Source organism: Schistocerca serialis, chromosome 2 (assembly GCF_023864345.2).
Source record: "Schistocerca serialis cubense isolate TAMUIC-IGC-003099 chromosome 2, iqSchSeri2.2, whole genome shotgun sequence".
NCBI lineage: Eukaryota > Metazoa > Arthropoda > Insecta > Orthoptera > Acrididae > Schistocerca > Schistocerca serialis.
In genome coordinates this window covers 99,431,771-100,585,203 of record NC_064639.1, presented here as the reverse complement: position 1 = coordinate 100,585,203, position 1,153,433 = coordinate 99,431,771, and the positions used below count along the sequence as shown (strand labels likewise).

Sequence of the window (1,153,433 nt, the reverse complement as noted above, 5' to 3'; positions counted from 1 at the left end):
CATCAATCCTGATGTTAAGTTTCTCACTGTTCTCATGTCTGTTCCTTCTCATCACTTTTGTCTTTCTTTGATTTACTCTCAATCTTTATTCTGTACTCATTAGATTGTTTATTTCATTTAGCAGATCATGTAATCCTTCTTCAAATTCACTCACTATAGAAATGTCAGAGTAGCACTTGCAACCTACATCCTCAATTATTTGCTGGATGTATTCCAATCTCTGTTTTCCTGGCAATTTTGCCCTCTATAGCTTCCTCTAGTATAATGGAAGTCATTCCCTTGTGTCTTAACATATTTCCTATCATCCTGGCCCTTCTTCTTATCAGTGTTTTCCACACATTCCTTTCTTCTCTGATTCTGCATAGAACCACCTCATTCTTTGCCTTATCAATCCACCCCATTTTCATCATTCATCTGTAGCACCACATCTCAAATGTATCATTGATATCCTTTCATTTTAATTTTAATTTCACTTCTGAACCTTTCATTTATTTCCATCATTGATTCTTTGATGTACAGATTGAACAGTAGGAGCAAAAGACTACATCCCTGTCTTAAACCCTTTTTAATCCAAGCACTTCATTCTTGGTTATCCACTCTTATTATTCCATCTTGGCTCTTGTACATATTGTATATTACCCATCTCTACCTATAGCTTACCCCTATTTTTCTCAGAATTTCAAACAGCTTGTACCATCTTACACCGTTGAATGCTTTTTCCAGGTCGACAAATACTGTGAATGTGTCTTTATTTTTCTTTATTCTTGCTTCCATTATTAATCACAATACCAGAATTGCCCCTGTTGTGCCTTTGACTTTTCTAAAGCCAAACTGTTCATCACCTATCAGATCCTTGATTTTCTTTTTCATTCTTCTGCATATTATTCTTGTCAGCAACTTGGATGCAAGAACTGTTAAGATGATTGTGTGATAATTCTCACACTTGTCAGCCCTTGCAGTCTTCAGAACTGTGTGGATGATATTTTTCTGAAAGTCAGAAAGCCAGAATCATACAATGTATACACCAGTGTGAATAGTTGTTTTGTTGCCACTTCCCGAATGATTTTAGAAATTCTGATGAAATTTTCTCTATCCCTTCTGCCTTATTTTATCTTAAGTTCTCCAAAATTCTTTTAAATTCTGAATCTAATATTGAATCCCCTATCTCTTTTAAATCAACTCCTGTTTCTTCTTCTGTTACATCAGACAAATCTCCCCCTCACAGAGGCTTTCAATGTATTCTTTCCACATATCTGCTCTCTCCTCTGCTTTTAGCAGTGGAATACCCATTGCACTCTTAATGTTATCACCCTTGCTTTTAATGTCACCGAAGGTTGTTTTGTCTTTCCTGTATGCTAAGTCTGTCCTTCCGACAATCATTTCTTTTTCGATGTCTTCACATTTTTCATGCAGCCACTTTGTCTTAGCTTCCCTGCACTTCCTATTTATTTCATTCCTCAGTGACTTGTATTTCTGTAATCCCGAGTTTCCCAAAACATTTTTGTGCTTCCTTCTCTCATCAATCAACTGAAGTGTTCCTTCTATTACCCATGGTTTCTCCAAGGTTACCTTCTTTGAATCTATGTTTTTATTTCCAACTTCTGTGATGGACATATGTACATTCCTCTTTGACTGTACTGCCTACTGAGCTATTCCTTATTGCTGAACCTATAGACTTCCTTTCATTACTACTATATTGTGATCTGAGTCTACATCTTCTCCTGGCTATGCCTTGCAATCTAGTATCTGATTTTGTAATTTCTGTTTGACCATGATGTAATCTAACTGAAATCTGCCCATATCACCCGGCCTTTTCCTAGTATACCTTATCCTCTTGTGAGTATTGAACAGAATATGTGCTATTACTAGCTGAAATTTATTACAGAACTCAATTGGTCTTTCTCCTCTATCATTATTTGTCCCAAACTCACATTCTTCTGTAACCTTTTCTTCTACTCCTCCTCCTACAACTGCATTCCAGTCCCCCAAGACTACCAAGACTATTAGATTCTCGTCTCCCCTTACCTATTGTATTACCCTCGCAATATGCTCATATACCTTGTCGATCTCTTCATCTTCAGCTTGCAACATTGGCATGTATACCTGAACTATCATTTTCGGTGTTGGTTTGCTGTCAGCTCTGATAAGAACAACCCTATCACTGAACTGTTCACAGTAACAAAAAGTCTGCCCTACCTTCCTATTCATAATGAGTCCTACTCCCATTATACCGTTTTCTGCTCCTGTTGATATTACCCTATACTCATCTGACCAGAAATCATTGCCTTCCTCCCATTTTATTTCACTGACCCCTACTATATCTAGATTGAGCTTTCGCATTTCCCTTTTCAGATTTTCTAGTTTCCCTACCACATTCAGACTTCTGACATTCCATGCCCCGATTCATAGAACATTATCCTTTTGTTGATTATTCAGTATTTTTCTCATGGTCAGCTCCCCCTTAACAGTCCCCCACCCCAACCCCCACCCCCACTCACCCCGGAGATCTGAATCAGGGACTACTCCGGAACCTTTTCTGGCAGTTTCTGGCGATTAAGGGTGGCAGTGTGGTACTCATGTGCAAGACTCACACTCCCCCTTGGTTATCGAACTTATTTATAGTTGTTTCGCCAATCTTCTTTTCAGGATAGCCAGCTGTGATGTTCTGCACAACTTCTTCTCTGAAGATAAGATGCTACTTTGGAGAAATTTTCTATACTTCTAAAATAACTCCATACATTTGAGAATACTTCGAACTCAATACCACTGTATTTTCATCACACATAACAGTTTTCATACAACTAAAACATTTCTTGTAAGCTTGACGCTTTCTGGACCGTTAGAAATTATCACATTCATTTTTCCATAAATACGGTCTACTAATCTCTCCAAATTTAACAAGACAACTATCCAGGTCTTATGAAAGTTAGTGAAAGAGTGAATAAGTAATTGTCTCTTCTCTTCTTTCAACAACATTCAAATATTCACACAGTAATGTTTGATGTCACACGGAGTACAGCGCATTTATTGCTTGAGCTGGACTTGTAACTTCTTAGGCAGGCTCAGCGACTAGCTGCCTGTGCCGATCCATCCTATGCACGTCCGTCCTGCAGACACATAATTGTAGTGCAGTAGACACAGTTCTATTTTACCACACTCATATCTGAAATAACATGCGTTCAAGACGGTGGAAATACGAGGGTCTCTAAAATTCACCCCGACATTCTCGAGGCAGTACACTTTTGCCAACATGACACTTTTTCAATTACAGGCCCCATGTCCTGCAGATACAAGTTATGTATTTTAATGCAGTGGTTTCCATTGACTTCTACAGCCTCATGCCATTGATCATTGGTGATCCTTCCATCTTTAGTGGACTTTTCCCACCCCTAGGACAAGAGAGTGCTCCACATTTCGCTGATCATTATCAGGAATTTAATGCTTTTAAAGACATTGTTTCTTGGCATAACAGATACTTTAAAACCTATGGTTAATTCTCACAGTGCAAATAACATGATACGACAGAACCAAAGTCAATTAACTATATCTAAATCTATAGCTGTTATTATTTACACTTCATGTTACTGTTATCACTTGATATTCGTGAATCAATCAATAATGAGCAATTGTATATTCTGTTTCAGGTGCATTTGGAGACTTAATGAAAAGGGGACCTGTTCAGATTCTAATTGGCTTGGTTTTGGGAGTTGCCTATGGTGTTTTCCTTAGCTTTTTCCCACATAAATATTATGTAAGTTCTTTGAGAAGCAAATTATTTAAATTAGATAAGTTCTTCCCTACACATACTGACAAGGATACTTAGACTAGTTTTTAATCCATGTTTCTAGAAATTCATGATATTCTGAAGGGCTACACAAGGAATTTTCAAACAGCCTAAAGTGTTTTTAGAATGTGTAGTATTCTACATATAGGTAGACTTCAATGTCACAACAAATTACAGACTTTTATAGAGAAAATAATCTACAGATAAAAGATGCTCCAGTTTAGAAGGTACAAAATATGATTCTGACAATCACAGAAGACATTCAAGTTAAAATTTGAGAAAAGGGCAGCTTGTTTTGTATTACCACAAAATAAGGGCTAGAGTGTGTACAGTACCTTCCACAATAGTTCACTGACAAAAAACATAGGAAACCTAATTTTCATTTTATCAAATGATTGTATTTTTGCAAGGTAGAAGATACTTTATTGAAAGGCAGTTATATAAAAAAATACCAATATGTACTTGTCTTGCTGATTGATAGCTCCAGTGCCCAGAGATTGTAATTTATTTATCCAATGTTTTTATTTTGTTCATCCAGGTTGTGATTTTCAGATGACTGAAACATTAATTTTCTTTAAACATAAAATTTTTCATCACATAATGAGATTCATAATTTTAACACATGTCATAATTTTACAAAACAGAGAAGAATCTTAACATAAAGGTGGCATAACCAAGACTTAACACAGACCACAGATACTAGAATAATTGATTGGGATCATGAGCTGTACATGCAGCAGCAAGCAGTGTCATTGACATCCGAGTGAACCCAACCAGCAGCCCACCACTGCCATACATACTGTGTTGTAATTGCATTTATGAGTAAGATCAACGTTGATTGTGACAGAGTGAATTTTTATTAGTGACTGGTGACTAAGTACAGAGTTGCACCATAATTACCAGTGTATTGAGGGGTTTTTAGAGTAAGTTTTTAATTGAAAAATAATAGTTTTATGCACAATTGCTGGTCGTACTAACCACAGTAGACAAGCACATAAGTCAGGAGTTAAGTTTCATACATTTCCTAAAAACAGTGAGATGAAACAAAACTGGATAAATGTCTGTAAACATTTGCAGTTGAAAATGCTCATCTACTCAATAAATTTTATTGATTTGGATCATGAGAGGGTTCAAAAAATGAACGGTTGAATATTCCTTCGAAATGCAAGTTGAAGCCTGATTATGTCCCAGCTCTAAATCCATCATCCTCTGGTCTTGATTTAGGGCATAGTAATGAACCTAATAATGAGAGAAATAGTAGGGCACAAAAACAAAGCTTCTGAAATATATTTTACAGATAAGTATATTACCAGCTAATGTAGAAATTACTACTAGACAAACTGATAAGCATGAAAATAAACACTTCTGGTTAATCCAACAATGTGTGCATTTGCCCACAATTATAAATTATGGAAACAGAAGTGAATTTGGGCTCTTTTTCTCTCATAAACAAATAATTATGAAAGGGTAGTGTACATACTGGTCATATGAAGATATTACAAAGGCTGTGACTTTATGTTGCCTATCTTCTAAAGTGTTATTCTTTATCAGGGATGAATTGAAAATTGCTCTTCCCAGTGATGTCACTGTTAAAAGAAGACTCAGATGAGTCAGTATTTCATTGGGTTTTACTGGTTTAAGAAGATAATCAGAGGACCACACAACAATGCTCAAGCTATGGTCACCAGAAGTTTGGCAGGAAAGTGCATTCAGCCGATTTATTATAAGTTTGACACAGCCATTTCTGCAGCCCTGTTAAGTGAAATGATTCAAATGATAGGAAAGGTTGAATTTAAAGTGAGAGCATTTGTATGTGATATGGGCCATCAAACAGAAAACATAGGGAATCTAAAGGTTTTTTGTGATGTGCCTCATGCCGTAAAATTGTTATGGAATCATCAGTTTGATGAAGGGTATAGACTAAAATCCTGTATTCTGGCTACCATAACACAGCAGTAATAACTAACAAAAAATTCATTACTTCAAAAATACTGGTACAGGAAAACACTTGCCATGGAGTGACTGCCCTACTAGTGCGAAACGCATAGGCTGAATGTAAATATATAACTGGCCAGGCCTGATTCTGTCAGCTGCTGTCCAGCCATTAGAGTAGCCCTCTTGGGATGGAAAGTTGCTGATTCCCAGGCCAAAGAGCAGACTGCCACAATGTGGAGATTATGCCCTCATCCACAGAGACAAGATGGGTTAGCAACTACTGGATGGCAGAGATCTTGGAATATGGACTAAAGTGGCCAGCACAAAAGAACTCAACACCCCACGGTGACCTCTAGTGGCAGTGGGGAAGGTGGGTGACTCCGCTGCAGGCTGAGGCCCTGCAGGAGACACTGATCCAGTGAGGGATGGGTCTGCTGGGTGGAGGAGTGCTGGAGCTGCTGCCAGAGGCTGTGACATTGTAGACTCATTGGGCAACACTGACACAAGTGGAAATGGAGGCTGGAACACTGGCAGGTAGGTATCACCCAGTGACTGGAGAAGGTGGTGGTAAGGCCACGATGGGTGGATGAGTGACCACCCAGACTCATAATTGACTTTGATGGTGCTGGACATCCCAGTCTCCACTCCAGGGAGTGTAGACATGATGGCCATTCTGACACATGATGGTTGCTGCTAACCTATGAGGGCACTGACCAAAACCATGCACCCAGTCTGGCATTCCTGGCAGACAGCACGATACTTTGGAACACAATGGTGAGTAAGAACCTGGATGGATGAGGTGGAACAGCATCCGTCACTGGTGCCCGTGAAGCTCAACAGGGCTACAGGAACCAATAGCAGTTGTCCCATAAGCTGTCAAAAAGACCAGAAATACCTCAGTGGGAAATTCCTTGTTTTTTATTCATCTAAGCCTTGAAGTCAGGAACCATGTTCTTGGCTTCTGCATTAGATTGGGGGTGAAAGTGAGTGAATATGGTGAATGATCAACTGCATACAGAAATTATGAAATGCCTGGGACAGGAACTGAGGTTTGTTGTCAGAAATGAGTGTAACCAGGAGAATTTCAACAGAAAATTTTTTTTGAAATAGCCTGGAAAGCAACTTCAGTAACACTGGACAACTTATGGCAAATGAGAAAATGCGTCAATGACAATTAGCCAAAGCACATTCAGAAACAGACATACAAAATCCACATGGATGACTTCCTGGGGTTGGCCACGGGAAAACAAATCCTTGGGAGCAGTCTGCTGACTAGCACACTGCAGCTGGTCAATTCTGGATCAGTACACTTACCTGCGAGCCAAAGCTTTGGTGCAGGAAACACTCTGGTAATGCTCATGCAACAGCTGTAAGACCTCTCATCACAAATTTCTGGAAATGACCAACCTGTAAGCTGTGTTGTCCACGGAGAGGAGGAGGACCCCATCTGAGAGTGAGAGATTATGGCACAAGACAAAGTAGTTATGAAGCAGATCAGAAGTGCAGCCTGTAGGACAAGATAACCAGCCTTGCTGGATGAGGTGGATGATTTGCTTGAGGACAGGGTGAGATGCTGTGGTCTTGGAAACCCAGGTACTAGTGATTGGAAAGTCATCTACCATTTGGCAGGAGGCGGCATCCAAATGAAAACAGATGAGCTCCTCTGTAACAAACTCAGGGTCTGGAATGATAGGCAGCATGGGTAAGGAACCTACAATGGCATGGCACCCAGTGAGGTGAAAATCGACATCATAGTAGTATTTGGAGAGGAACAGTGCCCACCACTGCAATCTATGGGCTGCTTTATTGCGGACGCAGGTGGATGCACTGAATAATGAAACTAACAGCTAGTGATCCATAATGATTTGGAATTTGGTTCCATACAACAGCATGTGGAACTTTGTAACCACATACATGGTAACCTTCTTGACCTTAAAGTAGTGGACCTGTGCTGGACTGAGAGTTTTGGACACAAATATCAGGAGCGGCTCCAAGCCACCTGCATTTCGTTGGGGGAGGACTATCCCCACATTGTGCTCTAAAGCATCTGTAGCCAAAACAATGGTTTGTTAATATCAGAAGTTGCTAGACATGGTGTCAACCTGAGGTGGTGCTTCAATGTGGAAAAGGCCTATTCACGCACCAAAGACCAGACATGGGAAGCACCCTTGTGAAAAATGAGGTAGAGATGGTGTGCAATGGTGGCTGCCCCCAGAATGTGCCAATTGTAACAGGCAATTCTACCCAAGGAAGCCTGCAGTTCATGCAATGACAAGGGATGCAACTGGTTCATAATGGGCTTGACCAGGCTCATCAGGGGTTGGCTCTATGCCATGATACAGTGTGGCCAAGATACTTGAGAGAGGGATGGAAAAATTTAGACCTCTGTAGATTGCAACATAAACCCATGGCCCAAAGTCTTTCAAAAAGGGCCTGAAGATTGTGCAGGGTAGTTTGTAGTAAGTCCAGTAATGACAGTGTCATCCAGGTAGCTGAAACAATGTAGAATAGTGGACATGAGCTGTTACAGATAGCACTGAAAAATTGTGGGGCATTTGCCATGCCAAACATTAACTGTTGGTACTAATACAGGATGAAAGGCATATTAAGAACCACGATACACCTGAACTCCCCATCCCAGAGTAACTGGTGATACACTTCAGAAAGATTAAGTTTGGAAAAGAATTGACTCCCTCTTAAGCGTGTGAACAGCTCTTCCAGATATGGCAATGGGTATGTGTCAACCATGGACTGTTAATTCACAGTGACCTTAAAATCATTGCAAAGTCACAGTTTACCAAAGAGTGTCACCACAGTAACAAGGGTCAACCTCAACTTAGGACCAGAGGGCTATCAGAATCTCCCAAACATGAAAACATCTAAGACAATCTGACTGCTTCAAGGTTACATGGGCTACACTAGGCTTTCCATGAAAATATTCTGAATGTAAGCTTAGAGATTCCAATGATTGATTGGGGACATTGGCGGATACCAACCATATTGAGTCCATGACTAAAAACCCAAAGGCCTGAAAGGTATCAAACCAAAAAATGTTTGCTGAATTAGCATTGTGAACAACAATAAAGTTAATAGGCCAAGTTACTAATCTATAGTAATATCAGCTGTGAATTGACCAAAGAATGGGATTTCTGTTTATGAATCCCAATAGGCCCCTGTTTACCGGCGACAGCGGAGAGAGCTGAGGCCTGAATATGATTGGCCATTAAGCAGGGAAATGTCCACAGATGTAGCTGTCACAAGAGGATTAAAACCTCAATACAAAGCTTGTAGGACACTGTATTGGGAATCAGGCCTGACAATGACACTTGCTGGATGTCCATATCGATGTTCTCTGATACTGCATTCTGTGTCGTTGACTGGCAGACTACCACAATGTGGCCTTTTTTCCAACACTTATGACAGATGGCCCATCACTGGGGACACTCTGACCACTCATGTTGGAAGTAACAAGACATACACAATGGCATTAGATAGGAGTGGCTCGAACGATGTTTACGTGCTGTGCACAATTCACCATATTGGTTGGTTTCCACCACCATTACCTCATCTTCCCTACATTCAGTGGATGCAGCTGAGCCACCCTGCACCACTGTACCATTGCACCATGCTTCCAACTGCCAATCAGTGCCATGAGACCTCATATGACTGGGCAGTGGACAACAGCATCGAGGGAAGTGTTTTCTAATTGGACACCCTGTTGTTGGACTTCCTTATCCAGAGCAGGGTCAATTATAACATAGTGAACCTTGTCATCTGCATACAACTCTTTTGGCTCGGATGTGGCAAAATGGCACTTGTGACTAAGGCCACAGAGAGTCACATTCTGATGTGGCTATTTCTTGTATTTGTAAAATTCAACCCTAATGACCATGACTTGCTTGTGGCAGTGATAATAGGAAGACAAAAGTGAGCACAGATTGTTGAAATACAATGAAGAAGATTCCTTCAATAGTGCTAACTGGTGCAATACCTGATACAATGTGGGAGAAATCCATGACAGGAACAGCGTGTGACATACCACTACATCCATCATGTGGGAGGCAAAGAAATTTTGCCATAGGCAATGTTTGTAAGCATCCCAGTCTTCCATTGCCTCATCAAACAGTGGGAACCAAGAAGGAAACATAGCCAGATAGGAATGAAGAGAGAGCAATACCAACACAGAATGTCACATGACGGTAAAAAGTTGTGTCTGTTGTTGCATCAATGTCTGAAGCAGAACTTCCATGTCACAACAATAAAAATGTCACAACTCAATGTGAAAAGCAATCACACAGTGAAACACATGAAAAATGACCCTACTCATTGCCAATATATTCTGTCTACAACAACACCCAGATAATAACAAACACCACACTTTATTACTTGAAAAACATTGGTACAGGAAAACATGTATCACAGAGTGACTAGTGCAAGACACATAGGTCAAATGTAAACGTATAAATGAGAATGAAGGTGGCTGGGCCTAACTTTTTAAGCTGCCAGCCAGCTGATAAAGTGCACTGTGAATAGGCTGGATGCACATTCAAGAGTGGAGACCTCTGCCAGTGCTAGCATCTTGTGACATTTTTGGCGTGCTGTATGGTTGCCGAAACGGACCATGGGTGTAGTACCTTACGCAGGTCACTGTAGTTTACTCACAAGAGAATTATTCATTAAGTTACTTAAACTTCTAAACACTGATATAAATTCACAATAATCCCATAAAGTAACCCTTAAATATTTACTTGTTGCTGATAAGGAAAGGTAAAAAGAAAGGAAAGCCATTTGTCACAATCTTCCTGAGTTCAGTTGTATTGGTGGGACTGTAAAAGTCATAAACAGTGGATCTGACGCACTGAAATCGAGAATACCTGTTGATGGATATAACTTAAAAAGTGCATATGGAAATGATTTACCAGGACAAGGTATCATGTTAGAAGTATTGTATGATCTCAGTCTCACAATGAGAGTTAAAAAAAAAAAAAAAAAAAAAAAAAAAAAAAAATATTTAAAAAAATTTTGACCGGTGACTTTTTCTTTTGCCAAACTGAAATGAGAAAACAGAAAGGAGTAAATAAAACAAGAAAGGAAATGTACTGATGATCTGTTTCCTTTTCAGATTGGGTTTTTGATATCTATAAACAGTCTATGCCATTTGTTTAAGGAGTTAACAATGGAAGGCTACAAGTATAGGTATGTCATGACTTCAGGATGCAATCAATTCTTGCGAGCTACTTTTTAAAATAAGAAGTGGAGATTCTATGAGCATCCTTTGCCTACCACCATTTGTCAAAGAATTAAGTCTTTGATTTTGTGCTGTAATGCGAGCAAGATCATATCATTTAGTACATTCAAGAATGAGAAACTATTTTATACTTTAAATGTTAATGTATTGTCAGAAACTTGAGATCAATTTAGAACTGTCATCTTCTAAGAAGCAAGACACTTATTGTGTACAAGAAAGTGAATGCATCAACAAGAAAGCTGAAGAGATTGTGCCAGAGATGGGAGAAGTTTTTGAGAATGCACTTAATACAAAGGGGGAAATGTTTCAGATTTGAAGGGAAATGTTGAGCTGTTAGAGATGATTGCAAGATATGTTGCTTATAGAGCTTTATGTTACCTCTAGAGTCAAATGCAAACACATCAGATTAGCACATGTGCATGGTAAACTAACTGATCACATAATGTTTCGGGAAAAAATTGGATTTAAACAATTTCAAGAGGATCTGTAATGAAGCCAACTGAGTGATTTATGGAACTGACCTTGAAAATGGAAACAGAATTTGAACAATGCCATGGCAATTTCATTGACTGTATCCCAAAAGTTTTTGTGGGGTTAAAGGACATTTTAAAGAAGAAGTATCCATGAATGGAGGACTTTCCTGTAATGTTTTCATAAGGACATGCACTTTCATCATAATGAAAGCTATCAAAAAGAAAAAAATGTAAAAGAAGTAAACAAACTGAGAGTGGACAAAGACAAAATCTGAAAAAAATGGAAAATGTTGTAACATAATATTCCAGAATAGGAAAGAGACCCTGTTAATACAGTTTAAGAGTACTACTAGTCTATGTGGTTGAAGCCTGTTCTTCCCCCGAAAAAAAGAAGTGTCCTCTGAAACAGTGAAAGTGGTCGATGTGTTTTGGAGGCTGTACTCTCCCATTTCACTGCCCACAGAAAAAAAAAACAGTCTAACTAAAATAAAGATTAATAATAATAATGATAATAATAATAATAATAATAAATTAAAACATGGAAAATTTGATTACATTCATACTTATGTGTGAGTTAAACATGTGTGTGCCTTGTGCCTGTAAGCTTCAATGCAGTGCATTGTGGTGAGAGGTTTTATGGTGACGTCCTGGCTCACAGCCTGCCTCTGCATGATTCCTATCATGTATTCTAGCATCTGTGACACAGACTGTTTCAGAGACACAACACAGACTACTGCACGTTGAATAAACTTACAAAAGTCAGCATTGGAAACCTTCCAGCATAACTGTATCACATAACACCATCGAAATTATTGTCCATTTTGTTAGGGGGTCATACGCACACTATATAAAAGTAGGTGTGTCCTGATTATTTCACATTAATTTCTCCATATTTTAATGCTACTGATTTTTAACTTTTTATTACGAAATAGTTTATAAACATTGAATATGGCTAATAAAATTGTATAAAAATTACTTCATTATTTAGTTATCTTGAAAGAAGGCTTAAAATGGAATCCATCATCATCATCGTAATCATCATCATCTTCTTCTTCTTCTTCCTTCTCTGGCAGACCAGGATCAGAAGAACTGGGAGGAGAAGGCTTTGAATATAACTGTGTTTTCTTCACCCCCTGGCATGAGTGTCTGTGCAGTAGGAACAAACTTTTTATGTGATCTGCTGCTTCTCATACACTGGCTCACAAGCAAACATCCATTCACTGTGGTAGTAACTACCTGTTCATATTTTTTACTTTTTAAAATTCATCTTACTAAAAATTCTTACACAGTTGGCATTTGAATGTGGAAGATATAAACATAAGAGCACAAGCTCTGGTAGGGCCTATAATTCTTTCTCATCAAATAAAGTTTTTATGTTGGGTATATTCCTCCAAAATTGTCCCCTTCTGGATAGTTCTTAAATTTCCATATATTATTAAAATAAAAAATTTCCTCCAGTCATTGATTTATTGGGTGATTATTGTTATCAAAAGATACTGTTCTTCGCAGTTTTCACATAAGGGATATAACAGAGACAGTTTTTTCCCTTTCTTTGTTTTAAAGAGCCATTGTAGGCAACACACCTCCAAGCAACAACAATAAACCAAAGTTATAACCCTTTTTCAGCTCTGGACATCCCATCTGCAGTAAAAGTCTTTCATGTCATTTCATTCACCATATATTTCTTATTTCTGAACTACATTCAAAATTTCAACTCCTACATGCATGTGGCTAACAGAAACAAACTTTGATTTGTTGTTGGGGTCCATGTCAATCAATTTATTGCTTACAACATACTTCCAGTCCCAATAACACCTTTGCCACTCTGGAAATACTTATTTAAATCTGTGCGTTTTGGTAAAATATAGGCCAGAAATTAAATAAAATTTTTAAATACTGTCATTAAGGATTATTGAATTTCTTCTGCTGCAATGAGCCTCTTTTTTAGGCATTTAGAATCAAAATAGAGACCAAACATTCCACTGTTCTAAAATTCTCACTACAGTATCCCATAAAGACAGCCATCTTGTATGTGATGTATGCAACATTTTATAAATTCTGATGTGTCAGCTTGAAATTCATGCAGTTGTGTCTGTTTCTAGCACTGTCTCTGAAATGGTTATGGAAGTTCTCAGCCAGATCTTCACTGTGCCTGGGAAGTCATTTACAAGCTTCACTGCCACATATGAGAGATGAGTGACACATACATTTGAGAGCAACTAATTGAGGACATTTTTCAGTGAACAATGCAGCAACAGATCTTCTTGGCCCCCATTACAGAATTAAAATTATCAGAACCATGTCCTATAACATTGTTTTCAGAAGCACTGTACTCCAAATCTGAAAGCTTTGGAATATAGGCTTTTACTTGTTTCCCCTTTGTTTTTCTTATCATATACATCCAGATTAAAAATTTCACCAAGATTCCAAAATTTACTTTCGCTTTCATTTGTGTCTTTCACTGTTGACTCATCAAAAACAACACTGATTTTTTTTGTTTTTTGTATGTCCCAGCGTTTCTGTAAGTTTACTCTTACACCTCTCTTCTATCATGTTCTTTGTAATACAGGCATATTTAGTGTGATGCAGATGTATAGCAACTCTTAATTATACCTTCCAGGTGGTCTACAACACTGAAAGGAAGAGTTTGTTCTGCCACAAATCCTGCCAATTTAATCTCCGCAATGTAAGCCTGAGTATTTAAAAAGTAGTTTCACAAATGTACACAAAACTGTCTGGCGTTTAGATGAGAACCATTCATTTACATTTTATATCATACTCAAGGGAGAGATCACTGGTGCTGACATTCTAATTATCTTCTTAATTGGAATCTGGGCTATCACTTGCCCCTTAATAACTAAGAGTTGTGGTATCTGTCAGTACAGAATACTTCCTAAACTGGTCTGTTACACTTCAATACCCCTGAAGAATATTTCATATAACAAGGATGTGGAAGATGCTTCCAGGCATGGGTATAAATATAAACAACATAGTGCATATATATTTTGGACATAAGTGAATATAAAGAAATGAAGTGAAACCTGTTACATAGTTACTTAGTAATATTTCAGGAATTCTATAAGGAAAAATGTCTTTAACCATCCAGGGTCTTAACTGTTCATAATCTGATCAGACAGTTTCTTTTCTTGCATTGTAGTGAGTAATAATGAGTAACAATTTCCTTTGCCAAATCATGTGTCATTTAGTTCTGAAAAAAGTCATACCCAAATCAAACCAATTTTTTTAGTCAACCAGAGCACTTACATACAAAAAAACACACACACACACACAGTAAGAGTCCTGAGCTCTTTAACTATGTTAAATCATGTAAGAACTGTGGATGTAGATAGCAAAAGCAGCAAAGTAAATGGCAAACACAAACTTTATTAAAAAGCACAGAAATATACTCAAGGCAGTATAGACAGCGGTAAAATCTGAACATGAAATCAAACCTATCAACCAGGGTATTTCTCAAATAAAGATAACACAACAAAACAATTATAAATCCTGCACAGATATCAGAAAAATGAATTCTTTATAACTGTAGCAAAATCTGATGTTGATGTAGACTTTTATCAAGATAATGTACATTTATTTGAACGATGTCAGGGAAAGAATGAGAGTATAATAAAATTTGAGCAAGTAACAGCAAAATATGTGGAAAAAACTGCATTAAATGTAAAAAATAAAAATTCTGTGGTACGGGATGAAATACCTGCCAAAGCTATAAAACCAGTTTCAAATATAATAGTACACCCACTGTCTAAATGTAAGTAATCAATCAGCTGAAGATGGTTACTTTCCAGAATTTCTAAAATATCCAGAAGTGAAACTGCCATTTAAGAAGGCTCCAAATTAGTGCACAGTTTCCCTTCTCCCTGTGTTTTCTAAAATATTTAAGATGATTGTTGCAATCCAGATTCAAAATTACTGTCACACAAAATCAATTTAGCTATCAAAAAGGCAAAAGTACTGTTTTTGCTGTCAGTGAGTTCATGAACTTAGTTCCCCTTAGACAAATCACAAAAATCTTTAGGAGTTTTCTGTCACTTATACAATGCATTTGACTGTGTGAACCACTCCTCACTATTATACACAACGAAAAATGTTCAATTATGGGCAGTGCCTTATAGAGGTCTAACTTATGCTTGACAAAAAGAAAGCAAAGCACTATCATAACATCAAATGAAGGAAAGTACTCCTTGATGTGGAGAACTGTTTCACAGGGAGTACCACAATGTTCCATTCTAGGCCCAATCCATTTTCATTTTACACAATTGACTTACCAATAAATATAAATTATCACTCTGTTTCATTAATAATGACATATCAATGCTGATAGAAAATAAAAATGGAGAAGAAATTCCTGAAAATGTCATAAGAATACTAGATAACCTACATATCTGGTTCCATATAAATGGTTTCCTAAACACGGCTGATGCAGTTCAAGTCAAAACAGTTTAAAATAAATGATTTTCAGTTACCCACAGTTTCTAACTAAATAAGGAGGATGTGTTACATTTTTAGGAATGCAGTTGGGTGTAAACATTTCATGTTCCTCACAGTAGACTATCTAAGATAGGGGAGGCCCCGATTTTGGCTCAAGAGCCAGGCCCGTGGAGGAGGGCCAGAGGACTACACATATCCCTCACCACTGGGTCTTATGAGCCGGTGGGAGTGGCCGTGCGGTTCTAGGCGCTACATTCTGGAGCAGAGCAACTGCTATGATCGCAGGTTCAAATCCTGCCTCAGGCATGGATGTGTGTGATGTCCTTAGGTTGGTTAGGTTTAATTAGTTCTAAGTTCTAGGCGACTGATGACCTCAGAAGTTAAGTCGCATAGTGCTTAGAGCCATTTGAACAGGGTCTTATGATGAGGAGGGAAAGAGGGGGAAACAGTGAATGGATCACATTTAAATGGCAGTGTAGTGACAATGCATGCAATTTGGTTTTGTATATCACATTTGTCAACAACATAGATCACGGAGAAAACAAATTTTCAGTATTATTTAATTAATTTTGGCGCACTGTAGACATAATATAATCTTTATCTGGCACAAACCGTCAGCACATGGACAGACACAGGCAATTTCACAGAGTTTCACATTCAAGTTACCACATAATCATGACTTATTTAGCTTCATAGTCAAGAAAAAGTCTTTCACATCAATAAGTTGATCAAAATATCATGTCAGTTTTGCAACCTCATCATTGAGATTTGGAAACTCTACCAGAGGAAAGTAATTTAGATGTCCAGGGCAAAGACTTGTCATTAAAAGTGAAATTACCTTGTAGGTAAATCAGTTACGTATGCACATGCACCGCAGTGCTTTCATCTGAAGTGGCAGGTGGTGCTGAATAACAGATATAAGACTGATGGTGTCCTCAAAACCTTTATAAAACTATCCTTGTAACTTTTTTAAGTGCCACAATGAATTCTTCAAACGCCACATTTTCTTCAATGCCTGTGAGCTTAGGGTACTGTAGTGTCTTTGTGAGAATGTGTCCCTTCTACAACGTGATTTTTTCTTTAAATGCATGCCCATCAAATAAGAAAGAAGTTACCTTACTGTGGGCAGTGTTCAGTCAAGTCCACTTAAAATGTCAATGCTGCAGTCAATTCCAGATGTTTGAATTTTCATTCCAGCACTCGTTTTTCCTTCATAAATTCAGCAATAGAAAGTTTTAAATCAAAAAATCCCAGGCATGCCCCTTGGCTTAACCAACAAACTTTTCAGTAATATATTGAAGTCTCCTTACTCTTCATTCAATTCCAATGAAAACTGTTGCAACTGATGATGGATAATAAGTGCAGATTCAGAAATTTTACTGTTCTTACCAACTATTTCATAATGTGCTCCATGCTTGAAAATTTAGCACAAAGTCCTTCTTGATGTACAGAACAATGAATTCCATTTTCAATCATTGTAATTTTATGCTCTTTCATTGTCAACTAAATCTTTAAATTTTTTCTGCATGGTATTGTAATGATGTTTCATAGCAAATATTATGTATCCATTGCTTATGCAAATTGAGAATTGTCATCCCTCTCTTCCATTATTCCCATTAATTTAACATGACTGTGATGATATATTGCTGGATTGCTTCTTTTTGTGCAAACATCAACTGGACCTGTAAATGTCCTTTATTCAACATACAAATAATGAAGGTTGAGCATTGCTGACACCACAATTCTGCCAAACTCAGATAGTTGTGCCTAGTGAAAAATGCTGCCCACTGTTCTGTATACTTCTGAGAGGTACCAAGCAAACTGTGATCTAAAAGGTAAACTACATGGCCTGGAATTTGATAGATGAGTCTTAGCCAATGTCACTGGTATAAGTTTAAAAAATAGTGTACCATAAGCACTTTGAGGCAGTAGTGAGAAAAAAATTGAAAGTCTGGAAATGAGTCACTAAAAAGAGAATTTTATGACTGCGTGTTACAGAAATGTTTTTACTCTGTTGATGAATTTTTTGATGTTGGTTTGACCATTTGAGCCACAGTAGCACTGGAGGGTATCTACATTGTTTCTGAGCAATGCAGAAAAAGTGCAGTCATTGCCATGATATGGAAATGGAGTGACTTATCTGGCTTACAAAATGGCATGATCATTGGCTTTTAGGCCAAGGGTGGAAGCATTTTCAAAATGGCTAAGTTTGCCAAATGTTCACATGCTGCTGTGGTTAAAGTATACCAAGCAGGGCAAAGTGGCACTATGCAAAACCAGTGCCAAGATAAATGTGGTGTGCCATGGACCATAGATAACAGGAATTAGAATTATATATTTATACCTTCAACTGCTGACAGACATTGATATATATCAACAGGGACAGATGAAAGTGTGTGCCCCGACCAGGACTGGAACCCGGGATGTCCTGCTTACATGGCAGATGCTCTATCCATTTGAGCCACCGAGGGCACAGACGATAGTGCGACTGCAGGGCCTGTCTCGCGCATGCCTCCTGCGAGACCCACATTCTCACCTTATGTGTCCACGCACTACAAGCATAGTGTCCCTATCCAAAACACTCATTACTCATGGAAGACATTCTTACCGAGTCCCGTAAGAGTTCGAGTAGTATGTGTGCATCCACACGGAAGAAGGAGGTCATGGCTGCTATTGCCAGAATTATATACTTATATGGATATGGTGTCTGTTCCTTTGGACACAGACATCATATATAAGTATATAGATGACAGGGGTGAATGACAGCTGTGGAGATGTGTATAGCTGAATATAAATGCAACTGCTGAGCAACTGACAACTCAGATAAAGGAACAAACTACCAACAGTGTCTCTTCAATGACCATTCAGTGAATGTTGCTGTATGTGGACATCTATATGAGGCACCTGGTTCACGCACCCATGCTGACTTATGCTCATCAGTGATTAAGGCTGGAATTTGCACACTAATACTGTATCCAGAGATCCTCCAAGTGGCAACAGGTGGCCTTTTCAGATGAATCATGTTTTATGTTCTATTGGATAGATGGCCCTTGGCATGTACAGCGTGAAATGACCGAAAGGAAACAATCTGCAACATTTGTCAGAAGGACCCACACCACAGAAGGGAGTGATGTGGTCTGGGGAATGTTTTTGTGGCATTCCCTAGTGGTCTCATCATTCTGGGACGCACAGTGCATCTATGCTTGGTGACCATGTGCACCCCTACATCCACATTGTTCTTCCTTAGCATTATGACATCATCCAGCAGGACAATGCAACCTCTCACACAATTTTCAGTGTGCATGCATGGTTCAAAGAGCACTGTGTTGAGTTTTCTATACTTCTGTGGCCATCAAACTCCCTGGAATTAAACCCAGTCAAGCATTCACAACACTACCTTTATTGGGCTGCTCACACCAATGATTTTGAAACTGAGTGCAGCTGCCCATGGCACTGGAGTCAGCAAGAAAATCTGACTCTGGTTCTGAATCTGTTTAAAACTAGTTTTAACCTTTTTAACAATAAACTGCAGTATCATTGTCTTTTTGATGTACAATCATATCTCCAATTGCATCTCATTTGTAAGAGATATACTTATTCATGTTTATTACATGTGGAATGCCTCACAATAAACCATTCATCATAGGCATGTATTTGCCTAAACTTCACCTCGATTATGTATCTTAACACCTCACCCAGGCAGTCATTCTTCTATTATGGATATGGAACCTCAGATAACCAATATATTTGATTACCAAAACATATCATTAAACAGTTTTACAATATTTCTTCAGTTTCTCTCATGAACTACTCACTACCCGATCTTGCAGTCCAGTAGCCATTTAACCTAATACCCATATTTCATCTAATCACATATATTGCTTCCAGAACTCAAGCTTTTCTAGCCATGCTCACAACACTTTTGGAAATCACTGGATGTGTGCTACACCTCAGGCAAGACAAACTTTTAGCAAGCTACATTTACACTGCTTCGTAGGAAGAGTACAACTTACAGAGCTATTCTGGGATATTGCCCTGTGAAGCTGTTACTGAGAACATAACTTCTCTTGTTATGAGGCCAGTTTTCTTCTCAGACACTCTCAGCAATCGTAAACTGCTAGAGGAGTCACAAGTTTTGAACAATTAACAATCCTTTCTTGTCAGGCATTGTGTAATCAGTGACCTATCCTTCCCAGTCGTGAAGAATAGCATAAAAAAATTCAGACACTTGCCTCTTATTGTGCAGTCTTTAAATTAGCATATGGAACAAATTAACAAACTCAAGTAAATTCATCTAGTTTACTACTCTGGAGGAACCTTGAAACTAATGGAACCAACTGATGTAGTAATCATCAAGTTACACCTCTTTCTGTAGAAAGATTATCTTTACACAATATTTTAATTCTGCACAGTGATATTGTCCCCAGTTGCATGTTTCCCTTTTTCTGTCAGGTAAAGGTCAGCCTTTTCCTCTTAAGTTCACCAATCCTTTCCAACACACTATACATACACACATATTGGGGTATCCATTTTACTCCTCTGTACATAACCACTCACTACTATAACACTGAATGCTCTCCTATTATATGTTGCAACAAATGCCCTCCTATTATGTGATTCACCAATCATACCTGAACGCTAGCCCATCATCTGTACAATTCATAGCTAAGGATATATCCCACTAGATTCCCCCTGTCAAAAGTGACAGAGCAAACATCCAGCTCCATTTAAGGAAGAATAACTCCTCCAGATTCTGCAGTCTATTTGGTGGCTAAAGTTCATTAACTTCTATCATTTACCACAAATTAATGCAAAACTATGTCAGTGATGAAGTGTAGGACAGTGAAGCGTAATTGGAATTCTATAGAAGATAGGGAAATATGTACGAGACTGCTATCCAGAAATCTAAAGCTGAAAAAATGTAGCGCACTAGCAGATGTCAAGCCACTAAATTCACACAGTATGTGAATTTATGTGAGGGATGTTCCTTATGGGTCATGTCTGTATTTTGTTCCATTATCATGTCCTGGACCCTACCTCAGCCCCAGAATATCCGTGGTTGGGTTGGGTTGTTGAGGGGGAGGAGACCAGACAGTGAGGTCATCGGTCTCGTCGGATTAGGGAAGGACAGGGAAGGAAGTCAGCCGTGTCCTTTCAAAGAAACCATCCCAGCATTTGCCTGGAGTGATTTAGGGAAATCACAGAAAACCTAAGTCAGAATGGCCGGACGCGGGATTGAACCGTCGTCCTCTCGAATGCAAGTCCAGTGTGCTAACCACTGTGCCACCTCGCTGGGTATTCATGGTTTACTCTGTCACAAATGTAATTCAAACAATTCTGAACATCATTCCTCATATAAAATAAACAACACAGCTACATTTTCTCATGTATAAGGTAGCAAATAACAAACACAAATACAATTGCAAACAATTATTAACTAAATGTAAGTTTCTGCAGCCTTGTCCCAGGTTTACATTAGTAATGCCCAAGATGCTTCTAGTCCCAGTACCAAACCCTCCTCCAGGATTAGGAGCACAAATTAATCTTAAATATACTCCCCAACTATTGTTATAATATTATGGTTGAGATACTCAAATGACATTTTTTTTCTTGAGTACTTGGAGACCAGAGCTTTTGCTGAAAATCTATACAGGATGTAAATTCTTCAGCATGAACATTTCTCCACTCCACCTCATCACCCTCTAAGTAAGTTAGTGTGAAATCAAACCTACTTGAACCATCACATTGCTTGGTTAAGGATTTAGTAAATACCCATAAAAATGCAGGTGGATCCTCCCCATCTGGCTTAAATTTAGGAAATTGTGTGGATAGATTAATTCCATTTTCCAGCAGCATCTTGGTTTACAGCTCACTAGTTTCATTAAACTTTCTTTTATTTAATTCCTCCTTTGTCTAAGTTAATTCATTCCAAATTTTCTGCAGTTCACTCTCTGCTCTTATCTGTTTCTGCATTAGGATGAGGTGTATCAATCTTTTCTTGTGCTTTATTATCAACTAAGTCAACTACATGCTCCTCAAAATAGCAAGTGTAGGGCCTGAAATAGTGGCTACATCTGAAGCTTTGCCTTCTTCTAACACTCTTAACCTCAATTGTTTGCCTGATATTTGATGTGTATTGTGTTAAATTTCTTCTCAATTCTTTTAATTGTTTCTAGCACTTGGCATATCTCCAAATTGCTCATTGACTTCATTTTGAACTATATGATACTCTTTTAATATTTCTAAATTTAACCTCTTCGTTAGAGTGGAAAGTGTGTCTGTAACTGCAATATGTTGCTTTTAATTCTTGTTTTTTCTACATGACTCTCTGATACGCAGTTGGAGTTTAGTATTTGTTTGCCCGAGTTTTGTATGTTTGGAAGAGTGCCGTGTTTCTTTTTTCTATTTCATTTTTAATTCAGATTTAGCATTCTCTAATGTGATGTTTGTCATTTTTATTTCATTCTTTAATTGAGTTTTGTGTTCTCCGCACTGGGCCCTTTCAGCGGCTACTTAAGTGCATACTAAATGCTCTGAACCATAGTGGCACATCCAAATCTATTTTTCTCATCACCATAGGCATGCATTGTCTACAATAACATGTGTTTAAACAATGGAAAATCCAGGAAGGAATGTACCAATATTAGAGAAGGGAAGTTGCTACTCACCATATAGTGGAGATGCTGAGTCGCAGATAGACACAACAAAAATATTCTCACAATTATAGCCTTTGGCCATTAAGGGCTTAAAACACACCCACACCCACACACACACACACACACACACACACACACACACACACACACACACAGCTGCAGTCTCAGTCTATAGTGTTGTTTCAGTTGTCTGAGACTGCAGTCATGTGCGAGTTGCATTTGTGTGTGTGTGTGTGTGTGTGTGTGTGTGTGTGTGTGTGTGTGTGTGTGTGTGTATTGTTGACAAAGACTTTAATGGCTGTAAGCTATAATTGTGAGAATCTTTTTGTTGTGCCTATCTATGACTCAGTATCTCTGCCATATGGTGAGTAACAACTTCCCTTCTCTCATATTATAACATGTATTTATTTAGCCTCAGCTTAACAGTGTGACAAGGCTAGTCACATTGCTATAGTACACTCACAAACTGGTTGCAAAACCATTTGGAGTTAACCCCCATAACACAGCCAACATCACCAAACAAAGTTTTGAAATACAATCAACTCATATTTTATACAGCTTACCAAAATCTTGCTGCACTATATGAGCCAAAATAAAATGGCACAGCCCATCTTCAACAAATCCATTGCCTGCACCACTTTGTTTGGGTTTCTCTAGTGGCAGGCCACCATAATGTGGCACAGTGATTTCAAAGTATACCAGTGTTTCATCCATGTGCCTGCAAACTAGTTTCAGATGGGAAGCTTGATCACTGTTTAGGTCATGCTGCATCATCAAACTTGTGTGCTGTGGCACTGCTGCCACTGTTGGTCATGAGCTGTGGCTGCAAAGTGCAGTGGCTGGTTAAGACTCTTGATGGGATTAATACAATCAAAGCCTTCTGTAGTCATAGTCAAAAATCTTCCAACATGTGGTCTAGTCAACTTATACTGTATTGCAATTGTAGTCATAGAATGTAACAATTGTTCATCATCTATTCAAAGGTCTGCAAAATTCTTCATCTGCAGTGCTGCCTACTGCCTTTGCACTGTAATGTAATCTTGAAAGTTTATCTACATTGTTATGGACAACAGATATCAACTCCAGAAAATCTTCATGCCCAAATTTCACCAGTTCTCTTCAAAATTTCAAATTTCTCATTACTATTTTGTTCTTCATCAATTTTATTTACTCCCAGGCATATCTGTTCTGTGTTGTTGTTACTGATCACCATGTGTGATGAATGTGAATTCTGCTCATAAATAACACATTGTACTCTTGTTTACAGTTACCATGCATTACAAAGTTGCTTCATTATTCATATGACCACAGATACATTGGTAAGGACTATGTCCTAAAATGATCTGTCTTAGCTGGCAGATTCCAAGTGAGTATATAACAAGTTCTCTCCTGTCCCCTTCACAACATAGGCATTTTCATGGCCTCTGTTCCTCCATAGCTCATCTATATATTTCCAAAGCAGGACCTAAATACACAATATAAATTGCCCTACCAGCAAGTAGGCTAACATATGTTTATCGTCATCCCAACTTGCAGATACGCTTCATCCATCCATCCAGGAATGCATGTGCATAAATAAACCATGCATTCAAATAGTAGGTTATACTAATTCATTAAACAAATAAACATAGTGATGATCACTATTCATCAGTTTAGTACATGCTTATGTAACACATCACATCACCAATGTGATATGTTATCCTACAGAACCAGAGGAAAGGATCTCAACCATTCAGATCCCCATGCCATACTACCAGAGCATGATGCTAGATAAGCAGAAATAAAATGGCACAGCCCCTCTCCAATATTACAAAAGCCTTCACCATCTTGTTTGGGTTTTTCTAGTGGCAGGCTACTGTATTATGGCACAGGCATTTTGATGTGTACTAGGATTTCAGCCATGTACCTGTAAAGAAAAAAAATTAAGTATAAAATAAAGGAAAATGTGGGATGGAATACAATAATATGAAATAGATTACCTTGCGTCTTACCACATAAAGGAGGAATTGAGTGGCAGATAGGCACACGGAAAGAAGGCTATCAGCTTAATTGCTCCCTCAGATGTAGATAAAACAACACACACTTTCACACATGCATAATTCACATGCACATTGCCACTGTTGTCTCTGGGTGCTAAGAACTGACTGTATTTGCAATGAGTAGCAGTCTCCACAGTAATGGTTAGTGAGGGTACAGAACAGGCATGGGGTGGGAAAGGGAGGAATATCAGGTTAGGGCTGAGGGAATATTTAGGGTTGACTGTTAAGGTATGTGATGCGGATGGGATGTGGGCTGCTAGGGGAAGCATCAGGAGGCTGTACCAGAAAGGGAAAGGGGAGAACAGAGAAGTAGGGAAGGGGAAAAGATAATGCAGATGTGCTGGGTGTGACTGAAGGTGTTTGTTAGAGGCTGGAGAGGAAGAACAGAAGAGAATGGAGGCAGGTGGAGGATGCCTTACTCATTTACTCCTCCATCTAAACATGAGCCATGCCCACACCTTCATCCCCACCTCCCCATGCCCTCTCCACCTCCCCTCCCCCCCCCCCCCCCCCCCCCCCCCCACACAAAAAAAATCATGCTCTGATAACTTTCCAGAATTTCCTAACCTCAAACCTTTCCTTACCATTCCTCTCCAAATTCCTCAATATGGAAACCAATGTCACATTTGCTGAAAGAACTGGAGTAATGTCTAAAAACTTTATATTTCTTTATGCTGACAAAGGCTCCATCTCTGTGGGTATGAACTGCGGGGATTACCTGTTAAGAGGATCTCAGCCAGCTGTCAGATGCATCCACCTACAAACTTTGCCACAGTGACCCCACTCCAGAAATCCAGCAGAATCTCCAGTCTCTCCTCAGGTACCTAGGTCCATAGCAGAACCTCTCTTCACAATCTACTTCCCTTCTCAACCACAAACCTTCCTTCACTCTTGTGTTCTACATGATTCTTAAAGTACATAAACTCAACAACCCAGGACACCCCCTTGTGGCCAGTTACTGTGCTCCCTCACATAGAATCTTTGTCCTTGTGGATCAGCACATTCAGCCTCTTATATGTAACTTACTCCCCTGTAACAAAGGCAGTAACCATTTCCTCTACAGAATCTGCACAGTTCCTGTTTCTTTATCACCAACTCTCTGCTCATCACTGTCAAGCTAACAAATCACAAATTTGATTGGATTGATGACGTTGCTCTTTTAAAGTGTCCATATGATATGTTCTAGAATAATATTATCATATAAAAGACAAAAAAATAAAATTTATCTAAACAGTTTGCAATACCATAAAATATTTTACAAATCTTATCAAACATGAATATTCAAAATTATATTTGTATATTTATATTGTGACAGTATAGAAACTGTTCATTTATATCCAATCTGGGTTGTTGTCACAAGTATCTGAATATACTATGTATAGTCAATATTTCTTGGCTTTGTACATCAAATGCAATAACGTTTCAAAATGTTTACCAGACATCCAGAAAGTTAGATCAAATTAACACTGCAAAACAGCTTCAAGATTTTATAAATTGTGACAAAATAAGTATTACGTCAATAAAATTCCTGAAAGTGGCAAGATACACTTAAGCAAGCAAAAATGTAATTGTGCTATAGTTAGCAACCTTGCAGTAAGGAGATTCTGTAAAAAAAATCCAGAACCTTGTCACATGGCATCTTATATTTCATTTCGTCAAAGTCCTCAGTCTGTCTATTAAAGTTGTCATTTCTTACCCCTCAATACTAAACTAGTCTCCAGATTGTGTCTTGCAAGATGTGAGTAGTGTAAAATAATAGTTTTTCAATGTGATTTGTGTGCTATGCGTTGTCATAGTTGTTCAAAATAACTTTCAAGTTTAATTTCACATCAGCATTTCCTTCAATCAAAATGTATAAGAGTTCTACCATTCATAAGTTCCTCTCAATTAAACTAATCATCAAAACCATTATTAAATGAGGGTTGGATACCACCAAACCACCTCAGCAGCATTGCATATCATATAACCTAAACCTATCATCATCATCATCATCACCATCATCATCATCCAAATACCTCTACAAAATGCAAGCCAAAACAAAACCATCTTCCATCAATAAACCATAAACATCAATTCATGTGAATCAGAAACAGGAATGAATTTGCAACCTCAAATCCTTAATACAAATGCAAATCACAACATCACTTACCTTATTTCAAGACAATCCTCAACAATTCAGCAATTTCAACATCTCTCTCGTGTGTACATAACTGAGTGAAACATGTATATAGTATATCATGGCGATAATCCCTTCTTAACAGCATAAATCACTTCAACCCTTTCATAAATCATAACGTCTTTCAACATCTCATGTGGTCTTATATATATAGTAACAAATTAATTCAGTTATCAATCGTATAACGGTATGAGAAGCAGAACATAGTAATTCCTTCCTTTTGGGTAACCTATAAGATAAAAACAGTGAAAAGATGTATATAGTTCTTCTTAACTGCACAAATGTACCATAAAATCTTTAAGTATGTATTAATAAGCTTAGTGTATCTTCACACAATCCACCTTTCATTTCGGCATAAGCTGATATAAATACAGTATGGTCTGTTGTCTGTAAAGATGTGTAGCTGTTCCTCACTAGAAAATACATATTGGTTGTTCCTGGCAAATCATAGTCCTTGCATATCAGTAATAGTCACAATCGGTAGGATGTAAATGTCAAATTATCAATACATCTGATGATGCAGATTACTCAATCAAAACAAAATGTATCTTATACTACAAATTAAATCACATGAAAATATCTTACATAAAAAATATAACCAAACATAGGTATGAAAAATTAGCATATGTATTGTTGGAAGTTTGTATTCCAGAAAGGTATCGTAGAATGTGGCATCAGTGCTTTCGAAAAGAAAATGTCACATTAGCTGGGGCGCCTTGCCTAAGCCACACGCATAGTACTCAAAGATTGTGTATCCCCTTGAGGGATTGCAATTATTTCTTAAACCAAATAGCTTTTTTGATTTGGGATAGATAAGTCGGTAGGCATTTGGATGTGGTTTTTCTTAAACTTCAAATGGACCAATGTAAATATCGAAAAATTTCTTGAACTCTCTATTGATTGTCTTGGATTTCTCATAACTATTGGTTAAGACTAGATCACCTACATTGTACTGTGTAAACTTTCCTTTTGAATCATGTTTAAGCTTTCTCTTGGCACAGTGTGTTTCAATATTTTTATTTACTATTTCCATTCTCTCGTCCGGTGTTAATTCATTACAGACAGGAAAATTGATCAATTCATACAAGATGTTCGGTGGGTGTTTGTTAAAATGGACTTCATAAGGTGTAAAGCCAGTTGTTGTATGTTGTAAGGTGTTCAAAACATCTTCAAAATCACATATGTAACTTGACCAATTTATATGATCTTTAGATCAGTAAGTTCTACAAAGCCTGCCTATTTCACACATATAGCACTCAGCTGGGTTGCAAGATGGAGAATATACGGAAATAAGAACGTGCTTAATGTCTTCATCTTTCATTAAATCTTTCCAAACGTTAGATGTAAATTGGCTCCCATTGTCTGAAAGTATGGCTTTTGGTTTTCCAGTCTGTGTGAAGTAATCATTACAGAAACAGTTTAAAATTCTCCTGCTTGTTGCCTTCTTTAGCGGATACAATTTTCCTAGTTTAGTGAATAAGTCAACAACTACAAACAAATATGTATAACCCTCTTTAGTTCTCGGCAATTGACCAAACAAATCAATTCCTATCAGTTCCAATTTGCCTTTTGGCACAATACTTTGTAAATAACCTTGGTATTTCTGATATGTGACTTTTACTCTTTGACACCGTTCACATTTTTGTATAACCTGTCTTACTCTTCTAAACATATTATTAAAATAGACATTTTCCTTAAGTTTCTCAGTGCGTTTCATGATTCCACAGTGTCCATAGCTCTCATGTGTGTACTTAATTAAAACATCAATACATTATATAGGCCAACAAACCTTCCAGATGTCAGACTCAGTGTTATGTCTCCTGAATAAAATACCTTTAAAGTTTTGATAATACATGCCAACCTTTTCATAACCCTTTTTTACCAATAAGGCTTCTCACAAGTTTCAAATCATCATCCTGGTTCTGGTATCTCCTAAGCTGACTGCAAATGTTAGTAATTTCCTTTTCACCCTTAATCCCTCTCATGTACAGTATCTTAAACACTATGTTATCCAATAGTTCTTCTTCCTGACCACCCCCCACAGGTAATCTAGACAAAGCATCAGCAATTATATTCTGATCCCCTTTTATATACTGAATGCTATAATCAAATTGTTGTAAAAATATGGCCCACCTGGTTAATCTACTATTGAAAAATTTACAGTCTTTAATATAACGCCGGCCACGGTGGTCTAGCGGTTCTAGGCGCGCAGTCCGGAACCGCGCGACTGCTACGGTCGCAGGTTCGAATCCTGCCTCGGGCATGGATGTGTGTGATGTCCTTAGGTTAGTTAGGTTTAAGTAGTTCTAAGTTATAGGGGACTGATTACCACAGTAGTTAAGTCCCATAGTGCTCAGAGCCATTTGAACCATTTTAATATAACATAGAACTTTGTGATCTGTGAAAACTATGACTTTATGGCCTGCTAGATAGTTCCTGTATTTAGTGAAACACCATACAATGGCAAGTAGTTCCTTCTCAGTCACTGTGTAATTATGTTCATGTTTCTGCAGACCTCAGCTGGCAAAACTGATTGAAAGATGTTCTATTTTTCCATCAATTTCCTTCTGTTGAAACAAATGTACACCCAATCCGTAATCTGAACTATCTGTCATTAGGCAAAATGGTAGTGAAAGGTCAGGTCTGTGGAGTAATCAACTGTTATTTAGTTGTTGTTTGATCTCATCGAATGCTGCTTGACACTGATCTGTCCATTCCCATATGGTGTTCTTTTTTAATAGCTCTCTCAAACACGGTGCATTTAAAGCTTGGGTGCTGACATACTTATGATAAAAATTACATAGACCATAAAATGACATCAGATGTTTCTTGTTCTTTGGACATGGAAACTGGACAATTGCAGAAATTTTATCACTGTCAGGTAGAATGCCTTCTCTGTTAATTATATGGCCTAAAAACTTCAAGTCTGATACTCCAAATTTGCATTTACTCAATTTAAGGGTCATACCGCCTTGTCTGAACTTATTGGCTAATTTGTACAAAGTATCAAGGTGTTCCTCCCAAGTTTTGCTGGTTATTAATATATCATCCATGTAAATAATTAGTTTAGATAGTAGTTCACTTCCAATCATATGATCAAAAGCTCAAATAAACTTGGCTACAGACACATTCAGCCGAAACGGAACAACACAATAATGAAAACATTTACCATTATATAAAAAGGCTGTGTACTGCCTTGAATCCTGTGAGGAGTTCCTCCATGGATTCAGGATGATCTGTTTCTCTTTTTATAAACTTATTCAGGTGACAAGAACCCAATACCAGCCTAACACCGCCATCCTTTTTTGAAATACAGACCATCGGGCTGTTATGTGGACTGTGACTTCTCTCTATTATTCTCCATTTTTGCATTTTCTGGAGTTCCCTCTCCACTTCTTTCCTTTTACAGATGGGTACCCCATAAGGCCTAATGAAAAAGGGTTCGTGTGGCTTTAACTTCAAATGACATTCATAATCTTTGACCCTACCAGGTTGATCACAAAAAATGTTACAGTTTTCCCAGAGAAAATTTTCTAATTCCTGCTTTTCAGACTCAGTCAAGTCATTTGCTTCTTTTACCTCTTCTGATATGGTTAGGGAGTAACTATCATCAACCAAATTTTGGTTATTGTGATCCCTATTTTCCTCTTCCTCCATGTAATGGCTACACTCTGGATAAATTATTTCCCTAATATGGTTACTAATGCTTGTACTTGAATTTAACTGGATTACTACTTTTCCTTGAATACTGGTCTTTGGTTCAGTGAAGAGTAATTCTGAATTTTGCCAATCCAAACTCACCTTTGCTTTAACTATCCAGTCCATCCCTAAAATCATTTGCTCATTGAGGTCTGGAATAACTAAACAACCATGTTCAAAATTAATGTTGCCAACAGAAAATGTAATTAAAGCTTGTTTATTTATTAACTTACTAAACTTGCCAGTGGCACCTTTAATCCGTACACCTGTGCTTGGAAATTCGATTTAACTTTCCGTGTCTTTTATCCTGTTCCTCAACTTGTCTGAGATACTACTAATGGGACTGCCAGTGTCAATCAAATAAAGACCTGACCAATTGTTAATGCTTATTTCTACATAAGGGCTACCTAAGGTAATATTTGGGTCACTATTCACATTCTTTGCCAGCAAGTCATTTTCTAATTTAGTTGTATTGATGTTGTTACATACTTCTTCACTACAGGTTTCAATGTCAGTATCAACATAAGATTGAGTGTCATTATGACTGGAATCAAATACACATGAAACAGATACCTTACTTTCACTAGACTTAAAATTATCTTTCATGGATGGATCTGATTTGATGACTTCACTTTCCTTATTATTTTCTAAACAAACTTCATTTTCACTGATAATAGATTCCAAAATCTTCTCACCTATAAACTTAGCTTGTTCCTTCTTATTAGTAGATTTACTTAAGATTTCTTTTATACAAATTGGTACTAATACATTGTTTGCACTCTTAATATCTTCACGTGAACCAACTTCGCATTCAGAGTTACTTTCAGCTGCAACACCATTATCAATAACTTCAACATAAATAATGCCATCCAATTCCTCTTGTGTACATATATCATCAAATACATCATCCTTCACAACATTATCTTTATCAAAATCATCATCAAAGTAATCTGTGGGTGATGCCTCTGCATGCACATCTGCCTTAACTACTAAGTGTTCAACATCTGAAGTTACACTACTGAAATCGCTACCTGTTTCATTATCTGAGTCAGGTGTTATTTCCTCATTTTGGCTACCAATTTCTACTAATATAGATACCTCACTATCCTTACCTTCATCAGAAAACAAGCTAGTGATACCATACATATCATAAGTTCTGTCTACATCAGGTGTTAATGTGTCATCAATCATGTTCATTAAGTTCAAACTGCTCCTGCTTGAGTATGTGCATTATTCAATTCACTCAACATGTGATCCCAAAAGTTTTGCTTATAACTAGTATCATCTAAGTAGTAGTCCCTGTTTACATTACATTTATGATTGCTTTTACGTTTCTGTCTCTTTAACCTCCTATTTGCCTGGTTTGTGCCATAACTATTCACCTCAAATTGACAGGCTCCCAATGAGGTGGTTACCTGTTTCCCTGGTTGGAATTGCTGTTGTGAAGCTGGTTTCTGTTTTCTCTGTTCTTGATGGTTTTTGTGTCTGTTGTAACTACTGTTTTGGTTACCACGCCAGTTATTATTTCTGTGTCCATTATATTGTTGTGACCCCCCATTCCTATTGTGAGTGTTTCTGAGGTTTTGATTGTACTGTCTGTCATCATTCTACCATGCATGGTCAATTTTGTCTACATAACGTAAAAATTCGTCAACACTGTCATCTAGTCCATATACAAGTCCCCACTGAAAACGGTGTGGTAGGCACCCTTTCAGTGCGTCAATCTTTATTTTATTTATTTATTTATTTATTCATCCGTGGAACAATTAATATTGTATGGATGTCGTCAGTTTAGAACACATGAGCACACATTTACATTTACAATGAAACAGGTTTCTCATATTTTGTGTAGTTTTTATAACTAGTCATACACACATTTATAATTACATAATATTTTGGTGATAATGTCATATGTTGCTAATAATCTACATCTATGTTAAATATTCTTTTACAGTATAACAAACTTTTACTTACTAAAAAGGTTTTAAACTTTTGTCTGAAAGTGAGGGGCTCATTTATTTCTTTAATTTCTTCACTTTTCGCATACTGTCTGCCTCCTGCCTCATTCCATTTCTCCTTATTCCTTTATTTATTTGTTATATCATGATTGCCTATGTACTCAATACATTTGGTTGTTATAGTTGTCATTTCTTTCTTGTACTTTGTTTCTGTGTCACTTTTCAGATGTAATATCTCTTCTTTCATGCTCTTATCAAATAATTATTTTATTTTACTGGGGCTGTTAATTTACTTTAAATTGATATATAGGAACTGATTTTTTAGTTTGGTGTTACTACATTTTCCTGGTCTGCTGCCTCTATATTTATCTACCGTTAACCTTTCAACTTTTTAATTGTATTTCTCTGTACTGTCACAGATGACATTCACTCTGTGTCTGTGCCTCACACTAGATGAGTAATTTCATTTCCAATGTTTTTTTACAAATATTGTAGCTTCTTTGATGATGGTAGTCAGTTAAAGTTTGATGATGGTCTTGTGAGCTGAAAACCAGTTAACTAATAAATTAATCCTGCAAAGCATACACAATAGTGTGCTTTTCATTTTTAAATGTGTTGTTGTACGAGTGGCAAATGGAAGAATCGGTTGACATGGAATTCATTTTCTGAAGTTATTCTAATGATGGATAATGCTTCAGTATTATTCTACAGTTTTGACTTCATTCTCATATGAAATGGATATTTGGAGAGTTTCAGATGAAAATGCCAAATTTGTCACAATTGTAATAAGAGTATTCAAGACAGGTATAATGATTATACTCTTTAGGTTATTATTCAAGACTGTAGTCATGATCAACAACATAGGTGACCTGTATTCCAGTATTTTTTGTTAAATTAATAGCAAGTAATCAATGGTTTAATAACAAATTATTGATTGTGATAGTGATTGTTTTACAATAGATATCTTACTGGCTTACTCTAAACAAACTTTGTATTTCTTTTGCAGAAAAAGGTCTATTTCTACAGAATACTGTTTCTCTGTAGTGGTGCTGTTTCTTTCATCGTTGGAAGCCGAAAGCTACACTGGGATCCTGCAGGATACTTCGCATGTCTGATGTCAACTTTTATTGCATCGCAAAGCTGGCAACGAAATGATAGTAATGAAGTAATAAGAAAGTAAAGCAACATTTCACTACCTCTCATACATAACATTAAGATATATTGATGTAATTGATATAAATAAGATATATTGACCAAAAATGATTTATCTCACCTATATGAATGTCTGTGATGTACTAGATAGTTATCTGAATGTATACTGGATGTCAGGTTCCTAATTGTGAGAGTCCATCATAAAACAAAACAAAGAAAATGGATTCAAGAAAGCAAAACTCTCAGAAAACATTATTTAGAGAGACATATAATTTGCTGGTGGGAATGCAAAGGAAGAAAAAGTTACAAACATTCACTATGAATAAGACTGCTAGTATTTTGTTATAATGAAGATGATTATAACAAGAGAAAAAGAATCATAAGGATTATTTCTTCTTTTGCAGTTCTTATGATAATGGTTTGTAAATGAAGAAACTCAATTTTTTATGGATGCCCAATATAAGCTGCCAACTCAATGACAATTATAGAATAGTATAAAACTTAATACTTAATCAAACATAATATCTGTATATAATTTAGTGAATAATTTTTGTTTCTACTTTTGTCTCTGTGTGTATAACAAAATATTAGTAAACAGTTGTCACTATTAGTGATGACATGTTGACAAGAAATTTATCCAGGAAGTGAGAGGGGAATGTGACAAAAAGGACAGATTGCTGTTCATCAAATAGAGGAGGCACTAAGTTGCAGACAGGCACAGTGAAAAAGCCTGCTGAAATATTATGCTGGTGGGCAAAGCCCATCTTCAACAATAGAAAAGAAACACAAGTTCACACAAGAATAACTCGCACACACATTCATGGCCACTGTCTACGGGGAATAGTTACAATCTCAGTTACCAACTTCCCTTAACTGGTAAGATCTCAAACAAAACTAAATATGCCACTAGCATCGGCATATTGACAGCACTGCCATGAACAACAAATATCTGTAATGTATTTTACAAGTAGTATTTTCGCAGTCTTGGGTGCATACAGTATATTCATTGGATGTTCAGGTGTATGCAGTTGAAAATTTAAGAAAAAAAATTGTTATTTAACAGGAGTAGAATGGTATCAGATGAAGTAACTCCACTTATGATGTTACATTACCATCCCTCCCCCTTCCAATTGGATTATATAGACAGGTACTGGAAATACCTGTCTAATTAGTCCAGTGTAAAACAAAGCTTCATTAACATTATATATAAACACCTTTAAAATAATCACAAATCAGATATACAAAACTTTCATGCAATATAAATTCACAATAATAAATATGCATATCAAATTGAGTTTAGCAGTGCTCAGTGCTCTCCACTACAAAGTCACAAACTTTACAATTTTCTATATATTTAAAACTTGTTTGACAAATTCTGGAACAAATTATTTCATATATATTCTTACATGCATTCATTTTGGAGAACCAAGTCTTTTGATTGCTATATACTCTACTGCATTAGATGTCTTTACTTGTGTTGCAAAATTAAAGTAACTTTGTTAGCTGCATTGGGACTTTATTTGGAGTCAATGGTGCTGAGTTAAAATGTTTGCCAGACTGGGATTTGAACCTTGTGTCTCCTGCTTATTAGTAATCCTGTTATCTGATGTGTCATCTTGACACAGTGTTTATCACAATTGCACAGACTATCTTGGTACATCCCATGGCTGAACCACATTCCTGCCTAGCGCCACCTATCTGCAACCCCTGTCCATGTCCTCCTTGCTCACTACTGAAGGTGGTGGATTCATAACCCATTGAGGTGACAGAATTATGCATTAGTGTAATTGAGTTGCCTCAATGATATGAAGCCATCTTCAGTGTCATGTAAAATAACCATATCCAAAATTCTGATAATTTACTCAAGTTTTTAATCAGTGGCTTCAATAAGTAACCAAAGGCACACTCTGGTGCAGAAAACTCAAGCAACAAAAGAATAAAGTCAGTCCTGGGAATTATATGAACTTAAGGGATAAAATGATGAAAGAACTTTTGGTTATGGCTGAACTTTAGTTATGAATATTATTTAAGTCATTTAGTTTTTGGAAAAACTAAACTGGTTAATGGAAAGAGTGAAATTAGGGCTACCCAACTAACCATGTTAAGTCTCTAATGTTACCAATTAGCTCATGCTAATTTTACCATAACACAGTGTTGTAACAATTTCAGGTATCAATTTCTTTTAACTAGTAATGTTTCAAATAGAACTAAATAAGCCACTAGCCTCAGCATATTGGAAACAGTATCATGACTAATAAATTTATGTAAAATATTATACAAATAATAGGATCTGTAGTATGACAAATGATGGATCAAGGTAACCAAGATTTGCCTGTATGCCTGAGCACAAAGAAAGCATTCTACAGGCTGTCAAAGGTCACACACAGAACAAATCACCATATTAAATTATACATCTTGTAGTACCATGGGGGAGTTCATGTATCATTATTGTTTTCAATGTGTGCAAGCTCTTTTGCTTGACAATAATCAGTCTTGGGATACCTTTTCACAAGGTTTACTCCAGAAACCGCTAATTTATTGCCTTTATCTTCAGTCTTGTTTTTGACATGTGGCATTAGTTGGAAGAGATGAAGTAGGAAATCTTTTGTCAAAAGATAACAATGTTCTTGTTACAAATCTTGCTAGACACTAGCAGTTTGTGATTAATGTATGGATTGGTATCATAGGGTCCACCCCTAGTAGCTGAATAGGGAATTGACTGGTAAGTCCATACATGCTCCCAGCACATCTTACTGGTACTATCCACTGATGACAATATTGAGAACAATTTTATAGACATGTTAAAGGATGAGCCCCTGAAAATGGGAGGAAGACAATGGTTCATGTTTCCAGAACGAGATTTTCGCTCTGCAGTGGAGTGTGCACTGTTATGAAACTTCCTGGCAGATTAAAACTTTGTGCAGGACCAAGACTCAAACTTGGGACATTTGCCCACAAAAAGCAAAGGTCCTGAGTTCGAATCTTGGTCTGGCACACAGTTTCAATCTGCCAGGAAGTTTCAAAGTGGTTCATGATGAGGCTCCACCATATTTCATTCAAATTGTTGGAGTGGCACTGGATGATATGTGTGTGACACATGGATGTGTAGGGAATGACAAGCTCCATGGACTGCACATTGTCCCTTTGATTATCATCTTTGGCCAACCAAAGACAATTTCTGTATTCAGTAGAAACATTCCAACAGCAGAGACACTTTATCAAAGTGTCATAACAAATCTACAAAATCATTTGATGCAACAACTGAGGGGTGTTTAAGAGTTTTCAACAACCTGTATTCTGACAAGTGTATGCATATCTGCTGGCAAGAGGATATTTTGGTCATTTGGTACCAGTTTTTGGTCTGATTATTTATAAGAATGCTCCTTCCTGAAGAACAAATGAAGGATGTATGTACAACAGTGCAGCTATTATCGCCGCGCGTGGTAGCCATGCGGTCTAAGGCATCTTGTCACAGTTTGCATGGCTCCCTCTGGCAGAGGTTCGAGTTTTCCCTCGGAAATGGGTGTGTGTGTTGTCCGCAGTGTAAGTTAGGTTAAGTTAGATTAATTAGTGTGTAAGCCTAGGGACCAATGACCTCAGCAGTTTGGTCCCCCAGTCCTTACCACAAATTTTCAACATCTGTTATCACGGATTTCATCTCCATCTCTTAGTGTGAGTAATCCACCACTAAATGTCTGCAAACATTTTCTGTCATACCTTGTGTATCATGATATTTGCATACAAAAATTCACATCTGGCCAGTTTCATGTTTCCATTGAATTATTTCCATATCTATTTTTTAATGTGATTTGTATAATCAAAGTTGTACAAATGATTGTTGGAATCTGCATGTTTTGTCTAACTCATTCAGATGTACATGGTAAACCCATAAACATTTAGTAGCTTAAGATCAAACTAAGTCTGCCCTTGAGTCCCTATTTACATCATTATTGAGCAGTCATGCTAGTAGGTTGTAGACTATTGTAAATCTACCCCTGATTAATGAACAGCATTGCGACCCTCTCAAGATCAAGGTATCAGCTCATGTAGATGAAATGCTTCAAAAAAAATTCATACTGCTACAGTATATGAGAGCTGAGAGAAACCCTCAGATTTCAAGGACCATATAATAATTAATAAATAGTGCAGGTACTGCCAGCTGTGAATACTACTGAGCCAGCAGTTTTAGTCATTGTTTCAAAATACTGGCACAAATTATTTACAGAAAAATTATAAAATTGATAGAGGCCAACCTCAGGGATGTTCAATTTGGGTTGCACAGCAATGTAGAAACATCTGAAGTGATACTGACCCTACAACTTATCTTAGAAGACGGGCTGAAGAAAGGGGAAACTACATTTACAGCATTTTTCAATTTAGTGAAAGCTTTTGATAATGCTGTCTGGAATACAGTCTTTGAAATTTGAAGGTAGCAGGGATCAAACACAGGGAATGAAAGAATATTTATAACTTTCACAGAAACCAGATTACAGCTGTAAGAGTCAGAGGACATGAAGGGGAAGCAGTAGTTGAGAAGGTAGTGAGAGAGGATTGTAGTATATTCCAAATATTATTCAATCTGTACATTGAACAAGCAGTAAAGGATACCAAAGAGGAATCTGGAAAACAAATTAAAGTTCAGGAAGGAGAAACAAAAACTTTTAGGAATGCTGATGATGTTGTAATGCTATCAGAGACAGCAAAGAACTTGGAAAAGCAGATGAGTCAAATAGATAGTGTCTTAAAAAGAGGTTATAATATGGACACCAACAAATCTAAAACAAGAGTGTTGGAATGTGGTAAAATTAAAGCAGATGAAGCTGAAGGATTGTGTCAGGAAATAAGGCACTAAAAGAAATATGCAAATTAAGCTATGTGAGTAGCAAAATAACTGATGATGACCAAAGTAGAAAGGATATTGTCACCTAGAAGAAGGTGTAATTAGATGGACGATGAACACTAACTGCACTTGCACATACAAGAGTGCAGAGAAAACTGCCTCCAACCAGAAAACATACAGTATATATACAACTACAGAACATTCCAGTAGAATGATTCTTGACACTTGTGGATGCTTCTGAATGTACTCAAACCAAAATATAGAAATTAAAATTGTACAGTCCAGGTGAGTTTTGAACTCATGACCCTCCATGCAACAATTAAGTATCATAACCACTACACTACTGTGATACATAGCTTCTGCTGTGACATTGCTCCTTCCTTAAGTGAACAGCATTTTGGTGTTACGTCGTCCTAGTCCGGGAACGCGTCATCGGCCATGCATGCTCCAACACACAACGACTAATTCTCGCCCTGGTGGTGATCTTCTTAGATCTCCTTTAGCTGCTACACTTTTCATCACCTTTCCGCTTGTTGCCTATCGCTGGAGCTTTGAATTTACCCTGGGTTACAGGATCCTTATAGGGCTTCATTCAAAGGACGTGGACCATATCTCTGATCTTTCATCATCTTGTGTTGGGGTAGAAACCTTCAACTGCCTTACAACATTATAAGATTCAAAGTCATGCCTGAGGAGCTTCTCATAGAGACCAACTTTCTGAACAGGAGTCAAGATCCAGACAAGGTCACCGGGCGGTAGACAAAAGGGCGATGGCTTGCATCATACCTTGCGATCATAGAGCCTGCAGTGTGCGGAGTCAAGATTCCTCACCTCTGGTTAACACCTGGCTGATGTAGTCATTGTCCACGTCATCAGGATGTAACGGAAACACCGTGTCCATCGTCATAGTCACCTCACGCCCATGCATCAGGAAACGTGGTGTAAATCATGTGGTGTCTTGTTTGGCGGTGTTGTAAGCAAACGTCGCAAAAGGAAGCACCTCATCCCAGTTGCTCTGCTCAGCATTGACAAACATTGATACCATGTTGCCCAAGGTCTTATTAAGGCATTCAGTAAGCCCGTTAGTTTGCGGATAGTAGGCAGTCATCATGTGATGAGTAATGTTGCACCAATGGTTTATCTCTCTCACAAGATGTGATTGAAAAACTTTCCCTCGATCCATAATTAACAACCTTGGGGCACTGTGTTTTAATACAATGTCTTCCATGATGAATTTGGCTACCTTGGATGCTTCAGCTGCTTTCACGGCATTTGTAATGGCATAGCGTGTTAGATAATCAGTGCAAACAATAATCCATCTATTGCCACTAGCAGACATTGGAAGTCATCCGAGGATGTCAATTCCAACACGGCATTTTGGCTGGTGGAATTGGTATAAGTTGGCCAGATAGTTTCTGAGGAACTGCCTTTCTCCAACACATAGTGACGGACACTCCTAAATAAACCTGTCCAGAAAAATCTCTTGCAGATTCTATCATATGTCTTAATAAATCCTAAATGTCCAGCCTCAGGTGTGTCATGAAATTTCTGTAGAACATCTAAGTGCATGTGTTTAGAAATCACTGGTAGCCACCTCTTTCCAAACAGATCAAAGTTTTTCTTGCAAAGTAATCTATTAACTATCTTAAATCGTCCTTTCACATCCTCTGACCGATATAAGGCAAGTATAATTTGAGATACCTTGGCGTCCGTCTTCTGCTCAGCAGAGAGATCCTGGAGTGCAGAAAGACAGTCACTATATTCATCAAAGTCTTGATGGTCTTGCACAGGGTTTCTTGAGAGACAGTCAGCATCTTGGTGTTTTCTTACACTTTTGTATACTATGGTAATGTTATACTCTTGAAGACATAGTGCCGACATCACGAGTCATCGTGTTCGTTCCTTAAGACCCATCAACCAACAAAGTTAATTATGGTCTGTACCAACTGTAAATGGCCTTCCATAGTGATACTGTTGAAATTTGTACATGGCCCAGAACACAGCAAGACATTCTCTTTCTGTAGTTGAGTAGTTTCTCTTAGCTTATGTAAGTGTCCTAGAAGCATAGGCAATAACCTTCTCTTTTCCATCCAAAATTTGCATCAGAACAGGACCAATCCCATACCTGCTGGCATCTGTGTGTAGTTCTGTAGGTGCTCTCTCATCATGCACAACAAGTACAGGGTCAGTCATCAGAGCTTTTTGCAGCACATCAAAAGAATCTTCTTGAGCACCTCCCCAGATAAATTTAGTATCAGCTTTTAACAACTCTTGGAGTAGCCTGGCTTTGATACAAAACTCTTTCATAAAATGATAGTAATAAGAAAATAATCTGAAGAAGCTTCTCACATCTCTAATACTTTTAGGAATAGGAAGTTCAGTTAATAGCTCTCACCGTTTCTGGGTCTGACTGCACACCTTCATTTGACACAAGGTGTCCAAGTATTTTGATTTCTTTTGCTCCAAAGAGAAACTTTCTTGGATTAAGTTTCAGTCTGCCTTGTTGGAGACGCTTAAGAACGGCCCTCAGTCTTTTTATATGTTCATCAAATGTCTCTGAGAACACTATGATGCCATCTAAATAACAAACACACATAGTTCACTTCTGTTCAAAAGTTGCTGGTGCATTACACAAAGCAAATAGCATTGCCTTAAACTTATGCAGGCCCTCAGGGGTGATGAATGCAGTTTTCTTACGATCACCCTCATCTACTTCGATTTGCCAGTATCCCAAGTACATGTCCATGGTTGAGGAAAAGTTAGCCCCCTTTAGACAATCTAGTGTATTGTCAATTTGTAGAAGAGGGTAAACATCCTTTTTAGTTATCTTATTACTCTTCCTGTAATCAACACAAAAGCGCCAACTGCTATTGTTCTTCCTGACAAGGACCAATGGTGATGACCATAGGCCCTGTGAAGGCTGAATGATGTCATTCTTCATGATTTTCTCTACCTCATCGTGAATTATTCGACATTCCATTGCTGACACATGGTATGCTCTCTGGCTTATTGGTTGATGGTCTCCTGTGCTAATCCAGTGCTTCACTGTTGATTTGCCTAGTTTCCTCTTCATCTGTGGATTGTAGCATTCAGAGAAGTCTTGAAGAATGGCAAGTATCTTCTTCTGTTGTTCCTTAGTGAGATCTGGTGATAGTTGAGCTAGAAGATCTTGTCTCGTAGTGGTAGTGCTAATTTCACCCACAGACTCGGCATGGAAGGTTTCAATGACGCTCAGCTGTTCTTCAATTAACAACTCAGTGTTTGCTACACAAATGAGTCTTGGAAAGATCTGCAGTTCTCAGCGACAGTTAACTACCCACAATTCACTAAATCCATTCTTAAATGAGATGACAGCGGCTGGGATGACCAAGTTATTCTTCAGTGGTATGCTTCTCTTACATTCCACTACAAGATCCATGGGTTGATGCATGGTATGACACATGACAGTTACCTTTCTAGCGCTGACAGCAGGAATGATTAGTTCGTCCAGCACACACAGTCTCCACACCCTCAGATGTGCATCTTCCTGTTCACAGTATCTCATCTTGTCTAGCATAATCTTCAGGTGACTACAATCTACAATTGCCTGGGAAGCTTTCAAAAAGTCCCATCCAAGAATGATGTCATGACTACCCTCTTGTAAGACAATGAATTCTAAGGGCTGTGTATGGCCACTTATATCCACATGAATGGTACATCTTCCTGTAGGTTTTACATATTTCACATTAGCCACCTTCAGCAGAGATGTTTTGTTGTCAACGAATACGGTTTTGTGCAACTGGCAATGGTACTTCTCCAAAATGACTGAATGTGATGTTCCAGGGTCCACAAGACCGTGGGCTGGTCAGCCATCCATGAGGATATCAACATAGTTTCCTATCATTTTTGTAGTGATCCATGGCAGAGGATTTTTCTCTTCAGCAGCGTCACCTACAAGGAATGTCGCACCCTATAGTTTTCCAGGGTGCGGAGGCAAGGTGATCAGCTGGCACTTCTAAACGGTGATGGAGACCTTGATCAACATGTTGGGGAGCGTCCTCTCTAGTGACTAGCTTGGGTCATCCTGCACCTATGTCTTCTTGTTCATCTTCGTCATCATGGAGTTGGCATTGGCTAAGATTGGTCTGCTGTCTTCTTGTGTGGGTGTCATCAAATATCCACCGCCTTTCTCAAGAATAGTGCACCACATGTCCTGGTCATCCACTGTGGAAACATACTTGTTGGTTATCCTGGGTCCTCCAGATGTCAGTCTTCCTTGGTGCCCAAACAGGTTCCTTGTGCAGTATTGCAGGAATTTAACTTCACCTGGGTCTCGACTTTTTCACCATTTTAAAGGGAAATGAAGGACGAGAGATTGGGTTCAATGTCTGTTCCACTTCCTCCCTTATGACCTCTCGAAGCATCTTGGTTTTTTGCTCACTGTGCAATCCAAGTGCCTTCTGAACTTCCTCTCTCACTATCTGATGAAGAACACTTGTGAAATCAGTTGCTTCCTCCATCACAGACATCGGTGCGACATTTGTAATTCTTTTTTGATGCATTGTCTCGATATACTGGCATCATTTTATGAAGTTGTCTGCCGCCAAAACCTCCTTCAGGAGTAGGGTATGATACAAACAACACCCTTCATGGGATGTGCAATCTTATCTTCCTCATTCATTCTAGAATCCACTATTTTACACAGCTCCAAGACATCTTGAATGTAGGATGCTGTAGTTTCTCCTGGATGCTGTGCCCTGCACTTTAATTTATCTTCAGACTTGCACGTCTGTCATTGTGCGTCACCAAAATACTTGCACAGTTCCACCTGGAATACTTCCCAGCTTGTGAACTTCTCTTCGTTGTTCTCATACCATTGCATGGCAGTGCCCTCCAAGTAGAGAAATATGTTGACCAAACACACGGTGTCATCCTATTTGTTAAATTTGGCTGTATGCTCATATACCTTCAGCCACTTGTTTGGATCTTGGCCATCATCACCAGAGAACCAGGAAGGATGTCTTATGTGGTGGCACACAGTTGCTGTCATCATGATGTCCTCTTCTTCTTCTGTCCCCGATAGATTGTGATCTGCTGAATATGGCTCAAACTCAGGTTTCTCGCTACGTAAACGATAGCTCTGTCATGGACTGATGGGAGCCACTGTGTCATCAATAATGTGTGCTATCACAAGTTCCTATACCCATCATCTCCACTAGAATAATCTCACATAGAAGAAGGTATAATTAGATGAATGATGAACACTAACTGCACTTAACAAAGGTTTATTCATCACTTGAACATACAAGAGCGTGGAGGGAACTGCCTCTGGCCAGCACACATGCAGTATATATACAGCTACAGAACATTCCAGTAGAATGATTGTTTACATTTGTGGATACTTCTAGAATGTACTCAAACTGAATATAGAAATTAAAATCGTACAGTCCAGGTGAGTTCTGAACTCACAAACCTCCAGGCAACAGTTTAGCATCATAACCACTATACCACAGTGCTACTCAGCGTCTGCTGTGAAAAGTACAAACTGCAGATTGGCAATAGCAAGAAAACCATTTCTGAAATGAGAAATTTGTAAAAATCAAATATAAATTTCAATGTTAGGGTATCTTTTCTGAAGATATTTGTCTTTATTTCTGCCTTATGTGGAAGTGAAAGGTAGATGAAAAATGTTAAGACAAGATGGTTCAAATAGCTCTGAGCACTATGGGACTTAACATCTGAGGTCATCAGTCCCCTAGAATTTAGAACTACTTAAACCTAACTAACCTAAGGACATCACACACATTCATGCCCAAGGGAGGATTCAAACCTGCGACCATAGTGGTCACGTAGTTCCAGACTGAAGCAACTAGATCCGCTCAGCCACACCGGCTGGCTTGACTTTACTGATCTCACGTACTTACGTGGATTTGGGATCCCCAGATTGTGTCCAGGCACTCACCATTTCATGACTTACAACAAGCAGTGTGTGGTGTCACCGCCAGACACCACACTTGCTAGGTGGTAGCCTTTTAAATCGGCCGCGGTCCGTTAGTGTACGACGGACCCGTGTGTCGCCACTGTCAGTAATTGCAGACCGAGCGCCGCCACACGGCAGGTCCAGAGAGACGTACTGGCACTCGCCCCAGTTGTACGGGCGACTTGCTAGCGATTACATTGATGAAGCCTTTCTCATTTGCAGAGAATATAGTTAGAATAGCCTTCAGCTAAGTCAATGGCTACGACCTAGCAAGGCGCCATTAACAGTTTATAGTCTTGAACGTACCGTCCAGAACGATGTATTCAAATGATGGATTAAAGTTAAGTATTCCAGCAGCTACGTTTTTTTCTTCATAGCATTCGTTACGTATCCTGTTTCAGACCTCACGCCAGCCTGCTTGAGTTTAACGCGTGCATTTCAGCCTTCTCTAGCTATACAACACAGTGTACACAAATTTTGGGGTCATTTCTAGCTACCACTTTTATGGAGCTATGGTTCATTCCTTGACTTTTTTGCTAGTGAATAATGCTGACACCACTATTTGTTTCAGTATGGACTTTGCAAGATCAAGTGAAAGCAGAATTGTACAGGCTGATGTCACTGGGGGTCATAGAGCCTATTACATCGAGTGAGTTGTCTAGCCTCCTTCTACATCTACATCTACATACATACTCCGCAATCCACCATACAGTGCATGCCGGAGGGTACCTCATACCAGAACTAGCATCTTCTGTTCCACTCCCAAACAGAACAAGGGAAAAATGACTGCCTATATGCCTCTGTATGAGCCCTAATCTCTCTTATCTTATCTTTTTGGCCTTTCTGTGAAATGTAAGTTGGCAGCAGTAAAATTGTACTGCAGTCAGCCTCAAATGCTGGTTCTCTAAATTTCCTCAGTAGTGATTCATGAAAAGAATGCCTCCTTTCCCCTAGATACTCCTACCCGAGATCCTGAAGCATTTCCGTAACACTCGAATGATGATCAAACCTACCAGTAACAAATCTAGCAGCCCGCCTCTGAATTGCTTCTATGTCCTCCCTCAATCCAACCTGATAGGGATCCCAAATGCTCAAGCAGTACTCAAGAATAGGTCGTATTAGTGTTTTATAAGTGGTCTCCTTTACAGATGAACCACATCTTCCCAAAATTCTACCAATGAACCGAAGACGACTATCTGCCTTCCCCACAACTGCCATTATATGCTTGTCCCACTTCATATCGCTCTGCAATGTTATGCCCACGTATTTAATCGACGTGACTGTGTCAAGCGCTACACTACTAATGGGGTATTCAAACATTACACGATTCTTTTTCCTATTCATCTGCATTAATTTACATTTGTCTATATTTAGAGTTAGCTGCCATTCTTTACACCAATCACAAATCCTGTCTAAGTCATCTTGTATCCTCCTACAGTCACTCAACAATGACACCTTCCCGTACACCACAGCATCATCAGCAAACAGCTGCACATTGCTATCCACCCTAACCAAAAGATCATAAAGATCATTCATGTAGATAGAAAACAACAGTGGACCTACCACACTTCCCTGGGGCACTCCTGATGATACCCTTACCTCCAATGAACACTCACCATCGAGGACAACATACCGGGTTCTATTACTTAAGAAGTCTTCGAGCCACTCACATATTTGGGAACCAATCCCATATGCTCGTACCTTAGTTAGGAGTCTGCAGTGGGGCACCGAGTCAAACGCTTTCTGGAAGTCAAGGAGTATGGCATCCGTCTAATACCCTTCATCTATGGTTCACAAGATATCATGTGAAAAAAGGGCAAGTTGCATTACACAGGAGCGATGCTTTCTAAAGCCATGCTGATGCATGGACAGCAAATTCTCTGTCTCAAGGAAATTCATTATATTCGAATTGAGAATATGTTCGAGAATCCTGTAACAAACCAATGTTAAGGATATTGGTCTGCAATTTTGAGGATCCATCCTTCTACCCTTCTTATATACAGGTGTCACCTGCGCTTTTTTCCAGTCACTTGTGACTTTACGTTGGGCAAGAGATTCGCAATAAATGCAAGCTAGGTAAGGAGCCAATGCAGTAGAGTACTCTCTGTAAAACCAAATTGGAATCCCATCAGGACCTGGCGATTTATTTATTTTCAACCCATTCAGCTGCTTCACAACCCCAGGGATGTCTATCACTATGTCCTCCATATGGGAATCTGTACGAGACTCAAAGGGCGGTATGTTTGTATCATCCTCCTGTGTGAAAGATTTCTCAAATGCTAAATTTAAAATTTCAGCTTTCATTTTGCTGTCTTTCGTTGCAAGGACAGACTGATCAGTGAGTGAGTGGATGGAAGCCTTCGACCCGCTTACCGATTTTATGTAAGACCAGAATTTGCTTGGGTTTTCAGCAAGATCTTTTGCTAAGGTATTATGGTGGTAGTGGTTGAATGCTTCACACATCACTCTTTTTACAGCAGCACGAATCTCTACTATCCCCTTATCACTGTTAAAAAAAACTATCTGGCCAGCTTCACCTCTGCAGTGACTTTAAAGTTACAGTTAACATTCGATCTACCATTTACACCTACTCTTTGCTCCATCCAGATGAGTTGTTAGCTAAACTCACCTGGGGCCAGTTTTTGTCCAAAACTGATTTATCTGAAATCTATTTACAGTTTACATGGGATGATAATTCTAAATGAATCCTTGTTGTTAACACAGCCTTCAGGTTGTACTGGTATCAGCACCTCCTATGCTTAACACCCCAATGATTTACCAGCATCTTTTGGAACAACTGACAATGTCTGTTCAGGGGTACATCAACTATCTTAACAACCTCGTCATGATTTTTGTGTGAGTGTGTGTGTGTGTGTGTGTGTGTGTGTGTGTGTGTGTGTGTGTGTGTGTGTGTGTGTGTCTGTGTGTGTGTGTGTGTGTGTTTTCATTCATATGCTTTTGTAAGTATACTCCAGCTAATTGAAGGATTCATCTAAAAGCTAACAAAGTTTTTATTCATTTTTGTGCACTTGTCAACGATTCATTGCTTCTACTGCTTAAGTATAATAGTAGTTGTAATTGCTTCTCATCAGAATCAGACACAGGGCTTAAAGTTTATGTTCATGAGAGCTGTTCAATATATCCATTTCAGTTCCCTGGCTTTAAGGTTAATGTATATTCTCCTGCACAGCTCTTTGGATGCTGTGGCACAACATTTGTACAAGAAACACAAAATCTTGTACTAATGATAGTTTACAGGCCAGCAACAAGAAGTATCTAGAGCCTTCATAAAGCAGCCACAGACTGTTTTAATAACATTATGTACATTTAACTGCTAAAAAAATTGTTGATGGTTTGTCAGATAGCACTGGCCAAGGGCATGTAGAGTAGTTGATGTCCAGGTGTGGATAACTGGTCACAGTAACATTTGCTATGATGGAAAGATAAGTGAAACTAGTGCAACCTGCATTGTCAGTTTATTTTAAACCCAACAACCTGCAGTAAAATCAATAGTCAACCAACCATAATGGTCAGTAGTTAACAAAAAAATATACTGAGCAGTTAGTTGTATATCATAGAAGAAAAGTGTTATATTGCAGAATTATAAACAATGATTTAGTTGTTATGTTTAGAGAGAAGAATAATAAGAATTCTGGACAGAAAGTTATAAAGCAGAAAGTGTAGATGGAACATGCAGCTCTTTGTTTAGGATGCCAATTATTCTCTGAAAAAGAAGACTTAGAAAATTATAGCATAAAAAAGAATTTGGCTATTTTATGTACCAGTGATACATGGATTAATTATGTGTAACAAAAATGAAAAGGAAGAAAATTAGTACTTATTGTATTACTCTCATTATTTTGAATATTCCTTTTAAGAGGGCATTTGAACTTGAATTATTATAATTTTTTGGCACTTTCATTCTTCTTCTTTTTTTAATAACCTCACTGTGTGTCACTCTTACAATCTTGTTACCATTTATTTCCTGTTCTCTCTTCTGTGTGTTTTTGTGTAAGTGTATTTTCTTGTGAGCAGCAGCACCAGTGCATGATGGGAGTGACAACTAGGTGGGGCTAAAAAGGAGAGGGCAGAAGAGAAGGTGTGGGCGGGAGGGGGGGGGGGAGTAAGTAGCAGAAAGCGAGAAATAATAAGACTTGGTGTGGCGTTGAATTAACGGCTGTGCTGGAATGGGAACAGGGAGGGTACTGGATGGGTGAGGACAGTGACTAACGAAGGTTGAGGCCAGGAGTGTTATGGGAACATAGGATGCATTGCAGGGGAAGTTCCTACCTGAGCAATTCAGAAAAGCTGGTGTTGGTAGGAAGGATCCATATGGCACAGGCTGTGAAGCAGTCATTGAGATGAGGGATATCATGTTTGGCAGCATGTTCAGCAACAGGGTGGTCCACTTGTTTTTTGGCCACAGTTTGTCGGTGGCTGTTCATGCCTATTACAGGGGTTTGGGCCATGAGGTAAGGGATTGGGAGCAGGGGTTGTGTAAGAATAGATGATTATTTTGTGTAGGTTTGGTGGACGGTGGAACACCACGGTAGGAGGGGTGGGACACATAGTGGGCAGGACATTTCTTATTTCAGGGCTTGATGAGAGGTAATCAAAACCCTGGCAGAGAATGTAAATCAGTTGCTCCTGTCCTGGATGGTACTAAGTTACAAGGGGAATGCTTCTCTGTGACCGGACTGTGGGACTTTGGGGGGGGGGGGGGGGGGGGGGGGGAGACTGGAAAGATAAGGCACGGGAGATTTGTTTTTGTACAAGGATGGGAGGATAATTACAGTCAGTGAAGGCTTCAGTGACACCCTCAGTATGTCTTGAGAGGGACTGCTCATAACTGCAGATGCGGTGACCATGGGTGGCTAGGTTGTACAGAAGGGACTTCGTGGTACAGAATTGGTGGCACCTGTCGAAGTGGAGGTATTGCTGGTGGTAAGTAGGTTTGATATGGACGGAGGTACTGATCTCTGAGGTGAAGGTCAACATCTAGGAAGGTGGCTTGTTGGGTTGAGTACGACCAGGTGAAGCAAATGGTTGAGAAATTGTTGATGCTGTGGAGGAATGTGAATAAGGCGCCTTCACCTTCAGTCCAGGTAGCAAAGGTGTCATCAGTGAATCTGAACCAGGTGAGGGGTTTAGGATTCTGGGTTTTTAGGAAGAATTTCTCTAGATGGCCCATGAATAGGTTAACATAGAATGGTGCCATACTGGTGCCCATAGCCACATTGCAGATTTGTTTCTAGGTAATGATTAAAAGGAGAAGAAATTGGGGTTCAGGATATAGTTGGTCATGGAGACTAGGAAGGAGGTTGTTGGTTTGAAATCCATAGGGCATCTGGAAAGGTAGTGTTTGATAGCAGTAAGGCCATGGGCATTAGGAATTTTAGTGTACAGGGAGGTGGCATCTATAGTGACAAGCAGGGCACTGTGTGGTAAAGGGACAGAAACTGTGGAGAGTCGGGCGAGGAAATGGGTGGTATCTTTTATATAGGAGGATAGGTCCTGGGTAATATGTTGAAGGTGTTGGTCTATGACAGCAGAGATTCTGTCAGTGGGGCCACAGTAACTGGCCACAATAGGGTTTCCTCGGTAGTTTGGTTTATGGACTTTAGGAAGCATGTCGAAGGTGGGTGCGTGGGGAGTGGTAGGTGTAAGTAGAGAGATGGACTCTGGGGAGAGGTTCTGGGATGGGCCTAAGAATTTGAGTAGTGACTGGAGGTCCTGCTGGATTACTGGAATGGCATCACTGTGGCATGGTTTGTAGGTGGATGTATCTGACGGCTGACGGAGTCCTACTGCCATGTAATCCTTGTGGTTCAAAACAACGGTGGTGGAGCCTTTGTCAGCAGGTAGGATTATAAGGTCGGGATTAGTTTTTAGATTGTGGACTGCAGTTCTTTCTGTGGATGTAATGTTAGTTTGCACGTTGAGGGATTTGGGGAATGATGTTGAGGCAAGGTTCAAGGTTAAGAAATCTGGGAAATTAAGAGGGGATGGTTTTGATGCAGTGGTCGTGGATCACGGTTGGATGGAGGAGTTAACTGAGTTAGGCAAGGTTCAATATTCGTCTTTGGTTGAGTCTGATTGGTCAGTTGGTGAAGAGAAAGTGTTTCCACTGTAGGGACCTGGAGAAGGAGAGAAGGTTTTTAACTAGTCCTGCATGGTTGAATTTGGGAGTGGGGCAATTGGTGAGGCCTTTGGAAAGGACTGATATTTCTGTGAGACTAAGGCTTCTGAGGAAAGGTTCATAACTGTGTTGCGGATCTGTTTAGTTTCTGGGTTCTGTGTGGTGGTGGGAGGGAGTTTTGGAGGATGGCGTAAGTGTAGTAGGTCTGCGAGACAGGGTTTAGTCAGTTAGTCAGTTATGAGTGGGCGTGGGGGAGGTTTGCAGGTTGTTGTAGAAGTGGTGGACAGTGGCACTCCGAGGCAGGAGTAGGAAGTGTGTAGGATGGAGAGCTTTTTGAGGTGGCATTGTGCATGTTGCTCAAGTTCCTGCAGGGCAAGTGTTTCAGTGTGTGTTATGGGTTCCATGAATTTGGGATTACATAGCAGGAGAATTTTGTGGATGGAGAGAACATACTGCAGGGAGGATTGGGCATGGTTGATATGGTTTTGCAGGACTATGTTGTTGAGAGCTAAGGATTGGCGGAATCTCAACAGGTGGAGACCATTGTGGAAGGAGGAGAGGAAAGCAGAGATGGGTAATTTGATGGTAAAGCCAGTAGGGGGGATTTCATGAGCCAAGCAACAATGCAGGAACAGTATGTGGGACTGGGATCTGGCTAGGGATAAGGCAACTTTTCTTTATTGACACAGATGGAAGGAGAAAGGATCTATGGTTGTGCAAAAAATGCGATAAATTACATAAGAAAGTAGAATTACGTCCGAAAAATTACGCAAAAATACACCCAAATACATCTGAAAAGTACGAAAAGGACAAATTGGATGCACAAGGGGGGAAAAAACTAGATGAAATCTGAGGAAGACGACGATAGTGGAAGGCGAAAACTCACTAAAATTGGCGAGAAGTCACAAGGGTCAAAGTAGAGAATAGCTAATCAATAATAAATATATGTATATTACTGTGGGTAGTTGGTTTGAAGGTGGATAAGTGTAAGGGGGACGCAGATGTGAGTGGATGAGGTGGATTTAGTGGATGCAAACAGGGATAAAATAGGGAAAGAGTGAGGGGTGGGGTCAGGTTTGTAGTTAGTGATGAAAGACGTGTGGCACCAGAAAAGTGCAGGAGACAACACGCAAAAATAGGGGAACTGACAGAGGGAGCATGATCAGTTTGAACGTATAAGCTTCATTATATCAGTGGGAGTAATGTGGGACCTAAGATGCTTCACTAACAATGAGCGTCGTCTTGAGGCCGTCTGTTGCCCACGGCCTAGATGGTTGATACAGAGTGGCTCATAAGTAGAGCGTGCAGTGCAATTCGTAAGGTGACAAGAGAAACACAGGAAAGAAAAGAAAAAGGATGGACATTGAGTGTAGTGGATGCAAGAGAATGTAGTTACAAAGGAAAACAGCACAGGGTTAGGATCAAAGAAAAGCCATCAGGCAAAAATCAAACAATGGAAAATCCAGGGTGGAATGTAACAATATCAGAGAAGGAAAGTTGCTACTCACCATAGAGCGGAGATGTTGAGTTGCGATAGGCGCAACAAAATCATTCACACGATTATACCTTTAGGCCATTAAGGTCTTTGTCAGCAGTAGGCACACACACGCACACACACACACACACACACACACACACACACACACACACACACACACACACTCACGCAAATGCAACTTCCACACGCATCTTCAGTCTCAAAGAGCTGTAACCACACTGCGAGCAGCAGCTCCAGTGCATGATGGGAGTGGCGACTGGGTGGAGGTGAGGTGGAGGCTGGGTGGGGATGGGGAGGGATAGTATGGTGTGAGTGGTAAACAGTGAAGTGAAGTGTTGCAGTTTAGACAGAGGGCAGGAGAGAAGGTGCAGAGGGGGGAGGGGGTTAGCAGTCGAAAGATGAGAAATAAAAAGACTGGGTATGACGGTGAAATGACAGCTGTGTAGTGCTGGAATGGGAACAGTGAGGGGGCTGGATGGATGAGGACAGTGAATATCTAAGTTTGAGGCCAGGAGGGTTATGGGAACATAGGATGTATTACAGGGAAAGTTTCCACCTACGCAATTCAGAAAAGCTGGTGTTGGTAGGAAGGATCCATATGGCACAGGCTGTGAAGCAGTCAATGAGATGAGGGATATCATGTTTGGCAGCATGTTCAGCAACAGGGTGGTCCACTTGTTTTTTGGCCACAGTTTGTCGGTGGCTGTTCATGCCTATTACAGGGGTTTGGGCCATGAGGTAAGGGATTGGGAGCAGGGGTTGTGTAAGAATAGATGATTATTTTGTGTAGGTTTGGTGGACGGTGGAACATCACGGTAGGAGGGGTGGGACACATAGTGGGCAGGACATTTCTCAATTCAGGGCTTGATGAGAGGTAATCAAAACCCTGGCAGAGAATGTAAATCAGTTGCTCCTGTCCTGGATGGTACTAAGTTACAAGGGGAATGCTTCTCTGTGACCGGACTGTGGGACTTTGGGGGGTGGTGGGAGACTGGAAAGATAAGGCACGGGAGATTTGTTTTTGTACAAGGATGGGAGGATAATTACAGTCAGTGAAGGCTTCAGTGACACCCTCAGTATATTTTGAGAGGGACTGCTCATAACTGCAGATGCGGTGACCATGGGTGGCTAGGTTGTACAGAAGGGACTTCGTGGTACAGAATTGGTGGCACCTGTCGAAGTGGAGGTATTGCTGGTGGTAAGTAGGTTTGATATGGACGGAGGTACTGATCTCTGAGGTGAAGGTCAACATCTAGGAAGGTGGCTTGTTGGGTTGAGTACGACCAGGTGAAGCAAATGGTTGAGAAATTGTTGATGCTGTGGAGGAATGTGAATAAGGTGCCTTCACCTTCAGTCCAGATAGCAAAGGTGTCATCAGTGAATCTGAACCAGGTGAGGGGTTTAGGATTCTGGGTTTTTAGGAAGAATTTCTCTAGATGGCCCATGAATAGGTTAGCATAGAATGGTGCCATACTGGTGCCCATAGCCACATTGCAGATTTGTTTCTAGGTAATGATTAAAAGGAGAAGAAATTGGGGTTCAGGATATAGTTGGTCATGGAGACTAGGAAGGAGGTTGTTGGTTTGAAATCCATAGGGCATCTGGAAAGGTAGTGTTTGATAGCAGTAAGGCCATGGGCATTAGGAATTTTAGTGTACAGGGAGGTGGCATCTATAGTGACAAGCAGGGCACTGTGTGGTAAAGGGACAGAAACTGTGGAGAGTCGGGCGAGGAAATGGGTGGTATCTTTTATATAGGAGGATAGGTCCTGGGTAATATGTTGAAGGTGTTGGTCTATGACAGCAGAGATTCCGTCAGTGGGGCCACAGTAACTGGCCACAAAGGGGTTTCCTCGGTAGTTTGGTTTATGGACTTTAGGAAGCATGTCGAAGGTGGGTGCGTGGGGAGTGGTAGGTGTAAGTAGAGAGATGGACTCTGGGGAGAGGTTCTGGGATGGGCCTAAGAATTTGAGTAGTGACTGGAGGTCCTGCTGGATTACTGGAATGGCATCACTGTGGCATGGTTTGTAGGTGGATGTATCTGACGGCTGACGGAGTCCTACTGCCATGTAATCCTTGTGGTTCAAAACAACGGTGGTGGAGCCTTTGTCAGCAGGTAGGATTATAAGGTCGGGATTAGTTTTTAGATTGTGGACTGCAGTTCTTTCTGTGGATGTAATGTTAGTTTGCACGTTGAGGGATTTGGGGAATGATGTTGAGGCAAGGTTCAAGGTTAAGAAATCTGGGAAATTAAGAGGGGATGGTTTTGATGCAGTGGTCGTGGATCACGGTTGGATGGAGGAGTTAACTGAGTTAGGCAAGGTTCAATATTCGTCTTTGGTTGAGTCTGATTGGTCAGTTGGTGAAGAGAAAGTGTTTCCACTGTAGGGACCTGGAGAAGGAGAGAAGGTTTTTAACTAGTCCTGCATGGTTGAATTTGGGAGTGGGTCAAATGGTGAGGCCTTTGGAAAGGTCTGATATTTCTTTGAGACTAAGGCTTCTGAGGAAAGGTTCATAACTGTGTTGTGGGTCTGTTTAGATTCTGGGTTCTGTGTGGTGGTGGGAGGGAGTTTTGGAGGATGGCGTAAGTGTAGTAGGTCTGCGAGACAGGGTTTAGTCAGCTAGTCAGCTGTGAGGGGGCGTGGGGGAGGTTTGCAGGTTGTTGTAGAAGTGGTGGACAGTGGCACTCCGAGGCAGGAGTAGGAAGTGTGTAGGATGGAGAGCTTTTTGAGGTGGCATTGTGCATGTTGCTCAAGTTCCTGCAGGGCAAGTGTTTCAGTGTGTGTTATGGGTTCCACGAATTTGGGATTACATAGCAGGAGAATTTTGTGGATGGAGAGAACGTACTGCAGGGAGGAGTGGGCATGTTTGATATGGTTTTGCAGGACTATGTTGTTGAGAGCTAAGGATTGGTGGAATCTCAACAGGTGGAGACCATTGTGGAAGGAGGAGAGGAAAGCAGAGATGGGTAATTTGATGGTAAAGCCAGTAGGGGGGATTTCATGAGCCAAGCAACAATGCAGGAACAGTATGTGGGACTGGGATCTGGTTAGGGATAAGGCAACTTTTCTTTATTGACACAGATGGAAGGAGAAAGGATCTATGGTTGTGCAAAAAATGCGATAAATTACATAAGAAAGTAGAATTACGTCCGAAAAATTACGCAAAAATACACCCAAATACATCTGAAAAGTACGAAAAGGACAAATTGGATGCACAAGGGGGGAAAAAACTAGATGAAATCTGAGGAAGACGACGATAGTGGAAGGCGAAAACTCACTAAAATTGGCGAGAAGTCACAAGGGTCAAAGTAGAGAATAGCTAATCAATAATAAATATATGTATATTACTGTGGGTAGTTGGTTTGAAGGTGGATAAGTGTAAGGGGGACGCAGATGTGAGTGGATGAGGTGGATTTAGTGGATGCAAACAGGGATAAAATAGGGAAAGAGTGAGGGGTGGGGTCAGGTTTGTAGTTAGTGATGAAAGACGTGTGGCACCAGAAAAGTGCAGGAGACAACACGCAAAAATAGGGGAACTGACAGAGGGAGCATGATCAGTTTGAACGTATAAGCTTCATTATATCAGTGGGAGTAATGTGGGACCTAAGATGCTTCACTAACAATGAGCGTCGTCTTGAGGCCGTCTGTTGCCCACGGCCTAGATGGTTGATACAGAGTGGCTCATAAGTAGAGCGTGCAGTGCAATTCGTAAGGTGACAAGAGAAACACAGGAAAGAAAAGAAAAAGGATGGACATTGAGTGTAGTGGATGCAAGAGAATGTAGTTACAAAGGAAAACAGCACAGGGTTAGGATCAAAGAAAAGCCATCAGGCAAAAATCAAACAATGGAAAATCCAGGGTGGAATGTAACAATATCAGAGAAGGAAAGTTGCTACTCACCATAGAGCGGAGATGTTGAGTCGCGATAGGCGCAACAAAATCATTCACACGATTATACCTTTAGGCCATTAAGGTCTTTGTCAGCAGTAGGCACACACACACACACACACACACACACACACACACACACACACACACACACACTCATGCAAATGCAACTTCTACACGCATCTTCAGTCTCAAAGAGCTGTAACCACACTGCGAGCAGCAGCTCCAGTGCATGATGGGAGTGGTGACTGGGTGGAGGTGAGGTGGAGGCTGGTTGGGGATGGGGAGGGGTAGTATGGTGTGAGTGGTAAACAGTGAAGTGAAGTGTTTCAGTTTAGACAGAGGGCAGGAGAGAAGGTGCGGAGGGGGGAGGGGGTTAGCAGTCGAAAGATGAGAAATAAAAAGACTGGGTATGACGGTGAAATGACAGCTGTGTAGTGCTGGAATGGGAACAGTGAGGGGGCTGGATGGATGAGGACAGTGAATAACTAAGTTTGAGGCCAGGAGGGTTATGGGAACATAGGATGTATTACAGGGAGGAATCTGCACCAGGTGAGGGGTTTAGGATTCTGGGTTTTTAGGAAGAATTTCTCTAGATGGCCCATGAATAGGTTAGCATAGAATGGTGCCATACTGGTGCCCATAGCCACATTGCAGATTTGTTTCTAGGTAATGATTAAAAGGAGAAGAAATTGGGGTTCAGGATATAGTTGGTCATGGAGACTAGGAAGGAGGTTGTTGGTTTGAAATCCATAGGGCATCTGGAAAGGTAGTGTTTGATAGCAGTAAGGCCATGGGCATTAGGAATTTTAGTGTACAGGGAGGTGGCATCTATAGTGACAAGCAGGGCACTGTGTGGTAAAGGGACAGAAACTGTGGAGAGTCGGGCGAGGAAATGGGTGGTATCTTTTATATAGGAGGATAGGTCCTGGGTAATATGTTGAAGGTGTTGGTCTATGACAGCAGAGATTCTGTCAGTGGGGCCACAGTAACTGGCCACAATGGGGTTTCCTCGGTAGTTTGGTTTATGGACTTTAGGAAGCATGTCGAAGGTGGGTGCGTGGGGAGTGGTAGGTGTAAGTAGAGAGATGGACTCTGGGGAGAGGTTCTGGGATGGGCCTAAGAATTTGAGTAGTGACTGGAGGTCCTGCTGGATTACTGGAATGGGATCACCGTGGCATGGTTTGTAGGTGGATGTATCTGACGGCTGACGGAGTCCTACTGCCATGTAATCCTTGTGCTTCAAAACAATGGTGGTGGAGCCTTTGTCAGCAGGTAGGATTATAAGGTCGGGATTAGTTTTTAGATTGTGGACTGCAGTTCTTTCTGTGGATGTAATGTTAGTTTGCACGTTGAGGGATTTGGGGAATGATGTTGAGGCAAGGTTCAAGGTTAAGAAATCTGGGAAATTAAGAGGGGATGGTTTTGATGCAGTGGTCGCGGATCACGGTTGGATGGAGGAGTTAACTGAGTTAGGCAAGGTTCAATATTCGTCTTTGGTTGAGTCTGATTGGTCAGTTGGTGAAGAGAAAGTGTTTCCACTGTAGGGACCTGGAGAAGGTTTTTAACTAGTCCTGCATGGTTGAATTTGGGAGTGGGGCAATTGGTGAGGCCTTTGGAAAGGACTGATATTTCTGTGAGACTAAGGCTTCTGAGGAAAGGTTCATAACTGTGTTGCGGATCTGTTTAGATTCTGGGTTCTATGTGGTGGTGGGAGGGAGTTTTGGAGGATGGCGTAAGTGTAGTAGGTCTGCGAGACAGGGTTTAGTCAGCTAGTCAGCTATGAGGGGGCGTGGGGGAGGTTTGCAGGTTGTTGTAGAAGTGGTGGACAGTGGCACTCCGAGGTAGGAGTAGGAAGCGTGTAGGATGGAGAGCTTTTTGAGGTGGCATTGTGCATGTTGCTCAAGTTCCTGCAGGGCAAGTGTTTCAGTGTGTGTTATGGGTTCCATGAATTTGGGATTACATAGCAGGAGAATTTTGTGGATGGAGAGAACGTACTGCAGGGAGGATTGGGCATGGTTGATATGGTTTTGCAGGACTATGTTGTTGAGAGCTAAGGATTGGCGGAATCTCAACAGGTGGAGACCATTGTGGAAGGAGGAGAGGAAAGCAGAGATGGGTAATTTGATGGTAAAGCCAGTAGGGGGGATTTCATGAGCCAAGCAACAATGCAGGAACAGTATGTGGGACTGGGATCTGGCTAGGGATAAGGCAACTTTTCTTTATTGACACAGATGGAAGGAGAAAGGATCTATGGTTGTGCAAAAAATGCGATAAATTACATAAGAAAGTAGAATTACGTCCGAAAAATTACGCAAAAATACACCCAAATACATCTGAAAAGTACGAAAAGGACAAATTGGATGCACAAGGGGGGAAAAAACTAGATGAAATCTGAGGAAGACGACGATAGTGGAAGGCGAAAACTCACTAAAATTGGCGAGAAGTCACAAGGGTCAAAGTAGAGAATAGCTAATCAATAATAAATATATGTATATTACTGTGGGTAGTTGGTTTGAAGGTGGATAAGTGTAAGGGGGACGCAGATGTGAGTGGATGAGGTGGATTTAGTGGATGCAAACAGGGATAAAATAGGGAAAGAGTGAGGGGTGGGGTCAGGTTTGTAGTTAGTGATGAAAGACGTGTGGCACCAGAAAAGTGCAGGAGACAACACGCAAAAATAGGGGAACTGACAGAGGGAGCATGATCAGTTTGAACGTATAAGCTTCATTATATCAGTGGGAGTAATGTGGGACCTAAGATGCTTCACTAACAATGAGCGTCGTCTTGAGGCCGTCTGTTGCCCACGGCCTAGATGGTTGATACAGAGTGGCTCGTCAGTAGAGCGTGCAGTGCAATTCATAAGGTGGCAAGAGAAACACAGGAAAGAAAAGAAAAAGGATGGACATTGAGTGTAGTGGATGCAAGAGAATGTAGTTACAAAGGAAAACAGCACAGGGTTAGGATCAAAGAAAAGCCATCAGGCAAAAATCAAACAATGGAAAATCCAGGGTGGAATGTAACAATATCAGAGAAGGAAAGTTCTGTAACCACACTGCGAGCAGCAGCTCCAGTGCATGATGGGAGTGGCGACTGGGTGGAGGTGAGGTGGTGGCTGGGTGGGGATGGGGAGGGATAGTATGGTGTGAGTGGTAAACAGTGAAGTGAAGTGTTGCAGTTTAGACAGAGGGCAGGAGAGAAGGTGCGGAGGGGGGAGGGGGTTAGCAGTCGAAAGATGAGAAATAAAAAGACTGGGTATGACGGTGAAATGACAGCTGTGAAGTGCTGGAATGGGAACAGTGAGGGGGCTGGATGGATGAGGACAGTGAATAACTAAGTTTGAGGCCAGGAGGGTTATGGGAACATAGGATGTATTACAGGGAAAGTTTCCACCTACGCAATTCAGAAAAGCTGGTGTTATGGGAAAGATCCATATGGCACAGGCTGTGAAGCAGTCATTGAGATGAGGGATAGCATTTTTGGCAGCTTGCTCAGCAACTGGGTGATCCACTTGGTTTTTGGCCACAGTTTGTCGGTGGCCATTCATGCAGACAGACAGCTTGTTGGTTGTCAGGCCTACATAGAATGCAGCACGGTGGTTGCAGCTTAGATTGTAAATAACATGACTGGTTTCACAGGTAGCCCTGCCTTTGATGGGATAGGTGATGTTAGTGACCGGCCTGGAGTAGGTGGTGGTAGGAATATGTATGGGACAGGTCTTGCATCTAGGCCTATTACACTGGTATGAGATGTGAGGTAAGGGGTTGGGAACAGGTGTTGTGTAAGGGTGGATGATCATACTGTGTGGGTTCGGTGGATGCCGGAATACTATGGGAGAAGGGGTGGGAAGAATAGTCAGCAGGACTTTTCTCATTTCAGGGCATGACAAAAGGTAATCGAAATCCTGGCAGGGAATGAAATTAAGTTGCTTCAGTCCCGGATGGGAATGCTCCTCTGTGGTCAGACCGTGGGACTTTGAAAGGTGGGGGGAGACTGGATAGATAAGGCACAGGAGATTTGTTTTTGTACAATGATGGGGTGGCTTCTGTGAGGACCTTGGTATATTTTGAAAGGGACTTCTCATCACTGCACATGCAAAAATCACAGGTGGCGAGGCTGTATGGATGGGACTTCTTACTATGGAATGGGTGGCAGCTGTCGAAGAGGAGGTATTTCTGGTGGTTTAGTAGGTTTGATATGGACAGAGGTACTGATGTAGCCATCTCTGAGGTGAAGGTCAACATCTAGGAAGGTGGCTTGTTGGGTTGAGTAGGACCTAGTGAAGCAAATGGTTGGAAACTTGTTGAGGTTCTGGAGGAATGTGAATAAGGTGTCCTCACCTTCAGTCCAGATAGCAAAGATGTCATCAGTGAATCTGTACCAGGTGAGGGGTTTAGGATTCTGGGTTTTCAGGAAGGATTCCTCTAGATGGCCCATGAATAGGTTAGCATAGGATGATGCCATGCGGGTGCCTATAGCCATACCACGGATTTGTTTGTAGTTAATGGCTTCAAAGGTGAAGTAATTTTTTTATGTTTCTTAACGGTTCTCAATTGCTTATGTTACTTCGTGTGATTCCCACTCCATTACTATCTTCTTCTAAGATTTTTTAGCCAGCTAACAGCAGAAATATATTTTGAGAAATATGTAACACAGTGGTGTATTGTATTTCCTATTTATTGCATCTGGTTTTGATCTTTGACCACATTCACATGTCATACACAATTGCACATAAAAGGAAATTCTTGAGTACATTCAAACCTACAGTGTGCATCCCGGAGAACAAAATTTAAGAAAATTAAATGCCTTGTTCCATTCAATGGTAAAGGACTAACTCATAATAATTAGTTACTGCCCTGTCTCTGCATGGGCCACAGTGTTTCATCTTCAAAAAAATTTTTCTCTGTGATGTACGCCATAAGTTTCACTGTTCTGAAGAAGTTCCTTTTATGTGGAAATATGTATGAGATGTGAAGCTTTTATTCTTTTCTTTCTTACCTGGAGGTGGTTGAGGACTGAAACTAGTTGTATTAAATAAGAAATACATTAAACACTTTGTTATACATTTCTTCTAATGTATTCTTCATTTCCAGTGATCCATTTCATCTTATTTTTGCAAGTGTTTACTATCTATAAGGTTTTCCTTGTGAGACTGTTCTTGTTCATCCTCTGGATACTTCCATAGAATCTTACCCTTCTTTTTCGAAAGGTATCTGTTATTGTTCCTATTTGTTTGTAGATCTCCCTCAGTGGCTTCTTACTTCAGATTCCTTCATGAAAAAGTGGTCAAAATATTCTCCTGAGAATTTTCCTTTCGTGGTTTCAATCTCTCTTATATTTGATTGGCCTTGGGTAACCATACTTGAATGCTTCTCATAGAACTATAATTTCTTAGTTTTGCTTTAACAGCAGTGGTAGTGCTCACTATTGTTCATGTAGCCCCTTTTCTTATCTGTTTTTTGATTTAGGAAGCCTAATATACACCATGAAATGTGTTAACAATCAACTATCTTTGGTTGCCCAACACCCTACTGCATCATAGTGGACCCAAAAATGCTGCTCCCTTGAACAGAAACTCCCTGGTGGACTGTATGGCCCATTGTACTTAGACCAGGAATGAGTCAAGACCTGTCTGTAGCACCAGGTAGTATGTATGCCAGTGATGTCACAAGGTGCTGCAGTTGGCATGCAAACTTCATGATTAGAAACACTTCCAAATTTCCCATTAGGTAGCACCACTCTACAGAACACACTTCTCTTAGTGTTCTCTCCTTCCATGACATTAATCTGTTATCCAAGATGATAGGGTACAACAGTACACTATTTTACAATCACAATATTATCAGTATTGATATTTCAACAGCAGTTATAATATTTATGTTTTATTTACAAATTTGTTTTTATGGTAGAAATTTGGAGGAAATGTTTTCTCATCAGCATAACTGCATTTTATGTTTTTGTTCATCATAATTAGAGCTTAAATTTAGTGTTTACACTATGATGTTTGGGAATGAGGCTAGAACATTGACTGCTGACGTTACTGCATCTGAAATGTTTATGTTTACCATGCATATGAATAATATTTCTAAGAAGCTTGGGTACATATCAGGCGGTGTTTCAAGGTGATTGACTGATTTAATTCTTGATACCTTGTTTTTCTATGCATTGCTGTACCTGATACATTCTGGACAATGAGAATTAGCTTGCCACATAGTTTCCAGGTTGTGGAGTATGAGTGAAAATGAATAGCCTAATTAATTTACAAGGTACAGACTTTTCCCACCTGTCTGATGAGGAGGAGCTTTCTGCAAGGAGACTAAGATGACCATTACCATTTTTAAATAGTGTGCAAAATATGAATACTGGAAATTAACAGTTTAAGAGAGCATTTAAAATTGATGTTTATAAGAACAACAACAATGGGTCAAGTGAAAAGGATAGTTGCTACTCAGTATATAGCAGAGATGCTGAGTCACAGATAGGCACAACAAACAGACTGTCACAAAATCAGCTTTTGGCCAACAAGACCTTTGTCAAAAATAGACACTAGACACACCACTCGCAAGCACACACACACACACACACACACACACACACACACACACACACACACACACACAGTTATGGGAACACAACACACAGACCAATGACCACAGTCTCTGGCAGCTGAAGCCAGACTGCGAGCAGCAGCACATGATAGGAGAGGCTATTGGTGGGGGTAAGCAGGAGGCTGGGGTTTGTAAGGGAATGAAGAGCAAAGTAGTGGTGGGAGACAGCAAAATGTTGCTAGTGGGAGCACACAACGACGAAGTGGGGAGAGGGTATTGCAGCTAGGTGCTTGTTAGACAGAGGGGAAGGAGGGTTGGGGAGGGGGGAGGGGTGGTTGGCAGAAAAGGAGAGAAGTAAAAAGACTGGGTGCATTGGTAGAATAGAGGGCTGTGTAGTGCTGGAGTGGGAACAGGGAAGGGGCTAGATGGGTAAGGACAATGATTAACAAAAGTTAGGCCAGGAAGGTTACGGCAATGCAGGATATATATTACAGTGAGAGTTCCTACCTGTGCAACTCAGAAAAGCTAGTATTAGCGGGAAGCATCCAGATGGCACATACTGTGAAGTAGTCATCGAAATGAAGAAGGTCATGTTGGTCATTGTGTTCAGCAACAGGATGGTCCACTTGTTTCTCGGCCACAGTTTGTCGGTGGGCATTCATGTGAAGACGCAGCTTGTTGATTGTCATGCCTGCATAGAATGCAGCACAGTGGTTGCAGCTTATTTTGTAGATCACATGACTGGTTTCACATGTGCCCTGCGTTTGATAGGATAGTGATATTTGTGACTGGTCTGGAGTAGGTGCTGGTGGGAGGATGTATGGGACAGGTCTTGCATCTACACTCATGCTCATAAATTAAGGATAATTGCAGAATGTGGTGCCACACAATGTGGCACATAGGGAATACACATGACATAGATCTGTAAGTCCATGGTATTGGTGATAAGTAGAGAAAACCATCCCAAAACACATGTGCTACAAAACGCCATTGTTTCCTGCACATGTACCCCAACATCAATATGGGTTATGATCACCATGCACACATACACAGGCTGCACAACAAGTTGGCATACTCTGGATCAGGTGGTCGAGCAGCTGCTGGGGTATAGCCTCCCATTCTTGCACCAGTGCCTGTTGGAGCTCCTTAAGTGTCCTAGGAGTTTGAAGACTGAGAGCACCCCAGATGTGCTTGATGGGGTTTAGGTCTGGATAAGAGGCAGGCCACTCCATTCACCTGATATCTTCTGTTTCAAGGTACTCCTCCATGATGGCAGCTTGGTGGGCCTGTGCACTATCATCCCTGAAAAGGCAGACATACTGGTGCACAAAGATGTCTCGATACAGCTGACCAGTTACAGTTCCTGTGTCGAAGACATGCAGGGGTGTACATGCACCAATCATAATCCCACCCCACACCATGACCTCCATGCAGGTCCATTTCAAGGACATTAAGGGGTCGGTATCTGGTTCCTGGTTCATGCCAGATGAAAACCCAGTGAGAATCACTGTTCAGACTATACCTGGACTTGTCCATGAACATAACCTGAGACCACTGTTCCAATGACCATGTACTGCGTTCTTGACACCATGCTTTATGGGCTCTCCTGTGACCAGGGGTCAGTGGAATGCACCTTGCAGGTCTCCGGGTGAATAAACCATGTCTGTTCAGTTGTCTGTAGACTGTGGGTCTGGAGACAACTGTTCCATTGGCTGCGGTAAGGTCCCGAGGAATACTCCAGTACTCCGTGGCCATCTGTGGTCACTCATGGTGAGATATCAGTATTCTTGTGGTGTTGTACACTGTGGACATCCTGTACTGTAGCGCCTGGACACATTTCCTGTCTGCTGGAATCGTTGCCATAATCTTGAGATCGCACTTTGTGGCACATGGAGGGCCCATGCTACGACCTGCTGTGATTGACCAGCCTCCAGTCGCCCTAGTATTCTACCCCTCATAGCATCATCAATATGTGTTCTTTGAGCCATTTTCAACACACAGTCATCATTAGCACATCCGAAAACATCTGCACACTTCCTCGCTGCACCATACTCTGACATGCACGAACGCACCTCTGCATTTGTGGACTGCTGCAACCACCACCATGCGACAACTGCAGGTCAAATGCACCACATGGTCATACCCCAAGGTGATTTAAACCTGCAAACCACCCACCATAGCGTTGTTTCACCATGTATCAGCATTATCCTTAATTTATGAGCGTGAGTGTAGGTCTATTACAGGGATATGAGCCTTGAGGCAAGGGGTTGGGAAAAGGGTATGTGTAGGGTTGGACAAGGATATTGTGAAGGTTCAGTGGGTGGTGTAGTACCACTGTGGGAGGGGTGGGAGGATAGTGGTAGGTATTTGGGAAATAATGGTGAGGCAAGAGTCAAGGTTAGGAAATTCTCAAAAAATAACAGGTGTGATTTGGTAGCAATGGGGACAGGTCACAATAGGATGATGGAGTAAACTGAGTCAACTATGGTTCAAGGATGGTTTCTGATTGAGTCTGATTGTTAGGGTTGATGAAAAAGTGTTTCCACAGTAGGGAGAAGGAGAGATGGTCTTTTACAGCTGTGATCTAACCCCACTGCCCCCAAATCACCCCCTTTTAACTTTCCATAATTTCTTAACCTGGTGGCGCAGTGGTTAGCACACTGGACTCGCATTTGGGAGGACAATGGTTCAATCCCGTCTCCAGCCATCCTGATTTAGGTTTTCCGTGATTTCCCTAAATTGCTTCAGGCAAATGCCGGGTTGGTTCCTTTGAAAGGGCACGGCTGATTTCCTTCCCCATCCTTCCCTCACCCGAGCTTGCGCTCTGTCTCTAATGACCTCGTTGTCGACGGGATGTTAAACACTAATTTCCTCCTCCTCCTTAACCTCAAACATCGCCTTACATCTACAGAAAGAACCACAATCCGCCACCTAAAAACTCATCCTGACCTTGTAATCCTGTCTACTGACTAAGGTTCCACCACTGACCACTGTTGTTTTGAACTGCAAGGATTACCTGGCAGAAGGACTCCACCAGCTGTCAACATACATTTACCTACAAACCCTATTGCAGTGAGCCAATTTCAGGAATCTAGCATGATCTCCAGTCTCTCTTCAAATCCTTGGGCCCATCCCAGAATCTCTCCCTGGAACCCATCTCTTTCCTCACCACTACCACTTCCTGCATTCCTACCTTCGAAATGCTTCCTAAAGACCAGAAACCCAACCACACAGGACACCCCATTATGACTGATTACTGTGCCTCCACTACTGAGAGAATCACTGCTCTCCTAGACCAGCACCTTCAACCTATTACCCACAACCTACCCTCCTACATAAAAGACACAAACCTTTTCCTCCACTGACTCTCCACAGTTCCTGTTACTTTAGCACACGTTGCCCTGGTCATCACTACTGATGCCAGCTCCCTTTACACTAACATCTCAAATGCCCATGGATTTACTATTGAACACTACATTCCCCAACACCCAATGGATTTCAAACCAACAACCTCCTTCCTAGTCACCATGACCAAACATATCCTCATCCACAATTACTTCTCCTTTTAAGGCTTTACCTCCAAACAAATCCAGGGTATGGCTATGGCACCCACATGCACCATCCTATGCTGACATATTCATGGGCCATCTAGAGGAATCTTCCTCGACACTCAGAATCCTAAACCCCTCACGTGTTTCAGATTCATTGATGACATCCTTGTGATCTGGATCAAGGGTGAAGATACCCTATTCAAATTCCTCCAGAATCTCAACACCTTTTGCCCCATTCATTTCACTTGGCATGCCTCAACCAAACAAGCTGCTTTCCTTGATGTTGACTTCCACCTCAAAGATGGCTACATCAGTGCCTCTGTCCATATCAAAGCCACCAACGACCAGCAATACCTCCACTTTAACAACTGCCACCCATTCCATACAAAGAAGTGCCTTCCATACAGCCTAGCGACCCATTGCCGTTGCACCTGCAGTGACAAGCAGTCCCTCTCAAAATATACTGAGGCTCTCACTGTGGTCTTTACAGACAGTAATTATCATTCCTATCTTGTACAAAAACAGATCTCCCATGTCTTATCATTCCAGTCACCTACAACCTCCCAAAGACCCACCACCTTACCATTTATGGCACTCCCCTCATGACTCAATACCACCCAGGACTGCAGCAACTGAATTACACTCTCAGCCAGCATTTTAACTATCTCTTGTCATGCCCTGAAATGAGAAATGTCCTACCCACTATATTTCCCAGCCCTCCCAAAGTGGTATTCTGCTGCCCACCAAACATACATACACAATACCCTCATCCATCGCTACTCAACCCATGCTCCCAACCCCTTGCTTCATGGTTCATATCCCTGTAACAGACCTAGATGCAAGACCTGTCCCATACATTTTCCCATGACCACCTACTCGAGTCCAATCATAAACATCACTATCCCATCAAAAGCAGGGCTACATGTGAAACCAGTCATGTGATCTACAAACTAAGCTGCAACCTCTGTGCTGCATTCTACATGGGCATGATAACCAATGAGCTGTCTGTCTGCATGGGTGGTGACCAACAAACTGTGGCCAAGAAACAAGTGGACCAACCTGTTGCTGAGCATGTGACGTTTGCCTAGGTTACTTCTTCACCTCAATAGGAAAGAGAAGGGTAAACTGGCATGGTTATTAGCAAAATCCATAAGGGGAGACACTAGTACTCATGGATGTATCTCTTTTTTAGACTAATATCCGTGTCCAATGAGAAGTTCAGTCACAAACTTGGATGCCTGGTTGTGCTATCTGTCAAATATGGGAAAGCAAATTATCATTTGTGGGGACTTCAATGTTGATTCACTGAAAGAGTGTAATAGGAAGAATGACCTGGAAGTCTTGCTTGGTTCTTGCAGTTTGACATCTGTCATTGATTTTCCTGCTCTGGTAGTAAAGAACAGCAGCACATTGATAGATAACACTTTTATAGACCAAGATAAGTTTCAAAACATAAATTCTTAACCTGTTGAGAATGGCCTTTCTGATCATGGTGCTTAGCTAGTTACAGTATATGACATAGCTCCATTCAGTAATTCAAAACTACCGTCCAAAGTAGTACATTTAATCAATGATTCAACAGTCAGAAATTTCAGGGAAAATCTTCAGCAGCTAGACTGGGATGAGGTGTACAAGGAACCTGATGCTAATTTAAAATATAACTTATTTCATGATACACTTGTAAGAGAATTTGAAAACTGTTTCCACAAGAAAGTAGTTAAATCTAATTATAAGAAACCAAGTAAAAACCTTGTCTTACTAAAGGAATACAAATATCTTGTAACCACAAAAGGGAATTGTATCTAACAACAGGAAAGAGTAATGACCCAGAAACAGCCAAATTTTATAAAAGAACTACTGTGCTACATTAAGAAAGGTTATTAAAAAATCCCGAGGCATGTTCATCATGTCTGAGATTAATACCTCTGATAACAAAATCAAAACAATTTGGAATATTATTACAAGGGAGACAGGACAACCAAGAGTACAGGATGATGGCATTACCATCAAAGCGAATGGAAACTTGACAAATAACAAGCCAGAAGTCGAAAACATTTTGAATAATCATTTTTTAAATGTTGTAGAGAAAATAGGATCTAAATGTTCATTAGAAGAAGCAAGACAGTTAATGCAAGAGGCCTTACCCACAAAATTTGATACAATTGAAATTCCACCCACCTCTCCTTCTGAAATTAGGAAGATAATAAATTCTCTAAAGAAGAAAAGCTCACACAGAATTGATGGCATTTCCAGCAGGATAATAAAAGCTTGTTCCCGAGAGATAAGTTGGATCCTTAGCCACATACGTAATAGCTTGCAGAAGCAGGGTATTTTCCCAGATAGACTGAAGTATGCCATTATTAAACCACTGCATAAAAAAGGGGATATGTCTTATGTCAACAACTACCGCCCAATCTCTCTTCTGACTGCCTTATCCAAAATACTTGAAAAAGTTATGTATTGTACAGTAGCTTCACACCTTTGTAAAAATAAAGTTTTAACAAAACGTCAGTTTGGTTTCCAGAAAGGTTTTTCAATGGAAAATGCTATATATTAAATACTCTGAGTAACCGGAAGTCACCCATTGTGATTTTTTGTGATCTGTCAAAGGCTTTTGATTGTGTAAATCATGGAATACTTCTAGGTAAGCTCAAGTACTATGGTATGAATGGGACAGCGCTCAAATGGTTTAAATCATACCTAACTGGAAGAGTGCATAAAGTTGAAATAAGCATTTCACATAATATCCAAAAAGCTGGTGATTTCTCAAACTAGGGAACAATCAAGAATTGGGTGCCGCAAGGTTTGGCCTTGGGTCCTCTGCTGTTCTTAATATATATTAATGACTTGCCATTCTATATTCATGAAGATGCAAAGCTGGCACTTTTTGCCGATGATACAAGTATAGCTATCACACCCAACAGACAAGAATTAACTGATGAAATTGTAAACGATGTTTTTCAGAAAATCATTAAGTGGTTCTCTGCAAATGGGCTCTCATTAAACTTTGACAAAAGACAGTATATACAGTTCCACACAGTAAATTGAATGACACCATTAATAAATATAGACTTTGATCAGAAACCAGTAGCTAAGGTAGAATATTCAAAATTTCTAGGTGTATGCATTGATGAGAGGTTGAACTGGAAAAAACACACTGAAGGTCTGTCGAAACGTTTGAGTTCAGCTACTTATGCTATTCGTGTCATTGCAAATTTCAGCGATATACATCTCAGTAAATTAGCTTACCATGCCTATTTTCATTCTCTGTTTCGTATGGCATCATATTCTGGGGCAATTCATCATTGAGTAAAAGAGTCTTCATTGCACAAAAGTGTGTAATCAGAATAACTGCTGGAGCTCTTCCAAGATCATCCTGCAGACACTTATTTAAAGAGCTAGGGATCTTCACTGTAGCCTCTCATTATATATATTAACTTATGAAATTTGTTATTAACAATCTGAACAAATTTAAAAGTAATAGCAGTGAACATGACTACAACACTAGGAGAAAGGATGATCTTCACTACTCAAGGTTAAATCTAACTTTGGCTCAGAAGGGGGTGAATTATGTTGCCATAAAAGTCTTTGGTCACTTACCTAATTGCATCAAAAGTCTGACAGATAGCCATATAGCATTTAAAAGGAAATTAAAAGAATTTATGAATGAATGGCAACTCCTTCTACTAATTAGATGAATTTTTGGACATAGTAAGTGGGAAATTTCCCCACCCCCACCAAAAAAATAATAATAATAATAATAATAAGTGTCATGTAATATTTTGTGTAATGTAATATGTTGTATAGACACCTTTTATTAACCTGACACGTTCCTCATCATTACAAAGTGTCGTATTCATGATCTATGGAACAAGTACTAATCTAATCTAATCTGACAGTCCTCAGTGTTGATATACTACATCGTTGTACTGGCTGAAAAGTGGGGTGTGGAAATCCAACACGGAATTCTGTAAATGATGTAGCTGACAGTTGTACAATTGCGTTTTACAGTTCTTTACTTTCACTGTTCACAAACCCCCAATATTACACAATTATATGGCCATTTCACTGTTGGTAAATGTTGATAAGTCTCATTAATAGGTTGCCAGCAACATCAGCATACTGCTACAATAGTTTGTTACTGAACGTCCATGAGCACTAAAAACCTAACCATGCAGTTCATAGTCCTTACTGAATAATATGGTGCATGTGACACTATTTTTCAAACAAATTAAACAGACATCATCAGTAATTGTTCAAACGCATGACCTATTTGTGTTACTCTTATTCCTCTGTTAAGTTCATGCAGTGTTGTTAGTCTAAATAAATATATGTTTCATGACTGAAAATTGGCCATGGACTGACTGTCTCAGAACCAAAAATTGGTCCTTTATATATCCTGGCACTGAAACTACACATTGTGTGATGTTTTAAGTTACAGAAATTACAAATAAAACATAACTCACTAAGTTAACTGAATACATTGAACAATTCCTTCTTTTTAAAAGTTCGTTCTACCATAAAGGTAAGGCGGAATTATTTGTTTAAATAATGAAATTAACAGATATAGCTACACAAATAATACTTTTGACAACTTGGTAATTATTTTGCAATTAATTAAGGGCTGGCTTTGCTAATATGTTTTTGAATGGAACCAAATAAATACTTTAAGAATCGTAGTAGTTCTTCTTCCAATATTTATAATTAGTACATAATCTATATGTGTTTATGAGTCAACAATAGAATGTAAGTCACGAAACAATTGCTGATTTCACACTATAGCAAAAGATATTAACTAGGAATGGTCAAAATAAATTAGGAAACTAATTACATACACAAAACTAAGCATAAAATTAGACCTGGTGCTATATTCCTTAATATTGAGGACCAACCTTTCTCTTTTATGAAAATGCAGATTATAGTCATGCATGTTAATGGTAATTAGACAAAAATGAAAATAAAATGAATTTAAGGAGCCAGGTGGCAAAACAAGAGAGGAAGTAAAGAGATCCCAGCTTCCTTCATCACATTACCCCCTCATTGGATTGACCAGATAGATATTGCAGATAGCTAACTGGGCAATTGAGTGACCACATGTGACCACAGAAAGTGGGTTTAACATTCACATGCAAGAGAATATTACATAAGACATCTCCTTATCAAAAACTACAGTATGTATGTTTTTCAAATTAAGGGGATGGAAGTTGTACCAAATCATCACCCTACTTCTCCACTCAGCTCTGAGTACTACTCTTATTGAACCAGAAAATTAAATCCTCACAAAATATCACCAAATAGTTGACCTATCAGAATATTCACACCACTCTAGCACCACAGTTATCAGCTTTTCACCAAAATTACTTTTCTTCATTCTAGTATTACCACTCTAAGGTCATAATCCTCAGAACACAAATAAGTTTTCAGATAACTTATAGATCCAATAATGCAGCATTATATGACTTGTAACTCACTAAAATATTGCTCTTTCTGTTAAGCTCTCATTTCCAGCTGCAGTGTCATGAATTGCACAATATACACAGTCCTAATGTTGCCTAGTTCAAAAATAGATTGTCAATATAGTCACACCACATTTGTTTGTATACAGTTATTTTTTCATTACTCAGTCATATCCATCAGCTCCATTATTTTACTTACATTTCTTACCTTGTTAGCTAGTGGAGTGCATTCTCAAAAAATATCTCTACTGCAGAGACAGGCTCCCTAAACATTATGATCCCAGCATTATTCATTATTTTATTACTTCATTACTTCTTCATTGCTTAATGAATAAACAAGTGCTCTGCTTATCCAATGCTAAATTGGTTCTACTGAAAAATGGTCCAGAGCAGCAGATTATTATGCTAAGACAAAATTAACTCTCATTACTGATCCGATAAAATTATCACTTAGAAAAACTATTATTTCACCATATTCCATCAAATTGCTTGAGATTCTAGCCTGAAGGGTGATACACATGAAAACCTTGCTTAGTCTTTCCACACACATTATTCCAGACAACTATAATTAAAGTTTTATTTCCTTAATGTTAGAAGAGCCTGTACTGTGACACACTTCCGGAGGTAGATAGTTATCTCCATATACTAATTGCACTAAACACAAACACTTCTATAATATAAAACACTTCTATAATATAAAGACCCAGTATTCAAGATGGTTTTTACTGTGCATTGCCTCTGCTGCTGCTCCAAATTATACTAATTTCACACATGAGCTGGTTACTTCAGATGTTAATTATAGTTTTCATATAATCTGCACCTTCTCCTCCACATATGCTGACACCTTTCATTTTCTGTCTACCTTATTTCTTTGTTTGACAGAAATTCTATAACCATAACACCAGTTTACTTATACTAAAGTGTCTTGCTGCACAAAATTACATGAAAGTTGAAGACAAAATGTTTCTGATTCACTTATAAACTACAGATAGGCTAGAAGAAGAGTTTGTCTGCCTCAGGACACACAAAAAATGAGACAGACAGCTGGGGTACACATTATCACCAAATAATTAAATCCAACACAGAATACTGAGCCCCCTAGGTGTTTAGTTTAAATGGTTTGATCCAGAATTAAGATCTTCTCTTCCATTTCTGTTCACTGAATTTCTCCTACCATTTCCATGCCCATTCTAGCTATCCTCCACCCAACTATTCCTTCAATTTCTATTATAATTAGTGCTTTTCATTCTATTTATCTGAAACTCTATCCCTAATTGGTTATTATCATCAAAATTCCTTCTATGATCTCCCACTGATTGCTTCACCCTCTCCACTTTATCAACATAATCCAAAAAGTTCACTAATATTAGCCCTAGGGGCAGGTACAAGCAATTTTCTAACTTTCTGAAGCAACTTAGTTTCTAAATCCATAATTATTGATTCACTACCCAGCTCTTTGTCCAAATATTTCAGTTTGCTAATCCAAAAACTGACAGAACCTTCAACAGTACCTTTCCTACAGTAAAATCTCTTTCCTCCCCAAAATTCCCTCAAAATTCTATGCTGCTTCTCTTTGGACCAATATTCATCTAAAAAATTCTTTCTTAAAGCTATGCCAGGACAACTGTCAGCTACCTGAGCTGCACATCTATAAGCATACACTTTCAAAAATCCTCTTGCAAATGACATTTTTCTTTGTCATTCCATGTTTCAGGCAAATCATTAAATTCTCTCATGAACTCCAGTGGCTGCACTTCCCCAAATAGTTCAGAATTATGAAATATCTTACAACTAACAAACAATGGACTGTTTGGGTCACTACACACTCTATGTTTTAGATTTTGTACCTCTTCCACCTTTTTCTCCATTTCAGCCAATTTGGAATCTACATTTTTATTTACTTTTACCAGTTTTTCCTCTACCAGTATTGCACACTTGGTTTCTACCTCTGCTTCTAAATCATTTTTCAAGTTAACCCCATTTTCAGCACAAAATTTCCTGACTGCTTTGACTTCATCTTTACACTGTTTCTCAGAAGCCTCTGCTCTCATATTATAGTCACCACAAAGTTTCTTTCTCTCTTTCACACATTTACTACTCAATAATGTTAATTTCTGATTAGTATTTCATACTACTTTATCATTTCATCACAATCTTTTGCTATTGCCTCAACCTTCTTATTTAATTCTGAAATATTAGAGCTGACTAACTTAATCTCCTTTTTAATTTCTTTCTTCAGTTCATCATTTAAGCTAGCCATGTCAGTTCTAATGCTATCAGTTTTCTTTTCCGCCCTACTAATGTCTTTTTTCATACTACTAATGTGTTCTTTCATACTCACAGTACTCAAACTACTCATAATTTGCCTTAACATTGCTTTCAATTTTCCATCTGTCATAAACTATTGCCTTTGCTGACTTTCACTTCTATATTCTTCCTCCTTAGCCTTAATGATTTCATGCACTTCAGTATTGCTTTCATCCATTTCACTCACATCACCACACAATGTAGATGATGCTTTTATCATCTCATCTGCAATATGACTTTCGTCCCCATCAATCAAATTTACATTCATGTCTGATGTATAATCACTATTGCCTACCAGTTTAGTCCCCACTAAGTTCTTCTATTCATTTAAGAACTTGACCTCTACAGATTTGTTATCAAAAAGCATCAGTCCCCTGTTGTCAATTCTCCCACATCACAGTGTCTTATTCATTAAGACCACTCATTTTGTATCACTTCAAATAAAACGTCTTTTGCTATGAATTATCTTATTTTTTTCACTTATCTCCTGCTGCTGCAGTTACTCCCACTCATCCACACTCTGGTGCACTGACTGGCTGCTGTGCCTTATCTTCATAGTGGCTGCCTCATAGCCTCGGCCAACAATCTTTTGTTAACAGACTCTTCCATCAGTTCTTGGTAGAACAACATTATAATAAATGAAAAGCACCAGTTTGCTTTCGTTCTACAGTATTAATTTTCTTTTTATTGTCTTAATGGTTTTTGGCTTACAAGGCCATCTTCAGTTGTTATGCTGTGCTGTTGATGCTTACCATCACATTACTTGTTCACGTGCGATCAGACATTCAGAATACTATTGCTTTTCACTGTCAACTACTCTGTTCACTGTTATCAATCTACATCTACATCTACATTGATACTCCGCAAGCCACCCAACGGTGTGTGGCGGAGGGCACTTTACGTGCCACTGTTATTACCTCTCTTTCCTGTTCCAGTCGCGTATGGTTCGCGGGAAGAACGACTGTCTGAAAGCCTCCGTGCACGCTCTAATCTCTCTAATTTTACATTCGTGATCTCCTCGGGAGGTATAAGTAGGGGGAAGCAATGTATTCGATACCTCATCCAGAAACGCACCATCTCGAAACCTGGCGAGCAAGCTACACCGCGATGCAGAGCGCCTCTCTTGCAGAGTCTGCCACTTGAGTTTATTAAACATCTCCGTAACGCTATCACGGTTACCAAATAACCCGGTGACGAAACGCGCCGCTCTTCTTTGGATCTTCTCTATCTCCTGCGTCAACCCGACCTGGTACGGATCCCACACTGATGAGCAATACTCAAGTATAGGTCGAACGAGTGTTTTGTAAGCCACCTCCTTTGTTGATGGACTACATTTTCTAAGCACTCTCCCAATGAATCTCAACCTGGTACCCGCCTTACCAACAATTAATTTTATATGATCATTCCACTTCAAATCGTTCCGCACGCATACTCCCAGATATTTTACAGATGTAACTGCTACCAGTGTTTGTTCCGCTATCATATAATCATACAATAAAGGATCCTTCTTTCTATGTATTCGCAATACATTACATTTCTCTATGTTAAGGGTCAGTTGCCACTCCCTGCACCAAGTGCCTATCCGCTGCAGATCTTCCTGCATTTCGCTACAATTTTCTAATGCTGCAACTTCTCTGTATACTACAGCATCATCCGCGAAAAGCCGCATGGAACTTCCGACACTATCTACTAAGTCATTTATATATATTGTGAAAAGCAATGGTCCCATAACACTCCCCTGTGGCACGCCAGAGGTTACTTTAACGTCTGTAGACGTCTCTCCATTGATAACAACATGCTGTGTTCTGTTTGCTAAAAACTCTTCAATCCAGCCACACAGCTGGTCTGATATTCCGTAGGCTCTTACTTTGTTTATCAGGCGACAGTGCGGAACTGTATCGAACGCCTTCCGGAAGTCAAGAAAAATAGCATCTACCTGGGAGCCTGTATCTAATATTTTCTGGGTGTCATGAACAAATAAGGCGAGTTGGGTCTCACACGATCGCTGTTTCCGGAATCCATGTTGATTCCTACATAGTAGATTCTGGGTTTCCAGAAATGACATGATACGCGAGCAAAAAACATGTTCTAAAATTCTACAAGAGATCGACGTAAGAGATATAGGTCTATAGTTTTGCGCATCTGCTCGACGACCCTTCTTGAAGACTGGGACTATCTGTGCTCTTTTCCAATCATTTGGAACCCTCCGTTCCTCTAGAGACTTGCGGTACACGGCTGTTAGAAGGGGGGCAAGTTCTTTCGCGTACTCTGTGTAGAATCGAATTGGTATCCCGTCAGGTCCAGTGGACTTTCCTCTATTGAGTGATTCCAGTTGCTTTTCTATTCCTTGGACACTTATTTCGATGTCAGCCATTTTTTCGTTTGTGCGAGGATTTAGAGAAGGAACTGCAGTGCGGTCTTCCTCTGTGAAACAGCTTTGGAAAAAGGTGTTTAGTATTTCAGCTTTACGCGTGTCATCCTCTGTTTCAATGCCATCATCATCCCGTAGTGTCTGGATATGCTGTTTCGAGCCACTTACTGATTTAACGTAAGACCAGAACTTCCTAGGATTTTCTGTCAAGTCGGTACATAGAATTTTACTTTCGAATTCAATGAACGCTTCACGCATAGCCCTCCTTACGCTAACTTTGACATCGTTTAGCTTCTGTTTGTCTGAGAGGTTTTGGCTGTGTTTAAACTTGGAGTGGAGCTCTCTTTGCTTTCGCAGTTGTTTCCTAACTTCGTTGTTGTACCACGGTGGGTTTTTCCCGTCCCTCACAGTTTTACTCGGCACGTACCTGTCTAAAACGCATTTTACGATTGCCTTGAACTTTTTCCATAAACACTCAACATTGTCAGTGTCGGAACAGAAATTTTCGTTTTGATCTGTTAGGTAGTCTGAAATCTGCCTTCTATTACTCTTGCTAAACAGATAAACCTTCCTCCCATTTTTTATATTCCTATTAACTTCCATATTCAGGGATGCTGCAACGGCCTTATGATCACTGATTCCCTGTTCTGTACATACAGAGTCGAAAAGTTCAGGTCTGTTTGTTATCAGTAGGTCCAAGATGTTATCTCCACGAGTCGGTTCTCTGTTTAATTGCTCGAGGTAATTTTCGGATAGTGCACTCAGTATAATGTCACTCGATGCTCTGTCCCTACCACCCGTCCTAAACATCTGAGTGTCCCAGTCTATATCTGGTAAATTGAAATCTCCACCTAAGACTATAACATGCTGAGAAAATTTATGTGAAATGTATTCCAAATTTTCTCTCAGTTGTTCTGCCACTAATGCTGCTGAGTTGGGAGGTCGGTAAAAGGAGCCAATTATTAACCTAGTTCGGTTGTTTAGTGTAACCTCCACACATAATAATTCACAGGAACTATCCACTTCTACCTCACTACAGGATAAACTACTACTAACAGCGACGAACACTCCACCACCGGTTGCATGCAATCTATCCTTTCTAAACACCGTCTGTACCGTTGTAAAAATTTCGGCAGAATCTACCTCTGGCTTAAGCCAGCTTTCTGTACCTATAATGATTTCAGCTTCGGTGCTTTCTATCAGCGCTTGAAGTTCCGGTACTTTACCAACGCAGCTTCGACAGTTGACAATTACAATACCGATTGCTGCTTGGTCCCCGCATGTCCTGACTTTGCCCCGCACCCGTTGAGGCTGTTGCCCTTTCTGTACTTGCCCAAGGCCATCTAACCTAAAAAACCGCCCAGCCCACGCCACACAACCCCTGCTACCCGTGTAGCCGCTTGTTGCGTGTAGTGGACTCCTGACCTATCCAGCGGAACCCGAAACCCCACCACCCTATGGCGCAAGTCGAGGAATCTGCAGCCCACACGGTTGCAGAACCGTCTCAGCCTCTGATTCAGACCCTCCACTCGGCTCTGTACCAAAGGTCCGCAGTCAGTCCTGTCGACGATGCTGCAGATGGTGAGCTCTGCTTTCATCCCGCTAGCGAGACTGGCAGTCTTCACCAAATCAGATAGCCGCCGGAAGCCAGAGAGGATTTCCTCCGATCCATAGCGACACACATCATTGGTGCCAACATGAGCGACCACCTGCAGATGGGTGCACCCTGTACCCTTCATGGCATCTGGAAGGACCCTTTCCACATCTGGAATGACTCCCCCTGGTATGCACACGGAGTGCACATTGGTTTTCTTCCCCTCTCTTGCTGCCATTTCCCTAAGGGGCCCCATTACGCGCCTGACGTTGGAGCTCCCAACTACCAGTAAGCCCACCCTCTGCAACTGCCTGGATCTTGCAGACTGAGGGGCAACCTCTGGAACAGGACAAGCAGCCATGTCAGGCTGATGATCAGTATCAGCCTGAGACAGAGCCTGAAACCGGTTCGTCAGACAAACCGGAGAGGCTTTCCGTTCAGCCCTCCGGAATGTCTTTCGCCCCCTGCCACACCTTGAAACGACCTCCCACTCTACCACAGGTGAGGGATCAGCCTCAATGCGGGCAGTATCCCGGGCAACCACAGTCGTAGTCCGATCAGGGGATGCGTGGGACGAGCTGGCCGTCCCCGACAAACCCCCATCCGGACCCCCACAGTGATGCCCATTGGCAACAGCCTCAAGCTGTGTGACCAAAGCCAACACTGCCTGAAGCTGGGAGCGAAGGGATGCCAACTCAGCCTGCATCCGAACACAGCAGTTGCAGTCAATAATACTGGTGCCACATGTACTTTAAATTCAGTCATTTCATTCTAACTGCACTATTCACAGTTCAAAGTTCATGAGTCATTGTTTCTTGTGTCCAAATACAATAGTCCTCACTCGAAAGGGCACCATATGTGACATTCACCTGCTTCATTTCTTTGTTGATAGTCCTCAGTGTTGATGTACTGCATTGTTATGTTGTTGAGGTCTTCAGTCCTGAGACTGGTTTGATGCAGCTCTCCATGCTACTCTATCCTGCGCTAGCTTCTTCATCTCCCAGTACATACTGCAATCTACATCCTTCTGAATCTGCTTAGTGTATTCATCTCTTGGTCTCCCTCTATGATTTTTAACAGCCACACTGCCCTCCAATACTAAATTGGTGATCCCTTGATGCCTCAGAACATGTCCTACCAACCGATCCCTCCTTCTAGTCAAGGTGTGCCACAAATTTCTCTTCTCCCTAATTCTATTCAGTACCTCCTCATTAGTTATGTGATCTACCCATCTAATCTTCAGCATTCTTCTGTAGCACCACATTTTGAAAGCTTCTATTCTCTTCCTGTCCAAACTATTTATCGTCCACGTTTCACTTCCATACACGGCCACACTCCATACAAATAATTTCAGAAACAGCTTCCTGACACTTAAATCTATACTCAATGTTAACAAATTTCTCTTCTTTCATTCCATTGCCAGTCTACATTTTATATCCTCTCTACTTTGACCATCATCAGTTATTTTGCTCCACAAATATCAAAACTCCTTTACTACTTAAGCGTCTCATTTCCTAATCTAATACCCTCAGCATCACCCAATTTAATTCAACTACATTCCAATATCCTCGTTTTGCTTTTGTTGATGTTCATCTTATATCTTCCTTTCAAGACACTGTCCATTCCATTCAGCTGCTCTTCCATGTCCATTGCTGTCTCTGACAGAATTACAATGTCATCGGTGAACCTCAAAGTTTTTATTTCTTCTCTATGGATGTTAATACCTACTCCGAATTTTTCTTTTGTTTCCTTTACTGCTTGTTCAATATACCATCTGAATAACCTTGGGGATACACTACAACCCTGTCTCACTCCCTTCCCAACCACTGCTTCCATTTCATGCCCCTCAACTGTTATAACTGCCATCTGGTTTCTGTACAAATTGTAAATAGCCTTTCGCTCCCTGTATTTTACCCCTGCCACCCTCAGAATTTGAAAGAGAATATTCCAGTCAACATTGTCAAAAGCTTTCTCTAAGTCTACAATTGCGTCCACTATATATATGTTGCAATTTTTTATTCACCTTCTTCGCCACAAATGACTTGGTGTGTTTCCGTAAGAGTACTTTATCATTCAAATTATGTGTATTAACTTTAATTAGCTTCCTATGATACTTTCATTTCCTTAACATCACAGCTTTGTGCAAGGCTAGCTGAACTTTACTAACAAGTTTTGTTGGGGCTGGCTCTCAGTAGTTCTAATGGAATGTTGTCTACTCCCGGGGCCTTGTTTCGACTCAGGTCTTTCAGTGCTCTGTCAAACCTTTCACGCAGTATCATATCTTCCATCTCATTTTTTCATCTACATTCTCTTCCATTTCTATAATATTGTCCTCAAGTACATCACTGTTGTGCAGAGCCTCTGTATACTCCTTCCACCTTTCTGCTTTCTCTTCTTTGCTTAGAACTGGGTTCCAGCTGAGCCCTCGATATTCATATATGTGGTTCTCTTTTCTCCAAAAGTCTCTTTAATTTTCCTGTAGGCAGGATCTATCTTACCCTAGTGAGATATGCATCTACATCCTTAAATTTGTCCTCTAGCCATCCCCACTTAGCCATTTTGCACTTCCTGCCGATCTCATTTTTGAGATGTTTGTATTTCTTTTTGCCTGCTTCATTTACTGCATTATATTTTCTCCTTTCATAAATTAAATTCAACATCTCTTCTGTTACCCAAGGATTTCTACCATCGCTTGTCTTTTTACCTACTTGATCCTCTGCTGCCTTCACTATTTCATCCCTGAAAGCTATCCATTGTTCTTCTACTGTATTTCTTTCTCCCATTCCTGTCAAGTGTTCCCTATCGTTCTCCCTGAAACCTTCTACAACCTCTAGTTCTGTCAGTTTATACAGATCCCATCTCCTTAAATTCCCATCTTTCTGCAGTTTCTTCAGTTTTAATCTACAGTTCATAACCAATAGGTTGTGGTCAGAGTCCACATCTGCCCCTGGAAATGTCTTACAATTTAAAACCTAGTTCCTAAATCTCTGTCTTACCATTATATAATCTATTTGAAACCTTTGAGTATCTCCAGGTCTCTTCCATGTATACAACCTTCTATCATGATTCTTGAACCAAGTGTTAGCTATGATTAAGTTATGCTCTGTGCAAAATTCCACCATGCAGCTTCCTCTTTCGTTTCTTACCCCCATTCCATATTCACCTGCTACATTTCCTTCTCTTCCTTTTCCTACTATCAAATTCCAGTCACCCATGACTATTAAATTTTTGTCTCCCTTCACTATCTGAATAATTTCTTTTATCTCATCATACATTTCATCAATCTCCTCGTCATCTGAGGAGCTACTTGGCATATAAACGTGTACTACTGTAGTAGGCGTGGGCTTCATGTCTATCTTGGCCACAATAATGCGTTCACTATGCTGTTTGTAGTGGCTTACCCGTACTCCTATTTTTTTATTCATTATTGTACCCACTCCTGCATTACCCCTATTTGATTTTGTATTTATATTCCTGTATTCACCTGACCAGAAGTCTTGTTCCTCCTGCCACCAAACTTCACTAATTCCCACTATATCTAACCTTAACCTAACCATTTCCCTTTTTAAATTTTCTAATCTACCTGCCTGATTAAGGGATCTGACATTCCACACTCCGGTCTGTAGAATGCCATCTACTGAAAAGGCTGCTGCCCTTCTTCAGGAACCACACATTTGTCTGGCCTCTCAACAGATACTCCTCCATTGTGGTTGCACCTACGGTACAGCTATCTGCATTGCTGAGGCACCCAAGCCTCCCCACCAAAAAATGGGGTGTGGAAGTCCAACACTGAACACTGTAAAGGAAATAGCTGACAGTTGTACAATTGCATTTCACAGTTCTTTACTTTCATTATTCACAACCCTCCAATATTACACAATTATATGGCCAGTTCACTATTGGTAAAGACTCATTAATAGGTTGCAGGCAACATCAGCATACTGCTACAATAGTTTGCTGTTGAACATCTATGAGCAGTAAAAACCTAACCATGCAGTTCACAGGTCTCGCAGAATAATATGGTGCATGTGACACTGTTTTTAAAATAAATTAAACAGGCATCATCATTAATTGTTCTAACATATGGCGTATTTGTATTACACTTATTCCTCTGTTAAGTTGATGCATTGTTGTTAGGCTAAACAATACATGTTTCACAACTGAAAATTGGCCATGGACTGTCTCAAGACCAAAAAATCAACAATCATCCTCACAATAATAGGCACTCAAACTATACATTGTTTGATGTTTAAGTTACAGAAATTACAATTAAATTGTAGCTCATTCAATTAACTGAATACGGTGAAAAATTCCTTCTGTTTAATAGTTCCTTCTACCAGAAAGTTTAGGCTGAATTATTTGTTTAAATAATGAAGTTAACAGATATAGTTCTACAAACAATACTTTTGACAAACATGGTATTTATTTTGGAATTAATTAAGGGCTGGCTTTGGTAATATCTTTCTGAATGGAGCCAAATAAATACTTTAAGAATCCTCCCATCATGTGCTGCAGCTCGCAGTCTGGCTTCAACTGTCTGAGACTGTGGTCATTTGGGTGTGAGTTGCATTTACATGAGTTTGTGTGTGTGTCTGTTGTCTATTTTCAACAAAGGCCTTGTTGGCCAAAAATTGATTTTGTGGCAATCTTTTTGTTGCACATTTTTGCAACTCAGCATCACTGCTATAAGGTGAGTAGCCACTATCCTTTTCATAATATTAAAACGTACAGACATTCATACAAGCAGAACACACACATGCATGACCACTCTCTCTGGCCACTGACATTAGAGACATTGGTCAGGAGTGTGTGAGTTGTGCTTGTGTGAGTATGTTTGTGTTTTCTGTGTTAGAAGAAGGCCTTTTTGCCAAAAGATCAACTGTGTAGCTGTCTTTTTGTTATGCCTATCTGCTACTCAATATCTTCTCTACATGGTGAGCAGCAGTCTCTCCTTTTCATTAGATTGTTGTTGTTGTTGTTCCATCTTGGATTTGATTGATTTTACATACAAATAATTTGTTCAGTGAAAGGTATAGAGGATGAAACTGGTGTAACTAAAATGTATAAATTGAATTGATATATGGTTTCATTCAACTGTAAAACTGTTCTGAACAATATGTAATATGGAAATTATGATCTCATTCTATATTGTAATTTGGTCAATGAAAAAAATAATTTGTTGCTCACTGACAGTGTAATACAATGATAATTTCATAGAACTTACATTAGGGTTTTTCCATTAATTTTTAGAATCAAAACCCTGCAAATGATGTAATGAAATTTCTTTGGAAATGTTTGCAACCAGTTCTATTTGGGCTGATTGGAGCAGAGTTCAACTTTGAGCTGATTGATGCTGACATGATGAAAAAGGGCATTGCCATTCTTTTTATTGGAATTCTGGTAAGCATAACCTACGTCATAGTACAGCCTATGATACAAAAGTAAACCAAATACTCCTTAAGTTGTTGCAGGAGGTTTGATATCATCATCTTACTTTCTTTAAAAGGGTTCAGCCATCAGTGTACTATGTAGTAAGATTGATATGAGAGGGATTCTGGAATGTAGGTGCATAAAGATACTAGCAATAAACAAACTTTTTAATTACCGCATTATTAATTCAATATCATAAACAAACACTATTTTTAGAGCTTTCCCTCAAAACAGTCATTTAATGAGTTCGTCAACCACTCTCTGTCATTGCATAAATTATAAACATACAGAATCATGGGTACTACTACTTTATGTTGCAGACCATATTTAACAGCAGAAGATCCAAGATTGTATCATCCAGTACAGGAAATTGTTTCTCTGACTAAAAAACAGTTTTGTGGGTAGTTACACAAGATTCCAGTCCTGTTTCTTTTCATATAAGTAATCTACCTTCAGATATAAATAACTGCTAATTTTACTTCTAGCTGATAAAGTTAAACTCATCAAGAAGGTAAGACAGATCAAATCACTAAAAATTTTCTGCTCATTTTACATCACTGGTTTTATCTAATGGAATGAATTTAAACATGGTGATGAATGAAACAAATATCATTTCAATCTAAATAATAAAATAAAATGAGTTTTAGTTTGCTAGTACAATCTAGAAGCTTAAGAAACTGAAAATATCATATGCATTTACTACACATAGAATAATTGAAATAGAACAGTGAGGAAAAAATCATGAGAAATATTTCCAGTGAAAACTTTGGAGGACTGATCACTGGACAGAGACCTAAATATGAGATCTGTTCAAAAAATTCTGGAACGTTCGTAATTTCACACCAGTAGTGTGTTGGAGTGGAATGCTATTGGCATCCCCACCACACCTGTGTTTAAAGTGTAACTGCCAAAAGTTTTATTGTTGTATGTCTCTGTTAGTTATTGTTCAGTGCTGTATTGACTAGAACATTGTGTCACACAGTCTGCAAATTTAGGAATGACAGAATTAGAGGAGCAATGTTCCTGCATTAAATGTTTTGAGAAACTCAAGAAACCTTTACAGAAACTCACCAAATAATGTGAAAGCCAATAGTGATGAGTGATTAAGCAGTACTCAGTGATACAAATGGTTTACATGGTATCGACCAATGATACTCATGTCAGGAATGTCAACAAAACTGCACATGCCAATCAAAAACTGACTGTCAGAGAGATTGCAGAAGAATGTAACATTTCAGTTGGATCATGTCATGAAATCCTGACACAGCATCTTGGAATGCATCATGTTGCTGCCAAGATTGCCCCAGGGCTCATGAGGCAAGACCAGAAAGACCTTCACCTCACAATTTGTGAAGAGCTTTTGGATTGCTCAAATGAGAACAAGATGTTCCTCAAGAGAATCATGACTCATGACAGGTTGTGGGTCTATGGTTATGATGTTAAAGACCAAGGTTCAATCTTCACAATTGATCAGGAAAAGTTCTCCAAGATCAAAAAAGCTTGTCAGGTCAGGGCAAATGTCGAAGCTCTGCTGATAGTTTTCTTTGACTTTGAAGGATTAGTTCATCATAAATCATGCTACAGTGACAAACTGTTAATCAATGGTACTACCAGGATGTGTTGCAATACCTGCAAGAAAATGTGAGAAGGAAACAGCCTGAAATGTGGTTCTTGTGCCATGATAACATTTTATGTTCACAGGAACATGGTCTGTATCCACAACACAGGTATCCACAATAGAGGGTACAGATTATCGTTTACCTTGTTATTTTAGCATATACAGCATAATGGATATTATAATATATCACTGTCTCAGGGATGTTACTGATCTAAAACAGATTATCTACATTTGCATCCATGCTCTGAAACCCACTGAAAAGTGCATAGCAGATGGTACTTCCTACTGCTCCATTCATAAATTGAGTCCAGCAAGAATTACTTTGTAAACGCCTGTGTTGATGCTGTAATTAATTTAATTGTGTCTTTGCAATCCCTACAGGAGTGGTACAGAAGAGGCTATCACATATATTCCTAGATTCCTTATTGAGTAATGATTCTTGAAACTTTGTAAGCAAATTGTTATATCCTAGCCAGTAAAGCCACCCGAGCCCGCTGCCAAAAAGGTTGGCAGCATCAAAGTCCGGACGCCGTCCGCATAAGCAGCGCCAGTGAGACAGGAAATCGCCGCAAGTCTGCGCGCGCCACCGCTGGCTTCTGGTTTCTTAAGCGCTGGAGTCGTGAGCACTAGGACAGTTCTGTATTCGCCGCTCAGTTGTATGCTCACCACCGAATTGTGTACTTGCTAGTCAGTTGTGTGTTCATCGCAGCAGAGTTGTTGTTTGTCGTCAGCCGACGCTGACCTAGCCGCTCCGACTCGAACTAGACAGATCTCTGTAGACACGGAGTTCACTACTGTGTTTCTGTATCTTCGTTAATAAAGATAAGTACCGACTTTTATTTAATCAGAGTGTTTGGGTTTTCATCTTTCTGTTCACTGTTCCAGCGGACCGGTCGGCCCGCTATTAAAAGTGTGGCGGTGACTTCGTAAGCCGTTTCTACAGCGAATTGCTTGTCGTTACGAATGCCGCCACAAAACAAATTTCCACAGTATAGTTGATATCTGACTCCAAGTGTCTGCCAGTTCAGATTTTTCAGCATTTCAGTGATGCTCTTCTGTGAGTCAAACAAACCTGTGACCATTCATGCTGCCCTTTTTCATGTACATTTAGTTTCTCCTCTTAATCATATTTGGTATTGGTTCCACAAACTTGATCAATATTCTTGGACAGACTACCCAACTGTTTGCTTACAATCTCCTTTGTAAACTGACTGAATTTTTCCATTTTGCTACTGAAGAACTTAAGTCTGCCACCTGCTTTACCTACTAATAGGCCTATGTGATCATTTCATATTCTATCCCCTGCAATTGTGTTGTTGTGTTGCATTATTCTAGTTGTGACTCATATAGTTGTCACAGGATACTACAGTGTTGCATTGTTTGAAGACCACAGTTTTAAATTTTGGAACATTTACAGCCAATTATCAATATTTGCACCACTTTTGAATATTATTCTAATCTTTCCTTTTGTTAGAAAAAGAGCAAGATCTTGGAGGCTAGTGTGAATACTATTCCCTTTTATTTGTCCCTATGCTCTATAGATTGGTTCACTATAGGTGATTCAGTGCCTTTCCCTTATTTTATGTATTGCTCCATCCAAGAATTTCCATTACAGCTTTACTACAGATATGGTCACTTTTTTCAGATGGTTTTTCATTACAGAGAGCTGCATCATCTACAAAAAGCCTAAATACTATTCTATAGGACACTGTGTGTAACACGAACTATAATGGTCCCAACACACTTTCCTAGGTGACATGTATGATGTTCTACATTTGTTGATGACTCTCCAGTCCAGATATAATCCTCCATCCTTTCTAATCAGAAGTCCTCAGTCCACTCAAAAACTTCATTTGGTACCCTGGGTGATTATACTTCTGTTAACAGGTGTTAGTGTGATACTAAATCAAATCCTTTTTGGAAGTATGTGGCGCATAGTTAAGAGACAGGCTAACTCATTTTCAAATTCAGTATATAATTTTACAGGGATTTCATAAGGCATTGGGTCTTCCTCAGTTTTAGCAAGAATTGATAGAATTTAGTGGTCAATAATTTGAATATAAATTTGAATATAACATAATCTGTTTAATTGCTAATTTCACCATGGATTTGAATATCATGCACCTTACTGAATTTATTTGTTTCATGTCAAATAATGCTCCAAGTTGCCTTCACATTCGAATTTTTTTCCGAATAATGCATACTTTTAGTATCTTAGATGACAAAGTGTAGAATTATGCTGTATTATTTGTAGTGGAATCATCACACTTGATTAGAGCTAGTCTTCAGCATTAAATGAAGACTGGAGGAACTGAAGAAATTTTTATGAAATATAGACTGGAAAGATTTAAAAAACAAATATGGTGAAAATGTAAAATGTAAGGTATTTTGTAACATAGTCAAAGTCTACTTTGAAATGTGTTATACTGCAAAATAACCTCTGTAATTAGAATAAATGACCATAAATCCTGGGTTTCAAATAGAAGCATAATATCAAGAAAAATTTTTAGTTAGAACTACGGAGACAACACACCAAGTAGTAGAAGCACTGATTGTTTTACAGGCACACAAAAAACAATAGAAACATCACTAGTTTTCAGATGAACCATTCAATGAGCAAAAGTACACACACACAGAGACACACACACCTGTGCAGCTATATTTTTAGCACACAATGCTGATGCTAATGTTCTCAGGGAGGCTTGGGTAGAGGAAGAAAAGAGGTGGGAAGCATGATAAGATGATGAGGAAGGGTGGCTAATGGCTTGGAAGGAGGAGCACAAGTGCAGGATGAGAATGCAGGAAGAAGAGGCAGCCAGTGCACAGGATATGAAGTGACACAGGTACAGAGACCAGTGAGTTCATGCAGCACACATTGACAATGACATAAGGTAGTATATTGAGAGTTGGTGACAGGACAGAGGATGGGGAGACTATTGGATAGAAATTGAGGATGCAGTGGGTTAGTTGAGATTGAGGCCAAGAAGATTATGGGAGAAAAGAATGTTTTAGAAGGATTCTTCCCATCTATGTACTTCAGAAAAAATGGTTCTGGGCAGAAGAATCCACATGATATGGGTTGTGAAGCTGCCATTGAGTCAAGCATATTGTGCTCAGCAGTGAGATCTGCCAATGAGTGGTCAACTCTGTTCTTGGGCACAGATTGGTAGTGATCATTCGTTCTAGTGGACAGTAGGTTGGTGGTCATGCCCACATAAAATGTTGTGCAGAAATTGGCCCACATAAAATGCTGTGCAGAAATTGTAGCAGAGCTGGTATATGGCATGGTTCATTTTGCAGATGGCCCTACTTCTGATGGGACAAGATAAGCATGATAAGATGGGACAGGAGTGGAGTGAGTGGGTGAATCAGGCTCATCCTGCACTTGGTTCTTCTAAAGGCATATACCTCCTGTGGCAGGGGTTGGCAGTTGGAGCAGCATACGAATAGACCAGAATGATGTCTAGTTGGGTGAGCGGCAGAATATTGCTTTAGGAGGGATGTGAATGATTGTGGATAGGATGTCCTGATTTCTGAGAATGATGATAGTCAAAACACAGGCAAAGAATATGGCTCAGTTGCTCCAATCTGCTACGATAGTGGGTGATGAAGGGAGTGTTCCATTTCAGCTGGTTCCTGGAGATGGAGAGAGGATTAGAGGTTTGTGAAAATATGGCATGGGAAATCAGTTTGTGGACTGGGATTGTAAGATAGTGCCTGCCTGTGAAGTCCTTCATGAGACCTTCAGCACATTGGGCAAGGTGGTTCTCATCACTGTGTAATATAACAGGCTACAGTGTCACATAATAACACATATTACAGCTGTGGCACTGTCATCTGCTGAACATGTGTACTGAGGGAATTTTACTGAGAATTTTCTGGTAAGAAGAGAGAAAATTAATTTGAAACTATAAGAACCAAGAGAAGTCACAGCTGAGAAACTGTTAAGGTTCTACATTAATCCTTATAAGATTTGACTGTAAGTTTATTGAATGAAAAGTTGGAAATTAGAATCATTTTTTTGTAAGACATTTGAATAACGCAGTGTGCAAATGGAACTGAATGTAGTAAAACTCCTGACTAGTGTGTAGATTCTGGTAACATAATGCAATAAATAAATAAATAAAAGAGTGAGAGGGTGATAAATAATTTTCAAGGGATAATTTAAATGTTACACATAAATGACTGTTTGCAACCAAATGTGGATGATAGCAGAGGGACTTTTGATTAGAATAGCTGGTCATGTGACTTGCTGATTTGAGACTAAGGTGTTTTCGTGGTGTTTTGGCAGTGCTCACCCATCTGGTAAGGTTATTTTCACACTGAAGTACTGCTCGTGTATGTGTGCCAAGCAAGACAATTTGGGAGTGTTTTGTTCAGTGGCTCTGAGATATCAGCAGCCAGTTTACTTTTGTGAGCAATGTAACTTTTTTGTGTGTGTGTGTGTGGGGGGGGGGGGGGGGGGGAGGGGGTTTAAGTATACAATTTCCCTGCAAACTGCTCTACATGCACTGCTAGACATGTGACCAGTTTAATTTGTTCTTGGTGTAATATACAACAGATAAACACTTTTTGATATACTAAGATCTCATCTTTCATTTTATATTTTGCATCAGTGAATTTTGTGTTGAGCCAGTGCTCAAAAGCTGGACTATTGTCAGTAAAACCAAGTGTTTAAAATTATGGTTTACATTTGTGGGAATTTCCCAGATTCTATCTGTTTAAGTGTATCACTTAACATATTTTAACTTCTTTATTCACTGAATGCATTTTGTTGGCTGCTTGTTAAAATTAAAATGTGGGCTTAAGGGCATAAATGCAGTGGTGGACGTCTGCTCCCATCAGTAGATGAGCCATCAGCGAATGTTACATTGTTCACTCATCCTCTTCAGCGGGGAACTAGTTTGGGTTCCTGGTATTGTATTTTTGTTGGCACAGCAGGTGTTTATTAGCACTTGTTACATGCTACCTCCAGTGCCCCCTCTACCCCCACCTCCCCCCCCCCCCCCCACTTCCCCCCCCCCCCACCCTACACCACCCCGCACATTGCAACTGCAGCCTTCCGAAAGTGGCCAAGCTATGCGAGAGTGAGTTTTTGGTCCTGTCACTACCTCCATATCTACTCCCCCACAACACTGTCACTGTGCACTGCATGAATGAACCAGCCTGATACCCATTTCTCACATTCTCATGTGTTCCAGCTCCTGCCTCTCTGTTTCATATTCCCATCCCACACAACTACTGCTTCCCTCTGAGCCAACAGTCACCCTCCACAACCCCTGCTTGTTTCCCACCTTTTTTCACCCTCTACCCAACCCACCTGATACAGTCCATCACCTCAATCTACCTGTCAAACAGCAGTCCCACAATTGCATGTTTAGTACATATGCCCATATGATTATATATGTTTGTGTATTCTAGCTCATTATTAGATTCATCTGAAAGCTAGCAAAGCTTTTAATTTCTTTGTATCTGTCTACAACTCCATGCTTCTACCATTCAGTGAATTGTCAGAGCCTTATCATAAAACTAATACAATAATTTATATAATATCAAAGGGCATTTATGATAACAGAAGTAAATTACTTTGCAAATCAGATCACAAAATTCTAAGCAAAGTCATTGCAGTATGTAATGTATTGTTTTAAAGATAAAAAGAAGCTCCTTCAGCAGTAAGATAAGAACTATTTGGAACATAATAAAACTTAATACAGGAAAAGTAAAGAAGGAAAATATATTTACAATTTAATTGTGACCAACAGTCTGACATACAAAATAAGTGTTAAGTTTAAAGCTTCATATGTTATAAGAACTGATTTGCCTCTCACATACTGATTCTCAAAACTGTTTCAACAAACTTGTGTGACTCTTAATCCTATCCAATGGCTGTGGCTCTGACTGCAAAGATGTGAGTTCTCTGTTAAATCAGCTCATCTTTTTACTGATGGATCAAAGCAAGGAGACAGTATTGAGTGTTCTGTTATCAGCTTGCCACTAAACTCCTTCTAGCAAGTCACTTCTCAATGTACTGTGAAGACCTGTGGACAGTTAAGAAGACACTGGAGCACATGGCATTTCTTGGTGGAGGGAAGTTTCTTGTCTGCATTGACTCTCTAAGTGTACTGCAGGCTATTCAGCAAATTGTTGAAGCATGTAGGATAGTTCAGATGATCCAGGATACTATCCATCTCCTAAACAGGCAGAAGAAAGAGGTTCACTTCTGCTGAGTCCCTGGAATGAAGAAGCTTTCAGAGCACCAAAAGCAGCCTGCCAGGAAAATACCACACCTCAACTTCACATCCCCCTAAAGGCTGTCGTGTCACGGGTGACAAATTAAGTGTTGACTGAGTGGCAATGGCAGTGGCTGGAAGCAGATAACAACAAGCTGTGGTCGGTCATCCTGAATCTTCATCTGTGACACACATCCTTTCCAGCTCCAGAAGTGATCCTCACTTGCCTGCATATTGCTCACTGCCCAATCACACATGCATATCTTTTGCACCAAGAAGACTCACCAGAATGCAGTTTTTGTGATGGCATGGACATGATACACCATGTTTTAATGTCATTTTGTATTGTATGCTGATAGGAGACACACCTCTGGCCTACCGAGGGACTTACCCTCAGTTTTGTGCAATGACAACCAATGGCACAAAAGCTGTTGACATTTTGTATGTTGTATGTAATCCTTCCCATTTATCTGGATGGAGTTTTTAAGGTGTTTTTTGGTGGTTGGCTCATCTTTATATTTCCATGAGCAACCAGCCTTCTTACTGACTTCAGCTGTTTTCTTAATTCTTTTAACATGTGACAACAGAAAATGTTTTCTCACTTACCTCACTGTTTATTGTATATTACTGCTGCTCACTTGGATGCATGACAGCACAATTTAGCACTTTGTTAGCTGAAACAATAATGAAGGAATATGTACAGGCTTGCAATTGTAAAACAACAGTGAATTGGTACAAGACAACGTTATTTGTGGGTGGAGCACTTTATACATAGTACACTCACTCAAGAGTTAAAAGAACAGATAAGTTCAAATGCTTAGATGAATGGACCCAACCCATAGAGGTAGTCAGAGGAAGAGCCAGAAAATTAGACCCTCTTTATAAACTAACACAGAACAGGTACAATAAATGAGTGATGCCCTACTAGGAAAAATTTGGACACTATATTCAGTTATAAAACCAAGAGGGCTGTATGCTTCAGAGTGTCATATTTTAAATGAAAATAGTTTGAAGAACTTGAAAAGACTGAAAAGAAGATTCCCAGCAAACAATTAATTGGACTGGGACAAAAAAGAACTCTACAAGTTCACCTGAAGCATTATGGACACAGTGCGGAAATGACAGTTCAAATTTTATGGACACCTAACAAGAATGGATGTAACTGATTGAGCAAAAACCTCTTCTGTTACATCATATCATCAAAGTCCACATCCAACTGGATAGAAGAGATCAAAAGGGATGCACGAGAAACTGATATTACACTAGTGATGTTCCAAAACCAAAAGAAAGAAAGAAGACAATTTGACATAGCCAGTTATGTAAATTTATATTTGTAGCTAACAATAGCATCATTTTTATTTGAGCATAACATCAGCAAGTAGCATATATGAATAAAGTCATAGTCACAGTATTTACTTACAAAAAAATATGTGGCATGGGTAGTGCAATTGGGGGCGGCATCCCGTACTTCAATAATTGCTTTTCAGCCTGTTACATTACAAGCTATACATATAAGGTACATCATTATTTGTTAAAATGAGCACAAATTAACTTGATGTAATAGGCAATATTCAGCAGCACAATACCTGAGGCAATAGTAATCGCAATATTCTAAAAGCATAAACTGATAAAAGAAGTCCACTCTCCCTCAGTCAGCCCACAAAATCTCCAATAAATTACCACAATCTGTCAATCTATATCTTTGGTATTGTTTCAATTTAAATTGTATAGTTGGTTGTCAGAAAGTCCATTTTATTGTAAAATGGAATATTTTGATGTATGTAGTGCTAACATGAAATTTTAAAATACAAAGTGTGTTCTATACATCTGTATCATCATATTTCAGTTCCGCCTGTCTGTCGCCTACATATCATCAATTGGAATAGGTCTCAGTAGAAAGGAAAAAATATTTATGACCATTTCTTGGATCCCAAAGGCCACTGTGCAGGTAATACTGATATGATGCATCTTTATTATAGTTATCTGAAGCTATCACTTGTAGTTCTAACTATAAATTTTATTGTAGCTGGATAAATCACACATCATCAAGCACGTTGCCAAACAGCTAGAGAAACTCAACTTGATAAATTTCTTGCAGAGTATAGTTTACTGCATTTTGCTTCTTATATTTTTACTCATAATGACATTTAAGCAACATCTGCTACATACACTTGTGTAGCTGTTAATACTATGTACAAAAATTGTAGTTGTGCCTCCTGAGATCTTAACTTGCCAACAGTACTCTGCTGGCCACCAAAGTGAAACATCACAAAGGATAGCAAAAACAAAATTTCACTTATTTTGTGTACGAAGTATAGTAAGAATAAAAAATTATTGTATTTGTTGGTGATTTAGAAGTGTGTTAGGAGTAAAAGTTGGCACACACATCTGCTGCCTGTGGCATCAACACTGGCTGCAAAATTAGTGGCTGCAGAGTCAAATTGAATTTGGTGGACATACATGAGTTTGCCATCCCATGCTGCTTCAGTTTTATACCAGTGTTAGTCAATCATAGTGGTTAATGAGTTGTGGCATCCCAGTCTCTCAGCAATCAATGACCAGATATTTTCAATAGAGAAGAAACCTTGACAATATTCTGATCACAGCAATTGGCTAGGACAACAGTCAAACACCCTCTGTACAAATTTAGGTCAGGAGAGAACAAGCAACATGCAGTCTTGTCTTTACTGCTTGACAGATATCTTGGAGATCTCTTAGGTAGAGCACAATAACTAATCTTAATACACTATATATATTAAGGTTGCCATCCATATTACCAGCATGTGAACCAGAGGAGACTGTGTTGTAACCAATGGTACCCCATAAAATTAAGCCTATTGCTGGGACTATATGACAATGAAAAATGTAATTTTGCAACATTTGCTCCCCTCAGAGCCTCCACATGTGGATGCAATCATCATGACAATGTAAGCAGAATCTGAAAAGGTCATATGGAGCCATTCCTGTCTCCAATATCATGGCAACTGACAGTGTACCAGGAGAAGGAGGAAACCAGATAGAAAGTTCAGAACAGTATATTGCAGAGGGCTGAACTCTGTCAAAGAGGCAACAAACTTTTGGTGTCCTAAATTGCAGAAGCCCAAAGTATTGTGTTTTAACATTGGCAGCACATTGTCATGAGCAGAGAACAATACAGAGCACATTTGTGGCACCCTTTTCTCCAAGTAAAATTAACTCTTTCCCTTTCTACTGTTAAAAAACATCAGTTGTTCACATTCCCTTTATTTAGGTAATTAATGCTAAATGTGTGCAGCCATTTCAGTGAGAAGGAAGTTTGTGATAATAATTAAATTTAAAATATTCTCATCCAGCTCTCATTCATCTTTGTTGAAATATGGCTTGCTCTAATATTCAGTGTCATGTAGGAATGTTATTGTCTGTACGTGACAGAAGTGCCACTACTGCCTGATTAATTTTTATCCTCCCTTTTATTTTTCTTTGCCTCTAATTTCAATAAAATTTTACAAATACAGTGTCAACAATTATGGAAAGGACATATTGCTACTCACTGTAAAGATGACACATTGAGTTGCAGACAATCACAAGGGCAGATTGTTACACATTAAGCATTTTGCCAAAGCCTTCATCAGAAAAGAGAAGCAAACATGCATTCACACCTCTCACACATATAACAACTTTCTCTGGCTGCTCAGGCCAGACTGAAACTGAAATTCATCGAATGGGACCAACAATTTGTAGTTGGGCAGGGATAGCAGGGTATGGGTGGTGGTAGAAAGAACACTGCTGCCTGATTGTACACACAAGGACTAGAGGTGGCAGACAAGGCTACTTAGTGCAGCATTGAAAGGTTGTATGGGAGAGAGGGAAGGGTAAAAATGTAATGGAAAGGAGAGGAATAGATAGGGGCAAATATTGGTGGATGCATTGGCAGAGAGCATTACACAATGAGGGTGAGGGGATGTGAGTTGGAAGTAGGTGATTGGAGAGAGGGGGTGGAAAATATTGGGTGGAGCATGTGGGAACAGTAGGTTACTGAAGGTTGAGGCCAGGATGATTTAGGAAGAGGAGAAAGTGCCGTAAGTGGTGGAGGGGAGGATCCAGATGACCCAGGTTGTGAAACAGCCATTAAATCAAGCATATTAAGATCAGCTCCATGTTGTGCAACAGGGTGGTTCACATTGCTCTTGGTGACAGTTTGACAGTGGCCAACCATCCTGGTGGATGACTGATTGGTGGTCATACCAATATAAGAAGCTAAGAAATGATTGGAACAGAGATGGTACATAACATGACTGCTTTCTCAGCTGTCCCAACTCCTGATGGGGCAGGATAATCCTGTGACAGGGGTGGAATAAGAAGTGCTGGTTGGGTGGATTAGGCTGGTCTTGCACCAGTTCTTCCACAGAAATGTGAACCCTGTGGCTGGGGGTTGGAATTGAGAGTGGCATAGGCATGGACAAGGATATTGTGAATGTTGGGCAGGCAATAGCACACCACTTTACGAGGTGTGGGAAGGATCTTCAGTAGGATGCCCCTCATATCAGGGCGTGATGATAAATAGTCAGATCCCTGACAAAGGAGGTGGTTTAGTTGTTCCAGTCTGGGATGGTATTTATGTGGTGAGGTAGGCATTCCCCTTTGTATCTGGTTCTTGGGGGTGGTGTGAGAGTATTTGGTGTGTGGGGGTAAGACATCTGTTTCCACACTATATCTGGGGAATTGTCCCTTTCTGTGAATAGATATGCCATCCTCAGGTGGGTACACTATATCAGAGGAATTTTTTGGTGTGGAATGGAGGGTGGTTGGTGGGTTTAATGTGTAGCCCTCAGAGAGCAGGTCAAAGTCTTAGGAGGTGGCACACTGGGTTGAGAAGGACCAAGTGAAATGGATGGAGAGGAGGTGTTGAGATGGTGAAGCAGTGAGGAGAGAGCATCTTGGCACTGAGTCTAGATCATGAGGATATCATCGATGAACCTGAACCAGATCGGGGCTAAGGTTTTTGCAGGCTAGGAAGGTTTCCTCTAGATGGCATCGGAAGGTGCTATGAGGGTGCCCATGAATGTGCCACAGATTTGCTTGTATACCTATTGCCCAGAATCTAGCCTCCCACATCAAAAACACCAACCACTTCCTTCACTGACTCTCCACCATCCCCACTCCTTTACCTCCTGGATCCCTGCTCATCACTCTCGATGCCACTTCCCTTTGCACCAACATTTCTCATTCCCATGGTCTTACCCCTACTGTACACTACCCCTCCCAACATCCTTCAGACTCTGGATCCACAACCTCATTCCTCATACACCTTAATAATTGTATCATAGTGCACAACTACTTCTTCTTTGAAGGGAGGTATGCAAGCAAATCTGGGACTCAGCCAAGGGCACTCACAAGGCACCATCAGGACAACCTGTCATTCCTTCACTACTTCAACACCTTCTCTCCCATCCACTTCACTTGCTCCTTCTCAAGCCAGCATGCCATCTTCCTGGATGTTGACCTCCTGTTCTCTGAGGGCTTCATCCACACACCTGTCCACATTAAACCCACTAACCACCAACAGTACCTGCATTTTGACAGTTTTCATTCCTTCCACACCAAAAAATTCCTCCCATACAGCCTAGCCAATTGGGGATGGCATATCTTCAGTGTTGGCAGCTCCTTTTCCCAGTATGGTGGAGGTCTCACAAGGGCTTTCACAGACAGGCACTATTCCCCAGACATGGTCCACAAACAGATTTCCTGTGTTATATCGCCACATGCCCCAAATACTCTCACCACCCGCAAGAACTGGCTACAAATGAGGGTCTCCCTTGTTACCCAGTACCACCATGTACTGGAACATATGAACCATGTTCTTCATCAGGGCTTTGATTATCTATCATCATTCCCTTGTATCCTTCCCACACCTCCTAAAGTGGTGTTCATCTCCCACCCAACATGTATAACATCCTAGTCCATGCCTATGTTACTCCTAACTTCAACCCCTTGCCACAAAGATCATATCCCGTGGAATACCCAGGTGCAAGATCAGCCCAATCCACACACCCAACATTTCCTATTTCAGTGCTGTCACAGGGTTATCCTAATACATAATAAATTAGAAAATTTTTATTAAAACTGACTCACATTGCCACAGGCAAACTCAAGTCATGCCAGAGACATAGGCAGAAGCAGTAATCAAACCAGTATGTCTCAAGAGGGTCAAGCTGATGACATATTACAACACTGTCTGCCAAGTGAGGCTATGGATTCAGCAGAAAGCAGACTATGACAGAATACCAAAGGTAGTGAGATAAACATATTTGTTAGCTTGTAAGACATTTTGCAAGAAACTCAATCTCTCTCACAAGAGCATATAGCAAGGACCTGACACAGCAATTAGCAGTCTCTTAAGTACTGAATATATCAGAATAAGGAGGACACATGCAGTCACTGTAAACTGAGCCTTGTGTCACAGCCTCACACCCATTTCCTTTAAATTCTCCAGCTCTCATTTGGAATTTATCATTGGGATCAATAGCATTCACAGTAATAGCTCCCGAATCCATGATTATGATAATGTAATGAATGTATGTCCTAGATGCTTGAGCACGATCTATGAACTAACTGAAGATGTTCCCAAAATGATGGCCTTCATCTGATGAACTTCATGCTGCGTGCATATTGTATGCTGATGGAGGAACGGACTTTTTTTTATCAATACCACAAAGCAGGATGCTCTCAGCACTGAATTTCAACACAGGAGCAAGCAACAGAGCCTCTCATGTCCATGTACCTATTCAACTGAGGTGCTCCAGGTGCTGAAACCTATTAGCTGATAGGGAGGAAATCAATCAATCACACAACTAGTGACAATGAGGTTCATCATGGTTGGGTTATCAAGGATCATCATAGTATTCAGAATGGGACTGAGGACACTCCAACAGCCAGCACAAGAATCACTTCTTGCTAGGTAAAGTCCACAGCTGGCAGCCCACCACAGCTCCAAAGTTCCTCACACCATCACCTGGGCATGCAGCTGCTGAGCTGGCCCACAGACATCAGTTAGGATCTGACACACAGCTGAATGAGTAACAGCCGAGGCTGGTATGGAAGAAAAATTGCTTGTAAACATTGAAAATAAATATCTGAACTCTAAATAATGTTTTACTAGCATTGTTGGTGCTTCACATGTTTCCTACAGCTATCCTGACTTCATGTGGAGGTGTCTACACTTGGGCCTCTGTAGAACAGTTTTCATTCATCACCAAGATTAGTATAATGTTATTGTCAGTGTACTGTATTAATTGGATCAAATAGGTATCTTAAAAATTTCTGAACAAAAGTTATGACAATGCCTACTTTATTTTGAAAACTGAGTAAGGAGCCAAAGTAGTTCAACTATATAGCTGTGCATTTACTACAGCAGGTAATTTCAAGAACGTTAATACACCCTAATTACACAGTATATTGTACCAGAACAATGCAAAACTAACAAAAATGATCATTACCAAACTGAAAAGCAAAATATAAATAACACATAAAAGTATCATTATTTTTCATTTCCATTTGAATATAAGATTTTTAGGTAAAGTCTCATTGTATAAAAGTATTTATAAAATGAGAATAGTTATACAAAATTTTTATTCTTTGTGTAAAATTTGGAAAAGTAATGTATATATTATTCTCCATTTTTAATTCCACTTTACTCATTTTAAATAGTCAGACATATTTCCAACATTCTGTTGGCATAAATTAGTAGTCAGAAACATTTCAACATTACAAATATTTTCCACAACTAATTTTTCTACCATTTCCATTATTGTTTTCTCCCAAGTTAACTCTCCTCTCATCCGTCAGAACCACAGGAGCCACATAATTGAACTATCAACTATCAACATTTCCAAACACAAACATCTACTCCTTGATATGAATGAAAGTGGCACACCTCGTAATACATTTCCCTAACCATAAACATTTACATCTTCTACATCATCAGCATCAAAATCATCAGCTAACAGTATCATTATTACATAATCAATAGCATCATTATTAGCATATCCCATCTACGATCAGTATTTCCTCAACATCTGACAAAGACACTACATTGCAACATAACATCAAAGCATAATTCACAACCCAACAGCTTCATATTAAAGAAAATATCTTAACCATAGTACATCATTATTCAAACCATGATCAGTTGTGGTACTTATTCATAATTTCTCAAAATATTATCATCATTTATAAAGTTTATTTACATTTCAGCTTTCACTTAGCACAATTTTCAAAACTTTCCATACCTATGTGGGCTGAAAAACAATTTTCTTCCTTAAATGTTGTTACTCATTGCCTACTATTATTGGAACAACACTCCAAAAGTGGCAGCTATAGAAGAAATTTCATCTCAAAGACTTTTACTTACAAGTAGATTTTAAAACCATTTCAATTCTTCCATAGCAACTCAAATGCTCACTGTAAATCCATAATATGGCAACAGTAACTACTACATCTGACTTGTCTTACAATAACTTTTTTCCATGAGACTTCCAAACAGATTCACATTCCCATAAATAAAGTATAGCAGTACCGCTAATATCTCCAAAGCCATGTACAAACATTCCGATTAAATGACACACCACAGAAATCTAAAATGGTATTAAAAGACATTTTTTCTCCAAATTACTATTTATTATTATTATTATTATTATTCTTTCTTTCTTTCTTTTATCAGACGTTATGTCTGGTCAAAAATGGAAAGTAACGCGGACCTTGATCAAGCGTGACTTCCTTTTAACTGTACTGTATATGTTATATTGCATTTAGGAACTTTCGGGTGATTGAACATGTATCAATAATTACGGATTTCTGTAGTTGTATATATAAGTTTGGATGTAGCTGTATTGCATTGATGTACTGGTGGATATTGTGTGGTATGACTCCTGTAGTTGATAGTATAATTGGTATAATGTCAACTTTATCCTGATGCCACATGTCCTTGACTTCCTCAGCCAGTTGGATGTATTTTTCAATTTTTTCTCCTGTTTTCTTTTGTATATTTGTTGTATTGGGTATGGATATTTTGATTAGTTGTGTTAATTTCTTCTTTTTATTGGTGAGTACGATGTCAGGTTTGTTATGTGGTGTTGTTTTATCTGTTATAATGATTCTGTTCCAGTATAATTTGTATTCATCATTCTCCAGTACATTTTGTGGTGCATACTTGTATGTGGGAATGTGTTGTTTTATAAGTTTATATCTGACTTGTCTTACAATAACTTTTTTCCATGAGACTTCCAAACAGATTCACATTCCCATAAATAAAGTATAGCAGTACCCCCAATATCTCCAAAGCCATGTACAAACATTCCGATTAAATGACACACCACAGAATTATTATTATTATTATTATTATCACCTACTTCACACCAATCAGGATGGGAGTATATTGATTTCTCATAAACTTGCTGTTCTATGATGGCTGACAAATTTCATGTTATATGTGGAATGAGTGACAATAATTGTTACTCATAATAAAAACTTGCATTCATATCTTTGCTTCCAGCATTATCTCTGAGAAGTTTTGCATTATTTTATTTATCACAAATTGTCATTACAGTATGCAAATAGATATCTAACTAACTAACTCACTGTCTTTTTAATAATGAATATGGTTTTGCAAGTCATTCTAAAATAATAAGCTTTTGCATATAGGTCAATACATGCATTCATTTCAAAATCATTTAGTATAACTAAATAAAACAGAAAAACAGTAAATAATTGAAAGTTCCAAAATCTGTAATCAGCTCCAACAGGACATAGTAATAAATCATTACATAGTACTTAGAAAAATTGTTAAGTGCATTATGCAGTGTATATCATTACGTATATCATAGTAAAGAACTAAAAGTCCTCATTACACAGAAGATAAGCCAATAGAATAGTTTGTTCACTTATGATAACAAATTTGTATGCAGTTAATCATTTTTCTTCTAAAACAATCAGTTTAAAGTTTTTGAATTATAGACAATTATCTAGAAAAGTCTTTGGGTCCATAATGAGAGAAAAAATATTGTCACATCTCTTTTGTTTTATGTACAACTTATCAGCCTACCAACAGATCTCCATGGCCTCTCGTTTAGTACAATTTTCAGAATTTTTTCCCTTTTAAAGTCAAATTCAAAAATAATTTTATTGTCTTGCTTTCCATGACTTAACATAATGTTCCTACTACACCTCATGTTCACTGTTTCTTTTAAGCTTATTCACAGACCAGGAATGTGTACCCTTTCACTACTAAGTAACATGATTTTACTTTCACATACTGACATTTTTCCTGCAATGCCAAGAAAAGATCATCATTTTGATACTGTTCATGACAACTAATCAACTGTCTGTGTGAACTGATTACAGCACTGGTGATGTTAGTCACTGAAATTTGCAACTTCAGATTATAAAATATTGCATCAAAATTTGATATTGTTGTAAACATTTCACTAACATTACTACATACTACATTACTAGAGACATGTCTGCAGTGTTTCTAAACTGACCAAATATTCACTGTAGTATATCAACCACCAATTCTGCTGTAATTGACTACAACAATTTAATCATTTTTCAGAAAAAGACGCATGTTTGAAAATGTCAGATATTTCTCTCCATATAGATTGTTTGCAAGTGATAGCTTCCAAACAGTCCTTAGATTCTGAGTCTGAAAGTTATTTGGTCTAGACAGTTCAGGTAATACTCTGTTTGTTACAATAGACACATTTCATTTCATTATCAGTGCATTCTACTTCAATTATTAAATCAGATGGCACTTGAATTAAGCATTATTTTCAACATATACACTCTTCTTATTTAAAATTTGTTAAATCATCTTGAACACTAAACTAAGTTTTGCTTGATTCTACAGGTAATGCTATTGGTATTACAATTACAGTTTTATTAAAAATCTCACATATTTTACAAAATGTTATGTAGTTTAATTCTGAACAATGAGTATTGTTTTTACATCTTGTTCTGTTTCTTTTCATCTTTGTATCTCTTAAATCATGCCCCACTCCCTTATTTTCAACCTGAATATCTCTTAAAACATTTATCATTTATTGATAACATTCTTTTTGTTGTTGTATCCCTTCTTTCAACCATTCTTCCAAGCCTTTTAATTGTATACACAGCATAATTATTACCTTCATATTATTGAAAATGTTTTCTTTGAAAATATAATGTAATTCGGTAGACAAAAAATCTACTCACCTGGCAGCGGCAGGAAGAACACATGTATAATGGTATTAAAATTTGCAAGCTTTCAGAGCCAGTGGCTTCTTCTTCTTCTTCTTCTTCTTCTTCTGGCAGAAGGGTTGAAGGGGAAGGCGGAGGGGTGAAGGAAAAGAACTGGTGAGGTTTAGGAAATGAAGAGAGTTTGGAAAAGTTTCATAGAGTCCCAGATCAGGATGATTTACTAGACAGGGTGAGAAGTTACCCAGCTAGTACATCTCCCCTCATTCAAGGTTGTGGGCAGTATGACAATAATTTTAAATTATAATTACTATTTCTATTTAAACTGGAAATAAATCTTGCTTCAGTTTTCCATATTACTTCTACCTATAAAAATATAAGAATGAATTGGGTTTTTGGATTTACAGTTTTGATTTCAGTAGATCATGCCATGAATTTAATGAAAGTGTCTCAATCTACGATATGTGACACAAATAGAAGCATTGAATAGTTCCATAAGAGCAGGAAACCAGTTTGCTATGAAATGCTAGACCTGAAGTAGACACAAAAAAATCTCTGAAGTGGAGTGAGATAGGAGGCCATGCGACACTTTTGTGTTTAAGAACAAGGGACCTGCAGCTGTCATGATGGTGCGAAGTTAATTGCCTTGTCGTTGACTCTATTAAGAAACAGTAAGTGCAGCTACCATTGGATAATATAAATAAATTCTGAAGCAGGAGACATGAAATGACTGTATGTACATGTAGAAAATATGATTTGTTAAAACACAAGATAGCACAGATGATGGGAGTTAGGCAGTGGCAGTGATAGTCGAAAACTGAACGTCGGAAACTAATCAGCTTTGTGACTCCATTTTCACTTTCCAATCAGAAAGAAAATGTTAAATTAAATGAGCTGACTTATACAAAAATTCATTATTATAATTTACAAGGATTACTCCAATGGCAGAAGTCATGTTAAACAAACACATTAAAATAAATGAAACTTCCAGTTTTTTGCCTCACTGAATTTTTTTAGGATTATATCATAGTTAATACCAGCCACTATTTCCACTTCAATTGATAGTACTGACAATGCAGATATTCTTTCATTGCACATTGTGCTTCTTAACTTATTTAACTTTGAAAAACTTATCTCGTCAGAATCTGTACTGACTAGAACTGTTAGCATTATTCTGATTATTATGTAAAGATTTGGACATACTTTTTCCAAATTATTTTTTAATATGTACTAAATAAGTTGTTTTGCATCTTTGATTGAGTCCTGTAGGTTGGGTTTTAAAAGTTGGAGTTTCTCATTAAGTTCAAAAGGCTGTATGTCACTATTTTCATCTTCTCGATGTATTGTACCTAAATCATTACAACATTTGCGAAGGTCATCCTTGAATAATGATTTCAAATAATGTTCCTCAATCTCTCCAGTTGAAGAATTACAAAATTTTAATATTATTGATATTTGTTCTGCATGGCTCAAATCCCTGGTACAATATAACATTTAGGCATAATATTTTGCTTCTTTGACTCTGTATATAATTTCATTGATAACAGATTTGGACATTAATCTAATTAATTCATTTTGTATGTTGTGACTCAGATAATTCTGACAAAGTTGCTTTTCATTAATATGTTGCAATTACTCTTTTAGTGTTAGATCATATTTGGATAACAATTTAAGTAGGTCTATGAAATTTCCATGTTTCCACTATCATTCAGGTTAAGGGATTCTCAATGCTCTCTAAACACTAGACTGTGTGAAGCTAAGTATTTTATAATATTGATCAATCTTTCAAACAAGTTATTCCAATACTTTTGTGATTCCCTAAGCAGTCTCTTGTTTTCCTTATCTATTGTTTTTCCATATTTGATTCCTTTACAGAATTCCATCCATCTAATCATGCACTGCATGTGTCCTTGACTTTGTTCATGCCTTTGCAATATCCTCAGATATTTCCATTCATAACCTCCTTATTTTACCATCTGTGTCTGAAAATGTGAAAAAAAGTCAACATGGAAAGCAGTAAACTTTGTCTTGAAATATGGAGTAAGCTAACCATCTGCAATGTTGCTTTTCAGCATTACTCAGTTTTCAGGAAAATGAAATTTAGTAAAATTTCTTTTATTTGTATCTTTGGGGTAACTTTCATCAGGTTTCTCTAGGTTTTGTTGGTGACCATTTTGAATTAAATCATGATGCTGCAAATCTGTTACTGAAACTATCCACTTTCCCAGATCTAAGTCTATAAATGACTCTCTCATATGAAAGTTTACTCTTTATTATCACTTTTGAAGTCTTTATTCAGCTCACAATCTTGGATCACAGCAGTTTCACCCAACTCTGATGCTGTATCAGAAAGGGTAACAGATTCATTCAAGCCTGAAGGTGGTTCTGTTTCACAAACTAAAGACACTTGGATAAGAGCTTCATCAGAGGCCTCTGGAGCAGTTACACCTCAAGTTTTCTTAAGAAACTTCATCACACTTGAACTCATAGCTTGGTCGGATATAATCGCCTCAGCCTTTTTTCTTCTTTTTGATGCATTGTATTCCCATTTTCTCCCTATGCCTCTGTCTCTTGAGGATCCACCAGACATGGTGATCTAAAAAACGTTTTGTGCTAACTATGTTGATAAGTACAGTAGGGTATTTAAAGTACTCAATGTCATAGTATATGGTGAACAGGCTTAATGATTATCGTACATGACGGAATATTTTTTTTTAGTTCTGTCATGTATGATAGCAACCAAATAAATATGCCATAAAATGTATTTGTATACTGACTTACCATAGGAGGGATTCCTTTAGTATGTATGGCTGAAATTGGTACAACCACACCTTCAGAGATAAAAGACTTGTTCACTTGTATCAGTTCAATAACTTGAAAAAAGAATGAACTGTCACTTTGTAGGATTGGTTTCAGAGAGCTGGCATTGCTGACCAAGATAATGCTCCTGCCTGTATTGTCTCTTCCACAGTATTGTAGCATTTGCTTGTTATTGGATCTAAGTGTCAATTCACCATCAAATATGCTATAAAGAAAAGTAAATGTATTTTCCATTTAACATGCATCTTTCTTTAATAAGGCAATATCTAAGTATATAATTTAATAATTTATTTTACAAAATTTTTATAAGTTGCATGAATGATTTTACAACAAAACGGTCTCATTTGAGTTCCATGCATTACTGCCATTTAGTGTGCATGCACTGATTTGTGACAGGTATATCCTGCATGAATCGTGTAATGTAACAGGCCTAGTCTGCAGTCTGCACAGTCTGCAGTCCCAAACTTGTATGCCTGGCATGCTGCCACATAAGGTATACACCTTTTATGCATCTTTTAAGGGGGCTTAACAGTCATAATGTTGCCAGATGCCCATAGATAAATTCTACTGCATCATACACAAATAGAAATGGACAACTAAGTAGCTAAAATTTTAAGAACTTCAACAACTTTTTTGCAAGGTCCCAACAGGTGCAAGGTTGTTGGTGATCACCAATGTCACTGATGCCTTATGCTGCCACTGGAACCAGGAACAGCTTTTTTCTGGACTCCAGCACTAAGAAACTAGCATGATTGGTTAATTATGTTTAAACTGGGTATGGAAGGAAAATCGTTGCCTTATGGTAACAGACACAACTGATCAGCACTCAGAAGAATAGCTGTCATTGGTGCACAAAATCATGCACAAGTAAAAAAATCCTGCTTCTTGCTGAGAGCCCTCAATGGAACTAACCTCCATCTGAGACTCACCAGGAGACACTTCAGCAGAGAGAGCAACTTTGATTTTGGGCCCTGAGGGAGAGCAACCTTCACTGCTGGGCAGAGAGAATTTTCAGCCACTACAAACACTAGTCACAGGCACTGGTAATGTTAAGTGTGGTTAGCCACTGCAGCATTGACAAACCAAGCGATAGGATGTATGCAGGGTTTTCATATTGGTGTTAGGGCTTTTACTTTTCTAATTCAGGCACCTTTCTTAGCAATCTTTAACTCAACATGTGCTCAGTCAAGATAGTGAGCACATGCATGCATTATTCTCTCTGTAGTTTTTACTTTCCTCTCTTTTTAATGTATGGCAGTTATTGTGTTAGTTCAATGAATTTAATCATTCCCCCAACCATTATGTCAGTGTATTCACCCCAGCCTTGTTACCCAAGCTTTGCCAAAGTGCTGCTATTTTAATTTTGTTGTAACTTGTACTAGTATATAATGGATGTAATGTGTACTTGACATGAAGTACACAGAAAATTAAAATAAATAAGATTGATGGTAGCCATTATTTCATTCAATAGTCTGATGAAATTTTTATTTTATCATCTTTTGAGTTACCACACCCATGTTTCATGTATGCTGTTTAATAAATTAAATTCAGTAAATTATATATTGAGCAACACCTTTAATTAAATTCAAATGATTCTATAGGAATGTCTTTCTGCAATCCAGACTTCCAAATTCCTGATTTAGCAGTCAGAACTTAAACTTTCAGTTAAAATTTTCCTTTTTCCCTTTCAGTCGGTGCTGTGCAGAACATCACTGCAATTTTAATCATCATTGAACTATTGATGCTAATGTCAATTAAGCTACTTGTGCACTATTAACCCACATAGTTTCTTTCAGCAAGAAAAGGTGATTTGTATCAGTCATTGTCCAGCTGAAGATTTTTTTTTTTTTTTTTTTTTTTTTTTTTTTTTTTTTTTTTTTTTTTTTTTTTTGTGCTATGTATGGAGCTTCAAATTGTGTTGAGACCTCATAGCTTGTGTTCACGTTTTAGGAAAATTAAAGGTTAATTTTATTAGAGTATGCTGAAAGTAAAGCATGCATGAGCAAGAAGTCTAGCAAGGATGAGTGAGGTCAGGAGAGAATTGTCTGGTGATTTAGAAATAGTAGACAGTGGAGATTCAGCAGCTAACTATTCAATAGGTTAATTTAAAAAAAAAAGATGCAGAGATAAAGCTCACAGAATGTAATAGATGTATGAAAGGAACACATTAATGTGCAGAATAATGAGGATACCTAAGAAACATAATCCATGGGCACTGATAATGTGACAATTTCACAGATAATGAGTGATGAACAGTGCAAGGAAATAGCAAAGAAAAATGATGAGTAGATGAAAAACGCTGACAAAAAATTCAGAATAATAGAGAGGATGATCAAAAAAGAATTAAAGAGCAATGAGGAATGAAATAAGAAAATCAAAGTGCAATTCAAGCAAAAGCAGGGACAATTAATACAGAGGGCTGATGAACATGCATGTGTTTTGGTAACAAAATGAGGATCCTGACAAAAACACTACTGAAACTACCAATAAAATAAGAAAAGATGTTGACATTAATGTGAAGAGTATTGAAACAGTTAGTACATGGAAAGGAGAAACCATCATGTTGCAGAAAGGTGCAAGGAAAAAAGTAGTTGAATACACTGAAGTTTTGACCACAGCTGTTTATGTGTAATGATTTGTCATCTGGCAGGGCCATTCTGATAGATTCGTGTGATCATGAACATCTCAAGGATTTATTATAATTTAAAGAAACACAGCCTCAAACCAATCAGTTGAACAGGGAAGCATTGGTCATGTTTCAGTAGGAAAAAGAGAGGACTGGCAACTCCAAAAACAATGGAATAGATAGTGATACGAGTATTAGCAAAGCAGAAAAGAAACAAAAGGAGGAAGAATTACAAGAACTAACAGAGAGACTTTGTCATATTAGGAGAATGCCCACACTTTCATCTCCACTCACAAATTCATCTCCAACAATAGACATCTACATCTGCATGCATACTCTGCAAATCACATTTAAGTGCCTGGCAGAGGGTTCATCGAACCACCTTCACAATTCTCTATTATTCCAATCTCGTACAGCATGCAGAAAGAATGAACACCTATATCTTTCCATATGAGCTCTGATTTCCCTTATTTTATCATGGTCATCATTCCTCCCTATGTAGGTCAGTGTCAACAAAATATTTTCGCATTCGGAGGAGAAAGTTGGTGATTGGAATTTCGTGAGAAGATTCTGCCACAACAAAAAACGCCTTTCTTTTAATGATTTCCAGCCCAAATCCTGTATCATTTCTGTGACACTCTCTCCCATATTTTGCAATAATACAAAACGTGCTGCCTTTCTTTGAACTTTTTCGATGCACTCTGTCAGTCCTATCTGGAAAGGATCCCACACTGCGCAGCAGTATTCTAAAAGAGGATGGACAAGCGTAGTGTAAGCAGTCTCCTTAGCAGGTCTGTTACATTTTCTAAATGTCCTGCCAATAAAACACAGTCTTTGGTTAGCCTTCCCCACAACATTTTCTATGTGTTCCTTCCAATTTAAGTTGTCTGTAATCGTAATACCTAGGTATTTAGTTGAATTTATGGCTTTTAGATTAGACTAATTTATCATGTAACTGAAGTTTAACGAGTTCATTTTAGCTCTCATGTTGATGACCTCACACTTTTCGTTATTTAGGGTCAACTGTGACTTTTCGCACCATTCCGATATTTCTTCTAAATTGTTTAGCAGTTTGTTTTGATCTTCTGATGACTTTATTAGTCAATAAATGACAGCGTCATCTGCAAACAACCAAAGACAGCTGCTCAGATTGTCTCCCAAATTGTTTAAATAGATAAGGAACAGTACAGGGCCTGTAACACTACCTTGAGGAACGCCAGAAATCACTTCTGTTTTACTCAATGACTTTCCATCAATTACTATGAACTGTGACCTCTCTGACAGGAAATCACAAATCCAGTTACATAACTGAGATGATATTCCATAAGCACACAATTTCACTATGAGCCCTTATGTGGTATAGTGTCAAAAGCCTTCTGGAAATCCAGAAATATGGAATCGATCTGAAATCCCTTGTCAATAGCCCTCAACACTTCATGTGAAGAAAGAGCTAGTTGTGATTCACAGGAATGATGTTTTCTAAACCCATGTTGACTATGTGTCAATAGACTGTTTTCTTCAAGGTAATTCATAATGTTTGAACACAATATATGTTCTAAAATATTGCTGCATATTGATGTTAACAATATGGGCCTGTAATTTAGTTGATTACTCCTACTACCTTTCTTGAATATTGGTGAGACCTGTGAAACGTTCTAGTCTTTGGGTACAAATCTTCCATTGAGCGAACGGTTGTATATGATTATTAAGTATGGAACTAATGCACCAGCATACTCTGAAAGGAACCTAACTGGTACACAGTCAGGACCAGAAGGCTTGCTTTTATTAAGTGATTTAAGTTGCTTCACTACTCCGAGGATATTTACTTCTACATTACTCATGTTGGCAGCTGTTCATGATTTGAATTCTGGAATATTTACTTCACCTTCTTTTGTGAAGGCATTTCGGAAGACTTTATTTAGTAACTCTGCTTTGGCAGCACTGTATTCGATAGTATCTCCATTGATATCATGCAGAGGAGGCATTGATTGTTTCTTGCCACTAACATACTTCACATATGACCAGAATCTCTTTGGATTTTCTGCCATGTTTTGAGACAAAGTTTCGTTGTGAAAACTGTTACAGGCATCTTGCATTGAAGTCTGTGCTAAATTTTCAGCTTCTGTAAAATATCATGAATCTTGGGGATTTTGCGCCTGTTTAAATTTGACATGTTTGCTTCATTGTTTCTGCAACAGTGTTCTAACCCATTTTGTGTACCAAGGAGGATCAGCTCCATCGTTTGTTAATTTATTTGGTATAAATCTCTCACTTGCTGTCGATAGACATATTATGTCAAGACGTTGATGAGGATGAAACCAAAAATAGTTCATTTCATTACAGAAACACTCTTTGTTTCTGGATGCTTCAAATAGCTTGCTTCACAAAATTTGGATAGAGCAGTTTCAGGAGTCACTGCTAATGTCAAGGCCACATGCATTAAAAACAAATTCTGTTGTTGTGCATTTTTGTGGAGAATGCTATTAAGCATGGGAGAATGTAAGACAATCAAAAGGATTGTTGACACAGATCTAAATATGGCCAGTGACATAGTACTTGGGAATCCAGGTGTCAATCATAGATAGAGAAGTGTATGAAATATGTGACAGAGATAAGAAATGGCCAATGTTCAAAATGAATTGAATGAAAATACATAGAGCAGTAAATGGCAAGTTCATGGATATGAAAGAACAAGTAATAGCAGATATTGAGTGCCAATCACATATGCTCAGTGTGATCCTTCTAGTGATACACAACCTAATAGTAAAAGTGATATTAGGGATTTCTTTTCAAGATATTGCACTTGAAGGAAAGATTTGATTTTATGCATCTGAATGATCATGTTAAAGTTCAGAAATAATTCAGAGTGGTCACAGAAAGGATGGTCTGCTGTACTAGATCTTGTTGTCATGGATGATGAGAAAAGAGGTATTATTTGTAAGTGTGAAGGGCAAAGTGGCCAGTCACAAAGAGGAGGAGAAATGTGGAACTATGGGAACATGTTTGTGCGATGGACATGATGCCAAATTCAGTCACAGGAAGAAATGGGACAGAGGGTGAAGAGGAGTTTGAGGATGAGAATGAGAATATATTGTCATGTGAGGATCAGAGGAATGTAACTCCATTTTAGCTACTTTGCAGGAGGTTAGAAAAACGAGATTTTAAGATGTACATTTCGTTTTTCAGTGACTAATACAAACTTTATTGACAAATTTCTACACTACACATAAATACACTTAAAAATCTGTCAGATGATAATATATTTATAAAAATGGTTCTTACTGGACTACCACTATTAATTTTTAATATGGTGCTAAGGAGATACGTCTTTATGATCCTGAGTGAATAAATCTACAAGAGGTTTTACACTTTGGAGATGTGCATTTGGTTTGCCAAAATATAACTTACAAAGGTAATTTACTCATTAAAAACAAATAGGGTACAGTAAAAGTAAAAACATATGAGCAGAATTTGTACCTACATCACCAATGAATGTTCACTTTCTAGCTAACTTCATCACAACTGTTGCCACCACAGTATGAATATCCAGCTATTTCTTCTTGAAGACTCTTGTAAAATGTGTGGTACTGTTCCCTGATGATGTCACTGCGGCATAGATCCAGGAGGTCTTTTACCTTCTCTTCCTGAAGTTTTAGTACTCGATGGTAATTCGGTTCCAACTGGAAGATTGTGTCAGAATTTCAGGATTTTCTGGAAACTGGCAAACGTCTGAATTGTTGATTATGGAAATGCTTGAAGAAGATGTGATTAACATCACTTTTGCGATATTGAAGTTGCGTCACTTTAAGCTATTCTACTTGATTTCCTTTGCTGTCAATTTTGGTATTCTTAAACTTTTACTTCTGCATAGCACCAAAATCCAAAAAGTCCTTCTGGTCCATTTCAGTGACTTCATACAGTCTTTATTTTGTAGCAGTTTGAACAACAGTATACTACCCTGAAGGGTCATAAATATTAACATTTTTTGCAGCCTTCTCTATACGGGCATGGACTGAATCACACTCAATTAAAGAGTGGCCAGGCTCAAAGAAGCACTGCTGTATCACCAGGATGTTCAATGTTTGGACAGCATGAAGGAACATGGTACTCATGTTGACATTTCAGTTCTGTCCACCACAAGTGTCAGAGAACAAAACAACTGGATGGCCATCTGAAATCTTCTGGAGTTCTTGAAATACACATGATGCTACTTCAATTGAGTCGAGTTTAGCCACACCTTCATGCCACATGTAATTTCTAGCTTTCCTGGTAACAGTATTGTATACTGTGAGATTGTATATCGCCAGTCTTCTTTTGTAAGAAATGGCTTTAGCTGCTATGTGTGGACAGTATCTCACAGCTTCTAGGCCAAACTTCAGTAAATGGCATTCTCCTGCTTTGGCCCACTCCTTCAATTCATTTTTTAGTACCCTAACAGCCTCCTTTCTCTTTAGGTGTTCTGAGTGCTGGTCTTTCTCTGCCTCTTGATTTTCTTCAGAGAGATTTTGAAAGCAATAGCAGTGGTCACATACATCTTTTCTTGGTACATGAATGCCTAAATTAAACTCTATATTGAATATTTCTCTGTAAAGCCAGCAGTAACCTGTTCCTCTTCTCAATGTTTCTTTGTTTGTGCATTATTTGTATATTCATATCTCCTGGTAAGAACTGTCACACAGTGCTCTGTCAGCAGTAATGCGATGGAATGGTAGGAAATGATTTTATATGGTTCCTTATTCTCTCCCTTGCCTCATCGTATCTCCTTATACCTGGACGATGATGACCCCTCTTGTCAGCAAACAGAATCATGTTGCTGCTGTCCCTTTTCTTCTGTATATATCACACAAATGTTTCTGATATATAAAAAATGCTAAGGAAAAACACTAGACACACTTGAACTTCACTACCATTTTTCAGGAGAACGTACTTTGTGACATTTCTTCAAGACTGCGCACCTGCAGAACGTGACCTTGCTTTAGGTACCACCTTAATAAGGGGAGCTAAATACTGTTGCTGCTTTTCTAAATCTTTCATCATCCAGAATCCGTGGAACATCTGTCTCCCTTCAGTCTCGCTGATGTTCTTGCTACACTTTCTCGGGCATTTGGAACAATCCCTGTACCTAAATGATCTGGCTGGTACTTCTTTATTAGCAGTTGATCTGTATGCCTTTCATGACTGCCTATTCATTTTTCTTATGTTCTTTTTTCCACTAGTTAGTGTTCTTACTTCTTTTTCTCCTTTTATTTTCCTTTCCAACTTCATTTCCTCTGTCAGATTGCGCATGTTCTTGATCATTAGACTCAACAGTCACTGGATTAACTTCTTCCTGTTGCGCGTTCATTAACATCACAAAACCTTTGCCCACACATATTGAAGAATCAGGACTGAATAGCTGATTTGTCAGTGAACGTGGATTTCCGTATTGTATCTCCTTTGTGACATTGCCTGGAAAGGAGAAAATTATATTACTGATGTTAGTGCCTTACCTAGCATAATATACCACATTAATCAACTATGAATCTTACAATCCCATTGTATTTTAAAAATTATAATGTGTGATAATTACGACAAAATGCACCACTTCACCCAAAGACAATAAATGTGTCCCTAGCTCTATTGAAATGCACATGTGTTATTATTTTAGTAACATCACAGTTAGGAGAAGAAATAAATCAGAATGTAATTAAGGACCACTAAGAAAATGCGTACACACAACCATATTCAAACAATAATCCCAGTATATGTATTTTGTTTGTCAAATAATTTGTGACTAAGAAATTAGTATTTGAAATGTTAATCAAGACCCATGGATTATCATTTTGCTTGCCGAGGTTTTCTAAAGATAGTTGCAGTTTCTGTTGAACTGCAGCTCTCCTTTTCTTTGGCCTCGGACATGGTGATGGTGATGATGATGATGATGAAGAATCCGTAAGTAATCATCTGATGAACCCGAACTAAGCACTTTGAAATCATTGCAATCTTCTTCAGTTAACTCTTGCAGTCATTTCACTTCAGAACAGTTTTGTATTGCAGGCGAGGTTTCACCATTCTTTTCTTGTACTTCTGTAATTTCTACAATATGGTATACAAACAATGAATGGGAATCAAGTCAATCAAACTAATGATCTGTATCTCCGGGAATGGTTATCTCATAGATAAAATTAATAGTAATTCATCTTACCTTCATTGGATGTAGAATTACTTTCATTGCGGTAATTTTGCATCACTAGCTCAACCATTCTCCTTCCTTGTAAAGTCATTTTTTATCTAACAGAAAGCACACTAACAACAACCTCTTCACAGTGAATACCACACGAAACTAAACAAAATTTGACACGACAATGACAGCAACGTGACTGCGTTGACAATGCTTACAAAGGACACTCATTGTTTAGCATTTCTCCGCTTATTGATTCATGCAAGGGAAATATAACGGCTTGAAACTTCGTACATAGAGTGTTTTGAGAACTGATGAACAGACAAATAATTCAGCAGGGAGGCGTGATGCGCAGTTTTTACTTGGCGTCGCAAGCTTCGTTATTATCTGCTAGACAACATATAACACTCTTACAGCACACAGGAAAATAGTACACAAATTCAGCAAAATTGTATTATACAAAACAAGCAGATAATGATATCTGCTGAATAAAAACGTATTTCAAAATTTACTTCATGAAGTAAGCAGTCAGAGGAACATAAGTGCCCATACATTTCGCTGATCTGAAAATAGAGATGCACTGACTCAAGACAGAAGAACGTAAGATCCAATACATTTATCTGTCTCTAAATTAAGCTCACAACATGGAGATACACAGCAGCTTATTCCCGCAACAAGAAGAGATAGAGATACGCTGTTTTGACACAACAAGGACCAGATTACCGTGAGGACATACATAAAAAAAACGAAAATAGCATTTTTGGAGATTCGTTCCTCTGACTCTCACACAACGATATGCGTACCAGAAAGCCTGATGACAAATAGGCAGAACATGCAGGATAGAGCATATTAGGAGAGAGCATTTTGTTTTTAAATTCCCATATAATCTCCCTCCTTCATTATTCACTGGTTCATTCTTTAAAATCTTGTGGTTTCTTCTCCCACAGTTCTTTCAAGTTTGTCAACATATTTTAAGAATCCTTTCATGGAATCATCAGGCCCATTAACTAAATCCCCTGCAATCTCTCATGTAATCTCCCCTTTAAGAACATCTATCAGGGTAGTTTCATCAAAAGCTTTCAATAAGTGAACTAGTCTTTTGAGCTAGTTTTTTCAGAAAGTTTTCATCCACATATTTGTGAATAGGACCATTCAAGAATTCACTCTTCATTCTTGTCTCCTCAGAGTCTGATCAGATTTTCTTCATAGAATCTTTTTCGAAATCAGCAGAGTTAACTATTGTTCAAAGCTCTGATTTGTTCAAGACAATGTTTTCTCTTTGAGAACCTTTAAGACAATTTTTAAATTGTTCATTATTCCAGACACAAAACTGTCCTTAGATTGTTGTAAGTACTAAACTAGATACAAACTATCATTTGGAAAACTTTTCACCAGAATATTACCCCACGTTATTCCATTGGCATCACACAATTTTTTAGGCACAAAAGTTCCTTGAATTGGTTCAAATGGCTCTGAGCACTATGGGACTCAACTGCTGTGGTCATAAGTCCCCTAGAACTTAGAACTACTTAAACCTAACTAACCTAAGGACAGCACACAACACCCAGCCATCACGAGGGTTCCTTGAATTCCCAAGCTTTTGGCCAACTGGGGATATTTCACTTTCAAAGATACTGACAGCTTTAACTGACTTGTGTTCCACTTCATTAATTTTAAAATCTACTTTTGTAAATTTTCTCTGCATCTCAATACCTAAATTAACAACTTTATTTTCCACTTCTTTGTATGCAGTTTCCAATTCTTCAGTAGCCTGATCTGTCGGGCCAAGTCGCGTAAGAGGAGCAACAAAATGCGCTTTTCCGGTACCGGGAATCGAACCTGGGCCTCCTGGGTGAGAGGCAGGTATCCTAGCCACTAGACCACACCGGATAACGATGCGAGTGCAATAAATTCAGTTTTTAATGTGATTAGCCTGTTTTTGACTACATCCACTTTAGTATCCACACCCTTTATGCCAGCCTCAGGTTTACTATTTAATTCAGTATTTGATTAGTGCTGACATAAATTTCATCTTCAATGGTTTTGAGTCTTTCATTGTTTGCTTCTAACTGATCACCAGTTTCATTCCTAAAAGCTTTAAGATGGCTGCTACTGTTTTATTCTTGCTTCTAGATGATCTCTTATTTCTTAAAAAGTTTCAACTCTTCAGATACCTGGTCACTATTAACTTTCACATGCTCAGCATTTTGATTTTGAATAGCTTCAAATTGTTTGTTAGTATTTTCTGCTAATCTTGTTTCTAATTGAGCACTATTAATTTTCATCTGCTGACCTATTTGTTATGAAAATTACTTCAAAGCTTTGAAAAGATCTATAGATTTTCCTGTCTACACTGTCTGCCATCTGATTCATATCTAGTCCCCCTACTGCTTCATCATATTCTGACTCAACTCTTAACATCTTAATGTGTTTTAATGAACAGGAACACCACATAGCACAGACGTGATTATTTTTAATCTCTTTTCTTCCTTTGATGCACTGCTGCCTCTGTAGTCCTTTTTTACTTTCATCCAGTATTTGCTATTGCTGTTTGGAATGAATTTCATCTATGGCAGCATCACCCTCATATTGTCTATCTATCCATGCACCAGGCAGTGTCCTTTTGCAGTGTAATTTTCCATCTGAAAAAGGCCAACATTAGTTTCTCAATCTAATGCTTCAGATCCTGGAAAAGAGCATCTAAATGGGTCCTTAGCCGGCTGGTGTAATAAAGTAACATAAATTGTTGATTCTCGTGCACTTCCTTTGTGCTTCACCTGTGATTTTGTGCTTTTATGGACACAATAAAGAGTACCATTTCAATGTAGAAAATAAAATACTCATCTTTTTTGCATTTGTTTGTCGCAGCTGTTGACTTCAGGGTAATTCTTGAGATACCTGGGTTGTTTTTACAGTCAGTGAGAAAACTAACAACTGCCCTTTTTCAGAATTTGTTGGGATACACAGATGAAAACATAGTAACAACAGCATTTCTAATTTCCACCATTTCACCACCTTCTTCCACAGCTCTTCAAAAAACAAGTTACATTTGGCACACATCACTAGCATTTATATTAAACTGCTTTGTTCTTGAATATTCTGGAATATTGCTATCAAATTAATTTATATATTTAATATCTGATACATACAAACAGTGAATAAAGTGCACTTCTGGTTCTTAAGAACTCTGCAAATCATAACTGTGATAGTAAAAAATTTAAATAATATCATAATAACAATAAAATGTCCAAAATATTTTATTAGAAAAGTTATTTGTGTTTCGCAAAGTTGCAATTTTTATGTACGTAACAAAATTTTGAGTGAAATTATGAGCATCTTTAAAGTCAGGTAATCGAATATTAACTAGTGAATAATAAAATACTGCTGAATATATTATGGAACAGATTTGGAAATTCATAAGTACATTTCGTTTCTTTGAAACTAATCATTATTAGACTGAAATTAAATTACATGTCTTTGGCATACTAATGTCCTTTCAATTTGCTTTAGGACTGTTTTAATATATAATTAATAGGATGGTTATTATCTTGTGACTTTATGTTCAGTTGTCAAACTTCATAAACAAACCTGAAATTTATATAATTTGAAAACTAGCTTCACTGGTTGAATATCTCATTTTAAATTTGGTATGAAAGTGGTATTTTAAAATTCTTTAAATCTGTTTCCCTTGGTAATGGTCTGTTATAATGTCCAAAAATTTGGTCACCATATATAAGGCACAGAAGTTAAACTGGGTTTGAATTTCCACTCCTGAAAAAACATAAACAAGTAGTCCCAGCAGATAGTCAATAGGCTCCAGTCACTTTCTTTACATTGCCTCAAAGGGATCACAAACTGGGCCATTCTGGGTATATGTGCATTTTTCAGGACAGATGGTTGTAACACGTGAACATACCAAAACTAAGAATACATCAGAGCCAATTGAAACAGCAAAGTTGCAACTTGTAGCACCACAGCTGCAATCTCACTGCCCAAGATGAGTCACATGGGTCATGCTTCTGCCTTTAGTCTTGGCACAAAGATCAACACACTAAATATTAATTTTTATGTCACTCCTGGTACTGGCCAATATTTCTATGATGCTCTCTTGCTTGGATCCTCACATGATGATCTTCCCCACACTTGGACACTAGCTAAGAACACTATTCAACATTATTGCACATGTGCTGTTGCACTTTGGATGCCTCTAGACTCTCTTCAGGTCATTTATCATTTAGTGCCAATGTTGTGTCTCTTTATTCTCAGTATTGTAGCTTCCTAATTGTGGACTCCTCACATTTCAATAAATATCTACATATCACACCAAAAACAAATGTCCTGTATAAACCAAGATATATTCATATGGCAGACCCATTTTCTAGAGACTTATCATTCATTTCTGCCAGAATGCAGTTATATGCATCTGTTGTGTCCTTTGACACTGACAAGGCTTACCGGCATTTGCTTTCATAATTTCACTTCATTTGATGGCTCTTCACTTTCCAAATTTGATGTTAGTACAGATCTTTCCTCTCATGCAAGAGATAGTATTACTGAGCTTGGATTTTGGTATCTGTCTGCAATATTAATTAATTACTAATAGATATCATATTCTCCACATCCTCTTGAATTTTAATTAATCTGGGAAATTTTTTGTGGGCATTGAAATTTTTACAGACAGTAGTTTGTCTTGGATGACCTGAAAGAAAATTTTTGAAAGCTAAATCAAACAGTGAAAAATCCAGGACAGAATAATGACAATATTATGAAAAAAGGGTTAGATTGCTACTCACCATATAGAGGAGATGTTGAGATGCAAACAGGCACAACAAAAAGAATGCTATACATTTGAACTATCAGCTAACAAGCTTTCTTCTAAAGTAGAAAACACAAACATATTTTCATACAAGCACAAAACACACACACACACACACACACACACACACACACACACATGTAAAATGTGGAGCAGCTCTGTCATGCTGGAAATATGTGGCAGTCCCAGTGGGAAAACGATCATCCTCAAGGTGTTACAGCAAATGAATTTTCCAAAAATATGCAAGTAATTTTGTCCCATCATTCACTCTTCTAGAATGAATTGACCTATTAACATGTCACCCACTGTGCACACCAAACACATGTTGAAAAATGAACCTGGAATTTGGTTTCCAGTGTGGCATGTGAATTTTTCTGTAATTGAGTATTATATGTGTTGTTGACTACATTCCATGTAAACATGGCTTAATAAGAGAGCAATATAGATGAAAGCAAAGGACAATTATCATTTAACCAACAACAAAATTCAAGTTGTTTGGCACTGTCAGCAATGTGAAGAATGTGAACATGATGTATGTGAAATGGGTACAAGTTTTACACCTGTAAAATTCCTCATACACATGCTTGTGGGACATTGACACATGTAGAAAGTTGCTGTGTGCCGTAAGCTGGAGCATTTTACAATATGTTGCTGTTTCTACATGAGTTGTTGGACTGCACATTCAAAAAAAAAAAAATTGAACTTGGAAGAATACTTGTTTCATGCAATGTGCTCAAAAATCTGGTAAACACTCTATGAACAGGAACTCAAAATGTTGGAATGCGCCAATAGTATTCTTCTGCTGCAGCAGAAGCTCTACTGTTCCAGGAGTTGCAAACATACAGCACATCTGCAAATTCTTGATTGCTGTAGATGTGTAAAATTTTAGCCATTGCACGTACAAACACAAAACAACCAATGCTTTTCTCTGATGCACTCTCACTTCTTCACGCCACTGCATTCAAACACAATGTGGGCAGCTTTGTGTTCAGGCGGCTAGTTTATTGACATTAAGATGTCCTGACCAATGAGGTTGAAAGCAACAAGGTAGGTTGCACTAGAATAAAACATGGAAGAGTCTGGGAGTGTAAAACACATATATGCATGCCACTACCACAAAAATAAATGTACATTAAATGTGTTCTATCTCAGAAACTATTTGGAGTAAGGAATATGTCCATATGAACTTTCAGGATTCAAATGAGCATTTCTGTCATATACCGGAATATCAAGTTGTCCTCTTGGGAAAGCCTGTGTAGAAAAATATGTATAGATACAAAATGCAGCACAAATAAATTAATTAATGGGATGCACATCTGTCTCTCTCTCTCTCTTAACAATGTGTGTGTGTGTGTGTGTGTGTGTGTGTGTGTGTGTGTGTGTGTGTGTGTGGAGTGTATGTGTGTGTTTTAAAGCTCAGCAGATTATTGTACAATTCTGTATGTCTAAAGCTGCTCAGAATCTCTTCTCCCTAGTGAGTAGTGATCTATCCCTTTATTGCCGATATTTTTATATTGTTTCTTAGTTTAATCAGTTCTAATTTGTATTCTATAGCATATCCAATCAATAACAAAATAAAAAGCAGTATGGACTTCGACAATCCAGGAGAATTCGACATCTTACTACTGATATGTGTATTTCATCTGCAGCTCTGTAAGTGTAAAATCATATGTAATGAACTGTTCCGTTCCAGGCTGCATTTGGACCACTGGTCTTGGACTTGATGCTTCACATTGATGCAAGTGAAGAGGACAAGTTGACAGCTACCACAATTTCCATTGTTTCAGCTGTAAGTGTATTACTGTTTGGCTCAATAGGAACAGTGGGAATCATGCTTGGTGGAAGACATCTCTTGCAAAAATCTGAACAACTAGGATCAGTGAGCCCATCATCTTTATACACACAACCAACATCTTCAGACCAACAACGTGCTAATACCTCAGTATAACATTCATAAACGCAGTGTATTTTATATACTGTAATCTACATTATAAGAGTCTAAGCAATTGTATGAGAATATACTAACAGTTATGTATGTACATGAAAGTTATACATTGAGACTGTGTAAACATGTATATTGTATGAAGTTCTGTTTTATGTAATATATAAAACGATCTCTAGGAAAGTGGAACATACTTACTTAAATGGTAAATTAAATGAACCTAGATTAATCAGTAATTTAAAGAAAAATGTACCATTTATTAAACAAAGAGAGAGGAAGAAGTAAAATGGGAAGATACTTGTAGACAAAAAATAGTTCCTAGGAGCAAGTATAGATGAACATGGCAAGAAGACATTTCTTCATTCTGAAATTAGTTAATATAACCAGCTAAAGATATTCTTGTAAAATTCAGGCATCACACTGCCTTTAGAAGAAACTTCAACTGTCTAACCGCTAAAGCTATCACTGACCATAAACCATCCTTTTCTAGTAAATTGTATTGTCACTCTGACACCTTTATAAACACCACATATCAGATACCTTACTATGCAAACAATATTTTCCTGAATGTTGTTCCAGATGTTTTCTGTACATTATTGACCTTTATTTAACTGGTAAGAACTTGTTAACTGCCTCTCAGTTTGGCTTCTCTAAAGGATTCTCCACAGAACAAGCAATAGAAAACACAACAGTTGAAGTCCTAGAGTGGCTAAAGATGAAAAATTGTCCTCTTGGTAGATTTTGTGAACTTTTCAAAGCCTTTGACTATGTGAATGACAAAATTCTAGTTGGCAAACCAAAATTTTATTGTGTTAGTCCCATCTCTTACCTTCATATCAGAAACCACAGTATGTCACTGATAGACGGTTTCACAGGTTTCAGACTGTAGTATGTGTTCCCTTTTTTCTTTCTGTCCATCTAGTCTTTTCTTACTATAATCTCCCAAAATAAGTATATTACAAATTGCTTCTGTAACACACAATACATACCAGGTACATCAGAAAAAAATCAAGTCTTTAAAAGTGAGACAACCTGTGTTTTTACCAAGACAAAATAATAGTTTCACATTGTAGCACAAGCAATATGCAGTGCATAATTCCATATTATAAGAACTCTCTTAATAAAGATGGCTTCAGCAAACACATTCAGTAAGTTCTTCCATTTCCTGCATTGTTTAACAGAAGAACCTGCAAGACACCTGCAGTACTACGAAAGCATAGTTCCTCTGTCAACCTCTGTGGTGGAACTCTCGCATATATATTGCATTTGCACAAAATCTTCCTCATGTTGATGTACTTTAAAACAAGACAAAACTAACATCAATATGGGGAAAATAACATTTAATGTGCCACAAGGGTCAGTAGGCTACTGCGTATACTCTTCTTCTCAACATCCATTTACTTGAATGGGCAGTTCAAAAACTATTATATTTACCAATGATACAAGCAAAATAATTAAGGGCCCAAATGCAATTATATCAGCTACAAGTTGTATGATACCTGAACAGCCCTACAAGTGGTTTATGGTTAACAGTTTTCAGTTTTACTCATATAGAGACCAATAATATGTAATTTAAAACAAGCAAAACAGATCTACTTGCACAACACGTAGACATTAACGTAAATTTCCTTGGGAATTAGCCCAACTACTAGTTAATGTAGTATCAACATATCTGTATTACTAAATGACTAACCTATATCTTACCAAACGAAAGTGTTGGTATGTTGATAGACACACAAACAAACACAAACACACACACACCTCTTTCCTGATGAAGCTACTGTGGGTTGCCAAGGCTTGAATTTTGTGTGTGTGTTTGTGTTCGTTTGTGTGTCTATCAACATACCAACACTTTCATTTGGTAAGTTACATCATCTTTGTTTATAGATATATTTTTCCCACGTGGAATGTTTCCCTCTATTATATTCATAAATGACTAACCTGGTTTACAAGTTTTACACTTAGAAACTGTATGTATGTCATCAGACAGTGTAATTCATGTCACACAAATACCTAGAATATATTCACTGAGTATTTAAGAATAAGAGCACTTAGCAACTTCCAATCATACTTAACACACAATTTCAAACCTTTTTCAAGCTTTTTCTTGCTGACAACCCCCACACAAAGGCATGACTATAACACAAGACTCTGAACTTGCCGCAAAATAGATTAGCAAAGGTTGGATCTTAATGTTATATTTGTTAAAATATACGTAATATACAGGAGTAACTTTTGCAAAATATTTTTGTACCATCAGTAGTTTTTGAGATATTCATATTTAAAGAAACGTCCATTTTTGCCATTTGCAAAATTGATGGGGTAAATCTGACCCCCTGTTTGTTTGGCTGGTTTTGCACAGAAATAGTTCTAAATGAATGGTTTTTTGGGAAATAATTATAAGCAATTATGTTTTTTTACATCAATGAACAAAATTTATTCAAAAAATAACAATGTTTAGAGTACTAACTGTACTGAAAGTTAAAGAGTCTGATTGGCTATTGAAATATCTTATTTGCGAACATTTGGTTAGATTTGAATGTCTGGTTGGCAGCGACATTGATAGATTTTCGGCTTTTGTTTGATTATTGGACTTTTTTTCGGTAACCTTTTTTGCCTTCTTGGCTTTATTGCTGGCCTTCTTTGTTTGATTCACTAACTGGTTCCACTCAGCTTCTGCCACTTCAGAAATGGTTTCATCTGAGGTAAAGATGGATGTTCGGCCAGGCTTACGGCCATGTTTTGTTCCTTGACGAGGCGGTGAGCGCAGGAATGGACAAATCAATTGCAACATCTCATTGAAACTGGATGTCGATATTGTTGGTGTTGAAGCAGTGAGTGGTGGATTCAATGGAATGTCATCCTCTTGTTCGTTACCATTGCCATCACTGACATCCAAGGTGACTTTTTCCGGTGACCGATTGGTTGTTTCACTCGGCACAACATCGATGTCCTGGAAAATTTGTGGGTTGATCGGCCAAATTCCACTTGCAAGAAATCCAGCTTTAATGTTGGTTTCCATGGCACCAATTTCCAGCGCTCGGTTCACCATTGCGGGTAAATAGAAAATTTGGGTTGGCTGGCTGGGATACATCTGAAGAAAGTTGCGGTATTGCTGGTTCATCTCTGTTTTGAATGGACCAAATACTGCAACATCGGATGGTTGCAATCAATGTAAGCAATGGGGTAGAAATGACACCATTTGTTTGGCAGTATTGCAACGCTGCTAATGACAGGTGGCTTTCATGGTTATCCATGAAAAGCAACACCAGCTGGTCTGGCAAGCAATGTGTGAAGGCATGGAAATCCCTTAAAAAGTCCAGAAATAGTTCGTTTGCGATCCATCCTGATGGATGTGCCCCACCAACACAACCTGTTGGGCCACCATTCAAAAAATGCGGTTGGAAACGGGCTTGGGGAAAAACGAAATACTGTGGTATCCACATTCCAATGGCTGAGACAGGCAAAAGCATTGTCACCAGTTTCCCCTTCTCAGCTGAAGTGATTTGCCCAACATGTCAGTTGCCATAATGAGCAATCACTCAGACAGACCGATGGGCCGTTGCGACACCTGTTTCATCGACATTCCAAATATTGTGTGGACCAAATGAATGTGTGATATCACATGTCTGTAGTTTTCAAAAAATTTGGCCACATTATGTCGATTGAATGCACTTGCTCTTGCCAAACTGGCTGCTTCTGGCTTTCACAGTGAAAGTGTCGGATGCCATTGCATAATCTGCAGAACCAATCTTGTCGATCTCAGAATGTTAAAATCACAAGCAACAGCTCATAAAGAAATTCCCATTTGCATTGGAGCAACTGCTCAGCAAATATTGTTTTGATTCCATTTTTCATTTGTAATTTTGTACCGTTTTCCTAAAAATAAACAAAAATTCACTTTGTTAACATAAATAATTCCGTACACACAAATAATAAAAAAGATGTAGTTGGATTTACCCCACCATGCCATTTTTCATTTAACACACATAGAAACAATTTACATGAAATTTCCAACAAAAATGATGCATACACTGAATAGGTCACTAAATGCACTACACAAATCACTTACCATTTGTTTTGCAATCATTTTATTTAATAAGGTAAATATAGTGATGCAATTTGCACAAAAATTAAATTGAAACAACCGAAAACACACTTGTTGTCTTTTAAATGTCTAAATGTCAAATGCGGCATAACTGTCAAGATGACATTTTCATTATTTCGAATGCTCTATATGGTAACACTAATGCAAAATTGCTCCACTTTGCCATTTCAGACAAATAGGGGGCAGTCGGGTTTACCCACCCGGTCAGATTTACCACACCTTACCCTACCCGTTGCCCAGCCCTGATGACTTGCTCACAAAGTTATCATGTGGCCATTATTTTTCTGAAATTGATTTGTTAGAAGCCCGCCTCCAGCTCCCCTTGGATGAGGCCATTAGGCACCTTCTCATTGTCAATACACATTTCGGCCTATAATTGTATCAATGCTTGCCTTTTGGTGTAGCCCACAATTTTTTTAACATTTCTTAGAACAGCTGACAGCCTCTGTGCCCAGCTGCATCAATTACCTCAGTGATATTATTGTTTCTATTTCTTCAACCAAAGACCACTTTAGAAATCTCCGATCATTATTTTCGGTTTGGTAGTCTGTAGCTCTCAAGTGTGTTCTTGCCAAATCTCAATTTTTTCAGACACCAACTGAGCACATAGGTTTTGAGGTTTCTCACACGTGGGTCAAGCCATTGCATCACCATGTAGCTGCAATTGCAGCTTTGCCATGGCCAACCTCCATTCAGAACTGTGGGCTTTTCTAGGTAAATTTGTGTACTACCGTAAGTTTTTACTTGACACACCCACTGTTGCTCAGCCTCTGCATATGGTTTTGTGTAACAATGTGGTTTTTTTTCTTGTCCCCAGCTTGTGACTGTGCGTTCACTTTCTTTACATCTAAGCTTCAATCTTCCCTTATCTGGCCACTTTTCAGCCAGGTCAGCATCTTGCGTTGGCTACGGATACCTCTCAGGGTGGTCTTGGAGTGGTGTAGGTGCACAAAATGCAGATGGATCTGAAAGCTCCATTGCTTACACATCTAAGACTTTTCCACTCAGCAGCAGTATTCTGAGATTGAAAAGGAGGCTTTAGCGATTATGTTTACCCTCAAGAAATCTCATGTCTTTTGGTATGGTTCTAAGTTACATTTAATCAATGATCAAAATCCGTTGCATTTTTAAACCCTTTGACTTCTGTACCAGACAAGGCAGCCTGTCGTTTGCAGCAGTGAACTCTCTTCCTCTCCCATTACCATTATCAGATCTACTAGCGGTTGACAGTGCAACGTGCCAGTGCCAGTGCCTTACCTTGCCTTCTGATTGGGCTAGACCCGACGCTCGATTAGGATTAGTTGCTTTATTTTTATGTGGGTATTGAGAATAAGAACATGGTCGATGCTTTTCCCATTATTAGTGCTACAATAGCATCAGCTGATGTCATGGATCCTGTACTTAGTTGCATACACTCTTTTGTGCAGCACAGTTGGCCAGAAAAACACCCGGGCTGTGCCGTGTATCCCTTGCCTAATTACTTCGCCCTCCAGCATCACCTTTCTGTGTTTATTGGTGTTCTTTTGTTAGCTACACTGCTCCCTCCATTGTGATTCCCATCATGTACTGCAGCTTCTGCATGCTGCTCATTGGGGGACCTCTCACATCAAAGCTCTGGCCTTCCAACATGTGTATTGGCTGCTCATAAATGGGGACATTATGCAGCTTCTCACCACTTGCACTCACTGTGTTCAGAAACAGGCAGCCTTGCGGACATCTTTTTCCCACTGGGTGATGCTGCAGTGCCTGTGGAAGTGTCTATATGTCAATTTTTCTGGGCCCTTCCTAAATCAGTATTGGCTCATTACTAATAATGGCCACCTCAGAGCTCCCCCCTTTGATTCTCAATCTAATGTCAAGGCAAAAGGCATGGTTTGGATGTTTAAAACTCAGATGCATTAGTAGGTATCTGGCAAGTCCCCTGAAGTTCATATCATTCCAGTGGTGGACATGAGGCCAATGGAGCTGCTACATGGATGCCAAGCACAGACCCTCCTTCACCTCCTGCATCCAATGCCATGTCTGCCAGTGTTGCTAGCTCCGTGACAGTTCTGGCCAGGTGTGTCTGTTTGGGCTCACAGTTTCAGCCACTGGCTGAACTGGGTCCCTGCCATCATCGAGCATCACCAGGGCCAGTGCCTGTGTGTCATCAGCACTCCTGATGGGTAGACGTCCTGGCACATCGAACAGCTGTGGCCACGCATGGCAGGGTCTGTTCCATGGGGCCCACCGCCTGCCCTGTCCCCACCCTCACTACCACCAATGCTTGTTGCTGTGTTGCAGATGGCCTGGTTGGCACCACAGCAGGGGTCGCTGTCTTGTAGATCACTGCCTGGGATTCCTGCCTCCAGCCCCACTCCTTGACTGCCAGTGCTCGCACAGCCCCCATGCAGCTGATGCTGCAGCCTCCCCTCCTGAATTGCTGGGTTTTGTGCAGCTGTCATTACAGCGCCCCCGCTGATGCCTATGGTGCTGATCACTGACCTCCACAAGGATGTTGCTATGGTGATGACATCCCCGGTCATGCCCAGCAGCCTCTCATGAGAGGGGGGACAGCATGCCAACCCAGCCGCTCAATCACTTGTGCTACTACTTGTCAGTGACTGCCCACTCCATGCTGCAGCAGCCACCATTGTCGGCCAATGAAATGGACATTAGCGCGATCATTGGTGTTTTCCAAGACTCATAATCTCAGTACCTTGTGAGATCAGTCCTTGCTTTTTCATGGTACCAGTGTTTTTCTGGTTCCACAGCTTTTTTGGTACCAGTGCTTTTCTTCTATATCATGCATTTTTCTGTGCCATGTATTTTTCTGTGCCTAGTGTTTTATGTATGTATGTGGTTTTCCCACCCCATAGATAGGAGGAGTGATGTACCTTCACTCATGACATGCACTATTTCAGAGATCACATGTCCATACAGTCCACAGGCCAGCTTATAGAGGCCACGTGGATTGGCTCACTGGCACACCCTGGTGAGCCGCCAAAGAAACAGTATTATTTAAGCGATCACAAATGATTGCTCAGCCTAGTCTATAACCCGTATTGTCAAGTGAATGTGTTCAGTGCTATGCACAACCTTTACTTCATTGTATCTTACACATTGCTCTATAAAGTACTATGCTCCATAAACCATATTTGTTCTTGCTATAGCACATTTTATCTTATGAAATTATCTTCTTGGCCAGTGTACCTAAATTAAATAAAGTGTTTATTCAGAAGGATCAAGCATTAAGAACATTATGAAAACTGTACATCTTGCAGGAGCCTTTTAAGCATCTTTAATTCTTCCACTCACTTACGAGTACATTTTCTCCTTAATGGTTTTTGTTTCTAATAATAAAAATTAATTTTCACCAAACAGTAACACACAGACTCACAAAATAATACACAAATATAATTTTCATTTAGAGACTGCATCCATGTCTAGGGTTCAGAATGAAGTTACATATTCTGGTTCAAAGCTATTCAGCAAGTTCCCATCAAACATAAAGCAAGAAATTAGAAACCTTCAAACATTTGAAAGGAAGTTAAAAACATATCTCATCAGCCATTCTTTCTATAAATTTCAGAATTTCATTATTTAAAGATTGTAAAGTCCTGCTACCTACATGGCTTGTAGCAATGTTCATTCTAAACCTGTATGACTAGTAATAATACACCACAAAAAAGGCTCTATATTTACAGATGTAAGTAACTATTCTCTTTGAAAAATGCCAGCAAAACCAAATATATATTAATCTGATGGGCTAATGGGAACTAGAGGTGATATATTTGCAACAGAAGATAGAAGCTCAAATCCATTGTCAAAGAAATTGAAGCTGAGTGCAGTATTGTTTGTGCAAGACTCAGTGTCAGGGATGGTCATAAAATTACAATTGGTTCCTTCTATTGATCACAAAACTCGCCTCCTAGTGAAACAAAAATCTTTAGAGAAAACCACTGGAATCATTGGGATAGACTTTAATCATCTAACAATCAACTGAGATGATTACAGTTTTGTTAGTTGTGAGCATTACAAGGCATCATGTGAAACATTGCTAAATGCATTCTCTGAAAACTATCTGGAATAGATGGTTCAAAACCCCAGTCATGATGCAAGTATATTAGATCTAATGGCAACAAGTAGACCTGACACCTTTGAGTATGTCCACATCAAAACTGGTATCAATGACCATGGGGCAGCTGTAGCAACAGTGATTACCAAAGAAGAAAGAGCAACTAAAATGTGTAGAAACATTCATATGTTCAGCAAGTTAGATAAAGAAGCAGTAGTATCATACAGAGGGACTATGGCTCAAGTTCCAAAGAATAGTTGAGTGTGCACTGGACAGACATGTACCCAGTAGAATAGCTTGTGAAGGGTAGAACCCTCCACAGTATGCATTCACCATTAAGAAATTCCTAAATAAACAGAGACAAATTCACGATAGGTGTAAAATAAAACAGAGGGCTATAGTTAGGGAAATTTTGAATGAAACAGGATTGGTTGTGCCACTGGGAAAGGCACTGGACCCCTGTTCTTCATGTTGTCTGTTAATGACCCTGCAGACAATACTAATAGTAAGCTCACACTTTTTGCAAGTGATGCAGTTAGATATAATGAAGAACTGCCTGAACAAAGCTGCATAAATTTTCAATCTGATCTTGACAATATTTCAAAGTGGTGCAAAGATTGGCAAGTTGCTATTAATCTTCAGAAATGTAAAAATTATCCACTTCACAAAATGAAAAACTCATTTTATCCTATGAATGTAATATCAGTGATTCATCGTTGGAATTGGTCGATTAATTCAAATACCTGAGTGTAACAATTCATAAGGTTATGAAATCAATGATCATTTAAGCTCCCAATGGTGGGGAAATGACACTCCTATCACCTAGGGTGCCTGTTGTAGCAAGAGCACTTTCAAGAGTATCTAGCTTTCTAATTCCTTAGAAGCAGATCATTTGCTTTAGCAGACTGGTGTGTGTGTGTGTGTGTGTGTGTGTGTGTGTGTGTGTGTGGGAGGGGGGGTCACAAAACCTGAGATGAGAAAGCCACCAAACAGTTCCTACTCTGCAAGATGAGGTCATTAGGGTGAAAATAATGCAGATTCAGGCCTTCAAATGCTGGATTGCAGGTGCTGCAGCGATGCCCAATGTCAGCAGTGGCAGCATGCTGGCAGTCAGGGTGGTGCAGCTGCAGCACATGACTGAAGTGAGTGCAGCACATGACTGAGGTGAGTGCTCCCTGTGTGAGTCAGCCCCAGATGGTCAGAGTGCAGTTGGTACTGGAGTGTGTCAAACATTGGGCAGGGTGACAGCTGGCACAACACATCAGAAAGTGGTCTGGGTGTGAGGCTGTGCATGATGGCTTGGAAAACATGGCATCCACAGGAAAGTGCAGTGCAGCATGGCTGTGCTGCTGCTGCCACTGCTGCTGTCTGCCAGAAGCCCTAGGGAAATGTTGGCATGACATTGAGTTATGCCATTGACCTCAGCACACTGTAGGGGATGTCCAGTGCTGTGGCGGAGGCTGCAGGTCTGCTGGCATCGAAAGGGCTTGAGCAGTAGTGGGAGCTGAAGGAGTGGTGCTTGGAACAGCATCAGGTAAGAACACTGATGTGTCAGGCTCTGTGTTAGGCACTGAGTACTCTGCACGAGACACTGCAAGTTCTGTGTTGAGAAATTTGTGCTGGATACCAGTAGCAGGTGGTAAAATGAAGAGAAGGAAGGTGGCTGCAGCTAGGTCCCATGCACCAGTTGTGGTTTATCAGCACTGGTGGGAGGGGTTTCATGGGTGGTACCAGTGCCACCATTAGTGATGGCATCAGTGGTATCGACAGCTTCAGGAATCAGCAGGGAGACCTCAGCTGCTGGTGGCACACAGGTATAACACAGGCTGAGCTCATAGGGTGGTTTGAGGTCATCAATAGAGAAAACTGATGGGGTGTCATGGAAACACATTGTAAAGATCTTTTCACCTCTGTTCAGGATGAGGCAAAATGGTGGCTGGCAAGCATCAATGTGCAACATCACGTGTATGCATGTTGCTAGGTGACAATGTATAAAAGGCTTGCACTGACCTTGGTGGCATTTTTATTTATTTATTTATTGTTCCATGGGACCAAATTAATTGATTTCTGCCTAGTATTAACTGAGTGAAAGCTGCTAACTCTTGGGAATAAGCTAATACTGCTAAAAACAAACAACGTTAAAGAAAACATATACTGTGAGGGCAATGTCAGAATTCCCAGACTATTGAATAGGAGTCGACAACAGGTTCTCGAACTTACACCACATATAGCTTGAACAGCCCGTTTTTGAGCCAAAAATACCCTTTTTGAATCAGAAGAATTACCCCAAAAAATAATACTATATGACATAAGCGTATGAAAATATGCGAAGTAGACTACTTTCCATGTTGAACTGTCACTTATTTCAGATACTGTTCTAATGGTAAATAAAGCTGCATTTAGTTTCTGAACAAGATCCTGAACATGAGCTTTCCACAACAGCTTACTATCTATCCAATTGCCTAGGAACTTGAACCGTTCCGTCTCGCTTATAATATGCCCATTCTGTCTGATCAAAATATCGGTTCTTATTGAATTGTGAGTTAGAAAATGTAAAAACTGAGTCTTACTATGATTTAGCATCAAATTATTCTCCAAAAGCCATGAGCTTATTTCATGAACTACATTATGTGATAATGTTTCAATATTACACACAAGATCCTTCACTACCAAGCTGGTGTCATCAGCAAACAGAAACATTTTTGAATCACCTGTAATACTAGAAGGCATATCATTTATATAAATAAGAAACAGCAGTGGCCCCAGCACCAACCCTTGGGGAGCATCCCACTTAACAGTGCCCCATTGGGACTGAACATCACTACCACTCTCAATATTGTGGAGAATTACCTTCTGCTTTCTGTTCTTAAAGTAAGAGGCGAACCAATTGTAAGCTACTCCCCTTACTCCATAATGGTCCAACTTCTGCAGTAATATTCCGTGGTCAACACAGTCAAAAGCCTTCGTTAAATCAAAGAAAACACCTAGTGTTGACAACCTTTTATTTAATCCATCCTCACTGAGAAAAGAGAATATAGCATTTCCAGTTGTTAAACCATTTCTAAAACCAAACTGTACATTTGACAGCAAATTATGTGAATTTAAATGCTCCAGTAACCTTGTATATACAACCTTCTCGATAACTTTAGCAAACACTGATGGCATAGAAATAGGTCTAACATTGTCAACATTATCAATGTCTCCCTTTTTATAAAGTGGCTTCACTACCGAGTACGTTAATCGGTCAGGAAACCGACCACTCCTAAAGGAAAAGTTACAGATATGGCTGAGTACTGGGCTAACATACATAGAACAATACTTCAGTATTCTGCTAGATACTGTGATATTCGCCTTCTCAAGTATTTTATTCACAAGTGAATGCACCCAGTGGATTTTACCCCTCTACACCGGCATTTGTACCACATAACCAGCACCAATATGAAACGGAACAAACACTTAAGGCCATGAATGACAAACAGGTTAAACATCCTGCGGATTTTGAGTGGGGGCACTAATGAATACTCTGATTCTGAGCATGCTAATGCGATACGGTACGACCATGAGACCGACTTACGAGATGACCTTGCACGTGACAAAGAAGCTCAAGATATTAACAACATTTATGATGAACAGGTCCAGGCTTCGATTAAGATTTCTATTACTAACATTCCTGTCACAGCCATTGTTGATACAGGAGCAAACATCAATGTGATGTCATCATGTCTCTTCAGACAGATGTCTTCTGTTTCAAAAGTTTTATCATTGCCGATTCAGGGCTGCTCCATATCGGGAGCGATTGGTCCATTGAAACAGAGAGTTAGTTTACAGACACAGCCTCAACTGCAGATAGCATCTGTTTTTGTTTCTTACTTCTTGCTTACTGGAAATTCCCTTGTGTGAACTGTTAATGATAAGTATTGTGTTGAACAGCGCACTGACTACATGGTAACGGCTACTATATGTCATCTTTAAGTATTAAATGCTATGTATGGAAAAATTGTTTATAGTGATGGACATTGAACCGATATTTCTTCAACAAGCTGAAGCAGGAAATTGGGGTTGCACCAAGAATTTCAATTTAATTTTAAGTTAGTATTAAAAAAAAAAAAAAGTGCTTGCGAGGCGATTGCCCGGAGCTATATAAATATGTAAAGGTGAGAAATGGAGAAGGATGCGTAAATAAGCACTTCTCTCAAGGTACAAGCAGATAGATTTATTTTTAGTAATGTAAGTACTTGAAGTTCTGTAGTAAAAGCCCAAATTACCTGCTTAAAAAAAAAGGGTACATGTTCAAACAGTCCAGACAGTGGACAGGAGTAGAAGAAATAGCTTAAAGTTCAGTTAAAGCGTGCTGTTAAATGGAAAAACAAGTGGTAACCCACATGTGTTCACGCAAGGAGACAATAAGCTGTAGTAAACTAAGTTAGGTGAAATACAGTACAAATAGAGGCAAACCATGAAGCATCAATAATGTACCGTAAGTACTCCACGAGGCCATTAATTGCTATGAAAGTAAACTATTTCCCTGTGATCTGAGCCCAATGTAAAGAGTATATGAGGAATGTTAGCTGACGAATTGATTTCAGTAGAATCGAGGTACTAAATAACCACACAGCAAGCCCCCTGTATCATAAATAAGTCCAAGTAAAGATCTTCAGAAGATCTGTAGTGTAATCTAGCGACCATTCAATACCCTAATTGAAGGCTAATCTAAAGAACAAGCAATGCAGTGATATTTAAACTTAATATTGACTATAACCTGAGTAAGACGTAGAAGTAGCAAAGCATGCTGTAAGGAAGGAGGTTGAAGTTTATATATGTGCCTATGTTTATTAAGATAATTTATTTACACGCAGATTTTATTGCAAAAATGTCTCCTAAGACACTCCTCTTATGAAATCCATTTTCCTTGTGCCCGTTCCTTTTGATCCTGGTTCATTAACCCAGACCAAGGGTCGATGTGTAAAAGGCACGTGTGCTTCGTCTTGGGTGCACTAAAGAATAAATGCAACGAGCGTTGCGAAGCCTGTAGTTCTCATAATGAGGAGATGAGCACTTAAAAGAAAGTTTGAAAGAATATTTTTAGGTTCACTAGTGAAAGCAAATCTTGAGATATAAAGAGTCCATTCATAAAGCAGTTGTTCACTGGACTTAACAAAAGGAGTGACCATTAATTGTAAATATTAGCTCGTAAGTGATCTTTTGTAAATAGTAGAATATAAGTCTTTCTGTACCAATGGAGGAAACCTGCAAAATTAATTGTTTTCTAAATGAACTCCATCGGCGAAGGAACTAAGCACGAATGCTGTGTGAAGATGCACACTAAAGTGCGACGTGCATAATAAAAGTAACTGTTCACTGTATATTAGTGGTAGTGTTGTACTGCAAGTGTAAAAAGAAGTCAAGGCTACGACAACAGGTGCAACGCAAAGTTCAGTGTTGTTCTAAGTGCAGCGACAGCTAAAACATTCGTCGTCACTTACCTGTGAGCCTCATGGGAGGCAGTTGACAGAGAAGTATGGAGGCAGCTTCAGTGTCTGGCTCCTCCGATGGAAAACACGCGCGAGGTGTTTGTATCGATGCACTCGTGTGATACGAAGTTCACAAAAAAAAAAAGGGAGCACTCGACGACCAGCAGCTCTGTTACAGCCTGAGCGCGAACGGATACTAAGTATTGGAGCTCACGCAACACTGTGCAGCCGCTGTGAGTGGCTGACGTGTGGGTGACGAAACAATCCAAACTTTAAACTGCTAACCGCCATGACTTCCATCGTACATACTGGAGGAAAGACATTTGTACACTTGTGTGACTACATCTTCATACGTAAATTAAGAAATTTTCTTGAGGTGAAGTTAAGATGAGTGAGGAGTAGATTGTTAGATTACTCAGACCTTAAAGCCATTAATACCGGCACTCCTGAACACTGCTAAAATGAATTATAATCCTGTCTCTTGATGGACAAAGAAAATGAATGTGCACTATAGGAAGACCCTAAACTCCAGACCAATCCCGATCCTTAACAAATGTATCCAATAGGTTATAAGTTATACTAATAATTTTCCACTTCTTCTGTTTCATATTGTAAATAAAAACCCGGGAAGCCGCATGAATTCCTGGCACCACAGTGGAAAGGACAGATGTACTGCATGATGAACGCCGTAGACAGCTAACACAGAAAGTGAAAGCATCACGAAGTGTAGTGCTACGTTATTAAACTGTAATTGAACCACAAGGAGTCAACAGATGCTCGAACATTGTCCACTCTAGTTTAGTGAAAATAAGCATTCACTGTACTCATGTATTAGTTGTTAAGCTCAAGAGAAAGTAATTTCTGAATTCTATCCCCTGAAGAGCGAAATGAACGTTCACTTATTGTTATAAGCAAATATGGACCAAACTTAAAAATGCACATAAATGTTAGTCTTGGTATTATGGAATGAAGTGACTGATGAACAAAGAATGAAAAACTTTATTTTGAAAAATGATAAATATCTGATATATGTTTATAAATGTGATTTCAATTTATGTACTTTGTACGCCAGTAACGTTATGTAAATGTCACACCAAAAATCACGAATATCTCATGAGGACATGAGGATCGAGGTAATCCTTCGGCATTCCCTCTCTCCTCATGGGAGGCAATGTGATATTCGCTATTTTTGGCTTAATTAAAACAGCAAATTCAGCCAGAAGGCAAATACTTGTTTATAAAGAATGATTAATAATAATAAGGCGTCGCATGGCGACTGTGGAATTTTCTAGATAATGTAATTCGTCGTCTTTGGGCGGCAATATAAACAGAAAAGTACGGATGGATATGCGATCCTTCACTATTTTGTTCGCTGGAGAACAAATGAAGCCTTGAGCGCTAAAAAGACTTTTACTGTTTTTTCTCAAGTAAGACGGACGCAGATTTGTGGCGGTCTGATCTAATTATTTTTACTAAATAAATAAAAACGTGTTCCGTCTAAGTTTTGAGTGAAGTGTAGGAAGAAGAACTGTTGTAACTTACCGTGACGAAGCACGAGCGACTCAAGAGGACAATGGCTATATAAAAGAGCGCTCAATGGACATGATATGGACATAAAAATCTACCGTCATTGTAGTATTAAGCTTAAGGTACGATATATGTTTTAGTTATAATAAATATTTGTTCTGGGAATACTGAATCATTTAGCAGTGCTCATTTCTATTATCTCCTCAGTATTATTTTCATTTTAATTATGCATTTTGCTAATATTACAGACTCCAAGATCAGCAGTCCAATGTGCGTGTTGCCTTGATAAAATGAAAACTGTTTTATCGTCTTCTTGCATCAGCTTTAATATTGAATTTCTCTTTTGTGTGATGTTACAGTTGTTTTTGCACCCTTAAGAACTTTCTGGTCCCTTAGGAAATTTTTTTGTCATAACAATAACTTCACAACCGGGTATGATCGTATCTACGATCATGAAGTAATTAGAAAGACGATAACGCAACTTCTTAATCAATAGCACGCTAGTTGTGACTGCCTCAAGCCACGCGAAACCGCAAGTAAAAACTATTCACATCTCATAATGCAATATTTTATGACAATGGTCAATCCATGATTCTTACGCCAATTGTGATTGATAAAACAGTTAAATCTCAATTTCCAACTTTCCATTGAATAGCAACATCACTTCTATTTTGTAACATCACAATAACCCATCATACCCATGAGAGTTCTTGGTCTTTAGAGATTTAATTATTAACTCAATCTCCCTCTTGTCAGTATCATGGAGGAGCATTTCAGGTAACAGTCTCGGAACACTATTTTCTACAAGCGCTATACGATTCCCTGTTGGGACTAGGTTTCTATTTAGTTCACCTGCTATATTCAGAAAGTGATTATTAAATACTGTACATATATGCAACTTATCAGTAACACAGACATTCCCACTACGCACTGATTCTATTTCCTTGACATGTCTCTGCAGACCAGGCACATCCTTTACAACTGACCATATGGTTTTAATTTTATCCTGAGACTTAGCTATTCTATCTGCATACCACATACTTTTTGCCTTCCTAATAACAGTTTTAAGCACCTTACAGTACTGTTTGTAATGGGCTGCTGCATTTAGATTTTGACTGTTTCTAACGTTTTGATATAATTGCCACTTTATTCTACAAGATATTCTTATCCCTCTAGTCAGCCACCTAGGCTGCCTGTTTGTGCTAGTACCCTGTTTTAAACGTTCTAACGGAAAGCAACTTTCAAAGAGCATGAGAAAAGTCTTGAGAAAAGCATAATATTTATCGTCTACTGTATCAGCGCTATAAACATCTTGCCACTTTTGTTCCTTGATAAGGTTTACAAAGGTCTCTACAGCAACTGGATCAGCTTTCCTAAAAAGTTGATAACTACATTTAACATGTGTTGCAGCACATAAATCTTTTAGAGTTAAAACTTGTGCATCATGATCTGAAAGGCCATTCACCTTTTTGCTAACAGAATGCCCTTCTAGTAATGAGGAATGAACAAAAATGTTGTCTATGGTTGTTCTACTGTTCCCTTGCACTCTCGTTGGAAAGAATATGGTTTGCATAAGATTATATGAATTAAGAAGGTCTACCAGCATCCTTTTCCTTGCACAATCACTTATACAATTAATATTGAAGTCACCACATACAACAAACTTTTTGTATTTCCTATAAAGTGAACCAAGAACCTCCTCTAGCTTTAGCAAAAAATGTTGTGAAATTGGAGTCTGGGGATCTATAAATAACAACAGTTAGAAGTTTAACTCCACTAAATTTAACCACACCTGCACAACATTCAAACACCTTTTCAGTGCAGTACTTTGAAACATCAATTGACTCAAATGGGATACCATTTTTCACATACATGGCTACTCCCCCACACCACAAAGAACTCCTAGGAATGCTGCCAGCCAACCTGTATCCTGGTAAAGGAAGCCTCTGAATTATCTCCTTATTTAAGAAGTGTTCAGATATACCAATAATTTCACAGTCAACATCTATAAGCAGTTCATTAACTTTAACTCTAATACCGTGTATGTTTTGATGAAATATACTAGTTCCCTCATTACTCGGATACCTAAGCTTTGTCGAAAGTGGTTTCTTTGTTAGAGAGACTTCCCTTAAGCAGGAATACCTATCAGCTGACTTCAGTCTAAAAAAGGTGCAGCTCTAACACCCACTAGTACAGGAATTTTCCCATGAGTGATCCCACCACCCCCACCTATGCTGTCACCTATAAGCTTTGCCAACCTCCCCTTTCCATACCTGTTGAGGTGCAGGCCATGTCTAGTGAAACCCGTCCTGCTGATAGACTCCACCGACACCACTGAAATGTGACTCATGCCTTCTGTCATCAGTGCACCCCCAAGTCTCATGTAACTACCCCTGTCGGCTGTATTAAGATGAGGCCGTTCGTGACGCTGAAACAGTTCCATGAAATGCATATTCGTGTTGCCAGTCTGAGTGGCTATCTTTTCCAGATCACCATCTATGTCATACTCCCCATCCCTATCAATACTATTACCAGCCCCACCCCCAATCACTACCTGATCCTCTTTAGTAAAATCCCTACATAACCCCCCTATGTTGTCACCTGAGCCAATCCTGCATTAGGCTTCACAATGCTGATGACCTGGTACTCACTCCCCAACACTTCCTGCAACTGCTGGCCTACACCTCTACCATGAGAACTACCTAACAGCGGAACCTTCTTCTTTCTCTTAGACTTTGCAACTGTCCCAACCACCATAACTGCTGAGGTCTGCTGCATACTTCCTACATCTACAGTTACTAGAGATTCCTCTCCACTAGACCCTGACAGTTGGTCATATCTATTGCAAACACCAATAGTAAAACTATCTGAAAATCTCCTTCTCCTAGCAGATCTATTGCCAACAGCCAGCTCCCATTCCCCAACCCCTTTCTCCCTCCTCATCCTATCTAGCTCCTCCTGTGTGTTTTTCAACTGCACCTAAAGGGCACAGATCTTATGCTCCTGCTCCTCTATCAACTTACTCTTGCTACATAACCTGCAGTTCCAGGAGAGGATCTCACCTGAATGCCCACTGGCTTCCCCACTGCATTCCCCCCAGTGAAAATACTTCGAACAAGTCTCACACCACAATCCACTACTCGCGAACCTATGGCAAAGCCCACACTTCTCACTCATTGTAAAATTTTACAGTTATTGAAACAAGAAAGCTACTTCATCTAAGTTCTGCTACTACAATAAGGTGATGTTAAAAAACTGACTACAATAATCACAAACTTACTCTACAAGGGAAGTAACTACTATTATTAACAGTATTAATCAACAGCAAATGAGAATATAACAAAAGACTAACACAGAAAGAAAATCAAATGTCTAATGACACAGTAACGCAACTGAAAACAGTTGCCAAAAATTTCTTCTGAAATTATTTCACCAGAAAACACCAAGAACACCGGTTGAAGACTACTAAAGTTCCTAAATAAACCACTATACACAAACAATTAATTAGTACTTAGATTTCAATGCGTCACTACAGCTGCAACTGGTCAGCAAGGAATGTAAACACAGGTAAGAAGTTAAGTTGCTCGATATGAAACACTCACAAATATCAGGTCACAACACAAGAAAGGCGGAGGTGAATGAAGAAACCACTAATAAGTCACTTATATAGTAAATATTATCACAAAAACCGTTAAAATATGTATCTGAAACCTAAAAAGATATGAAAAGTTAGAGAGAGATCTCACGCGCTTATGACATCACACCAAAGATCATTGCAATGTCATTTGTAACCAGGCCATGTGAACTTGACGATGCTGTATATAAGCTGGGATACAGGCACTAGTAGGAAGAGGCTTCATTTTGATATAATCACCAGGTATGGTTAGCCACTGCTTATGAAGCAAGTCAGTGGCTGATGCCTCAAAATTGGCCTTGTGGGTCAGACACAAACCTGGCAGACCCAGTTGCAGGGTGGAAGATCATTTTACATCAATGTTGGTGGAAGCATCCCACCATGCCATTGATAGTAGGATAATAATTAAATGTGACATGAACAAGGGTACTGCAAGTCTCTGGAAGGGTCTTTTAAGACAGGGGGTGAACTGGCATTTGCAGTCCGATGCTAGGTGACAGGACCAGCGAAGACCCAAAATCTAGGAGTTATAGAACACCATGGAAACAGTTTTGGCCAAAATGTCTGAGAAGAAAATGGCTTCTGGAAAGCATGTAAACCAATCTATGTTGCATATATCAGTTGAAAATTGTGCAATTGTTTCCTGTTCGCAGAACTGTTGGGGCAAAATTTGGGTGTCATCTGTTTGACAAAACCCTGGCGTGAAACAGTGGTGAAGATCATGAAAGGGTGAAAGGGTTTTCCTCAGCTGACAAACAGAAATACCTCACTGCCTCAAGACAGCAAGTAATTACCTGTCATATGCAGCCCATTTGCTGTGGGGCTCAGAAAGCTTAGCTGAGAAGAAAGTCAGTGGCTCCCTGGATCCTCACCTCACTCTTAAAAGATGGCACCCGCTGCAAATTAACTTGTGTCAGCAAAAGTAGCAAGGGCTGCAGTTGGGTGGGAGTTCTAATGCCACTCTCTCCTGCCATACAATTAAAATACATTGGATAACTATCACAATGAAGAAACATTCACAATTCTGTCTGTGCACAGTAGACATAGAATTGATTTGAAGGATGCAAAAATTCATCGATAAAGTGCAACGGACTATTAATACAATGATAAATGTAAAATACCTGTGCAAGAGATAAATACTCTGTGGAATTTAAGCATCTCCATGAAAACTCGATAACAAAGATATACAGACTGTATTAAGCTACGGCAAAGAAATAATTATTCCATGTTGGATGTTGGAAGGGAGATGCTCTATGTTGGATTGAGAGGAGATTCTTGGAATCCACCATTAAGGCAGTAATCTATGTTTTACGGTATTGAAGAAAATAAATACATATAAAAGCCCAAAGGAGTATTAGGTGTGTAGAGTTCATAACCCTTAATCATTTCAAAAGAAATATTCAGTGATTATAAAGATGCAAATCATTCAGAAGTGTTGTGTGGTTTGATGGTGCAAATCTGCATTTTTACACGGTTTTGGGATTCATCAAGAATATTTCTCCGAAGACCTAAATAATTTCATAACTAAAGTTGGACACCACATTCCATACACATGACACAGCATAGCACTTGGCTGTACCGATTGATTTCCGTAGAGCAATAAATTATCTTTAGCGATTTCAGGTGGAGAAGTTCCAGCAAGGAGACTCAACGAGATCTGCTGCTGCGAAACGCATATGGTATTACCGTATTTTTTAACTTACAGAGAACAGTAAGCAATACAGACTTCATAACCACCACAAACATAATTAAAAGGACTCAACTTAAATAAAAGGAGCAAACAGTAAAAAGGAATCACTAAACCAAACCATAAATAAAAATCAATTAATAATAATATGAAATCACATTAATAAAATGCTCAGTATATAAAAGAGAGAATAAAAATAAGAATTTTTAATTGGCATTTGAGAGCAGGATGGCCAACAATTAAGAATTGTTGTTGCATATTGTGTGTATGTATTAATTGTTTCATTGTGTGTGTTCTATGTATGCTGAGCTTTGGTGGAGTTTGGTAAGGTGAGCAAAGCAGTCACAATCCCCACTGCAGAATTTTACCCTGCTGCAAGCTGAAAAAGGCAGGCACACACAAAAATTTCACAACCTTTACTCAGTCTGGTCTATATGTAGAAAGAAATCAATATTCTCAGTCTGAAGAGGAAGAGGTAGTTAGATTTTTCGTTTCTTTTCAGTATTGCAGGAGTAAATGTAGATAAATATATGTTGATTCTTGTTAGATATAATTTCATGTTATAGCATATTTAAGTGTGAAACCTGTTGGGTATTGTGTGTGTTTTTTGATTTGTTATGGTAAAAACTAGAGCCCAAGTAAAGATGGATCAGGAAAAATTTCCAGACGTTCATGAAATGAGTGATAATTCTGCTGTAGGGGAAATAGTAGCTTCGTCTCAGCAAAAGACAAACCCCATGGCTCTGATTTTAGAACAACTAAAACTTTTGTCTGTAGTTGTACAGGCTGTATCTCTGAAGCAGGAGGATATGTCACAAAAGCAAACTGACATGTCAACTGTAGTGCAAACCATGTTACAAAAGCAAACAGACCTGGCACAAAAGCAGTGTGACTTATGTCAGAACCAGACAGATATGTCAGTGTTTGTTCAATCGTTAGCGATGCAACAACAACAGATCTCAAATCAGATAACAGAGTTGCATGAGGCACAAAAGCAATTTCCTTTAGAGTTACAAAAGGTGACACACGAAATGAATACTATGAAGTCGAAACATGAGGAAGTGGAGAATTCCGTAGTCGAGTTGACAGAAACAGTAACAAATATAGCTTCTGACTGTGATAAACTCATACGCGAAAATTTCAACAAACAACAACAGGAATTTTCCAGTAAGGCAGACGAAAGGGCATCTGCAAAAGAGACTCAAGTGATGCTATGTGTAGATGCTAGTATCCAAGAAGTGGTAAGCAAATTGACAATTGAAAGTTTACCCATTGTTGAGAGTATTAAAGAAGACTTAAAGGATGTTAAAGATCAATTAGGAACGAACTTTAAGCAACGGAAAGACGAAATAGTTCATTCTGTGGAGAACATTTCCAAAGATCTCAAACAGATGCAAGGGGCAGTAAAGGAGTGCCGGAATGAACTGCGTGAGATTGAACATATGCAGAGTTCAACACCAGAATCTTGTTACGGGAATGGACATGCTTCGCATTCTATGAAATTGAGTTATAACTGAATGCAAGCAGCACCACCCAACAACAATGTTTACACTGCAATGTTGATGGAAGAGAAATTGCTTAAACACAGCCAATTTCAGCCATTCACTTGACAAGAAGTCAATAAACCAATATGCAGATTTCAAGGTATATCACCCAGGGCAACGATGGAAGCACGGGAAATAAGTTGTGTGTCAGGATACATTCAGCATGATGGTGCATTTTGGGCTATAGACATGATGGACACATGTGAGACCTAGGAAAAGTTTGAAATGGCATTACAGGTGAAGTATTGGTCATGAGGCATACAGTAATGTTTACGTAAGGAAGTATTTAATTCGGAACCATTCTGTATAAAGACAGGCAGCCTATGCAGATACTTCAAGAAGTATCTAAATAAAGCCAGATATTGGGATGAGCCCACCACACACAAAGATATCTTACACATTCTAAAGACAAACTTCCTGCAGAAGCTAGGGAAAAATTAATTCATGCTTCAGAGGAGAATCTTGAAGAATTTATGTCGGTATTAGATTCAATAGATCTAATCCAAGATGATATGAAGGCAAGAATAGATAAGCATAGCACTTCCTCGCAGTCAAATAACGCTTGCGGTGGATGGGCTGGTAATCACGTGATTGGTGAGACAAATGCCACTCACACTTCACCACAGAATAACAACTGCAGCCAGAATAGAAATACATACAACGGCAACGGAAATAACTTTCATTATGGCCGTAACCGACAAAACAGACAAGATAGATGATACTACCCAGGGTACAATGTAAATGCAAATTCTTCGAATTGGCATAATGCAAGTAATAGTAATAACAGGCAGACACAACAATCAAGACCTGTAGAGAACAATTGGTGACAGATCACCAATAATTATCAAAGTGAGAGAGGGTGCGGTTCATAGAAATGAACCGCATTTGGAAAACTAGCGCCAACAGAATCATGCCCCGGAGAAGCGGTCGTGGACAAGGATAGGGGCTATGTGCAGAAAGTAAATATGTTGCACTATAATGAAGGACAGCTAATGCAAGAGGAGCTTTGTGTGGATACAATGAAGTGTAAAGATGAATATTCATCTGAGCCTATTTCTGCCATGAGAGTGAAGATAGAGGGTATTCCAGTGAATGTAGTTTTGGACACAGGCACATCAGTTAATGCAATTTCATGGAGTTTATTTAGCCAGATAATGAAGAAGACCCCTTTGCCTACATTTCTTGTGAAGCACTGTAAGATACTCAGAGCATTTGGCAAGTGATCACAACCTGTGCAGACACAGATGATGTTGAAGTTAGATTTAAGAAATGCAGCGATAATATGTGCATTCCTAGTTGTGGAGAAATTGATAGTTGACTGTGTTCTGGGAATTGAAACTCTGCGGAAGAAGGATGCCAAATTAGACTTCTCGACCGGTAAAGTGAATTTTTGGATCGATGGAGCCGTAGCCCAAGTAGATTTACTGAGAAAGGAAGATAAACATGGAAGGTATTGCAGTTAATAAGGACAGAGCACCAGAATTACCAATCAAGTTTGATCAAGGTCATGCAAATAGTTGAGATATCTGATCAAATAAAACATAAGTTGAGCCATCCAGAGCACTTTAAAGATGAAGAGAAGACACAATTGTCAGCCACCTTAAGGAAGTCTATAAAGGTATTCGAAGAACAACCTGGCCTAATTAAAGGTTATACCTGTCATTTAAATGTAAAGCCACACAAAACACACTGCCATAGCTTTTATCTCATTCCATGGAAACAAAGAAATGCAGTTGACCAGAAAATACAGAGACTGCTAGCAAGTATGCTCTACGTAAACAATCTTATGTAGTTGGAGATAAAATACTGCTACGCGCACATCTGTGTGCATCTTTGTTAAATAAAACAAACAATAAATAGCAACTAATGTATCAGGCGCCATATGAAGTCTTGAGAATACCAAATCCAGGAGCATATGTATTGGGTCATCCTGAGAGCAGGAATGTAAAGGGGATATATCCATATCATGACTTGAGAAGGTTTCATTCATGAGAATGTTGGACTATGAGAAAAGGAGATAATGTTGTAAATAGTAGTATAAGTTACATTTTCTTAATTTCAGATAAGACAATGATGGATCGAGAGAGATTCATGAAAAATGAGTTACCATGTTGTCTATAATAAGATATATATGTGTGTTTTCTTTTAGCAAGTTATTATTAAGTTTTAGGAAAATGAATTATGATGTTTTCAATTTCAGTAAAGATTTAAATATAGGGGAAATTTACTTCAATTTTCATTACATTATTAGTTTTAGGAGAATGAGAATATTCATCCTAAAGACATGGAAAAGTAGCTATTCGAAGTAAGGACACAGTGAGATTGCTGACTAAAAATTTCAATGATTAAGGTCACTTGGTGGAGTTTTTGAAGTGTTTGAGATAGATTATTCGTAAGATGATTTGGAAGGTTAAGGCCGAACCAGATTTGGAGAGGACTGAGTGATCATTGTGTGGTTTTTGGTGGTAAAAGTTGCAGTCTGTGGAAGGATGAAAGGAAAACTGATTGGGTTGAATTTGTGTAGATTCAGGGGCAGTAGAAAATTTATAAAGACATTCTGAGAAATGGTGAAAACAATTTTTAAGACTGAATAAAGTATGAAATAGTGTGAGAGCCTCTGATCTGCAATGAACTTCCAGTGAACTGTTGCATGTTTTCAGGTATCTATGAAATTATGAACACGTGCCAGGGCAGTGTCATAAGTTAGACTAGTGAGGTGACACACGAGTGACTATCTAGGTGCTGAGAAGCAGAGATATACTCATGTGTGTCATGTTTGAACTATTGTTGTGAGTAATCAAAGAAACATGGGAGTCTTTGGTGTGAATAATCACAGCAGTTTGCCAAAGACAATTAAGGAAGGTACTCTCACAGTGATGGGCAATTTTGCAAAAGCAGAAAGAATAGAGGATTGTAATGAGAGACTACCCGACTACAAAATGATAAAAGTGTATGTTACTTCTCCCGAATCATGAAATTCAGACCAGGAATGTGAGATTGACAAATATTTTGTAGTAGTAGTAGTAGTAGTAGTAGTAGTAGTTTATTCATCCAGAGACAATGTACACTGCATGGATTTTGTCAAAAAATACATAGTACATATATATACATAAAAGGTGAACAATACTCTACACAATACAAATGTGCATAGTAGACTACACAACATCAGACAGCATTGAAATAGCATGTACAACTTTAATTAATTACATTACTGTATGAGAAACACTTTTTACATGGAATACACAGTTGATATTTAGATATAACACATAATAATTCTAACACTATTTCACATATTATTTATTTAGATCATAGCAACATCATCATCATCATCATCATTTAAGACTGATTATGCCTTTCAGCGTTCAGTCTGGAGCATAGCCCCCCTTATACAGTTCCTCCATGATCCCCTATTCAGTGCTAACACTGGTGCCTCTTCTGATGTTAAACCTATTACTTCAAAATCATTCTTAACCGAATCCAGGTACCTTCTCCTTGGTCTGCCCCGACTCCTCCTACCCTCTACTGCTGAATCCATGAGTCTCTTGGGTAACCGTGCTTCTCCCATGCGTGTAACATGACCCCACCATCTAAGCCTGTTCGCCCTGACTGCTACATCTATAGAGTTCATTCCCAGTTTTTCTTTGATTTCCTCATTGTGGACACCCTCCTGCCATTGTTCCCATCTACTAGTACCTGCAATCATCCTAGCTACTTTCATATCCGTAACCTCAACCTTGTTGATAAGATAACCTGAATCCACCCAGCTTTCGCTCCCATACAACAAAGTTGGTCGAAAGATCGAACGGTGCACAGATAACTTAGTCTTGGTACTGACTTCCTTCTTGCAGAAGAGAGTAGATCATAGCTGAGCGCTCACTGCATTAGCTTTGCTACACCTCGCTTCCAGTTCTTTCACTATGTTGCCATCCTGTGAGAATATGCATCCTAAGTACTTGAAACCGTCCACCTGTTCTAACTTTGTTCCTCCTATTTGGCACTCAATCCGTTTATATTTCTTTCCCACTGACATTACTTTCGTTTTGGAGATGCTAATCTTCATACCATAGTCCTTACATTTCTGATCTAGCTCTGAAATATTACTTTGCAAACTTTCAATCGAATCTGCCATCACAACTAAGTCATCCGCATATGCAAGACTGCTTATTTTGTGTTCACATATCTTAATCTCACCCAGCCAGTCTATTGTTTTCAACATATGATCCATAAATAATATGAACAACAGTGGAGACAGGTTGCAGCCTTGTCTTACCCCTGAAACTACTCTGAACCATGAACTCAATTTACCGTCAACTCTAACTGCTGCCTGACTATCCATGTAAAGACCTTTAAATGCTTGCAAAAGTTTGCCTCCTATTCCATAATCTTGTAGAACAGACAATAACTTCCTCCTAGGAACCCGGTCATATGCCTTTTCTAGATCTATAAAGCATAGATACAATTCCCTGTTCCACTCATAACACTTCTCCATTATTTGCCGTAAGCTAAAGATCTGGTCCTGACAACCTCTAAGAGGCCTAAACCCACACTGATTTTCGTCCAATTGGTCCTCAACTAATACTCGCACTTTCCTTTCAACAATACCTGAGAAGATTTTACCCACAACGCTGATTAAAGAGATACCTCTGTAGTTGTTACAATCTTTTCTGTTTCCATGTTTAAAGATTGGTGTGATTACTGCTTTTGTCCAGTCTGATGGAACCTGTCCTGACTCCCAGGCCATTTCAATTATCCTGTGTAGCCATTTAAGACCTGACATTCCACTGTATTTGATGAGTTCCGACTTAATTTCATGCACCCCAGCCGCTTTATTGCACTGCAATCTATTGACCATTTTTTCCACTTCCTCAAATGTGATCCTATTTCCATCATCATTCCTATCCCATTCTACCTCAAAGTCTGAAACATTACTGATCGTATTTTCACCTACATTGAGCAACTCTTCAAAATATTCCCTCCATCTGCCCAGGGCATCCACAGGATTCACCAGCAGTTTTCCTGACCTGTCCAAAATGCTTGTCATTTCCTTCTTACCTCCCTTTCGAAGACTGCTAATTACACTCCAGAATGGTTTTCCAGCAGCTTGACCCATAGTCTCCAACCTGTTTCCAAAGTCTTCCCACGATTTCTTCTTGGATGCTGCAATTATCTGTTTGGCTTTGTTTCTTTCTTCAACATAACTTTCTCTATCTACCTGGGTTCTGGTATGTAGCCATTTTTGATACGCCTTCTTTTTCCTTTTACAGGCTGCCTTGACTGTATCATTCCACCAAGCTGTTTTCTTCATCCTACTTTTGCACACTACTGTTCCAAGACATTCTTTAGCCACTTCTAGTACTGTGTCCCTGTACCTTGTCCATTCCTTTTCCAATGACTGTAATTGACTACATTCAACTAACTGGTACCTTTCTGAGATCGCTGTTATGTACTTGTGCCTGATTTCCTTATCCTGAAGTTTCTCCACTCTTATCCTCCTACATATGGACCTGACCTCTTGCACTTTTGGCCTCACAATCCCAATTTCACTGCAGATTAAATAATGATCAGTGTCATCAAAGAATCCCCTGAATACACGTGTGTCCCTCACAGCCTTCCTGAATTCCTGATCTGTTATTATATAGTCAATGACAGATCTGGTTCCCCTGCCTTCCCAAGTATACCGGTGAATGTTCTTATGTTTAAAAAGGGAGTTTGTGATTACTAAGCCCATACTGGCACAGAAATCCAAGAGTTGTTTCCCGTTCCTGTTGGCCTCCATATCCTCTCCAAATTTACCCATAACCTTTTCATACCCTTCTGTTCGATTTCCAATCCTGGCGTTAAAATCACCCATGAGCAGAACACTGTCCTTGTCCTTTACTCTAACAACTACATCACTGAGTGCTTCATAAAAACTATCCATCTTATCTTGATCTGTCCCTTCACAATGCGAATATACTGACACAATCCTAATATTCTTGCTAGACACTGTCAAATCTATCCACATCAGTCGTTCGTTTACATACCTTATTGCAACTACGCTGGGTTCCATTTCCATGTAAAGCCCTACACCCCATTGTGCTATTCCTGCTTTGACTCCTGACAGGTAGACCTTGTATTCTCCCACTTCCTCTTCTTTCTCACCCCTTATCCGGATGTCACTAACAGCTAAAACGTCCAGCCCCATCTTACTTGCAGCCTCTGCCAGCTGTACCTTCTTCCCAGAGTAGCCCCCATTGATATTAATAGCTCCCCATCTCATTACCATTTGTTTGCCAAGTCGTATCTTAGGAGTCCCTGGTTTGTCAGTTAGAGGTGGGACTCCATCACCTCCAAAGGTCCGAGGCATTTTGCTCTGATTGTTGCCAGCATCATATTTAAAGTATCAGTGAAGCAGGTTGCTAGCCTTACTTGCCCCGAGTCCCATTGGGTTTTACCCCTAACGGCTGAGGGACCAACCGGTGGATTTGATAGTCTTTGCCATATGAGCACAAAGGTGACCACGACTCAGAATATGTCCGAGATGCCCAGCCTTATTCCAAAGTAACTGGTATTCCGACTGTCGGGACCACTTACTTGGCCACTCATATGTTGCCCGTGGTTCATGAACTAGGACATGACTACAGGAACCCACACCATGAACCACTCATAGCACTCATAGCAACAGTAAGATAAAAATTACTATTGGAGGAGGGTACATAAATCTAATTGTTTTGTATGAAGCTATTCCAGGTATTTGTTTATACTATAATAGCACTTGGTCATTAAAAATTTGAATACTGCTTCTTTAAATGAATACAATTTTTTTATTTCTTTTATCTTTACTGGTAGTTTGTTATAGAATCTACTTCCTTGTATATTTGTTTGCTTCTGTGCCAAATCCTTGTTAACTCTTTTAATATGAATGTCATTGCACTTTCTTGTGTTGTAAGTATGTCGATCCGAGTTGGATTGGAAATTGTCAATATTTCTTTTTACATTAATACCGCTTTTTTTGTATATAGAGGCATGGTAGGGGTAGAACATTTAGCTGTTGAAACAATTGCTTTGAAGGAGTTAGCCTTGAACTGTTGGTAATTATTCTAAAAGCTCGTTTTTGTAGAGTGAAGATGGTTTTGAGATTTTTCTTACTATGACCCCAGAAGGTGAGGCCATAGGTAATAGCACAATGTATATGATCAAAGTTAACAGTTCTGCTACATTCCCTACTACATACAAAGCTAATAACACATAGTGCAAAGCAAGCAGAGCTTAACTTATGAGAGAGGTACAGGATGTGGGATTTCTGGTCTAAATTTTTGTCTATACGTAAACCTAAGAATTTTGTGGCAGCAACTCTCACAATTTCTTTATTTTGTATTCTGAGTTCTAGATCAGAGTGTGAATTTGTTTTCCTGTAATGGATATAATTAGTTTTAGAGATATTTATGGTTAATTTGTTCATTTCAAACCAATTTTGCAAATATTCTCTAACTTTGGTTGCAGATGTTGTCAATACCCGGTTTATGTCAGTTATACAATGTTTGTGTCATCTGCAAACAGGGTTATGTGAATACTATTTACTGGAATCTTGATATCATTTATATAAAGAAGAAATAGGAGAGGTCCCAGAGCAGTCCCCTGCAGTACCCAAATTGGCACAGTCTGAATATTCAATCTGTAAACAATACTTTGGTTTTACTGTTTGTTGTTGCAATTTCTACTACCTGTTTCCTATTATGGAGATATGACTGAAGCCACTTTTTTGCCACTCCTCGTTTACCGGCATATTCTAATTTGTCTAATCCATTCCCTCACAGCCCTTTTCCATCAGTGATTAAGACTAGTGATACAGACTATAATTATGTTTCAAATTCAAACCATCCATATATATGAATATAATGGAAGGAAACATTCCACGTGGGAAAAATTATATATAAAAACAAAGATGAGGTGACTTACCGAACAAAAGCGCTGGCAGGTCGATAGACACACAAACAAACACAAACATACACACAAAATTCAAGCTTTCGCAACAAGCTGTTGCCTCATCAGGAAAGAGGGAAGGAGAGGGGAAGACGAAAGGAAGTGGGTTTTAAGGGAGAGGGTAAGGAGTCATTCCAATCCCGGGAGCGGAAAGACTTACCTTAGGGGGAAAAAAGGACAGGTATACACTCGCACACACGCACATATCCATCCACACAAGCAGACATATTTAAGGCATTATGAGGGTCTGATCCAGCCGGGATACTGCTTGAGGATCGACCGACCCTGTTCCTGTTCATCCATACTATCTCACCCATGCTAACAAGAGATCATCCCACATCTCAAACCACACCTGTCCTGCAACTTCCACCAGAGAGCATGCAGACGTCACTACCAAGATATCCTCACAATTACCCGACTCACCAATGCAAGAACAACCCTTGATAAAGACAATTTTCAGGATGCTTGTTCAAACCTTTAATCCAGTTTTGTAAGTTACTGGGTGGAAACATAATTAAATGAGCCTTGTTCTGGGTTTTCCATGGTCTTCCTTAGGAACCCTCACTCTAATGGGAAGGCATTGTTGATCAAAAGTCCATGCCCACATTAGCCATTAACAGTTACTCAAATGGCTAATATCAAAAATTTAACCTTATGACAAGTAGCGAGTGATTATCAAAGTTACGCAGTTAATAAGTGGAAAATGTTGTTGTCAGCCACCAGTACATTCCATCCAGTAATATGCTAGGGAAAGATACAGTCATTTTGTGAGTGCTTCTGTAGCATTTTGTGATGCAAAAATACATCATTAAAGTGTGACAGACTATTAATACAATGATAAATGTAAAATACCTGTGCGAAAGATAAATACACTGTGGAATTTAAGCATCTCCATGCGAACTCAATAACAAAGATATACAGATTGTATTAAGCTGCAGCAAAGAGATAATTATTCCATGATGGAGACTGGAAGGGAAATGCTTGAGAGGAGATTGTTGGAAGCCGCCATTAAGGCAGTAATCCATGTTTTATGGTATTGAAGAAAATAAATACATATAAAAGCACAAAAGGAGTATCAGGTGTGTAGAGTTCATAACCCTTAATCATTTCAAAAGAAATATTCAGTGATTTTAAAGACGCAAGTCGTTCAGAAGTGTTGTGTGGTTTGATGGTACGAACCTGCAGTTTTACACGGTTTTGGGATTCGTCAAGAATATTTCTCCTAAATAATAAAGACCTAAATAATTTAATGGACTTAAGTTGGACACCACATTCCATACACGTGACACATCATAGCACCTACCTGTACCAATCGATTTCCGTAGAGTGATAAATTATCTTTAGCAATTTCAGGTGGAGAATTTCCAGTAAGGAGACTCAAAGAGATCTGCTGCTGTGAAACACATATGGTATTTCCGTATTCTTTAACTTACAGAGAAGAGTAAGCAATATAGACTTCATAAGCACCGCAAACTTAAGTAAAAGGACTCAACTTAAATAAAAGGAGCAAGCAGTGAAAAGGAATCACTAAACCAAACCATAAATAAAAAACAATTTATAATATTACACAATAACATTAATAAAACACTCATTAAATAATAGAGAGAAAAAAATAAGAACTTTAAAAGATGATAGATCCGTTGTGTTCAAACTGTAAGATGTGGAGGTCAACAGTTAAAAACAATAATCACGAATGAGATTTTCACCCTGCAGCAGAGTGTGCACTGATATGAAACTTCCTGGCAGATTAAAACTGTGTGCCCGACCGAGACTCGAACTCAGGACCTTTGCCTTTCGCGGGCAAGTGCTCTACCAACTGAGCTACCGAAGCACGACTCACGCCTGGTACTCACAGCTTTACTTCTGCCAGTACCTCGTCTCCTACCTTCCAAACTTTACAGAAGCTCTCCTGCGAACCTGCAGAACTAGCACTCCTGAAAGAAAAGATATTGCAGAGACATGGCTTAGCCACAGCCTGGGGGATGTTTCCAGAATGAGATTTTCACTCTGCAGCGGAGTGTGCGCTGATATGAAACTTCCTGGCAGATTAAAACTGTGTGCCCAACTGAGACTCGAACTCAGGACCTTTGCCTTTCGCGGGCAAGTGCTCTACAAACTGAGCTACCGAAGCACGACTCACACCCGGTACTCACAGCTTTACTTCTGCCAGTACCTCGTCTCCTACCTTCCAAACTTTACAGAAGCTCTCCTGCGAACCTTAGGGACAACAACAAGACTGTCACAAAATGAGCTTTCAGCCAACAAAGCCATTGTCGGAAATAGACAACAGACAGACAGACACACACACACACACACACACACACACACACAACACACACACACACACACACACACACACACACGCAAACGAAAGTGTGAGTTGCATTTGCATGAGTGTGTGTGTGTGTGTGTGTGTGTGTGTGTGTGTGTGTGTGTGTGTTGTATATTTTCAACAAAGGCCCTGTTGGCTGAATGCTCATTTTGTGACAATCTTTTCGCTGTGCCTATCTGAGACTCAGCATCTCTTCTGTGTGGTGAGTAGCAACTATCCTTTTCATAATATTGTTGTTACATTCCATCCTAGATTTTCCACCGTTTGATTTTGCTTGCAGTTTGAGATTTATGTGAGTAAATATTTTTCTGAGAATCTCCACTATTCTTGAGGAACAGGAATAATTTTTCCCTTATTTTCTGGATAAAACTCCAAGTACCATTTGTCATTGTGCTTGGGTAACTATGTGAGCCAGTGAGGTAAATGTTTATTGAAAGAAGATAGAAAGGAAATTTCAGCCGGTGCCACATTTTATTTTTTTTTTTTCTCCCCAGAAGACTTGACTCAATTGTCAGTGACAAGTGTTGGAGAGAGTGGTGAAACACCACATTAGAATGAGAAATAGGTTATTTACACTGATGTAATACTGACTTTCCTCATGTTTTCATGAATACTCTTGAATTTAATTATGTGCATTTCTGACCTGATAGATTAAGCCACTATTTAGCAAAATCGTTATACAATGCCATGACATGTGCTTAGTATTAAGAATTTCTTGCTACTCATTTCTTTATTTCTATGTACCATGCAACCTACTGATAAAACCGTACATTATTCTTCATAATACTGCTGGGGGGAGTGGGACGTGGAATTTGTAAATAACAGTTTGATTTTTCTAAGTATGTGTGACTTAAAAATCAACTGAAAACCCATTTGTCTGAACTGAAAACAAGTATGTGATTATACACTCAGTATGAAACCTATGCTTGTATTGTGGAAGGATAAACAAAATCTTTTTCTTAGTTAATTGTATTTAGTTTCAGTATTTGGTGGATTCGGATCATACTTAATGCCTTTCACTATTATAAAGAAACTTTTCCATTTCTTATGTGTCACAAAATTAATCTTAGGAGGGATATATTTTCAGAAACCTATGTATGAGTGTACTGAGATGATGGAACAGGTAAAAATAACCTCTTGAGGCTGATTCATATAATGGTGTGAGTAGACTAAAAAGAGGATAAGTGAATGCCAAAAACATCAGTATTTAGTACAAACAATTATAGAGCAAATTTTATTAAAGTCAGTCTGAACTCGTGACCAAAGTTTGACATGCAGTTTTGGAGGAAAAGACTTATGCATAATTTTGTAAATTTCTTTATTTTATTTGTATTACCTTACACAAGTGAAAAGGAATACTGATTACAGTTTTTCTTATTACGTGAAACAGATCCACTGCACTTAAAAATTCTTTTTGTCTGCAAGTTAAGGAGAGATATAGTTAAATCTCTCATTCTTATGAACTGTGACGTCATAAAGGGTAGGGATACCAGTAAGATATTTTTGTAACAGTTATTTATATTACTATGCCATCATCAATTCAGTAAATGTGAAATATCTGATGTCACCAAGTTATATTTTTCACATTTCAACTCTGTTAAAAAAAAAAATAAAGACAAGGATTAATGTAAAAGAAGAAATTATATTTTGTAGGATTACATAATCTCATGCAATTTTTGTGTGTGTGTGTGGGGGGGGGGGGGGGGGTGCGCTTGGAAGGGGGGATTATAGCGAGCCCACCCCTTTCTGATTCCTGAGTATAGTGGATGGCAATATGGCCCTAACTACTGTATAATACAATACACATTTTGTTCTTATAATATTTTGTAACATTGGAAAAGCATGTTTTCTCACTGTGAGTTTATTGTTTATTGGTTTATTTTGATGTTTGGGGAACCATATTTCTTAAGTCATGTTTATTTATTGTCTTTTATTGCTCAAAGCCTATGTCTTTTCAAGTTACCAGAATGAAGCACTGATAAGCAAATGTGAATACTTATGTTTCTATATACCAGTTACCATTTATTCTTATCAGCATATAAAACTGTTAAATTGCTGTTCCTAAAAATATTTGATTATTCAAACTTAACACAAATGGAATTATTATTCAATGTAAACTATTCTACATATAGCAGTATATCATCTGTGAAGAAATATTGATATGAACAATACTCTAGGTCAATGTAACACATTTGTATCTTTGGTTTATGTCACTATTACTGGAGAGAGTTAGTAGTGAACTGTAGGAGAGAGAAGCTGTAATGGAACTGTGCTGATGATCGGACATAGGAAAGCAAGACAGAAACTTGTCTCCATTGCATCTATACAAAACATATTGTCAATATTGTGTCTGTATATGTGTGGATGGAAAAGTGTGTGTGTGCGAGTGTATACCCGTCCTTTTTTCCCCCTAAGGTAAGTCTTTCCGCTCCCGGGATTGGAATGACTCCTTACCCTCTCCCTTAAAACCCACATCCTTTCGTCTTTCCCTCTCCTTCCCTCTTTCCTGATGAGGCAACAGTTTGTTGCGAAAGCTTGAATTTTGTGTGTATGTTTGTGTTTGTTTGTGTGTCTATCGACCTGCCAGCGCCTTCATTCGGTAAGTCACCTCATCTTTGTTTTTTTTATATATATATATATATATATATATATATATATATATATATATATATATATATATATATATATATATATATATATATATATATATATATGATTCCACTTATAATCTGAGTGTTACATGCATTTGCTAGTAACAGAAAGATTATTATAGAATTTTCACAAAAAAAGTCAGTAAAAGTACTTAAAAGGCACAAATGATAATATAGTTCATTTTTCTGTAATTCCTTGGTCTTCACTCAGCACTGTTCAGAAGAACAGAAAAAAGTAGACAGCAGCATTGTCGTTTTGACATGAAATATTATTTTCTACATCTTACTTACTGGAAGTGATTCTATAAACAGTTTTAGATTTGTTGCAGTTTCCCTTTGTAATGTGTGTGACACATTATTTAATTTTTTATTTCAAGATATTCTTTAACAATTTAAGGACAAATATTGATCACATCTCTTTTTAATTTTCTTTGAAAAAGAGACATACTTTCTATCATCTTTGCACACTGTGGTAAACTGTTGAACAGTATGCTTTCAGCATTTACAGTTTCTTTTTTTTTGCAATTTTAGACTACTTCTTTTTATATGATAGTCATTTTTTCTTCTGTTAAAATTTTTAGCTCCTTGAATTTATTTCTGCAGGATTCTCTATGTGATATTTTTGCAATGCTCCATACAGCTTTCTTTTGTAACCTTAATACCTTCTGTAGGTATACATTTGCAGAATTTCCCCAAACCAGGATCCCACATGAGAGGTGCGAATGGACTAGTCCACAGTACATTGTTTGTAGAGTGTGTCAAATTTACAGACTTTCATACTTTTCTCATCAGAAATATGCTTGAACCTATTCTGCTCCAATTGTTATTTATGTGAGTCTCCAAGGTCACATACCTATCCACTGTTACATCTAAAAATTTAAAGCTGTCTGTCTCCTTTATTTCTAGGTCTCCAAGCTTGACAGTAATTTTGTCAAAAGTATGTTTTTGTTTGCATGTATCAGCATATATCTTATTTTGTTTCAATTTATACAGAGATTGTTTTCGCTGAAATAATTGTTTCCACTTTTTATATTTAGTGAAGCCTTCTCTAGCAGGTCGTCTGTTGTAGAACCAATAACTCAAATCAAGTGTCATCTGCACACATGACTACACACTCTGTCAGATACTGTTTTGATCATATCATTGACATATAGAGTGGAAAGTAGTGGACCAAGGATGCATCCTTGAGGAACCCTGTATTTCACTGTTTCAAAATTTGAAAAGATACTTATATATTGTTTTTCACTTTTTTCTTTATTTCTACACACTGCTTTCTATTTTCCAAACGTAATTTAATCATGTCTACTGCTTTGCCCCTTATACCATAGCAATGAAACTTTTCTAATAGAATGTCATGGCATACACAATTAAATGCTTTAGATAAGTCCAGGAACATCCACAGACTTTCTTCTGTTCATCAAGTGCTTTAGTTACAAGTGTTATGATTTCAGCTATTGCTGTTTTGGTAGATTTGCTCTTTCTGAACCTCTGTTGTTCATTGTTGAGAATATTTCATGTTTGCATTAAATTTAATATTCTGTCTTTTATTATGGTTTCTACTATTTTACAGAGTACAGATGTCTGTAATTTCCTGGGTCTTTTTTGCAGTCTTCTTTGTATGTAGGGATTACTTTACTCTTTTTCATGCACATAGGAAATATTCCTTGTATGCAGAAAGTTTCTGTATGTGAACTTAAAAATGTAAGCACAGTAGACAGGTCTATGCACACCAACCATGGCCGACATTCAAATCACAGTGGGAAAAAATTTTTGGTTGAAGAAATCTGTTGCGTAGCAAATTTTAATCACAATAGGCATTATACAGAAGCAGTCCAAAGTAGTTTGGACAAATGGGTCATAAAGAAAGATGCGATGTCTTATAAAAAGGGTGAAGGACATTTTTTAGGGAAGTAGATTGTATCACAAAAAATGTGATGCAGAATTAAATTGCAAATACACACTGAAGATTGTACATCAGAATGTACAGTCATTAACAAACAAAGTTGATGAAATATATATACTCCTCAATAGTGAATGGAAAGATGTTTCAGTGTTGTGTTTTTGTGAGCATTGGTTGCAAAATGAGTATTTTCAGTACTTAAAAATATTGCATTTTAACCTTGTAAACTGCTTTTGTAGCATGGAATCAAATCATGGGGGAACTTGTTTATATGTAAAAGAAAATGTAGATTGGTCTTTAAATATGTCTGCTTGTGTCTGTATATGTGTGGATGGATATGTGTGTGTGTGCGAGTGTATACCCGTCCTTTTTTCCCCCTAAGGTAAGTCTTTCCGCTCCCGGGATTGGAATGACTCCTTACCCTCTCCCTTAAAACCCACTTCCTTTCGTCTTTCCCTCTCCTTCCCTCTTTCCTGATGACGCAACAGTTTGTTGCGAAAGCTTGAATTTTGTGTGTATGTATGTGTTTGTTTGTGTTTCTATCGACCTGCCAGTGCTTTCGTATGGTAAGTCACATCATCTTTGTTTTTAAATATATTTTTCCCGCGTGGAATGTTTCCCTCTATTATATAGAAAATGTAGATTATATGAGTATTGCATCTGTTTGCAAACTTGGTTGTGAAAGAGACTTTGAAATCTCAGCTGTTGAGTTAATGTCTGAAAAAACTATTATTTTATGTGTGTATAGATCTCCTGTTAGCAACATAAGTGTTTTTTTTTTTTTTTTCAAAAAATTGGACGTTGTTTTAGGCAAACTTAAGACAACTGGGGAAACAGTGGTACTATGTGGTGATTTTAATATTGATTTTCTGAGCCACAGCCCTCACAGGGAAATGTTTTTAAATACTATAAAAGCCTACAATCTTTGTCTTAACTTTTAGCTCTCCAACACATGTAACAGAAACTAGTGTCACTCTCCTTGATCAGATATGTGTAAACATGGACAAGTGTACATCAGAAGACTTTGATACCAGTTATAGTGAGCACCTTTCACAATTACTGACCATACCTGTAAATCACATTTCGACCGGTATAGAAAATGTTATCCATAAAAGGATTTATAGTAGGAAAAATATTGAATATTTCCAGTACCTGATCAGCGAACAATCTTGGAGAGACGTATATGATACCTCTATTACCAACGAAAAGATGGAAATTTTTTTTAAACATTTTCAAGCATAACTTTGACATAGTTTTTCCACAAAGGAAAGTGATTTCCAAAAGCACAGATAGATTCAAAAACTAGATTACATTAGGTTTTAGAGAATCTTGTAAAAGTCAAAAACTCACAGCAGTCCAGAATTTATTAATTATTTCAAAAAAATACAAGCTAGTTTTATAACGTGTCACAAAAAGAGGCAAAAATTAAGGAAAATGACGAATATATTATTAAGTCATCCAATAAAACTAAGTCCAAGCATAAAGCTGTTCAGGATATTACAGGGATGAAGACAACTCACAAAAATATTGTGGAATCACATGATGGCAAGAATGTCACTGACCCTAGGGCAGCTGCAAACAGTTTCAATTCTTATTGTGCAACTGTTGCTGGAAAATTAGTGAAGGAAAAATTTGGAAATCCACCTGATACAACATGGAAAGAACTTTCATCTATTGAAATAAATAATATATCCATGTTCCTCAGTCAAATAAGCCAAACAGAGCTCCTAAATACCATTAATTAACTGAAGAGTAAGTATTCAACAGGTATTGATGATATTCCAGATTATATTATAAAAATAACATCAATACAAATGCTTTTGCCTTTATTGGACATATGCAATTCATCCTCATCATGTGGGGTGCTCCCCCAGCAACTGAAAATGGCAAAAGTAATACCCCTATATAAAAAGGTGATCATCAATGTATGGGTAACTACAGACCTGTTTCTCTATTGTCAGGATTTTAGAAAATTATTGAAAAAATGTTCCTTTCAAAACTAATTATAGTCTTCAACAAGAATAATATTATTTCTGGATGTCAACATGGCTTCATACCACAGCGATCAATTGATATAGCCACTTTCAATCTGATAAACAATGTCTTAAATGCAGTGGACAACCACAGAAATATCTCAGGTTTATTCTTGGACCTAACAAAAGCTTTTTATGTGATTGATCATTCTATACTCCCGAGGAAGCTTGAATGGTGTGGTGTAAGAGGTGTGCCAAATTAGTGGATTAAATCATATTTGGAATATCTCTCTCAGGTAACAGAAATTAAGTACATGGAAGGAAATGAACTTCAGGTACACCTTTCAGAACTGTGTGGACTAAGTCATGGTGTTCCACAGGACTCCATTTTAGGTTCCTTTTTTTTTGTCTACATTAATGACTTGTTTTCAGATGACACCAGTCTATCGATTGAAGGGAATAAAAAAGAAAATCTTATTGCATCAGCAAAAGATATTACAAAAGGAGTGTCTGAATGGTTTACCAGAAACAGGCTAATAGTTAATCCACAAAAAAGGTACTCATGAATTTCCATACCGATCAAAATAATAATCCGGCACAACCTGTTATATGTATAGATAACCAAAACATAAGTGCTGTCAATGAAACTAAATTTCTTGGGATTCATATCCAAGAAAATCTTAAATGGAGCACTCGTATCACATCCCTAAATTCAAAACTAGCAAAAATGAGCTACGTAGTAAGAATTCTCTGCAACAATACTAGTGCAGAAACAGTTAGGGCTGTATACTTTGCTCGTGTACATTCAATACTGAAGTACAGTATCATTTTCTGGGGAAATGTACACCAGGCAATAACAGTTTTCAGGAAACAAAAGGCAGTTATAAGAATAATGAAACAAGAGAGCAGCAGAAAACCATGCAAACTTTTCTTTAAAGATCTAAAGATCCTACCCCTTCCCTGCAATTTATATACTGGAAGTAGTCATGCATGTCAAAAAAAAACCATACTGAGAAAAGAAAATCTTTTTCCTCAAAACAAAAGTGTCCATGTGTATGGTACCAGGTCAGGCAGTGATATACATGTTAATCATTGTAACACCACATTATGCCAAAAAGGTGTATATCATGCAGGAACAAAACTTTACAACAGATTAGCAAGACATATAAAATCTCTTCTTGAAGTACAAAGCTTTAAAAAGTCTGAGACAGCCTACCTTCTGAAAAACTGCTACTATTCAATCTCACAGTATATTATGCAAAAAAAAAAAAAAAAGTAATTTGTATCGTTAATTTTAGAAATAAGTTATAAATATACAGTATTTCAAAAATTTGTAAGTATTAACTGTATAGACCTAATTTGTCATAAAAATTTAAATAATGTATGTCTGACGTTTGAAAAACCAATAGCTAAAAAGGTTTTCTGTCCCATATCCTGTGTACAATATATGTAATGAAAAAGAGATTTATCTAAAAATAAAGATGACGTGACTTACCAAACAAAAGCACTGGCAGGTTGATAGACACACAAACAAACACAAACATACACACAAAGTTCAAGCTTTCGCAACCAATGGTTGCTTCATCAGGAAAGAGGGAAGGAGAGGGAAAGACGAAAGGATGTGGGTTTTAAGGGAGAGGGTAAGGAGACATTCCAATCCCGGGAGCGGAAAGACTTACCTTAGGGGGAAAAAAGGACAGGTATACACTCGCACACACACACACACACACACACACACACACACACACACACATATATCTATTTGCACATACACAGTCACAAGCAGACTAGTCTGTTTGTGACTCTGTATGTGCAGATGGATATGTGTGTGTGTGCGAGTGTGTACCTGTCCTTTCTTCCCCCTAAGGTAAGTCTTTCTGCTCCCGGGATTGGAATGACTCCTTACCCTCTCCCTTAAAACCCACATCCTTTCGTCTTTCCCTCTCCTTTCCTCTTTCCTGATGAAGCAACCATTGGTTGTGAAAGCTTGAACTTTGTGTGTATGTTTGTGTTTGTGTGTCTATCAACCTGCCAGCACTCTCGTTTGGTAAGTCACATCATCTTTGTTTTTAAATATATTTTTCCCACGTGCAATGTTTCCCTCTATTATATTCGTATCAAAAAAGAGATTTATATTGACAAATTAAAAAAAATCGTTGATCTGCAGATAAGTTTATCAAACACGCTAATGGCTTTACTGCCCACTGCAAAGAGCATTTAATTACAATCAATAAAATTCTTCTGGGTTTGTGACCGCATTGTCAGCTATAAAATTACGATGTTTTGGCAATTATTGCAAGACACCTTCCTTAGTGTGTCTTGCTAACACCCTGAGGTAGGCGTCTTGCAATAGTTGCCGAAACATTGGAATTTTATGGTTGACAATGCAGTCACAAACGCAGAAGAATTTTATTGACTGTGACAATAGCCACGGAAGCCTATGTTTACATTTAGCATTTAATTAGTTTAGTGGATGTATCACCTAGTCCTTCAGTGTGCTTTGTTTTTAGATTATGTGCTATTTTTACATTTCCTTATTCATTAGTTGGGGTCAGGAATAAGCATTTTGTCTCATATGGAATGCTTATTGTGTTTATTTAGGAAGTATAACTTTGATTTATTAATTTGTCCAAAACTTCATTATAATGTTTGTTTAAAGTTTTGCTGACTTTTTGCATTCCTCAGTTCCCTCCCATTTACCTCAGGTGTTATGTTATAAGTGTTTTCCATACCTACACCTTTCCTCTCTTCATTTGTGAGAGACCATATGGTCTTAAGTGATATTTTTTGAGGTTGAGGTTTTGATAATGTCAGTTTAGCTCCTTTATCAGTTTGGTGTATGATTCCTTCTTTTGCCTGTATGCATCCCTATTTTCTTGGGTTGGCCTTAACTGACAATTTTCATGCATGCTTTTCACCTCTTCCTTTTTATCTCTACTGTGACCCAATTTTTATTATACTTCTCATTTATTTCCTTAAATGCTAATGGCCATGCAACTTCTATGTAATGACTAAATGTATTGCAGAATGATTTCACCTTTTATCTACGTTTCCTGTTCAGTACACTTCACTATAGTCTTCAGTTTTCAATAGCCTTTGTAGCCTATCTATGTTTCTTTGCTTAGTTTGTCTAAGCCCTTTAAGTATTTTTCCTGGCCTTCTTACATTGCCTGATAATTCAACTAATACCCTTTAGTGGTCAGCAATGATTGTGTATATGACCTGTACTGTCTGCCTGCTCTGTGGTATATTGGTGATTCACATCTACATCTACATTTATACTCCGAAATCCACCCAACGGTGTGTGGCGGAGGGCACTTTACATACCACTGTCATTACCTCCCTTTCCTGTTGCAGTTGCGTATGGTTCGCGGGAAGAACGACTGCCGGAAAGCCTCCGTGCATGCTCAAATCTCTCTAATTTTACATTTGTGATCTCTTTGGGAGATATAAGTAGGGGGAAGCAATATATTCGATACCTCATCTTGAAACCTGGACAGCGAGTTACACCGCGATGCAGAGCGCCTCTCTTGCAGAGTGTGCCACTTGAGTTTGCTAAACATCTCCGTAATGCTATCACGCTTACCAAATAACCCTGTGACGAAACGCGCTGCTCTTCTTTGGATTTTCTCTATCTCCTCTGTCAACCTGACCTAGTATGGATCCCACACTGATGAGCAATACTCAAGTATAGGTCAAACGAGTGTTTTGTAAGCCACCTCCTTTGTTGATGGACTACATTTTCTAAGGACTCTCCCAATGAATCTCAACCTGGCACCTGCCTTACCAACAATTAATTTTATATGATCATTCCACTTCAAATGATTCCATATGCATACTCCCAGATATTTTACAGAAGTAACTGCTACCAGTGTTTGTTCCGCTATCATATAATCATACAATAAAGGATCCTTCTTTCCATGTATTCGCAATACACTACATTTGTCTATGTTAAGGGTCAGTCACCACTCCATGCACCAAGTGCCTATCCGCTACAGATCTTCCTGCATTTCACTGCAATTTTCTAATGCTGCAACTTCTCTGTAGACTACAGCATCATCTGCACAAAGCCGCATGGAACTTCCGACAATATCTACTAGGTCATTTACATATATTGTGAAAAGCAATGGTCCCATAACACTCCCCTGTGGCACGTCAGAAGTTACTTTAATGCTGTAGACGTCTCTCCATTGATAACAACATGCTGTGTTCTGTTTGCTAAAAACTCTACAATCCAGCCACACAGCTGGTCTGATATTCCGTAGGCTCTTACTTTGTTTATCAGGCAACAGTGTGGAACTGTATCGAATGCCTTCTGGAAGTCAAGGAAAATGGCATCTACCTGGGAGCCTGTATCTAATATTTTCTGGGTCTCATGAACAAATAAGGTGAGTTGGGTCTCACACGAACGCTGTTTCTGAATTCCATGTTGATTCCTACAGAGTAGATTCTGGGTTTCCAGAAATGACATGATATGCGAGCAAAAAACATGTTCTAAAATTCTACAACAGATCGATGTCAGAGATATAGGCCTATAGTTTTGCGCATCTGCTCGATGACCCTTCTTGAAGACTGGGACTATCTGTGCTCTTTTCCAATCGTTTGGAACCTTCTGTTCCTATAGAGACTTGCGGTACATGGCTGTTAGAAGGGGGGCAAGATCTTTCACGTACTCTGTGTAGAATAGAATTGGTATCCTGTCAGGTCCAGTGGACTTCCCTCTGTTGAGTGATTTCAATTGCTTTTCTATTCCTTGGACACTTATTTCGATGTCAGCCATTTTTTCGTTTGTGCGAGGATTTAGAGAAGGAAATGCAGTGCCGTCTTCCTCTGTGAAACAGCTTTGGAAAAAGGTGTTTAGTATATCAGCTTTACGCATGTCATCCTCTGTTTCAATGCCATCATCATCCCAGAGTGTCTGGATATGCTGTTTCGATCCACTTACTGATTTAACATAAGACCAGAACTTCCTAGGATTTTCTGTCAAGTCGGTACGTAGAATTTTACTTTCGAATTCACTAAACGCTTCACGCATAGCCCTCCTTACACTAACTTTGTCATCATTTAGCTTCTGTTTGTCTGAGAGGTTTTGGCTGCATTTAAACTTGCAGTGAAGCTCTCTTTGCTTTCGTAGTAGTTTCCTAACTTTGTTGTTGAACCCCAGTGGGTTTTTCCCATCCCTCACAGTTTTACTTGGCACGTACCTGTTCAAAATGCATTTTACGATTGCCTTGAACTCTTTCCATAAACATTCAACATTGTCTGTGTCGGAACATAAATTTTCATTTCGATGTGTTAGGTAGTCTGAAATCTGCTTCCTATTACTCTTGCTAAACAGATAAACCTTCCTCCCTTTTTTATATTCCTATTTACTTTCATATTCAGGGATGCTGCAATGCCCTTATGATCACTGATTCCCTTTTCTGCACTTACAGAGTCATAAAGTTTGGGTCTGTTTGTTATCAGTAGGTCCAAGATGTTACCTCCACGAGTTGGTTCTCTGTTTAATTGCTCGAGGTAATTTTCGGATAGTGCACTCAGTATAATGTCACTCGATGCTCTGTCCCTACCACCCATCCTAAACATCTGAGTATCCCAATCTATATCTGGTAAATTGAAATCTCCACCTAAGACTATAACATGCTGAGGAATTTTATGTGAAATATATCCCAGATTTTCTCTCAGTTGTTCTGCCACTAATGCTGCTGAGTCGTGAGGTTGATAAAAGGAGCCAATTATTAACCTAGCTCGGTTGTTGAGTATAACCTCCACCCATAATAATTCACAGGAACTATCCACTTATATTTCATTACAAGATAAACTACTACTAACAGTGACAAACACGCCACCACCGGTTGCATACAGTCTATCCTTTCTAAACACCGCCTGTGCCTTTGTAAAAATTTCGGCAGAATTTATCTCTGGCTTCAGCCAGCTTTCCGTACCTATAACGATTTCAGCTTTGGTGCTTTCTATCAGCACTTGAAGTTCTGGTACTATACCAATGCAGCTTCAACAGTTTACAATTACAATACCGATTGCTGCTTGGTCCCCGCATGTCCTGACTTTGCCCCACACCCTTTGAGGGTGTTGCCCTTTCTGTACTTGCCCGAGGCCATCTAACCTAAAAAACCGCCCAGTCCATGCCACACAACCCCTGCTCCCCGTGTAGCCACCTGCTGTGTGTAGTGGACTCCTGACCTATCCAGCGAAACCCAAAACCCCACCACCCTCTGGTGCAAGTTGAGGAATCTGCAGCCCACAAGGTCACAGAACCGTCTCAGTCTCTGATTCAGACCCTCCACTCGGCTCTGTACCAAATGTTCGCAGTCAGTCCTGTCGACAATGCTGCAGATGGTGAGCTCTGCTTTCATCCCACTAGCAAGACTGGCAGTCTTCACCAAATCAGATAGCCCCCGGAAGCCAGAGAGGGTTTCCTCCAATCCATAGCAACACACATCATTGGTGCTGACATGAGCGACCACCTGCAGATGGGTGCAACCTGTACCCTTCATGGCATCTGGAAGGACCCTTTACACATCTGGAATGACTCCCCCTGGTATGCACACGGAGTGCACATTGGTTTTCTTCCCCTCCCTTGCAGCCATATCCCTAAGGGGCCCCATTACACGCCTGACATTGGAGCTCCCAACTACCAGTAAGCCCACCCTCTGTGACTGCCCAGATCTTGCAGACTGCAACCTCTGGAACAGGACTAGGAGCCATGTCCGGCTGAAGATCAATATCAGCCAGAGACAGAGCCTGAAACCGGTTCGTCAGACAAACTGCATAGGCCTTTTGTTCAGCCCTCCAGAATGTCTTTCGCCTCCTGCCACTCCTTGAGACGACCTCCCACTCTACTAAGGGTGAGGGGTCAGCCTCAGTGCGAGCAGTATCCCAGGCAGCCACAGCTGTAGTTTGATTGGGGAGTGCGTGGGATGAGCTGGCCGTCCCCGGCAGACCCCTCATCCTGACCCCCACAGTGATGCCCATTGGCAACAGCCTCAAGCTGTGTGACCGAAGCCAACACTGCCTGAAGCTGGGAGCGAAGGGATGCCAACTCAGCCCGTATCCGAACATAGCAGTCGCAGTCCCTATCCATGTTAAATATTGTTGTGCAAAGAACGTCTGAACTAATCTACAGAGAGCACAAACAATTTGACACAAAATTTAAACGGTTATTAAAATACAAGATTGCCTCGTAAATGTAGTAATGCTGCTACTTGCACACTGCTGACACACTTCCAAGCGGCAGAAGGAGACTACGCGATTTTACACTATTCAGGTACTAAAATGCGATGCTACAACTCTCAAATACTATAAAACGCCCGAAATTTGTGAATTAAACAATGCAAGTACCCAAAAACACGCAAAGAAATTAAGAATTAAACTATGTAATAAATAAGTGAGCTAAGGGTATACGACCTGCGGCTGGCAGCTGCTTATCCAGCGGTGATGGGGAGCACACTGGCTGTGACCAACTGACACGTGATCTATTACATGGTTGATTACGTGATCTATTAATGTTCCTGTATTTTTATGGCATCTTGTGGGACTGTCTACTGCTACATTAAGTCCATAAGTTCATCTCAAGAACTCCTTGTATAACAGCTGTGTTTTAGTGTGTCAATATTTAGGTCACCAGCTACAGTTATATAAGGGAATTCACCTGCTAGCCTTATCTCACAGGGCTTCTAACTCTTTTAAAATATGCATTTATCTGACTGTTTGGTGATCAGTACAGCCCTGTTATCACACACTTTTGCCCATTATCATTCTAGTTGTTTTAGTCAAATCAATCTTGTTTCAATTCTGCAGTGTTTCTGCCCAATATGTCCATACTATTGATGTGTCAGACCAACAGCAATTACCTCAGAAACTTATGAGCATAATCATAGATTAAAGTTTTACTCCAATGAACAACACTAACCCACCATGACATTTCTCTTAATTACACACAGCATACCATCATGAACAAGAATAATATAAATTACATAACAAAGCATTAGTATGAAACTTCCTCTCAGATTAAAACTGTATGCCAGACTGAGACTCAAACTCAGGACCTTTGCCTTTCACAGGCAAGTGCTCTACTGACTGAGCTACCCAAGCATGACTCATGACCCATACTCACAGCTTTAATTCTGCCAGTACCTTGTCTCCTACATTCCTCGGTAGAGCACTTGCCCGAGAAAGGCAAAGGTCCCAAGTTCGAGTCTCGGTCTGGCACACAGTTTTAATTTGCCAGGAAGTTTCATATCTGTGCACACGACACTGCAGAGTGAAAATGTTACTCTGGAAACATCCCACAGACTATGGCTAAGCCATGTCTCCACAACATCCTTTCTTCCAGAAGTTCTCGTTCTGCAAGTTTTGCATGAGAGTTTCTGTGAAGTCTGGAAAGTAGGAGATCAGGTACTGGCAGAACAAAAGCTGTGAGGATGGATAATGAATTGAGCTTGGATAGTTCAGTCAGTAGAGCACTTGCCCATGAAAGGCAAAAGTCCCAAATTCAGGTCTCAGTCTGACACACAGTTTTAATCTGCCAGGAAGTTTCATATCAACGCACTCTGTGCTGCTAAGTGAAAATTTCATTCAGAAAGCAGTAGTATATTCCTAACTCATCCTCAACATAACATTATCACAAACCCTAATATTATTGCAGCATATATCATAAACATGATCTCAATATTCTTGGTAAATATCATCATCAAAGTATCACATAAACTTCACCTTACATTGTCACAGCACCTAATACAGTATAATAACACTTTTATGTTACCAGAAGTAACGTTTTCCTGCTGTTTATGACATTTTTTATCACTCCCGTCAAATTTCCTATGTACACAATGTTAATCCGAACCCATTTTGTGTCAATATATTTATAATTTTCCCACAATTAACGCTTTATAAAAAAGTGTTCATGGAGAAAAAACTGATGTAAAATAATGCTGGCATGATGTTGGCCATCAAGTAGTGTCTACAAACATTATGTGGTTACATTCCTTGACACTAGGGTGCTCTATTCAACGGATTTGAACTGGTAAATGTGTAAAAGTTGGAACTATTCATCCTGTATCTCCTGCCACCGCTAAGCTCTACTCAGCATTCTATTGCACGTGCACAGTTTCATGAATGTTCAAATGTGTGTGAAAACTTATGGGACTAACTGCTAGAGTCATCAGTCCCTAAGCTTACACACTACTTAACCTAAATTATCCTAAGGACAAACACACACATCCATGCCCGAGGGAGGACTCGAACCTCTGCTGGGACCAGCTGCACAGTCCATGACTGCAGCACCTTAGACTGCTCGGCTAATCCCACGCAGCTGAATGGAAAACATATTACCTGTAATAGATATATTGATATTTTGAATAATGTGCATATTACATAATGTATTCTAGATATATTGATATTTTGAATAATGTACCTATCACATATATTCTAGGATTAAAAACTTAATTTTGATCTAAACTCTAGTGTAAAACCATATTTGAATAAATTATGAGAGAAACAATATTTGTCATTACAAATCACATATATTTCTTATTGTCACTGTTATATGAAGTCTCATTTATTAGAATTTCTGGGACTGTAAATGTAAAACAAAAATTTTGAGGAATGTCTGAGAAGAACATATCCCTGTGAGGTATACGTAGTTTGTATTTCCAAACCTCATTTATTAGTAGACTTGGGAACAGACTTGTAAATATACTGTCAGGGGATCACATAATATTTGTGTGACATGGGATTAGCAAACCCAGTGCCCTGTTGCATTTGCAGTATGATTTCAGTGGCTTCAGTTTCTATCCTGCATGTTTTTCTCTGATTCATCTGTTTATCTTTCACAAAATATCTTCTACTGTCACCCCATCTTCTTATATGATGTACAAAGAATTATGTATTATGTACTAGCTTTATTGATGTCTTACATTCAGATGATGATCTTGCAGTAATAATGTAAACTATTTTGAAATGTAAATGCTAAAAACTGATAACAACCAGAAATGATGGAGAAGAAAATATTTACTTACTTTTCTTGTTGAAAAATCTTTGAAAAGTGAAATCACATTTACTGTAACACAAAAATTTCTTCCTATGTATAAATCTATGCTTTCTTCACACATAATTTATTCATGATCAAGTTAATTTATCACGAAGTTTTTATTACGGTGCGTAATTTTTATCTAAAAATTAATGGAAGAAAAATAGCTTTGGGTTAATGATATATTGGGTGTGTGAGTCAGATTGAAAATAAACTTAACTGTCAATGCGGACTAGAGTAATCTTTTTGCTAAGCAAATTAAAAACATTAGTTAGTAAACAACAACTACAATCTTCTTCCTATGCTTTCTTTCAATCTCATCTCCAATATGCAATAAAACTATGGGGTAACTCTCCTGTTGCTCGAACAGTGCTTGTGTGACAGAAGAAAACTGTAAGGCAAAATCAACAATGGAAAATCCAGGATGGAATGTAGCAATATTTTGAAACGGTTAGTTCCTACTCATCGTATAGCGGAAATGCTGATTTGCAGATAGGCACAACAAAAAGATTGTCACAAAATAAGCTTTCAGCCAACAAGGCCTTTGTCAAAAATAGATGACAAACACACACACACACACACACACACACACACACACACACACACACACACACATATATATATAAATGCAACTCACACGCACATGACCACAGCCTCCGGCAGCTGAAGACGCACTTAGAGCAGCAGTAGCAGTACGTGATGGGAGAGGAGGCTGGGGTGGGGAGGGGGACAGATAGCTGGGTAGGGGTGCTGGGGAGCATGAAGGGGTGAGGTGGAGTGAGGGTAGGGCAGCAAGTTGCAGTCAGGAGGTTAGACATTGGGCAGGGGAGAAGTAGGGGGAGGGGTAATGGAAAAGGAGAGAAGGGAAAAGGGCTCTGTAGTACTGGAATGGGAACAGTGAAGGGGCTAGATGGGCGAGGACAATGACTAATGAAGGTTGAGGCCAGGAGGGTTATGGGAAAATAGGATATATTGCAATTCAGAAAATCTGGTGTTGGTGGGAAGGATCCATATTGCATTGGCTGTGAAGCAGTCATTGAAATGAAGAATGTTGTGTTTGGCTGCGTGTTCAGCAACGTGATGGTCCAGTTGTATCTTGGCCACGGTTTGTTTTGTGGCCATTCATGCTGGCAGACAGCTTGTTGATTGTCCTGCCTAAATGGAATGCAGCACAATGGTTGCAGCTTGGCTTGTGGATCACACGACTGGTTCCACAGGTAGCCCTGCCTTTTGATGGGATAGGTAATGTTTGTGACCAGACTGGAGTATGTGATGGTGGGACGATGTATGGGACAGATCTTGTATCTAGGTCTCAAAATAATACAATAAAGTATAAAATGAAATTCCTTCAAATGATACACTAATTGAAATCAGCAGTGTATATATTCTCTTACTCTTGAGTAAGCACAAAACAACTTTTCACATTTTTTCATACATCAACCATATGTTTCACAAGGGTGCAATGGAGACAAGTTACGGTCTTGCCTCACCACGGCTGACCATCAATACAATCACATTACAGCTTCTCATCTCCACATCTCATTAATAACTATCTCCAGCAAGAGTGACATAAACCAAAGCTACAAAAGTTTTACATCAATGAAAGACATCTGCTGATAACTAGTAAGTGGATTATCAGTGCTTCACCTAAGTAACTCAAAAACACAAAGACATAGGCTTTCAGAAATAAAAGAAGATAAATAAAACATGACATAAAGAATATGGGTTGGCAAACATTGAAGTAAATCATTAAACTCAGACAAGAAAATATGCTTAGCCAGTATTACAAAATATTATAACAATAATGTTTTTTATTAGCTACAGCCATATCACCATTCACTATACTCCAGAGCTGTATGCTCATTATAGAGTCATATTTGTGAGGTCGTGTTTGGGTTTTCAAAGCTAGCTGTCATGGGTGGCACCCATGGGAAGGGCTTGTTACCCTGGCCTTGAAGTGTGGCAGAGGGGCTCCTGAACAGAAGTTACATTTTAGACAAACCATCTAAAATAGTTGGCCATGCTGAGAGTTTCCTGACCATTTTTAAGGACTACAAGACACACGTTTTTCTTTGAAAAATTGCATCCTAAATTCAGGTGAGTCTTATACTCAAAATTAATATAAAAATTTCCAGAATTTGGTTTAAAACTCCCACCAGCCTTACAAATGGCCATATATTAGATGCTGCAGGAAATCTATCTACTGGATTCAACTGGCAGCAGCAGTGCATTGATGTGATAAACATGAGTTGTGGGGAATCAAGCCTGCTAAGACTGTCTCCCTCCTGCCCTACCATCACAAACCCAGAACACTGCCCAGCCTACAATGCATCATTGCAGTCAACAGTGCCAGTGAACTTGATTTGAAAGTCATTTGTGTTATCAGTAACAGCACAATATTTTTGCTAGTAGCTAGTTTTAGAATGGAAAAAAATAAAAGGTATTAATATGATGCACACTATATAAAGTGAAAGTAATAGCATATGCAGAAGAACACATAAACAGAGCAGCTGAGCAGCACTTTGGCCCTCCACTAACAGAAAAAACATTCACGATTGATGGGCTAGTAAAGAAGAACATAAAAAATGAAGACTAAATATGCAAATGAGGACTGAATGCAAACTGGCCAAAACTGGAAAATGATATTTATAATGGATTCAGGGATACCGTTAAAATGGCATTGGAATTAATATAAAAATGATTCAAATACTTGCTCATAAGCTAGTGCTGCAGTGGAACTTAACAGACTTTAAGGGTGGAGTTGGTTGGTGCTACAGGTTTATGAAGCATCATGGATTTAACTTACAAACCAAAACTAAAATGTCTCAGAAAATTTCACAAGAGTATGAAGAGAAAATATTATCTTTCCAACTTTTTAATATTCATCATCAAAAGAAAACCAGTGTGGAACTAAGCCAGATAGTGAATATGAATTAAACTCGTCTGACATTTGATGTGCTGAGTAACAGAACTGTTGCAATGAAAGGTGCTAAAACTGCAACTACAAAAACAATTGGCCATGAAAAAATGCACTACACTGTTATCCTTTCATGTTGCACTGATGGTACTAAACTTAATCCAATGATCATTTTCAAGCACAGAACAATGCCAAAACCTTCTACACTGAAGCACCAAAGAAAAACCTTCTACACTGAAGCACCAAAGAAACTGGTATAGGCATGCATATCGAAATACAGAGATACGTAAACAGGTAGAATATGGCACTGTGGTCGACAACACTTATATAACATAACACGTGTCTGACACAGTTGTTAGATCAGTTACTGCTGCTACAATGGCAGGTTATCAACATTTAAGTGAGTTTTAATGTGGCATTATAGTCAGCAGACAAGCGATGGGACACAGCATCTCCGAGGTAGCGATGAAGTAGGGATTTTCCCATACGACTACTTCACGAGTGTGTCATGAATATCAGGAATCTGGTAAAACATCAAATGTTCAACATTGCTGTGGCCAGAAAAAACATCCTACAAGAATGGGATCAATGACAGCTGAAGAGGATCATTCAATGTGACAGAAACACAGCTGTTCTGGAAGTTGCTGCAGATTTCAGTGCTGGGCCATCAACAAGTGTCAGTGAGTGAACTGTTCAATGAAACATCATAGATATAGGTTTTTGGAGCTGAAGCCCCACTCTTGTACCCTTGATGACTCCATGACACAAAATTTGCCTTGCCCCATCAACTTCAACATTGGACTGTTGGTGACTAGAAACATGTTGCCTGTTCAGACAAATCTCATTTCAAATTGTATCGAGCAGATGGACGTGTACAGGTATGGAGACAACCTCATGAATCCCTGGACACTGCATGTCAACAGGGGACTGTTCAAGCTGGTGAAGGTGTGGGGTGTGTGCAGTTGGAGTGATATGGGACCCCTGATATGTCTAGATATGACTCTGACTGGTGACATGCACATAAGCATCCTGTCTGATCACTTGCATCCATTCATGTTAATTGTACATTCTGATGGACTTGGGAAATTCTTCTGAGTTTAAGCACTTCTGCGGGCCACCAAACTCCCCAGACATGAACATTATTGAGCATATTTGTGACGTCTTGCAACATGCTGTTCAGAAGAGATCTCCACCCCTCTCGTACTTGTACAGATTTATGGATGGCTCTGGCAGGATTCCATGGTGTCAGTTCCCACCAGCACTACTTCAGACATTATTCAAGCCCATGCCACATCATGCTGTGGCATGTTTGCATTCATGCAAGGGCCCTACACGATATTGGGCGGGTGTACCAGTTTCTTTGGCTCTTCACTGTAAAATATCACCAGGTATTGTTGTTCTTGTACATGACGAAGGTTTGTTGGACGAGGCTGGTATAAAATTATGAATTAACAGGATGTGGGAGAGAAGGTGCTTTATTGAAGAAGAGTTATCCTCTTGTGCTAGATTTGTTTAGCAGTCATTTAAAAAATTCTGTGAAAGAAAAATTCTGACAGGGAAATACAGAGCTCGTTGTTATTCTGGGAGGACTTACTTCACAATTGCAACCCCTTGATGTCATGGTAAATAAACTTATGAGAGAGGAATGGAACAAATGGATAATGGATGAAACCCAACATGAATTCACACTGAAGGGAGCTTCAAAATGACCTACAATAAAACAAGTGTGTCTGTGGATAAAACTGTTGAGGTCAAGAGAGAGAGAAGATATTGTTGTTAAATCTTCCAAGAAGTGTGGCATAAGTCATGCTCTTGATGGCAATGAAGATTGTCTTACACATGAACAGGACAACAGTGATGACAAAGAGGAAAAAGAAGAAGAAGAATGGAAGAAGAAGAAAAAATTTGAGATAATGGATTTAAAGGATTTTAAACGTCAATTCTGTTTCATAAACTAAGACATTTTTTAGTCTGTCTTTGCAATCTAATAATAAAAACTGTAAAAATAAAACAATGGAAACTCCAGTTGGGAATGTCAATGATGCAGAAAAGACAAATTGCTACTTACTGTAAAGAAGACAAGTCAAGTTGCAGACATACACAATAAAAAGACACTCGCATATAGCTTTTGGCCATAGCCTTCATCAGTAAAACACATACTCACACAAAACACACACAAGTCACATACTAATACAAGCAAGCACACCTCACTTACATTAACTGCCAACTCCAGCAACTTGGGCTGGATTGCAACATCACATCGGTTGCAAGCAGCAATCTGGGGGAAGGGGGCAGGGGAGGGGGTGGAAGGGGGGAAGGGGAAGGGATAGTAGCCTATGTGTGAGGGGAGAGATGAATGCTGGCTGGTGGAGTGTGCAGGGACTAGGCTACCAACAGGCGCAGCATCAGAAGGTTGTGAGGCAGGGAGATGGGGAAAAAGGAGCAAAAAAGAAGAGGAGCAGGGAATGACAGGTGTATGCGTTGGCAGAAGGCTGCAAATAAACAGGGTGGGAGATGTGAATGAGGAGGAGATGATAAGACAGAGGAGGCAGTAAGTATTTGGTGGAAGTTGTGGGGACACCATGTTACCATAGGTTGGGGCCGGGACAATTAGGGGAGCGGAGAATGTGTTGTAAGGATAATTCCCATCTGTGCATTTCAGAAAATGTGGTGGTCAAGGGAAGGGTCCAGATAGCTTGGGTAGTGAAGCAGCCATTGAAATCAAGTGTGTTATGTTCAGCTACATCTTGTGCCACAGGATGGTCTACTGTACTTTTGCCCACAGTTTGACAGTGGCCATTCATCCTAGTGGACAGTCAGTTGGTAGTCATACCAATATCAAAAGCAGTGTAATGGTTGCAGCAGAGCTGGTAAATGACATTGCTGCTTTCACAGGTGCTCCAGCCCCTGACAGGGTAGGATAAACTTGTAACAGGACTGGAACAGGAAGTGCTGGGTGAGTGGATTGGTCAGGTTTTGCACCTGGGTCTTCCACAGGTATATGATCCTTGTGGCAAAGTTTTGGGATTGAAAGGGGCATATGTAAGGACTAGGATGTTGTGGAGCTTGGGTGGACATGGAACATCACTGTAGGATGGGTGGGAAGTATCTCAGGTAAGATGTTTCTCATTTCAGGGCATGATGAAAGTTAATCAAAGCCCTGCCAAAGAATGTGGTTCAGTTGTTACAGTCGGGGATGGTACTGGGTGATGAAGAGGACACTCCTTTGTGGCTGGCTCTTGGGGCTGGACGGAGGATTGGGGGTGTGAGGGGAAATGGCACAGGATATTTGTTTGCAGACTAGGTCTGAGAGATAGTGCCTGTCTGTGAAGGTGTTGGTGAGACCGTCAACATGCTAAGGAAGTAGGTTTTTGTCACTGCAGATACACCATCTGCAGGTAGTTGGGCTACATGGGAGGGATGTTTTGTGTGAAAGGGATTAAAGTTGTCAAAATGCAGGCACTGTTGGTGGTTGGTGGTTTTAATGTGTACAGAGGTGCAGATGGAGCCATCAGAGATGAGGAAGTAACATGCAGCATTTAGGAGAAAGCAGATGAGAGAGAATGTGTTCAGGCTGTGAAAGAACGAAGGCCCTGAGTCCAGATCATGAAGATATCATCAATGAACCTGAACCAAACTAGGGGTTTGGTGTTTTGGGAGACTAGAAAGTCTCCACTAGATGGCCCATAAAAAGGTTGACGTAGAAGGGTACGATGCAGCTGCCCATGCCTATGCCACATATTTGTTTATTTGTTTTCACCCCGCACACCCACCTTGTACATGCTCCCCAAAATCCACAAACACAAAAATCCTGGTCACCCCATTGTGGCTGATTATTGTGCCTCCACTGAAAGAATCTTAGCCCTCATTGACCAACACTTCCAACCAATTACCCGTAATCTAGTCACCAACTACTTCCTTCACTGACTCTCCACCACCCCCACCCCGTCACCTCCTGGATCGCTACTTGTCACTGTTGATGCCACCTCCCTGTACACCAACATCCCTCATGTCCATGGTCTTACCGCTATTGAACACTACCTTTGCCAACCAGACTCCAAACCTACTACCCAATTCACCATACACCTTACTAACATTATCCTAACCACAATTACTTCTCATCTGAAGGTGGGTATATAAACAAATCCATGGTACGGCTATGGGCACCCTCATGGCACCCTCCTATGTCAACCTTTTCATAGGCCATCTAGTAGGGACCTTCCTAGCCTCCCAAAACACCAAATCCCTTGTCTCATTCTGTTTCATTGTGATATCTTCATGATCTGGACCCAGGGCCCAGACACCATAATTTTGTTCCTTCACAGCCTGAACACCACCTCTCCCATGCACTTCACATGGTCCTCCTCAACCCAGCATGTCACCTTAATAGATGTTGGCCTCCTCCTCTCTGACGGCTCCATCCACACCTCTGTCCTCATAAAACCCACCAATCACCAACAGTATCTGCATTTTGACAGCTGTCATCAGTTTCAAACCAAAAAATCCGTCCCATACAGCCTGGCTATCTGGGGACAGCATATCTGCAGTGTCAAAAACTCCCTTGCTCAGTATACTGGGGGTCTCACCAATGCCTTCATAGACTGCCACTATCCCTCAGAGCTAACTGCAAACAGATCTCCAGTGCCATTTCACCTCACACCCCCAATCCTCTCACCATCCCCAACAATCAGTCATGAAAGAGTGCCCCCCTCAACAGCCAATATCAACCTGGGCCAGAACAACTGAACCACATCCTCTGATAGGGCTCTGATTACCTATCATCATGCCCTGAAATGAGGGACATACTACCCGAGAAACTTCCCACCCCTCCTGAAATGGAGTTCCGTCACCCACCCAATCTCCATAACATCCTAGTCCATCCCTATGCCACTTTTCCTGCTCCTCTCCTTTTTTGTTCTTTTCTTCCACATCTCCCTGCCTCACAACCTCCTATTGGCAATCTAGACCCTGCACACTCCACCAAACAGCATTCGTCTCTCTCCCCACACATACACTACCATCCCCTCCCCCTTCACCACCCCTCCACATTGCTGCTTGCATCCCATGTGATGTTGCATTCTGACCCAAGATATGTGTGTGACGCTTGCTTACTTGTGTGTGTGTGTGTGTGTGTGTGTGTGTGTGTGTGTGTGTGTGTGAGAGAGAGAGAGAGAGAGAGAGAGAGAGAGAGAGAGCCTTTTAATTGTGCCTGTCTGTAACATGCCTTCTTTATGGCAAGCAGCAATCTGTCTTTCTCTACATTGTTAACAAAAATGGGAAAAATGTTATTTTTTAAAAAAAATTGCTTAAAAAATTAAGGTGTATCTTAGAGGCTGTAGCATCTTTAAGTTTATAAAATATGGTATATATTGTGATGCATGAAAAATTGACCACTTAGAATTTTTGGGGCAGAGGTCAAGAGCCAGGAGCAGAAATTGTGTGTTCTAGGGAATCTATTTTGGCTACCCCAAAAACGCATTTCTCCAGATTAAGACTGATTGCCACTTTTCCAAGGTGGGCAAAAATTTCCCTAAGATGCTTGTGGTGTGCTTTTATATCCCAGGAGTAACTGAGGATGTCATCTAAGTACTAAACAGCACAATGGGCTATGACGTACATTGCCTAGAAAACACTGCCAAGTTTGCACAGAGGCCACAGGTTGTAAACGCATTCCCAGAAAGTCTGAAAGGTATTATTATGACTGTTTTGTCAATGTCCTCTAGTGTGACCAGGATTTTGTGAAGTCTTTGGGACAGTCCATCTTGCTGAAGATAGTGAGCTGGAAATGTTGTCATTATAGCTGCACAAGAGTGGTACCAAGTAGTGATCGGGAATGGTTCTCACACTGAGTTGGTGGTAACTGCCACAAGGGCACCATGACCTATCCTTCTTGGGTGCTACGTGCAGTGCAGAGGACCAAGGGCTTTTAAGTGGATGGAAGTTTTGATTTCCACCCACATAAACTTGCAATTGTCTGGTGGAGGAGGATGAGCATGACAGTGAACTGGCAGGCCCGGTGTGGTTTTAATATAGTGCACCACACTATGGTACAACTCACAGGAAGCACTGGGAGGATGGGTGAGGAGTTGAAATTTGGAAAGGAGATCAATGAAGGCATCAGAGTAGGAGAGCTTTCTGATGGTAAAGTGTATCACAAGGTTTGAAATGCATGGGATGGTATGGCCAAATGCACCATTGACTAGGTGACACTTGTAACGAAGCAAACTGGGATATTTTAACTACCACTCATTTTGCCATCTGCCTCCTTAAATATATTTTTCCACTTTTAACTAATTACCATTAACATATGTGAGTATAATCTGCATTTTCATAAAAGAGGAAGGCTGGCACTCAGTTTTAAAGAATATAACACCAGATCTAATTTTGTGCTTAGTTTTATGTATGTAATTGATTTTCTAATTTATTTTGACTATTCCTAGTTCATATCTTTTGTTATATCATAAAATTAGTAATTGTTTCGTAACTTAAATTATATTGTTGACTTATAAACAAATATAAATTCTGTGCTAATTATAAACATTTGGAGGAACAACTAATAGAAGTTTTAAAGTATCTATTTGGCTCTATTCAAAAACATGTTAGCAAAGCCAGCCCTTAATTAATTCCAAAGTAATTAACAGTTTTGTCAAAAGTATTGTTTGTGTAACTATATATGTTAATTTCATGATTTAAACAAATAATTCAGCTTAACCCCTGTATTAAAAGAAACTGCTAAAAAGAACCAATTTTTTGATGTATGCAGTTAATTGAATGGAGTAAGTTTCTATTGTAATATCTGTAAATTAAACATTGAATGATTTGTACTTTCAGCACCTATTATACTTAGGATGTATAAGGGCCCAATTTTTGGTCCTGAGACAGTCAGTCCATGGCTGAGTTTCAGACAAGGAACCGGTATTAGTTAGATCAATAGCAATGCATCCATGAAATAAGTGTAACATAATTAGGCCATGTGTTAAAACAATGGCAGTGTCTGTTCCATATGTACTTTTTTATTCTTCAAGAACTGTGAACTATGTGGATAGGTTTTTACTGTTCGTAGACGTTCAAAAGTAAAATATTGTAGCAGTCTGTGAATGTTTGCCTGCAAACTATTAATGAGCCTTATCAAAAGTTAAACAATAGTGCTCTGGTCATATCAAATGTGTATATGGGGGGTTGTAAACAGTGAAAGTAAACAGCTGTGAAATGCAAATGTGTTGGCTACATCATTTAAAGTAGTCCGTGTTTGACTTCCACCCCCCCATTTTTCAGCCAGTATAGCAACACAGTACATCAACACCGAGGACAACAAATGAAGAAATCAAGCAAGTTAACATCACACACTGTCTGAGTTTTAGGAGTCAGAAGTTTGAAATGCAAAATGAAATCTGCGCCGATGGTTGGGTTGGTGACTTTGGTGGTGGTGAAGGTCTGAGGGTACTCTCTATCAAAACCCAGATTAATGTAATAGGTGTGGTAACTGTAAGTAGTGATTATAGAGCCATTAGGGTTGGTGAGGAGGAAGGAAAAAGGAGGGCCAGATGAGGGCAGAAGTTTGCATCAAAAGATATATACGTCCAACCCAGTATCAAGCAGGCAGGAGATAGTTAGTTGAGGTGGGATTTTGACGGTCACACAGGAACATGAACCCCTGATTACTAACATAAATATCAATTGTGGATCATACTGTGCATATAAAACATATCAAATTTAATATGGTCAGTTTTCGGCCCGTACCATGCATAAAATCCAATCTGAACAAAGAGTTTAAACTCAACTGGTTAGTCCATATTGATGTTTGTAATGCTAACATAAATTTCAAAAGCCACTGATTCCTTGCATAGAAAACATACCAGATCTAACATGAATACAAACTGTAGCCCATGCCATGCATGGAAAACAGTTTGAACACATATTGTCAGATAGAAGACACCATTAACTGTTAATGCCTACAGAAATGCATAGCACAAAGTTATTCTGACCTCGCTGGGAAACAACTGTTATTTTGGCATGGTAAGATGCATTAATTACTGTGCAGCTCTGTAGTACTGCAAATTGATTAACTAAGGGTCCATCAGAGCTGAAAAGTGGACTTCTAAAGCCACTTGGAAGGGCTAAAAAGAGATTGCAACACGTGGGTCATAAAATACAAGGAAAAACTATCTACATCTTGGGTTGTCGGGTGTTCTGCCGGATATCAGCGTCGTACTTGCACGACGTGCAAGTACGACGCTGATATCCGGCAGAACACCCGACAACCCAAGATGTCATTAGATCGCCGGGAAAGCCTGAAGAGTTACAAAAACTATCTAGTTCTGTGTCAGAAAGCCAGGTGCCTGCCAAGCTAGACACCACAAAGCAACACAAGACCAGTGTATCAAAAAGTTTGCATACCCCCTACCTCCTATGTTTTTCATGTAGAGTAAGGTGTGGTAAATCCGACCTAGTAATTTCTTGTGGCTATAAAACACTTACCCGAGGTCAGATCTGAATGTTATATATGTTAAATTATAGGTAATATAAAGGAGAAACTGTTTGCAAAATATTTTGGTTATACCATCAATAGTTTATGAGATATTCGTATTTTAAGAAATGTCCATTTTTGCCATTTGCAAAAATGGTGGGGTAAATCTGACCCCCTATTTGTTTTTTTTTTTTTTTTTTTTTTATTTTTATTTTGCACAGAAATAGTTCCAAATGAACATTTTTTTTTTTTGGGGGGGGGGGGGGGGGGGGGGGAATAATTATAAGCAATCGTGTTTTTCACATAAATGAACAAAAATGGAATTGTGATAAGCTGGTAGCTGAAAACTTTTATGAAAATTCAGTAGTGACTCATTGGTCTTTGACACCCTTTTCTTTAATTTTCAGACCAAAGCAGCCAACAACACTAAAGGTTGCAAGTATTCATGTACGTACTTTTAATTGATTTGTTTCCTATTTGGTCTCAATTCACTACCTTATGTTCAGAATGTGTAGTAGTTTCATCCCAGTCAGGCTGCTGTAACAACCTAATATTTAGCCATCATATTTCAATCAAACTGTATAAAATCCAGGATGGAATAATGACATATTGCATTATAAGGCAAACATGATAATTAGAATATTATATGTATTTATCAACGAACGGAAACTCCAGTTTGGAATGTAAACAATGTAGGCAAAGGTAGATCACTACTTACCATACAGAAGACAATTTGCAGACAGGCACAATTAAAAGACATTTACACATAAGCCTTAAGTCACAGCCTTCATCAAGAGAAGAAAAAGGAAAACACAAACCATTCATTCATGCAGGCAAGCACACCTACACACACTTGACTGCCAACTCCAGCAGCTTGGGCCAGAATGTAACTGTCACATGGAATGGAAGCAATAATCTGGAGGGGTGGGGAAGAGGAAGGGATAGCAGTGTATGGGTGGGGAGAGGGTAGGGTTGGTGGGGGGAGATAGTGCTGTCTGGCAGAGTGTGCAGTACAGGGATGTCAAGGTGGGTACCTGTGCAAAGGCATGTTCTTTCTCCTCGACGACATTCCAACTCATTCTGCACAGGACACAGTATTTTGCAGGGGTGCAATCTGCTCTCGATTGATCTCTCAGATTGGCATCTTATAGCACCACTCCACTGAGGGCTGGCTGGAGCAGGTTGTGGGTAGAAGTGAGGCCATTGTGAGTTCTTCATATTGCTAATGTATTTGAGACTTTTTTATGTTGCTGACAATGTTTGGCACCTCATGATCATTCACTCACTTTTAGGATTGGTACTGAATGATCCCACAAAATTCACATTATGTTTACGTAATATGAACAGTCATCATGATCATAAATTTAATTTTTCAGTCTTAAGGAGGTCATTCCATGCTTAAATTTTAACTGGTTTTCTACTTCATGATGTGAACTGTCTGCATTAACTGTCACCAGAGCACAATAGTAGAGAGCTAAACAAAGCAGTGTCATGTTTGCTCCATGATGCCATGCTTGCCTTGTGATCTAAGGTAAAGGTAGTTGCTGGTTCAGATCTCGTTTGGCTACCAATGTGTAATGCTTCAGTTTTTTCCTTTTTCTCAGCAAATAGCCAGAACAGAATTCAGTAGCTGAATGATCCAACCATTTTTATTTATTTTTAATTCTAATCATCAACCTTCTTCTCTAATGCAATAAACTAAACTCATTGTTAGTTTTGTTATAACCCAATGGGGGTTGCAACATACTTACATGAATCCCTCAGTCGAATAGGAAGTGACGTGGGATGTTTTAGGTCTACCAAACTTTGGCACATGAGTGGCTTCATGCAATGGAACAACTCAGTGACAGGGTCTAGCTGGGGTTTATCAGATCTCTTTGGTTGGAGACAGTACAGAAAGACTCGGGTATTAGGCGAGGGAGAGGGAGATAGAAATGAAGAAACAAGTTTCTGGGTTGCTACTTTCATCTGGCTTTTATTGCTTCTTCCCAAGTTTATATAAACATGTTGAAGAGCACAGAGACTGGGTCATAATTGCAATAAGCATAGAACATAAATGAGGTTTACTAGATACCCAAATTGCTAAAACAAGTAGCCTTCTTGGCCTATCACTTCGTCCCAAATTGTGTAGAGGGGCCAGTTTCTTATTGCTCAAATCAAAATTTCATGTTCTGTTACACGTAACATGGTAAGTGACAAACAGTCAAATGTACAAGTAAGCCATGATAGACTAACTAACCACAGTCCAGAGGTACGCACAGGTAAGAATACAAGTCCTCTTTAGTGTACAAATGTAAATGAATATATTCGTTCACGAACATGGTGTCGGCTGACGGACACCTGAGGCTCATCTACTGGCAGGAACTCTCAAACTGTTGAACCCTCCCTTGCTCATCAACTGGTGGCTTCTTTGTACTGTGCTGGGGCTGTCTGCTTATAGATGGCACATGACTGTGGTGCATTTTTACCCACAGTTTGCAATCATTTAGCCTGAAATCAGCAGTTTTTTAATGCTCTTCACCTCATATTGGGCTGATGAAAGCATCAAGCACTGTACATCTCCATCTAGGTTTCCAGGCTCTACTTGTTAAAATTCTTACCAAGATCCTTGAAACATCAGCATGTACAATATGTGATCACCTTCTTTTCTTTTTTCCTTCATCTGTGATCCTGTATATGTGGTGGTGGAGCACGGTGGTTATGGGTAACTTCATCTCAGGGGTGCACTTCTTGTGAGACTTTCCCCTGAGCTGATTCATAATTCACATGCACCTGGTCATAACTTCTCTCATCTTACCACTTCTGGCATTGGATGCTGCGTTTGATACACCCAAGAAGCAATCCTACGACTATTAGGGTGGCAGATGTTGCTGACTGCCAATTGGATCTCCCAGTTTCTATTATTCTTTTATGTAATCCTAACTTATTTCATAATTCATGCAGATGCTGCCCAACTCCTTTTGGGAACCACGTTTGTAGACGGGGGCGAGGGGTGTAGCCGCCCTCTGTTGATCTGCTGTCATCGACTTCTCTGACATACAATATTTATGTTGTTATCTACTGAATATGCCCGTATTTTACTTGCATCTGTACCTCAGATGGAGCAGCCACAAACACCTTCACTGTAGCAGCGACTGAATTTCGAGTTTTCATGATAATTAATGTTAACTTTTTTGGCTCAGTTGATAACCCTTCATTTTTTGCTGTGTTACCAAAGACAGTATAGATAGTAACATCTTTGGCTGTTAGTTATTATTCACCAACACACAATATTATGGAAATCACTTTAGTTTTTTGTTAACAACATTCAGTAATAATTAAATGATCATGAATTATTGTGTTTGGTATAGAGGGAAAAGGAGGGCTGATCCTACAATCACTCCCAGCAATTACGGTAACAAAAATGTTGTGATTTTTATATTTTGTCACTCAGTAATATTATTATAAGGACTATGGTCCATTGCTATACTTTGATACAGTCGTTTAAACTTTATACACTTTTATTTTCCCAAAGTAAGCTGTCCAGTCTGGTTCTTACATTCAATTTACCATCCCTTCGTATAGTCCACAGATTCAATTATCAGTTATTTGGTATGTACTAGAATTTAATACTGAGTGCTACTTATTCTCATGCACACAGTTCCTCAGATATTCTCAGTCCATGACCTATGGCAAAAGTCTGTCCCATGTAAATTAACTACAGTCAATTTCCTTGCAGATTTAACAAAAGTGCCCTGATCCCCTCTGTAGCACATCACATGGAAATGCCCACTATATCACATGCTGCAGGTACGTAGACTTATTCAGAGACCAGAAAACAAGATAACAGAGCTAATAATACTCGTGCCAGGTTTATATAGTAGGATTTAGAAACAAAAGTAGCCACGTTAAACCCTCTAAACCCTGAATCACTACTTTGCTGCAGGCATTATTCTGATGAGAGGTTATATATTGATAATGTTAATTAAAACCTTATCAATGCTATTAACTGTTACCGATATTATTGATCACCTCTCCCCTATATGAAAATAAGCTTGATAGTATTGTTCTTAATTAAAACAGCGGTTATAAAAAAAAACCCAGAATGACAATAGTTTGCACTCTGTTGTACAGTGTCATCATTCTCACCCTTAACCACAATCTTTATATCACGTAAAAGGGGGAATAAAATTATATCTGCTGATTTATTTGAGGCCTTTAATGCGGACTGTGAGGCTAATCCTCTTGGCTTTTGCAGCACCAAAGAGCTGGTGGTTGGGGAAATGGGGAAGGTTGATGATCATGTTACATTGCTCTTTTTACATTAATTTGTACAATGGTTCTTACAAATAACATGTTTACATAATATAATCATAGATTTTTACATATTATAAGTCTTTTAACTACTTCATTACTATATTATGCAGAATAAGTTGGCTTATCATAAATAAGTGAGTTCATTAAAAGTATTTTACAACTGTTTAAGAGTTGTCTAAGAGAACAATCTTCAGTCTTGAGCTTGATAGTGTTCAGGTGATGTCATTATCAACTCCATGTGACCCTTCTCTTGAGGCCCTGTGTGCGGTTGCACAGGGGAAAGTAAAACCAATTTTTGTGAGGGCAGTTGTGCAGAGGAATGCAGCAATTATTTGACATCAAACTCATCCTTTCGAGCCACCTCTTGAATAGGCTAGAGACTCGACAGATTGTTGTTAGCATTGTCTGCATCCTGACTTCAGTTATTTGTTTGTTACATCAACACCTTGGCAAGGCTGTTGCCAACTCATGTATCTGCTTCTTCTTATGACTTGTGGAGTACGTTAGTTCAACTGGCTATTTGTGGATATGTCTCCTCTTATAATTATTAATCACTGGTAGATGTTACATCTTGATCATTGGTGCATCTGATTTCCTCTTGCTGACTGACAACGTACTTATTGACATTTTCTTATCTTCCATTCCATTAAAATGGATCATGCCTTTCTGGTGTGTGGGTTTTATTTTGCAGATGTCCCACCCACCCCCCGCCCTCCCACACGTTTATTTTTTCTTAGCATCTTGACACAAGCAGCTTTAGATGACCATCTGATTATTAGGTTGCTGTTGTTGCTATCTGCTCAATGTCTTGGTCACTATCTGCGTCCAGTTTTGCCCATCAGGATACTGATATAACCCCTTGAATCTCGTTCCTTGTAGAGGTTCTCTGCTGCAGTTTAATGTGCTCTCATCCCATCAGAGAATTCAGGCAGTGAGAACATGTCATCTTGACCACCAGATAGTTGTGGCAGCCAGATAGTTGTGGCAGCCTCAGCATGTTATCTCACCCCATAAGATGTTGCAGGCAGCATTGGTGCATATTTTCACCCGATGAGGTAGGTTGTGCAGTGTCAGCCCGTTGCACTGAGCTGACTTTCGAGGGTAGTGGTTCCACACAACTCAGTCTCATGGATACTGTAGATATGGAACATAAAATTTGTGCATATATATGGTAGCAACAATTGCATCACTTCAAGACAAAAGGATGGTAATTAATCACATTTAAAATAGTTATCTTCTCAAGTGATCTTGAGGTTCATGAAATAAACTTAATCCTAGTTATTTTTCACAAAATCACTCACCACACTGTTCTTAACATAGAGTCTGGATCATCATCTATTAAATACAGAATCACAGCAGGTTCATTTCATAGCAAAACTCACATTAATTACATGAAATAATTGCGCAACTAGGTATGTGAACAGATTTCAACTTTTCAGTTCTACCCACATACATTCACAACACATGATCAATCAACGTCCCCCATCACGAGCTCGGATCCTGTCCTTTCAGTTCAAAACATGTAATGAGATGACGTTTAATTAACCACTTCCTGTGCATCATGAGTGCAGATCCTGTCTTTTATTCAGCTCCAAACACATACGACTGACCAAGCATCTGTCACAAGTGTTGCGATTCAGTTACAGTATGTTTATCGTTAAACACAGAGCCACATATCATCAGATCACTAAGTATAGTACCAAGACTCTGTCCTCAAGGTCAGCCTCAGCAAGTGATCATATATTGCAGAAACTGACACAATTTGATCCATTGAATTAGGATTACCCCCCAATAAATAGGAAATAACTGACTCTTAACTTTTAGGACAATTGTCCTCACACTACATACTGGATACTGGCTCAGCACTCATTGTGCTTTTTACATAACTTGCCTCACAAAATTGACTTTACATCTGAGGCAATTATTCAACTTAATACTAGAACGTAAATCCACTAACAATGCAAATAACCATACATAAAATACACACTACAAAAGTTTCCTTATATTTACATGAAACCACACAAAAAATATAACTTATCCTAAAGACAATAACTAAACTCTTCTCCCTCATTCTCTTTTCATTCACAATGTTTCTTCAGATCTTTATGAGGGAAAAACCCTTTGGCGAGTGCCCCCCCCCCCTTTCCACATTATGGATATCTCCCAATATGTAACTGCCCAGATGTGGAATCTTGATTATCTTACTCTGTCCAGTATATGTGTTGTTGTTGTGGTCCTCAGTCCTGAGACTGGTTTGATGCAGCTCTCCATGCTACTCTATCCTGTGCAAGCTTCTTCATCTCCCAGTACCTACTGCAACCTACATCCTTCTGAATCTGCTTAGTGTATTCATCTCTTGGTCTCCCTCTACGATTTTTACCCTCCACATTGCCCTCCAATACTAAATTGGTGATCCCTTGATACCTCAGAACATGTCCTACCAACCGATCCCTTCTTCTAGTCAAGTTGTGCCACAAACTTCCCTTCTCCCCAATCCTATTCAATACTTCCTCATTAGTTATGTGATCTACCCATCTAATCTTCAGCATTCTTCTGTAGCACCACATTTTGAAAGCTTCTATTCTCTTCTTGTCCAAACTATTTATCATCCATGTTTCACTTCCATACATGGCTACACTCCATACAAATACTTTCAGAAATGACTTCCTGACACTTAAATCTATACTCGATGTTAACAAATTTCTCTTCTTCAGAAACGCTTTCCTTGCCATTGCCAGTCTACATTTTATATCCTCTCTACTTTGACCATCATCAGTTATTTTGCTCCCCAAATAGCAAAACTCCTTTACTGCTTTAAGTGTCTCATTTCCTAATCTAATTCTCTCAGCATCACCCGACTTAATTCGACTACATTCCATTATCCTCGTTTTGCTTTTGTTGATGTTCATCTTATATCCTCCTTTCAAGACACTGTCCATTCCATTCAACTGCTCTTCCAAGTTCTTTGCTGTCTCTGACAGAATTACAATGTCATCGGCGAACCTCAAAGTTTTTATTTCTTCTCCATGGATTTTAATACCTACTCCGAATTTTTATTTTTGTTTCCTTTACTGCTTGCTCAATATACAGATTGAACAACATTGGGGAGAGGCTACAACCCTGTCTTACTCCCTTCCCAACCACTGCTTCACTTTCATGTCCCTCGACTCTTATAACTGCCATCTGGTTTCTGCACAAATTGTAAATAGCCTTTCGCTCCCTGTATTTTACCCCTGCCAACTTCAGAATTTGAAAGAGAGTATTCCAGTCAACATTGTCAAAAGCTTTCTCTAAGTCTACAATTGCGTCCAGTATATAGATGTTGCAATTTTTTATTCACCTTCTTCGCCACAAATGACTTGGTGTGTTTCCGTAAGAGTACTTTATCATTCAAATTATGTGTATTAACTTTAATTAGCTTCCTATGACACTTTCATTCCCTTAACATCACAGCTTTGTGCAAGGCTAGCTGAACTTTACTAACAAGTACATTTCTGTCGATTAAGGGATCAGCTATTCTTGGTAAGTTCTTAATTCAACCTTTAATGCTTCCTTGTGAAACATTATTTCTACAGAGCTACACTGTGTGGATGAATAAGGCAGTTTGTTATGGATCTTTTCAAACATACCTATGTATTCTATCCATCTATACTGGTTTCTCTCCATATATGTTCTAAGAAACCTATTGAAGTCCCGGAATACCCGCTCCACAGGCGATGCCTGAACATGGTAACAAGATACAAAGATGTGTCTTATTTTAAATTATCCATACATTCATACCACGTTTTACTAACATAACATGAAGCATTGTTGGTCAATATATCTGTGGTTTGTCTACATTTGGAATGTAGTTATTCACCAGTTTACTTAACATAGGTTTGGCATTAGTAGATCATAAAGAATACATTCGTAGAATCTTCAAAAAAAAACCATCATAAAACACTTATTATATTTAAATCTTCCTTACACCATTGATAATGGCCCTATGATGTCACATGACACAAAAGTAAGAAGTTTTGAAGGTACTATGGGCTGTAACCATAGGGTATTACATTAGTTTATAGGTTTAACTTTTTGACATAGTTTACGTTTATGTAAGACTTCAAATACTTTCCTCTTCATGTTGAGAACAAAGCAGTATTGTTTCAATTTCTCCAAACACTTATTAGCACCAAAGTGTCCCCATGAATAATGGGTATACCATACAAGCTGTGTAAACATTACCATTGGATTACACACTCTCCATCTTTCTTCCCCATCCATAATCTTATGAAATAGTATATTTAGATATAACTTATACTTCAGCATAAGTGAATTACTAATGTTGTTCCATAGATTACAGATAATCTTATTCCAGTATGGGTCCTGTTGCTGTAACTTGGACATGTTATCACATGAATATTCTACCTCATTCTTAAAAGGAATGTTTTGTATAACAATTATTTTAAAATTCTGATTTGGTTTGATTAGCTGACCTTCACCACCACTGCCTCAAGATAATCAAGATAAAGTGTCAGCTACAATGTTGCATTTACCTTTAATGTACTTTATTTCTATTTGGTGTTCGTGTAATATTAGAGTCCATCTCATTACCCTTGAATAAAGAATTTTGCTTGCCTTAAGAAAGGTCAAAGCCTTGTGGTCACAATATTTTACAACCATTTTTGCATAAACAAAATACTCTTATCTAAATTTCTTAAGAGACCATACCACAGCTGATATCTCCCATTTGGTTGTCACGTATGCTCTCTCGCAGTTGGAAAGTGTGCGGCTTGCAATTTTAACATTTATAAGTTCGTTGACGTTTTACTCTCCTTGATCGGTTATTGAATGTATGGGATCCATATTGTAGAAGTAGATTATTTTAGCCTTCTTACTTCTTATTTTAATTTGATTACTTATCTTGTTTAGAAATTCCAGTTTCTGTACTAATGGTAACTCAACAACTCATCCCAGCCTAGCTAAGGAACACACACCCTTTGCAGTGTCGACCGTTAAGTCTCGTTCACACATAAAATCCCATCCCAAAATACATGGGTAAATTAAATTAGGAGCCAACAAGAAGGTGCTAATAAGTCATTCCCTTGTGCTACTATTTCTACCTGTACTTGGGCCCTTATGGGTAGAGAATGTGTTCTTAACGCTCCAGACAAAGTATATTTGGCTACCGGTAATACTGGCAACTTCTATTTGCTACTCAATATATGTAGCCCCATACTCATCAGACTAAAAGTTGCTCCAGTGTCCAACAAGATGCTAATACCTTCACCTAAGATTTTAACTTTAACCACAGCTTGCACCACTTCAGTAGGATTATTATCTAATTTTCCTGGATTATCTAAGAGCTCTTCTCAAATTTCCATACCATCATCATACCTTAATACATACCCCTTTAGAATTTTATTGCCACCCGTCTCTTCTCCTGCTACACTGGGAAGGCTCAGGGCAGCTGGTTTTAGTTTGTCTCATCTATTTGGTGGTTACCCGTTTCATCAAGCACCACCACTCGAACCCCAGAATTCTGACCATTTCATTCACTGTTACTGTTAGTGAGATATTCTCAGGCCTTGACATTATGGACATTCGTACAAATTGTCCAATAGCTGTAACAACATTAGTGGGAGCTCCCCATTGAATATTCAGTCCATTACCTCACTGAACACTCCTGTATTGGACTTGTCTTTCCTTTCCTGACTACTCTTCATACTTTTGTTTTCTGTTAAAAGCATTTGAATTCTGTCCATTCTGATTCTGCTGATTTCTATTGCTATACTCAGCTTGATTACTACGATTTTGTCCATTATCCCTGTAATTGTTATTAGAATTACTTTGATACAATTTTTATCTCCAGACTGATTACTACTACCCTGATTGTTATACTTAGTATTCTGATTTCAATTAACATAGTGACTCTTACTGTTACTGTTATTGCCACTCCAACAGTTATTATTTTGAGAGTGGTTACAATTAGTACAGAGAAACTGATTCCACATGCTCTTAGCATCTTCCTGAATTATGTCCAGGAAGTCAATAACTGACAAAAATTGGTCAACCTTGTCATCCGGTCTATTTATTAATTTCTAGCGTAAACAAACTGGTAATTTTCCATTGAGAATTTTAATAACCTCTCTGCAACTATGGGATTATCAAAGTATTTTCGTTAAGTCCCTTTCCTAGGGTTGTAAAATTCTGGACTATAAATTTTATTCCATAATCAATGTTGTTTGCTTTGCGACCAATATTTCATGATGAATAATTTTTTCAAAATATCTACAGGTTCTGCAACTTCCAGCTGCATCTGATGCCCACAGTGAAACTTCTCCACTTGTCTTTGACACTATAAAGTGTATTTTATCTTGTTCCTTCCAATATAGGGCAAATACATTTATGAAACTTTTTATAAACACCACTGGCTGTATAAAATTTTTGTCATTCGAAAATATTTGAAATTGCCTAGCTTTGAAAATTCTGTGTTCAATCTTAGAGGATGAAACAGTCCCCCAGCAATCATAATATCGATCTTCAAGATACGACTCATTGCTTCTTCAACTGCAACTATGATCACTCTCCCCCCCTTTCACACCTTAATAGGCGATTGATTTCTGGAATATGGTACTGGATATCTTTGAAATTGGTTTTGTCTTTTTAGACTACCTTCACCTTTTGACACATGATTGGTTTCTATAATAAGATTGAATTCTGCTTTCATTTGTTCCACGCTGTCTATGTCCTCACGTCGTGGTGCATTTGATTTATTTTGTTGCATTGCATTCTAGGTAGCATTCTGAACTTGCATGTGAATTTCTCCCACCTTTGCTTCTAACCATTCTGAGAAATCCTCCACTATCTTAGTCATCTGTTTACTAAGATAGTCATTAATAAGCTCCTGCCCAGTGATTTTTAAATCTTCTACTTGTTTGGTTACTTTATTGATCTGTTCAGTTATTTTAGTCTGTTCTTTATTTATTACCTCCGCATTCCTCTCTAACTTGGAGACCAAAGTTTGCAATGTTTCATTCATTTTATTAGAAGATTTTACACTTAATGTTAACTTATCTACCTCAGATGATAAGTATTCATCCCTTTTCTTAGTACATGATTCTAGGTCATTAACAATCTTTAATACCTTGTTCTTAAATTCTTAGTCTTGATAATCTCATTGTTTCTACAGTTCTGTCATCTCCTCCCAAAAAGCTTTTTCTGCAAGTTTGCGTCATTTCGCTTGTTCCCTTTCCCTAATCCCGAGTTGTTTGTTTTGCTCTAAAATTTCCTCTCTAAAGGCCTTATCTCTAAGATCACATTGCTTATTTAGCTCTATTGGTTCCTGATTTGATTTCACTAGAAATTTAAACAGTTTATTGATACTGATAACTCCAGATGGGATACTGACCACACTGGTATGATTACTTTCCTCAAAAGTTCCTACAGTTTCAAACTCGTCACATACAGTATTGTCTGTACTCCTTACCAAACTAGTTCTACTCATATTTGACATTTCAGGTTCCAACAAATCCTCTGTCCTATGAACATCTAAATTTTCCCCACAGTTTTCATCCTTGCTCGTATCTTCTCTCCTCAATGTCCCTAGTCTTGTATCTCGATTCGCTTTAAATGGTATCCCCATTTCATTGTTTCAATACACACTCTCAGAATAACACCAAAATAATAATGCACAATAAATAAAATATAGCTCTAACTACTTACATAGTTTCTGCATCACCGACTCGCCTCATTTATCGATGCATTTAAAATTAAAAGGAAGCACAATCAGGTACTGTTCAGCCAGCAATAAAATGTCTTTAAAAATACAGGTCCGAGCTGCAGTAACACAAGTCAATTATTTTCTACCTTCCATACAGCTTTTGACGATTTGTAGTTCCTGGAGGTAGGCATCTCATTGTTGGTTGCAACTGCAGATGCGATCTTCCATCCGCAATCAGCTCATGTCATTGCGTGTGCATCGTGGGTTGTCGTAGTGGAGAATATTAAACATATAATTGGAAGCTTTCAGTGACTGGTCATTATGCAATCACAACAATTATATTTCACCACTGTTTATTACACAATAATTGTTTTCATACCTTTTTTTCAAGCACCACGCTGGGCGCCAGTTGTAATCACCCTCCGTCGATCTGCTGTCATCGACTTCTCTGACATACACATTTATGTTGTTATGTACTGTGTATGCCTGGATTTTACTTGCATCTGTGTACCTCAGATGGATCAGCCATGTCTTCATGATAATTATGTTAGCTTTTTGGCTCAGTTGGTCACCCTTCATTTGTTACTGCATTACCGAAGACAATATAGTTAGTAACGTCTTTGGATGTTAGTTATTATTCACCAACACACAATATTATGGAAATCACTTTAGTTTTTTAATAACAAAATTGAATAATAATTAAATGATCATGAATTATTGCACTTGGTATAGAGGGAAAAGCAGAGATGATCCTAAAATTACTCTCAGCAATTATGGCAATTAAAATGTCGTGATCTTTACAGTTTGTGACTCAACAATACTATAGCAAGGACTGGTCCATTACTGTACTTAGATACAGTCATTTAAATTTTGTACACTTTTGTTTTCACAAAGCTAGATGTCCTGTCCGGTTCTTACATTCAATTTACCATCCCTTCGTATAGTCCACAGATTCAATTATTAGTTATTCAGCATGTACTAAAAGTTAATACTGAGTGCTACTTATTCTCGTGCACACAGTTCCTCAGATATTCTCAGTCTGTGACCTATGGCTAAAGCTTGCCCCATATAAATTAACTACAGTCAATTTCCTTGCAATTTAACAAAAGTGCCCTGATCCCCTCTGTAGCACATCACACGCAAATGCCCACTATATCAAATGCTGCAGCTACGTAGACTTATTCAGAGCACAGAAAACAAGACAAGAGAGTTAACAATAGTATGAAGGCTTTCACGACCGGATGAAATATCTTCTGGTAAACCTTGCGGGATTTAAGGTCGTGGTCCATGAAACTCTTCAGCTCCTAACGTTTCGTCCAGTGCTTCGCTGGACATCTTCAGAGGGGTGTTTCTCCTCCGGTGAGTCTTGCCGACTGACGGGTCGGACGTCTGAGAGCGGCTTATGTATCGTAGAAAGTGGGCGTGACCAGAGTTACACGTGATATGCAGAGATAACCTTTGTCAGAGATAAAACTTAACTATCGATCGTAACCTTGTCACGGATAAAACTGTCTAGCAATTCTGTAGTGCTACTGTCCAAATATCACTAAGTTTCATGGTCTCTTCTTTCCGATTAAAATTATCCCTATGTCTATATATTTCAATTGCTTCTCTACAAAGCCGTGGGTAATAGTTCGTCGTCGTAGATAAAATTTTTGTTTCGGAAAACTTCACTTGATGATTTCCTGGCTGAAAAGCGTGTTCTGCTACAGCCGATTTATCTGTTTTTCCTAATCGGCAAAGACTTCTGTGTTCTTTTAACCGTGTATTTACGCTTCTTTTTGTTGTTCCAACATAAACTTTACCACATGTACACGGAATTTTATATACGCCACTGGCTGATAGAGGAGCGCGTTTATCTTTTACAGACCGAAGAACATGACAAATTTTCTTCGTCGGTCTAAAAACAGGTCTAATATCATGTTTACTTAAAATCTTTCCAATCTGATCCGTTACTTTCTTTATAAAAGGGAGAGAGACTGTATTCTTCCATCGTTTTTCGGACTTGTCCTTAAGCTTTTTGTTGTTTGGGTGCAGAATTCTGCCTACTTCTTTCTTTGAGTAGCCATTTTTCTCAAAAGCGTGCTTCAGATGTTTTAATTCGTCGTCTAGATACTCCGGCGTGCAAATCCGTCTGGCTCTGTCAACGAGACTTGTAATCACACCTCTTTTTTGTTTTGGATGGTGGTTAGAGTTTTTATGTAAGTATCTGTCTGTGTGCGTTATTTTTCTAAAAATCTGTTGTTTCAAGCTTCCATCCGTCTGTCTTGAAACAACAGATTTTTAGAAAATTTCCGAAACAAAAATTTTATCTACGACGACGAACTATTACCCACGGCTTTGTAGAGAAGCAATTGAAATATATAAACATAGGGATAATCTTAATCGGAAAGAAGAGACCATGAAACTTAGTGATATTTGGACAGTAGCACTACAGAATTGCTAGACAGTTTTATCTGTGACAAGGTTACGATCGATAGTTAAGTTTTATCTCTGACAAAGGTTATCTCTGCATATCACGTGTAACTCTGGTCACGCCCACTTTCTACGATACATAAGCCGCTCTCAGACGTCCGACCCGTCAGTCGGCAAGACTCACCGGAGGAGAAATACCCCTCTGAAGATGTCCAGCGAAGCACTGGACGAAACGTTAGGAGCTGAAGAGTTTCATGGACCATGACCTTACATCCCGCAAGGTTTACTAGAGTTAACAATACTCGCACATGGTTTAATGTTAAACTCTCCATGATTTCCCTGAATCACTGTTTTGCTGTTTGCATTATTCTGATGAGACATTATATACTGATAATTTTAATAAAAATATTTTCAATGCTATTAACAATTACCAATATTATTGATCACCTCTCCCCTGTATGAAAATAAGCCTGATAATATTGATCTTAATTAAAAGAGCAGTATAGGGGAACTACCATTCTTCATCTTCCTGACTGTCTTTCTGTATTCTAGTCCCAGATGGGAGCTTTTTCATGGTCATGTTAATATTGGGTAGTATGTACTGGAGCACTCATTCAGTCTGTACAGTCTGCTGTGTACGTATTACAGTCTGATCACCTTATCCCTTACACTTTCTAAGACATGACTATTGCATAAAAAGTTAAACTCACCTCTCTGCAGGTTACATAGAGCCATTCATTTACTCCTACTGGGGTCCAAATGCTGGTTGCTATCAATATAGGTTTCTTGATGCAGTTATTTGCAATCTCCTTCAGTTATTTCAACAGATTTATCTCACAGGAGCTGCACTTCCTTGTTGTTTTGGTTGCAAACATCTGTTTTGCTTATCTTCTTGGCTTTTGCTCCTTCTTTGCCATCTAACTGATGCTGGTGTATAGTTGCATGTTGTTGCTTGGCATCATCTATTAGCATATATCAGCTTCAGGAGCTAGGTATACATACCATTAAGTGGTAGTACCCTGTACAAATTAGAGACCTAATTCTCCACTAAGGGAATTTTCAGTACGTATGCTAGGTAAGCATCAGTTATGACTACATCAGTTCCTATTGTTCAGAGCAACCCACCTATTCTTCTCATCGAGGTCTAGGGGGAACTTCTTGTCACTGATGTCATCAATTTCATTCAAAGGTATTTTATTTCCTGCACGGGATTAATTATATGTGGGTCTAGTAGCTCCTTCCATGCATTCACTATGGCTGCCAATATTCATAAAAAATATATATATTTGCTAATATCAGTTCCTCTTGGCTTAACTGCAGGGGTTGTTTCTGTTTCTCTTCCACTTTTTTTTATTCTGGTTTCAGTGTACTTGGCATCTTGCTTGTTTAAGGTACTGAATAAAAGTTTGCTCACTGCTTCCATGAATTTCATGAGTCCTCACTTAGGTTGTGATTCACGATGTGTCAGCTGCTTAATCAATGCCTCTGGTTCTTATAGTCTGTCTTTCTGCCATTCTACCACATTCTCTGTAGTGTGTCCTTCTACAGTAGCTAGCCCTGCTATTCGGAGCCATTTGCCTCAATGCTCTATGGTGGCTTGTGCTATGTATATTGTCTCATTGGCTTTTTCCCCTAGCCTCCAACAATTTACATAAGTCACAATTTTCCAATGACACTGATGATCCATACCTTCCTTTCTGCATTGTAGTACACTCCTGGGGAGGGGTAGAAATCCTATATTTGGTAATTATCCAGCTTATAATGGACTGAGGTTGCTGTCGTCGACCCACTTACCAGAAGTGCTCCAAGCACAATCGAACTTGGGGCCATCTGTAAAGTGAAAAGGATTAGCTTTACTCTCTTGACATTTATGATCCAACTTTATGTTTCTTGCTGTCATCTTACTTCTGTGTCTCCTCCTCCCATTCACTACTGCTGCCAGGGTTAGGCTAATTGAAGTAAAGTGATCGGGGGGGCTGACCTGTCTCCGAGAACCAATCACAGTGTCCCCCTCACCTATACCATGGGTATGCAAGACCTTTCTTCATCTGATTTTATATAGAGTTTTTACCATTCTCAATTTCTTCACAGCCTCACAGTCTAAAGTTAGAAGAACTCTTTTAGTCTGGTTGCATGTACAGTTATGAATTTCTTATTCGTTAACTGGAGAACTACATTTGGTCAATGCATCCTTATAACATGTAAGGGCCCTCTCCATTGACTTTTTAACTTCTTTGACCTCCCTCTTCCCATACTTTTGTCATATAGTAATATTTTGTCTCCAGCCTTAAATTCCCTGGGATTTTATGTGTGATCATGGTATTCCTTGTCCCTTTTCTTACATTCCTTATTAAAACTTCTTGCTACCTGATGCATCTGGTGCATCCCTTCCTTTAATTCTGTAATCACAGATGTATTGCATTTTGGCAGGATCCCACTGTAGCACCCCAGAAATGTTGCATACTCTACCAAAAAACAGCTCAAATAAGGTGGAACGAGTCAAGAAATGTGTTGTGGTATTAAATACAGGGTAATTATAATTAAAGTTAAACTTTCAAACTGCAGCAGAAATAACACAACTGGTCAGAATGACATCAAATTGCAACAGAATATTATCAGAGAAGGGGGAAAATGTATGGCAGAAGAAAAATAAATAGTTACAAAATGTAGCAACAGATGGTGCTGTAAGCATCATAATTTAATAGTGACCAACTACAAATGCCAAATGAATCATACAAAAATGCCTAAGGTGTACATCTGACATCAAACAAACTGTACTACTCTGTGTGCATGGGTGTACAGGTGTGATATTGTTAGTTACATAAGACCATCCACCACAGCATGGTCATATCACATCGGATGGGAAAAATCAGTTTTTCATTGTCATGGGGCCAAAAACCATGTCAAAAGCATCACTCCCATGGGTTTTTAACTGTCCCAAAGCCGAAAACTGTATAAAAAGCATCAATCACCTTGGTTTTTAATTGTCCTGAGGCCAAAAACTGCATAAAAAGCATTAGTCAAAATCAAATCGGATTATTAATTTCCTTGTGACTGACACAAAACATGTTCAATATGCTGTCCACTGTTTTCTGCAAAAAGTTGAAATCAAGAAACAGTATTTTCCACAGCTGATCAAAGTTTTTCCTGGGTCACGTTCAGAATGTGTTTCCCAATGCGTGCTTTCAATGCAACTAAGTTTGCAATCAGAACACTGAACACAACATCTTTCAGATAGCCCAACAGCCAGAAGTCACACAGGTGATCGGGATGGCCAGGCTGTAGGGAAATGGTGGCTGACAATTCTAGCATTTCTGAAATGGTGCTTCAGCAGCTGCTTAACTAGATTTGCAATGTGCAGAGGTGCTCCATTTTGCATAAAAATGATCCCATCCACTCATCCACGCTGTTGGAGAGCTGGAATGGTGTGGTTGTGCAAAAGAAACTCATAGTGCTCACCAGTGACAGTACAGGTAACAGGTCCGGAAGCAGCTGTCTCTTTGAAAAAATATGGCTGTATGATAAATGATGCCATAAACCCGCACCACACAGTGACCTTTTCAGGATGAAGTGGTACTGGTTGATACGCGGGTGGATTTTCCGTTGCCCATATTCAACAATTCTGTGTATTGACATATCCTGTCAGATGGAAGTGGGCTTTGTCTGTCCACAAAATCTTCCATGGCCAGTCATTGTCCACTTCCATATGAGCAAGAAATTTTAAAGCAAAGGTCTCCCTAGGTGGCAGGTCAACAGAAAGCAACCCATACACATGTGTAATTTTGAATGGATAGCACAGAAGGATGTTTCATAGGATTTTATGCACTGCACTTACTGGTATGTCCAGTGTTCAGGCAAGTCTCCAAGCACTACACATTTGCACACCACCACTCGTCTCCCCCTGCACTGCTGTGGCCATTGCTTCCACTGATGTTGAATCAATTCATTTCCTCCCTCTACCAGGTTGCACACCAAAAGAACCCATCTTTTTGAATTTCTGAATCATTTTCTCCAGACCCACTGCAATCATCAGACTAACGCCTTTTTGAAAACTCTTCAGTGTCCGGAACTTCTGCAGAGCTACATGTGCACAGTCATCATTCTTGTATTGCAGACCAGTATCCTGTATTGAGACAGTCATGGCAAACATTGCAGATGCAAAAAGAGGAAAAGCCATGTACCCGGCATGTTTATACCAACTTCAATAGGTCGTGTGTATGACAGGTGTTTACATTTACATTTTCTGACACATGCAACACCACCTATTGATCAGTTTTCACACTATTTTTTTCTTCTGCCATACATTTTCCCTCTTCTCTGATAATATTCTGTTGCAATGTGATGTCATTCTGACCAGTGGTGTTATTTCTACAGTGTTTGGAAGTTTAATTTCAATTATAATCACCATGTACAATGGTGGTGATGTATCCATTAATCCCAATTTAACTAATTTGTTCCCACATAATGATGTAGGTAATCCATTGACATTCTACCCATTCTTTTGAGTGCACCATTTGTCTGTGGGTGGTACACACAAGACTGAATCTTCACAATCATCAGTAAATGGCATATTCTTTTGAGAATGTCACGTAGGAAATTGGTCCCTTGGTCACTCAATAGTACTGATGGTATTCTGTAATTGAAGATTATTGTCTCCACCAAGACTCACATTACTGTATTGGCACCCCATTGTGCCATAGGCTCTGTTACAACGAGTTTTGTGAAGGCATCCTGGAATGTTAGCATGTGTCTATTGCCATTCTCTGTTATTTGGAACAGTCCAACCATGTCGATATCATGATGAGTACTTTTTTTTCTTTCGCTGATGCCATAGTCCCGCAGCGGTCGCAGGGTCGGCGTGGTTAGAATGGATTTGGCAAGGTTAGTTTTAGGGGTGGCTGGATGCCCTTCCTGGGGTACCCAGCTGTCTGCATCTAGTGTAAATTGTGAAATAGTGTAAACGTGTTTCAAATGTCTGCGACGTACACGTCGTGTACACAAAACACTATGCGCCTCCACTGCATGTCACCGCATAGTTTGGAGGCAATTGTATACATCCATAAGGAAAAGCCCCAACATGCTACAACAAAAGTTATAAACCGATGATGATAAACACTAGCACAGCTGCTGTAAGGGTTGGAAAAGATATATTTTGCTACACTGGAAGGTGAATGACAAATGATGGAAACTTTCTTCAATTTTTTTGTCAATTATTTAATAGACTCTGTCTTTAGTCCTTGTGGGGAGAAGACATATTTTTTGTGAGAAGTGTGTAGTATAATTTGTGATATCTGAATAATAATTTTTATGAAAATGTGAAGTGTGAGGAGAAGGGAAATCAGAAAGGAGGAAGGAGTATGTAGAGGGTCTATACAAGGTTGATGTACTTGAGGACAATATTATGGAAATGGAAGAGGATGTAGATGAAGATAAAATGGGAGATATGATACTGTGTGAAGAGTTTGACAGAGCACTGAAAGACCTGAGTCAAAACAAGGCCCTGGGAGTAGACAACATTCCATTAGAACTACTGACAGCCTTGGGAGAGCCAGTCCTGACCAAACTCTACCATCTGGTGAGCAAACTGTACGAGACAGGCGAAATACCCTCAGACTTCAAGAAGAATATAATAATACCAATCCCAAAGAAAGCAGGTGTTGACAGATGTGAAAATTATCGAACTATCACTTTAATAAGTCACAGCTGCAAAATACTAATGCGAATTCTTTACAGACAAATGGAGAAACTAATAGAAGCCAACCTCGGGGGAAGACCAGTTTGGATTCCATAGAAATATGGGAACACGTGAGGCAATACTGACCCTACGACTTATCTTAGAAACTAGATTAAGGAAAGGCAAACCTAAGTCTCTAGCATTTGTAGACTTAGAGAAAGCTTTTGACAATGTTGACAGGAATACTCTCTTTCCAATTTTGAAGGAGACGGGGGTAAAATACAGGGAGCGAAAGGCTATTTACAATTTGTACAGAAACCAGATGGCAGTTATAAGAGTTGAGGGAAGCAGTGATTGGGAAGGGAGTGAGACAGGGTTGTAGCCTCTCCCCAATGCTATTCAACCTGTATATTGAGCAAGCAGTGAAGGAAATAAAAGAAAAATTTGGAGTAGGTATTAAAATCCATGGAGAAGAAATAAAAACTTTGAGGTTCGCCGATGACATTGTAATTCTGTCAGAGACAGCAAAGAACTTGGAAGAGCAGTTGAACGGAATGGATAGTATCTTGAAAGGAGAATATAAGATGAACATCAACAAAAGCAAAACAAGGATAATGGAATGCAGTCGAATTAACTCAGGTGATGCTGAGGGAATTACATTAGGAAATGAGACACTTAAAGTAGTAAAGGAATTTTCCTATTCAGGAAGCAAAATAACTGATGATGGTCAAAGTAGAGAGGATATAAAACGTAGACTGGCAATGGCATGGAAAGCGTTTCTGAAAAAGAGAAATTTGTTAACATCGAGTATAGATTTAAGTGTCAGGAAGTCATTTCTGAAAAATGGCTCTGAGCACTATGGGACTCAACTGCTGTGGTCATCAGTCCCCTAGAACTTAGAACTACTTAAACCTAACTAACCTAAGGACATCACACACATCCATGCCCGAGGCAGGATTCGAACCTGCGACCGTAGCAGTCGCGCGGTTCCGGACTGAGCGCCTAGAACCGCTAGACCACCGTGGCCGGCGTCATTTCTGAAAACATTTGTATGGAGTGTAGCCACGTATGGAAGTGAAACATGGACGATAAATAGTTTGGACAAGAAGAGAATAGAAACTTTCAAAATGTGGTGCTACAGAAGAATGCTGAAGATTAATGGGTAGATCACATAACTAATGAGGAGGTCTTGAATAGGATTGGGGAGAAGAGAAGTTTGTGGCACAACTTGACTAGAAGAAGGAATCGGTTGGTAGAACATGTTCTGAGGCATCAAGGGATCACCAATTTAGTATTGGAGGGCAGCGTGGAGGGTAAAAATCATAGAGGGAGACCAAGAGATGAATACACTAAGCAGATTCAGAAGGATGTAGGTTGCAGTAGATACTGGGAGATGAAGAAGCTTGCACAGGATAGAGTTGCATGGAGAGCTGCATCAAACCAGTCTCAGGACTGAAGACCACAACAACAACACATATATTTGCACACCGTGTGTATTTGCAGGTTGCATCAGTTGCACACAGTTGACCATATGCTTACCATGACACTGCAATGATCTCAGCATGGTCCACCTGTCCTTCTTGGCAATGATGGATGATTTGGCTGCATGGTTATCTATTTTTTGATGTGTCTTTCCATGGTGCATCTCCTTGCCTGATGGCCTCCTTTATTACATCTAAAACAACAGTTTCTGAGGTGATCGGATACACCGAATCTTTCCTTACAAGAGGTGACTGAATCCTCCTCTGTCAATTCTATATCCACCATTTGTGCTAATGTTAAGTCCTCTCCTTTTGCCCTCACAACTGTTTTAATCCTCTCATCTTTGATTCCTTGTATGAATACTGCTCTTGCATGCTTCCCAATTAGGACTTGGCTCCCCAGAATGTCAGATTCTTTCATTACCCCCTAGACAGCTTCTCAACTTTGGTGCTGCAATGTGTCCACTTGACTTGCCCATTTGGCAATGTTTCCTTGAGAATAATAAACATGCATGGAAATCCAAAGTCTGTTTTGACTCATAGTTCTCCCACAGAATTTGCTTCACATCTGCCCAGGTTGTGGTTAAATCACTTATGGGTAACTTACTTCATGCAGCTCACCCAATCTCAGTTACAAATGTTAGTAGTACACTACAAACATGGCCTGGAGTATGTTCAAATGCTAATCAGAATTGCCTATGAATTTGCTAAGACCATCTACCATCAAAATTCTTACGGAATTAACTTGAATGTTTCAGATAAAGCTATATGCTGGGTGAGGAACTCACTACCTTCCAGATTCATATTAAAGGTTTTTTTGTCCTTCCTTGCAGTCACAAACCTTGTCTCCATGCCACAGTATGTTTCGCTTACTGTGTTTGTTGATCAGGTGAATGGTGGTGTGTCAGTGTCCTGTGAAGGTGAGCATTGGAATGCCTGTATTACTGATTCAGGTGTCAGCAGCCCCAACCTCAGCTGGTGTAAGTGTTTGCAAAGGTGTCTTCAGTGTTTACTGGTGGTGGGCTGTTGACAGCAGTCCCATAATTCTGTGGCATGGGACTGGTGACGGATTGAAGATGTCTTGTTCTTCCTTCTTTCCCACTTGTTACTGATGTACACTAAAAGGACTGTTCTTCTTGTTTTACAGTACCCAAGTTACCTTGAATGCTCAAAACAATTTGTCTCAAGACAAAAGCTTGTTAGTTTCCCTAAAAGGAAATCCTGTCTTTCATACTCAAAGGCACCTCACTTCTTAGATAAGGCACTCAGCCAGGAATCAAAGCCTGGACCCCACATCTGACACCAGTCTATATGTCATAACCCAATGAGGGTTGCAACATATGTTCATGAATCCCTCAGTTGAATAGAAAGCAATGTGGGGTTTTTCAGACCTACCAACTCTTTGGCACGTGAGTGGTTTCATGCAATGGAATAAATCAGCAACAGGGTCTACCTGAGGTTTATCAGGTCTCAATGGTTGGAGATGGTACAGAAAGACTCAGTTATCATGCTAGAAAGTTAGCAATGAAAAAAATGACCTTCTGGACTGGTAACTTGGTCTGATTTTATTGCTTCTTCCTGAGTCTACATGAACATGTTGAAGAGCACAGACACTGGATCATAAATTCAATGAGTGTGGAAAATAGATGAGGCTTACTAGATACCCAAGTTGCTAGAAAAACAGCCTGCTGGCCTATCACTTTGTCCCAAATTGTGTAAAGGAGCCAGTTTCTTATTGCTCAAATTGAAACTTTGGGTTCCATTAAACATCACACACTAAGTGACAAGGTACAAGTAAGCCATGATAGACTAACTACCTACAGTTCAGAGGTACTTACAGACAAGAATGCAAGTCCTCCTTAGTGTACACGCTTAACTGAATAGATACTTTCACTCACATAATTTTCTGCTGTCAGCTGACAGGCTCCCAAGGCTCACCTGCTCGCAGGAGCTCTCATCGACTGGTGGCCTCTTTATACTGTGTTGGGGCTGTTAGCTTATAGGTGGTACACGACCATGTCACAATTTACAATCAGCCAGCTTCAAATCAGTGGTTTTTTTAATACTCATTATCTCATGTCAATCTGGTGAAAGTGTCAAGACAGTATATCTTCATCTAGGTTTCAGGCTCTATTTGTTAAAATTATTACCAAGGTGGCTTCTTATTATTATTATTTTCGATTATTCCCATTTAAGAGAGCATTTGAACTTGAATTTCTTTATGATGATTGTTTATGTTTTTTCTGAGCCCATGTGTTCACTGTGTTGTTTCTTTTGCTCCGCTGTCCATTTGCATCCTGGTCTCTTCTGTGTTGTGGTGTCAAATTTATGTTTTTTGATGATGTTCCTGAATTCAGTTCTATTTTCTGCATCGTTTACTGTTATGTGTGCTTGTCTGAGGTCCTCTTCAACTTCTTTTATCCATTTTGTTTTTCCCCTGCCTGAGTTGATGACTAAGAATTCGCTTTGAAATTCTGTTTTCATTCATCCTGTGGATATGTCTGTTGAACTGCATTCTTCTTTTCCTTATTGTATCCGTAATCTTGTCTGTGTATTTATATATTATGATGTTGGTCTCTTCTTCCAGATTCCTTGCTCTTGTATCGGGCCAAAAATTTTCCTGAGAATTTTCCTTTCTTGTTTCTCTATTTCTTTGATTTTAGTTTGCCCACCTATTTGTGTTGTTTCAGATGCATACAGTGCCTCCAGAAGTACGACAGTGTTGTAGTGCCTCAATTTTGCGTTAATGGATATGGACTTTTTGTTATAATAGTTACACATGAGTTTATATGCTTTCTGCAGTTTTTTTATTCTTTCCTCATTGGCCTTTAGATTGATCCCTGATGGCTGGATGATTTCTCCCAGGTACTTAAAATGTGGTACTTGTACGTTTTTCCCATGGGTTGTCACAATAGGCAATTTGTCTTGTGGCACTCTTTCTATGTACTGGGTTTTCTCATATGAGATTTGCAGGCCAGTTCTTTGTGCAATTTCGTGTAACTTCTCTATGGCGTTAGTGGCTTCTTTTCTATTATTTGTGAGGATTGCAAGGTCATCCGCAAAAGCTAAACACTTCACATTGAATCTATTATCTTTTCTAATGCCAATTTGGATTCCTTTGACTTCTTTTTCCCATGTCCTGATAATTTTTTCAAGAATGATATTAAAGAGTAATGGTGAAAGTCCGTCACCCTGTCGCACTCCAGTTTGGATTTCAAATGGTTTCGAGATATCCCCCATAAATTTAACCTTGGAGACAGTGTCAGTTAATGTTTCCCGAATGATTGCTCTTGTCTTTCTGTCAATGCTGAATTCTTCTGGCGTCTTGCAGAGCACTACTCTGTCTATTGAGTCGTAGGCCTTTTTAAAATCTACAAAAGTAACCACTGTGTTTTGGGTGTTTCTCATCTGGAGAATCATTTTCAGATTCCAGATCTGCTCTATGCATGATCGTCCCGGTATTCTCCTATTTGTGGGTCAGCTTGTTCTTCTAATCTATTCATGAGAACTTTTGATAGGATTTTATATGTGACCGGCACGAGTGAGATACCCCTGTAATTATTTGGTTCAGTTTTGTCCCCTTTTTTGTGGAGTGGATGGATGAGTGCGCATTTCCATTCAGAAGGGATCTGTTCTGTTTCCCAAATGTTTAATATGATTTTGTGAATTTTTCCCGTTAATCTTTCATCATTTAGTTTCCATAGTTCTGCAATAATTCCATCTTCTCCTGGGGCTCTATTGTTTTCCAGTGTCTTGATAATTTCTACTATTTCGTTGATGGTTGGCGGTTTAGCATCAGGATTTCGTGTAGACGTCTCGTAGTGAATATCCTCTGTAGGTCTTTCGCAGTTGAGAAGTTTGTTGAAATAGTCTGCGAGGATTTGGCAGTTATTCTTCGTGTTAGTTTCTAGTGAACCATCCAGTTTCTTGAAACAAAGGTTGGGTGGCTGGTATCCTGCAATATGTTCTTTAAACCTCTTATAAAAATTCCTGGTGTTTTTCTTCTTAAAATCTTGTTCTATCTCATCTAGTCGCCGTTTGTCATAATTTCTTCTTTTTTCCCTCCGAATAGTTTTCGATATTTGTTTTCGGATTACTAGAAATTGTTGCCATTTTTCTGATGTTTTGTGACTATTGAAGTTTTTCCAGGCATTGGTCCTTTCTTCTATTGCTTGGTCACATATTATATTCCACCACCTGTGTTTTCTCCTTCTCGGGGGTTGACCCAATTTCATCGTGGATTTGAGGACGTCCACAAGTTCTGTCCAGTTTGTGATGTTTGTCTGACTAATTTCCTGTAAGATGTTTTCCTTGTTGAGTTTTATTATTATTATTATTATTATTATTATTATTATTATTTTGTTGGTAGTCCCTTCATGATTCAGTCATTACAGTTTGTTACTGTTACTATTATTATTGTTATCCATTCACTAGAAAGAGCTGTCATATCCCTCTTTGGTACCCAGTGCACATGACCAGTGAACCTGGAAAAATGGAATGTTGAATGTTTTGCCACATACAGTACACACATTTACCTTGGCATCTCATTTATGGGGAATACAAAAGAAGCAATAAGAAAAGACAGCAGCAGGTGGCACATGATGCAGGTGGAACTCTGCAACAATTTCTGTCAATTTAACACCATAACAACAGATAAATTCAAGTTGCAGTATATCACTCAACAGTTGAAAATGTAGTATGCTCTCTGCCAGTGCTACAGATAATTATGAATTTGTGATAACAACCATGTTTTATCATTGGCTCAGCTGCTGATTATAGTGTTACAACTTTAAATGGAAGACTATGTTTAATAAATTTGTTCTGCTGCTGTTCAAATTAGTTATGAGAATTGATGAATTAAGCTTTGTTTTATCTTTTATTTACTTGGATACATAAACTAACATAAAAATTCTGGGTTATCAAGAGTGCATTTCAGTTGTGACATTCAATTTTAAAATACACTCTGTAAGCATTCTGAGTCCGCAACTTGGAGTCTGGCAGTAGCAGGTTCAATTCCTGGTGGGGTTAGGGATTTTCACCTGTCCTGATATGAATAGGTGGTGTTGTGTCATCTTCATCATCACCACTCACATCCATTATGGTCGGAGGAAGGCAACAGCAAACCGCCTCCATTAGGACCTTGCCTAGTACAGCGGTGCGGGTCTCCCGCATTGTTTCCCTACACTCTGTCAAGAAGCATGGCACTTCATTTCCATTTTCCAAGCATTCTTGCAACCTTGATCTAATACTTGGTGGGAGCAGACGTAATATTCAGCTTTATGAGAACCAAGTAACAACATGCAAAAAAAAGTCACTGGAAAGATTCAGAAGAACCATCAGTGATATAGATTTGGATTCTTTTCATCATTTATGCACCAAATAAGAGGGGAACACTGTGAAAGCAAAAAACAGGCTAGTTAGTATGCATTAATGTATATATCTCAATGTGAAAAATATATCAAGTCACAGTTTAGTTTCTGCATTAATAAACGTAATTTTCACTTTCGAGGCGCAAAGTGTTTCGTGTCTTACTGTTTCAGGACATCTAGGGCAAGATTGATTTCCTATTACTTTTTATTCCACTGAAATAATTTTTGTTACAAACTGTCAAAGGAAGTGTTTTATTCATTTGTATTTTGGGGTATTGTAATCATGATGGAAAATTATATATCATAACATTTAACATGCCATATGCTGCATGAGCAGAAACTAATTCCACTAGCTTTGCTGTCTCTGCACTTAAATTATGAAACACCAAGGTTAACATCCCTGTTCCATGCCAGAAAGCTTCAAAAATTAGGAATTCTAGATTAAATATAAAAAAATGCCTTAAGTGAACAGTGCTCACAAATAACACTGTATGGCACATTTAGACATTTTGTAGACTCGCGTGGAATAATATTGTATACAGCAGTCTGTATCACCTGCTGTTTACTGTCTGATGGCACCACTAAACAGCAAGCAGATTCATGTAGTTTTCACACCTCTGCATGAACAATGCTGGATGTTACAAGACTGGTAGAGCATAGCAAGATGACACTTGCTGCAAGTGGTTTGAAATGTGCAAATAATGGGCAGAAAAGAAGAATTAACATTGGTAATTGGCAGGATATTAAGAAGAAAAAACTTTGTGATGCTGGATTGGAACATAAATCATGAAAAGGAAATGTATTTCCTGTGAAACAGCCTCCAACATAGGTGAGCGGAATAATGCTGTATAGATTCTCTCTGTAGAGTAGCATATGTGTCCTGTACAGTGGCATATGCATCCTGCTCAGTACATAGCTCTAATATGTAACTTATGCACATCTTGTGGAAACATGACAGTAAAAATATGTAATGTCAATAAAATTAACTACATTTCTGTTGTTATTATAAACTAAAAAATATAATACACACTCTGAGCGATGGTATATTAGAAAAAGAGAATGTGAAATATGATAGTCTAGTTCAATATTAGGTGGTAATATTGATTGTTTGCATGATTCAGGACCATGTATGCAATCCAGAAGTGTATTTATAAAAGGATGCAAGGACATAAATCTGGAAATCAAGTTAAAACTGCACAAAGAATATCATGCCTTGACATAAAATGAGCAGTCCATTTACTTGATAAAATCCATGGAAACAGGCATGCCAGCCAGAAAAAAGAAAGGGAAGACAGACAATACTTCATGGTAACAAGCTACTTTCAAATACAGAGTCCAGTCAAAAGGAGTGTGTCAAAAAACATTGCTTGTTGTATTCTGCATCACCCAGCAATGAATATAGACTCTTCAACGTAAACTACAGGGTGGAATGACCACTCCGAAAGATGGTTGAGGAAAATATTTCAGTAGGCCACATACCATATCAAATGATGACAGGGCTCTGATTCAGGAAAACATTTCGAGTTTTCCAAAGCAAATGAGCCTTTACAGCAGGAATAAATCCTCAAAAAAATGTCTGCAGCCTGTTCTCAACCTCTGTGGAAGGTATCAACTGTATACTGAAAAGTTTCCTGATCAACTAAGAAGCAGATCTACCACCAAAGTGTATGTCAAATAGATTTTAATTTGCATTTTGGATCATCTAGGTCAGATACTTGCAGACAGTGTGATTTGTTGTTTAACAAAATGATCGCAGCTTCAAATGAACTAGAACTGCTCAACATCAAATCTGAGAGCCAGTAGCATCATGAAAAAGCATATCAAGCATACAAAGCACTAAAAGATGATACAGAAATGGCAAAAAGAAACAACAATATATATGTTAAGTATTGACCTACAATAGATTTTACTTTGTCCTTCACTGACGCATTCCAAGGCATTCTACCAGAGACAACTGTCATCATATAATTTCACAGTTAATGACACTGGCAGTGGAAACATCACAGTAAATTTGTGGGATGAAACCACCACAAGGAGAGGTTCAGCCAAAATAGTTTCCTGACTGCTAAAATTTGTGACGAACAATTACAACACATTTGACTGAGGTATGGAATGCAAACTGAATGTATGGTCTGACTGCTGTGTCAGGCAGAACAATAACTGGAAAGTTTTAGCATTTTATTTCTATCTGATCCACTGTGAGTACTTTACAGAAACACATCAAAAGTTTTTATGCTTGGGTCACATTTTCCTACCTTGTGGCAGGGACTTTGCAGTGATCAAGAAAAGAAAGAATGCTTGACATAGCTGTATTGACATCTTCAACTTTTGTAGTCTTGTCTTCCTCAGTTGTGTGTAATATTACGGTATACTGATAATTTTTACTTTATGGACATTGCATTGAAACAAGTGTCAAGTTCATAGTGCTTTGAAATGTGGGAAAAAAACTGCAAAGTGGCAATTAGAAGAAGAACACCAACACCAAAAATGCAACAGGAGCATAATATGTGGGAAATCGTCCACGCAACCTGCCACTGAAGATTCCTTGCAGAAAATAAAGGTGAAACATGTATGGCACTACAATTGTGTTTTATTCAGTTGCTGTCACATGGTCCATAAAGTAAAAATTATCAATATACCGTAATAAAAGAAAGAATGTATTGAAAGTTAAGGTATCTTCAGAACAGATGCATGTTATTTCTGAGGCCATTGCTGAGACTTCAGAATTGGCCATTCAGGAGATGAGTCCATTGACTTGGTTTTCAAAATGCCACCAGCTTTGAAAATTACTGAACCACTCTAGTTGAAGGTATGTAGTTACAATCCTCAAGGCATAAGTGTGCATTGTAGTTGCAATGTGCTTCATCCATGGAAAAGACACTGTATTGTAAAATATGGTTGTGAACATCAAGTAAAAAAATTTTCATTGCCTTCTGGATTTCAGTTGTTCTATTACAGGGCGCTGAAACTTCATAAGGAGAAGAAAAGGGATTTACTGGACTTGATGATATACATGGAAGCAAAAACAGGGCTTTTTATGAAAACCTGTACTGTGACAACTGAGTTTAATGTACCAGATTTGTATCTCAACTCTGCAACAAACTCATGATCTATTCCTTTTTTTTTTTTTTTTTAAAGATCAAAGTAATCAGTTTATAATAAATACGTTTTTGTGTCTTATTGTATATTTCCTTGCTTACAACTTTCTGGTTCCAGACAACCTCATCATTACACCACAGTATAGAGTGATCTGGAATAATGCTGTATACCCACCGTTTTACAGCATTTTTCCATTTTAATACTTACTTATTTTCAAAATAACTATGTTTAGTGCAGTTTTAAAAGGCACAACCAAGTATTTTTAACAGTCTGTATTCACAGGCAATATGTATTTGCCATGACATTACTATTTTGCAATAGTTCTCTGGAATTTACAACATTTGTCGATTTCCTAAAAACTGCAAAATTTTCCATACAGCATTATTGGTGCATATGCTTAAAATATAGGTAGCCAGAAATGTGATGTTCATCTACATCGACATCTACATGATTACTCTGCAATTCACATTTAAGTGCTTGGCGGAGGGTTCATAGAACCACAATCATACTATCTCTCTACCATTCCACTCCCGAACAGCGCGCGGGAAAAACAAACACCTAAACCTTTCTGCTCGAGCCCTGATCTCTCTTATTTTATTTTGATGATCATTCCTACCTATGTAGGTTGGGCTCAACAAAACATTCAGAAGAGAAAGTTGGTGACTGGAATTTCGTAAATAGATCTCGCTGCGACGAAACACGTCTTTGCTTTAATGACTTCCATCCCAACTCGCATATCATATCTGCCACACTCTCTCCCCTATTACATGATAATACAAAACAAGCTGCCCTTTTTCGCACCCTTTCGATGTCCTCCGTCAATCCCACCTGGTAAGGATCCCACACCACGCAGCAATATTCTAACAGAGGACGAACGAGTGTAGTGTAAGTTGTCTCTTTAGTGGACTTGTTGCATCTTCTAAGTGTCCTGCCAATGAAACGCAACTTTTGGCTCGCCTTCCCCACAATATTATCTATGTGGTCTTTCCAACTGAAGTTGTTCGTAATTTTAACACCCAGGTACTTAGTTGAATTGACAGCCTTCAGAATTGTACTATTTATCGAGTAATCGAATTCCAACAGATTTCTCTTGGAACTCATGTGGATCACCTCACACTTTTCGTTATTTAGTGTCAACTGCCGCCTGCCACACCATACAGAAGTCTTTTCTAAATCGCTTTGCAACTGATACTGGTCTTCGGATGACCTTACTAGACGGTAAATTACAGCATCATCTGCGAACAACCTAAGAGAACTGCTTAGATTGTCACCCAGGTCATTTATATAGATCAGGAACAGCAGAGGTCCCATGACGCTTCCCTGGGGAACACCTGATATCACTTCAGTTTTACTCGATGATTTGCCGTCTATTACTATGAACTGTGACCTTCCTGACAGGAAATCACGAATCCAGTTGCACAACTGAGACAATACCCCATAGCTTGATTAGAAGTTGCTTGTGAGGAATGGTGTCAAAAGCTTTGCAGAAATCTAGAAATAACTTGAGATACTCTGTGGATAGCGGCCATTACTTCGTGTGAATGAAGAGCTAGCTGCGTTGCACAAGAACGATGTTTTCTGAAACCATGCTGATTGCGCATCAATAGATCGTTCCCTTCGAGGTGATTCATAATGTTTGAATACAGTATATGCTCCAAAACCCCACTGCAAACCGACATCAATGATATAGGTCTGTAGTTCCATGGATTACTCCTACTACCCTTCTTAAACATTGGTACGACCTGCGCAATTTTCCAATCTGTAGGTACAGATCTGTCGGTGAGCGAGCGGTTGTATATGATTGCTAAGTAGGGAGCTATTGTATCAGTGTAATCTGAAAGGAACCTAATCGGTATACAATCTGGACCTGAAGACTTGCCCGTATTAGCGATTTGAGTTGCTTCGCAACCCCTAAGGTATCTACTTCTAAGAAACTCATGCTAACAGCTGTTCGTGTTTCAAATTCTGGAATATTCCATTCATCTTCCCTGGTGAAGGAATTTCGGAAAACTGCATTCAATAACTCCACTTTAGTGGCACAGTCATCGGTAACAGTACCATCGGCACTGTGCAGCGAAGGTATTGACTGCGTCTTGCCGCTTGTGTACTTTACATACGACCAGAATTTCTTCGGATTTTCTACCAAATTTCGAGACAATGTTTCATTGTGGAACCTATTAAAGGCATCTCGCATTGAAGTCCGTGCCAAATTTCAAGCGTCTGTAAATTTTAGCCAATCTTCGGGATTTTGCATTCTTCTGAACTTCGCATGCTTTTTCCGTTGCCTCTGCAACAGCGTTAGAAAGTATCAAGACATAATGTTGCAGAAAAACCAAACAGGCTTGCACCTCTCCTCTAAGAGCAGACATAAGACGAGCACAACAAGCTGCCTCTAACACAGCTTATAATTGGTAACGTCATTGCAAATATTTGGCAACCCTTTGGTTGTGCATTTACTTCTGCATGTGGTACTGAATTGTTAATTGTTCTGCTAAATTCACTTAGCATTCTCTTTTTACTTTGAAAACTTATGTTACATAAGCCTCATGTACGATATGGCACACAGAGAAAATTTAATTTTTGGGTTCCTGAAATGCTGTGCATCATATAAGTAACAACTGTTCTTATCTTTTCTACACTCTCTCTTTTTTCTTTTGGAAGACTTCCTCAAACTATTTGATTTTGCTAACAGAGTCATACCAAGTTGTTTCTCTCCCTGGTCAGTTGATGTGTCACTTGTTGTTCTGGGAATGAGATGTTCCACTGCCCTGCTTCTCCACTGGCCGACAAAAGATGTTTGCAAGTTAAGACAGCTAGTAACTAGGGAGCAACCGACTTTAAGGAGGTGTTTTATGGTCTGTACAGATTGTAGTTGCTCTGATGTTATCTGCTCTGTGGTTCCATGGGTGACGGGGATGGCGAAAAAGTGACCTCCATGACATCAAAGAAATGCTTGCCAAAGAACAAATGAAAAGAGAAGAAGTCACTGAGAAGAGCTTATCCATGGTTAAAGACGGACTGATCAGCGGAACCTTTTCAACACAAGAAATATGGCAACTGATAAATATATTGCAAGTACTTAAAGAATTAAACAACAAAAATTGTACAGATCAACTAACAATGGTTTTACCTATCAACACCTATCATCAAAATAGGGAAAGTAGGAAGGAGCATTTCAGCAGGTGACCTCTCTGAAGGATGTAAAAGAGAAAAAATGTGCAAAGAAAGGGAGGAAAAGAAGATTTGATGAATGAATTAATTAATATATTTATTTATTTTTGAAAGTAAGCAAAAAGATATGTCATTGCCTAAGGCAATTGAAGTTACCAACAAGAAGTCTAGCAGTGCACATGCTGTGTGGTTAGACTCAAATCAGTAAAATATTAAAGACGATGTCTATGTTGGTTGTAACTAGAGAAAGAAGAAATTGTTTGAATAATAGGAAGATACAAATTGCAGCTGTCCATAGCAACAGAGTCAACCATTACAACACTGTGCATGTTTACCGTATAACAGACACGAGTCACACACACATTTGGAGTAGCAGCGGATGCACTCCATGGCATCAGTTTAACTCGGCACTTGGTCTACAGCGCCACACATTTACCTATCGCCTGCTGCACCACAGCAGTTTCAGTGTCAGCCCACTACAGCTGATCTCTGCAAAGCATCTGCAGCTTGCTGGCATTTCCACAGCAGTTCACTGCAGCACAATATTATGACATCGGAAGAGCCATTTTAGTCACAGTTCATGACAAATGTTATGATTTGTTGACAGTGAACACTATTAACAAGTGACATTAATAAATTTTCTAGTGTTTGGAATTAGGTCCCAACTGTTATGTAGTGGTGATGTCACGGTTGTTATTGTGCTACTAGTGTGTGCCAGTAACCACCCAAAAAATGGCAATTGAAGCACAGGGAGTCAAATACAATGGCTCTGCTTGTGAAATTCATGAAGATGCTCTAGGCACAAGGGGACAATGATGATAAAACAAATTAGAGGAAACCCTTAAATCACAGGAATAAACAGTAAGTAATAAACAAGAGGAAACAATAAATGTGATTAATACATGAAGTAATAGGATTAGTACTTTAGAAAATGACATAAATAAATTTCTTAAGGATTTACAAACAGTAATAAATGTGTTACTGTGGTACCAACTGCTGCCCAGATTGCTGCTGTAGATGCAGTACAATGTCCCTGAGCCGTATGCCAGACATGATGGGCTTCCCACTCAGAAGTGCCATGTGGCCATCAGAAGCCTGTTCTTTTTGTGACCATACACTCCAGGGACCACCGCTGCCAGCAATCATGTACAATGGCTACTTTCCCCCCAAGTCTTTCTACAAATTTGCAGAAGGAACATCCAGTGTCTCGTAGCCATATTACATTACCTTGTTCAAACTCAGTGAGGTGTTGTCTTTGTCACCTTAACTGCATCTCTTGACTAACATCAAATAGTCACTTACAATCTCAAAGGTAACTAATGCTCACTATGTATTTAAAGCAAACCAGATTTAGAACCTCATAGTAGCGCTACTAGCACCACTCGTATGCAACTGGCTTGAAATTTGAATAGACATAATCTTTAACATGTAGAAACAAGCCTACCAACTTTTGTTTGTAACACAACTCATTCTTGGTATTGCACTTCCCCCCCCCCCCCCCCCCCCCCCCCCATCAGTATGTTACAGTGTGCATAAGCTCATAGCATTTTTCCATAAGTTTTATAAGCATGACAGATTTACATAACTGAGACTTTAGTCATCAATAACATATTCTCCTTCACTTTACAAAAGTCTGGCAATGCTGGGGTAACTTTTTGTTTCCACAAGTGTAGAAGTCAAGTGGTTTTCAGATAAAGAATTCGTCAAGCCATGTTTGTGGCACATTTTCATCTAGAGAGGAAATGCCTTGAAGGATGTTTGATAGAGAGTGGTGCAGGTGAAAATATAAGGGTGCAAGATCAACAGTTTAGGAGAAGACAGATTGCTACTTACCATAAAGAAAACACGTCAATAGCCTTCATCAGTGAAATGGACACACACACCATCAGGTGGTTGTGATGCAAGGAGATGGGGAAGAAAGGAATGATAAAAGGAGTAGAGCAGGGAAAGATGGATGGATGCATTGCCAGAGGGCTGCAAATAAACAGGATGGGAGATGAAAAAGGGGGGGAGATGATAGGACAGTGGGATAGAAAGTGTTGGGTGGAGGGTGTGGGGACAATATGTTACTGCAGGTTGAGGCTGGGATAATTACAGGAGCAGAGAATGTGTTGTAAAGATAACTCCCACCTGCACAGTTCAGAAAAGCTGGTGGTAGAGGGAAGGATCCAAATGGCTCAAATAGTGAAGCTGCTACTGAAATCAATTGTGTTATGTTTAGCTGCATGTTGTGCCACAAGGTGGTCTACTTTCCTCTTGACCACAGTCTGGCAGTGGTCATTCATCCTGGCAGACAGCTGGTTGTTAGTCATACCAACATAAAAAGCTGTACAGTGAATGCAGCTGAGCTGGTAAATGACATGGCTACTTTCAGAGGTGGCATGGCCCCCGATTGGATAGAAGAAGCATGTGACAGGTCTGGAATAGGAAATGCTGAGTGGCTGGATTGGACAGGTTTTGCACTTGGATTTTCCAGAAATATATGATCCTTGTGGCAAGGGGTTGGGATTGGCAGTGGCATAGGGATGGACTAGGATGTGGATGTTAGGTTGGCAACAGAACACCACTTTAGGAGGGGTGGGAAGTATTTCGGGTAGAACGTCCCCTATGTCAGAGCACGATGATAGGTAACCAAAGCCCTGGCGAAGGATATGGTTCAGTTGTTCCAGTCTAGGGTGGTAGTGGATGACGAAGAGGACACTCCTTTGTGGATGGTTCTTGTGGGTGGTAGGAGGATTGGGGATGTGAAGGGAAATGGCACGGGAGGTCTGTTTGCAGACTAGGTCTGGGGGATAGTGCCTATCTGTGAAGATCTTGGTGAGATTCTCAGCATACGGAGCAAAGGAGTTTTTGACACTGCAGATATGCCATTCCATGGAAGCCAGGCTACATGTGAGGGATTTTTTGGTGTGAAATGATTGACAGCTGTCAAAATGCAGGTACTGATGGTGGTTGGTGGGTTTACTGTTATATTGGTGTGGATGGAGCCATTAGAGACAAGGACAACACCTGGGAAGGTGCCACATTGGGTTGAGGAGGACCACATGAAGCAGGTTGAGGAGGACCACATGAAGCGGATGGGGAGAGGAGATGTTGAGGTTGTGAAAAAGTGAAGATAAGGTGTCTTGACACTGAGTCCAGATCATGAAGGTGAGGTATCATCAAAGAAACCTCAACCAGACTGGGCGTTTGGTGTTTTGGAAGGTAGAAAGGTCTCCTCTAGATGGCTAACAAGAAGGTTGACATGGGAGGGTGTCACGCAGGTGCCCATAGCTGTGCCATGGATTTGTTTATATACCTTCTCTTCAAATGAGAAGTAATTTTCCGTTATGATGAAGATAGTAAGTGTATGTTTTGGAGTCTGAAGCATGTTGTGAAAGACAGTGTTCAATAGCAGTAAGACCATGGGCATGAGGGATGTTGTGGCACAGTGGGGTGGTGTCAACAGTGATGAGTAGGGATCCAGGAGGTAAGGGGAGGGGATCACGGAGAGTCAGTGAAGGAGTGATTGGTGTCTTTGACATGGAAGGCTAGATTACAGGCAATTGGTTGGAGGTGTTGGTCAATGAGGGCTGAAATCACAATGGGGCATCCAGGGTCTTTGGATTTTGGGTACATTGTGGAAGGTGGTTATGCAGGGTGCAAACAAATAAACAAATCTGTGGCACAGCCATGGGCACCCTCATGGCACCCTCCTGTTGTTGTTGTTGTTGTTGTTGTTGTTGTTGCTGTTGTCGTCTTCAGTCCTGAGACTGGTTTGATGCAGCTCTCCATGCTACTCTATCCTGTGCAAGCTTCATCATCTCCCAGAACTTACTGCAACCTACATCCTTCTGAATCTGCTTCGTGTATTCATCTCTTGGTCTCCCTCTACAATTTTTACCCTCCACGCTGCCCTCCAATGCTAAATTGGTGATCCCTTGATGCCTCAGAACATGTCCTACCAACCGGTCCCTTCTTCTTGCCAAGCTGTGCCACAAACTCCTCTTATCCCCAATTCTATTCAATACCTCCTCATTAGATATGTGATCTACCCATCTAATCTTCAGCATTCTTCTGTAACACCACATTTCGAAAGCTTCTGTTCTCTTCTCGTCCAAACTAATTATCGTCCATGTTTCACTTCCATACATGGCTACACTCCACACAAATACTTTCAGAAACGACTCCCTAACACTTAAATCTATACTCGATATTAACAAATTTCTCTTCTTCAGAAATGCTTTCCTTGCCATTGCCAGTCTACATTTTATATCCTCTCTACTTCGACCATCATCAGTTATTTTGCTCCCCAAATACCAAAACTCCTTTACTACTTTAAGTGTCTCATTTCCTAATCTAATTCCCTCAGCATCACCAGACTTAATTCGACTACATTCCATTACCCTCGTTTTGCTTTTGTTGATGTTCATCTTATATCCTCCTTTCAAGACACTGTCCATTCCATTCAACTGCTCTTCCATGTCCTTTGCTGTCTCTGACGGAATTACAATGTCATCGGTGAACCTCAAAGTTTTTATTTCTTCTCCATGGACTTCAATACCTACTCCGAATTTTTCTTTTGTTTCCTTTACTGCTTGCTCGATATATAGATTGAATAACATCGGGGACAGGTTACAACCCTGTCTCACTCCCTTCCAAACTGCTGCTTCGCTTTCATGCCCCTCGACTCTTATAACTGCCATCTGGTTTCTGTACAAATTGTAAATAGCCTTTCGCTCCATGTATTTTACCCCCGTCTCCTTCAGAATTGGAAAGAGAGTATTCCAGTCAACATTGTCAAAAGCTTTCTCTAAGTCTGCAAATGCTAGAAATGTAGGTTTGCATTTCCTTAATCTATTTTCTAAGATAAGTCGTAGGGTCAGTATTGCCCCACGTGTTCCAACATTTCTGCAGAATCCAAACTGATCTTCACCGAGGTCGGCTTCTACCAGTTTTTTCAATCGTCTGTAAAGAATTCATGTTATTATTTTGCAGCTGTGACTTATTAAACTGATAGTTCGGTAATTTTCACATCTGTCAACACCTGCTTTCTTTGGGATTGGAATTATTATATTCTTCTTGACGTCTGAGGGTATTTCGCCTGTCTCATACATCTTGCTCACCAGATGGTAGAGTTTTGTCAGGACTGGCTCTCCCAAGGCCGTCAGTAGTTCCAATGGAATGTTGTCTACTCCCGGGGCCTTGTTTTGACTCAGGTCTTTCGGTGCTCTGTCAAACTCTTCATGCAGTATCGTATCTCCCATTTAATCTTCGTCTATATCCTCTTCCATTTCCATAATATTGTCCTCAAGTACATCGCCCTTGTATAGGCCCTCTATATACTCCTTCCACCTTTCTGCCTTCCCTTCTTTGCTTAGAACTGGGTTTCCATCTGAGCTCTTGATATTCATACAAGTGGTTCTCTTCTCTCCAAAGGTCTCTTTAATTTTCCTGTAGGCAGTATCTATCTTACCCCTAGTGAGATAAGCCTCTACATCCTTACATTTGTCCTCTAGCCATCCCTGCTTAGCCATTTTGTACTTCCTGTCAATCTCATTTTTGAGACGTTTGTATTCCCTTTTGCCTGCTTCATTTACTGCGTTTTTATATTTTCTCCTTTCATCAATTAAATTCAATATTTCTTCTGTTACCCAAGGATTTCTACTAGCCCTCGTCTTTTTACCTATTTGATCCTCTGCTGCCCTCACTACTTCATCCCTCAGAGCTACCCATTCTTCTTCTACTGTACTTCTTTCCCCCATTCCTGTCAATTGTTACCTTATGCTCTCCCTGAAACTCTGTACAACCTCTGGTTTAGTCAGTTTATCCAGGTCCCATCTCCTTAAATTCCCACCTTTTTGCAGTTTCTTCAGTTTTAATCTACAGCTCATAACCAATAGATTGTGGTCAGAGTCCACATCTGCCCCTGGAAATGTCTTACAATTTAAAACCTGGTTCCTAAATCTCTGTCTTACCATTATATAATCTATCTGATACCTTCTAGTATCACCAAGATTCTTCCATGTATACAACCTTCTTTTATGATTCTTGAACCAAGTGTTAGCTATGATTAAGTTATGCTCTGTGCAAAATTCTATCAGACGGCTTCCTCTTTCATTTCTCTCCCCCAATCGATATTCACCCACTATGTTTCCTTCTCTCCCTTTTCCTACTCTCGAATTCCAGTCGCCCATGACTATTAAATTTTTGTCTCCCTTCACTACCTGAATAATCTCTTTTATCTCATCATACATTTCATCAATTTCTTCATCATCTGCAGAGCTAGTCGGCATATAAACTTGTACTACTGTAGTAGGCATGGGCTTCGTGTCTATCTTGGCCACAATAATGCATTCACTATGCTTTTGGCAGTAGCTTACCCGCACTCCTATTTTTTTATTCATTATTAAACCTACTCCTGCCTTACCCCTATTTCATTTCGTATTTATAACCCTGTATTCACCTGACCAAAAGTCTTGTTCCTCCTACCACCGAACTTCACTAATTCCCACTATATCTAACTTCAACCTACCCATTTACCTTTTTAAATTTTCTAACCTACCTGCCTGATTAAGGGATCTGACATTCCTTGCTCCGATCCGTAGAACGCCAGTTTTCTTTATCCTGATAACAACGTCCTCTTTAGTAGTCCCTGCCCGGAGATCCGAATGGGGGACTATTTTACCTCCGGAATATTTTACCCAAGAGGACGCCATCATCATTTAACCATACAGTAAAGCTCCTATGCCAACCTTTTTATTGATCCTCTAGAGGAGACCTTTCTAGCCTCCCAAAACACCAAACCCTCAGCCTGGTTCAGGTTAATTGATGATACCTTCATGATCTGGACTCAGTGCCAAGACACCGTATCTTAATTCCTTCACAATCTCAACACGTTCTCTCCTGTCCACTTCATGTGGTCCTCCTCAACCTAGTGTGCCACATCCTCATCTCTGATGGTTCCACCCACACCTCTGTCCACATTATACCCACCAACCGCCAACAGTACGTGCATTTTTACAGCTGCCCTCCCTTTCACACCAAAAAATCCCTCCCATGTAGCCTGGCTTCTGTAGGATGGCATATTTGCAGTGTCAAACACTCGGGGATCCAGGAGGTAAGAGGAGGGGATCATGGAGAGTCGGTGAAGGAAGTTGTTGGTGTCTCTGACATGGAAGGCTAGATTACGGGCAATTGGTGAAGGTGTTGATCAATGAGGGTTGGAATTCTTTTAGTGGGGCACAATAACCAGCCACAATGGGGCATCCAGGATTTTTGGATTTTGGATAGCATGTAGCAGATGGTTATGCAGAGTCTCACCAAGGCCTTCACACACAGGCACTATTCCCCAGACCTAGTCCACAAACAGATCTCCTGTTCCATTTCCCTTCACACCCCTAATTCTCCCACCACCTCCAAGAACCAGCCACAAAAAGAGTGTCCCCTTCATTACCGAGTACCACCCCAGACTGGAAAAGCTGAACCACATCCTTCACCAGGGCACTGATTACCTATCATCGTGCCATGAAATGAGGGAGACCCTACCCGAGATACTTCCCACCTCTCCTAAAGTGGTATTCTGTTGCCCACCCAACCTCCAAATCCTAGTTCGTCCCTGTGCCACCCCCAATCCCAACCCCTTGCCACAAGGATCATATATTTGTGGAAGATACAGGTGCAAAACCTGCCCAATTCACTCACCCAGCACTTCCTATTCCAGTCCCGCCACAGGTTTATCCAATCCCATCATGGACCATGGCACCTGTGAAAGCAGCCATGTCATTTACCAGCTCAGTTGCAATCATTGTACAGGTTTTTATATTGGTATGACTACCAGCCAGCTGTCTACCAGTATGAAAGGCCACTGCCAGACTGTGGTCAAGAGCAAAGTAGACCACAATGTGGCACGACATGCAGCTGGACATGACACACTTGATTTCAATGACTGCTTCACCATCTGAACCCTCTGGATGCTTCCCTCTAACACCAGCTTTTCTGAAATGTGCAGATGGGAGTTATCTTTACAACACATTCTCCGCTCCCGTAACTATCCCGGCCTCAACCTATGGTAACATACTGTCCCCAAACACTCCACCCAACACTTACCATCCCCTCTGTCCTGTCACCTCCTCCCCATTCTCATCTCCCACTCTGTTTATTTATAGCCCTCTGCCAATGCATCTGCCTGTCTTTCCCTGCTCGTCTCCTTTTTTCCCTTCTTCCTGCCTCACAACATCCTGACACTGTACCTGTTGGCAGTCTAGTTCCTGCACGCTCTACGAGACAGTGTTTGTCTCTCTCCCCACAAATACACTGCCACCTGTTCCCCTTCCCTGCCTCCTCCGGATTGCTGTTTGCTTCCCGCATCATGTTGCATTCCAGCCTGAGATGCTGGAGTTGGCAGTCGTGTGTCTGTGAATGGTGTGTCTGTGTCTCTCTTTCACTGATTAAGGATTTGGCCAAATGTTTTATGTAAATGTATTTTAATTGTGCCTGTCTGCAACTTGTCATGACTTCTTTACTGTAAGTAGCAATATGTCTTTTCCTACATTGTTGATATTTCTACAAGGAGCAAGATCAGATGAATAAGGTGGCTGCAGAATGACTTCCCAACTCTTGTGTACTGTTTTTTGTCTCTGCAGCAGAATGCAGATGAAAATTATTGCATAGTAGCACCACTTCACAGAGCCTTCCTGCCCATTGTTCTTGTACTGCATCAGCAAGACATCTCAGATGTTGACAATACACGTCAGCAATGGTTGTTATATCTAGGGTAAGCAATTCATAGCACACCACCAGATGCACAACATTATCTTCTGTGGGTGCGTGCAGGTCTTAGTACAGGGTTGCTACTTTGTTTAGGCTCAACCTTCCTTTCTTTTCTTCATGTCAGCATAAAGACACATTTCTCATCCCTGGTAATGATAGAGGATAGGAATGGTTGGTGTTGTTCGAGAGCCAACTGATGATGAGCAAGCAGAGATGCACATATGACCATCCACTTGGCTTAGACCATGCAGTACCCATGCACCTGAGTTTTGAACCTTTCTCATTGCATGCAAATGTTGCAAGATGGTGGAATGATCACAGTTCATCACATCTGCCAGTTTTCAAGAACACTGACATGGATCATTGTGGATTAATGCATTTAAACCATCTTCATCAAACCCCGAAGGTCTTCCTGAATGTGGAGAGTCACTAATGTCAAAATGATCCTGCTTAAAATGAGGAAACCATTTCCTTGATGTCCTCTGTACAATGTCATTATCACACTACATGGCACTAATGTATCTCGCTGCCTCTGCTGCTATCACCCCTCAAGTGAATTTAAACAGAAGAATATGTTGGAAATGTTCTCTCTATCTTCAAATGACAATATGTAAACTCAAACAGCAACAGTGAATGGTAAATAAAAAAATGACACTCAATAAATAAACCAACAGCAAGTGGAATACCAACATGCAAAATAAAAATTCTACAAACTTATGTACCAACCATACACTAAGGGAAATAGGTAGTAATGTAAGATATGAGGAAGGTGGAAATGAACAGACAGTAATAAACCAGAAAGTGTAATTGATAAAGAATAGTAATATCCTCTAAAAGTGATATTCTGAGTAGGGTACGCTACTTCATATAGAAATGGAAAAATGACAGTGAACTATACCTGATATAATGCAGGTATTTAGGGGTTTACAGGTAAGTGGACCAAAAATAAGGGAGAATTTACACCTAGATCAAGTGTATGCATGGGAGGAATGACATGTACTGCTTTTTATTAGGAAATATAGGGTAAGTGGACCTATGAAAAGGATGGCTTACACCTTGTCTCAGGTGGATCACAAAGAGGTATGACCCATACCACTGTAGTGAAGGGAGAGTGGTAAAAGCGACACTTGGCATCTCAAGTGGAGGGGTAATTGCTAAGTATCCACCTCTAGAATGGGCTGTACTTGAATGTGCATAAGGGATATGTTCATATTAGAGCATTCTCCTGAACAGAGTAATGTGGTATGGATCTGGTTGATTGTGTTTGCATATTTTGAGGATATTTCTACAGCTTTTTAAAGACAGAAATATCCGAGATTAGGTGCAGATGAGGATATTGTTGACTCCAATGTCAGAAGCAACTCCTCAGGCAAATAAATATAATGGATGAAATATTATATATAGTAAGTTAGCAGAAAACAGATACCTCAGCTGAGACATACAACAAATGAAGTATGATGATAAACATTTGGCAGCTATGTGGCTAAGCTGAAATAAACTACTTGGTTAAATGCAACTGGAAGGAAATAAAGAAACTCAGGGGAAACTGAGATAAATGTTGAAATGCTATGTCTGAGTAAGTAGCAAATCTCCAGATGGTGAAAACAAATAGAAATACTAAAGAACGGATGAATAATCTCCTGTTATGCCAAGGGATAGCGAATTTGAAATAGAATGGTATTATACATGACAATTATAAGAAATATAAAAGAAAATGGTATCAGTAAACAGAATGACAATAAATATGAATTGAATTGAAAGAACTGTTTACGAGAGTCCCAAGAGCACGTACACTGAGATAGTATTATATTTTGCAAACATCACATGTTAAAAAAAGTTAAAGTCATATCGTTGTGAATGCGTTTAAGAATTTTTATAATTAAGTTTAGAAGTGTGACCCCTTTTTTTTTTCTCAGAGGGGAGCCATGAAGTTTGACATGTCATTCTGTGAATGGGATGTCCCACTTCCTGGTTCTCCATTACCCAATGACAGATGTTAGTGAGTTAGGGTAGTTAATAGATAGGAAGCACCCAACTTGCAGGAGATGTTTTATGGTTTGTGCACATCAGATTTGTGCTGATCCTGTGCCATTGACAAGGTGGCTCATGAATGGGCACTTCTACCCGCAAGGTGGAGTCATCTGCTCGGAAAGAAAATGATCTTCATGGCAACAATGATATGCTCATCAAAAAACAAATTATGTTGTAATATTTTTTGCCAATTTTTATTGTAATGACCGAAAAGCACCAGTTTGCTTTGACGTCACAAGTACATGTGGATGAAGGAGGAAATGAAGAAATAGTATCATGTTCATGAAAACGTGTGTACACATCTAAAGTGGTACATGTGGCAACCACATCAAAGTTACACCCGCGTGAGTTTGAGGTTTTCGATCGAGAACTTCATCAAAGTGTAAGTTGTCTTATTCCCGATATATTTTTGCAGCAGAACAGGAAATATCTATGATTAGGAAAGTGAGTGCACCTCTAACCTCAAATTGTAAGTAAAAGTTTTCCCAACGCGTAATTAACCTATCGAACTTGGTTCTGTCTGCAAATAAACAAAAAGTGCTTGAGAAAGGTTTTTTGAATATGCTCCTCGCCACCCTCCATCAGAAAAACAACTGGATGTTATGGAAATAAATATTGAATATGCTCTAACGAAAGATACCACTACAAAATATTTAGTTGCCAATGCACTAAAGAATGAAACCAGATTCATGTGTAACATTCCAGCCTATTGACTTTCAAACCCTCAAGTCCTTAAAACAGAAATTACAACACCAAGATATCATTGCCACAAAATCTGATAAAGGCAACATTATTGTACTTTTGAATTAATGTGATTATGTGGATAAAGTTAATGATTTCCTGAATACCACTGGCTTCCAAGTCCTTCCTAAGGACCCTACTAAATTATTCAAAGAGGATGTTAAATATGCAATCACTTCATGCAAAGGAATATTCTCTGAGTTTGAAGCAAAACTTAACTAATATGAACCCAGTGCCTCCTAGAATGTATGGGCTGCCTAAACTGCATATACAAGATGTTCCTATTCATCCAGTTGTATCATCATTCACTGCTCCATCTTACAAACTATCTAGTAAACTTGATGTCCTAATTAAGAGCAAGACAAAATTAAAACCAAAGCATGGTATTTCAAACTCCGTGGACTTATTAAATAAGTTAAAAGGTATATCTGTCTCACACAGTGATAAATTAGTATCCTTTGACATGTGTAGTTTGTTTTCCAACATACCAGTGGTGGAACGCATTGATATTCTGACAGAGCTGATGCACAAGTCTAATGTCAATCCTGTTGAATTGAATGACTTGAGACTGGTCACTCAGACATGCTTGACACAGAACTATTTCCAGTTCCAAGGGACACCTTATAAACGATTAGATGGCTTGGCTATACATTACCCTCTTAGTCCACTGTTGGCTGAAATATTTATGGACCATTTTGAATGAAACAGAACCTTTGAGTGCAAATATCAAATTCTGGATTAGATATGTAGATGAAGTCCTGTGTATGTGGACTGCTACTACAAGACAACTCAACACATTTTTGAAAAATCTAAACATTCAACATAAAAACATTCAGTTCACAATGGGGATTGACAACAAAGCCATAAATATCTTAGATCTCGCCACTGACATCAGAACACACACACATTTTTTCAAAATTTATGGAAAAACTATAAGGGTTGGAACTTTAATAGTGGCAACTATTTATTTACAGCTTGTAAAAAACAGATACATGTTTCAAAGTTTTACTAATCTTCAAGGTAGTCACCAGCATTGTGTATAACCCATTGCCAGTGATGTGGAAGTCATAGGATACTCTTAGCAGTGCCAGTCGTGTCGACAGTTCGAACAACAAGGTTTACTGCCCGATGAATTTGTAGCAGTTCTGAAGCGAATGCCATGAAGTGTTTCCTTCAGATAAGAAATCGAGTTGAACTTATGAGGGCTTAAGTCAGGGGAGTGTAGTAGGTGGTATAGCACTTAGCAGTCCCATCAGTCAAACAAATCAGTAGCAGCTTGCACTGTATGTGCTTGAGCATTGTCCTGGTCATAGGTTGTGTTCCAAAAATGAACAGCACAGAGACAGAAGTGATGATACTTTCTGCAGGACCTGACCATCATTTTGCAGGACAATGCTCAAGCACATTTCAAGCAAGTGACTTGCAGCAGCATGGCCAAGGAAAGCTAGTGTTACAAAGCACATTTTGATACAACCATTTAACCAAAACATGCATGTCCATCTGCTTCATTAAATTTTTTGAATTCAATGCTTCATCAAAGAGACAGACAAAATTCTTTCCTTTAAATATTTTAGCAGAATATTTTTAAGTGTAGTCCAAGTCCAAACACTGCTAGGTAAGTAGTTTTCTTTTCACCACATGAGAATTTGGCAATAATAGCACTATCAAGAAACATCATTTTAAGACTTTATAAGTACCTACATTTCATCTGTATGAATTACGGCATTTGATAGTTCTCAACACCTAGAGTATTTCTCCACCCAGTGTCTCAGAGGTCTCCAGATAATTCAGCATTTTCTTTGCCAGACAGAACATCATTCTCTGTTGCACCTGACTGCTGGGAATAAGTTGTTGGCTTGGAAAGACATTTTTTCTTGCAGACAATATTGCTTTTAGAGCATCATGTGTAACTTCAAGCAAAACTCTCCCATATTGGCAATTGAAAAGTCTTCATTGCATGCAATGCATTTTGCTCTATGTTTATATTTGCACATGTTCAAAGCCAATCCTTATCGAATTTATTTTATAGCAAGTTTAAATTCAAGACATGTTTTTCAGTTGGTGCCACATCAAACATTAGCATGAATGCATCCATTTTTTTAAATTCGTAATTTGTACCATGGATGGAAATAACTGCTCTATTTTTCCACAGGTTATCATCAGAAACATATGACATTACAATTTATTTATATAAAAATATTCAAGGGCTGGGGTCAAAAAATAAAATAAATAAGATTCCAGGATTTTTTAAACTGAGCTAACATGGAAAAGAAAATTAATTAGTATTATTACAATGGGAACAGCAGTCTGACATGGAGCTATATTAAGCTTAAAATAAGACATTTTATAAGAAGCATTGAATAAAAATTATGATTTTAATGAGATTCCATGGTTTTTATTAAAACTACTACAGGAAAATGTACTAACAGTGGAAAAATTAAGCAACAGATATTTTTCTTTACCAGCAACACATTTGAAGGGATTAAGTGTGTCAGCAGAAAGATAGCAGAGGAAACAATAGAATTAACAACACCGCTAACTAGTGTTGCCAGACTGAAATTTCTTTTATTAAACACCAACAAAAATACCCTTGAAATACTAGCAAGTTTAGAATTATGTAACACTATTTGGTGACATAATATTTAACTTATGTAAAGCCCCCAAGCTTTCAAAATATCTGAATTCAGGTTAATTACCCACAATCTGGCAAAATTGCTGATAGCCTTTTTTTGGAACTTCACAAGAGAGGAAGGATGAGGGAAGGAAGTCTGTCAAAGAACTGTCACTCTTTTCTGGCTGTAGAAGAGTGTGTGGTCATCAGGGGATTCAACCAATAACTGCTGTGCTTGAGCTGCATGACATGCTAAGAATATTGCCACTTGTTTTCTGATCAGAACACGTTGCAAAAAATTTCCATTGCAATAATACATGTGTCTGAAGCTGCGCAGTTTATGCTTTGTTATAATATGAAGAGTTTCTACAGAGTATCTTGTTCATATAAGAAATTCCAAGCACTCCTTGGAAATTTTTTCACAAAAAAGATGTTTCTAAGGAGTCTGTATGCACCCTGTTTATGTTAACATATTTCTGTTTTTCGAAATACTGTGCTTGCTGTTGTCAATCTTGACTTCTGCTCTTATCATTACTTTTACTATTGAAATAAAAAAGTCATCTATTACTTATTGTACCACAAATATTATAAACATAGGTTCACCTTTCTTGAATGTATCATCTTAGGTAAGTTTCAGGGTCAGTATTGCTTTCTCTGGAACCAAAACTGACCCTCCAAGGGTCAGCTTCTACCAGTCTTTCCATTCATCTTCAAAAAATTTATTTCAATTCCACATCTGTACAAATTATGGCTTGTGAACAACTATATTGCTATACAAGAAAAATCTGTTATCGCAATCAAAGATTCACAGTTCTAATAGAATATCTCTCTCTCTCTCTCTCTCTCTCTCTCTCTCTCTCTCTCTCTCTCTCTCTCTCTCTCACACACACACACACACACACAGCTACAATTTCAGTATTATGGGTAAGAGTAGTAGTAGTCATGCCGTATACCAAATGTAACTTTTGCACAAACTTATGTGGGTATGACCACCAACCAACTGCCCACCTGATCAAATGTCTGTCAAATGTGGCCTGGAACACATTTAACCACCCAGAGCCAGTATACACTGCAGTTTCACAACCAGCATCTCCTGAATTCTTACTTCTGTCCCCCAGCTTCTGTCCATTTTGTAGATGAGAATTTATCCTTACAACACATCATCCCCACTCCCTCCATTTCATTTCACTGGGTGCCATATACATCTCTACCCACTCAAGCCAACACAACACCTCAACATAGTAATTTACTCTTTCCATTATCTGTGTATCCAGGCGTTTCTATTATTGTATTTACTAAAAATTAAAGGAACTAAATTATTGTTCTGTGTACCTGTATGAGAATAAGAATAAGTTCCTCATTAGAAACCAAATAAATACAGCACTTTTATGGTAAATGTTTTGTAAAACTGCTTTATTCAAATTGGTGGAAATTCTAATTTTAAACATTGTTGTCATAACTTAAAAAGTTGACATCTGACAAATTCATCGATCCAAATACAACTGTCTGAAGTCAGTCTTAAGTTTACTGGTAACAACAAACATTAACCAGCTAAAAGTGATGTACAAGAACACTTGTGTGTCTCCGTTATCCTTATTTTGCACGAAATGTACAACCAAATTCACAGCCCATAGCATAGCTTATACTTTATACATTTACATGCAAAATGATACATTCTCTTATTAAAAGTTTTCTACACTGTTAAAATTACAATTGGCAAATGCTGAAATAATGTAATTGAGCTGTACAGTAACAAATAATATGAAAAAAATGAGGGAAAGGAAGTTAGTTCAGGTAACATGGATCTGGACAAGGGTCCTCATTATACAAAGAGATCAATTATTCCAAGATGGTGTGTTCATTACATGCATTATACAAACACCATAATGTTCACTTACAATGGTGACAAATATAATGATAACTGAAATTATAAACAGTGAGATGAAATACACTCCCTTACAATATGAAAATAATTTCTTTTGCTACAGCAAACAGTCATAGAAGGTTACTACATGTATTATTAACTGATGTCAGTTTTAAGTCCATATACATTAAATATTCTTGGAAGTGCTGTAAAAAAAACTAGCCTATTTTTGCTTGCAGTCTTGTAGTTCTGGAGCATGCCTTTACGAATTATATCATATTACTACTATGCTAGCATACACTTCTAGTTTCCTCAGCAAAAAATTTTCTTGATAAAATATTTCGTTTAAGATAGTGAATAGCTGTTACCTTTTGTTGACAACTACCTATCTATACTATTTCAATGTAATAACAAACTGTAAAATAATAGTGAATTTGAGCATTACATAAAAATCATTAATTCTCATAGCATCAATTTTAGCCAAAATATTAAACTCCAGTTATCTGATGACAGACAATCCAGTATTAAGTGCTTGTTCCATATGTCACATTCAAATAGTTATATTAACTGAACCTAAGTGACTAAAATCATGGATGAAGAACATACTGATATTGATGACTGCATGACTGCATATAATTATGGATTTAGATGAACTCATGGTTTATAATATCATAAGCCAAATATTCACCCACAAAACTGCAAACTTCAGTGTTGCACACATTACTGTGCAACTACACATGAATACAAAGTGTATTTTTAAAATGGAAGCCTAAAGGTAACACCCATAAAATGAAGCTTCAACATCATGACTTCACTAAAGAAACTGACCAGGAAATGGATGTATAACATCTCCTTGCTGTAGAAGCAAATGGGAAGCAGTTCTTCCACAATAAGCTTGAGTACCTACAGTACATAACTACTTTTAGAAAGATGAAAAATAATGCATTCAATGAAAACTGGCATACTCCTAAATCCTTAATAAGTTCATACGAAAATATCATATTTTTATTTTTGCCTCATATCATACAGGAAGTGCAGCAGGATCATCAAATTAATTATGACTGTTCTGTTGATTATAGGAAGTGCCATAGGCCATTTGATCATTATGGCCTGTGTCAGACAATTCAGTAGGAAACTGTCTATTATCTCCAAATACAAAAGCATATCATCAACTGTTTTGATGCTGAAGAACGTTTTAGTAAAATCCTCAGTGTCATTATTTAATAATGGTAGCTACATCACAAAATGACAATTTAACTCAAGCTCAAAATGTAGTATTATTTCCCTATTAAGCCAAACTAGGAAACTGCATGCATTTGCATATTAAAATAATAGCATCATTTTAAAAATTATCTATGGCAATATATTATTTTATAAAATCACACAATTACAACATATAAATAACACATCCTGTACAGCTAGTACCATGACAAAAAATTCTTTGGCACATTGTCTTTGTAATAAGTAGTAGATGTGACTTGGTATCTCACATTCACTTGATAGGTCCCTGTACTGCCACAGCATAAATCCTCGGAAGAAGTATGTAAAACACTCTTTCTTCACCTAACCTGTGCTCCCACTGCAAAAGAAATGAAAAGTAAAATAGAACAATAAAAACACTGGAATTGAAATCTACAGGATCGAGTTAGCTAAAAAGTTCAATTGATAAATATATATGTCAATTAATGTTGCAGATATGCAGCACCACTAGATAAAGGCACATAAGTGGCTGGAATAACACTACATTTAACATACTTTGATGTGACATACATGCACACATAACACTATTATCATTAACTGTTGTTATTTCACCTAGCAGTCACAGTTGCATTGCAGTAGCTCAGCTAATGAAACCCACCGATTTCCAGATGGCACCTATTTGTTGACCTGTCTCTCCTAGCCATTCTAATTAATTAATGCTTCTTTCCATTTCTTGCTTGCTAGCAATCCTCACTTTTTAAAATAGTTTTCAACTTGAAATTTCATGTATATTTACCTTACATAAAAAATTAAAATCCGCAATTATTATGAATTTTTTATTTCACATGTATCAAAAAGCTTGTCTCTGAAAAGTATACTTACTTTCCCAAAAGCTTTCTGTGTAAGTTTAACTCTCTTGCCCATTTCTTTTGCACTCCACTCAATCATTGTTCTAAACTGCATTTAATCTCTTGCACATTTCTTTGCACTCCATCCAATCATTGTTTTCAATTGCCTTAAATACAAGACCTTTACTGCTTCCATGGCTTAATTGTTATTTTGTGTTTTTTTTATTTTCGGTATGTTGATTATACATTATTTTAGTCAGATTATAATACTTTCACGCCTACTCCTTGCTCTATCACAATCTCCCATTCACAGTTGGATTTATCTGAACTACAAGCAAAGAGTACAATTTACTAATTTCCAGAATTCTGGAAAGCATGACATCAGCAGCTACTCTGGTTAACCAAATTATGCAGTAAACTGCAAAGAACCATAAAAGTTGCAATATTAATTTCCTTTATTACTTGATCGACTAGTTCTGAGCCTAAGATCATTATCAGATCATCCAGTAAGCTATGCAATAACATACATTACAACAGCCACATGAATGCTCATTGTACTTAAACACTTCTTTCATATACAGCACCACAGGGCTGAAATTCATTCACCAAACTCAGTTGACCATAGTTAGCCTCATGCCTGACGCATCGACCATTCATAAGGAGTTGCAGTTTTCTATTTGTATTTCCATGGGCTGCAAGTGGACATAGGAACCAACATGTAGTGGACAACCCCAAAAGGAAGATCAACAGATTCAACCTCCCTAGGAAATTGTGGACAAGTTTGGTCTGCATCGGAAGAAATATTGGTAAGTGTAAGGAGCTACTGAACAAGTAGTGTTTACTGGACAGTCTAAATGTAAGTGTGGGGAAATCCAATCAATGGACCATTTACTTGTGTGTGAAGTGCATGACTGTGAGGGTGGTTTGAAAGACATACACAGGTTTTCATTCTCAGCCACAGAGTGACTCAAGAATATTTTTTATTGAGTCAATTTGATATGAGTAACAAGGGTGACTGTTGGTGCTGGTTAAGCAAACAGGGACTATTTTGCTAAAAATGTAGGTTATTGATCACTACAATGATTGCAGTGAGGAGGAGACTGGGGTGCTCAATGAGGTTCTTCCACTGAATCATAGATTATGTCAGAAAGACCAGAAAATTGAGGAACAGGAGGTGAAGATTTGTGCCCATCAAGAAGAGCCAGAAAATGTAATTTGAGTTATAGCAGGTGGAGGAGGAAAAATAGAAGAGAGGCTGGGAAAAGGTGGCATGCAAAGGGTGGGCAGGTGAAAATGTTTGTTAGAAAATTCAAAATTCAGTTAAGTGATACATTTCAGTTGCCACCAGAATTAAAGAGGGTATGGCCTCATATAGATGTAGAAAGCTGTAGGATACAGCAGAACAGCGCTAGGAAACTTAAAGACATGTCAGGCCAAAAACAAAATGGGAAAAGGATGGCTCTGCAGTCATGGAAGGGGTGTAGGCCAGCAGCTACAGGAGAAATTAGGTTCAGGATCCAGGTCAAGATTCTGTGAAATCAAGGGCTAGCCTTAGCCACATAACAGAATCCTTAGGACAAATGTGTAAGGATTTTAGCACACAAGACCAGGTTTTGATTGCTGGGGAGCCAGAAACAGTGTGACCAAAAATGGTAGATACACTATTAAGGGTGGTCTGGACAAAATAGGAACAGCTACCGAGAACAAAAATGTGGGTTGTGATGGAGGTATGTGGTTCCACGGCCAGCCCTGTGTTAACTCAGTGGTAAAGTGAGTTAACGTGGAGCTGATGGGGCTCCTTCAGATGGGTGCAAAATCTCATATCAGTACTGTTCATGTAGTTGCTACAGGATGCTGGGAATATAGATCTCATGGCCTACATGATTTAAAGGCCAACAAATATGTTAGCAGAAAAGATAAGGGGATTCATCAGTACACAATCGTAAATCCCTGTGGCTACAGGGATCAAATGGGCACTAGTTTTAGACCAAATACAAGATTCAGAAAGACAGTATTAAAGAAAATTAAACCAACAAAGATTCCCAGTTTATCTTACAAGAACAGAGAGAAAGATGAAATCAACTTGTTCATTAGAATATAATGGAAGGGTAAAAAATAAAGTAAATGATATTTTGTCGGAGATTGACATGTTGTGATGGCTTAAAAATACTTGCTAATAAAGTAAAAACAGCAACCCTTTATCAGGGATAAATAGACCCATTACTGGTTCAGTTTCATCCTCAGATGGCAGTTCACATTTAAAATTACATTATGATGTATACGTGATGTTCGCTGATTATGGCAAAAGTTCCTTGTGGTGATAGCGTCATTAAAAACACACACACAAACAAATATTTCCGCTACTCATAAACATCCATTAGTCATTATTCCGAAAGAAAAACTGTACATGGCCTGCATGCTGCCATACAAATACTTTTTAATCTTTTTTATGTGTGTTTTCTTTATATTCACCTGCAGGGTGTATACATGGACAAGGAAAAAAAATTCCCGGATTTTACCCAGATTTCCCGGTTAAAAATACAGTTTCTCCTGGGTGAAAATACACTTTTTCCGTGTTAAGTGACAGTATACTCTTATTTGGCACTGTAAAACTCATCAATCCTTTGAATGTTAATGGTTTTATATACCAGAGTAGAATTTCCCAGCACTTTAGAAAACGTAACTCGGGGGGGGGGGGGGGGGGGGGGGGGGGGGGGGGGGAAAACACGTTTTGAAAGACCTTTGATGTGCAACAACATGTACGCTGCAAATTTTTGTATTATGAAGGCATAAATTCAAATTTCACGAAACACTGCATGTCACTTTCCGAAGCATTGAAATCGAGATTGCGATGTGCTTTTTTAAGCCAGTCATAGCTCATGTCACGTGATCTCACCAGCTGACAGCATAGGACACACAAATAAGAAAAGTTAATGGTTTAAATTAATATACATAGCATTCACCTATAGTATTGGTCTTGAAGATTAATAAGCTGGAAGAGAAGCTAAGCTTCCACATATAATGTTGATCTTTTTTTGCGCTTGTTACACTTTAAGATACATCACACAAATATGCCAGTAAAATTTTTAATAACAACGTAAATATCTGATCTTCTGGGCTTGAAATTCTTCTAAATGGTCATCCTCAAAGAGTTGATTTTTAAATGAGAATCAAACGCTTTGTGATTTAAAAAATTCATCATACATTCTCGCACATAGCTCATGTTACGTAAAAGGTAATCTCCTTTGAATGTAACAATTTTCAAACTGCCATTTGCAATATTTTCCTGCGACCTGTTAGAAATAGGTTTGTTTCAGCAGTTGCAAGAGAGCGCCAGATAACAAGCGTCACCGCGCTTGCACAGCTACGATGATGCAGGAAGCCCATATGTTTGTACGTGTAAAACATTAAAAGATCTTACATTATGTCATAAAAGAAACAAGACATCAGAGGATACTTCTAGAGCGTCGAATTTCGTGAACCATACTGAAATGCATAATTTGGCTTAAAATGCATATTCATATGCAAATTTTCTTTGAGTACCAGTACTGTATTATCTCATGTTTGGTTCTTTATTATGGCATAATGCCATATGCGCACTTGAAATGCAGCGAACAGTTGAAACTAGCCAATAGTGTGAAATTAAACACTTTGTTTTTGAAACAAATTGACTGCCTCAATAGAAAAGATTAATAAAAGCCAAATCTCTTTAGCAAACCGGCCAAAATAACTTCATTGTTCTGTAAGGCAATTAATGTTTGACTGTCAGAAAGGTGGAAATAAAATCTAAAACAAATAACATATTTTAGCCTTTCGTAATTACGCAAACGTATTTTAATTCATTTGATAGCTCCCGGCCACAAAAATCCGTTTCTTTATCATTTACCATGAGAACAATAAACGAAGAGGAAACAACAAAATCACTAAACGTAAACACAGGTCACTTGGAGATGACACACCTCCCCACCACAACTCACACTGCTCTGTGCATCAGCCCGGGATTTACTGTATTTCCGACCGGGGCAATATTAAGTAGTGATGCCCAGCCACACTTCTGTAACCAGAAGCAGGAGAAGGTACTACTCATACGTGACTCAACTGCGCATGCGCAAGTGCCTGTCCGCAACTGCTCAAACGAATCTAATCTAAACAGTTGTCATGTCATGCTCATCGGAGGCAATTTGTTGTCACAAAGCATTGCATAGTCTTCCTAAAGCCTTTGACACACTTTGCTGTTGGCAGAAGCTTGTATGAGCACTGTTTTGTTGTTGTATATGGCGCATTTCCTTTGCAACTTAAGTTTTATTTTCTTTCTTTTTTTTTTCTCCTGTAATGTTTTGTAGCCGCAGTATTATTCTGCAGTAGCGGTATACAGTAATATCCTTTGTTAGAGTATTGGTTCTTACCAGTCAAAATCACAAAAATTTAACTGAAAACTAAAACAATGAAAAATTCCCGGAATTCTAAACAATTCCCGGGTTTTTCCCGGTTTTCTCCCGAATGAAAAAATTCCCGGGTTTTTCGCAGATCTCCCAGTTGTCCCGGGTCGTACATACCCTGACCTGACATGGAGAACACCTAGCTAATTAACTAACTAACTGTAAAACAATGGAAAATCCAGGTTGGAATAATGACAATATTATGAAAAGCATAGTTATTCACCATACAGCAGAGATGCTGAAACACAGATAGGCATAACAAAAAGACTGTCAGAAAGTAAGCTTTTGGCCAACAAGGCCTCCATCGGAAAAAGAAAAAAGTGCGCACACACACACACACACACACACACACACACACACACACACACACACAGAGTCTTTGGCTGCTAAGGTCAGACTGCGACCAGCAGCACATGATGAGAAAAAGAACTGGGGACTGGGTGGTGGGTGTAAGGATGAGGCTGGGGTGGGAAGCGGGAGAGATAGTAGGCTAGGGGTGGGGGACTGTAAAGTGCTGCATGTAGGAGCATACAGTGATGAGATGGAGAGAGGGTAGGGCAGCTTGGTGCAGTCGAGAAGTTAGACAGGGGGCAGGGGTTGGGGTGGACGGGGGGAAAGGTATCAGAAAAGGTGGGAAGTAAACAGACTGTGAGTGTGTTCATATGATAGATGGCTGTGTGTGCTGTAATAGGAACAGGGAAGGGGCTACATGGGTAGGGACAATGACTAAGGAAAGTTAGGCAAGGAAGACTACGGGCACATAGGATATATTGCAGGGTGAGTTCCCACCTGTGCAATTCAGAAATACTGCTGTTGATAGGAAGGACCCAGATGGCACAGGCTGTGGAGCAGTCACTGAAGCGAAGAACGTTGTGTTGGGCAGAGTGCTCAGCAACTGGGTGGTCCAATTGTTTCTTGGCAACTGTTTGTCGCTGGCCATTCATACAGCCAGACACCTTGCTGGTTGTCATGCCCATAAAGAATGGAGTGCAGACTGCAGCTTAGTTTGTAGATCACATGACTGGTTCCACAGGTAGTCCTGCCTTTGATGGGATAGGTGATGCTTGTGACCAGACTGGAGTAGCTAGTGATGGGAGGGATTATAGGACAGGTCTTGCACCCAGATCTACTGTAGGGCTATGAGCCATGAAGCAAGGGGTTGGGAGCAGGGGTTGTATAGGGATGGACGAGGATATGCCACAGGCTTAGTGAATGCTGGAATAGTCGAGAGAACATTCCTCATCTCAGGGCATGACTAGAGGTAGTCGAAACCTAAGTGTCACCTGTGCTGTTAGCTGTATCAACTGAAGGGAACTGCTAACCAATCCATATGCGTCTTTGTGAACAAATTACTGAATAATTTTCCTTTTTATGTACTTAACTTCTGTTTTATTCTCTTCTAATCTGTACTGTTTATTCTCCATCTTTCACTTTCCTGTAAGATTGCACCCCAGACAAATGTCTTCACAAAAAAGAACTTCAAACAATTAAATGTTTATTTGGTTTAACATATATTTCTCTTTTCCAAGGTGGCTTTCCTTATTATTGTAAGTCTATCCTTTTTATCCTCCTTAAACCTGCCATTGTCAGTTATTTTGCTGCAAAACAGCACAACCCTTCTTCTGCTTTTAACAGCTTATTTCTTAATCTCTCTAAATTCCATTGCCCTTATTTTACTTTTGTTCATGTTTATTTTGTAACCTCAGCTGACCTTCCAAGTCCTTCACCATCTCTGACAGAATTACAACATAACCAGAAAAACTGTAATTTTTTTTTCTTCTCAATGAACTTTTAATTTATTTCTGAAATTTTGCATAAATTCCTTGACTACTTGCTCATTGTACAGATTGAATTACGTGTCTCATTCCCTTCTCAAATACTGCCCCTCTTTTATCTCCTTTGGTTCTTAAAACTTTAATCTGGTCAGGGTGCAGGTTGTAGCTGATGTTCCTCTCTGTTTATTTGATACTTTTTAACTGCAGAATTTCAAAGGTAATAATGTAACAAACTAGATTAGTGCTATAAAATAAGATAATGAACTGGTCCTGCCATACACCATCTCCTGATCATCTGAGAAAGTAACGTTAATAATTTTCCACAGGAGCACAGTTATGTTAACCCAGACCTTCTACTGTAACCTTAACTACAAAATTCAAACCAAGAAGGTGAACATGATGACAAGAAACAGTAGTTTTGTACAATGTGTCAAGATACTTATTTACTTCTGATATTAACATGACAGTAGAATTACTGTTGATCATTCTTATTGTCTCTAAAATAACAACAGCTCCGATCATACTTGATAATAATAAAAAATATACATACACAATTCAAGGTGCTGTGTGTGCTGGTGACCGAGGCTGATGAAACCTGAGGAGTTCTGATACTGTAATAGCAACTTGCACCAAACCTCTGCCCTCAAGCACATCTGATGCACAGCAAATAAGTGGCTGAAATTTAATCATTCATATTTGAAACAGTAATTTAAGAATGAGAGAATAATGTAGCATGCTACAGGATAAATACTGCAAATATATGTGCATGTACTTTTTTCCTTTATTAACATAAGCAGAAAATTACTTCAGACTGTACACATAATTTAATGCTTTACAGGAAACATGCTAAACTCTGCAACTATTTTTATTATTCTTACATGTTATTTATTTCTCAAATCTCATAACATCTACATAATAAAGGAGAGAGACCGACATAAAACAGGAGGATATGATGAAGGAGGAGGAAAAGAAAGTATGACAACAACAATAATAAAAGGCAAAAAACACGAGAGATTAAAAAAATAGCCTGTCACAGATTTATAAAATTTGTCATTTGCAATACTGTAATTGAATTAGGAGTAAAAGCAGTATCATAATGATAAGAGTCACCATCTTATAATGACTAATTCCTTCTTAATATCTATCTATCTATCTCTATCTCTCTCTCTCTCTCTCTCTCTCTCTCTCTCTCTCTCTCTCTCTCTCTCTCTCTCTACAGTGTCACAGATATAACATCGTACTTCGTGAAACTCTAATACATGACAGTGAACCATACTTGAAAATGATACCAGAAATATAAATATAATAGGAAATGCAGTTTTTATGGAATTATTGTATCATTCATACAACTGACATAGGCTGCAGAGCACAAGATACAAAAAACACCATCCTTTATCTTTCCACGCTTTTATTCCCTCACACCAACAGCAAATTTTTATAATATATATATTTCCCCCCTTCTAATGTTGTCTTCTCTTTTGATGACTGTTTCTTGTTTCCTATTGATTCCTATCTATACTGCCTTTGTTTGTCTCAGCTTTACTTAACTTTTTGTCTGTCTTTCCATTACCTCTGACATGCTAACTGCTACATCCATCAATTCCAATATCAAAGTTTTTGAAATCTCATCGATTGCTAACATTTCATAGCTGATACCTCTTAATTTGTTGTAGTATCCTTGACCTGGGCAGCTTTCCTGTTCAACTGATGAATAATTTTATTTCCAGTAACCCAAATGAAGAAGCTCCTAGTTCAGTTTTATGTTTGGTTGACCGCAGTCTCATTTTCGAGACCAGTTTGCTTGTAGATGCTTTGGCACAATCTCATATTTTCAGAGAAAATGTCTAAAAAGTACTGTGCCTACATTCGGTATCATTGTACCTTCTTTGTCTTTGTCATTACAACAGTAAACCAATAGTACTTAAATGATAGATACGCCTTAAAGAAGAGGATATCTGAAAATATGGAGATGTGAATTACTGGAGACCTTTATCAAAATAATATAGATATGAAGCCAGTGAACTAATATTACAGAGTGTACGTAAAGTCCGGGAACACTTTCAATTATTTATTGAACAAGAACTAAACATTGTACAGATGTCATACATATTGCATTTTGAAGTGAAAAACAGAAAGTTCTTTTTCCGTGTATACCACCACAGCCTGGTTTGGTAATTTGCCAATAGTCAGCGCTAAACGTAAACATGGCTCCACATTCACTTCACTCACACTGGGACGTCTGCTCCTCTGCTGGGCACAAGCAACCCATCGTAAAGAATTTGTTGTGCCACACGTACATGGCCTTCCTTGTTGGTGGCTTCTTACCGTACATGCTTCTAAGCATCCGTTGAACAGCTGTAGCACTCCAACACACAGAAAGCTCGCTCTGCGGCTGAACTCGCCATGTTTGCTACTAACGCTATTGGCAAATTACCAAGGGCAGTATACATGCAAAAAAAGAACTTTCAGGGTTTCTCTTCAGAATTACATATGTATGATGTACGATATCTGTACAATGTTTGGCCCTTGTGCAAAAAATAATTGAAAGTGCTCCCAGACTTTATGTACACCCTGTATTTAAACATTTGCTTTATAATGCGGATTCATGTAACTAAGTTCTTTGTACTGTAGTTGAAAACCTGGGTACAAATCATTTTCATTCATCCATCCATTCATCATGTGCCATATCTCCCACCAAGAAGGAGAATCTTCAGAGATGTTGTACAAGTCAAGTCATACATTAAGAAGTAACTCTTAAAAGCTTGGCCTGTGCACTGCACTTTGAACAGGTAGCTGCCAGACAACAGTAGATTCAATGAAGAGTCAAAATTACAATAAAAATTAGTTTCCTTTATGTTCCGAGCCGCTGGAGATGGCAGTTGTGTGCTTTGGCCAAAAGCTAAATCAGAACAGTCTTTGCATTGTGCTTGTCTGCAACTCACCGTGTCATCTTTATGATGAGTAACAATCTCTTCTTTCCTTTATACTGTTGATGTTTTAACCAGGAGTTTCCACTGCTTCATTTTCTGAATGGGGCGTCGAAGAGGTTGCCTGCCCTCGAGCAGCCACTAGCCAACTCTCAGCCAAATGGATGTTGAAGTCTCTGACAGGTACATTTTTACCATGCTCAACAAAGGTATGTGGGTGGCACTGAGGCTCTTGCTGAGCAGGGATGTCTTAGAGGGGACCTTTCCCAATTTATTCCCACCATGTCAATGTTGAGCCCCTCTGCGATCATGCCAATGGAGGATGAGTCATGCCAATGGAGGGTGAGAAACAGGAGGGCTGAAAAAGCATAAACACCCCTTGCTGCTTTGGATCAGATTCAAGTTTTGTTGAATGGTTTTGAAAGGCCTCTAGTGGTATCATCCTGTATACCAGAGCAAAATTGCGGTTGCCCTACACTCCAAAGGGGGCCATATAAAGTTCAACTGCATTGCCATCATATGATGTTCTTACAATAGGGTTGAATCATCTGGGTTGTGTCAGCAGTGACAAGTGTTGTCAAGGTCTTCCTGTTTCTCATTGCACTGTGAACTGTTTTTTTGAACACAAAATGTGTGGGAATCGATGCCTTAAGGAAAGGAATGCTTTTATTGATGCCCCTTATGCCACCTTCTGAGGGCTTTCCATGTCGATTTTGAGTGGCAGGTGTCCGAAATGCCCTCCTCAGTCACTCGTAAGAAAACTGTGTGATTTCAATGCTCGGTATCACGGTTATGACCTCCATCACATTGGCTTCGTAACAAGGAGTGAAATGTGGGTAAAAGGAGGAGTGACTATCTTGCCATCATTTGACATGTCCACAATGACTTTGGCCAAACTTGTGGTGAAATTTGGTGTCAATTTGGTGTCAATGTGGTATCAATAACCCACCTTAACTCAAATAAATTTCTGAGCTGTGGCCTTTCTTTTCACACATATCTGAAGTATCACTGAGCTGGAGGTTGTCCCAGAGTGCTACGCTTTTGCACTACCACAGAGGAAAGTTCTAGGCACCTTTCTAGGCACTCATGCGCCGCAACGGGAGACAACTATGGGGTTTCAAAAAATTTATACTTTTTCTGCAGTGTATAATAAAACAGTTTAAAAACTTCTGGTAAAAAGGACTCTCAGTTCTTTTTCTGAAACTGTCTTTATCCTTATATCTCCCAGATGATCCAATAAACTGAGCAAGATGGAACAGTGGTCAAGGTACTAATGTAACACTTGAGTCTCAGCAGCCAAAATTACAGTTTCAGCCAAAATTACAGTTTGCATTTTCTGGTTACTGCTACATGGTTATGGCCAATTTCCTATTCCATCATTGTATAACACAAGTTTGTTTCTAATGTTCTTGTTGTTGACATAATCTTGAACCTCAACATGCTAGCATTCTGTCCCAGTCATCAACTTATCTTTGTTGAACAAAAACTGTCAGTCAGGTACTGTAAAACCATTACATAATCATTGTACATTGTATTTACGACATACTGTTCATCCCATTACTATTTCAGTGTTATTTTTATCAAAAATATCAACCATGTTAATATCTTATTTTGATTCTAAAGACTACTTCATCCCTTTTCAACTTTTAATACAGAAAAAAACATATACATGAAGTCCTCTTAAATAATATTAGCCTACAACAATTATAAAGCTTTGTAGAAGTCACAAGAAACAGATTAATTCTGTGCTCAAAAGCTAAATGAGGCTCACTTTTATTTACAAAAACTCACGAACTTAAAGGTTCAGCATAGCTGTATACTTGGTGAAGCTCCACCAAACAAATGTGGCACAAAAATTCACCAGTATTACGTAATGTTTTTGCAACAAGGAAAAAAGGTTCAACTCAGTTTCATATACAAAGTCAAAATTTTATTGAAATATATGCATAAAAGTTATTTAAAATCCAAGATGTGAAACAAATTAAAATCTTGATACTGTTTAAATGCTTAGTTAGAATTCCACAGTGTTACAACAAACTTTACAAAACTGAGTATCACAAAAGACTTCCACTATTTACTGATAGTGTTGTTCAAAATGCAAATATAGATATTCAAATACAATCTTTTTACTGTGTGTCTAACATTTAACCACTGCACCATGTTTTCAAGTGTACAATTTGTGCCTCCACCTAGACAAGGCAAAATTCCTCAGTAGTCAAGTACAGTATGAAATAAGTTACATTAAAATTGAATGAGTTTGTAATAGATAATTAAAATTTGGAAACAGTTCTCACAGAATTCTGAAATTGGAACGATTCACCTTTACAGACTAGTACTGACAAATGTCTACAAATTTTCACAATTGTGCTGCAACCAATCAATTTGTCAACAGTTCTCAGGAATATCACAATAATGAGATACTGTGGAACTAAAAACACATGTAATAATGTATACAAACAAGAGGTTTGTCTTTAAATTGCACATTAAAAACTGGAATATATTTTGTTATATTATCAACAGAAAAATATTGCTTCCCTATGACTAAAGACATAAAAACTTTTTAAAGAAAAACATATGTTACAATGAAAGGAATTATTCTTGATCAGCATAAATCAATATAATAAAAATACTTTTATTTAATACGTGTAACACATACATAATACTGTTTTATTAAGAAAAAAACATTTCAATCTATCTCTGAATATGTTCACTTTAAATATACCCACAGAAAAATAAAGCAAGCCAACATAGAAAGCCAGGACTAAGAGTCTCAGATTCAAAAGGTCTTTTTGCGTACATAGAGAGAGAGGCAAAGCTTTGGCTTTCTGGAAAGATTTTTAAAATGTTCTCATACAGTTATGTTTTGCGCTGACTATTTACTACAATATATGCTCAATTCAGTATTTATAACTAATAAGCTCTTTTTGTGAATGTTGAAAGTGACAGAGTTGGCAAAAGATTATGCCTGATGCAGTGGGCTTAAATGCCTACTTCATGTTTCTACCTCTACTTATCATGTGATTTTGTATGTGTCTCTAAGGCAGCACACTGGTGTTGTTACATCTGTATAGCTGACTATCATTTGTGGCATCAGCCATTTGCATTTTGCAGTTGAAAGCTGGCAATAGTGATGCCAACAATCACAAAACTACTTCTACAGACTCCAGTATAGTATGAGAGAGAGAGAGAGAGAGAGAGAGAGAGAGAGAGAGAGAGGAGGGGGTGTGGGGTGGGGGGGTGGGGGGCAGACAGCATGTAGATAACTCTTATTTCTGGCAGTTAGTAACAATAAATGTAAATAAAAGCAGTACTTTAGGGAATCGGGGGAAATAATTTTTCCAAACCAGTAATTAGCCTGATACTTTTTTTCACTTACAACTTGTGTCATCATAAATAAAAAATACATATTTGATAATATTTTAATTGTTAATATAGCTTACAGTGTGTGTGTGTGTGTGTGTGTGTGTGTGTGTGTGGGTGGGTGGGTGGGTGGGTGGGTGGGCACGAGTGGTAAGTATTTCATTTGTGTCATTACTGCGATTCAGTAGGTTTTGCCTCAAATGTATAATTTTAAGTACTGCTATTTTCAGTCAAAATATAAATATTGGTTTTGATTCACAACATCTATTGGCAAGTATCCAGTATGTGATTATGAAAAGTCAGGAACAAATAAATGCTGTTCTTCATTTGGAATGCAGATTACACTCAGCACACTAAATAACCGCAAGAAATTTCAGAAAACAGATTTAGAAAGTAAAGGATAAAAAGTCAGCTAACTGAATCCCATATTACTTTTAATACATATGTGCTACAAAAAATTTAGACCAAGTACAAATAAATTATAACAACAGAACTTATGTTTCTGAAGCATTATCTTGGAAGCCTCACAAAAAACAGTAAACATTGGTTAGCTGCTCCAACATTCAAATGAGTTATATCATATTATGCCATTGTCATAAACATTTGAATAAAGTGTATTATCAGTTTATCATGCAGAACCAATCTTACAGCTGAAACTATAAGCAAAAGCCCAACAGTAACATCTTGAAAGTGGTGCGGTTCCAGTAAACTGCTCCAGTGACTATAAGTCAAATGGTAATATCCTTTGCTTCTCCCCCTGTCAAACAATGCATCAATCAGCCCTCTGGGATGCTTAAGTCTTGGCATGGCAACCACTTGCAATGGATTTCCAACTGGCTATTACTGCCAGGTGCGAGACACGTGCATTTAATGGTTTCTTGAATACAAATTGCAGTAAAATTTATTGATATTCATCACCAGGATACGCAGTCTCATACATGGTTGTTAAAATATCTGCAAGTGGTGTAGGGAGTATACGGATGGAAAGATCCAATTTTTTATGACACTGTTATGGAAGTTGTACAAAGCACTGTTTACAGGACCAACTGAAAATCTGGAATATTTGAAGGTGTGTAGAAGATGGGTCTTGCAAATGCTCAGAGCACACTATCAATGCAAATTTCTTTGGCACTAAGCAGACAGAACAATCATTGTATTCTATTGTAAATACTAATGAAATTTGGGTACTGCACTTCAGCCCCGAGATAAAACATTGAACAAGCAAGTCTTCACCAACGACACTAAAATTCAAACAAACACAATCTACCAGCAAAGTCATGGCAGCTTAGGTTAGGGAATGAAAAGGGGTATCATCAGCTGACTTCATGGGTTCTGAAACTACAAGTAACACTAACACATATGAGGAATATTTTAAAAAGAGACCAGACTTTTGAAATGGAGCTTCAAACAGCAGAGGGATGCACTGCAGCTACTGAGCACACCTTGTTGTAACTTAGACAAGAAACTGCCATTAGCCTCATTTCAGAGTGTCCGTTAGTATCTGAGCTAAAGCCACTGAAGTGAGCACGTGCACAAGCTGTTCACTGTCACTGGGTTAGTGACAGTGACAGGGCTTGAAGGACTCTCTATCAGTGTGTGTGTGTGTGTGTGTGTGTGTGTGTGTGTGTGTGTGTGTGTGTGCATGCATGGAAAATTTGCTACAAACTTCGAAACTTGGCAGAACTTTTACAGATACATTCAGTTGCTTTGGATGGCCAAATGGTCTCTTTGTCCATATAAAGCACACAAGTCAGTCTGAGATCAAGGTGAGGATGGTAGGTTGATATTTTTTGACTGCAAAGGCATTGCATTACCCATGATGTGTTTGTACTACATATTGTCTAATTAAAATTATTTGCTAGTTGACCCTTCACATGTTGGAATGCATGAACTGTTCACTGTTTCCAAACTGAACAGAGAGAGAGAGAGAGAGAGAGAGAGAGAGAGAGAGAGAGAGAGAGAGAGAAATGACATACAGATGTTTCATACACAGCACTAACCAAACACTACTGAATCATTTAGCACAAGATGCAATTCAGGACACATATTCAAGTATATCATCACAGACATTGGCCTACAGTAGATGACATTGCATGATGCCAAAATCTTTGAAGGCAGAAAATCATCATTCTGGCTGGATCTGTAGAGGAATAAATACAAAGCTGTAATGGTATGTGGTGCTGTAATGTAGTGGATGAGTTACAGGGTTGTGGATTTGAATCTCCACCGGAGATAAAATCTTTTCATTTTTACATCTTTGTTAAAATGACTGATTATTATTTTTACTCAATTAATTGGTTTAAACATGACTTCTTTTTTTATTTTTTATTCTTCAGCATGTCATTTTCATAATCACATTTGCTTTTTTATTTGCTCTTATTTTTTCCTCCTATTATCCTTTTTTCGTTTGGAATCTGCCATAGTCGCCTATAATCTGTAACCGAGTGAGTGATCACCAGGACTGCCAATCAATTGGTATTGTGTCAGCTCATGCAGCCAGTATGAGAGTAGTTTCAAGTAACTAAATAAAGTGAGAAATTACAGTTCACTTTCTGCTGGGTATTCATCTATCCAGCAATTTGAATCAACACATTTATGCAGCAGCGAAATTGAATTGTGGGTATTGTTTTAAATTATTTGTCATTTATCTTGGATTTTACCCATGTAGTTTGCTTCTGTCCTTATAATATCACTGAATGGGGATCTGAGTTGATGCTTTGACTGTGTGGTTTACACTCCCTCAAATTCAGTCATAATTTTTGTTCAGCTAAATTTGTGAATTTCATGCTGGGGTGGTTTATGAATTGACAGTTGTTTGCATTGGGCAGTTGCTTATTTAACTGTTAATTAAGATGTTTCCTGCTAACAAGTGGTGTCTTGTAACGATGGGGTTGCTAACAATGTTAGAGCTATGAGAATTTCCATATTCAGACAACAGTATAACTATACACTTAAAGTGACTCTGGTTCTCGCCGACCACAGACACCACATATAGGAGTCTGTATTGCTTATTACCACATAACATTGTTGCTACAAAATGTTTATCCACACTAAGTTGCCTAAGCATTGAGTACACAATTTCTCCATGCTCTCAAACTGTTTCGTTAACCTAACTTTGAAGCACTCACTTCTAGGTGATTCCAGTGCTAGTGGCTTTAGTTTAGTCCTTCGCCATTGATGCGACTTGCTTGTGACACTCCATTTTCTGAATGATGAGTGATTTAACCTACCGTGTTCATGTTTGAAACCTGGAGTGAGTATGTGTGTGGATGAAATTTGTTAAGATAACTGTAGGCAGAACATTACAATGGATGTTATTGTGGAGAGGCTGCCCTGCGGGTGTTCCCAAATGTTGGTTTACAGCCTCAGTGTTTGCTACTGTGAATGGTGTTAGTAGCCACGTTTACGGTCGTTAATTTGGTTACAAGTAATAAAGCGGCAGCTTTCTGCTTCCTTGGTGTAAGCTGCAAGCAGAGTCGCCATGCTCAAATACATTGAGTGAGCTCTGTATTTCTGGGCTAAGATTAACCGTCTGTCAGTGTAAGATCTGAGTGGTAAATAGGTCTAGCTCCTGTTTACCAATTAGGGGTTACATATTGTGGTTTTTCCACCTTAGGTTAGGCAAGTTACTACCTGTTTAAGTTATTATTAATATCAAGGCTAGTGCCATAAAACTAGAATTGCCTAGTACTAAGTTATTCATAAGGTGCGCTAGTGTAGTGCTTTTATGATGTGGCTGAGTATATTAGTGAACCAGATTGGTAAATGGCATAGCTAGACAGTGGGTGTCCCTTCAGTGGCTGGTGCAAATTGTTCTCTGTTTATCTGTGTCTTTGTGGCCAATGCTGATCAGTAATGTACATACATCTGAGGCACTGAGAACCACAAGGGACCAAAACACAGAAACAAAGTTCTGAGAAAAATGATGTTTATGAAAATAAAATTTGTAGACAACCAACCAATCTCATACATCTAAACTGTTTTCAACCAAGTCTCAACACCCTATGCTTCTTATGACAAAATTATGTACCCAATTTGTTGCAAAATATTAATATTTAAAATTATATTTATTATTAATGTTAATTCATAAAATTTCCATATGAAGGCTAGTGGCAATAGTGTCTTGACTGTTGCAAAGTTTATAACTAATGTAAAACTAGAATCAGGACACTCTCCACAAGAAATGTTCTAAAAAATCTCTGATAAGGAACAGAACTAAATGTATCATCACTGGGGGAGGGGGGAGGGGGAGACCAGGGATCAGTATTGGGACCACTCCTGTTCCTTATTTATATAAATGATATGCCCTCTAGTATTACAAGTAACTATAAAATATTTCTGTTTGTTGATGACACTAGCTTGGTAGTAAAGGATGTTGTGTGCAACATTGGCTCGGTTTCAAACAATGCAGTACATGACCTGAGTTCATGGCTTGTAGAAAATAAACTAACACCAAATCACAGTAAGACGCAGTTTTTACAGTTTCTAACACACAATTCAACAAAATTTGACGTTTTAATTTCACAGAACGGGCATACGATTGGTGAAACTGAACAGTTCAAATTTCTAGGTGTTCAGATAGATAGTAGTAGATAGATAGTAAGCTGTCATGCAAAGCCCACATTCAGGATCTTGTTCAAAGACTTAATGCTGCCTTTTTAATATTCGAACAGTATCTGAAGTGAGTGATCGTTCAACACGAAAATTAGTCTATTTTCCTCATTTTCATTCGCTAATGCCGTATGGTACTATATTTCGTGATAACTCTTCCCACTCTAAAAGGATATTTTTGGCTCAGAAACACGCGGTTCGGGCAATAAGTGGTGTACGTTCACGAACCTCTTGTCGACCACTGTTCACGAGTCTGAGTATTTTGATATTAGCCTCTCAATATATATATATTCCTTACTGTCATTTCTTGTTAACAGTATTAACTTATCCCCAAGACTAAGCAGCTTTCACTTGGTTAATACTCAGCAGAAATCAAACCTGCATTTGGATTGGACTTCCTTAACTCTTGTGCAGAAAGGTGTGCAGTGTACTGCTGCACCCATTTTCAATAAGCTCATGCCAACTAGCTCTGCAGATGATGAAGAAATAGATGAAATGTATGACGAGATAAAAGAAATTATTCAGGTAGTGAAGGGAGACGAAAATTTAATAGTCATGGGTGACTGGAATTCGTCAGTAGGAAAAGGGAGAGAAGGAAACATAGTAGGTGAATACGGATTGGGGGGAAGAAATGAAAGAGGAAGCCGCCTTGTAGAATTTTGCACAGAGCATAACTTAATCATAGCTAACACTTGGTTCAAGAATCATAAAAGAAGGTTGTATACCTGGAAGAATCCTGGAGATACTAGTAGGTATCAGATAGATTATATAATGGTAAGACAGAGATTTAGGAACCAGGTTTTAAATTGTAAGACATTTCCAGGGGCAGATGTGGACTCTGACCACATCTACTGGTTATGAACTGAAGAAACTGCAAAAAGATGGGAATTTCAGGAGATGGGACCTGGATAAACTGACAGAACCAGAGGTTGCAGAGAGTTTCAGGGAGAGCATAAGGGAGCAATTGACAGGAATGGGGGAAATAAATACAGTAGAAGAAGAATGGGTAGCTTTGAGGGATGAAGTAGTGAAGGCAGCAGAGGATCAAGTAGGTAAAAAGACGAGGGCTAGTAGAAATCCTTGGGTAACACAAGAAATATTGAATTTAATTGATGAAAGGAGAAAATATAAAAATGCAGTAAATGAAGCAGGCAAAAAGGAATACAAACGTCTCAAAAATGAGATTGACAGGAAGTGCAAAATGGCTAAGCAGGGATGGCTAGAGGACAAATGTAAGGATGTAGAGGCTTGTCTCGCTAGGGGTAAGATAGATACTGCCTACAGGAAAATTAAAGAGACCTTTGGAGAGAAGAGAACCACTTGTATGAATATCAAGAGCTCAGATGGAAACCCAGTTCTAAGCAAAGAAGGGAAGGCAGAAAGGTGGAAGGAGTATATAGAGGGTTTATACAAGGGCGATGTACTTGAGGACAATATTATGGAAATGGAAGAGGATGTAGATGAAGACGAAATGGGAGATAAGATACTGCGTGAAGAGTTTGACAGAGCACTGAAAGACCTGAGTCGAAACAAGGCCCCGGGTGTAGACAACATTCCATTAGAACTACTGACGGCCTTGGGAGAGCCAGTCATGACAAAACTCTACCATCTGGTGAGCAAGATGTATGAGACAGGTGAAGTACCCTCAGACTTCAAGAAGAATATAATAATTCCAATCCCAAAGAAAGCAGGTGTTGACAGATGTGAAAATTACCGAACTATCAGTTTAATAAGTCACAGCTGCAAAATACTAACGCGAATTCTTTACAGACGAATGGAAAAACTAGTAGAAGCCGACCTCGGGGAAGATCAGTTTGGATTCCGTAGAAATTTTGGAACACGTGAGGCAATACTAACCTTACGACTTATCTTAGAAGAAAGATTAAGGAAAGGCAAACCTACGTTTCTAGCATTTGTAGACTTAGAGAGCTTTTGACAATGTTAACTGGAATACTCTCTTTCAAATTCTGAAGGTGGCAGGTATAAAATACAGGGAGCGAAAGGCTATTTACAATTTGTACAGAAATCAGATGGCAGTTATAAGAGTCGAGGGGCATGAAAGGGAAGCAGTGGTTGGGAAAGGAGTGAGACAGGGTTGTAGCCTCTCCCCGATGTTATTCAATCTGTATATTGAGCAAGCAGTAAAGGAAACAAAAGAAAAATTTGGAGTAGGTATTAAAATCCATGGAGAAGAAATAAAAACTTTGAGGTTCGCCGATGACATTGTAATTCTGTCAGAGACAGCAAAGGACTTGGAAGAGCAGTTGAACGGAATGGACAGTGTCTTGAAAGGAGGATATAAGATGAACATCAACAAAAGCAAAACGAGGATAATGGAATGTAGTCAAATTAAATCGGGTGATGCTGAGGGAATTAGATTAGGAAATGAGACACTTAAAGTAGTAAAGGAGTTTTGCTATTTGGGGAGTAAAATAACTGATGATGGTCGAAGTAGAGAGGATATAAAATGTAGACTGGCAATGGCAAGGAAATCGTTTCTGAAGAAGAGAAATTTGTTAACATCGAATATAGATTTAAGTGTCAGGAAGTCGTTTCTGAAAGTATTTGTATGGAGTGTAGCCATGTATGGAAGTGAAACATGGACGATAACTAGTTTGGACAAGAAGAGAATAGAAGCTTTCGAAATGTGGTGCTACAGAAGAATGCTGAAGATAAGGTGGGTAGATCACATAACTAATGAGGAGGTATTGAATAGGATTGGGGAGAAGAGAAGTTTGTGGCACAGTTTGACTAGAAGAAGGGATCGGTTGGTAGGACATGTTTTGAGGCATCAAGGTCTCACAAATTTAGCATTGGAGGGCAGCATGGAGGGTAAAAATCGTAGAGGGAGACCAAGAGATGAATACACTAAGCAGATTCAGAAGGATGTAGGTTGCAGTAGGTACTGGGAGATGAAGAAGCTTGCACAGGATAGAGTAGCATGGAGAGCTGCATCAAACCAGTCTCAGGACTGAAGACCACAACAACAACAACAACCACTCAAATTCAGAAATCTTAGCAGTAATCTACACGCTTTCAAATCGAAACTGAAGAGTTTCCCCATGGGTCGCTCCTTCTATTCTGTCAAGGAGTTCCTTGAAAAATTAAGCTGTTTCTCGTTGTATTGTTGGTTGGTTGGTTTGGGGAAGGAGACCAGACAGCGTGGTCATCGGTCTCATCGGATTAGGGAAGGATGGGGAAGGAAGTCAGCCGTGCCCTTTCAGAGGAACCATCCCGGTATTTGCCTGGAGTGATTTAGGGAAATCACGGAAAACCTAAATCAGGATGGCCGGGCACGGGATTGAACCGTCGTCCTCCCGAATGCGAGTCCAGTGTCTAACCACTGCGCCACCCCGCTCGGTCTCGTTGTATTGTTGATTCCGTTTACTTACAGTTATGGACTGACTCTTTTCAGGTTCATAAACATTTATTTTTATCTGTTATTCCTTTTATGTTGTAATTTCATGTACTAACATTTTCATTTTCATGACGTGGGAGATTTGCTCCTCAATTTGGTCCTATGGAACTTGACATATAAATAAAGTAAATACAATAAATTTTAAAAAAAGTTATGTGGCTTGAGGTTGAGATAAAATTGCTGATACACCTCTGATTATGAAGTATTACTACTACATGCATGATGTAGACACTAAATTATGTTGTCAACAATTGAGCAGTGCAGAGCAACAAAATTATGCATTGTGCTTTGGGCCCTTATAAAAATAAATATCCAAGAAATAAGTGAGACAGCTTTTCGTAAATGTTCATGTAAACAGTGTGGGCCTACAGATATAGATAAAGTGAAAGCTGCTTCACTATAAGAACAACAGACTTAAGGCCCTTGTGGTTCTCTGTGCCTCACCTACATCTTCCGAGTTGTGATCTATTATTAATTTGGTTTACTTGTCAAGTTTTAATGCCTAGAAATATAACATAATTAAAATCGATTGGAGATCTTGTTACTATATGCCTTCAAGTCATAGTGTTTCTTTTAGATTATCGAAACCTTTTTAGAGCAAGTTCATTTTAAAGTAATTTTTTTTTTTTTTTTTTTAATCCAAACATTCCAATTTAAATATCTCCTTCAGTTTATGATTCTTAAGTTTCATAATTGTGGTAGTGAGTTGTTTTAAGCTGAAGTTTACTGTGTCTTATGGAAATGACTTTAAACTGACTCCTGCACTCTATGGCAGGGGCCAGAAAATAAACTTTCATTGGCATTGCCAGTAAAGGGCTTGCATCTTACATGCATGTTTCACAATACACTGCTGGTCCTTGTCATGACTGTCTATTACAGCTGACTTCTTATGATGCAGTTATGCTGTTGCTGCTAGGAAGATGATTTGCCAGAAGCCATGATGTACATCCTACTGTTTTTACGAATTCTGAATAAAGAACGTTCAGCTCAACTGTGTCAATCAAACTCAGCCATACATACTTAACCGTATACTCACCCCAGCATTTAGTACTGAAACTGAAAATTTTCTGTCTTGGGTTTGTTCACAGAAATCAGCTCCAATAACCATGAACAAAGTGGGCTTGATTAACAGTTCTGCCACAGGTTGTTCGACTGCCATTTCCTCAGATACACTGCATGCCACGAGGTTGTGGTCAAGTTAGGACATGAGTGTAAATTCAGGACTACAAAGTATGTTATCTGTCCCAGTTCAGTCATTGATCACAAAAAGCGGTTGCAGAAAGCGAAGTTGGCTTTCCCATCATACTTGATGGCAGGCAATTCTAACATTGCTCTGTGTTACATGTAACAGCACTTCAGCACTTGTGAGCTGACCTGCTGTGTTGGAGTGCCACCTTCAAATTAACTGGCAAGTGAAAGATGTCAACTAGCAAGTAATTTTGATCAGACTACAGTCACATGGTAAATAGGGGAGTTTGCCATCAAATTAATGCATTTGATGGATGCTGTGCACAGGAAGAGGTCTGAATCATGTAAAAAATAGTCTTTGATGTTGTCTCATGACAATGCACCAGCTCATATGTCGCTTCTTGTCTGCAGTATCACACAAAACATCTGACTTCCATTGTGCCCCATCCCCCTTTCCTCTGGACCTAGCCCCAGTAGACATTTTCTTGTTTCGAAAACTTAAAGCCACATTGAAAAAGTATCATTTCCAAACCATAGAGGAGATTCACCACAATGCAACAAGAGACCATCCCAGAAAGTGCATCCCAGGAGGCTTTCCAAAAATGAAAGAAACATTGGTAATGGTGCATTACCAGTAGAGGGGAGTGGCAGTGCTAAAAATGTAGTGCAATAAGCAATAAGGACATTCTAAGCAAGGTTCGGTTAACATCTGTCATATTGTGAGGCTCTTAAGCAATACAAAAAGCAGTTCAGAGCCTTCTCCACAATAGTACTTGTTCCCAAATTGTCCACCAAACAATACCTCTCCAGAACAATTTGGATGGGGTGTCATTGTCTACCCAGCCAGTGACTACTACTCATTTCCTGAGTTGATGGAAGTTTTGGGTTGAAGCCACTTAAATGTTGATGGTAAGGTGAAAGATTAGGTCCAATCCTTCCTTAAAGACATGACAGTGAATTAGAACAATGTAAGTATACAACAACTGTTCTCGCACCCCCAAATATGTATTCAACTCCATAGCAATTACATGGGAAAGGAGACAGATGTTGAACATTAAAAATAATGTATGAAGTCCTGAAAACAAGTGTTCCTTTCTGCTTAAAAAGGATGGAGATCTCATCTCTTGGCCAGTCCTCATATTTCTGGTATTTGATATGTAGAACTATTCAAAAGAGTCACAAGATTTTTAAATCCATATTAAACTAGACTGAACATAAAAAACTCTACTTAACAAAAAAAAAAGTCCACGGTAAAGCAAAATTTTGGTACCACAGCCTTTTGTAACCACAGATTTACCAGTAGTTAATGAGAAAAGAGGGAATGGCAAATGTAATACAGTGACAATAAGTATATCGATACAATGAGTAGTCTGTTAATGTTTTCCTGCATCTGTCAGCATCCTTTCTGGTTTAGTTCTTCTTAGCTCCATAGAGTGAAATTCTTTCTAGCACCTATTTCACTAATTAGTATTTCCTCAGCTTTCTTGAAACAAATTTGAATTTCATGCATTAGATAATGTTATAACATATATTCTGGTCTTATTTGACACGTACCACTTACCAGATTCAGTTCTTCTCTTTCTTATCTTTTATATTTATATTCACTATGAGGAAAAACTTGGTTTCACTATCTCAGTATTCCAAAATCCTTACTGCATATCTGTCTGCTCTGTGCTGATATTTCAAACTACTGGTAATATATGCACTATGTTCAGCCTACTTGTTCCCAATTATGAAAGGTTTATTTCAGTAAATGCTCAAAAATATCAAAAGCAATTATAACAGTTTTAACTGTGTAATCATTATAATAGCCTGTAAAAACTGCTTGACTGATGGTTGCCTGTGTCAAAACATGCTAGGTGTCAACATGTCATTGAGGAGACACATGTAACTGAGGATTCTACTAGAGGTCTCTAGTAGGAGCCTCAGTGACATTTTGACTTCTAACTTGTTTTGACACTGGCAGCTATCACCCAAGCAATACTTAGGGGCTATTGATAAAGACTAAACACTGGAATCTTGTATACTCACTAAACGATTTTGTGGCCCATTTGCAGAAATAAACTTTATAGTGAAAAGTTATGTGGTCACTGATTCCATCAGCCAATAACATGACAAATATAGACTACTTCTAACATTCTGACAATGACTGACAACTCATCAATACAAGGTAAGGTACGCAGTTTGTCTGGTTCCACAGGATTACAATTACTAAATATATGGCAATTATTATTTTATTGTTCATTATATGCACTATATTGCTCCTGAATTTTTAACAGTTATGCCAATATACTGACACTATATGATTATGTACCATGGTTGTTTATGTACTGCCTGTGTTTGGATATCTTGGAGTTTGTATTGATGACGTGCTAGAGTCAGTTATGTTTCCTTCAATTTCTGTATGCCCTATGGCTACAATACTTTGTAAATTTTTAGAAATTATATGTTCAATGTGATTTTTAGTCAGTCAGCTTAAAACGGTTCTACATAAACATTAGCCACAGTAAATAAACAGACCTGGCAGAAACAATGTCATTAATCACACAATTTCTAATGGCTGTAGAACCAAGTATGAAAAAACCAATTGCAGTGTTATTTTGAGCCCTCTAACACAGTTTTATCATTTATTTTAATCTACTATTTCTTTTTTTACTGTGGTATATTAGTAAATTTACACAGATATAATTTGTCTATCACTTTAAAGAACTTGTACATGTATTACATGTGCACATTAAGTCAAAAAAAGTAATCTTCACTGAAGCTTTCTGGACAGTGACAATATTCTCAGTATAAAGGAATTCAGTGAAATTCTTACAATTGAACATTTCCACAGAAATTAGAGAGCAACAGAACAGCACACAATATATTGTGTAAAGGAAAACAAATTTTCACCATAGCCACTTAACAGATACATGACAAAATGACAGATATATGATAAAATGACAGAGTATGGCAGATACATATAATAAATATATAATATATTCAAATACAGACAGAATGAATACTTGTGCATATTAAACAGCAACAAATACTCATGTATAGTTAAAACACCTTTGGAAGAACAGGTTCCTTCAAGTTGCTGAAAGTTAAAAAAAAAAAACAGCACTACTCAGCTCTCTTTCTGCTTTGAAAAGGTAACTTCAGTGGGTTTCTCACACTCTGTGTTCCCATCAATGTACTGCACCTTGTTAAGTACAGTGAAACCTCTCGAGAAGATCACCCTTTTAAGCTGACCCTCTCTCTAAATGACTGTATTTTTAAGGAACGAAAATAAATTTTCGTAAGACCCTTTAAGATGACCACCCCCTTCCCCAACCAATGGCCACACTTCAACAAACAGTGTCCTCCCTTTAAAACTATCACAATCAATCATAGGAAAGGGAATTACAATGCTGTATTACTGTAAGGGACCAAAAAAATCTGTAAAATTTCATTGTCATTTGTACCTTTAATAGCAACCAGTTCCGGTTTTTTCTCTGTAGTGGACAGTCATGGCTACTTCAAATAAAAGAAAACTTGATCTTTCACTAGAACCATGAATTTCTGTTATTAGAGAGAGTGAAAAAGGAAAATCTCTGCATCAGTTGGTGAGCGAGTTTAATTGTAGAAAAAGTCAAATATAGAATGCAACTGCAAACTGTGACAGGTATTTTAGGTATGTTAAGGAATGGGAACAAAATGCCAACAAAAATTCAAAGAAAAGAAGGTGGTAACCATCTGGAGACATTAACAATGCTGTTTTAGAGTGATGTGATAGAGCACAAGCCAAAGGACTGCCTATTAGTGGCCTGATACTACAAGCAAAAACCCTTAAATCTGTTCCTGATCTCGGAATTCCTAATTTAAGTGCAAGCAATGGCTGGTTGGGCCAATATTGTGTTCAACTCTGTATTGTTTACTAAGAAATCTGTAATATCCAACTTGAAGATGAGTAGTGTAATTACGAGCGGTTATTATGACAGTGACATTTACAACATGGATAAAACTGCAGTATGAGATTTTCACTCTCATTCTGGAAACATCCCCCAGGCTGTGGCTAAGCCATGTCTCCACAGTATCCTTTCTTTCAAGAGTGCTAGTTCTGCAGGGTTTGCAGGAGAGCTTCTGTAAAGTTTGGAAGGTAGGAGATGAGATACTGACAGAAGTAAAGCTGTGAGGACCGGGCGTGAGTCATGCTTCGGTAGCTAAGATGGTAGAGCACTTTCTCGCAAAAGGCAAAGGTCCCGAGTTCGAGTCTCGGTCGGGCACACAGTTTTAATCTGCCAGGAAGTTTCATGGACAAAACTGGCCAATTTTTTAAAGCTGTTCCAGACAAAACACTAACTGCAGAGGGTTATCACTGCAAAGGCATCAGAATAGCAAAACAGATTAATAAAAGTAAGTCGTCCCCAGCACTTCAAAAACGATGCAATTTCCTTGCTTGGTGTCTCTTGGCATTAAAATAAAAACACATGGATGATGTGCAACATTTTTCGTTCTTGGCTGAATAACTTAAATTCTAAAATGACCATCCAGGAACGTAAAATCTTACTTTTCATACATAATGCACCAGGTCATTGCAGCGAAAAGTTATCGAATATGGAAGTAAAATGTTTTTCTGCCAACACATCATCATGTGTTCAGCCTCTCGACCAAGGAGTAGTGATCCAGTTTTTTAAATTAAATAAATGAAAGAAGCTTCTGCATTCCATTGTTGCAAAAATGGATAACGCAACATCAGAATATGACCTAGCTAAGTCTGTGATCACAGTTGATGCTGAGAGATGGATTAAAAGTTCATCAAATGATGCAAAAAAATGAAATAATTACAAAATGCTTTATTAATTCTGGTTTTCAGTCTTCACAAAATTGTGATCACTGAGGAAGAAGAATCAATAAACATTCTCAGTCACCTGTTTGATGCTGCCAATACTGAATTGGACACTTCTACAGTGAATGAAGAAATTAAATGCTTCAATAGTAGTGACAATTGGGAAGATGTCATTGTAGAAATGAACCGAGATCCACAATGTAGTGACAACCAAAACAATGATAGTGACACAATTTCTGCAGAGGCAGATGGTGATGCCTTATGTAGTATTACTAGACACAAGTCCCTTGCTTTTGAGCTCTCCAACCAAAAATTAACGTACTTACTATCTGAGGTGAAAAAGGAATATGAGAATGCGATTGTAAGCAAATATATGAAAAATTGTGTGCGGATGCCAATTTCCGTGTATTTTACTATGCAAATGATTATGAACATACTGTATTATTATAATGGTTATTAATACATTATAAGAGCTCATTTTTCATTCTAGCAGTTGCTGTCATTAATTGTGTTCAGCATCACATTTTACCTTGATTACCACTTGAGAAGACCATTCCTCCAGATGACCACTTCCTCACAAAAAAAAATACATGGTCAGGTTAAAGAGGTTTCACTGTGTGTGCAATTTTAAAATGTTATGTACATGACATGAGCAGAAACAAAAACTAAATACAAAAATTGCTACATCAAAAGTACACAATGCAGCATAACTTTTGTCATTGTTGTGAAAACAAATTAAATCTGAACTTCAGACATGGGATAGCACGCTTTTGCATTGAATATGTGATTAGCTGGAGAAATGCATATGTTTCTGGACAAACTTAAATATGTTGTATACTGGCAACAGATAGTTGTAAAGTGAGTAGTTATCAATACAACAACAACAACAATAATAATAATAATAATAATAATAATAATAATTATAATGATGATGAGAAAACAAGAATAATGGAACAGATGGTGGTTTAACTCACTATTTTTCAACTACAATATGGTGGTTTTGGGTATCCCTCAGATGATGATAAAGCACTATACCGTAATCAAACAAATATGAAGATAATTACAGAAAAATATTTGAACAACTGATGAATACGTTTCATGACATCCTTGATCGAAATGCTTGAATAAACTTACAGGACACAAAAATTAGCCATCACAGCAAGTAACCATGCTCTTAAGAAATTAGTTGCTTAGCAGGTAACAACATGCTTGTTGCTCAAACTTTTCCACAATTTCCTCACCCCTAAACAAAGCTCCCATGAGTTATATAGATAAAGAACGTCTTACCTCACACATTAATTCCTAAGTACATATTTGGTTGTCTAGATAATAATGTACAAACCTCTACTCATTGGTGGAACTGCAAATGTAATTTTTTCTTCTATTTTTGCTTTCCCAAGAAATTATAGTGAAAGAGAATAGATGATGAAAGTGCTCCAGTTGTTTTAATAGTGTACAAGACTCAAAATATGCAGACAGTTTCCTGCACATTATGGAGGCTCAGGACACACTGCTGCTAAGCCAACATATAAACACAATTTTACAGAGTCTGTAAGTGAGGTAATTACTGTTCCTACTAATCAAGATGAATTATAGTATTTTAATTTTGTCTATAATATTTTAAAAAAAGACATAAAAAAACCATGGAAGTCAAAGGTTGCAGAGTGGCTGCTTTCTTTAGTTAAACATTTTGACTTATTCACCACCACCACCACCACCACCACCACCAGCACCAGATAACCAAGATTTTGGTTAGCATGTCATACACAGGTATGGAGTTATCTATCTTACCCACAAGATAATACAACTATACTTGCTCTGTAGCAGTTGTCTTACGGATAAGATAAATGACTCCATACCTATGTATGATTTGTTCATCCATAACTTGATTAATCATAAAATGTCTAAATCGAAACATGTAACTAAAAAAAAAAGCAATTACCATACAGCCTAAGACTTCCACATATTTTTATAGTGTCCATAATAGCACTGATACAACCTTCAAAGTACCCGATGTTAGCTATATCAGAGTTTGATAAACAAAAAAAGTGAAGTATATGAATGTGTGATGCTAACTGAAGAAAAGTAGAGTGACAGCAGTTCACACTTTCTGTTCGAACTTACTATAAAAAGTAACATGCTGAGTGACTCAACTGAGCAGATCTGAGACTTACAAAATATTAACAGTGAAGTTTACACCAGAAGTCACCTGTATCATAATTTTCAATGTATAAGGCATTGTGTTCAAACAACTTATTACACCATATTATTATTCTATTCACATGTATCAGAGCAGCTTCACAACAGTAGAACTGAGAACTGTTTTATTCTAACACAAAATCCTAGGTGGAATAACAATATATAATGAAAAGGATGTAGCGCTACTCACAATATTGAGGAGACGATGAGTTGCAGATGGGTGCAAGAAAAAGGCTGCTGTATCCTTTGGCTTTTAGCCAAAATGTCTTATTCTGAAGTAGAAAACGCACACACATTCACACGAGTACAACTCACACACACTTGACCACTGTCTCTAGCCACAGTGGCCAGAGATGATGATGACAAAAGCTAGTTGGGTACAGCAGTCTTTTTGTTGTACCCATATGCAATTCAATGTCTCCTCTATATGGTGAGTATCAAAGTATCCTTTTCATAAGAAATGTTTTTTTCCTAGTATATAATATATGTGTATGAACATTAAGCATTATACTGATACTAAAGACTTTTGGCTAGTACAGTATTTCTGAACTCTGTAGTAAGTTAACCAAAAAGGAACTATTGTCACAAGGAACAAATTTATAAGCACTAGCACAGGCAGAACTTTCCATCAGAGTCACTTGTTTATCAGTAAGAAAAAAAAGAATCATATAAATTACAAAATTATTTTGCCACCTAACTCCTTCAAAAAAATTTCTGTAAAATAATTCGTATGCACTAAAATTACAACTACCATCTGTAGGTATAGATATGTCCCCAATATTATTATTTTTCACTTAACAAGCTGATTATCTTACAATTTTCATTTTGATAAAGCTATTAAATTGTACTACACCATTCATTAATTACATTTGGTATCAGGCAAAAAAAGTTACCTTTAGCAGTACACACAACCAGCATATTATAGACTGAAGCTGACTAGAGAAGTAGTGACAACAGATACATGTAATTTCTTCTATACATGAAAAAGTTTAAATTAATGAAGATGTTCAAGTAAATGCAATGACTAGACTTGTGTGTAACATCCTTAAAAATTACAGATAATCGCTTAAAAATCTATCAACAAATGATTACAGATCATTGAGGAAGTATATCTCTCACCATCCATTCAAATAAAAACTGTTCTGATGGCTCAATGATTGTTTTCCTTGGTGCCAAGATTGGTCCCATAAACACTTTTTTAGCCACACATGTCATTTCTCAAAGTATTTTTAATCTTTTTCTCACCTGTCTGCGGCAGTTTCCTTTTATAATATGAGTTTTACTTGTTTGTTATCTTACTATGTCAATTTCTGCCCTTGTCTGAGAGGGGAAGACAGCATGCAGTGGTTGTCAGTGTGACAGGAGGAACAGTGAGTGGTTTCACTCTAAATGACTGTCAATGAGTATGATGTGCTACAAATCAAATTCTAGTGTCAGTCATCATATATTATGTTTCATCATCTTTCCTCCCCCTCAGTACCACTACCAACACTGAAACCAATTTAATTACAAAGTATCCTCAAAAATGCCTCATTAAGGTTACACCAATTACCATTTTCAGTCATTTGGCGCGAAGTCTATCAAGCATTGATTTTAAAAAATTCACAAAATAAAAAAAACTATCATATTATAAGCAACAGAACTTAAGAGAGGTTCAATGATATGCAAGTCATCTGATAAAAATTCTCTCAGAGAAGTCATTAAGCCTCCTCTCCACCCCCAAGTAACAGAACATTTTCTTGATCAATTTTTATCTTTGTCTGAAGCAGCATGACTTTCACTGAACAAACTGACAATGGTGATAAGTAACACAGAGACGCCTTTTGAGTCAATAAATCTATCATAACAAAACCAGAATATTCACAGTTCACATTACATAATTTAACAAACAGAGTTACAACAATCACACTGAAATGAAAAAAGATTAAAATATATAATACAAATGTCAGTAAAATAGTAAGTACATAAAACTGTTTGATATTCTAATTAATACTTTCTTGTTCCCATAATATGTCTTAATTTTTGCAGTCCATTAAGCATAAAGGAATGTCAGCATCAGTACACATAGATCAATAATAGAAATCTTAACAACGCCATGTGAATGTTACATTAACATTACCACACAGCATGAACTGAAACAAAGGAAATGTTGCATAGCTGTCTACTCACTCTATAGGAGCTCTTCATGGTACTTACTTACTAATTAGGAATTATTACACTGAAAGCAAGCAAAGTAGTGCATCACATTTTAAACTTTAAGCTTACAATTATAAGCATTTATTTAACCACAAGTTACTGCATCAAGCCATAACATTGTAACAAATATTTTACTTTGAAACAAACAGCTAATTGTTGAAAATGCAACAAATTTAATGAAATAACGTTCACTATATGCGAAAATGCATCTGCATTAACTCCAAAAATTTAACACCTCTAATCAAAAATATTTCCTGTGGTCTTCCCACATCATCATGGAAGCCTGGCCTAAATATGTCTTACTTTTCAAAAAATTTCACATATGCCTTGATGCAGATAAGCAGTTCTGCAGACATAGCAATGAAAATATTTTGTACATTATTTGTACATAAATAAATATCTAGAATTATTCGAAAATAAATAATTTTTACAAATATACAAAAATTTGTACAGATAATAACTGCCATATTCCACAGAGAAACAATTTGCAGTTAAAGTCTTTTCAAACAAATTATTTCAGTTGTTGACAGCAACTTCATTATTCAGGTGGTGGGAAGAAATACAGAAGCACCAGAGTCCCAAGAAAGAAACACAGGCAGAACACTGATAAGAGAGAGTCACGCTGAACATTCATGCTCACGGTATGTGGACTTCCACGGGCAATTAGGCTCTCTATTGTGTGCAACACTGCGTCAACTCTGAAACGCCCAACAATGTCCTCAACAGAGCACACGTCCTCCTGCAACATTGTGCAGGGCAAAAGATTAAACCACGCCCTTCCCTACTCAGTGGTTATTTGAGAGAGCAAAAATAATTACTTATAACAACATGTTTCTTATAATACCTACAGCAATTTTGCCCCTGTAAAAGAACAGTATCTTTTCTATTTTAAAAATATACAACACTAATCCCAACCAGCAATGACAGTTCACAATTTTTTTTTTTTTTTTTTTAATTTTTTTTGCCACAGCACCAATTGTGGCTTGTCAAGGAAGACCAACATAAAAAGATAAAAAGACATTAAGAAATCTGATTTTCTTGTAGTTTGTTTTTAATGCCAATAGTGTTCAAAATAAAACTACAGTCAAATAAAGACAGGGAAAAACTAACGAAGTGGCACCAAACATAAAGTATATGACCCCAGCAACTTTTGGAATGAGATATTCATTATGCAGGTAAGAGGGAGATGTAGCACAAAGAAAAAAATTAAAAAGCTTCCTCTATACTCCAGATTAAGAGAGAAAAGCAAGACATCTCACTCAATCTTTTCTAACTTATTATTACTAACCCGAGGTCTCGCGTTAATTTTTTTCCCTTATCATCCCAACCATCTTCAATATTTAGCTTCTGACAACCAATATTTAAGTCATATTTTCTGACAGCTAGTATTTATGTCATATTTTCTGCAGGTGTGGTGTGTGCATGGGAGAATGTGTGTCAGCCTCAAGTAAAAAGTAAAGTTTATTTTTTATTTTCTTTCCCTGCGTGAGTGATGTATGCATGTTATGAGAACCCAATTATAAAACAACTATGATATTTGGAAATGGTGTAGCTGGCCAAGCTGAGAAATGTCAAAATAAACCAAATCGTGCAGTGCTTCAGTGAGAGAAATATACTAGTATCCAGCTGTAACGTGTTCTTGTCAACAATACAAAAGTTAATTCCTCCTACTTTCCAGTACAAAAGAGGAGTAAAGAAATAACAAAGGATGACAGCTAAAAAACTGAATTGTCTTCTCCATTCCACCTGTAGCTACACAGTTGTATGTAAAATCTAGCACAATGACATAAGGGCAAATCTCGTAATTTAGAGAGAATTTTTTCTTGGTTACAAGAGAAATTAAAGTAAGTTATAGCCCAAAATTTGGATAGCAGCTTCAGCTTTTTTATATAATTTAGTTAATAGATAAAAGGAGAATGAAATATAAAAGTTTAACTGTGATACCATGAGATTATTAAATTCCACAAGCCTCAGTTGTCATTAAACTGAACAATATTTTCCACATACTTTTAATTATGCAATGTTTTGTTAATGAACACAGTGTGTATAATTATTCTGGATAGTGCCCATTCCAGAACATCAACAAGTGGGAAGCATCAAATAAAAAACAAAACTGAATTAGTAAAGGAAAATTATGTAAACTGTTATTGCTTCTTATTGGGACTTTGTGCTCTATATTCCTTCCCTTAGTGATAGTAATATCTGCAAATGGGCAAGCTGCAAACAAGATACAACACAACAGAGATATTATTTAGCAAAAAGAAAATGCAGTGTTATAGCAAAGAAATTATATTTTGAATAATGAAAAAGCTATTGTGTCCATGATGTAGAAACAAACTGTTTAGCAACAAAGTCATTTTAATGGTGTAGAAGATGAGTATAATTTCTGCTATTCATCTGATACACTGGACTGATACGATATTTCAGTGGCCAGGTATTTCATCAAAGCATACCACCTTCAAGCATTCACTCCAGCAAAGCCGTGATAAATTTTATGTCTTAAATATAACATAGATAAGCTGCATGAAGCTTTCCCTGATTAACAAATGTCACTGAAGCTGTTGAGCGCTGCATTAGATAGCATTGCTAAAGCATCAAAATATTTTTATCAGCTCTGGGGAACAATATTTACCATTTGTGTAACCCCCCTATGAGAGTACTAAATTACATGGAAAATTGTGTGTGCTATTGTTAAGTAATGGTGTATAATACTAGCACCTGAATATACCATGTTCTGTTGAAAGGGCATGGAAATGGGCAGTCTGTTGGAATCCCAAAACCAGCCACTCAACAGAATCCACTGCATGCTGGTGCAATTGCCAGAGATGTTGCCGAGCGGTCTAAGGCACTGCAGTCATGGACTGTGTGGCTGGTCCCGGCGGAGGTTCGAGTCCTCCCTCGGGCATGGGTGTGTGTGTTCGTACTTAGGATAATTTAGGTTAAGTAGTGTGTAAGCTTAGGGACTGATGACCTTAGCAGTTAAGTCCTATAAGATTTCACACACATCTGAACATCAGAGGTGTTGATTAGCACCTATGCACCAGAAGTTCCCACCTGTGGACTTCCACAAATGGACAACAAACACCATCACTGAAACGTCTGAATACTTCAACCAAGAACATGCTCAGATGATATATTCAAATGTTTTCAATGTACCATTCAAGACAGCGCCCAAAAGCCTTAGCAACACTAGCCTGAATCATCAAAATAATAATGAATGCAGTTGTTCAAATAAAAATTAAGCAAAAAGGTTGCAGTGCTCGCATCATTACAGTAAATGGTAAATGTATATGTATATCAGAGAGGGTGAGGTCTATCTATAGCTCTCAGAGATTTGAAGCAGTGTCCTGAAAAGCAGTTGCAGTGTTGATACATGTTATTTACATAACACACAGGGTAAATTACATTTTATTTAATGAATAAATGAATCATTTAGAAAAGACAGTAATAGAACTGATCACATATCAAAGTAAATCATTTCAGATAGTCTGGAAAGTTTGATTTGGAGCATGTAAGCTGACAATTATTTTTTTCTGCTCCTGTTAATGCTGATTGTTACCTTCTCCATTATGAGACATGTACTGACATATTAACCACTATTTTTTTGTTCAATATTATTTGAAATGGTGCTGAAGAATGGGTTATAAATACTAACCAAAGTTATAATGCACAAAGAGATGGCAACTACTAGAACAAAACTGAGAAACACACATTTCTGTAACAAGTTAATCAATCAATTCTTAAGAGGGTGATGTGTCAGTGATGGTCTGGCAGCTAAAATATGAGAAGGCAAGAAGCTGCTACACAGAGACAAGCATCAAGGATTGTTTCCTGAAGGATCAAGATAACTCGCAGATAGGAAGTTTACTTGACTGAAACAGTACTGATAGACTAGTAGGCAATTCCATACTGATACTTAAAAATTCCCTCAAAACCATTACAGTTAAATAAGAGGGATTTATGCAAATATGGCAAGTTTCTCTTAAACAATAAGGTCCTCTTTGCACCAGCATCCATACAAATATGATTCTCACCATGTTATTCACTGACCTACTTGGCCTTTGGAAGCAGCTGTAGTGTAAGAAGAGTGGTAATAGCAATGTTGACTGTAAATGTTTTGAAAAAATGTGGTCAAAATTATAAAGAATGCAGAATGACAAAGGTGATAGCAAGTGAGCAATGAATAGGTTGTAATGATTAACAGAAGTAGGAAATCACTGGCAAACAATATCACGAAATTAGAAAAGAAGCAAAAATTAAAAATGAAACAAGGCTCCAAGGACTGAATAAAATAAACTATGAAAGACAGGAAGCATAAAAGATATCATTGAGATAGAAGTGAGAAGTAGAAGCATTTCGTTTCAGTTGAGTGTGAAGTTAGTTTAAAATAAGAACATGATAAGAGGCAGCTTCCAAAATGGAATCCAAAAAGCTATTTTCGTAAACAAGTGATACAAATGATTCTACTTGTGAAACAATAAGCACTTTATGGTACATACAGCATTTTAGTAATCTAGTCTTTGAAATGCGAACATTTTACATGAAAATTTTCCATGACTATTAGTATAAATGTAACTAAAAATATATGGTGAATTACTGTAACCAGCCAAATTTATTTTATTCTTCCCACCACGCATTTTGGAGGATTAAGATCCATCAGATGGATTTATGTCATTTAATCAGGCATTGACAATTTTTATGTATTACTTTTGTGTAACCTGGGATACTGTTTCTCACTGGGCACAGGATGATTTTCCATTCATATGTCTGTCACACCTACTTTTTCTCAATCTACAGCTTCATCTTCTCTATTACTTTGCATTAATTTAATGTGATTATAACCAACAATTCTCTTGTGCTGAATCTAGTCAACAAAACACTGTTTCAGTAGATCAGGCTGCCTTTTATATAATGCTACAGTTTGCTTATAATCACAATGTAACTGCCACAAGAGAAACCAGTTAAGTTATCGAGACAGTCACTATGGTAATTTGACCTGGTGGAAAACAAGATAAATTGCAGTAAAACAAATTTAAATGATTTTTTCTGCTAGTGGCATGTCCATTGAATGACGGATGAATGTCTAGTGGTGTGTGTGTGTGTGTGTGTGTGTGTGTGTGTGTGTGTGTGTGTGTTTAGTGATTTAGGGAGAGAATTAGAGTGACGTGATAAAACAAGCACACAACTTTATACATACATACACACATACATACACACATGCACATGATATACATACAAACGAACAGCTTTGAAATGCAGTCATTGAAAGTAATTACCTCATCAACACCAATTCGGCGACAAGCTTCCAAGAAATTATCCACATTTCTCCTACATCTTGCCATTGTCAGCTTCGGCTGAAAAAATATTTGATAAAATCAGATTAAATAAAGCCACGATAATTCAAATGTAAGTTCAAACAAATAACTAGTCAGTAGCCACTTTCATTATGAAACAAAAAATTACAATATTTCACTCACTTGAGTGACAATTTACATCACTTGAGTAACAATTTACATGATGGTCATTTCATCAATATCTTAAATAAAGTCTAACTGCAGAAGCTTTAAATAGTCTGATAAATCTATGCTCCTAGAACAAGAAATACAAATGTGTTTATTAATGGGAGCCTTCAAATAATTTCTATAACACATGGAAATCAATCACTGAACTCTTGATGAGCTTTTGAGATAAATGACTTTGTCCTTAATAAGTTACTTCTGCTGCTTGACTAACATTATTCACTGACGGAAATTACAGGATGGAATACAATATCATATGAGAATAGATCAGGCACTCAGATGGGATAACAAACTGAGGTGGCATCACCACATGGATAAGATTATCAAAAACCTCACTTATGCCTCCTTTGCACTTGGAAATCTCTTTCACTGTGTTGCCCTGCAGATGTGAATGTCAGCATACTTTACCCATTTTCATTCAACATTGTCCTAAGGCCTAACCCTGTGGGGCAATGCAAGTAAGGTGAAACATGTATTGTGCAGCCTATATGAAAGTATTTATTATTTAAAGTTTATAATTGAAAATCCTTTAGATATGTTTATATTTTGTTTCCCTCAATAGGGATTTTTGTACTGTGACACAAAAATGTAACATGTGGCCAGCAGACAGATAGAAACTAAAATGCCGAGATATCCAAAAAAAATAAAGTAGAAGATAATTCATACATGTTAATAGTAGCTGAGCCCAGTGGCTGTACATCAAATTATATGAAGAAGTATTGTAATGTCCATATTACACAAGTTTTTTTTCCAGCATATACAGCTGATGTTGATGTGAGGAATCAGTGCCCTCTTTCAGAGTAGACACTTCCTAACATATAGGGTGTATCGTCATTAACCTTTTAAGTGGGCATCACAAGTATATCCATCCGTATTCTGTTGATTTACAGTGGGTCGGACAGATATATCCATCTGCTGCATTCTGTGGCTATTAGCTAATGGGAATGATGAGTTATCAGCCTGCCACTGAAAACCATGCTATTAGTTGAGCTCTGTCCATTATACAGTGACTCTCTTCAGGCAATACAGCATGTTTTGGGCTGGTTACAACATTTTCCACTCAGTACGCATCGACAGTATGCGTCCAGTGAACCAGCCACAAAAGTGCACCTTTTTGACCTGTGCTTACCAACACATCAGTGAGTGATCTTTTGCAATGGCAAAAAGACATATTTATCAGATTCAGAGACACAGCAACTGCTTTTAGAAAGTGACCATAATTTCAGTGATAATTCTGAAAGTTTTCAAGACACAGATGCTGAGGCTAGTGAAAGTGACTTCAATTCAGAAACATCTACTGTAGCAGGTAGTACTTAAGGCATTTTTGCATGCTAGTGTAGTTCGTTGATCAATATTTGTTCAGTGGTAGTAGTGATACAGTTATGTCTCTCAAACAATATGATATGATGAGTTTTTGTGTGTTTTGTTTGACGATTTGTGCAAAATAATAGCTGAACAGACGAATTTATATGCACAACAGTTTATAGCTTCTCATCACAATTCAGCAGCACACTCGAGAGTCTGCAGCTGGCAGGATACTACTAGGGATGAGGTAAAAACTACTATTGAAATGCCCTTAATTCAAGAAATTCTTCACAAAACCAGAACACAAGACGTACTTTTCTAAGGGAGAATCAACTGACATACTTTTCTTCAGGAAACTGATGAGTGAGAACAGTTTCATCTTTTAGTGAAATTCCTCCATTTCGCTGACAATACCTCGTATAATCCCCTATGCACAATCAGCAGAAAACTTTTCAAAATTCAGCCAATTATGGAGCACCTGCGGCATAAATTCAGATCAGCATACATGCAAAAAGAAATATCATCACTGACAAATCATTGTTGCTCTGAAAAGGACAGCTTGGACGGAGGCAATTTATTCCACCAGAGCACAGCCAATTATGCATCATATTTTATGAACTTTGTGAAAGCGGCTCCATGTATGTATGGGACTTATTGTTTACACTGGAAAGGACACCAATTATGATAGCCACTAACCAGGAGAAACAATAGCCTCTCAGATTGTTTTGGAGCTTGCACATGATCTATTTGGGAAAGGTCACTGCGTTTATCTTATCAACTGGTACACCAGTCCAGATTTGGTGGACAAACTGACCAGCAATGACACCGACATTGGTGGAACAAAGTGGCAAGGCAGAAAGGGGTTCCTCGACTTTATAAGAAAGGAAAAACAGAAGAAAGGAAAGTACATAACGTACAAGCAGATGGTAACGAAATGAAAGGACAAAAAGACATGTTGTTGTGGTCAGCATCTTCCGTGATGATACATTTTTAAGTGTAAACTCGAAGAACGAAGTTGATTACAAGAAAAATACTGGAGGTACGGATAGGTATGATTCTCAGTTGCACAGCTACCAGATGGCCAGGAGCAAGTTGAAAAAATATTATCAGAACCTTTCCCACTTTTTGTTGAACATTGCATGCTTCAAATGCATATGTTCTATACAAGAAGTGTAGTGGTGAACAAAGTAGAATGATTAGTTGGCCATATCTCCATCACAATAAGGGACAACAGTAGGACACCCATCTAGAACACCAAAAGCAACAAGCTTTACAGTCAGGCATTTTCCAGACCTTCTGCTACCCATTACGGAGAAAAGATCAACAAGGAGGTGTGTAGCGTGCATGAAAAAAGGGCTTCACAATGAGAAGTTTTCTGATGTGCAGCACCTTGCTTTAAAATGTTTCACACTGAAACAACTTGTAATATCAAAAAACAAATTTTCATTAACTTCTGCAATATATTTTATTCATTTCCACCCAGTATCAGTTTAAATTCAAAAATGAAAACAGGAAGGAAAACTTTGATGTGTGAGAAAAGTATACAGCACCATCATGCCAGGAGGCACTGGCGCATATTACCCACTGAGGAAGAGGCGAACACATGCAAACTACCCACTTAACAAGTTAATAATAAAAACTGACGTGAGTGAAAATGTATGATAATAGAAATAAAACATTCAAGTAAACATATGTCCCCAAACAAAATTGTTAATGTGTCGTTGCAAGCCACCTCTGGCTTCAGTAAGAAATATTTTCCCAGATACTACAAATGTATTTGAAATGTGATTTTTTTTTTTTTACTTCCACCATCTAATTGAGTCTCATTTATTTAAATTAAAAGTAAGTTAATGCAGATGGTAGGCTAAACATCCCTGCAATGCTTTAATGCAGTATTAACTGCATGCTGCTTTATTCACTATGACATTGATTAAACATCAAGGTGTAATACTGCAAAACAACTTGATATGGAGTGGGTACCTAAGTGCAGCTGTAGGAGCAGATGACAGCCAAATATGGTTTATTGTGAGAGTTATGGGAATGTGCAGCACACTTGTAAAGGAGAGGACATAAAGAATGCTTGTGCATCCCATTTTTGAATACTGCTCAAGTGTTTGTCATCTCTGCTACGTCAGATCAAAGGCAGACACTGAAGCAATTCAGATGCATGCTGCTAGATTTGTTATCAGTCAATCCAGTCACACCTGCAGAATGATTCTACTGCTCCTAAAATTCATTTCATGTAATGATTACAAAATTCATTTCATGTAATGATTAGAAGACAAAAAGTGTAGATTAGGGCTCAAAATAGGCATACAGGCTGTTACTCATCCCTTGCTTTATTTAAAAGTGCAACAGGAAACAGAATAACTGGCAATAGTACAGAGTACTCTCTGTCATGCATTGTACAGTAGAGTATGTAGATGTAGGTTTATTGAATGATCCTACATTTACACTTCAACTGAATATTTTAAACAGGAATCATACAAGAAACTCACCACAGCAGGAGAAGGCACATGAATACTGGCAACAGATCGGGGCCTGACATGGTTTGCTAAATGACACAGCACCACACCATCTGACAGTGCAGAAGCCATGTCTTCTGGAAGTGACATTTTAAGTCTCGTCTCGATATGCTGAAATATTCATAAATTGAAATTATTACACAGATATTCCCATTACAAAGTAGAAGTATTAGTTTCTCAAATTATCACATTTCTGTCACTGGGAAGCATGACGACATAATAAAGCTACTTTATTTACTTAAGGCAGTCTGTAATTTACATTTGCTTGTAATTTCTCTAAATATTTGTTATACAAGGACAGTCTCAATTTATAATCACATTTTTTTTATAAATAAGATGATGACAAAATTAAAATCAGTATCAACAAGAATACAGAAAAGTGTGCTTTTCATGTAGCTATCTAAAAATAGTAGTCTACAAAGCACTGTCTCTGTAGAATATGAACAAACTTGTCATTAGCAGGAATCTAACATAACATATATATCTTACTACTGTATCCTATGAATATAATAGAGGGAAACATTCCACGTGGGAAAAATATATATATATAAAAAAAACAAAGATGCTGTAACTTACCAAACGAGAAAGCGTTGGTAGACAGACACAATAAAAAACACACAAACACACACACAAATTTCAAGCTTTCGCAACCCAAGGTTGCTTCATCAGGAAAGAGGGAAGGAGAGGGAAAGACGAAAGGATGTGGGTTTTAAGGGAGATGGTAAGGAGTCATTCCAATCCCGGGAGCAGAAAGACTTACCTTATGGGGAAAAAAGGACAGGTACGTACACACACACACACACACACACACACACACACACAAACACACACACACACACACACACACACACACACACATATCCATCCGCACATATACAGACATATGTAAATGCCATATTGGCATTTACATATGTCTGCCTGTGTCTGTATATGCGTGTATGTGTGGATAGGTGTGTGTGTGTGTGTGTGTGTGTGTGTGTGTGTGTGTGTGTGTGTGTACCTGTCCTTTTTTCCCCATAAGGTAAGTCTTTCTGCTCCCGGGATTGGAATGACTCCTTACCATCTCCTTTAAAACCCACATCCTTTCGTCTTTCCCTCTCCTTCCCTCTTTCCTGATGAAGCAACCTTGGGTTGCGAAAGCTTGAAATTTGTGTGTGTGTGTGTTTGTCTGTTTCTTATTGTGTCTATCTACCAGCGCTTTCTCGTTTGGTAAATTACAGCATCTTTGTTTTTTACTACTGTATCCTCTAACACTGCCAAAAATTAGAAAACTTCTCACAGTTACATAATCTCTACAGTGTGACAAAATATCCGTTGTTTTACTTGTAGTTGTGTAATAATGTGTTCATTTCTCAAGTAGAGAACTGTTTCAACTATGCAAGTAGATTTACATGATAGGTAACAAAATTTTCAAACTTTTATGCACATTATAATCAAAGGAAAGAAAGACTATTGTAATAGTCATTACTCAGTAAATATTCATGAGATTAATCAAAAAAATTAGCTTGGTATATTGCATTACAACTATTAAATCTTGCAACACAATATGTTTAACATTAACCTGGTTTTAATATAGATTTCCATTTTTAAACCCTAGTGCACTAATGCTCATTTTTCATTAAGAAACATAGAATGTAAGGAGTAAAGTCTTATTGGGTCTCTCTCAGAGGAGGATGGAAGAGAGGGCGCAAAGAATATTACACAGATAAAAACCTACTAATATTCTGAATAAATTTCCCAGTCATTAGGTCAAATGATGTAACTTATTCTAAAATGATGTTTAAAATAAGACAAACTGTTAAGTAACATGAAAATCATCATTTTTAGAGGATACCCTTCTGAAACTACTTATTCCAACCATAATTATATTTTTATTTAATTTATTAAATGTTCAAATCTCCTAATACAGTTTCAATTTACTGTTTCCACTCAAGATTCTGTTATTTATCTTTTCTTATATTTTCTCTGAATCTTTGGTGAAACAAGGTGCAAAATAAGGGCTGTTGTGTAAAGAGTGATACATAACACTTCGCAAAAATATCTATGATAAAATGTTTTATCTATAGTCAACATCACTGTCATTGATTTTTATATGTTGGCAACTACTGTGGTGTGCTTCAGTGCACAAGTCCTAATATTTTTACATTCAAAGGTGACTATTACATCCTTTCGTGACTTAAGAACTCCTTCAGACCAGCCTTTACAATGCTTTGATATATTTACCTTTCTTTCTTCTACTTCAGCTATCTCCCCTCCTTTCTTAAGAACAATACTAGCACCAATTTTACGAACGGAGCTTCTTTTCTCTAAATTTTAGTAAATACTGAGTGACCAAAAAAATCCATGAACACCCAAATAATCAATAATGCAGTGTATTACCATACTACGCAAATACTTCATAATGAGAACATACAAATAACAATGAAATACAGAAATGATCCAAAAAGGAAAATTTCATCCAAGACCAATTGGTTCTTATTACATATTGTGGAACACGCACAATCTGATGCCAAGCAGAGAGCAATGAATTCATTCATGGAATGACACACATTTAAGTGATACAGCACGTCTAGCGTATCTATTGTGGGATCCGAATAAAGCTTTCCCAGTTGACAAAAGCTACACTGACATGGCTGTCAAAAAAATTAATTTGTTTTTGAAGTGTAGAATGGGTTACTTGGATCATATAACTATGCAGGCTGTAGTTATGGCAAACTACAGCAAGGAAGCAATGGTCACATGTTAAGGAATGTCATCAAACTGGTGGAGTGCTAACTGGAAGAGCTGAGTGGTGACCAGTTTTGACCATTGTGGACCATCTTCATACCAAACAGCAGTCGACATCAGTTGATGGTATCCACAGTTCTTGCTCCGTGCCATTGTCTTCACACATCATCGAGTACAGTTTGAAAATGAATGACACTGGGTCAAAACTGGTCATCCTTTATGAGTAAAAGTCTTTCTGTGTCATTAAAACTGTTCCACTTAACATTTTATCACTACCTAAAGCAGCACTGCTTCTGCACAAATTTTTAAGATGCCACCTCCTAACAGGCGGCAATATGTTCAGCAGACATTTTTTTATAATGAAAATCCTTTGGGTATGCTTGTAAGGAACACGGAAAAGGGGGAATACACTGTATATACTTCTACATAACCATTTTTTGTCATTGGCCACTATTAAAACCCGTACTATTATTTTTTCCTCGTTTATCACAGAGTTTAAGTTCCCACAGAAGTAACACAGTTTCTCCTAAAAATACTTAATTTAAAATTACTAATTTACAACAATACAATTTTTTTTACAATTGCAGCTCCCCTGAATAATATTACAATGAAATTACCACACCATTTCTGTCACAACAAAGCCATAGCCATGCTTTGTTGTGCAATAATTGTAGAACTGTTTTCAATTTCACGAAGAAACCAAAATGAGTTTGATCTACAAGATACTTACACTCCTCAGCTGGTCAATGAGTTCTGCCTCTTCACGAGCCTTGTCAAATTCCCGCCTCATAGTAAAACTGAGTTTCTCTGGTGCCACATCCCTGTTCCACGGGACTGTCCGACTTGTACCTATTTTTGGTGACCTGGGGCTTCCACTGCCATTTCCTGTTGGTGCTGATCTGTTATGATGGTTCGTAGAAACAGGAACTATGTTGCCAACATACCCTAAAGATGTAGTAACCAACCTAGGACTGCCTGGTGATGCTGAAGAAGGAACTTGGGTGATACTGGTTGAAGTCTTGATGGGAGAGTTTGGTTTTATGTAATAAGTGTCCTGTGTATCTTGCACAACACTTTTTCCTCCATAATCACTCCAGGTACCATTTAACACAGTTCCTCCCTGCCCAACACGATTATCCTGAAATGTCACTGTTGCTCCATTCCTGGATGGTGGAACCTTCTGAACTGGCCGCTTATTAACGGAGCTGTCTTGGTTCTTCAGGCTTTCTGTTTTATTATTTGGCAAGTTCCCTTCATTCTTTGTATGATCTTCCTCCTGCATGGATAAAATAAGAAAGAAAAAACATGAAAATATGTTACATATAGGAACATAACTACAGCCAGCCACTAAGTGACAAACTGCAGTCATATGCAGCTGTGTAAAAATATCTATATGGAATAAGCTAAGCCATTTTTGACATCATTCTCTGAAATATCATTTCTCCTAGGATTGTAATGCTTCTAGGTGTACAGGAGAGCATCAAAGGAGTCTGGAAGAAAAAATATATTTATTGCTATATAAAAGCTTTGAAATGTATCTTAAATTATGCCTCGATTTCTGTTCTAATCTCTGTGGCTAAGTATGCAGGAGAGTTTCTGTGGAGTTCTGAAGTTGGGAGAGAGGCACTGACAGGCACCACATTGGAAGATAGGCTTGAATGTGAAAGAATCTGAAAATAAAATAGGAATACCAAGAAAGGTTGGAAAATTTTCTGTTTAGTAAGATTGGCAAGAAACAGAGTTCAGCTTATCTTAGAGATCCAGCACTAACAATGCTGAGTATCAACAGACACAGTTCAAGAGCACTGTAAAATACACATGGAAGTGCTGACCAAAGTTGTGAGGGATGAAAAAGGCCCACTGGGTTCAACAGTCACATTAGAAAGCTGCTACAAAAGCAAAGAGAGCTTCACTACATATTTACAAATGCTCAAAGCCTCACATCAATGAAATATTAACACAGCTGAAATTAGCTTAAGGATTGCAATTCATGAAGGGTTTAATGATTCTGGAAGTGAAATACTGTTTACTAACTTGACAGAAAATCCCAAGAAGTTTTGGTGTTACATTTAATCAGTAAAAGGATAGAAGTAGTCTGTCCAGACACTTTGTGACCATAATAGCATTGAATGGAGGATGACACAAGAGTTCAAAATAATGAAAACATTTTTTCAAAATTATTTCACAGAGAAAGATTGCACTGTAGTGTTAAAATAAGGTACCGTGAGATCAAAAGCAACTTAAATCACTCAACAGGGGATAGTCTGCTGAACCTGACAGGATACCAGTATGATTTTACATACCGTAGGCAAAAGAAGTTGCTCCTCTTCTAGCAGCGATCTATAATAGGTCTCTGAAGGAGTGAGATGTTCCTGATGATTGGAAAAAAGAACAGATTACTCCCATTTTCGAGGAGAGTTGTCAAAATCATGCACAAAACTCTGGGTCCAATCTGTTGTAGAATTTTAGAACATGTTTCATGCTTGCGCATTATGATATTTCTGGAGAACAAAAATCTCTGTAGGGATCAACATAGGTTCTGAAAACAGCAATCATGTGAATTCCAGCTCACTGTCTCCGCCCATGAGATCCTGAAAGCAGTAGATACAGGTGTCTAGACAGATGCCTTGTTCCTTGACTTCAGTAAGGTGTTCAATACAGTTCCACACTGCCACCTAATAATCAAAATATGTGCAAACAACTGGGTGATTTGATTGAAGAGTTTCTAACAAACAGAACACAGCATGTCATTCTCAATGGAGAGAAGTCTCCAGACATACAAGTAACTTTGGCCATACCACAAGAGAGTGTTATGGGCCATTTCTTTTCATAATACACATAAATGACAAAGTAGACAATGCTGTAAGTTCTATGAGGCTTTTCACAGATGATGCTGTTGTATATATAGAAATCTCAAAGCAGAAAACTGTAGCAAAATGCAGGAAGACCTTCTGAGGACCAGTGTATGGTGCAATAGTGGCACTTGACTCTCAACATAAACAAACGTAATACACTGCATATACATAGACAGGAGGACAAATTATTGTATAACTGCACAATTGCAGAACTATCAGTGGAAGCAGTTACTTCCATAAAATATTTAGGAGTATGTGTACAGAGTGATTTAAAGTGGAACAACCACAGAAAACTAATCACAATAAAGGCAGATGCCAGATAGATTCACTGGAAGAGTCCACAGAAAATTTAGTCCACCAATAAAGGATGTAGCTTGCAAAGCCTTAAATACTTGAATACTGCTCATCAGTGAGGGATCTATACCAGGCCAGATAGATTCACTGGAAGAGTCCACAGAAAATTTAGTCCACCAATAAAGGATGTAGCTTGCAAAGCCTTAAATACTTGAATACTGCTCATCAGTGAGGGATCTATACCAGACAGGATTGTAGAGCAAACTGAGAAAATCTCAAGAAAAGCAGCTTGTTTTGTTACAGGTACAGTTAGTAAGCACGAAAGCATCATGGACATAATCAACCAACTAAAGTGGCACACAATGCACGAGAGGCATTCTGCATCACAGTGTAGTATACTGTTAAATTTTTGAGAGTGTACATTTCCTAAAGTGTCAACAAATATTTTGATTTCTCCTACATGTATCCACGAAAAAAAATATCCACCAAAAGACCATGAAGATAAAATAAGAAAGATTCAAGCTCACATGGAGGCTTACCAACAACTGTTTTTCCTGTGAACCATTCACAACTGAAACAGTAAAGGGGGGAAGTGATAGTTGTACACAAAAGTATCCTCCGCCACACATGACAGTATAGCTTGTGGAGCATATATGTAGGTGCAGATGTAAAGTAAAACACAAATTACATGTTTGCGACATTATGTTCCTGCAGCAACACAGAACATAAGCATGAGATGGGTAAGGATTGGGTGGAAGACAGAATGTGACTTCTCAAGGGAATACCTCAAGTAAAGAATGAAAACAATGGGAAATCTAAATCTGAATAGTTGGTGGTTATTTGGATTATCTCTTGCTGAAAATGAGCGTTGTGGCTTAAACACAGAATTAGCTCATCTAGTTTGCACTTTTACATCTTTATCCACTCTACACAAGTCACTGTGAAGTGCACGCCTAAGAATATTTGCCGCAGTATCTCGTATTAGGGTCTCTTTCTTTTTCAATTCATACGGAGTGAGAGAAGAACGATTGGTGAAATGCTTATGTGCTTGTTGTAACTATTCTAACATCGTAGTTTCTGTGGGAGTTATATACAGGCAGTTGTAGTATTTTTGTGGATTGTTCACTTTGTATTGGTTCCTGGAACTTTGTAAGTAGACTTTTGTGTGATAGTTGACATTTATCTTCAAATATACCCTTGGTCTAGGGGTAGCATCTTTGATTCATAATCAAAATGTCTTCAGTCCCCGATTCAAATCCTGCAGCTGCTTAAATTTTGATTAATAATCAGCATTGGTGCCCCAAGACTTCCGGCATAAGAAGTCACCCTCATTCTGCCAACAGCCTTGTCAAAGAGGGAGGAGGAGCGGAGCGAACAGAGGGTCAGGGCACTCTTGTCCTAGGGGTGGGAAACTGCCCCCAAAGGCAGAAGAATCAGCAATGATCAACAGCATGAGGATGCAGAAGCAATGGAAATCACTGCATTAAAGACACGTAACATGTATCCGCAGGACATGTGGCTTGTAACTGAAGAAGTGTCATGATGATCTCTCCATTGGAAAAAGATTCCGGAGTAGTCCCCCATTCGAGTCTCTGTGAGGACTGCCAAGGGGGAGGTTACCATGAGAAAAAGATTGAATAATTAACAAAAGGATAACGTTCTATGAGTCGGGGTGTGGAATGTCAGAAGCTTGAATGTGGTAGCGTTCAAACGGCTCTGAGCACTATGGGACTTAACATCTATGGTCATCAGTCCCCTAGAACTTAGAACTACTTAAACCTAACTAACCTAAGGACAGCACACAACACCCAGCCATCACGAGGCAGAGAAAATCCCTGACCCCTCCGGGAATCGAACCCGGGAACCCGGGCGTGGAAAGCGAGAACGCTACCGCACGACCACGAGATGCGGGCGAATGTGGTAGGGAAACTAGACAATCTGAAAAGGGAAATGCAAAGGCTCAATCTAGATATAGTATGGGTCAGTGAAGTGAAGTGGAAAGAAGACAAGGACGTCTGGTCAGATGAGTATAGGATAATAACAGCAGCAGAAATTGGTATCACAAGAGTAGGATTCGTTATGAATAGGAACGTAAGACAGAGAGTGTGTTACTGCAAACAGTTCAGTGACAGGGTTATTCTTATCAGAATAGACAGCAAACCAACACCGACAATGATCGTACAGGTATACATGCTGACATCACAAGCTGAAGATGAAGAGATGGAGAAAGTGTATGAGGATATTGAAAGGGTAATGCAATATGTAAAGGGATATGAAAATCTAATAGTTTTAGGGGGCTGGAATGCAGTTGAAGGGGAAGGAGCAGAAGAAAAGGTTACAGGAGAATATGGGCTTCGGGCAAGGAATGAGAGAGGAGAAAGACTAATTGAGTTTGGTAATATGTTTCGACTAGTAACAGCAAATACACTGTTCAAGAATCACAAGAGGAGGAGGTATACTTGGAAAAGGCCAGGTGATACAGGAAGATTTTAGTTAGATTACATCATGGTCAGAAAGAGATTCTGAAATCAGATACTGGATTGTAAGGTGTACCCAGGAGCAGATATAGACTCAGATCACAATATAGTAGTGTTGAAGAGGAGGTTGAAGTTTAAGACATTAGTCAGGAAGAATCAATACGCAAAGAAGTGGAATACGGAAGTCCTAACGAATGACAAGATACGCTTGAAGTTCTCTAAGGCTATAGATACAGCAATAAGGAATAGCTCAGTAGGCAGTACAGTTGAAGAGGAATGGACATCTCTAAGAAGGGCGAAACTATGGGTAACATAAGAAATACTTCAAGTGATCAACGAAAGGAGGAAGTACAAAAATGTTCCAGGTAATTCGGGAATAGAGAAGCACAAGTCACTGAGGAATGAAATAAATAGGAAGTGCAGGGAAGCTAAAATGAAATGGCTTTAAGAAAAATTTGAAGACATCCAAGAAGAAATGATTGTCAGAAGGACAGACTCGGCATACAAGAAAGTAAAAAAAAAAAACCTTCTGTGACATTAAAAGTAAGGGTGGTAACATTAAGAGTGCAATGGGAATTTCACTGTTAAATGCAGAGGATAGGGCTGATATGTGGAAAGAATACATTGAAAGCCTCTACGAGGGGGAAAATTTGTCTGGTGGGATAGAAGAAGAAACAGGAGTGGATTTAGAAGAGATAGGGGATCCAGTATTAGAATCAGAATTTTAAAGAGCTTTGGGGGACTTAATATCAAATAAGGCAGAAGGGATAGATAACATTCCATCAGAATTTCTAAAATTGTTGGGGAAGTAGCAACAAAATGACTATTCACGTTGGTGTGTAGAATGTATGTGTCTGGCGACATACCATCTGACTTTCAGAAAAGCATCATCCACACAATTCCGAAGATGGCAAGAGCTGACAAGTGCGAGAATTATCACACAATCAGCATAACATCTCATGCATCCAAGTTGCTAACAAGAATAATGTACAGAAGACTGGAAAAGAAAACTGAGGATGTGCTTGATGACGATCAGTTTGGCTTGAGGAAAGGTAAAGGCATGAGAGAGTCAATTCTGACATTGTAGTTAATAATGAAAGCAAGGCTAAAGACATGTTCATAGGATTCGTTGACCGGAAAAATTGTTCGACAATGTAAAATGGTGCAAGATGTTCGAAATTCTGAAAAAAGTAGGGGTAAGCTATAGGTAGAGACGGATCATATACAATATGTACGACAGCCAAGAGGGAATAATAAGAGTTGATGACCAAGAACAAAGTGCTCATATTAAAAAGAGTGTAAGAGCAAGTATGTAGTCTTTTGACCTTACTGTTCAATCTGTACATTGAGGGAGCAATCATGGAAATAAAAGAAAGGTTCAGGAGTGGAATTAAAACGCAAGGTGAAAGGATATCTATCAACGATATGATTCGCCGATGACATTGGTATCTTGAGTGAAAGTGAAGACAAATTATATGATCTGCTGAATGGAATGAACAATCTAATGAGTACAGAGTATGTACTGAGAGTAAATCGAAGAAATACAAAGGCACTAGAAATGAGAACAGCGAGAAAACATCAGGATTGATGGTCACGAAGTAGATGAAGTTCAGGAATTCTGTTACCTAGGCAGTAAAATTATCCATGATGGATGGAGCAAGGAGAACATCAGAAGAAGACTAGCAATGACAAAAAGGGCATTCCTGGCCGAGAGAAGTCTACTAATATCAAATATTGGTCTTAATTTGAGGAAGAAATTTCTGAGAATGTACGTCTGGAGTACAGCATTGTATGGTAGTGAAACAGGGACTGTGAGAAAACCGGAACAGAAGAGAATCAAAGCATTTGAAATGTGGTGCTACAGACAAATGTTGAAAATTTGGTGGACTGATAAGGTAAGGAATGAGGAGGTTCTGCGCAGAATTGGAGAGGGAAGGAACATGTGGAAAACAGTGATAAGGAGAAGGGACAGGATGATAGGACATGAGGGAATGACTTCCATGGTACTAGAGGGAGCTGTAGAGGGCAAAAACTGTAGATGAAGAGAGAGATTGGAATACATCCAGCAAATAATTGAGGACGAAGGTTGTAAGTGCTACTCTGAGATGAAAAATTTAGCACAAGAGAGTAATTTGTGGTGGACCGCATCCCATCAAACCAGTCAGAAGACTGATGGGAAGGAAAAAAAAATCAAATGCCTGCTAACTCAAGTTTTTCAGTACTTCTTGGCACTCTTCTGTGAGTTGAAGAATCCTGTCACCTTTTGCACTGTCCTTTGTTGTAAGAATTCAATATCTTCAGTTAGACCAACTGCATATGGGTTCTACATCCACTAGAGTAACCTTTGAATTGGGATAGTGTAAACCATCTCCTCTGTAGATGGACTCCATTTTCCCAGTATCCTACCAATGAAACAAAGTCTGCAACCTGTTTTATTTATGACTGAGTTTATGTGATCGTTCCATTTCACATCCCTGCAAATTGTTAAATCAAGCATTTGTAACAACTGACCAATTGTAATTGAGAATATTGCAGACTGTAGTCACAGGAAACTACATTTTTGCATTTTGTGAAGCGGACAACTTTATTTTTCTGAACTTCAAACCACTGTTTATATCTTGGTATGTCCACCCCCAGTAGCTGAGGAGTCAGCGCAACAGAATGTCAATCCTAAGGGCCCGGGTTCGATTCCCGGCTAGATCACGGATTTTCTCCGCTCAGGGACTGTGGGACTTCACACAAGTCGGCGAAGTGGCGTCAAATCAAAAGACTTGCATCTGGCAAACGGTCTACCCGACAGAGACCCTAGTCACACAACATTTACTTACATTTAATCTTGGTATCACTTTGAAATATTAAGAATATCTGAGTGTACTTTGAAGAGTTTTTTTTCCCAGATCATACATAATTATAGATAATGCATCACCTGTAAAAAGACTGAGGCTACCACCAATACTGTCTGCCAGAGCATTAAACAGAAAGGGTTCCAGTACACACACCTGGGACATACATGACGCTATTTTTACTTCTTTTGAAGATTCGCCATCAAAGGAAATATGGTGCATCCTTCATATCAATAAATCTTTAAACCAGTCACAATTTTTGTTTTCTGCCCCCAAAATGATTGCTCTTTTGATATGGTACTGAGACAAATGTTTTATGGTAGTCACAGCTTACTGATCAAGCTGACTGCATTGATCCATGGTTTCCAGGATATCACATAAATGGGGCAATAAGTGTCACTTCAGCTATGTTTTTGGAATCAATGTGTGATGTATGGGCCATTCATCCCACAAACGTATGACCTCTCTTACACCTGTGGCATGCAAGAAGCCAAACCCAGGAGGAGTTACACCAGATGAAGACAGAACTTCAATCATATATGCTGGCTAGACCAGCGAGTGGTAATGTCAGCGCTTGTAGAGGGCACTGGCCCCATGGACCTATTTGCTCATGCGGGCCACAGAGGCACAAATAGTTCATCCAGTATCCCTATGTGGCCTCCTCCTCTCGAGCTCTGGGCGAGGCAGTGACTGAATCTACAGTCCTTCAATCAGAGTCTTGATTGGAACCTTCACCATGTACGATACACTGCTGCCCCAGCCACCACTTATCAATGCAACTGCCAGTGTCTGCCCTTTACCCTCCCCAGGACTTGGCTACTGCTTAGGGGACAACCAGGAACTTGTTACTGGCCATCAATCTTCACAACATTATTTTGTTTTACTTCTGAGTGAATATTAAGCCTTGAATGTTTCATCATTATGGCCTTCATCCTAAATTCAGACCTGTATAAATTCTGTGTTGAACATGAACTTTCATAACCCATTGTAGTACTGAGGTTTTCTCTAACAGAACACCATTCTGGTTTATATTCTTTTCAATAAAAATGTTCTACATAGATTACGTGGGCTGTGTTCTCATTTCACCTCAACTGGTGCAAGACATATTACAACATTGGTTGGAATACATGGGGTCTTTCTAGTTGAGATACCTCATCACATGTAAGTTCAGAATATGTTAGAAGAATCTAAAACACACAAATCTCAATGAAATAGGGAAGTAATTGAACTGGTATAGTACTCCTGCATCTTCCTTTGTGAAGGGAAACTTGAAAATTGATTGGTTTGGTTTTGTTGTGCTTTAGGGTGCAAAAACAACTGGGGTCATACGTGTCCAACTCAAAACTATAGAACACGAAGACAGAGAGGTGTTAAAAAACGATTATACATCAGTCCCAATTGACATAATAGAAGACAGCTAGAAACAGGCATGTGGAAAAAGGGTTAAAAAAGACACCATACAGACAAAGAGGTCAAAAACTAAAAATTAAATGGCCTTTGCCATACTGCTTTGGCAGATAAAAAGTAAAACGTGGTCAAAAGCCTGCGCAACATTTGCTACAACGGCCGATAACTCAGACTACGAACTCAAATGGGAACATAAAAGGTTAAACAATGGACATTCCGTCAGGAAGTGGCAGACAGTTAAAACTTGGGCACAATGTGTACAAAGTGGTGGGGTAACACAACTTAGCAAATGACGATGGCTAAAAAGGCAGTGACCAATACACAGTTGAGTTAAAATAACCTCCTCCCAGCGGAAGATCTGAGAGGAGGTCATCCAAGCCACTGGGAGAGGCTTAATGAACTGGAGCTTATTCCTGTGAAGGAACGACCACTGGTGATGCCAAAGGGATACCACCTACTCACAGACAGCAACACAGAGATCATCGAAGGGAACATAAGTACTCACAGGCTGAGGTACTAGGACTGCAGCTTGGCAGCAGTGTCAGCAGCCTCATTTCCTGGCATACCGACATGACCAGGAACAAACAGAAACATCATACTGGCTCCACCAAGAGTGAGCAGTTGACAGTTTTCCTGGACCCGCTGCACTAACGAATGGGCAGTTTACAGCACACAAAGACTTTTAGGAGCACTGAGTTAGTCCGAACAGAGGACACAATTGAAAAGCCTATGTTGCTGGATGTAATCCATGGCCTGATACAAGGCGAAAAGCTCGGCTGTAAATACTGAGGAGTGTGTCGAAAGCTAATACTGAAAGACAAAGGCGCCAATGACAAAGGTACACCCGACCCCACAGTCAGTCTGAGAGCCATCAGTGAATACAAAGGTACTATCATGAAGTTCCATGCAGGGGTCATGAAACTGAAGGCGATAGACTGAGGCTGGAGTAGTGTCATTAGGTAGCGAATGACGGCCAAGGTTAACATGGGCCATTTCCTGAAGCCAAGATGGTGAAGGGCTCACACCCACCGGGAAAGGCACAGGTAGTGTTAAGTTAAGCCCCTGTAGCAAATGTCGAAAGTGGGCTTCAGGAGGGAACAGAAAAGAAGGACGAGCCTCATATTCACGATCAAACGAACCATCAAAGAAGGAGGCATACAATGGGTGGCCACGCATGGCAGACAAACGGCATGCATACCTGCTGAGGAGAAAGTCACAACGGTAGAATAGTGATAGTTCAGCAGCTTCAGCATACAGACTCTCAACCGGGCTGGTGTAAAAGGCGTCTGTGGCCAAATGGATGCCAAGATGGTGGATAGTGTTGAGACGGCGTAAGAGGGATGGGCATGAAGACACACAAATAAAGCATCCATAGTCTAATTTTGGACAGACAAGGGACTGGTAAAAATGGAGGATGGTGGTTCGATCGGCACCCCAGGAAGTACCATTAAGGACATGTAGGACAGAGGAACAGTGTACAGCGGGCTGCCAGGTAAGACACATGGGAGGCCCAAGGGAGTTTCCTATCGAGCATGAGCCCCAGGAATTTCACAGTTTCAACGAATGGAAGGGCAACAGGCCCAAGATGTAAAGATGGTGGGAGAAATCACTTGTGTCGCCAGAAATTCATAGACTGTTTTGTCAGTGGAAAAGCGAAAGCCATTGTCAATGCTCCAGTAGTAAAGATGATCAAGACGTCACTGAAGACGCCACTAAGTGAGACAGGTAAGTGGAGAACTGCAATAAATGGCAAAATCATCAACAAAAAGGAAGCCAGAGATGCCTGGTGGGACACAGGCTATGATATGGTCAGTGGCAACAACAAAGAGGACAACACTCAGGACAGAACCCTAAGCCACACCGTTTTCCTGGATAAAGGTGTCCAACAGGGCAGAACCCACATGCACCCTGAAAACTATCTTTTAAAAATGCCTGGAGGAAACAGGGCTAGCGGCCATGGAAGCCCCAAGTGTAAAGAGTACGGAGGATACCAGTTCTCCAGCATGTGTCGTAGGCTTTCTCCAAATCGAAAAACATTGCTACAGTCTGGGATTTCCGCAGAATGCCATTCATGACACAAGTGGACAAAGTAACGAGATGGTCGACTGCAGAATGCCGTGCTCTAAATCGACACTGTGCATTTGTTAGTAAATTGAGAGACTCGAGCCACCATACCAGCTGGGCATGAATCGTATGTTCCATCACCCTGCAAACACCGTTGGTAAGAGAGAAGGAGGACAGTGGCTAAAAGGAAGGTTTTTGTCCTTGCCAAGATGAGGTACGGGCATGACGGTGGCTTCACGCCAACGTCCAGGAAATGTGCCCACTGCCCAGGTGCCATTGTACGTGTTAAGCAGAAAGTGCTTGCCCGCAAGAGAATAGTGCTGCAAAATCTGAAGGTGGATGTGGATGGTGTATGGCCCTAGGGCAGAGGACTGGGATGAACTGAGAGCATGATTGAGCTCCCTCATAGTAAAGGTGGCATTGTAGCACTCACGAATCAGAGAAGAGAAGGGTATTTCCCGAGCCTACTTCACTTGTTTCGAATGGAGGGAAGCAGGGTGATAGTAAGAAGAGCTCGAAACTTCCACAAAATGTTGGCCCAAGGTGTCGGAGACAGCTGATAATAATGGCTGCTGCTTTGAGGCTGGAAATGGGGGAATGGATATTGATCCCAGAAAACCGCCTGAGGTTGGCCTGTACGACAGAGGAAGGGGTGGAATTGTTAAAAGAACTAGTGAATGACAGCCAGCTAGCTCGTTTGTTACCCCAAAGAATGCGACAACATTTTGCACGTATCTGTTTACAATGAATGCAGTTTGCCATCATAGGATGATAGTTAAAACCATGGAGAGCACATCTCCATGTGCGAATTGCATCGCGGCATGCCTCAGACCACCAGGGACAGGAACATGATGCGTTAAAGAGGAAGTGCGAGGAATGGAACGTTCTGTAGCAGTAAGGATAACGTTGGTGACATAGTCCACCTGGTCATCACAACAAGGGAAATCTTGTTCTTCGAAGGTCACCATGTAGGAGTAAAGCTGCCAGTCAGCCTTAGGAAGCCGCCATTTTGGTGTGCATGTGGATGGTGCAGGAGTCAGCAAACGGAGAGCACACGGGAAATGGTTGTTCGAGTAGGTCTCAGAAAGAACAGACCACTCAAGACGATTGGCAAGCTGGGCAGTGCAAAAGGATAGGTCCAAAGGGGAATAGGTGTGCGAAGAGTCGGAAAGGAAAGTGGGTGCTCCCGTGTTAAGGTAGAAGAGGTTAAATTGGTTAAGGTAGTCAACCAAGAGGGGACCTCTCTGACAGATCGTGGGAGAACCCCAAAGGGGATGATGCGCATTAAAGTCACCGAGTAGCAAAAATGGGGGAAGTAGCTGCACAATAAGCTTAAGGAAGTCTGCCCTGGTGACATCGAATGACCAAGGGACATAAATGGTACAGAGGGAAAAAGTCAGGCAGGGAAGGAAAAGGTGAACAGCAACAGCTTGAAGACGGGTGGTCAGGGAGATGGGTTGATTATGGATGACATCCTGTATGAGCAGCATGACACCCCCACGAGATGGAATGCTGACCTCAAGGGGAAGGTCAAAAAGGAATCGGTACGTAATGTGAAAGCTCAAAGCAGTCGTGAGGGCACAATTTCATTTTCCGAAGGCAGAGTACAAGGGGATTGTGGGACCGAAGGCTGTGAACATTCCATTGAAGGACAGTCATGAGGAGGAAGAGATGTAGGGCTGCCAATTCAGTGGCCACCGAGTGACAGCCGGGCCGGTGTAGAGTCAATACTACAGGGCACAGAAGCAGGAGTATCCTGCTCCATGGCCTCCACAGAAGCATTAGCGTGCTTGTTTGGTCGGTCGGTCAGTGGAGTCCAATGTTGAAAAACTGTTGGTGCTCTGCACCGGGGATACAGAGGCCGGCCAGGCTAGGGTACCACATGGTGACACGGTCGATGAGGACCTTTGAGTTGGCGAAGGGGAAGACCATTTGCCTTTTGTGGACTTCTTCAAGCCCTTCCAGTTAAAGGAAGACTCAGGTGTTGTTTGGCTGGAAGGACAGAGGAAGTCTTCATGGGAGTACTCCTTCTGTCCTTTCCGGCCTACCGCTTGTGTAGCTGGTGGCTTCACCCCTTGAGGTGGGAGTTTGATGACTTTTTGCACAGCAGGACAGGGGGATGGTGATGCTGCCTTGACAACCACATAGGTGAATTTTGGGTCACATGTCTGCGTGGCCATGTCCTTCATAAAGCAAGGGGTAACAAGAACAGAACTATAGATACCAGACAAGAAAATGCAGGTTTTGGGACTAGCCAGTAACTTGCGAGCAACTGGGTAAGACACCATTTCCTTTACCCAGATCTTTTGAACAGCCCACTCATCAAGATACATGGGACAATCCCGAGAGGAGGCGGCACAGCTGCCATTGCAGTTGATACAGTGGGGAGAAGGAGCTGGATAATCTTCCTCGTGCGCATCCCTACCACAGGTGACACATTTGGCTGGGTGTCGACAAGATGCTCTAGTGTGGTTGAAACGATGACACTGGTAACACCACATCAGGTTCAGAATGTTTCATAGCCTGCTTTGAGCTTGGACGGAAGCACCTCTCAATCAAAGGTGAGAAAGAGAGTGCAGCTGAGCACTAAGGAGAAATCAACCTTTTTCAGTACACAATGGACAGCAATGACACCCTGATCAGAGAGGTAAGATTAGATTTCGGCCTCGGTTAGACCGTCGAGTAGCCTGGTGTAAATTACACCACAGGAAGAATTCAAAGTTCTATGGGCCTTGACACAAACAGGGTAACCGTGGGGAAATGAGGCAGCAAGTGATAGTTGTGCTCGAGAATCACAAGCGTTCTCCTAAGGCAAAGTGCCATTCCGTAAACGAGAGTAGGATTTATTCCATAAACCAGAGCAGGATTTCACAGGGCCAGCAATTGCATCAACAGCCTTCTGAATAATAAACGGATTTACCGTAGTGAAGGACTGACCGTCTTCCATATGTGAGACCATGATGAACCGGGGTGCAGCGGGAAGGGTATTTGAATCATTAGCATAATTACGTTTACGTTTTGTAGAAGTTGAGTGGGAAGATGATTGACTTATCACAAGGAAATCCCCTTTGATTGTCAGCGTCTCCGAGGGCACGCTCCTTTGAACTGGGAGCTGCCTTCACAAGGGGGCGCATCAGCCTTAGGTGATTGTTCATATCTCAGGTCACACCTCCCAAACACCTGACAAAGGGACCCATCAGCAATTTGAGAAGGTTATAGCTCAGGCAATCACCTATCCCTGGGTCTGGTTTGTACCAGGGGGTACGTGTGAACCCTATCTGTCAACCCGGGGCTGGGAATTATGCGTTACCCAGTCAACTGTTATGCGTCACATGTGTGGGCCGGCCTTCATTAGCGCACGGAGGGGAAGAAGAAAAAAGAGGATCCTCAAACGCCAAAGCGGAGGAATGAGAGAAGAAGAGAAACAAAGAAAGGAAAAGGGAGTGAATAACAAAGGAGGGACTGTTCATAGGTCAGCGACAGAATGCAGAATATTCCCAATAACACTCGAGACATGTTTCCCAAGGGAGGGGAAAAAGAATAGCAAGAGGACAGACACGCAGAATGAAAGGGAAAAAATGCTGCAAAAGCTCAGGTCCCAAGGCAACAAAGCACAAACCTACCAAAGAGTGGTGAGCTCCCTGGGGGGAGTTGAAAATTGAGTTCAGCACCACCATTTTTGTTTTTCTTCTGTCAATTTTGATGCTCATGTCAATGCAAGTGTCTGGACAGTATCTGCAGCTCACCTACATGTTAATGTCCCAGAGCTAATGTTTCAAGTTCTCCCTCATTTGATCTGATAAATCAAAATCCTCCTTGTGATCTGACATTACTTCCTCTAGTTTACTGAATGTGTAACCCTTTTTACTTGTTATAGTTGCCCTTTTTACTTTGATAATTATTGTTGGTATAACGGTGTCATGGTTGATAGTACCAGTTTCAATGTGGACATACTCAAAATGGTCAGGTCTATTTGTTGCCACTACATTCAATATATTTTTGCCATAATTCATTTCCTCTCCTAAAGACCTACTCAAAAATGGATCACAGTGTACCATTCACTGAAACACAATGTTATTAATTAAATAACACAATACTGATGTTGACACTCCCAGTGCTTAGTGCAGGTACTCGGGGTAATGGAACACATCCATGTGCTGATGTTAACAGAAAACAAATGTAAACTTAAGTAGAATGCACACCCATCATTCCGTCAACCATTGTCAGTTGAAAAGACGTGTGAGTAGAATGTACACCAATGAAGAGAAGGTAGAAATGCTACCCATCTATGGGGAATGTAAGTTAGCAGAACAATAATTGCAATACTGTTTTCTTTTGTAGGGGTACATTTAGTACAATAGTTTACTCGTTTTAAATACTGTTGTGTAGAGTAGGCATACATAAAGGCTGTCCTTCCTACAAACTGCATCAACATAACGTTTCTTTTATTGCTGTTGTTGAAGGTAGGCAAAATGCTACGCAGGCAGCGGAATTGTACAGAGAGCGATATCCTGACAAGAACCCACCTTCCTGACAGATGTTTTCTCTTCTTGTTGCGATGCTTCAGGAAATAGAAGTTTCAACCCACGACAATGGAATCATCATAGTATTCACACAGACAAAGCTGCCAAATTTATTGTTCTTGCTTCCTTTGCTATGAATCCACACGTGAGCACACAACGGCTTGAACACAAGACTAGCACTCCTAAAACCAGTGTACATCACATTTTTACACGTCACTGGTTCCATCCTTACTATGTACACCTGCATCAGGAACTGCATGGGAATGATTTCCAGGATTGTGTACCGTTCTGTCAATGGGCACAGCAGCAAATCCTCACCAACCCAAACTACTTCTCCAATGTTCTATTTATCGTTGAATGTTCCTTCTCAAACAAAGAACAGGTAAATACAAGGAACATGCATTATTGGTCCAGCAAAAACCCACGATAGCTTAGACAGGTGGAACATCAGCGTCAATGGAGAGTTAATATCTTGAAGGGGTGCTTGGTACTACAATTATTGGTCCTTATTTCATCAATTGTAGTCTAAATAGCACAGCATATGCCAACTTCCGCAGACAAATTCTTCCTTCTCTTCTGGATGAAATGTCGCTAAGAACCAGAATGCTTATGTGGTATCAACATGATGGATGTCCAGCACATAATGCCTTGCATGCACATCGTGTTCTGGACTGAAGGTATCCTACCAGGTGAATTGGTCAAGGAGGAACAGTTACTTGGCCTGCTACGTCTCCTGATTTAAAACCTCTAGACTTTTTTCTTTGGTGATACATTAAAGACGTCTACTGTGATATTCCAACTCCAAAGGACACACAGAAACATATCATGCTTGCTTGTAATTCTCTTCAGCAGGCAACACTGGAAGCAGTAAATAATTCTCTCATTCAACAAGTGCACCAGTGTATCGGTGTCCAGGGTCACCACTTTAAGCACCTTTGAATTTTCTACTCCTGGGCAATGATACAGGACAGCCAAAGTCAATTTTGTATAATATTTTTACTTGGTTTTCATTTGTTTTCTGACAATTCCAGCAAGTGGACGAGTTTGTGATCCCAGGCTCAAAGTCAATGTTGTGTTATGTAATTAATAACGGTGTTTTTCAGTGAATGGAATACTGTGAAAAATTTTTGAATAGGTCTTTCGGAGAAGAAATGAAATACCGAATAAATAAAACAGGGTGCCATTTAAAAAAGCCAGACTGCTGTTCCTATCTTTGTTAAAAACAAAGCTTCAAAGGAAGCAATCATGCTGATTGATGTCCCCCTGCTGGCTAAGGATCATTTGCTTGAAACATTTTGTAATTTGCATCTGGACAAACAGTTATTTAGGGTGGTCAAGATAAGTGTGTGTGTGTGTGTGTGTGTGTGTGTGTGTGTGTGTGTGTGTGTGTGTGTGTGTGTGTGTGAGAGAGAGAGAGAGAGAGAGAGAGAGAGAGAGAGAGAGAGAGAGAGAGAGAGAGAGAGAGAGAGAGAGTTTTCCCTTTCGTGTGTGCCTCTCAATGAGTCAATACTTTTGCTATTCACTGATTGGTCTCCTTTACTTCTGAATGACATATGTTCCAAGTAGTTTTCAGAGAAAGCACTTAATCTTGTTTTGGAGGCTCTCTCGTCACACCCACCACTTGCAAAAATATAATCCAATTGACTGTTGGAGGATTTAAGCCTCCCCCAAGCTAACAGTATCATGACTGGGGGTACGTATGTATTGTTGAGCCTAGGTTTTCTGTAAACTTTGGATGGTGATGTATTGACTATTGAGACATCATCTGTAAATAATAATGATGATGATAATGATAATAATAATAATAATAATAATAATAATAATAATGACCTAAGTGAATTAAATAAATGAAATGATGGCTACTGTTTTACTGAGTCTTTCACTCAAGGGCATAGTCTGTATTATTGTGAGACTTCTTGAAATGTTAAAACTGTGCACCTGTCCCAGAACCCAAACCTAGGCCAATGCATTATGTGGGCAGTGCTGTTGCTGTATGAGCTCTCCAGGTAGAGGGAGCTAAGTCGGTAAGGTCAGTGTCCACCTAAGGCAACTGTCCAGGTTTGAGCCCCAGGCCAGTCGCAGTTTTATCCTGTGAGAAAGTTAAATTTTTACAGTTTACGGAATTTGTTCTGCTTATTCTTTTTCAAGACACTATTAATGTCCTGACAACAGGTCACATTAACTGTGTGCCAACCTGATTCATGTTGTTTAATGGCTGCAGCCCACCTTCTCCAGGAACACGTGGTCGATACACAGTCAGCCCATCCAGAGCTCGCTGTTGCCTGAGGGCTTCCTTGTATTCCCTGCAAATCGATGTCAAACAAGTTATTTCAGAAATATGAATAAAACTTGTAAGATATAAATCCAAAGTGTGTTAATGCTAAAGAAGATACCATCTCAGCAAAACTTTTTATGTGGTTTCTGATGACACATTGATATAAATTACTGAATTACAAGTTCTTAAATGCAGTCTGCAAGTTATTCCAGACAGGACACTACTGCATGTCCTACAAACCCAAAGTACATTAGTGACATGAAAAAGAGTATCATTGCAAAACATTTGAAAGAGGATAAGAGGTTTCAGCACTATTCAGACCTGTATGTCTGTATGTGATCCAATGGCCGCTTGTCTTCAACTGCACCACTACCGTTGACAATGACATCTGTGGATGGCGACTGGGCAGGACCATTTGTCACCGTTTTGTTAGTGCCACTGAAATCAAACTTCATACATTAGACTGATCAAATAGTATTGCAACGATAAAAACAAAAAGTTTACACACTGATCTTTAAGTGTATATATTAAGAACTTCTAAAAATGTTAGAGAAGCTGAAATTCACGCATCCATACATCAAGTATCTTAGCAGCAGAATTTACCTTCACTACCTTATTTGTATCTAAATATACCACATAGGTCTCACATTTTTGATGTGCTATCTACTTTTCTTAAGGTTTTGTATTAAGCTGTTAATAAATGAATAAAACATAAAACAAAGTAATTATCAAATGGCATATGGTTGCACTGTACGCATTCACCATCACACTGTAAACCACGGCTGAATTCAAGCAGTGCAAAACAATAAAAAAAATTATCTTCCAATTAAGAAGTCTAATGCTTTATTACCCACCCAGCAGTCATACATTGAGGAATGCATTTCAAAAACACACAGAAGATAAATTCTTGATGTACTTAATTGCTCACTGCAATGTTGTTTAATCTTGCTCCTATGAATCTCATGTTAAGATGTCTTCTACCTCAAATATTCACTACATTATTTCAATTCCCGCAAATCCCACAGACAAGTGAAGCTAATTTATTTACAAGTTGATTATTCTACACAAATCTCTGTCTTTGGATTCTTCTGTGGCAGATTTATGGAAAAATTTCATATTTATCACTGAAAAATAATGGTGTGGATGTTCTATAATATTCTTTTATGTCACAGACTGTTATTATTCTTAAAACCCAAATAAATAGTGTAGAATTTCCACTCTTTTTGTTTTCATTGGCAAATGTAAAAATTTTGTTTTCTTGCTGCTTACAGGTAGGAAATGGAAGGGGCTGATAAACAGAAAACAAACAAACAAACCACAAACAAACAAACACACACACACACACACACACACACACACACACACACACACACACACACACACACAAAAGTCACACTGTTGTGGTATATATTTCTGAAGCTGCATGCTGCCACACATACGATGCTGTATGATGTATTGCATTCTAGTGCCATTCAGACAACAAGAATTAAACAAACAGTGACATTATATATGCCATGCCATAACAAAAGCAATAGTAACTCTTTGTGGTACTGAATATATCCCACTTTATAGACAATATACATAAGTCGGCTTTACTTTTTGTGAATTTGGCAGCTTTGTTTGAGTGACATGTTGATCACTAGTGTGGCCTTTGCTACTGGGAGAGCAAGTGAGTGTCATGGCTAAACTCATTAGTATGAGAGAGTGTTATGTTGAACTAGTGACTGCTATAGATGTGGAGCATGTGAGGTACTTATCTTGAGGTATTGTGCATATCAGTTTGTTAAGACCTTAACACTACATGTAATGCCATAAATCTTAGATGAGTAGCATTCAATCACAAGAGATTAACTCAGTGGTGTTCATCACAAATTTCTTCACTTATTCTGAAATCAGAAAGTTTGTGTAACAGCTGCAGAAGGTGCAAGCAGTAAACTCGAAATGATAGTCCACCTTTCTTGTGGTCAATGAAATATGTTGCTGTCTTTTTTCAGTATTGTTTCTGTGATTAGGGCAACAGGCTAATGGTTGATAGATAACATTCCACATCATGTTAAATTAATTATCCAGCTATTTTAAACAGTCAATACTTCACTACATAAGGAGCTGTTACACACAAAAATAGGCATAAAGGTAGTGAAGTGGAGGGAAAAGAAAAGAGTGAAAGCCCACCACCAAAATATCACTGAAATATCAGTTAAAGTATTTGCAACTACTAGTTTAAAAATTAATAATAGTATGTATATAAATTATGTTCTAATAATTAATGTCTTTTTCCAACATCAATGTCATCAAATTTATACAATATACATCAATAGTTTAGATAAATACCCAAAACAACACGCTTCTGAATTGTTGAATTATTATAAGTGAATGTCATGTGACATACAGATCTAGTTCCAACTTTACTATTGAAAAAAATGAAGTGTTTATGAGAAAATTTTGTATGTAAAGGTTGATTGATTATTTTGCTGCACACTGCACAAAAACAACATAATTCGCAGTTGTATTATTAATGTCTTTATGTAACACAGAAATACTGTGTGTGAAGTATCAATGTAAAAACACCTCACAGAATGTTGTCATGAAGATACTGAGTCTTCTCAAATATTCTTGAATGTTTTAAATGTTCATATTATCATCTTATCGTATAGCATGACTCATCACTTCATAATACAATTCTCATCAGGACATATCATCACAAACTGAATTTCCAACACAATATTGTACATTTTGGACACCAAATGTTTAAAATAATTAATAAAGAATACCAAATAATATTATGGGAACAGAAAATCAAAATTACTGTCAGTAAAAAAAAGAAAGAAAAAAGGAAGAAGACAATACAACTGCACGTGTAATATGTCAAAAGAAAGGAATTCTTACAAAGCAGCAACAGCCATTACTTAAGAAACATCTAAGGTTAATGAAACGACTTAACAACGCCAGAAAACATTAAAGAAAAATTGTACTAAGTTTCTGCGTAGGCTGAACATTTTCCAAGCTTTGAATGTCACTCTGTTTAATGTAAGAAAACAGAACAGATAATAGATCACGGTGTATTAAATTAAAAGTTTGTGGTGTGCTCTAAATCTGCTCTATGTCAGTACAGGTACGACAATGAACTAATGGATGTAAGTGACAACACAGTAGTAGTAACTTTCAGTATGTCAATAAAAAGTATAAAGGACAGAAAGGAATGAAGGAACATTTTACAGTAAGCAATAAACAGACATCTTACAAATTATAATATGAAATGTATTATTAAAACATAAATAGATACAGAAATGTGTAGTAATGCATGCGTAACAACAAACAGTATGATACAAGAAGCAAACTACGTGCACAACATGATTAAATTGTTGAATATTCCAACTGCAGGAAATGGAACTGCAGTAACTACTACATTGAGACCACCACCATACTTCCATGCTGCCAGCTGCTCATTCATGCACTGCCGAAAATTCTTACCTCCCAGTCATTGGTTTTACATCATCTTTAGCAAGATTTTTGCCCTCTTCTTTATCACTCTGAACTTTGTCTGTCTTTCTCCTTTCTAATTCATCACAGACAGAAACATTCTGTGAAAAAAAGGCAGTTATTGGGATACGGATATTGTTTTCACAGCACTTTCACATAAATAGTTTTAAAAAATAGATGGTTTTTCCATATTATTGGTGGTGTACCAAAAATTTAAAAAAAATTCACTAAAAAAACTTCAACACAGATCAAGACTGTGTGCTGGCTCTGGACTCTTGCCAGACTCATGCCTTTTGCAAGTAATGCTCTTACTAACTGATAATGAGCTGGCCAAACATGTTTCATAGCTTTGGCCTACCAGCGCTTCACTCATATTCTCCAACTGCGCTATTTTGTAGTATCAAAAGTGTGAAAATTAAGATTTACAACAGAATTTTTTTTTATAAATGTCACAAAAATGATAAAGGAAAATGCCAATGAGGTACAGAGAAGGCTGGAGCCAGGAAAAAGCAGAAAAATATATGAAACTTCCACAAAGATTGAAACCCATGTAACCATTCAATGTAGAGAAATTTCTGATCTATGAAGGTTTAAACCACTGATACACTGCATGGTGCTGGACACTTTCAAGTTGAGAAGTTGATTACAGGGTCTACGCACAGTAGCCAGAATATTTGCAGGTTTTATAGCTGTTGACACAAAAGCACCGAAAGCAAGCGACTTCATGGTGCTGCCATGCTGTGCTATTTTAAATCAAACATTGCAAATTAATATAGATAGATTGATAGTTTCTTCAAACACAATTACAAATCAAAACTCTAATTAGATGAAACACACAGGCTGGCCAGACAGTAATCGAGGAAATCCACCAGTTCTGTAACAGTACACAAGTTACCTCACTTTCTACATATTTACATCCACATCTACAATTTAAACCCATTGTTTAGAGCATGACAGGGAGTATTTTGCATTGTGCCACATATTAAGGCTTCTTACCATTCCATTTACATATGGAGTGCAAGAAGAATAATTGCTTAAATGGCGCTGTGCATGTTGAATCGGTTTAATCTCGTTTCCATCACTCCTATGGTTTGATGTGTAGAAGTTCACAGTGTGTTCCTAGATTCATCACTTAATACTGGTTCTTGAAACTTTGTAAGAAGCTTTCCACTGGACAGTTTTTGCATATCTTCAAGTGTCTAAGTTCCACTTTTCTAGAATATATGCAGCACTCGCCAATGGGTCAACCAAACTTGTGACCATTGGTGTTCCCCTTCTTTGTATTTATTGCACATCCTGTTTTAGTACTATAAGGCGGGTCTCATACACTTCAGCAATATTCTAGGATGAGTCACGCCTTCTCCGTAAGTTGATTGATTTTTCACTGTATCTTACCAATGAACTGAAGTCTACTACCTACTTCAACCGAGCCTATGTGATCACTCCATTTAATATTCCTACAAATTCTTATTACTCCTAGATATCTATAGAAACTGACCAATTGCAGTTTCAACTGACTGACATTGCAGTCATAGGATACTACATTCTTTTTATTAAAAGAAATGCACAATTTTACATTTGTGAACATCTAAAGAAATTTGTCAGTCTTTTTACCACTTTGAAATCTTACCAAGATCTGATTGAATGCTTGTGCAGAGGTACTTCTTTATAGACAGTAGCACGATCTGCAAAAAATCTGAAGTTATTATTAAAATTCTTAATTCAAATTAGTCCTCTGCAAGCATTTCTCTAATTTCTCTTACATTTTCTTTTTGTATCATATAATCAGTTCACATTACCCTAAAATTATGAAAAATTATTTTGTGGGTACCATTTCAATTTGCCTTTTTTGTTTCCAGGATAAAGAATACATTTTCACCAGAAAAACAATTGTTTCTTCATTTTAAAACATTGCATTTCTCACCTGTCTCTCTCATTTTTATAGGCAAAATAATTATCTAGTCCTCATTTAATGTCATGATAAGACGAGTACAATTTGTGTGTTTTTGCTCTGAGAATTACTACTATATTTATAACAACTTAATAAACGGACATTAAGTCAAGTGAGAAGCTCCTCATTAACACTAACCTTGCTGAATTCCTCCTCAAGATTGATGTTATCACCTGGGCTGATGGTAGAAGGCGTGGATGTACCACTACAGCTACCATTGGTATCACGGCGTTTTACAGGTATTGGAAGACTATCTGCGCGAGACCACAGGCCTTTACTTTTATCACACTCCTCCTCAACAATCTGAAACAAAAATTGATCAAATCAAAGTAACTAATGTATAAGCAATTTTAACTCCTTAAGATAAAAATGATTAGTAATTTTAAGGTTTTTATCCTAAAAGAAAGATCAACATTTTAACATTACTCACTATTTCCTGGGACCATCGTTTATCAGATCCTCCATCACTTGTGCTGTAGCCACTATCTACATTATAACGGCGTTGCCTTAAATCAGAAAATCCATTTGAGAGGCGAGAATCTGACAAGTGGCCAACTTTTTGCTGCAACTTCCTGATATCGTCAGTCAGCAGGCCCTTTCTCTTATCACCTTTGTACGCTTGATTCTCTAGGTACTTAAATACATGTACACGGCCCCTCGTACACAACTGAAAAATATTTAGATAATTATAAAATTTCACTTTTCAAATTATGTAAACATATAACAGGATTTAATATGTTAATGAATACGTAATGTGATACGTTAATAAAGTAACTGGAAACATTTCACAATAGCTGAAGATAATGAATGAATTGGTTTTTAAAAAAAAAATAAGGGAATGTTAAAATATGTTTGACTGCCTACTCTTCCAAATAGCATGCAATTTATTAAAATATTAGCAAAAACAAAATGGTTCCTGCTGCAAAACAAGTATGATTAAACACACTCCGAGCTCACGATTCATCATTCTTGATTTGAGAAACAGTTATCTTATTATTACATATTCATCTCAAGTAACTACTATAGATTAAAATAAATCCTTGTGAAAAATGAATCACTAAGCTACTAACCTCTATTTGTTCAATTTACGCGTGCATTCAATTACATTATGAGGTGAAGAGCTAAAAAAGTGGCAAACCATAATGGAAACAAATTGAATATGCACCCATAAATATGACTCTGGAAGAGCAGATGAAAACAGTTCACAAACTTTATTGCAAATGTACCTGTAGATATATTGAAGTAGACCTTTGAAAGTTTTCTTGATGTAGATACATTAGCAGCCTTAGAGTATTACACCATATAATTCAAATTTTTATTTGCTTCTCATACTTTGCATTTCAGAATCTAATTATAAGCTTGATGGTAGTTTTTTCACATAATATGGAGCAGTTTTCAGTACATGGCATGGCAGCTAATAAGCTGAAGGTATGGTAACTTATGAAAAGAGCACTTGTTTTTACTTTTCTTCCTGTGTTTTGTTTGTAAACAACACAGCTTCCAATAAAATCAAATATTTGTGGAGGTAAAGTAACTCAAAACAAGCCTTATGAACACTGAGCTCACTATTCAGCATCCTTGATTTGTGAAACAGTTATTGTATTATTACATATTTATCTAAAGTGGCTATTAGGAATTAAAATAAATCATTGTGAAAACTGAATCAGTAGGCCACCAAGCTCTAACTGTTCAATTTCTACGTGTATTCAATTACACGATGAAGAGCTTCATGTTTAACATAAACAGTGGTCTCATTTTATGTGTCTCTTCTGATTTATCCATCCCATTTTGTGTGCTCACTCAAACAAATTGCTTTCATGAATTTAATCTAATGTATTTATACACTTATCTTCCATTGCATAGCTCCTTTTTCACAAGAAAATGAATTATATAACTTTAAATATATGTAAAAAGGAATTTATGGAAACTTACATATGCAGGTGGTGAAATCAAAGGGTTATGGGTAAGAATCAATTCAACTAATGTTGTCATGAAGCGAAGCTCTGCTGGTAATGTTGAGATTCTGTTTTCGCTTAAATTTAATCGTTCCAGATTGAGATTTGTCAAACCTAGAATAAATCATATATATTTTATGTGCTGACCTCCAAAAACATGATTTAAATGACTATTCACTTTACAGTACTTACTGAGATATCAGTGATAACAAAATTATGCATAGAAGAAAGCAACTATTGAACTAAATTATAGAGCACAAAATGTTAATGCTGAAACAACTACTGGCTATAATTAAATATGACAAATGAATTTTCTACTTAGCAACTGCAACAAATACATGAATATGAGGTAATCACAAATTTGCAAGTTTTCAGAACACACATACTATAAATAAACTGAACAACTAGTTTTCACATTGTAGAAACAAAAGTTGTTATTCATTTTGTAAGCAATTCTGCAGAGTAACAGTAAAAATTAAGTTGTTTTTCAAATTACTGTCTACTATCTGCTGGTTCCTTATCCATGCTAAAATGGAAAGATAAGACAATGTTGAACATTGTTACCAAAAATCTCAAAAAGTTTCCAATTGATTTATTACATCAGGGCATTTAAACAATTAGACAAATATGGTTTTCCTCACAAATATTATTTCTACTTATCCAGAGTGTCCCAGGAGGAATGGTCACTATTCAGTAATACAACAGGAACAATCATTCAAAGCAAAAATGACTCAAATATGGGCAATAAAGCACATACAATAATGCAATTTTTTATCTTTGCTCTTTTACTGAAGAAGTGCTCATAGTTCTTGAGTTACGCATTTTAAAGGCCGCATTTACTTGAATTTTTTGCTTTGAATCATCATTCCTGCCACATCCCTGAATACTGAACACTCCTCCATCTGCATAATGTGCCTTTTTTTTCTTTTCTTCGCTGCAGTCAGTTTTAACAGGAAATAGGAAAGTTGCATTTATGTCTTAATGGCTTACGATTAGAATATTACTATGGAATATGAATCATCTGAAACTCTGTAATCCTACCCATTTGCCATGTGAAATACTATCATTGAGGCTACTTTCCTTAAAGATCCAGGAGCTGGGGAGGTCTCTCTAATGCCCTGTGTACCTACGATCCCAACCAATTTACCCATTCATTTTAAGCAACTTCAATCCCCAATCCAGGTTTCGTTTGCAATAACAATTATCAAGACCAAGGTCAGAGAGAGAGGGCAGGAGGGAGAAGAGAAGATGGATGGGTCAGGGGAATGTAATGGACAAGAAGAGAGGGAGGGGGAGGGGGAGGGAGAAGGGGGGGAGGGGGAGGGGGAGGAGGAGGAGGAGGAGGAGGAGGAGATGGGCACAGAAAGCAAACAGGAGGACATTAGGACCTACATCCAATTCCCATTCATATTTAGTTATTGTAACATATGGTCAGGTTCCCAGGTATATAATAAAGACAGATCAACCCAACCATCACTCAAATGTGGCAGGCACTCCACTTCAAAGGCAACACAGTATTAGTCAGTCTAGTTGTCATTTAGGAATATGAGCAGAGTCAATGTGACACACCAATGTTTGGAACATTGTTTCTATGCACTGCTGCATAGCCAGTGCGCATCTGGTATAGATTAAGGGAGCATTGTACCTGATCAACTGCTGCCCATCACTGGATTATGGCAGTATACCATAGTCTTACTGTGTCCATTTTGGATATGTTTGAACATATAAGCTTCATGTGTGATTGTTTTATTGCTGATTCAGTATGAAGTGGTCAAGGGAGCATTTCAGGCAACTGGCCTCATTAGAAGAGGAAGAAAATGGAGAAATTGCTCTCTATAAAAATACTAAATTAAAGCAAGATTCCTTCCTGAAAACTGCTCTTTTCAACACCAACAACAGCAACATTTAATACAGTGTTAGATCACTGGTGACACAGACATGAGAGAAACAAAGCAGAAGAGATTAAGTTGTTAGGCAAAGGAGCAAAATCACTTTTATTTCTAACATTGTGGTTGATTAGTTGAAGAACATGTATCAAAGGAAATGGAACATGTGACAGAAGTGAGACACATACAAGAAGGCACCCTAGTCAATGCTTTCTGATCTTTATTTTAATTCTGTCCTATATAATAAGAATAAACTGTGCTTATTTTTCCACATTAAAAGTCCATGAAGCATAATGAAATGAAATTTACCTGCAAACTTGTTACAATGAGACATAAGATGATTCAGTTTTTTTTCAAGAATGAATAAGACTCATTAATTGACACTAGTACATTATAGATTATGATTCATTAAAATAAAATGTATATTTTAAAGTAATTTATCTTATTACATCACCTTTACATACTCCATTAGTCCTTCAACCATAGTTCTACATACTAACTGTTCTATTAGAGGGGCAACTAGTTTTAAAATGTAGAATAAATATTCAGTGTTCTGAAATAAATATTATGTAGTGACAAAATAAAAAATGACAGCATATCTCAGGCAGATGCAGAAATCAACGGTTCAGTTCTGGTGTGCTAACATCAAAGGAATTGCATTTCCACCTACATTCATGTAATGGCAATCTTTCTGTTATCTTTCTATTGATGGACGATTTTTCACTTCCTGCAGTTTGCGGGTTTTCTCTGTGGTCTCCTGAACCACGTCAGATTTGTGTTCAATATCAGGTTCTGTCAGCCTGTAAACTGCTGCCTTCAGCTGAAGAGAATGTTTTCAGTTGGTAGCCAGGTGACATGCTCATCTGCCACAGGCAATCAACCAAAGAATACATAGCTTGCAATTTTCTGGAATTCTTTGGCACTTTTGAGAGCCTATATGGGACATTAACCTCAAAAATTAGTTCAAATATTTGGAAATTTATATTTGTGAAAATATAAATAATTTTAATAAATTGGTTTTGCAGGAGAGGGGGGTGGGGGTGTGGGGAGGGAGAGAGGGGCACAAGTGGGTCCTGACCCACATGAAAGTGGCACACCTCAAGCCTCAACCCCCACACACCTCCCCAGGGCTGATAACTGGTCTCGGGTTCACTGTGTTTTCTTTCCTGGAATTTCTGATGTTCTTTGATGCATATGGTCAAACTACCATGTTTGTCAAAATTTTAAAAAGGAAGGGATGATGTCGAAGCAAATTTACAGTGTGTCCAGTGTTACAAATACTGGTGCAAGCACACCTGCCTTTTGTGGCATACTGATGTCTGGTAAACATTTATATTACATTTCAATGTGGTTACATTAGCTTTATTTCAACGTGTCTCTTTCTGTTTTCATGTTTAGTTAATGACATGTTGTCAACACAGTATCATCTTCACACAGAACTCTGTAGTGCAGTTTGTTGCAATGTATTAGCTGATGTATTAGCTTATGACCAACAACTGTGAGGAAGAGGAGGAGCCATACTGTAAAGTGCTTCATTGCCCTTGATTGCAATAATTAAACAAAATGGAATGTAAAAGCTTTACAATTTACCATGTAATTCATGTTAAGCAAATGTTCCCATCTCATCTAACAGTCGAAGGAAGTTTTTGTCTGTCTCCATCATCTGTTATAACATTATTTAGTTTTCTATTTTCATATTGAAAAGAATTGTTTTTCAATAATTTTTATTAACAACTTATTTTAAAAGTAGGCAAGTCATCATCATGATTTACCACTCGAAGTACCTTCATATCTGAAGAAAAATGCATGTAGCTTCAAGAGTACAACAGTATTTATAGTATCGTCAGACTTTCCTAACACATATATTTGTAATGTTCTCATCTTGCTGAGTGTAGACAGTTTCACACACCTAATAAACTTGAAGCAAAAATTCTGCTGAACTTGGATGCTATATGCTATGTGCCTTATCAGAAGCAATAGATCTTCTTTATAAAAACTTGTTGAAGACATCAAGCATAATCTGTTCGTTCATGCCTTATAACAATTATCTGCACCAGTGTTTCACTACAGAATATGAAGCAACCTCACACCTTTACACAGCGCATATGAATGACAAGACCACATGATCATGTCTGAAGGGAGGACAAAGAGAGCAACTATCCCATGAGATATAAAACAAGAAGTACATAGGTTAAACATTTAATCACTATGAATACTTCTAATGTTCTAATATGCCTGACTTGGTCATTCATGCTAGAGAAACAAGAAATAACTAATATATACTGTAAGTAGAACATACTTCCAGTGCCATTACATCTGGTGTGGGCACACTGCACCTGACTACCAATTAAAGAGTGTTGGATTCATGCATGGCATGTGGAAATGGCAGATTAGTTACTGCACATACAGGTAGCAACAGCGGTTTTTTAGAGGATTCTTATTTAATTTTGGCATAAAATTAAAATTAATAAATACTAGAGATTCACAAGAAGGTACAAAAAGTGAAGCATTTAAGAAACATTTCAGTGATGTTCTACCACAACAGGATCCCTCCAGCATTATAATTATGGGCAACACTTTATATCATAGTGTCAAGGTAGAACTCACACCATGAAAATCTTTGAGAAAGCAAGATATTACGAATGGGTGCTAGACTACGGAGCGAAAATATATCACACTATAATTAGGCTTGCATTAATTAACCCAGTTGATGCTATGCTGTATATGGAGTAGAGTGCTTACTGAGTGGCAGGTCGACTAGCTTGTTGCGGCGCAGGTTGAGGGAACGCAGTGCGGGCAGCTCCCCAATCTGTTGGGGCAGGTGCGAAATTTCATTGCAGCTGACATCAAGCGCAGCCAGTGTCTTCATGCGACCCAGCTCCTCGGGCAGAGACACCAGCTTGTTATTTGCCACCAGCAGCACTTCCAGCGGCAGCTGGCACAGTGAGCTCGGTAGCACGCTCAACTGGTTGCGGCTGCAACAGAAATATTCCAGCTGTCATAGGGTAACCACCAATCTTCTAGAAGATTACACTCATTCAAAACACCATAAAGTCTACTACCCGTAAAGCTTTCCTTGACCCCTTGGCTTCCTAATTATGAGTGAGTATGGCTCAGAAGACTTGAGAGGCCACTACACTTTTGTCTCTGGCCAATGGCAACCTCAGCAATTCAACAGTACAACTTTCAGTAGTGGTGTACTGGCCATTGATGAATGGCATGTTTTTAAGAAATTATAAATAAGCGAGGCATTGAGGAAAATAAAGAGCTATGTCAATATGGGGACTGTCTGTCATAGGCACAAAATCAGCACGATGATGTAGCAGAAATCCACAAAAGAGAACAGAAATTGAGAGGGGTTCTTACTGAAATGGCACATGTGTTAACAGAAGGCTACATTTTTTTTTTCCATCGACACATCAGAGCCACTATATTTTTCTTTCTCCCTAAACTGGAATGATTATATTTCTGTAAAAATTAATTTCAATCACATCTAATTTATGCATACTGGCACTAATCATGCTACAATCATCTTCAATCCTTCAAATACAAACATGTTCATAAACATCCATTTTGGTTTAAATACCCGGCACCATCAGGTTCCTTTCCCATGCATTAATAACAGCCACTACCTGGTAGGGACTAACAAAAATGTGTAACATCTGGAATGGATTCGTAATAACCTCAATGGAGCTACCATTAAATCATTTACACAAAATCACTGAAAAGCACCACAGAAATCTAATATATGTCATAAACACCAACTACGAAAACCCAAAATTGTGAGATACAATTTCAGAGTTTCATTAAAATAACTCCCTCTAGTGTATTATCCTAATCGGCATACAAAACAATTCTAACATATTAATATGAACATCAGTTCAATGACAGAGAGTCACACAAGTTCACACCAGTGACTACAAATATTAATATAATGGACATGCCAGTATCCTGATTACATGCTGAACTGGCAGAAACCTGACATCTAGAAAAAAGTTTCCATTGAAACTCTCATGAACAACAGAATCACAGCAAATACAAGAGAATTACATATATAGATAAAAAGTGTAAACACTTATGAGCTGAACATTATCAGTACCTGCTTAATAGGTGTGGAACACAACACAGAACAATACTGTGTGACGTGGATTCAACAAATCTTTGGTAAGTTTTTTGGAGATACGTGGCACCAGATAACATACAGATCAAGCAATTGTCATAAATTATGGGCCAGTAGTTTGTGAGGGCGGCGCTGGTGTCAGATAAAGTCCTAGATGTCTACATTAGATTCACATCAAGCAAATCTGGTGGCCTAGACATCAGCATCAACTACCTTGCTCCTCAAACCACTATAGCAGGATTCTGGCCTTGTGATGTGGACAGTTATTCTGCTGGAAGATGCCGTTGTTGCCAGGAAAGGCATTAAGTATAAAGATATGAAGTTGGTCTGCAGTATTCTTCGCGTGGTCCACAGCTGCCATAGAGCCTTTGAATAACACCACAGGTCCCGTGGAAGGCCAGGCAAATGTTCTCCATAGTGTAATACTGCCTCACCAATGTATCAATGTGGTGCATGTTTTGATCACCCTTTTGCCAGTATGATTGCGTATCCAAACACAATCTAAGACCTGTTGCAGCAAGAGGCGCAATTCATCCAACCAGACAACATATTTCCATAGTTTCACGGTCCAATCAACATCTTGCAGGCTACTCATAGTTTCACCATCCTCCAACCACTGTCTATAAAGCATCACAACACTAGCATGTGGACAGCCAACCACCTTTACCATCTCTGAGATGCTTGTTCGCAGGCAAAGGGCCAGAAAAATCTGCCTTTTGTCAATGTCACTTATGTCAAACGATTTCCTCATCTATTCGTAGCTACAATGGTTGCCCATTCATCTCTGCTCCACTTATATAATGCCACAAGGTGGCGTTCAGTATTGCTGTGAGCAGGGGTCATAATGTTTTAGTTCACTTTAGTTTTAGCTCAGTTTAGTTTAAACAAGAACAATACTACAGTAATTGCACGCACAGTAGGTGGACATGCCAGATGGCTAAATAGACACATGGACAAGAGATACTTGAAGAAGTGAACGAATCTTTCTGTCTCTGAAGTTGAATAGGTGAATAAGGACAATGCAACAAAGACAGCAGCAATAATGACACAAGACACAGGACGTTTCTATAAACAGAAACAGCCACCAAAGTCCAAAAACAAAAACCACAGGTTACAGAAAGCTATATTTCAAGTACATGTCACAATCAGTGTGAAACATTATATATAAAAACAAAGATGAGGTGACTTACCGAACAAAAGCGCTGGCAGGTCGATACACACACAAACAAACACAAACATACACACAAAATTCAAGCTTTCGCAACAAACTGTTGCCTCATCAGGAAAGAGGGAAGGAGAGGGGAAGACGAAAGGAAGTGGGTTTTAAGGGAGAGGGTAAGGAGTCATTCCAATCCCGGGAGCGGAAAGACTTACCTTAGCGGGAAAAAAGGACAGGTATACACTCGCACACACGCACATATCCATCCACACATACAGACACAAGCAGACATATTTAAATATGTCTGCTTGTGTCTGTATGTGTGGATGGATATGTGCGTGTGTGCGAGTGTATACCTGTCCTTTTTTCCCCCTAAGGTAAGTCTTTCCGCTCCCGGGATTGGAATGACTCCTTACCCTCTCCCTTAAAACCCACTTCCTTTCGTCTTCCCCTCTCCTTCCCTCTTTCCTGATGAGGCAACAGTTTGTTGCGAAAGCTTGAATTTTGTGTGTATGTTTGTGTTTGTTTGTGTGTGTATCGACCTGCCAGCGCTTTTGTTCGGTAAGTCACCTCATCTTTGTTTTTATATATAATTTTTCCCACGTGGAATGTTTCCTTCCATTACATTGATATCAGTGTGAAACATGATTGACAGGGAAGACAAAAATGAAACAATTAGGAGCTTCTGAAATATGGTTCTGCTCAACACTGTTGAAGGTAATATTGATCTACTGAGTACAAAATTAATGGATAATAAAGATCAAAATGAAATGAAGAGACAGAGTGGTTGGACACATTTTATGACATAGTTGTTGTTGTTGTTGTTGTTGTTGTTGAAAACAGTGGCTGAAGGAATGGTAAAGGGAGAGTGTCACAAGGAAAGGTATGGATATGAGTATATAAGGGAGACCAGGTGGTGTGTAATGAAGCAGTTATAATGAAACGGAGAGGATAGCTGGCAAGCAGCAGGAGTGAACGGCTGCAACAAACCAACTTCAGGGTCGATGATGAAAGCAACAGTGTACTTAGTAGTAGCAAGTGCAATGTAAATAAAAGTTATTACTTTCGATTACACAACAAATTTAAGCTATTGTAGTTAGAGTCAAAAAGAGGTTTACACATTATATATACCTAACTTGATATGGGACCTTCATAAAATTTTCAGGATCCCCAAGCTCAAATATCTGAAACTCACATCAGAGGTTAACTAACCAAAATTATTCATCCTCAAATTATGTTTTATAATGTTGATAGGAAGAATTCCGTCTTATTTGTGTATACCACATATGTTTCGCCTACTCATGCTAGGCAACTTCAGTGGTTCATAAATTAAAAGAAAATTATTAATTATACATATTTTGATATAAGTTATTCCTTCTCTTTCAAGTCTTACTCCCTCTGTTGCTATGGGATTGACATGTGATGGACGTACAGAACTCTTCGGCTGGACACATATAGCCATATTGTCACTCTAATATCTGTAACTACTTGCGTATGTGCAATCGGTTGTAAGAACTTTCACTACCTAATTGGCTAAACCAAGCCAGCACAAGGTGGCTGAGGATTTCTCTCATCTCCTGATCCACTGCAACTCTCTTCTATATGAACATTTATATTGCAGAAAACTTACACAGTTTAACAATGTTTGCTTCAATGGAAGCTACACAAAGTTGTCAGAAAGCATAAACACCACTTTATAGACAGATACAGGTCTTAGTCAAGTCAAAGAGTGTTACGGTAGAAGATCCTTAAAAGGCAAATAAAAAATCAAAATATCCTGAAAGAAACCAGAGGAGGCTTGTAAACCTGAAATTATATGCCTCGTTTACAGTTATAACCGTCTAAGGCGCTATTACAGTGTTAATGGTCTAATATTGTAGTTCAGATAATTACTAGGGTACGGTGACAAATATGCAGGTACTGTTGGTTGGTTGGTTGGTTTTGGGGATTAAAGGGACCAGACTGCTACGGTCATCGGTCCCTTTTTCCAAATACAAAGAACACCCACAGAGAATAAAAACGAGGAACAGAATAGATCACAGACGATAGAGAACAAGAGAAACCGAGACAAAGAAAAGACAAAACGAACTAAAACCACACAGAGTGTGACGGTGGTTGGCCGACCATAGAAATAAAAAAGGAAAAGCCAACCACTTAGAAACACATTAAAAAAGCAGTTTAAAATCATAGGCCAAAGGCCAGAATCAACACAAAACAATAAGAGAAAACAGAAACACTCAGATTAAATGATAAAATCCCCCTGCCCGAATAAAACGTAAAACTAAGTCAGCCATAGTGGAGTCGTCTGCTAAAAGGGCAGGGAGCGTAGCAGGCAGCGCAAATGTCTGCCTGACCACAGCTAAAAGGGGGCAGGCCATCAAAATGTGGGCCACTGTCAAAGCCGCCCCACAGCGACATAGAGGAGGGTCCTCCAGGCGCAGTAAATAACTGTGTGTCAGCCGGGAGTGGCCAATGCGGAGCCGGCAAAGAACTACTGAGTCCCTGCGAGTGGCTCGCTGGGATGACTGCCACACAGCCGTCGTCTCCTTGACAGCACGGAGTTTATTGCGCATTGTCAGTTCGCGCCATTCATCGTCCCATAGCGCCAAGATTTTGCGGCGGAAGACTGCCAGCAAATCAGTCTCTGGGAGGCCAACGCCCAGAGATGGCTTACTGGTGGCCTCTTTCGCCAGGCGGTCAACATGTTCGTTACCCGGGATACCGACATGACAGGGGGTCCACACAAAGACCACAGAGCGGCCGCAACGGGCAAGAGTATGTAGAGACTCTTGGATAGCCATCACCAGACGAGAACGAGGGAAACACTGGTCGAGAGCTCGTAAACCGCTCAGGGAATCGCTACAGATAACAAAGGACTCACCTGAGCAGGAGCGGATATACTCTAGGGCACGAAAGATGGCAACCAGTTCAGCAGTGTAAACGCTGCAGCCATCCTGCAAGGAACATTGTTCGGAATGGTCCCCTAGAGTGAGCGCATATCCGACACGACCAGCAACCATCGAACCGTCAGTGTAAACAACACCAGAGCCCTGATATGTGGCCAGGATGGAATAAAAGCGGTGGCAGAAGGCCTCTGGAGGGACTGAGTCCTTAGGGCCCTGTGCCAAGTCGACGAACACACCATGGGGGTGTATGCAAAGTAGCCCGGAAAGGAGGTGGAACAGTGAAACCCTGAAGCCCAGAGAGAAGCTCTTTGACGTGGACCGCTACTGTACAACCAGACCGGGGCCGAAGTTCTGGCATACGGACGACCGACCGCGGGAACAGGAGACGATAGTTTGGATGCCCGGGCGAGCTTAGAACATGGGCAGCATAAGCGGCCAGCAAACGTTGGCATCGGAACCGCAGTGGAGGTACACCTGCCTCCACTAGAAGGCTGTCCACAGGGCTGGTGCGGAAAGCACCAGTGGCAAGGCGTATCCCACTGTGGAGAATTGGGTCCAGCACCCGTAACGCAGATGGGGATGCTGAGCCATAAGCCAGGCTCCCATAATCCAGACGGGACTGGATTAACGCCTGGTAGAGCCGCAACAGGGTAGAGCGGTCGGCGCCCCAGCGGGTGTGGCTCAAGCATCTCAGAGCGTTTAGATGCCGCCAACACGTCTGTTTAAGCTGCCGGATATGAGGCAGCCAAGTCAACCGGGCATCGAAAACCACACCCAAAAACCTGTGGGTCTCCACCACAGCAAGGAGTTCGTCGTCAAGATAAAGCCGCGGCTCAGGATGGACTGTTCGGCGCCGGCAGAAATGCATAACGCGGGTCTTGGCTGCCGAAAACTGAAACCCATGCGCTACAGCCCAAGACTGCGCCTTACAGATAGCGCCCTGTAGCTGACGTTCAACAGCTGCAATGCCAGTAGAGCTGTAATAAAGGCAGAAGTCGTCAGCATACAGAGAAGCGGAGACAGAATTTCCCACGGCCGCAGCAAGCCCGTTAATGGCTATTAAAAACAGACACTTAAAACAGAGCCCTGTGGCACACCGTTCTCCTGGACGTGGGAGGAACTATACGAGGCCGCGACTTGCACGCGGAAGGTACGACACGACAGAAAACTGCGGATAAAAATCGGCAGAGGACCCCGAAGGCCCCATCCATGAAGCGTAGAAAGAATGTGATGACGCCATGTCGTATCGTACGCCTTCCGCATGTCGAAAAAGACAGCGACCAGGTGCTGACGGCGGGCAAAAGCAGTACGGATGGCCGACTCCAGGCTCACCAGATTGTCGGTGGCGGAGCGGCCTCTACGGAACCCTCCCTGAGACGGAGCCAGAAGGCCCCAAGACTCCAGTACCCAATGCAAGCGCCGGCTCACCATCCGTTCAAGCAACTTGCAAAGAACGTTGGTGAGGCTAATGGGACGGTAGCTGTCCACCTCCAGAGGGGTCTTTCCAGGTTTCAAAACGGGGATGACAATGCCTTCCCGCCATTGCGACGGAAACTCCCCCTCGACCCAAAGACGGTTGTAAAGATCGAGAAGGCGCCGCTGGCAGGCCACTGAAAGGTGTTTCAGCATCTGACAGTGACAGCCATCTGGCCCAGGAGCGGTATCAGGGCAAGCAGCTAGGGCACTGCGAAATTCCCACTCACTGAATGGAGCATTGTAAGATTCCGGGTGGTTGGTGCGAAACGAAAGGCTCCGACGTTCCAGCCGCTCTTTAATGGAGCGGAAGGCCTGGGGGTAATTCGCAGAAGCGGAACTCATAGCAAAATGCTCTGTTAAGCGATTTGCAATGACGTCGGAGTCAGTACAAACGGCTCCATTCAGTGAGAGCGCAGGGACACTGGCAGGAGTCCGATAGCCGTAGACGCGTCGAATCTTGGCCCAGACCTGCGAGGGAGTGACATGGAGGCCAACGGTGGACACATACCGCTCCCAGCACTCCTTCTTGCCTTGGCGGATGAGGAGGCGGGCCCACGCATGCAGCCGTTTGAAGGCGATAAGGTGGGCTAAGGAGGGACGTCGCTTGTGACGCTGGAGCGCCCGCCGGCGATCTTTAATCGCTTCAGCGATCTCAGGGGACCACCAAGGCACAGCCTTCCGCCGAGGGGACCCAGAAGAACGGGGAATGGCAGACGCGGCGGCAGTAACGATGCCGGTGGTGACCGATTGAACCACCGCATCAATGTCATCAGTAGAGAGAGGCTCAAAAGCGGCAGTGGAGGAGAACAAATCCCAGTCAGCCTTATTCATAGCCCATCTGCTAGGGCGCCCAGAAGAGTGACGCTGTGGTAGTGACAAAAAGAGCGGAAAGTGGTCACTACCACACAGATCGTCATGCACACTCCATTGGACAGACGATAAGAGGCTATGGCTACAGATGGAAAGGTCAATGGCGGAGTAGGTGCCATGCGCCACACTGAAGAGTGTGAAGGCACCATCATTTAACAGCGAGAGATCGAGCTGCGACAAGAAATGCTCAACGATGGCGCCTCGACCTGTGGCCACTGACACACCCCACAGAGGGTTATGGGCGTTGAAGTCGCCCAATAGCAAGAAAGGTGGCGGCAATTGGGCAACCAGTGCAGCCAGGACATGCTGCAAGACATCACAATCCGGTGGAAGGTAAAGACTGCAGACGGTAATAGCCTGTGGCGTCCACACCCGTACAGCGACAGCCTCTAAAGGCGTCTGGAGAGGGATAGACTCGCTGTGCAGAGTGTGAAGGACATATATGCAGACGCCACCAGACACCCTTTCATAAGCTGCTCGGTTCTTATAATAACCCCGATAGCCACGGAGGGCGGGGGTTCGCATTGCCGGAAACCAAGTTTCCTGCAGAGCAATGCAAAGGAAAGGATGAAGGCTGATAAGCTGGCGGAGCTCAGCTAGATGGTGGAAGAAACCGCTGCAGTTCCACTGGAGGATGGTATTGTCCATGGCGGAGAAAGGTGTGACGGGACGGGGAAGGCAGATTACGCCGCTGGGTCACCTGCTGCCTCCGATTGAGCACCCGTGCTAGTGCTATCCATGGCGTCTGAGGGACCGGCGAGATCTAGGTCCTCAGCGGACGCCAGGATCTCCACCTCGTCCTCAGACGCAGATCTGGAAGGTGGCGGTGGGGTGGCTGCCACCGCGAGTTCCTTGGGCTTAGAGCTCTTCTTCTTTGATTTCTCACGTTGCTCCTTGGGTTTAACTGGCTGGGAGGGCTTCACCGATTCAGTCTCCGGGACTGAGGAGGATCGTGAAGCCCGTCGACCAGCTGATTGCGGGCACTTACGCCACTGTCGGTCGTCAGCCTTCCCACTGGTGGAAACCTGGGAAGGGAGGGACCCGAGGGACCCCTTGCGAGCGTGAGAAGCCGAAGAAGTTGGACACTTCTCCGGCTTAGAAGCAGGGACGGACGTCCCTGATGGGGGGGATGGTGTTGCCCCTGAGGTAGGTGGCGCAGGAGCAACCCGGTGGGTAGAGCGCCCCACTGGCAAGGGGGCAGGAGGAGTTGTACCACTCAGCGATCCGGCCGAAAGTCGTGAAACTGATGGGGCGAGCACAGGTGTTGTAGCGGCGGCGTAGGATGACGTCATTCGCACGGGATGTAATCGGTCGTATTTCCGTTTGGCCTCAGTATAAGTCAGTCGGTCCAGGGTCTTATATTCCATGATTTTGCGTTCTTTCTGGAAGATTCTGCAGTCTGGCGAGCAAGGTGAATGGGGCTCCCCGCAGTTGACACAGATGGGAGGCGGGGCACATGGAGTATCGGGATGAGACGGGCGTCCGCAATCTCGACATGTGAGGCTGGAAGTGCAGCGGGAAGACATATGGCCAAACTTCCAGCACTTGAAGCACCGCATCGGGGGAGGAATATAGGGCCTGACGTCACATCGGTAGACCATCACCTTGACCTTTTCCGGTAACGTATCACCCTCGAAGGCCAAGATGAAGGCACCGGTAGCTATCTGATTTTCCTTCGGACCCCGATGAACGCGCCGGACGAAATGTACACCTCTGCGCTCTAAGTTGGCGCGCAGCTCGTCATCAGACTGCAAAAGAAGGTCCTTATGGTAAATAACTCCCTGGACCATATTTAAACTCTTATGCGGTGTGATCGTAACAGCAACATCCCCCAACTTGTCACAAGCAAGTAACCGTCGTGACTGGGCAGAGGATGCCGTTTGGATCAGGACCGATCCAGAGCGCATTTTTGACAAGCCCTCCACCTCCCCAAACTTGTCCTCTAAATGCTCGACGAAGAACTGAGGCTTTGTGGAGAGAAAAGACTCCCCATCAGCTCTCGTACAAACTAAGAATCGGGGCGAATAATTGCTACTGCCATCCTGAGATTTACGTTCCTCCCACGGCGTGGCCAGAGAGGGGAACGTTTTCGGATTGTACTTCTGAGCATTAAATTGAGCCCGAGAACGCTTAGAGACTGCTGGCGGCTGGCCGCCAGCGAGAGATGATGTACCACGCTTCATTGCGGGTCATCCGCCCTGATGCCACCTACTCCGACCAAGGGCCCTCCCCACGGGCGCTACCCAGCCGCAGCAATAGCCACCTGGCAGGATGGCCATTGCCGGGAGTCCTGATGCCCCAGGGAGATGGGCATCTACTCCTTGGCATACGTGGGGAGTTAACGGCGCAGGCATCAGTAGAGCGATCCCTGTGTTGTCAGGGGGCTACAACCAAGAGGGTACATGGCGGCCCCACCACAACGGGCTGGCTACCGTGCTGGATCTTAGGTGCAAAAATGGCCAAGGTCGTCGTCGCAGTTAAAAGAAACACTGCAGAGTGCAGCGTGGTAATCGCCCAAGAGATCGAAAACGAGCGGGACACCATTGCAACGACGAGAAAGACGGCTAAAGGTCTAATTGCACGACGGATACAGTGCACCATGTAAGGCGCCCTTCCCCATTTGGCTCGCTCTTCGGAATAATTTAGAAAGATGGAGGTCAAACCCGAGAGGGGACCATCACATAAGGCCGAAACATGTGAGACTCCTTTTAGTCGCCTCTTACGACAGGCAGGAATACCACGGGCCTATTCTAACCCCCGAACCCGCAGAGGGGTGCAGGTACTGTGTGAAAATCTAAATACGTTTGTAAAAAATCTGACAAATGTGCAATTATGATTTGTGTACTCCAGCTTTATGTATAATATGTATGATAATATATGTATAATATGTACACTAATACTTTCGACACCTACCACGTCGCCACTTCTAATTCTATCCCTTGTGTCTACTTAGACAGCACCAAATAATGTGCCTTTTAGTTAAATCGTGAACTTCAAAACTGACTGTGGAAACATGAAATTAAGTGTATAATCAGCTGAAGAAGGGCGCAAGCCCAAAAGCTTTCGTGTCTTAACACTCCCAGGAGGTGTCCCCCCCCCCCCCCCTTTCCGCAAAAATGCCCGATTCCACTGTTGTGACCCTCAACACCTTCCTCCACATTTCGAGCGTTTATCTTACAGCCCACACATGCCACATTCATCATGCACTACACAGCGTTTCGTTAATGATAGAAAGTTGCAAGGGAGCTTGAAAGTCCTTCTGAAGCAGAAACGCCAAATTTTTGTGCACGTAATATTTCAAAGATTTTCATACGGTGTATGAAATACGCATACTTAAAGTGTGACTGCCGTCCGGGGTGACCGAGCGGTTCTAGGCGCTACAGTCTGGAACCGCGCGACCTTAGAAGTTAAGTCCCATAGTGCTCAGAGCCATTTGAACCATTTTTAAAGTGTGACCAAACCAACAAAGTCTGACAGTGGTTTTAAGGGATTTTTAGTGTGACTGTGTTTCAACGGGGTATGTTTGTTTATCTGACCAAGAAATGAACGTTAATTTCAGGGCAGCCAGAGTGCATATTCGAAGTATTAAACAACAACAATGTACCCTGTTCTAAATGACATTACATTACAGAAAACCCCTCTCAGCCAGCTGTTGTGTTTTCAGCTTTCAAAACGTATTCGACGTGTATTTTGACCTATGCACTGGTTACTACCAAACCAAAAGCCGCGCAGGATTAGCCGAGCGGTCTGGCCGCTGCAGTCATGGACTGTGCAGCTGGTCCCGGCGGAGGTTCGAGTCCTCCCTCGGGCATGGGTGTGTGTGTGTGTGTGTGTGTGTGTGTGTGTGTGTGTGTGTGTGTCTCGGAGGTTCGAGTCCTCCCTCGGGCATGGGTGTGTGTGTGTGTGTGTGTGTGTGTGTGTGTGTGTGTGTGTGTGTGTGTGTGTGTTTGTCCTTAGGATAATTTAGGTTCACACACACACACACACACACACACACACACACACACACACCAAACGGAAAGGCCATGATTTGGTTTCGTAGAGAAGAATTTTCCGTATTTTGGCATCCTTGTTTCGTTAGTTACAACTGACAACATATACGTGACCGGAACACTCAATCTATGTCATTTTCATATGAACATTTGGGATGATCAGCTTCTTGCATTGCAGTACAGGTGTGGGTTAGAGGCAACAGTGTATTAAAATGATCGTGCCATTACAAAAAGCTCCTTTATAGCCAACAACAATTGCTAATTTACCGTGCATAAACAAATACGGTTATTACCTCAAGTCAATGTACAACAGCGACTGTAGATATACAACCGAATCCGGAATAGATTTGATGGCGTTATGGTAAAGAATGAGCTTTTCTAAGGAATAATACTCGGTGACTTCCACTGGCAGCTCGCTGAATCTGTTCTTGGACAAATCTGAAACAGAAAAGACGTCTGTTAGAGCAATGCTTAAATATGCAGAACAAGAAAACCACATTACAAATCAGGTCCTATATCAAATGCTATAATACAAAAGCCTAACACCTTGTATCGAATAAAACAGGATTCCACCCAACAACTAGCGCCTTTTTATTGAACACTAGCTTCAGCAATGTGATGACAGTTGCACGAATATCCTAGCACAGAGATGGTTCTGCAAATATCTGCTGTACAGATGATAATAATGATGTTGTATGTTTAAGGCGGACGACGGTTTGGTCATTAGCATTCGTATTGTGTTCACTGAAACGAGGGAATGTTTAAAATTATTAAAACACATGTAAAAAAGAATTGGTCAAGTGTCAGTTTGTCTCGCGCTCTGAGCGTTCTGAAGTGTGTATATTAACAGTTCATCCATTCTAGGAATCGAGAATCTCGACGATTTTTGCCTGTTATCGACATTGATACTGGAAAGTTATAGGTCCCGGAAATTCGTGTTATATAATTATAAATTCCCCCCATGAACCCTGGACCTTGCCGTTGGTGGGGAGGCTTGCGTGCTTCAGCATAGCCTTACCGTAGGTGCAACCACAATGGTGGGGTACCTGTTGAGAGGATAGACGAACGTCTGGTTCCTGAAGAGGGGCAGCAGCCTTTTCAGTAGTTCAGGGACAACAGTCTTGATGATCGACTGATCTGGCCTTGTAACACTAACCAAAACGGCCTTGTCGTGCTGGTACTGCGAACAGCTGAAAGCCGGGGGAACTATAGCCGTAATTTCTCCCGAGCGCATGCAGCTTTACTGTATGGTTAAATGATGATGGCGTCCTCTTGGGTAAAATATTCCGGAGGTAAAATAGTCCCCCATATGGATCTCCGGGCGGGGACTACTCAGGAGGACGTCGTTATCAGGAGAAACAAAACTGGCGTTCTACGGAATGGAGTGTGGAATGTCAGATACCTTAATCGGGCAGGTAGGTTAGAAAATTTAAACAGGGAAATGGATAGTTTGATGTTAGATATAGTGGGAATTAGTGAAGTTCGGTGGCAGGAGGAACAAAACTTCTGGTCAGGTGAATACAGGGTAATAAATACAAAATCAAATAGGGGTAATGCAGGAGTAGGTTTAATAATGAATAAAAAAAATAGGAGTGTGGGTGAACTTACTACACACGGCATAGCGAAAGCATTATTGTAGCCAAGACAGACATGAAGCCCACGCCTGCCACAGTAGTACAAGTTTGTATGCCAACTACCTCTGCAGATGAGATAAAAGAAATTATTCAGATAGTGAAGGGAGACGAAAATTTAATAGTCATTGGTGACTGGGTGACTGGAATCCGATAGTAGGAAAAGGAAGAGAAATGGTTCAAATGGCTCTGAGCACTATGGGACTTGACATCTCAGGTCATCAGTCTCCTAAAGGAAGAGAAGGAAACGTGGTACGTGAATATAGAATGGGGGTAAGAATTGAAAGAGGAAGCTGCCTGGTAGAATTTTGCACAGAGCATAACTTAAGTCATAGCTAACACTTGGTTCAAGTTTCATGAAAGAAGGTTGTATACGTGGAAGAGGCCTGGAGATACTGAAAGGTTTCAGATGGATTACGTAATGGTAAGACAGAGATTTAGGAACCAGATTTTAAATTGTAAGACATTCCAGGGGCAGATGTGGACTCTGACCACATCTACTGGTTATGAACTGTAGATTAAAACTGAAGAAACTGCAAAAAGATGGGAATTTCAGGAGACGCGACCTGGATAAACTGACAGAACCAGAGGTTGCAGAGAGTTTCAGGGAGAGCATAAGAGAACGATTGACAGGAATGGGGGAAAGAAATACAGTAGAACAATAATGGGTAGCTTTGAGGGGTGAAGTAGTGAAGGCAGCAGAGGATCAAGTAGGTAAAAAGACGAGGGCTAGTAGAAATCCTCGGGTAACAGAAGATATATTGAATTAATTGATGAAAGGAGAAAATATAAAAATGCAGTGAATGAAGCAGGCAAAACGGAATACAAACGTCTCAAAAATGAGATAGACAGGAAGTGCAAAATGGCTAAGCAGGAATGGCTAGAGAACAAATGTAAGGATGTAGAGACTTATCTCACTAGGGGGTAAGATAGAAACCCAGTTCTAAGCAAAGAAGGGAAAGCAGAAAGGTGGAAGGATTATATAGAGCGTCTTTACAAGGGTGATGTACTTGAGGACAATATTATGGAAATGGAAGAGGATGCAGATGAAGATGAAATGGGAGATATGATACTGCGTGAAGAGTTTGACAGAGCACTGAAAGGCCTGAGTCGAAACAAGGCCCCGGATGTAGACAACATTCCATTAGTACTACTGACAGCCAGCCCTCATAAAACTCTACCATCTGGTGACCAAGATGTATGAGACAGGCGAAATACTATCAGACTACAAGAAAGAGATAATAATTCCAATCCCAAAGAAAGCAGCTGTTGACAGATGTGAAAATTACCAAACTATCAGTTTAATAAGTCACAGCTGCAAAATACTAACACGAATTCTTTACAGACGAATGGAAAAACTAGTAGAAGCTGACCTCGGGGAAGATCAGTTTGGATTCCGTAGAAATGTTGGAACGCGTGAGGCACTACTGACTCTACGACTTATCTTAGAAGACCTATATCTACATCATTACTCTTCAATTCACATTTAAGTGCTTGGCAGAGGGTTCATCAACCACAATCATACTATCTCTCTATCATTCCACTCCCGAACAGCGCGAGGGAAAAACGAGCACCTCAACCTTTCTGATCGAGCTCTGATTTCTCTTATTTTATTTTGATGATCATTCCTACCTATGTAGGTTGGACTCAACAAAATATTTTCGCATTCGGAGCAGAAAGTTAGTGACTGAAATTTCGTAAATAGATCTCGCCGCGACGAAAAACTTCTTTGCTTTAATGACTTCCATCCCAACTCGCGTGTCATATCTGCCACACTCTCTCCCCTATTACGTGATAATACAAAACGAGCTGCCCTTTTTTTGCACCCTTTCGATGTCCTCCGTCAATCCCACCTGGTAAGGATCATACACCGCGCAGCAATATTCTAACAGAGGACGAACGAGTGTAGTGTGAGCTGTCTCTTTAGTGGACTTGTTGCATCTTCTAAGTGTCCTGCCAATGAAACCCAACTTTTGGCTCGCCTTCCCCACAATATTATCTATGTGGTCTTTCCAACTGAAGTTGTTCGTAATTTTAACACCCAGGTACTTAGTTGAATTGACAGCCTCGAGAATTGTACTATTTATCGAGTAATCGAATTCCAACAGATTTCTTTTGGTACTCATGTGGATCGTCTCACACTTTTCGTTATTTAGCGTCAACTGCCACCTGCCACACCATACAGCAATCTTTTCTAAATCGCTTTGCAACTGATACTGGTCTTCGGATGACCTTAATAGACGGTAAATTACAGCATCATCTGCGAACAACCTAAGAGAACTGCTCAGATTGTCACCCAGGTCATTTATATATATATATATATATATATATATATATATATATATATATATCAGGACAGCAGAAGTCCCACGACGCTTCCCTGGGGAACACCTGGTATCACTTCAGTTTTACTCGATGATTTGCCGTCTATTACTACGAACTGCGACCTTCCTGACAAGAAATACCGAATCCAGTCGCACAACTGAGACGATACCCCATAGGCCCGCAGCTTGATTAGAAGTCGCTTGTGAGGAACGGTGTCAAAAGCTTTCCGGAAATCTAGAAATACGGAATCAACTTGAGATCCCCAGTCGATAGCGGCCATTACTTCGTGCGAATAAAGAGCTAGCTGCGTTGCACAAGAACGATGTTTTCTGAAACCATACTGATTACGTATCAATAGATCGTTCCCTTCGGAGTGATTCATAATGTTTGAATACAATATATGCTCAAAAACCCTACTGCAAACCGACGTCAATGATGTAGGTCTGTAGTTCGATGGATTACTCCTACTACCCTTCTTAAACACTGGTGCGACCTGTGCAATTTTCCAATCTGTAGGTACAGATCTATCGGTGAGCGAGCGGTTGTATATGATTGCTAAGTAAGGCGCTATTGTATCAGCGTAATCTGAAAGGAACGTAATCGGTATACAATCTGGACCTGAAGACTTGCCCGTGTCAAGCGATTTGAGTTGCTTCGCAACCCCTAAGGTGTCTACTTCTAAGAAACTCATGCTAGCAGCTGTTCGTGTTTCAGATTCTGAAATATTCCATTCTTCTTCCCTGGTGAAGGAATGTCGGAAAACTGCGTTCAATAACTTCGCTTTAGTGACACAGTCGTCGGTAACAGTACCATCGGCATTGCGCAGAGAAGGTATTGACTGCGTCTTGCCGCTTGTGTACTTTACATACGACCAGAATTTCTTCGGATTTTCTACGAAATTTCGAGACAATGTTTCGTTGTGGAACCTATTAAAGACATCTCGCATTGAAGTCCGTGCCAAATTTCGCGCGTCTGTAAATTTTAGCCAATCTTCGAGACTTCGCGTTCTTCTGAACTTCGCATGGTTTTTCCGTTGCCTCTGCAACAGCGTTCGGACCTGTTTTGTGTACCATGGGGGTTCAGTTCCATCTGTTACCAATTTTGAAGGTGGCCGGGGTCAAATACAGGGAGCGAAAGGCTATTTACAATTAGTACAGAAACCAGATGGCAGTTATAAGAATCGAGGGGCATGAAAGGGAAGCAGTGGTCGGGAAGGGAGTGAGACAGGGTTGTAGCCTATCCCTAGTGTTATTCAATCTTTATATTGAGCAATCAATAAAGGAAACAAAAGAAAAATTTGGAGTAGGAATTAAAATCCGTAGAGAAGAAATAATAACTTTGAGGTTCGCCGATGACATTGTAATTCTGTCAGAGACAGCAAAGGACTTGGAAGAGCAGTAGAACAGAATGGACAGTGTCTTGAAAGGAGGATGTAGTCGAGTTAACTCGGGCGATGCTGACGGAATTCGATTAGGAAATGAGACGCTTAAAGTAGTAAATGAGTTTTGCTATTTGGGGAGCAAAATAACTAATGATGGTCGAAGTAGAGAGGATATAAAATGTAGACTGGCAATGGCAAGGAAAGAGTTTCAGAAGAAGAGAATTTTGTTAACATCGAGTATAGATTTAAGTGTTAGGAAGTCGTTTCTGAAAGTATTTGTATGGAGTGTAGCCACGTATGGAAGTGAAACATGGACGATAAATAGTTTGGACAAGAAGAGAATAGAAGCTTTTGAAATGTTGTGCTACAGAAGAATGCTGAAGATTAGATGGGTAGATCACATAACTAATGAGGAGGTACTGATTAGAATTGGGGAGAAGAGGAGTTTGTGGCACAAATTGTCTAGAAGAAGGTATCGGTTGACAGGACATGTTCTGAGGCATCAAGGGATCACCAATTTAGTATTGGAGGGCAGCATGGAGGGTAAAAATCGTAGAGGGAGACCAAGAGATGAATACACTAAGCAGATTCAGAAGGGCGTAGGCTGCAGTAGGCACTGGGAGATGAAGCAGCTTGCACAGGATAGGGTAGCAGGGAGAGCTGCATTAAACTAGTCTCTGGACTGAAGAGACTGAAGACCACAACAACAACAATTATAAAATAACACTTTCCGGATTTTCCTTTAATTTTACTGTTAAACCTTGCTTCAAACCAAATTTCATGATTTTAGATCAACAAGGAAGTGGCCTACAGATTTTGATGAGTGAGTTTGCGAGTGTCTAACTATTTAACATAAATGATCGTATCCTTTGATTGCAATGATTAGAAGCTCATATTTATTATAACACTAAGCGACCACAGATTTTAGTATGTAACAAATTTCAATTTGATAAGTCGACCCCTTACTGAGGAACAGGGTTTTAACAGTCTGACGGACCTACAGGAAGACAGGCGGGCAACAAGGTGATCCTATAACGATTTCGTAGCGACTGAGGTACGGAACTCTAAAAATTTTAAAATCTGAAGAATCAAGACTCAGACACGTACAGAACTAAAAGATGATTTTAAAAAGAGTTTATACAAAGTCAGAATGTGTATTAAAATGGTCAACAAGTTAAAGTCGTAAAATAGCGATTCAAAATTATGTGGCTGGTGGATCACATATTACTGACTCACATTAAAATATCCTATCAATAGTTTGAGCAAGAGACTGTACAACGCGCAAAAACGTTTAACCTACGCATTTGTTACACTGATTAATTTTACGTAAAATAGAATACGTTTGTTTGGAAGATCAACTGCTGCTTTCTTTGCAAAATACAAAACGGACTCAAAAAACAAAAGTGACGCTTAGAAACTTGCACGCCACAAGCAGTACACACTGATTAACTTCTCATCCACTCTGCCACTTTCAGGATCGCGCAGAGCTGGACATCGGCTATTGTCTGTTTGCTTGGAAGCGAATCTTACTAACAATGTCTGTCGATATTGGCAGGCGAATCAGCAGATCAGCGACTCTTGCTTCGATCCAAGAGGGCAAATGACTGTAAAATTGCAGTGTAGCCCGAAAGATTCAAGGATACTTCTCTAAAAACGTAATGTAGAATAGTTCTTGCGTTACGACAACGTAAGACAAAAAGTTCTTGGCCTCTGCTGTCCAGAGTGGATATTTATAACAAGTAAAGGTTAAAATATTACTTATGTCTACCGGACCCAAGCTTATGAGGTCTACGAGTACTTTCTCCACGTCCGAGGTCTCAAAAAACGGCTGTTGCTCTTAGGACGAAACTTTTGGCTGGTGCGTGAGCAATGAGGTTACACACTGGGATCTGCGGGAATAACTTGCCCTTTTAAGTACTTCACAAAATGAAGAACTTTTGCTAGGTGCGCCGGCCGAGGTGGCCGAGCGGTTCTAGGCGCTACAGTCTGGAACCGAGCGACCGCTACGGTCGCAGGTTCGAATCCTGCCTCGGGCATGGATGTGTGTGTGATGTCCTTAGGTTAGTTAGGTTTAAGTAGTTCGAAGTTCTACGGGACTGATGACCTCAGAAGTTAAGTCTCATAGTGTTCAGAGCCCTTTTTTTTCCCCTAGATGCAATAACGGTGGTCCGGTGCATGTGTTGGCCCCGGAGCTTATTGTAAAGACACTCACCCGTATCCAATGTCCTAACGACAGACGCTAGCTAACACTTCCGGATAAGAATGTCGTTGTGCAGCCCTAGCCTAAGAGCAACCAAAGACATTATAGAATAGTAGATCGGGAGACCATATCTGTCAATCAGAAAAGTTTCTTATGAAATACGAAGCCCAGAAATATTATAGATACCTTAAAACTGTGAAACGGTGGTCTGGGTAGCTCACGAAACCCATCAAAGACCGAAATCCATCATGTCAGTTGTTCTTCCAAATGCTGATATTTCTTTTAAGAGCTGGAGATCACCTCTGCAATGTCTTAGCCATAAACGAGCATCGCAGTAGCGATGATTTGCTGCCAGTCACCACGGCACTATTTGTGAATATATTATTTGTTGCTGAAAGTGTCTCAGCATCAGAAATAGCCTTGGCAAAGCACCACCACCGTGCTCGAGCAGCGGAGGCGCGCTCGTCATTGGTGAAGCGCGCTACCTGTGCTTGGCCAGAAGAAGACCTGTGAAGCTGTGCTCTGTAGCCGTGCGTCGTTATTACGACACAGCAATAACTGTCGTGTCCACGCGTCACAGAATGGGCAGAAACAGGCAGAAGAAGAAGAAGAAGACAGAGACAGAGAAGAAGCCTTCGACACCGCAAGCCAGCAGGAATGCGGAACGGAAGCGCGAAAAGCATCAGTGCAGTAGAGGGTCGTGGACAGAGATGTATGATGTCATAGCCAGCTGCAGGCGGCGGCCGCCCACATTGTTGATCCACCTACTGTGGAGAAGACGACCGCGCCGAAACAGCGCGAGGAGCTATCCAAGGGCCTGATCAGGGGGCTGCCTTGGATATGTGACGAAAAGACGGTCCAAGAGCGCTGTCACGTGCCGGATTGCGAGGCGCAACTACTAAGCTGCACAACCGGACGAATTAGAAGAGGCCGCCGCTGTACATCGTCGTAGTGAGAACTGCGACAGATGGCAGCCACATCTTCGGGTTAAGGAAGCTCTTAGGCTTTCCTGTGACCGCCGAAGCTCTCCCCCTAGGCATGGACCCCAAGCCACAGTGCTTCAGGTGCCAAGTCCAAGAGCGTATGGCCAAATACTGACGCAACTCGCCGCTGTGCGTGAAGTGGGCCGGTGCGCACGACACCCGCGTCTGTGACAGACGAAAAGAAGAGGCGCCAACTTGTTTGTTGGCGCAAAAACCAACTGGGGTCATACGCGCCTAAGTCAAAACTATAGAACATAAACACAGAGACGAGGGAAACGACTACATGTCAGTCCCAATGGACAGAATAGGAGACAGCTAAACAAGGCACATGGAAAAAGGGCTAAAAATGCACCATACAAAAATGGAGGTCCAAAACTAAAAATTATATGGCCTTCGCCATGTTGCTTCGGTGGCTAAAAAGTAAAACGCGGTCGACAGCCCGCGCGTCATACGGTAAAACGGCTGATAAATCGGATGGCAAACCCAAGCTGGAACGCAAATATTGGTAAAAAAAAAAAAAGATAAGGGCATTCCAGAAGGAAGTGGCGGCCATTTAAAATTCGTACAAAGTGGTGGGGTAGCTCCACTGAGCAAATGACGATGGCTAAAAAGACAGTGCCCAATACGCCGCCGAGTTTAAATAATCTCCTACCGGCGGGAGGGCCGAAAGGAGGACGTCCAAGGCGCCGGGAGAGGCTTAATAAGCCGAAGCTTATTCCCGTCAAGGGAGGACCATTGGCGACGCCAAAGGGACACCACCTCCTGACAGACAGCAACGCAGACATCATCGGAAGGAACAGAGGTACTTGCGGACTGAGGTGCGAGGACTGCAGCCTTGGCAGCAGCCTCATTTCGTGGCAGACCGACAGGACCAGGGACCCACAGAGACATGGAATTGGCTCCACCAAGAGTGAGCAAGTGAGAGTTTTCCTGGACCCGCTGCACTAAGGGATGAGCTGTGTGCAGCGCACAGAGATTTTCGAGGAGGCTGAGTGAGTCTGAGCAGAGGACGCAATTGGGAAGTCTGTGTCGCCAGATGTACTCTGTGGCCTGATACAAGGCAAAGAGCTCGGCTGTAAATACTGAGAAGTGTGTCAGAAGCTAACATCGAAAGACAAAGGTGCCAATGACAAAGGCACATCCGACCCCCACAGTCATCCCGAGAGTCATCAGTGAATACAAAGGTACTATCATGAAGTTACATGCAAAGGTCGAGAAACTGAAGGCGATAGCTCCATACAGACGATCTAAGGAATCATCAAAGAAGGAGGCATAGGAGGGGTGGCCACGCATGGCAGACAAAAGGCATGCATACCTGCTGAGGAGAAAGTTAGGTGGTAGGACAGTAGTAATTCAGCAGCTTCAGCATACAGACCCTCAACTGGGCTGGTGTAAAAGGCACCCGTGGCCAAATGGATGCCATGATGATGGATAGTGTTGTGACGGCGTAAAAGGGATGGGCGTGCAGATGCATAAACAAAGCACTCACAGTCGAGTTTCGAACTGACAAGGGACCGGTACAAACGGAGGAGGGTGGTCCGATCGGCACCCCAAGAACCATTGAGAAAACGTAGGACATTGAGGGACTGCGTACAGTGGGCTGCCAGGTAAGAGACATGGAAGGTCCAAGAGTGTTTCCTATCGAGCATGAGCCCCAGGAGCTTCGTAGAGTCAACGAACGGAAGGGCAACAGTCCCAAGAAGTAGAGATGGTGGGAGAAACCATTTGCGCGGCCAGAATTTCATAGACGGTTTTGTCAGTGGAAAAGTGAAAGGCATTGGCGAGATGCACCAGGAGTGAAGACGATCAAGACAGCGCTGAAGACACTGCTCAGTGAGACAGGTCCGTAGAGAACTGCAATAGATGAATAGATGACGAAATCATCGACAAAAAGGAAGCCGGAAGCACCCGGCGGGAGACAGGCCATTATAGAATTAATGGCGGTAGCGAAGAGGATGACGCTCAGGACGGAACCGTGAGGCACACCATTTTCCTGAATGAAGGTGTCCGACAAAGCAGAACCCACACGTACCTTGAAAACTCGGTCTTGAAAAATACCAGAAGAAAACAGAGCAGGGGGCCATGGAAGCCCCACGTGTAAGGAGTATGGACGATAGCAGTTCTCCAGCAGGTGTCGTAGGCCTTTTCCAAATCGAAAAACACGGCCACAGTCTGGGATTTCGGCAGAAAACCATTAATGACATGGGTGGACAAAGTAACGAGATGGTCAACTGCAAAACGCCGCACTCGAAATCCACACTGTGCATTCGTGAGTAAATGGCGTCACTCAAGCCACCACATTCCATCACCTTGCAAACGCAGCTGGTAAGAGAGATGAGACAGTAGCTAGAAGGAAGATTTTTGTCCTTACCGGGGGTTAGGTATGGGACGGAGGACCAGGATGAACTGAGAGCATGATCTAGCTCCCTCATAGTGAAGGCGGCATTCTAGTACTCACGATTCGGATAAGAGTAGGGTATCGCCCAAGCCTACTCCACTCGTTTCCGATGGATGAAGGCAGGGTGATAGTGGGAAGAGTTTTAAACTTCCGCAAACTGGCGGCCCAAGGTGTTGGAGGATCCAAGATGAAATCGGCACCTACTGTCAGGTCAGAAATGGGGGGAATGGATCTTGGTACCAGAGAGTCGTCGGAGGTTGGCCCACACGACAGAGAAAGGTGTGGAACTGTTAAAAGAACTAATGAATGAAATCTAACTAGCACTTTTGCTACCCTGAAGAACTCAACGGCACTCTGCACGCATCTGTTTTCCAGCTTAGGGTGGTGGTTAAAAACGCGGAGATCACGTCTCCAAGCGCGAATTTCATCGCGGCATGCCTCAGTCCACCAACGCACTGGGAAACAACGTGGTAAAGAGGAAGTGAGAGTAATGGAAAGTTCTGCAGCAGTAAGGACAACGTTGGTGAGATAGTTTATCTGGTCATCACAACTGAGGAAATCTCGTTCTGTGAAGATCGCCAGGGAGGAGTAAAGCTGCCACTCAGCCTTAGTAAGCTGCCATTTGGGCATGGATGTGGATGGGGTAGGAGCAGCAGACAGTGACCACAAGGGAAATGGTCGCTCGAGTAGGCGTCAGAAAGAACGGACCACTCAAGACGATGGGCAAGCTGGGCAGTGCAAAAGAATAGGTCCAAATGGGAATAGATGTGTGAGGAGTCAGAAAGGAAGTGGGTGCTCCAGAGTTAAGGCAGAAGATGTCGAGTTGGTTAAGAAGGTCAGCCAAGAGGGCACCTCTCTGGCAGGTCCTGGGAGAACCCCAAAGGGGATGATGTACGTTAAAGTCACCGAGAAGCAAAAATGGGGGAGGTAGCTGCCCAATAAGCTGAAGGAAGTCTGCCCTGGTGACATCGAAGGATGGAGGTACATAAATGGTACAGAGGAAAAAAGTCAGGTGGGGAAAGGAAAGGCGAATGACAACAGCTTGAAGACAGGTAGTCTGGGAGATGGGCTGACTATGAATGTCATCCCGTATGAGCAGCATAACGCCCCCATGCGATGGGATGCCGACCTCAGGGGGAAGGTCCAAACGAATTGGTAAGTAATGTGAAAGCTCAAAGCAGTCGTGAGAGCGCAGTTTCGTTTCCTGAAGGCAGACTACAAGAAGATGCTGCGATGCTAGGAGCAGCTTAAAATCCTCTTCGCGGGACCAAAGGCCGTGAACGTTGCATTGGAGGACAGTCATGAGGAGGAAGAGATGCAGGTGTGTCAACTCGGTGGCCACCGAGGGACAGCCGGTAGAGAGTCGCTACTACAGGGCACAAAAGCAGGAGGATCTTGCTCCATGGGGTCCACAGAAGCATCAGCGTGCTTGTGTAGTCGGTCTCTGGAGTCCAACGCTGAAAAACGATTGGTGGTGTGCACTGGCGAGACAGAGGCTGGCCAGGCTAAGTGATCACATGGCAACACCAACGAGCAGGATCGTCGAGTTGGTGAAGGAGAAGACCGTTTGTCTTTAGCGGACTTCTTCGAGGCCTCCTGGATAGAGGAAGACTTGTTGGGGGTACTCCTTCTGTACTTTCCTGCCTGCCAGCTGTGTAGTGGATAGCTTCGCCCCTTGAAGCGATTGTTTGACTGTTTGTTACACAGCGGGACGAGGGGATGGTGGTGCTACCTTGACACTGGGCGACTTCACAACCTCAGAGCCAAATTCGAGGTCGCATTCTGCATGGTCATGTCCTTCATGGAGCGAGGGGTAACAATATGTGCCAGACGGGTGAACACAGGGTTTGCGACTAGCCAGTAACTCGCGAGCTACTGGGTAAGGCACATTTCCCTTTGCCCAAATCTCTTGAACAGCCCGCTGTTCTAGATACACGGGACAGGAGGAGGTGGCATGGCCGCCATTGCAGTTGATACAGTGGGGAGAAGGAGGCAGACATACGCCCTCATGTGCACCCTCCCACAGATTACACATGTGGCTGGGTGTCGACAAGATGTTCTAGTGTGATTGAACTGATGACACTGGTAGCAGCGCATCAGATTCGGAATGTACGGCCGGACTGAGATGATTTCATGGCCCGCTTTAATCTTGGACGGCAGCATCACCCTATCAAAGCTAAGGAAGAGAGTGTGGGTGGACACCAAGGAGGAACTGACCTTTTCCATTACACGATGGACAGCAATGACACCCTGATCAGAGAGACTGTATTTCAGCCTCAGTTAGACCGTCAAGCAGCATGGTGTAAATTACACTAGAGGAAGAATTCAAAGTTCTATGTGCCTCAACACAAACTGGGTAGCTGTGCAGAAGCGAGGCAGCTAGTAGATGTTGTGCTTGAGAACCAGAAGCCGTCTCCAAAACCAAAGTGTCATTCCATAAACGAGAGCAGCATTTCACAGGGCCAGCAACGGCATCAACACCTTTCCGAATAATAAACGGATTGACTGTGGCAAAGACTGACCACCTTCAATACGTGATACCACAAGGATCTGCGGCGCAATGGGAAGGGTCTTCGAATCAGTAGCCTCATTGCGAGGAAATCCCCCATGATTTCCAGCGTCTCCAATGGCACGCTCCTTCCAACTGGGGGCCCCCTTCACAAGGGGGCGCATCAGCCTTATGTGATTGTTCACACCTCCTGAACACCTGACAAAGGGACCAATCGGCAATTAGGGAAGGTTACAGCTCAGGCTATCACCACTCCCTGGGTCTGGCCTGTACCAGGGAGTACGTGTGAACCCTGTCTGTCTACCCAGGGCTGGGAATTATGCGTTACCCAGTCACCTGTTGCGCGTCAGACGCGTGGGCCGGCCTTGAGGAGAGCACGGAGGGGGGGGGGGGGGAGGGGGGGGGGGAAGGAAGAAAAGAGGATCCTCAAACGCCGAAGTTTAGGAACGAGAGGAAAAGGGGAAACAAAGAAAGGAAAAGGGAGCCAAACAGAAAGTTGAGACTGTCTGCAGGTCAGCGACAGAATGCAGAACATTCCCAATAATACCCTAGACTTGTTCCCCAAGGGAGGGGAAAAAGAATAGCAAGAGGATACACACACAGCACGGAAGGGAGAAAGTGCTGCAAAGTCTGGGGCCCCGTGGTAGCCAAGCACGAACCCGTCAAAGATTGGCGAGCGCCAACTTCTGCTCGCTGTGGCGGGCCACATGTGGCAAACTGGCGTGGCTACCCGGCTTTCGCCAGCTACAGCTCCGCTGGAGACAAGGCGTAAGCCGAGAAGCCGCAAGCGCCGCCGAACGAAGACGAAACCGGAAGGAGAGAAGACAGCTCCCACTGACCGTAAGCGGCCGGAATTTCGCGCCAGTGAGGGTGGCGCGGGGGGTTCCGAGCAGCTCTGCTCCGACGAGTGGGCTATCAGGACGCTCAAGGGCATGGCCTACGTCGTCCGCTACACAGGGAAGACTCTGCCGCGGTCTTCATTGAGCCTGTCAGCGGAGCCATCGAGTGAGGACTGGTGTCGATCCGCGACCACACATCTCCGAGCGCTTGGCTTAACTGCTCGCCCACCAGACGCCTATGTGCGACCTGGCCCTCCCCGGCGCGAAGTCACCACTGACAGAGAGGCAGGGGGCTCAAACTGCAGCACACTATGCTGCAGCACCGTCACGGACTGGTCTCTTAAGACGAACACATGGCATGACATGGTATGCGATTGCATTTTTTTTTTTTTTTTTTTTTTTTTTTTGTTTGTGGTTTTAGGGCGCAAAACTTCTATGGTCATTAGCGCCCAGCCCGTGACGTAGAAAACAGGAAAAAAACGAAATTTAAAATCAGCAGCAATGGGAACAAGGTCATAAAATTTGAGAAACTAAAGGCAGAAGGAATGCTTAAAAATCCACTATAGAAAGGGGTTGGTTGTCCCCCAAAAAAAGCTTCAAATGACTGACGTCATTTCACTGTCACTAATAAACTGTAGAACGCGGTCAGCTGAGCGCGTGTCATCTGCTAAAATCGACGATAGATCAGGCGATAGCTGTAGACGGGAGCGTAACGGATTAAAATAGGGGCATTCAATTAAAAGGTGTCTGACCGTCCACAGCTGAGAGCAGTGGGGACAGAGTGGGGGAGGACCACCGCTTAAAAGATGGCGATGACTAAAAAGACAGTGCCCTATCCGGAGTCTAGCTAAAATTACCTCCTCCCGACGACGCGTTCGGGAGGAAGAGGTCCAAGCGCAAGGAAGGGCTTTCACTTCCCGCAATTTATTATGGGGAAGTGTTGACCACTGCGCATGCCATAAATGAGCAACTTGGCGACATAAACTGCTCCGTAGATCGGTAAACGGAAGAGACTGAATAGCTGCCCGAGGAAGAGAGACTGCAGCCTTGGCCGCTATATCGGCCGCCTCATTTCCACAGATACCAGCGTGTCCCGGGAGCCAGAGGAACGCCACTGAGACGCCCCCCAGGTGGAGCAAGCGCAGACAGTCCTGAATCCGGTGGACCAGAGGGTGCACAGGGTAAAGAGCTTGGAGACTTAGGGGAGAGCTGAGAGAATCTGAGCAGATTACGTACTGTATCCGCTGATGGCGGCGGATGTAGTGGACAGCCTGGAGAATAGCGTAAAGCTCCGCAGTATAAACCGAACACTGGTCAGGAAGCCGAAAGTGATTTGGGGTGACGCCAACAATATAGACACTCCCTACACCTAACGATGTTTTCGAGCCATCGGTGTAAATAAATGTGGCTTCCGTCATTTGTACACATAGAGCAGCAAATGCCCGACGGTAAACAAGTGTTGGTGTACCATCCTTGGGAAATTGACAAAGGTCTCTGAGCAAGTCGATCCGGGGACGGAGCCAAGGCGGTGCTGTACCCCAAGTTGTCAAGAAGGTTTTAGGAAAGCGGAAGGAAAGAGAATGGAGCAGTTGACGGAAGCGGACTCCCGGGGGTAGTAGGGATGAGGAGCGGCCTGCGTACCCGACATCAAAGGAGGCGTCGAAAAAAAGGTCATGGGCTGGATTAGCAGGCATGGAAGACAGATGGCTAGCATAACGACTCAGAAGGACTGCCCGCCGATTGGACAGCGGAGGTTCAGCAGTCTCAGCATAAAGGCTTTCCACAGGGCTGGTGTAAAAAGCTCCAGACACTAAACGTAATCCACGGTGGTGGATAGAGTCGAGACGCCGAAGAATAGACGGCCGAGCAGAGGAGTAGACTATGCTTCCATAATCCAATTTCGAGCGCACTAAGGCGCGATAGAGGCGGAGAAGGACCACTCGGTCCGCTCCCCAAGAGGTACCATTCAGGACACGGAGGGTGTTAAGGGAACGCAGACAGCGAGCCGAAAGATAGGAAACGTGGGAGGACCAGCACAGTTTTCTGTCAAACATAAGACCCAAGAATTTAGCGACGTCGGAAAACGGAAGGTTGACAGGACCTAGATGTAAGGAGGGCGGAAGAAACTCCTTACGTCGCCAAAAATTAACACAAACGGTCTTACTGGGTGAGAAACGGAAGCCGGTTTCGATGCTCCACGAGTGGAGGCGATCGAGACATCCTTGAAGACGTCTTTCAAGAAGGCTGGTCCGTTGAGAGCTGTAGTAGATCGCAAAATCGTCCACAAAGAGGGAGCCCGAGACATCAGGAAGGAGACAATCCATAATTGGATTAATGGCGATGGCAAACAGTACAACACTCAGCACGGAGCCCTGGGGTACCCCGTTTTCTTGGGAGAAAGTACGGGAGAGAGTAGTGTTCACCCGCACCCTAAATGTGCGCTCTGCCATAACTTCGCGAAGAAAAAGGGGCAGCCGGCCTCGAAAGCCCCAAGAGAACAGTGTGCGGAGGATGCCTGTCCTCCAACAGGTATCGTATGCTCTCTCCAGATCAAAAAATATTGCTACCATTTGGCGTTTCCGGAGGAAATTGTTCATGATATAAGTGGAGAGAGCAACAAGATGGTCAACGGCAGAACGATGCTGTCGGAATCCGCATTGGGCTGGTGTTAAAAGACTGCGGGATTCCAGCCACCAAGCTAAACGGTAATTCACCATACGCTCCAAAACCTTACAGACACTACTCGTGAGAGAAATGGGGCGATAGCTAGAGGGGAGATGTTTGTCCTTTCCAGGTTTCGGAACGGGAACGACAATAGCTTCCCGCCATCGCCTGGGAAAGGTACTGTCGGTCCAAATTCGATTATAAAGGCGAAGGAGGTAACGCAGGCTATGGGTTGATAAATGCAGCAACATTTGGACATGGATACCATCCGGTCCTGGGGCGGAGGAGCGAGAAGAAGAGAGTGCATGTTGGAGTTCGCGCATGGAGAAAACAGTATTGTAGCTTTCGCGACTTTGAGAGGAGAAAGCAAGATGTCGCACTTCCGCTGCACGTTTCTTCGGGAGAAACGCTGGTGGGTAATTTGAAGAGCTCGAAATCTCAGCAAAGTGCTGACCCAATGAGTTAGAAATTGCGACGGGGTCCACTAAGGTATCATGCGCGACAGTGAGCCCAGAGACCGGGGAGAAACTAGGCGCGCCTGAGAACCGTCGAAGCCGACTCCAAACTTCCGAGGAGGGAGTGAAGGTGTTAAATGAGCTAATAAAGAATTTCCAGCTTGCCTTCTTGCTATCGCGGATGACGCGACGGCATCGCGCACGGAGCTGCTTATATCGGATACAGTTGGCCAAAGTTGGATGGTGACGGAAAATGCGAAGAGCACGTCGCCGCTCACGTATTGCGTCACGGCATGCCTCGTTCCACCAAGGAACTGGGGGGCGCCGGGGCAATTCGGAGGTGCGTGGTATTGAACGTTCCGCAGCTGTGAGAATAACGTCGGTAAAATGTGTGACCTCATCGTCGACGCTGGGAAAGCGACGGTCATCGAATGTCGCTAGAGACGAAAAAAGTGTCCAATCGGCTTGGGCAAACTTCCAGCGTCGCGAGCGCATATATGGCAGTTGAGGCTGCAGTCGAAGAACACATGGAAAGTGGTCACTCGAGTGTGTATCATCAAGGGCGAACCATTCGAAGCGCCGAGCTAGCGGAACAGTACCGACCGCAAGGTCCAAATGAGATAAATTTGCCGTGGAGGCTGACAAAAATGTGGGGACCCCAGTGTTGAGGCAGACTAGATCCGCTTGGTGGAAGACGTCTAGCAATAGTGAGCCACGGGGACAAGGATGTGGAGATCCCCAAAGCGGGTGGTGGGCATTGAAGTCCCCAACCAGCAAATAGGGGGGTGGAAGCTGATCAAGAAGATGAAGGAGATCAGCTCGTGCCAGTGGTGTAGACGATGGAATGTATACCGTACAAAGAGAGAACGTGTATCCAGAAAGGGAAATACGGACGGCGACAGCTTGTAAGGAAGTGTTTAAGGGGATTGGGTGATAATGGAGAGCATCATGGAGCAGAATCATGAGTCCTCCATGGGCTGGAGTGCCTTCAACAGAGGGGAGTTCATATCGGACGGACTGAAAATGAGGGAGAACAAAGCGGTCATGGGGACGCAGCTTTGTTTCCTGAAGACAGAAGATGACCGGCGAGTAGGATCGTAAGAGGATCGACAATTCATCCCGATTGGCGCGAATGCCGCGGATATTCCAGTGGATAATGGACATAGGGTGAACAGAAAATGGAGAAACGTGACCAAGGGTGCTGTCAACTCAACGACTGCTCAGAGCTTGCGACCGACAGCATGGAATGGCATTCAGTCGAAGGCAGAAGATCCTGATCCATAGGTTGGTCAGGAGCAGCTCCTGCCACCAACGATCGGCCAGTTGACCGGCCACCAGCAGTGCGTCTCGGCGACACAGAAGATGGCCGAGGGCGATTTCCGCCAGGTGGTGCTGTAGATGGGACACGCCTTGGCGGAGAAGGAGAGGAACTGTGTTTCTTCGTAGCCTTCTTGGAGGTATGATGTTTAGATGAAGGAGGAACCGATGGTTGTGAAGTTGCGGTACGTAAAAACTCTTCACGAGTATGCTCTTTTTTTGAAGACTTGGCGTCTGACTTTTGGGCTCGAGATTTAGCAGAACCCGACGAAGGGTGAGCCATAGAGTGGGCAGGCGAAAGTGGTGAGGTTGAACGGGCGATCTTTGCGCTGGCCGATCTGACAACCGTGGTACTAAATGTGAGGTCGCAAGTCTGCGTGGCCGCCTCCTTTGTTGGCCGAGGAGAAGCAAGGACAGTGCTGTATTTTCCTTTCTGAGGCACAGTGGGCTGTCGACTGGCGAGTAACTTTCGAGCAGCAAAGGTCGACACCTTTTCCTTTACTCTGATCTCCTGGATGAGCTTTTCATCCTTAAAAACGGGGCAATCTCGAGAGGAAGCAGCGTGGTCACCCATACAGTTGATGCAGTGAGGGGATGGAGGTGGACAAGCACCCTCATGGGCATCCTTGCCACACGTAACGCATTTGGCCGGATTGGAACAGGACTGGCTGGTGTGATTGAACCGCTGACATCGATAGCAACGCGTAGGGTTTGGGACATAAGGGGGAACGGAAATTATCTCATAGCCTGCTTTGATTTTCGATGGGAGTTGAACTTTGTCAAATGTCAAGAAGACAGTGCGGGTTGGAACGATGTTCGAGTCAACCCTTTTCATAACCCGATGAACAGCGGTGACGCCCTGGTCATACAGGTAGTGCTGAATTTCTTCGTCAGACAATCCATCGAGGGAGCGTGTATAAACGACTCCACGCGAGGAATTTAAGGTACGGTGCGGTTCCACCCGGACAGGGAAGGTGTGGAGCAGAGAAGTACGCAGCAATTTTTGAGCCTGGAGGGCACTGTGTGTTTCTAACAACAGGATACCATTCCGTAATCTGGAACAAGACTTTACAGGACCCGCAATTGCGTCGACACCTTTCTGAATAATGAAAGGGTTGACCGTGGAAAAGTCGTGACCTTCGTCAGACCGAGAAACGACAAGGAACTGTGGCAACGATGGAAGAACCGTCTGTGGCTGAGACTCAGTGAACTTACGTTTGTGAGCAGACATAGTGGAAGGTGAGGAAACCATTGCGGAAGAATCCCCCATGATTACCGGCGTCTCCGATGGCGCGCTCCTCCCTTGTGGGGGCCCTCACCGAGGGCACACCCGCCTTAGGTGATTGTTCACACCTCAGGTCACACCTCCCGACAAACGGACGGAGGGACCAATCGGCACTTTCGGAAGGTATCAGCTCGGGTAATCACCCCTCCCTGGGCCTGGCCGTTACCAGGGGGTACGTACGTGTCCTACCTGTCTACCCGGGGCGGGGAATTACGCGTTACCCCGTCACTGGCTACGCAAGGAAGTGCGTGGGTCGGCCTTCAGACACGCACAGGGAGGAAGAAAGAGACAGGGAAAGGAAAGAAGAGAGGTCTCAAACGCCGCAGCGGAGAAAAGGGTAAAGAGAAGAGGTAAAGAGAAGAGGTAAGGAAAAGAGAAGGACGAAGAAAGATGAAGACATACAAGCAAGGAAGGCGAAGAGTGCAGTACATTTACAAGCGTCCGTCTCCGGACGTAGGCACAAACCATACTCCCCAGGGGGGGAGAAGGGGAAGGAAAGAGCCAGAGGTGAGGGGGGGGGCGAAGACGGGGGATGAGGAAGGATACGGAAAGGGAAGGTATGCAGCCCGGAAAGGAAGGAAGGCCACATTAGCTCGGGGTCCCGTGCTCGCTACACACGTATCCACAAAAGAGTTGTGGATCCCCTGGGGGGATGCGATTGCATGATTCCCGCTTCTAACTTAACCCATCCTTGCATGACCTATCGCAGTCACCACGGCATTCGCTACTGCTCTTACTACCCGACCTAACTATCGCAGAGGGTTTTTCCCCTTGGCGCTTGCCTTGGCACTTTTCCCCTTCTGCCCTTCAAACCGCTACCCTTCGTTCAACTTTCGACACAATCTATCTCCAGTTGAGCGCGTATAAATGGTTAACCTTAACCAGGTGTACGCAAACATCGCAGTACCCACATCCTGCGACTAACCCTTATATAGAGGTGGCAGTAGACCTTAAGAGTTGGCCATCATCCCGGTGGCGTGGAGGGGCTCCACCTCTTTCTCACCTTTGCAAAGAAATAAACGCATGCAGTACACACACACACACACACACACACACACACACACACACACACACACACACACTAACAGCATTACATCCTGTATCGTTTGAAATTTAACGATATGACAAGCCATTTTTCATATACGAGGACCATTCGCTCCCAATCAAACCACATGACTGTCATACAATGTCACGGAGTACGGTGATGCAAGGGTTAAACACTGACTATATTCGCGTTCTGGAGGTCTATCCATGGTTTCTCTGAATCGCTTAAGACAAATGCCGGAACTGTTGCTTTGAAAAGAAAATGACCGGTTACCTTTACCAGTCTACCCTAATCCAAGTTGGTGCTCAGTTTATAATCACTTTTTCGTTGATATGATGTTAATCCCAACACTTCCTTTAGCGTCGGCGAAGCATAATGACCTTCCACCGAACGTTTATCACTAGTAGCAACAATAAACGTTATCCAATGCTCCTCTACAGCTCTGTATAAATGAACATCTACCCCGATGGTTCTTAGTACGTACAATTAATAGAACGAAGCTTAGTGTCGCTATAGTTTCTCGGACTGGCACGATGGCAGTGTTTACTAGTCATCAGCCCAGGAAGTTGGTAGAGACTGAATTGACTCACTCAGCCAGAAAATGGCACGCCTGCAGAGTATTTACCCACGTGAAAAGAAGAAAGCAGTGGATAAAAAAATGACACCACTGGTTACTTATGGCACAAAAAGTGACTTCATTTTCTTTTTAATTAGTACCCCTGAGTTGGGTAGGTCTGGGTGGACGTATTCCGATAAGACATATTGTGATCGCAGAGCTGTAACGAATAGATGCACTAAACTCACTGCCGCCCGGGGTGGCCGATCGGTTCTAGACGCTACAGTCTGGAACCGCGCGACCACTACGGTGGCAGGTTCGAATCCTGCCTCGGGCATGGATGTGTGTGATGTCCTTACGTTAGTTAGGTTTAAGTAGTTCTAAGTTCTAGGGGACTGATGACCTCAGATGTTAAGTCCCATAGTGCTCAGAGCCATTTGAACCATTTTTTTAACTAAACTCACTCATGTTTAAAAGAAGACAACACAGACCTACTTAACTGCGCCAATTTCATTATTTTCTAACGTCTGAAGAGGCAGAGCTATCGATGTTTTAAGAGGAAAACGGCGGCGCCAAAATAGCGAACCTTTTTGTTTTATTGTTTTAACTGGTGTTAGTTTATATTTCGAAAATATAAGTCAGATAGGGGAGCATAAAATTTATAGTGACTCTATATTCCTCCACACCAAATGTAAGATTTCAGAAAAATAACTTACATAAGATTTGAGACGAAAATAAACTGAACTGCCAAAGTGAATTCAACGATCAATTGTGGAGTTCTTGGCTGCTTAGCTACGATGCACCGCTCTGTATTTTTATGTCGAGTTTTACGGAATTTTGTAGCTAGATCGAGTCGAGAATAAATATGCTGTACAGCTGTTACTTGCGGCTGCGTAAGCATATATGTATTTTTGTTGTGATGAGTGATGGCGAGTAAGTAAGCTGTTGCACGTGCAATATCAGCTGCCTACATGTGTGTACCTGTGCAGGTGAGCTCAGCTAGTGGTGTGCACTTCATTCACTGCGGAAAACTTCTGTGACTGCAGGAAACGATGCTCCTGTCCAACTGGACTTATTTCACTTAATAAAACTAATTTTGAAAATTTTAAACACGATTCCTTTCTGCAGTTAGCGATTCAAATGTGATACAGCTCAAACGTCAGAAAGTAAACAGCTTCTACAAAAAGTAAATGTGTTTTCCTACTTTATATAACAATATCTTTCCGATTTTGACGAAAAAAGTCTACATGTTGCCTCAAGCTACGCTCAAGTTACTACTGAAAGCGCCACGAAAATTCGTCAAGTAGTTTTGGAGATTTAGCGCGTTGAAACAGACAGACAGACACGACAGCTTTAGGTCCTATTGTTAGTACAGCCACAGATTCATGTAGGAGCTATTTCTCAGGGAAATGAGTAATTTTTTCTAGAAAAGAATTGTGGCCACTGGTAACTGTAAAGACTTAAATTAACACTACAGAATTCCAATCCCAAAGAAAGCAGGTGTTGACAGATGTGGAAATTACCCAACTATCAGTTTAATAAGTCACGGCTGAAGATACTAATGCAAATTCTTTACAGACGAATGGAAAAACTGGTAGACGCTGACCTCGGGGAAGATCAGTTTGGATTCCACAGAAATGTTGGAACTCGTGAGGCACTACTGACCCTACGACTTATCTTAGAAGCTAGATTAAGGAAGGGCAAACCTACGTTTCTAGCATTTGTAGACTTAGAGAAATCTTTTGACAATGCTGATTGGAATACTCTCTTTCAAATTCTGAAGGTGGCAGGGGTAAAATACAGGGAGCGAAAGACCATTTACATTTTGTACAGAAACCAGATAGCAGTCGAGGGGCACGAAAGGGAAGCAGTGGTTGGGAAGGGAGTGAGACAGAGTTGTACCCTCTGCCCGAGGTTATTCAATCTGTGTATTGAGCAAGCAGTAAGGGAAACAAAAGAAAAATTCGGAGTAGGAATTAAAATCCATAGAGAAAAAATATAAACTTTAAGGTTCGCCGATGAGATTGTAATTCTGTCAGAGAAAGCAAAGGACTTGGAAGAACAGTTGAACGGAATGGACAGTGTCTTGAAAGGAGGATATAAGATGAACATCAACAAAAGCAAAACGAGGATAATGGAATGTAGTCGAATTAAGTCTGGTGATGCTGAGGGAATTAGATTAGGAAATGAGACGCTTAAAGCAGTAAATGAGTTTTGCTATTTGGGGAGCAAAATAACTATGATGGCCGAACTAGAGAGGATATAAAATGTAGACTGGCAATGGCAAGGAAAGAGTTTCTGAAGAAGAGAAATTTGTTAACATCGAGTACAGTATTTGTATGGAGTGTAGCCATGTATGGAAGTGAAACGTGGACGATAAATAGTTTAGACAAAAAGAGAATAGAAGCTTTCGAAATGTGGTGCTACAGAGGGATGCTGAAGATTAGATAGGTAGATCACATAACTAATGGGGAGGTACTGAATAGATTTGGGGAGCAGAGAAATTTGTGGCACAACTTGACTAAAAGAAGGGATCGATTGGTAGGACATATTCTGAGGCATCAAGGGATCACCAATTTGGTATTGGAGGGCAACGCGGAGGGTAAAAATCGTAGAGGGAGACCAAGAGATGAATACACTAAGCAGATTCAGAAGGACGTAGGTTGCAGTAGGTATTGGGAGATGAAGAAGCTTGCACAGGATATAGTAGCATGGAGAGCTGCATCAAACCAGTCTCTGGACTGAAGACCACAACAACAACAACAACAACAACAACAACAACAACAACAACGACGACGACGACGACGACGACGACAAGCAAAGAGAGTCGTTTCCAACCCTGTCTTCCTGAACAGTGCTTAAGTCATTTTCTTCCGTAAGGTTCCTTTTTATTTGAAATAAACACTACTTCAATTCAGTTGTGATTAGCTCATGTTATACCCTTTCCCACTATCGAGCGACCTGGTGGTAAGAACAACAAATAGTATGAATAGCTTCAAATAACAAAATAAAAAAAATACACGCATGAGGGTCATTCCACACCAAGTGGTCTAAAACTGAAAAAAGTTCCCACCATCATGGTCTCCAATTTTCGTCAAATTTTAACTGTAGCTTTAGTCAAGTGTTGAAGTAAGTTTCCCAAGATTTCAGGCCTCTAGCTGCAATAGCTGCTGATCTAGACCCCCTTGTCTGAAGTGTACTTAGTCCGTGTGCATGCAACATAAAAAAAATGTCATATTTGGAGTCTAATAAAATCGAAACTAATTCATAAGAATGGTTAGTAAGATGCGACCCTGTACAGTTTTTTTTGCTGATTCCAACGAAATTATGTATAACATTACTCATGCAAACCCCGGTCAAATAACTCGACTCAAAGTATACTTCAAAATTTGTCGTGACACAACGCGACAAATTTTGACCAATATTAAGACTGCAATGATTTCCTTGCAGTTGAAGATATGGACTTGAACTTTTGGCCAAGCTTCATGCTTGTGCTAAACATAATGCAGCCGGATTTGCAATGATCCAGGCCATATGGTCGCCCTGCAGTATCTCTTCAAATTAGGCAGTGTCAGCACAAACGGTAAAATTTACCAAAGTTTCAAGCCAATTACTAAAAAATAGTTGGCCTGAATCTGCTTGTGAATAGTATCACCTAAAAGAGAAACTCTTGCTCTACAAGACTGACATTTGTTTTTTTTGCAACGCGACCATTAAGTACTCATTAACTCACATCAAAGTTGTTATATTTTGTATGCGCGATGCACTAATTTTTCTTCATTTCTAGGAATTTGAATCTTAATAGTCGCTTAGAATTACTGATATAATTGGATATTTCATTCGTGTTTTATTCAGTGATTGGCCAGTGAGAGATGTCAGAAGTTAATGAAGAAGAAGAATCGTTGGCCCCCTGTTCAATTGGAAAAGATGCTGCTGCATCGAAGTGCCATGTTATCTTCTATGCTAAGAAGACTGGATTCAAAGCGTTTAGTGATTTCACAGAATGTGACCAGAAATTGCTTGTTTCGCGTTCAGAAGCCAAACTTGACGAAAATTCCATCATTTGCTTCCACCATGAAGCCCTCTTCCTACATGAATATCAAGCGATGCAAAAGAAATGTTGCAATCCATTCAAGAAGAGGAATCACAATGTAAAAGCTGGACTTAGACTGCTTGATAATGAAACAGCTGCCAAACTTTGCCTGTTAAAGAAAAAAGAAGTGATTGATATAAAACCTGGTCAGAAGCTTTGCCCTCGCTGCATGTCGGCACTGAACCAAAAGCTAGAAGATTCATCATCACTATCAACCCAATCTGAACAAGATTTCACAACGGATGAAACTGAACCAGCCATCAACAAAAGTTTATCATTTATTGGTGCTTCACCATTGAAAAGAAGACAACTAAGTAAAAGAGATAAGCAAAGCTATGCAAAAAGAAAGATCTTGGATGCACAAAGTTTAATTGGGAATCAAATTGCTGCTGCTGTAGGAATCAATTACGATGAACAGCCAAGTTCAAGTAAAAGTCGCCCATGCAATAATTGTGCAGATCTTGATAATCTTATAGAAGAGTTGAAAGAAAAATGTAAAGTGTCAAATCGTAGGACAAAAGTTCAAATATTGACCTTGGTTCCAAGAAGCTGGACAATTAAAGATACGACAACAGCATTTAATGTATCAGAAAGAATGGTAAAGCAAGCGAGAAAACTGAAGAATGAGCAAGGTGTTCTAGCTTTTCCAGCAAATCGGCAAGGAAGGAAGCTTTCAGATGAAGTTGTTCAGATAGTACATGACTTTTTTCAAGATGACGAATTCAGCAGACTTTGTCCAGGGAAGAAAGACTGTGTGCCTGTGAGAATTTCAGGAACAAAGGTGTACAAGCAAAAGCGGTTGTTGCTTTGCAATTTGAAGGAAATGTACGTGTCTTATCAGAAGCAAAATGGACCAGAAATTGGCTTCTCAAAGTTTTGCGAGCTTAGACCAAAATGGTGTGTTACAGTTGGCTCTGCTGGAATGCACTCAGTTTGTGTCTGTACAATACACCAAAATGTCAAGCTTATGCTCACTGGTGCATCAATCAATGAAGACTACAAGGAAATTCTTAGCAAAGCTGTTTGCAGCTTGGAAAACAAGGATTGTATGCTTCATCGTTGTGAAAACTGCCCTGGTCCAGAAGGTGTAGAAGCAGTTATTGCAACATATTTTGAAGATAATGACCCTGAAGAACTGATTGAGTACAAACAATGGATTCATACCGACAGGGATACTTTAGAAACAAAGCAGCTTTCAACAGAAGAGTATGTTGAAGATATTGCAGCAAAAATTTGGAACCTGTCTTGTCATCACTACATTGCCAAGCATCAAAGCCAGCACCTGAAAGCTCTCAAAACTGATTTGAAAGAAGGCGAATTCATAATACTAATGGATTTTGCTGAAAACTATTCATTTATTGTTCAAGATGCAGTGCAAGGCTTTCACTGGGAAAACAGTCAAGCAACAGTTCATCCATTTGTAGTCTACTACTGTGAAAACGAAGAGGTGCAATGTGTGAATCTTTGTGTTATTAGTGACTGCCTTCGACACGATACGATTACTGTCCATGTTTACATTGGAAAAGTAATCAATTACCTGAAGATGCAATTTTCCAAAATAAGCCACATCCACTACTTCAGTGATGGTTCAGCTGCACAATATAAGAATTTCAAGAATTTTCTCAACTTATGCTATCACAAAGAAGATTTTGAAATAACAGCAGAATGGAATTTCTTTGGAACAAGCCATGGAAAGTCGCCTTGTGATGGCATTGGAGGCACAACAAAACGGTTGGCAGCAAGAGCAAGTTTGCAACGTCCATATGAAAACCAGATTCTAACACCCAAAGATCTTTTCAACTTCTGCAATGATAATATCAATGGAATCAAATTCTTTTTCATCAGCAAAGAGGAAGTTGAAGAAGAAAAAGCTTCTCAAGAAGAAAGATTCCTGCAAGGGCACACTCTAGCTGGCACAAGAGAAAACCACCATTTTTTGCCCATTGATATGACGACAATTAAGGTCAGTAGAGTTTCTAATGATGCGACATCTTTTTTGGCCAAAATTAGTGCTGCTGAAGTAGTAGTTCAAGTCATGGATCTTCAGCCTGGGCAGTATGTTGCTTGCATTTATGAAAAGAAATGGTGGATTGGAAACATCGTTGAAATCTCAGTCGAACAGAAAGATGCTTTCATAAGCTTTATGCATCCTCATGGTCCTGCAAGTTCATTTTATTGGCCCTTAAGACGTGATACTTGCTGGATTCCAGAACAACTTATCATTGGTGTTATTCCAGCTCCATCAGTGACATCATCTGGTCGGCAATACAGTTTTCCTGAAAGCATTCTCTTGCAAATCAACGATGCTTCCAGAATGATGAAGTAACTGAGGAAGACAGGCTTGGGAACCTGCATAAAGAAACCCACAATCAGGCTTGGGATCCTGTGGTAAAGACACCCTGTAATCAGGCTTGGGAACCTGCAGTAAAGATACCCACCCGTGGCTGTTACTGCATGGCTATCGGGCGTGGCCCCTATGGCGATGGGGATGCTGGTTTTATTGTGATAACCAGTAATGGCTCAGCCATCATGGACCAACGCAGGGCACTGCGCACACAAAATATAAGATACTTTGACCTGAGTAAATAAGCACTTAATGGAAGCGTTGCAAAAGAAAAATATATCCATCTCGTAGAGCAAGAGTTTCTCTTTCAGATGATACTATTCACAATTAAATCCAGGCTGACTATTTTGTAGTAATGGGCTTTGAACTTTGGTAAATAAAGCCATTTGCGCTGACACTGCCAAATTTGAAGAGATTTTGCAAGGCGACTATAAAGCCTGGGTAGTTGGAAATCCAGCTGTATTATGTCCAGCACAAAGATAAGACTTGGTAAAAAGTTCAAGTCCATATCTTTATCTGCAAGGAAATTATTGCAGTCTGAATATTGGTCAAAATTTGTCGCATTAAGTCACGACAGAATTAGGGGTACACTTTGAGTCGACTTGTTTGACCGGATTTTGCATCAGTAATCTTATAATTAATTTCGTTTGAATCAGCACAAAAAACTGTACAGGGTCTCATCTTACTAACCATTCTTATGAATTGGTTTCAATTTTATGAGACCCCAAAAATGGCATTTTGTCTGATGTCGCGCGCATGCGAACTTACTACCCTTCAGACAAGGGGGTGTAGATCAGCAAGTATTGCAGCTAGAGGCTTGAAATCTTGAGAAACTTAATTTAGCACTTGACTAGTGCTACAGATAAAATTTGAAGAAAATTGGAGACATGATGGTGGGAAGGTTTAGACCACTTGGCATGGAATGACCCATGAGGTACATACATTACACTTAAATCTTGTTACATTCTTACAGCACGTCATGATCCATGCAACATGTAATGATGTCTCTAACAAGAATGCCACGCCAACACAGTTATGCTGCCCTGTTTTAATTTGTTGTTAATGGGGGAACGGTGACAAAACGTGTACAGGGCTTACACTTTTTTTTATTCTACATATAGAACTTCACATACGTTATAGTAAGTTATTGCAGCATTGGGGGAAATATGGTACAACATTTATTTTTCAGTTCTTTAGTAAGAATTACGTTAAATGTTAATGTACATACACGTTGTGTCCACACGTACTATAGCCATGCTGCATTTTTATTAGGGATGTCAGTGCATGTTGTTCTACACACATCACTGTGTGAATGGTGAAATGCTGTACGAATTTAACAGAAGTTGTGCGATGTATCCACGGCGTCTATTTTTTTATATATTTCTGCTTTTTACTTGAGGTAGTCCATAGCTTCTGTTATTGTTTTTAACAACATATCGCTTGAAACCAACTAAGGGGGTGATTTTAACTAATTGTTAATGAAATTATGTACCTATTTGAAATAAAAAAAATAGAATCTTTCATTGTAGCGGTTGTTGACCCAGCCATAACGAAGACTATCACGAATCCGAAACACCTCCTTGCTAATAATATAACGGCAATAAAATTTTTCTGTTAACAGCTACTTACGTGTCCACCACCTAATTAGCTTTATTAAGCGGTACTAAACAATAATCATTCTAGGTGAGCATCATGGTTGGTTCTTACAACAATGAGAAGTTACGAGTCTATATGTAGCCCCTGCGCACCAGATGGCAATAAAGTGGAAATGCAACAAACTGCACGTCGCAGTACGCCATGTATATTCCGTTCCATTCTAAATTCCACGCTCGTGTCTGCAGGGTCCTTGTGACACACTGCACCAAAGGCTTCATTCTGTGTGCATTCGAAATGTCAACAGTGCTCTGGCCTCTGCAGCGAGCGCCGTTAATAATGAACGTTCTCAATTATTCACGCCTGCTCCACAATCCCGCGCTCAGAGGCCAACATGGCCGCGCGGCCCCGCCAGAGGAATTTAAGCAAAGGGGCGCCGTGGCGTTCCGCCGGCACGGGTCGTACACAACGGGGTCACTGTGTCCGAGGCCTCAGACAGCAGTTGTGTGTGTTCCACAGCTAGCCTTCGCTGCACATCCCGTCAACTGAACAGTGCAGAAATGATGAATAATAATAATAATAACAGGGCTGCAGTGAAGCCCTATTAAATAAAACTGACATGGTGTCATCATGAAATATCATGTACAGTCGACGGTCGATAGTTCGAAGTTTAGTGGACACCCAGAAAAAGTGCGACTAACTGAGAGTTAGATTATCAGGACTTTGGCTGATCAATTAGAAATCAAGAAAAAATACAAAAGTTAAGAATATTACTGTAGTTTCAATAGCATCCAGTTCCTGCCCAATGGGGAATTAGTAACAAGATGTAAGAATGACCAAACACACTTTTCCACCTTTATACCTCTCACACGTATCCAGTCTATGAAATAAAACTAATGATCGTGGTATATAGGCACAGAGACAGCTGGCTAACAATGACAGTCGATGTCCGAAGAAGAAACGTAACACAACACGTGATACAGCAACCAGCATTTAATGCACCGTTACGTACCGAGAAACGAGATAGTACTAGAACTGAAGAGTACAAATTTCCTAAGTCCCCACAACCCAGCATTGGTAAAGTGCAGGGATGTGTCAACAAAAGCCAGCCACAAGGCACAATAAACATTTTGGAATGGTTAGTCAGTCACCAAGAATGCGACACCGACACATCTGTGGGTGGAAAATTGTAAGACAAGTGCACAGCACGTGTAATGTTAAGTAAGATGTACTGCATAGAATGCAATAAAACCTATCACGGATCTGACGGAGGAGTTATCGTACTGAAACAAATGCTGTAAGCAAATGTAGCGGGCCAGAGACCACTGCTGACAACTTGTAACAAACGATACCGAGTCAGCCATTATAAGTGACATTTCACAGCAAAGCCCCTCAGTTCAACATAAATACCCTGACTAACTTAAAGGCAGCCGATCAGTAGGATCAATGGTGTCAATGTCATTCTCGTTCAATTCTCTGACTACTGTATTGTAACATCCTGTGTACGATGGTTCCATTGTCACATCTGCCAGTTGTACTCTCTGCCTGGCGTAATGGCTGCAGTTCTGTTGCCGCGGATAACCGATGCCAGCGTTCAGGACTACAGCTACCACCGATGGGTGATCCAAAGGGTCCACCAATACCGTTCCAGTTCAGAACATGAGCTACTCTGATCCTTCAGCTTTGAACAGACCAACGGGCTTACCTAACCAGTAGGCCAATCAGCGTACATCATGACATGAGACTTCACCCCATTCGACGCTGTAGTCCACCTGAAGGGACAACATGGGCAGTGACCACACAAGGATTGAGCACTCTCAGGGCGGCATGTGAATCAATTTCGCCTTCTTTGTAGCGATCGGGCACATGGGAAGCGCCTACTGATTGGCATACGGACAAGCGCCAGACAACGAATCGCTGGCCGATGCTGCGGTTGACTTACCGATCTCCGGCCGTCTTGAGTCTGCCATTGAGGGAAGTCGAGTCCACTACAGCCTACGTAGCAGCCGGCCGTCGCTGAGGCCACAACTACGAAATGTATACTTAACAATAAATTGAGTAATAATTAATCTTATTTTACTGACGTCTAACGACGCCGCATAGGTCCTCAAGGCCACATATCCTGACAAAACAGATTTTCACCAATGGAGTGGACGAACCCTACAGCACAGTGGATCACGATGCGCTGCAACCCATAGAATGGCTAACTAGAGGTACACAGTTTCGTCTTAAGTGTGAGACTTATAGTTGCTGCCCAGGAGAGTCTGTGAATGAGATGGGTCACTCAAGTCAGTGGGTTATGGCCAGAGGACTACACTGTAAATTTTCGCACACCTGAGTTGATAGATAGACATGCCCCCGTGTCTCCTCGAAAAGCTACCAACAATGAGCACATTTCACATTGTTGGTGGTGTAACCCGCAAGCCAAGTGGGGAACGTAGGACGGGCACCCCTGACCTTCCACTGGGACAGGAGACCGTGGTCCTTCGAGGGTCGTTTCTCAACACGGCAACTACTCGCGCGGAGTAACGACAGAGGGCGAGCCGCTACTCATCCCTTGAAGTTCATCAAGCAAAACGTGATCAGGAAGGATTATTCTGTAGCGGAATAACGTCTTCCAGTGCGCTGCCAAGCACTCTAAACACAAATTTGATATGAAATTCAGAACATTGTCAAGTCATTCTCCGAGCCATAAACATACGATTTCTGATTTCCACCTACTGTAAGGAGTACCACTATCTATAGTGGTACAACGTAGACAGTTGTAACCCTTACGCATCGCTAGTTCCCTGGAACATTCGCAGCTGACAGCGGCCATTTTTCGGCAGAAGACATTGTCTATTTCTTTTTATTTTGTCTATGTGCTACCATTCACGCACTTTAATGTGAAGCGAATGTTGCAGCCGTTCAGGATTCGCTCGGAATAGTCTCCAAATGTGGTGAAATATGAGTTTCGAAATGTTCCGTATCTTCATTCTTAGTCAGCCTCATCTGTTGGTGGGCTATATTATTACATCAATAATTGTTTAGGTTATAACGAACTTTATAGCAGGACAGTTTAAATTCGTTAAGCAATACAACAATAGCACACTTCAGTGTGAAAGTGAAACTAAACTTAACAGCTAATGTAAGTACGGTTGAGTCTAAGCCTTGTTAGGATGAACGAAAACATACCGGGACGTAGATTGCACTCCGTCACTGCACTATGGCAGAGTGGCTACTCAAACCTGAAAAAAAAATTTCCCTGACGATTCAAGGTGTGAGCAAGAACATTGTGCCAAGAACCAAGAAGGGGGGAGGGGGGGGAGGAGGCACATTCTTCCCCCTCAGCTGATATCTGAGATATACTAGCCATTAGCAATAGTTCAATCGCTGTTTTTAAACATAGGTAATTCATACTGAATAATGTTCATACAATTAACACACTTTAAAATATTAAGTATTTCAAAGTATATGACCTATTCATAAATAAAATTCTGATGTTTTTCTGATTTTTTCAGGTAAAATGTAATTCCCTGGGAATTCCAAGTTTTCTAGAAGAATCATCACCCCCTATGGAAAGAAAATTCAAGACAAATACACACTATTAAGGCAAGGGAGGATGAGTATGGCTTAACCCTTTCGCCACCAATTTTTTCGGAAGCTAAGACATTAATGTACCGCTACTTCAATTAATTTTGTAGTCAGAAGTATTAGTACGAAAAAAAATATTTTCCAATAGGGGGAAGGGTTGGACATAAATATTCCACAGGTGTTTTTACCTGGGAACTATATTTCCTAGGAGTAATTAAACAGAACTTGATCATTCCGTGCCGGCCGCGGTGGTCTAGCGGTTCTAGGCGCGCAGTCCGGAACCGCGCGACTGCTACGGTCGCAGGTTCGAATCCTGCCTCGGGCATGGATGTGTGTGATGTCATTAGGTTAGTTAGGTTTAAGTAGTTCTAAGTTCTAGTGGACTGATGACCACAGATGTTAAGTCCCATAGTGCTCAGAGCCATTTGAACCATTTTTTTTTTTTTTTTTGATCATTCCGTATTTTCATTTATGACGCACATTTTCAGGAAAAGACTTGTAACGTATTTATGATAGCAAATATTTGACATCTCAATAGGTTATTCCAGATGACAAGGACTTTTATCATTACATGCAAATTCGTATGTTTCATGTGACAGTCACATCGAGTCTTCGTTTTGTGATATAGGCTGGAACGGTTTTTGCAGAAAGCACTTTGGCATATGGTACATAAGAAAATTCGCACTGTTTTTCTGATGCGTATTGTGGGACACACACGTCCCAATGGTACTGAAAGGGTAAACGTCCCGTCGACGGCGGGGTATTTAGATACGGAGCAGGATCTCGGATTGGGGCACGCAATCGGTAGAACCCCTTTTCAAAGGTATCATTCTGTCATTTTCCCTAAGCTGCGGAGGAAACTATGGCAAAGCTGAGAGTGAATGACCGGACGAGTATCTGAACCGCCGGCCTTTCGAACGAGAGACCAGTATTGTAAACCATCGCATTACCTCTTCTTTGATTACAAATGTTCAAAACGTGGCATAAGCGAGCACGTTTTTAACTCACACTTTTTATCCACACAGATTGAAATAAACTATAGAATGATGATTTTATTGGTTTGGATCTTCCAGCGAGCTGAACTAATATTCAGGTTTGGATTTCCAGCCCAGTAAGATGGACGAAATGGGGGTGACGTATCAATGAACTTCTGTCCCAGTGCTTAGTAGAAGTAATGGCGAAAATATGCACTTTTAGTAGATTCCAATTAAAATTATTGGTTTCCACACACTTCAGTAACGGTAATTTGCAAACGTTTACAAAACAGTCGCAATAAATGCCCACCGACTGATAAACGTTGAGTGGCCTGATAGATGGCTGATGAGAGAACAACAGTTCCAGTGTGATAATTGTGACTGGTTACTGCTTCTGGCTCGATTTATTTTACAGTCGCAGTGTGAACAGCTTCCACGATAAATCGAAAGTTCTCTTTTCGCCGGACCAACTAGCGTGTTTTATTTAAATTACACGTATTTCTGACTGCTCTGGGAAAGCCACACAATTCTTTTAGAATGTATTGAAGCCAAATATTAGAGAGAGAGAGAGAGAGAGAGAGAGAGAGAGAGAATGGCTCTGAGCACTATGGGACTTAACATCTGAGGTCATCAGCCCCCTAGAACTTAGAAATACTTAAACCTAACTAACCTAAGGACATCACACACATCCATGCACGAGGCAGGATTCGAACCTGCTAGCGTAGCGGTCGCGCGGTTCCAGACTGAAGCACCTAGGACCGCTCGGCCACCCTGGCCGGCAGAGAGAGAGAGAGAGAGAGAGAGAGAGAGAGAGAGAGAGGACGAGGCAGCTTATTACGTTCCTGAAATATCCGCAGAGACTGATGATCCAGGCGAACAGGTTTACGATACACATTTTCGGAACAGCCGAAAGACATTCCCACGAACGCCGACCGTTTGTAGCCGCGAAGAAGTCGTTAAAACAGAGTGAAGCTCTTCCCTGTGAATTTTACGACCAAAACGCGCTGTGCGGCGGCCCTTGCTCCAACGAAAACTGAAACAAGCCACGCTCGCAGCTCGCAGCACTATGAAGCCCAACTTGTGTCGGTAGTCACCAAGCAGCGTAATATGCTCTTCCAGTAGTTGGAAGTTATTTCGATGGGAATCGCCACCGCCTCTACAGGAACTTGGTTCCTCGCAGGCATTGCCGAGATATTCAATGAACTCTTTAGCAACTCGTTGCTATTAGGATTTCCGTCAAACATAATTATGTCCTTTCCCGTTTTTACGAAATAATAACTTTAGTGCAGCACAACTGACGGATCTATATTCCGGAAACAAATAGCTACACCCAGTTTTACTACTGGCACTGCTGTTACACAATTCCAGTTGACTTGTGCACTGTTTTTGCGATGTGTGATATATGGGACTCAAACGTTTAGAGAAATTTTGACTTACGAATATTACCTACAAACAAAAATATCTGCGTTGATCACATTCGTAAACCACAAAACGTTTGAGAGTACCTGCACCACACGGCAGTTTGAATTTTAATAACAACAGCACACTAACGATTCAGTAGTGAGACGGAGATATAATCGTTTTAGGCGAATCGTGGAATTATAGAACAAGTGAAAAATTCGTAGCATTTTACTTTTCCATTTAACTGTAATAAGCTCAACTTTCCATAAATTTCTCGGTCTCCTGGAGGGCCACGCACTCTGTTGTCTTATCCACGTTGAATGCAGCCTTGCAGACGACCAACAAGTCTGACTAAGTTTTGGAAATCGCAGCACTCTATCATAAAGCTGGTTGCCAAAGAATATAACGAAGAAATATCTCAGAAAGATAGGTCCAAAATAAATACAGGGTGAACATTAACGAAACCGACAAACTGCAAGGATGGACCCCTGCCTGGAAATGGACAAAAAAGGTCCTATGAACATGTGTTCGGAAACGTATCGCTGCCACTAAATGACGCTGACGGGCGACAGTTCCTCCGACCATGTGCCGTGTGTTGTGTGTTCCCTGTGTGTTGCAGGCTTTATGATGGACGCAGCGTTCTGTAAGCAGCAGAATGGCCCGGTCTTCATGTCGGGAACAAGGTGAGGTGGTGTTTGTGTACGGTTAAGCAGATGGAAACGGTCAAGAGACAGCACGGCTGTACTAAAGCAAACACCCTCACAGACATCAGTCACATCACTCAACATTTCAAGCCCTTTTTTGACGTTTGAGAGACCATGGGTCCTTTCAGACAGACGAACGTGCAGGGAGGCGGCGGAGTGTGCGTACACCACATCTGGAGGACATGTTCTACAGGATATTGAGATGAACCCTCATACGAGCTCCAGGCAAGTGGCCGGCCAACATGGTGTAAGCCAAAGTACGACTTTGTACATCTTGTATGACAACCGCTAATATCCCTATCACCCGCAATCCCATGGAGGTCACATCGACCATCAGTTGTAATGCGAATGCAATGCAGATCTGTATTGCGTTCCGGAACGATTTATTGTCGTTGCACTTCCGGACACGTGTTCATAGGACCTCTTTTCCTCCATTTCCACACAGGAAACCGTCCCTGTAGTTTGTCGGTTTTATTGATATTTACAACACTATAATGCCTATAAAATGAGGAATTATTAGCCTAAAACTCACGTTTATTTAAAATGTACGCATTGATGAAACAATTTCTAATTTTTAAGCTGTTTCCCCTAAAAGTATTCCACGACCTTAACGACATACTACTGACGCAAAAAAAATCATTCGCCAAACAGGAGTTGTGCGAGATAAACGGAAGTTTATATGCGAGTTTCTACAACTGAAAGCTGCCGTCTGTTCAGATTCCGCTCCAGTCGCATTATGGTGGCGCTTTAAATATACGCTGTAGCGATTCTGAGCGTTATTTATTTTCGAGACTGAACGCAATTAGTTGATGTTAGTCAAGAATGCCTCTACGACGACGAAGATACTATTATGAACTAGTCACTGGGTTAGAACGAGATTGTGTGACACGACTACGAGAAGCTGGATGTTCCTTCCGCGATACCACAGAAAGACTTGGCAAGAATGTAGCCACTGTGACTTACGCATATCAGCTATGAAGGCTGGCAGCAGTGGTCAGGACAAGCGGCGTTCGCAAAAAGCCGGGCTCCGAACAGTCACGTGACGCTACTTAGAGTGAAGACATTCGTGTTCGGCATATGTCTCTGGTGCAAAGTACTGCGTCTGCAGCAGCAATTGGAGTAGCAGTTGGCACCACTGTGACATAACGAACTGTTACTAATCGGTTATTTCAATGACAGCTCCGAACCAGAAGCCGTGTACCGTGCATTCCATTGACCCCAAACCACCGCCGTTTGCGACTTCAATGGTGTCCGGCGAAAGCTCATTGGAGGGCAAGGTGCAGGTCTGTTGCGTTTTCTGATGAAAGCTGGTTCTGCCTCACTGCCACTGATGACCGTGTGTTGGTTAGAAGGAAGCCAGGCGAGGGCCTACAGTCAACCTGCCTGCATGCCAGATACACAGGCCCTAACCTGGAGTTAATGGTTCAAATGGCTCTGATCACTATGGGATTAAACATCTGAGGTCATCAGTCCCCTAGACTTAGAACTACTTAAACCTAACTAACCTAAGGACATCACACACACACATGCCCGAGGCAGGATTCCAATCTGCGACCGTAGCAGCCACTTGGTTCCGGACTGAAGTGGCTAGAACCGCTCGGCCACAGCGGCCGGCCCTGGAGGTATGGGTTGCGGTGCGATTTCGTGTGACAGCAGGAGCACTCTCGCGATTACCCAAAGCATCAGCACTGTTAATTTGCACATCAGTCTCGTGTTTCGAGCTTTTGTGATGCCATTCATGAACAGCATTCCAGGAGGTGTTTTCCAGTACGATAACGCTCGCCCAAATACCGCTGTTGTAACCCAATATTGTCTACAGATTACTGACTTGTTGCCTCGGCTTGCTCGATCATCACATCGGTCTCCAGTCGAACACGCATGGGGCATTATCGTACAACTCCAGCGCCATCCACAAACGGCATTAACTATCCTTGTATTAACCGACCAAGAGCAACAGGCATGGAATTCCGTCCCACAAGCTGACTTCCGGCCCCTGTACGACACAATGCTGGCACGTTTGTACGAAGGTTCGAGTCCTCCCTCGGGGCCGGCCAGGGTGGCCGAGCGGTTCTAGGCGCTACAGTCTGGAACTGCGCGACGTAACGGTCGCAGGTTCGAATCTTGCCTCGGGCATGGTTGTGTGTGATGTCCTTAGGTTAGTTAGGTTTAAGTAGTTCTAAGTTCTAGGGGACTGATGACCTTAGAAGTTAAGTCCCATAGTGCTCAGAGCCATTTTTGAACCTCTCTCGGGCATGGGTGTGAGTGTTTGTCCTTAGGATAATTTAGGTTAAGTAGTGAGGAAGCTTAGGGACTGATGACCTTAGCAGTCAAGTCCCATAAGATTTCACACACATTTGAACATTTTTGTTTTTGAACGTTTGTACGCTTGCATTCAACGTTCTTGCAGTTACACTAGTTATTAATAAACCGGAATTTCACACTCACAATGGCTTTTCTCGTGCTTAAATTAACCACTGATGTTGCAATGTTGATCAGTTAAACTTGTTACCTACAACTGTATTCCCAAGATTTCGTTACTCTACGTCAGTGATTTCTTAGTGTTGGAATTTTTTATATCAGTGTATTTACCCTACGTAGGCAGCAACAAAAACTGCAACTTTTTTATCCCAATAATTTTCGATTTTTCAAAATATTATGTTTTTACAAACATTTCCATTGCGTCGATGAGAACATTAGAGACCGAATACAAGCTCAAACTGGTGAAAAACGAGAAGAAAACCGGTCCATATCCTGTTCCGAAGGATAAATAGCACCATTTGCTTCACCTGATTTACGGAACACTCAAGGACGGAGATACTGAAAAGGAGTTCAGTGTGTTATCACTCTGTCACCTCACTATGACCGCCAACAAACAAGGCTGAAAAGATCCACTTCTCAAAACTAATTTGTTTCGTCACTTGGACCAACATGGTGTAAAAATCTTCCAAACAAACTGCGGGAACATCATATGTTAAGTATTAAACAGTTTCCAGAAACTGTCGCTATCAAGAATGTTTCGCTGCTTAAAATCGCGCTGATTATGCGGTTACGGACGCTGCATCACGAGGTAATGCTCCCTGTGAAACAACGGACTGTCAAACAGAAACACACAGTTCACAAATACATCGCCTCGGCTCGAGATAAATCATATAATCGAGTTCTGACCGAAGGGTGTTAGTAACTCACCAGTAAACACCTGATTCTTTAAAGAACGGAAATCACATATATAAAAAAAGCTTCAGACTTCTGATTACAATACAGACGAGTCAATGTGTTTCTCTCAGCTTCTAGTTAACAGTTATTTTGCGGATAAGTACGCAAGAGATGCTTTGAAAGAGCCGGTGCGAGGAAAAGGGCGGCAACATGAGTTGTCAGACGCACGAGTACCTAATCCGTCAACAGTCTGGCGCCGGGGACGCTGCATCCATGGCGCGCCCGCTGCTTTTTGCAATATATGGTCGCGTCTTACCGCAAAACTGTGGGAAATGCTTGCCCCCTGGGATGTGTGCGATAACATTCGGCAGTGGTTCGTACTTATCACCTCCGCTTAATTTGCCATCGCCGGCCGGCCGGCATGGCTGTGCGGTTCTAGGCGCTTCAGTCTGGAATCGCGTGACCGCTACGGTCGCAGGTTCGAATCCTGCCTCGGTCATGGATGTGTGTGATCTCCTTAGGTTAGCTAGGTTTAAGTAGTTCTAAGTTCTAGGGGACTAATGACCACAGATGTTAAGTTCAAATGGCTCTGAGCACTACGCGACTTAACTTCTGAGGTCATCAGTCAGATGTTAAGTCCCTTAGTGGTCAGAGACATTTGAACCATAATTTACCATCCACAGCCGGATGGTGCCCACACACTGCCCGCTCAGCTGGGGAGACTTCCCAAGCGTTGGACTCACACCCCAACAGCTTCGTGTCAAGCAGCCAGTGAGACTACATACGGGGTAGAAGCACGGGTCACGAACTTAACAATGACCAACAGTGAGAAGAGAGTACGTCTGAATGAGAAGTAAAGCTAAACCACTGCCAATCTGGTGTTCTTATCAGACGAAAGCAATGATTTAACAAAAAACATTCACCTTGCTCTTTTTGAACAAATAACATGAGACAGAAGAGATTCAGAACACTGATCGAGTTCGTCACCTGAACAACGTGGTCTGCCCACAGATGACCCAGTCCACCTCAAAAATAGACTCTACGTCCAACCAGTTACCGTCTGATATTTTTTTCCGGTATACGGAACACAACCCAAGAACTATGTCAGCGTTTGAGGCGTGTCTGAACAACACAACAGGATTGAAAAATGCTTTTCAGAAATGATGTCAGTCTAATTCAAGTTCCAATCAGGCTAACACGTTTAATTTGTAGCAAAGGTTCAATTCAGCACATCCTTAATTGGATAGAGAGAGATCCCAATTTGTCTGTCACTCTACAAACGAGAACCAAGCATTATCTAATATTTGACAACAGATCGTTACACTCATCAATACTTTAAATTAAACGACAGGCACACACAAAAAGGCAAAGGCCGGATTTAGAGCTACCACTGTGGAGCTCTATCAGTATGTACGAGATTTCACCCTGAAGGGTAAACGGGTCGATGAAAAGCATTAAGCAACAACTGCAACAACATCAATCAATGGGTCTCTTGACTGACTAATTGGAGATGTAATGTAAAGTCCAGAAGGAGAAAATGGGCAACACCCGTTAGCTCCGCCGACAAGTGATTTATTCAAACGAGTCACACGTATACATAATCACTGGATATACCTGCACCAGAACACACTACACTCAAAAAGGACGGTAGTAGAACACGAAACGTGGTTACAAGAACCTCTGTGTCCCGAGCAGAGCAACCATACTCCACACCTATTAAGGAAACGGCTGAGTAACTGTATGTATCGGCGTTGGACAAACTATAGCCAGAGCTATAGCAGATTCCAATGGTTCGTTGAAAATGTCCTTACAAAGGTTCTGCGCATATATAAGGAGTAATGACCAGCAGAAAAATGCTCCTGTCGGAGAACAAGGAGAGGCGAGTATATTACCGTTTGAAAGACTCCGACTGGAAAGTGGATACCAGGATATTCATTCTACCCTCCACCGAACATTAAAAAATTTTCCCAAAATTCTGGCATATGAACACACTCGAGCTTTTCTTAACATGCAACTCACTTCACTCCCACAAGCTCCCCCCTAACTGTAACTTCATGACACCCACCAATCCAACGATGAATGTCGCTCATACCTATCCACTCCCATTTGCCCATTCCCACTCACTCACTCATTCATCCCAACTTATTGTCCTATCTCTCTACGTGTCTCTGCCGCTGTCTCCTGTCTCACAGCTACAGACTCCTTCGTTCTGTCCTATTAGTACTGTCTCCCTCTCACTGTCCCTGTCACTATCTTGCGCTCTATGTTCGCATGCCAAAATTTTTCGAAAAATTCTTTGCAGGTGCTGAGAGACGTAAAATGAGGCATCAGTTACCCTTTTCAGTCAGACCCATTTCAACAGAAGCATATTTGCCTTTTCTGTGCACCGACAGGAATATTTTTCCGCTGGTTTCCTTCTTTTCCCTGCTGCAGCAGGGCATGTCTCTCGTAAGGAAAGACCTTTATCGGTCAGCAGAATTCTGAGCGTTTACTTATGTGAAATTAAAATAACGCAAAATTAATTTTACATCTCAGAAAGGATTTGACGTGCGCAAAATTTCTACATGTGCTTCAGTACTACAGCATTGGGTTCCCAGAACCGTTCTGGCGATAATGGAGACACTTTACATCGTATTTCCCTATGCTACGCCACTTTATAGACTTCGTTTTCGTCTCACGCGGCGTTTTACGTGCGTATTTTACAAGTACAAGTAGAGTAACTTTGAATCTAGAAACTTTGCACCTATGTATCTCGGAAACGGATAAAAATATCAACAAAAGTTTCACGGCTCCTCGAGAACGGGATCTTAGAAACATATCACAAAAATTTCAGCCATTTGTCTCCAGAGCCGTCTCGGAATCCGCGGCTCCGTTTCCGCTGCTGACGGTGAAAATACGGATGTCCTTATGGTGCACCGTAGTCCACATCTACTGCAAAAAGAACCAACCAACTTGCTCCATATACCTAAGCTGGAAGTAGTATCTTACATTCGAATTATGGCCCTATATCGTATTCTGTTGGGTACAAAATGGTCCCTAGTCCAAGGTCTATTCAAAACACCCTACCTTCCTATCACCAATAGAACACGAGGTATGAGCCCGGAAAAGTCAATTTTTTGCGCAGCCTTTTGGAATGTACTGGTAGCGCAACTCGGTTGCTGACAGCTGTCCAAGGAGCACGTATGCCCCCGTGGAATAATCTTCACGAGACCAGTTGAAAATGCTGCTATATTTTGTAACACCAAGGTTACTCGATTTAAGCAGGCGTGAAGATGACGATGTATTGTCGAAACTGGTAGCCTAAAAACAAAACCTAAATAACGGCGATAGGTATTGGATTACTGGAAATTGACCAACCGTAGTCCCTTACTCCAGACAGAGGACGGAGTTACATTCATATTTGAAAATGGAGCTGGTTGCAAATCGACAATCGTGCCTTGCACACTGCATCCGTTCCTCCAAAGTCGATCCCTGAGGTTTCCGACTTCTTCCCCACGGCACAAGATGATCGTAGTGGCTAAAATTCTAACAACACTGTGCTAACTCATGTAACAATGCTGTGAGGATGCCGGTTGACTACGGATTTCTGTCGAAACAAACACACAACCACGCTTGAGGAAAGCATTAATTTCAAAATTAATGCAAGCACATCGTATTAAATGGAACATTATGTTAAGTAGGCGAAATTCGTTCTGTCTTTACATCACAGAATTTGAGTTTTTTGTTTTTTTTCCGAAAGCACATATTTACGTCACCGTTGACAAAAAGGCAACAAAGTCACAGTGTCGGATTCTTACGACGTCAGTGGCTTGGCGTTGCGCCTGAAGCTGCAAATGCCGTGTATTTTCCGGTTCCCTTCGAAACTAAATAAACTAATATTATATCTAGTATCACAAATACGCTAAGCACATTTTTTAAAAGCCCTTTTTTTGCCGAGCATATTAGTGTCAACACGCATTATGCAGCGCCGCCATTTGAAGGGAGTAGGCTCCGTGGCAGGCACTGTCGAAGGCGGGAACCTGCATCCTTTGGGAGGGGAACTGAAATTCCAGTGAGGGTGGGATGATTCAGGAATGCAAACACAATATTGCATGTCTCCGTCATGCAAATGTGAGGTCGCTCCCTAGCCGGTGGAATGTGGAGATACCACGCAACATCAGCAGACGGGAGCTACGACAGGCGAATGGAATGTTTACTATGGCCGTGTTGGAACATAAAGTGTAAGCTGGTAGTGCAGTTTAGCTAATTTATCTGACATAAAAAAGGGAAGGAATATCTCCTTCGCGTTGTCTAGAGGGGGGGGGGGGGGAATAGGGAGGAGTGGAGACATCGGGAGGGGGAGGGGGAGGGGGAGGGGAGGGGAGAGAGAGAGAGAGAGAGAGAGAGAGAGAGAGAGAGGGGCAGTGAGTGGTCGTTAATTATGATTCGTCTTCACTGGCAGCGTAGTTTCATTGAACACATCGACGTTGAGCATTCTCCTACAAGTGACAGCGAAGAATTTGCTTCCAATGTCTTGGCGTATTTCAAGTTTTAGGGGCTAGGTAAACCTAGTTACTTATAGTTAGGGCCCTATTGGCCCTAATTTTGTCATGACAAACAAATGAGTAAACAAACAAATAAACCTAACTATTGAGTATAGTCGGCTGTTACCGCAGAAACCCTAGAGCCCCACTCATAGATGTAAAGTTCAAACTTTTTACGTACGCTTACATTTGTCAAAAATTAGGTTATGTCTTCAGACTTTGACCAAGTTTAACCTCTCCCTGTTTTGTCTCCCTGAGCAAGAATAATTGTCGTTGAAACCTTTCTCGAGCTGCAACAATTTTTAACTAGAAAAATATGTCTGTAAAACTTACATGTCTAATGAAAAAAATAGTGTATCAGGCGAGATATTACCTCTGGACGAGATGTATCATCACTATCACAGCAGAGTAGCACAAATCACCAAAAATAATTAAAGAACACGTTAGGATAATTCAACAAAGAAACAGCATTTCCAGCAAAACAGAATGGATATTACACTCAACATTCTGTAAAACTATCCAGACTCTTTTCAGATACCCTGTCATTCATTCATTCATTCATTCATTCATTCATTCATTCATGTTCCCCAGTATTCAATATACGTGCTCTTTCTGAAGACAAGGAACCGTAGCGCATATTACGCGTTTGAAGTGTGAAACAATCTGTATTTTTTACAATTACGGTAAACAAAATAATAATGTTACTTCCTTCCGCAGTACAATTACCTAATGCTTGCTGCAGAATATTTATACCGAATTTCTGTGAATGACGGTGAGTCCAGATGTTTAGAAAACGGCACGAGACAAGAGAAGAGAAAGAGACGACGAAAGTGTATTAGTTATCATAAAAAGCTCCCACTTTAGATGAACACTTACTATTGCGCGTATCTCGCGCCTCATTCACGATAGTCAAGAAATCATACCTCTCCAAATCTCCCAACGTGCCGTACATTCTCCATTCAGACGAATGCCATGCTAACTCACTTTTAAACCAAGTAGTGAATGCTACAGGCCATTTTTGTGCCTAGTGTAATATTTGTCAATGTTCCGAATATAGCAAGCTGCGAATTATCCGAGTACGGATTTCCCGTGGATAGTTCGATGATTTTTGAAAAAATAAACTAAGTTTGTAGCATTCTTATTTTATCAGAAAGAATAGTTTCATTAATAACACACTATTATTTAAGGGAGTCGCGTTTTGCCGCTGGAAGACAATGTGTCACACTCGACGAAAAATTTTTCCGTTCTTTATTTCATGTTTAAGTAAATGCGGGGGCTTCTACCTCGTAAGATGTTCTCGGCCGATTATCACCGACATCGAGGCAGTAAGACAACTTGTTTGACTCTAGGGACTTTTGATTCTCCAAAAAATGAAAACAGTCGGAAAAACTTAATAAGAAAGGTAACAGTTGCACAATTATTTACTGAAAGTGAGCTGAAAGCAAGTGATACAACATACAGTGGGTTTTAAATGTAATTTTTTGAAAGAGTTGTCAGTTTCCACCGAATAACGCGGAAGTAATGGCGTGGACTTTCAAACATGACAGGCAGCATTTCTTTGTGGGAACTGTTACGCCAAAAATTAGTACAGAAATGAGACCTAAGGGGACAACACTGGCAGTGATATGGGTGAGACTGGTATTCCCCGCAAAGGCGTGTCAATCAGATACATACATGGTGACAATTACTGAACTATACGAAAAAAGGCAATTAGTTACAAACTATGGCGTCCACACACTTTATTTAACATTTAAACGCCACTACAGATATTCAGATTTAGGCTATGACATGTTCGAAGTGCCGCGACGATGTTGCGCAGACGAATAGTGAAGTTCTGCATGAACCGCTGAAGTGTCGGAGCATCGATGCTGTCGATGACCTCCTGAATGGCTATATTCAGCTTAGCAATGGATCTGGGATTATTGCTGTACACCTTATCTTTAATATAGTCTCACAAACAGCAGTCGTATATGAAACTTCCAGGCAGATTAAAAATGTGTGCCGGACCGAGACTCCAACCTTGGACCTTTGCCTTTCGCGGGCAAGTGCTGTACCATCTGAGCTACCCAAGCACGACTCGCGACCCGTCCTCATAGCTTCAATTCTGCCAGTACCTCGTCCCCTACCTTCCAAACTTCACAGAAGCTCTTCTACGAACCTTGCAGAACTAGCACTCCTTGAAGAAAGGATACTGCGCAGACATGGCTTAGCCACAAAGCCTGGGGGATGTTTCCAGAATGAGATTTTCACTCTGCAGCGGAGTGTGCGCTGATATGAAACTTCCTGGCACATTAAAACTGTGTGCCGGACCGAGCTGAGAGGACGGGTAGAGCACTTGCCCGCGAAAGGCAAAGGTCCCGAGTTCGCGTCTCGGTCCGGCACACAGTTTTAATCTGCCAGGAAGTTTCATATCAGCGCACACTCTGCTGCAGAGTGAAACTCTCATTCAGGAGTCGTGTATGTTCGAATCCGGAGAATATGACGGCCAACCGAGGCCCATGCCAGTGGTCTCTGAGTAGCCCAGAGCCAGAATGCGTTCCCCAAAGTGCTCTTCCAAGATATCAAACACTCTCTTGCATCGATGGGGTAGAGCTCCGTTTCCATGGACCACATCTTGTCAATATCTGGGTCACCCGAGATAATAGGGATGCAATCATCTTCCAAAACCTTCACGTACCGTTCGGTAGTCACCGTGCCATCAAGGAATATCGCACCGAGTATCACGCGACTAGGTATTGCACAGCACACTGTCACCCGTAGAGGGCGAAGAGACTTCTCTGTCTCTCAAATGTTTATTGACGGACCCATCCAAATGAAAATGGGTTTCGTCGCTAAACCAAATGATAATGCGCATACTAATTCCAAACATGCCCCGGGGCCAACCGTCCAGTTTGAACGTCGTAACGCAAACCATTCAGAAGTTATGACAATTTTATTTCATTTAAATCAATAATGTCACAGCTCTATGTCGCGATCAGCGCCATCCCTAACAAAAGCACCGACGCGGCGAGCCTATCTCGCCAGCAGCCGGTAAACCTCCGCGTCAGGGATGTCGACTTCCGCTCCGAGCTGATGCACCGTCCTCGGCAGCCGCGAGTCCGCTGTTGGATTCTGCGGATTCCTACCCGAATTACGTAAACGCTAGTCGTCGCAGAAGACACGGCAACGACTTCTATTCTGAGTAATAAATGGAATACTCTTAAATACTGTTTTGCTGCGTCTAACGGCGCCACACAGCTCCTCGGTCTGCATCCTGACCAAACTGTAGGGGTTTTCACCACGGCAGAAGGCGACCCCATATATACAGTAAACAGCAGTTACCGGTAAAAATGTGTATTTTGGATTGTAAGTATTTTTGATGTATTTTTAATTTGTGTTCCGTTTGTAATAACAAAATTGATAAGGAGGTAATGTATTGTGACATTGTGCGAAAAACTGCTTACAATTTACATCAACGATGTAAAGGATAACGTTGGAAGCTCCGTGAGCACGTATGTGGACGATCTTGTGGTCTATAGAAAGTTTACAACAGCAAAAGACAGTAGCGAAATGCAGGAAGACCTGCTGAGAATCGACGAAAGGTCTAGGGACTGACAGCTAACCCTAAACGTGAATAAATCTAGCGTGTTGCGCATACGTAAGCGAAGAAATCCATTACCGTTCGATTGCACTTATGTCGGCAAATCACTGGGAACAGTAACTACCGTAAAATAACCTAGGAGCAACCATTCGGAATGATATAAAAAAAAAAAGAGTGGCCACATAAAACGAGTAGCAGGAAAAGCAGATGCCTGATTAAGATTCGCTTGGAGAATCTTACGAAAATGTAATTCATCCAAAAAGAAAAACACTCGTTCGACCGATTCTTGAGTGTTATTTATGAGTCTGGGATCCTTACGAAGTAGCATTAGCAGAAGAGATAGAGAACATGTAACGAAGAGTGGGACGTTTCGTCACGGTGTCGTTTACTCGGCATGAGGGTCTTACAGAGATTCTTGACAAACTCCCGAGGAAGACGCTACAAGACAGGCGTTGTACATCACGGAGAGGTTTGCTGTTAAAATTTTGAAAACGTACGTTCTACGAAGGATCGGGAAACACATCATTCCTACCCATATTTAACGAGAAAATTAGACAAATTATGTGTAATACGGAGCTTTATATCATTCTTCTCGCGCGCCATTGGTAAGTAACAGGACAGGGAAAAGATAAGGGTACCAGATGTCCCTTCCGCCACCACAGTAAGATGCATACCGATTGTTATGTCAACAGCTCTTTCCTCAACAATGAATACTTTTTGTCTAAGTGTTGAATTGCCCCAGAAGATTTAAGTAAGCTAATCTTTTAATGTTGCATCACCTAAACAAGTAATACACGCACAACAAAAGTTGTGGAACCAAGACGTTTTAGCATATCTACATGCAAAGAAGTGTAATATTCCCTCCTGAACAGTTCGGAGACGCTCAAGACTCATATCAATAATTACTATTTCACTATGTCGTTATGGTTAAAGAATCCGGTGACGTAGTTTGTCATGCGCATCATGAATCACTACAAACAAAAAGTAGATTTCTATATTGTTATCAGCATTATTAGTAGGCTGTGAATCACATTTTAAATCTCAAAGTAACGGTTTGTAAGGTAGGACACGAGGTAGTGGCGGAATTAAAGCTGTGAGGACGGGTCGCGCGTCGTGCTTGGGTAGCTCAGATGGTAGAGCACTTGCCCGCGAAAGGCAAAGGTCCCGAGTTCGAGTCTCGGTCCGTTGTTGTTGTGGTCTTCAGTCCTGAGACTGGTTTGATGCAGCTCTCCATGCTACTCTATCCTGTGCAAGCTTTTTCATCTCCCAGTACCTACTGCAACCTACATCCTTCTGAATCTGCTTAGTGTATTCATCTCTTGGTCTCCCTCTACGATTTTTACCCTCCACGCTGCCCTCCAATACTAAATTGGTGATCCCTTGATGCCTCAGAACATGTCCTACCAACCGATCCCTTCTTCTGGTCAAGTTGTGCCACAAACTTCTCTTCTCCCCAATCCTATTCAATACTTCCTCATTAGTTATGTGATCTACCCATCTAATCTTCAGCATTCTTCTGTAGCACCACATTTCGAAAGCTTCTATTCTCTTCTTGTCCAAACTATTTATCGTCCATGTTTCACTTCCATACATGGCTACACTCCATACGAATACTTTCAGAAATGACTTCCTGACACTTAAATCTATACTGGATGTTAACAAATTTCTCTTCTTCAGAAACGCTTTCCTTGCCATTGCCAGCCTACATTTTATATCCTCTCTACTTCGACCATCATCAGTTATTTTGCTCCCCAAATAGCAAAACTCCTTTACTACTTTAAGTGCCTCATTTCCTAATCTAATTCCCTCAGCATCACCCGACTTAATTAGACTCGGTCCGTGCACAGTTTTAATCTTCCAGGAAGTTTCAACAGTTAACATTTCTAAAGAAGAAGCAGGCACTTTCATCACCCTGATTTCGCACACAATTTCAAACCTTTTCGAAACTTTTTTCTCGGAGAAACTGCCTCAGAAAATGATTAAACTGAAAACTGTTAATCGCTTACTGCCTTTTCGCTGTTTATGCAGTAAAACTTCAGAATCTGGCATCAGGTGCTAATGATCACATCTTTCCTTTTAACTCTATTCGCAACACATTTTATTGACAGTATCCACATATACCACTGGATCTTATCAGCAAAATTGTGTCACTGTGCGACACACGGTTCAGGGATATATGACGACATAAACACTGAGGTGCGTGGAAAACTAGCTTTTGCTTGAAATGTAGTGTAAATTGTCCAGACTCTACACCAAAAACACTATGTTACACATTGTCAAAAGGCCTTACTTGCACATATAAAGGGGTTTTCACTTCCTTTGTTAACAAGTTTTGGTTGTGACTTTATCAGTCTGTGGGTGAACAACCCAAAGCAAATAAAGCCAACATAGGGTTCTGCGACCTGTACCGTAAAGACTTCACATGTTTCACGTCAAGTATTTAACGCATCAACTCATTTGTAAAGTAATCAGACGTTTAATGGTGTTTTATACAAATAGGGTAGACTCGTTAAAGAAAGGGGACATGGGGAGGGGGTTTCTCACTAATTTAAGATTAGACCAGTTCCTCGAATTATTGAACATTCGGATCGAATTAACGTACATACTCCGCAACCCCCGTACGGTGCGTGGCGGAAGGTATACTGTATCCCAACTAGTCGTTTCGTTTCCTGTTCCACTCGCAGGTAGAGCGAGGGAAAAACGACTATCTATATGCCTCCGTATGAGCCTCAATTTCTCGGATCTTATCTTCGTCGTCCCCAAGCGAAATGTATGTTAGCGGCAGTGGGATCGTTCTGCAGTCAGCTTCACTGCCGGTTCTCTAAACTTAGTAGTGTTCTTCGAAACGTATGCCTTCTTCCTGATCCCGAATTGAGATCTCTAAGCATTCTGAGTGCTGCTCGGACACACCGGTAACAAATCTGCCAGCCCACCTCTGACTTGTTCCGACGTCTTCTTTCAGCTCGACCTGGTGCAGATCCCAAATATTAGAGCAGTACTCAAGAATAGGTCGCATTAGCTTCCTATATGCGGTCTCTTTTTAGAGATGAACCACAATTTCCTAAAATTCTCCCAAAAAACCGAAGACGACCATTCGCCTTCTCTCCCACAATCTTTACATGCTCGTTCCATTTCATATCGCTTCGTAACATCGACATATTGGGTTCTATTACTTAAGAAGCCCTCGAGTCAGTCATGTATCTGAAAGTCTATTCCTCATGGAAGTTTTTTGCAGTTGGGTACCGTGTTGAATGCTTTTCGGAAACATACAAATATGAAATCTGCCTGCTGCCCTGTATCCATAGTTCGCAGACTGTCATGTGAGGAAAGAGCAAGCTGGGTTTCGCAAGAGCAAAGCTTTCTAAAGCCGCGCTGAATCGTGGACATGAGATTTTCCGTCTCTAGGAAATTTATTATATTCAAACTGAGAATATGCTCAAGAGCTCTGCAGCAAACCGTTGTTAATGGTGTTTGTCTTCAAAAATAACCGTAACATTTTCTTATCTCCGGAAACACTATCGTGAAAGATACTACTGCGAGAAGCTTTTGGGTAGAAATGAGTGCCGCCACGAACATGTCCCTTTTTGGCAAGTACGCGATTTATTTCATACACGTCCTTTATGTTTACTCTGTTAAACAGCACAGAGCTGCGGATGAGAGGCGAACACTAGCAAAACGAGAGGCAGCGACTTGCGTTCGCAAACAAGGAAACGTTTCGTTTTCCGCGCGTCCAAACCGGGATGGAAGAATACCACATCCTTGGCACTCCCAATCTGCAATTTTGTTCCTATAAGCGGCAGAAATATTCGTCAATTCCACCGAGAGGATCGCATGAATTTCTTGCATCCGAAAATCTGCAGAGTGAACATTCCTCTCCGATCCTGGCAGAAGCAAACTCTCGCCACCCATTGGCGTGCCAGCGGTCTGACACGGCGCGGGACATTTCTTTGCGTTTGCAGTAAACATGAAGAGATGGCGGCGGCGCGGCGCGCTCAGACGTGCGCCCCATCCGTCTGGCGCTCTCTTGGCAGGGCGGGCCAGTAAGCTCCCACGCCCTTGGGAACGTCGCCAAGCAACCCCCGGCAAAGCGACGCCGACTTTCCCGCACTGCAGGTCTTCACCACCCTCTGCTCCACTACTTGCTCGCGTTCAGGGAAATCGATACCCTGACATCCAACATCCGATACCAGGGGGAATTTTCGATTGGACTGGAGAGATCCTACCAGGTACAACACACCGTGCCATTCTCAACGGAGAAACCGCTTCAAAGGTAAACGTAACATCAGGCGTACACGAAAGGAGTAAGCAGGTGGAATTTCCATGCGGTTGCAAGGCTAGAAAATTGTGGTGAATTATATGAGTGTATGCGTATTCTGAAGGTGGCGGGGGTAAAATGCAGGGAGCGAAAGGCTATTTACAATTTGTACAGAAACCAAATGGCAGTTATAAGAGTCGAGGGGCATGAAAGGGAAGCAGTGGTTGGGAAGGCAGTGAGACAGGGTTGTAGCTTCTCCCCGATGCTATTCAATCTATATATTGAGCAATCAGTAAAGGAAAAGAAAGAAAAGTTCGGAGTAGGTATTAAAATCCATGGCGAAGAAATAAAAACTTTGAGGTTTGCCGATGACATTGTAATTCTGTCAGAGACAGCAAAGAACTTGGAAGAGCAGTTGAACGGAATGGACAGTGTCTTGAAAGGAGGGTATAAGATGAACATCAACAAAAGCGAAACAAGGATAATGGAATGTAGGCGAATTAAGTCGGGTGATGCTGATGGAATTCGATTAGGAAATGAGACACTTAAAGTAGTAAAGGAGTTTTGCTATTTGGGGAGCAAAATAACTGATGATGGTCGAAGTAGAGAGGATATAAAATGTAGACAGGCAATGGCATGGAAAGCGTTTCTGAAGAAGAGAAATTTGTTAACATCGAGTATTGATTTGAGTGTCAGGAAGTCTTTTCTGAAAGTATTTGTATGGAGTGTAGCCATGTATGGAAGTGAAACGTGGACGATAAATAGTTTGGACATGAAGAGAATAGAAGCTTTCGAAATGTGATGCTACAGAAGGATGCTGAAGATTAGATGGGTAGATCACATAACTAATGAGGAGGTACTGAATAGATTTGGGGAGAAGAGAAATTTGTGGCACAACTTCACTAAAAGAAGGGATCGATTGGTAGGACATGTTCTGAGGTATCAAGGGATCACCAATTTAGTACTGGAGGGCAACGTGGAGGGTAAAAATCGTAGAGGGAGACCAAGAGATGAATACACTAAGCAGATTCAGAAGGCTGTAGGCTGCAGTAGGTACTGGGAGATGAAGAAGCTTGCACAGGATAGGGTAGCATGGAGAGCTGCATCAAACCAGACTCAGGACTTAAGACCATAACAAGAACATGCGTACGGAGCGACTTGAATCGCGACGACTATATTAACCTGCTAGTAGGAAAGGCAAATAGGACAACAAAAGTGTCATTGTGAGATTTCTTAGGAAGTGTATTCGGCCCACGAAGGACGTAGCTTACAAAATCCCGTTCGACCGATACCTGACTACTGCTCGTAAAACTGGGATCCATCCCAGATAGTGCTGACAGAGGAAATAGGGAATGTGCAAAGAATAGCAGCGCTTTTCGTTACATATTTGTCAAGTAAGAGCGAATGCCTCATGGAGATACTCATCGAAACGCAACAGCAGACGTTAAAAGGAGCCGTTGAGTGCCATTCCGGTCCTAGATTTGTCAGCCTAAAATTACTGTTTCTTCGCATGTGTATCCAACTAAGTACGTAACAACGTTTCTCCCTGCGCACCATTCGCAACATGGGGAAAGAAAAAGGAGGAGGAGATAGTGGAACACGAGCTATCCTCCGCCACACTTTCGGTACATAGACGTAAATGCAGATACAGAAGTAGTTTACGAGTCAGCGTAGCTGTAAGCTGAACACTAGCAGTATCATCAAGTTACAAGAATGGAAAAATACACACAAAAAAGTGTGTTGCAAAGGGTACATTTTATTGTATCTTATACACTGTTTCGGAAAATTGGAACATGAGAAGGGTACGTGTCGCTAAATTGAACCACACGCTAACGATGGAATAAGTGAGAATACGCAAATTATGTACTCAACTACACAAGATCTCCCGCTGGGTTACTCCGCGGTATGAAGCGCCCACTGGCTGAAATCTGGGCCTCGAAACGTCGTCGCGTGAATCCACAGATTGCCTGCTGTTTGTCCACGGTAAGTTGATGACTGGCGCGGTGGCTGTCGGGAACGGCCGTGCCATCGCATTACGGCAGCCGAGGGGAGAGGTGCGGTGAGGGCAAGGCAGCGTCGGATGCTCGCAGCAATGCTGGCACCACCACCCGCGATGAAATTGGAGGTGGTACTCGCGGAAATATTGCCAGCTTAAGTGACACTTCTCTCGAATCGGACATCACCCAATTTGTTGACGTATTCATGCTAGAGAGATTTAGCTACATATTTTGCATTATTTATTTACCGCAAATAATGAAAAATCGTAGATGACATCTCTAACAAGATATTAAAACAATGAGGAGCAGTTACAGCTGATGTTCTGAGTAACATCTGTAATGCATCACGAACTCAAGGTATTTTCCCGGACGGGTTAAAATATGCCATTGTCAAGCCTCTCTACAAAAAAGGGGACACCACACATGTCATTAATTACCGACTAGTATCCTTGCTTACAGCATTTTCAAAAATCGTCGAGAAAGTAATGTACTCAAGAGTTGTTAGCCATCTCAACAGTAATGGGAGACTTAGTAAATCACACTTTGGATTTAAAAAATGCTGTTCTACTAAGACAGCAATATACAGTTTCACTGCCAACATAACAGCGTCTTTAAATAGTAAAATGTCACCAACAGGAATTTTCTGTGACTTGTCCAAAGCATTTGAGTGTGTGAACCATGACATTATGTTACAGAAATTATAATTCTACAGTATAAGTAGAACAGCGCATGAGCGGTTAAATCATATCTACAGAACAGGAAGAAAAAAGTTTCTTTATATGGTTTAAGTGAATTTAGTAAGTTTCTCACTCCATACAACTGGAGTGAAATTACATTGGGTGTTCGACACAGTTCGATCCTGGGTCCCCTTCTGTTCTTGATATTTGTGAATGATCTCCCTTCTTATCTGAAACAAGAAGCTAAATTGACACTGTTTGCTGATGATACAAGCATCATTATTAATCCAGTAACAGAAAATCCAACAGAAAATGACGCAAATAATGTCTTTGGAAAAGTTATTGATTGGTTTTCTGCGAATGGGCTTACTCTGAACTTTGAAAAAACACAATACATCCAATTTTCTACTGCAAGGAGTACAGTTCCTTCAATAAATGTAACACATCAACAGAAGTCAGCAGTCAGGGTAGAGCATACCAAGTTTTTGGGTGTACATATAGATGATAGTCTTAATTGGAAAATTCGTATTTTGGATCTGCTAAAGCGACTAGGCTCAGCAACTCTTGCAATTAGAATAATTGCTAATTTTGAGGATACAGAAATTAGCAAGCGAACATATTTTGCATAGTTTCACTCACTGATATACGAAATAATATTTTAGGGTAACTCAACACTTGTGCAAAAAGTACTCATTGCTCAAAAGAAAGTGGTTAGAATAATGTGTAGGGCTCAAAGTCGCACATCTTGTAGGAATCTTTCAAAATATTAGGAATTATTAGAATAGTCTCACAGTACATTTACTCAGTAATAAAATTTGTTCTCAACAACATGTACTAGTTTAAAAACAACAGTGACATTTATGATTATAACACCAGAAGAAAGAAAGACTTACAGTGTCCTCTACTTAACCTATCTTTGGCACAGAAAGGGGTAAAATATGCTGCTGTAAAACATTTCGATAAATTACCAGATGAAATAAAATGTCTGACAGACAGCAGCAATAGTTTTAAAAATAAACTGAAAGCATGCGCCTCCTTCTATATTATACATGAATTCTAGAATAGGAATAAATAAATCTATAGGTATAATAAATGCATTTTGTGCCATTTAAGGGAATGGGGTAAGTAATAAAAATTTTAAGCTTCAAAAAAACATTGATTCATGTGTGCATTTCTTATGCACTTGACACGTTCCACATCATAACGATTACCGTGAGACTGATCAATGGAAAACATAACTAACGAAGTCAAAAACTGATTTTTGGCATCTTAATCGACGACGATTTCCATTATTCCATCTCGTTCCAGGACTCATGCTCCAGCTGCTGCACTTTCCTATGTAATAACTGAAAGGAAAGCAGCATTAACGAGATTCTGCAGTCTTTCCCTCGACATGTCACCAGTGACGTTGTTCTCTGTGGAACTGCGTTTTACTTTGGCCCATGCCAGTTCTATCGGATTTAAATCGCAGTTATGTGGCGGTAAAATGACTATTTTGTGACCTCTCCTCTCAGCCATTTTATCCACGACATACACTTTCACGGCTAGTTTGTTTTCCTTTTTAGGCAACAGCTCTGTCTTCCTCATTGAGTCGTTGCAGCTTATTTGCCCGCCTCGCACCCACTCTAACATCGTAACCCTGTAATCATATTTATTAGGCATTCTGTCGAACTTCCTGCCGTGGCATGGCGCATTATCCATACAATAACGTAATTTGTTACAATACAGTAATTCCCTCCCCCTCAACCCCCACTCCTCCACCGTCGACGCCCGGTAGTATCGCCGACTTCAAGAAATTCGCAAGTTAGTGAAAACAGTTTCTTGCATGAAACTTCCTGACAAACTAAAACTTTGTGCCAGACCCGGTTCCCAGGTTAGAGTCCCGGTCTGGCACGCAAGTGTAATTTTTCCGGAAATTTCAAATCACCGCACACTCCTCTGCAGGGTGAAAATCCGTACTAGTTTCTTGGGTCTTGCTGCAAGTGTTTGCCACTTTGTCATTTTCTGGAAGTTATCTTCAAACTTACAGAAGTAGTGTGTGTCCAGTACTTGTGCGAAAATGTCAGTGTCGAAAATGAGAATGGCACAAAGTATATGGGCCGAAACGAATGTACCACTGGAAGCCTTAAACACATAACTGGCACCACCAGTCAACGAAGTGCGAAACGAGTTTACCCATCAAGTTTTTTCACCAGAATGGACAGCAGGATCGCCGTACAGACATCTTTAAATTTCAGACGATTACATTTATTATAAAATCAGTAATTACTGCTCGCAAAAATCGAAGAGTAGTTAAAAGGCAGTCTCTTGGTGAGACACTGCGTCGTATTTCATGTTATCGAATATTTGATTACACAATAGACAAGATATGTTCGAGATAGGCATACGACGGCCTCAAAAATTTTAATCCAAGCGAAATGCTGTGATTTTAGTTAAGTGAATAGTGTTTCTTGGTAACATCAATATGTACTCCTTCAACATTTTTTCTATTTTTTTTATTTGTGTGTCATCAAATTACTTGCTAGTAAAAACAAGCCTTTCGTGATGCTTCGCATCTCGGGCAATTTTAGTTGGCAGCACTCGGAGACAAATGAATACCTTGCAGGTGGTGCCGATTTTCTCCACTTCTAACAGCACTAGTGCAATCGGCAAGTTACTGTGGCCGAACAGTACACACCTCTCCCGGTAGTATCCCTTCACTACACCACTCTACCCTGAATACCATCAATGGGGCGACACGTCAGGCAAACGTGACAGCCGGAAAGGTGATGGTACCCGTCGTTCTTCGGAAATAACTTGAACAGTCGTTTTCACATATAGTGCCATATTTCTGACGAAATATGGCACGCTGGAGGAGCACTATGTCAAACTCTGAAGCCTGCCATGTATAACAGTTGCCGATCACACTGCCCCTCAATACGATGGCACCGACATTGGAAACTGCACACAGTGGCTCCACAAACCTTCACACAGGCAGATTGTCCACTATACCGTTCCATCACAGAACCCCTGTTGCCGAATCTTTCGTCAACCAGGTAGTGCAAGGAGTACAAAACCTGGATCACCGAGCAAAGGAAATTTCTACTGCTGGTCCACGAGTCTAGATTTACACTATTACCAAGCGAAAAGAACGTTCGCGTTTGAGAACCATGGGTAGTGTACACTTCAAACCATATTTTTCCATCTGAGAAACAGTGTGGGGCTTCTAAAATGGTTTGCTCGATCGTGGTGTTGTTTTCAGGGAGTTCCATTATCACACTGTTTCATAAAAATAGCGCCGGCCGGGGTGGCCGAGCGGTTCTAGGCGCTACAGTCTGGAACCGCGCGACCGCTACGATCGCAGGTTCGAATCCTGCCTCGGGCATGGATGTTTGTGATGTCCTTAGGTTAGTTGGGTTTAAGTAGTTCTAGGGGACTGATGACCTCAGAAGTTAAGTCCCATAGTGCTCAGAGCCATTTGAACCATAAAAGTAGCGAAGTCTATGAAACCATTTCGGGTGATCACATCTGTTCAGTGTGGCAGGAGACATTGTTCCCAGTAGCTCCATCTTCCAAAACAATAATGCACCCGATAACACTGTTACAAATGTCTAAGATAAGTTTGATGAGCATGATGACGAAGTAATATGTTAATCTGGCCTTTCCGGGGCAGTGTTATTTTGCTTACTCTGTATATTAGAAACGCAATTAATGGCCCGTTACCATGTTACATTTTACAGATTTGAAAGAGTTACTTTACGGTGAATGGTACAAAATCTCACAGTCTATGGCCCACGATTTGTATCTATCTATCTATCTATCTATCTATCCTATCTATCTATCTATCTATCTATCATTATCATTATCATTATTATTATTATTATTTCTTTCCTTTCTCAGACGTTATGTCTGGTTAAAAATGGAAAGTGACGCAGACCTTGATCAAGCGTGACTTCCTTTTAACTATACGGTATATGTTATATTGCATTTAGGAACTTTCGGGTAATTGAACAAGTATCAATAATTACAGATTTCTGTAGTTGTATATATAAGTTTGGATGTAGCTGTATTGCTTTGATGTACTGGTGGATATTGTGTGGTATCACTCCTGTGGTTGATAGTATAATCGGTATAATGTCAACTTTATCCTGATGCCAGATGGCCTTGACTTCCTCAGCCAGTTGGATGTATTTTTCAATTTTTTTCTCCTGTTTTCTTCTGTATATTTGTTGTATTGGGTATGGATATTTCGATTAGTTGTGTTAATTTCTTCTTTTTATTGGTGAGTATGATGTCAGGTTTGTTATGTGGTGGTGTTTTACCTGTTATAATGGTTCTGTTCCAGTATAATTTGTATTCACCACTCTCCAGTACATTTTGTGGTGCATACTTGTATGTGGGAACGTGTTGTTTTATTAGTTTATGTTGTATGGCAAGATGTTGATGTATTATTTTTGCTACATTGTCATGTCTTCTGGGGTATTCTGTATTTGCTAGTATTGTACATCCGCTTGTTATGTGATCTACTGTTTCTATTTGTTGTTTGCAAAGTCTGCATTTATCTGTTGTGGTATTGGGATCTTTAATAATATGCTTGCTGTAATATCTGGTGTTTATTGTTTGATCCTGTATTACGATCATGAATCCTTCCGTCTCACTGTATATATTGCCTTTTCTTAGCATGTGTTGAATGCGTCTTGATCGATGTGTGGCTGTGTCAGATGATACGGGTGGTTACCATGTAGTGTTTTCTTTTTCCAATTTACTTTCTTCGTATCTGTTGATGTTATGTGATCTAAAGAGTTGTAGAAGTGGTTATGAAACTGCAGTGGTGTAGCCGATGTGTTTATATGAGTGATTGCTTTGTGTATTTTGCTAGTTTCTGCTCGTTCTAGAAAGAATTTTCTTAAATTGTCTACCTGTCCATAATGTAGGTTTTTTATGTCGATAAATCCCCTTCCTCCATCCTTTCTGCTTAATGTGAATCTTTCTGTTGCTGAATGTATGTGATGTATTCTATATTTGTGGCATTGTGATCGTGTAAGTGTATTGAGTGCTTCTAGGTCTGTGTTACTCCATTTCACTATTCCAAATGAGTAGGTCAATATTGGTATAGCATAGGTATTTATAGCTTTTGTCTTGTTTCTTCCTGTCAAATCTGCTTTCAGTATTTTTGTTACTCTTTACCTATATTTTTCTTTTAGTTCTTCTTTAATATTTGTATTATCTATTCCTATTTTTTGTCTGTACCCTAGATATTTATAGGCATCTGTTTTTCCATCGCTTCTATGCAGTCGCTGTGGTTATCCAATATGTAATCTTCTTGTTTAGTGTGTTTTCCCTTGACTATGCTATTTTTCTTACATTTGTCTGTTCCAGAAGCCATATTTTATATCATTGCTGAATATTTCTGTTATCTTTAGTAATTGGTTGAGTTGTTGATTTGTTGCTGCCAGTAGTTTTAGATCATCCATGTATAGCAAATGTGTGATTTTGTGTGGGTATGTTCCAGTAACATTGTATCCATAATTTGTATTATTTAGCATGTTGGATAGTAGGTTCAGAGCAAGGCAGAACCAGAAAGGACTTAATGAGTCTCCTTGGTATATTCCACGCTTAATCTGTATTGGCTGTGATGTGATATTATTTGAATTTGCTTGGATATTAAGTGTGGTTTTCCAATTTTTCATTACTATGTTTAGGAACTGTATCAGTTTAGGATCTACTTTTTATATTTCCAATATTTGTAGTAACCATGAATGGGGTACACTATCAAAAGCTTTTTGGTAATCAATGTATGCGTAGTGTAGCGACCTTTGTTTAGTTTTAGCTTGATATGTCACTTCTCCATCTATTATCAGTTGCTCTTTATTATCAGTTGCTCTTTACATTCTCGTGCTCCTTTGCAACAGTCTTTTTGTTCTTCACTTATAATTTTGTTCTGTGTTGTATGTGTCATTATTTTTCTGTGTAATGACTGAAGTTAATATTTTGTATATTGTTGGTAGGCATGTTATGGGGCGATATTTAGCTGGGTTTGCTGTGTCTGCTTGATCTTTAGGTTTCAGATTATTATTATTATTATTTTGTAGAGCTCTTGTAGAAACTTGTGGGGAATCCATAAAACGTGAGTACCAAATCATAATTAAAAATGCTTTTCGATAGGATGAGAGAGGCTTTATATCCACTTGCAGCAGATGCCAGAATACGTTGTCCATATGTGACACACCGATGAAAGCGCTAATGAGTTTGGATGAACTGTTCACACCACAAGTTTCGAAGCAAGGCGGAAGTTTACGGGGAAGTATTGTTTTGCCGCTCTGATAATAGAAAAGTAGAAACTATTAGCTAAAATCCTTTCCATTGCTTTTCATTGGAAACTATTAGCGTTCATTTTCCATTTCAGAACGATTATAGACACGTTCTGCTCTGAACAGTGAAATATACGACCGTATGTGCTGTGTGAGGCACACTTAGGATGAGATAAAATTGATTGCCGGACAGGGATAGGAGCCTGCATCCCTTTCAATCGCGAACAGTGCATTGCTATTGGTAATATCAGAACCTCCTAATCAGGTAGCCAAAGGATCAGTTCACCACTAGTTGCCTGTATATGCCTTCAAATTATGTAAAAAATTGCAATCATGGCAAAATATACTGTACTAAACTGCGCACGCAGGCAGTCTTATAAGGAGACGATGTGCCGTTACGAGAACTGCTGGGTCTGGATAAACACTCGGTAGAAGTAACCCCCTAGTGTGTATTGTGCTCGAATGAAGAGGCGCCAAAGCAAATGGTATTCGCACGAGATACTTCACTGCGCGAATGAGGAGTGACTTCGGGGGCGGAGAACAAAGTAGTTGGTAGCGCGTAGGTGTTGGGGGGGGGGGGGGGGGGGCGAGCAGGCGCCGTGGAAGAGGGCGGCAACGTTGAGACTCATGACAAATGCAGCGCCACCGCATTCTCAGGGGCTCTGGGCTGGAGATCAATACTGCAGCAGCAAGTTTCTCTACACTGCCTGGTGCAGCGGTGTTAGGGACAACACTACCCGAAAGACGTCACGCACCACCCGAGAGGCAACGTGGAGAGCGCTAGTCATCAAAAGTCGCGAATTTCTCTTCCCCTACCGCCCGCCCATTCTTCCTTGCGTGTTACTAATTGGTTCAAATGGCTCTGAGCACTATGGGGCTTAACATCTAAGGTCATCAGTCCCCCAGAACTTAGAACTACTTAAACCTAACTAACCAAAGGACATCACACACATCCATGCCCGAGGCAGGATTCGAACCTGCGACCGTAGCGGTCGCGCGGTTCCAGACTGTAGCGCCTAGAACTGTTTGGCCACCCCGGCTGGCCACGTTACTAATTACGGTGTAGTCTCTCGGCGCTTTGTCAATGCGACAAAAATCTACCTTTCGGCGAAAATTCCTCTATAATATTTATGTCAACCACACCGAAACATTTCAACAGTAACGAGGGTCAGATGTGATTAAGAAAGAACAAAGAAAACGCGACCTGTGAATGTATCTTCGCGTCACCTGCCTCAGTTCACATGTAAACAGTGTACAAGAACAGTGGATTATTGGGATTTGTGTTAAGGGTGTTAACAGTGTCGAAAGGCTCGCACAACGGTGACGTGTACATGTTTGAGAGTTTTTAAAGTCTGCCAAGTTCTGGAGTAAAATATTTTGCAGTATAACAGTTAAGAATGGCCATAAGGGCGAAACTGCAGTCGTGAAAATAAATATTTTCTACAGTCAATGGCGAATATGATGTGCTTTTAAAAGAGACTTAAATGTGTTATGGAGTAGCAACAATGTCAACTATAGACTAGAAACTGATTATCCGTCACTGCCTGGATAATTATTTATCCCAGTCTTAAGAGAGAAAACGAAATGAAATCTTCGTATAGTCTAAAACTAAAACTCAGTTGCTACGGGATTTTAGCTGTTTGTACACAGTAAACAAGTCGTAAAGCAACTTAATTTTTACAAATTCATTCAATTATTAACACAATACTTGATTAAATAAGTCATTTTCAGTCTGAACTGCAGGTACGAGAATAAATATATGATTGGCTGAACGTAGACCTGAGAAAGCAACATAACGCTGCCAGGGGGGAAAAACATGGCGATCTCAAATGTGCTCCACAGTGGTATGTGTACCGAGTTTTGTAGAAATTACTCCACACATACCACTTCTATACTCTGGAATGATAGCCACCAGGGCTATCACTAACCATCCCAGTAATCCGAAATACAATGGATTTCACACTAACAATTATTTTTTACAGCATCCGCTGTCTCTCCCCCTCCCCATCCCCTCCCCCCCCCCAAAAAATGAAATATCTTCCGAACTTTCGTCAAACAGTCTATCTATCCCTAAAATTGGTCCACGCTCAATCTATCAGGGTTCGTGAGAACTGTCAACAATCAGTCTAGCAACTCCGAAAACAATTGATTCGTCACTTCTGCCGGTCGTACTCGTTGTTTCTACATTTCACACTGGTCTCGAATTCTAGCGGTGCCGAGCGTGTCTTACCACCCAAAACATTTTCCCCTAAATTGTATACTACTGGATTTTCATTAGTTCGCCCAGTAAACCCGAAAATCTAGGATTAGGCACTAATGTACAGTAGTTAGTAATGCGTAAACACCACTCAGGGATTGGGCCTTAGGCAGTCAGACTGTCTACAAGGCAGTACGAGGAGCAATACATGATAGTGGAAATGTGATCATCAGATCGCCGATCCCTCCAGCCGTTATTGCCAGTAGATGAATCCTGATGGTTGTGCTGCATCTTTACGAAAGCAGTTCCTCATTCGGCCCCACGAGACTGGTTGATCGCGTTCCAGGGTTTCGTAATTCAGAAAAAAATCAAGAGATGGTACCGCGAATCGCATCCGCGTCCTTCCGCACCGAAGGCAGTGACGCTATCCATTCCTCTACGGAAGTAATCCTAATATAGTTTGGTTTCGACTATTTATATATCTTAACACTCTCATCCCACACTACGAGCGCTAGGGAGGTTTAACTCAATAGTATATCTTTTCCCGCTAGTAAGCCACTAAGTTTTGTTCAGATCAAGCTGCGACTATGAAACTTTGTGAAGGCATGCTATTCCACAGATCCTCCCTTCAATTTGACAGTATCCCCAAAGATGAATGACTTGGCGGAGACCTTGTAGAGGTCCCCATTTTGGGTGAAGAATGAGACGAGCGTTTTGTTGGAGCGAATACACCACCTCGGACAGCTTGCAGCGAGTTCAGAAGTATGCTCCTGTGACGGTGTATCACTCAAGTAGGAACATAATGAGTTGTTTGGAACTGCCACGGTATGTTGCTAACACTCAGCATCACCTTACCCCACAATGATTGGATCTTTTTCGGTGGTGGTGAATACATAATTTTCCACGACTTCCTTTGATCCTTTGACACAGGCTAATGATGAAACACCCAGCACTCGTTCATGGTGATCAGGAGGCTAGAGAAGTCATCTGGATTGGCTTGACACAGCTGCGACATTTCCGCTGCTAGTTCAGTTCGGTGACCTTCTTTTATTTGGTGTCGCTAGTCGCGCGGCCCAGAGAGCGGCGACCATTATCATGCTTAAAATATCGCGACCACGTTCTACATCTACATACATACTCCGCAATCCACCATACGGTGCGTGGCGGAGGGTACCTCGTACCACAACTAGCATCTTTTCTCCCTGTTCCGCTCCCAAACAGAACGAGGGAAAAATGACTGCCTATACACCTCTGTACGAGCCCTAATCTCTCTTTATCTTTGTGATCTTTTCGCGAAATATAAGTTGGCGGGAGTAAAATTGTACTGCAGTCAGCCTCAAATGCTGGTTCTCTAAATTTCCTCAGTAGCGATTCACGAAAAGAACGCTCCCTTTCCTCCAGAGACCCCACCCGAGTTCCTGAAGCATTTCCGTAACACTCGCGTGATGATCAAACCTACCAGTAACAAATCTAGCAGCGCGCATCTGAATTGCTTCTATGTCCTCCCTCAATCCGACCTCATAGGGATCCCAAACGCTCGAGCAGTACTCAAGAATAGGTCGTATTAGTGTTTTATAAGCGGTCTCCTTTACAGATGAACCACATCTTCCCAAAATTCTACCAATGAACCGAAGACGATTATCCGCCTTCCCCACAACTGTAGTTACACTGGTTGTCCCACTTCATATCGCTCTGCAATGTTACGCCCAAATATTTAATCGACGGTTCAATCCCGCGTCCGGCCATCCTGATTAGGTTTTCCGTGATTTCCCTAAATCGCTCCAGGCAAATGCCGGAATGGTACCTTTCAAAGGGCACGGCCGACTTCCTTCCCCGTCCTTCCCTAATCCGATGAGACCGATGACCTCGCTGACCCAAACCAACCAACCAACCAACCAAACATTGCGGGATTCTTTTTCCTATTCATCTGCTTAAATTTACATTTATCTACATTTAGAGTTAGGTGCCATTCTTTACACCAATCACAAATCCTGTCCAAGTCATCTTGTACCCTCCTACAGTCACTCAACGAACACCTTCCCGTACACCACAGCATCATCAACAAACAGCCGCACATTGCTATCCATCCTATCCAAAAGATCATTTATGTAGATAGAAAACAACAGCGGACCTACCACACTTCCCTGGGGCACTCCAGATGACACCCTCACCTCCGATGAATACTCACCATCGAGGACAACGTACTGGGTTCCATTACTTAAGAAGTCTTCGAGCCACTCACATATTTGGGAACCAATCCCATACGCTCGTACCTTAGTTAGGAGTCTGCAGTGGGGCACAGAGTCAAACGCTTTCCAGGAGTCAAGGAATATGGCACCCGTCTGATACCACGATGTTGAAAACTAATCCTTGACTGTTTCTTACTTTTTCCAGTAAAATGCCGGTCTTCGAACATAACGGCCTCTACTTTTCTAGAGATTGCCTGTTATTCACAGAGTGATGGTCTCCCACATCCTTTGCCATACAGACTTGTCTGAGCACTGCGCTACCTAACCAGTGTGTCATGCGATGGTGCCTTACTGTTTTCTATTTCTACGCTCAGTACGGATTTTTTGCAGCCTTGTTTCTCTCAAATGCCGAAAACCAATTACGGCACGATACTCCACTTCATGAATGGGTTGCGCCACTTTTTTAATGCTCCTCTAGCAGCGCATGAACAAAAAATAATAATTATAGAAATTTATTTTTTACGAGGTGTTAAACATGCGCAATCTTTTACTGAACGCTCATTTCACTGCGGCAGAACAACAGTCACGTTTAACCACGATGCGCGGCTATACTCCGCACTCATCTTACAGTCATTGGCACAAGTTGGCCAGATGCGCCCTTGGCACGCAGAGACGTCGCCTCTGACCTGTCCTCCCCCTCCCCCACCCCTCGCGCCGGTGGTGCAGCCGGTGTGGCTGGCAGCCGGTTACCTGTCTGTCGGCTGTAGCCCGCGGGGACCGCACAATTTCCGGAGATAGCGCGCCCTGCCCTCGGCAGGCCACACTTCCCAATGCGCATGCGCCCCGGTCGTCTGTGCGGCTGACACGCGGGACAGCCACTATCTGACCCCACTTGGTGAGCACATCCTGTGCGATACGTCAACGATGGCAACTTCTCAGGCCGGTACACACAAGTGGCTATATTATCAGTTTAAATTCATGCATATGCAATAACATAGCGCAACTATCAGCCTTATCTGAGAAAGACATTGCAGAGTGACACACGCGGCCGAACTTATAGATGGAGGCGCCACCTCGTGCCTCCCGCTGTCAATTTCAAGCTGTGGCATGAGGCACAACTGCAGCATATCAAGACAGGCGATACCATCGACAGGTCTCTCAGTCAAGAAGAGTATGGTTGCACACGGCACAGAGCACGTTAACCTTCTCGGAACTCCAAACGCGTTCGACCGCTGCATGTTAATTCTCTGTCCCCACACACGCGTGAGTTGCGTCGGTTGGTGTCTCCCAACAAATGAGAAGCGGCTTCGTCACTGAAGATTAATTTGCTTGTGAAGTCGCCTTTACAAAACGTTTCTGAATTTCAATGCGAAACTGCCAACGGCGCAATTTATCGTCACGGCTTATAGTCTGAAGAAGCTGCATTTTGTACAGCTTCGTTCTAAATCGCTTACGAAGGGTTTCTCACACTGTTAGTCGAGAGATATTCAATTCTGCATTTTGTGGAACTTCGCAAATTTCGAGTTCCTCACACGGTCAATTTTCTGTTCTGGCACGACACCTAGGCCTCAACATTTTGCATTGCACAGACAACCATACTCCTCGAATCTCTTTTACCATTTCACTATGCTGATGCAAAGTCGTAACGTCTTCTGAAACTTGCTACCGAATGCTCTTTGCACACTGGCTACCGACTGGTAATATGCAAAATCTAGGAAACAAAATGCTCTCTATGACTGGTTTTCCGCCATTTTCAGCAACTACGATCGGTGGCGCCCCTATTGGCGGTTTTCCAAACTAACGTGCGAGTGATATGTTAAAAAACAACTTTCTGAGAGGGTCTTTCACGTATTGTATCATTTGTTAGTTACGTTTAGCCACTTACCCCAACGATTTTTTAAAATGTTTCATGGACGTTATAATTTCCCAAGTACATTTCCGTTATCGAGTCAAATTTTGACTCTTTACTAGTGTTATCATTGTCACATAGATCCTTGCGGGCCACCAACATCCCTTTCATTAACCTTGAATAATCAGCGTAAGAATTTAGTGATTATTTGACGCCTATAAGAAGTGTCGAGTACAAATTTCAAAGAAATTTTGCTTAGTTTTGAGGACGGAATCGTATTACAATAACAACTCTTCGTTATTAGAAAAGTATTTTCACGTACTCAGGGACGTCAGATATATTCAGGTATCTCCGAGAAACTTTCATTGGTAAATATGTAGTCAGCCGTTTCGCGTGAAACACATGATCTTGTGTAACCTGGGAGTAGGGACCTGATGAATGATGCAAAGGGAACGATATAGTAGCAATCACGGATGCTGTCTGTTGTTTAGATGTCACTTTCGAGTCGACGAAATTTGGCGTAATTCATTGGCTGGTGAAGTATCTTATGACGCCAAAAGAAAAAACAAGGCGTAGGTAACAACTCGAAAAGTGATTATCAACAAAGTCACCTGAAAACCGCTTCGATTCATCATATATCTCATGAACAACAGCTAACCACAGCACTCTCCTTGCTACTGCCTCCTAAACCTTCTTCTCTATTTTCAGTGATGAGGGCGTGCTGAAGATGGTATCAGGGCGGAGTCAGCCGGAAATTAAAGATCCGAATTCTGTGGAACGAAGCTGTGATAATAAAACGGGGAGAAAATGTAGTTAGACAGCATATTTTTAAAAAGTTACGCTTTCTTATCTAAGACCCCCCCCCCTCTCTCTCTCTGCCCCCACCTCCAACCCGCTCCTATTCTTTCTTCCTTCCTTACATACAGAATTTAGGTGGTGTTATTCCTCCTTTCTTATGCAAGCATGCAGTAGCCTTCATGCCAAATTGGCGTTCGTTGCTTGTTGCTTTTAGGTGTTGTAACCCTAATGGCCAGACGTGTACTTTATTGTACCTCGCCATTAAGTAAGATTCACTTTTCACGAAAATCTTTGCATCTGATTGACTGCCGCGCGATCTAAGGCGTGCGTGCGTGTGTGTGTGTGTGTGTGTGTGTGTGTGTGTGTGTGTGTGTTGTCCTTAGCGTAAGTTAAAGTTAGATTAAGTAGTTTGCAAGCCTAGGGACCGATGACCTCAGCAGTTTGGTCTGACAGGAACTTACACACAAATTTCCAAATTTCTGATTGATCACACGATCGCCACAAACAAATAACCAAATTTTCGTGTCAGAAACTTCACTGTGCACCACCTGTAGAATCGTAGTTTCCAACGACCACAATATTATAGCGACGTTCGAGCCATTTCTATGTCAGACCGACAACTTTGGGAACTTCCATCGCAAAAAAAATGTAAGCAGTCACCAACGGGAATTACGAGGGGACTTCAAAAAGTAAGGTGCATATTCTTGTGGCTGACGTAGTAACTTTTACAGAATGCTGCACTACACTTCAAAATGACACAGATGCATGTCACTATTTTTCAACATACTCACCAACACACTGTAAACAGCGGTCGGAACGTTGTAGCAGTCGTTTAATTCCTGGACGATAGAATTCAGCCCCTTGATCACGGGACTATTCGACAACCGCTGTGTGGACGTCCTCATCGTCGGACAATGTCTTTTTCCTAGACGTTCTTTCAGCTTTCGGAAAAGGTGTAAATCACACAGTGCATGATCGAACACGTTGAAGCAAAGCTTGTGTTGTGCACGCCGTGAGGTGCGTCGGATGTCGTGCACGTGAACAATGCCTTGCTTAATTTTCCACACCTCTCCTACTTTATGCCGTTGCGCAACGATGTTAGTGTTGCAGAATACGAATCGCCATTAACGGCTGAGCCCTTTGTCATAAACTATCTGTATAACGAATGTATCCGTATAAAGCTCCTCCTTACTGATGGCACAACCTTGCATTTCTTTCACAGAGGCAAGGTGATGTGTTTCTACTCTATAGACGATGTCTTTGTTGCAGGTGTGAAATGATGACCCTTTTCTCACCGCCCGTAATGATGCAGGTTACGAAATTATTGCCTTCTATGGAGTCCACAGACACCATAAGCGTTGCGTCTTTGCGTGCAGGTCACACTGATCGCGGAACACAGCGTGAGCTAGGGGGTGGGGATATTCCTAAACACGTGGTATATACACTGCATCAATATTACAGAAATATATCTGTTTTATCGAGACAAATATACCATTATTTAGATAAGTCGGTCGATATTTTCAATATTTAGAGGAATTTTAAAAAAATCTGGTCGAAGTAGCAGAAATGATATCCAACATTAACCAATAAAAGACATACAATGTACTATAAAATCACTTATTTGCAAGAAAGTAATTAATGAAACCTATAATCATCACCGATAGACACTAACAGGACTCGTTGTTTAATATGTTCCCCACTCAGTCTGCTTCTTTTATCTAGCACAACCGAGTTTACTAAGGGTGCCGCTCTTTTGGACGAAACAGAAGAGGCTTGGCGTATTAAGTATTTATGAACAATTTCTGACAAGACAGATGTGGAATGACAACTACACATTCCAGACAACAAAGTCCATTTCCCATTAAACACCAGTGCTGTAATGAGTATGATTTTTGTTCCGAGTGTACGTTACTTTTACAGCCCGTCTATCTTTTCTTGATCCACGCAATCAGGCGGTTGCCTCAAAGTTGCGAGCAGGAAGTAACAATTCACACCATTCTCATGCAGTGCTGTCACCTAATGTGTGCATTTTGCGACTTACACCTATCGTTTGCAATGGTAGAAATTACACACAGAACTAACAAACTTTCAAAAATATGCGGTGTAGATACATTTATATTCAAATCTGGTGTTCATTTGTAGTACTAATTATAAAACAAAATTAAGTCCACTGTAAGATATTTACTGTCAGATTGCAAAGATTGGTAGCAGTTGAAATGGGCAAGAAATCTGCTGATGAGAACTATAATGCCTATGAATCAAGAGAAGATAGACAACAAAAATATCGCTTCCGATATCCAACATAAAATGTCGATTAATCGAAATACAGATAATTTAAATATTGCCGATGTATATCGATCTTGTTTTGAAGAGTTGTTGATATTTTGATATATCGATAACTTTTGTCCCTCCCACGCGTGAGCACAACTTCCGATACTGCAGATGACCTCGGTCGATGAAATGAACACTGCCTACCGACACGCGTATGAGCTAAGCACTGCCGGCGATTTTCACTCGGCAACTGCTGCGTATCGATTCCTGGACATGGTCGCCTGTGATCGATTTCGACGGCCTTCCTTCTCGATCAGCGTCGTCCACGATGTGCGGCCTTGGTCAAATTGTTGGCACCATTTTACTACGACTGGACGCGGCACTGCGTGTGGTCCATATGACAGCCACAATTTCACGATGAATCTGTGTAAATGTGGTGTCACCGCCAGACACCACACTTGCTAGGTGGTAGCCTTTAAATCGGCCGCGGTTCGTTAGTATACGTCGGACCCGCGTGTCGCCGCTATCAGTGATTGCAGACCGAGCGCCGCCACACGGCAGGTCTAGAGAGACGTCCTAGCACTCGTCCCAGTTGTACAGACGACTTTGCTAGCGATGGTTCACTGACAAACTACGCTCTCATTTGCCGAGACGATAGTTAGCATAGCCTTCAGCTACGTCATTTGCTACGACCTAGCAAGGCGCCATTACCAATTAATATTGAAATTATAAAACATGTACCGTCAAGAGCGATGTTCTCCAATTATGGATTAAAGTTAAGTATTATATCAACTACGTACTTTATTTGCTACTATTAATTCCCTTAACTGTTCCAGACCTCATAACAGTCTGCGTGTAATTAAAAGCGTGCATTTCGGCCTCCTCTAGCAACACAGTGTTGGCTCTTCTGCCAACACTTCAGTAAATCAGACGTTTTGCCCACAAGAATCATAATGTCCCGCATACTTCAGCTTTGGAGTACATTGCCAGTTGCCGCGCCATTTCACTCGCACAGTGTTATCCCTACCAATGTCTGTAAGAAACCAGGAAAATGCCCTCTCTTGTCACAATGCACTACTCTTGTAGCGCAATGGTCTTAGCGTGGGTCGGCATTCACAACTTCCTTTCTGAAGTATCTACGCATTTTCGCCGTAATGAACGAATAAAATTTATATGAAGTAGTAACAAGACGTTAAGGCAAACAGTTGCAACAAGATAAAACTTACTCGGACACAAGTATTCCCTTAGGCCAGCGCTTAATTTCCAAAATTTTAGGTGATAGAATGCATCTCTTCAACCACTTCTGAAAACTTGTGATAAAACTTACAATGAGAAATCATTTTTTTACAAAATATTGTTCTGAAATTCGGAAGGAAAAGATACCGGCGTTAACGTCCCGTCGACATCGATGTCATTAGAGACGGAGCACAGGCTCGAATTGTGTCAAGGATGAGAGAGGAAATCGGCCGAGCCCTTTCAAAGGAACTATCCATGCATTTGCCTGGAGAGATTTAGGGAAACCACGGAAAACCTAAATCTGGATAGCCGGACGGGGATATCTCGCTCGGTCCGGAATTCGGGATTCTAAAACCGTACGATTTAATATAAACAACAGGTGCTACAGTCTGTCCCAATAGCAGTGTCATTTTGCTCCCTAGTTCTGCTCGTCATATACCGGCAGAAGTCGGTAGTCTCCGTGACTATGAAGTCATGTTTTCAATTGCAGCAACGTTCAAACAGCTGCATTTTAGCTGCTCGGTGAACGTGTGTCCAGTATTAATTGCCTTTAGCGATAAAGGGCGGCGAAGATATTCCCGGCCCATCGGGGTCACGTACACTTTCGACTTCCCAAAGAATTAGGATTAACAAAACACGATGTGACATGAGACATGGAGTCTCGTAGATGTTAAGTACATGCTGTAAATCTTGTCTTCTACTCGTATTCATTAGAACTGAATTGATTCATAGGAATGCGTGATGTCTGCTCTTTCGGACACAAAATGCTTCGCCTCGGTGGCAATGAATCCGGCACCCTCGGTGGCAGGAATTTCAAAGTTGCGAGCACGAAGGACATGGATAGGTGGCACTAGGTGGGAATGTGGGTCGGCCGAGAGGCATGCCGCGACAGTTCGAACAACTGCGATAAACAGCGCGTCCGGGTGGCGCAGTGGTTAACACAACTGCCTAGTAAGCATGAGATCCGGGGTTCCAATCCCGGTCTGACACACATTTTCACTCGTCCCCGCTTATTCCGCATAAAGTCTCTATGCACCTCACATCAATAGTTGACTCCCTTTCCATTCCTTGCCCCCCCCCCCCTTTTCAATTTACATCATATCTATCGTTTTAAGTTCATATTCACTACTGCAAATAAGCAACAGATTTAAACACGAGCATTCCCATATTACGAACGAAGCTCGATAATCTCGGATATACTGTAGATCTTTGAGGTTGCTAACAGCCGTAAGCAAAATATTCAACACGAAGCTTACCGATATGTACTGAGCACAACTCGGGAACGAAGCTCAACTTTTACAGTTACGCTGCGATTGTAATACATGTGTACTATTTTTAATCTCCAGGGCTCACTTGTTCCAGTGAGTCACTATATATATAATGGGAGGTGGCAAAACGCCGTTCCGGCCGAAATTAAACCCTGCCACAGGCACACCCAAAGAAAGCATGAAGTAGGAACCTCAAGTGCACAGGAATCTTGAACAGCCAGTGTTACTGTGGGTTTATAAACAGAGATTACGAAACGAAGCAGCGCCCCACTCGGCCGTAGTGAGCCGAAGGTGGGCAGCGTGGCAGATGCAGGGACCGGAGGGCAGCCTCCCCCAGGCGGCTGTGCCCCAGGGACTCGCCACACAGTCCCCCACAGTGGAGCAGGAATTGCGGAGCTAGCCTAGCCTCGGGATGCATCGTAATATGAAATTCCTCGCGGATGGAAACCAATAACGCAGGCACGATTCCTCCCAGGATGCCTCGCCCTCCGCGGCGATTGTAATTACGCCATCCGACATCAGTGGCTGCAGTATGCTGTGGGGTTCCTGTGTCCCTCCGCACATTTTCGTGATCTGCGGTTTCCACTGAGATGAACAGCAGAAATGCGTTGAATGCAGAGACAAATATTTAGAGTAGGCAGTGAATTTCAATATCTCCTGCAGCGGGGACGGAACAATAGTCCAATAGCTCGCCTACGCATCGTGTTTTATTGTAAATACTACCCCGACAAAAGAGAAGCAAGTCTTCTCTCGCCAAAGAGCAAGACGTATTACGGAAGTTGACAGCAGTCTGAACGCAGCGTTAATCGTATCACTATCAGTTTTTTCCGAAGAAAATGAATAGTTTATTTAATTAATGTTATAGTCAGAAGCAACAAAATGGGAAACTATTTCTCGCCGTTCCGTTTTTCAACTGGGGCAGAGGTGGGACATAGAGGGTTATTCATATGCGTCTGGGCATTCAGAAGACAACTGCACAAAACTACAAGACACACAGAAAACAGACACACGTCAGTGTATAGAGCGTCTCTTTAAGTCTAACTCATGTGTGTTCAACGTCCACGTCTTTCGTGAAAGGACAACGTCAATGCGTGCGACCAGTCATTGATACAAATCGTATGGGAAGGCGCAAAAGCAGCACGCTTTGCAAAGCTGTTCATTCGGTTGCCTATCTGCAGGCGTGAAATAATTCTAGCAAGCAGAGGCCACACAATGAAATTTGAATACACTACAACTTACAAGTGCAAACTCTAATGGTAAGAACCACCGAAAAAATACTCCTACCAGAGGACAAATAGGGTAAATGTGTTCCTGGTTACCAGAAACGGATGAAGATACGGAGAAAGTTTCCAAGTTTGTTCGAGATCGGGATCTTAGGGGAATACAGCGTAAAAATTACAGCCATTTGATGTGCATAGACGTCTTGGAATGCGCGGATCGATATTGATACCCAAAAACTATGTTTTTGTGATGTTTCTCGATAAAAGATAAAAATTTTCCTTCTAGCAAAATTCCTCGAGAATATACCGTTAAAATTTGCGCCATTTGCTGCGGTTCATTATTTAGATATCCGCTGCTTATGGAGAAAGAACGTGAAAAACGTTTTTTTTGTTTTTTTTTTCTCAGGAACCTCCCATAATTTAAATGGTGCCCCTTAAGGCACACTGTAGATCACATCTAACGCAAAGAGAACCAACCGATTTGCTCCATTTGCGTACGCTGCCCGGTGCTATAGGATAGTTACAGTAAGACGATCCTTCTGTTGATAAACAAATGGTCCCTAGGCCAAGGGCTTTTCCCTAAATCGCTTCAGGCAAATGCCGGGATGGTTCCTTTGAAAGGGCACGGCCGATTTCCTTCCCCATCCTTCCCTAACTCGAGCTTGCGCTCGGTCTCTAATGACCTCGTTGTCGACGGGACGTTAAACACTAATCTCCTCCTCCTCCTCCGCCAAGGGCTATCGAAATGCAAAAGAAGTCCGTGGTTCAGAAGATTCCCGCACAGAAGAAAGTAATGACAAATTTTATAACCGGAAATGACATCAGAACAATAGTAAAGATAGACTGACAAAAGACTAAAAGACAATTCTTATAACGAACGTGGAATATTTATGACAACTACGAAACAATAACACCGACAATGAAGAGTCAACATTCATATCGTGGATTCTCCCGCTCACCATTGCGCAAACAGAGACTGTAGGAGCTTCTAAAACTACTGCAGCTGCATTACGAGCTAAATTATACTTACTTGAATACCGGCAGGTTAAAAAGAAGTAAGACGTGATCCAAGGTAGACAGCAACTTACCTAAAAACAAAGAAAATATATTTTAATTTTATCAAATAAGAGAAGCGTGTCCTCTCTTTTTAGAAAAGAAGTAACATCAGATTAAGTTTACGAAACTAGATACTAATTTTAAATAGACGATGATAAGGTTTTGAGACCGCACGACAAGGTCTTTAGCACCCATAATAAAACGCAATGAGACGAGTGTGGAGGAAATAAAATTACTAATATGAGAACTGAGAATAAAAACGTAAAGGAAGTCTTGAAAACTTAAACACACACACACACACACACACACACACACACACACACACACACACAAAGCAATGAAAATAAGTGTGAAAGCCAACACTAGGTAAAAGAGGAAATAAGCAATGTAATGTACGAGTATTAAAAGAAGACAGCAGACACTTGCAGCCAGCTGATCGCTGGAAGATTCACGTGTGAACCAGCCAGTCTGCAACACAATAAAAACTCCAGCTTTAAAGTCTACGCCAGTCTTTAAAAATATTACAAAATTTTAAAAGCTTTACCACAGTCGTCTCATCATCAGATAAAACAGAGGGCAGACCCCACCTAAACGTGCTTCTCTCGTTTGTCAGGAAGTACAAAGCACTCAGTTAATCTTAAACAGAACATACAGTGTGACAGCAAATACGTAGTTACCAAAGTACCGTGCCTTGACTGAACTAGGAACTCCTGGGAAATTGTTAAGGTTTGTGTGAGTAACGACAAATGAGGCACAGAGTAGTATAAGTACGGGAGGATTGGTGTCAGATATATTAGATATAAAGACCAGCCGATAAGAAGAATGTTGAAATCAGCTATATTGAGATGGGAGCGGCACTTGACACGGATTAGGGACACAGCAACAGCAAAAAGGATATTAGATGGAAATCCAAGAAGTCAAAGAGGGTAGGTACGACCGAGAATCTGAGGCACAGAGGGCACCATCGTCGCCCCTGGACTGCTAATTTCCCATGGATCACAAACGTCTGTGTTTTGGAAAACATGTTACATTCGTCAGGAAAATACACTGACAATTGTTTTAAATAAATACTGAAACGACTTCGGCCACACTTTTGGAGCCGTGGCTGGTCGTGATTGTACCCTTAACAGCCACAGTTAAGGAATTAACGCTTTCTGTCCTTGAAATTCTACGGATGACGACAAAAGTAGATGTACAAGCATTACAGCAGGCCAAAGCTCTCGTTAGCGAACATACGTTGGGTGTGCCTAGTTGGCACCCTTAATATCTCGGCATGCCTTCATATCTCTGACAGCCCACGCTCCATATCTAATCTGATAACAGATGTGGTATGACGTGCGAGGACAAGTTATTACCGCGGACGTTTTGGCTCCGTAACATTGTCCTCCCCTCCCCCTTCCATACTTCTACTACATTTTATTTTGTTTCCTTTTCCTGCAGTCGTTTGCGTTTATTTCTAAGTCCCCTTTCCTCCCTCTCATTCACTCATTTCTCTTCTTCCCCTTCTATAACCCTCTAATAATTGGGCAGCGAAACAGTTGGTTTCATTCCTCCCACTCGGAGCAGGACAACGAAGCACTTCCCTATATCTAGGAACAACGATTCTACGAACTAACATGATAAGTGCACCACCCATTTCTTATAGGCTGTCGGTACTCCAGGATGATTTCATTACTGTGAAACACTAATTACCGACGTCAGATACCAGTAACCCAGTAATGCCACCAAACACCCTCGACGGCCAACAACTCGTGTAATGCACCCGGATACTGTCGATCGACTCCCAGATTTAGCTAGCTTTGCGAAATTCCCGAACTTGCTTAAACATTCAGGCCTTTCAGCCAATCAAGCTGCTAAATCAACTCACTAAGTCTAGGATATAGACTAGGCAAGCACCCCTAGCCCACGAGACTCGTGGAAACTTTGTCGTTAATAGCCAATATTACATCACCAAAGCGTAGCTGCCTATCGGATCAGTCTCGGAACAAATGCAAAGGTACTATCCCAATTAAAACAGGAGACTTTATCCTCCTGACATTCATTTTTACCGACCCTGAAATGATTGTTAGAATAAGCACGAACGTTTCAGCAGTTGACGTTCGTGGAGTCGTCACACCTGCTCCGTTCACCGCAACCGCCTACCATCATAGTATAAATGGTGTGAAGACCGTCATATTGCGACCAAAACCGGTAACCATTGTAAATAAATGGTTTACTGCAGTACAGACATTTTTTAATCCATTTTAAAGTACTTTTATCCGGACCACTGTTTCTCCACGAGATATGTTCTCAAAAATTATTTGTGCCGTATTAGAGTGTGTCAGTTAAATTGCCTGTTAACTCAGTTTTCCCATGAAACTATTGGCATCTTACTTCGAAATAAACACTTTAAAGCAAGTCCTAGAACTCACACAATTATACACTGTTATCCTTGTGTGGGTTAGACATTTGAAAGACAGGCCTGCACTTTAATGAAATTACATACTGCTTAGTAATAAAAGAGTTTCCATTATCATAACTGTTTCCAGTCGCGTTTCCAAGAATTACACACTTCATCTTCAGACGCAGGTGTTTGTTATGTTATGTTACATCTGTTGGGACATTATGTTTCTGTGTGCAAAGCTCCTGGTCTGGCAGTTTCTAATCTTTCTTTTACGAATACAGCGCGACACTTCGGATAAACTGCGGAAAACGATGTGAACTCTGAGCGATGTGTTTTATCATGAATCACATTCGAGGATGGTTAGAAGGAAGTTTATCAAAAAAGAAGTTCGCATACGCAAACATCGTGCACTAACGTGTGTAAAATGAGACGCATGGTACTGAAGCATTATAAATGTGATTGGCAAGTTTGTCTGCATGGGACATGACTTGTAAATAAAGAAGGAAAATTAAATTTAAACAACAGGTCGATGTCAGCGTCTTTAGTGCCGAGGCACAAGCTGGTATCTGGCAGCGACTGGCCGTGGTATCGATAAAGGAACCACCTCAGCATTCCCCTTAAGTACGTTTGCACACTCATGAAACGCATTTTTCCAGATCGCTGGACACGGATTTGACCGCTGCTCTTGGCGAATACAAGCATAGCCCTTCATTGCGGCAGGTTGTCTGACCAAATTACGCCCTCAGTCGTTTGGTTATTGTGGTCCGACACGTTTCGTGGCGCCAGTGTCTTCGTCAGTCCAGCGCCCGCTAGCCGTGACCTGTGGCGCTTTTTACAGCCAGTGCGCCACCGCCTAAACGAGCCTTGAGCAGAAGGCGTGAAATCCGTCTGGCGAGCCGGCGCCACGCCGCGTGAAACGTTGGCTTCGTTCCTGCCAACCTGGCCAAGTTTCGGAGCACGTTATTAGACTTCACACCCAAGCCACCCATTAAGAGTTTTGTGCCTCTCAATAAAAGCCGGAAGTGAAGTACCACTCATGTCCTATTAAGTGGCGAAGAATTCCGTCGTTCCGAAATGTAATAACGAGCTTCTTCGTTGCCTCCTCATATTCGCGACCATAACCTCTGGTAAGGCTGTTCTTTGACTCTCAGCTTCACTGCACTTCTATTACTTTTAACAAAAACTACACCACTATTTCACTCCACCATTAAATAACATAAAAAGTTCATCTTGAATTCCTGACTCACCTATTGTCTCTTATAACATACTATGATATACAGATTATAACAAGAACCCTTTGTCAACAATAATTTTCAACCTTAGAGTCCGGCTATGGAACAGCAAATGAATATTAAAAGAACACCTCATTTGTTTTCTAATACAGAGTGAACTTCATTATCAAACGTATCCTCATAGGGCTTCTGCACCTCTTCAAACCAGGTCAGCGGTCGCACCCAAGTAGATATTTCCTCTCGCGAAGATGCTGAGATTGCCATCCCATCTTGTATGCACTCGTCATTCATCGGAATGGCTCGCTACATGCAAATAAAAATAACCACCACCCACAGTAGCGTTGCTCTTATGAAAAGGTTTTCTCAAATACCACTATCAGTCACAATAATTCTTGGCTACTTAATTTATTTAATTCGTAAAATATTTCGAGCCAGACATTATCAGGCTATAAAAGCAGTACAAAAACGTTTAACAGAAGTGCACATAGATATTAAAGTGTACAGTCTTCGCAGTGTTGCGGATACCTTAAGAAGTCTACTGATCACAAGTTTCTTTTTAAATAATCACTCACTCTGTTCTTACTAAATGGCTGTCTTCTTATGTCGTTTTCTGGTATATACATTTCTATCGCTCTTTTGAACTTGTTAGCCATTGTTCACAAATTTCGAAAAGAAACTTAAGACACGCTGTCACAATCGACTCAACAGTGTAGGAAAACAAAATGTGTCAAAACGAAGCTTGATTCGATTTAACTATCGATATGTCAATCCTGGTGTTGTCAGTAACTTGCAATGTCTTTTGCACATCGTGCTGTCACATCACTGATGTTGGCCGACGAAAGATATTACAAAATGAGAGGCTTTGAAATTTTATACCAAAAATGAAAGTATAAAAATTACTGAAAAGAATAACAAACATTTCTGGGACCTAGATTTATATGTGATCTCAATTTTTATGAATGTTCTATTTTAGGAATATTGTATTTAAGTTAGCGAAGATTTCATTTAGGATCTCGTTTTTCAACTTTTGGCCACGGATGCATACTTCCATTTACTCCAAGAAATGATTGGTATTGAGAAAGCCGTCTTGTTATAATCTGTATGTCGAAGCATGTTTCTGAAGTACACAGTACTTTAACATCGTTGTTTATTTCAACACTATGTCCTGTTTCGTCCAAATGTTTCGCTACAGCTGATTTGTTAGTTTCTTGAGGTCTGAATCGGTCAATGTGATCTTTAAAACGAATTTTAAAATTTCTGGTCATTTGGCCACAGTGGTATTTGTTGCAATGATGGCATAGAAGTTTATAAATTCTTAATTTGCTTAGTATCTCTGTTGAGTCTGAGACGCCACGAGACAGGTTCTTTCCCAAGTTGATGTAGGTGGAAAAAGTGATCCTGCTATCTCTGTTTCTAAACAGATTGGCTATTTTGTAGTAAATGACTCCTCTATGTGGTACCGGCATATACTTGAGTTTTGTATGTTCTGGGTGTCTGTCTGCTATTGGTTTTTGTAATGTTTTTGAAAATGCATCTATTTCATTTTCATGATAGCCGTTGCTATGTCATTCTGTTTACTTATGCCCCATAGCTGGCAGCACTACGTGGTAATTTCTCTGCTCTGTTTAGGAATGGAGTGATACACTGGGATCTGTAGAATGCCCCTAGACTCATCATTAAAAGTTCGTTCTCGGAACTTTGTAAGTAGACTTATAGGAAAACTCTACATATTTTTATATAAAACCCTAAACCTCATCCAGTGTGCACAATAGTATTGCAGGTACACGCTTTTTCGTTTATAAAAAGAATGAGTTTATTCCGCTCATTTCTTCCCTAAATGTTAAAATATTCACCCGACGAAAGTCTACTTCAAAATAACTGTAAACTTACTTGGGATAGCATTTTTTTACCTCTTCGCGGGGATAAATAGTGATTATTCGAGGCAGTACTTACACTCGAAGCTTTCCATTACCCAAAACGAAATTTTAAAGCTGGGCATAATGGGAATTCTTACCGGGAAATCTCGCAAAATGTATCGCTTTTAGGCGCTCCACCGCTTTAATAACGTCTGTCTAATTTATCGGACTGTCACAACATGGCGCGTTTCATTTCCTCGGCTGCGGATGTGGGCAGAGGGATAAAAAGTGTAACCCCCCACTGCAAACAATATATCAGACTCCAATTACGTACCTATAAAAAACGGAGCATGGTCAACAGCGTAGTTTAGTGGTGTGGGAACTCGTTAACTCGCGCGGTATGCAATCCGGCTGAAAAATATGTAACTGTCAAAAAATGTACTGCAAGAGAAAGGGAGGGGGAACTCAAAATCTGTTTCCGGGAAGTGGAATCAAGTTAGCAATTTGAAGATTTTATATAAAAAAAAAAGACTTTGCGCATTACTGATGAACCTTTTGTCAGTTGTTTCAACGCGCAAGTGTTCTTACGCTGTGACTAAACTTCATCCAAAGCTTTCAACTTCTTGTCAGTGGCAGTGGACGGTTTGTCCATGCTACGAAAGTGACTTTCAGGTCAAAATCGACTAACCGGAATGGGTGCGCGTTGTGCACTTGCATGTGAATCAGCGGCCAACCACGTCCCAAATGAAACAGTAAAGTCAATTATCAGATGACTGTATCGAGTTTGCAGTTCTAAAATCGAATATGCTGCCGAATGCGCGTGCGCAGAAACACGGATTTGAGACGCTGTCTGCTAATATCACTAGTTTATCTACTTTCGCCGAGTTCACTCCTACTATCACACGGACTTAACGTTTGTGTGTCTTCTTAAACCATTTTGTCTGTTTTGTTTTCAATGACATTTTGCAAATGTTACACGAGGGCCGAATTTTTTTTTTTTTTTTTTTTTTTTATACTAGTGTTTTCCCAAAGAGAGACGAAATATTTGAAAGGGTAAAGGAATTTACGTTTTAAAATACCGGGACAAAGAAAAGCCTACACTGTGCACAAACGAGAACATAAATGGATGGACTTTTATTAATAAATATTGTTTCAACAACGAAAAAGTCGAATATGTTTACCGAGAAAAATGAGGTAATTTTCGATACTATCAACAAGAAAGAAAACTAGGGAAAAAAGGATAAAGTAAAAAGACAATAGTTATTGCCTTCTAAATATAATTTGATGCGTTTGAAACCACATATTTTCTCGAGCTGAAAAATTTAGATGTTCTGAAATGATTGAACGACACTTTTCCTGCTGTTTCAATTCTCAAGAGCGTAGAGAATTTGCCTTACGACTGCTGTCAAGAACATCCAATACGGATTTTAGTTTGGTCGTTAATGAACTCTATTATCGTTACTTGTTCTACATTCTGCTCCTATACTTCGATTTTTATGATTCCATACCTCAGGCAGTAAAAACGGAATCCTTGTAGTACCACTTTGTTCTCCGTCTGTCCGTCTACCCGTCCGACTGTTAAGAACCCTTTTTGTCAGGAACAGACATATGTGTAAGGTTAAAATTTACGTCATACACCGAGGTATAGTGTCCCGAGGTAGTGTAAAAACTTTAAGCTTTTAAGTCAATACGGCCACTTATGCACATATTTCAATACTTGCAGGCTCACTCGTCAAAACCTATAGGATACGTCCCGTTGACCTAGAATCACGAAATTTGACAAGAAACAATATTTTACAGCACAATCAGAGGAAAAAATCTGAATTTTTTAAATTTTTTTTTATGTCGAACGAAAAAAAAAATGTCACTTGTTTTTCGACTTCAAACTTTTAATTAAAACTTTTAAAGTCTTGGTACCCCGGGGACCGATATCTTGCCAGTGTGACTGTCGAAAAAAAGCAAAAATTGTGGAGATTCTCGATTCCCGGAATGGATGAATTATCTGTATACATAATTTAACTCTTTACGGAATCCAAAGAGCGCGAGTCCTACTCGCAACTGGCCAGTTTTTTCGTGAAAAGGATGGTCTCTAATAACCTCGCTTTCACCGTTCATGTTCCAAACGGCACAGCAGGCAGTTGTTGCAGCACGCTACTTTGGCACTCGTGACAGGCGAGATTCAACACAGGAAAACAACGCAAGGGGCGCTGCAGTAGACTCACTTGCTATGAGTTAACATTTCGGAGAAATAAGTTGCTCGTGTAAAACGGGTTTCACGACATTTTTTTGTGCTCCGCAGCAAGGCACAAGCGGCTGAACCCAAGAAAGACTTTGCGAAAACAACGTGTAGAAATGTTTTGAGCAGTGGAAGCAGCGAATGCTAACGTGTTATACTTTGAAGGGAATCAACACAAGCTGAATATTCACTTCGTTAAGAACAGAAATTCGCAGAATAAGTCTCTTTTCGTCTGCATCTTTTCTCGCACTAGAGATTTACTGACGAATGGCAAGAACATGATTGTAGTACACAGCCAGTCCGCTGCCACTGAACTGACAGTTTTCGATGACACATGTCTTCGCGAAAAGATACAGTTCACGGCTGGAAAACAGTCCCTTAACAAATAATTCCTTAGTGATGCGAACAGTCTAGTTTCCTTTAGTCAAACCTCGTATACCGCTAATGCGTACAACAAGGATGACCAGCTGATGCACCTTTCTTGGGCAACTGCTTGTAACAATAACACAAACGTTAACACCTCACGCTTAGTAGGTTGGGCAATTCTTCATTAGAACCCTTGGCCTCCTGCAGGACCGCACCACGACCTCGCTGAATCTGAGATAATTGCAAAATTATGCTCATCGACCTCGTCATGGTACGCCCGCACTATTTACTATCTCATTACGACGCTCGAACCAAAAGACAATTCTTTGAGAAAGTCCTATTCCCGGTTTCAATTCCTCGTACATGATTCCTATTCTGCGAACGACACGATAAACTGAATCAATTCTTTTAGTGCTCAGTATCACTGCGTGATGCAGATTTGGTATTTTACGTCAACCTTTCATTTTCCGCTAATGCGATCTGTGTTATACCGATTGGGTGGCGAGAACCCAAGCACAGAGAGGTCGAAGGAGATAAAGAATACTGCAACCCGTAAGATACGCTGGTGAACTTCTGTGAAGTATGGAAGGTAGGAGGAAGATACTGCTCGAAGTAAAGCTGTGTGGGCGAGTCGTGAATCCCTCTTGAAGAACTATATCATCACGAGTACCACCGTAAATATCGTGAACGTCGACAAAGTTTGGGGACAGGATTGGAAACTTTTCCCTGACACTAAACACAATGCCTTTTCCTTGCACGACTTTTTTTCACCAAATTGGATAACACTGATACATCGGAATTTATCGATTTTTATCCACTGCAACACTGGAGTCACATATCTCATTTAGGAACCAGGTATAGACCGTCAGTGCACGATTACCTGCGTATGATTCTCGAGGCAGGTTATGAACTGAAAACGTGGTGAGTTTACATTCAAGCCAGATCGCCTGATGGAAAAAGGCAAAAGTCAAGTTAAATCGCAAAAATAATTAACATGCAGACTGCTCTCAGACTATACATCAACTGATCAGGACGCCTATTAGTGAATGTATTAGAATGTCTGTGGAGAAACGACAGTCCACTCTTCCTCAAGAGCTGAAAGCATACAAGGTAGTGATGGCCGCTGGGATCCGAAACGAAGTCGACTTCCTAACTCATTCCAATGGTCTTCCGCTGAGTTTAAGAAGGGTCTCTGAGCAGACCAGTCCTTTTCAGGAATGCTATTGTCCACACACCACTGCCTCACGGATGCTGCTTTATGATAGGGTGCATTCCCATGCTAAAAACTTTCATCGTCTCCAGGCTGTTCCTCTCCTGTAGACAGCACATAACGCCCCAAACCTTTGATCCGATAGCGTATGAGAGAATGCAATAAGAACAAAGTACTCCTTGGTGTAGCTTAGATTTTTGAAAGTGAAGGCGAAGAAACTGATGTTCTGGAGCTCACATCTATTATTATGGATACAGTTCAGTTCACAAAAATTTGGACGGATTACTTTCATCTAGCACCCATTTGAACCAATCATTCAGTCCATTACCTCAAAACTCATATGTTCACACATGAGAGTCGTTGCAATTCTGCTTTTTTATATTCTCTAATTCACATCTAAAATAATTTCAAAGAATAATTTTCTGCAAGAACACGTTAAAATCAATTAAAGTGTTTTTAAAAAAATATGCTTCTGGATACAAAATAACAACTAGTATCACTAAGTTAATATGTTCCTTTATGTAAATGATATGAACGATTTGTTGATAACTGTTAAATTTCGTATCAATACTTGTACAACTTCTAGTTCATCGTATTTCAGCACAGTGAAATACTTTTAACACAAAACGTAGGCGGAGCATTTGGATGTGAAATCCATGGGTCGAAGTTTCGAGTTCCGGTCTTGCTCATAGTTTAATCTGCCAAACTATTTTTAACTTTTCAGTCCATTCGTCACTGAAAGCAACATTTTTAATTTTTATTCACCGAGATATTACAAAATATCAAATGGTTCAAACGGCTCTGAGCACTATGGGACTTAATATCTGAGGTCATCAGTCCCCTAGAATTTAGAACTACTTAAACCTAACTAACCTCAGGACATCACACACATTCATACCCGAGGTAGGATTCGAACCTGCGACCGTAGCGGTCGCGCGGTTCTGGACTGAAGCGCCTAGAACCTCTCGGCCACAGCGGCCGGCTACAAAATATCATTTGAGAGTAATATAAAAGGAATTCACCACTCGTTCTTCAGTCTTTCCAGTCATTTATTGTTAACAATATCAGCTTATTTCCAAGAATCAGCAGTTTTCACTCAGTTAATACTAGGCAGAAATCCAATCTGCATTTACATCGCACTTCCTTGACTCACGCAGAGAGATGCGCAGTATACTGCTACATCCATTTTCATTCACAAGAATTCAAAAATCTTGGCAGTAATCGACGTGGTTTCAAATCGAAACTGAAGGGTTTTCTAATGGGTCACTACTCCTATTCTGTGGAGGAGTTTCTTGAAAAATTAATCTGATTCTTATATTGTATTGTTGATTGCGTTTACATAAACTTATGGCTTGCCTTTTTTTGGGTTCATAAACATTTTATTTTACCTGTTATTGGTCCTACGGAACTAGACGTGTAAAATAAAAAAAATCTGAATTTGCAGAGTAATAACGAAAAACTTTAATTTCCACATATTCGTGAGAACACCTTTCGTATTATGAGACAGTTTCTATACTCTGGACGCAGCTGTTTCGCTGTCTACGACCTGTTTTTGTAAACGCCTCTGCTCGAACGTCTCTTCCTGGCTCTACACACTGCTGCCGTTTGCACGTCGCAGTTGAAAGCTGTCAAAAGTGCTGCGACGTGTCAGGGATTTCATCAAGCAGACTCGATTACCGGAGTGTCTTAGCAGTAGAGGATAAATATGTCAAAAATTTGATGGACGACGCAGTATTTTTTTCACAAATATCAATATTTATGACGTCATATCTCTTGAACTATGTGTAGTTCAATCAAGCATTTGTGAAGGTATATTCAGCGGCATATGTGGATACTGCCTGCGAAATGTACTGCGAATACAGTTAGTAGCACAGAAGGAAAGTTAACGTCATGCATGATGCGGTAATTTTTCACGGATCCGATTGTCTATGACGTCGTATCTCTGGAACTGATATGTCGTGGGCTTTTAAGCCCCACAGCGATTGTTGCCTGACAGTAAGGTATGATGTGTACCACGTTTGGTCAGCTCGGTCCATGTGGTAAGGAGGAGATTCGGAACATATATACTTACACACAAACACACACACGCATATATATATATTCCGTAATTTATTTACTCTTATTTTGTTATATCGATATAGTTCGCTGAAGCAGTGTGTTCTAAGAAAACGATATTTTCATTAAATATTCTAACAAAATAACATATGTGTAGCAAAAATAGCTCACGAAGATATTTTTCCACTGTGGGAGGAGGATGGGGGGGATGAGGTGGCGCAGAGGGAAAGAAAACATTTCAAAAATATAGCACGTAGTCAATGAAGGGGGAGCAGCAGTGGCAGATTGTACGGTCCTGATGACCGCGACCCTTTTTTCTATCTCATGAAAAAAGTGACTGTGCTCTTCCGTTGCTCACTTATTTCTACATCCCTTTTTCCGAAGGAACATTGGGTTTAACGTCTCGTCGAGGTGATTTTTTTTAATGCTTTTTAGGGCGCAAAACTGCTCTGGTCATTAGCGCCCGGTCTGTGACTTGGGAAAAGGTAAAAAAAAAAAAACTAAACTGGAAACCAGCAGCAATGGGAGCGAAACTCAAAAAGTGGGGAAACTAAAAACAGAAGGAAAACTTAAAAAACCACTATAGAAGGGGATTTGTTTGTCCCCAAAAAGAGCTTCAAATTATAGAGGTGTTTAGAGACGGAGCAAAAGCTCGGATGGTGTCAAGGATGGGGAAGGAAATCGGTCATGCCCTTTCGAAGAACCACCTTGGCATTTGCCTGGAGCGATTTCGGGAAATCACGCAAAACCTAAATCAGGATGGCCGGACGCGGGGTAGAAATGTCGTCCTCCCGACTGCGAGTTGAGCGTGCTAACCAGTGCGCCACCTCGCTACCTTTTTCCGTTGTGCGTGTAGCTCGCTGTTGAGGATCGCATAAGGCACAGCCAGATATTTGCTGCGGATGTTAACGCCACCTCTGTGGCCGGTGCAGGTGCAGACCAGCACACGCGCCGCCAACTTGCCGCTTGGCTGCTAGAGCGCGCCGCACGCCTGCGGTGGCGAGGAGACGCCGCTACAGCTACAGCTGCAGCTGCGCTCCGCAGGCGCAGCGTGCGGCGTGGGAGACGCCACTGCCGTGACTCACAGCAGCCTCCGCCTCCGCCTCCGCCGCCGGACACACTTTTTCTGTTCCAGCAGGCAAAAACGCGCCGCCCGAAGGGTCGCTGATGCCCGGCCAGGTGCGTCTGTTCTCTCCCGGGCGGATGCAACGGCTTTGAGGACCAGTCGACACAGTGAAGGTAGCTCGCTTTCGCTCTCTAAACTCCCGACTTGGGTATCATCACATGGTCCTGGAGTACGCAATACCACGGTTTATCAGTGTACTTTCTCCGTTAATTCCTAAAACAATTACGTGACTGTCGTCCAGAGGGTCTGTCTACATCTATTTCTACACGGCAATTCCGCCGGCCGCTGTGGCCTACCGGTTCTAGGCGCTTCAGTCCGGAATCGCGCTGCTGCTAAGGTCGCAGGTTCGAATCCTGGCTCGGGCATGGATGTGTGTGATCTCCTTAGGTTAGTTAGGTTTAGGTAGTTTTAAGTCTAGGGGGCTGATGACCTCAGATGTCAAGTCCCATAATGCTTAGAGCCATTTGAACCATCTGAACGGCAATTCTACAATTCACACGTGTTTGGCACAGTATTCATAGAACAACTTTAAGAGTATTTCTCGACAGTTCCATTCTGGAATAGCACGTGGGGAGAATGGCACATAAATCTTTCCGTGCAAGCTCTAATATCTGTTACTTTCTTACGAAGGTTAATCTCTCCCTCTGTAGGTGGGAGTCAACAAAGTTACCACGAGCATTTCTATATATGTTTACAAATTCGCTGAGAGTGTTAACCACTGATGGCTGCCAAATCAATACTAAAGAACGTACCATCGTCAACCCTTCAGACTTGAGCTTCATAAAGTTAGCACATACCACCGCAGTTATTTGTTTGAAACAACAAACGCTATTTATACGTCAGGTCAATTATTTCGGTGACCGACCTCATACGAGCTCTGAATGCCCGATGAAACAATGAAAATGTAACACTGATGTAAAATATAATAACTTTAAAAATATTTTACGTATACGTCTGGTTCAACTGCTTCCATGCTGCTTTTCATCCACACAATTTAAAGAAAAAGAAAAAAAGTGAAATCGCGCACTGGCGAGAGTATGAAATAACCTGCTTTGCACTTTTCATCTTTCTTGTAAATTACTACAGTGACTGTTAGAATAGTTGCTTAAAAAGGCCCATGACTGATATCTCGCTTAACCTTCATGCACAGCTGTCACTAAAATTTGCGGTGCATAATTTCCGTATTTAAATTTTATGTTATTGGAGCTGTACTGTGAATATTCTCCTCAATCTTTAAGTTATCATTAAGAAATTTAAGTAATGCGCCTATTACATCAAAACTATACAGAAACCTGCTAAATCATTTAGTTTCAACAGAACAACTGAAATTCTCAGGAGTGGTCAAAATACAATCCAGCTTCAGGTTAAATGCATCCAGTACAGATGGTAGAATGCCTGCGCACCCTTTTTATTATTACAATAGCAAAGTACAACCCAGAAGGCTGTCCGGGCCTGACTCATCAGTGCCTCGATGCTTCGGTTTGGTACCGAGTTACATCAAATCGAACATGTGACTCCGTTATAGTAGGCACACCATGCGGTGGGAGCCACGCGTCATGGAGAGCCATGTATTAGTAATCGTGAAACACATATCTAATACGAGCATCAGGAGCAATGACGTAGGAGCATCCGCCGCTGCCGCGGAATATATCACCGTTCCATTTCCGAAGCACAGCTAGATAGTCACGCTGATGGAATCAATCATACGGGGAGATCGTTAGCCACTAGGGACAGGGGGAATGCCTAAAGGACGCGAACACACCGAACGAAAACTTTCGAGCTCTAATATGAACACATTGCGAAAGCTTTTCTTGTGGTGACATTCAATTTAATAACACGCTGCTTTTGTTTTTGTTGTTACCATACGAGTTTCATGTTGCGGGTCTAGGTGCGCTTAATATACTGGTCTCACACCTCTTGTGGGATATTCCTGACCGGTTAATTGATCGCGTCTCCTTTACTACTTGTACAGTAGGTTTTAAAAGTCAAACGTGCTTTTTAAACGTCATTTCTCCGCACTTATCCCCAATTAAAAAAGATAATGGGAATGGTCTTTCTACGCGGGTTTAGAAGATTTTCTAAATTGATTTACTTCTATCCATAGCCCACGGCTCGTGAATTCCGAGGCGCTGAAATGCTTCGTTACTGGAATATCATAAAGTATACTGAAAATAAACTAAAATGAACGAAAGTTTATACTTTTATCTGTTTCCTATTAAAGACACTACCTGAGAGCAACTACAATACTATGACGCCGACAATAAAAACTGAGGCCAAGTTCGATAACTTTAAAGATTGAGAATGAGCTAGTTAACTCACTCAGACTTGGCATCGAATCAATGGGACACATGTGAGTACATACGAAGAGTTAATTTGACTCAAGAAAAACGTGCACGGTGTTAACTGCTGAAGAACGCTGATGGACCACAGGTATAGAACTTTTAATTTTTTTCTATCACCATCATTCAACGTTACATGAACTGCATTTTTTTTCGTTCTGATGTACTATCCATGACATCGTCTAAAAGTCTGGTAACCCACCATGTTTTTGTCAAGCTTACGTCTCCGTTGCGCTCTTCGTGTGTGCCACACGTACGCCGCATTCTGGTACAAGAGACAACTATTATATTAGATTTGTTTGTGTTTAATCCAACCTACAAAAAACGTTATAGAAGTAAATTAATTGTAAACGGATGGTGAAAAATGAAATTTGAAGAAAGGAAAGTCTCATTAAAACAAAGATCATTAGAGAGAGTACGAGAACGGATCGAACAGATGAATTATACATTGCAAGAACATAAATAAATAAATAAATAGAAGACAAATCTGTGTGTTCAAGATTCTGTGATGTGTAGGACGCTGGAATGTCAAAATCATTATATGTTTTTGGAAAGTAACGGGTAAGAGAAGAGAGAGATTTGTGTATAACGTCTCGTTACAACTAGGCTATGAAAGACGTGTTGGCGAAGGATAGGGAAGGAAATCGATAGTATGCTATACAAAGGAACCACCCCCGGCTTGCCTCAAGGAATTTCAGGGAGCCTATATTAATATCCCTCGAAAAAAAACAATTGTCATTTTGTGTGTAAAGCCAAAAGTACGAGTAGCACTCGAAAATAAAGTCTCTTTCCATCACAAAGAAAATACATATTATTGACAGATCTCTTTAGTTTTCCTTGCAATGGCTGTTCGCATTTCAGCACTTTTCGTAAGATTACACTAACTTCTTCAACGTATCTGGATAGGAGTTCTGCTAGGAACTGAACAAGTTGACAACGGCTGTCTCGAATTGCTCGTCGTCTTCAAACCGTTGTGTACAAGCTATTGCTTCAAGTGCAAGAAAAGCTGACAGTCGCAGGAGGGGGAGGGCACAATGGTAGTTGCGAGTTGGGGAAGAGGAAGGGGGAAGGGGGAGGGGGGAGGGGGGCGGGTCGGGCTACGCGCGACCACTGTGCAGTACGGGTGGTACAGTTCTACAGGTGAAGCCTACACGCGCAGAATTTCTAAACTACTTTAAACGACCGTATTTACAAGCCACGCCAGTACGACCAATAATTCGACACGACAGCAGTTTCTGACTAGATTAAAAAATAGCCACTTCTAACGGACGAAGCGCATAGCTAAGCATGCAGCAACAAGCTCCGGAACGAAGGGTTGACTCGCGCGGCGGAGGGTACGAGAATGTACTTCTGCGCATGAGTCAAGCTACTTTGCATGAGCTCTAATGGCGGAATTTTTAACACCTACCTCCAACACATATTGTGATATATGAGTTTTTCCGCGACAGCTGTGATGGGTCCAACATGAAGAAATTCATCAGCAGAGAACACAGTTTTAATCTGCCAGTAAGTTTCATATCAGCGCACACTCCGTTGCAGAGATTCCAGAGAACTGATCGTTGATCACTTCGCAGTTTGTTACACGATTTCGGCAGTCCTGCCCCTCCGCTTCTCGTAACGTGCATTCGCAGGGCCAAATTAAAATTTCGACACAACTGTCTAACGTTTCCTTCATTTATTGCTGATCGGCTATAGCTTATTAATTGCTAAGATCAGTAATTTAATTTTTCAGTAGGTACAAAGGTTTCATCGTTTCACCGATGAGTCAACTTTTCATGCACCCGGCAAGCTGAACCGTCTAACGTTTCCGTATGGGTGTCAAAGAGTGTCGCCATGTCACACGAGAAATAGGAAGACAGTCCCGCTGTCAATCTATGGTGTGGATTTTTGCACATTTGTGTCACTGTTCTCTCTTTTTCAGCGAGTCTGCAGTCAACAGTGATGTAATACTTGGACGTGGTACAAGGGTTTGCCGTTTGACAATTGGAACATGTGCAACGTGAAGTCATATTGCATCAGGTGTGGTCGCTAAACACCCGTCAGTTTCTGGAAGGAAAGTTTCCGGGTAGGTAGACTACACAAGAGGATCCGATCACCTGACCTCACGACGACACTTCCTATGAGGTTTTTTGAAGGATCAGGTACATCGAACGAAGGTTACAGACCCACAGCAATTCAAGACAGATACTCGTAAAGCAATCGAAAATGCTCCGTTGAAGGGTCTGGAGCGCACACGGCGAATCTGAATATCAACTGCGCGTTGTCTGTGGCACTACGGTTGTGCGATCGACGTTTACGAATGGGAAAGGAAAAAAAAATATTTACGAGTTCTTTCACATATGTTGAAAATCAGTTATCTAGTACAGTTCCAAAGTTATGAGAGTCTAAGGATGTGAACATGATTAAGGGCAGTTAGTAAATAATTAGAATCGTTGAAAAATGTATTTTCTAAATATAGAGTGCAAACTGTGAAAAATTATGGCTGCTAGGCGTTATTTGTGATCCTATTACGATACAGTACACTAAAAACCACAAAATAAAGCAACTTTCACTAAACAAAGGTTTTTTCACCATTGGCCAATGTTGTCATTGAAGTTACAGTTGTAGCAGCACATACAGTAGTGGAAATCAGTATAAAGGCACAGATATTTCTAGGAAATATAACATAGTCGGCTGGAACTGTTTTGTACAGTGTATATGCAGCAATAAGGCATCCAGTATACCGACAAACGCAGTCAAATGGTATAGCTTTTGATGTCAGTTGTATAGTACATAAAAATACGTCGACGATTCTGATGGCAGTATAAAGGCAGTCGGCTGTGTGTGGTGTTAATGTGTGCGTGAGTGCCTTTACTGCACACAGGAAACAGACACCATTAGTGACAGAGCGTGTTGTGTACATAAACCACATTAGCGACAATGCCACGCGGAAAACAGTTACCACGACGTGAAAAAGCAGAAATCGGTGTGAACTTGAAAATGGGACACTCTAATCGTCAAATCGCCAAAAAGTTGAAGCGTTCAAGTACAGTCATTGATAACTTCGTTAAAAGGAGCTCACAATATCAACAGAACGGAAAACATGGCCTAAGCAGAAAATTATTTGAGTCATCGAAAAGGTTCCCTAGAAACTGTTATTCTTCTCCACCTGTTGCTGATTTACAGATGACAGTTAGTGCCAGACGTGTACGATTATTGTGTCAAATGACAAATATCTTGCATTAAAAAAAAAAAACGACTGCAGAAACTTTAACACCAAACATAAGCAAACTAGAGCGAAGTTTGCTGAAAAACGTATGTCGTGGACTTCAGAATGTGGTAAAGTGATCTTCAGTGGCGAGAAGAAGTTTAATTTAGATGGGTCAGGCGGATTTCAGTACTACTGGCATGATTTAGTGGCACAGCTGCGGGTAAGAATTAGAAGAAATTGTGGTGGTGGAAGTGTTATGATTTCGGCATCTTTCTGACCTAAATGTAAATCTTGCACTGCTTGGCTCAACACTAGAATGAACTCTAACACATACACTGATATGCTAGGGACACAATTGATTAGAATATATGAGTACCCATGGAACGAAATTATGATGTTTCAACAAGATAATGCGTCTGTGCATTTTATGCTACAACCAAAAAGTGGTTTGAAGGTAAAAATATCAATGTCTTGTCCTGGGCTGCTTGTAGCCCACATATGAAACCCATGGAAAACCTCTGGGACGCAATTTGAGGCCCTATGTGAGCTGCGACGTACGATATGGGAAGAGTGGGCGACAGTTCCATTACAATAACCACGAACGCTAACACACTCAATGCCGGAGAGAATTTTTGAGGTAATTTGGAAGAACGGAGGTTGGACAAAGTACTAACAGTGCAATAACGCATCAGAATAGTAAGTGCCTTTATATCAGTTCCAATCAGGAAATGCAAACGTCTTATTTTGTTATTCGCGTAATGAAAAAAAAAAATCATGATTGTTTATGTCTTATGCGTATCTGCGTATCTATTGCTTTCATAATAAATCCGATACAGTACGCTACAGCCACTGTGCTATTACTTTCGTAGGAACCCTGCCTTTATACTGACTTCCACTACTATACTGTTCCAGGTTCACAGACAGTAACAGAAACCGTAGGTACGCATGGCATTCAAGTCAGAATTGTGGCCGAAAGAAGGTTATGACGAAGCAGAGCAGCCGGCGTGAATCCCCACGCGAGACTAAAAATAGCTTCTCTACGAGGCAGGAATTACTGGCCAGCTTCGGAATTTGGAGAAGTGTTTTACACAGGACGACCCCTCACCACTACTGTCAAGAGCCCTCAAAAGATTTTGGATCGCAGTGGCAGAAGAGAAGCCGAGAGTGGACGGTGAATGGCTGCAAACTTGTTACCCGCTGGGAGACTAACTCTTATGCCCTTTTTGGCACCCACATATAGTTTATTTTAAATGACATTAACTCGAGCTCCTGTGGACACATTTACTCTGCGGTCGTTGGTTGTCTACAGTTGCACGTCCACGGATTCGCCTTTGCTATGACGTGATAACTCTATAAATAACAAACAAAAATCTCCAGCAATCTTTGTTTATTATTTTTCAGCAGAAAAGCAATTGCACGATCAAAACTGTTTCCTTCCTTTTCCATTCAGCTTTGCACGACCTTAACATTACCAACTATAACTTCCAAGACGATAACTCCCGTGTTCATCAAGCTGAAACTGTGGCTACTTAATCCGCCTCCGTGGCGTAGCGGTAGCGTTACCGTCTACTACGCAGGGGGCCCGGGTTCGATTCTCGACAGAGGACTGGGTGTTGTGTGTCCATCATCATTGACTTGTAAGTCGCCGATGTGGTGTCACCTAAAAAGGACTTGTATACGGCGGCTGAACTCCCCCGAAAGGGGCCTCCCGGCCAACAATGCCATACGACCATTTTTCCCCCCCTGCTTAGCATAAGGAACACTAAGGGCAGACCATACATCCGTACCGATCCGAGGAACAATGTGCTAAACTTCTAGGACAGCGTCTACTTAATCTTGGCAGACTTTATTGCGCGATGAGTAGCTGAAGATATTCAATCCTTACACAGAGAATCGTTGACAAATAACGTCGACGTGTAGTAGAACGTAGGCGACTGATTTACTTTTCCTATGACTTAATATCTGAGGGCTCATTTCACTATCAAATCTCCACGAGCTTTAAAAGAAGTACTCCATCTACCAAAAATTCGTGCCCGTGTTCTCCACTTTGTTATACGGCATTTTATATGAAATTTTAAAACAAAACTACTCTTTGTTAAAAATGTCGAAATATCTATACTTTGCAAGAATGCACGTAGCACGTTTATCTCACCCACACATTCTAGGCAACTTACTCGTATACTTATAATACTGTAGTTGTATTTTAAATGTTTTTCGCTCTAAGTTTACTTAATAGCTCGTACACGTACATGACTATTCTGCAATTCACGCTTAAGACCGCGGAAGAGGGCTCACAAGAACCACTTTCACATTATTTTTCTACCTTTCCACATTCCAAAAACTCACGGGAAAAACGAACACTTAAATATTTGCGTGCAAGCTCTGACTTACTTTATTACAATGATTCCTGTGTAGGTGGGTGTCAACAAAATATTTTTGTATTCGGAGCAGAACGTTGCATATTGAAATTCCGCCTTTGTTTTAATAATTTCTATCCCAACTCGCTTATCATACCTGTGACACTCTCTCCCCTGCTGCGCGATCATAGAAAACGTGCAGCCCTTCTATGAAAATTTTCGATGTCCTTTGTCAGACCCATCTGATGCGGATCCCACACCGCACAGCAACACCCAGAAGAGGGTGGACAAGCGTAGAGTAAGCAGGCTCTCTGGTAGACCTGTCGTACTTCCTAAGTGTTCTGCCAATAAAACATAGTCTTTAGTTTGTCTTTCCCACAACATTATCTATGTTATCGTTCCAATATAAGTTCTTCGTAATAGTAATAACTACGTATTTAGTTGAACTGACAGCGTTTAGATTTGTGTGATTTATCTTGTAACCGAAACTGGACTGATTCCTTTTAGTATTCTTGTGGATCACTTCGCACTTTTAATTATTTATGGTCAATTGTCACTTTTCGTACTATACAGATATCACGTCTAAATCATTTTGGACTTGGTTTTAATCTTCTGTTGACTTTACTAAACGGTAAATGATAGGATCATATGCAAACAATGTAAGATGGATGCTGGGATGCTAATTCGTTTATATAGATTAGGAACAGCAGAGTGCCTACAACACTTACTTGGACAACGCCAGTTATTACTACTTCTGTAGTCTATGAGCTACTGTCACTTACTACGAATTGTAACCTTTAAGACAGGAAATAACGAATCCAGTCGCACAACTGAGACTCCATTAGTACACAACTTGATAAGTCGCTTGTGGGAAACGGTATCAAAAGCCTTCTGGAAATCTAGAAATACAGAATCAATCTGAAACCTCGTGTCGGTAGCACTCATTACTTCGTGAGAATAAAGAGCTATTTGTGTTTCACAAGAACGATATTTCGTGAATCCGTGCTTGACTGTGTGCCAACAGATAGTTTTCCTCGAGGTAATTCATAATGTTCGGAAACAATACATGTTCCAAAATCCTACTGCAAATCGACGACAGTGATATGGCTCTATAATTCATCATATGACTCCTACTTCCATTCTTGAGTATTGGCGTTACCTGTGTAACTTTCCAGTCTTTAGGTACGGATCATTCGTCGAGCGATCGGTTGTACATGATTGTTAAGTACGGAGCTACTACATCAGCATACTCTGAGAGGAATCTAATTGCTATCGAATCTGGACCAGATGACTTGCCTTTATTGATTTAAGCTGCTTTGCTACACCGCGGATATCTACTCCCACGTTACTCATGGTGACAGGAGTTCTTGATTCTAATTTTGGAATACTTACTTCGTCTTCTTTACTGAATGAATTTCAGAAAACAGTTTGTAATAGCTCCGCTTTAGAAGCACTCTAATCGGTAACATTATCTTCAGTATCGCACAGCCGGCCAGTGTGGACGTGCGGTTCTAGGCGCTTCAGTCTGGTACCGCGCGACCGCTACGGTCGCAGGTTCGAATCCTGCTTCGGGCATGGATGTGTGTGATGTCCTTAGGTTAGTTAAGTTTAAGTAGTTCTAAGTTCTAGGGGGCTGATGACCACAGCAGTTAAGTCCCATAGTGCTCAGAGCCATTTGAACCATTTTTGGGCTATCGCATAGTGAAATTATTGATTGTGTCTTGCTGCTGGTGTACTTCATATGCAACCAGAATCCCTTCCGGATTTTCTGGAAACTATATAAGAAATGTTTTGATATTGAGCTTAGCTTACTATCCATCAGTGTTTTCTCGTGACGTGTAAAGGTATGATACGATATAGGTTCCACAGAATTACAGCCACAAGGAAAGCATAGCTCATTACAGTGACTCTGAATGAAACTGCATTAACTTACAGTACGTATTTAAAATGAATGTTTCCATTGCCAACAAAAGATGCTTCTGAACGCTGAAGCATTTGAATGCGAATATTCTGCAATGTGTTAGCACCAAAGGCAGTCATGGCTGCTTGGAAATGTGCTGTCGACTCAAACACAGTAACTAATTGATTAAGTTTCAGATTTACCGTTCTAATTGTACTTTCAAATAAAATTTGACTGCGTTGTACGATGTTCCCCAACTTGCAGAGTTGCCGCATCACACAGTTTTCAGAGATTTTCTCGCAAGCAGAAAACCGTACCATATTTTGACGGTAAGTATTTTCGGTTTAAAATACATTGCCGCATGTCAGGTGAAAAAAGCTCTAATTTCCAGGCGAACTGCGTAGTCTGTGGATTAGCTGCTTCCAGAAATGTATATATTTTCAGCCCCGCAGCTTTCTTGTACTTGCGATTGCTTATCCTCAACGGAGAGAATGTTCGCTTATGTACAGTACGACACAGGAGTAGCATTATGCTCTGACTGGATCATTTGGGTACATGTTTATTTTCGTACAAACAGCGCCGAGTTTCTCAGTGTCAGAATGTTTGTGTGCCTCAGCACAATAGGCCAGCTCTTCCCACAATTGCAGTGTAAATGTATTCCTTGTCTCTCAGGAGGAGTCCCTGTTGCCGGAATCCCACGGGACCCCAGACTGGCCGCGTTCGGTACAAGCGAGTTTCACACGGGAACCACGCTCTGCTGCGCCCAACGGCCATCTGCGGCCAAGGAGCAAGCGGCAGACACCACTAATGGACAAGACAGTACGATACTGTCTAAAGCTGTAGAGCGTGTTAATAACAGTTACCACGGTTCTCCAATTTCTTACGTAGCGTCACGTTCTAGTTATTACACTGAAGCGCCAAAAAACTCGTATAGGCATGCGTATTCAAATACGGAGATACGTAAACAGGCAGAAGACGGCGCTGCGGGCGGCAACGCCTATATATGACAAGTGTTTGTCGCAGATGTTAGATCGGTTACTGCTGCTACAATTACAGATTATCAAGATTTAACTGAGTTTGAACTTGGTCTTACAGTCGGCGCACGAGCGATGGGACAGAGCGTCTCCGAGGTAGCGATGAAGTGGGGATTTCCCCGTATGACTATTTCACGAGTGTACCGTGAATATCACCAGTCCGGTAAAATATAAAATCTTCGACATCGCTGCGGACGGAAAAAGATCCTGCAAGATCGGGGCCAACGACGAATGAAGAGAATCGTTCAACGTGACAGGTGACAGAAGTGCAACGCTTCCGCAAACTGCTGCAGATTTCAATGCTGGGCCATCAACAAGTGCCAGCGTGCGAACCATTCAACGAAGCATCATTAATATGGGCTTTCGGAGCCGAAGGCTCACTCGTGTACCCTTGAGGACTGCATGACACCAAGCTTTACGTCTCGCCAGGGCCCGTCAGCGCCGACATTGGACTGTTGATGACTAGAAACATGTTGCCTGGTCGGACGAGTCTCATTTCAAATTCCATCGAACGGATGGACGTGTACGGGTAGGGAGACAACCTCATGTATCCATGGACCCTGCATGTCAGTATGGGTCTGATTAAGCTCGCGGAGGCTCTGTAATAGTGTGGGTCGTGTGCAGTTGGAGTGATATGGGACCTCTGGTAGGTCTAGATACGACTCCGCAGGTGACACGTACTTAAGCATCCTGTCTGATCATCCGCATCCATCCATGTCCATTGAGCAATCCGACGGACTTGGGCAATTCCAGCAAGATAATGCGACAACTGACACGTCCATAACTTTTATAAGTGGCTCCAGGGACACTCTTCTCACAACTTCCGCTGGCCACCAAACTCCCCAGATATGAACATTACTGAGCATATCTGGGATGCCTTGCAAGTGCTGTTCAGAAGAGATCTCTACCCCCTAGTACTCTTACAGGTTTATGGACAGCCTGCAGGGTTCATGGTGTCAGTTCCATCCAGCACTACTTCACCCATTAGTCGAGTCCATGCCACGTCGTTTTGCGGCAGTTCTGCGTGCTCGTGGGGGGCCTACACGATATTAGGCAGGCATACCAGTTTCTATGGCTCTTCAGTGCAGTTTGCACTCTAATAGTGTGACCAAATTTTAAGTGTCTCACCGTCAGTGAAAATCGTGTGGATGATTGTAATGAGTGTTTGTGCAAACATTATGTTTCCGTTGTTATTTGCGACTGAAAGTAAACGACAAGAGGGTGAAACCCGGTCTCTCGAACAGCGCCAGGACTCTATAGTTTAACGTCACCCAACCAGCTTCCTAATCACCATCATCGTCATCTTCAGTATTGTATACTCTCAGACAATTACACGCTGTTGACAGTTTGGAATTTAATCCAGGACACTGGCGCACAGTCTGCTGGTAAGGACCTGTACATCTTTCTAGATTTTTCGGTCCAGTCCTGGCAATGAGTTTACTTTCACCACTAGTGAACTGCACTGTAGACTGTTAAAGAAGGTTTGAGCCTACTGAGTAGGTTCACAGATATGTGAGTGGCTTGAGGACTTCTTATGTAAGAGAACCCAGTATGTCGTCCTCGACGGCGACAGTTCATCAGAGACAAGGAGCCGACCGGTGTGGCCGAGCGGTTCTAGGCGCTTCAGTCTGGAACCGCACGGCCGCTACCGTCGCAGATTCGAATCCTGCCTCGGGCATGGATGTGTGTGATGTCCTTAGGTTAGTTAGGTACAAGTAGTTCTAGGGGACCGATGACCTCAGATGTTAAGTCCCATAGTGCTCAGAGCCATTTGAACAATTTCCAGAGACAAGGATATCATTAGGAGTGCCCCAGGGAAGTGTGATAGGATCGCTCTTATCCTAAATGATCTGGTGGACAGATGCCGATGATTCAGTGATGCACGGGAAGCTGTCGAATGTGTGTGACTGTAGAAGGATACAAGATGATTTAGACAAAATTTCTAGTTGGTGTCTTGAATGGCAACTAACTCTAAACGTAGAAATATGAACGTTAATGCGGATGAGAAGAAAAACAAACCCGTATTGTTTGAATAAAGTGTTAGTAGTGTCCTGTTTGACACAGTCACGTCGTTTAAATATCTGGGCGTAACGTTTCAAAGCAATATGAAATAGAACGAGCACGTGTAGAATGTGGCAAGGAAGGCGAATGATAGACTTCGGTTTATTGGGAGAAATTTTAGGAAAGTGTGGTTCATCTGTAAAGGAGACCGCATGTAGGGCGCTAATGAGACCTATTCTTGAGTAATGCTTGAGTGTTTGGGATCTGCACCTGTTCGTACTGAAGGAAGGCATCGAAGCAATTCGGCGAGGGAGTGCCAGATTTGTTACCGGTATGTTAGAACAATACGCATGTCCTACGGAGATGCTTCGGGGACTCAAATGGGAATCTCTAGAGGGAAAGCAACGTTCTTTTTCGAGGAACGCTACTGAGAAAATTTAGAGAACCGGCATTTGAAGCTCACTTCAGAACGAGCCTACTGCCGTCAACATGTATTTTGCATAAGAATTACGAAGTTAAGATCCGAGAAATCAGGGCTCATACGGAGGGTCCATCCGCTAGTGGAACAGAAAGAAAACGACTAGTAGTGGTACAGCATACCCTCCGCCACGTATCACGTGGGTGGCCTGCAGAGTATGTATCTGTGTAGATGTATTCCAACTGCCAGAGTTCCCAGGCGAGCGCCACCGTACTGCCATGTGTTGGCAACCTTGGGTACGAAAGCAGGTTTTTCTTGTAACATGGTAGCTAGGTATGCTTATTATCATTCATCCACACGCATCCCCAGCCAGTCCCTGTATCGTTGTAAACCAACGTACTTACCAATTTGTTTATCTTCTCACTAAATGTTTTGTCTATCATCGATGGGTCTCTCTCTGTTACGCATTTAAGAGCAAACTCCTACTGCTGTAAATCAGAAGTGACAAATACACTCTGATACAGATTCTCCTATTCAGGTACACAAGTAATTTGTTTATGGTATGACACTCGAATTCTTACATAAACAAACCATTTTTATTCTGTTGTTTTAATCCTTAAATATGGATTACCACTGTTCGTTGAACATTAGTCAAGAAGTCAGAGAAGGGTGTCGACTTTCACTCGAACTTCTTAATGTTTATACGGACGCAGTCACAAAAAAACTTGCTTAAAGCAGTAAACGAAGCTTTTATCATCAATAATTTCCTACATGCTGACGAACAACTCATAATAGACTTCGCCGAAAATGAAATACAGACAACAGCGCATAAATATGCCAGCTTCTTGCTACATATGGTATGTCGATTTTCACAAGTGATAGCATTTCGAGGATTAGAAAAAATAAACGCAGAAACTGTAATAAATGGGCACATAACCGAACGAGTAAATTAATGTAAATATCTGTGGTACAACCTTAAACACAGAGTATCAAACTATGTTTAAATAAATAAAAAAAAATGGCTCTGAGCACTATGCGACTTAACTTCTGAGGTCATCAGTTGCCTAGAACTTAGAACTAATTAAACCTAACTAACCTAAGGACATCACACACATCCATGCCCGAGGCAGGATTCGAACTTGCGACCGTAGCGGTCGCTCGGTTCCAAACTGTAGCGCCTAGAATCGCACGGCCACTCCTGCCGGAAAATAAATAAAGCTTCATAGACCTGTACAATGCGACATACATCAGAATGTAAACTATGCGAAGTTCAAATGGTTCAAATGGCTCTGAGCACTATGGGACTCAACATCTATGGTCATCAGTCCCCTAGAACTTAGAACTAATTAAACCTAACTAACCTAAGGACAGCACACAACACCCAGCCATCACGAGGCAGAGAAAATCCCTGACCCCGCCGGGAATCGAACCCGGGAACCCGGGCGTGGGAAGCGAGAACGCTACCGCACGACCACGAGATGCGGGCACTATGCGAAGTATACCATTCTTGTTGTATGGATGCGATAGCCAACCCTAATTTTGACCAAACAATACAAACTGGATCGTCTGAAATAAGATTTCTCCGCTGCGTAGATCGTTGACATTAGGCAGAAATTAAACGGGGAGTCAGCTAGAGACTTTATAAGAAAATAACTAAAGAAGTGGAGAGGCCACATTCAATGTGCGGAAGGTAGTAGAAATATTAAAATTGCTTTGCAATACAATACCACTGGGAAATGAAATATTAGCCCCCTTTGAAGGACGGCATGAACAGTTCTGAGAATCATCGATGTCGATGATAATGATGATTATGTGTGGTACTAAGAACTCGTCAGCTGGTTTAATAGCATCACTGCTACTATTCACTGACACTTTTGAGCATTGCGAATACGTTTCATTATTTTCCCGCTGTAGTTACTTTAAGAGGCAACGCCACAAAGTCATCTGTTGATACGCGCAGTCCGGAACCGCGCGTCCGCTACGGTCGCAGGTTCGAATCCTGCCTCGGGCATGGATGTGTGTGATGTCCTTAGGTTAGTTAGGTTTAATTAGTTCTAAGTTCTAGGCGACTGATGACCACAGATGTTAAGTCCCATAGTGCCCAGAGCCATTTTTCATCTGCTGATAAAACTGGAACGAATGCCAACAGTGGCTAGCATGACAAACAGCCGCTTAAGGCGCAATGATTTCAACATAGAGGTTATTCGGAAATTCCCTTTACAAACCTCTAGGACTTGTAGAGGGGAGTGAGTACAAAATATTTTTAATAGGAACCCATGTCTGGAAACGTACGATCGCCGCTCTACGCCGGTTTCAGTTCACACGTGTAACTCAAACACTGCTACTTGAAGAACTAAATTAGGCGTAACGCAGTAAAATTCGAAAGAAAACAAAACGAAACATCCATTTATCACTTAAGCACTTTGTTTGCATTAACACAAGTTACGTGTTTACATTATTCCAAAACAAGAATGGAGCAGTATAATGTACGTACAGAACAGTACGGATGCATTACGACAGCGGTTCGATATGGCGACCACCTACTTTGTTACTCACATTGCACTTCCGAAATACACTCCTGGAAATGGAAAAAAGAACACATTGACACCGGTGTGTCAGACCCACCATACTTGCTCCGGACACTGCGAGAGGGCTGTACAAGCAATGATCACACGCACGGCACAGCGGACACACCAGGAACCGCGGTGTTGGCCGTCGAATGGCGCTAGCTGCGCAGCATTTGTGCACCGCCGCCGTCAGTGTCAGCCAGTTTGCCGTGGCATACGGAGCTCCATCGCAGTCTTTAACACTGGTAGCATGCCGCGACAGCGTGGACGTGAACCGTATGTGCAGTTGACGGACTTTGAGCGAGGGCGTATAGTGGGCATGCGGGAGGCCGGGTGGACGTACCGCCGAATTGCTCAACACGTGGGGCGTGAGGTCTCCACAGTACATCGATGATGTCGCCAGTGGTCGGCGGAAGGTGCACGTGCCCGTCGACCTGGGACCGGACCGCAGCGACGCACGGATGCACGCCAAGACCGTAGGATCCTACGCAGTGCCGTAGGGGACCGCACCGCCACTTCCCAGCAAATTAGGGACACTGTTGCTCCTGGGGTATCGGCGAGGACCATTCGCAACCGTCTCCATGAAGCTGGGCTACGGTCCCGCACACCGTTAGGCCGTCTTCCGCTCACGCCCCAACATCGTGCAGCCCGCCTCCAGTGGTGTCGCGACAGGCGTGAATGGAGGGACGAATGGAGACGTGTCGTCTTCAGCGATGAGAGTCGCTTCTGCCTTGGTGCCAATGATGGTCGTATGCGTGTTTGGCACCGTGCAGGTGAGCGCCACAATCAGGACTGCATACGACCGAGGCACACAGGGCCAACACCCGGCATCATGGTGTGGGGAGCGATCTCCTACACTGGCCGTACACCACTGGTGATCGTCGAGGGGACACTGAATAGTGCACGGTACATCCAAACCGTCATCGAACCCATCGTTCTACCATTCCTAGACCGGCAAGGGAACTTGCTGTTCCAACAGGACAATGCACGTCCGCATGTATCCCGTGCCACCCAACGTGCTCTAGAAGGTGTAAGTCAACTACCCTGGCCAGCAAGATCTCCGGATCTGTCCCCCATTGAGCATGTTTGGGACTGGATGAAGCGTCGTCTCACGAGGTCTGCACGTCCAGCACGAACGCTGGTCCAACTGAGGCGCCAGGTGGAAATGGCATGGCAAGCTGTTCCACAGGACTACATCCAGCATCTCTACGATCGTCTCCATGGGAGAATAGCAGCCTGCATTGCTGCGAAAGGTGGATATACACTGTACTAGTGCCGACATTGTGCATGCTCTGTTGCCTGTGTCTATGTGCCTGTGGTTCTGTCAGTGTGATCATGTGATGTATCTGACCCCAGGAATGTGTCAATAAAGTTTCCCCTTCCTGGGACAATGAATTCACGGTGTTCTAATTTCAATTTCCAGGAGTGGATGTCCTGGTACACACTCTCCACTTCACCTGGTGTCTCCTGTTTCTAGTGTACTGCCGGGAAGAGCCAGCAGATTTTCTCAGTCTCTACAGGAGTCTCATAAATTAAACTTTGTATACGACCCAACAAGTAGTAGTCCATAGGAGCTAAATCCATGATCGCGTCGGCTAAGCGGTTGGACTTCCTCGGCCTATCCAACTTTCACTGTATCATCAGTTGAGATGTCTCTGAACAGCAAGTGAGAAGTGACTCACAATATGCTGAAACCATGTTTTCTGATGACATTCAGGGGCACAGCTTCCAAGAATGGGTCTAATACGTTTTGTAGGAAAATCAAGTGTGTAGGGCCAGTTAGCTCGAGTGCAAGCAGACGTGGAGACGTTACACATCTGAACTGCAGGCGTTGTGCAGACATGAGTTCCTATTCAAAATATTATGTACTCACTTCCCTCTACAAGTCTCAGAAGCTTGGAATGGGAATTCCTAACACACTGTATACAGGGCGTAGTGGGTACAAGTCCAACTTTTTTTTAATTTTAATGACCTAACATGAATGACTGTGGATGACACGGTGGTCAATCGACTACTGTGTGGTTTTCAGGGCCTGATCGCGGTTTTTTTTATGTAAGGATGTGCACAAATCAGGGTGTTTCTGGTTGTTTTTTCTCTGCATCCCACAAATAATGTCACATCCTGCACATAGTTTATAAAATAATGCACGTTGCCATTATAATTTATGCCGAGAACAACAGTTACGAAGGCCTGATCAGAATACTAGCCTTCTTAGGATTCCCTGATGGAATGGATAATTAGATTTTTTTAAAGGGAGGTCTTCTTTCAAAATTCCTCGTGTCCCATAGACATGAGTCCCATAATAAATAATATTTTTGTTTCTAAACATACGAAAAAACCACGACACTACATGAAAGCAACATCGTATTTCGGAGCTTTGTGGGGACAATGTGAACGACAGCAGAATGCGATGTCCGGCCAACATACGCAGCACTTATTAGGGAGGACCAGCCAGAAAGACGGTACTGGAGGCTAGGCTGCTGCAGCCCTCCCAGAGGACAGCAGGCGGAAGCAACCCGGCTGAAATATTCAGACGGAGCCCGTAGGGTCCGCGGAGGGAGAGAGCGGAAATCGCGACGCTTCTGAATGGTCCTTGTGCTCCATTATGCAGCGGGGAGAATGCCCGGCGACGGCTGGGAAAATAACAGCGTAGGAAATGCAGCCCACCAATCTGGTCATTCAGCGAGTTTCTTTTGTGGCATTTCCGCAATCTCCAGCAGAGGTAGGTTTCCTCCTATTCCGAAAAGATGAAACAGATATTTCATATCACACAGCGGATCTACAGGACAGATCGAGAGTACACGCGATTCCAAATAATCAGATATGGAAGGTACATCGGCTGAAATTAAGTTTTCAAGTAAAATATTTACTATGTCAAAAAATTTGGTCACGGGAAGAGAAAGACTTTTCGTGCTTAACGACGTGCCATCGAAACTGAGGACGTCACATACGAACCACAAGCTCAGGTGGAGAAGAGTGCTGTAAGAATTCTGCCGTGGTCTTTTTTTATGGAAATATCCCGTCAGTCACCTGAAGTAAGGTCATTAATAAAGTTATGGTTACAACTGAAAAACTGTGCGTGATCCGAACTTGGATTTCCCACTTTTCGGAGGCAGATGCCTTTGCCGTTACACTATCTGAGCACGTCTCCAGGTCTGACTCAGCCTTCCGGCGCCACTGATGTTTCCTCCTCTTATTTCCGAACTTCGCTACCAGAGCTACCACTCGGTATGTCGCAGCAGCAGCAGCAGCAGCAGCAGCACTGAGGCTACGGCGGCGCTGGAGGGCCGTTGTTTACCCAGCCACAAGAAATGTACACAGGGTCAATCACAATTCCTATTACCGATTTTAAGGGTTTTAGATGGGAATTTATCTATAAACTTTTGGATAAGGAAATGTATCGTTTACATATAAAATGACCTGAAGATCGAATCACTTTCAAATTTCCCGTTTCACGGTATGGAAGAAAACTGAGAAGAGCTACGAGGAGGGTTGATTGTGGTGCTCCAGGGACTTTTAAGAGGACGCCCTTCGTCATACAGGAAGAGACCTGATGCCGCGTACTCGAAAAATTATCCATGCTGTGGGCTACTGCGGAGCGCAGGAACGGCAGGTTTGAAAGTTATTCGATCTTTAATCTTATTTGACATCCAAACGGTAGATTTCCATATCAAAACTTTATCTACTAACTGCCCTCTACTAACCTTAAAAGCCATAGCCTTTCAAACATCCTGTGTAAATTGAATTAAATGAACTCCACAAACTTCAATACCCTGTGGGACAAACTCCAGTAATAGTGACCTAAAATCATACGTGGAAATATCATTAACGATGAAAGTTTCCTATTCTGTGCAAGGCGTTTCATCTCCGAATAACTACGAGTGTTGCAAGTTACGTTCATTTCAATCTGCTTACTGTATTACTTCGAGCCTCAAGATATGACCTGCCAACCCATTCCTTATTTTAGTCAAATTGTGCCGTAAATTTATTTTCTCCCGAAACTGATTCAGTGTCTCCTAATTAGCTACGCGACCTACCGTTCTAATCGTCAGCATCCTTCCGTACCACCACATTTCAAACGCTTCCGTTCTCGTCTCGTCTGAACTGCTTATCGTCAACGTTTCACTTCCGTACAAGGTTGTTCCTTAACACTTAAATTTACAGGGGATAGGCAAAAATTTGGAAACACCAAAACACAACCCATTACCATGCCTAATATGCTGAATGAAACCCGATGGCGTTCAAAAGAGCGTCTAGTCGCCTCGCAATGGATAAATACAGGCCCTGTATGCTTTTCAAGGGAGTCTTACATATTTCTTCCTGCAAAACAGTGGCCAGTTCAGGTAACGACGATGGAGATGGAGTGCTATCACGAACGCTTCTCTCCCAAGTAGGACACAAAGGATCAATAATATTGAGATATGGTGACTGCAGTGACAAGGGAAGATGCGACAGTTCATACTCGTGCTCACAAAACCAGTACTGGACGATGCGAACTGTGTGAATAGGGCGCCTGTCATCTTGGAATACAGCATCACCATTGCGGAAGAAATACAGTACCATGGGACGGACCTGATCAGTCAAAACGGTCACAAATTCTTGGCAGTAATGCAACCTTGGAGAGTAACTGTGCGGCCCACGGAATACCACCATATAGCTGTCCAAATCATCACCGAACCCCCACCATGTTTCACTCCTGGAAACAATCAATCTGCATTGGAAGGCTTTGGTCGATGTACATCAGAGGTAAACTCGGCAAGAAGTTGGAAACAGAATGAAACAAGACTCATTAGACCAAATGACTTTCTTCCGTTACTCCGTTGTCCTCGTTTTACAGCTTCCGCAACACGTTTTCCCGTTACGAGCATTTTCATCACTGATAGGTTGTTTTGGACCTCCGGCTCGCCCTTCAATTCGCTGTTTGTGGAACTCCGTGTTGTTTTAGTGCCGACAGGGTTTGGTTGTGCTTCATTCATTTCTACAGTGACTTTTGCGGCTGTCGTCCTCTTACTTTTCGTCACAATCCATTTCAATAGCCGTTTGTCATGATAACATAACACACAGTTTCGTCTGCGTTTTGACTTAGTGAATGATGTTTCCCCGTTTTTCCCTTTATGCGGTACTGTATAAATCAGAGATATGGCGCCTCTCTTTAGACTCCAAACACTGTGGCTACCTTGTTTACGTATGTGCCCGTCTTACAGGCACCAACAATTTGCCCACGTTTGAATTCACTTAGATCCGATATAATGTACTCACAATTACATAGAATACTATTCCGTCCTGGAACGTATTGGGGACATCGCGCAGGTGCCGTCCGTGGTCACATAGAACTGCGCTACCTGCAGGGCAAGCTAGCATCTGTATTTATGTTCAAGTACACATTTCTCGCACTGTCTCCAAATTTTTGTCTAACCCTCATATACCAGACTAGCGACATGCTCCGGCTTCACAAATAAAGCGCTAAGCATATATGGCCGGACGACTTGTCTGGTGTGGCAGTAATAAATTATACACTGAAGCGCCAAAGAAATTGGTATAGGCATGCGTATTCAAATACAGAAATATATAAAAAGACATAATACGGCGCTGCGGTCGGCGACGCACACATAAGACATAAATTGTTTGGCACAGTTGTTAGATCGGTTACTGCTGCTACAATGGAAAGTTGTCAAGACTTAAGTGAGTTTGAACGTGTCCAACAACATTCCCTTGGGGTACTCGAGAAATCTGTCGATTTCATCTCGTTTAGAATGACGTACTGAGTTCTGTTTATTAGCAAGTCCTGAATCCAGTCTCGAATCTGGTTCGATACTCGATGAGCTCGTACCCTGCTCATTAAACTACAGTACAAAACTGTGTCAAATGCTTTCCCGAACTTAAGAACATTGCGACTGTCTGGGCTTCATTGTCTCCTGCGCTCTGACTCCATGGACAAACACAGCGAACGTTTTATTTTTTTTTTATAGAAGATATTAGCGTTCACCAGATGACTGACAATGGGTGCACACAGAATGCGTTCCCTAATTCTTCAACAGGTTGCGCCAGCGATATAGGCCTACTATTATTGCATCAGTTCGACGAGTCTTCTTGACATCCTGAATGACTTCGGCTTTTTTGCAATAGCTTGGTACCCTCCTTTGTTAAAGAGACGTCAAAACTTTGCTCCCTAGAAACTTTGACTGTTGACGTTGGTTGGTTGTTGGTTGGTTGTTTTTGGGGAAGGAGACCAGACAGCGTGGTCATCGGTCTCATCGGATTAGGGAAGGATGGGGAAGGAAGTCGGCCGTGCCCTTTCAGAGGAACCATCCCGGCATTTGCCTGGAGTGATTTAGGGAAATCACGGAAAACCTAAATCAGGATGGCCGGACGCGGGATTGAACCATCGTCCTCCCGAGTGCGACTGTTGACGTCAGTATCGCTCAGTTCCGAGTAAACAGACTTTAGAAGGAACACCTCGATCGTCGCGCTCGCACTGTGGACCTTCCGCCGTGTTTCCCTGTAGCACCTGTGGGAAAGTGCTGCAGTCAGCATGGACGCAAATAGCCGTGGATGTATATCGACAACTTACTCGGTCACTTGCAGCACATTTCGCTGGCGTTCTTCTGGGTTCCAGCCGGTGTGGTGTGTTGTTTATGATAATGTGAACGGGCGGCGGAGGCGCCTTGCCGGGCCAGCGCGCCCCCGGCAGGTGGGGCGTCCAGACGAGTTCCCTGGGCGCCAGATGGGGGTCGCGTGTCGCTGGTCGATGGCGTGGGCGTGCCCCGCCGTGCGCACCACGTGCTGGCCGTGTTACGCGGCTGCCCTCCTGCTGGCGGCGTGCACGCGCCTACCGTCTGCAGCCGCAATCAATACGCAGCCGCTGCTTCTATGGAGACAGCTGAACCGCACCATCCCCTCTCGCGATCCGCGGGATTGTTTCTCCCTACAGCTCTCGAATTTTCTTCATCTGTTTCCTTTTTTTGGCACAAATTAGGACAGCGTGTCTTGTAACTGCACCGAACACAGTTGCTCACAATATCGTTTACAACACAGTATGGTGAGACAGACTCCGCTCAAGTCTGAGATCATCGTGCACAAAAGCGAGGGAACAGCTGGGTAAACTGTCTAACAATTTTGCAAAAAAATGGATACGTCACTCCAGCCTAACATCCAGAAATGTATTTGACATCTTGAAACATTTTCAACTTTCTCTTGAATATACACTACTGGCCATTAAAATTGCTACACCAAGAAGAATTGCAGATGATAAACGGGTATTCATTGGACAAATATACACTCTTGGAAATTGAAATAAGAACACCGTGAATTCATTGTCCCAGGAAGGGGAAACTTTATTGACACATTCCTGGGGTCAGATACATCACATGATCACACTGACAGAACCACAGGCACATAGACACAGGCAACAGAGTATGCACAATGTCGGCACTAGTACAGTGTATATCCACCTTTCGCAGCAATGCAGGCTGCTATTCTCCCATGGAGACGATCGTAGAGATGCTGGATGTAGTCCTGTGGAACGGCTTGCCATGCCATTTCCACCTGGCGCCTCAGTTGGACCAGCGTTCGTGCTGGACGTGCAGACCGCGTGAGACGACGCTTCATCCAGTCCCAAACATGCTCAATGGGGGACAGATCCGGAGATCTTGCTGGCCAGGGTAGTTGACTTACACCTTCTAGAGCACGTTGGGTGGCACGGGATACATGCGGACGTGCATTGTCCTGTTGGAACAGCAAGTTCCCTTCCCGGTCTAGGAATGGTAGAACGATGGGTTCGATGACGGTTTGGATGTACCGTGCACTATTCAGTGTCCCCTCGACGATCACCAGTAGTGTACGGCCAGTGTAGGAGATCGCTCCCCACACCATGATGCCGGGTGTTGGCCCTGTGTGCCTCGGTCGTATGCAGTCCTGATTGTGGCGCTCACCTGCACGGCGCCAAACACGCATACGACCATCATTGGCACCAAGGCAGAAGCGACTCTCATCGCTGAAGACGACACGTCTCCATTCGTCCCTCCATTCACGCCTGTCGCGACACCACTGGAGGCGGGCTGCACGATGTTGGGGCGTGAGCGGAAGACGGCCTAACGGTGTGCGGGACCGTAGCCCAGCTTCATGGAGACGGTTGCGAATGGTCCTCGCCGATACCCCAGGAGCAACAGTGTCCCTAATTTGCTGGGAAGTGGCGGTGCGGTCCCCTACGGCACTGCGTAGGATCCTACGGTCTTGGCGTGCATCCGTGCGTCGCTGCGGTCCGGTCCCAGGTCGACGGGCACGTGCACCTTCCGCCGACCACTGGCGACAACATCGATGTACTGTGGAGACCTCACGCCCCACGTGTTGAGCAATTCGGCGGTACGTCCACTCGGCCTCCCGCATGCCCACTATACGCCCTCGCTCAAAGTCCGTCAACTGCACATACGGTTCACGTCCACGCTGTCGCGGCATGCTACCAGTGTTAAAGACTGCGATGGAGCTCCGTATGCCACGGCAAACTGGCTGACACTGACGGCGGCGGTGCACAAATGCTGCGCAGCTAGCGCCATTCGACGGCCAACACCGCGGTTCCTGGTGTGTCCTCTGTGCCGTGCGTGTGATCATTGCTTGTACAGCCCTCTCCCAGTGTCCGGAGCAAGTATGGTGGGTCTGACACACCGGTGTCAATGTGTTCTTTTTTCCATTTCCAGGAGTGTATTATACTAGAACTGACATGTGATTACATTTTCACGCAATTTGGATGCATAGATCCTGAGAAATCAGTATCCAGAACAACCACCTCTGGCCGTAATAACGGCCTTGATTCGCCTGGGCATTGAGTCAAACAGATCTTGGATGGCGTGTACAGGTACAGTGGCCCATGCAGCTTCAACAGGATACCACCGGCGTATTGTGACGAGCCAATTGCTCAGCCACCATTGACCAAACGTTTTCAATTGGTGAGAGATTTGGAGAATGTGCTGGCCAGGGCAGCAGTCGAACGTTTTCTGTATCCAGAAAGGCCCGTACACGACGTGCAACATGTGGTCGTGCATTATCCTGCTGAAATGTAGGGTTTGGCAGGGATCGAATGTAGGATAGAGCCACGGGTCATAACACATCTGAAATGTAACGTTCACTGTTCAAAGTGCCGTCAATGCGAACAAGAGGCGACCGAGACGTGTAACCAATGGCACCCTACACCATCACGCCGGGTGATACGCCAGTATGTCGATGACGAATGCACGCTTCCAATGTGCATTCACCGCAATGTCCCCAAACACGGATGCGTACATCATGATACTGTAAACAGAACCTGGATTCATCCGAAAAAATGACGTTTTGCCATTCGTGCACCCAGTTTCGTCGTTGAGTACACCATCGCAGGCGCACCTGTCTGTGATGCAGCGGCAAGGGTAACAGCAACCGTGGTCTCCGAGCTGATAGTCCATGCTGGGGGACACTGCAGGAGCCTCCACAAAGATTGCGTTCACCACTCGAACAACAAGCAATCGGGCGTCCCCTGGAAACGACCTAGTCGGCCAATCCTGCCAACACCGGAGCACCAAAACCAAAGATGACAAAACAACTCTCCGAAGAGACTCAAAAAAGGCCTTTATCAAGACCATCACTAGTGACAACTTCCTGCAATATTGAAGGCTTATCTGTAAATAAAGAAATTTTATTATCTGACATGTGCAAACGAAACAACTGTGATGTTTTAGTGTTACAAGAAACACACAGAGCACCAACTAGCCATAGACCAAAAATACAGGGCATGAAATTAGTTCTTGAGAGACCACACGAAAGGTACGGAAGTGCTATATTTGTGAAACCGAACTTAGACGTACGCTCCTGTGCTCTGACCTGCGAAGAAAACATAGAAATCTTAACTATTGAGCTACATTCATGTACTGTAACATCCGTGTACAAACCACCCGGTGCGAGGTTCAAATTTACGGAGCCTGGAAATTTCCATTCAAAAAACATGAAAGTTGTACTAGGAGATTTTAACTGTCACGGTCTCGCATGGGGTTATAAAGAGACAAATGACGATGGCGAAATGCTGGAGGCCTGGGCAGACCAGACTAAACTGAAATTGATACATGACCCAAAGTTGCCTGCATCATTTAACAGCGGAAGATGGAAACGAGGATATAATCCAGATAACATCTTTGTCTCCGAAAAGGTATCCCTGCAAACTGTAAAGCAAATCGAGGACCCAATTCCAAGATCGCAACACAGAGCAATAACTTGCTGCATTACTGCAGTAATCAAATCGGATGTAATGCCCTTCAAGAGACGCTTCAATTTCAAAAAAGCTCATTGGGAACTTTTCACAGAGGACCTTGATAAGGAGATCCTGGAAATTAATCCAGAGATACAAACATATGAAACTTTTATAGACCTTGTCAAGAAAATCTCTCGTCGGCGCATACCTAGAGGGTGCCGCACCCAGTATATCGCTGGACTCAATGGTAGCAGCAAGGAAGCTCTGAAAAAGTATGAAGAACTGTACAATAAGGACCCCTTCTCAGAGGAAACGATCCAGGCAGGTGAAGCACTGATGTCTGGTATCTCCGAAGCGAGAAAGGAAAAGTGGTGCAACCTCCTACAAGAGACGGACATGAAGCACAGCAGTAGGAAGGCATGGAAACTGGTCAAAAGTCTCAACAACGACCCAACAGAACCACAACCAAATTACAGTGAAGTTACACCTGATCAGATAGCTCACCAACTACTCATGAACGGAAAAACTAAAAGGAAGATCAGGAATGGCAAAATTAAAAGAAAATTGAACGAGGAGATTAGCTTCCTAGCTCACCCGTTCTCCATTCAGGAGCTACAAGATGCCATCAAAGATTTGAAAAACAATAAGGCCGCTGGCCTCGACGATCTGAGATCTGAGCAAATTAAACATTTTGGACCGGGAGTACAAGCATGGATCCTAGAGCTAATGAATAACTGTATTACAACAATGCAAATTCCTAAACTGTGGAGGAAAGCCCGGGTTATTGCGTTACTAAAACCAGGGAAAGACCCAGCTGAAGCTAAAAATTTCCGGCCTGTCTCACTGCTTTGTCATTTATTTAAAGTGCTGGAGCGAATGATCCTCAAACGCATAGCTGATTATGTGGACAAAGTCCTCATTAACGAACAAGCTGGATTCCGACCAGGAAAATCATGCTGTGGCCAAATCCTGAATCTCACACAGTACATCGAAGACGGCTATCAGAGAGGAGAAGTAACTGGGGTCGCATTCCTGGATCTCAGTGCTGCATATGACACAGTTAACCATAAGTTGCTTACCCAGAAAGTGTATAATGTCACTAAGGACTACACCCTTTCTATGTTCGTGCAATGTATGCTACAGAACAGACGCTACTATGTAACCTTACAATCTAAAAACAGCCGATGGAGGACACAGAAAAATGGACTTGCACAGGGCAGTGTTTTGGCTCCAATATTATTTAACATCTATACCAATGATCTTCCCATCAGCCACCAGACACGAATGTTCATATATGCTGATGATGCAGCAGTGGCCACACAGGATAAAACCTTTGAACAAGTGGAGGAGAATCTCACAGGAGCCTTAACAGAACTTGCTACCTATTACGACGGCAATAATCTCAAACCAAACCCCAGTAAATCACAAGTATCCGCCTTCCATCTTAGGAGCAAACAAGCCAAACGGAAACTCCGAGTCATGTGGCAAGGGGAAGAGCTGAAACATACAAACAGCCCAAAATACCTGGGAGTAACATTGGACAGAGCACTTACTTTTAAGCAGCACTGTCACAACACTAAAAAAAAGGTCTGTGCCAGGAACAACATACTGCGGAAGCTAACAGGTTCATCGTGGGGAGCTCAACCACATGTTTTGCGCACCACAGGTCTGGTGCTGAGTATCTCAGCTGCGGAATATGCGGCGCCAGTTTGGAGGAACTCTGCCCACGCTAAGCAAGTTGACGTCGCCGTAAACGAAACTGTACGTATTGCCACAGGATGCCTCAAACCAACTCCCACAGACATCATTTACCCCATCATAGGCATAGCACCACCCACTATCCGCAGACAAGTAGCCGCCGAGATCGAAAGATCAAAACAAAAGAATGATCCTCGACACCCGATGTATATGCACCGAAAACAACGTGTCCGGCTGAAATCCCGCAGGAGTTTCATTGAAACTACTGAAGAGCTCGCCACCAAGCCCGTCGCAAGGCGGCTATCTCTCTGGGAAGAAATGGTGCCACACTCCACAATGGAACTACTTGAGGAGGGATCTGCAGGATTGCAACTACCTTTTACAACTTGGAGGTCATTAAACCGGCTGCGCACTGGAGTAACTGGGTGCAAATCAAACCTATTTAAATGGGGTTACAGTGATAGCGATAGGTGTGAATGCGGAGCAATACAGGACTTGGACCACCTACTGATCTGCCCAGACATGTCTATGACATGCACTAAAGATGATATTTTGAAAGTCAATGACAAAGCAATCTACGTTGCTAATTACTGGGAAGGGAAGATATAATTGGTGCATCCGGACACGGAAGAAGAAGTCCATGCTGCTGCAAACGTCGTCGAACTGTTCGTGCAGATGGTTGTCGTCTTGCAAATGTCACCATCTGCTGACTCAGGGATCGAGACGTGGCTGCACGATCCGTTACAGCCATCCGGATAAGATGCTTGTCATCTCGACTGCTAGTGATACGAGGCCGTTGGGATGCAGCACGGCGTTACGTATTACCCTCCTCAACCCACAGATTCCATATTCTGCTAACAGTCATTGGTTCTCGACCAACGCGAGCAGCATTGTCGCGATACGATAAACCGCGATCGCCATAGGCTACAATCCGATGTTTATCAAAGTCGGAAACGTGATGGTACGCATTTCTCCTCCTTACACAACGGTTCACCAGGCAACGCCGGTCAACTGCTGTTTGTGCTGGAAACTTTCCTCATGTCAGCACGTTGTAGGTGCCGCCACCGGCGTCAACCTTGTGTGAATGCTCTGTAAAGCTAATCATTTGCATATCACAGCATCTTCTTCCTGTCCGTTAAATTTCGCGTCTGTAGCACGTCATCTTCGTGGTGTAGCAATTTGAATGACCAGTAGTGTAGTAAGAAGGGCGTATCCGTAACCAGGAGATCTACGGCTATCTATTTACCCAACTACAGCTGTACTAGGCCTTAATATTGGTGTGATCAGCTCAGTTATTACGCAGGTATGGCCTTATCGGATGTAGTATGCTACTGCCTTCCCCCGACCTGTCTCATGACTTGCCCAGCAGTTACAGGGGAATGTGGAGTTTAAGATGTACTCCGATCTAAAGCGCAAGGTGCCATTTTTCACATATACTAGCGCAGGCTGTCATTTTTCATATTGCCAGAGGTGAAAGAAAAAAGTGACAGAGGAAAGTCATTCGGCTAACAGTTCATTAAACCTTTAATCTTTGGTTTTGTTGTCTAGAAATACGTCTTTACAGTCGTGACATGACATAACACGACAAATATAGGGGGCGACCAAAAATATTTTCGTCTGAGAGCGTCGGTGCAACATATATGCAACGTTGCGCGACTCCGATGCGGATATAAAAGCGCCGACATGTAAGCAAGTGATTGGTGTGGCATTCGTGTCTTTCCGGCGTGCGTGCGGTAAATACGGAAAAGTGAAATATGGCGACGTTATTACCGAGTGCGCTCAAACAGGACCAATGCACTTATTTTTTCTTGGCTGCCGAAGGACAAACACCGGTGACATCCCTCAGAGAATGAAAAATGTGTGTGGGGCAGCACGTGCGTCGAAAACCACCTTGTGCAATGGTGCGCGAAGTTCAGTCCTGGGAGCGATTCTACGCACGACGCTGGTCGATCTGAGAGGCTAGCCTCATCCATTACGAACACCTCAAGTCGGAGACGCTGGAGCACCCGTCCTATAATCCTCATTCGATTATGACGCGTTTGGTCCCTTAAAAATGGCCTTGGAGGTCGAAGATTCCTGTGGGACGAGAATGTGCAGCTGGCAGTAACGGACTTCGTCACGCAACAGAACACGGTGTTTTACGAAACGAACATCTTCAGGCTGGTGCGACAGTGGGATCACCCCTCAATACTCACGGCGACTTTGCGTGATTGGCATACAACTCTGGGCCTTACGTCTTCGAACGGAAATGTTTTGATCGCCCCTTATAACATCTGTCCCGAAAAATCTTATGAATTTCTAATCCTTGAATAAACTACCCATACCTCCAGATGTCAGTCACATCGCTACCAAATGTTGTATGTCAACAGAGAATCAATCAAAATCCCCATATAGTTTGTGCTATGTGCTGTTGTCCAGGAGAACGTCCGTAAACGTTACATAATAGGTGACCTACAGAGCACATGAAAGCGTAACTATGAGTGTTTGTCCTGTAGAGTTCCCGTGGGGAAGTTGGTAGAGCGTTAGTCTGCCGTACCAAGGGTCTCTAGTTCGAGCCTTGGTCTTGCCAGTTAGTACTGTAGTACATGTGAAACTGTTGCATCGGACAACATGTACCTAACATGAAAAAGTACTGTGCACAGAAGTTTCGGAACAGAAGAATAAAGAAACAATTGCGTCACACGTGATGAAGTATTAATAGTAACAGCAGCAGCAGTAGTAGTAGTAATAGCAGTAATAATAATAATAATAATAATAATAATAATAACAGATACTAGGTGACAGCACCGCCATAGTCCTTTAACATGCCAGGAAGATGTCCCGTAAAACAGTTTCACAGGTACTGCAGTACAAAAACTGACGTGACCAGGGCTCGAATCTATGGCACTTCGTATGAAAAATTAACAATCTACCAACTTCCCCACGGGAAGCCGAGATGACAGACGCTCACAGTTAAAGGGAAGACAATATTCCGAGATCCCCGGCGTGAAGTGTGTGCCGAGAGTACGAAATTTCAGGCATTACTTCTTACAACAGACGACGCAGTGGCCGACGGCCTTCACTTAACGACCGACAGCAGTGCCGAGTGCGTAGATTTATCACTGCTGACAGAGGAGCAACACTGCGTGAAATAACAGCAGAAATCAATATTGGGCGTGCGACGAACGTATCCGTCCGGACAATGCGGCGAAATTTGGCGTGGATTGGCTATGGCAGCAGACGACCGATGCGAGCGCCTTTGCTAACAGCACATCGCCTGTGGCGTCTCTTCAGGGTTCGTGCCACAGTGGTTGGGCCCTTGACGACTGGAAAACCATAGCCTCGTCAGGTGTGTTCCGATTTCAGATGGTAAGAGCTGATGATACGGTTCGAGAGCGGCGCAGACCGCACGAAGCCATGGACCCAAATTGTCCACAAGGCATTGTGCAAGCTGGTTGTGGCTCCTTAATGGTGTGGATTGTGTTTATGTGGAATGGACTGGGTCTTCTGGTCCAACTGAACTCATCATTGACAGAACATAGTTACGTTCGGATACTTGGAGACCTCCTTCAGCTATTCATGGACTTCATGTTCCCAAACAACGATTGAATTTGTATGAACGACATTGCGCCATGTCACCAGCCACAATTGTTCGTAATCGGTTTGAAGAAAATTCTGGACAAATGGAGAGAATGATTTGGCCACCAAGATCGCCCAATGTGAATCCAAACCAACATTTATGGGACATAATAGAGAGGTCGTTTCCATAAAAAAATCCTGCACCGGCAACACTCTCTCTATTATGGACGGCTATAGAGGCAGTATGGCGCAATACTTCTGCAGGGGACTTCCAACGATTTGTTGAGTCCATGCCTCGTCGGGCTGCTGGACTACGCTGCATGACAGGAGGTCCAGCACGATAGTACGAGTAGGAGGTATTCCAAGACTTTTGTCACCGGTATATGCGCTGAATACACGTCCGAGGTTAGAAAGGACCGTTTTAACGAGATGACTACACGTATATATTCGCAAGACAACCACGCAGTAAGATGTCTTATCTCTAATCAAATACACTAAAGTATTTCTAAGACTACACGCCGCCGTTTCATCTAGTACTAGTGTGTTACGGAAATGCGAAGAGAAGTTACATCTGAATCTTAGAATAAGATGATGTTTCCAGAATGAGGTGTGCAGAAAGCTTCTGTGAAGTTTGGAAAGTAGGAGATGAGGTACTGGCGGAAGTAAAGCTGTGAGTACGGAGCGTGAGTCGTGCTTGGGTAGCTCAAATGGTAGAGCACTTGCCTGCGAAAGGCAGAGGTCCCGAGTTCGAGTCTCGGTCCGGCACACAATTTTAATCTGCCAGGAAGTTTCAAGGATGATTATCTTTTTACGAAAGTGTTATTTAACAATTCCGCAACGCCAATGCATGCTGTGTTAAAGTGCCATAAGAACGCTATCTGGATGCTTACGGAGGCATGCTTCGTCGCGAATGGGAAGGGAAAGCAGTCGAGTGCCTTCCGCCAGGCACCTTACATTGGCTTTCGGTGTACATGACTCGGTAATGAGACAGCAGGTAGCATGAAGCGTCGGATTTTATCTGCAGCTTTCCCCCTTTATATGTCTACAGAGGTATCCTTTTTGGAAAGGTTACGAGGTTAAATAAGATTTCAATTATTCAAGCGCATTAGCATGCCACGGCGAACACGAGTGCTGGGTTTTGGGTCCGGGGTGTATTTATGCCCTGCAAGCAATGGGGTCACGGGAGCAGACTACACAGTAAAGCTGTGCTCATCGTGGCACGTGGCCCGTGTTCTACAGACGGAGTGAAGTGTGCAAAACTCCACCACTCAATACAAGCAGAGCTCCTGTGACGAGTGACAGTTGAATTTTCAGATGTAAAGGAGGACAGCAGTCTGTCGCAGAATCCGTAATCTAGATTATAACACAGTCATCATCGGTCCATTATCAGAAGAGTCATATAGGCCTAGGCTAGGTAATGGAACGATGAACATCTAGTCGAAATCTAGATCTGGAATCAATTACCAATTCTACGATTGACTGCTGTCCTTTACATCATTTGAGCATAGTTAAGTGGCGTAGTACGAAACGTCTTCTAACGTGATGGTTCATACAGGAATACGGAATGGTATTGGTGCGGTTTTTTTTTTTTCCTTCATTCCCCACAGAGCTTCCATCCCACCATGACTACGTCGGCTAATGACAGTCACTGCTGAAGTCTGAGCAGTACCATCCATCTTGGCGGATAAATTACTCTATTTCAAAAAACTTCCATGTTAACTGGAATTTACGGGAGACTTGTAGAGATAAGCGGACTGATGTCAGGCGTTGATCGGACACCGACGGCGGACGACAACGGGTACGTTTCACCCGCTCCTTCAATGCTATATACATGGTCCAGCCACATTTTTGTGGTCACCGCCTATGTTCGACGTCAGAGACCAATAACCACTCCCAGATGGGAAGTGGCAGCACTAGCAATGGAAGATATATAAAGCATGTCGGTGGGACACGGAAACAGTGCAGCCGTTGTCGTAATGCGGAAAAGAAGTGATTTATCTGGCGTTCAAAAGAGCATTATCATTTGCTTTCGGACCAAGGGTGGAAGCATTTCCGAAACGGTTAAGTTTGTATGCTGTTCGCGTGTCGGGTTAAAGTATAGCATGCATGACAAAATGGCACTATCCAAAACCGGCACAGAAGCAACTGTGGTGCACCACGGGCCATAGATGGCAGCAGTGAACCACTGCTGCGGAGATGTGTACAGGCGAATAGATGTTCAACTGTTGAGCAGCTGACCGCCCAGATGAACAAGAGCAAGCAACAGTATCTCTTCAATGATCATTCAGCTAACGCTACTGCGTAAGGGCCTTTGCAGCGGCTGGCATTTGCACCCCAATACAGCAACTGGACATCCAGAGAGTGGCAATAGGTGGCCTTTTCAGATGAATCACGTTTTGTGCTCCATCGGACCGAAAACCATTTGCATGTATTTGGCGTAAAAGGTTTCGAAGCAAATAGCCTGCAACATCGCCGGAAGGGTCCAGGACGGAGGGGTCATTCTCTGGGTGACCTCTTCATTCTGAAAGGCACAGGGGATCAATACAAGCATGTATGTATTCTTGGGGACCATGCCCACCGTACATACAGTTTGTTTTTCCTCGACACGATGGGTTCTACCAGCAGGAGAATGGAACTGGGCACACAGCTCTCAGTGTACGTGCGTGCTGCGAAGAGCACCAGGATGATATTACGGTACTCCCCTGGTCACCTTGGATTTAAATTCAATCGAGGATCTGTAGGACCACTTCGTTTGGGGCGTTCGCGGCATGGACCTTCAACCTAGAAATCTAGCGTAGTTGGTCACGGCATTGGGATCGGCATGGTTGCACATTCCTGTCGGTACCATCCAGAGCTTCACTGACACACTTCCTGCATGTCTCGCAGTGGTCCGCGCTGCAAAGGGTGACTGTTCAGGCTTTTGACAGGTGGCCAAATCACTGTAATTGGAGATTTTATTTTCTGCGGCATTAAGATCAGGTGATTTAGAGCGTCAGTCGTGGTGGACAGGGTACAATGCGTTCGCGAAACCAGGAAAGTAACAGTGCAGGCCTGTGAACACAGCTGCTGTCATTGCGGAAGACGAGAGTATCCGTAGGATTATCTTCATGAAGATTTAGAAGAAAAGGCAACAGGCCTATTTGATCACCGATAATGTTGAAATATAAATCTGATTAATTTTACGGTACCCTAAATGAAAGGGCTTTAATCCAACTGGAAGCAAGCACGCCAGTCACGCCTGCACTGGATTCACCTGTCAGACGCCCCGTTGTACCGGACAAGGACGAGCGCCGCCTGGTGAGCTGATCGGCAAGAGGTGTCTGGCTTTTGGTGCGACTGCTCATCAGATACCCACTCAACTGCTCCGCTTTGTGGACACGGGGAACTTCCCGCAAGCCAAGAGGAACTGTGTGGAGTGAATTTGTAGACATGCAGTTCACTACTTGTTCTCTGATGGTGAGAAAAATGTTCTTGATATTTGGTACTGGTTACTGTGCAGTTGTTCGCAATCCTAAATACAGAAAGTTTTCTCCAATTTCCTTTATAATGTCTTCCCCAAACCACTCAAGAGCAGGGGTATTCCCGCTACGAAGAGCTGATCCCTGTCTCTTCCACTCTTCGAACCGGTATATTCTCTGGTCATCTGAATATTCCTCCCCGAAAAACTAAGCGTCCATTGATATACTTACTTTAACTGTCAATTATCTCAATAAATTCAATATTTAAAAAATTATGGGGCCAGCGCAAACAAAAGCACCTCGTCACATCTTTCTTGTAACGCCCTTTGATGACGGAGAACGTCGGCTTTTCCCGATGCAAACAACATTATTTTCAAACCGAAATTTTATGTGCCCGTATTAGTCTAGTGCGAAATTCGTTTTTTCCCCATGTATTAATAGGGGCAGGCAAATAACCAGCGACAGCACAGCCCTTGCCTGCACTGACCGCTACCGCAAAGCAAGCAGCGCTACTGAATCGCTGCCGGATTCTTACGTATTTTTCGTGTTTCAGTGTTCTTTCTAACACACAGCGATAAAACAAATATGGGGACGTAAAATTCCGATCTAAAAATTGTATAGTTTGTAATGGGAAGCAAACCGCCGCCTTCAGTTGACACTGGGCGCCGCCTGAAAGCCGTGACGAGCAGTAATTGTTTGGGCTGACAACGCAAAAACTAAATCGCAAATATCTGCCGAAACACGAGAAAAAAATGCGCCTGGGTCTCTTGAGAGACACACCTAGTATATACAAGGGGGTATCAATGGTTATTGGACCACCCAATAAAGAGTGTCAGTAGTCCAAATGTTTAGGGCTATTTCTCAACTATGTCCCCTTCTAGGGTAGGGTAGAAAAGGCTAAAACGCTGCGGAACCACCTCTGGCCTGAAGTAGGAGCGCAGTAGTCGCCTTGTCGGATCGTCTGTGCACTCGCCACCTTGCGTCATTTCAAAGATGCAACATCGCGGCCCGTCGAGCAAACAACACGCCTCAGCAAACTACACGCCTCAGTCAGTTGCTGTTCTGAGTTGCGTGGTCCACTGAAGACGTGCAACAGTGAGCAGTGCGCGACTGCGAGGTATCCGACTCCAAATGCTCACCGCATGCATTTCCCTTCGCAATGTTCGCTCGGAAACAGCCTTGAGACCGACCTGCATTCATAGACAGACGCAATTCTTTTCGGGTTTGAAACCGATTGTCATTGAGAAGGCGTGATATTCGTCTCCTGTTCCTGTCGGTTAAGATATTTTTACGATCACTGTTCTTATGTTGTATTATTACATGGCTGCAAGTAGAGCATTTGTAGAAGACACTTTTTACGACCCTCGCTGATATACCGACAAACCGTACAACTTCATTCACAGTGTTATCATGGCTATGTCCAAACACGATAACTACCTTCTGCCATTCTGTCACGTCGGCCCATCCCGTCGCGCTGATTACATACAGCCACTTACACGCCACGTCACTGCCACGAATTCACGAATTACGCCAGTGGTGGAGTGTCATGACTGCCAGCTCTACTCCATCTATCGTTCTTCGAAGCGATGAGCGTTCTCTTTCAAAGAGTCGACTAGTATTTTGTCAGGTGAAAAATAAAGAAATGAAAACTCTGTTACATACTTCTGATGATTCCCCATCAACAAGAGACAAGCATGGAAACTGGCTTCAGAAACCATGCTAAGAAGATAATCATTGTTATTTATAATACCGCTCAGCACGATTTCCATCGCATTCCCGTGTGATTAAGAAGTCATATGTAAACTGAAGTTGGAGGAGGTGGGGGGCGGGGGAGGGGGGGGGGGGAGAAAAGAAAAGGAAAGGAAAGGAACTAATAGGAACTAATGATACCAGCTGCATCGGGACTTCAGGCGGAATCAGCGGCGAAGAATGAAAATGTATACTGGACGGGCCGTTGAACCCGGTACCTCCAGCTTACAAGGCAATTACGTCACCCAGACGCAATGTTTAACGCAAATGCGCAAAATACCTCGGCACGCTCGCCGGTCGCCGCGCGGGATTAGCCGAGCAGTCTCAGGCGCTGCAGTCATGGACTGTACGGCCGGTCCCGGCGGAGGTTCGAGTCCTCCCTCGGGCATGGGTGTTTGTGTTTGTCCTTAGGATAGTTTAGGTTAAGTAGTGTGTAAGCTTAGGGACTGATGACCTTGGCAGTTAAGTCCCACAAGATTTCACACACATTTTTTGCTCGCGAGTCGCCTCACTCTCCCACTGAGCGCCACCTAAACCGCAGCCCCCGTCCATGTCCTCCATGCTCGCGGATGTCCGAAAGAACACATGATGATGATTGGTTTGTGGGGCGCTCAACTGCGCGGTTATCAGCGCCCGTACAAATTCCCAACCTTTGCTCAGTCCAGTCTCGCCACTTTCATGAATGATGATGACAACACAAACACCCAGTCATCTCGAGGCAGGTGAAAATCCGAAAGAACAGACACCACGCATTCGTGTAAGCAAAGAAGTTTGTATTAGCTTGCATGTTGACACAATGACAACTGGAGCGCATAACACGCCATCCAAACAAACATGCAAATATTATTATTTCCAATGTGTCGAGGGATTTTCTGCAATACATCTAATTATTTCAAGTTATTTTGTATAAACACTCCGAATAGATACTATGTGAAAGCATTAATTTTAAAAATGTTTGCTGTACAAATCTCTCTAGAGGCAAGTAAATAAAAAGCAGACGATAGGGAGAGAGATATAAACGGGGAAAATAAGAGTTCTTAAGGCAATAGTGAACAGCAAACAAAATACACTCCTGGAAATGGAAAAAAGAACACATTGACACCGGTGTGTCAGACCCACCATACTTCCTCCGGACACTGCGAGAGGGCTGTACAAGCAATGATCACACGCACGGCACAGCGGACACACCAGGAACCGCGGTGTTGGCCGTCGAATGGCGCTAGCTCCGCAGCATTTGTGCACCGCCGCCGTCAGTGTCAGCCAGTTTGCCGTGGCATACGGAGCTCCATCGCAGTCTTTAACACTGGTAGCATGCCGCGACAGCGTGGACGTGAACCGTATGTGCAGCTGACGGACTTTGAGCTAGGGCGTACAGTGGGCATGCGGGAGGCCGGGTGGACGTACCGCCGAATTGCTCAACACGTGGGACGTGAGGTCTCCACAGTACATCGATGTTGTCGCCAGTGGTCGGCGGAAGGTGCACGTGCCCGTCGACCTGGGACCGGACCGCAGCGACGCACGGATGCACGCCAAGACCGTAGGATCCTACGCAGTGCCGTAGGGGACCGCACCGCCACTTCCCAGCAAATTAGGGACACTGTTGCTCCTGGGGTATCGGCGAGGACCATTCGCAACCGTCTCCATGAAGCTGGGCTACGGTCCCGCACACCGTTAGGCTGTCTTCCGCTCACGCCCCAAGATCGTGCAGCCCGCCTCCAGTGGTGTCGCGACAGGCGTGAATGGAGGGACGAATGGAGAAGTGTCGTCTTCAGCGATGAGAGTCGCTTCTGCCTTGGTGCCAATGATGGTCGTATGCGTGTTTGGCGCCGTGCAGGTGAGCGCCACAATCAGGACTGCATACGACCGAGGCACACAGGGCCAACACCCGGCATCATGGTGTGGGGAGCGATCTCCTACACTGGCCGTACACCACTGGTGATCGTCGAGGGGACACTGAATAGTGCACGGTACATCCAAACCGTCATCGAACCCATCGTTCTACCATTCCTAGACCGGCAAGGGAACTTGCTGTTCCAACAGGACAATGCACGTCCGCATGTATCCCGTGCCACCCAACGTGCTCTAGAAGGTGTAAGTCAACTACCCTGGCCAGCAAGATCTCCGGATCTGTCCCCCATTGAGCATGTTTGGGACTGGATGAAGCGTCGTCTCACGTGGTCTGCACGTCGAGCACGAACGCTGGTCCAACTGAGGCGCCAGGTGGAAATGGCATGGCAAGCTGTTCCACAGGACTACATCCAGCATCTCTACGATCGTCTCCATGGGAGAATAGCAGCCTGCATTGCTGCGAAAGGTGGATATACACTGTACTAGTGCCGACATTGTGCATGCTCTGTTGCCTGTGTCTATGTGCCTGTGGTTCTGTCAGTGTGATCATGTGATGTATCTGACCCCAGGAATGTGTCAATAAAGTTTCCCCTTCCTGGGACAATGAATTCACGGTGTTATTATTTCAATTTCCAGGAGTGTATATCGTAACAAGGAACGGTTCCCACCCCACCGCCAGCTGTGAACTGGAAATACACTGGCGAACTCAACAAGCAGCAGCTATACCTCCAAGTTCGTGACCTGGCGTTCATAATTGAGAAACTTCTTTGAGCAACCAATTAGGGCACGGACTTGGAGGGGAGTTGAATGGGCAGTGCTCGAAAATATTAAAGACGACGGAATGAGTCTACGGCGAAGTAGCGGAGAGGAATCGACAGCAGATAAGCCATTTTGCCGCAGAAAGCTGGCACTCCCAGCGTCACGAAGAACGGCGTGCAACGTCTATTTGGTAACTTCTATGCGCACGCGTGGGCTGCGCTCAGTAAACGTGCCGCGAATAAACAGTGACGCGGACGTATCTGAGTATCACAACACAGACAGTACAGTCTCATTCATTCAGAAGTGTGCGCTGACAGAAGCATCAGCTCACAATGTAATGCCGCATTTTTGGTGATAACGGCATCATTATCACTGCTTGAGTATTACACAGCAGGTTTAACAGCCACGTACTTAAAAGTATGTTAAGCCGTCACAGTAATACATTTAGTTTCAACACTGCAGTGTTCTCCAGTGCATCATAGTCGTACTGGAAGACTTCTTTCTCAGATGCGCATTACACACATACACACAGCCAGCCCGAAACGAACGTCTAAGTACAGTGAAACGTCGTAGGGCCACCTGAATATTTAAATACAATCGTATGGATTTGCAGACTGGTATTTAACCGCACATTCATCACGTAGGACATCTAAAGCTGTGAAGATTAAAATCGTTAAGTACCGCATCGCTGGACAGAAAGAGAAATGAAAACTAGAACTGAATTTTAGTTAGTTTCCGTCGTTACAGACGGAGCAACATTTGGATTGGAAAAGAATGGAACAATAAATCGGCGGCAGCTTTTTCTGAAGAACACATCTGATCTAGACCAGTCAGAAAATCTACATTTCCAAGGTTCCACGGGCACATCAATAACGCTGCTCTCCAATAGAAACCCAACGTTTAAACTAATGTGCCATCTCGTTCCGTTTCGCAGCAAAATATTTCCATGTTAAGATCCCTGAGCATTTCCGTCACATTTTCGTACTGACAATTTGCCGTTTACAAATCTGACTGCATGTTTCTGAATTCTTGGCACCTACTTATTTCTTCCAGATCAATGATTCCAAACAATTGAAGAGTACTACAAAATAGGTCGGACAAGTTCCCTACACTACTACACCAAATTTTTTCCGTAACTGTCCCAAATGTCCATATGAACTGCCTACAATTTATTTTTATCTACGTAACATCTGCCATCGTTTATTGGTTATTAATGCTTAACCAAAAATGTATCGACGTTTTGGGTTTACTCAAGTGTATTATGTTTTATTTACCAACATGTAAGGCGCGCTGCTACTGGAGACACGGAGCTGATATTCTATCCAATTCGTTCGGAATTTACTAACACTTATTCCAGAATAAAACTTTCTTGGATTCAGTCGCGCCGATCTTCCTCCTCAATAGTATTGTCGACGTATACCAGTGCAGGTGGTGTGTTAAGAACGAGGACACACGGTTAGCGACATAAATCGCATCGCGGGAACCTTTTCTGAAAGCGGATCCGCACGGAGACATCCGACACGACTCGCCCATGCTTCCGTGTTGCCCTTCACGTCCGCCTTGTAACACTCTTGCAGTCTGTTGCTACACAAGAGCTTCCCAGGGCAACGAAATCTTTCGTCAGAATGTTATCGGCGAAAGTGCCCGGAACTTGCCTCCATATCCTTTAATATTAAGAAGAAGAAAGATTACGGTGTGACGTCCTGTTACTAAGACAGCAGCCCGAGCACGGTTAGGGAAAGCACTCTAACGGAAATCAGCTGTATTCTTTGCAAATGAACCATACAATTATTGGCCTCAGTCGCTTTACAGAAACCACAAAAATCTTAAATTTGGATGTGTGTTGGGAGAGAGCCGGAAGAGTCTTGTAGGAACTACTTTCCTACCGAAATTGCAGAGAGAGAGAGAGAGAGAGAGAGAGAGAGAGAGAGAGAGAGAGAGAGAGAGAAGCCGGAAAACTCGTGATCGTATTTTGTCCCTTTGTTACTTGTGAACGTAGCTGAATTTACTCGACATGTCAGTTGGAACTATGATGGAGAGGTGCTGAAGTAAAATAAATGTCGTGTGACTAGGGTCCTCCCCCCGTCGGGTAGACCGTTCGCCGGGTGCAAGTCTTTCGATTTGACGCCAATTCGACGACTTGTGCGTTGATGGGCATGAAATGATGCTGATGATTAGGACAACAAAACACCCAGTCCCTGAGCGGAGAAAATCTCCAACCAAGCCGGGAATCGAACCCGGGCCCTTAGGATTGACAGTCTGTCGCGCTGACCACGTAACTGCCGGGGGACGGACAGGTGTTGAACTTGTAGCGTTAAACAAATGCTCAGTAGGCACTGAGAGGAAATAACCCATGTGACACGCCACTTCAACAGAGTGCAGTGATTGAATTTTTTTCCAAAAGTAGTATCTGAAAAACAGGGTTATCGACTAAGGAAAATGTGTGGTTATCTAGATCCACAAACATACATCCTCCGAAAACCACCATAGGGTGCAAGGCGGAGGATACCTTGTACCACTGTTAGCCATTCTCTTTCCTGTTGCACTCGCAGATGGAACGAAGGAAAATCGACTGCCTATACGCTGCCGTACGGGCCTCGATTACTCTTATCCTGTCTTTGCGTTCGTTACGCAAGTAGTATGCTGGTTGCGGTAGGTCCGTTTTGCAGTCTGTCGTAATGCCGGTTTCCTAAACTTTCTCAACAGTGTTTCGCTTAAGGAAGGTCTTCTTCCCTCCAGCTATTCGCATTTAGCTTACGGAGAATTTCCGAAACATTCGCGTGTTGATCGCACCCTCCCGATAACGAATCTAGGCGCAAGCCTCTGAGCTGCTTGGATGCCTTCTTTCAATGCGTCCTGGTTGGGAACCCACACAGCCGAGCGGTACTCAAGAACGGGTCGTACAAGTGTTCTGTACGCGGTCTTCTTCATACATGAACTGCACTTTACAAGCACTATTACACTTCCCTTGACTGGCATCTGCAAGTAATGGGAAACAAACTGACGGAAAAGGATCGCAACACAAAGAAATTCACGTAAGGCACTGAAATGTCGGTAACACATTTGTCTAGGTGACATATTTAAGTGTGAACTCTACAAGGTCACTGGCTTAACTAAGTACGAGATAAGCCATTGCAAATGTGAAATGCTGATGTAATAACAACCGGTGTAACCGCCAAAAAGCTCAATGCAAGCATGAAAACGTGCCATCATTGTCTTGTAAAGGTGCCGGATGTCACAGTTTGTGGGATGGAGTTCCATGCATGTTACACTTGGTCGGTCAACACAAGGGCGATTAATGTTGTTTGTGGATGACGCTGGACTGGTCGTCCGACGATGCCCCATATGTGCTCGACTGGAGTCAGATCTGATGATCGCGCTGGCCAGGGCAACACGTCGACACTCTGGAGAGCATGTTGCATTACAACAACAGTGTCTGCGCGAGCGTGATACAGTTGGAAAACACCTCCTCGAATGCTGTTTATGAATGGCAGCACAACAAATCGAAGCGCCAGACTGACGTACAAATCAGCAGTCAGGGTGCTTGGGATAACGACGGGAGTGCACCTGCAGTCATACGAAATATTACCCCAGACCATAATTCGAAGTAAAGGTCTAGTGTGTCTATCACGCAGACAGGTTGGTTGCAAGCGCTCGATTGGCCTCTTCCTAACCAACACACAGCTATCACTGGCACCGAGGCAGAACCAGCTTTCATCACAAAAAACAACAGACCTCCACTCTACCCTCCAATGAGCTCTCGTTCGACACCACTGAAGTTGCAAATGGCGGAGATTTGGGGTCAGTGGAATGCACGCTACAGGGCGTCTGGCACTGTGCTGTCCCTGAAGTAACCGATTTGTAACAGTTTGTTGTCACTGTGGTGCCAACTGCTGCTCAAATTGCTGCTGCAGATGCAGTACGATGCATACGCCGAACGCAATAGGCTTCTCTCTCTCTCTCTCTCTCTCTCTCTCTCTCTAGTGCCAAATGGATGTGAGCCCGGTCTTCCTGCGATCGTACATACTCATGACCACCGCTGCCACCAATAGTGTACAGTGGCTACACTCTTGCCAAGTCTTTCTGCAACATCCCAGAAGGCTGATCTAGCTTCTTGTAGCCCTATTACACGACCTAGCTGAGAATCAATGAGGCGCCTTTGTCGCCTTAAAGGCATTCGTGACTAACGTTAACTCACCACGTCCAATCTAAAGGTAACTAGCTCACGACCGTCAGAGCACGTATTTGAAGCAAACTTGATTTGCATCCTTATAGTGGCGCTAATAACGCCACTGTTTTGCGACTGGTGCACAATTTGAAGAGAGGTCTTGCAGATATAGAAACACGCCTCCAACATCCGTTTAATCTCTGTTGGCCCATCACAGCCATGGGACATCGGCTGGTAAGTACTTTTCAATGTCAATAAACTTCACCAACAGCGGAATACGTTAAGATATTTTATTTTATTCCGAAAGCAACCAGTTCTGCAATTCATTTTGCCATCTTCAGGCCCCATACGCTTTTATCCAAATAAACGAACTTACTGTATAGCGCCATAAAACAATGGATATCGTGAATTCCAATCGCTATACAAAATGGTTCAAATGGCTCTGAGCACTATGGGACTTAACGTCTGAGGTCATCAGTCCCCTAGAACTTAGAACTACTTAAACCTAACTAACCTAAGGACATCACACACATCCAGGCCTGAGGCAGGATTCGAACCTGCGACCGTGACGGTCGCGCGGTTCCAGGCTAAAGCGCCTAGAACCGCTTGGCCACCCCGGCCGGCAATCGTTATACAAATGATTCATACGAAGACGTGACAGTAACTGAGTCCTCCTACAATACCTGCGCTCAGTTGTTTTCTTCTGTCAGTGTATTTTATGGAGAAAAATCTGCTACTATGCGCAAAAACGTGCAATGGGCGAATGAATTGATCACAACAAACAGGAAACCTTGAAGAGGTGACGCTGTGTAACCGAGGATAGTCTCGTGGGAAGGAATAAACTTATTCATCAACATGATAATGCTCGCAATGGACACAAAGCTCATAGTTGTCACAGTACGTAATGTGCTACGCAATCAATTAATCAAACCATCATCAACCAGGAATCACTGGCAGGGGGGGGGGGGGGGGGGGCAGGGCTTCCCGACTGCTCCGTCCGCTTCAATTTTCTTTACAGGACTTGACGCTCAGTGCCTGGAAAGCAGTTTCCTACAGCAAAGCAGCATAATCCTCCAAAGCGAAAAAATCGCCTTTGAAGTTGGAAGACTTCCGAGCGCGTGACGTAATTCGATTGCAATCACAGAGTCACTAGATACAGTCCCGGTAGAAGCATATTTACTTTCTTTTTCAATCGCATATTTATTAACAAAAATGTCAGTTAACAAATATGGAATCCTAATTTTTTATTACTGATTGTATGAAAATGCGATATTTGACAATACGTTAAAATAGTTACAATGGGGCTGCTGCCATGAATTGTAAGATCTGACTTGTTATTATGTTTAACTTTTAACTGACTGTTATTAAACTGTATGTATGGTGCTTCCGCCTATTGGATACTTAACAATGGACTATGACTGAAATTGCACAACTGTATAACAAATCAAGAAAAACAAATTACAGCACCAGGCCGCATTAAATCATTATTCTTTTTTTTTTTTTTTATTCTGTAATAATCTGTCTGATTATGTTTAGTTCTTGTGTGAAGCTATCTTCGTCTTCTGGAACTCTGTTCAGTCTGTGTAGGAGGTATCTGAGGCTGCTCAGCTTGTGGGCTGTCGGGTGGTTGGCACTGTTGTGAATAGCTGTACTGGTTGTTTTAGGTTTTGTGTACGCTGAGAACGGATGTTTGTGGGGTTTTTTCCTATTGTGATGTTTAGGAAGTCTATTTTTTATCTCTTTCAGTTTCATAAAATAAAAACACAACTGGCACAGAACACACACACCAGCAACAACCATACAAGAAACAAGGCACAGCACGAAGAAGCCAGAAGCAATAAGAAAATATCGCACAGCCTGATATTTGACAACAGAATAACATACAGATGGAAACATCGTGAGGAAACAAGGTATAAATATGACATATAAAATAAACAACACTCTGCGTAAAAGATTAAAAATACCTAACAATACCAGAAGTAAATTCAACAAAGCAAGTATACACCAGTTTGTGATTCAGTCAGTATACATCGGACAGACACGTTGATATTTCAGGATAAGATACTCAGAACATTTTTAAGAGCACTGAAAAGAGACAGCACACATTCCACATTTGTTGACCACTTCAAAAACAACCACCAAAGTAGTGCCGTAGGAAAAGACCTCGAAAACCTAAAACACAGTACCAGCTGTACCACTTTTTGACAACAGAAGAAAGTTAGCGCATCCGGAAAGCTGTCACACAGTGTAAAATAGTTTTCAATGATGCAACAGTACCATGCAACAAAATACTATTCAACACTATCTGACAACACAAAACACACACACACACACACACACACACACACACACACACACACACACACACACACACACACACACAGAGAGAGAGAGAGAATGGAAACAAACGGAACAGATTCAAAGTTCGCGGAAGTCAAATCAAAACAAAACAGTAAACAAACGACAGTCGGAACGTGTGTCCAAGTCACAGTAAACAAACGACAGTCGGAACGTGTGTCCAAGCCACAGCAACAGAACAGGACGCAGTATTTACAAACGAGCAGGAGAAAACGTGAGTATGCACTGTCAAAATACGAAACATAATCCTTGAATAATACACTAAATAGTTCGCCATATCTAAGCTTCACAAGACTTATCGACGTCCACAGGTTCAGCTCAACTAAACAAAAACACGTTTGGTACATAAGCACAAACTTGTCACAACTAAGGACTAGCAAAACACTGCAATGGTAACGGCAAAAATGGGTATATGCAACGAATTTTTTACCAGAACCTACGTTTTAAAGATTGGATAATAAACAAAAAAATTGAATGTAGACGGTTTTATGACATGCCTCCTGTTTATAGGTGACATGGTGTACTAATTTAGACCTGTGGCTCATTTTGTTTGGTAGTCGCAAGACGCACACAATGCAAAATAAAAGGTAAAGTGTACATACCATTTTAAATGAAAACAAAATCTGATGTATCATATTCCTTAACCTAAAAATAAACTACATATGTGTATCTCAGGAAAATAATATAAAAAAATTACACTGAAGATGCCACAACTGTAGGAAAACATATTTGGGTGTTAAAACAAAGCAATAATTTGTGTACTTGCAAAAGGCGGATCTATTCTTCATTCATTATTATTTTTCTCCAAGCACGGCAACTAAGCTCAAAACTGCAATATGATACCTTTTAATTTTCATTTCTAGAAATTGAGCAGCGTTATAGAAGTATATAATTTGATTTACCAAAAAGGCATTTCGCACGTCTGTATGAAATTTTAATTTATTTTCATACAATCAGTAATGATAAAAAATATTTTATTTTTGTTAAAAAATTATGATCTCATATATGATAGCTGACAAATCCTTTTGTTAATTTTTGTATCTGCACAGCAGTGACAACGCTGCGAAGCCATCACTGCCGGCACAAAATATCACTATACTACCTGACTATGGCTAGACTTCAAATCCGGGGGCTGAACCCAGAAAGTGCTAATCAATCTACAGGACCGCGGAGCAAAAACAGCGCGAGCGACTGAATAAACTAAGCACACGGGAAACAGCACGGAGCGAGGTGAGGCGAATGCCAGGTCCGAGGTAATGTCCGCGAGAACTGCCCATAGCCGCCAGATGAAGACCTGGGTCATGGGTCTCCGTGACAGCGTTTTTATTTTTCCGTTGCGATACCCCTGCCAGCTCATCTGCGCTCATTTCGATGGTGTGGATGCTAAATTAACAAATACGGAAATAAAGTAAGCGAGATTCGCACGAGCAGATCTATGACTGCAAGCCAGATACGTTACGTGTTTAACTAGCGACGAATACATTAGTAACCTATAAATGCTTTGAACGTAACAGCGCTCGGAAATATTCTAATATACAAAGACGATTTTTTTTTCAATTTTTTCTGGAAACAGCGTCATACTGCTGGAGGATATTGAGGTCCGAGTACTGCTCGTCGAATCCCAAAAGCACGAGAAAAATTTTGAGAGGGGGAGAGTACTCCATAAACTCGCCTTGTGAGTCACAGAAGATCATCAGCTATTAAATTATGCGCAGTTTAGGAGCAGCACGTTAGTCTCTCGACGCTGCTCTGGCCACCCAGGGATCACTTCACTACAGGCATCGATCTCTCTGGAAGAGCACTACTTCGCGGTGGACCCATCTTGGCGGGCGGCCCCCGCGGTTCCACGAAAAGCAAATCCCAAAGTCCTCATAGCCCCATCATACAGCCCTCAATATATACGTCGTCCTCGTTCGGCAGGGGATCGCGTTTCTGCGAAGAGCTCCCATCTCTCCAACAGCCGAAAGGCAAACACGTCTCGCCTTTATGCGAGTTTTCCCGATTCGCCCCATGAGGCGGACGCTAAGCAAACTTGCTAGTGAGGGGAAACCGACAGCCATTTAAATTCATGTGCCCTCGAACTCATCCGCGCAGTGAGAAATGACACCGATTCTATACGTTTCCACATAAACCACAAACTTTCCATACAATGATCAAGAATAAGGAGATAGAAAATCAATTCTTTTTATTTGTTATACGGATTCCATTTTCTCACCCATAGTGAACTGCCTGCTGCAGCGTATTTTTGGATGTATTATTTCTTTCCACCCGTACGTGTGTAACCAATATTTTCACAGTGAAGGACTGATTCTTTAAATTGCTTCTTTGATAAACACGCGGAAATCATGGTCAAATGAAATATTGGCATATTAACACTTACTCTCTAGTGAAAGCTGTGTATGTCAATGAATTCTTGCGACTATCAGCGAGCTACACACTTAAAGAAAGGGAAAAGTAGCTAAAAGACGACGTTTAAAATAATTTTATTATGTTACATACAGTATCAATAACGCTTTATTTCCGTTGCCACAAAATGCCACACAGGTTTCGGTTGCATCCGTGCCGTCATGTCGTCTCCAGTCGTCGGCGTTTCCCCCTGCCCCATGATAAGCTAAGCACATTCTATATGTTGACAAGTACAGGATGGGTAAAATAAAACTGGTTAGAAAAATATTTCATGCACCTGAAGATAGGCAACTCAACTTACATATCACGCGTACTAGGAGCCAGGCCAGAGAGAGCCGGTAACGATTGAGACAGGCTAGGAGAACATGGTACAAATGAACCGAAACACGCGTGTGTTGGAAATACAATCCGACTGAGACTGTGATGTAACGCAGTTATTCAGACACGAATAATCCCTGTGACTCTGACCAATGAAACTACTCTAAATTCAAAACTCATTTTTATACCACTGTCCGTGAACAATGCTATGGTAAATCAATGTAAATTAAGCCCCTGTTACCTCCAGAATTTCAAGGAGCGTATTACGGACAACACTGTATAAGGCTTCCTCCAGTTCTACAAATGCTAGAGTACAAATGTAGATTTGCCTTTTTTTAAAAACCTGTGTTCCCACTCAAACTGATATTCCCCAGATCGGCTTCAACCAATTTTTCCATTCTTCTGCTAATAATTCGAGCCAGTACTTAGCAGCCATGACTTTTTAAAATGATGGTTCGATAATGTTTACTCCTGTCAGCTCCTTTTGAATTGGAATTGCTACGTTCTTCTAGAGGTCTGAGAATATTTCGCTTGTTTCACTTACAAGGTAACAGTTATTGAACTATCTAACTAGTTACAAACTACGGCGTGCATACACTTTATTCAACATATAAACGTCACTACAGGTATTCGGATTTAGGTTATAACATGTTCGATATGCCTGCCATCATTGGCGATGACGTGGCGCAGACGAATAGCAAAATACTGCATGACCCGCTGAAGTGTCGGAACATCGATGATGTCGATGACCTCCTGAATGGCTGTGTGCCGCTCAGCAATGGTTTTAGGGTTATTGCTGTACACCTTGTCTTTAATATAACCCCACAAAAAGGAGTCGCGTGTGTACACATCTTAAGGTACCACAAAGAAAAACATCTGCACTTATACCCGGTCACCCTGTGTAAGTTAGAGTCCGTCGCCGCGCTTTTCTGCCTGTATGTGAAGGCTAATCTCAGGAATTATAGTAGGAATTTTGATATGATTTTCACTAGCAGATATACTGATTCACGCGGAAAGTTTGTGTACTACCGCACCGCCAGAAAAGACGTCCGGCTGTAGATACTTCTTGCTGCGCAGGGAAAACCGGGCCAGGTCAATAATTTGATATAAAAGCAGAAAAAAGTCTACATTAAAGACGCTCGTAGAGAAATAAAATTCATGCCATCGTCCCCCCCCCCCCCCCCCCCCCGCCCCTAAGCAGAGGGCAATTCAGCAGTACTTGTGTGGTGACGGAAACGACGCAGGAGCCACTGATGACTTTTCTCCCACAGCAACATAACTGTCGTGGTGTGTATGTGAACCATTTCAACTCCCCCCCCCCCCCCCCCCACACACACACACACACACACACACAGGTACGTTCGTCGGCAGAGGAATTTCTCGGAGGCGGGTTAGGGTGTGGCGACCGCAAGCATGTTTACTATCGGCGTAAAGTGGTCTCTTCCTCGGAAAAAAAATTACACCGGTCCTTTACGGCTATAGGAGTATGACACATAAAAAGCAACGACTTTCCTTCCGAGTTACTGAACGCGTGGAAAACGGCGCACTGATGAAATTGCTGGCGACGAAGCAGACAGTGGCAGCAATGTCCCATTGGACCCTCCGAGGACGTGACGCGAAGTTATAGCATAGCAAGTCCATTTTGTAGTTATTTCCTGAAGAGTGCTGCGTTTATCAGATGACAATATTGTGATGTAACTGTAGGAGTACGACAGTAAAAACGTGTTCGTTGTATATTCTCTCATTAAGGAAAGAAATAACTCCTTGGCTTGGTTTCGTATTTGCTGAATAAAAATTTAATGGTGGACGTCAGAATCCGTAAAACCCACATATTCAGTATTTGCTATGCCCTACACGTGTTTCAGAGAAAGTGGATTAACCTCAGTGGGAGCCCTTTAATTATGAAATAAAAACAGCATGCACTGAGGACAATGCAACCATCAAAAACAGTTTGGCGAAAAAGGAGGTACAATGTACATGTGTTTTCGAAATGCAAACTACTTCCAAACTGTGCCATACTTACATCTCTCCATGTCACATTTCTGCAGTACGCTTCTGTACACGTGCACTCATTCAGCTTTTACGGATATTATTATTTAGCATGCAAAGCTGCAGTCGCAGGAGATTGCCCACAAAAAGCAGTCGCATGTGTTCAGATCCGGAGAATATGGCGTTAATCGAGCCCATGCCAGTGGCCTCTGGGTACCCCAGAGCCAGAATGCGGTCCCCAAAGTGCTCCTCCAAGACATCAAATACTCTCCTGCTTCGATGGGGTCGAAGTACGTCTTGCATGAAACACATATTGCCAAAATCAGGGTCACCCTGGATAATGGGGAAGAAATCATCTTCCAAAACCTTCACGTGCCGATCGGTAGTCACCGAGCCATCGAGGAATATGGCAACGATTACTCCGTGACTGGACGCTGCACAGCACAGAGTTTCGCTTATTGACGGACCCATCCAAATGAAAGTGGGCTTCGTCGCTAAACCAAATCTTGCATGCGCTTACTAATTTCAATCATGCCGCGTGGCCAACCGTGCAGTTTGAACGTCCTAATGCAAACCATTCAGAACTTACGACGATTTTATTTCGCACAGTTCAATAACTGTCACCACGAAACTTCCTGGCAGATTAAAACTGTGTGCCAGACAGAGACTCCAACTCGGGACCTTTGCCTTTCGTGGGCAAGTGCTCTACCGCCTGAGCTACTCAAGCACGACTCACGCCTCGTCCTCACAGCTTTAATTCCGCCAGTACCTCGTCTCCTACCTTCCAAACTTCACAGAAGCTCTCCTGCGGGTATATAAAAGACAAAGTCTTTGACGCACCTGTGGCAGCTACTCTTCAAGAGCTGAGAAATCGAATTATTTAAGCTGTCGATTCAATAAACAGGGATCTGTTAATTCGTGTGTGGAATGAAATGGACTACCGTTTCGATGTTTCTCCAGCAACGCAGGGTGCTCATGTTGAGTGTATTGTATACAGAGTGGCCCATTGATAGTGACCGGGCCAAATATCTCACTAAATAAGTATCAAACCAAAAAACTACAAAGAACGAAACTTATCTAGCTTCAAGGGGGAAACCAGATGGCGCTATGGTTGGTCCGCTACATTGCGCTGCCATACGTCAAACGGATATCAACTGCGTTCTTTTAAATAGGAACCCCCATTTTTTATTCCATATTCGTGTAGTACGTAAAGAAATATGAATGTTTTAGTTGGATCACTTTTTTCGCTTTGTGATAGATGGCGCTGTAATAGTCACAAACGTATTAGTACGTGCCATCACGTAACATTCCGTCGGTGCGAACGGTATTTGCTTCTCGATACATTACCTGTGTTAAAATGGACCGTTTGCCAATTGCGGAAAAGGTCGATATCGTGTTTATGTATGAATATTGTGATCAAAATATCCAACGGGCGTGTGCTATGTATGCTGCTCGGTATCCTGGACGACATCACCCTAGTGGCGGGACCGTTCGCCGGATAGTTACGTTATTTAAGGAAACAGGATGTGTTCAGCCACATGTGAAACGTCAACCACGACCTGCAACAAATGATGATGCCCAAGTAGGTGTTTTAGCTGCTGTCGCGGTTAATCCGCCCATCAGTAGCAGACACATTGCACGGGAATCGGGAATCTCAAAAACGTCGGTGTTGAGAATGCTAGATCAACATCGATTGCACCCGTATCATGTTTCTACGCACCAGGAAATGGATGGCGACGACTTTGAACGTCGTTTACAGTTCTGTCTCCGGGCACAAGAGAAATTACCGGACGATGACAGATTTTTTGCACGCGTTATATTTAGCGACGAAGCGTCATTCACCAACAGCGATAACGTAAACGGGCACAATATGCCCTATTGGGCAACGGAAAATCCACGATGGCTGCGACAAGTGGAACATCAGCGACCTTGGCGGGTTAATGTATGGTGCGGTATTATGGGAGGAAGGATAATTGGCCCCCATTTTATCGATGGCAATTTAAATGGTGCAATGTGTGCTGATTTCCTACGTAATGTTCTAGCGATGTTACCGGCACATAGCTCGCGTGCGGTTGAAGCGGTATTGAATAGCATATTTCATGACTGGTGGGTTGGTCGTCGAAGCACCATACCATGGCCCATACGTTCACCGGATATGACGTCCCCAGATTTCTTTCTGTGGGGAAAGTTGATTTGCTATCGTGATCCACCGACAACACCTGACAACATGCGTCAGCGCACTGTCAATGCATGTGCGATCATTACGGAAGGTGAACTACTTACTGTTGAGAGGAATGTCGTTACACGTATTGCCAAATGCGTTGAGATTTACGTACATCATTTAGAGCATTTATTGCATTAATGTGGTATTTACAGGTAATCACGCTGTAATAGCATGCTACGTTCACAATGGTACATGTATCACATTGGAACAACCGAAATAAAATGTTCAAACGTACCTACGTTCTGTATTTTAATTTAAAAAACCTACCTGTTACCAACTGTTCGTCTAAAATTGTGAGCCATATGTTTATGACTATTACAGCGCCATCTGTCACAAAGCGAAAAAAGTGGTCCAACTGAAACATTCATATTTCTTTACGTACTGCACGAATATGGAATAAAAAATGGGAGCTCTTATTTAAAGAAACCACAGTTGATATCCGTTTGACCTATGGCAGCGCCATCTAGCGGGCCAACCATAGCACCATCTGGTTTCCCCCTTCAACATAGACAAGTTTCGTTCTTTGTAGTTTTTTCGTTTTACGCTTATTTCGTGAGATATTTGGCCCGGTCACTATGAATGGACCACCCTGTAGACTGTGTGCGAACGCAAAACTTTGAAACTTTCTCTACCCAGTGACATGCGCAATGTGTTTCTATCTTTCGTAGTTTCTCTGTAATAAACAACTGAAATCTGTTCTTTCTTTTAAAATCACCCTCTAATATCCACTGCCTTCCTGCATGAGATGCACGCTCCTGCTAATATTTACGGTCTCTGAAACGGACCCTCTGACGGTGTGATTAGCATGTTTCAGTGTATTACGACTGGCTTGCACTGAAAACATCACACTTGCGCCGCTATTCAACAGCGTATGTGGCTGGGCTTCCCTACAAAATAGCGCTTTAAGCCTTTGCCCCTCATTTCCCAGCTGCGCTCTCCGCAAAATGTTAAAACAAACCCTCCCCCTCGTCGCTGCAACAACAAAGCACGGTGAAGGGCCTCTGCTGAGTGTTTTTGTCCCCGCAAGTGGAAAAATTTCGTCCCCTAAAGTCTGCTCGGCGCTCAGGTAGGCAGCAAGCAGGCAGGCGGGTGGCGGCCTTCATTTCCCGGTGCTGGTGCTGGTAGCGGGCAGTCATCTCTAAAAGCAGCCAGCCGCTGGCGCGCGGGGATTCATTAGGCAGAGAGCTTACGGGCCCCCGGTGTCGCGCGCAGGAGCATACCGCCGCGGCACTACACAGAAAGCAGACAACGCCTTACGCTCTCAAATATCTTTCAGCTTTGGCGACAGGAGACTCTCAAAGCCAGACTGCCGAGCAGACGGGCTGTATGTTTGAATAAGCAAAGTTACTCTTTAACAAAGAAAGTAGGCACAATGAAGGATAATGCAACAAAGGGGACGTCCTGTTCAAAGTCTTGCGAATTTTTCTCAGTTGTCTTGGCGACCCTGTTTTGTAGTGTTAGAATACGTGAGATAATGGGTCTCGGTCGGATGAAGGCTTGGATTTTTCAAGCGCTGAGTACATCCGAGTTGCTCGAGCCACTGGATGAGCAGTGTATCGGGAATACTGTAACGAACACACGACAACATGGAGAGGTTCAAATGGCTCTGAGCACTATGGGACTTAACTTCTGAGGTCATCAGTCCCCTAGAACTTGGAACTACTTAAACCTAACTAACCTAAGGACATCACACACATCCATGCCCGAGGCAGGATTCGAACCTGCGACCGTAGCGGTCGCGTGGTTCCAGCCTGTAGCAACATGGGGAGGACAGACCTTTAAATGCAACGAAATTGACGAGAGGAGTGGGGCGCGGAGGAGGACGAGAATGAGGAAGGGGGCTTGGAGGAAGGAATGGTTGAAGAAAGGAAGGAAAATACGTAAAATTTACATCTGCCCAAAGAGTTTGTTACCAACATTACTTACACCACTACGCGACATCTGATACCGCATACTCATTATTTTAACCAAATGGTAATGTTATACAATAAAAACATTTCCTTTGATTAGCTACGCAGAGGGAAAGAAGTACACTAAGGTTTGTGAAAATTGGAACATACCAAAAGAATGCGTCGAATGAATTTGGAGGTTGTGTAGAAGATTGCACCATTAATAAATGATTAATACGAAATTGCAGTGTCTGTGTTATTAAGAAGTGTGATGCAGACCTGCCTTTATCCCCGAAGGAACGTTGCATCGCACTTAACATACAGGCATTGCTACTTAGTATTTATTCGCCAATACAGGCCCTTGACTCTTAATAAATAATATGTCCTTCCTGGACGGGATTATACGTAACGTACGAGTGCAGGTCGTGACACATCAACGGCAAGACACGGAAGTTTGTGTCTGACAGTGTTTCGTGCTCGGATGGCCGAAGCGGTTCAGGTGACAGCTCGAGTAAAGCGGGAAATCCGGGATCGCGTGCCGGACCGGCATACATTTTCACTGTCGTCTTTCCAATGTACAGCTGACTGTGTTTCATATCAGCAACTGCGAATACATCTCCTGTACAACTGAATAAGATTATAGATACTAAAATGTAGACTTTCGCGACCGGAAATATCATGTCCATTATAATTATCCGGGCTGTTATGCCGTGGTCGGTTGATAATTCTGTGTCGATTCCCAAGGTTTCGTCTCCGACTGCGGGAGACATCTTCAAGGGGGTCCATAGCTCGATGGAAGGTCCAACACACCCACTGGCTTGTAGTAGCAAGCCAGTGGGTGTGTTGGACCTTCCATCGAGCTACGGACCCCCTTGAAGATGTCTCCCGCAGTCAGAGACGAAACCTTGGGAATCGACACAGAATTCATCAACCGACCACGGCATAACAGCCCGGATAATTATAATGGATAAGATTATAGAGGCGGTATACACGCGAAGGCCTCGCAAACGATGTGGACACGTGAAAGCGCGTCTCATGGTATCTCCTCGATTTCAAATGCCGCAATGTCAGAACAGGGGTGAATTCGAATGGTGCAAGTTCATCGGTCTCTCAGAAATGGGTCGGTCACACCGCGACATTCCATCTCTTGTGGTGCACACTGCTATGAGAAGAGACTCTTGTATGCAGCTAGTGGACAGGAGAGGGTTGCAAGGTTACTGTTCTCACACCTCTTCTGACTAGTGATGTGTGTTCACGAGCCTGCGGAGCAATAGCATTGGCGACTTGTGAGAACAAGTAAAAGTTGTGAGGATAAGTGAAATTGCCTATCTGGCACCAACAATGGGTGGATTTTGCACTGTGTGTTTAGAGCCACGGGTAGTCGGCGAAGTGGTCCTAGTGAATGATTGAACGGGTCAATCGCGAGAATTTGACTTAGAGATGATTCGCATGTCGATGACAAGAAAATCGGTCACGTGAAATGGTTCAAGGTTTAGTTAAATAGCTGATCAGGTCTAAGAGCAGTGACGCACAGTATGCAGCAAAGTTTACTTAAAAAAATTAAAATTAAAAAATATAAAAAACAGTAAAAATAAATTGTGGTTATCAATCGGAAACCTCCTGTAAGACGAGAACAAGAGAGAGGGAAGAAGTATACGTCACGAAAAACAACGAGAGTTGTAAAGGAAGGAACATTTTAAGGCCTAGCGCGTCTACCAAGGGAGGCACTGGACCATGCAAAATGGTCACAGGTTTGGAAGACCAATATCTTATACGCTGTGACATAGCTGCACATGTCGCTATGCGATGTTCATTTTATTTGCTCATTTTTTATTACGTTTGAGAGAAGCACAAGGTTGATTAAGTTGTTTAAATTAATGTATAACGAGCATTGCACTCGGTCGTCTAGCATTTCGACGTTGAAGTCGTGGCTCTGAGCACTATTGGACTTAACATCTGAGGTCATCAGTACCCTAGAACTTAGAGCTACTTAAACCTAACTAACCTAAGGACATCACACACATCCATGCCCGAGGCAGGATTCGAACCTGCGACCGTAGCGGTCGCGCGGTTCCAGACTGAAGCGCCTAGAACCGCATGGCCACAACGGCCGGCTTGAAGTCGTGAGGTAGGCAGACAGCACCCATAACTTCCAAGCCCTAGCACGATTTCACCATAACGTCTTACTTGGGGCGCTAACAGTTTAACACCGCGAAAGGGTTATTTTTCACCGTGTAACCACAATTCACTGTACGGTTCCGTGCACAGAATCGGCTCGGCGGCGTCGACGCTGAAGCGGTGGCAACACGCCTTTGCGCCGGCTACGTTGTCCGCAAACACAAATGTCTCACACTGCACAGAGCACATGATCGTCGTCGCTGGCATGCAGAGTTTTCGGAGGAGTCAGAGCTGTCCTGCAGTGGCTGTTTCATTCGTAGTGTTTGCAATCTAACAACGTACATGTTGAGCGACATAGTGCACGAATGTCAAACGTGACGGTTTCGGACGCCGTTAGATACAACAAGCTGTGTATCAGTGGTCACATGCATGTCACCCACTATGTGAAGGAGATTTCACCCAACTCCACATGCCGCATATCAGCAACAGAATGCGCAAACTTCCTTCGAAGAACGACAAACAGTACTGCTGCCCTGACCACCACAGTCGCCCGACACGTCGCACTTCGAACATCTGTGGGCTGAGGTTGGCAGAAATCTGCTCCCCTCTGTCCTCCGGCAACCAAAGCTGATACTTTGTGACTTCACATGCGACCAAGAGCGTGGAGACATATTGCTCATACCAAGACACTTAGAAGATTGACTGAAATACGCAGGTGCTTCTAGACGAAAATAGTCCTGAATACAATACAACTCGTTTAGCTTTGAGCAGTGACGCTATAAACAAGGGAGCAACTCAACAACAGCACGCAGCAAATCTGGCTAATATAATAGTTAAAATATAAGAGTCTAAGGATATGAAAAATCGACCGGTTAGAACAGGTAATGGCAGTTTAGTTCTGAATAGATATTTTTCGATATCTGTTTGGTCTCGGTTATGATAAGTTTCTCATTTTCCCTGATAACCGCGTACAAAGCCGTCATGTCAATGTGCCATAGCAGCAGTGATCAAATTTTTGGATTTTAAATACAACTTCTTTTTATAAACGAGTAATGTTTGTTCGTAAAATTTCCATTGCTTTGTAATATTGAGTTGTTATAGAAACTGGGAAAAGCGATCAACATTATTTTAATAACAACGCCAACAGTTAAAAACTAGCAACAAACTCATGATTAACAAAAGAAACTGTACAGCATTTCAAGGACAACGATGGATCTGTCGGCGTGAGGAGTGGCCTGTAGAAAAAACGTATCTAAGTGCAATGTGCAAAACTTGCCTCCATCTGGTCTATACGGTAGTTTCTCGCTGTCGTCCTGAGACATCAGTTGTATTGCAAGATTGTATTATTCCTAGTTTGGAAGTATTTTACAACGTGCAGTAGCACTGAAGTGCAATACTACATTTGCTTGTAAAGATTAAAAACGTAAGGAAGCACAACAAACTTGCGACATCACATAAGGAGAAAACAGCCACACATTGGGAGAGAAGGTGAATTTGACTGATATAAAGTAGGGATAATAAGTGAACCATTCTATGGCTGCTTCAGGGTGAAGAGTTGATACCATCCCAAAGTGACGATGGAGGTCATCAACTTCTGACCTTTCGCTCTCGCTGTCGCCGCGCCCGTCTCGTCTCCTTCACGTTCGCAATCTTTGCTAGAGGCTTCTGCTGCAGCATCAGTCCCATATCGACCGTGATCTCCTATTCCTTCAGCTGCATTAGAATGTTTCAATATTCGTTCGAAGTCTACGTTTATTACTGGAGGTAACAGTAACAAAAAACCGAAAATCGGATACTTCAGGAACAGATTACTTTGAGCGGTTTTCACTGGAGACGAAAAGAACCGGTATGGCCGAAATCCGGGTGATACAGCGACGATAGCCATCCATACAAGAGACTAACTACGGCGTTAAATTAACGGACTCCCAGCAAATATAGAGGTTTTGGGCGGGTACGTTTTTGTCATAAACGTACTCAAACGAATTAGAGCTTACGTGTTAGAGACATTCTCATGACGTCAGATATTTTCCAAACAACATTAAGTTGAAAGTAATATTGCACAAAGTTCTGACAGGAGGCAACATCTTGCGGGAGGAAAGTATGATCAACGAGAGTACCTACGTTTGAGTTAAAAGTTGAAACTTCTTGGCAGATTAAAATTGTGTGCCGGACCGAGACTCGTACTCGGGACCTTTGCCTTTCGCGGGCAAGTGCTCTGCCACCTGAGCTACCCAAGCACGACTCACGCCCCGTCCTCACAGCTTTACGTCCGCCAGTACCTCGTCTCCTGCCTTCCAAACTTTACATAAGCTCTCCTGCGAACCTTGCAGGACTAGCACTCCTGAAAGAAAGGATATTGAGCGACATGGCTTAGCCACAGCCTGGGGGATGCTTCCAGAATGAGATTTTCACTCTACAGCGGAGTGTGCGCTGCTATGAAACTTCCTGGCAGTAAGGCTGTGAGGACGGGACGTGAGTCGTGCTTGGGTAGTTCAGATGGCAGAGCACTTGCCCGCGAAAGGCAGAGGTCCCGAGTTCGAGTCTCGGTTCGGTACACAGTTTTAATCTGCCAGGAAGTTTCATATCAGCGCACACTCCGCTGCAGAGTGAAAATCTCATTCTGAGTTACCAGTTAATCACTTTGCACATGAGGTCTATATGATGGTTGAAAGACCTCAATGTTTATACTAATGCTAGAGGTGATTGTAGTTACAAAACCAGAGGACTCGCCAGGCACCTCACCTCTCCTGGCGAAAGAAGAGTCATGGGTTCAATGGTGAGGAGGTGATGATTACACGTGTTTTATATTTTTGAAATCCGGAATTAGTGAACCACAGAGATCGATAAAGGTAGTCAGTTAACATCGAAGACTTACAAGGATTTACAACTGCGTTCCTATGCGTCGGAGTGGAGTTCTGATCGGCTTTAACCTGTTTTAGCGGGTGTATGTTTCAACTTAAGAGAGTGCACAATTTCTCGGCAGGCAGAGGCCTAGTACTAGGTTATGGAGCTATTAACTTTTTTTTTTGCATTTATCACAACTACTGTAACAAATTTTTATCTTGTGCATATGAAAAAAAGAGACGGGTTTAGTGACAGAGGTCAAAGCATAACGGCAGTCTCGAGAAACTTCAATGCTCCCCAAGACACCGAAATCGCTAAGTCATATGTCGTGCAAAGTCCGGTAACCCCTGTGTGCTACGACGTGCCAACGTTGCGGTACTTCATCCACGGGTACCCTTCTTGATGTTGTTATTTTCACAAACGTTGTTGTTGTTCATGACTAGGACCTAGCGAGCAGATGTCAGCGAAATTCTGCTACAGCTTCCTTCGCGCTGGCCGTATCGCCATCTGTGACTTGCGCATCCGGGACGCGACCGCGGCTGATGCGTAAATGTTGACATTCCTGCGCGTAAACACAGTCTGGCTGGCAAGCGTTTGTTTGGCCGCGGCTCATTTCCAGGAGAGGCGGAGAAAGCGACGTCCCCGAGGGACGGGAGGCCCGTAGGCTACCGAAATATAGCTACCAGATGGCAGTACACACATTTGCAGAAATGCGGTCAAAATAGGGCAAACTGTAAACGCTTAATTCCTGCATTAGTAATACTGTTCCTGCCTTAACAATCAGTAGTAAATGTTCCTAATATAAGTTATGTTTCTGTGTTAATAACTACAAGACAATTAGAACGCCAGTATACCAACTGCAATAAATTCCACAAACTTTCAAGGCTCTGCCTCTTTGTGTAAAGACATTGACATGCTGGAATGTAAGCCCAGGATAGCTTGCCATGAAAGTTGCCCAAACGAGCCATATCGCTGTGCTGAAGGGTGCCGCAGATGACAACCAAAGGGGTCCTGTTACGAAAATAAATGGAACCCAGACCACCACCACTACTGGTTGTCGAGCCGTGTGGTGGTGACAGGTTGGTATCCCGCCGCTGTCTGGGGTGCCTGCAGACACGTCTTCCCTGGTCACTGGAGCTCAACTTGAAGCGGAACTGCCGGCCGCGGTGGTCTCGCGGTTCTAGGCGCGCAGTCCGGAACCGCGCGACTGCTACGGTCGCAGGTTCGAATCCTGCCTCGGGCACGGATGCGTGTGATGTCCTTAGGTTAGTTAGGTTTAAGTAGTTCTAAGTTCTAGGGGACCGATGACCTAAGATGTTAAGCCCCATAGTGCTCAGAGCCATTTTTGAAGCGGAACTCATCGCTTAAGACAGTTCTACTCCACTCAAAGAGATTCCAGACCGAAGACGTGTCTGGAGATGTCCCAGACAGCGGTGTGCTACCAACTTGACTGTCGCCTGCCATAAGGTCCGAAAACCAAGAGTGGTGGTCTGTGGGGCCATTTCTTTTCATAGCACGACCCCTTTGCTTGCTATTCACGACATCCTTGCGGCAAAGCGCTAAGCTGACGACATTCTACGCCCCGTTTTGTTGCCTTTCATGGCAATCCATCCAGGTTTTACATTTCAGCAAGATAAAGCCCGCCCTGACACGTCGAGTGTTTCCACTGCTTGTCCTCGTGCTTGCCGACCCTACCTTGTTCAGCAATGGCGCCAGATCTCTCCCAATTGAGAACGTTTGTAGCATTATGGCCAAGGGATTTTGACGATTTAACGAGCCAATTGGACAGAATGTGGCACGTGCCCTCTCAGGAGAAAATCCAACACGTCTATCAATCAATGTTAGCCCGAATAACCGCTTGCATAAGGTCCAGAGGTGGACCAGCGCATTAACGAGAATCTCGACTTGTGAAGCTCTTCCTCCTGACTAAATTATCCAATTTCTCTGAAATTGAGGTCATTTGATGGCTGTACAAGTACATCACATCTACCAATTTCCACACGTGTTAGTCATGCGGTAGCGTTCTCGCTTCCCGCGCCCGGGTTGCCGGGTTCGATTCCCGGCGGGGTCAGGGATTTTCTCTGCCTCGTGATGACTGGGTGTTATGTGATGTCCTTAGGTTAGTTAGGTTTAAGTAGTTCTAAGTTCTAGGGGACTGATGACCATAGATGTTAAGTCCCATAGTGCTCAGAGCCATTTGAACCATACATGTTAGACGTACTTCATGAATCGAATGTCTTAAGTACAGTCATTGTCGTACACTCTTGCGAGTTCCCTATTACAGGGGGGGGGGTCTCCTTGATGGTATGACGGTTACAATACTTAAGGCATTCGGCTCGATGAGGTACGCCTTCGAGGTACATCAAGATGAGATATACTGCCTTGAAGCCGACTGTGCATACATGATATTAACATCAAAATTTAAAAAATGCCGCTACAATGGACTAAATCCAATCAGATTCTTTTATGAGCCCATTGGAAGTTTGAAAGGACGAGTATGAGGTAACTACAGTAATGTGACTACGGTTTTACTTTGAAAACCTTACGGATATTTCATATAAACGAAGGCAGACTAGAAAAAGCTTCAGAATAAGAGCTCGCCAACTCTGTACCCGACCTTAGCGGCGACAGCAAGAGCAGAGTCGTGGGGGAAATGCAGAGCTCTGGGCAGTTAATTTGGATGCGCAGTGTCGATACGCCGCAGTAAATCGTGGTACATGATGACAGCAGTTGAGCGAATTAAGCCATTCTAGGCGAACGACCGCCTGGGGGCGCTGAAACAAGCGGCCCCGGGGCAGGTGGTGGCTGGGATAACGGCCGCTCCTAAATGAATCCGCGGCCTGCGTCCTCCCAACCCGAACGCTGCGCTCGAGCTGCCACACCGCGCCCCTGCGAAACACACCGCCTGCTGCCAGCTAAGCATTCTCTCATCTTCCAGGCAAATACAAACTCGACCACAGCTCACCTCCGTGTACTCGTGGCACCGGTGGTGCCTCGTAAAGCCGATGACGCAGGTTCCAGTTTCGCCACGGGCACGGCTGTGTGTTTTAAATGTGTCTTCGGCTGCTGTATTCTAAACAGCTAATGGTCTGAAGGGATAATACGATATTTTACAATGTAGGTACGGAGTCTCTCTCCGAAATGTCATCAGGAGCATATTCTCTCGTGTTTTGGGAGGTATTTGCAGTCTGCAAGTGTTATGCACAACTCAGCTCACCACGTGTTTCATGCAGTGTCAATGAAAGAAGTCCGAACGTAACTATTCAGAGAGTGACTCTGATTTTTATTACACATAAAAAAGCGGGAGGTGGTGGATACTGTTCAACTATTTTCAACATAATATCCGTACAAATTAAGGCACTTGTCAAAGCAGTGCACCAGCTTCTTAATTCCATCGTCATAAAATGCTGCCAGCTGAGACTTCAACCACGCTCGAACGTGTGCGCGCAATTCCTCGTCACTGCTGAACAGCTGTGTCGCGATGCGACCCAGGTCTTCGAGTGTGGGAACAAGTGAAAATCATGCCGACCAATGTCCATACTACATGGTGGATGACCAAAGTAATCTCATCCTAAACGACCCAAGATCCGTAGAGTTCGAATGGCTGTGTAGGGTCGTGCGAATGAAAAAACTTGGAAGGCAACTCTCTTCGTCGCTCGTTTTGCACCGCTCTTCTTAATTCATTTAACGTTTCACAATATCTCTCGCTAACTACTGTTCCACCATAATCGAGTAAATCCACCAGAAGCACACACTCTCTTTCCAAAAAACACAGTCGCCATAATCATTCTTGAGGGCAATGTTTGCTAACATTCTTTTGGTTTCCTGGGGGAAGTCGCCTGATCCTAGTCCATAGGCTGTTGGCGCGTATCACCAGTCACCAACTGCACCAAAGTCTCTTTTCTAACGACACGATCGGGAAGAGATTCACCATGTTTGTTGTAGGCCTCCAGAAATGTCAAAGATTCTACCATATGAAACTTCCTGGTAGATTAAACTGTATGCCGGACCGAGACTCGATCTCGGGACCTTTGCCTTTCGCGGGCAAGTGCTCTACCATCTGCTACCCAAGCACGACTCACGCCACGTCCTCACAGCTTTACTTCCGCCAGTACCTCGTCTCCTACCTTGTCATACGCTGCTTTTCGTGGTCTTCTGAGCAGAGTTTCGGTACCCATTTGGCACAAAACTTGTGATAGCTAAGGTCTTACGTCACAACGAAACAACAAAGTTCGTGAAATTTGATCCATACACCGATCAAAGTTCCCGCTAAATTTCAACTGGACTCTTATTCATTTATTGCACTCCACAAGTCATAGGATTCTCTATTGCAGCACTCATTTTAAACACACACAGTGAACAACGCAGAGGCAACACGCATCGCAGACAATCACAGGTCGATGCGTAGTGATTCAGCAGACGCGCAGCGACGAGTTCCTTTCTGAATAGCCCTCGCATTTTAAGGATTTTAATGTGGAATTGCATGTCGCCATTCGATAGAGCAGTCTCAAATCAGCCTAGTTTGACATTCGGTATAACGATATGTATAAGGAAAAACAGAAAACGCCAATAGTAAGTAGTAGGCCTACTCCATCAGTGACTGAGCACAGCTGGTACTTGGCGGTAGCAGACGGATAGAGCGGAAAATTATCGTTCCCATATTTCGAATAGTAACTTCATGAATAATTCGCAGAAAGGACGTGTAAACAGGACTGTCTCTAATCTGTCAGAAATGTCCAGATTGCTCTAGGGTCACTTAGGTCATCCCTGCAAGTAATGTACCTTGATTGAGTGATAGTGTGATCTACATTATAATTCATCTGCGTACTGGCCCTCTGGAAAAATTTCATGCAAGATGAGGGCGAGATGTTTGTTCCTAGAGACGAGATTTTCAGTCTGAACGTTAACCGTTCTCTGTTGTGTACGCACAGTCTGAAGCTGTGTTTTTCTAGAGGAATGCAGTCAATGAAAGAACGGAAAAATTAAAATTGTTTTCAATTACAGAAGTGGACTAGAGATGCGAAAAAGGATGTTCAAATGGCTCTGAGCACTATGGGACTTAACATATGAGACTTAACATCTGAGGTCATCAGTCCCCTAGAACTTAGAACTACTTTAACTTAACTAACCTAAGGACAACACACATATCCATGCCCGAGGCTGGATTCGAACATGTGACCGGAGCAGTCGCGCGGTTCCGGACTGTAGCGCCTAGAACAGCTCGGCAACAGCGGCCGGTCGGATTAATCGGTGTCTAACAGTGTACTGTCATTTATATTCATTGTTAAAGGAGAAAAATCTGATTCTGACATTCATCTCAGACTCCGGCGTGCATACTGAAATGTGAGTCAACATTTTTAAGAAAGGAATGAAAAACGTAAAGGACAAATCAGAACCCTGCAACTGCCTACCGCTACACACCAAAGACAGAGTCTATGAGTTATTACAGAATACAAGCGAATCACTGTGATTTAAATCGCAAGAACGTTTGTAATACGACGGGTCCATAGCACATCTTGTATCGTGCACTTACATTCAGTTACCATTGTTAGCAATGTGGTAAAGCGTGAACTTGCATCGTTATCCTTTCAGTTCTTGCTCTAAGGGGGCTAAGCAGGTTGTAAGCTTGTTGATGTGCAGAATATCTAATAATAAATCAGTAATTAAATATATAGGTCCAAAACCGTTAGTATATTTACAATGTGCAGCCGATATTTTTATAGGCTGGTACTCGACACTCTTTCTGTGCTTTTCTTCGATACATCGATGACCGGTAATTACACTGGGTGATCAAAAAGTCAGTATAAATTTGACAACTGAATAAATCACGGAATAATGTAGATAGAGAGGTACAAATTAACACACATGCTTGGAATGACATGGGGTTTTATTAGAACCAAAAAAAAATACAAACGTTCAAAAAATGTCCGACAGATGGCGCTTCATCTGATCAGAATAGCAATAATTAGAATAACAAAGTAAGACAAAGCAAAGATGATGTTCTTTACAGGAAATGCTCAATATGTCCACCATCATTCCTCAATAGCTGTAGTCGAGGAATAATGTTGTGAACAGCACTGTAAAGCATGTCCGGAGTTATGGTGAGGCATTGGCGTCGGATGTTGTCTTTCAGCATCCCTAGAGATGTCGGTCGATCACGATACACTTGCGACTTCAGGTAGCCCCAAAGCCAATAACCACACGGACCGAGGTCTGGGGACCTGGGAGGCCAAGCACGACGAAACTGTCACCTTCCGCAGTGCGGCATACGCGGATGATGTCGGTGTGTTTGTAGCAAACGCCAGGGACATCGATTCAGTTCGCCGAGTCCTCAACGTTTATGAACGAGCATCCGGTGCCATGTCAAATTCCAACAAAACGGTGCTAATCCCGCTAGGACCACGATCATTGACCATCGAACGTCCATGTTACCGGATTGTGGGGGAACAACGTATCTTGGGCCTTGAGGTGACTGCCTGTCCGTAGCGCATGTTAACACTCACGTGGAGGCGAATTCTCACGCGCATCAGAGCACTTTGCCTGAGTCACGCTGATCGACGAGTAGACCTCCATCAACGAATCCTACTGATTAATACTTACATCCTAGCACGGGCATGGTATGTAGCACAACTCCTTACGCTACCGAAACAAACCGGCAGAGCCATCTCACAAACAGTATATTGGCTATTGTGGCGGCATGCACTATTCAAAGTTGATGCGCAGACTTGTACACTGCCAAAGGTCGATGGTGGCCTTGGACTCATTGACTTTCCCCGCAAACGTGCGGCCCTCCTGATTCATCGTATCGCCACTTTGCGTGAGATTGACCCAGGTGGGACAACAGCGGTGCTTTTCGACCGTTATCGCCCACCATCGGCGCGTGCACCAGTATGTTTGACACATATTCCGTTCCGGATGACGACAGTCAAGGACTATTACCTCAATCAAAGTTATGTCCTAACAGTGGCCACTGACAAGGCACGCACGTCGAAGCGCCTTTACCAGGCACTTCGAGGCCAGCCCACACCACATAAATTGGAGGACAGAAGACCGTCGGTCATCTGGCACCACGCTTGGGCCAGTATCAACCACACAGCCCTTTCCACGGAAATTTCAGCGCTATGGTATCGCGTGGTAAACAATTTAATATCCACTAATCATCGTCTGGCGGCCATCCGCCTACGGCCCTCGGCTGCTTGCGGCCGACGTGGTGACGTAGACACCAGAGAGCATCGTCTCTTATGCCCTCATGTCACAGAAGTGTGGGACCTTGCACGTGTGCTATTAGCGCTGATCGGTGGGACTACACCGGACAATGTGTCAATCGACTGGTTCCTTACCCCTGATATTCAGACCAATCCCCGAACACGACGTAACGCAATGGTGTGGCTCTTGGGCCACACCATTTTTACGATCTATGACCTTTGCCTCACCGATGCTGTCTCTTTCATGGACTACCTTTGGAGCCAGCATCGCCTGGCGAAATCTGACCGGAAATATACCATTACTTTTGCAAGATTTCTTAAAGTTGCAATGGTTCATGGTTATCAAAAGGTGTTCCGGGCTGACTAAGGCCCCTCGTACAAGAATTGCCTGAGTGTACCCCTGGATCTTTGTCACTCGGACTTTCAAACTACCCTTGACTTGCCTATACCCCAGATTTGACATTGGCCTTCTGGGCATCACTATAGTAGACCTACGATACTTGGAAATTGTGTGAACCTTGTATGAAAAATTATTGGAAAATCGGAAACCACGTAATCTATCTTAGAGGATTATTACTTCGTTAATTCTATGGGCGATGGGATTATCTCGCCAGTTTGTTTTTAATTTGTGTGTGGTGCCGTCCCTGTTTTTATTTTGCCTTCGTTTCTGTCTTTATTTATTTCTTTCTCTTTAGGTTTTAAAATCATCACTTGCTTCACACCTGCAGAGGGAGGTGTGTTTCTGAGTAGTGTGTCGTCGCCCCATGAGGCATTGCAGAGTATGCCTCCGCTTTTATTTTCGTTTATGGCAATAAGTCTTGCTACTAAGAGCACCCTGCTTTACGTGCTGCGTCGACACTAGAGGATGGCGGCATTTTTGGAGAGGAAAAGGTAGAGCTATAGGGGAGGTAGGAGCCCCCCCCCCCCCAAAAAAGCGGTGGCAGAGCACACGATCATCACCAAACGACGCGCGCAAGAGATCTTTCGCGCGTCTAGCAATATTACGTTTTCTAATTTATACTGACTTTTTGATCACACGGTATTTCTTTTAAATATCGATGTATCGGATTCCCGATATTTTTAAAAATATCAACAGTTCTACTCTTTGAGTAAGAACTGGCTGCCATTCCTCCACAGACATTTCACTGAAAAGTGCCCTCAGCTGAGTTCAAGCCGTCATAAGCGCGAAGCGTCGACACACCACACATTAGCATCCACATATAAGTGTCCGTATTCTTTTGATCATATAATGTATTTTGAATTCATCGTCGCTCGCTACCTGAAAAAGCTGTTGTCATTTTATCGGCACGCTACCTTCAAAGTGGCAGCGCTAAGACGGAATTACCGCAGGAACACGCGCTCAGATAAGCGGACAGGAATAACACGGCCGGTGAGGGCGGAAGCGCACGCGGACGGACGAGGCAAGGTTCACACCTGGCGGACGACAACACGGCGGCGCGGAGGAGGGCGGGGCGGGGCGGGGTCAGCGACCGCGCGACCAGCTGGAAGCTGCGCCCTGGCAGGCAGGCTACCCGCCGTGCCTCGCCGCGCCGCCGGCCAGGCACGCGCTCCGCCGAGCTCGCGAGTGGTCGGCCACGTGGAAGCGCCGGTGGGCGGGGTCGCTGCCGCTACGCGCTACAGCTGGGCCGACACCCAGCGGAAACTGCAGCGAGCGGAGGCTGCGCTGCCCTTGGCAGCAGGACAGCCTGCGTAGCACGGACAGCAACACGCTTGCTTCTTTGAAATTAGTGACATCTGAGCCCGATAAGGTGCAAGTATCAGTGTTAAAGGAAGACCCGTCAGACCAAAGAACTTTTACTTTTTATTTGATGTACAGCGGGCTGTTGAACAGACTGGTTACTGTGGGGTGAGGCGTGGAGCGGCCGAACAGTCATTCGCCTCCCTCCCCTCCGCCTCGCGGTTGCCAATAGCCTGTGTTATTGGCCATTCGAAACATACTGCATCACCAGTAGTAAGTTGTAAGCTTTGTTGTGTTCATTGTTATCCATTGCAGTTTCTTCCATATTCTACTAGCTGTGCCCGGCATGTGTTGCAGTGTTTCTCTTTCTTTTTAAAGGTACACAGGGTTGAAGTTTCACCAGGTTAATGCTTTTATGTCAAGCCTTTATACCCCAAAAAATTCAGCCGTAAAGTTTCCTACTGCAACAGTAAATGTTTCCAGATAAGACGAACAAACAAATATTTTTATGTATTAGTTTGAAAGCATCAGTGAAATGGGAGCAAATTTCAGTGAAACTTCCTTGGAGATTTCACATACACATTAAAAACAAGAAACGAACGAGAATATTCAACTATTCGTCATGTTTTACCTGAAGAAAACAGAACGTGTAACGTGACGAAACACATTTCGAGAAGATTTGAGCGATTATCATCCTGCCAATATCAGTACACTGAAGAGGTGAGACGATTACGTCACTCGAGTCTGATCGGTCTGTCACAGTTATAATGTCCACGTAACTACATTCATGAAAATGATTCTAGAACAGGACTTACAATTCTGTGTGAATACCGAGCGAGGTGCTGCAATGACCAAATCCACGTCCGGCCATCCAAAAACTTACGTTTACCGTGATTCCCCTAAATCGCTCTAGCTTTGCCAGGATGGTTCCTTTGAAACGACGTGCTCGATTTCCTTTCCCTTCATTGAAACATTTCGAGCTTGTGCTCCGACTGTAATGACCTCGATGTCGACGAGACGTTAAAGTCTGATCTTCCTCCCTTCTGTCTCCACCACGTATACCGACTCGCAGCAGTATATCTGCCGCGCACATTCTTCTCAGCTGCCGACAGTATATATCATGTGACGTTAAAAAAAGTAACAACATACAGAATGCATAATAGCAGATAACACATTAGAATACATCATGGTACTTGGTAACAGATACAATTCCTTTACATCAATGGGTGGGGGGAGACTCAAGAACGCTAAAAATGCGCTAATTTATTACGAAATTGTGGCAGTATTTTCTGGTTATACAATGGCTTTCATAAATTGAAAATACGCACTATAAGCTCACAGACAGTCAGTCGTATGTTAGCACATAATTATATACAGCGTATCATAACTAACAGCGAAAACTGACACCGGTGAGAGTGTACAATAAAAGAGTAAATACGTTCCAGTAAACAAGATATCGCAAATGCATCGTTTGCAAGATAATTGCAAATGCGTGGTTAAGAAGCGCCACGGACATAACTATGAAATACTCTTCTAGTTACTTCACATGTATTTCAAGTGAACTTCTCGACTAAGTCCAAAGGTAATTGGCCTGATACTTCACGCATGGCCTACCCTACTAAAAAGTACAACACTCCTACAGTATGTTACATGTTACAATTTACTGAACACTCGTACCTAATAAATGAGGTGTTGCACCTACTGTTCTCGCATTTGGATGTAATTAAACACTAGTCTCTGCTATGAGTGTCAAGAATTCTTTCAAACACCGCACCCCTACCCTCTCGGATCATATCGTACACCTTAACAAAACAGTACAATTCGCTGCTCCAGTTTTTTTTCAACAGTGTCGTTATGTGTATCGTACATGAAAGTTTTGAGATGACTCCAGGTATATGCAGAGGACTGAGGTCAGGTGATCTTTGAGGACAAGGTATAGACCCGCTCGACTTATTCATCGTGGACCATAATAGCGCATTATACGTCATCGTATGCCAGCAGCAAAATACGCTGGTTCCCCGCCATTCGTGTCCCACATTCCTCAGCGATGGGCGATCGGTGAAATCTGGGACAATCAGAGAAGTACTTCACTGAAAAATTTAAATTTACATTCAATAGTTCGTATAAAACCACACATTTGCAGTTCCAAAAACGGCTCTTTTTTGGATCCTTGCTTACTAGCGCATTTTTGCTGCTACATCACATACTATCTCTTGTCAGTTTTGCTTTATTATGATACACCTGAAGATACTGCAAGTGAATTCCATGATGCAAGTGGATATTCTAGTGTTAAACAGGATTTTTAATTTTCGCAAAGCTGCTTGCTCATTGTGACATATGTACTGGAAAAGAACGTGTGGTTTAAATCACCTTCTGATGTCGAACCGCACGTACAAGTTGGGGCGTTTCTGTGACTATCGTGTGGAGCGTGGTCAAAGTAGATAGGCGTTAGACATCGTTTACTCCAAGCGCAACTCGTTAACCATGACCGTCTGAGGGAGGGAGTTTCTTAAAAGATCTATTTGGTGAACATTTAATGATATCTCCTCACCAATTTCTAAAAATCCGATATTAAGACCGTATCTGCCAACATTCTTCTGCATAAGGATATTAACGTATAACAGTACGCATAGATTGTTGTCACATTTGCAGCTTGACTTCACGGAAGGAGCATCACCTGAAAATGCACATTTTTTTTGTCTGTGAGGCACTTGCAGAACTACATGCTGAGATGACATTACGTTATCTTCTTCTACTCAACACATGCTTCTGTATGGACCGCGTACGTTGGAACGTTACGGAGTTGTGGAAAATACTGAGCAATTGCTGTCCAAACTGAAAACCGGTCAACTTACTAAATCAACAGAACTTTCGAATACGATTAGTTCTCAGCTGTAATATTTATTAGTGGCATTGTAAAATACAGACATTTCAAAATCGTATACCATGCCAGGGTAAGAGACAAAGGACGAAAATAGTCTCTCGTTGTGCGGAACACGCACTTCGGGACGTGGACACGGTGGCATATGGAGATTTGGATCACAGATAACCAAAGTGGTTCAGGCGAACGCTCGCTTTAACCGGCTGGAAACCCGTGTTCGTGTCCCAGCGCGGCACGAATTTTCATGTGTCACTAAAAATTTGTGCAGATGGCCTATAATCATATTCGCAATTTTCGAATACATCTCTTATTTCATACGACGGTAGATTGTCAGCGGTGTCTGTATGTCTGAAGGACATTGCATAGTACTACACAGACACTGTGAAATACGAACATTGCAAAATTGTATTACTAAATTGATACTGTAACACACTCACGTCTTCGTGCTTTTCCTAACAGCTTTCTAGAAGTTACTTAGTAATTCCTTCCCTGACCAAGTAGTTTCAGTTCGCTTGGTGTCACACAATCAGGCGAGAGAAAATTCATTGACATTAAGGTACACTCCTGGAAATGGAAAAAAGAACACATTGACACCGGTGTGTCAGACCCACCATACTTGCTCCGGACACTGCGAGAGGGCTGTAGAAGCAATGATCACACGCACGGTACAGCGGACACACCAGGAACCGCGGTGCTGGCCGTCGAATGGCCCTAGCTGCGCAGCATTTGTGCACCGCCGCCGTCAGTGTCAGCCAGTTTGCCGTGGCATACGGAGCTCCATCGCAGTCTTTAACACTGGTAGCATGCCGCGACAGCGTGGACGTGAACCGTATGTGCAGTTGACGGACTTTGAGCGAGGGCGTATAGTGGGCACGCGGGAGGCCGGGTGGACGTACCGCCGAATTGCTCAACACGTGGGGCGTGAGGTCTCCACAGTACATCGATGTTGTCGCCAGTGGTCGGCGGAAGGTGCACGTGCCCGTCGACCTGGGACCGGACCGCAGCGACGCACGGATGCACGCCAAGACCGTAGGATCCTACGCAGTGCCGTAGGGGACCGCACCGCCACTTCCCAGCAAATTAGGGACACTGTTGCTCCTGGGGTATCGGCGAGGACCATTCGCAACCGTCTCCATGAAGCTGGGCTACGGTCCCGCACACCGTTAGGCCGTCTTCCGCTCACGCCCCAACATCGTGCAGCCCGCCTCCAGTGGTGTCGCGACAGGCGTGAATGGAGGGACGAATGGAGACGTGTCGTCTTCAGCGATGAGAGTCGCTTCTGCCTTGGTGCCAATGATGGTCGTATGCGTGTTTGGCGCCGTGCAGGTGAGCGCCACAATCAGGACTGCATACGACCGAGGCACACAGGGCCAACACCCGGCATCATGGTGTGGGGAGCGATCTCCTACACTGGCCGTACACCACTGGTGATCGTCGAGGGGACACTGAATAGTGCACGGTACATCCAAACCGTCATCGAACCCATCGTTCTACCATTCCTAGACCGGCAACGGAACTTGCTGTTCCAACAGGACAATGCACGTCCGCATGTATCCCGTGCCACCCAACGTGCTCTAGAAGGTGTAAGTCAACTACCCTGGCCAGCAAGATCTCCGGATCTGTCCCCCATTGAGCATGTTTGGGACTGGATGAAGCGTCGTCTCACGCGGTCTGCACGTCCAGCACGAACGCTGGTCCAACTGAGGCGCCAGGTGGAAATGGCATGGCAAGCTGTTCCACAGGACTACATCCAGCATCTCTACGATCGTCTCCATGGGAGAATAGCAGCCTGCATTGCTGCGAAAGGTGGATATACACTGTACTAGTGCCGACATTGTGCATGCTCTGTTGCCTGTGTCTATGTGCCTGTGGTTCTGTCAGTGTGATCATGTGATGTATCTGACCCCAGGAATGTGTCAATAAAGTTTCCCCTTCCTGGGACAATGAATTCACGGTGTTCTTATTTCAATTTCCAGGAGTGTATTAAAGTTATGTATATGCACCACTCATGGAGATTATAACGTTATAAAATATCTAACTTCTAGCCTTCAGCACCCGTAAAACGTATGAAGATCTCGAATATATTGTCCGTGCATGTCTGTTGTTTCCAGTGGAAATTCTGAGCTATTGGGCAGGTGTGAATAGTACCGAACTATCAGTTTAATAAGTCATGATCGTAAAATACTGTCACGAATTATTAACAGAAAATGGGGAAACTGGTAGATGCCTACTTCGGGGAAGATCAGTTTTGGTTACAGAGAAATGTTGGAACACACGAGCCAATAATGAACCTAAGACTTATGTTAGAAAATAACTCTTTAAATTTTTGACGGTAGTTATTTACAACTTGTAGAGGAACCAGACGGTAGTTATAAGAGTCGAAGGGCATGAAAGGCAGGAAGCAGATGAGAATGGAGTGAGACACGACTGTAGCCTATCCCTAATGTTTTTCAGTCTGTACATTGAGCAAGCTGTGAAGTAAGGATGAGAAAAACCGGTTGGTGAAAACCAACACCAGTATCTTAGTTCTGAATAACCGGTATTTCTCGATATTTGTTTGGTCTCTATCATAACAGGTACTTTTTGTATTTCACTAATAACCGAGTAAATTAAACGAAATATCAATTATTTACGGCAGCAGTGTTAAATGTTTTCGTTTTCCATAGACCATTCTTTTTTTTTTTAAAAAAAAAGTACTAATTTTTATTCGTAAAATTTGAACTGACTTTGAAATATTGAGTTATTGTAGAAAATGGGAAAAGCGACCAGTGGTATTTTCATACTACACAATAAAAATAGAAGATAGCTGATCAGGTGTCTGTAGCCCTTGAATGTGCACAAATTAACACGAAAAACAGAATTCTTCAACCTCAGATTTCACCCATTACCAGCGAATACTGGTAATGCCCAAATATTGGTATGATTTCCGATTAGAACATGATTTTTAGTTGAGTTTCAGAAAATTAGAATCAACGGAGAAAAACAGGTGATTTTTATAGTACTCAACCACCCATAATTTTTCGAGAAAAGCACCGAACGGCTGACGGACTAAGTTGTCTTTTATTCGCCTATTTAATTTAATGTTACGAGTCTATGTATCTTGAAACTGAGAGAGTCAAAAATGTTTCAATCTCTATTCAATTTCTACGTTTATTACGGGAAATGACAGGAATAAAAGACCGATAAAGGTTGTTTTGAGCGGTTTTCCAGTCAGGTTAAAATGGCGTGGGGAAAAAGAACTGTATAAACGAAAACAGATTATTACAGCGGAAACCGTCACCCCCACTGTGAAGGAAAGCAAGGAGAAATCTGTACAGAGAATTAAAGCTCAGAGAGAAGAAAAAAAAACTTTGCTGTTTGCCAATGCCATTGCCATTGTGTCAAACAGCAAACGACTTGGAAATGCAACTGAATAGCATGGACAGTGTGGTAAAAGGAGGATGCGAGATGAACATTATCAAAACGAAAACGAGTGTAATGCAATGCCGTCGAATTAAGTCAGGCAGTCCTAAAGGAATTACACATTAGGAAATGATACACTGAAAGTAGTAGATGAGCTTTGTTACTAGATGACGGCCGAAGTAGAGGGGATATAAAATTTAGACTGACAATGCCTAGAAAAGCGTTTCTGAAGAAGAGAATTTGTTAACATCGAATATAAATTTAAGGGTTACAAAGTCTTTTCTAAAGGCATTTGTCTGGAGTGTAGCCTTGTAAGAAAGCGAAACGTTGACGATAAGAGATGAGTACAGAAGGCAGGTTAAAATGGATGTGGAGTGCAGTAGTTATTCGGAGATGAACAGGTTTACACAGGATAGAGCAGCGTGGAAAGCTTCGGACTGGCAGCAGCAGCAGCAGCAGCAGCAGCAGCAGCAATAATAACAACAACAACAGGCACTGTGAATGTGATTGTATTCGTACGCCACACATTGTACACAATTTTCCCTTAAGAGTGGAATAGAATAACTGCACTTCATTAAGAACAACCAAATTTAGCATATAAGAATATCGTGGAATGCCAATATGTGTCAAATTCGTGTATTTATCGTAATTTTCGAGGGAACTACTTTCTGTACTTTCGTGGTGCAAGCAGAGTGGGTTCCGAGGAGACCAGGCATCCTGATCGCGGTCTTTCAGCTGGGACCAATCCTGGAGTGCAGGCATGGTAGCAATAAAGTATAGTATTTATTTTAACAGTGATTTTTGTGTGTTGAACTAACTGCACATGTTTTAAAATTCGCGAACTAACGCGAAATATAGCGCTACCGAGTAGCGAACTACCGCACATTCGGCCACCTGTTACACAGCACGAATTTGAGCCAAAGAAGCGTGACATTTTGTTTACTTTTAATAATGAGTATTTTGTAGCAAGTACCACGTAGGGTTATAATATTAATGAAATAATGATGTATTACAGCTACCGCTGACAGAGTGATATAAGGATTCATTTTTCGCACTAAGGAAGGCACAGTGAATCGTACAGTGGAAAGTACCACCTGTCACGAGCACAACGAATTGCATTGCGTGGCTGCAGATGCTACCTCCTCCTGAGTCTGCGCAGTGATTAGCAGGGGCAGCACGCTCTCCGACTGGCCGCTTCTGCCTTGTGACCCCGCTCCCGCACAGAACGAGGTGACACGGCGCCGGCCGAGTCGGTGCGGTAACAAGCCGCTCTGTACTCGCGCTGTGACGGCTGGCGCCCCGCAGTTTGTCGCCAATTACAGCCGCGGCCGGCGCTGGCAGTTAACGTCACTCAGCGGGCACGCTCCCCCATCGCCTCTCGTGTTACTCTCTCAACTGGCCGGCCGCACAAAAAGCGTCCCACAGCGCCGACGGCCCTCTCGGATCTGCGGACGCACATTCTCTGCTGCACGTTTCTTGCTCAGGTGTTCAAACACGCAGTTCTGTCTTCCGCTGTCAGGAATGAATCAAAGGGGGAGGGGGTGACCGTATCACCATACCCTCAAAAGATTCTGGTAGAGCCTCTCGAGTTTCCAACGCTAACATTCGCGGAATACAGTGCCATGAAGACTACACAGTCTCGGAGATGGCAAGAAATTCTAAAACGCAAAGGCTGCGTTTAATAAAAGAATACAATAATTTGTAGTTGCTTGCGGGAGGGATTGCCCACATTTATAGGCTTACTACCTGGCCGACAACAATCTAGCCACGCAAAGCAGTACGGTCCCAGTCTGACCACATCTACAACCAACAATAAATCCTACACGTTCCTAAGTCCACGGACGGAACCAGCAAGTCACGGGAAGTTGAGTAAGAAGACAAAACAATAAAGACCTCTCAAAAAACATCCCAGACGTAGATGGAAACGGCGGAAGGAACACCATTTCTCTCATTCACGCACCCCGCGATCATAGTCTGCTGACCTGTGTTCACAATCTTAGTGCTTGGTGAAATATTGGTGACTGTGAATACAGGCTTCGATTTTATATTGTGTAAATTTTGACGCTATCATAGTTGTGAGAGTTTACTGTTGTTATAGTTCTTAAATTAACTGTGTGACATGTACTTTTCAAATTTTCGAAATATATTTTTCAAAGGCTTTATTTTTCTGAAATGCAATTTCTTGTACTATTCACTGGTGTAATAAATTATTATTGTTATTATTTCTTTACTTTCTCAGACGTTAAGTCTGGTTAAAAATGGAAAGTGACGCGGACCTTGATCAAGCGTCACTTCCTTTTAACTGTACGGTATATGTCATATTGCATTTAGGAACTTTCGGGTAATTGAACATGTATCAATAATTAAGGATTTCTGTAGTTGTATATATAAGTTTGAATGTAGTTGTATTGCATTGATGTACTGGTGGATACTGTGTGGTATGACTCCTGTAGTTGATAGTATAATTGGTATAATGTCAACTTTATCCTTATGCCACATGTCCTTGACTTCCTCAGCCAGTTGGATGTATTTTTCTATTTTTTATCCTGTTTTCTTTTGTATATTTGTTGTATTGGGTATGGATATTTCAATTAGTTGTGTTAATTTCTTCATTTTATTGGTGAGTGTGATGGCAGGTTTGTTATGTGCTGTTGTTTTATCTGTTATAATTGTTCTGTTCCAGTATAATTTGTATTCATCATTCTCCAGTACATTTTGTGGTGCTTACTTGTATGTGGGAACATGTTGTTTTATTCGTTTATATTGTATGGCAAGTAGTTGGTGAATTATTTTTGCTACATTGTCATGTCTTCTGGTGTATTCTGTATTTGCTAGTATTGTACACCCGCTTGTGATGTGATCTACTGTTTCTCTTTGTTGTTTGCAAAGTCTGCATTTATCTGTTGTGGTATTGGGATCTTTAATAATATGCTTGCTGTAATATATGGTGTTTATTGTTTGATCCTGTATTGCAATCATGGATCCTTCCGTCTCACTGTATATATTGCCTTTTTTTAGCCATGTGTTGGATGCGTCTTGATCGATGTGTGGCTGTGTTAGATGATAAGCATGCTTGCTATGTAGTGTTTTCTTTTTCCAATTTACTTTCTTCGTATCTGTTGATGTTATGTGATCTAAAGGGTTGTAGAAGTGGTTATGAAGTTCCAGTGGTGTAGCCGATGTATTTATATGAGTGATTGCTTTGTGTATTTTGCTAGTTTCTGCTCGTTCTATAAAGAATTTTCTTAAATTGTCTACCTGTCCATAATGTAGGTTTTTTTATATCGATAAATCCCCTTCCTCCTTCCTTTCTGCTTAATGTGAATCTTTCAGTTGCTGAATGTATGTGATGTATTCTATATTTGTGGCACTGTGATCGTGTAAGTGTATTGAGTGCTTCTAGGTCTGGGTTACTCCATTTCACTACTCCAAATGAGTAGGTCAATATTGGTATAGCATAAGTATTTATAGCTTTTGTATTGTTTCTTGCTGTCAATTCTGTTTTCAGTATTTTTGTTAGTCTTTGTCTATATTTTTCTTTTAGTTCTTCTTTAATATTTGTATTATCTATTCCTATTTTTTGTCTGTATCCTAGATATTTATAGGCATCTGCTTTTTCCATCGCTTCTATGCAGTCGCTGTGGTTATTCAATATGTAATCTTCTTGTTTAGTGTGTTTTCCCTTGATTATGCTATTTTTCTTACATTTGTCTGTTCCAAATGCCATATTTATATCATTGCTGAATACTTCTGTTATCTTTAGTAATTGGTTGAGTTGTTGATTTGTTGCTGCCAGTAGTTTTAGATCATCCATGTATAGCAAATGTGTGATTTTGTGTGGGTATGTTCCAGTAATATTGTATCCATAATTTGTATTATTTAGCATGTTGGATAGTGGGTTCAGAGCAAGGCAGAACCAGAAAGGACTTAATGAGTCTCCTTCGTATATTCCACGCTTAATCTGTATTGACTGTGATGTGATATTATTTGAATTTGTTTGGATATTAAGTGTGGTTTTCCAGTTTTTCACTACTATGTTTAGGAACTGTATCAATTTAGGATCTACTTTGTATATTTCCAATATCTGTAGTAACCATGAGTGGGGTACCCTATCAAAAGCTTTTTGGTAATCAATCTATGCGTAGTGTAGCGACCTTTGTTTAGTTTTAGCTCGATATGTCACCTCTGCATCTATTATTAGTTGCTCTTTACATCCTCGTGCTCCTTACAGCAGCCTTTTTGTTCTTCATTGATAATTTTGTTCTGTGTTGTATGTGTCATTAATTTCTGTGTAATGACTGAAGTTAGTATTTTGTATATTGTTGGTAGGCATGTTATGGGGCGATATTTTGCTGGGTTTGCTGTGTCTCCTTCATCTTTAGGTTTCAGATAAGTTATTCCTTGTGTAAGTGTATCAGGGAATGTGTATGGGCCTGCAATGTAACTGTTAAATAATTTAGTTAGATATGAATGTGTTGAGGTGAACTACTTTAGCCAGAAATTTGCTATGTTATCTTTTCCAGGGGCTTTCCAATTGTGCGTGGAATTAATTGCTCGGCTGACTTCATGTTCCAAAATTATCACTTCAGGCATTTGTGGCATCATCTTGTATATGTCTGTTTCTGCTTGTATCCACCGTGCATGCCTGTTATGTTGTACCAGGTTTGACCATATTTTGCTCCAGGAGTGTTCCATGTCTGTTATGTTTGGTGGATTGTCTATTTTAATGTGTGTGTTATCTATTGTCTGGTAAAATTTCTTTTGGTTTGTGTTGATTGTTTGGTTTTGTTTCCTTCTATTTTCACTTTTTTTGTATCTTCTAAGTCGTTTGGCCAATGCTTGTAATTTCTGCTACTTTTCATCTAATTGCTCTATCACTTCTTGTTGTGAGATTTTACCTAACCTTTTTCGTTTTTTTCTGACATTCATTTCTTATAAATTGTGTTAGCTGTCCGATGTCTTTTCTCAGTTTTTCTATTCTGATCTGTAGACTGTGTTGCCATGCTGGTTTGTGGGTTTCTTCTGTGTGTTGGTTGGTTCTGATCTATGCCTAGTGTGTATATTTAGTGTAGTGAGTGCTCCTATATAAACCAGTAGTTGTAACTCTTCCATAGTTGTGTTTTCATTTATTGTGTTGTGTATGATTGTGTTGATAGTTTTTATTGTTGTTTCGACTTGTGGGTTATTTGGCGATCTATGCAAGAATGGTCTAATGTCTGTATTTGTGTCTTTGTATTCTATATATGTCAGCTGAAATTTTTCTTCTATATCTAACATGTGTGTCACTTCGTGTTCTATCTGTGCTTGTTCTGGTGGCTGTCTTAAGATTTCGTTTTCCTCTGACTGTTTAATTGATGCGTGTTGTTCTTTGTTTGTTTGCTCTGGGATGTTTGAGTCCATTACTGTATTTTCTTCTTCTTCCGATTGCACGTTATTTTGTTCCAGTATTTGTTGTACTTGTTGTTTGATTATTATCATTATTATTATTATTTATTCCTTGTCTAAGACATGTTAACGTCTATATCAGTACGGAGCATCACAACGATCAAACAACTTCACAACAATGGAATAGAGAGTGTGCTTCTGGCATTTGCTTTGTTTCGCGTGCGAACTCGCAGCGTACTTTACAAAAGCGTCGCAAAGACCACCCGTGTAATCCGACTGTTGCCTTGCCACTTCTGCTGCGCAAAGCATGCACCTTCTTGTAGGAAACTTGACCGGACACGAAAATTGCCCCTAGTTCAAGGATGATTAAAATTAAGATCAGATTTTGACATCCTTAGAAGTATTAGCAAGATCTACGAGTATACCACAGGTGAATATCCAGATTTGTATGTAGCTTCTGTAGGATACTGACTGAGACTTTAAACTTCATATTTGTTATTTAAATATTAACAAGATCGTAAAGAATGACACGCCGTTTTCCGAAGATTACATATGGCGGCATAATGCTATACGGAACGATGACGAGATCCGTTGTCGAGCGAGACAGTTTTGTAATCAATAAAAAAAGAAAATTTTATTCAAGAGGTTCAATAGTTTTCAAAGTATGATGTGGTAAGTTTCAAACTGTTTCCGGACAGAAAAAATTTATTCGTTTCAGAGCAACTAACATAACTGCAGCCCTAACTCCGATTTAGAAGGAAATTTTGACACGTTTAGATACAATATCGAGACCTAAGCCGTATGTGTATTTAAGATCTTTTAGGTAATTTTTGTAGAAGAACAAAACGTGACAGCGAGCGGGACGCTGTGGTGGCTGCCTGCAAACAGAACTTTGAACATAACAGTCAGCTGCCAACTATCAATAGTAGCTTTTTATTTCCTTTCCTTACGCGTTCATAGGATTCTGGACACATTTTTCCAACTGCGCTGTGTTTGTAAATTGTTTCCTCCTCCCTTCGCCGACAAGTTCCTGGGTCCTGCAGAGATGCAGCCTTTCAGTGGCACACTTCAGTTTTATCAATTACAGAAGTTCCACGTGTGTTTCCTTAGTTTTTCCTGTTTATGTGACTGAACTTTTAACCCGAAGTGGGAAAAGAGTTGTCCAAATGTTGTGGAGAATGACTTGCGATCCTCGTATACTCTGCTGGTCACACAGTTCGGCTGTCGTGCCAACACAAGGATTCGAACAATGTCCAGCGCCATTCTCTGTTTCTGAGAGCACCCGTCGGACCAGGTCACAATTTGTTTTTAATAGCATCACCTCCAAGAACTGTACTTACTAATAACTCCCGGTGAAACGACGTGAGCACAACTTACCTGCAAAAAGAAGAAAACAACATTGTTAGTGGAATAAGTAGCTGCGAATGAAAGCATAGGTACAATATACACTAGAAAAAAGAACATTCTTTCCGCTCTAATGGACGAAAAAAATTCATTTTAAAAGCAACTTGTAACAAGGCCAACGTTAACTTAGGTGATTCCCGGTTCATTTCATTATATACCAGGCATGAATTTGTAATGAAGAAGACCTTGGAGATATCTCATCAATACATGTTTTTTATTTGTTGTTCTAGCAACCAATTTGAAGCGACTGCTGGGATAAGCCACAGGCTGCTCTTGCCCCCCACCAATGTCCTATTGAGCTCGCAACCCGAATTGAATAACCTGTGTTACAACTGGATGTTAAGCTCTACGTATTTTTCCTTCCTTCCTCATTTACTTACGTTTCCATGTTTAACAGCTCATAAACCTCGAGGACATTAAATACCGAGCATTTCTCAGTTGCTAAAGACAGCACACAACCGACACAATATCTAAAACAAGGACTGTGACAAATGAGCTAAGTAAATGGATGTAGTTCCACAATTTGTGTGCAAATTTTCTACTACAGGAAACAAGCTCTCAAACTTCCATTTTTGTAAAGAAATCGTGAGGAAATGTGGTGGTTGGTGGAGGTGGTTTCAAATTTCACTATGAACCATACCTTAATACGACAGATCTTTACCATCACCGTCGAGCGTTAAACTACAGCACGTCCAAGAATGGCGGTCGTTTCACCTTTCCTAAAAACAATTCAGCTGACGCTACACGTCATTTCCGCGGCGTGAAAGCACTCCCGATTCCCACACCAGGGTGTCTCTTTCCTGCCGTAGGCTCTTGCCACCATTTCATTGGTCGGCTCGCCATCATAAACACATTGGCGTGCAACCCACACTCCTGCACCTGCGCGCTTCGCTGTCCACTGCTGTCGGACCCAAACTGTAGATGCTAAAGACAACACAGCGAGCATTAGTTTTTCCATATTTGCACCTGCACTGATGACGCGATTCGGTGCAATAATTTTTCTGTTGCGCGTAATTTACCGAGTGGTCAGCAGGAAGTCTTTATACCCAAAGGAAGAAACGAGTAAAAGGAGAATGGTGCGAGGCATTCTGCTTTAAGGTAGCAAGTACAGAATATTCCGTGGCGTAAATACAAAAAAAATACGCAATTAGTTTTTTGTTTGTTTGCAGGCAATGACTACGATCCTCATCCACATTGCCACATAACGCTGCAAGAGCAGTCATAACAAAATGACGCAGTTCATGTACAGGGTTATTACAAATGATTGAAGCGATTTCACAGCTCTACAATAACTTTATTATTTGAGATATTTTCACAATGCTTTGCACACACATACAAAAACTCAAAAAGTTTTTTTAGGCATTCACAAATGTTCGATATGTGCCCCTTTAGTGATTCGGCAGACATCAAGCCGATAATCAAGTTCCTCCCACACTCGGCGCAGCATGTCCCCGTCAATGAGTTCGAAAGCATCGTTGATGCGAGCTCGCAGTTCTGGCACGTTTCTTGGTAGAGGAGGTTTAAACACTGAATCTTTCACATAACCCCACAGAAAGAAATCGCATGGGGTTAAGTCGGGAGGGCGTGGAGGCCATGACATGAATTGCTGATCATGATCTCCACCACGACCGATCCATCGGTTTTCCAATCTCCTGTTTAAGAAATGATTCTGCTTTAGCCTTTTCCGTAAGATTTTCCAAACCGTCGGCTGTGGTACGTTTAGCTCCCTGCTTGCTTCATTCGTCGACTTCCGCGGGCTACGAGTGAAACTTGCCCGCACGCGTTCAACCGTTTCTTCGCTCACTGCAGGCCGACCCGTCGATTTCCCCTTACAGAGGCATCCAGAAGCTTTAAACTGCGCATACCATCGCCGAATAGAGTTAGCAGTTGGTGGATCTTTGTTGAACTTCGTCCTGAAGTGTCGTTGCAGTGTTATGACTGACTGATGTGAGTGTATTTCAAGCACGACATACGCTTTCTCGGCTCCTGTCGCCATTTTGTCTCACTGCGCTCTCGAGCGCTCTGGCGGCAGAAACCTGAAGTGCGGCTTCAGCCGAACAAAACTTTATGAGTTTTTCTACGTATCTGTAGTGTGTCGTGACCATATGTCAATGAATGGAGCTACAGTGAATATATGAAATCGCTTCAATCATTTGTAATAGCCCTGTATAAAGTGGAATAGCGTGCGGTAACTCGTTTTCTGCATTTGAAGGTGAACAATGCTGACCAACCCATGCTGAGTTGGTAGAAGCGTACGCCAACAATATACCATCAGATAGCACAGTGGTTACGTCGCGCGCACACTTCCAGCGTGATCAAGTAAGTCCGCCACTAGCAACGGATGGTGAACCGTTGGCAGTGTCGAGCCGTGCGTGCTGGCGAAACGTCAAAATAATTGTTAAACTGACGTCAGCCAAAGATCCAGAGACAAAACCCAACAGGCAATACGTTTCTGTGAAGAACCGAGAATTGCAGAAGATGAGACTGACCTGGTGCTTGAAGATCGGTATAATCACAATCGAGATGATAGCGGAGAAAGTGAAAGTCAGTCAAGGGTCGCTTTTTAACATCTTGCAAGACAGTTTAGACATGACACCTGTTAAAAAGAGCCAATCAAAATTAAGTAACCAGCGACAATGCTGCAGCTATCTCAGACTAATGCAGATTATTCCTTTAGACGTCTGATCACCATTGCTGAATGCTGTGGGTATCAAGGCAATGGAAAAAGCAGGCACTGAAAACCTGTTTATTCACTATCGCCGAACACCAAACAACCGTCGGGCAACGTGTTTCTTGGGACTGCCGCGTTGTGGTGGTAAAAGATTATTCTCGTAAGGGGCGAATCATCAAACAAAGGAGATAGTACTGAAGTCTGACGTGGTCCTGTGAGGTTGTCAAGACGAAGGCGTCGCGGAAGGTGTCCAAGGTGGTGTTTCTACTCCAGGTGCACAGGACACAGTCACATATAATGCTTCTTTGGGCTATCAAATTTTGCCTCAACCCCAGAATTCTCTCGACATAGCACCAAGTGACTTCTTACTCTTGCCTCGGATCAAGAGACATTGCGTGCCAGCATTTCCAGAAAAACCACGAGTTAATTCTCGAGGCCGAAATATTCCTAAAGAGCCAAAATGCAGACTTTCGCGACCAATATCTCCACAAAGTCATTTGTCGTTGGGAAAAATACGTCGATCTGAAGGCAGAATATTTAGAAAAGGGCTATTGCCATCATCAAGTTTAATGGTCGCAACTTGATTATTTTCCAGGTGATAGTTAAAACTTTATAGCTACGCCTCCTACACGTAATAACATGAACGAACCTCTCAGCAATATATTGTGTATTGTCAGTCTTCCAGCACTTTTCTTGCGAATAGTTATCCCTCGAAGGTAATCCGCAGCAACCGCACACCAACGACTGTATAAAGGCCACAGGTCAGCTCCGAAGCAACACAACTGACCTTTGTATTCCTTGATACAGCGAAAGGTAACTTCATTCAAACATACTGAACTAAGTATGATAAATCAGTCACCTACGAACAAAACTGTTCGGACAAATATTTGTAGTGTTCGCTCTCTTCACCGGACCCACAATTTTAGTATCGCAGATTACAGCCAAGTTCTAACACATGAAGATCGAAATGATGCAGATCGCATTAAACATGACAATTACTTGTTCAGAAGCTACAAATCTGAATATGTGCTTGCGTATTGCTACATCATTTGCTGTTAACAATTATTCATAATTTTAATTAACTACTGTCTTCACTCCAACAACTTGATTCATGTGAGCACAGATAGTAACTGTGATTTAATCCGTTGAAGATGCTGACAACTTTCAGTGATTACAGCGGAGGGTCAACATAATACTACCTGTCTGTTGGCGTCTGCATCGGTAAGTGCGTTATGACAACATTTCCCGCAGCGTTTACTTGGTGAAGGCGACTACACTTCACAGAATACTGGAGTTGCATGAATCCACGTGGTGTGTAACGTGTTATTCAGCTACTGTGCGGAATGGTGGGCTCCAATACAAGCCTCAACCACGGAGTAGAAACAGTTGTTCGGTATGAGATATGCCCCGACGTTGTACAGATTAATGCTCTTACAAGAAGAGAAATGGTTCAACAAAATATAAAATGCACTAAGTTGGGAAGATATGAAAGTACATCTATGTCGTCAAGTAAAGAGTTGAAGACTGTAAGAGTAAAGATTAATACATAGCAGCTCACGTAATTATCTCCGAGTCAGCCTTCTGGGAGAAGACGATATGGTCATTTATTTGTGTGGTCGTGGAAAAGAAAAATTGTTTTATGTATCGAAGAATATCGACAGCTTCAGAGACTAAAGATAAAAACTGACAAGTCAGTAAGGTAGGTGATTATAAAGTATTTTGTTGGTGGAGGATGGTAATTTTGTGTTGCGCTGCATAGGACAGAGAAGCTGTGCAGTGGCAATAGGATGTCTACCACACGATTTTCGACGTCAGTTGTATTCATGGTCTCAGAACGCTACAGCTCAGAAAGAAATGCAGACAGTTCTTAATCAGTACGGCTGAGTAACAGCGGACTGTGGTGACTATAATGATGAAAGCTTATCGGGTTATTAGCAGGGTAGCAGCGTTGAACACGCAGAAAATATCTAAAGTATTCGTCCTAGCCATCTTCTACAGCTACATGACTTCTCTGCAGTCCACACTTGTGAGTGCTTGGCGGAAGGCTCATAGAATCATTTTCAAACAATTTCTCGACCGTTCCATTCTTAAACAGCACTTGGGAAAAATCAACACCTCTATCTTTCCATGCGAATTTTGATTTCTCTTGTTTTATTAATGTGGTCATTTCTCTCTACGAAGGTGGGAATCAACAAAATGTTTTCTCATCCGGAGGACAAAGTTGGTAATTGAAATTTCGTAAAAAGATCTCGCCGTAAAGAAAAACGGCTTGGTTTTAATGATTGCCACCCCAAATCTCGTTGTTATATCCGTGACACTCTTTCGTCTATTACGCGATAGTAAAAAAAAAAAAAAAAAAAAAAAAAAAAAAAAAAAAAAAAAAAACGAGCTGTCTTCTTTGAACTTTTTCGATGTCCTCCGTCGGTCCTATATGGTAAGGGTTCCGTAACGCGCAGTAATACTCTAGGAGGAGACGGACGAGCGTAGTGTGGGCGGTCTCTTCAGTAGAACTGATGCATCTTCTAAGTGTTCTGCCAATAAAACTCAGTTTTGGTTCGCCTTCTCCACAACATTTTCTATGAGACCGTTCCAATTTAAATCGTTTCTAATTGTAATCATCCTTCAGGTTTTTAACTGAATTTACTATTGTGATATTTACGTGGGACAGATATGTACCTTTATTTTGTACTCATGTGGAGAACCTAACATTTTTTATTGTTGAGAGTAAACTGCACTTTTCGCATCCAGCGAATATCTTGTCTAAATCATTTTGTGTTTCGTACTGATCTTCTGACGAGTTTACTACACGGTAGATGACTACTTCATCTTCAAATTTTCTAAGAGAGCTGCTCAGATTGTCTCCTAAATCGTTTATATAGATTAGAAAAGCATAGCACCCGTGGCCTAAGGGTTGTGTCTTTGTTTAGTAAGCAAAATGTCCTCGGTTCCGGCTTCGATTCTCGCCACTACTTAAATAAGTATCACCAGCAATGGCGGCCGAGGACTTCCGGCATAAGAATCACCTACGTTCTGCCAATTTGTCAAAGAGGGGGGAGGAGCGGTCAGGGGCTGAAGGCACTCTCCTGTCCCTGGGATGGGAAAAATGGGAAAACTGCCCCTAATGGTACGAATGGTTCTGAGCACTATGGGACTTAACATCAGTTCCCTAGAACTTAGAACTACTTAAACCTAACTAACCTAAGGAGACCACACACATCCATTCCCGAGGCAGGATTCGAACCTGCGACCGTAACGGTCGCGCGGTTCCAGGCTGAAGCGCCTAGGACCGCTCGGCCACACTGGACGGCCAACTGCCTCTAAAAGGCGGAAGAATCAGCAGCGATCAACGGCATGAGTATGCAAAAGGCAACAGGAAACACTGCATTAAAAAACGGAAGTATATGTATTAGGAACAGCAGACGACCTGTAGCACTTCTTTGAGGAACACCAGATATCGCTTCTGCTTTACTCCACACCTTTCCGTTAATTACTGCGAACTGTGACCTTTTTGACAGGAAATCATGAATACGGTCGCACAACGACAGACGCTCTACACGTACGCAATTTGATTCGCTGCTTCGTTCAAAAGAACTATATTTTCTGAGTCTGTGCTACCTGTGTGGCAATAGACAGTTTTCTTCGATTTCTTTCATAATGTTCGGACACATGTTCTCGCTAGAAAACACACAGCGAACCGCGTTAACACGTTCCTTTATGAATAGTGGCTTTAACTAGCGTTCCTGTAGCAGAAGGAGGTGGGTGGGTGGCGCGGGGGTGGGGGGGAGAGAGCTGGTCGCAGCTCCAACCACCAATCGATATACAGGGTGTTACAAAAAGGTACGGCCAAACTTTCAGGAAACATTCCTCACACACAAATAAAGAAAAGATGTTATGTGGACATGTGTCCGGAAACGCTTAATTTCCATGTTAGAGCTCATTTTAGTTTCGTCAGTATGTACTGTACTTCCTCGATTCACCGCCAGTTGGCCCAATTGAAGGTAGGTAATGTTGACTTCGTTGCTTGTGTTGACATGCGACTCATTGCTCTACAGTACTAGCATCAAGCACATCAGTACGTAGCATCAAAAGGTTAGTGTTCATCACGAACGTGGTTTTGCAGTCAGTGCAATGTTTACAAATGCGGAGTTGGCAGATGCCCATTTGATGTGTGGATTAGCACGGGGCAATAGCCGTAGCGTGGTACGTTTGTATCGAGACAGATTTCCAGAACGAAGGTGTCCTGACAGGAAGACGTTCGAAGCAATTGATCGGCGTCTTAGGGATCACGAAACATTCCAGCCTATGACTCGCGACTGGGGAAGACCTAGAACGACGAGAACACCTGCAATGGACGAGGCAATTCTTCGTGCAGTTGACGATAACCCTAATGTCAGCGTCAGAGAAGTTGCTGCTCTACAAGGTAACGTTGACCACGTCACTGTATGGAGAGTGCTGCGGGAGAACCAATTGTTTCCGTACCATGTACAGCGTGTGCAGGCACTATCAGCAGCTGATTGGCCTCCACAGGTACACTTCTGCGAATGGAACAATGTGTCAATCCTCATTTCAGTGCAAATGTTCTCTTTACGGATGAGGCTTCATTCCAAAGTGATCAAATTGTAAATTTTCACAATCAACATGTGTGGGCTGACGAGAATCCGCACGCAATTGTGCAATCACGTCATCAACACAGATTTTCTGTGAACATTAGTGCAGGCATTGTTGGTGATGTCTTGATTGGGCCCCATGTTCTTCCACCTACGCTCAATGGAGCACGTTATCATGATTTCATACGAGATACTCTACCCGTGCTGCTAGAACATGTGTCTTTACAAGTAAGACACAACATGTGGTTCATGCACGATGGAGCTCCTGCACATTTCAGTCGAAGTGTTCGTACGCTTCTAAACAACAGATTCGGTGACCGATGGATTGGTAGAGGCGGACCAATTCCATGGCCTCCACGCTCTCCTGACCTCAACCCTCTTGACTTTCTTTTATGGGGGCATTTGAAAGCTCTTGTCTACGCAACCCCGGTACCAAATGTAGAGACTCTTCGTGCTCGTATTGTGGACGGCTGTGATACAATACGCCATTCTCCAGGGCTGCATCAGCGCATCAGGGATTCCATGCGACGGTGGGTGGATGCATGTATCCTCGCTAACGGAGGACATTTTGAACATTTCCTGTAACAAAGTGTTTGAAGTCACGCTGGTACGTTCTGTTGCTGTGTGTTTCCATTCCATGATTAATGTGATTTGAAGAGAAGTAATAAAATGAGCTCTAACATGGAAAGTAAGCGTTTCCGGACACATGTCCACATAACATATTTTCTTTCTTTGTGTGTGAGGAATGTTTCCTGAAAGTCTGGCCGTACCTTTTTGTAATTCCCTGTATACATTTTACGGTGACACCATATTCTCCTACCGGTGCCACCTCGGCGGAGAAGAGGTACCGCACAGAATCTACAAAAGATCGTACTGTACAATACTCCAGCAATTCGCCTGAACGTAAGAGGTACATAACTTGTCGCAAATGTTCAAGACTACACTGATGCTCGGCCGATAAACCGATGTGAAATTCGCTTTGAAGGTCTGTATTCTCATAAGGTGATCAAAAGCTGGAAAATCTGAGTTTCGTCGCCCAACTAGATCACTGACGGGCGGAACGCGTCCACCTGCAGGCGGCAGTGCCGAGGAGAACTCTACTGCCTTCGCCAACAACGTATCTCGGCCAACTCCACAGGGAAACCACAGATCACTTACGTCATTTTAGAACGAATGTAAAACAATACGACTCAACAACGCACTTTTCTGGTTCAAAATATAACATTGATGTCAAAAGAGGCAAACAAAATAAAATTTTGAATAATGGCATGACCTTTATAGGATAACGAATTAAATTAACATACTTAGCAATGATGTAAGAACTGTTTATTACTGTACTTCAATTACAATTACTTTACGCCTAACGTTTGAGAGCGTTAGGGTTCAACTGCCAGCCAGTCGTAGCTGTTTCTCGAGCGCCGCTTGCTCGTTCTGTTACCAGTGTTGTATGTAGACAAGCAGAGCCTTGTCAGCGTGCAGCCAGCCACGCTGGACAAGACTAACCCCCCCCCCCCCCCCCCCCGCCTCCAAAGGCAGCCCTACCCGGAGATGCGAAGGGTGCATCCCAACGGTCTCAGGTTACAGAGGGGTGCCGAAGGCTGTAGGCACGATCCATCACGAAGCTAATTACTCATGTTGCTAATTTTATTTTGCATATAAACATGTGTCACAAATTCGTTTCCTATTCGTGTCAGGCTGCTGAACACTAGTGACTTGCCAGTTTAATTAGGCCCTTTTTTTAGTGTAATTTTAATGTGGCGTTTTCAAGGATTCGGCGAATATTAATGATCGGACCTATCTTTCCTACAAAAAAAATTATTTTTGAAACTGAATGATTATGTATCGAAATAATCAACAAAGGGTTTTAGAAAAAGAAATTTAATTTGTTAACCGATTTCGGGCACTTCTTCAGAATGCTACATAGGAAAATACACCACAAATAAGTAAAGAGAGGTAAGAACCTTAAAATGAAGGATGAAAAGTTGAAAAATTTAAATATCAGAAAATGGTATATACAGGGTGACATTATTGAACTATATGAAATAAAATTGTCACAACTTCTGAACTCTTTGCGTTACGAAGTTCAAACTGCACAGTTGGCCTTGGGGCATGATAAAAATTAGTAGGCACAAGCATGGTTTTGTTTAACGATGAAGCCCACTTTCATTTGGATGGGTTCGTCAAAAAGCAAACTTAACGCGTTTTGGAAGATGCCTTTATCCACATTATCCATGGTCCCGATTTCTACAAGATGTGGTTCATGCAAGACGGAGCTCGGCCCATCGAAGTAGGAGAGTATTTGGTGTCCTGGAGGACCACTTTGGGGACCGCATTCCGGCTCTAGGGTATACAGAGACCACTGGCAAGGGCCTCGTTTGGCCACGATATTCTCCGGATCTGAACACATGCGACTTCTTTTTGTGGTGCTATATCAGAGACAAGGTGTACAGCAATAACTCCAAAACCATTGTTGAGCTGAAAACAGCCTTTCAGGAAGTCATCGACAGCATCGATGTTCCGATACTTCAAGAGGGTCATGCAGAATTTCTGCCATGCGTCTGCGCAACATCATCGCCAATGATGGGAGGCATATCAAACATAAACTAATTCCGAATATCCGTAGTGACATTTACATGTTGAATAAAGTGTGTGCACGCAGTAGTTTGTACCTGATTTACGTTTTTTCATACAGTTCAATAATTGTCACCCTATACCTATCGCATTATTTGCTAGAGTCCAAAGACATATATAGCAAATTGCTGTGGTCCTAAAAAATACAAGAGCAATAAGTAGTACAATACTGAACCGATTAAAAATAATAAGAACTGGTAGATGCTTGCGTAGCGTCTTTGATTCATAATCAAAAAACGTCTTCGGTCCCGGGTTCGATCACCGCCACTGCCTAAATTTTGATAAATACTCAGCATTAGCGGCCGAAGACTTCCGGCATAAGAAATCAGCCTCATTCTGCCAACGGCCTTGTCAAAGAGGGCGGAGGAGCGGATGGAGGTTCAGGGCACTCTCTTGTCCTAGGGGTGGGAAATTGCCCCTAAAGGCGGAAGAATCAGCAATGATCAACGACATGAGAGTGCAGAAGGCAATGGAAACCACTGCATTAAAGACACGTAACGTGTATCCACAGGACATGTGGCCTGTAATTGAAGAAGTGTCATGATGATCTCTCCATTGGCAAAAGATTCCGGAATAGTCCCCCATTCGGATCTCCGGGAGGGGACTGCTAAGGGGGAGTTTACCATGAGAAAAAGATTGAATAATCAACGAAAGGATAACGTTCTACGAGTCGGGGCGTCGAATGTCAGAAGCTTGAACGTGGTAGGGAAACTAGAAAATCTGAGAAGAGAAATACAAAGGCTCAATCTAGATATAGTAGGGGTCAGTGAAGTGAAGTGGAAGGAAGACAAGGATTTCTGGTCAGATGAGTATCGGGTAATATCAACAGCAGCAGAAAATGGTATAACAGGTGTAGGATTCGTTATGAATAGGAATGTAGGGCAGAGGGTGTGTTACTGTGAACAGTTCAGTGACCGGATTGTTCTAATCAGAATCGACAGAAGACCAACACCGACAACGATAGTTCAGGTATACATGCCGACGTCGCAAGCTGAAGATGAACAGATAGAGAAAGTGTATGAGGATATTGAAAGGGTAATGCAGTATATAAAGGGGGACGAAAATCTAATAGTCATGGGCGACTGGAATGCAGTTGTAGGGGAAGGAGTAGAAGAAAAGGTTACAGCAGAATATGGGCTTGGGACAAGGAATGAAAGAGAAGAAAGACTAATTGAGTTCTGTAACAAGTTTCAGCTAGTAATAGCGAATACCCTGTTCAAGAATCACAAGAGGAGGTGGTATACTTGGAAAAGGCCGGGAGATACGGGAAGATTTCAATTAGATTACATCATGGTCAGACAGAGATTCCGAAATCAGATACTGGATTGTAAGGCGTACCCAGGAGCAGATATAGAATCAGATCACAACATAGTAGTGATGAAGAGTAGGCTGAAGTTCAAAACATTGGTCAGGAAGAATCAATACGCAAAGAAGTGGGATACGGAAGTACTAAGGAATGACGAGATACGTTTGAAGTTCTCTAACGCTATAGATACAGCAATAAGGAATAGCGCAGTAGGCAGTACAGTGGAAGAGGAATGGACATCTCTAAAAAGGGCCACCACAGAAGTTGGGAAGGAAAACATAGGTACAAAGAAGGTAGCTGCGGAGAAACTATGGGTAACAGAAGAAATACTTCAGTTGATTGATGAAAGGAGGAAGTACACACATGTTCCGGGAAAATCAGGAATACAGAAATACAAGTCGCTGAGGAATGAAATAAATAGGAAGTGCAGGGAAGCTAAGACGAAATGGCTGCAGGAAAAATGTGAAGACATCGAAAAAGATATGACTGTCGGAAGGACTGACTCAGCATATAGGAAAGTCAAAACAACCTTTGGTGACATTAAAAGCAACGGTGGTAACATTAAGAGTGCAACGGGAATTCCACTGTTAAATGCAGAGGGGAGAGCAGATAGGTGGAAAGAATACATTGAAAGCCTCTATGAGGGTGAAGATTTGTCTGATGTGATAGAAGAAGATACAGGAGTCGATTTAGAAGAGATAGGGGATCCAGTACTAGAATCGGAATTTAAAAGAGCTTTGGAGGACTTACGGTCAAATAGGCAGAAGGGATAGATAACATTCCATCAGAATTTCTAAAATCATTGGGGGAAGTGGCAACAAAACGACTATTCACGTTGGTGTGTAGAATATATGAGTCTGGCGATATACCATCTGACTTTCGGAAAAGCATCATCCACACAATTCCGAAGACGGCAAGAGCTGACAAGTGCGGGAATTATCGCACAATCAGCTTAACAGCTCATGCATCGAAGCTGCTTACAAGAATAATATACAGAAGAATGGAAAAGAAAATTGAGAATGCGCTGGGTGACGATCAGTTTGGATTTAGGAAAAGTAAAGGGACGAGAGAGGCAATTCTGACGTTACGGCTAATAATGGAAGCAAGGCTAAAGAAAAATCAAGACACTTTCATACGATTTGTCGACCTGATAAAAGCGTTCGACAATATAAAATGGTGCAAGCTGTTCGAGATTCTGAAAAAAGTAGGGGTAAGCTATAGGGAGAGACGGGTCATATACAATATGTACAACAACCAAGAGGGAATAATAAAAGTGGACGATCAAGAACGAAGTTCTCGTATTAAGAAGGGTGTAAGACAAGGCTGTAGTCTTTCGCCCCTACTCTTCAATCTGTACATCGAGGAAGCAATGATGGAAATAAAAGAAAGGTTCAGGAGTGGAATTAAAATACAAGGTGAAAGGATATCAATGATACGATTCGCTGATGACATTGCTATCCTGAGTGAAAGTGAAGAAGAATTAAATGATCTGCTGAACAGTCTAATGAGTACACAGTATGGTTTGAGAGTAAAACCGTACACAACTGCAGTGATCATAAGGCATAAACAAAAATAAAAGTGGACAGATAAGTCATATAAAAACCTTATGATCAATAAAATAGTCCGTGTCCTGTCATCCTGATTTAGATTTTCCGTGATTTCCGTAAACTGCTTCAGGCATCATGAGACTGGAACTTGTTACTGGAGTAAGTGGAGAGAGAGTCCTCAATCATTAGCTAATATTAAGTATCGCAAGTGACTAAACGGGAAAAGAAAGGTGAGGACAGTTGTATTATAATGAAACAACTGGTACTGGAATATATGCAGGTCGCAAGTACGTTTCGTAAAATAATTTTATCTAGCAGTTTTTACATCAATTGTATGCTACTGAAAGTTAAAGAACACGTCGCTGAATTGGTGTAGAGATGCCAATAGCGTGGCAGCAGGAAATATGCCCGCGCAAACAGCGCGCCAGATGCAAAAAGGGGCGAGAAGCAATAAATGGAGTAAATGGAGAGAGAATTCCAAGTCAGTAAATGAAAGGAAACAGGGGCATCGTGGTATACTTTTTATATGCCTTATGACAACCATAACTGTGTATGGTTTTGTTTTATAATTTCAACGTACTTTCACTCTCACCCTAAGACAAACTTCAAGCCATGCATGCCTCCTTTATACCAGTTTTGCAGAGGCATTATGAATCACATGTAAGCAATTACAAACTCTTATAAAAGATCTTATTGTATTATAATGAATTCAATATTGTATTACTTAACTGCTTTTGTATTTCTTTTCTGGATGATGGCATTTTGCTGTATGCATGTTACTGTCGACACTCTCAAATAATACGAGATAATTATGTATAGTTTTTTACATTTAAATTTTAATGATTTTTAAACTTTTCATTCTGAATTTTAATATTCTTATCTAACTTCTATTTATTTATGGTGTATTTTCCTGTACACTCTTCTGAAGAGGGGCACTAAGAACCCGAAATCGGTAAAGAAATTACATTTCTTTCATGCAACTGGCTGCTGATTATTTAGATATATACAGCTACAGTTGCTGAGGATGGGTAAAATGCTGAATGGCTATGTTTTAGCGTAGAATGTATGGTAAATGAATATTCTACAAAACGTGATTTTGTGTAAATGCTAGATCATCATTAATGTTACAATCAGTTTTTGAATTTTCTGCGTCAGATAGTCAACATAACTTTTAACGTCCATCAGGTGTGTCAAGGCAGTGCTCGCTCACACCCGCACGGATAGGTTGTACCCGTCTCTCCCCACACCAAACTGCAATCTGTCGATCAAAATTATTTTATTCAAGTTACAGACACTGCGCAACAATGGAACAAATCTCCTCTCACGAGGCTTGCGATTACAGATGAAATTTTAATGACGTAGAAGATACGTAGATTGGAATGTAGAGTAAAAGAGTTAATGAGCGACGGCAGTGGCTCTTTGCTGTCGATAATTGCGGGGCCCTCCCCACTGCAGCAGCCAGCACAACACGTAGTCCAGCCGTGAGCAAGGTCCGCTGCTGCGTTTTTAAAGGCGCGCCGGTAAACGAGATAATGATACGAGCCTACACCTGTGTTATACTGTATGTAGCTGCGGGGAGTGCTTTCACGGCAAGATATACGACCGCGCTCGTCCTCTGTTGATGTTCAGGCGCATTAAATTTACGTTTTCGCACGGTCGACATATGCAAGATGACCACGTAATGTACTGCGTGACGCACAGTGTGGGGGGAATTATGCTTTCCCCCTGCAGTTTTGGCGCGTTTTATTTAAAAACTACTATTTAATATGGATTTATTATTATTATTATTTCTTCCCTTTCTCAGACGTTATGTCTGGTCAAAAATGGAAAGTGACGCGGACCTTGATCAAGCGTGACTTCCTTTTAACTGTACGGTATATGTTATATTGCATTTAGGAACATTTGTGTAATTGAACATGTATAAATAATTACGGATTTCTGTAGATGTATATATACGTTTGGATGTAGCTGTATTGCATTGATGTACTGGTGGACATTGTGTGGTATGACTCCTGTAGTTGATAGTATAATTGGTATAATGTCAACTTTATCCTGATGCCAGGTGGCATTGACTTCCTCAGCCAGTTGGATGTATTTTTCAATTTTTTCTCCTGTTTTCTATTGTATATTTGTTGTATTCGATATGGATATTTCGATTAGTTGTGTTAATTTCTTCTTTTTATTGGTGAGTATGATGTCAGGTTTGTTATGTGGTGTTGTTTTATCTGTTATAATGGTTCTGTTCCAGTATAATTTGTATTCATCATTCTCCAGTACATTTTGTGGTGCATACTTGTATGTGGGAACGTGTTGTTTTATTAGTTTCTGTTGTATGGCAAGTTGTTGATGTATTATTTTTGCTACATTGTCATGTCTTCTGGTGTATTCTGTATTTGCTAGTATTGTACACCCGCTTGTGATGTGATCTACTGTTTCTATTTGTTGTTTGCAAAGTCTGCCTTTATCTGTGTGGTATTGGGATCTTTAATAATATGCTTGCTGTAATATCTGGCGTTTATTGTTTGATCCTGTATTGCAATCATGAATCCTTCCGTCTCACTGTATACATTGCCTTTTCTTAGCATGTGTTGGATGCGTCTTGATCGATGTGTGGCTGTGTCAGATGATACGGGTGGTTGCCATGTAGTGTTTTCTTTTTCCAATTTACTTTCTTTGTGTCTGTTGATGTTATGTGATCTAAAGAGTTGTAGAAGTGGTTATGAAATTGCAGTGGTGTAGCCGATGTATCTATATGAGTGTGCTTTGTGTATTTTGCTAGTTTCTGCTCGTTCTATAAAGAATTTTCTTAAATTGTCTACCTGTCCATAATGTAGGATTTTTATGTCGATAAATCCCCTTCCTCCTTCCTTTCTGCTTAATGTGAATCTTTGTGTTGCTGAATGTATGTGATGTAGTCTATATTCGTGGCATTGTGATCGTGTAAGTGTATTGAGTGCTTCTAGGTCTGTGTTACCCCATTTCACTACTCCAAATGAGTAGGTCAATATTGGTATAGCATAAGTATTTATAGCTTTTGTCTTGTTTCTTGCTGTCAATTCTGTTTTCAGTATTTTTGTTAGTCTTTGTCTATATTTTTCTTTTAGTTCTTCTTTAATATTTGTATTATCTATTCCTATTTTTTGTCTTTATCCTAGATATTTATAGGCATCTGTTTTTTCCATCGCTTCTATGCAGTCGCTGTGGTTATCCAATATTTAATCTTCTTGTTTAGCGTGTTTTCCCTTGACTGTGCTATTTTTCTTACATTTGTCTGTTCCAAAGGCCATATTTATATCATTGCTGAATACTTCTGTTATCTTTAGTAATTGGTTAAGTTGTTGATTTGTTGCTGCCAGTAGTTTTAGATCATCAATGAATAGCAAATGTGTGATTTTGTGTTGTTATGTTCCAGTAATATTGTATCCATAATTTGTATTATTTAGCATGTTGGATAGTGGGTTCAGAGCAAGGCAGAACCAGAAAGGACTTAATGAGCCTCCTTGGTATATTCCACGCTTAATCTGTCTTGGCTGTGATGTGATATTATTTGAATTTGTTTGGATATTAAGTGTGGTTTTCCAATTTTTCAATACTATGTTTAGGAACTGTATCAGTTTAGGATCTACTTTGTATATTTCCAATATCTGTAGTAACAATGAGTGGGGTATACTATCAAAAGCTTTTTGGTAATCAATGTATGCGTAGTGTAGCGACCTTTGTTCAGTTTTAGCTTGATATGTCACCTCTGCATCTATTACCAGTTGATCTTTACATCCTCGTGCTCCCTTGCAGCAGCCTTTTTGTTCTTCATTGATAATTTTGTTCTGTGTTGTATGTGTCATTAATTTCTGTGTAATGACTGAAGTTAATATTTTGTATATTGTTGGTAGGCATGTTATGAGGCGATATTTTGCTGGGTTTGCTGTGCCTGCTTGATCTTTAGGTTTCATATAAGTTATTCCATGTGTAAGTGTATCACGGACTGTGTATGGGTCTGCAATGTAACTGTTAAATAATTTGGTTAGATGTGAATGTGTTGAGGTGAACTTCTTTAGCCAGGAATTTGCTTTTTTATATTTTCCAGGGCTTTCCAATTGTGCATAGAACTAATTGCTCGGGTGACTTCATGTTGCAAAATTATCACTTCAGGCATTTGTGGTATCATCTTGTATGTGTGTGTTTCTGCTTGTATCCACCGTGCATGCCTGTTATGTTGTACCGGGTTTGACCATATGTTGCTCCAGAAGTGTTCCATGTCTGTTATGTTTGGTGGATTGTCCATTTTAATGAGTGTGTCATGTATTGTCTGATAACATTTCTTTTGGTTTGTGTTGAATGTTTGGTTTTGTTTCCTTCTATTTTCACTTTTTTTGTACCTTATAAGTCGTTTGGCCAACGCTTGTAATTTCTGCTTCTTTTCATCTAATTGCTCTATCGCTTCTTGTTATGAGAATTTACCTAACCTTTTTCGTTTTCTGTCTGATATTTGATTTCTTATAAATTGTGTTAGCTGTCCGATGTCTTTTCTCTCAGTTTTTCTATTCTGATCTGTAGCCTGTGTTGCCGTGCTGGTTTTGTGGGTTTCTTCTGTGTTGGTTGGTTCTGATCTCTGCCTAGTGTGTATATTTAGTGTAGTGAGTGCTCCTATATAAACAAGTAGTTGTAACTCTTCCATAGTTGTGTTTTCATTTATTTTGTTGTGTATGATTGCGTTGATAGTTATTGTTGTTTGGACTTGTGGCTTATTTGGGGGTGTATGCAAGAATGGTCTAATGTCTGTATTTGTGTCTTTGTATTCTATATATGTCAGCTGAAATTTTTCTTCTACATCTAACATGTGTGTCACTTCGTGTTCTATTTGTGCTTGTTCTGGTGGCTGTCTCAAGATTTCATTTTCCTCTGACTGTTTAACTGATGCGTGGTGTTCTTTGTTTGTTTGCTCTGGGATGTTTGAGTCAATTACTTTATTTTGTTCTTCTTCTGATTGCAAATTATTTTGTTCCAGTATTTGTTGTACTTGTTGTTTGATGTTTTCTAATTCTGACTGGGGTATCCTGTTATTTTTGATTATTACACGGGTCTGATCAGCTAGTCGTTGTTCTGTTAAAAATTTTAATTCTGGGTATCTGGTAACAAATGTTGTGTGTACTTGTGATCTGTATCCAGTTGTGTTGGTTCCTAGGTTTGTTGCTTGGTAATAACAGAACATGAGGTGTCGGTTAACTTCATCTGACCATCTCATCCTCTGTCTTTGTTTTCCTTCTAGAGTGGTTGCAGGAAGCATATCCTGCAAAACACCTCTATTTCGATTTAAATCATTTTCTGTGTGGCTGGCAGTGTCGTTACCATTGTGGACGGGCATAGGGTTCAAGCGTCGTCCCCGACCATGACATCGCTTGTCGGAGGCTTCATTAGTTCTGTCCTGAACCAACTAATCACACTAAAAGGGGGGGTTAGCCCTATTAGTGGTTTGTTCTTTTCGGGGCCGGTTAGCCCTATTAGTGGTTTGTTCTTTTCGTCGCCTTTTACGACTGGCAGAACATACCGGAGGCCTATTCTTTTCCCGGGCCTCCACGGGTTTTATTATTATTACTATTATTCAGATCACGAGCATATGTACCGCTAAACAGTGACACGTTTGAATGAACGCCATCGGATGGCGCGGATCTGGGATGGCTGGTGGTACGCCAAGCTGTGATGGTTCTTTGTAGTTAATGGTTTTAAGCGTAAAACTTGTATGTCTGAAGGCACCATCGATCTCTACGGCTGCAGTTGCTCAAATTATATCCGTTCGTTTTCCTATCATTGTAGCTCCTCTGTTCCGTGGCTCCTGTCGCTAACCAATGCTACAACAGTCGCTTTTGATCGGAAGGTGTCCGTTCGCGTCCTAATGGTGGAAGAAATATATGATCCCTAGAGTTGGAAGAAACTTATTATCCCCGCGATATGCCTGACAAGGGAAGCAAGCAGTTCTAAAGTTATTGGTTGCGTTGTATTTTTGCAACACACTTACCAAGCATAGCTTCACACTTGGGTTTTTGATTTTCTTCAAATTACTGATTTTATAGGTTACTCTCATAAAAACACGCTCACTGATGAAAGGGTTACGCAGGTAGTCGGAGACTAGAACGCGAAATAAATGAACAAGTTGTTATTGGTTTAATTTCAGTGATTACAAAATTAAGTTAAATGAGCAGCTGGCATTAAGAGTTGTTTGTTCCATAAGTGTAGGTTGTTGCATCCCTTTGCGCCTGGATGCAAGGATTAGGTTGATGAGAATGCCGTACAGCGGTAGAATTCTCTTCAAAATCAAGCTGGCCCGAAACTGTTTCAATTTGTCCGCTACATCCTTGTTACTGACACTAGATTAGGTGGGTCCGACCAGGTCCCACACATATTTGGGGCTGACGTGAAATCAACTGGCCAAGCCAGTGCAAGAAAATTTTGCAGGCAGTTCATAGACACAAGTGTCGTATGAAGACAAGTGATGTTCTTTGAAAAATCGCATAGGAAACTGCATTATAAGAAGTAAGAAATGAGGAGGTTGGACGACTGTGGCATACTGCCGTGCGATCAGAGCTCCGTGAATCACTACCAGAGGTAACCCGACAGCTTCCCACACAATGATACTAGCGATAACACTACGGTATCTCTTCGAAACATTACACCAGAATGCGATCTCGTTCCACGGCGGCGCCAGATTCGCAGCCGGTGGCCATCCGAGGTCGCGCAGAACCGAAGGAAGGAAGATTGTGTTTACAATCCCGTCTATATCGAGGTCATTATGGACGGAGCACAAGCTCGGACTGTGTCAAGTATGAGTAAGGACGACCGGTTAGCCGTGCGGTCTAATGCACGGCTTTCTGGATTGGGAAGGAGCGCCTGGTCCCCGGCACGAATTCGCCCGGCGGCCTTGCGTCGAGGTCCGGTGAGCCGACCAGTCTTTGGATGGTTTTTAGGCGGTTTTCCATCTGCCTCGGCGAATGCGGGCTGGTTCCCCTTATTCCGCCTCAGCTATACTATGTCGGCGATTGCTGCGCAACAAGTTCTCCACGTACACCACCATTCCTTTAACACGCAAACATGGGGATTACACTCGTCTGGTGTGAGACGTTCCCTGGGTGTGGGGCGGGGGTGGGGGGTGGGGGGGTCCCCACCGGAGCCCGAACCGCACAGTAACCCTGAACGAGTGGTTGTGTGTGGAGCGCCGGAGGGGTGAAGTGGACTGCGGTAGTCGTCGTGGGATTGTGGACCACTGCGGCTGCGGCTGCGGCGGGGACGGAGCCTCTCCTTCGTTTCTAGGGCCCCAGTTAACATACAATACAATACAATACAATACAATGGGTACGGAAATCGGCCGTATCCTTTCAAGGGAACCATCCAGGCACTTGCCTTGAGTGATTTAGGGAAATCACGCATAACCTAAATCTGGATGGCCGAACAAGTGTTTCAACCGTCGTCCTCCCGAATGTGAGTCCAGTGTGTTAACCACTGTGCAGAACAGAGATTCATGACTGAAATTAATGCCATGCGAATCGTCAGCAGTCTCTGCTTCCCAAGTATGGCAGTACACGGAAAGCAGCCGCCTGTATTGTTTTATCGGCTGTCCAGTAGTCTGGTTTCCGCTAGCCTCCAGACAATGGCGCGGGATCACACAGGGTTTCACAGTGGATCGATCCATACCTTGTGCGCGGATAGCAGGTGTAGAGGTGAAAGACTCACAGTGTGTTTTCTACACGACATGAACTCTTCCAGTAAAAAGATGAAATGATCGTATGGCATTGTTGGCCGGGAGGCCCCATGCGGGGAAGTTCGGCCGCCGTATTGCAAGTTCTTTTTAGTTGACGCCACTTCGGCGACTTGCGTGCGTCAATGATGATGAAATGATGATGAAGAACACACAACACCCAGTCATCACGAGGCAGAGAAATCCCTGACCCCGCCGGGTATCGAACTCGGGACCCCGTGCCTGGGACGCGAGAACGCAGCCGCTAGACCACGAGCTGCGGACAACTCTTCCAGTGATGTGAGGACTTGGTGGAACAGGATCCTGATGACACAATAAAGAATCGCTGTCAGGTGTAAACGCCCTACACGCCTTGGTACTGCACAATTCGACAAGCTGGGCGTATGTAGACCCACAATGTTGTCGCATTAAAACTGTCACGTGCTGTTAACTTGAACACACAGCTTTCTCCTTAGTGCTCTCATTATCTCCCGCATTGCATGTCTATCATATACCTTTTCAGACATTATGACAATCCACGTCCTTCTCTGGTGTAACAGTCTTGCGACAGGTATCTTCTGGATAGTCATCCTTTTCCTCTGTGCTTCGTTTCTTCCCACACCTGCTGATAATTTCTTCCTTTTTTAATTCCGTCCTAGATTTCAATTCTTCTTTCCTCGCTTCCACGCAACCTTCCATTAAATGACTCTTCGTTGCAAGCAATTTCTTCGCACTACATGTCCCAGCGAAGATGTTTTTCCCGATTTTCAGCATGTCTACTAGCTTCCTTTCCTCCGAAATTCTTTTTGTCGTTTCGTCAGTTCATTTTATTTTCAGCATTCTTGCCCCACAATCACATTTCAAAACTATCACACTATCGCTCCTTTTTCTTTCTGGCCGTTCATGATCGCTCTCATATAGTACCATATTCATAACGAAAAAAATTGCGAATCTCTTAATTCTTACGGAATTCTTTTTACTGTTAACAAACCTTTCACCTTTTCAACAGCCCTTTCACGCATAGGTTTTCTACTTCTTATTTGTTGTTATCTAACTTCCCCACTAACTAAAATAATTTAATTATTTCAAAGAACTGTATTTGCTTCCAACGTATTTTGACAGAAACTTCATGTTTTCTGGTTCTCAACTCTGCGGTTTTGCCTACACTATACAAAAATTAAAATAAAATTTTCGGCTGAATTTTCAATGAGTTCAGTAGACAGCCAATCCAAGTTCTTTCTCAGGCGCCACGTCTCCGTTGTGTTGCCTTCTGTGTAGATAATCGTGCAGCCTTGTTGAGCGTAGCTAGCTGAACATCGGTAATACTGCCGGCGCCACTACAATCTGTCAATCAGAGAGTTATTTTATTCAAGCTATAATGCACTTTGGTACCTATTGTAGCAGTCATCGATTATTGCCTACATCTGATCATCGATATTACCAATTGTAAAGGGCTGTAACGGTCATCCGGTCCAGAGGCAGGTTGCCTGTCTACTGACTTCCAGGAGAAATAAAAAACTGATTTTTAGTCAACTTTGATTCCAAAAAAATGGCTCTGAGCACTATGGGACTCAACTGCTGAGGTCATTAGTCCCCTAGAACTTAGAACTAGTTAAACCTAACTAACCTAAGGACATCACAAACATCCATGCCCGAGGCAGGATTCGAACCTGCGACCGTACCGGTCTTGCGGTTTCAGACTGCAGCGCCTTTAACCGCACGGCCACTTCGGCCGGCACTTTGATTCCATCATGAACCGTTGTGCACAGCGTCCGTGGACTGTAAGGCAGCAGGGGCACACAGCGGTCAGTCGCAATCCAGTTAGCTTTTAATATTCTTGCAAGTCTAGATTTCGGCTACAAATTGCCATCTTTAGTGCATTTTCGTTACAATTCAACAGACTGGCGGCGGTTCATGTCACCATATGTTCTTACAGGTGTTTAGGCAGAAGGACAGAAGGATTGTCCTTCTGCCTACACAGCTGTAAGAACATATGGTGACATGAACCGCCGCCAGTCTGTTGAATTGTAACAATGCAATGAAGATGGCATTTTTTAGCCGAAATGTAGACTTGCAAGAATAGTAACAGCTAATGGTTTGCGACTGACTGCTTTGTGCCTCTCCTTCCTTGATTTTTACTATTATATATAATTTCTGGCTGAATTTAAAAATACAAAATGCTGTCTTTGTCTAGTCATACAGAGGCACAATCGTACGTTAAAGGTTTAATATTGCAGGGTTCAAAAGGATATCGCGTTATTTCAGCCATAAAAGTAATTGGTTTTACTTTCATCACATATACTTCTAAACAAATTTCATATCAGCTCAAATTGGAATACAAAACATCAGTTTAACACAAAAGACGTAAAATAAATCACAAAAGGAATACAAGTTTATGTAAGATTGCATAACAGCGAAGTGAAATGAAAGAAATTGAAACCAGTTTGTTGTATCACAAATAACATTAAACAGTAATAGCCTGCTGTAAGACGAACATAAAGGGTGTGAAAAATTAGCAGCATATAATGACTTTCACATCTAAATTAATACACAATTTATCACAAAGTTCAGTAATCACCGAGATTCTGCTCTTGACATTATTCACAAATCAATGAACGACAGATTTAGCAAATTTCCTCAAACATACCTCTGATAGACAAATAGTCCCATGCTTCCGATGGACTACACGAGTCATCCAATCCGCTTTCAGGACGGTTCAGTGAGGAGCTTTCATCATTAAGTTGTGGACTGGGGTTCTCACACTCTTTTGAAGTCCAATAGCAGACCACTTATACCTATTTCTGCCATTGCCACAGAAACTGTAGTCATTTCTTTCTTCATTAATCTGCGTTACTCGAATCACACGTTTGTTCTGAGTAAGTTTCATATTCACAATTGTAAGAAGGTTAATTTTCATCTTCGAGATCATTTGTATCACTGCCTTCATCTTCTCCTAACGTTTTCCTCACGAAATCCGGAAAATTTTGCTCAAGCACTGACATATGCGAATGAGAGCTCAAAGCCACAGTAACACTGAAACTAAATGAAAACACTAATTAAGCCTAAAAATAAAATTATATTTAGTTGATATTTAAATTTTGACCATGCAGAAAAAAGAAACACCTAAGGTGTCGTGGGGTCAATAATGGAACCGCCCAAACTTTAAAGCAGAGAGAGAGAGAGAGAGAGAGAGAGAGAGTGTGTGTGTGTGTGTGTGTGTGTGTTTTGATGCAGCATATCTGAAGGCGCGGAAAATACACCATATTCATTCAGTACTTCAGAATGAGAGCCTTAGTGACTTCCAACAAATTAGAAAGGTTTGAAATTATATCTAAAATTTGTTGTTAAGTCACTAAGGCTCTCATTCTGAAGTACTGAATGAATATGGTGTATTTTCCGCGCCTTCAGATATGCTGCATCAAAACACACACACACACACACACACACACTCTCTCTCTCTCTCTCTCTCTCTCTCTCTGCTTTAAAGTTTGGGCGGTTCCATTATTGACCCCACGACACCTTAGGTGTTTCTTTTTTCTGCATGGTCAAAATTTAAATATCAACTAAATATAATTTTATTTTTCTGGATGACACATCTCACAAAATAATGAAAGGAGACATGATAAATACTGAATGCGTGAAACGGGAGTTTTATAAATGGGTGCTTGATTGTTTAAAGAATCCAGGATGCGGGGTTACACGTTACTTGCAGATGCTTAACTTTTTTTCGGTTAAGTGTATGTCAAATACCGTTCCGGAACGAAAGAAGGGGGAGTTGTGCCGTATTTAGTACTGCTGTAACAGTTGTCACAGCATTTTTTTCAGTAGGGAGTAGAAGAGAAACTGTGGAGGCCCCGAGGCGCTGGCTGCAGGACGCGTGCGAGGCACGTGTTGCAACATCCTCCGGGGCTTGCTGGCGCCGGAAGCTGCAAGCGGCAAGGCGGGTCCGCTTCCTCACCAGCTGCTGCTGCTGCGACTGCGGAAGAAGGCTGGGAGCACCGCACGTGCCAACTCTCCGGTTCTCCTCCTCATCTCCTTAAACGTGAATACGGAAACCCTGACAGCACAAACCTTTCTCTTTATGAGTCACTCTGTCATATTGTTACGACGTCGGATGGAACTACACACAGTAGACAGCACATAGTCAAAAGCAATCTACAAGCAGGTATCTGCCTCTACATCTGTACTCTGTCCGCCTCGTAGCCGCGCGATCAGCGCGGCGGATTGCTGGCCGATGGGGATCGGGTTCGATTCCCGATCGGATGGGAGGCTTTCTCCGCTCAGGGACTGGGTGTTGTGCGGTGCTCTCACTCGTCTTATAATTGACATTGCACTGTTGAGATGGCTGTAAGGGCATGTCCCGAAAGCCAATAAACATAAAAAAATCTCTGTGCCAGCGTGCGTCGTGTGGTGCAGGTTATATACTGCATCACTCTCCTCTTCATCTCGTTTCTTTAATTTGTGACTGACGTTTCAGCGAATCGAATAAATAGTAAGTACCAGTCTACTTCATTCATGAGAGAAACGCGGAAAGAAAGACTGTCGATACCTGTTCCTCAGGGACAGTATTTATCGAATGTTAACGTTGTGATCGCTAGGCGAGACAATTTCGCAGGAAGTAGTAGTCTCGGCCGGCCGAAGTGGCCGTGCGGTTAAAGGCGCTACAGTCTGGAACCGCAAGACCTGCCTCGGGCATGGATGTGTGTGATGTCCTTAGGTTAGTTAGGTTTAAGTAGTTCTAAGTTCTAGGGGACTGATGACCTCAGCAGTTCCATAGTGCTCAGAGCCATTTTTGAAGTAGTAGTCTTCTTGATTCATTTTGGAACTTGCGCTCTCTTTTAACTTTATGTCGGCTCCCTTTACTAAAAAGTCTGAATAAGGAGTCCAAACCTTCGAATTTTTACACAGTTTGAATCGGGTGAGATTACTAAAGTAAAAAAACGTCAAAATGTTAATTTGTCAGCATTAAAATCACTTTAGAGCCCTAAATACGCAGCTGCCTCTGATGGTAATGTTCCGCCAATCCGAGAGGCTCTACAACTCCAAACAACACTAAGAACAATCAAGTGTGTCAATTCCACGCAGAAATTATTAATCAAATAAACTGGACACCCTGCAGTCAATTGGAAATAAAGTAATGTCGCTTCTACTTCATTAGTTTGTAAAGAAAACCACGAACTACTAAGAACACATACAATTTTATATACTTCAATTAAAATTACAGGCACTGCTCCTCAGAAAATTAGAACTTCTAACTGCTTTTTAAATCAATGTTAATAGTAATAGCAGTAGCCCTAGCCTGGCACGACTGTATTAAATCAGTCCAAATAGGATGCGAAACTGTGAAACTAAAATCTGTTTTTCCCACGACCGTGGCGAGTTGTGGATGTTGGTGATTTTTCCGCGCCTTCAGCGGTTTCGCGTCAGTCATCTGGGTACTGCATTCCACCACCTCGAAGCTTTGATGCGGATCAAAAAATCTTTACACCCAACAATTTTTTTCCAAAAACATTAATACGAGGATTGTTCTCCCCTTTGTCCCTCTTCTCCAATCATACAGCAACAATCTGAAATAAATATTTCCCCTCATTTATAACATAAGCTAATATTTTGGCGTGCAATAAAAAAAACTTTTGTAACTGGACCGCTACAACATCGCTAACTGCCGTTTCTAGAGCACAGCAGCGACACACACACACACACACACACACACACACACACACACACACACACACGCTGATCTCGACGAACAGGGCAGGTCCTCTCTGATTCTTTTCTATCTCTTATATTAATCGAAACATAGGAAACATATCACAAGCAATGAGAAAAAGAAGGCTAGAATTTTTGGACATTTATATTGAATGAAAGGAAGTAGGTTACTCAAAAAGATGTTCAAGTATTTGTGGGTTAGCAAGTCAACGAAAAGCTGGATCTCTGTAGTAAAACAGAATTTAGAAAAAAATAACAAAAAGCTGAAGAAGCAACTGACAACGAAGTATTTAGGTAGAAAGTACTGATTATGATGGATATCCAAGGTAGGAGGGTGAGAAAAGCTGGTTTGAAGTGCTACGAAATCAAGAAGGAAAAACATAACTAAGAGATGAAAGAGTACAGGAGGAAAAGAGGAGAACAGCGAATAAAGAATTGAAATTTGCACGTGGTAACTAGTTAGTCCATTCAAGGAAGGGTGAAAAGGCGTACTTAGAAAGAACCTAGTGTCGAAAGAATGCTGCATACAACCAGTTGTTGTATGTTTTCTTTACTGTACATTACAGTTACACTCTCACTTAAAAACGATATACATATCAGAGATATGCTTGCTTACAATGAATACAAAGATAATTGAATGGGGCAATTTCCGGAGCTTGGTTATTTGTTTAATGTACAGCACGATCTAATTACTACGAGGGCGAGATAATAAATAAGTCACAAAGGCCAGAATACGACATATCGTTTTAAATTTCGCGCCCATATGATTCAAGAAGGTGGCAGGTAGTCAACACACAATACTCCGCAGCCAATGATTGTTCTGCAGTCGGACAAAGGCGGCAGGTGTGCTATGAGTGTGTACCCGACCAGAACAACGCGATTTTTTTGAGCCGAGGGATTGTCCGCAGAGCACGTTCATAGCGAAATTCGTCCCGTGGATGTTTAGATCTGTATTCCGTGGAGACTTTTGTTCAGTTGGATACAGGATACATTGTTTCTCCGTCTAGAGGTATTTCGCTACTCACACGACACATCTGTATTTTGGGTTGCAGCAATTTCAGAAACTAAATGAACCCGTTATATACCGGGAGGTCACTCGCGGCGAACGTTGCAACAAGAATTCTATGCTGGGGCGCTTTACCGCTTTGTCGAGCGATGGTATACGTTTTTAAATTTACAAGGAGAGTCCCCTGAAAAGAAAAATAAATTTCAGGCGGGTACACGCGGCTCTGATGCCTCTATCCCAGTTTATTTACTGACTCATTCATGTATATTAGGTGATTATATGTACATAAATGTGTTTCGCTTGTATTTAAAAACATATGTGTGAGCAGCAACAGAGTACTGACTTGTGCAAAAGTAAGAGCGAAAGTTTTCACTAAGAAGAGCAAAACTAATTTAGTGAATTGCAACTGAATTTACATTTCTTGGTATTATTTTTTAAAAACAAGAAAAACTTACGTATTTTATGTACATACAACCGCTTAATGTAACAGTTTAACTGTGATAAACATTTAACAGATAGCGAATCTCCAGCAATTGCATCTTTCAATTATGTTTGTACTCAATGTAAGGAAGCATATCTATGACATGTATAGCACTTCTGAAGTGATTCAAGAGTATATGCACCAAGTAGCAGAATGCAGCATCCTTTCGACTCTACTTCCGGTCCTAAATACTCTTTTCTGTATCGTCCTCGGATGGGATAACTAAGGACCAATTCCAATTCCTTATTCGTTGTTCTCTTCTTCTGCTCCGGTGCTCTCATCTGTTCTCTATGTTGGTTATTTTTTACCCATCTGTCTTCGGACCACTTCAAACCAGCTATCTCCAGTCTCCTACCTTGGATTTGTTCCCTATTTAATAATTTTTCCTAAACACTTCTGTCAGTTGCTTCATCAATTATTATATTGTTTTTTAAAATCCTTTTTTGCTTCAAGAACCCAGCTTCTTGTTGATTTCTTATCCCAAAAATATAGGGAGATCTTTTTGGTTATCAACTTTCTTGCATTCGATGTAAATGTTCGAAAAATACCAGCTTTCTTTTCCTCATTGCTTACGATATGTTTTCTATGTTTTGATAAATATTATCATTAGTGCTTCATTTCCAACCTTCAATAGTTCTTCCTGGGCCTATTAGTTTCGTAATGATTCGCCTTTATAGTACATCTCATTTATAAAAATTGTGGTTACTGCTAGACATTCGCTTGTACGTAGACATTCTGGCTTCACTATTGTATTGTATTTTTGCATTTCTAGACAGGCATTTTTTGTTGTAAAGGTCTCTCGTAATACAATACGTCCTAACAATTTTATGTATTCTTTCCCCCATATTTTTCAAACAAATTTCTTAGATTATCTCCAAGATAATTAATTTTTTTTAACCTTCTCTATCTGGTCAATCCTTGTTTCCCGAATTTTCGATGCATTTTTAATATTTGTAAACAACTGGTTTTCTCTGCAGAAATTCTTAAGTCCATCCTAGTGGATATTTCTTCTAAAAGATTAATTTTTGTTACAGCAGATGTCACATTTTCAGAAGCTGTAGTAAAGCCAATATTGTTTTTTCCTCTTCCCATCCTTATTGGTGAAATCCAATATTAATTCAGTTTTTCATTCCAAATTTTCAATGTCTTTTCCAGAATACAATTAAAAATTGGGTATAGGCCGTTGCGTTGTCGTACACTTGTGTTTCTTTGTAAGTACACTTTACTTTTAAATTTTTTTTCACTTTAACAGTGCCTTTTCTATAAAACCAGTCTTATAACAAGTAAAAGAAGAAACGTAGCTTGCACTTGGTCTGCTGCTGTGAAAAGCCAACTGTGCCTTTCACTAACACCGAGAATGTAACTGCACAATTCAACACCTGTAGATAACAGTGTGAACAGTCGAAATGCGCAGTGGGAAAATAATCGAGTAACTGACGCAGTAATCCGAAAAAAATAGCACTGTTGACGAACCACAGCTATACGAAATACTTCGAAATTAATTCGTTAACTCCGAATTCCTTGAGTTGAGCTGTATTAGGTCACTTAGTGCTTGCAACATTACTTGGATTCCCCCAACAGGGAGAATGAGACAATGGGGAATAGAGACCAATGTTGTTACCGTTGTTGCCCTGTACGTGAATTCAAGAAATTTTGCGAGTAATAGGTGATGAATATAGTGGACTACGATATAAGTATATAGACAGTGCGACACATGCAAGTTTGGGTCGGTCTAGGAAGCGTGTATGGATGGCTGAGGTGGTTTAAGCGACCACTCACGATAAGCGGATAATCCAGGTCAGAGTCGCTGGCCAACACAAATTTTCCAATGTCACCACTGTATAGCAGATTAATATGTAATGCAGCTGACAAAGAAATTCGCAGTCACCGAATTAATTTCTAAGTGTTTTATTTATACTGGACCCATTTTAATAGTGAGTTGCTCCTGCTCCACAGGAACATAGGTGGTGCCTTTTGTCTCCGTATAGTCCTGATAGAAAATTTCCTAGCGTCCTATACTAAAATAGGTGGCAGTCTAATATACTGTTAATCACTCCGTATGGCTCTGCTGAGGCGACGCTGTCGCCCTGTAAGAGTGTGTGTGTGTGTGTGTGTGTGTGTGTGTGTGTGTGTGTGTGTGTAACACAGTCATTGCGATATTTAAGATACATCCTAGACACTGGTGAACTAAAAATCCCCAACTCTTGTATAATCTCCGCTACGCAATGACTTATGCGTCTTTAATCGATTATCATCCAGCGTTCGAAGTCACTCAACTCGCGACGTGACTACACTTGAGCGCCACACGCCGTAACAAACATTCGGGCACATCTTCAAATAAAGTTTTTGGCCATCTAGTTCATAAACTACGTATTTGCAATAGCCAGAAATTATCAACTTCAAATGTAAAACAACACACAAGGAAGTAAATAAATGCTACATCGAAATCCTCAAGAGGTAGTCTTTTGGGAGGAAATCGGAAGAGAGAATAAATTGACCCCCAGATTTGCATAGTAATGATCCTCTCTAATCAGATCTGGAAATCAACGACTCAAAATGCCTTCGGTTTTCTTCGTCTTATAGTCAGAGTGTCACATTAATCGTCCCTACGTTATAAAACTGACATTAATTACCGTAAGAAGACCAAACTTGGTAGCACTGATGCCAAGGACAGGGGGAAGAGAAATAATGCAGCATCAATTTAGCTGAAACACTTTTAATATGCTGCTATGGTGCATCATACCATTACATACCGGCACCATTACTGCTGCAAAAGTGGTGCAGAAGAGTCTGAACGAAGCATGTCTGGCTACCTCTCTTGATGTGCTGCGTTTCAGGTCAGCACATGTGTGAATGTTCCCAAGGGAAACCGTGTCTTTCAGATAGCCCCACAGCCTGAAATCGCGGGGAGTGGGATCAGGTGATCGTACCGATCAAGGAAAAGGGAATTCTCAGGAGGCATAAGTATACGCAAAGTAAAAATATCAGGAAAAAAGTTACTGGATTTCTGAAATGTTTCTAATATTTCTCTTTAGCTACAGTTCTTACATTGGTTACTCAGATGCATCACGGATTTTTACGGCTCTATTTATCACAATTTTTCTTCAATTGCGCCAAGATTATGATCATAGCTTTTCGCTTGTCTAGTAACCTGTTGGTTTCGCTTCGGCACAACTCTGGTTAAGCAGAATAAGAAACAAGTCTTCGGAACCGGAGAAGCACGAATTTAATAAAAGGTACACTAAATTATGAAGCGCTAACTGGGCCATAACTCAACAGAAATGAGTCTGCTAAGTGCTGCGTGAAGTTTTTATCGAAGTAGGACACGAGAGGAAACTTCAAAAGTTGGCTGACTGTAACTGATTCAGGCGCTTAAGTTTTAGCTTCGAACCACTTAAAACTTTCAGCAGTGCCCGCTTCACAAGATAGACAAAGCTCTTAAGCACTCGGCTGGTAAGTGCTCCTTACGTGGAGACCGTCTTGTAGACGTCGCAGGAAGATAGAACCCAAAAATTGTCGCTCAAGATATCCTTTTATATCTCTTTAACACAAACAGCTGTACCACACGGGAAACAGGAAGCGCATTATTAAGACGCAATACGGTAAACTTTCTGTTTTTTGTTGGTGGAAGGTTTATTTGAATTTCGTCCTTGTGAACCGTTTAATTCATACAATTACACATGAAGCAGAAGATCCGCGCTATATAACAATATACTACACAGGGTTTATGTCTGTTTTCCCAAATACACTATCAGTACAAAAAGTTTCGAGACTGGACTAATAATGTATAGAGAAAAGTTAAGATGGTGGTTTTAATGTTTCAGGTGTTCTACATAGTCCCCGCACTTGTGTATAACGCACAGAACGTTCACAAAACCACGAGAAAATATCAGAAAAGTCATCCTTTGGGATGTTAATCATCTCGCGCGTCATTTACCCATCTGCGTCGTCTTGATCAACCATCAGAGACCCATTCTGCACATTATCGTTTTGTGGAAGGTTCGTACTGATAATACCACGTATCGTTAGCCGCGATGATTGATTCCAGATGAGAATCATTTGCGTTTGTCAGTTCAATCAAGTTGCGACACGCGTCCTCTCGTTGATTTTGTTATTGTGTCAAGAGGTGCGAGACAAACTTTGCATAAACGGGAGAATGTCGTGGAACATTTTATTTAGAGATGTTCAGTCCATTGTTCAACTGCGACTTGGGAGACAACAATGTTGGCACACTACGGTTGCACGTACACTAGTTAATACCGCCTGGACGAATGCATAACCATTGTTTATTGTTGCCAGTTCAAGCAAGCTGCCATCGTAGTTACTTGCGGTGACGTCACTTTTGCGCCAGCAAAAAACAAAGCCTCAGAACTTTTTGGATGTAGAGTGTGTATAAACCATACTGGCTCTCGATTGGGATGATCTAAGGAAATGAAGGACGATCGAAACTAATCCTTCTATGCATGAACTGTATCTTATGCACATTTACACACTCCGGATGCAGTGGACCCATTTTGTCTAATACGGGATTTTAAACGAAAACAAGTATTTTGTGGATATTATCGAGCACGAATATTTTAAGGTTTATGAATACAGTATAAGGCAAGTGAGATCATTTAAATAGTTTTATTAAGTTGTAAAGAGTATATTTTTAATCCCGAATAATTTTCATTGAATAAATTACGTCATGAAAACTGAAACATAAGCCACGAGTGTTATTTATCACAAACCGTTCACAGGTTGGTGATTGGTACTGATAAAGAACAAATCATTAAACAAACATCACATTAATTTTTGCAACTGTTGTGCACTACACTATTATGGTACTGGTCACACATTTTGCACACTTGTAGCCAGCCGCTGTGGCCGAGCGGTTCTAGGCGCTTTAGTCTGGAACTGCGTGACTGCTACGGTCGCAGGTACACATCCTGCCTCGGGCATGGATGTGTGTGATGTCCTAAGGTTAGTTAGGTTTAAGTAGTTCTAAGTTCTGGGGGACTGATGACCTCAGGTGAACATTTCGTAAATGAAGTTACAGTGCGACTTCCAGCGTGTGACATGCTTCCAGCATGTGACCAGGTGAGAGGAAACGCAGATGCCAACCGAGAACGCGAAGAACTGTAAGTAATCACCTATTTACATTAAAAGCTAGACGTGAACTGTTTTATACTATATAAACAACACATATCAAAACAAAACTATGTCATTCTTGATCCCACTGAAGATGCCCTAAACTAAAAAGACAAGCGGTTTTTATTTACAAAACAAATACATAATAAGAATTTATAAAGCAGTACAGATCCTTGTAACTAAACACAGGTTCGCCTGGAAAATGGTGCGTCATGTTCTTTCCAGTGTTCACTACAAAACTGTACAAAAGAACTATAAGTTATTAGAGAATACAGCAAAAATGTGACAGAGGTCAATTTCAGAGACAGAGCATAACTCTCTAGACATAAATGATAATAATGGCAATTCAAAATAAATTATACGAAGGAGGATCATCTAAGAAATGATGCGGTATTTTGCTCGAGAGAAAGTTTCAGGCTTCACCTGAGTGAAGTGCTCAGAGCCATTTGAACCATTTTTGCACACTTTCAGCACATTGTCTTTCTTTTTCTGTCCTTCGAAGCAGGGGATAATAACAGCTCATATGACGACCCATCCGACTGTTACTGTTGCTACTGCTGTTTTGTGTTTTAGGTATAGTAATGAACTTCAACGGATCCTGTAGAAAGAGCTTAGATCTTCCGATCATAAACGGTTAGATCGACTCCACTGATAGTTACTCGATGAAAAGTCTCCTCTTGTGCAAGAGCTCTTCATGATATGTGGGATGATGTGTAATGAACAAAGGCAATTAAGAGTGCATTCGTCCATGATGCTGCACCAGAGAGCCAGGGGCCGGCGCTTACTTCATCTTTCCCATGTGTAATCCCGCACAAGCTGACCCACAACATCAACACCACCCTTTATTTGGTTCTAAAACTTCACATTCTCGGATTTTTGTTTTGACTGATGTTCATCAGATAAAGTTGTCATGAGCCAAGGTACTTAGAAGGATTACACACTTGTTTTCCTTGGCCAAAAAATTAACCACTTTCATTCTTTTCGTAAATGCAAATAAATAGACTTGAATTTTCTTTTCTACTACCATTTGGCTTCATCTCTTCTGGAATTTCTCTTTTATTCATCCTAACTGTTCCCACAACAGTCAGGTGTTTACTCAAGAAATGTTCTGCTAACAGTACACTTAAAAATAATTATCTACGATAACATTCCTGGCTGTACCAGCAATATTGCCTGCAAGATTCTTCACACTATGGTAAGGTCAAAATTCTCTGGGTGGCTTACCTAGTTCTCTTCCCGTACTCACAATCCCATCAATTGCTTAACCAGTTTTAGCTTCACACATCCAGAATATTTTCGTTCTATACTTTCTACGCTTATTTGGCATATATTGAACAAGCTCATTAGAGCCCTAAATGAAAACATTTTCATGCACTGTAACATTAATTTTACGTAGCATTAGTTTCTGCATTGTCGTGTGAATATTTTCCATGCGTGGGATATAGCAACAAGCTTTTCAGTTAATAACATAAGCTCTCTTGTTCTCCTATCATCAGATCTAATTAATATTCTTATTGTGTCAAAACCACTCACGGAATTTTTGATTTGTATAATGGATCTGAAAATTTTTCCAGGAAAAGGTGCCTGATTGGAACAACCCAGCCTTTACGTGCTCCAATATGAACCAAAATTCTCGCTCGAACTAACATTTCATCTCTAATTAGGTTATGCCAGTTTTTTCCTTGGTACACAAACTCTTCTTGTCTCTAAGTTTGCCAGTGTGTGTGTGTGTGTGTGTGTGTGTGTGTGTGTGTGTGTGTGTGTGTGTGTGTGTAAATAATGAATTATCTGAATTCAAACAGGATGCAATTCATTGCAACCCAATTTAATTTCATGGCACTACGACATGAACCACAAGGTTTGTTTATGTGAGGTTTAAAGCAGAAAATATAAGTGACAATAAAACTAATGACACAGATTTCTAACAATACTTTTAATACGGCATTTAATATTGCATTAGAGCATATCTGATGAGTGGGAGTTCAATTTTAAGTCTTTCATAAAACAATTAAAAAGTTACGCCTCACTCTGGGTCCACTGGACCCAGGGTATGCGTACTATGAATAACGAGGCAGAGCTGGTATTTGAATACTAATCCTCCTGAAAAGGAAGCAACTGTCTTGCCGGTTTGCTTGTTCCTTTTGTCTCTCGGGGTTTTTTTCTGGTCGCTTTCGTAACAGTAGAAATGGACGTATCGGTGCCCAAGCATGGCGCTGAGCCACGTTTCCACGTTTATTCTAGGCAGCCAGCGTATCACATTAAATACTGCCAACATCCTCATCGCATGTGAAGGAAATTATTTTTATGGTCGAAAGTACATGAGAAACAACGGAAGCAATCCACTAATCTATACGGGTTCCTGCGTAATATGAAACACCATGTTTACCATTCACTGTCCTGTGAAGTATGTTCAAAAATTATGTTCATTTATACATTTAAATCACAATTGCCTCATTTCTATAGCAAGCATTATATGCTTCAGAAAAAGGCTGGGGGGGAGACGGCGGAAGCATAAGCGTTTCACCATAAGAATGGATGACTTGATACTATGATGCATCTGTAATTTTAGTACCCACAAATCGTAGTAACCTCGTGACCAAATTGTTCTGCCAATACCCGCTTTTTCATCTACGTGAAAGCTATCCCACTTACATCGCCGACCTACTAATTTTCGTATCTGTTTTTATTTAGTACCTTCAGCGCGTCGTAACAGAACTGCGTGCCACTTATTACTCATCCCATTTCAGGTAATTGCATTCGCTCAGCGAGGTACTACAGAGGATTACACTGACCTAGTTTCACATCGTTAAGGAGCTGCATTGCCGTAGTTCGTAATAGCCACCGTCTCCCCCTCCCCCCCCTCTCCCCCCCTCTCCCCCTCCCCCTCTCTCTCTCTCTCTCTCTCTCTCTCTCTCTCTCTCTCTCTCTCTCTCTCTCTCTCTCTCGTGTGTGTGTGTGTGTGTGTGTGTGTGTGTGTGTCCTCCCTATTAGAATGTGCACATACGTCACATAAAAAATAAATAATATTTGATGCGTTAGTACTAGAAACCATTTTGTGTAAAACGGTTATTATATACGTAAACAACTTTCTGTAAGTGCAGTGTTTGTGGATGACGAAGGCCGCAGCTAGACACGTGCGTGCCACTGACTGAAGATATTGCATCGACCTGTGATGACAGCAGGAACTTACGTAACCTTTATTGATTGTGCGACTTTTCTTCCACTCGTCTATGTTAATTGTTTTAATTTCTGTTGAATCGATTTCGAATCAATTACGGTTTCTTCTTCAGGCACTTTAACATTGTTATCGATGTGAAGTACCGCCGCAAGAATATCCTTCAATGTAGCCTTGCATTCTCCAGTGTCGTAACTTGACTTTCACAGTTCATACCAAATGCCTAGTCGTTTACTCAACTGCCAAAGATACAATGCACAGGTGGGCACCGTGGGGGCAGAAGATTCTGTCAACTTAATAGAAACACCACAGAGCACTTGCAACATGACGAAACGAACGTCTAGAGTGGCCCTCTCAGTCCCTGGACTTTTAATAGGGGGATAGGGGGCTTCTAGATCATCAATGGGAGGTTAGCGCAAGCAATGTCGGATGGACTGATCCACAGCAGCATCCTGTAATGTCGTACAAGGACGTTGCAACTGGTATTGCATGGCAACGGCGACGCGGCACGAAGCAAGGTATGTGTCTGGTACATCTCACGTAAGTTAACACTTGCGTGGTACTTTTTTGGGTATACATTACTGGCGTGTCTGAGGATGCTTCGTAGATGTCGAAGATTATGGACATAAGAGTACTTCGTTTCTGCCATTACTTGAAGTAATCGTTGAAAAATTTGATCTGGGAATATGGCAATACACCTAATACATTTCACATTTCCTTAAGAATATCGCAACATTAAAAGAATATATAAATTAGCCCATTAAGTACTTCGTGGCAGCACCCTACTATAAAAGGCACCATATTCAAGTTCCGCCAAAACTAAACGTTGCTAAGATTAGACTGTTTACACTGCTTAGCAAGTAATAGGCAGATGATGCTACACGTGGGTCAAATAAAGCATGCTTACAGACGTAATCCACGAGTAGAAAAATGGCCATATCTATGATTAAAATCTGCTTGCAGTGTCGTCTAATGAAGACCTGCTGAACAGTCGCACCCCGTTATGATACCATTCGTGTGGTCTGCGGCTGCTGAACCATTTACTACGATTAGCTTCAGCCTTGTAGTCGCAGCTACTCCATAACGCTGTACAGACAGAACAGAATAATGGCAGTAGGCCTGGTGTTTTCCTAATCATGCACGCGCAACAGTGGCAATGGTCAGCTTTACTGCTGACGAACGTGATGGAGGAAATACACGAAACGTTGAGATCAATTCGCTGCTGATGTGGTTATAATATGGAGACTATTTTAAGCAACACAGAACCATAGATTGTTCACGTATCAACAGAAATAGTACTCTAAACCAAAACACGATGAGATTTTCTCGAAACGACCATCGCGTATCGCTGCGTGATAAAGTTCTCTCATCTCGGCGCTTAGCGTGACCTATAACCCATCAACGAATACTCTTGTGCGTGCAATAATTATTCTTATCTTATCCTCACGATCTCTCTGTGAGCGATATGTAGGGGGTTGTAGTATATTCCTAGAGTCATTATTTAAAGCCGCTTCTTGAAACTATTAACAGAGTTTCTCGGGATAGTTCACGTCATCTTCAAGAGTCTTCCAGTTCAGTTCCTTCAATATCTCTGTGACTGTCTCCCACAGATCAAACAAATCTGTGACCATTCGTGCTGCCTTTCGCTGCATACGTTTAATATCCCTGTTAGTCCCATTTCGTATGGGTCCCACGCTCCTGCGTACTTTGCGCTGACCTCAGGTGTCGCTGACTGTGTCCCATGGCTATAAATTCAGATCTCGTACAACGTCATTAGGTTCAACGTAGCCCTCGTGCGTTAGCCAGATTACGAAAGCGGACGTACCAATATAACCTACTTTATCGCTGTAGCCACCTACGCAGCAAACAATGGCTGTTGCACGCCTTGCAGCAACAAACATTAAAACAGCTGTGGGCGAGGAGGCATCGGATACTCTAAATGAGAATGGGCAGTCGTAAAACTGTTGGCCTTTACGTTCGGAGCACAACACTTCTAAACGAGCCACGTCACACTGGACGTCAAATATTAACTCTATGCCAGACGTATAGCACCAAATAAAAAGGTGTAGGTGACACAAATAAGACAAGCGGCCAACTGTTATAAAGCGTGAACTCCCTAGTATATGTTTCTGTATTAAATTTAGCCCAAATTTACCTTCCACTCTATAAAAAAATCCACGTAGCTAACCTTTGACTAAATAGATCTTAATTCGAATTGAACTGCAACTGTACTGAATACAACTCTTCTTTATACCAAGCGCGCAACTGAAGTGAAACAATTGCCCTAATCAAAATTTCCACTTACCTCGCGTCTTGACAACATTGTTGCAGATTTCTCGAAAACACAACAGCAAACAGTAAGCAGGCAGTGACTAAGCTAGATTTCTATTTTTATATAAAATTTCCAAGCAGTATTAAAACTGTTGCATACCACATGGTGCAAGTGGTAATGCGTAATGATAAATCTTATTTAAACGGTTGGATGTGGAGAATAACTATTCCCATGAAGTAATATCCCAAGACAACGATTTTACAATGAAGTATCTATTCAAAAAGACAAAGCAAAACTTCACGCGATCTTCGCACGTAACATTGGGTCTGAACAATACTATGCTTAACGAAGTGAACAATGATTTCAAAAGGGTACAATGTTAACAGTCGATGTGAGAAAGCATGACTCAGGGAAGTGGGGTCACATCACATTCGTATTTGCAGCCCTTTACAAGAAATCTTTCTTCATGGTTCAAATGGCTCTGAGCACTATGGGGCTTAACATTGGAAGTCATCAGTCCTCTAGAACTTAGAACTACTTAAACCTAACTAACCTAAGGACATCACACACATCCATGCCCGAGGCAGGATTCGAACCTGCGACCGTAGCGGTCGCGCGGTTCCAGACGGAAGCGCCTAGAACCGCTCGGCCACATCGGCCGGCTCTTTCTTCATCTAACAGATACAAACACAAGTCAACATAGCACTACTGAATACGTCCATCACCTGCCATACTTCAAAAAGTATAAGACTGTGCAGAGGCAAAGACTGTGCGACAAGACCGCAGACTGTTTAACAGTGACGTAACCTGCGCTCGCTCGCTTGCTCGCTCTCTCTCTGACGTGCACATCAGATCAAAATGACATGCCCACTTTACAAGCTGGTCTAGCTGGCTCGTACAGAGGCTATTTGCCAAGAGAACGCTCAAGTAACCCAGACTCACCCATGGTTGTCCAAACAGTCATTGTATTCTCGATTTAATGATCACCCTGTTCGCAGATTTTCGATGCTTAGCAATGGTGTACTTCGTGATTTAAAATCGGTAATACTTCCGTATGTGAACATTACCCTAAGCTCAACTTTGTCCATTCCTCTCACTTTTTCGTAATGGAGGTAGTTAATAAAAGGTGTCCACAACGTGAGGGCTGGTTTTAATACCGCCAGATTTTACTAGACATGGTCGGTTTGGTGGTAGTACGCCCCCGCATTCCTGTGAGTTTCTGCTTTATCCAATCAGTTTAACAAGGTTTCTCGTTCTCGGATCAGCTAAGCATTTTTTTTTCACTTCAACACACCATTGCCAGAAGCGAAAGAAGGGATGGGATAAATAGCAAAATATCGTGGGAAAGACTGGGGGATAGAAATCCGGACCTTTGTGTTACATATGACACTTACCTAATGAGCCAGAAATAACAGTTTTGTGGCTCTGTATTAGTTGTTCTAGTCCATAAATACACATATTTACAGGAGAGAATCTGAATAATCCCCTTCAACTCTAGTGAGTCTTAGACTATGCACAGGAAATTGCATTGTATTCTTAGAAAACCCGTAATATAGGAAGGGGTCAACATCAGTTTCCTCCGATTTGTAGATGATGTGCTACTTCCTTCTAGTTTGCAGTACCACAAATAATTATGCTTCTCTCAACCATCTTTCCCACCTGAACGATGTGTGAGGGTACGAGATTTTCTGCTATTTTACTGGTAAGAATTTCAAAAAGGGAACCAATTGGTTAATAATAAAATGCCTATACTATCTTGATGTGTAAATGAACAATCGTACATAGTTGTGCCTTTTGGTAAAGTTGAGTAGGAAAGTCATTTCGAGATATGGAACTATATTATGTATGGAGATTTATTACGGAGCACGCGCTATGCTGGGCGTCATCGCAAGTGCAGCAAAGAGGCTACTGCACCGTACTCGGCTCCAAGGAATATCGACTCTAACTTAATATATTGCAATAACATCAATATATATGGAATCTTTTTGTAACAGCGTTTTGTTTTAATTGAGTCAATGTCAGTTTCTCAACTGGATGTCAATCTAATATAAAGAGAAATGCTAATCTTTTGTCGGATGTATAGTCAATGTGTTATTAAGTCCGATTGTAACTCCGAGGAGCCGGAATACTGATTTAGTAGATGATGACGATGAATCAAGATTTAAGAGTATACCATCTACTCGGGAGTTCGACGACGACGACGACTACTACTACTACTACTACTACTACAGAACTGTGACGTGTACTTTATTAGTAACACAGTTATTGACCGACTTCTCGTAGGCGGTAGGAGTAAACAAAGGTTACAGAATCCCAGTGCGCTGAATTAAGTCTTTATTTAATATTAAATTTTGTTTTATTTAAGACAATGTAATTGTTTTCTTTTTCATGGAGAGCGTGACAACGCCGCGGCAGTATTTTCGGATTAACCTGAGCCGGTCACCGTTGGAAATTGACCTTCAGCAAGGACAAATAAAACGCATTGAGCATTAATACGCGAAACGACTCTTTACAGTTCAACTACTACATGACTAGCACATAATCACTCAACAAATAAAAACAGTGAAATATCTAAGAGTTCGCGTTCGATTGATCTAAAAAGGAACGGCCACATGCGAATGACAAGCACATTCAATGAGCGAATGCTCAACTATTTTCTACTCTAAAAACTTTACTCCGCCTGAACAGACCAGGAAGGCCTGACGGTACCGACCGGCCGCCGTGTCATTCTCAGCCCACAGGCGTCAATTGATGTGGATATGGAGGGGCATGTGGTTAGCACACCGCTCTCTCGGCCGTATGTAGTTTACGAGACCGGAGCCGCCACTTCTCAATCAAGTAGCTCCTCGGGTCTGCCTCACAAGGGCTGGGTGCACACCGCTGGCCAACAGCGCTCGGCAGACCGAAAGGCCGCCCATCCAAGAGCCTGAAAGCGCGTAACTTCGGCGACGTGACGGGAACCTACTATTCTACAGAATCAAACTGTACGATTGCATTACACTTAACTGCATAATTCAGCGACGGCAACCTAACTGGGTGGAAAATACAGAAAAATGCGGCTGATAGCTCAACAAACTAAACTGATCACGCAAAATTCAGTACAGAGAAAAACGTGTCTCAACCCTTCTGTCCCCCGGCCACTGTTGTGACAAGTTACTTTATGTAAATTCCATCAGATAGCTGACGACAGACACAGCACGCGTCGACAAAATTTATAGTGTAAGGAGCTATTTCAGACAAGAAAGGCATTAGGGGAGGAAGCGAGGCACGGAGGGAGAGCGAGTGGGAGGGGGCGGATGACGAGAGAAATAAATTGTTTGAATAATGTTCATCAGAAAATAGTACTTTAGCATCACAGGATTTATTGTGACTTTTCTATAGCAAGACTAGGATCATCATATTATTTCTAGGAAGTTAGCGACTAAAAGTTCCGGAAAAAAAGTTTGTAAAAACTGTAATTTTTCGGCAATTTAACGGAATCTCAAGATAGAAACACCAGTCTACAATGAATCAAAAGTATTATGTCGCCTACTTAACGGCATGTTGGGCCACCTTTGGAACGCTGTACAGCAGAAATTACACGTGATACGGATTCGAAAAGTCCTTCGTGAGTTTCCAGAGGTATGTGGCAGCAAATGTTTAATCACAAATCACCCAGTTCCCGTAAACTACAGGCCGGTGGTAACGGCACCGAAGCTGGCACCAATAGCATCCCAGATGTGCTCCACCAAGTTCCAGTCAGGCGGTTTTGGTGACCAAAGACATCCACAAGAGTAAGTAAACTACCATGCTCCTTAAACCACTGCAGTGCTATTCTGTCCTTGCGACACCTGTAATCGAAGGTGCTGTCACCGCCAGGGATACATAAACAATGAAGTGATGCACGTGGTCCGCAATGACGTTCACGTAGTCAATAGCTGTCATAGTGCCTTAAGATTACTAACATAGGTCCAGTAGAAGCCAAGACGAATGTCCCACATGGAATTAATACTGCTCCCAGCCTGCGTGCTTGGCGTGGAGCACCTTTCGAGGAGCCGTTAGCTTGGATGACGGCGTATCCGGACACTAGAATCGACCTGGTGTAACGAAACACAAGACGCACTAATTCGGGCGACATACTGTATTTCCACTGATCCACGGTTCACTCACTGCCATAATTACTGACGATGTCATTGTATCAACACGTGAATACGTAGCGCTCGTCCGCAGCGAAGCCTGAGGTTCAACAATGTCAGCTGATTGGTGCGCACCGAAAAATTTGTATTTACACCAGCACTGTACTCTGCCGTCAGATCTGTCACAGATCGCCGCCTAGTCTTATTTACAGAGCGGGAAAGCGTTCGACTTCCACGTTCTGTGATTAGGCGTGGATGTCCAATACTCTGTCATCCACTCGTGGTTTCACCGTTCTTCATTCACATTCCACAGATGTAGCATATAACAGACGACCAGCTTCGCCGTTTCCGTGATGCTCGTTCCCAACCGCCGGGCCGTTAACAATCAGCTCTTTGTCAAAACCGCTTATAACAATAGATTTCCTAATTTGCGACTTCTATTGTCGCTAGAATTATTCCCCGTTCCCCTCTGCTCCGCTTACATACTTTCCTCACCGCGTGTCGTGCCCTCAACGCCACCAGGCAGCACTCGATCTCACGGTGAAATTTCAAGATGAAATCACAATGGGCAGCCCTCGTAGTACAGGAGACCTGAAGCAGGCTGCTCCATTTTTTCTTAATTTTTTTTCAGCTTGTATTTTCAATATTCCCACTGGTCTTTCTATGTGAAAACATTTCTACATTGTTTCGGCACCTTTGCAACTAAATAATTAAGGCTTCCCACTGTTTTTCTATTCATAGAAAAATATTTTATACAGTTCTACCACCTGGGCGAACTTACCCCATCGGCAGGGCAAATTGGCCCACATGATTTTATTATTAATCTAAGCAGAATCATGAAATGTGTTATCATTGTTATAGTAAGTTTGACAAAAATTTTGGACATACTTTCTTTTCAGTCAGTCTGCGTCTGAATGCTCAATTCCATCTTCACGGTTGAAACATTCAAAACAAAAGTCCTTTCACGTAATTTTTAACACGTGACAGATGTCCCCATCACTTGACACCTTGTGCATTGAATCCATTCGTCATCTGGAATGTTGTGAGAAAATGGTTTAAAACAACGGCTATCATCTTTTTCATCTTTAAGAACCTTCTTAGGAATGCATGTTTCCTTTCTGCGCTTTATTTGAGGAATTTTATCATGTGATTTAGATTAACCACAGCCACGTTTTCTTTGAGAAAATACATTTTTACGAACAACATCCATATTTCTCTCATGCGTTTTCCTTTCAATCGATAGTGGTTTGCTGTTCGCGTTGTAACGCGTCTTTCACTGGCGTATATGTTAGTAATGCTTAAGTCCTCTTTCGTTTGTTTACGGTCTTTTCTTGGTTCTGATTCCTCAAATGGCCAGACTTCTTACTTCAATACGCGTTGTTACTGACAGCACTGAGCCGCTGAAGGGCTACTAAACTACAGTGATCAAGTATATGCGTTACGTACGAAAGAAGGAATTACTATCGGTGGACACGACCATTTTTATGGAGGAGATACCAGTTATTTTGAATCCTGGCTACGTAATTTTGGGGTAATTAAGTTTGGTAGAGCAGCTGTCACAGCGCCTAGGAAGTCATATCTTGTCACTGGTCGTCTATTTGCTGTGTCTTCGAAGCATCGCAAACTGAGTTTACAAAACGGACCAGAAACACGCATGGGTAAAGGCTGTAGTTTGTGGCTACAGTGAGCTGGAGAAGACAGAAGTGTGCCACCATTTTTCTTACAACAATCTAAGACAGGTGCAAAATGCTGCTTTTATTTCAGGTAGATTCTGTCAACCACGCTGAGTCGTAGGCAGTACCTACAGGACCGGGTTAACTCTAGGGAATAGAGAAAAATGGAAGCGTGCCATTCCCAGTTGCGCTATCAACTAAAACTAGAGTGACAGCTGATATCCGCCATATTGGACGTAATTTCTTTCGAGTGACTCGTCTATCAGGATTTGGACAGTACTGATTTCTATTTCATCTAGATGTGGGTGTCACCTGGGGTCGGTTTCATTTACTTCAAAACACGGTTCAGGCTGTCGCAAAACAGGGCTGTGTTGCGCTTGTATTAAAGTACTGTGATGTGCCAAACTAGTTGAGTTAGGAATTCGAATGAAGAGTGTCAGGTGTCGTTCCAGAAATCCTGAAAATCAATAAGGTCCCACCACTCCAAAGTCGGTCGTAGATTGGTATATTTTTAAGTTGGCAAGCACTTGCGTAGGTGTAGGCACAGCGCCTAATTTCTTTTGGTAAAAGGTCCACGTACACGCCACAAGCTCTAGTCTTGTACTCTTCAGGCATGTTTTCCTGCTCAGGGCCAAATTACATACAAAAATGAATGTATCTTAGCTTTATTTCTCCGAGAAACGTTTGATAACATAGCTTTCAGAAAATTATTGGCGACCTTAGTTTTATGTGTTACTTCTGTTGCATTTGGTTTTGTTATTAAAATAGAGCAAATATTAACTGTAACACTATAAAACAAAGATGATACTGGAAATTTTTTGCGAAGCCAAATGTATCCCAGAATTTTGTTGAAGCAACAGAAGGTTCAAAATCATTGAATTTGTTGCAGTACCCCTCTAAAGTTTTACTGGGGCTATTAAATTCTTTGCTCACTTCCCTAATTGATCTTTCATGCCACTTTACTTCCGTCACTGCTAATCTTCTAGTTGCTTAAGAAACATTGCCTCTTTCAGTTCTCTTTTATAATTTCGAACAACCCTAAAAACAAAACGGCAGTACCACGACGACTATACTACGCGGAGATCTGATACTTGAAAATGTATCTCCTGCACTGTCCAATAAGTAATACTTTCAAATTTATATTACTATCATTTTAGTTGAATACTTTAACACGTGTATTTATTTATCGTATCGTTTTTACGCACAATATTAAATATAATACAGACAATAACATATGTAATTTACAAACAGACATCTAAATTTTTAATATAATCATCTGAGTCGTTCGCTGCCATCAGGAAATCGTCGAAAAGTACCAAGATAGGCCGTGTTCGGACATGCTGTGGCTATGCGACGAACGGTTTACCTGACTGCTCCACAATAGCAATTTGGAGATGGAGCCTTATCCCATCAATGAAGAGAGTCGATGCTTCAGCCATTATTGGCGCGTAATCTGTTAAACATTGTCCATGTTTTGCGTAATTGGTCAAAGACAGGGGGTTTCTTTATTATACAGTGCAAGTTTTGGCAATGTGAGGGGCAAGCCTCTGTCCAGTCTCGTTGCCATGAGTCTATTGGGTCGGACTGAGACGTATGCATGCAGCTCCATGGCTGTTTTCACGGATGATTTCTTTCTAGGATAACCCCATCTTGATGGATATGGAGTTGAGCTGCTTTTCGTCAAAGTCCAGAGGGGCGAATGTGGCTCAATTTGACAGCGGTTCATTTTGTGTGTACCACTGACAATACTCATTGTGTTGTTCAGTTGTGCGTCGAGAGCTTGCGTGTGTCTCCAGCAGCGCCATATTCCGTAACAGGAGGAGGAGGAGGAGGAGATTGGTGTTTAACGTCCCACCGACAACGAGGTCATTAGAGACGGAGCGCAAGCTCGGGTAAGGGAAGGATGGGGAAGGAAATCGGCCGTGCCCTTTCAAAGGAACCATCCCGGCATTTGCCTGAAGCGATTTAGGGAAATCACGGAAAACCTAAATCAGGATGGCCGGAGACGGGATTGAACCGTCGTCCTCCCGAATGCGAGTCCAGTGTGCTAACCACTGCGCCACCTCGCTCGGTATATTCCGTAACAGAGTACACTAGTCTAAGTGCTGAAGTACGTAGAGTTTCAGCAGCGCAGCCCCAGGTTGTTGCGCACAGCTTATGCATAATATTGTTTTTAGTTCATGTCTTCGCAGCGGTATTTTACACATGCTTCTTGTAGGACAGTGTCCGGTCCAATGTAAACCCTAGACATTTTGGGTGCTGATTGTGGCGAAGCGTTGTATCACTAAAATGGACTTGGAGCTGTCTATCCGCCGCTCTATTGCACAAACGAAAGCAAGCCGCCTCTTTGTTGGTGGGGTTTGGTTTTAGTCTCCATCTTGAACCCAAAGTTATCGGTTTAGGAAAAAAAAAGAAAAAAAAAGAAAAAATGCTTAGATGTTGCTGGTTTAAAATCAATGCAGTATACAATTTGCTTATGTAAAAATTGCACTGGCTAAGATATAGACTTTGACCACGTTGGACTTAAAGTTAATCGGAGTACTTATAAATAAAAAATAAAAAACCGTAGAGCAGGTTGGCCAATTTGAATGTGCCATTATGCCCCACCGCCACGTTGAAAATATTTTGATTCTCTTTTTTTTTTTTAACTTTTATCGCCGTACAGAGTGTCAAAACGATCCTTAACCTACGCACTTTAAACGTTTTACTTTGTTCAGTAAGATCGTTGTCTTGGAGTTCACAACAAATTGTGCTGAGCAAGTAAAATTCACTTTTACTAACAAGAAACCATAAAATGCGTGCCCTTCCATGCTCGACAATCTAACTGCATTGAACAGATAGCGAAAAACGCCGGTTATGTTGCCACCAACCTCCTTGGTTGCTGACCTGTTCTATCGGCAATTTGACAAAATAATACGAACTGGGCATCGTGTCCATGTGGCCAATGTGCCCCGGTATCGACAACTCTCACATTTTATGACTATCTTTAAGTTGCTGCTTAAAACTGAGTTGAGGAATTTAACTGTAGTCAAATGTAGGCTGATATCATTGTATGCGGGTATCACCTGATCCTCAGCAAATACAGGGTTATTACAAATGACTGAAGCGATTTCACAGCTCTACAATAACTTTATTATTTGAGATATTTTCACAATGCTTTGCATACACATACAAAAACTCAAAAAGTTTTTTTAGGCATTCACAAATGTTCGATATGTGCCCCTTTAGTGATTCGGCAGAGATCACGCCGATAATCAAGTTCCTCCCACACTCGGCGCAGCATGTCCCCATCAATGAGTTCGAAAGCATCGTTGATGCGAGCTCGCAGTTCTGGCACGTTTCTTGGTAGAGGAGGTTTAAACACTGAATCTTTCACATAACCCCACAGAAAGAAATCGCATGGGGTCAAGCCGGGAGAGCGTGGAGGCCATGACATGAATTGTTGATCACGATCTCCACCACGACCGATCCATCGGTTTTCCAATCTCCTGTTTAAGAAATGCCGAACATCATGATGGAAGTGCGGTGGAGCACCATCCTGTTGAAAGATGAAGTCGGCGCTGTCGGTCTCCAGTTGTGGCATCAGCCAATTTTCCAGCATGTCCAGATACACGTGTCCTGTAACGCTTTTTTCGCAGAAGAAAAAGGGGCCGTAAACTTTAAACCGTGAGATTGCACAAAACACGTTAACTTTCGGTGAATTGCGAATTTGCTGCACGAATGCGTGAGGATTCTCTACCGCCCAGATTCGCACATTGTGTCTGTTCACTTCACCAAGAAAAAATGTTGCTTCATCACTGAAAACAAGTTTCGCACTGAACGCATCCTCTTCCATGAGCTGTTGCAACCGCGCCGAAAATTCAAAGCGTTTGTCATCGGGTGTCAGGGCTTGTACCAATTGTAAACGGTAAGGCTTCTGCTTTAGCCTTTTCCGTAAGATTTTCCAAACCATCGGCTGTGGTACGTTTAGCTCCCTGCTTGCTTTATTCGTCGGCTTCCGCGGGCTACGCGTGAAACTTGCCCGCACGCGTTCAACCGTTTCTTCGCTCACTGCAGGCCGACCCCTTGATTTCCCCTTGCAGAGGCATCCAGAAGCTTTAAACTGCACATACCATCGCCGAATGGAGTAAGCAGTTGGTGGATCTTTGTTGAACTTCGTCCTGAAGTGTCGTTGCACTGTTATGACTGACTGATGTGAGTGCATTTCAAGCACGACATACGCTTTCTCGGCTCTTGTTGCCATTTTGTCTCGCTGCGCTCTCGAGCGCTCTGGCGGCTGAAACCTGAAGTGCGGCTTCAGCCGAACAAAACTTTATGAGTTTTTCTACGTATCTGTAGTGTGTCGTGACCATATGTCAATGAATGGAGCTACAGTGAATTTATGAAATCGCTCCAATCATTTGTAATAGCCCTGTAGAATTATGTTTAGAACAATGTTGTCAATTCCAAAATTTTTTATTTCTTATTAATTTTTTTATAGTGGCTTCAATATAGACATTAAAAGGTTCGCTGATAAGAAGCAACCTTCTCGCGCCCCTCGTTCAACAGTTGCATCTAGAGAGCCTCCCCCCTCCCCCCCCCACGCACGCAACAACACACACACACACACACACACACACACACACACACACACACACACACATACATCGCTCAAGTCAACGCAGATGGTAATACCCATACGAAGTATAAGCTCCTTACGACTTTATGTAGATTAATATGGTTATTCACTGAGCAAAACGTGTCTGTAATCTAAAGAAAAAGCTATATTTAAAAACTGCCAAGAGCTATTGATAAAATAATGGTTCCTTAATTACTGTTTAGATCATCTTCCAGGTATCGCGAAACAGTGTACCAACACCTACACAATATTCTTATTGCGACATCAATTAAAATATCAGCCGTTCTGCGTCACTTAAGTCAATACCAAACAGCAGTATACATTGTTAGTGAGATAGTGGAGATATGTTTTATGAACATTTCCTGGCGGTTTTGAAACATAACTTCTTTCAGATATTTAACGAGCTGCAGGGCACCACATTTTCTGTACTAATAATTTTAACATGAATGCATGTTATACAACAACAGAATATTCTGAGTTAGCTTTCTGTCGAGTGATTCACAGAGGTAACTCTCCACTCATACACAGGCATTGCGAACGGAACTCACAGAAGAGATAACTTGTCCAGCCCACGCGCCAGACGCTAGAGTTCTTTTTTGCCGAACACCCGGTCGTCATTAGTTTATTTTGGCTGACGATTCCAACGTATATCTGAAGCTGACTCACGTTGTGACATTTCCTATGACCAGCGCGCAGCGTTGATACTGCATTCTGTTCCTATTCACTGCGGATTCTGTTTTTAATTTCCGCGAACAAAAGTATTGCTGCTGGTTGACGTTTTAGTGCAGCTGCAGCATTGACAAAGAAATTTACCGTTATTTCTCACGTAACCGCTTAACAAATGGCACCGCAATTTGGTGGAATGACACAAAACGGCGAGCGCGTTCTTTTTCACAGGCGACGCACAAAACGCCCTCGCAATATACGCAGTAAGCAAAGCACTCAATTACATTAGTTTGTCGCGATATTGTGTAGCGCAGAGATTAATTTTATGGCTGTACATTTCCTCCCCAATTTGTTCGCTTTGCCAGCTGTGTAGTGGTGTTTATTCAATGTGAAAAGGAAAAAGTAAGTCTCGCATGGCGCTGACTGTTTCATATTTACGGCAAAGATCTAAAATGCAGTACTGTACTTATTTCTCCAGATTGTGTAAGCCGCTTCAGTTACTAACATTAATTGAAGAACTCAGTTGGAACGATCGAATAACACATATCTTATTTCACAGTTTACTAACTTGACAACGTGAAAATAGTTGTGTACTGAAGCAAAAATGAGAAGAAAAATTATAAACAATGTTGCATCTACTACCTAAATATAAAGCTGTCATCAACCTGAAGGTTGGTTTTATCACCACGTTGCTCTACCAAATATGGTGTTATTGCCTTCCTCGAACCTCTGAACTGACCTTCCCCAGCCAGTTACAGGAGGATTCGCAGTTTAACATAGATTCAAAACCACTGTGTGTTTAGACAATTTTCTCTTTGACGAACACTGCTAGTACTTACAAAGCCATGTTTCAGTCTAGGCAATTCAGTCCATTTCATATCTGTACAATTTCGGTGGTTATAAGAGAACCATCACGATTTTAAATGTGTTGCAGCTAGGTTTGGCATCAGTCAGGTGTTACGAAGGAGGTGCTCACGAAAGTCGAAGATCCAATGAAAACTGCTGCAGTAAATAACAGCAACTTCTACTTTGTATGGCTTTGTGAATCCTACCGTCGTACTCAGATTTGTCATTTACTTTATTTACCTACTTTAACACGAACTGTCGTCGCAAATTTGTGTATGGAAGTCGCATATGCAGTCCAGAACATGTAAAATTGTTTTATCATTTCTTTTCTCAATGCGACTGCTTTAACGTACACCGACACTTTAAATATTTGTAAAATATGACAAAATGAAAACTAAAAGGTGGAACGAAGGAATGAGAAGCGCGTATTTATATTACTATCCATATTCTTCACTTACATTTTTGGAGAGTAAAGCGATATGCAAACTGTTAAACTTGTAATGTATCACCCATAACGACTAAAAACTCGCAACATTTATTCGGAAATGTGTGTCAGTTACGATAAAACCTTATTTTTGCAGTCAGCTAAGGGATCCAGAATGAGATTTTCACTCTGCAGCGGAGTGTGCGCTGGTATGAAACTTCCTGGCAGATTAAAACTGTGTGCCCGACCGAGACTCGAACTCGGGGCCTTTGCCTTTCGCGGGCAAGTGCTCTACCAACTGAGCTACCGGAGCACGACTCACGCCCGGTACTCACAGCTTTACTTCTGCCAGTACCTCGTCTCCTACCTTCCAAACTTTACAGAAGCTCTCCTGCGAACCTTGCAGAACTAGCACTCCTGAAAGAAAGGATATTGCGGAGACATGGCTTAGCCACAGCCTGGGGGATGTTTCCAGAATGAGATTTTCACTCTGCAGCGGAGTGTGCGCTGGTATGAAACTTCCTGGCAGATTAAAACTGTGTGCCCGACCGAGACTCGAACTCGAGACCTTTGCCTTTCACGGGCAAGTGCTCTACCAACTGAGCTACCGAAGCACGACTCACGCCCGGTACTCACAGCTTTACTTCTGCCAGTACCTCGTCTCCTGGTAGAGCACTTGCCCTCGAAAGGCAAAGGTCCCGAGTTCGAGTCTCGGTCGGGCACACAGTTTTAATCTGCCAGGAAGTTTCAGCTAAGGGATCGTTACTCAAAGTTATTTCACTGCTCACCTTCTCCTAATGTTCACTGAAAAGTTTAAACGAATGTTAACTCTACACCACTGCACAGTAGGAAGGCGAGTTGCTCCGGGCCGACAAGACACGCACCCAACAGTTCAGAGTACATTAAACGTGAAAACTCAAAGACAAGCGGCTGTTTGCGTACCATGACACAATTCAACCTGAGTAATTAGCGGTTTTGAGAAGCGCGGGAGCATACGATACGCACTTGGCAATTGTGTAGTGACTACAAGCTCTGAGAGCAGTTAACAGTAGGTGTGCGAACCTAGGCCAACTTCGAGCAAATAGTGTCAAGTCCTGTTCCTAAACACTTGTGAGAATAAGCTTAGCTATCTACAACCACGCTCTGTAGAACATAGTGAAATGCATGGCAAAGGCACTTCTTTCTAACTGTGTAACTAATAAGGGGTTCTCCCCGGTGGAGCTCTTGGAGAATAATTACGAGGGCAGTTCAATAAGTAATGCAACACATTTTTTTTCTGAAACAGGGGTTGTTTTATTCAGCATTGAAATACACCAGGTTATTCCCCAATCTTTTAGCTACACAACACTATTTTTCAACGTAATCTCCATTCAATGCTACGGCCTTACGCCACCTTGAAATGAGGGCCTGTATGCCTGCACGGTACCATTCCACTGGTCGATGTCGGAGCCAACGTCGTACTGCATCAATAACTTCTTCATCATCCGCGTAGTGCCTCCCACGGATTGCGTCCTTCATTGGGCCAAACATATGGAAATCCGACAGTGCGAGATCGGGGCTGTAGGGTGCATGAGGAAGAACAGTCCACTGAAGTTTTGTGAGCTCCTCTTGGGTGCGAAGACTTGTGTGAGGTCTTGCGTCGCCATGAAGAAGGAGAAGTTCGTTCAGATTTTTGTGCCTACAAACACGCTGAAGTCGTTTCTTCAATTTCTGAAGAGTAGCACAATACACTTCAGAGTTGATCGTTTGACCATGGGGAAGGACATCGAACAGAATAACCCCTTCAGCGTCCCAGAAGACTGTAACCATGACTTTACCAGCTGAGGGTATGGCTTTAAACTTTTTCTTGGTAGGGGAGTGGGCGTGGCGCCACTCCATTGATTGCCGTTTTGTTTCAGGTTCGAAGTGATGAACCCATGTTTCATCGCCTGTAACAATCTTTGACAAGAAATTGTCACCCTCAGCCACACGACGAGCAAGCAATTCCGCACAGATGGTTCTCCTTTGCTCTTTATGGTGTTCGGTTAGACAACGAGGGACCCAGCGGGAACAAACCTTTGAATATCCCAACTGGTGAACAATTGTGACAGCACTACCAACAGAGATGTCAAGTTGAGCACTGAGTTGTTTGATGGTGATCCGTCGATCATCTCGAACGAGTGTGTTCGCACGCTCCGCCATTGCAGGAGTCACAGCTGTGCACGGCCGGCCCGCACGCGGGAGATCAGACAGTCTTGCTTGACCTTGCGGCGATGATGACACACGCTTTGCCCAACGACTCACCGTGCTTTTGTCCACTGCCAGATCACCGTAGACATTCTGCAAGCGCCTATGAATATCTGAGATGCCCTGGTTTTCCGCCAAAAGAAACTCGATCACTGCCCGTTGTTTGCAACGCACATCCGTTACAGACGCCATTTTAACAGCTCCGTACAGCGCTGCCACCAGTCGGAAGTCAATGAAACTATACGAGACGAAGCGGAAATGTTTGAAAATATTCCACAAGAAATTTCCGGTTTTTTCAACCAAAATTGGCCGAGAAAAAAAATGTGTTGGATTACTTATTGAACTGCCCTCGTACTTAAATGCTTGTGTGTGTCTAACCTAGTGTTCGTGACTCCTATGCGAGCGATTAAACAGGGAGCTGCAGCGTATTCCTAGATCATTCACTTAATATCGGTTCTTGTCACTTTACAAGTATGCATTTGCGCCATAGTTGGTGTCCATTTGCAAGCGCCTGCCAGTTCAGGTAAACCGTAATTGAGTAAGGCAAACAAAGCTGTTAGCATTCGTGCAGTCCTCCTTTCTACACGTTTAATATTCCCCATTAGGTCCATCTGAAATGGATCACACATATCTGAGCAATTTTCTACGCTGGATCGCACGAGTGATTGTAACCAATCTCCTTTTTGCCAGTATGTTACCGTCGTAATCAAATTTGCCATTTACTTTATTTTCCTACTTTAAAACGAACTGTCGTCGCATACTTGTGCATAATATCAACGAGTGTTCCGAGATTCAGACGCTAGGAACGCACAGGTGGGAGGTTCCAGGAAGGTATCATGCGACACGCGAAGGGGTATTTTTAAAAATTCGGAGAAAATCTCTTCGCGGTGGTTCTGAGAACCACAGCGGACCATAGCTACAAAAGTCATGAGATATGACACACACAGACATGTAGAAACAGTCATTTCTCATGCGCAGCACTCCTGAACAGAGTATAAAAAAAATTACCACCTTGCACTGTACGTCTAAACCCAACAGTCACTTCACTGCTCCTAAACTGAGTCGGCCGTTTTTCTCTCTCGTTATCTGCTGTTACATATAACGCATTCCGTGAAAAACTGGTTTTTCCTCCAAACTCTTCCGTGCGCTACACATACTTTTATGTCCAAATAAAGAAATGTGAAAAGAGCGACTCTTTTTGTCTGAAATGTCTAAGGCTCTTTTGCACATTACGTGTAGTGATCAGTTTGGGAGTTCCACCGTTATACGCGGGACAAACCTTCTAGATCTTGAGGCTACAGTGCCGGATAACTTAAATGGGCTAAATACAGAAACAGCATCTACAGAAAAATACGGCAAATATAACACATTAAAACCACCCAATGAGGTACAGATAAAGGTACCGTTTAACCTGTCCTCCGAATCCCACTGCGACTCCTTGAAAGCTGCCGGTACTCCCGCCTGCGAAGTGGCCGAATAATCAGTTTCTGAGATCAGGTTCAACAGAATCATGTGTTACATCACGTTATCAAACTGTACTGCAGCACTGAATTTACGCTGCATAATTCTGAGATGACACCATAGAGAGAGAGAGAGAGAGAGAGAGAGAGAGAGATTACGTAATGTTCATCGGAAAACGAAGTTTCCCGTATAACGACGTTCTTCGCGACTTTTCTCGGTAGAGAGATTAATATCAAAACTAGGGAGGTTAGGAAAAGCCTTCTAGAATTTGAACCCATAAATGAAAGGATGTGCAGACTCAGACTAAAAGGTAAATTTAGGAATATATCAATAGTTAATGCACATGCACCAACAGAGGAAAAAGAGGATATAATTAAAGAACAGTTCTACGAAGACTTCGAAAAAGTATGCTGTGCAGTACCTAAATATGACCTGATGCTAGTAATAGGAGATTTTAATGCAAAAATAGGGAGGAATGAACATCCGTATGGAGTTTCTGGAAAATATTCACTACATAAAGAAAACAGTGAGAATGGAGACTTACTATGCCAATTCGCAGCAAGGAATAATATGATTATTAAAAGTACCTGCTTTCCACATAAAAGCATTCATCTGGGTACTTGGAAGTCTGCAGCCAATGGAGTAGTCAATCAGATTGACCATATTTTAGTGATTGCACGCCACTCCACGTCAGTTACGGATGTACGGAGCTGCAGAGGACCAAACTGTGATTCAGACCACTTTTTGATAAAATCAGTCTTGAGAGAGAAACTGTCACTAACAAAGGGCAACAGAATGGGAAAGAAGATGAAATGGAATACAGACAAACTGAACATCCCTGATGAAGTAAAAGAAGAACCCAGGAGTGGTTTGATGAAGATTGCAGGTCAGCAATAGAGGAAAAGAACAGGGCAAGAACAAAAGTGCTACAGAGAGAAACCAGAAATAATGTGGAACAATACAGAGAATTAACGAGAAGAGCTAACAGACTGTGCAAGAGAAAGAAAAAAGAGTGGAATAAGAAGAAATTTCAAGAACTAGAAGAACTAAAGGAACAGAGTGAAATAAGAAAGTTCTATCATGCCATACGCAAAATGAAGAATAGATTCCAACCAAAAACAACGACCTGTTCCAGTAAAGATGGGAAAATGATAAGGGAGGAAGAACAGATAGTGGGAAGATGGGCAGAGTATTTCAAAGATACACTAAGCACCAGCCTAGAAGATGAAGAGACAGCTGCACAGGAGGGAAGAGTGGAGCTGGAAGTAGACAATGAAACCAATGAGGCAAGAAAGCCAACACTACACGAGGTCTCCCAGGCTGTGCACAAGTCAAAAAACAATCGAGCCCCTGGGGAAGACAGCATAATTGCTGAATTAATAAACACTGGTGGTGAGGCTGTAATAAAGGAACTGCACACATTAATATCAGATATATGGGAAACAGAAACTATGCCGGATAATTGGAAAATTGGAATAATAGTCCCCATTTATAAGAAAGGGGACAGAACAGCATGTGAAAACTATAGAGGTGTAACACTCCTAAGTACAGCTTATAAGATCTTCACAAGTATATTAAACGAAAGGATACAGAAGTGTGCAGAAGGCAGACTAGGGGAATATCAGTGTGGCTTTCGACCAGGCAGAGGAACAACGGATCAAATATTTGTGATAAGGCAAATGATGGAAAAGTTCTATGAATATGATATAGATCTGCATTTCTTATTCATCGATTTCAAACAAGCCTTTGACAGCATAAATCGGCAAGAACTATACAGAGTACTGAAAGAAGTTGGTATATGTGCTAAATTAATAAGACTAATCAGAATGACAATGACAGAGACAAGAGCAAAAGTAAAGGTCCTTAGCAGAACAAGTGATAGCTTTGACTTTAATAAAGGTGTGAAACAAAGGGATAGTCTCTCCACTGTCCTATTCAACATAGCCCGGCATAGTGCAGTAAACAAAATCAACAAAAGAGGCACCATATTTATGAGAACTAGCCAGATATGTGCATACGCTGATGACATTGCTATAGTAGGAACAAATACCAATACACTCCTAGAAACATACCGGGCAATGGAAACAGAAGCCTTAAAAATTGGCCTCATAGTAAATGAAAACAAAACAAAATATATGGTAATGTCACAATCTGAGGCCAGAAGAACCCCTAAAAACCTAAACATCAATGGGAAATGCTTCAATGGAGTGTCCTCTTTTAACTACTTGGGAGCCCTAATAACAAATGATAACAGTATTGGAAAGGCTACAAGGGAAAGAATACAAGCAGGAAACAGAGCTTACTTTGCAAATATGCAGCTTTTCAAAAATAGCCTTGTTACAAGAAAAACTAAACTGCTAATATATAATTCCCTAGTCCGCCCAGTTATCACATACGGCTCAGAGGTATGGACGTTGACAGAACACGATAAAAATGCTCTAAGGAGCATTGAGCGGAAAATACTACGCAAAATCTATGGGCCAATAAGGGAGGAAGAAGGCTGGAGAATACGCTACAATGCCGAATTACAAGAGTTAATACAAGGCAGGGACATAGTAAAATTTGTGAAATCTCAGCGAATACGATGGCTAGGACACTTGGAGAGAATGGCAGAGGATAGAATTCCAAAGAAAATGATGAAAGGTATGATCCATTCAGTTAGGCGAAAAGGGAGACCTAGAAGAAGACGGATCGATGAGGTAATAATGGATATCAGCAATATGGGAGTCCGGGGGTGGAAAAGAGCAGCAAATAACCGAGAAGTGTGGAGGAAGATTGTTGAAGAAGCCAAGGCTCACCAAGGGCTGTAGAGCTACTGAAGAAGAAGAAGATTAATATCAAGGTGTTTTTTCCGGGCAGTTAGTGGCCAAACGTTCCGCAACGAGATTGCTGTCAAGATTGTAATTTTCCGCTAACTTAACGAACTCACAGGAAAACACAGAAATAGCATTAGTAATCCCACGATTCAGTCACACTCAGTTATATACTTAATTGCGTACAACTATATATTGCAAAATGCAGGTTCGTTTATATCCATGAAAACATGTTTTACCACTACTCTAGCTTCGTCAGCTCGTTAGTTCCATTCCTTGTCTGTTATAAATGCAACATGAAAGGATTTATTCGCAAATGACTATGAGAAAGAGATTCAATACCAATCGTTAAACTGAATACTTGTATATAGATGACATTCTGCAGCTATAACTGTATAAACTAAGTATCTGGAAGACCCTCAGGGTATCAAATAATGCTGAAAGACGAAAATCGGGCAAAAGCCTTCCAATTTAAGTTCCACGTACGACGCATGAAAATGGTTCAAATGGCTCTGAGCACTATGGGACTCAACTGCTGAGGTCATTAGTCCCCTAGAACTTAGAACTAGTTAAACCTAACTAACCTAATGACATCACAAACATCCATGCCCGAGGCAGGATTCGAACCTGCGACCGTAGCGGTCTTGCGGTTCCAGACTGCAGCGCCTTTAACCGCACGGCCACTTCGGCCGGCTTACGACGCATGAGCAGAAGCCTACATCGACGAGGTGGGCTTTGATCGTCGGACATGCTTGACCCACTCCACAGACTTGGCAAACTGCGGATTCAGTTTCGGCCGAATAGAAAAAAAATGCAGGATAACCGCTGCAAAATACCAGTTACCGAACTCACGTCGAGCAATAGTATCTGAATTGGTGAGTCGATGCACTACCGTTACTTTATAGAGTTTCAGTTTGCGTTTTGTGCACAGCTTTGAGCACATGGTTCTGATCACCAGTCCGATGAGCTAACTGACACATCGATTTTCTCGTCCTTCTTTTGAAGGCCGCACGTAATTTGTCGAGCTTAGCTGAAATCGATACGCCCCCTGCAAAGGTCAACCTAATGTATGCCGCGTCAGGAGCCTGCTATACACCCTATGTTTGTTGCATCTACCTGATCCAATTCCTGGAGAGACATTAGAAGTAGTTTTTATAGCTGCTTCCAACTCATGTCAGGTGAAAGGCGTTAGTAGAACAAGATTGCAATTTGTTTTACGTGGAATAGCCATGGGGGCTTCAGGGCAAGACGGAGGATTGGTTGGTTGGTTTGGAGGAGAGGACCACACAGCGAGGTCAACGGTCTCATCGGATTAGCGAAGCATGGGGAAGGAAGGAACCATCCCAGCAATTGCCTTAACGATTTAGGGAAATAACGGAAAACCTAAATCAGAATGGCCGGACGGAGGTTTGAACCGCCGTCCTCTCGAATGCGAGTACAGCGTGCTAACCATTGGGCCACCTCGCTTGGTAAGACTGAGGAGCCACTTTAGTTAGATGTTTCGGAGTCTGCCTTCCAGATCTCTGAAATGTGGGAGGTCTTATTCAAGCCGTTACAATAGTTGACCTAAGCCTACTTTCTTTCCTTCAGACATTTCCTACTGTTTGCAGTTAGTTTGTATTCCAGGAATTGTTCCAGCGTCTGTTCTCAACGGTATTTCGACGGAGCTAGCCTTCACGGAGTCACAGCTTTGAAGCAGTCAGACTTTCACCACTAAACACGTGGTTTCGCACAACAGAACAGCTTTCCGCTGATGTATTGAGGTTGTTCCAGCTAGATCTATGTCCGACGTGAGAGTGGCATAAGCTTCCCTTGGAATCCATGCCGGAATATGTTCCACGAGTACTTCCCGTATGGGTTTTTAATATTTTTCCCAGCAGGCGTCTTTATTTTCAATTGGCTGTTTAAGTAATATATCTCTCTTATATTTCTGTCGAGGCTTAGTATTATTGCTAAAATAGGGGTAATGATCTGACCATGGAGTAGCTTAAGATCTCCCACGAAGAAATTTTGTAAAAGCGTCAATAAGCTGGTGGAATGGCCGACTGCTTTTCGATTCTTATTCCGCCTGCTACAGTAGTTCGTCTAGAAACATTTCGATATTGGAAGAATGTTAATTCTTCCTACCTTCATCTTTATTTATCAGATTATCGAGTATCACCCATATAACACCGACATCCAAATATTTCGGCCCGTAGTACGTTGTTGATGAGACATATAGGCGCCCATAAACGATCAACCAATTTGTCAAATTTGCCCATGCTTTCCAAATATTTGACGTGTTTGCCAGAAATTTTGATTGACGGAAAAATTGACAAGATGACGGACGTTGATCGTGTCTAATGGTTCAGATGGTTCGAATGGCTCTAAGCACTATGGGACTTGACATCTGCGGTCGTCAGTCCCCTAGACTTAGAACTACTGAAACCTAACTAACCTAAGGACATCACACACATCCATGACAGAGGCAGGATTCGAACCTGCGACCGTAGCAGCAGCGCGGTTGCAGACTGAAGCGCCTAGAACCGTTCGCCCATAACAGCCGGCTGTTCGCGTCTATGTTTCGCCGCATAGGTTTTGCGAAAAATAGTTTTATTACAATTTATCTTTCTGTATCGTGAGTTTCCACAACTATGGAAACAACGATCCAGTGTAAAAACAAAATGACACTACAATTAACAAAATGACACTACAATTACCAAAATGATAGCGATGTCACATCTTTGCCAGTCATATATAACGCACGGATAAGTTAGGAAAAAAAATCAATATTCTACACATAACACACATGCGGAAATGCAATGAAATTAAGAAAGCAAAGTTCCCCGATTTTTCCAAGGAAAATGTGGGCTATATATTTCAACGGTGTGGTACTTTAATAAACTGACATTTGGAGACCAACTAGAAGAGTATAAATTTTCGCATACTTGTGCCTTCTTTTTTAATGTGAGGCGGAACTCTGAACAAGTTAATAAAAGTTTCGCAGTACATCCACAGAAATTCGATGTAATCATCAGGTTCTGAGCGTAACATATCATCTAACAGGTTCTCACATGTATATTTGTCTCTGATTTTCCTAGACCAGCGTCTTGTATTCTTCTTCTTCTTCTTCTTCTTCTTCTTCTTCTAGCACAGTGATAAGAGTCAATGTGACAAATAATCTGCTTTGTAGGCATTCTCACTCGTATCAAAATATAATGTACACGAAACGCGTCTGCTTCAAAAGTAGGGTTAAATTGACAAACTTTACTGGTACGTATTTGACACATCCGTGGCTAAATAAGAGCAAAACTGACAAACAAATTTCCTCTTTTACGAGGGCCTTAAGAAGTTCTTAAAAGTTTTATTGTCTATTCGAAGAAAGTTGATGTAAACATCGGGTTCTGAGAGTAATATATCCTTTACCAGATTTTCATGCGTAAGTCTCTCTCATTTTAAGGCAGGTCACTGAACCAGCGTCACATTGGTTTCTTCTTCGTTCTCTTCTTCTTCTTCTTCTTCTTTAGAGAGCCCCAGGAAAATGCTTTTTTCTGCGTTTGTGGCCATTCTCACTACTGTCAAAATTCTCCCGAACACGAACAGCGTCTGCTTCAAGGTGAGGTTATACTAACAAGCTTTTTATGTAAGTGTACGGGCTTGTTTAACAAATCCGCAGCTAGACAGGATGAATTTGACAAGTTTGCTCGTTCACCAGCGCCTTTAGAAGCAGCGCGTCGTGGGTCGCAGCTTGCAAAGCGCGCCCGCCGGCAGGCACAGTGATTCGCACTGCCGTAGACGCAACAGTTGCCTTTTTCTTCCCGTTGCCTGGAGTCCGCAATAAGCCCGCGGAGACGCTGCGCCAGCCAGACTGCGCGGGCAGAGAGCGGAGGCCCGCACGACTCAATGGCTGAGCGCGCAGCTACAAAGCCACGCCGCTGCGAATACAGCGCCACTGCACGCCGCGGCCCTATCTTTAGCCGCGCCCGTATTTCACCTTAACGGGCCGCGGTGCGGGGAAACGGCCGGCGAACATGGGGGAATAATGGCTTCAAAGCGTTAACCCGCGCCAGCTGCTAGACACGGAATTGGCTGTTAAATGAATTAGAAAGGGCGCTAAGGGCAATTAGAAACGGCCCCGAGCAACACTTCCGATTTACGACGACTGGCCGCTCTCGAAAAGGCTTTCCGCGGTAGTTCTCAAATATGAATTATGTGAAGTACATGCTAAGTTTCTAAGATGTTCGATTCAGCAATCTTAAATTTGCCTTTTACGTGTGGCTAACTCTTCTTGGGATTAAAGGAAAATGTTACAAAACATATACGCATTCATATCCTAAGGGTAGCAAAACTGCAGGTTAGAAAAATTTACAGCTAAATTGTGAAAATGTTTTGATAAGAAAGACTACTGTAAAAAGTAAGGATCACGTGTTTACAATAGATAACAAGAGCTGCTTCCACAAAACAAAACTAAGAATTTATTCGTAATGTATGAATGTGACACAGTTTTTGACCCTGTCCTGTGTCCTTAAGCTGTTAAAAGTTTCGTAAGATTCAACAAGGTCAGTGGCAGTGAACGAGTAATTTAAACCTAACTTACTATTTTACTCCGCTGTAGAACGTTACATACAGGAAAGATGCGGACTACGATAGTGCAAATTTGTGAACTTACAGAATTTGTTAAATCAACATTAGATGAGTTCAGTATAGGATCATACGAACCCACACACATTTGTTTTTTTCCCCCCTCAATTATTTAAAGATTTCTGCAAGTCTTTTTCTTTAAAGCTGCGTAAGGTGTTTCGTCGCCTTTCCATTCCAGCAGGGGTCTTTCACAGTCCGTAGTAGATTGATCATCCATTGTCATCTTTTTCATCTATTCTGACGAAACTTTTGACAATGTAAGGACATAGTCGAAAAAAGAAAAGCACACTACCACAGCACATCAAATACAAGTAGTTCTTTGGCAATTGTAAGGCGACTTTTTTTCGTCCATAACTGCCCCGTAACTAATACAAAATCAGAATATAAAGAACCATTAGATCGGAATAATTACCAACACAGACATGTGAAATGGCTATTAGTACCAGTGATTGTCGGTAGTTAATTACTTTAGCTTTCATTTTTATTCAGACTTGCATGGTACATATAAGTATCAAGACAGGTGGAGCACATTGGGACGAGCTGCCAACCATCGGACGGACAATCTTCTGATCTCGTAAGTACTGCTCTGTTTACGCTTGTTATTAGTATATTTGCTTCTGAAAGTCAGGTATTATATACTGTAAGTCATGACATGCTCTAAGCGTTAGACGTGGCCATTGTGTAAGTAATGAGAGATGTGATGTGGTTTAAACTGTTTTAACTCTAATCCGTGAAGATGGTCTGGGACTGAAACCGGTCGATATCTGGGTTTAAAATAAAAGCAGCTGATGGTCAAACAGGCATTTTATACGTTACTTGATGGCTGTTGATAGTTACCTTCCAAAAATGGTGTACAATTACGTCGTATCAGATAACAGGCCCAATTCGCATACTTTCAGATTAGACAACCCAATATCCCCTTCCACAGTTTGATGAGTATCATTTGTTATTTGTCGATATCGTATACCACAATTATAAAGGATTTAGCAGTTTAAAAGTACAATATAAAATATTTGTCGATATACTCAATTCTAAGCCAAAAGAGGCTATATAAATAAACTAGATACAAGAGCAAAATTATGTGTATAGCAAAACCGTGTATGGACCACACCTGCAGTCTAGGACAAATAGTCCAACATGTAAAAAATGTTTTTATAACCCATTAGAATTTTATACATTACAAGAAAATATTGACTAGACATAGTATTTTATTCTACCTTGTTTCTCTGTTGAACTGACTGTTTCTGTAACTTCCATGGATATAAAATTGGATAATGCTTTCCAATATTAATCTGGCAGCGCAAATATTACACAAACTCAACGTTCATTTTTTCCAGTAATTTACAAAGAAACAATAAAATTGCGAATGAAGTCAAAAGTGGCAGTGGTCATCAGTGGGAACACAGCGTCTATCTATCTTTTTTCAACTGTATAAAGTAATGAAAACAGAGAGAAAAAGTCAATGGAGTGATTGCCTCATAACGACTTCGTACAGTTAAATTTATTTTATTTCGCAATGATTAAATAATTTCAAAATGTCTATGGAGGTGATCAACATATCTCTTCCAAACAAACAAAACAGAAAAAAAGAACAAAGATAATATTACGAGTTTCGTTTGAAATTACTAGCGATATAAAAAATTATTCTCAGTGATGTCATCTTCTGTCAAGTTCCCACATTTTATTATTGAAACTCAAAATATTAAATCTTAAGGAAACTGGACGTCATTGAAAGTTGCGACGAACATAAAAATTATCAGAGATTGAAGATAGACATATACATAAACGTGCAGATTGACTTTTTGACAGTTGGTTTCACTGCTTGAACATGAGAAGAGAGTAGACAAAATATATTGTCACAACAAATTCGATTAATCGTCGTATTGTTAATCTCGAAGACGTACAATAAATGTGTGTCTAGGGATGTTGTTTGCATGGGGCATCGACTGCGCCTTTCACATCTTTACGTTGCACTTGTTAGCTTTGAAATACATATGTTGAGCTTCAATTATGTCGTACAGTCAGCAAAATTCGCCTCCTCCACGATGTTCGTTATTAACGTCCAGCGGTTACGGAAGATTAATCCTTCATCTAAATGTGGATATCTGTAGTTGAATGAAATCTAACAATGACGATGCCCGTATGATATTAGCTGGACTGTGTATCCGGAATATTTAGATGTTAGCATACAAGCCCTAAATCCATGAAAATATGATGTTCCGTTGCCAACGCGGCAGTTACAAACAAGAATGGAGCAGCAATTAGGCCGTGGCATCCAAAAGATTTCGCCTCACGTGTTTTAGCAAGTCATGGGAAATTCAAACAGTCAGACGAGAATTTGAAGTCTACTATTCCTGAATGCAAAACAGTCCATAACGGCGAATAAAACGTATATTAGCATTCCTTGTAAGTAGTCAGTTATGCGACAAAAAAAAGGTTTGCTTGTTATCTTTGTTGGCGCAGTTTAAGAAATTAAGATACGGTTATTAGGGACGCAGCACGGGCTCGGATTCAATGAGGACGGAAAGGAAATCAGTCGGGCACTTTTTTTTTCCGAGGAACTACCCCGGCATCTCCCTTACGTGATTACACGAAATCACGAGTAGCATGAAACTCGATTGTCGACTGATGTTTGAATTTTCGTCTCATACGATTCATCATAGTTAAACAGATATCTCGCTCCAGACGCAACTGGCAGCTATAATTTATCAATCTCTCCACGAGCCACGGAGTTAGTCGCGGCGGAGTAGCTTGCAGCTTTGCGTGTTTCCATGTTACAGATAGCCGTACCGTAGCTCCAACTATACTGGAAAACTACCTACGGAGAGGCCAGAGTAAAATATGGTTCCGCAAGAGAGGCAGAAGGCTTTTCACTAGCTACAGGGGGCATCATTCCAAATTATTGGCTGATTTGGCTTCGTAACATTGGACAACATGTGAACAGTTGGAAATAAAGGAAAAAAAGAACCATTGAAGTTCTCGAAACGTGCAGCTCTACTGGATAGTTTTTATTATAATTTCATCATCTTAGGCAAAATATCCCGGAGGTAAACTCGTTTCCCACGGCGATCTCCCGGCGGGCACTACACACGAGGGTGTTGTCATCCGAAAAACAAATCTGGTGTTCTACGGGTAGGAAAAGGAACGTTGGAACGGAAGGTTAGAGAATTTGAAAAAAGAAATTGATAGGTTACAGTTTAGACATTGCGGGAATCAGTAAATTTCGGTAGCCGGTAGAAGAGAATATCTGATCGTGTGAGTAGAGGGTTATTAACAGAAAATGAAGCAATAGTTACGCTGAGACTAAGAGACTTGTACGAGATGAACGTATGTGACGAACATTACAATCGTAATTAATCGTACAGTATAGTTGTCGACAGGTTTTCGATGACGGATCTGTAATTAAAGGACATCAAACACATTTAGCAAAATTATGAAGAATCTTATGCCATAATTTAACGTAATACTATGATATTACGCTTACCGAAACGGAAGGAGTTAATTCCAGTAAGAAACAACACCACACCCACCTGCAAATGAAAAACAAAATATTAAAAAACATAAAAAAAAACCGAAACGGAAGGAGTTAATTCCAGTAAGAAACAACACCACACCCACCTGCAAATGAAAAACAAAATATTAAAAAACATAAAAAAAATTCATTGGTAGATATTTTTCATCAACTCATCATATTGCACAACGTCCCGTTTATAATATGTTAATTAACGCACAGGTTTAAGCTGTAAACCGATATAAGTCTTCGCAGGGAGTCACCTGTGCCTTCTTCACAACAATGCCTAGGCATGTACCAGGAGAAAAACAAACAAACAATAGAACAGCTGAAACTCTATATCAGAAAGACGGTCAATCATCATCTAGAGTTCAGCGCTGAGGTAGCTCAGTTGCCCAATGATAAATTTGGGAAACAGTGTGACTTTTTTTAAGGGAACAGAACAACTAAAACGTAACTGTCGGGGAGTTACTCCATTTGAACCCTACTCCACCCGAGTACTATCGAAACCTATAGCCATAGCAACTGCGGCATTTACTTCTTCATCTACACCTACATGGCTATCTGCAAATCACACTTATGTGCCTGTCATAGGGTTCATTGAACCACCTTCACAATAATTCTTTATTATCCTACTCTCGAACAGCGCGCGGAAAAAACGAACACCTACTGTATATCTTTCCATGCAAGTTCTGACTTTCCTTATTTTATTATGATGATCGTTTCTCACTATGTATGTCGGCTTCAAAAAGATATTTTCGCGTTCGGAGTTGGCGATTGAAATTTCGTGAGTAGATCCAGCCGCAATGAGAAACACCTTTGTTTCATAATGTCCACCCCAAACCATGTATCATGTCCGCAACTCTCACTCCCCTATTTCTCCATGATACAAAACGTGCTGCTTTTCTTTGAACTTTCTCGGTGTGCTCCGTTAATCCTATCTGGTAAGGATCCCACACCGCGCAGCTGTGCTCCAAAAGAGGGCGGAAAAGCGTAGTGTAGGCAGTCTCTTTAGTGGGTCTGTTGCATCTTCTTTCTGCCAATAAAAACCAGTCTTTGGTTCGCCTTCCCCTTCTACGGTGTTGGTGGTTGTACACTACCGCTCAGTGCGATAAACGTAGGCATCCGTTTTGTCATTGCCGCTAACGACAGTTTCGTCACTCCTAAGGGTGGCCACCTTCACGTTGAACATCGCCGTACTTTTATCGCACATCACGTCGAAAATAAGCCTTGTCAGAATCGTTTCCGGTAAGAAAGTGTCCAACAGGACGGGAGACGTAACATATATGGGGCGATCACAAAGTTTGCGTTTGAAGGCCTGAATCGGCATGCCTATCAGGCAAAACTGCCGTCAGCACTGAGGCAATCATCCCACCAACGCACCAGGTTGACGATGCCCATTTGGTAAAACGCATGTCCTGCTGCGAGTAGAAGTCCGTCACTGCCTGCTGCATGTCCTTGTCAGAAAGGAATCGTCGACCCTTCAAGACCTTTCTTTAGGGGACGGAAGCCGCGATAATGGCATGGGGAGAGATCAGGGCGCGTGCTCGATCGTCCCCACTAGAGTTGGCGTAACTTCGGGGTTACATTTGCTGCGTTGAGAAGTGTGTTATCATGAAGCAGCAGCACCCCTTGTCGCAGTTTTCCCGGACGTTTCGCCTTATATAACCGCACACTATAATTTCTCCGGGGTTGCGTGGAGCCGTTTCCCAGTGATGTAGACACCAGGTTTCTTGAAGACAATCAGCAAATGGGCACCGGTAATCAAAGAACAGGATGACCATCACATTTCAAGTAGGTGGCTGACTCTTCAACTTCTTAGAACAAGGGGACTCTGGTTCCCTATGGTGGCACCGAATTTTCTTGCCTGCAACTATGTGTTGCGCATCAGGTGCTTTTAAGGCAAACAGTCACTTTTTTTTTTTTTTTAAAAAAAATAGGTATTCAACACCCAGGGTATCCACTGGCTGCAGACTTTACGGTAGCCGAACTCCTGCAGGATAATGTCTTACACGCTACCGAAGCCGATGTCGAGATCATTTGCTAACACACGAGTAGTATGCGCAGGTCTATCCTAGTGTCATTTGTCGCCCGTTTGTTGTCGGTAATGGACGAGCCTGGCCTCTCAGATCGACTGGCGTCTTCTATCGGACTGCAACCAGCACGAAACTTGGCGCACCATTTCACAAAGCGGTTTTCGAGAGACATGCTATCCTGCATACATTCTCCGATGCACGTCTATCGGTATTTGACCTTCGGGAGCCAAGAAAAGAATAACAGCACGCTGGTCCTGTTCCGACGCATTTGGTAGTAACGTCGGATGCCACCCTAATCCCTTACCTACATGTCGGTGCTCATACACCCGCATCGCAGTCGCGCTGGTTTGCCGCACCACTCAAACGGTAGCTTTCTGATCGCCCGTTATATCTGGCTGGGACACCTCAGGCGACTGCATGAATTCCAGCCGTATGGCTGGTGCGGAAGAAAACACGTGAAGCAATGCGTTTATACATCTACCAGCTATAGTCGAAAGGACGTCTCACGAGATGTGCAATGAATGATCACGCAAACTGGGCTGCTTTCTGTTCAGATATGCTTCACAATACAATAGGCAAAGCATACTGGGTTTGCTCAATTTGCTAAATTAAACCACATTACTTTATAGTAGCTGAAGAAAATAGTGTGTAACGAGTATTTGGGAACGACTTTCAGCTGTGAAAGAGCTATAACGTTTAACTAATTATGAATTAAGCCATCATCTTCATAAGGCATAACTGCTTATATTCCTAATACATTAATAAACACTATGTGGATCACTTCTTTTACTACAGACTACCGGTTTCGAACTGTGCTGAAGATCATTGTCCGCCGGCCGCTGTGACCGAGCGGTTCTAGGCGGTTCAGTCCGGAACCGCGCTGCTGCTGTGGTCGCGGGTTCGAATCCTGCCTCGGGCATGGATGTGTGTGATGTCCTTAGGTTAGTTAGGTTTAAGTAGTTCGAAGTCTAGGGGGCTGATGACCTCAGATGTTAAGTCCCATAGTGCTCAGAGTAATTTGAACCATTTGATCACTGTCCCGGCCTGGCACAGCGAAGTGCAGCTTGTCAACAGTTTTATTCATTTATTATAACAAAACAGATCATAGTTTCTAAGACATGGTGTCGGTCTTGTGCTTATAGTCCGCTAGCTACAAGGAAGCACATGTCTTCCTTCGTGGTAAGTACTGCAATAAATTTAATTCCATGGCCCTGGTCACAACCGGTATGGAAATTGTGTGTTGATTATCTACTTACAGCACTGGGTACAGATAATTACACTGAAGTGCCAAAGAAACTGGGATAGGCATGCGTATGATATATGTAAACAGGCGCAATACGGCGCTGAGGTCGGCAACGCCTGTATAAGACAGCAAGTGTGTGCCGCGGTTGTTAGATCGGTTACTGCTGCTACAATGGCAGGTTATCAGGATTTAAGTGAGTTTGAACATGGTGTATTATCGGCGCACGGGCGATGGGACAGAGCATCTCCGAGGTAGCAATGAAGAGGGGGATTTTCCCATACGACCATTTCACGAGCGTCCCGTGAATATCAGGAATCCGGTAAAACATCAAATCTCCGACATCGCAGCGGCCGGAAAATGATTCTGTAAGAACGAGACTAACAACGACTGAAGAGAATCGCTCAACGTGACAGAGATGCAGCCCTTCCGCAAACTGCTGCAGGTTTCACTGCTGGGCCATCAACAACTGTCAGCATGCGAAGCATTCAACGAAACATCGTCGATGTAGGCTTTCGTAAGCGAAGGCCCACCCTTGATGACTGCACTACACAAAGCTTTGCGCCTCGCCTGGGCCCGTCAACACCCGCATTGGACTGTTGATGGCTGGAAACATGTTGCCTGGTCGGACGAGTCTCGTTTTAAAAATTGTATTGAGCGGATGGACGTGTACGTGTATGGAGGTAACCTCATGAACCCATGGACCCTGCATGTCAGCAGGAGACTGTTCAAACTGGTGGAGGCTCTGTAATGGTGTGAGGGGGGTGGGGGGAGGGGGGGTGGGACTGATATGGGACCCCTGATACGTCTAGATTCGACCCTGACATGTGACATGTACATATGTATCCTATCTGATTAGCTGCATCCATTTATGTCCGTTGTGCATTCTGGCGGACTTGGGCAGTTTCACAGCCCACACGTCCAGAATAGCTGCGGAGTGGGTCCAGCAGAGTTTAAACGCTTCCGATTGAGCATATCTGGGATATCTTGCACCGTGCTGTTCAGAAGAGATCTCCACCCCCTCTTAGTCTCACGGATTTAGGGACAGCCCTGCAGGTTTCACGGTGTCAGTTCCCTCCAGCACTATTTCAGACATTAGTCGAGTCCATGCCACGCCGTGTTGCGGTACTTCTGCGGGCTCGCGGGGACGCTACACGATTTAGGCAGGTGTACCAGTTTCTTTGGCTCTTCAGTGTAGTTGTAGGAAAATCACTGGACGAATTTTAAGCAAAAGTAGTTGATCAAAAAAGCAGACGTTTATAATTTGCTTGTTCAACTGAATCTTGGCTATTAACCATTAGTCGGGGGTCTTTTGCTAAGCTAGGCTAATGAGAGAGAGAGAGAGAGAGAGAGAGAGAGAGAGAGAGAGAGAGAGAGAGAGAGAGAGAGAGAGACAGAGAGAGAGAGAGGAGATCCAGTAAGAACGGCGCGTTTTGTCACGGAAGCGTTTAGAAAGCACTGCAACTTTACGCTTTACGGAGACGCAAAAAAAAAAATGTGTGAGGCACTGCAAAAGAGGCATTGTGCGTTAGCGAGTGGTTTACCCTATGAATTTCCGAGAGCTTGCGTTCGAAGAAGAGTCAGGCAACATATTACTTCCTTACACATTCGTCTCTCAAAATGACCACAGCGAGAAAACCGGAAAAATTGCATCTCATCTGCAGACCTACCTGGAGTTGGTCTTCACACACAATTCGCGCGAATGGAATAATGATATGCTAGAAGTGCCCACCACTACACATGTTGAGGTGATTATTAGAGTATTGATGGAAAAGTAGGCACTAATGTGAAAGCGGCTTTTTCTGTAAGAGGAACACGTGACTGTGTAGTATTCCTTAAGAAATACAGCCGACCGCAGGTATTCCCCAGTACGAATTAAGTGCAAATACACAAGTTTCTGTTCTAGCAAACGCGAAATTAAAAAATTTCGTCAGTCGCTGTAGTTGGCTCTGCAGCTGATGGTCCATTATTGGCTCTGGCTTTGAACGACGTATACCAAGCTCCTGTGTGCAAAGTTTTATCGTTGACGACAGCAGTGGCCGCCACGTATCGCTCTGGCGTCTTCCACGTATTCCATAGACTTCTTTCTTTCTTTTCTTTCTTTCTTTCTTTCTTTCTTCTCCTTGATGTTTGTTTCATGAACACTAGTTTTCAGCCTCTGTGACGCCAGTCTTCGGAAAGGACTGCTGAGATACGAGAAGTAGAAATTTATTTTAGCGACTTGAGAAAGCGACAGCAGAAATCGGAAATGGCATTTATACGTTTTTTTCCCTTGTCCCATGCCAACACCACTTTCTGCCGTAAAAAAGGTCCTGTGAGTTATAAAATCACAAAGTTTGCGTTCGTCGAAACGAACTGTCGAAAAGTTCGTTTCTTTTGTCGTTCCACGTGTTTGATGTGCTACGTGTGGTGCATGTTGCGTGAATGACGACATTGGTGACATCGATGTCGAACCTTACGCTATGTTGTCAGCACCGCCTCCCTTTCACGCTACTTCAGACATTAGTCGAGTCCATGCCACGTCGTGTTGGGGCACTTCTGCCTGCTTGCGTGGCCCTACACGATATTAGGCAGGTGTACCAGTTTCTTTGGCTCTTCAGTGTACGTCACTTGCGTTCAGCCTGATCTTTCAGTTAAACGTTTGTGTCCTGTTATGACTACACAGAACAAAGACTTAAATTTACGATTCTACCAGCAGAGAAACGCGGCACTGCCCTGTGTTTATTTACAGATATGCGTCCACGCCCGCGCCACGCAGCGTCTGGCCCCGTGCTTAGTGTTTACGACGTCCTGTCTCCTGTACTGTGTGTCGTTAAATCACATACTATTGCAGATCCATTCTGCGGGGATACTGCCTGTGAAATTCATTGCAAATACAGTTAGTAGCACAGAAGTAATAAGTTTAAATGTCGCGCATCATGCGGCAATTTTTCACTCATCGCTGTGTTTATGACGTCTTACCTTCTGAACCACGTCTCTAAACAATGATATAATTTTGGAGTTACAATCAGCTACGTGTGCGCCTACTGCCTGCAAAACGTATCACGAATATAGTTAGCAGTAAAGTGGTATTAAATTATAACGTCATCACTCATGCCGTACTTTTACTGCATAGACAGCTGAAAAGTAGTCAGCGATAAAGTTTTTGCCAGTCGTTAAGTGCTTTCCTTTTCAAATACTGGCTGGGTCTGGGAAATCACGCGTCGCGGACTACACCACTTTTTCATCCCCACTCCCACCCCTTGGGTAGGTACGTGGTTATTACCCCCACAGTGATAGTTGGCTGACAGTAAGGTCTGTGTGTACCAAGTTCGACACACATTTATTTACCAGCTATTTCTTTCAAGATCGTATGTAGTGAAACATAGATGGCGGGCATATTTTTCACTGAAAATTTCTTTCTAGCAGAGTGTGTGTCACGAAGTGTCGGCTCGCCTCTGCATGTATTAAATGCTGATCCAGGGTCTGTCACTCATACTTCAGACTGCAATTGAAAAGTGTGAGTATTCATTTCACCGATGTCACTGACTAAATGGCTTTTTCTTTTCGAAGAAATCGACCCTATCCTAAAACTGCTACGTTTCAGATATAGGCGTTAACAAATTTGAAACCGCACACGGTTTGACTCATTTTTCTTGCTCGCATTTTTTCTCTGGAATTAATTTAACGAGGAATCTAAAAACGAAATAATTTCATCCTCTAGTATATTCACTTCACTGCACATTTACGGGGCAAATGAAGTATTGCCTAAAATCATCATGTGCATTCCATCTCTTTCGGTATCATACATAGACGAAAGCGTGATGCTGTAACAAAGTCTTTAATTAACTTCGTTTAAAATTTCTCTCAACTGTGTGGGCTCCGACGGCGCTTCACAGATTCTCCCTGCGTGCGCGCTCTAATTATGAGCGACCTCATTCAGGATACTTTTATTTGAGTGCAAGCCTTTTCAAAGAGTAAGCGTACACCAGCACATATCCGCATTGGTACATCATTAAGAAACTTTAGATGCCTGCAATGAAAGGACATAGCAAAAAATCACGAATTCCGAAACCTGTGTGAGATATTCCAGTTTTGAACCCCTTTTAAGCAAAATCTATTGGGTTATCCTTACTCTAAAAGTTTACACTAAGTAATTATCGTTGAAACTCAGAGCTATTGTTTCATAAGTAATCACATCAAAAATAGTAATTATAATAATACAATGTAATCAATGTATCAAATACTCTGCCTTACGAACATATTCATTGCTTTAACAAATGTGTACCAAAAGGACGACCTTTCACAAAGAAACACCACGCAAAGAAGAATCGTTAACAACTCGTTACCAATTTCATAGAACATTACATGCGCATCTCTTGTAACTTTACTTTAAAAATAAATTTACAAGTTGACTAAAAACTTTGCAGTTGTTCTGCGACACAAACAACGTTACCGATCTCGGCAGGTGGCTTGATGGCTCAGAGAGTATAGCGCCAACACTTCAAGTGGGTATTTTAGGTGGGGGTGTTTTCACCTACCGGTAGAGGTCGGGCCCGTACTACCATCTTTACGACACTGCCAACCTCAAAAATCAACTGCGGGACATACATTACCGAATGCTTTGTGCCCTGAGATGTGATGTGGATATGGAGAAGAATGGAAAAAGTGAAATGGGAAGACCGAGTAAGGAATGAAGAAGTATTAAGAAGAGTTGGAGAAGAAAGAAACATGCTGAAAGTCATCAGAAAGAGAAAACGGAACTGGTTGGACATTGTTTGAGGGGTGACTGTTTATTGAAGGAAGGAATAGAAGGAATGGTGGAGGGAAAAAGGGGAAGAGGAAAAAGAAGATATCAAATGCTGGACAATATCAAAGGAGGCAAATATTCAGAAATGAAAAGACTGGCTATGGGCAGACAACAGTGGAAGAGGCTTAACCCATGACAATATCTGCCGTGAGGTAGAATACCATACTACTACTACTCCTTGTGCCTTCGACAACTACCTGTCCACCATGGGGTTCGAGTACGACTCCCAGGGCACCTGGATGGATCAGCAATCCCAAAGGCAAAGTGTCAGTTCTGCTTTCGTAGACGCCCGGATCACAAATATAGGTTACCAACCCTGCGAAAAGGAGCGGTGCTTGTTACCCTGCACCTCCTAAAAAGCGGTTGAACGAGAAGTCATCAAACTAAGGCTCGAGGACAGAATCCGACCCGCCATTTAAAATTAAATATACTGTTTAGAGTACGGGAGATCTTACACACGTGCAGAGATCTGCTGGCCGCTAAGTGCCTTAAATTTACCCTGTTCAATGATCAGGACTTAGTTGGAAAGTTTTCTAATTCCGGGCGCTCTCTTCATACGCTGTATCATACATTAGCAAGCACCTTGTGGAAAAGGTATAAATATTTATTGTGTTCTGAAATCAGTCTTTTCTGCTTTCCTTGGAAAAACTGAGCATGAATTCTGTGCCTTGCCTGATCACATAGCCGTGAGGTAAGTCCTTTTTGTTTTTATAAACTCCAAAACGAAATACATGTTTTCCTCACTGAGAAAGATAGTGATGATCCAAAACTGTAAGATCCTATCTCGCTGTCAAAGTTGTCATTTTTGGTCACCATCGGGACACAAATGAATGAAATGCACTTGAATCTTCAACGAAACGATAACCTAGTAGATAGTGTCGGAAGTTCCATGCGGCTTTTCGCGAATGATGCTGTAGTATACAGAGAAGTTGCAGCATTAGAAAATTGTAGCGAAATGCAGGAACATCCGCAGCGGATAGGCACTTGGTGCAGGGAGTGGCAACTGTCCCTTAACATAGACAAATGTAATGTATTGCGAATACATAGAAAGAAGCATCCTTTATTGTATGATTATATGATAGCGGAACAAACACTGGTAGCAGTTACTTCTGTAAAATATCTGGGAGTATGCGTGCGGAACGATTTGAAATGGAATGATCATATAAAATTAATTGTTGGTAAGGCGGGTACCAGGTTGAGATTCATTGGGAGAGTGCTTAGAAAATGTAGTCCATCAACAAAGGAGGTGGCTTACAAAACTCTCGTTCGACCTATACTTGAGTATTGCTCATCAGTGTGGGATCCGTACCAGATCGGTTTGACGGAGGAGATAGAGAAGATCCAAAGAAGAGCGGCGCGTTTCGTCACAGAGTTATTTGGTAACCGTGATAGCGTTACGGAGATGTTTAATAAACTCAAGTGGCAGACTCTGCAAGAGAGGCGCTCTGCATCGCGGTGTAGATTTCTCGCCAGGTTTCGAGAGGGTGTGTTTCTGGATGAGGTATCGAATATATTGCTTCCCCCTACTTATACCTCCCGAGGAGATCACGAATGTAAAATTAGAGAGATTAGAGCGCGCACGGAGGCTTTCAGACAGTCGTTCTTCCCGCGAACCATACGCGACTGGAACAGGAAAGGGAGGTAATGACAGTGGCACGTAAAGTGCCCTCCGCCACACACCGTTGGGTGGCTTGCGGAGTATAAATGTAGATGTAGATGTAATCTGTAATCTCTACGAAATTATCAAAGGACTTCGGAGAAAGCTGCCAATGTTTGAAGCATAACTGGAAGGAGATTGTGTTACAATCCGTGATGTTGTCAACACTGATTTTCCAGAAAAAAAAAAAAAAAAAAAAAAAACATTTACTCGTGACTTGGAGAAGCACTTTTTTGGGGAGATTTTCAGATGTTGACAGAAATGAGTGACGTTCTTCTTTTCCGGAATCCGTCTGATTGTAAGCTTGATGATGTCCCAGCTGAGTTACAGTTAGAATTCACTGATTTTCAAGCAAATGAGTTGCTGAAAGAAAAGGAAAATGTTGAATTTTACCGCTGCTTGACTGAAGTTGAGTTTTCGTAACTCAAGAAATTTGCCGTTGGTATGGCAACAGAATTTCTGTCTGTGAGCAAATATTTTCAAAAATGTAGTATGTTAAGTCAGCACATCGAACGAGATGACTGACGAACATTTGAAAGCAATTCTCTTGACTGGATGCATCAATGACAAACCAAACATTGATGATATCTTGAAAGTTAAACGTCAGTTTCACAAATCGCACTATGATTACTTTTTCAGCACATAAATATACTTGTTGTCCTAGTTTTGAATGCACTGCATGTCACTCACCCATTATTAACACGGAATGCTGAACTTTGTTTTTCGTCTTTTTTCCCCAGAGCTTTCGTTCTGTCTTTTAAGTATTGTCCTGGATGGTGACGCAACCCACGCTCACCATTTTCTCAGTCATCCGGTCTGCCGTGAAAAACGCTGGTGACCTCTGGGTTGGACTAATGTAAGTTTTCGTTTACGCTTGTGGTCAACTGTTACGTTAAAGTGATCGCACTATGATTTCCAGATCACAAATCCAAACAGCTGTGGTTCAACCCAAAAACCTGATCTGTGTCCTTGTGACTCTTTTCTTGTCCCGAAATCGAAAAATATCTTAAAAGAATGTCATTTTGGGACTCTTGAGAACAATCAATAGAATGTGATCGACATAGTAAGGCCCTACCAGTCGAAGCCTTGCAGCGCTGCTTCCAAGACTGCGACTGACGGCTCCGTCGGTGTATAGCAGCCGAAGAGAACTACACTGAAGATCCAAACAAACTGGTACACTTGCCTAATCTCGCGTAGGGCCCCCACGAGCGCGCAAAAGTGCCGCAACACGACGTAGCATCGACTCGACTAATGTCTCAAGTAGCGCTGGAGGGAACTGACACCATGAATCCTGCAGGGCTGTCCATAAATTCGTAAGAGTACCAGGGGCTGGAGATCTCTTCTGAACAGCATGCTGCAAGGCATCCCGGATGCGCTCAATGATGTTCATGACTGGGGAGTTAGGCGGCCAACGGAAGTGTTCAAATTCAGAAGAGTGTTTCTGGAGCCACTCTGTAGCAGTTCTGGACGTGTCGGGTGTCGCATTGTCCTGCTGGAACTGCCCAAGTCCGTCGGAATGCACGGTGGACACGAATGGATGTAGGTGATCAGATAGAATGCTTACGTATGTTTCACCTGTCAGAGTCGTATTTAGACGCATCAGGGTCCCTTATCACTCCACACGCCCACAACATTACAGGGCCTCCGCCAGTTTGAACAGTCCCCTGCTGACATGCAGGGTCCACGGATTCATGAGGTTGTCTCCTTAGCCGTACACGTCCGTGTGCTCGATACAATTTGAAACGAGACTCGTCTGACCAGGCAACATGTTTCCAGTCATCAACAGTCCAGTGTCAGTGCTGTCGGGCCAGGGCGAGGCGTAAAGCTTTGTGTCGTTTAGTCATCAAGGGTACACAAGTGGGCCTCGGCTCCGAAAGCCCATATCGATGGTGTGTCGTTTAATTGTTCGCACGCTGGCACTTGCTGATGGCCCAGTACTGAAATCTGCAGCAATCTGCGGAAGGTTTGCACTTCTGTCACGTTGAGCGATTCTCTTCAGTCGTCGTTGGTACCGATCTTGCAGGATCTTTTTACAGTTGCAGCGATGTCGGAGATTCGATGTTTTACCGCATTCCTGATATTCACGGTACGCTCGTGAAATTGTCATACGAGAAAATCCCAACTTCATCGTTACCTCGGAAATACTGTGTCCCCTCGCTCGTGCGCCCATTATAACACCACGTTCATACTCACTTAAATCTTGATAACCTGCCATTGTAGCAGCAATAACCGATAAAAAAATATATCTCATTACTTTTCTCACACACCTAGTATGTAGTTCCACTGACCTTTTCAAAGTCTCAAACATCTGTGATGTCTATATGCAGACTGAGGCGACGAATGGAAATTTGTACCAAATCTGGGATTCGAATCTGGATCTCCTGTTCATTAGGCAGATGTACCCTGGTACAGCGGCTTTGCACAACTGCTCACTTAGCACGCCTCCCTCCACCAAGTGGGCTGAGGTGTGAATGTGAATCTGAAGTAGGCGTACTAAGGTTGTCCACGCAGTTGCGCCAAGCCACTGTGCAAGGCTCCATCAGACGATTTAAATATGTTACAAAGATAATCAGCTACACAGGTCACCAGAGGAGAACATTCAATGATGAGACAATGTCACGACCACTGCTTAATATCGTGTTGGTACACTTTGGAACGCAATACAGCTGGGATTTCGCCTGGCACGGATTCTTTAAGTCCTTGGTAACTTTCGGAGTATGACGCACCAGGTGTCTATTCAACATCACGCAACCCCGTATATTACGGGCCGGTGGTTTTAGGCGCCCGGGCAAAGATCAGGAGAACTGTATGGCCCAGACATCAACATCAGCGCACAGTGGATCAGTTTCCTTTTAAAACGGCACAAACGTTACGGCTGCTTCAAATTTCCTCTTGGTCAGTACTAAAACAATGCAGTACTATCTTACACAAAGGTTCTTCATAGGAAATTCACCATGTGAAACGCACCATGCTCTTTCCTGTGATACGACTTTGGTGGCAGCAATTTCATACACAATCATTAGTTATCACCCAATACTGTACAGACACTGTCTCGATATTTTGAACTGTGGCTGCAGTTTTCCTTCACGTGCATTACGGTCCGTCCACGTCCGTATTCGGCTACTCATTTCTTAACAGTTCAAAATGAGGGCACAGACGCCTGTAAGGCTTCCTCAATGAGAGATGATCTTCGGTTGACGATAAACGGTCAAACACACAGATTTTTTTACCACATAGTATTCCGTATTACGTAGTTGAGCGAGATACGCACAATATAAAAAAAATTAGCTAAGTACAAGTTCCGTACAAACTGAATTGTGTATGTAGACAATTCATCCATTCCAGGCATCGGGGACTTCGACGATTTATGCCTGTTATCGACACTGGTACTGGCAAGCTATTGGTCCCCACGAATTCCAAGACTTTCGAGAATGTTTTACGAGGGTTGTCCAGAAAGTAAGCTCCGATCGATCGCGAAATGGAAATCACTGGGAAAATCCGGTAAAGCTTTGCACAGATGTGTTGGACAGTGTCTCTAGTATGCCCGCCAATCGTGTCGCGTCGCTCTTTTTAGTTTTGAGTGAACAGTGAGCACGTAAAGATGCGTAAGGAATAGCGTCTCCCGCACGGTATGAGGGCCTGGTTAGAGATTTCGCCTGTGTCATGCAGCCCACATAACACAACTGTCGAGCAGTTCCTTTATGCCAACTCTCGGCCGCACACTGCAGGGCCAATGAAGACGCTCCTGCAGCGTTTCCGATGAGAAGTGTTTGATCACCCACAATACAGTCCGTAATTGGCTTCCCCTGAGTTTCAGCTCTGCTCACAAGAACCGCTGGCTATGAAGACAAAATGTTTCCACAGACAACGAGCTGCAGACTAGTGCAGATAACTGGCCGAAATCACAGGCGGCTGCTTTTTATGACGAGGATATTGGAAAGTTGATACTACGACAAAACTCGAAGTTGGAGCGGCGACTATGTACAGAAGTACTGTTGCAAACTAAAAGTTTCTGCTTTTCACTGTGGTTTCCATTTGGTGACCGATCGGAACTTACTTTCTGGACAACGCTCGTAATTTCAAACTTGAAGTCGGATAACAAAAGACAAAATAGTACTTTTCATACGCTATAATTACAAATTAACAACTTTCTGATTTTTCCTTTACTCGTGCTGTGAAACATTTCTCCTTGTCACATTAAATGATTCTACATCAATGGGAAGTATCTTACAAATTTTGACGAGTGAGTTGGCGAGTATCAAAATATGTTGCATAAATAGCCGTATCTTTTTGACTGCACTGACTTCTTCACATCTTAAATAGACCGTGGACCTTCATGTGTGACAAATTTCAAATGTGCTCGCTTCTGAGGGAAAGGGTTTTAGACAGACAGACGAACAATAAAGCGATCTCATAGGGGTTCATTTTCTTGCCGACTGAGGTACGGAACCATATCGTGCTGCCGACAATAAAACGAAACTTTAATATCAACGCAGTCTCTTCGACAAGACAATCTCCGCACTGTACGGCGTCCAGGAAGCCATACCGATAGACATTTGTTTATTTTTACTTGTGGACGGAGAGAAACAGCAACGGTGACATAAAATTTGGTAAAGCATCACGTCTCTGTGGATGCGGAACTTCACCCTTTGATCCTAGTCTGTGAGACAAGCTTGTCTTGTCACGTGTCCGCAGCGCAGGAAACGGGAGTAGTGTTCGCTGTGTATACGAGACGACACACGACGCTTCTGTCGGGCAAGCTGACGTTCAACTGTGTCCTGTTCCTCAAAGGTGTCGTATTCGTGAAGCAATGTTCGCACTTTAACTTCGTTACTAGGTTCACAGGTTTGCTCGTACAGATTGAAAATTATGCCCAAAGACCCTTAAAACATGAAGTAGTACTACACACATTACAAGTAAATAGATTTAATGTTCTTGCAGCTATGAGGAGAAGATCTATAAAGGGCGTTCAAATAGACACAAGCCGGAGGCATAATTACAGAAACCAGTGCCTGTATGTTAGAAGTATTCACCCTGGCTGTTGAGAGACTTGTCCCACAAGGCGGTGCATGACTGGCTCATAAAATTACCGGGGCTGCGATGTTAACCAGCTCCGCATGTACAGCTGGACGTCGTAGTCCGAGGAGAATAGGAAAGGGTATGCTGACGTTCTTCTTTGACCAAGATGGCCCCCTTCTGATCCACTTTCTGCAACACGGCACAACAGTGAATGCCCAGCGTTACTCGCAAAAACTTGACCACCATGCTCCAGGCGATCAATTTAAAACGACCAGGCAATCTCATCCGTGGGGTCATTCTGCTCCACGGCAATGTGAAGTCTCATACGGCCAATACAGCTGCGGCACTCCTGCAGAAATTCAAATGGGAGGTTCTCGGTCACCCTCCATAGCCCTCTCTCCCTGTGAACTGTGCGGCTGGTCCCGGCGGAGGTTCGAGTCCTCCCTCGGGTGTGTGTGTGTGTGTGTGTGTGTGTGTGTGTGTGTGTGTGTGTGTGTGTGTGTGTGTGTGTCCTTAGGATAATTTAGGTTAAGTAGTGTGTAAGCTTAGGGACTGATGCCCTTAGCAGTTAAGTCCCATAAGATTTCACACACATTTTTTCTCTCCCTTTCATTACGCCAATTTTGGTCCCCTTAAAAAGGCTCTGAGAGGCAAACGATTCACCTCGGACGACGACGTCCATCTGTACGTGCTGAACTGGTTAACATCGCAGTCCCGGGAATTTTATGAGACAGGCATTCACTGCCTTGTGTCACAGTGGGACAATTGTCTCAGCAGCCAGGGTCAATACTTGTAACATACAGGTACTGGTTTCTGTAATTACGCCTTTGGCTCGTTTCTTTTTGAACGGCCCTTATACTTAGGTTGTTCAACAACCAGCGTTCAGCGTAAACACAGCGTTAAGTGACGAAATTCGCTAGAATCGTTTTTAGAAAACATGAGCAAACGCTCCGATTAAGGTGGAGGTGTGCAGCACTCATGAAAGATATTGATAAGGAACGCGAAGAATTTTGTGGGTCCACAGTATTCCTAACGACAGTAGGCCTATGTAATGCTCTGATAAAAAAGCTACCTTTAAGTCCATTCAAAGTTATGGTTGCTCTTGTTGATGCGGGATTGTGAGATTTTCGGGTGAACTCCTGTTACAAGAATATTGTTAAATCCTATCGGCCCCATCCTTGACGCAGCTGAAAGTATTGAACGGGCTGGATTTCGCAGTATGAAAGTGACATGCAGAGTAGACAAATAACGGATGCGTCTATGTGCAGCTTTTGTAGATTTTGAAGAGGCCTTTATTCAGTTAACCACCATGCTGTCGTGCAAGCCTTAGCTGAACAGGAGGTGGAGGTTTGGGTGGAGGTGGCCTACATTAAAATCCTGTACCATACATACGTAACTTCTCCAGATTTACTTAGTGTCAGAGCACCAACAAAAGAGTTTCTAATTCACACAGAAGAGAAACAGGTGATCTCAACTCTCCCAAGCTATTCTCTGCTATATTTGAAGAACTACAGATCTCGCCTTGAAAAGTACGACAGTGCGACTGGACATAAACCTTTACAAAACTAAAGTTATGTTAAGTAAATGGAGCGCCGCAGACACGCACAACTCAAAAACACAGTCCCGGACACTTCCACAGAATACATCTGGGCCAGCTTGTAAATATGACGGAAGGAAAGAAAAAAGAAGTTATTGATTAATGTATCCTCTACAAGCCGGAAACAAGTGCACAGCGGGGCATGGAGAGGTTTCTTAGCGACGTCATGGAGCCACTATTAAATGGTAACGGGCCGGCTATGTTGCCAGAGGACATGTCAGAGGGGAAAAAAGGCGGCTCTGGAGAGGATTCCAAGAGTCAGACAGACTATGAAGAAGATCGCCAGACCGACAGGTCAAAAGCAGAAAACAGCTGGAGTCTACTGGCTGACTACTGATCCAGACGTACCCGATCTCAATACTTTACGATACATCATTTAATGGTAGAAATGGCTGATGATAATAATGGTGCCTGATAACTCTACGCAGTTTGCTGCGAATGGCAGTTTAACTCGAAGTTTTTATGTATATCCCTCGACACGTCCTCCATAAGCTGCCAGTAGAACGCCTAGTAGATAATTTCTCCCCATATCTTAGCCAATATCTTGTATTCGTGCCGTAAGAGTTCGTGTGTCAGGAACTGGTGAACCGAACGCTTTATTCTTGACATAACCACCGCCCTCCCCAAAAAAAGGAAGTCGGGATTTAAATCATGGCATGGGCAACTTTATGTGAGCTGCAGGCGAAATTCAAGTACGCACTTAGGCTCACAAGCCGCCTCGTCAAGTGATGCGATGTCAGCGCTCCAATGGCATAAAGTGAAAACTATATCGTCCGTAACGTTAATGTTTATGGGTTAACACACCAATATGAATGGCACCCCTTTCCCGACACGACTCTCCACCAATATTATGCCACGAAACACGCGCTTTTGAGAGTATATTCATCTTAATGTTCATCCCATCTTTAGGACGTTCTACAATAGCCGACTTAAAAACTTCCGTTGCAAAATCCTGCAACGCCGTTCATAAAGAAATGTCATTCACGAAACGTAAATAAATGTAAACATCTGAATATGCGATTCCAGGCACCTTCGATCTAAACAAAAAACGGCAATGAGGCAGGCAATCCCAGTCGAAAAACAATTAGGAGTACTTTATGATTTTTGGCAACAGCCTTGAAACTTAATGTGTAAATATCGACCAACATCATTAACAAACATTTTCTTGAAGATTTGTCCAGAAGCAATTTTGATGGCAGATTGCATAGACATGGGTTGTTTCAGTAACATTAACAAATGATGCCATCTTTTTCCTGTTCCTTTTGGATAATACAAACCTCTGAATAGCTTGATCTTAAAATGTATCGGCTGTCTTACATAGAAGACAAACTGAAAAAATGCGATCAGAATGGCGAATATCAGAAATTGCGTCCCAAAAGGGTCTCTCTCTCTCTCTCTCTCTCTCTCTCTCTCTCTCTCTCTCTCTCTCTCTCTCTCTCTCCCCACCAATTTCTTCCGTGTGTCGGACAGAAATCAATCACGGGTCGAATCCGGCCCGCGGGTCGCCTGCTGCCCACTCATAATTTAAAACTTCTCTGCTGATCCATCTATCCGGAAAGTTTTCATCCAAGAACTGGCGAACGAATAACCCTGATTGTTGCGGTGCATCATTTTCCTGAAACACTACCCGTGGCTGAAGTACCTGCAACAGGGGTACTATGTGAAGTGTAGAAGTTGAAACTTTATGAGTGAAGCTACCACTTGCAACAATGCCCCTAGCTGTATCTAGAATAGTTCCTTAGAAATAAATTTTTGTAACCAGGGAAAGATTTTATCGTCACCCTGTATGTTGTGCGACTCTTTCCGGCAAGTGCGCTCTCGGAATCTCAACAAAAACCCTCCAATGATTCGCAAGGCCCTTTTCCAGCGTCTGCCACTGGAGTCTGTTGCGCATCTCCGTAACGCTCTCGTGCCTGCTAAGCGATTCCTCTTCGTTGGATCTTGTCTACCTCTTTTATTAACCAACCCTGGTCGCGGTCCCAGACTGATGAGTAATAGTCTTTTTTCGTAGATGAATAGCATTTCCTTAAGATTCTTCCTATGAATCTCAACCTGGCATCTGCTTGTCATAGGACCACGATAAGCACATATACAGACTACGGTAGTATCGGGTACACAGGGTATAAAAGGGCAGTGCATTGGCGCAGCTGTCATTTGCACTGATGTGATTCATGTGAAAAGTTTCCGGCGTGATTATGACCGCACGTCGTGAATCAAGAGACTCTGAACGCCCAACTCTAGTTGCAGCTAGACACACGGGAAATTCTATTTCGGAAAGGATTCATAAGTGTGTGCCGAGAATATCAAATTTCAAGCATTACCTCACACCACGGACAACATCCTTCCTTCACTTAACGACCGTGATAGTGGCGTTGGCACAGAGTTGCCTCTGCAGACAGACGAGCAACAATGCGTGAAATAAACGCAGAAATCACTGTCTGGCGAACAACGAACGTCTCCGTTGGGGCAGTGAGCCAAACTTTGGGATGAAGGAGCTATGGCAGCAGCTATCGACGCGAATGTCTGCTACAGCACGGCACTGTTCGCAGTGCCTCTTCACAGCGTGTGACCATACCCGTTGAACCCTAGACTGGAGGAAAACCATGGCATAATCTGATGACTCCCGATTTCAGATGGTGGAGTCCGAGAGTGGAGCAGACCCCGTGAACCATGGATCCAAGTTGTCAACAAGGTATTGTGCAAGGTCGTGGTGGCTCCATAATGGAGTTGGTTGTGTCTGCATGGAATGGACTGGGTCCCCTGGATATTGGGCTACTGGGAGACCATTTGCAGACGTTCATGGACTTCATTTCCCCAAATAAGGATGCAATTTTTATGGATGACAATGCGCCACGTCACCGGGACACAATTTTTCGCTGTTGGTTTGAACGACATTCTGGACAATCCGAGAGAACGATTTGTCCACGCAGATCACTCGGCATGAGTCGCATCGAACATTGGTTGGTCGATATGGGGACCAAACTGCGAGGTCATCGGTCCCATCGGATTAGGGAAGGATTGGGAAAGACGTCGGCCGTGCACTTTCAAAGGAACGATCCCGGCATTTGCCTGAAGCGATTTAGGAAAATCAGAATAGCTGGACGCGGGTCTGAACCGTCGCCCTCCAGAAAGAGAGTCCAACATCGAACATTTACGAGGAATAATCGAAATATCAGTTCGTGCACACAATTCCGTACCGACAACACTTTGCAGTTATGGGCACAGTATTTGTGCAGGTGATTTCGAACTACTTCTGAGTCGATGCCACGTCGACTTGCTGCACTACGCCGGGCAAAGGGAGGTCCGACACGGCCATCCCATAACGGTTCAAATGGCTCTGAGCACTATTGGACTTGACTTCTCAGGTCAACAGTCCCCTAGAACTTAGAACTACTTAAACGTAACTAACCTAAGGACATCACACACATCCATGCCCAAGGCAGGATTCGAACCTGCGACCGTAGCGGTCGCGCGGGTCCAGACTGTAGCGCCTAGAACCGCTCGGCCACTCCGGCCGGCTCATCCCGTAACGTTTTGTCATCCCTGTGTATCTGGGATTGTTACTACCAACTATTTTACACTAGTTACTGTTTACAGAGATTTGGGACTAACAACGTAAGCGAAAAATAGCACTACTCGGCCACCTTGATATTGCACTTGGCCATTATCGGAAACACAGTGGCGTCACAATAAACAATTACAGTGGTGACTAACAAGAACGCATCGCACTGTCAGTGCTTGCAGAACACATATGTATACGATTAGGCGCTGACTTGTCAGAAGCGGACCGAATCGCCCTCACTCCCAGGCGCAATAATACTGTGGTCGACTAGTTCTAGTCGACCACGATATTATTGCACTTGGCTTCTCGTGTCCAATATCAGAAACATGAGGTGACGTCATAGTAAACAAGTTCAGTGGTGATTAAGGAAAACGCTTTGCACTGCAAATGCTTCCTGGACACTTGTGCCTGTACTATAAAGTGGCTCAGTGTGTCCTCGGGAAATATCACGACAAAAACTCACGATAAGCCGGTCGAAGCGCCTTCACGCCCGTATGCAATAATACTGTAGTCGACTAAGAGCTCTCTTCGCCTGTTTAAGCGCAATACGTAACATTTATTTACGTTCAGGGTCAACTGCCAGACCTTGCACCAATCATCGATCTTCTATATCGCTAGAGGCACAGACGAGCGCGCGGACAGCAGCTGCTCTGGTACCGCCAGCTGGTAGCAGTAAACAGAAACACGTGCAGCCCGCCTCAGGTCAGGCGTGGTCGCGGACGGTTGCCGGCTGCGCTGCCACGGGACCTTGGCGGACTGTGGGAGGCGGCGCGTTCGCTATTTTGGGGCCGCACTGCAGGCCGCATTGTGCGTGGAGGGTCCGCAACTGACGAGGAGCCCAGCAGCGTCTGAGAGAGTGCGTATGTCACGACATACGCTCTTCAACCTGCTCCGTGACGAGAGCTGCTGCCGGGAGAAAGAGGCGTGCTGTCGTAGCCACTTTCTCGTTGCCAGTTACGTGCGGGGTGACCCGTTGCTGCTGTTAACTGATGCTCACCTGCTATTCTTCTTCTTCTTCTTCTCCTCCTCATAACCTTAGCCTTTGCCATACAATGAACATAAGTAAACAACGTGCGTTTGGTTGAATCTAGAGTTGCAAATTCAAACATGTAATAGGATAAACCCACCGTTACAGAATATGAGAAGTATCCGAACACCTATTAGCGAACATTAATAGGGGGGAGTGTCCAACCCCCCCCCCCCCCCCCGACTTTGACGGTTTAACTCTGCTGGGTACACGTTCTGAGAGTCTGTGGAAGAATGGCAGCCCGTGCTTCTTCAGGAGCTGTAGCCGGAGAATGTTGGACGCTAGAGTCTGGAATGAAGTCGACATTCCAACCCACCCCACAGATGCTACATTGGGTTGCGGTCGGAACTGACAGGCTAGCCATTTTCAGGAACTTAAATGTCCACAAAGCACTGCCGCACGATGCTCATTTATGACAAGGTACAGACAACCATCGTCTCCGAACTGTTTCTCTATTGTATGTGTGGTGTCACCGCCAGACACCACACTTGCTAGGTGGTAGCCTTTAAATCGGCCGCGGTCCGTTAGTATACGTCGGACCCGCGTGTCGCCACTATCAGTGATTGCAGACCGAGCGCCGCCACACGGCAGATCTAGTCTAGAGAGACTCCCTAGCACTCAGCCCAGTTGTACAGCCGACTTTGGTAGCGATGGTTCACTGACTGCATATGCTCTGATTTGCAGAGACGACAGTTTAGCATAGCCTTCAGCTACGTCATTTGCTACGACCTAGCAAGGCGCCATATTCAGTAATTAGAATGAATTCTGAACAGACAATATTGTGAGTCATGTACAATCAAGAGCGACGTTCATTATTAATGGATTAAAGTATCAAACAAATTACGTCTGCTAAATTCTAATTCCTTGTCATGTTCCAGACCTCACGTCGGTATAGTTCTTTCCTCCTCACGCCGGCCATCCTGATTTAGGTTTTCCGTGATTTCCCTAAATCTCCTCAGGCAAATGCCGGGATGGTTCCTTTGAAAAGGGCACGGCTGACTTCCTTCCCTAATCCGATGAGACCGATGACCTCGCAGTTTGGTCTCCTCCCCCAACACAACACAACCCCTCCTCACGCCGGCCTGCGTGAGCTAGAACGCGTGCATTTCGGCCTCCTCTAGTAACACGGTGTTGGCTCTTCTGCCAACACAACAGTATGCCTACGCAATGCTGTAAAATGTGTTAATATGTTTTCGCATTTAGCGTCTTCTTAAGCCGAATACGGGGACATCCCAACCACGAAAAACACCACATACCGTAACACTACTTCCCCCGTACTTCAATATTAGCACTACATATGTGGCAGGCACCGTTCTCCAGGCATTCGCAAAATCCAAAATCTTCCATCGGATTGCCACAAAGTATAGCGTGATCCATCCCTCCAAATCACTCATTTCTGGCAATTCACTGTCCAGTGGCACCTTTCTTTATCCCACCTCAAGCGATGTTTAGCACTGATTACAGAAAAGTGAATCTGATGAACAGCTGCTCGATTTCGTATCCTATTCAATTAAACCCCTACCCACAGCCACTGTACCAGCTGGGCTGCTGGTAGCATTGTGTAGGCCAAGAGTATCGTCTTCTGCTGGTTTCACGCGATTTTTTACAACCGCCCTCCGCAATGCTCCACAGTCCTTGGCCACCAGCACAAGAGATCTGCTTGGTCTTGGTTCAGTTATGTTTGGCTGTTCCTTCGTGTTTCCATTTCACAACCATAACAACAGTGGACGTGGGCAGCTTTGGAATGCTTGAAAGGTCTGTGATGGATTTATTCCTCGGGCGACTTCCAATGATTAGTCCACGTTCGAAGTCACTGGGCTCTCCTGATCGATCCTTCCTCCTGCTACTGGTTCTCTACTGACAACAACACAATATTCCTTGCGTCCTTTTATACTGGAGGGTCCGCTTCTAGTGACATCTAGTAGTTGGTTGATTTGGGGGAGGGGACCAAACAGTGAGGTCATCGATCCCAGCGGATTAGGGAAGGATGGGAACCGCATTACATAGGGTTGTCTGGATGCTTTTGGTATTTTTTCGGCAATTACGATGTTTCATAATACACTAAATTTTACAAGTGTGGCTTTACTTGGTGTACTGATGTCATTAAATGGTTTTCTACGGTTTAAGCTGATTGATTTTCGATAGTTACGGTGTATTTTAGATTACAAGGGTCGCCTGTGTAGCATTTCTTGATGTATTACGTTAGTTTATATGGAATTTCACGATCTAGCTCACTAATGTAGTGTTTATTTGGAACCAAAGATTATAATGTACCTCTTAGTAAACTGGTACTGTAAGTGCTGGTATGTAGTACAGATTCACCTCTGACATCTTTATCTTTGACTTTATACTTGAGTGCTTGGTCTACTTACATACGTCAGTGTGTTTCTAACTGTCGATGAGGATCTGCTTCTTAACGAAAATTAACGCACAGAGTTTTTATTGTGAGAAATTTTGTATGTTCTATGGTGGGCTTAATAGAGCAAATTTACTTATGTCCAAATTATGGTATAATTTTCCTGTCGTTTATGCCTTTAAGTGAAACACTATTTAACCTCATATTTCCCTGCAATCTGTGTGACCTCTAATGGTCTGATTTATTCGTTTTGCGCTAAGACTGATAATAGTCACTGATCGAAACTAATAGCGAACTGGGCAAAATAAATGACAGGTGAAGATATCACCATGAATTTTAACAACGGACACTATTGGTCAGATAGTGTACTCGCTATACATTAGTATCCGTGCAGGCACACACAATCCCCCTAACAAAACTTCAAATCGTTTCTCAGCTTCAACCACTGCCTGTCTGCCTCCAGGCTGTGTTATCTGTGCCGGTCGCGGTGGCCGTGCGGTTCTAGGCACTTCAGTTCGGAACCGCAAGACTGCTACGGTCGCAGGTTCGAATCCCGCCTCGGGCATGGATGTATGTGATGTCCTTAGGTTAGTTAGGTTTAAGTAGTTCTAAGTTTAGGGGACTGATGACCGCAGATGTTAAGTCCCATAGTGCTTAGAGCCATTCGAACCATTTTTTGTGTTATCTGTCAGAATTATTATATATATATATATATATATATATATATGCAAATTTATTTTCACAGTTGTTAGTCTCAAAACGAAATTAAAACTTATTTTTATTTTCTCTTTGATAAAGTGTCATTTGAAGTGATAAGTAAACCTGAAGGATTTTTTTTACTCATTAGTGCAATAATTGTGCCACAGACTTAGTTTTCATTTTCATCTGCGAAAAAACCTAGTACAAATTCCGTATAGCAAGAAAGAAAATATGGTCGTTCTGCTGCATCCTACATTTGCGCCTTCTTTTCCATTTTTACAATTTACGATTAACAGTCAATTCATTCTTTAGAATAATCTGTCCTAAAATACCGACTGCCGTGCTACAATGGACGGTATTACTCCATTATTTGTTCTTTGACACTTCAATTCAAATGTTAGGCATGACCAGCAACACTACGTTACGTAGTTGGGTCCAGCTTAAAACCGCCTCAGCTCCGGTACTTATCAGACATCGTACTAAATTGGATGCATACAGTACATAACGAAGATTTTCCGTGATAAGGAGGAAGTGCTGACAGCATAGCGTAGGATTCGACATCGACTTCGCCAATGTCGTCAGTCACGCAACATGCACCACGCGTAGCACATCAAATACGTGGAACGACAAAAGAAACGAACTTTTCGACCTTTCAATTCGACGAACGCAAACTTTGTCATTTTATAACTCAAAGGGCCTTTTTTAAGGCAGAAAGTGGTGTTCGCATGGGACAAGGGGAAAAAAAGGTATAAATGCCATTTCTGATTTCTGCTGTCGCATTCTTAAGTCGCTAAAACAATTTTCTAATTCTCGTTATCTCGACAGTCCGTTGCGAAGACTGATGTTAACAGAGGCTGAAAACTCGTGTGTATGAAACAAACATCAAGGACAAGAAAGAAAGAAGTTTATGGAATATGTGGAAGACCCCATTTCCACGCAATGGCGGCACAAAACTAATGGACGGAAGGGTCGTTCGCGTTAATAGCGACATCGGACATTCGCAGAGCGATATGTGGCGGCCATTGTGGTCGTCAACGATAAAACTTTGCACACAGCAGCCTCGTATACGTCGTTTTAAGCCACAGCCGATAATGGACCATCAGCTGCAGAGACAACTACAGCTACTGGCGAAATTTTTTAATTTCGCGTTTGCTAGGACAGAAACTTGTATATTTGCACTTAATTCGTACTGGGGAATACCTGCGGTCGGCTGTATTTCTTAAGGAATACTACACAGTCACGTGTTCCTCTTACAGAAAAAGCCGCTTTCACATTAGTGCCTACTTCTACATCAATACTCCAATAATCACCTCAACATGTGTAGTGGTGGGCACTTCTAGCATATCATTATTCCATTCGCGAATTGTGTGTGAAGACCAACTCCAGGTAGGTCTGCAAATGAGCTGCAGTTTTTCCGGTTTTCTCGCTGTGGTCATTTTGAGAGACGAATGTGTAAGGAAGTAATATGTTGACTGACTTCTTCGAACGCAAGCTCTCGGAAATTCATAGGGTAAACCTCTCGCTAACAAACAATGCCTCTTTTGCAGTGCCTCACACATTTTTTTTTTTTTTTTTGCGTCTCCGTAAAGCGTAAAGTTCTAGTGCTTTCTAAACGATTCCGTGACAAAACGCGCCGCTCTTACTGGATCTCTCCCGGCCGACGTGGCCGAGCGGTTCTAGGCGCTTCAGTTTGGAACCGCGCTGCTGCTACGGTCGCAGATTCGAATCCTGCCTCGGGCATGGATGTGTGTGATGTCCTTAGGTTAGTTAGGTTCAAGTAGTTCTAAGTTCCAGGGGCTGATGACCTCAGATGTTAAGTCCCATAGTGCTTAGAGCCATTTGAACCATTTTACTCGGACAGGCAGAAAAATCAGTGATAGCAGACCGCACCTTTGACTTCCAGAACACCAAGGTGCTTTGCCAAGGAACTGGTTATTAGGACGGCTTCATAAAGGAATCCACTGAAATACGGGTTGTTCACGACAATATTGTCAAACGCAGACGACGGATACCAACAAAGCGTAGCATGGAATGCAGCTATAGCGGCAATAAGACGAGAGCGCGACCAGCAGCGCTCCACTCGCAAGACGCGGCCGGAATTCCCACACGGAGATGGGAACGGAGTACCCATTATTCACATCATTGCAACCTTACGCTCCCTCCCCGCGCGGCGGCCGTTAAGTACACTTCCGCTTGTAATCAAAGCATCCGTATACAATTCGCCAGAAGATGATGAGTATGACACTCTCAAAACGTCGCGGTATTCGGATAATGCAACCCGGCTGGACGCATTTTTGACCAACATTTTCTTCTATCATCTAACGTACTACGGTCGGCATCCTCTCTGGCTGAAATGCTATATGTTCACGTGAAACCAGTAGAGTCGAATGGTGAGAGTACGTTGTCACAATACAAATCGCTGTACAAAACAGGAATAACTAATTCCGTATGCTAAATTATCACGCCCACATTCTACGAGTAGTCTTACTTCAAGAGTTCCGTTTGTATTTCGCACAATACACGTTTTCCTCGAGGCTTCCACCGAGCGACCTAATTTTACGATGTTTACACCGGCGGCTGTTGTAGCAACGGTAATCGCTAGTGACGAGCTGTGTGGTGATTCTGGTGCTGTTTTATGGCAAAGAATGAAACTCGGGAAAACTGCCTCCAAAGCAGTACAGCGCTAGGCAATTACGCTCTGATATTTTCAGTTTTATGGACTACCATAAAAAAAAGGCTGCTGCAGGTACGGTTCAGAGAGCTCTCACGCTGCACTAAAAAGAAGTTGAATTCTAAAGAGCAGAAGCGTAACTTAAGCTCTGTAACAGATGGAAATAATTTCTTTTAATGGCGGCGTGGGCTATTCAGCTAGCGTCTGCAAGAGATGTTTTCACGATAGACTGCTAGCAATGAGGAAAGCTTCGGCACATGACGTTATGCCTTCAGCAAGTTCAGAAACATCGTCTTCGGAAATACCAACAACAAATTATAGTTGACATATGGGGTGCCTGGAAGTTTTCAAACGTGCACATAGTTACATTTGGACGATATAAAACGAATGTTAGAACCTACGCTTAAGTGAAGAAATTTAAATTTTCACGTACAATCCACAATCTCCGGAAGACACCTTCAATGAACGGATCTTGTAGTTATTACGTTTTTCTCTCTCACTGCAAGAGAAAATAGGCAACGGTTGGCGACAAGATGGGCACCCGACCACCCTCAACCCCTTCGACGGCCAAATCCAAAAACAGGCGTGCCGACTTCGTGAAGACACAGGATTAAGGCAGGGGAAAAAGAAAAGAAGAAGATTTAATTCTGTGACTGCGAAACACTGCTCTCAGTTGATATCTCGCTGATCTCTCACTCGTGGGCACCGCTTTTTCAGTGTCAGTCTACGTTCGCGACTACACCCTTAGTGACGCATGGAAGCCAGCGTTCCATGCTGAGAGGCTGTGGATACATACGCCGTATTGTTTACTTTCTGACGTACGCCGTGGCTCAGAGAGAAATTATCTCTGACAGCATAGGCAAATTTTTTGACAGAATCTCGACGTCACGATATATCAAGCTCAATCATAGGTTGGCCACTATGTGAGCTCGAATCCCTCTAATAGTACCTCCAAGGTCTTTTCGCGAGATATAGAAAGGAGGAAGCAAGATGTTTGCTGAATTTCCTAGCACCGTTCTCTCTAAAATAACAGTAAACCACAGCGTGATCCACGACGCATCTCTTGTAACGTCTGCGACTGGAGTCTGATGAACATCTCGGTGACGCTTTCGCTTTATTAAGAGAAACTTTGATGAAACGCGCTACTCTTTTCTGTGCCTTCTCTAGTTCCTCTATCAATACTATATGCTAAGAGAACCGAAGTTACGGGCAGTATTCAAGTGGCGGTCGAACTAGGGTTTTGTAAGCTTCCCCCTTTGTGAGTGGACTACAGTTGCTGAGTATTCTTCCAATAAATTTCAGTCTGACATCTGAATTTCTTGCGATTATTTTTACGTGGTCATTGCACTTCAAATCGCTCCGAACGCATACTCCCAAATATTTAATCAACGTGACTGCTTCCAGACTGTTAGGTAATCGTATCATTACACAGTAGCGGGTAATTCCATCTATTTACGCGCAATGCATTACTTCAGTTTATACTGAGGGATAACTTCCAGTATCAGCACCAAGTGTCAATCCACAAGAGGTCGACTTACATTTCGCTACAGCTATCCCGTGTCGCGCCTTCTCCATATGCGGCAGCATCGTCCGCTAATAGCCTAGTATTTACAGGTAAGGCAGTATTCACAAGTGATGACATAGTAATTTATCTAAATACACACGCGTGGATTGATACAGATCCTCCAGAAATCTTGAATCATGGCGGCATCAGTATCATTGTACGGGCGAGGTTGTCGGTGACACGACCCCTAGGGCCATACAATTTACCGAACAGATTAATAGAAGCTGTGAATGATCGATTTCTGCGCCATGGATCACCAGCGCTATTTGAGAACGCTACCCCTGCAGAAGAACAACGACTGTAGTCTAGGCACCAGCCCATTTTCTACGAATCGTGCCACAGTGCCTGACCGCAACGTTTCATGGGCAACGGATTAGTCGAGGTGGTCCGGTAGCACGGCCTCCCAGTTCAGCCGACCTGAACCCGTTGGATTTCTGGCTATAGGGACATTTAAGGACATTAGTGTACGTTCGATCAATGGACAACACACGAACGTTAGAACTTGACCTACGGATGTGACGCAATCCGAAGAGAGCCTGCTGCATTTCAAATACTTCGCGATTCACTCCGAACAAGGGCTGAAAACGCGCCAGGATCCATCGTAACCACACGCAGCACTGCCTATGTCTGCTTCTACGTAAAAAGCAAATGGGAATGAAAAGACAGACTGGCGCGAATCACAACAGGGTACTGTTTTCCACACACACATGATTGTAGGAACTTTTTCTTCTAATTTTGACCAATAATATCTCTTGTGAGGAATACGTGACCCAATTTTTTTTTTAAATATCCTGTATAGACTGAGGTGACGAGAGTCATAACATGGTGTCGGAGCTTCCTTTGCTCGGCGTAGTGCAGCAACTCAGCGTGGTCTGGACTCAACAAGTCGTTGAAAGTCCGCTGCAGAAATATTGAGCCACGCTGCCTCTACATCTGTCCGTGATTGCAGGAGAGTTGCCGGCGCACGATTTTGTGCAAGAACTGACCTCCCGATTATGTCCCATTAATGTTAAAAAAAAAAAAATGCGTGTGAAATCTTATGGGACTGAACTGCTAAGGTCATCAGTCCCTAAGGTTACACACTACTTAACCTAAATTATCCCAAGAACAAATACACTCACGCATGCCCGAGGGAGGACTCAAACCTCCGCCGGGACCAGCCGCACAGTTCATGACTGTAGCGTCTTAGACACCTCGGCTAATCCCATTAATGTTAGATGGGATTCATATCTGGCGATCTGAGTGGCCAAATCATTAGCTCGAACTGTCCAGAATGCTCTTCAAACCAATTGCGAATAATTGTGACCCGCTGACTTGCCGCGTTGTCATCCAGGAAAGTTCCATCGTCGTTTGGGAACATGCAGTCCATGAATGGCTGCAGGTGGTCTCCAAGTAGCCAAACATAAGTTCGAGTCAGGTTGGACCAGAGGGCCTGGTACATTCCACTAAACATAGCCTACACCATTAAGGAGTCACCACCAGCTTGCACAGTGCCTTCTTGACAACTTGGGTCCTTGGCTTCGTGGGGTCTGCGCCACACTCGAATCCTACCGTCAGCTCTTACCATCTGAAATCGGGAATCTGACTAGACCATCATTTTATAGTCGTCTAGGGTATGGTCGCGGGTCATAAAGAGGCGCTGGAGGAGACGACGTGTTGTTAGCAAACACACCAGCGTCGGATGTCTGCTGCCATAGCCTAATAACGCCACATTTCGCCGTTCCGTCGTAATGGATACGTTTGTAGTACGTCCAGCATTGGTTTCTGTGGTTATTTCAGGCAGTGTCGCTTCTCTGTCAACAGTGGCAACTGTACGCAAACGCCGCTGCTCTCGGTAGTTAAATGTGTGTGTGAATTCCTAAGGGGTCAAACTACTGAGGTCATCGGTACCTATCGGTTGTCAAGTGAAGGCCGTCGGCCACTGCGTTGTCCGTAGTGAGAGGTATTTCCTACAATTTGATACCTTCGGCACACTCCTGGCATTGTGCATCACGGAATACTGAATTCCCTAACGAATTTCGAAATGGAATGTCCCATGCGTCTAGCTCCAACGACCAATCCGCGTTCAAAATGTGTTAATTCTCGCCGCGCGACCACATGCACGTAGGAAACCTCTTCAAACGAAGCACCTGAGTATAAATGACAGCTCCGCCAATCCACTGCCCTTTTATACCTTGTGTACGTACTACTGCCATCTGTGTATGTGCATATCGCTATCCCATAACTTTTGTCATCTTATTGCATATTGAACAGAAGGACAACTGCGCATCATTCCTCTTCATATACACTACTGGCCATGAAAATTGCTACTCCAAGAAGAAATGCAGATGATAAACGGGTATTCATTGGATAAATATATTATACTAGAACTGACATGTGATTACATTTTCACGCAATTTCGGTGCATAGATCCTGAGAAATCAGTATCCAGAATAACCACCTCTGGCTGTAATAACGGCCTTGATACGCCTGGGCATTGAGTCAAACAGAGCTTGGATGGCGTGTACAGGTACAGCTGCCCATGCAGCTTCACCAAAACACCACAGTTCATCAAGAGTAGTGACTGGCGTATTGTGACGAGCCAGTTACTCGGCCACCATTGGCCAGACGTTTTCAATTGGTGAGAGATCTGGAGACTGTGCTGGCCAGGGCAGCAGTCGAACATTTTCTGTATCCAGAAAGGCACGTACAGGAACTGCAACATGCAGTTGTCCATTATCCTGCTGAAATATGGGGTTTCGCAGGGATCGAATAAAGGGTAGAGCCATGGGTCGTAAAACATCTGAAACGTAACGTCCACTGTTCAAAGTGCCGTCAATGAGAACAAGAGGTGACCGAGACGTGTAACCAATGGCGCCCCATACCATCACGCCGGGTGATACGCCAGTATGGCGATGACGAATACACGCTTCCAATGTGCGTTCACCGCGATGTAGCCAAACACGCATGCGACCATCATGATGCTGTATACAGAACCTGGATTCATCCGAAGAAAAGACGTTTTGCCATTCGTGCACCCAGGTTTGTCGTTGAGTACACCATCGCAAGCGCTCCTGTCTGTGACGCAGCTTCAAGGGCAACCGCAGCCATGGTCTCCGAGCTGATAGTCCATGCTGCTGCAAACGTCGTCGAACTGTTCGTGCAGATGGTTGTTATCTTGCAAATGTCCCCACCTGTTGACTCAGGGATCGAGACGTGGCTGCACGATCCATTACAGCCATGCGGATAAGACGCCTGTCATCTCGACTCCTAGTGATACGAGGCCGTTGGGATCCAGCACGGCGTTCCGTATTACCTTCCTGACCCACCGATTCCATATTCTGCTAACAGTCATTGGATCTCGACCAACGCGAGCAGCCACGTCGCGATACGATAAACCGCAATCGCGATAGGCTACAATTCGACCTTTGTCAAAGTCGGAAACACAATGGTACGCATTTCCCCTCCTTACACGAGGCATCACAACAACGTTTCAGCAGGCAACGCCGGTTAACTGCCGTTTGTGTATGAGAAATCGGTTGGAAACTTTCCTCATGTCAGCACGCTGAAGGTGTCGCCACCGGTGCCAACCTTGTGTGAATGCTCTGAAAAGCTATCATTTACACATCACAGCATCTTCTTCCTGTCTCTTGAATTTCGCATCTGTAGCACATCATCTTCGTGGCGTAGCAATTAGTAGTGTAATATGGTACCAACGTAGCCACTGGTTACTACGTGAGCGTACTTAGAAAGGGGAACAGGGCATTATGGACCGTCAGCAGTTGCTAGAAAAGGGAACAGGGCATTATAGAGCGTCAGCAGTTTCCATTAATGCGCTTCAGCCCTAGGCCGTTACAGTCACGTACGTGGTTTCCTCTTCAGGGAACGACGGATGAGCGCGACCACGAGCTGAGCACACGGCCTTATTCAGCAGCGGCGGCGGGCGCCGCTGACGCAGGCGCGGTGTCATCGCCATCCCCTTCACGTAGCGCTATACGAGCGCGGGCTTAACGACCTCAATGGAGGATGCGCAACGCTCCATGTCCCGCCGCCGTACCGGGAGGCTGCGACGGCACGCACGCGGCACAGGCAGCGCGCAATAACTTCAGTGCCGTGGGCGTGCCATATGGAGATGAAAAAACGCGATAACGAGGAGCAGGCTATAAGCGGACGCACTGTGACGTAACGCCCTACGGGGCGTCTTTAACGAGCCAAGAGTAAACAGAAAAATTAAGGAAACGACAGAGAACGTACGCGCGGCGAAACATCAGCTAACCAAAACTCTCGCAGTTCCCAGCAAATGGCAGCCGATACAGACCATTAGAAGGAAAAGCTCATAAGATCATATCGCCTACCGCCAGGCGGCACACACCGTCCGCCCAGCAAGTTCCGAGACTGATTTTATTCATAGCGTATAAGAGACGTCAGCGCTGTTAACTACTGTGGCAGCTTAAACAAATAACTGTGAACAACAGATGTGCATTCGAACAGTCAGTTGTGAGCAGGTGGTGTTAAGTAGCGGACGTGCGGCCACAGTACGTCACCGTCGTCGTTTCAAACATGCAATGGACCTCCGTCTCTAAATAAAGTATTGAAGACGTTCCCCAGAATGTTCTGAGGAAGAGGTAAGTCTGTGAAACCTTCTCAGCTGAACAAAAACGACGACGCGTGGACTCTTGCCGCGACTTGACTAAAATGAAAAACGTAGACAAATCTGTTCTGAAGGAAATCATCACGGGAGACGTGACCTGGTGTTACCAATAAGAACCTACCACGTAACGACAACGAGCACAAGTTCACGTGCCAGCTTATCCGACACTGAACTCATTGTGACGCGCGAGTTTAATAACATTCCGAAGAAGAACTTTTCTGGCAGTTTTACATGGTTGTAAGAATGTTCTGTCCGTTGTAGTCAAATGAGGGGAGACTAGCCGGCCGGAGTGGCCGAGTGGTTCTAGACGCTTCAGTCTGGAACCGAGCGACCGCTACGGTCGCAGGTTCGAATCCTACCTCGGGCATGGATGTGTATGATGTCCTTAGGTTAGTTAGGTTTAATTAGTTCTACGTTCTAGGCGACTGATGGCCTCAGACGTTAGGTCGCATAGTGCTCAGAGCAATTTGAACCATTTTTGAGGGGAGACTAGGTTGAACACCTGAAGCGTTAAAACCGTCATCTTAACTTTTCTCTGTTTATTATCAATTCAGTCTCGAAATATTTTGGACTGCCGGGGTATGTGGCATAACAGACAAACCCGTGTACTGCTTGTTATTTAGCTCCGATTTCCTGCTTCTCGGATAGTTGAGTGTGAAGTGCATGTTTTACAAAGAACAAAGTTCAACTAAACATTTCTACAACAAGAAACAGAAAATTTGCCATACTGTACCTTACATTGCACTTCGTGTTTGCCGGCCGGTGTGGCCGAGCGGTTCTAGGCGCTTCAGTCCAGAACCGCGCGACCGCTACGGTCACAGGTTCGATTCCTGCCTCGGGCATGGATGTGTGTGTTGTTCTTAGGTTAGTTAGGTTTAAGTTGTTCTAAGTTCTAGGGGACTGATGACCACAGATGTTAAGTCCCATAGTACTCAGAGCCATTTGAACCATTTTGAACTTCATGTTTCCGCTTATCTATGTACGGAGAAACAGCAACACTCTCTCTGTTTGAAACGGGAGTGCTGGTGGTCCGAAACCTCCTGTACACACTGTCTGGATGCCACTAGCTTACATCTGCAACTGGAGTTGGGAAATCACGATAGCTAGTGCAACAATTTTAGTGAACAGTCGAACTATTGGTGCAAAAGGTAGTTAAATAAGGAGTGAATATTTTCGTTATGTCAATATCTTTGTTTGTTTAAATTCAAGCAAGTGTGTTTTCTTTTAATGGAACGAGACGGCCCTTTTTTACATCATCGGGAGCCCTACGAGGGATAGAAATGATATCGCTTGTCAATTATTGCCGCGGAACTTTCCATAGAAACAGGCTACAACTGTGCTGAATTTCTGGAAGAAGGTTTGCATGCTGTTCTTTCCTCTCTTTACGCAGCTCTGGACATGAAATAGGATAGTGACATTCGATGACTCCTTTATTGTGGACTGTTAAACTGCATACATTAATAATTGCTATATCATAATACTCTTCCCTTCAATATTGTCGAAAACAAGCACATAGTTTCACTAGAAAACGTAGTTTAATTATAACAGGTCGCAAACATGTTATAAATATTATTCACGCTTCTGCACTTGCGCCCACTGGACAGAAAAATGTAAGTTCATGCGGATGAGTGAAAGAAACAAACCCGTAATGCTGGGATACGGCGTTAGTAGTGTCCCGCTTGACATAATCACATCGTTTCAATATCTGGGCGTGACGCTGCAAAGCGATATGAAAGGGAACTAGCATGTGCGGACCACAGTAGGGAAAGCAAATGATCGACTTTGGTTTCTTGAGAAAATTTCAGAAAAGTGTAGTTCATCTCTAAAGGAGATCACGTACAGAACACCAGCACGACCTGTTCTTCAGTACTGCTAGAGTGTTTGGGATCCGCACGAGGTCGGATTCAAGGAAGACATCGAAGCAATTCAGAGGTGGGCTGCTAGATTTGTTACCAGTATGATCGGTCAGGATGCAGGTATTGCGGAGATGCTTCGGAAACTCAAATAGGAATGCCCGGAGAGGAGGCGAGGTTTTCTTTTTCCGCGGAACACTATTGAACAAATTTAGAGAACCGGCATTTCAAGCCCTCAACAACATTTCGCCGAAGTGCAACGGAGATAAGATGGAGAAATTAGGGCTCTTTCAGTAGCTTATAGACGTTTTTCCGTCGCTCTAGAACAGGAAGGGAAATGACTAGAAGTCGTACAGGATACCCTCCGCCACGCACCGTACGGTAGCTTTTGGGGTATGTATATAGATGTATATACTATTACGTATCAAAAAAATTGTTTACACACCTTTGAGCATTTACCAAGTATTCGGGGACGCCCTGAACGTTTAAGATAAATTATATGTTTCCGGCGATGACTACAAGGAGAAGTGGTGAGTTTAGCAGTTTAGTAAGTGAAGCGGGATCGCCTTCGATTCGAGTGTTTCATTGTCGCTCGTGAGAGATTCGCTAGAACACCTTGACAGCGTGCCACAGCATAGGAATACAGGCTGCCGGCGACTGCGCTGCCACTCGCACCCCTCTGCTCACTAATGTTTACGCTCAGTGGATGACAAGCAGCTGCCACAAAACTTTCTGTACAGAACGACGGGTAGTCACCAATTTTCGATAATCATGTCGAAAAAAAAAAAAAATCACAAGGTGAGACCATGAAACTGTGTGGTGGTGTTATTTCTTCTACATATCGACCTTTCAATGCGTTACATTTTTCCCCATGATGCATGACTTAGCGGTGACCTTGCTTGTAGAAGTCTCCTTTTGGCTCTTCGGGGAAAGTTCCACATCGAAATTCACGTCGTGATAATTCCAGAGAAGCCTGCCAAACAACGACTTCTTTTTCAGAGGAAAGAGAAACGAGTCACTGGGTGCCATGTCAAGATGATAGCTGCGATGAGACAAAATTTAACAGCCTAACGAAGGAGCATATCTCTGTGGTGTGAGGAATGATCTGGGGCGTTGTGTTGGAGCAGAAATAGCTCCTCGGAAGCTGCGCTTTGACAGCCTCGTTTTGGGCTGTATGCTCCAGTGACGATTTGTTCCTTACGAGCTTAATATGTTAGCACAACACCACGGCAATTCCAAAAAACACTCAAAGTCATATTGCCCGACGACGGTGGTCTCATCGCCTTTTCGGCAGTGGTGAATCCACTTGTTTCCACTGTTTGCTTTTCTCCTTTGTAGTTACACACCCAGCAAGCGTCCGTGCTGATTAGGTGGCTAAAGAATTCATCTGGACTGGCCTGACGAAGCTGCAACATTTGCGCTGCAGCCTTGGTTCAGTGCGCTTTTTGAATGGGGGGGGGGGGGGGGGGGGGGGGGGAGGGAGAGCAGTCGCGAAACTCAATATGGCGGCGAACTTTGTCAAGCTGCAAATGTTGTGTAAGATATCGGAGACTGATCCACAATCGTCTCGACTGCGATACGTCGTAAGGCGCTGCAGTCGTAGACTGTGCGGCTGGTCCCGGCGGAGGTTCGAGTCCTCCCTCGGGCATGTGTGTGTGTGTGTGTGTGTGTGTGTGTGTGTGTGTGTGTGTGTGTGTTTGTGTTTGTTTGTTTGTGTGCGTGTGTCCTTAGGATAACTTAGGTTACGTAGAGTGTAAGCTTAGGGACTGATGACCTTAGTAGTTAAGTCACATAAGATTTCACACACATTAAAAAAAAATTGTGATACGTCGGTCTTCGAGCACTAGGGCATATACTTCTCTTGATATCCCCTGTTATTCGTCATTCAAACTTGTTTCGTCAACCAGCCACTGTGTCATAGCTTTGTACGTGTTGCTGCCACTTCACCGACTTCCGCCTGCCACGCCGCGGGGGTTCACCGGTTCCAGACAGATCACCGAAGTTAAGCATCACGGGGCGTCGGCAGTACTTGGATGGATGACCATCCGTGTACGCCGAGCAGTTGACCATTTTCCCTCTGCATTCACGGCAGAGGGAACAGTAAGGATTGTGGCCTGAAGTCCCTGACCACCAGTCTTAGCGCCGATGTCCTGGATTAAAATTGCAAACCTCTAGGCAATGTTTCGAAGTTAGGGTATGTGGCGCTGTTGTTATAAATGCGTCCGTCGGTTGGGACGTTAACCTCGACGGGCTCCTCGGTGCTATTTGAAAGGAGTAGGCTATGTGGCGTCACCTGGTTTCACGCTGTCCCTTTTGTCATCATCATATAGTACATACAAGACACCACATTACGGATACACCTATTACTGTCACATAAACTAAACAGTTACACTTAAGAAACACACAGAGCGGTGGCATTTCGCGAAGAAATGATGGCTACGGGTGTGAAGAATAGGAAACAGTTCTAAATTCAGGCGACTGAACCTGCTCTTCGGGTCGCCCAGCCAGTCATGCCATCCGACTTTACTTTTTACTTTCACCAGCACAGCATAGACTGTTGCTGCTGTTCGAGTGCAGAAAATGAGTTCTCGCATGATAATTCACTTTATCAATAGGCTGCGTCACTTTATTTTGGCTCCTCTACTGGAGGTGTATAATGCCGCAGGGATTTCAGAGTGCACCAAGACTGCAGATATGAACATGCAAAACATAAATTACGTGACTTGATTTATTGACGGTGATAATTTTAAAACTACATGGGTAGTCCTAGTAAGGAACAGGAGCAAGGAGGGAATAACAGAGAGTATAAAGAAGATGAGGTTAGCCTTCTGTATGACGAGAGATATACAATAAAAAGAATATATCCACAGATGCAAAGATAAGCCACTACAAGGCAACGGTGAGGAATGCAGTATTATATGCTGCTGAGTCAATGACACTAGAAAGAAATGGGGCAGAACAACTAGAGAAAGAAAGAAAAATACTGAGAAAAATACTAGGTCCCAAAATAGGTGGAGAGAGGTGGATGTGAAGACCTAGGGAAGAATTGTATCGGAACATGAGAACAATATACGGGGAAATCAGACTCAAAAGGGCACGGTTTGTTGGACATGTAGTTAGGATGAGTATGGACAGAATGACGAAGAGAGTGTGGGAAACAACAGGGAGGACAAGGGGAAAGACAGAAACCAAGTGGGTTGTTGAACTTCGGAAGGAGTGGTTGCAATTGGGGATCAAGGTCGAAGGAAAGGAAAATTGGAGGAACAAATATACACCGACCAATATGCCAGAGATCAATCACGTATACAGGAAAAGATTAGAGTGTCGCCAGTGGAGCCGGACGAAGAGCTGGCGAGAAGAAGAGAAAGACTGAAGAGGTTCTGGGAGAAGAAGAGGAAAATGCAGTCCAAGAAGGGGCTACCCGTGGTCCTACAGAGGCCGTAACGCAAGAAGAAGAAGTAGTCTAGTACTTAATGTCAGTGCCTTGTAAAGTCACCCTCAGATTTCTTAAATACTATTGCTGCTCTCCCACAACATATATTCTAATTATCTTTGTCTCCCTGACTTCACACAAGGGCCACTTGGGCAAACACAGGATATGCAAATATCGAGAGACCTGTTTTTCTCGTGTGGACCTTTTACCCGTCCTAGATAAACATGATAGGTAGGGGCAAAAATCCTGGATTTGGTAAATATTTTGCGACTGCAGAGGCGCGGCAGCTGGCAAAGGGACGGACAGGATGCGAGCTGGCCTGTGGAACGCCAGCCCGTCTGCCTGCTCGACAGGAAGTGCAGCGCGTTGACGCTCATACAGATGGCGCGTACCGATGGCAGCGCGGCAGCCAAGGGCAGCCGGCGGTGGGAACACAGCCGCGAGACTCGCGAGTAACTGGAAACCTGTCACTGCGTCAGTATACGGAGCACGTGTCCAGGAAGAGAGGATGCGAGTCATGGATCGGAAACAAAAGAAACTGCGATGCTGGTGTCAGATATATTCTGTCAACAGACTGCTAATACGCAAGAAATCCATACATATTATAAACGCGCGCTTGTGTGTGTGTGTGTGTGTGTGTGTGTGTGTGTGTGTGTTCCACATCTCCCCCTAAACCACTAAACAGATATCAACCAAACTTGGTACACACATCCCTTACTCTTAGACAACAGTCTCTCTGGGAGTAAGAAGTATCTACGTATCATAGTTCAGAAGATATGACGCCATAAACAATAAGATGGGTGAAAACCTAGCGCAATATGCATGACGTTTAAATTTATTACTTTTTTCTGCTTACTCTATTCACGACATAGTGCGCTTATAGTATCAACGTATGCCACTGAAATGTTACACAAATGTTTCATCGTACGACACATAGTTCAAGAGATATGAAGTCACAAACACAGAGACATAAAAAATGTCGCATCATGGATTAACTATTAAAACCTTTCTTCTTTATTACTAAGACGTTCCTACAGTGGAGTCAACTTAGGAAAAACCCCGACGTCTGGGAGCGCTTTTGACACCTTTCAATTGCTTAGCGCAAACGGCTGCAGCTGAAAACGATAGTTATCTACAGACCTATGAAGAGGCGTTGCGATAGAGACGTTCACAAAATGGCGTTGTAGGCACGCGAAGCAGCTGCGCTAAGCGTACAGAAACCGTCCAGGATCGTGTTTCTTAATTTGGATACTGTACTTCTACATTTCTACATTGCGTATATTTCTTTGTCAGACTGTTACATAATTTCAAGGGCGTTTTCATGAATATATGGAAATGACATGTTTTCGATAATCCACTACAAAAACAGTTTCTTTTTTTGTTTTTGTTTGTAATAGAAAATTGGCAAAATGAATACCCGGACAATGACTGGTCTGCCAGCTAGTAATAAATAAATAAATAGATAAATAGAGAGAGAGAGAGAGAGAGAGAGAGAGAGAGAGAGATCCATTTGTTGGAGTATAGTTCACAATCGCACAATGCTCACGGTCGAGACTGGGCAGCAGTGTGCGCACGAGATTTGCGTTTGAAAATGAGCCCCTAATATCTTTTATTTTTCTCTCCTCCAGCGTTGTTGTCGGACATAAGCACCCTGAGAAAGTACGAAAGAGATCTGCACAATAATAAATGATGCTCAATTTAATCGCTCGCCTCCATCACAATCTTTTACTGTGGAGCTGCTAAAAATTTAATGGGACGACAATACATTTTTTATGAAATTTTGACGTTGTGCTTCATCGGCCCAATAGCCTGCTTTGTCGTATCGACTTCATTATTACGGAAAGGTGTGATGAAGTAGACACAAGCGCTGAACTCGCATTCTCGAATAGAGGTGTTCGAATCCCCGCAAGATCATCGCGGTATAATTTTTCCTTGTTTTCCCCCAAACAGATTAAGACTAATGTCTATACCTACACCTATACGCTGTTTTTACACTTCGAAAGCCACTGTATCAGTTGTGGTAGGTAGCAAAAAAAAATGGTTCAAATGGCTCTGAGCACTATGGGACTTAACATCTGTGGTCATCAGTCCCCTAGAACGTAGAACTAATTAAACCTAACTAACCTAAGGACAGCACACACATCCATGCCCGAGGCAGGATTCGAACCTGCGACCGTAGCGGTCACGCGGTTCCAGACTGAAGCGCCTATAACCGCACGGCCACACCGGCCGGCGGGAGGTAGCATATAGGTACCTAGTTATCAGTATGATGTAGATTTACCCCTTTCCCCATGCTTGACAATTCCATTTAAGAATGATACGAAGGATAAAGATATTAGGAACTCTTCTGTACGAGAGCTTTTTTTTCCTAATTTTAGCGCTGTAGTCATTACGCGAGGTGTATGAAGTATTTCACTAATTTTGGAACGTGGTTCTAGCAACTTAGTGTCTCTGATGTATAACGTCTCTCAATACAGTTAGTTCAGCATTTCTGGGACTGTCCCAAGCGCACTCAATAATCTCGTGACAACTCGTTCAGCTCTTCTGTGAGTTTTTTTCCGTTGATTCAGCTTGAAAAGGCTTCCCCAAATGAACGAACAGTAAACAAGAACTGGTCGAACAAGGTTACGCAAGCGATGTCTTTCAAGACGTGAATTACACTTCCATGCTCCCAAAAAATCAATCTGCCACCTGGCTACACCACAGTTAGATCTAGGAGGTTCCTCTATGTGAAAAGATTTTTCTAATCGAGTTACACACAAGCCTCGTTTAATGTTAGGCTTACAAATGACCATCTAATATGATGGTGTGATTACAGTAAAGTTGCATTTAAAATTGCAGAGATGTACTGTAGATCTGGCCACTTAAGACTCCCGCAGTCTTAGTTCCCAAATATGACGACTTTTTTTCGTTACATGTGAAACACGAGCAGGCTGTACGTTTACAGTTACCATACGGAAACCATAGCACCTCGTACTAGACTTTCCTCTATGTCCGAAAATATTCCTGCTTATTTTGTCGCTACGATCTATACATTATACTTACATACGTGGCAAAGGCGAAGGAGAGAGAAAGTCTGGTATGTTCTTATGACCTCCACGACGGCAAATTACCGCAATTAATTGAAGCAGTTGCAGAATGACTTTGATGTCTGGACCTTACTGTAGTTAACGTCTTTACTGTGAAATAAACCTGACGCAGTTGCACACCTCTTATTTTTACTTTTTCAATTTCTTCACTCAGTTTCATATTGTGCGGAAACCAGGCAAACGAGCATTACTTGAGGATGAGTCGCACGAGCGCCTTACAAAATACTTTGTAATGAAGCGACACCTCTTCAAGCCTCTCACCTTATATTCGCATGTACACTGTAGAATCACTTGCTTTTTTCACTTTTTGTCTTTCAGAATAGACACATCGAGGTATCTAAACCACGTCAATTGTTACTCATTTGTTTGCTGATGTTATACACAAAGCAGTGGTTACTCGCTTCCTTACGAACATTACGTTCCACTTGCTTACGTTTATCGATTTACTGAGTCGTTGCGAGAGACGCAGAACTCCCACCAATCTGAAGGGCAGAACAATTGTCACTGATACTGATATCGTCAGTCGAGTCATTTCCGTACAAACCTCTTTCCTGCACCAGGTTCGCTTTCGAAAAGTCTACGGCCTAATCAGCACACTGATGCTCCCTGACATGCTGTACTCCATCTATTTGCATGAATTAAGAGGATATCGGTTGGAGTGTACCGCAGGGATTAAGACTCAGTACATACGTCTCGGAAGCTTTCCGAAAGTCAAGTAACACCGTATCCAACAAATCGGCGTAACATGAACTATTTCTCGATGTGTTCCGAGTTCGCCGTTTGCAAGAATTCGAACAAATATAAACTGTTAAGAAGAAAGGCTTGCACCACTTTCAAGCCTTGCATAGTTGGTGACATGATTCTATTTTATTGAATATAAAGCCTTTCTCATTATTCTTTTGACCACAGAAAGTCGCAACGTACTGCAACCACCTGCGTAATGGAGATGAAAGTAAATCTGCATTGTGCAGTTCTGGGGAGCAGCTGTGAATACAGCCGTGAACGGGACTATGTGGATTGCGCACACTGCTCAGTTTGTCAACCTTCTGCCAGGGATCGTTTCAAACTTAGGCCAAGCCCGTATCATCGCTTTACGGGAAGTTGCCGCCGGATTACCATTCGAAGATTCAGCCGCTATCGTGAGACAGAAAACACTGAAGATCCGACTCGTAGTTGTTACCCGTGGCCAACCCCACCAGATGATGATTACCATTACCAACATGTCATGAAACGTAAGCAGCCTGACGAGAATACAACGACGGGTTCTTTTCAGTGACAGGCGCACGATTTGCCTGAAACCTCATGATCACTGTATAAGAATATGGGGCGCCTAGGACATGCAGTACTACGGGTTCAGCAGGGTAATTTAAAGGGGTTCAGTATCAAGAATGTCTCCCCCAAAATATTATCCAGTCCTACGTCAAAATTCTTCTTTCAACATCATAATGCACGAGCACAATCCATCCACCTACAAACAGCTCCCACAAGGAGACAGGAATCAACCGCATGGAATGGTCTGTGTACTCTCCGATATGAACCCAACTGAGCATGCTTGGGACCAGTTCAAACTTAGAGTGCGTGGTCGCAGGAAATCTCTTCACACACTGGAAGACGTCTTTAGAGCCTCCGGCAGAGAGTGGAACAGACTTGGGCTGTAAGGGTCCGACCGACGTATGGACAACTTGCAAATCACACTCCAAGCACAATACTGCTCTATCCCCGTGCTTATCCTAGAACGGCAGCTTCAGGGGCACACATCCAAGGCGGACCGGTCGCCGTACCAGCAGGCGGCCAAAAAATACGAGGGCAGTTCAATAAGTAATGCAACACATTTTTTTTCTCGGCCAATTTTGGTTGAAAAAACCGGAAATTTCTTGTGGAATATTTTCAAACATTCCCGCTTCGTCTCGTATAGTTTCATTGACTTCCGACAGGTGGTAGCGCTGTACGGAGCTGTTAAAATGGCGTCTGTAACGGATGTGCGTTGCAAACAACGGGCAGTGATCGAGTTTCTTTTGGCGGAAAACCAGGGCATCTCAGATATTCATAGGCGCTTGAAGAATGTCTACGGTGATCAGGCAGTGGACAAAAGCACGGTGAGTCGTTGGGCAAAGCGTGTGTCATCATCGCCGCAAGGTCAAGCAAGACTGTCTGATCTCCCGCGTGCGGGCCGGCCGTGCACAGCTGTGACTCCTGCAATGGCGGAGCGTGCGAACACACTCGTTCGAGATGATCGACGGATCACCATCAAACAACTCAGTGCTCAACTTGACATCTCTGTTGGTAGTGCTGTCACAATTGTTCACCAGTTGGGATATTCAAAGGTTTGTTCCCGCTGGGTCCCTCGTTGTCTAACCGAACACCATAAAGAGCAAAGGAGAACAATCTGTGCGGAATTGCTTGCTCGTCATGTGGTTGAGGGTGACAATTTCTTGTCAAAGATTGTTACAGGCGATGAAACATGGGTTCATCACTTCGAACCTGAAACAAAACTGCAATCAATGGAGTGGCGCCACACCCACTCCCCTACCAAGAAAAAGTTTAAAGCCATACCCTCAGCCGGTAAAGTCATGGTTACAGTCTTCTGGGACGCTGAAGGGGTTATTCTGTTCGATGTCCTTCCCCATGGTCAAACGATCAACTCTGAAGTGTATTGTGCTACTCTTCAGAAATTGAAGAAACGACTTCAGCGTGTTTGTAGGCACAAAAATCTGAACGAACTTCTCCTTCTTCATGACAACGCAAGACCTCACACAAGTCTTCGCACCCGAGAGGAGCTCACAAAACTTCAGTGGACTGTTCTTCCTCATGCACCCTACAGCCCCGATCTCGCACTGTCGGATTTCCATATGTTTGGCCCAATGAAGGACGCAATCCGTGGGAGGCACTACGCGGATGATGAAGAAGTTATTGATGCAGTACGACGTTGGCTCCGACATCGACCAATGGAATGGTACCGTGCAGGCATACAGGCCCTCATTTCAAGGTGGCGTAAGGCCGTAGCATTGAATGGAGATTAAGTTGAAAAATAGTGTTGTGTAGCTAAAAGATTGGGGAATAACCTGGTGTATTTCAATGCTGAATAAAACAACCCCTGTTCCAGAAAAAAAAGTGTTGCATTACTTATTGAACTGCCCTCGTACATCGGCCGGCGTACAAACTGCACAAACTAGCCTGTGGCAGGCCCCATGGACCCGCATCGCTGCCGGTGGCGCTACAATCGACGAACTAATTTACATACGCTTTCCCAAAATTCTTCCAATAAACGGCAATGTAACATTCGCCTACCCTACCACAATCCCCTCATGCTCTTTCCATTTCATATCGCTTTGCAAAGTTACCATGATATATTTGGACGACGTGACTGTCAAACGCGACACTGCTAACCTGTATCCGAACATTATGGAACTGTTTTTCCTATACATCCGCATTAGCTTACATTTTTCTATATTTAGAGCTAGCTGCCATTCGTTACACCAACTAGAAATTTTGTCTAAGTTATCTAGTACAGTCACTCAACTTCGACACCTTTCAGTACACGACAGCGGCATCACCAAACAACCGCAGACTGCTGCTCTCCCTGTAAGCAAGATCATTTATGTAAAACGGTCCTATCACACTTCCCTGGGACACTCCTGGCGACTGGCCGCTGTGGCCGAGCGGTTCTAGGCGCTTCAGTCTGGTACCGCGCTGCTGCTACGGCCGCAGGTTCGAATCCTGCCTCGGGCATGGATGTGTGTGATGTCCATAGGTTAGTTAGGTTTAAGTAGTTTTAAGTCTAGGGGACTGATGACCTCAGACGTTAAGTCCCATAGTGATTAGAGCCATTTGAACACTCCTGGCGATACCCGTCTCTGATGAACACTCGCCGTCGAGTACAACATACTGGATTCTACTACTTTTAAGCAACTCAAAAATCTGGGAACTTATTCTATATGCTCATACTTTTACTACAAGTCTGCAGCGGGGCACCGCATCACATGCCTTTCGGAAATCTAGAAGTATCGATCTGCCTGTTGCCCGTCATCCATAATTCGCAGGGTATCATGTGAAACAAGGAAAAGCTGAGTTTCGCAAGCGGGTGGACACAATTTTCTCGGTCTCAAGAGAATTTATTATAGTCCAACTGAGAATATGTTCAATAATCCTGCAGCAAACCGATGCTTTTTTTTTTTTTTTTTTTTTTTTTTTGCGTATTCGTTCTTTTACTCTTCTTCTATACAGGAGTCACTTGGAATTTTTCCAGTAGCTTGGGGCTTTGCACTGGTGGAAAAATTAGCGATAAGTGCAAGATACGTAAGGGGCCAATGCCGTAGAGTACACCGGACCTGGGGACTTATTTATTTTCATCTCGTTCAGTTGTTTCTCTACACCTGAGATGCTTATTATTATCGTCCATACCGGAGTCTGTTCGATGGTCAGACGGCGGTATGTCTGTACGCGCCTGTATAAACGATTTCTTAAACGCTAAATTTAAAACTTCGGCTTTCGTTGCGTTATCTTCAACTGCCAGATTACAGGGAGTGGCACGATTTGAGGTGTTGGCAGCGCACGAGCCGAGCCGACTGCCGCAGCCAGTCAGAGGGCAGGTGTGTTCGGCAGATTGCGGCGGCAGCTGGGCGGCCTACACATGCCGCAGACAGCAGGTGGCGGCCTGGCACGAGGTCTCGTGGCAACTCTGCCGAGCTACTTAACTCTCTGCCCAATCGCCACAGCTTTTTTGTGTGTTTCGGTCAAGGCACGTAAAGTGGAGCTCGAAAGTAAAAGCACGGAAGGCCACACAGAGAAACAAAGGATAAAGGAATGCAATCAGAGCACAAAGCCATTAAAGGACTCTCCCACTCCGTTTTCAAGTTCTTTTTAGAGCACAACGGGAGGCTCTCAAAGTTGGGACAGAATGCTGAAACTTTCTATACCAATCGTAAATGTCCGAACTCCGCAAAAGTGGAGGCAAGTTTAAAGTCATGCGTAAAAGTGGGTCCGGTGATAATGGAATGTTGCCGACAGAAACCGAAGCTTTCACTCACACGCGTGCTTCAGGCACAACGGAAAGGGAAGATGCTCTGCAACTGTGCACTCCACACAGCCGCGTCCCGCCGAAGCACGACGTCTGTGGCCACTTGGAGACATCACTGAGAATTTTAAATGCGTGTATTAACAGAAGCCGTGTTTTTTTATCTCAGAATTATATACCTAAAAAGCTAACAGAAAAATACATTGGAAACAGTAGGAACGTCCCATTTAACGTTGTGTAAGAACCGGGGACCTAGAAAGGACGGAGATGCTTCATCCCGCCGTAGCCCTCAGTGGTTCACAGCCCCACAACAGGCCACATCTGTCGGGTACCCCACATCGAACCCAGGTTTATTGTGCGGTTCGGACCCCAGTAGAATCCCCACCCCCAGGGAACGTCTCATACCAGACGAGTGTAACCCCAAATGTTTGAATGACTCAGTAATTATGGTGTACGCGTACGTGGAGACAGTGTTTGCACAGCAATCGCTGACATAGTGTAACTGAGACGGAACAAGGGAACCAGCCCTCATTCGCCGAGCCAGATGGAAAACCGCCTTCAAAACCATCCACAGGCTGGCTGGCGCACAGGACCTCGACACGAATCCGCCAGGCGGATTCGTGCCAGGGACCGGAACGCCTTCCCGCTTGGGAAGCAGCGCGTTAGACTGCGCGGCTAGCCGGGCGGGCCCATTTCACATTAGTACATCTAGGAAAGACGCACAGCACAGCTCCAATAAAAACTGGCATGAGGAATAATAATGTCTTAATAAACTACAGCAATGCATTTAGAGCCTAATATTGTGGATGCACAAGCTCAATGAAAATGGGTGATGTGTTATCAGCGGAATTCCAAATCAGCAAAGGGCTTCCACGGGGTTATCCAATCGGTCCCCTGCACTTGAAAATTTATGCGGATGAAGTATTAAAGACACGGACGTATAAATGTATCTCAAGGTCAGTGGGAGAGTGACCAACTTACATTCTCTTCTATTCGCTGACGACCACATTATACAAGTGAAAGACAGTGACATGGAAGGTGTTTGAAGGTTATGACAGGTGGAGTTTAAAAATAAACACAAAAGATACTGAGTACGATTGTGAATGATGATGAACTACGTATAGGTGATGGGAATTTTGCTATTACATGTTGTTACACCTAGGTGTTGGGCTATCTAGGTGTAACTATACCTGCGAATGGAAAGAGTGTAGAATGTTTTAAAAATATGATTGGACAAGGTAAATATGTGAATATAACGGATGTTACTGAGAATAAAAAGTTTCTATGATATGGCCACTTAAAACGAAAGAGCGATAAGGACATCGAAGACATTATGGAGGTGGATCCCAGAGGTAAAAAGGAAACGAAGTCGTCTGCCCAAAAATTGCTCATATACGTCAAGGAAGCTACGAATTCCAAGAATCTCGGAGAGGGGGCCTGGAAACATTGTAAACAATATTGGTTGTTCTCTGTAAACTCGCAGAAAGTATGTAAGTTAATACTATTATATTGTCGCCCATAGTTCTTGGAAAAATTAAAACTAGCAAATAGTATGACAACAGAGGTAAACTTGATAGAGCACTAATCAAAATATGCTGACTAACCAAACAATCTTTCTATTGCCAAGATATATTTACAGCATCTTTGTTCCATCATCAATGGGTCATTTTTTAGTCAGGTTTTTTTCTCGTTAACGTTAGGCTCTTTAGAATCCTCTTTACACGATTATAAGCTTTGCCACATCTTCATTTAGATATTGACCAAATCTATAGGATTATTTCTTTTTGAAATGGGCACAGAAAAACGCCTCATGTTTTTAATGTACTACACCCACAAATTAAAGCGTCGTCCTTCAAAAAATACGATGTGTATGTTCCTGATGGGTGCTTGGACCATGCTGATGATTTATGCAGTGATTTCAAAGAATGTAGGCTACAAATAAAATGTCCTGCTTTGTTAAGTTTTGTCTCCGAAGGCCACTACAAATGGCTAAACTTCATAAACTTTCGAAACGAATATTCGCTTTCCTATCTCATCACGTATTTGTTCCACCCATAATGATCCTTCCCCTCTTTTCGAACTACAGATTGAAACAGAATATACATTGCAGCGGATGCCGAGAAAGAAAAATTGCCAATTTCCTTTTAGCACTCTACGCTGCGATGGCTTCATCACTGTGTACAATACCCATGTAGCATTTGTGGTTTATCTAAACACACCTGCCCCATTCCCTTCAGTGTGCACTTTGAGGAACGACTATACACTGAGGCGACAAAAGTCATGGGATAGTGGTACGCACGTATACAGCAGTATATGTAGTACCGCGAACACAAGATATGAAAGGGCAGTGCATTGGCGGAGCTGTCATTTGTACTCACAAGGGGAGGCCGCCAATTGTGAAATTCAGATTCGATTCATACTGCGCATAATAAAAGCTCATGGCCAGAGGTGTAATGTGGCAAAGCACCAAGATGCACTTCTCAGCCGTTGTCGAGAAAATCGACAGTTAAAAGAAACCGTTGCAGTGAAATACTCTCGACGATTAATAATTTTCTACAGCGTCGTGGCGCAGCGGTAAGCGCTCGGGTTCGTAATCCGAAGGTCGGCGGATCGAATCTCGCGCCATGCAATTTTTTTTTTATTATTATTAGTTTTTTGCAATTCAAATATATATATACATAAAGTATTAATAAATTGCTTATGCATGTTGGTGAAGGCGGATCGCTCTCCAATTGTACCGCCTCAATTTTTCCGTTTTTTAACAGGGTGTACCAAAGCTCTCCCGTCCGCACTGATTTTCGACAATGTTTTAAGTTGCGCTAGGGACCGCATCTACCTTCTTTCGAAGTTAGCAGGCAACTACGCTGTTATGCGGCGGCTCGTTTCGGCCCATTCAACATCTGTCATTCAAGTGTAACGAGCGAGTAACGGAGTTTATTTTTCATACCTGCCACAGCAAATTTGTGTTCGTGGGGTCTCTATTCTAATTCGAACGTCTGACTTACGCTATACGTATTCGTTTCGGAATATCGTTTCTACGTCTTCCGTTAACTATACGTGGTTAACATTATGAAGACAATTAATAACATTTGTGAAATACAACTTTGTTTGCGGAAAACATAATGATGTTCGAAGTCGCCAGTTTTTCCACGACAAACTACTTTCAACAACTTATTATATGCATAATTGTTGCAACTGATTGCCGGGAATTTTTTTATATATATATATATATATATATATATATATATATATATATATTTGAATTGTAAAAAACAAATACTAAAAAAAAAAAAAAAAGGTTGCATAGCGCGAGATTCGATCCGGCGACCTTCGGATTACGAACCCGAGCGCTTACCGCTGCGCCACGACGCTGTAGAAAATTATTAATCGTCGAGAGTGTTTCACCGCAACGGTTTCTTTTAACTGTCGATTTTCTCGACAACGGCTGAGAAGTGCATCTTGGTGCTTTGCCACATTACACCTCTGGCCGTGAGCTTTTATTATGCGCAGTATGAATCGAATCTGAATTTCAAAATTGGCGGCCTCCCCTTGTCAGTTGATTCATGTAAAGAAGTTTGATATGATTGTGGTCCCACAACGGGAAATAACAGAGTTTTAAAGCGGAATCGTAGTTGGAGCTAGATGCATGAGACATTCCATTTCGGAAATCTTTACGGAATACAATATTCCGAGATCCTGAGTGTCAAGAGTGTGCCCAGAATGCCCAAATTTCAGGCATTACCTCTCACGACGGCTAACGCAGTGGCCAACGGCCTTCACTTAACGACCGAGAGCAGCAGCATTTGCGTAGATTTTGCGTAAAGTAACCGCAGAATCAATGTGGGACGTACGACGAACGTATCCCTCAGGACAGTGCGGAGAAATTTGGCGTCAATGGGCTATGCCAGCAGACGACCGTCTCGAGTACCTCTGCTAACAGCAGGGCATCGCCTGCAGCGACTGTCCTGGGCTTGTGACCATATCTGTTGGACCTAGGCGACTGGAAAACCATAGCCTCGTCAGATGAGTCCCGACTTCAGTTGGTAAGAGCTGATGGTATGGTTCGAGAGTGGTGCAGACACCACACACATTGTCAACAAGGCACTGTGCAAGCTGGCGGTGGCTCCATAATGGTGTGGGCTGTGTTTAAATTGAACAAACTGAGTCCTCTGGTCCAAGTGAATCGATCATTGACTGGAAATGGGTCTGTTCGGCTACATGGAGACCCATTTGCAGCCACCCATGGACTTCATGTTCCCAAACAACAATAGAATTTTTATGGATGACAATGGTGCTAAGCACCGGACCACAATTGTTCGCTGTTCGCAATTGGTTTGAAGAACATTCTGGACAATTCGAACAAATGCTTTGGCCACTCAGATCACCCGACATGAATTCCATCTAACATTTATGGGGCATAACAGAGATCAGTTCGTGCACAAAATCCTGCGCCGGCAAAATTTTTGCAATTATAGACGGGGCTGTAGAGGCAGCACGGCTCGACATTTCTGCAGGGGACTTCCGGCGGGTTGTTGAGTCCATACCACGTCTCGAGTTGCTGCACTACGCCGTGCAAAAGGAGGTTCGACACGATATTGGGTGGTATCCCGTGACTCTCGTCATCTCAGAGTATAGGCACTTAAGCAGACATGTGTTATGTAACGGGCAGAAGGCGGACAGGAATGTTGTTAGGCTGTCTAACCATACAGAGAGCATCAGTCAAGCCTTTCAGTAATCCTTGCATTACCCTGAAGTCGTTTAATAAAATAAAGGCTAACCAAACGCCTCTTCCTCTGGAGTTTAACCTCTCTGCCATCTCGCTCGATGAGGGGTCACGAAATAACAGTAAAATGAAATTGCACTAGCCATAAAGACTTCTAGAAGTACGTGCAGCATTTTATTCTTCCGTTACAAAAATAGGAACTCGACCAAAATCGAGAGCTCCTACCTACCATCCAATCCCATTTAAATTAGCTTTTGCTGCATTTTTACTCGTTTTCCCTCGTCAAGAACCGTAACTGAAAAGGAGACGAATGTTTTCTTTGAAATACCTTAAAATGCGCTGCTCGCTGAACTGAATATTTTCTTGAAAAAAGTAAAATGTTAAGCGCCGGCTTTCCCACGTGGCGAGTACTAACGTTCTAGTGAAGCGGGATGGCTAACGCGGCAATGGGGGAGCTTTACTGGACTATCAGCATTTGATACTTACGTTCCGTCGAAAGCTGTTCGTCTCACAATAACGTATGTGCGCTCTTACGCCCGAAGATTCAGCGGCGGCTTAGTTTCTGATTCTTTGCAGTTTCATGAGTTTTCTGCATGACTCTGCACGCACTGAGTACTTTCAGGAACGGTAATCCATTTACCCCGTCGGAATCCTAGTCGAGAACCCAACGCATGTGTGATTTCCCTAAATCGCTTCAGGCAAATGCCGTGATGGTTCCTTTGAAAGGGCACGGCCAATTTCCTTCCCCATCCTTCCCTCACCCGAGCTTGCGCTCCGTCCCTAATGACCTCGTTGTCGACGGGACGTTAAACACTAATCTCCTCCATCTCCTCCAACGCATGTCAAGAAACAGAAGTTACATTAGCCTATTAGCGTGTCGGTACCGAGTAGGGATTTTAAAAAACAGTATCGGACGCGCGTCATAATATGCAATTGTTACGATTCGTTTCGCATGCCACTAATATTTTGCTGACATTCCGCGCCAATAGATGGAGTCATTTGAAATGACTCATTACCCTACGCGCAAGCCTAGGATACTGCGTTCGTTGTCCAACATATCTGGAGGAAGAGTCGACCCATGCATTCCGCTTGTACACAGTGAAGATAGTATGGTGCCATAACGTCGTTATGTCTGTTGTCAATGGAAAGTAGGAAAGCTTGCAATACAATACGAACAGAAGACAATCCTGGATGACTGTGAAAAAAATGACATCGGCGCCGTGATAAAATAACGCTGTAGTACGTAATGTTAAAGCTGGTGGCCTGTGTGTGGCACTTTTATTTGACGCCTCTCTACTTTTGTGTGGAGAACAACGGAGTGCTGCAGAGAGAGATCAGCCTAGCATAATAAATTCAATTTGCAAAACGACTGCAGAATGGTAGCAGAGGTATGACTGACAATTCATTTGCAGAATTGTGCGAGCGTTGCAGTACATTTTTTCATAAAATAAAAATCTTTAATTTCAATAGATAATTTCCGCCAGACAGGTCGGCGGTAAGCTAGAATTTACATTCATGTCAAACATTCCAGACTGCCTACCGCTTGCAGCGAAAAAAAAAATTAATCATTACAGTATATAACGAACAAGCTTTGGTGAAATAAATCTTAGCATTACAAACTGCAAATGTGACCATTACCAGAAGAATCAAGATGTCAGTACTAACTGTCGTCCGAAGCTCGTGGTAGTGCGGTAGCGTTCTCGCTTCCCACGCGCGGGTTCCCGGGTTCGATTCCCGGCGGGGTCAGGGATTTTCTCTGCCTCGTGATGACTGGGTGTTGTGTGATGTCCTCAGGTTAGTTAGGTTTACGTAGTTCTAAGTTCTAGGGGACTGATGACCATAGATGTTAAGTCCCATAGTGCTCACAAGGGAACCTCCCCATCGCACCCCCCTCAGATTTAGTAATAAATTGACACAGTGGATAGGCCTTGAAAAACTGAACACAGATCAATCGAGAAAACAGGAAGAAGTTGTGTGGAACTATGAAAAAATAAACAAAATATACAAACTGAGTAGTCCAAGTGTAACATATCCAACATCAAGGACTATATAACACGAAGAGCGCCGTGGTCCCGTGGTTAGAGTGAGCAACTGCGAAACGAGAGGTCCTCGGTTCGAGTCCTTCCTCGAGCAAAAATTTTACTTACTTTATTTTCGAAAAGTTACGATCTGACCGTTCATTCATTGACGTCTCTGTTCAATATAATAAGTTTAGTGTCTGTGTTTTGCGACCGCACCACAAAACCGTGCGATTAGCAGACGAAAGGACGTGCCTCTCCAATAGGAACCGAAAACATTTGATCGCAAATTCATAGGTCAACCAATTCCTCCACAGGAAAACACGTCTGAAATATTCTATACGACACTGGTGACGGCATGTGCGTCACATTACAGGAATATGTAGTCGACCCACCTAACTTGCACACTTGGCGAATGGGTAAAAAGATTCTTCTACCTTGCCCGATTTAGGTTTTCTTGTGGATGTGATAATCACTCCCAAAAAAGTGATGAAAACATTGAGTTTGTCACATAAACGGCAACAAATGAATGCAACAGTTTCACAATCGCACAGTTTTCCCTGTGCTCTGTCAAAACAAACGTTTTTAACGTTTTCAAGTTTTTCCGTGTGTAGACCGTCAAATCCTGCATGTGTCCAAGCAAATCTGAACATGTCCTGGAATTTTGGAGAGCAAAGTTGATCATGTCTGAGTGCATGAACTTTGATAATTGTCTGAAAATAAAAAATTAAATCTTTTCACTCGAGGGAGGGTTGAACCAGGGACCTTCCGTTCCGTAGCTGCCCACGGTAACCACGGGACCACGGTGCTCCTCAGGGAACAGGTACCTTAATGTGACATATCTTGCACACGGGCTACTCAGTTTGTATATTTTGCTTATTTTTTTCATAGTTCCATACAACTTCTTCCTGTTTTCTCGACTGATCTGTGTTCAGCTTTTCATGGCCTATCCCTGTGCCAACTTATAACTAAATCTGAGGGGGGTGCGATGGGGAGGTTCCCTTGTCAGAGCCATTTGAACTAACTGTCTTGCATGAAGTAGATCACATTTTCCGCCTACCTACAGCTACGAAAAAAAGCCCCACTAAGCCGAATGTTGGTCACTGTCACTACGTATTTGTATCACGGCTCTAAAAGCGAAGGGAGGGACTACCGGTTTGCACAACTACCGGTCTGTAGTATATATACTTTTCCGGGCACCTGACGCCACTGAGGGGTTCTAGCTGCCTGCAGTGAATGTCCTTGTGAGTGCGAAGTATAGCCGTGGGCAGGAGCTAGTCTGCCTACGCACGCATTGACCACTCCTCAGACATGAGAACCGTTCTTGCTGAGCAACTGCAGTTGCCGCTTCAGACGAATTTCGTGTCACAGTCTTCGGAGTAGTACACGACAGCCAAAGTAGAAAAGCAATTCCTTAACTGCGTGCACTTACGTTAGGCTTGTTGATCAGACCAATAAAGGTGGCTCAGTGGTAAGACACTGGATTCGTCTTGTTATAAAATGCTACTGGTAGCTGTTGCTGTTGTAGTAGAACATTCAGCGACAAGGTTATACACACAATAGGAGCTAATGTGGATGAATAGTATGACAACCCCCCCTCCCTCCCCCACACACATATACACCGGACGAGCTACTATTTACACTATAGAACAAATTCGTCTTCCTTACTTTTGTAATGAAACACATCCGTCACTACGAACATCTGAGTGACGTACCTAAAGCCCGAAACAACCAAATGTTGACGCACTTTGACAGTAACGGTAACTTTTGTGTGAAATGGAATGGTGATATTTGCTCAAAACGGCCCTTGTGTATTCTTTGTCCCACTGTTCCTACCGTTTTCTCCCCCCCCCCCCCCCCCCTCCAAAAAAAATTCTTTACTTGAGACATACATTCCACTTCCCATTCAGCATATTATCCACCAGTGTTTGTTGGTAAAGTCTTAGCGCGCAGGGACACCCATTTTATGTTTAAGACAATTTTGGGTCATAATTCATTGTGGTATATTCCTCTAACTTTATTTGTTCTTCGTGCGCTTTTTGATTCGATATAACAACGGACATCCCCACTTCCTAATACACTGTTCTTTGATCTGGCGTTTCCCTTTTTTCTCCAAATTTCTCGCAAACAGTGTTGAGATCTGACAACATTTTAGGTATGTGTTTCATAAACCAAGAACGGTTATATGCTCACTAAATGGATCACATAATGGAAGTGCTTTTCGTTGATGTTTAATGATTAGGAAAGGGAATTCAAAGTTGTTTTGCTGAATTTTCAGCACATGGGTTTCAGAAGCTGATGTCTATCAGCGGGCACCAGTATTTTAGTAGTTATAAAAGCTGTGCCCAACACTGCAGCAATATAGATCGCTGTGCTCTAGCTGTGTGCCTTAATCGATTGGCACAAGGTGCTACCTTTCGTAATAATTCACAAAGCTGAAGTATGCACCACTGGTACTTGTTTGTAGCCCTCGGATACGCATCAGCACGCTATCCAAGAATAGCTTTGAAACGTACACTCGCGAGCAGCGCATTCATAAACAGTGTTCAGTGAAACACGGTAAACATGTGAGATAACACTCTTACACGGAAGAAACAGATGGCCGCATGGGTTATGCAAGACATCGTCGTCATGTTGTATACGTGTAATTAGCTACCTGGACACATTGTGCTTATATTTTACTGAAGAATTTGAGTATGGTACAAGAATGATTGTTTTCTGTCTTCAATGGTCTTCAATAGGAACAGCAGATGTAACAGCGTTGCTTATATAATTTTACTGTCAGCTTACATGTGAGATTTCCTCGAGGATGGTCGGAAACAGCATTCTTACAGGTGAAACACGAGAGGAGATAGTATAACAACAGTGCCGTATTGGTGTTGGTGTTTATACAACACACGTATTTTTTGTAGTGTTACCTAACTTCAATTTGTTTTCCACAACCACAGACTACGCATCTTTCTAGATTTCCCGATGGCAGTTATTGGATTGAATGTCTATATGTGGCTATTATTCTACTCAAAAGTAAAAATGGCATGTTACTTTAAGTAGACTCAGGTCTCTTCATCAACAGCTGGAAGCATTCGTCTTCACGCACTGCAGTTCACAGGGAAGGAAGTAACCAGCATGTGGGAGGAATAAAGCAGAAGTTTGCACACTATGTGGGTGATTACGCTACGATGATTATTATTAGGCCCGTTTCAGAACACCTTCCGGCGTTGTCCGATGCCCAGAATTACGATGAGAATGCAAGCGGCTAGCGGCGAGACTGCGTTTCCCTTTGAACATCCAAAGATTCTAAGCGGCACTCAAAAATGGTAATCTCTCAGACATTAGGATCCTTATATCTACACCATTGTACAGTGAGAGACAAACATTCAGTTAAAAATCACTACACTAGCTTCAACAGTAATTCAAGCCTCCAGTCACCACACTCATAAGCACGGGAAAGGAACGTGGTTGTCACTGTGTAATATATATCAATTGATCAAACCCCCTGCCAGTAATGTAACTTGAAAAAGTGTTTCTCTGGTGTTGCGAACGCTTGGTTTTTTTTTTACCGTCCCATTCCAGTTACACACACCTATTTTTTCTACCCCGTTCCGAAACACACACCCAAAGCAGACGAAATGTGATTTGATGGCATGCAAGAAAAACGTCTCAGTGATCTCGGGAACTATGGATAGCTTAAGCAGCGGGAGAAGAACCCACGTTTACAGCTTATAGCTGAATGAAACTGCCACAATGTTGTTAGAATTTGGTCATGTGAAATTGCTAAAAAGTTGTAGTACATGATTTTTTATTACTCACGTGGAACAATAATTATGACAGTAAGATGTGAAAACAACCAGCCATGTACCGCATCACTCTTCACATACACGTACGCTCAGACTCGTTACAACATATGTGACGGGAGGTACTTCTTGCTGTACGATGTCGGAGTATAGGAATGTTAAGGTTTCTTCATGTTCCACTGACGGATGATGTTTCCACGAATAATTGCTAGAATTCTTCTGTGCCAGCTCTTATTAGTTTAATTTATAACACGGTCGCCACTGGAACGATATGTATGGCGACGAGAACAAAAAATTCGTCCTCTCAGCCGTGAAAGCCGGTGTCGTAAAAGTTTCTAACATGAGACACTCCCAGTCGCACCCCCATCAGATTTAATAGTAAGATGGTCCAGTGGATAGCCCGTAAGAAACTGAACACAGACTAAGCACGAAAATAGAAAGAAGGTGTACTGAGCAGTGAAAAAAGCAGCAAAATAGAAACAGTGAAATGTCCACGGTCAAGGTGTGCAACATCGAGCAAATGTGCTCACGGTATTAGACTGCGATGAGGGAGATCCGTGTTTAATTCTCCCTCGTGCCCTTTTTTCTTTTCCACATAATTGTGAAGTGTCCGTCCGGTCATTGACGTGTCTGTCCGCTGTATTCAGATTTCTCTCCGTGTCGTGGTGTAACGTCCGTTTACAACAGCGAGGTGTAAGGAAGGGACTTCCACACGTACGTACTTCCTACGTGTTCCACACAATTACCTGATGTTACGACTCTTGCGTTCCGTTTTGGAAGTTCAGACTCAAATTGTTGTGACATAGTTGACACCTGTTTATTGGCTGTTTTCATTTCTGTGAGAGGTATGTGCGGCATCTCGCATGCTATCACTATTCATCACATTTACTTGCGACGGTAATGTGTTCTAACGACATGTCCCATATTTTACAACCTCTGTATGGTATGACAAGTGCCAACACTACAGAAGAATAAACACGTCAGTGACCGGGCGGATAGTTCATAACTTTGTCTCCCGCTTTGCAGTCCAACACCGCGACCACACAATCACGAAGCCGTCGTTCTCGTAGTTCGCTTGATGTTGCACATCTTGAGCTTGGACCGTTCACTGTTTCTATTTTGCTTATTTTTTTACAGTTGAGTACACTTTCTTCCTGTTTTAGTGCTTAATCTATGTTCAGTTTTTGACGGACTATTCCCTGGGCCATCTCTTCATTAAACCTGGGGGGCGGGTGGGTTGGGAGGGGGAGTTTTCCTAGTAAGTAAGTTTCCGAGAGATTAACAACACCGCCTTTCTTGGAGTACTTGTGGTTGCTCTACTGTCCTTCTACACTCTCACGTCCGTCACACAAATCTGTGACCATTAACGCAACACACCATCTCAACACGGAACAATAATACGTTTTGGAGCATTTTTTTTGTAGAAAAACAGCAGTCGTGCTACGGAAGGTGGGGATAAAGAGGCGTCTGGGAATTTTTTGGTTGTGGCGGAGTTGCTTGATGTGCGGTGTCCTACAGCAAAAACCAATATTAGAAAAAATTAAAATTCTTTTTTTTTTTTTTTTTTTTTTTAAGACACAGTTAACATCTCTTGTTCCACCATAAGCTAAAGCAAGCATAAGCAAAACGCTAAAAACCGTCTGACGATGAATCAGTCGGTTCGATACCGGTAAGGCACTATTTGTTTCTAATAAATAAAACTATTAACACTGGCTGGGAACTGTTTTTACTTTTTGTTAAAGATAATCTATATGAATATTTGTATCATTTACGTTTCAGTGAATACATAGTCCTAGAGGAGATACAGGGACGAGACTCGTTACATCTGAATCATACAGGCCACATTATGGTGTGTGGCGAAGGGTACTTTGTGCACCACTGTTGACTCGCCACTTTGCTGTTCCAGTTTCGAATGGTATACCAGAAGAACCACTGCTGGTAAGCCTCCGTGTGAACTCGAATCTCTCTGATCTCACCTTCCTGGTCTTTTCACGAGATATACCGAGGAGGGAGCACCACATTGGCTGAATCTCCTACGAACGTACGCTCGCGGAGTTGTAACAGTAGACCACGCTGTGGTGCAGAACGCTTCTCTTGTAGCGTGTGTCACTGGAGTTGGCTGACCATCTCGAAACGTGCTGCTCCTCATTGGCTCTTATACTCTTATATGGGGTGTCCGGAAATTCCCGTTAGAAACTTACAGGAGTTGTAGAGGAGAGTGAGTACATAATAGTTTGAACACGAACCCATATCTACAAACGTACCATTTCCCTTTTACGACGGTTTCAATTCACACGTTTCATTAGTCCACTTCTGCTTGAGGAATTTAATTAGGCGTGACGCAGTACAATTTGACAAGAAGCACAACGAAACCCCCATGTATCAGTTACGCACATTTTTTTGTATTAATAATTTAATTTAATTTGTGGTAAGATCTTATGGGACCAAACTGCTGAGGTCATGCTAAGCTTGATACACACAATTTAATCTAGCTGAAACTAACTTACGCTAAGGGCAACACACACACACACACTCGAACCTCCAAGGGGCGACCCGCGCGGACTGTGACAAGGCGCCCCAGACCGCGTGGCTACCCCGCGCGGCTTTGTATTAATACTTACACATCACGTGCTTCCATTATTCCAAAACAAAAAAGAACCCAGCATACCGTACGTAGAGAACAGTACTGATGCATTACAACAGCAGCTCGATGTAGTGACCTCCAACGTTGTACCTACGAAGCCTGTTCTGGTACACACTCTCCATCCCACCTAGTAACTCTTCTATCTCTAGTGTATCGACCATAAATGCCAGCAGATGTTCCTCTGTCTCAATAAGGGTGTCGTAAATTAAACTTTGCTTATCACCCCACAAGTAGTATTCCATTGGAGCTAAATCGAGCGAACACGGTTCGTCCACCATCGTCTGTTGAGATGTGTCCTAATCGCACGTGGGAAGTGGTGCACCATCATTAGGTCTCGTAGCAATGCAGACGTCAAGTGACATCCGGTCACCGTCTGACGTACGTATTACACGTCATCCTGTCAACCTTATTGCATATCACGACAAGCAACTCTTACAACTTATCTCTCTCCCTCAGCAGAAGTGGACACGTTACACGTCTACATTGAAACTGACCTAGGTTGCAAACAGTACTTTTCCGGACACGGATATCAAAATATTATGTACTACTCTCCTCTACAAGACCTAGAAATCTGTAACGGGTATTTCCGAACACGCTGTATTTTTCCTTATCAAGCCCATCTGGTGCGGATCCCAGACTGAATAGCACTTTGCAAACAGTGGTCGGGCGAGGGTTTTGTAAGCCCTGCCTGTCTGACGAGTGTACGCAGATATATTTGATGCCAGTGAATGCTGTCAATATTTTGGAGTGACAGTACACTAAATATCCGGTAATGGCACGACGGCTGTCAGTGCCTCCGTGACGCAAGGTGGACTGGGATGGGGATTAAAGCATTACTGTGCGTGAGGGGGAGCGCACGAGACAGAGCGGGCAAATGTTTGCGCGACCAGCGCATGGCGTGGATAGCGCCAGCAATTGCTCGCCACGGCGAGAGCCGCGCCATGTCGTGCGCCCGGGGCAGCGCCAGAACGCGTCATTTCGGTCGCCCGTCGTCCTCTCCAAGTTCTCACTGCTTTACAGACAAATGATACCACGATATTACTATCGAATTTGTGTGGTGATTCGTGCAGTATCAGTACTAAAGCACTGTCGCAACTGGAAATTATGAGGTGGACATAAAATGTTCCGTCTCCTCCTCTTCTCTCGCAGTAGACTTGGACGTGGCGATGTGAAACAGACGCAGTTTAATTAGGCGGCGTAATCACGCCGCGATCGATAACGCAAGGAAGTGCGTTAGTATTAGCGTCCCGTCAACGATGTGTTCGTTAAAGGTGGACAACAAGCTCGGATTCGGGAAGGATATGGCAGGAATATGCGTTGTCTTTCAAAGAAACTGTTGTATTCATCAAACGCACTTGCGTGAAACATATAAATGGGGTACGAACAGAAGCCCATACCATAGAGTAGTTCCCATTATGATGCGGCTTGCTTGCACACAGCAAATACACTCGGGTGATAAAAGCCATGAGATACCTCCTGATACCGTGTCGAACCACCTTTTGCCCGGCGTAGCACAGCAACTCGACGTTTCATGGACTCAACAGCTCGTTGGAAGTCCCCTCCAGAAACAATGAGGCATGATGCCTCTATAGCCGTCCATAACTGAGAAAATTTTGCCGGTGCAGGATTTTGTGCACCAACCGACCTCTTAGTTATGCCCCATAAATGTTCCATTGCATTCATTCCAGGTGATCTGGGTAGCCAAACCATACGTTCGAATTGTCCAGAACGTTCTTACCAACTGCGAACAATTGTAGCCCAGTGAAACAGTACCACTGTCATCCATAAAAATTCAATCGTTGTTTGGGAACATGAAGTACATGGGTGGCTGCAAATGGCCTCCATGTAGCCCAACATAACCATATCCAGTGAATGATAGGTTCAGCTTGACCAGACGACTTAGTCTATTGCATGTAACCACAGTCCACACCATTGTGGAGCCACCACCAGCTTGCACAGTGCCGTGTTGACAACTTGGCTCCATGGCTTCGTAGGATGTGCGACACACTCGAAACCTACCATTACCTCTTACCAGCTGATATATGGACTTATCTGACCAGGACACCGTTTTCCAGTCGTGTATGGTCCAACCGATATGGTCACAAGCCCAAGAGAGGCGTTGCAGGCGATATCATGTTGCTAGCAAAGGCTCTCGCGTCGTCTGCTGTCACAGCCCATCAACGCCAAATTTCGCCGCACTGTCCTAAAGGATACGTTGGTCGTACGTCCCACATTCATTTCTGTGGTTATTTCACGCTGTGCTGCTTGTCTGTTAACAATGACAACTCTAGGCAAACGCCGATGCTCTCTGTCGTTAAGTAAAGGCATCCGGCCACTGCGTTGACCTTAGTGAGATGTAATTCCTGAAATTTGGTATTCTCGGTACTCTCTTGACATTTCCGAAATTAAATGTCCCTCGCCTCTAGCTCTCACTACCACTCTGCGTTCAAAGTCTGTTAATTCCCGTCCTTATCACCTGGGTAAAAATGACAGGTACGCCGATGCACTGCATGTGTTCGCCAGATGTATCGCGTGTCGCTATCTCATGACTTTCGTCGCCTCACTGTAGTCTACTTGTCACAGGGCCAAACAAGGTTAGGCAACAGCTGCGGCAAAAGAAGTTGGCGACGCAAATTAGCAAGAATTTACAATTATTTATTGATGAAATTTTTTAATACCCCAATGGAGTATGAAGACTGTGCGTGTCAGTCTGTGTTTAAACCTTGTATAGTCCTAGATCCAGTGAGAGGTGACTGAAGTCACTTGTATACTATCTAATTTCGCTCTTCTTGGTGGCGACTGTAGACTGTCTTCTATCGAGGTTCTAAGCTTATATCCAGGTTTGGTGGATAGATGTCCTCTTGTGATCTATTTGTGTGACGAAAGCGGATGCGTAACATTGTCCTCGTCATGTTTGGAATCCGAACTGCAAAAAAATATTGACAAATGCTCACCGCTGAGCCACCTGATGAGGTATGGTATTTCTTATGTTATTCAAATGACTGTACTGAATTTTATTATAACTTTCGCAGCGCATAAAATAACACACCCGCTATGTTGCTCAGAGATCACTCTACGCTACGAGTAGCGTCACATTGCGTGTTAAGTTTCTGTCCTGCTTATTGTGAAGAGTAATTTTCTCTTACAGATTTTTTTTTATTTCGGTTTACAGCTAAAATACTTAAGTATGTTGTCCTTCAGAACTTACGTGCCGAAGTCCATGAAGAATGCGTGATTATACCTAGGAAAGATCGTTGAGTACATATATACTTTATATTATTGGGGTTGCGTACATTAGCCAATAGAAAAAAGACCCTTACAGGATCACTTTGTTATTCGTCTTTCTGTCTGTCTGCCTGCCAGTCAAACGAAATAGACCATTTTTTCTGAGGAATGGGTAGACGACTAGACGTATAGCTGAAGTTTATGACACATACTAAGCACTACGGTTCTTTGGGGGTGTAAAAATTCAAGCTGCTAAGTGAATGAAAGAATACGAAATGGCCATTTATGGCACGTATTTTGATACTCGCAAACTATAAGGTACTTCCTGTTGACCTAGAATCATGAAAATTTGACAGAAAGCAATAATTCACAGTACAAGTGAAGGAAAAATCCGAAAATTGTTTACTTGTAATTATATAAGACAAAAAATACTCGGTCATTTGTTACCCGTCTGTATGTCTACCCGTCTGTTTAGACCCCATTTTATCAGGAACAGGTAGAACTATCAAGTTGAAATTCATGTCACGTACAATGGCGTACGATTCCTTGGCAATGCGAAACATTTAAACTTCTAGGTCCGTACAATAGAAAGGTAGAGCCACTTATGTCTCATATTTCGCAAATTCACTCATCAAAACAGCAAAAGATACTTCGCGTGGTCCTTGGATAGTGAAATGTAGCAAGAAGCGAGGCTTCACAGTACAATTAAGGGGAAAAAAATCCGGAAATTATCTTAGAATTGACCTCGAAAGTCTTGGAATTGTCGAGACCGGTATATTGCCAGTATCGACGTCGATAACAGGCAAGAATCGTTGAGATTCTCGGTTCCCAGGATGCACGAACCATCCACATCCATAATTAAAACTGTGCGGAAACCTAGGTGCGCGAATCCTACCCGCACTCACAGGATTTTATTTTTTAAAGCCTCGAGCATAGGAATTACATGATATTTGCACAACTAGAAGCTGGAAATTCGAGCTTCACAAACAGTAAACAGTTTTTAAGACACATATCACGCATTAAGGCAGAGGGTGCTTTAGGTCAAATCTGCATCGACCATGCTGCACCGTAGCAAAATTGGAGAAGTGCAACAAATTCCGTGGTTCTGTGCGACGTATGCGGTGCATCCGCCGAGCGGGAACAAAGGCATTACCATCACAACAAGGTACTAAAGGGCGCAGAGCCTTCCCTAGTCTATAATTAACTTCATTAAGCGCAATTTAGTTGCGGTGAGTGACAGTACGCGCTGACTTCATTTCTGCGTAGGCAAACAAGTAGCCCGCTGGCGACAAGCCAACAGGAGCTGGCTGTCCTGCCATCTGGGAGCCACCTGCAAATGTTGGGCATTATCCATGCATTACGAAAACGTAATTCGTCAAACGGGCATCACACATTGTCTCAAACATTCCAAAACATGGCGCACTCTTTTCAGCAGCCATATTTTGTCAAGAATGCTACACATTTGTCCTGTCGATCGGTTTTAGATTTGTCCCGGATACGACGGATGGAAGATAACGATTTAACGTCCGCCAACGAAAGGGGTAGAAGCTACAACAGAAGAAGTATGGGGAAGTAAATTAGCCGTCTTCCTTTCAAAGTGATGTTATGTTTCTCATCAGGAAGTGGTGATTTTCGTTACGAAAGCGCAAATGATTTAAATGTAACGGATTTTTTCATTTCACGTACAAGCCCTAGCCGGTGTAAAATATTTAGAGAAAATATACTTCTTGGGTATTATCGATTTCTAGTAGTAGTTATGATTTAAAACGGAGAACAAAACTTTTTTCAGTTTGAACTGCGAAATTCTTGATTTGGTGCTGTAGAAAGGGAAAAATATTGGGAATATATCCAAAAATGGATACCCCGAACGCAGCCCTAGTTCAAAATTCTGCTAACGGAATGAACTGCAACAGTTAAATCGAAAACATACATCAATAATGCAACGATACATCTCGAAATCCTAGATGCTTGGGAAGAACCCGATTGATGATAAAATACGAAATGTAACACAGTAATCGCGTTTGCTGTTGTATTTTGTGTCAAGAGTAATAAGACGTCTTTCAATCCGTCGGCAACTGCAGAGGGTGGGTTATGCTAAATACTTGTCGATAAGTTCATCGAATTTTCGAAGAACACAGGCAACATAAGCTCACCGGAAAAAGAAAGAGAGAGAGAGACCATTCAATTCGGCGAGGAAGAAAACCACATACAACACCAAAGTATGCCATATTCAGCTGAGGCCACGCACCGTTGATTAGATCCTGCAGAGCTAGGAAATTGTGGGAATGTTGATCCCCACGATTCACCCGCTGTTCCAAATAGTGCCGCATGTTTTCTGTGGTATGGAGACTGGGTTGTTTAGCGGGCCCGTCGATGTGTGATAGTGTGCCCGAGCGTTGGCCAAACCACAAACGTATGCACGCAGCTCTGTGGACACCGCCGTTGCTATCTTGGAGGACAAGAGTGTCCACAGTAAACTCATCACAAAGATATAGAAGAAAGGGTACGATTTGGTCACAGAGAATGTTGAAAGATACACCCTGATTTATGTTCACAGTAGCCGGCCGGTGTGGCCGTGCGGTTCTAGGCACTTCAGTCTGGAACCGAGTGACCGCTACGGTCGCAGGTTCGAATACTGCCTCGGGCATGGATGTGTGTGATGTCCTTAGGTTAGTTAGGTTTAAGTAGTTCTAAGTTCTCGGGGACTGATGACCTCAGATGTTAAGTCCCATAATGCTTAAAGCCATTTATGTTCACAGTAACTACACTATGTAACCTCATTAAAGGATCATTTTTTAGAACCCCCGTAATTGTCTCCCGTTCCTCTGTAATGGTGCAGAAGCGTGGCAGCCTGCGCCGTCACCCTCGGACTCGACGACACTTCAAACAGCTGAGTGTCAACAGATACGAAAAAAAGGGACCTATCTCAGAAGTTCATGTGACGTGTAAAATGGGCTACTAAAGGCACATCGGCACCAAACGTTGCCACAATTCTGCCCAACACCACCGTTTGACGTGTCACACCATGAGAAGGACCTCACAGTTTTCTTGTCACTGGCCGAGGAAAACAAAACACCGCCGCCTCGAATCGACACGAAACGGCGTGAAGGCAACCTCTTGACAGCCCTTCATTTCCAGTTGCCTGCCTGCAGGCGCCTAGAACTACTTGACAGATTGTCTCTCTACAGGTTCGTTTTTAAAATTTTCGGTGTGCGGAAGCTTCGCCGAACTTTTTTTTTTTTTTTTTTTTTTGGAGGGACCATTTGCCATTGTACTCGCACACGCGTCACTGCCGCACCTCCGCCTCGCCAACACTCCCATGACCACGACATAGGACGACGCGAGACAGGAGGGAGGAGAGCTGGAATAGGATAAGCATCATTTGCTCCTCCTGATCACATTCAAATTTCGTTGAATGGTTTTGAACGGATCCCAGTGGTTCTAACCTGAGCACGAGAGCAAAAATTGTGGTCGCACTGCACTCTAAAGGGATGCGATCACTTTCAATGGGGATGCAGCTCCACAATATCCTTAGAGAAGGGCTGAAGGAAGGGGGTGTACGCGGTGTCAAAGTTTGTCAGGAAGGTTATCTTGTTGCACATCGCACTGCATACCATCGTTCTAGATCGCTAAATGTATGGGAATCAACGCCCTAAGGAAAGGGCTGATTTCACTGGCGCACTTTGTGCCATCCCCTGAGGTCTTTTCGTGGCGATTCTGAGCGGCGCTGCGGCTGAAACGTTTTCCTCGGCCACTCTTAAGAAAACCGCGTGATTTCTGGGTGTCGCCGTTCTGACTTCTATCGCAGAGACGTCAAAAGAAGGGGGCGAAAAGCGGGTACGACGGGCTGTGGCGACCTTCCCATCGCGTGAAACAGCCGACGCGGGGTTAGGCAGAACTGTGGTGCAACTTGTTGCCAATGTGACATCATTAACCCATCTTACACGTCACGTGAACCTCTGAGCTCTAGCCATTTTTGCGCATGATTCGTCACTTTGCTGCCTGAAGCGCCGTCTAGTCCGAGGCTGATGTTGCAGGGCGTCACGCTTTGGCAGCATTGCAGACGACGGGTGTAGGCACCTTTGAGCCAAATTCCGAACTTCTGCTTCGCAATGGGAGACAATTACGGGGGTTCTAAAAAGTGATCATTTAATCCTGTTGCGCAGGGTAGAATAAATAGATTCAAGCAATGGTACAAAGAACACCGCCAAAATATTGCAGAACCACCTCTGGCCTGAATAACACCATCTTTATTGTTTGGGTTAAACGCCTTACTGGGCCGTCGCTGCACTTGACGCCTAACATCAACTTGCATTGCTCCAAACTTGTTAGACTGATATCCACTCATTAACAGCAGAAATTGTCACCAAACTGTCACTTGACAAAGCCTGACACTCGTCTCCAGTCCCTCACAGTTAGAATTTTCTTAACACTGCTGTTGTTACGACGCTGCGAGTGGGACACCATTCCTTGTAGACACGTTGCACGATCTTTGTTGAAACATCGACAAATCGGGCAACTTTAGTGATGGTGTGATCATTCGCCGCTCCAAACACGATAGCTCTGGCCTCATATCATGTCTCCACATCTTACTGTGCTGGTTTCATACAACAGACTGGCAAATTCATGCCATACATACATAAACACACTGACGGAAGAAAAACTGCAACCCCAAGAAGGTGATGAGCGACGTAGAAGGAAGTTGGTAGGCGTGTTTCGATCCACTCGCATAAGAGTGGTGCTAGCACTGCCACTGTGAGGATACAATTCAGGTTGGTTTAAACACTCGCTGTAACGGTCGTAAGAATTAGTTTACCTTTGAGATTGGACGTGGTGAGTTGATGTTAGTCAAAAATGCCTCTAAGGCGACAAAGATGACATTAACACCTAACTGAGTTTGAAGGAGGTCGTGTAATAGGTCTGCGAGAAACTGGATGTTCCTATTGCGATATTGGCGGGAACAAAGCTACTGTACATGATGCTGGTAGTGGTGGCCACGGCAGTGTACAGTTGCAAGAAGACGGGGTCCGGACGGCCGTGTACCACTAGAGGGAAGACCATTGTGTTCAGCCCACGGTTCTGGCGCACCACAATGCATATGCAGCAACAATTTAAGCAGCAGTTGGCACCAGTGACACGAAGAACTGCTACAAATCGGTTACTTCAAGGACAGCTCCTAGCCAGACGCCCTGTAGCGTGCATTCCAATGATCCCAAACCATCGCCATTAGCAACTTGAGTCACGCGAGTGCTCATTGGAGGACTGGGTGGAGGTCTGTTGTGTTTTCTGATGGAAGATAGTTCTGCCTCGGTACCAATCATGGTCGTGTGTTGGTTAGAAAATGACCAGTTGAGGGCCTGTGATCAGCATGCCTGCGTACTAGGTACACGGCACGTACACCTGGAGTTATTGTCTGGGGTGCGATTGTGTGTGACACCAGGGGCACTCTCGTGATTATCCCACGCACACTGACAGCAAATTTGTACGTTAGTCTGGCGAATCGACCAGTTGTGCTGCCATTCATGAACAGCTTTCCGAGGGCTGTTTTCCAACAGTATAACATTTGCCACATACCGTTGTTGTAATCCAGCATGCTTTACTGAGTGTCGACATGTGGCGGCCAGTGTGGCCGAGCGGTTCTAGGCGCTTCAGTCGAACCGCGCGACCGCTACTGTCGCGGGTTCGAATCCTGCCCCGTGCACAGATGTGAGTGATGTCCTTGGGTTAGTTAGGTTCAAGTAGTTCTAAGTTCTAGGGGACTGATGACCTCAGCAGTTAAGTCCCATACTGCTCAGAGCCATTTTCTTGTCGACATGTTGCCTTGGCGTTTTCGATCACCACAATTGTCTACAATCGGGCACATGCCTGCATGTCGGAAAGTATATTGCATCGTAATTTGGACTGACACAGACGTTGTAATATCGTATCCAATCGAAATATCGCTTAACCGAAAGCGTTACACTTGCGAAATTGAAAAATTGTGCGCGATCATGACTGGGGTGGCACCTTCAACGGTTTCCAGTTCCTTGCTAACCGTCATCGTTGCTGTTCTTTGTCGCCGTCTGAACATTCGCTTGTGACAGAAAGTGGTGTTGCGCCTTTCGTATTGTAGACTAAATTTAAGAGGGTTATTCTTAGTGTTTACGATAAAGGTAAAAATATTACATGACTTCAAGAAACGTGCTAGTGAATGCAGCTTAGCTCGGCAACAGAGAGGTATCACAACAATATTGAACATCACAAAGGACTCTGAACACGCTATAAGGTATGCCGGTGTACTTGACACTGAAGATGAAAACTTGTACAGAAAAACGATGAAAGCAACAGAAAGCCAGGATTATACACAGCACAAAGACTGGAATAAGCTCGTGCCTTCCGACGAGTCTCCAACTGAATAGCCATCACATAGCTGATTAAAGAATCTTCAGGATTTGAAGAATAATATTGGAAGATAATGTTCGAGACCGGCCCGAATGTGATATTGATCAGTTTGGCCATCACATATTGACGGACAATGAAATAACTGCTTAATTGTCATGGATAACCAAGACTGTTGCGACACTGAGGAAGAGCCTAGCAACAAATACCGTGTTGAAAGAGGTCCATCGACTGAGGAAGCTTTTCACTGCCTTGGAACGGCTACTAGATGGTCTGAGCATTAAAAAAAGTGTGATGTCCAATCGATGCCTTTTGCGATATTTAGCTGCAATAAGGAGTCTAGGCTCTGAAACAAAAACACGTTTCTGGACTTCTTTTTCCTACACTGTAGATTTACTTTAACTGCCATTTCCAATTTTTAAAATTGTGCAATTTGTTAGAGGAGCGAAACAAAAAATATACGTACAGTTTTGTGTTTAATTGTTCCTTTGTTTCATATACCTATGAAGACTGGTACTTTATGTTCTCGTAATAAATCAGTTATTGGAATATCCAGCTATTCACAATAGTTTCGGATAATCGATGTTCTACTACAGTCATAGTCGTAGTCGTAGTAGTAGTATGGAGTAAAAAATGCAATTACTCTGATTTTTTCGGAAACACTTCGAAACGTTCAGTAAGATTATGAAATAGTATGAGTTTCATGGTTTTGTGTTGGTTGTGTCACAATCCCGAAGGCGAATACCGGCCGAAGACGCAGAACGGCTGCGCAGTTGGCGAATTGAGATGAGCACGGAAGCAGCGGCGGTAGCGCCCATTCATCCGACCGTGTCCGCTGTGAACGCGCCGTGGCCACGGCCGTCCCTGGCTTACATAATGCATGGCCTGCGGCCCTGGATCCGTCCTCAACAGCTCCCTCCATCCCTCCCTCCCTCCATGCTCTCACGTAAACAGGCATCGTGTTTCTCTACACGAGTCAACCTTTCGTACGAAACTCGAGGTCTGGAACGCGAAGCCGGGAGTTCGCTAATACGGGCGCTCGGTCCAGCTCGTTACAGGGTAGTCCCGAGGCGGACTCTGGAACCTCAATTACTCCTCTACGTCCCCATTTCTCAACAGAGATTCCCCTTGTAATTCCAGCAGTTATAATCCCCGCAGGCTGCATTACGGCCGGGCTCCTTTCTCAGCTGCTGGCCTGCCTGTGGATTCTACAGCGAAACATTACCTTTCGAAACTAAGACATAGGAAGATCCGTGATCTCCTTACACACCATGGAATACACAAATATTTTCAGTGCAACATTATTACCGTAGAAATGGTTTCCAACGTCAAACTTTTGCCATCGTTAAATCTTAATCTTTAAAACCTATGAAATTTTCAGAAAGAAGACTTCACCGTAACTAAAATGTTACACAAAAAAGAATTATAAATTCATTGGAGGGATAGATAAATGAGCAACTTTTGGTACAAAAATTCTTTATCCGATTAATATCGAATCGGCCCGCCCGGCTAGCCGCGCGGTCTAACGCTCTGCTTCCCAAGCGGGAAGGCGTGCCGGTCTCGGCACGAATCCGCCCGGCGGATTAGCGTCGAGGTCCGGTGTGCCGGCCATCCTGTGGTTGGTGTTTAAGGCGGTGTTCCATCTGCCTCGGCGAATGCGGACTGGTTCCCCTTATTCCGCCTCAGTTACACTATGTCGGCGATTGCTGCGCAAACACTGTCTCCATGTACGCGTACGCCATAATTACCATGCAAACATTTGGGGTTACTCTCCATCTCGTATGAGACGCTCCCGGGGTGGGGGTGAGGTGGGCGGGGGGGAGGGAGGAGGGGTTGTCCCACCGGGTACCGAACCGCACAATAACCCTGGGTTCGGTGTGGGGCGGCGGTGGGGTGAGTGGACTGTTGTAGCCTGTTGTAGGGCTGTGAACTACTGAGGGCTATGGCGGGGACGAAGCCTCTCCGTCGTTTCTAGGTCCCCGGTTCTATACAGCAGATGTATTCAATATTACTGGCATGATCTGACAACAGAGCAGCAGGTAAGGATGAGCAGCAATTTTGGTGGAGGTGGTGGTCAGCCTTCTATGTTAAAGGTAAATCACGCATTGCTTCGCCGAACACTACAATGAACTTTAACATGTGCAGTGAGAAGCTCGTGACGGAATTGCTTATAATGTATGAGGAGTGAAAATTGATTAGAATGTATGAGAACCTAGGTAATTAAAGTCTACGTTTCGACAAGATAATGCACCTGTGCTAGATTCTGCTATAATCAAAAAGTGATTTGAAGATAAAGATAGCGATGTCTTGCCCTGGCCTGCATGTAGCACGGATATGAACCCCATAGAAATCTTTGGGGAATACTTGCAATGCGTGTTTATCGCAATGGAAGGCAAATTGAGGGCGTATGTAAGCCGAAAAGTGCAATACGAGAAGAGTGGACGACAGTTTTATTCCAAGAACTACAAACACGAACAAAATCACTGGCAGAGAGAATTTTATACCAAGTTCCACCCACGAAGTGCAAATGCCTTATTTTGTTACTCGTGTTATGAAAGAAACTATGTAATTCTGTCATGACTGTTTATGTTCTATAAGCATGTACTACTTTCATAATAAATTCGGTATAACATGGTACAGACTATTATTTTCGTTGGAACCCCGCCTTTATACTGATTTCCACTACTGTACATCCTTTACATCTGAGCCATTACAACGTTTATCTTCATAGGGCTGGTCCTTAGTGCCATTTCCGCTGGAAGATTTACAGAAATGAGGGTAACTTGAATATTTTTCTTTTTTTGATCAGAGAAAGCAAGAAAAAAGTTCGTTTATTTATTTTTACTTCGTGCCTGGATTCCCTACTGCAGGGGTGCAGTTCTTAATAATAAGTGTTCGTTCCGTCTCTCATTTCACCTTAAACTCCCCATAAGCGTGCGACATATGCTGATTTACACCCGACAAAGGAACAGCAAGACAGTATACCTAGCTATACCATCCCAACTGCACTAATATTTATTGAACAGGATGCAAGTTATGACAAATGGTTGTAATGGAAAACAGTCTCTGATCAATAGTTTGTGTATTCTCCTCGAGAACACGAAAATAGACACATCGGAAGTAACATAAGCAACAACCAAAGATAATGGTAACAAATTTTAGTTAGTAAAATAATATCGCTGTTCATCTGCACAATCTTTGTAAACATGTAGCGTCGTAATAGTCTAACTGTCAAACTGCTCTCACGTCGTAATTAACCTTTAATATTAATATCTTGACAATAGCATTTACGTTCTTATTAAAACAGTGACAGTTACAAAACAGTTCACTAACGACGCAATCTAGACGTGAGTACAAGACAACTTTGATGTGAATGACATTGATATTCATACCTATTCTCACCAAATTTTTAATTGCAGGTAGGTACTTGAAAATGGCGATAAAGCCGAAACAGGCTGTCGTCATTGTAAATAAAGATTACTCGTTATAAGCAGCTATTTGGTGTATCTATTGTAACAATCATGTCGTTATCAGACATGTATTACGTTACTGGCCCTAAAGAAGAAAAAGAGTTGAAAAATTAAAATAATTAATGGTCATAAAATGTTTGCTGATCTTGAAACGCGAATGTCCGAAATGCATTTGTGCTGCCACGTTTTCATACCACAGAACGAAACGCATACAAAGATTTTCCGTACGTCGGAGATTCTGAGTCACATCGCTCATGCGCAGACTGTATGGTTCAAATGGCTCTGAGCACTATCGGACTTAACATCTGTGGTCATCAGTCCCCTAGAACTTGGAAGTACGTGAACCTAACCAACCTAAGGACATCACCCACATCCATGCCCGAGGCAGGATTCGAACGTGCGACCGTAGCGGTCACGCGGTTCCAGACTGAAGCGCCTAGAACCGCACTGCCATACCGGCCGGCGTCGCAGACTGTAACACCACGTTCAAACTCACTTAAATCTTGATGACCTGCCCAGGGTGTATACCCGGACAAGGAAAAAAAAATCCCGAATTATTCCCGGATATACCGTTTAAAAAATATACTTTTTCCCGGGCGAAAATACACTCTTTCCGTGCTAAGTGGCAATAGGGGTTCCGTAGATTTTTCCCTCGGAACTGTAAAACTTATCAATCCTTTGAATAGTTAACGTTTTATACACAAGCGTAGAACTTCCCGAAAAAAAGAAGAAAAATATTAAAAAATAAAAAACGGGAGAGAGAAGTTTTGGAAAGACTTTTGATGAAAAAAAGGAGAGAAATTTTGGAAAAACCTTTGATGTGCAGCAGCATATACGCTGCATATTTTCGTATTATGAAAGTATAAATTCGAATTGCACCAAACACAGCACGTTAGTTTCCGGAGCGGTGAAATCGAGATTGCGATGTGCTTCTGTAGGCCAATCATATCTTGTCCCACCTGTTTTCGCCAGCCGATGACAGAGCACAGGACCCGTGTTATAGTCAGCCAATAGCAAGACCATTGTTACGCAGCGTGAACATACAAAGATGAAAAGTTAATGGTTTGCATTAATATACATTAGTATAGCTACAAGAATAGCTAAGCTTTCACACATAATACTGATCTTTTTTGCGTGTGTTATACTTTAAGACACATCACATAAATGTGCCAGTAAATTTAAAATAATGACATAAATGTCTGGTCTACTGGGCTCGAAATTCCTCTAAGCGGTTGGGCCTCAAAGTGTTCAGTTTTAAACGAGAGTCCAACGCTCTGTGATTTAATAAATTCATCCCAATTTCTCACACGTTGAACATAATTCATCTTGCATAAAAAGAAATTTACTTTGAAAGTAACGCTTTTCGAACCACCATTCGCAATACTATCCCGAGACCGTTAGAAATAGGTTCGATTTAGCAGTTGCCAGAGAGCGCTTACAAACAGGCATTATTGCGCCTACGCAGCTGCAGTGGTGTATGAAGCCCGCATGCATAAAGCACTAAGAGAGCTTACAGTACGCCATAAAAGGAACACGATATCAAAGGATACTCCAAGAGCATCAGAATTTCGTAACCCATACTAAAATGCGTAATTCGGCTTGAAGTGCACATTGGTTTTTTCCAGATTCACAATGATGTAGATCCCATCTGATATTAGCTTTTCAGTGTGGTTTTTGGGGGTGTAAATTTCCTTGGAGTACCAGTACTGTACTATCTCATGCTTGGTTCTTTATTATGGCATAATGCCATACTTGGCAGAATATGAAAACGTGCTCTTGAAATTTAGCGAACAGTTGGAACTAGCCAATACTGTGGAATAAAACACTTCGTTTCTAATAAACTGACTGCCTCTGCGGAAAAGATTAATAAAAGCCAAATTTCTTTACCAGACCGGCAAAAAAACTTCATTTTTCTCTAAAGCGATTAATGCTTGACTGCTAATAACTTGGAAATAAAATAAAATCAGAAAACTGGAACTAATAATATATTTTTGCCTTCCGTAACTATGTGAACGTATTTTAATTCACCTGAGAGCTCCCGGCCACAGAAATCCGGTCATTTGAAGTGGGAGCTGTAAACGAAGAGGAAACAGTGAAATCACTTAACGCAAACACCGGTCACGTGGAGACTAACCCCCTTCCCACTACACCTCCCGGATGAAAGAATTCCCGGATCGTATACAACTTGCTGCCATTATATTCTTACCAGTCAAAATTACACACTGAAAGCTAAAGCAATGAAAGATTCCCAGAAATCCTAAGATTTTACGGGATCTTCCAGCTTTCTCCCAGATGAAAAGATTCCCGATTTCCCGGTTGTCCCGTGTCGTCTACACCCTGCTGCCATTATAGCAGCAGTAACCGATCTAGTAACTGCGCGAGACACTTGTTATCTGATATAGGCGTTGCTGAACGCAGGATCGTATTTGCCTGTTTACTTATCTCTGTACTTGAATACGCATGCCTACACCAGTTTCTTTGGCGTCTAGTGTATTTAACCTATCTGTCGTCTTTTCAGCGACGGGGATTGGTAATCAGCTAGGCGTTTGTCTAGGTTCAAATGGCTCTGAGCACTATGGGACTTAACATCTGTGGTCATCAGTCCCCTAGAACTTAGAACTACTTAAACCTAACTAACCTAAGGACATCACACACATCCATGCCCGAGGCAGGATTCGAACCTGCGACCGTAGCAGTCGCGCGGTTCCGGACTGTGCGCCTAGAACCGCTAGACCACCGCGGCCGGCTCGCGTTTGTCTAGACAAACGCTTAAAATTCACTATTCAGCCGGCCGAAGAGCCAGACCAAAGATCGCCATTCCGTCAAGGGGATTCGACGCAGATCCGTCTCCTAAGCTACAGCGCTGAGCGTTGCACTTACGACAAGGTATTTTTTTCGCTATCATCGATATTATCGGTGGCAGAAGCCCCACTTTTAATGGATTAAAAGGGCCATAAATATCGCCATTTATTATTCAATAAACGGCAGTGATCATCCGGTCGGCAGTTTTTCCCGATCAACACAGCGCTGAGGGTGGGCGCGAGAAATGGGTGGAGTAGCAGCGACCACACCTGGTAGTTTATTACGTGGGCCTATTTCATCGAAGCACTGATGCGCACGAAAACAATTTCACACACGGGCGAGCGTTGTGGCTGTAATACTTCTTCACACCCTGAAAGTGCTTCTTCACAATGATCACATTTCACTACTGAGGTTACTACACGGTGTGATGAGCCAGACACGGATTAAATATGTGTGCTGTTCGTTACCTTTCACCTCGCACCCAAGATCATGCCACGATTCCAGTTAACTTCTATATGACGATCAGTTCTCCATCTCGGCACCACAACCGCATCAAAACTGAAAACACCACACGAGAGAATACATTTTGCAGGCAGTCCTCCACAGCTCTCAGAAGATCTTCAAACTGCCAAATGCTGCTGTATCAACAACCGACCAGACGATGATTGATAATCGAAACTATGGCAGTAACAAAATCGGTAGCATAGTGCCTTTTCGCTAATGGATGACGCAGTTCCTGACTGAAGAGAGAGTTGACAAGATTCGGCGGTAAAAGAAAAACATAGCTTCCATCTCTATAGATATCGTACTGTTGCTGCTCCAGAAAGGCTTTGGGCTACAGGAGCAAGTGTCAGATCGACGATAAGCAAAAATTTATGATGTGTTCTCCGCAATGACAAGATAAAGTTCGAATATAAAAATAAACGGACACTGTCTCTTATTCAGTTCGTTTCGCGCTTATGGGTTTGAGTTTTTGGTAATCGTAAGGTCTTATGGCTCAAAATGGCTCTGAGCACTATGGGACTTAACTTCTGAGGTCATCAGTCCCCTAGAACTTAGAACTACTTAAACCTAACTAACCTAAGGACATCACACACATCCATGCCCGAGGCAGCATTCGAACCTGCGACCGTAGCGGTCGCGCGGTTCCAGGCTGTAGCGCCTAGAACCGCTCGCCCACCCCGGCCGGCTAAGGTCTTATGGTACCAAACTGCTAAGTTCATCGGTCTTTGAGATTATGCACCACTTAATTTAACTTAAATTAACTTACGCTACACACACACACACACACACACACACACACACACACACACACACACACACACACACACACACACACGCATGCCCGAGGGAGGACTCGAACCTCCGACGGAGGGAGCAGCGCGGACGGTATATATGTATTAAGAGTTATGCGGATTACTTTTGAAATAATAAACACTTTACTTACTTTTTTTTCCTCCGTCTCCTTTTCATTTGACTGCCCATTATATAATATTTGTTTTCCAAATTACACTGTTCAACATAATTAAAAAGCCACATTTTTTAACACCCGTAATAGTCTCCCATTGCGACGTAAAAGTGAAATTCAGCTAAAAGGTGTCTAGAATCTCCCTTTGTAACGGTGCAAAAACATGGCTCCCTGCGAAGTACCCTCGAGCACGACGTAGCTTCAATCACCAAGGTGCCGACTCATGCGGAGAAAAAATAACCAACAGGCCACATCGCAGAAGGTGGTTTAAGGTGGGTTACAATGGCACCTAGTTTCAGCACAATTCTGCGCAACACACAGTGGACGTGTCACACCATGGGAAGGTGTTGACACCACATCTTACCCACATTTCACCCTATTTTTTTCTGACGTCACTACGATGGAGGTGAGAACCACGACTCTCAGCGTAGAAGTCACGCCGTTTTTTACGGATGGCACAAGAAAATATTGCGACGGCGCGCACACACACACACACACACACACACACACACACACACACACACACACACACACACCGCCACTCAGAATCGATACGAAAACGCCACGTGAAGTAGGATAAAGAACACCAGGGAAACCATCCCTTCCCTCAGGGCACTGATCCCGCACATTTCGCGACCGAAAATGACAGTTCGCAGTGCGATGAGCAACAAAGCGACGTTCTCAACAACCTCTGGCACTGCGGACACCACCCGGACGCTTCAACCCTTCTGTAAGAACAATGTGCGGCTACATCCCCATCGAATGTGATCGCACGCCTTTGTAGTGCAGCGCGACATCTCGTGTACAGGTTGGAGCCGCTACGGACCGTTCACAACCATATGACGACATCTGAACGTGATCCGAAGCGGAGAAGTATGCTTTTTCAGCCCTCGTGTTTCGCTTCGTCCTGTGGCGTGATCAGGGGGTAGGGGAAGGGAGAGGAGGGGGAATAACGTTGACACGTGAGTGAATAAAGAGGCAATGAGTCCCTGTTAGATCCCCAGTTCTGCATCACCCTATATGCCACCCGCGTAGCATTGTTAAGTGCATTAAGAAGTACCTGTACAGAGACTTACATACCCCATCAGCTGAGTGGCGCCCCAATGCTGCTCTTTGCGAGCATGCGAAATCTAAGCGGTATCGAAGGAGTTGCCAGCTGTCAGGCTTTTGCACCGTTACAGATAAGGCACCTTTGGCCCAAATTCCAAACTTCTGCGTTGCAATGGGAGACTGTTACAGCGCTTCAAAAAACTGACCCTTTAATTTTTTGCGGAGGGCCGTATACGAGGTCTAATTTTCGCCGTAGTATAAGCATCGTGTACCATTTAGGTAACATACGCCATAAACTACGTATGTTAACCACGGCAAAATATGACGCCTAGTTACCATCCTTTGATATGTATGTAAATAACTTCAAGCAAAAAATTAAAACGTTACCATATTATAATTTTCAGACTGGACAATAAAAAACGTCCCACTAAAGACAGCACAAAAAGTGCATAAGAAACAATGCCTGTCCAATTTCTCTCAGCAAGGGCGGAAAGAAAGCGCATCAACGTGGAAAAAGATGATTGGAAATAGTAACTGTTCAAGAAAGAACAAATGGTTCAAATGGCTCTGAGCACTATGGGACTTAACGTCTGAGGTCATCAGTCCCCTAGAACTTAGAACTACTTAAACCTAACTAACCTAAGGACATCACACACATCCATGCCCGAGGCAGGATTCGAACCTGCGACCGTAGCGGTCGCGCGGTTCCAGACTGAAGCGCCTAGAACCGCATGGCGACACCGGCCGGCCAAGAAAGAACAGATACCATTAATGACTGTGCATCTTCTCTGCTGCCGACAGGTGTTGTTGATATACCTCGATGTGGACAGCGGAAAATGTGTGCCCCGACCGGGACTCGAGCCCGGCATCTCCTGCTTACATGGCACACGCTCTATCCATCTGAGCCATCGAGGACACAGATGAATAGCACGACTGCAGGGGCTTATCCCTTGCACGCTTCCCGTCAGACCCACATTCCCAGCTATCCACAATCACATACGTAATATCCCTAATAGATATTTGCCCATCCACTCATTACTCGCGCACACTAAGGTGACGATTCCCGTAAGAGTTCCTTCGACAACAGTTACTATCTTCATATACATAGATAAAGGCTACCCAACCATTGATCTTCGTCTGTGCGAATGCGCACAGGTTGCCCGAATTCTTATGAGAATCGTCACCTTAGTGTGCGTGTGTAATGAGTAGATGGGCAAATATCTATTAGGTACGTTACGTATGTAGATTGTGGACAGCTGGGAATGTGCGTCTCACTGGAAGCGTGCAACGGATAGGTCCCTGCAGACGCGCTACTCATCTGTGTCCTCGGTGGCTCAAATGGATGCCGGTACGGTAACTCAGCGTGCTCGGTCAGAGGGTTGGCTACCCCCTGTAATAAAAAACTGAGTGAACGGATAAACAAAGAACCTAAACGGGTGTCATCGGACGTCCAACCCGCACAAATTCAACGAGCAATTTGGAACAAAATGGGATCAACTTAAAAAGAAGATAAAGCGTGTGGCATGTAAGCAGGAGATGCCGGGTTCGAGTCCCGGTCGGGGCACACATTTTCAGCTGTCCCCATCGAGGTATATCAACAACACCTGTCGACAGCTGAGGGTTTCAATTAATTGTTATTTAAAAAGATGATTAATCGTGCATTCTTAAGGTGCGTTTACACTGCCATTTGTATCGGCACATGTATGAGATACATGTATATGCGACTTTGCGACATGTATCGCGACTTGTATGAGTTGACAAGTATCAACCTCATCCATGTATGAGCGTGCGTTTACACTGGTTGATATGTATCACTGTGCGATACCTTTCGACGACGATTTGGAAGATTTCACATTTTTATGTGCTGGTACACTTGCTCTTTTGGAAGATGATAGGAAGAAAAGGCGGAGGAAGCGTAGATGGTGGCAGAGAGAGTTTCTCGCGAATTAACGCTAAAGGATGGCGCATATTTTAGAAATTAGGTTAGGATGAGTATGGAGGATTTCCGCCGTTTGTTATCACTTGTGGCTCCTCTTGTGTCCAAAACCAACACAAACTTTCGGGAAGCGATTCCACCAGAGGATCAGTTGGCAGTAACACTCCGTTTTTTGTCCACTGGGGATTCCTCTTGAAACGAAGATTTCATTACAAAACATTTGCATTGTAGCGCGATTGCTAATGCAAACGTCTCACACACGATTGTCGGCATCCGTTGTCAACATTATCACGCGAGGCCGCCGGAATAATAGCAAAATATTGATATACTTGCCAGATGCATGAAAAAATTATAGGATGTATTATATACTCTGATAAATATAAAACTTTTACCTTCACTTCTTGGAATAAAACTTGCACAATAGCCTCGCAAACACGGAGAATAATGTTGCATATGGCACTTTATGATGTTCTATGCAGATACATTAACGTCGAAACGATAGTAGGCACCTCCAAAACTCAAACAGCCGCCAAAGAGCCTGGTACTACGCATGCGCTAATCGTCAAAATAAGCGGCAGGCGACAAGACGACAGGAAATGATAGTACTGCGCATGCGCGAGTTCTTCAAATGTCGCTCATACATTTCGCGTATATGGCCAAAAAGCGATATACAAAATGTATACGCGACATGTATGAGCTCGAGGGTCCGCATACAAGTTCCGTGAATTTTTGTACGAGGTGATGTATCGCGACATGTCAAACTGACATGTCGCTCATACATGTCGCGATACATGTATCCCAGTGTAAACGTACCTTTACTACTATATTGTACACGCAGAACAAGTAAAATTTCGTTGTTTGCTGTCTTTCCTTGCTCATGGGCAGCAATGTACAACAATGAAATTTCTTTTAGATCACTTTAACTGTCAAACCTGGACGAATTATTATTGATAATTACAAACTGTATTCTGGACATAATTTAGCTGAATAGGGACATTCAAAGACCAGAATGTCTAATGTCTAACTGAAGTCTGGAAGTTAACCGTGACCGTCGTAAAACTTCGTAGTGCTACCTAGAAACACAAAATTTGGCCCCGCCTACAGCAGTAGCGACTGGTGGCAATGTGGAGACGTGTCTCGCCGCACAACAGCTATGAAGACGGCAGACGGCAGTATGTGGGCTACGTTACGGCTGCTGCAATATTGATCCGTGTGACGGCCTTGCTCCACCCTGCTGTTGGAGCGACAGGGGGAGAGCGGATCGGCCGGCCCCTTACATTAGTCAGGAGCCAGGCGCGCCCCCACCACTCCCTAGAAGCGTTGCTCTAAATTGATTTCCTCCGCGAGTTCCTCCTAGCCGAACGCTCCCGTCGTGGCGAGGCGCACGTGATGGATCGTGCGGATCACTCTGCCTCGCCCTCTGCACCTCAACACCGTGGTCTCTGCCGTTCTCGTATCACACCATAGAAAGTATAACAGACGCCGTGAGACGGCAGCACAACAATAAAGGGTACCTCAACCCTCCCCCTTTTTTTACGTGGAAGATCTTTTTCAGCGTTATACCGGACACACACACACACACACACACACACGTGCGCGCGCGATCGAGTTGCTCCTCCCCCCGCCCCACCAAATACACACAAATTAGCCTAAGCAATACGGCCACATGGCGGCCTGCACGTTCATTTCTGGAACGCAATACAGCGGCGATTCTGCATGGCATGGATTCGCCAAGTCCTTGGCAAGTTTCCAGGAGTATGTGGCACCAGATACACACATACACGTCGCGCATTTCACGTAAATTAAGGGTTGTTAGCTTGTGTGCGCGGACCTGGCGCCCAATAGTTTCTCAGATGTTTTCTACCAGCTTCAGATTAGGCGGATCCGGTGGCCATCAATCTGAGTTTACTATCATGCTCCTCAAAGCACGACTCTCACCTTGTGACAAGCACAATTATTCTGCTGAAATATGCCGTCGAGGAAGATATCAAGCTTGCAGGGCTGCACGTTTTCACAGAGTACATAGAAAGAAGGATGCTTTATTGTCTGATTATATAATAGCGGAACAAACACTGGTAGCAGTTACTTCTGTAAAATATCTGGGAGTATGCGTGCGGAACGATTTGAAGTGGAATGATCATATAAAATTAATTGTTGGTAAGGCGGGTACCAGGTTGAGATTCATTGGGAGAGTCCTTAGGAAATGTAGTCCATCAACAAAGTAGGTGGCATACAAAACACTCGTTCGACCTATACTTGAGTATTGCTCATCAGTGTGGGATCCGTACCAGGTCGGGTTGACTGACGAGATAGAGAAGATCCAAAGAAGAGTGGCGCGTTTCGTCACAGGGTTATTTGGTAACCGTGATAGTGTTACGGAGATGTTTAGCAAACTCAAGTGGCAGACTGCAAGAGAGGCGCTCTGCATCGCGGTGTAGCTTGCTCGCCAGGTTTCGAGAAGGTGCGTTTCTGGATGAGGTATCGAATATATTGCTTCCCCCTACTTATACCACCCGAGGAGATCACGAATGTAAAATTAGAAAGATTCGAGCGCGCACGGAGGCTTTCAGACAGTCGTTCTTCCCGCGAACCATACGCGGCTGGAACAGAAAACGGAGGTAATGACAGTGGCACGTGAAGTGCCCTCCGCCACACACCGTTAGGTGGCTTGCGGAGTATAAATGTAGATGTAGTCCACAGTTCTCAAGGTGCCTCCGATTACGACCACAGGTCCCATAGTGTGTCCCGCATAGTGTAACACTATCTCCACCGACCTGTGTCCGTTACGTGGAGCATATTACCAGTCTGGATGACAGGGTATCTGGACATAACCGTCGACTTGGTGTCAAGAAGCGTGATTCATCCGAGCAGGTGACACATTTCCACTGGTCCAGGGCCAAATCTTGAGCATCATCTGCCCAGTGAAGTCTTGATGATGACGCTGTGTCAACATGGGGAGAGGGAAAGGGAGAGGGGGGAGGGGGACAGGCAGGCGTCGTCTGCTGCGGAGCCCCGTGTTCGGCAACGTGCGCCGAACGATATGCTCTTACACACTTGCACCAGCACTACCGTTGTATTCTGTCGTCAGATGCCACACAGATCACCGGTTATCAGACTTTACACAAGGAACAAGCCTCCTACTCTCACGTTCTGTGATGACGCGTGTGCACTACTGGTTTCGTCGTCCAACATCAGTTCCCATGCCGATATTGACCATAGCACGCGAACAGTCGGTCAGATTCTCCGTTCCCGCGATGCTTGGCTCCAGGCGTCGGGTCATAACAATCTGCCCTTTGTCTATGTAGCGTATTTCAGTGGATTCCCCCATTTGCGGCCTGTTCGTCGATAGGACCATTGCCCCATTCCTCTCCGCGCCGTTCCGCTTGCATACTTTCCTTACCACCTCACGTGCTCACAGCGGTACCAGGCCGCGTTCAGTCTAGCGGTGGGCAGTGTTAATAATGTATTCACTTATTAGCGTACGATTAATACTCTAGCCGGCCGAAGTGGCCGTGCGGTTAAAGGCGCTGCAGTCTGGAACCGCAAGACCGCTACGGTCGCAGGTTCGAATCCTGCCTCGGGCATGGATGTTTGTGATGTCCTTAGGTTAGTTAGGTTTAACTAGTTCTAAGTTCTAGGGGACTAATGACCTCAGCAGTTGAGTCCCATAGTGCTCAGAGCCATTTGAACCATTTTTGATTAATACTCTCAAGTGCCAAACACACTGACCAGCTTTCGTAGGTCTCAGTGTTAAAGAATATCTCTAGATTATAGCTTAAAACCGAATCGAAAAACTGATGTGCACGATACGGCAGGGAGTGACAAAAATAATCGAAACTGCCTATATTAGATATTAGCGTGAAGTTAATGTTTTCGGGGTCGCTAGAGTGAATGGTGACAATCGTAAGGATATATTACCATTTTAGTCGGAAACATTAGAACTCACATAGCCCTTCAGAGGGAGTTAAACGCGTAAGAATTCAGTTTCCCGTGTCTTTATGTTCTCGGAAATGGGTAGAGTATTAATAAGCAACCGGTCAAGGCAGAGTAATCAACTAATTGTGAATGAAAATTCGGCATGGTGTGACGTCGTAGCAACGGCCGGCAAGTTACACACAATTTTTCGCTATGGGCTTGAGAAAATTTGTTGTGGATGGAGAAGAGAACTGATCGTCTTCATTAGTGAAGTGTTATTTTATACCGTACATCGTATTATTGAAATCAATGACAGTTTTTAATTTCGACTCATAACAACAGCCGGCCGAGGTGGCCAAGCGGTTCTAGGCGCTACAGTTTGGAACCGCGCGACCGCTGCGGTCGCATGTTCGAATCCTGCCTCGGGCATGGATGTGTGTGATGTCCTTAGGTTAGTTAGGTTTAAGTAGTTCTAAGTTCTATGGGACTGATGACCTTAGAAGTTAAGTCCTATAGTGCTCAGAGCCATTTGAACCATAACAACAAAATCGTTTTCGTATATGAATTTCAAGAACGTCACATGATTTCGTAGTAAAAACTGTAACTAATGTTACTAGAAACATCTTACGAGGAGCAGAGAGAGAAATTCGGATGACACTGGTTCCAGATACGACTAGCCACGTCCAAGAATGGCGAGAGATTAGCGTGGAAATACAGGAAAAGGAAACGTTATTTGGTCCGCCAAGGAGGAAAAGCCGGTACAGAGGTGAATGAGTTTCCAGAGGCGTTTCAAATTGAAATTGACATAGATCCGAGTCTTGACGAGAAGTTTACACTTCTAAGTACTTTATCTCTACGACATTTCGTTCATACGACTGCTTTGACAAGACTACGTTACAAGCTAACACGTTTGGATTTTAAGTGGGATGTTTGTGGCCGTTTAGAGGCGAAAAAAATTAACAACACCCACGAGTCGAACTTCTGCATTGCTTCTAGATGAATTTCCAGTAAGAACCGATCCGACTCCGAATTGTGTTCAGATTGCAACAGGCATCGCAACCCCGCTTTCAGATTTTAGCACAAATAATAATGTGTTGGAATCGTGGAACAGGTGTACAGAGTGATCCAGAAATGCTGCAAGCAACTTCGAGGTGTTGTAGAGGGTGTCTTGGGGAACAAGTGGAGGATAGGAACGAGTATCCGGAAACGTCATCCAACGACGCTACAGGAAGTCGAAGTTACAGGCGCGGCCGCCTGCCACTAGGCCACCCACTCAGCAGCAAACGTGACTTCGCACGCTGACGGACCACACGCGTTATTCAGTGATCGCGACTGATTTGCCGCGAACGCCGGTGGAAAAGATGGAGCTATCTGCAGCCTAGACCGGCCTTGTCATCTATGAATGTGATGCTCCGTTGCCTCGGTGGAAGTCGGTTTCAGACATGGGTCTCCATCAGCAGTTTGTTTTTCTCCCGGAATTCTCTAAAAATTTCCAATGTTTTTTCGGTATACAGGATAAAAATAAATTGCTAAAGGAAACTTGTGTCCGAAACAGTCACCCACCAAGGCAACAGATCATCGCATTCACAGGAGATGAGGCCTTTATACGCAGCAGCTGGTTCCAACTTCTCCAATGGCGATTGTGACAATCAGTGGCGATCACTTAATAACAAACAACATTTCGGGACGTTGCGCCTACGGTTCGTCAGCGTACAAAGCCACGTTTTCTGCCAATGGGATGGCCTAGGAGCTGGCGGCGGCCCCTTTAACTTCGATGCACAATAGCGTCATTGGATGATGTTTACGGAGAAGGGTTTCCATCCTCTATTTGTTCCTCAAGACATCCTCTACAACCCCTCTAAGTTTGTCGCAGTGTATCTGGGACACATTGTATGTAAGGGGCAGTCAAGTAAAAATAGACGGATGGAAAAAAGTAAGTACACTGTTTCGTATTTCAGAAGTAATTGTTACAACTGTTAACACTTTTCTGCCACTGCGAGGCAAGACGATCAATGCCTTCATGGGAAATGTTTGCGGTTGACAACGGAACAATGATTCTAGCCAGGTGTGCGCCTCTTCGCCCGAAGCTAATCGATGGCCAAGAATGCCTTTCTTCAGGGTTCCAAAAATATGGAATGGAGGGATCCGGACTGGAGGATATGTAAGGGCTTCCCAGCGAAATTTCTGCAGCGTAGTCGAAACAACATTGGAAACATGTGGGTGGCTACGCATTAAGACGCTTCCAATTGCCCATTTTTCTCCGAAAGATTCAGATGCTATTTCGTAGTATGAGGAGGTACACGAAAATAATATATATTTATTTCATTAAGTATATCCATCGTGGATGCCTGATAACCGGTGACTGTGTTGGATAAAAATGAGAGGAAACTGCATCCAATCAATCACTTTTTAAAATATGTTTCTTCTCATTAACTAGTTAGAGCCTTTTCAGCGGCACAAGGCACTTACCTCAATTTCCGTGGCGTGATGGTGGATACTATCTTGCGACAGTATAGGCGGCATTATAGTTAGTATCTAACTGGCAGTCTCCATTTTAATTACCTACTGAGCATAGATTAATCAACTTTCGCTACAAGCATAAATACTGATTGTGACCTAAATCCGCCAGCATGTACAGCACAAACTGGATATTGGCGGATTTGTCGTGACATCAGTATTTATGCTAAGCATTAATATTCCTCTTGAATTTATAATTATACCAGGTCTATAACTTTGCTTCCACCGTTTTTTCTCGAAGTTCGTGGCTTTTTTATCAAAAACTTACAAAACAATTATGATTCGTAGTATTGCTCATCGCTGGCCACTACATTCTCCCATCCTTCGGATAGCATACGAATCCCGTGGCGGACGAACTGGGCGTCTTTTGTGGGGATCCACGAATCGATTCAATTTTGCACTTGTTCATATGATGGGAAGTGCTGGTTCAGCCATACTGTATGCCACTGATCGAAAAAGGTGGTAGCCAGAGAGAGCAGCGTATGGAGAATGCGGCGGGAGGGATAGGACTTCTCATTTCAACGTTTCCATATATATTATGACAGGTTTTGTGACATGGGCTCGGGCACTGACCTGCTGCAAAATAACCTTTACGTGTCTATCGCTGTATTGTGGCCGTTTGTGTTTCAATGCTGGGCTCGAACGCATCAACTGCTTTCGATAATTATGTCCTGTGACTGTCTTCGTCTGTTTCAGTAGCTACGAAAAGTTCTGTCTTCCACCGCCATGCCGGACTTCGACATCAAAACCACCGTTCTTAAGGCGTTGAAAACATTCTCTGCACGTTCTTCCACTAATAGTTCCCTCACCATTGGTCTTACCCAGCATTTTAAGAGCCACAGCCGCAGACTTCTTCATGTTAAAGCAGAAAATTAAAATTTCCCGCAAATGACGAGAAACGGGTACGTAAGTTGACGTACTTAATCGAGAATAACCTTATGATGCAATCACAAATCGGCTAATCTTTTTATGGCATTATGTTTACAAATGCCTAAGCTTATTGTATTACACCTATGAGCAACCACCTGAACCCCACTTGCCGCTACTGCCTTATATTGCAAAACGGCGGGAGCAAAGTTGCAGACCTAATAATAAAAAATGATTAATCTGTAGAGGTGGATGCAAACTACAATGCTTCCCACGATGTCTAAAGCCAGTGCCCAGCGTGAGACTGAAAAGTTTTATGTGGAAATAAACATTTTTTTTTCAAAAAGTGACTGGCTGTCATTTTCTGTATTTATATACTTATCTGACAAAAATGAAAGCAATGCTAGAAGTCCTCTACTCTCTACGGAAAGTGTGTAAAATCTCTTGTTAATGTCTTCCATTTGGTTGAGTAGAACCAGACAATAGCGAAAATCATACACAAATGCGGCAGCTACCTCTTTATGTTTTCCAGAATTGTTCTGGTAGGTATGTACTCAGAAAATTATCTGTTTTTGTAGTAGGTAGCAATATCAAAGAGTACATGGAGGGGGGAGGGGGGGTGGGGAAACTAAGTCGTTCCAGAAATAACTTCCTCTGTTTCTACGGGCTGTATTTTCCGTGGCAGCATATCGTCAGCAGGCCATCCTTCTTGGGGATCAGTGCAAGTGACAGTGATCGATGAACGAACAGCCAGTGGTGTGGCGCGAGAAACTCCAGACGCATTGCCTGCCAGAGACGCCACATTAGTGTCAGCGAGAAAATTCCCAACACCAACTCTCATGAGCAAATTTCAGTCAGACAGGACACAAGTCTCACACTAATTCCGTGCACTGCTTTCAAAGAGTTATCTGCGTTATCAGTCTGTGGATCGCTCCTCATGTAACCACGAAGTAGTTTTCACAAACACTAGGCTTCTTTTTGTTGGCATCACTGTTATTATTACTGTTATTACTGTTATTATTATTATTATTATTATTATTATTATTATTATTATTATTTGTAATGAAAACGTCTACCTATCGATTACATTTGCTAATTTTGGGGGGATACTGACAAGGGAACCTCCCCATCGCACCCCCCTCAGATTTAGTTATAAGTGGGCACAGTGGATAAGCCTTGAAAAACTGAACACAGATCAATCGATAAAACAGGAAGAAGTTGTGTGGAACTACAAAAAATAAGCAAAATATACAAACTGAGTAGTCCACGCGAAGATAGGCAACATCAAGAACAAACTGAGCTCAGGAGCGCCGTGGTCCCGTGGTTAGCGTGAGCACATGCGGAACAAGAGGTCCTTGGTTCAAGTCTGCCCTCGAGCGAAAAATTTTTCTTTATTTTCGCAAAGTTATGATCTGTCCATTCGTTCATTGACGTCTCTGTTCACTGTAATAAGTTCAGTGTTTGTGTTTTGCGACCGCACCGCAAAACCGTGCGATTAGTAGACGAAAGGACGTGCCTCTCCAATGAGAACCGAAAAAATTTGATCGCAAGGTCATAGGTCAACCGATTCCTCCACAGGAAAACACGTTTGATATATTCTATACGACACTGGTGACGGCATGTGCTTCACATGACAGGAATATGTTGTCGACCCACCTAACTTGTACACTTGGCGAATGGGTAAAAAGATTCTTCTACGTTGTCCGATTTAGGTTTTCTTGTGGATGTGATAATTACTCCCGAAAAAGTGGTGAAAACATAAGAGTTTGTCACATAAACTGCAACAAATGAATCCAAAAGTCTCACAGTCGCACACTTTTCCCTGTGCTCTGTCAAAACATATGTTTTTAACGTTTTCAAATTTTTCCGTGTGTAGACCGTCAAATCCTGCATATGTCCAAGCAAATCAGAACATGTCCTGAAATTTTGGAGAGCGAAGTTGATTATGTGTGAGTACCTGAACTTTGATAATTGTCTGAAAATAAAAAATTAAACTTTTCGCTCGAAGGAAGACTTGAACCAAGGACCTCTCGTTTCACAGCTGCTCACGCTACCCACGGTACCACGGCGCTGCTGAGTCCTTTCTATCCTTGATGTTGTATATTTGCGCATAGACTACTCAGTTTGTATGTTTTGCTTATTTTTTCATAGTTCCACACAACTTCTTCCTGTTTTCTCGATTGATCTGTGTCCAGTTTTTCAAGGTCTATCCACTGTGGCAACTTATAACTAAATCTGAGGGGGGTGCGATGGGGAGGTTCCCTTGTGAGAACAAAAATAAGTTCCGTATCTCGAACCTGAAGTTATAGCAGGGAATTGTTTTACTGACCAAGAGTGCCGAAGATGGAGATCGTGGTTCTTTTCCACCATAAGACGAATTCTTTATCGCATTTGTGGAAGAGGAAAATGTTAGCTGTAAGAGATAGAACGTAAGTCACGACCTCATAGGGAACTAAATCTAAGCTGCGCTGCTGGTAGTGACAAGCAGAAAATTAGAAGTCGACAAGATGAAACGCAGCAGCTGCAAGTGGTACCCCTGTTCCCAAATAAACTTTCAAAAGTGAAATAATTACAATTACGCGTATGACACTTCTGCAATAACAAAACTTCACAACGACACAAAAATATTTCTGCTACTAATATTCGTAAAAGTAGCTTCAATGCAAGGTGGGTAGAAGGAAGGAAGGAACGAACGAAAGAAGATTACGTCTTAAAGACCCATTGAAGACAACGGAATTAGAGGCGGAGCATACGCCCGGGTTGGAGAAGGAAGATGAAGGAAATCGGTTGTGTTCTTTCAAAGTAAACATCCCGTCTTTCGTCTAATCTGGTTGGCCAGAAAAGGGATTTGAACAGCTGTCCAGCCAAATACGAATCCAGTGTGTTATCCACAGCATCACAATCGTTTGATGACACGATGTGTAGTCTAACAGTAATTTCCCTATTTTCTAAGCAGCTGTGCAGTATATTTTAGAGACTAATATGTGGCTACTTACTACCTGTCTTCTAGATCCCTGTCAATATGAATGAGGCTTACCTGAAACAGACAAAAAGCACTCATGTAACACGGTACTTTACAAGCGACATAAGTAGTATGAAAACAAAAGGGAATAGAGTCAGAGTCTCAAAATATTTTCTTGGAAAAATTGATCTGTTTTCGTGACTGATTTTTCTTCAAACACATAACATGAAATGGCATATACTCATCACAGAACTTAACTAAAATGTTCCCTTTAAGCGTCCATTACATGCAAGTATCATTTGGTAAGGGCGGTAAGAAAGCAAATAAACATTTTTACAACAAAAAACTCGTTTTATTTCTACGCAAGTTCTCATCCATGGCAATACATTTGGCCTGCCGTTATTATCACTACGCCGCAAATTCTCTGTCAGGCACTTAAATGTGATTTGCAGAGTATCCCTGTAGATGCAGGTTTCATCAAACTCTGCAAAAAATCTAACTGACGGCGACTTCCTCCTTTCATACAAATTTCATTCCACAGATACGCATTAAGTTGGGAAGTTAAATATGAATATAAAGTGGATCAACCACTAAGTCGAAACCCAATTCATGCTCTTCTAAAAAAGGGTTCAAATGGCTCTGAGCACTATGGGACTTAACATCTGAGGTCATCAGTCCCCTAGAACTTACAACTACTTAAAACTAACTAACCTCAAGACATCACACACATCCATGCCCGAGGCAGGAATCGAACCTGCGTCTGTAGCGGTCGCACGGTTCCGTACTGAAGCGCCTAGAACCGCTCGGCCACAACGCCCGGCATGCTCTTCTATTGCGACTGCTGTATTGAGGAGCGGAGAACTGTACTGGTGGAAGAAAACCTTTTTGTGTGCCTATCTTGGTCGCACTTCAACCCACTAATGTTTAAAACGTTGCAGGAAACAAGCATAATAGGCTCCAATTACGGTTTTGCATTTTTCAAAGTAGTTATGAGGCTCATACCCCGGGGAAAAAACATAATTATCGCATTAAAAGTTGGCAAAACGGCCCTTTTTGTTCATCGCCACAGTCTCACTGGTGTTTTCCCCACTGTTTTGAACGGTGTTGCACCCCGGATTGCACCTCTCAGCTGACTGAGTATATTGTTTCTTAAAATGAACATTGTTTCGTTTCGAAGAAATAGATTGGGACTATCTTTTGGTGCTCTGGTGTATAATGATGGATCCAGGTTTCACACATAGTCACCAATCTGCGCAAGAAGTTCTGTCAACTGCGTTTAAACATTTACAAACACTACACTGAATAATTCACCTGAGTGCCTTTTTTGGGGAACAGTCAGCAACGGTAGCACTAATTGCACGCACAACTTTTCCAGTTTTACCCGCTCCTCAATATTGTCACTTGACAGCCTTACATTATGATATCGTGACCTTTTTTGATTTTCACTGCAGTGACTTCAACCGGGCTTTTTACGGCCCCGTTTAATCCCATCATCAAAAAGCAAATGGTTTCCACTGAAAGTAACATGTTATTTTACAGTTATTAGCAAAGCAAGTCGATGAACGAAACGTCGTAGGACAAAAAGACTCTGCACTTGATATATTCATGACTGCTTCGTCTATTATGGAACAATGTAACAGGTTGCCGGTTCTGAGAATACTCGCACCATAAATACACCAACTTCGCCAGAAATTTTGGAAACTTTGATGCAGCTCAATCACTAGTAAATACCATGGTTTATTCATTTTTCATAGGATTAATAAAAACTGTACGTCCGGCCTCCTCAGCCTTTCGTCTATTTCCCGATGAACTAATTAGGAACAGCTTCCGTGACACGTCGCCTGAGCGTCATTACACTATAACAAGGAGGCTATAGCATAACTAAAAAAGAGACTGAAGCGCGTGAATAGACGAAACAATCTCATCGCAAATGGATGAGGTTCCGAAAATAAATGATTTCGTAATAGGTTTTAAGCTTAATATCATGGATGCGCCGAGGCTGTAGCTCCTTGTCAAATACCAAAATGTATTGATACATCATTTCAGCCTTACAGGCCATTGTCATGCGATATTACGAAGCAGACATGTACATCACAGCCGTGGTAATCCTGGGAATCGTATTTGGCCGCTTCTTGGTATCACTTCGCAATAGCCTCTATGGCTGAAAATGACCAGTCGTGACGAACCACTGTAATTGGAAATTTGTGGTAAGATCTTATGGGACCAAACTGCTGAGGTCATCGGTCCCTAAGTTTACACACTACTTAATCTAACTTAAACTAACTTACACTAAGGACAACACACACACCCATGCCCGAGGAAGGACTCGAACCTCCGACGGAGGGAGCCGCTCGGACCGTGACAAGGCGCCTCAAACCGCACGAACCACTGAACATTTTAAATTTTTTATATGAGCTCATCGTTGGTCTCATTTCTCCGTAAGAATAATGGCTTTGCACCCTATATTGCGCCCGTCAGCAACCTGCGCATATTCTTTCTTAAAACAAACATTGTTTCGTTTCGAAGGAGTAAGCTGGGAACTATTTTAGAGCCGGCCATAGTAGCCGAGCGGTTCTAGGCGCTACAGTCCGGAACCGCGCGACCGCTACGGTCGCAGGTTCGAATCCTGCCTCGGGCATGGATGTGTGTAATGTCCTTAGGTTAGTTCGGTTTAAATAGTTTTAAGTTCTAGGGGACTGATGACCTCAGAAGTTAAGTCCCATAGTGCTCAGAGCCATTTGAACCATTTTTGAACTATTTTAGGTAAAGACGCTGTCTATTAATAAACTGAATTTGTTTCAGCGGGTGCCTTTTTGCATTAAAGATAAAGGTAAACGTATCAACAGATTAGTCTCTGATGCTTGAATCCAGAAGGGCAGTTTAGAAAAGTTTCTCTCTTCGTGCAGCACTCAAGTTTATTATAATTTTTTCTTTGGTACAATCATCTTGTGCCACTCTAAGGAATTGTTATTGTCTACCACTACCGAAATTCAAGATCTGCTACGGTTATTACCACTCTAATTGTGCACAAGTGGAAGAGTGCTCGAACCCCAAACTCATGAACTTGTGAAGCCCCGGTCGATGGGTCGCGGCTGTCGTCATACATATAAACAGCATAATTTATAACCGGCTGTCAACCAACTCCCAATATAGATCTACGCCAAAACTCTGACGATATGCATGTTGCGTCTGACGGTCTTCTTTCTGAATTGTGAAGTGGAACGGACTGCAAAACGACACTTTGGAACAGGCCGCCACATGCCTTGCATGAACGGTAATAAATTGGATGGAACGTGCCTGCAATAAAATTACGACGGCGGTAAGGTGTCTCCCCTGCGCTCCCCTCAGAACGCAGAGAAAATGAAGAGAGAATGGAAGGAGGGGGGGGGGGGGTTAGTCATCGCTTGGCAGGAGCGGATACGACGAGGGTCAGAGTTTGGAAGAAGGGAGGTGGTAGCTGTTCTCGTTCTAGCGGATCAATAATCTGGTGTAAGGCATTACGGGAGAGATAGGGGAGCCATGGCGAACGATCGCTTTTGAGGCAGGTCAGAACACGTGCCATATGTTTTCTGTCTTGATATTGTATATACTGAAGCGCCAATAAAACTGGTATAGGCATGCGTATTCAAATACAGAGATACGTAAACAGGCAGCATACGACGTTGCGGTCGGCAACGCCTAAATAAGACAACAAGTGTCTGGCGCAATTATTAGATCGGTTACTGCTGCTAAAATGGCAGGTTATCAAGATTTAAGTGAGTTCGAACGTGGTGTTATAGTCGGCGCACGAGCGACGGGACACAGTATCTCCAAGGTAGTGATGAAGTGGAGATTTTGCCCTACGGCCATTTCAAGAGTGTACCGTGAATATCAGGAATCCGGTAAATCATCAAATTTCCGACATCACTTCGGCAGGAAAAAGATCCTGCAAGAACAGGACTAACGACGACTGAAGAGAATCGTTCATCGTGACAGAAGTGCAGCACTTCCTCAAATTGCTGCAGATTTCAGTGCTGGGCCAACATCAAGTGTCAGCGTGCGAACCATTCAAAGAAACATCACCGATATGGGCTTTCGGAACCGAAGGTCCACTCGTGTACCCTTGATGACTGCACGACACGAAGCTTTACGCCTCGCCTGAGCCCGTCAACATCAGCATTGGGCTGTTGATGGCTGGAAACATGTTGCCTGTTCTGACGAGTTTCGTTTTAAAAATTGTATTGAGCAGATGGACGTGTACGGGTATGGAGGCAACCTCATGAATTTATGGACTCTGCATCTCAGCAGTGGACTGATTAAGCTATTGGAAGCTCTGTAATGGTGTGGGGGAGGGGGGCGGTGGGGGTACAGTTGGAGTGAAACGGGACCCCTGATACGTCTAGGTACGGCTCTGACAGGGACACGTATGTAAACATCCGTATGATCATCTGCATCCATTCATGTCCACTGTCCATTCCGACGGACTTCGGCAATTCCAGCAGGGCAACGCAACACTCCACACGTCCAGCGTTGCTACAGAGTGGCTTCAGGAACAAACTTCTGAGTTTAAACACTTCCGCTGGCCACCAAACTCCCCAGACATTAAAATATTGGTGTGCTGGGGAACAACAGGAATAACTTCCGAGCTAAAAAAATCTCGTCACGGCAGTGGCCGTGTGACATAGGGCGTTGTTATGGTGCAGCATCGACTTGACTGCAATGTCTGGACTCCCTCGACTCACCCTTTACTTGAGCCTTTCGAGGACACCTTTGTAAAACACTTCGCTGACTGTTTGTCCTGAAGGAACAAATTCTTTATGCGCGATACCTCTACTGTCAAAAAGGCAAATCAGCATTATTTTCGTTTGCTCATTCGAGCTTTTTTCGGTCGAGAGGATGTCTCAGTGTGGCACTCCTCGCTTTGTCCGCTTTGTCTCAGGGCCGTACTCAAAAATGCAGGATTATCACCTGCGGTAACACGACTGAACCATTCGTGGTCACTGGCAATCCTCTGAAGGAGATTAACGCACACGTTTCTTCGATTGTCGTTATACTGAGCTATGAGGTTATTTGGCATCATTTTGGCACTGACCTTTCCCATGTAAAAGACTTTAGTCAAAATTTGGTGTACAGTGAAAGTGTTGAATACGTCACCCATCATCCTTATCGTTTAATGTCGGTCTGATATAAGAAGAGCACGCACACTTTCGGTGTTTTCGTCGGTTTTTGAAGTTGAAAGTGTCCCTGAGCGAAGTTCAGCTTCAACGTGTTCTCGGCCTTCCAAAAAAGATTTGTGCCACCGAAAGACTTGTGCTCTGGATAAGTAACGCTCCCTTTAGGTCTCTTCCAACTTTTCGAAGGTCACACTCGCGGTTTCCCCAAGTTCACAGAAATCTTTATGACACAACGTTACTCTAAATTCCGCTGTTCCATTTTCGTCACACAAAACAAAAACACAACTTCACTGATGGCGCTCTCGAAAATCACGTGACGGCTGTACGGAGCTGCAACTCGGACTCAGCATCTGCATGGGATGAACACATCAGTCTACCCAAAAGGAACAGCACAATGTTGCCAGATCGCTCGCAGTGTTGTCACACTCACACATCTTGTATATACACTCGGTGTTCAGATAGATAACTGCCAGGCTACAAACAAATATTCGTGGTTAGATGACGGGTCGGTCCTCCGATGTTTTCTTCTATTAGTTAAACCTTCTTTCACCTCTGACATTAAGCTTTCGTGTGAAAAATGGCGAGTTTCACTGTGGTTTGGAGTCCAAGTTAAACCGTAGGTTCCCCTACAACCGACTGATTAACACTGAGGTCCTCTACAATGAGGAGCAAGATAGTAATGACGTGATAGAAGAAGAAACAGAAGTCGATTTGGAAGACACAAGGGGGTCACAATGCCAGCGTCATAGTTTCATGCAGCTTTCAAGATCTGCTAACAAACAAGGGAAAGGGAAACATAATACTACTTTGAAAATTCTGGAAACATTTGGGGGAAGTGGCTACCAAAGGATTATTCATGTAAGTGTGTAGAATTTATGGGACTGGAGACGCGGCACCGTGCTTTCGGAAGAACATGATCCACACAATCCTGGTATTAGCAAGAGCAGATAAATGCACGAAGTATCGCACAATCAGTTTAACAGCTCATGCATTCTCGTTGCTGACAAGAGTAACATACAAATGGTTCAAATAGCTCTGAGCACTATGGGACTTAACTTCTGAGCTCATCAGTCCCCTAGAACTTAGAACTACATAAACCTAACTAACCTAAGGACATCACACACGTCCATTCCCGAGGCAGGATTCGAACCTGCGACCGTAGCGGTCTCGCGGTTCCAGACCGTAGCGCCTAGAACCGCTCGGCCACCCCGGCCGGCAGTAACATACAGGAGAAAATTCAAGACGTTATATACGATGGTCAGTTTGACTTAAGGTACCATCTTCTTGTTAACAGAATTTAGAATTCAGAAACATGTAGAATTCAGAATGAAAAACAAATGAAGGACTCGTGATAAAATAATACAAAACACCCTTATCTTCGTTCAATGTAATTGTAGATTTTATACGCGTGATCCGTACGTTCCCTATTTTATGCATGTAACTTGCAATTATTGCACTGGATGAATTCTGCTGCCGTACATTGGCGCTCCCTATCGGTTCGTATCTCAACTAGTTCTTCGAGCGCGGATAGCGGAAGATTGTACACCATTCCTTCAGTCTGTTTCTTTGTGTCATTATATTACTTCTTTCAAAGTGACGTATTTAGGGAAGTCATCAGAAATGGATAAACGTATTGTCAAAAGCGACCTTCGGCAGTTTACGAATCATCAGATGCAGAACCAAAGTTAAGCGATGTCTGAAACTTTAGTTCTCCCGCGCCATCATGCAGTTGTAAGAATAAAAAATTGGGGCTGTTTGATGAACATTTAAAACTGGCGTTCACGTGATGTGCAGAAAAGCTTTACAATGCAGCACTGTACAGGATACATTGCTGCTCCGTACAGCAACAAAACACAAACATTTACAAGGAAAAATGTTTCGACTATTTCCAAAACAATTCTAAGACAAAAAAACAGCAAAGTTCTTTTTTTCCTATGAAATCTAAGACCTCTGATAAATTTCAAGAAGCTAGTTGTCTTGTAACCGAGATTTTTGCAAAAGCTATACTATCTCATGACATTGCAAAGAAGGCCATCATTGGATTAACGTGACGAGAAAAAAAATCCCTTGGATGGTAATACAGATAATTTATTCCTTTTATGTCTGAAAACATTGAACATTCTGTTAAAACTCTAGTTGATGAAACAAATTTACTATTGATGATTCTATCGTTGCAAGTGGACTAGCTCAATTCTTTTCTTTCATTCGTCCGACTGACGAAGGAAACACAGTTGGAGAGTACCTCAGTTGCAGGGAAATTCGCTTAACAAGGGCAAAGACATTTTTGGAAAATGATAGCACGCACAGACGAGAATATTTTGCTGTATGGTTGTTATTCAAAGACTCATTATCTACAGTGTTTTTTCACTAGCTACAGACCTTTTCGATGAAACAATGTAATTTTTAGGGGTTATCGATAACTGGTGAATCGAGAAATGCTTTGGGATAGCGTAAGTGAAGACATTACATATTTATTTTGTACCAAGGATACGCTTTTTCATAAGCTACTGGCCTTATTTTTCCTCAGTTTCTCACTTCATAAACTTAACAAACCGCTCTTTCAGGATTCTCGCACAACTGCGTCTGCACAATGACATCATGAAAACTCCGCTGGGTTTTGGCGAAAGAAGCAAATTTTAGTATAGCAACAAGAGAAATCTGTAGTAGTTTTAAACATGGCTGTTACTCAGCAACCATGTACCAGATTCAACATATGATTATACAGCCAACCAGGTGCAAATAACTATTAGGTCCATTGACCTATGATTCGGCACCTACTAAGGGTGTCTTCATCAGAATGAAATTTTGATGAATCGTATAATTACATTGCTAAAAAACAGTGGTCAGAATTTAGAGCAGCAATGCTCAAGGCAAAAGTGAAATAAAACGTTCCAGCCTTTGTCACAGGCACCTAGCTAGTCAGCACATCCGCCTGATGTTGAAATTCTTCATCCCCCCTCTTGGTTGGTCCCCACCCCACCCCCAACAAACTATCGTATGCGCGCTCTTGTTGACGACCTCCTCATGTCTCAGAGTGCCCCCTATCAACTGATGCCTTCTTCTAGTCAGGTTGTGCCACAAATTTCTTTTCTCCACATTTCTATTCTGTACCCCCTTGTCAGTTACGTGATCCACCCATCTAATCTTCAGCTATCTTCCGTAGCAAAACATTTCGAAAGCTTCTATTCCCTTCTTGTCAAAACTGTTCATCGTACATGTCTACTGTCTACCTTTCATACATGGATACACTCTTCTATTCTTTTGTCTGAAGTGTTTATCGTCCACGTCTACCTTTCATACATAACTACACTCCATGCGAATAATCTCTGGAAAAAAAACATTCAAAACTTAAATCTTTATTCAATGTTAACAAAATTTCTTTTCTTCAGAAATGCTTTTCTTGCTCTACTTCGGCCATCATCAGTTATTTCGCTGCTCAAATAGCAAAACTTATCTACTACTTTTAGTGTCTCGTTTCCTAATATAATGCTCTCAGGATCATCTGATTTAATTCGATTGCATACCATTATTCTTGTTTTGCTTTGGATGAGGCTTATAAAAACGCATTCCTATCACTAAATGCAGAGTAATGTGCAGTTTTGTATGTCTAGTGGACACCGAGATCATTAGAGGCGGTAAAAAATGTTTCTGTAGGTCATGGTTGGGGAAGGAAATAGGCTGTGTTCCGCCAATGAAAGGGTGGACTATTTGCAAAGTAATTCAGCCTCTCCGCTTTGTTCATGTTACGCCGGGGGGGGAGGGGGGGGGTAGTAGTAGTACAATGATACTGCCGCATTATTTGCTCTTTCGCGAAGAGAGACTGTTTTTCCTTTCAAAGAGTTCCGACACACTGCCTCGCCAGTCGCATCAAAACAGCTCCGTCTGAAGGCGAAGCAGCGAGCAGGCGGCGCGGTGGCGTTCTTTTGCGTTCTCTGGTGGAGCCCCCTCCTCGTCACAAAGCAGCAGCGGTAATGCTATTTCCCCACGCGAACCGCTCGCTCCGTGAAGCGCCGACTTTATAAGAGGCGACAGCTGACACACAGTCACCCCGCGTCATTAGCCGGAGGACCTGGTCCCGCGTTCTGCTCTGTGTGGAGGCGTCCCCATGGAAAGAAAGGCGAGGAGAGGACGTTATTTCAGCACGCACCTTACCCAACAAAAAACGCCTCGGTGGAGACTTCGACAACAGGATCATTTGGCGGCAACCGTTCAATAAAGCAGAATTCGTTACAGTTTTCACATCTACATCTATACTATCCAAAGCACTGTTTAAGTACAGGGTTATTACAAATGATTGAAGCGATTTCACAGCTCTACAATAACTTTGTTTTTTGAGATATTTTCACAGTGCTTTGCACACACACACAAAAACTCAAAAAGGTTTTTTAGGCATTCACAAATGCTCGATATGTGCCCCTTTAGTGATTCGGCAGACATCAAGCCCATAATCAAGTCCCTCCCACACTCGGCGCAGCATGTCCCCATCAATGAGTTCGAAAGCATCGTTGATGCGAGCTCGCAGTTCTGGCACGTTTCTTGGTAGAGGAGGTTTAAACACTGAATCTTTCACATAACCCCACAGAAAGAAATCGCATGGGGTTAAGTCGGGAGAGCGTGGAGGCCATGACATGAATTGCTGATCATGATCTCCACCACGACCGATCCATCGGTTTTCCAATCTCCTGTTTAAGAAATGCCGAACACCATGATGGAAGTGCGGTGGAGCACCATCCTGTTGAAAGATGAAGTCGGCGCTGTCGGTCTCCAGTTGTGGTATGAGCCAATTTTCCAGCATGTCCAGATACACGTGTCCTGTAACGTTTTTTCCGCAGAAGAAAAAGGGGCCGTAAACTTTAAACCGTGAGACTGCACAAAACACGTTAACTTTTGGTGAATTGCGAATTTGCTGCACGAATGCGTGAGGATTCTCTACCGCCCAGATTCGCACATTGTGTCTGTTCACTTCACCATTAAGAAAATATGTTGCTTCATCACCACTGAAAACAAGTTTCGCACTGAACGCATCCTCTTCCATGAGCTGTTGCAACCGCGCCGAAAATTCAAAGCGTTTGACTTTGTCATCGGGTGTCAGGGCTTGTAGCAATTGTAAACGGTAAGGCTTCTGCTTTAGCCTTTTCCGTAAGATTTTCCAAACCGTCGGCTGTGGTACGTTTATCTCCCTGCTTGCTTTATTCGTCGACTTCCGCGGGCTACGCGTGAAACTTGCCCGCACGCGTTCAACCGTTTCTTCGCTCACTGCAGGCCGACCCGTTGATTTCCCCTTACAGAGGCATCCAGAAGATTTAAACTGCGCATACCATCGCCGAATGGAGTTAGCAGTTGGTGGATCTTTGCTGAACTTCGTCCTGAAGTGTCGTTGCACTGTTATGACTGACTGATGTGAGTGCATTTCAAGCAAGCCATACGCTTTCTCGGCTCCTGTCGCCATTTTGTCTCACTGCGCTCCCGAGCGCTCTGGCGGCAGAAACCAGAAGTGCGGCTTCAGCCGAACAAAACTTTATGAGTTTTTCTACGTATCTGTAGTGTGTCGTGACCATATGTCAATGAATGGAGCTACAGTGAATTTATGAAATCGCTTCAATCATTTGTAATAGCCCTGTATATGGCAGAGGGTAAGTATCATTGTACCCGTTATTAGGTTATCTTCCCGTTTCATTTGCTTATGGAGCGCGGAATTACAGACTGCTTAAAAGCCTCTGTAGGCGCTGTAACACTGAAAGAAAAAGAATCTGAACACCAACAATGAGTTGGGGAAGATAAACGAAAGTTGGTAGGCGTGTTTCTACACCTCGAAGTTGTTATCTATTCAAATGACGCGACAGTCGTATTACAGTGGCGCTAGTAGTCACTATGAGAATGCAAATCATGTTTGCTTTAAATACACGCTGTAACGGTCATGAGCGTTTGCTGCCCTTGAGACTGGACGCGGCGATTTAATGTTAGTCAAGAATGCCGTTAAGGCGACAAAGACGCCATTACCAACGCCTCAATGAGTTTCATCGAGGTTGTATAATAGGGCTACGAGAAGCTGGATGTTCCCTCTGCGATTTCCGGGAAGACTTGGCAGAAATGTATCCACTGTATATGATTACTGGCAGCGGTGGTCACGAGAATGTACGATCACAACACGATGAGCTCTGGATGGCCATGTGGAACTACCGAGACTGAAAACCATCGTGCTCGGCGAATGGCTCTGGCACATCGTACTGCATCTGCAGCAGCAATCTGAGCAGCAGCTGGCACCACACTGACACAACGAGCTGTTACAAATCGGTTACTTCCAGGACAGCTCCGAGCCAGACGCTCTGCAGCGTGCATTCCACTAACCCCAAATCACCGCCATTTGCGACTTCGGTGGTGTCAAACAGCAGCTCATTTAGGAGGAGATTAGTGTCTAACGTCCCGTCGATAAAGAGGTCAAGAGAGACAGAGCACGAGATCGGATTACGGAAGGATGGAGAAGAAAACGGCGGCGTACTTTCAAAGGAATCATCTCGGCATTTGCCTGAAGCGATTTAGGGAGATCACGGAAAACCTCAATCAGGATAGCCGGACGTGGGTTTGAACCGCCGTCCTCCCAAATACGAGTCCAATGTGCTAACCACTTTGCCACCTAGCTCGGTGCGAGGGCTCATTGGTGGGCAGGGTGGAGGTCTGTTATGTTTTCTGATGATGGCTGCTTCTCCATCGGTGCCAGTGATGGGCGGGTGTTGGTTAGGAGGGCAGTTGAGGACCTGCAACCAACCTGCGTGATACACACAGTGGACCTAAACCTGGTGCCATTGCCTGGGGTCAGATTTCGTGTAACAGCAAGAGCACAGCTGCGGTTATCCTGAAAATGTGTACGTCAGTCTGGTGATTCGACTTCTTGTGTTGCCGTTCATGAACAGCATTCCAGAGGGTGTTTTCCAACTGGGCAACGCTCGGCCACATACCGCCTGCTCAATCACCAGATCTGTCTCCAGTCGAACACTAATGGGACATTATCGAACGACAACTCCAACCTCATCCGCAATAAGCATTAACCATCTCTGTATTGCAATAACTTTTTTTCGCGTTCACATTATCCTATCATCTTGCAACGTTAACCACTTAAGTATTTTTTCTAGACAAATGGTGTTTCCCTAAATTTCATTATTCTAAGATAGTTATTTTTTGGTGTTGCGATTTTGTTCCGCCAGTGTAGTATAGTCTTGTCCTCGTAATTCCTACGGGAGCAATACCTAGGGGGTTTTGTACATTCCCCGACTAATAATTTAAAGGTAGTTCTTCAAGCTCTAACTAGGCTTTTTCTGGTTGCGTTGCGTCTATCTTCAAGCGTCTATCAGTACATTTATACTTTACACAGATCCCACACACGTAAGCAATATTCTACGACGGGCCGCATTAGTGTTTTTTTGTAGACTGACAACAATTCTCCACTATTTTGCCAGTGCCAACTGCTTTACCTATAACTAAGCCTATGTGGTCGTTTCACTTCATATGCATACAAAATGTTACAGTCAGATATTTGTATGAGTTTCTACTGAGTCACTGTTATTTTAGACATAGGATAATACAGTACTTTCCGTTCTGTGAAGTGTACAAATCTGTATTTCTGAATAATTTAGTCAAGTTGCGAATATTTACACCACTTCAAAATCTTATCACGATCCGAGTTTCGTTGTAAATAATCCAAGTCCACAACTAGACGCAGTTAAAAGGTCAAATCAGTACACGTTATCACGATTATCCTCCTCGCCCCACAACCCCCTCCCTTCCCACGATTTCCTCCTCTTTTCCTACCATCTTCATCTCGTAGTATCAGTTACCCCGACATCCATGACTACACGTGAAATACATACCACGGTTTGACAACTGTAATACTAGATCGAATAGGGACAGCATCTTTGTTGTACTTTTCACAACACTAAATCTTTCTCCATAACAATTTCCTTCTCCATTTCAGCCATGCGCCTATGGAACAAATAACCCTCGAACCTGTGTGTTATCAAAACCACTTGCATTCAAGACGAGATTAAAGTTTTACCTTTTGTTATCGGCCTATCTTTTCTCTCTACACTTTTCTCACCCTATTACTTTCTTCCTTCCGTTTCATTTGCTAACCTTCGCCTCGTGTTTCTCATTCTGTTTCTGACCAGGCAACTCCCTCTCCGTTCATTCCTCCTGTACCTTTGCAATGATTTTAAGGCAGTTTACTTCCTAAGTACGTGGATTTTTCAAGGTCAGACAAATTGTTTTTTAATTTGTGAGTTTATCGACATTAGAGTCCGAGATCATCAAATCTGAAGCAAGCTGCAGGAATAATCATCATCTTTGACTTTAGTCGGCAATATCCAGCAATTTTGCTCGAATACAAGAGTAATTTTCTCCACTTTAGCATCTCTCAACAAACGACCTTCGCTGATCGAATTTGGAGGGGATTTAACTGAACATAATTAAAATTTTAGCTGTGTTTTACACCCTGGTTACTAGAATTCCAAGCACGATCTGGCAGATTAATTAAGAGGAAATTGTGAATACATTCATCGCATCCAGGGGCCTGCACCAGCGCACCCGCTACGGCTTCCTCTAAGACCATGGCAGCTATTCTTCATATCTTGACACATCATCATCTGCGTTCTTCTAGTCAATGTTTTCCACGTACTACTTTCATCGCCAACTCTGTGTAGGTTTTCGTCATTACTTATCTTACCAGTCAACACAATCTTTAGCTTCCGTCTATAACACAATCTTGAGCTTTCGTCTGTAAAACATCGAAATAAAGCATGATCTACTTCCCTACATTGCTGTGCTCCAAACTTAGATTTTCAGAAAATCCTGCTTACTTCTCCCGCCATGCCGTATTTGGCTGCCAAGGTAGAATAATTCCTTTCTTCATTTATTACAAGGTCCTCAGTTCTATAAGTAGTTGAACGGAATTGATAACGTCTTGAAAAGAGGTAATAAGATGAACATCGACAAAAATTTAAGGGTAATAGCTTGTAGTCAATTTAAATTACGTGATGCGGAGGGAATAAGGTTGAAGAATGAGAAACTATCAGTAGTAAATGATATTGTTTATTTGGGCACAAAAAGAACCGACGATGGCCGAAGTAGAAAGAATATAAAATGCACATTGACAACAGCAAAAAAAGTGTTGCTGAAAAAATAAGAATTTGTCAACGTCTAAGAAAACTTAAATGTTGGTAAGCATTTTCTGAAAGCTTCCTGGAGTGTAGCCTTGTACAGGAGTGAAACGTGGACGATAAGCACTTCACAGAAGGAGCGAACAGAAGCTTTTGAACTGTGGTGTTACAGAAGGTAGACCCTATAACAAATGAGGGAGTACTGAATCGAACTGGGGAAAAAAGAAATTCATTGCACAACCTGACTAAAAGAAGGGATCGGTTCATAGGACATACCTGAGGCGTCACGGAATCGTCAATGTGGCAAGTGAAGGCGCAGTGCTCACTGAGGTGACACTAAGAGTATAGGCGAAACTATACGCTGTGAGATTCGCGATGACGCAGAAGCAACCAGCATTGGCTGAGTGCATATAAATGCAATTGTAGCGACTTAAACTGGTTCGCACTGTGACGACAGCGATGCGACACCGCCACGTACAGCCCGGTGCAATGCGGAGTGCTGGTTGCTTCACACAAGTGCGTCATACGATACAAGAGGACTAGTGAGGAGAATCTAATGTCGAGGCATCAAATGTGCCTCGGAAAAAATAATAAATAATAATAATAATAATTTCTAAATAAAACAAAACTGCATCTGTTTAGATTCTCAGTAAAGCTTACACTGTTTGTATATAAAGAAAAATAGGAAACTACTGTTTTTTTATCTTATGGTCCCACGTGTTAACTTCATATTAACTGGTTTTCTTTTCGCTATTGTCGATATTTGTTGTGACACTTCGGAAACAAGCAAACCACAGAGCATATTCTGAAGAGTTTGTAGTGAAGAGGGCCAGTTTACGTTTGGTGCACGTTAGGTCATACATAGTCAGTGAGAAATATGGCTAACATATCGAAATTGTTTTTATTACTGGAAGATGGCCCATATCTCTTTCCAGGCCCGATAAAATAAGTGATGTACACTCTTAAGACAAGTCTTCGCTCGTCATCAGGGCTCACTTCGATGCGGGACTCATCACTGAAGAGTATTCTACTCCAATCAATGGGTTTCTGGCCCACGACGTGTCTGGAGACGCCCCCAGACGGTGGGATAACAACCTGACTGTCGCCCCCCATACGGCCCGACAAACCAGGAGTGATGATGGTCTGGTAGGCCTTTTCTTTTCACAGCAGGACCCATTTGGTTGCCATCCGAGGCACCCTTACAGCACACCAGTACGTCGACGATATTCTACGCGCTTTTCTGCTGCCATTCACGGCAAGCCATCTGGGCTTACATTTCAGCGAGATAATGCCCGCCTTCACACGGTGGGAACTTCTACTGCTTGTCTTCGTGCCCGCCAAACCCTACCTTTGCCAGAAATGGCGCCGGACCTTTCCCCAATTGAGAACGTTTGCAGCATTATGGGCATGTCCCTCCAACCATCTAGGGATTTTGACCATCTAACCCACCAATTAGTCAGAATTTGGCACTATAACCCTCAGGATGGCACTCAATAACTCTTTCAACCCATGTCAAGCCGAATAACTTCTTGAATAAGGGCCAGAGGTTGACCAACCTATAATTTGTGAAGGTCTTTCTCTTCAATAAATCATTCATTTTTTCTGAAATCGCAATCATTAGTTTGTCTTTAGATGTACATTAAATGTACCGATTTACGACCCACTGGAATAATTCCTTCGAGGTGCATTTTTTTTTTAAGAGCAGGGTCGACCACGGCGTGAGGGCCGAGGCCCGCCCTGGCACTCTGCTTTGCTCTGTCCTCGGAAGTACACGGGCCAGCGCGACATACTGCAGTCGGCGCCAACTCTCTGATTTCGGCAGACCTGTGCAGTCAGCGCTGTTTGCTCTTCGCTGTTTGCTCATGGTATGGAGGACGTTCCAGGTCCAGTGCCTGTCTGCACAAAACGAGGTAGTTTAGTGATTTATCTTCACAATCCTAAAATGAACGGAAATGGTAGAAGAGATGAATGAAAATTCTCAATTCGCATAAGCGACGTATACTGAATATTTGCTATGAAACGATATTACAATACCATGAGGCACTGAATGGGAAATTGCAATTCGCTACTGATACAGCTAAAGCATACTGTCTTCTCGATGTCATCAAACTGAAGACACATTTACTGCGGAAGAATTTGAATCTACCACTAACTTGGCTGAAAGAAGAACAAATGTGTCAATAATAAGACACACAGATGTAAAGGCTACTAATTACTTTGGAAGTGAGACTGGTGAAGTGTTTGGGAGCACAACAAAATCTGAGGCCTTACACAATGGAGAATATGAGCTGCCATTCGCAGTTTTTTGAGCTGTCATACGCACTTCCCTTTAAGTGTACAGTTTTGTTAAGTTCATTGTTTCACCCTGATTGATATTTTCGGTAGTTGTTTGTGTACATTCTTCTGAAGCATAACAAAACACCTAACCCTCTCACTATCAGCAAACCGTTTTAGAGCAGTGCTTACTGAAAGTGGTTTGTTCAATGTTCCGCTTTTACTGATACAAGTACCACTATTCCAATGACGTAATAGTCCAAGGCGATGATGATGCGTAATTCATGTGATGCAAAGGATGATGATTTTCGATGCAGAGCGCTCAACGTCACAGCCATCAGCGCACCGACGTAAAGTTGGCATGTAATTCTTATGGAGCAGGGGGGGACGTAGTCTGTACCAACATGCGGAGTAGTTTACAATGCATTAACGTCCGCCTCCCCTACCCAGCACTTTAGTGATAAAGCCTGACAGTTCACAAAATTTCAGAACCCGTGGGCAGCGATGACGGTGGGCAGATCTTCAGCCAAACTGAGGGCTTAACTCCATGCCACCATATACGACACAGGTAGCCAAAATATGTTGAACCGAAAGCAGCCTGCTACAAACTTCACAGAGCGGTTGATCTTCCTGCCGGAAGAGAAAACCATGTTTTAAAGGGATATATCCTATGCGTAATCTGATGAATAGCACTTCGTACCTTAGGTGAGGTTCGCATTAAGTCCGCCATGGCTGGGGGCCGATTTGAGTGATCGCAGTTTGATTTCCGCCACCTCCAACCATTCAGTTTCCCAATACCGCATGATTCCTGTCAGATAAACGAGTTGACGGCGAGCAAGTGGACTGCACATCGACGTACAACACCATCCCAATATCCTTCTTTGGCTGCTTTGTCGCCTATGTCGTTTGTCATTAATAAGAAATGTAGTGCAGAGAGTGTTACTGTGAACAGTTTAGTGATTGGGTTGTTATCAGGATCGAGAGCAAACCAACACCGACGATGATAGTTCAGGTATATATTCCGACTTCGCAAGCTGAAGATGAAGAGAGAGAGAAAGTAGGTGAGGATATTGAAAGGGTAGCACAGTACGCAAAGGGAGATGAAAATCTAATAGTCATGGGGGCTGGAATGCAGTTTTATGGCAAGGAGTAGAATTAAAGTGTACAGGAGAATATTGGCTTGGGACAAGGAATGAGAGAGGAGAAAGACTAATTGAGTTCTGAAATAAATGTCAGCTAGTAATAGCGAATACACTGTTCAAGAAGCACAAGAGGTGGTGGTATACTTGGGAGAGGCCGGGTGATACAAGAAGATTTCGGTCAGACAAAGAAATCAGATACTGGATTGTTAAGGCGTACCCAGGAGCAGATATAGACTCGGATCACAATGTAGTACTGATGAAGAGTAGGCTGAAGTTGAAGACATTAGTGTGGAAGAATGAATACGCAAAGAAGTGGGATACAGAAATACTAAGAACGACGAGATACGCTTAAAGTTCTCTAAGGCAGTATAGCTGAAGAGGAATGGACGTCTCTAAAAAGAGCAATCACAGAAGTTGGAAAGAAAAACATAGGTAAAAAGAAAGCAACTGCGAAGAAACCGTGGGTAACAAAAGAAATACTTCAGTTGACCGATGAAAAAGGAAGTAGAAAAATGTTCAGGGGAAATTCACGAATAGAGGTATACAACTCACTGAGGAATGAAATTAAATACGAACTGCAGGGAAACTAAGACGAAATGGCTGCAGGAAAAATGTGAAGAAATCGAAAAAGAAATGATTGTCGGAAGGACTGACTCCGCATGTAGGAAAGCCGAAATAACTTTCGGTGAAACTAAAAGCACGGGTGGTAACATTAAGAGTGCAACGGGAATTCCACTGTTTAAATGCAGAGGAGAGAGCGGGTAGGTGGAAAGAGTACACTGAAGGCCTCTATGAGGTGGAAAATCTGTCTGATATGATAGCAGAAGAAACAGGAATCGATTCAGAAGAGAGAGGCCATCCAGTATTAGAATTATAATTTAAGAGAGCTTTGGAGTAATAGACAACATTTGTTTTCGGCAATGGCTTTCTGAGTGTGGAACTTTTCTTGCATTTGTATAAGATGTTTGTCATGGTTGCTTATTCTCATTATTTTCATTTCTTGTTCCATGTTTGAAGGATGGTGGTTATGGTGTTTTGTATGTTCTGCAAATGTGGAATGGTTTGTTTCGTACTTCCAACACCTGCTACGTTCTTTGTATCGTGGTCTGAAATTCCTGCATGTCATGCCTATGTGAACTACATCACAACTTTCACATTCAAGGTTATATATTATTGTTGGAATTTGTCCCTCTTGGTATCTGGTTGGCTTAGGTGTGATTGGAGGGTTTGTCCAGTCCTATATGCTATTTGGGAGCCCTGTCTCTTTAGGATGTTTGCAACTCTGTTCGTTAATTTATGTGTGTAAGTCATGGAGTACCATCTGGTTCTTTTCCGTGTGGTGTTGTCATTGTGTGCGTTTGTTGAGTCGGTTTGTAAGTTTGCAGCTTGTGAGTTATCTTGTATTCTTGAAATGTTGTCTTTGTTTTGTATTTGTGTTTTTATTTTTTGATTAAGCCTGTTTATTCCATGTGTTCAAATGGTTAAAACGGCTCTGAGCACTATAGGACTCAACATCTGAGGCCATCAGTCCCCTACAACTTAGAACTACTTAAACCTAACTAACCTAAGGACATCACACACATCCATGCTCGAGGCAGGATTCGAGCCTGCGACCGTAGCGGTCACGCGGTTCCAGACTGAAGCGCCTATAACCGCTCGGTCACAGCGTCCGGCGTACTACATGTGTGTCATCCGCATTGTTCCTAGCTATTTGTATGATTGTACTCATTTCTTTTTCATAGCTTTACTTGTTGAGTGGGATTTTGTTTAATCTATGTAACATACGTCTTAGTGCCGCGCGTTTCTGGTTTTGGGGATGGTTAGACGTGGAATGTATTATTGTGTCTGTGGCTGTTTGCTATTTAAAGATGTTAAATGTACGTTTGCCGTTTTCTTTTTTATTGTAATGTCAAGAAAATTTATTTGATTTTCTTTTTCTAGTGTGAATTTTATGTTCTGGTGAGCTTTGTTGATTTCCGAGTGGAGTTTATCTATTTCTTCACTTGGCTCATCCACCAGACAAATAAGGTCAATCACATATCTGTACCAATGTATGACTCTGAAACTTTGATTAGTGGTTATCTTGTCAAATATCTGATTTTCTAGGTGACTGAGGAAAATGTTTGCTAATGTTCCTGATAATGGGATCATTTTGTAGATAATATTCATTCTCGAAAAGTAGTTTTGTTCAGTTGTCAGTCTGAGCATATTTGTTATTTCTATTCACGCTGGTGTGTAGAATGTATGAGTCTGGCGACATACCATCTGACTTTCAGAAAAATATCATCCATACAATTCCAAAGACTGCAAGAGCTGGCAAGTGCGAGAATTATCGCACGATCACCTTATCATCTAATTCATCCAAACTGCTGACAAAAACGTACACAGGAATGGAAAAGAAAATTGAAAACGTATTAGATGAGGGTCAGAGGCAATTCTGACGTTGCAGTTGATTATGCAAGCAATATTAAAGAAAAATAACGACATGTTCACAGGATTTGTCGACCTGGAAAAAGCGTCCGACAATGTAAAATAGTGCAAAATTATCAACATTGTTAGAAAAATAGGGGTCAGCTATATGGAGAGACGGGTAATACACAGTATGTACAATAGCGAAGATGGAATAATGAGAGTGGACGACCAAGAACGAAGTGCTTGGATTAAAAAGGGTGTAAGAGAGGGTTGTAGTCTTTCGCCCCTACTGTTCAATCTGTACATCGAAGTACCAATGATGGAAATAAAGAAAGTTTCAAGAGTGGAATTAATATTCAAGGTAAAAGGGTATCAATGATACGATTCGCTGATAACACTGCTATCCAGAATGAAAGTGAAGAAGAAATACATCTGCTGAATGGTATAACCAGTCTAATGAGTACAGAATATGGACTGAGAGTAAATCGAGGAAACACGAAAGTAATGAGAAGCAGCAGAAAAGAGAACAGCGAGGAACTTAACATCAGGATTGATGGTCACGAAGTAGATGAAGTTAAGGAATTCTATTATCTAGGCAGCAAAATAACCAATGACGGACGGTCCAAAGACGACATCAAAAGCAGAGTACAGCATTATTTGGAAGTGAAACATGGACTGTGGGAAAATCGGAATGGAAGAGAATTGAAGCATTTGAGATGTGGTGCTACAGACGAATGTTGAAAATTAGGTGGACTGATAAGGACCGACAACATTCTGCGCAAAACAGGAGAGAAAAAGAATATGTGGAAAACACTGATAAGAAGAAGGGAGAGGATGATAGGAAGTTTGCTAAGACATCACGGAATGACTTCCATGGTACTAGAGGGTGCTGCAGAGGGCAAAACTGTAGACAGAGACTGAGATTAGAATACATACAGCAAATAATGGAGGACGTAGTTTGCAAGTGCTACTCCGATATGAAGAGGCTGGCACAGTAAAGGAATTCGTGGCGGGCCGCATCAAACCAGTCACAAGCCTGATGACGACAGAAAAGAGGGAGAGGGAGAGGGAGAGGGAGAGGGAGAGGGAGGGAGAGAGAGAGAGAGAGAGAGAGAGAGAGAGAGAGGACTGCAGAAGTTTGACTGGCGTAGAGAAGTGGATCAAACCAGTCTTTGGACCGAAGAGAACAACAACAGCTCTAATTTCGTAACATCAATAAACTGTCATTAATCAATTTTCTCTACGTAATACTGTTTTTTTGAGTGAATATAGCTGTACTAAATGTGCCGTCCCAAGGAAAGTTGTTGAATACAGAAGCACCACAAACAAAGCGAGACGCTGTCTTCTCGCTACGGTGCCACGCAGAGTGTTACCAAATAAAGGGCTCTCGCTGTACTTTATACATAAACGTTGACGCTGCCGCGCGTAAACAGCACACAGCTTTCGTTTATTTTTATGGCACTACCTTCAGTGGGAGAGGTTGCTAACCTCATCCATATGCAAGCTCGAAAACAGCATTTACATTCATAAAGCACTCGCCCTTTCCGGCTCGTTGCTGTGTCGATCCTTTCACGCCGGAAAGGAATTTCGGTTTATTTTTTTCCCGTCCAGTCAAATCCGCTTACCATGCAAAGGGGTCGCTTGACATTAGGTGTAAAGACGACTATGGATACGCAACCAGGGGAATGATTGAGCTCCGCCGCAAGAGGAGTATACCCCCGCATTTTCAGTACGCGTGCAGGAGAGTTATTTTGTATGGTGAGGATGTCGTAAGACACAATTCACAAACTAGGTTTACCACAGAACCATCAAGGATTTGCATCAGTGTGCCAGTAAAGAAAACTTACCATCGGCGTTAACACCGGAGTCTTACAAGAGACAAATGGTTGACCCAGAATATTTTGAGTGTGTCTCTGGATCAGGAGACAGCTGAACAGTTATTGATAAGCAAAGTAGTTGCAGACTCTCCACGTCGACAATTGAAAATCATGCAGGACAACATAGTTTCTGACGGTCACGCAGAGCTACTTGCGATTGGCTTCACTAATGACACAACTATCTAGCCAGATCGTTGCCGAACTTTAACAACCTAAAGTACAAAAATCTAGAATTATTTCAGACGAAAACTGGTCACATTAATGTGACCACCTGTCAAAAGCCTGAAAGCCGCCTTTTGCAGCGCAGACGGCTGTGAGACACGTAGCTGAAGTCTCAACGAGCTTATGGAAGGTACCGACAGGGATGTGGAGTTATGCCGACTGCAGTGCCGTGCCCAGCTGCGCCAGATTTCCCGGTTGAGAACCCATGGCGTGAACAGCGCGATCGAGGTGGTCCCACAGATTCTCGATTGGGTTTGAATCTGGGAAGTTTTGGGGGCGTGAGAGTACGGTGAACTCGTCCTGGTGCTCTTCGAACCACGCACGAACACTGCGAGCAGTGTGACACATTGCACTGTCGTGCTGGTTGTAGCGGTGGACAAGGTCCTCAAGGACAGATGCATACTTGTGTTGATCTGTTCCGCCTTCCAGAATGAAGAGGCTAGCCAGGGAATGCCTCGAAAACGTTCCCCTGACCATTACGCTTTGACAGTTGTTGCAGGGTGTTTGCTTTCAGACTTTTCACGCCGTACTCAACGGTCATTCGTCCGATGGAGCATAAAACGTGATTGATCGGAAACGTCCACCTGTCGCAACATCCAGTTGCAGTATTGGCGTCGCCGTCGAACTACAGTCAGCATGGGTGCATGAATAGTGTGCCAGCTGTGGGGGCCCATACACAACAACATTCGCTGAATAGTCGTTGAGCAGATACTGTTGGTAGCCCCTTGGTTCATCTGGGAGGTCATCTGCTTAACAGTTGCACCCCTATTTGCCCGTACACATCCTCCACAGATGTCTTCACACCTGCCATCTATGGCCAGTGGTGCACCACAGTTGCCTCTGCGCTGGTTTTCGATAGCGCCTATATATTTCAACCAAAGTCTCATCGACCAGTTTACAAACTTAGCCGTTTCGAAAATGTTGCTAGTCGTGGGCCAAAATCCAATGATCGTGCCCTTTTGGACGTCAGGTAAATCGCGTTACACAGACTCCACTGTTTTTCCGCTTCCCCCGACATGCTTTATATAACCCTCCACTGTTAGCGTTGTCATCTGCCGTCTGTGTGTGGTGATTGCAAGTTGACGTCGAAAATAGCCAGTGGTCACACTAATGTAACTGAGCCGTTTGTTAATTTCAACTTTTAATTTACAGTAAATTCTCAAACTTTATTAGGAAAGAATAACACTCATTTTCTCACCACGTATTTTCTCAGGCACGAGCACATCTGTACAAGGCATACATCTGCTTGCAAAGCATTCAAATAGTTCTAACTTGGTTTAATCTTCCTGTATGTTACCATTCACAATATTCAGCTGCCCGGAAGACATACGGACTATCTTTAAAATTATGTGACTGAATGGAAGATTTATTGGATAATAAAATTCAGTACGTTATACTGGCGGCAAAATTCAATAAGAAACGAAAGTCAAGTCATGCGTGCCCCCAATAAAGCGTAATTATCTCAAGATACATACACTATATATCAGACAGGGTCAGGAACTATCAGACTTTCACTGACGATGCTATTGTTAGACGAAAGTATCACAGGTGGAAATGCAGAACGACTGTGACTTGCTTCTATATTGGTGTACGCCTACGCAGTGGCAGCTCTGTTTGTTGTCATTGTTGTTGTGATCTTCAGCCCAGAGACTGGTTTGATGCAGCTCTCCATGCTACTCTATCCTGTGCAAGCTGCTTCATCTCCCAGTACTTACTGCAGCCTCCTTCTGAATCTGCTTAGTATATTCATCTCTTGGTCTCCCTCTACGATTTTTACCCTCCATGCTGCCCTCCAATACCAAATTGGTGATCCCTTGATGCCTCAGAATATGCCCTACGAGCCGATCCCTTCTTCTAGTCAAGTTGCGCCACAAATTTCTCTTCTCTCCAATTCTACTCAATAGCTCCTCATTAGTTATATGATCTACCCATCTAATCTTCAGCATTCTTCTGTAGCATCACATTTCAAAAGCTTCTATTCTCTTCTTGTCCAAACTATTTATTGTCCATGTTTCACTTCCATACATGGCTACACTCCATACAAACACTTTCAGAAATGACTTCCTGACACTTAAATTTATACTCTAAGTTAACAAATTTCTCTTCTTCAGAAACGATTTCCTTGCCATTGCCAGTCTACATTTTATATCCTCTCTACTTCGACCATCATCAGTTATTTTGCTCCCCAAATAGCAAAACTCCTTTACTACTTTAAGTGTCTCACTTCCTAATCTAATACCCTCAACATCACCCGACTTAATTCGACTACATTTCCGTGATTTCCCTAAATCACTCCAGGCAAATGCCGGGATGGTTCCTCTGAAAGGGCACGGCCGACTTCCTTCCCCATCCTTCCCTAATCCGATGAGACCGATGACCACGCTGTCTGGTCTCCTTCCCCAAACCAACCAACCAACCAACCAATTCGACTACATTCTATGATCCTCGTTTTGCTTTTGTTGATGTTCATCTTATACCCTCCTTTCAAGACACTGTCCATTCCGTTCAACTGCTCTTCCAAGTCCTTTGCTCTGTTTAAATGAAAATAAATTGTACAGTGCGAGATTATGATTATCATCAAATCAATATTACGAAACAATATGGAACGAACGCCTAAACCAGTAATGGGGAGAGCGACTGGAAGGAATACTTGTTCGGAGGTCGCTAGTAAAGTCCGATTCTTCTGTAAAGTTAAACACGTGAAGACGCTTCCGTGATTGATTCTAGAGATTGGATACGACATACGCTGCCATATGCGTTTTGACACGCCTGGCCCGCACTGGCACCCTCTGGAAATACACCATGGCGCGTATTACGAATCGAAACTTCGAGAGGGACTATTATCCATTGGTACGAGTCAGAGAACCATTATTCACGGCAAACTAAGTGATAATGTTCCAGTCTCCATCATGTATAGGCCCCATGACAATAAGATAATAGAAATTAGGGCGAGACCGGACCATACCATCATCCGTTTGCAACTGTATGGAAAATTGCGGAAGTAGGTCGTTTCCATAGGTAACGCTGTAACAAATTCTTATTACTACTAACAGCACGGTGTACAGACTCAAGGGGAGCCTGAATGTCTTTCGGATGCAGGAAGCATGGACAGCAAAGACGTTAAACACCATTAGAAAAAAGTCACAGATAACGACGTAATTTGTAATCTGACATGTATCCTCCAAGTCGCCAAACGCCACCTTACAGAAATACTTAGCAGAAGAAATATTCAGTACTAGGAACTGACGATGTGGCGATTCACCTATCTTTTACAAACCTTCAGCAACGAGATTCTGGTGGACGACGGATCAAATCCCCGTCCGGCCATCCTCATTTATGTTTTCCGCGGTTTCTGTAAATCGCTTTGAAGAGCACAGCCGATTTCCTTCCGCATTCTTCCCTCATCTGAAAATGGTTCAAATGGCTCTGAGCACTATGGGACTTAACTTCTGAGGTCATCAGTCCCCTAGAACTTACAACTACTTAAACCTAACTAACCTAAGGACATCACACACATCCATGCCCGAGGCAGGATTCGAACCTGCGACCGTAGCGGTCGCGCGGTTCCAGACTATAGCGCCTAGAACCGCTCGGCCACTCCGGCCGGCTCCCTCACCTGAGCTGGTGCTCCATCTATAACGGCTTCGTCGTTCAACACTGTCAAAAGTTACTCTTTTTTCCTTTTCCTTCCAGCAACGAGAGCACAGTACAGATATAGGGGAAGCAGCGAAAGAAGTTTATGTAGACGACTGTGAAAAATAGCTTATTAATAGTTCTAACGCTGGGCGACATGTAATGTTCTTGTTTCATTCAGGTGGCGCTTTCTTCTCACAAAATCGTTCATGTTTCGTATTACGGCAACCAAAGAACTAATTGCCTTTGAGGTGGGGCTGAGCGTTCGGTGTTCCTTGTTGTATCTGCATATAGCATGCAGTCCCCCTGTTCTGATGCTGGCACAATTGCCGAACGGAAGCAGCGGCGGATGACGGACTGACAGGTTTCTCTCCGGAGTTCGGCTCGGTTGGCCGTGCGATTCATTGGGCACACCGCCGTTCACTCAGTTCGCCGAAGCGTGCCCTTTCTTGCGACACAGCCATCGCTGTCGCATGCCTCTCAGACAGGACTGCAACTTCACTGGCTTCCATGTAACGGCAATACCTTCCTGGCTACCTTTCTCCAGCAACCAAGAAGTACGCACAATCGTCAGATAAAGGGGAAACCTCGTCGACTTGGTTGCTGCACTATGTTTCTCTACTATATCACATCGTAATTCTTCCAACCACGATTTGGAATGGTATGTTTCCCTACTAGCTACGGCCACAACCTAATACAGGGTGTAGTGATTTTGAAAAGCGCGGGAAACGTCCTTAGTTGATGGAAAGTGGTGGGAATGCTGTCGGCCGTGTTCCTGACACGTTAGCATTCAGTAGCAGTCTGGCGTTGGGCGGTTCAACATCGCACTTACGCTGTTAAAGCGTTTCGCCAAACGGCAGTTATTAGGCGCAAGCACGTCAAGCTTTCCGCACCTATTTTCAGTTATCGGGAATCGACCGTGCCGCCTGCCTGTACGACTAAAAGTGGGTTAAGAATTCTGATGGGACTTCGACAAGACGATAAAACAGCCTCGGAAACAGCAGATAGTGGTTACTGTTGAAAACATCGAGCGTGTGAGAGTTGCAGCCGGAAGACGGACGCGTCGCGCAGCTCGTAGGCATGGCACTACAAATGGGATTTTTAACGGAACTGTTAGACGCATTTTTCAGAATGATGTACTCTGTCGTGCTTAGAAGATGTAAATTGTCCAGGCTCTTGAAATAACAGATTATGTGAGCAGAAGACTTGTCTGTAAAGAAATGACGAATTCAACTAATGAAGATAAAGACATTGTGAACATTGATCTGATGGAATTACATTTACCTGGAGACATCTGAGTCTCAACTTTATCTTCGATAAGGACAGAAGCTGAAGTAATGAATTAAAATTCGTGCCACGGATGGGACTTGAACCTGGGCCTCCTGCTTACTAGGCATATGTGCTAACCACTACACCAGGGTAGCAACGGGAGTACCACAGCTGTAAGGACTACCCTAAAGTATGAATTAGGGAGGGCACCTGACGAGATCATGGACTACTAGGTTACAGTGGTGTAGTGGTGAGCACATCTGTCTAATAAGGAGGTCACCAGGGTTTAAGTCCTGTCCGTGGAACAAAAAAAATGGCTCTGAGCACTATGGGACTTAACATCTATGGTCATCAGTCCTGTAGAATTTAGAACTACTTAAACCTAACTAACCTAAGGACATCACACAACACTCCGTGGAACAAATTTTGATTCATTACTGTAGCTTCTATCCTGTTCTATCTATTCTATCACCACTCTGTGAACAACAGAAGGATGATTACGAGCCGCGCGGGATTAGCTGAGCAGTCTTAGGTGCTGCAGTCACGGACTGTGCGGCTGGTCCTGGCGGAGGATCGAATCCTCCCTCGGGCATGGGTGTGTGTGTTTGACCTTAGGATAATTTAGGTTAATTAATGTGTAAGCTTAGATACTGATGACCTTAGCGGTTCAGTCCCACAAGGTTTCACACACATTTGAACATTTTAGAATACGAATATTTTGAGTTCGCCAACAGCCTTGGCACATTGTAACACAAGTTTCTGTCAGATCACCGAAGTTCAGCGCTGTCGGGCTTGGCTAGCACTTGGACGGATCACGATCCAGGTCTGCCGAGTTCTGTCGGCAAGCGGGGTGCACTCAGCCCCCGTGAGTCCAACTGAGGAGCTATCTGATTGAGAAGTAGCAGCACTGGTCGCGAAAGCTGACAACGGCAGAGAGAACGGTATGCTCACCGCATGCCGCTCCGTATGCACATCCGGCGACGCCTCAGGTCTGAGGATGGAACGGCCATCCGTCGGTACCGTTGGGCCTTCAAGGCCTGTTCGGACGGTGGTTGTTTTTTTCTGAAGTACCCCAGACATTGTGTCCATCGCGGTTGCTGCACGCTCTGAAATAACGTGCTACATCTCTCGGAACGTGCTACTCATCGTGATTTGCAACCCCAGCCCTCTCCAGCGGCAGTTTCCCTTTCCATCTGGCGCGTGAGTCACACAGTTTCTTTACGGAAATGACAGGTGTAAAATAGCTGCGTTAACTCCCTTAGCGATTATCGAAGAAGAGCAGAGAAAATCGCGAAGAATATTCTGAATTTGTTGATGGCTTGAACAGCATACCGCTTTTAGACGTAAAGTATATATTCTCTACAACGGTTTCAGACACGTGCTAGTTGAAGTTATTCAGTAATTCAAGTGAATACTCATTCCATTTTAGCTTTTAAATTGAATATAGTTAAGTATAGCGTCTACTGTCAGTCTGTGCATGTATAGTATCCATGTTCACTATCATCAAAAATGGTTCAAATGGCTCTGAGCACTATGGGACTTAACACCTATGGTCATCAGTCCCCTAGAACTTGGAACTACTTAAACCTAACTAACCAAAGGACATCACATAACACCCAGCCATCACGAGGCAGAGAGAAAATCCCTGACCCCGCCGGGAATCGAACCCGGGAACCCGGGCGTGGGAAGCGAGAACGCTACCGCAGGACCACGAGCTGCGGGCTCACTATCGTCACTCTAAAGTAGTTCATCACGTGGATTTCAAGGTCAAGATTAGCTTCGCAATTTTATTTAAATGGGAGACGAGGTTTTGTCGAAACTGCTCACCATCACCGACAAAGATATTTACCAGAAAGATACAAACATGAGGCAGTCCATAAAGCCAAGAAATAGGTATATACATTCAAGACAAAGTTTCATAACAGCAAAAACTTCCAGTGTGTAACTTGCGTTTACTTCCTGACAGACTGGCAGTCACGCGAAGATTTTTCGTCATTGGGAAACATTACAGTCATTGCCTTTGTATCAAGAATTACAGCAAATACATTATTTACAATAAATAACATTCATTATTGCAGATAATAGATCTAATAAGACAGCCAAATTTTTAGAAAACAAAAAGGGGAAAAAATTGAAAGGAAATGGACGCCACCCTGCTGCCTTTCTCTTCACAGTTCATAACGATATCAAACTACGCTACGACTTGAGAATGGCAGACAGGTGTCCGTATATGGTAAACACTGCCTAAAGACTGCATCTGCAAATGTTATTTGATATTTATGACACGTTGGACTTAAATGATGCGTTTTTGATAGATCCCACAGCAACGAAACGGTCTACTTTCGTAGCATGCAAGTTACAACACTAAAAACATTAAAAACGGGAAGTCTCTCAACTACCGGTACGTATTTTCATGTCGTTTCATTATAACGAATCGTAGCTAAAACGACGCGTTCTCGAGAGATTCTCGATTTCTTGATGCTCTGAAACAAAACTCTCCAAAGTTTAACTCCATACACTATTTAGATTCGACTTATGACGTAAAAACGATGTAGCACCTGACTGCCAGATTGTTCATTGCACAGTGTTGTAGTCCATGGAATTCCACGCTGTGACGCCGCCAACTCCTGGTCTCCGCGCCTTTAACGCAGCCTATGAGAAGACTGTGAGCTTGGATGTTCCCAATGTTTTACTTCCAAATCACGTTCTCTCTCGAAATGGGGCTAGCGTATTTCCTCCCAGTTCACACAACTTAATAATGGGCGACTTTTTATTGTGGATTTACCTGAAGAGTAAAGAGTATCAGGATAATTCACCACGATCAGTTAAAGCACTGGAAGAACGGATCCGACAGGAGATGGTTCAAATCCCTCTGGCAGTGCTGTGTAAAGTGGTGAATAATTTCTGGGCTCGTCGGGAAGGAAGTCTGCCCCTGAATGGACGTCGTCCTACTGTAGTTATTTTTTAAACGTAGTCACTTCTTTAATGCTCTTTTATATGACTTAATGAAGCAAAAATACAATTACAAAAAACGGATGGAATTTTTTTTACAGTTGTTTCAGAATAGCTTTAACGCTGCCCCCAACTGTTTAAGCTCCCCTGAAACCCCTGTAAAAGAGCACACTGCTCGCTTCGGAGCGCCGTAGATCACTGGTTCCGAAGCTGGGGGTAATCACCCTTGAGGGGTAAAATGGAATTTTATTTGGCGTAAAAACTGCTTCTGTTTCAGTCACGAAACTAAATTATTTTCAAAAAATAATTACTGTTATCATAATCTTATAAGACTCTAGTATTGAGTATATACGCTATCGATCATTACTTTTTCTCAATTAGTACCATTAACGTAGTAGATGTTATATGTTCCTCTCATAGTCCACTCATTATACATATATTGCATTTTGTTCCATACAACGCTGATGGTAAAAGGGACACATGTACGTAACAAATGCTAAATATCTCAAGGAAACGTCTTCTCCAAGCAGTAAATAGTAACTGCAGTAGTCGAGATATTGCTTCATTACTCGCTTCGAGATAGATAAATGACATAATTGACAGCACGACACAGCAGTAACTACGTAAGGGCTGCTACAGTGCTGTACAGAGTATTATTATTATTATTATTATTATTATTATTATTATTAATAGAGTGGTTAAATGGTTCAAATGGCTCTGAGAACTATGGGACTCAACATCTGAGGTCTCCAGTCTCCTAGACTTAGAACTACTTAAACCTAACTAACCTAAGGACATCACACACATCCATGCCCAAGGAAGGATCCGAACCTGCGACCGTAGCAGCAGCGCGGTTCCGGACTGAAGCGCCTAGAAGCGCTCGGCCATAGCGGCCGGCTTAGAGTGGTTAGACGCAAAGGGTTAACAGCCTGAAGTCGTCCAGTTTCTGCCAGTTCAGAAACAAGGAGTGCAGCAATCAAGTGATTTACAAACAGTAAATACAGTGCGCACAACTGAACCTGTTTGATTTTAAATTGCGTTGCAGGGCGCAGGTCAAGCAAGTGTCGCAATGGCGAAGAGTAATGCAGGAGAAATATGTTTTGTAGCAAGTGTCTGCCGTCACTGTGGATTGTTAGCTTTCTTGTTTGAGAAGGAGTTGTGAGTACCACTTGCGATGCACCATGAATTCCTATTCCTTCTTCATTCATATTCTCTCTCTCTCTCTCTCTCTCTCTCTCTCTCTCTCTCTCTCTCTCTCTCACACACACACACACACACACACACACACACACACACACACACACACACACACACACACACACTACATAACCTTCATATTTCATCATTTTAAAAATAAAAGTGTTCCAGAAAAAGATTTCCATTCTACAGTTTGGTTACTGCTAAAACTGGTGATAATGTGGTGCGAGGGTAACAGATGGCAGGAGAGGGTGGGACGCAACTATTTCTGATTGCATTTAGGGGTAATGGTCTAAGAAAGGATGGGAACCACTGCCGTAGATGGTACGGAACTAGAACGAGGCGGTAACGTGATCCTACACCAGATACCTTAGACATAACAGTAAAGAGCGTGTTCCACTCGTTTGTCCGGAATCAGCGCAGTTCGAGGGTCGACGTGGAGCCGTGACTGAATGGCAAAACAGAGCTATCGTGTCTGGGCGTGCCCACGACCACACCGTATATGAAGCTGCCCGATTTGTCGATGTATCGAGGAACGGTGTACCACTCGCAGCACTGTTACACAGTCGCCGTAAAAGGATTCTAACCGGCAGAGGCCGGTGACGAGTGTGAAGCCTTGCCCATGGCAATCGGTTTCAAACCCGATATGAATTACCGCTGTCTGCAAACGCAGACTGGTTTCCGAACGAATACTGCGAAGGGAATGACACGTGAGGACATACGGAGTCGGGTACGTGGCGCTAGGCGGCTGCTCACAGCTACACACAAGGCGGCACATCTCCAGTTTGCCATGCGACACAAAATCGGGACTGCAGCTGACTCGAAGCGTGTAGTATGAACCGACTAGTCACAATTTTGCCTCTTCTTCAAATGAGTCGGGTACACAGACTTCCCGATGAGGCGTTTATCCTGCAGGGTAAGGGGGTGCTTCTGTGATTTTTTTTTCGTCCGCAGCTCGTGGTCTTGCGGTAGCGTTCTCGCTTCCCACGCCCGGGTTCCCGGGTTCGATTCCCGGCGGGGTCAGGGATTTTCTCTGCCTCGTGATGACTGGGTGTTGTGTGATGTCCTTAGGTTAGTTAGGTTTAAGTAGTTCTAAGTTCTAGGGGACTGATGACCATAGATGTTAAGTCCCATAGTGCTCAGAGCCATTTGAACCATTTTTTGTGATATTTTTCATGGCGTAACTTCGTTCATTTTCTATTCTTTTATTTTACAACGTCAAATTCCGTAGGACCAAATTGAGGAGCGCATTTCCATGGCCACGGAACGTGTTAGCACAAGAACTTACAAGAGAATAGTAATAACAGATACAATAAAATGTTTATGAATCCGAAAAAGACGTCAAGCTATAAGTTTATGTAAAAGCAATCAACACTATAACACAGAAATCAGCTTATTATTTCAAGGAACTCCTCGACAGAATAGGAGTGAGTCACGAGGAAACTTCAGTTTATATTTGGAAGGGCGTGGATTACTGCTAAAATGTTTAATTATTGTGGTAGCTCATTGAAAATGGATGTAGCAGAATACTGCACGCCTTTCTGCACAAAAGTCGAGGGAGTTCGATCCAAACAGAGAATGGATTTCTGCCTAGTATTAAATGAGTGAAAGCCGCTAATTCTTGCGAATAAGCTGATGTTAACAAGAAACGACAGTAAACAATATATATAGTGAGATGCCAATGTCAAAATGCCCAAACTAAATGAACAGAGGTCGACAAGAGTTTCGCGAACTTACACCACTTATAGCCAAAACCACCCGTTACTGAGCCAAAAATCGCCTTCGAGAATGGACGAGTTACGTCAAAATATACCATATGTCATAAGCGAATAAAAATAAGCAAAGTACACTACTTTACGTGTCGAAGTATCAATTACTTCAGGTGCTGTTATAACAGAAAATGTCAGCATTAAGTCTTTGAGCAAGATCCTGAACATGGGCTTTCCACGACAGTTTACTATCTGTCTGAACACCTGGAAATTTGAAATGCTCAGTCTCAATAATCATATGTCCCTTCTGTGTAATTAGAACGCCTGTTTTTGTTGAATTGTGTGTCAGAAACTGCAAAAACTGAGTCTTACTGTGATTTAGCGTCAAACCGGTTATCAATGATAACGAACCGGGATGTTTATTTCTAAATTGTCGGTGACCAAGTGTTGCACTTTCTGCTGCATCTTCATGGAGAGTATGCTGTGGACTCTCCAGTCTTCCAAGATGCCGAAAGCTGTGCCCACAGAACTGCGCGTATACGTTCCTGGCCTCGCATATACTCAGTGTTCCGGCGTAACCTCAAGCGCCGGGACGTCGGCCTGGAAAGTAACAGCAGAGAAGGCTGAGAGACGACGTCAGCCAATACAATGCTGACTAGGACCGCACCACGACAGGAGCGGCGCCTATACCAAGAGAATATAAGCGCCGCTCCAGCTACCCTCGGCCGCACTGGAAGACGAGCTGTGATATAAACTCTATGAACTGAATTGCTTGCATGGACATTATATATATCGAAGAACATTGATTATTTGCATTTCGCCAATTGCTTGCGACACTTGATTTTGAAAAGGCTAAGTTAAGTATTGTCAATTCAATTTACTGTAATGAACATCATTAATAAGATTTGCTTAATGTTGTCTAGCTATCCGAGAAAACAGCTTCCTGGGCACCCTATGTTAGACGAGTGGGCAGGATGCCACACTCAGGCAGAGTTCGGCTGGCCCACTATATCACCCGGTTTATTCTATCGCAGTTCGGCTGGCCGCTGTATCACCCGATTCTAAACTCACATGAAATATCTGCGACCATGTGGAACAGCGGGCGAAACATAATAATCGACATCCCGACAATGTTATAGCTCTAATGGATCTAATCCACAATCAGTGGCTTCAGCTGGACATGACATACCTGAATACACTTATGGGCTCCCTTTCTCGCCGAATTTTGATCGTTACCAAGGCAAGAGGTGGCGTTACGTGGTATTGGCGTGATTCCTCCTGAGGAGTAACTATTTTTTTTCCAGTGTGCTATTTACGTGGGATAGGAAAAGGCCTGCGTGGTGTTGTGAATGGACTGAACTTCGTAGTGTATACGAGATAGCAGGATGCCTTTGCTGTGCAGTGAAAGTAGGCCTAACTAATATCCAAGGAATGGCAGCTAAAGGACGTTTTAAAGTGATTGTCATCCAATGAACGCACAAGATTAGTCAATGAAGGGACATGTACGGCAGAACCATTGTCCAGCAGCCTGAAGCCACCAGGGATGGACTGAATACTTCTGCTGGTATGATACAGCGCTCAGACTGTCAATTTCCACTGCTGATGAAGCAAAAGCTGTGGTTCCTACCTTAATTTTTTTTCCAGCAGATCATTTTGTGTTAAATTTAATTGGTAGTGGCTGCTGGGTTACATAATTTAATGCGAGGTGGTGACCAAGAGTTCCCCTCATATGGATTCTGGACTAAAGGTTCACAAAGGACCCACTCGAACAATCTTTTACAGCAACACCAAACGTCTAACACAACGCAGACTGACGTTTCTTATGCTTAACGACGAACTGTGAGCTTCGTCACTGGTAAATACCCAATTTAGTATTTCTCCTGCACGGATTACGACTTATATTTTTCAACTGCTTAAATGAGTAAATTAGGTGCCGTCCGCTAAACTAATTCACAAAAATATCAGGTAACTACAAGAAAGTAGTTGGCAGGTACATTCAACTTAAGCCTATATAAGTCTATCAATTACGATTTATATAATTTAAACTGCTACGTCTTAACCTATATCTTATTCTGCACCGTTATCCTTAAAGTAGTCCCACTTGGAATGTATACATCCACGCCAGAGTCTCTGAAATGCGTTCTGGAAGTCTTGTCTTAGTTAAAGTTTTAGCTATCCTACGCGATTTCGCTTGAATCTCAGCCACTGTACCAAATCTTCGCACTTCAGCTTGATATTCATTCTGAGGAGGAGACAGACGACACACGGAGCCAAGTCTGGTGAGTAAGGAAGGCGAGGAACTACCGCAATCTTCTTTTCACTCAAAAATTTCCTGAGTAATGCACGCCGTATGTGGACGTGAAATTTCACGGTGAAGTACATCCCCACTTCTATCAACGTTTTCTTCTCATATCGTCGCCAGAAGTCTTAGATGGTCGCAATAGAGCTCTTTACTGACCGTATGGCCAGTAGTCTTGTGTAGTTCGCGAACGAACTAGTTCGGAAAAGCACTCCCACAGGCGGAATACGCGAACTAGTTCACGGATAACCTCGCTACTTAGTTCGTTCGCTCTTTTCCGAAGACAGACGGACAATAGCGAGACGGAGCAAGAGCCCGCAGTAGGCTTTAAAAAAATTGCGTGCTTAGAATACCATCTCACTCAGGGGTCATAGTTATTTTTTGTATGTCTAATTGTTTGTTAACAAATTATAAGTGTTAGTGTTTCTTCTGTTAATGATAAAGGTATTATTGTTTGTGCCATATATTACTTAACCTGCACCTGAAGCAGAAATATTTTTTGTTGGTTATTTTTAAAACTTTAAAAAAGTCGATTATTTATGAAAGTGTATTTTTATTCACAAAGAAAACGCATTTAGCATAATCTGTAAGCAATATTCCTACAATGAACTAATAAATAAATAAATATATTTTAAAATTAAAACACTACGAGTGCACTGTATGTAAAGTAAAGTAGTTGACTACCCCATTTTACCCATTTGTGTAAATAACTGGTTTATTTGCCCTTTCGAAGTCTAATTACTCGACATAAAACTAATAATACAGGCATTGCCAACACTGGTCATTATTTAAAAGACTAGCATAACGAATAAAAGATCGTGTGCAGTAGCACTAGTAAAGCGAGCGAACTGTCCTTCTGGAAATCGAGATGGGAGCTAACGAATTAAAAGAGCGACCTAGTTTGCGACGGAACCGCGAACTAAACTGAACGTTCCCAGTCGCGAACTATTATGCGCAAGACTAATGGCCAGGAAGGATGAACTCTCTATTTAACAACCCCGCAGATAATGCGAGAACGGCTTTATGGCAATTACGAAACTATATCTGCTGTCTTAACTGTGCCGTTAACAAAGCTGACCATCCGCTCAACACCGTTTTTGCAGCGAAAGCACTGAGGCAGATCACACCAGATGGTTACCCAAAAAGGTCAGGCAGCGTCAACCGGTTTCTCCACATCAAACGGACCGCGGCCCTTTCACCGCCTGCTGGTCACAGAATTACCCTCATTGACTACCATTATGTTGCTTGCTGCCTGAATTGCTAGTATTCTAAAACTGGGTCTGCGCTTTAACGAAAAGGTATCAAGGAAGTCGTGAGGGAATAATAACTCGTCTTTCTGTGTTGTGAAACTTGCGAGAGTTTTCGGGCTCTGAAAATATATATATATAGCTTAGCTTGACGAGATATACCGAAACATGAGATGGTCTGATATTATGGTATAAAACTAAGCAAATCATCCCACATTTCTTGTTTTTATATCATATATGCCTGACAACATCCACATCGCTACTACAAAAATGGAGTAAAATAAAGGATAACGTCGCGAGATTGTGTCTTTAGATTGACAGCCCGAACAGGGAAATCTCCCCCGCAGCCGTACGGTACGTGAACGGTAAGAATGACAAAAAGGTGATGTTTCACTTCGTTTTAAATTATCTTCTAGAGGTATTATTAGCTTGAGACGCGGACACTTGAGCGGTAGTGTCATGTAGCCTGCTGCGGGCGATACAGCTCTGCGACCCCTGACATTTCTGTAAGCTGCCCGAGGTCCTCGAGAAGTCCTCTAAAGTCTGCGTAAAAAGGGCGCGCCTGTGGGCCATTAACCCGAAGCGCTGCTCTTTCAGCAGGCCAGACCGTAAAGCCTGTCCAATGGTTCCCGGAACACTCGACCTGGGACCGGAGCGACTCATCCTAGGGTGGCACACGTGGCGAAGTACAGGAACCTTCATGTCTCACGTACAGCAGTACGGCAAGTACACTGACGCTTCATGTGAATAAAATATCCGTACAGCAAACTGAACAGGTTCCTTCGAATGGAACTCGTCTGCTAGTCCGTTATAACACTCATATGAAGTAAGGATATGTAGCGTTACAGCTGTGCGATGAAAATTCTATAAAATTTGATCCAACATGTATTCCTCTGAGCAGTATGGTGGTTTTGTGCAGGGGTATGGAATGAGATCGAACAGGACAGTGGCGAAAACTTGGACCACGAGAGAGGAAGACTGGGGGTTTTTACAACGTGACGATGATGGAGAACGGAGAGGTGGTACTTGAAGAAAGAGGGAGAACAAACGCAATTACCGGATGTAACTGAATGTATGAATGGATCTGGCGTGGGCATGTATTGAGACAGCGTGAAGGAATTTCAGGAATCGTTTTAGAATATGCCAAGGAGATGAAAATGCAGGGATGGAAGAGGATATAGGTCCTGCACGGTATGTTGAAGTGATATAAATGTTAACAACCTGAAGAGGAAATCGACCGTCCGCAAGAAGTGAAGACTACAAGGGATTGGTCACTGAGAAGGAAAGTGAATGATGGAAATCACTTGATGTACGCTTACTTGGTGCACGCACTTCTATATGTACACCATTGTTCCGTCGCTCGATTAGATATTACCTAATTCAAATTGTGTGGTGTCACAGCCAGACGCCACACTTGCTAGGTGGGAGCTTTAAATCGGCCGCGGTCCATTAGTACATGTCGGACCCGCGTGTCGCCACTGTCAGTGATCGCAGACCGAGCGCCACCACACGGCAGGTCTCGAGAGACTTACTAGCACTCGCCCCAGTTGTACGGACGACTTCGCTAGCGAAGCACACTGACGAAGCCTCGCTCATTTGCAGAGCAGATAGTTAGAAAAGCCTTCAGCTAAGTCAATGGCTACGACCTAGCAAGGCGCCATTAGTAACATTGCCTGAATCTACAGAGTCTCACTTGTATCGTCAAGAGCGATGTACAACAAGTATTCCAGGAGCTACGTACTTTTCCTTATAGCATTCATTACGTATCCTGTTTCAGACCTATCTCTAGCCTGCGTGGGTTAACGCGTGCATATCGGCTTCCTCACTCAGGTAGTGTTCGTAGTGTTGGCTAACTGCTAACACAACAAATTGTAAGGACTCCGGACGTTTTGCTGCTCGGATTCCTGCCAGATAGGATCGAGAAGGTGATGTACTAGTCCTAATCATCACTGTTTTCAACAATATCTGAAATAGCTACGTTCTTCAGCGATTCTCTGCACTGGGCTTTGCGAACACTAAAGAGACTTTTCTACGACAAGCTGTTAGGACGAAGTGCATTACCAACGTGATGTCCTGACGCAAGAAGAAGCTCCTTACTACCGTATTCTGCTTCTTCCAGAACCACCCTGACAGGAAAGCAGCCAGAAGGAATACTCAAAACACTAGAATATTTTGTAGCTACACAATTCGTAGATGAATATGCAAATGACTGGCTTTCTCCTACTATGATGGGATTCTGCCTATTTTGTGAGCAGTACGTTACCTTTGCTTATGATGAGGGTCAACAACCACTCCCTGCACCAAACTTTGATCCTCTATATTGTCATTCACAAACTACAATGGGTTCAGGCTCCTGTTTGCGTTTCGCCAAAATGTTATTCCAACTGGTCACTATCATTTGCATGTCTGGCCACCTAACCCTGATACACAGGTGACATGGTCAAGTGTTTCGTAACTTTAAAAACAAATCGTGGTTAGTTTGAAATTTGGTCTAACTTCATGAACGAAGTCTTAATTTGTTTTTATGAATATATAAAACAATATATGTCAATTTTCCACTGTTTTTTTGTATTACGGTCTGATATTGGCATTATACAAAATCGTGGCCATCTATACCTGTTTTACCGTATGTAAATAGGCTGTTAGAAAGCACAATACAGAACGCTGTGATTCATAAGTTATCACTTTTAGTCATCGCTCATGGTTTATACTGAAGAATGTATCGACGGGTAAACTTGTCAGTCGTTTCCACACGCAGGTTGCGTTAAGTCGGAAGACGCTGCTGTAAACGTGTTGTGACAGCGGAGTGAGCGAGTCATTATTACCGGAAGCAGAGGGGAAGGCAGGGTCAGACACCCGGCTCGGAGAGCAGAGCGTGGCTGAGCGTGCCTACTGTGTGACCGCTCCCTTTATCAGCAGCTGACGCGGCAATGGCCGGGAGTGCTGGACACATGCAGAGATAACAGCGAGAGGGGGACGGGCGATAAAAGCAATGCGTACGCCACGCGCCAACCAATCAGAAAGCAGAATGCCAGGCACGGGAGGGGAGCGTACCAGAGGGGTTCCGGCCACGTTCAATCCCATCGAAAAGCACACACTAACTAGCAGCCAGCATGACTTTATCGCTACGCACTGTCTTACAAGGCCTCATTATGTGCAGTGGATAGTCTCTAAAGCATTACTATGCCGACTATAAACCGTTAGTCCACTGTGAAGCAATTTCATTCTGACATTTCGAGAGCTTGGAGAAAATATCTTGTCTTGGCACTGAAAGAAAGTTACTTAAAGCCTATTAGCTCAAAGTTCGACGCATTTCTCCATTTAGGTCCACTGTTCACTGCTTTCCCTGTGAAAGGATTCCATCCTTAAAATATGGTTCTAGAAATTGTGCAAAACTGCCATCTAAAGATTCTTCATTTGACTCAAGAGGTTTTCTAGTCGTAAATTTCTTCGGATATGGGAATGAGTTAGTGAGACAGGTCCACAGACCTGATAAGAAATTTCTATTACCTGGGACTCTTCAAGAATTTATTCGTTGTGTTTCAGGAGACGTAACTAGCAATGACCGCTTTTTTTATCCTTTGCACGGTAAATGGCAACAAAAATACAGGCAGAAATGTGACAGACGAATAGAACTTCGCCCTCTCTAGTGAAAGGCCATCGGCTTCCAACCACGGCTTTAATTCGCAGGTTTCTGACGCAGTCATGGACCAAAAAAAAATCATCGTTCACCATCATTTAGGTTCTTATTAAAACAGTCCCAGCATTCCTGACAAATTTGTTTTCGCATTTCCTTTTGGTCAGTATTAAATAAGTGGGTATCCATCTCACACAAGGTGTTTTAATAGTTAACTGTTCACGTAAAACGTGTCTCACTCGTTCTTCTGTTATGGCACTAACGTCGTCTGTTTCATCGTCAATGTGAAATACTACATTATGCATATTCCCAAAGAATTCATCTGTGGTTGCAGTCTCGGAGCGGTTACCATAACAAAGAATAACGTAAACCGCAATACAGCCACGTTTGAATTCAGACACAAATTACGAGGGTTGGAACTTAAAAAGTGGCAACTATTTATTCACAACCGATGACTTTGATTTGATTCCGTACATGAAGGAACCACATCGTGGCATTCGCCTCAGAACTGTTCCAGAGATTCGACAGGCAGTAGACCGCTCCATTCGTCCCATCAACAGAACAGGCTCTTATGAATGGTGGGCTCCATGTGGTTCTGCTAACGGTATACTACGCCTTCCACATCGCTGGCGACGGGTTCTATACAACGCTGGTCACTACTTTGAAGGACAGTAACAGGTGCAAACATGTAAATATTTTGTATCGGTTGTGAATAAATAGTTGCCACTGATCAAGTTCCATCCCTCGTATTTGAGAGTTCAAAATGAGACAGCTACTCTCGAAGAGAGAGTGAAAATAGGATGAGATTACGACGCGTACTGAAGCACACATATTGTAATTTTTTCCTCCTTCAATATGTAAATGTAACAGGAAACAAAATCGTTAATATGGGTACCCACAGCCCTGTACTGATATGTACTTCTTAGCCGAAAGTTGTTTCTTCACTCATATCAATAGTAAGTGACAGAGATGACGTCAAATGCCTTGTAAAATGATTTGTCTAAAAGTAAGAAATAAAATATATTTGTGACACATTTGACGCGCCTTTGAAACATGTACACCAAGTCAGTTGTCGATTGAGAATTTATCATTCGATGTCTAACTTACAATTTTAGAGGCTATTAGAGGGTATTTATTTCGTGGATTATATAGACCATGCAGTCTGCCGTTGTGTGATACCTCGTTTGCTATACACTATGCCAAGCATCATTCAGAGGCGTGTCAAATCAGAATCTAATCTAGTTTATTTCTTACTTTTAGACAAATTTTGTCTCAGAGTATTTGACCTTTTTTCTCTGCCTCGTGATGACTGGGTGTTGTGTGATGTCCTTAGGTTAGTTAGGTTTAAATAGTTCTATGTTCTAGGGGACTGATGGCCATAGATGTTAAGTCCCATAGTGCTCAGAGCCATTTGAACAATTTTTTGACCTTTTTGTTTATTAACAAATTTTTTTCGTTAACACATAAGTATCACACCAATGTAACATGCTATGTGTAAAATGGCTGGGTCTTTAAGAGATCAACGTCTTCACACTTCATTTAGATTGCCAGACTAGCAGCTGTTCGTAGAACACTTCTGTTTTTCCTCAAATCACTTATTATGTTTCCCTAATTATCGTGATTACATTTCATACCCTATTTGTCCATTTCCCATTCTTCGTTTGGCTATGAAAATTCGGACAAAAAACCGTAGCGTAATTTCTAAGGAGTCTTGTTTCCGCTCCGACAATAGTAATCCATAACAGGCGATCAAAAAGTTACCGCCCGAAGGCCGTACAATCCAGCATCGGTATATCAATCAGGCAAAATCGCCTTGATCATTGAGCACTGAGGCAATCATCCTATCGACACACATGGGGGCAGATACCAGTCTGCTGGAACACCGCGTCCTGCTGCGTGAAGAAGTCCGCAACTGCCTGCTGCACATTCTCGTCCCACTCGTCCTACTCTGTAGGAATCAGCATGGGTTTCGAAAAAGACGATCGTGTGAAACCCAGCTCGCGCTATTCGTCCACGAGACTCAGGGGGCCATAAACACGAGTTCCCAGGTAGATGCCATGTTTCTTGACTTCCACAAGGTGTTCGATACAGTTCCCCACAATCGTTTAATGAACAAAGTAAGAGCATATGGACTATCAGACCAATTGTGTGATTGGATTGAAGAGTTCCTGCCGGCCGTTGTGGCCGTGCGGTTCTAAGCGCTTCAGTTTGAAACCGCGTGATCGCTACGGTCGCAGGTTCGAATCCTGCCTCGGGCATGGATGTGTTTGTTGTCCTTAGGTTAGATAGGTTTAAGTAGTTCTAAGTTCTAGGGGACTGATGACCTCAGATGTTAAGTCCCATAGTGCTCAGAGCCATTTTTGAAGAGTTCCTCGATAACAATGCAGCATGTCATTCTCAATGGAGAAAAGTTTTCCGAAGTAAGAGTGATTTCAGGTGTGCCGCAGGAGAGTGTTGTAGGACCGTTGCTATTCACAATACACATAAATGACCTTGTGGATAACATCGGAAGTTCACTGAGGCTTTTTGCGGATGATCTGTAGTATATCGAGATGTTGTAACAATGGAAAATTGTACTGAAATGCAGGAGGATCTGCAACGAATTTAAGCATGGTGCAGGGAATGTCAATTGAATCTCAATGTAGACAAGTGTAATGTGCTGCGAATGTCTAGAAAGAAAGATCCTATATCATTTAGCCACAATATAGCAGGTCAGCAACTGGAAGCAGTTAATTCCATGAATCATCTGGGAGTAGGCATTAGGAGTGATTTAAAATGGAGTGATCATATAAAGTTGATCGTCGGTACAGCAGATGCCAGACAGATTCATTGGAAGAATCATAAGGAAATGCAATCCGAAAACAAAGAAGTAGGTTACAGTACGCTTGTTCGCCCACTGCTTGAATACTGCTCACCGGTGTGGGGTCCGTACTACATCTACATTTATACTCCGCAAGCCACCCAACGGTGTGTGGCGGAGGGCACTTTACGTGCCACTGTCATTACCCCCCTTTCCTGTTCCAGTCGCGTATGGTTCGCGGGAAGAACGACTGTCTGAAAGCCTCCGTGCGCGCTCTAATCTCTCTAATTTTACATTCGTGATCTCCTCGGGAGGTATAAGTAGGGGGGAAGCAATATATTCGATACCTCATCCAGAAACGCACCCTCTCGAAACCTGGCGAGCAAGCTACACCGCGATGCAGAGCGCCTCTCTTGCAGAGTCTGCCACTTGAGTTTGTTAAACATCTCTGTAACGCTATCACGGTTACCAAATAACCCTGTGACGAAACGCGCCGCTCTTCTTTGGATCTTCTCTATCTCCTCCGTCAACCCGATCTGGTACGGATTCCACATTGATGAGCAATACTCAAGTATAGGTCGAACGAGTGTTTTGTAAGCCACCTCCTTTGTTGATGGATTACATTTTCTGAGGACTCTCCCAATGAATCTCAACCTGGTACCCGCCTTACCAACAACTAATTTTATATGATCATTCCACTTCAAATCGTTCCGCACGCATACTCCCAGATATTTTACAGAAGTAACTGCTACCAGTGTTTGTTCCGCTATCATAGAATCATACAATAAAGGATCCTTCTTTCTATGTATTCGCAATACATTACATTTGTCTATGTTAAGGGTCAGTTGCCACTCCCTGCACCAAGTGCCTATCCGCTGCAGATCTTCCTGCATTTTGCTACAATTTTCTAATGCTGCAACTTCTCTGTATACTACAGCATCATCCGCGAAAAGCCGCATGGAACTTCCGACACTATCTACTAGGTCATTATATATATATATATATATATATATATATATATATATATATATATATATATTGTGAAAAGCAATGGTCCCATAACACTCCCCTGTGGCACTCCAGAGGTTACTTTAACGTCTGTAGACGTCTCTCCATTGAGAACAACATGCTGTGTTCTGTCTGCTAAAAACTCTTCAATCCAGCCACACAGTTGGTCTGATATTCCGTAGGCTCTTACTTTGTTTATCAGGCGACAGTGCGGAACTGTATCGAACGCCTTCCGGAAGTCAAGAAAAATAGCATCTGCCTGGGAGCCTGTATCTAATATTTTCTGGGTCTCATGAACAAATAAAGCGAGTTGGGTCTCACACGATCGCTGTTCCCGGAATCCATGTTGATTCCTACATAGTAGATTCTGGGTTTCCAAAAACGACATGATATTCGAGCAAGAAACATGTTCTAAAATTCTACAACAGATCGACGTCAGAGATATAGGTCTAGTTTTGCGCATCTGCTCGACGACCCTTCTTGAGGACTTGGACTATCTGTGCTCTTTTCCAATCATAATCATTTGGAACCTTCCGTTGCTCTAGAGGCTTGCGGTACACGGCTGTTAGAAGGGGGGGGGGGGGGGGCAAGTTCTTTCGCGTACTCTGTGTAGAATCGAATTGGTATCCCGTCAGGTCCAGTGAACTTTCTTCTGTTGAGTGATTCCAGTTGCTTTTCTATTCCTTGGACACTTATTTCGATGTCAGCCATTTTTTCGTTTGTGCGAGGATTTAGAGAAGGAACTGCAGTGCGGTCTTCCTCTGTGAAACAGATTTGGAAAAACGTGTTTAGTATTTGAGCTTTAAGCGTGTCATCTTCTGTTTCAATGTCATCATCATCATCCCGGAGTGTCTGGATATGCTGTTTCGAGCAACTTACTGGAAAAATGTGTTTAGTATTTGAGCTTTAAGCGTGTCATCTTCTGTTTCAATGTCATCATCATCATCCCGGAGTGTCTGGATATGCTGTTTCGAGCCACTTACTGATTTAACGTAAGACCAGAACTTCCTAGGATTTTCTGTCAAGTCGGTACATAGAATTTTACTTTCTAATTCACTGAACGCTTCACGCATAGCCCTCCTTACGATGACTTTGACATCGTTTAGCTTCTGTTTGTCTGAGAGGTTTTGGCTGCGTTTAAACTTGGAGTGAAGCTCTCTTTGCTTTCGCAGTAGTTTCCTAACTTTGTTGTTGAACCACGGTGGGTTTTTCCCGTCCCTCACAGTTTTACTCGGCACGTACCTGTCTAAAACGCATTTTACGATTGCCTTGAACTTTTTCCATAAACACTCAACATCGTCAGTGTCGGAACAGAAACTTTCGTTTTGATCTGTTAGGTAGTCTGAAATCTGCCTTCTATTACTCTTGCTAAACAGATAAACCTTCCTCCCTTTTTTTATATTCCTACTAACTTCCATATTCAGGGATGCTGCAACGGCCTTATGATCACTGATTCCCTGTTCTGTACATACAGAGTCGAAAAGTTCGGGTCTGTTTGTTATCAGTAGGTCCAAGACGTTATCTCGACGAGTCGGTTCTCTGTTTAATTGCTCGACGTAATTTTCGGATAGTGCACTCAGTATAATGTCACTCGATGCCCTGTCCCCACCACCCGTCCTAAACATCTGAGTGTCCCAGTCTATATCTGGTAAATTAAAATCTCCACCTAAGACTATAACATGCTGAGAAAATTTATGTGAAATGTATTCCAAATTTTCTCCCAGTTGTTCTGCCACTAATGCTGCTGAGTCGGGAGGTCGGTAAAAGGAGCCAATTATTAACCTAGCTCGGTTGTTGAGTGTAACCTCCACCCATAATAATTCACAGGAATTATCCACTTCTATTTCACTACAGGATAAACTACTACTAACACCGGTTGCATGCAATTGATCCTTTCTAAACACCGTCTGTACCTTTGTAAAAATTTCGGCAGAATTTATCTCTGGCTTCAACCAGCTTTCTGTACATATAACGATTTCGGCATCGGTGCTTCCTATCAGCGCTTGAAGTTCCGGTACTTTACCAACGCAGCTTCGACAGTTTACAATTACAATACCGATTGCTGCTTGGTCCCCGCATGTCCTGACTTTGCCCTGCACTCGTTGAGGCTGTTGATAGAAGAGATGGAGAAGATCCAACGGAGAACAGTGGGCTTAGTTACAGGATCATTTAGTAATCGCGAAAGCATTACGGAGATGATAGATAAATTCCAGTGGAAGACTCTGCAGGAGAGACGCTCAGTAGCTCGGTACGGGCTTTTGTTGAAGTTTCGACAACATACCTTCACCGAGGAGTCAAGCAGTATATTGATCCCTCCTACGTATATCTCGCGAAGAGACCATGAGAATAAAATCAGAGAGATTAGAGCCCACACAGGCATACCGTCAATCTTTCTTTCTACGAACAATACGAGACTGGAATAGAAGGGAGAACCGATAGAGGTACTCAAGGTACCCTTCGCCACACACCGTCAGGTGGCTTGCGGAGTATGGATGTAGATGTAGATGGGAATCGTCGACCCTTCAAGGCCTCTTTTAAGGGACCGAAGGGGTAATAATCGCACTGGGAAAGACCAGGGCTAAGGGGGAGGAGGCCCCAGTGTCTCCCATTAGAGTTGGCGTAACTTTTGCATTACGACATTTGCATTATGGGGACATGTGATATCAGTAGCACCCAAAGCGGTGGTTTTCGATAGATATGGTGCCCGACATACATTCTTCGTTCTCCGATGAATGTCTAAATACAGGTTTCCGTATTTACGGCACGCACGTTAGTAAGGCACGAATGCCACACTAATCGCTTGCCTAAATGTCGACGCTTATACATCCGCATGGGAGTCGCGCTACGTTGCATATACGCTGCAGCAACGTCCCCAAACGTAAACTTTTCGGTCGCCACTTACAGTAAAGTAGCTCACATCTCGCCCCCAGGGTACAATCGTAACTGGCAAACTATCGATAGTTCATTTTTTCGGTGATGTATGCCGGCGCTGTTCTTAGGGCTGGTTGAGCACGGCACGACGGCAGTGAGCCGCCCATTCCGCTAGTGAGCACATTTATCAAAGAAATTAAATGCAGTTACATGCCCTGCACGCGATACTCATGCGCACGCGATACAAGATCTTTACCTGCAACGCTAGGCCGTTCATTACACGGTCTTTTACTGCCAATGTCCTTGTAGGCGGAAACGGTAATAAGCTTGCTACCTAGCTAGTTACGACAGACAGCATTTATTTCCTCCCAAGCCGCAGTGGTCTTGCATTCGCCACATTTGTGATTGAACAACGTTCAGTATCAATTCGTTCTTTGCTATGTAAGAACAGCTGAACGATTAGGAAGGTTATTTGTGCTTCCACGATTACTGTATCTATAATTTACACTTAGATTGTTGCTGTGTGAAAAAACAGGTGGATCCGAACGGAAAATAAAAACAGCAACAAACCACTGTTAATAATTCTGCTGATAAAAACTGAAGTAATAGTAGCATTATAGATATTGACCCCGTTTCATTTACATAAAGTGCCGACCAAAATACTTCGTGTGGCAAAATACTTCGAGTGGCTGACATAAATTTCCTGGAACCTCACTACATCGAGAAAGTTATGAACATTTAATAATCTAATTCTGTTTTTGTTTCATGTTTCAGTATAGAAAGGACAATAATCACAAAATACCAGCTGCTGTCAACTACTCTGCTCTTTCATTTTGATGGTATTATTGTGCTGTTCGTGAATTACATGGGCTTGTTGTGTAAACGAGTACTTAACAGACATCAGCAAGTCGAATTCCTACATACGCTTGCGTATCCTAATGCCAGGCTCGCTCCCAAGCTTTATCTCAAGTAATGGCGTGTAAACGTTTATTATACAAGAACACAGAAAAATAGTACGTAATTCACAGCTAATTGGTGTCTTCAACTATGTCTCCACTCTCAGAAAGGAAGAAAACTGCTAGATGTACAGTTAAAATCTGAGCACAGTGGAAAGAACAAACTATGAAGTACGGCAAAGAGAAATCACCATTGCCAGTCAGGGACTGTACGACGTATTTTTGTTGCTGATGCTGCTTTCTACAGTCATAAAGCCTGGTTCGATGCAGTAAGTGATTAATAACATAAATGTCTCAATTCTCGCGGATCAAAAAGAGTGGGGTGCAGGGGGGGAGGGGAGAGGAGCAGGAAGAAATACCAGGGTTTAGCGCCCCGTCTATGACTGTTAAAAAAAAAAAAACCACACACACACACACACACACACACACACACACACACACACACACACACACACACACACAGAGAGAGAGAGAGAGAGAGAGAGAGAGGAGAGAGAGAGAGAGAGAGGAGAGAGAGGGGGGGGGGGGGGATACTAGCGCAGTTTCTATAAGGTAACGAAGGAAAGCCAGTTGTATCCCAACACATTTCCGTTCGTCGAGTACGCTCTCTGTAATTTTTCTTGCAGTCGGTGGGGAGGCTTAACTTGACGCCGCTTCCATTCACTCAGCATCAGCGGAAGCCGATTTCGTTTCAGCGAATACGCATTGCTGGGTAAGCGCCGACACATTCCAACGTTGCGAGGTTCAGCAGAAAAGCTCTGCAACTGTTGACTGGGTGCCACGCGAAAGACAGAGTCACACGATATTCTGCCATCTCACATGTATGGGAAGCCGCCACAACCGACCACTCTAAATGAGCCAGCCTAAATCAGCTGGCCTTCTGGCTGATTACGAGTGGTGCAACCTCGGCCGCACTGGACGAAACGTCTGAATTCGAATCCGTGACTGGCACACAGTTTCAGTATGTTAAAGGTTTAGAGTGAAGTTTTCTATCTGGAATAGTACCTAAAACTTCCTTACCATTGTGTTCAACTACATTAGTCTTTACATTTCCCTTCTTCATTCTGTAACACCTTCAAAACACAATTTCACACAGTTTATTATGACTGACGACAGTCTTTTCCTGGAATGGACGACAGAATTGAACCTTAAACTTCCAAACCTAAATAGTCTACATTTAAGCACAGAAGTTTCGGCGTCCAAAAAGCTTTAACCTTCTTATTTCAGTGATATATCTACTCTCGCAGTGACCGTGTGCTTTCGCCATCTCCACTTCGCATTACGATGAAGCCATTACGACGTATTTATCATTTACACTTCCAGTTTGTGCTACTGATGTTGCTAGCGGCCGGCTCCTTGAGAATGCAGCGACTCCTATTGTTTCGTCCCTGTTGAAATCTCTTAGTGGCACACTTGTGGTTGCGTATCGAGTTAGGTGATGCAGTAGTTAAAGTAGTGGACTCATTTTCGGACGGAGTGAAATTCACATCCCCGTCCGACGGTTTGATTCAGGTTTTTTGTTAACTTCCAAAAGCGATTATGGCTCCATTTGAAAAGGGTACGACCACTTTCCTGCATCGCCAATCCAAGCTTTTCCTTCGTCTTTAATGACCCTGTCGTCGACGAGATGTTAAACTCTAATCTTTCTAATTATGAAACATCGGCAGTCGAAATGGCCTGCGTGTCAACGTTTCCTTAAATTCTACGACAGCTGTGTATTGGTCTAATACCACGTTACCCGCGCCAAATTTCTATGCTTTTGAAGGAGATATTTGATGAGCAGTCATGACAAGGCATTCAAAAATAATGATACATCAGCCGTCTCACACGTAATCCCTGTGCGACTGTTGAAGTCCACAGCCTGACGGGCAAGACCAGGCAGTCACGCTGTCTCTTAGAACTCCTGTTGCAGAGGAAAGTTCTAGATTCAAATGCTAATATTGCTATCCAGTAATGACGGTCTCCTTTAGAACTTCAACTACTTTACACAACTGTACTTACAAAAAAATTTGGAAGTGACACCGATGAAGAGGCAATGAGAGCTGTGACTGCACCTTACCTGCAAAAAGAAAGAAAATATTAGTAAGTACCGCGCTTACGGCGAATATTTACGGCAAATACCGTCGTCCATTAAGTCAAGAACAAGCTCCAAAAAAGCGACATTGCGAACAATTGAACAATTTACTGCTGCCTCTCAAGATTTTCTTGAGCACTGGGTTCCCATTTCTGGTTGGTAGTCTGATGTCTGTTTCCTTTACTAGAATGAGTGATTAAGTTCCTGACCCATCGCATGCGTTATGTAAAGTGACGCTTCTCTCTCTCTTTCTCTCTCTCTCTCTCTCTCTCCCTCCCTATATATATATATATATATATATATATATATATATATATATATATATATTCGTTTAGTCGGATCCGACTCTTCGTGACCCCATGAACCAAATCACGCCACTTTTTCCTGTCTTGCACTTTCTCCCGTGGACCTTCCAGGTTGGAACACATTGCTTCTGTGATGCCATCGATCCATCTCATCCTCTGACGTCCTCTTCTGTTCCTTCAATCTTCCCCAGCATGTTTTTTCCAGCGAGGCATGCCTTCGCATTGTGTGTCCAAAGTAGGTCAGCTTTTGTTTTAACATTAGAAAAGTCACGCTTAGTAAAGTGAAAATGACTATCTGGATTGAAAGCAGATACTCTGCAAGAAGCACAAAACACGGTAGAGCGGTGGCGTTGCGCGAGTAGGGGTGGAGCTTTCTTCCTCCGCTTCCCACACCTATAGTACAGCTCAAGAAAAAGTTTACATACTGTGCTTATTGCAATTTATCAGAGCGTTTTTTTGTGCCTATTCCCTCTCACAGTAGTATAAACTTGCTGAGCGGCCAACGCGCTTAAAAATATCAAGTGTTTAAATAATACTCTTCACTCTTTGCAATAAAGCTTTTTCATGATCTAAAGAACTTCACACGGTGCTTACGCACTTTTTATACGGCAGTCACCAGTGATCACTTTCTATGGCACAAGCTCAGAATTTAATATAAAACGGGTTCAGTTAGACAGCTCCTATCGAAAACTTTCCGATACTTTCTCTACAACCGCTCTCTAATTCAATGTGTGAAGATACTCTCCTCGCTGTATCTACCCAAAGTGATTCTACTACTACTTTCGATGTCGCTAAAGGTAAAGACGTGGTAGCATGGTGACGCAATGCATAATTAGCAATGGTGGTGGTGGTTCGATCTGAGGGAAGGACTATGCGCTACGAACTTCCAGTGTATATGGCAGACACATGGACGTGGGGATGTAGAGTTCCTAGTAGGAGAGTCCTCTAGTCTACTGACCCTCCCTAATTATCCGACTCAGTGCTATGACGAAGCCACCACCAGAATCCCCCCCCCCCCCATGATGAACTGTTGCAGAATTTTGTCTTTTTCGTTGAAATCTTAAATATCCAAGTTGGCTGTGATACGTGGGACAGCATTCGGATGACGACCAAGGGAAATCTCTCGAAAACCTTGGTCGGAAATGGGGCATTGGGACTGATTTATTTCTGCAACAATTTATTCGTTGAATTTTAAACATACCTTTGTTGTGTGTTGTGTATGCCAGTGGGAGCTGATCGCAAAGGGAGGCTTAAAGACATATTATAGTCAAATCTACGTCAAACCTACGTGGGCGGAAAATTACTTTGACATAATTTTCCCTTAAGATTCAGCCTAATTTTGATGAAGTATTGCCGACGTTCGGGAGGAACGCCGTGGACTTGAACCGCACCTACTCCCCTTGATCAGCTGGGTTGCCACGCTTCTTCTTCTCGGCATTTCTATGCCGAAGACCTCCAGCTCTACCTAAGCGTCAGACCTGAAGATGTAAACACTGCAATCGCTCAGATGAATGATGATCTGTCTTCAGTAGTGACATGGGCGAAAAACCTGGGGCTTAAACTAAATGCAAAAAAGCCGCAAGTAATCTTAATAGCCCATCAGAAATTAATAAGTTCAGATTTCCGCGAACGGCTACCTCCTATTCTGCTCGACGGTACTCCAATACCGTATCAGAACACAGTTAAGAACTTGGGTGTAACTTTGGATGAGCATCTCAACCGGGCGGAGAATACAGTCGCAGTGTGCCGAAAGACATCTGCTTGTCTCTATGCTCTAAAAAAGTTTCGGAACATATTTCCACAGGACTTGAAACGCCAGCTCGTGCAAGCACTCGTTCTACCGAACCTCCACTATTGTGATGTGATTCAACAAGGCATGAGTAGTGAAAACAAAAGATAGCTAGAACTAACCGTGAATGTCTGTGTGCGTTACACCTGCAACATTCGCCGATATGATCATGTTAGTGCTTCATACTCCGAGCTAGGGTGGCTGCGGCCGGACAAATTGCGTTACTACCACACTCTATGTCTACTTCACCGACTCCTCGTCGCGCAAGCACCCCAGTACCTTGCTTCAGAGATTAAAAACCTGTCATGCCATCATAATCGAAACACGAGGTCACTCTTATTTGGTATCCTAACTGTGCCCACTCAGAAAACAAAAACTTTTGCAAACTCCTTCTCAGTTGCCGCTGTCCGCCTCTGGACAAACTGCCCCTTACCTTGCGCAAAATTCAATCTCCTGCTGCTTTTAAGAAGAAGTTGAAGCATTTCCTACTATCATCCTCATAACGTTCTCCACAAAATTAATGTACAAGGCCAATCCTCTCATCTGTCAAATAGCAAAGCTAGCGCCTCCTATCTTGCTCCTGAGATGCCTTCCTCTTCATCTATCTCTATTAGCCACGCAATCTTCTTTTCCTTTATATTCCCTTAATTATGTTTCATCATGTCTCTCTATTCTTCTCCTCCCTTCACCATGAGTCTCCCTCATACTCCCTGCTGCCGGCACTCCTATCTAAAATCTGTCTCTTCAATAATGTCTAATTATAACAGTACTTGTGACCTAAGAATATAAACTCTATATGTATGTATTTTTCCAGGTGTACCTTTCTAATTGTTTATTTCACTTTTTGTACTGGATGTAGTTTAACTTGCCTACTAAAACAGATGAATGTAAAATAAGTAGAATGCCTGGTTAGATGTAAGAGAGGGCCTGATGGCCCTAATCTTGCCAGGTTAAATAAATGAATAAATAAAGAAGTGCTGATCTTATGTGGAGAATATCCATTACCGTTTAACACAGACTGTAGGTGTTCCAGCTCCTTAGCAAGGCTGTCTCCATCAGACACAACAAGAGTGCCCGGTGCACCACGAAGGACGTCTATAGTTTGTGATGGATGGTGGCAGCTACATATACCCTTCCTATCATGTTATTTTACTAACCAAAAAACTAAAGTAATCGATCACGGTTAGTGACTCATTTCGTAATGTAATTGCCTCAGAGTCCCGTGATTAATTGCACTACGTTCCCTTAGCCTTCTTTTCCTTTTGGTGATGTTAATCTTATAACGTCTTTTCAAGACATTATCTACTCACTTCCACTGCTCTTTCAAGTCCTTTGCTGTCTGCGACAAAATTACTACGTCACCGGCAGACCTCAAAGTTTTCATTTCTTCTACCTGAACTTTAATTCCCTTTCTACATTGCTCCTTGGTTTCCTTTACTGTTTTACCATTGTACCGATTGAATAAAATCGGATTAGGCTGCAGCTCTGTCTCACTCTCTTGTACCTCCTCTCCGTTTCTGAACGTGCTGTATAGTATTTTTAGCTATTTTATCTCTGCTACCTTCACAACTTCAAAGAATGTAGTACAGTAAGGCAAACAAACAAATGGGTTTGCGGAACAGGTAGCAGTGGAAGACGTACCGTATTTTATGGACTACAAGACTCACCTTTTTCCTCCAAAAATTGTCTCCAAAATTCAGGTGTGTCTTATACTCAAAATTAATACAAAAATGTCCAGTGTTTGATTTAAAATTCCCGCCAGCCTTCGATGCCAGAGGAAACCTTTCTCTATCTGGCAACATTGGATTTAACTAGCAGCAGCAGCACACCGACGCGACGAACATGAGTTGCGGGGATTCACAAGCTTGCTAACACTCTTCCTCCCGCCTCGACATCACAAACCCGGAAGGCTGTCTCGGCTATGATGTGTCATTGCAGTCTTCGGTCCCATTGAACTTTAACTGGAAGTGATTTGTGTTATTGGTAACAGAACAATATTTTTTTTTAGTAGCCAGTTTCGCAATGGGAAAAAAATAGAAGATATTCATACGATGCGGGCAGTAAGTTGAAAGCAGTAGCATATGCAGAAGAACATGGAAACTGAGCAACTGAGTCGCATTTCGGCGCTCCACTCACAGAAAAAAAAACCATTCACGATTGTTGTTGTTGTGGTCTTCAGTCCTGAGACTGGTTTGATGCAGCTCTCCATGCTACTCTATCCTGTGCAACCTTCTTCATCTCCCAGTACCTACTGCAACCTACATCCTTCTGAATCTGCTTAGTGTATTCATCTCTTGGCCTCCCTCTGCGATTTTTACCCTCCACGCTGCCCTCCAGTACTAAATTGGTGATCCCTTGATGCCTCAGAACATGTCCTACCAACCTATCCCTTCTTCTGGTCAAGCTGTGCCACAAACTTCTCTTCTCCCCAATCCTATTCAATACTTCCTCATTAGTTATGTGATCTACCCATCTAATCTTCAGCATTCTTCTGTAGCACCACATTTCAAAAGCTTCTATTCTCTTCTTGTCCAAACTATTTATCGTCCATGTTTCACTTCCATACATGGCTACACTCCATACATATACTTTCACAAATGACTTCCTGACACTTAAATCTATACTCGATGTTAACAAATTTCTCTTCTTCAGAAACGCTTTCATTGCCATTGCCAGTCTACATTTTATATCCTCTCTACTTCGACCATTTTGTTATTTTGCTCCCCAAATAGCAAAACCCCTTTACTACTTTAAGTGTCTCATTTCCTAATCTAATTCCCTCAGCATCACTCGACTTAATTCGACTACATTCCATTATCCTCGTTTTGCTTTTGTCGATGTTCATGTTATATCCTCCTTTCAAGACACAATCCATTCAGTTCAATTGCTCTTCCAAGTCCTTTGCTGTCTCTGACAGAATTACAATGTCATCGGCGAACCTAAAAATTTTTATTACTTCTCCATGGATTTTAATACCTACTCCGAATTTTTCTTTTGTTTCTTTTACTGCTTGCTCAATGTACAGATTGAACAACATCGGGGAGAAGCTACAACCCTGTCTCACTCCCTTCCCAACCACTGCTTCCCTTTCATGTCCCTCGACTCTTATAACTGCCATCTGGTTTCTGTACAAATTGTAAATAGCCTTTCGCTCCCTGTATTTTACCCCTGCCACCTTCAGAATTTGAAAGAGAGTATTCCAGTCAACATTGTCAAAAGTTTTCTCTTAGCCTACAAATGCTAGAAACGTAGGTTTGCCCTTCCTTAATCTAGCTTATAAGATAAGTCGTAGGGTCAGTATTGCATCACGTGTTCCAACATTTCTACGGATCCAAACTGATCTTCCCCGAGGTCGGGTTCTACTAGTTTTTCCATTCGTCTGTAAAGAATTCGCGTTAGTATTTTGCAGCTGTGACTTATTAAACTGATAGTTCGGTAATTTTCACATCTGTCAACACCTGCTTTCTTTGGGATTGGAATTATTATATTCTTCTTGAACTCTGAGGGTATTTCATCTGTTTCATACATCTTGCTCACCAGATGGTAGAGTTTTGTCCTCTATCCATCCATCCCTGCTTAGCCATTTTGCACTTCCTGTCGATATCATTTTTGAGACGTTTGTATTCCTTTTTGCCTGCATTTTTATATTTTCTCCTTCCATCAATTAAATACAATATTTCTTGTTACCCAAGGATTTCTACTAGCCCTTGTTTTTTTACCTTCACTACTTCATCCCTCAAAGCTACCCATTCTTCTTCTACTGTATTTCTTTCCCCCATTCTTCTCAATTGTTCCCTTATGCTCTCCCTCAAACTCTGTACAACCTCTGGTTCTTTCAGTTTATCCAGGTCCCATCTCCTTAAATTCCCACCTTTTTGCAGTTTCTTCAGTTTTAATCTACAGCTCATAACCAATAGATTGTGGTCAAAGTCCACATCTGCCCCTGGAAATGTCTTACAATTTAAAACCTGGTTTCTAAATCTCTGTCTTACCATTATATAATCTATCTGAAACCTGTCAGTATCTCCAGGCTTCTTCCATTGTTAGCTATGATTAAGATGTGCCCTGTGCAAAATTCTACCAGGCAGCTTCCTCTTTCATTTCTTAGCCCCAATCTATATTCACCTACTATGTTTCCTTCTCTCCCTTTTCCTACTACCGAATTCCAGTCACCCATGACTATTAAATTTTCGTCTCCCTTCACTATCTGAATAATTTCCTTTATTTCATCATACATTTCTTCAATTTATTCGTCATCTGCAGAGCTAGTTGTCATATAAACTTGTACTACTGTAGTAGGTGTGGGCTTCGTATCTATCTTGGCCACAATAATGCGTTCACTATGCTGTTTGTAGTAGCTTACCCGCATTCCTATTTTCGTGATTAGTGGGCTATTTAAAAAGAACTGAGAAAAATGAGGAAGAATAAATGTGCAAATAGAACACTGAATGCAAAATGGCCCAGATGATGAATTGAAATGGATTCAATTACACTGTCTAAATGGCATGCCCTTTCATGTTAAAACATAAATTATTCAAATACGCGTTCCTAAGCTAGTGCTACAGTGGAACTTAACAGACTTTAAGAGCGTGGTTGGTTGGTGAACTTAGCATGCGGACCAAAACCAAAATATCTCAAAAAATGCCACAAGAGTATGAAGTGAAAATATATATCCTTCGCTTTATTAACCAATATCGAAAGAAAACCATTGCGGAACTAAACCAAATAGCGAATATGGACGAAACTCCGCTGACACTTGACGTGCCGAGTAACAGAACTGTTGTCATGAAAGGTGCTGAAACTGCAACTATAAAAACAAGGGCATCAAAGAAGCACTACGCTGTTGTCCTTTCATGTTGTGCTGACGGTACTAAACTTAATCCAATGATTATTTTCAAATGCAAAACAATGATAAAACCACCTGAAATACCGCTAGGTGTTGCTGTTCACGCACGTGACAAGGACTGGAGGTTCAAATGGCTCTGAGCACTATGGGACTTAACATCTGTGGTCATCAGTCCCCTAGAACTTAGAACTACTTAAACCTAACTAACCTAAGGACATCACACACATCCATGCCCGAGGCAGGATTCGAACCTGCGACCGTAGCAGTCGCGAGGACTGGAGGGACGAGGCTGGTATGAGATTAAGGATTAGCAGGTTGTGGAAGAGAAGGAAAGGTGATTTATTGAAAATGAGTTCTCCTCCTTTGCTAGATCAGTTTGGCAGCCATGTGAAAAATATTTTGAAACAGAAATTGAGACAGGGAAATAAAGAGCTTGCTGTTATTCCGGAAGGACTTTCTTCACAACTGCAACCCCTTGATGTCTCGAGAAATTCACCATTAAAGTGTATATGAGAGAGAAATGGAACAAATGAATGATGGATAAGTTCACGCCGAAAGGAGCTTGAAAACGACCTACAATCAGTGGATAAAACAGCCATGATCTAGAATGAAAGAAGTTATTAAATATTTCAAGTACGGCGAATGTAACGCTCTCGATGGCAGATCATCTTATATATGAAGAGGACGACGACGAGGAGGAGGAGGAGGAGAGAGTTCAAACGACGATTTTCAGGGATTTTAAAGGTCAGTTCGGTTTCATAAACTAAGTTGGGCTTTGCAGTCTAATAATAAAAATGGTAAAAACGTTATTTTTAAAAAATGCTTAAAAATTAAGGTGAATCTTATATTTGGTAGCACTTATAGCCCGTAAAATACGCTAAGTTTGACCGTAATGAAAATCAAATGGATATAGGCGGATGAGGCGAATGGACAAAAGAAGTTTTTTTATTAGATTGTGTGGTAAGGAAAGTTCGAGCAGAGACCGTTTGAACCGTTTCATTGCACAGCTTTCTGACAGTGAATTAACTGATTTCAATGAAAACGCCCTCGTTGTTTTTCTCCGCTTGAACGAGGCGTTAAAAATACGTTACCTCCGCGTTGCCAAAAATTCGTGAAAACTAAACGAGGAGTTGTTATTAAATCGCGATCAGCTAAACAGTAATGCCATTCCAGCTAACGGGTGCTGCGCTATTGTCAGAAAGATGGAAGCTCTCCGCTGTGCGGATTTCGTGGAATATAATCCGCGCATCTGCAATAAATCACGACAGGCGATTACCGCGGCGGCTCGTGCAATGCTTGGCGCAGCTGCTGGCGAGACGGAATCAATTTCCGCTTCGCTAGGGAGGCGCGCCGCACACCCCTCCGCGCGGCCAAATTGCGGTTTCGCGAATTGGAGATTGCTATACCTCTGCCTGTACATAATCTAGATACGACTCTCCAACTCAATTTCTGATGACGAGAACGAAGCAATGCACATTCAAACATTCAGATTTCAATATTGTTTTACGAGTCGGTGCAATCTGCGAGTGAACGAAATTATTACTCTTATCCTCTTCTCTCCATCCGAACAGGTCTCTGAAGACTCGACAGTACTGACCGACCGCCGTGTCATCCTCTGCCTATAGGTGTCATTCGATGGGGATATGGAGGGACGTGAAGTCAGCACACTGTTTTCTCGGCCGTTGACAGTTTCCCTATCCGGAGCCGCTACTTCTCAACGAAGTAAGTTTGCTTCACAAGGGCTGAGTGCACTCCGCTTTTCAACAGCGCTCGGCTGACGGTCACCCATCCTTGTGCTAGCCAACCCCGACAGCGCTTAACTGACCGGAACCGGCGTTCTGCGGCAAGGCCGTTGACTTTATTACACAGGGCTATTCAAAAAGAAGCAACAGATTTGGAACATTTATTGCTTTCAAACTACAAAAGATAGAAAAAGAACTCCAACGTTCCTGGAAAGAGAAAGTTCAAATTTTTATGCATTCAAAATTTCTCGAAGCACATCCGATGTTAACTGAATGACACGATTCCAGGACGTTGGAGTGGAAGAGGAGGAGCAGAAGATGAACTTCATCGGCGGTGGCCTCCCAGGTCTCCAGACTTCACACCTTGTGACTTTTACCTGTGAGGTTATGTAAAACACAGCGTTTTTATCCCCCTAACTCTGAAACTCTTGAGAGACTGCGACATGGCATTGTTGAAGCTGTGAATTCGATAATGAGAAGCCAGCTGCTTCGTGTGTGGCAGAACATGAGCCACAATTATGATGTTCGTCGTGTAACACATTATGTTCACAATGAATGGACAAAAGTTTGAACTTTTTTTTTCTTTCCAGAAACATCGGAATTGTGTTTGTTTCTTTCGTAGTTTGGAAGCAACAAATGTTTGAAATCTGTTCCTTCTTTTTGAATAGTCCTGTTCTTATGCACTGGGCAATTTATAGCAGAGCACACAGGGTAATTTGACACCCAGTATCTAATTAACAGATATTAATGTACAGTTGGAACGTTAAGCAGATAAAAGCTAGATCCTGAATTTCTACAACAAATAAGAGCTGTATATAAATTAGGAGAGAAGCGGAAAAAGAAATCTGTTTCAGTCTTTGAGAAAATTTGCGTACTCTAAGAGTAATCCTACGTGATAAACAGAACATGTTATCCATGAAACAATATATTAGGTTTGCACAGAACGTTTTTGCTCGTTTCTGTATCCACATATATTCAGGGGGTTTCGGAATTCCTGTTACAAGCTTCCTACGGGTTGTAGCTGGTACCTCGTTGATAAAATTCTAGCAAGGAACCCATGTCCGGTAATGCAGATTTGGATATAAAATAAGTTTGAATATCAGCTCACTTTCAAATTTCCCGCTTCACCTGCGGACATTCAGAAGAGGGCGCCGTCACGTACAGTTTCTATCCGATCACAAAAGCGGCTGCCAGAAACTGGTGCGTTCACAAGACTGACTGCAGTGCTCCACGGACACGCCGCACACTCGATTTGAAGGGTATATCCTTCGTCGAGTAGAAGAGAACCCGACGACGAGCACTCGAAACGTCGTCTATGCTACGGGCTCCTGTAGAGGAGACAGGTAAGAGCTTTGCCCGTATCGTGAAGCAGGAGATTTCGCATGGAGCGAGAGAAACATATTTCAGTAATTGCCTTAATTTTACGGTACTTAAGCAGGGTGTCGATGGAGGCAGCAAAATCATCGGACGGTCTTCTTCTAATACTAGTTTTCTCGAGAAGAATGTGGTTTTTCTTCCAGAAGTTCTCATTCCGCGTGCACTAAGTATGAGCTGTTACAATACTAGAGCAGTATCTTTAAGCGTGATGGTGATGTAACAGTTACTTCTTTTACGAATTGAGTTTGACAGTCGCACCGAAGCGAAAAATGTTAACTGAACTTAGCGACACATTTGCAAAAATGTGTCAACACTAGCGACCTCTCTCTTCGCCAAATAAATAAACGAAGTTAACACTCCCCTTAAAGTTGCATGAGACATTATTTACAGCTACACTCGAAAAATCCTACCTTAGTGTTTCACATGAAATAATACTTCATACCAATAATAATGTGACTGTTGGCTGTTCACAATACTTTTAATATCACAAAACGTCATATGCATTACCACTACAGCAGCTTAACGGTCACAGTTCAGTACTAAAAAAAAATTTATAAGCAAAAGTGATCTATTTTTCTCTCGGATACTAGCCGCAGTATCGTAATAACTTCAGTAAAATTGGTCTCCTATTCGTTGTATGTCCAATCACGAATTATCAGTGTGATCGAACTATTAACAATTTATTCCATATAGCGTGACTATAACCTTTAAAAGTGATGCTTAAAAAATGTATACTGCCCTGTCTTAATAACATTATCATCTCTTTCGGGAATGTTGTTCGATTGCTGTAAAAATGGTTCAAATGGCTCTGAGCACTATGGGACTTAACTTCTAAGGTCATCAGTCCCCTAGAACTTAGAACTACTTAAACCTAACTAACCAAAGGACATTACACACATCCATGCTCGAGGCAGGATTCGAGCCTGCGACCGTAGCGATCGCGCGGTTCCAGACTGTAGCGCCTAGATCCGCTCGGCCACCACGGGCGGCTTCGATTGCTGTAACCTAAGCTCTAAATGTAATACAGACTACATGCGGCAGACTTATCGCGGAGTACGAAGATGCTGTCAGACATTCATATAACGCGCTCTCGAAAGGGAATCAGTCCATTGAGATGGTTTGGTTAAATGCACATACGAATGTCAACGTGAGGAAGTCATTTCACCGCGACGTCATATGAAAAAAAAAAGAAAAGAAAAAAAAAATGTTCCAAAATTCCCAGACTCGTTCCAATTGTACCGACATTAAAATGAAGGACCTCCGAGCACTACCTAAACGCCGAACGATGAAGCTCTGCTTCGAAATGTACAATGGCGAATACAGAAAGTTAATGAAATGCAGTAGATGGATTTTGGTCTTAAAGCTTTTAATTCGTTTCGCAGAGTCTGTTTTGCCAGTAATCGTGAGTAACTGCCACAATGGTTCCGTGAGAAGCTACTCAGTGGGCTATTGATAATACACTTTTCATGATGCAACATAACAGTGTAGAGTTAACGCACGATAGAGCATAGAACCGGAGGGAAGATAGTCGTAGGCGGCGTCCGAGAGCGGGAAAGACAGCCTGCGGCCAACAGCCAGACAATGCTATCTCCCGGCGGCTTCCTTTGAAGAGTCCTGGGAGCTACGCGACTCCGAAAGTAAATATAAACAGCTGGGGCGATGAACTGGCAGCAAGGAGCGGTTCCGTTCTGATGGGTGCGCTCGTTATGAATGAGATTCTTTTGAGTCCATCCTAGTTGACCACAAACGCAACTATACGTTTTGAAAAACAAACAATAGTAACGAAACTGAGTGTTTAACCAAATAAAATGCCGCAATCTACATGCGGATTTCGAGCTCCAACAACTACGTCGTTATATGGTTGTACCAAATATACCAGCATGAATTGATGTAAAATAGATCTACACCTAAACTGTTGCACACAATGGTCGCAATAAAATGAGAAGGATTTGTTATAAGTTTTTACTTAAAAAGGTGCAACTGTCATAAAACCAAATTATTCAGCATTTCGTCGATTTCGACAGTAGCAATTTCAGCATGAATTGCCATTAACGTTTAAAAGCTTTTCTCCTATTCTCAGCCCGTAGAGTCGCGAGAGATAGTCCTCGGAAGGCGTCCGCTTTCTTCTGGCGACGTACGTCGCTTGCGATGTCGCTAGTGGCGCAGTTACAACTTTCGTGGAGGACATATCAATAAATGGGACCAAATCGACTGCCTCCGCGCCTACGCTTACGAAGTAATTCCGATAAGGACAGCTAGGCCTGGTTTGACCAGCAAAACGATCTTGACGACACTGGAGTCAGTACCCTGTTGCAATTCCAAGCTCACACTAATGGAAAGGGCATCATACACTGTCCACGTAAACTATTCCCTTCCAAGCTCAACTCGCGATAGTAAAGCAGTAAAACACAATCTGGTTTTTATTTCCACAAACGGTATCAGCAAATTACGTTTGCATGAGGCTATAAGCAAACTGAAACACGCATTTCACACTAGTATTATGACATAGTTGCAACATGAAACAGTAACTTACAGAATCATACCTGCAGATACAGAGTGAACTACAGCTGCAGCGACAAAAATTGCAGACCTCCTCAAGAACACGTCACACGGTTGGCACCATTCTTCCTGTTCCTTAATTCCGCCGACTTTGTGGCAGCGCCTGTCACACAGGCTCTGCACACTGCCTGTCGTCGTTCCTCTTGAAGATCGTCGCGAATGTGGCGGATCATCGTCAGTTATTTTTCGTACTGAAATAGTGTGAAACGGTAGTGAACACAGTTTCAGTTCATGGCTTCTGTTCCGTATAAGCGGACTTGCAACAACATCGAACACATCTCCCGTACCGTAATTCGTAATTTGCAACAAACCCTAATGTCTTTGTACTTACAAGGTCAGTACCCCAGATCGAACAACTAAAACCGAAAAAAAATGTTATTAAAATACCGAGATATGGCTGTTCGAGTACCGATTTCTTTGTAAATCTCTGCTTTTACGATCTATTTTTGATGGTTAACGATTCTTGAGACTACAAAACCACAAATCGAGGAAGAAACAACACAGTGTAACAATTATGACCGACAGATTAAGTACGCTTAAAAAAGAGGTACAACTAGGCTAAAAGTTAAACCTTAATTCCAAACAATATACACTGACGTGCCAAAAATTATGACAACTTGCTTAATTGCGTGTTGGCCTACATTTGGAACACAATACAGCAGCGATTACGTGTGGCATGGATTGTTGGTACGTTTTCGAAAGAACATGGAACTAGGTGTCTACGTCCAATTCGTACAAATTCCATAAATTATTGTCAGGTGATTAGTGAGCGCAAAGCTGACATCCCAGTAGTGAGCGGATTCAGATATGGTTAATTTGGTGGCTAAGACATCAAAATGGGCACCATTATGGCCTCTTGACACGGATCCTGCTGAAAGATGCTATCGTCGTCGGGGAAGACATCAAGGATGAAGGGATACAAGTGGTCCGCAATAATGACCTCGTTGTCCACAGCTGTCATGGTGCCTTCTGTTAGTGTCACAGGTTCCATGGAAGCCTATGCCAACGTCATCCCATAGCATAATATAGCCCCGGCGGCCTGTCTCCTTGGCGCGGTGCATGTTTTCGAACAGCCTTACGCCCAGGTGATGGCGCATCTGGACGCGACTACTGACCTGGTGTAACAAGAAAGGTGGTTCATCCGATCAGGCGACACGTTTCCATCTTTCCAAGTTCCTTCCCTGATGATCCCGCATCCTCTGTAATCGTAATTGAAGATATCGTTGGGTCAACATGGGAACACACAGGCGTGGTCTGCGACGAGGCCCCATGTTTTAGAACTTATGCTCAATGGTGTGCTCCGAAAGATTGGCGCATGCACCAGTATCGTACTCTGTCGTCAAATCTGCTACAGATCTCCGCGCATTCTGCTTTACAGGGCGTTCACGTTCTGTCATGAGACGTGGATGTCTTAACATCTTGTGCCCAGTTGTGACCTTCAGCCACTTCCCGCAGATGCTCCGGTCAGTAGCACACGAGCGGCCGACCACCTAAGCGTTTTCTGAGATTCTCGTTCCGAGGCAGTAAGCTATAACAATCTGTGGTTCGTCATGTCCGCTTATACCACTGAATTTCTGTCTTACGACCCGCGTCGTCACTATAATGTTTCTCCATTCGATTCTGTTCCGCTTATACACACTGAAGCGACAAAGAAACTGGTTTAGGCATGCGTATTCATATACAGACATATGTGAACAGGCAGAATACGGTGCTGCGGTCAGCAACGCCTATATAATACAACAAGTGTCTGGCGCAGCTATTAGATCGGTTACTGCTGCTACAATGGCATGTTTTCACGATTTCAGTGAATTTGAACGTGGCGTTATAGTCGGCGCATCTCCGAGGTAGCGATGAAATGGGGATTTTCCCGTACAACCATTTCACGAGTGTACCGTGAATATCAGGAATCCGGTAAAACATCAAATCTCCGACATCGCTGCGGCCGGAAAAAAGATCCTGCAAGAATGGGATCAACAACGACTGAAGAGAATCGTTCAACGTGACAGAAGTGCAACCCTTCCGCAAATTGCTGCAGATACCAGTGCTGGCCCATCAAAAAGTGTCAGCGTGCGAACCATTCAACGAAACATCATCGATAAGGGCTTTCGGGGCCGAAGGCCCACTCGTGTACGCTTGATGACTGCACTACACAAAACTTTACGCCTCGCTTGGGCCCGTCAACACCGACACTGGACTCCTGATGACTGGAAACATGTTGCCTGGTCGGAAAAGTCTCGTTTCAAATTGTGTCGAGCAGATGGACGTGTACGGGTAGGAAGGAAACCTCATGAATCCATGGACCCTGCTGTTCAGGCTGGTGGAGGCTCTGTAAAGGCGTGGGTCGTGTCCAGTTGGAATGTGGGACCTCTAATACGTCTAGATACGACTCGGACAGGTGACACGTACGTGAGCATCCTGTCTGATCACCTGCATCCATTCAGGCCCACTGTGCATTCCGACGGCCTTGGGCAATTCCAGCAGGACAATGCGACACCCCACATGTTCAGAACTGCTGCAGAGTGGCCTCAGGAACACACTTATGAGTTTAAACACTTCTGCTGGCGAATAAACTCCCCAGACGTGAGCATTATCTGGGATGCCTTGCAACGTGCTGTTCAGCAGAGATCTCCACCCTCTCGTACTCTTACGGACTTATGGACAGCCCTGCATGGTGTTAATTCCCTCCAGCTCTACTTCAGACATTAGTCGAGTCCATGCCACATCGTGCTGGCGGCACTTTTGCGTGCTCGCGCAGGCCCTACACGATATTAGACAGGTGTACCAGTTTCTTTTGTTCTTCAGTGTACTTTTCTTATCGCATCACATGTCCGTAACGCCAACATACGGCATTAAATCTCACAGTGGGCAGTGTTGATAACGGTTTCACTCATAACTGTATTTTAACACATGCACTACGTCCGTCATACCTAACGAGCCAGAACTCTGTGACTAATAGTATGCTCTTTCCTTATTCGTCATGGAAATGCAAATCTGGAATTTAAATGAAGTGAGTAAAACACGGAGGAGTATATCAACTCGTGGTCACGGTATGTTTAATGTTAATATTGTGGCTTTTGATACTGGACTACTTCAGTGCATGTAAGCCGAAAGTTATGTAGCATGTCCACATACAGTTCTCTTTAAGAGTGCGTACGTTTGAACTTTGCTACGTTTTAATCACTTGACTGAAGCTCTACAGTACACTCCGACGACGAATTAGGGAAGAAAGTACAAGACAGCAACTTAAATCCTGGAAAATGATTTTCAGCGCTGCATGTATTAATACATGTTTCAAGCAAATGATATAGCTTTTTGCTAAATAATACATTACTTGTGACACTTGTGAATCTGCCGACCATACCTGATACAAGTTATTATTTCCTTAGTGATTCATTATTGATTTACATTTCTTAACTTCCAAACACCGATTGTATACAAATGCGCAGAATTTTACAGAGAGAGGACCTTGATAGGGGGCATAACAGGCGTTTCAATTTCACCTTCATTCCGTTTTAGCCATTCGAGCTTGGATACCTGTGTTGTTAGACAAATCTAATTCAGCTCCGTGCTGTTGACGCTACATCGTGCGTCGCGGCGTCCCTCTCCAGATGTATATGCATACACGAAATACTTGCACAACGTTAGCATTGTAGAATTGCTTCACTTGTTAAAACTTATTTGATGCACTTTGCATTTAGAGAAATACTCTATCCTGAACCCTGGTATAGCTGCCACCATTTTGTAAGCACTTTGAGGTTGTCATTGTTCCTAAATTCCTGATCACCAAGGAACAACGATTACAGGTGCGAAAAGAGATAGAAGTCGCTAGAGACGAGGTCATGGGCTGTAAAGAGGCTGGTCACACTGGCTCTAGCCAACTTACGTAAGATTTTTCGCAACTTGTTCGTATTGTGAGACCGGGCACTCCAATGACTCAGAACAATACCGTTTGTGGGGTTTCCGCGGCGCTTATTCTGGACTGCGCGACACAGTTTCACAAGTACCTCACAGTCAAAATTTGTGTTGAATATTTCACTTCCTGCTAAAAAAAATGCACCAGTGGAATATCGTGTTTATCCCAAAATACTGTGCACATGACTTTTCGAGGTGTCAGGACCTGCTTGGCTTCTCGTCGGTATTGACGATGAAGTGTGTCTCCCTACCACTGACTTGTCGTTCCGACTGAAGGGTTTCATAAGCGAACCTAGTCTCTCGCAACCCTGGTCACTTGCTTGCTTGTAACGTGTCAAAATGCTACAAGCACTTCCCAGACTCTTGTGTTGCTATGTAGCAACCTAAGCACACAACTTTCGAAAATTCAGTTTTTCAGAAACAGTTTCAGGAAAAAGAAAACTTGAAATTTGCACACAGTGCATAGTGCTTAAAAAGACCGGATATTGCAAAGTTACGGTTTTACTTAAAGAGTTCTTCAATTGCACAAATCAGTTCTTCACTGACCGAACAATGAAGCCGACTCGGTTCGTCATCTTGAACTCTCTCATTGAATAGTAAGTCTCATCTCTCTAACATTCATTCACTCATCGCATTCTCTCCGTAAACTTCGCAAAACCTGTCGGTGAATGTCGACTGCTTTAGTGTTCTTCACATTCAGAAAACAAATTATACCGTCCACATCTCTCAAGCGACGGGCTTTCTAATCAACCTCGTCACACTAAACGAGCACTATACAAAATAAACGACACACAGAGAACTCAAAGTGGTGGTGTTTCCTCCTCCTTGACTCAAGGTAACTACAGCGTCTGAGACGAACAACGAGTGTAGCGCTACCGCAGGATTAGATACAAACGGAACCTATTTCCTGGATAAACCGCGTATTTGGATGTGTGTCCAGGTCGCCTAGCAAGTAAAACGGGTATTTCAAATTTTATTGTATTTCTAATTGTTCACTCTAATATTCTCCTGTATTGTTCAAGTACAGTTCGATGTGGCCAACGTGCTAAATACGATCGTCGCTTCAGCAGAGGTTGTTTGTTCCTTGTGAAACGTGATCTGCTGACAACATGCTAACTGTTCACTCGTTCTCGGTAGCCAATAGGAAGCGTGAGAGAGAAACCATGCGTTGACAGCTGACGGAAGCCGAAGTGCGTCGGCTTGGGCACATGCTGTCTCTGGCACCGGCTTTCAACCTGCAGTGACGTGACCCCTCTCCTACTATCCCTGTTTTCTCGGACTTGGTTCGAACACGGAAATTAATGCCTTCCCAAGAACGTCGTAACTGGCCGACGGCATCACAGGTCGACCTGGGAGTGCCCTCATCTACACTTAGGTGGCAAAAATCATGGGATAGCGATACGCACATATACAGATGGCGGTAGTATCGCATACACAAGGTGTATGGCATAAAGTATATTGGCAGATGTGTCATTCGTATCCTGGTGATTATCGCCGCACGACGGGCATTAACAGACTCTAAAAGTAGAATAGTAACTGGAGCTAGACGCACGAGACACTCAGTTTCGGAAACCATTGTTGTTGTTGTTGTTGTTGTTGTGGTCTTCAGTCCTGAGACTGGTTTGATGCAGCTCTCCATGCTACTCTATCCTGTGCAAGCTTCTTCATCTCCCAGTACCTACTGCAACCTACATCCTTCTGAATCTGCTTAGTGTATTCATCTCTTGGTCTCCCCCTACGATTTTTACCCTCCACGCTGCCCTCCAATACTAAATTGGTGATCCCTTGATGCCTCAGAACATGTCCTACCAACCGATCCCTTCTTCTGGTCAAGTTGTGCCACAAACTTCTCTTCTCCCCAATCCTATTCAATACTTCCTCATTAGTTATGTGATCTACCCATCTAATCTTCAGCATTCTTCTGTAGCACCACATTTCGAAAGCTTCTATTCTCTTCTTGTCCAAACTATTTATCGTCCATGTTTCACTTCCATACATGGCTACACTCCATACGAATAATTTCAGAAATGACTTTCTGACACTTAAATCAATACTGGATGTTAACAAATTTCTCTTCTTCAGAAACGCTTTCCTTGCCATTGCCAGCCTACATTTTATATCCTCTCTACTTCTACCATCATCAGTTATTTTGCTCCCCAAATAGCAAAACTCCTTTACTACTTTAAGTGCCTCATTTCCTAATCTAATTCCCTCAGCATCACCCGACTTAATTAGACTACATTCCATTATCCTTGTTTTGCTTTTGTTGATGTTCATCTTATATCCTCCTTTCAAGACACTGTCCATTCCATTCAACTGCTCTTCCAAGTCCTTTGCTGTCTCTGACAGAATTACAATGTCATCGGCGAACCTCAAAGTTTTTATTTCTTCTCCATGAATTTTAATACCTACTCCGAATTTTTCTTTTGTTTCCTTTACTGCTTGCTCAATATACAGATTGAACAACATCGGGGACAGGCTACAACCCTGTCTTACTCCCTTCCCAACCACTGCTTCCCTTTCATGTCCCTCGACTCTTGTAACTGCCATCTGGTTTCTGTACAAATTGTAAATAGCCTTTCGCTCCCTGTATTTTACCCCTGCCACCTTTAGAATTTGAAAGAGGGTATTCCAGTCAACATTGTCAAAAGCTTTCTCTAAGTCTACAAATGCTAGAAACGTAGGTTTGCCTTTCCTTAATCTTTCTTCTAAGATAAGTCTTAAGGTCAGTATTGCCTCACGTGATCCAGTGTTTCTACGGAATCCAAACTGATCTTCCCCGAGGTTGGCTTCTACTAGTTTTTCCATTCGTCTGTAAAGAATTCGTGTTAGTATTTTGCAGCTGTGACTTATTAAGCTGATAGTTCGGTAATTTTCACATCTGTCAACACCTGCTTTCTTTGGGACTGGAATTATTATATTCTTCTTGAAGTCTGAGGGTATTTCGCCTGTTTCATACATCTTGCTCACCAGATGGTAGAGTTTTGTCAGGACTGGCTCTCCCACGGCCGTCAGTAGTTCCAATGGAATATTGTCTACTCCGGGGGCCTTGTTTCGATTCAGGTCTTTCAGTGCTCTGTCAAACTCTTCACGCAGTATCGTATCTCCCATTTCATCTTCATCTACATCCTCTTCCATTTCCATAATATTGTCCTCAAGTACATCGCCCTTGTATACACCCTCTATATACTCCTTCCACCTTTCTGCTTTCCCTTCTTTGCTTAGAACTGGGTTTCCATCTGAGCTCTTGATATTCATACAAGTCGTTCTCTTATCTCCAAAGGTCTCTTTAATTTTCCTGTAGGCGGTATCTATCTTACCCCTAGTGAGATAGGCCTCTACATCCTTACATTTGTCCTCTAGCCATCCCTGCTTAGCCATTTTGCACTTCCTGTCGATCTCATTTTTGAGACGTTTGTATTCCTTTTTGCCTGTTTCACTTACTGCATTTTTATATTTTCTCCTTTCATCAATTAAATTCAATATTTCTTCTGTTACCCAAGGATTTCTACTAGCCATCGTCTTTTTACCTACTTGATCCTCTGCTGCCTTCACTACTTCATCCCTCAAAGCTACCCATTCTTCTTCTACTGTATTTATTTCCCCCATTCCTGTCAATTGCTCCCTTATGCTCTCCCTGAATCTCTGTACAACCTCTGGTTCTTTTAGTTTATCCAGGTCCCACCTCCTTAAATTTCCACCTTTTTGCAGTTTCTTCAGTTTTAATCTACAGGTCATAACCAATAGATTGTGGTCAGAGTCCACATCTGCCCCTGGAAATGTCTTACAATTTAAAACCTGGTTCCTAAATCTCTGTCTTACCATTATATAATCTATCTGATACCTTTTAGTATCTCCAGGGTTCTTCCATGTACACAACCTTCTTTCATGATTCTTAAACCAAGTGTTAGTTATGATTATGTTGTGCTCTGTGCAAAATTCTACCAGGCGGCTTCCTCTTTCATTTCTGTCCCCCAATCCATATTCACCTACTATGTTTCCTTCTCTCCCTTTTCCTACACTCGAATTCCAGTCACCCATGACTATTAAATTTTCGTCTCCCTTCATAATCTGAATAATTTCTTTTATTTCATCATACATTTCTTCAATTTCTTCGTCATCTGCAGAGCTAGTTGGCATATAAACTTGAACTACTGTAGTAGGTGTGGGCTTCGTATCCATCTTGGCCACAATAATGCGTTCACTATGCTGTTTGTAGTAGATTACCCGCATTCCTATTTTCCTATTCATTATTAAACCTACTCCTGCATTACCCCTATTTGATTTTGTGTTTATAACCCTGTAGTCACCTGACCAGAAGTCTTGTTCCTCCTGCCACCGAACTTCACTAATTCCCACTATATCTAACTTTAACCTATCCATTTCCCTTTTTAAATTTTCTAATCTACCTGCCCGATTAAGGGATCGGGCATTCCACGCTCCGATGGAATGAACGCCAGTTTTCTTTCTCTAATAAAGATTACTGATAACGACATCCTCTTGAGTAGTCCCCGCCCGGAGATCCGAATGGGGGACTAGTTTACCTCCGGAATATTTTACCCAAGAGGACGCCATCATCATGTAATCATACAGTAAAGCTGCATGCCCTCGGGAAAAATTACGGCTGTAGTTTCCCCTTGCTTTCAGCCGTTCGCAGTACCAGCACAGCAAGGCCGTTTTGGTTATTGTTACAAGACCAGATCAGTCAATCATCCAGACTGTTGCCCTTGCAACTACTGAAAAGGCTGCTGCCCCTCTTCAGGAACCACACGTTTGTCTGGCCTCTCAACAGATACCCCTCCGTTGTGGTTGCACCTACGGTACGGCTATCTGTATCACTGAGGCACGCAAGCCTCCCCACCAACGGCAAGGTCGTAGGTTCATGGGGGGGGGGGGGGGGGGCGGAAACCATTAGGGAATTCAATACTCCACAGTGTCAAGAGTGTCCGAGAACACCAAATTTCAGGCATTACCTCACACCACGGTGAATGCATTGGCCGACGGCCTTCACCTAACGACTGAGAGCAGTGTCGTTCGCGTAGAGTTGTCAGTGTTTTCAGACAAACAACACTGCGTGAAACTACCGCAGAAGTCAACGAGGGACGTACGACGAACGTATCCATTAGGATAGTGCGGCGAAATGTGGCGTTAACAGGCTATGGCAGAAGACGACCGAAGAGAGTGCCTTTGCTAACAGCACGATATAACCAGCAGTGCCTCTCCAGGGCTCGTGATCGATCATACCAGCTGGACCCTAGACGAGTAGAAAGCAATGGTCTGATCAGATGAGGTCCAATTTCAGTTGGTAATACCTGATGGCAGAGTGTGGACCAGACCCCACGAAGCCATGGACTCAAGTTTTCAACAAGGCACTCTGCAAGCTGTTTTAGGCTCCTTAATAGTGTGGATTGTGTTTAGATGGAATGGATCGAGTCCTTTGGTCCAACTGAACGGATCATTGACTGGAAATGGTTATGTTCAGCTACTTTGAGACCATTTGCGACCATTCATAAACTTCATGTTCCCAAATAAATATGGAATTTTTATAGATGAGCATGCGCCATGTGACCTGGCCACAATTGCTCGCGGTTGGTTTGAAGAACATTCTGGACAATTCGAGTGAAAGGTTTGGGTACCCAGATGGCCCGACGTGAACCCTATCGAACATTTACGGGACGTAATCGAGAGGTCAGTTCGTGCACAACATCCTGCACTGGCAACACTTTTTCAATTATGGACGGCTGTAGAGGACTTATGGCTCAATATTTCTGCAGGGGACTTGCAGTGACTTGTTGAGTCCATGCCACGTCGAGTTTCTGCACTACTTGGGGCAAAAGCAGGTCCTACACGATATTAGGAGGTATCCCCTAATTTTTGTCAGCTCGGTGTATCCCCTAATTTTTGTCAGCTCGGTGTATTCCTTTACTGCATACAGTGAATTAACATTTAACTAACACTTTAATAGAAAAAAACCCCCTTCAGATGCCCACCTACCTGCCTGTCCCGGCCAGAGCCCCTTCTGAGCCTGCACAAATGCTTCCCAACGATATCTCCTGACAATAGATGAAGTTCCTGGCAAATGACGGCCGGTAAATGGTCGCTCGCAGCTGCCTGTAGAAAGCCAGTGACAGACCTTTATGGCGCTGCAGCTGGGAGCTAAAAGCCTCCCCGTTCCTCCTCGCCGGCCATTTACGGTGGAAGGCTGCAGTGCTTTATGCAGCACCCGGCTGTCAGACGTCCGCCGACGCCGGTGTCCGTCTATCGTCGCCTTAACGGGAAGCTGCCAATCAGCAGCGGCGCAGTGACTGCAAGCCAGCTGCTACACGTCTATCACACTGGCATGGAGTAGCTGGCCTCTGCGCTGCTGATGCTTTGGACCGAACCGATACGACGACTCTAACTGCAGTTCATAAGAGCGCCAACCCGTGACAACACAATAACGACCGCTTCCGTGTTTAGTGGTTAGCGTCGCCGACTGCTGTTGTGGGAGTCCTCTTTTTTTTTTGTAGTGTCAGCCTATAACGGGGACCCTATACGCTTGTCAATCGAACTAAGGAAGAAGACTGTTGGGCAAGCATAAGAAGGTGGTTTCCGTCCTGCAGTCTAGTAAGCGCTCAGCCACACGTAGTTACAGGGTGATCCGCCTGAGATGCAGGAAAGTAAAACACTATATACAAGAAACTATGCAGATTTATTGCTTGTTCAAGGTACGTACATTTGTGTCTGAATTTGTGTCCCAACACATTAGCGCTCAACATGTCCGCCGTTGCGAACGAGGCACATCCTACATGCTGCGCCATGTGGCGCGCTGCATTTCTGGCGCGATTCGCTGAAACGCAGCTGTAATCTGCCTCCGTAGGTCGGCCACATTCTGTGGTGCTTGTGCATACATTACTGACTTGATGCAGCCCCACACATAAAAATTTGTATGCGTTAGGTCGGGGCTACTGGAAGGCCATGGATAGATCCACGACGGCCGCACCAGAAATCGTTGAATATCTGGTTTAATTGTTCCCACACTAAGAGCCCATCTGATAAGTGATTACCTTTCTCTACGCGTTATATTAGTATTTTAATTAGAACCATGTCATTATTAAAAGAAAACGTGTATGACACTCACCAATACAAAAGTTCTTTTTTTCTAAATAAATATGAAGAGGAAACTACAACAATGAAAAATTCCCGTAATTCTAAAAAATTCTCGCGTATTCCCGGTTTTCTCCCGGGTGAAAAAAACCCCGGGTTCTTCCTGAATTTCCCGGGGCGTGTACATCCTGCTTAACAATCGTTCTTCCCGCGAACCATTCGTTATTGGAACAGGAAAGCGAGAAAATGACAGTGGTACACAAAATACCCTCTTCCACACATCGTACGGTAGCTTGCGGAGCAGATGTAGAGAAACAGCTGTATTGTTTTCGAAGGCGTCATCCCGCGAAGTTATTTTACTCAGTGGAAACTATTATAAACATACATCTTGAATGCGCACAGGTTTTGAAGTATGCTCCTCCCGAATGTGGGTCTAGTGGCTTGCCCACTGTTGCAGCTCGCTGGATAGTTTGACATACAACATATAAGTTGGGACTTCAGGAAGTCAGTTACCGATGTCCCACGCTAGCATCATCGCACAGCAAGAGAGGCGCATTGTCAGAACATAGTACCTGTTTCGCACTTCCAGCAGACAAGTTCTGCTGCGATATGGATAAACAGATGCAAACAGATGCAACTCAGCGAGGGAATGGCGCAACACCAGCAAACTTACTGCGAAGTTGAATTCCACGGGATAGACTGTATTTCACACAGGTTCAACGTGAAATTCTGGCGGTCTATCCACCCAGTCTAGCGTTGCGTCCAGCCGTAGCGGAATTCACTCGACAGTTGACCATCGCCGCAGAGACGTGGGTGGTGGTGATTGGGAAGGAAGGCCATCGACACCGACCACAGAGGGAAATGTCCAAGCAATTGGGGAAGAGCTTCGCAGCAACGCAGAGTGAATACCGCGGAAATTGCTCAGCAGATGCGCATCTCATCGTCCGATATAGTCTTTGGTATCGGAAACTTTGCTCCCGCTGGGTCCGCGATCACTGTCACATGCTTACAAAGGAGCAAGGTTTATGGCGCGTCTGGAATTCCTTGATCGGTACTCTGTGGAAGGCAATGATTTCGTAAGTCACGTCATTACGGGCTATGACACACGGGTCCATCATTTCACACCTGCAACAAAATGAGTGTCTACGGAATGGAGACTTACGTCCTCGCTTCCACAGTAGAAATGTAAAGTTGTACCATCAGCAGCGAAGATCATGGCCACCGTTATCTTCGACTGTGGAGCAGTTGTGTACGCGGAGTTTATAGCAAATAGCACAACCATTAATATCGATTGCCACAATCAATAATAGCTATTCGTACTGACAGTGACTGCGTAACTCTGACATCGCTGCGCAACGCCATAAAGATTAACGGACGTCGAAAGTTAAGCAAGTGCCCTGTCCTACTGAACAAAAATCGAAAACCCCACCCGGCGCGCACTGCACAGACTTAAACGTTTTCGATTAGAGGTTTGGAAGCGTCTACCATTCAGCAAAGATCGATTTCCATTTTTTCGGCAAGAAAATCTGGGGGAAGCGGAGGGGAGGAAGGATGTTTCCAACGACGAGGACGTTCGCACAGTTTCTCGAATGGCTGTGTACCCATTTTCCATCGCCGAGCAATTGAAGGATTGGTAGAACGTTCCATCCGTTGTTTGCAGAGGCTTGGTGGCAACTTTGAAAAACATTGTCACGTATCTGTGTCACTCTGAAGTGTAGTGCAGCATTCAATAAGAGTTACTTGGCCTGTCAAAATAATGTGTAGCTTAAGGCTCTGCATTCTTTCTGACTCAAGATGTTGAGTGTTACGCGAACATACTTGTTTGGCTTCCTACACCACTGGCGCGAAAAACTGCGAATGGGAGTCCAAACCTATAAGTCGGCACTACACGACACACCTAGCGTGTACAACTCAGGTGTAGACGTCTGTCTCCTAGCGGCAGAAGGCTGAAGCTGCGATTTCAACCGACGGTTTATCCGCCGGGAAGAATAGGAGCAGTTTTATTCTGCCGCGGATCCGCGCGTGAGCAGTACGAAAGGTGTATGCGCGCAAGATATTCTACACATTTTTCAGTGAGTAATTCTTATAAGTACAATAATAAAATAAACAAAAATTATCTTTTTTCCTGTCGCTAACAAAAACTTTATATGTAATTAGAGCGTCTTATTGTAGAAATGTAAGAAACAAAGGGAGTATAAGCGTGCTTACTGACCTGCCACTGACCTGCCTATATGATCCTCTAGATACGCTGTACCATAATTAGGTACGCCTACAAATGTTTAGTTCTGAGATTACTTTTTATGCAAATGTGCACATAATATTACTTTCGATATGCACATATCGAAAGTAAACGGTGGAAGTACCGCTTGTGTTTGATTCGATTGCATCTTTTGTATTATTTCAGCGTGCCAGGAAGGACAGTGGTGAGAGAACAGCTACAAGACTCAGTGATGCCGACCGCGACCTGTGAGGACTGTAAAAGCCGTTTCGCTTCTTCACAGCTGAACAATTCTGAAATAGCTTCCCCCATTACTGTGCCACTTCGCGAATCCCGTCATGAACGATCGACAAGGCACATAAATTCTGGCGAAGTTCATAAATTGCTATGGATCTTCGGGTCTCAACTCCTCATTAACAAGGAGTTTATGTCCGTGCCTTCACCTCTTGTTCCCAACTAGAGTGAAACGAACTTCTAATCCTGTCGTTATGTCGTCGTTATGCCCTTCTCCGAACGACTAAGGTGGACACTGTTACGCAAATACTGCGTAGTTAACTGCGTCCTCCGTGACTAAAGTGCTGTGAAACGTAAATAATCGTTCGCTTGTACCAGCATGACAATAAACGAACACTTAGTCCATAACTGTGTATAACCACAGCATAATTTGAAACTTCCTGGCAGATTAAAACTGTGTGCCGGATCGAGACTCGAACTCGGGACCTTTGCCTTTCGCGGGCAAGCGCTCTACCGAATGAGCTACCCAAGCACGACTCACGCCCCGTCCTCACCGCTTTAATTCCGCCATTACCTCGTCTCCTACCTTTCAACCTTCACAGAAGCTCTCCTGCGAACTTTGCAGAACTAGCACTCCTGGAAGAAAGGATATTGCGAAGACATGGCTTAGCCACAGCCTGGGGGATGTTTCTAGAATGAAATTTTCACTCTACAGCGGAGTTTACGCTACACAAAATTACAATAGCTGTTTAATAAATACAAAGCTAAACAGCCGCTTTACAAAAATTTCAACATTCACACTCAACGACATAACAGGCGTAAACGATCCTGTGGTTCCGAATATGTGCCAGTGGGGCACTGGTCCTCTTTCACGTTAGGTGTATCGTAATGCCGAGCGCTGCAGGGGAAGTACCGTTCTAAACAGATGCCTACACTCTCATTTTTTTGTAAATATTAAGTGGCGCCCCTCCATGCCCGTACTTGTGTTGTGGCAATTAAAAAAGATCTACTGTCACCTCTGCTTTGGTTAGTAACTGAAAAGAATTCCGCCGAAAATGCACAGATTTATTTTCCCCGGGCACGTCAATAAAAAAAAAAAAAAAAATGGCTCTGAGCACTATGGAATTTAACTTCTGAGGTCATCAGTCCCCTAGAACTTAGAACTACTTAAACATTACTAACCTATAACACACATCCATGCTCGAGGCAGGATTCGAACCTGCGACCGTAGCGGTCGCGCGGTTCCAGACTGTAGCGCCTAGAACCGCTCGGCCACCCCGGCAGGCCACGTGAATCATTTGCAACTTTTAGAGAAGAGTGATGAGTGGAGAATTTTGAGTAAAACCTACACATTTCTCTGGGTTGTCATGTTAAAATTTGCTTCTTTTGCCAAAACACAGCGGAGTTTACGCAGTATCACTTCATAAACATGGTGTGCACATATAATTGCGAGAGAATTCTCAAACAGTGGTTTATTGGGTGAGGAAATGCGGAAAAGTAAGGTCAGAAGCTTATGGAAAAGCACCTCCTCGATACAAAAAAAGTAATGTCTTCACTTATGCTGTTCCACAACCCACAGCATTTCTCGTTTCACCAGCTATCGATGGCCCTTAAAAATTACATTCTTTCATCGAAAAAGTCTGTAGTTACTGGAATAACACGGCAGTTAATGAAGGTTTACATAATAAGGATATGGGAAATACTCTCCTCTTTCTGTGCTATTATTTGCCAAAATCTCATTTCGATATGCGAAACTGTCTACGAAATAAGAGGAATATTGCAGATATTTGCTCTTGCCTTTAACGCTGGTGCGGCGCGATTGCAAATGAGTGTGCTACATCAGATCAGTTTTTCTCGAGATTGGTGACACACAGATACCTCATAAGTCTAAAGAAATATTCAGTATGTTAGCTAGATTTCGTACGCAACAACGGATTATGTAATATGCACGAAACACAAAATCATAGCGACCTCTATTTTTCATTACAAACTTTTCCGAATTTCGCGCATTATCTTACTTCCACGTAAATATCACAATAGCTATGACCGTTAATGAAATGATGGGTTCATCATCATGAACCTGACATATAAAGTCATAAGAAAAAGCAAAGGTGAAATTTTTTTTACCGAAGTTTCTGCAAAATCGTTTGAGAAAAACTGCAGGGCGTGCGCCTAGCTTCTGACATCGCTGACCGGCCGAAAGGTGGAAAACACCTACCTGTCGGCCTCCCCTTGCGAACACACGAATGAACTCGCCCAGCGCTTTGGACGAAAGCTGGTCGCTGCCCGTCGGCCACCGCATCCTGAGCCGACTCTTAATAGGGTTAGTGAAAAAGTTTGCAGTTTCAGACTTGCACGCTTGGGGCCGCTGGTGCGGACTTGTATACGATAGGTGTGTCGTGTACTACCGACTTTACACGCGAACTGGCCAGTTTGCTCGTCACGTTACAATGGTCTTGTCGCGGTTTCGTTTGCTCGCCGTTAAAAGTGGGCTGGAGCGAAAGCACTACTTGAAGGTTCGGTCTTGTGCAACGCTAACGCGCAGACACGAGCAACAGCGGCCGGCCCGGTGGTCGGTGGCGAAGTGCAGAAGCCCTTGAGCACGAACTCGGCAAGAAGCCTTGTAAGGCGGCCCGGCAAGCGGCCGTTGCCGCGCCCGGCGTGGGCTGCGGCCCGACACTTTCTTCTACAGCACGAGCCGCTCGCTCGCTTCCTGTGCGGTCGGCAATGGTTGGTCCTAGCATACCGTACACTGGTCTCAGAGAGAGACACGATTTTACACTACTGGCCATTAAAATTGCTACACCACGAAGATGACGTGCCACAGACGCGAAATTTAACCGATAGCAAGAAGATGCTGTGATATGCAAATGATTAGCTTTTCAGAGCATTCACACAAGGTTGGCGCCGGGGGCGACACCTACAACGTATTGACATGAGGAAAATTTCCAACCGATTTCTCATACACAAACAGCAGTTGACCGGCGTTGCCTGGTGAAACGTTTTTGTGATGCCTCGTGTAAGGAGTAGAAATGCGTACCATCACGTTTCCGACTTTGATAATGGTCGGATTGTAGCCTATCGCGATTGCGGTTTATCGTATCGCGACATAGCTGCTCGCGTTGGTCGAGATCCAATGACTACTAGCAGAATATGGAATCGGTGGGTTCAGTCGAGATGACAGGCATCTTACCCGCGTGACTAACGGATCGTGCAGCCACGTCTCGATCCCTGAGTCAACAGGTGGGGACGTTTCCAAGACAAAAACCATCTGCACGAACAGTTCGACGACGTTTGCAGCAGCATGGACTGTCAGCTCGGAGACCATGGCTGCGGTCACCCTTGACGCTGCATCACAGACAGGACCGCCTGTGATGGTGTACTCAACGACGAACCTGGGTGCACGAATGGCAAAACGTCATTTTTTCGGATGAATCCAGGTTCTGTTTACAGCATCATGATGGTCACATCTGTGTTTGGTGACATTGCGGTGAACGCAAATTCTAAGCGTGTATTTGTCATCGCCATACTGGCATATCACCCGGCGTGATGGTATGGTGTGCAATTGGTTACACGTCTCGGTCACCTCTTCTTCGCATTGACAACACTTTGAATAGTGGACGTTATATTTCAGATGTGTTACGACTCGTGGCTCTACCCTTCATTCCATCCCTGCCAAATCCTACATTTCAGCAGTATAATGCACTACCGCATGTTGCAGGTCCTGTACGGACCTTTCTGGATACAGAAAATGTTCGATTGCTGCCCCAGCCAGCACATTCTCCAGATCCCTCACCAACTGAAAACGTCTGGTCAATGGTGGCCGAGCAACTGGCTCGTCACAATACGCCAGTCACTACTCTTGATGAACTGTGGTGTTTTGGTGAAGCTGCATGGGCAGCTGTACCTGTACACGCCATCCAAGCTCTGTTTGACTCAATGCCCAGGCGTATCAAGGCCGTTATTACGGCCAGAGGTGGTTGTTCTGGGTACTGATTTCTCAGGATCTATGCACCCAAGCTGCGTGAAAATGTTGTCACATGTCAGTTCTAGTATAATATTTGTCCAATGAATACCCGTTTATCATCTGCATTTCTTCTTGGTGTAGTAATTTTAATGGCCAGTAGTGTATTTCCCCAAACTAGTACAGAACATGGAATGAAGTCTGGGACTCTAGTCAGGTCGGATTAATAGAAAGAATACACAAGATGCAACGAAAAGTCGTGCGTTTCGTCACGGGGCCATTTATTCAGCACGAGAGCGTTACAGAGAAGCGCAACCGACTTCAGTGGCAGACGCTACAAGAGAGGTGTTGTGCATCAGAGAGGTTTACTGTCGGAATTCCGAGAAATACGTTCCAGGAGGAGTCTGGTGAAAAGTTATTTCCTGCAACATATGACTCACGGAATGAATACGCCGAGAAACATCAGAGAAATTAGACCTCATATGGAGGTTTACCTACAGTCATTGTCCCCACGACCAATTCATGAATGGAACAGGGACTGGGAGGGAGGACAGTTGAACCACAAGTGCACTCCACCACACACCATAAGCTGGATTACGGAGGGTAAATGTATGAGAACGATCTAAAAAATAATGCCTCCGCATTTTTCATGTGAAAAGTCTTAAAAAGTTTTTGAATAAAACAATCGTTATTAACGTTTTATATCTTCGTTGGCTACTTGTTACCCAAGGCTGCGATAGCATATCAGTAGTTTTCGTATAATGAGTAATGCTGAGTGAGTAAGTTACTGTAAGTGCAATGACGTCAGCTCCCCTCACGTGTCTGCCTGTGCGAGTAAGTATAGCTCTTGAAGTGCACCCCACTACCCCACTCTCACCCCCCCCCCCCCCAAGGCACGATGGGTCGGCAGGGGCAGAGTCGGTGCGAGCAGTGCGTACACGGGTACCTGGGCAGGAGCGTGCATCTATGCAAGGTGCTTTTGAAGTAGCTATACATTATACAGCAGGTACATTATACAACGAATAATGTGGAAGTGTGGATTAAACACACTGAAGATTGTATTCATTACTTTGAACCATATCACACACTGCATATCAACCAATAAAAGCATTGTTACAAATATGATGAAGACCGAAAGTCAAAGAGTACATATTTTACTCTAATTCGCGTAATATTCTACAAATTAATTAATATTTTATATTACACACTTTCTAAAGCAGCCTATTTCTTCAACAGACTTCAAGCTATCTCCATGTCCAAGAAATTTCATCAAAATTTGTTCAATGGGTTATTCGGGGACATGACTACGGATAAAACATTCAATTACGACACCTTTTTTCCGCGATACGATTTTGATGACCTAAAGCCTATACAGAGCCCCAAGCTATGCTCGAGTTCGAAGATTTCTTCCACACAGGAAGCATGCTCTCCGTCAGGTTGACAATGCCAGACAACGCACGAACGCAGCGACGTCTGCACCAATACGATGCCTTCGGTTCACTTACATCGATCATCCTCCACACACTCCCGACTTAGTCCCATCCGATTTTTATCTCTTTCCAAAACACAAAGAACACCTTCGAGTACTTCATTTTAATAGTGATGATGCGAGCACAGGTAAGGTTGTGGCTCCAGTAACAAAGTCAAACATTCTACAGTGATGGCTTTTACAGACTGCTATTTCGTTGGAGAAACGTGTCCGCCGCCAGACTGCAAATTGACATGAAGAATAAAGACGCAGAATGTTAATAACGTTATTTTTATTAAAAAAGCTTTAAGAGTTTCCATACACACGCTCTCGTAGATGAGGTACCATTTGAATTGGCAGTCTCTTTAGAAAGGAGAGGCAAAATTCGGGCCCATGACTTCAGTGAAATATACTGAAGAGCCAAACAAACTGGCAAACCTGCCTAATGTCGTATAGGGCCCCCGCGAGCAAGCAGAAGTGCCGCAACACCACGTGGCATGGACTCGACTAATGTCTGAAGTAGTGCTAGTGGGAAGGGACACCATGAATCCTGCAGGGCTGTCCATAAATCCGTAAGAGTACGAAGGGTGGAGATCTCTTCCGAACATTACGTTGCAAGACATCCCAGATATGCTCAATAATATTCATGTCTGGAAAGTTTGGTAGCCAGCGGGAGCGCTTAAACTCAGAAGGGTGTTCCTGGAGCCACTCTGTGGCAATTCTGGACGTGTGGGGCGTCGCATTGTCCTGCTGCAATTGTATACGTCTGTCTGAGTGGACATGGATGGATGCAGGTGATCAGACAGGATGCTTCCGTACGTGTAACCTGTCAGAATCAGGGGTCCCATCTCACTCCAGCTGCACACGCTCCACACCATTACGGAGCCTCCACCAGCTTCAACAGTCTCCTGCTGACATGCAGAGCCCATGGATTCATCCGCTCGATACAATTTAAAACCAGACTCGTCCGATCAGGCAACAAGTTTCCAGTCATCAACAGTCCAATGTCGGTGTTGACGGGCCCAGGCGAGGCGTAAAGCTTTGTATCGCGCTGTCATCAAGGGTACACGAGTGAGCCTTCGGTTCCGAAGGCCCATATCGATGATTTTTCGTTGAACGGTTCGCACGCTGACACTTGTTGATGGCCCAGCACCGAAATGTCCAGCAATTAGCGGAAGGGTTGCACTTCTGCCACGATTCCCTTCAGTCGTCGTTGCTCCCGTTCTTGCAGGATTTTTTTCCGAACGCAGCGATGTCTGAGATCTGTTGTTTTACCGGATCCCTGATATTCACGGTACACTCGTGAAATGGTCGTACGGGAGTATCCCCAATTCTTCGCTACGTCAGAGATACTGTCCACCATCGCTCGTGCGCGGACTGTAGCATCACGCTCAAACTCTAAAAATCTTTATATCCTGCCATTGTAGCAGCCGTACCCGATCTAAAAACTACGCCAGACACTTGTCGTCTTACATAGGCGATGCCGACCGCAGCACCGTATTCCGTTTATATATCTCTGTATTAGAATACGCATGCCTATATCAGTTTCTTTGGCGCTTTAGTGTATATGGGAATGCTTTACATTCCCCTAAACTCACTACTCCTAAGGTAACTAAGTACAAGATTAGGTTATCAGCAGTGTTTCGATGCTGTATTTATGAATGGAACGTGAATAATTGTACACTGAAAGGTACCCTCTGCAAAGAAAGCGATCCGCACATCATAGATGCATATGCAGTGGCATGAGTGCGGTCCGCACAAGCCAGCACTGCGGTCGCAGTCCACTTCCCGGTGGCGGATGCCCGCCTATCGGCAACAGGAAGCGCTTGCTTGCTTCCTTCCGTGTGGCGTGCTGTTCACGAATGCTGCTGCACTGCCGGCTCTGCCGCGAGCTCCCTGCGAAATCACTCTGTGGCTACCGAATCGAGGGCATCGACGCGCGATCAAAGTGGAGTAAGATATAAAGATGTCAGTCTAAAAGGGAAAACTTCTATGTTGGTATACGCCGAAGAATTGGCAGCTCCGGGAGAGCGGTAAGAAGATTTGGCGGACTCGGAGAGAGATCCAGAGCAAAACAGATAGCATCGTGGGGTACTTTCACTGCAAGCTGGGTTTTTGAGATTAGCTACAGTGGCGAACTTTGCGTATGCAGACACCTGGCTCAACAACAACAAAAGTAGTAGTTCAACTGTATATTATGTATAGAATTAGCAATCCACACAACACTGATTCTTCACAAATGAAGACCGGTGAAATGTACAACAAAACCAAATAAAGGCAAATTAAACTTCTATCCGTTATGGATGTGGAACACTCCACAGCGACTGTGATAAATAAAAGTTTTAGAAATAACTACAACCAGTCGCCTTAAAGTCGATGGGTTGTAGTCATTTCCTGAAAGCTTACAATCAGGGCATTGTATTAAATGCAGCAAAATGTTAGCATTAAGGGGGTTAGAAAAATATTCTAAGCTACCTGATTAGTAATTCCACAGTCTAATACATACAGTCGCAATACTATCTGCTGAGGAAATTATTACCGTTTGACAGCTGTAGCGACACTAGCGCACTCACATGCGCCGTAAGGATAATGCTCGTTTTCATTTGTTTTTCTGCTTAATTAACGAAATAGCTGCTATATTTTTGCCTTCCATGCATGAGTAAATTACCAAGAGCCATGAATTATCGAGAAGTAAATGAATACCCGAATCTCATTAATTCAGTGACATTAGCAATAACTTATTCGTGAAGAAATACTTGCAAGTGAGTATGTAACTGCTGCTTACTCCACTGAAAGCTACAGAATATAAACACACACTTCATGCCTGTGAAGCATGTATTTTTCTTGCTGTTTGTTCTTACTATGATAGCCACTTTGCTTGACATGTAAAACATTTTTTATGGGGTCTAGTGATTCACCAATTCCAATGGGCGAATATTTTAGTAAATGTAATTACTTTTCCTTCAAAAGCGAATGTATGCAAGATTCTTGGCATTTGTGAATCATACGTAGCAACAACTGTGGAAATTGTTTCCTCCATGTTGTGAAACAGTTTTATTGCTTTTGACGTTTCATTGTCATCTCTGTGTAGTTTTCCTTTCACCTACAGGTGTGGTGGCTTATTTGGTACGTTACATAATGTAGGTATTACATTCCATTCCGGCTTCCTATGTTCCGCGTTCAATGATTTCGCTAGCAAATGAAACTTGCGTATACATGATATGTCTTAACGCTAGGGTCAGGTCTTCTGGTGTTTTTAGCAAAGTTTTTGTTCTTAAAGAAAACGACCTTCTTCTTCATCTACATCTACATCTACATCCATACTCCGCAAGCCACCTGACGGTGTGTGGCGGAGGGTACCTTGAGTACCTCTATCGGTTCTCCCTTCTATTCCAGTCTCGTATTGTTCGTGGAAAGAAAGATTGTCTATATGCCTCTGTGTGGGCTCTAATCTCTCTGATCTTATCGTCATGGTCTCTTCGCGAGATATACGTAGGAGGGAGCAATATTCTGCTTGACTCCTCGGTGAAGGTATGTTCTCGAAACTTCAACAAAAGCCCGTACCGAGCTACTGAGCGTCTCTCTTGCAGAGTCTTCCACTGGAGTTTATCATCTCCGTAACGCTTTCGCGATTACTAAATGATCCTGTAACGAAGCGCGCTGCTCTCCGTTGGATCTTCTCTCCTCTATCAACCCTGTCTGGTACGGATCCCACACCGGTGAGCAGTATTCAAGCAGTGGGCGAACAAATATCTGTACGTTACAAGAGAATCGTAAATAAACTGTGCTGTAATGTAGCGTTTCACACCTCCAAGGGTCCTTAGGGAACAAAAGAAAGACATTTGTGGCGTCATTTTTTGGTTAGTTTCTATTTTTATGGCACTTCATACGCTCCCTATTGTAAAAAAGTACGTTTCAAATCAATAGTAACGATACTACGCGTACTCATGCAATATCCTATCCGAAAGTGCAGCTTGCTGGCCGCTTGGCGCGCTACTATCGCAGTGAGTAACAAAAAAAAGAGACGTAATGTCGTGACTGCTCTATTAGACTGTGGTAATTCCAATTCCAATTTTTGTCAAGTAACCCTGCATAGGAACTTGAAACGTAAAATATGAATGTCTGTTAACATCGAAAGTGACTTGCTGGTCACTGAAAAATATTATACAAGTCCATACGGTAATTTTCATTTCCCACTTCGCTCCTGCTCTTGGTAGCTTAACAGCAATCACTGATGCTAAAAGATGTATGTATCTAAAAAAATAAATTACAATTACTTTAAAAGTTATATGCGCGTACTGCGTTATGATTACGTTGCTTCACACCTTACAATATTTGTTACACAAAGGGAAAGAGTTTAAATGACAAGGAACGGCAATGATTTTTAAACAGTTTATAGCGTGCTATTTATTTTGAGTTGATCTTGAACGACAGTTGCTTGAGAAAATATATGTTTGGATTAAACACGTTACAAAGACGAAACTGCTGCCATACTTCTGAATTCAGGTATTATCTTCTTACAACAGCTTACGAATGAATTATTTTCCCCGTTTGCCGTATGCCACCAGATAGAGCAGACAGTGATAATCTCTGTTATTTTGCCTGCTAAGTAAGTATGCATGCTATAGCATATAACGCAACAATATTTCCAAAGCTGCTATAGGCCTATGGCAAAAGAATGGAGTGTTACATAGGCAGTAGACGAGCAACCATAAATGTTTGAGTGGAAACTTTTGGCGAAGACAGTTGATTCAGATAAAGAAACAAGATATGCGTTAAAAGGACACGAAAACCAAATAATACGCAGAAAATGATGGCTATAAAAGTTCGACGGCCACCACACTTCGCTCCGATGCTCGCACACTTTCTAACCGAAGTCTTCACAATTTTAAGGCTCGGGGCAACACATCCGCTTGACACAGCATAAAGGTATTGGGTGGGTGATACACAGGAAGGCTTACACCATTATGTAGACTGTAACGAAGTAAAATGTTCAGGAACGCAGTTACTGGTACAATACTGTCACATCAACTATGACCTGCAAAATCGATAAATAATAAGAAACTGCCAACCTTTCGGCGCATGCCACAATAGCACAAGAAAGAAGACACGAAGATTAGGGTTTAACGTCCCGTCGACGACGAGGTCATTGGAGACCTTACACAAGTTCCGACTGGGGAAATCCTTGCAAAGGAACTATTCAAACATTCGTCTTAAGCGATTTAGGGAAATCACAAAAAACCTAAATCTGGATGCCCGTCGTCCAGAATACGAGGCCAGTGTCTTACCACGGCGCCACCTCGCTCAATCCATACATACAAACCTGACGACAAGCGTGCATTCACCGACTCCCTGGACGATCGTTAGAATAAGCAGAGCGACGTAGACAGTACTGGCTCCTGATGTACTAAATCCTAGCACATCTTCAATGCTGATAAATACACGAATCGTTCTAAACAAGTAGAAAAACTCAGTAGCGTCAGGCTGCTGCATTAAGTCTGTCACGTGATTTTAATACTTGAACGTCAACATGCCAAGTGATATGAAATGAAAACAACACGCGCAGTCAGTAGTTAGGAACGCCAATAGATACAGACTTTCCGGGGATGATCCTCGGACCGTACAGTGCACAAGCTGTATACAAGACATTAGTGTAACTTCCACGGCACTGAACGGCGTGTTTTGGTTACATGTCAAACGACCTACAGCTTCCTTTCGTTGTGTATTTCGGAAACAGCTCCTGAGAATAAAGTGTATGGAGGCACACAAGCTCAAATGCAGTAGGGTTGGCGAGTGTATAGAGGTACCAATTACCTTCCTGTGAGCTTTGTACAGTGGCTTGTTGGTATAAATTAAATAGTTGAATAACCTCCAGGCGGCGGCATGCACACGACCTGCAGCTTGACGTTTATCTCAAAACAATGAGAACATCCAATTTTATCTCAGGCATGGAAAGTGTTTAAGCTTGCACAGCAGGTTAACGACACAGTAACATCTCCTCTCCTAATAGTTCCTGACAGATTAAAAGGTTAGCCGGCAGGAGTGGCCGAGCGTTTCTAGGCGCTACAGTCTGGAACCGCGCGACCGCTACGGTCGCAGGTTCGAATCCTGCCTCGGGCATGGATGTGTGTGATGTCCTTAGGTTAGTTAGGTTTAAGTAGTTCTAAGTTCTAGGGGACTGATGACCTCAGAAATTAAGTCCCATAGTGCTCAGAGCCATTTGAACCGTTCTAAAGGGTTATTTTTCATCTTGAAACCAGTCTCGTTACAGTTGTAACCCTTCCAGTAATCAGATAATAAACCTGTCAGCAATCTTATCTACAGCTTCCAACTATTTACGCTGTTGTCTGCCTTTTCTCTGTTGTTTTCTCTGTCGCTAGACTTTGTGTCGTTCCATATGATTACGACATAACTTATCACGGAGCGTATGTAGTTCACTGTGTTTTAAGGAAACCGAAGCCAAACCAAGATTAGGCAGAAATCGTGTATAGGCCAAGCATTGCAGGGGCTGGTTGTAAAAAATGGCATGAAATCAGCGGAAGGAATCATTATGAGTTCCAAACTGCTCCCACCAGTCTAGCTAGCACAATGACTGAGCATAGAGAGTTAAAAAGAATAGGGTAAAATGACTCCTCGTACGCCACACGTTTGAATAGTCAATACTAAGCGGCGCTTGAGGTGGCGTAAGGAACGGCAACATTCGACATTGATTACTCTAAACGAGTGAGTTGGAGCTATACACCGTAACAATACGACGGAATGGTTTGGGTTGGGCGAATGCCCGGAGAACGTTATCTGAAATAAATGGTTGTGCCAACAAGACGTGGTACTGGTCCAATACAGGGATGTTTTTAGTGGTTAGGGTGTGGTCCCCTTACCGTTCTTAAAACACGTTGAATGCGAAATGATATAGACACATTTCACAGTATTGTTTGCTGCGGACAACAGACGAGCAGTTCGGAGACAATGACTGTGTATGTCAGCACGAAACGCACCCTGTCATAAACCAGTATGTGTGAGGCAATGGTTTGCGGACAAGAAGTCCTGAAATCCACTTGCCTTCCCAGAGTCACGACTGGAACCCAATGGGACACTTTTTGGTTCAGTTAGAACGTAGACTTAGCTCCAGACCCCAGCCTCTAATGCATCTACTCTGGTTTCCGCTATTGAGGAGTAATGGGGCTGCCATTTCTCCACAGGCATTCAAACGCGTAATTGAAAGCGTCCCCAGTAGAGTTAAAACCTTCATAAAGGAGCAGCGTGATCACATCCCAAATTGACGTCCACTAATAAAATTAATGTCCGGCTACTTTTGATTAGATAGTATGTACTGAAAAGTGACAACTATGGTTAGGATAAGTAGCTAGCAGCAGCGGAGTCCACCTCGTGAGCTGCTGAAGTGAAGATAACCGTTCACTCATCAGTTGTTTCGTCCACCTGCACCGCTGGTAACACGGGAAGCCTCCTCTGCGGATGTGTCTGCATGTAGTAACCCACGCCGAAAGCCCCCGTAAACAGTCCATCCTTCTCTCCTCCAGTCCATCCGTGGTCACACCAGCTTGTTTGTGGTGCTAACAGTCTGCTTATGTTGACGTACCTGCAGTGTGTCCAGCTTGCGTGGCTGTTTGATATCGGAGAGCAGCTCTAAAGCTGATGCTCAGCCCTATAGGTGCAAAGACTTCAGATGCGGGATAATAAACACCGAAGACCAAAAGGAAAAATGTGCCGGACGTTCAACCCGCTCCAAACACGTGTTCTGCATTGCTTCCCGAGCAGTGAACCAACTCCACAGCGAATGCCAGTCACGTTCTACGTTGGACCCTGTTATAAGCAAAATCTAATGCAGCTATTTGAGATATTGGGCATAGTTAGCGACACGGAAAAAACTGTATCGGCACTTTTCAGTATCAAGTAGTTCCATTCCACATCGATAATTTTCAACTGACACTTTTACTCCTTTCAGCACTTTATATCAGGTATCGTAACGAATGATACGAGTATTTATTTAATTTTTTATTATTTACCCAAAACTTTGGCAGCCTGACTCAGTTCGCGATGTGCATCATCAAAGTTTGAGCACTAATGGGCTAGAGATTGAAGGAGCGGTGTGCGTGCAAGAGATAAAGTGAACGTTCGAAAAGATTTGCGACGCTTCACCTGTCTTGTTAATGTTTTGTTTCCAGTTCTTTCAATTGCAATCCTCTAGTTTTCACGGCTTCTGTAATGTTGTTTAAAAAAGGTTAACTGCAAGATTTACTGTATCAGGAGACACAGTGGCGCCTACCACAAGTGAAACTTGGCAATATTTTGATTAATTTGGTAATAATGAACTGAGGTGCAAAGTCTGTTTTAAAAATTTTGAACTCTTCGGTAACTACTATAAACGTGAAAAACCATTTAGGCAAACACCCCATCACAACTGCAAGGTAAAATTATTTACTTAACAGGATTATACAAGCACCGACGCACGCGCGCGCGCGCACACACACACAGACACACACACACACACACACACACACACACACACACACACACACACACAGACAGACAGACAGACAGACAGACAGAGAGAGAGAGAGAGAGAGAGAGAGAGAGAGAGTCGTCAGGGTTATTTTCTCCGATGTTTCGACATATATTTGCAATTTCTGTTTTGCACCGTATGGCAGGAGTCAGTCCAGACAAACGATGCCTATCACGTCTTTCATGACACGTCCAATGCTCATACATCGACGGAAAGCATACCTGAGGAGCTATGACCATTCGTTCATCTTCGCTAATGTTTAACACATCTCCTCTCCTGATCAAGTGTTCATAGCTGTTAAGGTACGCTCTTTAAAGCCCACGTTTATTGGACATCTTTTCTCGTTTTTGTCCACACTACCACCACTGAAAGTTACCAACCGTACACTCTTCGCAACACATGAACTGGTACACGTACATGTGTTCAACTGTCAGAGGTACCAGAAAGCTTTTCGTTTATAACTTTCGACTCGTTCGTTTCCGGTACAGGGATCGTTACTTCAAATTAATACATTTATCGTTCTCCATCATCCCAGAAAGTCTGTAACATCATCATGGAATCACCCCGTGTATACGTAGCTTTACAGACGCCCGCGCCTGTAACTTTGGCGCTCTGTAGTCTCGTTGGATGACGTTTCCGGACATGGGTTCCTATTCAAAATACGATGTACTCACTCCCCTCTACAAGCCCTAGAAGTCTGTAACGGGAATTTCAGACCACCCTGTATGTTTGGCCTGATCCCGGCTACGCGTTGCAAAAACGGAATTACAAATATCTGCCGTGAGGCCGGAGAAAATGCGCCTAACGACATTTACGAGATACACCTGGTATATAGGGTGTTACAAAAAGGTACGGCCAAACTTTCAGGAAACATTCCTCACACACAAATAAAGAAAAGATGTTATGTGGACATGTGTCCGGAAACGCTTAATGTCCATGTTACAGCTCATTTTAGTTTCGTCAGTATGTACTGTACTTCCTCTTTCTGGCGGTGTCAGGGATTTTCTCTGCCTCGTGGTGACTGGGTGTTGTGTGATGTCCTTAGGTTAGTTAGGTTTAAGTAGTTCTTAGTTCTAGGGGACTGATGACAATAGATGTTAAGTCCCATAGTGCTCAGAGCCAAGCCACATCGATAATTTTCAAGGAAGGTAATGTTGACTTCGTTGCTTGTGTTGACGTGCGACTCATTGCTCTACAGTACTAGCATCAAGCACATTAGTACGTAGCATCAACAGGTTAGTGTTCATCGCGAGCGTGGTTTTGCAGTCAGTGCAATGTTTACAAATGCAGAGTTGGCAGATGCCCATTTGATGTATGGATTAGCACGGGGCAATAGCCGTGGCGCGGTACGTTTGTATCGAGACAGATTTCCAGAACGAAGGTGTCCCGACAGCAAGACGTTCGAAGCAATTGATCGGCGTCTTAGGTAGCACGGAACATTCCAGCCTATGACTCGCGACTGGGGAAGACCTAGAACGACGAGGACACCTGCAATGGACGAGGCAATTCTTCGTGCAGTTGACGATAACCCTAATGCCACCGTCAGAGAAGTTGCTGCTGTACAAGGTAACGTTGACCACGTCACTGTATGGAGAGAACCAATTGTTTCCGTACCATGTACAGCGTGTGCAGGCACTATCAGCAGCTGATTGGCCTCCACGGGTACACTTCTGCGAATGGTTCATCCAACAATGTGTCAATCCTCATTTCAGTGCAAATGTTCTCTTTACGGATGAGGCTTCATTCCAAAGTGATCAAATTGTAAATTTTCACAATCAACATGTGTGGGCTGACGAGAATCCGCACGTCATCAACACAGATTTTCTGTGAACGTTTGGGCAGGCATTGTTGGTGATGTCTTGATTGGGCCCCATGTTCTTCCACCTACGCTCAATGGAGCACGTTATCATGATTTCATACGGGATACTGTACCTGTGCTGCTAGAACATGTGCCTTTACCCATGTTCTTCCACCTACGCTCAATGGAGCACGTTATCATGATTTCATACGGGATACTCTACCTGTGCTGCTAGAACATGTGCCTTTACAAGTACGACACAACGTGTGGTTCATGCACGATGCAGCTCCTGCACATTTCAGTCGAAGTGTTCGTACGCTTCTCAACAACAGATACGGTGGCCGATGGATTGGTAGAGGCGGACCAATTCCATGGCCTCCACGCTCTCCTGACCTCAACCCTCTTGACTTTCATTTATGAGGGCATTTGAAAGCTCTTGTCTACGTAACCCCGGTACCAAATGTAGAGACTCTTCGTGCTCGTATTGTGGACGGCTGTGATACAATACGGGTGGATGCATGTATCCTCGTTAACGGAGGACATTTTGAACATTTCCTGTAACAAAGTGTTTGAAGTCACGCTGGTAGGTTCTGTTGCTGTGTGTTTCCATTCCATGATTAATGTGATTTGAAGAGAAGTAATAAAATGAGCTCTAACATGGAAAGTAAGCGTTTCCGGACACATGTCCACATAACATATTTTCTTTCTTTGTGTGTGAGGAATGTTTCCTGAAAGTTTGGCCGTACCTTTTTGTAACACCCTGTATAAGAAGCGAGCACGTACGTGAGCCTGAGCACGTCTGTGTCAATATCAATGACGACATGGATGGAAGAAGGGCGCAAATCAATAAAACTGTAGTTTTGAGATAATCGTGTTTTAGAAATTACGGCAGTAAAAGGCTGTCCTAGGAATTCACATGTTAACAATACTTTTAAAATACTGAATGGAAATAAAACATTACTTGCTTTTATTATTTTATTTAAAACTTGTGAAAATCAAGTCTCTCTATCCCTTGCAGATAGCTATTAAAAACAAAGATGGAGACAATGGACGCAACAGAGTGTATCTACCTTAAACTTTTATCAAAGATACGTATCGCTACATCAACGTACCATATTTCTCTTTCTATACCTTTATTACGATACTACTCATGAGTTAAGTATCAATCCTGTTCGTTCGATGACGTGCATCTACGTGAAACTGAAATTCTGAGTTGAATAGACGGTTGCAGCTCGCGACGATCGTGGTATCACTGTAGAATTTAACTGAACAGACATTCAGTGAACTGTTGCGAGTAGCAGGCGAGAAAGTAAATACAGTTTGCTATCTTGTAGCAACTCTTAAATGATTTGGCTGATCATTTACCCGAATAGGATAGAGGCGCGCTTCACTGTAGCATTTACTAATTCAGCATTAACCCGCGGTTATTGATAGAGTAGCTAGAAATATTCGAAAGCATTCTCTTGCTGACGCTGATATGCATTAACTTGCGGGAGGACACGGTTAAAGGCCGCACACTCGGGCAGCAAAAACCAGTTCTGCAATGATAATGGAGCAAACCAGCTACTCATTAACCCTTAATCGGGCGGCCGCAGCAGCAGCAGCAGCAGAGTGGAGCAACAGGTGGGAGGTAAATACAGCGAGTTACGAGACAGAAGCTGCCGACACACCGGCCACGCGATAGGCGCCACAATCGATGCACGCTGGTTTAACGCCGGCGTCGAAAAACTTCGCCGGTCCATTATTATGACACGCATTACGTCCTTTTTCCTGGCTCATCGCCTTAAAAAGTCTAAAACAACCCTGCAATTTTTGCAGAAGTGTCATTGCCGGACAATATTTGCAAGATATTTACAATAATACCAAACCTGTGTAAGGGCATACTACACGACCAGTCTATCGGTCCATAGACTAAGTTTGATTTAAGTCACCTAAAGCCGTCCACACACGGACCGTGCGTTCTAACGTTGGGCGTGCCTACTTTATGACGTCATAGCGTACAAAATGTTCGTTGGTGAGTCACTCCCAATTGCAGTGCAATATCTAGCATTTCAGGTATTCTAAAACCGCGTTTGAACATAGACCAATGAGATGAATCAACGTCACCTACAAGACTCTCTCTCTCTCTCTCTCTCTCTCTCTCTCTCTCTCTCTCTCTCTCTCTCTGCTTTCACTTTAAGCCCATATCTATATGTATTACACACATCAAAAAAATGTTTCGCATCACCCCAGTTCCCAAAACTCCTGAAGATTGACGTTGACTGTGGATATTGTATCACAGATACAATCCCTTTGACTGTTCAGAGATGTCACTAAACCCGCCCAAAGATGTAAATAATCATGCATGAGCAGCTCCTATTAGACGAAGGGGGTCCGACAGCCGACCAGTTCCAGTCATTCCACCAGGAAGGACGTACACATCTCGTGTTGTCTGTAGTTCAAACATGCCCACACGGTCAATACCGCGGTTCGATCGTGTTCGCATTGTTACTTTATGCCAGAAAGGGCTCTCAACAAGGAAGTATCCAGGCGTCTCGGAGTGAACCAAAGCGATGTTGTTCGAACATTGAGGAGATACAGGCCGCCCAAGGGCCACTACCGCAGTAGATGACCGCTACCTACGGGTTATGGCTCGGAGGAACCCTAACAGTAACGCCACCATGTTGAATAATGCTTTTCGTGCAGCCACAGGACGTCGTGTTATGACTCAAACTGTGCGCAATAGACTGCATGATGTGCAACTTCATTCCCGACGACCAAGGCGAGGTCCAGCTTTGCAACCACGACAACATGCAGCGCGGTACAGATGGGCCCAACAACATGCCGAATGGACCGCGCAGGATTGGTATAAAGTTCTCTTCACCGATGAGTGTCGCATATGCCTTCAACCAGACAATCGCCGGAGACGTGTTTGGAGACAACCCGGTCAGGCTGAACGACTTAGACACACTGTCTAGTGAGTGCAGGAAGGTAGAGGTTCCCTGTCGTTTTAGGGTGGCATTATGTGGGGACGACGTACGCCGCTGGTGGTCATGGAAGGCGCCGTAATGGCTGTACGATACGTGAATGCCATCCTCCGACCGATAGTGCAACCATATCGGCAGCATATTGGCGAGGCATTCGTCTTCATGGCTGACAATTCGCGCCCCCATCTTGGACATCTTGTGAATAACTTCCTTCAGGATAACGACATCGCTCGACTAGAGTGGCCAGCATGTTCTACAGACATGAACCTTATCGTGGAGGGGCTTGTGATCAACACATCGCTATCCTGGCCGTGGTCAGTTTCAGAGACCGGAGCCGCTACTTCTCAATCAAGTAGCTCCTCAGTTTGCCTCACAAGGGCTGAGTGCACCCCGCTTGCCAACAGCGCTCGGCAGACCGAATGGTCACCCACCCAAGTGCTAGCCCAGCCCGACAGAGCTTAACTTCGGTGATCTGACGGCAACCGGTGTTACCACTGCGGCAAGGCCGCAGGCACTTAGGTAAATTAAAACCATTATAAAATATAAAAAAGATCACTTACCAATGCCTTTAAAACGCTGCAAAATCCTCACAATCATAATCTACAGAAGACAACTTCTCAAGTATACCCTCACTTTCGTTGTTGAGAAGCTCGTTACATGGGTCCCATTCAGCATCTTGCGAATCGATTTCCGCTTCGTCATCATTATCTCTTAACGAATCGTCCGTAGTGCGATTCATAGCACTGAAAATTACACACTTCTTGAAGGATTTGATCACTGTTTCCACTTTCATTTTTTCCATGATTTTATCTTAAAATCACACAAAACTTCAAGTGATGCTGCCCGCATAGCTCCACCTTTCGCATATGACGCTTCGCCATTCGTCATCCAATTGTTCCATTGTTCATGCATGTGGTCATTTAATAATGTATTCAGAGAGACGTCTAAAGGTTGTAGACCGAATTCAAACTACTCGGAATAATAGTAGTCTTAGTATTGCTTCGTCCTACGCGATTTTTTTGTATTCTCAGTTATGGACCCCACACCAACAAACTGGTTGATTTCGTACAGCACCTAGTCGCCTCTGCCACACATTTTCCACCCAAAATTTTACGCAATCTCGCTCATCGATTCTTTTTCATGAAAATGTGCAAAAATGCAGGAACGGTTTTCCGCTTGAAAGTGACCACAGGTTTTAACTTTGTTCCATCTGCCATGCATGTTAATACTACTGCAAACCTGGTCTTTTCAAGGCCTGTGCTTCTCACTTGAAATGTTTTACGTCTTTTGTTTCCACAGTTGTATTGTTTATCATACCTAAGTCCATCGCTCTTTCATTCATATTTCTAATATCAGATAGTGGAAAGTTGTATTTTTGCTTCATACGAATAACAAATTTATGAAAACTCTATGGTCAACTTTATGGTCAAACTCTTTCGTTAATTTCTGCGCAGTTTTTGATTTCTGCAGTATTATCAGATTCTGATGGTAGCATGGGTAAAATACAAGGAGCGAAAGGCTATTTACAACTTTTACAGAAACCAGATGGCAGTTATAAGTGTCGATGGACATCAAAGGGAAGCAGTTGTTGAGAAGGGACTGAGGCAGGGTTGTAGCCTATCCCCTATGTTATTCAATCTGTACACTGACCAAGCAATAATGGAAACAGAAGAAAATTTGAAGTAGGAATTAAAGTGTAGGGAGAAGAAATAAAAGTGTTGAGCTTTGCCAGTGACACTATAATTCTGTCAGAGACAAAAGACTCGGAAGTGAAGTTGAACGGAACGGAGGGTGTCGGGTGGATACACGATGAACATTAAGAAAAGCAAAACATGGATAATGGAATGTAGTCGAATTAAATCAGGTGAAGCTGAGGGAATTACATTAAGAAACAAGACAATTAAAGTAGTAGGTGAGTTTTGCTATTTGGGCAGCAAAATAACTGATGATGGTCGAAGTAGAGAGGATATAAAATGTAGATCGGAAGTGGCAAGAAAAGCGTTTCGGAAGAAGAAAAACTTTTTATCATAGAATAGAGATTTAAGTGTTAGGAAGTCTTTTCTGAAGGTATTTGTATGGAGTGTAGCCATGTATGGAAGTGAAACGTGGACGATAGACAGTTTAGAGAAGAAGAGAATAGAAGCTTTTGAAATGTAGCGTTACAGAGGAATCCTGAAGATCAGATGGTTGATCATGTAGCTAATGAACAGATACTGAATAGAATTGGGGAGAAGAGGAGTTTGTGGCACAACTTGTCTAGAAGAAGGAATCGGTTGATAGGAAACATCCTGAGTCACTAAGGGATCACCAACTTAGTTGGAGTGAGACGTGAAGGTGGGAGTGGGGGTAAAAATCGTAGAGTAAGAACAAGAGATGAACATAGCAGGCAGATTCAGAAGGATGTAAGTTGCAGTAGTTATTCCGAGATGAAGAGGCTTGCTCAAGATAGAGTAGCACGGAGAGCTGCATCAAACCAGTCTTAGGACTGAAGACCAAAATAACAACAACAATGATAACGACGACGACGTGTAGAAGAACTATAGTAAATCTGCATCGTACTATTTGTAATGGGGCTTTTGTAACCCGATGTACTTACTTTCCACATTACGGAAAATTTCTTAATGTGCAGCCTGTATCATTCTAGTGCCGTATTACTTGTGGGCTGTAATCATCATCCAGCCATTTTCCAGGCGTTATTGAATAACTACTTATTCCTGACTTCTCCACCTATTCGTCATATGAAATGATAATTAAATCAAGACCCTAAGCTGTCGACAGGCGGTGATATGAATCAAGGGGGAGAGCTGAAAATGTGTGCCCCAGCCGGGACTCGAACCTGGGATCTCCTGCTTACATGCCAGACACTCTATCCATCTGAGCCACCGAGGGCACAGAAGATAGTGCGACTGCAGGGACTTAGCCCTTTCACGCTCCCTGTGAGACCTACATTCCCAATTTAATGTCCACACACTACATTCGTAGTGCCCCTGCCCGATGCACTTATTACTCGCGGACATGTCCGAAAGAACAGATACTATATTCATATATTCGTCATATCGTCCTCAGTTACAAAATCTAAGTACATTGTGCATGTTCCCTGCTGTCGTCAACGTGTCTCCAGCCCAGTGTTGCTAATGTCATTTCTTCGTAGCGAGCCTCTTTTCAAACTCACCCCAGGGTGGGCAATTTCATTAGTGATATGCACATAAAGAGACAGGACTCTGGTGATAACAGCAGAATCTTATGAGACACAAAGGATTATCCAGGAATGCTTTCGGTGCGACAATGAGTCATAAAATCATAAACGGTTAACTACAATGTGAGCGAAGAGACAGGTGGTGCTTTGAGAACTGATAAAAAGACCAGCAGAGTAGCTGTCGAGAGATGACGTTCATAATGTGTTAGGGACAATTCTATCCACCGTTGCGATGGTTATAGTGACAAGACGGAAGCCGGACACGGGAAATAGATTACGTCTTTAATTAACGTCAGATGCAATGTGCAAGAAATAAGGAAGATGAATTTACGTCGGAGATTAAAGGGCAAAAACTTCCATGTAGGCCAGGGATTTATATTCTGATGGGCTGTGGAGATATATCCACGACCTGATGGGCAAAGGGAATCTGCTGGATGATAGCTCAAGGGCTTGAACGTTGAAAAATCACGAAGCGCCCTAACCCCAGGAACCGGATTCCAGCTATGCATGTTACAAGAAATCACCGTTAGGACAGTGCTGTCAGTTTTGTGAACGTATATTTCAACACAAATATCCCTAGGACCAAGCCTGTAATGCAGCAAGTAAAATCCGTGGTAAACTGAACTTGAATAAATCGAGAATAGCTGTTACACAGTGGTCTAGGGTTCGCCGGCACGGTGGCTCAGCGTGCTCGGTCAGAGAGTTAGCTGCCATCTGTAATAAAAAAACTGAGTTAATCGATCTACAGCGAACTTAAACGGATGTCTTACGACGTCCGCCCCGAGTAGATGCAACGAAAGAACGCGAACAAAATGAGATTTAAAAAAAAAAGAAAAGAAAAAGAAAAAAAAGGGGGTAGCGTCTTTGATTCATAATCAAAACGTCTTCGGTCCCGGGTTCGATCCCCGCCACTGCCTAAATTTTGATAAATAATCAGCATTGGTGGCCGAAGACTTCCGGCATAAGTAGTCAGCCTCATTCTGCCAACGGCGTTGTCAAAGAGGGCGGAGGAGCGGATAGAGGTTCAGGGCACTCTCTTGTCCTAGTGGTGGGAAATTGCCCCTAAAGGCGGAAGAATCAGCAATGATCAACGGCATGGGCATGCAGAAGGCAATGAAACCACTGCATTAAAGACACGTAACATGTATCCACAGGACATGTGGCCTGTAATTGAAGAAGTGTCATGATGATCTCTCCATTGGCAAAAGATTCCGGAATAGTCCCCCATTCGGATCTCCGGGAGGGGACTGCCAAGGCGGAGGTTACCATGAGAAAAAGATTGAATAATCAACGAAAGAATAACGTTCTACGAGTCGGGGCGTGGAATGTCAGAAGCTTGAACGTGGTAGGGAAACTAGAAAATCTGAAAATGGAAATGCAAAGGCTCAATCTAGATATAGTAGGGGTCAGTGAAGTGGAAGGAAGACAAGGATTTCTGGTCAGATGAGTATCGGATAATATCAACAGCAGCAGAAAATGGTATAAAAGGTGTAGGATTCGTTATGAATAGGAAGGTAGGGCAGAGGGTGTGTTACTGTGAACAGTTCAGTGACCGGGTTGTTCTAATCAGAATCGACAGCAGACCAACACCGACAACGATAGTTCAGGTATACATGCCGACGTCGCAAGCTGAAGATGAACAGATAGAGAAAGTGTATGAGGATATTGAAAGGGTAATGCAGTATGTAAAGGGGGACGAAAATCTATTAGTCATGGGCGACTGGAATGCAGTTGTAGGGGAAGGAGTAGAAGAAAAGGTTACAAAAGAATATGGGCTTGGGACGAGGAATGAAACAGGAGAAAGACTGAGTTCTGTAACAAGTTTCAGCTAGTAATAGCGAATACCCTGTTCAAGAATCACAAGAGGAGGAGGTATACTTGGAAAAGGCCGGGAGATACGGGAAGATTTCAATTAGATTACATCATGGTCAGACAGAGATTCCGAAATCAGATACGGGATTGTAAGGCGTACCCAGGAGCAGATAAAGACTCAGCTCACAATATAGTAGTGATGAAGAGTAGGCTGAAGTTCAAGACATTAGTCAGGAAGAATCAATACGCAAAGAAGTGGGATACGGAAGTACTAAGGAATGACGAGATACGTTTGAAGTTCTCTAACGCTATAGATACAGCAATAAGGAATAGCGCAGTAGGCAGTACAGTTGAAGAGGAATGGACATCTCTAAAAAGGACCATCACAGAAGTTGGGAAGGAAAACACAGGTACAAAGAAGGTAGCTGCGAAGAAACCATGGGTAACAGAAGAAATACTTCAGTTGATTGATGAAAGGAGGAAGTACAAACATGTTCCGGGAAAATCAGGAATACAGAAATACAAGTCGGTGAGGAATGAAATAAATAGGAAGTGCAGGGAAGCTAAGACGAAATGGCTGCAGGAAAAATGTGAAGACATAGAAAAAGATATGATTGTCGGAAGGACAGACTCAGCATACAGGAAAGTCAAAACAACCTTTGGTGACATTAAAAGCAACGGTGGTAACATTAAGAGCGCAACGGGAATTCCACTGTTAAATGCAGAGGAGAGAGCAGATAGGTGGAAAGAATACATTGAAAGCCTCTATGAGGGTGAAGATCTGTCTGATGTGATAGAAGAAGAAACAGGAGTCGATTTAGAAGAGATAGGGGATCCAGTATTAGAATCGGAATTTAAAAGAGCTTTGGACGACTTACGGTCAAATAAGGCAGAAGGGATAGATAACATTCCATCAGAATTTCTAAAATCATTGGGGGAAGTTGCAACAAAACGACTATTCACGTTGGTGTGTAGAATATATGAATCTGGCGACATACCACTGACTTTCGGAAAAGCATCATCCACACAATGCCGAAGACGACAAGAGCTGACAAGTGCGAGAATTATCGCACAATCAGCTTAACAGCTCATGCATCGAAGCTGCTTACAAGAATAATATACAGAAGAATGGAAAAGAAAATTGAGAATGCGCTAGGTGACGATCAGTTTGCCTTTAGGAAAAGTAAAGGGACGAGAGAGACAATTCTCACGTTAAGGCTAATAATGGAAGCAAGGCTAAAGAAAAATCAAGACACTTTCATAGGATTTGTCGACCTGGAAAAAGCGTTCGACAATATAAAAAGGTGCAAGCTGTTCGAGATTCTGAAAAAAGTAGGGGTAAGCTATAGGGAGAGACGGGTCATATACAATAGGTACAACAACCAAGAGGGAATAATAAGAGTGGACGATCAAGAACGAAGTGCTCGTATTAAGAAGGGTGTAAGACAAGGCTGTAGCCTTTCGCCCCTACTCTTCAATCTGTACATCGAGGAAGCAATGATGCAAATAAAAGAAAGGTTCAGGAGTGGAATTAAAATACAAGGTGCAAGGATATCAATGATACGATTCGCTGATGACATTGCTATCCTGAGTGAAAGTGAAGAAGAATTAAATGATCTGCTGAATGGAATGAACAGTCTAATGAGTACACAGTATGGTTTGAGAGTAAATCGGAGAAAGACGAAGGTAATGAGAAGTAGTAGAAATGAGAACAGCGAGAAACTTAATATCAGGATTGATGGTCACGAAGTCAATTAAGTTAAGGAATTCTGCTACCTAGGCAGTAAAATAACCAATGACGGACGGAGCAAGGAGGACATCAAAAGCAGACTCGCTATGGCAAAAAAGGCATTTCTGGCCAAGAGAAGTCTACTAATATCAAATACCGGCCTTAATTTGAGGAAGAAATTTCTGAGGATGTACGTCTGGAGTACAGAATTGTATGGTAGTGAAACATGGACTGTGGGAAAACCGGAACAGAAGAGAATCGAAGCATTTGAGATGTGGTGCTATAGACGAATGTTGAAAATTAGGTGGACTGATAAGGTAAGGAATGAGGAGGTTCTACGCAGGATCGGAGAGGAAAGGAATATGTGGAAAACACTGATAAGGAGAAGGGACAGGATGATAGGACATCTGCTAAGACATGAGGGAATGACTTTCATGGTACTAGAGGGAGCTGTAGAGGGCAAAAACTGTAATGGAAGGCAGAGATTGGAATACGTCAAGCAAATAATTGAGGACGTAGGTTGCAAGTGCTACTCTGAGATGAAGAGGTTAGCACAGGAAAGAAATTCGTGGCGGGCCGCATCAAACCAGTCAGCAGACTGAGGAAGGAAAAAAAAGCAGTTTACTAAACACTAACACAGTTTCCTACTCCCTTCCTTCTCTCCTAAAGCTGCCCACTGATGGACTATGGATACAAAGCCGATGCGAAAGCGAGGTCAGACTTCACAACCATTGTGATTATCCCACTTCCAAAGAATAGCAAAAAATTGGCCACGTGCGGGAATGACTCGTGCACTGAGAGTTTCGTACAAAATTATGTATATAGACAGTTCAACCGTTCTGGGAATCGAGGATCTTTATGATTTTTGACTTATCAATATTGATACTGGCAAGGTATTGGTCCCACGCATTCCAAGACTTTGGAGAATGTTTTAATTTCAAGAAGTATAACAAATGACAAAATTTTTTTCGTGTGATATAACTACAAATTGAAAATTTTCGGATTTTTTTTTCTTTACTTGAACAGTGAAGTCTTGCTTCTTGCCAAATTTCATGATTCCACGCCAAGGGGAAGTACCCTTTAGGTTTCGATGAGTAGGTTTGCGACTGTCAAAATATGACGTAAGTGGCCGCATCTTTTCATTGCTCTGTCTCACAAGCTTAATGTTTCTACACCACCAAAGGACTATACACGTTAGTATGTGATAAATTTCAACTTGATACGTCAACTCGTTCCTAAGAGAAAAGAGGCTTAAGATACTCAATCTGATAAAAAATGACAGAACAATTTTTTTCGTGTGAAAGGACGAGGAGATGAGTGTTTAACGTCCCGTCGACAACGAGGCCATTAGAAACAGAGCACAAGCTCGAGTTAGCGAAGGATGGGGAAGGAAATTGGTCGTGCCTTTGCAAAGGAACCATTCCGGCATTTGCATGAAGCGATTTAGGGAACTCAGGAAAACCTAAATCAGGATGGCTGGACGCGGGTTTGAACCGTCGTCCTCCCGAATGAGAGTCCAGTGTGATAACCACTGCGCCACGTCGCTCAGTTTCTCGTGTGATATGCAACATCCACAAATTAACAATTTTCGAATTTTTTTCTTTATTTGTACTGTTAAGTCTTGCTTCTTGCCAAATTTCATGGTTCTAGTTCAATGGGAAGTGAACTATAGATTTTGATGTGTGAGTGTGCAAGTGTCAAAGTATGTGACCTAAATGGGTCCATGTTTTAATTGCACTGATTTAGATGCTTCACTTTTGTACGTCATCGAAGGATCATAGATCCTAATATGTGACGAATTTCGACTGGATACATCTACCTGTTCCCGTGAGAGAGGATCGTAAACAGCCGGAAAGACAGACAGACAGACCTACGGCCGGACAACAAAGTGATCCTGGTAAGGGTCCGCTTTTACTGGTTGAGGTACGAAATCTTAAAAACCTCACTAGACTCTCAACCGGCAATCAAAACGTTAACTACACTTTAATAATAGTTTCCGCATGCACAGCACCTTATTCGTGACTAGAGGGTCCGTATCTGAAGCTCGCGATGAAATTTCCGAACGAGAATGCAACCTGAAGCTCGCGATGAAATTTCCGAACGCGAATGCGACCTGAAGCTCACGATTAAATTTCCAAATGAGAACGAATTATCCCTTCCAGCCACACTGCTTTCCTGAGTGCTCTCCGTCTAAAAACTTCTTGCGCGTCCAGTTTCGACGCAGCACTCTTTCACTGACAGACTCGGAGCGTGATTACTATGCGGCAGCCCTGAGAAAGAGCTGACCACGCCTGGGGAAGCGGCTAGCGGTCCGGCCCGCCTGCTGGCTCTGCTTTTTATGGTGTGAGAGCGCAGCGCAGTGCAGTGGGCGGAAAATGACGGCACCTCTGCCGCCGACGGCGCCGCCAGCCTTAATCACGTCCACTGCTAGGCCCGGCCCACGCACGAGCACTCAGCAGCTTTCCGCGCCGCTTAAATTAGCACTCGCTCAAAAGCACACCCGAGCCAGTCCACTCCTGCAGAATTTTTTAAAGGGGGGAAAGTAATCATACACTTTTGAACTCTTCGTTCTGATATAACTTCCTTATTTTTATACTTCGTTTTAAGACGGTAAGACTCATCGCGCTCTGTTCAGCCTACAACTACAGGGGTTAGACCAAAATATCGAAACGCCAAATATACGGCACATTACCGTGCCTAACACGCTGTAGGGAAACCGTTGGAACTCAAAACAGCTTCCAGCCGTCTCGGAATAGATAAATACAGGCCGGCCGGAGTGGCCGAGCGGTTCTAGGCGCTTCAGTCTGGAACCGCGCGACCGCTACAGTCGCAGGTTCGAATCCTGCCTCGGGCATGGATGTGTGTGATGTCTTTAGGTTACTTACGTTAAGTAGTTCCAAGTCCTAGGGGACTGATGACCTCGCACGTTAAGTCCCATAGTGCTCAGAGCCATTTGATAAACACAGGCCTTGTATTGTTTTCAAGGGAATATGTACCATTCTTCCTACAAAATAGTGGCAACTTCAGGTAATTATGACGGAGGTTCAAATGGCTCTGAGCAGTATGGGACCGAACAACTGAGGTCATCAGTCCTCTAGAACTTAGAACTACTTAAACCTAACTAACCTAAGGACATTACACACACCCATGCCTGAGGCAGGACTCGAACCTGCGACCGTAGCGGTCGCGCGGTTCCAGACTGAAACGCCTAGAACCGCTCGGCCACACCAGCGGGCTATGACGGAGGTGGACAGCCACATCACAGACCTCAATTTGCAGTAGGATTTTGGAGCATATATTGTACTCTAACATTATGAAATGGCTTAGTGATACATAACCAACACGGATTCAGAAAATATCGTTTTTGTGCAACACAGCTAGCTCTTTATTCCCATGAAGTAATGAGTGCTCTCGACAAGGAATCTCAGGTCGATTCCATATTCCTAGATTTCCAGAAGGCTTTTGATACCATTCCTCACAAGTGACTATTAATCAAATTGCGTGCATATGAAGTATCGTCTCAGTTGTGTGACTGGATTCGTGATTTCCCTCAGAGAGGCCACAGTTCGTAGTGATAGACCGTAAATCATCGAGTAAAACAGAAGTGATATCTGGCGTTCCGCAGGGCAGTGTCATAGGCCCTCTGCTGTTCCTGATTTATATAAATGATCTAGGTGGTAATCTGAGCAGCCTCCTTAGATTGTTTGTAGATGACGCTGTAATTTACCATCTAGTAAAATCATCAAACGATCAATTTCAATTACAAAATGATCGAGAGAGAATTTCTGTATTGTGCGAAAAGTGGCAATTGGCACTAAGCAAAGAAAAGTGCGAGGTCATTCACATGGGTACTAAAAGAAATCCGATAAATTTTGGGTATACGATAAATGGCACAAATCTAAGGGCTGTCAATTCGACTAAATACCTAGGAATTACCATTATGAGCAACTTAAATTGGAAGGACCACATATATAATATTGTGGGGAAGGCGAAACAAAGACTGCGCTTTGTTGGCAGAACATTTGTAAGATGCGACAAACCCACTAAAGAGAAAGCCTACATCATACTTGTCCGTCCTCTGCTGGAATGCGCGGTGTGGGATCCTTACCAGGATTGACGGAGGACATCGAAAAATTGCGAAGAAGGACAGCTTGTTTCGTGTTATCGCGCAATAGGAGTGAGAGTGTCACTGATATAATACGCGAGTTGGGGTGGCAGTCACTCAAACAAAGGCGGTCTTGTTTGCGGCGAGATCTATTTACGAAATTTAAATCACCAACTTGCTCTTCCGAATGCGAAAATATTTTGTTGACACCTACCTACGTAGGGACAAATGATCATCATAGTAAAATAAGAGAAATCAGAGATCGAACGGAAAGATTTAGGTGTTCCTTTTTCCCACGCGCCATTCGAGAATGGATTGGTAGGGAAGTAGTATGAAAATGGTTCGATGAACCCTCTGCCAGGCACTTAAGCGTGAATTGCAGAGTAACCATGTAGATGTAGCCATCACGCACCCTTCTCTCCTAAGTAGGCCACAAAATGTCACTAACATTGATTGACATCTGGTGATTGTGATGGCCACGGGAGATACGAGAGCTCATCCTCTTCCTCACAAAACCAGTCCTGGCGATGCGAGCTGTGTGAACCGGAGCCGTGTCGTCTCAGAAGATAGCATCAATCACTATTAACGGACAAATGATGTATGCAACCTTGCACAATAACCATGGAGTCCATGGAACTATCACGATACGGCTGCCTAAATCATCACCGAACCCCCTATGTGTTTCACTTTTGGGACGTAACCTCGCCCGAAAATTGGAAACATGTGTAAAACTTGAATCTTCCACCCAAATTACTCTTTTCAATTGCTCTATAATTCAGGTTTTACGGATTCGCCACTAGGTTTTCTTGGCATTTTCAACGATTGTCTAGTTTTGGAATTCCAGCTTGCCCAGCAGCTCCGTACTTGCAGAGCTTCCTTCGTGTTGTTTTAGCGCTGAAAGCGTTCACGAGTGTGTCATTCATACATTGACTTTTGCAGCTGTCGTCCTCTTATTTTTCGCCACAACCCTCTTCAATGTCCTTCTGTCACAATCACTGAACATGTACTTTCTTCCCGAATGAGATTTTCGCTCTGTGCTGATATGAAACTTCCTGGTAGATTAAAACTGTGTGCCGGACCGAGACTCGAACTCGGAACCTTTGCCTTTCGCGGGCAAGTGCTCTACCAACTGAGCTTTCCAAGCATGACTCACGCCCCGTCCTCACAGCTTTACTTCCTCCAGTACCTCGTCTCCTACCTTCCAAACATTGCAGAAGCTCTCCTGCGAACTATTCTGGAAACATCCCCTAGGCTGTGGCTAAGCCATTTCTCCGCAATATCTTTTCTTTCAGGAGTGCTAGTCCTGCATGGTTCGCAGGAGAGCTTCTGTGAAGTTTGGAAGGAAGGAGACGAGGTACTGGCGAAATTAAAGCGGTGAGGGCGGGGCGTGAGTCGTGCTTGGGTAGCTCAGTTGGTAGAGCACTTGCCCGCGAAAGGCAAAGGTCCCGAGTGCGAGTCTCGGTCCGGCACACAGTTTCAATCTGCCAGAAAGTTTCATATACGTTCTTCCTCATTGTCATGTAGTGGATCAAATTCTTGCGGTATAAATCTTCGATACAGCGCCTTTTGATACACCGAATCCTTTGCTTGCCTTGGAGAACCACACACCTACCTAGCACCAATAATTGGCTCACGTTCGAACTCACATCGTTCCGGCGCAATGCAATCACATCTAGATAGAACTCTGTTCTGATCACGACTGACACCTACAACGCATTGAGGACGTTGCACAGGTGCCGTTCGGAGTCAAATACACAGTGCAACCTGCATACAGGGCAAGTATTCAAAAATGGTTCAAATGGCTCTGAGCACTATGGGACTTAACTTCTGAGGTCATCACAGTCCCCTAGAACTTAGAACTACTTAAATCTAACTAACCTAAGGACATCACACACATCCATGCCCGAGGCAGGATTCGAACCTGCGACCGTAGCAGTCGCGCGGTTCCAGACTGTAGCGCCTAGAAACGTTCGGCCACTCCGGCCGGCGCAAGTACTTCTGTCCACCCTTCGTGTATGGGACCGCTACTTGCTGCCTTGCACTATATCTAGTGTCCATGAAGTCCCACTATTATATAACAAACTGATAACTTTGACACTATTAGCGACAGAGCATAATATTGTGTTGTAAAACGGTTAACAGATCTCAAAGGTTTTTCTTTAGGCCAGAATTTCAATGTCGTAGAATATCAAGGCGATATTCAAGTTCTGCCACTTATGGGTCAGCACTGCAACATCAATAGTTCTGATTCGTTCATCGATTCGTGCAGGAAGCTTTGGGAGTTTCTAAACGTTTCTCTGTCCATAATGTTGCCAAGTTAAGTCTTTTTGACATGATAGCAGGATTTTATGCACTACCTGTATTTCAGTCGAACCATAAATTGAGTGACAAAATCCATGAGATACCTCACAGTACTGTGTCGCACCTCCTTTTTGTCAAGCGCTGTGCATAAACTCTACGTGGCATGCACTGAAGTCGTTGGAAGTCCACTGCAGAAATTTTGTCCACGAACTGACCTGTCAATAATGTCCCATAAATGTTCGATGGGATTCGTGTCGGGCGACCGGGGTGGGCAAATCATTCGCTTGAATTTTTCGAAATGCTCTTAAACCAATCGCGGAAAATTGTGGTCCGGTGACATATCGAATTACCATCCATAAAAATTCCACAGTTGTTTCGGAACAATAATTCCATGAATGGCTGCACATGGTCTCCAAGTAGAGCATAACCATTTTCTGTCAATGATCAGTTCAGTTGAACCAGAGGTCCAAGTCTCTTGCATACCAACACAGCCCACACCGTTATGCGCAGCTTGCACAGTGCCTTGTTGACAAGTGAATAGCTTCGTGGAGCCTGCGCCACACACTAACCATATCATCAGCTCGTACCAACTGAAACCGGAACTCATCTGACCAGGCCATGGTTTTCCAGTCGTCTAGGGTCCAATTATCGGTCAAGAGCCCAGAAAAGGCGCTGCATGCGATGTCGTGCTGTTAGCAAAAGACACTCGGGTAGGTCGCCTGCTGCCAAAGCACATTAACGCCAAATTTCGCCGCACTATCCTAACGGATACGTTCGTCGTACGTTCCTTATTGAATTCTGCAATTACTTCAGGCAGTGTTGCTTGTCTCTCAGCACTGAGAACCCTACGCAAACGCCGCTACCCTCAGTCGTTAAAGGAAGGCCATCGGCCACTGCGTTGTCAGGAGTGAGAGTTAATGCCTGAAATTTGGTATTCTCGGCACACTCTTGTCATTACGGACCTCGAACATTGAACTGCCTAACGATTTCCGAAATGTAATGTACCATGTGTCTAGCTCCAACAAGCATTCCGTGTTTCCCCGAGCGAGGTGGCGCAGTGGTTAGCACACTGGACTCGCATTCGGGAGGACGACGGTTCAATCCCGTCTCCGGCCATCCTGATTTAGGTTTTCCGTGATTTCCCTAAATCGCTTCAGGCAAATGCTGGGATGGTTCCTTTGAAAGGGCACGGCCGATTTCCTTCGCCATCCTTCCCTCACCCGAGCTTGCGCTCCGTCTCTAGTGACCTCGTTGTCGACGGAACGTTAAACACTAATCTCCTCCTCCTCCATTCCGTGTTCACAGTCTGTTAATTTCTGTCCCATGGTCATAAACATCTCGAAAATCTCTTCCCATGAGTCACATGAGTACAAATGAATGCTCCGGCCCTTTTATACCTTGTGTACGCGATACTACTGCCATCTGTATAAGCGCATATGGCTCTGCATTGACTTTTGTCACCTCAGTGTAAGTTGTCTTCCAGAACTGATCTTTTCACTCTGCAGTGTTACCAATTCTTCTAACTGAAACTGTGTACCGGGTGAACGAAAACGAGTACGATACGCGTATTCCCACTAGTAGCGATTATGCCCAGGGTTAGGTGATGTTAGTGGCAATATAAATCGTGGTATGTGACTCACACAAGCAACATTTGTAAGCTACCGAAAACAACATGTAATGAACACAACTGCTTTGTTTTGCTTTAGCACAAAGTCTCACCAGTATTTTGGTTAATGATTACGGATACTATGCAACTAAGTCTGCAGTACTAGACTGCGCTGAGTAGTACTACAACGTTTCTTATCGTAGAGTAAAACGCAACCCTACCACGGATAACGTCATAGCGTAATGAGACCTGGACCTGGTTGTAGCGCGGGTTGAGTGGCGGAGCGGTGGGAGGGGGGGAGAGGAGAGGGGAGAGGAGAGGGGAGAGGGAGAGGGAGAGGGAGAGAGAGAGAGAGAGAGAGAGAGAGAGAGAGAGAGAGGTGGAGATCTATGTTTATCGGAGGGGCAGAGCAGATAACTAGGTCCTCTGTGTGCCTACAGGGATGGCTGTTTGTCGTCTGAACATCACGGCCACAGCTTTCTCCCTCGCCAGTGAGGACGGCGCGGAGCAGTGTGTAAATAATAGGGCCCTCCAAACCCTTCTGGGTAAGGACTTGTCTACTGAGCTTCCATCATCTCTCCCAAAAGAAAAAAAATAACTGCCAAACTATGGAGAATGAATTACGCAAACAAACACTGCACAGAAATAATTACTTTGTAAGACCGTTCAAATCTGTGAACAGAGTAAAAGAGAAAATTCTCATGATATATGAAAATCTGAGGTATATATATATATATATATATATATATATATATATATATATATATATATACTGCTTCAGTATTATTACCTTGCTTAGATTCTAGTAGTCTGAATACCTACTGAATACAGCACACTGAACTAAGATTTTGTAATTAACGTGAAATATTTTAATTACGAAGTAGCAAAGCTTACTCACCAATGAGTTCATGTATTATTCGGCCAGATACAACCTGTAGTATGGATGTGCCTACGTATGATGACAAGCTCTTTAGTTTGCGTTTTGCTAATGACGTAATCATTTTTGCAGAAGATGATGGTGACTTGAACTACGTGGTTGGAAAAGTGTAGAGAGAATATCAGAAATGGGGTTTAATGTAGTGAAAACGAGATAGATGGTTACTGGAATAGAGTCCAGATCTGACAGACTTTAGGGTAATAAGGCCTTATTAACGAAGACGGATCCAGTAAAAGAGAATTTAAGAACAGAGCTGACAAATGTATACAAGCAACCAAAAAATTAAATGGTGTTTTATTGAGCACAGACATTAGTTTAGGAGCGAAGATTAGGATACCTAAAACTACTACAGAACTTAAAGCAGCGTAAGGACCAGAAACATGGGAAATAACTGAAAGGATCAAGACTAACTCACTGTCAATGGAGCATAGATTTTGGAGGTATTTCTGTACGTTGACATTACTGGATAAAATAAAAAATGAAGAAATACATGAAAGAATGGATCTAGCGCATGAATGACAGCGATAGAATCAAAGCAAAGCGACAGAGATGCGATGGGCTTGTATGCCTTTTGTGTAAGGGCAGATGACCCAAGAAAATGACGGACTGGATTCCAACTGATAGAAAATGCCCAAAAACAACAATGGGAGTCAGAAGCGCTCTATCAGAGATGATTTTTCAGGCGGAAGATCGGAGAGCTAGGAGACTTTGGAATCTATGGTGTGACAAACAACTATAATGTATTAAATTGAAAAAAAAAAAATACCTTGTATGGTGCCGAACCCACAACAAAATTTGATACAACATCAAGACAGTAAATCGGGAATTTAAGATATGGCAAGGAGTGCAATAAGCATGTAATAGGCTATCTTACAGCACATTAATCATTATATGGCCTATATCATTTTTGTATCATTAATTTCAGAAGGATAGTGAACGTTGAATACCAAATTTGACAATTATGTTATTATAAAATATAGTTACAGTAAATATCACAAGGCATATCTCAAAAGCTCGGTGAATGGTGCCGTATGTTAAAAACCTCATCGTAGTGCAGCAGCGGTGCTTTTTCGCCCGATTCTTGAGCATTGTTCATCTATCTGGAATCCCTTAGCAGGTAGGACTGATAGAGAAGAACCGACGAAGAGCGGTGCGTTTCGTCACGGGATCGTTTAGCTGGCGGGAGAGCGTTGCGGAGATGCCAAACAAACTCCACTGGCACACGTTACAAGAGAGGTGTTCTGGATCACGGAGAGATTTACAATTGAAATTTCGGACAGCATTTTTCAGGAGGAGTCAGACAACATATTACTTCACCCACAAACATCTCGCTCATTGATCACGAGGAGAGAAGTCGTGAAATTAGAGCCAGTACAGAGGCTTACCGACAATCATTCTTCCCACGCACTATTCGCGAGTGGAACAGGGCTGGAGGGATCAGACAGTGGTACCGAAAGTACCCTCCGCAACACACTATTAAGTGGCTTGCGGAGTATGATGTAGATGCAGATGGGACCAAGCTAACGCAGTCAGTGTGAGAATTTGTGCATTGCAAAATGGAGTGCCAAGTAAAGCAACGTATTAACATGACGTTTTGCTTCAAATGTGGAAAAACGGCAACGGAGACTCGTGGAATTTTAGTGCAAAGGTACGGCACTGAAGCAGTGAATAAAAAGTTTTCGTGTGAGTGGTTCAAACGCTTCAGAGACGTAATGGAAGGTATCGAGGACGAACTGCGTTAGGATCACCGTTAACAAGCACAATCCCAGACAACACTGAAAGAGTGCGAAGGATGCTTCCGGATGATTGGTGGCCCTCTTTGGAGAACAATGGCAGAAGAGTTCAAGATAAGCAAAGACAGTGTAAGCACTACAGTTCAGGAACATTTGAATAGGCGGAACGATTAGTGTCCAGTTTGTGCCATACGAACAGATGGGCAAAAGCAAACTCGGATGGAAACTTATGGAGATTTCATCGGCATCTCTCACCGGAATCCGCACTTTTTGAAAACCAACATCACAGAAGATGAGATCAAGCAATAATCAATGGCAGGGTCTCCATCGTCTTACTCGTCTTGCAGAATAAGTTAGCTGACAAAGTCACAGGTTAGGACGATGCCTACGTCATTCCGATGTACGATGCAAGGTTCCTTCACACATGCAGCTCATGTCCAAAGGAAACTTGCATCGTAAATCGGAATAACCCAGCCACGGCAATGAAGTAATTATCCGCCGACACCGGGCAAGCGATTTTCAAGTAAAATGTCTTCCCTGTACAGGAATATACATAATAGATGTAAGAGTATTGATTGTCAAGGTTGACGACATATGGAAGTTTGGGTCTGACCGTAAGTCTAGCACAGATAGTCAAATGGCAAGGCGACCGCTCGCGATAAGGAGGAAATCCGGGTTCGAGTCCCGCTCCGGTACAAATTTTCATTGCCGTCATTCAACTATACAGCTGATAGTAGTCCACATTTTCAACTGCGAATACCTGTCAGTTATTGAAAATCGGTTCTGTGGTTTCTCATTTACAGTATGGAGAATTCCGGTGTTGGTTCCTTATTATAGGCCACAGCCCATTCCTACCGAATTCTTTTCTTTCCTGACAGAGTAGCCACAGTATATTCCGTTTAAAATCCTTTTTTTTTCCTGACAGATTCCAGTTGTCTTACAGATGCAGTCTCATTGTTTAACTGAAAAGAGCTGCATTGAAGTCGAACGGAATCTCTCTTCAGAGACTCCCGGCACTAAAAGCCACGCGATAAAACGGTACGCATGCGCTACCTAATGTGTTCCAAGACATCGCGCATAAAAACGGGATTCTTCCGTGGTTCCTTATCTCTGATTCTATTCGTGACAGAATGGTAGGTTCAAGTGTTTTGGATGTTCCTTGGGCTACGGACTATATGTATACCCAACAGAAGGACCATTATTTACGTCACTATCCTACAGTATAGTGTCAAAATATGAAATTATACGCTTACTCCTGCTTACGCAATTGGAGCGTATCGGTTAGTTCTTTATGCATTTTACGTGGTCTACGGTGGGTCTTAAGGGACTTATGGAGGCACAAGTTCATGGGCGGTTTCCTAGAAAAAAATGGTTTTTTACCGTTATGTCGTACCAAAACTGAGCCGCGGATCCTAAGATTGCTATGCACAACAAATGTCTGAAAATTTTACAATATACTTCTAAGATTCCGATCTCGAACAACCTTGAAAATGTTCTTGGTATCTTTATCCGTTTCCAGGAAAAGAGGTTCAAAGTTATAGTACTTGTAGACATAAAATACACACCTAAAATCCAGTGTGAGTCGCAAACGTAGTTTATAAAGTGACGTAGCACGGAGAAATATGCTGCAAAGTGTCTCCGTTTAGAATGGTTCTGCGAATCTCATGTTGTAGTACTGAAGCACATGCAACATTTTTGCGCATAGTCAGATGTGTGACATTAGTTCTGTGTTATTTCAATTTCACATAAGTAAACTATCTGTGAAAAAAATTAATACAGTATTTGGATCAACATTTGTAAAACTCTAATTCCTCTTTTCGAGCCCCACCCTATGGGGAGAGAGGGAGTGTTTTAGTTTTAGCGAATCAAAACTTACGAAGTAAATAAGTATTTTTTTATTTATCTGTAACCATTTCCCACGCAAAAATGAGAACATGGATTTTCTTGAATTACATCGCCAACTACCAAGAATGAAAACAAATGTTTTAGACAAAATGTATGTAGCTTTTCATGTAGAATCTGATTCTGCAATAAAAATGGGGGTTCTCATTTGAAATTTTAAAGTTGCCTCCCACCCCACCTCCAGGGGGCTGGGGTGGCGGGCTAATTATAGCACCAGCAGATGTCCCCCTCGAAAATATTCAACTTTAGATTCTACACAGTTTTTCGTGTGAAGCTTATTTTTCGAGTTATTGTGGTTTGTCAACTTAAAATTTACGCCCTGTATATAGCCGCGCCCGTTAGCATGCCGCTTACGGATTTCGCCAACCTTGTATTAGAAGGGTCAGCTCGGTTTTCATAGCAAAAAGGCAATACATTATATTAGAATTATAAATCGTTTGGCAATAAAGGTTTCATTTTGCCAAGTAAAGATATGTTTAACTGTGCATTTGGGTTTCATGAAAAACTTCTCTTCCTTAGTTTTATGGACCAAATACTATTTGTATGAAAGCAAATTGTCCACATAAAAATTATAAAAAATGTGTTTTCAGAATAACAGATCCGACACTCCACACACCAAAGCCACTTCCCCCACTGATTTTAGAAATTATGATGGAATGTTATCTGTCCCTTCCGCCTTATTTGATCTTAAGTCTTCCAAAGCTCTTTTAAATTCTGGATTCCCTATCTCTTTTGTAAAGACTTTTGCTTCTTCTATCACGTCATCAGACAAATCTTTCAGCTCACAGAGGCCTTCAATGTACTCTTTCCACCTATCCACTCTCTCCTCTCTATTTAACAGTGCAACTCCAGAATCTGTTAACCGAAATTCGAATACGCTCTGAAATGCTACTACATGGTGCACTGACGTGAAGGAAGGAATGAGTAATAGGATTTGATGTCCCCTGAACAACGAGATTGTTATAAACGGTCCATAATCTGGGTTTGGGAAAGGGAATCGGCAGAGTTATTTTTCAAAGAGCAATTTTGGCATTTATCTAAAGCGATTTAGGGAAATCACGGAAAAACTAAATCTGTATGGTGAGGTAAGGAAATAAATCTTAGTCCTCGAGACTGCGAGCACGCCTCGCTCTGTCTAGTGTAAAAGGGTACGCCTCTTCCTTCCTAAGTATTGGTAAAGTGTAATACTACCCGAACATTATGAATCGTAAAGCAGAGCTAAGACTTACGCCTAGAGTCGAAGACTTCTGCCGCCCTTGGGGAAGACCACATATGGATTAGCCAACGTCGGTCGCTATCGCTACGTCGAATCGCCGGATGTGAGCATAGCATGGCCGGATGTGTCTCCCACTGCACAGGAAGCGGAGGACGCTGCATCACAATTAAGAGGCAAGGGAACGCCTAATAGGAAGCTTCGTAATCCAGGACGAATTCACACGAAGCATAATTCCGTATTCAAGCGTTCCTTCGGCCCGTATTCGGAGATGCTTTGGCGTCGCGCGAAGCCCCGCGAGCGGCCGGGGCTAGAATTCTCTCGTTTCCGGCGATACACAGGTATATACAGCGCGAGATAAATTACGCAGTGTACTGCATACAGAGTAGCAATAAAATGTTTATCGGAGGACCCTGGTTAATTTTCGTCAATGCTACACTTATGCGAGGAGAATTTAAAAAGTAAAGGCGTCCTCCTAACTTTTTACTGCGAAAACAACACTGCATTTCTATACAGGGTGATGATGTTATATGGGCACAACCGGCAGGAAACTAACCCTGAGCGAATAACGAGCAAAAAAGGGAATCGAACAGAATGCCAGAAATATATTCCAAGGGAGATACACCCACTGGCAGGTGGAGATAAAAGACTTCGACAGTGTAGGTTTCAGTGACTGAAAGTACACTCTAGACACGCTACGCAAGTGGGAATGATTTGTCTGCACTACTGTTACAGCTCTACACTCAAGAGGACAGTAATATCTTCCATGACGGCGGCGCGCTCACACATCGGAACTAGGGGGCTTCCGCTTCACTACTGTCGACTAACTCTGGTGTGTACACGGGTCGAGTAGAGCAGCGCTTAGATACCACGGCCTGGTATACCAATGGGGGCCGGCCGTTGTGGCCGAGCGGTTCTAGGCGCTTCAGTCTGGAACCGCGCGACCGCTACGGTCGCAGGTTCGAATCCTGCCTCGGGCATGGATGTGTGTGATGTCCTTAGGTCAGTTCGGTTTAAGTAGTTCTAAGTTCTGGGGGACTGATGACCTCAGATGCTAAGTCCCATAGTGCTCAGAGCCATTTGAACCAATCGGGAATTGGCTGACGAGGTCTTTACATATGGAGAGGCAAATAGCAATGGACGGGCTACAGAACGAATTTACCGTGAAAAGTATCACCGCCGACAGCAACCACAGCTTAAAATGTATACACGAGTGTTTCGTCGTTTTTACGAGACAGCTCGTTTACAAGAATGGTGCCAACATGGGTCAGCCAAGCGACCTTGTGAAACGATCTGCACAACTGCCACTATCGGTACCACCTACGACACGTGCAGGCCGTAGTACAGTATCTACGGGCTCGCCTCCGTGATATCGATTTTGTCGCTGGTTCGTCATACGGGTCACCACAGTGTTAGGATTTGACATCTATTCTTCACACAGATAGCCAACGTTTATGAGGGGCTTTACACCCACCAGTAGGCTACGGAGAAGCCCCATGGTGAGGCGGTAACGAACCATCGGCATAGGTTCAGTCTCAGTGTGTGAGCAGGGACTATTGGCGACCGCGTCGTGATACAAGTGATTCACCCACAAGGCTTCACAGGCGAGGCGTATCTGAGCTTCATGCGAATGACCCTGCCTACCCTGCTGGAAGACGTGCTTTTGGTGGTACGAAGAGGACTGTGGCTACTACATGATGGTGCTCCAGTTCACTTCCGCATTTCCTTGCGGAGGCATCTCGACGACGCCCACGCCCTGGCATCGGAAGTGGTGATCCAGTCGCATGGCCTGCACTGTCGCAGGACCTCAACCCCGTACATTCCCACCTCTGGGGACCACCTGAAAGAAGTCGTGTATGCCGAAGTGCACACACTGGGGGAACTCATTCGTGCTGTCGGTGACGCCATTCGTTTGCAGGATGTCACATTTAAATGTGTGCTTAAGTCGCTGCTGCATCGTATTCGAGTATGATAACACAGCCTTGTCTAGCAATGGTCTCATGACAGCAAACCACATTATACTGTACAAGCATGGCGAGTTAACAAATGTCCTGTATCATAGACACCGAGAGTTTCCGGTCATGTGACCATACGATTTCTTTTCTTCTCCTAATCCTGCAGTTTGTCCCCATCTGTATATACAGGGGGAAAATCACCCTGTATATACAATTTCCCTCAACCTCTAGGCACTTTAACAATCTCTTGATAAGACTGCTAATTCCGTCCTAGAGGAAGCTTTGTGACATCGTGTATACCACTCTTGCATCGCCACCACAATTTCGACATCCGAGAAATCTTCGATTCTCGTAGGTGCTTCCTCAGTGGACGAAAAAGGTTGAAATCACTTGGAGCTAGGTCAGGACTGTATAATGGGTTCGCCAACAGTTTAAAACCGAGATTTCAAACGCAGTGGATGCTTTCCCCGCTATAAGAGGGCGAGAATCACCTTGAAGTAAAATCACACCTTCAGGAGGCTTCCCTCTCCTCTTGGTTTTGATTTCGATCTTGCAGTGGCTCACTACTCATTGTTTGACCTTACGGAATGTGATCAATCTGCAGTGGATCTTTAATATCCTAAAACGCTCTGATCATCACCTTTCCTGCAGAAACTTTGTTTCTGAAGTTTGCTGTATGTGCCCACTGCATTCTTGCCGCGTACTCAGTGGTTCGTAGAAATGGTTCCACGTCTCTTCAACGGTTACTTTGCGACTGAGAAAGTCTTCTCCTTCCTCTTCGAAACGTGTTTTTGAGTTTTCCAAACGCCCTGTTTGTGTGTGCCTGTCAGTTTACTTCTTATCCACTTTGGCAACAGTTCCGTGGACGACTGTAAGTGCTGAATCGTAGCTAACGTTCAACTCACGCGCGATATAATTAATTCTGGAACGACGGTAATCTCGAATCATTCACTCAGCTGTCTCGTGTTCCTGCCTTCTTTCAAGTGGATAGTCTACCTAAGCGCTCTTCATTATCAACTGATGCATACACACTTTTAAAGCAATTTACGTGCTCGTAAATTTTTCGTTCACTACAATAGTTATCATCATTTTACCGCCGCATGTTGCATATAATGTCTACAGCTTTAGTCTGCAGAGCCTACCCTTGGCGCTTACATAAAACGGGGCACTCATAACAAAATGCACTGCAATCACTGTGAACTAACTCAGCTAACCCACAAGAGAAACAGCTAAGGTAGGTCACTATTGAGTCAATGCTGTTGGTCTACGGCGCAGAAAAAAAACTGCCTTTACTTAGCGATTTGCCACCGTGAATAATAAGCGTCGCAAGACCTGACATGAACCGTGAGAAAAGATTAAAATACGGATGATAAACACTGCATTCAACAAAATTCCGAGATCCGGCCACTAGAATGGAAAACGTACACGTTTAATAGTAAACGAACTGTTTCCCTCCACCTTCCGCTGCAATCTCCACGCGGTCAAATATAGGGTAGCAAATCAGAACTACATACATCAAAGGGAATATAAAAAACAAAAAAACACTTCACGTACGGATGAAAAGAAATGAAGTTAATTAGCTTTAATAAGACTTCGTCAAGTTTGCGTGTTCCATTAAAGAAAATTTTAAAAATTGCGGAAAATGCTAATGAAAACTGGGGGAACCGCGCGAACCGTGACAAGATGCGTAAGTCCGCGCGGCTACCCAGCGCAGCCCTCAACCACTTACTACGTGGTCTAGGGGAGTATCTAATATCGCGAACGTCTTAGGAAACTTTGAATTTTGGACTAACAAATGGCGCAATCTTTACTGATCGGTTAGCACAACAAAAACTGAAATTTTGTGTTAGTATTTAACCAAGCAGTACCTTCCAAAGACAAACGTGAGGCGTTCAATGTTTCCCTACAGTTTACATCAGTGTAACAACGAGCAGCTCCACGTTCTCGGCGTTACTCCCATTAACACCTCAGCAGCGGAGGGGTCGTTGGCGCTTCTGCTCCGAGTGGTTAGCACAGGTTCCAGGGCGCCGAGAAGCTACCAACGGCCGGTCCAGGTTTTTACCTGCTCGAGGATGCACATCGGATGAAAGTATTATGCTATCTTGAGAAACGTGTTGATAAATGGGACTGTAACAGTCTTTGGCAAAAGTGAACGGGATGAGACACACACACACAAACATTTCTCTTTACCCTGAAATTATAGCTTAATCCTCAAATACCAGACAAAGAAAATGGGGACAATGATGGTTACTACGATGGCAAATAAATAAGCAGCTGCTTGTCGTCCACGGAACATCAATGGCACAAGTGCGATTTTGTGAAACACAAAGACAATCTATCACACAGGACCATTAATTATACGAGGTGTGGCTAGAAAAAAACCGGACTAGTACTGGTGAAACAATAAAACGAATGCAATAAGGCTGAAAGTCGCGTGGCCTGTCACGTGACTCTCGCTCCGCCTACTGCTCTAGTTTCATCTGCCTCCTGCACTCAGTCTGCCCGTGGCGTCTGTTTTAAGTAGTTGAGCCGGCCGAAGTGGCCATGCGGTTAAAGGCGCTGCAGTCTGGAACCGCAAGACCGCTACGGTCGCAGGTTCGAATCCTGCCTCGGGCATGGATGTTTGTGATGTCCTTAGGTTAGTTAGGTTTAACTAGTTCTAAGTTCTAGGGGACTAATGACCTCAGCAGTTGAGTCCCATAGTGCTCAGAGCCATTTGAACCTTTTTTTTTTTTTTTTTTTTTTAAGTAGTTGACGTTTTGTCTGTGCGTCGGAAAACGTTGAGTGTACAGAAAGAACAGCGTGTTAACATCAAATTTTGTTTCAAAGTAGGAAAATCTGCAAGTGAAACGTTTGTAATGTTACAACAAGTGTACGGCGATGATTGTTTATCGCGAACACAAGTGTTTGAGTGGTTTAACCGATTTAAAGATGGCCGCGAAGACACCAGTGATAACACTCGCACTGGCAGACCATTGTCAGCAAAAACTGACGCAAACATTGAAAAAATCGGTAAACTCGTTCGACAAGATCGCCGTTAACAATCAGAGCAGTGTCTGAGTTAACAGGAGTTGACAAGGATTACCGATTTACCGATTTTTTCAATGTTTGCATCAGTTTTTGCTGACAATGGTCTGCCAGTGCGAGTGTCATCACTGGTGTCTTCGCGGCCATCTTTAAATCGTTTAAACCACTCAAACACTTGTGTTCGCGATAAACAATCATCGCCGTACACTTGTTGTAACATTACAAACGTTTCACTTGCAGATTTTCCTAGTTTGAAACAAAATTTGATGTTAACACGCTGTTCTTTCTGTACACTCAACATTTTCCGACGCACAGACAAAACGTCAACTACTTAAAACAGACGCCACGGGCAGACTGAGTGCAGGAGGCAGATGAAACTCGAGCAGTAGGCGGAGCGAGAGTCACGTGACAGGCCACGCGACTTTCAGCCTTGTTGCATTCGTTTTATTGTTTCACCAGTACTAGTCCGGTTTTTTTGTACCCACACCTCGTACGGTCCTCTTGTGAAAGTGTGAAATGAGGATAGGTTATTCACGTCAGCATGCCCTCCCGCTAGGCATAGTTGCACGCTTCTGTTGCAGATGCCTAGTGGCAAGCAGTTCCTCCGTTTGGAACTGATGATTAACATTTGTCGATAAACAATAATGATCCACGACTGTAAAGCACATTTAGAAACCATTTAATAGTTATGCAGCATTTCCCTTTATGATTTTAAAACAATTCCAGTTTTTAAGCTTACCCCTGGAAAAACAAGCCTAATTAGTAATTTAGATTTGGGCGCTACAGTGGCCCGAATTGTATTTACTGCACAGATAAACAGTCCTACGTCGCTTATTACTTCACTTAATCGACTATTTACGCTCGTCATACGTGAGCATTGTCCTACTGGCAAACATGTTACGAGGTTTAAAGCACTGCTCGGCACCATCAACACGAACACTTTGTGCTTTAAGCGTCTTTTATGTTCCCACAAGGGGGAAATGCACATCTTAGGATGCTCGCGTAACTAATCAAATAAATGAAATAATACGCGACCTGTGGCGGTTTATCTGTATATTATGACAACGGTCGCTGTGTCCCCTGCTGGCGATGCCTACGTTTGTCAAATCGTGCTTTCCACCTTTACCCACTCACCTGGTTACAGATAGGAAGGTGGCACAGTGGACTCATATTGAAGAAGAAGCGAAATTCATATCGCACGTACCATTTAATAGTTCACTTTCGCCTCCATGGCCGCGGTCACTGACGCACGCTTCGATGATAGACTCTGATGTAACTGATTGGAACCCTGGCCGAGAAAAATTGTAGTCTCCCGGATTTGACCGCCAGGATTACAATTCAGACCCCAGCACAACGTCTTTTACGGTATGTGACTCTACTGACGGCGAGTCGTCCATCGAAAGTAGACAAATTCGGAGACCGTTGTTTTTTTTTCCTGTGTTGCGCGCCTGAACAGAGTTTTATCTTCGCCATCGTCGTCGTCGTCATTGTATTAAATCACAATACGTCATTATAAACACACTTATCACAGTCGTCTGCACGAGACATTTAAAGACAACTGACAAGCAAGTCGTTGAAGTAGCTTCATCCAGAAAGGCTTGTAGCAGACAGTGAGTTTTCACAGGTGAATCAATTCAAGAGATTACATGGATGTCTATTGTAATAAGACCATACTGCGTTTCATTCTCTTTCCTCGTACAAGTAATGTTGTGTCCATCTTTAATGACTTAGATGTAGGCAAGACAAATTGTAATTCCCCTTACTATGTAGCGCAATAACTTAGTTCACTTCAATCAAGGTTACAGTAGCAAATGTAACCGGCTAGCCGTGTTGTCCTCGTCTGCAGCAGTGGAGACTGGGCGCTCGTATCTCGGCAAGGGCCGACCGGGCACAAGAGGCTTCCCTTCCGCCGGCTCGTAAAGCGCCCTGGCTGGCCCGTACACAAAGCACCTTCCGCCGCTCCCGCTGCCGCCGCTGGCTGCCTCTCAGACAGCACCGGGCTGCCTCGCCGCATAGATAGCAGCCTTCTGACAATGGCCGGCATTCAGTCCCCTGCTCTTCAGCGTCACTGCATTATTCTGGTGACCTTGATGAAATTGGTCCCTCCTCCCCGCGTACCCATAGCGGTTGTGGCGATCTGCAAGTTCACATCCAGTCTGACAGACATCATACCAATTACAGGCAACCATTGCGTGTCAACTATGATCATCCCTCTTCATTCATCATATAGTGTCCGCTTATCCAAGTGATACCTTGCCGCTGTGCTGGCGGACTTGGTTCGACTGCCGTGGGTTTGTACCCTATAGGAACTGCACTTCAAACCTCCCTTTTTGATTCCCCCGCTCCTCTTGTGTCACAGAACAAGGTGCGCCACACAATGGTTGGAAACTCAGCAGGAGCGAGGATCAATGCTCCTAGCAGCCTACCGATTAATGTTTTCCCTTCGTGCGCTAAAGCATTTAGTGTGAACGTCGGCAATTGTTCGTAAAAAAAGCCCACAAGCGAATTTCATTTTCACTCTTGTGTAACCCGAGTTCCTGTGATTTCACTATCACTGACATCGACGAGACATTAAACTATAATCTCCAGCCCTTTGTCGAAGAGTTGCGCGTTGTCTTTCAAATCACTGTGGCTTTCCTAAACGAGGCGACGCTCGCTGGTCGATCGAGTAACACACGATTTTAGTAATGCAACATTTTTTTTCTGACAGCAGGTCGGTTTTGTTCATGATTCCAGTACACTGTATGTTTCTCCACTCCTCTGGGTGCAAAACCCGATTTTTCAACGCAATCTCCGTTCAATGCGACGGCCTTACGCCACCTTACTGGGATGTCCTGTATGCCAGCGTGGTACAACTCTGCTGGGCAACATCGTAACCAATGTCTTGCATCATCAATAACCTCTCCGTCACCCACGTAGTGCTTCCCGCGGAGTGCATCTTCACTGGGCCAAACAGACGGGAGCCGGATAAGAGCGTTCGCACCTTTCAACACTGCAAGAGTCAGCTGTGTGCGTCCAGACCGCACGCGGGACATCGAACAGGTTTGCGCGACTTTGTTCCGTCGATGACAGACGCCATGCCCAAAGACTCACCGCGCTTTTGTTCATTGCCTGGTCTCCACAGACCATCTATGAATATCTGCGACGCTCTGGTTTCCCGCCAAAATAAACTCGATGACAGCTCTCCGCTTTGAACATACCTCTGTTACAGACGCCATTTTGAAGACTACGTATAGCGCCGACAACTATCGTAAATGCATGATACTATAGCGGCTGAAGCGGGAATATTCCACGTTGTCCCATTAGAAATCCCGCACTTTTTTTTTTTCAACCGAAACTGGTCGAGGGAAAAATTGTGTTTCATTACTGAACGCCCCTCGTAGCTTCCCAGGTGTTAATATCCATGAGACAGTTCTTTGCACTAGCCTGCCAAGACCCAGTTTTCTTAGGACCCTCTAAACAGCGTTAAAAACTATAAAAAATGTAGTCCCATCGCGTAGTACGTATTCTTTTGGTATAAATAATAAGAAAAACGAGAGGGATACATAATTTACCACCGCCCTGAAAAAATCAAAATAAAATAAAACCATTAAAATAAAACCAGAGGTATTACTCAAGCGATTTGTATTGTATGACATGGGAAATATTAACGTAATGTGTAGGCATGACACATAATATATCACAAACACTACACCTCACAATAATAGCAATCATCGGCAAATCAAATGACAACCTTATATATCGACGACAGCACCCTAATAGATGATGAACACGAAAGAAAAGTAACATCCCCCCCCCCCCTCTCTGTGGCCGAGACAAGATTAGGGTTACCAGAAACGAGTCAAACTAAATAGAAACTTTACAGCAGGTGCCATTATTCCTCGCCCACATAACAGCGCGGAGTATCAGTATGTGATAGATTGCAGGAGAGCTTCTGTAAAGTTTGGAAGGTAGGAGACGAGGTACTGGCAGAAGCAAAGCTCTGAGGGCGGGGCGTGAGTCGGTGAGTCGTGCTTGGGTAGCTCGGTTGGTAGAGCACTTGCCCGCGAAAGGCAAAGGTCCCGAGTTCGAGTCTCGGTCCGGCACACAGTTTTAATCTGCCAGAAAGTTTCAGATTGCGAACGGCTTGAAACGATTGATCGCCGGGAAATTGGTTTGTCTTTCTGTAACAGTTCTATTCGTACGAGCACCCAACCATGTCGACTCCAAGCCGCGGAACACCCCAACGGATGTGGACATATCCTCGTCGACTGCTTCACGCCATCTGCAGCGGACTGGACTTGTGTCAAATGGAAATTGAAATGTCGTGTGGCTAGCGCTTCCCGTCGGGTAGACCGGTCGCCTGGTGCAAGTTTTTTGAGGTGACTTCGGCGACTGGCATGTCGATAGGGATGAGATGATGATGATGATGACACTACAACACGCAGTCTCTGAGCAGAGAAAATCCCCGACCCAGCCGAGAATCGAACCCGGGCCCCTTGGCATGATAGTCTGTCACGTTGACAACTCCGCTATCAACGCGGACGACTTGGGACAAAACTAATATGACATTGCGTTGGCTTTCAGAAACCACAAACGCCCCGCAGTACAATGGCCTAGTGACAGTCGAATACGTGTTGCACGCTTCCGAAGTGTTCGCCATTTGCTAGCCTGTACTGTCGAGCATAACAGTCGACAAACGCCCTGTCCCATAGATGGGACGCCAACACGTGCGCTGTTGAGTAATAGGGCAACATGAACAGCACCTGCTGCATCGGAGATGTTTTAGAGTCTGAGAAACTGTCTCGCTTCCTGCAAATTCACGTGTTAGGGTAGCTACACGCAGAGAAAAAAATGTACGGAATTTCCGACTTTTTCATCATACTTTCGCACCATCTCACTTAGGATCTGTCGAAGGAACCCACTGGCGTACGGTACTAGTTATTTTGTAAATACATAATATGTAGTCTGACCTCAGTAGCCAGAGTCAGTGGTCTTTTGTGACTTGCCTTGCACGAATGTGTGTCTTGTCTACATTTTGGCCGAAAGCGTAACATGTGCAGCAGTCATTTTGTTGTGTGTGTCTCCGGCTCAAGATCTCGTCTATATGGTGAATAGCAATTTTCATTTTCATAAAACTGTCGTTGTACCATCCTCGATTTGTTTGATATGTAGTTTTCTTTGTGTGGCATGTTTCACATTCTCAAGGATTTATTTCCCAACTATCGGACTACCCAACGATCAATTGGTATAATCATATCTGTGTACTGTCGCACCTAAGCTGTGCCATAAAGTTGGTTTCAGTCACGTATATTCTTGGTGGTGTTGTCCTCAGAAATGTTAGTGTATGTGGCGCAGTGCTCGCAAGTGGTTCAGGATTAGCACAGCATCACGAATCCCGAGAGTTTATTGGTTGTCTTAATTTCACTACATTGCCACCAGCGTGTGCCAAAACACATACAAGCTCTAGCCCACATACCGACCCCTCGTCTACTGTAAATTGTGGGGGAGAATGTCCATTACGTGCACAAATGATGCGCGTACTGTTTCAGGAGCAATCTATATTGACTGCGCGGACTGCCAACGGATCAGAAGGGACCAGTGAGAGTGGTTTGGTGTGGAAGGGAGGGGGAACTGAGAGGAGGGGGGGACGCAGCAGAACTGACTGCTGTGCATCTGTAGCTCGTATTCCCCTACGGTGCTACAGTTTTCGGACAACTAATTATTCACACTGCAGGTTCAAATTGGCTCTGAGCACTATAGGACTTAACATCGATGGTCATCAGTCCCCTAGAACTTAGAACTACTTAAACTTAACTAACCTAAGGACATCACACAACACCCAGTCATCACGAGGCAGAGAAAATCTCTGACCCCGCCGGGAATCGAACCCGGGAACCCGGGCGTGACTGCAGGTTCTACAATACGATCTGAAGACACGTTGTTTGCGAACGGGTCAATCGAGGGGAAACATATGGTATTTCATCAATAATTTCACTACTACGAAATCAAAATGTACTAGGATGTCTGGTATCTCAGGACGAATATTTTTGTTCTTCCACTGCGATACGAACAGAACAAATGCATTGCAACACGGCAGAACAGAACTGTAAGGAAACAAAATCAAACGTGTTTTTCTTGGTCAGAACATGAATTATTTAGCGAGTTTGCACGAAAGTGCCCAAGAAATGTACAGCTTGAATTATACCATAGCATGTTAAACACTAATTACGTGACGCCAATAACTGAGGAAGATTTTTTATTCACGAGCCGCATTTTTCACCGTAAGACGGTAAATTTTCCGTTAAAAGACGTTAATACCAGCTGACGCACGTTTCCGTAGTAGCAATCCGCCGGGGAACATAAATCACTTCCATTTTTACGGCAACGGGTTGGGAACCAGCGGATCAACACAAAACAGTCGCTCGTCCACAATGATGAATGCAACAAGAGGACGACATAAATCACAGTGCTAGGCTAGGGCAGATAACTGGTTCCGGTCTGTCAGTCTTGGATATAAATGTCAGACATGCGCGTGCAATGACGAGCACGAGTAAACAACCAGATTTACTATAAACCAGAACGCTCTAGCTTTGTTACAAAAAACCTGGACGTAGGCCTACGACATTAACTCGACATGTGCGATTGTAAAACCCATCAATAATAAATGATGGTGACAAGGATGAAAACTGCGTTTTCTGATCTATACAAAAACTGGTTCGAAGAATCGCTCTGGCCGGCTGTAACGCTGTCCCTTCGTAAAGGCATCAGCAAGTAATTGCAACTTCGGTGTTTTGTTTATTTTTGTGGCTTTTTTTCCTTAAACGGTATAGTTTTGGATTTTGAGAGGGGGACACTGTAGTCGTGATGGAGACTAGAGTGACTCATTATTTTGAAAATAATTTACTGTTTGACATAATCACATTAATTTGTGTCGAACAATAAATTGTTTTCATAGTTGTAAACGTTCCCTGGAACGTTAGCTGCTCGCCGAGGGAATAAGCACACGTATTCGGTGGCCTGATCACATTTTAAAATTGTAGGCCAAAGGAATCATAATTACTTTGAAAAGATAGCTCAATATTCTAAGGAACAGGGTTACGTAAGAAACGTGAAGCTGCTAATAATACACGATAAACTCTACTTTTCCAATGGAACAGGCTTAACTGGTGTGCCTGTCGGAAGAAATGAGATAAATATTGTTGCAGCAACACAGTATGAATATTCGATTTCACGTCGCTATAGCTCGAAAGGTATCAAAAGAACCCGGTGAAATAACACCGCGATTTAAGTTAATCTAGATGATAGTAATTAATAGCCGTGAAAATGTTCCTCTCTACAGGTTGGTCCACAGTTCCTTTTTCACAAACACATTTCAGATTAACGCAATGTCCATTAATTTCCCAATCCTCCCCAAAATCTACTTAGGATTTTGATTCAAGATTCAGCTTTGGGCGTAATGATAAAATTTAAAATAAGAGAGAAAATTTCGTTATCAGATAGGTGACACTTCGCTTGAGAAAAAGTGTATCTTGCTTTTACTGTCACTGAAGGAAACAGTTTTACAGTGTACCTTCTCTTAGTGTAACCATTTCCTCAAGAAGGACTGTACATTAAAGCCTTTGGTTCATACCCTCTTCCGTGTTGTGTAATTTTAAATACGAGTATGATATTAAATGGCTTGCACGACGAAACGTAGGGAAATGACATAAGTATACTTCTGTTTGCGAGCATTTACAGAAAATATCTTACTGACAGCAGCGACAAGACGGATACAGAAGCCGCGAAGATTCCGTCACGTATATGTGAAGCGTTACCATACCTTACGCCTGTTCTTAAATAGTAAAAACTATTACTGGTGTACATTGACCTCATTAGCTCAAATTAAAACTGAGCTCTACATAGGTGCAACGAACTTCATAGCGATGCAAACGCGAAATCTTCGCGGGCCAGTACCGTTTACAAAATTCTTGTAGCGTATCAAACAAAACCACAACGTGGCCTGGGAAAAGGAAAACAGCAAGAAGTCTCTCTGAAATTAGCCATTCTTTACCCGTCGCGCATAGATTTACATAACTGAAGTACATGACAGAAGGGGTATAAGGAAGTGGCGGGATTGGGAAAGATTAATGACAGCTCGCTATATTACCGACTGCACTCTTCCCACGGAGCAACGTGGTAACCGGTGCTCCGACACCCACGTCAAGATTTGTACCCTGCCAGCCACTTTACAGTGTGTGACGGAGGGTACTTCGGATACCACTGTCATCCCCCCCTCCCTTTTTCTGTTTGCGGAAAGACCGATTCTCACTAAGGCTCCATAAAAGGCGGAACTTACGTGATTTCCCCGTTACGGCCAATTACTAAATGTGTATGGGAGGAGTTAATGTGGTGCCCGACTTATTGGAATGTACGCTCTGCGAATTTCAAGGGTATTTGAGGAGCAGTTTCCTGAAGCTTTTGTGCTTTTTGAACGATCCTGTATCGACAAGTACTGCTCTTTGGATCTTCTCTATCTCCTATATTAATCCTCCTTGACTTGAGTCTCAGACTACACAGTAATACTTAGGGTATTGAAAGTTAACTCTTTCGGGAATTATTTCCTTCGGAGTCTTTCGATAACACTCAGACTTAGTTAAGGTTTTCTTGCAACTGGTTGTATACGATCGTTCCATTATATTTCGCACCGAAGGCATACTCCTTGACTACCAATCGCGTAATTTAACAATAATGGATCTTCCCTCTCCTTTGTGCGGAATTTGTTTATTTTAAGGGTCAAATCATAATTTCTGCACCATAATTTCTGCTCATCTTTTCCCAGTGCACTATTACATTCCGAAACCGTGGCCTCCTCTATACGGTAGCATCATCTACTAACATCCTCACGCCGTTTGTGGCGTTATCCCGTAAGACCACACCGACATGATGGCCAGCACAAAAAAGCCTACTGCCATTTCTGATTAGGGTTAGTTTTCACTAAAGTGAGGTCTCGCAAGATGTGGATTCTGCGATGTTTGCGTACGTCTGGTTAAGGTTAACATTTAATACGCGGTCATCTGGACGTAGATTGGGTGGAAAGTTGAGCGAAGGGTAGTTGTTTGGAAGGCAGGGGAAAAGAAGTGCCAAGGCATGAACCAAGGGAGAAAACCTCTGCAATAGTTAGGTCGGGTTGTAAGAGCAGTAGTGGTTTTCTTGCTGCCTGCGACAGGCCACGCAAGGGTAGGCTTTGCTAGTAGTGGGTATTATGCAGGTCTATACCTTTGTCGTCGTGCTGTGGTATTACTCGGCGCCTGCCGCTGGGTGCCGGCGTTGATGAACAACGTTATCCGTCAAATCACTTCTATATATAGTGAACTGTACCGGCCGTATGACACAGCTTTGCGATACGACCCTAATTACTTTTACACCCGACAATTTTTCCCAGTTAGAAACGACGTACTGAGTTGTTGTAGACAGAAAGCCTGAATCTAATACCAATCTGCTACGCTACTGCATAATTTAGTCTTCTGCTGACTAGACGACAGTCTGGAACTGCGTATAAAGCCCTCCCGAAACAAGGAACCGGTATCAACCGGCGCGCCGTTATATACTGATGAGCCAAACCATTAGAGCCACTGCCCACCGCAAGATTAAATGTCACCTGATGGCGTTGCCAGTATGTCACGCGCTAAGACGCTAAGAGAAGTATACAGTGTGTCCCATAAGGAAGGGTCAATATTCAGGGATATGACAGGAACGGTCATTCAACGCAAAAAAGTCTAGCAAATATGGGCTCTAAAATGCATACCTTAAGAACTATGAGAACATCTTCATCTTCGACACTGTGAAACAAATCTCTTCTTCTGGAAGCTCCTTGCTCTCTATATTTTGGAACGTGGTAGTGTGGACCAAAACAGGAAAAAGAAAAAATGTTCAGGAAACATGGGCTCTAAAGTGCAATCTTAAGCGCTATGAGTTCTTGTTTAGTATAAGAAAGGTGTTCCACATTACTGAACATGAACATGTCTTGCTACGCAAGAGTAACTTCAGATGCCCCTATAAGAGTGTGGATCTTACGGTTCTTGGGTCTGGAAAGACAAGTTCATGACACCATGATATTAAAATCAATCTCTGGGTTGACTATTACATTATCCCTTTACAACAAAGAAATTTAAAGCTTTTTCCGAAAGGGAACGACGTGAATTTCGTATCATTTTGTTCGTCTGATACGATATCTTCTCTTACAAAACAGAAAGCTGGACAGAAATATGACAAGAGAGGAGAAAATCTTACGAGCTCCATGTAAGCACTCACACGCCACAACACCTTCACTGCAACAGCATACAGGGCGACTTAGCAGTCTCTACCGATGTAATTTTATCCAACCTGCAAATTATATCTGGTATTCAAAAACCATGAGCGAGATTTTCACATTCTCGCGCTCGCTACGCACAAATTATTAGTATTAGAAAAAAAAATGAACAGGACCTTTCTGTAGGAAATTTAATGCAGTTCAATTTTGCATTACGATACGCTTTTGCTAGAGTCCACGGTTTACGACTCATTCAAGAAAAACGTTCAAAACTGGCGTTCAAACGTAGCTCCATCTCCACACTCATCCCTGACCAGAGAGGGCTTCTAGTATGTTGTTCGTGGCTCTCCCTCCTACCAGTGCACAAAAATTTGCGACAACACGAATTATTTCCCACATTTGACCTATTTTGGTCTTCATTGAATGGCATTATTATACCACCGACTTAGTCGAGCACTTACAAACTGTGAAACTGGCGTTTGTGTAACTTCCACTTAACGATGTTGTGAATTATATCAGCGGAAGATAAACAATTACGTCGTTGTATTCGTCAGGCCTTCTGGCTACGAAACTACCGTCTGTGGATCTAATTGTCAACGTAATTAGTTTTGATGTAACGTTTACAAAAGTCGTTTTCCTTTCATTACCCTCACAGGCACGTTTACATTAATAACGTTAACGAAATAGCCGACTACGCTGGTGCCCTAACAGCCAAATCAATGGAGACCAAGACAGGTCGAATATCGGGAATAGTTCGTGTAGTCGGAAATTTTTTAGAGCAGTAGGAGGAGAGTGCCACAAACAAGACACTAAAAATGCTAAATGTCAAGAGATGTGTGTGGTGGTGGAGATGCGTTTGAAGGTCACTTCTGAACGTTTCTCTCAAATAGCTCTAAAACTGTGGCCTCCAGCAAATACGAGGGCAGTTCAATAAGTAATGCAACACATTTTTTTCTGAAACAGGGGTTGTTTTATTCAGCATTGAAATACACCAGGTTATTCCCCAATCTTCTAGCTACACAACACTATTTTTCAACGTAATCTCCATTCAATGCTACGGCCTTACGCCACCTTGAAACGAGGGCCTGTATGCCTGCACGGTACCATTCCACTGGTCGATGTCGGAGCCAACGTCGTCCTGCATCAAGAACTTCTTCATCATCCGCGTAGTGCCTCCCACGGATTGCGTCCTTCATTGGGGCAAACATATGGAAATCCGACGGTGCGAGATCGGGGCTGTAGGGTGCATGAGGAAGAACAGTCCACTGAAGTTTTGTGAGCTCCTCTCGGGTGCGAAGACTTGTGTGAGGTCTTGCGTTGTCATGAAGAAGGAGAAGTTCGTTCAGATTTTTGTGCCTACGAACACGCTGAAGTCGTTTCTTCAATTTCTGAAGAGTAGCACAATACACTTCAGAGTTGATCGTTTGACCATGGGGAAGGACATCGAACAGAATAACCCCTTCAGCGTCCCAGAAGACTGTAACCATGACTTTACCGGCTGAGGGTATGGCTTTAAACTTTTCCTTGGTAGGGGAGTGGGTGTGGCGCCACTCCATTGATTGCCGTTTTGTTTCAGGTTCGAAGTGATGAACCCATGTTTCATCGCCTGTAACAATCTTTGACAAGAAATTGTCACCCTCAGCCACATGACGAGCAAGCAATTCCGCACAGATGGTTCTCCTTTGCTCTTTATGGTGTTCGGTTACACAACGAGGGACCCAGCGGGAACAAACCTTTGAATATCCCAACTGGTGAACAATTGTGACAGCACTACCAACAGAGATGTCAAGTTGAGCACTGAGTTGTTTGATGGTGATCCGTCGATCATCTCGAACGAGTGTGTTCGCACGCTCCGCCATTGCAGGAGTCACAGCTGTGCACGGCCGGCCCGCACGCGGGAGGTCAGACAGTCTTGCTTGACCTTGCGGCGATGATGACACACGCTTTGCCCAACGACTCACCGTGCTTTTGTCCAGTGCCAGATCACCGTAGACATTCTGCAAGCGCCTATGAATATCTGAGATGCCCTGGTTTTCCGCCAAAAGAAACTCGATCACTGCCCGTTGTTTGCAACGCACATCCGTTACAGACGCCATTTTAACAGCTCCGTACAGCGCTGCCACCTGCCGGAAGTCAATGAAACTATACGAGACGAAGCGGGAATGTTTGAAAATATTCCACAAGAAATTTCCGGTTTTTTCAACCAAAATTGGCCGAGAAAAAAAATGTGTTGCATTACTTATTGAACTGCCCTCGTACATATCCCAGTACAAAATTGAGCTCCATTAAATTTCTTACAAAAAGGTCCTGTTCAATTTTCTGTAGGACTAACAGTTTGCGCGTTGCGAGCGACAGAATGTGAAAAATCTCGCGCGTGGTTTTCGAAGGCCTGATATAACATTGCTGGCTGCATAAAAAGACACCAGAAGGGGCAGCTGAATTGCCCTGTTTTTCTTAGCCCATCTCTGAGTAGCCCGGGAGCGCGTTCAAAGTGTGAAGCGGGCACAGTGAGCTGGTAAAGATGTGGAAGGGCGGGCCTTTTTCTGTTGCATCTGCTAGTTGTGCAAGGGCAGGGTCTTCCAGGGCACAAAGGGCGTCGTTGTTCATCACATCTCAGCTGCAGTATGTGCCATGCTCTTTTTATCGCCCGAGCTCCCACCCTGAAGGCGTCTATCCACAGAGAGATCTCGACCGACGCATTTCAAGGAATCCCAGCAGCTATTTAGTTACTACGCCATTCGCATCCACCCATAGACAATTTTGCTTTTTTCCTCGCTCTCTCCCCACGACATTTACGGCTACAGAAAATGCATTAATAGATAACGTGTTAGGACGCGAAGCCAGCACATGGGATAGAAGATCTCCAAGCACTCTTAATTCATCAATTCCTACTTGTAAACAGCGACAGTTTACAAATCGCAACTTGAGACTACTTAATAAAAAACTATCATCACCATCAGAAAGCAGGCCAGGGCTCAATGTGTGTGTGTGTGTGTGTGTGTGTGTGTGTGTGTGTGTGTGTGTGTGTGTGTGTGTGTGTGTGTGTTGTTGTTGTTGTTGTTGCTGTGTGTGATTCTGCTAGAAAAACAGGTAGCACTCGAAAGCTGGTGCGAACGCTGTTTTCTGTTACGAGTTTCTGTGCTCCACGCACAGAAATCTGTTTAATCATCTAGTCAGAAAATTCATTAATCCTAGAGCCGTCGACCCGAGGACGTGTTTCGCTAAGCATATTTGGTGTTGGTAAGGTTCCCCCAACACGTATCAAGCTAATGACAATTACTCCATTTAGCGAGTTACGTGCCAAAGAATGGAATGCAAATCAATGAAGGCAACAATCATTATTCTATTGGTAGAGCAATGCACCTTATTGTTGATCTCTCTCGTAATATTAGACGAAATGCTTTGCTCTCAGAAGTAGGCAGTTCTTTAGATATACAATTTCAATGATAGAAGATAATGCTCCTGTGATTAGTCGGTGATTGCGGAAAGCTGCTGGCTCTTTTGTTCAGACGAAGGAACAATACATTACACGCTAGGCAAAAATACTGTTCCCTGAGACTGAAAGAGTGAGTGGGCGGGAGGAAGGCGGGGTACACGACTCTAACAACACAAAGGAAAATTCGTCAGTGTCAAACTTGACAACCAAATTATAAAATATGTGTTTACACGATACCTGATTCCATGTTATTCGGAAAAGGTACTGAATTTTAAAAACTTGTGAAAGCTAGTGTACATTGTCCTTGAATACCTTCTTCGTAAAATCCAATTAACACACACATACACACACACACACACACACACACACACACACACACTACATGAACACACGCACAGAAGGCTTTTTTTTTCATTATATGGTATTCTCATGGAGAAGAAGTAAAAACTTTGAGGTTCGCCGATGACATTGTAATTCTGTCAGAGACAGCAAAGCACTTGGAAGAGCAGTTGAACGGAATGGACAGTGTCTTGAAAGGAGGATATAAGATGAACATCAACCAAAGCAAAACGAGGATAATGGAATAGTCAAATTAAATCGGGTGATGCTGAGGGAATTAGATTAGGAAATGAGACACTTAAAGTAGTAAAGGAGTTTTGCTATTTGGGGAGCAAAATAACTGATGATGGTAGAGAAGATATAAAATGTAGACTGGCAATGGCAATGAAATCGTTTCTGAAGAAGAGAAATTTGTTAACGTCGAGTATAGATTTAAGTGTCAGGAAGTCGTTTCTGAAAGTATTTGTATGGAGTGTAGCCATGTATGGAAGTGAAACATGGACGATAACTAGTTTGGACAAGAAGAGAATAGAAGTTTTCGAAATGTGGTGCTACAGAAGAATGCTGAAGATTAGATGGGTAGATCACATAACTAATGAGGAGGTGTTGAATGGGATTGGGGAGAAGAGAAGTTTGTGGCACAACTTGACTAGAAGAAGGGATCGGTTGGTAGGACATGTTTTGAGGCATCAAGAGATCACAAATTTAGCATTGGAGGGCAGCGTGGAGGGTAAAAATCGTAGAGGGAGACCAAGAGATGAATACACTAAGCAGATTCAGAAGTATGTAGGTTGCAGTAGGTACTGGGAGATGATGAAGCTTGCACAGGATAGAGTAGCATGGAGAGCTGCATCAAACCAGTCTCAGGACTGAAGACCACAACAACAACAACATGGTATTCTCTCAGCTCTGTTGTGCGAATCTACGTATCCGTAGTACATAACGCTATGACTCTTCCTATTCGCGTAATAGACAGAACTGGTGTTCCTCCCGAGCCCAATTTCCTTTTAAAGCTCTCTCCTTACAACTTGAGCTCTGGCGTCAATATTTAGCAACAGAGAATGTAATTTCTTTAAGGCCACCGGAAAGTTTATGAACGGTCCTTAATTTCCGGTGCAGAAGCACCAAGATTGTAAATCGATTTTCAGCGAAATTAAGGATTCCATGAATGCAAAGGCCGCCCTGTCTCCCGTATTGAGCGACTCAGGTCGTAGAGGGTGGCTCCCTCGAGGATCCCCCCCCCCCCCCCCTTTTCACGAATTGGGATTTGCTTGTGGCATCGCATCTGACAATCTGGTCACAAGAGGCTGCAAGATGGACAAACGAATCAAGGATTATTTTATTAATGAGCACTATGAAAATCAGCTGGGGCACCATCTACGAAATATTAAATATGTGAAGGATGACAGCATTGAAATGAATTCGGCGATCACAATAAATGTCAACTATGCTGCAATTTGTGTTTGAGAGAGAGGTCGCTGCGTACATTCCGAGTGCAGGTGACGAGAGAGGTCGCTGCGTACATTCCGAGTGCAGGTGACGAGAGAGGTCGCTGCGTACATTCCGAGTGCAGGTGACGAGAGAGGGCGGGGGAAGACGGGGGCGGGGGAAGATGAGAAAGAGGAGGAGAGGAAGAGGGAAGAGGAGGAGGAGGAGGTGGTGGTAGAGGGAAGAGGAGGAGGAGGAGGAGGAAGAAGAGGGAAGAGGAGGAGGAGGAGGAGGAGGAGGAAGAGGGAAGAGGAGGAAGAGGGAAGAGGAGGAAGAGGGAAGAGGAGGAAGAGGGAAGAGGAGGAAGAGGGAAGAGGAGGAAGAGGGAAGAGGAGGAAGAGGGAAGAGGAGGAAAAGAAACAGGGCAGTACAAAATATCAATCATGGCTCTCAGTAATCTCGTCGCTGTTATTCAGTTCAACAGAATATTGACATGGGAAACAGATCTAACGCAGAACACAGTATGTAAAAAATTTTAATTAATTATCCTACAGAATATTCGAAATCACAAAGTGTGCATGTTACTGTCTGTAGACAGCACAAGTAGCTTCACAAACATTCGCATTGCCAAATGAGCACTACTGGAAGACACTGATACAGCAAGCCACAGACAGGTGACGGTCATAGGCTGTGTAGTAAACAGAAAGAAATCTTAGTCATTTGTAGAGGACGACAGCTACTCAATACCGATAGCAGTAATGAAACAAAAACTTTTCATGAATATTTATGGGCGGTTGCGCTCAGCCTCAGCAACCGTTAATAATACTGTATTGTCTCAAACCTCCTCAGAAAAAACGTTTGAACATTTACTCTTCTTTAAACGTCACTGTCCCAAGAGCCTTGCCGTCTCTTCTTACGGCGTCACAGTAAAGATAAAAAACTAAATAAGCAGAACTTAGGCAACAATTTTGTTAAAATGTATGTTAGAACTTAGATACCCATTGACATAGATGACTTACGATAGGGACTATTAACTCAGTGGCATAAGAATAACCAAGAAATCCTAACCCCGGCCTTGCAAAATAAACCAACCCGGTGTTCGCCAGGAATCATTTAAGAAACCATAGAAAATCCGAATGTGGAGAACAGGCTGGAGTTTCGAACCTTATTAAACTGTAATGCAATTCCAATGGCTTGCAATTTGATGAACGATGGGCTGGGGTAATAAGTGAAAGTGACCGAGGCCGGTGGCCGAACATACTACAGTGAGCCGCACTGGTGTTTGGAAGAAGCATGGATACAAATCTGTGTCCAACTACAGAGATGATGGTTTTCTGTTCCTATATTATTTCAGCTGACAATTCCTGGGTCAGGCTACGACTAACACTTTCCCTGCCCTCTTTCAACGAGTTGGACTTATCTCTAACAAAACCCAAGGTGGACGGTGCTTTAAATCTTACTTGTTTTTAACCCATTACATATATTCCTGTGAACCCCTCGCCCCATTCATGCTGAATCGATGCCATACTGCAAAACAGTTGTTTAGTCGTCTTACATAAAATATGTAGCTTGTGTCGTTACTGCCGAAATGGTGTAATGGACCCAAATAATCATACAACTGAATACCGCCTTGGGAACAGCAATGCTCAATTTAATGGCGCAAAATTTCTCAATAACAAAACGTAAATTCGTCAAAGTACCGTTTAAGTTGCAGTGCTTTGGTAGCAATAAAGAAAACTCAGCAACCAGTCACAATGTCGTCAAATGGAGACCTATTTAGTCGCAATTAATCTCAGGCTTGCGCTCAGACAGCGCCGAAAAATTCATTATGCGATTTTACTTGCGCGCAATTAGTAACATGCAACAGAATACGGCATGTAAACAGCCATTTGGAGACGGGCTTAATCCCTAGAACATTTAGATCACTCATTAGACAAGACGACAGCTGGTTACTGTTATATTCCTACTGTTATATTCCTACACATCTGCGATTGCCTCCGCTATCACCTATAAAGTAAGAAAATGATTTTGAAAAGAAGGTATAATAATTATTAGTAAATAACTAAATCCCAAAGTTGAATTCTTCCTCAAGGCATTCTACGCACTGCAAGACTAATAGTTTGTAAGTTGTGCTCATCATCTCCTTCCCTGAGAATAATTCTCCCGTTGCTATTCATAAAACTCAGAGATTCTGCGACAAGTAGTTTAGTATGATACTGAAAAACAAATTCTCCTCCGTTACACTCATTTCCATAAGAGGCATGAAGTCAACTCTGTGTAAGCTGGTGTACGCACTGATTGAGTATGAAGCTTGTTCATCACGTAATATCTCTGGAACAATGCGTTTTGCAGTTGAGTGCTAAGTGCTCCGTCTGAAGTGCTTGTCATTAAGGCTACGAGCGCGTCGTAAATCCAAGACTTTTGCAGAGTGCTTTTAAGCTGACGTATGAGTAGGTTTTGTTTCCTCTCTTAACATCTTAGCTACGCTACATGTATTATACGTTTCATTATTTCTTTGTGGGCTCTATACCAGTAACGCAGTCTTCCCTTCTCTACATTAAAATTTCAAGTACAACAAACGCCGATATTCTCTGTCTACTGCTGTTTGCTTTGATACCTTGGCAACTTTTTATGTAGGTTCTCTTATGTGCGACTCTTTGATATTGTTTCTCTCGGGGTTTTATCTCACACATGTCTTATAGGTTCACCATTCTTTCTTTTTCCAGAAATACAAGATATCCTTTTTATTGTGCTGCTGCCATTCATTCGATAGAAACGCCCAAATGTAAGAAAAACTAACACTGGTACATAAAAAAAAAAATCTCAAGTCAACTATAACTGGCCAATGGTTAACAATTATTTTCTAATTAGCATTTATCACGTGAAAATTTGGATATACAGTGCATTCGATTGACTGCATTACAGCCCTCTGTTTCCGTGATAACGAATATATGTTAGTAAAAGCTCTGAGGTTGGTTATTATTTTTCTCATACATCTACTGAGCTCATTATCTCTGAAGTGGTTCCTCACATGGATGATCTTTGAAGAGTCCAATCACTTATAAAAGACGATGTCATATCGCTCCACTTCAGATGGCCAATCCTCTATGTGCAGCGCCCAGCGTTACTTGTTGTAACATTACATCCACTGCATATAGCTCCGATATGTTTATCCCTACAGTACGCTGTAGTTTGTGTAGTGTATGTTCAGGGAAGTCTCGGCTGTCAGTTTGGGTTTTTTCATTAATGACTAAAACATAATTAAAGACATGGTATGTTATGGATCCAATACCAATACTACCTGACAGAAGAAAATCGACGTCTTGGGCACAATATCAATTTTTGGTATCTAGTTTCAATTTGACATTAGTATTATCTTCCTGATCTAATTTGATACACTCCGCAACAGCCGATCATCATCATCATCATCATCAATCATCAACATCATCATCATCATCATCATCATCATCATCATCATCGTCACCTTGTGCATCTTTCTTCGAAAGCTATACGACTCTGATAATTGGAGACTTCAAACGTTATACTTTCCCCGTCAGATTGCGAACTTGGGGACACATGCCTTCAAGTTTGCCTTGATCATCACTAACAGTAATTGATTCTGAGTGCAAAACACAATATCTGAAATCGTGGAGTACGTGCGCTAGTCCGCGTTTTATTATAAAAAAAAAAAAAAGGTGATACTAAATGACTGTTGTCAAGTATGTTACAGTGGATCTGCATTTCAGGTGGAAATTAGCTGATCCTCACTGTTGCAATCAACATGTTGATTCCTCTGAAAGCCACTTAAACACATTAATTTATTTCAGGTTGCTGCCGGTATACAAAGGTAACAACTTACGGTGAATCGGAATTCGACCACTGCAGCATGATCATCCATGGTGGCTTACCTGAAACGGCAGGAAACAAGAAATTAATTTTATGTTAACTGCTAAAATAACAATGTTTTTATATGTCATAACCCGAAAAGTAAGTAAGTTTCCATTACTATTTAGCTTTTGCAGTAAAATAAAGAGAAATCAGCCGATTATCGCATAACGGCATCAACATATCTGTGAGAAAAGCCAGAATATGGTTTTACTCGAAGCGACATCTTCAAACATTTTCAGAATTCGGTGGTGACTTATTCGCGTAGTGTGTGCGCTCTACTTATTAACAATAACGGAACGAGTCCATTTCAGTCTCTTTTTTCGGAAGTAACAGTAACAACGACATCGCAGTTTATTTTTTAAATTTATTTATGAGTTTATTTCAACTGGATAGATTAGGGCTTTCAGGTCCTTTCTTACGCTTAACGAGACATCCATAGTGATGTCAACTTTACAATAAGCACACCTCATGAGCAGTACACAATGATGATGTGGCGATGATACAGTAATGAATAGATGTAATTTAAGAAATGTTAATGTTTTACCATTGTGTTTATCAATTTTGTCATTGCGTTCTTGTCGATGTGCGTACTGGTACTGGGTGACAATTACTGAATTACATGAAAAAAGAAATTATATTAGATACGAACTACGGTGTGCACATACTTTGGTTGGTTGGTTGTGGGAGTAAAGGGACCAGATGCACATACTTTATTCAACAGGTAAACATCACTACAGATATTCGTATTTAGGTTATGACATGTTCGATATGCCTGCCATCATTGGCGATGATGTGGTGCAGACGAATAGCGAAATTTTGCATGACCCACTACAGTGCCGGAACATCGATACTGCCGATGACCTCCTGAATGGCTATTTTCAGCTCAACAATGGTTTTGAGGTTATCGCTGTATGCCTTGTTTTTAGTATCGCTAAAAAAACCAGAGCCAAAATGCGGTCCCCAAAGTGCTTCTCAAGGACATCAAACGCTCCTGCTTCGATAGGGTCGAGCTCCGTCTTTCATGAACCACATATAGTCCAAATCAAGGTTACTGTGGATAATGGGGGTGAAATCCTCTTCCTTTGGAACGTACCGTTCGGTAGTCACCGTTCCAAACGGAATATCGCACCGATTATTCCGTGATTGGACATTGCACACCGCAGTCACCCTTTGAGGATGAAGAGACTTCTCGATCGCGAAATGCGGATTCTCAGTCCCCAAATGCACCTGTTTTGTTTACTGACGAACCCATCCAAATGAAAGTGGGCTTCTTCACTAAACCGAACCACGCATGCTTATACTAATTCTCATGATGCCCCGCGGCCAACCGTGCAGTTTGAAAGTTGTAACACAAACAGTTCGGATGTTATGAGGATTTTATTTCATGTAGTTCAATAAGTGTCACCCTGCATGTAACAAACGTATGGCAGCAGTACAGAAGGAATCAAGTGTGGAGAAGAAATAGACGGCTGGAAGAATCGTGAGAAAGAACAGCACTGGGTAAGGACATGAGATGGCAGGTTTATTTGGAGGAGGGGACCAAACGGCGAGATCGTATGTCCCATCGGATTGGGCACGGAAGTCGGCCGCACCCTTTCACAGGAACCATCCCAGCATTTACTTGCAGCGATTTAGGGAAATCACAGGAAACCTAAATCGGGATCGTCGAACGCGGGGCTATGAACCGCCATCCTCCCGAATGCTAGTCCAGTGTGCTAACCACTGCACCACCTCGTTTAGCCGATGGAAGGAAGAACACACAGAAATACACAGGACTCAAAAAAAGCACGGCTAGTGTTTACAATGAAACAGATACTGGTTCACTGTTGAACAGACGCAAAACAGCTGGGATACGCGGAGAGGGAAGCCAATCTGAGGGTAACAGTCAAAGCTTTAAACGTAATAATACTGTACCAACAGCTGTTATTTTTATACTGTTTTATTGGGCACCCAGTTTCGTCGTTCCAATCATGTTATCTTCAGGCCTGTCGCATGAATGACACCAAGTACCGCTCGTACGTGCATAAGATAAGGCACCAATATTCGTATCTGGTTCCGCAGATATGCGAACTTTATCAGCAAGTGTGCTCTTCACACAGTTGCTGTCACATGCTCACGAAATTCTGGTATCTACTGAACTAGGTAGGAATGTAGGTGCCTTGTCTTACGGATGCACATGCGGTACTTGATGTCATTCATACATGCGACGGGCCTGAAGATGCGGATAGGAGGGGCGTGGGGTCAGCACACCGCTCTCCCGGTCGTAAGATGGTATTCTTGACCGAAGCCGCTACTATTCGGTCGAGTAGCTCCTCAATTGGCATCACGAGGCTGAGTGCACCACGAAAAATGCCAACAGCGCATGGCGGCCTGGAAGGTCACCCATCCAAGTGCCGACCACGCCCGACAGCGCTTAACTTCGGTGATCTCACGGGAACTTTTTTGTTTGTAACCATATATACTTATTTAAATATATTAACAATGATACATTTAAAAAAAGGCATTTTATTCTATTAATCTATTATATTCCTAGTGATGGTTAATATTACTGTCATATGTTTTCGTTCTTATATTTTCCTTTTTCGTTTTTCTCTTATTGTTTGTTTCTTAAACCCTATTACTTGGCCATTTGTCGTCTTTTTTTTTTTTTTTTGAGGGGGGTAGACACTGCAGGACAGGCATAACAGTTTATATTTGGCATCGATGCATTGATTTTGAGTTTATGTTTGTGTATGTGATGCACTTGTGATGCCACAGGCACATTGTGTATTCTGGTTTGATCTCTTCCTCTAGTTACACTGTTAAGTGGAACAGTATGAAGGAAACGTCACCATGATATGTGGAGCAGAAGTGGAAGAAACTTTTTTTTTTTTTTTTTTTTTTTACATATACTACAGAATATACCTAAATTGAAGAAGAGAGAAAATTTTGCCATATTACATAAGAGAAGCAGAAAGGATAGTGTGAGTAATCAATAGAATTTTATAGGCACAAAGTAAAGGAAATCAAAAATATCTAATAATAATAATAATGAGTAGTTGGCACTTTCCACTAAGAAGCACTTTGTGTCACTGATTTCACTAAGAAGAAACACTTTATACTACTATACTTCACTATTTGATGCGAGAAGAGAAAGCACTTTATCTTTTTTGTTGCACTTGTTCACTATTACTGCACACGTTATTCTTGTGGTGAGTGTGGTGAGGTGGCTGGTGGCGGTGCTGAGGGTCACAGGCTGGGAAGGACTCTTGGCGATTGCTGTCTGCAGTGGAATCTGCAGGAAGTTTCTGAAGTTCTCTTGGTATCGCCTGTGCTGCTGGTCTGTCTTGTTCTCCTCCCAGAGGTCCATCAGGAAGGCCAGCTGGGCGGTCTGCCTCCGCGCTACGATGGCGTGTACCGTCATGGCGAGGTCCAGAACTTCGCCAGTCGCTTGGGCCGTGGAAATGGGTTGCAGTCTGGGGCGGTGATTGCTTCCACTGTGATGCTTCCCGGCGCCGTTCTGTTGATGTGGGCCACCATCTGCTGGCACGCTTCCCAGATGTTGATGGCATTCCCGCACGTGAATCGGTGCTCGAGTGTGTCGGTCATGCCACATACGTCACACTTGTCACTTGCGACGAGTTTTATCTCCGCCAGTCTTTGGTTGGTTGGTACCGTTCTGTTAATTATTTTGTACCATGTCTCCCTCGCATGTTTAGGCAACACATTTTCCGAGACGTTCCCCCATATGTGTTTCCAATTGTATTGCGGGAGTTTTTGTTCAATTTTGTTTTTTGCCGGCTTCCCCCTGAGGGCCCAGTATATTCTCTTGGCTGTTCTGTGGCTGGGGTTCGCCACGGAGTCCAGAACGTAACTTTTGTTGGCGTAGTGCAGCCTGACGCCCGGTGTATCCACTGCGACAAGGCCGTTGCCTGGTTGCCTAACAAAAAATATCAAAATAATGGCTTTTGGTAGTGTATTATTACATTTCACCGATCAGCTTATGGCTCAAGCTCCTGCGTGGTTTTGGATAAGACATACTAAAGGGCAGTTTGTTCCAGAGGCGTATGGCACGCGTGGAGGAGGAACCGGGAAAAATTTTTGTGTTAACACACAACTCTGAAGATACGCTACGTATGTGATCTGGTATTTCATTTGTGGTGGTCCGCAGCGCAAACTGTTGGACAATAAATTTACGACATATATGCACTCTACCTGTGATACGTGCCGGGATTACTCATCAATATACAATCCGGAGTCCCCATAAAGAAGAAACCGGTGAAAGTAGTCCGTGGAAAATCGGAATGCGACCCCGGCGGAAGAGGCGAGCCGGAAGCTCTCTGTCCGCGCCACCACCTTCCGCCGGCCGCTATCAGACACGGCCTCGCAGTTACTGCTCGGGTAATGGCCGCACGCCAGCGGCAATCAGCCGAGACGCCGTAAACGTCACGCTCCTATTACGGGCAGACGGACGCCAGGGACAACGGCAGCGAGGCGGCTGCTCCAGTCTAGCGCCTTCCCTGTAGCGGTTAACCTATTCCCTCTCTCTCAGCCTCTGACTTTTCAACGGTAAACCGCATCGAAATGCACAATGCCTCTCTTGTAGTGACTGCTACTGGAGTCGGAAAAGCACCTCCGTGACGCTTCCACATTTACTAAGCGAAAGAGCGCAAAGTCCCAAGCGACTGGAGAAAAGCGCACGTGATTCTTGTACATCAGAAGGGAAAAGAACGGAACTCCAAACATACACACCAATATGCTTAACGTCGATTTGCTGCAATTTTCTTGAGCATATTTTCAGTTCGAATATAATAAATTTCCTTCAGACGGAAACCTTCTGTCCACCAATCAGCACGGTTTTAGAAAGTATCGTTCGTGCGAAACTCAGCTTGCCCTTTCCTGACATGATATACTAAGGACTATGGATGAAGGGCAACAATCAGGTACCACTTTCTTACATTTGCGAAATGCATTTGGTATGGTACTCCACAGCAGACAGTTAAAAGATCGTAGCATATGGCATGGATTCCACGTATGTGAGTGGCTCGAAGACTTCTCAAGTAACGGAAGCCAGAGTGTTGTCCTCGACATCCACTGCTCGTCAGAGACAAGGGCATCATCAGGAGTGCCCCAAAGAAGTGTGATATGACATTTGTTATTTTCTAGATACATAAATGACAGCGTGGGCAGCAGTCTTGCTGTCTGCTGACAACGCTGTGGTGCGCGGGAAGGTGCCGTTGTCGAGTCACTATAGGAGGATACAAGGTGACTTAGACAAAATTTCTAGTTGGCGTCATGAATGGCAGCTAGCTGTAAATGTGGAAAAATGTAAGTTAATGCAGGTGAGTAGGAAAGACAAACCGGGAATGTTCGAATACCACTTCAGTGATGTGCTGTTCGACAGAGTCACGCCGATTAATTATCTAGGCGTAACGCTGCAAAGCAATGCGAACTGGAACGACTATGGGGAAGACTGGTCCATCTGTAAAGCAGACTCCGTGTGAAACAGCATTTGAAGCCGACCGCAGAACGAGTCTGCTGCCGCCAACGTATATTTCCCTTGAAGACCACGAAGGTAAGAGAAATAGAGCTCGTATGGAGGCATATAGACATAAATTTTCCCATCGCTCTATTTGCGAGTGGAACAGGAACGGAAATCACTGCTACAAGGTAGTCTCTTCCACGTACCTGTGACAAAACGCAGGTACCTTCTTTGGGTATTCTTTAATTTCTCTATCCATCTTAAACAGTTAAGGGTCTCCAGACTACCGAACAATAGTCAAGTAACCGATACATGAGTGTGTTTAAGCTATCTCTATCATGGCGCCATTATGCTTATTGGGTATTCTTCCAATCTAACTCCGTCTGGCAGCTGCCTTTTGCCTTTCCTACGATTGGTTTTATGTAGACGTTCCATTTTAAATATCCCTGCGCGCACCCCCTCCCCCCCCCCCTCCCAACACACACACACACATACACACACACACACACACACACACACACACACACACACGAGCGAGAGAGAGAGAGAGACAGACAGAGAGATTATGGGTCACCATTTGCTAAGGACATAATAAATGTTAACACGTTACATCTGTTTGAGAACCAACTGCCAATTCCTGAACCAAGCTTCGCTCCTCTGCAGATACCTCGATTTCGCTACTAGTTTCTGGCGTTGTGACTTTATTCTATACAACAGCATCATCCGCAAACATATTGGGACGCTAAATACTAGGTTATATAACTAGTCTAGTACATAATGTTTATTGGCAAAGGGCGACAGTGTGGTCAATAGCGCACTAAGAATCTAAAAAATGGTTCAAATGGCTCTGAGCACTAAGCGACTTAACTTCTGAGGTCATCAGTCCCCTAGAACTTAGAACTACTTAAACCTAACTAAGGACATCACACACATCTATGCCCGAGGCAGGATTCGAACCTGCGACCGTAGCAGTCGCGCAGTTCCGAACTGAGGAGCCTGGAACAGCTCGGCCACTCCGGCCGGCTACTAAGAATCTAATCATACCACTGTCATACAAGTTTGGTTTTGTAAAACTCACGAAAGTTTTCTGTCCATTGCTCCGCGCAATTAACTTGATGTTAATTTTCTAAAATTTTATTCTCTGAGTAACTTTACTAGTAACACCAAAAAGACTTAACGTTTTACTGATGTGCTCAACAACAGTGAGAGCAGTGTCATACACAGCGCAAACTATTTCTTTGATTTTCTTCTCAACGACGACTTGAGCATAAAAGAAATTTACCCCGAATATACGGCTATGACAGCAACAAATAGAACACCGCTGGTGAATTCTTTGCGGACAGCAACCAGTCCATGCGCTCCCAGTGAAGCGTCAGATCACTCTTCATCTTAGTGTAAAGCTTGGGTAATTTAACTTACGTTCCTCTACGTTTCTATAAATCAGGTTGAGTTCCAGGCCGGACAGGGGAGATAAGTAAGTCAACAATCCTCGTGCCCTTTTCCTGGTGACTCCTTCGTTTCCTTTTATCTCTGTTGTGCGTACTTTTTCATCATAGACCCACTATTACTGTTCTAATGTAGAGGATTACTTTTATTCCGCGTGTAACGTGAACTTGAAAACTGTGGCATATTCCTGCAAATACTAACGCCTTTGATAGCGTTCTTAACCTATTGCGTGAGAATTTTAAATTCCTGTGCACTGGCTCGCTATTCATTCCGTGAGTTGCGGATAAGAAATATTGAATAATACCAATTGGAGCAGCTATGTACAATCCGGGTGGCTGGTCGAGTAGAATGTTTTGCTACCAGCAAAGACAACAGGTTTTATAAATACCAAGACGACATTAACAATTTTTCCATCCCGAAAAATTACACAGCGTATTACACAGCGTCCATTTCCCACTAAAAGTACACCTTCCTGGTTTTACAGTTGTTGACACTGTGTGAAGCAAATTCCAGGCGCCCTTTTACCATCTATGGTTGATATCACGAAGCAGCAACCCGAAATGTCAAATCGGCGAATGAAAATTTGAACCAAGGTCGGGGTCGAACACGGGTCTCCTGCTCATTAGTCAGATGCGTTAATCACTACGTCACCCTGGCACAGTGGCTTTGCACAATTGCACGGACTACCCTAGCACGCCTCCCTCCTCATTCCAAATTCCTAATCACACCTCTGCCCACTAGTATTCCCCCTAAACTCGAAAAGCAAATTTTCATTCATCGCTTCAGTTTGCATATATACATCATAGATGTTTGAGGCTTGATTATGTCTGGGGAACCATACAGTTTCATTTGTTTAATCGGAGTTACATTCCTGTGCGCTGCCTCGCTATTCATTCCGTGAGTAGCGGATAAGAAATATTGAATAATACCAATTGGAGCAGCTATGTACAATCCGGGTGGTTGGTCGAGTAGATAACGCGCAAACAAAGTAGTGGCGTGTTGGAAGGCAAGAGGCGCAGCCCCCGCCTTTCACCGGCGTAGAAAATGCAAGCGACGCGTGAAGACGCCTCGCGTGTTCCGCACGGGAAGTACGGCTGAGTGCTGACAAAAGGGGATACGTGGCCGCTCTTCCGACAGCAGGCGCTCGGGCGAGCACCCTCCGCGAGTCAGCAAGGCACCACGTTGTCACTAGGTGAAACTGTCAAGAATACCGCATGACCACGTTGTCACTAGGGGAAACTGTCAAGAATACTTCAAGATAATAACTACTACCTCTGCGCAGTAATGAACCCCGCGTTCACCAAAGGGAACAGTAAGATTGGAAAACTAAGTATGATGTGCTCGAATTAAACAGGGTATAACACTAGGATACAATCTTTCGCCCCTACTGTTCAATCGATATATCGAAGAAACAATGGTAGAAATGCAGTAAAAGAAACATTCAAGATCCAGTAAAATTCGTGGTGATCGGATATCACTTAAGATTCGCTGATGGCACTACCATCCTCAGTGACAGACGTAGAAATAGCACGACCTGTTGAATGGAATAAACAATTTAAGGAGCAAACATTAAAAACTGAGTGTAAACCAAGGAATGAGGAAAGGAGCGAGGAGTTACAGAAATGAGATTAATGGTAAACCTGACATCAAAATTGGGGAGCACTAAGTACACGAAGTGAAGGAATTCTGACATCTGGGAAACCAAGTAATACATAATGGATGAAGTAAGGAGGACATAAAAAGCGAAGTAGGACAGGCAAAGAGGGCACTCCTGACCAAGAGAAATCTACAAGTATCAAACACAGGCCTCAATTTGAGAAAGAAATTTCTGGGAATGTACGTTTGGAGCGTTGAGAATCGAAGCATCTGAGATACGTCGCTACATAAGAATACTAAATGTAAGGTGGACTAATAAGATGAAAAAAGGGGAGGTTCTCGAGAGGACTGGCGATGACAGGAACATTTGGGAAACACTGCCAAGAAGAGAAGCCAGGATGACAGGACATGTGTTAAAACATCGGAGAATCACTTCCGTGGCATCAGAGGAAGCTGTACAATTGAGAAACTGTAGGAACAGACAGACTGGAGAAAAGCCAACAAATTATTTAGCACGTTGAATACATGTACTACTCTGAAATGAACATGCTAGCACAGGAGATGAAGTCTTGTACGACCGTACTAAGCCAGTCAGAAGGCTGACTGAAAAAAGGAAAAGGACATTGCTCAAAGAAACCGCAGCTACTAACGGTTCAGACTTCACAAATAATTTATTTTAGACATCCCACACAGCAGCTGCCAGTGGCAGTATCTCTACTTACATATTTACAGTTTAATTTGCTGCAAGGCAATATCCTCAATGTTCGCAAACATTATGACAAACCCTAAAACAAATTAAAATCACCGTGTATAAGACTCGTGTCAACCCTAAACAATCTCGGTATAAATAAAACACAAAAAAGTAGCCGATTGCTTTAATTTTTTCAGGTAATTTCATTCACAGCACGAAGTTCAACCGGTCTCTTCATGGATGAATTAATGTTCAAAGAATGTCTTGCAGACTGTCTCCGTCGAGGTTCAGGAGAGTACCAGTTCCTTGGCTAGGAAACTCTGGAGATTGTACATTAAATACAGGGTGATTCAAAAAGAATACCACAACTTTAGGAATTTAAAACTCTGCAACGACAAAAGGCAGAGCTAAGCACTATCTGTCGGCGAATTAAGGGAGCTATAAAGTTTCATTCAGTTGTACATTTGTTTGCTTGAGGCGCTGTTGACTAGGCGTCAGCGTCAGTTGATGCTAAGATGGCGACCGCTCAACAGAAAGCTTTTTGTGTTATTGAGTACGGCAGAAGTGAATCGACGACAGTTGTTCAGCGTGTTTATACCAACGTTTAATACACCACCTATCAGGAGGTTTAACACCATACTTCGTTCGAATTGCACGCATCCAGCAAGCATTTGTTCGCAGCCCGTGACAGAGCACTTCATCACTGGCCTCCAAGAAGCCCTGATCTTACCTCCTGCGATTTTTTCTTATGGGGGTATGTTAAGGATATGGTGTTTCGGCCACCTCTCCCAGCCACCATTGATGATTTGAAACGAGAAATAACAGCAGCTATCCAAACTGTTACGCCTGATATGCTACAGAGAGTGTGGAACGAGTTGGAGTATCGGGTTGATATTGCTCGTGTGTCTGGAGGGGGCCATATTGAACATCTCTGAACTTGTTTTTGAGTGAAAAAAAAAAACCTTTTTAAATACTCTTTGTAATGATGTATAACAGAAGGTTATATTATGTTTCTTACATTAAATACACATTTTTAAAGTTGTGGTATTCTTTTTGAATCACCCTCTATTTTGAGTACGTTGAGAAACTTTGTTGAAAGTTACATTTTACGCTGAATACTCCGCGGAAACAGCTCCTTGTGACCGGAAAAGAGCGCAGGTCATTCCTACTTACAAAAAGAATAAAGACTGGATGCACAGAATTACATATCAATACTACTGACGTTTTTCATTTGCAGGATCCTAGCGCATATTCTAATTGCAAGGCTTATGACCGAGGTGTGAATACAATAAGCACGCTAAAACGGTGTAGGTCGTGTTAGTTGCGCAGAGAGGAAGAGGCTTGCACAGTATCGAATAGAATGCAGAGCCGCATCAGACCAGCCTTCGTACTGAAGAAGAAGACGACGACCACCACAATGTCGTTCCTGGAGGAAGACAAGTTTCATTCAATGAATCAGCACAGATTCAGGAAAAACCGATTGTGTGAAAAACAGTTTGCTTTAGAAAGTTTCTCGTGGTGGCCATTTTTAACAGAAGCTATAGATACAAAAATCACATGCAGCAGACGAAAAGGCGTTTTATTGCTACATGGTACAGCTTGCAGGTGAACGGTAATTCCATCTCTTCAGATTTCCGAAAGGCGTTCAACACTGCACTACTTGGTCGGTTGCTAACAAAGACACGATCATGCAGAGTGACTTCGCAAATATATGTCTGGCTCGATGAATATTTGTCTAAAATAACGCTACCCGTTATGAAGAACGGTGAATGTGCTACAGAAATGAGAGCAGTACTGAGTGTCTCTCAAGGAAGCGTAGTTGAACCTCTGTTGGTTCAAATGGCTCTGAGCAGTATGGGACTTAACAGCTGACGTCATCAGTCACCTAGAACTTAGAACTACTTAAACCTAACTAACCTAAGGACATCACACACATCCATGCCCGAGGCAGTATTCGAACCTGCGACCGTAGCGGCCGCGCGGTTCCAGACTGAAGCGCCTAGAACCGCTCGGCCAGAACCTCTATTGTGCTCAATATACAAAAAAGATTTATGAGGTAGGATCAGCAACACTATAATATTGCTATAATATTGATATAATATTGTTCACTGACGATGCAGTTGTGAAAAAGGAAACTATCGTCATTGGACGATCGTAAGGAATTGAAGATAGACTGGACCAAATTTCCATTTCGTAAAATGAAGGGCAGCTCTCTGTAAATGAAGAAAAATGTAAAATAGTGCTTATAGTAAGGACCCTGTAGTATCAGATTCAAAGATTTGTGGTGAATATCTTGAGTGCGTCACATCGCATTAACATTTTCGCGTGACACCAAACCGCTATATGAGGTGCAACGACAACATAAATTCAGTATTTGGGAAGACAAAAGAAGAGTTAGATATTTGGAGGAATTTTGGTAAAATGCAATGCATCTGGAAAGCAAATCGAATACAAGATGCTAGTGTGGCCATTTCTAGAGTACTTTTCCGGTGTTTGGATACCTTATCAAGTGGGCATGACAATAGATATCGAACGAACTGAGAAGTTGGTGTAGACCATACGAAAGTGCAATAGAAATGCTGGGGGAACCTGAATGGGAATCCTCGGACGAATGAAGACGAAGTTCTCGTGTAACCCTGTGCGACCATTACGCTGCCACTGTACTGTATCTCGTTTAGGTATCATGAAAATAAGATGAGAGAGATGAAATCGCGAACAGGGCATGTAGACAACCGTTTTTCCATCGCTCAGTACGCGAACAGACTCGTACCAGCCCTCCGCCGTGTACCTTAAACTGGGGCTTGTGGAGAACACAGAGTGTTTCAGGAGGAAAGGTAAATGATTTATTGCCTACGCAATACAGCTGGTTACAGAGCGAAGTTCTCCTTTCGCATGTTGGCACTGCAGTTGCTATGAGTTTATTAATCGATTGTCATTTTTATTTTCATATTCGAGTTATGCAGTTGTTCTTCGGTTCACATTACCTATTTTTTCAACTGTGATAACGATTTTTCAGGCGATTCTACTGTATCGTTAAGCTTTCCGTATGTATTTATAAATACTGAGTATATAGTATTTGTGTACGGGTTTTGTGATGGAAAGGATACTGCTGTTGCTTGAAGAGAATAACCTAAGAATACCAGAATAAAAATCGTTTGCTGACTTTTTGACTGAATTGCGTCAGAGTGGTACAGCTCCCAGCAGTCATATCCCATCACGGATTTGGCAGAATGTAGTCCTTCAACAAGCACTCGCAGAATTTCTGCACGTATCGGTGTTCCACAACAGTAATAAGGAGGACATCAAGTATGCATGACGTCTTATACACTCATGATTTACAGAGGATTCATAGGAGAATTTCAGAGGAAATGGTAATAGACGATTGGAATTTGCTCGTTGGCTGGCTGCAAATTACCGAAAATCCTATTTACACTGTTTACATATCAAGCCACTTTCATTTGTGACGGAATCAATAAGTCATAACTCACATATGTGATGCGAAAACCTACATGCATTCGTAGAGACACATTTTCAGGAACGCTTCCCCGTAAATGTATGGCGTGGTATGATCGACAATTAGTTAATTTATATACTGCAGTGCCTGTACTGTTCAGAAGTAAAGTGCATTGTTCCTTCGGACACGCAGGCACAGGAATAAACATAATGGATGTAAGAGTGCATGCTGTAGCCACATTGTTGACGACATATGGAAGTTAGGGTCTGCCTGTGAAGCTAGTCGGATTGCCTGATGGCAAAGTGATCGCTCGCCGTAAGTTGGAAAACCGTGTTCGAGTCCCGGTCCGGCACAAATTCTCGCTATCGTCGTTCTACTACACAGCTGATGGTTATCCACATTCGCAACTACAAATACATTTCATGTATATCAGTCGATTTAGTCTGTTGTATTACCGCATCGTCTTATAGAGCCCCGTTAAGTACGTTTGCTTGAAAACAAGCTTCCACGTTCCTTTACTACAAGGGTGGTTCCTTCCTTCACCATAACGGCGTCCCTGCCCATTATAATAGTCAGGTGACGGATCACCTGAACCCAACAGTCCCCAGACGTAAACCTTACATTCTTCAGAAGACGGATCCGTAGAAATGGTCAGCTCTTGGTCACAAGTTCCCTGGATCATGCCCCTTTGGATGTTTGCCTGCGGGGATGATTGACAGGCTAAATCTAGAAAGAAAACGTTACAGATGGCAAACTAACCTTTCGGATTACGAACAGTGCTGTCCCTACAAATGAACGCCAAGATGACATCAGAAGGAAAAAAAAAAGAAATTACACTGAAGTCGTATGTGGAATTTATGAATTTCGTCTTTGAACTGTTGATCATTGAACTGAGCATGTTTCTGAAACTAGGAAAATTACAGGAGTTCCTCCTATCGGTCTGGTGGCTGCTTATGACAAGGTGAATCATCCTGCATTCTCAAAGGACCTACGGCATAACGATATATTATAATTTAATCACACTTATTCAAAGTTTACTCCAAAAATGGAGATTTTGTATGTAGACTTCCAGGGTCAACGTAGACAGTGGAGATATCAAAGAAATGGATCGCCACGGGGAACTTCACATTTTCGGCGAACACAAGGAATTTCCTTTGTGCCGACGGTCTGGCATTACCGATCCCAGAGAAAGCTTTTGGAGATGTTGAAGCCCATCTTGCAGATACATTGGGAGAATTCAGTGTGTATTAGTCTAACAATGAACAGTTAAAACCCAGTTATCTGCGTTTCGTCGTAAGCAGAATCAGGCACGTCGCGTACTTATCACCACGTGGAAAGGGAGTTAGTAAATACGTCCCATCCAAAGCATCTGAGGCTAACTGGATCGTACTCTGACGTACAAGCAGCATTACAAGACTACTAGAATGAAGGTGGAAGTCAAATCCTTCGCTAGATCACTGGTACCATGTGGTGCTCTCCATCACTAACCCTGAGAACGATGGCACTAGCAACTCATTACAATGTTGCAAAGTATGCGTGCCCAGTCTGGTACGAATCTACCAACGCTCTAAATAAACTGTGTAGGCTTACCACAGGCTGCGTGAAAACTACGGCACTCGTAAAACTCTACCGGCTCGTAAGCATATTATCAGCAGATATTCGACTCGAAGAAGCTGCCAACGCCGAGAGAACACATCAGGTCCATCAGGAATCCTAGCCTTTACATGAACACGTTCCAGCAGTCTCGAGGTTGAGGCCCAGAAGAAATTTCCTTAACACCACACGAGTCTTGTTAACAACAACAGCAACGAAACAACTGCGGAACTCTTGACTTGAGAATAACTCCACCTCGCCTCTCCCTTCGGAAACCCTCACAACTGGGTAGAACAGAATTAGATCGTATGGTGGTCACTCGCCGTCTACGATCTGGAGTTGGAAGATACAAGAGTAACCTCCCAAAATGCCACTTCACTGCGTACCGCCAAATGTGACTCCCGAGAAGCACAGGCCACGAACGACAGTGTAGGCTCAGTCAACTGTGCCCTGCATCTGGCACGGAAGACGATCTTCTGCTACCAACTCCGAGGGCAGTTGAAGTTGCAAGAATTTGATGAACAACAGTGTACTTTGGCTGCTGATAATATATCGACATATCGATATTCTTCCAAAAAGCATCGATATACGTCGGTGACAAACTTTTCACCGGGGTATCGATATGTCGATATCGGAAACGTTCTATCGAGTGTCGATATCTTTATATTATATTTTTTACGCAATTTTCAGTAAATATTTGAAGTTGTTCGTTTGAAACTGTAGTAAAACGTAATTTTACTTTCACCGTGTAAAGAAGTCTAACTACATTTTGAGCTTTCATCACGTCCAATCTTTCACTTTGACTGTGTGACGCAAGTAAATGTGGCACAAAAGAAATAGTAATCCGATTGCACTAGGTGGAGTGATGGTGTCAATGGAATAACAAGGGTCCCAAAGTGAAGAAATAGTACAACAGTGGCGTTAAAAAACCAATTTTTAACGCAACTAACGTACTGTATCTTCATATCGCCATTCTTCAAAAACAATTATCGAAAATGAACAAAAATGTGAATGACGAGACTGGTCTTTGCGGTGGGCGGAGACGTGTGAGTTGGAATGCTGACGTAATCGGCGCTCGACGCTTCACTATAAAATTTTGACACAACATCTGCCAGGTCACTGTCGTTGACAGGAAAGAAAAAATAGGAAGTCGACATGAAGTGTTCCGGATAAATCCTATGTGTGACAAAACCGAACAACTAATCAATCCGACACGTTTTATTTTGCCGCTTACACACAGTTACCATTGTCAGCGAAGTGGTTATCGCCGAGTGTAAACGTGCATCATTTTCCTTTCAATTCTTGCTCTACGGGGAATATCCAGGCTGCTGGCTTGTTCATGTACAGATTAAATAATAAATAAGCAATACTTAAATATATAGCTCTAAAACTGGCAGAATATTTGCAATGCGAAGGTAGGTAGGTCGATATTTTTGTCGTGATATATCGACACTTTTTACGATATACAGAGTGCTAATAACACCATTTTAAATATCAATGTATTGGATTATCGATATTTTAAAAATATGAACAGTCCTAATCGTAACGTTCTATCACTTGTTTTCCTATTCGGGGAAGATTGCTATCGAAGGGTCACCTATATAAAATTTGTAATGAAATTCTTGGATATTGTTATAAATTTTTTACTTTCAGTGGAACTTGAACATTATATTTTACATTTCATTAGAGTAGATACAGAAGTTTTAAATATTCACTGTTAATGAAATACTTGAAAAATAAAACATGTGTCATGGGTCAAATCAAAGCGACTTATTTCCTTCAGTGGGCCAAGCAGTATCCACGAATGTCCTATAGTGAAATAGCTGTTAAATACTGAACTCATTTAAATAAGTGTCAATGTACTTCATATTTTTTATTTTAAACTGAAGCCGAATAGCATGTACTTGAAACCAAGGAGACTAAAAGTAGATACGTCGTCTTCGAAGTTTTTTTAACACGTACATATTACATATAATTTGATTCAGTACCAAAACACAAGTATGGGCCCTAATTCCGTCCCAGCTGCTAAGTTTTTCCCTCGAGGGATTTCGCGTTTCAACTTCTGGTGAGTAATGTTAAGCTGCGTGCTCATGCATGACCTCATTTCACTGTCTTGTTAAGAGAGAGTGTTGTGTGCAGCACGTTTCGTTTCCGTATATGACAGAATTAATTTTTTACGCTGAGGCGAGTTAGTGCAGCAGTCAAATTAACACAGTGGTACTCCTAGAGTGAGCGCTTTATCCCAGTCGTGTGTTATAGTTCCTAGAGTGTAATCGCTACAGTCAATGGTGTGGCATATGTTACTATAGTGGCCATTACAGCAAATCTGTGGAGTCCGTAATTTCGGCCCACTGCAGTTCCTATTTTCAAATGGTTCAAATGGCTCTGAGCACTATGGGACTTAACCTCTGAGGTCATCAGTCACCTATAACTTAGAACTACTTAAACCTAAGGACATCACGCATATCCATGCCCGTGGCAGGATTCGAACCTGCGACCGTAGCGGTCGCGCGGTTCCAGCCTGAAGCGCCTAGAACCGCTCAGCCACACCGACCGGCTTCCTATATTTTCGCCCGGGGGACGAAATTTGGAACTGTTACTAAACTTTTAGTTTATAACGATTATTTTACTTCTTTCGAATTGGAAACAGCTAACGAAGAAAAATAGATACAGTGCACGAAATGCTTGGTTTGCTGCAACGAGAGAGACATATAAATTGACATGTGACAGTTGTTTAGAAAGCTGAAAATAGCTTGTAAACATTGTTCGTTCACGGCCTTTAAGTGTTTTACAACAGTGAAAGTGTCCGGCAATATTAGAAAGTAAACATACATTTACATTAATTTTAGTTTTGAGAATTCCTATGGGGGAAGAAATTACGAATACTTTTTGTATACCTTTTTTGCAGTGGTAATTTTTATGCAACATTCTGACTATAGTGTGTTATGGCAATTTAATTGTAACTTGCTTACAAGTGGAGAATAAATTCAAGAATATATATGCCGGCCGCTGGTGGCCGAGCGGTTGTGGCGCTACAGTCTGGAACCGCGCGACCGCTACGGTCGCAGGTTCGAATCCTGCCTCGGGCACGGATGTGTGTGTTGTCCTTAGGTTAGTTAGGTTTAAGTAGTTCTAAATTCTAGGGGACTTATGACCTCAGCAGTTGAGTCCCATAGTGCTCTGAGCCATTTGAACCAAGAATATATACAGAAATTTTTGGCATTTTGCATAACCTTTCAGGGCTTATATCTGTCCTAACTTACTACGATGATGTAATTTGGCCCCCTATACCTCACATTTAAAAACCACTAGAATGAGCCTAAGGTCAATTTCCACAGACAAATCAAGACGGCCCACTAATAGCAAACTTACTGTAATATGATACTTACTTGTGACTCAGATGCATAAATAACCTATGAACGTACTCATTTGTCTTTGGTTAAGACCTTCTGTATTTACTTCATTTAGCGTTGCAACTAACAATTCTCTCTCTCTCTCTCTCTCTCTCTCTCTCTCTCTCTCTCTCTCTCTCTCTCTCTGTGTGTGTGTGTGTGTGTGTGTGTGTGTGTGTGATTTTTTGTGTGTGTGTTTGTTTTTAAATGTTTTTATATTTTTAACCACTACCATGCCAGTGTTAATAGCAAAAGGAGGGCCAGCATTGGTCGTCGAATTAGAAATCTATATTTCTTAGCCCTGTGGACTTATAAATACAAGTATCAAACTTGCAATATTGTAAATATTAAGAACAATGCTTGTCAGACCGAAGGTACAAATTCAAACTGAGTTTGTACCTTCGGTCTGGCAAGCAATATTCATTGGTATGTGCAAATAGTGCAATTTTACCACCTGTATTTATTAGTCCGCAGGACTTTAATACTAGCGCTGATGATGGTCACGCAGTGATTGAAATCGATTAGCAACACTAAAAAATATTTCTACTTGATCGACCAATGCTGACCTTCCTTTTGTTATTGAAACTTTATCTCTGTAGGCAACACAAACTGGACACACGTTATATGGAATTAGTCGATACTACCACATCCTAAAATATGTAGTATTCCTAATGAAACATATTGTGTGTGTGTGTGCAGATCTGCAGACTGGTATGTGTGATGTACCTAACGCCGTGACGTGTAGCGCCTGCAGAACTGCTAAGAAGGCGGAGGACTTGGGGGCGGGCTCGCCACGTTTCTGCGACATGCACGCGTGGCATCTGGCTGCGGATCGATGCGGGCGTGGGTGTGTCGGCGGCGGCAGCACCACGTGCGCGGTCGGCGTGGTCCAGCCAGCCAGCGCGAGTACTCGGCGCAATCAATACGCGCCGTCTGCGTCTGCCGCCCCCTTCATTCATTGTCCGCGCCGCGCCACACCACTCCACACCACAGCAGACGAGCCAGGGGCAACGAACGCTCGCTGCAGCCGCCACGCAGGCGCGGCCACGACATGCTTGCCCCGCGCGCGTCACTCCGCACACGTACCGAGCGAGTGTTTTGTTGCCCGTGTCAGGACTGCCCGCTGACGACTGCCACACGTACAGCGCCATGCCAAGAGCTACAGGACTGTGTCAGTGAGAGGAACGCTATCCGCATCCACAAGTCCTGTGCCCGCGATCGGTCTCAATCCACCCTACGGAAAAAGTGTGTGTGTGTGTGTGTGTGTGTGTGTGTGTGTGTGTGTGTGTGAGGGGGGAGGGAGAGGGAGGGAGAGGGAGGGAGGGGTGGGAGGGGAGGGAGAGGGTGGGAGGGGAGGGAGAGAGAGAGAGAGAGAGAGAGAGAGACGCTCACAATGTACTCAGCCCGTGATGCATTTTCCAATGTTCGCCATTGTATTGTCAGTATCATTTTAGTTTGGCTTCTGTGTAATACAGCCGGTATTATGCAACGTTCAAGATATTTAGACTTTTTAAGTTTTTAAAATAAATTACGCCATCATGACTACGTTTATTTAATGTTACAGGACCCAGTAAGTGGTCTTCGATGGAAAGTGTTCATCGCAGACATGGGTACTACCGCGGAAGCGTGATGGGAAAGCTGTTACTTTCCATATTCATGAACGATCTAATGAAGAGGGTAAACAGCAGTCTGGTAACTGATGCTGAAGTGTACGAAAAGGTGTCGTCGTTGAGTGACTGTAGGAGGATACAAGGCGATTTTGGCAAAATTTCTATTTGGTGTGACGAATAGCACCTAGCTCTGAATGTAATGTAAGTTAATGCACATGAATTACAAAAACAAACCCATACCGTTCCAGTACAGTATTAGTAATGTGTCGCTTGACACAGTCAAGGACACCGCATATAGGACACTAGTGAGACCCATTGTTGAATGCTGTTCGAGTCTTTGGGATCCGCACCGAGGCGGATTAAAGGAGGACATCGAAGTAACTCAGAGGCGGGCTGCTAGATTTCTTACCGGTAGGTTCGAACAGCACGCAAGTATAATGGTGGTGATGTGGTGATCCGGGAACTCAAATGGGAATCATCAGAAGCAAGGCGCACTATTGAGAAAATTAGAAAACCGGCAATTGAGTCTCACAGCAGAACGGTTCTACTGCCACCAACGTCGTTTTCCCTTGCTCTATTTGCGAGTGGAACATAAAAGGAGATATCAAGTTGTGGTACACGGTACCATCCGCCACGCGCCATACACTGCTTAGCGGAGTGTGTATGTAGAAGTGGAAACAACCCATGTCTACGCTGTCAGTCATCAAAAATATTTTTTGGACAAAATATTTGGCCAGCCGGAGTGGCCGTGCGGTTCTAGGCGCTACAGTCTGGAACCGAGCGACCGCTACGGTCGCAGGTTCGAATCCTGCCTCGGGCATGGATGTGTGTTATGTCCTTAGGTTAGTTAGGTTTAATTAGTTCTAAGTTCTAGGCGACTGATGACCTGAGAAGTTAAGTCGCATAGTGCTCAGAGCCATTTGAACAAAATATTTAAAATTGCTTACTGATAATCTTTGTTGATATAGACACACTAAATTTTATGCGACTCAAATTACCAGCCTATGGCCAAAAGTCACAACGTTAATCCTAGTTGCATCTCGACTGTGATTGTCTCTCATTGCCGTATTTTGTTTTTCTACTTTATCTTGTATTAACATTAGTAGGTAATTATTATTCATTGTGGGCGTGTTAGAACACTGCAATTGTTGAAATGGAACGTATTTTATAATGAATTAGGTGTAACGATTTGTTTTTATAGGCATTTATTTTTTCTGTGGTGACATTCTACGATGCCTGGCACCCCATTTTCAGATTTTTTACGTAGTGTCGTGAACATTGTTTCTTTACAAACGGCGTTGCAGAACTTTGCAACGGAAGTTTTTCAGACAGCTGCTGTAAATCACTGTACGGAAAGAAACAGTGGAACTTTTTCCGATTCATAGCGGGATGATACAGCGATCCATGACAAATGTTTTGAAGCGATGAACAGTCTTGGTTGCAAAATAGGCTTTATTATTTTGTACTTTGCCAATAAGGCGTTTCACCTTGTTTAAGGCCTACGAAGAAAATACAAACTTTTCTTAAAAATGGCATTACCCGGTTTAGCAAAACCATGGACTACCAAGGCAAATACTGGCACAACAGGTGTCAAACACGTACGTCGCCGTTCAAGTAAATGTCTTAGCAAGCTAACACCGTTGTCAATATTTTGAGAACATTGCGTAGTGTCCGTTTGGAATAAAAATAAAAAAGATATAACTTCCGAAGGTATTCAGAAACGAGTAACTGATCAAACAGAAAATCGTTTTTTCACAACTTACTAATATAGTGTTAAGCGCACAGGAAGACAGGTCTAAAATGCATAAACGACCTGAGAAGATAGCTGCTCTAGTTGAATTTTAAGAAACTTCGCGCAGTGACCTATTAAAATAAAAGGAACCTAAAGATAAGTTTCACAAAAAACCATTGAACAGTCAAGATCGCAAAAAATATTTTTTTTATTTAAGAAACCGGTTTCAACAGACTTTGCTGTCATCTTCAGGTCTTAACAAAACTTTTTGCTGTGAAACGTGTTCATTTTACATAGGACCTCAGGCAGAGATGTCAAGTGGATAAAAATCAGTACCTTGTATAACGTGCTGATTTTTATCCACTTGACATCTTGACCTGAGGTCCTATGTAAAATGAACCTCCAATTACTAATATAAATGTTTATCAACAAAATTACCATGTCAAGTAACTTTAAATAAGCAACATTTCAATACTCCCCAATCTTTGAAAACAACGGAATAGCGTTACAAAGTTACACATAAATGTTGGACGAACATAAGGCGAAATAACGCTTTGCATGGCGTGTTTATACATTCTGTCACGACAAACAAAGGGCTGCTAATCACTTCGCGGTATGAGTTGAACGAAGACAATTTGTTTATATCTCTCTGGGCATCATCTAAGTTTAGTGTTCATGGTAAAATACTGAAAGCATTATAATTTCATCTCTTTCAAATCTATAAGAAAGCGGCATAGTAGTCCGAAAGGATTTAACTTTTTATGAGAGCGTAGTTCCTCTTCCGGTTTCAGTAAGAAACGTCTCACAGCTACACACGTTTGTTGTCAATGTAGCCTCCTCTATCAACACAAAGTTGTTCTTACCCACCTGCTTCTCACACGGTTACAACAGGAACTCGAGCAGGTTTCTACGGCAAAGATAGTCCTCTCACATGTACGAATCCAGATTTCGCAGCATACAACTAAGCTACTAGGTCACGTATTTATTTAAACTTACTCCACCTTCAGAAACTCAAGCAGGACGCTCCTGAGGATGAATTCAGCAGCGTAAGCGAGAGACTGATGGTGAACGAAGTTTGTGAACACAGACGCAGCCTCACAGCTTAGAGAGCTACACGGCATTCGTCTGTTGGGAATATCAAGCTGTGTAGTAGTGAGCGGGTGGTCCGCAACCGTGCGATCCGAGCGCCGAATCGAACACGTGTCGACGCGGCAGCGGCAGCTACGGGCGGGTCGCACGGGCTATCAAAGGCGCTCTTTGTGGCGCCTTGTTAGCTGCCTTCACGCTGCCCAAGCGGCTGGCTTTCCGGCGGCCAGTCTGCATCGGTCAGCCTCTGCAGTAAAACTCTACTGCGCTGCCGCAGGCATCATACTGCCCGAAAAGCCAAGATCACACTATTTCAAACTAAATCACAGTGCACAATCTTTATCATTTTGTGCTGCACTTTCGAATACTGTACGTGTTAATCAAAACCACGACAGCTGTATTTCAGGTGCGTTTATTAAGCCATTAGCTGTTTCGTTCTACATAAACATCTTCAGATGTTCTCCAAAATTCACAAATTGTCTTCGTAATTGATTCTCAATGTGACAGAAATAAGCCGGTGTCATGACTCAAAACATTTTGAGCCCCATACATAACGCTGAAAGGCACATTCTGGAATACGGTGAACAAACACCTGGCTGACCGCCTGGCACAAGCGCAGCCATCAGTACATACAGAGAACGTAGCAAAATGAGGCGTTGTACTGGCACATTTCTGCTGTTCTATTATGCACTGAGGTGACAAAAGTAATTGGATAGCGCTGTGCACATATACACATAGCGGGAGTTCAAAGTGGTTCAAATGGCTCTGAGCACTATGGGACTTAACTTCGGAGGTCATCAGTCCCCTAGAACTTAGAACTACTTAATCCTAACTAACCTAAGGACATCACACACATCCATGCCCGTGGCAGGATTCGAACCTGCGACCGTAGCAGCAGCGCGGTTCCGGACTGAAGTGCCTAGAACCGCTCGGCCACACCGACCGGCGGAAATTAACAGGCTTCGAACGCGGAATGGTAGTTGCAGCTATACGCATGGCACATTCCACGTCGGAAATTGTTAGGGAATTCCGCAATCCACGATGTCATAACTGAGCCAGCATTACCTCTCACCTCGGACAACGCAGTGGCCAATGGCCTTCACTTAACGACCGAGAGCAGCGGCGTTTGCGTAGAGCTGTCAGTGATACAACTAGCAACACTGAGTGAAATTACCACAGAAATCAATGTGGGACATACGACGAACGTATCCGTTAGGACAGTGCGGTGGAATGTGGCGATAATGGGCTATGGCAGTAGGCGACCGACTCGAGTGCCTTTGCCAACATCAAGACATCACCTGCAGCACCTCTCCTGGGCTTGGGACCATATCGGTTGGACCATAGACTGGAAAACCGTAGCCAGGTCAAGTAAGTCCCGATTTCAGTTGGCAAGAGCTGATGGTGGTCTCGAGTGTGGTTCAGACCCCACAAGGCCACGGGCCCAAGTTGTCAACAAGGCATTGTGCAACCTAGTGGTGGCTCCATAATGGTGTGGGCTGCGTTTACATGGAATGTACTGGATCCCCTGGTCTTGCCGAACTGATCATTGACTGGATGTGGTTATTTTCAGCTACTTGGAGACCATTTGTAGCCATTCATGGACTTCATTTTAATGGATGACAATTAGCCACGTCGCTGAACCACATTGTTCGCGATTGGTTTGAAGAACATTCTGGACAGTTCGAGCGAATGATTTGGCCACACACATCGCCCGACATGAATCCCATAGAACATTTATGAAACATAATTGAGAGATCAGTTCGTGCACAAAATCCTGCACCGGCGACACTTTGGCAATTATGGACGGCTACAGAGGCAGCATGGCTCAATACTTCGGCAGGGGACTCCCAAATACTTCTTGAGTCCATGCCACGTCGAGCTGCCGCACTACGCTGGTCAAAAGAAGGTCCGACACGATGTTAGGAGGTAACCCATGGCTTTTGTCACCTCACTGTACTGCACCAATAATATTTGTTACACATTATGTATAAAACATACACAGCAGTGGTGAAGTATTCTACAATATTTATTATTTGTTACACGAACCTGTTTTCGGCTGTAGCTCCAAGTACGAAGATAATTAACAGTCGACAACCGGTTACTGTAACGAATAATAAATACTGTAGTAGCAAATTGCGTATTCCTTTTTGGGGTAGTTCCTTACAACATTCCACAATATAGCAGGTTGTTGTTTTTGTTTTTGATGATTTTAATGGCTTTGAGTATAAACATGGATTTACCCGCAGGGTACTCAACTCTATTGTTATTGTAGCCCCCGACTGAAATATTCCCTGACGAACATACATGACGTAATAAAACCGATAAAATCCTCATCACGCATTCTCAACGAGGTATCCTGATTTAGGTGGGACTGTCCAGACTTTCCTGTCGAGAACCCGACCCCCGATGAAACCTTGGCTTTTTTTAGCCTTCTGGCCCCGCTGCATTGTATGTCTTTTAAAGACATTGTATAATTATAATTTATAATTCCAAGTACGCTGCCAAGTTTGATTGCTTTTACTTTACAACAGGGCTATTTCGGCTGAATTGCCATCATAAGGGTATCTGCATAGCTTTGGCACATTATTGCTAATTTTATACATGTACATACACACAAATACCCGTAAAAATTCTTGAAGAGCAAATCGATCTGAAACGCAAGCAATACACACAGAACTTTGTTGAAATTACCTACGAGGGCAATGCATATGTACAGAAAAACGAACACCATACAACCAAAGATTACATTATAGCTAAAGCCACAAGATATACAGCCGCCGGCCAATGTGGCCGAGCGGTTCTAGGCGCTTCAGTCCGGTACCGCGCGACCGCTACGGTCGCAGTTTCGAATCCAGCCTCGGGCATGGATGTGTGTGATGTCCATCGGTTAGTTAGGTTTTAAGTAGTTCTAAGGGGACTGATGACCTCAGATATTAAGTCCCATAGTGCTCAGAGCCATTTGAACCATTTGATATACAGCCGAAGAAACAATACTGTAACCACGCAGTACCGCCGGGAAACCTATCAACAAGGTGATAGAAAGAAGCATGTATGAAAATTAAAAAGAACGTACGGCACATAATAATATGAAACAAATGCTTAAAACCACGTACAGTTCAATAGAAGTAAATACCTATGGCTACATACAGCCTATACCAAAATCCGTCTACGAAAATAGATTACAATGACAGCACCCACCGACGCGATATGGACATGCGAAGATTAATACCCATCTAACAGCAACGATAATCAGAAGTGCCTGTAACCATACAATATCGCTGGCTTATCTGTCAAACAAGATGTCACGAAAATACCTATATCACGAATATAATCTGACAACTACACAAAGTAATAAGTCAGATAAGGTGACAGCCAACCATTATTATTACAACAACACCGACGACACTCAACTAACAAGCAATAAGACAGTGACGGAATCATTGATATCGCATGGATGTCAAAACAATCAGACGTATGTAAAAATGTATAATGATGAAATACATTTAACAGTGACCTATACAATTGGAAATAATGTACCAAAATTGTATACTGAAATAATGTACCAAAATTATATACCATTTACTTATAGATAACCTGATGACAGTAATTTAGCCGAAATAAGCCTATTGCGAAATAAAAGCAATCAAACCTAGCAGTGCACTTGGAATTATAAAAACGTTGGAATATCAAAAATTCTGATCACAGCAAAACGGATATTTCACATTAGATAGTCCGTTTATGGTATGAGTTACGAAGGTAATGATGAATTACTGGTTTAAGGGCCTACAGTTTCCACGTTTTCTCGTCAGGTCCTGTCAAGAATGTCGAAAAACGATTAGAATTATCAGTGAGACAAAACACACTGTATTGCTTCAATTAAAAGTTGTTTATTCTGAGTTATCCGTATTGTAAGATATTTACGATTGAAAATAATATACCACTAATTTATATGTAAATTAGGCCTAACTTTTTCGGGTTACTAATGTCACATTCGTAAAAAAAAAAACTGTTTGTTTGGGAAAAAAATCTGTTGATCTTCTTCCAAATGCTCTCTCACACACGCACAGTTTTCCGCCTTGCTTCTGAAATACAAATGCATACACAGATAAGACCAGAAGTCAAAATTTTATGGCTGGTTGATCACCTGGACCAACCACCACAACACATTACCAGTGAGGGTAGGAGATCAGACCTAACACAGAACCTTAAAATCCGTACAACATGCATAAAGTACAGCTGTCATCAACACTGCTTTGCTTGCTAGGCACCTCTGTATGTGAAATGGTCTGCCCTCATCTTCCTCCAACCCTTGAACTGTTTTATCCAGCCCATTATTTCTAGTATTTCACAATACTAGGTGACTTGTCTTCTCTGTTCTGAAGGCAGGGCCAAATGTATCCTGCATTTAGGTACCGTACCTTCAGCTTGTTTTAGGTAGCGCATCCTTTTCGTATATCAGGAAAATCAGTAGGTCTTATATGACAGTGTCTAAATCATCGTCCGTACTTGTAAGATCTGAAGTGACTTGCATGAGAAAGCATGTATTTCAAGGAAAGCCTCGGGGAGCATTTGACGACGCTAGCGAAGTGCAACTTCCGCACCGACAGTACATTATAAAAATTTAGTACGTTTCCTGAGAAAAGATCACATCACTGCATAATTAGTTACTGAATGTATGCCTGCATCATATTATTTCCCACCCTCTTGGATAAGAAAGCCCTATTTTTTGACATAAGCTCCGTTCAATGCGATGGCTTTACGCCAACTTACTGGGAGGGATTGTAAGCCCGCATGGTACCACTCTACTAGTCAGCGCCGGAGCCAACGACTTGCTGCCTCAATAACCTCCTCGTCGTCCACGTACTGCTTCCCCCGGAGTGCGTCCTTCACTGGGCCAAACAGACGGAAGTACGGAGAAGCGAGATGCGGGCTGTAGGGTGGATGAGGGAGAACAGTCCAATTAAGTTTTGGGAGCTCCTCACGGGTGCGCGGACTTGTGTGACACCTTGCACTGTCATGGAGAAGGAGAAGTTCGGTTGCATTTTTGTAGCGACGAACACGCCGAGACGTTTCTTCAATTTCCTGAGTAGTCCAGTACACTTCACAGTTATCGTTGCACCATGAGGGAGGACATTAAACAGAACAACTCCTCCTGAACCAGAAGACCGTCCCCATGACTTTACTGGCTGAGGGCGCGGCGTTAACTTTTTCTTCGAAGGAGAGGTGGTTTGACGCCAATCCATGGATTGGCATTTTGTTTCCAGTTCGAAGTGAGAACCTATGTCTCATCGTTAAAAAATTGTCCCGATCAGCCTCGTAACGCCCAAGCAATTCCGCACAGATGGCCCTTCGCTGCTCTTTGTGGTCTTCTGTTACGCGGCGAACAACCGAACAGGCACACACCTTTGAGTACACCAACTGGTGGACGAGTGTGTCAGAGCTACCAACAGAGACGCTCAGTTGAGCAGCGAGGTGTTTGTGATCCTTCAATCATCTCGAATGAGAGTGTTTGTATGTTCCAACACCTCAGGAGTCACAGCTGTGTGCGCACGGCGGGCATGTGGGACATCGAACAAATTTGCACTATCTCGCTGCGATAATGACAGACTGCAGGGTACAGTGGGGCTATTCCGCTCGTTTCAACTGCAAGCCCTAAATAATAGGACATGAAACTTTTTACAAATCTGTCAATGTGATACCATTTGCTGTTTTCATTGCGAATACTTTGCAGTATATAAAAGGTCGAAATTCCTTCACAGAAACAAAGTATTAAACAAACATGTTAAGAAGACAGAAACCACAGTATATGAAAATAATGGGACTATTTCACCCAATGTATTTTAGTGTCAAAAATCACAAGCATTTTACCACAAGCAAACATTTTTCGTCCTCCTGCACCCACATACACTTCGTGAAAACATGTAGCACATTACTGGCACTTATCCAGAGCAACTGCCTGTAACACTTGTTACTGGTTGTTTCATATCTTCCTCGGATCATTAAGCACTTGGCTTTTTCCTTGTGTATGTACGGACCATCTCAAAAGAAACCAAAGAAACATGTTATCTAGAATACAGCAGTAAAACGTCAATTAAACTGGTAACTGGACTGGGCGGAAAGAGCCCCACGCGTACGGGACGAAATGGCCCCATGTGCAGACGTTCCGGAGGACGTGGCAAATCAGACCTTTGTGGAGAAAGGCAGCAGTACTTGCTGACACACACACACACACACACACACACACACACACACACACACAGTGTAACCTCCGTTCTTATTCAAGCAACAATTAGAGTTTAAAATTTCACTTTACTGTGCACAGTACGCCTAAATTTTTAAAGTCATATTCTATAACTACGCAATAATTCATCACAATTCGCTTACCTCTAGACTTCGCTGTGCTGTTCTGTCAATAATCTAACAGAAACCACCCCTTACTACATCCGCTTGCGGCGACACAAAAGGTACCGTCACGCACTAGTGCAGAGTTGCAAATTTTCTTATTTCAGGTGGATTAGCCCCGTGAGCGGAATATCCCCGCTGTACCCTATTTGAAATCAAATATACACTATTGGCCATTAAAATTGCTACACCACGAAGATGAAGAGCTGCAGACACGAAATTCAGCCAACAGGAAGAAGATGCTGTGATATGCAAATGATTAGCTTTTCAGAGCATTCACACAAGGTTGGCGCTGGTGGCAACACCTACAACGTGCTGACATTAGGAAAGTTTCAAACCGATTTCTCATACACAAACAGCAGCTGACCGGCGTTGCATGGTGAAACGTTGTTGTAATGCCTCGTGTAAGGAGGAGAAATGCGTACCATCACGTTTCCGACTTTGATAAAGGTTGAATTGTAGGGATTGTAGCCTATCGCGATTGCTGTTTAGCGTATCGCGACATTGCTGTTCGCGTTGGTCGAGATCCAATGACTGTTAGCAGAATATGGAATTGGTGGGTTCAGGAGGGTAATACGGAACGCCGTGCTGGATCCCAACGGCCTCGTATCACTAGCAGTCGAGATGACAGGCATCTTACCCGCATAGCTGTAACGGATCGGGCAGCCATGCCTCGATCCATGAGTCAACAGACGGGGACGTTTGCAAGACAACCATCTGCACGAACAGTTCGACGACGTTTGTAGCAGCACGGACTATCAGCTCGGAGATCGTGGCTGCGATTACCCTTGACGCTGCATCACAGACAGGAGCGCCTGCGATGGTGTACTCGATGACGAACCTGGGTGCACGAATGGTAAAACGTCATTTTTTCGGATTAATCCAGGTTCTATTTACAGCATCATGATGGTCGCATGCGTGTTTGGCTACATCGCGGTGAACGCACGTTGGAAGCGTGTATTGGTCATCGCCATACTGGCGTATCACCCGGCGTAATGGTATGGGGTGCCATTGGTTACACGTCTCGGTCACCTTTTGTTCGCATTGACGTCACTTTGCACAGTGGACGTTACATTTCAGATGTGTTATGACCCGTGGCTCTACCCTTCATTGGATCCCTGCGAAACGCTACATTTCAGCAGGATAATGCACGACCGCATGTTGCAGGTCCTGTAAGGGCCTTTCTGGATACAGAAGATGTTCGACTGCTGCCCTAGCCATCACATTCTCCAGATCTCTCACCAAATGAAAACGTCTGGTCAATGGTGACCGAGCAACTGGCTTGTCACAATACATCAGTCACTACTCTTGATGAACTGTGGTATCGTGTTGAAGCTGCATGGGCAGCTGTACCTGTACATGCCATCCAAGCTCTGTTTGATTTAATGCCCAGGCGTATCAAGGGCGTTATTATGGCCAGAGGTGGTTGTTCTGGGTACTGATTTCTCAGGATCTATGCACCCAAATTGCGTGAAAATTTAATCACATGTCAGTTCTAGTATAATATATTTGTCCAATGAATACCCGTTTATCATCTGCATTTCTTCTTTGTGTAGCAATTTTAATGGCCAGTAGTGTAACTACTGACAGCTGCGATTTATTTCCACGCACTAGTTTTTGAGTCGTTTCCGGTTCAATTTCAGATAAGGCATTCAGAACGTCACACATTCACACTGACAGCATAATGCCGGGCACTGCAGGTTGCCTCGTTGTGATAAGAAGGAAATATTTTGATGTGTCGCGTAGTGCGGTAATTATTTGGCAAATTATGTCGGAAGTTGAATATATTTATTTAAAACGGCACTGTCGCGGGATTGGTGTTGACTGGGAAATCTCATACTAATTGACTTTTAGTAGCAGAGCTACACACTGCGCGGAACTCCTGTTGTCTCGATGTGTTTCGTTCGTGAGAAGACTGAGCAAACTTAACACGAAACAGAAAGCACTTCAACTCCTGTTGCACTCAGCAAATGGAATCTTTTACTCGAAACCGTCCGCAGTTCTAGCTCCAGGAATGTTTCCTGAACTCCTGAGACAGTGAGCACACGGTGGAGCACGGAGGACTCCAAACGTGCAGAGCAACGTCGTCGGTCTCTCCCGAGGGTTGCAAAACCAGCCGTGACACCCGGTCAATAGTGTGCTCATAGAGGAGCTGCACCTGACGTCACGGGCCGTCGTTACCTTGCTCGTGGCAGCGGCGCCAGGGCTCGTTACGAAGTGTGCTCCGCGCTGCTTTATGACCCCAATTAAGGGAGCGCCGGCGGAGCGTCACCTGCCCCACTATGTCTGCACGACGCGAGCAGGCGCTTCACTAGCCGTATAGCACCGCTATTAAAAGTGTAGCACAATTTGCTTCGGCCTTGCTCCCCCCATCCCTCAACGTTTAAATCCACGGCACACCTGGAGTAACATATTCATAGAGTAGCTGGAACGACTGCTTCACCATCGTATTATCATTTGGAAGTGTGTGTGTGTGTGTGTAATGTAATAGTTTGGTGTTTCAAATGGCACAGCAAGACAGATTACGGTTTAACATCTCATCGACGACAAGGTCATTAGAGACGGAACACGAACTCGCAATGATGACGTCTGCCGCGTCCTCCTCAAATGATTCATCCTGGCATTTGTCTTGGGTAGAGTTGCGCTCTATCGAAACAACGGCTCCGAAGTTTTGGTGTACTACATAGACGACGTAGTAAATGGTAGGATTAACCGGTAGTACTGATAGTAGTTGGATAATGGAATGTAGTTGAATTAAATCGCGTGATGCTGCGGGAATTAGATTAGGAAATGAGACACTTAAAGTAGTAAAGGGGTTTTGCTATTTGGGCAACAAAATAACTCATTGTCGAAGGAGAGAGGATATAAAATGTAGACTGACAATGGCAAGGAAAGTGTTTCTGAAGAAGAGAAATTTGTTAACATCGAGTATAGATTTGTCAGGAAGTCGTTTCTGAAGGTATTTGTTTGGAGCGTAGCCATGTATGGAAGTGAAACATGGACTATAACTAGTTTGGACAAGAAGAGAATAGAAGCTTTCGAAATGTGGTGCTACAGAAGAATGCTGAAGATTTGATGGATAGATCACATAACTAATGAGGAGGTATTGAATAGAATTGGGGAGAAGAGAAATTTGTCGCACAACTTGACTAGAAGAAGGGATCGGTTGGTAGGGAATATTCTGAGGCATCAAGGGATCACAAATTTAGCATTGGAGGGCAGCGTGGAGGGTAAAAATCGTAGAGGGAGACCAAGAGATGAATACACTAAGCAGATTCAAAAGGATGTAGGTTGTAGTAAGTACTGGGAGATGAAGAAGCTTGCACAGGGTAGAGTAGCATGGAGAGCTGCATCAAATCAGTCTCAAGACTGAAGACCACAACAACAACAACAACAACTGATAGCATTGATCGGGAAAGAAATATAAATAAATTCGTGAGAGAGATACTGGGAGCCGACCACTTTTCTTTGGTTGTTTGCTTCGCACATCATTAGAACCGCACGTCATTCAGTGTTAGTCCACTGTGTACTTTATATTCCTACACAATATAAATTGCATTTTATAAGTGACAAAAATTATTTGATAGTGTAACTTCAGCGCTTTTATGTAACCAAAGCAATTTTTTTTTTGACGCAAGTACAGTTTACATGAACAAACATTAAAATATAAATAATTGATATTTTACACTCATCAGAACGTTCTTTATCATAATCAGAAGCAAGAGTTACCTGTTATTATTGATAAATACGAACGTTGCTTATGAATAACAGAAACTTGTTTCATGTATGTTCGATGAACTGTCGAAGTGATGTTTGTTAAATTTTTGTTTTGCATTTTATTTTTTCATTTTACCTTTTTGTTGCCGATACTGTGTTTTCTAGCCCTATATGATAAATCTGGATTGTTTTCTTCATTTTTACTACCACATCGCTCTGTTGCACGTTACAAATCAATTTTTGGAAAAATCCTGAATTAAACACTGACAATTTCAATTTTGCTACAAACACTGTTTACTTTTACATAACAGACACGAGGATAGCTAAGTAGATTACATGACACTTTATTTACCCTCAGTCAGTTCCTAGATGATTTACTGCTTCCGGTTTTATGGGAAATCTAGTAAAACACTGATCGCATACGTAAAGAAAGCAATCGTTATGAGTAACACCTGATACGTATGCAACTTACGTAACATACAGGTAATGTGGGTACGACCTTAACTGACAAAAGCTACTAGGAAAACTTCCATAGTCTACGCTAACTTGCGACAGCCTAACTTGACGCTTGGTACACTCAATCTCAGAGGTGGTATGGGCGCTGGGCTTCTCACGTGGCAAAGATAGATGGTGATATCACGGCCTCGGAGGTAAGCAAGGGCATATGAACATCGCCGCTGGACGCTGGAAGCAAGGAAAACGGTCATCTAGTCTGACAATTCGCTGTTTGTCCGCCTAAAGAACCCTCCTCAGGTTATCAGAATGGTCTGAGGAGAACTCCGCGGAGGGGATGGTGCCTCTGCGTCCCCACAGTTGCCTGACCTCAATCGCACTGCGCACACCTGGGACGTCATCGAAAGAGATTTGTGGCCCTTGGACCCAGTTTAGAGAAATCTAAGTGAGATATAGACGGCAGTTACTGCGCACACCTGGGACGTCATCGAAAGAGATTTGTGGCCCTTGGACCCAGTTTAGAGAAATCTAAGTGAGATATAGACGGCAGTTGAGCGGTCATGGATATGGGCAGCCCCTTTTACGCTTTCGGTGACCATTGAAGTCCACGTTACGTGTCCCCGATGTCATATGGAAGAAACGAGTGCTACGTGCCGCTAAGAAACTGTGTCTAACATTACATCTCATGAGTATTTCACCCCCATCTGAAAGAAGTTTGCCTGCCGGTGTGGCCGAGCGGTTCTAGGCGCCTCAGTCCGGAACCGCGCGATTGCTACGGTCGCAGGTTCGAATCCTGCCTCGGGCATGGATGTGGGTGATGTCCTTAGGTTAGTTAGGTTTACGTAGTTCCAAGTTCTAAGGGACTGATGACCTCAGATGTCAAGTCCCATAGTGCTCAGAACCATCTGAACCAAAGAAGTTTGGCTCACGTTCAAGTATTGTCCAATGGTTGGACGCGCTATCTTAAATAACAGTGTAGTAGTGTGTTTGGTGTGTTTTTGTGAGGTTGACGGCCGATACTACACGAGATGTACTTCAGTATGCTTGAAAGGGCATTACGGTTACTAGGGGGGGGGGGGGGTACTGAAAAACTAGTGGTTTTCTTGTTGTTGTTGTTGTGGTCTTCAGTCCTGAGACTGGTTTGAGGCAGCTCTCCATGCTATCCTATCCTGTGCAAGCTTCTTCATCTCCCAGTACTTACTGCATCCTACATCCTTCTGAATCTGCTTAGTGTATTCATCTCTTGGTCTCCCTCTACGATTTTGACCCCACGCTGCCCTCCAATGCTTAATTTGTGATCCCTTGATGCCTCAGAACATGTCCTACCAACCGGTCCCTTCTTCTGGTCAAGTTGTGCCACAAACTCCTCTTCTCCCCAGTCCTATTCAATACTTCCTCATTAGTTATGTGATCTACCCACCTAGTCTTCAGCATTCTTCTGTAGCACCACATTTCGAAAGCTTCTATTCTCTTCTTGTCCAAACTATTCATCGTCCATGTTTCACTTCCATACGTGGCTACACTGCATACAAATACTTTCAGAATGTGTATACGAATTGGAAATAATTGCTAAAAAAGGTTTTATTGTTTTAAGGGATTCATTTGTGGCCCACTATGTCTGTCCTAGTTTCCCCCTGCACCCCTCCGTCAGCGTTGTGCTTAAGTGGTGGGGACCTGAAATGCACCCCCAAAATGAGTATTTTTGCGGTTTTCGGTCATATCTAAACGAGCTTACAATATCGGAAACATGGTCCTATAAAAATTGTGGGGCATTCTTCATTGAAAAGACCAAGCACACATTTTTTGGACCACCCGCACCCATACTAGTGCTCATCGAAGTAGGACAAATTTTACACATTTATGAAAAATTTTCGTTTTAACTTCTGCTTTTTGGCAATATCTTCTAAACTAACCCATCTATCAAATGGTCCATACAAAAGTTAAAGAGGAATAAATTCTGCATCCGATGAGACCAAACGTGAATTTTTTGGTGCGACCTGTTTAGTACAGCTCCACCTTAAACTTGGACCATCGTCAATGAGGACTGGTTAAAACTGCAGCTCTTCAATAACTATTATTTACACTTTACTAAACATAGTACTACAGCACTCCACTGTACTAATCATGTACTTAGTAAATATAGTAACACAATAAAATATTAAACTTGTAGAATATATAGAAAGATAATATTAAAAAATGGTTTCATATAGACAATGATGAGAGCCATTCAACTCATATGAAGACAGAGCCAGGATAAGAAACACAGTTCTTGAAATCAATTAGTGTTGATTATATTTCAAAATACCAAAAATTGTAGTTGAGGGTATGAAGATGAAAAGGGGAGGAATGGTAGGTACACAAATTTCACAGACGTCGGCATTGATTGTTAGTGGGCCGCTCAGCTGCTCAAAGTCTGTGATTTCCGACTTGGATTCCGTTGCTCTTGAAACGGAAAATGTGCTCGGACAGTGTATTTGTGTTTCGAAAGAAGGAAATGACTGTCATAATTAGAAGAAATTTATCGCCACAAATGCAAACTCACCAGAAACTGAGTCGTTTAATCCAAAGATGCGTAACCAAGCTCTCGATACAAAATTGTTCCTACAACAAAATTTAAGATAGTACTGGATGGTCTGGGAGAATATGCCTAAATAAGTAACGCTCATCTTTGAAAAATCATTGCGATGTGTACTTATGAAGCAGTAGTTCCATCGGGGCCAAAAACAATGTGTGCACGCAATGGGACCAAATGCTGTTGAGAACAAGATTTGCTGCTGTCGATTTGATTACGTTGAGACAGACAGTCACCACAAACTTGCTGTCAAGGTGTCCGATGTTTACGTCAACACAACACTAAATATTCATTTCCGGCAGCTATCATTTCACCTAAAAACACTGAGTTCAAGATCTACCATCTGTCTTATTTTGACGCTAAAGTGTTTGCGACACACTGTATGGAGTCAATGTATAGACGATGTAAAAACTTCGACTTTGTAAATAACATCCGATCACTCGTTGACTTCATGGAGCGAAAGTAGCCTCTGAAAGTGAGTAGGTGCAGCAATGTACGCATTTAGTGAAACTTCCTGGCAGATTAAAACTGTGTGCCCGACCGAGACTCGAACTCGGGACCTTTGCCTTTCGCGGGCAAGTGCTCTACCAACTGAGCTACCGAAGCACGACTCACGCCCAGTACTCACAGCTTTACTTCTGCCAGTATATCGTCTCCTACCTTCCAAACTTTACAGAAGCTCTCCTGCGAACCTTGCAGAACTAGCATTCCTGGCAGAAGTAAAGCTGTGAGGACCGGGAGTGAGTCGTGCTTCGGTAGCTCAGTTGGTAGAGCACTTGCCCGCGAAAGGCAAAGGTCCCGGGTTCGAGTCTCGGTCGGCACACAGTTTTAATCTGCCAGGAAGTTTCATATCAGCGCACACTCCGCTGCAGAGTGAAAATCTCATTCTGGGTACGCATTTAGTGTCTGTTTCATGACTCGTATACGTGACTCAGCGAAACATAAGAAATTACACCTCCGGAATAGCTAGACGCTTCGCGTGTGGTGTACACGCACGCAGCACCGCGACAGTTACGGCAATTAGTACTGTAGGGATGCGTCTCATGCGGCAGGTAGGTGGCGTGGCGACACGCCAGGCGGCAGCGTGGTCCTCCTGGAGCCCACTTTTAATGGGTGGGGCCGACACGCCCACCCGCAGAGTCCTAATTACTCCCGGCAGCTCCGCGTGCCACACGCAACACAACAGTCGTTGATCGTGTCCAACGCATGAGACCAGAGGCCACATACGAGCGGAAACAGCGTCTTTCCTGTCCGGCATGGCATCTATAACCTGTTTGCTGCATCGTACGTATCTTTGACGCCAAGAAAGGGCGCGGGTAAATTATTATTTTCAGCTCTTCAGAACGGGAGTTCGTATGCAAAGAGCAGAGCTGAGAATGGATCTAAGGACAAGGATCCAACTTTTCTCCCCTACGGTTCAATCTGTACATAGAAGAAGCAATGAGTGAAATAAAAGTAGGTTTAGGAGAGAGGAGGTATTGACTATAATTGGGGAGAAGAGAAATCTGTGGCACAACTTGACTAGAAGAAGGGATCGGTTGGTAGGACATATTCTGAGGCATCAAGGAATCACCAATTTAGTGTTGGAGGGCAGCGTGGAGGGTAAAAATCGTAAAGAGAGACCTAGAGACGAATACACCAAGCAGATTCAGAAGGAAGTGGGTTGCAGTAGGTACTGGGAGATGAAGAAGCTTGCACAGGATAGAGTAGCATGGAGAGCTGCATCAAACCAGTCTCTGGACTGAAGACCACAACAACAACAACAGGAGAGATGTTACAATTCATGGTAAAACAGTATCAACGATTCGATGATGATATTGCTACCATCAATGGAAGCGAGAATGACTTACATGACGTACTGAACGAAATGAACAGTCTAGTAAACACAGAATCCGGACGTAAAAGACGAAAGTTATGCAGAGTAGCGAAAATGGTATTCATGATAAAATTGACATAAAAAATGGGGAACCCAAGTAAATGAAGTGAAGAAATTCTACTTTGGAAGAAAAGTAACGTATGACGAACGAAACACGAAGGTCATGAAAAGCAAACTAGCATAGGCAAAAAGAAGCTTACTAGTAACAAACATTGGCTTAATTTGAGGACGAAATTTTTGAGAACATACGTCTGGAGCACAGTATTACACGGAAGTGAATCACGGACTTTTGAGAAAGCTGTGAAGAGGAGAACCGATGCATCTGAGGTGTGGTGCTACACAAGGATGCTGAAAATAAGGTGGAATGATAAGAAACGAGGCGGTTCCCCCTAAAATCGAAGAGAATTGAAATACACTACTGGGCATTAAAATTGCTACACCAAGAAGAAATGCTGTTGATAATCGGGTGTTCATTGGACAAATATATTATACTAGAACTGACATGTGATAACATTTTGACGCAATTTGGATGCATAGATCCAGAGAAATCAGTACCCAGAACAACCAACTCTGGCCGTAATAACGGCCTTGATACGCCTGGGCATGGAGTCAAACAGAGTTTAGATGGCATCTACAGGTACAACTGCCCATGCACCTTCAACACGATACCACAGTTCAAGACTGGCGTATTGTGACGAGCCAGTTGCTCGGTCACCATTGACCAGACGTTTTCAATTGGTGAGATATCCGGAGAATGTGCTGGCCAGGGCAGCAGTCGAACATTTTCTGTATCCAGAAAGGCCCTTACAGGACCTGCAACATGCGGTCGTGCACTATCCTCCTGAAATGTACGGTTTTGCAGGGATCGAATGAACGGTAGAGCCACGGGTCGTAACACATCTGAAATGTAACGTCCACTGTTCAAAGTGCGGTCAACGCGAACAAGAGGTGACCGAGACGTGTGATCAATGGCACCTCATACCATTACGCCGAGTAATACGCCAGTATGGCGATGACGAATACACGCTTCCAACGTGCGTTCACCGCGATGTCGCCAAACACGGATGCGACCATCATGATGCTCTAAACAGAACCTGGATTCATCCGAAAAAAAATGACGTTTTGCCATTCGTGCACCCAGGTTCGTCATCGAGTACACCATCGCAGGCGCTCCTGTCTGTGATGCAGCGTCAAGGGTAACCGCAGCCATGGTCTCCGAGCTGATAGTCCATGCTGCTGCAAACGTCGTCGAACTGTTCGTGCAGATGGTTGTTGTCTTGCAAACTTGCCCCTCTGTTGACTCAGGGATCGAGACGTGGCTGCACGATCCGTTACAGCCATGCGGATAAGATGCCTGTCATCGCGACTGCCAGTGATACTAGGCCGTTGGGATCCAGCACGGCGTTCCGTATTACCCTCCTGAACCCACAGGTTCCATATTCTGCTAATAGTCATTGGATCTCGACCAACGCGAGCAGCTATGTCGCGATACGATAAACCGCAATCGCGATAGGCTACAATCCGATCTTTATCAAAGTCGGAAACGTGATGGTACGCATTTCTCATCCTTACACGAGGCATCACAACTACTTTTCACCAGGCAACGCCGGCCAACTGCTGTTTGTGTATGAGAAATCGTTTGGATACTTTCCTCATGTCAGCACGTTGTAGGTGTCGCCACCGGCGCCCACCTTGTGTGAATGCTCTGAAAAGCTAATCATTTGTATATCACAGCATCATCTTCCTGTGGGTTAAGTTTCGCGTCTGTAGCAAGTCATCTTCGTGGTGTAGCAATTTTAATGGTCTGTAGTGTACATGGAAAACACTGACAAGATCAAGTGTCAGGATGATAGGACATGTGTTACGACATCCGGGAATAACTTGCACGGTACGAGAGTCAGCTGTGGAGGACAAAAACTTTAGGGGAAGACAGGCATTGAAATGCAACCACCAAGTAATTGAGGACGTAGAGTGTGACTGCTGCTCTGAAATGAAGAGGGTGGCACAGAAAAACAAGTCATGCCGGGGGGCATCCAAACCAGATGACTTTTAACCCAGAAAAAGAGATGAAAAGTTTGCCAACCCAACACTGAATGAAAAAAATTCGACATCTGGACGTTATAACCAAAGGAGTCCCACAATGATGAATTTTGGGTCCACACCTATTACTTATCACGTGAATGACGCCCTAGTTAACATACCTCGAACAGAGATAGCTATTTTTCAGATCACGTAAGCGTTACAATTAAACCTGTTCGAAGGCATAGTTAATGTTTTTCAGAAAAATTATTGAGCGGTTACCTGGAAGAAAATCATCCTTAATTATGAAAAACATACAGTAACATTCAGTTCTGTACAACTAGAATAAAACAACAATATTACCGCAGCGCGCGAATACGAGTGAGAAAATACGGCAGAATGCCCAAAATTGCGGTGGGGTGGGGATAAGGGGGAGGGTCATTGCGGCTGCAGCATGAGGTTTACATGGTGTCGAACACTTCAACTGAGGAACATATCACCGATGTTCTCAGGGAACTAAGCAACTTATGTCTCCGTATAATTGCTAGTTTTGGAAGCAAGCAAATCAACACGTTGATATATTTTGCATGTTTCCACTCATTCATGTTCTATGTCATAATTTTCTTGGGTAACTAACCACTTGGGAAGAAAGTACTGATTTCAGAAAAGCCAGCACCGAGAATAATGTGTAGTGTTCACCCATAGTAATCTTATAGAAGCTTCTTCGAAGAGTACGGCACTGTGACCGCTCCTACACGATACATATATTCGCTAATGAATTTCATCATAAATAATCGAGCACAGTTGCAGGACATCAATTCTATCGTTGTGGCTGGTAGTACAAGTAGTATTTTTGTGTTAGTTACAAATGCTACCAGTTTTTACTACAAACAAGTTCGTATGAGGAATAGAAGCAGCTCCAAAGGAAACTATGTTAGGCTACGTTTAAAATTTACCTTCTTACCCGCTGAACATTTTTATCTGGCAAATAATCAAAGATTTTCGTGGCTGCATATGAACTCCTTTCTGAGCCACTGGCAGTATGATGTTTCAGATGGTTATGTAGTTCCTATGATCAGCATTATGACTTGTTTTGATGATAAGGATTAGCGGAGAGTCTTCTGGCACTGTTCTTTATGTGACAACCTTAGGTCGTTTCGTTAATTGTTAGTACACTCGTTCACACACATACCACAAGTTCTGGTTTACTGGAAAAATACCGAGGCACAGATTCGTATTTCACTAATTGCACACTGCAGTCATGCTTTCACATCAAATGATATCTCATTATTTGCCTGATAGAGTGCGCATAACCCGATAAAAGTCCTGCTATCGTCACGCCAGTCTTATGCTGTTTCTATCCAGTATAGTTCGCAGTAACAAAGTCACCTATAAAATTACCGAAAGCTGCTGCCACAAAGCGACGAACTGTTCTATGATTCACCACCCATTGGAATCTTCGCTTCATCATCTCGCTCCTGTTTGTGTATTACATATGACATGAGTAATGTTTGATCCAAACTTGTGTCTGTCTACACACGTTTCTCTCAAATAAAGAATGAGCGTAAAGCGTTCCCATAAACAGACAATTTTTCTAAGGAATTACGCTACATACAGCTCAGCGATTTCTGCAAATGGTAGCTTACCTCAAAGATTTTTATGGATATAGTTTCACATGTTCTCCGTGTGCTGTCAGTAGAACGCCTAGGCCATACTTATTCTCTCTCCAAGTCTTTTTCAACTTTTCTTTAGTCCCCGCCTCTACAGCGTTTCGCACTCGTGCCATAAGTTCTTGAACATCAGAAACTGGCGAACTTATCCACAACTAACCTCCTCCTCCTCCTCCCCCCTCTCAAAAAAGGTAAACATTCTTTATGTTTGAAGAAACGTGGTGGCCATAATGTTGGATCTTCTCCACAGATCAATCTGTCCGGAAATGTTTCATCCAAGGACTTGCACAAAAATAACCGCCAGCGCGACAGTACACCATTTTGTTGAAATACTCCCCAAGATTAAAATTCCTATAACTAAATGCAACATGACGCACCTGTAAAAACTCCGTGAGTTAACCTTCCATTTAAAAACCACCATCACCAGCATCGACATGGGAAAGTGGATCCCCCCCCCACAAGAAAAAAACTCCTAATGAGTTAAGTTACCATATGGAATAACCGCATCGCTGTGTTTAGCATAGTTCTTTAGAAATAAATTTTTGTAGTCAGGGAAAGACTTTCGCTCTCCCTATATTAACAAGTGTACAATGTAATGGAGAAAAGTAAGGTCTTAAAATGATTTAACGTTGTTGTGAATTACGTACGTTTGCTAACATAACTCTAAGACGAACGTTTAATAGTACACCAGGCAAGAAATTCTTTACGGCCAAGATCACATTCGAAACTTTTATTTATCGGTTTCGACAGTTAAGACTTATCTTCAGATCTACAAATACTTTTTTAGCTGTAAGTCATGTTTCATTGTGCGTTCATTACTCATGTCACGTTATCATTTTAGTGGAGAGTATATTGCACATTCCACACAGGTGTGTAAAAAATAAAATTTCAAACAGGTTTGTCGCAAGTAAAAATATACATAACTAAAATGCATCTTGTGGAATTTGGCATGTCTACATATGTAGCACTCTTCTGATGCTTGTCAGCCCACAATAAATAGTAAAAGTGTACATTTATACCAATGTTTACATGTATACGCCAAGTGAAGCACATCCTGGAACCTAGCGCAAGTACACTCGTCAAGTAAACGTGAACATTGGCACAAATGTGCAGTTTTACTTTACACTGGATTTTAACAACTGAAAAGCATCAATGTAATGATACCTACGCAGACATGCCAAGGTTCAAAAGGTGAATTTTAGCTGTGTATATTTCTGCTTGTGACAAACCAATTTGTAATTTTATTTTTTACACACCTCTGCGGAATGTGCAATATACTCTTCAGTAAAATGTTAACATCGCATGTGTAATGAGCGCACAATTGAACATAACGCACAACCAAAAAAGTTTTTGAAGACCTGAAGTCGAAACCGATTAATAAAAAACAGATCTGAACGTGATCCTGGGTACAAAAAATTTCTTTAAAGCACACACAGATCGCTCCTTCTCGTTATGAGAACTTCAGTCAGTATGCCATATGTGACATTATCATACACTGAAGAGCCAAAGAAACTGGTACACTTGCCACGTGTAGGGCCCCCGCGAGCAAGCAGAAGTGTCGCAAAACGACGTGGCATGGACTCGACTAATGTCTGAAGTGGTGCTGGAGGGAACTGACACCATGAATCCTGTAGGGCTGCCCATAAATACGTAAGAATACGAGGGGGGGTGGGGGTGGGGGTGGGGGTGGAGATCTCTAACAGCACGTTGCAAGGTAGCTCAGATATGCTCAATAATGTTCATGTCAGGGGAGCATGGTGCTTAGCGGAAGTGCTTCAACTCCGAGGAGTATTCCTGGAGCCACTCTCTAGCAATTCGGAACGTGTGGGGTGTCGCATTGTTCTACTGCAATTGCCCAAGTCCGTCGGAATGCACACTGGACTTGAATGGATGCAGGTGATCAGACAGGATGCTTACGTACGGGTCACCTGTCACAGTCATACCTAGACGTATCAGGGGTCCCAAATTACTCCAACTGCCCACGCCGCAGACCATTACAGAGCCTCCACAAGCTTGAACAGTCCCCTGCTGACATGCAGGGTCCATGTAGTCATTAGGTTGTCTCCATACCCGTACACGTGCATCCGCTCGATACAATTTGGAACGAGACTCGTCCGCCATTAGGTTGTTTCCAGTCATCAACAGTCCAATTTCGGTGTTGATGGGCCCGGGCGAGAGCTAAAGCTTTGTCATGCAGTCATCAAGGGTACACGAGTGGGCCGTCAGCTCTGAAAGCCTATATCGATGATATTTCGTTGAATGGTTCCCACGCTGACACTTGTTGATGGCCCAGCATTGAAATCTGCAGCAATTTGCGGAAGAGATGCACTTCTGTCACGTTGAACGATGCTCTTCAGTCGTCGTTGGTCCCGTTCTTGCAGGATGTTTTCCCGGCCACATCCATGTCTGGGATTTCATCTTTTACCGGATTCCTGACATTCACAGTACTCGTGAAATGATCGTAAGAGAAAACACCCACTTCATCGCTATCTCGGAGATGGTGTGTCCCATCGCTCTTGCGCCGACTATAACGCCACGTTCAAACTCAGATAAATCTTGATAACCTGCCATTGTAGCAGAAGTAGCCGATCTAACAACTGCGCCAGGCGCTTGTCTTATATAGACGTTGCCGACCGCAGCGCCGTATTCTTCCTGTTTACATATCTCTATACTTGAATATGCAGGCCTATATCAGTTTCTTTGCCGTATAACAAGAGTTCGTATCAGTTCCCAAAGTTGTGGAACTGTTTCGCAGAACGTTTCATAGAAAGAGTTTCAGTAGCTATGACATATAGCTGATACTTACAATAGATGAAAATTCAGGCCAGGCTCAAATCTACTGGCACAGCTACGACATACCGAACGGACTGAAGCAGTACTGAAGAAATTTAACATCCGCAGATGCAGGTAAGGAATTAACTGTTACTGTTCGGATCACATCTATCTTGCCGGCGCAAACCTGTAACTATAGAGGAGTGGAGGGAATGCACGAGCTGGGGACGTAGCTGAGGGCGCCAACTAGAACCGGGAGAAGTGCCGTTGGGGTGAGGCGGACGGCCGGGTGGTGTACGGCACGCGGCGCGCAAACACAATATCGCACGTGCCGCAGCGCCGGCCGGCATGCAAACGAGGGTTCCACGCCCTCGGCGCCCAAGAGCCAAGCCAGGGCGTGCGTCGTGGACAAACAAGTCACAGCTGCCCTCCGGAGACCTGCTACGCTGCACTGTCCGCGTAGGCGTCGTACCACCAAAAAATAAAAGTCACAGATACAACCACTACTAAAAATCAGATATGGTTTCGACGGAACATGGGAAAGCACTGGAAAGATATGCGGCAAGTACTACAGCAAACACGAGGCACTTGAGAAAAGTAATGATACTGATTTTTTATCTAGGAAACTTATTTATATTCAAAAAACAGTGTCCCCTTCAAAGTAATTCCCTTCGGCAGCAGAGGCGCAGCCGTCGTTCTGCCTTGGTGGCTGTTCCAACATATTCTGCTGCTCGAGTTCAATAAAGGAATGACAGCAACAGAAAGATTTGCGCTGTGTATGAGGATAATGCCATCGGACAGACACCCCAAGAAAATAGTTTTCTTGTTTTAAGGAGGATCGTTTTTATATTAGTGACTCCACTTTCAGGAAGACCTTCGGACTCTGATGAAGATCGTTTAAACGCATTAATTCACAATAATCCGCGTCATGTACTCGAGAACTGACAAATGTGATAAATTGTGATCACTCCACCATCGTGAGACATTTGCAAGGGGAAAGTTCAAATGTCAGGTGATGGGTACCGCATGCTCTAAGCCAAATTCACAAATATCAGCGAGTGCTCATATTGCATCTATGCCTGGTCGTCATCAGTCGTCGTTACTGGTGACGAGAAATTCAGTCTTTATACTAACGCAAGGAAAAGAAGGGAATGGTTGATCCCAAACACTGCAGCAACTGCCCGTACAAAGACCTTCGTGCATTCACAAAAGGTAATATTATGGATCTGGTGGAACAGCGACCATGTGATGTACTACGAATTACTTCCACGAGGTGTGACCAACACTGCTGGTATTTACTTTCAACAACTGTGACGTCTTACAGACGCAGTCCAAGAACAACGACCAGGAAGGCGGGCGGTGTAGAGTGATGTTACTGCATGATAACGTCCGCCCGCATTCTGCTAGACTGACAAAAAAACGCACCATACGGGAGTTGGATTGGGAAGTCATTCCGCACCCATCTTATGCACCTGCTCTTGCGCCCACAGATTTTCATCTCCATTCTCCATCAAACAACCTTCATCAAATATCCTTTCCAGATGAAAATGCGCTTCCAATATAGTTCTTCGCTTCAAAACCACGTGATTTCTACAGCTGCGGAATCGGTAAATTATCCCAGCGTTGGCAGACAGTTGTAAATAGTTAAGGAGAATATATTATTGACGATTAAAGCCTCTGTTTACTAAACTTATAGAAATACGCTAAGAACGTAAGACCAGCATATTAAATGGGAGTCCAAATGCTTTCCACAGGATTCGACCAGCACGCAGAGTGGAAAAGTGAGTGGCAAGCCACACGACGACATTCCAACAGTTCCAGGCTTCCACCAACAAAGGGAGATGTGGGTGCAGTTAAACAGACATCGGACTGAAGAGGGTAGGTGCAAATACAACATGCACAAGTGGGGCTTTTCAAGTGACAGTGTGTGTGACTGTGGTGACACCCAAACAATGAGCCACATTGTGAATGAATGCCCAATCAGACGCTTCCCTGGTGGCATTGAGAAGCTCATTCAAGCATCGCACGAGGCACTCCGCTGGATCGAGTCCATCAACATCCGAGTGTAGTCTGAGCCGTTTTAAAACTTGTGTACTGTATATAATTTCACATGTTCATTTTTATATATTTTTCTTTGTTTTGCTGAATGTGTATTGCTGTAATTGATGCATACGATGATAATAATAATAATAATTAAATTTATAGAAATACGCTAAGAACGTATGAGACGTTGCATTCGTTTTCTGGCTGTAGATTCATTATTTCAATGAATTCCTACGATTCCTATTCAGAGGAACAACCCAACAACTCCAACCTCCTGTTCAGAGGCAGATTGTTCGTCCGTCTCAACTGACAGGCTCCTAAACGCAGTGGCTTGTCTGATATCGATTTTAACCGTCATATATAAGCCACAGAAAGCATGAGCAAGAAGTGAAGTTACGCATCGAAGTCTAAAGGACTCTCAAATGACTGGTAACATCAGTGAGTGCTTAATGGTGCTTGCAAATTACCAGTTTCTGATCGCTAAGAACACAGTGCGTGTACAGTGTGGCAATAGAGGGGTACAGGTACGCCACTCTGTGGACGGGCGTACCTGTCACATGTAGTGGCTGTACAAGCGAGGAATGCCAGTCTGCTGAGAGCACAGGAAGTGCGCCCCACCGCCGGACATACCAATGCTCTGCCAGAGGGGCCGCGCTCTCCAAATATAAGACAGCGACGCTTCCTCCTGTCAGGTGTCTATTGCATACAACGTTGACAAGAGGGAGAACTCTATTCCTGCGTAACAAGTCCAGAGAGTGAACAACATTACTTTCAGTCTCATTTGGGTTTACGGGCTGTACCATGCAACCTATATTTATTGCCTCCTGCACGCGAAACAGTTTAACTCCACGTGGTTTCGCAGTGGCATGTCGTGTATGAATTTTTATTATGCTCTTGCGCCTTATGTCCTTAATTCCAGAGCAGATCTAATTTTCATGGGTAAAGGTTTCTTCGTTTCTCCTGCTGAGGCAAAACTACTCATACCGCATCTTAACGAACGCATTACCGTTCGCTAACGCCTTGAACTGCCAACGCAACCTGTTAATGATCAAATGTCAGGAGGTCTGTCGTTATTGTAATAAACGTACTCATGCAGCATTATACAACATGCGTCGTACCGAATAAACCCAAGATACATTGTAATAGTGGATCAAGAATATCTCTTGATCTGTAAACTTTTTCTATTTCGAGACGGGACATATATCACCAAACGTATTGCCCTAAGATATAGGAAAGAGTGATGGCGTTATTGAATACAGACGAAAGCGACCAGAGCATTAACCAGAACATTACGGTACGAACGGTGTAACAATCGCGCAAAAATCCAATGCTAAACTGGGTAATAAATTACCTCTCCTCTTGTTTCGCCAATTGCTGGTTAAATGGACAGCTCTAGGAGACTTCGCTTAAAATTGTGGGCCGTAAAAATCATATTAGCATGCCTTCTCCGCTTAGCTCTGACGAGATACGAAATTTTGAACATACTTTTGGTAAAGCGGCTACTATTAAGTCTGTCAGTGTCAAGTTTTCTTATTTTCGTAGGTTGCCACTATTCACAGCCTACCGATGCTAACGAGAAACACATCGCGTACATGGCTTTTTCGCATTCTTGGAACGCTGCAGCTGGAAATACTTCAACGTGGTCCTTTCCTACCGCAAGACTGCTCTTCAACTACGATTCGTAGTCACTTATATAAGATTAACAACACTTTCCTTTCCTTTTACTATATACTGCATCAAATCTGATAAACTCATAACTTGAAACATTATGCGGGAGATAGGTATGTGGTGTCACCGCCAGACACCACACTTGCTAGGTGGTAGCCTTTAAATCGGCCGCGGTCCGTTAGTATACGTCGGACCCGCGTGTCGCCACTGTCAGTGATAGCAGACCGAGCGCCACCACACGGCAGGTCTAGAGAGACTTACTAGCACTCGCCCCAGTTGTACAGCCAACTTTGCTAGCGATGCTACACTGACTAAGACTCTCTCATTTGCCGAGAAGATAGTTAGCATAGCCTTCAGCTAAGTCAATTGCTACGACCTAGCAAGGCGCCATCACCAAGTTATATTGAGATAATACTGTATCAACAAGACCAACGTTCTACAATTATGGATTAAAGTTAAGTATTCCAGAAGCTACGTACTTTTCTTTATAGCATTCATTACGTATCCTGTTTCAGACCTCACGCCAACCTGCGTGAGTTTAAGCGCGTGCCTTTCGGCTTCCTCTCATTGTGTCTAAGCTGTCTTGTCTAGACACAACAACGTACGCACACTAATAGGACGTTATCAACGAGTACTGTACCTATTCGTCATCGAGTGATCACGTCTTTCTTTCTCTTTCTTTACCCTTTACATATTTAGACTCTGTCAAGAGCAATATCAATAGACAATCAGTAAAAAAAGAATGTCAGAAGCTTCAACGTGGTAGGGAAACTAGAAAATCTGAAAAGGGAAATGCAAAGGCTCCATCTAGATGTAGTAGGGGTCAGTGAAGTGAAGTGGAAGGAAGACAAGGATTTCTGGTCAGATGAGTATCGGGTAATATCAACAGCAGCAAAAAATGGTATAACAGGTGTACGATTCGTTATGAATAGGAAGGTAGGGCAGAGGGTGTGTTACTGTGAACAGTTCAATGACCGGGTTGTTCTAATCAGAATCGACAGCAGACCAACACCGACAACGATAGTTCAGGTATACATGCCGACGTCGCAAGCTGAAGATGAACAGATAGAGAAAGTGTATGAGGATATTGAAAGGGTAATGCAGTATGTAAAGGGGGACGAAAATCTAATAGTCATGGGCGACAGGAATGCAGTTGTAGGGGAAGGAGTAGAAGAAAAGGTTACAGGAGAATATGGGCTTGGGACGAGGAATGAAAGAGGAGAAAGACTAATTGAGTTCTGTAACAAGTTTCAGCTAGTAATAGCGAATACCCTGTTCAAGAATCACAAGAGGAGGAGGTATACTTGGAAAAGGCCGGGAGATACGGGAAGATTTCAATTAGATTACAACATGGTCAGACAGAGATTCCGAAATCAGATACGGGATTGTAAGGCGTACCCAGGGGCAGATATAGACTCAGATCACAATATAGTAGTGATGAAGAGTAGGCTGAAGTCCAAGACATTAATCAGGAAGAATCAATACGCAAAGAAGTGGGATACGGAAGTACTAAGGAATGACAAGATACGTTTGAAGTTCTCTAACGCTATAGACACAGCAATAAGGAATAGCGCAGTAGGCAGTACAGTTGAAGAGGAATGGACATCTCTAAAAAGGGCCATCACAGAAGTTGGGAAGGAAAACATAGGTACGAAGAAGGTAGCTGCGAAGGAACCATGGTTAACAGAAGAAATACTTGAGTTGACTGATGAAAGGAGGAAGTACAAACATGTTCCGGGAAAATAAGGAATACAGAAATACAAGTCCTTGAGGAACGAAATAAATAGGAAGTGCAGGGAAGCTAAGACGAAATGGCTGCAGGAAAAATGTGAAGACATCGAAAAAGATATGATTGTCGCAAGGACAGACTCAGCATACAGGAAAGTCACAACAACCTTTGGTGACATTAAAAGCAACGGTGGTAACATTAAGAGTGCAACGGGAATTCCACTGTTAAATGCTGAGGAGAGAGCAGATAGGTGGAAAGAATACATTGAAAGCCTCTATGAGGGTGAAGATTTGTCTGATGTGATAGAAGAAGAAACAGGAGTCGATTTAGAAGAGATAGGGGATCCAGTATTAGAATCGGAATTTAAAAGAGCTTTGGAGGACTTACGGTCAAATAAGGCAGAAGGGATAGATAACATTCCATCAGAATTTCTAAAATCATTGGGGGAAGTGGCAACAAAACGACTATTCACGTTGGTGTGTAGAATATATGAGTCTGGCGACATACCATCTGAGTTTCGGAAAAGCATCATCCACACAATTCCGAAGACGGCAAGAGTTGACAAAAGGTTCAAATGGCTCTGAGCACTATGCGACTTAACTTCTGAGGTCATCAGTCGCCCAGAACTTAGAACTAATTAAACCTAACTAACCTAAGGACATCACACACATCCATGCTCGACGCAGGATTCGAACCTGCGACCGTAGCTGTCCCGCGGTTCCGGACTGAGCGCCTAGAACCGCTAGACCACCGCGGCCGGCCGAGAGCTGACGAGTGCGAGAATTATCGCACAATCAGCTAAACAGCTCATGCATCGAAGCTGCTTACAAGAATAATATACAGAAGAATGGAAAAGAAAATTGAGATGAGAAAGTATTTCGAAGGCGAGACAACAATGGAGGGCCTACGTATGGGCTGCTTGACGATTAATAAAAAGAAGATGCGAGTCAGATAAAGACTACAAGCTGGAAAGACTGGATCAGTATGCATTTTCACGGTCGCTTCTATAGCTATCTCTGAAAAGTTTCGAAAGTGAGCGAAGGTGGAAAAGATTATGGTTGATGTCCGTCGATGACGAAATCATTATAACTGAGAAGTTCCGAGAGGAAAAGGCCCTAAAAGGAAATTGAACGTGTCCTTTTCATAGCAACCACCCAGTCTTTCACCTCAAACTGAAGTAAGAATTTGATCAATAGCTGAAATTTCAGACTGAGGAAGATTTCGACGACGTTAACCCACTAATCATGAGCTACAAGAGGTGAGCACAAGAGCAGGCTATACAAAAACGGCGTAACTGTCGAAGTGCGTCACAGATGTTAAAGTTTTTTACGATAATTTATAAATCTGGATGGTCTGACGGTATTTTATCCCGCTCGTTCCCATTAGAATCACCAAGGCCTTAACCACTGCGCAGCCTCGCTTGTTTAATCAGTCAGGGAAAATTTAGTTTTGATTCCAAGTAGGAGAATGTGGGCAGTTTCCGGTACCGCCTAGCAGGGAAAGTGTGCGTCACACCCAGTAAACGCATACCTAGAATTCTCCGTGGCAGAGAAGTGACTGGGTTTTTCCGTGAACCGGAAGGGCCCGACGCTATGAAACGGTTCTATTTGATCGTCACGAGGGCCCTACCGACATGCATGACTAACATCAACTGAAAGCTCCACAAGAAAGATTCGCGCATCTCGTGGATGATTACTGTCGATGTACCAAAAAACCTAACTTCGCAGAGGATTTTAATGAAACTCGTATATTACTCCACCATACATGCAGATCGCGAAAGGATCACAGACGAAATTAATCAAATAACGAGGCAGGCAAAAAAATAAAAGCAGTTTTTCTCCCACTTAGACCTTTGACTGAAGCAGAAAAAAAAGGGAGGAACCTTGCAAGAGCGGAGGATTGGATTTTAACGCTCCGTCGACGACGAAATCATTAGTGACGGCGTAGGAAGCTCGGGTTGGCAAGGGAAGCGATAGAAAGTCAACAGTGTCCTTACAAAGGAAACTATCCCAACATTTACCTTGAAATATTTCGAGGCAACACTTCAAATCCGATTAACTGCACGGGGATATCAGTTGGTCGCTTTTCTGACTGCGAGTTCAGGCTCTGAACCCAGTATGGCCAGAATTATGAAACAAAAAATATGAAACAAAATTCTAAATGCTATATTTATGTTACTTAAGGTCATCATGAACATACACTGATAGAAATGCATTCGTCATTTTTCGAACTTCCAGCACGCTGGAATAATTGAAGGTCAGCAACTTCTGTTAATTAGTACAAAAAACCAGCCAAGGCTGCAAATTTCACGTTTTTATATTCACTCAATGACTAGTTTTGGGCTGAGATCGATTTTCAAATCATCGTAACACAGTCAAAAACGGCACACAGTCAAAAACGGCACACAGTCAAAAACGGCACACAGTCAAAAACGGCACACAGTCAAAAACGGCACACAGTCAAAAACGGCACACAGTCAAAAACGGCACACAGTCAAAAACGGCACACAGTCAAAAACGGCACACAGTCAAAAACGGCACACAGTCAAAAACGGCACACAGTCAAAAACGGCACACAGTCAAAAACGGCACACAGTCAAAAACGGCACACAGTCAAAAACGGCACACAGTCAAAAACGGCACACAGTCAAAAATAGTATTTCCAACATGCAAAAATTATGTCACAATATGCAAACTCATCTAGTGATATCTCATGCGCCATATTTCCGGAAATAACTGTTTTGACTATGTTTTGATGATTTGAAAATGGGTCACAGCTCGAAAATGGTCAGCGAGTGAATAAAAAAAGTGAAATTGACAACACTGGCTGCTTTTTCGGTGTACTGAAATTAAGTTCACAGCAATGTATCGTTAGCGTTACACATTTGTCGAGCTCGTTCATACAGGCTAAAGATCTGCATCACCCAGCATGGCAGGAACGTTAATGTGTCGTCGACTTAGGAGCCATCAGAGACGGCTATACATAATTGGATAATAATGTGGAAGAAAACTGCTCGTGGCTTCGATGAGAAACAATCCCAGCACATACCCAAAGCAATTTAGGGAAACAACCGAAAAATCTTAACGGCTGGATTCTCTTTGTAGTGCAACATGATTGGACGAGTCGGTACAAATAATATAATTACACGTACGTCAGTTTTTGTGAAGCCTGAGTCCATGACTGCACGAAACTGTCAAAACAACACAAAAACTCCATAATTAGTCATTTTAAGTTTCATTCGTTTGTCACGACGTATTTAAGAGACTTCGCTCCATCTTCAGACGACAACCCTCCACTATAGTCTGTCAGGGCAGTTTGCATGGACGTAACGCCATACGGTGTTACGCAGTTATGGTCTATCTGCGCTGCATGTTTCACTGGTGATTCCGCACATGGAATTTGAACCGTTTCAATCGACGTATATCAGAGTTGTATTCATGCTCATAAGTACTATGCTGAGGAACTAATGGACAAAATTTGCGCCTAAAAATTTAATTCAATATCCGAAACGCGTTGTGAGTAGTAATTACACTCCTGGAAATTGAAATAAGAACACCGTGAATTCATTGTCCCAGGAAGGTGAAACTTTATTGACACATTCCTGGGGTCAGATACATCACATGATCACACTGACAGAACCACAGGCACATAGACACAGGCAACAGAGCATGCACAATGTCGGCACTAGTACAGTGTATATCCACCTTTCGCAGCAATGCAGGCTGCTATTCTCCCATGGAGACGATCGTAGAGATGCTGGATGTAGTCCTGTGGAACGGCTTGCCATGCCATTTCCACCTGGCGCCTCAGTTGGACCAGCGTTCGTGCTGGACGTGCAGACCGCGTGAGACGACGCTTCATCCACAAACATGCTCAATGGGGGACAGATCCGGAGATCTTGCTGGCCAGGGTAGTTGACTTACACCTTCTAGAGCACGTTGGGTGGCACGGGATACATGCGGACGTGCATTGTCCTGTTGGAACAGCAAGTTCCCTTGCCGGTCTAGGAATGGTAGAACGATGGGTTCGATGACGGTTTGGATGTACCGTGCACTATTCAGTGTCCCCTCGACGATCACCAGTGGTGTACGGCCAGTGTAGGAGATCGCTCCCCACACCATGATGCCGGGTGTTGGCCCTGTGTGCCTCGGTCGTATGCAGTCCTGATTGTGGCGCTCACCTGCACGGCGCCAAACACGCATACGACCATCATTGGCACCAAGGCAGAAGCGACTCTCATCGCTGAAGACGACACGTCTCCATTCGTCCCTCCATTCACGCCTGTCGCGACACCACTGGAGGCGGGCTGCACGATGTTGGGGCGTGAGCGGAAGACGGCCTAACGGTGTGCGGGACCGTAGCCCAGCTTCATGGAGAAGGTTGCGAATGGTCCTCGCCGATACCCCAGGAGCAACAGTGTCCCTAATTTGCTGGGAAGTGGCGGTGCGGTCCCCTACGGCACTGCGTAGGATCCTACGGTCTTGGCGTGCATCCGTGCGTCGCTGCGGTCCGGTCCCAGGTCGACGGGCACGTGCACCTTCCGCCGACCACTGGCGACAACATCGATGTACTGTGGAGACCTCACGCCCCACGTGTTGAGCAATTCGGCGGTACGTCCACCCGGCCTCCCGCATGCCCACTATACGCCCTCGCTCAAAGTCCGTCAACTGCACATACGGTTCACGTCCACGCTGTCGCGGCATGCTACCAGTGTTAAAGACTGCGATGGAGCTCCGTATGCCACGGCAAACTGGCTGACACTGACGGCGGCGGTGCACAAATGCTGCGCAGCTAGCGCCATTCGACGGCCAACACCGCGGTTCCTGGTGTGTCCGCTGTGCCGTGCGTGTGATCATTGCTTGTACAGCCCTCTCGCAGTGTCCGGAGCAAGTATAGTGGGTCTGACACACCGGTGTCAATGTGTTCTTTTTTCCATTTCCAGGAGTGTATATATTTCAATGAACTGCCAAGCAAGAGACAATAAACTTTGTGAAGATAGAACAGGGAGAAGTCTAATCACTGTATCTAAGTTTCTACTACTTCTACTACGACGACGACGACCCACCGATTTTTTTAAGAATACTGATTTAAGCTTTCTCTGCCATGCACCATAGACTAGGTGGTGTAGAACCAGATCACGTGAGAAGAGTTCTAACTGAAATGCTAATGTAAGTTATTTCGTGTCTCGGCCCACTGGAAATAAATGTAAATCAGTTTAATTATGGCGCGAGAGTACGCTCAAAACGTTCCAGTGATTAATACCGAAAAGGAGGTTTAATTTTAACATCCCGGCGGTAAGTTATTACAGACGGGATAAAAAGCATGAACTGGAAATCATAGGACTGAACATCTACTGTGGTCTTTTCAAAAGAAACCCTCCTGGTAATTTTTATTTTATTTATTTAACCTGATCTGGTAAGGGTTATGATGCCCTCTCTTACATTGACAAGGATTGCTCATTGGGTACCTGGTTTACGTCATAGTTACCTAAGAAATAATTTTAATGCGGCAAATACTATTAAAATGATTTGAGTATCTGAAGTGGCTATCTCAGTAAATATTAAAGACTATGAAGTAATAAAGTTAATACTGGCAGCACTTCTACTACTGCAGATGTAGCCACTAATAATAATAATAATAATAATAATAATAATAATAGAAAGGCAATTTAAGGAGGCTGCATCAGCTAAGAACACTGGGAAATGAGGAAGATATGGTAAGAAAAAAGAATGTACAAGCGTAAAGACTGCCTACAAGGACAATGGTAATCCTTATTGTTACTTTAGCAGAGATGTCATTAACTATTTTCTGAAACTGGAGATGTTATTCTGCTCTCTAATACAATGCGGGAGGTTGTTCCAGAGTCAGGTTCTCGCTACTGAGGACTTCGAGAAAGTGGCTGAACGACTGAGTGCTACAGAATGGATTTTTGCTCTGATGGTAACGGGCGTTTCTCCCGTAAGAGCGTTAAAGTCGAGGAGATATATGGGAGACAGAGTTTGTTGATAAGAAAGTAGAGAAGACAGAGGCTAAGGAAATCTCTGCGCTTATCTGCACGCAGCCAGGAGAGCTGTGCATATGATGGTGAACTATGAGCGAAGAGTCGAACATCACACATGTAACGAACAAAGGCATTCATAAGCAGAGCATCGCGCCGTGAGGTTTCCTGAGAAAGGCCTTGCAGAATAACATCGCTGTGATCAATAATTGGAAGTAAAACTGTTTGTACAAGTTTCTTTTTCAGGTCACAGGAGACGAAGGTTTTATATTTTTTTGGACACGGAGACACGCTGGTGACTTCTTGCTCACTGTATTACAAACTCAGTCCAACTCAGATTTTGATCTATTATCACTCCTAGACTCTTTCCTGAAGGAGGGAAGTTGATATTTGTCCCATTTCGAGTTAAGGATGTGATGGTTGGGATCCTTGTATTTCTAGCAAGTCAGCCTAGAATGATCAACCAGTACCGCTTGGTTTCTGGATGGATTGAGCTTTAACCCTATATCCTGCGCCAATTTTGATAGTGCGCACAGGTCGGTACCGAGATTCTCGATAGCTTTCTTCAGTTTTTATTGGCTTTGCGTTTAGCTACAACTGGAGATCAACAGCATACATGCAGTATTTGCGACTGCATTCGCATCAGTTGATCTAGAGACACCACAGGACACCAAGCTAAACGCGAATTTCTAAAACCCTCGGGTCACACCGGTCGGAGTAGGTCTTGTCTCCTTTCTCCTCTTCGAATTCCATCCGACTTACGTCGTTGCCACGCAGTTGGTTGGTTGTTTTGGGGAAGGAGACCAGACAGCGTGGTCATCGGTCTCATCGGATTAGGGAAGGATGGGGAAGGAAGTCGGCCGTGCCCTTTCAGAGGAACCATTCCGGCATTTGCCTGAAGTGATTTAGGGAAATCAGGGAAAACCTAAATCAGGATGGCCGGACGCAGGATTGAACCGTCGTCCTCCCGAATGCGAGTCCAGTGTCTAACCACTGCGCCACCTCGCTCGGTGCTGCCACGCAGTGCAGGGAGGTGTGCAGAGAGGTGGCTGTAAATTCGCGTCGTCAATAGAAGTCGAAGCAGGAAGGAGACAATACGGAGATGGCGACGATCACCTCCGCCGAGGAGAGGCTCGCACAGCCATCGGCCATTGACACCTCCGAAGCTGTCGCCGCCAGCTCAGGTGTGTTATCGCAGCGGCGCGTTCCGGCGTTCCGACGTCCCGCCAGTCCGGGCACTGTGCACTGCGTCACTACCTTCGATCGAATGACGCATCAGCAGCAATCTGGGAACCAGCTGCCCACTCACCCGTCAAGTATGCGAGTGCTGTGCAACGCTACATCGTTGCCAGCCGAACGAAAGATATTTCGATCGCGTTCAGGACTGATGGAAGCTGAGAGACTGAACAGCAACTGAAGTCAGCGGCTTTAAGGATAAGCAAAAATCATCTCTGAATATGACTCAATCACTAAATACAATTTACCTGTTTCTTTTTTTTTCATTCTTAAATTTCCAAAAATACAATTCTACTGTCTTGTTACTGGGCCATGATCTCATGTGGTGGACTCTTCCTTCGGGCGGCTGCTACCAGTTTGCGACAATAGACATAAAAGAGCTAAGCATGGAGAACAGGGTGGGTGACGTAGCATTTCAAAGAAGAAAAATGAGTTCAGCTACTGAGTAGCTATCAGTGCTTAAAAAAAAGGGGGGGGGAGAAAATACACAAGAATCACTACTTAAAAGTTGTAAGTTTTACAGTGGTAGTGAGGAAGTTAGTTAACGTTTTAAACGGTACGTTACCTAACTTTGTCAGTACTATTGTGCAACGTGGTTTTAATTTACATTTTTAAGCACTGATTCTCGTATATTTTCTTGTACTGTTTTATCACTGAAGATAGCTGTTCAATAACTGACATCTAGTTCTGCAATAAAAATGCAAATTAGCTTTTCGACGGTTGTTGAAACATTTTCTTTTCCTGAAATATACTGAAGTAGTTGTGCGTAACGGTTTCAACAGAACAAACTTGACGTACCACTTCATAAAGCATTTCCATCATTCTGGTCGTGACTACAGCGAGAGGGTGGGTAGGTACATTGGCCTTATCTTCCCGCTAGCTTTTTCAAAGCCAAATGTTTGCGCAGGTTACTAAAAGCACGTTTTTGTTTCTATGCTCGCTACCTCCGCAGATCTTCCACTCGACGATTTTAACCCGCACTGCAGTGGGGAAACTTACGCTATTACTCGAGTTTCTCCGCTTCAGGAAAGAAACACATACTTATCTGTTTTTAAGGCGAACTGAACTAGTAACTAGATCACCACGAAGAACTGGGAGCACGGACGTTCAGATTCAAACAAACACGCGCGTCGAATGATAAACTTTGCAAAAGCCACTGATATGTCAAATACCCCATCCTCCGAAGGGGTGAGGGGTATCATATCTCAAGACTTTGAGACACAGACGGCAGCAGTTATCAAAAGAAGCTAGATCGACGAAACCTGCTGTGATGTTATCTGACACATGTGTGAATGTAAAGGGGAAGGGGGACGTGGAGGCAATCAAAGTCGATAAATTGCCAAGAACAGAAAGCCTGTCTGTGGTTTACGAGTACGTGTTTTGTAAATTTATTTTAATGTGTACGAGGCTGCTCAAAAAATTACAAAGCATCCGTAATTTTGCGCCAATGGTGTGTTGAAGCGAAATAACGTTCGCGTCCCTGCACACGCCTGTGTTTCATGTGTAATTGCCAGAAGTTTCATTGGTATATATTGTGTCGCACAGTTTTGCGATTTAGAGATGGCAGAGGTATAGGAGCAATGCGTCTGCATTAAATTTTATGTGAAACTCCAGAAAATCTTTACGGACCCACCAAATGATGCAGGAAGCCTACGGTGATGACTGCTTAAGCCGTATTCGGCGTTATGAATGGTTCACACGGTTTAAAAATGGCTGGACAGAAGTTAAAGGTGACCCTCGTTCAGGACGCCCTTCGACGTCTACTGACGAAGCTCATGTCAGGAACGTCAACGGAACTGTGCGTGCTAAGCGAAGACTTACTGTCCGAGAGATTACAGAAGAATGTAACATTTCAGTTGGATCATGTCATGAAATCCTGACACAGAATCTTGGAATGCATCGTGCTGCCGTCAAGTTCGTCCCATGGCTCATGAGTCAAGACCAGAAAGACCTTCGCCTCGCAATCGTGCAAATGACAATGAGATGTTCCTTAAGAGAGTCGTACCTCGTGTTGAGACGTGGATCAATGACTATGATGTTGACACAATGAGTCGGGAAAGTTCTTAAAAAAAAAAAGGGGGGCTCGTCAGATCAGTCAAACGTCAAAGCCATGTTGATGGTTTTCTTTCATTTCGAAGGATTAATTCTTCATTATTTCGAGCCACAGGGACAAATTGTTAATCGATAGCACTATTGAGACGTATTGCGACGTCCGCGAGAAAATGTGAGAAGAAACGACCACAAATGTGGCGAGACAATTCATGGCTCTTGCATCACGATAACGCATCCGTGCATTCATATCCTCGTTGCTGTGTGCCTATTGCACAACAAACGAAATCACTCTGGTAGATATTTGGCTCATTTTCCGGCGGACCTTTTCTTTTTATTCTAAAAGCTGAAAACCCAGTTGACAAAATGAAGATTTACAACGACAGACGAGATTAAAAAAAAAAAAAAAATTCGCAGACGGCGTACCACGACTGCTTCCGGGAATTGAAACGGCTTTAGGAGTTGTAGAGTTGTGGAGAACAAGTCGGCCGCAGTGGCCGAGCGGATCTAGGCGCTTCAGTCTGCAACCGCGCGACCGCTACGGTCGCAGGTTCGAATCCTGCCTCGGGCATGGATGTGTGTGATGTCCTTAGGTTAGTTACGTTTAAGTAGTTCTAAGTTCTAGGGCACTGATGACCTCACATGTCAAGTCCCATAGTGCTCAGAACCATTTGGACCATTTTGTGGAGAACAGTATTTCGAAGAACACCATGCACAATAAGTAAAAGATACGTGTAGAAAAATTTTGTGGACAAAGTTCCGAAATTTTTTGAACCGATTTCGGAAGCATCAGTGTTTATATGGTGCAAATTATGTGCACCACTCGGTGAATGGCGTTGTTAGAAAATTTCACCCGTTGGTAGAGAGTGAGGGCAGTTACAGATAGCACGTACTGCAAAAAATTCAAATGGCTCTGAGCACTATTGGACTTAACATCTGTGGTCATCAGTCCACTAGAACTTAGAACTACTTAAACCTACCTAACCTAAGGACATCACACACATCCATGCCCGAGGCAGGATTCGAACCTGGGACCGTAGCAGTCGCGCGGTTCCGGACTGAGCGCCTAGAACCGCTAGACCACCGCGGCCGGCGCACGTACTGCATATATGCTGCTTATGGAGTGTAGAATCGAACAAAAAGACTCGAATAACGCAGTAACAAATATTTTAATATTTGTTATTATAATGTTAACTGAATGTCAAGTCTTTACACAAAATTGAGAAACCTAAGATTTGAAACGCTCGGCTCCTGGTTAAGTGAAATATGGACAGAGCAAGTGAACTGCAATAATTAAAAATGTAATGACAGTGCAGTACAGCTGGTACAATACCCAACCACTCCTACCTATAAAGAAAAAGAGAGAAAAGTTTTACTTTTTCTCTCCTTTATATGACTGCTCATAACAGTGGGATCTGTACGAAATTTCCCGTTACCGTGATTTAGAAATTTCGGTGGATGAAGTGAAAAATCTCGTAACATCAAAATTCAACCACTCCGAAGTTGGCGATGAAGTATTTTACGCTACAGACGAACGAATATGGTTCAAAAGAAAGACGTATAACTAATTTAAACAGCGGAGTACATTCCAGTTATCTTTCATACTTGTCATGTCCAGCAATATCTAAATACTGATATAAATTTTTACTATCAAAAGAATTTCAGCTCCAATTGATGACATTCCTTTGCTTACTATTCTTCGCACGCGCTACGTTTACGAGCGAAATTCTAATAGGCAAATGCATTTTTTTTATTACGTAATGACTCCTTAAGTGTGATGTTTGCTGTGTCCGGAAAACAGGAATGTTTCACAAATTTAAGGAATTCTTTGTATCCTACTACGCAGAAATTTATTCATCACTGACATAGTCCGCTTGCGCAGATCTAAAATCGGAAAGTAGAGCCCCTAGATTAAAAAAGTACATGCTAAAAACTCACTCGATAACGGATAAAATTAAATTAAAAATATCTAAATATGGCAAAAGTAATCTGTTGATAAATACCGTGTTCTCTGGTACAGAACTACATCATTTGTAACGATAAACTAGAAGTTAAGCATATGTGAACTGTCTCCCGCGCAAAATATGACGCAATGACTTATACCGCATTACACAGAGCGTGATTCTTCAAGTGAAGGGCACGAAAAACTTTCGAAAACCTATCCACTGACGTAGCTGTGCACGATAATGCTTTACATGCCACTGGAAAGCATACATGCAATAAATTTAAGTGCCCGCTGTGTTTGCAAGACTACACAATGTCCGTTTTAATTTTTTTTTTTTTTCAAAAAATGTGCTGTAATATAACGCGCCCCCCGTGACAAATGGTACGTAGAAATCTCGTTACTGGCAGATCCACGAGGGCGACCTCCCCCCCTACGCTACGCTATGGGGCGGGATTAGGGCGTATCGGGCTGAGTGAGCAGGAACAGCGAGCAGTCCGCTAATTGCGTTCTGGCCGCGGCGCCCACTGGCTGGCGCCCAGCGCCTAGAGCCCTTGTAAGGGCTGTTCCCTCGCTCATTCATATTCTAGCAGGCGCCCATAACGGCGCCACGGCTCTTCCCGCCGTCTTCCTCCGCCATGAAAAATTCAGCCCGCACTGGAAATTATTTATTTACTTTCCCAAAGAGGAACGCTTCAAAAAGTAACTCTGCGAATCGATGATCTATTTCTGGAATTTTTCTTCCCAGCCGTTAACTCTTTACTTCGCATTCAACTGAAAAGTTCGCGTGAATGTTATATCGACAAACAGAAGACTACGGGAAGGTTTCGGTGAGGTGAGATGTGTCTTTCCACCCAATTCATAATGTACACCATTTACCATTAAAACTGCAACAACAGGTAGGACAACGGATAACGGAGTTTTTCTTACTGCGTGTTCTCTATACAGGGCAAAGAATATATAATTAACTTTTTACGATATTATGAAAAGGACCGACTGCTACTCACAATGTACAAGATATGCTACGTCGCAGACAGGTAAACCGGAAAGACTGCTTCGGCAAAAAGGACCTCTTCTGAAGTGGCCAACGCACACGCATTCACGCAGCACTGGCCTCCGTGGCCAGAGACAGTGGTCAGGTGTGCGTGACTTTTGTTTATTTGTTGGTGTGTGTGTGTGTGTGTGTGTGTGTGTGTGTGTGTGTGTGTGTGTGTGTGTGTGTGTGTGTGTGTGTGTGCCGGCAGGAGTGGCCGAGCGGTTCTAGGCGCTACAGTCTGGAGCCGCGCGACCGCTACAGTCGAAGGTTCGAATCCTGCCTCGGGCATGAATGTGTGTGGTGTCCTTAGGTTAGTTAGGTTTAAGTAGTTCAGAGTTCTAGGGGACTGATGACCTCAGCAGCTAAGTCTCATAGTGCTCAGAGCCATTTGAACCATTTGTGTGTGTGTGTGTGTGTGTGTGTGTGTGTGTTGTCTTCTTTAGAGGAAGACCTTTCGGACGAAAACTCACATGTTTAGCAGTCTGTTTGGTGTACCTGTCTCCGACTGAACATCTCCTCTATATGTGGAGTAACACTGTCCTTTTCATAATACTGTCACGGTTCCACATTGGATCTTCCACTATTCGATTAATTCGTTAGGTGATTCGGGGGTAATCAGGGTGTTAAAACTTTGTACACATAGCTGCCACAACAATGGTTCTAACAAGGTGGTGCGTTAAGTTAAACTAAGATTTGATGGGAGGTGTGGGTACGTTATCCTATATTGCTTCCACACTAACGTCAGAGTTCATCAATAGTAGCGGCTGGGGAATGGTGGCGTGCCAGTCTTTCGCCAAACTTTGAGCCGATATTTTCAATGGGCAAGTAATCTGGAGAGCATGCTGTGGAGAGCAGCGATCTAAGATCCTCTGTATCGAGGTTCGTCACAACAGCAGGGGCAACATTCGGTCTCGCGTTATCTTGTTGAAAGATAACGTCACGGAGACTTCTACCACGGGGCACCACTACTGGCGTTAACACATTATATATGTAATGGCTGCTGTCCAAATTACTGACTATGCAAACCAGAAGTGACCATATTGTGCACCCAGTGGCAATCACGCTAGGTGCTCGGACCATCTGACGATGACGAACGCAGTGGGGCAACGTTAGTTCTCCTCTGAGCCTCCATACAAGACACCGTCCATTGTGATTCTGCACACAAAACCGAGACTCGTCTGACCAATGTTGTCGTTGGACACACCACTGTTGGCCCGCCTCACTCTGCTGCTGCGTGAACGGAAGCCGCAGCACTGGGCGTCGTCGGGCTCATCGTGTGGATAGCGGTTTTTCTGGAAACGAGACTATTTCCTGACCCAAGGCAGGTGACGTGGATGAACGATCCGGCAAGATCGAGCGAATAATACGCCTGTGCCCTCGGGTACTAGTCGCTTGGGGCTGATGAAGTTACTGCGTGCCATTGAGTACGGCCCTTCTGAGCCCACCGATTCCTTATCCGCAAGATCGTCTTGGTATCTCGAACAACAAGAGCAGCAATATCGTGGAACGTTAATCCCTGTCGCAGTCGAGTTTCAGCACGTCTAGTAGACGTTTCTCCTTCTTACATGACGCATAATACGATCACCTGCACACACACACACACACACACACACACACACACACACACACACACACACAGCGATTTCTGTACCTGTATCAGAATCACAAAGTGGCTGACAGAGTACGCAAGGGGGATACGACAGCTCGACGTTTCACGCAAGCGCAATTTGGCTACGGTATCAGCAGCTGTGCAGATCCGTGCTGAGTACATTCTTGTGTTCCACATTAACACGTCACGTGTTTGTAAGATCATAATAGTATTATCATTCTCCTTAGCCAGTTCACAGTTAACTTCAGACAGTCCGTAAAAAAGAAAAAAAAAGATACCGCACTGAGAAACAAAGCGTATCACGACAATTACGCTGAAGACCACAATTGTCACCTGCAGCGGATTGGTAGCCACCAGCTAAGTGGGCGGAGCGTTGTGACAACTGTGCACCGGATAAAAGGTGTGATCAAACTCGTGCTCAGATTTGTTGTTGCTATGGCATCTGACCTGTAGAAAACACGCTGCCAGTCACTTTGTTATTCTGATCCATGAATAATCATTCCTTATTTACGAAATGTCGAAGGCATTACTCCTCCTTACTTTCTGCACCTGCACTGAAATGCTTATTTTCCTGTACAAACATGGAAGTATGCAGAATATTTCACATCCATTTGACATTTGTTGCTTCCCACCTTCATTATGCTGTAATTATAATGGTGGTTCAGCTCTGCCCCTAAAAATCAACTCCATAAAGCGTGTAACAAAACTGGCAGTATGATTACTGGGCGTTTTAGATTCAAGTCTCCCCCCCATTCTTATCCCCACGTCCCTCTTTTCTCAACTTACTGAAAGGCTTCTGCGTCTCCTCCTGTGAGAAGTCGTGACGTCAAGGGAAGACTCGCGTCGGGTTCGGTGGAAATTAACGCACTCTTGGGAACGAGATGCATTACGCGACATATTCCTCCGTTGATTAGCTAGCAAACGGTTATAAGTGTAACTGCATCAGTTTCATTCTCTGCTGTTCTTACAAATTTGTTTTCATATTGGTCGTCAGTCTCGCTTTGGTCAGCGAGACAAAGGTTAAACATATCAATACTGGAAAACCAATTATCAATGTTCCGTAACTATCTGGATGCACTCAGATTACGAGATAGACTACTGGACTAGAAAACTTACAAGCTACTAACAGTCAATACCAGTCGGCAGCCGGCGCCTTGCGATGCGACTACGGCGGGTAATTGCCACGAAGGCAAAATAGGATAGCATTTCGAAGTCGGAATTCAATAGTCACACGAAAATACCAACTTCAAGCTTCCGCGGAAACAATACGTTATTGATGATAAGATCTTATGATACTAAAATGTAGACTTTCACGGCCGGAAATGTCATGTCCATTATAATTATCCGGGCTGTTATGCCGTGGTCGGTTGGTGAATTCGTTGTCAAATCCCAACGTTTCGTCCCCGTCTGCGGGAGGCATATTCAAGGGGGTCTGTAGCTCGATGGAAGGATGGCTCGCTAGCCAGTGGGTGTGTTGGACCTTCCATCCAGCTACAGACCCCCTTGAAGATGTTTCCCGCAGACGGGGACGAAACATTGGGATTTGACAAAGAATTCACCAACCGACCACGGCATAACAGCCCGGATAATTATAATGGACAAGATCTTCTGAGTAGTTGGACACGCACCACGAAGGAATTATCCGAATGGGACGGTAATCGGTAGATATGATGTACATCTACAGACGAACAAACGATTCCAGTTTCAAAAAAGGTGGATGATTTATTCAAGAGAAAGAGCTTCGTAAATTTAAGTCAATAAGGCTTTGGTCCACATCTGCCCCTCATGCAACTAGTAATTCAGCTCGACACTGATTGATAAGAGTTATTGGACGTCCTTAAGACGGATATCGCGCCAAATTCTTTCCAACTGGCGCGTTAGATCGTCAGAATCTTGAAGTGATTGGAGGGCCCTGCCTAGAATGCTCCAAACGTTTTCAGTTGAGAAGAGATCAGGCGACCTTGCTGGCCAAGGTAGGGTTTGATAAACGTAAAGACAAGCATTAGAAACTCTCGCCACATGCAGGTGGGCTTTATCTTCCTGAAATGTACGCTGGGATCGCTTGGCATGAAGGCCAACAAAACGGGGCGTAGAACCTACGCGTTACTGACTTGCTCATTCTCTTGAATAAATCGTCCAGTTTTTCTGAACTTGTAATCATTTATTTGTCTTTACATGTACACCACAGCTACTGATTTCGAACAATTCCTTTGCGATGAGTTTTTTTGTCTTGTAGTGCAATTTGATTCTCTCTCTCTCTTTATAAATTTATTATCAGTATTTACCTAAAGACAATGGTCCATCGATAACAGTAACTCCATTTCACCCAGAAAGTGTCGCAAATAGCCTTTATAGGTGAATGCGACAGTGTTCAGTCATCTAGGAACACCAGTGGAATCCTTAAGAAGACCGCAAGAGAGCCATCAAACGTCTAGCATATAAGTCTAGAGAGGAATATGATGTGGCCTAACGATTCAGAAGATTTTACTGTCAATGACCATGGTCATGAAAGCCCCGTAGACTTACACAGTAAGTCATTGGCTTCAAACAGTTCTCGACAGGCCCGTCCATTTCATTAAACACCACCTCCAGGGCTAATGGTTCCACAATCTAGATCCCTGTTTAATGAGGACACGCTAAACTTAATGGTCGCCTGTAAAACCAGAAAAACGACGCCCACGCAAGAACACGCACTTTCGCATCTTTTCTGTGTGAAGAAACTACAGACTTCCGAAACGTCGAATACACAATTACCATCTCTGTTCACAGAGAAAGCACACGACTCCCGATTTCGCCAACTCCGGGAAGTTTTATGAAATTGTTTTAACATTCCAGCCTTTCAGAGCCTCCTAACTATTTGCAGAAGTCTTGAAATTACAGATTCCTACTGCAGGTTTTGTGCAGGTTGTGTGTCTTCTAGTTTCACTGTTAATTCGCTGCTCCGCTCCGCATAACTGCATCGAAATAATTTGCGCCTGCAGATAGGCATCTCATTGACCTGATTTACAAAGCGGGCTGCTGTTGCGCCTACCGGACAATTCATGTGATGAACTGCACGCAAGTATGGAGGTGTTCTGCTTCACGAACGGTGCCTATACTGAGTACATGTAAGTTAAGTTAAAATCTAGAGAGCTGCTCTATCCACTGATGTGTGTCTGTTGTCCGTATGATTAGAGGTTTTGCAAAGTCGTCTTCTGAAACCCCGGAGGTACTTATGAATAACCCTTATGTTCACCACTCCACACACTGGAAAACACACTAATTAAAATATTCATACAGTGATGTCACTAATGAAAAAAATTGTAGCGAAAGGATTATTTTCTCCAGACTTCCCACGTCCTCGGTAAATGTCAAAACTCGTGGTGAGGCCGCCACAGAGTGCATCATGCCTAATGGATCTCCATCCCCCGAAATCAATCGAAATGTACAACCTGGAACACTATGAATCGCTCTAAAAGCGGTACTGCCAACGACAATGTCAAGAAATGAAGTTCACCCGAAGACCAATCAGACGACTGATACTATTCAAGTCACTGAAAGGTGACTCGCTGTAATCTGTTTACCTACAGGCAGTGAGCTACGTTTGAGTTAAAATACTTTATTTTACTCATTTAGCCTTTTTTGGTTTATAGTGTTCGACACTGACAGGAAATAACAACGTTGCATCAAAGGAAGTGCCCGAGACTTTCTACGAGGAACTCTGAACAATCGAGCAAAACTGAAATAATAATAATATTCAGACCGGGAGAGGGGGTGTTTGAATCTCGATCCTCAGAGATGAGGTTCCAGCATTTTATGAGCAACGAATTTGCCCCCCACCCCCTTTCGATCCAGTTATTTCCTTATGTTCGTACGGCGCCAACACCCGTACAGATGACCATTAAAGGCAGTGTGTAAAATGCACTGATGAATAATCAAATTTGCAACATTTAAACTAAATCAGCTACACAAAATATTTTGAAGCGAAGTACACAGTGTTCTGACATTATCTTCAGCGGCTACCAGGAAAATGTTCAGTTGTCCATTCCGAAAACCGCCGGTCGTCTTTTTAATATGGCTGATAAAGAAACAAATTTAGTTGACCATTCAACAGTCTAGGCCACGTTTTAGGAAAACAGGGGGCTGATAATTCATTTTACGAGAAAACAAGGATGATAATTCATTTTACAGTGAGCTTACAATCTAGTGCACGTAAAGGAGCACTTCTGAATCTGTGCTAACCTATAATGAGTTTTGGAATGATCGGGTGTAAGCTTTCGTAAATTTTGTGGAAAACAATATCATAACTTACGATGTGAGTGGAGGCGCATTCTGCACGCCGGTCTCCGAAAGACATCTCCACGAATAGTACCATTACTCATTCGGGCTGAGAAATGAAATCACAGCGCTGTTGACTGTGCTTGAGTGCTTAGAAATAAATTACAGTGTTTTTCCATATTGTCTTCAACATGTTGACAATAATAGAGAAGTGTGACTCTGCTTACATTCTCCCAACGTCATCCGCGACAGACTATTCCTGGAGTCGACGCAACGGAGGCACTGGGACTGGTCAACTAAAAATACGCCCACAAGTCACACGCCCGAAAGGAAGAAAAGCGACAAATATGTGAACTGACTTGTTTATGTCCAACAATCCAGCAGTCATTGTATATTAGCCTGGCTGCTGTATTACGAAATGCCGTAGCATAGGAAACTGCACGTACGGACCCCACTAGTGTAATACCATTACAAATAAAACGCTACTGTTTTTAAAATGGCACGAGAAGGTCGTATTCCATTCACTGAAGAACGAGTTACGGCTTCCTTCCGTCTGAGGCTATCTCCAAGGACGGTTTCCTTGATATCTAAGTGTGTGTCGACGATATCGATATCCCGGAACACCATCGTAACATTTTTGTCAATACGTGAAATCTCTCGCAGAACAGAGTCGATTTAACGTGTATTAAAGAAAGGGTTGGGTTCACCGTAGAAACAGTTACTTATTTTTGGTGACTACGTTCCACGAAAATAAGTAACTTCGTCAGCGTACGTCGCACGTGGATTTTCTTTTCTAAATACACATTTGCTCTTCGTGGAATACAAGTCGGTCAGAGCCATGTTGCAAGTGCAGATTAACGTTAAGACAACAGCAAAAACTTCAGTTGTTCCACACTATGTCGCATTCCTTGAGCGCCACATTGACTGTACATTTTATTGATTATTTTTTGCGGTTTTAATTTTTTTTAAGTTAACACTTTTTCTATCGATTTTTGGATATGTGTTTATGAATTTAATGTTGCGTAGTTGTAAATATTCTATGTTTATATTTTTGTACAAAGTACTTCATGATTGTTGCATATATGTACATATAAAAATATTATTATCGTATTATTGCCTAATCATTACGAATTGGAATTGGCATTGGCATACGCTAGAAAAGCATTATGTATAAGACAAGTCACGATATAATGATACGAAAAATCAAATACGCAAAATACTTCTATATGTGTTGTAAACAGCGTATTGCAAGGAACATGTGTCTTTTGGATTCCAGATACAGCCGGTGATGGGCAACGCACGGAACTAATCCACTAAAAGTAATACCAAGAAGCAGCTTACGTCAAACAATTAATACTCGTATGACATATTTACAACGTCAGTTACTTTCATTGGTAGATTAAAAATCAATTTATGGTTAGTCTTCTTCAGAAATTGAAACATATCAGGACTGATAACTCATACGCAGCAATATGGATTGTGGAAATCAGTTAAACCTAAAATCAGTGTTGCGTAATTATAGATTACAAAAAATGGTTCTAAGCACTATGGGACTTAACATCTGAGGTCATCAATCCCCTAGACTTAGAACTACTTAAACCTAACTAACCTAAGGACATCACACACATCCATGCCCGAGGCAGGATTCGAACCTGCGACCTTATAAATTTAGCACTAAAAAATCTGATGAAATCATTAATAATATCCTACGTAGCAGTAATAGGACGTTGTGTCCGTGCCTAAACAACTAGTAGGCAAAAATCTTTCGTAAGTGGACCATCTTAATAAAATCCCAGCCGCGTGGTTCCGGACTGAAGCACCTAGAATCGCTATAGATTACATGAAAGGCAAATGTGTACATGGTGTTACTAACTTTAAGAAAAAACTATAAAACAACTTCGAATTAATAAAAGTCATCCGTGAGTTGTTCCTGATTGATTTCTGTAACAAATTAGTCAGTTATGGGATGGTACAAAAATAAATTAAAATTAATTAAATTAAAATTACATGTAGAATGCCAGAACAGTGGAAGGCCGTTGTATTTTGACCATCAATCAGCTTCATAATAACGTTAACGACGCACGTATCTATGAACAGCTCTGCCAACCATTCTATCCGTGGTACCAAGCTGTAGCGATTACGGCACTGTACAGCAACCGCAAGTGCCACGCACAAGGAGGTGAGTTCTGCCAAAAGAAATGTCTACTTCCCAAGGCGCTTCCGCTATCGAGAGTACATGAATTCTGCTATTCGACTGTCATTATGCAAGTTCCGCATCGTGAGTCAGTATTGTAGCCTAGTCTAGAAGATAGCCAAGACGCTGTGCGCGGACTCCTAGAAAGCTACCGTTACTTTCTGAGGAAGATAAACACGTTCCCGATTTAACTTCTCCGCGGCGCACTTGTGCCGGAATGCACGAACACGCAGATGTGAGGCTCTGGAAGGCGAGGTGCCTCGCCCTCCGAATCTCAACAAACTGCGACGTTTATTTAGAATGGCCAGCTTTCAATGCTAGCGGGAATTCGTCCGCGTTCCGTAGACACTACGTCACGTCTGTCAGGGATCCTGTGACCCGCTACTTATATATCTCTACACCAAGAGGACGATCAATACGCTAATATTTACCCTTTTTGAATATCTGAGGACGCAGTGAGCTGATGGCCACGGAACGGTCAGAAAGAGGGGATGAATGATTATGTCGTATCTTTGATTACAGTGTGGTAGATGTCTTTAGATTCTGTGTAATGTCCAGCCAGTAACTGAATTGTTAGGTAAGAGATTTAATGCAGCAAAATCTTCTTGATTTACTTACCGTGAAAATGCGCATAGCACCCGCAATATTTCAGAATGCACGCTCTCCCTGCGGTCTGGCTAAGTGCCGCAGTGTCATACCCCCTGTCCTTGTACAGTGTGTTTGGCTATTACAGACAAAAACGAAAGTGGTAAATAGAAGACAATGAAACAAGCAAATACTACTAATAGACATAGGTCCGCAGGCCAATGCTTTCCTCGATGCGACGTATTACGACAGTGCATACGAACACCTTGATAAGAGCCCCCAAGGATCCAATGACAAGAGTGCACTCGTGCATAACCATCGATTTCCGGACCTATGTATATTAGGATTATTCCCTCCTTTCATTGCCCCATCACTGCATTCGTTGCTTTGAACAATTCCTGTGAGTGTAAGTTGTTATTAAGGGAGTAAGTGGTTTACGTAATTAAAAATTAAATATTTAGTCGCGATCATGAGTTCCTTACCTCGAAGAACTCTTTTCACAGTCATCTCTAAGGCATATAACGTTGACCCTAAAACTCTGGGAGACACTGTAAGTGGGAACGGAGTAGGCCTATCGGCATTAGATTGCAAGGTGGGTGAAGACATTGGCTTTCCGAAACGTCACGGGCATCCTGCTGATTGACGGAGGTACTAGGCCTAGCCCGAGAAGATTTTATTGCGTCGACATGACGCAGTAATCTTCAGCTGCACATGATATTAAATGTGTACTCGGAAAAACTATTTCTTTTAAGTGTTGAAGACAGATTTGTATGGTTGACCTATCTTAATATGCATTTGCTTTCAGTAGTTCATACTGAGCAAAGGAATATTTTGAATGTCTGAGGGACAACGAGAGTGTGACTGTCAGCCTAGCAGAGGGCGGTTGCTGGCCTTCGTGTCACAGCGCAGAACACGTTCTATTGAAATGTGTACAGCAATCTTTGTATGATAAGTACCGAAACTGAATAGGTCCTCCCTCGTGAATACGTCTCCAAGCGTCAAAGAGCTGTGGTCGGAGGTTTGTTAGATCCACTTCTTACCTGCTTGGTCGTAGGGTCAGACCATGTTTTACAGACGTAATATTTGTACAATTTCTATTTAAGCATTAACATGAAGAGAGAGAAAAGAGAGAGACGTGGATATGAAGAATATACAACGAAGGTTTGATGGCACGAACTGTGTTGATCAGCCACTAAAAAAAGGAACAGGACGTGTTACATATGTAACAAAATCTTCACTTTTCTTGGAATGACCCCGTAAGGAGGAACGTCGCGTACAAGTCGTTGGTTTCATCCGCTGCAGGTTAGTGTTCCTCATGCTGTCAGCAAGTAGTCTTCTGTCACTAAAACAGCTACATCGGGAAGGATATAAAATAACTGAATTTTACTTATCCCGGGCATACAGCACGGCAAAAAAACAGAGGTACGATGAACTTTGTAGCTGCTTTTGGGGGGTTCGGAGACCGAAACACAGAAGTTGAGATGTATCAGTCGTAGTGACTGTCGAGTGCTGGTGGACCAGTCTCTAGGCAACCCGTAATCAGGTTTAACAACAGGAGAAGAGCTAGGGAACGTGCTGGCCAAGAGGTATGTCAGGACAGTATGGGCAACAAGCGGTTGTTTTACCTTGTTAAAAGACAACATTATCGTACGCAACGGATTACACCTTCAGAAATGTAACGGCTGCTTTCCAGGCTACCAGCTATGCGAAACAGAGTTTATCCTGTTTGTACCCAATGACACCCGATACCATCACGCTAGATGCTCATTGCACTCTGGTTATGTTCGTTCTCCTCGGAGTCAACCATCCCTCCCTCTTTAAGATGTACGCAAAACCGAGAATCGTCTTAAATGACGGCGTTGTACCCACTCCCGCGTCCAGTTTTGTCGCTCAGCGCACCGATGTCGACACGCCTCTCATAAGAAGCCATGTCGAGGGAAGTAGTAACAGTTGTCACTTTGCTGGCAGCCCTTGGTGCTACAAACGTCGTCGCACTGTTTGTATGGACACGTGTTTAATTGCAAGCAATTCCATTTCCTGATTCACGGTACGTGACGTGATTATGATCCTTCAAGGCCGAGCTAACAATATGAAATCCCTATACACTACCACGGTTTCTTGGTCTTAGTCCCATCATCAGGTCTATCTGAAATCTAAAGTTAAACAATAGTTGTAAAATACTCCTTTAAACAATTAAAAATTAAAATTCAGTTCTAAACAAAACCACGAATGCAGCCCACAGCGTTATTGCTCAGCCTTGCCGTAGCCACACGGGTCAGACAGGCGTTCGGCGAGTTTTGGCGTGGAATGTTATCACAGTTTTCTCGTGGTTCGCCATATGAGGCTTATAGCTGATTTGCTCTTTGCTGCGCAGAGTTGTTATTGAGTTCAACTCTGGACTAGCGTGTGACTTACACCTAATGCCCTATGACGGCTTTACTTTTAGTTGGCTGCATGCATTCCCCATGGCAATTTTGGGACAAGAGGCAATTTCCCACGCCGAGCATAGAAGTTGAGATTCTTCGTAATCACAATTTGGGATTTTATTAAGATGGTCCACTTACGAAAGATTTTTTCCTACTAGTTGTTTAGGCACGGACACAACGTCCTATTACTGCTGCGTAGGATATTTTTAATGATTTCATCAGATTTTTAGTGCTAAATTTATAATTTTTAATTGTTTAAAGGAAGACGTTACAACTACTATTTTACTTTAGATTTCAGATACACCTGATGATGGCGTTAAGACTACGAAACCGTGGTAGTATATAGCGACTTCTGTTGTGTAATACTTCAGTCAATAAAAGCATTTTACAAGTGTGGCGAATGAACGTGTTACAGAACACTTGTGAATGTCCCACGAATAAAATAAGGTGGCCACACCCGTACCTACTTTGAGTATCTGCGCTGAAATGCTAATCACTTGCATATGCAGTCCATCTTTGTAGCTGATTGGTCTGCGTGGCTGACTGTCATGCAGAGGGCTCATGTTCAATTCTCCGAACTATCAGGTTTTTTTAGAACTGGATTGGGGTACGAACACCCTCGCGAAGCCGTCTCTGGAGCTACCTGACTGAAAAGTCTCGGCTGCAAGGTTTTGAAAGCAGACAACGGCTGGGGGAACAGTTTTCTGACCCTATGCCCCTCCATATCGCATCTGCATGACGCTACATGGCAGAGTATGAGACGGCAGCAATTTAGAATCGCGCGTTACTCTGGTAGGGATGGTTCTGAATAACCGATATTTTTCGGTATTTGTTTGGTCTCGGGTGTAATAGGTGTTCTTTAATTTTTTACTAATAACCGAGTAAAAACCGGAATATCAATTAGCCATAGCAACAGCGCTAAAAGTTTTCATTTTTAAATCAACCTCTTTTTAAAAAGGAGTAAATTTTTATTCTTAAAATGTGCACTGTTTTGAACTATTGTGTGATCACAGAAAATAGGGAAAGCGATCAGTGCTATTTTAATAACAATGCATACACACATGCCATTAGAATACGTACAGTATTGCTTAGGCTACAATGTCGCTGGTGCCATGTGTCACGGCTTAAGGTGCAGTCTGTCACTTGCCCCCACATGGTCTATGCGTAGTTTCTCACTGTCGTCGCTGAACATACGTTGTATTGCAGAATGGCACCAAACCTCGTCTGGAAATGTTTTTACAAGTGACACAGTAATGAAAGATTACAGATTTGTCTGCCATATCATTGAAATAATAAAAGAAGAACGAAATTGCGGTGACAGTAATACATTAAAAACTTAAGAATTCATTCACAGTATACAATAGAAATGTTCTACTGCCTGTGTCTACATAATATACCTTTATCCGCTTACAGCGTAAAAAAAGTTTTTCAATATCAGGTTTCATCCTTCAGCGCTGACTATTCTTAATACGCTGATTGTGGTATGGTCCCCGATTACAACACGATTTTTGGGAAGACTTTCAGAAAATTAGTATTCAACCACCTGTCCCTTTTCAAGAAAAGCAGGGAACGGTGCATGGACTGTGCTTTCTTTTATTTGCCTATTTAATTTAATAATTTGATTCTCTGTATCTTGAAACAGAGTCAAAATTTTTTCAGTCTTGTTTTATTTCTACGTTTCTTACAGGTAATAATAAACGGAGAATAAGTTATTTCAGAAACCCGTTATTTTGAGTAGTTTTAACAGACAGGTTAAACTGGCGTGGAAAAAAAGAAACAGTATAGCTGCAAACCAATTGTTTCAGCGATAACCGCGATCGTTATCTTCTGGTACAGATCGCGAGAGGTTTTTTTTTTTTCATCTTCAAGCAATTAGTAACTACATTTCATGGCAATAATGGCCAGCAATGTGGTTAGCCATTCATTTTAGTTGAAACTAAAATCTCGTGCAGTGTGTGTAGCAGCTATTACCAAGGCTTGTGTGGTGTTTCTGTAAGAGGGAGGCAGGCGAACTTTTGTTTGGCCTGACGAACGTAATTTACCTTATGGACAAGCGAATGTCGATTCCCTACCCGGACTGTTTTTTTTTTTTGTGGTTTCAGGGCGCACAACCACAGTGGTAATTAGCGCCCAGACTAAAGTATGAATGCACTGCGAGGCACAATGTTAAAACAGGAACTAAAAAGGACAACACTATAAAAGGCACATTTACAGGCAAGGGATTAAAAGAAAACAGCATAATCAAATGTCCTTAGACAGGTCTGTCTAGTGGATAAAACGAAGAACGCGAGCAGCTGCTCCTGGGTCATCCGCTAAAATTTCATCCAGAGTACATGGCAGGCCAAGATCAATGCGCTACCCGGACTGTAACGTAGCGCGGAAGTGGATGTGGCACCGTTCCGCAATAAAGTCCAACAGAAAGGAGGAGATATAACAAACCGCCGACATACGGGGCTCCAGACACGACACGGCAGTCCTTCACAGCCGCGAACCACCCCGCTACTGGCAGTTATCCAGCCGACGGCCCGCCCAAACACTCCGGCACCGCGCCCCGCAGCGCTAAATCACCCCTACCCCTATGTCTGTCCCTATCGCTACTGTGGACCCGCCTACATGGCCCCTGTTGTGCGATTCCCTTCTTTTTGCTGCTACTCTGCGTGTGCAAGCGATATCCCATCGCGTATACGGCTATGAAGCAACGAAAACGCGAAGTCAACCGTGCCGCCGCGCGGGGAAGGCATTTCTCACAGTCACGATAAGTAACAACGCCAGCGAATGAATAACGAGCGCTTTCTTATCGTTCAGTCATTTATTCTGCGCTACGAAGTCTCCGTTCGACGGAATTATATCACGGAAACGATAAGCTAGAGAGACGATGTCGACTACTGTTCGTAGTACAGAAATGTTGAAGCACGCCAAGACAATATCCCAATTATTTTTCGGCATCGAGAAAAACTAAAAGGTGAGGGGGGAGGGGGGGGGGGGGAAGGAGATGGTGCAAGTGAGCAGAATGGGTGTAGAGTTTGTACCAAGGAAGAGGATGTTGTTTGGCCAGCATCCTCTATCTACAACACAATTGCACACATGCATTAATACGGTTCTTTATGTACATGAACTGGATACTTAACGTCAATAGGGTCCATGTGCTGTGGTACAAGCTCATCAGTAATAGTCCGTCCTCTTGCAGACAATATTGGTAATCTTGCGGTTACAAACTTTATCTCTCCATTAATCTGGCATTTATGTACTGTCGTAGCCTGATTGAGTCAGTACTCGCTCTGTGAATGAATGACAGACGCCAACTGGAGTGTGAGTCAGTGACTGAGGCCCTCCGGTCAGCGGTGTCAGCCTAAATACACGCTGTCGAGAGGGCGTTGGAGGCCTGTTGCTTGTCGGTGTGTCTCTGGCCTCTAGTGATAGGCGTGCTTGATCCAGCGCCTGGTAATCGATCTTCGCACTACATCTTTGCCGACCGGTGTGTGCTGGCGACAGCTTACACCAGTGCACTGGACAGTAAAGTTGTCACTCCCAGGAGAAATCATGCTAACAGCATGTAACATTACATCTACCCTTGATAATGATATTTCGGTGGGAAAGAGAAACCGTAAATTTCTTCAGCTATGCAGTTTCATTTGGGATTAAGATCTGGTGATTTAACAGGGCCCACAAGATGCTTAGAAAGCACTTGCCCTTTTCACACATGATACCCTACAAACAATGGAAGAAGGGCAACAGGCAGACTACACATTCCTTGGTTTTCGAAAAGGATTTGACACTGTCCCCCTGTGCACATCATTGACGTTATTGTCTGTATACACAAATGACCTACCGGACTGGGTGAGCAGCAATTTACGGCTGTTTGCTGATATGCTGTAGTTTACGGGAAAGTGTCGAAGTTGAGTGACTGTAGGAATATACAAGGTGACTTAGACAAAATTTCTAGTTGGTGTGCTCTAAAAGAGTTGGCTTGCTCTAAAAGAAGAAAAATGTAAGTTAACGCAAATGAGTAGGAAAAGCAGTGCCGTAATGTTCGAACACAGCATTAGTAGTGTGCTGCTTGACACAGTCACATTGATTATCTAAGTCTAACGTTGCAAATAGATATGGAATGGAATGAGCATGTAAGGACTGTAGTAGGGAAGGCAAATGATCGACTTTTTGGAAAGTGTACATCATCCATATAGGACAGGGCGTATACAACGCTAGAGCGAATTCTTGAGTACAATTCAAATGTTTGGAATACGCGCTAGGTCGAACTGAAGGAAGACATCTAAGCAATTAATAGGTGGGGTGTTGGATTTGTTACTGAGAGGTTCGATCAGCATCCAACTATTACGGATATGCTTCGTGAACTCAAATGGGAATCCATCGAGGGAAGGTGATGCTCTTTCCGTAAGGCACTTATTAGATTTAGAGAAACGGCATTCGAGGCCGACTGCACAACTCTTCTACTGCCGCCAACGTACATCTCGCTTAAGAACAATGAATATAACAAGCGGTACATTAAGCCTCATACAGAGGCTTTCAGTCAGTCTTTTTTTCCCCTCGCTGTATATACCAATGGATCAGGATAGGAAATGACAAGTAGTGGTATAAGGTACCTTCGCATTCATATGCTGTTCAGTTGCCAGCATTCAGGCATTACATCAAGGACGAGATATTGTTCTTTAAGAATAAATATCAAAATGGGATTATTCACAAAAAAGTAGCAAAATTCAGTTGTCAAGGTTTTGATTCAACTGGTGTTTCTTGGAGGAAATGGGACGAAATGCACGTAAGTTTGTAACGCACAGTAATCCTGCAAAGACAGTTTCTGTTGCTGACGTGGCAGATTGGACGAGTATTGAGAGAAAATGTGAAGCTAAGTATACTGTATTTCAGACTAATCCGTTTGATGTTGGTCCACTGATGAGTGAGTCAGAACTTGAAGCTGATGATCACACTCGTTGGCTTTTTTTCCCCCCTCTCTCGTGCATTTTTACACATTCGAGTAGCGACAGGATGCCTCTGTGTTCAGCAACCTCGAACGTATGCGCAGAGATTTGTGAACATGACGGTCTTTATTTTGGAAAAATGGTGCCTCCACAGCATAGTCGTAATGGAAATGTTCAACAGAGGTCACGGGAAATGTTGAAGCCGGCCGTTGTAGCCGAGCGGTTCTAGGCGCTTCAGTCTGGAACCGCGCGACCGCTACGGTCGCAGGTTCGAATCCTGCCTCTGGCATGGATGTGTGTGATGTCCTTAGATTAGTCAGGTTCTAGGGGACTGATGACCTCAGTCCCATGGGGCTCAGAGCCATTTGAACCATTTTTGAAATGTTGAAATACACACCCTGCTTCATTTTTACGCTTACTTAAATGAAAAACACCCCAATAACATCATAGAGCCATCTCCGGCCTAAATTGCGTTTTTTATCTATTTACTCTAAATCACAGCCTATAACCTAATAATCAACAGGGCGCAATTACTGTGTACAACTTTCTTTACACATTCACAGTAAATTAAACAATATCTACTATTACTACTGCCTTTTTTTGTATGCTGGTATTCCGGTTTCTATCGGTTTATTTATCAATTCTCATTTTTATGTGTAGCTCACTGTTGCTATTTCAGTTTATATATCATCATTTTGTCATTTAGCGATAGTGAACAGTACTTAATGTGTATAGAGATGTTCACAACGCTCTTTTCATATAACAGAAAAACTTAAATGTAATATTACACGGCTATAAAAATGTAGGCTCGGAATTTTCGTCGTAGTTTTCAAATATTAAATGTAACGACTTAAAAATTCGGTACTTATGTTTTGAAATGAGGGTGTTACGCAGTAACAACCTGTGCCTATTTATATATTTCTGTCCGTAGCCACTTGCACAACTGACGTTTATTTCTTGAATTCAAGTAGGTATGGTAAGAAATGCGGTATTTTTATTGTACAGAGAGGGTAGTATCAGTATAAAGTTTCTGGAACTGTACCATGCATGAACTCAATACTAAAAGTATGTTCACAGAGGTCATTAGAATAAATTAGTTCCTTCCCAGCAGGAGGTCTGGATCTAGAATTCACGCTGTTATTAAATGTCTTAATCCTAACACGAACATAAGAGAGAATTTATTGCTTGTTTAGCTGTGCTCGAAACTTAATTATTTGAAGGTTATGTTACTTGTGCAGGTTCCCTCACAATGACCAATACGCTATAAAAGTATCTTATCACTCGTCCTATCGTACCCAAATAAGAAATGGGGCTAATACTCTTCAGTTCTGTATGTATATTTATGATAACGACCTAAAATACATCACATTTAATATTCCTCTCAACTTCGTCAATTGCAAAAATATCTCGGAATCGAAAAATTGAGACGAACTACTTCAATACAGTTTTAGACTGGTGGAAGAAACATAACTGAAGACAACTGGTTCCACGTTTATAACTACTTTTATTAACATGTACTTTCAATACATGATCGAGCGCCAGGTCCTGGTTCCCAGTTGTCGGCGGAAATTTATAGTCTATCTTCTTCTTCGTTCAGATGATTTGGAAATCTAAACATGCGAAAACCATTTTTGCAATGGTTAGTGTAGTTCACAGCTGAGCAACGACCCATATTTACGACGAATTCTTCAATACATTTAATTAGAAATCTGCACTGGCATCGTGAATCATATGTAAACAAGTATGAATATCCTATACTTTGGGGAAAACATGGCGGACCGTTCAGCTCAGGTTATAGGAGTCGTACGAACGACGGTGGCGTTATTTAAAATAGCATGTGCCTGTGAACGTGCACGTTGCTGCAGACACTTGCTGACAGAATCCTTGAGCTTATCGTCGAACGTGAAAGGAATGGTCTTCATCTTGGGGAAGAGATGGAAGACTCCTAGTGCCAAGGGATCATGTTGGAATGTTTTCCAGTCAAAAATCTGAGGTTTTCCTTCATTAAACTCCTCGCACGGTGAAAGTCTTCAATAGGTCCAGTGCTGTACTTACGTGTTTGTGCACGAATGTTGCAACATGGAAACAAGGAGGAGGTGTGTCAGCAGTGCGTGTTACGCAGCCAGTGAGAGAACAGCAGGCAGACGAGGTGTTTCGAAGTAATACATTCGGAAAAAAGGGTGAAACACTGCTGTAAACGAGAATTATAAATTTAATTGTTCCTTGTTTGAATCGTGGCTATTTTAACTGTGCTAGTACCTGCAAACCAAGAAGTATCGCAACCCATGATATATTCGGAAAACCAGCGAAATATTTATTCTGCTCTTTGTTGCTACGCAACCGATCTGCGCAATCACACTGAATAAGCGGATCACCGTTTTTTAATTTAATCTTGGGAGAAGGTAAGTGGATCAATGTTTTTTAATGAAATCATGGAAGAAGGTAGATGGATCACTGTTTATTAATACAGCGAACATGTAACACTGTATTAATAAAGACTGATCGACTTACCTTCTCCCCTGCTTTAATTAAAAAACATTTATTCACTTACGCAGTGCGCTCATGCAGATCGATTGCGTAGTCATTTCACCACCACATTTGATTCATTTTCGTGTCTGAGCAATTAATCCACGAGATATGCACCAACAGACAACGTCGCTGTACAGAAGTAAATGACTTCAATCGGTCCTCTTCATAGCACTCGCTGCCATAATCACAAAATACTTCTCCTGAAACTCACTAATACGCCGAGAAACAGCAAACAAGACACTGGTCTCAATTTCGGCGCAAGAAATACATTGCTTCTCTCCTCGCCTCTCATTTGTGTGTGAATTCGTGAAGGACCAAACTGCTGAGGTGTTCGGTCCCTAGACTTACACACTACTTAAACTAATTTATGCTAAGGACCCATGCCCGAGGGAGGACTCGAACCTCCGGCGGGAGCGGCCGCGCAATCCGTGACATGGCACCTCAAACTGCGCGGCCACTCCGCGCGGCTCGCCTCTTCTTGATTACGTCAAAAAATCATCTCATTGGCTACGCTGAAATCATTCAGAGCCCTCTGTTTCGTAGGAGTCCCACTATAAACTGGTGTTATCGTAGTATTCTCAAGCATTACTCCCACTTAATCTGACGTCAAAATTAGTTTACGTTCTCAAAAATTATAATCCTCAATTTACAAAAAAAATGGCTCTGAGCACTATGCGACTCAACTTCTGAGGTCATCAGTCGCCTAGAACTTAGAGCTAATTAAACCTAACTAACCTAAGGACATCACACACATCCATGCCCGAGGCAGGATTCAAACCTGCGACCGTAGCGGTCACGCGGTTCCAGACTGAAGCGCCTTTAACCGCACGGCCACACCGGCCGGCAATCCTCAATTTACAGCTTGACAGAATCAGCTTGAATTTTTTGAATTTTTTGAGAGAATAAGTATAGTACAATGGGTGTACTCTCCCTTAGTTTGAGAGTTCACATTCGACATCCATGTCTCGTCCCCAGTCACGGTTCTATTCAGGTATTCCTCCCGCTCTTCACCGTAGCACTGAAGAAATGTCAAGGCTGAACCCATTCTTTTAACTTTGTGAACATCGGTTAGACATTTTGGTATTCACAGTGCACAAAAATTTTGGCAACCCAGCCTCTCTCTGACAGTGTTAAAGAGGGTCCTCCGTGGAGTTCCTTCAGTGTGCTCACGCAGATGGATTGCGTAGACATTTCACCACCACATCTGATTCGTTTTCGTGTCTCTGCAATTAATCCATGAGACACGCATTAACAGAGAAAGCCGCTGTGCAGAACTAAATCATTTATCGGTCCCCTTCACAGCACTCCCTACCATTATCACAACAGATTCCTCTTGAAACTCACTAATACGCCGAAAAACAGCAAACAAGACATTAGTTTCAATTTCCTTCAGAAATTCCGGAAACTGTAAACCGTTGTCTCGCACAGGCGATTCCAACATGCTGCACTGTCTCTTTCTGCTTGCAGGAAGCGAATGATCGAATACTCCACCTAACTGGCAGGAGAAGCAAAAACACCATTTCAGTTGCTTTTGCTTACTAACTAACAAAACCAGCAAAGATCTATTGACGCAACGTGAACTTCATAGCCTCCATTTGCAGCCTCTCAAACGCCATGAATCTACAGCATTTCTTTACTTTTAACAGCCAACTGGAGGTTAATTTATTGTAACAAAAAATGTTTCCAATGTCTATATCAACAGCATTAATTTGGCGTTTACTGTCTCGTGTGTAAGCTTTCCCACTGTTCTCTGTCCAAGCGACATCGCAACCAGACGTGCCTCTGCGATAGAATGGCAGGCAACCAGTGTTCTGCGCCTGACAACTTGCAACCCGCCAAGCACGGGAGCCGCTGTGCTGTGGATACAGACCACGCAACAATAATGCCCACATCCTCATCCTTACTACACACCGCAGCCCGCGCCGCAATGAATGCATCCAGTGCGCTGCGTCGCTTCGTGCTACAATTACAGTTTTCCCCTTTTATACACATCCGAGAGTGAGCGACAGCCATTAGGGTATCACATACAGCTAACAAAACAACACATTTTCTATGCGTCACCAGGAAATACTTCCTCCACTTGCTTATTTCATTTATATATAAGAGTCTCAATACTTTTTTCCACTTCCTGATTACTTGAAGGACTAATAGCAACAACTGAACCTTACATACAATCTACATGTTTCAACTCATTTAGACACAGACGCAGCGAATTCCTTCATGTCATTAATCCTCGTGAACGATCATTAGCTTATCTAACGCACATTCGAGTGACACTCGAACGGGTATGACGCAAATCTGAGTGCACTTTTTGTATCTTTTGCCAGATCCTACTCAGGGATCTACAGAAATTGTTACATTCGCGTGAGATCTTCCCACTCGCCTCTGCCACGTCTTACGCGGATGAAGTTTTATTTCCCATCTTCCCTGTAGTATGTGTGATGTTCTGTGGTTTACACTTTCCCGTCAGCGTAATTTCTGACGCCTGTTGTGAGGGTAGATGATACTTATGCACCAAATATTCGAGTGATCATACTTGTATACATAAAGTTACATTTCCCTTACATGACTCCAAAGAACCGTAGCTGCACCTCGATGCCCCAATCCGTGTTAGGTGTTTGGTGTGTGTGTGTGGGGGGGGGGGGGGGGGGGGCGCACAGTCGATTGGAACTAAGATGTCATCGTTTCTGCTTACATTGCATGTCGATCTAGATTCAACTCTGACTTCTTGTAGGTCCAACTTGCCCAGTAACTCTCCAGTCCACGAGGCACATACAGGGTGGTTATAATTAAACTTTCGCTACGTGATTGGACAGCCATGGAAAACGAGTAATCGTAGGACAAAAAAATAGTTCAAATGACTCTGAGCACTATGGGACTTAACTGCTGAGGTCATCAGTCCCCCAGAACTACTTAAACCTAACTAACCGAAGGACATCACACACATCCATGCCTGAGGCAGGATTCGAACCTGCGACCGTAGCGGTCGCGCCGTTCCAGACTGTAACGCCTAGAACCGCTCCGCCGGCAATCGTAGGACAATGAAACTTTGTGAAACGTTTGTAAGAACATGCGGAAGCTGAATAACGAATAAACCACTGAAAGAAACATTTTTTTAATTTCCAAACGAGATGGAGACGCTTGTTAATTGCGTAACCTGATTATCTTCCAACTTACAAATGCTGCTCACTGTGACGACGATTTGCATACACAAAGCCTGGAAGTGTGTATGTACATCACTTCAAAATTCGCAGCACGTTTCGAACGGTGGACCATGGAATGCTCAGCTGTTGTGACACAGCTTGTGCGCCCGCATCTCGTGGTCGTGCGGTAGCGTTCTCGCTTCCCACGCCCCGGTTCCCGGGTTCGATTCCCGGCGGGGTCAGGGATTTTCTCTGCCTCGTGATGGCTGGGTGTTGTTTGCTGTCCTTAGGTTAGTTAGGTTTAAGTAGTTCTAAGTTCTAGGGGACTGATGACCATAGATGTTATGTCCCATAGTGCTCAGAGCCATTTGAACACAGCTTGTGCACTGCTTGAAGATCGCACATCGCGCCCAGCATTCTCAGCCATGGCAACAGTAACTTCTTTAACAATTTGTCGCGTAATTAACCGCCGCCTCCCCCAGTAACTATTCACGAATCGCCAGTTTATTCGAACTTCCGAATCATGTTCTTCAAGCCCGGTACGGAAAGAGGATCTTTCCGGATTCATTTAATGCGTAACTACTACTCGCGAAGAGCTGCAGTGCGCCTGCTTTACGGGTAAGGCCCTGTCAACTTGTACAGACCCATGTTGAATGTCTGCAACCGTAACGCACACTGATGTTTGTGTGTCAACCCAACGTCGCCGTACCAGTACCGGCTCCTAACAGCCAGTCACGACACTAACACTACTAACAACGCGAATCCTGCAGCGCATAGCCTGAAGATCATAAAGTTCGATACCCATACATTGAATAGTTTTCCGTCTGCAATGGCTGGAGTAGCGAAAGTTTAATTATAAGCAGCCTGCATTTTACACTTCTCATGGTCTAAGAACTTATTTTGGAGCGATATGTACCCGGGCTTAATATGAGCCTTGACATCACTTACCACTTCTATAGTGCGATGTATTCTCTCCGCTTTAGCGAAGTTTAAATGAACTGTAGAGTGGAAATGTCAAACGTACTCAACTCATTTTTCCACAATACGCGTTTTCAGTGGTATTGTGTTCTCGGCATGCCTCTCGACTTGTTTCAGGTGCCAAATCATGCAGAGAAAATGTTGAAACATTCAACACTACGCGGCGCATGGTAGAAGAATGATAACTAAGGCATTTATTTCACAAATTTTACGCAACATTGATGAATGAGCAAATCTTTTACATGTTTGCTCATAATTCCAGTGCATACAATTGAGTTCTTTGATTTTAAAGATCCTTTTGAAACACTTGTCAACGCACACGTGTTAGATGTCCAAATGCAACATAATCAAAGTGTCTCATACTCATCCATCTCAAATAGCTGTTCAGAATCCTTACTCTCAAACAGAAGACTGGAAAAATAATGTCTTCGAAAGAAGAAAGACCATCGCTGATATATGTTATGCTGTGTTTTATTTGAAAGACAAGCCCCTTTTGCCAGATGCAAAACAGAAAAGCCTATTAACGATGCTGCCGTTTCTTCAACAGCACAGCGAGTTCTAGAGCTAACTTCGCAACATCTGATCCCACGGCGGAGCTGTGTAAGAGCACAAATACTAAAAGATTTTTTCTTGTATTTTATTTTATTAGTCTCTTGTAAAAAATTAGAATATACGAGACTACAATTATACTAGTTAAAACATTACAGCTGTTTTTCTGTACCAGTGTTATCACACGTAAAACGCATTGCCTCAGTATTAGTGGCATCTGAAACAAACAGCTTCTTACTGGCACTTGGAACCAGTCACTTCCCTGTTATGGCACCTACAACGGTCTTAATAAAGTATTTATTTCTCTCTTTTTTTCAGTGATGAGGTGTCAGAATACCTTTTCAATTTATTTTGTATGAAATAAGTTACTTACGAAAGGAAATACATTGTTTTTTATTCTCCTGACAAATGTGTGAGAGGGAGAGTGTCCTTGTGCATGGCCGTAATCTCGAAAGCCGACCGCATGATGAGCAAGACGTGCAGTGTCAATGTAGTTTATCTCGTGTAGATCGTTCGTGCCCAACGCAAGGGGTACTTCGACTCCGAAGTCGTCCAAGAATTGCGCTTTCACTTGACATCACGTCGAAAGTGGATCGTGGCCAATAACTTGTTCATGCCAAGGGTCGCGTTAACAACTGCATATTGTTGCAGCAGCTAGACGGGCCACAATGCAGCAAGTAGAATGCCACACCACCCAGAAAGAACTCCTCGCTGTAAGGTACAAAGCCACCGCCGACAACTCCGTGTGTATAGTGTACTGAACTGGGGACATAGAAACGACGGAGAGGCTTCGTGCCGCCGTGGCCCTCAGTGGTCCCTTCACAATGAACCTAGGGTTATTGTGCGGTTCGGCCCCCAGTGGACCCCACCCCCGGGGAACGTCTCATACGAGACGAGAGTAGCCCCAAATGTTTGCGTGGTGCAGTAATTATCGTGTACGCGTACGTGGAGAAAGGTTTCGCGCAACAATCACCGACATAGTGTAACTGAGGCGGAATAAGGGGAACCAGCCCGCATTCGCCGAGGCAGATGGAAAACCACTTTAAAAACCATCCACAGGCTGGCCGGCACACCGGACCTGGACACAAATCCGCCGGGCGGATTCGTGCCAGGGACCGGCACGCCTTCCCGCTCGGGAAGCAGCGCGATAGACCGCGTGGCTAGCCGGGAGGGATAACAACATCGTCCTTCTGTCCACAACACGCCACAGTGCACAGACATAAGAGTGGATACAAGAACACTGCAGTTCGACTCTATGCACTGAGAAAGGTCGCGTGGAATGGCGAGTCTCGGTACACGGAGACAGACGCTGGTGGCAGGGCACGAGCACAAAGAAAACCACACGCACAGCTATTCTAGAGGGTGATCGGTAAGAAACACGAAAAACACTGACCAGAGGGAGGCAGGGGACGACAGACTTGTATTGAGGTAATAGGAAATAACTCTCATCGTACTAGGGGAAGCCGTAGAGGTCAAGAATTGTAGGGAGACAGAGATTGGATATATCCGACAAGTAAATGAAGAAGTTGGGTGTATGTGCTACTCCGAGAATGCTACAGCAGACGTAATCGTGATGCACCACGTAAAACTGGTCAGAAGACTGATACTGGAAAAATAAAGATTCTCATGATCGAATGTCTCTCTATTTACACTCCCGCAACTGGACCATTGACTCAAAAATATGAACTTTAAATACGCGATGTCTTTCACAGCCCATTCTCTACCACCGCTAATTTATTCTAAAATAGGTCTGTTACTGAATTTACACATCTGAACAGTGAGCATAAATTTAACTCGCTGTTACATAATCTTCAAAGAGCTGGCCTGCGGCGGCACACTTCCATTACTGCTGCTCCATCCTTTCAACGGCCGGAGCAACGGAGGCACCATCAAGCAAACTTGTGGGACCACGCATTCGGAATGGACTCCGGACGTCCTCCTCCCTCTTTCATCGGCACTGAGCCGCAGAGCGGGCTCCACATCGATCTCCCCCGCAGTCTTCTCCAGTACAAAACTGCAGCAGTGGGGGAGCGGACGGCCGCAGGAAGTGCACCCAGCCGTACCGCTCCAAATGGCGCTGCCCTCTCAACAGACCTCTCAGGCTCCGGTCTGAAGGTATAAGCAGCAGCAATGGCCACTACTGCAGTTTCGAATTCAGGACGAAGACGCAAACATTCCGAACCAAACGTATTCCATACCGGCACAAAGTGATAGGGCGCTGTTAACTACACTCTAATATTATACAAGGGCTAATGGGAAAGTAAGGAACGATCGGTCGCGAAATGGAAACCACATTGAAAATCTGATGAAGCTTTGCACAAATGTGTTGGGCAGAGTCTCTAGTACTCCCGTACGTCGCCCTTGTCATTTCTGAGCGCAGAGATTGCGCGTAAAGACGCCTTGCAAATAGTGTCTCCCTTCAAGTATGGGTGCCTACCAATAGTTGTCGCCTAATTTCATGCAAACTCACAAAAGTAACTGTCAAGCATTTCCTTCTGCATGACAGTTCTCGAACGCACACTGCAGGAGCAATGAGGACGCCCCTGCAGTGTTTTCGATGGGAAGAGTGATCACCCCTGACTTGGCTTCCTCTAATTTTCATCTTTGCTCAAGTGAACCGCTGGCTATGACACAACATTTTGTTACAGACAACGTGCTGCAGTTCAGCGTAGAAAATTAACGGAAAGCACAGAAGGCTACCTTCTATGACGAGTGTATTGTAAAGTTGATAGAGCGTTACGGCGGATGTCCAAGTCGGAGCGGCGACTATGTACTGAAGTACCTGAAAGGTGTAGCTAACTGTTGCGAACAGAACAGTTTTGATTTTCTACTGTGGTTTCCATTTCGCGACCGATCGTTCCTTATTTTCCGAATAGTCCTTGTAGATATGAGTGGTGTCTGTTCTGTAGGACATGTCCGACTCAGTAGTAAAATAAAATACGAGCGAACGTCAACAGACAGTTCATGAACTTGAGGTCATCAGACACGGTGCACTGAAGATTTGGAGAAAGGTGAAGCGAGGAAGCATCTGTGGCCAGATGAAATAACCATCGAGATTATCGCCATGACTGACCTAGGCAAACCTTGGAAAATCTATGTAATACCAGGATGACAGCATTGTATCCCTCTCCACCCGAATGCGAGAAGAGTGCAACGTCGCGGCTACTTCGCTCGGAAACATCTACAGCATTCGTAACGAGGAGCTCTACACACGCTTACAGCAGATGTGAGAAACAAGCAATATAATGTCTCACCTAATAACTTTAAACAAAAATTGACACGATAAATACAGAACCAAAAAAACGCTGAAGAACCAGGCTTCAAGTTTGGGTGAGCGCTTGAACTCAACAGGAAATACTGTCACCACGAGACCATACTTGTGTCTCTGTCGTCCGGAAGTTTCGGAACACATTTCCGGGGGACATGAAGTGTAAGTCTGAGCAGTCACTTGTTCCGCCGGACCTCCACTTTTGCAATGTCATCCACGACAGCACGAGCAGCCAAAAACGCGTGAAGCTATAAACAATTACCAGCGCATGTGTGCGTTACTTCAGCAGTTTCCATCTGTTTGATCATGTCAGTGCCTCATTTATGTATCAGGAGTGTTCAGTAACTAACGCAGCACTTTTTTCTGATAAGAGGTTGGTTTTATTCAGGGTACATCGTATTGTACCTCTCTCTTTTGGCTATAAAACCGAATTTTTCAACATAATTTCCGTTCATTACGATGGCCTTACGGCACCTAAATGGAAGGGCCTGCATGCACGCATGGTACCACTCTATTGGTCGACGTTGCAGGCAATCTCTTGCTGCATAAACAATTTCCCATCATCCATGTTTTGTCTACTGTGAAGTGGATCCTTTATTGAGCCAAACAGATAAAAGTCAGAAGGTGGGAGATCCGGGCTGTAGGAAGGATGAGGAAGAACAGTCCAATGAAGCTTTGTAATCGCCTCTCGTGTCCGAGGATTTGTGTGAGGTCTTACGTTGTCACTGAGAAGGAGAAGTTAGTACCGAGAAGGAGAAGTTGGTTTGCATTTTTGTAGCGACGAAGACGCTTAAGTCGTTTCTTTAATTTCCTGAAGACAGCGCAATAGGCCTCAGAGTTGACTGTTGCGCAATAAAGCATGATATCAAACAGAATAACCCTTCAGAGTCCCAGAAGACCGTCGCCATTACTTTAGCGGCTGAGGGTGCGGTTTCAATATTTTCTTCGGGGAAGAGGTGGTTTGACGCCACTCCATGGATTGCAGTCTTGTTTGCGGTTCAAAGTGATGAGACCATGTTTCATCACCTGTTACGATGTTCGACAAAAAGTTGTCCCGATCAGCCTCGTAACGCGTAAGCAGTTCCGCACACATGGTTCTTCGCTGCTATTTATGGTCTTCTGTTAGGCGGCGTGGAACCAGCGGCCACACACCTTTGAGTAACCGATCTGGTAGACGAATGGGGAGCACTGCCAACAGAGATATCCAGTTGAGCAGCGAGATCTGCAATTTTGATCCGACAATCACCTCGAATGAGAGTGTCTGAGCGTTCCAACAATCCACGAGTCACAGCTGTGTGCGGCCGGCTGAAACCCGTGAAGTCGGACAGGTTTGCGACGATGACCGGCGCCTCGCCCAACAAATCACCGTGCTTTTGTTCACTGTCAAGTCTCAGCAGACATTCTGCAAGCGCCATGAATATCTGCGATGCTATAGTTTTCCGCCAAAAGCGACTATGGCAGGACTGTGTGGAACGCAGCTCCGCGAAGACACTAATTTGAAGGCTTTGTATAGCTCTGCCACCTATCGGAACTTCATTAAACTATGGGGGCTGAAGCAGGAATATTCCACCATGTTCCCACAATAAATTTCCCATTTTTCAACCGAAATTCGCCAAGGAAAAATGTTACTATCCTCGTCGTTACTATGGCCTCGACCAGACTGGACTACCTAATGCTCCATCTGCTCCATCGGCTTTTGGGCGTACACCTCCCAAAATGTCTCACATAAATATATTAAGTACATTTCACGTATCATAATGTTCAGACACAGTTGGCAGTATCCATCTATATAACCAAAACATTTTGAAACTACTATTATCTCCGTATTTGTCCGCTTCCGCAACAAACTACCATACGCTTTATGCCCAAGATCCTGTTGCATTAAGGAAGCAACTGAAGCACTGCCTTTTGTTATCCCAGAAACTACAATAATGGCCATTTCTCTTAATCTAATAACGAAGTACACGCTCATCCCTTCTTCCAGTTGTGGTTCTTTCTTCTTTTTAAGTAAATAACCTCGTATCGCTCATTCATTTCTCTCCGTCACTTCTATTGCAAAGGTTACCGAAGTTACCACTCACGCATTTCGTCCCTCGCTAGCATTGCTACCACGAACTACTATTTTAATCCACCTACCTGCAAATTACCGCTCTTATTCTAGTCTTTACAAACAACTTACAGTTGCCCAGTGTTAGTACTGTACATTGTTACTCAGTTCGCAATTTGCTATGTCGTGTTCACTCTATACATCTCTGCTTCGCTCTTGTGCGTGGGTTCAAGGGGCTGCAGCAATACATTTGCTCATTTTGACAAAATTTTGGGATAAGTTGTTGTAGTCGAACTGCCAATAAGCGACATCACCTTAATTGTGCCTCATCCGATTATTCTAGCAGCACTCGTGGTGTCATCATTGGCTTAAACCTCTAAATGGGATGTACCCTAGCGCGCTATATGGTGCAAAGGTTGCTGTGACGTTTCTGGTCGCATTGTTATTTACTTCCATGGCTTCAGTCATCAACTGTTAACAGTTATCCTGTACAGGAACGCTTAGTACAGGCCGTGGCAGACAAGCAGACCGCGAGCCAGATGTCTGATTAGATGACATTCACAGCCTAGGATATCGAGACACACACTTCCTACACTACCTACGTACATAACAAAAACGTGCCTGGTTTTGAGTGTAAGAGTAATTTTGATTATACCGAATTTCTTCGTTAAGTGGAAACTATGCCTGACAGTGATACTTGAACACATCTCTGAATTAAAAACCTATGGCTAAATAACTATTTTTTAAATATTTTTTAACAAAATACTGATTGCAATGCACTGGGAGCTGTTTGAATGTGTCCAATGGGGTATGTTACATGCATCTAGTACGTTTGCATACTGCGGTACTGGAGAAAATTATGTGAACTTTTGAGATTGCCATCGGATTTGGTGGTAATACGGCGACGAAACGTCGTGATAATGTATCATTGATGACAAGCAGTTACACTAATAGCGATGATTATCATCACTACACATTACGTAAGAGGCGATCAGAAAGTTTCCCTTCAATGACCGTACAATCCAGAATCTGTATGCCAATCAGACAAAATCGCTTTGAGGACTGAGCAATCATCCACCGATGCACTAGGTTGACGATATCCGTTTGGTAAAACGCAGCATCCTACTGCCTGAAGAAGTCTCTGACTAATTGTTGTACATCCTCGTCCGACAGGAGTCGTCGACCCTTCACGGCCTTTTTGAAGGGACCGATGGCGTAATAATAGCACGGGGAGGGATCAGAACTATACGGCGACTGCTCGAGTTTCTCCCACTTGAGTTGGAGTGACTTCTGCGTTACGACATTTGCGATATGGGGACGTGCGTTATCATGAAGCAGCAGCAACCCTTGTCGCATTTTTCCCGAATGTTTCGACTTAATTGCAAACTGTTAATTTCTCCTTTGTTGCGCGGTAGTGTCCCCAGTGATGGAGACACCAGATTCCTTGAAACGGACGTGGCTGGCCTCCCACATCGATCGGCGTCTGGTGTCGAATCGGGACCAGCACGGAATTTGGCGCTCCATTCCACTGCGGTGCTTTTCAACAGACATGCTGCCCCATACACATTCTTCACTCTCCGATGGACATTCACTGGTGTCTGTCCTTCAGCAACCAAGAAAAGAATAACAGCACGTTTGTTCTGTTTGGACGCAATTGGTAATAACGTCCCCATATTTCACGTTTTCGCATTTACCGCACACGCGTTGGAAGGACACGGATGACACGCTAATCCCATGCCTAAATGTCATTGCTTATATACCAGCATCGGAGTCGCGCTACGTTGCATATACGCTGCAGTAACGCCCTAAAACTTGTAAATTAAAGCCACCACTACGTTTTCTGTATGTATGTGAAAGCTAATCTCAAGAACTAATGTAGCGGTTTTGATACGGTTTTCACTAATAGATAGGCTGATATGCGAGGAAGGTTTGTTACCGCTATTCCAGACAAGTTGTCTGGCCGTAGATACCTAGTGGTATTCGCGCGGAGCCGAGGTTGGGCGCTAGTCGATAATAAATTACTAATACACTATGTTTTGTTGAGATTAATTAAGGTAAAAGATGCCAGAAGGGATGATGCTTCGAACATCAAGCTGAAACAAAAGGATTTATACGCGGTGCCCAATATTATCCTTTTGCGAGAAATGTAAATGCGTAAAGGTGTAAGAGGTTAGGCGAGAGTGTGGCAAAATGTGTATCGAGACCCGGACAGAGATAGCGCCGAGGCCACGTGTCCCCGTTGCCAGGTGGTGCCGGCGCCCCCTGTACATAATTGCAGCGGGTGGCGCGGCCAGAGCTGCACAACAGGAAGGCGTTCGTCACGGCGTCTGCGCGCACGCGACACACAGCTGCTCCCCCCTGCCGAGGGTGGAGGGTGCTACCAACTACGGCACTTGCTGCCTCCCACTGGGCTCAATAGTTATGGCGTGTAGTCTTCTGGTGTGGAATGACATCGATAGACGTGCCTAAATGATAAAGTTGCCACGGACACCGGGAGGGGGGGGGGGGAGGGGGGGGGGAGTAATCGATAGTGAGAGGTAGAGAGTGGTAGTAGTAGTAGTAGTAGTAGTAGTAGTAGTAGAAGAGGAGGAGGTGGTGGTGGTGGTACACTGTCCAGTCACTTTAACGTGACCACTTGTCAAAGGCCTGAATAACCACCTTTCACACTGCGAAACGCTGCGACACGTGCAGGAAGAGAGTCGACGGAGTTCTGGAAGGTACCGACGGGCATGTGGAGTCTAGCCGACTCCAGTGCCGTTGCCAGCTGCGCTAAGTTTCTCGGTGTGGGATCCATGGAGCGGTATGGCCGATCGCGGTCTTTCCATGGATTCTCGATTTGGCTTAAATCCGGGTAGTTTGGTGGCCATGTGAGTACGGTAAACTCGTCCCGGTGCTCTCCGAACCACGCACACATACTGCAAGCAGTTTAACACATTGCACTGTCCTGCTGGTAGATGCCATCATGTGGTTTGGGGGAATTGACCAAACAGCGAGGTAATCAGTCCCGTTGGATTAGGAAGGAAGTAGACCGTGCCGTTTCAAAGAAACCATAAGCATTTGCCTGAAGCGATTTACAGCAATCACGGAAAACCTAAATCAGGGTGGCCAGACGCGGGTTTGAACCGTCGTCCTCCCGAATGCAAATCTGGTGTGCTAACCATTCTGTCATCACCCTCGGTCATCGTGCCGTGGAAAAACAAACTGCCTGCAGGGGTGAATATGGTCCACAAGGACAGATCCACACTTGTGTTGATCCATTCTGCCTTCCAGAATGACGAGATCACGCAGGGCATGACTCCGGTCTGGACACTCCAGTCGATTGTTGCACAGCGTTTGCTTTCACATGTTTCCTGTATCACACGCCAATGGAGCATAAAACGTGATTCATCTGAAAAGACCACCTGTGGCCACTCTGTGGACGTCCAGATGCGGCATTTGCGTGCGACATCCGGACTTTGTTGACAATGAACAGCAGTCATTATGGATGCATGAATCAGGCTCGCCGGCCAGAGTGGCCGAGCGGTTCTATGCGCTACAGTTCAGGAACCGCGCGACCGCTACGGTCGCATTTTCGAATCCTGCCTCGGGCATGGAAGTGTGTGTTGTCCTTAGGTTAGTTAGGTTTAAGTAGTTCTAAGTTCTAGGGGACTGATGACCTGAGAAGTTAAGTCCCATAGTGCTCAGAGCCATTTATTTTTGAATCAGGCTCCTGCTACGGATTCCCACACGAAGCAAAGTTCGCTGAGCAGTCGCTGGGGAGAGACATTTGGTAGCACTTGTTCATATGGGCGGCCAGTTGCTCAACAGTTGCACGTCTATTCGCCCGTCGTCATCTTCGCAGCCGTCGTTCACCCTTGCCGTCTATGGCCGCTGGTGTACCCCAGTTGCCTCGACGCCGGTTTTTAGTAGTGCCGTTTTGCCATGATGGTAAATTTTAACCGCAGCGGCACGCTAACAGTTTACAAACTTAGACGGTTCGCAAATGCTTCCATCTTTAGCCCAAAAGCCAATGACCGCGCTCTTCGAACGTCACATAAATCGCTCTACTTCCACATACAGCTACTGCACTGTTTTATGCGCCCCCCCCCCCCCCCGACACGCTTTATATATCCTCTACTACTAGTTCTATGGCGTCCAAAATAGCCGGTGGCCACATTAATGTAACTTGAACGTGTAATAAAGATGTGGAGGAGTATCTCCACACACACACACACACACACACAGACAGAGAGAGAGAGAGAGAGAGAGAGAGAGAGAGAGAGAGAGAGAGAGAGAGAGAGAGGGGGGGGGCATTCGAATTTTCTTGCCTTTGCATTTAAATCTCTCGTCCTCTTGGCCCCTCGCTTCTGTGTAGATCCTACATCGTGCTAGAAATACATTCATTATATTAGGAAGAAAGGACAATCGATAAAATTATAAACTTCTAGGCAAATACGAGATGCTACACGCATGTATAACAGTACCGAAACATTGGGTCTGCTGTGGAGAGAGGAGTGGAGTGGAAATCGAAAGCGTGGAAGAAACAAAGATGAGACACAGGCAATCGTGGCAAGGTATACCCTCCAAAAGTCGTCGTGACGCATATGCTGTCCACAGGAATCTATAATGGCTGAGAACTCTACCTCATCCGAACAATAACAGGGTTGCCACAAGTTTCTCCAAATAAAATTACCTGATATTTCCCTGATTTTCTGACAAGTTTTTTTTAGCATTTTTCCCTGACAAATTTTGAGATCTTAAGGGTAAATAAAGACATAAGCTGACAAAAAAATGTAAAACTTCTGTATTTCTCCCCCGTTTGAACAAAAATCTTAAGTACTAACATCAACATCTTTCGTAATGAAGTTTTTTTCGCTCCACAGGACTTTGCTGAGGGTGGCATGTTACAAAGTCAGGTCTCGTTCGACTGTTATGGCCAGCACATTCCTCGGTCTTGGATTCTAGTGATCAAGCCTGAAATTTGTTTGCAATAACAGAGGTGTCCTTTCCAAACGGTACCCTGTTCTAAATAATGAGACTTAAAAAAGCTTTTTTTTATAGCTGCGGTATGGGATGAATTAAGTTCAGCTAAATTTGTCACTTTCTTAAATTTGGCCTACATAAAAGTTTGCCATCAGGTGTACAAATTTGCCGGCCGCAGTGGCCGTGCGGTTCTGGCGCTGCAGTCCGGAACCGCGGGACTGCTACGGTCGCAGGTTCGAATCCTGCCTCGGGCATGGGTGTGTGTGATGTCCTTAGGTTAGTTAGGTTTAAGTAGTTCCAAGTTCTAGGGGACTTATGACCTAAGATGTTGAGTCCCATAGTGCTCAGAGCCATTTGAACCATTTGATTTTGTACAAATTTAATATTTTCTATCGGTTTCGGTCGAAGAGAACATCTTTACAGGAAGGAAAACTGTATGTACAGCTTTACTATGTTTGACTATGCAGGACATTGTATGATTATAGTTGCTGTCCGAACAACTTTCCAATTTCTTTTATAAAGCATACAAGACTACTGTGGCAATATTACGTTGAAACTGTGTTTTACAAATGAGAAATTTGCATGGTTCTCTACAAATACTTCCGTCTTCGACTTTCAGTTAGCACAAGCGGACGGGTTATTTTTAATAATAATAGAATATAAAACAGCCTGTAAATGTTAGCCAATTATCTTGTTCGCATCTTATGTTCTAGTAGTAAGCAAAATAATTCTTACTAATTAATTGTGCTGAACTCTCGCTGGTATGTTGAAATACTTACCTGTACATAAGCCCTTTCTTATTTCCATATTTACGGAGAAATCCATACCCTAAGTACGTGTGATCAACTTTAGCACTAACTAGATTAAAAAAAGACCAAATAAAAGAGTTCGATACAATAACATTCTAGCTGTCACAAGTTTTTCATCCAAATCGCATCCACAAAGAATTCTGTTCGCATCAGAACTACACACACATTGTCCACAGCCCCCCCCCCCCCCATCATAGCCAGGAAACCTCGCCAAAGTAAAGCGATACAATGAGCTGCGAAATATCTTTCGATGTGGTAGTCGCTACTGCTGAGGTAGGGTAACGGTCATAACAGTCATTTCTGGTTGTTTTAAGGTACCATGTGGACACGTCGTGTTGAACATATCTGCGGTAAATGAGGCACAGCGGTCATTAATTATTCCTAGAAGAGCTGTGAAAATCTCTTGCAAATCATATTCATTCTTGGTGATGACTTAGTATTAGTTATCGCTGTAGCACTTAGCTAGACAATTTTTTTGACAGAAACCGTGTAATATTTTACTTGTTCAGCTTTCACAGATCCTGCTCATAGAACACTGTTCTCATCCGCTTCAGTGTTTACACGCTTTAAGCGCCTGATTCTAGTATCAACTCAATGCAGTTTATTTGAAAATTATTTCGTAAATCTCCGCAGGGTGGCTCAAATGAGAGCGCGTGCTGAAAGCTGATGTTATAAACACCACTACACATCTCGTTCTCCAAGCAAGAGGGTCGTAAAAGATGAGATGTTTATGAAACAATGAGAGGAAACCTTGACGGTTGGAGTTGTTTCCCCGAAAGTAAATATTTGTTCGAGAAGAAATGTGCAGCTGACACGACTGTGGAAGAAAGGACCGGTGGTAACAGCAGCCTGAAATTATCTTGACGTGCGGCGTTCAGTTATGATTACCAACAATAATTATTTGCAATGTGAAAAATCTGGTACCTTACGGAATTTCCGGAGACAGAAAATGGTAAAGGAAGTTACAGTGGTTTGACACTTCAAAGACCACGTAGAGCCATTAGGTACATTTAGTGTTTTTATTATTTTCTGCTAGTTACTTAGATATGAATATACGAGTGTGTGTGTGTGTGTGTGTGTGTGTGTGTGTGTGTGTGTGTGTGTGTGACGGTGGGTGAACGACGACTTCAGTGAGGTTTTTGAGTTCCAGGCCCGTTTATACACGGAACATTTTTTGCCCCTTTCATTATGCATACCTCTAAGATTGTCGGGCATGTTCTCCGTGCGACTGGACTAAACTATTCGGTAAGGGAACACAGTTATGAACTTCTGCGCACCAGATATATTCTTGGACATTGGGTCTGAAGAGTTTCCTCAATGTCTACCGTTCCATTCCCTTGACGGCAGCGGCGTTTAATGAAGTCGTCCCAACTATCTACACTGCTTCTGGGAGAAAGACTGCTTGGACAGTGGCGAAATGTGTCTTTCGTGGAAAAAGATTTCTTGTTAGAGATATTCCAGATGATCGTGTAGGTTTCCGCTATTTTCGTTAACTTATTCTACTGGGTACTCTGTCATTGCCAGTGATCCGGATAGTTGCATCTAAAATGTAAGCACTGTAAGTGTTTCACGTTTGTGGTTGCTGAGGAATCACAGGTCTCCGTGGTTGGCGCCCATGTACTTTATTTTCTCGTGGGAAATTTGGGGACCGCCACTGACAGCAATTTCATGAAACTTCTCTATGGCGCGCCGGGATTTAGCTGCAGTCCGAGAAATTACCGCTAGGCCATCAAACACGGCGAGGTATTTTAAGTTGAGCATTTGCATTTTGTTCCCCTATTTATTTTTGTGCTATGGTTTGATAATGATATATGTCAGGGATTGTGCGGTCCCTCCCGCCGGAGGTTCGATTCCTCCCTTGGGCATGGGTGTTTGTGTGTGTGTGTGTGTGTGTGTGTGTGTGTGTGTGTGTGTGTTTTGTTCTTAGCATAAGTTAGTTTAAGTAGTGTGTAAGTCTAGGGATCGATGACCTCATGAGTTTGATCCCTTAGGGATTCACACACATTTGAACATTTTGATGACTGGTCACTGTGCGAATCTACTGGTGGCGTTGTATTATCCTGAAGTTCCAGCTCTGTCCTCCACGCGATCGGCTTTTCCAAAGAATTAGTTGACGTTCAAATTAAAAATCGCAATTGACAGGGTTCTGCGACTGTTCATAAAAATTAACTACCCAAAAACCAGCCAGTCGAAAAAAGACCTATATAACACTGGGGAGTTCTCTACAGTCTGCACTATAAACAAACTGTTTGTTCCCCGTCAGAAACAATGTTTTAACTGGAAGCTTACGGGTCCATTCGACAGAACAATGCTAAATTAGTCAAGAGCGTAATTCAGTTTAACAAAATGTCTTAATACAAAGAACAAAACGTGAAGAATAACAATTCCAGCAGCTACTGGAAATGATTAGCGACTGCTACATGGTGGTTCCAAGCAGCGCGGTGGGGCGAGGGCGACAAGCGAAACGTGACGGATTTACATCGGGCATGGAGGAAGTAGCGAACAAATGTTTACCGATGTTTCGGTGTCTGTTGTTATCGACTGCGCTAGAAACTGATCGGGATGAAGTCACATAGCTACAGTAGTAATACAACTCAGTACAACTCTTTTTTTTTAGAATGCTGTGTTTTAATATCTTCAAAGTAACTATTCTCTATTTCACTACGGATTGGAATTTTTTAAAAAGTGCCGGTTCTTATACCTAGCAGTAATCATATTTATAAACATTTGTTCCTCACGCTCCCCCTGCCCGGTCTACCACATCGGCGTGCGGTACGTTGTCTAATGCCAACATGCAGCAGGTACCACTCACACGCTTTACTCTTCGTATTTTGCTGTCCGCGTGAACACATACCATTAACCTGAATACGGCACTAGACTAATCAGCGAACGCACTCTCGAAATGATACCCACTGTAATATTCCACTTCGGAAAAAAAAGAAAAAGAAAAATATTGGTACGGGAAACGAACAAGCGCTTTTCGTTGACTGGTCTGACTGCATCCACACCTGTTGTTGTTGGTGGTGGTTTTCAGTCCAAAGACTGGTTTGATGCAGCTCTCCATGCAACTCTATCCCGTGCAAGGGTCTTAATCAGCGTAGTTAGCGCAACCTTCATCCATATGAACTTGCTTACTGTACTCAATCTTGGTCTCCCTCCAAAGTTTTTATCCCGAACAATTTCTTCCATTACCAAACCGACGATTCCTTGATGCACATGTTCTTTTAGTCAATAATTTCTTCTCCCCCCTCCACCGTGCCAGCCGGGGTGGCCGAGGCGGTTCTAGGCGCTACAAGCTGGAGCCGCGCGACCGCTACGGTCGCAGGTTCGAATCCTGCCTCAGGCATGGGTGTGTGTGATGTCCTTAGGTTAGTTAGGTTTCAGTAGTTCTAAGTTCTAGGGGACTGATGACCTCAGAAGTTAAGTCCCATAGAGCTCAGAGCCATTTGAACCATATTTTGAACCCCTCCACCGTTCGATTCAATACCTCCTCATTAGTTATAGATCTATTCAATTTTCAAAACCGTTCAACAGCATATTTCAAAAGCTTGTACTGTCTCCTTGTTTGAACTGTTGATTGTCCACGTGTGGCTCTACTTCAATGCCATACTCCAGACATATTCCTTCAAAGAAACACTTCTTACCCTTACATTTATGTTCAGTGTAACATTTCTCTTTTGCAGAAATTTTTAACTGTATCGCTATCGCCAATCTGCGTTTTATTTCCTCTCCACTTCGGCCATCATAAGCCATTTTGCTACGCACACAGCGAAACACATCAACTGCTTTTAGTGTCTCATTTCCTAATCTAATTCTATCAACATGGTCAACTCATTCAATTCAACTACATTCCGTTACTCTTATTTTGTTGCACCCATGTTACAATCTCTTTTTGAGACACTATCCATTCTGTTCAACTGCTTTTGCAAGTCCTTTGTCATCTCTGACAGAATTACAACGTCATCGACAAACCTAAAAGTTTTTATTTCTTGTCCTTGAACTTTAATCCCCTTTCCAAATTTCTCCTTGATCAATGTACAGACTGGATAACATCGGATCTTGGTTGCAACCCCGTCTCATTACCGTCTACACCCCAATACTCCACATACTCCACAAGACACAGTATGATGTATCGTGGAGTGTACCATGCACCACTACTAGTCATTTCCTTTCCTGTTCCACTCGCAAATGGACTGAGGGAGAAACGACTATCTACTTAACTCTGTATGAGACCTAATTTCTCTTATTTTGTCTTCGCTGTCGTTATGAGAAATGTAGGTTGGTGGTAGTAGAACCATTCTGCAGTCAGCTGCAAATGCATATTCTGATCCACAGCTTCTCGGAGAAACCTGTAACAGCAGTTTGGTTTTTGAACACATTGTAGTAACTATTCGTTCCCTGTATTTTACACCCATTGCCTTCAGAATTTCAAAGTGTACTTCTCTGGAGCCTAAACTGATCTTTCCCCAGATCCGCTTCTATGAGTTGATTTATTATTTCTCGTCTGGTAATATTCATGTCTTCTTTGGAACAAAAGTCTCATTGTCTGAAGATATTTAGCCTGCCTCAATACACAGTGAAAAGCCAAAGAAACTGGTACACCAGCCTAATATCGTGTAGGGTCCCCGCGAGCACGCAGAAGTACCGCAACTCGACGTGGCATGGACTCGACTAATGTCTAAAGTAGTGGTGGAGAGAATTGAGTCATGAGTCCTGCAGGGCTTCCTGGAGCCACTCTGTAGCAATTCTGGACGTGTGGGGATGTCGCATTGTTCTGCTGAAATTGTCCACGTCAGTGGGAATGCACAATGGACTAGAATGGATGCAGGTGATCAGACAGGATGCTTACCTACGTGTCAACTGTCAGAGTCGTATCTAGACGCATCAAGGGTCCCATATCACTCCAACAACACACGCCCCACACCCTTATAGAGCCTCCACCAGCTTGAACAGTCACCTGCTAACATGCAGGGTCCATGGATTCATGAGGTTGTCTCCATACCCGTACACGTCCATCTGCTTGATAAAACGTGACTCGTCTGACCAGGCAACATGTTTCTAGTCACCAACAGTCCAATGTCGGTGTTGATGGACCCAGGCGAGGCGTAAAGCTTTGTGTCGTGCATTCATCAAGGGCACACGAGTGGGTCTTCGGTTCCGAAAGCCCATATCGATGATGTTTCGTTGAATGGTTCGGAAACTGACAAACCTGCAGCAATTTGCGCAAAGGTTGCGCCTCTGTCACGCTGAACGATTCTCCTCAGCCGTCTTTGGTCCCGCTCTTGAAGGATCTTTTCCGGCTGCAGCGATGTCGGAGATTTGATGTTTTACCGAATTCCTGATATTCACGGTACACTCGTGACAAGGACGAATGGGAAAATTCCCACGTCATCGCTACCTCGGAGATGCTGTGTCGCATCGTTCGTGCGCCGACTGTAACACCACGTTCAAACTCATTTAAATATTGGTAACGTGCCATTGTAGCATCAGTAACCGATCCAACAACGGCGCCAGACACTTGTCGTCTTACACAGGCGTTGCCGAGCACAGCGCCGTGTTCTGCCTGTTTACATATTTCTGTATTTGAATACGCACGCCCATACCAGTTTCTCCATCTTTTCGGTGAATTATCTTGGATACAAGGTATGTTTCAATAGAATCCTCCCCTGCCTCCCCCCGCCCCTTCCCTCTCCCTAACCAGCCCGCCCGACATCGTGACTCTTCCCAGAGGTATTCCTATATCGCTGACGTCGTCGGCTTTCGGCCTGTGGACGACACTGCTGGCGGGCGCCAGGCGGCGACAAGTGCCCCCGCTGAGTGACAGCCGGCCTAGCCGCTGGTAAGGCCAATGGCAGGCGCGGCGCCGGCGGTAATGGCTGTGGCGTTAAGCGCGGCTGCCACAGCGAGTTGGCGGCTGACAGCCTTGAATGGCAGGCTGCGAGGGCGGGACACGCTCTCACGCCCCAACACCCGCTGCGCGGCGCTTGTGAGAACGGCGGCTACAGTTTAACGCACTAACCACATCCTAGCCTTTACGGATTAGCATTAGATCAGCTAGTCAAGGATGTAGCAAGGAAGACCAACCCAGAAGCGTTGGTCGCAGAAGCCTGGTTTGATGCAGCTCTCCATGCTACTCTATCCTGTGCAAGCTGCTTCATCTCCCACTACCTACTGCAACCTACATCCTTCTGAATCTGCTTGCTGTATTCATCCCTTGGTCTCCCTATACGATTTTTACCCTCCACGCTGCCCTCCAGTGCTAAATTTATGATCCCTTGATGCCGCAGAACATGCCCTACCAACCGATCCCTTCTTCTTCCCAAGTTGTGCCACAAACTCTTCTCCCCTATTCTATTCAATACCTACCTCCTCATTAATTACGTGATCTACCCATCTAATCTTCAGCATTCTTCTGTAGCACCACATTTCGAAAGCTTCTATTCTCTTCTTGTCCAAACTATTTATCGTCCATGTTTCACTTCCATACATGGCTACACTCCATACAAATACTTTCAGAAACGACTTCCTGACAAACCTATACTCGATGTTAACAAATTCCTCTTCTTCAGAAATTGCCATTGCCATTGCCAAACTACATTTTATATCCTCTCTACTTCAACCATCATCAGTTATTTTGCTCCCCAAATAGCAAAACTCCTTTACTACTTTAAGCGTCTCATTTCCTAATCTAATTCCCTCAGCATCACCCGACTGAATTCGACTACATTCCATTATCCCCGTTTTGCTTTTGTTGATGTTCATCTTATATCCTCCTTCAAGACACTGTCCATTCCGTTCAACTGCTCTTCCAAGTCCTTTGCTGTCTCTGACAGAATTACAATGTCATCGGCGAACCTCAAAGTTTTTATTTCTTCTAGAAACCGGAATTCGTGGTCCGATCGCAGTGACTGGGCAAACAGGATACCTAGGGCGCTACATGTAGAGTACCTGTAGTGACGGCAGTACAGGCGGCGACTAATGACTTTACCAGCGAGATAAGCCGCGCGGAGTGGCCGCCCGGTCTACGGCGTCATGTCACGGAGTGTGCGTTATCTCCCGCCGGAGGATCGAGTCCTCTCTCGGACGTGTGTGTGTGTGTGTGTGTGTGTGTGTGTGTGTGTGTGTGTGTGTGTGTGTGTGTGTGTCGTTCTTGGTATAAGTTAGTTTAAGTAGTGTGAATGTCTAGGGACCGATGAACTCAGCAGTTTGGACACTTAGGAATTCACACACATTTGAACTAGCGAGATAGCAGCAGTAATGGTAGTGGTAGCAGAAACGAAGCAGGTGAACCCTATATCTTAGACATTGAAAAATCTGCATTAAACAGAACGAAATGCACACCTGCATACACGCATAGTAGAATTCTAAAGAACTTATAATAGTTAAATTACAAACAGAATCATAATTAAACGTGTAATTCTTGTTTTTCCCAACGAATTTGTTGATCGGATAGTCAACGGGTGTGCCGGCCGGAGTGGTCGAGCTGTTATAATTGCTACAGTCTGGAAGCACGCGACCGCTGCGTCCGCAGGTTCGAATCCTGCCTCGGGCATGGATGTGTGCGATGTCCTTAGGTTAGTTAGGGTTAAGTGGTTCTGAGTTCTAGGGGCCTGATGACCTCAGCATTTAAGTCCCATAGTGCTCAGAGCAATTTGAACCGAGTCAACGGGTGTACTGCCGGTTCAGAGTGTCCAGCCGGCACAGTATTTCGGCGATCTGACTTGTCGCCATCGCCAGGTGTGCTGACGAACTGAGCTCGTGAGGGCGCGTGGCCGCCTAACACCTGCTGTCCCCGCGAGGCGCTCCGTCCGCCGTCGCGCGTCGGCGTCGCAGTCGCAGAGACGCTAAGGTCGGCGTCTCATGGCTCTGATTTAAGCTCTCTGTCCGCCCTAGTTGCCAGATCGTTTTGTTTCCTGACAGTCTTCTTAATTAAACTCAGAGCTAGTTCCCTAGCCTTGCTAAGATAATAGCTGCAATCCCGGTTGATGAGCTCGCCCCCTGGTACGGAATTATATGGCCTCTGTAACGAGGATGTCCCAGTATTTGGAAGTCTGTGCCAAGATCCTGGTACGTTCGTACCCTATTACGTGTATCTCGGACAAACAGTGCTCTGCAACCGCTGACTTTTTGCAAAACATCAGACGAGGGTGCTTTTGGTTCTCGCGGCAACAGTCTTCGACGGTGCGCACTGTCTGTCCAATCTATATTTTCCAACATTAACATGGAATCTGGTATACGCCGGCCTTCCGCAAACCGAGGTCATCTTTGACATTTCCCAATAATAATAATAATAATAAAATATGACTGTCGATTGTCAACGGAGCAGCACGTGTCAAAGTCTACACTAGACAGTAATGAAAGTATTTAGATTGTACGAAAAAAATTTAGAAATGAATGACACCATACGCTGCCGAGTAGAACAGGTGAAAAATAAATCTTAACCTACATGTAGGATCATGTCATCAAAAATGGTTCAAATGGCTCTGAGCACTATGGGGCTTAACATCTGAGGTCATCAGTCCCCTAGAACTTAGAACTACTTAAACCTAACTAACCTAAGGACATCACACACATCCATGCCCGAGGCAGGATTCGTACCCGCGGCCACAGCAGCAGCGCGGTTCCAGGCTGACGCGCCTAAATAAAAGTGGCCCGGGCGAGTGGATACTGTTGGACGTGAATGTATTCACATAATCACATCGCGTGACGCGCACACCACCTGTACGCCTGCGACGCGGCCCACACCGGTTCAGAGCGTAGTGCGGGCTGTGGCAGCGTGAGCGTAGCAGCGCGAAGGCGGCGATGGTACTCACAGAGGAGCAGCGGCTGTTAAGTGACAACAAAATAGTGGAAACGGTGTGGTCAACTGTTTCCTAAACATTCCGAAACGTACCCGCACGTCAAAAAACGCTGCTGCAGTTGGCCATAAAATGCTTCAGAGTCCTACCAAATCAAACCGACGTATTACGCCGATCATGCGATCCACCTGGACGTGTTCTACGGGCCACTTTTATTTGCCCCATCGAGTAACAGATCGGGTGATGCCTGCCCAGGAGCGAGAGGCTCAATGTCTTCCTGCGGTACTCCCTCCTGGACAGCTTCAGTGGTGCCACCGTGTAAATGTACATTCTTTTTTAGCTCAGTATTTTTAACAACTTTTTTAATTGTTGTTTTAAAACATTTTTGTATGCTAATTAATTTTAAGCCTTCTAGTACACAGAACTGCAACTTTGTTAAAATACTAAATACTAACAAGGCAAACAAGTTTCATGTTATGTACATTTACATTTTAATATTATAAAAATACGGTGTCTTTCTCACTAGATGGCATTTTAAATATATCCACAAGTGGCCTACAGGGAGCCACAGGACTTCGGAAAGTCATTCCTTTCGAATGTTGGAACAGTCTTAACCAATGTGCGCAGTATGGAAGTAAGTTTCAGTTGTCTTATCTTAATTAACTGTCAAATGGTCATTTAGGTAATACAGTTTTTGTGACGATACCATATTTGAGAAGCGGATATTCTAAACAGGTATGAGCAAAATTAGCTACCAGCATTTCTTTCTGTAGCTTGTTTTAAAATGATCATATCAAACAACTCGGCGGTTTGCTAATACATTTTTCTTCTGTTATAAGTTCGCCAGCGGCCTTGCCGCAGTGGTAACACTGCTTCCCGTCAGATCACGGAAGTTTAGTGCTGTCGGGCTTGGCTAGCATTTGGATGGGTGACCGTCGGGGTCTGCCTTGCGCTGTTGGCAAGCGGTGTGCACTCCGCTCTTGTGAGGCCAATTGAGGAGCTACTTGATTGTGAAGTAGACGTTCCGGCCACGAAAACTGACAACGACTGAGCGGTGAGCTGATCACATGCCCCTCCACATTCGCATACAATGACACCTATGGGCTCAGGATAACACGGCGGTCGGTCAGAACCATTTCAAACATTTTTTGAATCAGTCAAGTTCAGTGTATTACAACTACGATCGAATTGAAATTACATATACTCGTGGACTTCTGTGTTGCATATTGTTTTGAACAGAAGTAACTTATTTCAAGGAATGATTTAGCATGACGGATTACTAACTGTTTGAGAAGCCAGCTGAAAGGAAAGTGGTTGCGGTACAGCCCAGTAACTGATTCACAATAAATGTAGTACAGATGAGTAATGTTGGAAATCGCAGCAACGAATTAGTGAGCTACTTTTAGCAGAAATATAATTAAGAAATAAGATTAACTTACAACAGTCTGTTGCGCTCATTACTTTTGTTGATACGCAACGTAAGGGAACCTATAAACATGACGGACTTGGGACTCTTAACACGCATCGTCTGCCCTCCGAAGCATAGCGATTATCCCGAGACAATGGAACACATAGAGGACATCATCATTACACTGCAATGCCAGTGTACGCCCGCATTGTCTTGTCTATCACTTGTCTATCATTTCTCGTAGCAACGTACCAATCTAGGTTTCAAATCGCACTCCTAGAAACTATTGGCATTCGCGATTCACAACTGACGTGATGATGAAATATATCTAAAACCGACCGAATTTTCCCAGATAAACTAACAGAGAGAGGCGCAAACATTGTAGACTGAGTTGTTTTCGTGTACCTCGTAATGCTGTGACTCGTAGTGGGTAGTGAGAAGTCGTTACACATCGTTCAAATAATTCTTCAAATAATTCTTGGCCCCAAATGCGCTGCCAACTGGGTGCGAATTTATCACATAAATCTGATTCAGGGCGAAGATATCTGCTACCAACTAATTTTTATAACGAACAATATTGGCAACAGCTTCTAGTACGATATCCGATTACCATTCCCCGCGGTCTAAGCCGACACGGCGCGGTGGCTGATGGGAACCGTAACGCATTCTGTCGTTCCAGATCGCTCACACAAGCCAATGCACCGGTTGTCAGCTTCGATTACGTGGGCAGTAGCTTCACAGTATTTCATATCAAGCTTATTTTATACATTCATCCTCTTATTTTATCTCCACATATTTCACAGCATTTTCGATGTCCATAATGATAACGATAACTTTTAGCATTACCTACTTACAGAATTGTACTGTCCGTCTCAAACATCTAGCGATCGTATTTACCTGAAACAAGAAGAAAAAACAATACAGTACATGGAGAAATATCAAGTGTGATGGTAATGATTATGCTGTTTTAGACTCTAGTTTTACACTTAAATGAAGAACTGGTTTTGGTTTGGGATTTCCACTAGTATTGATGAAGGCTGTGCGATATTTGAACGGCTAAAATGATCAAACAAGGCTAGTTGCAGGTATATGTGTATTTTCTCGCTCACGCAGTAAATCTTCAGCATCAGGCATGACGTTTCACTTTATTACTTCACTATTAACTCGATTCGTTACACATTTTGCAGACAGTATCCACATGTACCACTGAATGTACCTCCAAATTATATTGTAGAACAACACAAATGTTTTACGTGCTTAAAGTCAAATATTCAACACATTAAGTCATTTGTAGCGTAACTAGACGTTTGAAGCTACTTTTACAAGGGCGTTCGATTCTTTACAGTCGGGGGTGGGTGTAACTGATTAGGGTCGATTCGACTGCAGATTCGGGTATTTCCTTCGCAGGATAACATTTGATTACTCAATACTACAGTAATGGAAATCAGTATAACAGCATGGATATTTGTGGGAAAATTAACATTGTCGGTTGGATTAGTTGTGCAGAGTGTATATGCAATAGTATATCTAGTGTACCAACAAATGCAGTCAAATTGTATCGCATTTGATATCAGTAGTTCCGTATATAACAAGACATCAACGATACAAGCGGTAGAGGGTGGAATTCGGTATGCAGGCAGTCGAGTATGTGCCGTGTTAGTGCGTACGTGCCTTTACTGCAGACAGGAAGCAAACACCATCAGTAACAGTGCGTGTTGTGTACACAAACCAAGACTGTGGCAATGTCACGCGGAAAACACTTATCATGCGGTGAAAAAGCAAAATTCTGTGCGTACCAGGAAATTGGATACTCTAATCGTAAAATTGGCAAGAAGTTGAACCGTTCAAGTACAGTGACTGATTGACGCACGATGTGAACAAACGGAAAACATTGGCAAAGTAGCAAATTAACTGAGTTATCGAAACAGTTACATTTCTACAAACCGTTGTTCATCTCAGCACGTTGCTAATTTACAGTTGCCAGCCACTGTCCCGTATACGAAAAATTGTGTCACATAGACATCTTGCATTCAGACTGCAGGAATCTGGTCTAACACCCAAACATAAATAGGATGGATTGGAATTTGCTGAAAAATGTATGTCATGGACTTCAGAATAGGATAACGTGATCTTCAGTGATGAAAAGAAGTTTAATTTGGATGGTCAGGATGGATTTCAATGCTATTGACATGATCTGAGAATAGAGGAACAGGTAAGAACGAGCAGAAATTTTGGCGGTGCAAGTGTTACGATTGGGCATCCTTCTGCGCCGAAATCAAATCACGCACTGCTTGGATTAACACTAGAATAAAATCTAACGTCTACAGTGAGACGCTAGAGACAGAACCGATTAGAATGTATGAGGGGCCCAGGGGACAGAAGTCTTAATGTTCTAACAAGCTAATGCGTCTGTGCAATGAGAAAGTAGTTAGAAGGTAAAGATATCGATGACTTCTTCTGTCCAGCGCGTAGCCCGCATCGGAAACCCGTGGAAGGCCTTTGGAGAATACTTGCAAGGCGTGTTTATCGCAGTGGAAGGCAATTTGAGACCGAATGCTATCTGAAAAGAGAGATACGAGAAGAGTGGGGGACAACTTCACTACAAGAACTACAAATCGTAAGAAAATAAATGCCGAAGAGAATTTTTGAGGCAATTAGGAACAACGTAAGCTGGATGAAGTACTAACAGTGTAATAACAAAACAGGGCAGTGAATGCCTGTACACCAATTGCCATACAGGAAATGGAAATGCCTAATTTTATTACTCGTGTCACGAAAGTGTGTAATTTCGTCATGATTGTTTACCTCTTATATGTATCTGCTACTTTCATAATTAATTCGACACACGTTTGCTTCACAAATTGTACTATTACTTTCGTAGGGACCCTGCCTTTATATTGATTTCCAGCACTGTATGATCTGCTGTTTTTGGTCATTCAGCTACGACACGTTCAGTGTCTTATGAACAATACACAACTCGTCTACAATCAACTCGTCTACAATCCGCATCAACGAATCATGTAATTTACTACACTAGATTTAATTTCCGAAGCTTCTCGTTCATTGCATCTGAAGAAGCATCCAGCATGATTGCTTCTGAATTCCGTGGTACAGTTTTCCCACATATTTCAGTCCCAGGAAACACAAATGGAGAGTTTCGACACAACGTTATTCCTAAAATAACAAGGAAAGAAAATTAGGATTAAATGCCTTCTGGACGAGAAGGTCATTAAGAAACAGAACACAGCTTTGGATTCGGCAGAGACCCTTAAGCGGTTTAAGGAAATCATGCAAAGAATGAACAAGGATTATCAGATGGGGATTTGATTCCAGCTCCTCTACCTCTAGTTAGCGAGTCGTCGTCTTATCTTGCGTCACTTCATTATGTATGGGTTCTTCCTCTCTCTCATGGACTTGTTCCTACTCACCACAAAACGATTACACAAACGCTGTGCATCACGTAGAGTTATAACCTTATGGCTGTCTGACACTGCACCAACAGCCCTGGCTCTGTGTCGCTATTTTTGTCCACATCCTGTTATGGCCCCCTCCCCATGGTTTGATTTAACTGATTCGATGTTTATTCTGAATCATCTCCTCAGGCATGTAATGTGGTGTTTCTCTTTCAGCGACACGATCAAATCCCGGTCCTTGTCTATCCCAGTTTGCGCGCCAAATGTAATGATCTTAAAATGGCGGTAATTTCATTTATTTATTTCCTGGCACTGACTTTTGACCTGTTACCTACATACTATAGTAGATCGTGTTACACATATTGCTGCAATTTCTGATTGCAGATGTACTCTGTTCAGTAAGGCGAGGATACTATAGAGCTGTTTCGTTGGTAGTTTTAAGCTCTAAACTTTCTATTCTTCCAAATTCACAGATATGCTCGTAGGAGAGAAACAACGCGAAAAAGAATAAAACACTTAAATATATTGTACAAGCAGTGAACTAAGCGTCCTGTAGGAGAGTGGCATTAGGAGGCACGACTAAGGTTGCCAGCATATTAATACCAAGAGTGACTCAGTAGCTCCGTTCTCATCCAATGGTTCATGGCTTTATCCTCTATTAGTACTAAGATTTTTCCACCGTTAACGTGGCATACCTCTATCGATATTTGCTGTACGTGAAAAATAAAGTTAACATACTAGTTGACATCTCAAGGTAACATAGTAGTTTTCGAATACAACTTTGGGCTGAGTTGGACTGGTTGAATTTGTTCCGTCACCAAATACGTCAGGCATCATGAAGCAAAATTATGGTAGCATTTTTGCCTGTTCTGTTTGATGGTACTAGCTTAAACTTACTTTTGCGGCAGGCAAAGGAAAAATTTAATCTTTGGAAACTATGTTGAAGTCGCAGGTTCTTAAATATGTCGTAATAACAAAGCTCGTATGCCGATTCATCCACAAGACCAACCACACAGGAGCCGAAATGCATCACATATATTCTGCTACTCTCTCTTCTTTCATTTTGTAACTTCTAAAGATTATTTGCTTAATTATTTCATATTAATATGAATGACAGAGGTTGGTTTGATTTACGTAGTCGGGTCAAATTACTTCGTTAATTATTTCATTTATTACGTAAGCACATAATGTAACAAATATCTCTTCCTTCCTAATGAGCCAGCCCAACAATATTGAACAAAATGGATTTCTATAATTGATGACAACAGTTTTTAGTAAGTCTTATTTCAGAGTATAAAATATAGGATAGCGTCAGAGACTTTCCAAAAAGCCCGCGCATGTAGCACCTCTGGATTTATACGTGTACTATCAGAGATAAAACTATCGCGAGTACGCGATGTAAATAAGAAACCATGGCGATTTAAATAAGATACCTACTCACGGTAACATGTGCATAACGCCTGCAGTACACCGTGTGTTAGGGGCTGGTTCACAACGTCGGTATCTCGTGACGAGGATATCAATTTCAATAGTAAAATCATCCAGTTACAGCAATTAGTGTTTGTATCAGTTTTACCCCGTCCACCACGTTCTTACTACGGGTGTCGATAGCAAAGAGTAATTATAGCTGAATAAAGCCATCAACGAGTTGACTCGGCATCATGCCTTTCTTCTTTAACGAAAGTACGACGATATCGGGTATCAACTGAAATTTGTAACGGGACTTCGGGTTTCTTGCAGGCCCCCACAACCGCACGAGTGGTCGACTGTGAAGAGCGGACAAATTGAATAGCTGGGCGGCGGCCATTAGAGTCGTAAACTGACGCGCAGAGTTCGAATGTTTATACATCGCTTTTGGTTATAAAATGCCTTCCCGTAAGTTAGATCGCAAACATAATGCCTCATTTAAATACGTTACTACAATATACTTTTTAATTTATGAACAAACAGCAACTAGTCACCGTTTATGAATTTATCTTACGTACTACATGGAATCTGCAGTAGCTAAAAGTTATGTACTGGACCCCTAGCATTTTTCGTAGTTCGTTTACGATAGATGTACGCAAAATGCATCAAAATACTCGAAGATTTGCCCACTATATTAATAGATATTTTCTGACTCTACCTTGCTTTAGATTTTATGACGAGAAGTGCGTTATATATGGCATAGTGCTTTGACAACTCACGACCAAATTATCAAGTTTCAACCTAACCTAGACCATGAAAACACTACCGATAAGCCAACTTTCTTCAAAATGATCAGAACATGTAAAATGGTATTCTGTCGGTCGGAAATCTTGCTTCCTGACAGCGTGTAACCATTTTTGTAACAGCTGTGGTTTTGAGAAAGGAAACCTGCAAATAGATGCACAGACATTATGCTAATACCGTGTTACAAAAACATTTATTAAGCAAGCGCACTGACATACAAAACAACTTAAAATATTGACATACCTGTGAAATGTAATATTCGTTCCTTTCTCGAATTTATTTGTACAATTAATCGCTGCACAACTCTTCACCATTGTACTTCTTTTGATTTGAATGTACAGACAGTAGAATTACGAGTAACAAATACTGTATGTACGCCCCAACAACTATACAACGTTGAATCAGGGTCTTCATAAACAACAATACTACGCAACACATCAGACTACAACCACTATAATGGCGTCCAGCCGAAGGTTCAAATTATCCCGCGACTGCAGCGCCATCAGTGAGTCTAGTTATTTTTTACAAGGTCTTTGGTTTCTTGATAGGGTAGTCCAGTACATTATCTTTGATGGACAATAATCGAAAAAAAAATTAGAAGTAATCTCAGGCGTGCCTGACAGAAGTGTACCGAGATCTTGGCTGCTCAAGTCTGTCACTGACAGACTATTTAATACTAACCTCAGACTCTCTGGAGGTGACGCAGTTGTCTATAATGAAGTACTGTCTGAAAAAGCTGTAGAAATATTCAATCAGATCCAGATAAGATTTGAGAATGGTGCAAAGATAGACAACTTGCCTTACTTGATCAGAAATGTGAAACTGAGCACTTCATAAAATGTAAATGCGTACTCGCATATGACTAAAATATCAATGAGTCACAGTTCTACTGTCAGCTCTTACAAAAACTTGGGTATTTGAAGGCATATGAAATCAAACGATCATATATAGACATTCTGGAGTAATACAGGCAGTAGAGATCTCTTCATTGGTAGAATATGAGAGAAATACAACAGTCTGCAAAGGAAATTGCTAATAAAACACTACCGCAAACCATTCTACAATATTGCTGAAGTTTGTGAGAACCATACCAAATAGGACTAACAGAGGATATTGTACTTGCAGAATAGGGCAACATGAATGGTGACATGTTTGTTTGACACATGGGAGAGTGGTACAGTGATGCAGAAGAAACTGAACTGTCAGACTCTTGAAGACAGGCGCAAGCTATCCATAGAAAGCCTACTTACAAAGTTTCAAGATTTAGTAATACGTGAGGGCTCTAGGAATATAGGGCAGTCTCCTGCAAAGACAAGATTAGACTAATTATTGCGCGCACAGAGACATTTAAGCAGTCTTTCTTCCCTGACTCCTTAAGCTGATGGAACAGGATCCTCTGCTATACATTTCACAGTGGTTTACAGAATAGACAGCTGAAAAGAGTCATGGGAGACTTTTTAGTATCGTGTCTCACTTCATTTTGTCTGGCGTGGTGCAGCAACTCAGGTCGGTGGAAGTCCCCTGCAGATACATTGACCCACGCTGCCTCTATAGCCGTCCACAGTTGCGAAAGCGCTACCGGTGCAAAATGTTGTGCTCGAACTGACCTCTCGATTATGTCCAATGAATGTCCGTTGGGATTCACGTCGCGCGGCCTGGGTAGCTAAACCCTTTCGCTCGAACTGTCGGAAAATTTGTCAAACCAAGCGCTAACAATTGTGACTCGGTAACATGGCGCACTGTCATCCATAAAAATGTCATCACTGTTTGGGAACATGACGTCAAAGTAGCCAAACATAACCATTTCCATCCAATGATCGGTTCGGTTGGACCAGAAGACCTAATCCACTCCATCTAAAGACAGTCCACACCATTATGCCTTGCTGACAACTTGGGTCCATGGTTTCGTGGGGTCTGTGCCACACTCGAAATCTACTATCAATTTTTACCAACTGAAATCGGGACTCAAATGATCACGCCAAGGTTTTCCAGTGTTCTAGGGTCCAACAGATATGGTCTCGAGCCTTGGAGAGACGCTGCAGGATATGTGATGTTAGCAAAGGCATTCGCATCGGCCATCTGCTGCCACAGCCCATTAAGGCCAAGTCCGCCGCACTGTCCTAACGGATACTTTCGTCGTACGCCCCCACACTGACTTCCGCGGTTATTTCACGAAGTGCTGCTTGCCTGTTACCACCGACAAGTCCACGCAAACGCAACTGCTCTCGGTCGTTAAGTGAAGGCTGTCGGCCACTGCGCTGACCGTGATGGGACGTCATGCCTGAATTTTTGTATTCTCGGCACACTCTTTGACTTTGTGGATCACGGAGTACTAAATTCCATATAGACTAACGAAATGGGATGTCCCATGCGTCTAGCTCCAATTACCATTCCGCGTTGAAGGTCTGTTAATTCCAATGGTACGGCCATAATCACGTCGGACATCTTTTTACATGAAGCACCTGACTACAAATGACAGCTCCGCCAGTGCAGTGCCCTTTTATACCTTGTGTATGCGATATTACCGCCATCTGCATGTGTGCATATCGCTACCCTATGACTTTTGTCACCTCAGTGTGGGTGTAGATGAAAGTATCGTTAACAGCAGTGCTGTACAGGTCCCACCCATCGTCGTCTCTACTGTTCTGACCTTCCTCAACATCCACCTTGGCTTCCTCCCCTCCTCTTGCACTCGTTTTTCTCACCCTCCTTCCGGCAGTGCACTATTGATCCATTTGGCAACGGGAAGAGCTCTCTCTCTCTCTCTCTCTCTCTCTCTCTCTCTCTCTCTCTCTCTCTCTCTCTGAGGGTTCTCCGGCCCCTAATGACTAAGTCACCCTCCACCTCGACGGTAGTGCCCTCCGCCACACAGGGAGCCCCGACAGAAAAGCTGCTATGCGCCTCGTCTAATTGCATTTTACGTACGCTCCGCTTACTTCCAACGCCGTGTCCCTGACAGGCCCCTCCCTCCGTGTCTTGGCTGACTCCGTCATCCTCCCTCCGCAGGGCCGAGACGACATACACCGGGCCGGCAGACGCTGATACAGGAAACATTAGGCTAACGTCGCGGCGTGGGCGGCGATTACGCGCCATAAATCAGTCAGATAACAAACACCGGCGTCTGCTGCTGCTGCTGCCGCTGCCTCGTCCGCGCCCCAGCGCTGGTGCCACCCTCACCTCGCATGTTCTCTCCACTCGCCTCAATTCATTAATATTAAAACTGGGTGCACTTTCCTACGTGCACAATAATAATAATCTTTCTCGCTCCCCTCCTGGGCGTGACACGCGACCTTCTCACGAAAAAAATATACGGTGCTGCGGAGTTGAGCTCAGTAGCGATAAGCTGCTAGTAAAGCATTATCGCTCCAATACGCTGGTAACTTTCGGTATCTGACAGACGCCGGAGCAGTGAAGGATCACTGGCAATATTGCCCACCTCGGCCCTAACTTGGTAAACGCACCCCAGCGTGATACCGCAGGCGAGGATATGACTGACTCCACTCAGAGTAGTAGAATCATGTCCATGAACCTGCTCGACAGGAGGAGAATGAAAAAATAATACAATAGTGGAAATCAGTATAAAGGCATGGATATCGTCCGTTGGAATAGCTGTGCACAATGTATATCCAATAGTATGAAATCCAGCCTAGCGACAAGTGCAGTCAAATGGTACCGCATTTGATGTCAGTAACACAGTACATAACAAGACATCAACGATTCAAGTGCTAGACGGTGGAACTCGGGATAAAGGCAGTCGGCTGTCTGCGGTGTTAGTGTGCGCGCGTGTGCCCTTACTGCACACAGGAAACAGACACGATTAGTGACAATGCGTGTTGTGTACATAAACCACGATTGTGACAATGCCACGCAGAATACATTATCATGTGATGAAAAAGCAAAAATCGGTACTTACAACGAAATGGGACTCTCCGATCGCCAAATTGGCAAGAACTTGAACTGTTTAAGTACAGTGATTGATGATTTCGTTAGATTGGGCGCGCGGTATGGACTGAACGGGAAATATGGGCAAAGTAGAAAATTATGTGACGCGCAGAAAGCGTTACTTTTGAGCATAGCAAAAGCGACAAACTGTTAATCTTCTCAACTTGTTGCTGAATTTAAATTGGTACTAATTGCCAGACGTGTACGACAAATTTTGTATGTTTCAGACGTTGTACTGTTACCGTCGTGGAGCCCTGACTTTACACCGATTTCCACTACTGTACAGATTCGGACGCATACGGCTGCTACAATATAGAAGACAGAGAGACCATTTTCTCATTAACCGTCTGAACTTGTCCACAACACATCAGCGACCGAAAGGTTATAGCACGAGTAAATAATGCGAGTCCTGCTGGCAACAATTAACCTGTCAGCGCTACTTTTTTTCACTCTCATATATTTAAAGTTATTTCGCATTTTACTGATGAACGCCTTCAACTATGCTTCCATTACCAAATACAAGCCTGCTCATTTACGGTATATTGTCTGCTATCTCCTACACTCTTCCCATATCTTATGATTCTTCCTTCACTTTCAGTTAGGTCTTTAACATTACTTTTTCGAATATTATGTTTAATTTTGTTTGATAAGTCACTAAAGCGTGGGCAGTTTTGCTTCGGTCTTAAAATGTGACATCACAAAATAGACAGCAGTATTACACTGGACAAATTATTCACTGTGACGAGGTTTTAATTGTACGTTTTCAAACTTTATATAGAGTGCACATTGCATGTAGTTGCAACAATTTATCAACACTGCTATTTTTCTGTCTACAACAGATCTGAGTATGACTGCCCGACCAATCGGAACCGGTCATTCATGCATAAATTTGTGATCACGACAAATAAAATTTCACGCCTACGGCGAGGAGAAGTGTTGGTGACGTACAACCCAAGGTCAAGAAACTGTGCCATTATGATATGACCTGGGTGGTAACCCACACATTTCGTAAGTATCTCATGCCTTGAGAGCTTCTGGAATTGTTGTTGATAGTGATTCGTTAGCTTCAGCAACGGAAGGCAAAGCGTCCAGCCATACCTTGAATTTTCATGGATCACAATCGCACAGCGCGCTTTGATACACTGAATTCGAACTTTAGCTCTAGACTCCAGTGACATTTTTTGCAAATTTATCTGGAAATCTCCCATGCAGATGTTCCTAAGGGAACGCATCAACGCTGGAGCAGCATTACAGGATACAAAGACCCCCTACAAGTTGTGATGTAATGGTTAAACGCCCATAAAAACATACTTTCCCACCCGAGGTGCAGAAGTGCAGTGTAGACGAAACAAGTGAGTTCTTTAAGAAGCGTGAGTGCCAGCAAGACTGAATAGGTGTGTTACGAGGAAATCGCACGGGATGCAAGCTCACTATGCTATGTCACAAAAGGACATCGCACACATCCGTGCCCGAGACAGGACTGGAACCTGCGACCGTAGCAGCAGCAGCAGCGCAGTTCCGGACCGAGCGGTTCTAGGCGCTTCAGTCTGGAACTGCGCTTCTACTACGGTCGCAGGTTCGAATCCTGCCTCGGGCATGGATGAGTGTGATGTCCTTAGGTTAGTTAGGTTTAAGTAGTTCTAAGTCTAGGGGACTGATGACCTCAGATGTTAAGACCGACAGTGCTCGGAGCCATTTGAACCATTTTTTTATGTCACATATTCTATTTCCGCTAATCAGCCCAATTCAGTCAAAAGCCACGGCCTTTTCTTTCACCGATGTTTTTAAAATCTGGAAATGGTTAAAGCTGTAACAATTAACCCCATGATACAAACAATTTAAGCCTAGTACAGTCTATTAATATAAAGACTGGGAATGGAGAGAAAACGTTCCCTCGCAAAGATAACTATGTTAACATTGAACATAAATTTACGTGTTTGGCAGTCTTTACAGAAAGGTAAGAAAAACTTTTTATTTTAGAGAGACCAACTTCTCTATTCAGGCTATTTTAATAATCTTGCTTCGATTGGGGTGGTGGTGAGCAAGGGACTCAATGCATGCTATTAATCGTGTGCTGATGGGCAGGTGGAGTATGTTGAAGCCCACATAGTAACATCCATACCCATCCTTCTCTACACCTGGAAACACCAAGGCAACTTTTCAGCAAGCTTTATAAAAGACTTTACGTCCTCCACCACTTGCCACTCTCGCAAAAAATTTTGCTCAATGGTTTTATCTTGACATGATACCTAACGCTTCACCCAAGTATGTTTTCTTTTCTCCTGCCGCTTCTCTTCCAAGCGCGCACACAATACAATTGTGGTACAAGCAACTGCAACGCATAATCAGTTGCAGTCCGCCATCTTGAAATTTGACGAAAAATATGATGACAGTGTAATAATCTTTCTCAAAGAAATTTGACAAATATTTGAGCGTATTTCTTTGTCAAAGAAATATGATAGTGTAATACCGGCCTCAGTAGCGCTGCCGGCCGTGGTAACCGAGCGGTTCTTGGCGCTTCAAATGTGTGTGAAATCTTATGGGACTTAACTGCTAAGGTCATCAGTCCCTAAGCTTACACACCACTTAACCTAAATTATCCTAAGGACAAACATACATACACCCATACCCGAGTGAGGACTCGAACCTCCGCCGGGACCAGCCGCACAGTCCATGACTGCAGCGCCCTAGACCGCTCGGCTATTCCCCCGCGGCTAATCGCTTCAGTCCGGAACCTAGTTAGGTTTAAGTAGTTGTAAGTGTAGGGGACTGATGACCTCACGATGTTGAGTCCCATAGTGCTCAGAGCCATTTGAACCAAGTAGTGGTGCATGTTTGGCGGTAGCAGTCAACGTGGCCCGGGACGGTGCTGTCGCTACTGGAGTACTGGTTATTCTTGCGAGTGTTACTGTCCCTGTTAATACTTATCGATAAAACGAATATCGCACTAGACTAATCTGTGACCGATCTATCGAGTGGGAACGTGAAATTCCGCTTTAAAAAAAATAATTCTGTTTGTAACGGGAAACAAATCGACGCTTTCCCTCGGCACTAGGCATCGCTTGAAAGACAAGATGAGCACTATTTGTTTGGGCTGACTCCGGCAACGCAACGCAATGAGAAAACGAAATTGCCAATATCTGCTGGACCACCAGAAAAAATGTCCGTGACGACTTTATATGAGAGAGAGAAGTTCAAAACTACCAATAAAATGCGTCGATATGTGTGGTTTGCGCGAAATCATCTCCAGTTCTCGAGGTATTTAGCAACGCTTTTAGCAATGTTAGCGACGCCGCTTTTGCTACTCATACCCACACAACAAAATCTGACGGTGGCATACCGCCTTCGCACGTCCCTCATGGCACTCCAGTTTTTATGCTTAGAATGTTTTAATGACACATTACCCTGTGGAATTCAAAGGTTCTCGAAGTACTGCAGTGAAACAGAGTTACGATTATATAAGATTTGTGCTGATAAAAATCAATGCTTATTTCTTCTGTCAGTAATTAGTTAGATACTGTTTCAAAAAGTAACAAAAAATATTGAAATCCCATAATTTCGCGAAGAAAATGAAAATAAAAAGAACACCATACGGATGTATTTGAACACTGGGAGCGAAAATTAGAAATTGTGCACTTATCCGCTACGCTACCGCCTATTTTCGCTGTACGCTCCGCGAGCGGCTCGATTAAGTTTCGACGAAACTTTGACCATATTTTCTCGGAAACTTATTGAGTGTTGGCACCTAGGCTGAAACAAGTGTCCCTTTATTTTCACCCTACTTCTGCCCTGCGAAGTTTCTACTGACTCACAGAGGTCTTACGGGGCCTTACATGCCTTCCTCTTGCCATTGGCATTTATACTTTTCCGCAGAGGTCTGCAGACATCCCTTTCCATATCCTCCATCCAGCTTGGACTCTGGGCCATCTGAGAATTCAGATCTCCTTTACCTGACAAAGGTGATCTGAGGTATTTGAAGCAGCTTATGCAGAGATTAATGATGAGCCAAAACCTTATAGCCGTCTGCATTAGCTTTTTTTGTCCGTCTTTGGAACGAAATACGGATACGACAATTTGTTGGTAGGTTTGTGGAGGTATGTAGCACTGGATGTCTACGCACGGGTCATGTAACTCGCATAAATAACGGGCCGCTGATTTGCGTACGCGGTGACGGCACCCGATAAAAACTCAGACATTTATACTGCCGGCAGATAAGATCGCCGTCTGGGGAGACATCAAGCATGAAGAGACGCAGTGCGCTCACAGCTGTCAACTGTCTTCGATTACCATCACAGGTCCTATGCAAGAGCATGAGCATGTCTCCAATAGCATAAAACTACGTCCGTGGCGCGCTGCACATTTCGAGCCGCCGTTCACCTAGATTACGGCGTTTGTGGAAGCGACCGTCGAACTAGTGTAGCAAAAATGTTACCCGAAGAGTCGATACGTTTCCATTGATCGACGGTCGAATCCGATGGTTCCGTGGACACTGCAATCTTAATTGACGACGTCGTGGGTGAACATGTGAACACGTAGGGGTGGTCTGCTGTGGAGTTGCATGTTCAACTATGCACGATAAACGGTGTACTCCGATATACTTAAGTTGCTGCACCAGCATTGCGCTCTTTCGGCAGAGATGCTACAGATCACCATCCGTCCTACTTTACAGAACAGACAAACCTCCGGACCCACGTTCCGGGAAGAATCGTGGACGTCCGACCATTTACCGCCTAGTGGTAATTTCACTGGCCTTCTACCTCTTTCGTGCATGCTCACGACAGCAGCACGTGATCATTCGACCAGCTTCACCGTTCCTGAGATACTCGTTCACAGGCTCTGCATAATAATAACAGACGCCAACGATGGAAAACCTTTTTTGCTGAAAATACCTTATTCTGATGTTTTTTAGGGTGGGAAATTCAAATAAGATACTTAAAAAACTTTATCACCCACCATTTCTCCACATTTTAGAGTTACCTTTATTAAATTAAGCGATTTTTAAAGAATTTAACAGCTCTTATGTAGTTAAAATAATTTAAAAAGGTGTTATGAATGAAGATGTTAGCACTGCTGAAAGACATTTGACTGACATTAGAAAATTGATGTTTCATGTTACCTCTGAATCCACAATGATCTTAAATGAGAAAGAAGCATGGATATCATTCAAGCAAGTCGTTACAAAGTTCTTAGGACATGAAAAAGACCCTGAATATGTTTCTACTATAGCTACAATGTTAAAGTAGTTTAAAACTTTAGAATGTTTAATGAGCCTGAAAGTTCACTTTTTGAAGAGTCATCTTTATTACTTCCCGGAAAATACGGGAGACGTTAGTAATGAGCAAGGAGAGCGTTTTTACCAGGTCATTACAGTGATGGAAAAACGCTACCAAGGCCGCTGGAACACCAACACGATGGGGAACTACTGTTGGTCACTTCACCGAGTTGTTCAGCAAGCGACTCATCATAAAAGAAGCTACACAAGAAGTTTCAAAGGAAAAAGAGAGAGAAACTATGAACCAATTCCAGCTGACAAGTGAAACCTCTGTTAATACATATCATTGTTTTAAGTAGCTTACTGTAAATACAAACCGTGCTTGTATTGTAACAAAGCATTTCATTAATTTCCCCGTTTTTTATACTATATAATACAAAGCATACTGCTCGAAAAATAGGGGTGATTCCAACAAAGTAAGGCTATATTTGGATTTACCTCATAAAAATATATAAAGATCAGCTATCAAAGTAAAAAAAGGTTTAAAAAAAAATTTCGTTGGCCTGTGTAATCTGTCCACTGTCGAAATGCTTAGCTCAATGGATTTCCTCATCTGCTGCCAACATATTCGCTAGGGTGATACCCCGTCCTTGTCTGCTCGGCTTACATAATTCTGTTACCGCCTTCACGTGCCCACAAAGCCACCAGGCGGCATCTAACATTGCGGCGGGCAGTGGTCATAATGTTTTGGCTTACCAGTGTATACAGGATAGATGTAAGTGGAGAGGTGCCCCAAACCAGTTCTCTGACTGATAAGAACAAAAACAACAACAGCAATAACAATACAACACCCTCAACGGTGTAAAGATAGAATCGATATTGTTATGTACGAAAAGCGAGGACGCATCGAAATATTTGAATGCTGCTCTGTGCGGTTACCCTACGGCAGACGATACCAACACGCAGGAACCGCACAAGCGAGACCATCAGCTGCGCGGCCACACAACAGGTTCGGTGAAAACTGAGCCCGCCCCGCCCCCTCTGCCACACCTGGGGCAGCCGCGCAGCGCTACAGGCTTGGCACCCGAACTGAATCACGTGCGCCGAGCGCATCTGCCCCGTGAAATCCGTTCACGGTCCACACGTACGCGCGAGCACGAGTTGGCCTTCCTCGGATACTGTAAACAACTCGTTTCTATCTCATGATGTAATCACTAGCGGTCCAAATGTAGCACCACATCTGCAGAGGCAGCGGAGGGGAAATTATTACGTCACGCTCATTCTTGGCTATGATTCTACTTGTTCCGTGGCAGATTTTGTACGGTTCTCGTTAAGTTTATGCAACATTTTCCTTACAGAGCAGCCTCTCCACACACGCTTACAGAGTATGGTTTTTCTTTACTACACTTGTTAATGAGCAGGAGATAACTCGTATGTGAAGAAGAAGATTTATGGTGCGTGAGATCTGCGTCATTAACTCCTATCATTTTGTGACGAGTAGCGTTAAAAGATATAAAGTAATCCGACACATGCTTTTTCTGTGAGCAGATGCTCAAATTGTGCGCATAAGCTCTGTTCTTAAAACTTTTCTAACACAACAAATGGACAAGTCAAAACATTAAAACTATTATTTATGAAGTTGGAGTTGTATGATAACTGAGCGAGGGCTGAAACTGAAAATAAGAATCAGCTGGAGACTCTAGAACACATTATTCTCTTCCATTTACAAGTTTTGCTATGAGTTCGACCGCACACACAATCTTATACTATGTGATCAAAAGTATCTGGACATCCCAAAAAACATACGTTTTTCATATTAGGTGCATTGTGCTGCCACCTACTGCCGGTACTCCATATCAGCGACCTCAGTAGTCGTTAAGACATCGTGAGAGAGAAGAATGGGCCGCTCCGCAGAACTCACGGACTTCGAATGTGGTCAGTTCATTGGGTGTCACTTAAGTCATACGTCTGTACGCGAGATTTTCACACTACTAAACATCCACAGGTCCACTGTTGCCGATGTGATAGTGAGGTGGAAACGTGAAGGGGCACTTATAGCATAAAAGCATACAGGCCAACTTCGTCTGTTGACCGATAGGGCCCGCCGACAGTTGAAGAGGGTCGTAATGTGTAACAGGCAGACATTTATCCAGATCATCGCACAGGAATTCCAAACTGAATCAGCGACCACTGCAAGCGCTATGACAGTTAGAAGGACGGTGAGAATACTTGGATTTCATGGTGGAGCGGCTGCTCATAAGCCACACATCACGCCGGTAAATGCAAAACGACGCCTCGCTTGGTGTAAAGAGCGGAAATATTGGACGATTGAACAGTGGAGGAACGTTGTATGGAGTGACGAATCACGGTACACAATGTGGCGATCAGATGGCAGGGTGTGGGTATGGCGAATGCCTGGTGAACGTCATCTGCCAGTGTGTATAGTGCCAACGGTAAAATTTGGAGACGGTGGTGTTAAGGTGTGGTCGCGTTGTTCACGGAGGGGGCTTGCACTCGTTGTTGTTTTGCGTGGCACTCCCACAGCACAGGCCTACATTGATGCTTTAAGCACCTTCTTGTCTCCCGCTGCTGAAGAGCTATTCGGGGATGGCGATTACATCTTTCAACATGATCGAGCACCAGTTCATAATGCACGGCCTGTGACGGAGTGGTTACACGACAATTACATCCCTGTAATGAAGTGGCCTGCACAGAGTCCTGACCTGAATCCTAAAAAACACCTTTCGGATGTTTTGGAACGCCGACTTCGTGCCAGGCCTCACCAATTGACATCCATACCTCTCCTCAATGCAGTACTCCGTGATGAATGGGCTGTCATTCCCGAAGAAACCTTCCAGCACCTGACTGAACGTATGCCTGCGAGAGTGGAAGCTGGCATCAAGGCTAAGGGTGGGCCAACACCGTACTGAATTCCAGCATTACCGATGGAGGGCGCCACAAACTTTTAAGTCGTTTTCAGTGAGGTGACCGGATACTTTTGATCACATAGTGTATTTTTACACGTGCACCTTTTATAACGAGAATATTCATGACATCATCGCATACTAAACTTTAATGTACATACTGAATAAAGGCAAAAGCCATTGAAAACTCATGAGAATCACTACACATCACACAAAAACCCTTTGGTATCTCACTTCGAAGTATAAACATTCAGTTAAGTGTTGAGACAAATAGTTTTGAGAATGTGACCTCTCATAAATTGTAAGTGACTCATATACCTACTACTACGACCTGATAATGTAGCTCCGATCAGTACTAAAATTCAAAATTGTTAAGGCTTTCGTGGCCACTTGTTGACAAACTGCCTATTGGCTTTGTCTCGGGTTCTTCGGCCGACGTTCATCTCTGGCAATGGAGGGTGAAGTATTGACAATGCCAGCCACTCGTGCTGGCGAAACGTCAGAAAAATCATTAGATGAACGTCGGCCGAAGAATCCGAGACAGAAGCCAATAGGCAGTTTGTCAGTACTAAAATTCTTCTTTCCAACTGCACATCTAAAATGTTTCTTTCTAATTACGCATTCACAGTTTGACGTACAAAATTAGATTCTTCCTCTTAGATATAGTGTTCCCAAACGAAAGGACAGGATATGTGGCTATGAATCCCAGTGGGATAATTTATTTACTGTTTTTCATGATTTTTTTTATTGTGAGAAACGTTTCATGGCAAAGTGAAATCTGAAAACAAAATCGAATAACAGTCAAATGCGAGTAAAATATCTGTGCACTGAACATTACAACTATGTGTATGAAGTATTATCCGTGGAAAGGATATCACGTAATGTTATATTATATATAAAGAAGCGGAATGAGTAGCCGCCATCTCTCTCTCTCACGTTTTGTTTCGTGTAGAATGCAGTCGCTGTATCTGACGAAGTGAGATTAAGGTGTGAAGTTGTATACTTAGCGGTTCATATATGTATCAGATATTAATTTAGTTGCCATTTAAAGAAACACTGCGTTCCCCATGTCATGATTTTAGTTATTTCAGCATTTCTAGCATTTACTAACTGCAGCACCGACAGTTAACAGAGCGTCGCTGGCCGACAATTCGCCGCCATTTACACGGAAAAATCAAATTTACTCAAATACTGCTTTTCGTCTTTTTCAGTAACAGCACGAAACTATACAAAATTATTTCACTGAAAGGCGTCTACCAGAGCGCCAAATCATTTTTCCGGTTTTCTCAGTCTTTACTCTTTTTCATATTCAAGTTACGACCAACAATTTTGACCTGCACTATTGATAGGAATTTTAACAGTGTAAATTATCTTCGGTCCCGTAAATGGTAGAAGTGATTTTAAACAACTTTTCAATGATAATACTGAGAATAATGTTCACTTTTACAATCCTTATTTCGCTCTTGTGCTACGCCAGACCACAACAGAAAATTATTTTTGTAAGTATTTGGCACGCTTGTAGCCGGAATAAAACTAAACACACCCGTACGGTAAAGGACGAAAGCCTTGTAGTCCGAATAAACACTAACCAGACCCTATGGTGGACACGAAATATGGTGCCTCTCGAATTAAACTACTCTACAGTGATACGCGGCACCCAACGATAGTGCAATTTATCTCAATTATTCAAGCGTATGATACGCGAAAGGGAGATATCTAAGCAATTTTTGACAGTTCAATGTCTCTGACACAAAGAAGTCAATATGGACGAAACACCAGAAAAAGAAATTTGCTACCAATGGGTAAAATCTTCTATGGGTAAGAAACATTAAGAGTTATCTAGGTAAGCAATGTTTGCATCCATTCGGAAGCCCGTAATGCGTTTGAAACCACGATGCTGAAGCCTCATTACGACAGTGTAAATAGCAAATTGGAGCAAGTATTCCTGTAACGGAAGGAAGAAGTAGTAGGGTTTAATTTGCCTTCGACGATGTCTGTAAGTACACCTGTGTTCCTTTTTTTGTTTCGATATGCCAAATTTCAATCTGGACTTCATTTTAGACTACATTAGTGAAAGCAAGAGGTCTACTATTGCCACCACATTTTCAGAAAATCTGTATTTTCAATACTTTTGAGAGCTGATACTGTAAGAATGTTTGTCCGTTATACGTCTAAAATACCGAATGCAACTTAAAGTAACGCCAGATTTCATTACGCAGAAGTAATAAAGGGTGTTTCAAGCATGACAGAAGCGCGAGAACCAGCACCTCCGTAGACAGGCTGCGACAGACAGGCTGCGATAGTCGCATGACTCTCCGGCCGGTTGTTCGGGGCGGTCTGAAAGATGGCTGTTTATTTTAGCTGACAACAAACTACACAGATTAGGAGCTGTCCAGAAAAGAAGTCTGATAACCTGGTTGCGCCATTCAGCACTTGAAGAAGCATCCTACCACAAAGGAGAGAATCTTAACTGTCATACACTTTTTTACCGCGTGTGTTCTTTCATTTATGCAAGAAATAGCCTGAGTCTATTCGTTCTCTCTCTGGATGCAATATTCACATAGGTCTACTCATCAGGATTTTTTTGTTTTTTGCAGAAGGTAGGTGTAATAATTACTGCTGCACTAATTGCACACCACACCCTGGTTTTCACGTCATCAGAGATTCTTGTTGTAACCGACAAGGATTTTCAGAATTCCGATGTCGACGGCATCTTCGTCGACCGCACGAGGCGCACTGCGCGCCGCTCACATCTACGCAGGAGGCGACACTTCGGAACCTCCCACCAGCGCGCCACCGGGCCAGCTCGCTCTTTCATCGCTCGCCGAGTCCGATAGGAGGCGCCACGCATACACGCCACCAGAGGACGTTAATTTCAGATTACCTCACTGCTCACGCTTCTTTTTAAGCAGTCACACTCAGAGATTCGACAGAAATTCAGTGAACTTGCAGACTTATCAGCATTAGGGCGGAAGATTGTAGTGAGGGATTTACATCGACGTAACACGACGCAACTAAACTTCAAGTCAGTGATTTACATGACTGAGTTCAAGACTACTGGTTTCTACAAAGAACGTTATTCTCACTGCACTTAACACCGCCGGCCGCTGTGGCCGAGCGGTTCTAGGCGCTTCAGTCCGGAACCGCGCTGCTGCTACGGTCGCAGAATCGAATCCTGCCTCGGGTATGGATGTGTGTGATGTCCTTAGGTTAGTTAGATTTAAGTAGTTCTAAGTCTCAGATGTTAAGTCCCATAGTGCTCAGAGCCATTTCATTTAACTCAACATCATAGAAGGATCTATAGCACTCCAAACTTACGTGATGCCACCACTCCCCAATTCGTACCTGAGACATAGAGCTTAATCCTTTCCTGACCGGGGGGACTTTTGTCCCATCCTCTTTCTAGTGTTAAAACAGCAGCAGCTGAATTCATGCATCTGAATTCTGTCAGGACGTCTGTGTCCCTCTGCTGTTGCACAGGAATCTCTTTGACTGAGATAGTTCAACATCTCTGCCCACATCAGATGTCGGTAAAAGAGACTGTCGTACCCCTGTGATGCGGGACCCACGAGAAATACGAGACCTCGCAACGAACTTGTGACGTCACACTAACGCGAACGCTCGGCTCCGTGCAGGGCTCACGTGAAAACAATTATCAATGAAAAGGTACTCGCTAAAAGTCTTAATTTTATCGTGTGTTATCGAGAGCTTGCACGCATTTAGGCACGCAGTTAAGAATGACGAAACTCGTCTGAAATAGTAACTCGCTTCCCGCCGGAGACGGCTGCTGGCACTCGTAAGACCTGCCTGCAGTCACGTGCTGTGATGCACGCCGCAGGGCCCGTATATCCCGCTGGCCCAGCCTGTGATGTTCACTACGTCTTAAGAGTATAGAAGCCCTGGCGACGAGGTTTTTCCATGCTTATTTGTGTATGTGCTGCTAAGAAATTCACCTGGTCAGATACGATGATCATATCCTGATGGGACAGACTAAGAGTCCACTTGCGTTTTGTACATAACTAAAAAATATGCATGACAATGCACTGTTCTGTTTTTAGTTGTTTTCGTAATAATCTCCGCAAATTTTAAATCCTTTCGTACAGTGTTCCATAGTTTGAGAAGGAAAGGTTTAAGATTCAACATTATTATTAGATATAAGTTTCAACTGCAACGCAGGACCCTTTTTTCTTATGACCCAACCTTGTCTCAGCACCTCTGTCATCATCAGTGGGCTTGCTTTATTAAAATCTGTGAAATGTGAAGAGACTTTAAATGATAACTAATCTACGACAATTAGGCCTGAAGACAGTTTTAGTTTGTTTTTGTAATTCTTCACGTTTCACAGATTTGAATAAAGAATAACCATCGACTATGGCAAAGAGATGCTGTAACATGCTTCCGCCATATGAAAAAGCACTGTTTTGCTTAACGGTTGGACCTTATGTACAACACACGTAACTGCAAACACGGGAAATGCGAGAGTAGCAAATTGAAACAATAAAAATTCAACGTTATGTTGATCCACTGACATTTATTTACTTACTACTCTTCCACGAAAAATAGTGTCCATATCAGTGATGGAATTGGCAGAAGTTCGCAAAGCAAAGGCTACAGTTCCGACGCTTGCTCACGCGTTTTCTTTGCACAAGATTACTTCTCGCACTTTCCACGAACACAAAAGGTCATATTTCAGGGAACCATGAAATGAAGAGTGGGAAGAAGCTTTGTATCACTACATACCAAGCTAAATCCTGAAAAGCACAGGAGACATCGCCGAACGCATCGTCCGGCAAACTTATTACCACCGGCAATCGGTTCTTGTCTTTGGTGGTCCCTCACACCCGCATGCCACGTGAAAATGAAATTCAGCTAGCGGCATCGGTATACAGTCTAATACCCACGTACCAGTCATGACAATTTCTTACCGACCTCCTCAACCAATGTTATGTTGTTATATTAAGAATGAGGCTACTGAAAGCACCACGCTTTTATTGCTATCCACTTTTCGGATGTGAGGTAGCGACCATTATATTTTATTCATGATAAATCTGCATTCCACATGATGAGGCCATTGCTTCTTGAAATACATAACTGAATTGTATGAAGTCCTATTAAAGCGGTCGAATGCAAAGAATTGTTACTCATTAAGTAACACGCCCTTTGCTTCTTCCCAAAACACACACACACAGCTAACTGCTTCGGTAATGGGATTATACGAGTTTCGTCAGCCTGGGCGACGCCTGTTCCTGTGCTGATAGCTCTCTGGTTTTTGCCTCAGTCGCTCAGCTGATCGATCGGTCGGGAAATTAGTGGCGTACCCGCCCGGGCGGAACCCCGCGGTCGACCTCGAAAGGGTGCACCGCCGGGGCTGATACGGACTGCCGGCAGCCCCAATATCGCATTTCCTGCGTAGACCAGGCTTTCATATTGACTCACAGGTTTGGCACACAGTGGAAACTCGACGCCGATGTGGAAGCTCGAATTTCGGTACAGTCAATCAGCAGCTGAAGCTGCCCTAACCACGGAGGTCACACGCGGACGACAACGTGACATGTCGGAGGTACTGCACAGCAATATTAACGAAACGAAACTTTTCTCCTACTCCATTCGCGTATTAAACGAAGAAAATGACTGTCTACATGAGAGATACTCCAAATTTTCCATACTGACTCGAAAATAAAATTACATACTTTTTTTATTGCTAGGAGGTATATAGTCCTGGAACACAATGAAATCACGCGCCACAGTACTGTAAGCACGTCGCTAGGGGATCCACAAACACGGCTCAGCCAACTGTCGAAGAGTACAGGGTTTTTACAGATTAATTACACAAAACTAATTTTTAATCACGAAGATGGTAAATAGCTTACAGACTTGTTTGATACAGCACTGAATGCTGTGTATCTTCAAGTTTTATTTACAAATGTTGACTGTTTTCAAACAACTTGCGGGAATTCAGCCAAGTAATATTTACAGCGACTGCCGATATTTCGGCGGTAGCAAACCCCACTATTTTCCCATAAGTTGTTTGAAAATTGTATACATCAGGAGAAACTCCTGTCCCACAATGTTGACTGAGGTTACTTTTTGTAACATGACAAATGTCCCATCTACAATCAGTTTTCTGCCAAATCCCACGAAGCAAGTCTTGATGTATGGTGGTAACAGCTTTATGTTATCGGTAGTAGCAGGTTGTCAACACTTCCCGGGTGCAAAGGAACAAACACTGTCTTTAATCCCATACACAGAAGTCCATTGGGATTAAATCAGGTGAGCGTGGAGGCCAGCATATTGTTCCAACACGTCCAATCCAAGTCGGCACAATCCTACTACGATACGCGGCAATTTCACGATGCGTGTGTGGTAATGCGCCGTTTTGCTGGAAAATAAATTCTGTGCCCATACCCGTTGTAATTCAGGCATTCGATAATGTTCAAACATGGACAGGTACGATACGCCAGCTACAAATGACTCGACAGAAAAGGAAGGACCATAAATCTTGTTACTGCTTACAGTGGAAAAAACCTTCACCTTAGGCAAGCCCCGCACATGCTTAATTACGTGTAGTGGTTTCTGCCCACCCCACATCCGAATACTATGCCGATTCAGTTCGCCGCAGGTGTGGACGGTGGTTTCGTCACTAAACACAATTTTATGAAGATCATCATCTTCAGTCTGCATTTTTTTCAACATTATTACACAAAACTCAGATCCTTTTTTCTTTTTGTCACTTTCTCTTAAAGCTTGCAACAGTTCCAGTTCGTAGATTTTGAATGACAGATGTTTCCGTAATAACTTCCACACTGTAACAGTAGACGTATTCAATTCTATGCTGGAACGACTCGTTGGTTTACTGTGACCACGATTGTAAGACTGCCGAATTTGTTCAAATGCTGGCCGATCCGCACCCTTCGTCCCATGTGATAACATTAATAAGTTTGTCTTTGAGGTGGTGACTTCCGATATTTAGTCCTGAATTGCCTCTGAACTGTAGCAGCGGATCTGAATTCACAGACCATAACCAACAGCGTGCACGCTCTGCGCCGATACACGACTCCATGATGACTGTGGAATAACCCCTTCGCGCTTCCCACCTGGCGGGCACGAAGAGAATTAACAGTGCTAGACGGGAATATAACTTGAAGATATACTGCATTCAGTGCCATATCAAACATTTCTGTAAGTTATTTACCTTCTTCAAAATTAAAGGTTACTTCTGTATAACTTATTTATAAACACCCTGTCTGTATATGGGTTGCGCCCTAGCATACTTCATGAAACATTAAATGCAAAACACGGAAAGAAGAGCAGCTTCCTGAATGGTGTATATTAGCACTAACACACCCTCTTCAAAAATTAGGGCATAGCCTAGGTAGAAATAAGAGAGAAGTATCATTAATATTAAATATTCTCAAGGATACTGCTGAAGAGACTGGAAAAAAACAATATAATCGAGAAATTGGCGAATTCTACATTAAGTACAGTAAGATAAAAATCATGCCTGAAACAAATAATGAATATTTTAAGAATAGAAATAGCCAGTCGCCAACTGCACAATTTTTTTATTAAATTAACTAGTTTCGGGAAATTTATTTGCCGTCCTCAGAATATTATATAATACTCTTAGAAACTTGTCAAGTTAATTTAATAAAAAATTTGTGCAGCAGACAACTGATTGTTTCTATTCGTAAATCGTGCTTCACAGCTGCTGATTGATGCAAAAATCTACAAATAGAAGAATTTTATGATCAATACAAAATTAAGACATTGCGACAACGATCCAACTGACGTGTGCAGAAGGACTGAAGTTTGTTGAATCACAATTATTTTAGAGGCTAATAACTTGAGGCACGAAATGTTCGCAGATATTTATTTGAACCTCTAACACCGAAAGGCAGTTTACATAGAAGAAGGCTGAACCAAAATCCGTATATACTGACAGAAAGAATGTGGTATATCATCACGAAAAGGACTGACTCCGCTGAACGTACACGCAGAATGGTCCAGGCGAGATTGACTAAACAGATACTGCAACCTTTTACGAGAAAGGAAACGAAAACTAGCTGGATCCCAGATATACAAAATGGTTTGGAAAAAAAATTAGAGTACAGGCAACCAAAATTTACAACAGGGTAACTTTCCAACTGAACGTGGAGACTGCTATTTGTTCCAGGGCGAAAACATCATGGACAGAGGGACGCAGTAGGTTGCGAAGTGTGAGAATGAAACTATACTGGAGAAGGATAAAGAGCGAAAGAAAAAGGAAAGTTCATACAAATTAACGCAGCCAAAAGAGGTTCACAAAAATGGAAACAACGACTGTTTAACTACGTAGTTCGAACCGTCTCGAATAGCGACGTCTGGAGGCAGCTCTAGCGTTATTGTTCATACGTGGGATTGTGTGGCACAACTTGGAGTTGAGAGAACAGTGAGTGATTGTTAGGGAGAGGGGGAGGGAGGGGGCAGAGAGAGAGAGAGAGAGAGAGAGAGAGAGAGAACATCGCTCCTCCCGAATGAAAGTCTACTGTCTTAAGCACTTCCTGACGTAGCTCATCTCAGTACTCTTGTATGGATACCTTCAGACGTTTATGAAACAATAATTGATTACCCGGCCGTTATCTGCTTATCACGTAAGTACACCAGATAAGACAAATATTACAAACCGTCTATAGTCTACAACAAGCTTAGTTTATTTACATTTTTTGAAAGTGTTATAAACAATATTTCAATTGCTTTTACTCGTCAGACCTCCCCATCGCCACCGTCATAACTAGGAGTTAAATGGAATTATATTACTGTCTTGGAACCGCCTTTAAGGTTGCCATCTACCGGCTTCTAGGGCAACAAAAATTAGATATTCAATATTTCGTGTAATTACTAATTGGATTTAAAAATTTAAATTTCTGTCATAATTTACTCATTAATATGCATTATCTCATATCAATCTTTAACACAATAAGACAAGTATTACACTTACGAACTGTGTAAATGTCCTGAGGTCGCGTAACTGGCGGTGAGCAAACACCCGGAGTTCATTCGTCCAGGATTTGAGAATGAAAGGCTCCTAGCGACTTCCAGAAAACTTTAAGCATACTTTTAAACTGTCTAAAAAAATTTTCTCTCACATGCTTAATGTGAAATGTTTAACTCATTTGTAAAGTAATCAGGCGCTTGACGATGCCTTACTAATGGGAGTTCGGTTCCTTTAAAGAATCGGGTGTTTACTGGTTGCTAAGTCAACGAAAATGTATGAGAACGTCCTTTCTAAGGGTCCCAGCTGACGTATGATTGGTCTACAATGAGAAGGTCGACCAGCTGGCTAAGGGGGCTAACTGTATGTGGCCCAGTAATGAACGTCAGCCTACCAAGTTGCGTATGCGTAAACCGGCAGAGGAAGACTGAGCAGGGTATTGGCACCCTTCAATCTCGCATAAAGGTCAATATCACACTGTGATACAGCCAGTAACTAGAAGCACCCACTGGATTCGAAATTACTACATCAGATAGCTGTCAAAGGTAATTCCTTCTGCGAATGTCAGGAGAAAGATGTGATCCACTTGCTGTTTTCCCGCAGTTTTTCGAAGCACAGCAAAACCGTTTGAAATTGGTCTCACTTTCAATATTCTCAAAATACAAAAGCTTTTTTTTGTTTCATATGAGACAGTATCGTATGTATATGGCATTTGGTGTTCTATCTGGGGTTGCATAGACATTCATCTCTGGGGACACGGTTCCCAATCTCCGCTGAGTTCTGTTTTTCATATTCTTTAGATGTACGTATTGATCTACAGGCAAATCTCGTTATACGCGATAGTTACGTTCCGCGAAATCGCCGTGCATACCAAATTCGAGTAAATCGAGAGTCATTTTGTATGTCAAATACGGGGTTGGGTTCTCGCTTATTCACATACTGAGTTTAAAGGAACAGTGTTTCTTAATATCTTTAACAGAGATGACTACTATCATTGTACTGAAACGCATTCGTGAGGACGATGGTTCAAATCCGCATCCGGCAATCCTGATTTACGTTTTCCTTTATTTCCCTAAGTCGTTCCAGGCAAATGCCAGGATGCCTCCTCTGTAAGGGCACAGCCATTTCCTTCCCCATCCTTGACCAGTCCTAGCGTGTGTTCCGTCTTTATGACCTCGATGTCGGTGGAACGTTAGACTCAATTTTCCTTCCTTCCCTTTAGCGAAACATTTTAATGAGAATTTTGTATACTTAAAAATTTAACATAAATGCACGATAATTACTGAAATTATTAGCCTATCTCCAATAAACTCTCAGCCTTTTCTTGTCACATCCCTTTAGTGCCATAGGATTCTGAGAGTGGTACATGAAAGGGCTTTAATTTACAATCTGCTGCAGGATTTCGTCCGAAAGAAGAGTGCACCGGTCCTTGGCAGACTTAAATTCAGGTGCTGTTTTTCTTCAAAAGAAATGAACTTACAGCTAGGCATTCATTTCTGTAATAAGCCTGTTTCATCGCTTAGCCTTTTCTATCACAATTCCTGTAAAACTCTTAAAATTCCTCTGCTCCAACTTCGTCTGCCGCAGCTCCTGTAATTTTGATATTGTAAAATCCAAAACGATGTTTGAAACGATCAAACCAACCAACCTCAGCTGACCGAGAAAAAGTTGCTGGAGCGTCCTTTTCTTTTGTTAAATCTCTATACAAGCACTTGCCTTTAGCCTGAATAGCAGCTCAGAGAAAGGTATGTGCTCTTGGTTGTGGTGCTGAATACAACAGCTTCGCAATTTTTTTCCAGTCTCTCCATCGCCTCCGTGAGAGACTTTGTCACTCTTGTCATATACTTAACTCAGTGGAACGGTGAGCAGTCTCTCGAAATGATTCTGCATTGTCACGAAGAGTCACACATTTGATTCAGTCAGTCCCAAATCACGCAATACCCTTAACATACTCATAACGATCCAAAGCTCTCACTTTGTTTCTACAGAACATGAACTTCGTACACGCTTCTTACTCTCGACAGGCGCACTTACTTTCCTTTTACCCGATATTTTAGATGTAGACCCTGTCAACTCTAACTTCATAGCTCTACTAACGTGGACTAACGATTCACGCATCGACAACGACTACGGAAGACGCGCGTCGAGATGTGCTAACCCATTTCTGCTTTTGCGTGTTGTTAACAGATGACAGCACTGGACTGAAAACTAAAACCGCGGATAACTAAACCGCGTATAACGGGGCCTACTTGTATGCGGAAAACGTTAAACGATTCAAAATCATTTTTCAAACTATTATATTGTGATTTTTCTGTATATATGATTTTATATTTGTACCAAGCTGTGGCAGTAGGGTTCTATAAAGCTAAGCCAAGCCAAAATTAAAAAAAAAATTTAAAAAAAAAAACGAATATTCATTGTTTATTAAACAAACGAATGGGCAAAATTTTGAATGTCGGAACAGTTAACGACCTTGGCGAAATATCAACGTTACCGAGTGTTATGATTGCCGGTGACTTACAGTTCGATTTTTGAGTAATTCTATCCATCCAGGTTCGAACTGGCACGAGTTGACTATATGCACTAAGAGAACGGAGACTAGGGGGGATGCACCCGGACATTACAGTATTAGGGTAATTACACTAAAACTGCTGGGAACGGTGTGAATCAGCGTCACTGCGGACATTCCGCGAAACGCACATCTGTCCGACGGGCCCATTCCCGCAACTGCAGTGGCGCGCTGCGATCTGGCATTGAGCCCAGAACGGCGGCAGGCATGGAGAAAGCGCAGGCAGGCAGCTGTCCGGCGCATAGCGGCCGCTATTGTGCCCGAGGGCGCGCCAGCCGATCCAGACGCCCGTCGGCCGCAGTCCATTGCACAAACGCGCGATCCTACGGCAGTGCAGCCGAATACTGCGTGGCTGCCGTTTGTCAGATCGGGACAAAGGAGTGGCGGCACCATAGATGCAGGCAGCTTTTATTCCAGCCTTCTCACTGTACTACCCACCTTCTGCACATGAACCTGGCTTTCAATATTTTCAGGAGTTAACGCCGAGCGAGCTGCGGCTGATAAAACGGTAGTTCAGACAAGACGACGACGGAAGGTTTTAAGTTTCGTGTATGCTGAGAGGATTTTTTGAAGAATCTAACTCCCAAAGCATAAAACAGGTTCAAAGCCTGATTCCTTTACAAATGAGTTAATGTGTTAAATGTACCATAAAATAATATAAAACAATGGAAAATCCAGGACTGAATGTAACAATATTATGAAAACGATAATTACTACTCACCATAAAGCCGAGATGCTGAGCCACAGATCGGCACAACAAAAAGACTGTCGGAAAGTGGGCTTTCGGTCAACAAGGCCTTTGTCGAAAATAGACAAAACATTCTGGCAGATTAAAACTGTGTGCCGGACCGAGACTCGAACTCGGGACCTTTGCCTTTCGCGGGCAAGTGCTCTACTATCAGAGCTAACCAAGCATGCCTCACGCCCCGTCCTCACAGCTTCACTTCTGCCAGTACCTAGTCTCCTACCTACCGAGCTTTAGTTCTGGAAGGTTCGCAGGAGAGCTTCTGTAAAGTTTGGAAGGTAGGAGACGAGGTACTGGTAGAAGTGAAGCTGTGAGGACGGGCCGTGAGTCGTGCTTAGGTAGCTCATATGGTAGAGCACTTGCCTGTGAAAGGCGAAGGTCCCGAGTTCGAGTCTCGGTCCGGCACACAGTTTTAATCAGTCAGGAAGTTTCGCACACTCCGCTGCAGAGTGAAAATCTCATTCTGATAAACGAAACACACGCGCACACACACACACACACACACACACACACACACACACACACACACACACACGCAAATGCAGTAAAATAATTTTCTCGAAAATGTAGTAAGCAGTAAACCTCTCTCCTGTATGTTGTGGGGCGTGTCAGCGAGGAAAAGTTTCGTAAAGGTTTGAAACTACGTGCAAAGTTTGTTGTAAGTTGCTAGTGCTCTCATTCTCAAATACCTAATGAATGTAGTCCGGGTAATTTGTGCACAGTGAGTTACACTGTCACAGACGTATAATGTACACATACTATAACTTTAATAGTTGACTAGATCACGAACATTTTAAACTATTAAATGGATCAATAATTATATGAAAAACTGAAAACATAATTGTTGTTGCCCCTGGATGCCGTTAGAAACAGAGGGGATAGACTGACAGGCATCAAGGAATAGTTAATAATTATGTTACGTGCGTGTGCGTAGGCTCCCGTGTTGCACGGGGAAAGGCCAAATTGCATGGTGAGACAAACGCTGCACTACAAGAAGAATATTCAGATGGATGTAGGTTCTGTAGTTATGCAGAGATGAGAGACCTTAACAAGGCAGATTAACGGGGGGAGATGCATGAAACAAGTCTTCTGCCGGAAATTCACAAACACAACTGGAACTCTAACTTGTGCCACTCTGCAGTTTTGAACGTAACAACTAACAGGGAAAGTTGTGTTAGGTATGTCCATACCGTAACTCTACACCGACGTTAGCGAGAGCCCGAGTGGCGTATACCAATTATTAACGACAGCCTCTTTATTCCAATCGTCCTAATGCTAGCCATTGGCTACTAAACAAGGGCGCAGTTCAGGTCAGTTAAGGCGGACTGACTCGGGTTACCATCTGGAAACAAAGCCAGGCAGTCTGTTTCGGGCCTCCAACAGGAGCTACCGACCAGAAAGAGGCAGAGAAAAGCTTCGTAGGGAACCCTCCCGACAGATTAAAACTGTGTACCGGACAGAATCTCCAATCCTTATCTTTTGCGGCTTACGCTCTTATCAAGTGAGATTTCCAGACACTATTACGGCCGTCGTCACAGCTCCATTTTGCCACTCCCCCCCCCCCCCCTCCTCTCTCTCTCTCTCTCTCTCTCTCTCTCTCTCTCTCTCTCTCTCTCTCTCTCTCTCTCTCTCTACTTCCGAAATTCAACTGAAGCTCTTCTGCGTTCTAAGTCGAACTAGCTTTCTGACAGAAAGCATATCGTGTGAAGGATGTGGTAGGAGTTCGGTAAGTTCCAGCCGCACGTACTCAGGAACGCTTGTGACTTTCCTAGTCGTACATACGCAACTCTCTCCGCGACGGAATCATTTCTAGTGCCGTCACCATACGAGTATTCATTACGGACATATACACGTCTACAGGTTGAAAGAGCGAGAAACAACGAAAAATTTGAAACCCGATCTCACCGGTACAAGACAATCCACTCCCACTCGCACAAGCTCCGCCAACGCGACATAACAGTGTCCCGTAAACATGGCCGGCCGGGGTGGCCGAGCAGTTCTAGGCGCTAGTCTGGAACCTCGCGACCGCTACGGTCGCAGGTTCGAATCCTGCCTCGGGCAAGGATGTGTGTGATGTCCTTAGGTTAGTTAGGTTTAAGTAGTTCTAAGTTCTAGGGGACTGATGACCTTAGAAGTTAAGTCCCATAGTGCTCAGAGCCATTTGAACCCTAAACATACCTTCCAATCTTCTCCAAGCAATCTGGTAGTCGTATTCACAGCAGCATCCACTTCAACCCTTCGTGAACGTTGCAGGTTTTGCGCAATCTGTCTTGATTGTGATACTGTCTTTCAGGGATGATAAAATTTGAGATACGTGACCCTCTTCCGGGAATTACTGGGTCGAAAGTCATACGAGACGAAAAATATTCAAGTAGAAACTTATTTCTAATTATCTATCTCCACAGTTTCCACGAGATGCGAGAGTTCAGGGTGGAATCCCCGAGGTTCTGTGAAGACATAACATCACCGCACCAAGTTCTGTTCTATCCGTCTGAACAACCCCCATGTTGTTCACACAAAGTCACAGGCAGCGAGAATTGCTACCAACTGATTAACGTCGGTCTCTGACAGAATACTTCCCACACGACCTAATAAAACGAAATCAAGCGGGGTGAGATCAGCGGTACGGACTGCATAATGCAACAAGACCATCGACGTTCCAGGGAACATAAGACATAGCTGTGTACGATCAGGATGCGCAAAGCGACCTCGGTGGTCCATGATGTTCGAGTCTGACACGCCAAGATCATGTCGTCAGTAGTGTATTAGTGTTTTCTATCATCGTCGTGCATTCACTTTGATCGGCTTTGCCTTTTAGAAACAACGAGGGGCGTTCAAAAACCAATGTAACGTATTTCTTTTCTCTGCCATTTTCGGTTGAAAAATTGTGCGGCATCTTGCAATATTCACGCTTGAGCCACTATACATTCACGAAGTTCCGAGACGTGGCGGCGCTATACGTAACCTTGAAAATGGCTTCTATAACGGAGGTGCGTTCCAAGCAGAGAGCTGTCATTGAGTTTCTTTTGGTGGAAAACCAAACCATCGCAGATATTCATGGGTATTTGCAGAATGTTTACGGAGACCTGGCAGTGAACAAAACCACGGTGAGTCGTTGGGCGAGGTATCAATCATCATCGTAACAAGGTCACGCATCCTCTCCGATCTCAAGCGTGCCGGCCGGCCGACAGCTGCCACTCACGCGATGTTGGAATGTACGAACACACTCATTCAAGATGATCGACAGAACACAATCAAACATTTCGCTACTCAACTCGACGTATCGTTGGTAGCGCTGACACATTCTTCCACCAGTTACGGTAGTCAGAGGCGTGTCCCTGTTGGGTTCCTCGCCGTCCAACAGCAGATCATAAAGAGCATCTGTGTGAAATTGTTTGCGCGTTACGAGACTGATCGTGACAATTTTTGTCGAACATCGTCACAGGCAATCAGACATGGGTTCATTACTCCAAACAGGAAACAAATGACAATCCATGGTGTGGTGTACCACCACCTCACCTCCGAAGAAAAAGTTCAAACCGCACCCTCAGCTGGTGAAGTCATGACGGCGGTCCTCTGAGACTCCGAAGGGGGTATTCTGTGGGATATTTTCTCTCACTGTGCAACGATCAAGTCTGAAGTGTATTGCGCTACCCAAAGGAGATTGGGGAAACGACTTCAGAGAGTTTGTCCTCACAAAAAAATGCATACGAACTTCTCCTTTTCCACAGCTGCGCAAGGCTTCACAAAAGTCTGCGCACTCGAGAAAGATCACAAAACTTCACTGGACTCTTCTTCCTCATCCACCTTACACCCCAGATCTCGCGCCTTCCAACTTCAATCTCTTTGGCCTAATGAAGGATGCATTCCGCGGGAAGCAGTACGTGGATGATGTGGAGGTTATTGATGGTGCAAGGTGTTGGCTCCGACGTCGGCCAGTAGAGTGGTACCATGCGAGCATATAGACCCTCCCATTAAGGCGACGTAAGGCCGTCACGCTGGACAATGATTGTGTTCAAAATACGGTTATTTGGCCAAATGAGTGGGGAATAATATGATGTATAGTAATCCTGAATAAAAACCAACCTGCTTCCACAAAAGATGTGTTGCATTACTTATTGAACGCCTCCTTGTTCATTCTCAACAATCAGTTTCTTACATCTGCAACATCAACTACGATTAGTAGGTTAATAGCTATTCCACAAACAGAGTTAACACGTTCGGCTTCGCAGCATTTGTTTCACTCGTTTCCGGACCAGAGTGCCTAATCTCAAATTGGAATTCTTCCTCCCTCCATCGTCTCTGAACGTCTGAATCAATATCATGAAAATACCCTGTACACAAGTCTAGTGAGGAAGACGCCGATTGCGGGGAGAACGATGTCCTCGGACTGTTAGTGTACTTTCTGGTTGGAGAAAGAAACCAGAAGGGTGCAAATCTGGTACAGTAAGTCTACGTTCGTGTTTCGGCCAGCCGGTAGGTGGGCTCGTTGTGATTCAACACTGGCAGAATTTTCGCGTCTGCTCCTAAATTCTTTTCAAAGGCACACTGCAGTCTATCAATCGGCGGTTACTGTCGTTATAGCGATCAAATCACACTACTCTTTTGCCCCTCTGTTCTCATTTGTTGAACTAGTATAATCGCGAAATATGACTGCTTCTTCGTACCCAGGCCTAACTGGTACAACCCCCTGTCACCCGTTACAATGTTGAATACTGATTCCGATCTACTAGGATTAAACACATCGAAAGTTCAAAGGCTACGCCTTTCTCTTCGCGATATGGACAGTGAGATATTCACCGTTTGTAAATATTCACTGCGTTAAATTCGCGTATAGATCTGAGAGATGAGCGCGGATAGAAACCAAACGGATCCACTGAATGTGCCCGTCTTCTTTATTTCCGCCACATCATAGCCGTTACTGGTAGACACGAACTAGTGCAGTTCAGAAAAAATGTGCCACTGAGATGTTGCCCCGAAACATAAATGAGAACCTACAGATGAAAGAAAGCGTTCTTCTAGGGGGAAAGCTATTACGCTAGAGCCAACATATCCGATAAACTGCGAAACATTCTCTGGGAGATTCGCCACTCAAGCAGCTGAGTTCACAAATCCAGCAATGGATAAAATAATTTTTGAACATTTCTCAAGGAACAACCGGCATGCAGCACTTGGTTGACCCAGTATACGACCAAGTCTCCAAGAAGTAGCAGGTTTGATTCCATATGTAGCAACCATGAAACTGACGGTACTGAGGAATGATCTGCCTTTACAATAATCTCCATAATAGTTACAGAATACTGACTGGTTGGTATTAATTACAAAAGACAGAAAATCTTTTAATAGGTCAGCGGTCATGATATACAATAAAAGAACTGTCTAGGTCCTACTTTAGTAATACACGTAAACTGTTACGCGTTTTGGCAAAGTGCCATTACACTATCAATCTGCTGAAACGCGTGATTTAAAGTTTATGTTACGAACAATGTACTAGCGAGGTAGTTCTTTTATTGTATAAAGCTGGTGCTATCGAATAACTACTTTATATGTACTTTCATTAGATGTACATAACAAACATCGTGCATAGCGCAAGTTCCAAGACAAACTGGAAAAAAAATATGCCACTGTGCATCGGCTCACATTAAAATGCTGCAAAACATCCCGTTAGTAACTTAGTAAAGGAGACCTTAGAAATATCGAGACAGCAGGCTTTCTATTATTTGGTGACGAGAAAGGAAAGGACTGAGGGAGAAAACCGGGCGAAAAACTAAACTGGGGAGGAGTGGGGATGGAGCTTATGACGCGCGTACACACATAATGCAGGTGGTCATACAAACAAATCATACGCGACAGGATGTGCTGAGCCCTAGCGGCTGTAAATGCTAACGCTTTCACTTCGTAAATGTATCTCTCACCTTTTTAAAACTTAGCCAGTTTTCGCTGAAAATGTCACTTAGGAGAAAGGTTTTTCCTAACGGATTAGAGCAGAAATCTCCTCTCACAGAGGCGACGAAAACTGTCAGGAATCATTAAAATCTATATTTTTGGAAGCAGACCAACATACCTAAATGGGCATAGAAAACTAAATATCCAATTCCTCTCTGCTGCAAAATCAAGTTTGGTAGCAATACATCCACACGCGTCATCGCAAACCCGGTGCGGGCGTGGCGTTGAGTCGGCACGCCACCGGAAAGCTAATATTCTGGGAATACCTCGCCTCTTGTCACAGGAAAGTAAGCTGCTTATCAACATTAGATAGTGATTCCAGCAGTTCACGTCCCGGGAAGCGTTCGGTAAATGACGCGCCTGACATCAGAGTCTGATGTTTGTTGTCTGTCTACTTCATGGATAACGTAGAACCGAGAACAACGGAAGAGTGCTACACCTGTTGTTCCATTCTCGAACTGGGATACTGCAGCTTTTGCTACTGCAGATAACAAGCAAAAACTGGATAAGGCACTAGCCGATAGTCGTGCACATATGTAATTCCTTAGGCTTTCTCGGCGATCTGTTGACATATTGAGGTGTTCTGCAAGTACTATGACAGTTAGGCGGGAGGTGCGAAAACTTGGATTTCATGGTCGAGCGGCTGCTCATAGGCCACACATCACGTCAGTAACGCAAAACGACGCCTCTACTGGTGTAAGGAGCCTAAACATTGAACGACTGAACAGTAGAAAAACGTTGTGTGAAGTGATGAATCACGGTACACAATGTGGCGATCCGGTTTCATGATGTGGGTATGGCGAATGCCCGGTGAACGTCATCTGCCAGTGTGTGTAGTGCCAACAGTAAAATTCGGAGGCGGTGGTGTTGTGGTGCGGTCGTATTTTTCAGCTTGCAGCCCTTGTTGTTTTGCGTGGCACTATCACAGCACATGCCTACACTGATGTTTTAAGCACCTTTTTGCTTCCCACTGTTGCAGAGCAATTCGGGGATGGCGATTGCATCTTTCAACACGACCGAGCACCTGTTCATAATGCGCGGCCTATGGCGGAGTAGTTACAAGACAATAACATCCCTGTGATAGACTGGCCTGCACAGAGTCCTGGCCTGAATCCTATAGAACACCTTTGGGATGTTTTGGAACGCCGACTTCGTGCCAGGCCTCACCGACATCCATAACCTCTCTTCAGTGCAGCACTCCGTGAAGAATGGGCTGCCATTCCCAAAGAAACCTTCCAGCACGTGATTGAAGGTACGCCTGAGAGAGTCGTCAAGGTTAAGAAGGGTGGGTCAACACCGTACTGAATTCCAGCATAACCGATGGAGGACGCCAAGAACTTTTAAGTCATTTTCAGCCAGGTGTCCGGATACTTTTGATCAGATAGTGTACATATAGTTTACAATAAGTCTGGCCAGATTTGACGAAACGGTCGATTTGGTATTCAAAGAAATGTAAATTTTGATAAACCGACTGGAGCACATCCACATTTTAAACGTAATGTAGCTAATACGTTCGAAACACAGTAAGCGATGTCAACGGTGGAAGGAACGGTGGTCGTCCCGTCGATGACCAAGTCTTTTGAAACGGATCACACGCTCATACTGGAGAAGTGTGGGAGGAAGTAAATCTGTTGTGTACTTATCAGTGGAGCCATCTCGGCATTAAACTTATGCAGTTGAGGCAAACCACGGAAAACCTAAATTTGAGTGGTCGGACAGGGATTTGAGCAGCGGTCCTCTGGAACACGAATCCATCGTATTCCCAACGCTCCAATTCACCTCTGTCGGTAAGTTAATCAGCAGGGCATAAATAAAAACATTGTACATTCGAAAGACACAAAGCTCACGCTGGGCATCGCCTTAAGATGGATCACTGCTGTAATACGGGTAAGTACAATTTTCCCCTCACACTTTCCAGTTCCTGTTGAATATTTGTCACGTGAATTTTGAACTAGCAAATGGAAGAACTACGTAACCTAATGTTATTTTGTCACTGCCTGCAGCGATAATGAGGTAATAATACCTGTAACGCTTTCTGTGCCACACACTCCAAGACAAGTCACGAAGAGTGTACTTGTCTACACATCGTATTCTGCAATAGTATGTGCTTCCAAACCAATATTACAAATGAAAAAGTAACTGTGTGTTACAGGTTCACGACTAAACCGCTGAACATTTGAAAAAAAAATTGGTATTGAGATAGCTCTAACGCTGAGGAAGAACACCGGCTACTTTAGAACGTGTGTAATATAACACGTTTGATGATTTGAAAGACATTACGCTAAATATGGAACAATAATTACTCTCACAAACCCGTCACATTTCAGCTGCTGAGCATCATGCGTCTCTTAACTTTTTTGGTGCTTGCGTGAACATCTCGTGGTCATGCGGTTAGAGTTGCTGCTTCATGATGGTGGGTTCAATTCCCGTCCGGGTAGGTTTTTCTTCTGCTCGCGTCTAGATGTGTGCGTTGTCCTCACCGTCATTTTACGGTCATCACGTGCAAGTCACCGAAGTAGCGTCAAACAAAGGTTTGTTCGAAACTTCCGAACATCCCAACCGGTGCACACATTTGATTTCATTTTACTGATACGCGAGCGCAGCCGTGGGTAGCAGCTGGAATACAATGCTTATACTATCCTCAACCAGTCCATATTTCCATACTAATATTATGAATGCGAATGTAAATCTGTCACGTTTTCACGACTAAAACTCTGAACCGATATCCATGAAATTTGCCGTGAGATAGCTTGAACCCTGATGAAGAACATAGGTTACTTCACGAAGTTTGTTGTACAATATAGTCATTGATTTGAAGAACATTATGCAAATTAAGGAAAAACATTTAATCCTTGGGAAAGCTATTTACTTTTCCACTTTTGAACTTTATGATACATGTGGAAATGTTTTTATTGGTTGATATGTTGTACGTAATATGATTCAACGTACTCAATACAAGGCTTATTCAATTCTTAGTGCGTTTAATCCATACTTTGATACTAATACTAGTGTTATTAATTGCGAAAGTAATTCACTCTGTTACGTTCTCACGACTCTACCGCTGAACCGATTCCAATGGTATATGGTACGGAGGTAGCTTGAACACTGAAGAATACCACAGGCTAATTTAGAAAATTGTATTTTTCTGAGTATTGTTAACATTTTTAAATACGGTGTACGTGAGCAGCATGCAGACTACGCTGGCGATACCTAGGTGTGTCTAGATTATTCCGTGTCAGTGCAAATCCCACGTTACTGTGCGCGTGGTTTATGATAATGAGTTCCTACACCACCTGGCAAAGCTGGAGGGTTTTGCTGGAGATGACAAATATCGGAAGGTGCGCCAGAGAACGTGTTTAAAATTATTACGGTGAGCCTCGGAAACTTAAGTCTGATTTAGTGCGAAGTTCTAAGAGAGCTCGAGCTGTGAAAGTTACGCGACTCCAATAAACCTCACAGCAATCTCAACCGCTGGAACTTGGATGCAGACCGTCCGGTGGCCTTAAAGAGCAACAAAGATAGGACAGTCACGAGCTCATTGCATTTTAGAAGCTGAGCGTCACACGTCTCTTAACAGCTTTCAAGACGCTTGAAGACTCACAATGACAGCGTCATTTAATGGCTGTACAACAAACAGAGAGTCGTACCTTCACATGTGGAACGTTGGAGGCTTTTGGTGAGGCTGCATTTGATTATGGTCTGTTAACTAGCTATGTTAATCATAAATTTATCGTCATAGGGGGATGAATCAAAAATGTAGGTACCAAATGCATTAAAGTGGAAAGGAGATACAGTTGGTATGTGTTGCTCTAGTGGCAAAATCACACATTCAGAACCAAGTGAGCAAGAGAAACCCCTAAAAACTCTACTTCAGCACGAATACAGTGAATCGAGGCATTGTTTAAATGTAATTAGAAAATATAATGCATGCTTTCATATTCGACAAACAGCAAAATAATGGAGGCGCATCCATTATGAACCTACATATCGGCATCTCATACATTTTTATACATGTGTCTCTACACCACTATACACACAGACATCGCGTAGTATTACTACCTTACTTACTCACCATCACTCTTCATAACAAAACGACGTGTGAGCGAAGCAGAAATTAACGGCTAGTACGTATATAAGGAATAAAATGCTGAATCCACATAACATAATAAAATAGTTTTCAAGGTTTTTTTTTTTTTTTTTTTTTTTTTTTGCTAGAGGAGGGCTATGACAATCTCTTCACACATGAACAAGGCAGCAAACAAGTACTTATCACTTTATCAGCTTCTTTATTTCTGTTAATATATCTTTCATATCAAATTAATAACGGAGATATCAAATACTTATCTGATCATCCTGGCTGTTGGTTATCTGCAACTGATAAGTGATCGCTGTTTATATGCCAGTGGGAGACGTAAAAATGAGCTAATGAGTTACATAGGGGCGCTGTGAGGACGGACATACACTATATGATCAAAAGTATCCGGACACCTGCCTGAAAATATCTTACAAGTTCGTGGCACCCTTCATCGGTAATGCTGGAATTCAATATGGTGTTGGCCAACCCTTGCCTTGATGAAAGCTTCCACTCTCTCAGGCGTACATTCAATTAGATGCTGGAAGGTTTCTTGGGGAATGGCAGCCCATTCTTCACGCAGTGCTGCACTGAGGAGAGGTACCGATGTCAATTGGTGAGGCCTGGCACGAAGTCGGCGTTCCAAAACATCCCACAGTTTTTCTATAGGATTCAGGTCAGGACTCTGTGCAGGCCAGTCCATTACAGGGATGTTATTGTCGTGTGACGCCTCCGCACAGGTCGTGCATTGTGAACAGGTGCTCGATCGTATGGAAGGATGCAATTGCCATCCCCGAATTGCTCTACAACAGTGTGAAGCAAAAAGGTGCTTAAAATATCAATGTAGCTCTGTCGTGTGATAGTGCCACGCAAAACAACAAGCGGTGCAAGCCCCCCTCCACGAAAAATACGACCACACCATAACACCACCGCCTCCGAATTTTACTGTTGGCACTACACACGCTGGCAGATGACGTTCACCGGGCATTCGCCATACCCACACCCTGCCACCGGATCGCCACATTGTGTACCGTGATTCGTCACTCCACACAATGTTTCTCCACTGTTCAGTCGTCCAATGTTTAAGCTCCTTAACACCAAGAGAGGCGTCGTTTTGCATTTACCGGCGTGATGAGTGGTTTATGAGCAGCCACTCGACCATGAAATCTAAGTTTTCTCACCTCCTGCCTAATCGTCATAATACTTGCAGTGGATCCTGATGCAATCTGGAATTCCTGTGTGATGGTCTGGGTAGCCCCCCCCCCATGAACCATGGACCTTGCCGTTGGTGGGGACGCTTGCGTGCCTCAGCGATACAGATAGCCGTACCGTAGGTGCAACCACAACGGAGGGGTATCTGTTGAGAGGCCAGACAAACGTGTGGTTACTGAAGAGGGGCAGCAGCCTTTTCAGTAGTTGCAAGGGCAACAGTCTGGATGATTGACTGATCTGGCCTTGTAACAATAACCAAAACGGCCTTGCTGTGCTGGTACTGCGAACGGCTGAAAGCAAGGGGAAACTACAGCCGTAATTTTTCCCGAGGGCATGCAGCTTTACTGTATGATTAAATGATGATGGCGTCCTCTTGGGTAAAATATTCCGGAGGTAAAATAGTCCCCCATTCGGATCTCCGGGCGGGGACTACTCAAGAGGATGTCGTTATCAGGAGAAAGAAAACTGGTGTTCTACGGATCGGAGCGTGGAATGTCAGATCCCTTAATCGGGCAGGTAGGTTAGAAAATTTAAAAAGGGAAATGGATAGGTTGAAGTTAGATATAGTGGGAATTAGTGAAGTTCGGTGGCAGGAGGAACAAGACTTCTGGTCAGGTGACTACAGGGTTATAAACACAAAATCAAATAGGGGTAATGCAGGAGTAGGTTTAGTAATGAATAGGAAAATAAGAATGCGGGTAAGCTACTACAAACAGCATAGTGAACGCATTATTGTGGCCAAGATAGACACGAAGCCCACGCCTATTACAGTAGTACAAGTTTATATGCCAACTAGCTCTGCAGATGACGAAGAAATTGAAGAAATGTATGATGAAATAAAAGAAATTATTCATATTGTGAAGGGAGACGAAAATTTAATAGTCATGGGTGACTGGAATTCGAGTGTAGGAAAAGGGAGAGAAGGAAACATAGTAGGTGAATATGGATTGGGGCTAAGAAATGAAAGAGGAAGCCGCCTGGTAGAATTTTGCACAGAGCACAACAATCATAACTAACACTTGGTTTAAGAATCATGAAAGAAGGTTGTATACATGGAAGAACCCTGGAGATACTAAAAGGTATCAGATAGATTATATAATGGTAAGACAGAGATTTAGGAACCAGGTTTTAAATTGTAAGACTTTTCCAGGGGCAGATGTGGACTCTGACCACAATCTATTGGTTATGACCTGTAGATTAAAACTGAAGAAACTGCAAAAAGGTGGGAATTTAAGGAGATGGGACCTGGATAAACTAAAAGAACCAGAGGTTGTACAGAGATTCAGGGAGAGCATAAGGGAGCAATTGACAGGAATGGGGGAAATAAATACAGTAGAAGAAGAATGGGTAGCTTTGAGGGATGAAGTAGTGAAGGCAGCAGAGGATCAAGTAGGTAAAAAGACGAGGGCTAGTAGAAATCCTTGGGTAACAGAAGAAATACTGAATTTAATTGATGAAAGGAGAAAATATAAAAATGCAGTGAATGAAGCAGGCAAAACGGAATACAAACGTCTCAAAAATGAGATCGACAGGAAGTGCAAAATGGCTAAGCAGGGATGGCTAGAGGACAAATGTAAGGATGTAGAGGCCTATCTCACTAGGGGTAAGATAGATACCACCTACAGGAAAATTAAAGAGACCTTTGGAGATAAGAGAACGACTTTTATGAATATCAAGAGCTCAGATGGAAACCCAGTTCTAAGCAAAGAAGGGAAAGCAGAAAGGTGGAAGGAGTATATAGAGGGTCCATACAAGGGCGATGTACTTGAGGACAATATTATGGAAATGGAAGAGGATGTAGATGAAGATGAAATGGGAGATATGATACTGCGTGAAGAGTTTGACAGAGCACTGAAAGACCTGAGTCGAAACAAGGCCCCCGGAGTAGACAATATTCCATTGGAACTACTGACGGCCGTGGGAGAGCCAGTCCTGACAAAACTCTACCATCTGGTGAGCAAGATGTAAAACAGGCGAAATACCCTCAGACTTCAAGAAGAATATAATAATTCCAATCCCAAAGAAAGCAGATGTTGACAGATGTGAAAATTACCGAACTATCAGCTTAATAAGTCACAGCTGCAAAATACTAACACGAATTCTTTACAGACGAATGGAAAAACTAGTAGAAGCCAACCTCGGGGAAGATCAGTTTGGATTCCGTAGAAACACTGGAACACGTGAGGCAATACTGACCTTACGACTTATCTTAGAAGAAAGATTAAGGAAAGGCAAACCTACGTTTCTAGCATTTGTAGACTTAGAGAAAGCTTTTGACAAAGTTGACTGGCATACTCTCTTTCAAATTCTGAAGGTGGCAGGGGTAAAATACAGGGAGCAAAAAGCTATTTACAATTTGTACAGAAACCAGATGGCAGTTATAAGAGTCGAGGGACATGAAAGGGAAGCAGTGGTTGGGAAGGGAGTAAGACAGGGTTGTAGCCTCTCCCCGATGTTGTTCAATCTGTATATTGAGCAAGCAGTAAAGGAAACAAAAGAAAAATTTGGAGTAGGTATTAAAATCCATGGAGAAGAAATAAAAACTTTGAGGTTCGCCGATGACATTGTAATTCTGTCAGAGACAGCAAAGGACTTGGAAGAGCAGTTGAATGGAATGGACAGTTTCTTGAAAGGAGGATATAAGATGAACATCAACAAAAGCAAAACAAGGATAATGGAATGTAGTCTAATTAAGTCAGGTGATGCTGAGGGAATTAGAGTAGGAAATGAGGCACTTAAAGTAGTAAAGGAGTTTTGCTATTTGGGGAGCAAAATAACTGATGATGGTCGAAGTAGAGAGGATATAAAATGTAGGCTGGCAATGGCAAGGAAAGCGTTTCTGAAGAAGAGAAATTTGTTAACATCCAGTATTGATTTAAGTGTCAGGAAGTCATTTCTGAAAGTATTCGTATGGAGTGTAGCCATGTATGGAAGTGAAACATGGACGATAAATAGTTTGGACAAGAAGAGAATAGAAGCTTTCGAAATGTAGTGCTACAGAAGAATGCTGAAGATTAGATGGGTAGATCACATAACTAATGAGGAAGTATTGAATAGGATTGGGGAGAAGAGAAGTTTGTGGCACAACTTGACCAAAAGAAGGGCTGAGGCATCAAGGGATCACCAATTTAGTATTGGAGGGCAGCGTTTAGGGTAAAAATCGCAGAGGGAGACCAAGAGATCAATACACTAAGCAGATTCAGAAGGATGTAGGTTGCAGTAGGTACTGGGAGATGAAAAAGCTTGCACAGGATAGAGTAGCATGGAGAGCTGCATCAAACCAGTCTCAGGACTGAAGACCACAACAACAACAAGAACAACAACGGTCTGGGTAGATGTCTGCCTATTACACATTACGACCCTCTTCAACTGTCGGCAGTCTCTGTCAGTCAACAGACGAGGTCGACCTGTACGCTTTTGTGCTGTACGTGTCACTTCACGTTTCCACTTCACTATCACATAGGAAACAATGGACCTATGGATGTTTAGGAGTGTGGGAATCTCACGTACAGACGCGTGACACCCCATCACCTGACCACATTAGAAGTCTCTGAGTTCCGCCGAGCGCCCCATTCTGATCTCTCACGATGTGTATTGACTATTTGAGGTCGTTGAAAAAAATGGCTCTGAGCACTATGGGACTTAACATCTATGGTCATCAGTCCCCTAGAACTTAGAACTACTTAAACGTAACTAACCTAAGGACAGCACACAACACCCAGCCATCACGAGGCAGAGAAAATCCCTGACCCCGCCGGGAATCGAACCCGGGCGTGGGAAGCGAGAACGCTACCGCACGACCACGAGATGCGGGCTGAGGTCGTTGATTTGGAGTCTGGCAGTAGGTGGCAGCACAATGCACCTAATATGAAAAAACCTAAGTTTTTGAGGGTGTCCGGATACTTTTGATCACATAGTGTAGGAAAGCAAATAGCGCGTGGCGTAGAAAGAACCGTCGCGGAATAGCAAAGACTTTCCTAGCCATTACCAGTTTCTGTACGCTGATGCGACTGTCAGACAGTTCTGCCCCAAACACATGACCGGCTTTTCGTGCTGAATTTTCGAAGAAGAAATTACGAGGAACGTCTGTCTTTCTTTTGATTTCTACAGTGTAAAATACCCACGGAAGTGAGCAGTTCGCCATCGTAGACATAAACCGGCATCAGCTTACCTACAACAAAAGAAAAACATACAAGATTAGAATTCATCTAACTGCTAACACAGTAATATGGTTATTTTTTAACAAATACTCGGGAAGAGGATAACAAAAATTGAAAATGCAAACACTCGTAAAATTTACTATATTAATGCATTTTTCATGATTCTGTGGTGATATTTGTCTTAGTATGGGGATTATTTCAAAAAATGTAATGATAGAATCCTGCTGCGAGAATGGCACAATACAATGCCGTACTGGACCACAGCGGACACTAACAGGTCGTAGGTACAAATATCTTTATTGAATTATCTTACATATAAACCACCTGAAATTGTATGCTGGCAAAGTAGCACTGACGACCTGTCATGATGTTTCCTATTTGAGAAAGTGTACAAATTACAGAACAGATTTCGTGTTAAACGACTGCAGTGGGAGGAAGGCTCAGCCTGCAACACAACATTTATAAATACGATCTTAAAAGTTTTCCTTACTCATCACTGATGTAAAAAACTAAAATGCAAGATGATACCAAATGACTTACTTACCATGTTCTCTCTTTCTCGAAAAATATTTCTATTTTGGGTCTTTGCAACAAGAAAATGTGAAAAATTAAAACGAAGACTTCAAATTATGGTTTTATTTACAACGGATAGCCTGTGACGACGATTTTAGTTTCACCGTTAGTATCCCACTGTATATCCATTTCTTTGGTTCACGGTTTTCGTATTTCTCTCCATCCTATTAGGAGAGATTGCAACTAAAAGTGGGTTTTATCGTCAAATGTTCATTTTCCCTGTCCCTGTTTGGTTTTAGATCCTAACACAAATAGTTTCGGTAAGTGGTCACCAGAATGAAATCTTAAAGAGACAAGAAGAATGACTCTTTCGGCTGAGTAGCTACGAAGAAATCCAAACTTAGCCCGGCCCCGTCGCCACACCCAAAAAAGAATTTTACTGTAGTGACTGAGTTTCCTCCTCAGACAGAGGGAGCTGCGAACGAAACAGAGGCGACAAGCTGGTGCTTCTTGGCCATACTGTACTTCCTTTCGGGATAACGACGGCTCTGTCGCTTCCTGCACACCGCTCACGAATATCAACACGGCAGCTTCCACAAAGAGCACCTTGGCTTGGATTTCAACTTGTCTCACTCCCATATACACTTGTTCTCCTGGATGAACTCACCAGTTTCGTCTGATCAGGAGGTGTGTAGGCAGCTTTTAATTCTGTATAAATGACCTTGCACAAAAATTGTATGTATTTTAGCAGTGGTAATCATCAGTGGATCACGTTAAGAACGATACTGGAAATTTCATAATTTTACTATTTAAGGGGAGTTGGAACGCCCTATCCCGACAATGTTGAATGTAGTGACTTGACGTCCCTGTATTTTAGGAACCACTGTAGTGATTGACATAAAACTTTTACAGGACATTAAACTTTATGTTCAGAGTCTACTGAACTACAATAATTGCATTCCAGCCAATGGTTTCGGAAATACAATTTTTTAATTACACGGTTAAAATTTTGTGTACTTTTTTGTACGTTATCCCGAATAATTTTAATTATACATAACATTATGTTCTTCTTTTAGCTCAGTAGACTCAGGATATGTATGTTATCACTCCCTGAAATTTTCAACAAATACAGTATTATTTCCAATGGCCATCCCATAATACTGCTGTAGTTCATCAACCATTTTGTCTGTCAGGCTGCCTCTTACTATTTTACCATCAGAAAGTTTGTCTCCCAAATTTTGTTTCAACTTCCTCAATCTGATGCCCATCCTCTTCTGGACATGACCAACACATTCCAGTTTTGTGATAATCTTCTCACCATAAGGCTGAGCGGCTACTACACTGTTATATGCTTCTTAGTCTCCATCACCTAAGAACTTAGTGTAACACACTCCCCTTTCGTTCACAGATCGACTAAAAACTTCAATAGCTGTAGAGGTCTCCATACCACCACTTGTACCTTCATAATTTCTGTCAGGATATGCCCTTCTTCATTCCCTGATTTACACAAACAACAATGTTTGGTTAAAATCTGGAAATCTATTACCTTTCCAGTATCCACATTGGTCACCACAGCAACAGAATTCTTAGAACTGCAGCCGCACTTCTGCCAAGTGCCATCAAAAGCTACTGCTATCTCAGTCATACCATCATTTATTTAACAGCTTCGTTCGCAGCACCCTTCATTGACTCACATGCAACAGATTCCACAGCAGCTCCAATAAATCCTGCATACTTGTCGATTTTACAATCATCACAGCACACACCGTTTCTGGTGCAGTGTGTCCTTTGCCCAGAGGTCTCAATCCATAAAACCACCTAACATTTACTTCGAAATAATTATCGTTACACATATCACAAGTACAAAATGAATGGGCATATTTACAACTGGCACAATTAATGATAAGTTTCCTGGCTAGTCCATTTGATACCTCACTGTCTTCACGCAAATTACCTGCTGGCCCCCACATATTTTACAACACACACACACATTCACCTAACACCCTCGTTACGATATGTAAATCTATCAGAATATAACCTAACCTACCATTTACATCACTTTCGTGTTGACAAAACTGTGTATCACAACGTTTTATTTTAATCTTCGAAGCACTAATGGGTGTTTCTCTAGATACTGATGAGTTTGCCTGTATTTCATTGTCTGTAACTTCACACGCCACATGCTGAACACAATGTTTACCTTTATTTGAAAATCTACCATGAAACCCATGTGTCTTAAAAACACTTCGTTTTGGCGACATACTTTACTTTTTGAGAGATTTACAAATCTATTAGTCACTTTTCCTCGGAAAAACGACAGCGCTTCGACATACAACGCGTGTTTACATTACGAAACGATACGATACTGTTTTTGACAGTGCTCCAATACAAACACGTAATTTAACCTTTACAACACAGCAATCCACCACAACCTTCTATATAAAAAATTACCGATTTTATTATATCTTGAAATAATGCACTTAAAATTTTAACATTTTCAACCGGTGTAGATTATATTTAAAAACATAAAATAAAATTCTTCCCAAGTGAGTTTATAAGTGACATGTATATCATTTTATTCGGAAAATTGCAAATTTTATACCGAGATAAAAATGTGAAAACAATTTTTTTCCGTTCTAACTCACCTTAAGAACAACGAAACTAGCTGAATTCGTACGTACAGGCATTTACATACTAACAGAATTAGTTTGACAAAGAAGGGAAAGATAGTGGGTCGTGGCCTACTAGTAGTAACTATCCCGCACTTGGTTGGAAGTAATTTAGAGTAACCACGGAAAACCTAAATCAAGATGGATGGATGGATCTCCATTATTCGGCCTCTGTTTAGAACAGTGCTACCGCATTCTATTTATACCTTGTGTACAATACTGTTTTGCTTTAAGTTTTTCATTGACGTTTATTCATTTCTCACTCCCGATCGCTGCACACACTATACAAACATTCTTTCACAACGTAACACTACGAACTCTATTGGCTGACGTCAAGACCGTAGCGACAATGTCTGATTTCCATTTTCTGTTCCGCAACTTCCCATTTGCTAGCCTGAAATATGGAGTCGCCATTTCTATTTATGCACTGCATAGATTTGGGGGTAATGATTTCCAGGAAAAAAAATTTGAAAGTGGTTACATTTTTTACAAAACCCCTGTCGTGTGTTATCGAAGTAATCAATCATTGTGTAGAATTTATTGCGTAACACACTCTTCAAATGTCTTTTTAAATTAATCCCTTTCTTATAATCTCTTTTATCTCCTAGGGAAATTAATTGCAAATTTTTATTATTGTTAGCATACGGCGTTCTGAGTTTTAAGTTAATTCTTTCATGGTAAATTTAAATTTAAATTTAGTCTATATTTTGTTCTATGGTCAAGAACAGAGCTGTTTGTGCTGTAATTATCAATGCTGTTTTTGATATGCACAATTGGTTGGTAGATAATTATTCTCATGTTGTGTAGTTAAAATCCCCAGTATTTTGAACAAATCTTTCCGGTGAAACTGAGTAGTTATATTTCTCTTTGGCAAGGCCAACTTCTAAAATAGTTGCACTAGGGCACTGGAAGAGGGAGTGAGTCCTAGATAATACGATGATTAAAAACATTCCTATACCTACGATTCCTTGCCGTGCTGTGAAAACCTGACGTTTCTTGTTTCCTTAAATCCGATAAAAGCTCTCAAAACGCACACTGCAATCGATATTACACTGTGGTATAATTAACGCGGAGATGCTTGACAGTCAGAGGCCTTTTTCACATCTCATACACGGTAGCACTTTCAGCTCGTCAAGACACAGCAGACTCTACGTGCTGCGTGCGTCAATGGAGATGCTCGAGACACTTTAATACCAGTTATAAACGTCAAATGCCACGGTGATAGGGTCCTTTGGCTTACGACGACGTCCACAAAGAGGGCAGCACAGAATTAAAGTCGCTACTCTTAACAGAACTGACGACGGTTATGGATGATACTGTGTGTTAAGTTTGTGATACTTAAATTTGATGTGCACCACAATTAGCACAGTTCCCCGAAGGAAGTTACTGAAGTTAATCATGTAATCTTTGACGCGAAAATTGATGGCTTCAAACAGATCGAAATACAATCTGCAACGATTTTTAATTGAGCTGCCCATGCAGACTTTGTCCCTTCATTTACAGTCTTTTTCCTTTTACACTAACTTTCAGACATTCACCCCAGACAGTCAGTTTTCACACGTGAAGTCTAAATCAAACGTAAGCTGCAGATGACGCAATTTCTTTTGTAGGTGCTATTTTTCACCTGTGCGATCGCGTTTTTATGATTTGATTATTCATTTACATGTGGTGGACGCAGGCACTAACAAAAAATTTAAAACTTGGTCCCATAATCAAGGCCGGAATAAAACAGGCAAGTACAAGCGACGCTGCCATGCGAGTACGGACACCTGATTAATTCTGCTAATTGCTGAGAATCATATTTCAGTTCTCGATCAGCACATGCAATGCACCAACCGGAGCCGCCTACGAGACGCCATCGCCGGGAAAGACCCCTGCGGGCGCCACAGCTAAGCAATGTGCGGGGCGCTTGCCTCTAGATGTAAACAAAAACAGTTCAACACTGGGCGCGTGCCGGATCCTACACACATGGACAGACCGACTGACGCCAAAAAGACGAACCGCGCCTTAAGGACCTCCCATGTTCCCACATTAACAACGAGGCACTTGTTGCGGTGGTTGCCCTAAAGGCGTGACGCCAATTACACACAATGGAGCTGTGTTAAGGCTGTCTCCAATCTAGCGCCGAGAGAAGTTACGGGAAAAAAAACACCCGCCAAAGGCATAACATTGCTCCCCTGTTGGGGAAACTGAACCATACAGTTTTCTACGAGAGCTTGGACGCTGTTCAAATATCACGACACAAATAAAGATAATATATTCTGCCATTTGCAACAGACACCCACTCTGTTAACTTTTAGGACTTTTCTGAGCGTATCACAAAAGACAAATATAACACCTGGCCGAGAGGCTGGAGTTGGCGGTCATGTGTGCGTGACGTGTGCTTGCTTGTGTATATGAATGAAATGTGTGTCTCTTTTACTGATGAAGGCTGTGGGCGAAAGCTTTATGTGTCATTTAGTTACGCCCTCTTTACTACACTCCTGGAAATGGAAAAAAGAACACATTGACATCGGTGTGTCAGACCCACCATACTTGCTCCGGACACTGCGAGAGTGCTGTACAAGCAATGATCACACGCACGGCACAGCGGACACACCAGGAACCGCGGTGTTGGCCGTCGAATGGCGCTAGCTGCGCAGCATTTGTGCACCGCCGCCGTCAGTGTCAGCCAGTTTGCCGTGGCATACGGAGCTCCATCGCAGTCTTTAACACTGGTAGCATGCCGCGACAGCGTGGACGTGAACCGTATGTGCAGTTGACGGACTTTGAGCGAGGACGTATAGTGGGCATGCGGGAGGCCGGGTGGACGTACCGCCGAATTGCTCAACACGTGGGGCGTGAGGTCTCCACAGTACATCGATGTTGTCGCCAGTGGTCGGCGGAAGGTGCACGTGCCCGTCGACCTGGGACCGGACCGCAGCGATGCACGGATGCACGCCAAGACCGTAGGATCCTACGCAGTGCCGTAGGGGACCGCACCGCCACTTCCCAGCAAATTAGGGACGCTGTTGCTCCTGGGGTATCGGCGAGGACCATTCGCAACCGTCTCCATGAAGCTGGGCTACGGTCCCGCACACCGTTAGGCCGTCTTCCGCTCACGCCCCAACATCGTGTAGCCCGCCTCCAGTGGTGTCGCGACAGGCGTAAATGGAGGGACGAATGGAGACGTGTCGTCCTCAGCGATGAGAGTCGCTTCTGCCTTGGTGCCAATGATGGTCGTATGCGTGTTTGGCGCCGTGCAGGTGAGCGCCACAATCAGGGCTGCATACGACCGAGGCACACAGGGCCAACACCCGGCATCATGGTGTGGGGAGCGATCTCCTACACTGGCCGTACACCACTGGTGATCGTCGAGGGGACACTGAATAGTGCACGGTACATCCAAACCGTCATCGAACCCATCGTTCTACCATTCCTAGACCGGCAAGGGAACTTGCTGTTCCAACAGGACAATGCACGTCCGCATGTATCCTGTGCCACCCAACGTGCTCTAGAAGGTGTAAGTCAACTACCCTGGCCAGCAAGATCTCCGGATCTGTCCCCCATTGAGCATGTTTGGGACTGGATGAAGCGTCGTCTCACGCGGTCTGCACGTCCAGCACGAACGCTGGTCCAACTGAGGCGCCAGGTGGAAATGGCATGGCAAGCCGTTCCACAGGACTACATCCAGCATCTCTACGATCGTCTCCATGGGAGAATAGCAGCCTGCATTGCTGCGAAAGGTGGATATACACTGTACTAGTGCCGACATTGTGCATGCTCTGTTGCCTGTGTCTATGTGCCTGTGGTTCTGTCAGTGTGATGTATCTGACCCCAGGAATGTGTCAATAAAGTTTCCCCTTCCTGGGACAATGAATTCACGGTGTTCTTATTTCAATTTCCAGGAGTGTATTTGTAGCAATCCGTCTCTTCCCAAATTGACAATAATATTTAGTTCATACTTAGTTACGAAACGGCTGTCAGGTTTCTAGGCAATCCTCAGAGAAGACTTAAACAGATAGTCCACTCATCAATGAAAGTTTATAATTGCACAACGAGTATTTTTCGAAAGATACGTGGCGTTTTACAACTAGTATGTTATATCTAGTATCATCATCATCGTAATCATCATTAACGTACAACCTCTGTGCTTTAAAGAAGCATCAAAACGGCCCTTTGACTAAAAACGACATTGCTTTGCATTTGTATGCGCGTTTATCTTGCTTTTAGATATCAACATTTTATAACGACAAAAAATATTAAGCATTGTTATTGTTAGGTTGGTGCATGGGTTCGTAGCGTTTTTGTTTTGCATGTTGGCACTCCCGTTTCTATAGGTTTATTTATCGATTGTCATTTTTTACTTATGCCTCTCTCTAGTTATTTGAATTTACATACTGTTATCAGTAGATTGTGAGTGGAGCAGTGGACGCTAGAAAATGGAGTGCCCAGTTCGAGATATTGGAATATTCTGGCATACTCTTCTGTTTGAGTTAAACAGCGGGATGACACCAGCGGAGGCACCCAGAAACGTTTGAGTCGTGTATGGGGATACATTTTCTCGTTTTAAAGAGGGCAGTTTGGCATTAGTCATTCTCCACGTTCAGAAAGACCATCAGGGTTTCATGAAGATCGTTTAAAGGCTTTAATCCACAATCATTCACGTCAGTGTACTCGAGAACTGCCAAATGTGATGACTCTGATCGTCTCATCATCGTGCGACGCTTCCTTGCAACGGGGAAGGTTGAAAAATCAGGTGACGGGTGCCGCATGCTCTAAGCAAAAAAACACAAAAATCAGAGGGTTGCCACGTGTGCATCTCTGCTTGCTCGTGATCAACTGGTTCGTGGACAACACTGACCATTTCTATCCTGTAACGTCACTGGTGATGACAAATGGTATCTTTATGCTAACATAAGGATAAGAAAGGAATGGCTGAGCCCAAACGAAGCAGCAACTCCCCTTGCAAAGACCTGCGCGCATCCACAAAATATAATGTCGTGCATCGGGTGGAACGGCTACGAATTGCTTCCTCGAGGTGTAACCATCACTGCTGACGATTATTGCCAACAACTGAGACGTCCTGCAGACGCAACCCAAGAACAACGATCAGGAAGACTGCGTGAAGTTACGCTGCTGCACGATAACGCCCGTCCGCATTCTGCTAGATTAACACTGTACAGGAGCTGGGTTGGGAAGTCATTCCGCACACACCTTATTCACCTGATCTTGCGTCCTCAGATTTTCATCTTTTCCGCTCTCTATCGAACAACCTTCGAGGAACCCCCCTTCCCGGACGAAAATACACTCCAAACATGGCTCGACAAGTTCTTCGCTTCATAAGAACGGGATTTCTACACTCGCGGGATCGTTAAGTTACCCCAGCGTTGACAGGCTGTTGTAAATAATGAAGGAGAATATATTATTGAAGACTTAAGTCTCTGTTGTGCTTATTAAACTTATGGAAAAATGTTACGAACTTACGCATCAACCTAATATTAATGTTCACCTGTGAGTAAAATAAAAAATTCTAGACGAGTGGATAAACCAGAATCACGACGGTTCATTCGGATGTGTTGGTTGCCACAAGAGGAAAAGAATCCTAACAGACATTGTTCACCAGTTTTTCTTGATTTCCAGCAAATATACATATGCACTCACAGCTTTTCAAATGTCTATTCCTTCTCTCTCTCTCTCTCTCTCTCTCTCTCTCTCTCTCTCTCTCTCTCTATAAAAAAAACTCGAAGCCATGCCGTAATAAAACTAACGTAAGCACTACTCAAGGAGTAGGCCTTAAGCCTGCTTCGACTGCTACTTGTACAGCAGTAAGACGAGCAATCTACGTAAGTTGCCCAGAAAGTAATGCACCGCATTATTTTCCTCAGATCAAAACAATGTTACGAATGCGAAACGTTATGTATTACACACATCAAAATGAGTTTTGCATCATCCCGGTTCCCAGAACTCCTGAAGACAGACGTTGACTGTGGATATTGTATCACAGACACAGTCCCTTTGACTGTTCAGAGGTGTCACTAAACCCGTCCAGAGATGTAAACAACCATGCGAGACCAGCGCCTATTAGACGGAGGAGGTCCGACAGCCGATCAGTTCCAGCCACTCCACCAGGAAGGAGGTACACGGCTCCTATTGTCTGTAGTTCAACCATGACCAGATGGTCAATACCGCGGTTCGATCGCGTCCGCATTTGTTATTACGCGCCAGGAAGGGTTCTCAACAAGGGAAGTGTCCAACCGTTTCGGAGTGAACCAAGCCATGTTGGTCGGACATGGAGGAGATCCAGAGAGACAGGATCTGTTGATGACATGCCTCACTCAGGCCGCTCTAGGGTTACTACTGCAGTGGATGACAGCTACCTACAATTATGGCTCGGAGGAACCCTGACAGCAACGCCACCATGTTGAATAATGTTTTTCGTGCAGCCACAGGACGTCGTGTTACGACTCAAACTGTACGCAACTTCACTCCCGACGTACATGGCGAGGTTCATCTTCGCAACCACGACATCATGCTGCGCATTACAGATGGCCCCAACAACATGCCGAATGGACCGATCAGAATTGGCATCACGTTCTCTTCACCGATGAGTGTCGCATATGCCTTCAACCAGACAATCATCGGAGACGTGTTTGGAGGCAACCTGGCCAAGCTGAACCCCTTAGAGACACTGTCCAGCGAGTGTTAGCAAGTTGGAGATTCCATGCTGTTCCCTGGAATTTTTTTTTTTTGTGCTCAGCCTGACTGGTGGATGGTTTAAATATGCTCTGTGTGTTTATGAAACAAGGGACCGGTGACCTTTGCAGTTTGGTCCCTCTAACCTTTAAACCAACCAACCAACCGTTCCATGCTGTTTTGAAGTGGCATTATGTGAGACCGACGTACGCCGCTGGTGGTCATGGAAGGCGCCATAACGGCTGTACAACACGTGAATGCCGTTCTCCCACCGATAGTACACCCATATCGACAGCATACTGGCGAGGCATTCGTCTTCATGGACGACAATTCGTGCCCCCGTCTTGCACATATTGTAAATGACTTCCTTCAGGATAACGACATCGCTCGACTAGACTGGCCAGCACGTTCTCTAGACATCAACCCTATCGAACATGCCTGGGACAGATTGAAAAGGGCTGTTTATAGACGACGTGACCCAATCTGGACCAACAGTGCCTTGATGAACTCGTGGATAGTATGCCACGACGAATACATACATGCATCAATGCAAGAGGACGTGCTACTGGGTATTAGAGGTACCAGTGTGTACAGCAATCTGGACCACCACCTCTGAAAGTCTCGCTATATGGTGGTACAATACGCAGTGTGTGATTTTCATGAGCAATAAAAAGGGCGGAAATGATGTTGATCTCTATTCAAATTTTCTGTACAGGTTCCAGACCTCTCGGAACCGAGGTGATGCAAATTTTTTTTTGATGTGTTTATTTGAAGTCTCCTGAGTGAGAGTGCCAAGTTTCCGTCACTTGCTACAGATAGCGTAGCTGCAGGACAGTCTCAAATGGTCTCTGTAGGTGATGTTAACGAGCAGTCATTGAATTTCTCACAGCAGAGAAAGAAACTGTGGGAAATTCATAAACGCTTGTACAAAGTCTATGGAGCACCTGCTGCAGACAGGAGTATAGTTAGCTCGGCACGGAGGGTGAGGTCACAAGTCTGAGGACTGCTGAACAATCGCAACACAGGGTTGAACAGTGTTAGCCGGCCGTGGTGGCCGAGCAATTCTAGGCGCTTCAGTCCGGAACCGCGCGACTGCTACGGTCGCAGGTTCGAATCCTGCCTCGGGCATGGATGTGTGTGATGTCCTTAGGTTGGTTAGGTTTAAGTAGTTCTACGTACTAGGGGACTGATGACCAAAGAAGTTAAGTCCCATAGTTCTCAGAGCCCTTTGAACCATTTTTGAACAGTGTTACCCCATCCAACCTACAGCCCTGTTTGGGCCATTAAAAGATGCCATTCGTGGAAGACATTTTGAGGACTATGAGGAGGTGATTCACACAGTGAAGCACTGGATCCATCACCAGGACAAGGATTGGTACTGACAGGGCATACACGCCCTTGTTTCGCGCAGGAGGAAGGCCATTGATTGGGATGAATATTACGTGGAAAAATAGGGTGCGTAGATAAAAAAAACCATTCTTTCGTGTGTGTAATTCTCATTATGTTTCATCAGGAATTGTTGAAGAGAAAAATGCGGTGCATTACTTTCTGGGAAACCCCTCGTATGATCCTCGGATGAACAATCTGCATGTTGGAAGGTAGGAGACGAGGTACTGGCAGAAGTAAAGCTGTGAGTACCGGGCGTGAGTCGTGCTTCGGTAGCTCAGATGGTAGAGCACTTTCCCGCGAAAGGCAAAGGTCCCGAGTTCGAGTCTCGGTCGGGCACACAGTTTTAATCTGCCAGGAAGTTTCATATCAGCGCACACTCCGCTGCAGAGTGAACATCTCATTCTGGAAACATCCCCCAGGCTGTGGCTAAGCCATGTCTCCGCAATATCCTTTCTTTCAGGAGTGCTAGTTCTGCAAGTTTCGCAGGAGAGCTTCTGTAAAGTTTGGAAGGTAGGAGACGAGGTACTGGCAGAAGTAAAGCTGTGAGTACCGGGCGTGAGTCGTGCTTCGGTAGCTCAGATGGTAGAGCACTTGCCCGCGAAAGGCAAAGGTCCCGAGTTCGAGTCTCGGTCGGGCACACAGTTTTAATCTGCCAGGAAGTTTCATATCAGCGCACACCCCGCTGCAGAGTGAAAATCTCATTCTGGAATCTGCATGTCGCCAGTCCCTCCAACCGTTATTGCCAGTAGATGAATCCTGATATACCGTTGATTATTTATTCAAGCACCTTCTCATTTGACCTCACAAGGGTGAGTGGACCCTATACCAGACCTCTCAACACCAGAAAAAGGGCTGAGGTGGTACCAGGAATCGAACACAGGTCCTTCTGCAAGAAAGGCAGCACCGGAGTCCGTCAAACTACATTACCAAAAGAAAGATTTAAATCAAAACTTTTATCTATCGGCAGACGCTAAAGAATGTTTCTTGCAGCAGAATGGCAAGGAAATATTGAGGGATATATTTCTTTTCAGTAGACTTCGTTGAAACTATAGGAACTCCAACTGTTTTGAGTGATGTGGAACGAGGGCCACGGGGCACGTTAACTGAATTCCTTTCACGTGTGGAAGGAGCCAAGGCATCTCAAAATCGTCCTTGGATAGAGTAATTTGGTATCTGAGCTCACTGCTCGCTGCGTGGACTACTGAGCAGCAAAGTCGAGTCAGCTTGCCTTCGCATACATAATCAAGTATTCAACTAGGAGGCAGTGTAACATGTACTACAAGGCAAAATCAAACAGTGGAATGTAATAACATTATGAAGAGCATAGTTTCCACTCACGTTATAGCCGAGATGGTGAGTCGCAGTTGTGCCTATCTGCGACTAGTGAGTAGCAACTATCTTTTTCATAATATTGTAACATGTGCTGCGGTTGCTATGTAGTATAGAGTGTCCATATGCGGGAAAAAAATGATTTCAGTTGTTTACAACTTATTTCAAGTGTTCTACCTTATTCTGTGACAACTGGAAATAAGGACCATGACTGCGTTTCCTTGTGCACCCTTAATGAAGTTATCTGAGGTGCTTCTAAACGTACAAATTGCACGGTCAGTGAACACGGTATATTAAGGTGGAGTGGGCGACCTTCTCGTAAGCAGAATTGACACAAGCTCATACTTTTCATGATTGTACAAATAAAGCGCGTTTCTACGGCGGCTTTATACCACTGCGAAGCAGCATCCGAGAGGACTTCGAAATCATGTAGTAAACTTGTCATTATGCCAGAAACGCACGAGATCATGTGACGTTATAAGAATTGCCCTAAACAGTCACTGAATAAACAAACTGTTGCTCTCCACTTCTCGCCACAGCCGACACTAACTTACGGTGCTATTCCATTTTTGTAAGTCGTGTCCCTTGTAAATGGAATTGCGAGTTTTTATTTGGTGTTCCATGACTGTGAGTGCATGATTTTCTGTATTCAGTACTAGCAATTGATTTAATGACTGTAAAATCGATTATCTTATCTGCGAGTCTATGCGACTCCCGAACACTGCTTAGGTATTTTTGAAAGCATCTGAGTCTGCTAATGGCGTGTAGAACACACACTTATTACTGTTGTGAACAACGCTGCTCGCTAACTTCCTTGTATGAGGGGCGTTCAATACCTTTTTGTGACATCAGGTTGGCTTCATTCAGGATTTCGAAACACCATATTATTTCCCATTCCTTTGCCTACAAAACCCTAATTTTCAACATAATCTTGATCCAAAGCGATGGCCCAACGCCACCTTCCTGGGAAGGCCTGTATGCCCAAATGGTACCACTCCATTGGTAGGCGTCGGAGCAGACGTCTTCCTGCATCAATAATCTCCTCTTAACCTTGTACTGCTTCCTGCAAAGTGCATCCTTCATTGGGCCGAAAGATGGAAGTCGGAAGGTGCGAGACGCGGGCTGTAGGGTGCATGAGGAAGAACAGTCCAATGAAGTTTTGTGAGCTTCTCTCGGGTGCGGAGACTTGTGCGAGGGCTTGCGTTGTCATGGAAAAGGAGAAATTCGTTTGCATTTTTGTGCCGACGAACATGTTCAAGTCGTTTCTTCCGTTTCCTGAGGGTAGCACAGTTGTGTGTGGCTGGCAGCACGAGGGAGATCGGAGAGGTTTGTGCGACCTCGTTGCGATGACAAAGGCCTCGCCCAACGACTCACCCAGCTTTTGTTCACTGCCTGCTCACCGTAGCCATTCTGTAAGCGCATATGAATATATGCTGTGATTTGGTATTCCGCCAAATGAAACTCAATGACAGCTCTCTCCTTGGAACACACCTCCGTTACAGAAGCCGTTTTGAAGATTACGTATAGGACCGCCACCTGTTGAAACTTCATAAAACTATGAAGGCTGAAGCAGCATTATTCCACAACGGATTCCGCATTTCTTCAATCGAAATTGACTGAGAAAAAGAATATGTTGCAATACTTATTAAACGAATCTAGTACACATGAGTTAGAAAAGGAGCTGATTCCGCGACTAATTCAGGGTAAAATCTAAATGGAATTTCATCAACGTCTGGTTTTTTCGCTTGACGTAGTCTTAATTGTTTTTTCAATACCGTTACAATCTTATTTGTGAGTCTGTGCGGCAGTCAAACACTGCGTAGGTACTTTTACAAGCATTTGTGTCTTCTAATAACATGCGAAACATTCTCTTGTTGCTCCTATGAAAATTGCTGACTTCCCTGTAGACTGCAAAAAGCAGACTCGACGCTGCAGAAGGTCTCGCAAGACGTTGCTTGCAGCGGATGGCCACACACCTCTGGCCGGATGCGGTCTCCCGCTTCCTTCCGTGGCCCCACCGCCAAAAGCGACAAGCGGCAAGTACACGAGCTTCCCCTATCGCATACTGATGTTCATTCTTTTCACTACGCTCTCCCATTCACGTATTCAAATCCCGAGTCCTTCATAGCGGCATGCATCCGCTTTCCTGTGATGTCATCTCTTAATTGTCCGCCCCCGGTAACTGAGTGGTCAGCGCGACAGAATGTCAATCGTAAGGGCCCGGGTACGATTCCCAGCTGGGTCGGAGATTTTCTCCGCTCAGGGACTGGCTGTTGTGTTGTCCTTATCATTTCATCCCCATCGACGCGCAAGTCGCCGAAGTGGCGTCAAATCGAAATACTTGTACCCGGCGAACGGTCTACCCGACGGGAGGCCCTAGTCACACGACATTTACATCTCTTAATTCAAACCGAAACGGAAAAATAACCCATTAGTTGTACAAAAAGGAAGAAGACTTGCATGAGTCGGACATTAATACTATGCGTAGTCTCGCAAAATATACCGAGCGACGCGGTCAATGGTTAACACACCGCACTCGATTTCGGGAAAACGGCGGTTAGCTCTCCGTCCGGTCATTCTGATGCAAGTTTTCCGTGATTTACCTAAGTCGCTTGTGGCTAATGCTGGAACGGCTCCTTTGAAATGGACACGGTCGACCTGCTTCCGAACACTTCCCCCAACGCGAGTACGTACTCTGCCACTAATGATCTCTGCGTCGACAGGACGTTAAATCATGATCTTTTTTCCTTACTGCATCAAGTTTTAGTTGCTATTCGATATTTCACCTGATGCGTTTATTTCTAAATAGAATTGCTGCGATTTCCTTTCGAATGGTGGCAGTTTTTTGTAGCAAAAACAGATATTACTGGATAAAGCGTTCGGTGACACTACCTTCAGTGCCAGTACAAAGGCAACGTTTACCAGCACTTCAAGTTTATGGAGTGATATTTTTTGCTGTCAGCCATCAATGAATTTCACAACATTATATCTACATACAAACTCAGCAACTCTGTATGAGGTCCACAGAGGTGGGTACCTTGTACTGCTTCTAATCACTCCCTTTCCGTTTGCAAACAGAGTGAGGGAATGACCGTCTATATTGTTCCTGACGAGCCACGATTTATCTTGTTTTGTCTTCGCGGTTTTTAAGGAATGTTTACAGTTGACGGTTACTGTATGTTATTTATTAAAGAAGTCGTAACTAACATGAACAGCGAGAAATTTATGTCAGTGATACATATTTCTACCACAAGCGACGGCTTGTGTGTGTGCGCGCGCGCGCGCATCTATACCAGCAAAGGTAAACGCTGATTTTTGCAAGTTCAAACTCGTCCGACAGATATCGAAGAATTTGGCTGCTCGTCTACTTTTCTGTCGCTAAGAATTAAGTGTCGAGTGAACATGGGTGACAAAAGAGATTGAAGTTGAAGCTGAAGAATTAATTAAAATGTACCACCTAAGCCTGAACCATGGATCGTTACTTGCAAAAGTTATAAAGACAGACCGAAGAAATATAATGTTTTAACTTTCATGGCCAAAAATTTGGTTTGACTATAGAGGAGATTCTAGGAAAAGTTTACAAATCAATTTAACGATAGATTTAAAAAGAAGGGCAAAGATGAGATTCGACCAGGACAGTGACGAACAATATGTATCAGAATGAATGTACTATAATTTGCTGTTATTTCTGCGCCGCGCGGGATTAGCCGAGCGGTCTAAGGCGCTGCAGTAATGGACTGTGACGCTGGTTCCGGCGGAGGTTCGAGTCCTCCCTCCGGTATGGGTGTGTGTGTTTGTCCTTAGGATAATTTAGGTTAAGTAGTGTGTAAGCTTAGGGATTGATGACCTTAGCAGTTAAGTCCCATAAGATTTCACACACATTTGAACATTTGTTATTTCTGCAAGGAAGGTCAGTACATAAGATTCACATGTACATATATAATGTTCGATTTCAGGCAATATACTTCCCTGAAATACGATAAATTTCATCGAGTAGTGTTAGTAACTACTTACCCGATGCTAGAAATCGCATAGTTACGGCATACCGATCTGTTACTCTAACAGCTTTTCTGATTTTGGTATCTTGCTTTGGTGTAAGTGGACCCATTTTCCAAGCAACCTTTTCGATTCATTTGGTTTCATTCATTAAAAAATCGAAAACTGCACTGGATCTTCAATACGGAACTCAGACAATAGTCGACTGTAGGCAGCGAAATTTTCACGTCTGTAAATCCATATACGACATAGGGCAGATTTGTATGTAGGATGCAATAACTTCCTGATGCAAACGTATATTTATTAGAAATTTTAGCATTTCGGGAACTGTCAGAAACATACTCATGACAAAAATTTTCGATGATTTACGTCGGAATGTAAACAGTCAAAGCTATTTTCTGTCCGGTACTCGAGATACATTTCCGGAGAAAATTGAGCGAGATGTAGGTTGCTGGCAGTAGACAGTTCTGCAGGCTGTCGCAGCTGCCTGTACTGTGTACTTCCACAACAATGTTTCGTGAAAATAACGTCGTCTCTCTTCCAGAGATTCTACTTTGAGTTTATGTAGTATTTCCGTAACACCCGCCTGTTGATCGAACCTACAGGTAACAAATTCAACAGTCTCTGAATTGCTTAGTTGTTTTCCTGTAATGCCATCTGGAGGGTGTACCAAACATTCGGGCAGTACCCAAGAATAGGTCGCACTAGTAGACTCGATATCCTTTATAGATAAGCTACACTTTCCTAAAATTGTCTCAATAAACCTAACTCTACTATTCGCCTTCCCTAGCATAGTCATTATTTGCTCTTACCAATTCATATAGCTCTGCAAGGTTACACCTAGATATTTAATAGAGCTGAGTTTGCCAAGCTGCTCACCACTAATACTGTATTCGAAAGTTATAGGATTGTTTTTCCTAGTCATCTGTAGTAATTTTTATTATTTAAGAGCAACCGTCATTCACCGCAGCAAACAGAAATTCTGACCATTACATACAGCGAAAGACAAAAAAGTTTCGCTAAGTACACGAACATGAATAAAACTCTGCCACATATCTCTGAAGTGACTGACATATGAAATGAATGACTGACAAGTTAATGCAAATGGGATTAGAGTCCGAAGGCCAATCATTTACCTGTATTTTATGACTCACATGTGCACGTAACATCCGCTACACGTGTCAATACATACTCTAAAGCTTCGCTTCCGGCATCTGTTGCAGCAGATGCCTGGGAAACGGAGCGGTACGCACCGTAAAAACACAAACGCGCAGGGCAGTGATACAAACAAACGGGCGACTACGAGTGATCCTGGAGTAACTGAACGGGGACATGTAAGAGATCGAGAAACTTTGTGAACGTAGAAACGAACTGCAAGACGATCTGAAGGGCAGAAGATCAGTGTTTAACGTCCCGTCGACAATGAAGCCATGACATACGGAATGATTATTTATTTAGTTTTGGTCCTGTGACATCTTGTACAGATATAGGACAGGTCAATAAATGATACAGAAAGTTAAAAATTACACATACATAATAAGATCAATACAATGCTGTGGACTACAAATATTTACATTAATACAACGTTACATGTACAACTAGTACACTTTAATAAACAAATAATTGCCATAAATTGTTTATTAATTAACGTTATAATATTCTGTTTCATTCTGAGAGGTATTCATTTACAGAGTAGAAACTGTGGTCCATCAGAAATGACTTCAGCTTTTTTTTTTTTGAACAAACTGTCTTGCTTTACCAACTTGATGTTGTTAGGAAGATGGTTATACAATTGTGTGCCTCTATGAAGGACAGTCTTCTGGTAGGCTGGTGTTCTGGCATATGAGACATGAATGTTATTGCCATTTCTTGTTATGTAATTGTGCACAGAGCTGTTCAGCTGATAGGCATTGGAGGTTCTTGAATATTCTCTTACAAATACTACTGTTTCATATATGTATGGAAGGTTCAGTATCTTTAGAGTAGGAAAAAAAGAGAGCGACATGAACCTTGCCTCTGTATGTTGCAGATGATTCCGATAGCTCGTTTCTGGGTTTTGAAAACAGACTGACTACAAAGTGCATTCCCGCAAAATATTATTCCATATCGGAATGCTGACTGGAAATGTGCGTGATCTGCCTGTATTACTATTTCTATATTACAGCTTGTGCTTAGTATCCGTAGCATGTAACAGATTAATGATAGCTTGGTTGTAAGAGCTTTAATGTGTGTATTGCACTTGAGATCACTCTGCAGATATATTCCTCGGAACTTAACATCAACTAATTTTACAATTTTGTTGTTTATTTTCAATGCGTGTTCATTTTGTTGTTTATAGTGGGACCTATGAAAGTTCAAAAATGGTTCAAATGGCTCTGAGCACTATGAGACTTAACATCTGAGATCATCAGTCCCCTAGAACTTACAACTAGTTAAACCTAACTAACCTAAGGACATCACACACATCCATGCCCGAGGCAGGATTCGAACCTGCGACCGTAGCAGTCGCGCGGCTCCGGACTGCAGCGCCTAGAACTGCTCGGCCACCGCGGCCGGCTATATGAAAGTTCATGGCCACCGTTTTTCCAGTGTTAATTCTAAGTTTATTTTTTTCAAACTAGTGTGTTAGCTCCAGTAACGATGCATCTGTCTCTTACCGTAATACCACCTCCTCAGTAGCTCACTGTTCGCACTACGCACGATGACACGTAACGTTCCCCAGTACTTCGCCAAACCCAAACCCTTTCATCTGACTGCCAAAGGATGTAGCTCGAAATATCACTCCAAATCTCTTGTTTCCAGTAACCCACTGCCCAATGGCGTCGCTCTTCACAGCAGTGATGCAGAAATGGGTGGCTTTTGAAAAGCTATTCGACGATTGTACCCCGACAATTCCTTGTAACTGCCTACGCACCACCACTGTGCAAGAACGACTGATGGTAGCATTTTGGACGCCACAAGCGGTTCCTTCCGCCGATTTCATTTGATTTTTTTACAACCACTCTCCACAATGCTCGACGGTCCCTGTCCATCAGTACGTGAGGTCTTGGACGATTTACATGTGCTCTTTCCTCCGCGTTTCCACTCGACAGTCGCGTCACCAACAGCCTCGGGCCGCTTTCGAGGGGTTGAATTGTCCCTGATGATTTGCTACTCAGGCGACATTCAATGGCCAGTCCACGCTCGAAGCCTCAGCTTTCCTGACCGACCCATTCTGCTGTTATTATTTCTCTACCTCGCTGTCTCTTTTTCTACTGTCGGTTTCGCCTTTCGTGACATCCAATGGTCTGTCCCGTCTTAGCTAGGGATAGTCGGATACTTTCATCGCTGATATTAAGATGTAAAAAACATGATTTTGGAAGAATTCAACAGCTTCTCGGGTTGATGAAAATTATTGTCCACGCACTTTTTGTTAGACATAAGGGAACAAAAAAAGGACTCGTTGAGCAATAAAGGAGCTGAATGCGGGCAGTCAAAAATTCCATATTTTTCTCTGTGAAATAATGAATTGTGTAATGTTCTGTGTGACAGCTTGCATTGTCACGACTAACAATGATGCGATGTTGCCGTAACTTTTTCTGACTTAACCGATAACTTCAAACTTATACTCCATCTGAACAGGCCTCGGAAGACCCAACTGTGCCACTATCGTACAATTGTCACTGAGTGCGTACAGGGAGGGGCATGAAATCAGCACACCGCTCTCCCGACTGTTGTCAGCTTTCGTGACCAGAGCCGTTACTTCCCAATCAAGTATCTCTTCAATTGGTCTCACCAGGGCTGAGTGCACCCGCTTGCCTGCAGTGCTCGGCAGACCCAGACGGTCAACATTCCAAGTTTTAGCCAAGACCGACAGCGCTTAACTTGGGTGATCGGACGGGAACCGGCGTTAACACTGCTGCAAGACCGTTGGCTCAAGCAAGACTTAACGGCAAACACATCGTTGTGTATCACTGAGCATTTTCTCCTCTTCCGCAGTGGTCACATCACCTCCTGTGTAACGGTAATTTTTCGTAAAAGTGCTTCACCAACTTTTTTTTGGAAAATCCGAACAGTTCCTCACTACTCTGACGAAGCCACCAGAAGATGATGAGGTGACACTCTTAGAAATGTAGCAGTATGTGAACACTGCCACTCGTCTGGAAACCAAGAGCTTCTGATCGATAGCTGTATACGCCGGGAAATTCTACAGTCACTAATATGAATAATATAAATACATAAACAACATATATGTTGTGCACAGCATCTATATTTATTGTAACACAAAATTCACCGCTGACGATAGGACAACCAAGACGAAATTTGCGAACTGATATTGTAGACGGTCTTTTCTGGAAGAGTTTTGTTATCAAAAGCTGAACAAAGTGATTCAGTTCCTTGTTACTGGGTCACACTTTTACTAAAACCGTAAAAAATTTTCCACAGGAAACCTTCACGTGAAATTTCCATTCTTTCACAATACTCTCTAAACGCTCAGAGTAAATAAATTACTGGGCGAACCTCTGCCTTGCCATCATTTTAACAAACAGTAATAAATTTTAAAATGGCACTGTCATATCTCAATAACACCACCTACCGGTCATTTGTAAAAACTTTTTTTAAAATTTATCATTCGGTTTCGGACATCATCCATGTAGGTACCAATAGAGTGAGTTTTTTCAACATTTAAATGTGTAACAGCCCAACGCCTTTAAAAAGAGAACAGTAATCAAGTACATTCAATTAACCTGAAATTAAGCCCACTATTTAAGAAAATTAAAATCTATTAATTAATGTGAAAGGATGGTTGATTACACAAGTCGTACGGGAAAAAGAGATAAGCTCAACAAAACTGAATAGGAACTCTGCCTAATCCCTGGAAAAGAAGATGGTGGTGGTGGTGGTGGTGGTGGTGGTGGTGTTGTGTGTGTGTGTGTGTGTGTGTGTGTGTGTGTGTGTGTGAGAGAGAGAGAGAGAGAGAGAGAGAGAGAGAGAGAGAGAGAGAGAGAGAGACTCCACGTGGTATTTAGCTGTCCTAGCTATGTTTTGGTTATTCTTCCGACAGACAGTATGTGTTGCATAAGTTTCGCTCTAGGTGTTGGACAACTGAGCAATACTTGGCATACGCCGAAGACGTTTGATTGACTCAAGGCCACTGGCCATGACAACGTATGTGTCAAGATTCCATATCGCATAACCCGTAGGAAGCTAGAACTTTGGAGACTGTAAATGAAACTAGTCGCTTCAGTATTGAAGAGGTGTCGCACAACAACAGATGTATCTCACTGACGTCAATCTTAATCGTTCCTGAGATATGGAAGGTTTCGAGTGCGTTATCTTAATCCACTGATCGTCTCGACAAACACACAGCTCGTTCCTTTGCTCATTCCTCTTGCGAGAGCGAGCTAGGAGGTGCGCCTCCCCCCACGTGCATAAGAGTCACGCGACGAAGCGCTCAGTACTCGACGACTGGTTTTGTTGCTACTTACTGCTTTGAAACTGCAAATTTTTGCATCTAATCGCACAAGTTCGGTTAGGCAGTACATTTTTCGTATCAAATTTGTATATAGCAAAAGAATAGACATACTGATTTCAGTTACACAGCTGCAGGAAGAATCGATTGACGTTACGTCTCACTTGTCCAATAGTTCGATTGCGAAATGGTCGTAACAGCAAAATGTGATACGCAAGAAACTTACGTGCAGCATATTTAGATGAAAAAGATGAAAATGAGGAAAGATTAATTCCACTTCGTTTGACCATCATTATCCCAGCACTCTGTTTGTATGTACGGGAAATAATCAATAAAGTAGAAAAGAGCTTTTCTTAGTTGTGAAAGCGAGGATTTTTACCTACGATATATTAAAAATCCAAATGGGCGCACTCAGGAAGATGTAATAAACATTCAGTTAACAGCAGCTATTGCAGCAAATAAGACTTCTCTTACTTCACCGAAAACAATACGCAATAGTAAACTTATGTCGTTGTCCCCCTAAATTAGCGTATGAAGGAGACTACAGATGATCGATTAACTTCAAAGAAAGCTGCAAGCAACGTATGAACAATAAACTACACCCTTAAAGCTCATTAAAGGTCAAGCGTCCCACACAGAGCCTTACAACGCATTTTAAACAAACTTTGGTCGGGAAACGCAGCTGCCCAGCTTCAACAAGGTGGCCTATTGCCACTGCTTCGGCGGCACATCCGGTACACCCGCATGATGACAGATTCAAAGCGCTCTTTGTCAGAGAACACCAGCAGGACCTGTCCATATACACACGCAGCGTCGAAAACACAAGTTCACTGATCAGCAGCATACACACTGATCAACTCGTCATTGACCACACGCCGCACGCTACGGTCGCAGGTTCGAATCCTGCCTCGGGCATGGATGTGTGTGATGTCCTTAGGTTAGTTAGGTTTAAGTAGTTCTAAGTTCTAGGGGACTGATAACCTTAGAAGTTAAGTCCCATAGTGCTCAGAGCCATTTGAACCACACGCCGCAACTAGCAATGTGCATCCACATAAAGTTCATCAACGCTACGCCAAAAGCAATGCTTTCTTTCTGCTTTTCAAATAATCGTGTGCTGCTGTTTTAATCAGTATCATTATTGGTTAGTTTTTATTACACTGGAGGCTTTTAATGTGTCGACTACGTAAGTAATGTAATTATTGGACTTTATTTATGTTTGCCAACATACAGAATACTTACAAGTGTAATTTCCTTCTAAGTACTTCGTGCTGCTCTTCAAAGGGCACTTTTGTTAGTTCTGAGAATCAGCCAGCGTAATAACGTTTACGACAGCTAATTATCGCATAAGGCGCATCCATTGAAGATGGTAGCTTCGGTTTCTGTTCAGAGACCGTAACTGAGAGATCAAGTAAAAGCAATCACACTCTTACTATACACAAAACTTTAAAACCTGATATTGTGGGCTGTCACACGTATATCAGTTTTCATAAAGGTGGATATTCATTAACCAACATTGCTTATTTTCGCACCTCGTAAACAAAATATAACTAGCATTCTAGGTTTCCCTTAATGACCAAACTTATGTCTGCAACGAACAACACTATAACAATGATAATGCACATACGACACGAACTGAACACCACTTGACTTGATACGATTGTCGGTAGCCATTAGTTCCATTTATTTCGTTCGTTAGACGAACTCCGACTGCGAGTGATTCGGTTAACTGCAAACGATATACAACAGACTTCTGTCAGAGAGGCTGAAGAACGTTCACGGAAAATTCTGAACCATTTTGACAAATCGTTCAGAGTTCACAGTTGATCCATCTTCGTTTTCGTCAAAAACAAATTACGGATCAGCGGTTCCTACTCTTGACAATACACCAGTCAAGGGTTCTGAATTAAGGAGTCTTCTGAAGTTCTATGGGGTAGTTGGCACTCCAGTGGCGCATGTTTTGTTTATTCAGGCACGTAGATTAAAGTGGTCTTCGTTACTAAAGAATAACAGCAAGTAGTGAGACAACGTGTCCAGGCAATTTCAATGCATTTTACCGAGCAACAAAATCGTTTTCACCGACTTCTTGCGCCACAGTCAACGTGTATAGGTGGAAACATAAGTCGTAATGAAGAATTAGCCTCCCACGATGATCAGAAAGTTGAAGAGCAGCTATCTAAAAGATATTTCTGAACGAAATATGACAGGAACATTGGTTGCTGCTGCATTTACTCATTTATCATGTGGCATACATTCAGAGTACTTGAATCACAAGAATAGCTATACACATACATAAGCAGCTACATCGCAACACTTCAACACAGCGCTCCAGCATAATATAATACAAATGTCAATGGCTATTGAAGAATACCAGTGTTTATTAAGTAAAAGATCATTCATGTAAAACTATATAGAGTCTGTTAAGTAAGATCGTTGACGGGTTAATCAGTAGAAAAATATATCTAATAAACTAAAACATATACATACATGAACCAAAGAGAAATGCAATTACAGTTTATAACACGTCCAGTCACCCGCAGCGTCGATAATTGCTTGGCATCTCCGATGCGTGCTTGAAATCGTCTCTCGTGTATTGACGTGGAAGAGATCTCCAAATGCATCCAATTTGCGCTGACAGCTGTTTCAAAGTGAAGATCTTTTTTCCTTGCAACTTCTTTTTGATGTAAGACCATACATTTTACATAGAATTAGCGTCAGGCGACCGTGAGGGACAATTCTGTTCTGCACACCTTTGTCCAGTCGCCGCAAAACCTGCTGCGGTGCTTCTGATCCTTGTCCTCTTGCAGTATCATATCATCTTTTTTGTCGATGAACCAACGTTTGGCAGTCAGCACTAAACATCAGTTGATACACGTGACGCGTAAGCTGCACTCGTGTCTCTTCTTCTGTATCTCAGTCAAGAATTCGAAGTAAAGTAATGCTTTATGGACACGGCATGAGGAACGAAGGTTCCCCCTGTTAGGTTGCGAAAGAACAAAGGAGATATCTTTTACCATCAGTGTGTAATGGCGACCACGTTCTTACTTAACAGGTTACAATTTACATCATATTCCACAAGCCAACTAATGGTGTGTTGTATATAGTTGCTCAACCATTCGTCACTCAGCAAATCATCGAAAGGACCCTTGCAGGCACATGCGGGACATGGTAAAACATGAGCAACTGTGTCATTCGGTACCTGAGGATTTGCCCCATTTGTGGAATGTGTCAGCATATCTTGCACGAACCCTTCGGACACGATTCGGATTAGTCCAAACTAACCGAGGTTCGTCAAATCTAGGTGGTTTCTCTTACATGCAGGGCAGTTTCAAGCATTGTGGAGGACACTTTTGTTGCCAGTAGCGTTGCCATCCATCGATGGCACTGGATTCATCTTCAACAAGAATCTTGGCTGTGATAAGAGTGGGATGTCTTTATCTTACACTTTTCATTCCCAGAGAATACATCTTTCAATATTCGAAGGTCGGGTTTATCAACAGTCTCCTGACCTACGCATAGTAACGCACTCGTCCCTCTGACTTCATGAGGCGGAATGTGACTCAAGATAGGTAACCAGTATGTGGGAATAGACCATAATGACCTACTAATAATGTACTTGGATTCGTTAAGCAGTGCATCTATCTTTCTCACATACGGACTAATAAGACTGACAGCCACACAGCACTCTGTTATTGAATATACCAGTCCGAGTTCCGATACTCGACGACTACCTGCTGATGATCTCCAACTAGTGCCGCAGCGCTTATGAAGTACGTTTTACTTTTGAGTTTAGCACATATCTATCTACATATCTACATCTATACTCCGCGAGCCACCTTACGGTGTGTGGCGGAGGGTACTTATTGTACCACTATCTGATCCCCCCTTCCCTGTTCCATTCACGAATTGTGCGTAGGAAGAACGACTGCTTGTAAGTCTCCGTATTTGCTCTAATTTCTCGGATCTTTTCGTTGTGATCATTACGCGAGATATATGTGGGCGGTAGTAATATGTTGCCCATCTCTTCCCGGAATGTGCTCTCTCGTAATTTCGATAATAAACCTCTCCGTATTGCGTAACGCCTTTCTTGAAGTGTCCGCCACTGGAGCTTGTTCAGCATCTCCGTAACGCTCTCGCGCTGACTGAATGTCCCCATGACGAATCGCGCTGCTTTTCGCAGGATCATGTCTATCTCTTCTATTAATCCAACCTGGTAAGAGTCCCATACTGATGAGCAATACTCAAGAATCGGACGAACAAGCGTTTTGTAAGCTACTTCTTTCGTCGATGAGTCACATTTTCTTAGAATTCTTCCTATGAATCTCAACCTGGCGCCTGCTTTTCCCACTATTTGTTTTATGTGATCATTCCATTACATTACATGTTCGTGTAAAGTGCACCTTAAAAGAAAAGTGTCCTATCTAACAAGATGCCGAGGTATTTTGGATAAATGTTTGTCTCCCTAAAGATGGCTATCAAGGTTCTGTGTGCCAATCTATTGGACAGATGGAAACATGCGATTTCTGTTTTATTTGATTTAGGATGTAACCTTTTTACTGAAGTATTGGCTTAAGATGCCTAGATCTGAAGCTGGTATTTCTTCAGTTGTTTCGCAGGTTTTACGTTGATTAACTATTGCCCAATCATCCATGCAGACAAACATTCTGGAGTGTGTTGGAGGAATATCATATACACACAGAAATTAGGCAAGACAGCAGCGAAGGCGTATCTCTGTGGTAAGCCATTATTCAATACTTTTGGGCAGCTAGTCTTCTCCTGTAGTTACACCAATGTCCTTCCAGTTAACATGCTGTTAATTATTTTTTTGTACGTGTACATAAAATAAAAGTAATATTTTATAAAGCGGCCCATGCTTTCAGACTCCATTACATTGATCAGCGCAACTCTGTCCCGTGAAATCCAGATTGCTCAACAGGAAGGTTCTGAAAGATCACTGTATTGATCCAGTTTTCCTTAATTCTTTCAAGAAACTTATAAATAGACTTCAGTACTGCGATAGTTCCTTGGCTGCCCTGGTGACTTGCCATGTTTGAATATTGCTATTATTTTTTATTGCTTCATTTTGTGTGGGATTCAAACGGATATAATGTCAGTGAAGAATACTGCCAGCCATCATTTTACGTAGGTCACACAATGCTGAAGAAATTCGGGATGGATTCCACCACTTCCCGGTGCTTTTCCAGATTTCAAGACCAACAGAAATTCAGATACAGATGGGTCTGAGCACTATGGGACTTAACATCTGAGGTCATCAGTCCCCTATAACTTAGAACTACTTAAACCTAACTAACCTAAGGGCATCACACACATCCACGCCCGAGGCAGGATTCGAACCTGGACCGTAGCAGTCGCGCGGTTCCGGATTGAAGCGCCTAGAACCGCTCGACCACCGCGGCCGGCATTCAGATTGTTGATTTATGTTCTTTTTGAGCAATTGGTTGGATTATCCCTGAAGCAAATAACCATGAGAGGCTTGTTGCAATAAAGACGGAAATTCTTAGGGGCTACCGCGAGCAATGCATTTAATGCTGGAATGAACGTAAAGAGAATCAGTATGGTGAACACTAAAAAATTGTTGACACGAGGGGTCTGGGATTTTCTCTGCCTCGTGATGACTGGGTGTTGTGTGATGTCCTTAGGTTAGTTAGGTTTAAGTAGTTCTAAGTTCTAGGGGACTCATGACCATAGATGTTAAGTCCCATAATGCTCAGAGCCATTTTTTTTGTTGACACGAAACAGTGGCTAATCTACTTCATAATCTCTATATAGCCAGACGTGCCAGATGGACAGATACTGCCGTGTCACTCAATTTTCAAACAACTCGAGAAGCTTCGCCGTTAAGGGGTAAAACTCGTATCAGCTGATATGACTGTCTCATTTACTGCGTAGCGAAGGGCACAGCTCACAAAAGGTACCTATGACTAAAAGTTACATTGTTGATGTAATAAGCGCGGACTAAAGCCTTTGATTGTTCGTTCAGTTCGTGGTATCAAGTAGTGTACGGCCGTACAGTTTGGAATTGATTTAAGTGCTAAAAATGATAATTAGAATTATGTAAATATATTTTCCATTCATGATAAGAAATATTACATTTGAACTGTGCAATTGTAAGTACATATAAAGAAGAAACCAACATATCCACATTTAAGATATTTTCAGATGTTGACGTTGTCAGTTCTGAAATACCCTCTCCATTTCTATGCTTCGAAAGATAATTTTTACGAACAATGAACACTTTCAACTGTCGGTTTCACGAGGTCTGTGTTAACATAAAAGAAATACGAAATTACACGCAGAGTAGCGGGGTCGTATTTGCAGACCAGCAATGTCAGTGGCTGTTCACACTTCGTTTTCTTTTTTACTTTTTAACACATACGTTGTGAAACGCACATTAAAAATTGAGGAAAATTCCGTGTTACGATAAACGGGGACCGGACAGTCATTGATGGAACTTTGAACAGGTAACCTAAAAAGCATTATAGTTTGTTGAGTAACAGTAACGGGGTATTTAATGTTAATTATTTCTGTATTTACTGATCAATAAGTATTATATTAGTTCCATTTGTATGCTAGTTTTTACGCCAATTTATTTACTCTGCATTTAACACGAATGTTTTGGGATCGATTATTGTCGACCATCGATGTTCAAAGGTTCATGATGAATTCGAAATCAGCAGCTATGACTAGCTAACATCGCGCATCTGTAATCCCATCCTTGGCCTGAACGGCCTCCCTTCATGGCGGCGTATTGCAGTCACCAAGTTTCGTTGTTGTTCCCTGTAAATGGGCGAACTGCAGCCGACTAGAGACAACGAAACACTGAGTCGTCCGCTACAAAGGGGCAAATAGTGTCATTGGTAACTAGGACAATGGAGAAGCATTTATTGACATGATTACTCACGATACGCAGCGTGACAGCACGATGGACGAGTATGGATCTGCTGAATGGCAGGTGAGCCTGAGAGCATTGTTCTTGTTGTGTAATTTGGCGGAGGCGTTATCATCATGTGAGCATGCTCACTGCAATCTGGTCTTGGTCTACTGATTCTAGCTCTTCAAACAGTACGCAGAACTCTATTAGGTTACCTGAGCTACTCGATTCTATTAACTCTGTTATGACCTGACGAGACGCAACTGCAATCGTCTTGATTGCACTAGGGGCATGGCTGATCGGACTTAGAAGATATGAAACACTAGTTCACTTTATTACAAGAATGATAAAAAGATTTACTTAACTTGATACGATCCATAGCCACAGATATGGGCTGAATATTTAGAATTGTCTTTGAACTGTAAAACACTACTTGTTGGACACAATTACAAACTCTTCTCTTGAAGTACTAAATGCAACATTTACAAAAGCACAGCTCCATCTGAAACTTTATTAGCACTGTTGTCTTAACCACATGATGCTGACTGCTTCATCGGTGGTCGCTAACTGGGTTGAGTGAATCCATACTCTGCTCTACAGGGCCTCCTTGTGATGCTACTGCAGTGCTGAGAGAGAGAGAGAGAGAGAGAGAGAGAGAGAGAGAGAGAGAGAGAGAGCCGTTACTTTAGGAGCGCCTCCCATTCGCCGTTGCGGAGTGCAGTGAGACATCTGTGGTATCGATGAGCGTAGCCGACTTAGGTGTGGCACTGCGATCTTTGGATGATAACACACACACACACACACACACACACACACACACACACACACACTGTGTGGTAACAATTTGTAATGTGCCCCTCTTTACGAAGACGAAAATGTACACTCAGAAACTCTGAAATCATATGACCAGATCCAGAGACCCGGTTCAAACCACGTAAATTTCCATGGCGTAAAAATGCTCCTCCGATTGAGACAGCGCAGTAGTTAAGGCATTGGACACACTGTCGGCAGCACAGCGGTTCAAATCCCCACCCTGTCATCCACATTTAGCTTGACCATGGGTTCCCTATGTCACTTTAGCAAATAGCAGTACGGTTGCTTTAAAGAGGACAGGGAGGATTTCCCCAAGAACAACATTTACGCCCCTCTCCTTCCAGTGACACTTCCACAATTAAAAAGACGCTTTATCACAGCAACTGAGAATACAGTACTGCACCAGCCATGCTGTATCCATGCTCTGCAAACCATCACGAAGTGCATGGTAGAGAGTACGTCCCATTGAACCAGTTATTAAGGTATCTTCTTGTTCCATTCACGTACGGAGCGCGGGAAGAATGTCTTGTTTCAATGCCACTGTGGGTGCTGTAATTATTCTAATCTTGTCCTTACGATCCTTAAGTGAGCAATACGTAGGGGGTTGTTGTATATTCCTATAATCATCATTTAACGCCGGCTCTTGAAACTTTGTTGGTAGACTTTCTCGGGATATTCCACGGCTATCTGCAGGAGTCTGCCAGTTCAGTTTCTTCTGAATCACTGTACCACTCTCCCATGGGCCAAACAAACCTGTAACCGTTCGTGCGGCCCTTCTATACACAGGGTGTTTATAAATGAATATCGGTGTTTTAACGCTTCATAATATTTATTACATTAAACTTACAGTTATAAATGATATGTCAAATGAAAGAGCAACTCTAACAGTTTTACCAAGAACATTATAAATGTTCAATGTGGGCACCATTTGTCACACGGAGCACATCAAGTCCGTAGCCGAGTTCTTTCCGAACGTTCGTAAGTGTGTCTTCAGTGATTGTAGCAAAAGCTGCTTCAATCCGGTTTCTTAATTCTGGGAGGTTTGCTGGTAGCGGAGGCACGTACACACGATCCTTGATGAAGCCCCAAAGGAAAGAATCGCATGGTGTTAGGTCGGGTGAACGTGGAGGCCATGCAAAGCAAGCCCTGTCATTGGGCTTGGAAAGAACTCGGCTGTAATGTGTGCCGTGTGACAAATGGTGCTCACATTGAACATTTATAAGGTTCTTGGTAACTTAGTTGCTCGTTCATTTGACGTATCATTTATAGCTGTAAGTTTAATCTAATAAAAATTATAAAGCGTTAAATCCCCGATATTCATTTATAAACACCCTATATACCTTCAACATCCCCCGTTAGTCGTACTTTGGTACGGGTCCCACACACTTGAGCAATATTCTAGAATGGGTCGAACGAGTGATTTGCAAGCAATCTCCTTTGTATACGGATTGCACTTCCCCAGTATTTTACCGATAATTTGGCAAGAACAGGAGGATCGCCGAAACATCTGCGTTACTGCACACACGGTTCCATCTTGTACATCAAAGAAATGCATAAATACTTTCAAACCTCCCTCAATGAGACGCTACTAAAATTATTTATGTTAAGTTATGGGTTATATCATAGCATTACGAAGTGGTCAGCTAATCTCAGATCCTTCTATTCCCGTAAGGTCACATATGATCACGTTTTCCAATGCGCGAGTCTGCCTGAGAATGCTGTGGAAGGGCTGCAGAATGCTGAGCGTGGGCGGTGCTGAATGCCTGTGAGGACTGGAGCGATCTCGAAGCTGACAGAAGCCGGGAGCTCAGGGAGATGTCATCAGCAAGCTCCTAGACGACCGTTGGCGCTTCCGCTCCACTTTTTGCGCAGGGCGGGGCCCATAAACAGCCGACAGCTAGCAGCTAGCACGGCGTGCTGAAATCTCACTGCCGCTGAGCGTTTCCGTCCAGCCTGTCTGAAACCGACTAGTCACCGGCGGTACGCTGCCGCAGATATACCAAACTTTACATCTGCAGCTTTTGGACGGACCTAAGTAAGGAACAGAAATGTGAAATGTTGCTGCTTGTAGGCTTGTGCGTGGCCGGTAAACATTTACGAACTTAATTATAAAAGTTGCTTTTCGGAAAATTTTATTTCATATTTGTGTGTTATTTACATAAACTATCAGAAAAGATATCATTAATATATCTTAAACATTACTACTATAAACCACTACAGAATGCAGAAGTCACAACTGAAAGCTGCCAAGTCGTCAATGAAATATTACAGAAGGTTTATGATCTAAGTAAACCACAAATCCCCTGGCCCAAAATACATACACAAATCGGTGCGTAGACTTACTGAGCAAATACATCTAAAATAGAGTGCTCGTTCTTTCTGTAAGAATGAAAGGAGTGTAGTCATCCGTACTGACAATCTAGTTCGACATAAAATACGATATAAGGAAAGAGAGTAGTTCATAATGCATATTCAAAATCAGCTGTATACAAGGTAAAAATGTGGTGCCTGTCCGAAATTTTACGTAGGACAAACGAGTAAATCTTTCGACATCCGCTTTCGAGAACATTGTAACGTAGATAATAACAAAAACAGAACTGCTTCGATTCTCATTTTTTTTAATGCGGACGTAAATTAGTCTTTTTTCCGTGTAAATGTAAACTGGAATAAATTTATATATTTATCATTGTCACCGTAAAGGCTGGCATTGGATAACTTTAAGATCCTGAAATTTTCTCTAATTAAAAAAATACACCAGGTAAATGAACAAAGCCATATCCATAAGAAATCATTTTTCGAAGTATTTTCTGTGCTGTTACGATGGCTCTTCTCCCTGTTTTTCCCCCTATGCCGGGGCTCTCTCCACTGCCGTCTCGGACTGTCTAACAGTAGCTTGATTTAACAGTTCATACCATCTGCAGTAAACACTTGCGGCCGCCGGTGCCCAGGTTACCACAGGCGGCTCACCTCTTTTAGGCGAGTGTTATTTAATCCGCTCCCACTGTACGCTTATCATACCTACACCAACAATTCCCCAACTTTTTCCTAGTTCTCAGTTTTGGAAGGTTTATTTCACAATAAATTTCATACAGCGAATATTTTAATCTCATATTTGTGACTTAAAAATTAATAACTTTGTACAATTACGTACTCAACTGTACCTTAATTTCCAACAATACGAGCGCAGTTGATGTTTATACTGTGAGCGCCCACTCCCTCCCCACAGCCTTTTAAGTAGTACTATGACGAGTTACTGTCTAACGTATTCAAGTGGATGTAGTTGTGCATGTAAGCAAACTATATTTTGTAGTTCCTTGATATTCACTGACTCCTTTTTTCTTTCTTTATACCTGATGAGGATTCGCTAGGAAGTCGAAACTTCCAATGATAAAATTTCTGTAAACTGAGGTTAATACCAGTAATTTTAAAAGTTTCTGTTCCAACATCTACGAGGTGTGCGAGAAAAGTAATGATACTTGACAACACTGACTTGTTACACTTGTGAAAACCAGTGAGTCCATCCCTTCTACATGCTCATTCCGAATTTCTGCTACGTACAGCCATCACGTGATTTTTGAAAGGGCCGTCAGTGAAGTCAAGTTTTTGTTGTGTGCTACGAAAATGGAACAGCGGAATTGAGAGCAACGTTATACCATTAAGTTTTGTATTAAAGTTGGTGGATCCGTGAGTGTGACATTTGAAAACTTTTAGACAGGCTTATGGGGAGTGTTCCTTATCAAATACACAAATCATTTTTGGAAGGCCGAGAACATGATGAAAATGAATCTCACTGAGGGAGACTAACTTCAAAAACTGATGTCAACGTCGAACAAGTGCGTGCTCTTGTGAGATCATACCGACGTTTACGTTTAACAACAGGGATAATGGATGACCTATTAAACACTTTCACAGTACACCAAAATTTGACTGAAGTTTTGCACATGCAAAAGGTTCGTGTCAAAATGGTGCAAAAGCCTAACAACTGAGCAGAAGGATAATGGCAGAAATTTGTACATTGATCGTCTTGAGAAGATTACCAATGACCACGAATGGTTCAGTAGCGTGATCATAGGTGATGAATCCTGAATTTTTGAATACGATCCTGAGACAAGGCGGTGAAGTGAAGAATGGCGCACTGAGATATCTCCACGACCGAAATAGGTAGAATGAGCAAGTCAAAAATCAAATTAATGCTGATTTTCTTTTTTGACAGTAGGAGTATCGTGTATTAAGAATTTAGTCGTCCAGGACAAACTGTCAACCGAGGCTCCGAAAAAGGATGAATCGAGTGAGGACGAATATTGCAGACAAATGGATGCTGCGACATGACAACGCCCCCTGTCGCACGGACACTTCCATTACGGAACTTTTGACCTCGAAAGGCATTTCTGTTGTTCCACAATCCCCTATTTATCTGACCTGAGTGCGCGTGACTTTCTTTTCCCGAGATTGAAAACTGTCTTAAAAAGAATGTGACCGACTTGTTAAAGGTCCTACCTGTTCAAGTCTTCCAGCGCTGCTACCAAGACTGGAAACAACTAGTCCGCCAGTAATGGCTTCCGAAGGGAACTACTTTTAAGGGGGATAATATTGTTGTTTTGAAAAAACAAAAACTTTAAAAGTTTAAAAATTAGTCTCATTACTTTTCTCTCACACCTCGTAATTTACTGCAGTTGCAAGGAGCTTTGTTTACGAATCATAGTAACAAGTTTTAATCGAGGCCCAGCTTGAGTGTTTACATACGGTTTCCAACACACTTCACAGCAGGCCACAGAGAGACGCAGTCGGTCACTTCGCTGATGGCAGAGTGCAGGGCAGCAGCGTGCGGTTCAATTCGGTGACTCACCGCAGCCGGTTAACTCAAAATGCGGTCCCACGAACATGAGTCAGATTAGCAGCAGCCAGCTCCTATTTCCACTCAACCACGCAGTCTAATACAGAAGTACAGTCAAGACTATATAAAAAGCGCTCTTCTTGAAATACACTTTTAATATCCTACAGTTTGTTTTTCATCAATAGAAACTTTACATCTGGCATGGAGCCAACGATGTATTCATCTGAAACAACGTCAATGCAATTTTTAAGAAAGAATATACGGCAGTAACAATATATCAAATCATCAGAACAAAACAAAAAATCCGCTCGAATTAACTTGGGCAATCCGATGCGCCTATATGCACGGCGATCCTGTGCTTATTTGGGGTTCATCAATACAGGCAGATACCAGCTTAAGTTAGCGCTTGATTGTTATTGTTACCAAGGACAGGTATATATAAAATGAAGATTAAGATTCTCTTACAGATCTTTTAACGCTAAAAACAAAACTCCAGTACCATAGCCCAACGTTTGTTTTTGAAACCCACTTTGCAAACTCAGCCGGCCGCTGTGGCCATCGGTTCTAGGCACTTCAGTCCGGAACCGCGCTGCTGCTAAGGTCGCAGGTTCGAATCCTGCCTCGGGCATGGATGTGTGTGATGTGCTTAGGTTAGTTAGGTTTAAGTAGTTCTAACTCTAGGGGACTGATCACCTCAGATGTTATGAATACTATATGCCTACACACATACTGACTCGTATGTTTGGACTGGATTGCATAGCCTCCTCAAGTCTCACCATATGCAGCTGCAATGAGTGTTGTCCCCTGCGGCATATAGTCTTACGTCTTCTGCAAATATCAACTACTAGCCACTCTGCAAAAATTTGGCAGCGTTGTTGTCGACCCATGTAGTCAGAGGGGTAGGAAAGCTGGTGTAACGTTCCGACAGATGCCTCACTTGCCAAGATGATTACGCTATAAAATGATCTATACTTTCTTCTGATTTTCACCGGTTTTATCGCAGCTTGAAAAAACTTATTCCTTGAAAATGAAGGTTTTTGTCACTGGTGTGGCAGTTACGGTTCTATGAGAAGCAAATACCGGCATTATATAAGGGTGCGAAGCGGCCCGTAACACTGATCAAAACGCGGGGATCCTCAGGCACACAATATGGCGCTCATTACGCGTAACTGCAGTATCTCTCTATGAGCCATCAAACGTCTTTTGCTGCTTAGGGTGCCGAGATTTATAGTGTTATGTGCTACTGAAGACAGAATGCGCGCATCTATGACGCGCACGATATATATTTTTGACCTATTGTCTTACTAGGGCCCTTGCCCTACAATCAGCCGCTTTATCTACAAACATCAGCCGTAAAAACTACGGGCCAAGATGAAAGTTTTCAAACCCAATGAAAAGCTAACTGCATATGTCGTGGCAGTTGGATTGCTCGTAAGTGTGTACTGATGAGGTCAAGAGTGCTAAAACTTCATGGCAGATTAAAACTGTGTGTTGAACCAACACTCGAGTCTCGAATCTTTGGTTTTGCGGGTAAGTAGAAGGTAGAAGAAGAGATAATTAGCAGAAGTGAGGCCGTGAGGAAAGAATCCATTAAACCATTTCTCCGTAATATGCTTTATTTCAGAAGTGTTAGTCCCGTAAGGTATGAAGCAGAAATTCTATTAAGGTTAGAATGTAAGAGAAGAGATACTGCCAGACGTGACATGCTTGGATAGCTCACTCGATAGAGCACTTGCCCGCTACAAGCAGATGTCCCAGGTTCGAGCCCCGGTCCGGCACACAATTTTAATCTGCCACGGAGTTTCAAATTATTGCACACTCCGAACAGAGCGTAAAATCATTTTGAAATGTTGTTTGTGTTTGTGATCAAGTGGTAGTTACTGACATACAGCATTTCCCGGAGGAAATGAAGCAAGGTTAAACGGAAGATTAAAGTTTAACATACCATCGACGATAAGGTCACTAGATAAGAAGCACTTTTTACGTTAGGACGAGGATGGAGAATGAAATCGACCGTGTCATTCCCGAAGGAACTATCTGTACATTTGTCTTAAGCGATTTATAGAGACCATGTAAAACATAAGGAGAGCCAAAGAGGATTCGAACCTCCGTCCTCCAGAATGCGACTCCTGCGCCTTAAATACTGCGCCTCTTCGATGGGTATGAAGGAAAATCTTCCATTATCGACTGTTAAGTGGGATCAGCGATAGCTAGACTCAGAGGGATGGCACCCGTATCCATTTTCGTCATTAATTGGAACCAAGGCAACTTGCTTGCTTCCCTCCCACCCTCTTCTATGCTTACGTGAACTAACGATATGTTTATACTCTTACAGCGCTTCTTGTTAATTCTGTCCTGCATAAAGATGGATATCACAGGATTGTCTTACTGTTGGACAAAATTAATTCGCTATAATACTATGCAATCGTCGGAATATCGTATTGTGAATAGAGAGAGAGCTGAGAAGCGCTTTGAAATCCATACGTATTATAAAAATGTACGTATGTGTGCGTGTGTGTTCCACATCTTCTTCTAAACCACTGGAGCAATTTCAACCAAACTTTGTACACACACATCCTTTACTATCCAGCAACAATCTCTGTGGGAACAAGAAGCACCTACATAACGTAGTTCAGAAGATATAACGTCATACAAAATGAGGTGCGTGAAAAACTGCGGCATCATGCACGAAGTTTTAATTCATTTGTTCTTTACTAGTAAGACACTGGATCAGTTGAGTCAAATTAAGGAAATCCCTGGCACCTGGCAGCGCTTTTGACAGCTTTCAACCGCGAAACGCAAACGGCTATACGAGAAAACTGTAGCCATCTGTAGAGCTTTGAAGAGACGTTGTCATAGAGACGGTTATAACACCGCGTTGCAGAACGAGAAGCAGGGGCGCCTAGCGTACATAAACTGTCAGGAATCATGCTTCTTAATTTTGATATTGCAATTCTACATTTTTACATTACGCATACTTCTTTGTACGATTGTTTCATAATTTCAAACGTGTTTTCACAAATACATGAAAATGAATTTTTTTTCGATACTTCACTACAAATACTGTTCAAAATGGCTCGGAGCACTATGGGACTTAACATCTGAGGTTATCAGTCCCCTAGAACTTAGAACTACTTAAACCTAACTAACCTAAGGACGTCACACACATCCATGCCCTAGGCAGGAGTCGAACCTGCGACCGTAGCGATCGCGCGGTTCCAGACTGTAGCGCCTAGAACCGCTCGGCCACTCCGGCCGGCCAATACTGTTCATTTTTTGCTTTTGTTTCTAATAGAAATTTGGCAAAATGAATACCCGGGCAATGCAGTTCAAAAATGGCTCTGAGCACTATGGGACTTAACATCTGAGGTCATCAGTCCCCTAGAACTTAGAACTACTTAAACCTAACTAACCTAAGGACATCACACACATCCATGCCCGAGGCAGGATTCGAACCTGCGACGTAGCGGTCACGCGGTTCCGGACTGAAGCGCCTAGAACCGCTTGGCCATTTCGGCCGGCGGCAATGCAGTCTTTGTCAGCTAATAGTGTTGTATCAGTAATATTTTCGTTTCGTGAAAGGAGTAATTTTACAGTTCCGTAATTGGGGTCGAACGATAACGGCCCCGGTGACGACTACACAGTAGACTGAGTGTAGCATATCGACAGCCGTTTGTTACAATTGCTCTTTTTATTTTCAGTCATTAGTTCTGTTACTCTCCAGCGCAGCGAAGGTAAATACGTAGGGAGAATTTACCAAACAATGACGCACAAATGTAGACAATAACTCTCAGGTAACAGCGACGATAAGCTGAAGAAGCGCTTACACAAAAGCTGCCTCGCCTTGATGGCGAGGTTCACTCCGCAAGTAATCCAGATGTGCGCAGAAGCGAACTCCGTGAATATCCTGAGAGAATAGCGCGCGGAAGGAGACAATGAAGGGATTCCTGTCCGCGTGCGGACCACTCATTACTTGAAATCGATGCCTGCGCTGACGAATGCGACGGATGAGAAAAGTTTTGTTGGCAAAGCAGCAGAATGCTGAAAGGAGATTTTAATGGAGCTCTGGGCCGCAGACCGCTCACGCAAGTCAATGGAAACGCTGACAGGAAGGATCTGCCGCGTACAGTGTTTATCGGAAATCTGAGGAAGTAGTCGGCCAAGTTCAGCGTACGCTCTTTTCATCGCTACCAGATCACGTAACAAAAGCACCAATGACGCGAATGAAGCTCCCCGAAGAGCACTCGCAAGCAAATTATAACTGAGGCTCAGGTTCTCCTGACGGATAACGCTAACATGGACTATACTCACAGTGAGGATAATTATGATTACAATCTCATCCTGCATAATATGACGTTAGTTTCACGACCCTGCCCACTCCCCTATCATTACGGGATTATTCAGCCGACAAAATAAAACTAGAAAATAATATTTTCATGTTCCTAAACATACGTACTAAATTACATTTACCGGTGTCCACTTAAATTACCTACTCATCTCAAATAACACTCTTGAAGTTGAAAGTATGTTAGACATGCAATACGTTGCAGATGTAATAACTGACATTTAATTCACAAAACGTGAATATGGCTAAGATTTGAAAATAAAACAGTGAGGGCTGCAGACTGTTCCAGACGAAATCTTTACCTTCTACTTCCTAAAATATTGATTAAAACAGGGAACGATGTCAGCAGAAATTTTGCAGTTTTTCAGCAACACTTTATGTGTGCCTTGCATCACTGGCTATCCTAATTGAACTTTTTTTACCTTTAAAGAAGCAGTGGTGCTTGTAAAGCGTTATCACAATTCTATTTTAATATCTTTCGGAACAGTAATCCAGAATTCTATCACAATGCATTCCTTTTTTACTACAAAATTAAAAATGTTAATAAAAATTAAAACTGTGTTTTGCACTCATTAGTTATGTCATCCTTGCATTATATTTTATTATTTGAACAATTTCGAGACTGCTTGTATTTGCAAGTATTTGAGGACATGTCTTACTTGGTTAATTCCTCGCTCGATTTTTCAGCTATGCCCTGAACTACGAAATTGTTACCTCATATGTCACCAAATGGTATTGTTATGATGTATAGGACACCAAGTTCTTTATGGCATTATGTAGCCCAGTGGGATACAAGTTGTTGCAGTTGTGAAGTCAGGTGTATTTGAATATGATACGACTTTGTTAATGCTATTTCTATTGTCAGCTTGTATCTAAATTTTATCATAATTTTACTTCTTATGCTATCTCTCATTTTTTTTCTTAAATACCAAATCACAGTACTACTTGCCCCGGACAAAGTCACGCTTTGCGATGCTTCGTATTATTGACGCACGCCACACAGTAATTCTCTTTCCACAAAACGCTCCAGAACGCCATACTTTCAGATTTAGCAATGAGCTGTACACGCTAGTCTTAAGATTCTTCCACGTGTTTGACCTTGCTCAGAGTTGGCACACTGCCGTCAGACAGACGATGTGGGCCAAGAGCCATTCTCATTCACAATCTGATTGCATGTTTCGGTCTGAACGCAAACGTTTACGGGTGCTAAAATGTAACGAAGCAGGTACATACTTTGGTAAGCATTCCGGAACCACTGAATACACTGAAACAACGTTTTCAACATGCAAAAGCACGCAACGGCGAGGGAATGTTGGGAGGCAATGTTCCGCTGCGTATCAGTGCTTTCTTTCAATCTAGATGTAGAGAAAAATACTGTTTTAAGTGGACTTGATTAAATTTTAACAGCATATTAGGGGCCTTGAAAAGAGTCGTACAATGATTTAGCGTTTACTATCGAGAAACGTTAAATTTGTCGAAATAAAGCGGGAATAGGTCAAATACGAAAGCCGAGATTGGTCACACAGCGGAGTTACGTTCGCTTTGCTACCGGCAACAGAGCGGAAATGTTTGAGGTTAAAAACGTGACCAATTCTCTCTACAGTTTTTGAGTAATTCTTTTCGCCTTTCTATCATCTACTCCATTTCTCTTCGTTCCAGTTGCTCTTTTGGCTCCACGACCGGCATGCTACCTAACTACTGCATTACACATGCCTAATAATAATTTCATCCATTCCTTCATAGGGTGGGTGCCGTCAGTTCTGAAGTACAATACCAATGCAGAATGAGCGCTCTGCATATTATCTGGTACATCAGTATGAGCGTTCCATAGCTTAAGTTACAACACAAAATATGTCATTGATGTCGCCATCGTCAGAAGCTTCTGACAAGTTGGAAAAGTTCAAATGGCTCAAATGGCTCTGAGCACTATGGGACTCAACTTCTGAGGTCATTAGTCCCCTAGAACTTAGAACTAGTTAAACCTAACTAACCTAAGGACATCACAAACATCCATCCCCGAGGCAGGATTCGAACCTGCGACCGTAGCGGTCTTGCGGTTCCAGACTGCAGCGCCTTTAACCGCACGGCCACTTCGGCCGGCGTTGGAAAAGTAAACATGCACGCTCTCTATCATATATGGAAAAATTACGAGGGGCAACACGAAAAGAAATAAATGGTTCAGGGAACAGGCCAGAATAGAACACACAATTATGACAGCAATGAAAATAAAATGGAGGTGAGTTGGACATGCAATTAGGTGAATGGATGGGATAGAATTTTTACCCCCTCAGTTACCCTCGATGTTCCTTGATGCCTGAGAACGTGTCCATCAACAGATCTCTTCTGTTAGTAAAGTTGCGCCATAAATTTCTTCCCCCCCTCCCCGCCCCACCCACACCGATTTAGCACCTCCTCATTACTTCTTCCATACACCCGCCTGTTCTTCTGTTGCACCACTTTTCAAAACATTCTGTTCTCTCCTCTTGTCTGAACTGCTTATCATCCACGTTCACTCACTTCCATAAAAGGCTGCACGCCAGAAAAATACCTTCAGAAGAGAGTTCCTAGCACTTAAACTTATATTGGGTGTTAACAATTTCGACTTTTTTAGAAACGTTTTTCTTGCCACTGCCACCTTGCGGTCATTTTGTGCACAAAATAGCGAAACTAACCTACTACTTTTAGTGCTTCTATCACCATTACCTGGATTTATTTCTATTACAATCCATTATCCAAGGTTTATTTTTCTTGATATTCATCTTATAACCAATTTATAAGACAGTCCATTTTGTTCAACTGTTCTTGCAAACCCTTTGCTTACAGCATACACCTCAGTGTTGTGCATGCGTGATAGAGCTTCGATTCACAGATATGCCAACCTGTACCTCACAGGGATACAAAACAGTCCCTCAGAAAACAAGCATAGCAGAGCATTTTTTAAATATTTTTTTTGTTTACCTCATGGGGTACTTTATTTGTGATAATATATGGTCAAATTACCAAACTTTTCGCAGTCTCACAAAAACCAGATCCCTTACACCATACATAAATAGCTTCATCTTGATCCACATCGGGTCCTCAGTACACAGAGCATATTACAGTACAAATAAGGTGTATCAATATCTTTATTGGAAACCTTCCTACATTAAAGGTGCGGTACGTTACCACATCTCGATTGTTGAAACCTTAAAGGCATCGGCAAACCGTAAACGTTTTAATTTCTTCTCCCTCAACTGTAATTCCCTTTCTGAATTTCCCCCTAGTTTCCCTTAGTGCTTGTTCAATGTACACATTGCATAGCATCGAGGATGGGCTACGACCCCATCTTATTCCCTTCTGACCTATGGCTTCCCTCCGACGTCTTTGGACATGCAGTCTGGATTCTGAACGATTTTTAAATATCTGTGTTTTATCAAATGGTTAAATGGCTCTAAGCACTATGGAACTTAACATCTGAGGTCACCAGTCCTCTAGACTTGAAACTACTTAAGCCTAACTAACCTAAGAACATCACACACATTCATGCCCGAGGCAGGATTCGACCTTGCGACCGTAGCAGCAGCGCGGCTCCGGACTGAAGTGCCTAGAAAAGCTCGGCCACAGCGGCCGGCTATGTTTTATCCCTGCTACCTTCAAAATATCAAACGTGTAGTCCAGTCCACACTGTCAAAAGCTTTCTCTCAATCTGCAAGTGCTATAAATGTAGGATTGTTTTGTTTCAATTTATCTTCTAATCAGCAGCTCTGAAGAGGAATTAAAACAAATGATCAGCGCACACGAGATGGCTGCCAGGAAAATGGCTACTCACAAACTAATCCAAGAATGATAACCTCGTTATCACTTGTCGACAAGATGATAATACTGAACAACTACAGTCACGGGGCATGGCAGACCGGTACTACAAAAGAATCTTCGAATTTGAATACCTGGGAACACTTTTCCCGGAAAGCTCGTCACATTAAGTAGAGATCAACGCCACAATACAAGCAGCGTAACACAACTCCTTCGGTCCAGGTGTCTCTCGAGACAGTTCAAGATTCAGCTATATAAAACCCTGATCCAAACCGTGGTACTATATGACTGAGAGACGTGTAACATCTGAAAGCAGAACCTTCATGAACTTCCCGTATTTGAGAGAAAAGTGCTGCGGAAAATTTTCAGTCGGACGTTGGACGCAAATACCGGTGAATGGAGGACGAGAAACAACAATGAAGAGATACAAACTGTACCGAGATGCCAATTATAGCAGGAGTCGTAATATGCAAGCGACTACAGTGGTGCTTCGGATGGAAGACAGGTGGCCACGGAAGCTCCTGGATTTCGTCCCCAGAGGCAGGAGACCCACGGGAAGACAACGGAAGAGGTGGAGGGATGTCCTACATGAAGACCTGCAACAGTCAGCGATAGATGTAGAATTGTAGACGGATAGCGGATGGCAGCGATGGACTGAAGACAATGGAGAAGAAAACTCGTAGCAGCGAGCGGTCCGTTGGACCTGATCGCGTAAAAGAAGAATGTAAAATCTTCAAACATAAGATATGGAGTCAAGTATTGCCTCACATGTTCTAAGATTTCTCCAGAACCCAGAAGAAGCCTTATATCAATTTTTTTCACTCTACTGTACATAATTCGTGCCAGCATTTGCAAATAAGACTTATTAAATTGATGGTTCAGTAATAGTTACACCTCCTACTTATGAATTGGAGTTATTAGGTGATATGCGAAAAAAGATTTCCCAATTAAAAGAGGCCGCCTTCATTTTCCGTCTGCTACATCGCTATGCGGACAAGTGTCAACTTTCCCATCAAAAACTGCCGCCTTGCCTCTTCGTCTGCTATATGCACTACGTGCACAGGTGTCGGAGGGAGAGAGAGAGAGAGAGAGAGAGAGAGAAGGATGATCTCTATACATAGCAGCCGGCTTGGCTGCCCCCTGTCGACACGCCACCTACCCTAACCAGTCGAGGCATTTACGGTCCTCTCACCGCAACACGGTCTTCCCTTGCTGTGAAACAAATAGTAAGTTGAGCTCGACGTCATGTCTTCCTTGGTTCGTAGTGGTACTTCTGTCCACCACAGTGCTTTACTGGACACGCGCCTTTGTCTGCCTCCTGTCTTTGAAGTGAATTACCCAGTTCATTGTACGAAAACCTAGTGTTTAACGTAGAATTCAAATCACAGTGAAATGACACTTTTTAAATGAAGGACCCATTGTCTGATTTGTAAGAATATATCCTAGGAGTGATTCAGAATTGAGCCCCGTACTTATTTGTAGCCTGATACCGAGATAACCGATGTATCTGCGGTGTCTGTTCTTTCTAGCATTAAGGCGACGACGGGGCAGTGATCCCTTCAGTGCAGATGCACACCAAGCACGAAATCTTACAAGAACCGTCGAGGTGTCGCCAGTAATGAGGCTAATGGGCAGGAGCACTACATCAGTAGTGTGTGGTAGAACTTGAGAATTTGTGTCTGACGGGAGGCGTGTTAGGATGGTCCGTGCGGTTGTAGTGATCACTGTGTCCGGATGGCGTAGTGGTCAGCGCCAACTGCTGCGTAAACAGGAGATGCAGGCTTGAATCCTGGTCTGGCAAAAATTTTCAGCTCTCCCCGCTGACATAAATCAATGCCCACTGGCACTTACTGTCTTTAATTTATTTGTGTCTTGGTAGCCAGTGTGCTTAATATACATCCCAACATCAACTTTTCTTCTTTTTTTTTCTAAAAGTTCTCAGTTTATGTCTTAGGAACAGAAAAGGGAGGCTCTCTCACACCGTCGGCATGCCTATCGTCAGTAAAAAGTTAAGCAAGAAATATGACAGTTTAATGCCTCATTTAGATCGAGTGAGCCAAAAGTGCAACAGTGACTCAGTTGGGCAAGGTCGTGGGACGGATCTCACATTTCCTCGATTAAAGCAGCTGAATTTCACTTTCAGTAGAGCCATATTTTTTGCTCGCCGCCGTACTGTTAATTGCTACGCGTTATTTGTATTAGTTTTTTTCCACTTAACAGAAACAGCTACCAGTAGAAGATACAGATCCCTTCTGGGCAGATTTTATCTTGCATTCTCATGCAGTGTAAATACAAAATGGCAGTACCGAGTCAGTAAATCACTCTCCACTAGTTGCCTACGGGAGTAGTAAAGGAATAAGTACATTAAAATTAATACCAAAAGACAAGCGGCGATCATAGGTAAAGTTACATGCATCCTTAACTGATACTGATGGTCTACGAACTGTGCCGTAATGCTTTTCTTTCCAACACGCGTGTCAACACCGAAAACTGGAACTTCACTGTGTACTGTGTCGACGCTTGACGGACCAACAGGTGCCGACATATGTGCTGGAGAGCGAGGTTCCGCAGGTCTGTAGGGCTTTTGAGGAAAGGACTACCGCAGTAGCAAACGTGCGTAGCCGCGCCTCCCAAATCATAGTTAATGGTCCAGACTTAAGCTTCACTCGTACACATCCTCTACATTTCCATTCCACTAACCACCTTACGTTGTGTGGCGGGTGATATTTCTAACAGGTAGAGAAGAACCAAGGTGCCGGAGAGTTTCGTCACGGATTCCTTTAGTAAGTGCGAGAGCGCTACGGAAATTGTCAAGACACTCCAGTGGCAGACGGTACAAGAGAAGCACCTTACATCACTGCTAAGATTACTGTCACAGCACTCAGAACGTGCGCTCAAAGAAGAGACAACATATTAGTTCGTTTCTTGGGCACCTGAACCACCTCCCACGACGAGAAATTTAGAAAAAAATTCGAGCACATATAGAGTCTTCCCGCTCACCACCCGTGAATGGAACAGGAAATGACGCAAATGCGTCTATATGAGCTCGAGTTTCTCTGAATTTCCCGTCGTGGGAACTCATCTAGGTGATTACGAAATGCAGTAATATGTTTTTCCTTCTTTGATCGTAGTTTTCAGAGCTGTGACAGTAACCTAGCACTGATGTAAGGTGCCTCTCTTGTACCGTCTACCACTCGAGTGCGTTGAGAATTTCCGAAACTCTCCGCTCTACTTTGGTACTTCTTTACCTCTAATTGCTCTGTCTGCCATTACCTCAGGCTGAAGGTCAGTGCGAAGAACAATATTCTGAGGAATCGCACACCACCACCTGGGTAGCTGAGAACTTTGACTCTGTCAGACCGAGCAGGGTAGAGCAGTAGTCAGCACATTGGACTCGCATTTGGAATGAAGACGGATGGGGTGGTGACAACAAGGTCATCCGGCCACCTCTATCACAGACACTGTCAAATCCCGAGTAACAAGCCGATCCCCCAATACACAGGATAAAACTTAGAAAAAGAAGTACATAAAACATATTCGCAGTTGCGAATATGGGCAACCATCAGCAGTATAATGGAATCACGAAAATTAAAATCTGTGCTGTACCAAGACGCGAACGCAGATTTGCCGCTTACCGCGAGCGGTCGCCTTACCGTTGGATTATTTGAACACACTAGACGAACAGACCCAAATTTCCGTATGTTGTCAACCATGTGTCTACAGCCTGCACTATTACATTCATTACGTATATTCCCATACAGGGGATCCATTCTAAATGGAAGTCGCTTACGGGTGTCGGCGAATAAATACGATATTGCAGTGACTATGTTGTTCAAAAATACGATGCAATGTTCTTTCGGACATGCATTCGCCGACGTTGGGTAAGCGAATTTCAATTAAAATGTCTGCCCTCTATGGGTATACACCTAACTAAAGGATGAGTGCAGATTGTAGACATGTAGTTGACACATACGGAGGTCTGGGCTGACCTAGGAGTGTGCTGGGATAGCCTGAAGTAAGGCGACCGCTCGCGATAAGCGGGAAATCCCGAGTTCGAGTCCAGCTCCGGCACAACTTTTCATGGTCGTCATTCCATTATACAGCGGGTGGTTGTCCATATTCGCAACTGCGAATACATTTCATGTACTTCATAATGGCTGTAGCCGCCAAAGTGCCCGTTCCTTCAAACATGCATGCGTGTCCGAAGAAATACTATCGTAATTCTGAACACAGACACTGCAATATCGTAAGAAAAAGAGAGGAATCTTCCAAGGTTTGTCAGTCTGCCACCTACTTTTCCCACGACTACTTTTACGAGACCACTCCATTCAAGGACTAGGTAGATATTTTACAGCTATTACTGTTTCCTGTTACTGATCGCCACTCGTGTAGTCTGTGTCTTTTCCCCTATTTGAGCCAATAGGTCACTTTTACTTACGCGAAGGATCAATTGGTAGTCCCTACAGCAAGCGTCGATTCTCCACAGGTCTCCCAACATTTCGTTACAGGTTTCTGGCGGTGCGATTTTCCTACGCACAACAGGATCCGCATCGAGCGAGGTGGCGCAGTGGTTAGCACACTGGACTCGAATTCGGGAGGACGACGGTTCAGACCAGCGTCTGGCCATCCTGATTTAGGTTTTCCGTGATTTTCCTAAATAGCGTCAGGCAAATGCCGGGATGGTTCCTTTGAAAGGGCACGGCCGACTTTCTTCCCCCTCCTTCCCTAATCCGATGGAACCGATGACCCCTCTGTCTGGTCCCGTCCCCAAATCAACCAACCAACCAACCAACCAAACGGATCCGACACGAACAGCTTCAGCCTCACGGGAATTCCGATATCATTCGCCAGAACATTTGTTTACAAGCCTAACCCGAACTCCCACGACAAATCTTCTGGGGTTGTTCAGGGATATTTTCTGAGTATTTTGGTTTAAGGGGGTCGTGGTCTTCGGTGGCTCGTTACACAGTATTTGCATTAAATTTGTTATCCGTATTTATCTTTCTGTCTGTACTGCACTGCACTGAAAGTACCTGCACAACAGTACGAATGTCGACGGCATGCGCCCTGTGTCTTTTTTGGAAATAAACTTGTTGCATTTACTCCCGGTACTTGCTGTCGACACCAGTAACGCATACTTTACTGTTCGCCCTCAACCCTGCAGTCAGTATTTCTCGAGGAATGTTTAAACAGTTACACACAGTAGTAAGGATAGATTTACTGACGAACGACAGGGCAGTGTGCACCTCGTCCATGGGCTCAATTGAATGCAATTCTGAGCAACACAAAGCCGCTACGCAGAGCTGTTCTCACAGCGACGGCAAGCACATCTCAGTACTTTTGCATCTCAAACTTGCTGCATTACTCTGCCTATTATTTTTTTTGTGCGATGTCTCATCGACAAAGGCTGAGACTGATTTTTTCACAGATTTTTTAATTTCTCGACTTCAATGTTTACATGATCTTTTTTAATGTACGTCACGTCCTTGAGGAACGCCTCACTTTTCTAGAGCACTGCTTCAGAGTTATCAAATCGAATGTCCCGAAGCTTTACCTTTAATGATGGTAATGGAAAAAAAGGTCACAGAGTGAAAGATCGGTGCTGTAAGGCGGATATGGTACACAATGTTGAATTGAGCCAGAAACTGCACGACTGAATTAGCGACGTGAGGTCGCGCACTGTCCTGATGAAGTCGCCATTTGGTCCTAAAAAGTTCTATTTGTTTCCTTGCAATGTGTTTCCTCAGTTTAGTCAATACTGGTTTGTAGTATGTTGCTGCGGAAGTAGTGTGAGGGGGCCAGGACGCTGCTAAATCATTCCCTCACAATCAAAAACGATTATCACCAAACACTTTCCGTCCAGATAGGACAAATTTCGCCTGGCCATTTCCAGACTGTGCTGGCTCGTTTTCCTTCGGGATCATGACGATGCAGCTATGACTCACCACCGGTGATAATCGATTCCAGAAACGCAACCCCTCCATCAGCAACGAAAGGCAGCTCCTCACGGCTTGCCTCCATCCGCTCAGCATTTTGTTCGGCAGCCAACAGACGTGGCCTCCAACGAGCACAAACATATGTCGAATGGAGATGATCATGCATAATCGTAAACACTGCCGTAAGAAATTCTCAACACTTCACTGAGATTACGTAACGTTATCCGCCGATCCTCACGGACAATCACAGCATCTGTGTTGATGTCGACTTCAGTCACAGCAACAGCCGAAACACCAGGCCCAACTTGCTTAATAAAGACATGTCAACCTTCTTTCAAGTTTCAGTGTGCGTATGGTTTAAACAAATACAATTTCATTGCGCCGGACTGCTCCTCTCGCGTCACCTCCGTTGTTTGGTATGAGAAATGTAAAGACCGACTACAGAACAACCTACCGATACGAGAGTGCTGCCACCTTTGGACATCACATACAAAAAACTGCTTTTTTAAAATATTAATGGTACAGACAAGAAACTATCACGGAAGCTACAAGAAAAAACTTAGTCTCAGTTTTTGTTAATCAGGCTTCATAGGTTTTGCAATTGCATCTTACACGCTTTTTCATTCTTATGGAGGTTTTTTTCATGGAAACAAGGTGGTTGGGTTGACAAACCGAATAAATCATAATTACTTTACTCCTCTGTAACAAGGCAGCAAAGGCCATGGATCCCTTATACCAAACTACTCAGAAAATATCCCTGAACAACCTCTGCAGCTTTGTCGGTTGAGTTCGTCTTCACCATGCCTATCGTGAACATTAGCTGTCCTGTCCCTCGGGGCGCGTCTGAGATTACTTTTACATCTGAAATTATCGCGGACTTGAGAACGGGCCTCGCGGGATTAGCCAAGCGGTCTCAGGCGCTGCAGTCATGGACTGTGCGGCTGGTCCCGGCGGAGGTTCGAGTCCTCCCTCGGGCATGGGTGTGTGTGTTTGTCCTTAGGATGATTTAGGTTAAGTAGTGTGTAAGCTTAGGGACTGATTACCTTAGCAGTTAAGTCCCATAAGACTTCACACATATTTGAACATTTTTGAACTTGAGAACGAAGTGTTGTGTCCCTTTCGTAAACCCATTATCAACGCCGGTCCGATATTGTGTAAACTAGGCCGCTTTCGATGAAAGTTACCATTCTGCTTTACTACACTGCGCGACCACTGTTTGTGCGTATTTATTTATTAGTTGGTCTTCAGCGTAAGTACGATACTCGAACTCGGGACCTTTACGTTTCGCGGGCTAGTACTCTACCGACTGAGTCACTCCTTTCTTCCAGGAGTGCTTGTCTTCCGAGTTTCGCAGGAGAAGCTCTGTGAAGTTTGTAAAGTGGAGGACGAGATGCTGGCGGAAGTAAAACTGTGAGGGCGAGTCGTGAGTCGTGCTTGGGTAGCTCAGTCGGTAGAGCACTCGTCCGCGTAAGGCAAAGATGCCGAGTTTGAGTCTCGGTCCGGCACATAGTTTTAATCTGCCAGCAAGTTTCAAATTCAAATGGTTCTGAGCACTACGGGACTCAACTTCTGAGGTCATCAGTTCTCTAGAACTTAGAACTACTTAAACCTAACTAACCTAAGGACATCACACACATCCATGCCCGAGGCAGGATTCGAACCTGCGACCGTAGCGGTCGCGCGGATCCAGATTGAAGCGCCTAGAACCGCTCGGCCACCCCGGCCGGCCCAGCAAGTTTCCTTTTATAATATTTCCCTTTATTTACAGATGAGGTCTTCGATTGCATTTCCCACTGGGATCTGTCATCCATTAATTTGATGTAATAAATCAGTCTAAGGTAACTTGATATCTAAGAGGGTTCCGAATATGAGCGCTTCCTTGTCCGACAAATCTAAAGTTTCGTTATACAAAACGCCTGCATGAGCTTTAATCCAAAGCTAGTAAATATATTTGTATCTTCGTGAGCTTGTTTTATCTTGCGTACGGCTGTACATGCATTGACGACAGCACTTGCTGTGTGTTCATATTCAATTTTCGTTTCTTTCGCTCCTTGCTGCATAAGACATTCCAGGTACTTTGTTTTACGTAGCAGACGTGTAGAGATCCCGCCTAAACAATTATTAATAGGTGACAAGGAACAGGCATCGTAATTCGATCGTCTGGCGAGCAAGAGAGTTGACGCTGTTGGATGGAAGAGCACACAGCTAGCGAGCATTGGCCAGGATATAAACGAACCGTAGCTCCAGGCAGCTCACAAAACAGTCAGGGGCAGACCTTGCGTCAGTTTTCTTGCGTGAACTGGCCGCCAGCCAACCAGGCCCCCGACACTGCCGAGCGGCCGACGCCAGGCTTTTGTTACTCAATTCCTACCACCTCACACATCCGCCAATTCCTAGCCGACCGGCGTGACCTAGCCGCTCAAGGCGACTGCCACAACTGCCCCGAGTTGCCTCGTACCCAGCTGCAGGCGAGTGTCAATAGCTGACACGACAAAGATGTTTTTCACAGCGATATTCTTGAATAAAAGCTTCCCGGAGCTTTGCCCAGTCAATTTGTAAGCAATCTCAAGCTTTCGACGGCTTCCGTCACTACCGACGCCGCCGTTCAGGCGGCATCAGTAGGTCGTGCGGTACTTTATTCAGTTCGTCGACGCATAGCTGAACCGAACTATGTCACAGAGACGTCACGAAGTCATGGAACTTCCATACGCTACTAGAGATTATGTCAGTGTCTACGATAGAGTAATACTAAAAAACTTTTTGAGTTCTGCCTTACGGCATGTCTTGTCATGGAGGAAGCCTCGTCAGAGAGGTTCACCGGATGAGCGTCTAGGGAAGTTATTCCAGTGGTGGTTTCCCGTTGCCTTCCACAAGTGGTGATGAAATGATAATGAGAACAACACAACACCCAGTCCCTGAGCGGAGAAAATCTCCGACACAGCCGGGAATCGAACCCGAGCCCCTTTGAGTAGTACTATGTTATTGTAGTGGTCTTGAGTCCTGAGACTGGTTTGATGCAGCTCTCCACGCTACTCTATCCTGTGCAAGCTTCTTCATCTCTCAGTACCTACTGCAGCCTACGTCCTTCTGAATCTGCTTAGTGTATTCATCTCTTGGTCTCCCTCTACGATTTTTACCCTCCACGCTGCCCTCCAACACTAAATTGGTGATCCCTCGATGTCTCAGAACATGTCCTACCAACCGATCCCTTCTTCTAGTCAAGTTGTGCCACAAGCTCCTCTTCTCCCCAATTCTATTCAATGCCTCCTCATTAGTTATGTGATCTACCCGTCTAATGTTCAGCATTCTTCTGTAGCACCACATTTCTAAAGCTTCTATTCTCTTCTTGTCTAAACTATTTATCGTCCACGTTTCACTTCCATACATGGCTACACTCCATACGAATACTTTCAGAAACGACTTCCTGACATTTAAATCTATACTCGCTGTTAACAAATTTTTTTTCTTCAGAAACGCTTTCCTTGCCATTGCCAGTCTACATTTTATATCCTCTCTACTTTGACCATCATCAGTTATTTTGCTCCTGAAATAGCAAAACTCCTTTACTACTTTAAGTGTCTCATTTCCTAATCTAATTCCCTCAGCATCACCCGACTTAATTCGACTACATTCCATTATCCTTGTTTCGCTTTTGTTGATGTTCATCTTATACCCTCCTTTCAAGATACTGTCCATTCCATTCAACTGCTCTTCCAAGTCCTTTGCTGTCTCTGACAGAATTACAATGTCATCGGCCAACCTCAAAGTTTTTACTTCTTCTCCATGAATTTTAATACCTACGCCGAATTTTTCTTTTGTTTCCTTTACTGCTTGCTCAATATACAGATTGAACAGCATCGGGGATAGGCCACAACCCTGTCTCACTCCCTTCGTAACCACTGCTTCCCTTTCATACCCCTCGACTCTTATAACTGCCATCTGGTTTCTGTACAAATTGTAAATAGCTTTTTGCTCCCTGTATTTTACCCCTGCCACCTTCAGAATTTGAAAGAGAGTATGCCAGTCAACTTTGTCAAAAGCTTTCTCCACGTCTACAAATGCTAGAAACGTAGGTTTGCCTTTCCTTAATCTATTTTCTAAGATAAGTCGTAGGGTCAGTATAGCCTCACGTATTCCAACATTTCTACGGAATCCAAACTGATCTTCCCCTAGGTCGGTTTCTACTAGTTTTTCCATTCGTCTGTAAAGAATTCGCGTTAGTATTTTGCAGCTGTGACTTACTAAACTGATAGTACCGGAATTTTCACATCTATCAACACCTGCTTTCTTTGGGATTGGAATTATTATATTCTTCTTGAAGTCTGAGGGTATTTCGCCTGTCTCATACATCTTGCTCATCAGATAGTAGAGTTTTGTCAGGACTGGCTCTCCCAAGGCTGTCAGTAGTTCTAACGGAATGTTGTTTACTCCCATTGCCTTGTTTCGACTCAGGTCTTTCAGTGCTCTGTCAAACTCTTCACGCAGTATCCCATCTCCCATTTCATCTTCATCTACATCCTCTTCCATTTCCATAATATTGTCCTCAAGTACATCGCCCTTGTATAGAATCTCTATATACTCCTTCCACCTTTCTGCTTTCCCTTCTTTGCTTAGAATTGTGTTTCCATCAAAGCTCTTGATATTCATGCAAGTGGTTCTCCTTTCTCCAAAGGTTTCTTTAATTGTCATGTAGGCAGTATTTATCTTACCTCTCGTGAAATAAGCCTCTACATCCTTACATTTGTCCTCTATCCATCCCTGCTTAGCCATTTTACACTTCCTGTCGATATTTTTTAGACGTTTGTATTCCTTTTTGCCTGCATTTTTATATTTTCTCCTTTCAGCAATTAAATTCAATATTTCTTCTGTTACCCAAGGGTTTCTACTAGCCCTCTTCTTTTTACCTATTTGATCCTCTGCTGCCTTCACTATTTCATCCCTCAAAGCTACCCATTCTTCTTCTACTGTATTTCTTTCCCCCATTCTATGCAATTGTTCCCTTATGGTCTCCCTGAAACTCTGTACAACCTCTGGTTTAGTCAGTTTATCCAGGTCCCATCTCCTTAGATTCCCACCTTTCTGTAGTTTCTTCAGTTTTAATCTACAGTTCATAACCAATAGATTGTGGTCAGAGTCCACATCTGCCCCTGGAAATGTCTTACAATTTAAAACCTGCTTCCTGAATCTCTGTCTTACCATTATGTAATCTATCTGATACCTTTTAGTATCTCCAGGGTTCTTCCAAGTAAACAACCTTTTTTCATGATTCTTAAACCAAGTGTTAGTTATGATTAACTTATGCTCTGTGCGAAATTCTACCAGGCGGCTTCCTCTTTCATTTCTTAGCCCCAATCCATATTCACCTACTATGTTTCCTTCTCTCCCTTTTCCTACTCTCGAATTCCAGTCACCCATGACTATTAAATTTTCGTCTCCCTTCACTACCTGAATAACTTCGTTTATCTCATCATACATTTCATCAATTTCTTCGTCATCTGCAGAGCTAGTTGGCATATAAACTTGTACTACTGTAATAGGCGTGGGCTTCGTGTCTATCTTGGCCACAATAATGCGTTCACTATGCTGTTTGTAGTAGCTTACCCGCATTCTTATTTTCCTATTCATTACTAAACCTACTCCTACATTACCCCTATTTCATTTTGTATTTATAACCCTGTATTCACCTGACCAAAAGTCTTGTTCCTCCTGCCAGCCAACTTCACTAATTCCTATTATATCTAACTTTAACCTATCCATTTCCCTTTTTAAATTTTCTGACCTACCTGCTCGATTAAGGGATCTGACATTCCACGCTCGGGTCCATAGAACGCCAGTTTTCTTTCTCCTGATAACGGCATCCTCCTGAGTAGTCCCTGCCCGGAGATCCAAATGGGGGGCTATTTTACCCCCAGAATATTTTACCCAAGAGGACGCCATCATCATTTACCATACAGTAAAGCTGCATGCCCTTGGGAAAAAATTACGGCCATAGTTTCACCTTGCTTTCAGCCGTTCGCAGTACCAGCACAGCAAGGCCGTTTTGGTTGTTGTTACAAGGCCAGATCAGTCAATCATCCAGACTGTTGCCCCTGCAACTACTGAAAAGGCTGCTGCCCCTCTTCAGGAACCACGCGTTTGTCTGGCCTCTCAACAGATACCCCTCTGTTGTGGTTGCACCTACGGTACGGCCATCTGTATCGCTGAGGCACGCAAGCCTCCCCACCAAGGGCAAGGTCCATGGTTCAGGGGGGCGGGGGGGGGGGGGAGAGTAGTACTAACGGAGGCAAAAAAAGAAGCGAGTTGTCATTACGGCAAAACTTGAACCCGACGTCCGGCATCTTATGTAGCCCAAAAAGGTTAGGTTCACTGCATTTATACCTGAATGGTTCACCGCGGTGATACTTTCCCGTGACGTCACTCTGACGTGACTGTTGGAAATAACTATCGACTTTCGTGGTCGTATTCCAAACGACATCTAGTGCTTTGATTGTGTGGAGACGTGGTTGTTTTTATAAAACTGCGTCGTGTACGCGTGTACATTTCAATAATCGTTCTCTTTGTTGAGATGCACATTTGTGGCCTGCAAATAACACGTAGGTGACTTTTTTGCAAAAGTGAACGTTAAAAATGTTGTGCTAAGCAGGTGAAAGCTGAAAATGTAATGAACAAGCAGCAGTGCCAGTAAGCAAACAAGCATTGGTTTGAGAGTTACAGCTTCATTTGCTATCGATACAAATACAGTAAAAATGGATATATACAGATTACGAAAGCATCCTTTTCACATGATAAGCTTGCTATTTCGAAATATACCAAGAAAAACAAGTTACACTGGTGAGGCCAAGTGTGTTGTATTACTAGAACAAGTACGCATTCAAGAATGAGAAACGTTCGAAACTGTCTTCCTGACACTATGTTATCCCTGTAAGCTTGTAATTTTTAGTAATTGAAACAGCTGTTGTGTGCACACGACAGAAATAATGAACAAGAAGCAATTGTAAACAGTAGTCTGCTAATGTTTTGGGCTATTTAAGATGGCGGCAGGTCCCGCGCAGTCTAGCTTTTTTTATCCCCATGATAATACTGGTAGCAGTAAGAGGTATAATAAGGGGAGTTATCACGCAGTCACAAACTTGAAGCCAACGTCCGCAATGTTAGTTGCCCCAAATATTAGCTTCACATACAAGTGTTTTGATGACGAAAACCCGCTGGCGCCATTTACAGCTGTACTAATCATTCTGATTATAGTCTAAAGTGCAAAGTAATCACATTTCATTCGCATGTGGACTCGATCAAGCGATATTTTCTTTTATTTACGTAATTTCGGTTGCGCTGGCTACATTTACTGTAGTGGTTTTATCTAAGTCATTTGACTTTTGATGTCGTATCAATCCAACTCGAAAAGCTCTGTAGGTGAATATTGTGAAAAGGAAGGTTTGGAAACCAATCAAACAGAACAAAACATGTTCTCAGCAATTTCGAGTTGAGAACATAGACCGAAAATCACTTTCGTCAGTCCGTATAAGGAAAATGCTGGATTACGAAAGCAGCCTTTTCATATAACATACTACTACTTTATTCGAAACTTTTAAGAAAGAAAAAGCTAGCAGAATGAGGTTTTCACTCTGCAGCGTAGTGTGCGCTGATATGAAACTTCTGGCAAATTAAAACTGTGTGCCGGACCGAGACTCGAACTCGGCACCTTTACCTTTGAAGGTGAAGGGGAAGCAGTGGGGAGGGGTTGTGAGTCGTGCTTGGGTAGCTCAGATGTTAGAGCACTTGCTCGCGAAAGGCAAAGGTCCCGAGTTCGAGTCTCGGTCCGGCACACAGTTTTAATTTGCCAGGAAGTTTCAAAAAGAAAGCTACACTAACAACATGAAATGCGTCGTATTGCTGGATCAAATGTGTGTAAGACGAGAAAGACGTTTGAAAAAGCCTTCGCACTATGTTATTCACGAAAGCACTATAAACATTTTCTGCGCAAAGCAACTGTTGTGCACACACGACGGAAGTTAGAATAAAAAGCAATCTTTAACAGCAGTCTGCTAATGTTTTGCGCATTTAACAGTGCGATGCCAGCTACAAAGCAACGTACAGACTTCTGTGGTAAATTACCTCCATGGTGGCGCCATCTCCTTTTATGATACCTCTATGATGCAGTGATGTTCATTTTGTACGATGGTGGATGATTTAGGTCATTCCCCTGTTGCCTTTCAGCATCAGACGCCCGTTTTCACGTACCACTAAGGGTATAGCCGCTGTACCGGTTAAAATCGCACATTCTGATCTCACCGGCTTCTCTGATGACAAAATGCCAGCAGGAAGATGCATGGAATAATATTTCACTGAACGAAATATTTAGTTAGCCAAAGAAACAAAAAACAGTGATAATCATCAGAAGGTCACCACCCTATAGAACTACTGCGTTTTTTCGAAGCTGCAACAAATAAAATGGACAGAATCCTGGCCAGACAAGGTATTCATTCCATTTTACGACCACCCAAGATGACGGAACAGATGCTGCGTTCAGTAAAAGACTGCCTTGGACTCTGTGTTCCTGGAAGTTATAAAACTTCTTTTGAAAGTGGTAGAAGCCACACTGGTAAGTCGAAACGAACGACTTCATTACCCTGCACGGAGCGTCGACGCAACATTAAACATCGCGACTTCCATAAATCTATTGTTGCCGAACACAGCTTCAGGGAGACACATACGATCATATTCAATGAAATAAAAATGCTGTCTCATGCATCAACGAACAGGGATTCTATCATCAAAGAAGTCTTTGAGATGAGCATTATCAACAATAACAAACTCGGAGCTTGAAAACGGGCGCCTGGTGCTGAAAGGCAGGAGAGAAATAAGCTAGAGTCATCCCCATCTAACGAAATCAACACCACTACCAATGTTCTATCACAGACATAGACAATCTCTGGTAGTATATAGAAGTTCCGTGACTTCGCCCAACTAAACAAAGTACCAGCCAGCCAACTAGTAACTACTGAAGATGACGACGGAGGAGTCGTCGAAAGCTTGAGATTGCATGCAAATACGAAACGGCATGAACTCCTTGAACCATTTATTCACCTTTTTACACGTCCTCCATAAATATCCCGGAATGTTTGTTACAACCCGAATTATGAAGAAAGGTAGTAAACGAATTACTGCAATTTCTCAGCAAATCTGTCGTTTCGGCAAGCTTAATATCTACTTACGAAGTGCACCAGAATGTTTTAAATCGGTGAATATCCCCATGAAAAGGTGGTAGAAGTGGCATTATAGTTGTAGTTGTAGTTGTAGTAGTAGTAGTAGTAGTAGTAGTAAATGATGATGTAGCAGTAACAGTAGCAGTGTGGAGTGGATTCGCTTTCATCTTTCGATCTTTGCCGAATAGTTTTTAACTAGTGAAGCCTAAGATCGTCCAGAAATTCTGGTAAATTCTCTGTTAGCCACAATGGGACCCTCTGTTTTTTAAGTGTCTATGCTCGTATACGCGCAGTGTAAATCATAAAAAAGTGGTCTGATGAAATGGGAGTCACTGAAATAATATAATGCTCAGCATTGACCTTTGATAACCTGTATCGACAGTCGGCAGTTAGATCAGGAGCAATAAAATTACTACACAGTTGTATATCATCTCGCACGGGGAAAAGGGGTACAAATATCTACGAGCGTCTAATCCAACCTAATCGTCCTGGGGGGCTGAAGGCTCTTGTGCCATCGATTGGTACGCTACATTTTACGACACGGGTTAACTCCAAATAAGTAATTTTCACTTGTGTACAAATTTAATGCATATGACATTTGTTGCTCCTCGTTGTGCTCCGATTAAGACTAACCATCTCTCTGGCATTTAAGTGAAAACATACCAACAAATAAGTTTCTGTTCGCGTAGAAGACAATCTTCCCGTACACAAAAGAAACTTCTTGAGGAGAAACTTAGGATCAACCTAAGATGAACTCAGTAAGAAACTGAAAAGACGCCACTACATGAAACGGAAATTTCTACACAGAAACCAATTATACCTAAAACAACGTCACAACCATTAATGAGCTGGAAATGTGATAAAAATGAAAGAGTAGCTCATCCGTGAATGTGAATAACGCCTAGTGTAAACGGAGACACTACGTTGCGCAGCTACGAGAGTGTGCTGGAAAGTGATGCCCCCGAATTTATGGAAAACTCAAAGCTTTTAAAATAAAGTAAACTTCACTTGCAGCCTACATCTTTATTCTTCATGTCTACATATATATTTCTCAACTTAGTTACCCTGACGACGTACACATTTCTCCCAACGAGGGACCAGTTTATTGATACCGTCAGTGTAGAATGTTTGACTTTCTTGATGGAGCCACAACCTCGACTCTGCTTGCACTATTTTATCACTATAAAAGTGAAGTCCTCGAAGGCATTCTTTAAGTTTTGGAAAAGGTGATAGGTCTCAATTAGGATTGTATGGAGGATGATCGATATGAGTGAACACACGGTGTCGAATTGTAGCATATGTCGCAGCGATCGTGTGTAGTCTGGAGAGGGTACTCAATGTATGGAACTCGTCGAATTCGTGCTTTCCGTCTTCTGAGCGATTACAACACGCTGTTTCTCAGGCACCGACATAGTAACGCTACACACAGCTGTTTACACGCTACAACTCGGAGCCATTTTGCGGCAGAGGGTTGCAAAAAAGTGCGTCAGCGAATCGGGAAAGCTGACCGAATAATATGCATGTAATACCTCAACCGACATAGCGGACAGAATAAAAAAATCAGATGCATTACTTTTCATTATGCCCTCTTTAAGTTTCGAAATTGTGCTAGCAGCCACCGCGCGCAGAGGCGAAAGTCGTTAGCGAAACCCTTCAGTTATGGGATTTGCAACATTTCTAATACTAATCGTGTCAATTGTGTGTGTTTTCAGGTTAGGCGCAGCTTCAATAAATGCGACATGAAGTGGGAAAAAGAAAAGTGTTTACGGTTAGTTACGCTATGCGTCCATCGAAGTGACGGAACTCATGAGATAGCGATAAGCACATATACACACGGCCTTAGTATCGCGTACGCAAGGTATAAAATGGCATTGGCGGAGCTGTCACTTGTACTCAGGTGATTCATATGTGAGGTTTCCGACGTGATAATGGCCGCGCGACGGGAATTAATAGCCTCTGAACGCAGAATGGTAGTTAAAGCTAGGAGCATCGGACACTCCGTTTCGGAAATCTTCAGGTAATTCAATATTCCGAGATTCACAGTGTCAGGTCGGTGCCGAGAATGTCAAATTTCAGGCGTTATCTCTCACCAAGGACAACGCAGTGGCCTCAGTATTTCTCCAAGGGACTTCCAACGCCTTCCTGAATGCATGCCACGCCGAGCTGCTGCACTACCCAGGGCAAAACGTCCGACACGATATTAGGACGTACCCCACGACTTTTCTCACCTTGGTGTAGGTTATGTCTTCCTTGCGTCATACATGAATGAAATATCACAAACAGTATTTAATATTGGTATGAAGTGCCCACTGTAATAAATTGTACACTAGCATGGCCTGCGGAGAAACTTGCGCAACAAAATAGAGGTGACCTATGATACCATCAAGCGAGAGACCATAGGGCAGACACAGCAGGCGGTATGTGGCTGGTGTGATTAAATACCTGAAGGGATTGGACATCTATGGACTAACAGATACAAGTCACAGAAGAGAGACATGGAGAGTTTGACTCCTAACACTGTGCTGCTGACCTGTATGTTAGGGTGAACCGAACGTGTAGACAGCAATGAATTTAGAAGAAAGAATAGAAAGAAACAACAAGCGAACGCGTGAGTGAAACGATAACAGCGAAGTCCACGTGCAAATAAGTCATGACGTCCGACAAAGATTTTTCATATCCACTACAAGAAAAACTTACGAATAATGTAGACCCGTGGTTTTGATTTCATAGTGGAGGAAGACATATCAGATGTTCCCTGGTACGCACCGTATGAGTGGCGTATAACACGGCAGGCTAATTTCAACAGCGTATTAAAACAATATTAAAAACTAGTAAACAACGAAGTAAAATATTAAAACAATTATTTCCGCTATTTGATATGCATGTAGGCGAAACTGACTATGTGATTGCGATACACATATAGGAAATTAAACTCAAAACTCATAAAAAGTCATTGTATACGTGCTCTATGTTTAAGTTCTCACGTGAATTACTCCAGCATCATCTACTCGTTGTCAGATGAAACAATAAAATACTTGAACACAGAGACGATTTGCGACGGCTCTGTCTGGTCTGCTTTGGAAGGTTACGGTCCATCCCACTGAGAAGCGGAACACGAGAGATCGAGAAGCCTGCTCCCTGTCACAGCGAGACGTGTTTGGCTGCATATGCTAACATTCCTTCTCTCCGACTCCCAAGTTTGTCAGGTTTAGAATCACAGTCCTAGAAAGAATGAACGTCGACTGATTTATTTTACACAAGGAACGTATATACAGCGTATGATGAAGGGAAATGTGCATTCCTGCGTTTCCAAAATACCGTGTGGTTATAATTAAACTTTCCCTATTTAACACATTATAACACGGAAACTAATTACCGTACGAGTACCAAACTTGACAGCATTTATATCCAGAGTATGCGGTCCATGATTCCCATGTGTCATAGCGCCACCGTCCAGTTCCAACTATGGTCACCAGGTGCCGTGATCAGTCATCGTTCAAAAATGGCTCTGAGCACTATGGGACTCAGCTGCTGAGGTCATTAGTCCCCTAACTAACCTAAGGACGTCACACACATCCATGCCCGAGGCAGGATTCGAACCTGCGACCGGAGCGGTCTTTCGGTTCCAGACTGCAGCGCCTTTAACCGCACGGCCACTTCGGCCGGCCTCAGTCATCGTGATTCATAGTCTCACGAACTGACCAGTCGCAGTGCACTTGTTGATGTGTAACCATGAGCTTGGAGAAAAGGAGCAGGACATTCTTGGTGAAGCGCTATTTAAAAAAAAAAAAAAGAAAAAAAAGAGTAACGCTGCAGCTGCACTTCGAGAATATCGCCGGCTGAAAGGATTACGGAAGGGTCCTCTTTCTCCACCTGCTATGCGGAGCCATCTTGAAGTTTGAATGAACTGGAGAACTGGGCGTCGCTCCGGGAATAGGCCGACGACCGGTTGCACGACAGTTGGTTGATGAAATCGCTGATGCTGTAGCAGACAACGCTTCGCACAATTCCCGATCGTCAGGCAGCGCGCGCGCTGTATCACGACAGCTGAACATACCGTGGTCCATTGTACGGAAGGTGCTTCGAACCATTCTCAAATGGTGTCCGTAAAAGATCCATATCGTACAGCAGCTTGCAGCACAGGATGTACAACGAATATTGAACTTGCTCTCCACTTTCTCGCAAGGATTGAAGTTGACGAGGGCTGGCCCTCGATCATCCTATGAACGGACGAATCTCATTTTTCTATGATCGGTGAGGTGAACATACAGAATTGCCAAGTATGGGGATCTTTACCTCCAGTCACTGTGCATGAAGTTCCTCTGTATGGTGAACGTGTCACCATATGGTGTAGTTTCACGGCTACGTTCATCATTGGTCCATTCTTTTTTGAACAGGTTGGCGCTCAAGGACTAAGGGCGAGCTTTGTGACTGGCCAGCTTTACTGCGATATTCTTTACGAGTATGTCATACCCGAACTACAGGAGACAGACGCATTCAACTCAACAGTTTTCATGCAAGATGGGGCCCCACCGCACATCACTAGTGAAGTCCATCTGCTTCTCCGAAACACATTTGGAAACGAATTATTAGCCGATCATTTCCAAATGCTTGGCCGCCACTATCGCCTCTTCTCACTCCCTGTGATTTCTGGTTGTGGCGGTACCTGAAGGACGGGGTTTACCAGGGGAACATTCACACGCGTGCTGATCTGAAGCGCAGAATATCAAGAGAGGTAGCCAGCATACCTACAGGCATGATGTGCAGAATGCAATCCTGCGCTTTCAGACTCTTCTGGACACTGATGGGCGCCATATTGGGCCCCTTTTGCAACAATAATGGAACAAGTATGTAACGGTATGATGTACCGTAGCAGCACATTAAAACTGTTTCAATGGAATTTATTTTGCATTACTTCTCTCCCCCATGTCCTTGATATTAATGCAACCAAGTTTGGTCCTCGTAAAGTAATTAGTTTCCGTGTTATAACTTGGTAAATAAGGAAAGTTTAATTATAACCGCCCGGTATATTGAAAGTCACACGTGCAAAAGAGTAAAGTTCTTGCAACTCTTTACGTTACAGAACGGCTTAAGCCCATTAAATTTTTTTCCGACTATAAACTCAAACCTTACATTTCATTTTACAACATCATAAAAGCCATCTCTCGCATAGGAGAGGGCTTTTTTTTCAGGTTTGTTTACATTCCGCCAATACGAAGTACTGTAGCGGTATAGGAAAAATATTTAGCCTAGATATTTATGCGCGCTATTTCATAGTATGTCTTTAAAAACCACCCAAATGCACCCTAAGAAAAAAAACCACGATGATGCAACACGAAGGAGTTATGCAAACTGGCCAGCAGTATCGACGGAAAATGCAAAACTGTAAACTTTGGCAGCCGAGAGATGAATGAATGACACGCAGCTAGTAAGTAAGGATAATAAACAGGGGATGGTCGATAACAGGGCATAAAGTCTTCCATTCCATGTACTCAGGTGGACAGTAATTATGACACGCAGACAGGCACGTGAACAATATGCGCAGATGTCTACATGTGAGAGATGGCGTGTAGTTGGGCTCAAAGAAGCCAGTTGGAACAATAGGCAGTTTTAGCGAACGTAAATACCATTAATAGACCGCTCACAGAAAGCGGGCTGGGTTCACAGCGCCCCTTCCGCCGACTGTCGTTGTACACCAACAAGCCATTTGCAGTGTTGGGCGCATTCGGCCTGGAATCTCATCGAATGGAGCAGAACTGTCTTCAGTGATAAGTCTCGCTTAGAACTGAGCCCAGATGACCAGCGAAGAAGTCTGTGGAGACTTCCTGGACAGCGGTGGGGTACCAACCTGGCTGTGGCCCGCCACACGACCAACCCAGGAGCCGTGGTCTTGGGTGTCATTTCATTTCACAGCAGGACCTCTTTGGTTGTCACCCGTGGCACCCTTACAACACAGCGTTACGTCGACGATATTCTATATTCCCCGTTTTGATGCATTTCATGACAAGCCACAATGGGCTACCATTTCAACAGGGCAATGTCCGCCCGGACACGGAAGGAGTTTCTACGCTTGTCTTCATGGTTGCCAAAGCAAGGTCACAAAATCTCTTCCCAACTGAGAACGTTCGGAGCATTATGGGGCAGGGCCCTCCAACCATCTCGGGATTCTGACGATCTAACGCGCCAGTTGGACAGAATCTGGCACGACATCCTTCAGGAGAACATCCAATAACTCTACCAATCAATGTCAAGCCGAATAACTGCTTGCATAAGGGCCAGGAGTGAACCAACGCTGTAGTGTCATGCTCAATTTGTGAAGCTCTCTCTCTCGAATAAATCATTCAATTTTTCTGAAATTGTAATCATTTGTTTGTCTGCAAATGTACATTATGTCTACCAATTTCCGTCCCATTGAGATAATTCATTCGTGGTGCATTTTTAAGTTAGAGTGTAGTTTAGAAATCATCTCTTCAAATATGTAGACTGACTCAAGTAACACTGTTCGAAAACTGCGCCACTGAAGATAAATCACTTGCATGCGTATGTTGTTCCTGCTTTGTGGGTTAGTCCAAACGCTTGATTTCGCTTTGACTACTGGAAAACACCTCGCAACGATGTCGCGTGGTAATTTCTCGCGCATTTAAATCAAATTTAATAAATCCCTATAATGACTGGCGTCGAATTCCTGTCTCTCCAAATAACCTTCAGGTGTTGCAATACAGTCTTCACGATCGTCAATGATTAGTTCCACTCTCTGTTCTTCTGTTGGTTCAAATTGCTCTGAGCACTATGGGACGTTACTTCTGAGGCCATCAGTCCCCCAGAACTTAGAACTAACCAACCTAAGGACATCACACACATCCATGCCCGAGACAGGATTCTAACCTGCGACCGTAGCGGTCGCGCGGTTCCAGACTGTAGCGCCTAGAACCGTACGGCCACCTCGGCCGGCTCTTCTGTTGGCATTTCCGACCTTTCAAGTCTTGGATCGCCGTATCTTACATGAGCACCATGAAAATGACTGCACTGAAGATAAACTAAACCAGAGACCACTACTTACAGCAAACCCCACTTACGGCAATACTTCCTCCCACTTTTTTGACACGTTAAGTTTCAATCTTATTGTGCAGGCTTTAATCTAGAACAGTCACAAGATCCGGGACACGGGCAGGCTCAACTTTCATACTTTCATTACTTAAATAAAGTGGTGTGCACGGATCAAGCGGAACCGTACTTCCTCCTCGGAGATGAAATTGCAACTTCCGTAATTTTGACTATTTGTTACATCATCCAGTTCTCAATGTTCTCAAGCTGCGCATTATTATGGACTGATCTTCCTATTAAATAAAGTGAAATCAAAAACAATATAATACTGAGAATCCACTACCTTACTGCCCCTGTCCGTAGTGATACCTTCATCTTTACAACGGATGATAGCCCCAGCACAGGGTCACATCTTCGAAAAATGCTGGCCATTAACACTAGAGAAATGTTGTTAACTGCAGCTAACGTGCGTCAGTTTAATAACCTGTACGGTAACAGTCGACTACTTGCCCCATAACCCTACAACTCTGACATTGTTCAGTTACCATGAGCAGTGGGATTAGTTATTGGTCAGAAACGTGATGATTACTGCAGGACTGAACTTCGTCATCATAGGCCCTTTCGACAGGTAACGATGGAAAAAGGACAAAAAAGGTAGGCTACCAGGTAAACATTAATTCTTCGATATGTATTGTGAGAGAATGCTCGCATAAATTCATTTGGAGTCGCCGATGGTAGGTAACATTTCTAGTTTAGAAATGGCGGTCGTGGTAGCGATGGATTACCTGCCAACAAAAGAAGTGGATAAAGTGCTGTCGGATAGCGTGCTCTCGTATACACACGAGCCATTACCGTCTGAGTAATGTTTTAATTAGCAGACCTGACTATAATAGCAGCTTCAGAAGAGAAACAATTACGCTAATTCAGGAGAGTAATAGCATATTAAGAGAGACTTGCATGCGAGGAACGACAGCAGCGAAAGGATACGTTCACACGCAGCAAGTTGACCCAAAGTTTGTAGCACTAACAGTAAGTCAACCGTTTTCTTTTACAGCTGCGGAATGCCAACGGTTACCCGCTCAGCTTTCACATGTCAGAAACAGAAGAGCAAGAACGACGCAGGCAGCAAAGTGGGGAAAAAAAGGCAACGAAAGTCCTTGTCGCAGCTCTTATCAGCTCCGGGTCCGCCCTTCCCCAATACGGATGAGTACCTTATCGAAGCGACAGAGGAGAAAAAGAGGAGATATTCGTTGTGGCGACCTACCTCTTTACCTTCACAACTTGGCCACGCTCTAGTATACACTAGTATTGCGTGCGTCTAAAAAAACCACGGAAAGTAATAAAGTCACCAGTGAATTAAAAGATGATTAAATGTAAATCACATTCTGGGTGTTCAAAATTATTAGACAAAATAACATGAAGCTAAAGTAGCAGCTTTTCAGTTTATTTAGTATTGGCCAATTTCGACCTTTTTGTCATTATGGAGCAACAACGAGATAGCATCTATGCAACACGCGGCAACAGACGTAACATACAAATCATCCCACTGCTACATCTGTTGCGACGTGTTACATAGATGTCATCTGGATGTTGCTCCATAATGACAAAAAAGTCGAAATTGGCCAAAAGCAAATAAACTGAGAATCACACAGCCCATTATTTTCAAAAATGTGTCGAGGCTGTGGACCCATATTTAGATAAAATTATCAAGAGAACTAACTGCTTGATGCCTCAAAGACCCGTTCTCTTTACATTCTTACCGCCTCGAGGTATGACAGCTTTGTGTTAAATTCCATCAGCATTACATACTCTCCTTCAAAATGCCGAAGAAATCAGTGCAGCTCAAATAAAAACTCTCAACTTCGTTTTGTATTTTCCGTGCTCTCGCGGCTGAGCGACAGGCGTGCATGAATGTTGGAAGGCATAGTTAAGTAAGGCAAACAATACGTACTCTAGGCACATAGTACAACGGTTGTACTCTGATAAGAACCGCAGTGTATAGATAACCCTGCAGGGGTCAAATTTGGAATATCACGCTGCAGTAGTAGCATTTCCCTTGGCTTCCACAGTCATCAGATGATGGCTTCTTGACAACCGTTCCCGCTCCCCATCTTCTCAAAACCCAGACTGCATTTCGTCGTCTCGTGATTTGCAGTATTTTTAAAACACTACTACAAAGATGTCACAGCGAGCCAGTAATCTAAACAGCTAAAACGGTAATCCGTTTCCAGTCGCAAGTTGCCTATCTATCAGGTCCCGGGGCCAACAAAAATTTAATTTTTAGTCAAGGCACAATGGAATTAATGATATTTATCTCCTACTGGGCACTGATTTACATCAATGGGGAAAGTTTAAAATCTGTGCCGGAGCGGGATTCGAAACCGGATCTCCTGCTTACTGGGCAGATGCTGTGACCACTTAGCCATCCGACACACGTGGTCATCGCAACTCATCATCATCATCATCATCATCATCATCACCACCACCACCACTCGCGGAGATTCGCCGATTCCCGTAAGAGTTTGAGCGTAGTGTCCATCTGCATTGAAGGGATCATTGGCCAGCCTCGCCTTAATTACAAAGGGCGTTCAAAAAGTTTTGCACAGTCGTCTCTAACTTTATTTTTTTGCAGGAGGAGAACAAAATTTTTTGTGAACGTACTTGGAACATTTAGCTATAAGTTGGTATATATTTACAGGTGAGCCATAACAGACCGTGAAGTAAGTCAGGTTGCGACAACGGTCGGTGATTGAGTTCCTCTTCAAAACCGGCGACGACTGCCACATCGATTCACAGGAAGTTGCTCCCTGTTCATGGGGAGGACACAGTGGATCGCAGCAGTATCCAGTAGTGGTTGCAGAGGTTTATAGAAGGTGAGTTCTCTCTACTGGACAATCCACGATGCGGTAGACCATCGACGGCAGTGAGTGATGTGAATAAGGAGACCATTGATGGTTCAAATGGTTCAAATGGCTCTCAGCACTATGGGACTTAACATCTATGGTCATCAGTCCCGTAGAAATTAGAACTACTTAAACCTAACTAGTCTAAGGACATCACACAATGCCCAGTCGTCACGAGGCAGAGACAATCCCTGACCCCGCCGGGAATCAAACCGGGGAACCCGGGCGTGGGAAGCGAGAACGCTACCGCACGACCACGAGCTGCGGACGGAGACCATTGATCAAATCATCCAAAATGACATGTGTGACGACACGACAGCTTGCTGAAATGACTCGTTTGCCATTGGGTAGTGTGGTATCACAGGTATAGTTACTTGGGTACAGAAAAATCTGTGCACGTTGGGTGCCTAGGTTACTGACAGAAGAAATGAAAACGATGAGGAAGCATGTGTGCGAGGGTCTCATGAAGACCTTTACTGAAAAGTGGAAACAGTGTTTTGACGGCGCCATTACCCAGGATGAAACACGTTTTTTTTTTTTGTCTGAACCTGAGAGCAAAACACAATCCATGGAAGAAGAAACCAAGACTTTCACGAACAACAGGCCGCCTCCTTCTGGGATCAATGCTGTGTCATTTTCATTGACTTTTTGGAACCTGTCTCCACAATTAACCGAGACCATTACTGTTTGTCATTGGACAAGCTGCGACGTGCCATCAAGACCTGCAGACCACAGTTTCAGGGTCAGCTCATCAGACTACAGCATGACAATGCCAAACCCCATACAGCCCTTATGACGCAGGAGAAAATCGGGAAAATGGGTTGGAAAATTGTTCGTCATCCTCCCTACAGTCCGGACTTGGCTCCGTCTGATTCTTACCTCTTTGGTCGTCTGAAGGCCCACCTGCGCCGTAAAACATTTGATAGTGAGAAAGACCTTATTTCCTGGGACGAGCGATGGTGTAAAAGTCAATCCCCAGAATTTTACTAAACTGCATTTACATCATGGAAAGAACGTGATGCCGGATGCGTCACAGCTGATGGAGACTACATTGAGTAGGCTCAATTTATAGCTAAGTGTTCCAAGTATGATCACAAAAAATTTCATTCTCCTCCTGCAAAACAAAACAAAAAAGTTAGAGACGATAGTTTAAAACTTTTTGAACGCCCTTTGTATGTACGAGGGTAATCTCAAAAGTAAGGTCTCCTAAGTACATATACCTGATTATTTCTACAATGGCTTAAAAATCAGTTTACAGCTTGAACATTTAGCTATCTTTCGACATAATCACCATTTCTGTCGATGCATTTTTGTGGACGTTGTGGCAGCTTTTGTATGCCCATGCCATACCAGCTCGCCGGCTCTCCCAAGGGTCCCACTCTGCTTTCTGATCGAGTCAAACCATTCTTCAAACGCTTGGAAATAATAAAAATCTTAAACAATGGCTGCTGCCAGGCAAGACATGAAAAAAAATCTGAACAAATTAGCTGTTTTTCAGTTCCAAGGCATTCGTTTATATCTTTCCATCACGCTTTTTTTACCACTTCCGCGTCATGATGTTAAATTATGAATAACAATATATCTTAACTAAGAAATATATTTTTTCTTTATAGTAAATGGAATTTTAACTGCGTGGCAAACAGTGGGGCAAGTTCAAACAGCTAGTGCATCTGGTGAGAGGCTGAAATTTTTCTGCAGTGTTCGTACTCATTGCAATATTGGCTCTGAGCACTATGGGACTCAACGTATGAGGTCATCAGTCCCCTAGAACTTAGAACTACTTAAACCTAACTAACCTAAGGACATAACACACATCCATGCCCGAGGCAGGATTCGAACCTGCGACCGTAGCGGTCTCGCGGTTCCAGACTGTAGCGCCTAGAACCGCACGGCCACTCCGGCTGGCTCAGTGCAATATTGTACGGTTACACCAACAATGAGGTAAATCGCCTAGAACGAAAATGTGTTACGTAGTAGATGGTTGCTTTTCATTATGAATACTGGAAGAAATGGCTGCAATTAATCGTTTTTAGACACACACACACACACACACACACACACACACCACCACCACCACCACCACCACCACCACCAACAACAACAACAACGAGTTGTAGGTCAAATAGGCCTCGAAAGTGGTCGGACAGTGGCACTGTACTTTTATTATGAAGGATGGCAGTTCAAATCCCAGTTTAGCCATTATATTTTAGAATTCGGTTAGTTTACTAAATCTTACCAGAAAGATGAATGGAACGATGATTCCTTCAATAAAATGATGGCCGCTTTCGCAGCCCATCCTTGCTTAATCCAAGTTCATGATCCGTGTCTAATGTCCTCTGCGTCCACGGGGTGTTGAACCACAAACTTCATTTTGCCTTAACGTGTTTTGTGCCAAACTGAATCAGGGAAATGAATACCGGTATATCTACATCTGTACCCTGATTTTCATTGGAAATGCGTGGAATAAAGCTGGCAAACAGGTCTAGTAACTGAAGGCTGCTTGCTATGTTTCTCTGTAAATTGTCCTTCGAACTCAACGTCATCTGTAAAATATCTATTCTAATCAGGCAGATAGTTGTCACTGGAGGGAGCAATTAGATAACGACGTTGCTTAAAAGTTATCGTACGTTACGGTAGTTACATGAACAGAAGATAATCAACAAAGATTACAGCACAGATGGGAAGAGCAGCATTTCGAACAGTACTACCACAAATATTTGTCCGACCTTATTACCTTATCACAACAGCATCGTGATATTTGAATTTTTTTCCCCAACTTTGGAAAAATGTAATCGCCATTTACAATATCCCCTGAGACACATTATAGCGATCCATTACGAATCCAACAAGCAATAGTAGAGTGTGGGAGAGGCGTCGCTCTTTCACCAGCCTCACTGATAACGCACAAAGCCACGAACAGCATCCGCTCTTCACAGATACCGCCGCAATCTCCGTGTACCCTCTGACCCACATACTTCGCAGACGTCAAGTAAATTTAATGGACACTCGTATTCAAACGAAGACGAAACCAACCTTTGGTCCTGATATAGAGCTGAAAGTTCCTGTTAAACAACTTCCGGAATGTGTATTTTATTCTGTAACAGAGGCGACAGTAGCGTGAAGCAAATCAAAGATGCCTGCACTACGAGAAAAAGAATAACTCTCTTATAAGCAATACGCTTCTTTTGTCATCCGTGACACTGTTTCCGGAGAAGAATTACTCAAACTCATAGACCTCACGATCTGAATTTGATACACGTTACTAACAGTTCAAGCAAACGTAGACAAATGATGCGTAACAGATTTTAGTTTGAACCAAGCATCCTGTTTCTTTCGATACGTCATTTTGGGAAATGAATGACGAGACCTTACCGTCCGGCCGATATCTAGAGAAATACTTCGACACAGACCACTAGCAAAAGTGTAATAGGCGAGGAGGCTGAAGGTATGAACAGCAACGACCCTACCGATGCAAACCGTATCAGGATAGAGAACTGGAGACTTCAGCCCTGCTGCTCGTATTTCAGAGACTGTTCCACCACTCTCATTCATTCTTTTCGGTTTACTTTCCCTTATCTGAAGTTTCTCGGACAGAAGATGTCACTGGTAACTGATAAAACAGAACCTAACAAATATAGCAGATATATTCTGGGTGACACGACGAAATGAATTACATACTCGTGCATTAAGTACCCTTGCGAACAGTCGCTTTAAGTTATCTGCGGCCTGAAACTGATTACATTCCTTTCCCATAATGGTCTTCACTTACGGAATCCTCCGTCCCTCTAAGATTTGTCTTGAGTTCATAATAAGAGAAGTTCACATTAGTGCGTGTCACCGATTTACACTGGTGTTTAGATTTGGTCGTACAAGTTTAAAGATTTGTGGTTCGTCGCTTGATTGATCAGGACACATTTCTTGTGTCCTGGCCGTGATTCTCAAGCAAATGCAGCTAATTTGCACAGCGCCAGCACACACAAAACGTAAGAACTTGGACAGCACTAAAACTGGTTTCTAAAAGTCATGGAAAAATCTTAACAAATGCAACAACATACGAAGCTGTGTGTCAAAGACGACGGAACACAGTGTAGAACGCGTTACGCGTTAGAGCGAAGGAAGGTAGATCAAAGTTCCATCGATGGCGAGGTCATTAGAGACAGAGCAAAACTTCCGATTACGAAAGCATGGGAAAGGCAGTCGGCCAAGCCCTTTCCAGAGCAACCATGCTGACATTTGATTAATCACGGACAACCTAAATCTGGATGGTCTGACGCGGATTCGAACCTTCGTCTCCAGTATGCGAGTCCAGTGGCTAATCATTACGCCACCTTGCTCGATCCTAAGCGGTAGAGACAAAACATAAAAGCATGGTTCCAAACAAGGAATTTTATGTTCGAAGCTACCACATGTCTGAAATTTAAAGCATGGGCGTATTGGGATGACACAGAATGGACAAAGAGAAACAAATTAAATAAATAAAGTAACTCCAACAATGTGCGTGAGAGCACCAATATAGCGATATGTGATGCAGCCAACGATGCCGTCTATGAGATCAACACTGAGTGATTCTTCTCGTAAAGCTGCCCTCGACGTGACGAGATTCCGGGAAGGACTGCGAGTATGAACAGGTCTCCTGAGGGCAGTTCAAATATGCTATACCAGATTCAGGTCAAGAGACCGAGAAATCCTCCTTGCTCTGAACTCTTTATTGCTGAAGGTATACGTCCACGAGACATGCCCTTTATGTTCTGAGCGTTATCTTGCAGGATGAAGGACGTACAGAGTCATCAGGGATATCATCTCTATACACTTGCTTGAAAAACATGGAATTGCGTGCGTCCATGAACAAAAATACCTTTTAAAACGCAGAGACAGAATCCTACAGAAGCATCACTTTCATGAACATGATGTTGGGCAATGGGTTACTTTTTCTTGCCAAACCAAAACATGCCTCCTACCACTTCGTAAGCTACACCGGGACTTACCCATGAAGAGAATGGTGAAGTACTGATCCCAGTCTAGTCCGCAAGTTCATGTACCCCCCACAAACTCACTCTCTGTGGCGAGTGGAGAGCTGTGCAAGCATGGTTGGTCGTCTCCCACGAATGCCATCTTTATGAAACCTCCTGGGCACAATTCTGACTGATATGACCCATCCAATGGATGAAGTAACCTCATCCCATAACTGGGTTTGCATCTATGACACTCTCCTTCTCAGTGGCAAGACACTGGTTTCGCACTCGGGAGGACTGATCAGCCTTTTGTATTTGAATTTTCTGTGGTTCCCTATATGACTTAAGGGAGATTAAAGGTTTACGTCGGTTTCCATCCTTACTCCTATCCTAATCGCGCTGTGCTCCGTCTACAGTCGTCGTCGCAGTCGACGACGACGACGACGTCGTTAAAACTGCCTAACAGATTATGTTCATCGCCGCGCATCATATTTCTGATGTCCAAGTACAAACCACCTAGTATCAAATTTGGGTTCAGAAATTATCAACACACTATGAACAGAAGGGCGTATTTTTGATCACTGTGCCAATTGTGTTGGAGTGCGAATTATATGTAATTTGCATGACTTATCACCGCAATTCGCCCGGTAAGCCGACAAACATAACGCGGTGATAACACAACGGACACGCATAAGAGACGACGGTGATTCAACTTCCAGTCTGGCCATCAGATTTAGTTTTTCGTGGTTTCTCTAATTCGTTTATGACAAATGCCGACATGGTGGTTTGAAAAGAATTTGGCCAGTATCCTTTCTTTTCTTTTGCTAACAAAAGATAGTACTCCTCGAATGACTTCGTCGTCGACGGCATGTTAAATCCCAGTCTTCCTTCATCCGGTAAACAGTGCCTCGTAGCCACTTCATAACGCTGGCTGTTCTCACCAGCCTTCACTTAACGACGGAGTAGTATGCTACTTACAGCTGAGGCTTGTGGATCACATAGCTGCTGGTTCTCAAGTCGTGCCTTAGTGTAACATTACTGTGGCGACAAACCCGATTTTAATGGCACTTTTTGTTCTCCTGAGTTCTGCTTTATGAAAGTTTTCATATTTTATCGAGCCTATTGTCCTATCTGAGGACGGAAGGAGTTGTCTGCGTAAAACAAACGTGTATACTTTAGCGTGTCTACAGGCTTCAGCCCTCGCGGTACACATTTGAATTCCGTCACGCACACTCGCGCTGAGAGAACTTTGGTGCTTACAGTACAGGTGTTAAGCTGCCCTGTCGACCGTAACCTAGCACTACGGCTACCGCGTTGCTCCCAGAGGGCTGGAAGGCAACGTTTACAGGCCACGACGCCGGCGGCAGGCCGATGCATTATAAATAGTGGTGACAAAGAGCCCGCCTTCCCTGCGTGCTTGCTGGGAGACCACGGCCGCGCGTCGCGACTGCCGCTGCAGGTTCGCCAAAAATTATCCCCTTACCTCTCATTACATCTGTTCCAAGGGAAACGTCCGGTTAAGACTTGCTTTCTCTACCTTTATACAGTGATGTGACAAAAGTCATGGGATATCGATGTGCACGTATACACGGACGGCGGTAGCACTGCGTGCACAAGGCATAAACGGACAGTACAATGGCGGGCCTGTCATTTGCACTCAGGTGATGCGTGTGAACAGATTTCCGACGTGATTATGGCCCGCACGACGGGTATCAACAGACTGAACGCGGAATGATAGCTGGAACTAGACGCATGGGTACATTCTATTTCGGAAATTGTTAAGGCATTCAATATTCCGAGATCCACAGTGTCAAGACTGTGTCGAGATTACTAAATTTCTGGCATTTCCTTTCACCACGGACAACGCAGTGGATAATGGCCTTCACTTAACGATCGAGAGCAGCAGCGTTTGGGTACTATTGTCACTGCTAACAAAGCAACGCTGCGTGAAATAACCGAAGAAATGAATGTGGGACGTCCGACGAACGTATCCATTAGGATGCTGCGGCGAAATTTGGCGTTAATGGGCTATGACAGCACGACATCGCCTCCATCTCCCCTCCTGGGCTCGTGTCCACATCGGTTGGACCCTAGACGACTGAAAAGCAGTGGCCTGGTCAGATGGGTCCCGTTTTCAATTGCTAAGAGATGATGGTATGCTTCGAATGTGACGCAGACCCCACGAAACCATGGACCCAAATTGTGAGTACAGCACTGTGTAAGCTGGTGGTGGCGGCTTCATAGCGGTGTGGGCTGCGTTTACTTGGAACGGATTGGATCCGCTGCTCGAAATGAACCGATAACTGACTGGAAATGGTTATGTTCGGCTGCTTGGACGACAAATCCACCATATCACCAGGCCACAATTGTTGGCGATTGATTTGAAGAACATTCCGTACAACGCAAGCAAGTGATTTAGCTACCAAGATCGCCCGACTTGGATCCCAACATTTACGGGACATACTCGAGAGGCCATTTCGTGCGGAAAAGCCTGCGCCGGCAACACTTCCGCAGTTATGGACGGCTATAGAGGCAGCTTGACCTGCAAGGGACTTACGACGACTTGTTGAGTCCATGCCACGTTTAGTTGCTCGACTAAACCGGGCAAAAGAGGTCCGACACGACATCAGGAGGTATTCCATGCCTTTTGTGACGTCACTGTAATCCTTCAGCACAACACTCTCAACAGCACCAACTGGAAGTCCGTCCGTTTCGCGTCCATGTTTTCTTATTATTTTTCGGCTGACATTTTCGCTCAACAGTATCACCACATGTTTTCATTAGAAAGCGGAACTGGACATCTGATATTACTGATTTCACGAAGTTTGTATAGTATTGTATTGTATGGAACTGGGGACCTAGAAACGGCGGAGAGGCTTCGTCCCCTCGGCAGCGCGCAGTGGTACACAACCCCACAAACTACAGCAGTCCACTCACCCCACCGCTGCGCCACACCGAACCCAGAGTTATTGTGCGGTTCGGCCCCTAGTGGACCCCCCCAGGGAACGCCTCACACCAGACGAGTGTAGCCCCAATGGTTGCGTGGTAGAGTAAGTATGGTGCACGCGAACGTAGAGAAGGTGTTTGCGCAGCAATCGCCGACATAGTGTAACAGGCGGAATAAGGGGAACCAGCCCGTATTCGCCGACGCAGATGGAAAACCGCCTTAAAAACCATCCACAGGTTAGCCGGCACACCGGACCTCGACACTAATCCGCAGAGCGGATTCGTGCCGGGGACCGGCACGCCTTCCTGCCCGGTAAGCAGTGCGTTAGACCTCACGGCTAACCGGGCGGGCTGACGAAGTATACGTACGAACGTATTTTTTTTTTCGTGAACAAGCGAAACGGCGCCGTCGTTAAGACACTGGTCTCATGGGATTCACAAAACCCGCTTCACCTTGCGGCCATCCACACTTCTGTAAATCGTTATACGCAAATGCCGGGATGTTTATCCTGGAGAGAGAACGGCTAATTTTTCCCCACCATCCCTGTCCTACACATGCTTGTGCTCCGTCTAATGCCTTCATCGTTCAGCGGATTAATTATCCGTATTTCCTTCTTTAATGCTGCCTGCATCCACAGAACAATAAGAACTATTTTAGTCGCTTTCAACATTTCTATGTCCTTTTTATCAATGTCTTTTTATAACACTGCCAAGGAATGTTGCCACAACTTCATTTACGCAGTATTCATTGGCTTGGAATAGCTGATGTAACCTTGTGTGTGTAGAATTTAGTTAAGCCTAAACTCCGACGCCTTCCTCGTAACAGCCGGCCGAAGTGGTCGTGCGGTTAAAGGCGCTGCAGTCTGGAACCGCTAGACCGCTACGGTCGCAGGTTCGAATCCTGCCTCGGGCATGGATGTTTGTGATGTCCTTAGGTCAGTTAGGTTTAACTAGTTCTAAGTTCTAGGGGACTAATGACCTCAGCAGTTGAGTCCCATAGTGCTCAGAGCCTTCCATTCCTCGTAACAACAGCAAAGATTATTTGAACTCTTTAGGCATCCACGGATATTCATGGTATTTGCAGGCACCAACCAAGGTCGCAGAAAGTTAGGATTTAACGTCCGGTCGACGACGGTGTCATTAGAGACGAGGATCCGGAAAACAATCAGGTGCACCGTTTGAAAGCAACCATGCTGGTATTCGCTTAAGCGATTTTGGGAAACCGTAGAGCATCTAAATGTGGATGGCTGGAGAGGGGACACCTGAACCGTCGGCTAACGTCTTACTACCGCGCCACCGCGGTCGTTAACAAGATCAAATTTTGCAATATCTGGATTATTAGAGGAATATTATGACTTGAGGCTGTTTTCTGGTACATCGGAGGGCATCCACCCGAAGATCCCTTTCATCGTCTGGCGCTAAGTGAACGTCATGGAACAACTGATTAAGCTATTGAAAGGCCGCGCGGAACAAGATAGGGCAACAGTACGAGCCACGTTCTTTGATCACTCGTCGCTCTCAATGAGAACGACCGTCACAACAGGGAACCGAATGAAATGCGAGAAGCAGTTCACGTAATTACAGCCGGCAATTTAGGACAGTGGTACGGCCGCGGCTAACTTTAAATGGCTTGTTAGACAGAAAAAAAACACCTCAGCAGCAAATGTTCTCACAGCTACCCGAAGAGGGCTATGTTTCCTGACTCTGTTATAAATGCGAAACATTTTCCGCTAGTGCGACTGGAAAGACCGTTGCTGCGTTACACGCATTTTCGACTGGAGAACCATTTCAGGTAGCGGAGTAGGCGTATCTCTCGATGATAATGAAGACTAGAAATTTGTTGTTGCACAAGACATTCTCGTAAAATTTCTGAGTGTGAGAAGTAGTAGAAATTCCTGTGTGCGTCTTCGAAAACAAAGTTCGTACAGACATCGGTCGCCTTATCGCACAATACCAGGAAGTATAGACTCTGGGAACATATATTCCTCACCTCTTTCGTAATTCAATATCCGTTAACATGTTTACTGAATCATTTGTACTGGAACACTCAAGTTTCTATCTTAGGGTACAGTCAAAATTTGTAAGCTGTTAAATGTTTGCTTAGCGTTTTTAACACGACGTGAGCCACACTTTGAATAATACTTTGACAGTTAATTTCTCATCAATTATTTACTTTTTAAGATCTGTTACTAACCTCTCTACCACTGCCAATATCTGTAACTGTCACCCATGATTTAAGTATAAAGTGCACTGTTAGCCAATTCAGTTAACAATTATGCATCCTCTGTGTCGATGCCTGACAAGGTAATAAGCTGCCTTGCTTTTCCGTTTGTATGTAATAGGTTTATGTCGATGTTTCACAAATCCTGGAATATTGTTATTATTATATAATGTGCAAATAAAGATAAAAGTTTTTGAAAATAAAATCCTGCTAAAGATATTTGGACCAATCTATGAGGGAGGAGACTGGCGAAGAAGAAACAACAGGGAGCTCAGGGAGCTATACAATGAACCAGATATGTAGTTGCGGAAGCCAAGACAAGAAGATTAAGATGGGTCTCAAAAGTCTCAGAGAATAAACCCGAAGAACGAAGACCTCTAGGGAGGCCGAAAATGACATGGAGACACCAGGTTGCCAAGGATCTCCATGTACTGAGAGTAAGGAAAGAGGATGCCGAAGACAGAATACTATAAAAGAGGCTACTTGACGAGGCTAAAAACCGACAACGGTTTGTGGGGCAAGGACAGTAAGTGCAAGTAAGTAACGTGCGAATAAAATTTAACTGTGATGCATACTATGAAATCTGCCATTTATGCGCTATTAGAGTTTGATTCATTCGATAGCTGGGCAAGCTAGTGAAGGTATAGGTTAGTCACATGTTCGTCGTATAGCATTTAAACTGTACTGACAGTGGCCACTTAAATTTCGAAAGCGTCTTCTCCTAGTTAAAAAAAGGAAGAAAAATTACTTCTGTACTGCAGTTTACCTGAGATGTCTGCACAACTGTTTGACATAATTGTTCACAGCAAAATAAATTAGGAACATCCAGTGATTGAAATAGCCATATATCCATTTCCAAGTTTGATGTCTGTGTGGTGTGCAAGATTCTTTGAGGGCCCGCTACACGAAAAACACGCCTACTGTTGCTAAGAATGTGCTGGATAATTCACGTGACTGCGATACCCTCTTGCTGTCACTACTGATCCGCACTTGAACATTAACAGCGTCATGCTAACGCAGGGAGACGAATTTTCATTTTGTCCGATTACTGTCTAACACGTTAATTTGTTGATAGTGTAACATCACATTCGTAAATACAGTTACGTCCTTTTGTGGCCATCTTCTTCAGTGTTCAGTGATATAACCACTGAAGAATGATTCTCGACCACTATTACTCTCTTAAACATACGTGACTTGAGACGTCAACTTGCACAATGTTGTTCCCGTTAGACGTAATACGCTGACAGTTTTCGATATACACCACCACCAATAACAACAAAATTAATTGCACAGTATTCGTTACTACCTGGAATGCAGACCGTGTAACACAGTAAGAACAAACCATATATCATCACCGACAGGATGTACCTAATTTTCTACGAAAGGGTCTAGACTGTTTTCTTTTTCGCAGTCGCTGTTATTGTTCGCGCAAACAAAATTGACACTCGGCGCGGTGGCTGACGGGGGCGACTGTAAATGGGAAATGCCTTTACGGTCGCTCCCATCAGCCACCGCGCCAAGTGTCAACTTTGTTTGCGCGTGTAGTAGGTAATTTCGCATGGCGGAATAGGAGAAGATGTGAAAAATAGATTCTGCCAGCCACTAAAAACGTCCTGTGCAGATTTAGCATATCACACCTATGCAAACCAGTTGTCATATTAGCTCTATTTTCCCCTGGAAGAATGGTAAGATTTATTAATGTTGATATGTGGAGAAGGTTTCGTCACAACTACTAAAGGACTAAGAAGCTATGGCTACGAATATAGTGTTATTTGGGAAAGCCCAAGAAAAAACCGAACATTCATGGTCAGAGACAAGACGAGGAAACAAACTACAAAATGAGCACCAAGACAATAATCATTATGCTTATTCCGCTGCTCTTGGCATAAGGAGACGTGTAAATAACTTCTACTGAAATTACGGTAGGACGACTTTTACACGATTATGAAGTATCTGGAAACGTTATATAAAAACATGTCTGTTGCATTCAGGATTAACAACGCCCATGTGCCTCAACAATGACACTTTAATTCAACATAGCAACAAAGCCATAACAATTTTTACACTATTCGAGGTATGGATAGGAGGGACTCATAGGTCATCCTGCTCTGTTTGGTTGCTGTAATGGGACGAGTCTCAGAATTAAGTCGTTGCAATGCACTTCACATTCAAGGGATTATTCCAATTGTGGAAGACGGAATTCATTACTTTTGTGTCAAAATCTGATACAATTATAAACAGGCATATACCCCAAAGAAATAAGAAGAGTCCACAGCTCTTGGTCGTGCGGTGGCGTTCTCGCTTCCCGCGCCCGGGTTCGATTCCCGGCGGGGTCAGGGATTTTCTCTGCCTCGTGATGACTGGGTGTTGTGTGATATTCTTAGGTTAGTTAGGTTTAAGCAGTTCTAAGTTCTAGGGGACTGATGACCATAGATGTTAAGTCCCGTAGAGCTCAGAGCCATTTTTGAAATAAGAAAAGAATACACAGTTTTAAATTCAGAAGTTATTGGAGATGAACGGCAAGGAAAGGAAGGTTATGTACAGCTTGTACAGAAACCAGACTGCAGTTATACGGGTCGAAGGATATGAAAAAGCGGCAGTAGTTGAGTAGGGGGTAAAACAGGGTTGCAGTCTATCCGTCGTGTTATTCAATCCGTACGTAGGGCAGGCAGTAATGGAAATTAAGGAGAAATTTGGAAAATACAGCGAAGGTCTTGGAAAATCAGTGGAACCCAATGAAAATAGTCTTGGTTCGAACTGATTTTAGCAGTTGTGCACAATTGATGGGATTGAAACAGGGAAAGCTAGCGTGGAGAGCTGCATAAAACCAGCATTCGAATACCACCGCCACCACCGATAACAACAATGACGAAGAAAATGACATACAAAAGCTCCTGGGGACTATTGACAGAACATTTGGAATTTTAACGTTATGTTCTGCACGCATCCATTAGAGCTCACTCCTGCCTGCTTAAATTTTTCAGTGCCTCCAGGAGGGAAGGGTCCTGACTAGGGCGGTAAGAGCGGAAAAACTGCTTTGACTGAGTAAAGACGTGGGTGTGGGAAGGGGAAGGGGCTGGAAGTTTGGTCGATAGCTGATGAGTCACACAGATATTGCTTGGCAACTGAGGGTAGGTCTCCTGCAACGAGGGATGGAGCCACATGTTAGCAGGGTCATGGACTGGAACGCTAGGGACGATTTTTTGCACCAGCCGTCCGCATTGCTACTGCAACAGCCAATATAGTCAGGGCAGCTAATGCACAGCCAGTTATCACATACTCCCAACGAACAACACAAACAGGTTTGCAGTATCCTCCTTGTCAAATTAGGAAACAAGCTATTGTATATACTATACAACTGCAAATGATACCAGAAACAAGACTTTTCCATTTATTCATTAACTATCCCTGAAAGAAATTGTGGAACTAAGGCATATACATAACGAGGGTCCTCCGAAAAATAAGTTCCGAGTCGAAGTTAAAAAACAAAGTAACTATATTGTTTACTACAGCTTCACACACACACACACACACACACACACACACACAATCCAATTTATTTTCTACACACATGCCTCTATTGTTGAGAAATCGTAGCGAGAAGTAAACAATTCCGTATGTCATCGTTCGAGAAAATGTTCATCTGTGATAAGGATTTCAAGCAGAGTTGTTGGCAAATTCTCGGACCTGGGACATACTTAGTGGTTGCGCCGCCATCAACTCCTCAGTTAACTTTTGACGCTCGTCTTCATTATCTACATTGCCGGAGAGAAAATGCAACACGGACTGTGTTCAGTGCCACCACGGTATAATATGCTTGTGATTGGGATTGTGGTGCTAGTGATTCATTTGTCATCCCGTCCGTGCACACTATGTTTTGACTCTGCAGGCAGTAACTGTGCTGAGCGTACATGTGGACAGAGTTTTCAACATTCACTACAGGGTGCCAACACGCCCTACCGACGAGTACGTACTGGTGTTGAATAGCTTCAGCCATATGAAAGAGGTTGAATTTTGGGCCTGTGGGAAGTTGAATGGACGTATCGCCATATTGTCTACACAAGTTGAGCACAATGTATCGGTTGTGTACCGCTGATGTCAACAATGGTCTGAGGGGCGTTTCAACAACATTTTCAGGCTCTGGACGTCTGCTTAGTACAGACGTGCATAAAGATCGCCGCATTGTGCGAGCAGCTGTGGTCGACTGAATATAATCCAGGGACGAAATCCGGGCACATGCTGCACCAGTTGTAGCATCACGGCCATTGGAAACCGTCTGCTTGCAACAAGATTAAGATTCTGTGTACATCTTGCACCACGACACCACCCAACATCGCTACTCTGGTGTCGTTTAAGAGTTGACTGCAGAATGAAATGGTGCTCTGTTGTTTTCAGTGATGAAACACATACACGTGCTTGGCGCAGATCTAGTTAGCTGTTTACTCCAGAATGCATTCGTTCACGACACACGGGTCCCATCCCAGGCTTCATTGTGGAGGTTGGGGGGGGGGGGGGGGGGAGGAGGTGATTTTCATCGTAAAAATACAGGGAATCTGTTTTCTCGGCATCTTGCACGCGTTATAAACGCCGTACTTCCACAATTACGTGGTTGTTTTAAAGTTTCTGTAGAAAAACAAACTTAGTTTACATCCATAAAAGGTTCTCTCTCATCCGACGGTTTGCAGCAAACCATGCGTAACGCATCATTTGGCCAAATATTGGCGAGGATAGCTAGTTATATACAGTCGAACGTACTTTCATGCAGCCTTTTCGGGATGCTATTTATTATTCCCTCTCGATGAGATACGAGGACCGTTGAAGCTTGTAGATAAAATTCTTTACATGACGATAAAAAATTGGTATAGAGTTGCATTAGCGGAGTGCATTTGAGGGGAATCCTAGATTTTCCTTCGCCCTTCCTTTCCACGTCTTTTAGGAAAATCCTAATAAATACAATGTACTGAGCATCGCTTCGGTTTATTTGCAGTGCAAAATTGAAAACAACTAAAAAATATCTGCTTCGGGACTCGAACCCATAATCCTCTGATTACCGCCTGTTATGCCAAACGCTAGATGGAAATGAGGATAACAAAAAACAGATCATGCGCCGCCCGACCCGCAGCAAAACTGCTGATATCTCTCTCTCTCTCTCTCTCTCTCTCTCTCTCTCTAAATTCTTGGCCATCTGGATCTCCCAGTCCTGTCACTTTCGTTTCGGCCAAGCCCTGTAGATACCATAAACCTGGATATCAATCGGTAATGATTTGTGCGCGCGGTCCCCTTGTATGTGTAATTATCGGAGATAAAGCATCCAAGTATGAAAAGATTAAGTAACTGTACTGGCACAACACGTACCTATGATTTTATATCAGACAGGGAGGTAGTAAGAACTGATCGTGCGTCAGAAGCCAACGCTGCTGTATTGACGCCGTCCAGTTCTGAGGCGCGTGGTCCAGCCCGTCGCCGCCGAGTCCTCCGTGAGGTGAGGTGGAGCGGAAAGAAAAAGGAAAAGTTGCAGACGCTTGAGGAGTGACTCACGACCCACGATCTGCGGTCAGCACCTCCCCGTGTCAGAGTACGTGGCTCTTTGGCTCCTTACATCTACACAAATACGTCCCCTAATCCCTTCTCTATTCGTAACCCTGTAGCCGTGCTGCCGCGTGAGCCCTTCAACAAAACATCGCCTTACTGGCTTACGACCATCCTTCACCAAACTCCCATTCTCAGCTTTCTTGGGAGACATTCCATTAAGCCACGGTAATAGCACGTGTCGTGTTCAATGTAACTGCTGGAAAAAACATATAACATGTAATATAGGGTAAATAAAAGACAGATTGCCATTGATTATTACGAACTAGGAAAGATAGAAACATACTCCACATGTCACCGGACAGAGGAAGGTCCAAAGTTTTATGTTCCCAAGGACACTACAATGAGGTAACAAAAGTAATGGGATATCTCCTAATATCGTGTAAGACGACCTCCTGCCCTGTGTAGTGCAGCAACTCGTCGTTGCATTCGCTCAACAAGTCGTTGGAAGTCCCCTGCAGAAATATTGAACCATTCTGCCTCACTGACATCAATAACTGCGAAAGTGCTGCCGCCGCATGATTTTGTGCACGAACTGACCCCTCCATTATGTGGCGTAAAGGTCCGGTGGAATTCAAGCCGGGCAATTTGGGTGACAACATCATTCGCTCGAACTGTCCATGATGTTCTTCAAACCAATTGCGAAAAACTGTGGCCCTGTGAGATGGTGAATCGTCGTATTTAAAAATCCATCGTTGTTTGGGAACATGAAGTCCATGAATGGCTGCAAATGGTCTCCAAGTAACGAACATAACCATGTCTCCGCAATATCCTTTCTTCCAGGAGTGCTAGTTCTGCAAGGTTCGCAGGAGAGCTTCTGTGAAGTTTGGAAAGTGGGAGACGAGGTACTGGCGCAAGTAAAGCTGTGAGGACGGGGTGTGAGTCGTGCTTGGGTAGCTCAGATGGTAGAGCACTTGTCCGCGAAAGGCAAAGGTCCCGAGTTCGAGTCTCGGTTCGGCACACAGTTTTATTCTGCCAGGAAGTTTCATAGCCATTTCCAGTCCAAGGTCCGCTCAGCTGGACCAGAGAACACGGTCAATTCAGTGTAAACACAGCCCACACCATTATGGAGCCACCACAAGCGTGCACAATGCTTTGTTGACAAGTTGGGTCCATGGCTTCGTGAGATCTGCGCCACACTCAAACACTCCCCCCTCCCCCCCCCCCCGGTCATCTCAGACCAACTGAATTCGGGACTCGTCTGACCAAGCCACTGTTTTCCCGTCGCCTATGGTCCAACCGATATGGTTACGAGCCCAAACGATGTAGGGCTGTTAGCAAAAGCCCTCGCGTCGGTCGCCTACTGCCGTAGCCCGTTAACGCCAAATTTCGGCGCAACGTGCTAACAGGGACGTTCACCGTACGTCCCGGCTTTGGTTTCTGCGGTTATTTCACGCAGTGCTGCTTGTCGGTTAGCTCTGACAACTCCACGCAAACGCCGCTGCTCTCGGTCATTAAGCGAAGTTCATCAACCACTGCGTTGTCTGTGGCGAGAGATAATGCCTGAAATCTAGTAGTCTCGGCACAGTCTTGAAACTGTGGATTTCGGAATAGTGAATTCCCTAAAGATTTCCGAAGTGGAATGTCCCACGCGTCTAGCTCAAACTACTACTCCGTGTTCAAAATCTGATAATTCTCGTCGTGCGGCCATAACCACGTCGGAAACTTTTTCAGATGAGCGCAAGTGACTATTCCGGCAATGCACTGTCCTTTTATACGTTGTGTATGTGACACCACCGCCATCTGTATATGTGCATGTCCCGTGACTTTTGCCACCTGCCACGCGGAGTGGCCGCGCAGTTTGAAGTCTCATGCCACGGATTGCGCGTCCCCTCCAGCCGCAGGTACGAGTCCTCCCTCGGGCATGGCTGTGTGTGTGTGTGTGTGTTGTTTTTAGCATAAGTTAGTTTAAGTAATGTGTAAGTGTGATGACTTCAGCAATTTTGTCCCTTAGGAATTCACACACACATTGTCACTTCATCTCAGTGTATACCACGCACTCAACATGAGCATGATGCGTTGGTCGAGAAATATCGAAACGGAATTTCATTCCATCAGACACACGAATCAACGAGTCTCTGTTTATTGAGTCTACAGCTCCAACAATTTGAAGTCTCAGCTCTTAAAGAGTAGCTGCCACACGTGGACAAAAATTCTGTCTTTCATGTACCTCCACAGAAAAAGTAAGGTTTGAGGTCTGGTGACCTGGGAGGCCAAAAACAATGAACACGATTTTGCTGCCCACCTCTTCCAATCCAATCTTGCGGGATGGTGGTGTTACGATAACGCCGCACCTCAAGGTGAAAGTGACGCGGGGCGTCGTCATGCATAAAAATGAAATCTTTTCGTCAAGTAGACGAAACAACCAATTTAGCAGTATGTCCAGGTATGACATTCCTGTCGCTGTTTCCTCCACAAAAAGAAAGGTCCATAAACTTTGTGAACAGTGACGGCACAAAACACGTTTAGTTTCGGTTGGCGTTTTTTCTTTATGCTCGACGATGCCGCCAAGATTCTGTGACCACCAAATTCTCACATTATGGCGTTTTACTTCACCCGATAGAGGAGTCGTCGATTCGCCCGAAAAAGTGAATCGTTCGAAAAAAGTATCTTCTGCCATTCCCTGGATAACTGAAATGCGAAACTAGTACCTTCTGTTATGGTCACTGCTGCGGTAAATGCAGCTTGTAATGCTTCATATGGAGGCGTCGTTTCAGATGATGTCAACACCGCATTGTGGATTTCCGGGTGCGGACGCATCTCGGATACGTATCAGACGTGCTTAGCCGACCAGTAATCTTCCCTTTGCACATGCAACCAGCTTCCAACAATTTGTAAGCCAATCATAAACCTGCTTGTTCAGAGGCGGCTTCTTGCTAAATCGGCGGCGGAGTGGACGTTGTACTTGAACAACAGACTGACTTCGCGCAAAACTCCAACATACAAAATAATCTCTCGTGGTGTAGTCGCAATGTTGCTACAAACAACAGCGCAACTGCGTCAAAACTTTGAACGCTTCACTATCCAGTGCCATGCGCAATGTGTTTTAATGTTTTATAGTTTGTAATAAACAACTAGAACCTGTTCTTTCTTTATGAATCACCCTGTGTAATGGGCTAAGAAATTTTGGATCAAAAGCTGGTCAGGGCTAGCGCTTCTGGGTTAGCCTTCATAAGCTGCTCAGCACTGCAGATGCTTGGGGATAGGTCGCGCTTCATAAGGCGGGTAGTAGTCAGGTCTTGCCCACAATCGCAGAGCACCGGTTTGTCTGATAAACCCCATCTATTCATATTGCTTCCAGTTCTTGCAGCTCCGTAACACAGTCTGTACAAAGATATCCAAATGTTCTACTCATCTGTCTGCCCCGAGGGAAGTTTTTTTTTCTCGTTGTTTATACACAATGCTTTAGATGTGTATGAACGACGTTCCCAGAAATACTGAAGGAACAGAACTGGAAGACTCTTGCAGATAGACGCAAACTATCCCGAGATAGTCTATTAAGAACCGGCGTTCAATGATTTCTCTAGGAATATACTACAACACCCTACATATCGCTCACGTAGGGATCGTGAGGATTGTTGTTGTTGTTGTGGTCTTCAGTCCTGAGACTGGTTTGATGCAGCTCTCCATGCTACTCTATCCTGTGCAAGCTTTTTCATCTCCCAGTACCTACTGCAACCTACATCCTTCTGAATCTGCTTAGTGTATTCATCTCTTGGTCTCCCTCTACGGTTTTTACCCTCCACGCTGCCCTCCAGTACTAAATTGGTGATCCCTTGATGCCTCAGAACATGTCCTACCAACCGATCCCTTCTTCTGGTCAAGTTGTGCCACAAACTTCCCTTCTCCCCAATCCTATTCAATACTTCCTCATTAGTTGTGTGATCTACCCATCTAATCTTCAGCATTCTTCTGTAGCACCACATTTCGAAAGCTTCTATTCTCTTCTTGTCCAAACTATTTATCGTCCATCCAGAATGAGATTTTCACTCTGCAGCGGAGTGTGCGCTGATATGAAACTTCCTGGCAGATTAAAACTGTGTGCCCGACCGAGACTCGAACTCGGGACCTTTGCCTTTCGCGGGCAAGTGCTCTACCAACTGAGCTACCGAAGCACGACTCACGCCCGGTACCCACAGCTTTACTTCTGCCAGTCCATGTTTCACTTCCATACATGGCTACACTCCATGGATAAGATTAGAATAATTACTGAACGCACAGAGGCAGTCAATCATCTTTCCCACGTCCATGCGTGAATGAAACAGGAAGAAATCCTAACAACTTGTACAATGGGACGTACACTCAGCCATGCACCTCACGGTGTAGAGTGTAGATGCAGAAATCGTGTCTATATAAATTTTATTGTAATCAACAATCATGAAATTCATTGAGCGTAAGGAAACGTCTGTTTCCCCATGACTACAGTCTACAGCTACACTAGAGCGACACTAATGGCGAAAGTGTTAACTCTATTTTCGTTGGAGGGCGCAAACGGAATTAGTACCTGCATTTGCATGTACTGAGTAAAGAATAAGTAACTTCACTTTTATATCGTGTTCTTATTTTCCCATCACGTGTTTGATGAACTGACTGAAGAAAAGACAAATCACAGAAGAGAAAGGTCACGCGTTACTGAAAAAAATCAGTGTTCAATTTGTGTGGCTTACATTGATGAAAGTGATGCAAATGTAAATGGGGTGACTTGTGACACGTCAGATTTTCCTGACTGCTGGAACGAAGAACACTCAAGGCTCGAAGAGAAAAACAAATTTCTAGGACGTCGTGTTTGCCGTGAAATCAGTGCAGATGGTGTGGGAACACAAACGGGGGCAGTAATTAAATTTTCAAGGGATTAGGTGGAATGTACAGTTCACAGCAGTCGTGACAACAAAGTGAAAGAATCTATTTTGAGCAAAAAAAAGTCCTATACACAAGACTTCGGTTTCCCCACAGAGCTTCTGGGTCGATAAAAACTGAAGGTAACAAAAAATATCTTGAAACATTGTGGTCAATGTGAACGCTGATTATTTAGAAACTACCACTCGATTTAAGAGGGCGGCAGGTTGGCTGGCATACTGTAGTTTCCACTCCTCCTGTTTTACGTATTCGTTTTCTGTTCGCACATCGGCACTACAACTCAAATCAGTTGCGTTAATATTCGAATACGGTGTTGGTCATCGATTATGATGTACTACATAGTCATACAACTCGGTTAGAGATTTCCCTTTATGAAAGTAAACATTTTCAGACTGAAAATTAAAGGTTCTACATGAAATCACCAGAAAAAAAGGAATCTTTAACTTTCGGACGGACAATAAAGTGATTCCGTAAGGGTTCCGTTTTTCCCTTTTGAAGTACGGAACCCTTAAAAAAATTACAGCTCAACGTCCCGTCGACGATGGCATCGTTAGAGACAAGAGCCCATGCACGGAAAGGAGATGGATAAGGCCTGAATTACGCTGTGTAATAAAAAAAAAGACCCATTTAGGGAAAATAAGGAAACCTAAATCTGGAAGATTTGAATCGGCGTCCTCCCGGACGCGAGTACACCATCTTAACAGTGCTCCAATCCGCCAGTGAAACCGTGGAAGATAGGAATGCGCGATGTCTGCTTCTCTACAAACTTTCACTTAAACGTCCGTTCAGACCTGCGCAACAAATACCGTAATTCGTGACGGATCCTTTACGCGCTCAGATATTTGCACCGACTTGGCTTTACAGAGATTGTTTGCACAGGCAAATCGTTGCAAGTGAATGAATCACCGACTGAAAAAAATTGTCTATGTAAAGTCTAGCGGAACTTGAATTGACGCAAACTATACGCGCTGACCAGTTGAAGTGGTTTAGTACATAATAGCACATGTTCCCGGAATTATGGGGTCAACGACGAGTGTGATACAGTACAAAATAAAGATCAGCACAGCTTCTAGCAGTGCACATCTGACAGCAAATGTTGTACAGCCGTGTATTTTATACAGTACATTGAACACCATCAGATTACGTATATTTGCATTGCAGCTTTGTGTGTGGGATAGTATAAGCAAGAGGTTAAGCAATAATGAGTGTTGCAATAACTTGTTAGTGGATGGAGACTCGGCATGAGGCAGAAGGTAACACTGAAACAACTGATCTGAAAGGACGCATGCAATAAAAGTTACAGAATTACAGCCTACATGAGTATGGCCTCATAAAAATGAGACCATCATACAGGAATGGAGAAATGCAGTGAAGTAGGGATGTGCTTAACCTTCTTCTGCTCAGGGAATTGAACGGCAATAAATAATCGTTGCCTTGGAGTATCTTTGATAGGCAACTAATGAGGAAAGCTACCATTACTCAAAAATTAAAATGTGAAAAACTACGGTGGTTTTCTTGGAACTATTTCATTTGGTAATTTTCAATTAGTTTTCGATCTCTTCAGTGTTTGAAGAGGGAGGCAGTATCGGCTGTGAATTAACTTTAAGTTTTCTTCAATGTAAGATATAGTTCACTATATTAATTTTATCTGAAAAGGGGAGAAACTGAGCTGTTTCTTTGGGGTCCAGACACTGAAGCAATAATTGGTGTGTTTAATTTCATTATGCTTGTAGATTAATTTTATGGAGGAATTTGCCATTTTTGTATGTAAAATAACCAGCAAATAAAAATCTGCCAGTTAGTGAGTACCTCAATGTTACTGTAAGTCTTTCATGTGCACTTATCAGTTGTCTCATTTCACTGTTACTTCTCCTTGTACAGGGCTTCACATACCGCAATAACACGAAGCAGGTGTCTTCGTTCTAGGTAGTCAAACCAATCATTTTTTCAGTTTTTAACTCCTTCAAAAGATAAATATTCTAAATTGTTAGGCATATTAGAAGTAATTTGTGTACCTCTTGTCTGTGCTGATCTTTCTCTTTTTATAACTAGGGAAACAACAGCACTACACAGAAGAATTATCTGAAAAGTAAATTTACTTAATAATTTACTTAATTTGGCCGTGGTCACAAAATACTCTGAATTCACGGACTACTGATTCAGGACTGTGCGAAAGCTGTATTGCGGTTTGAAGGTGTAAATGCGAAGTGAATACTGCAGGCGAGACGTGAAGACGGTCGTTGCAAACGGTATGCTCCGACAAACCTTAGCGCGTAAAGGACCCTTTATTCTAACGATGCACAGCGATTGGTTATTTTTCGCCGAGGTTTATCGCCTCATAAGAATTTCAGTATGGTTCACACTACAGAGCGAGTATCGATTTCTTTCCTCATCAATGTCCAATTAAGCTAGTGCGCATCGCTAAAGACGTTGATGTCGTGGAGGCGTCAACTTCTGATCAGACAACATTGGTTCATGCGCTGCATTTCGTCTGCAGAGTGCACAACCAAACGACATTCAAGAAATATCATTAGCGTACACACCGTCTCCAGGTGACAACCCAAGTTTTATACTGACCTTCCATGTCGAAGGCATCAACACTTGCCATTTACAGTTTTTTTTCCTTCTATGTTCGAGTGATTTATAGCAACATCGCGCCAATTGTCACGCGTAAAAAATAAAGTCGGGGCCTAATTCATCCCTGTAAAGACGTACATGAGGAAGGAGCACAGTGTCACAATAAGTTGATGGCTGAGTGTACAGTGTTCAAAGATTTAGAGGTCAGTACACCCATACAATGTTATGATCGTCACACCATAATAGCTGGACCACCAAAACGATCTTATTCGTCAAAGCTGGAGATACCCTAATATGGTAAAGGTGCAACAAGTAACTGCACCCAGGAACATTATCTAACGTGATCGTTTTGGTAGTCCAGGTGTTGAAGTGTGGAGGCAAATCATCGAACACAGTACACTTACCGATCAACTGTGACACTGTACTCCTTCCCCACGTGAGTCTTTTCAGGGGCGCGTTTGGCCCTGACTTTTTTTTTTTATGGATGACAATGTGCAACCACAAAGAACCACTGTCTAACAAACCAGTCGCGACACTTTGCCTCGATTTTTGTAACCTACCGCGCCAGTAACTTAAACTGTGAGTTCGGCGAGATCGTGAAAGCGAATAGTGATGTTTATTTTGATTTCTACAATGGTTTTTACAAGCGGGAGTGTTTGTAGCGCAATAAATTGCAGCAGCAACAGAAAGAAGACACCACAGCTGTCTTTTTTTGGTTTCCTAAGGATCATGTTACTAAACTGTCTCGTCAAGATTCACTTTCAAACTATATGTCTATTAATGATTAATGTTTCGTTTTTAGGAGCAGAAAATGGCTACTTAATAACAGACGAGAAGACCTTACGGAAAAATGACCCAGTTTACCTGTATAATAATATTAGGTTTTGTTCGCTACATTTAGAACAAAACCAGTTCAGTTCATAAACGCGAACAATAATAAACTCGTGTGGAGTGCAGTACCCACACTGTTTGACATCCCAAATAAGTCACCTCAACTGACCATAAAGAGGAAACTGCCACAAAGATTCGACAATTCCTCTAAAGCTGTAAAACAGTCCTATAATACAGAAGCAGCCAGTTCAACTCTCCACGTATCAGTGCCAAATTCGTGTGAATCGTCAACACAGACCTGCTTTGACGATGAAGTGGTTAGAGTAAGCGCAGTTAATCGTGTCTTACAAAAGCGTAATGTTTGGTATCTGTTTCATTCACTTTTGTTGTTAGTCACTTAATTTTCCTTGCTTCCTTCGTGTGACGACATTATTTTGTTAGCACCTTGTTCACTGACAGATTGTTTGAAAATTATTCAAATATATGGTTTAGCATGAAATGTAATGTAATCAGCTCATTATAATGTTTTCAACACATTTCTCCCACTATTTGGCACTTACTTGTCCCACTTAGAATAATATAAGATGAAGGTCGTACTTGTGGCAACAGGCGACGACAATGACAAACACGGTAGGCCTACAGAACGATAAATGAGCTGTAGATAGCTTTTGCATGTAGAGGTACATGTCTATGCTTCTTACGTGTGAATCTGTGTGTTTATATTCTTTTGATATCAACGTGGTAAGCTGCAGTTCTATCCAACGTCACAAGCATTTCTTCACGAATGTGTTGTAGCTTGCCACTCGATTCACGGTTATTGTCCATACTTGCGTTTATTTTAGAATCATTTTTAGAAACTTACATGCCTTCTGATACTACACAAACCCTTAGAGGCAAGAAAATAACTCAAATATTTCTTAATTTACGTAGGAAACGGATGCAAAACAAACATGCTTACGACGCGTCTAACGTCCACCTTACTCGCCGCTTGGAGCGCTAGTGTCGCTCCATCTGTCAAACGGTAACAACTTTTACAGCTGTGAGTGTCGCGACTGTTATGTTAGGCTGTGATAGAACTGTGCAGGGGCAGGCCTGCCCGTTCCCCCGACTTAAATACCATCAGCATGCGTCGGATACGTTTGACAGACGTATTGCAGCAAGTTCACATGCAGCTACGACCATCCACCAGGTGTCAGCGGTGCTGGAACGCCCTACTAAATGTTCAAATGTGTGTGAAATCTTACGGGACTTAACTGCTAAGGTCATCAGTCCCTAAGCTTACACACTACATAACCTAAATTATCCTAAGGATAAACACACACACCCATGCCCGAGGGAGGACTCGAGCCTCCGCCGGGACCAGCTGCACAGTCCATGACTGCAGCGCCTGAGACCGCTCGGCTAATCCCGCAACGCCCTACCACAAAAACTGATTACCACCTTTGTTGCCAGCATGGGAGCACGTTGCACAACAGTCATTGTGTCCCGTGGTGATCACACAACCATGTTCCGCCTTTTGCAATATCCATGTGACCATCATGAATCTCTGCGACTTCAGTATAACTACTGTCTATGTTATTTCCGTTCGCCCCATTGTGTACTTCTTTCAGTTTCCTTCTGTACTATACTGTAGTAGATCTTTCTACGTATGGTCCAAGTTTCATCGAGCTATGTTATTTGGTAGCAATCCATCACTCAAAAGTTACTTTCGTTCTTAAGCTTTGCACACCATTGTATATACACATGACCTTATATAAATGTCAGTGTCTCTCAGATACTAGGAAAAACTGGAGAGGATAATCTTTTATCAAGCAGTCTGCATCATTTTGTGCCATTGCGATCCTATCTGAAACGATCCTGGCAGACGATCATTCTGCCAGAGTACTTAACTTCAAACCTTGTTACTATCGCCTATGCTGGACTGGCTAATGCCAGAAAAGAGCTCATGGTGCGAATAATCGCTGCTTTTGAATAAATTTAACGTTAACCTCAGGTGATGAAGTCAGTTGATCATCACAAACAATTTGAACGCGACAGGCTTGCCTCAGAGGTCGCTGCTTTGAGTCTTCTTTCCCCAATCATTGTCCTCTGACCACTGGGTTCACTTTGGGATTCGATATTTGTCATTTGTTTCGTATCTCCACTATGCATACCTTCATCCAGAGTTTAGTTGGTCTTCCTCGTCATCTTCGTCCATCTTCATCTTCATTGAGTTGATACTAAGATTGATCACTTCGCCAGGTGCCGCCCTCTGTCTAAGTCCTTAACACTGAGGACGGCCTTATTATCTTGGTGAATTGTTTCACACTGAGGTGCTGATTCTTAATCAGCCTGGGAAAAGTATTCCTCTTATCTGCCGCAGCACGTACGAAACGAAGGAGTAACTCCACTGTTTTTGGCATTGGCAAAGCACTATGTTGTGCACAGCGAAAAGTATCTAACTTTACCGGAGACCTCACTGAGCTACGAAAGCAAATAAACGCAGTTACGAAAGTAAAGTTTGGTGTAAACCAACAAGCTTCAGATACCAACTTCGTGATATATGTGTAGCTAACACAATTTTTTCCTTAAAGGATGGAAGGTTTAAGTGTAAAACCCTCTTTAGATACAAATTGAACTAACACGGATGAGCAATTACTTTGAGGGGGTGTGACAGGAAATCGACCGTGTAGTCGAAGCAGTAAGTAATTCACCGACACCACGAAAAACACATTTCTGCATAGCCCGGAAGGTTCAAATGGCTCTGAGCACTATGGGACTTAACAGCTGTGGTCATCAGTCCCCTAGAACTTAGAACTACTTAAACCTAACCAACCTAAGGACATCACACACATCCATGCCCGAGGCAGGATTCAAACCTGCGACCGTAGAGCCCGGAAGGTATCATAAACTTTGCTGTTGTGGTATTCATTCCAAAGACTTGTTAGTTGCAGCTCTCCACGCTAATCTATCCCGTAAATGCCTCTTCATTTCTGAATAAGGCTGCAACCTAAATCCATTTCAACCTGTTGACTCTATTCATACCTTCCCTGCTACAATTTCTACCCCTGCTACTTTACACTTACCGAATGCAAACTCGGCATTTGCACTACCGGGACGGATTTTATGTTCTGCGTTCAGTAATACACATTCAATGTCTTATAAACACCTGTGCCAGTTTGGTCATCACTAACTACACCCGTATGAACATAACCTATTGTTTTGTCAAAATTATTGACTATTTTACAATAAAATAACACATGCGCCACTACTGCAAATTACACAATCAAACACACACAACGAAAAAAATCAAGCAGATATATACACACAAACACACACACTCATGTCTCGAAAATATAGTGTAAAGGGGGATAAGTGACATGAAGTGTTAGCTGCTGTGTTATGGATCCTAAATTTCACGAGATGTCGATTCTTGAATAAGGCAGACGAGTGTTCTCGGAATATTAAAACAACCCATTCTTCATTGGGTAGTCGTGACATAGCCGGTAAACGATCCACATGTGTGTGTGCATCCATGCTAATTGCTTTGATTGCTGAGTCACTAAAAAAGTTTCTTTACAAAAATATTCATAATGTCTCATATATGCTGATATAGTTACAGGGTCCATATGTAAACAAAGAAAAGAAAGAGTTTCCTTATGTTTCTTCTCTAACAGCGCCATATAGTAGGAAGTTGAACGCCACTTGAGGCTCCACTCATTCGTGATTGATCTTCGGCTGTCTTCATTAGTGTTAAATTCACAACGTGGTAAAACGAAGCACGAGATGTTCAGCGTAAGGGCTAACAGATATGGATTCGCCAGTTTAATTAAAATCATGTCAGGTTATTTTTGGAACATCCCAATTCACTTACTGCTTAAACTATCGAATCCTGAAAAGATAAGTCGCCCGCCAAAACGCAGCAGAAAAGAATATGAAACTCAAGTCACATAATGGTGTTCAACAACAAAGGCTGACAGTACACAAAGAACCATAGAAGGCGTGTAACGAAAGTCTACGTACAAATTATAGGCTTTCATAAGATTGGTTGAATACAAATTCAGTACGACTAAATATCAATAATGCTCTCGTTAACGCTTGTGTTTACATAAACACAACCGCTGTTCTTGGGATAGCTACAGTACAGTCGGTGTAACAGTCCACTTAAACTGTTCGTGTCGATTCGTGCTTGTAACTTCGATTTCATGCCTCGTCTTAAAAATTCCAATACTATGTTTTTGTTTTTTTTTTGCTCATAAAAATATTCAATTGCACATAAGGGTTCCCAGTACCAAAAACGTTATGGAGGACCTCTTTTTCACCAACGATAAAGCCGTCTGTCAGGAAATGGACGTCATTTTGTAGATGTCTTTTGATATGAATCTGATCTTTACTATTATACTGTGAGATGCATAGTTATCACATTTTGCTGCCTCAAGTTAACTGGACCAGCATGTATATAGTACGAAAAATAAATGATAAATGCAAGTGCGAACCGCTTCTGAAGGTCTACTGTATGTCGGTAAACCGCTTAACCGCCCACAGGAAATTGCGAGCCGCGCTGGGAACCTGAACTGAGGAAGGGTAAGGTCAAACCAATAGCGCTGAGCGAAAGCCACTGCTGGGTCATACGCTGCGTGTGAGCGCTCCCAACGCACTCCAATATTAGCAGAATTCAAAACCAATGAATAATTTTCGCTCTACTCGTGGCAACAAGCGAAGCTAGAATGAATAATAAGCAGTAAAAACGCTATCAGTAAAGAAGAGTGTGGCACTGACAAATGAAAACGGTCGTACTGAGCAGAGTGTACACTAAACACTACAATATCATGGATTTGTCAGTCCGAAGTCTGCTTTGATGCAACTCTCCTCGCCAGTCATATAGCAAAGCGTAAACACAAGAAAAGCAAGTAGTAAAGGACTTCTTTAGACGGCGAATCTATGCTAAACAAACGAGACGAAAAATAATACATTGGGCCTCGAAATCTGATTTGTCGGTAGCAGTGTATAGGTTCGATGTTTTAACTATTATTGTTATTAGGATTCTGTCCTGTTTCTTTGCGTGACAACCACTGTACGCCAAAAATGCCTAGGCGCATAGCAGTTAAAACCGTACACTCCTCACATAACGCTATGTGAGCCGTTACGCAGATTGGAGAATGACATTGATATATATATATTAACTCATAATTCAAAGGCCAGTGTATAACGTATGACAGGAACTACTTCAAATTTAGTTGGTCCTCCCACACCCGTATTTCTCTTACGGATGTCGCAGAATCTTTTAAAATTGTTATTATTATTTTAAATGAACGTCGTCACGCTGCCTGATGCAGTTGTCCGCTTCTCAGAGGTTTTTTGGCGGATCCGCCGGTTTGAAAATTGTAATTTTTATTGTGTGTGTAAGAGGTCAGCCACTATCACATTGTGTGGCTCTGCACTGGATAAAACTTCATTGCACTGTGTTCTATATTAAAATCATGTAAAATAGGACGTTAGCTTGGCAATTGGCAATCCACTGGATGCTTTGCGTACAGATCTGTTTGCTAAGATTTTGATAGTCACTTCCTTTCTTTACTCATCGACGGCAGTAAATTACATAAATTAGTGGTGCACGTACAATTCAGCTGTACAGTTCAGTTACACGTATCACAAAATAATCTCAATATGATTTTCCGAAAAGGCACTTTCACCGGTGCTAAGACAAGAAAACTACGCGGAGATTTATACTACTCAACTGTCAGTTGTGGTCTCAATTGAAGGCATATTACACCACTATGCTTTACTGAAAGCGCAGCAATGTGTAGTAACAATAAATCCATTCTTTTAAGCTGAATATATCGGCAAGAAAAAAATATGAAAATTTTTGAATATCAATGCGACAAGTGGATTATATCAACCGTAAATATGAGTTTGGGTAACTGCATTCGAGAGTGGAAGTGGTAGACATTTAGGAAAATCAAATACAGCTTGGCGTGTTATTGTAAATAAATTATGTAAAATGTGACATTCAAAGGACACCTAGAATAGACTGTAATGCCTCTTGAATGAATATTTCAGTAAAACAAACATTTCGTTGTGTATTGGAATTGCGCGCAACAACGAAACACGGGCTACAGGCTCACCTTTCGTGACCAATGCTCGTATGGAGCTATCCGACAAATTTTTTCTCCTACGCCTGCAAGCACAGCTCCCCTAGTAACATTGTCCACTAAAACAAAGATTCTGGACCAGCTTCTCGCCTGGGCCCAGTCAACAATTTTCATCTGTCAAGTATTTTACTGCTTTCAGATGCGGGTCATACAGTTAGAGCGAACGCAAAAGCTAGAAAACGTTAATAAACTATGCTCTAAATTTTCCGCGCTTTATCAGAAAGTAAATCCCGTTAAAACCGATGCACACATTACAGAACGAAACGAATTTTCTTCGACGGCCTTAGCAGGAACCATCTCAAAGTAATACGATCTTTCGCAAGCCGAGCGTATGAATCTCTTTGGCAACAGTAAAAAAAAGTTTTATTTCGCCTGTTTGTAGTCACTTCATCGCCTCGGTGCAATCTGCTTCATTATGGTCTGGGGTAAGTGACATATTTGAACGATGACGCCAGAAGTTCAGTATGTAAACAAAATAATCGTCGGTTCGTCATAATCTAATGCAATAGTGTTTAGGCTCAAATGATCTAATTCACTCGCGTCAATAACAAGCAATACATGGGGGATGGACGGAAAAACAACATGCATTTTACCAGGCAATTTTCTGGCAACTGAATACAGCGAAAGGCGTATTTTTGTCCCCGCATTCAACGACGGGCCTTTCTAGACTTGGAACATTTCCAAGTGCACATCAATGTGTTGGTGAAGCTCGTGCATTTAGCAAAATTCTTGCACCGCTCGCTGTCGTTCATGGCTTACCGCACTTCACTTTTTACTGACAAAACTAACAGAACGCCTGAAATTAAGCAGGAGTAGACACGCAATGCTTGAAAAATAGCTAGTGAAAGTCAGTGAGAGTTTAGTAATTATTATCCGCTTCGCATTTTTTGCAAATTCATGGATCAAAACATTTATTTCGAAAAGCACAGGTCATTTAAAAAATATGGTCTTCTAAAAAGCAGTGGAATCAACTTTAGCTAGCTTTAAGTGGCAAATTCATTTTTTTCCTCATGTGTCAGGCCTTGCACATTCTGTCAATAATTGTGGAACAGTACAATTATTAATTTATACAATGTCCGCACTGGGACATTTCTGCTAGTGTCAGCGAAACCTAAAATTCACGTTTATCTCTGCGTCTTTCCTCTCAAACAAACGCGCTGCTACAATAATCACTACAAATTGTTGAACGAGAAAAACTAGATTTCTGAATTAAACAGTGCGACAAAATTCGTGTACGCGAAGTTCAGACCTCCCTTATTATCAGAACTACTTCAAAACGTCCAAATGGTAACATAATTAGTGAAACACACGATTCAAAGATTGACACCAAGCGTACGCTGTACTGGCTGTGTGACAAAACAACAGCGGGCTAGCACGACTGTTCGCTCACCTGCAATAACTGTGTCGCTGAGGTCGTATTTCCCGCGGACGAGCGGGAAGTCCTTTAGCTTGCGTCCAGTTAGTCTCAGTTCTCCACTCAGGTGAGCCTCTTCTAAAATTTTTTCCAACGAACGTGTTAACTGACTTTGTAAGTGGCCGCTCATATTCGACGCGACCATCGCCATATTACATTTCTCATCCTTACTGCGCAAAGGTCTGTGGGTAACTGTGACGTCACGGACATGCGTCACTGTTTTGTCGTCTGCTGTATTTGTAAACAGAAGCACGTGCTTGCGTACAACTGTAGTCAAACGTGTAACATTTGTTGTTTCTGTGTGTACTTTTGAAAGGAACACACAGTATCCTTTTCTCTCCCATAATATATTTGCGATATACCTCAGTACTTATGTCGTTTAAGGAATGAGACAGAAAACTACTTTCATTGTTGAGTCACTACGAATACAGGGCGTGTTTTGCATGCTTTCTACAACAATTGAAATAACCCAATGTTAAGAATAAAGTTACTAATAATGAAACAGTATTACACATTTGCATTTTATAAATGTTACCTGGGATGCAATAGTCATTTCGAAAACTTACTTTACTGTCATTGTTCAGCATGAATTACCGTATATTGTTTTCAGAAATTCTAAACGGTGGTTAGAATTTATACTGCTTCAGTCACATAAATCGCCATACGCACAAGTCCTCCACTTGAGCTGCATAATAAATGAATAACAACTGTGTATAAATAATTAATGTACGGCCTTCGAAACTTTACTGTGGTATTTAATACATCGACATTTTGGCCTCACATGAGCGGTACCGGTATGAAAAGGTCATCCAGTGGCAAATGTGATGATCATAAAATTTATGTTGAACGTGTCACTAATACGTAAGTCTTCTTTGCACAAAATAATTTATTTATTCATTTTTTACCGTTACTTCTTCATACCAAAAAATAACGTGTTGAGTAGAAGGAGCTGTCATTCAGAAAATCTTTTAATTCGTTTTTAAATTTTGGTTGGCTCTCTGTTAGACTTTTAATGTTTTTTGGCAATTGACGAAAGATTTTTTGTGGCATTATATTTCACCTCTTTCTGTCGCAAAGTAAGATTTAATCAATAATACTGAAGCTCATACTTTCATCTAGTGTTGTAGCTATGCACTTCGCCGTTATTTTTTAATTGGGATGGGTTATTAATAACAAATTTCATAAGTGGATATAAGTATTGCGAAGGTGCTTTGAATATCCCTAGTTACGTAAATAAAGGTCTGCGAGGTGATCTTGTGTGGGCCCCAACTATTATTCTGATTACACACTTTTGTGCAGTGAATACTTTTTTCTCTTGATGATGAATTACCCCAAAATATGATGCCATATGAAAGCAGTGATTGAAAATAGGCATAGTAGGCTAATTTACTGCTGATATGTTTATCACCAAAATTGGCAATAACCTTAATAGCATAAGTAGCTGAACCTAACCGCTTCAGCAGATCATCGATGTCTTTCTTCCAATTGAATTTTTTCATCAATGCACACACCCAGAAAGTCTGAATATCATGCCATAGCAATAGGCTTCTGATCATAACCTATATTTATCAATGGTTTTATGCCATTTACTCTACAGAATTGTATATACTGTGTTTCCTCAAAATTTAGTGAGAGTCCATTTGCAGAGAACCACGTGATAATTTCTGAGAGACATTATTTAGAATTTCCTCAGCTGATTCTTGTTTGTTTGTTACGATTACTATACTTGTATCATCAGCAAAACGAACTAGCTTTGCATCTTAATGATTATAGAGTGGCAAGCCACTAATATATATTAAGAACCAAAACTGAACCCTGTGGGACACCATTCTTGATACCTCTCCAGTTAGAGGACTCTGCTAATTTTTGCAGACTATATGTACTGTTAATTTCAACCTTCTGCATTCTTCCAGTTAAATATGAATCAAGCCATTTGTGCGCTGTCCCACTCATACCACAATACTCAAGCTTATCTAGAAGAATTTCATGATTCACATGATCAAAAGCCTTTGAGAGGTCACAAAATATCCCAATTGTTGATGTTCAGTTATTCAGTGCATTTAATATTTGATCAGTGAAAACATATGTAGCAGTTTCTGTGGAAAAGCCTTTCTGAAAATCAAATTCACATTTTGTTAGTACTTCATTTTTTACGAATATGTAACGTAACTCTTGAATACATTACTTTTTCAAGAATTTTGGATAAACCCGTCAGAAGTGAAATTGGGATGTAGTTATTAGCATCAGACGTATCCCCTTTTTTAATGCAATGGTTTAACAATAGCATATTTCAGTCTATCTGGAAAAATGCCCTGTTTCAGTGAGCTGCTACATATGTGGCTAAAAATCCTACTTATTTGTTGTGAACAACCTTTTAGTACTCTTCAGTTCCATGTGAGCTCTTACTTTTGAGTGAATTTATTATTTTCCTAATTTCAACAGGAGAGGTGGGATGAATTTCAGTTTTATCAAATTGCATAGGTATTGCATCTTCCATATACTGCCTTGAATTTTCTAATGAGTAGCTGGTTCTTATTTTCTGTACATCTCTTAAAAAATGATCATTAAAAATGTTTTCTACTCCTGACTTCTTGCTAACATACATTTCATTGAGTCTGATAGAAATACAGTCTTCCTGTGCTCTCAGTTGCCCTGTTTCCCCTTTAACAATATTCCAAATTGTTTTAATTTTACTATCAGATGTGCTAATCTCAGACAAAATGAATGTACTTCTGGACTTTGTAATAACTTATCTTAATATAGTGCAGTAGTTTTTATAACTTTTCACTGTTTCTGGATCATTACTCCTCCTAGCTATAAGGTACATTTCCCTTTTCTGTTCACAAGATTTTTTTTTTTTTTAGCCCTTTCGTAAGCCATGGCCTTTTAGATGGTTTCTTACAATTATATGCCATTATTTTCTTTGGGGAAACTGTTTTCAAACATACTCACAAAGATATCATGAATTAAGTTAAATTTTAAATTAGCATCAGGTTCCCTGTACATCTCATGCCAGTCTAACTGTTGCAAGGTTTCTCAAAAATTTTCAGTTGTGAAATTGTTAATTGAATACACTATTTTAGAGGACTGTTTTGCATTACTGTATGGAACTATGTCATATACTGTAACTAGCTGTGCATCATGATCAGACAGACCATTCTTAACGGGAAAAGTTTTTATTTGATTAAGTTTATTTTGATCAATAAAAACATTATCATTGTGCTGCTTTCCTCTACCAACTGTGTTGGAAAGCCAATAAGTGATGTCAAATTGAAAGAACCAAGTAATACGTCAAGATCGAGCTTTCTATCGGACTCTTTCAGAAAATCTACATTGAAATCCCCACAAACAATAATTTGCTTCCCTCAGTCTGACAGACATCACAACAAAGAATCCAAGTTTTTCAAAAATAGCTGAAAATTTCCCAATGGGGACCTATAACTGGCTACAATTATAAAAGTACTATTGTTTAGTTTAAGCTCACATGCACAAGCTTCTATATGTTGCTCTACACAAATTTTTTAGTTTCCAAATTTTTCAAACCATGGCCGGTTTTAACATATATGCAACTCCTCTCTCCAAAATGTCTCTACTTACATGTGCTGAAAGCTTATATACACCTTCATTTAGCATTCCCATTAGAGTCTTTCAAATAATATATTCACATTTCTATGAATTCTACACTGTGCAGAACCTTGCAAATCTTTTTCCAGCAGCGTTTAGCAAACAATACAGGAAAGCAGCTATATGATTTGTAATAGCAAACATTAAGTAGGTATATTCAGGGAAGACATTGTCTTCATAGGCTGTTTTTTGCAGCCACTATGGAGCCATACACACAGAAGACTATTGATTACCAATAGGTTGGTAACTGTGGTAGGTACTTATTGATTAAATAGTTGCACCCATAAGGCATTAACAGATGGTAGCATTGCTAGAGTATGCCGTCGAAGACACCGTTTTTAAATTAGCTACATTTGCAGATAATTATCAAAATAGTGTGGAAAAAACAAATGGCATGGTACAATGGTCAGCACACTGGATGTGTGTTTGCGAGGACTAGAAAAAACCAATTTGTTTTACTATGATAAAGCTGTGTTTAGCACTTGCATGAAATAATTGAGAGTTGGGTGTTCCTAGTTACAATGTGTAGCTGCATAACAGACTTAAAGCTGCCTAGTTCTGTAGCAGCCACGTTATTTAAGGTGATTTCATTATTTGACTATCATCAGTGATTCCAAATGTACATAATGTCAAGTACTGAATCAAATTATATTTAAAGAGAGCTGTATTACATATTCTAAAATAGATAAATTGTCATATTGACATTTCCTACAGCCCTGGAAAAGCTTTTGTGGAGCTCATATCACATGATTATGGGAACTAATTGCAAGATGATATGGCATCAATGACATCTGTGTACCCAGAATCTTACTTTCAAAACATAAGATGAGAGAGTCATATTTATGTGCTCCGTACTGGGAAGAAGACTGATAAAGAGTGAATCCACTGCCAGAAAAAGTAGCCGAACAAACACTGAAATTCATTCATATGAACACATTGGTAAATTAATGAAAATTAATAATTTGACATGCTTAGACCTTAAATACATCCATATGTACACACAAAATAACTTACATGTATAACATACTATCACTGGCTGTTGTCTAGCAGTAGAAAACATTTCTGGAGTAATACTGTGGTACTTAGCATCCAGAAATGACAATAACATTGTCATATGAAACTGATGGTTAAACGTTTTGTAGCTGCCATTTTGAGAATGTGAGAGGGCTTATGTTCACATCTTAGTGCATGGATTTTTACAGGTACCGTAATATTGAAAGTCGTTTGTGGCTGTATTGTGATATGAACAGTCTCAGTGTGGCAGAAAGTCATATTATAATCAATGAATAGCTGCTCCAGTTAACAAATATAACTTTCAGATACACTAGTTAACGGCTTGAATATAATAGTCTGAACAGGTCGTAGACTATAATAAAAAACATATTAGTAACTGGTGTGACTATTCATTAATTCCAGTTACAATTACAAAAGAACAGGATGGAATGATGAGCCTACCAGCTGTTCTGAAAAATTCAACGTAGCAGAAAGAATATTTTCTACATGTACAAAAAAGGGTAATGTTGTGGGCATAAAGAACATTACGCAATGGTCCAACTCCAATCAAGCTTTAGCTGTATATTATTCAGACTGTACAAGCTATGTGATCAAAATCATGAGGCGGTACATCTAAGGACAGATCAGTATCTTGTATAGTGATACCTAGTTACAATGCATGGATTGCTATCATACTTTAGGTCAATATTGTTCCGTAGAAAAAACTTCAGGACAATGCAGCTAAGGTACAAAGTATTTATTTTACAGATACATATGGGTAAGAATATTATATAAAGTTAACAACCGAGTGTCTTACAAAAGCCTCTTCAGGAACTTCAGGATTCTTACTCTAATCTGCCAATACCTTTGTTCGCTATTGAAATTTGTGGTTAACAACAAGAGTGAATTTAGAACAAAATGTGAAATTTACAACCACAATTCTAGAATTAAAAATGATTTCCATGTAGATATGCATCCTAGTCTAGGGTACAAAATTGACGTTTGTAGACTGGTGCAGAAATCTTCAACAGGCTGGTGGTAGATGGTAGGAAGGAGCTGGAAATCCTCAGTCAGTCAAAAACAAAGTAAAACTGTACCTTATTAGCCACTATAATTTAGCAGAATATTCTGATCAAGGCATAATCTGCTCTGCTCACAGAACACACATTGTTCCATTCCTCTGTTCAATTGTACCTCAATACACTGTTAGACACAGGTTGCAAGGGGATGAAGTGTGAGAGCGAGTCTGATGAGTGGCACCGTAACAACAAGGCTTACGTAAAAAGTTCTTGACTTTCCTAACAGACATTCTAGAAGCAGCATTGGTCCAAATTTGTGCTGCAGACTAGACACAACTAGAAATAGCTGCTCAAATAGGGTGACATTAAAGTTCCAAATATGTACATTGCTTCCACCTCGAACCAGGATAATGAACACGTGCACTCTCCTCTAGTACTGATAAACAGTTCATGTTCAACCAAATAGAAAACTGTATTCAATATTCCAGCCTTCCTCTCCATCTTCTGTTAACATGTCTGTTAGGAAAGTTGGGGTCGCAGTCACTGAAACAAAGGTGGTTTTCTTTGCGGTGTGATCTATTTTTGAAATTTCAATCACCAACTTTCTCTTCTGAATACGTAGATATTTTGTTGACACCCACCTACATAGGGAGAAATGATCATCATAATAAAATAAGAGAAATCAGAGCTTGAACGGAAAGATTTACGTGTTCCTTTTTCCCACGCGTCATTCGAGAATGGAATGGTAGAGTCGTAGTATGAAAATGGTTCAATGAACCCTCTTCCAGGCACTTAAGTGTGAATTGTAGAGTAACCATGTAGATGTAGACGTAGATGTAGATATAGATAGGAAGCAATGTATCCTAATTCATGTTATTACATCCCAGGTTTTCCATCTTTTGCTGTGGGGTTACAGAACATGTTTTACCCATGTATTATGATCTTTTCAGAAAACAAAAATATATAGGAACAAAATGAATTTCAGAGAGGTGTTTTAAAATTCAGCTCACTCTGTTAGTCCATGAGATACAGAGGGTCACAGATAAAAGTACATGATTTGGTGCGATTTTCCATAACATCCAGAAGGCATTCCGTGCAGTTCCACAGTGTCACTAAGTGAATAAAATAAAAGAATATGGAATACTGGATCAGCTATGCAGAACATCGTAGTAGATGGAACTCAAAACATAATACGTAACAGGGTGACATTGTATGGTCTACAAGTAAATGCGAATCACAATATTCTCCTAAATAAATTTATTTTATGGGATTGACGGTGTGAATAATTTTTCATGTAAGCAAAAGAATGCAGAAAGTTGTACTTAATAATTCACACAATCCAAGCAGTGGAGATTCTTCTGATTTGGAGAAATCACTTATGAGGTTCAGTCTTAGGTCCACTGTTGTTTTTCATTTATGTACGTTACCTTCCTTCTAATAAATAAACATAATGTGTTCCTTTTGCAGATGACACTACAACTGCAACCCTTTAGCAGATGACACTACGACTGTAATCAATCCAAACATACACTGGCAACAGACGAACTGGTAATAATGTTCTTAAATGTATTATTGTGTGGTTTCTAGCAAGTGGTCACTCTCACAATTTCAGAAAGAAACAACATATTCAGTTCTGTACCTTTGTGGGTGCTACACCAATGATAAGGTGTGAAAACAATAAGCAAGATGAAAACTTCAAAATGTTTAGATGTCCAAACTGACAAGATATTATATTGGAAAAATTCATTTCGGAACTCCTAGAAAACCACAGCTCAGCCACATCTGCACATTGAATCATTGCAAATATTGGAGAGAGACAAATCAGTAAGTCAACATGAAAACAAACTGAAAAAAATCCCTAAAATAATTTCTATTTTTTGTGATGTGTAGGTCTAAATGGTGCAATGAAATATGTGAAGATGTTTTAACAGAGAGGACCAAAGAATGGAAAAGTGGAAATGCTGAAGGAAAATTGAACACTGCAATCAATTGAAACAGTAAAGAAAGGAAAAGGAAAGGATAATTAGAGAGGCACTGAAAAGAGGAAACTGCAGAAATGGAAGAAAACTTTTCAAAAAATAATATCCATGATTTTATGAGCATACTGAAGTGATACCAATCCCAAGTGTCTGTTTCATAAATGAGAAAGGCAGACATAACTTAAGCAACAATGAAATTGTGAAATACCTGCAAAATATTGATTAGATTTTTAGCTGTCCAGAACCAATCCATAAGCTGGAATTAAACACTCATGAAAATCATGAAGAAGATTTATCTCAGACTTTCAAAGAAATTAGATAAGTAATTAAAGCTTTAACAACAATGAAGCTAGTGAATAAGACTATTACAGTGAAACCTTTAAAATTGTCACTACCATAAACAAAACAAAAAAGGGCTAAAATTAATTTTTGAAGAAATCTGAAAACAGAAAAACTCCCATGAGAGTGGAAGGCAGCCTTGATACATTCACTACATAATAAAGGCAATAAACCAGATACTGTATTAACAGCTACAGATGAATTTCTTTGCTAACAGTTGCAAATAAAATATTATCCAATATTTTACTAAATAGAGTAGAAACAACATTGACCAACCATTTAGGTGAATGTTAAGGCTGTTTTGCAGGGCAGATCATGCTCTGAACAAATATTTAATGTGAAGTTAAAGCATACAACACAGATTACTGAATTCAGAAGGTACTGTCGCAATTTTTGTTGATTTCGAAAAGGCCTTTGATTCAGTTGAAAGAGGAACTAAAGATAAAATTATCCGAGAATTGATGTAAAGTCTAAATTAGCAAATCTGATTCATGAAGAAGTTACAAACACAGTATCTAAAGTGAAATTTATTGGAGAAGTATCCAGCCCTTCAAAATAAGAACATGCTTACAGCAATGTGATTGCTTATCTCCAATTCTTCTTAATTGTGTACTAATAAAATCAGTGGGAACTGGGAGTGAAAAATTAAATGAATGGAAGATTTCATGTACAAGGTTGGAGAGAGGGGAAAAAATACTGGAATTAACTGGTTCACATTTGCAGATGACTTCCGTATTATTCTGAAAATGTTACATCTGCTTTAATATAAATTAATCCTTTAGAGGAAATAGCCAGTAGGAGCATCTTAAGAATTTCTGGAGAGAAAACTACATTTTTAACAAACATTAAAAATGTCCTGAAACTCATGAAAAAGAGATATTGGACAAATAGAGAAGGTAAAAAAAAATTAAATATCTTGGGAAGATAAGAAAACCGTTCAGAAAAAGCTGCTGTAGGGCAAAGGATACATAAAATAGGAAGGGCATATGGCACAACTATAAACATTTACAATAAAAAGTTCCTGTCTAAAAATTCATAAATAAGGCATTAGAATACATTAGTAAAACCAGAATGTCTATATGCTAGAGTATGTGTACCATTATACTATAATTAGATAAATTAGAAATGCTGCCAAGGTGATAATTACAAAAGTACCATAGAAAACATATCAAAGGTAAAGAGAAAAAAACGTGGTATTTTTTTGGACATTAATATCAAATACAAGAGAGTATATCAACCGAAAAGATCTCGAAATATTTGTGGGATAATAAGTCAACAACACGTTGGAACCACAAAGTAAAAAATAAAATAAATAAAAAATATATATAAAAGCTGAAAAAACAGCTGACAGAGACATTCTGAGGGGAAAAGTGTTGTATATGGAAGGATTGCAAGGTAGGAGAGTGAAAAGATGAAAGTGTATGAAGAAAAGAACAACAAATAATGATGGAGGGAATAATGACCATGATGTTGTTACAGAAACAATGGTCACCAAAGGCATAAAGATCACCAAGAAAACTTGGAGAATTTCAATATTTGTTCCAACTGCTATAGTCACCAGCAACTTGCTTAAAGGATACGCTGAGAACATTTACTTTAGATGTGGCAAATACAAAACATATGTGGGTAACCACTTAAGGAACCGCTGTGCACAGCAGCCGTATATCATTATGAGGAAGTGTAGGAACACACAGCAATCACTCGCAATCCCATTGCATTTTCAAATTTCAGTTATAAATGCACCGAAGATGGCTATTTATAGCTGAACTCTGTATATGCAAGAATAATAAGAAACCAATGGAATTGTGACTGATTGCTGTGTTCCTATCCTTCCTTATAATTGTGGGTAAACCTGCAAGATAAACAGATACATACATGCATATCAAATAAATTAATGAAAAGTGACAAAGACACATCTTAGTTTGATTGTCACATACACTGTAGCCCATATGAAACTTCTAACTGAAATCCTTTGCAATTCTTGGAAGAAAGATAACACAGTTCTTGTGAAATCCTGTTGGGTAAATTCAGAGAATATTTACTCGAAGAAGACTGAGCAACAATTCTGGTGCCATCATTGTATATCTTCCATAAGGATCATGAAAATAAGGTAACAGAGGGCACATACAAAGATGTATAGACAGTCATTTTTATTTTGTTCAACATGTGAATGGAATGGGACACAAAATCGACCTTATAAGTATAAAGTATCCTCCACCATGCGTTGTACAGTGGCTTCTGGAATATATATGTAGATGTAATTTTGGGAGTTTGCAGAGGGAGCATTATAGACCTTTTACTGTTCATGTTATATATAAATGACCAGGTGGATAACAATGGAAGCACAGCAAGACTATTCTCAGATAATGCTGTTGTATATAGGAATGTTGCTATTCCAAGAAACTGTAGCAAAATGCAGATACCCGCACAGGATTGATGCTTCGAGCAGGGCTATCAGTTGATCCCCAATAAATAAACATTACATACAAATGTAAATAGGTGGAAAGATACAAAACTATTCGATTCATTGAAGAAAGTTATATTTAGGAACCACCATTAGCTGCTTACAAAACAAACCTTTATTTGCTATCAGTTTCAATAAAATCTATCACAATAGGATGATATAAAATTATTTACATTGGCGTGTACTGCACTACAGGGCTGCTGTAAATAATTTTATATTGCCTGATGATGATCATTTTGATTGAAACTGGTAGCGAATGAAGCTATATTTTATCAGGACCTCTTCGTGGCTCATAAATATTACTCACTTTAAATATTTAGGAGCTATAGCTCACCACTTTTATAAAGTTATATTATAGTACTCGTGATAAATCACTGGAAACAGCAATAACCACAAAACGTCAGAGAGTACCATCAGAAGTAACTTAAATTAGAATCACCATATACCACCTGTTGCTTGAAAGCAAATGCCAGACAGATTCATTGGAAGAATTGTAAGGAAATGTAGCTTATCTTCAAAAGAAATGGCTATAAAAAGCCTCACCAGTTCACGTTTAGTGTTTGTGTGTCTGGTTCATTAACAGGTAGGATTAATAGAAGAGATAATGGAGATTATAATATGAGTGGTGCATTCCGTCCTGGGCTTGATGAACAAGTGCAAAAATGTTACAGAAACCTCATCAGACTCCAGTGACAAATGGTATAACATAGGAATTGTGCACAGCAGGATGGATTATTGTTTAAATACTGAGAGTTTATGTTCCAAGGACAGTCATGTAACATACGAGTTGCCTCAAAATAATGTGTGCATATTTCTAAGTTTCTTAGTTACTAAACCTCATACATATACAATTTATGTCAGAAAATAATATGTCCATTTTTTGAAACAGAATACTACATAAACTATTTGTGGCAGAATTATAAAAATCATGGTACAGTTATTTGAACAATGGAAGTGGGTAGTTAAGTGTTACTGGAAAAAGAGAAATTGTGAGTGAGGCTCCACAACATTACAGCACTGAATCTGGAACACATCCACTAACTAGGTTAAAGATTGGAAGAATCCCAGACAAGTTTGAAGTCAATGGAAAAGTACAGGGTGTAAAGCTGCAGATGATAGAGAAGTTTAATGACCAACAGAAATGTAGTTGTATTGAGTCAGGCTTTCACGCGATTCCTAGAGAATTCCGGGAGACAATATTATTGTAACATTGCACTCAGGAGAGCAAGTGTTTGAAAAATTTTGTGAACTGAGGAAAGGGAGCTTTACATTTTGAGACTTCTCTGTGCTCCAAACAAGAACAATATCAATAGGCAAATAAAATTTTGTGATTGTGTCGAAAAAAGAAAAGTTTATAGATTTAATTTGTTTGTTGTATGAAGTAAACTTAACAGAACAGTAACGTGTCATAACAGCATGTACTAAGATAATGAAAATCCACACATTATTGAGCAGAAGCATGTTAATTTACCAGAAGTATCAGTGCTGTGTGTCTTCCACATGGCTGATTGGGTCATACTTCTTTGTATCGACTGTTATAGAATGTTTCACATTATCACTCCTGATCTTAAAGAATTTCTTGATGGTGTAGATTGTTACTTGGAATAGAATGGAGTATCTCTCCAATTTCAATTCAGTGTAAGGCATTCCTGATCTCACATTCCCTGACAGATACACAGGACGAAAGTGGGGATATCTAGCTAAGTCTCTTGATTTACTGCTCCCTGTAGTCTTACCTTGGAGTAACTACAGAGAACAAATATATATTGCGAAGCCATAGATGCTGAGAGATTGTTACAGAGCTATTAGAGTACACATGTCAGGTAATTATATTGTTACTGACGATGCATTGTGGCAGGAGCTGTCATTTTGAACATTTAACATTGTGAGGTACACAGTACATCAGAAACTGCATAGCTATGTGGTTTTTATTAAATGCAAAATCACTTGAGAAAACTATAAAATTAAGAGACAGAATGACAGGCCAGTAATTAGTTTCAAGAGATGAAATACTGCTCACACACACACACACACACACACACACACACACACACACACACTTACAAGAAACTACAGTAACTTTTGAAATTATTCATTCCTACCTCAGGGAAAGTAGGGACAGGTCACTCAAGACACCAGCATGAGAGGAACTCATCTGTTGTCATCTTTGCAACATGTGGCTCCTACTCTTCCTGGGGTCTGAGTGAACTGCCCCTATCTTACCTGAGTCAGGAACAAACAGTTCCAAGCTAGGATAATTGTTTGTACTTTAGTTCCTGGTTTTTGGTAGCACTAAGAGTTTATCTGCTGAAGGTAACCACTGGCCACCCATTCTGTTTTGTAATTTTATCGATGCAATTTAATTAAACAAATATTGTTTTTCAGAGACTATATACATTATTTTTTACACATCTGTAAATAATTCTATATTTACATTGGCGTGCACTGCACTACAGGGCTGCTGTAAATAATTTTATATTGCCTGATGATGATCATTTTGATTGAAACTGGTAGCGAATGAAGCTATATTTTATCAGGACCTCTTCGTGGCTCATAAATATTACTCACTTTAAATATTTAGGAGCTATAGCTCACCACTTTTATAAAGTTATATTATAGTACTCGTGATAAATCACTGGAAACAGCAATAACCACAAAACGTGAGGGAGTACTATCAGAAGCACTCCCACGAGAAATTATGAGCTCATATGGATACTTTGTGACAGTTGTTCTTGCCATTCACAAATGGAACAAGAGGGCAGGGCAGGGCAGGGCAGCGTGAGGTGGGGGTTGGAGGGAATGACAGCAGTACCAGAAATACCTTGCACAATACTGATGGTTTGATAAGTGACCTACCTGGTGTTGCTCCACAGCTGATCTATGTACATGATTACTTAAGATATTTTGGAAAACTTACCACTGTTAGTATAAAGAAAAATACTCATTATTTTTTAAGTAGCTTTGACACGGCATAAGTCATCTTCAGATCTATATGGAGTGTTCAGATGAAAAAGTATGAAATGACATAAAAACCAGATCAACTGAATCTGCATATGCCGCTATGGAATAACATTGTGAGACACCTAGGCAACATGGCATGCGTCACCGCCTCCCCCTAAAAATTTTGAACTTTGGCCTCAGCAGGCAATGTGATGCTCACCGCCTTTTTCTGATGTCAGAAGTCTGATACTCTGATCAAATTCCTCGAGCACAGAAATATCATTAATAGTGAAACTTACTGTGAGACACCTGATAACCCATGCAGATCTATCGAGAGCAAACAGCGTGGGAGTGATTCTGCTCAATAATGCCTGTCCACATATCTCCAAGGTCACACAGAGTGTAATGGCCAAGTTCTAGTGGGAACAGCTTCAACGTCTGGTGGCACACAACCTGGACATGTTGCCGTGTGACTTCCATGTGTTTGGTCCTCTAAAAAAAAGGGAAGGACTTCATCTCGGATGACAAACAGAAGGACATTGTGGAGGACTGGCTTCTGTCACAGCCACAGGAATCCCGGGAACAGGGAATCCTATAGCTCGCGGAACACTGGGATAGTTACGCTTGAGCCTCTGGTGATTACTTCTGAATAAAGACTTCAGTTATACTCGCAGTGTTTTTTGTACTTTTACTTTTGAACGACCTGCATAAAAATAATAATGTAAAGCACACATTTGACAAGATGAGGATGAAAAAGTGAACTATAATTAAACTGTACTTTATTCATGCATTCATGGCACATTCCCCCCACGCAAAGGTTATGCATTCATACAGATATGCCTGTCTCAGTAAAATATGTTGGAAAGAGTTTTCTTTGCATTACTGTGCGATTGTGGAAATGGTGGCCAGTAATGTAGATAACAGAGTGTGTGTCGAGGGCTCTGCCATCGTGGGAATAACGTGTAGTCCACTTGAGTGTACTGTGCAAGCTGGTGCATTGCCTTTAGCACAGATACCATTGATTTCCAGATAACTGTTAATATCTTTCATTTTCACCCTGTATACACCACATTCTCCTAAATAAAAAAGGGTTTAAATCATTTTACACACTATCCTTTTTCCCATGGATACTAACCCCATAGCAACTTGGGAGAGCCTGTGTGGCATTACGGAATGCAGCAGTAAAACATTGGTAATTTGAAGCTGTGAGCTGGAATGCATGTCATACGTGGATCGCTGTTTGGCAGCATGATGATGAATGGTGGAATGCTTTTTATTATTAAAACACAAAATACTAAGTCTTTGTTGGAGGAAGAGAATTATACAATATCCAATGTTTTAATTGTGTATAGGGAAAGGAAGATTTACAATTTCTGTCTGTAATAATTACGAAACAAAATGTATGTAATATTATTATGAGGCTGGCCCGCACAGAATTATACAAGGTGACAGGCATTACATTGCATATTCAAACATTCCAAATAGTCCTTGCAATTCTGTATTTATTATAAACAGATCACGATATACTCTGTTGTTACCAGTGAAAGATATTCATCTTATGGAAGGTGAAGTTAACAATTTAAAATCTTTGAAAAGCTGAGAAATATGTCAACTGTAGTAACACAGAATTGAAAGTCAAACACAGTTTCTTAACTATGAACAACAACATCAAATGTCTCATACTTTTATTGACTGCTATATACAATATTTACATCTCATCCTGATACGAATAACTTACATTTCCAGATCAGAGAGATTGACTTCTAAAGTCCATCCAAAGTTTGTAATATAATACAAACACAATTGTCATTCAGCATAAATAGGTAACCTGTTCTTCAAATCACAGTTTTGTGGCAAAAGTTCTCTAGCCACATCTCTTCAACAAATAATCTCACAGACTGTATCTATGTCTTCAGACCACTGAATAATGTCTAGTAATCAGACATTCAAAATATCACAACTGATTGAGGAGAATACACTGAGTTATTACACAGTAACTCACAGAGACAGTAGTCAAATGGAACGAAAAGTGGAAAGGATATTGATTCCACAGTTTTCCCCCATTACTGTGATAACTAAATATAATTTGCTTAGATCAAATTATCTAAAGACTTTATTTAATTTTTCCTTTTCTTCTGCTGAGGTACATTTCCAATGCTTTCTTGATATTCTTGCATTAGCTGTTCTTGAACATCGGGTAGGCATGGTGAGTAGCGACTGTAATCCATGGCAAATTCCCCCTTCCCCTGTGTGGAGGAACGCAGCTCAGAGGCATAACCAAACATTTCATTGAGAGGTACCTGAAATCATAATATATGCATAATAATGATATACTCAACAGAGTATTAAAAATTTCAATTATACAGTATATTAAAACTGGTCCTTGAATTCATTTCAAACACTGCAGCATATCTGAAAGAAAGGGAGTCCTGTAACAAATGTAACACATCTACAAAATAAAGCAGGAAAAATAAATAAAAAGTGTGAATCAAAAAGGAGTTGATATGCTCTGGACTTCTTTTTCATTCCACATAAACACAATGGCTGCAATGTTATTTTTATTAAGACTGGTGACTATGTTAACAGGGACGGAGCTTATTAGCCATTAGCAGTGCTTTTGTAACTGTATCTGTCACATTCTTTTTGTTAGTTTACCCCTTGGTTAATAAACTGCCAATCTGATACCTACCATTATTTTGAAAATTGTATATGTTTTTATCATAAAAAATGCTTCCCATCAATCATTTTTATTTAATACTTTTCTGTATCAGAGAGACTGGCTTCAAAGGTCAAACCAAAGTTTGTGACATAATACGGACACAGTTGTCATTCAGCATAAATATCACTAGATCCTTCAATTAATACTGTTTCTTGAAACTTTGTACATAGGTTTTCATGGAATAATTAGCATATATTTTCAAGTGTCTGCCAATACAAATTTTTCAGTGTTTCCATGATCCCCTCCCATGAATCAAATAAACCTGTGACACTCTTCTTTCTTTTTTGGAAATCAAGCCATGGGTATTCTTTGTATTGGAATCAGTGCAGTGTCAGAAATGCTAGTGTTGTTTCTCAAATGAAAGATACTTAATCTGGTCACGGGAAATAAGTGACTGTTTTCCAGTTTTCAGAATAGTGAAATTTTCTGCAGAAGGTTTCCACCCTGCAGATAAACTGGTATTACAACTGGTCTTTTTCACCTATTGGAATTAAAGGAGCTGAATAACACTGTTGGATAGTACATCGTAAGTCAAACACAATTTTAAGGCAGATAGCAACACAGTGAGCAAGATGTTCTACAGAGAAGGCTGAAGTACTATGCTGCATTAACCTGCTTATTTTTTATGCTCACTAATAATGCAATAATTATAAGCTTCTTCAAGAAGGGCACTAGGTGTCCAACACCTGTAAAGAAATAAAATTTCTTTTGTGCAACTGATTGTTAATTTTTTTCAACAAATGTACTTACAGTTGCTGAGGATGGACAAAGTACTAGGGCCTAAACCCTTTTTTGTATACATGTAGTATAACTTGTTCGTCATATTTGGCACGGATCCTACACACTTGAGCAGTATTCTTAAGATGGGAGGCAGTTGTAACTACTCTGTTTTGTAGAATGAATTTTCCCAATATTATGCCAATGAACTGAAGTCTGTCACCTGCCTTACCTAAGAGTGAGGCTATGTGATTGCTCTATTTCTTATCTTTATAAATTGTTGGTTACTCCCAGGTATTTGTAGGAATTAAAGGATGCCAACTATGACTCACTGATATCATCATAAAATACTACCCTCTGCTTTTGTGAAGTACGTTATTTTACATCAACAAAACATTTAAAACAAGTTGCCAACCTCACATGATTTTGAAATCTTATTAAGGTCTTACTGTATATTTGTGCATCGTTTTTTACACAGTTCTTCATTATAGTTAACTATGTCATCCATGAAAATCTGAGCATACAATTCCTATTGTCTGCCATGTATTAATGGACAACATGAACAACAAGGACCTCAACACTTCCCTGGGACACACTTGAAGGTAAACCAGATGCACTTTCACTACAGAGAAATCCTCAATCTTATCATGAATTATGTTTGATGCCCCATATGATCATATCCTTTTAATAAATGTTGGTGTTGTACAGAGTCAAATGCTTTTTGAAAGTCAAGAAATACTGCTATCACCAGATTTCCTTGATCCATGACATCTAGAATGTCATCTGAAGAAAGTCCAAGTCATTTCAGACAAATTTCGAGATGGTTTCTTCTACAACGCCACAGCCAACCAGTATATACATACACTGGTATACATGTTTTTCCTTTATGAAGCTGACAAATGATCTATGGACAACTAAATTACTGCTATTGCTACGCCTTTCAAATAGCAATACGGTGTCTGATGGGCTTAATGCTCCCACCTACTGGACAGATCATCAGCAGTGTAATATGCCCTCACACTTAGCATCACGGCGAAGAAATTTGGAACTAGACATTGATATAAATTTTGGTGATCAGTAATTCTATGTCATCACCTCTCCTCCTCTTGCTAGCCAAATATCAGCAATGAAAATTCCTTCCACCACCAGGATTCAAACGACCTACTTCGGCACAAGTGTGCATTTGGAACCTTGGCTGCACAGATGGGTTTGTTCCAATTTATGTTAATATGCTCAAGAATGCACATGTCAATGCTAGACCTTCCATCAAACTTTATCACAGTAGTGGAAATTTCAGAACTGAAGGAGAAGACAAGCAAAGAGTTTCTATAGTCCTTCAAATATTCTTAAAAACTTTAGAAGTACACTGGTATCCAAAATTAAAGCAACAAACTGCTATTTCCCTGTCCTGTGTCTGATTCATGATATAATCATACAAACTGTTAAAACATTTCTGTACGATCGTGTTCTGTGCGGAAGATAGCACCCCAGTCGAAAGGTAACCACACCAAAGATGATGTCAGGGCACCTATCAAATAGGGTAGTCTTTGCCAGGTAGTCTCACATCCACAGTCACAGATGGTGCAGTATGGCACAGAAAAGACACCAACCAGACACTCTGCGGTGGAGGGCCATAGGCTGACTGGAAGCAAGACAGCCGCAAAATGATGTGAGCCAGTGGCTTAATGTTAATCGTTCTGTTTCTCAGATCTGGTGACAACTTATAGAGACCAAAACTGTACCTCAAAGACCAGTAAAGGGCTGACCACATGTGACATCAGAATGAGGGGACCGTTATTTGGCTCTAAGGGCATGACAGTACCGGCTAGTACTTCATGGCAACTGGCATCTGACCTTGCAGCATCCATTGTACATGTTATATTGAGGCAAACTCTGTACAGAAGGCTTCAGTGGAGTGGCCTTTATTGTTGGAGACCTGCTGTATTCGTACATCTGATGCGTCTTCACAAAAGGGAATGTCTAAAGTGGAGTCATCAACATGGCCACCTGGACGTTCAAACAGTGTGCAAATGTTCTTTTCACAAATAAGTCCCGATTTGGTCTGGAGAGTGATTCTCGGTGATTCACATCTGGAGGGAACGTGGAACACAATTTCGAGATCCAAATATTGTGGAAAGAGACCGATATCGAGGATGATCCCTAACTGTGTGAGCAGGGATTATGTTGAGCACTAGAACACATCTTCATGAAATTGTAGGGGTGTATCAGCAAAGTTTAACTGGTTCTCTTGGAAATAGAGAAGATACTGTACACATGGCATGGTTTGCTTGCTCTCTCAATTTGAATCCCATAGAGCATGTCTGGGGTGCACAAGGGAGACGTGTTGTATCACGTCAGCATCCACCAACCACCCTCCAAGACTTGTGAGCAGCTCTGCAGGAGGAATGGTTGTTATTGCTTTGAGATGTATGACATCATAAAAATAAAATACAACTATTATAAATTGAGCTCCAATCTTTGAATTGCACAGTAGATTGTATTACTGAGCAATGGTGTAGAGACAGAGAAATCCAACATGTAGTATTATCATTGTACGAAAGGGCAAACTCTTCCAGCAGAACTACTTCAAATGGTGGAGGATCATGCATTTATATCAGAAAAGGAACACATTTCAAATCAAGACATGACCTCAGTACAGTAAGTGAAGACAAACACATTGAAATATCAGCTGTTGAATTAACAGGGCTTGATATCACCAAGAAATTAATCATTTTGTGTGTGTGTATATATCTCCCAGTGGTAGTGTGGGCACTTTTTTCAAAAAAATTAACAGAAGTTCTAGATAAAGTCTCAAGTACAAAGGTCAAAATAATTCTTTGTGGGGACATTAACATCAACACTAATATCATAAATGAATCCAGCAGCACCTTCATAAACATCCTTCAAAGTTTTGGCATGTCCCTATTGATCAACAGTGCAACAAGGGTTACTAAAACGACTGCATAAGTAATTGACCATGTGGCCACAAATATGGACAGGGAAAAAGTGATGTAGCTGTGAAAGATCTCGGACTATCGGACCCAAATAACAGTAAAATCAGGCATCGAATCATTCCCTAAACTACAAGCCTACAAACGACATCGATCAGAAATCAAAATAAAAGATTTTTCAAAAGAATGAATCCTTCACATCAGGGACATTTCCAGAGCAGTTAAAATGGGCAAGAGTTGTACCTTTGCTTAAGAAAGGTAATGCAGAAGACAGAAAATTACTGGCCCGTTTCCCTGCTGTCAGTTAAATACAAACTTAACAAGAAAATAATTCCAGAACTAAGGGTTGCTACATGAGCAATGGAGAGATGCACATTTGGAATTACTAGAGGAGACAGAAAACAAGAAAAAGGACAAATGATCAAAGCATAGTGGAATTTTGTGGTACATGTTGCCAGGCAAATGTATGATTGACGGACCAAGGAAGCTCTTTGCTGGACTCCAAGAAACGAGAAAAGACTGAGAAGATTACCCAGTGGATGGTACACAGTTGACATTAAAAAAAAACATCAAGGAATGACATAGATGTGAGTTGATGAAGACTGTAATGTATGGATAAATCTAGAGGACTTCTTTATCTAGCAGTTGATATTAAGTAGCTGAGGATAATAACGGTGCATTTTGGAAAATCATTCCCATTTTCCATTGCAGTCTGCAGAAAAACATCATAATTTGATGCTTTTTTTTATCTTGAACCTTCATCAAAATATAAATACTCATCAAATGTACAAGTGACAAGGAGAGGGTGTTGGAAAATCATCTGTAACATGTAACAGTGTAACTGTATATACTTTAGAATAGAAATACAACAAGCATTTTGATTATTGTGTGGGGAGAATTGCTATGATCATAAAAAGAAAATTTTTGAGTCAAATGTTCTCAACTGAATGAAGTTAAAATGATGTATACATATTATGAAAACAGTTTAAGGGAATTGAATGTATCATTACAGCAATATTTCGGAAGCATTCTGATATCTGTTACTAAGTCAGTACTTTTTCTTGAAAACGTCTCACATGATAACACTTGACTTCTGTGCAAAAATGTTCCTGCAAAACTTAAAATTAGCTTCATGATATAGTGTCAAGCAACACTCAACATGCAATAGTCCATCATGATGCTCTGAAGTTACACAGTAATCAAAACTGAGAGGTGGCCATTTGCACAGCATACGCTGCAAATTGCAGATAGCATGGAAGAATAGACCACAAGCCAATCGCCAAACCATACTATTATTTAGATAATTCTTTCACCACTTTTCACTGGCTACAACTCAAGCACAATGAATAATTTAAAGGAGGCCAAACCAGCACGAAAGGGGACAAGAAACAACAGCAGCTGAGCACATCGTTTCCACAATCTACAGCAGAGATTGTGAGGAGGGCACAGCAGCAGAGGATCAGCACACTAATGAATAGGACACCGTAACAGAGCATGAAATCTGGCATTTTGACAAGGTACATGGGCTCCTCTTTTATCAGTTCGGCTAACCATTCATGTATCTTGTCTCCTCCTTTTTTGATGAGCTCTGCTGATATCATGTCTATTCCAGGGGCCTTCTCATTTTTTGGTCTGTTTATTGCCTCCTTCACCTCCATCAGAGTTGATTCTTCGACTAATAAAAGAGATATGGAGAAAAGAAATAATGCTGGAGGAATGGAAAACTGCTGCTGTAAGTCCCATATAAAAGAAAGGAGACAAAATTCTGACACAGAACTACACAGGGATATTTCTCCTATGTATATGCTATAAAGTAATATCAAGAATTATACTGAACAGGCTCAACCCATACATTGAGGAAATATTAGACACAGCAGGGTTCAGAAAAGATAAATCAAATATTCACACTAAGGCAAATATTAGATAAGAACTGGGAACACAATCATGATACCTTTCATCTGTTTATAGATTTCAACAAAGCTCATGACAGCATAGTAAGAGAGGAAATGTGGGGATAATGGCAGAGTATGGGATATCTGACAAGCTGATAAAGCTAACTAAAATGTGTGTGATGGAATCAAAGTGTAGAGTGAAAGTACAGGGGGAGTTCTCAGAAGCATTTGAAGTAAAAACAGGAGTGAGACAGGAAGATGACATATCACCAACCCTGTTCAATTCGGCCCTCAACAACACCCTGAGGAGAGCAACATGTGAAAGTGCAGGAGTCACCATAGGAAAAAAGATAAATGTCCTGGCTTTTCCGGCTGATATTATGCTGATAGGAAAGAACATGGAAGAACTGGAGAAAATGGGAACTGTGCTAAAGGAAGAAGCTAAGAAAGTAAGTCTAACTATAAATGAAAGTAAAACAAAGTTCATGGTATTAGAAAGAAGAGCTCATTTAAGGACCAAACCATCTAAAAATCGGAAATATAACAATACAGAAGACAGACACATTCACATACCTCGGTGTCAACATCAACCAACAAAACCTTATACAACAAGAGATAGTAACAAGAATTCAAGCTGGGGGAAGATGTCTAGGAGCTATGCACAACATCATAAGATTTAAGTTACTATCTAGGCAGGTAAAAATAAGAATATATCAGACCGTCATCAAGCCAATAGTGTGCTATGCAAGTGAGACATGGACCCTGACAAAGAAAACGGAGAAAAAAGTATCACTTTTGAAAATAAAATACCGAGAAAAATATATGGGCCAGTGAAAGAAAATGAACAGTGGAGAATAAGGAAAAACAGAGAACTCAGATAATTATACACACTGCCTGACATCGTAACGAGTGTGAAAATTAACAAACTAAGATGGTATGGACGTGAGGAGGAGAGGGGAGAACACAATAATAAAGGCTGTAATGGATGGAGAAGCAGAAGGAAAGAGAACACTGGGACGGCTGAGAAAGAGATGGAAGGATAATACCATGGGAGGCATGCAGATAGTGGGTCTGGGAGATGAAGATGCAGATGACAGGAAAGTGTGAAAGGCTGGACTGAGTGAGGCCAAGGACCAGCTGTAGTATGTGTGGCCAGTATAAGTAAATAAGTAAGTACATGGGCTCCAAGCAGATATTATAATGCAGCATTTTCTTGGCATCGCTTGTTAGTTCAATAACTACATCTACATCTACTTACATACACCGCAAGCCACCATATGGTGTGTGGGAGAAGGTAACTTATACCACTACCTGTCATTTCTTTTGCTGATCCATTTGGAAACACAGTGAAGCCTATGTGTGAGCTCTAATTTCTCTCATCTTTGTGGTCCCTAAGCGAAATATATGTCTGTAGCAGTAGGATCGTTTTGCAATCAGCTTCAAATGCCAGTTCTCTAAATTTTCTGAATAGTGTCACTCGAAAAGAATGTCACTTTCCCTCCACAGATTCCTGTTTGAGTTCCCAAAGCATCTCCGTAATATATGCATGTTGGGTGAACCTACAGGTAACAAATGCACCAGCTCGCTTCTGAATTGCTTCAGTGTCTTCCTTTAGACTTGATGGGGATCCAAAACACTCGAGCAATACTCAAGAATGAATCATACTAGTATATATGCAGCCTCCTTTACAGATGAACCACACTTTCTTAAAATTCTCCCAATAAACTTAAGTCAACCATTCACCTTCCCTACTGTAATCCTTACATGCTAATAACATTTCATATTGGTTTGCAATGTTATATCTAGATTTTTAATTTGACGTGACTGTATCAAACAGCACACTACTAATGCTACTATCACACCAACTACAAATTTTGTCTAAGTCATACGGTATGCTCCTACAGCCCCTCAACTAAGACAACTTCGCACACAGTATAGCATCAGCAGCAAACAACTGCAGACTGCTGCTCACTCTATCTGTCTGGTCATTTATGTATACAGAGAATCATAGCGGTCCTATCAAACTTCCTTGGAGCACCACTAATGATACCCTCGTCTCTGGTGAACAATTGCTGACGAGGACAATGGGCTTCGATCAAATGAGAAGTTTGTGGGCCACTTACATAGCTGAGAACATAATGTGGATGCTAAGATCTTCATTAACAGTCTGCAGTGGGGTATAATGTTAAAATGTTTTTTTGGAAATCTAGGAGTATGGAATCTGCCTGTTACCCTTCGCCATGGTTCGCAGGATATCGTGTGAGAAAAGGGCAAGCTGAGTTTCGCAGAAGTGATGTTTTCTATAACTGTGTTGATTTATGAGCAGAAGCTTTGCTGTCTCAAGGAAATGTACTGTACTCGTACTGAGAACTACTTTGCACTTGACTCTATGGGCATATATCATTTTCTTGTATCTTAAAGTTTACAAGTGATATTTTCTTGTATCTTAAAGTTTACAAGCGAAGCATATCTCTATCTCTCTCTCTCTCTCTCTCTCTCTCTCACACACACACACACACAACTCTCCTTTCAAGTCACACTGCTATAGCCAGGTAGGATAATTTGCTTGCCTATTGGCAAATTCAGCTAAAGAAATGCATTTTAGTGGTCATATGATGGTGAACATATTTGATGTAGAAGCCTCTTGGCATATGCAAGGCAAAAGTAAAATCAAGACTGGCAATAAAAATATTCAACCCCTTCTGAAAATTCTTTGAAATGTCACAAACCGACATTTCAGCAGTTCACTTCACCATCAATTCTGAACCAACAATAATGTTGAGACATTAATGTCATTTACCAACTAATTACATGTAAAGATAGTTTCCAATTCATTATTCTAAATCTTCTGTCAATAATCACAAGGGTAAGACGACGATTTTTGTGTAACAGCAAAGAAAGAAAATTATGCAAACAAACAAACATGAACACACATACAATAATTCATTTGTGACAGACACAAAAATTTATAGTATATTTTTCAAGTTTCATATCTGAAAAATCTAACATAAAATTGTAAATTTAAATTATAAAATCTTTTAAGTGTAAAACTGGCAAACCTCAGCATAAATTGTAAACCAGCCTTCTTGACTGTCTGTCCCTGTTACGATTCCATGTCTCTTGCTTATATGTCCAGCAATGACTCCTTGAAATTCTTCCGGTGCAGTTATTTCAACTGACATGATTGGCTCCAATATTTGCCACACACCATTCTCAAACACTAAAATTACAAATGACAACAAATAAGTTCAAAATAACATATAAAATAGAAAATAAACACTCCTGAAGCATAATTTTAATAACCAAATTAATTTATATGTAATTTGATACAATATGTCTACAGATTTTTTACATTTTACCCATTGCTAAGACTAATACAAGCCTTGACTGTGTTGACATTTTGATACCATTTGCTATGGCCTGAAACAATGGCAACATGACCCATGCCAGCTTCTGTTGTCTAGAAGCCACAACTGGCTCAGACTGCTATGAGTACACGAATATTGATGTGTGAAGTGGCAAACTGTTGTGTTTTGTGTTAAGTCTTGCAGTGGTGTCTGCACACTACTGTGGTGACCACAGTGTGGCAGTCTGCACTGCTGATAGGCAGAATAGGTAAATGACAGCTTTGATTGTGTAGGCCATCACATGAACAGATACAAGATGAAACACCTTGACTCCTACATACCGAAGGAACTCTTGAACAGCAATGGCTACAGCAGGAAGGTTTTGGAACAGAGAGTACTGTCCCTCCTTCACACCACTGTCAGAAGGGCAACACCCACTCATGCGTAGCAACAAATGTGTGAGACTTTTTATTAAGGAACAACATATTCCTGCCCTTACTTGTCACCCACTGAACATATATGACATACGTTTGGCCAACAACTCAATACTTGGTAATCTGCTCAAAACATTGTGTATCTTAACTTCGACAAGTGAATACTGTTAACAACCAGTTCTACACATAAAAATGCTTCCTAATTACAGTATGGACAGCTCTATCCATGATCATAGAAAAAGAACAGACTAATCTCACATTTACCAATTATTTTTTTAACAAAAAACTCAAAACAGAATTTTCTACCATGGAATAAAACTTTACAATAGACTGCCTGTTAAGATTAAAGTGATTACTATAACATACTTATTTTAAAAGGTACTTAAAAGCATATGTAAAGTAACACATTCTATATAGTAAATTACTAGTCACACAACACACAGTAGGAACTTTGGCGTATAGATCTTTCATTTCACGACTCACCTTCACACTCATTTTTTGTTCTTTTTCTTCTTCATGTAGGCAACATTACATCACAGTTCTTTTCCTGAGCTGAATGTATCAGTCACTGTGGATGATGCTGAGTCAGATTTTTATTTAAACAAAGGGGAAGTTGTGGTACACAAAATAGAAACCAGACACCATTGTCATGGTCTTCTTGTTGGCTGATAGTGTGTATACTGACTGGTGCTAGGAAGTGAATGTACAGTACAGCACTAGCTTTTTACATTATGAAATAACTCCTTTACAATAATGTATAAACACAACACTAAACATTGGGGGTATGATGAATGTGCTTCATAATGCAGCTAATCTATGGCTTAAAGTTCAATCAAGTATATCCTTCTTGATATTGCAGTTCCTGGAGAACTGTGTTCCTGTGGGATGAATATTTCTTTTTTGTATACAAAAATGCAGAAAATTCAATGACTCCAGACTCTAATACAGACAATTATTTTTTTATAACACAAACTATTATACGTTGTGATTTCTATAGCAAGAAAACTCGCTGCCATTTTAGAATGAATGAAGGGACTTGATTGCCTCAATGCTACTGAGAAGACAAGAGAAAGAGATCTTGAAATGAGAATATGCGCTAACGAATTTGGCAATATTAACATTCAAATAGTTAAACCCAGACAACCATTCTGAGCAGTATTTGTGTTCAACTTTCTGGCAGATTAAAGCTGTATGCCAGACAAATAGTTGTACAGAATCTTACCTTTCACAGGCAATGTTCTTACTGACTGAGATATCCAGCCATGACTCATGACAAGTTACAAACATGGGTCCAGCTGATAACGGGAAAGAGATGGCAGAGGGACAATGAAGAATGCAATTCATGTCCTTAAAGTAGGTAGTTAGATCGTACAGTGCAGGCTTTTACATCCAGTTTTGCATCTTCATTGAGTTTTGTTACATGGACAATAGACCATGGTGTAAGGCATGTTTCTGTGCCTAACATTTTGTCTCCTAATACTGGTGACATCGCCAGAGGGTATAAACACTCAGACAGTACCTTCAAACTCAAGAAACCTCAGCAAGCATCTGTAAAATTCAAGATTAAAACTACGAAGATTCAGAAAACTTAAAAGAGATCCCACAATTTCTGCTCTTGAGGTAATGAACAAGTGAATAAAAGCCCTATGGCTGCCATCATTGATTATAAAATTTTCTGAGTCATTAGGTGGCATCAAATTCCTCTTCAAACTTCTTCATTCCTTGAAGTTTTGATGGCATCTTCTTCAGGATTCCACTGGTCCGTTGATAGCAGAGCACTCCAGAGCACACGTGGAATTCTGAAGAGGATGCTAGCAGAGGGATCGAAATGTTGAGTAGTGAAGAAGTTTGAAGAGGAATTTGATGCTGCCTAACAACTAAGAAGACTCTGTTATCTAATAAAAAGCCTCTTTGATTTCTTCCACTGAAAGAAGTTGTTATCAAATTGGAAGTGTTGCCACCAAACTTGTATGGTTTATTAAAAATTCAAAAGCCTGGCATTCTGTAAAGGCCTACTGTTAGCATTATTGCCTGCCCGACCTATGGGATTACCAAACATTTGGCCACAGCCATTTATATGAAAAACTGACACTTATATTAACAGAAGAATAAAATTCAAAAGGTTTCTCTTAATGAATTGATGTCACAGGTGGAATGTATTTTCACAAGGATATGGGAGATCTCTCCAAACACTTAGTCAACTTATTTTCTATGGGACAACAAATTCTATGAGCAAACTGATGGTGTGGCTATGGGAAACCCACTCAGCACACTTGTGGTGAATTTGAAGTAACGGCCCTTCAGATGGCTAAGACGACTAAATCCAGTTTCGCCATGTTGATGCTGTTTGGCCCCGTGGAAAGAACAAACACTCTAAATTTTTAAAAAGTTCAAAATAGACAAAGAGAAAGAAGGTCAAACTTCATTTTTAGAAGTACAGGTACTCCAAAAACATGACTGAACTTTGTACCCTAAAGTCTACAGAAATCCCATTCAGGAAGATAGGTTCCTTCACAAAAATTTCAATCACCATTCCAAACAGAAATGAGCAGTAATTAAGGTGTTGGTGGACTAGGCTAAAAGAATCTGTGAAAAACAGTACTTTGAGAAGAGCTTGATCATTTAAGAATTACTTTCAGAACAAATGTCTACTGTAATAAATGGTCCATTACATCCTAAAACATCTGGAGCTTCCAGCAGAAAAGAACAAGTTAACCAAATATTTTCCTTCTCCTCATAAAAAAAGTCATATGTCGTATTGTTAGGATGCTAAGAAATCATGGTACTGACTCAGTTTTTTTCAAACTGACAAGAAAAGTGCATCACTGGTTGAATACCGCAAAAGGACCTACGCCTGCCACTTGCCACATCACAGTTATACATAATATCTTTTATGAGGTGCATTCAAGTTCTAAGGCCTCCGACTTTTTTTCTCCGGACTGGAAAGAGAGAGAAACATGCGCATTGTTTTAAAATGAGGCCGCGTTCATTGTCAATACGTCCCAGAGATGGCAGCACCGTACGGCAGATGGAATTTTACCGCCAGCGGCGAGAATGAGAACTGTTTTAAATACTTAAAATGGCGATGTTTTCCTTACTTGAACAGCGTGCAATCATTCGTTTTCTGAATTTGCGTGGTGTGAAACCAATTGAAATTCATCGACAGTTGAAGGAGACATGTGGTGATGGAGTTATGGATGTGTCGAAAGTGCGTTCGTGGGTGTGACAGTTTAATGAAGGCAGAACATCGTGTGACAACAAACCGAAACAACCTCAGGCTCGCACAAGCCAGTCCGACGACATGATCGAGGAAGTGGAGAGAATTGTTTTGGGGGATCGCCGAATGACTGTTGAACAGATTGCCTCCAGAGTTGGCATTTCTGTGCACACAATCCTGCATGACGACTTGAAAATGCGAAAAGTGTCATCCAGGTGGGTGCCACGAATGCTGATGGATGACCACATGGCTGCCTGTGTGGCATGTTGCCAAGCAATGTTGACGCACAATGCCAGCATGAATGGGACTTTCTTTTCGTCGGTTGTGACAATGGATGAGACGTGGATGCCATTTTTCAATCCAGAAACAAAGCGCCAGCCAGCTCAATGGAAGCACACAGATTCACCGCCACCAAAAAAATTTCGGGTAACCGCCAGTGCTGAAAAAATGATGGTGTCCATGTTCTGGGACAGCGAGGGCGTAATCGTTACCCATTGTGTTCCAAAGGGCATTACGGTGACAGGTGCATTCTACGAAAATGTTTTGAAGAACAAATTCCGTCCTGCATTGCAACAAAAACTTCCGGGAAGGGCTGCGCGTGTGCTGTTTCACCAAGACAACGCACCCGCACATTGAGCTAACGTTACGCAACAGTTTCTTCGTGATAACAGCTTTGAAGTGATTCCTCATGCTCCCTACTCACCTGACCTGGCTCCTAGTGACTTTTGGCTTTTTCCAACAATGAAAGATACTCTCCGTGGCCGCACATTCACCAGCCGTGCTGCTATTGCCTCAGCGATTTTCCAATGGTCAAAACAGACTCCTAAAGAAGCCTTCGCCGCTGCCATGGAATCATGGCGTCAGCGTTGTGAAAAATGTGTACGTCTGCAGGGCGATTACGTCGAGAAGTAACGCCAGTTTCATCGATTTCGGGTGAGTAGTTAATTAGAAAAAAAATCGGAGGCCTTAGAACTTGAATGCACCTCGTATATGCAGTCAAGTGAACATAGGAACAGCCAGAAGAAGCATTAACAACACCTGTCCTAAAGACAGAAATAGTTGTCCAAGAAACATGGATATATCAGCAGTAGCAGATCATGAACTGTAACCAGGAATCACGAAATTTGTTTTATCAAGATTCAATCATTACTATGGTAGCACGTACGAAGAGACCACAAAATTGAAAAGCACGGAAACAATGTTAACAAAAAGAAGGCTTTAAATTAAACAAGTTGGTTGTCTTAGAACTAAATGAATCTAACAGCATCAACTCTTTCACCCTACAAGGTCCGTATCACAAGTTGGCACATCTCCGTGATCTTAGGAGGTGGCCTGATGATGCTACAACTCAGCCACTGCATGGATATGTATAAATAGTTTGGTTTGGTTGTAGCTACTATTCTAGTCTTCATAGCCTCTGATGATGTCTCCAACATTAGAAGACAAAAAGAAACAGACCTTAGACCACAGCCTAATGCCTATGTCATAAAAATGAACTAAGACAGGAAATTAGGTTTCAGGCAATAGGCTGGAGACGGTCAACTACAACAGAAATTCCTTTCTTGTGAGCATAGTGACTACCTACAATTTTTCTTCCAGGGTACTCGGTTCAGGTGATTTTATGGAACATATGTAAGATGTGGGTAGGGTACGGAAGTGTGTGTGTGTGTGTGTGTGTGTGTGTGTGTGTGGGGGGGGGGGGGGGGGGGGAGTTGGGCAGAGGAATGGATTTGGGGCAAGAGGTTCTAGGAATGAGAGTGGAGATTCGATGTTGTGCTCTACTTCTGGGATGAGATTACTATGGCAGAGTTAATTGGTGGAAAGAGTCCAACAGTTGGCAAAAACCTTCCATCAGGTAACATTGTGAGATCCAGGGCACTGATGGAATCTATATCTGCAGGGGTGATGACAAAATACAGCTTCGCTTTCACACTGCAGATAGCCACCAGCTGTTATTGAAAAGGAACCTAGGGAAAGATAGTAAGACCATGTTGTGAAGGTGAATTCCTGGGATGTTAAGAGGGTGGTTACATGAGAGCGGGGAAGAGTGCAGTTGAAAAGAGGCATCAACTGAGAAAGGTAAGCAGCATAAAAGTGTTGCTATTGTAGGAATCAGAAGAATGATAATAGATCTTTGATGAGTCCGGCGTAACTGAATTTGGGTGGAATAGGTTGTCAAGTGTCCTGGGTTTCCCTGATTTCTACTTCTTGTGGGAAGGATGGAAGTGAGCTATGGGGAATTCAGCAGAGAGAAATAGTCCACATTGCAGGGTTTGTGTGACATGAGAGGTTGACAGGGCAGGAGATATGGGTGATGGAGTGTAGGAAATTGTATTTGCACAATAAGAGACAAAAGAAGCAGAAAAATTTCCATGATGCCTGAGCCGTGGAAAAAAGATTCTGCACAAATTGATTTAAGAGAGATTAGGATTGGAGAATGTGATGACTAAAGAGGTCTTTGTCTGAGGAGGGGTTGGCATTCAGAATAAGGAATTTTTGTAAGAAGGCCATTGGGTGGATATCCTGGGTTAGGCAGTATTTCAGGAAGAGGATGGTTCTGTTAGAGGTGGGCTTTTCTGAAATGAATGTAGCAGGGATACATTAAGATTGCAATTAAGTTATTCATGTGTTCTTCCATTCATTGTTTACCTCCACAGCATTTATTACAATTTTTATCCTAAAAAATAATTCCTGAAGATCATTTATATTCCTTCCCTCTCCTCACTCATACATTCTATCCCTAATGGATCCCTGTTCTGGTTGGACTTCTCCAATGAACCTGTGACTATGGCTGCTCTATATTGTGAAAAATACTATGTACCAGGAACCAAGACGTTGAATAGATTCCTGAATGTAAACAAGTACTACATACACTGACGAGTTAAACATTGCGACCACTGCTCAATGCAAGATTGAATGCCACCCACTGGCACAGCAGTAAACTCGCACTGATCTGAACCCAACTGAACGTATTTTGGACATTGGTAGGTGTCAGTTCTGTGTCCAAAAACAATCAGCATGTATTTTATGTGAATTGCAAGATTGGTGCATAGACATATAGTGCCACACACCTCCAGAAACCCACAAAGGACTTGTTGAATCTGTGTCATGTAGAATCATTGCTGTATCATACTCCAAATGTGGACCGGCATGTTATTAAGCAGGTGGTCATAATATTTCAGCTCATCAGCGTATGTAGCAACACTAAATGAAGCATTAAACTGGACAAATATAACAAAATGTAATGACAATGTTAGAATAATACCTTGTTTGACAGCTCCATGTGCTGCAAGCATGAATGCCAGTTCACTAGAGTCAACAATGTGGTGAGCACCATCAAATAATCTGAATTTCACCCCTGCTATTTTGTGGCCAGACAGAAGACCTAAGATGGAAAAAAACACATTCAAAAAACAAGTACATTAGAAAAGCAAATTATCAGCCATCAAGATAATAGGCTGCAATTGCAAAAGAACAAACAAATAATTTTCTTCTGAGCTATTAGGACACTCATGACCACACGTTTACAAAATACTCTTGTTAATATTCTTTTTATTTTAAAATGTCAGAAATACTTACACAGTTGCTTATCAACCAATTATTATAAAAAAATTGTACATAGGATCTTTATCATTCGGAAGGTTCATGGCAATCATCTAATAAATTGTATTATAGAAGCTGAACCACAGTTTTAAACCATTTCAGATAAACATCAACCTTAGACCTATGGCTGCTGAACGACCAAATGGAGTTGAAAACTGTTGGTGAAATATGTAAGAACAGTTAGAAGATTGAGCATTCATTGGTGTCATTACACAAATAATGTATAGGTTGTCAACAATGTGAAGTGAATTATACAATACATTAATATTGTAAGTTAAGTCAGCTGCAGGGCATAGCCTGTGGATGATAACTCTGTCTTATTTTTGTCAATATCACATTCTGTATTGTAATAATGAAAGTCAGAAATAACGCCCACAATAATCGTGTATTCTGTGACAGTTTAGGTTCATACATAAAGATAGAAACTTTAAGTGGCAAAAATCTGACTGGAATCCAAGTAGTTTATTTGAAGTTTCTCATATATTAACACTGGACAGCAGTACACCTTCTATTGAGCTAACGATTTTTGTGAAAGTTGTGTGAGCACAAACAATAAACTAAGATTAGCATAACCAAAAAACAACAGATGAATTCAGTGTGAAAATTGTGGCAGATGCTCTTGAAAATCATAGTGCAGCATGTGAGGAAATTTCTATCAACATCAGTATACCGTTTTTTAACAAATGAGTTGAACAAGAGAAAAATTTCTACACAGTGCTGAACATTGTGACTTTGTTGAAACAAATATTTGACACTGAAGGTCAACCTTTCTTGCACTGAAACATGACTATTGATGATATGTAAGTCAGGGACTTTTAGCAAGAGTTGAAATCACAGCCAAGTGGGGCAAGATCAACTGTCCCTAACACCAAATTTTTTTGTAGAATCAAATGATGATCTTTAAAATGCATTTTTTATCACATGAACAAAGATAGCATTTTAAATAGAAGTTAGTAAAACCTTCTAAACTTTTGAATGCAGCAACTTAGTGTGTGCGTGCCCATACAAATGCGCACGCACCGCACATTACTCTGGTGATGAGAAAACTGAATCAATTTTAGAGAGAACATAGCAATATGCTCTCACTTATTAGCATGGCATTGCACCCTTACTGCCATGGATGTATGCACTGATCTATTTGAGAAGGGTGTCAAAGTCATATCTTTTTCTGAAATAAGTTGGCTCACAGCTGCTGTAACTGGTCCTTGATATCCTGGACACAAAAACAGAGCTGACATCCAAGCTGTTCCCACACATGTTCTGTCTGGGGCAGATTTGGGGATCTTACTGGCCACAGTCAAATCTCATCATGTAACATGAGCGGATGAGCATTGCCCTGTTCAAAAATGGCACCACAATGCTGTCACGAGAGAGAACACACGAGGACACGGGATGTCCATCCATGATATACCATTGTGCCATCAGCAATCTCTCAATAACTACCAGCCAACCAATAGCTGCCCACACCCTGATGCCACGAGTAACACTCTTGTGCCTCTCTAAAACATTAGAAGAATAAGACCTCTCTCTAGGTCACTGTCATACTCCCTGGTGATGGTTTTCTTGGACTGCAATACTGGGGTCCATTGCTTAACAATGTGTGAAATAATTTGTCAGCAGTCCATGCTTCCTAGCCACAGCACAATTCCAAATGCAGCTGTTTGTGTTGTGGTGTTAATGGCAGCCTAAACATGGGATGGTAATTCCCCAATTTTGCTGCTGCAACACACTGACTAATAGTGCAGGATGACATAGAATGTTACAGGGTGTCCATTACTTGCTCTTGGATGGCAGGTGCAAATATGACAGTGTTCTTATGTGCTCAGTGCACAGTGTGGTAATTCCTCTTGTGGTGGTCAGATGTGGTCGAGGACCTTGACCTGTCCTCGTATTTCCGTGCACACCGACATCAGGCCACTGTCACATCCAAATGCCCCACAAATATATTGCAAAAGTTGACAATCTGGCCAAACAGAGGTCCACAATGGAGCCAATTTCAAACTCTGTGAAGTGCTCGTAACACTGTTTCACATGAGCACAGGACAGCTCAGTGTCCTTCACAGTGATTACTCAACATATGACGCTGTTCATGACCCTTATAAACTCTACCAGGAGGTAGACATGTGGAATGCATGCAGAGAAGAGAGTAGGAAAAGAAAAATGAACTGGATGTGAAGAAGACTAGTAGGCACTAAGTTGTCTCTGAAATGGTGAAAAGTATATACCAAATTATAATTCTGAGGACTGCCAACGCTCAGCTTGATTCAGTTAACCATAATGTACATTGGTTGGTTGGTTTGGGGTATAAACGGAACAAACTACAGAGTCATCAGTCCCTTTTTCCTGACGCAAACAAGGCTCGAGGTAAAACAACACCCAAATTAGTTTGGGAAAGTAAAAGGGGGTAAAAGGAATGTTTAAGCACACCGAAAGCGAAAATGAAAGAAATGAACAAAAAAGGGAGAAACGTACACAAGGAAAAGCAGATGAAGGTGTTGAAACCTTAGAGCAGATGGTCTGGACTGGCTGATCATAATAATAAAATAGGGTGAGCCAGCCACTCTGCACACTAAAATGTCCAGCCCAAAAAGACAACGCGAGATGAACACTCACAGGGAAAAAGACGAACAACAACACAAACAAAATGTAAAGAAAGGGTGACAGAGAGTTAAATCGGAGGGAGGGTGGAGGCCTCAAAGGGAGGGTGGAGGCCTCTGAGAGAAGGCCAGACGCCCACCCTTAGATGGTATGATAATACCCCCCCCCCCCCCCCCCCACAATCACGAATAAAATGTAAAACTAAATCTACTGTTGAGACATTGGCACCCAATACTGAAGGTACAGTGCTGGGAAGGTTAAAAGTCCATCACAGAGCAGCTAAAACTGGGCAGTTCAACAAGATGTGGACGGCAGTCATCGGGGAGTCACAGTGATACCGAGGTGGGTCCTCACGACGGAGGAGGTGACCATGTGTTAGCCACATATGGCCAATGTGGAGCAGGCAAAGGACAACAGATTCCCTGCGAGTGGCTCGCACGGATGACTGCCACACATTTGTTGTCTCCTTGATAACATGAAGTTTATTTGGTGAACTGAGGGTGCGCCATTCAGTATCCCAGATCGCAAAAACTTTGCGGCTGAAGACCGATCGCAAATCAGTCTCCGGCAGGCCAATCTCCAGAGTTGTTTTACTGGTAGCCTGTTTGGCCAGGCGGTCAGCAAGTTCGTTGGTCAGTATCCCGATATGTCCTGGGGTCCAAATGAAAGTCACTGAACATCTATTGTTGTCAAAGGCATAAAGTCATTACCAAAGCATGTCGAGGGAAGCAGAGCCCTCAAACTTGCCGAGAAGAGAGAGAAAGTGCCCTAGGAGGGCTTCAGGTGGAACTGAGCCTTTGGGAGCTTGCAATAGGTCCAGCCGAAGCCGTGGCCGAGGTATGGACCGTGGAACTGTACGAAAGGGGACCACAGGAAAGGTGGTAGACGGGAAGTGTCCAATTCAGCAAGAAACGACCGGACATGCACGGCAAGCCGATTCCATATGTAGAACTTTCAACTATTTCATAAATGTGACTTTCACTGAACATACGAAGATCAAGTTTTTAATTGTATGTGACTCAACTCCCTATTTCATTACAGTCTTGTTTTCTTGTTACACTCGTACCTAATAAATCATGAATTTGTTACACAATTGATACATACTACTTTCCAGCATAAAACTGTACAATGTGAAAGTGCAACAATAACATAAAAGAAAAGAATGTAATAATTAGTACAGATAGAAACCTGATAAATATATGATGTAGTTTTGATTGCACAAACCTTTCTCTGCCATCTGACGAAATCCTTTCTCTACTCCAGGAATGAACTGCTTAGGCACATTTGTTCCCTTTGTTTCATCCGAGAACTCCAAAACTGTATTTGCCTCTGGAGGAAGTGGCTGAAAGGATTTTTTAAAATAATTTTTATGTTTGATGCAGTGTTCAGAAATTTTGCACTCCTTTGAGTTAATCAACATCACCTTAGCTTAATGCATTTGTCAATATCATTATTACCTCCAATACACCTATTACTCGTGCATACTGCCCAGCACCTCCAGACTGCTTCTTATGCAAATAGTCAAATTCACAGGGTTTAACAAGAGTCTCTCTGAAGGAAACTTTGGGCTTACCAAGTACAACTTCACAGGAATACTCTCTTTGCATTCTCTGGAAATGCAGAATAAAATAAATACAATTTATCAAACAATGGAAAATACAGGATGAAATGTAACAATATAATGAAAAGGATAGTCGCTACTCACCATATAGCGGAGATGCTGAGTCGCAGAAAGGCATAACAAAAAGACTGTTGGACAGATAGCTTTGGGCCAACAAGGTCTTTGTCAAAAACAGACCCCACACACACACACACATACACACACACGCATGCAAGCACAACTCACGAACATGCCCAGTCTCTGGAAGCTGGAGCCAGACTGCAAGCAACAGTGCATTGTGGGATAGGCAACTGGGTCAGGGTAAAGGGGAGGCTTTCGCAGGGAGGGGGAAGGATGGCAAGGTAGGGATGGGGGACAGTAAAGTGCTGCTGGAAGTGTACAGGGACGAGGTGGATAGTAGAGCAGCTAGGTGCAGTCAGGAGCTTAGACGGAGGGCGGAAGAAAAGGGGGGGGGGGGGGGGGATAGCGGAAAAGAAGAGAAATAAGAAGACTGGGTGCAATGGTGGAGTGGAGGGTTGTTTAGTGCTGGAACGGGAAGAGGGCAGGGGCTAGATGGGTATGGACAATGACTAATGAAGGTTGAGACCAGGAGAGTTACGGGAACATAGGATATATTGCAGGGAGAGTTCCTACCTGCAAAATTCAGAAAAGCTGGGGTCGGTAGGAAGATTCACATGGCACAAGCTGTCAAGCACTCGTTGAAATGAAGGACACATTGTTGGGCAGCGTGCTCAGCGACAGGGTGGTCCAGTTGTTTCTAGGCCACAGCTGACCTCCCAACCTTGTACAAAAACATGTCTCCTGTGCCTTATCTTTCCAGTCACTCAACATCTGCCAAAGTCCCACTACCCGGCCACAGAGGAGCATTCCCCTCATGACTCAGTGCCATGCAAGACTGGAGCAACTGAATTACATTCTCCGCTAAGGTTTCGACTACCTCTCGTCATGCCCTGAAACAAGAAATGTCGCACCCACTATCCTCCCCAACACTCCCACAGTGGTACTCCGCCACCCACCAAACCTACACAATATCCTTGTACATCCCAACACAATCTCTACTCCCAACTCCATGCCTCATGGCTCATACCCCTGTAATAGACCTAGATGCAAGATCTGTCCCATACATCCTCTCACCACCACCACCAACTCCAGTCTGGTCACATCCATCACGTATCCCATCAACGGCAGGGTTACTTGTGAAACCAGCCATGTGATCTACAAGTTAAGCTGCAACCACTATGTTGCATTCTGTGAGGGCATGGCAACCAACAAGCTATATCTCCACATGAATGGCCACCAACAAACTATGCCCAAGAAACAACTGGACCATCCTCTTGTTTTGCATGCCACCCAATACGATGTACTTCATTTCAATGACTGCTTCACAGTTTTTGCCATCTGGATACTTCCCATCAACATCGATTTTTCTGAAATGCGCAACTGGGAACTCTCTTTGCAATGTATCCTATGTTCGCATAGCCCTCCTGGCCTCAACCGTTATTAGTCATTTTCCATATCCATCTAGCCTCTTCCCTGTTCCCATTACATCACCACACAGTCCTCTACTATTCCACCAATGCACCCAGTCTTTTTACTTTACTCCTCTTTTGTTAACCCCCCCCCCCCCCCCCAAGCTAACCTCCTGACTGTACCTAGCTGCTATACTCTCCACCTCATCCCTGCACACTCCCAGGAGCACTTTACATGTACCCCACCCCTACAACGCTATCCCTCCCCCCTTTCCAACCCTGCCTCCTCCTTACCCCCACCCAGTTGCCTCTTCCATAATGTACTGCTGCTCGCAGTCTGGCCACAGTTACAGACTCTGTGGTCATGTTTGTGTGAGCTGTGTGTGTGTGTGTGTGTGTGTTGTCAATTTTTGACAAAGGCCTTGTTGGCCGAAAGCTAACTTCCTGACAGTCTTTGTGTTGGTGCCTTTTTTCAACTTAGGATCTCTGCTACATGGTGAGTAGCAATTATCCTTTTCATTATATAAATGCAATTTATCTCAGACCCTGAAATAACTAATTCCAAAAATTGTGTCAGTTGCTATCATCATATACACATTATTTATGGATAATTGTAAGAGCTGTCAACAAAAAGTGCTGAACATGAGACTGACAATGCTTGCATAAAGCCTTAAAAATTATTTGTGAGAGGTAGTTAGCAAACTGTAGTGTTCTTTAAGTCATAATACATTTGCACAATCTTCTTTATTATACATGTTGATAAAAACCTTAGAAGTATGGAAAACTGAAAAGTAGTAATCTGCAAAATGAAAAGCAGAATATTATGAAAACAATTTTACACGGCAAAACGAGAAAGTTCTGTAATTTGATGGTCCAAGTGGCCAAGAATTTTAAATTACTCTGAGTAACTTGTCAAGCTGTTCCTAAAAAGCATCCTGGGCACTAATAACTCACATAAAACTCGTCACGTGGAGAATCCCCAATTGAGCATGACAATAAGTTGGAGCTGATTTGTTCAAATTACTCTGCAAATAGTATTTGCTTGTGACTCATTCCTATTCTCTTGATCCAGAAAATGTACTGTTGCACCATTTAAACAAATCCTAAGTTGTCACACATTTAAACTTTATAATTTCAAAACATGGTACACTGCCGGAAACTGTGATGAGAATGGGACTATTAATCACATCAGAATACACGCAGTTTTCGAACGACTGGAATTTCAAGCAAACAGTAATTAGTTTTAGTTAGTGTCGGAATCATTAAATGGAGTCTAACAACAAGTGATGCTGGAAACTGTGCTTTACAAAGCTACAGAGTAAAGGCAGTTTAAAGTGTGTTTTCAGTAGACGCACTTTAAATTGGAAGACACATATAGACAGTGGTATGGATGGCGCAAAATCAGTCACTACTGAAAATGTCACAAAAATATTGTTCAATAATGGGATCAAGAAAACTGAATGTATATAAAATTATTATTATGACAAATTACTCAGCACAAAATATTCCAGAATTAAAAAACGGAGTTAAGGTGTGGGAGAGTCACCAAACATACAAAAGTGTTACTGAAATTATATAAAAGTAAACTTGTCTGGAGGGTAGTGTAGTCGCAACTTAAAAGAAGAGATGTGTCATACGTTTGTTTGTATTTACTCTTTTTGAACAATTTGCCAATACAGGGCTATTACAAATGATTGAAGCGATTTCATAAATTCACTGTAGCTGCATTCATTGACATATGGTCACGACACACTACCGATACGTAGAAAAACTTAAAAAGTTTTGTTCGGCTGAAGCCGCACTTCAGGTTTCTGCCGCCAGAGCGCTCGAGAGCGCAGTGAGACAAAATGCCGACAGGAGCCGAGAAAGCGTATGTCGTGCTTGAAATGCACTCACATCAGTCAGTCATAACAGTGCAACGACACTTCAAGACGAAGTTCAACAAAGATCCACCAACTGCTAACTCCATTCGGCGATGGTATGCGCAGTTTAAAGCTTCTAGGATGCCTCTGTAAGGGGAAATCAACGGGTCGGCCTGCAGTGAGCTAAACGTACCACAGCCGACGGTTTGGAAAATCTTACGGAAAAGGCTAAAGCAGAAGCATTTCTTAAACAGGAGATTGGAAAACCGATGGATCGGTCGTGGTGGAGATCATGATCAACAATTCATGTCATGGCCTCCACGCTCTCCCGACTTAACCCCATGCGATTTCTTTCTGTGGGGTTATGTGAAAGATTCAGTGTTTAAACCTCCTCTACCAAGAAACGCGCCAGAACTGCGAACTCGAATCAATGATGCTTTCAAACTCATTGATGGGGACATGCTGCGCCGAGTGTGGGAGGAACTTGATTATCGGCTTGATGTCTGCCGAATCACTAAAGGGGCACATATCGAACATTTGTGAATGCCTAAAAAAAACTTTTTGAGTTTTTGTATATGTGTGCAAAGCATTGTGAAAATATCTCAAATAATAAAGTTATTGTAGAGCTGTGAAATCGCTTCAATCATTTGTAATAACCCTGTATATTATATTATTTCTAGCTGATTCCAACAACTATTAATCTACATTTACCCGGGGGTTCTTAAGTGAATGAAACAATAACTAATGTAATGGGGATGAAGAAAAACATGCTATTCAGAAAGAAATACATTTGGACTTTATGTTGTAATTAAATTAGAAGAAGTATTGTTTTCACCTAGTATAAAATCCCAGCACAATTAATGTAAGTGACTGTCACTAACATTTACATGATCTATATTAAGGAATTGCCAGCATATGCCAAATATTAGTAAGTATGCCAACAATGACCACATCAGAAGTGGTGGCACTGGTTTGCTAGGGACCGATGACCATGGCAGTCTGGTCCCTTTAATCCCCCAAACCAACCAACTGGTTTGCTGTATCATTATTGAACAAATTGTCTTATATTATAACACGTGCTTGTCCCTAACTTGCAAATAAATAATACTACCAATGAAAAGAGGTGCAAACTTTATACAGAATGTTAGTCAATCATGTGGAAAACCAGCATTAAATTCTGTTGCGGCAGGCTTTTATTATGCACAGCTCTTGCTTATTTTCATAGTAATCATGACACGCAAAGTTAAAATCCTTGTAAAACACATGGCATAAGGAACTTACTTGTGCATAAATTTCCAAATGTAGCTCTCCCATGCCAGATACAATAGTTTCTTTGCTGTCTGGATCGTAATGAAAGCGGAATGTAGGATCCTCTTTTGTGAAACGTGCTACAGCCTTGCTGAAGTTATCTCTGTCTTTTGAATTCACTGGCTTAATAGACATTGAAACCACTGGGTCCGGTACGTAGATAGATTCCTACATAAAAAAAAAAGCACAAGACTATTACGATTTTTAGCACTGTATTAAAGCTTAAACACATACTTAATAAAAAAGTTTATATGCTGTTACTAACTTTTTATCAGGTTTTTAAATTTTATGTCTCTCATAGTAACAACTGTACTCATTTGAGCTCTGACTGCTCCCTACACATACAGCCACGCACGCATGTGAGTGCACGCATGTGCCCAAACACACGTAATTGCAAATTGTGGTTGACAAAGAAGTATAGTTCACACTTTAGAAAGATAACCTATTTCATTTCTTCCATAAGATTTAACACACACTGCCAAATAAATTACCCATGTAACGGACTGCTTTTTGATTCAGAGAATATCACATTATTACTCACAGATCATGAAATATTGTCGGTACAGAAGATTTCTTGTCCTCTGCACTTTTAACTTACCCTTGAGCCTCAAAAATCTTCTACTGCTAAGCTTCTGATCATTATTTAGTGCTTTAAGCAGTTATGAAATAACTGTACACAAAACTGTCACGTTTACTTTTCATTTTCTACTCATTTATTGATATTAAACACAGTTCTGCCTTTGATCAGGGTGGCTACTCAGACTTGGGGGAGGGGGGATGATGGCGTCAGGAGAAGCGCCTCAAAATACCACAATAAAGACTTTTCTTTCCTCTCGGCAGGCTGTGTGTCAGCCATAAGCAATAGTTTAACCACAAGTTTTAAACATCAATAATTTAGATGGAATAATACTCATATAATTAACACACTTTGAAATATTAAGTATTTTAAAATTTGTGATTTATAAAAGTCAATAAAATTCAATTTCAGCGCTGGGTAAAAATGCAGAATTCACTGATATTTTATGAAATTCCTGAAATTCCCTGATTTTTCCAGGTAAAATATAACCCCATGAAAATTCCAGGTTTTCAAGAAGAATAAAGATAAGTTACATAAATTTAACAAGTGAGATCAGTAAGCTCCAACGAATAGGAGTGGTCCAACGAACATTCACAAAATTGGAAAAGACAGACTGGTATAGAACATTACATGATGTTTACAGACTGGCTCACTGACTAAACAAGTCAAATGGCACTGTGTTTGTACTAATTGAATTTCCACCACATACTGACATAGGAGTTTGTTCATTGACTGCTGGCATTTCTCACTCTTCATTTGGCTATAAAAATTTTGGAAAAAAAAACCATTGTGTAATATATAGGGAGTCTTGTTTCTGCTCCACTCAAACATCTGACCAAAACGTTTCAAATCTTGGTTGCAGTAACCCATAGATTACTATACCTTTGCCACCCCTACCGCAGCGTGCATCACTCAGTTTGAGGAGTGTACAGTTCGGCTGCTCCTGGCCCCTGCCAAAGATAACTGATCATGGTCCAGCACCTCAATCGCATGCAGCCAAGAGCCAGCAGCCCCTGGAGAGCAAATACTCTTTATATTGCCGTGCTCTGGCTCCAGCCAGCAGTCTGTACTTGTCACCAGCTCTGTATGTGTCAACAAGTCTGTGCTCATCACTAGTCTTGAACATGACATTAAACTGTACTGTCTTACTTATGTTATGCAGTGAGGCAGTGACATAATAAATAATTGTTGGTTTTTCAAGACTGTGTCTCTTACTGTGTTTCAAGCCACACCATTAATCATAGGTGAAATATATGCCTCTTTGTATCCTATCACCTGCATCTGTTTCAATATCTTGAACAGTTTATGAATTATGACTATTTTTACAACCACATGGTTCCTGATGTGCAGCGATGGAATCCGGTGCACCGTCTGCCAAATATAAAATACAAAAACTCAAGAACTAAGACAGATATAATTCTGATTTTAGCTTTCAATAACATTTTGATGTGTTGGATACATTTCATATGCAGGCATGTATGATGGGTAAAATGAACTATATGTTAATTCTACACAATGCATTTTTACCTCTCCAAACAGGAAAACTGGAGCTACAAACCATACCACTGGCATTCTGACAGTATTCATTTTAAGGTTTAAATATTCTGGAATTCAATTATTTTGAATAGGAATAACTTCTTAAATGCATGCTTTTTTTTAAAAAAGTAATATGTTCATTAGAAAGTGGAGAGAGGGTGGCTTTCAATTTATGTATGTCAATACTAAAACAAATAATTATCAGTGGGGACAAATTTTGAATAGTGCAAGGTTTTCATGAATTGTAAATTTGGAATATTTATTTAAATGAAATATATCCTCAAAAACTAATTATACTGTTATCAGTGGTCTGAAAGTTATTCACTGAATAACAAAGTTTAGCAAAATACAGGGTGGGTAAGAATTCAGCAATTTCAAGTACCGCATTACATGGAGAACAGAGCATTACATGGAGAACAGAAAATAGAAAATTAGAAAGTTACATAACAAGCGAGGTTATTACACGTTGCTATGTCTCAAATTATAAAGAGCTGTAAAATGAAGGGAATGTAAAATGAGTATAGCACTGGGAGTGAGACTGAACTAGGAGAAGATAATTCTCTGAGAAATGTGTTTGTTACACTGTGATGCTTTGGCTTCGACAGGGTGTGTTCCTACAGCATTGATGCATGTTTGGAACCACTTGATGACGGAGGGAGGGAGGATTAGGGTTTAATGCACTATTGAAACTGAGGTCATTAGAGACAGAACACAAGCTAGATGGTTTAGACGATGGGGAAGAAAATCGGCTTTGCCCTTTCAAAGGAACCATTCTGACATTTGCATGGAGCAATTTGGGGAAATCACAGCAAATCTACATAAGGACGATTGGACACAGATTTGAACTGTCATCCTCCCAGATATGAGTCCAGCGCATTAAGTTTGATGAGAGAGGGTCCTGTGCAGAACAAACAGATACTGTGTTCCACAGTATGGGAAAATATTATCTTGTCGGCAAAGGTGTGATGGGGCATACAGCTTCGTCTGCTTGGCAGTGGGAGGCACTGCATGATAAGTTCAATGCCAGTTCCTGTTGACTGGATTGCTGGCACAAATGCTATTCTGTCAGTTTCCATTGTGAAGAGAGACAAATGCATTAATCTGCAATAGGCGACTGAATGATGTAGATGACTTGCTAAATGACAGACTGTGGTATTTTCATGTGAGCCCCTCTTCACACTGGCCAGTGTGTTTTAGGAGCTACCACGGTGACTGCAATTGGTACCCTTTGATCTTGGACAGCATATCTAAAAAGGAAAAGTCTTGATTTGCAGTACCACTGGAACAGCTGATCTTGACACTTATTTGATCATGGTAATCAGAAAGTACATCAAGGAGGCTGCACTGCTTGAGGTATGGTTCCCCTTCTCCATGTACCCTAGTTAAGGAAGACAAGGCCAGGCTACATATGGTTGTGAACAATGTTGAGGTGTGTTGCTTCCTGGAAAGCACAATTGCCTGACATGCCACACCTAGAACATGCGTGGGATATAGTCGATTCATTAACACTGTTGATACATTGCAGGCTCACACAGAAGGAAGGTGATTTCTCACAAAAGTTTGCAAACCCCCAATGAATCAATGCCATAGCATTTAGAGGTTAAGACTGGTTTGGAAGCTTCAGATCTAGGGAATTAACACAGAGACCATAATTGTGTGAAAATAATAATCACTTGAGTATTGTAATGTATTTAATATGAGGCATAATGTTCATTCCAGTAGCATGTATTCTTTGAATGTTATAATTTTCACAAGCATTACTGTATAAATAAGTAATTATGGAATCATATGATTTGCGAACTCTGTTTTTAGAAAAATTCTTTAATATTCTATATAATCAACAATTCCATAGAGAATATAGTTACATTACATCACTACATTTATTATGTAACAGTCTAATTGTGTATCTTACAATCACTAATCTCTGTAACCAAATAAGTACAATGTTGATATTTGACTATAGGGTCATTCCATCTCAAATCAACTAACAGTCTGAACCTTGATATCTCAGATTTGGATGATATTTTTTCTTTTTTTTTTTTTTCAGGTAATGTACCCACTCATACTAGTTTAAATTTGAAATTTCAAATTTTTATGACCTTTGGCTTTTGAGTTTCAAGGTTTTAAAAATCAAAAAACCTCTGTTTTTGAACAGTCGATGATTGTTCTAAAATGCTGTAGCTAAAAAACTATACAACTAGAGAGCTCAAACTTGCACCATTGTTTTACTCTAAAAATTACCTTCAATTTGATATGTAACGTGACTATGCTACCTAAATCTGAAAATTTTAAACTATTCCAAAAAACATTTTTTGAAATTTCCAAAATACGTACCCTCGGATTTTTTTATAAAAATTGTATGTGTTGTCCAGTCTAACTGACTACATGCATGCAAAATTTCAAGATGGGATCTCAATGGGTTCTTGTATAAAATAATATTTTACTACCGCAATATACACTAGTGAGGTGAAAAACAAGACTATTTCTAGGCTATGAATACTAAGGTAGGCCTATGTAATTCTAACAAACTTAAATAATTATGTTAGCCTTTTTATGCAACATTACCCTCTTATTGCTTGTTAATTGATTAAATGATATTTTAATGTGAGAATAAAATATATAAAAAAATAATAACTTAAGAATCTTACGATTTTATACAACATTCAACATGTGGTACATAAAAAAACGTGAGATTTTCATACAGGGTCAAGGGTCTACCCCACTTACTGCCACCTTGATGTAACGGGTGCAATTTTAAGCTCCTTTGGAATACCAGCCAGTCCTACCATAGATTATAATAAGCAATATGAAAAGTGCTATTCAATTATCTATAGAAACATTTCTTTGTTTGGTCTTGTTTGAAGTCACCATTTAATGAAAAGATCTGTGTTGCATAAGTTGAGTTATGTAGTGTTTTTCTTAAGCAACGCACAATCTGTTTATTTATTTATTTATTTTTTACAGAGCATCAGAAGAAACTTTATTTATTGAGAGGTAAGATTAAGTATTATATTTTCATTTCCTACAAGTTAAACATGATAAAACATAAAATACGATTATTTACTATATTTATTTTTTCTAGAATGTTCCAAATAATAGTAGATGATGTGACTTACCAAATGAAAGTGCTGGCATGTCGACAGACACACAAACAAACACAAACATACCCACAAAATTCAAGCTTTCACAACAAACTGTTGCCTCATCAGGAAAGAGGGAAGGAGAGGGAAAGACGAAAGGATGTGGGTTTTAAGGGTGAGGGTAAGGAGTCATTCCAATCCCGGGAGCGGAAAGACTTACCTTAGGGGGAAAAAAGGACGGGTATACACTCACACACACACCTTTTTTCCCCCTAAGGTAAGTCTTTCTGCTCCTGGGATTGGAATGACTCCTTACCCTCTCCCTTAAAACCCACATCCTTTCGTCTTTCCCTCTCCTTCCCTCTTTCCTGATGAGGCAACAGTTTGTTGCGAAAGCTTGAATTTTGTGTGTATGTTTGTGTTTGTTTGTGTGTCTGTCGACCTGCCAGCACTTTCATTTGGTAAGTCACACCATCTTTGTTTTTAGATATATTTTTCCTACGTGGAATGTTTCCCTCTATTATAACCATATATATAAACAAAGTTACAGGTTACAAGGATAGGAGCCAGAGGGTAGGGAAGGTGGTTTGGGGATTTCATAGGGATGAACTAACAGGTTACGAAGGTTAGGTGGACGACGGAAAGACACTCTTGGTGGAGTGGGGAGGATTTCATGAAGGATGGATCTCATTTCAGGGCAGGATTTGAGGATGTCGTATCCCTGCTGGAGAGCCACATTCAGAGTCTGATCCAGTCCCGGAAAATATACTGTCACAAGTGGGGCACTTTTGTGGTTCTTCTGTGGGGGATTCTGGGTTTGAGGGGATGAGGAAGTGGCTCTGGTTATTTGCTTCAGTACCAGGTCGTGAGGGTAGTTGCGGGATGCGAAAGCTGTTGTCAGGTTGTTGGTGTAATGGTTCAGGGATTCCGGACTGGAGCAGATTCGTTTGCCACGAAGACCTAGGCCGTGGCAAACAAATCTGCTCCAGTCCGGAATCCCTGAACCATTACACCAACAACCTGACAACAGCTTTCGCATCCCGCAACTACCCTCACGACCTGGTACAGAAGCAAATAACCAGAGCCACTTCCTCATCCCCTCAAACCCAGAATCCCCCACAGAAGAACCACAAAAGTGCCCCACTTGTGACAGGATACTTTCCGGGACTGGACCAGACTCTGAATGTGGCTCTCCAGCAGGGATACGACATCCTCAAATCCTGCCCTGAAATGAGATCCATCCTTCATGAAATCCTCCCCACTCCACCAAGAGTGTCTTTCCACCGTCCACCTAACCTTCGTAACCTCTTAGTTCATCCCTATGAAATCCCCAAACCACCTTCCCTACCCTCTGGCTCCTATCCTTGTAACCACGCCCGGTGTAAAACCTGTCCCATGCACCCTCCTACCACCACCTACTCCAGTCCTGTAACCCGGAAGGTGTACACGATCAAAGGCAGAGCCACATGTGAAAGCACCCACGTGATTTACCAACTGACCTGCCTACACTGTGATGCATTCTATGTGGGAATGACCAGCAACAAACTGTCCATGCGCATGAATGGACACAGGCAGACAGTGTTTGTTGGTAATGAGGATCACCCTGTGGCTAAACATGCCTTGGTGCATGGCCAGCACATCTTGGCACAGTGTTACACCGCCCGGGTTATCTGGATACTTCCCACCAACACCAACCTATCCGAACTCCGGAGATGGGAACTTGCTCTTCAATATATCCTCTCTTCCCGTTACCCACCAGGCCTCAATCTCTGCTAATTTCAAGTTGCCGCCACTCATACCTCACCTGCCATTCAACATCATCTTTGCCTCTGCACTTCCGCCTCGACTGACATCTCTGCCCAAACTCTTTGTCTTTAAATATGTCTGCTTGTGTCTGTATATGTGTGGATGGATATGTGTGTGTGTGCTAGTGTGTACCCGTCCTTTTTTCCCCCTAAGGTAAGTCTTTCCGCTCCCAGGATTGGAATGACTCCTTACCCTCTCCCTTAAAACCCACTTCCTTTCATCTTTCCCTCTCCTTCCCTCTTTCCTGATGAGGCAACAGTTTGTTGCGAAAGCTTGAATTTTGTGTGTATGTATGTGTCTGTCTGTGTTTCTATCGACCTGCCAGTGCTTTCGTATGGTAAGTCACATCATCTTTGTTTTCAAATATATTTTTCCCGCGTGGAACGTTTCCCTCTATATATATATATATATATATATATATATATATATATATATATATATATATATATATATATATATATATATATATAAACACACTTTTTGATTGTAGAATTTATTGGCTTACAGAAATGGCATCTCAGAAGAATTGGGCGATTATTGCTGCTAAATGTTGTAGCCCTTTTAACGTAGAACAACATAAGAAAGTCCGTGTACAATCACTAAGAAATGTAACAGACTGGATGTGCTCTCTAGACTTAGGAATCATTAGCGGCATGAAAATATGTTATGTATGTAGGAAAAAGGTTAGTGACAAACACAAAACAGAAGATGTAGTTTTACCTTACAGTAGCGAAAATGTAAACGATTCTTTTATTGATCCTCAATCTTCTGGAGACTATTTGAACAAGTCATTGGAACTCATTGGTGAGTCACCACTAAAGAAAAAGTTTGCTGTGCCTACCTACACACAGAGAAAAACTTGATAAAATAAAGTCTAGCTTAGAAAAAAACTTACTACCAGAATCGAGCCCTGAAGAAGTTATTACTGAACATTCTGAAGGTGAATCAGAGATTATTCAACACTTAAAAGAAAAGTTTGCTCAAACAACAAAAAGAATTGAAAACATGATGATTTTGTCTATCTTACCTATGAGTTGGAGCTGTCAGGAAATAGAAGAAGAATTTGGAGTGACAAACTACATGGCTCGTGCAGTAAAACTGTTAGTAAAAGAAAGAGGAATTTTGTCAAATCCTAATCCTAATCCTAATCCTGGAAGAACTCTAAATGAGAATATTGTTGACTGTGTAAAAGACTTCTACAATTCTGACAATGTCAGTAGAATGATGCCGGGGAAAAAAGATTGTGTGACCATAAGAAATAAAGATGGAAAAATCCAGATTCAAAAGATGCTAGTGTTGGCAAATTTGCAAGAAATATACCAATTATTTAAGGAAAAAATCCCTGCAGACAAAATTGGGTTTTCAAAGTTTTGCAAATTAAGACCAAGGAACTGTATCCTGGCTGGAAGAAGTGGCACACATACTGTTTGTGTGTGTACCTTTGTTTTGGATGGAGATAAAACTGCTTTGAAATCTTATGATTCCATCCTAGTCAAGATGATGTGCAATCCACCATCGCAACAATGTTTTATGGATATTTGTAAATAATTTCCTTGTGTCTCTACACTTAAAGATCTATTGAATGCAAAGTTCACTGATGATATGATTGATGAAGTTACCTACAAAAAGTGGGTAACTGTAGATAGGTGTTTGATGGAAACTAGTAAAAAGTACTGATGACTTTATGGATGAGTTTTTGGACACACTAATGAAGGTAAAAACTCATTTCATTTATAGCTAGTCAGCAGGAAGAATACTACAGCCAAATCAAGGACAATTTAACTGAAGGCCATGTAGCAGTCAACTGTGATTTAGCAGAAAACTACTCTTTCGTAGTACATGATGAAATACAATCATTCCAAGCTACACTGCATCCTTTCATCATATATTATAAATGGGAGGGAAAACTAAAACATTCGCAGTATGTCTTCGTATCAGATTGTCTGAAACATAGTACGAGGTGCATTCAAGTTCTAAGGCCTCCGATTTTTTTTCTAATTAACTACTCACCCGAAATCGATGAAACTGGCGTTACTTCTTCGACGTAATCACCCTGCGGACGTACACATTTTTCACAACGCTAACGCCATGATTCCATGGCAGCAGTGAAGGCTTCTTTAGGAGTCTGTTTTGACCACTGGAAAATCGCTGAGGCAATAGCAGCACGGCTGGTGAATGTGCGGCCACGGAGAGTGTCTTTCATTGTTGGAAAAAGCCAAAAGTCACTAGGAGCCAGGTCAGGTAAGTAGGGAGCATGAGGAATCACTTCAAAGTTGTTATCACAAAGAAACTGTTGTGTAACGTTAGCTCGATGTGCGGGTGCGTTGTCTTGGTGAAACAGCACATGCGCAGCCCTTCCCGGACGTTTTTGTTGCAGTGCAGGAAGGAATTTGTTCTTCAAAACATTTTCGTAGGATGCACCTGTTACCGTAGTGCCCTTTGGAACGCAATGGGTAAGGATTACGCCTTTGCTGTCCCAGAACATGGACACCATCATTTATTCAGCACTGGCGGTTACCCGAAATTTTTTTGGTGGCGGTGAATCTGTGTGCTTCCATTGAGCAGACTGGCGCTTTGTTTCTGGATTGAAAAATGGCATCCACGTCTCATCCATTGTCACAACCGACAAAAAGAAAGTCCCATTCATGCTGTCATTGCGCGTCAACATTGCTTGGCAACATGCCACACGGGCAGCCATGTGGTCGCCCATCAGCATTCGTGGCACCCACCTGGATGACACTTTTCGCATTTTCAGGTCGTCATGCAGGATTGTGTGCACAGAACCCACATAAATGCCAACTCTGGAGACGATCTGTTCAACAGTCATTCGGCGATCCCCCAAAACAATTCTCTCCACTTTCTCGATCATGTCGTCAGGACCGGCTTGTGCGAGCCCGAGGTTGTTTTGGTTTGTTGTCACACGATGTTCTGCCTTCATTAAACTGTCGCACCCACGAACGCACTTTCGACACATCCATAACTCCATCACCACATGTCTCCTTCAACTGTCGATGAATTTCAATTGGTTTCACACCACGGAAATTCAGAAAACGAATGATTGCACGCTGTTCAAGTAAGGAAAACGTCGCCATTTTAAGTATTTAAAACAGTTCTAATTCTCGCCACTGGCGGTAAAATTCCATGTGCCATACGATGCTGCCATCTCTGGGACGTATTGACAATGAACGCGGCCTCATTTTAAAACAATGCGCATGTTTCTATCTCTTTCCAGTCCAGAGAAAAAAAATCGGAGGCCTTAGAACTTGAATGCACCTCGTACAGTCGCTTTCTATGTATTCCAGAAAAAACTGCTAGAAATCGTAAAGCAAACCTTGCCTTTTGCACTTAAAAAGATTACTTACTTCTCTGATGGCAGCGCTGCACAATATAAAAATAAGAAAAACTTCCTTAATTTGTGTTTGCATAAAACTGATTTTGAAATTGAGGCAGAGTGGGAGTTCTTTGCAACATCCCGTGGCAAGAGTGCGTGCGATGGCCTTGGCGGTACTGTTAAGTGACTAGCTGCTAAAGCCAGCTTACAAAGGCCATATGACCAACGAATCTTAACACCCAAATCACTTTATGTATTTGCCATGGAAAACATAAAAAACATTGACTTTGAATATTGCACAATAGAGGACTATGAACTGACCAAAGAATACTTACTTCCTCTTTTTAGCGAATCAAAAGCGATTGTGGGAACACAAAAGTTTCACTCATATAAACCCTGCACAGAGAGTCAAATTACTGTCAAGCCTTATCATTTTAGTCTGAATGAGTTTCTTGAATATGTGACAACACTGAACCAAATAACACCGTCACATATGGAAAATATTGCTGCTGGTTTTGTGACAGTAGCATATGATGACTCTTGGTGGCTAGGACACATCGGAGAAAAATACAGTGACATGTACCGAATAAATTTTTTACACCCAAAGGGTCCAGCCCAGTATTTTTACTACCCACAACCAAGAGATGTATTAGATGTTCCAGGAAATACTCTTTTCCAAACAGTGAATCCAACAACAGCTACGGGAAGAACGTATACTTTAAGTGCTAAAGAAATAAAGCTGTCTTCTCTTGCTTTGAAAAAAATATCTTCAAAGATCATAAAAGAAGCACGTTTAAATTATGTTACACCTACCCTCACTAAACACTAAGTTGTATAAATACCATGTGTAGTAACTTTGTATCGACGCGCAGGTCGCCGAAGTGGCGTCAAATCGAAAGACCTGCACCAGGCGAATGGTCTACCCAACGGGAGGCCCTAGCCACAAGACATTTCATTTCATTTCAACTTTGTAAATACCAATTAGTATTAGAAATACAGTTCTATCCATGCAAATATCAACAGGTTAATCTTTTTCCCAAGTGAAATTACTTATATGCCAATTTCTAATATAAGGAACTTGTAAATGATTACATATAACACTGGAAAACCAAGAAAAAGATGATCTCTGCCATTTACAACTAACGATGAAGGTGAGTGGCTTTATTCAATATTTTAACTTGTAGCACGCATATTACCAATTAAAATGTGTTCACTTCCTTCTGATGCATAGTTAAAAGAATCATGAACATTAAATTAAAACAACACTACATCATTTAATGAATTAACAAACAGTAGGAGGGTAATGTTGCACAAAACGGCTAACATAATAATTTAAGTTTGTTAGAATTACATAGGTCTACCTTAGTATTCATAGCCTAGAAATAGTCTGCTTTTCACCTCACTAGTGTGTACTGGGGTAGTAAAATATTGTTTTATACAAGAACCCATTGAGATCCCATCTTGAAATTTTGCATGCATGTAGTCAGTTAGACTGGACAACACATACAATTTTTATAAAAAAGTCCGAGGGTACGTATTTTGGAAAGTTCAAAAAATGTTTTTTGGAATAGTTTAAAATTTTCAGATTTAGGTAGCATAGTCATGTTGCATATCAAATTGAAGGTAATTTTTAGAGAGAAAAAAAAAAAAAAACAATGGTGCAAGTTTGAGCTCTCTAGGTTGTATAGTTTTTGAGCTACAGCATTTTAAAACAATCATCTATTGATCAAAAACAGAGGGTTTTTTATTTTTAAACCCTTGAAACTCAAAAACCAAAGATCAGAAAAATTTGAAATTTCAAATTTAAACTAGTGTTAGTGGGTACATTACCTGAAAAAACATTCATCCAAATCTGAGAGGTCATGGTTCAAATCATGTAGTACAATTGGTTGATTTGACATGGAATGACCCTATAGTCACATGAATCAAGCACGTTTACATGCCACACAAAGCAGAGTCGTTAGTTGGTGCTTTATAATTATAAAATTGTGTCACTCACCATTGCAAGATTTAATTTTGGATCGAGAACAAAAGTATCACCACTAGCACAATCAACTCCAAACACAGCAAATATGTCTCCAGCATAAACCTCTGAAACATCTTCCATCTGATTAGCATGAAGACGAACTAGACGAGGAATTCGAACCTGTAACCAAATTTGAAAAATAAAGCAAAGATTTAATAGGAAATTATATTTAACTGTATGTGATAATTAAGAGTATTACAAAGTGTATCATTCAGATCTCAAACTTAATGGCATGAGGAGAGGGGGGAAAGAGCATGGCAATGGAATTAAGGGGCCAAGGTTGAGCTATATTTGGTGCATTCACTTACATTTTATCCGGAATCCCCTTTTCCTGATGTAAGGGTTATTAAAGAATGAACAATTGTCCTGTTACAAGTGGTTGTGGAAATATTCTGGCAGAGTCTGGCCTCACCAGTGGTCATGTGTGGGTGTGATTTACATTTGCGTGAGTGTGTTTGTTTAAGTCGTCTAATTCAGAATAAGGCCTTTCTGGCTGAAAGCTCACTTGTTTGACAGCTTTTCTGCTGTGCCTATCTGCGATTCAACATCTCTGCTATATGGTGAGTAGCAATTTATCCTTTTTGTAATATTATAATTATTCCATCCTGGGTTTTCCAATGTTTAATGACCTTGTAAGTTACTGTTGTTACAAACTGCACAATGCTACTTCCACAATGATATCTGCATATGCAATGAAACAATGAAAGGCAGGATTGGTTCAGATTGAGAAGGTGCAAAGAATGGATTAGCATATCAGGGTCTGTACAGTTTAAGGCACCTACCATCGTCTTGGTTGGTTGGTTGGTTGGTTTAAAAGGGACCAAACTGCTTGGTCTCCAGTCCCTTGTTCCTGTTAAAACAATCATACAGGGGAAAGAAGAAAACAAACGAGATGTAGAGTACAATACCAAAAGGAAGGAAATACGACAAGAATGACAGAAAGACAACAAACTATACAAAGAACGAAAGAGGACAAGAAAACCGCAGAGAGACACAAGAAAGAGGTAGAAGAGATTAAAACAAGAAAGCAGATTACCATGTCTGGCTGACCATGAGAATGAAAAGGAGAAGCCAGCCACACTGCAACACATTAAAATTTCCACCGTAAAAGCACTCGGGTGGAGGACACAGAGGGACAAAGGACATGCGCAAAAACTTAGATCAAATGATAAAACATACTCTCACGAATAAAACGTAAAACTAAAGTTGCTGTTGAGGCATTGTCACCTAACACCATAGGTAGAGAGCTGGGAAAGTAAAAAGTCCGCCGCAGAGTGGCTAAAAGTGGTCAGTCAAGCAAGAGTTGGACGACCGTCATTTGTGAGCCACAGCCACACTGAGGCCGGTCCTCGCGATGGAGGGGGTAACAATGTGTTAGCCACATATGGCCAATGTGGAGCCGGCAGAGGACACCTGATTCCCTGCAAAAAGCCGGCAGGGAAGACTTCCGCACATTCGTAGTCTCCTTAATGACATGCAGTTTGTTGTGCATACTGTTATGCCATTCAATCTCTTAAAGGCTAAAAACATTGCGGCGTAAGACAGAACGCAGGTCAGTTTCAGAGATGCCCATCTCCAGAAGTGGTTTCCGCATAGCCCGTTTGGCCACCCTGTCAGCAACTTCATTGCCTGGGATTTTGATGTGTCCTGGGGTCCACACAAACACCACTGAACGACTGGACCGTTCCAGTGCAGAGATGGACTCTTGGATGGTTGCTACCAAAGGATGGCAAGGGTAGCACTGGTTGATAGCTTTTAGGCTGCTCAGGGAGTCAGAACAGAGCAGAAACGACCACCAGAACACAAATGGATATACTGAAGTGCATGAGATACAGCCACAAGCTCTGCAGTGAATAGATTGCAGCCAGCGGGCAAGGAATGCTGTTCAATATGGTCTCTGTGGACATAGGCAAAGACAACATTACCATCAGCCATTGAGCCATTGGTGAAAACAACTCCAGAGCCCCAGAACACGTCAAGAATCAAGAATAAGTGACACCAGAGAGTGGCGGGGTTAACGGAGTACGTAGGGCCATGCAACAGATCCAGACAAATCTTTGACAGAGGTGTACACTATGGATGTGTATGTGAATGGACCTCCAGTAGAGGTAGTAAAGGGAAGGACTCCAGTTCAGACAGGGGATCACATGTGAACCGCAATCATTAGCTCTGAGTTGGGCCGCCGATGCAGGAGATGAACTTCTATGGGGAGGGAGGAGAGGGCTGGGGGAGGATGGGGGGTGGGGGGAAAGGATATGGTAATTTTGATGCTCAGGAGAACTACAAATGTATGTAACACAGTCAAGTATGTAATATCAGAAAGTACATTCATATCCTCATTACAAAACCAGACTACGTACAACTGTTGGTCCACACATTTTGCTTGCACCTGTAAGCAGTTATTGCTAGTGATTTCAGAATGTTCTTCACACTGTAGGACCCTGTGAACTGTCCCTTATCAGTATATGTGTGTGCTTTCCTACATGTGTCTCTTTTTTGCATTTTTAATGCGGAATATGTCTTAGTTCTAGCAAACTTAACTGAAGAACTGGCAATGAATGGAAAAATAAGTGTGTGTGTGTGTGTGTGTGTGTGTGTGTGTGTAGGTTCTCTGATTTAGTTGGTTAAAATCTCTACTTCTGTTGCATTCTAACTTACTATAATTTTTTAAACATATTAATCAGCTCATGATACGTTACAGAATTATACCTTACCTTTTTATTTGTCCTGGCATTGAATATAGTGTCTCCTTTCTTCAGCATTCCTTGGTAACATCTTAGATATGTCAGCTGACCATATCTTCCTGCTTCTAGTTTAAATGCAAGTGCAACAAATGGAGTGCTTCCATCTCTCACAGGACTTAAAATTATTTTTTCTTGCTTCTTTCTAAAATGACAACACTGCAAATTTAATATTTTTGTTGTATATACTATGAGTAATGTTATGATGCTACCATATTTTACATGAAGTAACTTACCCCTCCTCTTCTCTTAGTGCCACGTTTTGTACTTCTCCTGGGTTTGGCAGATAGTCAACTACACCATCCAAGAGTGGCTGAACACCTTTGTTCTTTAATGCTGTTCCAACCATAACAGGTGTGAATGACCGACGCAGGCATGCACGGCGTATAGCAGATTTCAAATCAGCTTCTGATGGAGTCTTTTCCTCTGTGAGTTTTCATAAAATATTCAAAAATAAATATGCCTTAAAGGAGGTAGCATTTGAAAGAACATATCAACATGTTAAATAAAAATTACCAAGAAACATTTCACCAAGAACATCATCTGCATTTGAAACATGTTCAATTAATTCTTGCCGTCTGTCCTCACATTCTGCTCTCATGCTTTGTGGCACTTCATCTTCTCTCACAACTTCCCTGAAAATTGACAAACAATTCCATGTATTTTTGAAAACACAACTGAAAGAAATAAAGAAAAAAAAACAGTAATGGCACATTTCTCATTATATTGGCATAAACTGAAATAATACCTACCCATGCTGTCCTTCAAAATACAGAGCCTTCCTTTCTATGAGATCTACAATCCCTTTTGTATCAGATTCTACACCAATGGGTAATTGAAGAAATGCTGCATTGTGCCCCAGTTTTGACCTGAAAATGCATCATAGTGAATTTGGTTATTCAATATGTATCTCCCTTTGCTTGTTCTCCTCCTCCTCAAACATGAAAATTTCAGATTTCCTCTGAACTAGTACGAGGGTGGTTTGAAAAGTTCTCAGAATCACGAGGAGAGGTCAGCACTAGTGCAACAAGTTGTTCACGTCATATTCATTGGACTGTTGCGTGTAAACACGTGCCACGTCGGTGCTCTTGGAAGAGAACTGTGATGGTGATGTGGCTCTGTTGTTCCTGTATAGTGATTTGCAAAGATGGGGGAGGGAAAAAAAAAATATTGAGATTCGAGCAGTAATTAACTACTTTGTAAAGAAAGGTACGAAAGCAAAGGGCATTCATGCTGATTTCCAGAATACACTAAGGGAGTCTGTTCCTTCATAGTCAAATGTTGCCACGTGGACAACTGAATTCAAATTTGGTCGGTCGAGTTTAGAAGATGATCCAAGCAGTGGTCGGCCAAGGTTTTCACTACTCCAGAAACCATCGCAAAAGTGCACAAAATGGTCATGGAGGACCAGTGCGTGAAATTGCTCACACTTGCCAGATGTCATCTGAAAGGATATATCACATTTTAACTGAAGAATTAAAAATGAAAAAAATATCTGCAAGATGGGTGCCATGACTCTTGATGCTGGATCAAAAACGCATGAGAATAGACATATCAGAACAACGTTTGGCCTGTTTCAGGAAAAACAAATAAGATTTTTAGCACCGGTTTGTGACCACTGATGAAATTGGGTACACTACTATACCCCAGAGACAAAACAACTGGCATTAGTATTCAGGATGTGAATGGGATTCTGTTTGTAGATTATCTTGCCATTGGGCAAACAATTATTGGAGAATACTATGCTAACCTCCTGGACAAATTGCAACAAAAGAAATGTGAAAAAAAGGTCAGGTTTAGCAAAGAAGAAAGTTATCTTCCATCAAGACAATGTGCGCCTGCAAACGTGCCATCACCATGGCAAAATTACATGAACTAAGGTCTGAATTTTGAGACACCCACCTTATTCACCTGATATGGCTCTGTCATTTGATCTCCTCCCAAAACTGAAAATTTTTCTTGAGGTCTGGAGGAAACTCATTTTTGAGATGGGATCAAGGCACTGGAACATCGTTGGACCAAGTGCATTAATCTATAAGGAGATTACATTGAAAAATAAAAAAAGTTTCAGTGATGTAAGTACTTTTTTTCTATTCCGTTCCGAGAACTTTTCGGGCCACCCTCGTAACAAGTATGTGAGAAATGATGTAAATCCTTGAAGATAAACAATTTTGATGTATGACAAAATAACAGAGGCCATATTGTGAGAAAACGGAAGGGAATTGGATAAAAGAAAAGATCAATGTGTTCAGTGGTGTGAGGGACAGAAAAGGAAATCTGTTTACAAAGATGAAACATTAAATGAGGAGCAGTGCTGATGACATTTGAGGGAAACACTGATAACTTATAAATTATTTTAAAACTAAAAATATGACACTGACCACAAAGCCATTAAAGATCTACATTAATGACAAGATCCGAGCATCCACGCCTAACTGTCTTTGAGCATTCTGCATTCATAATCACATTCTGTTGTCAGGAGGAACAATGAGATGGGTGACTTGTCAGACAGTAGTATGTTTCACTAATAATCAGCAATCTGTATTTTATATTCTAAGTAACATTTGACCAAGGTGCTTGCCCTGCCTGTGATAGAGATGGGAGAATGTTGTGCTCGCCAGAGTCAGAATAATGCACTGCTCCTTTACTGATAGCTACGTTTTTAAATGAGAGGGCACACCAGCATGTGATGCACGCAAAGTGTGTCTACCTGTGTATTTTATTTTGACAAATTTGTTTTATTTGTTAACAAGTGTGTGGCCTTCAAATTTCTTGAGGATTTGATACCAATTTTATCTGAAAACAATACAAACATTGAAACAGTTTTAGAAGCTGCCTCTAAGCTGCTTAAGGATGGATTTTAATGTGCAATAGGATTACTGGCTCATCCTTTTTTTTTTTGTCATATGATCCAGCACATAAATCTGTAGTACTAACCAATGTTATCTTTGAGGGTGGACACTATATGAAAGCTTAGCAACAACTTAAGTCTTTAGAATGAAAGGCACAGTTTTAAGTCCTGGTCCAGCATGCAGTTTTAATCTGCCAGTAAGTTCCAAATCAGTGCAGACTCTGCTGCAAAGTGAAAATTCATTCTGGAAGCAATCCCCAGCAGTGTGCAGGATAACTTCTGTGAAGTTTGAGAGGTAAAAGATGAGGCACTGGCAGAAGTAAAGCAAGTTGTGAGTTGTGCTTAGATAGGTCAGTTGGTAGAGCACTTGCTCACGAAAGGCAAAGATGTCAGTTCAGAGTCCTAGTCTGACACTCAGTTTTAATATGCCAGGAAGATTCCACTTCAATCTTGTTTGTGCCCTGTTGTCAACACTTCATTTATGTGATGAGTAGTTGATGTTACTCCTTCCATAACTTTTATTACAACGGAACTTTACAGTATTATGTGTACAGATTAAATGATGAACAGAGCTCATGACAAACTAGGATAGTTTTAGTTCTCAAATTGTGCCTTAACATATAACGGCAAGATTCATCTGCATTACAGTGAGACAGACATCTGCAGATGCTGTGTCTGCTTTACTGTTGCCTCAAATTCTCACTTTTCCTGGCATCTATCACATATTTTCCACTTTTGATTCTGAATGTTCAGAAAGTTGTCTTGAATGTTCTGACTCATCCTGTGTGTCAGCAGACCCAAAAAATAATATTGACATGTCATATATGCATACTGAGGTAAGGCAGCAAACTATCCAACCCACAGTGTTCCACTTCATCAATCGCTTATAGCATCCAGGCCCTGCCTAGCAGACTCTTTCAAATTGCCACATCCGCCCAAAATTCCCTACCAACACACTCCAAATCCAGACCCTAAACTATCCTGGAGCACCGTTGTTAATCTTTCCATCAAAATCCTCAGCCCCACATAAATTTCCGTCCAATCCAAAAGCATCACTTTCAGCCCTACACCTACATTTAACCATGTTGGACTTGTCAAAGACCTACTCTTCTCCCAATCCCTGCAATCGGAACACTTCTTTGCCACCAATTCCTCCAACCAAAGGCAAACTAATTCCAATACTGAACCCTGCCTCTCCCAGTTCATACTACCATCCAACCATGATTCTCCTCCTCTCCGACCTAACCATCCACAGCTCATGGTCTCACGGTCACGTTCTCGCTTCCTGAGCACGGGGTCCCGTGTTCGGTTCCCAGCGGGGTCAGGGAGTTTCCTGTCTCGAGATGACTGGGTTTTTGTGTTGTCCTCATTATTTCATCATCATTCATGAAAGTGGCGAAATTGGACTGAGCACAGTTTGGGAATTTGAAAGTGCACTGATAACCACGCAGTTGAGTGCCCCACAATCCAATCATCATCATCATCATCATCATCATCATCATCTGGCCTAACCACCCTCTGGTCATCTTCCAGGAATTACTTACCTGCAATCTGGCCTCACCATCCTTCCCCAGGTTCCTTCCTAAGAACACCAACCTTTCAGCAGAGAAAAGGACAGCCATACAATCTCAAAACAGATCCTGACCTAATCATCCTCCCCACGTACAAAGGCTCCACTACTGTTATGATGAGTCGCAGTGACTATCTGGCAGAACGCCTCAGCCAATTGTCTGGCTCATCCACCTATAAGCTCTGCCAGAGTAATCCCAAAAGTCCAACATAACCTCCAGTCCCTCCTTGAAGCCTTATGCCTTTCCCAGAACCTCTCCCCTGAATCAATTTCCCTCCTTACCCCTTTGGACACCCAATGCACTCACCTTCTACATGCTCCCCAAAATTCACTAATCCAACACTCCTGGACGCCCCCCGCCCCCCCTCCCATTGTACCTGGTTGTTTTGCCCCCACTGATAGGATTTCAGTCCTCACTGACCATCACCTCCAACCAACTGCCCGTAATTTAGCCTCCCACATCAAAGATATCAATCACTTCCTTTAACGGCTCTCTACCACCCCACCCCTATACTTCTTGGTTTCCTACTGGTTACTGCTGATGCCACTTCCCTATACACCAACATCCCTCATGCCCAAGGTCTTGCTGCAATTGAACATTACTTTTCCCACTACCTCTTTCCTTATACAGCTAACTAACTTTATCCTAAAACGTTTGAACACAACCTTTCCCATTACCTCATTCCTCATACACCTAATTAACTTTATCCTAACACCTAACTTCTCCTTTGACTAACTTTATCCTAACACCTAACTTCTCCTTTGACTAACTTTATCCTAACACCTAACTTCTCCTTTGACAGGAAAATATACAAAGGCACTCACCTGGCACCCTCCTGTGCCAACCTGTTTATGGGTCATCTAGAGGAGGCCTTCCTAGCCTCCCAAAACCCCAAACCCCTGGTCTGGTTCATATTCACTGGTGATATCTTCATGAACTGGACTCAGGGCCAAGACACCCTATCCTCATTCCTTCACAACCTCAACGCATTCTCTCCCATCTGCTTCAATTGGTCATCCTCAAGCCAGCATGCACATTCCTGGTCATTGACCTACTCCCCTCTGATAGCTCCATCCACACCAATCACCAACAGTATCTGCATTCTGACAGCTGCCACCCCTTCCACACCAGATTAGCCACCTGGATACGGCATATACCCAGTGACAAGAATTCAATTTCCCAGTATGCTGAAAGTCTCACCAAGGCCTTCACAGATAGGCACTATCCCCTGACCTAGTCCACAAACAGATTTTCCATACCATTTCTCCACCCCCACCCGCCAATCATCCCCCCCCCCCCCCCCAAAGAGCAAGCTATAAAAAAGCTCCCTCTTCCACACAATACCACCCTGGAATGGAGCAACAGAACCACATCCTTCATCAGTACTTTACTTATCATCATGTCCTGAAATGGTGTTCTGTTGCACACCCAACCTTCATAACATTCTAGTCTATCCTTACCCTAGTCCAGTCCCAACCACTTGCCACAGGGATCATATTCCTCTGGAAGACCCAGATGCAAGACCTGCCTAATCCACCCACCCAGTACTTCCTATTCCAGTCCTGTCACAAGTTTATTTTAACTCATAAAAGACCAAGTGATCCGTGAAAGCAGCCATGTTGTATACCAGCTCTGCTGCAACCATTGCACAGCTTCTGACTACCAACAGGCTTTACACCACGATGAATGGCCACTGCCAAACTGTGCCCAAGAGCAAAGTAGACCACTCTCTGGTCAAACATGCAGCTGAACATAACATGCTTGATTTTAATGACTGCTTCACTATCCGAGCCATCTGGATCCTCCCCTCCACCACCAGCTTTCCTGAACTGCCCACAAAATAATACCAGCCTCAACATACAGTAACCTACTGTCCCTACACCTCTGGACATAATGCTGTTGGTGGCAATAGCGAAAATGGCTCCCTGCTTCCTTGGGGTACACTGCTTTCTTGAATGAAGCAGTTTGATATTATGTTTCCAAACCTATACCAAATCAATCAAAAAAGAGTGTAAACTCAGGACATATAGTACATGAAAGGAAAAGTGTCCTCATATTCCCCATTCAAAATGATCTTCAAAAATATTATGCCAATACCTGCTGTCTTAGGCTTTCTTGATAACAACACACGGTGTCATTTGTGTTGGAACATTACCTGTCCTGCTGACTCCAGCATGTTGAAATAATTCAGGCTGGATGTAGCTAAGTAGACTTCTGAACATCAGAACCCAAACAAAGTGATGAGCAATTATTTGTCAAGACCCTTTCCTATGTAAGATGTTAACACGAGGAGATAAAGTTACCTCTTATGGTAGTTTCTTAAGGGTGATGTGTGAGCATTAGTAACAGTCACTGACAACCACAGCCATTTTTCGCCACACAGGTCAGTCACCCTTCCTACAAAATGTTGTAAACTCTTTTGTACAGGAGCATTATATGATTTGAAGTATTTCTATAGGAGACATAAGGAGGCAGGTTTTAACTGTACTAGGATCTTCTCTCTATGAGTCCAGCAACAATCCTAATAAAATAATAATAATAATAATAATAATAATTATTATTATTATTATTATTTGCTTTCAGATATTTGCTCTCTTTTATGTGAGAACACTAATAGGAAATATATCAAGTCCTGATGCAACCTTCGCAATGTGTCTTGCAAACAAAGAAAACAATAAAATAAAGACTAAGAAGACAAAAAAGCACAAAAAACATTACTGAGAGTGACGAGAACTGGGTAACTTTCAATGTTACGAGACACTTTCACTGTCTGCAGTTCTCTGCATAGGCAATGTTTATGCTGCAAGTAACTTACTTGACACGGTTGAGTGAAACTGACACTCTTTCCTTGGTAAACACAAGAAGCCAGGCAAACAGGTCAAGTAGGGCTGACCGAGCAAAGTTACCTCAAGAGATGCCTGCTGATGCAGTGAGCATTGTTGCCAAGGTGGCAAGATGGCTAAGCATACAGAGCACCAGTGGAATAGTATTGACACAGCAGAAAGGCAGCACCAACATAGAGTGGGTGGTCTGATTACTTCATGTCCGCACCATAGTTCTGTTGTGACTTGTGGTGGAACCCAGTGTCTTAGCAAAACGAGCACATGCCAGGACTGCATAAATATTCTTCATTTATAGTCAGAGGTACTGCAGTTTGCAAGCACCCAGTACCAAGGATAGACCTACAGCTGTCCACGAGTCTCCACAGTACTACAGGTTTTTCTCTCCAAACTTAGCCATTGCCAACTGCAGCACTGCTGTTCATGCCGAGTCTAATGCTGTTGGCCTGCTACCTTGGAAGTCTACAGCTCAAGACTAGGGCCATGCAGCCACTCATCCATCATAACTTGCGCAAGAAAACTCCTTCCTGCTTGTATGGGTAGACACTTAAGGTTGGGAGCTGTCTCTTCGACAATGGGTCTACAACATGATCTCACGCGCCATGGCCTCATCTGGAGCTGCTTGGCTGTCGCTAGGTAGCAAGGCTGCCATTGTGGGACACTGTTTGTTGGTGTCAGCAGACTTGCCTTGCTGATGGCATCATTGCTTCCTTGCCTGCACAAAACTGCTGGCAGCCTATGACCATTACCCTCATGCTAACCATAGTACATTCCTTGCCAGCTGTGTACAGCTATGTCTTGCAGGCATTAACCTCTCTGGACGTTGTCACAACTAGTGTCACACTGAGTAATAAATGAATGATTTAACAAGACTGTTTTCTTGATGATACATCACACAACTACCAGGCAACCACTCACTGCTACCCCACTCTGTGTGGTGGACTACCAGCATCCTGACCCCCCATTGCCCTGTTCCATCACCCACAATGGCAGCCAACCATACCAGCCACTGTAGGTGGTGACAGTAAAGGTAAATGGCTGCCGCGTGCAGTTCGGCAGTATGGTTTTGGAGGATGAGTTTTTATTTTAGTCATCTTTTTTACTTTTTTTTGTCCACAGCCATGATAAATTACACAGGACGAGCATAGAAATCTGATGGTGTAATTCACTAAAGCAGATGGACCTGTGAAGTTTTCACAGTTTAAGGGGAATTGTAAAGCATATTATTTGTAGGCAGTCAGATACCAATACTGTAATTTAATGGGTCATAAATTACTGGGTAAGTAGGCAGTGCCAGTTATGTGTGGCATACACAGATGTTATGGACATGAAGTAAGTCAGTGCTCAGAATCTCAATGGACTATGATCTGTCATAAGAATTAGTGTCATTTTTCTTGTACCTCAATCCAAGTGTTTGTAGTGGAAATCCTTGCTTTGCATGTACTTTAAGTATATTGTATTGTATTGTTAGATAGAGGTTGCACAAATGCCAGAAACACAAACAATGACGCTGCAAGAACGCAGTTGAAGTTTTGGCGATATGGATGGCTGAACCAATGAAGAAGAGTGCCATGTTACAATGCAGCCAGACCTTTTAATGGCATAAAGTGAGTATAAACAACCCGGAATGGTGGAGGCAAGGGCTTCAGTCGGTATAGCAGCTCCTTCTGTGAACCATGTTGTGGATGGTTTAGTGGCTCTTTTTCTGGGAAAACCAAGTAAGGATGCAAGCATAGGTTTCTGTGGCCATTGTCAAAGTCAATAAAATTGTTCTGTGTCTGTGACTGCATTGTCAATGTGTAAAACTTATGATGTCTTGACCATTAATACAAGTTGCCTTCCTCTGCTGACTGCTGAATGAGACAAGTTTGGTTCTTACATACTGCTGGAAGAGGCTGTTATTGAACTCTGGCAGGGTATTGAGCATGAGGAAGAGAGGTGTTTGATGTTCTTTATAGGTGTTTGCATTCTTTCTTTTCATTGGTAGAAATAGAGTTCATTGATTGGAGTTTGCTTTATTTCTTGCCACTGGTGGAAACAGGCAAATGGCAGTTGTGAAGCATCACAGTTTACTTATGGGCTCTGTGGTCTCCTATGTGCCTGTATGTGTTGCTTCACAAAAGCTGCCATTCCATAGTGCTGTTACTACTTGCAGCCAAGACGCCAGAAGGCGGCACTTGTCCTCTTCATTCACGTTGGCGGGTCACTTGGCTATTTTTATCGCCTTTCTAATCTTCCTCCTGAACGTAAAAAGCTGTTTCACCTGTATACAGGCTTCTCAAAATTCTATCTGTTTGCCACACTCTTCCTGCTGTTCTGCCAATGCTGACTTGATATGTTGTCTAAATTGGATACATCTTTCATTTCAGATACCGATGTGCTGATGGATGCTCCTTCTCACCTACATACACTAGTCCAAACTCAAACCTGATATCGTAAACTCCAGTAGCATTTAGCATGTCAACTGCATATTTCACTGAGCCAAGAAATCTTTTATTCTGTTGCTGCTTCAAAAAATCAACTTGATACCTACTCGAGGGAATTTTGACGACATGTTCAGTAACCCGTTGAACATATGGCAGTAGGATGATGATTTGGGCTTCCTTCTGCACTTCCCTCCTGCATTCATCCTTTGCCACTGTAGTTTTATCTATCATCTTCATCCCATAACCACTGGCTCCAACAATGGACCCGAGGTTTTTTAGTTCAGCCTTCAGACCTCCTCCTTCGCTGATCCTGGGACGCTCTTGGTTAAAGTGTGCAGGGTGGATTTCTCCTGCACAGGGTGGTGGTTGGTGGAGGCATGTAAGTACCTGTCTATACTGGTGGGCTTTCTATATACTCTATGGCCAATTTACCATCAGGCTTTCGGTAAATTTCCATTCCTTTCTCTGTCTGTAGTGAACTGGATTCTGCTGTGCTGCTGACAGAGGTGCTGGTGGAAGTTCTGTAGCTCCTCTTCTCTGTGTGGCCAGGTAATGAAGGTGTCATCAAAATACTGGAGCCAGCATTCTGGGCCATCAACACGTGGGTATCTGAACACGAAAGATATACCCAACTAAGACAACACATCAAGTCATTGGTGGCAAAACACCATGATGAGTGAGGTAAACAGATTGAATTCTGAGATTACTGTATACTGTTGAAACAGCCTCTTGCCTTCAGGAGGAAAATTAGAAACAGCCAAGTGGCCCACCAACATGAATAAAGAGGATGGGTACCAACTTCTGGCATCTCGGTTGCCGGGAGTAACAGTGCTACAGTACAAAAACTCATGCAAAGCAACAAACACAGATGTGCCGGAGACCACAGGGGCTGAAGGTACACAGAGTACCAGCACGCCTCAGCCGGCACTAGTCGACAAGTGAAATGTTAAGTCATAACTGCCACCCTATTTTCCATTTGCCTATTTCCACCAGTGGCATGCAATAAAACAAACACCAATCAAGAACCCTTACTTCCACCAATGAAATGAAGTAATGAAAACGCCAATACACAATGTCTAACACCCCTCCTCCTCATCCTGAATAGCCAATCAGAGTTTGATAACAGCCTCTTCCGCCAGTAAGTAAGAACCAAACTTTTCTCATTCAGCAGTTAGTGAAAATAATATCGTGAGGAAGGTCACTTACAATAGCAGAAGTTTTATACACTGACAATGCGGTCAAGATCCAGAAGATTACTGACTACAACTACGGATGTGTTAATGTTTACTGAGTACCTGGAAGCTGCTGCTAGTCTGGGTAATTGGCCAGGCGATGTACATTTGCTTATGGCTAAGTTATGAGTAGTATGTGATACAAAGATGTACACCATGTAGCTTGTGGGGTTAAATAAGGTGCACACATTTGAACAACTTAGAAAGGGACTCTATCAGTGGTACTTCAAAAAGAATAGTGTAGATTCTTCAGGGAATAACTTAACGAAATGTCTCAGAAATGAAACAAATTGGTGCAGGCATTCTTTGAAACAATCAGAAAAATCAATGGACATACTTATGAACTGACACAGAATGAAGAGGCAGGTAAAATTATTTTACAAGAGGCAGAACAAAGGGCACTAGATATATGTTCGGAAACGATGCTGCTAACCGCAGTGTTATGAAGTTAGCATGGTGGGGGATTGGGCACGAGTCTGTCAAGTAAAAAGCACAGTGAATGGCATCATGGCAAGTGCTTGTTAAACGCCATCAGAAATTCCTCAACTGCTAGACATCATTTCCAGAAAATCAGAACACTGAAAAAGTATTTGCAATGGCAGATTGAAGCCTGGATGGGATTGTAAACAGAATGGAACATAGGTATTTATTGGACACAGGGGCTTATGTTTCAGTAACTAGTCCAGACCTCCTGGGAAGGCACAAACTCAAGTCTCTGCAATGTAGGTTATGTGGAGTATGGAAAAAGATTTTGTATCATTCAGGTCAGTACAGATAAATTTCTGTATTTTCAGGAGTATATGGAAGTATTACCCCTTGTCAGTGAGGGATAGTGCACAACTTTGGGTTGGATTTTCTTAATAAGCATCAAGAAAAAGGTGATATATCCCAGCATACTTTCGATCTCAGTGGGATGTTTTTGCGACTGGGGACAACCGCTGCAAGTGATACAGTGTCACAAGGTTCGTGATCATGAAGGTGGAAGCAAATAAATTGCATGCACATTCATTAAAGCTCAATTCCCATGATAAAGTACCAAAAGGTACAGGAAAATTACTGTGGGTGAGTGTTGATACTGACGTACTGGACAACGTGTTGTGTGTTATAGTGCCATTAGAACTTAATGATGAACTGGATACTTTGCACTGTTTTCTGTGTAGAAATGTGGCAAGCACACAGGAAATGGACATTATATGGTTCTGATGAGTGTAGATAATTCTGGGTCTGACGAAGAAGATCAGTCAAGATGCCTACCGATTGCCAATTTGAACATCCAAGATGAGGATGATTTGGATAGGTCGAGTAGGAACATTTGCCACAAGCAAATCATCAATGCATCTGCATTACACAATGAGGTAAAGCATTTAAAAAGAAAAGATAAGTCTGCTATGGAAACTCTATCAGTAAGATTTGCAGATTTGTTCAATCCCAGTGGCCCAATACCAGTGACACCCATGACTTAGCAAAATATTCAGATGTGGAATAACCCCCAGTCTACAGAACGCTGTACAAAATACTTAAATGTCTGCAACCTATAAGAAAAATTCATCAATCAGCAATTAGCTGATGCCATACTGAGGAGAGTGCTGGTCCAGGGGCAGCAGCCATCATTGTTGTCCCAAAGAAATCACCAGATGGAACAAAGAAATATAAATTTAGTTGTGATTAAAAATACCTAATCACAAGAACAATCAAGGATGTGTATCCTACGCTGAACATAACAGAAACTTTGGACAACCTAGGTCAATGTAAATACTTTTCCACAATGGAGTTGAAGAGTGGATATCATGGATTAGAATTGGTTCCACACGATTGGTCGCAGATTGCATTTACCATTCCATGAGGTCACAATCAGTATACACAGGCGCCATTTGGGTTCAAAAAGACACCATCCACATTGCAGAGGTTACTGAATGGAGCACTAAGGAGATTAAAGTCATGGCAGTATACAGTCCATTTAGATGAAGATACTGTGTCTTCTAAAGATCTAAAGGTGCATGCCCAGTGACTGGAGAAAGTGTTCAAGAGGTTATGTTTGGCATGTTTAACATTAAGTATTGGAAAATGTCGCTTTACATCCTTGGAGGTAAACTATTTAGGTCATATAATTAACCCAGATGGCGTCAAGGCTGACACAAGGTTATGTGCTGTCCCTGATTTCTTACCGCCACAAACAACAAGCAGCTCCAATCATTTCCATGACTGTGTTATTAGTATAGAAAATTCATTTAGCTGAAATTGCTAGACAGTCAACTCATTTGTTGAAAAAAGTGTGGAATTCCAGTGGTCAACTGTCCGACCACATTTGAGAAATAGAAAGAGGCATTAAAGACCAGCCAATATTAATATTTGCAAATTATGAGAAGGAATCTACCATTTCCTGTGACACAAGCAATCACGCAATTGGATATATTCTAAGTTAGGACACAGAAGGCAGGGAACACCCAGTAGCACACATGCATTGAGATAGTTCAATAAAAGTGAATGGAATTACAAAACCACAGAGAAAGATACGGCGAGTGTTATATACGATATTATCTATTTCTGTTGTTACCTGCAGCATTAAAGTGGTTTACAGGAATTGAAGATCCTTTGAGTTGATTAACGCACTGTGTTTTAAAACTTAGGGAATTCTATTACAAGATGGGACACAAGCCCCGCAGGAAAAACAGCAATGTTGATGGCTTGCACAGAAAGATTGGCAGAAACTTAGCTGTTTGGCAAGAAATGCTGCTTGCCGACAAAGACTGCCAGTTATTTAGCACACAGCCACAATTCGCGACACATAAGAGGCTATTGTGTAGGATGAGAAGTGCAAGCCACGTATTGTTATATCTTCAGCTTTGAAGGTCGAAGTGTTGATGGAAGCACATGACCATGCATTAACAGGTACCAGAGAGCAAAGGATAACTAATGATTGAACAGCTGAGCAACACTGGCAGGGGACACAGAGGCAGGATGTCGACCAGTATGTGAGGAATGGTGTCCCTCGTGCACAACATGCTGATCTGAGTTATCAATGAGTACCAGAGAGATTACCAGAGGCATCAGAATAATCTGAAATGGTGGGAATGGACATTTTGGGTCTGTTCAACATAAAACTGGCAGGTAACCGCAATGTGTTAACCATCATAGACCACCTTTCAAATTATGTCACAATGACTGCAATCACGAAGCAACAAGCAAATAAAGTGGCACAGACTACGGTAAACAACTGGTTACTGAAGTTTGGCATTCCTGACAGTAATTACAGACCATGGCACCAATTTTATTTTGAGTTGATTAAACAGTTATGCTATCTATTACAGATGCAGAAGCTAAGAACTAGACCTTTTCACACCCCCACCAGGCCCCCGTCAAATGGGAGAAAGGAATGTGTACATCATACTGTTGGCAAGATGTTAAGTTGTTATATATACAGCCACTACAATGATTAGGATGTTTACCTGCCTTGTCACAGTTGTGTACACTTCTAAAGTACACAGCAGCATTGGACTTTCACTATACAATGTTGTTATACAGGAGAAAGATGGCAACACCTTTTGAAGTGAATAAGTCAAAAATTAGAAAAAATGGGAAGTTGGTGAAGACATTATGGGAGGTTTGGAAACGGACGAAAAAAGTAAATATGATACCGCTCAAATGTCAAGAACAAGTGGGACAAAATATTGACAAATTACCTGAGTACAAAATCAGTCAATGGGTTATCCTGGTGAATCCCTGCAGACCAAAGGGTAAAATAAAAAAAAATTTCTTCACTCAGTACTACAGGCAATATCAAGTCATAGAAATGACTTCACTTGTGAATGTGAAGTTACAGTTATCAACAAAAACTTCCATTGTTCATGTAGGGTGCATCAAGCTTAAGAGAACTGTGGATGCTTTGCCATAAATACCAGTGTTGTTACCAGTGAAGAGAAGAAAAAACAATGGGAGTTGACAAGCAGGATGTATGCAGAGTACCTTGAGCACCCAGATTACACCAACAGATATCTGCATCTAAATCTAGATATATCAGCAGGGCAGGATAAATGAAGTAGTTTTATGAGTAAAACATATGATGACTGTGGTACTATTTTATTGTAGTGGTGTTATGCTGCATTTCGTTAAGTTACGTGATGGGTGTTTAGTTTGTAAGTGAAGGGGAGCATGCTACAATGATATGGTGGTAGTATGGTAATGAATTGTGTATGCCAACCTTTGTGAGATGGGAGGGAGAATGATGCAAATTCTTTTACCCCGGATGGTGTTACTGTGGTGTCTTCCGAAGATTGAGATGACAAAGCTAGGCTGATAACTTGCAACACAACCACAAGAAACAACTGTCACTGTAAGCTGCATTGACGAATGGCTGACACAGCTATAGCCACGTCCACGAACATTTTGCGACGCCAATGCATCCATTCATCTACTTACAGCTGAGCACCAGGAAAACTTTATGTTATTATCTGGTAGACACTGGGTCTGATGTAAGCATGTTGCCAATAGACAGAGATATGTAACTCAAGGACAGTTTGTTAGTTCACCTCACAGCAGCAAACAGCTGATAACAACGTATGGCGGCTGCAGCAAAGATGTGAATTCAGGTTTTCATAATACAGGGTGATTCAAAAAGAATTCTGCAACGACAAAAGGCAGAGCTAAGCACTATCTGTCGGCGAATTAAGGGAGCTATAAAGTTTCATTTAGTTGTACATTTGTTCGCTTGAGGCACTGTTGACTAGGTGTCAGCGTCAGTTGATGCTAAGATGGCGACCGCTCAACAGAAAGCTTTTTGTGTTATTGAGTACGGCAGAAGTGAATCGACGACAGTTGTTCAGCGTGCATTTCGAACGAAGTATGGTGTTAAACCTCCTGATAGGTGGTGTATTAAACGTTGGTATAAACAGTTTACAGAGAATGGGTGTTTGTGCAAAGGGAAAAGTTCTGGATGGCCGAGAACGAGTGATGAAAATGTAGCACGCATCCAGCAAGCATTTGTTCGCAGCCCAGGAAAATCGACTCGCAGAGCTAGCAGAGAGCTGCAAATTCCACAATCAACTGTATGGAGAGTCCTACGGAAAAGGTTAGTTATGAAACCTTATCGTTTGAAATTGGTTCAAGCACTGTCTGCAGCTGCCGCCAGGCAGCCCGTGACAGAGCACTTCATCACTGGCCTCCAAGAAGCCCTGATCTTACCCCCTGCGATTTTTTCTTATGGGGGTATGTTAAGGATATGGTGTTTCGGCCACCTCTCCCAGCCACCATTGATGATTTGAAACGAGAAATAACAGCAGCTATCCAAACTGTTACGCCTGATATGCTACAGAGAGTGTGGAACGAGTTGGAGTATCGGGTTGATATTGCTCGAGTGTCTGGAGGGGGCCATATTGAACATCTCTGAACTTGTTTTTGAGTGAAAAAAAAACCTTTTTAAATACTCTTTGTAATGATGTATAACAGAAGGTTATATTATGTTTCTTTCATTAAATACACATTTTTAAAGTTGTGGTACTTGTCATTGCACATTTGTAGTGGCGGATATGCCGGAACCAATCTTAGGAGCAAATTTTCTGTACACGTACAGTAACACCACCAATATTCAGTTGGCTCGACTCAGGAAAGGAGAAGAAATGGCAACTGGGTTTCTAGGAAAATTCAGAGAAATAGGAGGCAGTTGGGTATAAGTGACAGAGGTAGACCACACAAATGCCGACCACAGTGGCACATAACACAATTCATCACATAAACACAGTGCCAAGCCCTCCAGTCTCTTTTAGAGTGAGAAGATTGGCAGCAGCACATTCATGGACATAAAGGCCGAGTTCAAACGTATGTTAGAAAAAGGAGTGATACGAAGATATGACAGTGCATGAGGCTCACCTTTATGTGTAGTAAAAAAAAGGGAGGGAGAGGGAGAGGGAGAGAGGGAGAGGGAGAGAGAGAGAGAGAGAGAGAGAGAGAGAGAGAAGTTAGAGGCCTTGTGTGATTACAGGAAGTTGAATGCTTGCACAATGCCCTATCAATATCCATTGTCCAATATGTGTGATTTTTTGAATGTACTAGTGGGAGCAAAATATTCCAGCATCATAGATTCTCAAATGGTGTATCATCAAATACTGGTTGCAGACGCTGACATATTGAAGACAGCTGTCATTACACCTTTTGGCCTCTTAGAATTTTTACGTATGCCATTTGGCCTTAAAAATGTGGCTCAAATGTGGCAATGTTTCACTAATGAGGCGTTATGAGGATTAGACTTCATCTTCGCCTGTCTTGACGACATACTGGTGTTTTCAGCGACATAAATTCTCCATGAGGTGCAGTTTCACGGAGTTTTTGTAAGACTATGTAGGTACAGGAAGATAATTAATGAAAATAAGTGCAACTTGCAGAAAAATCCACATGACATACCTGGTTCACACAGTTTCAGCAGCCTACATCCGCCCATTGGAAGAGAAAGCAAAATTTATATAACAAACACCTCGGCCATTGAATTTGCGACAATTATGTAAGTTCTTAGGTGTTGTAAATTTTTACTGACATCTGCCGGGAGCAGCTCCTTTACAAGCACAACTCGCAGAGACGGTGACAGATTCTAGTACCAATAAACATCACAAGCTAGATTGGACACCCTGCATGCAGCAAGTCTTTGAACAGATCAAGACAAGTCTGAAGCAAGCAGTTTTACTGGCCCATCCTGAAAGAGATGCAACACTACCTAAAACAGTCGATCCTAATCAGCCAGCCATTGGAGCAGCGTTGCATAAAGGGTCTGTTGGGCACTGCCAGCCATTAGGGTTTTTATCACAAAAACTCATGGAAGCACATAGGAACTGGAGTGCGTAAAACCAAGAACTGTTAGCAGTATACAAGTCAAAAAGGCACTTTTGGCCTTATGTTGATGGTTGACCATTTTCAGTGTTCACAGACCTCAAACCACTCTCCATTGCATTCAGCAACCATACAGACACTGTCAGTTAGGCAGTTCAGACAGAGTACTTAAGCCTGTTCACCATTGGCTTATGTCGTGTAAAAGGAGCAGGGAATAACATATCAAAATATTTCTCAAGTGTTGTGGCGAGAACCAATTCTGTGGATTATGCGAGGCGGGCAAGACAGCAAAGAGAAGACATACAACTTCACGTTTTTTGGCAGAGTAACTCCACAGGGTTGAGACTGCAAGAATATGTCTGGAAGGTGATGAAATTAAAATATGTGAGATACCTCACAAGGAAGACATATACCATTCATTTCTGAACGTTTATGGTGCGAGATATTCAAAAGCATATACAATTTGACTCATCCAGGTACATGAACAAGTTGCTGATGGAATGCTTTGTTTGACCTGGAGTTAGGAATAAGTGTTGAAGGTGGACACAGGCATGCTCTGCCTGTCAACATTGTAATGTGGGATGTCATGTGAAGAAACCAGTGGGGCACTCTGATGAACCATCTGGTCGTTTTGAACACGTGCATCTCAACATCTTTGGTCCACTACTGGTGTCTGAATGTTACTGTTATCTGCTAGCAGCGATTGACAGGTTAACGAGGTGGGCAGAAACTGTATTGATTCAAGACATATCAGCAGAGACAAAGTCGAAATTTCTTGGTGACATAGGTAGCAAGATTTGGATGCCCAGAGCAAGTCATGACTGACCAGGATTGTCAGTTCAAATCCTCATTATTTCTTGAACTGACAAACATTTGTGGACTCTGACGTCACCATAGAACAAGTTATCGTCCAGAAAGTAAAGGAATGATAGCAATGGCACAGAACACTTAAAGCTGCATTGATGTGTCATGGTGACAGTTGGTCTCCTAAAGGGACATCCTCCTCTAGCATTACTTTTCCTCAACAGTAAGAGTCAATTTTGAGCAGGTCAATATTATCTCTGCTGTTTTTCTAAAAACATTCATGTAATTTTATACACAATATGTTATATTTCAAGCTAAAATTTATGAATAGGAATTACTTTACTTTCAATGCTACAACTGATATGTACTAGCTATGAACATACACTCATTTTTTTTTCCCCTGGAAACATTTGAAATTACGAAATATTTGACACACTTCAAATTTCTATTATTAATTATGCAATCAAGTACTACTTATTATGTTTATTTCTGGATTCATTTATGAAATAACAATCAAATGTAACAGAAATTCATTTGTCAAGAAAAATTGTAAACCCTTTGGAATACTGTTATTACCACAGAGTGAAGTAGTAGTAAGCATGCCTCTGATGTGATTAGACGCATTTTTGTATTTGGGCAAACAATGTAATTTCAGCTTTGTTAATGTGAAAATTTAAAAGACTGTGTGATATATTAAAATGTGAAAAAATAAATTAACGTAAAACAATGAGAACCTAAAATGTTAGAATTTCAGCTTCAGCTTCAAGGATCAGACCCTTAGACAAGGACAACTGGAGCTAAGTCTACAGGAAAAAGATAAGTAAACTAAAAAGTTTATTGTAATCTTACTCCTGTTAAATCTTCAGAAAAGACTTTACCATAGTGGGCACTAGCAGCAATAAAGTAGGAGAAGGAAGATTACAGTCTACAGCATTGCCACTGGTGTTATTGGGTCTGTGCACTGTTTTCAAACCTGACCTAGGGGCATCCACATCAGAGCTTCCGCGCGGAGAAGTCTTGCACCTTCCTAGTGACTTCTTTGAAGAGTGTATGAGTTAGACTGGCTTACTGCATTTATTGAAGGTGGTTAAAGCACAGCTGGCTAATCTCCACCCACAACAGTTGAAATGGCATGGTGACACTCCTTCATTTGTGCACGGAGACTTAAGCAAATGTTCACATGTGATGTTACGAACCAACACAGTAAGAGGCCCATTGCAGATTGGACTTTATAAAGTACAGCAATGTAAGGCACACACAATGAAGCTCCAGGTTTACAATAAACCAGTGCCGTGTCAGTCGTTCGAGTGAAGCCTGCTCATTTACTGCTGAAAGACTTAAAGCATCAAGACGCACAAGACTCACAGTGAAATATGGTGCCAGAATAGGAGCAAGCATCTTCCAGAACAGCAAATAAACCAAATCTGGTGGAAGATATGGCAGTAGAAGAACAAGACACACAACCAGTGATTTATGTAAGGGCAGGTCAGAATACAATTTTCCACACATACCTGGAACTCCGCTCTACTGGGAGAGGGCTGCTTGGGAACGGGAAGATAGACAAAATAAATAGAGTTATGCACAGTTCAGCAGTCAGCATCAAAAAAACATTAACTATTTGAATACTGTTTATTCTTTGCCTTTGATGTTCCCTTGTATGTTCCCTTTTATGTTTTACAAGAAAGAGAAACAAAGTTGTATGTTTTTGCATGTGCACGTAAGAAGTTATTATTTAATATGATGTTACATAGCAGCCAAAGGTTTATAAAGTCTATACATGTAGAGCCCTACTTGCCTGGTTAAATTTTACACAACTCATGTGTGGAGGGCTTCCCAGGGGTTGCCAGTTAATGATCATTTTGCAACAACAGTCATTCCGCCCATCACTACGTAGCACATCTTGAGGTTAATGTTCTTTTTTAATACACATTTGTACCTCCCTACAACCCAAATGGTTTCTATATGAAACTCAAATGTTCTGCCATTGCATCCTACAGTGTTTGCTGAAACATCAACAGATGGAGGATGCAGCACTACAACTACTGGTTAAGCCCCTCAGGGGAGGAAGAGGATGGTCATAGGTTAGACTCGCAATGCAGAAAGAGTAATGGAAGTAGCAGAGCATGGTAAAGTCTCAGAGGCACATGTTTATTAATCGCATACCCACGAAAGCGTTGTGAGCATTCTGGGGAGATCAATCGTGTTCCTAGTGATTTAACTTTTCCTTGATATCAACAGCCTCCACAGAACTGTATGCCGATAAACTGATTAACTACATCACTCACTGAGTCATGTTTACATATAGTGTGTCACACATAAGAGTAGTAATAAAACTGACAAGAAATTAGATGCAACATAATATAAAAAATCAATAAAATGAACTATGCAATAAGTTTTCAAGGCATTTTTTTCTGTTCAGTGTTTCTGAAAAGAATAGCTATCTTTGTCTGTTGCAGTCTTGTTAGATAATTACCTTATTTACCTTATTTGTGAGAGAACTCTGACTGGATTTGCTCCCATCCTGTCAAGTTTGTTTATAAACGCGATGCAGGGTACACTGTAACGTTTCATTTGCCTGTTTACAGTTAGGGTCTGGCTCTGCACGCCACCTACAGCACACAAGACAAGTATTGCCCCATCAAGAACTCTGAGGGCACGTTCCACTTCAACAGTAAAGTCCACGTGACCTGTTAATCAGCAAAAGGAATAAATTGATGATGAATATAAAGGAAAATGGATAATTAATTATATACAAGAAAGTAGGCTACATTGTTGCATGTGTTATTACAGGAAACAAAGCTACACTAATTTGGATAATATGACCCACACAATATTTCGAGTTCATTCAAATTGCATGAATTAAAGCCTCCCCCGATTAACCATAGACCTTGCCATTGGTGGGGAGGCTTGCGTGCCTCAGCGATACAGATGCCCGTACCGTAGGTGCAACCACAACAGAGGGGTATCTGTTGAGAGGCCAGACAAACGTATGGTTCCTGAAGAGGGGCAGCAGCCTTTTCAGTTGTTGCAGGGGTAACAGTCTGGATGATTGACTGATCTGGCCTTGTAACACTAACCAAAACGGCCTTGCTGTGCTGGTACTGCGAACGGCTGAAAGCAAGGTGAAACTATGGCCGTAATTTTTTCCCAAGGGCATGCAGCTTTACTGTATGGTAAATGATGGCGTCCTCTTGGGTAAAATATTCCGGAGGTAAAATAGTCCCACATTTGGATCTCCGGGCAGGGACTACTCAGGAGGATGCCGTTATCAGGAGAAAGAAAACTGGAGTTCTATGGATCAGAGCATGGAATATCAGATCCCTTAATCGGATAGGTAGGTTAGAAAATTTAAAAAGGGAAATGGATAGGTTAAAGTTGGATATAGTGGGAATTAGTGAAGTTCGGTGGCAGGAGGAACAAGACTTTTGGTCAGGTGAAGACAGGGTTATAAATACAAAATCAAATAGGGGTAATGCAGGAGTAGGTTTAATAATGAATAAAGCAATAGGAATGCGAGTAAGCTACTACTAACAGCACAGCGAACGCATTGTTGTGGCCAAGATAGACACGAAGCCCACGCCTACGACAGTAGTACAAGTCTATATGCCTACTAGCTCTGCAGATGACGAAGAAATTGAAGAAATGTATGATGACATAAAAGAAATTATTCAGATAGTGAAGGGAGACGAAAATTTAATAGTCATGGGTGACTGGAATTCAATAGTAGGAAAAGGATGAGAAGGAAACGTAGTAGGTGAATATGAATTGGGGTTAAGAAATGAAAGAGGAAGCTGCCTGATGGAATTTTGCACAGAGCATAACTTAATCATAGCTAACACTTGGTTTAAGAATCATAAAAGAAGGTTATATACATGGAAGAGGCCTGGAGATACTGACAGGTTTCAGATAGATTATATAATGGTAAGACAGAGATTTAAGAACCAGGTTTTAAATTGTAAAACATTTCCAGGGGCAGATGTGGAGTCTGACCACAATCTATTGGTTATGAACTGCAGATTAAAACTGAAGAAACTGCAGAAAGGTGGGAATCTAAGGAGATGGGACCTGGATAAACTGACTAAACCAGAGGTTGTACAGAGTTTCAGGGAGACCATAAGGGAACAATTGACAAGAATGGGGGAAAGAAATACAGTAGAAGAAGAATGGGTAGCTTTGAGGGATGAAGTAGCGAAGGCAGCAGAGGATCAAGTAGGTAAAAAGACGAGGGCTAGTAGAAATCCTTGGGTGACAGAAGAAATATTGAATTTAATTGATGAAAGGAGAAAATATAAAAATGCATTAAGTGCAGCAGGCAAAAAGGAATAGAAACGTCTCAAAAATGAGATCAACAGGAAGTGCAAAATGGCTAAGCAGGGATGTCTAGAGGACAAATGCAAGGATGTAGAGGCTTATCTCACGAGGGGTAAGATAGATACTGCCTACGGGAAAATTAGAGAGACCTTTGGAGAAAAGAGAACCACTTGTATGAATATCAAGAGCTCAGATGGAAACCCAGTTCTAAGCAAAGAAGGGAAAGCAGAAAGGTGGAAGGGGTATATAGAGGGTCTATACAAGGGCGATGTACTTGAGGGCAATGTTATGGAAATGGAAGAGGATGTAGATGAAGATGAAATGGGAAATATCATACTGCGTGAAGAGTTTGATGGAGCACTGAAAGACCTAAGTCGAAAAAAGGCCCCGGGAGTAGACAACATTCCATTAGAACTACTGACAGCCTTAGGAGAGCCAGTCCTGACAAAACTCTACCATCTGGTGAGCAAAATGTATTAGACAGGCGAAATACCCTCAGACTTCAAGAAGAATATAATAATTCCAATCCCAAAGAAAGCAGGTGTTGACAGATGTGAAAATTACCGAACTATCAGTTTAATAAGTCATGGCTGCAAAATACTAATGCAAATTCTTTACAGACAAATGGAGAAACTGGTAGAAGCCGACCTCAGGAAAGATCAGTTTGGATTCCGTAGAAATATGGGAACACGTGAGGCAATACTGACGCTACGACTTATTTTACCAGCTAGATTAAGAAAAGGCAAACCTACATTTCTAGCATTTGTAGACTTAGAGAAAGCTTTTGACAATGTTGACTGGAATACTCTCTTTCAAATTCTGAAGGTGGCAGGGGTAAAATACAGGGAGCAAAAGGCTATTTACAATTTGTACAGAAACCAGATGGCAGTTGTAAGAGTCGAGGGACATGAAAGGGAAGCAGTGGTTGGGAAGGGAGTGAGACAGGGTTGTAGCCTCTCCCCGATGTTGTTCAATCTGTATATTGAGCAAGCAGTAAAGGAAGCAAAAGAAAAATTCGGAGTAGGTATTAAAATTCATGGAGAAGCAGTAAAAACTTTGAGGTTCGCCGATGACATTGTAATTCTGTCAGAGACAGCAAAGGACTTGGAAGAGCAGTTGAACGGAATGGACAGTGTCTTGAAAGGAGGATATAAGATGAACATCAACAAAAGCAAAACGAGGATAATGGAATGTAGTCGAATTAAGTAAAGTGATGCTGAGGGAATTAGATTGGGAAATGAGACACTTAAAGTAGTAAAGGAGTTTTGCTATTTGGGGAGCAAAATAACCGATGAGTGTCGAAGTAGAGTGGATATAAAATGTAGACTGGCAATGGCAAGGAAAGCGTTTCTGAAGAAGAAAAATTTGTTAACATCAAGTATAGATTTAAGTGTCAGGAAGTCGTTTCTGAAAGTATTTGTATGGAGTGTAGCCATGTATGGAAGTGAAACATGGACGATAAATAATTTGGACATGAAGAGAATAGAAGCTTCCGAAATGTGGTGCTACAGAAGAATGCTGAAGATTAGATGGGTAGATCACATAACTAATGAGAAGGTATTGAATAGAATTGGGGAGAAGAGGAGTTTGTGGCACAACTTGACAAGAAGGGAGGACCGGTTGGTAGGACATGTTCTGAGGCATCGAGGGATCACAAATTTAGCATTGGAGGGCAGCGTGGAGGGTAAAAATCGTAGAGGGTGTAACGTTCCCTGGCAAACTCACACATTAACAAACTAAAATTTATTTGTACCATATACGCCGTTCTGAGCATTTGTATATAATGTAATTATTTAACAAAAAATATTATTGAATTTTGCGTAAAAGACATTTGTTATTATTGTAATATTTTTTGTAGTAATATTCTCTCTGTATTTAGGATGGTAATATTTCTATATTAATAATGTAATTGCGAAATGTGTCAATATCTGTGGTAACAGAGACGTGAAATTCAGCCAGAGAGAAATAATGTCGTGAAATTACAAAGAAATGTTAATAGTCAGCAATACTATAAAAGCACAATGCACTATGTATTCTTTGGTCTTCCTCGTTTAGAGCTGAAAGCGGTAGGAAGCTGTGTCGATGTATTTGGTGAATGGGTAGACGTCATTTGTCTGTATCTAGATTTAGCCGCCATTGAAGGAGAAATTACGAACTAATGTGAGTTGAATATTTGTTGTGGTAAAAATATACTGAAATTTATAAAAAGTGTGTATTATTAATGTAAATTAGCATGCCCATGTCATCTATAATATTTCTTTAAAGAGTTTTCAGCATTTTTTTAGCGGTGTTGCTGGGCTGTGCCGCGACCGATCGATTTGCAGCGGCGGCAAATTTAAAAAATTGTTCCGCTAAAGGAAAAATCAACCAAACCCGTAAATCGGGAACAGATAGATAAAAATTAACAGTGAATTAAGAGAATGTTCTTCTTTTACAGCGATCCAGAGACTGACTGAGATTTTAAAAATAGTTACACATTTGTGCATTCTTAGACGGATAGTTAACATTGAAATTTAACAATTTTGGTTCTTTCAAATAACTTAAATGTATAGCGAAGTAGGTTTGATCAGTGATAATCAAATGTTGGCTTGGTAATAATTAACCATTTTCTGCTAATAGTGATAATCTTGTGTTCAAAAGCTAACGCCGGGATAGAATTCAGTAAATATTTACAAAAAAAAATCCACTGCATTTAGAAAATGTGTGCCAAGGCCGAATGATGTAAAGGATTTGATTTTCAACTAAATATTCTTAACCAGTTAATATGAGTTCACGTAATTTTTAAATGTACGTAATTCTTTTGAAGGTGAAAATTTTATTACCACACGTAAATAAGAGAGAGGTTCTACAACAAAGTTCGCACGCAAAGAAAGTAAGGTAAAGAAAATTAACTTAAAAGCAAATTTTATTCTTTGACGAAAAATTTCATAGCAATTTCGTTAAAAGGGAGACTAAGAGATGAATACACTAAGCAGATTCAGAAGGATGTAGTCTGCAGTACGTACTGGGAGATGAAGAAGCTTGCACACAGGATAGAGTAGCATGGAGAGCTGCATCAAACCAGTCTCAGGACTGAAGACCACAACAACAACAAAGCCAAGAGAAGAAAATTTGAACTCAGAGAACTGTAAAACACAGGCCACAGAGTTCAAAATTCTTTTAAGATTGGCATTAAAGTCTCCACAAGCAGTGATTCTCCACTTAGCAATGCTTCATTGAAACTGTTTCTAGCTACTAAGAGGCTTAACATATTTTCTGTTGGCTGCCTGCTACACATCACAGTCGTACAACAGGAATCAGTGACCCTACACAGTCTTTTTCCAAGGGATCAAAGGCATGATAATCACACAGGATGAGATCACGACTAACGACGGGCGCTGTATTGTTTCTCTCTTGAGTCGGCGTAACTTCTGAGTTACGGCATTTGTGAAGGGTGCACCATTCCACAATAGTGGTTTTGTGGCAGATATGCTGCCCCATATACAGTCTTCATTCTCTGATGAATGTCTACTGATGTTTGTCCTTTGGCTTTGTACTGGCTGTTACCTATCTCGTTTCTTAGATAACTGGAAAATTGTGGAATCTTATGCAGTATATTGTGGTAGGACCACAATCTCACCATGTGTTTTTGAATGAGTATAATACGAGTAGTTCCAGCACAATTTCAGCAAGACTTATTTATTAGTAGCTGCTGAAAGATTACACACTGCAGATCTCATTTGTCTAGGGGTTCTCGAAGTCTGCAAAATAATCATTCCAACAAGCATGGCCTGGGGTTTCTTCTTGTTTGAAATAAACACTACCAGATCTGAAATACTTTCTGCTAAAAATTATATTTATTCATACTTTTTGTTTAGTAACTACACCATTTTCACTATGAACATTCATACTCTAAATGCATTATACTGCACTGGTCACATAAACACGCCCATCTCCCTCTAATACCGACAAAGAAGTGGCGGGCAAGCCAACATGTGCCCGGAAGTTGCAGACATTCCTGCATTCCAGATTCTTTGGTCTACTGACCTTAATAAACTCCAAAGATACATATAAATATACAACATTTAACATCTCAAATGAAACCATTATTTATCAAAAAAGAAAATATTCATAATTAAATAAACACATTTTCTGGCAACATAATGAAGTTACCTTAACTCTTTACTGTGGGCATCGTACTTTTTGCATGAGATAAACTTTATCTCCGACAGTTAATTACATTACAGCTTCCAGGAAAAGACTAACAATACATTGGTCCTGTTTGAATGCATTTGGTAATAACATCACCATAGTTAACATTTCTGCATTTACCGCATGCAAGTCAGAAAGATACAAATGCCACACTAATCTCTTGCCTACAAGTTTGTGCTTATATACTCGTATCAGAGTCATGCTATTTTGCATACATGTTACAACACACTCAAACAGAAACTTTTTGATTGCCCGTTACAGATCAGCATGATAGCCAAAGGAGTTGCCTCTCTCCTGCACTTTCCAAACTAAGCAGAACAAGAGTAAAACACCTGAGGCACTCATGCAATAAAGCAGTTATAGATGTAAAAGATATATCATCTTCATCCTGATGATACTATGAAAGAATCACCCAATAAAACTGGTTGTGGGGAACATTGATGCCCCAGAGAGAGATTCCTTGAAAGAAACCCAAGAAAAGGTAATTTACGCACAAAAGAATTTGGTTACAGAACACTGATTTAACCACTTCCCAATTCTTGAGTGTTGCTTATTAACCTGGGACCCTTAATAGTTAATCTTAATACTAGACACAGGGAAGATTACAAGAGATGCACATTTTGTCACTGTCATTTTGTAAGTGCAAAAGCATAACGGAAATAGTAGCTGATGCTACAAGAGTTGAATTTTCCCTCATGGACGTGATTGTTGTTTAAATTCCAATACTGTGCATGCCAAGAACAGCCTGGCAACATATTACTTCCTCCTACACATGTCTCACACAAAACCTCATGATGAGAGAAACAAAAATTCTAGACCTCATATGCAGCATTGGTGACGTACTTTCTCCCCATGTACCATTCTGAATGGTTGGTTGGTTGGTTTAAACGAGGGGGAGAGGGACCAAACTACGAGGTCATCCGTCCCTTGTTCCGAATAAAACAATGCCACAAGTGTGAGAATAAAATAAACGAGACTGACAACTCAAAACGGAATGAAAGGAAAAATCACAACAATGATGAAGGGCAACAAACATGTAAATGGACAAAAGGCGACAAGAAAACCACAGAAACAGAAGAAACCAGGTGATGAGATTAAAACAAAAAAGCAGATTACCCTGGCTGGCTGACCATGAGAACAAAAAAGGAGAACACATTAAAACCTAAACCCTAGAAGCACTAGGGTGTGGGACACAGAGGGACAAAGGACATGCACTAAAACTTAGATTAAATGATAAAACCCACCCTCATGAATAAAACGTAAAACTAAATCAGCCGATGAGGCACTGTCAGATAAAATTAGCAGCACTGAGTCTGGTAACCCAAGATTTCGTCGCTGGGCAGTCAAAGTGGGACAGTGCAGCAGAATATGGGCCACTGTCAACCAGGTGCCGCAGGAGGTAACTGAGGGTCGACCAAGCGTGGCCAACGAGGAGCCGGCAGAGACAACTGATTCCCTGCGAGAGACCCACATGGAGGTCTTCCACACATCCTCCCTAATGACATGCAGTTTGTTGTGTGTATTGTTATGTCATTCCGTCTCCCAAAGCCGAAAGACCCTACGGCGTAAGTTAGAACACAGGTCAGGTTCAGAGATGCCCTTCTCCAGATGCAGTTTCCGCATAGTCTGTTTGTCCACCCTGTCAGCAAGTTCGTTGCCTGGGATGCCAACATGTCCTGGGATCCACACAAACACCTCTGAAAAACGGGACCGGTCCAGGGCATAGATGGACTCCTAGATGGACGCTACCAAAGGATGGCAAGGGTAGCACTGGTCGATAGTCTGTAGGCTGCTCAAAGAGTCAGTACACAGAAGAAACGATTCCGCGGGGCATGAACGGATACACTGAAGTGCATGAGAGATAGCCACAAGCTCTGCAGCAAATACACTGCAGCCATCAGGCAAGGAATGCTGTTCAAAATGTCATCTGTGGAGTAGGTGAAGCCAACATGACCATCAGCCATACAGCCATCGGTGTAAACCACTTCACAGCCCCGGAACACGTCAAGAGGAAGTGACAGCGGAGAGTGGCAGGAGTAACTGAGTCCTTAGAGTCATGCGACAGGTCCAGACAAATCTGCGGCCTAGGTGTACACCATGGAGGTGTATGCGGACGGACCTGGATGGGAGGCGGTAAAGGAAAGGACTCCAGTTCAGACAGAAGCAATCACACGTGAACCACAATTATTAGCCCTGACCTGTGCCGCCGATGCGGGAGATGAACAGCCATGGGTGGGAGAAGGAGACGGTAATTCGGATGCTCAGGAGAACTACGAATGTGTGCAACATAACTGGCAAGCAATTGTGCACGTTGGATCTGCAATGGAGTGACTCCAGCCTCCACCAGGACACTGGGCACCGGATTCATTCTAAAAGCTCCCGTCGCAAGGCGAACACCACAGAAGTGCACTGAGCCGAGTAAACGCAACGCTGAGGGCACCACTAAACTGTAAACCAGACTTGCACAGTCAAGGCGAGGCTGAACAAGAGGCTGAACAATGGCTCTGTAGAGCTGCACCCCAGTTGGTGTTGCTCTGGCAGTGGACGGCATTGAGGTGCTGCCAGCACTTCTGCTTAAGCTGACAAAGGTGAGGTAGCCAAGTCAATCGGGTATAAGGAACCAGTCCTAAAAATCGATAAGGTAAAGTTCTGGTTCCGGATGAATGGTACGATGCCGACAGAAGTGCATGACACATGACTTTGCAGCTGAAAACTGGAAGCCGTGGGCTAGAACTAATGACTGCGCCTTTTGAATGGCTCCCTATAAGCGCCACTCAGCAACACCAGTTCTGGAGGAGCAGTACGAAATGCAGAAGTCATCTGCATACAAAGAAGGTTAGACCGATGGCCCTACAGCTGCTGCTAGACCATTAATAATTAATAGTCACTAAAAATAGAGAGAGACACTCAATACGGAGCCCTGCGGAATGCCATTGTCTTGAATATGGGGGAACTATGAGAGGCACCTACTAGGACACAGACAGCAAGAGGCGACACGAAATTCTGGATAAAAATCTGGAGTGGACCTCAGAGACCCCACCCATATAATGTGGCAAGAATATGATGTCGCCAGGTGTCGCTTTGCATAAATCAAAAAAGACGGCAACCAAGTGTTGGCATCTGGAAAAGGTTGTTTGGATGGCAGACTCGAGGGACACAAGATTATCAGTCGTAGAGTGATACTGGCGGAAGCTGCCCTGCCACGGAGCCAGTAGGCCACGTGATTCCAGAACCGAACCCAACCCAACCCAACCCTGACACACCATATGTTCCAGCAGCTTACAAAAGAATGTTGGTGAGGCTGATGGGCCAATAGCTATCCACATCAAGGGGGTTTTTACCGGGTTTGAGCACCGGAACAATGGTGCTCTCATGCCATTGCGATGGAAAGACACCATCACACCAGATCCAGTTGAAGATGATGATGAGATGGAGCTTGTAGTCAGATGAGAGATGTCTAATCACCTGACGGTGGATCAGATGCGGCCCAGGAGCTGTGTCAGGGCAATGTGCAAGTGCGCTGAGGAGTTCCCACTCCGTAAAAGGGGCATTGTAGGGTTCACCGTGGCCTGTAGTGAATGAGAGGACTTTCCTTTCCATCTACCGTATGAGGGTGCGAAAGGCTGGGGGGTAGTTCTCCGACGCAGAGGCTCGAGCTTAGTGCTCAGCAAAGTGCTCGGCAATCGCATTTGAGTCGGTACATAGCACGCCATTGATGGTCACGCCAGGGACACTTGTTTGGGTCTGGTACCCAAAAGGACATCTGATCTTCATCCAGACTTGGGAAGATGACATATGGCACCCAATGGTCAACACATACCTCTCCCAAAGCTCCTGCTTCCGTCGTTTTATAAGCTGGCGTACACAGGCACAGAGCTGCTTAAAGGCTCTAGGGAAGGGTCCCGCTTATGTCACTGTAGAGCTTGCTGACACTCTGTAATTGCCTCAGTGACTTCCGGCGACCACCAAGGGAAAGTCCTTCGCCGGGGGCACCCTAAAGAGCGAGGGATTGCGTTTTCTGCCACAAAACAATTGTGGTTGTCACATGCTCAACCATCACATCGATGTTACCATGTGGGGGAGAGTCAACAGTGACATCAGAGGTGAAAGTTTCTCAGTCTGCCTCGTTTAAAGCCCATCTGGGCACGCATCCGTGGGCCTGATGCTGGGGCAGTGACAGGAAGGTGGGGAAGTGGTCACTACCCCACAGATCGTCATGTGCTCTCCAGTGGATAGATGGGAGAAGTCCTGGGCTGAAAACTGATAAATCAGTAGCCTAGTAACTACTTTGAGCCGAGCCACACTGAAATATATGGCGACCCCAGTATTTAAGAGGCAGAGGTCGAACTGGGACAATAAAGTTTCGACATCTCCGCCGCGGCTAGTAAGCACAGTGTCACCCCACAAGGGGTAATGGGCATTAAAATCTCCCAAAAGTAGGAAAGGTTTAGGGAGTTGATCAATCAGTGCAGCTAATACATTCAGGGATACTGCACAATCTGGACGAAGATGTACACTGCAGACAGTTATTTCTTGCATAGTCCGAATTCTGACAGCCACAGCTTCAAGAGGGGTTTGAAGGAGAACAGTTTCACTACATACTGAGTTTAGGACATAAACGCAAACTCCATCCGACACTTGATTATAGTCGCTACGGTTCCTGTAATATCCTTTATAGTGGCGGACTGCAGGAGCCCGCATTGCAGAGAACCATATTTCCTGGAGGGCAATGCAGAAAGCAAATGTAAAGCTTAACAGCTGCCATAGCTCAGCCAGGCGATGGAAAAAACCGCCGCAATTCCACTGGAGGATGACATCATCGTGAGACTGGGAAGGCATGGAACATTCAATGAGGCAGTTTATGCCTCAGGGTCACCTGCTGTCACTGACTTTTTGCCTAAGCAGTCTATATCCACTGTGTCTGAGGATCCGGCGAGATCCAGGTCCTCAGCAGATGCCAGAATCTCCACCCATCCTCAGACGCAGAGCTTTTAGGTAGCGGTGGTGTGGGTAGCACCACAAGTTCCTTGTTCTTGAGGGTCTCTTTTTCGATTTCTCGGGTTGTTCCTTGGGTTTCCCTGGCTGCGAGGACTTCACTGAATCAGTCTCTGGGACTGAGGATGACCGTCTTTCCCACTAGAAGAAACCCGGGAAGGGAGCGACCCAAGGGACCCCTTCCTGGTGAGAGGAGCCAAGGAAGCCTTACAATTGTAGCTCAGAAGTGGGGACTGAAATTCCCGATGGTTGGGGGATGTTGCTCCCGAAGTAGGTGGTGCGGGACCAACAGGGAGGAAAGTCCCCCCCCCACCACCAAGGGGGCAGGTGTAGTCACCCCGGTTCTGTGAGATGACAGGAATTCAAGGAACTGATGGAGCGACAACTGTTCTCGTAGCAGCGACATATGAGGTAGCTCTTAGCCTCAGTGTAGGTCAGTCGGTCCAGGGTCTTATATTCCATGATTTTCCTCTCTTTGTGTAAAATCCTGCAGTCTGCCAAGCAAGGTGAATGATAATCTCCGCACTTGACACCGATGGGAGGCGGGGCACCTGGAGTATTGGGATGCGATTGACATCCACAGTCTTGATAGGTGGGGCTGGAAGTACAGCGGGAAGACATATGGCCGAACTTCCAGCAATTAAAGCACAGAATCAGGGGAGGGGTATATGGCTTGACGTCACAACGTTAGACCATCACCTTGGCCTTCTTGGGCAATGTGTCACTCTCGAAGGCCAAGATAAAGGCACCGGTGGCAACCTGGTTATCCCTCGGACCCCGATGGATGCGCCACACAAAATGAACATCTCGCCACTCATCAGACTGCAAAACGAGGTCCCCCTGGATCATCTGTCAGAGACAGCAAAGGACTTGGAAGAGCAGTTGAATGGAATGGACAGTGTCTTGAAAGGAGGATATAAGATGAACATCAACAAAAGCAAAACGAGAATAATGGAATGTAGTCAAATTAAATCGGGTGATGCTGAGGGGATTAGATTAGGAAATGAGACACTTAAAGTAGTAAAGGAGTTTTGCTATTTAGGGAGTAAAATAACTGATGATGGTCGAAGTAGAGAGGATATAAAATGTAGACTGGCAATGGCAAGGAAATCGTTTCTGAAGAAGAGAAATTTGTTAACATCGATTATAGATGTGTCAGGAAGTCGTTTCAGAAAGTATTTGTATGGAATGTAGCCATGTATGGAAGTGAAACATGGACGATAACCAGTTTGGACAAGAAGAGAATAGAAGCTTTCGAAATGTGGTGCTACAGAAGAATGCTGAAGATAAGGTGGGTAGATCACGTAACTAAAGAGGAGGTATTGAATAGGATTGGGGAGAAGAGAAGTTTGTGGCACAACTTGACTAGAAGAAGGGATCGGTTGGTAGGACATGTTTTGAGGCATCAAGGGATCACAAATTTAGCATTGGAGGGCAGCGTGGAGGGTAAAAATCGTAGAGGGAGACCAAGAGATCAATACACTAAGCAGATTCAGAAGGATGTAGGTTGCAGTAGGTACTGGGAGATGAAGAAGCTTGCACAGGATAGAGTAGCATGGAGAGCTGCATCAAACCAGTCTCAGGACTGAAGACCACAACAACAACAACAACAACATGAGCCGTGATGGTAACAGAAACACCCCCCCAACTTGCCACAAGAGAGAAATGCCCATGTATGGGCAGAGGATGCTGTTTTTATCAAAACTGAACCAGAGCACATTGTGGACAAGCCCTCCACGCCCCTAAACTTGTCCTCCAAATGCTCCATAAACTGAGGCTTCATGGACATGAAAGATTCCCCATCAACTCTCGAGCATACAAGGTAATGGAGCAAATAAACTTCACTGCCATTCTCAGCCAGGCGTTCCTCCCATGGTGTGGCCAGGGAGGGGAACGACTTGGGGCCATATTTCTTAGCATTGTAGTTAGATTTTGCCTGCTTAGAGACTGCTGGCGGCGGACAATCAGCACGAGATGATGTACTATGCTTCATGGCATGTCACCAGCCCTGATGCCACCCACTCCAACCAGGGGCCCTCCCCACGGGTGCCACCCAGCCACAGCAAAGGCCACCTGGCAGAATGGCCATTGCCAGGAGTCCCGATGCCCCAGGGTGACGGGCATCTACTCCTCGGCATACATGGGGAGTTAACGGTGCAGGCATCACCAGAGCGATCCTTGTGTTGTCAGGGGGCTACAATCAACAGGGTACATGGCAGCCCCACCACCACGGACTGGCTACCGTGCTGAATATGAGGTGCAAAGAAGTCCATGGTCATCGTCGGCACAGAAAGTGACACTGCATAGAGTATGGTGGAAAACGCACCCAGGAAGGTGTCCTCGCCCAAGAGATGGAGAATGGGGAGGACTGCAATGCAACGACAAGAAAGTGGGCTGAAGATCTCAATGCACAATGGACACAAGCACCATGTAAGACGCCCTTCCCCAAATGACTCGCTCTTCGGGAAAATTTTGAAAAATGGAGGTCAAACCCCACAGGGGATCATCACATAAAGGCCAAAACGTGTGAGACTCCTTTTAGTCGCCTCTTACGACAGACAGGAATACCTTGGGCCTATTCTAACCCTCGGACCTGCAGGGGAGATTCATGAATGGCACAGGAAAGGGGTTGAAATCACAGCTATATCATACGTACCCTCCACGACACACCATAAGGTGGCTTTCGAAATATAGCTGTAGATCTAAAATAGCATCCTGATCATCAAAATTTAACTATTATGTCCATATTGGACAGCAGATTTAATGAAGGCTCTACACCAGTTACATAATTTATGGAAGTTTGGGAAAGATAAACGAGAAAAAATTTTAAACTATAATTAATAATTCTTCATGCTCTCCTGGCAAGGTGTTGTCATATTGGACAATCTGATTTCTGCCAGTTATTCGCACCTTTCTTGCATGATATTTCAGCTGTGTGACTTGCAGCCTTCTTCAGGTACTATCTGATATTGATTCCAGCGTGGAACGTGTGCGGTATTTATGCCACGTTGTGCTAGGCGCCCTGCCTATGGTCCATGTCATGTCAGGTGCTCTGTCTGCAGTATGCACCCACCAATAGCAGTGACTGTAGTATTTCCGTCTAGCTGTGGCTGCTTCAAATGCTCTGTGTGTACTTTGTGGTTATTATCCATTGCTCAATCTTGCTATATGGAGTTCTAAATGATGTCCAAGGCGTGTTAGACATTTTAGCTTCTGACTGTTGTCATTTATGGTCTCATGTGATCTAGAACATGCTGCGTGGGACACTCTGTCTGAGGTCCATGCCCACCAGGAATGGCTGTAGTGTTGCTTTCAGGCTCATAGTGTTCAAATTACTGCTCGAGACTCGATAGAACATCCTCCAGTATGCTGTCTGAGGTACCATCTCACATGCATCCTTTGCTACACATACTGAGCTGTTTTTTTTTCCTGACTCCACCTTTATGCCTGTGTCCCCTGGGATCTTGGTGTTGCCTCCACTGTATCTTCACAAGATCAAGCACTGGGTTCCGGGCAGAGCTCAAGTGGAAACCGGTGTCACAGTTAATGAGATTCTGCATGACCTAATCCCAATAGGTTCTTTGATGACACTGTCCCAGTATCTCAATGTTTGTGTTAGAATCTTGGCAACATTATAGCTCATGGAATGACTGAGTTCTAAACAATGCTCGGCAGTCACTGACTTGGTTGCCTGTCTGAGCCGAGTGTGCCTTTGGTGTTCTTTGCAGCTGATGTCAATGGTCCTAGTCGTCTGGCTGATGTATGCCATACCACATTCACATGGTATGTGGTGAAAGCCCAGTTTTTGTAATCCCAGGTCACCCTTCACAATCCCTAGTAGAGCCTTAATATTGGTAGGTGGCTGTAACATGCTATTGGTGTAATGTTTGAGGAGAATTCTGCTGATTTTGGTAAATATCAGCCCAATATATGGCAAATATACAACATTCTCTGTTTCTTCTTGTACCTCTTCAGGAACCTCTGTTGGAGAGAGAGGGCACAGTGTCTTTTGAACATCTCTGTAAGAGTACTATCCTTTTTTTAAATGCACGCAATAACATTTGATTGTATTGTTTATATATTTACAGCCCAGGTTCATCATCTTGTACGAAGATCAGTAAATAATATTTGGAGCAGGTCATATTTAATAAAAACAGATTTACATTGGTATATAAAAGATGAACACATGTCCTTGAGTAGTAATGATTGTGAAATTTTGCTCTCGAGATGATGATTTTACATCTGACATAATTTGGCAATGGAGATAGAATACCTACAATCTGTCTTCTACAAAAATGGATACTCTCCTCGAGATGTTCAAAAGACACTGTGGCCTGTTTCCCCACCAGAGGTTTCTGAAGAGATACAAAAAGAAATCAAGGAGATTGCATATTTGCCACTTGTTGGGTTCACATCTGCCAAAATCAGCAGAATTCTCCTCAAACATAACATCAAGAGTGTGTTACAGCCATCCACCAAGATTAAGGCTCTACTAGGGGGTTTTAAGAATGAGCTGGGTTTACAGAAATTGGGCCTTTACCACATACCATGTAAATGTGATATGGCATACAACGGCCAGATGACTAGGACTATTGACATCAGGTGCAAAGAACACCAAAGGCACAACCGGCTCAGACAGGCAACCAAGTCAGTGTCTGTCAAGCATTGTTTAGAACTCAGTCATTCCATGAGCTATAATGTTGCCAAGATCCTAACACAAACATTGAGATACTGGGACAGCATCATCAAAGAATCTATTGAGATTAAGCTCTGCCAGGAACCCTATCTTCTGAAGACGCAACAGAGGCAAAATCAAGACCCTGCAGGACATAGGTATAAAAGATGGAGTTAGAGAAAACAGCTCAGTACATGTAGCAAAGGATGCACATGAAATAGTACCTCAGACAAGAGACCCAATACCTGAGGACATTCTACCAAGTCAAGAGCGGCAATATGAACACCAGCGGCCTGAAAATAACACGGCAGACCCTCCTGGTGGGCACGGACCTCGGACAGAACGCATGACATGGCATGCCACAATAACAGGATGTCCTAGATCACAGGATGGCTTAAATGACAACAATTGAAAGGCAAAATGTGTAACATGACTTGGAGATCATTCAGAACTCCATACAGCAAGACTGACATCGGACAAGAACACAAAATGTGCGCATTGTTCAGAACAGCCATGGCTAATAGAAAACAATACAGTTGCTGCTACTGGTTGGCACATACCACAGACAAGGGTGCCGGATACAGCTTAGACCACAGAGAAACACCTAACACAACATAAGCATAAATACCAGACTTGTTCCACACTGGAATCAGTATCAGACAGCACCTGAAGAAGACTGGGAGTCACGCAGTTGAAATAGCATGCAAGAAAGACACGTATAACTGGCAGAAACTCAACTGCTCAACATAACAAAAAATAAATATATAAAGATAAGTGTCCAAAGACGCTGACCATTCTAAACTACATGTTGAAAAATACATTTTGGGACAAAAGTTCTCTTTTACAATCAAATAATGAATATAAATACAAAGCTTTTTACCTGGTGTGTCAATAATATTTATGTTATATCCTTTCCAAAGTGTGTATGTAGCAGCAGATTGAATTGTGATGCCTCTCTGTCTTTCAAGTTCCATAGAGTCCATTGTGGCACCAACATTATCTTTTCCTTTTACCTGTGAAAAAATTTTGTATTCACACTCTGTGAAACTTGAAACTGTGTAACAAACTATGCAAATATATGACAAAGATCAGGTATAACAGCACTTGCAAAAGAACTGGTAGGAGCCAGTAAAGCTACATTACAAAAGCTCACGATAGCAATTTCTATGTAAATATTGGTTTCCCAGTTCACAATATATGTCTAGTATATTGATGATTGTGACACTGACACTCTGTTTTGAGTTTCTGCCAGCAGTTGTATTTGGGGACAGACTGATCTGAAATATAGTCTGAGGCCCAGGTTAGGTTGGGTGGTGATGGGTCAATTGTGGGTTTCCAGACTCAACGAATGTGTCAAACAATAAAACGCTATTTTCAATGAAGACAGTAATGACTAACGTATCTTTTTCACACACACACACACACACACACACACACACACACACACACACACACACACACACACTCCTCAAAGTTACAATTACGGCCCTGGTGAAAACCTCCATTTTTACTACTGTCGTCTGATATTTTCAAGGCTTTACAAACAAGAATATGCAAACCTAAATAAACTTATTCCTGTGGAAGCCTCACTACTTTGATGGTTTCTGTTTTGTTAATGGTTTCTTGTTGTTAGCGACAACATCCATCAGATGTTTCTAGAAGTCACATCTCCTCCATGGTAATGATGTCATCAATCTATTGGAGCAGTATTGGTTTGTTTATCAAAGCCAAAAAATTGCTGGCTGTACCGGAAACTTGAGCTTCAGTACTCCACAAATGAAACTCACTGATCTTTCAGTTAGGCCTGGAAATTAAAAGCATGGCCCATTTAACTTCGCTTGGATCAATAACATAGAGATACCACAGGTTTGCGCCTCACAGTCGAAATTATTCACCTGCTAGCTTGGTATCTAACGCTCACGAGCATCTTATGGACGAAATACTGAAGTAATATGTCGTACATAAGAAGAGAAAGCGGTGGCGGCGGCCTGGAACTGGAGGGCTAAGGGACTTGCCTACCTACATGAAACGGAAGTACTTTATTGCAAACAGGGACACAGAAAGAAGACTGTACACATGGAGAACGTCAACACAACAGTGTGGACTCCTGGGATATAGTGAGACGTTTGTAGAATCCTCTAAATGTTACTGAGGCGGGTTTCTGACATACCTCGTGCATCTCTGAGATTCGCCCAGTATAAAACAATATTCTTTCGGTAAGAGTTGTTTTCCCGGAATCAATGTGTGCTGAGATGCCAATGTTCCGTATGTGATCCAATTCTTTATGTTCAGCATATTTGGCGTAAGATGAGAAAACATTTCTATCCTGTAAAAGAAAACAAGTTATCTACTAGCGTGAAAAAACTTGGGACAATAAGGACAAATCAAACAGTTATGGGGAGGAAACAGGATATAGGGCTACAGTATATTACATTCATGATATTTTACTATGTTTTCTGGTTTACCTCCTTTAAATTTGAGGTTAGCTTTAAGATTTTACGTAATGATTTTCGATCGATGTACTTAAAAACTGACATGTTTCCGTCTCACTAAATATTTAATATCTAAACACGGAATTACTATTTAGGACACAAATATTCGAATTTATTACTTCACTTTCATATATAACAACATTTTTACACTATTCACAGCACCGCTAATTACAAACACATGGTGTCAAACATTATCGACAAGAGGGATTGCAAAGACTTGCCCACTTACAACGAATGCACCAGTACAGCATGTTGATTAATGGCACCAAACATACATGCAACAAAGCTGTCGGTGTCAACTTCAAATTCAACATCCTGGGCACAGTAAAGAAGGACTATCATCTCAGATTAAATATAATAGCAGCTAAAGACACTATAGCACACAGGCATCACTCATGTCGTTTAAAGCACTATACACAATGGATAAAAATGACGTTCATTTACTCTGCTGTGGTAAAACTGGTGAATTCCTATTTCCCTTTGAGGAAACATGCTTGTAGAGGTACATAAATCTACTAATGTGTAACAATATATAATAAGCAACTCGCTGAATTATCTTTTGGTACATAAACGACATGATTTTGAGTTGCTACTGTAGTAAAGAGAGTGAATAGTTCTGGTAAGCTAGGGTAACAAATTGCTTGGATACTGGATTGTTTGTAAGATATCGTGATCTTCCGTCCTTATGGAGATAAGTAGAGGGTCATATCCACATTTTGCTTAATCACCTATTTTATGAAAGAAATAGTAAAAGCTGTACCTGTCCTCAACCAGACGGTTAGTGTGAATGCAGAAGTGTTTTATTAGGAATAATTCTATTGAAGGCATTTACCCTTATCTTCCTCTAACATTTGACCTAAATTACTCAACCAGTCATGGGGAGACTACACATTAATGCTGACTCTGAATCATGAGAAACTTGTCATTTTGCACACTGGCAGGCTATTGCTGTAGGTTTGTTGCAGGGCTAAATAACTCCATTAACCAGCACATTCAACAACAGTGTAAAACATATGTAAACCTAAGTCAGTGATAGCACCAAATATAATCATTAAAATAGTTGTCACTCTCATATAGCATCACACGGCACTTCACCACTCCCCCTTACTGTCAGTGATACTTTCTGTTGAATCAGACGTGCCGTCTGGACTCTGTAACAAGGGGTCATACACAGGTTACTGATGGCACATTAGAGGTTGCCTCCGATGTCTGTTGCAGCTGATCTGTAATGGATACTAGAGCAGCTAGAATGTTTGTTCAAGTCCATTGTGTGTGAAGATGAGTCTTTACCAATGTATGGTGCATTGGAAACAGGTTTAATCCTGTCAACAGAGATGATCGTTGGTGTACCCATCACATCAGGTTTGAATGTCATGTCTTCCCTACCGATGACATCGAATTGTGGCTGCAGTGGTTTGTTTACTGTGCCGTGCCATACAAAGACACGATGGCACTCCCATAGCTTCTCAAAAGCAAAAGGGCGACGGCTCTGCTGATACCTTGGAGCAATGGTATGTTGTTGCAGGATTTGTGTATACAGCTTTTGTACGAAATCTACAGCAAAGAACTCGCCAGGCAGTCGTATCGGCTGTTCATAAACAAGTTCTGCAGTCACAGCTTTCAGGTCTCCTTTCAGCGGCACATGGTGACGCAGGAGGACGATGGACAACGTCGCTGTCCACCACTGTGAGTCGTGGCATCGAAGCAACACTTTCAGTTGGCGGTGCATGCATTGAATTAAACCATTTGCTGCTGGGTAGTAAGCTGTAGTTCTAATCCGCTTCATACTGAGTAGGACGGCTAGTGCTTTGAACAGAAGGTACTCAAATTGTGTTCCCCAGTCTGTCGTAATTCATAGAGGCACACCAAAACAGGTGTTCCATCCTCAGAAGAAAGCAGTCGCGACAATTTTGGCGGTATTGTCGGTGATTGGGAACACCTCGGGTCAGCATGTGCAACTATTGATGGATGTAAGGCAGTAGGTGCTTCCTTCTGATGGTGTGAGAGGTCCTAAGGGGTCTAGATGGACATGTTTAAGTCGATGACCTGGAGGAAGAAACATGCCAATAGTGACCTAATGTGCCATCTGACTTTATTTAATAAGCAGGCTATAGACTGTCGAACATATTGACTGCAATCTTTGTCCATGTGTGGCCAACAAAAACTTTGTGTCACCATATTGGTAGTGGCTCCTACTCCATGGTGCGACTTGTTATGTAAACAGGCGATTTCCTGTTGGTGAAAGTCAATAGTCACAACATGGTGGCTGCTAGTTAGTGGTGATGTTATAATACAGAAGCACAGTTGACAGTGGCAATGTAATATGACGGAGTTGTAGGCCAGATGGTTGCACTAACAAATCTTGTAACGCACTGCCTGACTGTTGAGCTGCAGCGAGATATTCAAAATCAACTACATCAGTGATTGCGTCGATCTGAGATAGAGTGACAGTTCTCCATCAACATGAACAATATTGGTGTTGAACTGTCCAATATAGTCGAGATGTAGCAGCTGGTGAGGTGAAGCTTTCCCAGGACGCTGCCGGAAAACATATGTTAGTGGCTTGCGATCTGAGATGAGAGTGAACTGTTGTCCCTCCAACATGTGACGAAATTTCTTCATAGCATCATAGGTAGCATACAGCTCATGATCAAAGATGGACCATTTCTATTGAGGTGACAATTACTTGTTACGTAAAAATGTTAAGGGCTGCCAGTGCTTTTCTATTTGCTCTCGCAGTGCAGCACTAATTGCAGTGGCAGGCACGTCAACCATCAAGAAGAGAGGCGTCTAGCAGTTTAGCTTCTGCAATGGCAGTCTTTAGCTGGGTAAATGCCACCTCAGCTTCACTATTTCACTACAGTTTGTCCGTTAGCTTCGCTGAACAATGCAAGAATTTGTTCAGAAGTGCAGCTATGAAAGCATGATTTCTGTTGTGCTCTTCCAGTGCACGACCTGCTACGACAATATCGTCCAAATAGTTTGAACAGTTTGGTGTTTGAGCAGTCAGTTGTTCCAAATACCATTGGAAAATGGCAGGTGCTTAAGCACTGCCAAAAATCAAACGCAATTATTTAAACAAGCCTAAATGAGTGTTCACTATACACACTTGCTGAGATTCTTCATCTAGTGTATTTGAAGATATGTGTCGCACAAATCAATTTTTAAAAAGTAACGACCAGCGCCTGATCTGTCCATCACAGCCTCTGGGTGTGGCAGTGGATAAGTATCAATGACAGTTTGTGGGTTGACTTAAAATCAACACATAGGCGAATGCGACCAGAAGGTTTGGGGAGCAAAACCAGTGGACTTGCCCATTGACTAGCTCGTACAGGCGCAATAGCTCCACTATCTTGCAAGTCTTTAAGTTCAGTAGCGACTGTGCCCCCTAATGCAATGGGAACAGTTCTGGCCTGGCAAAATTTCGGCTGAGCATTGTCTTTAAGAGCAATACGTGTAACAAAATTATTGGCTTTACCTAAACCTTCAGAAAAAAGTTCAAGGAATTTTTTAGCAAGCTAGCTACACTGTCTTTTGCATTGAATGCAGACACTGACAACACATTGTCCTGTATTTTAAAACCAAAAAAATCAAATGGATCAGGGCCAAATATGTTCTCACAATCGCGTGATTTCAGCATAGTGAAAGTTACAGTTCGCTTATGCGAGTGATACATTGCAGGCAAAATACATGGTCTGGGAAAGGGGATGTCTTGTCCATAATAAGCCGTTAGGTGCGTGTAGTTTTAGACAGGTGTGGGGAGCCTAACAGTTCATATGTGTTACAGTTCAGAAATGAAACAGAGGCACCCATGTCTGACTGAAATTTCACACATTTTCCACAAAGAATCAAATGAACAAAACGTTTGTTGGCTTGGCGTAGCACTTAAGAAACTGTTTACTTTCCAGTTTTGTTAATGCCTGTTGCATATTTTGGATACACTGTATCAATTACATGGACCTTGTGACTAGATGTACGTGAGTGGGTAGAATTTTTAAGTTTGTTCCGAAGCAAACATATGGATGTACATGTCCTTTCTTGCCAAAAGTGTAGCACTGTGCTTGTCGGGACAGGCAGTCTTGGTGTTTGTGCCATGAATAGCACCACAGGCATGACTTAATTCTGTTCACCTGTGTAGAGAGCTGTTTATGGAGAGTTGTTTACTTGGGGAGGGGCGTGCAAGCTGCCGCTGCCTAATGGGCTGGCCGAGAGCAATGGACTCAACCCAACAAATTGCTGGCTGTTCAAACTTACAGGCCGACATGGCACCTGAATCATACTGATCTAGTATTATTACTATTTGCTGAAATGATGGATCAGATTGTTTCAAAATCTGTTCTCTAAGCCTGACATCAGTGGCATTGTACAAATTCGTACCACGTAACATTACATCTGAATATAAAGCACCCAGCACATTTGAATTTGCATTTCCCCATCATACCCAAAAAAACTGTTACCCACAAGCGATAGGTTTGTTCTGACTGTTTTTTGCAATTACAGAATTGGTACCTAGCTGCTACTACTTTCACTTGTTGGTCATAATAGTTAGTTAGCGAATCAACAACCTGATCATACAAAAGTTAACTTGGAGTGGAGTTTTTGAATGAGTCAAAACACTGCACTCTCTACTGTTGACAATAAATAAGGCAATTTCACAGTACCTGGTACGTTGTGAGCAAGTAAGTCGGCTTCAGATTGTTGCAAACACTCGAGCCATTTCTCTTCTTGGTCATGAAACTGGCGAAAAGACAGTATAGTACTCTGAGATACTGCAGGCGCCTGCTGTACTGCATTCGTTTGATTCGAAAGGAGCTGTTGTACCGTATTGAGTAGAGGGGCAATCTGTTGCGTCTGAAACTGAAACATCTGTCCTGAATGTTAAAGTCGAACAAATAAAAAGAATCAAGACCAAATATGTTTTCACAATCGCGTGATTTCAGCATTGTAAAAGTCACTGTTAGCGTATGCGAGCGATACACGGCAGGCAAAGTACATGTTCCGAGAAAGGGATTGTCTTGCCATTATAAGCCGTCAGTTGTGTGGTAGTTTGAGAAAGGCGTGGGAAGCCTAACAGTTCATACGTATGACTATTATCAATGTGACAGAGGCACCTGTGTCCAATTGAAATTTCACACATCTCCTATAAAGAAGTTAATGAACAAAAAGTTTGTTTGACTGGTGTATCACTGAAGAAACTGCTCATGAGCCAGTTTGCGAATGCCTGTTGCAGACTTTGAATATACTGCATTAATGACATGGGCCTTCTGACTAGATTTTTGTGAGTGGGCTGAATTCTTATGTTTGTTCCATTGCAAACATACGGATTGTACACGTCCTTTCCTACCACAAGCGTAACACTGAGGTTGTTGAAAGGGGCAGTCTTGGCATTTGTGCCATGAATAACACTGAGGACAAGACTTTATTCTGTTCACCTGTGCAGCCGCCTGTTAAGCAAACTGCTTACATGGTGTGAAGCGTTATTTATTCGGCGTGGCTAGTGCAAGCTGCCGCTGAGTGAGTCAATCACAAGCAAGGCACTCAACCTGACACATCACTGGCTGCTCAAATTTATCAGATAAAGGGCATCTGACTCGTACTGGCCTAGTATTTGCACTACCTGCTGGATTGATGAACCAGACTGTTTCAAAATCTGTTCTCTAAGTTTGACATTTGGTACATTGTACACGATCACATCACGCATCATTAACATCTGAATATAAAGCACCGCTAGCACATTTCTACTTCCTTGTCATACCTGCAAATCTGTTACCCACTCGCGATAAGTTTGTTGTGTTTTTTGTAGTTAAAGCATTTATACCCAGTTGCTACCACATTCGCTTGTTGGGTATAATAGTTAGCCAATCTACCACCTGTTCATAAGGCAGTTCACTCAGAGTGGTGTTAGGAAATAATTTTTTGATGAGGTGGAACACCACACTTCCTACTGCGGATAAGAAATAATGGCTTTTCACAATACCTGGTACTTTGTGAGCAAGTATGTGTTCTTTGGTCCGCCCCTCGTGGTCTCGCGGTAGCGTTCTCGCTTCCCGAGCACAGGATCCCGGGTTCGATTCCCGGCGGTGTCAGGAATTTTTCCTGCCTCGAGATGACTGGGTGTTGTTGTGTCGTCTTCATCATCATCATTCATTCCCATTACGGTCGGAGGAAGGCAACGGCAAACCACCTCCATTAGGACCTTGCCTAGTAAAGCGGTGCGGGTCTCCCGCATCGTTCCCCTACGCTCTGTAAAGAAGCATGGGACTTCATTTCCATTTATTTCATGTGTTCTTCGAATTGTTGCAACCACTCGAGCTGTTCCTCATCTTGTTCACCAAAACTAGCGAAAAGGCGTTATAGCTGTAGGTGTTGCTGTAGGTAGTGTTTGTTCCGTCAGGTGCGCAGCGTTGGCCAGTAGCTGCAGCACCGTGTTGAGCATCATAGACATTTGCTGCATCTGGAACTGAGTAGGGGGTGTGTCACGTCTGCTACAACGAACTGCCATTCCAGTTTGCGCCATAGGCCTAAGTTCAATACTGAAGTGACTTCACCAAACATTGTGTGTGTAGAACCATTGAATGCATAAAGGTGTCAGTCATCACAGCTGGGATGCAGCTGAGGGACAGATGGATAGACTGATATGTCAGCATGGGTGTCTGTCAAACACTGCAGTCAGTTTCAGTGTTCAGTTCCACTCCTCGTCTTTGAGGAATGACGTAATGTGTGATATTTTGTTTATGTTGCAGACTGTAGTTGTGAATATGAAATGTTTTCTCTGGATTTATTCATTATATCAAGGGCTATTGGGGGCTGTAATATCTGTTGTACAGCGGGGAAAGAAAAGGATTCCAATGTATCAAGACAATTTGGGTGAATACTGTTTGAGGAAGAGTTTTCGTAAAGGTTATTGCGTATTTCTAGCATTTATGAGAATCAGATTACCTTCCAATAGGAACATGGGTGCACTCAGTGACTGTGATATGATTAAGAAATTATAGAGCGCAACAATCAGTCGTCCTTTTTTTGCAGGTTTTGTTTGGCAAATCCAGATTTCCGCTAGTGCCTAGCCATTATCAACACTGTTTTCTATTCTCAATGCATGTCAGTTCCCTGTTGTTCAGGCGTCAGTCACAGTTCTTTGAATACCTGATATTCAAAGATCTGTGACTGACGCCTGTACAAAAGGGAACTGACATGCACTGAGAATAGAAAATAGTGCATTGATAATGGCTAGGCACTAGTGGAAATCTGGATTTGCCAAATAAAATCTGCAAAAAAAATTATGAGAACAGTCATTGAGAGGTACAAGTCCCGTTTTTTTTGTCAGATGAGGGTGAGTTCCATATTGTTTTTCTTGTTTTCCACTGGTTTTTTTCTGTTACAGTGGTTTGTGGGTTTGGTACTTTTTTGATTTCTGTGGAGCCCGCAGCTCGTGGTCGTGCGGTAGCGTTCTCGCTTCCCACGCCCGGGTTCCCGGGTTCGATTCCCGGCGGGGTCAGGGATTTTCTCTGCCTCGTGATGGCTGGGTGTTGTGTGATGTCCTTAGGTTAGTTAGGTTTAAGTAGTTCTAAGTTCTAGGGGACTGATGACCATAGATGTTAAGTCCCATAGTGCTCAGAGCCATTTGAACCATTTTTTTTGAACCATTTTTTTTTGGAGGGTGGTTTTTCTGTCATTTTAATGTTCTTTGGTACAATGGTGGGAAGAGGGGTTGGTTGTTGATTCTTGTGGATCTCGGTTTCTGTGATTGGTTTGCGAAATTATTTGTGTTTTTTATTTTAAAATTTTGGGGTCAGGTGGGGGAGGGTGGTGGGGAGAAACTTGTCTGGTTGGTACCTCCTTTATGCCTGGCATTTAGAGTTTCTTATTAATTTTTTGATCAATTATCTTGGTTTTTCCTTATTTTGTTACAGTTTGATCTCCTATCATTCTATTGCTTGTTATATCCACATCTTCTTCTTTTTAAACAACTTATGGGAATTCAGCCAGGTTACATTAACAGGTCTCTTATCTTGTTCCTGTCAGCCTCGATCTTTCACTCCTTTGGAAGTTGATGTACAAGGTGGTCCACTGATCGTGACCAGGTCAAATATCTCACGAAATAAGCATCAAACGAAAAAACTACAAAGAACGAAACTTGTCTAGCTTGAAGGGGGAAACCAGATGGCGCTATGGTTGGCCCATTAGGTGGCGCTGCCATAGGTCAAACGGATATCAACTGCATTTTTTAAAAGAGGAACCCCCATTTTTATTACATATTCGTGTAGTTCATAACAAAATATTAATGTTTTAGTTGGACCACTTTTTTGGCTTTGTGATAGATGTCGCTGTAATAGTCACAAACATGGCTCACAATTTTAGATGAACAGTTGTTAACAGGTAGATTTTTTAAATTAAAACACAGAACATAGGTATGTTTGAACATTTTATTTTGGTAGTTCCAATGTGATACATGTACCTTTGTGAACTTATCATTTCTGAGAACGCATGCTGTTATAGCGTAATTACCTGTAAATACCACATTAATTCGAGAAATGCTCAAAATGATGTCCGTCAACCACAATGCATTTGGCAATAGGTGTAACAACATTCCTCTCAACAGCGAGTAGGTCGCCTTCTGTAATGTTCGCACATGCATTGACAATGTGCTGACGCATGTTATCAGGTGTTGTCGGTGGATCACGATAGCAAATATCCTTCAACTTGCCCCACAGAATGAAATCCGGGGATGTCAGATCCGGTGAACGTGCGGGCCATGGTATGGTGCATCACGACCAATCCACCTGTCATGAAATATGCTATTCAATACCGCTTCAACTGCATGCGAGCTATGTGCCGGACATCCATCATGTTGGAAGTACGTCGTAATTCTGTCATGCAGTGAAACATCTTGTAGTAACATCAGTAGAACATTACGTAGGAAATCAGCATACATTGCACCATTTAGATTGCCATCGATAAAATGGGGGCCAATTATCCTTCCTCCCACAATGCCGCACCATACATTAACCCGCCAAGGTCGCTGATGTTCCACTTGTCGCAGCCATCGTGGATTTTTCGTTGCCCAAAAGTGCATATTATGCTGGTTTACGTTACCGCTGTTGGTGAATGACGCTTCGTCACTAAATAGAACGCGTGCAAAAAATCTGTCACCGTCCCGTAATTGATCTTGTGCCCAGTGGCAGAACTGTCCACAACGTTCAAAGTCGTCGTCATGCAATTCCTGGTGCACTGAAATATGGTACGGGTGCAATCGATGTTGATGTAGCGTTCTCAACATCGACGTTTTTGAGATTCCCGATTCTCGCGCAGTTTGTCTGCTACTGATCTGCGGATTAGTCGCGACAGCAGCTAAAACATCTACTTGGGCATCCATCATGTTGGAAGTACGTCGTAATTCTGTCATGCAGTGAAACATCTTGTAGTAACATCAGTAGAACATTACGTAGGAAATCAGCATACATTGCACCATTTAGATTGCCATCGATAAAATGGGGGCCAATTATCCTTCCTCCCACAATGCCGCACCATACATTAACCCGCCAAGGTCGCTGATGTTCCACTTGTCGCAGCCATCGTGGATTTTTCGTTGCCCAAAAGTGCATATTATGCTGGTTTACGTTACCGCTGTTGGTGAATGACGCTTCGTCACTAAATAGAACGCGTGCAAAAAATCTGTCACCGTCCCGTAATTGATCTTGTGCCCAGTGGCAGAACTGTCCACAACGTTCAAAGTCGTCGTCATGAAATTCCTGGTGCACTGAAATATGGTATGGGTGCAATCGATGTTGATGTAGCGTTCTCAACATCGACGTTTTTGAGATTCCCGATTCTCGCGCAGTTTGTCTGCTACTGATCTGCGGATTAGCCGCGACAGCAGCTAAAACACCTACTTGGGCATCGTCATTTGTTGCAGGTCGTGGTTGTCGTTTCACATGTGGCTGTACACTTCCTGTTTCCTTAAATAACGTAACTATCCGGCGATCGGTCTGGACACTTGGATGATGTCGTCCAGGATACCGAGCAGCATACATAGCACACGCCCATTGGGCATTTTGGTCACAATAGCCATACATCAACACGATATCGACCTTTTCCGCAATTGGTAAACAGTCCATTTTAACACAGGTAATGTATCACGAAGCAAATACCGTCCGCACTGGTGGAATTTTACGTGACACCACGTACTTATACGTTTGTGACTATTACAGCGCTCTCTATCGCAAAGCGAAAAAAGTGTTCCAACTAAAACATTCATATTTCTTTACGTACTACACGAATATGTGATAAAAAATGGGGGTTCCTACTTAAAAAACGCAATTGATATCCGTTTGACCTATGGCAGCGCCAACTAACGGGCCAACCATAGCGCCATGTGGTTCTCCCCTTCAAGCTAGACAAGTATCGTTCTTTGTAGTTTTTTCGTTTGACGCTTATTTCGTGAGATATTTGACCTGGTCACGATCAATGGACCACCCTGTATTGTAAGCTTCTCTATATGTAGCCATTTTTCCATTTTGATGTTTTTGCTATATTTCTATCAATTTTACTTACACTCCTGAGGTTCAGATTCTATGGTTTGTCATTTTCGAGCTACTGTAGCTGCTGTGAGTTACATGCAAGATTTGTAACTTTTCCATATTTTTGTCATTTCACCATAGTTATTTGGAGAGCAATTACAAATGCAGAAACGTTATTATATTTCAGTGCATGTAACTCCTCCATAAACCATTTACATGTCAATCATAAAACGGTTGGAATCGGCAACTGGAGTTTACCAATATAGGTGAATTCCAGTTATGGATTCCAGTATTTGTTACTTGTTATGGATTTTTGTTACTTCCTTTTGTAGGATGTAGTTTGTCAGTCTGTGCATATTTAATGTTACTATTTCGTATTTACCATTCACTTTATTTTTCTATTGCCCTGTTGTAATTTAGTTTCTCCCACCCAAGACCCCAAACTTCCTGCGCTTGTCCCATTTGAATGAATAATTAATATTAAAATTAATAGAGTTTTATAATAGTATGACTTCACCATGTGCTATGTTGTAATGCAGTTGAGTGGTATCTTGTGCTCCTCTACTCGCTTAAATTTCAATAATAATTCCTATCAGACATGAAGTTCTTTTGTCATTCTTGCTCTTATTTATTTTTGTTTTCTTAAATACATTTACATATGAGTCGCGCATAAATAAGTAATTGCTTTAAATGTGAGGTAATTTTATTGCATGCTACATTTGTTTGTTTGTGAGTATGATCCGCTCCTTTCACAGAATGCCTCTATGTAGCGGTTTTACCGCAGGTATGACGTCATTGCTCCAAGCCGACATATGGAATCAGACACTGAAATTTATCCAAAAATTATAACTTTCACCAATGTTCCACTGCAAATAGTCGACGACTGTCGTCTAGAGAGCCAGTCGCCGCCATCACTGACTTCCTGCTGACTTTCTCTGTTGGCCTGGTGAGCTATGGTTCTGTGCCTCAGAACCATGCCGTTGGTGGTGCCAGTAAAGTCTTGCTGACAAAGGTGAGCAGCTGCACTTTTACAATGAGCAGTGGCGACAGGGTCGGCGACTGGTAGTCTAGGTCCACATTGCAATAACTTGCACAGTGTGCTTGGCAACCTGTGCTTGTAGCGCAGTGAAGACGCTATCTGCATGAGGGTGTGGACAAACAGTTGCGACGCATACAGATGGATACATTTCCGCTATGCGATCACCAGTTTGTGCGAGTGCATCTAGATCAACGCCGCTATGAAACACACCATGGCTACTTCTGTTACCCTAAGAAAATGGCGGGAAAATAGGTCACTTGCGCTACCGCCACTAACCTGTCTTGCGACCGCCATCTCTTCCTAGGAATTGGTGGGAAATGAACTCAGCCTGTGCTGGACATAAGTCTTTATTTTGCATGCATTTAAACAATTAAAGGCAGTACCACCATCAAGTGTGTTCAACATGAGATCTGGAGTCCAACTGACCCAGTACACAGTACTGGCAGCAGAGGGTGCTGCCACCCCTTTCATGACGTAATCCAAGATGGCGGTCTGGAGAGGGAAAATGGCGGGAAAATGACTCAGCCTGGGGTGGGCTGCTGAAGAGAGGAAGGAGTGTATTTTATTAATTTTTGGAACTAATCATTTAGGGACGGGTTTCACCTAGTTTATTTATTACACTGATGCAAGACACACGCTCTGACGTGCCTGGAGTCGCAATTCACAGCCTACAGATCCACTAATTATTCGTAAATTACCGAAATAACGTATGTTAAACGCCCTTCAGACACGCTCATTAATTCTGAACTGTCCAAATAATGCACTACACAACACACAGAAGTGCAAACTTCTCTTAAACTATCAAAATAACGCAGTACACTGATGTACTGGCACGAAATCAACTCGTAAATTACCGAAATAATGCATATATAACGCTCTGCAAACAACCTCACAACGCTTAAACAACCGAAAATAATGCACTACACAAACGCTCAGAGCACATAAAAAACGCTGTCGAACTATAGTCAATCATGACATATGAGAGGCTCCAAAGTGCACACGCATCAACGCCACCGCGAGTCACCACTGCTGCCAAGCCATGCTCAGGTGTCTGTTCTGGTCCCACAAGCATGAGGCGGCGGCATCCCTTTCACATTTGACACCTGAGAAATCCCTGTAGAAAATACGTGTTCACCTAGGCACCATTGCTGACGCGATGACACATACCTGTGGTGCGGGTCCAGCGCCAAGAAAGATGTTTGCATAGCAGCTAAAAGGTTCGCAATGTCATACTGACGTGACAGGTCATGCTATAGAAATATGTTCGACTGCCATCCTCATGGGCCAGCCCATTCGCCACTCAATTTACCGTCAAACTGCTGCCGGTGTGGGAGCACTGTCCGCCATTGTTTTCTGCCGACGAGACTTTCATCGGCAAAAAACTACATTTTTTTTACAAATCGCTATATTGCACTGACAGTTAAATCCTGCAAAAGAGCCCTATATATCGTCAAATACGGAAAGACTCTTACCCAATTACACTGCTCTGCCACTGAGGATGGGAGCGAAGACTGGATGGGAGTGAAGACCTATTTGCAGAGCGACTCAACCTCGCAGACGCTGCAGAAATCTATTCCATTGCTTCCCAGAATAGCACAGGCTGCTTTCTCTTCCTCGCGATTCTAATTGGACATTCGAGCTGCGTCTAGCCATGCACAAGTTCATACCTGCCCAGCGTGATTGACACATCGCCGTGAAATGCGCACGCATAGCTACACACCATCACAAGTGCATCTAAAAATGTTCTCAATCTTATACTGATGTCACATGGCTGTGTAAAATAAGAACCAAGTCGGCCTCTCGGAAATTGTATAGTGTCCCAGAAATAGTTAACGCTCGCTTTTGTAGGAGATTTCGTGATGTCACAGCTTGTATGCATGGAAATTCTTGCCCTAAAAGAACCTGTTTACGAAAATAGCGCAGAATAACGTCGAATGCATTCTTTCTCGCGGTCCTGCTTTCAACATATACAAACATTCTCATCGCTATATCCCAGCAAAAAGGATGTCTTGTGAATCAATGTGGCATTATGATTAACTCTTATCGAATTTACCTGCTGAAATACTGATGCCGCCGGTATGGAAGCACCGTCTGCCTTTTTTTTTTCTGCAGACAACACTTTCAGCGGCAAAAAAAACTATGTTACACAGATCGCCATATTGCACCGACAATTAAACCTTTCAAAGTTCCCTACATACTGTCAAATACGGAAAGACTCTTACTCAATTACATTGCTCTCCCACTGAGGACAGGAGTTTGAATATTGGAGTGTGAGAGAGATCTCCCACCCAACAATATGTCACTGCGTACCGTGTCGATGTAGTAAACATACAACTCGTATCCTGCGCCATACATCACCCCTTTTACATCACTTGTACATTTACCGCGAAGACAGAGAGCACCGTATATACTCCTCGCAGCATTAGATATTTCCCTGCGAGGTCGCCGGTCATCCACTCCCGATGGGTGACCAGAGTGCCCTCAGTGGACCGAAGTCACTCTGAGAACTGTTCTACAAATTAGGGCTCGTTTCCCCTCGGCACATACGCATTACTGTTTCTGTTCCGGACCTACTTGCTTGCTTTTCTACACCCATCTCCAGACTCTGGGATTACAAGAACGCATGTATGGTTTGCCATTATACGGGGCTATTACAAATGATTGAAGCGATTTCATAAATTCACTGTAGCTCAATTCATTGACATATGATCACGACACACTACAGATACGTAGAAAAACTCATAAAGTTTTGTTCGGCTGAAGCCGCACTTCAGGTTTCTGCCGCCAGAGCGCTCGAGAGCGCAGTGAGACAAAATGGCGACAGGAGCCGAGAAAGCGTATGTCGTGCTTGAAATGCACTCACATCAGTCAGTCATAACAGTGCAACGACACTTCAGGACGAAGTTCAACAAAGATCCACCAACTGCTAACTCCATTCGGCGATGGTATGCGCAGTTTAAAGCTTCTGGATGCCTCTGTAAGGGAAAATCAACGGGTCGGCCTGCAGTGAGCGAAGAAATGGTTGAACGCGTGCGGGCAAGTTTCACGCGTAGCCCGCGGAAGTCGACGAATAAAGCAAGCAGGGAGCTAAACATACCACAGCCGACGGTTTGGAAAATCTTACGGAAAAGGCTAAAGCAGAAGCCTTACCGTTTACAATTGCTACAAGCCCTGACACCCGATGACAAAGTCAAACGCTTTGAATTTTCGGCGCGGTTGCAGCAGCTCATGGAAGAGGATGCGTTCAGTGCGAAACTTGTTTTCAGTGATGAAGCAACATTTTTTCTTAATGGTGAAGTGAACAGACACAATGTGCGAATGTAGGCGGTAGAGAATCCTCACGCATTTGTGCAGCAAATTCGCAATTCACCAAAAGTTAACGTGTTTTGTGCAATCTCACGGTTTAAAGTTTACAGCCCCTTTTTCTTCTGCAAAAAAAAACGTTACAGGACACGTGTATCTGGACATGCTGGAAAATTGGCTCATGCCACAACTGGAGACCGACAGCGCCGACTTCATCTTTCAACAGGATGGTGCTCCACCGCACTTCCATCATGATGTTCGGCATTTCTTAAACAGGAGATTGGAAAACCGATGGATCGGTCGTGGTGGAGATCACGATCAGCAATTCATGTCATGGCCTCCACGCTCTCCCGACTTAATCCCATGCGATTTCTTTCTGCGGGGTTATGTGAAAGATTCAGTGTTTAAACCTCCTCTGCCTAGAAACGTGCCAGAACTGCGAGCTCGCATCAACAATGCTTTCGAACTCATTGATGGGGACATGCTGCGCCGAGTGTGGGAGGAACTTGATTATCGGCTTGATGTCTGCCGAATCACTAAAGGGGCACATATCGAACATTTGTGAATGCCTAAAAAAACTTTTTGAGTTTTTGTATGTGTGTGCAAAGCATTGTGAAAATATCTCAAATAATAGTTATTGTAGAGCTGTGAAATCGCTTCAATCATTTGTAATAACCCTGTATTGTACCATTTTCGCGATATTTCTCGATATCAAGCACACAGCACTATCCTACCAATCGCTCGCTCAACATAATTCCGAAGATATAGACTGGAAATTACTTCTCTACAAACGCAAAACTTTAGCGAGGTGGGGCGTGCTGTAGAGCACTGAGTAACTAGAAACTTATCCCATATGTGAAGACCTTTACGTGAGAACTCGAAACAAATAGAGGAAACTGGTTATTTTCACTCGCGAATACCGATGTCGGTGATGTAACAGATTCCAAATCATCCCTACAATTTACAAACTCAACTAAGATGTTTCTCATGTCTAGAGAAGCAGCAAACGTGCCTTCAACCAGTCTTTTACCTGCTACATGCACACACCACAATCGATGTTCCCTCAACTAAATAAAGGCGCGAAATGTGCAGAAGCAGTCAACTGAACAATTTACATGGGAGGGAATAACCGCTATATGTTAGAAAAAAGCACAACCATATTACGATCAGAAGCGGTCTTTGTTGCACAGGTGCACACAAGTATCCATGTTAAAAGCTATACCTGCTTTATTAATCCACATATGGCATTACCTATGAATGACGTGGTTTTTCCAGACAAATACCGTGACACTGAATATAGATGGTGATCCCTGGAGTGTATATTATCAGACCAGCAATGCGGTTACACATCGCCAACGGTGCACGCTCGTAATAAAATTACCGAATTTTGAAAGTTATTCAGCTAAGGAGCGTGGTATGAAACCGATATTTTCAACTCCCTCACGCCACCACCAGTATTTGTAACGCATTCTGTTTTGATGCCATGTCAGAGGTTCTGCGATACATCCACTGAGTTATAGGCGATGGCTTGCCGGGGTGGCCAAGCCGTTAAAGGCGCTACAGTCTGGAAAATATCTCTGCTTAGCAACGTAAACAGAGATCGCAGTTTGGTTCGCATTGTGAAATAATTTAAAAATATAGTTGTATTACAGACAGTTATACTTTGAGCGGTGTCCATTATCGTTCATACCCTTCTGACAAGCAATTACACAAAAGTTTCGTTTATCTGGGACCAGAATATCGGCTTTTCCGGCCGTCCTGAGCGGACGCGCTGTGACGCTTCTGTTTGGATTTCATGACTCTGCGTAACAGTGTTGTGTAAAATTGTGATTGTGGTGATGCAGCATTTTAGTTTCCTTGTTTTCGCGAGCTGTTAACTGCTGATATGGCAACAATGTTTCCCTGAAAGCTTACCCTAAGATTTGGATTTGACAAAGCAACCCGTAATGTTCAGCCAAGTTCACTAGAAATTCATGACTGGATCGTTGACGTTATTGGCATTACTTCGGATGAGACGCACACTGCTTATTATGACTTGGAGCAATACTGCTTTTTTGTGAAGCTGCTTTCCGCGTTGGTGCTGGAACGGATTTTGCAGAAATTTGAAGGAAAAGCTGAATTCCGCCATCGCGATAATTCGGTGAGTACAGTTACCATTTCAAATGCTGATGTTGATTATAAACAAGTCAGAGTATTTAATTTGCCCCCTGAGGTAGAAAACTGCTACTTAAAAGACGCATTATCTAAATACGGTGACATCAGGCAAATTCGTAATGAACGATGGTCAAGCCAGCATAGATTGCAATGCTTTAGTGGTGTTCGTTCTGTCGATATGCAAGTCAAACAAAACATTCCATCTCATATTTTGGTTTGTGGCTACAAAGAGCACGTTATATACAATGGACAGACTTTGACTTGTCATATATGTAATGAAAGTGGGCATCTCCGGCAAAACTGTCCAAAAAAGGTGTTTATATTCCAGAATAATTTACAACAGCGTAAAATGTTAACATTGGCTGATCTTGTGACTGAAAATCAGATGACGGGTGGTGAAGTTTCCAGCATTTCGGGGAATGTAGACGACAGGCCACAAAATACTCTTGAAGCATTTCCACCGTTACTCAGGAAAGACACTGTAGACAATCCGGCTGGAAAAAGTAGTATAGCCACTAACAAGAGACGTCGAACTTGTGACGGCAGTAGCACAGATGAAGAAGATATCAACCTGTCGCTGAAAGCTGTAGGTGACATTCAGAAAACAGTACTGGAAACTGTTCCAGACAATATTGTCAGGATAGATTCGAACTCTGAGTCAAGTACATCAGTAGACAAATCGAATACGCTACCATCACCCGAACAGGTCGAAGTGACATCAGAGTCCCATTCTGTAGCGCTGGACGCGCCAGTAGATGGCAATGCGCTGGTCTTGGTGACGCCACAACCCCGCGCTGAAGTACCCGTACGTCAATCAAAGCAGACAGATTCACTCGCGGATGCAACTGAAAGCAAACATGACGAGGTAGCGAGTGATTGTCAACAACAGGCGACGTCACAGCCCAAATCCCAAGACGAAGAAGCGGCGTTTTACAGCAATAATACACAAACAGTAAACGAAAGTGTTCATAGAAGTGATGGGGCACTGGAAGAATGTTTGCAAACTGCTTCTGCGCCGCCTTTGGCAGACGAGATGGTGGCACACGACTGCCCCTCAGATCCGCCGACACCGCTCTCGGTGGAAAACTGCTCAGGGGGTGGGCGGAGCAGACATTCGGTGAAGGCTAGTGTCAATGCAAACCGCAAGAAAAGTAAAAAGAAAGGTTCTAATGCAAACCGTGACGGTGGTATCCAGTCAGATTCTCAGGAAGTATCCGGCATGGAGTGGCATGAAATGATAGACCAGCGGGAAAAAGGTCACTCCCCTATGTTACAGTCATATACGATTACCACGTTAAACATTAATAGGATACAGTCGGATGTTAAAATAGCTGCTCTGAAACAGTTTCTGTATGAGTCAGCGACGGATATTGCTCTCCTACAGGAAGTGGTATTCCCACAATTAAATTTTTCCAATTACGTTGATTTTTACAATATTTCCACTGAAACGAATGTTGGCACGGCCATTTTAGTTAGAGAAGGCATCCCCGTACATGACGTTGATAAATTAGAATAGGGGCGAAGTATTGGAATAAATGTAGCAGGAGTTACTATAGTCAATTTATATGCTCCTTCTGGCAGCAGTAATAGAGCTGCAAGAGCCACATTCTTTAATGAAAACGTAATTTATTTACTGAGGAAAAACCCCCTCCAACTTATAATAGGGGGAGATTTTAATTGTGTATTGAGTCGAAAGGATCAAATCCCCAACTTCAATTACTCAACTGACTTGAGACGTCTTGTTGTTGATTTAAAATTAAAAGATGCGTGGGAAATAAAATACCCAACACTGGTCAACTTCACTCATATTGTTGCGAATTCCTGTAGTAGAATTGACAGAATTTACGTATCGGAAAATTTAGCAGATAAAGTACTGAAAAAATAAACTGTTAGTTTTTCCGATCACAGTGCGTTGTTGATCTGCGCAAATTTATCACCACAACCCACCCGAAGAGTAAGAAGCCAGTAGAATCTAAATATATCGTTATTATCAGAAGAAGACTTACAAGATGCCCTAACCAGAACTTGGGAAATGTGTCTCCGTTCACTGAACGACTTTCCAAGTGTGATAGAACGGTGGACACAACGAGCGAAACCGAAGCTAAGGAAAGTTTTAATATCTTTTAGTATAGATATGGCCAGAGAAAGGAAACAGACTGTAGAATTCTACTACAGCGTGCTCAGGGACCTCTACGATCAGACAGATGCAATTCCTACAAGATTAAAAGACATCAAGAAAATAAAAGCAAAGTTAATAAGTCTGAAACGTAAGGAACTGGAGGGACTTAAAATAAAATCCAAAGCAAAGTCAGTCACTGAAGATGAGACTGCTGCATTGTACCACCTTGTCAGACACGCCAAGAATAGCAGAAGAAGTTTCATGGATGAACTTCAAATAGATGATGGTACCATAATCACCACCCAGATGGAAATAATTAAAGAGATCTCAGCGTACTCTGAAAGTATGTATGCGTCAGGGGAAACAAATGAAGAAGAATACGATGAGCTCTTTGGTACATATCTTCCACGAATATCGCGAGATGATGATGAGAACATTTCTTCGGACATCACCAAGGAAGATGTATTAGAAATCGTGTGCAGCTCCCCTGCTAGAAAATATCCAGGACCTGACGGATTGCCCATTGAATTCTATAAACGATTTTGGACCCTAATAGGAGAAAAGTTCACCGAAATTGTCAATGAAGTCTTACAAGGAAAGCCAGTGCCTGCAGATATCAAACAATGCAAAATCGTGTTGATCCCGAAGAACAGAGGCTGCAAAAAAATAAACAACCTACGGCAGATTTCGCTTTTAAATTCAGATTATAAAATTATAGCTCGAGTAATTAACAAGCGCTTTACACCATGCACTGCTGACATCATAGGCCAACAGCAGACTTGTGCTTTTAGAGGAACGATTTTACAAACTGCGGCTTTGTATCGCGATGTCATTGCGCTAGCGCAGGCTAGTAACATAAAATGTGGACTGCTTTTCATAGACTTCCATAAGGCATTTGATCAAATTAATCACAAATACCTGATAGAGATAATGCGCCGAATGGACTTCCTGCCAAAAACCATCGACATCATCAAGAACATGGCTATGGGTGTTACTGCACAAATCTCCGTTAACTGTCAACTGACAAAAAAAAAATTGAAATAAAAAGGGGTGTTACCCAAGGAAGTCCCTTATCCATGCTCCTGTTCGTTATATCGCTGGAACCTTTCTTGAGACAGCTACAGCACAGGCCGACAGGCATTACCATTCAAGGAACAAAGACCGTGGTTGGTGCTTACGCGGACGATGTAGGCGTAATCATCAGAGAACAAACAGATGTGACACGGCTAGAGATGATACTCGCAAAATACTGTTCCGCATCAGGTGCGAGGGTAAATGAAAATAAAAGTAAATTTCTAAATATAAAGCGGCTTGCTAACTTACGCATTGAGTGGGCGAACCATGTTAATGAACACAAAGCTCTTGGAATGGCATTGACAACGTCCCTTTTAAAAATGATAGCAATAAATTGGCGGGAGGTGGCAAGAAAAATCAAAGGAGCTTTGATTGAAAACTGTCAACGTAGCATAGACCAGTTCCAGAGAATACTGTTTATCAACACGTATATTTTATCCAAGGCCTACTACATAGCACAGGTTCTCCCCATTCCATCAATGGTGGCGAAGACGATCATGTCCACCTTAGCAAAGTTCTTGTGGAAAGGGGAATTGTTTCGAGTGCCGGTGAAGACAGCAGTTTTGGATCCAAGCAATGGCGGAATGGGTCTAATCGACATCAAGTCTAAAGCGATGGCATTGTATGTCAAACGAACATGGAGCATAATGTGTAATGATCCAGGGTGTATTACAGCAAAACTATACGATATTGTCAGGCCAGAAAGTGTAGAGCCGCCGATAAATATACAAAAAATAAGTTTTAAGCTGAAACACATTAGGGAGTATTATCTTGAACTAAGTTATCTCAGCAAAAAGATTTTAAACTCCAAAAACGTTACAGCAAAGGCGATTTTAGCTGAAAGACGGAAACATGAAAGGAAAAATAACATAGAAACCAAATACGCTGGAATAGCATGGAATGTGGTCTGGAAAAACATCAGTAGTGATGTTCTTTCGTCTGACGTGAGAACAGCGTGGTACAAGGTAGTCAATGACATCATCAGCACTAATGAGCGTCTCTTTGCCATCGGTTTAAGTGACACAAACCTCTGCAGCAAATGCAACCTCGTTGATAGTGTGCCTCATCGTTACACTTGTGGAGATCGGATTATCAACTGGAGGAGGACCAGGGAGAAAATTGCTCAAATAACAAGAACTTCAGCAAACAATGTACCGACTAACATTTTCTTCAGACCAGAGGAAAGTTACTACCCTCAGGCAAAAAATAACGCAGTGATTTGGTTAATGGGCAAATATACAAGTTATGTTTTTAACAATATTGGGAGCGATGAACATATTGAATACAAGATGTATATGGAAAATGAATTCGAGAAAATACTCAAATATCAGAATCACAATAAGAAATATGGTAACATGCTCCGAATTGTCTTCAACCGAATGGGTATAGGTTAGGAACTGAATTCCTAGTAGAGAGGGAATGGATTGGGTCACGTTCCCGACCCAAACCTCACCTGCAAGTCACACATCAAAAATAAATCAGCAATACAGCAGATACAAGAATATGGCGAGAAACATCTGGTGTCTGATATAAAGGAAGATCTTGAACTCCCTATAGATGCGTTTAGAAGGCTGGAACTGACAAAAATAACAAGGCAGTGAAAATTTTGCGATGTCGCTGTTCGGGACTTCTCTTCTGTCCATGTAATTTACCGTGGAAGGAACACACATCAAGGATTTACTGAATGATTAATTTTGGTCTGGGAAATGATGATGAGGAACCTCAGGCTCCAGAAGGAGAAAATGTGCGTGCTGAACTGCCACCAGTTGAAGGTGACAGTGAAGGTGCTGCTGCTAAAGACTCATCCTTTGAATGCTGTAATTTATGACTGCAATTATCTGTCACCTTATTTATGTCATTTCATTGTAGCCATTTTTGTTACTGTTTTTGGTGAATAGAAAAAAGTGGTTAAAGACGCTACAGTCTGGATCCGCGCGACCGCTACGGTCGCAGGTTCGAATCCTGCCTCGGGCATGGATGTGTGTGATGTCCTTAGGTTGGTTAGGTTTAAGTAGTTCTAAGTTCTAGGGGACTGATGACCTTAGAAGTTAAGTCCCATAGTGCTCAGAGCCATTTGAACCATTTTTTATAGGCGATGATTGACTGAGAAGGATCACAAACAGTAGTAGATGGTGTGATGACTGAAGTTGTGAGAAAGCTTTTCAGATCTCTAGTGCTACGCTCTCGGTAAAAATGATGTCTGTGATTTGGAATCAAGTCTTTCCATTCGACCACATAGCTGCGCTGGATCCTATGGAGAAGTCCTTTAATGATTACAGCCACTATTGAATCATTTTTCTGGCATTCTCATATCTCGAAACGAGCCACCTTTCTCGAACCTATCTGCTACAGTAAAATTCCAACATGGCTTTAGGTAGCCCCTATGCATCTTGCAACTTCCCCTCAGACTCTGCACTACCGTCCCTGCAGCTTTGCGCGTGTGATCGTTCTAATGTAAGTCGGAACTGAGTAGAAGTCGGAGAAAGCTATATCTGCCACCTTCTGCAACCGTGTAGAAGCAGGCGAAGCTGAGTTACTGCGACAGAACTGTGTTTTGAGCATTCGGCGGAAACGAAGCCTGCTCCTGTAACATGAGTTACTATAAAGGACAGTACGGGAACTGGGGGAAGGATACGGATTTTGCTACTGCATTGTGGTGCTTCTCCAAACTACAAGCAGGTACTACAGATCCACGTCCCTCAGGGCCCATTCATGTCTATCGCCCCAACATTCTATCATTGTTATTCGGTACCATCCACCAGAGAAAAATTACGAACTATAAAAGCTCCACTAATTTCATCTGGTAGAGAACTCGATAAGATTTTTATCGCATCTCTCTCCTCCCATATATCTAAAACAAATACCGCATTTACTTAAACAGAAAATTTTTCTGTGCAAATGCATATAGCATATGTGGCGATGCTATTAAATATACAGGCATTGATCCACCGCACAAAAGTTTCATCACCTGTATTGTAGGAGGAGGACCATACCCCACAGACTATGCTGTAAGTCGCAAGAGACGCTCTCTGTGACCCTGTGTCGTTGTTTGAAACATTGTTTTTTTCTGCTGTAGCACCCTTTGTACACTGCCATATATTCTGCTTTTCCGCGACGACTTCGAGGTCTGTGTCAGGTTCTAAACTGACATTACCTCACGCAGAAAACTAGACATCGCACAGTGTAAATCATGTTGTTACTGTGGTTACCATAACACGCTACACACACTGGAAGAGTTAGTCAGCGTTGTGGAGAGTTTCCAAACTGCTGTCTGAAAGTGATTGACGCCCGCTACATTTAAACTCATCTGTCACAGTGACAGGATAGCTGATGGCTCTGCATTCCATTTCGACTGATTCCTCATATGACAGTCACGTACACGATCACTGTTTCGGTGCTATCAATCCCCAGAAGGTATTGTCCCTCCACCAAAACACTTTCTCCAACTCAAACAAGCGATGTCAGTCAATCATTATGTGGTAACCAACAGCGTACCAGTGGATGGATAGGGCGGAAAAGACACAATCAAAGTACTCTAATAATAAGCATCACAGTTGATAGTGCGAACCATTTTACCAATTTTACAGTAATTTCAACACCGAGCAATGACGTGACAGCATGTTTCTCAATTTCAGTATCATAGCTAAACCACCCCCTCTCTATTTTGTATCATTGCGAATGTAGACAGATGACTGTGCAGTATGTCCATTAATTGTTAATTCTCGATAACATACATCATCAAAGTATACCAGACAGCACTCTACATATTTCCAGCACCTCGAGCATAGTGCATAATTTACGATATATCTCTGTGCGGATGGGAGGCACAGAGCATTCTCACAGTCTGTTGTGTTTGATTTTCATCAGTTTGTGATGTTCATTAGGTAGCTAAACTTGTTGGATAGTACTTTACATAAAGAAGCATGCCATGCTAAACCTCTAGACAGATTCATCAGATTATTGAAACCCTCAGTGGACCACACAGCTTCATTTTATTTAATTTTTGTTTGCTTAAGATCTAATATGGCTGACAGAATAATTTTCCTTTTGTAGGGCTAGGATATAACCACTAGGACTGCTCATGCCATGAGCTTTAGAATGTACATGTTTTGAGCTTTCTGAAGAACATGTAGCGCCACTATTGGACGTCCTTTCTTCAAAATCTCATGTCGTTCAGTTTAAAATTAACTTGAAAACGAAAGCTCCTGCAAGAAAGTGATGATGTCCTCACTCTAAAGCTATACATCAGTACTTATACAAGGTTCTGCTTCATTAATATTTACTGCATACACGGGACAACTGCTGAAAACGAGAAAACTAACTTAAAAGAACCCTAGAGGAACGGGCACACGTGGCGCCAAAACGCATGCCAACACGACCATGACAGCCTGTATAACTTCTTCTGTTCCTAGTAGTGACGTCATAGTTACCATGGCTGTTTCGGCGTACCGTCAAGCGCCGGCACGAAGATCGAGAACGATGTAGCAGAGAGGGCTCTGAGACGATGTCAGCCAAAAGCACGCGGACTAGGACGCCACCACGACTGGAGCGGCATCTACACGAAGAGAATTAAAGCGACGCGGCATCTAGCCACACTAGAAGAGAAGAGAGCACTAGAAGAGCTGCAGTGATATTAACAATAGACGCAACTTATGAAATTGTGTGATTAGCTTGCATGGTAATTGTATATATCAAAGGACACTGATTATTTGCATGTTGCCAATTACTTGTGACCCATCATGTAGAAACGAAAGTTAAGTATTCTCAGTTCAATTACTGTAATAAACTCTATTAATATGATTTTGTGTGTTGTTATCTGAGAAAACAGCTTCCTAAGCACTATATAAGCAGATGTTATGTTGAATGGTGCGATTGTGTATAATGTAACTGATGTCAAACTTAGAGTACAGATCTTGAAACAGTCCGTTCCATCATTTCAGCAAGTAGCGAAAATACTAGACCAGTACCATTCAGATGCCCTGTTAGGTGATAAATTTGAGCTGCCAGCGATGTGTCAGGTTGAGGCCCTTGTTTGTGATCGACCCACTCAACGGTAGCTTGCACTAGCCACGCCGAGTAAATAACGCTTCACGCCGCGTAAACAGTTCGCTAAACAGGCGGCTACACAGGTGAACAGAATTAAGTCTTGCCCTCAGTGTTATTCACGGCACAAATGCCAAGACTGCCCCTCTTGACAAGCTCAGTGTTACGCTTGTGGTAGGAAAGGACGTGCACAATCCGTATGTTTGCAATGGAACAAACATAAGAATTCAGCCCACCCACAAAAATCTAGTCAGAAGGCCCATGTCATTAATGCAGTACATTCCAAGTCTGCAACAGGCATTCGCAAACTGGCACATGAGCAGTTTCTTCAGTGATACACCAGTCAAATAAACGTTTTGTTCATTTACTCCATTGTGGGAAATATTGGAAATTTTAGTTGGACACAGATGTCTCTGTCACATTACTAAATCGTCACACACATGAACTGTTACGCGCCCCATGCCTTTCTCAAACTAGCACGCAACTGACGGCTTACATTATGTGATCAAAAGTATCCAGACACTCCCAAAACATAAGTTTTTCATATTAGGTGCATCGTGCTGCCACCTACAGCCAGGCACTCCATTTCAGCGACCTCATTAGTCATTAGACATCGTGAGAGAGCAGAATGGGGCGCTCTGTGGAACTCACGGACTCCGAACGTGGTCACGTGATTGGGTGTCACTTGTTTCATACGTCTGTCCACGAGATTTCCACACTCCTAAACATGCCTTGGTCAACTGCTTCCGATATGATAGTGAAGTTGAAACGTGAAGGGACACGTACAGCACAAAAGCGTACAGGACGACCTCGTCTGTTGAGTACCAGAGACTGCCGACAGTTGTAATGTGTAATAGGAATCCATATACCCACACCATCACACAGGAATTCCAAACTGCATCAGGATCGACTGCAAGTACTATGACGGTTAGGAGGGAGATAAGAAAACTTGGGTTTCATAATCGAGCAGCGGCTCATATGCCACACATCACATCTGTAAATGCCAAACGACGCCTCGCTTGGTGTAAGGACTGTAAACATTGGACGACTGAACAGTGGCAAAACGTTGTGTGGAGTGACGAATCACGGTACACAATGTGACGATCCGATGGCAGGGTGTGGGTTTGGCGAACTCCCGGTGAACATCACCTGCCAGCGTGTGTGGTGCCGACAGTAAAATTCGGAGACAATGGTGTTATGGTGTGGTCGTGTTTTTCATGGAGGGGTAATTGCACCCCTTGTTGTTTGTGTGGCACTGTCACAGCACAGGCCTACATTGAGGT

General features: G+C 42.2%; 3 protein-coding genes and 2 non-coding genes across 5 annotated transcripts; all 5 read right to left on the bottom strand.

The window, feature by feature from the left end:
• Window positions 1-115,631: 115,631 nt before the first annotated feature.
• On the bottom strand, window positions 115,632-115,703 carry Trnae-cuc (transfer RNA glutamic acid (anticodon CUC)). The gene has a single exon. It is a non-coding gene; the product is annotated as a tRNA-Glu (tRNA).
• Window positions 115,704-231,403: 115,700 nt separating this feature from the next.
• On the bottom strand, window positions 231,404-691,410 carry LOC126455755 (leucine-rich repeat and calponin homology domain-containing protein-like; the record flags this gene model as incomplete). The annotated part of the gene is made up of 15 exons (XM_050091521.1): window positions 231,404-231,633; window positions 238,867-238,991; window positions 268,305-268,382; window positions 272,351-272,488; window positions 275,835-276,380; window positions 293,762-293,870; window positions 294,164-294,280; window positions 297,314-297,423; window positions 299,412-299,576; window positions 299,704-299,940; window positions 301,206-301,342; window positions 305,857-306,089; window positions 317,931-318,075; window positions 551,517-551,562; window positions 691,357-691,410. Coding segments are annotated over 14 exons (2,235 nt in total), but the record flags the coding sequence as incomplete, so codon positions are not given.
• On the bottom strand, window positions 537,152-537,226 carry Trnas-cga (transfer RNA serine (anticodon CGA)). Its single transcript has one exon. It is a non-coding gene; the product is annotated as a tRNA-Ser (tRNA).
• LOC126456784 (leucine-rich repeat and calponin homology domain-containing protein-like) lies at window positions 691,396-1,031,686 on the bottom strand. Its single transcript, XM_050092567.1, has 3 exons — window positions 1,031,484-1,031,686; window positions 781,063-781,111; window positions 691,396-691,414 (listed from the first exon to the last, which is right to left on the bottom strand). Exons 1-3 carry the CDS (start codon window positions 1,031,656-1,031,658, stop codon window positions 691,411-691,413), a joined length of 228 nt encoding a protein of 75 aa, XP_049948524.1. The 5' UTR covers window positions 1,031,659-1,031,686; the 3' UTR covers window positions 691,396-691,410.
• A 14,847-nt stretch (window positions 1,031,687-1,046,533) lies between these two features.
• LOC126456783 (elongation factor G, mitochondrial) lies at window positions 1,046,534-1,127,089 on the bottom strand. The gene is made up of 15 exons (XM_050092566.1): window positions 1,126,875-1,127,089; window positions 1,126,580-1,126,735; window positions 1,125,290-1,125,422; window positions 1,108,720-1,108,924; window positions 1,088,453-1,088,569; window positions 1,088,217-1,088,335; window positions 1,087,937-1,088,126; window positions 1,087,674-1,087,845; window positions 1,084,933-1,085,079; window positions 1,072,577-1,072,771; window positions 1,067,801-1,067,953; window positions 1,067,568-1,067,685; window positions 1,063,408-1,063,527; window positions 1,056,204-1,056,364; window positions 1,046,534-1,047,165 (listed from the first exon to the last, which is right to left on the bottom strand). The coding sequence occupies exons 1-15, from the start codon at window positions 1,126,944-1,126,946 to the stop codon at window positions 1,046,983-1,046,985; spliced, it is 2,241 nt and encodes a 746-aa protein (XP_049948523.1). The 5' UTR covers window positions 1,126,947-1,127,089; the 3' UTR covers window positions 1,046,534-1,046,982.
• Between the last annotated feature and the right edge of the window lie 26,344 nt (window positions 1,127,090-1,153,433).

Excerpts from the sequence above, each read along its gene's own strand:
- LOC126456784 (XM_050092567.1), bottom strand. The coding sequence starts at position 1,031,658 with ATGGCGATGGTCGCGTCGAATATGAGCGGCCACTTACAAAGTCAGTTA. Across the intron at positions 781,112-1,031,483 it reads CAGCGACACAGTTATTGCAG|GTAAGCCACCATGGATGATC; the intron begins GTGAGCGAACAG and ends CTGCCGTTTCAG.
- LOC126456783 (XM_050092566.1), bottom strand. The coding sequence starts at position 1,126,946 with ATGTCAGTTTTTAAGTACATCGATCGAAAATCATTACGTAAAATCTTA. Across the intron at positions 1,067,686-1,067,800 it reads GAGTAATAGGTGTATTGGAG|CCACTTCCTCCAGAGGCAAA; the intron begins GTAATAATGATA and ends AAATCCTTTCAG. Across the intron at positions 1,063,528-1,067,567 it reads TCGTCAGATGGCAGAGAAAG|GTCTTCTGTCTGGCCACAAA; the intron begins GTTTGTGCAATC and ends TTTCCATCTTAG.